Source organism: Camelina sativa, chromosome 6, assembly GCF_030686135.1.
Source record: "Camelina sativa cultivar CO46 ecotype springtype chromosome 6, ASM3068613v1".
NCBI lineage: Eukaryota > Viridiplantae > Streptophyta > Magnoliopsida > Brassicales > Brassicaceae > Camelina > Camelina sativa.
This window is the reverse complement of record NC_141885.1, coordinates 21,030,567-22,081,730: the sequence shown is the minus strand read 5'-3', so window position 1 is coordinate 22,081,730 and position 1,051,164 is coordinate 21,030,567. Positions and strand designations below refer to the sequence as shown.

At 37.1% G+C, this 1,051,164-nt stretch overlaps 207 protein-coding genes, 3 long non-coding RNA genes, 9 other non-coding genes and 38 pseudogenes across 602 annotated transcripts; 140 read left to right on the top strand and 117 right to left on the bottom strand.

Annotated features, from left to right (window-relative positions):
* The first annotated feature begins 4,553 nt into the window (after window positions 1-4,553).
* On the top strand, window positions 4,554-7,086 carry LOC104792212 (pyruvate dehydrogenase E1 component subunit beta-3, chloroplastic). Of its 2 annotated transcripts, XM_010518305.3 has the most exons (5): window positions 4,554-4,909; window positions 5,062-5,180; window positions 5,286-5,329; window positions 5,908-6,543; window positions 6,623-7,086. In XM_010518305.3, exons 1-5 carry the CDS (start codon window positions 4,801-4,803, stop codon window positions 6,957-6,959), a joined length of 1,245 nt encoding a protein of 414 aa, XP_010516607.1. In that variant the 5' UTR covers window positions 4,554-4,800; the 3' UTR covers window positions 6,960-7,086. The 2 variants fall into 2 exon arrangements, with proteins under 2 accessions (XP_010516607.1, XP_087310560.1); XM_087454434.1 differs by lacking the exon at window positions 4,554-4,909 and having other exon boundaries at window positions 5,085-5,180; window positions 5,890-6,543.
* Window positions 7,087-7,116: 30 nt separating this feature from the next.
* Window positions 7,117-7,872, top strand: LOC109133504 (outer envelope membrane protein 7). Its single transcript, XR_015559766.1, has one exon. It is a non-coding gene; the product is annotated as an outer envelope membrane protein 7 (transcript).
* Window positions 7,873-8,333: 461 nt separating this feature from the next.
* On the top strand, window positions 8,334-9,884 carry LOC104792210 (uncharacterized; annotated as a pseudogene). Its single transcript, XR_015559765.1, has 5 exons — window positions 8,334-8,478; window positions 8,711-8,898; window positions 8,999-9,161; window positions 9,278-9,338; window positions 9,805-9,884. The product of XR_015559765.1 is annotated as an uncharacterized LOC104792210 (transcript).
* LOC104792211 (uncharacterized) lies at window positions 9,548-11,602 on the top strand. Its single transcript, XM_010518304.3, has 6 exons — window positions 9,548-10,157; window positions 10,233-10,313; window positions 10,631-10,751; window positions 10,843-11,121; window positions 11,231-11,329; window positions 11,415-11,602. The coding sequence occupies exons 1-6, from the start codon at window positions 9,967-9,969 to the stop codon at window positions 11,499-11,501; spliced, it is 858 nt and encodes a 285-aa protein (XP_010516606.2). The 5' UTR covers window positions 9,548-9,966; the 3' UTR covers window positions 11,502-11,602.
* A 156-nt stretch (window positions 11,603-11,758) lies between these two features.
* LOC104792209 (uncharacterized) lies at window positions 11,759-14,688 on the bottom strand. Of its 2 annotated transcripts, none has more exons than XM_010518301.3 (11): window positions 14,386-14,688; window positions 13,861-13,983; window positions 13,696-13,742; window positions 13,513-13,578; window positions 13,313-13,420; window positions 13,156-13,222; window positions 12,854-12,938; window positions 12,588-12,751; window positions 12,397-12,498; window positions 12,087-12,309; window positions 11,759-12,007 (listed from the first exon to the last, which is right to left on the bottom strand). In XM_010518301.3, exons 1-11 carry the CDS (start codon window positions 14,428-14,430, stop codon window positions 11,874-11,876), a joined length of 1,164 nt encoding a protein of 387 aa, XP_010516603.1. In that variant the 5' UTR covers window positions 14,431-14,688; the 3' UTR covers window positions 11,759-11,873. The 2 variants fall into 2 exon arrangements, with proteins under 2 accessions (XP_010516603.1, XP_010516602.1); XM_010518300.3 differs by having other exon boundaries at window positions 13,861-14,010; window positions 14,386-14,680.
* A 799-nt stretch (window positions 14,689-15,487) lies between these two features.
* Window positions 15,488-17,220, bottom strand: LOC104792207 (gibberellin 2-beta-dioxygenase 3-like). The gene is made up of 3 exons (XM_010518299.3): window positions 16,506-17,220; window positions 16,083-16,425; window positions 15,488-15,882 (listed from the first exon to the last, which is right to left on the bottom strand). Exons 1-3 carry the CDS (start codon window positions 16,892-16,894, stop codon window positions 15,616-15,618), a joined length of 999 nt encoding a protein of 332 aa, XP_010516601.1. The 5' UTR covers window positions 16,895-17,220; the 3' UTR covers window positions 15,488-15,615.
* Window positions 17,221-20,451: 3,231 nt separating this feature from the next.
* LOC104792206 (uncharacterized) lies at window positions 20,452-22,286 on the bottom strand. Its single transcript, XM_010518298.3, has 4 exons — window positions 21,565-22,286; window positions 21,118-21,258; window positions 20,880-20,963; window positions 20,452-20,761 (listed from the first exon to the last, which is right to left on the bottom strand). The coding sequence occupies exons 1-4, from the start codon at window positions 22,099-22,101 to the stop codon at window positions 20,654-20,656; spliced, it is 870 nt and encodes a 289-aa protein (XP_010516600.1). The 5' UTR covers window positions 22,102-22,286; the 3' UTR covers window positions 20,452-20,653.
* A 280-nt stretch (window positions 22,287-22,566) lies between these two features.
* LOC104792205 (uncharacterized) lies at window positions 22,567-23,993 on the top strand. 2 transcript variants are annotated; one of them, XR_015559763.1, is made up of 4 exons: window positions 22,567-23,119; window positions 23,204-23,297; window positions 23,430-23,507; window positions 23,585-23,993. XR_015559763.1 is itself a non-coding variant. In XM_010518297.3 (4 exons), the coding sequence occupies exons 1-4, from the start codon at window positions 22,718-22,720 to the stop codon at window positions 23,822-23,824; spliced, it is 867 nt and encodes a 288-aa protein (XP_010516599.1). In that variant the 5' UTR covers window positions 22,567-22,717; the 3' UTR covers window positions 23,825-23,993. The 2 variants fall into 2 exon arrangements, 1 of the variants encoding a protein (XP_010516599.1); XM_010518297.3 differs by having other exon boundaries at window positions 23,204-23,350.
* LOC109133503 (uncharacterized) lies at window positions 23,977-25,139 on the top strand. Its single transcript, XM_019246912.2, has 2 exons — window positions 23,977-24,755; window positions 24,847-25,139. Exon 1 carries the CDS (start codon window positions 24,079-24,081, stop codon window positions 24,730-24,732), a length of 654 nt encoding a protein of 217 aa, XP_019102457.2. The 5' UTR covers window positions 23,977-24,078; the 3' UTR covers window positions 24,733-24,755; window positions 24,847-25,139.
* A 366-nt stretch (window positions 25,140-25,505) lies between these two features.
* LOC104792204 (protein DUF642 L-GALACTONO-1,4-LACTONE-RESPONSIVE GENE 2) lies at window positions 25,506-35,355 on the top strand. The gene is made up of 3 exons (XM_010518296.3): window positions 25,506-26,219; window positions 34,044-34,559; window positions 34,650-35,355. The coding sequence occupies exons 1-3, from the start codon at window positions 26,105-26,107 to the stop codon at window positions 35,228-35,230; spliced, it is 1,212 nt and encodes a 403-aa protein (XP_010516598.1). The 5' UTR covers window positions 25,506-26,104; the 3' UTR covers window positions 35,231-35,355.
* A 3,311-nt stretch (window positions 35,356-38,666) lies between these two features.
* LOC104792203 (cytochrome P450 710A1 pseudogene) lies at window positions 38,667-40,685 on the top strand (annotated as a pseudogene). Its single transcript, XR_015559761.1, has one exon. The product of XR_015559761.1 is annotated as a cytochrome P450 710A1 pseudogene (transcript).
* A 2,158-nt stretch (window positions 40,686-42,843) lies between these two features.
* Window positions 42,844-44,671, top strand: LOC104792202 (cytochrome P450 710A2). Its single transcript, XM_010518294.3, has one exon. It carries the CDS (start codon window positions 42,985-42,987, stop codon window positions 44,470-44,472), a length of 1,488 nt encoding a protein of 495 aa, XP_010516596.1. The 5' UTR covers window positions 42,844-42,984; the 3' UTR covers window positions 44,473-44,671.
* Window positions 44,672-47,814: 3,143 nt separating this feature from the next.
* LOC104792198 (large ribosomal subunit protein eL20y) lies at window positions 47,815-49,159 on the top strand. Its single transcript, XM_010518287.3, has 3 exons — window positions 47,815-47,935; window positions 48,042-48,221; window positions 48,630-49,159. Exons 1-3 carry the CDS (start codon window positions 47,921-47,923, stop codon window positions 48,969-48,971), a joined length of 537 nt encoding a protein of 178 aa, XP_010516589.1. The 5' UTR covers window positions 47,815-47,920; the 3' UTR covers window positions 48,972-49,159.
* Window positions 49,160-49,174: 15 nt separating this feature from the next.
* LOC104792199 (urease accessory protein G) lies at window positions 49,175-51,116 on the top strand. Of its 2 annotated transcripts, none has more exons than XM_010518289.3 (7): window positions 49,175-49,510; window positions 49,601-49,804; window positions 50,001-50,061; window positions 50,157-50,358; window positions 50,477-50,598; window positions 50,692-50,796; window positions 50,884-51,116. In XM_010518289.3, exons 1-7 carry the CDS (start codon window positions 49,461-49,463, stop codon window positions 50,965-50,967), a joined length of 828 nt encoding a protein of 275 aa, XP_010516591.2. In that variant the 5' UTR covers window positions 49,175-49,460; the 3' UTR covers window positions 50,968-51,116. The 2 variants fall into 2 exon arrangements, with proteins under 2 accessions (XP_010516591.2, XP_010516592.2); XM_010518290.3 differs by having other exon boundaries at window positions 49,180-49,510; window positions 49,604-49,804.
* Window positions 51,005-52,623, bottom strand: LOC104781837 (uncharacterized protein At2g34460, chloroplastic). Its single transcript, XM_010506603.3, has 4 exons — window positions 52,130-52,623; window positions 51,852-52,037; window positions 51,384-51,776; window positions 51,005-51,303 (listed from the first exon to the last, which is right to left on the bottom strand). Exons 1-4 carry the CDS (start codon window positions 52,232-52,234, stop codon window positions 51,139-51,141), a joined length of 849 nt encoding a protein of 282 aa, XP_010504905.2. The 5' UTR covers window positions 52,235-52,623; the 3' UTR covers window positions 51,005-51,138.
* LOC147942905 (high mobility group B protein 14-like) lies at window positions 52,396-54,182 on the top strand. Its single transcript, XM_087454436.1, has 6 exons — window positions 52,396-52,526; window positions 52,796-52,954; window positions 53,176-53,233; window positions 53,336-53,380; window positions 53,780-53,860; window positions 53,978-54,182. The coding sequence occupies exons 1-6, from the start codon at window positions 52,456-52,458 to the stop codon at window positions 54,023-54,025; spliced, it is 462 nt and encodes a 153-aa protein (XP_087310562.1). The 5' UTR covers window positions 52,396-52,455; the 3' UTR covers window positions 54,026-54,182.
* Window positions 53,397-111,004, top strand: LOC104792182 (polyamine oxidase 3). Its single transcript, XM_087454433.1, has 11 exons — window positions 53,397-53,433; window positions 108,198-108,631; window positions 108,788-108,903; window positions 109,014-109,102; window positions 109,224-109,337; window positions 109,424-109,511; window positions 109,605-109,690; window positions 109,767-109,869; window positions 109,955-110,052; window positions 110,135-110,564; window positions 110,654-111,004. The coding sequence occupies exons 2-11, from the start codon at window positions 108,592-108,594 to the stop codon at window positions 110,951-110,953; spliced, it is 1,464 nt and encodes a 487-aa protein (XP_087310559.1). The 5' UTR covers window positions 53,397-53,433; window positions 108,198-108,591; the 3' UTR covers window positions 110,954-111,004.
* LOC104786116 (agamous-like MADS-box protein AGL29) lies at window positions 54,214-55,037 on the bottom strand. Its single transcript, XM_010511448.2, has one exon. It carries the CDS (start codon window positions 54,922-54,924, stop codon window positions 54,379-54,381), a length of 546 nt encoding a protein of 181 aa, XP_010509750.2. The 5' UTR covers window positions 54,925-55,037; the 3' UTR covers window positions 54,214-54,378.
* LOC104699228 (chlorophyll a-b binding protein 1, chloroplastic pseudogene) lies at window positions 56,707-57,817 on the bottom strand (annotated as a pseudogene). Its single transcript, XR_015559764.1, has one exon. The product of XR_015559764.1 is annotated as a chlorophyll a-b binding protein 1, chloroplastic pseudogene (transcript).
* Window positions 58,223-59,219, top strand: LOC104781830 (chlorophyll a-b binding protein 1, chloroplastic). Its single transcript, XM_019244888.2, has one exon. It carries the CDS (start codon window positions 58,284-58,286, stop codon window positions 59,079-59,081), a length of 798 nt encoding a protein of 265 aa, XP_019100433.1. The 5' UTR covers window positions 58,223-58,283; the 3' UTR covers window positions 59,082-59,219.
* Window positions 59,341-63,697, bottom strand: LOC104792196 (protein REDUCED WALL ACETYLATION 3). 2 transcript variants are annotated; one of them, XM_087454428.1, is made up of 17 exons: window positions 63,277-63,605; window positions 63,121-63,188; window positions 62,733-62,824; window positions 62,507-62,644; window positions 62,337-62,393; window positions 62,185-62,257; window positions 61,834-61,992; window positions 61,536-61,685; window positions 61,163-61,418; window positions 60,877-60,992; window positions 60,704-60,790; window positions 60,502-60,590; window positions 60,342-60,404; window positions 60,202-60,258; window positions 60,016-60,112; window positions 59,774-59,933; window positions 59,341-59,665 (listed from the first exon to the last, which is right to left on the bottom strand). In XM_087454428.1, the coding sequence occupies exons 2-16, from the start codon at window positions 63,151-63,153 to the stop codon at window positions 59,778-59,780; spliced, it is 1,623 nt and encodes a 540-aa protein (XP_087310554.1). In that variant the 5' UTR covers window positions 63,154-63,188; window positions 63,277-63,605; the 3' UTR covers window positions 59,341-59,665; window positions 59,774-59,777. The 2 variants fall into 2 exon arrangements, with proteins under 2 accessions (XP_087310554.1, XP_010516586.1); XM_010518284.3 differs by having other exon boundaries at window positions 63,121-63,697.
* On the bottom strand, window positions 63,841-66,113 carry LOC104792195 (pentatricopeptide repeat-containing protein At2g34400). The gene is made up of 2 exons (XM_087454427.1): window positions 65,078-66,113; window positions 63,841-64,991 (listed from the first exon to the last, which is right to left on the bottom strand). The coding sequence occupies exons 1-2, from the start codon at window positions 65,992-65,994 to the stop codon at window positions 64,052-64,054; spliced, it is 1,857 nt and encodes a 618-aa protein (XP_087310553.1). The 5' UTR covers window positions 65,995-66,113; the 3' UTR covers window positions 63,841-64,051.
* LOC104792194 (aquaporin NIP2-1) lies at window positions 66,178-68,016 on the top strand. Its single transcript, XM_010518282.2, has 4 exons — window positions 66,178-66,840; window positions 66,948-67,388; window positions 67,469-67,530; window positions 67,635-68,016. The coding sequence occupies exons 1-4, from the start codon at window positions 66,703-66,705 to the stop codon at window positions 67,849-67,851; spliced, it is 858 nt and encodes a 285-aa protein (XP_010516584.1). The 5' UTR covers window positions 66,178-66,702; the 3' UTR covers window positions 67,852-68,016.
* On the bottom strand, window positions 68,034-69,658 carry LOC104792192 (seipin-3 pseudogene; annotated as a pseudogene).
* Window positions 70,413-71,482, bottom strand: LOC104792191 (pentatricopeptide repeat-containing protein At2g34370, mitochondrial pseudogene; annotated as a pseudogene).
* LOC104792190 (protein DETOXIFICATION 15-like) lies at window positions 72,594-75,535 on the bottom strand. Its single transcript, XM_010518280.3, has 8 exons — window positions 75,204-75,535; window positions 74,128-74,672; window positions 73,894-73,980; window positions 73,721-73,777; window positions 73,403-73,641; window positions 73,128-73,246; window positions 72,933-73,019; window positions 72,594-72,833 (listed from the first exon to the last, which is right to left on the bottom strand). The coding sequence occupies exons 1-8, from the start codon at window positions 75,450-75,452 to the stop codon at window positions 72,750-72,752; spliced, it is 1,467 nt and encodes a 488-aa protein (XP_010516582.1). The 5' UTR covers window positions 75,453-75,535; the 3' UTR covers window positions 72,594-72,749.
* LOC104792189 (uncharacterized) lies at window positions 77,009-84,144 on the bottom strand. 3 transcript variants are annotated; one of them, XM_087454426.1, is made up of 20 exons: window positions 84,005-84,144; window positions 83,651-83,685; window positions 83,028-83,517; window positions 82,432-82,951; window positions 82,057-82,314; window positions 81,832-81,923; window positions 81,058-81,267; window positions 80,576-80,977; window positions 80,260-80,435; window positions 80,087-80,180; window positions 79,895-79,951; window positions 79,481-79,609; window positions 79,285-79,353; window positions 79,090-79,203; window positions 78,829-78,990; window positions 78,560-78,688; window positions 78,242-78,343; window positions 78,081-78,160; window positions 77,853-77,993; window positions 77,009-77,765 (listed from the first exon to the last, which is right to left on the bottom strand). In XM_087454426.1, exons 3-20 carry the CDS (start codon window positions 83,514-83,516, stop codon window positions 77,183-77,185), a joined length of 3,807 nt encoding a protein of 1,268 aa, XP_087310552.1. In that variant the 5' UTR covers window position 83,517; window positions 83,651-83,685; window positions 84,005-84,144; the 3' UTR covers window positions 77,009-77,182. The 3 variants fall into 3 exon arrangements, with proteins under 3 accessions (XP_087310552.1, XP_087310551.1, XP_087310550.1); XM_087454425.1 differs by lacking the exon at window positions 83,651-83,685; XM_087454424.1 differs by lacking the exons at window positions 83,651-83,685; window positions 84,005-84,144 and having other exon boundaries at window positions 83,028-83,582.
* On the bottom strand, window positions 84,242-86,892 carry LOC104792188 (protein NUCLEAR FUSION DEFECTIVE 4). Its single transcript, XM_010518278.3, has 3 exons — window positions 86,131-86,892; window positions 85,294-85,723; window positions 84,242-85,185 (listed from the first exon to the last, which is right to left on the bottom strand). Exons 1-3 carry the CDS (start codon window positions 86,581-86,583, stop codon window positions 84,497-84,499), a joined length of 1,572 nt encoding a protein of 523 aa, XP_010516580.1. The 5' UTR covers window positions 86,584-86,892; the 3' UTR covers window positions 84,242-84,496.
* On the bottom strand, window positions 92,013-95,382 carry LOC104792187 (protein NUCLEAR FUSION DEFECTIVE 4-like). 2 transcript variants are annotated; one of them, XM_087454430.1, is made up of 4 exons: window positions 94,986-95,382; window positions 93,817-94,319; window positions 93,012-93,435; window positions 92,013-92,926 (listed from the first exon to the last, which is right to left on the bottom strand). In XM_087454430.1, exons 2-4 carry the CDS (start codon window positions 94,279-94,281, stop codon window positions 92,238-92,240), a joined length of 1,578 nt encoding a protein of 525 aa, XP_087310556.1. In that variant the 5' UTR covers window positions 94,282-94,319; window positions 94,986-95,382; the 3' UTR covers window positions 92,013-92,237. The 2 variants fall into 2 exon arrangements, with proteins under 2 accessions (XP_087310556.1, XP_010516579.1); XM_010518277.2 differs by lacking the exon at window positions 94,986-95,382 and having other exon boundaries at window positions 93,817-94,362.
* Window positions 96,387-98,508, bottom strand: LOC104792186 (aspartyl protease family protein 2-like). Its single transcript, XM_087454431.1, has one exon. It carries the CDS (start codon window positions 98,195-98,197, stop codon window positions 96,599-96,601), a length of 1,599 nt encoding a protein of 532 aa, XP_087310557.1. The 5' UTR covers window positions 98,198-98,508; the 3' UTR covers window positions 96,387-96,598.
* On the top strand, window positions 100,545-101,973 carry LOC104792185 (cytochrome b561 and DOMON domain-containing protein At3g59070 pseudogene; annotated as a pseudogene). Its single transcript, XR_015559762.1, has one exon. The product of XR_015559762.1 is annotated as a cytochrome b561 and DOMON domain-containing protein At3g59070 pseudogene (transcript).
* On the top strand, window positions 104,628-107,558 carry LOC104792183 (transcription factor PIF5). The gene is made up of 6 exons (XM_010518272.3): window positions 104,628-105,328; window positions 105,627-105,704; window positions 105,811-106,543; window positions 106,694-106,759; window positions 106,856-107,209; window positions 107,303-107,558. The coding sequence occupies exons 2-6, from the start codon at window positions 105,634-105,636 to the stop codon at window positions 107,417-107,419; spliced, it is 1,341 nt and encodes a 446-aa protein (XP_010516574.1). The 5' UTR covers window positions 104,628-105,328; window positions 105,627-105,633; the 3' UTR covers window positions 107,420-107,558.
* Window positions 111,005-115,145: 4,141 nt separating the features above from the next.
* LOC104792181 (pentatricopeptide repeat-containing protein At3g59040) lies at window positions 115,146-118,197 on the top strand. 2 transcript variants are annotated; one of them, XM_010518268.3, is made up of 6 exons: window positions 115,146-115,401; window positions 115,729-116,044; window positions 116,352-116,891; window positions 117,009-117,133; window positions 117,250-117,348; window positions 117,416-118,197. In XM_010518268.3, the coding sequence occupies exons 1-6, from the start codon at window positions 115,346-115,348 to the stop codon at window positions 118,032-118,034; spliced, it is 1,755 nt and encodes a 584-aa protein (XP_010516570.1). In that variant the 5' UTR covers window positions 115,146-115,345; the 3' UTR covers window positions 118,035-118,197. The 2 variants fall into 2 exon arrangements, with proteins under 2 accessions (XP_010516570.1, XP_010516572.1); XM_010518270.3 differs by having other exon boundaries at window positions 115,152-115,391.
* On the bottom strand, window positions 118,086-120,909 carry LOC104699226 (protein DETOXIFICATION 41). The gene is made up of 8 exons (XM_087454423.1): window positions 120,295-120,909; window positions 119,442-119,986; window positions 119,266-119,352; window positions 119,129-119,185; window positions 118,792-119,030; window positions 118,572-118,690; window positions 118,396-118,482; window positions 118,086-118,322 (listed from the first exon to the last, which is right to left on the bottom strand). Exons 1-8 carry the CDS (start codon window positions 120,610-120,612, stop codon window positions 118,251-118,253), a joined length of 1,524 nt encoding a protein of 507 aa, XP_087310549.1. The 5' UTR covers window positions 120,613-120,909; the 3' UTR covers window positions 118,086-118,250.
* A 1,293-nt stretch (window positions 120,910-122,202) lies between these two features.
* Window positions 122,203-129,485, top strand: LOC104792180 (importin beta-like SAD2 homolog). Of its 2 annotated transcripts, none has more exons than XM_087454421.1 (22): window positions 122,203-122,610; window positions 122,807-122,939; window positions 123,028-123,115; window positions 123,315-123,464; window positions 124,025-124,187; window positions 124,299-124,483; window positions 124,580-124,753; window positions 125,108-125,253; window positions 125,369-125,492; window positions 125,574-125,754; window positions 126,042-126,201; window positions 126,291-126,332; window positions 126,471-126,589; window positions 126,675-126,873; window positions 127,026-127,157; window positions 127,263-127,366; window positions 127,485-127,664; window positions 127,808-127,947; window positions 128,037-128,176; window positions 128,252-128,400; window positions 128,508-128,634; window positions 128,722-129,485. In XM_087454421.1, exons 1-22 carry the CDS (start codon window positions 122,518-122,520, stop codon window positions 128,883-128,885), a joined length of 3,093 nt encoding a protein of 1,030 aa, XP_087310547.1. In that variant the 5' UTR covers window positions 122,203-122,517; the 3' UTR covers window positions 128,886-129,485. The 2 variants fall into 2 exon arrangements, with proteins under 2 accessions (XP_087310547.1, XP_087310548.1); XM_087454422.1 differs by having other exon boundaries at window positions 122,292-122,610; window positions 125,574-125,944.
* Window positions 129,486-139,892: 10,407 nt separating this feature from the next.
* LOC104699225 (putative pectinesterase/pectinesterase inhibitor 35) lies at window positions 139,893-142,394 on the top strand. Its single transcript, XM_087454420.1, has 2 exons — window positions 139,893-141,137; window positions 141,552-142,394. Exons 1-2 carry the CDS (start codon window positions 140,213-140,215, stop codon window positions 142,214-142,216), a joined length of 1,590 nt encoding a protein of 529 aa, XP_087310546.1. The 5' UTR covers window positions 139,893-140,212; the 3' UTR covers window positions 142,217-142,394.
* Window positions 142,395-146,443: 4,049 nt separating this feature from the next.
* On the bottom strand, window positions 146,444-152,182 carry LOC104792178 (putative F-box/LRR-repeat protein At3g58920). 50 transcript variants are annotated; one of them, XM_019246904.2, is made up of 20 exons: window positions 152,025-152,182; window positions 151,731-151,873; window positions 151,562-151,639; window positions 151,318-151,452; window positions 151,160-151,231; window positions 151,022-151,067; window positions 150,808-150,907; window positions 150,621-150,700; window positions 150,456-150,510; window positions 150,255-150,341; window positions 150,089-150,151; window positions 149,789-149,983; window positions 149,642-149,683; window positions 149,454-149,555; window positions 149,304-149,354; window positions 149,178-149,213; window positions 149,021-149,104; window positions 147,499-148,905; window positions 147,193-147,336; window positions 146,444-147,069 (listed from the first exon to the last, which is right to left on the bottom strand). In XM_019246904.2, the coding sequence occupies exons 18-20, from the start codon at window positions 148,408-148,410 to the stop codon at window positions 146,746-146,748; spliced, it is 1,380 nt and encodes a 459-aa protein (XP_019102449.1). In that variant the 5' UTR covers window positions 148,411-148,905; window positions 149,021-149,104; window positions 149,178-149,213; window positions 149,304-149,354; window positions 149,454-149,555; window positions 149,642-149,683; window positions 149,789-149,983; window positions 150,089-150,151; window positions 150,255-150,341; window positions 150,456-150,510; window positions 150,621-150,700; window positions 150,808-150,907; window positions 151,022-151,067; window positions 151,160-151,231; window positions 151,318-151,452; window positions 151,562-151,639; window positions 151,731-151,873; window positions 152,025-152,182; the 3' UTR covers window positions 146,444-146,745. The 50 variants fall into 50 exon arrangements, with proteins under 50 accessions (XP_019102449.1, XP_087310519.1, XP_087310522.1 ...); XM_087454393.1 differs by having other exon boundaries at window positions 150,255-150,344; window positions 152,031-152,180; XM_087454396.1 differs by having other exon boundaries at window positions 147,499-148,891; window positions 150,255-150,344; window positions 152,031-152,180.
* A 3,510-nt stretch (window positions 152,183-155,692) lies between these two features.
* On the top strand, window positions 155,693-156,884 carry LOC104792177 (3-isopropylmalate dehydratase small subunit 3). The gene has a single exon (XM_010518255.2). The coding sequence runs from the start codon at window positions 155,782-155,784 to the stop codon at window positions 156,535-156,537; it is 756 nt and encodes a 251-aa protein (XP_010516557.1). The 5' UTR covers window positions 155,693-155,781; the 3' UTR covers window positions 156,538-156,884.
* A 40-nt stretch (window positions 156,885-156,924) lies between these two features.
* On the top strand, window positions 156,925-163,745 carry LOC104699224 (F-box/LRR-repeat protein At3g58980-like; annotated as a pseudogene). The gene is made up of 6 exons (XR_015560449.1): window positions 156,925-156,928; window positions 156,979-156,987; window positions 157,095-157,351; window positions 161,987-162,606; window positions 163,150-163,290; window positions 163,392-163,745. The product of XR_015560449.1 is annotated as an F-box/LRR-repeat protein At3g58980-like (transcript).
* Window positions 157,468-159,511, bottom strand: LOC104792176 (F-box/LRR-repeat protein At3g58980-like). 2 transcript variants are annotated; one of them, XM_087453671.1, is made up of 4 exons: window positions 159,257-159,476; window positions 158,417-159,145; window positions 158,056-158,208; window positions 157,468-157,964 (listed from the first exon to the last, which is right to left on the bottom strand). In XM_087453671.1, exons 1-4 carry the CDS (start codon window positions 159,299-159,301, stop codon window positions 157,674-157,676), a joined length of 1,218 nt encoding a protein of 405 aa, XP_087309797.1. In that variant the 5' UTR covers window positions 159,302-159,476; the 3' UTR covers window positions 157,468-157,673. The 2 variants fall into 2 exon arrangements, with proteins under 2 accessions (XP_087309797.1, XP_010516554.1); XM_010518252.3 differs by having other exon boundaries at window positions 158,417-159,511.
* A 527-nt stretch (window positions 163,746-164,272) lies between the features above and the next one.
* Window positions 164,273-166,124, top strand: LOC104792175 (magnesium transporter MRS2-4). The gene is made up of 3 exons (XM_010518251.3): window positions 164,273-164,852; window positions 164,948-165,369; window positions 165,458-166,124. Exons 1-3 carry the CDS (start codon window positions 164,525-164,527, stop codon window positions 166,022-166,024), a joined length of 1,317 nt encoding a protein of 438 aa, XP_010516553.1. The 5' UTR covers window positions 164,273-164,524; the 3' UTR covers window positions 166,025-166,124.
* Window positions 166,125-166,830: 706 nt separating this feature from the next.
* LOC109133500 (putative F-box protein At3g58960 pseudogene) lies at window positions 166,831-168,518 on the top strand (annotated as a pseudogene).
* Window positions 168,519-169,575: 1,057 nt separating this feature from the next.
* On the top strand, window positions 169,576-171,470 carry LOC104792173 (F-box/LRR-repeat protein At3g58930-like; annotated as a pseudogene). The gene is made up of 4 exons (XR_015559332.1): window positions 169,576-170,506; window positions 170,598-170,738; window positions 170,831-170,969; window positions 171,001-171,470. The product of XR_015559332.1 is annotated as an F-box/LRR-repeat protein At3g58930-like (transcript).
* A 166-nt stretch (window positions 171,471-171,636) lies between these two features.
* Window positions 171,637-188,974, top strand: LOC147942904 (putative F-box/LRR-repeat protein At5g15620; annotated as a pseudogene).
* LOC104792174 (uncharacterized) lies at window positions 172,108-179,340 on the bottom strand. Of its 50 annotated transcripts, none has more exons than XM_087453593.1 (31): window positions 179,078-179,275; window positions 178,868-178,978; window positions 178,517-178,655; window positions 178,316-178,429; window positions 178,140-178,206; window positions 177,939-178,027; window positions 177,820-177,851; window positions 177,663-177,714; window positions 177,454-177,503; window positions 177,325-177,371; window positions 177,153-177,245; window positions 176,856-177,060; window positions 176,666-176,759; window positions 176,136-176,419; window positions 175,950-176,050; window positions 175,796-175,851; window positions 175,626-175,713; window positions 175,516-175,547; window positions 175,377-175,430; window positions 175,018-175,069; window positions 174,715-174,876; window positions 174,531-174,582; window positions 174,220-174,289; window positions 173,915-174,120; window positions 173,712-173,831; window positions 173,416-173,534; window positions 173,196-173,323; window positions 172,957-173,035; window positions 172,813-172,864; window positions 172,590-172,628; window positions 172,108-172,436 (listed from the first exon to the last, which is right to left on the bottom strand). In XM_087453593.1, exons 20-23 carry the CDS (start codon window positions 175,053-175,055, stop codon window positions 174,224-174,226), a joined length of 318 nt encoding a protein of 105 aa, XP_087309719.1. In that variant the 5' UTR covers window positions 175,056-175,069; window positions 175,377-175,430; window positions 175,516-175,547; window positions 175,626-175,713; window positions 175,796-175,851; window positions 175,950-176,050; window positions 176,136-176,419; window positions 176,666-176,759; window positions 176,856-177,060; window positions 177,153-177,245; window positions 177,325-177,371; window positions 177,454-177,503; window positions 177,663-177,714; window positions 177,820-177,851; window positions 177,939-178,027; window positions 178,140-178,206; window positions 178,316-178,429; window positions 178,517-178,655; window positions 178,868-178,978; window positions 179,078-179,275; the 3' UTR covers window positions 172,108-172,436; window positions 172,590-172,628; window positions 172,813-172,864; window positions 172,957-173,035; window positions 173,196-173,323; window positions 173,416-173,534; window positions 173,712-173,831; window positions 173,915-174,120; window positions 174,220-174,223. The 50 variants fall into 50 exon arrangements, with proteins under 50 accessions (XP_087309719.1, XP_087309763.1, XP_087309732.1 ...); XM_087453637.1 differs by having other exon boundaries at window positions 174,220-174,320; window positions 174,454-174,582; window positions 174,825-174,876; ... (1 more) ...; window positions 175,999-176,050; window positions 179,078-179,235; XM_087453596.1 differs by having other exon boundaries at window positions 172,247-172,436; window positions 172,804-172,864.
* On the bottom strand, window positions 179,867-182,324 carry LOC104792172 (F-box/LRR-repeat protein At3g58900-like). Of its 4 annotated transcripts, none has more exons than XM_087453588.1 (4): window positions 181,765-182,324; window positions 180,714-181,674; window positions 180,467-180,607; window positions 179,867-180,368 (listed from the first exon to the last, which is right to left on the bottom strand). In XM_087453588.1, exons 2-4 carry the CDS (start codon window positions 181,443-181,445, stop codon window positions 180,048-180,050), a joined length of 1,194 nt encoding a protein of 397 aa, XP_087309714.1. In that variant the 5' UTR covers window positions 181,446-181,674; window positions 181,765-182,324; the 3' UTR covers window positions 179,867-180,047. The 4 variants fall into 4 exon arrangements, with proteins under 4 accessions (XP_087309714.1, XP_087309715.1, XP_087309713.1 ...); XM_087453589.1 differs by having other exon boundaries at window positions 180,714-181,652; window positions 181,765-181,925; XM_087453587.1 differs by having other exon boundaries at window positions 180,714-181,657; window positions 181,765-181,923.
* A 1,161-nt stretch (window positions 188,975-190,135) lies between the features above and the next one.
* LOC147942903 (uncharacterized) lies at window positions 190,136-190,917 on the bottom strand. The gene is made up of 2 exons (XR_015559333.1): window positions 190,754-190,917; window positions 190,136-190,389 (listed from the first exon to the last, which is right to left on the bottom strand). It is a non-coding gene; the product is annotated as an uncharacterized LOC147942903 (long non-coding RNA).
* Window positions 190,918-191,514: 597 nt separating this feature from the next.
* LOC104699223 (F-box protein At4g22280 pseudogene) lies at window positions 191,515-193,110 on the top strand (annotated as a pseudogene).
* A 6,270-nt stretch (window positions 193,111-199,380) lies between these two features.
* LOC104792171 (transcription factor PAR2 pseudogene) lies at window positions 199,381-200,433 on the top strand (annotated as a pseudogene). Its single transcript, XR_015559331.1, has one exon. The product of XR_015559331.1 is annotated as a transcription factor PAR2 pseudogene (transcript).
* A 189-nt stretch (window positions 200,434-200,622) lies between these two features.
* LOC104792170 (peroxisomal and mitochondrial division factor 1 pseudogene) lies at window positions 200,623-202,204 on the top strand (annotated as a pseudogene). 3 transcript variants are annotated; one of them, XR_015559328.1, is made up of 2 exons: window positions 200,623-200,782; window positions 201,010-202,204. The product of XR_015559328.1 is annotated as a peroxisomal and mitochondrial division factor 1 pseudogene, transcript variant X1 (transcript). The 3 variants fall into 3 exon arrangements; XR_015559329.1 differs by having other exon boundaries at window positions 200,663-200,782; window positions 201,016-202,204; XR_015559330.1 differs by having other exon boundaries at window positions 200,668-200,782; window positions 201,013-202,204.
* A 470-nt stretch (window positions 202,205-202,674) lies between these two features.
* LOC104792168 (phosphatidylglycerophosphate phosphatase 1, chloroplastic/mitochondrial) lies at window positions 202,675-204,313 on the top strand. Its single transcript, XM_010518241.3, has 5 exons — window positions 202,675-203,353; window positions 203,500-203,577; window positions 203,674-203,747; window positions 203,838-203,945; window positions 204,099-204,313. Exons 1-5 carry the CDS (start codon window positions 202,690-202,692, stop codon window positions 204,213-204,215), a joined length of 1,041 nt encoding a protein of 346 aa, XP_010516543.1. The 5' UTR covers window positions 202,675-202,689; the 3' UTR covers window positions 204,216-204,313.
* Window positions 204,314-204,636: 323 nt separating this feature from the next.
* On the bottom strand, window positions 204,637-206,975 carry LOC104792167 (putative F-box protein At3g58820). Of its 3 annotated transcripts, none has more exons than XM_019246900.2 (4): window positions 206,725-206,975; window positions 205,551-206,491; window positions 205,200-205,340; window positions 204,637-205,110 (listed from the first exon to the last, which is right to left on the bottom strand). In XM_019246900.2, exons 2-4 carry the CDS (start codon window positions 206,484-206,486, stop codon window positions 204,760-204,762), a joined length of 1,428 nt encoding a protein of 475 aa, XP_019102445.2. In that variant the 5' UTR covers window positions 206,487-206,491; window positions 206,725-206,975; the 3' UTR covers window positions 204,637-204,759. The 3 variants fall into 3 exon arrangements, with proteins under 3 accessions (XP_019102445.2, XP_010516541.2, XP_010516542.2); XM_010518239.3 differs by having other exon boundaries at window positions 205,551-206,496; window positions 206,721-206,970; XM_010518240.3 differs by having other exon boundaries at window positions 205,551-206,496; window positions 206,725-206,970.
* Window positions 206,976-208,541: 1,566 nt separating this feature from the next.
* On the bottom strand, window positions 208,542-210,844 carry LOC104792166 (uncharacterized). Of its 6 annotated transcripts, none has more exons than XR_002038648.2 (3): window positions 210,591-210,796; window positions 209,096-210,414; window positions 208,542-208,959 (listed from the first exon to the last, which is right to left on the bottom strand). XR_002038648.2 is itself a non-coding variant. In XM_010518238.3 (2 exons), the coding sequence occupies exon 2, from the start codon at window positions 210,401-210,403 to the stop codon at window positions 209,357-209,359; it is 1,047 nt and encodes a 348-aa protein (XP_010516540.2). In that variant the 5' UTR covers window positions 210,404-210,405; window positions 210,591-210,844; the 3' UTR covers window positions 209,026-209,356. The 6 variants fall into 6 exon arrangements, 2 of the variants coding, with proteins under 2 accessions (XP_010516540.2, XP_010516539.2); XR_769024.3 differs by having other exon boundaries at window positions 209,114-210,414; XR_015559326.1 differs by having other exon boundaries at window positions 209,096-210,405; window positions 210,591-210,722.
* A 1,818-nt stretch (window positions 210,845-212,662) lies between these two features.
* On the top strand, window positions 212,663-218,548 carry LOC104792165 (putative galacturonosyltransferase 15). Of its 4 annotated transcripts, none has more exons than XR_015559344.1 (6): window positions 212,663-213,614; window positions 213,879-213,925; window positions 216,321-216,482; window positions 216,847-217,431; window positions 217,554-217,810; window positions 217,899-218,548. XR_015559344.1 is itself a non-coding variant. In XM_010518236.3 (6 exons), exons 1-6 carry the CDS (start codon window positions 213,386-213,388, stop codon window positions 218,181-218,183), a joined length of 1,611 nt encoding a protein of 536 aa, XP_010516538.1. In that variant the 5' UTR covers window positions 212,663-213,385; the 3' UTR covers window positions 218,184-218,548. The 4 variants fall into 4 exon arrangements, 2 of the variants coding, with proteins under 2 accessions (XP_010516538.1, XP_019102444.1); XR_015559343.1 differs by having other exon boundaries at window positions 217,518-217,810; XM_010518236.3 differs by having other exon boundaries at window positions 217,508-217,810.
* A 292-nt stretch (window positions 218,549-218,840) lies between these two features.
* Window positions 218,841-223,071, bottom strand: LOC104792164 (agamous-like MADS-box protein AGL1). 6 transcript variants are annotated; one of them, XM_087453665.1, is made up of 8 exons: window positions 222,454-223,071; window positions 221,850-222,081; window positions 220,319-220,400; window positions 220,095-220,156; window positions 219,485-219,584; window positions 219,375-219,416; window positions 219,246-219,287; window positions 218,841-219,158 (listed from the first exon to the last, which is right to left on the bottom strand). In XM_087453665.1, exons 2-8 carry the CDS (start codon window positions 222,074-222,076, stop codon window positions 218,970-218,972), a joined length of 744 nt encoding a protein of 247 aa, XP_087309791.1. In that variant the 5' UTR covers window positions 222,077-222,081; window positions 222,454-223,071; the 3' UTR covers window positions 218,841-218,969. The 6 variants fall into 6 exon arrangements, with proteins under 6 accessions (XP_087309791.1, XP_010516534.1, XP_087309792.1 ...); XM_010518232.3 differs by having other exon boundaries at window positions 221,850-222,126; window positions 222,454-222,796; XM_087453666.1 differs by lacking the exon at window positions 222,454-223,071 and adding an exon at window positions 222,326-222,412.
* A 2,731-nt stretch (window positions 223,072-225,802) lies between these two features.
* LOC104792163 (uncharacterized) lies at window positions 225,803-228,333 on the bottom strand (annotated as a pseudogene). The gene is made up of 2 exons (XR_015559338.1): window positions 228,130-228,333; window positions 225,803-227,920 (listed from the first exon to the last, which is right to left on the bottom strand). The product of XR_015559338.1 is annotated as an uncharacterized LOC104792163 (transcript).
* A 112-nt stretch (window positions 228,334-228,445) lies between these two features.
* Window positions 228,446-232,012, bottom strand: LOC104792162 (serine/threonine-protein kinase 12). Of its 10 annotated transcripts, none has more exons than XR_015559340.1 (13): window positions 231,853-232,012; window positions 231,379-231,763; window positions 231,064-231,138; window positions 230,874-230,969; window positions 230,636-230,721; window positions 230,433-230,553; window positions 229,985-230,064; window positions 229,776-229,838; window positions 229,531-229,608; window positions 229,279-229,364; window positions 229,057-229,178; window positions 228,822-228,933; window positions 228,446-228,729 (listed from the first exon to the last, which is right to left on the bottom strand). XR_015559340.1 is itself a non-coding variant. In XM_087453659.1 (13 exons), the coding sequence occupies exons 2-13, from the start codon at window positions 231,730-231,732 to the stop codon at window positions 228,631-228,633; spliced, it is 1,434 nt and encodes a 477-aa protein (XP_087309785.1). In that variant the 5' UTR covers window positions 231,733-231,763; window positions 231,853-232,012; the 3' UTR covers window positions 228,446-228,630. The 10 variants fall into 10 exon arrangements, 6 of the variants coding, with proteins under 6 accessions (XP_087309785.1, XP_087309786.1, XP_087309790.1 ...); XM_087453659.1 differs by having other exon boundaries at window positions 229,531-229,649; window positions 229,755-229,838; XM_087453660.1 differs by having other exon boundaries at window positions 229,531-229,649.
* Window positions 232,013-232,552: 540 nt separating this feature from the next.
* Window positions 232,553-235,935, top strand: LOC104792160 (citrate synthase 2, peroxisomal). Its single transcript, XM_010518230.3, has 12 exons — window positions 232,553-232,994; window positions 233,125-233,305; window positions 233,433-233,518; window positions 233,805-233,909; window positions 234,035-234,097; window positions 234,182-234,291; window positions 234,448-234,567; window positions 234,641-234,790; window positions 234,882-235,002; window positions 235,111-235,208; window positions 235,305-235,428; window positions 235,524-235,935. Exons 1-12 carry the CDS (start codon window positions 232,749-232,751, stop codon window positions 235,662-235,664), a joined length of 1,545 nt encoding a protein of 514 aa, XP_010516532.1. The 5' UTR covers window positions 232,553-232,748; the 3' UTR covers window positions 235,665-235,935.
* Window positions 235,936-236,405: 470 nt separating this feature from the next.
* Window positions 236,406-239,498, top strand: LOC104792159 (citrate synthase 1, peroxisomal-like). Its single transcript, XM_087453658.1, has 12 exons — window positions 236,406-236,787; window positions 236,936-237,116; window positions 237,269-237,354; window positions 237,428-237,532; window positions 237,655-237,717; window positions 237,798-237,907; window positions 238,019-238,138; window positions 238,230-238,379; window positions 238,458-238,578; window positions 238,686-238,783; window positions 238,913-239,024; window positions 239,233-239,498. Exons 1-12 carry the CDS (start codon window positions 236,551-236,553, stop codon window positions 239,287-239,289), a joined length of 1,440 nt encoding a protein of 479 aa, XP_087309784.1. The 5' UTR covers window positions 236,406-236,550; the 3' UTR covers window positions 239,290-239,498.
* A 1,261-nt stretch (window positions 239,499-240,759) lies between these two features.
* LOC104792156 (V-type proton ATPase subunit D) lies at window positions 240,760-241,768 on the top strand. Its single transcript, XM_010518220.3, has one exon. It carries the CDS (start codon window positions 240,760-240,762, stop codon window positions 241,543-241,545), a length of 786 nt encoding a protein of 261 aa, XP_010516522.1. The 3' UTR covers window positions 241,546-241,768.
* A 198-nt stretch (window positions 241,769-241,966) lies between these two features.
* On the top strand, window positions 241,967-243,342 carry LOC104792157 (uncharacterized). 2 transcript variants are annotated; one of them, XM_010518225.3, is made up of 3 exons: window positions 241,967-242,407; window positions 242,499-242,566; window positions 242,677-243,342. In XM_010518225.3, the coding sequence occupies exons 1-3, from the start codon at window positions 242,276-242,278 to the stop codon at window positions 243,278-243,280; spliced, it is 804 nt and encodes a 267-aa protein (XP_010516527.1). In that variant the 5' UTR covers window positions 241,967-242,275; the 3' UTR covers window positions 243,281-243,342. The 2 variants fall into 2 exon arrangements, with proteins under 2 accessions (XP_010516527.1, XP_019102441.1); XM_019246896.2 differs by having other exon boundaries at window positions 242,230-242,399.
* LOC104792158 (putative WRKY transcription factor 69) lies at window positions 243,316-245,373 on the bottom strand. Of its 2 annotated transcripts, none has more exons than XM_010518227.3 (3): window positions 244,903-245,373; window positions 244,687-244,833; window positions 243,316-244,023 (listed from the first exon to the last, which is right to left on the bottom strand). In XM_010518227.3, the coding sequence occupies exons 1-3, from the start codon at window positions 245,025-245,027 to the stop codon at window positions 243,465-243,467; spliced, it is 831 nt and encodes a 276-aa protein (XP_010516529.1). In that variant the 5' UTR covers window positions 245,028-245,373; the 3' UTR covers window positions 243,316-243,464. The 2 variants fall into 2 exon arrangements, with proteins under 2 accessions (XP_010516529.1, XP_010516530.1); XM_010518228.3 differs by having other exon boundaries at window positions 244,687-244,830; window positions 244,903-245,313.
* A 2,182-nt stretch (window positions 245,374-247,555) lies between these two features.
* Window positions 247,556-248,951, bottom strand: LOC104792155 (large ribosomal subunit protein uL5z). Its single transcript, XM_010518218.3, has 5 exons — window positions 248,790-248,951; window positions 248,566-248,673; window positions 248,431-248,473; window positions 247,988-248,183; window positions 247,556-247,890 (listed from the first exon to the last, which is right to left on the bottom strand). The coding sequence occupies exons 1-5, from the start codon at window positions 248,790-248,792 to the stop codon at window positions 247,692-247,694; spliced, it is 549 nt and encodes a 182-aa protein (XP_010516520.2). The 5' UTR covers window positions 248,793-248,951; the 3' UTR covers window positions 247,556-247,691.
* A 148-nt stretch (window positions 248,952-249,099) lies between these two features.
* Window positions 249,100-254,257, bottom strand: LOC104792153 (putative serine/threonine-protein kinase PBL7). The gene is made up of 6 exons (XM_010518217.3): window positions 250,989-254,257; window positions 250,545-250,783; window positions 250,284-250,419; window positions 249,836-250,094; window positions 249,607-249,739; window positions 249,100-249,527 (listed from the first exon to the last, which is right to left on the bottom strand). Exons 1-6 carry the CDS (start codon window positions 251,140-251,142, stop codon window positions 249,246-249,248), a joined length of 1,203 nt encoding a protein of 400 aa, XP_010516519.1. The 5' UTR covers window positions 251,143-254,257; the 3' UTR covers window positions 249,100-249,245.
* On the top strand, window positions 253,265-254,275 carry LOC147942902 (uncharacterized). The gene is made up of 3 exons (XM_087456228.1): window positions 253,265-253,467; window positions 253,645-253,838; window positions 254,160-254,275. The coding sequence occupies exons 1-3, from the start codon at window positions 253,265-253,267 to the stop codon at window positions 254,273-254,275; spliced, it is 513 nt and encodes a 170-aa protein (XP_087312354.1).
* A 4,220-nt stretch (window positions 254,276-258,495) lies between these two features.
* Window positions 258,496-260,255, bottom strand: LOC104792152 (multiprotein-bridging factor 1b). Its single transcript, XM_010518216.3, has 4 exons — window positions 259,941-260,255; window positions 259,472-259,555; window positions 258,905-258,987; window positions 258,496-258,815 (listed from the first exon to the last, which is right to left on the bottom strand). The coding sequence occupies exons 1-4, from the start codon at window positions 260,080-260,082 to the stop codon at window positions 258,696-258,698; spliced, it is 429 nt and encodes a 142-aa protein (XP_010516518.1). The 5' UTR covers window positions 260,083-260,255; the 3' UTR covers window positions 258,496-258,695.
* Window positions 260,256-262,464: 2,209 nt separating this feature from the next.
* On the top strand, window positions 262,465-265,278 carry LOC104792151 (plant cysteine oxidase 5). The gene is made up of 6 exons (XM_010518215.3): window positions 262,465-262,722; window positions 263,240-263,485; window positions 263,725-263,870; window positions 264,215-264,368; window positions 264,460-264,663; window positions 264,921-265,278. The coding sequence occupies exons 2-6, from the start codon at window positions 263,383-263,385 to the stop codon at window positions 265,040-265,042; spliced, it is 729 nt and encodes a 242-aa protein (XP_010516517.1). The 5' UTR covers window positions 262,465-262,722; window positions 263,240-263,382; the 3' UTR covers window positions 265,043-265,278.
* Window positions 265,279-265,580: 302 nt separating this feature from the next.
* On the bottom strand, window positions 265,581-267,223 carry LOC104792150 (uncharacterized). Its single transcript, XM_010518214.3, has one exon. The coding sequence runs from the start codon at window positions 267,153-267,155 to the stop codon at window positions 265,800-265,802; it is 1,356 nt and encodes a 451-aa protein (XP_010516516.2). The 5' UTR covers window positions 267,156-267,223; the 3' UTR covers window positions 265,581-265,799.
* Window positions 267,224-268,691: 1,468 nt separating this feature from the next.
* LOC104792149 (uncharacterized) lies at window positions 268,692-272,601 on the top strand. 2 transcript variants are annotated; one of them, XM_010518212.3, is made up of 6 exons: window positions 268,692-269,408; window positions 269,587-269,706; window positions 269,815-269,873; window positions 269,971-271,542; window positions 271,632-271,755; window positions 271,858-272,601. In XM_010518212.3, the coding sequence occupies exons 2-6, from the start codon at window positions 269,598-269,600 to the stop codon at window positions 272,457-272,459; spliced, it is 2,466 nt and encodes an 821-aa protein (XP_010516514.1). In that variant the 5' UTR covers window positions 268,692-269,408; window positions 269,587-269,597; the 3' UTR covers window positions 272,460-272,601. The 2 variants fall into 2 exon arrangements, with proteins under 2 accessions (XP_010516514.1, XP_010516515.1); XM_010518213.3 differs by having other exon boundaries at window positions 268,843-269,408; window positions 269,570-269,706.
* Window positions 272,602-274,624: 2,023 nt separating this feature from the next.
* Window positions 274,625-281,600, top strand: LOC109124793 (serine/threonine-protein kinase STY13). 3 transcript variants are annotated; one of them, XM_010518211.3, is made up of 18 exons: window positions 274,625-275,024; window positions 275,873-275,902; window positions 276,010-276,276; window positions 276,388-276,591; window positions 277,031-277,204; window positions 277,386-277,645; window positions 277,797-277,916; window positions 278,043-278,132; window positions 278,263-278,358; window positions 278,610-278,702; window positions 279,180-279,300; window positions 279,658-279,934; window positions 280,111-280,234; window positions 280,339-280,358; window positions 280,439-280,595; window positions 280,815-281,103; window positions 281,180-281,252; window positions 281,340-281,600. In XM_010518211.3, the coding sequence occupies exons 3-18, from the start codon at window positions 276,028-276,030 to the stop codon at window positions 281,420-281,422; spliced, it is 2,430 nt and encodes an 809-aa protein (XP_010516513.2). In that variant the 5' UTR covers window positions 274,625-275,024; window positions 275,873-275,902; window positions 276,010-276,027; the 3' UTR covers window positions 281,423-281,600. The 3 variants fall into 3 exon arrangements, with proteins under 3 accessions (XP_010516513.2, XP_087309783.1, XP_019102439.2); XM_087453657.1 differs by having other exon boundaries at window positions 274,648-275,024; window positions 277,802-277,916; XM_019246894.2 differs by lacking the exon at window positions 274,625-275,024 and adding an exon at window positions 275,297-275,384.
* A 1,878-nt stretch (window positions 281,601-283,478) lies between these two features.
* LOC109133359 (trihelix transcription factor ENAP2-like) lies at window positions 283,479-285,934 on the top strand. The gene is made up of 3 exons (XM_087453586.1): window positions 283,479-284,644; window positions 285,579-285,621; window positions 285,740-285,934. Exons 1-2 carry the CDS (start codon window positions 283,711-283,713, stop codon window positions 285,617-285,619), a joined length of 975 nt encoding a protein of 324 aa, XP_087309712.1. The 5' UTR covers window positions 283,479-283,710; the 3' UTR covers window positions 285,620-285,621; window positions 285,740-285,934.
* Window positions 285,935-297,980: 12,046 nt separating this feature from the next.
* Window positions 297,981-299,516, top strand: LOC147942901 (putative F-box protein At1g50870). The gene has a single exon (XM_087454078.1). It carries the CDS (start codon window positions 298,057-298,059, stop codon window positions 299,308-299,310), a length of 1,254 nt encoding a protein of 417 aa, XP_087310204.1. The 5' UTR covers window positions 297,981-298,056; the 3' UTR covers window positions 299,311-299,516.
* Window positions 299,517-300,288: 772 nt separating this feature from the next.
* LOC104792145 (TPR repeat-containing thioredoxin TTL4) lies at window positions 300,289-303,625 on the bottom strand. Of its 2 annotated transcripts, none has more exons than XR_015559337.1 (7): window positions 302,270-303,460; window positions 301,984-302,179; window positions 301,715-301,896; window positions 301,253-301,603; window positions 300,987-301,167; window positions 300,785-300,891; window positions 300,289-300,646 (listed from the first exon to the last, which is right to left on the bottom strand). XR_015559337.1 is itself a non-coding variant. In XM_087453656.1 (7 exons), the coding sequence occupies exons 1-7, from the start codon at window positions 303,139-303,141 to the stop codon at window positions 300,494-300,496; spliced, it is 2,031 nt and encodes a 676-aa protein (XP_087309782.1). In that variant the 5' UTR covers window positions 303,142-303,625; the 3' UTR covers window positions 300,289-300,493. The 2 variants fall into 2 exon arrangements, 1 of the variants encoding a protein (XP_087309782.1); XM_087453656.1 differs by having other exon boundaries at window positions 301,253-301,592; window positions 302,270-303,625.
* A 5,561-nt stretch (window positions 303,626-309,186) lies between these two features.
* LOC104792144 (ketol-acid reductoisomerase, chloroplastic) lies at window positions 309,187-312,405 on the bottom strand. The gene is made up of 10 exons (XM_010518207.3): window positions 311,953-312,405; window positions 311,738-311,830; window positions 311,490-311,555; window positions 311,230-311,370; window positions 310,912-311,139; window positions 310,706-310,823; window positions 310,480-310,619; window positions 310,221-310,388; window positions 309,976-310,131; window positions 309,187-309,723 (listed from the first exon to the last, which is right to left on the bottom strand). The coding sequence occupies exons 1-10, from the start codon at window positions 312,244-312,246 to the stop codon at window positions 309,355-309,357; spliced, it is 1,773 nt and encodes a 590-aa protein (XP_010516509.1). The 5' UTR covers window positions 312,247-312,405; the 3' UTR covers window positions 309,187-309,354.
* Window positions 312,406-312,639: 234 nt separating this feature from the next.
* LOC104792143 (uncharacterized protein At1g03900) lies at window positions 312,640-315,231 on the top strand. The gene is made up of 7 exons (XM_010518206.2): window positions 312,640-313,002; window positions 313,654-313,685; window positions 313,973-314,146; window positions 314,233-314,264; window positions 314,342-314,432; window positions 314,530-314,641; window positions 314,716-315,231. The coding sequence occupies exons 1-7, from the start codon at window positions 312,865-312,867 to the stop codon at window positions 315,034-315,036; spliced, it is 900 nt and encodes a 299-aa protein (XP_010516508.1). The 5' UTR covers window positions 312,640-312,864; the 3' UTR covers window positions 315,037-315,231.
* Window positions 315,170-317,664, bottom strand: LOC104699218 (pentatricopeptide repeat-containing protein At3g58590). Its single transcript, XM_019246892.2, has one exon. It carries the CDS (start codon window positions 317,507-317,509, stop codon window positions 315,284-315,286), a length of 2,226 nt encoding a protein of 741 aa, XP_019102437.1. The 5' UTR covers window positions 317,510-317,664; the 3' UTR covers window positions 315,170-315,283.
* A 2,149-nt stretch (window positions 317,665-319,813) lies between these two features.
* On the top strand, window positions 319,814-323,650 carry LOC104792142 (carbon catabolite repressor protein 4 homolog 2). The gene is made up of 11 exons (XM_087453655.1): window positions 319,814-320,689; window positions 320,887-321,628; window positions 321,716-321,802; window positions 321,886-321,969; window positions 322,045-322,131; window positions 322,222-322,308; window positions 322,428-322,481; window positions 322,579-322,670; window positions 322,779-322,893; window positions 322,978-323,131; window positions 323,222-323,650. Exons 1-11 carry the CDS (start codon window positions 320,532-320,534, stop codon window positions 323,365-323,367), a joined length of 1,806 nt encoding a protein of 601 aa, XP_087309781.1. The 5' UTR covers window positions 319,814-320,531; the 3' UTR covers window positions 323,368-323,650.
* Window positions 323,651-323,743: 93 nt separating this feature from the next.
* On the bottom strand, window positions 323,744-327,847 carry LOC104699217 (DEAD-box ATP-dependent RNA helicase 52). 2 transcript variants are annotated; one of them, XM_087453653.1, is made up of 7 exons: window positions 327,561-327,847; window positions 326,381-327,144; window positions 326,201-326,284; window positions 325,593-325,835; window positions 324,900-325,067; window positions 324,627-324,740; window positions 323,744-324,527 (listed from the first exon to the last, which is right to left on the bottom strand). In XM_087453653.1, the coding sequence occupies exons 2-7, from the start codon at window positions 327,092-327,094 to the stop codon at window positions 323,919-323,921; spliced, it is 1,932 nt and encodes a 643-aa protein (XP_087309779.1). In that variant the 5' UTR covers window positions 327,095-327,144; window positions 327,561-327,847; the 3' UTR covers window positions 323,744-323,918. The 2 variants fall into 2 exon arrangements, with proteins under 2 accessions (XP_087309779.1, XP_087309780.1); XM_087453654.1 differs by having other exon boundaries at window positions 327,594-327,845.
* A 163-nt stretch (window positions 327,848-328,010) lies between these two features.
* On the top strand, window positions 328,011-331,838 carry LOC104792141 (carbon catabolite repressor protein 4 homolog 1). The gene is made up of 11 exons (XM_010518204.3): window positions 328,011-328,729; window positions 328,933-329,662; window positions 329,776-329,862; window positions 329,967-330,050; window positions 330,124-330,213; window positions 330,305-330,391; window positions 330,514-330,567; window positions 330,656-330,747; window positions 330,864-330,978; window positions 331,091-331,238; window positions 331,350-331,838. Exons 1-11 carry the CDS (start codon window positions 328,572-328,574, stop codon window positions 331,493-331,495), a joined length of 1,791 nt encoding a protein of 596 aa, XP_010516506.1. The 5' UTR covers window positions 328,011-328,571; the 3' UTR covers window positions 331,496-331,838.
* Window positions 331,839-331,952: 114 nt separating this feature from the next.
* Window positions 331,953-333,057, top strand: LOC109124737 (non-specific lipid transfer protein GPI-anchored 22-like). Of its 2 annotated transcripts, none has more exons than XM_010518202.3 (3): window positions 331,953-332,569; window positions 332,683-332,766; window positions 332,871-333,057. In XM_010518202.3, the coding sequence occupies exons 1-3, from the start codon at window positions 332,215-332,217 to the stop codon at window positions 332,966-332,968; spliced, it is 537 nt and encodes a 178-aa protein (XP_010516504.1). In that variant the 5' UTR covers window positions 331,953-332,214; the 3' UTR covers window positions 332,969-333,057. The 2 variants fall into 2 exon arrangements, with proteins under 2 accessions (XP_010516504.1, XP_087309778.1); XM_087453652.1 differs by having other exon boundaries at window positions 332,197-332,569; window positions 332,680-332,766.
* A 2,880-nt stretch (window positions 333,058-335,937) lies between these two features.
* LOC104792139 (F-box protein At3g58530) lies at window positions 335,938-338,656 on the bottom strand. Its single transcript, XM_010518201.3, has 12 exons — window positions 338,286-338,656; window positions 338,132-338,191; window positions 337,965-338,048; window positions 337,726-337,856; window positions 337,564-337,639; window positions 337,355-337,425; window positions 337,094-337,180; window positions 336,931-337,003; window positions 336,641-336,708; window positions 336,490-336,558; window positions 336,286-336,391; window positions 335,938-336,170 (listed from the first exon to the last, which is right to left on the bottom strand). Exons 1-12 carry the CDS (start codon window positions 338,454-338,456, stop codon window positions 336,105-336,107), a joined length of 1,062 nt encoding a protein of 353 aa, XP_010516503.2. The 5' UTR covers window positions 338,457-338,656; the 3' UTR covers window positions 335,938-336,104.
* On the top strand, window positions 338,600-340,387 carry LOC104774268 (protein WHAT'S THIS FACTOR 9, mitochondrial-like). Of its 2 annotated transcripts, XM_087453651.1 has the most exons (3): window positions 338,600-338,718; window positions 338,942-339,188; window positions 339,270-340,387. In XM_087453651.1, exons 2-3 carry the CDS (start codon window positions 338,983-338,985, stop codon window positions 340,285-340,287), a joined length of 1,224 nt encoding a protein of 407 aa, XP_087309777.1. In that variant the 5' UTR covers window positions 338,600-338,718; window positions 338,942-338,982; the 3' UTR covers window positions 340,288-340,387. The 2 variants fall into 2 exon arrangements, with proteins under 2 accessions (XP_087309777.1, XP_010497214.2); XM_010498912.3 differs by lacking the exon at window positions 338,600-338,718 and having other exon boundaries at window positions 338,759-339,188.
* LOC104699216 (DEAD-box ATP-dependent RNA helicase 11-like) lies at window positions 340,355-344,420 on the bottom strand. 2 transcript variants are annotated; one of them, XM_087453649.1, is made up of 7 exons: window positions 344,033-344,420; window positions 342,840-343,657; window positions 342,687-342,770; window positions 342,112-342,354; window positions 341,653-341,814; window positions 341,420-341,533; window positions 340,355-341,189 (listed from the first exon to the last, which is right to left on the bottom strand). In XM_087453649.1, the coding sequence occupies exons 2-7, from the start codon at window positions 343,566-343,568 to the stop codon at window positions 340,692-340,694; spliced, it is 1,830 nt and encodes a 609-aa protein (XP_087309775.1). In that variant the 5' UTR covers window positions 343,569-343,657; window positions 344,033-344,420; the 3' UTR covers window positions 340,355-340,691. The 2 variants fall into 2 exon arrangements, with proteins under 2 accessions (XP_087309775.1, XP_087309776.1); XM_087453650.1 differs by having other exon boundaries at window positions 343,870-344,045.
* A 593-nt stretch (window positions 344,421-345,013) lies between these two features.
* On the top strand, window positions 345,014-348,990 carry LOC104792136 (serine/threonine-protein phosphatase PP2A-4 catalytic subunit). 2 transcript variants are annotated; one of them, XM_010518199.3, is made up of 11 exons: window positions 345,014-345,399; window positions 345,985-346,041; window positions 346,181-346,264; window positions 346,545-346,616; window positions 346,790-346,861; window positions 347,134-347,174; window positions 347,546-347,612; window positions 347,926-348,117; window positions 348,225-348,314; window positions 348,405-348,512; window positions 348,599-348,990. In XM_010518199.3, exons 1-11 carry the CDS (start codon window positions 345,307-345,309, stop codon window positions 348,662-348,664), a joined length of 942 nt encoding a protein of 313 aa, XP_010516501.1. In that variant the 5' UTR covers window positions 345,014-345,306; the 3' UTR covers window positions 348,665-348,990. The 2 variants fall into 2 exon arrangements, with proteins under 2 accessions (XP_010516501.1, XP_010516502.1); XM_010518200.2 differs by having other exon boundaries at window positions 345,204-345,408; window positions 345,990-346,041.
* A 45-nt stretch (window positions 348,991-349,035) lies between these two features.
* Window positions 349,036-351,554, bottom strand: LOC104792135 (lipid phosphate phosphatase delta-like). Of its 2 annotated transcripts, XM_010518196.2 has the most exons (8): window positions 351,015-351,554; window positions 350,805-350,900; window positions 350,608-350,682; window positions 350,400-350,530; window positions 350,018-350,121; window positions 349,802-349,930; window positions 349,585-349,700; window positions 349,036-349,505 (listed from the first exon to the last, which is right to left on the bottom strand). In XM_010518196.2, exons 1-8 carry the CDS (start codon window positions 351,192-351,194, stop codon window positions 349,083-349,085), a joined length of 1,254 nt encoding a protein of 417 aa, XP_010516498.2. In that variant the 5' UTR covers window positions 351,195-351,554; the 3' UTR covers window positions 349,036-349,082. The 2 variants fall into 2 exon arrangements, with proteins under 2 accessions (XP_010516498.2, XP_087309774.1); XM_087453648.1 differs by lacking the exons at window positions 350,608-350,682; window positions 350,805-350,900; window positions 351,015-351,554 and having other exon boundaries at window positions 349,802-349,926; window positions 350,400-350,473.
* A 273-nt stretch (window positions 351,555-351,827) lies between these two features.
* On the bottom strand, window positions 351,828-355,540 carry LOC104792134 (eukaryotic translation initiation factor 3 subunit C-like). The gene is made up of 4 exons (XM_010518195.2): window positions 355,342-355,540; window positions 354,919-354,992; window positions 353,066-354,811; window positions 351,828-352,904 (listed from the first exon to the last, which is right to left on the bottom strand). Exons 2-4 carry the CDS (start codon window positions 354,940-354,942, stop codon window positions 351,984-351,986), a joined length of 2,691 nt encoding a protein of 896 aa, XP_010516497.2. The 5' UTR covers window positions 354,943-354,992; window positions 355,342-355,540; the 3' UTR covers window positions 351,828-351,983.
* A 313-nt stretch (window positions 355,541-355,853) lies between these two features.
* LOC104699215 (calmodulin-binding family protein) lies at window positions 355,854-359,000 on the bottom strand. Its single transcript, XM_087453642.1, has 10 exons — window positions 358,696-359,000; window positions 358,532-358,579; window positions 358,081-358,459; window positions 357,885-357,999; window positions 357,732-357,797; window positions 357,555-357,643; window positions 357,376-357,463; window positions 357,049-357,288; window positions 356,832-356,933; window positions 355,854-356,732 (listed from the first exon to the last, which is right to left on the bottom strand). The coding sequence occupies exons 2-10, from the start codon at window positions 358,533-358,535 to the stop codon at window positions 356,088-356,090; spliced, it is 1,728 nt and encodes a 575-aa protein (XP_087309768.1). The 5' UTR covers window positions 358,536-358,579; window positions 358,696-359,000; the 3' UTR covers window positions 355,854-356,087.
* A 420-nt stretch (window positions 359,001-359,420) lies between these two features.
* On the top strand, window positions 359,421-361,619 carry LOC147942900 (uncharacterized). The gene is made up of 5 exons (XM_087453647.1): window positions 359,421-359,954; window positions 360,068-360,226; window positions 360,867-360,948; window positions 361,037-361,235; window positions 361,382-361,619. Exons 1-4 carry the CDS (start codon window positions 359,490-359,492, stop codon window positions 361,186-361,188), a joined length of 858 nt encoding a protein of 285 aa, XP_087309773.1. The 5' UTR covers window positions 359,421-359,489; the 3' UTR covers window positions 361,189-361,235; window positions 361,382-361,619.
* Window positions 361,620-361,747: 128 nt separating this feature from the next.
* On the top strand, window positions 361,748-365,220 carry LOC104792131 (rhomboid-like protein 15). Of its 5 annotated transcripts, none has more exons than XM_010518187.3 (13): window positions 361,748-362,006; window positions 362,481-362,646; window positions 362,785-363,088; window positions 363,348-363,380; window positions 363,470-363,561; window positions 363,650-363,723; window positions 363,933-364,027; window positions 364,104-364,173; window positions 364,256-364,425; window positions 364,500-364,542; window positions 364,633-364,692; window positions 364,773-364,847; window positions 364,939-365,220. In XM_010518187.3, exons 1-13 carry the CDS (start codon window positions 361,983-361,985, stop codon window positions 364,942-364,944), a joined length of 1,212 nt encoding a protein of 403 aa, XP_010516489.1. In that variant the 5' UTR covers window positions 361,748-361,982; the 3' UTR covers window positions 364,945-365,220. The 5 variants fall into 5 exon arrangements, 3 of the variants coding, with proteins under 3 accessions (XP_010516489.1, XP_010516488.1, XP_087309772.1); XR_015559334.1 differs by having other exon boundaries at window positions 361,819-362,006; window positions 364,504-364,542; XR_015559335.1 differs by having other exon boundaries at window positions 361,819-362,006; window positions 364,504-364,542; window positions 364,627-364,692.
* LOC104792132 (uncharacterized) lies at window positions 365,192-366,285 on the bottom strand. Of its 2 annotated transcripts, none has more exons than XM_010518191.3 (4): window positions 365,936-366,285; window positions 365,723-365,811; window positions 365,509-365,627; window positions 365,192-365,415 (listed from the first exon to the last, which is right to left on the bottom strand). In XM_010518191.3, the coding sequence occupies exons 1-4, from the start codon at window positions 366,189-366,191 to the stop codon at window positions 365,298-365,300; spliced, it is 582 nt and encodes a 193-aa protein (XP_010516493.1). In that variant the 5' UTR covers window positions 366,192-366,285; the 3' UTR covers window positions 365,192-365,297. The 2 variants fall into 2 exon arrangements, with proteins under 2 accessions (XP_010516493.1, XP_010516491.1); XM_010518189.3 differs by having other exon boundaries at window positions 365,723-365,832; window positions 365,936-366,283.
* Window positions 366,286-366,730: 445 nt separating this feature from the next.
* Window positions 366,731-369,103, top strand: LOC104699214 (MATH domain and coiled-coil domain-containing protein At3g58440-like). The gene is made up of 4 exons (XM_019246393.2): window positions 366,731-366,957; window positions 367,056-367,219; window positions 367,412-368,394; window positions 368,532-369,103. Exons 1-4 carry the CDS (start codon window positions 366,839-366,841, stop codon window positions 368,934-368,936), a joined length of 1,671 nt encoding a protein of 556 aa, XP_019101938.2. The 5' UTR covers window positions 366,731-366,838; the 3' UTR covers window positions 368,937-369,103.
* Window positions 369,104-369,401: 298 nt separating this feature from the next.
* Window positions 369,402-371,804, top strand: LOC109133498 (MATH domain and coiled-coil domain-containing protein At3g58440-like). 3 transcript variants are annotated; one of them, XM_087453645.1, is made up of 5 exons: window positions 369,402-369,716; window positions 369,820-369,981; window positions 370,268-371,064; window positions 371,166-371,604; window positions 371,767-371,804. In XM_087453645.1, exons 3-4 carry the CDS (start codon window positions 370,360-370,362, stop codon window positions 371,574-371,576), a joined length of 1,116 nt encoding a protein of 371 aa, XP_087309771.1. In that variant the 5' UTR covers window positions 369,402-369,716; window positions 369,820-369,981; window positions 370,268-370,359; the 3' UTR covers window positions 371,577-371,604; window positions 371,767-371,804. The 3 variants fall into 3 exon arrangements, with proteins under 3 accessions (XP_087309771.1, XP_087309770.1, XP_087309769.1); XM_087453644.1 differs by having other exon boundaries at window positions 369,480-369,716; window positions 369,824-369,981; window positions 371,169-371,604; XM_087453643.1 differs by having other exon boundaries at window positions 369,483-369,716; window positions 369,824-369,981.
* Window positions 371,805-371,957: 153 nt separating this feature from the next.
* Window positions 371,958-374,731, top strand: LOC104792128 (MATH domain and coiled-coil domain-containing protein At3g58340-like). The gene is made up of 7 exons (XM_010518182.3): window positions 371,958-372,350; window positions 372,453-372,616; window positions 372,871-373,124; window positions 373,290-373,414; window positions 373,508-373,647; window positions 373,889-374,082; window positions 374,223-374,731. Exons 1-7 carry the CDS (start codon window positions 372,241-372,243, stop codon window positions 374,604-374,606), a joined length of 1,371 nt encoding a protein of 456 aa, XP_010516484.1. The 5' UTR covers window positions 371,958-372,240; the 3' UTR covers window positions 374,607-374,731.
* Window positions 374,732-375,264: 533 nt separating this feature from the next.
* On the top strand, window positions 375,265-376,620 carry LOC104699212 (MATH domain and coiled-coil domain-containing protein At3g58410-like; annotated as a pseudogene).
* A 601-nt stretch (window positions 376,621-377,221) lies between these two features.
* On the top strand, window positions 377,222-380,375 carry LOC104792127 (uncharacterized). Of its 2 annotated transcripts, none has more exons than XM_010518181.3 (3): window positions 377,222-378,413; window positions 379,142-379,187; window positions 379,511-380,375. In XM_010518181.3, exon 3 carries the CDS (start codon window positions 379,544-379,546, stop codon window positions 380,135-380,137), a length of 594 nt encoding a protein of 197 aa, XP_010516483.1. In that variant the 5' UTR covers window positions 377,222-378,413; window positions 379,142-379,187; window positions 379,511-379,543; the 3' UTR covers window positions 380,138-380,375. The 2 variants fall into 2 exon arrangements, with proteins under 2 accessions (XP_010516483.1, XP_010516482.1); XM_010518180.3 differs by having other exon boundaries at window positions 379,062-379,187.
* A 1,263-nt stretch (window positions 380,376-381,638) lies between these two features.
* Window positions 381,639-383,537, top strand: LOC109125227 (MATH domain and coiled-coil domain-containing protein At3g58440-like). The gene is made up of 6 exons (XM_087456227.1): window positions 381,639-381,693; window positions 381,779-381,890; window positions 381,984-382,150; window positions 382,279-382,400; window positions 382,466-382,759; window positions 383,130-383,537. The coding sequence occupies exons 1-6, from the start codon at window positions 381,639-381,641 to the stop codon at window positions 383,535-383,537; spliced, it is 1,158 nt and encodes a 385-aa protein (XP_087312353.1).
* Window positions 383,538-386,187: 2,650 nt separating this feature from the next.
* On the top strand, window positions 386,188-387,059 carry LOC147942899 (MATH domain and coiled-coil domain-containing protein At3g58370 pseudogene; annotated as a pseudogene).
* Window positions 387,060-388,080: 1,021 nt separating this feature from the next.
* Window positions 388,081-389,481, top strand: LOC104792126 (MATH domain and coiled-coil domain-containing protein At3g58370-like; annotated as a pseudogene).
* A 506-nt stretch (window positions 389,482-389,987) lies between these two features.
* LOC104699211 (MATH domain and coiled-coil domain-containing protein At3g58360-like) lies at window positions 389,988-391,582 on the top strand. Its single transcript, XM_087453584.1, has 4 exons — window positions 389,988-390,196; window positions 390,310-390,467; window positions 390,722-390,948; window positions 391,023-391,582. The coding sequence occupies exons 1-4, from the start codon at window positions 390,090-390,092 to the stop codon at window positions 391,425-391,427; spliced, it is 897 nt and encodes a 298-aa protein (XP_087309710.1). The 5' UTR covers window positions 389,988-390,089; the 3' UTR covers window positions 391,428-391,582.
* Window positions 391,583-392,247: 665 nt separating this feature from the next.
* LOC104792125 (protein RESTRICTED TEV MOVEMENT 3-like) lies at window positions 392,248-394,949 on the top strand. 2 transcript variants are annotated; one of them, XM_010518176.3, is made up of 6 exons: window positions 392,248-392,373; window positions 392,448-392,588; window positions 392,680-392,846; window positions 393,057-393,283; window positions 393,398-394,252; window positions 394,378-394,949. In XM_010518176.3, exons 2-5 carry the CDS (start codon window positions 392,479-392,481, stop codon window positions 393,800-393,802), a joined length of 909 nt encoding a protein of 302 aa, XP_010516478.1. In that variant the 5' UTR covers window positions 392,248-392,373; window positions 392,448-392,478; the 3' UTR covers window positions 393,803-394,252; window positions 394,378-394,949. The 2 variants fall into 2 exon arrangements, with proteins under 2 accessions (XP_010516478.1, XP_010516477.1); XM_010518175.3 differs by having other exon boundaries at window positions 392,250-392,373; window positions 392,459-392,588.
* Window positions 394,037-394,949, top strand: LOC109133497 (MATH domain and coiled-coil domain-containing protein At3g58280-like; annotated as a pseudogene). The gene is made up of 2 exons (XR_015559323.1): window positions 394,037-394,252; window positions 394,378-394,949. The product of XR_015559323.1 is annotated as an MATH domain and coiled-coil domain-containing protein At3g58280-like (transcript).
* Window positions 394,950-399,304: 4,355 nt separating this feature from the next.
* LOC104699210 (MATH domain and coiled-coil domain-containing protein At3g58280 pseudogene) lies at window positions 399,305-400,037 on the top strand (annotated as a pseudogene).
* A 757-nt stretch (window positions 400,038-400,794) lies between these two features.
* LOC104699209 (MATH domain and coiled-coil domain-containing protein At3g58340-like) lies at window positions 400,795-402,219 on the top strand. The gene is made up of 4 exons (XM_010414545.2): window positions 400,795-400,946; window positions 401,023-401,180; window positions 401,391-401,647; window positions 401,749-402,219. The coding sequence occupies exons 1-4, from the start codon at window positions 400,834-400,836 to the stop codon at window positions 402,130-402,132; spliced, it is 912 nt and encodes a 303-aa protein (XP_010412847.2). The 5' UTR covers window positions 400,795-400,833; the 3' UTR covers window positions 402,133-402,219.
* Window positions 402,220-402,493: 274 nt separating this feature from the next.
* On the top strand, window positions 402,494-403,940 carry LOC104792124 (putative cysteine-rich repeat secretory protein 61). Its single transcript, XM_010518173.2, has 2 exons — window positions 402,494-402,979; window positions 403,281-403,940. Exons 1-2 carry the CDS (start codon window positions 402,641-402,643, stop codon window positions 403,716-403,718), a joined length of 777 nt encoding a protein of 258 aa, XP_010516475.2. The 5' UTR covers window positions 402,494-402,640; the 3' UTR covers window positions 403,719-403,940.
* Window positions 403,941-404,226: 286 nt separating this feature from the next.
* On the top strand, window positions 404,227-404,939 carry LOC104699207 (MATH domain and coiled-coil domain-containing protein At3g58280 pseudogene; annotated as a pseudogene).
* Window positions 404,940-406,714: 1,775 nt separating this feature from the next.
* Window positions 406,715-407,946, top strand: LOC104699206 (MATH domain and coiled-coil domain-containing protein At3g58280-like; annotated as a pseudogene).
* Window positions 407,947-409,214: 1,268 nt separating this feature from the next.
* Window positions 409,215-410,067, top strand: LOC104699205 (MATH domain and coiled-coil domain-containing protein At3g58280 pseudogene; annotated as a pseudogene).
* A 377-nt stretch (window positions 410,068-410,444) lies between these two features.
* LOC104792122 (MATH domain and coiled-coil domain-containing protein At3g58270) lies at window positions 410,445-412,356 on the top strand. 2 transcript variants are annotated; one of them, XM_010518171.3, is made up of 5 exons: window positions 410,445-410,527; window positions 410,729-410,844; window positions 410,943-411,100; window positions 411,285-411,571; window positions 411,761-412,356. In XM_010518171.3, exons 2-5 carry the CDS (start codon window positions 410,735-410,737, stop codon window positions 412,163-412,165), a joined length of 960 nt encoding a protein of 319 aa, XP_010516473.2. In that variant the 5' UTR covers window positions 410,445-410,527; window positions 410,729-410,734; the 3' UTR covers window positions 412,166-412,356. The 2 variants fall into 2 exon arrangements, with proteins under 2 accessions (XP_010516473.2, XP_010516474.2); XM_010518172.3 differs by having other exon boundaries at window positions 410,523-410,620.
* Window positions 412,357-418,205: 5,849 nt separating this feature from the next.
* On the bottom strand, window positions 418,206-418,312 carry LOC147942898 (small nucleolar RNA R71). The gene has a single exon (XR_015560519.1). It is a non-coding gene; the product is annotated as a small nucleolar RNA R71 (small nucleolar RNA).
* A 6,616-nt stretch (window positions 418,313-424,928) lies between these two features.
* Window positions 424,929-425,035, bottom strand: LOC147942897 (small nucleolar RNA R71). The gene has a single exon (XR_015560518.1). It is a non-coding gene; the product is annotated as a small nucleolar RNA R71 (small nucleolar RNA).
* Window positions 425,036-435,963: 10,928 nt separating this feature from the next.
* LOC147942896 (uncharacterized) lies at window positions 435,964-436,428 on the bottom strand. The gene has a single exon (XM_087456226.1). It carries the CDS (start codon window positions 436,426-436,428, stop codon window positions 435,964-435,966), a length of 465 nt encoding a protein of 154 aa, XP_087312352.1.
* A 1,640-nt stretch (window positions 436,429-438,068) lies between these two features.
* On the top strand, window positions 438,069-439,868 carry LOC147942895 (MATH domain and coiled-coil domain-containing protein At3g58250-like). The gene is made up of 4 exons (XM_087456225.1): window positions 438,069-438,608; window positions 438,716-438,879; window positions 439,037-439,251; window positions 439,338-439,868. The coding sequence occupies exons 1-4, from the start codon at window positions 438,502-438,504 to the stop codon at window positions 439,866-439,868; spliced, it is 1,017 nt and encodes a 338-aa protein (XP_087312351.1). The 5' UTR covers window positions 438,069-438,501.
* Window positions 439,869-440,346: 478 nt separating this feature from the next.
* Window positions 440,347-441,882, top strand: LOC104792121 (MATH domain and coiled-coil domain-containing protein At3g58240-like). The gene is made up of 4 exons (XM_019246557.2): window positions 440,347-440,534; window positions 440,636-440,811; window positions 440,907-441,142; window positions 441,291-441,882. The coding sequence occupies exons 1-4, from the start codon at window positions 440,428-440,430 to the stop codon at window positions 441,531-441,533; spliced, it is 762 nt and encodes a 253-aa protein (XP_019102102.2). The 5' UTR covers window positions 440,347-440,427; the 3' UTR covers window positions 441,534-441,882.
* A 512-nt stretch (window positions 441,883-442,394) lies between these two features.
* Window positions 442,395-443,904, top strand: LOC104792120 (MATH domain and coiled-coil domain-containing protein At3g58240-like). Its single transcript, XM_010518169.2, has 4 exons — window positions 442,395-442,620; window positions 442,716-442,876; window positions 442,978-443,252; window positions 443,347-443,904. The coding sequence occupies exons 1-4, from the start codon at window positions 442,514-442,516 to the stop codon at window positions 443,740-443,742; spliced, it is 939 nt and encodes a 312-aa protein (XP_010516471.1). The 5' UTR covers window positions 442,395-442,513; the 3' UTR covers window positions 443,743-443,904.
* A 365-nt stretch (window positions 443,905-444,269) lies between these two features.
* On the top strand, window positions 444,270-445,680 carry LOC104699196 (protein RESTRICTED TEV MOVEMENT 3-like; annotated as a pseudogene).
* Window positions 445,681-446,112: 432 nt separating this feature from the next.
* On the top strand, window positions 446,113-446,666 carry LOC104792119 (MATH domain and coiled-coil domain-containing protein At2g42465-like). Its single transcript, XM_010518168.2, has 2 exons — window positions 446,113-446,169; window positions 446,262-446,666. Exons 1-2 carry the CDS (start codon window positions 446,113-446,115, stop codon window positions 446,664-446,666), a joined length of 462 nt encoding a protein of 153 aa, XP_010516470.2.
* A 621-nt stretch (window positions 446,667-447,287) lies between these two features.
* Window positions 447,288-459,914, top strand: LOC104792118 (uncharacterized). 49 transcript variants are annotated; one of them, XM_087453580.1, is made up of 51 exons: window positions 447,288-447,478; window positions 447,599-447,685; window positions 447,820-447,945; window positions 448,053-448,146; window positions 448,310-448,434; window positions 448,525-448,579; window positions 448,668-448,699; window positions 448,824-448,875; window positions 448,984-449,052; window positions 449,260-449,382; window positions 449,459-449,520; window positions 449,625-449,734; window positions 449,856-449,949; window positions 450,119-450,225; window positions 450,327-450,378; window positions 450,569-450,615; window positions 450,745-450,796; window positions 450,957-450,997; window positions 451,074-451,235; window positions 451,318-451,445; window positions 451,586-451,652; window positions 451,756-451,838; window positions 451,917-451,941; window positions 452,065-452,195; window positions 452,296-452,332; window positions 452,443-452,547; window positions 452,650-452,800; window positions 452,925-453,052; window positions 453,145-453,222; window positions 453,526-453,642; window positions 453,793-453,856; window positions 454,029-454,130; window positions 454,269-454,332; window positions 454,417-454,498; window positions 454,597-454,825; window positions 454,920-455,036; window positions 455,126-455,339; window positions 455,423-455,588; window positions 455,664-455,720; window positions 455,849-455,982; window positions 456,096-456,218; window positions 456,314-456,423; window positions 456,544-456,715; window positions 456,794-456,909; window positions 456,990-457,093; window positions 457,208-457,299; window positions 457,393-457,724; window positions 457,837-457,986; window positions 458,100-458,162; window positions 458,258-458,603; window positions 459,545-459,914. In XM_087453580.1, exons 5-10 carry the CDS (start codon window positions 448,380-448,382, stop codon window positions 449,267-449,269), a joined length of 273 nt encoding a protein of 90 aa, XP_087309706.1. In that variant the 5' UTR covers window positions 447,288-447,478; window positions 447,599-447,685; window positions 447,820-447,945; window positions 448,053-448,146; window positions 448,310-448,379; the 3' UTR covers window positions 449,270-449,382; window positions 449,459-449,520; window positions 449,625-449,734; window positions 449,856-449,949; window positions 450,119-450,225; window positions 450,327-450,378; window positions 450,569-450,615; window positions 450,745-450,796; window positions 450,957-450,997; window positions 451,074-451,235; window positions 451,318-451,445; window positions 451,586-451,652; window positions 451,756-451,838; window positions 451,917-451,941; window positions 452,065-452,195; window positions 452,296-452,332; window positions 452,443-452,547; window positions 452,650-452,800; window positions 452,925-453,052; window positions 453,145-453,222; window positions 453,526-453,642; window positions 453,793-453,856; window positions 454,029-454,130; window positions 454,269-454,332; window positions 454,417-454,498; window positions 454,597-454,825; window positions 454,920-455,036; window positions 455,126-455,339; window positions 455,423-455,588; window positions 455,664-455,720; window positions 455,849-455,982; window positions 456,096-456,218; window positions 456,314-456,423; window positions 456,544-456,715; window positions 456,794-456,909; window positions 456,990-457,093; window positions 457,208-457,299; window positions 457,393-457,724; window positions 457,837-457,986; window positions 458,100-458,162; window positions 458,258-458,603; window positions 459,545-459,914. The 49 variants fall into 49 exon arrangements, with proteins under 49 accessions (XP_087309706.1, XP_087309708.1, XP_087309707.1 ...); XM_087453582.1 differs by having other exon boundaries at window positions 448,271-448,434; window positions 450,080-450,225; window positions 451,099-451,235; ... (5 more) ...; window positions 456,295-456,423; window positions 456,994-457,093; XM_087453581.1 differs by having other exon boundaries at window positions 447,293-447,478; window positions 447,820-447,920.
* LOC147942894 (uncharacterized) lies at window positions 454,730-455,594 on the bottom strand (annotated as a pseudogene).
* On the top strand, window positions 456,886-457,672 carry LOC147942893 (signal recognition particle subunit SRP54, chloroplastic-like). Its single transcript, XM_087456224.1, has 6 exons — window positions 456,886-456,909; window positions 456,994-457,093; window positions 457,156-457,266; window positions 457,368-457,392; window positions 457,519-457,564; window positions 457,616-457,672. Exons 1-6 carry the CDS (start codon window positions 456,886-456,888, stop codon window positions 457,670-457,672), a joined length of 363 nt encoding a protein of 120 aa, XP_087312350.1.
* A 1,614-nt stretch (window positions 459,915-461,528) lies between the features above and the next one.
* LOC147942892 (small nucleolar RNA Z102/R77) lies at window positions 461,529-461,615 on the bottom strand. Its single transcript, XR_015560617.1, has one exon. It is a non-coding gene; the product is annotated as a small nucleolar RNA Z102/R77 (small nucleolar RNA).
* Window positions 461,616-467,223: 5,608 nt separating this feature from the next.
* On the top strand, window positions 467,224-481,449 carry LOC104792113 (bet1-like SNARE 1-1). 2 transcript variants are annotated; one of them, XM_010518163.3, is made up of 6 exons: window positions 467,224-467,299; window positions 479,768-479,980; window positions 480,421-480,568; window positions 480,806-480,862; window positions 480,954-481,013; window positions 481,110-481,449. In XM_010518163.3, the coding sequence occupies exons 2-6, from the start codon at window positions 479,964-479,966 to the stop codon at window positions 481,197-481,199; spliced, it is 372 nt and encodes a 123-aa protein (XP_010516465.1). In that variant the 5' UTR covers window positions 467,224-467,299; window positions 479,768-479,963; the 3' UTR covers window positions 481,200-481,449. The 2 variants fall into 2 exon arrangements, with proteins under 2 accessions (XP_010516465.1, XP_087310496.1); XM_087454370.1 differs by lacking the exon at window positions 467,224-467,299 and having other exon boundaries at window positions 479,786-479,980; window positions 480,085-480,568.
* Window positions 470,909-472,041, top strand: LOC104792116 (LOB domain-containing protein 29-like). Its single transcript, XM_010518167.2, has 2 exons — window positions 470,909-471,302; window positions 471,440-472,041. Exons 1-2 carry the CDS (start codon window positions 471,006-471,008, stop codon window positions 471,812-471,814), a joined length of 672 nt encoding a protein of 223 aa, XP_010516469.2. The 5' UTR covers window positions 470,909-471,005; the 3' UTR covers window positions 471,815-472,041.
* On the bottom strand, window positions 474,858-475,905 carry LOC104792115 (LOB domain-containing protein 16-like). Its single transcript, XM_010518166.2, has 2 exons — window positions 475,493-475,905; window positions 474,858-475,321 (listed from the first exon to the last, which is right to left on the bottom strand). The coding sequence occupies exons 1-2, from the start codon at window positions 475,781-475,783 to the stop codon at window positions 474,959-474,961; spliced, it is 654 nt and encodes a 217-aa protein (XP_010516468.1). The 5' UTR covers window positions 475,784-475,905; the 3' UTR covers window positions 474,858-474,958.
* LOC104792114 (deoxyhypusine hydroxylase) lies at window positions 477,402-479,593 on the bottom strand. Its single transcript, XM_087454371.1, has 7 exons — window positions 479,400-479,593; window positions 478,837-478,974; window positions 478,518-478,749; window positions 478,293-478,431; window positions 477,974-478,100; window positions 477,767-477,885; window positions 477,402-477,672 (listed from the first exon to the last, which is right to left on the bottom strand). The coding sequence occupies exons 1-7, from the start codon at window positions 479,554-479,556 to the stop codon at window positions 477,640-477,642; spliced, it is 945 nt and encodes a 314-aa protein (XP_087310497.1). The 5' UTR covers window positions 479,557-479,593; the 3' UTR covers window positions 477,402-477,639.
* A 73-nt stretch (window positions 481,450-481,522) lies between the features above and the next one.
* Window positions 481,523-481,593, bottom strand: TRNAG-GCC (transfer RNA glycine (anticodon GCC)). The gene has a single exon. It is a non-coding gene; the product is annotated as a tRNA-Gly (tRNA).
* Window positions 481,594-481,789: 196 nt separating this feature from the next.
* Window positions 481,790-489,651, bottom strand: LOC104792111 (myosin-16). 46 transcript variants are annotated; one of them, XR_015559752.1, is made up of 26 exons: window positions 489,333-489,647; window positions 488,987-489,122; window positions 488,599-488,742; window positions 488,336-488,471; window positions 488,096-488,252; window positions 487,739-487,797; window positions 487,447-487,606; window positions 487,225-487,374; window positions 487,006-487,142; window positions 486,784-486,930; window positions 486,591-486,692; window positions 486,256-486,313; window positions 486,073-486,174; window positions 485,623-485,660; window positions 485,388-485,514; window positions 485,131-485,298; window positions 484,864-484,995; window positions 484,678-484,787; window positions 484,511-484,571; window positions 484,183-484,360; window positions 483,864-484,069; window positions 483,651-483,770; window positions 483,069-483,533; window positions 482,737-482,876; window positions 482,332-482,605; window positions 481,790-482,134 (listed from the first exon to the last, which is right to left on the bottom strand). XR_015559752.1 is itself a non-coding variant. In XM_087454349.1 (26 exons), the coding sequence occupies exons 2-26, from the start codon at window positions 489,107-489,109 to the stop codon at window positions 482,127-482,129; spliced, it is 3,495 nt and encodes a 1,164-aa protein (XP_087310475.1). In that variant the 5' UTR covers window positions 489,110-489,122; window positions 489,333-489,651; the 3' UTR covers window positions 481,790-482,126. The 46 variants fall into 46 exon arrangements, 28 of the variants coding, with proteins under 28 accessions (XP_087310475.1, XP_087310478.1, XP_087310481.1 ...); XR_015559749.1 differs by having other exon boundaries at window positions 482,339-482,605; XR_015559751.1 differs by having other exon boundaries at window positions 481,790-482,126; window positions 482,339-482,605.
* A 208-nt stretch (window positions 489,652-489,859) lies between these two features.
* Window positions 489,860-491,101, top strand: LOC104792112 (uncharacterized). Its single transcript, XM_010518162.3, has 4 exons — window positions 489,860-490,021; window positions 490,189-490,323; window positions 490,540-490,626; window positions 490,719-491,101. Exons 1-4 carry the CDS (start codon window positions 489,860-489,862, stop codon window positions 490,938-490,940), a joined length of 606 nt encoding a protein of 201 aa, XP_010516464.1. The 3' UTR covers window positions 490,941-491,101.
* Window positions 491,102-491,279: 178 nt separating this feature from the next.
* On the top strand, window positions 491,280-494,159 carry LOC104792109 (phenylalanine--tRNA ligase, chloroplastic/mitochondrial). The gene is made up of 10 exons (XM_010518158.3): window positions 491,280-491,690; window positions 491,811-492,004; window positions 492,102-492,308; window positions 492,405-492,522; window positions 492,668-492,744; window positions 492,923-493,102; window positions 493,195-493,239; window positions 493,353-493,457; window positions 493,606-493,719; window positions 493,939-494,159. The coding sequence occupies exons 1-10, from the start codon at window positions 491,486-491,488 to the stop codon at window positions 493,987-493,989; spliced, it is 1,296 nt and encodes a 431-aa protein (XP_010516460.1). The 5' UTR covers window positions 491,280-491,485; the 3' UTR covers window positions 493,990-494,159.
* Window positions 494,152-497,078, bottom strand: LOC104792110 (putative N-acetylglucosaminyl-phosphatidylinositol de-N-acetylase). The gene is made up of 11 exons (XM_010518160.3): window positions 496,438-497,078; window positions 495,888-495,996; window positions 495,729-495,789; window positions 495,554-495,624; window positions 495,388-495,452; window positions 495,249-495,293; window positions 495,085-495,165; window positions 494,925-494,992; window positions 494,801-494,849; window positions 494,556-494,710; window positions 494,152-494,437 (listed from the first exon to the last, which is right to left on the bottom strand). Exons 2-11 carry the CDS (start codon window positions 495,994-495,996, stop codon window positions 494,368-494,370), a joined length of 774 nt encoding a protein of 257 aa, XP_010516462.1. The 5' UTR covers window positions 496,438-497,078; the 3' UTR covers window positions 494,152-494,367.
* Window positions 497,079-499,653: 2,575 nt separating this feature from the next.
* LOC104792108 (basic leucine zipper 61) lies at window positions 499,654-503,058 on the top strand. The gene is made up of 4 exons (XM_010518157.3): window positions 499,654-501,603; window positions 501,788-501,878; window positions 501,979-502,105; window positions 502,591-503,058. Exons 1-4 carry the CDS (start codon window positions 500,981-500,983, stop codon window positions 502,737-502,739), a joined length of 990 nt encoding a protein of 329 aa, XP_010516459.1. The 5' UTR covers window positions 499,654-500,980; the 3' UTR covers window positions 502,740-503,058.
* Window positions 503,059-504,358: 1,300 nt separating this feature from the next.
* Window positions 504,359-507,440, bottom strand: LOC104792107 (uncharacterized). The gene is made up of 2 exons (XM_087454340.1): window positions 504,897-507,440; window positions 504,359-504,530 (listed from the first exon to the last, which is right to left on the bottom strand). Exon 1 carries the CDS (start codon window positions 507,297-507,299, stop codon window positions 504,909-504,911), a length of 2,391 nt encoding a protein of 796 aa, XP_087310466.1. The 5' UTR covers window positions 507,300-507,440; the 3' UTR covers window positions 504,359-504,530; window positions 504,897-504,908.
* Window positions 507,441-507,560: 120 nt separating this feature from the next.
* Window positions 507,561-508,832, top strand: LOC104792105 (PLASMODESMATA CALLOSE-BINDING PROTEIN 5-like). The gene is made up of 3 exons (XM_010518155.3): window positions 507,561-508,074; window positions 508,215-508,242; window positions 508,440-508,832. Exons 1-3 carry the CDS (start codon window positions 507,741-507,743, stop codon window positions 508,588-508,590), a joined length of 513 nt encoding a protein of 170 aa, XP_010516457.2. The 5' UTR covers window positions 507,561-507,740; the 3' UTR covers window positions 508,591-508,832.
* Window positions 508,833-514,624: 5,792 nt separating this feature from the next.
* On the top strand, window positions 514,625-516,572 carry LOC104792104 (dirigent protein 17). 2 transcript variants are annotated; one of them, XR_015559740.1, is made up of 3 exons: window positions 514,625-514,821; window positions 515,171-515,693; window positions 516,087-516,572. XR_015559740.1 is itself a non-coding variant. In XM_010518154.3 (2 exons), exon 2 carries the CDS (start codon window positions 515,183-515,185, stop codon window positions 515,618-515,620), a length of 438 nt encoding a protein of 145 aa, XP_010516456.1. In that variant the 5' UTR covers window positions 514,683-514,821; window positions 515,171-515,182; the 3' UTR covers window positions 515,621-515,885. The 2 variants fall into 2 exon arrangements, 1 of the variants encoding a protein (XP_010516456.1); XM_010518154.3 differs by lacking the exon at window positions 516,087-516,572 and having other exon boundaries at window positions 514,683-514,821; window positions 515,171-515,885.
* A 3,188-nt stretch (window positions 516,573-519,760) lies between these two features.
* On the top strand, window positions 519,761-520,509 carry LOC104792103 (dirigent protein 21 pseudogene; annotated as a pseudogene).
* A 7,643-nt stretch (window positions 520,510-528,152) lies between these two features.
* Window positions 528,153-535,063, top strand: LOC147942891 (uncharacterized). The gene is made up of 3 exons (XM_087453532.1): window positions 528,153-533,443; window positions 533,798-534,421; window positions 534,504-535,063. The coding sequence occupies exons 1-3, from the start codon at window positions 532,448-532,450 to the stop codon at window positions 534,963-534,965; spliced, it is 2,082 nt and encodes a 693-aa protein (XP_087309658.1). The 5' UTR covers window positions 528,153-532,447; the 3' UTR covers window positions 534,966-535,063.
* Window positions 535,064-535,287: 224 nt separating this feature from the next.
* On the bottom strand, window positions 535,288-540,100 carry LOC147942890 (uncharacterized). The gene is made up of 8 exons (XM_087453529.1): window positions 539,843-540,100; window positions 539,550-539,655; window positions 538,455-539,317; window positions 538,068-538,361; window positions 537,705-537,986; window positions 536,440-536,981; window positions 536,253-536,358; window positions 535,288-536,168 (listed from the first exon to the last, which is right to left on the bottom strand). Exons 3-8 carry the CDS (start codon window positions 539,313-539,315, stop codon window positions 535,455-535,457), a joined length of 2,799 nt encoding a protein of 932 aa, XP_087309655.1. The 5' UTR covers window positions 539,316-539,317; window positions 539,550-539,655; window positions 539,843-540,100; the 3' UTR covers window positions 535,288-535,454.
* A 1,928-nt stretch (window positions 540,101-542,028) lies between these two features.
* On the bottom strand, window positions 542,029-545,992 carry LOC104792102 (uncharacterized). 2 transcript variants are annotated; one of them, XM_087453530.1, is made up of 5 exons: window positions 545,571-545,992; window positions 544,279-544,345; window positions 543,670-543,876; window positions 543,535-543,582; window positions 542,029-543,415 (listed from the first exon to the last, which is right to left on the bottom strand). In XM_087453530.1, the coding sequence occupies exons 2-5, from the start codon at window positions 544,322-544,324 to the stop codon at window positions 542,787-542,789; spliced, it is 930 nt and encodes a 309-aa protein (XP_087309656.1). In that variant the 5' UTR covers window positions 544,325-544,345; window positions 545,571-545,992; the 3' UTR covers window positions 542,029-542,786. The 2 variants fall into 2 exon arrangements, with proteins under 2 accessions (XP_087309656.1, XP_087309657.1); XM_087453531.1 differs by having other exon boundaries at window positions 543,670-543,869; window positions 545,571-545,937.
* LOC147942889 (uncharacterized) lies at window positions 542,103-542,768 on the bottom strand. Its single transcript, XM_087456223.1, has one exon. It carries the CDS (start codon window positions 542,766-542,768, stop codon window positions 542,103-542,105), a length of 666 nt encoding a protein of 221 aa, XP_087312349.1.
* Window positions 545,993-546,662: 670 nt separating the features above from the next.
* LOC104792101 (zinc finger protein GIS pseudogene) lies at window positions 546,663-547,827 on the top strand (annotated as a pseudogene). Its single transcript, XR_015559562.1, has one exon. The product of XR_015559562.1 is annotated as a zinc finger protein GIS pseudogene (transcript).
* Window positions 547,828-555,953: 8,126 nt separating this feature from the next.
* Window positions 555,954-558,297, top strand: LOC104792100 (putative metal tolerance protein C3). The gene is made up of 8 exons (XM_010518147.3): window positions 555,954-556,074; window positions 556,182-556,382; window positions 556,488-556,678; window positions 556,770-556,968; window positions 557,074-557,252; window positions 557,327-557,477; window positions 557,569-557,705; window positions 557,946-558,297. The coding sequence occupies exons 2-8, from the start codon at window positions 556,184-556,186 to the stop codon at window positions 558,120-558,122; spliced, it is 1,233 nt and encodes a 410-aa protein (XP_010516449.2). The 5' UTR covers window positions 555,954-556,074; window positions 556,182-556,183; the 3' UTR covers window positions 558,123-558,297.
* Window positions 558,298-560,528: 2,231 nt separating this feature from the next.
* Window positions 560,529-566,013, bottom strand: LOC104792098 (uncharacterized). 4 transcript variants are annotated; one of them, XM_010518145.3, is made up of 8 exons: window positions 565,230-566,013; window positions 564,637-565,005; window positions 564,303-564,562; window positions 563,892-564,033; window positions 563,381-563,752; window positions 563,133-563,264; window positions 562,911-563,039; window positions 560,529-562,831 (listed from the first exon to the last, which is right to left on the bottom strand). In XM_010518145.3, the coding sequence occupies exons 1-8, from the start codon at window positions 565,320-565,322 to the stop codon at window positions 560,783-560,785; spliced, it is 3,546 nt and encodes a 1,181-aa protein (XP_010516447.2). In that variant the 5' UTR covers window positions 565,323-566,013; the 3' UTR covers window positions 560,529-560,782. The 4 variants fall into 4 exon arrangements, with proteins under 4 accessions (XP_010516447.2, XP_087310465.1, XP_010516446.2 ...); XM_087454339.1 differs by having other exon boundaries at window positions 564,309-564,562; window positions 565,230-565,801; XM_010518144.3 differs by having other exon boundaries at window positions 564,303-564,565; window positions 565,230-565,751.
* Window positions 566,014-566,811: 798 nt separating this feature from the next.
* Window positions 566,812-570,090, bottom strand: LOC104792097 (E3 ubiquitin-protein ligase SINAT2). Of its 2 annotated transcripts, XM_087454338.1 has the most exons (5): window positions 569,720-569,999; window positions 568,935-568,994; window positions 568,521-568,814; window positions 568,049-568,435; window positions 566,812-567,523 (listed from the first exon to the last, which is right to left on the bottom strand). In XM_087454338.1, exons 3-5 carry the CDS (start codon window positions 568,737-568,739, stop codon window positions 567,203-567,205), a joined length of 927 nt encoding a protein of 308 aa, XP_087310464.1. In that variant the 5' UTR covers window positions 568,740-568,814; window positions 568,935-568,994; window positions 569,720-569,999; the 3' UTR covers window positions 566,812-567,202. The 2 variants fall into 2 exon arrangements, with proteins under 2 accessions (XP_087310464.1, XP_087310463.1); XM_087454337.1 differs by lacking the exon at window positions 568,935-568,994 and having other exon boundaries at window positions 569,720-570,090.
* Window positions 570,091-571,205: 1,115 nt separating this feature from the next.
* On the bottom strand, window positions 571,206-571,287 carry TRNAS-GCU (transfer RNA serine (anticodon GCU)). The gene has a single exon. It is a non-coding gene; the product is annotated as a tRNA-Ser (tRNA).
* A 324-nt stretch (window positions 571,288-571,611) lies between these two features.
* On the bottom strand, window positions 571,612-574,420 carry LOC104792096 (uncharacterized). Of its 2 annotated transcripts, XM_087453527.1 has the most exons (3): window positions 574,082-574,362; window positions 573,584-573,852; window positions 571,612-573,185 (listed from the first exon to the last, which is right to left on the bottom strand). In XM_087453527.1, exon 3 carries the CDS (start codon window positions 573,111-573,113, stop codon window positions 571,800-571,802), a length of 1,314 nt encoding a protein of 437 aa, XP_087309653.1. In that variant the 5' UTR covers window positions 573,114-573,185; window positions 573,584-573,852; window positions 574,082-574,362; the 3' UTR covers window positions 571,612-571,799. The 2 variants fall into 2 exon arrangements, with proteins under 2 accessions (XP_087309653.1, XP_010516443.2); XM_010518141.2 differs by having other exon boundaries at window positions 573,584-574,420.
* Window positions 574,421-574,632: 212 nt separating this feature from the next.
* LOC104792095 (uncharacterized) lies at window positions 574,633-576,117 on the bottom strand. 2 transcript variants are annotated; one of them, XM_010518139.3, is made up of 6 exons: window positions 575,905-576,117; window positions 575,713-575,793; window positions 575,498-575,621; window positions 575,090-575,408; window positions 574,926-574,980; window positions 574,633-574,818 (listed from the first exon to the last, which is right to left on the bottom strand). In XM_010518139.3, exons 1-6 carry the CDS (start codon window positions 576,016-576,018, stop codon window positions 574,744-574,746), a joined length of 768 nt encoding a protein of 255 aa, XP_010516441.2. In that variant the 5' UTR covers window positions 576,019-576,117; the 3' UTR covers window positions 574,633-574,743. The 2 variants fall into 2 exon arrangements, with proteins under 2 accessions (XP_010516441.2, XP_010516442.2); XM_010518140.3 differs by having other exon boundaries at window positions 575,911-576,095.
* Window positions 576,118-577,554: 1,437 nt separating this feature from the next.
* LOC147942888 (uncharacterized) lies at window positions 577,555-578,277 on the bottom strand. The gene is made up of 2 exons (XR_015559319.1): window positions 578,090-578,277; window positions 577,555-577,993 (listed from the first exon to the last, which is right to left on the bottom strand). It is a non-coding gene; the product is annotated as an uncharacterized LOC147942888 (long non-coding RNA).
* Window positions 578,278-579,056: 779 nt separating this feature from the next.
* LOC104712486 (putative plastid-lipid-associated protein 9, chloroplastic) lies at window positions 579,057-580,949 on the top strand. The gene is made up of 7 exons (XM_010429395.3): window positions 579,057-579,461; window positions 579,659-579,780; window positions 579,866-579,949; window positions 580,054-580,150; window positions 580,241-580,457; window positions 580,547-580,599; window positions 580,697-580,949. Exons 1-7 carry the CDS (start codon window positions 579,219-579,221, stop codon window positions 580,790-580,792), a joined length of 912 nt encoding a protein of 303 aa, XP_010427697.2. The 5' UTR covers window positions 579,057-579,218; the 3' UTR covers window positions 580,793-580,949.
* LOC104712485 (VQ motif-containing protein 25) lies at window positions 580,364-582,042 on the bottom strand. The gene is made up of 2 exons (XM_087453528.1): window positions 581,341-582,042; window positions 580,364-580,493 (listed from the first exon to the last, which is right to left on the bottom strand). The coding sequence occupies exon 1, from the start codon at window positions 581,928-581,930 to the stop codon at window positions 581,385-581,387; it is 546 nt and encodes a 181-aa protein (XP_087309654.1). The 5' UTR covers window positions 581,931-582,042; the 3' UTR covers window positions 580,364-580,493; window positions 581,341-581,384.
* A 2,674-nt stretch (window positions 582,043-584,716) lies between these two features.
* Window positions 584,717-586,237, top strand: LOC104792092 (uncharacterized). Its single transcript, XM_087453526.1, has one exon. It carries the CDS (start codon window positions 584,993-584,995, stop codon window positions 586,079-586,081), a length of 1,089 nt encoding a protein of 362 aa, XP_087309652.1. The 5' UTR covers window positions 584,717-584,992; the 3' UTR covers window positions 586,082-586,237.
* A 777-nt stretch (window positions 586,238-587,014) lies between these two features.
* On the top strand, window positions 587,015-591,653 carry LOC104792091 (uncharacterized). Of its 4 annotated transcripts, none has more exons than XR_015559738.1 (4): window positions 587,060-587,684; window positions 587,772-588,369; window positions 588,523-590,814; window positions 590,905-591,653. XR_015559738.1 is itself a non-coding variant. In XM_087454335.1 (3 exons), exons 1-3 carry the CDS (start codon window positions 587,332-587,334, stop codon window positions 589,522-589,524), a joined length of 1,947 nt encoding a protein of 648 aa, XP_087310461.1. In that variant the 5' UTR covers window positions 587,015-587,331; the 3' UTR covers window positions 589,525-591,653. The 4 variants fall into 4 exon arrangements, 2 of the variants coding, with proteins under 2 accessions (XP_087310461.1, XP_087310460.1); XR_015559739.1 differs by having other exon boundaries at window positions 587,077-587,684; window positions 588,529-590,814; XM_087454335.1 differs by having other exon boundaries at window positions 587,015-587,684; window positions 588,529-591,653.
* On the bottom strand, window positions 589,749-591,368 carry LOC147942887 (protein EMSY-LIKE 1-like). Its single transcript, XM_087456222.1, has 8 exons — window positions 591,329-591,368; window positions 591,006-591,199; window positions 590,819-590,928; window positions 590,599-590,731; window positions 590,275-590,499; window positions 590,118-590,192; window positions 589,901-590,029; window positions 589,749-589,817 (listed from the first exon to the last, which is right to left on the bottom strand). Exons 1-8 carry the CDS (start codon window positions 591,366-591,368, stop codon window positions 589,749-589,751), a joined length of 975 nt encoding a protein of 324 aa, XP_087312348.1.
* A 232-nt stretch (window positions 591,654-591,885) lies between the features above and the next one.
* On the bottom strand, window positions 591,886-593,236 carry LOC104699191 (uncharacterized). Its single transcript, XM_087454336.1, has 6 exons — window positions 593,091-593,236; window positions 592,932-592,998; window positions 592,691-592,840; window positions 592,524-592,601; window positions 592,298-592,429; window positions 591,886-592,184 (listed from the first exon to the last, which is right to left on the bottom strand). Exons 1-5 carry the CDS (start codon window positions 593,171-593,173, stop codon window positions 592,340-592,342), a joined length of 468 nt encoding a protein of 155 aa, XP_087310462.1. The 5' UTR covers window positions 593,174-593,236; the 3' UTR covers window positions 591,886-592,184; window positions 592,298-592,339.
* Window positions 593,237-595,648: 2,412 nt separating this feature from the next.
* Window positions 595,649-596,604, bottom strand: LOC104792089 (uncharacterized). The gene has a single exon (XM_010518132.3). It carries the CDS (start codon window positions 596,501-596,503, stop codon window positions 595,958-595,960), a length of 546 nt encoding a protein of 181 aa, XP_010516434.2. The 5' UTR covers window positions 596,504-596,604; the 3' UTR covers window positions 595,649-595,957.
* A 3,662-nt stretch (window positions 596,605-600,266) lies between these two features.
* On the bottom strand, window positions 600,267-606,990 carry LOC104792088 (RNA cytidine acetyltransferase 2). 2 transcript variants are annotated; one of them, XR_002038636.2, is made up of 26 exons: window positions 606,617-606,990; window positions 606,398-606,489; window positions 606,039-606,210; window positions 605,828-605,950; window positions 605,568-605,741; window positions 605,364-605,474; window positions 605,136-605,269; window positions 604,935-605,028; window positions 604,629-604,727; window positions 604,402-604,538; window positions 604,193-604,290; window positions 603,751-603,874; window positions 603,567-603,654; window positions 603,398-603,497; window positions 603,274-603,326; window positions 602,888-603,064; window positions 602,772-602,809; window positions 602,529-602,622; window positions 602,216-602,395; window positions 602,011-602,119; window positions 601,852-601,921; window positions 601,615-601,718; window positions 601,300-601,428; window positions 601,065-601,190; window positions 600,771-600,835; window positions 600,267-600,673 (listed from the first exon to the last, which is right to left on the bottom strand). XR_002038636.2 is itself a non-coding variant. In XM_019246881.2 (26 exons), the coding sequence occupies exons 1-26, from the start codon at window positions 606,719-606,721 to the stop codon at window positions 600,664-600,666; spliced, it is 2,850 nt and encodes a 949-aa protein (XP_019102426.2). In that variant the 5' UTR covers window positions 606,722-606,990; the 3' UTR covers window positions 600,267-600,663. The 2 variants fall into 2 exon arrangements, 1 of the variants encoding a protein (XP_019102426.2); XM_019246881.2 differs by having other exon boundaries at window positions 601,615-601,762.
* Window positions 606,991-608,580: 1,590 nt separating this feature from the next.
* Window positions 608,581-610,429, top strand: LOC104792087 (uncharacterized). Of its 2 annotated transcripts, none has more exons than XM_010518130.2 (2): window positions 608,581-609,255; window positions 609,835-610,429. In XM_010518130.2, exon 2 carries the CDS (start codon window positions 609,888-609,890, stop codon window positions 610,314-610,316), a length of 429 nt encoding a protein of 142 aa, XP_010516432.1. In that variant the 5' UTR covers window positions 608,581-609,255; window positions 609,835-609,887; the 3' UTR covers window positions 610,317-610,429. The 2 variants fall into 2 exon arrangements, with proteins under 2 accessions (XP_010516432.1, XP_010516433.1); XM_010518131.2 differs by having other exon boundaries at window positions 608,696-609,222.
* Window positions 610,430-611,482: 1,053 nt separating this feature from the next.
* LOC104792086 (squamosa promoter-binding-like protein 15) lies at window positions 611,483-613,415 on the top strand. The gene is made up of 3 exons (XM_010518129.3): window positions 611,483-612,037; window positions 612,310-612,449; window positions 612,547-613,415. Exons 1-3 carry the CDS (start codon window positions 611,712-611,714, stop codon window positions 613,158-613,160), a joined length of 1,080 nt encoding a protein of 359 aa, XP_010516431.1. The 5' UTR covers window positions 611,483-611,711; the 3' UTR covers window positions 613,161-613,415.
* Window positions 613,334-615,506, bottom strand: LOC104792085 (uncharacterized). The gene is made up of 4 exons (XM_087454332.1): window positions 614,864-615,506; window positions 614,100-614,645; window positions 613,870-613,935; window positions 613,334-613,778 (listed from the first exon to the last, which is right to left on the bottom strand). The coding sequence occupies exons 1-4, from the start codon at window positions 614,993-614,995 to the stop codon at window positions 613,719-613,721; spliced, it is 804 nt and encodes a 267-aa protein (XP_087310458.1). The 5' UTR covers window positions 614,996-615,506; the 3' UTR covers window positions 613,334-613,718.
* Window positions 615,507-615,636: 130 nt separating this feature from the next.
* On the bottom strand, window positions 615,637-620,689 carry LOC104781699 (uncharacterized). Its single transcript, XM_087454331.1, has 9 exons — window positions 618,978-620,689; window positions 618,150-618,290; window positions 617,609-617,989; window positions 617,384-617,488; window positions 617,121-617,261; window positions 616,537-616,740; window positions 616,338-616,430; window positions 616,135-616,246; window positions 615,637-616,037 (listed from the first exon to the last, which is right to left on the bottom strand). Exons 1-9 carry the CDS (start codon window positions 619,593-619,595, stop codon window positions 615,994-615,996), a joined length of 1,839 nt encoding a protein of 612 aa, XP_087310457.1. The 5' UTR covers window positions 619,596-620,689; the 3' UTR covers window positions 615,637-615,993.
* A 3,030-nt stretch (window positions 620,690-623,719) lies between these two features.
* Window positions 623,720-627,420, top strand: LOC104792083 (FT-interacting protein 3). 2 transcript variants are annotated; one of them, XM_087454329.1, is made up of 3 exons: window positions 623,720-624,068; window positions 624,687-624,748; window positions 624,841-627,420. In XM_087454329.1, exon 3 carries the CDS (start codon window positions 624,888-624,890, stop codon window positions 627,207-627,209), a length of 2,322 nt encoding a protein of 773 aa, XP_087310455.1. In that variant the 5' UTR covers window positions 623,720-624,068; window positions 624,687-624,748; window positions 624,841-624,887; the 3' UTR covers window positions 627,210-627,420. The 2 variants fall into 2 exon arrangements, with proteins under 2 accessions (XP_087310455.1, XP_087310456.1); XM_087454330.1 differs by having other exon boundaries at window positions 624,036-624,506.
* A 452-nt stretch (window positions 627,421-627,872) lies between these two features.
* On the top strand, window positions 627,873-629,749 carry LOC104792081 (SUMO-conjugating enzyme SCE1). The gene is made up of 5 exons (XM_010518121.3): window positions 627,873-628,267; window positions 628,412-628,495; window positions 628,969-629,121; window positions 629,224-629,337; window positions 629,439-629,749. The coding sequence occupies exons 1-5, from the start codon at window positions 628,199-628,201 to the stop codon at window positions 629,499-629,501; spliced, it is 483 nt and encodes a 160-aa protein (XP_010516423.1). The 5' UTR covers window positions 627,873-628,198; the 3' UTR covers window positions 629,502-629,749.
* A 337-nt stretch (window positions 629,750-630,086) lies between these two features.
* Window positions 630,087-632,220, bottom strand: LOC104792080 (protein GIGAS CELL1). The gene is made up of 3 exons (XM_010518120.3): window positions 631,963-632,220; window positions 631,271-631,673; window positions 630,087-630,881 (listed from the first exon to the last, which is right to left on the bottom strand). The coding sequence occupies exons 2-3, from the start codon at window positions 631,658-631,660 to the stop codon at window positions 630,492-630,494; spliced, it is 780 nt and encodes a 259-aa protein (XP_010516422.1). The 5' UTR covers window positions 631,661-631,673; window positions 631,963-632,220; the 3' UTR covers window positions 630,087-630,491.
* A 439-nt stretch (window positions 632,221-632,659) lies between these two features.
* Window positions 632,660-633,285, bottom strand: LOC147942886 (Plant self-incompatibility protein S1 family). Its single transcript, XM_087453966.1, has one exon. The coding sequence runs from the start codon at window positions 633,265-633,267 to the stop codon at window positions 632,806-632,808; it is 462 nt and encodes a 153-aa protein (XP_087310092.1). The 5' UTR covers window positions 633,268-633,285; the 3' UTR covers window positions 632,660-632,805.
* A 1,058-nt stretch (window positions 633,286-634,343) lies between these two features.
* Window positions 634,344-637,417, bottom strand: LOC104699190 (receptor protein kinase-like protein ZAR1). Its single transcript, XM_087454328.1, has 2 exons — window positions 635,780-637,417; window positions 634,344-635,217 (listed from the first exon to the last, which is right to left on the bottom strand). The coding sequence occupies exons 1-2, from the start codon at window positions 637,113-637,115 to the stop codon at window positions 634,568-634,570; spliced, it is 1,986 nt and encodes a 661-aa protein (XP_087310454.1). The 5' UTR covers window positions 637,116-637,417; the 3' UTR covers window positions 634,344-634,567.
* Window positions 637,418-639,221: 1,804 nt separating this feature from the next.
* Window positions 639,222-641,590, bottom strand: LOC104792079 (OVARIAN TUMOR DOMAIN-containing deubiquitinating enzyme 4-like). 5 transcript variants are annotated; one of them, XM_010518118.3, is made up of 6 exons: window positions 641,266-641,590; window positions 640,316-640,833; window positions 640,104-640,225; window positions 639,978-640,018; window positions 639,721-639,819; window positions 639,222-639,542 (listed from the first exon to the last, which is right to left on the bottom strand). In XM_010518118.3, exons 2-6 carry the CDS (start codon window positions 640,785-640,787, stop codon window positions 639,365-639,367), a joined length of 912 nt encoding a protein of 303 aa, XP_010516420.1. In that variant the 5' UTR covers window positions 640,788-640,833; window positions 641,266-641,590; the 3' UTR covers window positions 639,222-639,364. The 5 variants fall into 5 exon arrangements, with proteins under 5 accessions (XP_010516420.1, XP_010516419.1, XP_010516418.1 ...); XM_010518117.3 differs by having other exon boundaries at window positions 641,308-641,590; XM_010518116.3 differs by having other exon boundaries at window positions 641,212-641,407.
* A 3,978-nt stretch (window positions 641,591-645,568) lies between these two features.
* Window positions 645,569-649,667, top strand: LOC104792078 (transcription factor bHLH60). Its single transcript, XM_087454325.1, has 6 exons — window positions 645,569-646,724; window positions 646,813-646,926; window positions 647,025-647,090; window positions 648,195-648,263; window positions 648,420-648,491; window positions 649,201-649,667. Exons 1-6 carry the CDS (start codon window positions 646,164-646,166, stop codon window positions 649,474-649,476), a joined length of 1,158 nt encoding a protein of 385 aa, XP_087310451.1. The 5' UTR covers window positions 645,569-646,163; the 3' UTR covers window positions 649,477-649,667.
* A 461-nt stretch (window positions 649,668-650,128) lies between these two features.
* LOC109133356 (putative polygalacturonase) lies at window positions 650,129-652,908 on the top strand (annotated as a pseudogene). Its single transcript, XR_015559737.1, has 3 exons — window positions 650,129-650,954; window positions 651,093-651,424; window positions 651,511-652,908. The product of XR_015559737.1 is annotated as a putative polygalacturonase (transcript).
* LOC104792077 (uncharacterized) lies at window positions 652,281-652,908 on the top strand. Its single transcript, XM_010518112.2, has one exon. It carries the CDS (start codon window positions 652,281-652,283, stop codon window positions 652,623-652,625), a length of 345 nt encoding a protein of 114 aa, XP_010516414.1. The 3' UTR covers window positions 652,626-652,908.
* A 1,198-nt stretch (window positions 652,909-654,106) lies between these two features.
* Window positions 654,107-658,043, top strand: LOC104792073 (uncharacterized). 4 transcript variants are annotated; one of them, XM_010518107.3, is made up of 8 exons: window positions 654,107-654,628; window positions 655,225-656,070; window positions 656,162-656,444; window positions 656,531-656,731; window positions 656,839-657,012; window positions 657,105-657,275; window positions 657,354-657,467; window positions 657,549-658,043. In XM_010518107.3, exons 2-8 carry the CDS (start codon window positions 655,325-655,327, stop codon window positions 657,888-657,890), a joined length of 2,031 nt encoding a protein of 676 aa, XP_010516409.2. In that variant the 5' UTR covers window positions 654,107-654,628; window positions 655,225-655,324; the 3' UTR covers window positions 657,891-658,043. The 4 variants fall into 4 exon arrangements, with proteins under 4 accessions (XP_010516409.2, XP_010516408.2, XP_019102422.2 ...); XM_010518106.3 differs by having other exon boundaries at window positions 654,610-654,878; XM_019246877.2 differs by having other exon boundaries at window positions 654,626-654,923.
* Window positions 658,044-658,687: 644 nt separating this feature from the next.
* Window positions 658,688-658,883, top strand: LOC147942885 (U2 spliceosomal RNA). Its single transcript, XR_015560641.1, has one exon. It is a non-coding gene; the product is annotated as a U2 spliceosomal RNA (small nuclear RNA).
* A 418-nt stretch (window positions 658,884-659,301) lies between these two features.
* LOC147942884 (uncharacterized) lies at window positions 659,302-660,146 on the bottom strand (the record flags this gene model as incomplete). Its single annotated transcript, XM_087456221.1, has 2 exons — window positions 659,302-659,882; window positions 659,917-660,146. Coding segments are annotated over 2 exons (666 nt in total), but the record flags the coding sequence as incomplete, so codon positions are not given.
* Window positions 660,147-661,378: 1,232 nt separating this feature from the next.
* On the top strand, window positions 661,379-662,553 carry LOC104792072 (uncharacterized). The gene is made up of 3 exons (XM_010518104.3): window positions 661,379-661,540; window positions 661,735-661,950; window positions 662,056-662,553. The coding sequence occupies exons 1-3, from the start codon at window positions 661,435-661,437 to the stop codon at window positions 662,343-662,345; spliced, it is 612 nt and encodes a 203-aa protein (XP_010516406.2). The 5' UTR covers window positions 661,379-661,434; the 3' UTR covers window positions 662,346-662,553.
* A 759-nt stretch (window positions 662,554-663,312) lies between these two features.
* On the bottom strand, window positions 663,313-664,505 carry LOC109133427 (uncharacterized). Its single transcript, XM_087454326.1, has 3 exons — window positions 664,268-664,505; window positions 663,917-664,117; window positions 663,313-663,864 (listed from the first exon to the last, which is right to left on the bottom strand). Exons 1-3 carry the CDS (start codon window positions 664,452-664,454, stop codon window positions 663,470-663,472), a joined length of 783 nt encoding a protein of 260 aa, XP_087310452.1. The 5' UTR covers window positions 664,455-664,505; the 3' UTR covers window positions 663,313-663,469.
* An 811-nt stretch (window positions 664,506-665,316) lies between these two features.
* Window positions 665,317-665,512, top strand: LOC147942883 (U2 spliceosomal RNA). Its single transcript, XR_015560637.1, has one exon. It is a non-coding gene; the product is annotated as a U2 spliceosomal RNA (small nuclear RNA).
* A 1,648-nt stretch (window positions 665,513-667,160) lies between these two features.
* LOC147942882 (U2 spliceosomal RNA) lies at window positions 667,161-667,356 on the top strand. The gene has a single exon (XR_015560639.1). It is a non-coding gene; the product is annotated as a U2 spliceosomal RNA (small nuclear RNA).
* Window positions 667,357-667,742: 386 nt separating this feature from the next.
* Window positions 667,743-669,558, bottom strand: LOC104792071 (non-functional pseudokinase ZRK6-like). The gene is made up of 3 exons (XM_010518103.2): window positions 669,420-669,558; window positions 668,779-669,133; window positions 667,743-668,655 (listed from the first exon to the last, which is right to left on the bottom strand). Exons 2-3 carry the CDS (start codon window positions 669,029-669,031, stop codon window positions 667,931-667,933), a joined length of 978 nt encoding a protein of 325 aa, XP_010516405.1. The 5' UTR covers window positions 669,032-669,133; window positions 669,420-669,558; the 3' UTR covers window positions 667,743-667,930.
* A 284-nt stretch (window positions 669,559-669,842) lies between these two features.
* Window positions 669,843-671,032, bottom strand: LOC104792070 (non-functional pseudokinase ZED1 pseudogene; annotated as a pseudogene). Its single transcript, XR_015559736.1, has one exon. The product of XR_015559736.1 is annotated as a non-functional pseudokinase ZED1 pseudogene (transcript).
* Window positions 671,033-671,210: 178 nt separating this feature from the next.
* Window positions 671,211-672,636, bottom strand: LOC109124926 (serine/threonine-protein kinase ZRK4-like). The gene is made up of 2 exons (XM_087454319.1): window positions 672,286-672,636; window positions 671,211-671,886 (listed from the first exon to the last, which is right to left on the bottom strand). The coding sequence occupies exons 1-2, from the start codon at window positions 672,524-672,526 to the stop codon at window positions 671,411-671,413; spliced, it is 717 nt and encodes a 238-aa protein (XP_087310445.1). The 5' UTR covers window positions 672,527-672,636; the 3' UTR covers window positions 671,211-671,410.
* A 91-nt stretch (window positions 672,637-672,727) lies between these two features.
* On the top strand, window positions 672,728-673,953 carry LOC109133355 (serine/threonine-protein kinase ZRK1 pseudogene; annotated as a pseudogene).
* Window positions 673,954-674,313: 360 nt separating this feature from the next.
* On the top strand, window positions 674,314-675,638 carry LOC104699187 (serine/threonine-protein kinase ZRK1 pseudogene; annotated as a pseudogene).
* LOC104699186 (serine/threonine-protein kinase ZRK3 pseudogene) lies at window positions 675,605-677,251 on the top strand (annotated as a pseudogene). The gene has a single exon (XR_015559733.1). The product of XR_015559733.1 is annotated as a serine/threonine-protein kinase ZRK3 pseudogene (transcript).
* A 166-nt stretch (window positions 677,252-677,417) lies between these two features.
* On the bottom strand, window positions 677,418-679,029 carry LOC104792069 (non-functional pseudokinase ZRK2). 2 transcript variants are annotated; one of them, XM_087454320.1, is made up of 2 exons: window positions 678,779-679,014; window positions 677,418-678,708 (listed from the first exon to the last, which is right to left on the bottom strand). In XM_087454320.1, exon 2 carries the CDS (start codon window positions 678,642-678,644, stop codon window positions 677,847-677,849), a length of 798 nt encoding a protein of 265 aa, XP_087310446.1. In that variant the 5' UTR covers window positions 678,645-678,708; window positions 678,779-679,014; the 3' UTR covers window positions 677,418-677,846. The 2 variants fall into 2 exon arrangements, with proteins under 2 accessions (XP_087310446.1, XP_010516400.1); XM_010518098.3 differs by having other exon boundaries at window positions 677,418-679,029.
* Window positions 679,030-679,168: 139 nt separating this feature from the next.
* LOC104792068 (serine/threonine-protein kinase ZRK1 pseudogene) lies at window positions 679,169-680,486 on the top strand (annotated as a pseudogene).
* LOC104792066 (serine/threonine-protein kinase ZRK7) lies at window positions 680,337-682,295 on the bottom strand. 7 transcript variants are annotated; one of them, XR_015559735.1, is made up of 4 exons: window positions 681,907-682,226; window positions 681,280-681,822; window positions 681,063-681,209; window positions 680,337-680,823 (listed from the first exon to the last, which is right to left on the bottom strand). XR_015559735.1 is itself a non-coding variant. In XM_087454321.1 (3 exons), exons 1-2 carry the CDS (start codon window positions 682,112-682,114, stop codon window positions 681,086-681,088), a joined length of 945 nt encoding a protein of 314 aa, XP_087310447.1. In that variant the 5' UTR covers window positions 682,115-682,226; the 3' UTR covers window positions 680,337-680,823; window positions 681,063-681,085. The 7 variants fall into 7 exon arrangements, 5 of the variants coding, with proteins under 5 accessions (XP_087310447.1, XP_010516395.1, XP_087310448.1 ...); XR_015559734.1 differs by having other exon boundaries at window positions 681,280-682,295; XM_087454321.1 differs by having other exon boundaries at window positions 681,063-681,822.
* A 255-nt stretch (window positions 682,296-682,550) lies between these two features.
* On the top strand, window positions 682,551-685,270 carry LOC104792065 (serine/threonine-protein kinase ZRK1 pseudogene; annotated as a pseudogene). The gene is made up of 2 exons (XR_015559731.1): window positions 682,551-683,938; window positions 684,055-685,270. The product of XR_015559731.1 is annotated as a serine/threonine-protein kinase ZRK1 pseudogene (transcript).
* On the bottom strand, window positions 683,762-685,122 carry LOC104792064 (serine/threonine-protein kinase ZRK7). The gene has a single exon (XM_010518091.2). It carries the CDS (start codon window positions 685,120-685,122, stop codon window positions 683,935-683,937), a length of 1,188 nt encoding a protein of 395 aa, XP_010516393.1. The 3' UTR covers window positions 683,762-683,934.
* LOC147942881 (arabinogalactan protein 23 pseudogene) lies at window positions 685,262-685,567 on the bottom strand (annotated as a pseudogene). Its single transcript, XR_015559732.1, has one exon. The product of XR_015559732.1 is annotated as an arabinogalactan protein 23 pseudogene (transcript).
* An 861-nt stretch (window positions 685,568-686,428) lies between these two features.
* LOC104699185 (carboxyl-terminal-processing peptidase 3, chloroplastic) lies at window positions 686,429-690,530 on the bottom strand. 13 transcript variants are annotated; one of them, XM_087453518.1, is made up of 13 exons: window positions 689,914-690,530; window positions 688,773-689,537; window positions 688,605-688,676; window positions 688,393-688,523; window positions 688,238-688,324; window positions 688,053-688,131; window positions 687,884-687,972; window positions 687,746-687,781; window positions 687,555-687,674; window positions 687,394-687,480; window positions 687,157-687,306; window positions 686,929-687,036; window positions 686,429-686,834 (listed from the first exon to the last, which is right to left on the bottom strand). In XM_087453518.1, exons 4-13 carry the CDS (start codon window positions 688,495-688,497, stop codon window positions 686,583-686,585), a joined length of 1,113 nt encoding a protein of 370 aa, XP_087309644.1. In that variant the 5' UTR covers window positions 688,498-688,523; window positions 688,605-688,676; window positions 688,773-689,537; window positions 689,914-690,530; the 3' UTR covers window positions 686,429-686,582. The 13 variants fall into 13 exon arrangements, 12 of the variants coding, with proteins under 12 accessions (XP_087309644.1, XP_087309646.1, XP_087309642.1 ...); XM_087453520.1 differs by having other exon boundaries at window positions 688,605-688,681; window positions 689,914-690,320; XM_087453516.1 differs by having other exon boundaries at window positions 688,773-689,745; window positions 689,914-690,309.
* A 7,542-nt stretch (window positions 690,531-698,072) lies between these two features.
* On the bottom strand, window positions 698,073-700,712 carry LOC104792063 (zinc finger protein WIP2-like). Its single transcript, XM_010518090.2, has 2 exons — window positions 699,820-700,712; window positions 698,073-698,800 (listed from the first exon to the last, which is right to left on the bottom strand). Exons 1-2 carry the CDS (start codon window positions 700,504-700,506, stop codon window positions 698,348-698,350), a joined length of 1,140 nt encoding a protein of 379 aa, XP_010516392.2. The 5' UTR covers window positions 700,507-700,712; the 3' UTR covers window positions 698,073-698,347.
* Window positions 700,713-707,698: 6,986 nt separating this feature from the next.
* On the bottom strand, window positions 707,699-717,026 carry LOC104792062 (DNA-directed RNA polymerase I subunit 1). 3 transcript variants are annotated; one of them, XM_087454317.1, is made up of 22 exons: window positions 716,745-717,026; window positions 716,463-716,632; window positions 716,183-716,342; window positions 715,760-716,074; window positions 714,807-715,031; window positions 714,546-714,713; window positions 714,187-714,349; window positions 713,815-714,002; window positions 713,180-713,443; window positions 712,942-713,030; window positions 712,620-712,767; window positions 712,307-712,525; window positions 711,804-712,139; window positions 711,577-711,721; window positions 711,196-711,404; window positions 710,707-710,909; window positions 710,220-710,418; window positions 709,875-710,143; window positions 709,536-709,676; window positions 708,843-709,440; window positions 708,684-708,720; window positions 707,699-708,592 (listed from the first exon to the last, which is right to left on the bottom strand). In XM_087454317.1, exons 1-22 carry the CDS (start codon window positions 716,766-716,768, stop codon window positions 708,513-708,515), a joined length of 4,350 nt encoding a protein of 1,449 aa, XP_087310443.1. In that variant the 5' UTR covers window positions 716,769-717,026; the 3' UTR covers window positions 707,699-708,512. The 3 variants fall into 3 exon arrangements, with proteins under 3 accessions (XP_087310443.1, XP_087310442.1, XP_087310444.1); XM_087454316.1 differs by having other exon boundaries at window positions 708,684-709,440; XM_087454318.1 differs by having other exon boundaries at window positions 708,684-709,440; window positions 714,807-715,027.
* Window positions 717,027-717,277: 251 nt separating this feature from the next.
* On the bottom strand, window positions 717,278-721,316 carry LOC104792055 (1-acyl-sn-glycerol-3-phosphate acyltransferase 2). Its single transcript, XM_010518083.3, has 11 exons — window positions 720,700-721,316; window positions 720,065-720,187; window positions 719,931-719,970; window positions 719,740-719,813; window positions 719,397-719,456; window positions 719,112-719,189; window positions 718,794-718,952; window positions 718,489-718,614; window positions 718,139-718,231; window positions 717,947-718,033; window positions 717,278-717,869 (listed from the first exon to the last, which is right to left on the bottom strand). The coding sequence occupies exons 1-11, from the start codon at window positions 720,775-720,777 to the stop codon at window positions 717,618-717,620; spliced, it is 1,170 nt and encodes a 389-aa protein (XP_010516385.2). The 5' UTR covers window positions 720,778-721,316; the 3' UTR covers window positions 717,278-717,617.
* A 975-nt stretch (window positions 721,317-722,291) lies between these two features.
* Window positions 722,292-726,127, top strand: LOC147942880 (non-functional pseudokinase ZRK15 pseudogene; annotated as a pseudogene).
* A 1,498-nt stretch (window positions 726,128-727,625) lies between these two features.
* On the top strand, window positions 727,626-732,251 carry LOC104792052 (uncharacterized). Of its 4 annotated transcripts, none has more exons than XM_010518081.2 (14): window positions 727,626-727,895; window positions 728,416-728,805; window positions 728,893-728,986; window positions 729,102-729,288; window positions 729,380-729,635; window positions 729,741-729,956; window positions 730,055-730,141; window positions 730,248-730,382; window positions 730,468-730,581; window positions 730,693-730,940; window positions 731,030-731,110; window positions 731,225-731,456; window positions 731,539-731,637; window positions 731,729-732,251. In XM_010518081.2, exons 2-14 carry the CDS (start codon window positions 728,467-728,469, stop codon window positions 732,017-732,019), a joined length of 2,379 nt encoding a protein of 792 aa, XP_010516383.2. In that variant the 5' UTR covers window positions 727,626-727,895; window positions 728,416-728,466; the 3' UTR covers window positions 732,020-732,251. The 4 variants fall into 4 exon arrangements, 2 of the variants coding, with proteins under 2 accessions (XP_010516383.2, XP_087310441.1); XR_015559728.1 differs by having other exon boundaries at window positions 727,631-727,895; window positions 730,689-730,940; XM_087454315.1 differs by having other exon boundaries at window positions 727,872-728,014.
* Window positions 732,197-734,176, bottom strand: LOC104792051 (aldehyde oxidase GLOX pseudogene; annotated as a pseudogene). Its single transcript, XR_015559730.1, has one exon. The product of XR_015559730.1 is annotated as an aldehyde oxidase GLOX pseudogene (transcript).
* A 2,109-nt stretch (window positions 734,177-736,285) lies between these two features.
* On the top strand, window positions 736,286-738,738 carry LOC104792050 (adenylosuccinate synthetase, chloroplastic). The gene is made up of 4 exons (XM_010518078.3): window positions 736,286-736,818; window positions 737,028-737,720; window positions 737,892-738,203; window positions 738,418-738,738. The coding sequence occupies exons 1-4, from the start codon at window positions 736,519-736,521 to the stop codon at window positions 738,586-738,588; spliced, it is 1,476 nt and encodes a 491-aa protein (XP_010516380.2). The 5' UTR covers window positions 736,286-736,518; the 3' UTR covers window positions 738,589-738,738.
* A 503-nt stretch (window positions 738,739-739,241) lies between these two features.
* Window positions 739,242-740,356, bottom strand: LOC104792049 (dehydration-responsive element-binding protein 2F). The gene has a single exon (XM_087454314.1). It carries the CDS (start codon window positions 740,285-740,287, stop codon window positions 739,454-739,456), a length of 834 nt encoding a protein of 277 aa, XP_087310440.1. The 5' UTR covers window positions 740,288-740,356; the 3' UTR covers window positions 739,242-739,453.
* Window positions 740,357-741,746: 1,390 nt separating this feature from the next.
* On the top strand, window positions 741,747-742,757 carry LOC147942879 (F-box protein At3g57580 pseudogene; annotated as a pseudogene). The gene has a single exon (XR_015560447.1). The product of XR_015560447.1 is annotated as an F-box protein At3g57580 pseudogene (transcript).
* Window positions 742,758-743,209: 452 nt separating this feature from the next.
* LOC104792046 (uncharacterized) lies at window positions 743,210-752,190 on the bottom strand. 12 transcript variants are annotated; one of them, XR_015559725.1, is made up of 24 exons: window positions 750,587-750,746; window positions 750,392-750,492; window positions 750,090-750,300; window positions 749,916-749,997; window positions 749,538-749,820; window positions 749,348-749,450; window positions 749,117-749,253; window positions 748,401-748,574; window positions 747,896-748,098; window positions 747,652-747,789; window positions 747,434-747,522; window positions 746,933-747,074; window positions 746,721-746,851; window positions 746,403-746,458; window positions 745,878-746,041; window positions 745,566-745,735; window positions 745,307-745,364; window positions 745,152-745,224; window positions 744,729-744,830; window positions 744,528-744,621; window positions 744,313-744,438; window positions 743,999-744,225; window positions 743,767-743,907; window positions 743,210-743,535 (listed from the first exon to the last, which is right to left on the bottom strand). XR_015559725.1 is itself a non-coding variant. In XM_010518073.3 (24 exons), the coding sequence occupies exons 1-24, from the start codon at window positions 750,744-750,746 to the stop codon at window positions 743,353-743,355; spliced, it is 3,267 nt and encodes a 1,088-aa protein (XP_010516375.2). In that variant the 5' UTR covers window positions 750,747-752,190; the 3' UTR covers window positions 743,210-743,352. The 12 variants fall into 12 exon arrangements, 9 of the variants coding, with proteins under 9 accessions (XP_010516375.2, XP_010516374.2, XP_087310435.1 ...); XR_015559727.1 differs by having other exon boundaries at window positions 743,999-744,240; window positions 746,955-747,074; XR_015559726.1 differs by having other exon boundaries at window positions 746,955-747,074.
* Window positions 751,045-752,251, top strand: LOC104792048 (acetylglutamate kinase, chloroplastic). Its single transcript, XM_010518076.3, has one exon. The coding sequence runs from the start codon at window positions 751,045-751,047 to the stop codon at window positions 752,092-752,094; it is 1,050 nt and encodes a 349-aa protein (XP_010516378.1). The 3' UTR covers window positions 752,095-752,251.
* Window positions 752,252-753,534: 1,283 nt separating this feature from the next.
* Window positions 753,535-756,402, bottom strand: LOC104792044 (guanylate kinase 2). Of its 2 annotated transcripts, none has more exons than XM_010518070.3 (11): window positions 756,038-756,402; window positions 755,766-755,806; window positions 755,549-755,662; window positions 755,378-755,454; window positions 755,163-755,292; window positions 754,718-755,080; window positions 754,519-754,640; window positions 754,302-754,437; window positions 754,175-754,220; window positions 753,992-754,085; window positions 753,535-753,898 (listed from the first exon to the last, which is right to left on the bottom strand). In XM_010518070.3, exons 2-11 carry the CDS (start codon window positions 755,766-755,768, stop codon window positions 753,814-753,816), a joined length of 1,170 nt encoding a protein of 389 aa, XP_010516372.2. In that variant the 5' UTR covers window positions 755,769-755,806; window positions 756,038-756,402; the 3' UTR covers window positions 753,535-753,813. The 2 variants fall into 2 exon arrangements, with proteins under 2 accessions (XP_010516372.2, XP_010516371.2); XM_010518069.3 differs by having other exon boundaries at window positions 753,992-754,088; window positions 756,038-756,373.
* A 4,487-nt stretch (window positions 756,403-760,889) lies between these two features.
* Window positions 760,890-762,928, top strand: LOC104792043 (remorin 4.1). Its single transcript, XM_010518068.3, has 2 exons — window positions 760,890-761,837; window positions 762,536-762,928. The coding sequence occupies exons 1-2, from the start codon at window positions 761,136-761,138 to the stop codon at window positions 762,734-762,736; spliced, it is 903 nt and encodes a 300-aa protein (XP_010516370.2). The 5' UTR covers window positions 760,890-761,135; the 3' UTR covers window positions 762,737-762,928.
* A 1,632-nt stretch (window positions 762,929-764,560) lies between these two features.
* On the top strand, window positions 764,561-767,950 carry LOC104781660 (calcium-dependent protein kinase 32). 2 transcript variants are annotated; one of them, XM_087453514.1, is made up of 8 exons: window positions 764,561-765,670; window positions 765,828-766,066; window positions 766,153-766,296; window positions 766,429-766,581; window positions 766,683-766,798; window positions 766,911-767,078; window positions 767,174-767,401; window positions 767,500-767,950. In XM_087453514.1, the coding sequence occupies exons 1-8, from the start codon at window positions 765,534-765,536 to the stop codon at window positions 767,650-767,652; spliced, it is 1,338 nt and encodes a 445-aa protein (XP_087309640.1). In that variant the 5' UTR covers window positions 764,561-765,533; the 3' UTR covers window positions 767,653-767,950. The 2 variants fall into 2 exon arrangements, with proteins under 2 accessions (XP_087309640.1, XP_010516369.1); XM_010518067.3 differs by having other exon boundaries at window positions 764,588-765,670; window positions 765,943-766,066.
* Window positions 767,951-770,938: 2,988 nt separating this feature from the next.
* Window positions 770,939-775,575, top strand: LOC104792041 (putative galactinol--sucrose galactosyltransferase 2). Its single transcript, XM_010518065.2, has 14 exons — window positions 770,939-771,312; window positions 771,542-771,756; window positions 771,865-772,109; window positions 772,213-772,303; window positions 772,395-772,443; window positions 772,534-772,625; window positions 772,726-772,833; window positions 773,129-773,254; window positions 773,380-773,932; window positions 774,014-774,081; window positions 774,177-774,311; window positions 774,409-774,626; window positions 774,724-774,812; window positions 774,913-775,575. Exons 2-14 carry the CDS (start codon window positions 771,566-771,568, stop codon window positions 775,270-775,272), a joined length of 2,325 nt encoding a protein of 774 aa, XP_010516367.2. The 5' UTR covers window positions 770,939-771,312; window positions 771,542-771,565; the 3' UTR covers window positions 775,273-775,575.
* Window positions 775,576-778,213: 2,638 nt separating this feature from the next.
* LOC104792039 (polygalacturonase ADPG1-like) lies at window positions 778,214-780,775 on the top strand. Its single transcript, XM_087454306.1, has 9 exons — window positions 778,214-778,602; window positions 778,688-778,819; window positions 778,910-779,080; window positions 779,235-779,255; window positions 779,362-779,569; window positions 779,682-779,763; window positions 779,904-780,012; window positions 780,135-780,248; window positions 780,349-780,775. Exons 1-9 carry the CDS (start codon window positions 778,345-778,347, stop codon window positions 780,550-780,552), a joined length of 1,299 nt encoding a protein of 432 aa, XP_087310432.1. The 5' UTR covers window positions 778,214-778,344; the 3' UTR covers window positions 780,553-780,775.
* A 595-nt stretch (window positions 780,776-781,370) lies between these two features.
* LOC104792040 (uncharacterized) lies at window positions 781,371-781,972 on the bottom strand. Its single transcript, XM_010518063.2, has one exon. It carries the CDS (start codon window positions 781,866-781,868, stop codon window positions 781,470-781,472), a length of 399 nt encoding a protein of 132 aa, XP_010516365.1. The 5' UTR covers window positions 781,869-781,972; the 3' UTR covers window positions 781,371-781,469.
* A 1,572-nt stretch (window positions 781,973-783,544) lies between these two features.
* LOC104699183 (uncharacterized) lies at window positions 783,545-785,013 on the top strand. The gene is made up of 2 exons (XM_010414517.3): window positions 783,545-784,392; window positions 784,652-785,013. Exons 1-2 carry the CDS (start codon window positions 783,706-783,708, stop codon window positions 784,811-784,813), a joined length of 849 nt encoding a protein of 282 aa, XP_010412819.2. The 5' UTR covers window positions 783,545-783,705; the 3' UTR covers window positions 784,814-785,013.
* Window positions 785,014-789,137: 4,124 nt separating this feature from the next.
* LOC104792037 (insulin-degrading enzyme-like 2) lies at window positions 789,138-795,794 on the top strand. 6 transcript variants are annotated; one of them, XM_010518061.3, is made up of 26 exons: window positions 789,138-789,412; window positions 789,505-789,580; window positions 789,752-789,819; window positions 789,929-790,020; window positions 790,113-790,186; window positions 790,271-790,314; window positions 790,512-790,563; window positions 790,671-790,793; window positions 790,909-791,021; window positions 791,131-791,293; window positions 791,537-791,629; window positions 791,790-791,875; window positions 792,013-792,099; window positions 792,377-792,480; window positions 792,784-792,886; window positions 793,034-793,129; window positions 793,222-793,411; window positions 793,556-793,617; window positions 793,703-793,807; window positions 793,951-794,152; window positions 794,237-794,445; window positions 794,643-794,767; window positions 794,843-794,894; window positions 794,982-795,068; window positions 795,159-795,281; window positions 795,407-795,794. In XM_010518061.3, the coding sequence occupies exons 1-26, from the start codon at window positions 789,266-789,268 to the stop codon at window positions 795,632-795,634; spliced, it is 2,904 nt and encodes a 967-aa protein (XP_010516363.2). In that variant the 5' UTR covers window positions 789,138-789,265; the 3' UTR covers window positions 795,635-795,794. The 6 variants fall into 6 exon arrangements, 2 of the variants coding, with proteins under 2 accessions (XP_010516363.2, XP_087310431.1); XR_015559721.1 differs by having other exon boundaries at window positions 789,168-789,412; window positions 793,909-794,152; XR_015559723.1 differs by having other exon boundaries at window positions 789,172-789,412; window positions 793,003-793,129.
* A 313-nt stretch (window positions 795,795-796,107) lies between these two features.
* LOC147942878 (zinc finger BED domain-containing protein RICESLEEPER 2-like) lies at window positions 796,108-797,280 on the bottom strand. Its single transcript, XM_087456220.1, has 4 exons — window positions 796,678-797,280; window positions 796,553-796,588; window positions 796,258-796,456; window positions 796,108-796,178 (listed from the first exon to the last, which is right to left on the bottom strand). The coding sequence occupies exons 1-4, from the start codon at window positions 797,278-797,280 to the stop codon at window positions 796,108-796,110; spliced, it is 909 nt and encodes a 302-aa protein (XP_087312346.1).
* LOC104792036 (insulin-degrading enzyme-like 2) lies at window positions 796,743-804,470 on the top strand. 2 transcript variants are annotated; one of them, XM_087454304.1, is made up of 26 exons: window positions 796,743-798,049; window positions 798,139-798,214; window positions 798,302-798,369; window positions 798,488-798,579; window positions 798,673-798,746; window positions 798,831-798,874; window positions 799,035-799,086; window positions 799,203-799,321; window positions 799,433-799,545; window positions 799,647-799,809; window positions 800,350-800,442; window positions 800,571-800,656; window positions 800,801-800,887; window positions 801,146-801,249; window positions 801,398-801,500; window positions 801,609-801,704; window positions 801,788-801,977; window positions 802,225-802,286; window positions 802,380-802,484; window positions 802,581-802,782; window positions 802,880-803,088; window positions 803,259-803,383; window positions 803,464-803,515; window positions 803,605-803,691; window positions 803,793-803,915; window positions 804,039-804,470. In XM_087454304.1, the coding sequence occupies exons 8-26, from the start codon at window positions 799,204-799,206 to the stop codon at window positions 804,282-804,284; spliced, it is 2,364 nt and encodes a 787-aa protein (XP_087310430.1). In that variant the 5' UTR covers window positions 796,743-798,049; window positions 798,139-798,214; window positions 798,302-798,369; window positions 798,488-798,579; window positions 798,673-798,746; window positions 798,831-798,874; window positions 799,035-799,086; window position 799,203; the 3' UTR covers window positions 804,285-804,470. The 2 variants fall into 2 exon arrangements, with proteins under 2 accessions (XP_087310430.1, XP_087310429.1); XM_087454303.1 differs by having other exon boundaries at window positions 797,031-798,049; window positions 799,199-799,321.
* A 17,999-nt stretch (window positions 804,471-822,469) lies between these two features.
* LOC147942877 (uncharacterized) lies at window positions 822,470-822,820 on the top strand. Its single transcript, XM_087456219.1, has one exon. It carries the CDS (start codon window positions 822,470-822,472, stop codon window positions 822,818-822,820), a length of 351 nt encoding a protein of 116 aa, XP_087312345.1.
* A 2,725-nt stretch (window positions 822,821-825,545) lies between these two features.
* LOC104699180 (meiosis-specific protein ASY2-like) lies at window positions 825,546-827,969 on the bottom strand. Its single transcript, XM_087456218.1, has 4 exons — window positions 827,153-827,969; window positions 826,339-827,072; window positions 825,864-826,265; window positions 825,546-825,818 (listed from the first exon to the last, which is right to left on the bottom strand). The coding sequence occupies exons 1-4, from the start codon at window positions 827,967-827,969 to the stop codon at window positions 825,546-825,548; spliced, it is 2,226 nt and encodes a 741-aa protein (XP_087312344.1).
* Window positions 827,970-831,856: 3,887 nt separating this feature from the next.
* LOC109133495 (uncharacterized) lies at window positions 831,857-832,518 on the bottom strand. Its single transcript, XM_019246865.2, has one exon. The coding sequence runs from the start codon at window positions 832,366-832,368 to the stop codon at window positions 832,081-832,083; it is 288 nt and encodes a 95-aa protein (XP_019102410.2). The 5' UTR covers window positions 832,369-832,518; the 3' UTR covers window positions 831,857-832,080.
* Window positions 832,519-833,754: 1,236 nt separating this feature from the next.
* LOC104792035 (uncharacterized) lies at window positions 833,755-835,751 on the bottom strand. Of its 2 annotated transcripts, XM_010518058.3 has the most exons (5): window positions 835,473-835,751; window positions 835,161-835,359; window positions 834,415-834,779; window positions 834,255-834,321; window positions 833,755-834,154 (listed from the first exon to the last, which is right to left on the bottom strand). In XM_010518058.3, the coding sequence occupies exons 1-5, from the start codon at window positions 835,559-835,561 to the stop codon at window positions 834,146-834,148; spliced, it is 729 nt and encodes a 242-aa protein (XP_010516360.2). In that variant the 5' UTR covers window positions 835,562-835,751; the 3' UTR covers window positions 833,755-834,145. The 2 variants fall into 2 exon arrangements, with proteins under 2 accessions (XP_010516360.2, XP_010516361.2); XM_010518059.3 differs by lacking the exon at window positions 833,755-834,154 and having other exon boundaries at window positions 834,249-834,321; window positions 835,473-835,665.
* Window positions 835,752-835,929: 178 nt separating this feature from the next.
* Window positions 835,930-838,663, top strand: LOC104792034 (pentatricopeptide repeat-containing protein At3g57430, chloroplastic pseudogene; annotated as a pseudogene). The gene has a single exon (XR_015559719.1). The product of XR_015559719.1 is annotated as a pentatricopeptide repeat-containing protein At3g57430, chloroplastic pseudogene (transcript).
* Window positions 838,664-838,813: 150 nt separating this feature from the next.
* On the top strand, window positions 838,814-841,854 carry LOC104792032 (putative glycosyltransferase STELLO2). The gene is made up of 3 exons (XM_087454302.1): window positions 838,814-840,863; window positions 840,945-841,071; window positions 841,154-841,854. The coding sequence occupies exons 1-3, from the start codon at window positions 839,167-839,169 to the stop codon at window positions 841,631-841,633; spliced, it is 2,304 nt and encodes a 767-aa protein (XP_087310428.1). The 5' UTR covers window positions 838,814-839,166; the 3' UTR covers window positions 841,634-841,854.
* Window positions 841,855-843,221: 1,367 nt separating this feature from the next.
* Window positions 843,222-851,628, top strand: LOC104792031 (villin-3). Of its 3 annotated transcripts, XM_010518054.3 has the most exons (25): window positions 843,238-843,416; window positions 843,572-843,602; window positions 844,629-844,734; window positions 844,923-845,022; window positions 845,176-845,244; window positions 845,356-845,592; window positions 845,679-845,856; window positions 846,017-846,149; window positions 846,317-846,476; window positions 846,555-846,705; window positions 846,794-846,894; window positions 846,983-847,141; window positions 847,666-847,734; window positions 847,809-847,877; window positions 847,963-848,100; window positions 848,214-848,342; window positions 848,499-848,646; window positions 848,770-848,780; window positions 848,856-848,996; window positions 849,084-849,209; window positions 849,605-849,667; window positions 849,859-849,960; window positions 850,311-850,527; window positions 850,723-850,949; window positions 851,045-851,628. In XM_010518054.3, the coding sequence occupies exons 3-25, from the start codon at window positions 844,679-844,681 to the stop codon at window positions 851,156-851,158; spliced, it is 2,898 nt and encodes a 965-aa protein (XP_010516356.2). In that variant the 5' UTR covers window positions 843,238-843,416; window positions 843,572-843,602; window positions 844,629-844,678; the 3' UTR covers window positions 851,159-851,628. The 3 variants fall into 3 exon arrangements, 1 of the variants encoding a protein (XP_010516356.2); XR_015559316.1 differs by lacking the exon at window positions 848,770-848,780 and having other exon boundaries at window positions 843,222-843,416; XR_015559317.1 differs by lacking the exon at window positions 848,770-848,780 and having other exon boundaries at window positions 848,495-848,646.
* A 3,216-nt stretch (window positions 851,629-854,844) lies between these two features.
* LOC104792030 (uncharacterized) lies at window positions 854,845-856,690 on the bottom strand. The gene has a single exon (XM_010518053.3). The coding sequence runs from the start codon at window positions 856,489-856,491 to the stop codon at window positions 855,028-855,030; it is 1,464 nt and encodes a 487-aa protein (XP_010516355.1). The 5' UTR covers window positions 856,492-856,690; the 3' UTR covers window positions 854,845-855,027.
* Window positions 856,691-858,811: 2,121 nt separating this feature from the next.
* LOC104792029 (agamous-like MADS-box protein AGL18) lies at window positions 858,812-861,236 on the bottom strand. 2 transcript variants are annotated; one of them, XM_087454301.1, is made up of 9 exons: window positions 861,176-861,236; window positions 860,691-860,882; window positions 860,002-860,107; window positions 859,859-859,914; window positions 859,668-859,767; window positions 859,551-859,592; window positions 859,405-859,446; window positions 859,164-859,315; window positions 858,812-859,066 (listed from the first exon to the last, which is right to left on the bottom strand). In XM_087454301.1, exons 2-9 carry the CDS (start codon window positions 860,870-860,872, stop codon window positions 858,976-858,978), a joined length of 771 nt encoding a protein of 256 aa, XP_087310427.1. In that variant the 5' UTR covers window positions 860,873-860,882; window positions 861,176-861,236; the 3' UTR covers window positions 858,812-858,975. The 2 variants fall into 2 exon arrangements, with proteins under 2 accessions (XP_087310427.1, XP_010516354.1); XM_010518052.3 differs by lacking the exon at window positions 861,176-861,236 and adding an exon at window positions 860,952-861,066.
* A 1,982-nt stretch (window positions 861,237-863,218) lies between these two features.
* On the bottom strand, window positions 863,219-870,230 carry LOC104792028 (xylan glycosyltransferase MUCI21-like). The gene is made up of 5 exons (XM_010518051.2): window positions 870,134-870,230; window positions 868,913-869,062; window positions 864,911-867,155; window positions 864,733-864,810; window positions 863,219-864,569 (listed from the first exon to the last, which is right to left on the bottom strand). Exons 3-5 carry the CDS (start codon window positions 865,107-865,109, stop codon window positions 863,350-863,352), a joined length of 1,497 nt encoding a protein of 498 aa, XP_010516353.2. The 5' UTR covers window positions 865,110-867,155; window positions 868,913-869,062; window positions 870,134-870,230; the 3' UTR covers window positions 863,219-863,349.
* Window positions 870,231-872,326: 2,096 nt separating this feature from the next.
* On the bottom strand, window positions 872,327-872,935 carry LOC104699179 (uncharacterized). The gene has a single exon (XM_010414514.2). The coding sequence runs from the start codon at window positions 872,933-872,935 to the stop codon at window positions 872,327-872,329; it is 609 nt and encodes a 202-aa protein (XP_010412816.1).
* Window positions 872,936-877,225: 4,290 nt separating this feature from the next.
* LOC104792026 (transcription initiation factor IIB-2-like) lies at window positions 877,226-878,777 on the top strand. Its single transcript, XM_010518046.3, has 7 exons — window positions 877,226-877,441; window positions 877,543-877,567; window positions 877,652-877,784; window positions 877,883-878,004; window positions 878,086-878,174; window positions 878,279-878,358; window positions 878,452-878,777. Exons 1-7 carry the CDS (start codon window positions 877,317-877,319, stop codon window positions 878,577-878,579), a joined length of 702 nt encoding a protein of 233 aa, XP_010516348.1. The 5' UTR covers window positions 877,226-877,316; the 3' UTR covers window positions 878,580-878,777.
* LOC104792027 (uncharacterized) lies at window positions 878,604-880,144 on the bottom strand. Of its 4 annotated transcripts, none has more exons than XM_087454298.1 (5): window positions 880,001-880,144; window positions 879,731-879,928; window positions 879,500-879,631; window positions 879,006-879,395; window positions 878,604-878,924 (listed from the first exon to the last, which is right to left on the bottom strand). In XM_087454298.1, exons 2-5 carry the CDS (start codon window positions 879,844-879,846, stop codon window positions 878,789-878,791), a joined length of 774 nt encoding a protein of 257 aa, XP_087310424.1. In that variant the 5' UTR covers window positions 879,847-879,928; window positions 880,001-880,144; the 3' UTR covers window positions 878,604-878,788. The 4 variants fall into 4 exon arrangements, with proteins under 4 accessions (XP_087310424.1, XP_087310425.1, XP_010516352.1 ...); XM_087454299.1 differs by having other exon boundaries at window positions 879,500-879,626; window positions 880,001-880,135; XM_010518050.3 differs by having other exon boundaries at window positions 880,017-880,135.
* LOC104792023 (nuclear pore complex protein NUP93B) lies at window positions 880,053-885,387 on the top strand. Its single transcript, XM_010518044.3, has 15 exons — window positions 880,053-880,453; window positions 880,608-880,699; window positions 880,993-881,059; window positions 881,195-881,254; window positions 881,341-881,430; window positions 881,783-882,040; window positions 882,299-882,394; window positions 882,488-882,622; window positions 882,812-882,865; window positions 882,988-883,071; window positions 883,200-883,289; window positions 883,362-884,252; window positions 884,415-884,596; window positions 884,703-884,994; window positions 885,088-885,387. Exons 1-15 carry the CDS (start codon window positions 880,352-880,354, stop codon window positions 885,163-885,165), a joined length of 2,571 nt encoding a protein of 856 aa, XP_010516346.2. The 5' UTR covers window positions 880,053-880,351; the 3' UTR covers window positions 885,166-885,387.
* On the bottom strand, window positions 885,281-886,574 carry LOC104792025 (chaperone protein dnaJ 49). The gene has a single exon (XM_019246863.2). It carries the CDS (start codon window positions 886,572-886,574, stop codon window positions 885,474-885,476), a length of 1,101 nt encoding a protein of 366 aa, XP_019102408.1. The 3' UTR covers window positions 885,281-885,473.
* A 2,331-nt stretch (window positions 886,575-888,905) lies between these two features.
* LOC104792022 (putative calcium-transporting ATPase 11, plasma membrane-type) lies at window positions 888,906-894,694 on the top strand. 2 transcript variants are annotated; one of them, XM_010518043.3, is made up of 7 exons: window positions 888,906-889,465; window positions 891,119-891,173; window positions 891,273-893,197; window positions 893,295-893,450; window positions 893,547-893,718; window positions 893,796-894,094; window positions 894,175-894,694. In XM_010518043.3, the coding sequence occupies exons 1-7, from the start codon at window positions 889,295-889,297 to the stop codon at window positions 894,472-894,474; spliced, it is 3,078 nt and encodes a 1,025-aa protein (XP_010516345.2). In that variant the 5' UTR covers window positions 888,906-889,294; the 3' UTR covers window positions 894,475-894,694. The 2 variants fall into 2 exon arrangements, with proteins under 2 accessions (XP_010516345.2, XP_087310423.1); XM_087454297.1 differs by lacking the exon at window positions 888,906-889,465 and adding an exon at window positions 890,773-891,034.
* A 692-nt stretch (window positions 894,695-895,386) lies between these two features.
* Window positions 895,387-896,355, bottom strand: LOC104792021 (uncharacterized). The gene is made up of 4 exons (XM_010518042.3): window positions 896,118-896,355; window positions 895,873-895,918; window positions 895,700-895,791; window positions 895,387-895,616 (listed from the first exon to the last, which is right to left on the bottom strand). Exons 1-4 carry the CDS (start codon window positions 896,178-896,180, stop codon window positions 895,512-895,514), a joined length of 306 nt encoding a protein of 101 aa, XP_010516344.1. The 5' UTR covers window positions 896,181-896,355; the 3' UTR covers window positions 895,387-895,511.
* Window positions 896,356-896,556: 201 nt separating this feature from the next.
* Window positions 896,557-905,032, bottom strand: LOC104792020 (chromatin-remodeling ATPase INO80). The gene is made up of 23 exons (XM_087454296.1): window positions 904,664-905,032; window positions 904,366-904,453; window positions 903,861-904,236; window positions 903,336-903,768; window positions 903,018-903,218; window positions 902,771-902,881; window positions 902,075-902,502; window positions 901,884-901,992; window positions 901,680-901,760; window positions 901,434-901,606; window positions 900,916-901,041; window positions 900,573-900,734; window positions 900,420-900,477; window positions 899,743-899,973; window positions 899,418-899,564; window positions 898,764-899,324; window positions 898,409-898,669; window positions 898,215-898,322; window positions 898,005-898,099; window positions 897,765-897,921; window positions 897,418-897,627; window positions 897,183-897,338; window positions 896,557-896,982 (listed from the first exon to the last, which is right to left on the bottom strand). Exons 1-23 carry the CDS (start codon window positions 904,721-904,723, stop codon window positions 896,788-896,790), a joined length of 4,527 nt encoding a protein of 1,508 aa, XP_087310422.1. The 5' UTR covers window positions 904,724-905,032; the 3' UTR covers window positions 896,557-896,787.
* LOC104792019 (eukaryotic translation initiation factor 3 subunit E) lies at window positions 904,629-907,819 on the top strand. Its single transcript, XM_010518040.3, has 8 exons — window positions 904,629-905,489; window positions 905,584-905,738; window positions 905,850-906,077; window positions 906,164-906,285; window positions 906,607-906,826; window positions 906,907-907,049; window positions 907,263-907,400; window positions 907,503-907,819. The coding sequence occupies exons 1-8, from the start codon at window positions 905,270-905,272 to the stop codon at window positions 907,600-907,602; spliced, it is 1,326 nt and encodes a 441-aa protein (XP_010516342.1). The 5' UTR covers window positions 904,629-905,269; the 3' UTR covers window positions 907,603-907,819.
* A 138-nt stretch (window positions 907,820-907,957) lies between these two features.
* Window positions 907,958-910,198, bottom strand: LOC104792018 (protein FATTY ACID EXPORT 1, chloroplastic). The gene is made up of 6 exons (XM_010518039.3): window positions 909,769-910,198; window positions 909,160-909,388; window positions 908,836-909,003; window positions 908,520-908,566; window positions 908,398-908,438; window positions 907,958-908,310 (listed from the first exon to the last, which is right to left on the bottom strand). Exons 1-6 carry the CDS (start codon window positions 909,850-909,852, stop codon window positions 908,217-908,219), a joined length of 663 nt encoding a protein of 220 aa, XP_010516341.1. The 5' UTR covers window positions 909,853-910,198; the 3' UTR covers window positions 907,958-908,216.
* Window positions 910,199-912,400: 2,202 nt separating this feature from the next.
* On the top strand, window positions 912,401-914,211 carry LOC104792017 (glucan endo-1,3-beta-glucosidase, acidic isoform). Its single transcript, XM_010518038.3, has 2 exons — window positions 912,401-913,004; window positions 913,113-914,211. The coding sequence occupies exons 1-2, from the start codon at window positions 912,914-912,916 to the stop codon at window positions 914,042-914,044; spliced, it is 1,023 nt and encodes a 340-aa protein (XP_010516340.1). The 5' UTR covers window positions 912,401-912,913; the 3' UTR covers window positions 914,045-914,211.
* Window positions 914,212-915,736: 1,525 nt separating this feature from the next.
* LOC104792016 (putative glucan endo-1,3-beta-glucosidase BG3) lies at window positions 915,737-917,126 on the top strand. Its single transcript, XM_010518036.3, has 2 exons — window positions 915,737-915,891; window positions 916,051-917,126. The coding sequence occupies exons 1-2, from the start codon at window positions 915,798-915,800 to the stop codon at window positions 916,980-916,982; spliced, it is 1,026 nt and encodes a 341-aa protein (XP_010516338.2). The 5' UTR covers window positions 915,737-915,797; the 3' UTR covers window positions 916,983-917,126.
* A 1,703-nt stretch (window positions 917,127-918,829) lies between these two features.
* Window positions 918,830-920,194, top strand: LOC109133353 (putative glucan endo-1,3-beta-glucosidase BG3). The gene is made up of 2 exons (XM_019246384.2): window positions 918,830-918,984; window positions 919,129-920,194. The coding sequence occupies exons 1-2, from the start codon at window positions 918,891-918,893 to the stop codon at window positions 920,058-920,060; spliced, it is 1,026 nt and encodes a 341-aa protein (XP_019101929.2). The 5' UTR covers window positions 918,830-918,890; the 3' UTR covers window positions 920,061-920,194.
* Window positions 920,195-922,356: 2,162 nt separating this feature from the next.
* Window positions 922,357-926,160, bottom strand: LOC104792014 (agamous-like MADS-box protein AGL16). Of its 2 annotated transcripts, none has more exons than XM_010518033.3 (8): window positions 925,824-926,160; window positions 925,553-925,743; window positions 924,108-924,186; window positions 923,658-923,719; window positions 923,155-923,254; window positions 923,022-923,063; window positions 922,846-922,929; window positions 922,357-922,756 (listed from the first exon to the last, which is right to left on the bottom strand). In XM_010518033.3, exons 2-8 carry the CDS (start codon window positions 925,732-925,734, stop codon window positions 922,586-922,588), a joined length of 720 nt encoding a protein of 239 aa, XP_010516335.1. In that variant the 5' UTR covers window positions 925,735-925,743; window positions 925,824-926,160; the 3' UTR covers window positions 922,357-922,585. The 2 variants fall into 2 exon arrangements, with proteins under 2 accessions (XP_010516335.1, XP_010516336.1); XM_010518034.3 differs by having other exon boundaries at window positions 925,553-925,736; window positions 925,824-926,122.
* A 328-nt stretch (window positions 926,161-926,488) lies between these two features.
* On the bottom strand, window positions 926,489-929,550 carry LOC104792013 (uncharacterized). Of its 3 annotated transcripts, none has more exons than XR_015559717.1 (11): window positions 928,932-929,392; window positions 928,570-928,657; window positions 928,213-928,304; window positions 928,018-928,136; window positions 927,835-927,950; window positions 927,605-927,742; window positions 927,411-927,497; window positions 927,221-927,281; window positions 927,087-927,127; window positions 926,854-926,974; window positions 926,489-926,744 (listed from the first exon to the last, which is right to left on the bottom strand). XR_015559717.1 is itself a non-coding variant. In XM_010518032.2 (11 exons), the coding sequence occupies exons 1-11, from the start codon at window positions 929,297-929,299 to the stop codon at window positions 926,685-926,687; spliced, it is 1,281 nt and encodes a 426-aa protein (XP_010516334.1). In that variant the 5' UTR covers window positions 929,300-929,550; the 3' UTR covers window positions 926,489-926,684. The 3 variants fall into 3 exon arrangements, 2 of the variants coding, with proteins under 2 accessions (XP_010516334.1, XP_087310421.1); XM_010518032.2 differs by having other exon boundaries at window positions 927,605-927,732; window positions 928,932-929,550; XM_087454295.1 differs by having other exon boundaries at window positions 927,605-927,732; window positions 928,209-928,304; window positions 928,932-929,389.
* A 364-nt stretch (window positions 929,551-929,914) lies between these two features.
* On the bottom strand, window positions 929,915-933,246 carry LOC104792012 (glycosyltransferase-like At3g57200). The gene is made up of 11 exons (XM_010518031.3): window positions 932,707-933,246; window positions 932,295-932,444; window positions 932,166-932,218; window positions 931,806-931,914; window positions 931,575-931,709; window positions 931,429-931,473; window positions 931,095-931,282; window positions 930,781-930,922; window positions 930,643-930,689; window positions 930,474-930,561; window positions 929,915-930,388 (listed from the first exon to the last, which is right to left on the bottom strand). The coding sequence occupies exons 1-11, from the start codon at window positions 933,040-933,042 to the stop codon at window positions 930,137-930,139; spliced, it is 1,545 nt and encodes a 514-aa protein (XP_010516333.1). The 5' UTR covers window positions 933,043-933,246; the 3' UTR covers window positions 929,915-930,136.
* A 2,114-nt stretch (window positions 933,247-935,360) lies between these two features.
* Window positions 935,361-937,418, bottom strand: LOC104792010 (peptide chain release factor PrfB3, chloroplastic). 3 transcript variants are annotated; one of them, XR_015559715.1, is made up of 6 exons: window positions 937,057-937,338; window positions 936,687-936,904; window positions 936,398-936,598; window positions 936,099-936,299; window positions 935,835-936,020; window positions 935,361-935,762 (listed from the first exon to the last, which is right to left on the bottom strand). XR_015559715.1 is itself a non-coding variant. In XM_010518024.3 (6 exons), the coding sequence occupies exons 1-6, from the start codon at window positions 937,190-937,192 to the stop codon at window positions 935,485-935,487; spliced, it is 1,230 nt and encodes a 409-aa protein (XP_010516326.2). In that variant the 5' UTR covers window positions 937,193-937,418; the 3' UTR covers window positions 935,361-935,484. The 3 variants fall into 3 exon arrangements, 1 of the variants encoding a protein (XP_010516326.2); XR_015559716.1 differs by having other exon boundaries at window positions 935,835-936,030; window positions 936,140-936,299; XM_010518024.3 differs by having other exon boundaries at window positions 935,835-936,030; window positions 937,057-937,418.
* On the top strand, window positions 937,375-940,131 carry LOC104792011 (GTP-binding protein BRASSINAZOLE INSENSITIVE PALE GREEN 2, chloroplastic). Of its 2 annotated transcripts, none has more exons than XM_010518027.3 (4): window positions 937,375-937,780; window positions 937,868-939,225; window positions 939,427-939,594; window positions 939,679-940,131. In XM_010518027.3, exons 1-4 carry the CDS (start codon window positions 937,666-937,668, stop codon window positions 940,033-940,035), a joined length of 1,998 nt encoding a protein of 665 aa, XP_010516329.1. In that variant the 5' UTR covers window positions 937,375-937,665; the 3' UTR covers window positions 940,036-940,131. The 2 variants fall into 2 exon arrangements, with proteins under 2 accessions (XP_010516329.1, XP_010516332.1); XM_010518030.3 differs by having other exon boundaries at window positions 937,542-937,780; window positions 937,871-939,225.
* A 1,211-nt stretch (window positions 940,132-941,342) lies between these two features.
* On the top strand, window positions 941,343-945,261 carry LOC104792008 (uncharacterized). 4 transcript variants are annotated; one of them, XR_015559714.1, is made up of 10 exons: window positions 941,343-941,480; window positions 941,850-942,029; window positions 942,143-942,509; window positions 942,597-942,737; window positions 942,824-942,930; window positions 943,023-943,244; window positions 943,557-944,051; window positions 944,230-944,666; window positions 944,770-944,858; window positions 944,953-945,261. XR_015559714.1 is itself a non-coding variant. In XM_019246858.2 (10 exons), the coding sequence occupies exons 3-10, from the start codon at window positions 942,498-942,500 to the stop codon at window positions 945,104-945,106; spliced, it is 1,662 nt and encodes a 553-aa protein (XP_019102403.2). In that variant the 5' UTR covers window positions 941,343-941,480; window positions 941,850-942,029; window positions 942,143-942,497; the 3' UTR covers window positions 945,107-945,261. The 4 variants fall into 4 exon arrangements, 2 of the variants coding, with proteins under 2 accessions (XP_019102403.2, XP_010516325.2); XM_019246858.2 differs by having other exon boundaries at window positions 944,765-944,858; XR_769000.3 differs by having other exon boundaries at window positions 941,347-941,480; window positions 942,143-942,505.
* Window positions 945,262-945,584: 323 nt separating this feature from the next.
* LOC104792007 (uncharacterized) lies at window positions 945,585-946,642 on the top strand. The gene is made up of 3 exons (XM_010518022.2): window positions 945,585-945,838; window positions 946,003-946,210; window positions 946,320-946,642. The coding sequence occupies exons 1-3, from the start codon at window positions 945,802-945,804 to the stop codon at window positions 946,363-946,365; spliced, it is 291 nt and encodes a 96-aa protein (XP_010516324.2). The 5' UTR covers window positions 945,585-945,801; the 3' UTR covers window positions 946,366-946,642.
* A 1,580-nt stretch (window positions 946,643-948,222) lies between these two features.
* LOC104792006 (H/ACA ribonucleoprotein complex subunit 4) lies at window positions 948,223-950,293 on the top strand. Its single transcript, XM_010518021.3, has one exon. The coding sequence runs from the start codon at window positions 948,366-948,368 to the stop codon at window positions 950,085-950,087; it is 1,722 nt and encodes a 573-aa protein (XP_010516323.1). The 5' UTR covers window positions 948,223-948,365; the 3' UTR covers window positions 950,088-950,293.
* A 330-nt stretch (window positions 950,294-950,623) lies between these two features.
* On the top strand, window positions 950,624-953,988 carry LOC104792005 (triacylglycerol lipase SDP1L-like). Of its 2 annotated transcripts, XM_010518020.3 has the most exons (3): window positions 950,624-952,476; window positions 952,556-952,699; window positions 952,808-953,988. In XM_010518020.3, the coding sequence occupies exons 1-3, from the start codon at window positions 951,055-951,057 to the stop codon at window positions 953,669-953,671; spliced, it is 2,430 nt and encodes an 809-aa protein (XP_010516322.1). In that variant the 5' UTR covers window positions 950,624-951,054; the 3' UTR covers window positions 953,672-953,988. The 2 variants fall into 2 exon arrangements, with proteins under 2 accessions (XP_010516322.1, XP_010516321.1); XM_010518019.3 differs by having other exon boundaries at window positions 950,698-952,476; window positions 952,556-953,988.
* A 450-nt stretch (window positions 953,989-954,438) lies between these two features.
* On the bottom strand, window positions 954,439-957,084 carry LOC104792004 (regulatory protein NPR6-like). Its single transcript, XM_010518018.3, has 2 exons — window positions 956,341-957,084; window positions 954,439-955,476 (listed from the first exon to the last, which is right to left on the bottom strand). The coding sequence occupies exons 1-2, from the start codon at window positions 956,809-956,811 to the stop codon at window positions 954,541-954,543; spliced, it is 1,407 nt and encodes a 468-aa protein (XP_010516320.1). The 5' UTR covers window positions 956,812-957,084; the 3' UTR covers window positions 954,439-954,540.
* A 7,493-nt stretch (window positions 957,085-964,577) lies between these two features.
* LOC104792003 (lysM domain receptor-like kinase 3) lies at window positions 964,578-966,492 on the bottom strand. The gene has a single exon (XM_010518017.3). The coding sequence runs from the start codon at window positions 966,088-966,090 to the stop codon at window positions 964,780-964,782; it is 1,311 nt and encodes a 436-aa protein (XP_010516319.1). The 5' UTR covers window positions 966,091-966,492; the 3' UTR covers window positions 964,578-964,779.
* Window positions 966,493-968,719: 2,227 nt separating this feature from the next.
* LOC104699178 (mitochondrial fission 1 protein A) lies at window positions 968,720-970,237 on the bottom strand. Of its 4 annotated transcripts, none has more exons than XR_015559712.1 (6): window positions 970,002-970,205; window positions 969,533-969,671; window positions 969,340-969,461; window positions 969,174-969,237; window positions 968,874-969,052; window positions 968,720-968,773 (listed from the first exon to the last, which is right to left on the bottom strand). XR_015559712.1 is itself a non-coding variant. In XM_019246382.2 (5 exons), the coding sequence occupies exons 1-5, from the start codon at window positions 970,092-970,094 to the stop codon at window positions 968,958-968,960; spliced, it is 513 nt and encodes a 170-aa protein (XP_019101927.2). In that variant the 5' UTR covers window positions 970,095-970,237; the 3' UTR covers window positions 968,754-968,957. The 4 variants fall into 4 exon arrangements, 2 of the variants coding, with proteins under 2 accessions (XP_019101927.2, XP_087310419.1); XR_015559713.1 differs by having other exon boundaries at window positions 969,340-969,458; XM_019246382.2 differs by having other exon boundaries at window positions 968,754-969,052; window positions 970,002-970,237.
* Window positions 970,238-971,083: 846 nt separating this feature from the next.
* LOC104792001 (DNA-directed RNA polymerase V subunit 5A) lies at window positions 971,084-972,925 on the bottom strand. The gene is made up of 4 exons (XM_010518015.3): window positions 972,616-972,925; window positions 971,666-971,842; window positions 971,465-971,578; window positions 971,084-971,374 (listed from the first exon to the last, which is right to left on the bottom strand). The coding sequence occupies exons 1-4, from the start codon at window positions 972,865-972,867 to the stop codon at window positions 971,249-971,251; spliced, it is 669 nt and encodes a 222-aa protein (XP_010516317.1). The 5' UTR covers window positions 972,868-972,925; the 3' UTR covers window positions 971,084-971,248.
* A 214-nt stretch (window positions 972,926-973,139) lies between these two features.
* On the bottom strand, window positions 973,140-982,475 carry LOC147942876 (arginine--tRNA ligase, cytoplasmic-like). 22 transcript variants are annotated; one of them, XM_087454291.1, is made up of 47 exons: window positions 982,141-982,475; window positions 981,934-982,003; window positions 981,768-981,851; window positions 981,627-981,690; window positions 981,416-981,507; window positions 981,274-981,334; window positions 981,026-981,171; window positions 980,890-980,949; window positions 980,686-980,777; window positions 980,471-980,499; window positions 980,311-980,365; window positions 980,070-980,214; window positions 979,934-979,993; window positions 979,736-979,827; window positions 979,586-979,614; window positions 979,415-979,481; window positions 979,180-979,324; window positions 979,043-979,102; window positions 978,845-978,936; window positions 978,629-978,657; window positions 978,460-978,524; window positions 978,302-978,370; window positions 978,096-978,156; window positions 977,883-977,976; window positions 977,739-977,801; window positions 977,504-977,647; window positions 977,368-977,427; window positions 977,228-977,261; window positions 977,102-977,130; window positions 976,951-977,008; window positions 976,717-976,861; window positions 976,573-976,641; window positions 976,384-976,473; window positions 976,092-976,272; window positions 975,778-975,980; window positions 975,580-975,668; window positions 975,222-975,337; window positions 975,035-975,133; window positions 974,883-974,955; window positions 974,677-974,776; window positions 974,462-974,580; window positions 974,270-974,356; window positions 974,068-974,157; window positions 973,851-973,955; window positions 973,643-973,756; window positions 973,493-973,534; window positions 973,140-973,395 (listed from the first exon to the last, which is right to left on the bottom strand). In XM_087454291.1, exons 19-24 carry the CDS (start codon window positions 978,868-978,870, stop codon window positions 977,936-977,938), a joined length of 291 nt encoding a protein of 96 aa, XP_087310417.1. In that variant the 5' UTR covers window positions 978,871-978,936; window positions 979,043-979,102; window positions 979,180-979,324; window positions 979,415-979,481; window positions 979,586-979,614; window positions 979,736-979,827; window positions 979,934-979,993; window positions 980,070-980,214; window positions 980,311-980,365; window positions 980,471-980,499; window positions 980,686-980,777; window positions 980,890-980,949; window positions 981,026-981,171; window positions 981,274-981,334; window positions 981,416-981,507; window positions 981,627-981,690; window positions 981,768-981,851; window positions 981,934-982,003; window positions 982,141-982,475; the 3' UTR covers window positions 973,140-973,395; window positions 973,493-973,534; window positions 973,643-973,756; window positions 973,851-973,955; window positions 974,068-974,157; window positions 974,270-974,356; window positions 974,462-974,580; window positions 974,677-974,776; window positions 974,883-974,955; window positions 975,035-975,133; window positions 975,222-975,337; window positions 975,580-975,668; window positions 975,778-975,980; window positions 976,092-976,272; window positions 976,384-976,473; window positions 976,573-976,641; window positions 976,717-976,861; window positions 976,951-977,008; window positions 977,102-977,130; window positions 977,228-977,261; window positions 977,368-977,427; window positions 977,504-977,647; window positions 977,739-977,801; window positions 977,883-977,935. The 22 variants fall into 22 exon arrangements, with proteins under 22 accessions (XP_087310417.1, XP_087310408.1, XP_087310407.1 ...); XM_087454282.1 differs by having other exon boundaries at window positions 974,883-974,961; window positions 976,582-976,641; XM_087454281.1 differs by having other exon boundaries at window positions 974,883-974,961; window positions 976,582-976,641; window positions 979,180-979,321.
* A 3,952-nt stretch (window positions 982,476-986,427) lies between these two features.
* Window positions 986,428-988,321, bottom strand: LOC104792000 (uncharacterized protein At5g39865-like). Its single transcript, XM_010518014.3, has one exon. It carries the CDS (start codon window positions 987,984-987,986, stop codon window positions 986,769-986,771), a length of 1,218 nt encoding a protein of 405 aa, XP_010516316.1. The 5' UTR covers window positions 987,987-988,321; the 3' UTR covers window positions 986,428-986,768.
* A 766-nt stretch (window positions 988,322-989,087) lies between these two features.
* LOC147942875 (uncharacterized) lies at window positions 989,088-989,788 on the top strand. The gene is made up of 2 exons (XR_015560394.1): window positions 989,088-989,277; window positions 989,515-989,788. It is a non-coding gene; the product is annotated as an uncharacterized LOC147942875 (long non-coding RNA).
* A 2,926-nt stretch (window positions 989,789-992,714) lies between these two features.
* LOC104791999 (uncharacterized) lies at window positions 992,715-993,802 on the bottom strand. 2 transcript variants are annotated; one of them, XM_087454267.1, is made up of 2 exons: window positions 993,610-993,802; window positions 992,715-992,861 (listed from the first exon to the last, which is right to left on the bottom strand). In XM_087454267.1, exon 1 carries the CDS (start codon window positions 993,800-993,802, stop codon window positions 993,656-993,658), a length of 147 nt encoding a protein of 48 aa, XP_087310393.1. In that variant the 3' UTR covers window positions 992,715-992,861; window positions 993,610-993,655. The 2 variants fall into 2 exon arrangements, with proteins under 2 accessions (XP_087310393.1, XP_087310394.1); XM_087454268.1 differs by having other exon boundaries at window positions 992,715-992,827.
* A 95-nt stretch (window positions 993,803-993,897) lies between these two features.
* Window positions 993,898-1,000,615, top strand: LOC104791997 (condensin-1 complex subunit CAP-D2-like). Its single transcript, XM_087454261.1, has 16 exons — window positions 993,898-994,431; window positions 994,802-995,124; window positions 995,230-995,390; window positions 995,486-996,674; window positions 996,786-996,977; window positions 997,144-997,797; window positions 997,907-998,083; window positions 998,230-998,297; window positions 998,386-998,608; window positions 998,686-998,785; window positions 998,888-999,003; window positions 999,093-999,150; window positions 999,238-999,389; window positions 999,473-999,737; window positions 999,878-1,000,195; window positions 1,000,277-1,000,615. The coding sequence occupies exons 1-16, from the start codon at window positions 994,296-994,298 to the stop codon at window positions 1,000,357-1,000,359; spliced, it is 4,215 nt and encodes a 1,404-aa protein (XP_087310387.1). The 5' UTR covers window positions 993,898-994,295; the 3' UTR covers window positions 1,000,360-1,000,615.
* Window positions 1,000,616-1,000,754: 139 nt separating this feature from the next.
* Window positions 1,000,755-1,003,730, top strand: LOC104791996 (cystathionine beta-lyase, chloroplastic). Of its 3 annotated transcripts, none has more exons than XM_087454263.1 (13): window positions 1,000,755-1,001,064; window positions 1,001,192-1,001,363; window positions 1,001,470-1,001,585; window positions 1,001,659-1,001,729; window positions 1,001,831-1,001,922; window positions 1,002,025-1,002,112; window positions 1,002,207-1,002,318; window positions 1,002,424-1,002,520; window positions 1,002,614-1,002,695; window positions 1,002,796-1,002,913; window positions 1,003,004-1,003,111; window positions 1,003,214-1,003,316; window positions 1,003,422-1,003,730. In XM_087454263.1, the coding sequence occupies exons 1-13, from the start codon at window positions 1,000,999-1,001,001 to the stop codon at window positions 1,003,595-1,003,597; spliced, it is 1,401 nt and encodes a 466-aa protein (XP_087310389.1). In that variant the 5' UTR covers window positions 1,000,755-1,000,998; the 3' UTR covers window positions 1,003,598-1,003,730. The 3 variants fall into 3 exon arrangements, with proteins under 3 accessions (XP_087310389.1, XP_087310388.1, XP_087310390.1); XM_087454264.1 differs by having other exon boundaries at window positions 1,000,759-1,001,064; window positions 1,001,203-1,001,363; XM_087454262.1 differs by having other exon boundaries at window positions 1,002,796-1,003,111.
* A 2,080-nt stretch (window positions 1,003,731-1,005,810) lies between these two features.
* On the bottom strand, window positions 1,005,811-1,007,683 carry LOC104791995 (two-component response regulator ARR9). Of its 2 annotated transcripts, XM_087454265.1 has the most exons (6): window positions 1,007,112-1,007,683; window positions 1,006,898-1,007,004; window positions 1,006,682-1,006,759; window positions 1,006,502-1,006,572; window positions 1,006,060-1,006,391; window positions 1,005,811-1,005,986 (listed from the first exon to the last, which is right to left on the bottom strand). In XM_087454265.1, exons 1-6 carry the CDS (start codon window positions 1,007,212-1,007,214, stop codon window positions 1,005,829-1,005,831), a joined length of 849 nt encoding a protein of 282 aa, XP_087310391.1. In that variant the 5' UTR covers window positions 1,007,215-1,007,683; the 3' UTR covers window positions 1,005,811-1,005,828. The 2 variants fall into 2 exon arrangements, with proteins under 2 accessions (XP_087310391.1, XP_010516309.1); XM_010518007.3 differs by having other exon boundaries at window positions 1,005,811-1,006,391; window positions 1,007,112-1,007,679.
* A 9,009-nt stretch (window positions 1,007,684-1,016,692) lies between these two features.
* LOC104791994 (protein STRICTOSIDINE SYNTHASE-LIKE 10-like) lies at window positions 1,016,693-1,018,709 on the top strand. Its single transcript, XM_010518006.2, has 3 exons — window positions 1,016,693-1,017,150; window positions 1,017,392-1,017,655; window positions 1,017,924-1,018,709. The coding sequence occupies exons 1-3, from the start codon at window positions 1,016,858-1,016,860 to the stop codon at window positions 1,018,489-1,018,491; spliced, it is 1,125 nt and encodes a 374-aa protein (XP_010516308.1). The 5' UTR covers window positions 1,016,693-1,016,857; the 3' UTR covers window positions 1,018,492-1,018,709.
* Window positions 1,018,710-1,028,035: 9,326 nt separating this feature from the next.
* LOC147942871 (protein STRICTOSIDINE SYNTHASE-LIKE 10-like) lies at window positions 1,028,036-1,044,809 on the top strand. Its single transcript, XM_087454259.1, has 3 exons — window positions 1,028,036-1,030,425; window positions 1,043,758-1,044,021; window positions 1,044,173-1,044,809. Exons 1-3 carry the CDS (start codon window positions 1,030,142-1,030,144, stop codon window positions 1,044,642-1,044,644), a joined length of 1,020 nt encoding a protein of 339 aa, XP_087310385.1. The 5' UTR covers window positions 1,028,036-1,030,141; the 3' UTR covers window positions 1,044,645-1,044,809.
* LOC147942874 (uncharacterized) lies at window positions 1,031,022-1,035,625 on the top strand. Its single transcript, XM_087454257.1, has one exon. The coding sequence runs from the start codon at window positions 1,031,133-1,031,135 to the stop codon at window positions 1,034,661-1,034,663; it is 3,531 nt and encodes a 1,176-aa protein (XP_087310383.1). The 5' UTR covers window positions 1,031,022-1,031,132; the 3' UTR covers window positions 1,034,664-1,035,625.
* On the bottom strand, window positions 1,035,156-1,039,108 carry LOC147942873 (uncharacterized). The gene is made up of 2 exons (XM_087454260.1): window positions 1,037,173-1,039,108; window positions 1,035,156-1,037,112 (listed from the first exon to the last, which is right to left on the bottom strand). The coding sequence occupies exon 1, from the start codon at window positions 1,038,425-1,038,427 to the stop codon at window positions 1,037,810-1,037,812; it is 618 nt and encodes a 205-aa protein (XP_087310386.1). The 5' UTR covers window positions 1,038,428-1,039,108; the 3' UTR covers window positions 1,035,156-1,037,112; window positions 1,037,173-1,037,809.
* LOC147942872 (uncharacterized) lies at window positions 1,038,772-1,042,969 on the bottom strand. The gene has a single exon (XM_087454258.1). It carries the CDS (start codon window positions 1,042,118-1,042,120, stop codon window positions 1,040,297-1,040,299), a length of 1,824 nt encoding a protein of 607 aa, XP_087310384.1. The 5' UTR covers window positions 1,042,121-1,042,969; the 3' UTR covers window positions 1,038,772-1,040,296.
* Window positions 1,044,810-1,045,872: 1,063 nt separating the features above from the next.
* On the top strand, window positions 1,045,873-1,047,620 carry LOC104791993 (protein STRICTOSIDINE SYNTHASE-LIKE 9-like). Its single transcript, XM_010518005.3, has 3 exons — window positions 1,045,873-1,046,346; window positions 1,046,555-1,046,809; window positions 1,046,987-1,047,620. The coding sequence occupies exons 1-3, from the start codon at window positions 1,046,060-1,046,062 to the stop codon at window positions 1,047,558-1,047,560; spliced, it is 1,116 nt and encodes a 371-aa protein (XP_010516307.1). The 5' UTR covers window positions 1,045,873-1,046,059; the 3' UTR covers window positions 1,047,561-1,047,620.
* Window positions 1,047,621-1,051,164: the final 3,544 nt, after the last annotated feature.

The following is a 1,051,164-nucleotide window of genomic DNA, read 5'->3' as shown; positions in this document are numbered from 1 at the left end:
GAACACGACATCGACCGATGCAAATCACCAACGCTAGCAACAACCACTCAACCTCCTCCGAATCTCCAATGACCGAAGGAGCTCCTCCGATGACCCAATAAGCTCATCCGATGATCCAAGTGGCTCCTCCGATGATCCTTCAATTGTTAGTTCTTTCGAGATGTTAAGCTAAGCTCCACTAACAAATAGTACTTTTAAAATGTAAAGAAGCCGGCCGTTAACAAAGTTGTATTCACCATTAAAAAATTGGAGTATTTGTATATTACTTGACTGGAATGAATATCATAAAACACAACTTGACTTTGTTTGGTCACTATCCACTATTTGCATTATTTAATAAAATGATTTATTGCCATCACGTGATTTGGTAGATTACTTGTTTTGTAAACCACATGTTCCACTCGATGAATAGCTCTAAATCGTTAGCATGATTCTGCCATCAGATTTTGGGTTTGGCCACATACCATACATACCAAACAAGAAGGTTAAATCCACGTGGGAAATGCCAGTATACAATGTTTGGATTTCAACAGAAAATGGATCTCAAAAGTATGGAACTGAAATGACTAATGAGCACATGTACACATTTAACTTACGATCTCATCAATTTTTTAAAAAGAACAATACGCACATGTACATGGTGCTATCGATATTAAGACGTACAGAAACGTTTTCGAATTATATAGGGAGATTTGTATTCACACCTACTTTACCTCCATCTTCTTTCACTTTCACATACTTTCTATTCTTCCTATACTTTTTCAAGTTTTTTGGGTTAACTATCATTTTTTATGGCAAAACTGCCCCTCTCCTCTTTCTCTCATTCTTTTCTCTCTTTTTTTTTTTATTGTTGTTAACACTTTAAATGGTTATCATAAAACAAATTATCTATTTATTTATATATAATATGTTATGATTATATATTTTCTACATTTTAAGATACATATCGCTATATTTTTTTATGATTTTTTAGATTATACAGTATCCATTTGTCATTAAACATTTGTTCAATGATAAGTGGTTAATCAATTGCAGTATTATATTATGTTATGATTAGAGATGTCAAACGGGCATGCCCGCGACCAAACGGACCGACCGTGATGGTCCCGTTTTTCCAGTATCCGCGGCGGACCGGTCCGCAACGGGCGACGGGCAACGTACCATGGCCCATATCCGCCCCGCAAAAATTGACGGTCTAACGGGCATGCCCGCGGGCATTGTCTTCTTCTTCTATTCTACCTCCTTTATTACCTTTTTCTTCTCTGCTACGACATGTTTCTCTCCGTTATGGACTTCTAAAAACCATAAGAATAAAAGCACAATGAGTAACACAAACTATAATACGGAAAAGAAGAGATTTTCTGTGGCTTAGTATTGTAGAACTTGGAATCTCGTAAGAATGACATCAACATAGAGACGCAATAGGATCAGTGAATCTTCATACCCAGATAAATCTTACAATTTAGAAATCAATTAAAATAATAAGGTCGACGAATGACTTCCCTTCCATCATGTAGATCTCCACCTGATATAGAGAAGCAATAGACTTAAAAATCATGAACACAAGGTTTAATCCTAATCTAAATCCTTTGTAATTACCAATATCAGTTTGGTCGTTGCATTCATCAAAGAACACAAGGTTTGGTGATTGTTATTCACATCGTATTTGATTATAATCTTTTTTTTTTATCAAAAAACATCAAAAACAATCTATACTTCTAAATTATAGCTAAGTCAATGAAGATAGATATTTCTAAGTACGCTGTTATCAATCCCAAATCAATGCAGAACTCTAGAATGAACTAATCATAAATGGAAAAAAAGATAAATATATATCGCGAGGTTGTGTTAGTAATTGGCTGGGGAAACTTTGAAAAGGCATTGAGCTTCTTTTCAACATACTCGAACTCAGATACTAAGCTATGGAAATTCCAGTTAGGCTCAGGATCAATACTAATCCCATCAACGTTCTTTGGACAAGGAGGTTCCAAAACTACTCCCCTGCAGAAAGAAAAATTTACATAAAACAACAAGCAACTAATTGTTGACAAACCACTTATGGGAAGCATCATGGAGCTCCTCTGCAATTAAGAGAAACAGAGAGAGAGACAAAGACAAAAAAAAACTTATCTCACATAGTCACATACATGTCGGCATTTCTTCAGCTAGCGTCGGTGACCGGTCTTCACTTCCAATAGCAATTTGCGTCATTCCTTGACAAGTTCGCATAGACCTTTACTCACGATAACTTAAGATTCATCAGATTCATTGAGAAATCGAGTAAAACTGAAACTTGGTGGAAGGAGACAAAAAGAAATTTCGGACTATCCGCATCCCCCGCGGTCGTGAGCGGACAAAATCCGTTTGACCCGCAAACCAAACGGGTCAAGTCCGCGAGACCCGCCAATTTTTGGGCATGAAATTAAAGGCCCAAGCCCGATCCGCTATGATACTTAATGGGCCATGCCCGCAGGCCTTATGCCCAATTGACACCTCTAGTTATGATCTCTTTGCAAGGTTCATGTGTTATCCAAAACTCAAAGAACATAAAAAAAAGTTTATGATGATTAGTTACAGACCTTAACTTGAAAAGAAAAATAAAACAAAGTTTAGTGGATAAATAAATTATGGATAGGTCTTCATGGATTCATTCAAAACAAAGTAAAATTTTCCAAGGTTAGTCTCTTTTCCACCACCAGTTCGGAATGTGCGGCAATAACAAAGTATATTCATACATTAAAATTTATGATTTCCATCCAAGCCTATCCACTTAACTTTGACCACATGTTCATTAACCCTAATTTGTTGACATATGTTTGTTGGACATGAGCACATGTTTTCTTCTGCTATGATATCATTTAGTTTAGTTTGATCGCTACAAATGATAACCATGTGTACATGGTAGCATGGATACCATTGGTGTTTTGTTCATTCATATTTTGCAGGTATAGTATTGTTATTGTGGGGAGAAATAAATAGATAGTGGTAGAATTAGCAGAAAGATCATAGAAAGAAGTTTTTTCATCATCGTGTAGGAGTTAAATTTAAAAATTTTAATTACAAAAATTAGTAACTTGTTTATTATTTTCAGATAGCTTAACATATGTTGTTAATTTCTCGTTAATATATGTTAAATTATGCGACGTTAAGTGGCAGTTACTTTTTTTTTTGGTTTTTTTTTACTTTAATTTTTCTTAAATGTGTAATTCGATTTGTTTTGTAGAAGAGAAAGAACATGCTCTTTCTTTTACCTTTATTTATTTTTTTAGCATTGTACATGTCTTTCTTTTTTGGAAAAGAAACGTATCAATTAACGTGATTTTATTTTTATCGAAACTTTAATAGTTTTTGACGAATAGATTTTTTTACAGTAATTAATAAGTTTGGAAAATAAATAATTTGTAACTGATAAATTTAAAATATTTTTGTGAAAATATATGGTGAAACATGTAAAAATAAATTCATGAGTTATTTAATTGAGAGTGATTTTAGGATTCTTTTAACTAAGATCATGAGAGGTGCAATAGAGTAATTAGGATTTTATAGCACAAATATTATTTGTTTTGATATATTTTGGGAACTAAAAAGTAATAATTCTTTTTTACGGTAAATAAGATATCTGATTTTTTTAAATAAGTTGTGACCGTTTTTTAATTTTGTTTTTAGATTTTTTTTGTTAATTACTAAATTATGAAAATAAAATCTGATGTGGAGAAAGAGACGAGAGAGAGTAGAGAGATTAGAAAGAGTCAAGGAAAATAGATAATTAAATTTAAGAAAAGTATATGAGTAGTAGAAAGTAGGTGTAGTTGTAAATAATTTTGGAGAAAGTGTGTGTGAGTGCAAAATTCTCAATTATATATAAAGTTCTTCATCAAAAAATTTCTGATTATTGTATATAATTAATTAACAATAACAATAATATACACACCCATTAAAAAAAACAGTGATATACACACATACATAACGAAGGTTTATTGTTAAATAATTGAGACACCGACAATAAAATAATTTGTTTTGTTCTTTGCTTTTCAAATTTCCTCGATTCTATAAGGCTACGTGCTCGCTGATATTGAAATAATTTCTCATCAATTAAATAATAAATAAAAATGAGAAAAATGAGAAATGATTCTCAATCGCTGATAAATTGTTAAAAGCTAAATTTCTTTTTTATAATTTAATTTTTAAATAAATGATAATATCGTATTAAATTATTAAAATAATATATACTGAGAGGCTCTCATAGTTTTTAACAATGCAAATGCCAAATGCTCTAAAATTCAACTTAAGAAGCATCTCATTTTTTTTTTTAATTTTGCCAATAAAGTTTAGAATTACAACAACAACAACAACAAAAAAAAAAAAAAAATTGTGTAGAGTCACTGATATCATCAAATTCATAAAAAAAAAGTTCATTAAACATTTTTTTAGTAAACTACATTTTTGAATAAGATATGTCTTTTATAGTGGACGAAAATTTATAAACACTGACAAAAAAATTCAATACATAGATCGTTCAACTTATTATTACACATACAAAAAAATAAACAAATGTATTGCTTAATAATTTTGAGTTGAACAATGTTCTAAAATCTAAAAGTGGGTAAGTGCAATTTAGTTGGTTCAGGTGGAACTACCAAAATACGAAAGTAGGCAGATTAGGGTCACTATACCGGCAATAACCGGATTTTATCAGATTTTATATCTGAATCGATTTCTCCGCTCTTGTTTCTCTGTTCTAACACTTGTCAGTATTGATTTTTTTTTTTTTTTTTCCTCTCTTTGATTTTTCTGGGAACAATGTCTGCGATACTCCAAGGAGCTGGAGCTGGAGCTGCCGCGGCTCTTACGCCGTTTAATTCTATCGATTCCAACAAATTCGTAGCTCCTTCTCGCTCTTCTCTCTCAGGTTTGCCTCCCTCCTTTTTTTGTTTGTTTGCTTCGATTTCGAATTTGGGGAACGATCTGATTTTAGGGATGGTAATTGCTTATTTTTTTATATGAATTTTGGTAAAGATCTTACGAGTTTTGTTGTATGGGGGATTTTTTTTTTTGATGTAGTGAGGAGTAAGAGTTACATTGTGGCTGGATCTGATGATGGGACTAATAAAAGCTTTGGTTCTTCTAGCCTCATAGCTCGTCGTTCTCAGCCGTTGATGATACCAAATGCTGTTACTGCGGTATGTATGTGTTTAATCTTTTTTTGTTGTTGTTGGATTTGTATCTTCTTCTCTTCTTAAGAATCTGTAATGGATCTTTTGATGGGTGGTTCTCGATTCCTGTAGACGAAGGCGGACACTGCTGCCAGTTCCACCTCATTAAAGTCTGGGTATGTTCTGCATTCTTTGTTGTTACTTTCTTACTTATCACCATAACATTGGATGTTAATTGAGGGGAACAAGTTCTCTCTTGTTTGCTAGTTCAGGCTCAGGGATTATCTATAGACTATAGTGCATCAGATATATGATACTGCTTTGACTGGTTAGATTCATCATGTTTGATTATACAAATGCCTTAAGTCTGGTGGTTTCAGATGCGGTCAGTTCTAGATTATGTTTGAATCTATGTTCAAAAGAGCCATACTTGGGGGATCTCCACAAGTGGTAGTTCTCAAATTGATAACATCAAATTTTATTAAGTGATTGCAAAGACTGTGCTTTTCCATTGAAAACGATTAGTTGGACATTCTCAAAGCTGTGCTTTTCCGTGGAAGCTTTTACATTCATGCATTTAGCTACTTTCCTTCCTTCATGAACACATATTCACTTATGCATTTATTGTTCCAAGTAGCACATCTTCTGATCTTGCCTCTATATTCCGTGAGATAAACCTATTTCCATTTCAGAGGCGTATTCCTCTTGCCACAACATAAGCGTAACTAAATTGTAGCTAGAAAAACCTGTGCAGACATGAGCTATTGCTATATGAGGCTCTTCAAGAAGGTCTAGAAGAAGAGATGGACAGAGATCCACATGTATGTGTCATGGGTGAAGACGTAGGCCATTACGGAGGCTCATACAAAGTTACCAAAGGCCTAGCTGACAAGTTCGGCGATCTCAGGGTTCTGGATACTCCAATTTGTGAAAACGCCTTCACCGGTATGGGCATTGGAGCTGCCATGACAGGACTAAGACCTATCATCGAAGGTATGAACATGGGGTTTCTACTTTTAGCTTTCAACCAAATCTCCAACAACTGTGGCATGCTTCACTATACATCTGGTGGTCAATTCACTATCCCGGTTGTAATCCGTGGGCCTGGTGGTGTTGGCCGGCAGCTTGGAGCTGAGCATTCCCAGCGGCTCGAGTCTTACTTCCAGTCAATTCCTGGGATTCAGATGGTGGCTTGCTCAACACCTTACAACGCGAAAGGATTAATGAAAGCGGCGATAAGAAGCGAGAATCCCGTGATTCTGTTTGAACATGTTCTGCTCTATAACCTCAAGGAGAGTATCCCGGACGAAGAATATATCTGTAATCTAGAAGAAGCCGAAATGGTCAGACCCGGTGAACACATCACGATACTGACGTATTCGAGGATGAGGTACTGAATTAAAAAAACTAAAAGCTTTTCTTAGTTGAATTCGAAACAAAATCCAGAACTAATAGAAAACTTGTATCAGGTACCATGTAATGCAGGCTGCAAAGACGCTGGTGAACAAAGGGTATGATCCAGAGGTTATCGACATTAGGTCGCTGAAGCCTTTCGATCTCCACACAATTGGAAACTCCGTGAAGAAGACCCACCGGGTTTTGATTGTAGAGGAATGTATGAGAACGGGAGGAATCGGAGCCAGCTTGACAGCTGCCATAAACGAGAACTTTCACGACTACTTGGATGCTCCTGTGATGTGTTTGTCTTCTCAAGATGTTCCAACTCCATACGCCGGTACATTGGAGGAATGGACGGTTGTTCAACCAGCTCAAATCGTCACTGCCGTCGAACAACTCTGCCAGTAATTTTGTGTTTTTTTTTTTTTTTTTACAGTGACTGTTTTTACGTTTTGTTTTCCTTGGATGAATGAGAGTTAAATATTTCAATTTGAACATTTAAACAATTCTATAGATAACTTCCATATTCACCATACTTTATATTTGACAATAACACATTGTAACAACGTCTTCATCACTTACTCATATTTTACACTAGTCAAAAATTAAAAATCAACAAAATATAATTAAGGTAATTTATTCATAATTCTTTCTTGCCGACGAATATACTGAAAGAAGGAGGGTATAACTGACATTTCTAGTTTGATATTTGACATTTCATAAGCTAACTCTATCGTTGATTGAGGGAAGAGTCGAAAGGGGTGAGATACAGAGTGGGAGGCATTAGAGCGAGAGCGAGAGAGAGAGAGAGAGAGAGAGAGAGATCAGTCAATGGCGGCGATAACAAGCGCGGTGATCGCAATAGCCGGAATAATCTTGGGATGGATAACGATAGAGTTAGCTTGTAAGCCTTGCCTGGAGTCGGGACGTGAAGCTATCGACAGATCTCTAAACCCGGATTACGATCCCGACGACGAAGACGTCATCGACACAACTTCTGGTCTTCGTGCTCCTCTCATCCCAAATACTCCTCCCGATAACTCCGATCCTGATCCCTCCACCTCGATCAAGTCAGTCTGATGCGACCTTTCCTTGAGTTTTCGTTTGTATTTAATTTTTACCATCCTTTGTGATAAACCTCTCTCTCTCTCTCTCTCTCGATTTCTAAAATGTTTGCCAATTTCTCTTGATTTTTGCAATTTTCCATTGGAATGCTTCTGTGTTTTTTTTTTTTTTTGCAAAGTATAATACTATTAAGAAACAATTCGAGATCTATCAATATGATTAAGGTTCGTTCTTATTTTGGGGACGAATTGTGACTTTTCTTTGTTTGATCAGCACGAGGCCCACGAGCACTGTTTCATCCTTTGTGTTACATAAACCATGTGGCTCTCACACATACATAATGAACATTGTATCAAGTTAGTTATTTGAAAGTTGTAGGTTGTGTGGTAGTAGCTGAGTAGATTTGGACTCTTGAGTTTAGTTCAATCGACAGAGAGAACTCGGACCACTGACTGCTACAATTCAGTTGAGTGACGAATAACTTGGATACTCCGAATCGGTTGCAGTGGTGAATTAAGATATTAACAGTTCGGAAATTAATTGTTTCAAAGTGTGATTAAGAACTTAAATCACTACAAAATTGGTTAATTATATGAAATCAGTTTTGCCTTACTTTGTCAAGTTTGAGAAGGCTTCATGGGCTTTTATTAGTACTGGACTCTAAATATTAGAGGCCTTTAACATACCTGTGCTTATAATAATTCCGCTTATTTATCAATCACCAAAATTCAAAATTCTCTCTCTCTCTCTCTCTCTCTCTCTCTCTCTCTCTCTCAATCTAGCAATGGCGCTTTCGGCAGCATTCAAGGAGAGACTCGATCAAATGGAGTTCACCAGAAACCAACGACTCGATCTTCTCCAGGTATCATCATCAATTATGATCCGATCTTATCTTCGTTCCATTGAGTCATCCGAGTTTCAAATGTCGCTAGTGAGTTTTAGAAATTCTCCGAGTCGTATGAAAAATATGAGAAATCCTATGTTCGATCGAGATCTCAGGTTTGATGAACTGTTGCTTTTAATTTCAATTTCGAAAATCAATTTTTCTAGCGAATCATCAATTTTGAAAGTTGTGGATTCAAATTGTTTGATAGGCGGAGAAAGAGTTACAAGTGAACAAATCATAGGTTTTAGCAACGAAGCACCAAAGTATACAATCCATAGAACGCAGATGTTTGATGTTAGACCAAAAAATAGCTTCGCAAAACCTCAAGATCACAGTTCTCAGATCTAACAATGAAGATCTCGATTCCAAATACCAGAACTCTATACATCAATTGAGGTTTGATCATTCTTGGTTTCGTTGATGTTTAATGATATATCAATTAATGCGTTTGATTGATTTTTTTTTATATGGTGTATGGTATTGGATGATGATATAGGACACTGAAGAGCGAGGTTGAAGAGCTGAAAGAGTTAGATGAAGAGAGGGAGAAGTACTACAAGGTGAAGCGCTTAGAGATGAATGAGTTTATGCAAAACGTTATGAGGTTTAGATCAGAGAACGGGTTACAGATCGAGAACCTGAGAAACCGAATCAGGGAGGTAAAGTACTATGGCCACACGTTTAGATGTGAATTATATTAGTCAGTGTCTGGTCTTGGATTTTATTAAGTAATGATTTTTGAGGTTTAATTATGTTTAATCTTTGGATTTCTCAGCTTAAATCAACGTTTGAAGAAATTCATGAGAAGAACAATTATCTGCAGAATACTAGTTAAGGTATGATCAGCTTCTTAATCACCTAATCATCATGAAGAAAGATGTATTGTGGGAATTTCAGAGGAAAGACTTTATATGAATGAGGTAACCGTATGATTGTATGTTATGATGATTATGAATAAGATGAATGAACCAGTGTAGTTAGTTACAGAACAACAGAAAGCAAGCTTCCTTATTGATACACTTCAACCATGTTACCAACATTAGTTAGTCAATCAAGAACATGGTTCCTACAGATTACAAAGTCAAAAGGGGTTTAGGGTTGGATTGAGAAACATGAGTGCACTTAAAGGTGATGAGCCAAGGTTAGGTTCAGTCCTCCAATGGCCTCTTCCATGTCAACCTTGTATCCATTGATTCTCCAGTCAAAGCACTGAACCCATCATTCCAATCTCCCCCAATAAATAAAGTTTTTTTTTTCTTTTTTTTTTTGGTGTGACGATGGCAATTTTATTAAACCGAGAAGACTATAAATCGAACCAAGTAAACCAATAAAAAGCGAAATCGACGTTTTATCTCCACCGAACCGAACCAAAAGAAGAAAAACCATAAACCCTAAAATCCAGCGTCGGCTTGGCGCTGTGAGAGAAATCGAAGCGTAGAGAGAAGAGAGAAGAAGAAGAAGAAGATGAGAGTGAAAAGGCAGAAGAAAAATAGGAGAACGGTGAGATTCTTCACAGTATGTTTCGGATTCCGTCAGCCTTTCAAAGTCCTTTGCGACGGCACTTTCATCCACCATCTTGTTGCTCATGAGATCACCCCCGCCGACACTGTTATCTCCGATCTCCTCGGAGGTTCCGTCAAGCTCTTCACCACCAGGTTTCTTTCTATCTCTCACGATTCCATTGTAAATTTACCCCAGTTTCTTATCATGGAGCTGTTCCATTATCGTAGATGTGTGGTTGCCGAGTTGGAGAAACTGGGTAAAGATTTTTCAGAATCCCTAGAAGCTGCTCAGATGCTCAGTACAGCTACGTAAGCTTCCCCTTCCACCTCATTATATTTAGTTATATAGCTAGAAGAAGGCGTCTCCAACTAGATTGCGTAGTGTGTGATGAATTGGAACATTGTGTAAATTTTTCGATTTGTTTCTTAAAGGCACGAAACTGAGTTTTCTATAAGTGAAATGCATTGATGTTCCACTTAATATATAGTTCCAGGCTATAATGTATTTGATTACTGATATAGATGAGCTCTAATGTATAACAAAAAGTGAGAACTTTTGAAGTTCCAGACCTGAGTTTTGGATAATGTACATGATGTTGAGCTTTGCTTCCCTTTTGAGCTTTTAGATGTGAGCACGAGGAGGCAAAAGCAGCAGATGAGTGTTTGTCAGAAGTTATAGGTTTACAAAACACCGAGCATTTCTTTCTCGGAACTCAGGACGCTGACTTTAGGAGAAAGCTTCAGCAGGTTAGTTTGATGAGCAGATGATGGATATGTTTCTTTTGAGGGTTTAGATGTTTGAATACTAATCTCCGTGTGTTATTAATTCCTCTTTCAGGAGTCTATTGTTCCTCTTGTGTTTGGTCTAAGGAACATACTACTGATCGATCAACCTTCTGATTTCCAACGTGAGACTGCCAAAGACTCTGAAAAGAGGCGCTTAAATATGACCGACACAGAAAAAAGATTGTTGGCGAAACGGACTTCGAAAATCGTAGCTTCTAATAGAGGAGAAGGAACGATTGCAAATGAAGAATGGGGGATGCCTCGAGTTATTTCTACAAAAAATCCACTTGGTGTGAAAGATAGACCTCAATTCAAAAGGAATAGAGCTAAGGTAATGTACAATCTCTTCACAATATTTGTACTTTATAAGGATTCATTGTCCTGTGTCTTAGATGAAGTAGCAGGGGAGAAACTAACATTGTTGTCTCAAAACTCTACAGGGTCCAAATCCACTTTCATGCATGAAAAAGAAGAAGGACAACAATACAGAGAGACGTCAACCCAAATCTAAAGCCGAGTCTAACACTGGAGCACAAAAGGTAATATAGAGAGATTTGGCAGCCTTGTGTTTACAAATAAGAGGTTGCAGGTGTTTACTATTCGATCTTTATCTTGTGTTTCCAGGAAAAGAAAGAAGGCGAGAGTGATGCAAAAAAGAGGACAAGAAAACGATCGAAAAAAGAAAAATCTGGTCCGGAGAGTACCGACTGAAACAGAGGATGTTAACATTGTATTAAACCACTCACCAAGAATTTGGTGCTTGTCTTTAAACGTTATGTTTTACTACTGCATACTAAAAATTTTGATCACCAGTCGCTCTATAGTTTTAGACACATTGCTTTCTCTCGTCTCCTTTATCCACATCTCACGCAAGAAGCTAAAAGAGACTCCATCACTCAAACAAAGAAGCTAATACGCCAAGTCGCCAACCGTTTGTTTGTTTAACAAATAAAACGGCCAAAAAAATATGAAGCAAACAAAACAACGACGAGCTTTTATTCTTAAGTTCAAAGCAAACAAAAGTTCTTGAGTGGCCAGAATTTGGATGCTTCCATACAAATATTGTATATATGTTTATCGAATTTACTTAAGAATTTGGCTACCATAATCATCATTGAACTTGTCGTAAAGATGGGCGTGCAGATGAGCGGATGGTCGAGTGTTGCTCAGAGCTCGATCAATATCTTCTGGTAGGATAGGTCCAATTTTTGGCAACTCTGCAACACAAAAACAAAATAATGTCAGAGATTTTTGGCAACTATGCCAATGACGGATTGTATTCAAAAGTGAGTTTACCCTCTTCAGGCACAATATCTTCTCTGTCTTCTAAAATAGCTAGTGTGCGTCTTAATGGTTGCATCGCAGCTTCCTTACAAAGTATTCGAATGTCCGAACCAGAGTAACCCTCAGATTTCTCAACCAGCACATCATGAGGCAATGGCTCATCGCCTGGTTGTGACGGCAAGAGCATCTCGAACATTCCTCTTCTTGCTTCCGGATCCGGTAAAGGTACAAGAATCTAATGATTTCACTAGTTGAGGCCAAAACAAAGGAGAAACATAGAAGAAGCATTTTCATTCAATGAGGTAAAAAAGGAAAAGGATACTCTTTTCTCTAGACGCCGGAGCATAGCTGCATCTAGTTCCCAGGGGAGATTTGTTGCTGCTAAAACAAACACAAGCTCATTCGTTTTCTGTAACCCATCCATCTGCAAAATTTGAACCAAGAAAAACATCAGTTTATTACTGATGGTTCGGCAAGATATATAACTTTGTAAGACAGTCTTGTGCATTTTACCTGAATGAGAAGCTCGGTTTTGAGACGCCTGCTTGCTTCATGTTCACTGCGGCCTTCACCACCACGTTGGCTTATGATTGCATCTATTTCATCAAGAAATATCGTTGAAGGTGCGTGATGCCTAGCTAGGTCGAACAGAACTCTTATCAACTTCTCAGAATCACCTGAAAAATATCAAAACGCATATAGAAATGCCTAAGTTTTATTACTCAACAGGATCCAACCCTTTCATGGTTAAGAACAAATAAAGGTGAAGAAGAGTTCACCTCTCCATTTGCTAACAACAGATGAGGCTGAGATATTGAAGAATGTTGTATTGCACTCTGTAGCAACAGCCTTTGCAAGCATAGTCTGCAGAAGATGAAGTAAGAATGTTATGCATAGTTAGTTTTCAATCTGACGCTGCATCAAAAAAGAAAATGTTTTTTATGATCAAGAACTGTTAAAGTAGGCTCAAGATATTGGCTAAAAGTTTAGTGAGGTAAGTGTTCATATAAATTTGAAAATGACGAGCTCATTGGAGGCTGTAAAGGGAGTAAGAAGTCCAAAGTAGATAGAATCATCGCACCTTTCCAGTACCAGGTGGACCAAAAAGAAGAATTCCTTTCCATGGAGTTAGTAGACCATTAAAGTACCTGAATGAGAAGCTGGGGTTAAAGCACCAAAACAAACTGGAAGCTATTGGACATTGGCATATATGGCTTAGTTAGTAATGAAAGACATACGTGGGATATTTTATAGGCATCACCACAGCTTCTTTGAGCAATTTTTTGGCATTCTCTAAACCCTTGATGCTTTCCCACTTGATATTTGGATTCCCACGGATGATATCCCTAAACACACACCAATTCACTCAGAAACAAAAACACAAGAACATAATGCCAAGAGCAAAAATGTATCAGTACCAAACACCGGAATGACTTACCTACTCAAACTCTCTGCAAGGGTACGAGTTTCAGCAGATTCAAAAGGTGGAAACATGGACTTTTTCCTGCAGAATAACATTAAAGAGAGTGCTTTCTATAGAGGGATGAAAGGTAATAGATTATGTAGTATTGTTTTCTTATGCTAAACATTGCTCAGATCATAAAGAAACCATAGATCTTACGGCTTCTCACGAATCGCATTGCCATTGGCCAAGCCTGTGTTACCCTCCTGCAATCATCATAAAGCTTAAAACTTTGATCATCTTGGGACAAAGAAGACAAATCATATACTGCTTTAAGCACTTCCGAGAGGTTTCAGGAAGCTGATAAAAGAATGCAAAGATCACCTGAGCTGAGTTGATAACTTGGGAAGAGTTGTTGTTGTTGGCATCAGCATCATTAGTGTTGGAGGATCCATCTTGTGGTAGGTTCTTGTTGGAATCTCCTTCGGGCAGCTTCTTCCTCCCAAACTTGGCATCATAAAACGTTTTAAATTCCTAATAAATACATAGATTTTCTTGAACAGATCGATCAATTCTCCAAGCTCATTGCTTTGAATTCAGAGAAATCGAAACAGGTTCGTTGAATGTTCACTTTATAAACAGGGGCCATTGAAAGTGACCATTTTTCGCATCAGAAACACACACAAAAATCTCTTTTTTTTTTTTAATTCGAAAAATTAAGTTCAAAACAGGTCTAAGCCAAATTCCTCGGTTTCTCCGGTGGTCTAAGAAAAAAATGAACTTATTTATTTATAGAAAAATGGAAGCGACATTGAAGTGTTTGACTTCGATTTGGATCATTCAACTACTAACTGTATATGTGAAAGTAAGGCAATGATAGAGAAAGAGAGAAAGAGAGTTTGAGTTTACCAGAAAGCTCCAGCGAGTTAGAGAAGGCTCATCATCAGTCGCCATCTTTGGGAGAGATCTCTGAAGCTCAAGAAGAGGAGAGAAGAGGAGAAGGAAACAAGAAAGATATGTGTGATGGGATGGTGAGGGTTGAACAACAACAGCTCAGTCTCTCTCTCTTTGCAATACATCAAGAAACAGGCACGTGCTGCACAGTTGGACAATACATTACAGTATATGTGGTTGTTAAATAAGAAAAGAAAAAAATCTCTAACTCTTTCATTCCTATAACATGGTGGAAACACATTTGCAAATCAGATCCGTAGATTCTCTGTTTTGTACTTTTGTAATAAAATTGCGTACCAAATTTACCTTTTCTTATTGATTTACACTTTTTTATAAATAAAATATTGATTTAAACTTTTAGCATTTTTTCTATTATTTTTAGTTAGAATTAATACGCTAAAAATACTTTAAATTTTGTTTATATATATATATATATATATATATTAGCAAAACAATTTTTTTTTCCTTTTTGTTGGTGTTATAGCCACTTTTTGTACTGTCAAATGAGTATTGTTTTCTTAACAAGCCGAAGGTAAAATAATGTAGGAGGAAGAAAAATATAAGTTTTATTCAAAACAAAAACAAACAAAAAAAGAAGCAAAAATGATGCTGTCAGAAAATATTATTTTTTCATATAAAACACAAAGATTAAGGAGGATACATGCTTGTCTTGAAATAAATTATACGAGCAGCTAACAGGATTCATCGGTTACGCCATAACCATAGAACCCGGACACACTTAAGACGTGCTTGCTACTTACTTGCCTCTTTCTCGTTTCCTTTTTTCTATTCTTGGTTGGTGCCAATTCACACGAAACAACAATGTTTTTACTTAGACGGATGTGAAAACAACAAACGTTAATTTACCAATCACAATTTCCTGATTACGACGTGTTCGTCTTAGATAATGGACTTGGCTTCCTTATTAGAGGATATTTTAAGGCTTATTTTAAAAAATATGTTCTTCGACCCACAAATAGGCCGATATTGGGCTTCTCAGTAAACGAAAATTTAACAGCTTTGAGATCTTCTTTGTTATGAATATGATACCAAAACAAAAAAAAAACAATAATTGGAAAAACTTATTTATTTTCTATTATGTTTTTCTTGTTGTTGCCTTCGGACTTATACTCTAAAAGAAATAATTAAATTATGAAAACCAAAAGAAAATATACTAATAGCTCCTCAAACATCGGATAGGGAAAATGGAAGTTGTTTCTCAAAGAGACCAAGCCTATATTCACCAAGCTTAGTCTTGTAAGCAGATGACTTGTATTGAGCCCAAGTAAACTCTCTATAACGCCACTCATCTTTATTTGGGACAAGGCATGACAATGGTGCAATCTCCTCGCTTAAAGGAGGACCTGCGAAGTAGATCATCGACAATCTTGACCTCTTTGTATTTGTGACCACTCTATGTTTTACACTCTTGAATCTTCCGTTAGTCATCACCTACATGATTATTGATTTGTCAATAACCACCCAACAAAATATTAACAATATGAAATTATCCTGAATTTTTAAAATATTACCCTCATAAATAAATTTAAAATGAAACGATTTAGATATGTTTGTTGTGATATAAATTTAAAATTAATTGAGAGAGAAATAAACAAATAATAAAAAAGAAGAAGTTGCAACAGAAAGGGTACCTGAAGAGTATCTCCGACAATAACGAAGAAAGAAGAGTGATCAGGTGGTACATCGACCCAAGTAGTTCCATCTTTGACACAGATTTGTAAACCCTCTGTGTCGTTAGATCTTAGCAATGATATCAACTGTGGATCCGTGTGCTCACCGAACCCAATCTCTTCCTTGGTTGGAGTCTCTTCCTTCTCCGGGTAATGGTTCATCCTTAGACACGAATCGCTTTCCTTCACCTTAACCAGCTTGCTCAGCCTCTCCTTTGGCTCTATCTTTAGCTCTTCCTCTACCATCTCAAGAACTTTACTCGTCATTCCCCTCATACCTTTCATGTACTCTTCCACCATCTCTCTGTTACAACTCAAATACGTCAGTTAACGAAAAGAACACAACAGGGGATCTCTGTTTTTTTTTTAAAGGTTTTGGTTTACCTGAAAACTGGAGGAGTTTGCCGGAATACGTCGGCGGTTTTGTGAGACGTAAGGCTAAGATTAGCATTAAGGAGAATATACTCAATACAGCCGACGTCACCATTGGGTCCGATACGTTTACTACCGTAACCAAACGGGTCGGGTGGACCAGCCTTTTCTTTGAGAGAGTGAGGCAAAGCAAAGAATTTGCTCGCTTCTTGCTCCAACAGTGTCAAAAGATCGGGTCGTACACCATGGTTGATGACTTTGAAGAACCCGAACTCCTCACATGCCTTGACGATTTGGGTTTTGGCATCTGAATCGGTTAAGTCTATAACAGGGATTATAACCGGACTCGGTTTGCATTTTGGGTTACCATACACGTTAGCTGGCTGTACCATAATTACCATGGTTTACTTCTTTTTGTTTTTTTTTTTTTTTTTTTTATAATGAGAGCTTTTTAATGATCCGAAGAATGATAAAAAGAAAAGATTGTTGAAGATCAGAAGGAAGTAAGGAATTTAAATAGAGAAAGAACTTTGGTGAAAAGAGTGTTTCCTTAGCACTAATTTATAGTCGTCGCTTGTTGTGTGTAGTAGTCGGCTTGTAGGGAAGCAGATTTTTTTTTTCTTTGGTATATCTTAAAAAAAAAAAATTGTAGAGTTTGTTGGAAAAAAAGAATATTTTCTTTGATTAGTTACGATTCTACAAATTTTGCTGTTTTCCATACATTACTGAATACTGATTTTATATTCCGCTAATAATATATACAGATTTGAAATTGAGTTTTCGGTAGTGATCCACCAAGAATCAAGAATGATAACTATCATAATGAATTGAAAATCTTTAGAATTTAATTTCTTTAAGGTATTATAGAAAAAAACATCAACTATTATAATTAATATTATATCATACTACTACTTTGAGTATCAAAATCAAATTTTAAATGGAAACTATACTAAAAGACTTTTAATATATTACCTTTCAATAATATTAAATTAAATTGAATTTTAATTTTCATGAGATTCATTCTTGAAATTACTAATCTAAAGTAAATGTATGTTTACCAATTGTGAGGATATATGTTTTTATTGTTTCAACTCATATTTGATGAGAATACTTTGGTCTATATATTTCCCATATATAGAATAAGAAATGGAGAGAAATCACGCGGGATCAATGTGTACCACAAATGTCATTTTACTTAATTTATTACCATATAAATTATAAAATAGTTTTTTATGGAGTATTATAAACATTAAAACAGTTTTAGACATCTCTATTCAGTGACACACGTATATTGGAATCTAATTAATTGCTAGACGAAGAAGACTGCTTCATCAGAAATAGAAGAAGACAAAATTACAGAAAGTTTTTTCACAAAGGATGATCATGCTAATTTGACATGTGTAGGTCTAGGGAGCGTCTAGTCCCCACAAGTACGTCTGTACTGTACAACGTAGTCTTCAATCTTTTGCTTTAAGTCATATATATATACACAGACCCGGCCGACAGAAAAAACAAAATGAAACCAAAAATTCGGGTTCAAAATTTTTCAAAATTTTAAAAGTCTCTTTTACTTAAAAATCTGTTGAATAAAAGGCTTTTTTTAGAAAGATATGTATAAAGATTTTTTTATTTACATGTAAAATGCCTTTTCATTTATAAGATATGTAAAATATCTTAAAATATCAAATTGTGGCAAAAACCTATAACTTTTATCGTAGATGAAAAAGACACATTTTTTAAATTTTGCATAGGACTCTCTTAATGTGAGCCGGCACTATATATAAGCATGAGTTTTGTTATTTAATTAGAGTTTGAGGTTAGATATTGTCGTCAGAGTTTGTATATCCTATGTTTTAGTATTTTATAAGATTCCGTCGACGTCGAAGATTTTTGGATGACTTGTTTATGATATTTTTGGAAAGATCCCTTATTGACACGTCCGACGAAAATGATAAGTGTACTGTTTTGAACCACGCTGAGTCGTTCGAAAACTGAACAAATTAAAATAGACGTCACGCGGTTGTGATGTTGTGCACAACCTACTTCGTCGCGTCTACTTGGTACGTGCGAGTGCACGTTTCTATCATTAGCATGCTTTGTCCTTTTTCCATACGTGGAGGCACTATATTTATTTTCAGTGTGTTTCTGTCGGATTATTGGGTGAACCGGTGAAGCATGTCATCGAGACATCGATCACTCAATTTTGTTTCGTATACTTAGTACTTACTTAGTTACTTATATATATATATATATATATATAGATTTAAAAGTATATTCTGCTAGATTCTATTTTCGGCGGTGACACTTATACCTCGGAAATGCACATGTATACGTGGTTTGTTTTATACAATGGATCTTATAATAAAATGATGTAAAAATAATAATTTTTGATAGCAGATTGATTCATGTGGTGATCAATGCTCACCATTTCCAAGGATATTCACCGAATCAAGCCCAAACTGTGTGAGTCATTTTTATTAAATGTTATATTTTTGTTGTTGGTTGACATTAGTCTTCCATGTAGATTGAGCTATGTAGCCCTTTATAAACAATGGATCTTATATGAACATGATCTTTAAAAACTAATTTTTGATAGCAGAATGATTCATGTGGTGATGAATACTAACCATTTCCAAGGAATCACCGAGTCGAGCCCAAACTTTGTGATTCATTTTCAATTATAAAATGTCGGTAACTTTTTGTTGAATATGACACTAGTATTTTATGTATATATTATTGAGCTATATATAGCCCTTTATATATATAAACTTTAGTTTTCATAAAACTAGTAAAACATAAGTAACACTAGTAAATTTGTATCATATAGTTACATTTTTTTGCTACAAACATATTAGTAACTTACAAATTAGTGACAAAATTTAAATTAATACATATTGTAGCTAATTAGTTACTAAGTGTAGCTATATAATAACAAATAGTAACATATATAATTTGTAGCAAAAATGCTACATATTTTGTAACACAAAATATTGTAACATCTAGCAAATTCATAGCAAAAATGACTTTAGAAACTAGAACCAACACTTAGGAAAAAAATGTAATATTTCTCTTTGTTATATTGTTTGGACTTTGGAGACGGAAAAAAAAATAAGTTTCGACCCGAAAAAAAAACTTTGCAGATCTCTTCTCCTCTCTTCCACCGTTTCCACCGCCGTAACCTACGATTTGTCTTAGCCACTCTACGCCATGGTCTTCTCATCTCTCCGGGCCGCCAACACTTCCTCGGGCCACAGAATCGCCGTCGGAAGCTTCCTCGACGATTAATACAACCGTATCGACATCCTCTCTTTCGATTTCGATTCGATGACCGTGAAGCTTCTCTCGAATCTCTCCTTCGAGCATCCTTATCCTCCAACGAAGCTAATGTGCAGTCCTTCTTTTCTCCATTGTCCTTCATCCGGAGATCTACATAATTCTTCTACCATTGAGCATTGAGCCTATCTCGGTTCTCAACAATAGCAAAACGAGCCTACTCTTCAGTGAGTTTGCTTATGTGTCTCTTGTCTATATTTCTCCTTTTTATGTTCTTACTGACCTAGAACATGAGTAGATATAACCTGTGAGATTCTTATATCGTTTATATATGGAATGTGCTCGTGGCTAGTGAATGCTATTTGATATATTCGGTCATCTTTAGAGAAGAAATTGTTTTTTAAGTGTTATGGGTTGATTTTTTCTGTTGTTGAGATATTTTGTTTTTTGGTTGTCCACCCAATATTTGAGAAGGATAACCATGCAAGATTTATATGATTCGGAATCATAGGCGAACTTTTATAATTAAGACCATTTTTTTTAAGAAGCTGAGCATATATAATAACTGTGGTCTATAACGCCAACAAAACTGACCAGTCCACGAAATTGGTTGTAACAACATAAATTACATTGCCCAGTAACAAAGACGAGTATATTAAAGAGAGTAGTTAAGAGACTAGTTACGTTCGTAAAATATTCTTGAGATATTTTGCATAAAATCAAATTCAGCGTGACCAAGTGCAACAATCTGATGAATATGCGTAAGAATTAATGAAGTTTATCTAACATTCGAACATTAAAAAAATTATTCGCCACTCACTAGCCGCTGATGGTAAAATGTTTTCATAGATTAGTAATTATGTTTTTTCCCAATTCTAGTGAAATAATCATTCTTCGAAGCTGAAAGGGTCAAATCCTTCACCAATAGATTTTCTGAACTCTTTCCAACACTGCTTGGCTTCCGTGTCTTTGTCTAGCATCGTGTATATAATTGCCTGTACCGACATTAAGAAGTATATAGTATAGGATTTTACTTTTGTACAAGAATAATAATTTTAAAGTTTTTTTTTTTGGTTTTTTTTGTTAAAGTAATATAAAGATGTGTTCACAAACCTTATAAAGAGGGATTCGAACATCAGAAATCTGGGCATTGTCGTCATTTAGACAACTATACTCAGCAGCTTCTTGATACCTTTCCTGGAATAATATCGTCCAAATACACTAACCATTAAATCATGCATGAACAACAGTGTTTGAAACTTGAGATTGCATTTTAGAACAGTACGTTGCAGTTGCAGGCATAAAAGATTATACTATTGACAACAGAAAATAATAATAGAAAAATAGATACCAGCAATATTAAAATCTCAACAAGAGCCATCTGCACGTTGAAGTCGGCCTCAGGCTCGTTTTTGTATCGCATGTTTGCGTCACGAAGGAGCTGCACCGCCTCCTCACATTTTCCTTCCTTCATCTTCCGTACCGCCTCCATCTATATATATTTCCCACACTTTTAATATCATTTAACTTTTTCCATTTAAATTGATTTGATGCTATGGGTACAGCACCCTATGAGATTTGATTTGGTAGCAAACAACTTGAATACGTCATACCAAAAACAAAACTAATAATAACTTTTATATTAAATTTTATTATTTTTTGGATGATAAGGAAAACAAAACCGAATAATTCGTTTGTATTGGTCCAACACAACTCCTACCTAGTCGTAGAAGTTTAGAGGATCATGACGTGACACTAAAATATTGGATAGAATATTTGTATGTTTTGCAGATTGTACCTTAATGAAATCAATATCTTCTTTTGAAGGCAAAGAAGGGAGCTTTTGGAGACTGAATGGTCTTTGAGAAGGAATGGGTTTAGCCGAAGCAAGCATTGAGCTCACTTCAAAGAGAGACCGCAATGCGAACTTAGCTGGCAAAGGATTCATATCGGAAGCAGCGGATACGGCTGAGCTCGGCTTCCCGGATATGATCATGTCGGCGGCGCTTGGATGCGCAGCTGCGGCGGCAGAGTGGCTTACATTCTTTATCTTAAAGCCGAAGATACTTAAGGCGCAAGCAAGTGCTAGGGATGCTCCCGCCGCCACTTTTAGTGGCGTTAATTGCTTTTTATCATCGTGATCATTATCACTTTTGCTGTCTGATTTCGCCATCGTGATTGGTGATCTGATGAACAAACGGCCGCTTTGACCGACATTGGAAGGAATACCAAAATAAGGGGTTTGAGATCTGAGGACTGGTTTATGTGTGGAGGTGACATTAGAGAAAAGAAATGTGAGTTTCTGACTATGGCCTAGAAGAAATGTAGAAGCCATTTTTCCTAAGAGTAAAAACAAAAATGGATTTTATTGCACTGATTGATTTTGTGTTAGGTAATTGATTTTTTGTTTTTGTTAGTTTCTTTACATGCATAGTATATCTGAGAGATTTAGGGTTTGTGAAGGAAAGCATCAAATTGTTGCTTCAGACAGAAGTAACTTCAGTTTGACAAAATGGCATCAAAATTTTGCTTAAACAAGCAAGTACGTACATAGGCACTGTTTTGGTATATCCTTTCTTAAAATTATAAGATATATTCTAGAGACTTTTGATCTAGCGTATAGTACATTTTGAAGATTAATTAGTGAGTTTTCGTTAGATTAGGCTCAGAAAAAAAATAATTATTTTCTATAGTTTAAAATATTTGGGAATTCCCATATGGCGTTACTCGTTAGATTCGTTGTTCGTGTGTCTCCTCGGTTAAAGTATAATAATTTCTTTACCTATGATACAAGACAAACATTAGAATAACTTACATTGCTTTTCCTCTTCCACTTGCAATCCAATTTTCATTGTGTATATAAAAACAATTTTCCAGAGGAAAACTTTTTTAATATTTGACATTCTAAACCACACAGAATCGGGACAAACACATATAATTTAGGTACGTATATGGTGAATCAGTCCAAGAACAAGTTCAGCATGAAGACCAAGTACGGAGCAGCAGTTGCACCTGTATTCATCCTTGCTGGTGCATATGTCGCTTGGAACTATATCAATCGTGGTTTATGGAGAAAGAAAGACGATAAAAATGGTCGAGATATCAGAAAAGGCGTTGCAGAACAAAAAAGGGATGGTAATGTGAAAAGCTTTGGTAAGGAGGCTTCTTCAGGAAGAGATAAGAAAAGTCTCTCAAGATCTGTTTCAGTGGGGGCTATTCGAGGAGGTAAATTGGCATTGCAGAGATTGCTTGATTTGCACTCATATCGTGCTGATACTTCTTCACTTGCCAATGCTGAGATTGAGTTTGAAGCATTACTTTCCCAAGAACACCCTGACTTTGGGATGCTTCAGGTACAGTTTCATATATAAATCATTTTTTTCTCTTTCGGGTTGTTCATATATAAACACCGTATAATCTCATCTCCCTCTTTGCAGAGAGACATTGTGAAGATGGAAATGAGTGGAAAAGAAGCAAAAGGAGTGGAGATATTAAAGAAAGCACTGGAGAAAGCAAGAAAAGAAAAGAAAGGTCATGAGGCTTATGAGATTGAGATGTTGCTTGTTGAAATGTTGATATACTTGGTTTTGCTCTCTCCATAATTTCATTTCTCATAAACATGATTTTATCACCATCTATATAATAACTTAGTTATTTTAATAGGGAAACATGGATGAGGCTAAACGATGTAAGTGTCTAGAAGATGAAGTCATAACAGATGCAAGACGTCCTCTTTACCAGGCAAGTCACATATCTTTAAATTCAAATGTGTCTTTCAGTTTTTTGCTTATTGTGTGAAATGTCGTTTTATGTGTCAGACTATAATCCACTACCTTCGAGCTGATCCTATGAAGCAAGTCGAGGAGACATTCAACAAGTTCAAAGAGATTCAAATTAGTCTGCAATGGCCTGGAAGCTCAGAAGAATGTGAGATTGAACAAATCACATTCGACGAGTTCAAGAAAGTGATGGAGTCTCTCAAGCAAGAAATCGAAGATGGCAACAAAAGAAGATCGACGTTAATCAAAGATAAAACGACGGAAGCTAGACCTCAATAATTTCAAAAAAATGGTCTTATAACCCAAGATTTGATACATAAATAATAATTACTCTTGATATAATACATCAAATTAGACCCCCAAAACTCCAAGATATGTATATTAGTATAATGTTTAGCATAGAAAATAATCAAAATACAAGTTGAAGCTTCCACAATGGTTATAAAAAGTATCATCATGATCCATGGCTTTTCTTTTTTATGCGATCAAGTTTAAAACACTATAGAAAGGCTTATTAAAGTAGAATAATGTAGATGTTAATACGGGCTTTTAATGGGCCGAATAGAATTAAAATAGGCCCAAAAAGTCATCGTCGTCAGAAGAATCTGAATTTGCTTTTCATCATCGTCACTGAGAGAACCCTAAACCATTTCCGCGGCGGCGTTTTCCCCACTCCAAATCTCCTGAATCAAATGGCGAATCTCCGAGGAGTCCTGCTCAACGTATCTTCTTATTGCCAACGAACTCTCTCTCAATCGCATTTCGCATCTTCGGGGCTTCTATGCCGATCCGTGGTTAAGCATCCGAACAATCTCGGTCAAATCCAAGGTAGGCTCTTCACGACGACGCTTATGAAATCGGGACCGAAGCACAGCGGTACGGAGCAAGGTGTGAAGCGAAACAGTGCGGATCACAGACGTAGATTGCTAGCTGCTAGATTCGAACTGAGGAGAAAGCTATACAAGGCGTTTTGCAAAGATCCGGATCTTCCCAGCGAAATGAGAGACAAGAATCGTTATAAGCTATCGAAATTGCCGAGGAACAGTGCCTTTGCGCGAATCAGAAACCGTTGTGTGTTCACTGGTCGGTCTCGTTCTGTGACTGAGCTGTTTAGGGTTTCTCGTATCGTTTTCCGTGGATTAGCAAATAAAGGTGCTTTGATGGGAATTAAGAAATCGTCTTGGTAGCTGCATTTTGTTACTGATCCAAAGTTAGTGTGTTTATGAATTCTCCTTGCTTTTGTTCTGTATAGATTAGTTACTTAAGTGATGATGATGATGAGTGATGTTTCTTTGTTTTAGGGAAGAAGATGATTGTGAAGAAATGGGAGCAAGGAATCAAAGAACTGTTGCGGCTACTAACTTTTTTGTGGTAAATACGATTACCCAAGTAGCTGTTTGTATATGATGGTGGAAACATTTTAACGCCATCACAAAACTTAGTTTGCTTGCTTTTTTCACAAGTGCTGCTCTTTGTTTACGATCTCACTCAGGATTATGAAGTTATTATGCCAGTAGTTCTCTTTGAATAAGTTAAACACCATCATATATTGTCAAATCTTATTTTGCTAATCACAAGTGATGTTCTTTCGCTCTCTTGTGGTGAAGTTATTTTTAGCAATTCTTGATGGTTGTCATAGGGTTATGGAAAGTCATAGGGTCATGGTATGGTATGAAGCTTGATGCATTGTCAAGTAAAAGGTGAAAACTTTAGAGCAATTTACATGGTGCATTGTCAAGTCTTAGTTGCCTAAGCTTCTTATAGTTTAAATAGCATTAAGTCTCGAGAATACAGCAGGAGAAGCGTTATGATCAACCATCTTATTTAGGGTTCTGAGAGAATCCTTGACTCAACTCACTTTTACATATGCATCAAAGTAGTGTTTATGGATTTGCCTGAACACATTTTCTGCAAAGAAACAATGTCCCTTTGAGGACATTCAATGATAAATGTTTATAGAACCTCTATTACCACTTGGATACCTCACTTTTGTTGCCTCTTGAAACACTCATTAACCACTACATCGAGTGTTTCTGTATCTAAACAGCCCTTCCTCAATATCTAAAAGTTATCCGCTTCCTCGATCTATAAAAGATAATGTTGCAATAATCCCCATCCACTTGTTCTTTTTGTTTGCACAGCTCTTACCTTGGACTGATCTAAAGAGTAAGACAAGTAACTATTTCTTGCCAAAAAAGTAAAGAATAGTGGTTGTTGGTCCGTAGTAGATAATGAGCAAGAGAGAACCAAAGTAAGCCAGTGTCGTGTAGAGAAATGACCACGACCACCACGCGGTTTGTGGTCAAGAGGGTCCCAAAATGGCTACACTTCTCTATCAATTTTTTTAAAACATATCCTACAAAATCTCAATGGTTTTGGCTTTAGGTTGGATTAAACAATACAATTGTTCCGAATGTAAATTAAAAATAAAGGAACAAAAAGAACAGCTGGAGGGATTTTGGTTAAAAGGACACTACACTTCCCAGCTTCCGCTCACTGACCAAAAAAAGAACACGCAGAAACACTTTCAACTGTTGACAGAGAAAGAGAGAGAGAGAGATGGTGCTGTACAACAACATTAGTTGGAGATCGGTCTCCATGTTAATGCTTCTACTTGGTCTCTCCATCGTCGCCGCCGCAGACTCCGCCGGAAAAACTTCACCGGTCGAAGACGGTACGCTCTTCACTCACATAATCTCATCACTTTTTTGTTTTTTGTTTTTTTGGAGTTATTGGTTAATGCTGCGTGTTGGGTATTACCCAATAGTGTTAATGGATTAACCAAAGCATGATTATTTTTCTTCTATGGTTATTTGATCTCTGAAACCTAAACCCAGCTTCTCTCTTTCTATAACAGAGGATTCGATATGGCCTTTAACTTAGTTCTTCTTTCTAAAAACGGTTTACTTACAGATCTGGGTAGCACAAAATCTGTATAAGGAATAAAAAAGTTATAACCTTTGCTTGGGATATGTGAGCTAGGTTTTAGGGTAATCTCACTTCTTCTCTGTCAATGGGGGAAAATTCATAGAGATATTATAGCCGTCACAATCAGAAAGAAAACTAAAGTTTGTGGGTCTAATTCGTTTAATTGAAAAAAGCTGTAGGCCATCTCCTGTGTAAAGGAATAGAAAGCTCTCCTCTCAGCTCCCCGTTGGCTTCAATTCAAGTCTTCAACACTTGGAACTAGTTTTTTATTTATCTTAACCCCTTTAAAATCCTAATTAGAATAGCATTAACCCATTTAAGTATAGTTATTTTTTTCTCTTCAAATATAGAAAATAGATTAAGAAAAAAAAAGTAAGAAACGGTTCCCGCCATGTGCCATCTTTTGTTGTTTGTCTGTTTAGTAGTACTAATTTTCTTGAACAAAGACCATAACCAAAATGTATTGTCCTTTTGTTTGACTAAAATAAAATAAGTATAAGCAACATTTGTTTGGGAGTCTCCGAGATGGCCAAAAGAAGACTTGTTTTCAAATTAAGATGATTCTCACTTACCAAATCAGTCCTGAAACAGAAATTTCCTTTGTACCTGGTGGACAAAGCGTTGTTGCTTCCTCTATTCCAACATACCTGTTGAGTTTTTATGTTCTTCCCTTCTGGAAATGTCATCTCTCTCTACTATTAGATGCCCTCTTTTCTACCGGACAGTGGCAAGTTTCTCATTCACAGTCTGCTCTACATCTTTTCTCTACAACTCTGGTGCCTTTCTGCTTTCAACCCCTTTTCTCAGTAACCCTTTCAGCCTTCAAGATGAAGCAGGTCAACCCAAATGGCGCCGGATCTGAGCCTAAGAAACGTTCCTCCTCGGAGGAAGACGAACCAGTTAGACTCCCAGCTCTAGACAATGACGCTCTTGCGAGGAGATTCAGACTCACCTTGATAGGGCGTGTCTTCCACACTGGTGGCAGGAGTATGGAAGCCTTTCTGGCCCTCATGCCAAGCGTTGGTATCTGGGACGTGGACGGTCGAGTTCGAGGGTTCGACCTTGTCAATGGTCGGTTCCATTTCAACTTTGAGACCGAAGAGGATCTGCAAAAAGTATTGAAAAAGAGACCATGTCATTTCAATAAGTGGACCTTCTCTTTAGAGAGATGGGAACTTAACTTCCAGGAAAGCCTCCTGTGTTTTGTTAACTTCTGGGTTAAGATAAGAGATCTCCCCCTTCGTTGCTGGGTGGAAGAAGCTTTCAGAGGGATTGGTGATTCCATTGGCCGTGTTTCAGAGGTTGATATCACTGATGCTCGAGTCTTAGTTTCTGTGGATGTCACGAAACCTCTAAAGTTCGCCAAGCGGGTAGTGACGGAAGATGGAGAAGAAGTTGTGGTATCCCTCTACTATGAGAAACTGTTCCGGTACTGCTTTACATGTCATCTCATCTCCCATGAAGAAAGAGACTGCCCTCAACTCACTGAACAGCAGAAACAAGCCAACAAAGTGCGAAGAATCGCAACTCTCCCTGGTGCTAACAACCGATGGGAAGATCGTCGTGCCCTTGTTAACCGTCGAGATAGGGCATATCAGGGGGAGGAGAGATATAGAGAAGACCGTCGAAGGGCCTCAAATGAACCTGAGCTCTCTTCAGGTACTGCCTCTGCTCACCGTTCCAGAGGTCACCACACCTCGAGGGACTCTCCCTCAGATCTCCGACATGGGAGGAGACACCTGCATCATTCTAAGGAACCCTCTCGGGAGGAGGTACCCCGAAATCCAGTATGGCAGCGTATTGGGGACTCTGCATCCAAATCACATCCCCGACGTAGGGAGACATCTCTACAATCCTCTTCAGAGACACAAAACAGAATCGAAAAGGGACCCAAACCTCGATCTTACTCTACAAAGACTTCAGATGTCCCCCCTGTCAGCAAGCAGCAGGTTAACTTCAGCGTGCAACGTGTCCCTTCACGTAGGAGAGAATCTCCACTTCGTATCAGATCCCCAGTAAGAGAGGAGCCGTTACCGGATCAGAGGATGACATCACGGCGCCCTCCCCGCCACCAGCCAAGCCGTAAAGAAAACGATGGACAGTCAGAAGCGAAGAACAAAGGAAAAGGAAAAGCTCTTCAGGAATCAGATGATGATTTGATGGAGGATGAGGATGAGGATGAGATAGATGAAGGGCCCATCCCGAGGAACTTCGAGTATGGATCGGGCTCGGGAACTGTTGCAGTTGGTGAGGGGAGCTCTGGTCTTCCCCGGAATCATCATCGGGAGCTTATATTGAGGCCCCTAGTGCCGTCGTCCCAGCAGTTGGAGATGTTACCGGTGACTCACTCTACTCCTTTATCGGGTGTCGAGGACGGTGGTGATATCATTCTCTCAGACTGGGAGACGGGGGAACCCCAACCAAGGGAGGTGATGGCCTCTCACCATCCTATGCAGAGTGATGCGATCCCCTCAGATTGGGAGAATTTGGTTGAGGACCATGGGTACAATGCATCCGACCGAGAGCTCACCGAGGAGGATGTTAGATTGATGAAAGAAATCGAGAATGAGATGATTCTCGATGGATTGCTTGAAACCGATGACCTTCTCGGAGAAGATATGGTGAGTAGCGACGAGATTGAAAACGACGAGGGGCTCATGAGTAGGGATGGTGCCAGTGTGGAACGAACGGTCTCAGATAGATTAGTCCCACGCTCCGGTCTGGAAACGGCAGCTCCAGCAACCTCGCAATCCCCATCGAGCAAACGGGAGCTTTCCCCAAAATCATCGGGAGTTGGGAGAAAATTCAGGAAGCCCTCTGGGCCTAGTCCTGTCGGTGGAGGTCCATTAGGGGTTGTTGGACCTACTGAGTCCACCAAACCTGTCCCAACAAAGCTAATACCGTCTAGTCCGAAGGTGAATAAGGCTGCTTCAAGAAAGTTAAATTTGTTTACCAGTAAGAGTTCACCTAAGAAAAGGACTTCCCAAAGATTATACGGCCAAAGAAATGAGGCAAATTTACCAGTTAACAATGCAATCCCTCAGACTGAGGTGGGAACATCTAAGAAGAAGAAGAAGAAAGGAGACAAGGCAAGTGTGCCCAAGGATGGTGAGGAGGAGTCCCAGTTCTCCCCCGACCCCCCAGTATGAGAACAATTGCTTGGAATTGTCAAGGGGCGGGAGCCAAATTGACTCGCCGTCGACTGCGTGAGCTATGTAGGGTGTACTCACCAGGTTTTTTATTTTTATCTGAAACTAAGAATGACAAGTGCTATCTGCAAGAAGTGCAAGTGGATTTAGGATTTGATAATCTTCGAACCGTTGAGCCAGAGGGAACTAGTGGCGGTTTAGCTTTATTGTATTCAAATGATTTTCCGGTTAAGTTTTTATTGTTAGATGACCGGTTAATCGACATTGAAACTATTATTAATGGCAATCGGGTCTTTATGACATTTATTTATGGTGACCCTGTCCCTAAAAATCGGGAATATGTTTGGGAAAGATTAATGCGTATTGGAGTTACTAGATCTGAACCTTGGTTTATTATTGGGGACTTCAACGAAATAACAGGGAATCATGATAAGAGAGGAGGAAAGAAAAGATCAGAATCCTCATTTTTACCGTTTAGAGCGATGATTGATTCATGTGGTTTAATTGATTTCCCTTATCAAGGTAATCAATTTTCATGGATTGGCAATCGATCAAACGGCAAGATTCGATGTCGATTAGATAGAGCCATGGGAAACGAAGAGTGGCACAATATCTTTTCCCACACTAATGTGGAGTATATGAAGATGTGGGGCTCAGACCATCGTCCACTTCTAGCAGCAATTCAAACACGTCCAAAAAAATTTGCGAAAAACTTTATGTTTGATAAGAGGTGGATAGACAAGCCTGGCCTAAAAGAGGCGGTGATAAATGGATGGGGTGATAATGATACTTCGATGGAGAGATCCATCAGGAAAAAAATCAATAATTGCAAGCGAGTTATCTCCATTTGGAAGAAAAATAACCAAACAAACTCGGAAAAAAAGATAAAGGAGCTTCAAGACAAGATTGACGTAACCTATGGAGATGACCAGGCATCGGCAGAAACTCTCCTCAACCTAAAATGGCAGCTTTGCGAGGCGTATAGGGAAGAGGAAGCGTATTGGTACCAAAAAAGCAGAGAACTGTGGCTTGCAGAAGGTGATAACAATACAAAATTTTTCCATGCTTCAACGAAACAAAGGAGGGCAAGAAATAAGATCACCGGCATCCTTAACCATATTGGCGTCTGGGTAGATACTGAAGAAGGAATAGAAAAAGTTGCAGTGGAGTATTTCAGCAATCTCTTCTCATCCTCGAATGCGAGCGACCCTACAATGGCCATTAAGGACGTGCCAACATTGGTTACACAAGCTATGAATGCACACCTTACTAAAGAGGTCTCAGAAGAGGAAGTTAAAAGAGTTTTGTTCTCCCTGAACCCCGGCAAGGCACTGGGTCCGGATGGGATGACTGCACTTTTCTTCCAAAAATTTTGGGATACCACAGAAAGCGATCTCACTCAGATGGTGAAGAATTTTTTTAGCTATGGTATTTTTGATGGCAAACTAAATGAAACAAACATATGTTTGATCCCGAAAGGAGACCGACCCCGAGAAATGTCAAAATTTCGCCCTATTAGCCTATGTAATGTATGCTATAAGGTGATCTCCAAAATTTTGAGTTTATGTCTCAAAAGGTTTTTACCGGAACTTATATCCGAGACCCAATCTGCATTTGTGGCAGGAAGATTAATCACTGATAATATCCTGATTGCTCAAGAAAACTTCCATGCTCTACGTTCCAACCAGGCCAACCGGGAAAAATTCTTGGCTATAAAGACGGATATGAGCAAAGCCTATGATAGGGTAGAATGGAACTTTTTAAGAGCTTTGATGGAAAAAATGGGCTTTGATCAACAATGGGTGGGATGGATAATGCAATGCATTACTTCCGTCTCTTACCGCATTTTGATCAATGGTGAACCCAAAGGAAGGATTAAACCAACTCGGGGCATCCGCCAAGGAGACCCTATTTCTCCATACCTCTTCATATTATGTACAGAAGCCCTGATCGCCCAGCTTAGAAATGCCGAACGAGAGGGGAGGATTCAAGGTTTACGTATATCGAATGCAAGTCCACGAGTCTCCCATTTGCTTTTCGCGGATGATAGTCTATTCTTCTGTAGAGCTGACCCTCAGCAATGTAAGGAAGTCATCGATATAATCCGCCTCTATGGCGAGGCATCCGGCCAAGAAATCAACTTCTCTAAATCTTCGATCATGTTTGGTACCGAGGTCCCAGCCCACATACGACAAGAGATCAAAACTATAGTTGGGATATCACAAGAAGGAGGCATGGGTACTTACTTAGGTCTCCCAGAAAAGATACATGGTTCAAAGGCACAAGTCTTTGCCTTCGTAAGGGATAAGCTCCACGAAAGAGTCAATTTATGGACGTCAAAGTCCCTCTCCAAGGGAGGCAAGGAAGTCCTGATAAAATCAGTGGCGCAAGCAATTCCGACATACGTAATGTCGTGTTTTCTCTTACCAAAAGCTATTTGCTCAAAATTAACAAGTGCAATTGCCAATTTTTGGTGGAGCAATAAAGCTGATAGTAAAGGATTACATTGGATCTCATGGGAACAAATGTGCACTCAAATTTCAGAAGGTGGACTAGGCTTCAGAACACTTGAAGAATTTAATCTTGCCCTTTTGGCAAAGCAGCTATGGAGGTTGTTAAGATTTCCAGATTCCCTCCTTAGCCGAGTTCTCAAAGGACGATATTTTAGATATTGTAGCCCATTAGAGGTACAAGTATCAAATCGGCCTTCATATGGCTGGAGAAGTATGCTAGCGGCAAAAGATGTTCTCTCATACGGTATCCGTAAGACTATAAGCTCAGGGTTTAACACGTGTATCTGGACTGAACCATGGATCCCAGATACGCCAGCAAGACCGCCCCAAGGTTTAACCACTGATAGAAATCCCTTGATTTGTGTTAACACCTTGATCGATTTCAATACAAAAAAATGGAAAATGGAGCGTCTTCGGGAACTCTTTCCCTCGAATGAAATTGCCCTTATTTTGGGGATCAAACCAAGCTTGAATGCTGCGAGAGATGGGTATTCCTGGACACTGACTAAATCTGGGAACTACACCGTTAAGTCTGGCTATGAAGCCGCGAGAGCTATCTCTCGCCCAGTTTGCGACCTCCCTTTTCAGGGGCCTAGTGTTACGACACTCAAGGCGCAAGCATGGAAGTTAAAAACATCACGAAAGCTGAAGCATTTCGTGTGGCAATGTGTGACTGGGTGTGTGGCAACATGTCAACGCCTCCATTATCGCCCTATTGGTAGAAATAAGGATTGTCCTAGATGTGGAGCGGAAGAGGAAACTATTAATCATATGCTATTGAATGTCCACCAGCTCGTCAAGTGTGGGCCTTATCGACAATTCCTTCTCACCCTATGGTGTTTCCTTCCTCCTCCCTATATAGCAACATCGATTATCTATATGGGCGTGGCAGAGACTTCGGCACACTCAATCAGAATTTGAGAATGTTCCCTTGGATGATGTGGTACATTTGGAAGGCAAGAAATAAGAAACTCTTTGAAAATATCTCTGAATCTCCACAAGATACTTTGGAGAAAGCTACCCAAGAAGAAGAAGTATGGCGAAGAGCAAACATTAGAGACACACCACCAGTGGTGGTAGGCGCGGGCATACCTCCGATCCCAATCCCACAAGATTCCATTGTCTGCTTTATCGATGGATCTTGGCATACAGAGGTAGATAGAAGTGGACACGGCTGGATTGCATCTATTGGTGATAGAATCTTACATTTGGGGCTAAAAGGATCGCGACGTAGCCTCTCACCTTTACATGCAGAGTTGGACACACTTGTTTGGGCTATGAGGTGCTTATTGGCATTGGACGTGGATAAAGTTTTTTTTGCCACGGATTGCTCGGATATCCTGCTAATGACGTCTAATATTGATGATTGGCCAACTTTTTCCTCGGAACTGAAGGATTTTGCTCATTTCAGAGATAAATTTGCTAGCTTTAGTATTAGATTCATTCCCCGAGAGGAAAATATCCGTGCTGATAAACTTGCGAAAGGTGCAAGAGCATGTGGTTTCTGTTTTTCTCATGTAAGCTCGTCGGTACCCAACTGGCTCTCTCTCGAAGAGAGTCACCTGCCGATAACTTAATATATGGGGTTTGTTCGGAAAAAAAAAAAAAAAAAGCAACATTTGTTTACCTTCCCTGAGGAAAAGGGTACTTGTAACTGTAGACACAAGACCACATATTCTATTCTAGTCATATGAATGTTGAGAGACCCACCCACACCGATACTTAATGCATGGGTCCGAAATATGAAATGGTTCAATTCTCGTGTCTCCCTTCTTTGCCTTCACTGTTTCTTTTTGTTATACGTCTTTGTCATATTTCATTTTTCTGATACCAATTTCTTAAATTCCGCTATTAATTACGTTTTTTTATCAATAGATATTTTAACTAATTTTGTTGTTGTTGTTCCAGGCTTAGTCGTTAACGGCGACTTCGAGACTCCACCGTCGAATGGCTTCCCTGATGACGACGGGATCATCAACGAAGCCTCAGAGATCCCGAGCTGGCGATCTGACGGCACGGTGGAGCTAATCAAATCCGGTCAGAAACAAGGCGGGATGATCCTGATCGTGCCTGAAGGTCGTCACGCTGTTAGATTAGGAAACGATGCAGAGATCAGCCAAGAACTGATGGTTGAGAAAGGTTCAGTCTACTCCGTTACGTTCAGCGCGGCTCGCACGTGTGCGCAGTTAGAGTCGCTGAACGTTTCGGTGGATTCTTCCGATGAACCGATGGCGTCGCAGACCATTGACTTGCAAACTTTGTACAGCGTTCAAGGCTGGGATCCATATGCATGGGCGTTTGAAGCGGTTGTGGATCGCGTCAGGTTGGTTTTTAGGAATCCTGACATGGAGGATGATCCTACTTGTGGACCTATCCTTGATGACATTGCCGTTAAGAAGCTCTTCACTCCTGCTAAACCAAAAGGTAACGTTTCAAGTTTTTTTAAAACTAATCCCTTAATGTAACATACTAACATTAGTAAAAAAAACAAACGTAAATGTTGTACTTTTACAGGTAATGCAGTGATTAATGGGGATTTTGAAGAAGGTCCATGGATGTTTAGGAACACGACATTAGGTGTTCTGCTTCCGACAAGCCTCGACGAATATATATCGTCGCTTCCTGGATGGACAGTGGAATCGAACAGAGCAGTCCGGTTTATTGACTCGGACCACTTTTCTGTTCCTGAGGGGAAGCGGGCTATAGAGCTTCTGTCGGGCAAAGAAGGCATCATTTCTCAAATGGTTGAGACAAAAGCGAACGCTCCGTATAAGCTGTCATTCTCATTGGGTCATGCAGGTGACAAGTGCAAGGAACCATTAGCTGTAATGGCTTTTGCTGGAGATCAAGCACAGAACTTCCATTATATGGCGCAAGCGAACTCGAGTTTCGAAGTATCGGAAGTGAATTTTACGGCGAAAGCTGACCGTACCAGGATAGCTTTCTACAGCGTTTATTACAATACGAGGACGGACGATATGAGTTCCTTGTGTGGACCTGTGATTGATGACGTTAAGGTCTGGTTCTCCGGGTCTAGTAGAATTGGATTTGGTTTTCCGGTTTTTTTTATTCTTCTCGCATTGGTTTTCATCTAGGTTATTCCGGTTTAGAAGATGTATTGGTAAGACCGGGATTCCAATGTTGTATTATGTATTGGGTTCAAGCTACTAGATATGAGAAACTAGCTATCTTTTATGCAATTCATGGTCGTTGAGATCAATGAGACTTAAACAATTATAGAACTAGGGCTATACAGTTTATTATATAATATCTTTTATGCAACGATATTATATATTCATTGATCATATAATGAGTATCAATGAATCATGTGAAACCAATGTGTGAAGGGGAAGTCTGCAAAATTGAAGAAACAAAACGTTTACTCACTTGATCCAAACATATTTAGGTAAGGCAAAAATATCACATTATGTACCCTAAAAGATGAGTGTATCCGTTTGATGACCATCCTCATTCAAACTTCTCAAAAAAATGTTAGAAAGATATAGATCTAGAAACTTTGGAAATCTTGGAGACTGGAAATGTAGAATTCTATTCCACGGAGCTAATAACGTTCATTGACTTCTACAAATATTATAATACAAATAATTAGGGGGAGAAAGTTATCCAAATGTGTAATTATGATTTTGCTGATTTTTTATTGATCACCTTTCCAAAATGATTCTTCGTTCACAACTTCAAAAATTGTATGTTGGAAGAAGCTAAGCTAAGCTGAAGAAAATAGAAAAATCAACATTCAAAAAAAGTCTGAATCACAAGAGAAATTGTAATATGATTCTTTTTGTTTTTTTTTCTTTTCTTTTGATAATGGATTTGATTATTTTTTCTTCTTTTTGTCAAAAGTGTAATGTTTTTAGATACTTTACCCTAAGGCCAACTAATCAGGAGATATATTAAAACGTCCAATAGTTATTATTTTAATAGTTTGTAATGGAAAACACTATCGAAAACTTATTTGTCACACAAAGAAAACATTATCAGCAACTATCAAGCAGTCACGTACACAATGAAACTGATTTACATAAATAGTGAACGACGTTGATTCTCTCTTTAGAATAAAATAAACGGACAAAGGAAGAATCTTCTTAGGAAAGAACACGAAGGAAAATAACTAAATATAGTTTTTTGTTTTTACGTCTAATCTTTTATAATATGGTTTTATACCATGCATATATCTAAACGAAAGTTGTCATGCTATATGAATCATCTCATGAAAGAAGGGCTAACCATTATAATAAGATGTATCTATATTATTATTTTTGAAGTATATTTTGTGTTATGTTCTTGAAGTTTTGGTTATTTAATTTATTTTATTTACAACATTAACCCCTAAAAAATTTCCAAAACTAACGTTACTACAGATTTTATTTCATAAATATTTTACATTTCATTTCAACTAAATAAATAACAATAATCAATATGGAAATAGAAACTATCATATATTTAACTACATATTCTGTTGTGTTTTGAAGATATTCTATATCTGAATCATTCGTAAACAAAGAAAACAACAATTTGATTCTCATTTGTTTTCCAAAACCTGTGAAATTTGATTATTAACGTAAGAAAAACTTCGATTAACATTTAATTAAATATTATAATTAACATATATAAACTTAAATAAAAATTTTAATTATTACGAATATGTAAAAGTAAAATGTTTAAAATACTATATGATGTGGTTATATAGTAGATGAGTTATAAAGATGACATGTTGGAATTAATAAAATATTATTATATTTGTGTTAATACGGGTTAAATCTTTATTTAATTATTTATCAACGCTACTAATATTAAAATATTTGACATAAAATCAAATTAATTAATTTAACTAAGATTGTGTAAAATGATTAAATCATTAGGAAAAATATGACTTAATCACAGCATATAAATTACTTATTATGTATTTAGATCCCTTATTTTTGGTTATAATAACTAAAAATCAAAATAGAATCTCAAACACTAAACAAAACAAAATAAATATAACAAACAAATAGTCATGAAATGTATTGCGGGTTAAAAAAATAATATAAATATTTATCCGCACAACAACCAGAAAATTTAGTTATTTCTCTATTTACAAAACATTTAATATTTAATAAATAGATACAACATAAATATAAATTATAATAAAATTTATATGTCCGCGGTGTACCGCGGATTAAAATCTAGTCTATTTAAAAAAAAAAGTACCTATTTCTGGTCCTGATCTACCCACTCTAACAATAATTCGATCAATTTTTTTTAGCTCAAGAAAGGAAATTGGGTAGTGCAGGTGCTTAGATACGAATCCCAAAGTATGACATGAGAATGTTTGTAGATTTTCTAAATATAATAGTGGTATCGTATCAGACTGATAGATATTCTAACTAGTCCACAAAAAAAAGGAGAGAAGACGAAGACTCTTTCATTTATGTATACGACTTTTCTGATCGCATTTATATTTGCTATGCAACTAAATTAATAAATGAGTCGTTCAAGTTCTCTCTTATTTAATCTGCCACATTAAAATATTTCCGCCAATCATAGTTCAAAACATGTTAGTTAACTGTTTTATACGACATTACTCATGCTTATCTATTTAGATAGTTTGTGTTTATCTCAATTCAAAACATATTAGTTTCGGCCAAACATAATTATATTCATTGTGTTTATCTCACTGTTTGGATATTGAAAAGTATACATGTTATAACAGATATATTACTCTCTTTAAATGTAATAAACTATTTAATTTTTTTTTTGTTTTCATGATATGCAATCTACCGAGTTAGGGTGACATTATTTTATTATTTTAAGTTTCATCTTCTAATCAGAATCTCGATTATTCGCTGTGTACGTGCATTAGAAAAGCTAGACATTTATACATATATTGGACTAGAATTAAAAACTCACTTGAATTGCGCTATACGCAACTTAAGACGTCGTTATACATGAAAAGCTTTAAAATAAGATGTTGTGATGGGCACGCGCATCGCATTATATAATATTCGGACATGATTGAAGCTTAACAAGATAATATTTAGAACATTTCAGAATATGTAAGCTTTTTATCAAAAAGGAATTTTAACTAACCGGAAAGCGTTAATATCATTAAATTATTTCAACTTTGATTTGTTAATGATCTTTTGATGATTTAGAGGAAATCAGGTTGATAGGTATGAGCTTCTGCCCAAACTATTCCTTTTAAGGTCAAAGAGCTGTTAATAATTAAAAACAAACAATTCATTTGGGAGTTGAAAACCAAAGTCATCTATTGAGATAACATCAAAATTTATCCAAGGAACAGTATCTATTTGACAGTGATGTCTTAGAATCGTCAAGTCAACATACAAATTTTCAGTTACATAATTTTTCTCTTTTTTCACTATGTTATACAAGAGTCCTCTTTTTACAATGCCGGCTAGATTTTTTTTTTTTTTTTTTAAACTTAATATGCTAGTATTAATTACAACTAACCAACTAATTAGAATTTAACTTCTTTATAAAACTGATCTTCAACAACAGCTCATGGTCAATTCATTATATGCGTCTCTCTCTTTCTATCTTTCACATAGACAAGATATTCTTCTTGTCCCAATACCATTGCAATTTGCAAACAGCTCCCAAAAACCTTAGAAAATTCTGCAAAACCCACCAAACAAAGAAGGGAACACCAAGAGAGACAAAAACCAGTCATCAAGACAACAAAGCAAAACCCTCTTCTTCTTTTTATTCAATTATTTCCATTTATATACTCAAAAACTCAATCAAATACAGAGCCAGAACCCCATTAATAGAAGTTTTAACTATTACAGGAACAAGACAATATGGTTTTCTCTGTTTCTCTATTTGCTTCTCTCGCACCATACGTCGTCTCAGCATTACTTCTCTTCCTTCTCCTTGAGCAACTTTCTTACCTTCTCAAGAAACGCAACCTCCCTGGCCCTCTCTTTGTCCCTCCGATCATCGGAAACGTCGTTTCACTAGTCCGTGACCCTACTTCCTTCTGGGACAAGCAATCCGCCGCGGCAGGCATCTCAGGCCTCTCCGCCAACTACCTCATCGGAAAATTCATTGTCTATATCAAAGACACTGAGCTGTCTCATCAAATCTTCTCAAACGTTCGTCCTGATGCCTTCCACCTTATCGGACATCCTTTTGGAAAGAAGCTCTTCGGTGAACACAACCTCATTTACATGTTCGGTGAAGATCACAAGTCCGTTCGCCGTCGGATCGCTCCTAACTTCATCCCCAAGGCACTCTCGACCTACTCTGCCGTCCAGCAATTAGTTATCCTACGTCATCTACAGCGATGGGAGGAGAGTACATCTGGAGGATCTCGTCCGGTGTCGCTGCGACAACTTGTCCGTGAATTAAACCTCGAGACTTCACAGACGGTTTTCGTTGGAACCTACCTTGATAAGGAAGCCACAAACAGGTTCCGTATAGATTACAATCTTTTCAATCTCGGAGCTATGGCGCTACCATTCGACCTCCCTGGCTTCGCGTTCAGTGAGGCTCGCCGGGCGGTAACGAGGCTAGAGGAGACGCTCGCCACTTGCGCCGGAAAATCAAAAGTGCGGATGGCTGCAGGAGAAAAACCAACATGTCTAATCGATTTCTGGATGCAGGCCATCGTCGGGGAGAGTCCGCCGCCACCGCACTCCGGAGACAAAGATATCGGCAGTTTGCTCTTTGACTTTCTCTTTGCCGCGCAAGACGCATCCACGTCATCACTACTATGGGCAGTGACGCTTCTTGAGTCGGATCCGGAAGTGCTGAACAGAGTAAGAGAGGAAGTGGCCAAGATCTGGTCGCCTGAATCCAACGCGTTGATCACCGTCGATCAGCTCGCGGAGATGAAATACACGCGCTCCGTGGCTCGTGAGGTTGTGAGATATAGGCCTCCGGCAACTATGGTCCCGCACGTCGCTGCCACAGACTTCCCTCTCACGGAATCGTACACTATCCCGAAAGGAGCAATTGTCTTACCTTCCCTTTTTGACTCTTCGTTTCAAGGGTTTACTGAACCGGAACGGTTCGATCCCGACCGGTTTAGCGAGACAAGGCAAGAGGACCAGGTGTTCAAACGCAACTTCCTAGCTTTTGGATGGGGGCCTCACCAATGCGTGGGGCAGCGTTACGCGTTGAACCACTTGGTGCTCTTCATCGCAATGTTCTCGTCTTTGTTTGATTTCAAGAGGCTTCAATCGGACGGCTGCGATGACATCGTGTACTGCCCCACGATATCGCCCAAGGATGGGTGCACGGTGTTCTTGTCTAGGCGCGTCGCAAAGTATCCCAACCTCTCGTTAATCTGAGTTTGATTTTTCTTTAAAAATTTATTGGTGGTGTGTTGTCTATTATCTATTGCTATGTGTCTCTCGAAGTGAGAAGACATGTCATTTGTTTTACTTTAACCTTGTCATCACCATATCTGTGTTGTCTTTTTTTTTTACTTCTTCTTTTTTTTGTCTCAGTGTATCAGTGATGTTATAATTTCATATATATGTTTAGTTTACCACTCGTTAATATATCTTTCTTTCTTTTGAATTCTTCGCACTTATGTATTCGATCAGTCCAGTTGTATATCAGTAAAATCATTCTATTCAGAGTGGTTTCGTGCTACTTAACTGAACTTGTTTGACTCCTATTATTGTTTTTTTTTTCTGACACCATATCTCGCAATCTCGCATTCACAACGATCAACCCCGTCCCCACCCATTGTAAATTCTAACTCACAGGATTTTAAAACAAAACGATACCGACTGAGACGTTTGCCCCTACGAGTTGTCGAGCTATAAAGCCTATAACAACTGTTTTCATATCCGAATCGTCTTTTAATATGTGTTTCTTTGTTAGTTAAGCAGTCGAACATGTCTCTGAAAAGATTGATTTGTAAAGTTTTTTTAAGAACGTATAAAATTTATGACAGGGTATATATATTCACGGAAGAATTTATGACAGGGTATATATATTCACTTTCCACAACCCCGGATACTTTCCTTTGGCGAGTTGGAACAGAGGATCTAGCAACTTTCTCCACCTCCAAGACTTGGGACACTCTCAGGCCTCGAGCAATTTCCCCAGGATGGACAAATCAGGTTTGGTACAAAGGAGCTATTCCTAGGCATACTTTCCTCTTCTGGTTGATGCAACAGGACAGACTTTCCACAAGATCACGTTTGCTGCGATGGGGTTTACAGATTGACCCTAATTGATGTATATGTGGTCTTGCTTTGGAGACTCGTGACCACCTTTTCCTAAGATGCCATTTCAGTGAAACGCTTTGGACAACTGTCAATCGTCGTCTCGGGTACAGACCTTTCACGTTCCACACTTGGGAAGCCTTCTCGGTTTGGTTGGATCTTAAAGATAGCACTGCTCCACGATGCCTCCGAAGGTTGACTGCACAGACCACTCTTTATGCAATCTGGTTAGAGCGAAACAACATATATCACAACAACTCCTCCACTGATGCTCAGACCATCTTCAAGCACCTGGATAGACAAATTCGAGATGCCATCCTGGCAAAACAGAGCAGACGAAAATTCAAGAATCTTCTCCTCGTATGGTTGAAATATGGCTAGACTAACCTACTCATATCTTTGTCTCTGATCACTCCTTCTTTGTTTTTATTTTTTTGGGCAAAGGATGATGACTGTATAAAGCTTTTGTAACTTCACCAAACTTTCGGTTTATTGAAATTCACATATTTTCAAAAAAAAAAAATATAGTATCCGAAATAAAAAAAAACACCCATTACTTGTGAAGAAGACTACGGTTCCATTATATAGCTACCGTCGTGATACGATCCAATAAGTGGTATATATTGTGATTTTACCACCCCAAATGTCACTTTCTAACTTACAAAGAAAATATATACAGCCGGGTACTGCGAACGTCGCGATGATTTTTGTTTGCAATATATGTTAGTAATAATGTAGTGTTTATTTCTTTACTTTAAAACAAACTATATCTCCCAACGCTCCTACTGACAACAAAATTAATTAGGCTACATCTGGCCGACAATTTTTTGTTTTTTGTTGGTCGTCAAACAAACAAAAAAATGTATAGATTAAATGTGTATGCAGCAACACGTGCAAAGCGTGACCAATCGAGCGGAGATAAATCCATCACCATATCACAAATTAATGAATGATTGACATAGACGGTATAACCAGGATGTAATAGTAATATATCAATATCATAATTTTTTATATATGAAAAATTTAAATGATAAATCTCACATGCTTCATGCCTTCATATAGCATCAAAACACTCGTTATTCCGTTATTGGTGATTCCGAGTGTTACAAACGTACACTCGTTTTTTTCTTCTTCTTTATAACACGATATCAGTAATAATGTGTTAACATCCATTTAATGGACGGAAACAAAAATTTGAACTTGACATACATAACGCATGCATGAATGCATTTTGACGGGATTGACACGAGAGCATAGAGCATGATAAGTGTAAATGGGTATCTAAACAAGTGTTTCGTCTCGTCAGTCGTCAGTTACGTTTCAACTAAAAACTTGCAATTAATAACCGCAGCTTCTCCACAATTATTTATTTATTTAGAGCATATACAAAACTTATAATATTGAAATATAGAGAGCTTGTGACTGTCTGATCTCATATATGTAATATTATATTACCAAGTTTTTTTTTTTTTTGTTATATTACCAAGTTGATGACACCAGTCATATTTATTTTCACGTATAGACAAAACACCAACTGTTGTAGCCATCATAGCTTATATGTAGCCTCTATACACAAAAACTCAAATGCAGAGCAGAAGCCCTTACGAGAAGCTCTCACAATTAAGTAGAAAACAGACAAAAAGATGGTTCTTTCGGTTTCCATATTTGCCTCTCTTGCACCATACTTAGTCTCTGCGTTACTTCTCCTCGTTCTCATCGAGCAACTCTCTTACCTTGTAAAGAAACGTAACCTCCCTGGCCCTCTCTTTGTTCCTCCGATCATCGGAAATGCTGTTTCACTCGTCCGTGACCCGACTTCCTTCTGGTACAAGCAATCCGACACGGCTGGAACTTCCCGTGGCCTCTCTGCCAACTACCTCATAGGAAAATTCATCATCTACATCAGAGACACTGAGCTTTCCCATCAAATATTCTCCAACGTTCGTCTCGATGCATTTCACCCTCTCGGACATCCTTTTGGCAAACAGCTCTTCGGTGATCATAGCCTCATCTACTTGTTCGGTGAGGATCACAAAAGCGTTCGCCGTCACCTTGCTCCTAACTTCACCCCCAAGGCACTCGCAACCTACTCTGATATCCAACAATTAGTTATGCTCCGTCATCTACGACAGTGGGAGGAAAGTTTCTCCGGTGGATCTAAGCCGGTGTCTATGCGAGATCTTGTCCGTGAACTCAATCTTGAAACTTCTCAAACTGTTTTTGTCGGACCCTACCTTGACAAAGAAGCTAAGAACACGTTCCGTACTGATTATAATCTGTTCAATGTCGGATCAATGGCGCTCCCAATCAACCTCCCTGGCTTCGCGTTCAGCAAGGCTCGCCGGGCGGTGATGAACCTGGAAGAGACACTAGCCTCATGCGCCGGAAAATCCAAAACGAGGATGGCCAAAGGGGAGGAGCCGACATGCTTAATCGATTTTTGGATGCATGCGATTGTCACGGAGATAGAGTCCGGGAATCCGCCGCCGGTTCACTCGGAAGACGAAGCCATCGGCGGTTTGCTCTTCGATTTTCTCTTTGCCGCGCAAGATGCTTCCACGTCATCACTCCTTTGGGCAGTGGCGTTTCTTGAATCGGACCCGGAAGTGTTAAGCAAAGTGAGGGAGGAAGTGGTCAAGATATGGTCGCCTGAGTCCGGGAAGCTAATCACGGCCGATCAGCTCGCCCAAATGAAGTACACGCGTGCTGTGGCGCGTGAGGTAGTGAGATACAGGCCACCGGCAACTATGGTACCACACATCGCTACTAATGATTTCCCTCTCACGGAATCGTACACTATCCCAAAAGGTACAATTGTGTTTCCCTCAGTTTTTGACTCCTCGTTTCAAGGTTTTACTGAACCGAACCGGTTCGATCCGGACCGGTTTAGCGAGGCAAGGCAAGAGGATCAGGTGTTCAAACGTAACTATCTAGCTTTTGGATGGGGTGCGCACCAGTGCGTGGGCCAGCGTTACGCGTTGAACCACCTCGTGCTCTTCATAGCAATGTTCTCGTCTTTGTTTGATTTCAAGAGGCTTCTATCGGACGGCTGCGATGACATCATATACTGCCCAACGATATCGCCAAAGGACGGATGCACGGTGTTCTTGTCTAAGCGAGTTTCAACGTAATGATTCAAGTTTTAAAAATAATTATTGGTGATCAAAAGTCAAGAGTTAAGGGTGTGATTTTTTTTCTAAATGTTCGTGATCGTGATGTATAATATTCTCCTGTTGAGCTCTCCTTGAGCGTTAATGTCTTGCTGAATTTGGGAAAGAGAGATGTCGTTGTTGTTGCCATCAAATCTATCATATCTTTGTGTTTTTCGTTTGTTTGGTCCCAGTGAAGCTATCAAAACGTGTTTCGTGAATGTTAGAGCATTATTAGCGGGAGAACAGTTGACCGTTACTCAAAAAAGAAAAAAAATTAATATTCTAATATTAATTAATAAAAAATTAATATGTGTAAAAAAGGAAAAAAAACGTTTTTTCCTCTAGTACTTTCATCACCGTTTTCTTACATTTCTTTTTTTTTTTATATTTTATATTTATTTTTAATAAGAGAATTTGGAGGAAAGAACTATAAATAATGATGGTTTTAGGTCATTGACGTCTATTTTTCGTTTAAAATAACTAGTGGTACAGAAAACGAAAATTATATGTTCAAAAATTAAACACATCCTCAGTAATATATTGTACATCGTTAAGATGCACAATAGACATAATAATATTAATATACAACCCGTGAGCATATAGAAAACATATGTCGATTTTGATATTACACATTTTATAAACCATATAGAGATAATTTAATAATTTGTTTATTTATTATACTATATCACTACGACAAAATAACATTTGCTGAACGGTAATACTAAACTGTTGATGTAGCGACGCTCGTAAAAACTGAGAAGATTTCCAAACTTACAAAGAATATACATATGATATAATTATGCTCGAACTGGTTGACCACAATTGATTAAACAGTACGTTTCAAATCATGTATCCAATTTTGTCATCGACAGTCTTCATTAGTGGCGGCATGTCTTAATTAGGTGAGCAATGATTAAATGCCGGACCAACAAAAATAGTGACCTGAATCAAGAATTTTTTTGTGGTCCTCTTTCTTTTTTTTTTTTTTTTCCGAACAAACCCCATATATTAAGTTATCGGCAAGTGACTCTCTTCGAGAGCCAGTTGGGTACCGACGAGCTTACATGGGAAAAACAGAAACCACATGCTCTTGCACCTTTCGCAAGTTTATCAGCACGGATATTTTCCTCTCGGGAAATGAATCTAATACTAAAGCTAGCAAATTTATCTCTGAAATGAGCAAAATCCTTCAGTTCCGAGGAAAAAGTTGGCCAATCATCAATATTAGACGTCATCAGCAGGATATCCGAACAATCCGTGGCAAAAAGAACTTTATCCACGTCCAATGCCAATAAGCACCTCATAGCCCAAACAAGTGTGTCCAACTCTGCATGTAAAGGTGAGAGGCTACGTCGCGATCCTTTTAGCCCCAAATGTAAGATTCTATCACCAATATACGCAATCCAACCGTGTCCACTCCTATCTACCTCTGTATGCCAAGATCCATCGATAAAGCAGACAATGGAATCTTGTGGGATTGGGATCGGAGGTATGCCCACGCCTACCACCACTGCTGGTGTGTCTCTAATGTTTGCTCTTCGCCATACTTCTTCTTCTTGGGTAGCTTTCTCCAAAGTATCTTGTGGAGATTCAGAGATATTTTCAAAGACTTTCTTATTTCTTGCCTTCCAAATGTACCACATCATCCAAGGGAACATTCTCAAATTCTGATTGAGTGCGCCGAAGTCTCTGCCACGCCCATATAGATAATCGATGTTGCTATATAGGGAGGAGGAAGGAAACACCATAGGGTGAGAAGGAATTGTCGATAAGGCCCACACTTGACGAGCTGGTGGACATTCAAATAGCATATGATTAATAGTTTCCTCTTCCGCTCCACATCTAGGACAATCCTTATTTCTACCAATATGGCGATAATGGAGGCGTTGACATGTTGCCACACACCCAGTCACACATTGCCACACGAAATGCTTCAGCTTTCGTGATGTTTTTAACTTCCATGCTTGCGCCTTGAGTGTCGTAACACTAGGCCCCTGAAAAGGGAGGTCGCAAACTGGGCGAGAGATAGCTCTCGCGGCTTCATAGCCAGACTTAACGGTGTAGTTCCCAGATTTAGTCAGTGTCCAGGAATACCCATCTCTCGCAGCATTCAAGCTTGGTTTGATCCCCAAAATAAGGGCAATTTCATTCGAGGGAAAGAGTTCCCGAAGACGCTCCATTTTCCATTTTTTTGTATTGAAATCGATCAAGGTGTTAACACAAATCAAGGGATTTCTATCAGTGGTTAAACCTTGGGGCGGTCGTGCTGGCGTATCTGGGATCCATGGTTCAGTCCAGATACACGTGTTAAACCCCGAGCTTATAGTCTTACGGATACCGTACGAGAGAACATCTTTTGCCGCTAGCATACTTCTCCAGCCATATGAAGGCCGATTTGATACTTGTACCTCTAATGGGCTACAATATCTAAAATATCGTCCTTTGAGAACTCGGCTAAGGAGGGAATCTGGAAATCTTAACAACCTCCATAGCTGCTTTGCCAAAAGGGCAAGATTAAATTCTTCAAGTGTTCTGAAGCCTAGTCCACCTTCTGAAATTTGAGTGCACATTTGTTCCCATGAGATCCAATGTAATCCTTTACTATCAGCTTTATTGCTCCACCAAAAATTGGCAATTGCACTTGTTAATTTTGAGCAAATAGCTTTTGGTAAGAGAAAACACGACATTACGTATGTCGGAATTGCTTGCGCCACTGATTTTATCAGGACTTCCTTGCCTCCCTTGGAGAGGGACTTTGACGTCCATAAATTGACTCTTTTGTGGAGCTTATCCCTTACGAAGGCAAAGACTTGTGCCTTTGAACCATGTATCTTTTCTGGGAGACCTAAGTAAGTACCCATGCCTCCTTCTTGTGATATCCCAACTATAGTTTTGATCTCTTGTCGTATGTGGGCTGGGACCTCGGTACCAAAAATGATCGAAGATTTAGAGAAGTTGATTTCTTGTCTTAATGAAGAGTTTTTTTTTTTTTTTTTTGGTAAAATGTTTTGTTTTCTTTGGACTTGGTATGATTTAGACTCAAACTTGTAACCGTGAATTAAAGAGCCTTGGATTGGAACCATAGAAATGTAACTGAGAGAGGCTATATTCTTCATACAAAAATTGTTACCGAGCACACCACCAACAAAATGTCGAAGCATAAATTATGTTTTAGTAACGCATAGCAAAATACAATACATGTAACGTGATATCCAGTTTAAGGGGGAAAAAACAAATAAGAAGAGGAATACAAAATTTCGGATGGGTCAAGTTAAGACATTATGGGCCAAAATTGTCAGCCCATTGGGCTTAATGATTTTTGTTAGGTATTAGGGTTTTTGCAGATGCTTGCTCATTTATAAACTACAAGAACCCTAGCCGCTTTCATTTGGTTGAGAGAGGTTTCTACAGCTCGAGACGAGGAAGAATGGGTCTTTTCAGGGTAAGCTCTTTCTTTCGATCCCTTCTTGATTTAAAATGTCACCACCATTTTCTCTTCCTCGAAGGATCTGTTTGATCTAAGCCCTTGTCTTTTTCCCCTTTTGCAGTTTCACCAGTACCAGGTTGTCGGAAGAGCTCTCCCGACTGAGAAGGATGTGCAGCCTAAGATTTACCGGATGAAGCTCTGGGCCACTAACGAGGTCCGTGCTAAGTCCAAGTTTTGGTATTTCTTGAGGAAGCTGAAGAAGGTCAAGAAGAGTAACGGTCAGATGCTTGCCATCAACGAGGTAACTTACTCTCTCGTCGCTGAAATGATAAGGATCTTGTTGTTATCGTTATACCTCACTGTGTTTGAAAGTAAATGTATTTGCTGGATTAGAATACTAGGGTTTTGATTAATCTGGTCGTTTAGGTTTCGTTTCAATCCTTGCATTTGTGTCTTTGTTTCACCTTGGCAAGTTATACAATACTTGAGCTTCTGAACAATCAAATAGCCTGATTCCTGATTCGGATTTTACTCTTGTTTATTAGGTTCACTTTATATTGTCTTGAGAATGCTTAGATTCTCCAAAGTCTCTTCCTTTTTGGACTTGCAATTTGAAACAATGTCATGTTTTCTGATGGAGTTTAATAGTTTTATTTCCCCATTTGCCTCCTTTTGACTGATGTGAGCTGTAACCATATTGTTTGCACAGATCTATGAGAAGAACCCGACAACAATCAAGAACTTCGGTATCTGGTTGAGGTACCAGAGCAGAACTGGATACCACAACATGTACAAGGAGTACCGTGACACCACTCTCAACGGAGCTGTGGAACAGATGTACACCGAGATGGCTTCCCGTCACCGTGTCAGATTCCCTTGCATCCAGATCATTAAGACAGCCACTGTCCCCGCCAAGCTGTGCAAGAGAGAGAGCACCAAACAGTTCCACAACAGCAAGATCAAGTTCCCATTGGTGTTCCGCAAGGTTAGACCACCAAGCAGGAAGCTGAAGACGACTTACAAGGCCAACAAGCCCAACTTGTTCATGTAGAACCGTCTCAGATTGACTCTTTTTTGGGTTGGAATCGATGTTGAAGTTATGCTCTTTGTCGTTTTGGATTTGTTTCTCGGATATTTTTGTTTATCAATATGTTAGGCGTACTCATGAAACTCTCAACTCGACTTTGTCTTGTTTTTATGGTTCCTTGTTTTTTGCTTATGATATATCCTTGTTCCTTATTTCTTGTGGTGAGCTCTTTACTCTGGAAACTACAATTAAGTCTTATAAAAGCTAAAGATTTTTGAGTTTTTGGTACTGTCAGACAAAATTGGTATCAGAATACGTATAAATACGATTCCATTGATGTAGAAAAGTTACGTTTCAGTAACCGACAGAGAAAACAGAAAAGCATCTCGTTTCAATTTGGAGTTTGGATAGAATTTGAAAGATTCTTAATTTTTTTTTTTACTTTTGCCTCTTGTGGAGTCAGTTCAGTCTAAGTCAACACAGCAACCACAAGAAGATTCAAGTCTCTCGGCAATGGCATCACACGACCACCATCATCATCACACTCCTGAGCAAGGCCACGAGTTCGTGTTTTTCATTGATTTTATTTGTAAAGTTTTGATCTTTCCTGCGATTTTATTCTTCTCTAAACTGTTTATAATACTTCGGTTCAGTAGCAAATCGGACGGCGGCGATGGGAAGACGTCGTGGGTGGGCAAGGACGGAAGGGTGTTCCATAGCCACGATGGGCTTGCGCCGCACTCACACGAACCAATCTACTCTCCTGGTTACTTCAGTCGCCGAGCTCCTCCTCTTAACGACCGTAACTTCTCTGAGAGAGCTTTCACCGTCGGTATTGGCGGTCCCGTTGGCACTGGGTAATGTTTTCAAATTGACTGCTTGATTTTGTGATTTGGTATCATAACAAATAACAATCTCTGTGTTAAACCATTGGATCTATGGTATTGTTTTTAGATGGATTCAGTGTTCTTGTTCACAAATTTGTCATGTTTTGCACAAAAGTGTCAGCCTTTTTGTCTAAATGTTTATTGGAGTTTGGTTTTGTTTACTCAGGAAGACGGCACTGATGCTTGCTCTTTGTAGATTCTTGAGGGACAAATATAGTCTTGCTGCTGTGAGTATTACTATCAGCTGCAAATCTTCCTACTTATTAGTGAGATTGTTTCCTTGATCTCCAAAAACAAGATGTTGATATTGACAATGGTGTAGGTGACAAATGATATATTTACGAAAGAGGATGGTGAGTTTCTTGTGAAGAATGGAGCTCTTCCTGAGGAAAGGATTAGAGCTGTTGAAACTGGTGGATGTCCACACGCTGCCATCCGTGAAGATATCAGTATCAACTTGGGTCCTCTTGAGGAGTTATCTAACTTATTCAAGGCTGATTTGCTTCTTTGTGAATCCGGTGGAGGTGAGGTTTCAATTCTTTTACCCTGCGCGTGTCTTGATATTTATCTGTTCCTTATATATCTGTTTCTGTATCTCAAAGATCGAATGAGATTTTAATAGGATTCGTGTTGTCTTTGCAGATAATTTAGCTGCTAATTTTAGCAGAGAACTTGCTGACTATATCATCTACATCATCGATGTATCAGCTGGTGATAAAATACCCCGTAAAGGTGGCCCTGGAATCACTCAAGCTGATCTTCTGGTGCACTTATGCTGCTTCAACTCTTAAACTTACATGCTTGTTTAAAGTCAGTAGTAGTGTGAAAGAATCTCTTGTTGATTTTTCCAACTGCAGGTGATAAACAAGACAGACCTTGCAGCAGCTGTTGGAGCTGACTTATCTGTTATGGAAAGGGATGCGCTACGCATGCGTGATGGAGGGCCATTTGTCTTTGCTCAGGTTAGCCATCTTCAGAGATAAGTTTCATCACTTATATAATCAGTAACCTTAGTTCTTACAAAGGAGTCTTCACGGGAACATTTCCAGGTGAAGCATGGGCTTGGGGTCGAGGAAATCGTGAACCATGTCATGCACTCATGGGAACATGCAACCGGGAAGAAGCGCCAGTGATGGATTCTTAGGACCCAAAATGGATAAGAGATAAATCTGAATGGAACACTCTCACTTTGTCTTGAACTCAGTTTATGCGCAATTGTATCTGTTTGTTGTACTCAAGACATAAGAGAAATAAAGGTTTTGAGCATGAGACTCATTACATAGTGTGATTGATTTGCATTCTAGTTAACGTCCTTTAACAGAGGCAAAGAGATCTTTATAGGAACGTTTTGGAGCTTCAGCACGAGCAACTATCTCCACAACCTTGAAAGATGATTCCTCGTTAAGCAAAGCTTCCACAGCAACTTCTGCGACCAGGTCTCTAGATATGCTCCCTTCATACATAGTATCCTACAAAAATCAAAGGTCAGATCTCTATCAGTTATATAGCACAACAACAAATGAAACAAAGATCAAAGGCTGTGTTTTACCTCTGGCTCCATGACAACATTTCCAGTTGGAGGATCGTTTTTAAGACCACCGGGCCTTACTATAGTATAGTTGATGCCAGAGCTTCTGATATACTTCTCAGCTTGAAGCTTAGCGACCAGAGTTAGTCCAAAGAGGTTGAGGAATATGTAAGCAGGGTTCAGTATCTGTCCCATTGCAGCTCCATTCACCAAGATTGAGCTTACAAGAACAAACCTTTCCACTCCTTGTTTACGGCAAGCATCCACAAGATTCACTGTCCCGAAGTTATCGACTTTCCAAGGAGTGAATATATCAAACCCGGGACGAAACCCTGTAGCACAAATCACAGCCTGAGAATCATCACCTATAGCTTCAGCTAGCTTCTCAAGACCTTCTGTCACGTCTGCTCTAACCTAGAAGAATATCACATAGCATTTGTGTGAGACTTGACAGCGAGAAAACAACGGATTAAGAGACTAAGAACATACGATCTGAAGAGAAGGGTCCTCTTTGAAAGATGATTTAGCCTTCTCTACGTCACGAACACCAGCTTTGACGGCAAAGCCACGGGACAACAACTGCTCCACAATCCTCTTCCCGGTATTTCCAGTAGCTCCGGCGACAAACACATTCTTTGTCTTAACTTCTTCTTTACTTGCTTCACCTCTTTCCATCTGAGATACACACAAGCAAAGCCAATTACAGAATTGGGGATATCATAAACCAAATACACATAAAGAACGAGACAGAATTGAAAAAATCAAACCTTGATGGAAGTGAAGGAACGAAAAGAGTTGTTCTTGGTGAAGAAGCGAGAAGACTGAGAGAAGAAGACAGCTGAGGAATGTCTGAGAAGCAAAGATGTTGCCATCGAATGTGTTGTTCGCCCCACCACAAACGTTACCTTTTGTTAAATTGTGAATTTTTTTTAATTATTTTTTGCCTTTTTTGTTGATTAGATTACGCCACATAGCATATTTGTCACATACACAATTACGCAAAAACCCCCCTCCCCCCCCCCCCCCCCCCCCCAAGAGGCAAAGAAGCGAACGTTCGATTCCGACAGTGGCGAGAAAGAGAAAGAGAGAGAAAATGACGAAGAAAGCTCCCAATTCAGGGTTATCGCGGCCTTTGTCTCCGTCGTGCAGTGGAGGCTCTACTCGGTAAGTTTCTTGTATGGCGTAGATATAGGTTACAGACCAAAGTTTTGGTTTTTACGTGGTTCTGCTCTGATTTCCTCTGTTTAGGGTTTAAGGGTTCGGCTTAGTCTCTCTGGTGATTACTGATTAAGTGGTTAGGTAGGGAATTTGGGTCAAACTGAGACGAAATTTGAGAACTTTATGCTATTCCAACGGAGATGGATGAGAAGAATTAGGGAGAGAGTATGAATGTTAGACTTTTGTTAATTTGCGTTGTGAATTTTGTTTTACAGGATCGCAGAGTTAGCTGTGAAGTCAAGTGAAAATGTGAGAAGGTCTACAAGACTGAGACTTCAGCCGTTGAGAAAGCCAAATATAAGCCAGAAGAAGAAACCTGTTAAACTTCGTTCCAAGATGCCCAAGAAACCTCCCACTGCTTTCTTTTATTTCTTGTAGGTACTCATATGATTGCAAATTGTTGTCTATTAGATTTTAAGCTCAGCTGAACCTTCAGGCAGTCCTCTCTTAAGGGGAAGTTTGTCTGTGCATTTTGCCATTGGTCTTTAGGATGAGATTACTTGTGTTGTTGTTATGTGTTACTTTTAGAAAACATACAAAGAAACACCTTTTGTATGCATTTTCCTCATACTGCGTTATCTTTTTTGGTTCCTAGGGAGGATTTCCGGAAGCAATATCAAGAGCAGAATCCGGAGGTCAAGTGCATGCGCGAGGTTGTAAAGAATTACTTTCTTATATTCAAAATTAAAAAATTGTGATGATAATATTCACTTTGGTTCGGTTGCTGACTCTGTTATAATCTTTATTCTATTCAGATTGGGAAGTCATGTGGAGAGAAATGGAAAACAATGATATACGAGGTAACATGGGTTTTGATCTTGTGTCCCAGTTACTTTATTTTCCCTTGGAGTTTGTCAACATACTTAGCTCTGTCATCTTCTAAGAGTTTCCTCTATAATATTTGTTTGAATGATATGTGAATGCATGGAAATGGAATCTGAAATACTGTGAGGATAAGTAATGATTACATGTTAGTGTATATAGAGGTTTAGATGTGCTTCTGATCTGGGTCGGCTGTTGCCATATTGCAATTCACACTCTGTAGTTTTCTTCTTTTTTTTTGGCGAGCAATATCAATATCTCATTCTTTTTCTTCTTGTTACTCGAATGATGTTTAGTTGGTATAATGAGATATTTCTGGTTGAGACTGGATCGAAGTTTCTTATTCCTAGATTGTTTGTTCCTCTACTGTTTTGTAGGAAAAGGTAAAGTATTATGATATAGCCACTGTGAAGAGGGAAGAGTTTCACAGAGAAATGACAGAATATAACAAGAGAATGGTACCCATGATTCATTTATTCTTATGTGTTTGGTTAATATTTATTCACCTCAATATCCCACTGATGCGGTGGTCAAACATCAGACTGAGCTTTTCATTTTACTGTTTATTTATGCAGGAATTAGGTGAACACGATGAATCAGAGACTGACTCAGATTATTCTTAATAGATTATTCCTTTTAGTTATTAGAAAACATTGTTCTAAGCCTTCTAGGATGGGTTTGTATATTTTTTGACATTTAGAAGTTTCTGTTTCGTTGAGATCACATTCTTCTGTGGACTGCACTTGGAGATCAATGAATACTAACCTGTTTCTTGAAAAAGATGTTCAAGTTTTGATAAGTACACTTTGGATTAATACAGACAAATTCGCAGGTACTTTTCGATTTTTTTCAGTTACAATCATTTGATATCAAATTGAAAGCCACACACCTCATAAAAGATATGACGAAAACTCTACACCAACAAAATCTTTCATGTTAGTAACTTCTGTAGGCTGATACAAAATTAGAATGTAACTTAAACAAGTCCGCTCTTCTTATCGTTGGAGAGAAGTACGAGATCAGACGAAGCCTGAATGCGACTGGCTTCACCTTGGACCCTATCATGGACTGTCTCGAGCTTGTCTTTGTATTCATTGAGTTCCTCGAGAGTAAGCGCCTCGATGGACTTCTTGAATCTCCCATCCCCAGCAGACTCGAGCTTCTCTTGAGCCTTTTCGCCTCGTTTCTTCTCAGCTTCAATCTCTTGGTTGAGCGTATCAAGACGTTCACTCATCCTCTTCAGTTTAGGTCTAGTACGACCTCTTCCTTCTTCATCGCCACTATCTGAATCATCATTATCATCATATTCCTTCAAGAATCGATCTGCAACGGAATCAAGATCCGGTTTCCCGTAAGAGAAAGGCTTGCCCCCCGGTGAAAAGACAACAATACCCAACTCAGCGTTGCAGAGCGTGGCTAGCTCGCTAGCCTTCTTGAACAAACCTGTCCTCCGTTTTGAAAAGGTAACCTGTCTTGTGTTCATGTCTTGAACCATCTCCATCTTGATCTTTCTCCGACCCATTTGTTTGCTAAAACGTTAAGAATAAAGAGATAGAGACTTTTTTTTTTTTTTTGCTGTGAAAGAAAGTGAATACGTTGGTGAAAGAAGAAGATTTTGTGGCTTGAACTTGTAATGGAGGTGGAGAATTTTCATGGAGCCTAAGAAGAGTATCATATATAGAGTAATGGAGGAGGAGAATACACAAGAGTGCATATTTAGGAAGTTTTAATTGAAAATCTTGAATTACCTTATGTGTGCGTTGAATAAGTTTCTAATTGTGTGTTCAAAACATCCACGAATATTTAAAATTTTTCATTTTTTTCTTACTATCGAATAGTTTCTAATTGTGTATTCAAACATCCATGGACCTTCAACAATGTCCCTTCAAAACATAGACAAAATGTGGGATTCATTGCCTTATAAAGAATAAAAATGTCATATATTTAGAAAGAAATTCTTTTTGTTTTATTTGACAGCTAATTAGTTTTTTTTTTCTGTATGTAATTGAAAGAAATTCAAATTTAGAATTTTTATTATATTCTGGTCGTTATTCTTTGTATTGATTTTATTTGTGGACCCTTCTTTAATGTTATAAGATAATGTTAATCCTGCCGTACATCGCCGAACAATTTTTTAATAATTACTAAAAACAATTTTTAATAATTATTAAAAAATATATATTGTATTTTTTGTGTTTGTTTTAATAGATTTCAATTAATATTTAGATTTTACAATTCTAGATGGATTATATATTTTGTGTTTGCTACCAGTTAGGATTGGCGTAACACATCTAGTTAACTCATTTGATATCAAACTAAAATATTTTGTGTATTTTAGTAGACCAATCCGTAAAAAACTATAGAATCATATTTATGTAAGTTTTAACCCTCTCAATAACATGATTTATAAGATTCTTTTTAGTAAGTTAAAAGTATCTAAAATATTTAAATGCTAATTTCTTTTAGAATTATTTTAAGTATGTTTTTGAATATTACAAATAATAACTTCAAATTCTGATATTTATTCAAATGATAAATGTTTAATTATCTAAGTCTTACAAATAAAAAGTTATTTTACCAAATGTACTTTCAAATTAATAATTGGGATCACCAAATTAATGTCTGCATTGTTTCTGTTAATGTCATCCTTTATTCAGGAAAAAAGGTTGTGGGCGGCAGCTTTGTTAGGGCGGTAAAGTAGAAAATTTGAGATTTTACAAATCTTTAATTTCGAAGTTACAAACTATAAAGTATTGATCGAAGTTTTTAATTATATATGATACTAGTTTGGGTTATTTTACTACAATTTTACAAAAGAAAGTAAATCCATTGAAATTGATATAAAAGTGAACCAGTTTTTCTGATTAGGAGGAAAACCAATAAATCTCTATTATCTAACCTTTCCGAGCAAGTGGAAGAAAAGAAACTGATATCCTACTATTGTATATTTTTATTCCTCACCAACAAATCTCAAACATATTACATACGTGAAGTGGAATATGTTTTGTAAAGATATGGAGTTACATATTACCCTTAAAACACACACACTAAGGACATGAGGACCAAAGGTTTGTGAGGATATTACCCTCAATATGAGTTATGAGTATATAGTCACCTTGAACCTATCTATACATACATGTTCTTCAATTTAGGAGCCTAAAACAAGAACGTTGACCATGAGACCTAAAATGCTTTCAAGACTCCGAATCACATTATCAAAGTCTTTGACAATTTTCTTACAATTAATGAAATGTTTTGTAAGATCAACGAATTAGGTCAGAGTATGCTGTTGCACAGTAGTAAGTGACTGGTCCATCAATATCATAAAGCTTCTTAAATAATTCACACTTACAAGAGATAAAATCAGCATCATATTTTCAAGTTTCAACAAACCAGATACACACAACTCGATCACAAACTAAACTCATTTTCCGGGGACGAAGTTGGTGGCGAAGGCCCATGCGTTGTTGTTGACTGGATCAGCCAAGTGGTCAGCGAGGTTCTCCAATGGCCCCTTTCCGGTGACAATGGCTTGAACAAAGAATCCAAACATAGAGAACATAGCCAACCTTCCGTTCTTGAGCTCCTTCACCTTCAACTCCGCGAAAGCCTCGGGGTCAGTAGCAAGTCCCAATGGGTCGAAGCTGCCACCTGAGTAAAGCAAGTCCTCTGCTTCTCCCAACGGGCCATCTCCGGAGACTCTGTAGCCTTCGACAGCTCCCATGAGGATCACTTGAGTAGCCCAAATGGCTAAGATGCTCTGAGCATGGACCAAGCTTGGGTTGCCCAAGTAGTCCAATCCTCCGTCGCTGAAGATCTGTGAACCAGCCTTGAACCAAACCGCTTCTCCAAACTTCACTCCGTTCCGAGACAATAGCTCAGGGAAAACGCATCCTAGGGCTCCGAGCATGGCCCATCTGCTGTGGATAACTTCTAGCTCACGGTTCCTTGCAAAGGTCTCGGGGTCGGCGGATAGACCGGCAGTGTCCCACCCATAGTCACCGGGGAACTCTCCAGTGAGGTAGCTTGGTGGCTCGCCGGAGAACGGACCCAAGTACTTGACTCGGTCGGATCCGTACCATGGGCTGCCGGATGGACCTGTGGGTTTGGAGGCTTTGCGCATGGTGACTCGGCCAGTTCCAAAAACTTCAGAGGCCGCCGGAGATAGCTTAACAGCTTTTCCAGCCAAAGCAGGAGAGGAAAGAGCCATTGTCGAGGCGGCCATTGCAGTTATAGTGTGGTGCAAGTAAAAGGTTCTTAGGTGATGTTGTGATGAATTGGATGGTTCTGTTACTGTGATGTTTTAGGGTATTTATAATGTGAAAAATGAAAATTTAAAACTCGAGGATTTAAGTTGCTTATCTCGGGAGATCATCAAGTTCTTGATTCCTATTGGTTGTTGGCATCAATGGGTCTTGTTTGGAGTTCGTAGAGTTGTGTTAGCATATTGTGGTACCCATTGAAGGCGTGCCACGTGTCAATCTGACGTGTTTCTATCCGTTTCGAATCGTGTTTTAACGTACATGTCAGTTTACGATTCTTTTTAAAAAAAAAAATGGAATTATTTCTACATATATCCTTTTTATTAGTTGGAAAGTTTACTCAAAATTGCCAGTGGGCAAATCACAAGTGTCTCCATTGCAGCTAATAAGAATCTAGCAAAAAAGCTTATGGATCAGAAGAGTGACACATAGGACAAGATAAAGACAAACCCAAAATCTCATGAGCCAATCAGTAAACAGATACAGATACTTCACAGATAACAATCCTTACTCTCAAGATTGCTATAAAGTTAACCTATACGCCAACCATTTTCAATCACTCTCACCCAGTCACAAAAAAAAAAAAAAAACAAAAAACAAAAAAAGAAGAAAGATTCTAATGGCTTCCTCCACCATGGCTCTGTCCTCCCCTGCCTTCGCCGGAAAGGCTGTGAAGCCCGCGGCATCAGATGTCCTCGGAACCGGCCGTGTGACCATGAGGAAGACTGTTGCCAAGCCAAAAGGTCCATCAGGCAGCCCATGGTACGGATCTGACCGTGTCAAGTACTTGGGTCCGTTCTCAGGCGAGCCACCGAGCTACCTTACTGGAGAGTTCCCCGGTGACTATGGATGGGACACCGCCGGTCTATCCGCTGACCCCGAGACCTTCGCCAGGAACCGTGAGCTAGAAGTCATCCACAGCAGATGGGCCATGCTCGGAGCCCTAGGCTGCGTTTTCCCTGAGCTTTTGGCTAGGAACGGAGTGAAGTTCGGAGAAGCTGTTTGGTTCAAGGCCGGTTCCCAGATCTTCAGCGACGGAGGATTGGACTACTTGGGCAACCCGAGCTTGGTCCACGCTCAGAGCATCTTAGCCATTTGGGCTACTCAAGTGATCCTCATGGGAGCTGTCGAAGGCTACAGAGTCGCCGGAGATGGCCCCTTGGGAGAAGCCGAGGACTTGCTCTACCCAGGTGGCAGCTTCGACCCATTGGGTCTTGCTACTGACCCCGAAGCTTTCGCAGAGTTGAAGGTGAAGGAGCTCAAGAACGGAAGGTTGGCTATGTTCTCCATGTTTGGATTCTTCGTTCAAGCCATCGTAACCGGAAAGGGACCATTGGAGAACCTCGCTGACCATTTGGCTGACCCAGTCAACAACAACGCATGGGCCTTCGCCACCAACTTCGTCCCCGGAAAGTGAGCGAGATAAGCTTTGTTATGTGAATGAGAGCAGGGAAAGAGAGTTTGTTTGTGATCTTTCCTATGTAAAAATTTGTGAAATTTCCATTGTCGTATCTTTTGTATGATTTATCAGAAATCGAAGCTCTTTTTCTCTTAACTGTGTTGGTGTTTTATCTAAAGACTCAATTGAATAGTACTACCAATTCTTGTAAAATTCACGCAATTGCAGATGATATATGTTCTGTATTTGGACAATCTACCAAACACGGAGAAACAAAAGGCAAATGAAACTATATATTATAAACTTGTAGCAAAATTACAACAGAGATAAGAAAGAAGACAAACAAGTAGTCCTAAGATGATGCCGTCGAAGTGCGAGAAGATCTTCACTCTTTCTGAAGCTTCTCTCGTTCTAATTATATCCAAAAGATGCTTCACTTGGCAAGCTTCAAAAAATACTGATCTTTGAAAACAAATGTTTATTGTCGAGATATGAGATATGAGATATGAGATATGAGATATGAGACGTGTGTTGTAACTATTTTAGCAAGTTTGACATAGAAACATCTGTGCAGCTTGCTTTCGACATGTTTATAGTCCCTCCTGTAAAAGTAAAGTGGTTCTAGCATGTCAATCGGGAGTTGTATCTCTTTCTAAGCGAGCACATTCCTCACACAATGATTGCAAGACCAGGAGGAGTAAAGGGCTTACATGGTTAGTGTGGGATCTGGAGAAGAATGAGAGAAGTTAAATATAAACAGAAGGAGATGGCAGCTCCAGCGAGGACATTGTGGAGCAGCCTCTTGTCGTCTTTTGTAGGTATGAACACGGATTTTAATGTATTCGTAAGCTCGAATAGTCGGTGAGACACCTGAAGAAAGATAACGTATTACAATCTATATAACGTAGAGAGGATTAAGGGTGTTTACTCATGGATTCTACTATTGCTTTACCAAGACATAGATGGCTGTAACGAGCATGAAGTTGAGCATTGGGTATTCTGGAATGATGCATAATAGCCACTTAGGCTGTCCATTAGGCACATTTGATCTGCAGCACATGTAAATTTCATTCGTAAATTATTGACAAATGGTTTCTTGCCTATTTAATTGGGAGAAAGAAAACAGTTTTTCGCCAACCTTAACCAAATGTGAAACTGAGAAATATAAGTCTCCAGAGTAATCTTGCCGAGCCACCTAAGAAAAGCATGACAGTTGGGTCTTATTAAAGACAAGTTCAGAATAAACATCAAGATTGATTGAAAGAGTGAGACACATACGCAAATAGTGTCATGGAGAAATTTCGTAGCTGTTGTGTGGAATTGCGCAGACAGATGTAGACACTGAGACAACAAAATCAAAGCTAAAGTCAGAATCCAAAATGGATTACTATCTCATGATTTGATGTTTTAGGTGGCAGAAAAGGGTTTCGATACTAACGTTATTGGAATCCATGACGTATAGGGATGATATTTGTTGTATGTAACCTTGTCAAGCCTGTAGATGTATTCATACCATAGGTAACCAACCTGAACAGTACAAGGGATAGCTTGGGCATCAGAATAATGTCAAATACCAACTTGGGCATCAGAATAATATCAAATACATAAAATCCATAAAGCCAGAGAGAAGCCAAACTCACAAATGAGGAAATTGCAATTATGCTTGTCTTTATCGACATCTTTCTCTTGGCATCACACTCCTCCAATTTATCCATCCATCTCTCTACCTGAGATGGAAATGTCGACAGATATTTAATGGTACATTCCATGAGATAGTATTAAGAAACGACAGGGCCATAGGTTCAAGAGTTACAGTGGGATGGAAATAGGCATATATCATTCCAATGATCCAAATGTAGCGGTCAAGTCCGGATCTGAAGTGCCATTCATGTAAAAGTGGTAGATCTGGCTTAGCTGGATCAGTGTATCCTGTAGTTATAAAAAGAAAAAACTAAATGTTAATCAACATACAAGAACACTAATCCCAATGACTAAGTGGCATCCAAACACATTGACAGGAAAATTGTTTTAGCACGAGACAGATATGCAGTCGACCATACCGAAATCAGAATAAGATATGAGAAAGGTCTGATACTTACCCAGTAAGAATGTTAGTGGACTCCAGAAAATCTCAAAAACTCCAGGAATCTCCCACATCACGATAACCACGAGGAAGCATGAAGCAATCTTCACAGCCATTACTGATGGTATTTCGTTATACCGACTGAAGATACCAAGGGCTCCATACACCATAAGAGTGAACAGAGTGTGCATGGGACAGATGTAGTATAACATATAATCATTATTGAGAATAATGCAGCTAAACGCCACAAACAAGTTAAGGCGCCACATCATCTGGAAGAAGTAAAAGTATTCATGAGCATCTTGAGTCATATAAAGAAACATATGCTTCGTAAAAGCTTATATCATGGTAAACTAATTCACTGTGGCAATTGAAACTGTTGATATGACCTGAGTGAATCGTGCTAGGGAGAAATCCTTTCTGATATAGTAGTAAGAGAAGTTCCCAAAACCAGTCATCCAGACGTAGGCGGCGATGAAGACCCTGATTGCGTTATATATCTCAGCCGCAGCAAAGTAATGATACATCAGAAATAAAACCTACAAAGACCCAAATCATAAATTAGCATAAAAACAGTTGTAATCAAAAACATCTAACCAAGAAGCTCGGATGTACTCTGCGAAGTAGAGGCGGGAAAAAAAATGAAAAGCTAACGGACACGTACTGAGAAAAGATGGAATCAGTTACCTGCATCCATCCCTTCCACTCTTCAGTCTGGTGACGATTAAGATACAGAATGGACTTTCCTGTTATCGGTGATTTGTCATTGTGTTTCTTCAAGGACGTCATGGCTGACACTATAATGAGAAGACAGTAGAGAAAGAGGAAAAGGTCGCGGTTGTAATTCTGCAAATGGAAACAATATGAAAAGAAGTGTCATCAATTGCAAAACCATTTTCAGACTGAGATGTAAGCTTTCTACCTTCAAACTATTTAAAGACATACTGTGAATTATATATTATACATATTGTTTTAGATCCTTAAAGACCAGTTGAAACTGAGAAAGGGAATTTCATCAATTAAGTTTAAAGGAGGCACCTTCTTAGACTCTCCAAGCAAGCTTGTTCGATCGCAAATATAAAAGTAAAAAAGAATCGCCCCAAACTCAGCCCTGACAGAGAAGCAATATTGGTCATGAGGGAGAATGATGATCAGCATAAAATCCATTCTGATAAAATTTAGGAACTTACATCGCTCTCAAGGTTGGTCGATTATCAATCAAGAAAGAGTCTTCCAGCGTCAGAAACCTACAAGTATAAAAACGTAAATGGTTTAGTTTTATATGTTGAGACATCACATCACTCAACTCAACGGAACCAAAAAGAAGAAGAAGAAGAAGAAGAAATCTCTAATAACTTACCTAATCAAGTTTGTTTTGATAGGTGAGTTATAAAACTTTGTAGAAACAGATCTTGGAAGACCTCCTTCCAGTAAAACTGCTGCTTCATCTTCCTTGTTTTTCACCTCACTTAGTTCAACCAAATTATTATCTGAATGACTGCAAGAAAGAGGTACAAAGGTTACTGACAATTCCGATACAAATAGCAAGAGAGCCGTTTAGTTTAATATATATTCCGAATACATACACTTTAGAGTACAATGAAGACCTCTTATACTCTAGAAACTCTGAGTATATCCACGCAATGAAGACAGGGATGACTCCGAGCAGAAACGAAACCTGCATTTAAAAAGTTGGTGGTCATCCAAACCAAATCTCTGGACTCCAGTGTGAAGCATTTTCAAATTCAAAGCTGAATGCTACTACATATGAACACAGTAACAAAACCTGATCACAATAGTAAACTGATCCAAGATTGTTAATTAAATTACTCAACAACCTAACGACGAAGTAGGAATCACATTCAAACTACAATACTATTTATACCAAATCTATGAATCCGTGGAAGAAAAATTCGCAAAAAAGTAATGAAACTAAGAAGACACTGAAGCTTGGAAAACAATGAGATAGCGTACCTGACCAGGCGTAATTGGCTCAGAATCCGCCATTTTAGTGGATCCACGGAGGGATCTTCAATCAAACACTGGGAAACAAAACAAAAAAAAAGATCGGGAAGAGGTAATGATAGTGACTCCCAACTTCACCGTCAGATCTAAGGTATCGAATTCGACCTCTAGATTAATAAGCCACAGGATCCGAAACCCTAGGTGTAGAGCAGGAAGGGAAGGTGCGAGCAAAGAAGAAGAAGAAGAAGAAGAGATCTGGAGTGAAGAAGGTATTGCTTCAAGGCTGGAGAAAATGGCGGGTGCGACGTCGTTCTCTCGAAGCTCACCCGAACGAACGGTTGTTGGTTTGGCGATGGCTCTTTTCTGGTCCGTTCGTTTTTTTTTTTCCTTTTTCTTCTATTTTTTTTTTTTTTTTTTTTTTTAAGGAGATTTCATTATTGATACGAACAAATACTAGTATTTGATTATTGATAATAAAATTACTAGAGAGAGACATAATTATACAGATTTAAAGTGCATTTAAATGACAATAAACCGAAGATTAAAGTTTGGTGACTGCCAATTATGTTGTTCTCTATGATGTTCTATGAGATTTAAAAAAACGAAAAACAGTATATACAATCATTAAGTGAGACATACCGTCAAATTCGAATTCATCATTATGGTCGTGTGTTTATTATACTTACCATATTAGCTACGCATGTTTTAGATTGTTGTAATTCGAATATAAAGCATTTAAAATCATCATATGTTATTTACTAATGACATCAAGCACACCCATCGTCCAGTCCACACGTTACATAAGCATCATATGAAGCTTTTCTCGGTTCATGTTCCTTTCAGTTCCTCACGGAGCTACAACTCTCTTTCCTCCACTTGGAAAGAGTCAAAGAGTTACGTGATTTTTTCATACACATTTAATTATAAGGAACAACAAAAATCAAACTTCTCCTGCAAAATCATACCTTTCCCTTTTCATCTCCTCCACCAACAAACCAAACAACGAACCGAAATCTTCCCTGTCACACTGTAAAAAATCGCTTCCGGCAAGAAACTCCGTTATCTTACCGTCGATCGTAATCCAGCTGCATCCTGGTGTCTTAACGACGCCTCTGTCTCTCATCAACGCCCTCATCTTCGCAGACTCATCCCACATCTTCATATCAGCTAATACCTTTGACGAGATTACATAGTTTCCTGCGTTTTTCGCCTCCTTCATCTCCATCAACATCCTCATCGCCTTCTCTCTCACTGTAACATCTTTTCTCTTATGACATGCTCCAAGGATCGCTGCTAACATGATCTCATCAGGCTTCCCAGGAAACCTCTCCATGAACTCCCAAGCCTCTTCTAACAGCCCCACACGAGACAGGAGATCGATTATGTTTGTGTAATGCTCGATCTTTGGGACCAACCCGAACACAGAACTCATCTGTTGGAAATACCGACATCCCTGATCGACCAAACCGGCGTGCACACAAGCAGAGAGCACTCCTATGAATGTAACATCACTTGGAGGAACTGACATTCGATCAAACAGCAAAAGAGCTTCTTCAGCGTGTCCTCGATGCGCATAAGCGCTTATCATAGCGTTCCAAGTGGCTTCGTTTTTCACTGGCATGGCTTCAAATACTCTCAGAGCTTCCTCTACGCGTCCACACTTTCCGTACATGTCGACTAGTCCTGTAGCCACATAGATGTTGTGTTGCAAGGCAACTTCTGAAGCGTAGGTCTCAATTCGTTTGCCTAATTCAAGAGCTCCAACTGAACCACAAGCAGACAGAACTGTAGACAACGTGCCCGCGTCTGGGGAAACTCCGTTTTTTTCCATCTCATCAAACAGTTTAAAAGCTTCACTTGACTTCCCATTTTGTGAGTATCTGATAAAGAAACAACCGAAATGGTCCAAATTAACGGATTAAAGAATCATGCTTTATCTGGAGTATAGTGTCGAACAATGACTTACACAGTGATCATAGCATTCCAAGCAACACGATCCTTGTTAACCATTTGATTGAAAACCCTTCTGGCAGAATCCAAATCACCGCATTTTCCATACATACTGATCAACTTAGATCCAAGAAACGTGCTTAACCCAATCTTCTTGGTGATTGTCATCTCCTCCAGCAATCTACCAGTTCTCAAATCCCCTAAATGCGCACAAGCACCCAACACACTCACCAACGTCCTCTCATCTGGTTCAAATCCTTCCTCCTCCATCTTCCTAAACAAATCCATAGCGTCTCTCGCATGACCCGCTTCAGAATACCCAGAGATCATCGAGTTCCAAGACACCGTAACTCTCTCAGTAATTTCATCGAACACCTTCCGGGCATAACCCACTAAACCACATTTGGCATACATGATAATCAAAGAATGATTTATATGAACGTCTCTTTCCAACCCGACTTTGAACAACGAGGAATGAACAGATCTACCAACCCCTATCTCCTCAAGCTTCCCACAAGCGATGAAAACGAAATTATAAGTGAAATTATCAGGCTTTAACCCAGAGAACTTCATGCGGCGATACAGAGACAGAGCAGCTCCGTGATCATGCCAAGTGTTAGTCAAGCCACGGATCATGTAATTGAAAGAGTGGTTGTTGGGTTCTTCCGTGACGGATAAGAGAAAAGAAGCGTAACTCAAGTCCCCAAGCTCGACGGCCCTGGGGATCAAGAAATTGGGTTTCTCGACGGAGTGAAGCGTCATCTGGGTTTGAATCTCTCGCAATTGGTTGACGGAGATGCATTTTTTCAACAGGAATATAAAGTCCCTCTCAAGATCGCCGCATCCGCGTCGTGCTTCCTCGAATTGTTTAGGTTTGAATTGAGAAATTTGGCGGCAAATGGAGAACGCTAGTTTCTCTGGTTTGATGAGCATTTGCAGTTAACTCACATGTGACAGACACTAACTGAATTAATAATACAGGTTTTAGGTTCTGTTTCGGATATGGGTTTGGGTTAAGGTTCGGATTCGGGTTTAATTCGTTTTTTTAAGTCGACCTCATGAAATTAGTTTAATCACATGTAATAAAGCTTATGGATTTGATCCCAGATAATTCTAACATTTCATAAACTAATAGTTCAACTAGCATTATCCTATGAGTAAGCTGCACAATAAGCAATTCTTTTATTAAGTTGGTGCGTGTATGTCATGTAAATCCTAAACCAACAAAACTGGAGACACACATAAAACAGCAGGTATCCTAACCGAGAGAACTAGAGCTGGTTTTGACTGTTTCTTAACATCAAATAACATTATCTATTGGGCGTCGACATGTGCGTCTTTTGCTCTTCAAAACCATCTGCTGCAATTAAGCAGTATTTGAGCTTTTATTTTATTTAAAAGAAAATTATACACCAAATAAGCAAATGATGCTTTAGCAAGTTGCTAAAAAAAGCAAAGTTTGACTTTGGTTCACTTTGTTTTCTTTCTTATTTGGTTTTGGGTAGAGGAAACTATAAAAAGACATAAACCTCTTTATGATCTTTCCAAACACAAAACTTCAAACATCAATCAAAGCTTTACAGTCTCTTTTCCTTCTTTCTATTTCTTAGATTGAGTAGACAAAATATAACAAAAAGACAAATGGATGACATATCAGTGACCAAAAGCAATCATGGTAATGTTGTTGTGCTCAACATCCAAGATTCTTCTGTTGCAGACACTTCTAACCAAAAAGAGTCATCATTCTCGCCATTGATTTCTGTCCATTTCTTGCAAAAGGTTAGTAAATTGGTGAACAACAGCTTAATTCACTCTTCAAAGCTTCTCTTTTACTCCATAGGCTTTTCATGTTTTCGTGTTAACTGGTGAACAATTTTGATCTGCAGCTTATAACAGAACTCGTGGGAACTTATTACCTGATATTTGCGGGTTGTGCCGCTATTGCTGTGAATGCTCAACACCACAACGTAGTGACTCTTGTGGGCATTGCAGTAGTTTGGGGTATAGTGATTATGGTTCTTGTTTACTGTCTCGGCCACATCTCGGCACATTTCAATCCCGCTGTCACTCTTGCCTTAGCATCTTCCAAAAGATTCCCTCTGTATCAAGTCCCGGCCTACATAACTGTTCAAGTCATCGGATCAACCTTGGCCTCTGCGACTCTGCGTCTTCTGTTTGATTTGAACAACGATGTGTGCAGCAAGAAGCATGATGTCTTCCTCGGCGCATCTCCCTCTGGGTCTGATCTCCAAGCATTCGTTATGGAGTTCATCATTACCGGCTTCCTCATGTTAGTCGTCTGTGCCGTCACAACCTCCAAGAGAACAGTAAGCGATCAATAAGCAACAACATTTCTTGATCAAATGATATATATAAAGTTCAATCCTAACATTGATAAATCTTGCAGACTAAGGAACTAGAGGGGTTAATCATTGGGGCAGCCGTCACACTTAATGTTATCTTTGCCGGGTAATTTTCGCTTTTCCCCCTCAATCTCTCTGCAAGCAAAAAAATTTCAGTGGTAAGAAATTTTTGGCTAACCAATGGGAACAATCCAAATTTTCATTTTACAGAGAGGTATCAGGAGCATCGATGAATCCAGCAAGAAGCATAGGGCCTGCACTAGTGTGGGGATGTTACAAAGGAATCTGGATATACTTGCTAGCTCCAACACTTGGTGCTGTCTCTGGGGCCTTGATTCATAAAATGTTACCGTCTATACAGATCGCAGAGCCTGAGTTCTCCAAGACAGGGTCTTCTCATAAACGAGTTACCGATCTTCCTCTGTGATTATGTAGATAAATCTTTAAGGTCAATCCTCATTCTTGTATCTTCAAACCTGTTCACTGCTCTTCATTCTCATTGTAACAAAACATCATCAACACAAATTGGTTGTAAAGTAAAGCATATGTGTAATGTGTAAGTAAACTGTAAATAAAATGAGAAGTTTGTATCTTTGTGACTCTCAAGAATAATTCAAGACCATATATATTGACAATTTGACTTTGATTAGCAGACAAGATATTACAATTTTGATTGAGAAACGCTATGGAACACTTATGAAGAAGCTAAAGTTACAGTAAGTGTAATTACTGTTATAACCACCAGTGAACCAGCCAGATCGTCAAGATTGGAGTTCTTGTTGATGGAATGTGTTCTATCTTTGTTGTGTTCTCTGGCTTGTTCTTGGGATGATCAGCTGTATGAAGCAAACCAAGGCGAAAAACAATTCCATAATGAACAAAATCATGCTGATCCACACGAATAGAGTTCTCCTCCAGTTCCATATGAACCTTTTGAAGAAAGGAAGTTCAGATTCAAGCAACAGAGATGCATCGTAAATCTCTGGAATACCTGCTCCAAGACGAAACTCTGCACGTTGTTCAATCATTATCTTCAAGCAAGCAGTAGTACTAATGTCCTTTTCGACAAAGCCTTTGAGCTTCAAGTCCAAGGTTTGGATTTCAGAGACATAGCCAGTGACAAGCGGAGCAATCTTTAGGAAAGTCTGGACAAGACGTATAGGCTCGCTTCTGAATCTTATCATACATGGCCGCCTTGAACTAGCAAGTATTTGACCACTAGCGGATAAAAAGTCCACTCGAAGCTGAAACATCCCAAGATTTTTGTTGTACTCGGACTCAGGAAATGTCATCGAGACAGTGATTACTGTCTTATCCTTCAAGCCTCTGATCTTCTCGGTTTCGATACTCGAATCACTTGCCACACCAGCACATGAGCTTAAGGGCACATAAGCTTCTGGACTACTCTTAGTGTAATCAAAATTCAAGCTCTCTTTGATTACAAGTGGTTCATGAGCCAAATGAGTTATCACAAACCCGCTAATCATAAACGCAGAGACCAACAAGGCAAACAACATGATCCCCACGTAAACAGCCCACAATAAACCCCATGCTAACCTACGCACAACCTCCAACACAAGCTTATCATCTTCTAACCCCGAGTCACATAACTCTACAATCCTAGATACTAAAAAGCGTCTACCACGCCTCACTGTTCCATAGGGATCAGAAACAAAGCTCAAGCAGCTATGAATTAACAATGGAGGAAACCTTATAAAGCTAATCATCAAACTAACTTGAAACCCGATTGACCTGATCACTAGTCCTGTCAAAGACCAATCCGTAGAAGTAGGTTCCGGTCTAATATAATACTCACCACGTTCATCATTCAAGGTGGTTGCTGTAAACGGGTCAACCCGACCCGATTCAATTACTTCAAAGTCTTCTCCTTTTACCGGAACTGGGTCGATTAGGCTGCTTCCGGAGTCAGTTGCATCGGCATCGCTCTCAATTGTTCCGAAATTTCCTAAAGAAAGCTCGTCATTGTCTCCCACGGTGCTCGGTTTCGCGGAAGATTCCAATGTAGCAGAAGAGGAAGAAGATGAATCCGTATCCATAGCCAACCTTCGGCGGTGGAGATTTGCGGCGGGAGGCGAATTGTGGTTGTCGTCTGATGATGATGATAATGATGATGATTCTGATTCCATTGATTAAAACATGCAAAAGAACAAAACTTGATGATGAAGGAAAGCTTCTAACTATAGCTTAAAAAAGAGACAACACAAACCCTCTCACTACACAGTCTCCTAAAAACAGCTTGATACCGTCGTGTTGTCGGCTTAAACCACGGTGGTTGCCTCTTCAGTTGGTGGGCTTTAATTGGGCCTGAACTTCGTTGTGGGCTCCTCAACACGATACTCCAAAGTTTTGTAGTCTAAAAGTTGACTTTTCGTTTAAGATTTTTGATTGCAATATTGTGGGAAGCTGCTCGAAGGAGAGATTGAGAGATAGAAGGAGAACAGAGTATCCTAGACGTCAGACCCTAATGTTTATGTATATGACTTGCACGTCAGGACTATCTGAGTTTTTAATTTTTTTTTAATTAATACTATGTCAGGGACCTCAACGTTGTTTCCTTCAGCCCATGTGTGTCTCATATCTGCTTTACCTTCTGTATCCAGTTAGTCCTGATGAGTCCATTCTTTTAGATAGCTCATACCAGCCTACTTTCATCTCCTTCTCTGTAATTTCTTTGAAGTTTATTACAACAAGCCATCTCAGATATATTATATGAGAGGAAGACCATGTTGACATTTAACCAATCGAATCTTGTGGAGTAAAATGGCAAAGTCACCATTGTTACAGTGACAAACTATTTTGTTGAGTATTCATTGTTTTGTTTCGAGCATTGATTGAGACGCTAAATATTGAACTACTTTTTCCAACTCATATATATACTGGGAAAGAAACATTCAGTCATATTCTAGAAAGTTGCTAAAAAAAAATTAATGAGGTTGAGGAGATGATAGGTTTTGAAGAACCATAGAGCTTACCAGTAATCTCCGCAGGAGCAGACACCGTTTCTGTAATGGTGGAATCTCTTTTCATCTCGCTGTATCAGTGTTCTGCCAGTGATCTCTGAGATCATCTTAAATGTATTGTGGCTATCAACGCAGGTGCGGATGTTTTTCATAACAGTTACATCTCTCCGAGCATGTGATTTAAGCAATGCGTAAGCTACGGCGAGCTTGGTGCATCCAAGAAGAAGTTGTTCCTCTTTTTCCTCTTCTTCCACTGTTTCATAACAAACTCGAATCGCAGGGACAAAACCCATATCTAACATGTGCGCTTTCAAACTCCTCAGTGCAGCAACGATTTTGTCACCCTCTGGATGTGAAGTATCTCCTTCTTTAAAATCAGGTGGCGAAGCCATCATCCGCTCTTTTATCGTCATCCGACGACGTCGCAGTTCCTTTATTTCCTCCTTTGCAGCGTCTGATGCTTTTTCTGCTACAAGACCTGCATTTGACTCTTTCTTCATTCTAGTGGCATCTAGTTTCTTCGCTAACTCAGCAAACCTGTCTCCTAGCTCTAAATCTCCATGAATCCAACAAAGATTCATCAGCGGATCCACAACCAGAATACATTTCGATCAGCGTGTGGTAAGTACTAACATCTAAAGGAGTGATGAAGTCATGAACAAGCCTAGCTTCTTCCAAAGCCTCTGCTTCACCGCATAGTTTAGCTAACCCTAAAAGCCTAGGCGAATCCACAACATGTCCCTCGTCCTCCAATGTCTCAACAACTTCAATGGCTTCTTTAAATTTCCCTTCTTTACAAAAAGCATCAAATGACTCAATCGTCGCGGATTGATCATCATTAGCCATCTGAGCAAGTGAAGAAACACTTCTCCATTTAATAAAGCTTCGATTTTGAAAAGTAGTGTGCCGTGTTAAGAGGTTATGACGACGAGAGGAGGTGAGTATCGTCTTTGTGATGTGAGTATGAGACTGGGCTAGTGAATTGAAGCAACGGCTTGATGAAGAACTCTGCGTCGCCAACCAAAACTTGGGTTTTGAGAATTTGAGAACTCTGCTGCTCATTATTATTCTCACCATCACTTTTTTTTTTTTTACGTTCAACAACAGTGGCTGATGATCTTAAATCCAAAAATCCCGTGAGGCCGTCAAAGTGAACCCTAATCTTTTGATTAAACCCTAATTAGTAGTATCTCAAAATATTTTGAGGATGACAAAAAGGTTTAAAATGTGTTAGTTTTAAAAAAAAAAACTAAAATATCAACTATGTCATATATATATTAAAAAAAAATTTGTATCCAATTAGTTTATATATACTATTAAAAGTGATGATGTGTTTGCTAGTAAATCTATATATACATTTTTAAACACATTTAGCATGCCATTAAAATTAATTATTAATTTGTTTTTATTTAATTAATTAATATTAAGTTTTGATTTTTGGAAACAAGATTTTCTATTCTAATAAAATTTCTAAAACAATAGGAACCACTCCCTTTAACATTAAGTATTAAAATTATAATTAATTTAATTAATATTAAATTTCCAATTTTCCAAAACAATATTTTCTCCATACAGACATTTTCTAAACAATCGGTCTAATCAATAAACGACAATGTTTTTAAAACCAGACCGGAAGGTGAACCAGAAGTCTTTCGGGTTGTTGGGTCAATTAGTCGGACCGGTTGAACCACGGGTGAATTAGTTTATTAGTTTGTTTACATTTTATGAATATAACATCTATTTTTCTATAAATATATGAACAAAACATACATAGTTAAATATTAGCAGTGGATATAACATTCCTACTTTTAGTACACGCAGGAATTCTATACTATTAACAAAATACTTTCTAATTTCCACTAACTAATATATCTATATTTTTTAAAAATACAAATTAAATATTAATTATATATATAGTTAATCTATAAAATAAATTACATTCTGTTATAAAAAAATAGTCTCGTGGTGTACCGCGGGTCAATATCTAGTTTCGTGTATTAAGATCGAGTTACGTACATCGAGGCGGACCCAACAATGTGTTTTGAGTAGCGGTTGCAAAAAAAAATATGCTAAAAAAAATGTTTCTTCGGAGTATCGGACTGTTAAAAGAGTATCTATGTTAAAAGAGTGCATATCCCATACCAGTACTGGTCCACTGGACATTAACTCTAATCTCTATCTTTCATAGTTTTGTCATTTTTGTTGAAGATTGATCAAACCCCATCAGTTACATTTTTCAAAATCCACACAAATTTAGTTTTCTTTAATCAAGCTGCATACAGAGGCAACATTTCTTTTAAAGGTTTTAGACATCATTTATATAGTTTTGGGTCGGTTCTGCCTCTCAAGAAACAGTAATTGACCCATTGTTTGCTGAAAATTCCTTCACATCTGAAGAAGACTCAATTCGGCTTGTAGCTTTCTTGACCTATAGAGTAAATGAACAAATTAGAAACAATCAAAGTCGCAGCACGAAAGCATTGTAAGTTGTAATTAAAAAAAGGATTTACTATATACAGTTTCTTACCTCTTCATCCCAATTTGTAAAAAAGGTGATGAGGGAAAGACATAGACCTTGAACGACGAGTGCACATATAATTCCCAACCAAAGCCCCTTCAAATCAAAATTTGTGGTGTTGTTAATATATGTTAAACTTTGTAATAAGTTGACTGGAGCTAAATGAGTTAAAGAGAGAATTATGAGTTGGGTCATAAAATTTACCCGACCACCGACGTGAAAGTGAAAACCAAGTAACAAACCGAACGGAACTCCGACAAGATAATATGATCCAAGGTTCACGAACGCTCCTATCTTCTGCCATCCATATCCTCTAGCAACCCCTTTTAACCGGAAAAAAAAATATACAATAAACAAACAACATAACCGGTTTCAACCGAGTTCCAAAACCAGAATGGTGCTTGCAGCTAGGGTAGTTTGCATTTACTTGCATGCAAAGAAAGCTTTGAGTAGTATAGAAATTTGAGTGAAGATATAACCTGAAAGAACGCTTTGGAAGCTGTCTAGGGAGTGACCTAAGGCAAGAATCGGCAACATCGAGGCTACATGTCTGACTACTTCCGGGTCATTACTGTAAGCGAATCCCCAGACCTTCCGTATCAGTATCAAAACCGATCCAACTAGTATACTTTCTACAACGGAAAAGCTCAGGACCACGCGAACGGCAAGTTTTGCCCCTTTCGGATTCCCTGCTCCTAACTCATTTGACACCCTTGTGCTGCGGATTTGGAAACTTAACGGTGATATTGAGGTTATACATAATTTGGTTATATTATATTACTAGTCTTATTACTGACCTTGCGGCGCCACTTAGGCCAAACGGGATCATCCAGACTGTTCCTGATGTATTAAGGCTGCATATATTTTCTTATCAAATTCAGTCACTAGATAATAACTCTATTTGGTTTCTGAATTATGACAAAGAGATAAAAATATTCACTAGTGTACGTAACAAATGTATTGTTCTTACCAGATTGCAAGAACAGAAGTTTCTAGAACCGGGTTCGGAAGAAGTCCTGACGAGAGCACCAAAAGCTCAAAGGACCACATCTCTAAGCTGCTCAAAACAACATCACCAAAATAAAATAAAATAAAGGTACTTTACATGGATACTAATTAAGAGAAGCCAGATTTACCAAATCTCAACTAGGTCTAGATATAGATACTGATGCCTTGATGGTAGGCATTTTGTTTTCGGACTTACCAAACCATCATTGCAGAAGGAATAGCTAGCTTCATAAAAGGGATGATATCACGCCGAGCCTCCTTAGAGAAACCGGTCCAGGTCAGTGAGCACGAAGGCGAAAACTTGACGTAACACGACAAGAGAATAACATTAAGCCAGTACGATATGGCATTCGCCACAGCAGCTCCTTTAAACCCTAAACCAGACTTCAATACCAAGAGCCAACAGATGATCACGTGAAGACAAGTGGTGACTCCAGAAGAGATCACAACAGGAAACACATTGTTCTGCGCCTGCAAAAACCTGTTGACACATTGAAGAGGACCGTAGGCGAAGATGCTAGGGATTATGAATCTGGCGTAAGAGCCAGATAGGTGTGAAATAGATTTGTCTTGGCCGAAGAAGACGAGGAAGTGCTCTGTGTTGGCCCAAATGATGGAAAGAGGAACAGAGAAAAGTGTAAGAACAAGCATTGCTCTTTGCATCTGTATGCCTAACAGTCCGTACATTTTTGATCCGTACGACTGGCCACAAACTGTGTCCAACGCACTAGCTGTTCCCATCTGTTCAAAGGTGAATAGTTTTATGATCAGATTTCTTGCATGACAAGTAAACGCTCAGAATTATCAATTGATTGTAAATTTGGACTGTCTATATCATTACTTTTTATGTAGACATGTGGGGGTAGCAGAAATGAACAAAAGCATGATTTGTTTTTCCAAAAATGTATTTTGTGGTAATTTTGAAAAAAAAACTAAATATGGTATTTTCCGAAAAAAAAAACTATTTTTAAAGGTATATATATATATTTTATAATACAGGAGAAAATAATATCACCCAATCAACCGTAAACTGTATGTTTAAAAATAAGTAAATTATTATACTTGCTTAAGCAGATTTTAAGTATAAGGGTTCTAGAGAATTTTGATTTTATCCGTTTAGACCATAGATACCCGAACTACCGGTAAATCTTTAATAAAAATTATTTCATCTAAATAACTTTGTAGTAAAAGAGTAGAATGATATGATATATATATATATATAGAGAGAGAGAGAGAGAGAGCGAGGAGGATTCATAGAAGAATAAAACTGACGAGGAATGTGAAGCCGGTGACGGAGGCGAAAGAGGTGGCAATGGAGGCGGCGGAGAGAGATAGAGAGCCAAGATGTCCTACGAACATGACTGAGATTATTTGTAGAGAAAACTGAAGAAGACTCACTGCAATTAGTGGCCCAGACAAGAGTAGCTGCTTCTTCACTTCCTCCTTTACTAATCTACTTCTCTTCTCTTTCTCTCCTATCAGAGGCCACGACAACGTATCCTCTCTCTCCTCTCTCATCATTGCTTTGTTTCAGAGAGGGTGAGCAAAGCACTTGTCTCTCTTATCCTTGTCTTTTGGGGCTTCGCGTTTTGATGGATTAGTGTGTTTTTATTGTCTTTTTAAGGTTAAGGAGACAATAAAGAAAAAAAGAAAAAAAAAAGGGCTATAGAGTAGACAATTACATGTGACCTTATGTGTCTACGTGTCTCTATTACAGTGGGAACTTCCATAAAAGTTTATAGGGAGATGAAGCCATCTCACCATTGGTGGTGCCTTGGTGGCATCTTTTTGTTACCAATTAATGAAAGTAATGCATGTTACGTCCGGATGGTAGTTTTGTTCTTTTTTTATCTAGTTGGTAAAAATATTAGGCGGTGTTAGACATAGAAGAGTTCGTATACGTTAAAGACTGGAAAATACGTTAAAGACTGGAAAATTACGCGAGTTTCTCTTATTTATGTATGTGATGTATCGTTACAGGAAATCATCAGAATGCATTTCTAATATGTGTTGTGACTGTGATATAACTACGACGTGAAAATTGTTGTTTTAAGTGTCTAAGCCAAAAATTAGTGATGCATATCCGATCCGTTCGTAAACATTAATAACAAACTTCAAACGATATTTTGTATATAAAGTTCGATCGACTTATAAGAAAATTCCTTAAGAACTTGATTAAGTCCTACGTTGGTGATCTAGTAATTGGAAGCAACAAAGTCTCGCTTTGAGAACTAAATTTAAGACTATTACTATATATGCATAAGGATTGGGTATTTCTCATTGGCATCAAAGTCTCTAGTCTCTAGAACTAAGAAAATAGGTTCTATCTTTTCTAGTGAAAATTATGCTTCCGAACATTGCTTATACTACAAGATTGCCTTGAGATAATTGGTCACCAACCAACCAAAAAGAAAGATCCTATCAAGAAAGAAGAAAAAGAACAAAGAACAAAGAACAAAGAGCTGAGGGTGAGCGGTGTTTGTGAATTGAAAATTAGCGGCGTGTGTTTACTTTTTATCGTTAAAGATGGTTGATGATGTGATTGTGGGATATCATCAGTGTGTTCTGTGTGTATTTTTCACAACAAATAAAAAAAAAAAAAAAAAAAAAAAAGTATAAAGATATGGTTTAGCTAAAATTCAGAGGAAGCATCATCCCACATCAAAGGCAAACCTTAAACTGATTTCAAAACTATGTTCTTGCTGTGTTAGTTCCCTAGTGACAAAAGAAAAAGATCCTCTAGGAGTTCAATCCTTGTTTAACATGTTACAAAACTCTATTGATGCTACTAACGAGTAGACCCTGATCCTCTAGGAGTTCATTTCCGGTTATAGACCCTGGTCCCCCAGAAATGAATTTGACATGGACAGACTATGGACAACCTGCCCATTCTCACAGTTACGAGCATCATGCTAGTAGATGATGTCTCTCAGTTATGCGGGTAATATGTATTAAAATTTGCGACTGTCATGCTAGTAATTATGTCTTCAATAAATAAGGGAAGGACGTATCCCGATGTTGCTCATAACTACTCTGGTTGAGATGGAACAAATGAAAAGAACAATCCGGAACTGACGTTGATAAAATTTCTCTCTTTGATGTATCAGCTCTGAAAACCATAATTCAAAACCTGATTACAATATGACATGGACAAAGGTCTTTAAAGTTTCAGCAGTCAAAAATGTGCTTTCTAAATAAGCTATTGTTTGTCTGATATCTTAAAACATGGGTGAGGAGCCTATGCCACTTGTTTACTTGTTTTTCTTCTTCCCAGCAGATTTCTTTTGACCACTCCTCTTGAATTTTTTGAACTTGGTAGTTGCAAGTGCTTCTGCAGTACTCTTCCCTTCCATCCTCTTTGCCATCTTGACCACACTTGACATACCTCTGACTGCAACTGCCCGCTGCTCTGGTCTACGGCTCATCATCTTGCGATCAAGTGGCCAGTATGCATACGGTTCAACCTTATCTTTCCTCCTAAGATCACCACTTGCCTTTTTGCTTGCATACTCTTTTCCTGTGTAAGAGTATCCAGACTCTGACTTCATCCGCTTTTGGTTCTTCCTGGATGAGTTTCCAGAGAAACGGCTACCTTTGCTACTTTTGGCATCTGAATCTGCATCAGATATTTCCTTCCTTTTAGCCCTCCCTCCTTCACGAATGACTAGCCGCCCTTCCTCATCAAACTCTGCTTCTTCATCCGAGTCATCTTCCCGTTTGCGAAATTCACTTGACCGAAGAGCTAATCTCGTTTTGTACCGATCCATTAAGTCAAGCGGTTCATCATCCGACTCATCCACTTCAAGATGACTCTGGTTCCGACTTTTCTTGGATCTGTAATACGTCGCTAACATGTTAGTTTATAGATCCAAAAGCATAGCAAGACAAGATCATTGCCAAAATGTGTAAATAACAACCAACCTTAAAACGGATGCCTTGAATTTTAATAAAGAGGAAGCCTTGCTACGGCCATGAGACTCTGCATCCATGTCGTCTCCATCGCTGTCCTCGTATTCATCATCAAAATCAGAAAATATCTTGGTATCATTCCACCGGCTAACCCTGGAAGACACAAATCAAAAAACAAATTAGTACTTGACCACTCAGACACTTCTATGAGACCATCTGTCGATTGAGTTGGTAAGGTACTTTGATGAAGTATCTTTTGAATGCTGCGATTTACTTATGTCAGAACCAGCTGCATATTTTTTCTCTTTACGTTCCTTGATCTGAGATGAACCAAGACAAAATGTATGAGTGTATAACATAACAGAGGCACTGCAATGTAGACAACTTTGAACATTATTAACCTTTCGTATGTTCGTCAGGAGTTTCATATGTTCCTCAGGCATGACAGACCTGACAGCTTCCGTGCCACATTTCTTAATGAGCATCTCCAACAGAAGCCTCACCTAAATTATACCAACATGACTCTTCAAAAAGGGGCAAGAATCCGCAGAATCAAATCCTATATATATCCTGCCGCTAAGTAACAAAGTATATACACTAGAAAGCTCAACAAGTATAAATGTGTGCGTCCAAGTTGTGTGAGATGTGAAATTCACATTTTAGTTACCAAAGATGTCATGTTGGGCATACTGTATAGAAAGTGGGTATTAGAAACACACCTTTGCTTTGAAAAGGTTTTTCGTTCCTTCTGGCCACTTTAATAAGCCTTCAACCATGCTTTTTAAGTTTGCGTGTAGTCCTTCAACGGGTGATTTAGCCACCAAAACCTTCAACAAGCCTAAATTTGCCTGTTTCCAAAAATAGATTGGTTGTATGTTTAAGGAAAACAGTTCAGTATGTCTGTCTCACTGATAAACAAGTGAGACGAATGGCTAACATGCAGCAACATAAAGATGTGGCCTCTTGAAAGGGAAGATAGGTTACTTACTTTTGTAATTTCTTTATTTTTTCTCTGGAGGAGAAGAAATGTTGAAGGAAGCAAATTGTAAGCACTAGCTATGAGATCGGAGAACTCATATGTCAAACGAGCTACACCCTTGACAGCAGCACTAATCATCTGAGGTTTTTCCCCAGCTAAGCAACCAACCACCTGCGACGTTTATAGCAGAGGTCTACAATCAATCTTGATGCAAAAAGGAAAAACTAAGATCCTGAAAGAATATTATTACAATGATTAGATTATACATACCATATTGAAGTACCCATGCAATTGCTCATTGTCTCCACCATTTTCCTCATCTGCATATGCATGACCAATCTGAACAAGCACGTCATAGGCTCTGGTTCTTGTTTTTTTATTTACCTGCATAAACAACAGCGACCTGAATAATGATATTTATACGATCATAGTTTGACACAATCAGTTTCAAGCAATGGTTCGTACCTCCTTTAAAGCAAGTATAACTTCGGGTAGGAAAGAAGAAACAATGTCTTTTCTCTCCTTTAAATCATCCTGTACGGGCAAACAAATCATCAGAATCTAAGATAACTATCTTCCCCAGATAATTCTAAAACCTACACAATAGTCATCATACATTTAGTCATAATACAAATAAATTATATAAGGTTTAGTATCTTACAGTCCTTGATGCATGAGCTAACAGGAAGTATAAACAATCAAGTTTATGGCGCTTGGCAGAGACATGGCATAGATTGTGCATCAGGTTAAGCAACTCCTCGAGGTTCTTTGAAACAAATCCATCAGAACTCTGGCACCAGATGCATTTGTAACCAAACGCATTAGTCAAGATTTGTTAGTAAATGAGAGAGCTGAGTTTATTGGTTTACAAGGACCTTAAGACACAACATCAGTGATGTACTGTTTAACATAAGGTAAGCATATATTATGGACAAACAAAATATTATCATGCCATCCAGGCGATGAAGATTTAGACACTTAGTGAATATAGAACCAGTCAGCTATGCACAAAAGGAATAAATATACATGCCCAAATCGAAGATTGTAATCTTAAGGCAGGCAAGGAAAGTAATACCTTCAAGATGATTGAAAGAACTTTGTACGCTTTCTTCTGAATTAGGCCCTTAGGATCCTGCAGTTACAATCCATATTAGTATATACCCATCGTTCTTACAATTCAATAAAAAAACTCATCTTCATGTAAGAGATAAATCACAGCCACACCAAGAACAATAAATCGTTCAATACAATAGATCAATTTACAAACCTGCAATGCAGGCTTCAGAGAACTAAATATGGTATCAACTTCTTGACCATCCAAACCAGGTAAAAGTGAAACTAATAGATCAAACAACCTTGCCCTGAAATGAAATGCAGATTATAGGGTCAATATTGGCAGTAGCAACTAAGCAACTAGAAACACAAATTGGAAAACAGTACCTTGAGTTGGAAGAAGAATTTTTGTCTGTGGTGTTATCAACGTCCATCCCACTAACAGAGCTTTCATCTTGTGCAATGTCAGTTTTGGTAGCCTCTAAAAGCTCTCGCAGAGTCTTGAAAAGTAGCTTCGAAACAGTCTTTTTCTCCGCTATAGAAGCCAAGTTGCCTATCGCAGACTGAAAGTAGACAAGAACAGTTATTATAACACAAAGACGAACAAGTTCTGGTGACATTTAACTAAGTGATATTAAATTGCAACCCATCATTTTATGATGTAAGGCAAGTGAGTACCCTTCCCTCGAAGGTTGTTAATTACCTGAAGAGAACCGCCATCATCTTTGCCAGATTCATGAAATATCCTTGACAAAAGATCCAATAATTTCGGAGCACACAACCGCAAAACTTTCAAATTAGCTGCTGCATGCTGTGAATCATAACGAGCTACTGCTCGTTGCATAGCAGGACTAGCTTCATTAATAGATATTTCTTTCCCCTCAACAACTTCCTTATTCTGTTGAATCAGAATATTCAAACTGGCGCATATAATTCCACGGGTCTCAGCCTGTGTTTGAAGAACTCCACATAATATTCGCCCCAGATCGGCAAAACTCTCCACAGTATCCACGGGATAATTACAGAATGAAGGTAACAAAGCCCATAATGAATATACGAGAGAATCAACACTCCAGGATGCTCCAGGAAGACCTTGTAGCTTGAGCTGTCATCACCAACAACTAGCAAATATTAAAAAATATAAAAACAAGAATATATCAAACAGCAGGATACAATAAAAATTACCTGTTGAGCTTTTTGGCTCATTGTTTCTATCATTCTAAAAATAGTCTCTGTGAAGAAACTCAGGCGTCCTCCAACTGTGTACTGCTTCAAGATTGGGAAGAGCCAAACTTTTACCTCAGACAGATCACTAGCTTCAAGGTTTAAACGTACAACGCTCAAAAATGTTTCAGGCCCCATAGCACCAACGGCTGATCCTACACATACATGCAACTAGAGATCGCCAACAAAGATAACATCAGTCAGGACATTACAGAACATGACTAACAGAGGCAAGACCTAATACATCGACATGATTGCATCATCTCGAATCATAGAATCATTCTTTCTAACCAAATATGAGAGCACCTCCACATAACAGTACAGATATTTCATGTATCGAACTGCTGTACTAACAGCACAAGATCCCCACCAAGTCAACAAAAAGCAGAAAAAAGTTTACAAAGGAACTGTAGCCAAAAGATCAAGCATTTTGAGACTTCAATATGAAATCAAAGCAGGCCAATACGTATCGACATAGTTGCATATGCACGCAGCATTTCATTTCTTCGTACAAATCACCATATAAGTAGCCTAATATCATTACTGACGTTCTATCGTAAAGACTATTATATTTCTGCAACGATGCAGACAAAATACTATATAGTCATCAGCTGAACTTCGGGTCCAATGATGAAGCCAAGAAAAGAGATTGCAAATGACATCACTATCATTTCTAATGTAAAATAGAATCCAGCAGATGATCATTACACTCCAGGAAAAAAAAAGTACAGTTACCTGCTTCCGATAAGGAAAGCCTTCATCAGGTAAATCTTGCATATCTGATAAGTCCTCGAGGGTCTTCCTCAGAAAATATGGAGAATCGTCACCTGAAAATTGTGTGAAAGGATTAGCAAATAACTGGGCCAAATAACTCCCTAAAGGCACAAGAGTCAGAATCTCAGAAAGGAATAATATTCAACAAGAAACAAATGAAAAGTCAAGAGTAAAAATAATAGTTACCTAATTTATCGAACATCGCTGAAACAATTTGAAAAGCCATATCCCAGACTGCATGAAACCTGTAATCAAGCAAGCTCTCAACCGTTGCACACAGCTTTTCAATGACTGTTGGACTAGACATCCTTGCATTCAAGTTTGAATTCCGGATTCCGTTGACACCTTCTCTGATCAACCTTTCGTCAATGCATGAAAATATCAAACTCTTCAATGCATCAGTTGCTGCAAAGATTGCCTCCTCGTGTTCAGATGCAAGAATATCTGCCAAAAGAAGCACAAAAATCATGTAAACGGTAGGATAAACCACATTGATAAGAGCAGTGTGTTCGAGAAATTCTGAAACCGAAAAAGCAGAATGAAGCAGATACAACAGCATACCTTTCAGACCATTGAACACAGAAGGAAGTTTAACCACACAAAGATCTCTGTTTATGGAAAAAGTCCTAGTAATCCCAACTTTCAACAAACGTGCTGTAAAGGTCATGGTATCAGCAGATGTTTCATGTCCAGAGAACAGTCCAGCTGCAAGCGACAGCACTTCGACCAGCGCCTCAACTGGAACGTCGGCGGTTGGATTGAGACAAAGTGCATTTAAAGAGTCTATCACTGGCCTTGTAATGTATGGATCGCGCAGAATCATCAGCACCTGAAAGCCCTCAATCAGAGTAGCAATGTGCTGTTGAGACATCAAGGCCAAGCACTCTTTTAGAGTGGTCAGAATGTAAAGCACTTGCTTCGCTCCCCTGGCTCCTTCTGAAGAACCCAATTCCGAGTGATGGGCAAGGTCTAAACATCCCTGGAACATTTCTGCAATTGCTCCACTGACTGATTGCCAGGCCTGTGTTCCATGGGATTTCAGCAGGACATCACGGAGACCCGAGTTTGCTAGCTTTCTTACCTGGATTTAAAAGAAGAAAATCATCAAAGTCTGACGCAGAACCAAATCATCAGCACCTGTGTATTTTTAAATTTACCTTTCCATCTGAATGGATTACAAAACTCAGCAAGATGCTGCAGGAATTAGAGAATTCGTTCCCCATAATGGACTCAACAGTTGTGAGAAGGTGAACCAAACACTTCAATCCCGACATCAAGCACTCAGGCGTGGCTGATTCTAGATCCAGAACGTCAAGGACAAGACGCAAAGCCAACCCATTCCTACTCAGTATTCCTGCTGAGACTTTAGGGAACACAAGGGAAAGGATAACAACATGTGGCTGGACGACATCCAAAGACGGTTGACCATCACCCGACAAGATGCTGTTCAGCGAACTGCATGTGGCCGCAAAGTAAGCAACAGGTGTCCGACTATGATTATCTTCAGCCAGAGTTTTTGATAATTCCTCGATGACGGCACATAGATGTTCATGGTCTGGTCGTTTCGACTGGGTTAAACGAGAGCGCATGTACTCCCCAAAATCTTCTGAAACAGGCAGGTCAGGTTCTGAGGGTGTGAGGGACATCCTGGTTTCAATGTCAACACATAATGATTCCATAATTAGGTTCCGTTTCCTTGACTAATCCAATTGAATTCTCTACAAATATAATAGAACCGGGAACAATTAAGCTACTCAAATCACTTTACTTCAAGACTTACACAAATGGAGCTTGTAAGTGTGAAAATGGAGCTTTCTGAGATATTGATGAGATAAGAAAAAATATAAGAACACAAAGAAAGAGAATTTTAACGCAATACTATGCAATCTTCGTACTTATCATAACAATTCGAAATTGACTACAGAACATATTAATAAAAACTAAATCTAGGCAAAATTCTATAAGACCAAAGCGAGACTGAAGCGTTTCAAGAGTGAAATACAAACTCAAAAAAAATAAACTTTAGGGTTGAAGAAGCAATAAAACAAAACAGATAGAGAGAATTAAAGCTTCACAATTTAGATTGAATCTAATCACAAGGAGAAGATTTTTACGGTTTTTTGGGTTTTCTAACCTGAAAACAGGGAAGGAGAAGAAGAATCGATGAGGAGCGACCGCGAGAGACTGCTGAAGTTTTTTATGTTGGCGCTAATGAAAGGTGAAGCCTTTTAGGGTTCTCACAAACAAACAAACAAGAAAAAAAAAAAAAAAAAACCAGGGTTTAAGGTTTCATACCAAAAGAAAAATCAATTTTTTGTCCGGTTTTGAGATTGGTTTAACAGTTAAAATTAGGAACCAAATGCTAACCAGATTTCGGTTCAACCGGTTAATCCGACCAACATGGTCTAGATTCATAAATGTTCCATTTTGAGAGTCCTTAAACAAAATCTCCCTTACACACACGCACACACAAAGATATACTTTTGCTTTACAAAGACATGGCACAATTACATAAGAGTTATGTAGTGAGTTTCGATCAACCAATAGGTTATTTCAATCTTCTGTGAGTCTCTCTCCACGGATCAAACTTTAAATTACAGATATTGACAATATGTAATTTGCAAGCTCACTTGGAGTTCCTCTTGGCTACAAGTCTTTTGTAAAACTTGCTTGTGCGGAAGAACAATACAGAAGCAACCAAAGAGCCGAAGACAGCCACAGAAGCCATGATCATAAACGATGTCCTGAAACATTGACTTCCAAAGCAAGAATTGTCATCCTCAGAAGCCACCTTGTCATAGAAGTAACCTATCACTTTCACAGAGAGTAAGTACGACCCGATGGGGCCTGCAATCGAGATCGTGAAGTAAATCGTTCCCATATGCCGGATCCCAAATATCTCTGACGTGATTGTTGGCATGAGCGACCATTGCGAACCGTAAGCCATACCGATCAAAACCGAACCAAAATAGAGACTTCCTTGTAAACCAGAGGCCACTACGATGTGGCCTACAGCCATAATACCTAGAGTTATGGCCATGAAGACAGGTCTTGGCCAGCTATGTTTGTGTAAGAATATGTCTGAGACAAAACCTGCCCCGAACCGGCCTAGAAAGTTCCATATGCTCCAGAGAGAGACCAGAGAATTGAGTTGAACCGGGGAGTAGTGAAGAGACTCACCTATCTGTCTCATGTTGTTTATAGTCGCGAATCCGGAACCCATCCCACATAGCATTGCCACGAAGAGTAGCCAAAAGTTCACTGTGCTCATTGCTTCCAGTATGTTTGAGTCTTCAACAACAACATGATCTCCATCTGCACAAATTTGCATGTAAAACAGTCAGTGTTCTGTTCTCATTCTGTTTAGTACTATGATGACATTGGGTGCCTAATCCAATTTTTTGGCAAGGATAGGGCACTCACCCAGGAATTTTTTCAAACTAGGGTCGAGCAAGGCAGATGTGTCGAGAACAGGAGGACGATCCAGAGGAGAAAGTGTCTGAGTTTCTTCGCGTAGGGCTCTCACCGCAACCAAGAGAGGAGAGGCCAGCAAAAAGAGCACAAGGATGAAGGAGAAAATCTGCATTGACCGTGATAAACCGAGAACATTTTCAACCGTTATAATGACCATGAGATAGGCGGCTATGATCAAAGAGATCACAGAGAGACCATTCAAGTGTTTCTTCTCACTCGTGGTCACCGTTTCATACACTCTTACAAATGGCATAGTCAAGAAGATGACAAACGTTGGTACTACAGCCAGGAGAAGAATGAAAGTAGCAGGGTTACCTTCGCCCCCGCAGACCGCGTGGTACAACTGAATCAAAATTGCTCCACTTAGTCCTAGAAATCCCTGAAGTGAACACATTTAGAGAAAAATGAGTCAGTTTTTTTGGATATGCAATCATTTAATCATACATCAAACTGAGAGTATACAACAAAAGACTCAAGTGAAACAGACTAATCACCATCTATGATGCAAACAAATCTGGATTCAAAGATGAGATCCTCCAAATCAAAGCTACAGAACCTAATCTCCAAATCAAAGCTAGAGAAGCTAAGCTCCAAAATCAAAATTTGAAACTTTCTTTTGTATTGGTCATGTAAACAGTAAAGGTCTAATTTTTCATTTCAAAATGAGATTCTACTTGAGAAAGACTCCTAAAACACACACAAGACTGAGTCGAATCGAATGGCGTGATTGAGTTTCCAACTTCGCCCAAATTGATGATTCATTAACAAAGTTACAATCTTTATTACCTGCATAATGCCAACAGCAGTCCCACCGTAATGAGAAAAGTTCCGAGCAGCCGTGACAACATTAGCCGTATTAAAAAACGGCAACGAGTGACCAGCCAAGAACACGAACAAACACATGAGCGGCACAGGCGGTGGTGCAATCAACCCAACAACCGAAGCCCAGATAAAAAAGAACCCAATAAACCACTGAACCAACCCAACGAAAACCACAACCCAAGGACCACCACGACCGTGTAGCTTAGAAGTCATGGTCGTGTAAAGGTATCCGGAGATGATACCAAAGGTACCACCAATGTCTTTGAAGACAGAAACGAAATCAAGAGTAGATTGGTCATAAGATTGAGATGATTTAAGGATAGAAGAGTATATAGCGAATGTGTATGTAGCTCCGCTGAAGCTTTGAATCCATATGCTCGCTGCTGCTGCTACCCACTTCGTGTTTATTCTCTCCATTTTTCGAAATTGAAAGCTTTCTTTTTTTTTTTTTTTACGAATGTTTATACTACTAGCCAACTCCAGCTGTATATAGCCAAATCTCAAGTCTGAAACTGATGATGTCAAATGAAGAAGTATTCAACCGCCCTTTGGACATCGTGATCACCGATCGAGACTGAGTTAAAGAAAATTTTGATTAGCCTTTTTAATTATGTGTTGCTCTTGCGGTATCTAAAAGGTACATCATTGGAGTTAAGATTAATCATATCTAAACACCAATTTAATAATACAGTACTTATCCTTCCGACCAACAAAAAAAAATACAGTACTTTATCCTTTTATGTATTCAACTGAGAGAATCAAATATTAGAATTTAGAAACAAACATTTTATTGCGGATAAGCTCCTATATTGTTCTTATTTATCTTGGTATTCTGATAAGGACATGTTGTTCCATAGTTTAGCAACTTTAAGCTTATCATTTATAGTGTGTTTCCTGTATAAATACTCTTCTTATGAATGTGAATAAAACAAGTTGGTTTGATATCAAAACTCTACATGGTTCACAGCTAAGATCTGTTTATAAAAAAAAAAAAAAAAAATCTTCTTCTCGTTTTTTTTTTTCTCTTATTGTTTGTTTCTTGCATGTCAAGCTACAATGGTAAACGAAAAAGAAAGTAGTGCTTCCGCTCTCAAATCTGGGTCTGAAGTACAGCTACCAGATGCACTGGTGGTGTCTCTTTATACTTTGTCTAGTTCCGACGACCCCGAGGCTATGATCTCGTCTATTTTGTTAACCGGTGATAACTACAATGAGTGGGCAACGGAGATGCTCAACGCTCTCCAAACCAAACGAAAAACTGGTTTCATCAATAGAGCAATTGTACAACCAGCTCGTGATGATCCTAACTATGATAATTGATTGACGGTGAACTTGATGATTGTTGGGTGGCTACGAACCTCTATTGAACCTAAGGTTCGATCTACCGTTACTTTCATTACCAATTCTCATCACATGTGGTCGGATTTGAAGCAACGTTTCTCAGTGGGAAACAAGGTGCATGTTCACCAAATTCGAGGTCAGCTTGCCTCATGTCGTCAAGAGGGACAATCCGTCATAGATTACTATGGTAGGTTGTGTTTGTTGTGAGAAGAATATCAACTCTACAAGCCGATCATTGTGTGTTCTTGTGGCTTCTGTACCTGTGGAGCAACCTCTGCTCCATCTAAGGAGAGGGAAAAAGAGAAGATTCATCAGTTTGTGTTGGGACTTGATGAGTCCAGATATGGTGGTCTTTGTATTACTCTCGTCGTTATGGATCCCCTACCTTCTCTTGGTGAGATTTATAGCAGAAAGATACGTGAAGAGCAGAGGTTGTCCTATGTTCGTGCTCGTGAACAAAAGGAAGAGGCAGTGGGTTTCCTTGCTCATACTGATGTTTCTGGTGGAAATAGACCTGACTCTATCTTAAACAAGGGACGCCTCTCGTGTTCTCATTGTGGACGTACCGGTCATGAGAAGCGCGATTGTTGGCAATTGGTTGGTTTTCCGGACTGGTGGACAGAACGGAACGAGAAGGGTCCCAGTGGTCGTGGTACAAGTGGTCGAGGAAGAGGTGGTCGTGGTTCTAGTCCTGCCGGTGGCGGTCGTGGACGCGGTTAGACTGTTGTTGCTCATGCTACAAGCTCCAACTCCTTTGCTTTTCCTGAATTTACACATGATCATCTTCGCGCCTTGACTCAGCTTCTTCAAGAGAAATCCACCAATGCCAATCCAAGTCCTACGAATTCCGACAAGTTGTCTGGTATGCTTAATCTTGGCAATGTCATCTTGGATACAGGTGCGTCCCATCATATGACTGGGACGTTATCCTTGTTAACCGATGTTGTCCCTATCCAACCAAGTCCGGTTGGATTCGCTAATGGTAGTAAGGCGTTTTCTGTTAGTGTGGGAGTGTTTCCTCTTTCGAACAATGTCGAGTTAACAAATGTTCTCTTTGTGCCATCGTTAAAGTGCACATTGATCTCTGTTTCTAAAATTTTGAAACAAACAAAGTGTCTTGCTACGTTTACTGACACGATTTGTTTTCTACAGGACCGTTTTTCGAAGACTTTGATTGGAAGCGGTGAAGAGCGTGATGGTGTGTATTACCTAACGAATGTAGCTACAACAAAGATTCATATGGCTAAAGGTGTTCTTGATCAAGCTTTATGGCATAGGCGTTTAGGTCATCCGAGTTTCTCAGTTCTTTCAGCTTTACCTCAATTTAAACGTGTTTCCTCTTCTGTTAGTTCCTCATCTTGTGACGTATGTTTTCGGGCTAAATAGAAAAGAGAAGTGTTTTCTGATAGTTCTAATAAAACTCAAGAGTGTTTTACAATGATTCATTGCGATGTTTGGGGACCATACCGAGTTCCTTCCTCTTGTGGTGCTGTCTATTTTTTAACAATTGTTGATGATTTTTCGAGGGCTGTGTGGACTTATCTGTTACTCAAAAAATCTGAAGTTCGAAGTGTTCTTACTAATTTCTTGAAGTACACGGAACGACAGTTTGGAAAAACTGTTAAGACGGTTCGTAGTGACAATGGGACGGAGTTTATGTGTCTTGCATCTTATTTTCATGAAAATGGTATCATTCATCAAACATCTTGTGTTGGGACACCGCAACAAAACGGTCGTGTCGAACGCAAGCATCATCATATTCTTAATGTTGCTCGAGCTTTGCTATTTCAGGCAAGTTTACCAATCAAGTTTTGGGGTGAAGCAGTTTTAACAGCTACATATTTGATAAACCGAACTCCGTCTTCTATTCACTCTAGTTGTTCTCCTTATGAGATTCTTCATAAAAGCAAACCGGATTATGATCAACTTTGTGTTTTTGGGCCAGCTTGTTATGTTCATCGTCTAACACGTGATAAGGACAAATTTGGACAGCGTAGTAGGTTGTGCGTATTTGTGGGTTATCCTTTTGGCAAAAAGGGATGGAAAGTCTTTGATATTGAACGGAATGAATTTTTGGTGTCTCGCGATGTTGTTTTCCAAGAAAACGTGTTTCCTTTTGCCACATCACATGGTTCTTCTCCGCTGTCTGTTCCTCCTTTGGTTGTCTCTGGTGATGATGACTGGTTGGTTCCGACTTTGTCCGACAGGGGGAGTCCTGCAACGAGCCTTCCTCCTGATCATGACAACAACACCGGTGGAGATTTACCCGTTGTTGGTCTGGATCCTACGTCATCATCGTCGCCTCCTATTGTTGACAACACATAAGATGTCTCTTCTGTTCACCCAGACTCTGCTACTCCACTAACGCCTGCAATAACTGGTTCTCCAGATAGTCCGGACTCTGTTTCTATGATTTTTTCGGTTCCACAGTCGGTTCCCACTCCTCCGCCGAAACACCGTAAGAGTACTCGTACTACAAAACCTTCTGTGCGGTTACAAGATTATGTCCTCTATAATGCTACACACACACCATCACATCATGCTCTTCCCGGCTCACCTACGCAGTCTTCGACATCGATCCAAGGTACGTCTCCTTATCCTTTAACAGATTTTGTGTCTGATGAAAATTTTTCCCCTAGCCACCGTGCTTACTTGGCTGTTATCACTGCTAATACGGAGCCTAAGCATTTTAAGGAAGCTGTTAAAATCAAGGTTTGGAATGATGCTGTTGTGAAAGAGGTTGATGCTTTGGAACTTCTTCGGACTTGGGATGTGTGTGATTTGCCTCCTGGCAAAATCGCCATTGGCTGTCAATGGGTCTTCAAAAACAAGTATAATTCCGACGGTACGTTGGAACGTAACAAGGCTCGCCTTGTTGCTCTTGGCAATACTCAAGTTAAGGGGGAAGATTACAAGGAAACTTTTGCTTATGTTGTTCGTATGGCGACAGTTCATACTCTTCTTCGTCTTGTGGCTGCTAATCAATGGGAGGTTTATCAGATGGATGTTCATAACGCCTTTCTCCATGGTGATCTTGAAGAGGAGGTTTATATGAAGCTTCCTCCTGGTTTTCGTCATTCTCATCCTGGCAAAGTTTGCCGTCTTCGCAAGTCTCTGTATGGTTTAAAACAGTCCCTGCGTTGCTGGTTTAAGAAGTTGTCTGATTCTCTACTTAAGTTTGGCTTCATTCAATCCTATGATGATAACTCATTCTTCTCTTATTCCCACAAGAACATTGAATTACGGGTGTTAATCTATGTTGATGACCTTATCATTTGTGGAAATGATGGGCACATGCTTACGAAGTTCAAAGAGTATCTTAGCCGTTGTTTTGCAATGAAGGATTTGGGCAAACTGAAATATTTTCTTGGTATCGAAGTAAGCCGTGGTCCGGATGGTATTTTCTTGACACAACGTAAATATGCTCTTGACATCATTGTTGATACTGGTAATCTTGGTTCTCGTCCATCTTATACTCCTCTTGAACAGAATCATCGTCTTGCTTCTGATGATGGTCCTTTGCTTTTGGACCCTAAGCCTTACCGTCGTTTGGTTGGTCGGTTGTTGTATCTTCTTCACACTCGACCTGAACTCTGTTATTCAGTTCATGTTTTGTCTCAGTTCATGAAGTCTCCGAGGGAGGCTCATTTAGAGGCTGCTTTGCGAGTTGTTCGGTTTCTTAAGGGGTCTCCTGGTCAGGGTAATATGCTTAAGGCGGACACGGATTTGTCCATTGATGTATATTGTGATTCGGACTGGAGTTCTTGCCCGAAAACTCGACGTTCCTTAAGTGCTTACGTTGTACTACTCGGTGGTTCGCCCATTGCTTGGAAAGCTAAGAAGCAGGATACAGTTTCCCACTCGTCCGCCGAGGCCGAATATAGGGCTATGTCATTTGCACTTAAGGAGATTAAATGGTTGCATAAGTTGCTCAAGGGTTTTGGTATCAACCGCGCTGCGCCTACTCGTTTGTTCTGTGATAGCAAAGCAGCTATTCATATCGCCTCTAATCCAGTGTTTCATGAACGTACTAAGCATATTGAGAATGATTGTCATGCTGTTCGGGATGCTGTTCGTAATGGCATTATTACTACTGAACATGTTTGCACCACTGAACAATTAGTGGATATCTTTAGAAAGGCTCTTGGTCGTGATCAGTTTCATTATCTTATGTCCAAGTTGCGCGTTCAGGATCTTCACACTCCAACGTGAGGGGGAGTATTGCGGATAAACTCGTATATTGTTCTTATTTATCTTGGTATTCTGATAAGGACATGTTGTCCGATAATTTAGCAACTTTAAGCTTATCGTTTATGGTGTGTCTCCTGTATAAATACTCTTCTTATGAATGTGAATAAAACAAGTTGGTTTGATATCAAAACTCTACACATTTCTATTTTTGTATAAGCAAATTACATAACTTACATATTTTTCTAGATTAATAATTTGTTGCGGAAAATTTTTTCAAAAAAATTTCAAAGACTGTATTTCAATTTAAGGATAAATTTCATGGCTAATTTTATATCAAATATAGATTATGTAAGTTATGTAACTTTACTTGCTTACAAAAATAGAAATTTTGGTTTAGTGTCGGTCGTATTCACAGCCCACACTTTTTACAAACAATAAAGATTTTATAATCAAAAATATGAGGGAAGGAAAAGCGGCCACACAAAATAAATGAATAATGAAGCCACGATTGAGACCGTACGTAGGTTCGTTCAAAGAGATTACTTCAAGATCCTCTTGGCCACAAGCGTCGCATAAAACTTCCTAGTGCGGAGGAATAACACAAGAGCGACAAAAGAGCCAAGCAAAGCCATGGCCGCCATTATTATAAACGAAGTCCCAAAACAATGATTCCCATAACAAGAATGATCATCCTCAGAAGCTACCTTGTCGTACAAGTAGCCTATCACCTTCACTGAGAAAAAGTAGGAGCCAATCGGACTAGCTATCGATACTGTATAGAATATAGTTCCCATATGACGAACCCCGAATATTTCAGATGTTATTGTCGGCATGAGTGACCATTGTGACCCGTACGCTAAACCGACCAACAAGGACCCGATATACAGGCTTCCTGGCAAACCGGAGGCCATGACACTTTGACCTATAGCCATAAGTCCTAGAGTTATGGCCATGAAAATTGGTCTTGGCCAGCCATGATTGTGTAAACAGGCGTCTGAGATGTAACCCGACCCAATCCGGCCTAGAAAGTTCCATATGCTCCACAGAGACACCAGAGCATTAAGTTGGACTGTAGAGTAGCGAAGTGACTCTCCCATCTGTCTGATGTTGTTTATCGTCGCGAGTCCTGAACCCATTCCACATAACATCGCCGCAAATAGAAGCCAGAAGTTTTTTGTGTATATTGCTTCGAGAACGTTCATATCATTGGTCATGATAACTTTAACATCTGTTGATTGATTGAAATGTGTTAGAAATTTTCACTTCAAGAAGTATAACTAAACTAACGTATATATATCAAAACTAAACTTTACCGGAAGAAGTGTTGAGCTTAGGAGAGTCAAGCAATGTGGTTCCCTCGGTAACCGGAAAATCCAAAGACAAGAATCTCTGTTTCTCTTCACGATGTGCTCTAACAGCCACTAAGAGAGGAGAGGCGAGCAAGATAAGTAGAAGGGTGAAAGAACATATCTGCATAGGCTTTGACATCCCAATAACATTTTTGACCAATATGACGACCATAAGATAAGTGACGATGATCAATGAGATGGCGGAGAGACCGTTCAAGTGTTTCTTGTCCCCTGCGATGACTGTGTCGTATGTTCTTACGAAGGGCATTAACACCAAGATGAGGAGTGATGGTACTACGGCCAAAAGAAGAATGTAATTCGCTGGATCACCTCCACAGAAGATGTGGTACATTTGAACCAGAATTGCTCCACTTAGCCCAAGATAACCCTACATTTTAAATAATAAACACATAATTATTTGTGAAGAGAATTATATACATAGTAGGAACTAGGAAATATACATGTAATTAATCTACCGATCTATATATCTTAACTAGCGCCTAGTTATCTACAAGACTACATCAAAACTTATTTTCACTACTATTTCGACCTAGTTTCAGTATATCTACTAGTTCGATGTAGTTTTATTTTAACTACTAGCTAGTTCTAAGTTTATTTTAAATATACCTACTAGCTAGCTAGTTCCTTTCTCCAGCTAAGTATGTCGTATATTTATATATATGGTCTTTTTATATGATAAAAAGAGCAGAAACTGTCCAAAACAAGAATTAATATATATCTTATTCTCCAAGTATTGAATATGTCCTACCTTCATAATCCCAACGGCCGTCCCACCATAGTCGGAGAAGTTACGGACGGCGGTGACCACAATAGCCGTATTAAAGAAGGTCTGACAATGACCGGAGAAGAACGTGAACAAACACATCATAGCCACTGGAGGCTTTTCGATCACTCCTGACGCAGCCATCCATATGAATCCATATCCCACAAACCATTGCAACAGCCCCACGAATATAACCAACCATGGTCCACTAAAGAAGCGACCGCTACCGCTTTTGCGGCTTGCAACCGCGGTGTAGAAGAGGCCGGAGAGGATGCCTACGTTTGCTCCGATGTCTTTGCAAACGGAGACGGTGTCAAGAGTAGATTGGTCATAAGATTGAGATGTTTTGAGAAGAGAGGAATAGATTCCAAAGGTGTAACTTGCTCCGGTAAAGCTTTGTATCCATATACTCGCTGCCGCAGCCACCCATTTCGTGTTAGCAAACTCCATCTATCTCTCTTTTTCTCTCCTTCTTTATAACTATCTATCTGCATCGATCAAAATGAGCAAAAGTTGTCTTAAAATGAAAGTAAAGTCAACTTTAAATTTAAATGCTTGTACATATAATCAATCGTGGGCATTCTTGGTTTGGTTAGACCAACGATAAACCGGATTAATTGGAGCTCCCACTTGCACTCCAAGTCTCCAACTAGACTAAACCATATTTAACCGATATCAGAAACCCATAACTATCGTTGTGCATTGGTTTTGCTTTCCTAATAAAAAACGAATATGGGTTAACTCAAAACCAAATCTGAAACGTCCACCTTGTGAAACGAGGAAGTCCATTAATCAATTATTTTATACAAGTAGCTGTATAGAGGAGAGATCAATTAATAGATAGTCTATTCATTATTTAAATAATTTATATACATGAGTTTAAATGTGACCTTTTTTTTTGTTAGATATATAATTACACTTTCGTACATGACAAGTCGTTACTCCATCATATTTTAATGTGACTATAAAAACGAGACTTGTAGCTGCTGTGTATAAAAGTCTTCGCAAATCGCTGACAACTATACTAGATAGGCAAATCTTTCAGCAGCAACACACAATCAAATAATAACTTAACCAAACACAGAAAACGAAACTACTCTAATGATAGTAACATGTTGCCAGGAAACAGTCAGGAAATGAACTCAGCCGGTTACCTTGCTCTTGGACTAAACCAACTCATCCTTTCGTGAAAATGTAATTATGATGCTGCATTTAATCACCATAATCGGTAAACAACGGGAGGCTGGATCATCAAGGATCTACAAAATCTTGGACTGCTGCAAAAATACCTCATGCGGAAACACCCTTGGAGCTCCGCTAAAGCTTTGAATCCATATGCTCGCTACTGCTGCTACCCACTTCGTGTTTCTTCTCTCCATTGTTCGAAATTGGAACTAAAGCTTTTTTTTTTGTTTTTTTGAATGTTTATGCTACTAGCCAACTCCAGCTGTATAACCAAATCTCAAGTCTGAAACTGATGATGTCAAACGAAGAAGAGAAGAAGTATTCAATCGCCCTTTGGACATCGCGATCATCGAATGAGAGTGAGTTAAAGAAAAAATTGATTAGCCTTTTTAATTATGTGTTGCTCTTGCCGCAAGAGTCTTGCGGTACCTAAAAGGTACAGTTAAGCTTACACACGTTTAATCATATTTTTTAAAAAATATATATAAATAATACAGTACTTATCCTTTTATGTATTAAACTGATAATTAAATATTAGAAACCAAATTTTCTATTTTTGTAAGCAAATTACATCACTTACACAATTTATATTTGATATTTTTTTAAAAAAAAATAGCCATGAAATTTATTTTTAAATTTAAATAAAATCTTATATTTAGACATGAAATTTTACGTCAAAAATTAAGCGAAGCCAATAGTTGAATAATCAATGTATAAAAATATGTAATAATTTGCTTACAAAAATAGAAATTTTGGTTTCACAATTTTTTTTAAAAAAACGGTCGGTCTCATCATATGCCTTTCAGTAAATAATTCACAGCCCACACCTTTTACAAACAATAAAGATATAATATGAGGGAAGGAAAAGGCACACAAAATAAATGAATAATGAAGCCACGATTGAGATTTCAGAGTCGAGACCGTAGCTAGGTTCTTCGTTCAAAGAGATTTATTGTACTTCAAGACCCCTTGGCCACAAGCGTCGCAAAGAAAATATAAAAAAGGTTTTCTCAAGTGACTGAAAACAAAAAAATCATGTTAAGCTTGATTTGATTCTTCTTGCACTGTGCAAAATGCAAATCAATTCTTCTCGTGTTCGCTTCCGTCTTCGCCTGAATGTAAAAAGAACGACACCTTTCTCCCTCTCTCATCTCCGACCTTTCTCAGGTACACAGTCCGGTTCCTCGGTGTATGGTTTGCGATCTGCAGTATCCTAAAGCTTCTTTATTTTCCAATTCCTCTATAGTTCCTATTCATGGATTACTATATATCGACTCTGTACAATTGCAAAGATTATATAACTTCATCATAGTTCTGTCCAACTCTTGCTATTGATGTTAGACTATATAGTTCGTGCAAATACATACATATAGCAAAAGTAAAATTAACCCACTTTGTTCCTATTCAGAAACAAAAAGTAGAGAATAAGTACATTAGTTTAGTATGATTTTTGTGCTCTACAGCAAATACATGTTAAAGGAATATATATATCCTAAAGAATGAATAAATCTAAAAAGGACAAAAAAAAAGAATGATCATCTGTTCTTATTGTTGTGTACAGTTTGCTTTTATGGACTTGGTTTTATATATCAGCACACTTTGTAGGTGCATATCCGAGCCTCGACCTCTTTGTATCATAGAGTATATGAAAGTTCTGCTGCTGATAGTTTCCTATGATTGAAAAGGCTGATTTAGGAGTTCCAAGAATTGCCAAGCAAACCAAATCTTCAGTCAACCATATGAAAGAATTCTCAGTCGGGAAGTTCCAAACCGCGCCATCTGCAAAGGCAATCCCTAGCTCTGGCAGCTGAACGTTTTCGATGCCAGACATGTTGAAGCAAGGATCTAGTTGTGGGAAATCCCTATAGACAGGGTACTTCCCTTTTGCTTTCTCTGCAATCTTGTTCTTGATGAATTCATATGCAGGCTCTGCAAAGTAACTCAAGGTTGTACCCGAATCTATGATCGTTCCTCCACCGCCATCTGATGAGATATTCCATGTCTCTTCAGGTATGTTTACAACTTCTCCCCCGACTAGAATGGATTTGATATGTACGTAGTAGAATGTGTCGACGAGGTTTTCTTTCCCGGCGACAAAAGAAGTGAAGTTCAGATTCGGGTGGCTCAACAAATCCTTGTCTTCCCCAAAAATCAGTTTGCTACTAACGTTGGTGTCGCTGTTTCTATCGACTAGGCAATAAGAGAAGGAGTGACCATAAAGAGACTGAAGCTGCGAGGAAAACGAAAGCGGGCCTCTTCCTAATCCAAGCAATCCTGCAGCACCATGGAAGAGACCTCGGTTCCAATGACCACAACCGAACATCATGTTTTCGACATTATACAACTCTGAGCTCCCTCCACTTGTCGTCAGGTTAACGGTGAAAGTCTCGACTGCAAAGTCCCCAGTCGTGTTGGAGCTATCCCCATACCAGTAGTAGTAAGGGCATGATTGGTTATCTGATTTGCAGGGCTTTGGAGAGTCAGGTGATGAGACTAGGTTGCATCTTGGGTCATTGCAAGTTATGTTCTTGTAAGAAGCAGAGGCTGTAGGGTCATAAAACGCACCGTTTTGTTCGAAACAGTCGTAGCAAGGCAAGCATTGAATCCAGTTTAGGTCACTCCCTGTGTCAAGAATCAAGGAGAAGTGTTTTGGTGGCGAGCCAACCAACACGTCCATAAAGTACTCGCCGGAACCAAGAGTCATACCGGACTCAAGCGTAGCCACCAACTGACCAGATTGCTGCTCCTCCACCGGAGAGGTAACGACTTCTTTATTCCTCTTCTGCTTCTTGACAGTGTTTTGATTCTTCTTCTCCAAAACCCTTTTGTGAAGCGTTTGGATTCTAGTGAGATCTCGGAAATTGAGCTCAAGAACAGAATTTGTTGTTGTCTTCTCTGTTCCGTGCTTAGGAGTCGTCTCCCGGCGCTTTAAGTGAAACTTCACCGTCTTGTTTTCTCCGGTCCGTTCCTTGGTGGGTTGGTTCTCAGGGGAAGAGAAACCGCAGTCGTTGCTTGTGGAAGAAGAAACAGAGCCGAAGCGCATCGGATTTGGGAAGCCAATCCCTGAAAAGCCCGACATGTTCTTTTGCTCATTGTTACCAGAGAGTCCTCTTGAGTCGCCGGGAAATGCTGTGACGAAGAAGAAAATAAGACAAAGAATGAAACTTTGTTTGGACAACATCAGAAGATATGTCTTAAGAACAACCGAAAAAAAAAAAAAAGGAATCGCCGGGGACGATCAAACTTGGAGTCGCCGGAAAAGAAAACTGTGCTAAAAAAAAAAGTAATAGAAGCAGAAGTTGTTTTTTTTTTTTTTTTTGTAAGAGAGATTTGATTTGGTCAGATTGTAAAGGTTTTTAATTTTGAAGCTTGGAGAGAGATAGAGAGGAGGAAGAAGAAGAAGAAGAAGAAGAAGAAGAGCAAAGAGAACAGAGTAGAGAGATGTGGTGAAGTCAGATTAGTGATAAAAATAAAATAGTAATTGATATTTTGTTGACTAAAGTCATCTTCTTCTTCACGCGGTTTCATATCTTCATCATTCTTTTTTTTTTACCGTTTCTTCTCTTTTATCATCGTAATAAAGAAAAAATAGATCTATAAACAATTAAAAGTGAATAACCATATAAACAAAGTGAATTAAAAAGTTGCTAATTAAGTCAATTACGATATATATTACTTTAAAAGTTAAATTAATGAAAATTTTGGTAAAAACAAAAAAAACGAAAAAGAAGAGCTCTCTCGATTGCACGTATTTTAATTTTGATTGTATTCTACATGAAATATATAATGATTTTGAATAATCTTACCAAAACAGAATAATTTTGAATAATATTCAATTTTCAGAAATTAATATTTTTGAGACATTATTTTATGTAGCTTTGAATCGTTGTGTGGCATTTAAATGGTACGGTCAATGAGATTATATAGATACGAATGTAGTTGGTGTGTTTTTTTCTGTTTGGTGTGCCATTTGTAAGCAAACGTGATCATTTTGCAATAAATGTTTTATCTATTTTTTTTTTGTCAACAGTAATCTCTAATAGACAAATAAAATTTGATCAGACGAAGTAAAATGTGTGGAAGATAAAAATATATGACTATAATTGGTGACCAAATTTTTTTCTTTTTTTTTTAAATGACCACTAGACTTGTTAATTTGTTATCATTAGTTAAACTGCGTAACAAAAACAGAAAAAAAAAGGGTTTGATTAGGACTATAAAGACACCATTGGTCCATGCAAAATACAATATTTAACTATTGGACAAAAAATAGCTAACAAAACTTAAGTATCAATTGATAAAGAAATGTGAGAAACTACTAGTTTGACCGCCAAACCAAACGAATGTGAGCTGAAAAAGAAAAAAAAAACTTAAGTCATCACCAAATAAACCTATCGATTATAACCTTTTTAAAGACGAAGAATGCCAAAATAATATAGACTCGTCACAATACAATAGAAGAAGATTCAACGAACGCATGCATTATGAAAATAGACCCATGCCAATATAATAATTTCCACCATTCTTAGTGTGTGTGTTATTAACTAATTACTACTATAAAGCAGAGTCGTTAAAGTTGACCGGTCGGTTATAACAAAACTATTCAATTTGGGATCAATTTTAAACTTAGAAGAGAATTGTATATATGTTTGACGATAAGGGAGGACAAGTCCTTACGTTTTCTCTTAAACTGTTTGACTATGACCAAACAAACTAGTGAACTTTTTTTATAATTATTGATTGATCGTAACATTGATCTGAAATTACAATCTTTTGAACTAATTCAACATACACGAAAAACATATAAATGCTTGTTTGTAGTCACCCCCGAAAGCGTATAAAGTTAGAAGTTGACCGGGGGAGAAAAGGTTAAAATACTTTTCCATTGCGACAGTACTATTCCAAGTAAACACAAACAAAATAAAATGATTTGATTTTGACTTTCTCGTGGCAACGTGTATCTAGCCAAATTGTCGACATGAACCAAAAAAAAAAAAAAAAGATAATACTTGTAAATTAGCAATCGGTTAGTTTAGTTCGAACCAAAATACAGCAATCTCTGTATATGTGTTAACATGTCCTATATACACTTGAAATAGACTTGAATTTTGAAAACTACAAATATTTTCATTTATTAATTGAATGGGTAAACTTTATTTAAAGTGATTATAATTTTTATTTTATTTAAACCTAGAAGATTATCTTATAGAAACTTTTTTAATAGTTTAAAAAAAAACAATTTATTTTTCTAAATAATATTAATCTAATATTTTAGAAAGAAAAATTAAATTATTTTGGATTAATGAAGATCGTGTTAGATAAAGCAAAGATGTGAAAAGTTTTTTTTTTTAATTTGGATTAATGAATTAGATTCCTTATGGGATATGGAAACTTAAGCTAAAACAAAAAGGAAACAAGATCGTAATATGGAAACGTAGTCCTAAGTCCTAACGACATTAGGACGTAAATGTAACTCACTATAAATATTGCGGAAATACTCAAAGTTTGTATATCACCAAAACATCACAAATCTCTTTTTTCCAAAATCGTAACCAAATTCGTGTTCTAGCTCCCTTAAAAAAACCCACAACCATAATCATCATCATCATGTCTTTCTTTTCAAGTGCCGCTTTAGTCGTTTTGTGTTGCATGTTCGTGTTGATTCCAGCTTTTACTACAGCAGCAACAGATCAAGGACTTCATGCTAGATGTGAATCTCATAGCTTCAAAAACGGAAAAACCTTTAGCTCTTGCACAGATCTCCCGGTGTTAGACTCTTTTCTACACTTTAGCTATGTTCGAGAAACCGGAGCTCTTGAAGTTGCTTACCGTCACGCCAATCTAGAGTCTTCTAGTTGGATCGCTTGGGCCATAAACCCGACGAAAAAAGGCATGTTAGGTGCTCAAGCTATTGTAGCGTACCGTAACTCAACTTCTGGCGTTATGCGTGCATATACTTCCTCCGTTAATAGCTACGCTCCTCTGCTTCAAGAGTCTCCTCTTACCATCCGCGTGACACAAGTATCTGCTGAATATATTGACGGGGAGATGACGATATTTGCAAATTTATTTTTGTCTCCTAACACAACCGTCGTGAATCACTTATGGCAAGACGGCCCGCTGAAGGAAGGAAATACACTTGGAATGCACGCAATGAGTGGAGATCATCTCAAATCTATGGCGTCTTTGAACTTGCTTTCTGGACAGGTCACATCGACAAAATCGGTTAACGGAAACTTATTGTTGGTAAAGCAAATCCATGGAGTTATAAATGCAGTGAGTTGGGGAATTCTCATGCCAATCGGAGTTATGGCCGCAAGGTATATGAAGACATACGAAGTATTAGATCCTACATGGTTCTATGTACACATAATTTGTCAAACAACCGGTTATTTTTCCGGTTTAATTGGAGGATTAGGAACAGCAATCTACATGGCCAAATATACCGGTTTGAGGAAAACAGCGCATACGGTGATTGGGTTGCTCCTATTCGCTTTAGGGTTTCTGCAGATACTTGCACTCAAAGCAAGACCAAACAAGGATCATAGGTTCCGAAAATATTGGAACTGGTATCACCACACAGTAGGGTACATTGTGGTTATATTGAGCGTGTACAACATTTTCAAAGGCTTGTCCATTCTACAACCGGGAAGCGGCTGGAAGATCGCATACACGACAATAATTTGTGCAATCGCAACCTTTGCGATTGTGATGGAGATTTTACAGTTCAAGAAGAGATGGGGTAGCTTGTTGTGCAAGAAAGCAAAAGATCTAAAAGCTGATCAAGCGAATTCTATTGATGCAGTCTAATTTTTCTTTTGTTTTTATGGATGTTTTAAAATTGTCTTAGTTTGTCATTATTGGTTTTTTTGTTTACATTAGTCATTCTTCGGTTTTACTTGTAGAAGATGAATTATTTTTTTTATTAATAGAAGTTCTTTTATTCATTGGAACAAACTGAACATATAACTAGCCATTATTCGTTTCTTCCCCTTATGCCTCAAAATGTTTGATTGGAGTTTGTAATGGTGTAAAAAGTTTTTGCGCTTTTCCTGTGGACAGCCCAAAGTACACTGTTGATATATTCTTCAAAGTCCTCAGTAGATATAAAAAAAAAAAAAAAAAAAAAAAAAGTGATTTGAGAAACAAAATTCGGACATTAAAGGAGAAAACTGTTAATACATGTCAACGGAGAAACAAAATCCTGACAATTCAAGGATCAAGAGGACATACTCAAAGAAAACATGTGAATTCCTTTCACCTTCGGCTCAAGTGGTTCTATGGACTGAAGCTATTTGGTTTAAACACGCATACTCAAACAAAACACGCATTCAATTTCTTGATCTTACATCAGGACAGGTTTAATGAACGTCCCAGACACTTGTTTTGTCTGTCTTTCCCGTTCAAAAGGATAAAAGACACTTCTTGTAGGAGGTTTTCAAATTTCAACTTCATCTCAATGGTTGCTCACTCGCCTAGCTTAGAGCTTTTTAAGTGATTGCTCTTATTGAGCTTCTACCTCGCTTTTAAAGTATTTATGAGCTTCTACCAGGTTCTAAACTAAAGCAATGTAATCTCTAACTCATGTTCCATTTCATCTCTGCGATTTCTTTAATTCTGCTACTTTCCACACCAAAAAACAAAACAAAAACAAAAACTGAAATTTGGGTAGCAAACGAATGATTTTATAAATTCGTGAATCTTCTGCACGAGTTAATTAACTGCAAAAAAAATTAAAAATAAAATATTTTTGAAATTTCTTTAGCACAAGAAGTTTTAGATTTGAATAATCTTTTGGTATGGATGGACCTTCAGAACTGTAATCATCACAAGGTCGGCGGGCGGAGCAGATCAGAGAAGACTGGAGAAAGGCGATGGGAAAAGCGAGCGGCGGATTTGAAATTCAGATTGAAAACTATAAAGAACATCATATATTCCCCTCAGGTTTATTTTTTTCTTTATCCACATACTTCCCCGCCGCTTCTAGCCTTTCATACCATCCACCCTCCTCCGCCGCTAAATCCGCCTTCCTGCACCGCCGCGCCCTAACGTTTCAGAACGGTCTCTTATAGATAGATTTAGGGTTTTTTTTTGTGTTCGGCCCTTTCTGATCATTCTTATTTTAGATCTATACTGGGCTGAACAAATAGGCCCAATCTCCAATGACCCCAATACTGTACAATTCCACTATGAATTATATAATTTTGGCCTTCTCTGATAAACTCTTTTTCTTTTTTTTTTTTTCTATTCTGATAATTTTTTATGTGATGTTACAAATTGTAAAATATTTATCATATGTTTAATACATATGGTTCCTTAATATCTTGACATATTCATTTATTAGTTCTATGTTTACTATCATGTCAAATTGTTGGAGTTTTTTTTCGTTCATCTATCGGTTAGAAGATGAAATTAATTAATTATCCAACGGCGACGACTTATGCCGACATGGGTTATTTTACCAATGACAATATAAATTCGCATACAGCGACACAATTTTGAGTCAAATTCAAAATTTTAATTAGAAAACAAAATCATGGTATGGATTTTGGGGTTTTATGAATTATATGGTTGGAACCGGTAGTGATAACCGTGTCATCTTTGCTTGATTCGGATAACTACGTTTTTTTATATATTTCGTCCCCGACAAAAATAATCTATATATCTATCAGTTAGTTTATCAATAACTTGCAACTTGCATGCAAGATAAATTATCAAAAGAAATAATGCATACAAAATAAATATTTCGACCAAGTGTACGTTACTACTATTCAGTTCTGTTCACTAAACTATAGTCATATTTAAGTATCATATGTTTGCAATATACTACATATGGCTGGAAACAAAACTTATTGTTTACATGGCTTATGGCTTTCTATAGCTTTGAATGGACGCGCTATTACAAATTAACTTCGTCTCTTTCGTGGGAAAAGCAAATGAGGGCCATAAAACTTCTAAGGAACATGTCGTCTTTCGGTGGTGGATGCTTTGTTCACAATGCGCCCACTATACATGTTGACTTGTAAGTTGCAATGTAATTTTTTCAAGACCTTATCAATCATATTATGTTGTTTTATGGACATTAAACGATAAGACTGATGTGATAAGGGTTCAAAATTGGTCTAGTATAATTAAAAAAAATATATATGTGATAAGGATTCGGAAATCAATGTAAGCATAATTTTGGTGGACCATTGTCTGTGGTCCATGACAACGAGTCACAAAGGTCCACATATTAGCATTACGACGACGTCTCTATTATGTACTTAGGTTAAAAATTGTGATTATTATCCAGAACATTGTAATTAGTTTGCTAAAAAGAAGGTGTTTTAGTACTTTATACTGAAATCAGGTGTTTTAAATTCCAACCAAATTCATAATGTCAACTAAAAAATCGTATGTATAACACAAAAACTTACGATCGTACGTATAGCTTTTAGTATGCAAGTCAACATGTGAAATAAATGCAATGTGGAAATTTGCCGGGGAAATAATGATGATTCATCGAGATAAATTTCCGGTAGGTTTTGAATGAGACTCTGACAAAAACAAAAATTTGCATTCAGATAAATTATATATAAACCCTTTCTTATACTATTCATAATATACATACAGTAGTAGATGATAAACTCATCAAAAGCATCGTAGAAAAATAAAGAAGCTCAATTTGTTTACTTATGATAAGATAGATACTATTGGATTGAAAGAAACATATATATGATAAGTAGGAGGGCGTATGATTTGGCAAAAAACACCCTTCATCATTGGTCAAGACTCATCAAATTAAAAGAGAGTGTTATTTGCAGATAAGGTACAGATCAGAAACCACCTCTAGAAATCGAGCAATAGATCTCTCTCTTACTCTCACCCTTCATCACAGGACAAGATGGTGGGGTCCAACTAACTCTTAACTAGTTGTCTGACAATTCGACACGTGTTGTTCATCTTGATCAGTTTCGGCACCATTTGCCCCCACCGAATCATTATCTCCTCTCGCTCCTCCCCTGTGTAATCTCTCTGCTGCTTCCCTCTACCCTCTTGTCGCTTTCTGTCTGAACCTGGCAAAGAACCTCAGCCTCTCTTTCTTCTTTCTCTTTCTTTGTGTTCTCTGTTCTGTTTCTAACTTTCTTCTCTCAGTTTCTGTACAATTTCCTTTTCTATAGAGAGAAAAAAACACCCCCCCCATAAGGTTTGTGTAAGGAGAGAGAATCTTTTGTTCTTCTTTCCCTTTTGTTCTTCTCTCCTATCTAGCTCGATTCTGTCACGTATAATCTCGCTAAATCTTCTTTTCATTCAGAGGCTTCTAAATCTGGTAATTTCTTTTAAGGCTTTTGGTTCAAAGAGTTTACTATATATAGAATTAGTTGCCTTATTTAATCATTCCCTCCTTGATTGCTGGAGAGTGGGTTGTTTCGGTTTAATTATTTTCTAATGATTATATACTGTTGTTGGGATTTCCATAAGTTGATTGCTTTCATCATCCCTTTTTGCTCCTCATGTAAAAGCTCCTGTTGTTAATCATTATATAGTACTAAACAGAAATCAAATAATTTCTTATTCACTTACGAAAAAAGTAATACTGTATATTCTTATTTGGGTATCTTTTACAGATCAGACATGGAACAAGTGTTTGCTGATTGGAATTTTGAAGATAATTTTCACATGCCCACTAATAAAAGATCAATCAGGTATATAAAATATTCAGAAGTCAATTATTTTATAGTTACCAACTTCACTTTTTAATTAGTTACAATCAGTTTAATAGTATATGTGTTTGTTCATATTTTGGTACAGACCAGAAGATGAACTAGTGGAGCTATTGTGGAGAGATGGCCAAGTAGTTTTGCAGAGCCAAGCTCGCAGAGAACCATCAGTCCAAGTCCAAACCCACAAACAAGACACCCTAAGAAAACCTTACAACATTTTTCTTGACGACCAAGAAACAGTACCGAAGCCTAATAACAACGCTCTTCTTGATGATCAAGAAACCGTCTCCTGGATCCAATACCCTCCCGATGACGTCGTCGACCCCTTCGAATCTGAGTTCTCCTCTCATCTCTTCTATACAGTCAATCACATCGGCAGTCCAGAGAAGCCACGGTCGGTCGAAGAGACAGTTAAGAACGAGGCTCAGGCCATGGCTCCTCCCAAGTTTAGGTCCTCTGTTATAACCGTCGGGCCGAGCCATTGTGGTAGAAACCAGTCTACGAATGATCATCAAGTGACTACACTTCCGGTATCTATGACTGATGGAAGCAAGAACGTCGAAGAAAGACTCGATACTTCGTCCGGTGGCTCGTCCGGTTGCAGCTACGGAAGGAACAACAAAGAAACCGTTAGTGGAAGAAGCGTTACCATTGACCGTAAAAGAAAACATGTAATGGACGCGGATCAGGAATCTGTCTCTCAGTCAGATGTACCTTTGACCTCGACCGATGATATTCAAGTCACAGGAAACAAATCGAGCCAACGGTCTGGATCTACACGAAGAAGCCGTGCAGCCGAAGTTCATAATCTCTCAGAAAGGGTATGTTATGTTATATATATACACTTCTTTCTTCATTCTTCCTCGTTGAGTTTTACATTTACATATAAAAAACTCTTTTTATTTTAAGCAATAAGTCGGTTTTAAAATTTCTGCTAAATATATTTTTGTGATCTTGATCCCTTATTATAGAGGAGGAGAGATCGAATCAACGAAAGAATGAAAGCTCTTCAAGAACTCATACCTCATTGCAGTAAAGTAAGTTGATGAAACATATTAAAAAAAAAAAGGACTCATAGAAGTAATGATAATTATGTAAGATTGATTAATGGTGTGTTCTTGGTGTGTGTGTAGACAGATAAAGCTTCGATATTGGATGAAGCGATTGATTACTTGAAATCACTTCAAATGCAACTCCAAGTGATGTGGATGGGAAGTGGAATGGCGGCGGCGGCAGCAGCAGCAGCAACGACTCCGATGATGTTTCCCGGCGTACAATCATCACCGTACATTAACCAGATGGCTATGCAGAGTCAGATGCAATTGCGTCAATTTCCGGTTATGAACCGGTCAGCTCCGCAGAACCATCCCGGTTTAGTATGTCAAAACCCGGTTCAACTCCAGCTCCAAGCACAGAACCAAATCCTGTCGGAGCAGCTCGCTAGGTACATGGGCGGGTTCCCTCAGATGCCGCCGGTGGCGAATCAGGTCAGTTGCAAAAAAACGACATCGTTTACGAGGAGCGATAAATATTTTAATAGATATAATATCTGACGTGTCATGTTTAAAAATTAAATGCAGGCAGTGCAACAACAACAGCCAACGGACATGATGAGATTTGGGTCTCCGGCGGGACCGCAAAGTCAACTGTCGGCACCGGCTTCCACCGACAGTCTTCGTATGGATAAAATAGGCTGACGTGGCGTAGTAATATTTATTTTTATCCGAGATTATTATTATTCTTACGGCAAATATATCCCATTTTTATTTATTTTTGGTCGGGATGAAAAAAAACTTTAAAACAAAATGGATTATATATATATATATATAGATCCAATAAGGTAGCGTCATCAATACTTACGTATAACTTATTTTAAACAGTTCAATAATTATATCAGTCAATCAAATGTTGAGAAATAAGAACAAACACATACATATATTTTGTTCAAAAATTTGCATCAATCTTTTTTAAACTGATACGTATTCTTTCAGATTAAGTAATATGTTCTGATCAAGAAGAGCATTCAGAAAAACAGGTATAAAAGGCATACATGGGCCTGAAATGACACTCTCATGGGCTTTTTTTGTTTGGCCTCATTTAGCTCTTATTTATGCTTCTCAAACGTTCACGCGATTATAAAGAAAAACAGAAAACGCTAACGTGACTTACTCAACCACGATTCGTACGTAACGTGTCCCATACCTTCAAACTATAGTATTAACTACTACTATTAAGCACTCAATTTCTAGTTTCCCAAGTTATTTATTAGGACGGTGAAACCAAATTAACGATTCACTAATGACACGTGTCGTATAGCAAGGGCGAGTTTCTCCAGATGAAACACCCAAGCGCGTAGGTTTCCAAAAGCAAAGTAGAAAACACAAACGTATAAAATATAAAATAAATAAATCAACCAATCAAAGTCCTACAGCTCAGCAGTCTCAAACCAACACGATTTATTATTAATAATAATAGAAAAAGCTGCGACTCTCCTTGTCCTTGGCATCTCTCTCTCTCTCTCTCGATCGCTCTAGAGATCTTTTCTTTTGATTTTGGCTCATTCATTTTGTTTGGGAGAACTCGAATCTGATCTTAAAATATTTTTGCAGAAAATCGTAAAAGATAAAAGGGCAAAACCGCATGAAATTGTATAGAAAACGAGGTTTTACATTTCCGATTTCAAATTACTTGAGTAATAATAATACGTGTCTTCTCATCTCAATTCTTAGTTTTTCTCCTCAATTGCCGATTTCGCTCCTTCTTTTCGAGCAGAAATCGTTAGATCCTTTATCGCTCTATTACAATAGTGTTAGTAATTTTTGAATTATCTCTCTCTCTCGAGAGAGAGTAATTAATTACTTGTTGAATCATGGAGTCTGGAGGCAAAACTAATCGTCAGCTGCGTAAAGGTATTACCTTTTACTTTTGTATGATTGTTTTTTGCTTTTTCGTTTTGAAATCTTAATCCTTTTGTGTGACAATGAAATTTAGGTTTTTTTTTAGTTCTCTTGCAAGTATTGTTTAATGGGTTTGAACTGTTTGGTATGTTGTTTGTGTTTCACCAGCTGTTTGTGTCTCAACCGAAGAGAAGATGAAGAAGAGTTCACCTTCAGTGATAGTGATTGGAGGTGGTATGGCTGGGATTTCAGCTGCTCGCACTCTTCAAGATGCTTCCTTTCAGGTCTGTCTGCAATCTCTTAGGTTACTACAATGTTGTTTAGAGGAAGTATGTTTTGTTGTACCAAGTGCAGGGTCTTACTACTCTTTTGTCTTCATTACTCTTTTTTCCAGGTTGTGCTATTGGAGTCTCGTGACAGAATTGGTGGACGAGTTCACACTGATTACTCTTTCGGTTTTCCTGTTGATCTGGGTGCATCTTGGTAATTTCATGTCTCTCTCTCTCTCTCTCTCTCTCTCTCTCTCTCTCTCTCTCTCTCTCTCTCTCTTACCCTTGTATCTTTTTTTCGTTGATGCTAACTAAGCAACATCTTTTTGTGACAGGTTGCATGGTGTCTGTAAAGAGAACCCTTTGGCTGCAGTTATTGGTAGATTAGGATTACCCCTTTATCGCACTAGTGGTGACAATTCAGTTTTGTATGATCACGATCTTGAAAGGTGTGTGTTTTGGATATTCTGAATGTACATCGTAACACATCTTCTCTCTTTGTTTAAAACTCGTGGTGCAATTCTGTTTTCTGCAGCTATGCTCTATTCGATAAGGCTGGTAACCAAGTCCCTCAAGAGTTGGTAACACAAGTTGGCGAAAAATTTGAGCACATTCTGGAACAGGTGTGTGTGTACTTGGTCTTCAAATTTTCTGTTAATTGTGTTTCTAGATGTTGCGTATTTTTTATTAACTAGATAGTTGTTTCACAAATGCAGATCTGTAAAGTCAGGGATGAGCAGGATGAAGACATGTCAATCGCTCAAGCCTTTTCTATTGTGTTCAAGAGGAACCCTGAATTGAGGTATGGAAACATATTGTCTCAATGTTTATCCGCTTTTATATTTGTTGCATGCTCAGTTAGATTGTTTTGCTTTCAGGTTGGAGGGGATTGCCCATAATGTGCTTCAGTGGTACTTGTGCCGCATGGAAGGATGGTTTGCTGCTGATGCTGAAACCATCTCGGCGAAGTGTTGGGACCAGGTTAGTAACTAAATTGCCAGTCGTTCTCAGTTCAGTGGTTGACATATGTTCTGGTTTCTTGATTTGTCAATTAAAACATTCGCAGGAAGAACTGTTGCCCGGTGGACATGGTCTTATGGTAAGAGGGTATCGTCCTGTTATCAACACTCTCTCGAAAGGTCTTGATATACGTCTAAGCCACAGGTAAAATTTGTTTGTCAAAGGAGTGTCCACCTTTTTTTTCCTAGATCTGCAGCTGAACCTAATTGGCCTTTTGTTTTGTCAGGGTTACCAAAATTGTAAGGCGCCACAGTGGAGTTAAGGTGACTACAGAGAAAGGAGACACCTTTGTTGCGGATGCTGCAGTCATTGCTCTTCCTCTCGGAGTCCTAAAGTCAGGAACGATAACATTTGAACCAAAGCTTCCACAGTGGAAACAAGAAGCTATCAACGATCTCGGTGTAGGAATCGAGAACAAGATCATATTGCACTTTGACAATGTATTTTGGCCAAACGTAGAGTTTCTAGGAGTGGTTGCAGAAACTTCCTACGGATGCAGTTATTTCTTGAACCTGCATAAAGCCACTAGCCATCCTGTCCTTGTTTACATGCCGGCTGGTCAGCTTGCTAGAGATATCGAGAAAAAATCTGATGAATCAGCTGCAAATTTTGCCTTTTCGCAACTCCAAAAAATTCTTCCAGATGCATCTTCACCGGTACTGCTCTAAACCTATCTTTCTTATAACTATATCTTTTTGCCAGTGTACAAAGCTTTAATGGTTGGTTTTGTTGTTGTTGTTGGCAGATACATTATTTGGTATCAAGGTGGGGATCAGACATCAATTCATTAGGATCATATAGCTATGACATGGTGAACAAACCTCACGACCTCTATGAGAGGCTGAGAGTTCCATTGGATAACCTATTCTTTGCTGGTGAAGCCACTAGCACGAGCTACCCGGGATCAGTGCACGGTGCTTATTCAACCGGATTGCTGGCTGCTGAAGACTGCAGGATGCGTGTGCTCGAGCGCTATGGAGAGCTTGAGCATGAGATTGAAGAGGAAGCTCCTACCTCTGTCCCTCTTCTGATCTCTCGTATGTAATTTAAAACTCGGGGTTTGATTTATAGTTACCATATGGAAACTTTCTTAGAATTGATTTGATTTCGTGTGATAAAACTGAAAAAAGAAAAGAAAAAAAGCTTATGAGATTTAAACTCTTGAGCGTATGAATACCAGTCTTTTTACTTAAAAAACCTGATTCAGATGATTAGTCCTCCAAGTCAACTGTGCAATGTTGTTGATTAACTCTGTAATCCATCTGATCCAAGAACTATATATACCAAGCGCAATCAATCTTTTAAGTAAGGAATCTTTTTTCTTTATTGCAACTAAAAAATCAAACTTTTACTTTCATCCTTCTTTCTAATTTTTACATCACATTTTCATACATTCATAAGTACATAACCTTACTCAATTTGAGACAAGACGAGAGTTTTGAACCAATAGCTCTTGTTAAATGATGTCGTAACTCGATTCATATATATATGTAAATATCAGGTGCTGATATGGGCATTATCCTCAGTAGGGGTGTCAAAGTGGGTTAAATCCCATGGGTTTACCCTGTTTGTCTATTATTTTAACGGGTATGGGTTAAGTTTTTATACCCATATAAATAAATGGGTTTTGATGGGTTCGTCCAACGGGTTCGTGGGTTTATCGGGGTAAACCTATTAGGGTTATGGGTAACCAATGGGTTAATCGAGAAAAAACAAAAATAATATGTATAATATATATATGTATATATTAATATGTGAAATATCTTTTTCTTACAAGTAATTTATGTAAAATATCTAAAATAAATGTTAAGTTTTCTTCTTTGGTAAAAACAAAAAAAAGTAAATAATAATTTATATGTAAATGATCTAAAGTAAATGTGAAGTTTTTCTTTTTTTTGCTGAAAATTAAAATAGAAAAATATATATATAAATGTAAATGATCTAAAAATAAATGTTAAGCGTTTATTCTTTCGTTCATGTATTACTAATTTTTTTTCTGGGAAAGGTTCATGTATTACTATTATAAATAGGAGCCGTCATTCTCTCTTTCCTTCATAAGTTGCTTCTCGTATCTCATTCTTCTTGCTTTTTTTCTTTCTTATTCATTCTTGTCATCTAATTCCGAATTCGAAAGCATGTCAACGTCTTCGTTTAAGGGTATGTAATTGCAATATTACTAGATTATAATTAATAATATTTGTGCCTATACATGCATGTTAATCTGTTATGATGTATGTAAAAACAAAATAGACTGGCTAATGGCTTCCTGTGTTCGTCCTTGTATTGGAACCGATAGATTATATTATAACTTCATATTTAACCCCATGCATGTTTTTTTATCTGAACTAAACCCATGCCATGAATGATAACTTTGACTAATATATAATTTTTTTTTTTGGATAGATAATGGGTCTGTTCGTTTCGTTGACGCTGGCGGCAGCGGCTGCGGCAGCGGCAAACACAACTTTTTTAATCGCCGCATTTAATCGACGTTCAAAATCAGAAGCTGCGTTTGTCGCAGCGTCATGCCGCAGGTACCTGCGGCAACCAAACGAACAACGATAGCTGCGGTTGACGCAACCGCAGGTACTTGCGGCGACGAAACGAACAGACTCAATATGGATGATTGGGAGTCAAACGTGGCTGACAAAGAAGAGATGATGATGGATGAGGATGATGATATTGATCTAACCAACGAGCCATCATTAGGTGATGAAGCTGGAGGTGAGCCGCAGGAAAAATCTCGTAAACCAAGGAAAAAAACTTCAAAAATGTGGAAACATTTTACACATATTGGAAAAGGTGCCGATGACAAGAATCGAGTTCAGTGTAACTATTGTGGTGATAAACTTGTGTTTGAATCTACCACAGGAACATCTCCTATGAAGCGTCATCATCTGAGATGCATTAAGAAGGCAAAATATCGGAATATAGCTGATGTACTAACTGATGCAGATGGAAAGACTAGGAAATTGAAGATTGATCAAAGTGTTGTTCGGGAGAAGTTCAGTAGGGTTATAATTCGACATGATCTTCCTTTTGTTGTTGTTGAGTATGAAGAGCTGAGAGGGTTTTTTCAGTATCTGAATCCAGATTACAACTACTACACTAGAAACACAGCAGCGATGGACGTTGTTAAAACTTGGGAGAGTGAGAAGAATAAGATGAAGATAGAGTTGGAAAGGATTCAGAGTAGGATATGTTTAACTTCAGATTGTTGGACAGCAATTTCTGGTGAAGGTTATATATCTTTGACAGCCCATTACGTTGATGAAAACTGGACTTTGAATAGCAAGATCTTGTCATTTTGTGACATACCTCCTGCACACACCGGCGATGCTTTGGCTACTAAAATCCATGATTGTCTCAAAGAGTGGGGAATTGAAGAAAAGATATTCACTCTTACTCTAGATAATGCTTCAGAGAATGACACAATGCAAGAGATACTAAAAGAGCGGCTTAATTTGGATGACAACTTGTTATGTGGAGGTGAATTCTTCCATGTTCGATGTTGTGCGCACATTCTAAATCTTATTGTGCAAGATGGACTAAAGATTATTAGTAGTGCTTTAACCAAGATCAGAGATAGTGTCAAGTATGTCAAAGCTTCAAAATCAAGAGGGATTATGTTTGAGCAATGCGTAGAAGGTGGTAACGGGGTAGTTTTGTCTCTGGATGTTCAGACTAGATGGAACTCAACTTTTTTGATGCTCGAGAAAGCTTTAAAATATCAACGAGCTTTTAATAGATTTCGGATGGTTGATAAAAGCTACAAGAGTTGTCCATCGAATGAAGAATGGGCAAGAGCATCAAAAATATGTGACATTTTGAAGCCAATCTACAAGATTACCACACTAATGTCAGGTACAAGCTACTCTACATCTAATCTCTATTTTGGGCATGTGTGGAAGATTGAGCGTTTGCTGAAAGAGAATGAAACAAACGGTGATGAGCTTATCAAAGCGATGGCTTGTAGAATGCGGATTAAGTTCGATAAGTATTGGGAACAATACAGTGTTATACTTGCAATGGGTGCTATTCTTGATCCTAGAATGAAGTTTAAGCTCTTGACCCGTCTTTACGATGAGCTCGATCCAAGTACTTGTCAAGCAAAGGTAAATTATTTGAGAGATAAAATGACTACATTGTTTGACGAATACATGTGCAAGTTTTCGATGCCCACGAACTCTGCAACAACATCTTCTTCTCATCATCATTCCACTGAACGTGGTAGAGAACAATTTGATGACGTAAGTTTTAATATTCATAGTTTTTTTTATTAATAATTTATTAGTCATATGATAACATGTTTGACGTTGGCATAATGTAGGACTTGTTTGATTTGGATGATGCTCCTAATGTTTCGGATGAGGGAAAGTCACTCTTGGATATTTACTTGGATGAACCAAAATTAGAGATGAAGAATTTTCCTGACATGTGTGTTTTGGATTACTGGAAAGATAATAGTAATCAATTTGGTGCGTTATCATGTATGGCATTGGATGTGCTCAGTATTCCTATTACTACAGTAGCTTCAGAATCATCTTTCAGTATTGGTTCTCGTGTTCTTAACAAATACCGGAGTCGACTTCTTTCTAAGCATGTTCAAGCCTTACTTTGCACTAGATCTTGGTTATTTGGTTTTACAGGTGATGAAAAAGGTAAATTTTTCATATACAGAGAGAAAAATGATTGTTATAATTTTATTATTATAGCCAAGTTTCTAATATTTGATTATTTGTCCCAAATAATTTGTAGAAAATGAAGCGGAAGATGAAGAATGAAGACTATAAAGTTAAAGAATCGGACCGGATCATCTAAAGAAGATTCAAGTGTTTTTTTTTTAATTAAGAATGATTTTTATTTAAATTCAAAAATGGTTTTTTTATTTTGGTTTTATGGATTTTTGGCTTTAGAATTTTATGATGCTTTTTCTATTTTAATATCTAGATATTATTATTTTAAGATTGAAAATTTTGGTTGGTTTTATAATTCTATTTTATATAATATGTTATGTATTGAATATTAATTATTTAATTTTATTTTATTTTATTTATATATGGGTAACCCATATAACCCATTTAGCCATTGAATTTTCTATTATTGGGTTTAGGTATATAAATTCAACCCATTACAATAAATGGGTCGGGTAGAACCCACCCACAATCTCATATCCATGTGGATATGGATCGGGTCGGATTACCTATTTTGACACCCCTACATAAAAGCCTGCCTCCATTGTTTTGGGGTCTAATTTCTTTCAATTGAAATTAAATTTGAGTAAAAAAAAAGTTTATTAAAAAAAAATATATCCACTTTGAAGTTTTTAACTTTTTAAAGATAAGAGAAGAAAGAGAGTAGCTTTCTTCTTCTTCATCTTCTTCGTCGTCTTGGCTGCTGCGCGACGAACAGAGTGGAGAAGCTACGAACTTTATAAATGTCACAGACTGTAATTTTCAAGCCGTTTGTCTCAGTTCCTTCAAGTAATCACAGGTTTCCTTTTCTCTTTCTTATTCGCTTCTTTACCTTTTCAAAACCAGTTTCTCAGTTTAGAATTGCTTTTCTTCTAGAAATTTTCCTTCGTTTCCATTGACGGGTTAGGATAATTCTATGTAAAGAAGGGACTGCGTGTTCCAAATTTTATAATTCTATGGTGGGTTTCGTCGAGTTCTCAATCGATTGGGTAAGCTTTTAAGCTGTGTGGGGGTTATTATCTGAGGGTAGTGACTGTTAGGGTTTATGTTCTTTTCTTTTATGCTATTAAAAGTTGTGGTTTTTAAAAATTTACAAATTCGTCTCTGTGTTCTATGTTTGTGTCAGTCAGAGGAACCTACAGAACAATAGAATCAATGTTGGTGTTAAAATCCAAAACCGATTCAGAGTTATTTGTATGGGAATGCTGGCCCCAAGGAAGTTCCTGCAAAAGAGGAGGAAGATGGAGGTTTTCAAAGATGCAGCTGACGAGACGGATCAGAAGAGATGGAGAGGGCTAATGCTAGAGATTGAATCTACGGGTTCTGCTGTTCCCGTGCTTAGGCAATACAGAACTGACGGTGACCAAGGTCTTCCCAGGGATCTTGTTTTGGGTACTTTGGTTAGATTTAAGCAGCTTAAGAAATGGAACCTTGTCAGTGAGGTATGGACACTAATGAATTCGACTCCCTTTTATGTTTTTTTCTTTTGCTTTTCAAAATTGGCTGAACCAATTTCATGAAGTTGGTCTTGAATCTTGATAGACAATATATTAGATGAGTCATCTTAATCTGGTATTGCGGATTTTCAATATTGATGCTGCCAAAATAGATGTGTTTGTTGTGACAAAAACTGTGTTTACTCTCAGCAATGTTAGACTATTGACTATTGCAAGCTCGTAGTTTTGAAGTTTAGAAAGTTGTCGGGATGTATCTGATATTTGGTTACTTCGTTTTTCTTTTGTAATTCAGATTCTTGAATGGCTTAGATACCAGAACTGGTGGAACTTCAGTGAAATGGATTTTTTGATGCTCATTACAGCTTATGGGAAACTAGGAAACTTTAACGGAGCTGAAAGGGTTTTGAGCGTACTGAGTAAGATGGGCTCGAGTCCAAACGTGATTTCTTATACCGCTCTCATGGAATCTTATGGGAGAGGAGGCAAATGCAACAATGCTGAAGCGATATTTCGGAGGATGCAGACTTCAGGCCCAGAGCCTTCTGCTGTAACTTATCAGATTATACTTAAGACTTTTGTAGAGGGGAACAAATTTAAAGAAGCTGAAGAGGTTTTTGAGACCCTTTTAGATGAGAAGAAATCCCCATTAAAGCCGGATCAAAAGATGTATCACATGATGATATACATGTACAAGAAGGCTGGAAACTATGATAAGGCTCGAAAAGTATTTGCTTCAATGGCTGGGAAAGGAGTTCCCCAGTCTACTGTCACTTACAACAGCCTTATGTCTTTTGAAACTAATTATAAAGAAGTTTCTAAGATCTATGACCAGGTGATCTGAATGATCCCTTCTTTTATATAATTAGTATACATTAGAAACACCATTGAGGTATGCCTTGGCCTGTAATAGTAGGGATCTAACCGTTTTAACTGAATGTTCAATTTTCAGATGCAAAGATCTGGTATCCAACCCGACGTTGTTAGTTATGCTTTACTTATCAAAGCATATGGAAGAGCCAGGAGAGAGGAAGAAGCTCTATCTGTTTTTGAAGAGATGCTTGATGCTGGTGTAAGGTCAGTTTTTTGGATTTCGCTGGCTTCCAACAACTGTTTTTTGCTGCTATAGCTAGTGAGTTTAGAAAGTAGACCTCTCTTTCGGATATATTATTTTTCTTTTCTCTTTTTTTCAGGCCGACACATAAAGCTTATAACATTTTGCTTGATGCATTTGCTATTTCTGGGATGGTGGAGCAAGCAAAGACCGTCTTTAATAGCATGCGGCGGGACAGGTAAACAATACTTCCATCATGTTTGCTTGTTTTAGATTGATAAGCAATTAACATGTTTCCCTCGCAGAATTTTCCCGGATCTCTGGTCCTACTCAACTATGTTATCAGCATATGTGAATGCCTCTGACATGGAGGGTGCTGAGAAATTCTTCAAGAGGATAAAAGTAGATAAATTTGAACCGAATGTAGTCACCTACGGGACAATGATAAAAGGGTATGCAAAAGCGAATGATGTTGAGAAGATGATGGAGGTATATGAGAAAATGAGGTTAAGTGGCATCAAAGCGAATCAAACCATCTTAACAACTATCATGGATGCGTCTGGGAGGTGCAAGGATTTCGGGAGCGCTATTGGTTGGTATAAAGAGATGGAGAGTTGCGGGGTACCACCTGATCAGAAAGCTAAGAATGTGCTTTTATCATTAGCGTCAACTCAAGATGAGCTAGAGGAAGCTAAGGAACTTACTGGTCTCAGAAATGAGACAACAACCATTATTGCTAGAGTTTATGGATCTGATGATGATGAAGAGGAGGAAGATATAAGTAGTGAATCTAGTGATGATGAGGATGAGGATGAGGATGAAGGAGATGATGATGATGCAAGAGAAACTGTGTTGTATGATAAAGCACAGGAAGGGTCTTTGGGTTATGATAGCTTACAGACGGAAGAACTTGTAGGGTTATGAAAACTACAGAAAGTTTTATTTTTGTAATCATCTAAGGCCACATGATTAAGATTTTGCAGAAGAGGACTAAGTAGTTCGTCCGTTAGTTTCGTCTGTAGTTAAAGAAATGATATATGTTTCTGAATCCTCAAATAACTTAAGAATCAAAAGGGTACTTATTTCATATTGTATCTCTTGCCACCAAAGGAGGAGAAAAAAAAACAGTCTCTATTGATCTCAAACTCCTTCGTTAGCCGTCTCTTGATTCTCAGTTGCCGAAGTCTTTACCCTATGAGCTGCATTTTCCACCTGCAACAGATGCAGAGTAAAGGTAAGAATTATGGACTACACTGAGAGAAAGAGAGGGTTGTCACTGTTTAACCTCGGAAGTCCAGTTAGTTCTAAGTGTAAGAACAATCAAAGTTAGGGTTTGAAGTATGACTCCTGCAATCATCCCCCACCAGATCCCCTGTAAAGAAAAATCTCCCAAATCTTAAGAAACAATATATGTGTAAATACATAGGAAGTGAGCAAAAAAGAAGAAGAGAGAGATTATACAGCAACTCCCAGACTGGTTTTGAAGCCAAGAACACAGCCAATAGGAAGACCAATGACATAGTAAGTAACAAGATTCACATAAGCCACCACTGCTTGCCACCCACTTCCAATAGCAACCCCTTTTTTACACCAATTCAACAAAAAAGAATAAATCAATCTACAAAGACCACAAATCAACTGCATTCACAAAAAGGTCTATTTTGTGTGTGTGTGTTTTTACCAGAGAGAATTGGTTGGATTCCGTTTAAGAAAATGGAAACGGCGAGGAGTGGAAAGAGGTCAGAGACGGCTGCTATAACCTCTGCGTCGCTGGTAAAGGCTTTGCTAAGGCCGACGCGGAACACAAGCACAATGACACAGAGAACTAAGCTGATCAGAATAGTCGTGACGTTGACCACCACCACTGATAGCTTAGCCACTCGTGGATTTCCCGCTCCTAGCTCGTTGCTCACTCGGACACTAATCAAAAGCACACAAACGGCACGGTTTTTGCATCTGTATATAGTTTAAATAATAGGAACTACGTGTCATTTTGCATTTTGTTGACTGAAGCATACCTGATTGCTGCACTTAGACCAAGCATGAACTGCATATCCCAATTCAAGTAATACATGCTGCAGAAATTTTTTTAAAAGCGGATCAAGATATGACTCAAGAATATTGATTGTTATTTGATTCCACTGGGAAAACATACCATATCGAAATCGCGTCTAGAGCAATTGTTGGATTGGTGAGTAAACCGGAGATAATCACTAGCCCTTGGTTGTACCATATCTCCAAACTGCAGATTTTTCATTTCAAATTTGGAATCAGCTTTCTTACAACTAGAAAGAGACTTAACAGGTCAAATCAAAGCAGCTTTCTGTTTACCATAGCATGACTGCTGAAGCTACCGTGAGCTTGAAGTAAGGCCATATCCCTCTAAAAGCCCTAGTTGAAAACCCAGTCCAAGTCTCTTTACAACTCGAGCTTATCACGATATACAGACCATTAACAGCCACGAGCAGCCACCACGAGAAACTCAGAACCAGAGCCGCTCCAAGCAAGCCGAAATCAAGGACGTTGGTCACGAGCCACGTGAGTAACGTGTGGAGCAAGAAAACTCCTAAGGACATGTAAGCCAAAGGGTTCACTATGTTCTGAGCCTGGAGAAACCTCTGCATCGGACAAGCGAGTGCAAAAGCGTAAATCTGGGGAATCACCCCGCGCGCAAAGACCTGACCCTCGTGCGCGATGGCTACGGATTGTCCCATTGCTTTTAGGATTGGACCCGAGTACCAGTAGAGGAACGTGAGGAGAAATGCAGCTGCAAGGTGCAAGACCATGGCTCGTTGGCAGGTTATTCCCATTGACGAGTACTGTCTCGCTCCGTACGCTTGGCCACATACTGTCTGGACCGCGCTCGCCATTCCCAACTAGTCAATTTAGTAAATAGAATGTTTAAATTTTGAAAATGTTCAATACATAAAAATTACAGATATGAAAAACTTACTTACTCTTCTCATTCGTCCTTACAATTCGTTATCATTCATAGATTGAAAATTGATAAAATCATGAAACTCATACTGAATTATAAAACGGTATGCAGATTATTATAAAGTATTATGCGTTGTACTAAGTCGGCCTCTGTTCTTTACTCTGTTTTAGACTTTTAGTGTTGTTAACTTTGTTTAAAACCGTGGTGAGTTATATATACGGACTGAAATAAATCTGATTACCATACCATGATACCGTAAGCGAGGCCTTGGATGCCGACGGTAGCGATGGAAGCACCGGCGAGCTCAAGAGAACCGAGATGGCCGGTGAACATGACGGTGACAAAACTGAGCATGTAATTTAGCACAGAGACGATTATAGAGGCTCCAGATAGCGTCCATAGAAGCTTTGACTCCCACACGGCTAGCCTTAGCCACCAGCGTGGCGTCACCGTGGATCCACGAAGACGGAGAAACTCCTCTATCTCCGGCGAAGACCGTTCAGAAATCTGAGAATCGGAGTGGAGCCGTCTCAATAGCGGCTCGTATGTCTCTGTGGAGCTCATGGTTCGTTTATCAGATTTTTTTTTTTTTTTTTTTTTTTGTCTTCCTTTCTCGTGTCTTTGTTTAGCTACGACTGTTGGTTTTGGTTATGTTGAGGCTTCGAGGGTGGTGGACCTTAGATGAATCGATTGTATTGATCTCTTATGACTGTTCGGTCTGAATTCTGATGAATTTGAGTTCGTAGTGCAACAACCATTTTTTTCTAACAAAAAAGAAAACGTAACAACCATTCTCTAGTTATGTTAATAGACTAGAGATTTTACTGATCAGTATTTTTCTTTGTTTCTGAAACGTTAGCTAAATGTGAGATTGTAGACAAAAATGATAAGAAAGAGAGAAACATCTGATCTGAGAACTGATTAAAGAAAGAAGAATATGAACATTCGAAATTAAGCCATACAAGTATTCACAGTACATGAACCGGATTCAATTAAATTTCACTACACCATTTTTTTTATACTGTTAGAATATATCTTCATACATCAATATACTGTATATATATTTTTTTAATCTTTGGTTTTGAGTTTTAACTGGAAAATAAAACAAAGCAAACGAAACCAAAATTTTGGATCGAAACGACACTGAACCAAGAAAATGTATTGTTACCGAATCGAGAAACCAAAGATGATACAACTGAAACGTAATGTGCATAAGAATAAGATAAAGAGTAACACTAGGCTGGCATATGAGTGTATAATTAAGAACAGTACATCCGGTGGAAAGAGGCTGTCAATTCATAGTAACAGCAGTACCTAATGTTCTTCAAGGAATGTGAATTGATCCAACGGCTAGTCTCGACATTGTACTCATCCAAATAAAAATGGGGAAGCAATTTTCTCTTCCACGTCGATAATTATTCACCATTCCTTTCTCTTTTGTACCCAATTTGGTAATGAGCTTTTTGGGTGCACCAAAAAAAAAACAGCTTTGGAGAATTGTGGCCCAGAAAATGTCTCTGAGGCCCATGTATATGCCACCCTACTACTCCTGAAGCCCATCTACAACCAACCAAAATAATCCCAAGGAAGAAAAACAAAAATATTGCTAATATTCCTAAAAGGATTAAGAAATTATTTGCGATTTGATGAACTGTCCCTGACGTAAGATTAAAATCAATGAGTTGTCTATTAGGTCGGATAGGTCCACAAAATTCAGAAAGATTTTACTCATCATTATTTTTAGCTAATTATTATACAAAAGTGTTTTATTCTCTTATAATTTTATACTATATTTATATGATTTCCCCACCATATCAATTTTTATTACAAAACAAAAAACTCCAATTAGATATCATGTATATTAGTATTGTTTTGCTATAATTAATATCATTTGATACGCTAATATCTAATTATTTATTGTCAAAATATAAAACTATTCATGAAAATACAAATTTTAATAGAATTATTAGAATCATATGACTAAAAAGCGTTTAGTGAATAAAATTAAAACCAAATTCATTAATTGAATATTTCTGAATATATTTGACTAACCCAAAGATTCCTACTTCCTAGTACAGTACTATTATTTTACGGACATTACAAAAAAAAAAGGTAAAAAAAAAATAAAGCGTACCATAGACCGTGTAAACTAGTAAGGCGTGCCGTAGCTGCTCCAGGCAAGTCTCTCACGTGGTTTTATTATTTCACTTATAAACCACGCGCGTGCGAGCGAGAGTTAGACTAAGACTAATAGACTTAAGCCACACCAACGAACCATTTAAAACCCTAGTCCTTCTTTCTTATACCTCTTTCTCGTCTTTCTCGTCTTCGTCTTCGTCTTCTTCTTCCTCCTGATTTGACTCTCGTCTCTTCGATTTCCACCGAAGAGACGGCAGGACCGGGAGATTTCAAATTTCGTGACTTTTTCCGATTGTTTTTTTCTGATTGTTCTGTTTGTGAATTTCTCCAATGGATCTGCCTAGCCTTGCCTTAATCGTTGGCGCGGCTGCTTTCAGTCCCAATCCTGATGAGCGTAGAGCTGCTGAGCAGAGCCTTAATCAGGTCTATACGCAATTTTCTTATTGTTCCGTCCTCTGCTTTGTTCGACAATTTTTTTTTTCTTTTTTTTTTAAAGAATTGGTAGAGGACTAAGCTTATAGATGTTTTTTTTTTTTTTAAGATTGACTTGATTTGACTGTGGTTATATGAGCTGTATAATTTTAAATTTGTTTGAAATTTTTGATTTTTTTGATTGCAGTTGCAGCACACTCCTCAGCATCTGATAAGGATATTGCAAATTATTGTTGATGGTGGCTCTGATCTTTCTGTACGCCAGTCTGCTAGTATCCATTTCAAGAATTTCATTTCTAAGCACTGGGAACCTCATTCTGGTAATTGGCTCTTTGTTTGATTGTATTATAAGTCGTTATGTTAGCTCTTTGCGTGTATTACATTGTTTTTTTTTTTTTGGTTATGTAGGTGATCAGAACAAAATCTTGCCGAGTGATAGGAGTGTTGTCAGGGACCAGATTCTTGCATATGTCTCTCAAGTTCCCCCGATTTTGAGGTATCAGTTATTGTATAACTCGCACCACTCATTTAGACAATGCTCTTTTTTGCTCTTTTTTGCAATCCACCTTCGTGTTTATTTATATTGTGTTATGTAGAGTGCAATGATGTGAAATGTCACCTATTAAGTATACATAGGAAAGATAACCTCTGTTTTTGGTCCTTATTCTTGCTTGTGATTGGTGCGTATGATGCAGGGTTCAGATGGGAGAGTGCCTCAAGACCATTATTTATGCTGACTATCCTGAGCAATGGTCCCATCTCCTGGTCTGGGTGACGCACAACTTGCAAGGTCAACAAGTTTATGGAGCGTTATTTGTGTTGCGGATTTTATCTTCAAAATACGAGTTAGTCTGCTTCTCTTTATTTTTATCTATTTATGTTATGAACCGACTGTCCGAAATCACCATGTTCGTAAGAATTGTAGCTCAGTTTCTTTATTTTATCATTCGTAGTTCATTTCATAAGCATAGATGGCAATTGGCTAATTATTTGGTTATCTTCAATATACGAGTTAGTCTGTGTCCTATTATTTGTTTTCTTCCTCTAAGGAAATCGTTGTCATTTATGAGCACTAGAGTTTGTCTATACCCTTTTTGTCACTTAATTTGAGATTCTTAAATCAGTGCCAGTGGTGTTCTTTATCTGTATTCTGCCTCTGCATAGTGATTTGTAGATTTTATTTACTCTGCTCAATTTTGATAGTCTAGAGGTTTATATCTTTGTAGCCATCTTTTTGCTAATGTTTTTGCTGTGGTATTAACTCTTGAACATGCAAAGGATAGCATAATTATTAGTAGTAGGTTAGTCGAAAAGAAATTCGCATTTAGATAAGCTGTTGTGGGGTTGATACTGCTACACGAAGGTTTGATTATTAGTTCTTAAAATCAGAACTTTCTGTTTATAGGTTTAAGTCAGATGAAGATAGGGCTCCCATTCACAGAGTAGTCGAGGAGACCTTTCCGCACCTTTTGAATATATTTAACAATCTTGTCCATGTTGAGAATCCTTCCCTCGAAGTGGCAGACCATATCAAGCTTATATGCAAGATATTCTGGTCGTGTATCTATGTAAGTCGTCCATCTTGTGTTAACATCCTGAATCGTTCGTCACGGTTTCCTGGCCTCAACTGGGTAATCAAGTTTTTTCTTTTAATTCTCTTGTATTTTTGTTCCATACAGCTAGAGCTTCCGAGACCATTATTTGATCCAAACTTTTTTAATGCTTGGATGGGCCTGTTCCTAAACATTTTGGAACGTCCAGTTCCCATAGAAGGTCAGCCTGAAGACCCTGAGCTTAGAAAATCTTGGGGATGGTGGAAGGCCAAAAAATGGGTTGCCCATATTGTAAACAGGCTGTACACTCGGTATGTGGGATCATGAAAATCTTTCCATAAACGTACAACCTAACATTTTTTCATTTGCCATAAGACTTGAATTAACAGTTTCGAAAACATGTTTAGGTTTGGAGATCTGAAACTTCAGAATCCAGATAACAAAGCCTTTGCCCAAATGTTCCAGACGAATTATGCAGCCAAGATATTAGAATGCCACCTGAAATTGTTGAATGCCATTCGTATTGGTGAATATCTTCCGGATAGAGTCATCAACCTAATTCTGCAATATCTAAGCAACAGGTCGGATATTCTCTGTGGCAAACTTTTGATCAACTTAAGAAAATTATTTGAATATGAGTTCTCTGGATATATTAAACTGAAAATATCATTGCACCTGATGTCCCCAGGTTAGGATCTTTTGGCTTTATTTGAAGAGTTTCGTTAGTAATATTTTCGTCTGGTTTTAAAAACTGTTGGTGTTCATATTTTTTCTGACAACCTGTAATCAGAGTCATAATTAAAATGTCTTGGATAGATTTTCTAGTCGCAGTTTTATTGTTTCCTTCAAAATTGACAACGGCTGTATTTGCATCTGGATTTCTTTATCATGTATGGGGTACCCGTACTTCTTATTGACTATCTGTGTCTCTGCAGTATCACGAAGAGTAACATGTACAACTTACTGCAGCCCCACCTTCATACTCTACTATTTGAAATAGTTTTCCCTCTAATGTGCTTCAATGATAACGATCAAATGCTTTGGGATGAAGACCCGCATGAGTATGTACGGAAGGGTTATGGTATGTTCTTTAAGTCTTCCTTATATATTGTTTGGATAATCCTATAAAATATGCCTTCTAGGTTTTTTTTTTACTTTCTTTGACTAACTACAATAAATACATTACCTGTCTACAGATATAATTGAAGATTTATACAGTCCCAGGACTGCGTCTATGGACTTTGTGACTGAACTGGTCAGAAAGCGTGGAAAAGAAAATTTGCCAAGATTTGTACAATTCATTGTGGACATTTTTAAGAGGTACCTTGAAGCTTCATCTTATATAATATAGAAAAGGATATTTTTGCGATATGATATAATTACTTTTTTTCTTTGTTTTAGATATAATGAAGCATCTCTGGAAGAAAAGCCTTATCGCCTAAAGGATGGTGCTCTGCTTTCTGTTGGGACACTTTGTGATAAACTTAGGCAAATTGAACCTTACAAATCTGAGTTGGAGAATATGTTAGTGCAACATGTTTTTCCTGAATTTAGCAGCCCAGCTGGTCATCTTAGAGCTAAGGTTTTAACAGCTTTTGGTTTTTAAGCCATATTTCTATTCATTATCATTTATGCATGTTCTTGAAGATGTTGCAGATATCTACTAGAATTTTCTATCTCCATAGGCTTGAATTTCTCCTACACTACTTTGTGAAGTTGAGGATGACTTTTTTGGTATAGGATATGCGTGCGTAGATGCTGCAGTCGCTGAAGTATTTGTTCATCATTGTTTTGCATCATCCACATTGCTTTCATCACATTGATACTGTAACTTGTCAAGCTTATTTCTTTATCACATCCACTGTGTAGGCTGCATGGGTTGCAGGGCAGTACGCCCATATCAATTTCTCAGACCAGAGCAATTTTTCCAAGGCACTGCATTGTGTTATCTCCGGAATGCGTGATCCAGAACTTCCTGTTCGGGTGGATTCAGTTTTTGCTTTGCGATCATTTATTGAAGCCTCCAAAAGTACGTATCGGCAAAAATATGTTTCTGTTTTTCTTATGATTTCCCTGCCTTTCAGACTCTCTTTGTATTTAACATCGTCTTCCCTGCAGATCTAGATGAGATCCGCCCAGTTCTGCCGCAGCTTCTCGATGGTACACTTTACAATGATTTTACTGATATATATATATATATATATATATATATATATATTTCCATTTTAAGTCTAATATTACATTAAACCCGACCAAATCTTAACCAACTAATAATTGGAATGGACTTGTGCTGTGCAGAATTTTTCAAGCTAATGAATGAAGTTGAAAATGAAGACCTTGCTTTTACTTTAGAGACTATTGTGTATAAGTTTGGAGAGGAGATTTCTCCTTATGCTTTGGGTTTGTGCCAGAATTTGGTAAGATGATATCTGTAGTTTCCCCATTTTGAGTGTTATATTACTTTTGGCACTATTATACCTTGTTCATGATAATAAATTCCAGGCCAGTGCATTTTGGAGGTGTATCGACACTGACAACGGTGAGGATGAAACTGATGATGCTGGTGCATTGGCTGCAGTGGGATGTCTCCGTGCCATCAGTACAATTCTTGAATCTATCAGTAGTCTCCCTCATCTCTATGGTCAGATTGAACCACATTTGCTGCCAATAATGCGGAAAATGCTGACAACTGATGGTCAAGGTATGTATAATGTTGTAGAAATTCCATATATCTGGAGTTATTAGTCATTTGTTGGGTTCCTTTGAATGATGTATATTGAATGCATTGGGATTTATGTCATTTGTGCTTGTTTTAAAACATGGTGCTTCATTCATATAGTTTTTTATGGCCAGATGTGTTTGAAGAGGTTCTGGAGATCGTCTCATATATTACTACTTTTTCACCTACGATATCATTGGATATGTGGAGCTTATGGCCTTTAATGATGGAAGCACTCGTGGATTGGGCTATTGACTTCTTCCCAAGTATGAAACTTGCAGTCTTTTTTTGCCGTTTCTGTTATCATAAAATTCTCTCAGTTTTCATATTTACATTCCTTTTTGCTTAAACGTTCTTTTGAATATTATTAGATATATTGGTCCCGCTGCACAACTACATATCCAGGGGGACTGGGCATTATCTCACTTGCAAGGAACCAAATTACCAGCAAAGTCTCTGGAGTGTGATCTCTGTGGTAAGCTCATTATCTGATACTTACTCATTTAAATAAAACTGTAGATGGCCTCATCCATTTTCCCTCCCACTGTACACATACTTATATCGGTTAACTTGATAATTCTTTCTCATGGCAGCTTATGGCGAATAAAAATATTGATGACAGTGACCTTGAGCCAGCTCCGAAGCTATTAGGGTTAGTGCTTCAGACTTGCAAGGGGCAGGTGGATCAATGGGTGGAGCCCTACCTGAGAATCACACTAGATCGGCTACGAGGTGCCGAGAAATCTTCCTTCAAGTGTCTTCTGATTGAAGTGGTAAGCAAAATGGCCGCTGTTAAACTGTGCTTCATAAAGTCATTAGCTGCAAATTGTTAGCTGTTTCACTGAGTTAAGCTATGTGTTTTATTTCCTGATTGGCAATAATTGCTGAAATGTATCTCTGTGATACCCTTGTGCAGATTGCAAATGCCTTTTACTACAATACCCCTTTGGCACTTGGCATACTGCAACGATTTGGTATCGCAACAGAAATTTTTACTATATGGTTCCAAATGCTGCAAGAAAAGAAGAAGAGTGGTGGATATGCTAACTTCAAGAGGTGGGTGAATCTAATCTTTTTAAACCTCTATCTCTCTTCTCTTTACATTTCTTTCAAGACATAAATAATCTTCCTTGCTTTACATGCAGAGAGCATGATAAGAAAGTTTGCATATTGGGGTTGACATCACTTTTCAGTCTTCCTGCTGGTCAATTGCCGGTAGAGGTCTTGCCACATGTATTCAGGGCTCTGCTCGAGCTTTTAGTGGCATACAAGGATCAGCTTGCTGGTCAGTGCCTTCTACTATCTCTCAATTTCTAATCACTGACCCTCGCTGATATTCTTATTTGAACATTTATGACAGAAGCTGCAAAGGCAGAAGAGGAGGAAGAAGAGGAAGATGGTGATGACGACGACATGGATGAATTCCAGACAGATGATGAAGATGAGGAAGGCGATGACGAAAATCCAGATGAAACTGATGGAAGTAAACTCCACAAGTTAGCAGCACAGGTCTGTCTTCTTTGACTTAAACTAATCCTCTAAATGATCTCATGAAAGGTGCAATGTGTTTGTCGTAGTAGCTCACTAAGTTTGCTTCTTTTGTGTATTATCATCAGGCAAAGGACTTCCGCTCTTACAGCGACGATGATGACTTTTCAGATGATGATTTTAGCGACGATGAGGAATTAGACTCTCCAATTGATGAAGTCGATCCATTCGTACTATTCATGGATGCAGTCGCAGGTATAAGAGGAATTGATATTATATGATCTTTTTGCCATGTATATTTGACATTATTATTTAAATAATCTTTTTGTTTTATATATATAGCAATGCAAGTATCGGACTCGCCCAGGTTCCAGAGCCTTACCCAGACACTAGACACGCACTACCATGGACTCGCAAGCACTATAGCTCAGCACACGGAGCAGAGAAGAGCCGAGATTCTAAAGGAGAAACTTGAGAAGCAATCTTCTGCAACAGTTGCTTCCTGAGTTCTCCACGGCTCAGTGCCTTGAAAAAGCCAATCGTTACTCTCTCATTTTGGCTGCATTTTTTTTAGTAAGCCTCTTTATCCTCAAAAGATAAAGAGAGGCTTATCAGAGGTGAGTCAGGTCGACTCTCATTAGTCAAGTCGTGTCTTAAGAGAGACCAATCTCTGCCATCTCCAGTTTTGCATTCTATATCGCCATCATCAATTTTTTTTTTTTTTTTTTTTTTTAATCTTCCAAAAGACCAAAACAAAAGACAAAACCCATTCCGGGTTCTTTTTTTTTCTTTTTTTTTTTATCTTTATTTCAGATAGAACAGAGAACCTTAGGGAGGTTTTATGTTCTCCGATTGGGATTGGAGGCATTACATATATCAAAAAAAAAAAGCACATAGTTTTTTTAAATTTTTTACTTATTATTTATGTTTGTCACATTTACTTAGCTTTATTGTTTGATTTGAGTCGTTCTTAAAACTCTGTTCATCTGCAGCCATTGCCAATGAAGCTCTGTCTATCACTGTATTCTTTTTTTAATTGATTTTTGATTGTAATAAACGGTCAATTTTGATTTGTTAAATCTAAATAAGCTAAATTATAACCAAAATTTTGTTCATTATAATTTATGCTTTTGCAGGAAAAAAAAAAAAAAAAAACGAAAAAGTGGTCAATGTTATATGATAATGCGGGCTTGATTAGTAATTACGTTACCAGATCCCTTTTTGAAATGTTTGTGTTTCTGTCTACAGTTTCATGATTGGCTATACGTAAAATGATGTACTGCATAAATTTTATTTTAATTAATGCTCCAAGTCAACAGATCAGTAATATCAGTGATTCAATATCATACTCGATGATTTCAATTTTCGGATTTTTTTTTTGTTTCGCCTAAATTTTTGGTGGGTTTTTCAAATTTAGAAAGTTTTGTATAGTAAGTTACTATTTAGAACTTTTCTTCGTCAACTTGTTTTATGATTTCATTTGATTAAGTGCATCAAATTCAGTGTAGTGTTTATGACAAATTGACCACAATGATATATTTTCCATATGATTAAGGGAGGAAAAAAAAAAAGATAAAAACTTAAATGACTGAAGATGAATTAATGATGCTATCTTTATTTTGTACGGTGTCGATGAATTTTTTATTATTTTTTTTTGTCATCTGGGTTTTCCATTCATATAAAAAAGGATTACAAGTAATAACTTTGTAGTCTAATCAAAAGTTACTAAAGGAAAGTGATCACACAGAATCAATTTATCTCTCCAAAAAATAGGTTCTAAACACTTTAGCTTAAAGGGAGACAGAAACCAAAAATTAAAAAGAGGAAGAAAGTCTCTCATGTTCAAAGAGTTCCTGTAACCAGCCTGGAAAGCCAGTGGCTACATATGATTGCAACAAGGCATAATTTGGAACACTCTGAGCAATGAGAGAAGCTCCTCTGTTTTCAGATGGCTTCTCTAGTTGTACTCTCCAGTCTTGAATTGTAGTTAGTTGCAGCAACATTTCTGCTTGTTGATGAGCAAAGGAGGGTCATGCTTTGGGTCTTAAGATCACCCCTACAAGCGCAGCTGATTCAAAAGCAAAAATGACTTTCGTAATCTTGTGACTTATCATGCTTTGAACCGTCCAAAGAAAGCCTTGCAATTCTGCTTCATCTTTAACCAAAAATCCCATTTGAACTTTTCTGCTATGAATAAGCACCCTACCAAACTCATCTCTCAGAACCCAGGATGCACCTGATATCTTGTTCTTTTGAGCTCTAGAGATGCCAATGTTACACTTTAACCAACCTGGCGGAGGTGGTTTCCAATGTGAAGTTTGGTTACGATCCTCAGCTTCTTCCGCCTCGTCGCTTGCAAGGTCAACATGTTGAGATATACTCCACTGCTCCGCATCCTCTCTAATTTTTGAAATTGTATCAACAGGATCAAACATTTTTGCTTCAAAGAAGAATGAATTTCTATTCTTCCAGAGCCGCCAGAGAATTCAAGGGAAGAGCCTTCTGATTTCAATGGGTATATCTGGGTTCTTTGACGATGTATACAGATAATGGAAATTTGAGTGTACTGATAACTCATCAAAACCATATGGAGGATAGGGATAACCTGTTAGATCCCACACCTGCCTTACTAGCGTACATGTGAATAGGACGTGATTGATTGATTCTCCTTTATTGCCACAAATTTGACATCTGGAATCCAGCTTAATTCCTTTTTTTGATATCAAGTCCGATACAGGAAGAGCATCACTAACTGCTCTCCACAGGAACGCTTTGATCTTGGGGACTGTTTGAAGAGACCAAACCTTGTTCTTAATGCCATTGAGGGAGGGTTGCATCTCTGCTTCCTGAAGAAGGGCCGGATTTTTCAAAGTACTAGCAAGCCAATATCCGGATTTGACAGTGTAATCCCCACTCTTTGTGTGTTCCCAGCACCAGAAATCCTCTTTGCTAATCACCGGTTTCTGCTTTTTGATACAACAAATATCATTGGGAAAGAAAAGAGTATCCAAGATTTCATTGTTCCAAGATCTTGTCTGTTGAATGATCAGCTCAGAAACTCTTAACGTCCAATCAAAAAAGATATTTTTCCGGTAAGGTGCTCTCCAAACGTGGTCAAAAATCCAAGGATCCATCCATACTCTGACCAAATAACCATTGCCAATCTTCTTCTTCAAACCTTTGACAAGGAAATCTCTGCCATGAAGAATACTGCACCAGCCAAAGGAAGGTCTAACTCCAATTCCTGCTTCCAAAAAATCAGCATCTTTGCAGTAACGACTCTTAATCACCTGAGCAAAAAGACAGTTAGGTTCTTGCAGGATTCTCCAGGCTTGTTTAGCAAGAAGAGCTTGATTAAAGTCTTCCAAATCCTTGAATCCAAGACCTCCATTCTCTTTGGATAAACAAATTTTTCCCAACTCACCCAGTGGATTTTCCTTCTATGCTCCACTGCATTCCACCAAAAATCTGACATAGCACTAGTGAGATTGGTGATAGTGGTTTTCGGCAATTTGAAGCAGGACATGACATAGACCGGTGTCGCCATAGCAACAGCCTTGAGGAGAATTTCTTTGCCACCAAGAGACAGGGATCGAGCAAACCAGCCTGAGAATCTGGATTTAAGTCTTTCCTTCATATAATCCAGGAGTTGGATCTTTGAGCCACTAAAACATTCACGGAGACCCAAGTAGGTTCCTGCCCCACCCTCTGCAAAGATGTCTAAAAGCTCTTGGATATCCTTTTTCTTATCTTCCTCCACTTTATCTCCAAATGTTATCGAAGACTTTATAACATTCACCCTCTGTCCTGTTGCATCTCCATATACTTTTAGAATGTTCTTTAAAGCTTCACATTGAGGTAGCTCAGCTTTGCACAGAAACAAACTGTCGTCTGCGAATAGAAGATGATGAACTGATGGACCTTCTGAAGAGAATTGAATCCCATTGATGATACCTTGTGCTTCAGCTTTGTTCATTAGGTGTGTAAGCCCCTCTGTACATAACACGAAAAGAAACGGGGACAAGGGATCCCCCTGTCGCAAACCTTTTTCGGTTTGATCAGACCAAAAGGTTGATCATTGATCAAAACCGTGTAGGAGACCGTCGTTACACACCTCATAATCCAACTGACTCATATTGACCTGAAACCCAGAACACTCAACAACAATTCTAAGTAGTTCCACTCCACTCTGTCAAAAGCCTTTGACATGTCTGATTTAATTGCCATGAACTCATTTGAGATAATTTTATCTGTTTTCAAGGAATGGACTAACTCATGAGCAATTAAGATATTGTCAGAGATCAGCCTATCAGGCACAAAGGCTGTCTGATTTGGGGAGACAATCTCATTCAAAAAAGGTTTAAGCCTCTTGATGATGATCTTAGAGATTATCTTGTAAAGAACTGAACGTAAGCTTATAGGACGAAGATCTGACATATGCTCATGGTTCTCCTTTTTTTGGCAGCAAACAAATCTGGGTGTAATTCCATTCCTCAGGGAATACACCGGAGATGAAGAAGGCCTGAACCTCAGATGTTACTTGAGCTCCAATAATAGACCAATACTCTTGGAAGAAGAACCCCGTGAACCCATCAGCTCCCGGTGCACTTTGAATGTTTGATACCAAAAACAGCTTCTTTCACCTCCTCCACAGTAACAGACCAACAAAGATGTTCATTCATCGAGGCTTAGACTCTTGGCTGAAAATCTTGGAAGATTTCTTGAAAAGAATCAGGATTCGTGGAGGAGAAAAGAACTTGAAAGTAATTAGTTGCCACTGAACCTTTTGATGCTTCTGATTTCTGAGCATTACCATTGATGTCAATCAGTCTTTCAAGTCTAATCTTCCTTCTATTCACTTTGACTGAAGCGTGAAAATACTTTGTATTTTTATCACCCGATCTTGACCACTTTTCTTGAGACTTTTGCTTCAAGTAGATCTCTTCCTCTCGATAAGCTTTACACAGATTTTTCTTCAAAGTTCTCAGTCTAAAAGTGTTTGGAGATCCCGAAGACTGTTCCAACTCTAGACTATGTTGAAGTTGAGAGATTTCTGATAGAGCATTTGTGTTGTTCTCCTTTTTCCATCTGCTAAGAGCTTTTCTACAACTGATCAATCTTTCCGAGACCACACCGTTCCTGCGAAGATTTGTTGCATTCCACGCAATAGAAATTGCTTGTTTGACGTGTGGTTTATTGAAACATCTCTTGTCAAACCGGAAATTGCCTCTGTATGGTTCCTTTACTGAGGAAAGTTTGACTAAAACTTGTTTATGATCAGATCCTCTCTTTTCCATAAAGGTTTGATTTGAGATGGGAAATCTTTTGAACCATTTTTTGTTTCCAAAGCATCTATCTAGCTTACTTTGAATCCAAGATGTTCCTCTCTTACCTCTCCAAGTGAACCCATTACCATAGCTAGAAAAGCTCAGCCATCTAGCAGTTGCTGAGCATGTTCTTGAAAGGTAAGAATGACGAATCCCCCCTCAAAGGACCACCAAGTTTCTCACCATTGTGTAAAATGTCATTAAAGTCTCCCATCATGCACCAAGCTTCTTTCTGATGAATACCGATTCTTGAAAGTCTTTCCCACACTTTGGCTCTATCACTGACCATCGAGTCTCCATATACGCAAGTGACAAAATATTCAACTGAACCAAACTGAACATGGAAATCGATCATATTCTTATCAAAAAACTTCATATCTAATGTGACTCCTTCCTTGGTAAACAGAGGCAGACCACCACTTAAACCGACTGGATTTACGGTAAAAACTCTTGCATAATCCAACCAGCATTGCAGATCAACAACTACATTAATATTATTTTTTGTTTCCATCAAAAACAGGATCTCCGGAAAATGTTCTTTACGCATTTCCTTGAGACGAGGAATCGTCAGATCATGAGGCCACCCCAAGCCCTGACAATTCCAGCTGATCATGCTCATTACCACTTGGACTGCCCCTCCTTTGGGGCTGCCTCTTGGGTTTTGCGCTTAGCGTCTTTTGATGTAGATTTAGCTTCATCCGCAGCTTTTCTCTTAGAGGAGTTATACACTAGTAGTTCTTTATCTCCTCCCGTACTTTGATCTACTTCTTTCTTGCGCTGAGCTTTATATGGTCTTCATCTTTGTTTTAGCTTTTTCAAAATAGTCCCGGAACAACCGGCTTCAGAGAGACCCGCATTGAAACCCGTTGGACCATCCTGATAGAACAAAGAAGAACCATAAAGCCCAGAACACACCCCACCATCCGACTGCACTTCTCTGATACCTGGTTCCTTACGTGTGCCCTCACTGCCGCTCATCATGTGATGTCCTTTTCCACTAGCCTCATAATGAACTTGATCGCTTGGATAACCAAAGACAAAACCCTTCTGCTTGTTAACATCGGGGGACAATATAGGTGGATTCTCCAATCTGAGAACTAATCTTGCCGCCACAGGATCATGTTTCAAAGCATCAAGAGATGAGTTGATCTTTTACACAGTATGAAATTTCAAGTGGAATGACTTTCATATTGTGTAAAAGTAAACTTTTACACATATACTATACGTTGTTAGTATGAGTGTCGTCTTTTTATTTATTTTCTTTGCCAATATGGCTAGAAACTTTTAAGATTTTTATTGAGCTCTTTTTTTTTCTGCCTTTATTAAATTTGAAATGTATATGAAACAGTGGACTAATGACTTTTCGTTTCTGTTAAACGAATTATAACAAAAGCGTTAGGTGCCAATGACACTTCTAAAACCTTCATTTTCGTGCTTTATGCAAACGAATCAAATCAATCAATTTCTATCCCTTAATCGAATTCATTAGTCTGCATTCATTTCTAAACCTTTTTTTTTCTACTTTTATTAATTTGATAACCAAACTTCAACTTAACAACGGAAAAGAATTCGAAGACAACCGACAGACTGACATATTATTATTATTATTATTACGAGGTTAATAGATCGAGAATATGACCAATTCCTTGAAAGTGATTCTAACATTAATTTTTGCAGTTAACCTAATTGATTTAAAGAAAATTCGAGTAGTAAATACGACGACGCTATATATGTTTTATTTATTTGTTTTTTTGTTTGTAGTATTTTAAGTATATTATTATAAAGATCAATTACGTATCCTTTAACAAAAAAAGAAAGAAGAAGAAGATCAATTACAGCAACATACAGAGCATGATAATCATAAGATTTATAACCCATAACAGATCAGTGATTTTTCATACTGTATCATATTTAACGATTACTTTTCAGTTTTCAGCTTATTCTTCGATCTAATTTTACGAATAACTTACAGAAAAAGGAAAGATATTTCCCTTTGAGAGGAAAGATGAATAAAAATGTTATTTTTTTTATAACAAAACTTATATAAAGGGCAAGAAAACGTATACCTAGCTAGTTTTTTTGCCCTAGTTTAATCAACAACTAGTATTGAGCTAGGTAATAATTGACGTTCCCAAGATACTGATAGACCATATATCCTTTTCTTTATCTTTGGCCTTTTTGGCGAAAAACTTATGGACTGTATTGATTTATCACAGACCCACAACCGGAAATTGTATAGTTATGGATATATAAAAATAATTTCTAATGCCGTCTAATCTTTTCTAATCTTAATTATTTTATGTAGATTGTGCATTATATATTAATCTTATATTTACTTAATCATGTTGATGCGAGTTTGATCGTTAAAGTAGTAACACAAAACAATACTAATTAATAATACAAATCATTATATTGCATGTGATGATCGTTTATGATAATAGATAATATATATGCATTTATGTTGTGTATAGAAATAACATCTTCTTACAAAATCATTATATAGTATCAAAAACTTATAATCATAAAAAGATTTATGTTGAATATCAGGAGATTACATATTAAAACAAAACTCATGTGAATATGCATTACGTATTCTGAGGTAATGGTGTTTTTGTGTGCGTGTTTTCTAACTAACGACTTAGAACTTTAGAGGAGATGAAGTCAACACGCATATATCTCCAAAATAAGTCAATTCTTTGGCTTCATCATACAACCAACGTCTTAATATTGGGTCCATTTTTATTTGTGTCAATGTATATAACCCTCACGATCTTGTCTCTGTTTCAAAACTTAATTCATATTTTAATTTCCTAATGATCGGATTTTCCATAACGATATAGAGATAAATATTGAAATATATAGACTAAAGTTGCGATGTGAATACGAAACGGTCATTGATCGTGATCAATACAAGAAAAAAAAAGGATTTTGATAAATCAATGACAACAGAGAGCATCAATGCGTTTAGTCTTTAGTGGCATGCATGTTTTCCAGCTCAGATTTCAACTCAAAGACAAAGACATCTTCATGGCCCAAGTGGTAGACTTCTTGTTTCGCTAATCTTCCTGATCATATTATTTTCCTTTCTTTTTGTGTTTACGTGTGTGTCTATATTCCTATAAATATGAACGGAATATGTTTTCTTTATTCTCCCATGAAAAGTTAAACGAAGATTCTATCTTCTAGTTTTTTGGTAGTACTACAAATTTAAGGATCAGAACTGATACTATAGACTATAGAGGTCACCTAAAAGCAAACCCACCCACTTTGTTCCGTCCATTCTGCAGTGTACTTCAAAATTATTTATTTTCTGTTAGTTGAATATGTTCGTACGGAGTATTACAATTGTATTTTTTAGATATATATATTAATTTTGTAATGTTTGATATATGTACTCAACCTATGGTACTCGATCGTCCCTATATATATAGTGAACATTTGTAAAAATGTAAATTAAGATACATGATTAGCCTTTATTTTGTATCGATCCTCTGGTGACCAACATTTACTATTATCAAACCTTATATATATATATATAGTGTATATTTTTATAATCTCTGTAGGTTTAACATATCTTGTTTCAGTATGATCAGTTATCGAGCATATGATCTAACCCTAAATCAATATGAAATATATGTAAAACTGTGCCTAGCTAGCTACACTCTTTAATTATATATATACTATTATGATGATCTCTTGACTATCCGATCTTCATTAACATATTCAAATTAATGATACATTTTTCTACGTAGATCTATAGACATTAATACAGTTAAATGGACAAAATCCGTAAACCTTTTTTAGTGTGTGAGTGGAGGTTTTTGACACGAATTTTAAAATTAAACATGTGATAACTAGGAGTACAATGCAAATTCTAATACACTAATTGAGAGTCGACAAGTTCTCTTTAGATAATTGAAATGTAGTTGAGGCTTTAATTAATTTGTTTCCGGCGGGACTAAGTTGTTGGGTATTATACTGACGACGACGACGGACTGAGAACTATATAGGGTCTTGATATCGATCTCATTAATTATAAATTTTACACATCCATGTGCGTTTGGTGGAATCATTTATCCATGTAGATATCATGCGATATTTGTCTTGAATTTCTCTATGATATTTAGGTATTTAAATTTGAATTTTAGTTTTGTTGTCAATATCTGTTTCACATGCATTATCACATCCTTTTTTCTTTTCCTTTTTTTGAATTACTAAAAAAATCCTAACTCCAATCTGTTTTATTACATTATCACTTTCTGATTTGAACATCAACAAAAAAAAAGGTTTGGTTTCATTTTACTTTACATCAACAAAAAAAATTTACAACCTAATATTACCCATTAGCTCAATTAAAAGAGAAATATATACTAAATGTGAATCGTTTCTTCACGGAAATATATGAAACTTCTTTTCGAAAATAGTTGCTAGCACATCAAATATTTAGTAACTAGATTGCTACAGTCTGACAACATCTAAAGCACGACTAGTTAAAGGTTTCTGCTTTCGTCTAAGAAGAGTTTGCATTAAAATCATTACATGCTTAGAAGAATATTGGGGCCCATTCATAAAATCATTTAAAAAGTTGTTCTAACATTACATCTCATGCAATTTTTTTTTGGCAACCCCATCCTATATAAATGTCAATATTCGCAATCATGTTAATATATATATATATATATAAATATATATATATATATATAATTAATTTTGTTTTGAAAAACAAAACAAACCATTTAAACAACTTTTTATATAAAATATACTTCGGATATATGATCCTCATTATACACAGTCTTGCCATTTTAATTTTCTCGCAAGGAGTTACGCTTTACTTCAATATTTTTTCAGGCATTTTTATTTTGATTGGTTAAATTTAAGTGGGAACCAGCTTATTTTTTTTTTTTTCTTTTCATTATCTTCTTTTTCGCTATTTGTGAAATCAAGTCATAACCGTAGAAAACATAAGCTGAGAGCCTGAGACCAAACCAATAAACATAGCGGTCAACGAAACACTCCTTTTATCACAAACAACATAAGATCAGATCCAACACGCATATTAACAAACGCTGTATCAAATCAATTTATTTCTTTTGAAAACACATCTAGGAAATAGAAATGCAAATGATTCATGATTGCGAACATTGCGCGCTACTATACGATTTACGTTTTAGATGTCATGAGAATTGAAGTATACTTTTAAAACTAAAACACTTACTTATTGTCGTTTAATAATTTCACAAATTTAAAGTAATTATACACAACAATCTGTAAATTGTTATCTATCGAAAAACAGAAGGGTTATTGATAATGAATCATTGTAAACCAATTAAAATTAATGATAAGAAACAAAACGAATCGGCCTTTCAAAAAGCCATCAATTATTACCGGACAGGAAGGGATGATGGCTGTCTTATATGCAAAAAAGGCAAAATTGGATTATTCTTTTATAGGTTTCCATATTTTAGTTTCCTTCTTGATTTTGCTAGTATATATATAACTGGTTAAAACTTTAAAGAGTCATGCAGTAATAACGAAATAAATAAAAATCTGAAAAGATCAAACACATACAAAATAGCCTAATATCTTGCCAACAACCTTTATATACTGCGTTTACGTAGCATCGTGATACGATAGAATATAATTACAACCAAAGACGGAAATGACGGATGAATATTTGATAATAGAAAACTGACTTTTGAAAAATTACTCGTGTGAAGTGTGAACAATAACGGTATATGATCATATTCAAACTATGATTGAAAAACATTGACAGTTTTTTTTCTACCGTTTAAATAACCACATATATAATATTACTCACACATATATAATACCGAATATGAATTCATGCTATGGCACAAGATTATCACTAATACAAGTATACAACCAATATGTTTACGATACTCGATCAAATGTAATCTTCTTTATATATGAAGAAAGATTAACTTAAGTTTATATTATCTGGTGCATTAAAACCTTAAAACCACAAGTAAAATTAACTGCTATACATATATGGTTATACATCAACATTACAGACAAACTTTTATTGCGCCACTCTAATTATAAACAAATTTATTTAAAAATACTTAAGAAGAAGAGGTAAGAAATCTAATGATCATTTGAATAACTTTATCATTTGATTTATATATATATATATATATATATAGATATATGTAATAATATTAATCTAAAGACATCTTATTTACAGCTTAACTCTTACCGGATTTTTTCCACTCAGAAATTTCTTCTAACTCGATATATCAAAACGGGCTACAAATAAATAAAAAGTCTCATCCCAACCTCTGGAACTGGAAATTATGAATTTGGTCCCCTTCCTTTTCAAAAGGTTCTTCTTAGTACTAGTTTTATTTCTTTATTTTTTTGCTTGTTTATTTTTTAAAAGAACTAGTAGTAGTAGTTTATTATGAAACTATATATAGATTAGCAAGCACATAACACTTCTTCTCTACTACACACGAATCATTAATTAACATTGCACATAAATCACAATGGCAACTACATTATTCTCGTTACCAAATCATAAGTTCCGGATCAAACTATTGTTGTTCCTGATCTTAAACCTATTGTCTCTTCATTCTTCAGTGTTTGCCCATTCATCAAACTCTAAATTTACAAAATTCACAAGACACCCAAACTCCGATTCATCATCAAAAACCAAACAATCAACTTCGTCTAACAAAGGGTTTCTCAACTCAGTCCAACTCAGCTTGGACCACGCTCATTTAGCTCGTTCTCTCGCCTTTAACCTCACGCTTTCGCACCGTACCTCTCAAACCCTCATGATCGATCCTGTCAACGACTGCCTTGAGCTGCTTGACGACACACTCGACATGCTGTCTCGCATCGTTGACGTCAAGAGTAAAGATCAGGTCAACGATGATGTCCACACATGGCTAAGTGCGGCCTTGACTAATCAAGAGACCTGTAAGCAAAGCCTCAGCGAGAAATCTAGCTTCAACAAAGACGGAGTCGCGATGGATTCCTTCGCAAGAAAGCTCACCGGTTCACTGACCACTTCCCTAGACATGTTCGTGTCCGATAAACGGAAAACTTCTTCTTCGTCTGGTGTAGTTGGTGGTCGGAAACTGTTGTCGGATCATGATTTTCCGACGTGGGTTTCTTCGTCGGACCGGAAGCTTTTAGAAGCTACGGTAGAAGAGCTGAGACCTCACGCGGTGGTGGCAGCCGACGGAAGCGGGACACACATGAGCATAGCCGAAGCCTTGGCGTCTTTGGCGGAGGGAAGTGGCAGAAGCGTGATCCATTTAGCAGCCGGAACTTATAAAGAGAATCTCAATATTCCGAGCAAACAGAAGAACGTTATGTTGGTTGGTGACGGGAAGGGCAAAACAGTCATCGTCGGTAGCAGAAGTAACAGAGGTGGCTGGAATACTTACCAATCCGCTACTGTCGGTGAGATTTTCACTAAAATAAATTAATCATAGAATTAAAAATGTCTTAATCAAGAACCTAATGGTTGTCCGAGAAAGAAAAATCAAGACGTTTAAAAAATCTATGTACGTAACTATAGTCTTTTTCATGTCGTACTTTAGGTCAAATTCTCATGGAAATATTTACTATATTCTCTAAATCCCGGACATGTTAAACTAATGTTTTTTCTTAACATGTAAAGGAGATTTAGAGAACGTTATATTTTATATTTATGATATTTTTTTATGTTGAAGTTTAAGGTTTATTTTTGGGCAACCTAACAGTTGTATATAAAAAACTTGCATCGAGTACTTAGGTTGTGTGTTCTTGTTCTTTTATTTACTTTTCCTTACTTTAGGTTCCTAATTTTTTTTTTTTTTTTTTTTCCTATGGCAGCCGCTATGGGGGATGGATTCATAGCTCGGGACATAACATTCGTGAACAGTGCGGGACCAAACGCAGAACAAGCTGTGGCATTACGGGTAGGATCAGACAGGTCCGTGGTATACAGATGCTCAATAGATGGGTACCAAGACTCACTGTACACACTCTCCAAACGACAATTCTATAGAGAAACCGACATTACCGGCACCGTGGATTTCATCTTCGGAAACTCCGCAGTCGTTTTCCAAAGCTGCAACCTCGTATCTCGGAAAGGCTCGTCAGAACAAAACTACGTAACGGCCCAGGGCCGGTCCGACCCGAATCAGAATACGGGAATATCTATCCATAATTGCAGAATCACCGGTTCGATCGGGACTTATTTGGGTCGTCCATGGAAAGAGTATTCTAGGACAGTTGTGATGCAATCGTTTTTGGACGGTTCGATTCACCCTTCGGGTTGGTCTCCTTGGTCCAGTAGCTTCGCTTTGAAGACTCTTTATTACGGAGAATTTGGGAACTCGGGTCCTGGATCATCGGTATCGGGTCGAGTTAGTTGGGCCGGGTATCACCCGGCGTTGACGTTGACCGAAGCTCAAGGGTTTACCGTCTCGGGTTTCATTGACGGGAAATCGTGGTTGCCGTCAACAGGTGTCGTTTTCGACTCTGGCCTCTTATAATTATCATCAACTAATCAATCATGTGGTTAAACAAAGAAAAAAGAAGTAAATGTACGTAATATGATTATAGTTGTGTATTACGTGTTTTTTTTTTTGTGTTTGGTTGTATTTTGTATACGTCATATTGTTGTATTTTCTCTTGTCGTGAATAAAGGTGTGATCAATTGGTATTTGTATATACAAACTTTGTAATATCTACTGCCATTCGATTCTCTCTTATCAATTGTTATCCTTTTTTTTTTGTCCGTGTGCGTGTAAATTTGCTCTATTTTACTACTCTTGATATGTTTTATCATCTTCGGTTCGACAATATGGGGTAATGGATCCTTTATCCTTGATGATGTATTCTACTTGAATCTAGGATAGTAAAAAACCGGTAGGATTATGTTTTCACATTCAGAAATTTGTAGGACGGTGAACTTAATAGTTTGTGTTAATTAGTACGATGATCGATCACGTTGAATGTAGTACACTTGTATATATAGATCCAATTAAAATTCCAAGTATATATACTTTGATAAACATATTGCATTATATATACTATATATATATATATATTAAAAAACATGCATTAAATAAATCAGACAAACAATTACGGCCCTTAAATATAGAATGTTAATATGGGCCATCAACATGCAAACTTGTGATCTTCTCTATTGTACTATCTCTTTTTCTACCTCATTTTTTTTTGTTGGAGAAATTTGAGCATGGTATACGGATGAACGTATTGGCCATTTATATTTATTTATTTTATTGAATCTCTTATTCTTATAAAATAATCAGAATTCCTTTCTTTAATTAATAATGAGATTATTGGTTAGCAAACTACTTCCGTAAGCGAAAAACAAAATATTCACGATCAATTCATAAGATGGATTTTAAAAAGTATTTTTCAAAAACAAAAAAAAAAAAGTGCATCTTGTCACGCTTTATAGAGGGGTTTAATAAGTACTGCGAATATGCAACTATTGTACTTGATAACAATAAATTTAATAAAATGGAGGGAAAGGCCAACATGTTTGTTTCAACGGAAATTATAACGAACAGAGAAGCCACATGTCAGCAGCGCTTATGGACCGGAGGGAGGAGTGTGTTTTCAATTGTTCGTGCAGACTGTTCATAGTTGCAAGTTCAAGCTTACTCAGCCGCCTTTATTCTTAAAACAAATTTAGATTTGAAGTGATTAAGAAATACCTTCAAATTTAAATATTGTATTTCAAATGTTTTAGTTTAGAATACACAGAGAGAGAGAGAGGACTGACTAACCGTGTAATTATGAACAAAAGATATTGGTTAGCAATAATTAATTTAAGGATAAGATTAGAGAAAGTGGATGCGTAAAGGTTTGTGGCCATGTGCTTTCATGTGGTGGTTGGCCCAATTGTGGACCTACTTGTCCAACTCCAGTTTTAGTTTCATTCTTCTATTACCATAGTTCCAGATGTATATTTTGTTCACTGCAATTCCTAAAACCAGTTTTGGATTCGGATTGTCGGACACTGACGTGCCTATGTTTTTTTGAAGAGTACTCCAAAACAAAACAAATGTAATTGTTCATTATTAGAATATAAAAAGGTTAATAGCACTCTTTTTTTTTGAAAAAAAATGTTTTAAAATAAAATAAGATGTATTGTTAATGACAAATATAATCGCAGCTTGTATAGTATATGGATGGATTCAAATAGCTTCATGTGTTAATCTTCAATAAACATAAATCGATGTACATGTTTTTCTTAATTTATAATATATAGAATGAATAATAATAGTACACAAGATAACAAACCTGTTTAAATTAATGAAAAGTATACAATTAAAGGCAATTACACGTATACACAATATAATCTTCAAAAAGTGAATTGCCTTTTATGTACTTGTAAAATCTATGGTCTTTCTTTTTTCTCCGTTATATATAGATTAAGTTTATTCTTCATTTGTGTTTCTGAACCACGATACATAGAGCGATGGCCTCATCTACAACTCACAGCCTAAACGTAAACACCCCGAGAAAAAACCTTTATGCCGTCCACTTCCTTCATTCTCTCTCAAAGCTGAGAAGACGAAAATCCTTCATCGGTCCGAAGAAAACAACCGAGCGAGTGAGGAAGATCAAGACTGCTGCTTACGTCTCCATGGCCAGAGCCGCGGGAGGGACTAGCCAGACAGGGAGCAGAGCCATTTTGTGGAGGCTCCATCGTCGAGCCCAAGCCAGCACAAAACCAAAGAAGAGATCATCAGGTGCTGACTGAAGGTGTATGTGTTGAGTGAGTTTTATAAGTTGTTCGAAACATGTCATGGGATTGCTACTAAATCAGGATGTCATACAACATTGTGATATATGAGACAACAAAATAGAATCATCACAGATGTCTCATAGATGGTGTGAAGACAATCAGCAGAACTAACAAAGTTGTTGAAGCACTACTTGACACAGTTGCAGTAAATACATATGTGAAGTTCCAAAGTAGTACAAGAGGTATTACATGAAGTTATACATGACGTCGAACTGTGTGAGTACTTTAAAGAGTTGAAATACAGAAGTTTGGGGACAACTTGGACAAGCCAAGAGGGTCAGATTCAATGGAGATGGTATCAAACGTCTGAAGCAGTTCTTGTACTAGTCCGACGTTAATACATGAAGTAGTACAAGAAGCTGAATTGAAGAGTTTGAGTATAGAAGCTTAAGGCCGACTTGGACAAGCCAAGTGGCGGTTGTTGAGCAGGATGAACATCTTGAATGGAAGATTCAAGATGGGATCATGGAGAGAAACTTTCCTATTTGTTGTATAATAGAAAATTCCTATTTGTTGTATAATAGGAAAGACTTGCGCCCTTCAAGGTAGTTTCAAGAGATGCACACAGGATTTGTGGTGTCGCCACATCAACAAGATAGAGAGATCTTTTGATGGTATTCATCTAGAAAATAATGATAGGCATAGTAGTGCTTTTATCATATACAGCTGTAATTGCTATCTTGTTCTAGTGGATTCGTTCTGGACTAGGTCCCGAAGATGTAGGAAAAACCGAACCTCGTAAACAAAGCTTGTGTGTCTTATTTACTTGTATATTAAGCATAGCCACAAATATGCGTTTTCACTGACGTCATCAGAGGAAGGATATGGCAGCGGCGTTTGAGGAGGTACGAGACGACGGATACGGATAGGCTGAGAACAGTCGTGTCGGGTGGTGGAGATATGGAGACGTTAAAACTGATGGTGGAGACGGCTCATTACATCAAGTGTCTTAGCATGCAAGTAAACGTCATGCAAAGCATCGTTGATGTCCTATCCGCATGATGATAATTAATTATTCATCATCCTTTTAAAATATATATATATATTCATCATCCTTAACGAATCATGATATGTTCATAGATTACATTTATTTGGACAATTGGACGTGTGGTTATATATATAGTTGTATAATGAAACAGTGGTTGATCTTTGGGTGAATTCATCATAATTAATCTTCGTAACGTCTTTCTAGATTTTGGATATCACAGGGAAGTCTATAACATAATGTGTGTACATCAAATCGAACATTTGATGTATTAAGTAGAACACTAGATCGTATGCGTATAATGATAAATTGAAGTCAATTACCAAACCTATAGCCTATTAAAAACAAACGTTAGATGAATTCTCTATACAAATTAAAACATGGAATCTGTTAAACGACTTTAATCTCTCCTTTTACCAACCCCAAAATTTTGAAGATAATATACGTACAGGACAACTAATAAAATGCTGAGGAAATAATACACCATTTTTGACATGGCATAATCAACTCCCAGAAATAATCATTTCACGTGGCATATCATTTTTGTCTACTAAATTGATGATAAAAGAGATGAAACAAAAAAAAAACTAATAATACATGATGATTATCAAACAGTTCCATTACTTTCTAAGATGTACAACCAGTTGTAATATTAAAACCCATAACGAAGCTGTTTAGGTTGGTCTCTTCTTTTCTTTTTCCCTTGAGGAGTTTTATCTGAGACTTGAGAAAGATAAACTCGGAATTATATCATTAATCCGGGATCGCATTTGATTCTCCTTAATGGTCATCTACAACATCGCGTGCAAAGATCCAATCGAGTGAGGAGGGACTGATTCTACGAAGCCGTTTTGATTTTTTGATTAATTAAGATGAGACCAAGTTGTTCAAACTTCGAGGTAGTCCCAATTGCGATCGACAATTGCTCTTAGAAAGTACAATCCCGAAACATTCACAAAAAAATCATCCCCTTTATGATTAAATTTTTTTCTCACGTAGGACTGAAGTTCATATGATCATCTGAGACATAAACTAAGTGCCCATCGAAGCAAACTGAGTTACAAATCATATCATGCCTAGAAAGTAGATAAAATCACACTGAAGATAACTAGGAGAATCCAATTAATAAAAGATCACAGGGAGTAACTAGAGATAAAACGTGACCAAGAATGTGCACAAACCGATTCATGTTCCACCAGACTTAAGCAACTAGGAGGACCAATGTTTGTTCTTCATGCTTGAGCTACTAGTTTTCATATAAAACTGAGCTGGACCCTGCAGTTGGATGAAGTTCTCGGAAACATTTGAATATGAGTGTGGATTCTTAACTTCTCGCTATTGCTTATTCTTCTCCAAGTATACACTTTCAGCAGCTCCAGACGTGGCAACTTTCCTAAGAAATGTTTTACTTGCTGCAACTCACCAGTCGTCCCGCCATACCATAAAGTTATCTCCAAGACCTCTACTGGACATGTCAATAGACAAGAATATCCCAGCAAACACTGGCAAACATAATCAGGTTCTTCAGCAAAGTCAGCTTCTTCAACATTGTCAGGTTCAAGACAGTGCAATCCACACTGCAGCAAGAGGAAGGATTTGAGATTGAAGATATATATATATATATATATATATATATATATATAGGAGTATACATTAGGAGGTTTTGGAAATTAATGTTTGTCGTAAATACATTGTCACACCTCGATAACAAGAGTCTTCAGATTTGGAGCCTTGTTTAGCAAAAATGGAAGAAATCTCCAACAGAATCCCGCATCATCATGCGTCATAGTTAAATGATGTAGCTTTTCAAATACTGGAATTGCCTCACGGAAGAAGTAAAGCATCTGAAACCAAATCAATTCAACGAGTCAACATCCTATGCACCTTAAAATGCTAGCTTTGTTCACCTATACATGCTCTATTATTGTATGAAACTGTAATTACCAACTACAAGAAATAAAAAAAGATAAAAAGAATAGACAAAAGAGAAACAATGACACAATTACCTCAAAAGTATAAGGAGATGATAATTCCAGGATCTGGACATTTCTTATCCCTTGAATCAGATTTGTTGCATTGCTAGACAAGATATCACCATCATTTGCAAACTCCCAATCCCATCGGCGATTTACCATCACAAGAAGATTGAGCTTAGCTTCCACAAGGGACTCGAAATTAACAGTTGTGTACCCATCCGGGACAAAATCACAGTAGTCTAAGTAGGTAAGACTTGGAGTATCAAAACTAATGTACTGAGGATCAGGTCCATCAAAACCTGACAGTTCACGACCAATTGTAAGTCTTTGAAGACTTTGACTAGACACGATGCCTGACCATTCGCAAGTTTCCCAGCACATACCATCAATGACTAGTTCCTTAAGCACAGGGCAAGCCGAAATAAACGCCTTGAACGCACAATCAACAGGATTACAGAACCGAACAGAGTCGAAAACGAGAGTCTCAAGGCTTGGTAGCAAAGCATTCTCAGGGAGAAGACTGATAACAATTTCCCGCCCTAGTTTCAGCTTATTGAGTGTCTTGCAAGTGAAGATCTCGAAAGGCAACGTATATCCATTATCACCACATATGCCCATTTCAAGAACCATGACACCACGATGATTTAACACATCACGTAGCCAGTGGTTGATACGAACTTGATCAAGACCACCCCTTTCATATTTTAAAGAGAACCTCCTTATGCGCGTAGCAGTTTCCAGCCGAGCCATTGCTTCACTGACGAAATCCGTGAAAGTCCCCTGAAACTTAGCTTCGCAATCGAATTCAAGATCTGGTATGATGGTATAGAGATTCCCAAACAACCTTGAGGTAACCAACAAAGACGCAGCATCCTTTAAAGCAAGAAGACTCACGATTAGCCTAATAATTTCATCTGGTAGATCGCTTATGATCCGATCCATCTTCTTGGACTTAAACCCTAGCGAACCAATCCGTTCCAATCAAACCACAAACTCAACGAAGATGATGAAATCCACAAGCACGATTTTGGAACAAACGACTAAGAACTTAATCTAGAAACCCAGCGAGAAGATGGAGAGTGAAGAAATAACTAGAGAAGATACTGCTTCATTTCTTCTTGGAACTTTGTAGATCAACAAGGTTTCCATACTTTCTAAAAAACGCTGCGTTTTAGCCTTTTGATGAAAACGCTTAGGTTTAAAATAAAGGGCCTTTTTGCTGTTTTTTAAATTCGTGGGCTTTCCTTTTTTGGGACCATAATTTCAGCATCACACCCCCAACATGAATGGGAAGAAAGTGAACATCTAAAGAAGGATGGGGAACTGATGCGAATGTATTGAGTGATTTTGTTGAGTACGAAATCAGCAATGGGGTCTTTGCATCGACGGTTAAGCTTCTTGCCTGAGTTGTTTTTGTAACGAGCTGTTCCACAGAATCTCCAAAGAAAAAGAAAAAAGAAAAACCCATCAACTAATATCCAAATATATAAAAAAACATAACTCTTATCTAAAACAGCAAAACATGCAGATGAGAGTTGACGAAAATAATTACCTTTTTCTCGTTGTGGAGTTTCTCCTCAAATCAGATGTGAACTGAAGAAATGCCATGAAAACAACGTCCTCTTCTGATCATCACCTGCAAAGACACGAAGAGGACGTTGTTCAGAAGAGGACGTTGTTTTCATGATAAGGATCTTGAGTTTCCTTACAGAGGTTTTATCCGTTCTTGTTGTTCTTGAGAGAATCTACGTTAATCAATGATGAGGAGGAAAGAGTTTCAGTTATGCAGTGAGATTACGAGTGAACCATGCTGATTTTGTAACAATTTGGCTTACCTGTCTTGATTTTTCATCATCTAGCTTTTGCCTTTCGATAACTTTATTTCCCTGCAGTGAAGCAATAAATGCACAAAAAAAAACTATTACAAGAGGAACGTGAAACAGAATGTAATCTCTGATGGAAGGTATTTAGTACTAGTTACTTACCTTGAATTATGGCAGATGTGGTGTAATTGTTTGTGGTGAAGGCAAAAGCTGGAGCTATGATGAAGAGCTTGCTGATTTTGAAACAATAATTGGCTCACCTGTCTTGAATTTCCATCATCTATATTTTGCTTTGTGATGACTTGATTTGATGAATCATGATAAGGATCTCTTAATAAGTGTTTACTTACAGTGGATTTTTCCCATTGTTGTTGTTGTTGGGCCGGTCATCCCTAAAATTATACATGCAAGAAAGAGTGAACCATAGATTATATATCTCCATCATCTAGAGAAGCAACAAAGGACCAATGAAAATATAGGACTTTGAGATTACTTACAGAGCAAGAAGAGGCTTTTTTCTATCGTTAGGTCAGCATCTAGCTTTTGCCTTTGTGATGGCTTCGATTTTCCTGAATCAGATAGGTAGTGCTATTTTTTTGGCCTGAGTGCAGACGAATACCTCAGCAGATTAACCATCTTTCTAGCAGTTTGCAGCTTCTTAAGGTCAGTTAGACAAGGAAAACAGCACCATCCTAGAACGTAATCAAAACAAAAAAAAAATGTTAAAAGAATCAGAGAGTACCTCAATTGTTTATTACCTGTGGAAGGGAATTGTTGCATGAGGCAAGGACAAGTACCTTTTTGTTCACAGGGTTTTGCTTTGAATTCTGGTGCCTTGTCGAGTTCCACTTCAGTAGCACCTTGTTGTTCAACAAACACAAAAGGATTACTAGTTAAGGGAGATGGATAAACTTGAAACAGAAGAAAGTAAAGAAAAGCAGAGAGGAATATGAGATGACTTACAGAGAGGAATATGAGATCATAAAGGGTTTTGTTCAAAGGGTTTTGCTTTGAATTCTGGTGCCTTGTCGAGTTCCACTTCAGTAACACCTTCTTGTTGACAATCACAAAAACAAAAACAAAAGGATTACTGGTTAAGGGAAATGAATCAACTTGAAACAGAAGAAAATAAAGAAAAGCAGAGAGGAATATGAGATGACTTACAGAGAAATAAGAAGATGATTATTTTCCATCGATTGGGTCCAAAATTCAGTATCATCTGGAGAAGCAGCAAACAAGAAAACCAAAAAAGTCTCAGTCTCACTTATGGATGGGGAACCACTAAAGCGAACGTATTGAGTGATTTTGTTGAGTAATGGGACGACTTGCCTGAATTGTTGGAAAACAGCAATGAGCTTCTTCTCTCCTCCGATGACGAGTTGTTTTTGTGGAAGGCTGTATCACAGAATCTCCAAAAAGAAACTAACCCATTACTTAAAACAAAAGTCATGTTTAAGAAAGCAAAACATTCAGGTGAGAGTTGAAGAAACACACAGTAAGCCCCAAGAATATTTACCTTTTTATGTCGTTGTGGAGTTTCTCGTCAAATCAGATGAGAGTTAAAAGAAGAAAGGCACGAAAACAATACTTCCACCAGATATTATTCATCTTGGATTCTGAGAGTAGAGAATAAGAAAGAGAAGAGATATCATTATTGGTTGAGGGATCATAAAACTTGAAACAGATGGAAATAATATCATGATGATAAGGATCTTAAAGTGTTTACTTACAGAGGATTTTCCCATTATTGGTGACTTGCTGTTGGGCCGGTCGTCCCTAAAATTATACATGCCAAGAAAGCGAATGAACCATCATCAAGACAAGCAACAAATAAAACAATGAAAAAATCTCAAAATTGACGTTGTTACCGTAAGGCGAAGGTTTAGTTATTGTTTGGTTCTGAATCTTCTTAATTCTTCAAACAAAAGCATATCTCCTATCTGCATAGAAGAAGCTTCGTTAAAACAACCAGCCTAAGTGAAAACGAATTCGAGGAAGCAGACAAGACAAAGAAACCTATATATACCTTTCAATCGATCAGTTTGATGTTGTTAGTACTGTAAGAACACGTCGGCGACCGTGTTTGTTCTGAATGTGCTTCATACGTCCTTGAGAAAATCTGAGTCATGGTCCTGGTTGGAACACGAACACAGACACAGACCTGAATCGTTTAATCCAAAAAGAAACAACAAACTCATTAATTAAGATCCCATATACAAAAACGAAAGCAAAACATCGGAGAATCCGATTCATAGGGTTTAGAAAGATACCTATGACTTGTTTTGCGCTCTTGTCGCCTTTGCTGAATCAGATTTGGTAGTGCTAGCTACGTTTTTAACACTCGTTTCCTTGCAGGTAAAAGAATTAATAAACACATTAAAAAAGAAAAAAAAACTATAACAAGAGGAACATCGCCGACAAGAGAAAGACCTGGATTACCTTTCAATCGATCAGTTTGATGTTGTTCGTACTGTAAGAACACGCCGGCGGCCGTTTTTGTGTTCTGAATCTACTACTTCATCCAAGAAAAATCTGAGTCAAGAAATCATCGTCCTTCCTGGCTGGAACACGAACACAAAGACCTGTTTCGTCTCACCAAAAGAAACAAACAAACCCATTCCTTAATTAAGATCCCATATGTAATACAAAAAGCGGAACTCTTAATTTCAAAAGCGAAACATTCACACGAAAATCAAATCGATCCCTAGGGTTTAGAAGAACGCGAAAAGTTACCTCTACCTTGGTTTCATGTAAGTTTGCTCTCCCTCGTCTCCATTAGAACCGACCGCCCGCGTTCGCTCTCTCACACTCTCTGAAGAAGAGTCTGTGTTCTAGTTTGGATTAACTAAAACCAGAATATGAGAGCAAGTATTTATAAACAGAGAGGTCTCGACCAAAATTTCCTTTTCCTTTTTATATACTGTTATAAAAATAAAACTAAAAGAAATTATTACTTTTCTAATAGGGTGTATTTGCTCACTCACCAAAACAAAAAAATTATAGAATAAAATAATTGAAAAAATTAGTAAATTAAGATTAGAGATAGAAAAAATTACCAATTTAGTGTTGATAAATGGTAATAATGGTGGCCGGCCGGCGGAGGTAGCTGGCGGAGATGGCCGCCAGCAAAGATCACCAGAGAGAGTCACCAGCGAAGTTCACCGGAAAAAGTCGTCAGAAAAGTCGCCGACAAATCGCCAGAGTAGTTCACCGGATTTGGTTGTCGGAAAAAATTACCAACGTTAGTCGTCGGAATTGGTTGCCGGAAATGGTCGTCGGAGATGGTCGCCGGAAGTGGTGGTAGGAGTGGTGGTGATTGTGGTGGTAGGAGGTGATGGTGGTTGGGTTGGTAGGGGTGGTGGTTGTTGTTGTAAGGATAAAATATGTAATTAATACATAAAATATAGAGTATATAAGGTTTATATGGTTAGTATGGTTAGTGGGTGAATTATAATTTTTTTTAGGTTATTCTCGCCAATTTCCCTTTCTAATACTCCTAGTTTTTTTTTTCGCCAAATCAAATACTCCCACTGTAGTTCTATAATATGTTAGTGAAAGAGGAACTTACTTTTTTTTTTTAAAGAAAGAAAAGGAAAATGTAACGACCTCGTTTAGGAAATCGACAGAGTTAATTCGATGGTTAGTGTCAGTGACGAAGGGATTTTTCAATTGGAATGACAGATCCAATATGATTTGGCTGACGACGAGTAACAAGAAGTAACAAATTAGGATTTAGTTCTACGTTAACGGACCGTTTGTCCCCAACTTCACTAATTTTATTTAGAAGAAGCACGATTTTGGAAATCTTTGAAAGAAGAATTCATTAGAGACAGAGAGTGAAAAAGTTTTTTTTTATGAATTGATCCCAACTTTCAAAACGCTACGTTTCCAGCCTTTTAAGAATTCTTGTCCACAAACGCACCGTTTGAACAAGTGAAAGTGGTGGGCCTTTATTTTAAAGCCGGGGGCTTTTCCTATATTAATGATACTATTTTCAACCACCAACTTTTCTGTTTTGCATTTTTTTTTAATTTAATTAAACTAGCAAATAAACTAATAAAGTATGTGTAATGTGGAGAAAAAGAACTTGAGTTTTTCGATTTGTCCTCTCTGGCTGCCGGGCACCATGCCGGAGCTGTGGGAGGGTGTAGATCTTAGTCTTCCCTCTTAGTCTTTGTTCTCTTTGTTCTGTTTCGGTGTTGAAGCAGTCTTGTTGTCAGATTCCCATGTGAAGCAAAGATCGATTGAAGGAGGAGAAGCCATCGGCGTGAGTTTTGGTTGTGGTAGAGACAGATTCGTTTGTTAACAGGATAGTCTAGGTTGTGGCTCAGATCGGGTGGTGCTCTCATGGCTGGTGGCTTAAAGGAGACGATCGCGGGTCGTTTTCATTGATTGGTATTGTATCTCTCTCGTCTCTCTCTTCTTTGGATTGCGGGTTTTTCATCAAGGCTGTGTTGGTTTTAGTGTCGTTATGCCTTCATCCGAGGGTTTTACTTTGCTTTGAGATGTGGTTTGTATTTTCTTCGCAATATGCCTTCTCTAGTTAAGGGTTTGAATTGGTTCTTAGTTCTTCTGCTAGTTTGGGTTTGTTGGTTTGTTAGTGTGGGCATTGCGAGCTAGGTATCATTCCTTGTGTTGGTCATTCGAATGTTTTTTTTGTTGATAGTCATCTACTAGTTCTCCTCTGTGGCTTTTTGGAGTTTTGGAGTTGATTTCTAGACAAGAGCAATGGAATAGTCCTTCAGCTCTTCTCTTGCGAGGAGGTTACCAGTTTTGGGTCTGTAAATGGCTGAAGCTGGGTTTGACGAGGGTCCGCGTGTAAGAGTTGCTGGTCTTCTTTGACTTGTATCGCATGTCGATTCGCAAGGTTTTTCTTTGCTCCTAGTTTAGTTCGCCCTCCATGGGGTTATGGTTTGTTGTGGTGGTTGTGGTTTCTATTTCTCTGTTATGGTATGAATTCTTATTTCGTTCCTACCGTTTGGTTGATGGCTTTTCTACGGTGTGCTATCTTAGTGCTTCCGGTCTTCTGGGTACTCTACGGTGCTTACAGGTTCTTTGGGAAAGTTTAGTGGGATTGCTCAGTTTCAGTTGGACAGTTTTAGAGCTTTGATCCTTCTCTCATTCTCTTTATAAACTTTTACTTTAGGTTTTGGCTTTTGTTTATGTTCTTAAGTCATAGTTTCCGGAAGTGTGTTACTTGCCGGCTTAAGTTTCCAGAAATGGTCATTTATCCACTGACTTTAGTTTTTGGAATTATGTTGTTAACTGCCGTTTTTGTATGTTGAACACTTCTTCTATGAAAAAGTTTAGATGACAAAAAAAAAAAGTGGATAACCCACGCACAAGAGCGAGGCGTCAATTGACTCTTCGTTATTTAAAAAAACTTTACTAATACATATATTAGTTTTTGATACGATTGCACCTTATTCAACCCACATAAAAACCAATAAAAAATAATACTTAGTTGGTGGACTTTATCTTTATTAGATCATTAATATTCTTCTTAGCAAAACAATTAAACGGTTCTAATTAAATAACATAAAACTCTAACTTAATAATATAAAGATTACGTGAAAAAAATTATTCTTCTTTTCCCTTCAACATCTCTTCCTCATTGTTGTCGTCATCTTAATTCAACTATTCAAGTTAGGCAAATTTTCAGATCAAACTTTTGTTTATTTGACATTATTCTAAAAATATATTTCATATAATACATATTTATATATCTATGTTGAATATTGGATAAAATTTATTAAAAAATACTAATTTTTCCAATCAGAATTTCTGACTTTGTATCTAATATTTGTCATTGCTATGAAATATGTAGTTTTTACAAAAAAACATGAACTGTTAATTATTGTTTATGTAGATTTCAATTGGATTGGAAATCACCTTTTGAATTGATTGTTTCCTTTGTTCATTGAAAATATGTATTTTTATCCGTTACAAATGAAATTTTGACGAAGAGATTTTAGAATATGTACGAGTGATTTTGTAAAATATTTTTATATATCTGCTTTAAAAAAAATATATATATTTAGTTATGTGTTAACTCCAGTAAAAATTATTCATAGATTCGCCATCGTAGATAACTGTAAATAAGTTTTTAAAAATGCTAGCAAAACAGTCATAAAATTATAGTTTATAAGTTTGTAGTCAATATAGTAATTTCTGTTTTATTTTTTATTTTATTTTTTGGACGACCTTACTTTTCTTTTTCTCATATAAAAATCCATGAATATCAAATTCATAAACACAATCTTTAACAAAAAAAATATCGAATTCATCACGTTTTATTACACAGCGACCTACCTACCCTTCGTCTCTAAATAGTCAATACGCACGTTTGGGATTGTATTTTCCACTATTAAATTTATATATTCGTAATTAAGAATTGTATTTTCATTTTTCCAATTTTCCCTATATAAAATTACTCTGTTTCCTTTCGTTTCGTGTGCTTCACAAACGAGGACCAATAAGCAGCAAAACAATGGCGACTTCTCTGCATTCTGTAAACCATGCACTCTTCAAATCGGCTTCCACCTCATCTCTCTCGCCATCTCCTGTCTTCCGACTCAATTCCACCACCGCGGGTTTCAACTTCAAACCACTTATCTCCTCCTCCTCCGCGATCATCACACGCGCCGCCGTATCTTCCTCCGAATCAGGCGAGTCGCATAACAGAGAGACATTTCACGGCCTCTGCTTCGTCTTGAAAGACAACATAGACACCGATCAGATCATCCCCGCCGAGTACGGCACTCTCATCCCTTCCATTCCAGAAGACCGGGAGAAGCTCGGCTCGTTCGCGCTCAACGGCTTACCAAAGTTATACAGTGAACGTTTCGTGGTTCCAGGGGAGATGAAATCGAAGTACTCAGTCATCATCGGCGGTGATAACTTCGGCTGCGGATCTTCCCGCGAACACGCTCCGGTCTGCCTCGGAGCTGCGGGAGCTAAAGCCGTGGTGGCGGAATCGTACGCTAGGATCTTCTTCAGGAACTGTGTAGCTACAGGTGAGATCTTCCCGTTGGAATCGGAGGTTAGGATTTGCGACGAGTGTAAGACAGGGGATGTGGTTACCGTCGAGCACAAGGAAGACGGTAGTAGTTTGCTGATTAATCATACGACGAGGAAAGAATATAAACTGAAACCACTCGGTGATGCAGGTCCGGTGATCGACGCCGGTGGAATCTTCGCTTATGCTAGAAAAGCCGGCATGATTCCTGCGTCGTCCTCTGGTTGACTCGGATGATCCATTATTCCTGGTTTAGTCCGGTTTGTTTTATTTGGTTCGATAACCGGTAACTAAAACCAATCTTGAAACCAAAATAATTCCTTTTCTTCCACGACTTTTTGTGAGCCACGTGGAAGCATGAAGTGAAGTTTCTTTACTAGACGCTTCGTTTTCTTCTTCTCTCTTTGGGATGTTTCAGCTTCTTTAGATACATTTGCATGTGCTCTCGAACTCAGAGTTTTAAGCTTTCTTCTTCTGCCTTTCTCATCTGTAGCAAGGTTTTTGTAGAAGATTTTTGATCTCTTTCAATTGTATTTTTGCTTCTTATCATATATAAATATATACATTTCGTTGTATTTTTTTTTTTTTTTTTGATCTGTTCTGTTTTTGAGTTAAATGTGTTTATCTCCACTTTGAAACTCTTTTTTCTTGTTTGTATAATTTTTGCAGTGGGTGAACGTAAGTTAAAATTGAGGTTTAAGATCTCCATTGGATGGAATTACTTGAGTATAGTAAAAAGGGGTTTTCTAGGGTTTAACAAGAGGATTAGTAGTTTACCTGATGAGATATTGTTTGCCACATTGTCTCATTCCTTTATGCAAAGGAGGCCGCTTTTGCATTTGTCCTGTCAAAGAGGTGGCAGAATCTCTTTACCATTATAGAAAAACTTGTGTTTGCTGACTCAGTCAAGAATCAAGGGAGTTTGATGGAATTTGCCGATGGAGTATTGGCTCCGCCAGCCAGTTCTCGCGTTCGGAGTTCCTCTTTAAAGTGCTAAGAGGTGTTGATCCAGCTCATTACGATTATTTTAACCATTGTATATCAGTATATGTGCTTTGCTGGAAGCGTGGTATCTTGGAACATGACCTAGACAAGAAGCAGAGAAGATATATGATACTAAACTTGTGGCATCTACGACTGCGTCGTGAGAAATTAGGATCAGTGAGACTTGGGAGTGCTTAAATTACAAATACCATGCGAAAGGCAAAGGGGGAAAAAGTCCCAATTTCTAAGATATCAAAGTTGATAGAATCATATTGAAGATAAATTAGCTAGGAGCAGATAATCCAATAAAAATGACCAAGAATGTGCACAAATCGGAGGACCAAAGTTTGTTCTTCATACTTGATTGAGCCTTGTAGTTTTCAAAAATAACTGAGCTGGATCCTGCAGTTTGGTGAAGCTCTCGGAAACTTTTGAATATCCGTCTGGATTCTTAACTTCTCACTATTGCTTAAACATCTCCAAGTATTGACTTTCAGCAGCTCCAGACGTGGCAACTTTCCTAAGAAATGTCTCACTTGCTGCAACTCACCAGTCGCCCCGCCATACCATAAAGTTATCTCCAATACCTCTACTGGACATGTCAATAGACAAGAATATCCCGACAAACACTCGCACACATAGTCAGGCTCTTTAAGATAGTGCAAGACATCCTGGAGCAAGAGGTCGAGATTGAAGATCTAAGTGTCTACCAGCAGGGTTTAGGAAATAATGGTTTGTCCAAAATACATTACATTGTCATACCTCGATAACAAGGGTCTTCAGATTTGGAGCCTTATTTAGCAAAAAGGGAAGAAACGTCCAACAGAATCTCATGGAAATGGCATTATCATGTGTCATAGTTAAATGATGTAGTTTTTCAAATACCGGAATTGCATCACGGAAGACGTTAAGCGTCTGAAAATCAAATAAAAGCAACAAGTCATTGACTAAGTGCAGATTTTGGGAACAAAACCTTAGGAAAAACGTTTGCAACATCCTATGGAACTTAAGATGCACGCTTGCTTCACCTATTCAAGTTCTATCATTGTCTCAAGCTGTAATTACCTACCACAAATATAAGAATGGAACAAAAAAAAGAAAGAAGAAACAAGAACACACTTACCTCATAAGTACGAGGAGATGAGAGTTGCAGGATCTTGACATTTTTTATCCCTTGAATGAGATTTGTTGCATTGCTACATAAGATATCATCATCATTTACCATCAAATGAAGATTGAGCTTAGCTTCCACAAGGGACTCGAAATTAACAAATGTATACCCATCCGGGACAAAATCACAGTAGTCTAAGTAGGCAAGACTTGGAGTATCAAAAGTAATGTACAGAGGAACATAGAACCCATCAAAACCCTGAGGCATATCACGACTAATAGTAAGTCTTTGAAGACTTTGACTAGACACGGTGCCTGACCATTCCCAAGTTTCCCAGCACATACCATCAATGGTTAGGTCCTTAAGCACAGGGCAGGCCGAAATAAACGCCTGGAACGCACAATCACCAAGATTACAGAACATAACGGATTCAAAAAAGAGAGTCTCAAGCGCTGGTAGCAATGCATTCTGAGGCAACACACTGATAATAGTTTCTCTTCCAAGTTTCATCTTTTTGAGTGTCTTGCAAGTGAAGAACTCTAAAGGCCATGTATATACATAACCACCATTTATACAAATTTCAATATCCATGACACCACGATGATTTAACACATCACGTAGCCAGTGGTTGATACGATCTTGATCAAGACCACCCCTTTCAGATTTTAAAGAGAACCTCCTTATGCGCGTAGTAGTTTCCAGCCGAGCCATTGCTTCACTCACGAAATCCGTGAAAGTTCCCTGAAACTTAAATATGTCATCGAACACAAGATCTGGTATGATGGTATAGAGATTCCTAAACCTCCTTGAGGTAACCAAAGACGCAGCATCCTTTGCAGCAAGAAAACTCACGATTAGCCTAATAAGTTCTTCTGGTAGATCGCTGATACGATCCATCTTCTTGCACCTAAACCCTAGCGAACCAATCTGTTCCAATCAAACCACAAATTCAAAAATGACGACGGAAATCAAAAAGCAAGATTCTGGAACTTAAATCTAGAAGAAAACAGGAGAGTGAAGAAGCTTCTTCATTTTTGCTCCTATTGATCCCGAACTTTCTTGACTAAAGAAGAAGAGGATCAACAAGGTTCATTCATCATGCCTTTTGAGGGATTTCGTTAAACGCACCGTCTTGACTTGTGAAAGCCGTGGGCCTTTTGTTTTAAAGCCATAATGGGTTTTTCCTTTATAATATGCGAAAAGAAAGCCCAATAAAGAATCATCATCATACTAATTTACCCAGTAATTCTTTAGCATATCAATTAAACCAGCAATTAAGGTTTGCGAATAACTACTGTATATAACTAAATTTTGTGCTAGCTAAAACCGTCACAAAAATTACAGATTTTAGATTTATCGGAAAATGTAGTCGACACTGACTCAGGGCATGCATGACTGGTTTACATTTGTTAACCTGTTGACTCCCTTGTCGAAGCAAAGCTTGATCTTATGTTGACAGTTGACGGTAGATCAGAACTAGGATGGACTTGTTGTAGATGACGACGAAACCATGTACAAATCTGTTTTAATCAAATCACAAATTCAACAATGACATCTGTCTGTCTGTTTTATCATGAACTGGATTGTGAACACTCTTCCTCACTTGTATTTCCTCTGTTTACTTGTAGAACGCTTAATTTGGATAATATTTATAATTAAACTATATACTAGATTCGGACCCGTACGTACGTGCAGAATTATTTTTGCATAATTTTTTAAAAAGTATAACCCGTCTAATATATCTGATTGCAATGTTTAAATTTTTTTTACCTTAAAAAAATTTATTTTTCGTAATTCATATCCCCTGTATATTAAAAGAGAAGCATTCTGGAGAAAAAACTGACGTGTCGTATTTTAAAGCACGAGTATTTTATATAGTAGATACGAGAAGGTATTTTATCAAGGAGAATTCTATTAATTTGGATATTATTAGTTTTTAAGTAATATATGTGTCCGTAATTGATGGAGAAATAAAATTGCAAAATTGTTTCATAATTGGTCTTAGTTATGATATTATATCACTGGATTTTATAAATTTTAATTGGTCATTAGATCCCTATATATCTCAGCTATTGATATAATACTATTACTTGTTTTCATTTTTGTTGTACTGGATTTTCTAAATTTTAAGATTTCTGTAAAAACACTATAACTACATATTTTTATATAATGTTTAACTACATAGTTATCCAAATTAAAGTATTATATTCATGTCATTTTAATTGGTGATCATATGTTTTTTGGGCAAATATAGTTATTTTTTTTAGCAAAAAATAAACATTGAGTCAATTTCAAATGATTTTCGATTCTTTCACCATTAGAGCTTTATAAAATTATTATAAAGGTATCATTATTAGAAAGATATGATTTTAAATGTATATTTTTTACATCTCATAATATAGTTATATTATTATTTTACAATACATAGTGAAATTAATTTAATTTTGAAAATATGTAGGGGATAATATTTTATCAATTTTTGAATAATATTTACCAATTTTAGAATTTATAGGAGTAAAATATTGTGTATAAAAATAAATAGAATAGCAGTTGACAACAAAAATAATATATATATATATATATATATATATATATAGCAGTGACAGTTTTATGTAATTTTATAGAATATTAAGAGTGAACAATAAATTTAGTACGGAACTCTCTGGCGACGACACGTCAATTTTTTTTGAAGAATGCTTCTCTTTTAATATATAGAGAATATATTATCAGGCGTGGATAATTATAAAAAACCTAGATTATTTCTTTTTGATTTCTTACACAAAGATATAAAATTCTCGTGGGATTGGGAATTCAATTTCCTTATTTGTTTATGATTTGAATTTATAGACGTGAGATAATCTCGTTTTATTTCCAAACTAGAATTAGTTAATTCAATATCCGTAAATTTTGCATCCATGTCCATGTCCTATTGGGTATTGGCTAATATTAATACTATATATATATATATATATTACCAGACCTCTCTCCTTATTAGACTTCAGCTCTGTTCCGAGGTACGTACCCAACTTTAACTCTTCTCTTCTGCTTCCTTTGTTGTAATTTGATAAAAAAATTTAGCATCAATTTGTTTTACGTAGCTCGAGCTCAAATTATGTGACTTATACTTTTGCTTTGTTGTAAAGTAGGTGTGAAGGAGGTTTTTATTATCTTCACTTGGAACTATATATATTTTGTTTCTTGAGAAATCATAATGTGACGTTTCTCTATTTGTTGATTTTGTAGTGGACACTTTTGTGGTCGCAAGCTCCATTTAAATTAATTGAGAGCAAAGAGGGATGGATAGGATCAACAATCTACCTGATGAGATTATTTGTCATATGGTGTCCTTCCTCTCGGCAAAGGAGGCTGATTTCGCATCGGTTCTCTCCAAACGGTGGCGGAATCTGTTTAACATCATATCAAGTGCTGAGTTCAATGACTCAGTTAGTAATCCAACGAGTCTGTCGAATTTCTTGAACAGAGTATTGGCGATGCCTCTCAGTTCACGGATAAGGAACTTCTCCTTAAAATGTCGAAAACTTGATCTTCGAACTCAGTATGCTCTTGTCAACCGTTGTCTCCGTAACGTGCTGAAGCGTGGTGTCTTGGACCTGAAACTAAGTATAGAGGCTGAACAAGGATATTCATTGCCTCTTGAGGTCTTCACTTGCAAGACGCTAGTTAAGCTAGAACTTGGGACTGGTTTTGATATTGATATTCTCCCTGAGAATGCTCTTCTTCCATCGCTGAAGACTCTCATTCTCGATTCAGTTAAGTTCTATGATCGTTGTGGTTGTGCATTCCAAAAGCTTCTTTCTGCTTGCCCTGTCCTTGTGGAATTAGTGATGCGTGAGGTTGAATGGGAACATTGGAAATGGTCTCGCTGTGTGTCCAGTCCGACCCTTGAGAGACTTACTATTAGCCATAACCTTCTCGTTGACGAGTATGAGTTGGAGAGCATTACTTTTAATACTCCGAGTCTTACCTATTTAGACTACGGTGATTTCATTCCGGAAGCTTATTCAATTGTTAATCTTGACTCCGTTGTGGAAGCCAAGCTCAGTATTATTTTGACAGTTGAACACAACTGGAATGGAAATTTTATAAGAGATGATGCTCTCCTTACTGGCGGCCCAACCAATCTGATTAAGGGGTTAAAAAATGTTGAGATCTTAAACTTATCATCTCCTGAGACTACGGAGGTAAGTACATTTGCTCTGTGAAGCATCATTAGTTGTTAGTTCTTCTACGTTCTTTGCCTCTCCTTGAAGAATTACGATTGGCTAATACGGAGTGGACAAAGTTGAATGAAAGCGTGTCTAGTGCAATCCTCAGGAAACTAAGCATAAGTATCAACTTAACCGATTGTGAAGGATTTGACAATCGAAAGAGCATTTCTTTCGATACTCCAAGTCTGCTTTACTTCAACTACGCTGATTTAGTTGCCGAGGATTATCCACTAGTTAATATGGGGAAATTATTCGAGGCTCGAATCAATCTTATGCTAACTACTGAAGATCAAGTCAAGCGAGTAAGAGCGCCAAATCATGATTTGTTAGAGGGTGATGTCGTTCTCAAATTTGGCAATGCGGTGAAGCTCATGAACGGCATAAAAAATGTTCAGAAACTTTCCTTAACTGCTGATACTCTCGAGGTCAGTTTTCTCCTATTTTGTCTAGTTGAGGTCTAGTTGTGTGAAAACATTAATTGCAATATGTCTAGTTGGTTTTTCCTCTTGTATTCAGGTGCTTTCTCTATGCTGTGAATCTATGCCGGTGTTCAAAAACCTCAAGATGTTAGGTATTGAGAGTGAAGAGGGTCGCGGATGGCAAGCGATGCCAGTTCTTCTTAGGAACTGTCCACATTTGGAAACTCTAATCATTGAGGTAGACTTATATAAACCATGAAACTACTCGGAGGAAAAAAACATGTGTTATACAGTCTGTACTTGCATTACAATAACCTTGTGCGTCCTTTATGTTTTCAGGGTCTCTTGCACTATGAGACAGATAAGTGCGGGGATGCTTGTGACTGCATTTCTCGGGAGGACAAAGGTCATTCACTCACATCGTGTCCAGTCAAGATGTTAGAGATTCAAGGGTTTCGAGGAACAATAAAAGAGATGAAGATGATAAAACATTTCCTGGTCTATTTTCCGTGTTTGAAGGAGATGAAGATCTATGTTGCAGAGAACGGTCCTACAGACCTCAGATTCCCTGAAGTGTCTGATCTTATCGAGCAGTTAATGGAAGAATATAACAAGTCATCAAGTTGCAATGTCGAACTCCTTGTGAGTGATAACTTGTCTGAGAAGTGGACGGCAGAAGGAAGAATTCTCTGAAAAAACAAAACTTGCTCATTGTTTTGCCTAAGTCCCTTTGGAATTTGACGTCGGTTCTTTTTTCTGTTTTACTTGGCTTTCAAACCAAACTGATGCCAAAACCTTAATTTATTATCCTCGTATGCTTAAGCTTTAGCTGGATTACTCGACGTTTTGCTTCCTTCCAATCTCTTCCTTTTTATGCGAATGTTTCGTATCATTTACTATGATGGTTAATTAATGCGTAATATAGGTCAACTTAGTAAGTTTAATTTGCAAAAGGAAAATATATAACACATCGAAGTTTGATCCCAAACCGGCGCTATGCGTAATTGTGCTTAAATATTTAGCGTTGTGTTGAAGCTCAAGCACACGAACTGTCAAACTTTTCCACTTTATCATTGAACATGTAGTATTGTAATGTGATTTAACACATTTGTCTTAATGATGTACAGTAATACGTAATCTGATTAATGGGTCCAAACCAAACCGATTCAGGCCAGGAAATTAAAACCAAAAACCAAACCGATTCAGAAACAAACGTCGCCGTTTCAAAGCATCGATATTTCTAACTTGAGCAATCTCGCCGTAAAAAAGGTAAGTTACTACAAGACGAAGCCTCCTCTTTCCTTTTCCTCACACTGGCGTTTATGGCATGGCAGAGGAAGGATCCATCGGAATAGGATAAACCGAAGAAGAAGCGGCCGAGATCGGCGATTTCTCCGGCAGCGACCACCAGATCTCTGACCTGCGAAGAAGAAGCTGATTGGAATAAATATCGTTTTCGTGGGCTGGAATCGATGGGGAAAGGCCCGCTATCGTTTCGCCGTCTTTCGAGCATCCGTCGCCGGAAGAAAGGTTCTGCGGTTAAAGATGACGCTTCTCAGACATCGACGCCTTCATCTCCACCGCCTCCTCCGCCGATTAATGCAGGCGGACAAATTGTGGGAGGGACTGGGAAGGCGAAGAAGAAAGCCGGAGGAGCTAGGCTGTGGATGAGGTTTGATCGGACTGGTGCCATGGAGGTGGTAGAGTGCGACAAGAGTACAATCATCAAACGTGCTTCTGTTCCCGCTAGGGATTTGAGGATTCTTGGCCCTGTCTTCTCTCACTCTTCTAACATTCTCGGTATAAATTTTTGATTTTTGGGATTGAATACGATTCATATTAGACGTTTTTGGACTTTGTGCGTCTGAGGTTCTAAGCTTGTGTTGACTCTGCAGCTAGGGAGAAAGCTATTGTTGTGAATTTAGAGGTCATAAAGGCAATAGTTACTGCAGAAGAAGTGTTGCTGTTGGATCCTCTCCGTCCTGAAGTTCTTCCATTCGTTGAACGACTGAAGCAACAGTTTCCTCAGAGGAATGGGACTGACAATGCTCTGCAAGCTTCTGCGAATGTGCAATCTCCTCTACCTCTTGATCCTGAAGCGGCAGAGGGTCTGCAGAGTGAGCTTCCTTTTGAATTTCAGGTCCTGGAGATTGCACTCGAGGTTGTTTGCTCATATGTTGATCGCAGTGTGGTAGTCCTTGAGACAGAAGCTTGGCCTGTCCTTGATGAACTCACCAAGAATGTCAGCACCGAGAATCTTGAATATGTACGAAGTTTAAAAAGTAATCTCACCCGTTTGCTAGCCCGTGTACAAAAGGTAGAGGCTGACGAACTTACCTTTTTTCCCATGATGCTATGTTGTTGTGTGATGGATGGAAACATGAAAGCTGTTGTATGTTATTCAGGTGAGAGATGAACTCGAACATTTGTTAGACGACAACGAAGACATGGCAGATTTATACTTAACAAGGAAATGGATCCAGAACCAGCAAAACGAGGCAATATTTGCGGGGACAGCATCAAACAGCATTGTCCCTCCACTACATAACACATCAAATCTTCACCGACTCACATCAAACAGAAGCGCCAGTATGGTGACGAGCAATACAGATGTAGACGATGTGGAGGATCTGGAGATGTTGCTGGAGGCATACTTCATGCAACTGGAAGGAATGCGGAACAAGATTCTTACAGTGAGGGAGTACATTGACGACACAGAAGACTACGTGAACATACAACTGGATAATCAACGTAACGAACTGATCCAGTTGCAGCTGACACTGACCATAGCCTCGTTTGCAATAGCTGCAGAGACATTGTTGGCGAGCTTGTTCGGAATGAACATACATTGTCCATTGTATGACACACATGGCGTCTTTGGCTACTTTGTGTGGAGTGTTACTGCGCTTTGCATTGTGCTTTTCATGGTCACCCTTGGTTACGCCAGGTGGAAGAAGCTGCTTGGCTCATAATCACACACACTCTCTCTCACAAACCATGTGCACTGGTGTAATAAAAAAAACTCACTGCCCACATGGTTGGTTAATACATATGATATAGTTGGTTCACTCATATCTTGTCCCGTGAAGACGTTAGAGATTCATGTGTTCCTTAAGTCTCTAAAATGTTTGAACTAATTCTGCAGATATAAGTCTTTAATATGTTCGAACTCGAGGAGAAGTTTGCTTTATTCTCTAAGTTCTCTTTATCTCTCTCTCTCTCTCTACCTGTTTCTAGAGTTTGGTCGGGATCAGTTGCGCCTTACTTTCGTAAAGTGGAGCTGTAACATTAACGAACCAGAAAAAAATAGAACTAACATCCACACTATACTAGACTCCGCTTCTCGACTGGACTGTAGCATTGGCCAAATGATATGCTCTCTTCCTTAAACAAACATTCATCTTTTCCTTAGGTATTGAGTTCAAATCCACTGCCTTCAATTGTGGGATGATTTGCTTTGGTTAACTGGTTTGGTTTTTTTTGGTTCTTTAAGCTGGGCCAACCAAACTAACCATATAGTAAACCGGATAACTTCTTTTGTCCAAAACCCTATACAGTTTTTGTTTTTTCCCCAAGTTACCCTAATATACAGTTGGTGGTTTCGGCTGCGTTTGTATGTAGTCTTCTCAAACTCAAAGTTTGGGACTTTCTTCTGATTTCTCGTCCGTAGAAAGGTATTTGTGAAATTTTTTTTAATCAATTCTCTTTGATTGGCTTCTTACTTATGTTGTGAAGTTTCTCTGTTTATGGATTTGTAGTGGGTGATAATACTCTTAGGTCGAACTCCTTTTGGATTAATTGAGCAAAGGGATGGATAGAATAAGCAGTTTACCAGATGAGGTAATTTGCCACATCGTATCTTTCCTATCGGCAGAGGAGGCTGCTTGCGCATCTGTTCTCTCAAAGAGATGGCAAAATATCTACAACATCATACAAAATTTTGAGTTTGATAACACAGTTAAGAGTCAAGGGAGTTTGAAAGATTTCTTGTATAGATTGCTGGCTCTGCCAGCCAGTTCCCGTATAAGGAACGTCACTATAAAATTTCGTGGGCGTGATGGTCCAGATCTTTATGCTGTTCTCAACCGTTTTCTCTGTAACGTGCTGATGAAGCGTGGCGTCTTGGGGCTTAAACTTGATATATGGGTTACCTAAGGCGGAGGATATTCACTTCCTTCTGAGGTCTTCACTTGCAAGACGCTTGTTGAGCTTGAACTAGGGTCTCTTTTGTAAGTTCATCATCTCCCTGCCAATGCTCTTCTTCCTGCGCTTAAGTCTCTCACTGTTGATTCAGTTAGATTCTCTGATCATTCTGGTTGTGCGTTCCAAAAGCTTATCTCTGCTTGCCCTGTGCTTGTAGAGTTAAATATGGTTAATGTTTTGAATGGGAGCATTGGGAATGGTCTCGCACAGTGTCCAGTCCGACCCTTGAAACACTTGCTATAAACCACAGATATTACTTTGCTTCTATTGGTAATATTCATTACGATTTGGAGAGCATTACTTTGAATACCCCGAGTCTTACCAACTTAAAGTACTACGATTTTCCTCCGAAATCCTATCCCATGGTTAATCTCAACTCCCTTGTTGAAGCTACGATTGGTCTTAAGTTGCCACTAGATCACGCCTGGATCGGACAATATGCATCTGATGGTGATGTTATCAGCGATATAACCAATCTCATTAAGGGGTTAAGTGATGTTGAGATCTTGAACTTATACTGTACTGAGACTACGGGGGTAAGCGTGCTTTATTGTTTTCTTCTTTGCTATTTCTCCTTGAACAACATATAAAAGAGGCATGCATTATTTTTTCACTGGAATCAAAATCTTGCTAGATATAGATTTGTTTTTTGAGGTTTTGGTTTTAACTTTTAAGTATTGTTTCAGGCGTTTTACTTTTCCCGTGAAGCATTCCCAGAATTTAAAAATCTGCATCGTTTATCTATTGCAACTTAGCGTAATGTCTGTTGGCGAACTCTGCCACATCTGCTAAACAAGTCTCCAAATCTAAAGACTCTCATCATTGAGGTATGGACCCCAAAACATTACAGGTATACCACACCCTAAATTCTCCAATCTCTAATTCTCCTTCTTGGTACATGGACCCTTGCACTATAATTATCATTGGGGCGATGGTGATGACGTGAACTATCATGATGATGATGATGATGAGATGGAGTCTGAAGATGATGAATCCATTTGTGAGTGCTTGTCGGACTATTCTTTCCTAGAGTCATGTCATGTGAAGACCCTAGAGATAACCGAGTACAGCGGAACCAAAAGAGAGTTGGAGCACATGAAACTAATCTTGGAGAAACTGGCATCTCTCGAGCTTGTCAAAATTTGTTCTAATGAAACAGACGACGAGGAACAGTTTCAACTCAGAACCAATCTGTTAAAGCTCCCTAGATCCTCTAAGTGCAAGATCCAGTTTGAGTTTATTCCTCCTGGTAGCTCCTTTTGATCAGTTATATGCTTTGACTTGTTTTTTTGTTTGGACGTGTTTTACTCAAAATTGACAAAGGTTAACAAGAGTCACAAATGTTCTTATAACTTTGATTTTTCTATACGCTATATGTGCTAAATATATATATGTCAAGAGTGTTTCCTCATTATGATGGGACTAGTTAAGATTGTAACATATATCCTCATTATAAAGAAAGATTGATGAACATTGTTTTTGGTGTTTTGTCGCACAAAAAAAAACACATACACACACACGAAACGCTCCGTTTTGCGTAAGAGTAGTAAACCAAACCAAGCAGGTAATAATTGTAAAACCGGCCGTATCTTCGGTTTAAACCAAAACCGAACCAATCCACAAATTGGAATCCAATCTAGAAACCGAACCAATCCAGCAACCAGCCAGTAATTTTACCCACTGGGCTTCTACTTGGGACTGACTTGTTCCACCATACTTTCGCAACCCAAATTCATGCAGTTCCGGTTTGTCTACCCAATTTAACCGGAACCAAATTTGATTTGCTAGCTTCTCCAATGGATTTGTTGCATATCTTCTTGGCGTCTAGGGCCATAGAAAACACTCAAATTTAAGCTCTCTCTTCTCACCCTCGCAACTCCCCCCCTGTCAAGGATACACCCATATCAGCTAAACAATCAAGGCTCCAATCATATCAACCAAACAAGTCAAGTGTATCATTCAATCATATCCTCCAAACATGTAAACTGTATATTCTGTAATTATGTCCCACGCTTGATGATCAAGCTATGGTCGTGTATATAAGCTGTACAAAAAGACATTCATCTTATACTCCCTCCCACTCTGTCCCTTCTCACTGGATGCATTCACTAAAAAGCCCCAAAATTTGGATCTTCGATTAAGCGTTTGTATCGAGGTAAAGTTGTCCTGACTCATCATCTACTCTGTTTCTACTGATTCCGGTGTTAAATTTTCATGTTTTTTTTTTTTTTTTTTTTTCCTATTGGAGATTCCCGATTGCTTAATGTTAAGCCTTTTCTCTAGTTGTAATGCACTTTTCAACCTTCGTGTACAGTAGAAGATGGATCGTGTCAGCAATCTACCAGACGAGATTCCTTGTCATATATTGTCCTTCCTTCCGACCAAGCAGGCTGCTTTGACTTCGGCTCTCTCGACATTGATGACTCTGAGTTTCTTCATCCGGAAGAAGGTAAAGGTGAAAGGGATGACATTCGTCAGAGCTTCGTTGATTTCGTGGACGGTGTATTGGCTTTGCAGGGTGACTCTCCCATTGATAAGTTTTCTCTCAAGTGTATAACTGGTGTTCATCCTGATTGTGTGAACCGTTGGATTTGTAATGTGCTGCAGCGTGGTGTTTCCGATCTTGATCTTTTCACTGATTTCACCGACGAGGACACCGAAGACGATGATTATATTTGCTACCTGAAGAGATGTTCGTCAGTAAGACACTGGTCAAGCTGAAATTAAGAAGTGAACACTGTGTTAATTGGTGGTGTTGGGAGATGGGTGCCTCCTTGCCAATGCTTAAAAGTCTTTATATTGACTCGGACTTGATTTTTTGTGGTGACATGGGGAGGTTTCTTTCTTCTTTCCCTGTGCTTGAGGAAATACACATGGCTAATATGGAGTGGCGAGAATCAGATGAAACCATGTCAAGTGCTAGCCTCAGGAATCTAAGTATCCACCGCACCGGTTGTGAAGAGTTTGAAAATCCAAAGAGCATTTCTTTTAATACTCCGAATCTGCTTTCCTTGAACTACTCTGATTTGGTTGCCGAGGACTATCCAGTAGTTAATATGAAAAATTTATCTGAGGCTCGGATCAATCTTATTACAAAAGATGAAGATCAGATCAAGCGGATTAGAGAGCCAAACAATGATTTGTTAGAGGATGATGAAGGTGATGTTGTTCTCCAATTTGTCAATGTGGTGAAGCTCATGAACGGCATAAAAAATATCCAGAAACTTTCCCTAACTGCTGAAACTCTCGAGGTTAGATTTTCTATTTTGTTATTTCTGGTCTTGTTGTGAAAGAATAATTGCAAAGTATGTAGCTCGGTTTTCTTTTTTTACTTGTTTTCAGGTACTTACTCTATGTTGTAAATCGATGCCGGTGTTCAACAACCTCAAGATCTTAGGTCTTATCAGTGAGGAGGGTCGCGGTTGGCAAGCAGTGCCAGCTCTTCTGAGAAACTGTCCACATCTAGAATTTCTAGTCATTGAGGTCATTTATAAACCATGAAACCACTTGACAACACATTTTGTTAAGGATGTTGGTCAGACTCAATGATCAGATTGTCTTCTTTATGCTTTCAGGGTCTCTTACACTATGTGGCAGATAAATGCGGGGATGCTTGTGACTGCATTCCTCGGGAAGACAAAGGTCGTTCGCTAATATCTTCTCCAGTGAAGAAGTTAGAGATTCGAGGGTTCAGAGGAACGATGAGAGAGATAAATATGATTGGGCACTTTTTTTTTTTGTCGGCATATGATTGGGCACTTCTTGAGGTCTTTCAAGTGCTTAGAGGAGATGGGGATATTTGCTGAAGAGAATGGTCCTACAAACTTTGAAAACCCTGGAGCGTTTGAATATGTTGACAAGATATTGAAGCTCTACAATGAGTTATCGAGTTGTGATGTTTACTTCCTGGTGTGGGGTTTCATGCGCAAGAAATGGACTGCAAAGAGTATGCAAATGTGTTGATGGTTTTGCTAAAGCCATGTTCCCGAATCCTTTTGATTTCTTTCTTGACTGCAAAGTATCCAAATTCATGTTTCGATAGCTGACCCAAAACAGAGTTTTTTTTTTTTTAAGATAGACTTCTTATTTCGTCGTTTTTCAGGGTTACCATCATCAACAGAGTATGCAATACACTAAGCATTTGTAATCCTTTGTTTGAAGTCAACGTGTATGATGTTCGATTAAACAGAATAATTAGATGCTCTGTTTTGTTTCTCTGCTATTTAAAACCCGTTATCATCTGTTAAGCAGTTCTGAATTCTCGTAACTACTTCTGTTTTGGCTTTGCGTACCACGTGAAAACAGTTTTTGTTGCGAGACTTCGCATCTGTAGCAAGGTAGGTGTTGAAGATTACACTCTTATGTTATCACTGCATAGAAGATGGATCCTGTCAGCAGTTTACCCGATGAGGTTCTATGTCACATATTGTCCTTCCTTCCCACAAAGGAGACTGCTTTGACTTCGGTTCTCCCCAAGAGATGGCGCTATCTATCCATTTGCATTTGTCCCTGAACATTTTATTACCAATGCTTAAAACTCTCGTGTTCTAGACTCAGTTGATACTCTTTGTTCTCAGTTTGAGAAGCTTCTTTCTTTCTGGTTGCCCTGAGCTCGATGGTAAGACCTTTTCAAATCCGAGCCTCAAGACCCTTACAAATCAACCCCATACATAGTAATTGCATTTGTTGAACTATTTTCCATGTTTGAATGAGATGCAGATTTACGGTGAAGAGGAGTGTCCTACAGACTTCAAAGTCCGTAAACACTTCGATTTATCATGGAGACGCTGATCCACCACAACAAGTTATCAAAGTTGCAATGCCAACGAGTAAGGGTGCACAGTAAAGTCTATGAGGATGAAAACGTATCATGTGGTTCACAAGGTTTAGAATATACCCAAACCAAACGTAGCCAATACATGACACCAGATATGTCAATTTTAGTACCAATGTCTAGATTTACACTTTTTCTAGAGCTAGACTAAGCCATATTTCTGCATAAATTTGAATAATTAAGGTTAAGACTTTACCAAGACAAACTGAACCAGTAGGTTTCTCTATCGGGCCAGCAGCAGAAGGGTGTGCATGGTCAACAGATCCACTCTAACAGGTAAACTGAACATCTAGAGTAAAACGCAGTCGACGACATACATGCATCTTCCAGCATAGAGTTGGCAGCAGCTGAACAATCACAAAGATACAGTTGGTTTCATATTCAACGTAAATATACATCTGACATAGGTTGACTCAAAAGAAAATAATGCCTCCAGAGAATTGAATTGTTTCCCTTTAAAATGTTGGTAGAATGTATCCGTACATTCCTGACTATCAAACCTTGTCAAAATGCTGTATCTACTTCTGATGCCATCATTCCTGTAAAGATCAAAAGACAGAAAGCAAACTAAATCCTTATCTCCCCATCCAGAGTATATTTTTGGTGAGAAATTAATTACTCTTTTATACTATGAGAAACCAGATGGAAACCACAATCTAGCAAAAGAAAGATCTACAACGTCATTAAGAGAATTTGATTTCCCTTAGACTGTACCTATTTTACCTCGTGGTTCGCATCTCCAGTACGTGCTGAATGAAGGAGCTATTCTGTCAATCTGAAGAACATAAGAAATGCTTTAATATATTAGTCCATAGTACTTAACAATCTGTCCACAGAAATCTGCATCTGAGATTTTCAATCAAGCACCTCGTGGGTAACATAAGCCTCGTGGGAACTCCCAAAGCAGCTCTTTCAATGGGCATCTCCCAGAAGCTAAAATCAACTCCTGATACAGAGCGCAGACGCAATGTCTTAGACATTTCAGTGGCTAAAAATAACCTCTTTGATTACAACCAAATATACCCCACCCACGATTCTAAATCCCTACCTTCAGAAAAAAAACATCTCGCCAACTTCTAATGAGTCAAGACAAAGACCAATGTTACCTTTTAAAATAAGTTTGATGTTGTTACTGTAAGAACGGCGGCGACTGTTTTATGTAATGAATCTACTTCATCCTTCAAAAGATCTGAGTCAAATAAGAAAGCGTCCTGGTTGCACCACGAACACACACCTGTTTCAGCCAAAAAATACAAATAAACCGGTTAAAACGATAACTCGCCTCACTTTTATGGAAGTGGACAAGGGAAGACAGACCAATGTTACCTTTTAATCAGTTTGTTTGATGGTGTTAATGTAAGAATGCCGGCGCCGTTTTTGTTTTGAATTTACTTCATCCTTGAGTCAATAAATCATCGTCTTGGTTGGAAAACACGAACACAGACCTGTTTCACCCAAAAGAAAGAAAGAAACCCACTATTTAATATCCCCATATTATCCCTCCATCATCTGCCTGATAGAAGCTAAGAAGACGAGGATAGAAAAAGATCAATTGGGGTGACATATGGATGGGGAATTGAAACGAATGCATTGAGTGATTGTGAGTAAAGAGTCTGACTCGCCTGACTTGACGATTGAGCTTCTTCTCTCTACCAAAAGATTGAAGTAGTTCCTTACAAGTAACAATAACAGCACCAGGATCACTTGTCATGTCAGAATTGGAACTGTAAGGAAGCCTATCACTGAAAAAGAAAGACAACCACTAATGTAAATACATATAAGTATTATGACATTAAGGTAATTAAGTGTTCATGAAAAATCATACCTGGACAGAAGCAGTCTCTTGTCATTGGCATTTTAAAGCTTCGACTAACAACATGATAGAAGCTAAGAAGACGAGGATATATAAAGATAAATTTTTGGGCTCAAAGTGCTAGATCTCTAGAGACGCATCATGATAGCTCAACTAAGATACACCGGCTTTATCTTCAGAGACACCTCCTTTAGATTTTGTATGACAGCGATGACATCCTGGAAAAAAAGAAAAAAAAACATATGTGTTGTTGGGTCAATGAATTAGTTGTGTGTTTTCAACCAAACCACACATCACTGTCCTGACAACATACTTACCAGATTAGTCCCCTCTCAGTGCCAAACCTTCATGCTTTCGTACGTCCTTGAAAAAATATAATTCATCGTCCTGTTTGGAACACACAGCCACAGACACAAACCTGTTTCGTCGATTCACCACCCAAAATGAAAGAAACGTGAAACCCATTAGTTAATTAAGATCCCCATATAATACAAGAATAAAACTCTTATTTTCAAAAGCAAAATCGATTTCAATAGGGTTTAGAAGGATACCTCTGACTTGTTTTGGCTCTCTCACTCGTCACCTTGTAATGCCTTTGATTTTTTTATGAGTCAGTTTGATGTTTTACCTTTTCGGTTCTGAATCTTCTTCTTTCTACAAACCCATAGCAAATCTCCGATCTGCACAATATAGAGAATTAGAAGAAGCTTCCTTAATATATATTTTTTTAAGTCTGAATTGTCACAAGTTCACAACCAGCCTTAGTGAAAACAAAATGTAAGATTATACTGGAACATGTTTTTTTTTAAAACCTTACACTTAGCTTCAAGCTTTTCAAGCAAACCGCGAAACGAAACATAAACCTGAGATTCTTGTTACACTGTTGATAAAAAAAACAAGAATCAAATAAAACACAACGTACCTGCTTCTTGACTCCATTTTGTCTCTCTTCACAGGCCATGTTCTTCGAGTATCTGAAATTGCAATATGATTTTTAAGTTAACAAATATGAAACTTGCTGACTTAAAAGATTGGCAAATTGAAGCCGACCGTGGAAGGAAGACGTATTAATTCAAAGACACCTACAACTAGAAGAGTCATTTTGATGTTGTTACCTTTTTGGTTCTGAATCTTCATCATTATTCAAACCCATAGCATATCTCCAATCTGCACAAAAATAGAGAATTAGACAAAGCTTCGTTAACTATGATGTTTTAAGTCTGAACTAAAAGAACAACCTAAATAAAAAGCAAATTTGAGGAATCAGACAAGGAAAGAGAAAGACCTATATATACCTTAGACTTAGCTTCAAGCTTTTCAAACACATTCAATTTATAAATTAACAAATAAAACAGAATCTGCAATTTAAAGAACTTTCTGACTTAAAGAATGGCAAAGTGTAGTGGACGAGGAAGGAAGATGTGTTGAGTCAAAGACACCTATATAACTAGAAGAATCAGTTTGATGTTGTTACCTTCTTGGTTCTAAATTTTTTCTTCATTCTTCAAACCCATAGCATATCTCCGATCTGCACAAAAAATAGAGAATTAGAAGAAGCTTCCTCAATCAATTTTTTTAAGTGGTTAGTGAATAGTGGTACATTTTTTTCATACCTTATACTTAGCTTCAAGCTTTTTAAGCAAATCTGCAAAACGAAACATAAACCTGAGATTATTGTTACACTGTTGGTTAAAAAACAAGAAACAAATAAAACACAATGTACCTGCTTCTGGACTCCATTTACCCAAGTAAAATCAAGGATATTGCTTTGAATTCTGGTTCCTTGTCGCTGAGTTCCACTTCAGTAGTACCTTATTGTTCAACAAAAAAAAAAAGGACAAAATAAAGAAAAGCAGAGGATTTTGACATAACTTACAGTGAAGAGGATTTTACCGTCATTTGGGTCAACGATTCAGCATCATCCCTAATAATATCTCCAATTCCATCATCTAGAGAAGCACAAGCAGGAAAAACAGAAATCTCAGTCTCACATATGGATGGGGAACTGAAACAAATGTATTGAGTGATTGTGAGTAATGAGTCTGACTTGACGATTGAGCTCTTCTCTCTACCAAAAGAAGTAAGTAGTTCCTTACAAGTCATAACACCAGGATCACTTGTCATATCAGAATTGGAACTAGCAGGAAGCTATCACGAAAAAGAAAGACAACCAACAGCGTAAAAACATATAAGTATTAGATAATAAGGTAATTAAATGTTCTAAACTTCATACCTGGGCAGAAGCATTCCCTTGTCATTGGCATTTTAAAGCTTCGACTAACAACATGATAGAAGCTAAGAAGACGAGGATAGATAAAAGATCAATTGGGCTCAAAGTGCTAGACCTCCAGAGACGCATCATGACAGCTCAACCAAACCACAGATCACCGTCCTGACAACAACATACTTACAAGAGAAGTCCCCTCCCACTCAGTGATAAACCTTGATGCTTTTGTACGTCCTTGAAAAAATATGATTCATCGTCCTGGTTTGGAACACACAGCTACAGACACAAACCTGTATCGCCGTTTCACCATGCAAAAGAAAGAAAGGAACAAACACATTAGTTAATTAAGATCCCCATATAATACAAGAAAGAAACTCTTATTTCAAAGCAAAACATCGATACCACCTCTGTAATTATAATAGCCGAACTATTTAATATTCCCATATAATACAAAAGTGAAACTCTAATTTTAAAAGCAAAAACATTCACACGAAAATCAAATCGATTCATAGGTTTAGAAGAAAACGAGAAGATACCTCTGACTTGTTCAGGCCTGTTTACTCTCTCGTCACATGTGGTAACACTGTTATCGGTCCTAAAATTGACAAATACTTCAAGAGCCGCACGAATCTGCAAGAAAAATCCTAACTTCAGATAAATCCAAAATAGAAATATGGTATGGTCAAGAAAAAAAATTTGAACTAAAGTTCCGAGTATACCACATACCATCCAACAGCTCCGAGAAGAGCATCATCTGATTGCTTTGCCATGAACATTCTTCTTCCTTCAAATCATCGTCTTGGTTGGAAAACACGAACACACACCTGTTTCAGCCTAAAGAAAGAAAGAAAGCCACTATTTAATATCCCCATATTATCCCTCCATCATCTGCCTGATTATAATCGTCGTCATCTTCATCGAAGTCTTGATTCTACAAAACAAACATTTAAGAAGAACAAAGTTTTAAACAAACTTGAGAAGAAGAATCACAATGTTACAATTAATATGGACAATAAGTGGAACCTGATAATAATCTCTGTAATCAGATTCTTCTCCCTCTGATTCTTCAACTTCTTCATCATCTTCTCCTTCTTCTTTCCCTTCTTTTCCTTCAGCCTAACCAAACATAACTCAAAAACGTTACAGTGAAGAGCTAAAAAAAAAACAATTTTACTGCAAAATGTTATTTTCATACCTTACACTTAGCTTCAAGCTTTTCAAACACATCCACTTTATGAAAACCTGCAAAACGAAACGTAAACCTGAGATTCTAGTTATACTGTTGATAGAAAGAAAAACAAGAAACAAAGAAAACACAAAGTACCTGCTTCATGCACCATTTAGCTCTCTTAAGAGGTCGTGCTCTTCGAGTATCTGAAATTACATTACAGTTTATAAAATTGACAAATAAAGTAGAATCCGTGATTTAAAGCAACTTATTGACTTAAAGATTGGGAAATCGAAGTGGACGAGAACGGAAGATGTATTGAGTCAAAGACACCTATAACAAGAAGAATCAGTTTGATGTTTTACCTTTTTGGTTCTGAATCTTCTTCAATCTTCAAAGCCATGGCATATCTCCAATCTGCACAAAAATAGAGAATTAGAAGAAGCTTCCTTAATATATTTTCTTTTAAGTCTGAATTATAACAATCAGCCTTAGTGAATAGTGGAACATGTTTTTTCATACCTTATACTTAGCTTCAAGCTTTTTAAGCAAACCTGCAAAACGAAACCTAAACCTGAGATTATTGTTACACGGTTGAATAAAAAAACAAAAGAAGAAGAAATAAATAAAACACAATGTACCTGCTTCTGGACACCATTTAGCTCAGTAAAATCAAGGGTTTTGCTTTGAATTATGGTGCCTTGTCGCCGAGTTTCCACTTGAGTGGTACCTTGTTGTTCAACCAAAAAAAAAAAAAACAAAAAGGATCATTGGCTGAGGGAGATAGAAAAAATTGAAACAGAACAAAATAGAGAAAAGATGAGGATTTTGACATGACTTACAGTGAAGAGGATTTTAACATCATTAGGGTCCACGATTCAGCATCATCCCTAATAATATCTCCATCATCTACAGAAGCAAAAGCAGGAAAAAAAAAAGAAATCTCAGTCTCACATATATATGGATGGGGAATTGAAACGAATGTATTGAGTGATTGTGAGTAATGAGTCTGGCTTGCCTGACTTGACGATTGAGCTTCATCACTCTACCAAAAGATTGAAGTAGTACCTTACAAGTCACAACATCAGGATCACTTGTCATGTCAGAACTGGAACTAGGAGGAAGCCTATCACTGAAAAAGAAAGACAACCAATAATGTAAAAAACATATAATTAAGTATTAGACAATAAGCTAACTAAGTGTTCTAAAAACTTCATACCTGGGCAGAAGCAGTCTCTTTGTCATTGGCATTTTAAAGCTTCGACTACCAACATGAAGAGAAGCTAAGAAGATGAGGATAGATAAAGATCAATTGGGCTCAAAGTGCTAGACCTCCAAAGACGCATCATGACACAAACCTGTATCGTCGTTTCACCAGGCAAAAGAAAGAATGGAACAAACCCATTAGTTAATTAAGATCCTCATATAATACAAGAACGAATTACTCTTATTTCAAAAGCAAAACATCGACACCACCTCTGTAATTATAATAGCAGAATAAAAAAAATCAAAATCGATTCAAACTATAAAAAGAAAAACAACGCCGAGAAGACAAAGACCATTCTATTACCTTATGTTTTGTAATCGATCAGTCTGAGTCACCGAACACGCACGCCGGCGACCGTGTTTGTTCTGAGTCGAATCAAATCATCGTCAGTCCTCGTCCACGAACACACAACACCTGTTTCAGTTTCACCCCAAAAAGAAACAACCCTAAATATTTCCAAAAACAAAAAATAAACATTCACACGAAAATTGAAATTGAAACACGAAACGATACCTCCTCTGACTTGTTCTTCAGGTCTGCTTGCTCTCTCTCTCTCTCTCTCTCTCTCGCCGCCGTTAGGATCGAACACTCTCTCTCTCTCTCTCTCTCTCTCTCTCTCTCTCTCGCACTCTGACTCTCGCACTCTCTGTGAACTTTAGTTTGATTTCTTCAGGAGACTGGGCTCGGAGAGAGTATTTATAAACTGCCAAATAGATAAAAATTGGAAAATTAGGAGTAAGAAAAAGGAAATTAAGATTGTGTAAGTTTTTTTCTTTTCTACGATTGGAACTTTCTGGATTACTATTAATGTTTCTGTTTTCTTAAAACGATGCGTTTTGTCTTTTGATGTAAAGAATAATAAAAAAAGGCAATTCGTTTGGGGATTAGTGGGCCTTTAAGCCGTGGGCTTTCCTTTTATAATATGCTAAGTTTTTTTTATCTTTATGTTACTAGACGATAAAGTTAAGAAGTGAAAGACTCTTGACCGTTCAGAGACTTCGAAATCGGGATAGGATGAAGAGAAGATTCTGTTTTATTTTTGTAGGTATCCTTGATGATTCATCCACTTTGATCTTTGTCTTGATAAGTGAAGATGATGAAACTCTACAAGAAGTCATTAAGTTGCAATGACGGAATCATGGTGCGTGAGTCTCTCTACAACAAATTGATTGCGCAATGATATCTACTATGAACAAAACTTTCTCATTGTTTTTCAGAAACTGACTTTGGTTCAGTTTAAGTTTAAGTCGACCAAACTAATTTTCTTCTTACTCTTCTTCTTCTTCTTATGACAATGCCAAGTTTGCGAAAAGACGTTTATTAGTCTCGGGAGTCGTGACAATGTAACATTACGAAAAAAGAAAGGCAAACACGTAACAGAGTATCAATGAGAAAAGGCAAGAGAGAATTAAAAGCAGACTTTGACCAAAACTATGAGCTGCGTTTACTCCCACAAATATTTAAAAAGTGCAGTCCACTTCCCTTACAAGTGACCGCGCACTAGTAATTGAACATCGCAAGTCCATAACTTATTGTAGAAGTTCATCATCTTCCAGACAAGTTCAATCCTTTTAGGGTCTTTGCATAGTGTAGGAATACCCTCGTGAGCATATATCTCCATCTCCTTCAAACACCGAAAAACATCCAAGAAACGCATGATCATCTCTAGTTCTCTAATTGTTCCTCCAAACTCATAAATCTGTAACTTCTTTACTGGACAAGATGTGAGCGGACGGACTTTGTCCTCCCGAGAAATACAGTCACAGACATACCCGCATTTATCTGTCACATAGTGTAAGAGACCCTGAAAGCATCGTAAATGAGACAATAAGGTTGTCGTAAGTGTGAACTGCTTCTTTAACAGATGTTTTGTCCATGTAGTTTCATGGATTGTAGTTCTACCTCAATGATTAGAGTTTCTAAATGTGGGCAATTCCTTAAAAGAACTGGCATTGCTTGCCATCCCCGATTCATGTCACTCCAAATACTTAACAATTTGAGGTTGTTGAACACTGGCATTGCTTCACAGCACCTAGAAAGCACCTGCAAACGAGAAAAAACAACTCTTAGAAATCACGCAAATGGAATAATTGATTTCTTAATATCATCCCGTCCAGCCAGAAATATACGCTACACAGAGTAAGATGACCTCAAGGGCATCAGGAGACAAGTACAGTTCTTGAACATTTCTTAGACCAGTGATGAGCTTCCACGCATTGCTAAGACCAGGGAAAACATCATCCACAAACAACATTTCGTTATTGAGTGCTCTTACTTGCTCGATTTGAGCTTGAGTTAATAAAAGGTTGATTTGAGCCTCGACTAAGTTTTCAAAGTTAACTTGTGGATAGTCCTCCGCAAGAAAATCACAGTAATAAAAGTAAACAAGACTAGGAGCGTCAAATGAAAGACTCTTCAGACTAACTAGGCTACCACAACCATGGAGATCAATAAACAGCTCCTTGAGGGTCGGGCTAGACACAGTCACATTGGACTCCCTCCACCGCGTATTAGTCATGTCTAACTCCTCAAGCGCAGGGCAAGCAGGAAGAAGAATTTGAAACAGACCAATACATAACCCGCAGGAGTCAAGAACAAGAGTTTTAAGCATCGGTAAGCATATATCCTTCTCCCACCAATAAAGATCAAATTCACTTCCTAATCTCAGCTCAACCAGTGTCCTACTGACACCCACTTCGTGAGGCAGCCAATATAAATCTCTGAAATCAATGAAAAGATCAAGGTCCGATACGCCACGCTTCAGCACATTACATAACCAACGATCCACACGATCTGAGTCAACACCAGTTTTACACTTGAGAGAGAATTTGACTATGGGAGAATCACTCTGCAAAGCCAATACTCTATCCACAAAATCCATGAAGCTCTGCGGATTTCGGACTCTTTCCGGCTTACCCTCTTCTTGATGAAGGAAGACAGAGTCGTCAAACTCGAGATGAGGGACAAAAGCAAACAGATTGCGCCACCTCTGGGAGAGAACCGATGTCAAAGCAGCCTCCTTTGTGGTAAGGAAGGACAATATATGACAAAGGAGATCATCTGGTAGACTTCAGAAGAGATTCATCCTCTGAACTACACAAATCTCAAAGCTATCAAAACATCAACTCATACATAAACAGAGAAGCGATTGATCGTAAATAGGTTAGGAATCCACAGAAAGCAAAATGATCTTAAAATACCTTCAATGGAGAATAGTTATCTTCGGCACCCACCTTGTACAGATGCAAAGTCTTAAACCGAAATCGAAGGCCGATGATCTCGAGAGAGAAGAGCCAACATATGAAGATCCAAGTTACGAGGAGGAAAGAATCTGATTCTACAAGCCGCTTCGTTTCATTGTATTTTTGAACCGGGATTTTAAAATTAAATAAACAAAAACCGAACCGAACCAAATTGGGAAACATTTAATCATAAATCTATTCTCCATAGCTTGGACTACCGCTGCCGCAGCTTGGTCTTGCTCAGTCATCTCCCGATCCCTGGATGTCTCAGCTTGCTCTGAGTTGGTTGCACGCCGAGCCTGTATTGCTGATGCTAGCATCGGGTTCTGCTCGAGAATGATTTCAAACAGAACATCATAGTCCCGCTTCTTCTATGTGATATTATATTTGGGAGCTGGCACCTGGCACGTGTGAAGCTGGGTGAAGCAGATAAGAAGGGACTAGTCACGTTGGAAGAGTGAGCTGTATGGAGCTGGAAATGTCGGTTGCGGTTGAAGAATGTCAATGTGACGACAGTTAAATAAATGTTAACGCTGTTAACGGCACTAGTAGTATAAGAGCATTGTTTAGCTCATCTTTATGCTTATGAATTATCTGGGTTTGTAAGACATTTCTTTTGGAAACTCTCTTCCTCATCGTTTAGCCGGTTTCTCTCTGTGAGATTCTTGCTGGTGAAATGATGTTTCTGCGTTTTATTTGAACGTTGTATCGTTTATCATTTCTGTCTTAGTTAAATTTGTTGAGTTATTAATTTCGTTAACACTGATATCAGAACTAAGCGAGTCCTCGAGCGGTGGAAACGAGATCTCAACTCACTCGAGCTGAAGAGGTGTTGGAAATGGGTGGATCGGTGGTTCCAGTGATGGAAACTACACTGGGTTCCCAGATCGCTCAGGTACTTGATCGAACTTCAGCTTTAGAAGTTGCGATTATTGAACAAAACAAAAATATTGCTGAACAAAACAAAAAAATTGATGCAAACATTGCCGATATGTTTGAAATGATGAAGATGAGGTCTGGATAACAACCTTCATTTGGTGGGAAGCAAATCTGTGATGGTGGAGCACTGGTAGTATCGACAACACCGGAGCGCGTGGTGGAGAGTTCTGATCATAACAGAGGAGAGGGATCAGGATATCAAAGCAGAGGTGACGGATCAGGTTATCAGAATCATCAGATTCACTATTCGGGGCTAACAAGAGTTGGAAATGTCGACTTTCCCCGATTCAATGGAGAACGCCTGTCGGAGTGGTTTTTCAAGGTGGAGGACTTTTTCTCTTTGGATTTCACCCCTGGTGATTTCAAGGTTAAGATGGCGGCCATGCATTTTGACAGTCATGCGGCGGCTTGGCATCAGTCTTTGGTTCAGACGCCGTTGGGAAGGAATGTTTTGCGTGATTGGCCATCTTATAAATTGTTGTTGCAGGAACGATTTGAGGATGTGTTGCGAAGCTTAAACAGCTGCAGGAAATGAATGCTATTGTTGATTACCATCAACGGTTTGAGTTGATACAAAACAGAGTGACTCTCTCTGAGGATTACCTGATGAGAGCTTATCTAGCTGGCCTTAGATTGGACACACAGATGCATATTCGCATGTTTCAACCCCAAACAGTTCGTCAATGCTTAGTATTGGGAAGGCTGTATGTGAAGGCTCATCCGGTGCAGAAAGGGAATTCAGGAGGGTGGACGTCATCTAAATCAAACTTTGCTAGTCCCATGGTGAAAAAAAGGTAGCTGAGAAGGAGAAGCAGGTAGCTCAATCTTCTGAGAGTGACACCAGTTTTGTAGCACCAAAGAACAGGAGATTCTTATCCCAAGAAGAAATGAGTGAACGATGTGCCAAGGGGCTATGTTACATATGTGATGAGAAATACACCCCTGATCACTACTTGAAGCATAAGAAGTCACAGGTTTATATGATAGAAGTGGATGAGGAACCAGGAGAGTGGGAGAATCCGGAAGTTCAGGTTACTGGTGATGAAGACAATGATACACCAAGGGTCTCAATCAGTATTGTTTCAGGGGTCACTGAATATCGTACTCTGAAAGTGAGAGGGATACATGGTAAGAAGGTATTGTTAATCCTCTTAGACACATGATCCACCCATAATTTTATGGATCCACGAACTGCTAAGTCGTTAGGAGTTGCAGTGCAGTCAGCAGGGTTTACCAATGTAACAATGGCAGATGGAAGTAAGCTGGGAGTTCAGGGCAGGGTGACATAGTTTGACTGGACATTCCAAGGCACTCCTTTCAAGGACGATTTCATGTTAATCCCTTTATGAGGTTGTGACATGGTGTTAGGAGTTCAATGGTTGGCACCATTGGGTGATTTGACTTGGAACCTGCAGAAGTTAGAAATGGGGTTCTGGTGGAAAAAATAAAGAATATTGCTTCATGGGATCAAGCAGGGAGCAGTGAGAACAATGAAAGCGACCAAGTTTAACAAGGTGCAAGAAGAGTCGGCTCAAATCTCCATGATCTGTGCCAATGAAGTGTTAGAACCGGACGGAATGATGTTATTCACTGCGGAAACTAGTCTTGAAGATAATGTTAATAACGCATCTGTATTGCAACTTAAGAAAAGCTTTTCTGACATCTTTGAGGAGCCAACAGCTTTACCACCTTTTAGGAAGGATCATAACCACAAGATTGTGCTCAAAGAAGGAGCAGATCTTGTGAATCAAAGGCCCTATCGTTATGCAGTTTATCAGAAAGATGAAATCGATAAGATTGTTCAGGAGTTGTTGAAGGCAGGGACCATACGTGTCAGCTCAAGTCCATTTTCTTCTCTGGTGGTGTTAGTAAAGAAGAAAGACGGAACGTGGCGCCTTTGTGTTGATTACAGAAGACTAAATGGGTTGACCATAACGAATAGATTCCCTATTCCACTCATTGAGGATCTTATGGACGAGTTGGGAGGTTATGTGGTATTTTCGAAGATTGACTTGCGTGCAAGTTATCATCAAGTTCGAATGGAACCTGAGGATATCCACAAAACGGCATTCAAGACTCACAACAGACACTTTGAATACCTAGTTATGCCTTTCGGCTTAACCAATGCACCAGCGACATTTCAAGGGCTAATGAATTCGGTGTTCAAGGAGTTCTTACGTAAGTTCGTCCTAATCTTCTTTGATGACATACTGGTATACAGTCTGAATATGGAGGATCATGTCAAACATTTACAGCAAGTGTTTCACACTATGCGTTTGAACCAACTGTATGCCAAGGAGGGTAAGTGCGCTTTTGCAACAGCTAAAGTTGAGTATTTGGGGCATTTTATTGCTGCTGGTGGAGTGTCTACGGACCCTGCCAAGGTCAACGCTGTTACAGAGTGGCCCGTACCGGTGAATTTGAAGCAACTGAGAGGATTCTTGGGTCTAGCAGGTTACTACAGGCGTTTTGTCAAAATTTGGCAGGATCGCTCGACCTTTGACTCTGCTCACTTAAAAAGATTTGTTTGTGTGGTCATCTGAGGCTTTGGAGGCTTTCAACCATCTTAACATGGCATTGAGTCAGGCTCCTGTTCTTGCCTTACCACGGTTTGACAAGCCTTTCTTGGTGGAAACAGATGCAAGTACGAAAGGGATTGGGGCAATGCTTATGCAAGAGGGACATCCTTTAGCTTTCATTAGTCGCCACTTAAAAGGTAAACAGTTAAATCTGTCTATCTACAAGAAGGAAATGTTGGCGGTGGTTTTTGCGATTCAGAAGTGGCGTCACTACCTACTCCCCAACCATTTTATCATAAAGACAGATCAACGAAGCCTCAAGTATCTCTTGGAGAAACGCTTGAACACACCAATCCAGCAACAATGGCTCCCAAAATTATTGGAGTTTGACTACGAGATCCAATACCGACAAGGTAAAGATAATGTGGCAGCTGATGCTTTGTCAAGAGTCGAAGGAGCAGAGGTCCTACATATGGCTATGTCCGTGTTAGAATGTGATTTGCTGAAAGACATTCAGGCTCATTATGAAACCGATGCGGAGTTAAAACATCTCATTGCAGAGCTCTCTTCAAATCCAAATGCCAAGAAGCATTACTCATGGGTGCAGTTTGTATTGCGGAGGAAAAATAAAATCGTAGTCCCTAATGATTCTCAACTCAGGAACTCTATTCTCCAATGGATGCATTGTTCGGGTTCTGGAGGACATTCTGGCAGAGACGCAACGTATCAAAAGGTGAAAGGTTTGTTCTATTGGCGTGGAATGATTGTGGATATTCAAACCTATATTCGAAGTTGTGTGGTATGTCAATGGTGCAAATATGAGATTGCGGCTTACCCTGGTTTGCTCCAACCTCTAGATATTCCAGAAGCAATCTGGACTGATTTGTCAATGGACTTTATAGACGGTCTTCTGGAATCTGTAGGTAAAACAATCATATTCGTGGTGGTTGACAGGTTAACAAAGGCAGCTCACTTCATGGCTCTCTCCCATCCTTACACTGCTATGTTTGTGGCACAAGTGTTCCTTGAAACCGTGTACAAGCTTCATGGATGTCCTCGCTCGATTGTAAGTGACCGAGACACAGTGTTTCTCAGTGCATTTTGGCGGGAACTGTTTGCAATGCAAGGCGTTGATTTGCATTTCTCCAGCGCCTATCATCCTCAGAGTGATGGCCAAACTGAAGTGGTGAATCGTTGTTTGGAGACTTATCTCCGGTGTATGTGCAGTGATCGCCCTCATTTATGGAGTCAATGGTTGCCTTTAGCTGAATTTTGGTATAATACCAATTTCCACACTGCAACGCAATTGAGTCCGTTTGAGGCAGTGTTGGACAAGCTCCTCCTCTCCACTTACCTTACCTGCCTGGAGAATCTAAAGTGGCGGTAGTAGCAAGGAGTTTGCAAGAACGTGAACAAATGCTCTTAATTCTGAAATTTCATCTTTTAAGGGCTCAACACAGGATGAAACAGATCGCCGATGCTCATCGCACAACGAGGGAGTTTGCTATAGGGAATTTGGTTTTTGTAAAGTTACAGCCTTACCGTCAGGGCTCAGTGGTGGTCCGTTCTAATCAGAAGCTATCCCCCAAGTATTTTGGCCCATACAAGATTGTTGATTGTTGTGGTAAGGTCGCTTAGAGGCTGTTGCTTCCTGCTGGTTCACTTATTCATCCGGTGTTCCACGTTTCTCAACTTAAAGCAGCAGTAGGTAATGTGCTCACTTCGACTCAACTACCTTATGTGGTTGTGGATGTCCTTCTCAAAGAACCAGTGGCTATCTTGGATCGAAAAATGGTTAAGCGACAGGGGCGTGCAGCATCAATGGTACTGGTTCAGTGGACTAACGAGACTGAAGCCAATGCAACTTGGGAGTATCTCTATGACTTGCAGAAGAAGTTTCCTTCTGTTGAACCTTGTGGACAAGGTTCTTCGAACGAGGGAGCTTTGATATAGTATTTGGGAGCTGGCACCTGGCACGTGTGAAGCTGAGTGAAGCACATAAGAAAGGACTAGTCATGTGCGAAGGGTGAGCTGTATAGAGCTGAAAATATCGGTTGCGGTTGAAGAATGTCAACGTGACGACAGTTAAATAAACGTTAATGCTGTTAAGGGCACTAATAGTATAAGAGCATTGTTTAGCTCATCTTTATGCTTATGAATTATCTGGGTTTGTAAGACATTTCTTTTGGGAACTCTCTTCCTCATCGTTTAGCCGATTTCTCTCTGTGAGATTCTTGCTGGTGAGATGACGTTGCTGTGTTTTATTTGAACGTTGTATGGTTTATCATTTCTGTCTTGGTTAAATTTGTTGAGTTATTAATTTCGTTAACACTCTGTCATCTTTTGCGCTTTGAAGAAAAAGACTTTGACTATCGAAATTCTGATTTTGGTATTCCATGGAGTTTCCTAGATTTCTTGGAAAGGGTATTGTCTGTGTCAGGCAGCTCCCGACTAAACAAATTCTCCTTGAAATATCGACAGAGTGTTGTTGACTCGGCTCTTATCAACACTTGGATACGTAATGTGCTAAGTCGTAGTGTTTTGGATCTTCTTCACCTTGACGTAATTGTTAAAAGTGTTTGTTCACTGCCTTTAGAGGTTTTCACTTGCAAGACACTTGTTAAACTGAAACTAGGAAGAGGGTTTGTTATTGCTACGGTTCCTGAGAATGCTTCTCTTCCTTCTCTTAAGACTCTGTTTCTTGATTGTGCCCGGTTCTATAATCATCATGGTTGTTCGTTTGAAGCCCTTCTTTCTGCTTGCCATGTTCTTGAGGAATTAGAAATAGTTGGTAAGCGTTGGGAACATTTGAAATGGTGTCGCACCGTGTCATCCCCTACCCTTCAGAGACTTACCATTGAATGTGAAGTCTTTACAGACTTTTACGGTTTTGTTGGGTCTGCTATCAGGAGCCTTTCTTTTGATACTCCGAGTCTTGTCTACTTAAAGTACTCTGGTTTTGTTTCGGATGAGTATCCAGTTGTTAACCTTGACGCCCTTGTGGAAGCTAAGCTTACTCTTGCTTGGAGAAGATCTCCTAAGTATAGCATTAATCCAAGGAATCTGATCTATGGGCTAAGAAATGTTGAGATCATGGACTTGTCTTCTCTTGAAACCGTGGAGGTACTTTATTCTTTTCTCTTAATACAAAGGATTGATGATGACTAGTTGATTTTTGTTTTGTTTTCAGATTTTTTATTACTACCGTACGTGAAGCAATCCCAGTGTTTGAAAACCTGTCTCGTTTATCTATTGCAACTGTGGTCGGATCGTGTTGGAAACTTGTGCCATTTACTGCTTAAAAGATCTCCGAATCTAGAGACTCTTTCCATCAAGGTATGAATGTATTAAACTTTGTTTTTTTGGACAACTCAAAATAAGTTTTCTATATCTCTCTATATTCTTCCATATTGTTTCAGGTCCCCTTGCACAATGATCTGAATCGACAAGGAATAGGACCCGTTTGCGAGTGCTTGTGTGGGTATAATTTTCTGTTGTCATGTCCTGTGAAAGTCCTAGAGATAACCAAATTCCGAGGAACTAAAGGAGAGTTGGAGCAAATGAAACATCTCATGGAGAAATTGCCATGTCTTGAGCTTGTCAAAGTTCTTGCTTGGGCAACAAACGAAGAAGCAAAGTTGCAACTCGCCATGGATCTGCTAACGCTTCTAAGACCTTGCAAGATCCAGCTCAAGTTTTTTTCTAGCTAAATTGATTAACTAATGCATGAAGTGTAACTTTGGCCCCTCTCTCTAGTTCCTTGAGTTTCTTTGAACCTCAATTTGTTGGTTTATACTCTTGGTCTACAATTTACCTTGGGATCCTAGACTTACTCATAAGTTTTGGAGGTAAATATACTCTATTCTCTTCTTTTTTGTTTAAGTTAATTAGCTCTTTTTCAGTTGACTTTTTTACTCGAATCAAGCTTAGTTTACTCATGCTACGACTTAATATATGTTCATGTATGATTTTTGTTTGGTCAAAAAGGTTTATGGTCCGGTTTTACATATGTTGACATTGGTTTAGTTTGGTTTTTATAAAATAAGATAAAAATCAATTAATAAAAAACAAAAACCTGATAAAACCCCAAAAAATACTGTATCATAAAGTTTGATGTTCTAGAATTTTTTCTTGTATCACAAAGAATGATTTTTTAAGTGTATTTAATGCTTTTTTATTCTTAAAATCAAACAACTAATTAATGTTTTTATTTTTATAATAAATAGTTCATATAAATTGTTTTATAGATTAACTATATATATAACTAAAACTTTTTACTTTTTAAATGTACAACCTTACAAATATATATCTATTAGATAGTGTAAAAATTGTTTTGTTTGAAGTTTATTGTTTTTTACTTTAGGAATTAGGAACTATATCATATAATTCATTAAGTAGTGATTTATTAAAGGAAAAGACTGTTTGTTTCTTTTTATTTTTCAATTTAAAGATAGTAGTATTGTTATTATATTGTAATATTCTAAAATATATGTATAGTATACTTTCTGTATTGTAGTTTTGTATTTTTTTTTTAACATCTGATTGGATCATTCATATAAAATTATTAATAAATATAGGAAATTTTGTATGTTTATTAATAAAATACAGTTCTGATTGTTTTGGAAAGTTGCAATTATGGGGGAATAATTGTTTACAAAAATTTGAAACCTTAACAGAATTTAATAAATCATAAATTTAAAATTTAAAATATTTAATGTCAATGGCATGATTGTAAATAGGTTATAACTCCAGTATTTATTTGTTAAATGTCTTAAATATATATATATATATAGAGATAATTAAATATGTGCATGGGTTTGAATGACAAATGTGATAAAAAATATAAGGGGGTGGTATTGGTCAGTGGATTGCGAGAATTTAATTGAATAGAATTTTAGTCATAATTTACAGATTTTTAGTGATAGTAAAAGATTCTTAAATCTTTTTTTTATCAGTCCACCCATTATATTTTAATAACATTTTAATGGAAAATTATAGAATTTTAACAGAAAATATTGCCTTCGGCCTCGTGACCTCTCTTTCTCCTTATGGCCACCGTCGTTCTTCTTCGATCTTTACGCCGCAGTGAACTCTTGATTGATTCAATTTTTATTTCACTAAAAAACTGCAAACATTGAAGATGGAGAATCAAATTAAATTTCCAAATTCAAACTCTGTAGCTATGCCCTTAATAAATAGCAAACGAAGAAGAGCAAACTCAGGGAAAAAAATATAGTTCATACTCGAGACTCGAGAGATGAGAACAGCCTAGCATAATAGATAATGTTGTCTTCTCCGTACTCAGTAATTTTCATAAATCAAAACTGAGACTAGAAGAATATGACGTGCTAACACAATACTGGAAACAGAGGATCAAATATACAAATCAGAATTCGAAATGAGAGAGGTTATGTACCCAATCCCTTTATTAGAAGAGAATTTGAGATTGATTGATTTTTCGTTTCAATCTTGAAGTCACTCTTACTTACATGGAGGGAGAGCTTCTGGTTCTATTCCAATGGAGAATCTTTAATGGAGAGCTTTTGACTCGATGAATCTATGACCCATAAATTGTTTTTGGAGAAGATAAGAAATTGGAAAATATGAGACGTTTTGATAGTCGGCAGGAACTTGAGCGATAGTTGCCGTCGGGACTAATGATGAATTTGTCACGAGTAATTGATGAGTATATATTTTTTTTTATCTATCCAAATCTCATCTTAAAAGCTAGGAATCTATTCTTCACATTTTACACTAATAATTCTCTTGAATTCTCGCTAAATAATGATGTTGTGTAAAACTAGATAACATCCAATAACACTGGAATTTAATAGAGTTAAAAAAGTAACAACTTAAATAACACTAGACTTCAAAAGAATTTATAAAATGTTTGATCGAATAACACTGGAATTCATCATTCTATTAAATTCTTTCACGTTCCACTGTCCAATACCCCTACCTAAGTAAATGAGTATTAAAAAGAATATTATTATTTTTAATGTTGGTGTTTTTCACGTTCCACTGTCCAATACCCCTACCTAAGTAAATGAGTATTAAAAAGAATATTATTATTTTTAATGTTGGTGTTAATCCTAAAAAAATATCAGCTATTATGATAGAGAGGGAATATTATTCAACAAATCCCCATATAAAACAAATCCGTAAACAGGGACGAGTCTGCGGTTTCTATTTCTTATTAGCATTGGCCTCTCTAGCAGAAGTTACGGTTTTCTAGGGTTTATGAAAAAAGATGGATGTGATCAGCAGTGTGCCAGATGAGATAATTGGGCACATCTTGTCATTCCTCTCGACAAAGGAAGCTGTTTCAACATCTCTTCTCTCAAAGAGATGGCGAAATCTTTGTGCCTTCTCGCCAAACCTTCATCTAGACGAGTTCCACTATCGGAATCCCAATAATTCAACGAGTTTCATAGATTTCGTTGATAATATATTTGCTGTATCAGGCAACTCTCCACTAAAGCAATTCACTCTGAAACATCGACAGCAGAGTGTTGACGACGCAACTCGTGTCAACAGTTTGATATGCAATGTGCTGACTCGTGGAGTTTTGGATCTTAATCTTTTCATAGCTGGTAAATCAAATTATTCACTGCCTTTAGAGTTCTTCACTTGCAAGACGATTGTTAACCTGAAACTAGGAATGGGATTTGGTATTGGTATAGTTCCTGAGAGCGCTTCTCTTCCAGCTCTTAAGACTCTGTTTCTTGATCATGTTGGCTTCTCTAGTGATGTTCAAGCTCTTATATCCGCTTGCCATGTTCTTGAGGAGTTAACTATACGTGTTGATGATTGCCTACATTGGAAACGCACAATTTCGTGTCCGACCCTTCAGAGACTTATCATTACATGTCAAGCCTTCAAAGCTTGCGATCCTTATAGGGCCAAGCGCGTTACTTTTGATACTCCTAACCTTTCCTACTTAGAATACTGCGATTCTGTTTCGAATGAGTATCAAGCTGTTAACCTTGACTCCCTGGTCGAAGCTAAGCTTACTTTTGAGTCTTGGACAGGCAACCCACAGGATCTGTTTAATGGGTTAAGAAGTGTTAAGATTCTCGAACTATCGGATTATCAAACCTCTAAGGTACTTTTCTTCTTTCATATGTAAATGTGTTATCGCAACTTGGGAACTTAAAAGAGCATGTAAAAGCACCGAAAAGGCTTCCATTGTTATAAGAAATAGAAATCTTGTGAAATTTAAAAACGTACGTTTCTTGATGTTTTCGATCCAACGATTGCTGCTGGTTAACGACTAGTTGGTTTTATTTTGTTTCAGATGTTTGATTTCTTCAGGATAGAAATCCCAGTGTTTACGAAGCTATTGCGTTTATCTGTTAGAACTAACTCCAGTTTATGCTGCCCATCTATGCAATGATTGGTAGAGACGTCTCCAAATCTACATACTCTCCACTTAAAGGTATATAGCAAAACCCCCCCAAAAAAAATATATATGTATATATATTCGTACAATTCAAAATTTGCGTATTCATACACACTCAAGTTTTCAATCTCTAACCCTCCCTCTCATTAGGGATCCTCATGCTATGATAGTAGTTGTGACGCACAAAATGGTTGTTTTTGCGAGTGGAGATATTCGTACGAAGAGACATGTCCTTTGAAGGTCCTAGAGATAAAAGAGTACAAGGGAACTGAAAACGAGTTGGTGCACATGAAACGTTTCCTGGAGGAATTGCAATGTCTTGAGCTGGTCAAAATTTGGTCTTGTGAAGCAGACCACAAAAAACAGTTACAACTCACCAACGACCTGTTAAGGCTTGGCAGACCGTCCAAGTGCAAGATCCAGTTCGAATTTAATCCCTCCTAGTTGCTCTCTGTTGGAAAATAAATCTGTTTTGTGTGCTCCCTTGTTTTATATATAGGGAAAAAGGCTAGCTTGACCCAAATTATGGGTTTTATTACCTAAATAACTAATAAAATATTTGGGTTATTTTAGTTTTTTTTGTTCCTAAAATACCTTTTTTTCTTTTGATAGGAAAAAAAAAATTACCAAAATATCCCTCCTAATTTTTTCTGTAGATCCCGGATATTTCGATTTTTTTTTTTTTTTTTTTAAAGTCTTCCATTTAGTTGTCACAGATTTTATATACGCGACAGATTTTATTATTTACGAAAGATTTTCCACGACATATATTTTTTTTTTACAGTTTTTTTGTAGTTTGTTATGACAGATTTAATTTTAGTGACAGTTTTTTGTTCTTCGACAGACTTATTGTTGTTGTTACCACAGACTTTCATAATTTATGTCAGATTTTTTTTGATTAGTCGGTACAGTTTTGTTTTTGAGACTATTAGTATGTCGTCACATGGCAGATTTATTGACGAGAAAATAATTACTAGATTGACATCAAGTGATAACATATTTATTTTTGACAACGACAGATTTTTATATTTCACCGAAAAACTATAGCATGGTGGCAGATTTTTAATTTTAAAAAGAAATCCTTGATTAACCCACAGTCGAATTATTGTTATTTCATGTTATGGCAGATTTTGGTTTATGTAATGACAGTTTTTTGTTTTTTTAAAAAAAATTTGCGGTTTGCTAACAGATTTTTTAAAGAAAATAACAATTGCTAGAATGACTTTAAGAATGTTTACATATTTATTTACGTTATTACAGAATTTTTTAAGTTATGACAGATTTGTTTTGAAATTCATATGATGACAGATTTGTTTTAAAAATCTTATAGTGACAGATTTATTGTTTCTTTTTTTAAGTTATAACAGAATTGTTTTTAAAATCATATGCTGACAGATTAAAAACAAATCATTTATTAAAAATATATTAGAAAATAATTTAAATTCAAATTAAAATTAAGGAAACTTTCCAAAGTAAAAAGATAAAGGTTTTTTGGACTTTTAGCACAATATTTGTGTCAATCTAGTTCTGTCAATGATTTGGGGTTTACATTAGTTATTTTTGGGCAAATTTGTGTCAAGCTGAGTAATTTTCAGTTATATATATTATTTTTTATATCAAACGAATTTTACCTCCCAACTTTTCTTCCCCTCCCCTTGCAAGCTGGCATGCTGATCAAGTATCTCTTTGAGGAATTTCCTTGTTTAGATCAGCTTCCTTACATCAACACTATGAGATGTCAACATTTTTAAAAAAATTCTAATATATTAATAAAAATTATTTTATATCTTTTTTAAAAAGTTATTTTGTTCGAAATAATATTTATTTTTAACTGTTCTGTAAAACATTAAAACAATTAGTCTTTTTGAATACTAATTATTTTAGAATATTATAGTATTTTATTTTTGACGTATATTACAGTTTTATATTGTTTTTTTGTTGTATTTGCATCATTATTTTGTGAAATATGAAGTAGTAATTTTAATATTATAATTGTGAACGGATAAAAATTATTAATTTATCATTTATATAAATTTAGTTTTATCAACCCGCCAATGTGGAAATTAAAACACACATTTTTTTTATAGATTGATTAATATATCTTCGTTTTAAAATTTTCAAATCACAAAATTCTGCATTTTATTAATCATAAGTATTATATGAAAATTCCAAACAATTTGTAAATAAAAGAAATAAAGATGATAGGAGAATCATAACTTGAAATCTTAACAAAATCTTGGAAATTTAGTTATTAAAAATAATTGTATTTTGTACTTGGATAGAAAATCTTAGTTTTTGAAATTCTGATTGGTTTATATTTTTTAAAAAAATATTTAGTAATTTTCGTCCATAATTTATTAGAGAGAGAAAAAATTTTTTTATAGATTTTTTTGATATTTGATCTGTCAGAGTTTTTTTATTTTTTAATTAATTAACTTTATTTAATTAATTAACTATACTTAATTAAGTTTTTCTAATGACAATTGAATGTAATTTTTATACATTTTAAGTTTAGTTTCATATCTGTACTTCCCAATTAATATAGTAGAATATGGATTTTCAAGCTTTTCAGTTTCTTTTATTTTTCCAATTGCTTTTATGTGAAAGTCCAAATTAATTCAGAGTCTAACTTCAGATGTCATATCTGATAGTTTCTTTACAAAAAAAAAAAAAAATCAAAAGAGAAATTTGACGAGGATTCTGACTTTAAGAAAAAGGCACAACGTGTTGTGTTCCGTTTAAATGTCTTTCTCGTTTTTTCTCGAGTTTCTTGTGAACAGGGTTGAGATCATGTTTACGTCAAAGCTTTAAGCTATCAGCCGAACTGAGTCCACCAAGGTTATTATGTTCCTCCAAGTTTGGCTTGAAGAGAAGGTAAAATAGCAAAAATAAGGTATAAAACATAAGTTTGAGTCTCTTAAGCAAACAAACAAAAAAAAAAGATAAGAAAGTAAATTAAGTAATTATATATATATATATATATTTAACTAGGTTTTTACCCGCGGTACACCGCGAGCCTAAATTATAAATTAATATATTTTAAATAATAATTTTTAATTTATTTAGTTTTTAAATACCCAATTAATTAATTTTTACCTAATTAATTTATAATTTTGTTTAGAATGTTTTTTTTCTTACGTTTTATACAGTTTATAGATATAATATAAAATTCAACTTTTAAAATGAAGTCTTGGAGGATGAAAAACTTGCTTTCGTTATTTCATCTTTTAGTTTGTATTTTACTCAAGTACGATTCGTTTTATGTACTACTAGTACAGTACTAGCTACGAAACCATTCCTGCTTCTCTACAATTTCAAAAAAATTTACGTTTTCACAATCTTTAGGTTTTTCATGTGGGAGAATACTCTACGTTTACTAGAGATATTGCCATGTCTTGAGATTTGGTTAAAGTTCGTGCTTCCGTAGATAACAACAAGGAAAGGTTTCGACTCATGAGTCTGTTTGTGTTCACTTTTTAGTTACAGTTTGTTTTGCTTTCTAGTGTTTTTATCATCCTCTATTCCTCTGTTTTTAACTGGTCGAAAGCAAATATTGTTTAATCACCTAAAACATGTCTTAAGCTTTGGTTACTATATCTCTGTTTTCTAGTGTGTTATCTTTGTTTGACGTGAATCAGAAAACTTGCAGGTTTCTAGTATGTCAAAAAAAAATGTACTTACACCAAAATTGGCTTTGATCGCTTGGAACAAAGACATCGTCGTATGTTTCAAACCTGTTAGTACAAAAATATCACCGACACAAACGGTTGTGTTTTTAAAAAAGGTTGTTTTATTGCTGCTATGGACAAACAACTTTGTAAGCCATACTTACCTGGTGACAGATAGGATGAGAATATGCGATCATTGCACATGCACATCATGAAGATCTTTATGATGAAATCACTTATGATGTTGATGATATATTCTCATGGCAGATCCGACGCATGTGGGTTGTGGCAGTGGGAAGCCCATGTCACGAGCATCACTTTGTTTCCTCCTTCCGGATTCGATCATAAACAAAATCTGCACTATTTACTTTAATCTATTTTACATCAAAGAAAACCTTTATATAATGTTCATGTATGTATATGCAAAATATATGTGCGTAGAGTCGTCTTTTGTAAATATAGCTTTTTGTTTTGTTTATGTGATCTTAATTGAGAAAACCAACAAAACACATCTGAAGTAAAGAACGAATACATCGAAACTTGTTCTCTTTCGGAATTAGTGATTTGCATCTTTACAGTGGTCTAACAAAATCTAGCTTGTCCTGAACTTTATCGGTTATTACAAAAATATTTTCTGAAATAATGTCATTACTTCAGCTCATTGGGACACTTTATATCCTAACCAGATCATTGAGCGTTTTGTCCCACGAATCATCGATTTTTCTTTACCGAAAGCTAAGACTTCAAAATGCAATTTTATTAGAGAAAATATTATTTTGTAGAATTGTCCGAGATAATCATTTTTTGATATGATAAGAGCAAAATATTTTTTATTGATGATGATGCACAATTGACAAAAAGAAACAGTAAGAAATTACAAAAGAAAAGATAATTATTACAAGTTTTTCACCGGAGCCTTATAAGATGTTTTTGATTCGTGGTGTGAGTTTAAGTTCGAGAAATCAAATAATAGAACATATAGACGATTCATGTTACAGACAAAGTATGATGCAGAAGGGACCACACCCATGTAACCATTGTCCCAAAGATCAACCGTCGTCATATTGGGTCTACTTGGTTGGCCCATATTTTCTCAACCACAAATTAAGAAGACCCCAAATAATTTGCAACTAATAAAAACCATAACGTATCACTTGTTTTTGTCCTCTTCGTCTTTATTTTCTTAATTTATTTTTCATCCCTAAAAACTAGACGAAATTATCTCATCTCTCAACACCATTTCTTGTTTTAACAGCGCACATTAACTAACCCCATTGATGTGACTATATTAATTTAGATGACCATAAAACATTTATGAAAAAACAGAAAAATGGTTGTGGTTGAATAATGATTAACCAAGGCGAATAGAAGAAAGCTGGCTAATGGCTATATACAGTATGTAGATAGATCTTCTTGGGGTCGATGATACATAACCCACCAATATATAATTATAAATATTATAATTGGGGAAAGTGTCAGGTTGGTCGATGGTGAAAGAAACCGGTTCTGAAAATCTCAATCCCAATAAACCAACCCCCCCCCCCCCCCTCTCCGTTCCCTCCTTGGAAACATCACCTACCCTCTATAGTACTGTATATTTTATTCTCTTACTATATTAGTGGATCATAAGCTCATAACACTAGAAAATTGATGTTTTAATTTATTAATATCTTATGCTAAATCGATATCGCATTAAATTTAGTTACGATGGTGGTGGAACTTCTAAGATACTAGTAATCAAGTTAGTACATAAACAAAAATAAGTACTTGTTGAAATGCAGCCTTATTGTTTTCAAAACGAAGAACTATAAGAAGGTGAATTGTGTAAAGGACTAATGCGGACACATGAGCGCGACTTTTCTCTTTTTTTTTTTATTGCTTGTAGGAGTAAATACTTCCTTGGAAAGTCTTGGAAACCATGAAAAAAAAAAAGAGTTGACAAAAGAGATGAGCTAGGGATAGATTTGTAAGGAGGAAATGAAAAGGTAGGTTCCAAAAAAGATCGATGTCACGTGGCTCCCATGCGAGATGTAAAAATCATGTGGATATCTTCGTCTCTGTGCAACTGCAACTAGTTAAGTAGATCATCTTAGTACCACCACCACTTCACTATCTACAACTGTAGTATCTATCTCTATTCATTCTCCCTACCTATTATATATGTATCTATATAGAGAGAGAGTGTGTGTGGAAGTAAAGGCACATGGGAGCTAAGATAGATGGAGAGAAACTCATGTGAGCACATGTGCTTTCCTTTTCTCTTTTCCTTTTTTACGGAGCTTTTGTGGATCCCATCTCCTTCTCCTCTCTCCCATGCAACCTGGCGCAGGTGATTCCCCTCCGCTTTCTTATCACGCGCCCCACTCTCGCGTTGGATTTTATTAGTCTTCTTTCCCCTTGTTGCTTGCTTACTTAGCTATGATGACTTATGAGCATTTGAGAGTAGTAATAAAAGTCACGCTGAGTTGAAATTTGAAACTTCAAAATACTAGTAAATAGTAGTAATAGATTAGTTTTGTTAATATACGTACTGTTGAAATTGTATATGGTAACACTGATTTAAGATTAGTATGTAAACTACTACTTATAAGATATATCTGATCTATATGCTACTAATTTGAGGACTAATTGAAAAAGAAGATTGATTGGTTTTTAGTCTCACATGCATCCTAAGGTACATACATACATCAACGTATATCTTCAAATACAATTAGAAAACAGTTTGATGACTATAGAAGAATGCTCAAGGTAAACTAATTAAATACATGAAGAGTATGTATTGCATTTGTCGTACCATGCATAGCATAGGTAAGTTTAGATTGAATAGTACTAGTAACTTTCTATAAAGTGAAATATATATATATATATATATATATATATCAAACCCCAACATCGCTGTTTCCGAAAAGAATACAAAACAAAGACCCACAAGTCAAAAAGTCTGATCCAAAGTTTTAAACACATGTCGATAAGTCTATTATTACTAAACTAAGCATGTCAATTTGTTAATGACACGCATTTCTCAATTTCTAGTATTAAAACTTTTTCTGTTTTTTTTGTATTTTCTTTTTTAAAAAGACAAATAAAGATCCAGTCTATCTATCTGTCAGGACCTCAGGGAGATCCACTTGAGTATAGTGACGTCTCCACTAAAAAACCACACAACATAGCGCGTGTTACTCACGATCCAAATCCTACTCTCTACAACCAACAAAACAAAACAAACACTCCACATAATTCGAAAATCACAACTGGACCCAGCTTTGATGGCATACCGGCATTACCCAATTTCGAAAATTTATAGCTAAACCAAAACCTAAACTCTGAATCAAACAAAACCATAATCCACAATTAACACACTAAACTAAATTCGTATAAGATTAAGCTCATAAGTCAATCAATTAGGGGCAAATCAGAGTAAACCAAAGTAAAAAACAAACCGGAATAGTTAAACCGGTCCTACTACTCTAAATCTACTAAAATTGCCCATCACTCATATAATACACACACATCTCTCTTACCCCTTTTCTTCCAACACATCCTCTCTCCCTCCGTCAATGGAGAAAACCCTAGCCTCTTCCCACACCAAACGCTCTTCGCCATCTTCATCCACCGCTGTGAACACAACAAGCTCAACCGGTTTCAACCGCAGAACCAAACAGAGGTTGTCTGATGCAACGGCGAGTGTAAGCGAGACGACCCGCGTAGAAGATGATGATGACGACGACGAAGAAGAAGGAGTGGAGGAGAAGATCGAGGCGCTGCAGACAATAGTCCCCGGAGGAACGGCTCTTGGTGTAGATGCGCTGTTCGAAGAGACAGCTAGTTACATTTTGGCTCTGCAGTGTCAGATAAATGCCATCAAAGTCCTTACTGCGTTTCTTGAGCGCTGTGAGAAAGATGATATGAAGTTTGGAGGTTGAAGATGATTGAACAAACAATTTGGAATTCTCTCTCTGTTTTTTCACTTATTCTCATCTTATATGATATTTCTTTTTTTCTTATTTTTCTTTTTAATGTGGCTTAGTTTAGTTTTTTTTGTTTCCCTTTATATAATGTGTTTTAGTTCTAAATATTACGAAAAATCTTCACTTTGAAATTCGAAAACCTAATATATAAGAGCCAATTTAGAGTTCATGTACAGTATAAAATAATGATAAATTCATCGCATGTTACGGAAAAGAATAAATAAATAATACACGATTATAACAAAGTTGGGCCTGACTGAGTTAACCACTAATGGTTCAAAGGCCCATATAACAGAGTTGACTGTGATGATTCCAATTCCAAGTGGACTTGATTTTTTAAACACGTGGGTATTCAGAACCGGCCAATTTCTCAACGCCACTATAAACCCTAAAAATCGAATCTTTAAACCGATTAGCCGATTCCTCCACCGGAAAAAAAAAAAATCTCTTCTTGTCATATTTCCCCTGTCAAATCGGAAGGTAATTCTCAAGACAGATACTTTTTGGGTTTTGCCTGATAATGGAAATGTCTTGATTATGATGTTTTGGTTGAATGTTGTCATTGTGTTGAGTTATTCATATTGATTTTGTCAAAGTCGAAGAGTGACTGATTCTCTAAAAAGCAAACGAGCTTTAATTGATTTTGTCATTGTGTTGAGTTATTCATATTGTTTGTGTCTTAAATTCTGTCTTGAATTTTTCTCTAGTAGCAGCGTAAAATGGCGGATGAGGTGGTTATTCACAGCGATGTTGAAGATCGGTCGGCGAAGGGGATCTCCGAGTCCGATCATGACGGTGTAGAGTCAAAGGAACTGGAGGGGAAGATTGAGGAATCGGAGATCAAGAACCAGGAGCTCAAGAAGGAGAATCTCGATTTGAAGGAGAGGGTAGAGAGGCTTACGGGAGAAATTGAAGAGATGCAAGGTGTAGAAGAGGAGATGAATCAGAGATTCGGAGAAATGGAGAAAGAGATTGAGGAATACGAGGAAGAGAAGAAGGCGCTGGAATCTATTTCTACGAGAGCTGTGGAGCTTGAAACTGAGGTGTCGGATCTTCAGGATGATCTTATCACTTCCTTGAACGGCGTGGATAAGACTGCGGAAGAAGTGGTGGAGCTGAAGAAGGCGTTGGCAGAGAAAGTGGAGAAGCTGGAAGGGTGTGAGAAGGAAGCTGAGGGTTTAAGGAAAGATAGAGCTGAGGTTGAGAAGAGGGTTAGGGATTTGGAGAGGAAAATTGGGGTTTTGGAAGTGAGGGAAATGGAGGAGAAGAGTAAGAAGCTCAGATTAGAAGAGGAGCTGAGGGAGAAAGCTGATGAGAAAGAGAGAGTGATTGATGAATTGCAGAAGAAAGTTGGTGTTTTGAGTCTGGAATTGGTGAAGAATGGAGAGGAATTGGAGAAATTGAAGTCTGAGAAGAAGCTCACGGAGGTAGCTTTGAGTGAAACTCAAAAAAGGGAGAAGGTGATGGAGTTGAAGAAGGAAGAGTTTCTGAAGAAGGTTGAGGAAGGTAATAAGACTGTTTTTGGGTTGAATGAGAGAGCCAGGAATCTTAGTAATGGGGTCAGAGACACAAATGGTGGTGACCAAAAGGGTTCCGTGGAAGCAGAGTTTCAGTGGCCAGTGGTTGCTGCTGGATCTGTTGGAGCTGTTGGTTTGGTTGCAGCAACCTTGTTCGTCTGCTATTCTAAGCTAAGGTGATTCTGATGAATATGTTGTGGAATAATAACTGATGAAAAAGTTCTTACGATTGATTTCAGGAATGAATTTATACAAGTTGTCTTGGGTTTGGATTTTGAGTTTGTGATGTTTGTTGATGGGATCAGCTTTGATTGATTAAGCCACGCATTTTGCAACTGTTCTTTATCACTTCTTATAGATTTGCTTGAGCAGTGCTTCTTCTTTACCTCTAGTCCATGAATGAAAACAGCTTTTGCTATTACTATCGATTTTGGCATTCTACTTGGGAGAGAGCATATTAAGGTTTGTGTTCAAGGAATGAATCCACTCATCATTCTTGCATATCAGGAGGTTACCTTTAATTAAGACTGGAATCTCTATCCTAGAACCTTCTCTAGTTTGTTCCTTGCACTAGAATGCGTTCAAAGACGGCCAATTTAAAGAGAAGAGGGACACATGAGCAAAACAGACAATTTGATTCATTTGGACAAGCCATGGAATGTTTTTTGTTTTGTATAGGTTGATGAGCTTTGATTACTGTCCGTTTATATTTTTGGAAATCAAAAGCGTGTGGAACAAAAGATAAAGTCATCTTTTAATTTTCTAAAACAGCTCCAAGAAATTTGGAATATGATGTCGGTAAACAACTTGCAACAACTTTTGTTGGGTCAATAAAAGTGAAAACAATAGTATTATAAAAAAACGCTTGAGATGCAGACCCCATCGATGGCTGCCTCCTCCACTACCTTCTACTACCCAATCCCTAAAAGTTTCCTTCTTTCATCTCCTCCCCGTTACAAACGAAACCCTAATCTCATCTCTTGCTCCACCAAACCCATCTGCTCTTCTCCTCCTTCGCCTTCTCCTCCTCTGCAAACGACAACAAACCATCGAAGCCAAAAGCAGAGTCTGCGTTTACCCACTTTTGAAGATTCGTTTCTTCTTTACCAATTCAGCTCCTCAAACGAAGACCCAGGATTCTCTAACCGGATCCCTGAACAATTCGACGGAGAGCCACGCGAGTTGGTGTTGCCGAGTGTAGAAGACAACAAGGGGTTGGCGATTTCGTCGAACATGTGGTGGGCAGATCTGAAAGCGGCTGTTGGGCAACGAATTAATGTTGAAGGTATCGTTTCTTCGGTCTCCGTTATCGTTAGGGATCGTCGTTTGGTTATCCCGCATGTTTCTGTGAAAGATTTGAGGTACATTGATTGGGGAGAGCTCAAGAGAAAGGGATTCAAAGGTGTAGTGTTCGATAAAGATAATACTCTTACGGCTCCTTATTCTCTAGCGATTTGGCCACCACTCCGGCCTTCTATTGAGCGGTGTAAAGCCGTATTTGGTCATGACATCGCCGTTTTTAGCAATTCCGCTGGTAAAAATTTGGATAAAGTTTGAGTTTTTTTTTTTTTTTTTTTTTTGTGTTTGTTTGTTTGTTTGGTTATAGTTGTAGTTTCTGGTGGATTGAAAGATGCTAACTTTTTTTATTTTTTTCTACTTCCTGGTTCGGTGTATAATCAGGGCTTACAGAATATGATCATGATGATTCGAAAGCTAAAGCATTGGAGGCTGAAATAGGAATTAGAGTATTGAGGCATAGTAAGTGACTTGATCTTCTCTGAATGTCTTGGTTTTTTTTTTCATCATTGTAACTGATTGTTGATGAGGACTGTTTTATTTGATTCATGACTTAAGGAGTAAAGAAGCCTGCGGGAACTGCTGAAGAAGTCGAGAAACACTTTGGTTGCACATCTTCGGAGCTAATCATGGTAATTTCATGATGAATGTTTTAGGGATGAAACTGGTGATTTGAGTTTTGGTAGATAAGATGTTTTATGTGTTTGAGTGTTTATGAGCAGGTGGGTGATCGACCTTTCACAGATATTGTTTACGGAAACAGAAACGGGTTTCTAACCGTGTTAACCGAACCTTTGAGTCGAGCTGAGGAGCCTTTCATTGTTAGACAGGTTGGTTTTTGTCTTCCCTTCCTTTGTGGTATACTTTGGTGGTTCTGATTCACGAATGGAAGTACAGAACTTTGTTTCTGCATCTCACTTTTAGATTTTTCAGTAATCTTGTATAGTATAGCTGAATGGAGTTATTTTACTTACTTGTTGCAGGTGAGGAGATTAGAGTTGGCCTTGTTGAAACGTTGGTTGAGAAAAGGTTTGAAGCCTGTAGATCATAGTTTGGTATCAGATGTAACACAGTTTATTAAGGTTCCATCAGATTTGTAAGAAGGATTCTCAGTTTGTTTCTTTTTTTTTATGCGCAATGACAATTTTGACGTTTTGGGTTTTGGCCAAATGCATGAAGTTGAGAATGCCTTATTTAATTTTGTATTCTATTTTGTGTACCGGCAAGATCAACACATGAGAGGGATCTTCAAAATAAAAGCATATTTACGCATAGAGGTAAGGAATTAAACAATTATAAGATGTTTGATGTTTCTGAAAAATGTTAAACAATATTTGTTTCTTTTGCGACTACAACTGCGAAGTCTAGAGCATAAGATAATAGCTATGGTGTAGCTTATTTAACCATGGACATTTCGAGTAAAGAAGTAAAGACATGAAGAACAACTCAAAGCAAATTGTGGCGAAGGACTAAATGACGACAAGCCATCAATAGTAAATGACTAGAAACACTCGGAAAAAATAGAAGAAAAGTTCAATGATTTTGCAATTGCTTTGATTTGAAACGGTTTACAAGCCATTTAAACGCAGAACCGAAATAAATTTAAATGGGAACTTTGGGAATACTATGAGCATGTCTTGTTCTTCAGAGACTTCTATTTGCAGTCCACTTCTTGTACAAGTAATCACTCACAAGGAGTTGGACATTGCAACTCGATGACTTGTTGTAGTCTTCTATCATCTGCAGGATACGTTTAGACACTTCCGGGATTCTGAGCTCTGTAGGATCATTCTCTTCAATATAAATTTCCATCTTCTTCAAACATGGGAAATAGTCCAAGAAATGCTTTATCATTGTCATCTCTTTCATTGTTCCTAGAAACCCCTGAATCTCTAAAATCTTGACTGGGCAAGATGTGAGCGAATGACCTTTGTCCTCCCGAGAAATGCAGTCACAAGCATCCCCGCATTTATTTGTCGCATGGTGCAACAGACCCTGAAAGCATAAAGGAGGAAACAATAAGGGCTTCCAAGTTTGAACTCAATATATGTACTACATGTTTGGCAAATGAGTTGTTTATAAACCTCAATGACTAAGGTTTCTAAATGTGGACAGTTCCTTAGAAGAACTGGCATTGCCTGCCAACTTCGTTCCTTGTCACTCTTAATATCTAACGATTTGAGGTTTTTGAACACTGGCATCGATTCACAGCATAGAGAAAGCACCTGAAAATAAGAAGAACACACAACTAAATCATTTGCAATTACATGTTTCAACACTAGCCCTTCACTGTTTGTTTAATGAGATTTGAACAAACATGACAGCTATGCTCCAGGAGTTGAGACAAAGTCCTGTCTACTGTCTGTTATCTCCTCGATACCAGTTGAATAAAAATATTACAAGAGAGAGAGAGAGGAAAAATATAGGAAACTGACCTCGAGAGTATCCGGAAACAAGTCCAGATGCTGAACATGTTGTATGCCATGAAAGAGTTTCCACACATTACTAAATCCGAGAGCAATGTCGTGGTGCCAATGATGATGATGATGATCTTCATTTGGTTCTCTAAGTCGCTGTAGTTCCTCTTCAGTTAATGAAAAGACAATTCGAGCACCACATAAGTTTTTCATCTTAACAAGTGGATAGTCCGGGGCAACATAACCATTGTAATTAAAGTAAGTGAGACTCGGTGTATCAAATGATACAGAGCCAAAGAATTCGCCGTCATATATTGTTAGGGTCTTGAGGCTTGCACTAGAAACGTTCACATCATCATCTTTCCAGATCACATTAACCAGGACTAATTCCTCAAGTGCAGGCAAATCATGAAGAAGAATCTCAAAGTTATTAACCCAAGCTGAGTCAATAACGAGAGTTTTAAGCATAGGTAAGAAAAAGCTACCAGCCAACCAATCAATTTCAACTCCACAGTCTATCTTGAGCTTAACAAGTGTCCTGCACTCGAAAGATTTTGGAGACAGCTGATAGTTATCATCTCCATCTGAATCCAAGATGACTAATAGATCAAGGTCCGAAACACCACGCAGCAACACATTGTGTATCCAACGATCCACACGATCAGAATCAACCGCGGATAAACACTTGAGGGAGCATTTCTGAATGGGAGAATTAGCCTGCAAAGCCAATATTCTATCCACAAAATCCATGAAGCTCTGTATGATTTCGGGCCTATGCCGCTTACCCTCTTCCGGATGAAGAAAGACAGAGTCATCAATGTAAAGATAAGGAACAAATGCAAGGAGGTTGCGCCACCTCTTGGAGAGAATCGAAGTCAAAGCAGCCTCCTTTGTGGTAAGGAAGGAGAGTACATGACAAAGAAGCTCGTTTGGTAGACTGCTAACGCGATCCATCTTCTCTGCACTGCACGAAAGAAGAGTTAAGTAGTCAAATCTCAAAGCTTTTTCATAAGAACATCACGGATACATAAATACCAAACTGTGCATCAGGAGGATCTACAAACAGAGGAATGATTAAAAAAGAAAAAAAAAAAAGGAGCAAGTGAATTGTTAACTACGCATATAGGATCCAACCCAAAGGAGAATAATTAGTAGAAGCAGAAGAAAGGAGTAAACTTGAGCACCTACCTACCTTGTTCCAAACGATTAGTCCTAAGACCCAAAATTAAGAGATGCGTCCAGTGAGAAGAGAGTGAGAGAGTTGGGAGTGCAAATCACGTGGTTTCTATTGGCACTTAATGAAGAAGAAACGCAGGATACCCAGCGAAAGGGGCAGAGGGGAGGAAAGTCTCAGAAGAATTTTTGGTTCGACAAAGGGCATCGGAGTCGAATACGGTGAAATTGAAAGCAGCAGCGAGACTCTAGAATCTAGTGCAATGTGTTGGTTCTATTTTTTTTCCGGTTTTCAAAATATCATCGGTTTAATCCGGTACACAAAACAAAACAGGCTTGAATTTGGGCTGCGAAAGAATGCAAGAACAAGTCAGACCCACGTATAAGCCCAGAACCTGAGAATCAAAACTGAGCATCCTTCTTTTGCTCTAGGGTCAGTAAGACAATTTCACCCATAATAGACATTTTAATAGTTAACTAGATTATGATTTGTGCTAGAACATCGGTTGAAATTCATTTTATTTATATTATAACTTTAGAATAAAATATAATTTATATGATTATTTTTAAAAGTTCTTTTTAGATAAAATATTATGCAATAAAATCATATGCTAAATATAATAGTCTAGAGAAAACACATATTTTGTAAGTTTTATATTATTAATTTTGTAATGTCATGTATGAGAAATGATTCTGTTTGTTGTTTGTTTTATTTTAGTTTTTGAACATGTTTGATGAAAGTTTTTCAATAGGACCCGTGCTTAGGTAATATTTTATTTTCAACTGCACAATAAGATCTCGGAAATCACATTAATTGTGATACATTGTTACGATTTTATTTCTTTTTACGTCTAACAGTATATTTTTATGTCTAACCGTATATATTTTGTAAACTAATACGGCTTTAAGGTTTTCGTTTCAACTTATCCCATCAGTAGCTATTTTGTTTTTGGTTTTGTTGTTCAGATGTGAGATATTTCCGATGATTTTGCATTATGGACACAACTACAATGGAAAAAAAGTATGGATATAAGGTTCTTTATCCATCACTAGCTATTTTGTTTAAAAGGTCTAACTGATGCTACTTTTCATCATTTGAGAACCATGACATCTTCACAGAGCAAGCCCCAGGAAAATAAAAAATGTCAATGATGCAAAGGTCTACAACAACCATACCTCTTATGCTCAGGTTCTGTGTCATATTTTGTTAATTATTGTACTGTAGTATGTCATCTTATTGTATTCTAGTTCAACTGCTGCTTTTTTTAATCATTCTTAATAATATTATTTAATTTTGCAGGATATAAGGATTAAGGAGGAGACCCATTGTGCATTATGGACACATCAACGATGGAGAACAAATACGGCTTGAAGGTTTTTGTTTCAACTTATCCATCCCTATTTTGTTTAAAAGGTCTAACTGCTGCTGCTTTTAATCGTTCTTATAATATAGTTTTGCAGTATCAAAAAGACACATTTGAGAACCATGACTTATTCACAGAGAAGCCTCAGGAAAAAAAACAAGTTCCAATGATGCAGAGGTCTACAACAACCAGCCCTCTTATGCACAGGTTATGTACCATTTTAAGATCGGACTTATAATAACTTAATGAATCTGTTTTATCATTTGAAGCACTCATCGTTCCAATAAGTGAGACTGTGACTTTTTGGTTCTTGTTGTTGCTGCTTGTGCTTTCTAATTACTGGGTTTTGTTTCTTAGATTCTGTTTTTTTTTTTTGGTTTTGTTGTTCAGATGGGAGATATTAGGGATGATTTTGCATTATGGACACAACTACAATGGAATACAGACAGACAAAAAGAAAAAAAAAAAACAATGGAAAACAGTTGTGATTTTAATTATGGACATTATCAGTTTACAAGTAGCAGCAGACTCGACAAAGGCATCGGACAGAGTGAAATTGAAAGCAGCAGACTCGTAAAACTAGTGTTAAGTGTTGATAAATACTGGCTTCTACATTCTGTTGAAGTGTTGATATAGAGTGTGAAAAGTCTATTGCTCCTTTTAACACTTGGTTTCTGGTTGATACAAAAGATATGTGAAATGCTATTGGCTTCGTCAAATCCAGTCACCAGGTTGAGTCCAAGCCAAAGCTGTGTTGCTGGAGCAGTGCATATTGACGTTGTTTCATCTCACCCTTCTCCGGGATCAGCAGCCAATCACAAGCTGAGAATGAAATGGACTCCTGAGGTCCACGAGTCTTTTGTAAAGTCGGTGATCAAACTTGGAAAGGCCTGAAAGTGAGTTTTTAGATATATGAGATATGAGTAGGCACTTTATAAGTCAGTATGGACAGCAGCTTACAAGCAACAGCATCCAACATTCTCATATTTGGAGTTTTTACAGATTCAACAACCACAACAGACTTACTGATCTTAGTTAACTTACAAACGAGAATCAATAAAAGCAGCTGGCTTTACGCAACCCTGCTGAATTTAAGCGGAGAGTTTAGTTTAGTTACGCTAACCAAAACAGTCTTCTTAACCCTAACCACAGCCACTAAAGTGACCATGATCTTACCAGAATCGAATCATAATCCACCTTTTAAGCATTTTCCTTTGGAAGCAGATATATTATTGCTGCCTACAGCTTTCAAAGAATGAACTTGATATATGAAAATCTGACAGCCAATCAGCTCATATGCGATTCAAACCAGTTAAAGATTTGGTCAGACTGCGAGCTCGTCATCTCATGGTATGCATATGCAAGATTCAGTTCTTCCTCAACAGGAGTAATCAAACTTTGTTCCAGTGATATTCCGTAGCCACTGAGAGCTTGTTTCCACGGTGTTCTCCGTCCATCACGTTTCATGTATCCCTTCTCATCAACAAATCCCTTGTCTTGAAATAGCTTAAACAGTTTGGCCGAGACATCTGAACCAAGACCTGGAATCCTACCTGCCAAGAAATCAGGAGAAAGCGGCAAATCCAAGCATTCGATCTCTGCAGCATCAATGCCTTCCATTCTGAGACCTTCTAAAAATTCCCTAATCTTTTGTTGTCTGTAGACATCTTTAGGCATGTGCACAAAAAGAGTCGGCGGATAGTGTTTACTTATACTAATCTGATCAAAGACTCCTTCCGCAATCATAAGCACGATGCTACTAAACCGCAAATGTGTAGCAAGAGCAGAGACAAAGTAGCCACCAGATGAAGCCCCTAACGCAACAAGAGGAAGCCTTTGAAGCTTGTGCTTATCCACCCACGATTTAATGATGTTTTCAACAATGGTTTTTTCCTTCCCCAAGGTCCAGCATTTCCCAGCACTAGATACAGTCAAAACAGCGAACTTCTTAGCTAAAGCAAACCGGACAAGAAACCTCTCTTCTGGTAGACCAGTACATTCAGGGCAATCTGAAGATTTGTCCCAAAAGTCAGAAGCTTTCCTATGGCAACCATGAGCGATAAACAGAACTGCCTTTGCCGAATTTGGTATCTTCCATATCAGTTGAGTCCCGTTCTGAATCTCTACGGTTGGATGAGATTCCAAATCGGGATTGAAATTGTTCGAAATATGTCTCGGTTGTTCCAGTTCCAGCTCCGAGCTCTGATTCTTCTTGCCACTGAAACAAAACAACAGAACCGCGACCAGTGAGATCCCAAAAACGAAGAATACAACTCCGAATTGATTGATTCGAGATCCATGCCACGATCTCCCTTTGTCAGCACGCTTCGACATCACTGCAAATACTAATCGGAACAATGAGAACAATCACAATTTGTAATTCTCACCTCGTCAAGGAATCACATTCTTTGTGTAATCCACCAACAAAGATAAAGTCTATAACAGATCAAGCACTGCCCGCAACAAATCAAAGTGCTAAGACTGAAGAAATCAAAACTAGCATAATAATATAAAAACTAACCGGATGAGAAGAGACGAATCTTTTAAACCCTAATTTCCACTTTATTCCGACCACGACCGGTAAGGTTCCGAGAGAACTCCCGATGCGGTGGTGGACGACGACTTTAATAAGTTTAAACTCCGTTCCGTTTTCTTACGATTGTTTGTTATTCTGTGAACGACACTCTGAATGAAAAGCGCTCCGTTTTGCAATTTTTCTCTCACAGTTCCTGCCGTTTTAACTAAGGAAGAATTTTTAAAATAAATGACACACACACACATGAATCGTCAATTACATCTATATATAATAATGACACTGTAGCGATGCTAGAACTATATAAAATTAAGTTTTGGTAGGTTACAAATATTAGTTCCCCTATACTATATTCATAATCCGATTTAAAAATTTTAGAAGTCTGAACAAAAATAGTGAGGATAATCTATACATATTCGGTTGTTGGTAAATGACCAAGGCCGGTCGGTATTGGCCTTAAGTGTGTTGTACACTGTGTAGTAGTTGAGTAAAGTTAATAATGAAGAGTTTGCATCCTAGCTAATTTAGCTTTACGATAATTGTGGAGTTGATTTACAATTTTTTTTTTGTTAACGTGTTGAATGTTTTTGTAGATCCGTAAAAATACTACGAGTCTACGAAGCGAAGCGGCCATGTTGGTAACCATTAAGAAGACTAGTAAAAAAATGAACATCTTGATTCTTGATCCTCGACTTTGTACAACAAGTTTGAGAATATAGAACGAAATCCTTGTGAGTGTACTAGATCAGTACTGCTAAGACCAAAGTACGGCGAAAATATTTCACTTTAAACGACTTTCTTATAATATACGTAAACATAAAACGTATGGGGGAAAAGGTTGTGAAGCTGTAAAGATAACTAGATAAGGTAAGGTTTTGAAACCGATTTTTTGAACTATATATGCATGCCAAAAATTGATGTAATTTCCTAATTTATCAACTTGCGTGACGAACATTGCCAATCGCACTATCGATACATGCAGAAATGACAAAAAAAGCATGTTGTATTTAAAATAATTAAATTGTACAACTTTCTACATTGAAATCATATGATTTATGTTATACAAATTAACAAGCTGACACAATTTTTAATTATATTTTAGACTTCGATCTAATTCTGGCCACACTATAGTTTTCTGAACACATATATATTTCATCCGAAGCATGAAGATTTTTCTCATATCGATAAATACAAACATGCAGCAATCATATATGTTTGACGTCAAAAAACTGTCCTACTCAACACATGTTCAATCAATTTTTTTGAATCAGGACTATATATATTATTAAATCACCTCAAAGAGTTATATGATCCAATAATCTTTACCTTAGTTGAATGTTAAAAATACATATTCATCAGTTGCCTTCCATCTACACTTCCCATAATTACGATATGACTTATATAAGTGGTATTCATCTCCCAACCATTCACAATCATGAACAAAAACACAAAACGAGTTAATATTAAAGTCATCATGATACAATTCACACACCTATAGGCACAACAACAAAAGCACGATAACACTCAAATTCTATGAGCGCATCCTGTTTTTTTTTTTTTTTTTTTTTTGTTAATAAATAGTTTAGGGGTCGTTTAGACTAGAGTAGTTTTTTTTTTTTCTATGTAACTAGGGGTAAATAAATTAATAGTTTTTTTTCGTTTGTCGGCAAACTTCTTATTTCATCAGTAGGTGAAGAATAATACTAGTATATCTTCTAAAACAAAAGGTAGAGTACAAACTAATATAATGACGACCAATACTATAAGTTTGTCGAAGTGGTCCATTGATATACTAAAGATCATATCCCTTAATTTTAGTTAACACTTAACAGTATGGCTGGCTAAAGTAAAACCCCAAAAAAATCCGTTAACTAGCCAGCTCTCTCCCATTGTCATAATGGAGAAATGAGAACAACTTAATGGACGGTGTGATCTCCAGGAATAGCGCACCATTAAATTCCATGTGGGCTCCCACACTGGAACCCTTCTCTCTCTCTCTCTCTCTGCTATGTGTCGGTGTGTGTGTAACTCCACAAAATACAAACTGTACACTTAGAGATGGACATTTCTGTAATTTTCTGTAGCTATTACTACAAATTTTCCAATTTATCGGTATATAATAAATATAACAGTTTCCATAATTCGTTTTACTTAATCATCTCACCTTTATTAATTATTACGTTATACTAGTAATTTACTTTTTATTGTTTATTTATGTATGTGTGCTAAATACCCGCGGAGTTGAACGCGGCATTGGTTTTGGCTTTTTACATATTTTTTTTAAAAAAATATATCATTTATTACAAAGAATATTAATTTAATTCATATTGACAAACTCGTGACTTGAGAGATAGAATAATATTCCACTTTTTTTTTTAACGAAAATAAAATTCTTTGATGGATTTATTTGGTTAACATAAAAAACTTATTATTATTGTGTCTCCCTTTGGCTTCTTTGAATGAATTGAATGTTGTTGTTGTTTTTTTATTATTCACATCGTACAGATCACAAAAACCCAAAGACACCAGTCTGAGTCCCTCTCTCTCTCGCTCGCTCCTCGTCGTCGTCGAGCTTCGTTTCTCCACTGATTGTTTATCCAAATTCTGGGACTCACGTTTGCTTTTTTTGATCGCATCTTCTTCTCGATCCATGTTGTGTGTTTTGATTTAAGTGAGAGAGTGGAGATCTGGAAGAACAGAGTTGTGTGACAGTCTTAATTAGTACTGTTTTTGGGATTGATGGAAGTGTGTGGAGAGAAAGTGTGAGAAAGCAAGTGAGGGGAATGAAGTTTTACATATCGGCGACGGGGATTAAGAAGGTTACGATATCGAATCCAGGCGTCGGATTCGGAAAAGGAAGCGGAGGAGGAGGAGGATGCTCGGCGTCGAGGAGATTCTCTGGTCGGACCTTTTTACTGTTGCTCCTTCTGCTCGCCCTCGTCCTCCCTTTTATCTTCGTCAGGTTCGCGTTTCTCGTCCTCGAATCCGCCTCCGTTTGCGATTCTCCTCTCGGTACCCTTTTTTTTTCTTTTCTTTCCTCTTTTTTTTTTTTTTTTTCTTTCTTTTTCTCATTCTTTTAATTTTTTTTAAAGAGTAGTAATTAGATTTCTCATATCATCTGCTAAACTTTGGTAATTAGGGTTTGCAAATGTGTGAATTCAGATTGATTGGTAATTCGATTTGGATTAATCTTCTTTCTTCGTATTGAATGCTATGTATGGTATGGTAATTTAATAATACTTTATTACTTTTTCGTTTGACTTTTTGTATTCACAGATTGCATGGGACTGAGACTTCTCCGTGGGGGCGACGACACATCTCTGGTAACCTTTTCTTTTTTTAATATACTATACTAGTTAGTGCCTTTTACTCTAATAATTTATATTAAGATTTTTGAAGTATTATGTTCTTTAAATTTTGTTTATTTAAATTTTTATTTATAACATTAACCTTTAAAAAAATTCCATAAATAAGAAATTCAAATACTAAACTTTCTTAAATCGAACAACATTTGTACATTTATTGCCATAAAATCTTAACAATATCTATACATTCCGATTTTTCCAAAAATAGCTCTATCCATTAAAGTTTTAATCCCATAAAAATCACCAAAACTATCTTTAGAGATTTTGTTTGTATAGACTTTCTATAGAAATTTTTGCTTTACATATTTTTATTGTAAAATGTAGATTTAGTCATCTACATTACTTGATTTGAGGTACTTAGGGGTTGATTCCTTAGATTTCTCAAATTATAATAAATAAAATTAAATAATTATCCCGTGGTGTTTCTATAAATTGAAGTACATTTGGTGTTCTTTAAGTTATACTTATTTACAAAGTTAATTTTTAAAAAATTGCACATACAAACAGAATCAATTAGATTCCTAAAATGTCTCTATAAATTTGGTTTATAATTTCCAAAAAAATTTACATATATTAAGAAATTTATTACACTTAATAACATATGCCAAAAATATTTATACAATATTTTCTTCTTTTAAAAACTCTAACATTCAATAATAACTATATTGTTTCATATGAACAATTAAAACTTTAATGGTTATTAATATGCTGATAAAAAAATGCAAAAATAATTATTTCACGGGTTAAATCTAATAAATTGGAGTATTTATAATATAATTTACTATGCTGTATACTGCAAAATAACTTTTATGGATATATTTTTTTCACGGGTTAAATCTAAATAACTTTAAACTTACGGATTAAATTTAAAAACACTAAAAAATTAAAAATATAATAATGTAAGAATAATTATTTCACGGGTTAAATCTAAAAAGCAGTAAAAATTTCTATTTTTATAACCATAAGAAATTTGATACGGTAAAAACGTAACATTAGTATAAATAAAACTAAATAATTGTCAGGTGTTTGCGGTATACAACTAATCAAATTTTATAATTAATAATTAAAATACAATTATACAATCTTAAACACTAAACAAAATAAACAAAATTAACAAACAAATACAATTTTTTTTATATTGTAAAAATATTGTCCTGTTGGGTACCGGGTTAAAATCTAGTACATCGTGGGTTAAAATCTAGTTTTGTTACATTATTCAAGTTTACTAAACGTCTTTCTTCATAGTAGTAAAATTCTTATGTCGGCAAATATTGTTTACCTAGGTACGTTATATTTAAGATATTTATTCATGTGATGATTTTGGTTTAGCTAGTCTTATAATCATTTCACTTTTTAAAATGGATGGGAAACAGGAGAATAATATTCAACAATTGCCAATTTGTCATAGTGCTGTGTTATTAAAGGGGAAGAAGATATGATTGTTCATTGTTGTATGGGAACCCCCAAAAAATTAAGTCTTTGCCAGCTGTTTTACGTTAGTGTTGCTGGTGTCGTATAGCGAGTGATGAGATGAGCTTGCCTCTTGGACCTGGGTAGGGTAAAATATGTAAAACCCTCATAATTATCTATGTCATTGTCTATGATCAGGAACAGAGAGAGATGCAATACTGTAGTCTCTAAGGGTAAAATTTTGCTGGTTTCTGATTTGTGGATTGTGATTTTGCTATAGTTAAAAGTTTTCTATCCATGCAAATATGCAATCACTTTTTCGTGTATCAATTTACTTTAATAGTATATATATATATATATATATATATATAGGATGATTTTGATAGATCGATTTGTCATTATTCGCGTTTGATCTGATGTCAACATGTGAGCTTTGTCGGAAACGAGCCCACAAAGTGGGTTCTTATCAAAATATTTACCTTTTTTTACTTTATCTAGAACATAGCATGCCCTAGGGAGTGTGTAATTAGGAGCTACCTTGAGGGAGCTTAGTTTTTTTAGTCGAGTTTGTTATATAAAAAAAAAAATCTTCGTATTGATTGCTATAGATGCCAGAACCAATGTAGTACACTTAAGTTAAATGTAGGAGTTTCAACTTTCCCCACTGAGGTTTTCTTTTCTGAGAGGACACGTGGCAGTTTTTTGCTGCCACCAGAAAGTGCATAGCCACTTGGTTTCATTCTCTCCTTTATATATACGTAGCAACAAACAGGAACAAAGAGAAACGAGACAGACGGATAATTCCAATAGATGACTTAAAAAAGGCTTTCGTATTGCAGTTTTGTTGTTTTGTGTCATGAGTTGATGTAAAGACACTATGACAGCTTTTTTAGTTAGTTACAACTCACACGGCAAGAAATTGCGTGTATTTGCTTCTTTTCAGAAAATCGGGGAAGAGTTGACACGAGCGCTAGTGGAAGAGACAGAACAGGACGTTAATGGAAGAGTTACGAAGGGCTCGTTGGACTCATTCGACGACCTTGTCAAGGAGATGACGTTAAAACGCCGTGATATAAAGGCGTTTGCTTCCGTGACTAAGAAGATGGTATGTCTTTAAACAATTTTGGTCATCACTGTAGTATCAAGTTTGGTATAGGGGTGAGATAATTTACCTTAAGATATGATCCAATGGGTTTTTGTTGGAGCTGTTCTCTCTCTGAGCATGCCATTGTCTTGTCCTTTACTGAACAACTAAGATGCATTATTGGAATTGAGGTTATTGGTCTTTAGATTAAGCACAAAAGGATGTTAGTTTCAAGATCTATTGATGGTACTAAACGTTCAGTAGCAGTTAAAGAAGACATAGATCTTCTTGTGTTGAGAAGACAAAAGCTTATTCTTACTTATGTCAAGCACCTTCTGCTCTGGTCCTTCTATTCATGTGACATTTTGTTCTCTTTAATTTTCAGCTGTTGCAGATGGAACGTAAAGTCCAATCAGCTAAACATCATGAGTTAGTGTACTGGCATTTAGCTTCTCACGGTATTCCCAAAAGCCTCCATTGCCTTTCCCTGAGATTAACTGAAGAATACTCTGTAAATGCCATGGCTCGAACGCGTTTGCCTCCACCTGAATCCGTTTCTCGTCTGACCGACCCATCTTTTCACCATGTTGTCATCTTGACTGACAATGTTCTCGCTGCTTCCGTCGTCATATCTTCTACAGTAGAAAACGCTGTGAATCCTGATAAGTTTGTCTTCCATATTGTTACCGACAAGAAAACCTATACCCCAATGCACGCTTGGTTTGCTATGAACTCTGCTTCATCTCCGGTTGTTGAAGTAAAGGGACTTCATCAGTATGATTGGCCTCAAGAAGTGAATTTCAAAGTTAGAGAGATGCTAGACATTCACCGCATGATTTGGAGACGGCATTATCAAAATTTGAAAGACTCTGATTTTAGTTTCGTGGAGGGTACTCATGAGCAGTCCTTGCAAGCTCTAAATCCGAGCTGCCTCGCCCTTTTGAATCATCTTCGCATCTACATTCCCAAGGTAAAAGTTTTTACCCACTCAACTCTTCTCTGAGTTATATATCATTTTGAAAGCCACTTTTGTTTGGACCGCGCAGCTTTTTCCAGACCTCAACAAGATAGTTTTGTTGGATGATGATGTAGTAGTACAACGCGACCTTTCGTCTTTGTGGGAAATGGATCTCAACGGTAAAGTTGTCGGTGCGGTTGTTGACTCGTGGTGCGGGGACAACTGTTGTCCGGGAAGAACTTACAAAGACTACTTCAACTTCTCACATCCTCTGATTTCATCAAACTTTGTTGAAGACGACTGCGCTTGGCTTTTTGGTATGAATGTCTTTGATCTAAAAGCCTGGAGACAAACCAATATCACAGAAGCTTACTCTACATGGTTAAGACTCGTGAGTATATTAATAGACCGATCTCATTTCTTCGTTACATTATCAGCAATGCAACTAGTTACACAAATCATATTCAATTTAACTGCAGAGTGTTAGCTCCGGGCTACAGTTATGGCAACCAGGAGCTTTACCACCGACACTACTTGCTTTCAAAGGACTCACACAGTCTCTTGACCCATCATGGCATGTTGCTGGACTAGGATCTCGATCTGTTAAATCCCCGGAAGAGATTCTGAAATCTGCTGCGGTTTTACATTTTAGCGGTCCAGCAAAGCCGTGGCTAGAGATCAGTAACCCTGAGGTACGATCTCTTTGGTATAGATACGTAAATTCCTCCGACATCTTCATTAGGAAATGCAAAATCATGAACTGAGAAAGAGAAAAAAAAAACAGATTAGAAACAAATAAAAGAAAAGAGAAAAAAACTGAGTGATAAAGCCAACACTTGCGGCTGTACGTATGAGAGAACGGAGGGAAGAAGGTCGAAGCCTTCAGCCTCTGCTCATATTTTCTCTCATATCCATATACTAAACAGTAATTTAGAGGAAGGAAGGACATTATATTAGACTTTTAAGCGTATCTAGCTTTTTCTTCGTTATCTCTCAACTAGTATAGCAAAGATGTATTTTTGTTTAATTAGAGCTACACATATTGTAATAATTCATCACATAATAGATGTTTGTAAGTTTGTATTCTTTGTAACCCATAAGTTATCTATGGACATAATCATTTTGTCTATATTTATAATTTTACTAGTCTCTATCCAAAGCTGTTTCTATATGTAAAGGTGATTGAACTAATGTTAATTGATAGGCTTAGGCGTCTAGTCGTTTATGAACAAACATGAAATTTACGAAAACTATACCGTTCGGTGCATCCAGATTCATGAATTTTGGTTGGATATTTTATGCCAATCTTAGTTGTGTGTTTCGATTATTGACAACTACTCAACTAGTGGTACGGTATGCCGTAACGGGGTTTATAACTTTTGGATTGATATACTGTTGTAATTAGGCAATAGAAACAAGAGTTTTGGTATTCCCATTTATTATTAGAACCTAAACTTATGAATAAGAAGTTGCATTATAGGATATATATAATAAACTCTCTAGTCTCTCTCTCGTTTTGATGGGGAAGAAACAAGTGTTCATGTTCTGGTTTACACAAGTTGAAGAGGAGGTTGGTCTTGGGCGGAGAATTGCTGATTCGGTTCAAGAAGGTTCACCGGAATATAGTTCCGATTATAGTGATGCGACTGATGTGAAGACACACCGGATTCGTAAACAGTCGTCCCTTGTATCACATTCGATTCCTGCTGATCCGGATTCAATCTGGCGCCTTCGGCTATCTGTTAAACCCAAAATTCAAAATGTTTGCTCGAGATATTAATTAGTTACACAATAGAAACTGAAATTCGGAACAGAACGTGGCTAACCTTAGCTCGCAGATACATGTTATCATGTTGCAACTCCATTTCCTACATGATTTATGGGAAAACTCAAACACGTCAGAAAGACATGAGACGAAAGATCTATTACTTGGGAAGGAAGAAACCGTTGTTTACCCTCTTTTGCATATACTCTATCTCTGTCACTAACATCTCGTTCTGCGAAATTTCACAAAAGAGTGAGAAAACAGTTTAAAATAAGAGAGAGAGCCTTACGTAGGTTTCACCTTTTTAGTTCGGACGCGGCTGATTCCTTTTTCAAGCCGTCCTTCGAGATTCTTGAGTTCCTTGAAGTTCAAGGAACCAAGTGATTCCCCAACGATATGCCTTCAGTTTATAAACATAAACATTATGAAAAAAAAACCTCTAAAGAAAATTACAAACGAACTTTTGTAACGAAAAATAAACTCTAAAGAAAATTACAAACGAACTTTTGCAACGGACCAAATTAATTAAGTGAACTAATACCAATTCGGAAAGTAAAACAGATCCATGTCGAACATGCAAGCAATTCAAATAAACCAAACTAAAAAAAAAAAGAGATAAAAGATGTGTATATATAATTTTGAAAAGAAAACAGATTTCAATAATGATTAGTTAATACTACAATATTCATTTTTTTCTATCTTTGTACCTTAATCTGATTATTTATGAAGTCAAGCCCAAAATTTATATGAACTGAAACGCAACTAAAATAAAAATAAAAATTGATTCCAATTAGAATTTCTTCTTGAACAAATCGAAACGCTCAACGTATATTATTACAGTAGACTGTTCAAGAAACAAGAAATTAACCAAATCAGAAAGTGGAAACCTCATGAAAAGTTAATGAGTTACCTGTTTGAATTCTGAATGTCCCGAATCTGCCTCCGAAGCTTAGAGGCTTCTTGCTGATAATACTTCAGAATGCCATGCATACAAAACATACCAAATTAACCGTCAAAGCTGCTTCAATGCACTTCAAGAACTCTCGCTTTTTGTGGGTAATGTTAATTTTTTTTTTTTCAACACTACTTGATCATTAATGAAAACAAGGAAAACAGAAAAGGATAAAACTATACCTGAGTATTAGCTTCGGTTACGGAAGGAGGATTGACAGCATCAGAACAAGCTTTCTTGTACCTTTCAATTGTACCCCTCACACTAAAAAGATCCATAAACAATCATATATTTAATTTTCAAATATATACTTTTAACATATTGGTTAGTGTAGGAAGGAGAGACTCTTGATTATAGTCTTACAATTAATTTTTTTTCCCAGGCCAAAAACCTTAATATTGACGAGAAAGGAATGTGATGGCTTTGGAGTTGGGACCAGTTTCTGACTAGTACGAGGAGAAAATTTCAATTCATACACATAGTCCAAGACTCCTAAGTACAAGTTACATCACTAAACAATGAAATTAATGAAAGTAAGGATAGATTCTACTACTTGCTATGGTTTTAAATTGGTAATTAGGGTTTGATGAGGAATATAGAAGAAGTTTCATGCATATTATATGATTCGATGTCATTAAAATATGTACATATATTAAAGATCAGTAACTGTTTTATTTTTCTGCTTAGAATAACAAATAATGGAGCACAGAATGCCAGAGATTCCTATTGGCTAGTACCCTTTTAATTTCCGACACTTCTCTGAGTTTCTCCTCTCATATTAATATCCAATGCGTACATGTCACACACACACGTATACTGTATATATATATATATATATATATATATATATATATTCTATAACGTCTGTATTTTAGTTACATTATTATTTGCATAATATTACATTTGATGACTAGCTAATTCGAGTGTTCATCTGTGTGTTTTTACTGTCAGAACTTTGAAGGACTTTTTTTTAACTATCATCATTTTTAGAATGGAAAACCAAACCTAAGACTGCATATAGATTATTATACCAAATGTCGCGGCCCTTAAACTACATCATCGTTGGTTAAATTAAATTAAAAATTGTAAAGTATATATAATGTTGTTGTGTCGAAATAATACAATTTGAAAATCCAAATGTGCATCCAAAGATATATAGGATTATCAATCACATATTAAATAATTGAAGGGATCCTAGCCAGTGCAACTCATACATAGGTCTTGATTATTTCCATATACGTTAATTCGTGTCGTAAACCCAAGTACCCAACTGATGAAACCCTACTTATAATTGAAGAAAGAAATTTGATGGGTCGTCGTCAAAATTTAAGTATCTTATAGAAAGAAGCTGACATGCTACAGCTTCTAATGATTTGCAGAAAAAAAAAAAAAAAAAAAAAAAAGCTAATCAAAAGTTGAGAAGACAAGACAGTTTTTTCTCTTCTTCTTCATGATATATCACCTATATACAAACACACACACATATATACACATGTGTATATGTGGGAGAGTTTTATATGAGAGAGAGAATGATAACTCTAGCTAGCTAGCTATGGAGATATTAATTAAAAAAACAAGTGTAAATCCAGGATTGTAATTTAACAAAAACCCTAATCTTGACTCTCAATCTCCACTTCCACATCAATTTAAACTGAGATTATTTTAGTAAATCAAGAAGTTAAGAAAGATCAAGAAGGTGCAAGAGAAGCGTACCTGTTGTTGGCGTACTCGTAGAGACGGCCACGAGTGGAGAAGATAACGAGAGCAACCTCGGCATCACACAAGACAGAGAGCTCGTAAGCTTTCTTGAGAAGACCATTGCGTCGTTTGCAGAAAGTTACTTGACGATTTGTCGTGTTCTCTATCCTCTTTATCTCGATCTTTCCTCTCCCTATCTTCTTGCTATTATCTGCTTCGTGACTACTTCCTCCTTCCTCCATTGATCCTATCATATCACCAAATTAATGAATCAAAACACGCACCTACTGACCTACATATATAAAGAGAGAGAGAGAGAGAGAGAAGGCTAATTAATCTTTGATGATACATCTCTTTCCAGATCAAGAATAATCAAGAAATAGATCAAGAATATGGGATCAAGTTGTGAAAAAGGAAAAAAAAAACTTTGATAAAAGAAATTTGGGTTAGTAAATCTATGCTATAAATCAATAACCAAGAAAGATATATACCAAGCCCTTGAATTGGCAACACAAGAATCCGAGATTCAAATGAGAAAGAAAGAAATTGTGATTATATATATATATATATAAAAATCTTTTAGTTTTAGGGTTAACCTATACTACATATATTACCGTACCTGAATTGTCAAGATAATGATAGATCAGCAAACAAAAAAGGAGACGGTGGGTGGTAATGGAGAAATTGGTCCTGAAGACTGAAGAGATACTATATATTCTTATTATTATTTATCTCAGTACCACTTAACTGCTGCTTCTGCTTTTCTAATTATGTTGTTCTTGAAAAATATCTCTTTTTGTAATTTCTGTTTTGGTTTATGAGTTTCATTCGAAGGAATATTATCTTTGAAGGTATTAAAGAGTTAAGACCCTACTTGCGGAAAACAGAAGATGAGTAGTTTTCTTCTTTGAACTGAAAAATATTTATACACCATAACTAAAAAGAAAAAAAAGAATGGACCCAATAATAATATCTACAGTTGTCTACATATATACTCAACAAAGCTAGAAACTCACACTTTTTTTTTTCTCTATACATGCATATAAATAGATATGGTATCTATAAGTGAGATGTGTATTTTTCTTTTTACAGAAATTGAAGGTAAATTAGACAATATACAGTAATTGGTTAATAATACTAGTAAGAAAGCAAAGAGAGAGAGGGAGAGGAGTAGGTGGAGGACATTGAAGGAGGACCATCCAATTTCTTTCATGGGAAGAGGAAAAAAGAGAGGGATGGGGCTCTGTTTTCTCATCAGAACCATCTTTTGGAAACTCCCTTATTTTTGGTAATCTTTGTCACCTTTTCTCTCTTCCTTTTTTACCCTTCTGCGTTACCCATTAAGATGCTCCTCCTATAATATATAGCTCTCTATATCTAAGTGTTTTGATTGATAACAATCAGATTCAAATTTCTAGAATGGGTATATTTGATATAAGCCAAACCAAACCAATCCTAATCGAAGCCAACTTGTAGATAATCTGATATCAGTTTAAAAGGTATTCTTTTAATGTTAAGCAAGATTTTCTTGATAAGTAAACTTTAATAATGATGAAGAGTTATGTTAACGAACTCTCTTTTGCAAGATAACTTGAGAGGAGAACCCTGAAATAACATAAAATCAAGTGTTACTTAAAAAGAAAAAAAAAAGTGTTGCAACCTTTGAAGGAATTTTTTAAAAATCGTTTTTTAAACCAAAAGTTAATGGTAGGGAAATGTGACATATGTACAATATTGTGGAGGGATTTTTTTGCGTGGGTACATATTTAAACGCAATATACAAATATCACCTATAGATTGGAAATCTCAAATGAATAAAATTGTAAAATATTAATAAACAAGAATTTGAAATTATTCATGAAAAAGTCGAAGCCAAGATAGACACATAGAGACGTAGGTGCGGTGTATAATATTGGAGAAATGATGATGACAGGGACATGCATGTGAAACTTGCCTCAACTTCTCCTAGTACCTGAATCCTTTATGGGAAATAGGCGTATTAACAACTTGTTTATTGTGCTTTTCATCCTTCTTCTTTGTAATTCTTTTCATTTGAGCCCCCTCTTGTGAACATTTTGGATTTCTTAGTCTTGCACCCTTCTTAGTTTTACGTTCCACAAAAAAAAAAATCCAGACCAATGAAATCATATTAGTCTTTTCCTTTGCCGTGGGTCATCGAGTGACAACAACGCTGATTAGACATATTTCAATTCGGAGTATCTAGACATCGCTCATGATTCAAAATTTTTTTTTAACATAACCGTCTATTTCAAACGTTTTTCATAAAAAATAAACTTAGTGTACGTAGTATTAGTTTGACAAAAAAATAAAAAAGTGTACGTAGTATTAAACTACAATTTAACAGATTATTATATATTTGAAGGTTAATTTTAAGAGATTAATTTCAGGAGGAGAGGAGTCATATGTGAAAGTAAAGAATTTGACATTACTATGTCTATGGGTGGTTAATCTTCTCGCACATATGAGAAAGACTAATCTACTAGAATACGTAACTAATCTTCCGTGTTTATTGTGTCCATATATATGTAGAAACATTGAATCTTGATTATGAGTTTATCCCATTTGTTGAGATTATATAACTTGCAAGTTTTCCAGTGTAAACATCTGTTATAATGACATGCATGCTCAAGTTAAACGTGTGAATTAGAATTGCACCATTTCTTTATTGAGAACTTGATCATATTTGTATACGTTGGACTAGCAAAATGTGACCACTGATACTGAAATCCATCTTTAAAAAGCCTAGCTTGAGAAGATTGATGGTAACATATCATATTATGTTTATTGCATTGTCAAAACATCGTCAAGTCCTTTGTTAAAAAAAAAAAAAAAAACATCCTCAAGTCCATTTTAGTTTCGATTTTCTCAGTGTGGTAGATCACATTGCGGCATATATGGATACTCAACCTTTTTTATGTTATATTTGGAAGAGATATAGAAATCAACATAGAAGAAAAGAAATTATGAGCCGACAACTTAGCGAGGGGACAAGAAATTAAGGAATTCAACAAATGGTGACTAATCAAACGTATAGTCATATAATCATCCACAACCCTTTTTAGTTTTTACACATTTCGCATTAACAACTTGTTTACAAATAGAAACTCTCTTTGCTCCATACCTCCCTGCCTTTCCTTGTACTAGTAAAATTGCATTTTATTTTTTATTCACATAATGCATAATTAATAGGTCAAAACTTATCTTTAATTGTGGTAAGTCATTTCAAAATTTTGGAATGACTCGTGTTTTGCTTGATCTTTGTGCGAACAAAATTATGGTTACCTCCACCAACTAATCTCTCTAGTTTTGTTTCTATTAGATGCAAGTTTTACAATCATCATTTACAAGTACTCCTGGGCATTCGGATTTTTGGTTCGGATCGGATCGGATTTTTCGGATTGGGATTTAGAAAATCCATTTAGAATCTGACTATTTTTCGGATCGGATTCGTTCAGATTCGGATCGGTTTTCAGTTTCTTTTTAAAATCCGAACTGAAACCGAATCCCTTATATATATTATTTGGAAAGTAAAACCAAAAAGTTGAATCAGCTCAAATGGTTAGCGTGTATGTCCCTTATCCATAACGTCTACGGTTTGAATCCTCTTTACAACAAATGTTTTATAGTTAATGGGTCTTGGTTAGAAGCCTAAAAATAATACTAGTGCCTAAAAATTAATTGGAAATTCGGTTTAGCGAATAACCGATCGGATTTTGGTTCGGATCGATTTAAATTTGAAATCCGAATCACACTCAATAGAAAAACCGATCGGTTTTAACTGAAAAACCGAAATCGGTTTTTTTGGATCGGTTTGTTTGGTTTCGGATTATATGCCCAAGGCTAAGTAATACTATTACTACCTAACGGGTGATAAGTTCAAAATATAACAGAGTGTGGACAAAAAAAAAAGTATAGCGGATTTGGATCAGCTGATTAAGGCTTTTCAATTTGTCAAAAGAAGTGTAATTTCAACATTCACTAGCTAATAATCTCACATATAGGAAAAAACATAGCATACAAAAACACACAATTATAGATGCAAAACATACCAGGGATGGCTAAACCAATAAGAAGGTTATTTTATTTACCTCTTAAGACTTTTAGAATTGTGATTTTCTAATTTGATGGCCTGCAAAAAACTCTTTCCCGTAATTTAAGCCACCTTGCATTGGCAACTTGGGGAATTTATGGTTCTTCATTGGATATTCCTCTACAGATGACGCTACCCGCTTATTTGTTGTTCCATTAACGTTTATGTAAGTAGATGACTTGGACCCATAGAAGGACACTTGTTGTTGCTCAATGGGATTGATGAAAGACATGCCAGAACCAGAGCTCTCAAATGAACTTTGAGGCCAAGGAGCCTGTGACCGTCTAGTAGAATCCGCGCAGGAGAAAGGCAATCCAAAAGGTGGTTTTCTAGAATCATGTTGGAGACCAATATCCACATTGTTGTAAATAGATGGAAAAGGTAGTTGTTGCTGGCTGAATGTGAAACTGTTTGGTTCCCCTAAACCATATCCGTGGACGCTGAGATCCCTATCAGACCATGGAAAAGACGCGAGGGAGCAACATGGATTCATGATTGTGGGAGGAAACCCTGAATTTGGAACAACATCTGTTCTTGATTGAGAAGCCAAGCTGACATGTGGTTCACAAGACAAAGGAAAGGGATCCTTTGAAATATCATGTAGCAAAGCTTGGCTCCAACTCTTCTCCAACGTTGTGGTTGAATAGTTTTGTGAAACTTCAAGTGTTGTCCTACGCCATAGCAAGCTCTGGTGAGTATGGCTCCCAAGAGAGGAGTAAACTGTAGAAGCATCCGGTGCAATGATCCTCTCGCCTGTTCTAACCGTACCTGAGTAACTTGTTTCGACAGAAACATCTTTACCCATCAGCCGCATTGTTGCTTGAGAGTTTTGTAAACACAAACCATCACGCTTTGAAATCACATTTCTGTTATCTAGGTTCGGATTCAGACCATGCTTCCACATATCGATTGTGTGGCTCCTCGGATTGACTTCAGAAACCGGTGAATGTACAGTGTGACCGCACTCTTTATCATCAGTGTTTGTGAAATATGCTTTTTCTGTAAAGGTCTCATCAAGCCCTAACCTAGCAGGAAAGTACTTGTAGTGTTTCTCGTTAGGCACTACTCTGTCTTTGGCAAGTGCTGGCTCAGTTGAATGCTTCTTTTTAATGGAAAAGTTCACTACATTTCCAAGTAAAAGATCTTCTTTTGTAGATGCAGATTTAGAGGAACCAGTACATACACCTGAACGATCAAAACTTCTACAACTCTCTCCAGTTGCATCAACTAGGCCACCTTGTAAATTTAGGGGGAATCCTAAGATCGCCTCTCCCACATGCATTTGTCTATTATATAAAACTGAAATTTGCATCCATTCAACTAGAAGTGGATCAAAAGGTGATTGGTAAGGCAATGTCCCGCAATGCAAATCAGCTGATGCAGGTTTTGGTGAAAAAGCAGAACAACTTCTGTACGGACTCTCACTCGAAGTAGAGATAAACGATTGTATAGGTTGAACCAAATGCCCCTCTCTCTCCAAATCTAATGCATCCTTTACTCTTTCCTGTGAACTAAGATTTAGTCCAAGAAAACAAGATAAGTCAGATTTTGCTTGAGCATGACTTGGTCGTCTTTCTGAAACCGCAGGCTGATGAAACTTGACTTGTTGCCTAGATTTTAGATGCATAAGGGCACTGTTCTGATCATTCGACATAACATTCGGTTGCTTGTCACCTACAGATGACTGATCCTCGGAGGAAGAGAGACTAAACTTATTCATTTCCAAGCAGCAGAGTTCCAAAGAGGCAGCAATTTCTTTCAATTGAGAAGGACTTCCACATTGATCAGAGAACAACACATGATGATGAATCTCACACTGAGTTTTCGACTTATCAGGACTAGTCACAAAACTACCTTTTCGTTTAGCCATCAAAATTCCAGGGATCTGAAACTCAGAATCATGATCTTTACTGACTGATCCAGCCTCGCTCGTAAGAGATATAACACCAGAGCCTTCTTCTTTGCATTTATCAACCTGAATGCACACCAACACACTAGTGTTAGTTAGTTCACACGGAGGCGTCCACATACTACTAAAAAGAGCTAAATACAAAGGGCAATGTAACATAGAGAAGCTCGAAATAGTAAGTTTCTCTTAACGTAATCCTAACACCATCTGTAGTTAGCTTTTAAATAAATTAAGTAAAGTATGAATTTATAATTAATATCATATATATTATGAACCTTGTTAACAAAATTCTGATCACCGGAATCTTTGGACTTGTTGTTGCTTTGAATCGTCTTCTTGTTCTGCACCACAAGATCTTCTCTCCTCCTCTTTCTCTTTGAACCGATTAAGACGTCTTTGGAATCATCATCTCTGAGCGGTAACTGAATCTTCGGCGCCGCCGCGCAAATCTCGACGATGGAGCGCTTCATAATCATCATGGTCACTGGTCTACTTCTTTTTTTTACGACGCAAGTTAAAGAAAAGAATTTCAAATTGTGTAATTTAACCTCCTAACTAATCCAAATACTAATTACACTATGCAAACTCGAATTAGCTAAGAGATCTCGTTACCACAGCATAATTATAATAATACACACCATGTTCATTCAGATAAACAAAACCAGCCGTGATGCCATATAAATAAATATACAAAGAGCTATAAGAAAAAAACAAAAAAAAAAACTTAACATTGTTTTCCTTTTTAAGGCAAACAAACCAGAGCTATTGGAGGAGTCTCATCTTGTGATTGAGCTTGATGAACGGTTACTACTCGGATTCACATAATCTCGTTTCTTAAACAAGCTGAACCTTGGAATGCATCTTCCTACCATCACCTATTCGTATTCACCATTTAACCGTCTCAGATTACTAATTTGAGCGTGTGTGTGTGATACATATAGAGAGAGAGAGAGAAAGAATGAGTAACCTTCCAGCTCGTTTTGCGTGCAATTCGATCACTTATCATTTCCAAAGCAGAGATGATTTCTCGAAACGTTGGTCTTTTTGATGCTTCTTTGTCCCAACAATCCTGGATTAGCCTGCCAATAGCGAAAGAGAGATCCTTTGGCTTTCAACAGTGGAGCCATGAATGAATGTTTCAACAGTGGAGCTCATGAATGAATGTTGTTTCAAAAACAGGATTACTTGTTCAAAAAACTTACTCTCTTAACCCGAAAGGATATGATTTTGCTGGAGCATTGAATGGTGGGCGTTCATCTTCAATATATGCTTTAGGCACTTCGCTTTCTTCTATCTCATGAAATGGTACACAACCTTCTATCATCTGTTAAAATTTGTCAACACTCTCAACAACATACTTGATATTAATGGTGTAACACACAAAACTTAATTAAGAAGCCTCATAGCTCTCTCGGTTGCTTTACCTCTTGTAATATCAAAGCGAAAGAAAAAATATCTACTTTTGTATCATACTCTTCATTCCTATAAACTTCTGGAGCCATATATCGCCCTGCTTAGCCAGAACAACAACCAAGAGTAACATCAGCATAAACCCACCCAAAAACGACCATTAGATTGGTGGTAATCTAGCTTTAGACAACAAAAGCTAGCTGAGGACATCAGCATACACAACTCGTTAGAGCAATTTTTTAATATTATCAGGTAAGGGAACTTACAAGAACTGTCCAATGATGTAACAGGTCTGTCCTTTTTAACTGTCTTCTTAAATACCAGCAGCTTGCTAACTCCAAAGTCTGCAACTTTCAGATGCCCCGAATCATCCCGCAGTATGTTTCTGTTCTCTTACTCGAACAAATGAGAACCTTTTGGATTTTTTCGATATATGAAATAAAGTACTGTACAATACAAAAAATTGTGCAATGAAATAAATTATACTGACACAGCCAAGAGGAAAACATACGGAGGTTCTAGGTCGCAATGGATTATTGCTTCAGGTTTATGCTCATGCAAATAATTCAGACCCCTGCAAATATATATATGAAGGGATACCATAGAAATAATTAGAAGCCACAACATCAGAATTCATGTTTAATTGCAACCGGCCATGCATTAATATGAACCTGCAGGACTATGAAGAAAATATAAAAATACAGAAAATAGCCACTTAACCTAGCAATTTCAAGTGCAAACTTCACTGCATGCGCTGGCATTAGAGGTCCTTTTCTGTCTAGATATTGTCGAAGATCTCCCTACAAATAAACATAATAACTTAATACTTAGAAGCGAAGCTTTATGCAGTAAGATATGAATCTGAGCAGTTTGCAGAGGTGAAGATCGAAACATCTTCAACAACAAGATTACAATTAAAATCAACACCATTCTTCATGTCATATCTAACCAACTCTTGAGATAACCAAAGCTCTAACTAAAAATGTTGTCTGTATTTTGTAAGCTTCTTGAGATCTCCTCAACCCAGTATTTCCAGAATGTTTATAGGATTCCAACTGCTAATGTTCATGATAGATAGTAAGACTAGGAGTCTAGGATGATAATTTGTAAATCTAGAAAAGTCATACATCCTTTGAATGTAGTTATACAGAATGAGAAAGAATAGGACCTTTGGTAAATATTCTGTGACAATCATCATGGGGGTACTTTGAGTAACTGCCCCAAGAAACTGAACAACATTGGGATGGCGTATCTTTTGAAGCAGTGCAAGTTCGTCCCTAAACGCATTCCTGGATACCAGAAGAATATGTTAAAACTGTTAGCGAATAGTTAATACAACCATACAAAGAAATTGATGGGCTGATGACTCACACTTTGTCTTCATCAGTGAACATCTCCTCTCCAAAGGCCTTAACAGCCACGTCAATTCCACGCCATGAAGCCTTGTGAAAGGTACCCTATCGACCACACAGGCAGTAACAACAAGTGTGAATATACCAATTCTATAACTAGTTTAGCTGTTGCCAACGGGAAACTCTTACTAAAGATATCTTTAAAGAAAGCAAATGAAAAACAGCATCAAAAAAGTTTGTGCAAGGGAACCACCTACCTTTGAAATTTTGACAGAGTTAGAAAAATCAAGCTCTGTAGGATGAATCTCATACTCCGGAACCTCTTTATCAGTTAGGACATGCATAGGAGCAATCTAAATTCACAAAACGATTATTGAAGAAATGAATCAGCACACTCATAAAAGTTATAAACATCTATCGAAAGACTTATGAGGGGATAACACATACCGGAGGCTTTGCACCATGTTGTTCCAAAAGTTTAATCACATCATGATTTTTGTAATACACTGCATCTGCAAGAGGCTGTTAAGATCAATCACGAATCGTTACAATCATTATTATTGCAACCGGGTTTGCTAAATCTAAGCGCTCCGCTAAAAATCTCCAGCCATCATCCGATTCAAAAGAATTTTAAGGATTGCAAAAAAAACACATGCTTTGTGAGGCAATTCGTCGAACACAAAACGAAGTCTACGAGAAGTCAACTCAATTCAAAAAGCAGAAAAAGTTTCCAGCCCAGAAGGAGTTTTTAAAATCGCGTACCGTACTACCCCATCGGTCCATGGTATCAACCTTAGCACGACGGCTGAGCAGAAGCTGAACCACATCGGTTCGTCCTTGACAAGCGGCGACGTGAAGAGCAGTACGGCCGTCGATGTCACGGTAATCGACATTAGTTCCCGAATCCAACATCTTATTGATCCCATCGATATCACCTTCGTTGGCTAGATACATTAGACGAATCGTCGGATCCACGACCCCAGCCGAAGCCGCCGCCGCCGCCAACTCGTCGTCTTCATCTTCCGTTAGCGTCTCTATCGGGGTTCTTGATTCCGGCGCAAGCGATGACTGCCTCCCAAGCTTGAATCTCGCCGGCGATTTGGGAGCAATCGTCATGTTGTCAACAACAGGGAAGACTTGTGTGAGTCTGCCGCAAGCAATATGAGCTGTAAATAGAACTGTAACGGCAGCAGCAACCGAAAAGAAAAAGTTAAAAACAAAAAAAAAAAGCCCAACCAATCAGCAGGCTTTAAGGGTTTGCCTCTTAATGCGGGTGAAGTATCATAAACTCGTTATCCTCCTTCCTCCTCACTCATGTTTTCAAAATTTTAATTATAACTATTTAATTACACTTCCATTCTTTATTATAAAAGGATAATTGCTTTTTTCTTGTTTTGTTTTTGAATAACAACAATTTTAAGGGAACAAACAAACATGATTAGTGCAAAAGCAAAAATGGTACAAAAGGAGTAATAAGACAAAAAGTGTGAGTGTGAAATATTGAAACACTTTAAAATCACAAAGATATTTTGAACCATAATTAAACGCCTAATCCATCATCTCTCTTGTTCATGTAAAAATAGCTAATGGGCCGAAGTACATACTATTTGAAATTAAATATCTGGATTTGAGTCCAATAAATAGGCCCATTATCGAATAGATATTTTTAGTTAGCAAGCCGAGGACGCCAATCGACAACATCTACTCTATCCACATAGCGTCTGAAAGTCACTCGCTCGTGTTGCTCGTGTTACTAAACAATTTGTCCCTCACTTTGAGCGAGTAATCTTCACCGCCAGTTCGCGCGTTGGATACAGAAACGAAAGTCAAGTCGCAGGATAAAAGCGACAGATAAGCCTCTTTGGACTTTTGACGAAGAATGTTATCCGTTGATCTAAGCTGAATCATCAAATCACCGTCCATCTTTGGATAACGCGCGTCCGTATTCAGTACTCTTACCCGCAGAGAAATAATATTCTTACCAAAATTAGGAAATGGGAAGGATTTACAAAAGCAAAAGTTACTTACCAAAGATCTCTTGTTTGTTTCTTCTTCTTCTTCATCTTCGCTTCCTTCCTTGTTTGAAAAATTGAAATCTGATTTTTTTTTTGATTAATTTGAGGTGAAAAAAAATGGAGATTTCGGAGAGAGTGAAAGCTCGATTAGCCATTCTTACCGCGCACTTGGCGGTATCTGACTCTGTCGGATTGGAACAGGTGTTACCGGCGATCGAGCCATGGTGCACATCGGCTCACATTACTGCCCCACCGCACGGATCGCTTAAAGGAAACTTGACGATCGTAGATGAGCGTACGGGGAAGAAATATCAGGTCCCTGTCTCAGAGCATGGTACCGTTAAATCCGTTGATCTCAAAAAGGTATATATATAACGGAATTGTGAAATCCGAGTATGATTTGACCATATGAGTAAAATTGAGTTACAAATTTTTTTGCCATGAATACGATATGAGATGGAATTTGATGGATTTGACATGTTTTGGTGTGAAGATAACGACGGGGAAGGATGACAAGGGGCTTAAGTTATATGATCCAGGTTACTTGAACACGGCTCCTGTTCGATCTTCGATTTGTTACATCGATGGAGATGAAGGAATCCTACGTTATCGGGGTTACCCAATTGAAGAATTGGCTGAGAGCAGTACTTTTATTGAGGTTGCTTATCTCCTCAGTAAGTCTCTGATCATCTCGTAGCTTATTGTTGTTGAAAGTTATCATCTTTATTTTTTTGTGGGTATGTCTTGGAAATGGTGTTGTCGTGTTTGGGGGTTGATTTACTTCTTATTTTTTTCTGGCAGTGTATGGGAATCTGCCTTCTCAAAATCAGCTAGCTGATTGGGAGTTTACGGTTTCTCAGCATTCAGCTGTGCCACAAGGAGTATTGGTGAATTTTCTACTCTTTTCTTCACATAATAGTGCAAATTCCAAAGTTTTTATCAAAATGAATCTCAATTCAAAGAGGGATTTCGAAAACGATTTCTTGTGAAGTATAGTAAACCAATCTGGTTCAGATCCATGAAGGATTCTGGGTGTCTTTTTCAACTTTTAGTGCCTTATGTCTTACTAACCATTGTGAATATGATTATGTGGTATATGCTTCAGAAACGAATTTTTGATGCTGATTTTTTATAGCATCATCGACCTAAGACTATTTCTGAATGTTTTCACAGGATATCATACAGTCCATGCCTCATGATGCACACCCAATGGGGGTTCTTGTGAGTGCGATGAGTGCACTTTCTATCTTTCATCCTGATGCAAATCCTGCTCTTAGTGTAAGTTTTATAATCCTGTTCTTTTGGTACTGTTAAGATGTGCTTTTCTGAAAATGTCTATGCCAATTCGCATTGCTCCATTTGTTTTGAGTTCTAGATTTCACAGAAGTTCTCTCTGGGTGCAGGGCCAAGATATTTACAAATCAAAACAAGTTCGTGATAAACAGATTGTTCGTATTCTCGGAAAGGTATTGTTGTGTCTGTTGTTTGTTTCCTTTACGTATCTGTGAATTAGTTGCGGGACTAGAAAAAGGTTAACAACGTGTTTGCAGGCACCAACAATTGCAGCCGCTGCTTATTTGAGGACGGCAGGCAGGCCTCCTGTTCTCCCTTCAGCCAATCTTTCCTATTCAGAGAATTTCCTCTATATGCTGGATTCAATGTACTTCCTTTCTACCTTGTCTCTTTCTTTGATTAAACGCTTGCATTTGAAGAGGCTAGCCATAAAACTTGTACACTGCTTTGGTCAGTTAGATCCGTTTGTAGTTTCAAACGTGTATGTAACAGGATACATTCTTTAATCTTCCATTGATTACAGGGGAAATAGGTCTTACAAGCCTAATCCTCGTTTGGCTCGAGTTCTGGACATTCTCTTCATACTGCATGCTGAACATGAAATGAACTGCTCTACTGCTGCTGCTAGACATCTTGCCTCTAGGTACGTATCACTGGTTAGAGATATTCATTCAGACTACTATGAGAGTGTTTGAATCAGTGTTGTGTATATGCAGTGGTGTTGATGTGTACACCGCTGTTGCTGGAGCTGTTGGAGCGCTTTATGGTCCACTTCATGGTGGCGCAAACGAGGCTGTGCTTAAGATGTTAGCAGAGATCGGGACAGCTGAAAATATTCCAGATTTCATCGAAGGCGTGAAGAACAGGTAACTCAATGTTTAAGAACTACAAGCACCAAGTAATCTGAATTGTGATGAGTCATGCCACTAATGTTATATCCCTTTCCCATGTTCTCAGAAAGAGGAAGATGTCAGGTTTTGGACATCGTGTCTACAAAAACTACGACCCCCGAGCAAAAGTCATAAAAAGACTGGCAGATGAAGTGTTCTCTATTGTTGGTAGGGATCCTCTCATCGAGGTACTGTAGATCCTTGTGCTCACGTATCTCTCTTAGTATATGGTTTGTCAAATTCCTTCTTATATAACATGACTGTGGTTTAAAACTATTTGATGGATGATGTTTCAGGTAGCAGTTGCCCTAGAGAAAGCGGCACTCTCTGATGAATATTTTGTTAAGAGAAAGCTATACCCAAATGTTGATTTCTACTCTGGATTAATCTATAGGTAAGACACTGCTGAGTCATCTGAGAATAACCCTGTAACTATTAAGTTCTTTACCTGAATCTTGTGTGTTGATAATTGAAATGGGAAAAACCACAGGGCAATGGGATTCCCACCAGAATTCTTCACAGTCCTATTTGCAGTCCCGCGTATGGCTGGATACTTGTCGCACTGGCGTGAGTCGCTAGATGATCCTGACACTAAGATCATGAGACCCCAACAGGTAAAAATACATTACTTGTAGCTACATACGCTTCTTTGATAGATCAAAAGGTTTTTGTTTTGGCTTGTGGCTCATTGTGTTGTGTGGCTGGATAGGCCTATACTGGAGTGTGGATGAGGCATTACGAGCCGGTGAGAGAACGAACAGTATCAAGTGATTCGGATTCGGATAAGTTTGGTCAAGTTTCCATTTCGAATGCATCAAGAAGGCGTTTAGCTGGATCTTCTGCGCTTTAGTCTCAATCCAATCCTAGTTTCCTACTACTACTACGTACACACTAATAAAGAAGAAACCATTGGGATACCTCTGGCCAAACAAGGGAGTCTTCTCAACAGTCTCTGTTGTTTTCTTTCCCTTATCATTTAAACAGTTAATAATACATCCCATTGTTATTGATTGTCTGTTCTTTTCTATGATTGAATAATAATGTTATAGGGAAGACATATTATATTTGATAAATCGCGCTTTTATCAGGAAAGTTCGAAAGAAGATCTTGTTCCTGTTAAACATTGCACTTTGCTGTTATGCGGTAGATTTATATTTTATCACATTAATTTGGAAAAAGTTAACCACCAAATCATATGATTCATATCCTTTGAAATCGACTGAATATTTTAGAGTGGATATGTAATGCAGATTCTATATACCCAAGTGGTAACAACTATGCTAATTTTGTGATGTAATATATTATGTTTTCACACTCTATTTATAATTTGCCTCGCAGTTGTCCTATCAGTTTGTATCATTGCCATTTGCCAATAATATATTTTTCCACTCAAAAACGTTAACGAGGAAGACGATCGTGAGAAGCGTGAACAAATACAAATTTGGCGTTGGAATAACAAAGCCTGGAGAACGTGACACTTGAAAGGAAAAAGTAAAGATACAACAAAAAAAACACATAACTGTCACAGACTTTAAGGTAGTTAAAAGCCACAAAACTCTGACTAAAGACCGGAAAAAAACACTGTAGATTCACGCCAATCATACCCTCAAAAGTATTACGACAAATGTGTGACGAAACGAATACTTGACCACTACTATAAAACAATGTCCATAACATCAATCTTCATTACAGTCACTTGATTACTACTACTTCGCTTCCTTTCTTTGAGGTGAAAAATGGAGAAAGCCAACGCTCGATTAGCCGTTCTCTCTGCGCACTTGGAGGTGTCTGATACCGTGGAACTGGAACAAGTGTTGCCGGCGATCGAGCCATGGTGCACATCGGCTCACACAAGTGCTGCACTGCATGGTTCCCTCAAGGGAAACTTGAGCATCGTCGATGAACGCACTGGAAAGAAGTATCAAGTCCCAGTCTCAGAGAATGGTACCGTGAAATCCGTTGATCTCAAGAAGGTATATATTACTTAAGGACTTGTTATTCGGATCATCTGATTTGATTTGTAAAAATGAGTACACCGGTTCTTCACTGTCGCCCTTAATTAGTAGTATTACGAAGAGATTCCATTTTTTGTGTGTGTGTGTTAAATGAGTTTGCATGCAGATAACGACAGGAAAAGGTGACAAGGGGCTTAAGTTATACGATCCTGGTTACGTAAACACCGCTCCTGTTCGATCTTCAATTTCTACCACCAATGGAGATGAAGGAACCCTACGTTATAGGGGATACCCGATTGAAGAGTTGGCTGAGAAAAGTACTTTTACTGAGGTTACCTATCTCCTGAGTAAGTCTTGTTCGACTATCAGCTTCTTGTAGTTGTTAATAATCTTTTAAGGCTTATAAACATATGAACAAGCAAATGTTTGATCAGTCTTTGCAAGTGAAACAGAGTTGATGTTTTAGTGCTCTAGTTTACTACCTTTACTTTTCTCGCAGTTTATGGGAATCTGCCTTCTCAAAGTCAGCTAGCTGATTGGGAGTATGCTATTTCTCAGAATTCAGTTGTGCCACAAGGAGTGTTGGTGAGTTTCTTCTACTCTTTCCTAGCTTTCTATGGATACTCGACCTGAGATTATTTCTGAATGCTTTTCACAGGATATCATACAGCGCATGCCTCATGAGGTACATCCAATAGGAGCTCTTGTCACTGGGATGAGTGCACTTTCCATCTTTTATCCTGAAGCAAATCCTTCTATTACGGTAAGTTTTACAATCATGCTTTCTTGATACTAAGATCTTCTGAAAATGTTCATGCCCGACCCGCTCTGCTTCACTTTTTGTTCTGTTTCTAATTTTTTGATGGAAAACCTCATTTGGTGCAGGGGCAAGGTATTTACAAGTCAAAACAACTTCGTGATAAACAGATTGTTCGTATTCTTGGACAGGTACTGTTGTGTCCGTTGATATGGTGCTTTAATCTACAACAGGACTTGTGAATTAGGTATATAACATATCGTGACTACAGGCACCAACAATTGCAGTAGCTGCTTATTTGAGGAAGTTAGGCATGCCTCCTGTTCAACCTTTGAGCAACCTTTCTTTTGGAGAGAATTTCCTCTATATGATGAAATCAATGTACTTTACTCTCTGTCAACCCTCTTTGTTTGATTAGAACACTTGCATTTGACTAGCTTCAAGACGTGGTATGTAACAGGATATATTCTTTCATCTTCCATTTGATTACAGGGGCAATAGGTCTTACAGGCCTAATCCTCGTTTGGCTCGAGTGTTGGACGTCATCTTCATCCTGCATGCTGAACATGAAATGAACTGCTCTACTGCTGCTGCTCGGCATCTTGCCTCTAGGTACTTATCTATCACTGGTTAGAGATTCATTTGATGAGTCTGCTATATATGAGATAATTTTAGTAATAAGTTATGTGTTTATAAAATGTAGTGGTGTTGATGTGTATACCGCTGTCGCGGGAGGTGTTGGAGCCATTTATGGTCCACTTCATGGTGGTGCAGTTGACGCTACGGTTAACATGTTAACAGAGATTGGGAGTGTTGAAAATATTCCGGGGTTCATCGAAAGCGTGAAGAATAGGTAACTCAATACTAAGACTACAAGTATATCTGGATTGTGGTGCGTTAGTCCATTAAATGTTAAATTATTTACTTGCAGGAAGAGGATGTTGTTTGGTTTTGGACACCGCATTTACAGGAACTACGACCCGCGAGGAAAAATCGTTAAGAAACTGGCGAATGAAGTGTTCTCCATTGTTGGAAGGGAACCTCTGACTGAGGTACTTTAGAATCTTGTTTCTCACGTTACTCTCCCTAGTTGATGGTTTGTTTGAGTTCCATATTATGTATTGTTGTTTAAGAAAGATTTGGTGGATGATGTATTCAGGTAGCAGATGCTCTAGAGAAGGCGGCACTCTCTGATGAATATTTCATTAAAAGAAAGCTTTACCCAAATGTCGATTTCTACACTGGATTGATCTATAGGCAAGTCATCGATGATGAGTCATATAACAAATTCTTGCTAACGAGTTGTTCATACAATAGAATTTTTTTCTTTAGCTGAATCTTTATATCTTGTGTTGGTAAATGAAATTGGGCAAAAATTAAACACAGGGCAATGGGAATCCCATCATCATTCATCGCAGCTGTGCGTATCGCTGGATACTTGGCACACTGGCGTGAGTCGTTAGATGATCCTGAGACTAAGATCATGAGACCCCAACAGGTAAAATCAATACACTCTTTTAATATATCAATGACTTTTAAAAAAAAAGTAGTTTGTCTCATCGGTAATTCTTTATACACACAGTAGATACATACACATTTTGATAGATCAATGAGTAAAAAAGTTATTTTGGTTCATGGATCAATACGTTATGCATACATGGACTTTTTTAATAGATCAAAGGGTTTTTCTTTCTTTTGACACACAGGTCTATAACGGAGTGTGGCTCAGGCACTACCAGCCACTGAGAGAAAGAGCCAAGTGATTCGGACTAGATCAGTTGGGTCAAGTTTCCATTTCGAATGCATTAAGCGTTAGCTGGGTCAAGTCTCTAAAAATCTGAGCCGGAGAGCAAAGATATAGATATATAAAGAATATATGTAATAACTAGGACAACCCGATCCGACCTCGAGTTAGTAGAACTCCATTGTATAAGATAAATGTGTGTGTATGTCTATAACTCTATATAAGTTGTGAAAATATATTTAAAAAAAAAAATATATTAGTACTATACATGCTTTAAGAATTTATGATGTTTAAGTTTAACGATGAAGTGATTAAACAGTTAACAAAAAGTAGGGACAACAAATAAAAAAAGAGAGGGGTAATTTGGGATACATCATACATGTGGACAAACAATAAGGGTCTTTTCAACAATTAATCTGTATGGTTTTGTTTTCTCAGGAAATTAAAGCATCTAGCCATCTATATCTAATTTCATTTAAGTTAAGAAATCTCATTTAGTGTCAGTTGTAAAAATCATCAAATAAAGAAGTACCCCAAATCATATCCTAGAGACATACATGTCCTTTAGCAAAGTGTTGTGTAGCACTTATTATAAGAACAATGTTCACCGTCTAACAAAAATGGGGCCCACACCGGGTCCAAATTTAAGACAGGAAAGTAGGCCCCACCATTCAGTGATGAGCTGTAATATTTATTTATTTTAGTAGCAAAGAATAAATAAAAAGGCCCTTCAATGTTACAGTTAATTACAAAAAGAGCCCCTTTTTTCTTTCCTCCACGATCAGCGAGCGACAAGGTCGACGAATACGATCTTTCTTCTAACACTGTTCCTAACAAAAATCAAATTTTTTTTTTCAATTTTCTCCAAAGCTATCATCTGTCTAGTATCCAAATCTATCTCAGTGATTTAATTGTAAAGAAGTCGCCTCTTATTATAGTCTCTCCAGAGGCCCAGGTACCTCACATCATCCCTCTCTAATCTCACTCTGTTTCCTCTCAATTCTCTCTAGTTTAATTTCTCCCATAAGAATACAAAAACAATTGAAATCTGGGTTATTTAGGTGTTTATCTCATTAACCCCACTTGATCAATTCTGAGTCTCTGATCCGGATTTCATCTTCTCGGGATCTGGGTAACGATATTACGACTTTGATTCAGTTTTACGTGGTGCCTCGAGAATTAGACAATTCTTTTTAATCTAAAATTCGTAGACTTTTGATATCAATCTGAAAACATCTGATTTGAAATCTGATGGATCTCTTTACGGATCGGTCGATATGACGATTAGGGTCCTTGCTTGTTTGATTTTAGCCTAAGATTTTCCAAAGTGAATCTTTTTTGTTCAATTCTGATTAGTAAAATCAGAATTTACCAGATTTAATGGTTGATCTCTGTCGCCAATGATGAGTCTGTTTGTGTGTGTTGTTGTTTTAATGGGCAGAGATAAGATAATTAATCTTATCTCCTTCCTTTGCAGTAGTTTTGAAAGATGGCTGGCCAAAACGCGCGTTTGAATGTGGTTCCCACTGTTACAATGCTTGGGGTTATGAAAGCTCGTCTTGTTGGAGCCACAAGAGGCCATGCTCTCCTCAAGAAGAAGAGTGATGCTTTGACTGTTCAGTTTAGGGCACTTCTTAAGAAAATCGTTACTGCAAAGGAATCCATGGGAGATATGATGAAGACATCCTCTTTTGCTCTTACTGAAGTAAAGTATGTTGCTGGCGAGAACGTCAAACATGTTGTCCTCGAGAACGTTAAAGAAGCTACGTTGAAGGTTCGTTCTCGGACAGAGAATATTGCTGGTGTGAAGCTTCCCAAGTTTGATCACTTCTCTGAAGGCGAGACCAAGAATGACTTGACCGGTTTAGCTAGAGGTGGTCAACAGGTCCAAGCTTGCCGTGTGGCTTATGTGAAAGCCATTGAAGTTCTAGTTGAGCTTGCTTCCCTCCAGACTTCTTTCTTGACGCTTGATGAAGCTATCAAGACAACTAATCGCAGGGTCAACGCTTTGGAGAATGTGGTGAAACCGAAGCTGGAGAATACAATCAGTTACATCAAGGGAGAGCTTGATGAGCTCGAGAGAGAGGATTTCTTCAGGTTGAAGAAGATTCAGGGATACAAGAGGAGGGAAGTCGAACGACAGGCGGCTAATGCTAAAGAGTTTGCTGAGGAGATGGTTCTTGAAGGAATCTCTATGCAGAGAGGGATTTCGATTAACGCTGCTCGTGACTTTCTCGCTGGTGGTGCAGAGAAGGATACAGACATTATTTTCTAAGGTGTGGGCTCTCTCGGTCCCTTTTGTGATTGCTCGGTTTCTGTTCTCGCTGTCATGCCTTTATTATTACTCTCTTCATCGTATTTATGTTTTCGAAATAAAATGGATTTGATGTAGATGACTTATTTGTATCATCTTGGATTGTGCTTTGCTACAATTTTCCTCAAGAGATTTGTGATTGTTACTGTTTTGGGTAATGATAATTCCCCTGTTTTAAGACCAAGCAAATGTAGAACCTTTCTTGTGCTTTCTCGAGTGAAGTTACTGTTGGATTCTAATATTAGGTGGGTTAAGCATAGCAAGATGAGAAAGCAAGGAACTTTATGAATCCCTTTTAAAAAGCTGGTAGATATATTTCAAGTAACAAAGAATTCGTGAAGCTCGAAGTGTAGCAATCTAAACTTCAATATTAATGGATTAAAGAGGTTTTTGTGAACCTTCGCAGAAATAAATCGCAATCTTGGACCAAGTTTTTGTGGTATTGATTCTTGTACATAACATTCAGTTTAAGATTTAGGTCATGGTTTGTGTGCGTGATACTTGTTCAGGGGACAAGACATGGCATCACATACTAGGACATATATTCCTTGCTTAGTTTATCAGCTTTTAGGGAATCATATAAGTGGAGAAAGAATAACTCAGTGCAAGAAAAGGAATATAGCTGCGTTACAGTACAAAAGCTTTATCATATCTCTTATTTGGAACAAGAAAGCCATTCATTCTCTCAGCTATGAACAACAACAGAAATGGCTATTCTTCTGTGCCAAATCAACCCAATTATAGTTATGATACGGATACACGATCGTCGGGTTGGCGAGTTCCTGCTTTCTCTTCGCAGAACTCGTGGTCCAGGAGTAACTCAGTAAGTGAAGTTTTGTTCTTGTCGTCATATATACTCCTAGATGGATGTTTTAGCCTCCTCATCGGTTTGATGTTTCGGTATCCTCTTTCAGACAGTTAACAGACGCTTGCTAGATGATCTTCCAGCCGCTTACTCAAATACAACGATTTCATCCACTGTGTACTTAAATCATCATCCTCCTCTGTTTATTCCTGCTTTTGATTTTGTTTTAAAGCTTAGTCGTTACATCTTTCATCTTCAAGAACTTGAAATATCATTGTTCTTGTCAGAGATTTAGTACCACCGTCACATACTCGACATCAGATTCCAATTCGTAACAGCAACAACCCGCGAAGACAGCACCTCGAGGCACTAAGGCAAGCCGTTCACAACCAGCCCGGTAGACGAGAGAACAGCTCAACATCATCATCATCATCACAAGTCCATGAAGAAGACGAGATCCTCAAACATCTAACAAAAGAGACATACAACCCAGTTCCAAAAAGCACTCTCCTCAGAAGCCTGAGCTTATACTACAGAAACAAAACCCCGGGAAACGAAAACGCAAGAAACAGTCGAGATCTCCCAGGCGACGAAGAGGACAAGAGATGCTCCGTGTGTTTAGAAGACTTTGAACCCAAGGAAACAGTGATGCTCACTCCTTGCAAACACATGTTTCATGAAGAATGTATAGTTCCATGGTTAAAGAGCAAAGGACAGTGTCCTGTCTGTAGATTCGTCATACTCAAGCCAGCAAAACAAGACTCCTCTCCAACTAATGGATCAAATCCCGCGGGAGACATGAGAATGAACGATCTCTTCACATTAGAGCTACTCTCTGTGGTAAGAGCAATGGAAGAAACTTTCCTTTTTGGTTATCCTCGTCGCATGTAAAAATCTAATTAGTACCTTAAATAAACTACTTTGAATCCTCTCAAATGATATTACTTTTATTATTTGGGTTTTTTTTTTTTTTAAATGAATCATATGAATCCACCATTGATACAACCTTTACAGTGGAAAAAAAAAAAATGTTTCTTTCTTTTCTTTTGGCTACAAACACAAGACAGACACAAACTCATCTAGAACTATCACAGAAAGGAATGGCGCCAAAATCGCATCTACGATGTTGCTCCTCCGTGGAAACAGTCCCACGGCGGAAGACGGAGGCGCAATCAGGTAAATCACCGAGATCACCAAACAGAGACTCATCTTCCTCTCTGCTTACTGAAAAGCCTCTCTCTAGCGTTACGTCGAGAAAATTCGAAGAGCCACCAGATGATGATGAGATGGACGCGTCGTAGAACCAACCGAACTCGCCGATTTCGCTGTAGCAGCCACCTAAGAGCAACGGAGAGTCCACGTGGCTGAGGTCTAATCCAACCGGCGGTTCCTCTGCTGCGGCTACGGTTAGTTCCTCCTCCTCCTCCTCTTCTTCGTATTCTTCCTCTTTCTTGGCGGTTTTGAGGACGACGGAGGAACGGTGGTGGTGGGATTTGTTGTTGGCGGCGGAGGAAGGGAAAGGGTGGTTATGGTCGCAGGCGTAAGTAATCATTAGCTTCGAAGGGTCAACACGGCTTCTCTCCACCTGCTTCCTTGCCGGACACCCTTTTGAGCTACTACATCTGTAATATCCCCTGTAACAAAACAAAGTGATACACACATTTCCATGAAAATACTCAACGTAATAAAATTTCAAACTTAATTACACCAAATACATAAATCATAGTTATTTTTTATTTTTTGATAACTTCGTAATGTAATTATAATAATATTTTCCATAAATGTAACTTTAAGAAATGGTAATAAATGACAAATAGTATAATAATATTGGCACGTTAATCACGTACATATATATACTTCTTTTTTTCCTTTTTGTGCGCATTACCTTTTGTGGCTATTCACTTTAGAAATCAACAAGATCTACCGCTACTTTAAATACTACTAGTATTTCACACATCCCCGAGGTTATCCAAAAGTATAAAATACTACTACTACTACTACTAAAACTTTAAGGGAACTAAAGAAATTCAATTTAGAGTGAGTGACCCCCATCTTATTATTCCTTTAATCACAAAGTTTTCACAAACATTAATAAAACCCCATCCTCTCCCAAAGATTAAGGAGGTGGCGCGTCAAAACCACGCGATATCAAACGCGTCCGTTTTATACATGGTGCGTATGTTAGCCCAACCACCGTAAAGGCTAACGTACGCTTTTCCTCATTTCTAAAGCCGCCGCTGATTAAAACGACAAAACAAAAAAAGAAGAGTGTTTGTGTGTGTTTTTGTAAATTATACCTGGGATAAGGCGAGCCTTTGATCGGCTTTTGTCCGTATTTTCTCCAGGCCCATGAATCGGACGGTGGATATACTTCTCCTCTACTCTTAGATCCTTCCACGTCAGCTATCGGAACTGAGACAACTCTCTTCTCTACGTTCCTCCTACTAATTATTATTTACATTTTCAGATCATTCTATTTTTGTAAAAACAATTTGATAGAAAAATTCACAAACCTTTTCTTTGGAGTTGGTTTCGAGATCTTCGTGTCTTCGCAAGAAGAAGGAGATTCAGGAACGACGTCGTTGTATGTCTCATCTTCTTCGTCGTCTGATTCTTGAATTGCTCCTCTACGGTGCATGATTCCGATTTCTCCGGAACAGGATGTGTTTTTTTTTTTCTTTTTTCTTTCTGCTGCTGGTTGAGTTGAGAACCGGAGGGAGGGGGGAGAGGGTGATTAAGAAGGTGATTAGTGAGAGGGTTTTTAATCCAATCTGATGTGATTATTATTCTCTACTACTTGTTTTTTGGGGACGTGCAGGCAAATATCAAAGGAGATTTATATTTGTATTATAATGTTTTTGGGTCATTGGTGTTAATTTTATTTGAATATAAAATATGACCAGTTGTTGTTTTATAGTGTGATATTAGTTTATTTATTTTGAAAGATTCTCTCCTCTCTCGTGGATTTTATTATAATATACCATAAGGTTTTGCTATTCAAATGATTTCTTTAATTAGCTGGACATTTTGATTAAGTCCATGCATAATTATGCATATCTATATTATAATTATCCCTGCATCTGATCTATATAGACTGTGATGTTTTCGTTTTTGCTGTCTATTGTTAAGAAAATTAAAATCAAATTAATTATGCTCATTTTTATAATATTACAAAATTAAGTTAGTTATACAACCCATCTATATATATAACTCTTCTTAAATAAATGAAACCCGAATCAGAGATGTTATGATGAAATTTGTTTACAGTGAAAGTATATATAAATTCAGACGTGAGTTCTTTTAAGCTGTCCTTAAACTATATCAGTTGATTTGGTCCGTTTCAATTCCCCAAAATGCATCATGTTTGTGAACTTGACATAAATACATACTAGTACTATTTTCTTTTAAATGTGTATGATTTATCCATTTTGGACTAAATCTATAAGACTACTTACCAATTGAAAAATTAACCAAAGGTCATTTTCACGACTTTATTATGTACAAGTACAATGTTCTCTTTTTCTCTGTTGAGCTTAGTTTTCACAGTTTGTTGATTAACTCTTTTCCTTCTCCCAATTTCACTTATTGGCTCATCCGCTTAAGAATTTCTAGTTGGAGAAAAAAAATAATGAAAAAAGTAGAAGTTTACATAGTAGGAGGCTAGTATTGTTACCAACAATGACATTAATAAACTTAAATGAATATAATCGATATAGCAATAGAAAAAGAGATGTGGTCCGTAATGATGAAACATATATAGTCTTCATCTCAAAATTATGATTCCATGTCTTATGAATCTCTAATATCGTAACACACTCGTTACCTATTGGTATTAAGTTTTTTTTTTTTAAACTAGGAACCTCACATCAACAACCAATTTACAACACTTCTATAGTTCTATGCAAAAATATGTTTGGTTTTGTGTTTTGGCCCGTACAATCCAACGGAAAGAGATTATGAGATCTGACCAAAAAGTTTGCAGAGAGTAGTAGTAACATGTGCCCTTTCTATGGATAACAAAGATGTCATATTTGATGACGTTTGCTGGAGAAATTTGCCTAAGTAAAAGCTGCAACTCATTTTGGGATGAAATATACATATCCAATTTTTATATATAAAATAAACATAAATATATATAACCCTAGGTCTAGAAAAATGACTTAGTTTTTTTAAATAAAGATACACAGAAATTTGGGCTGGAAATGGCTTATAATAAATATGTGTATGATCAAGTCAAGATTCCTCCAGTCGTCATTAATAAAATTGTAAATCACTAATAGATAAAAACTATAAAAGCCTCTGTCATAATTAATAGTTTAATTACTCCATTATTGCCTCCAACTTTTGTCACAAAGGAGCCAAATTTTTTATTTTCTGGTTGTATATAGGTTTTTGATTAGTTTATTATACGTAACGCGGGTTTACACACATATGCATATATATGTTTGATTTGGTCATTTCTGATCATGATAATTAATGTCGAACCAATCAATAATTCGCTCGAATCTGATGCAACCGAGAATTGACAATGAAACATGATTGGATAATGTTTTTCATCTTTGTTAGTATGTTAAACAATGTACAAGTACAAGGTAATTTATAATCGACACGTCTTCTTAATACTATTAAAAAGCATAAATGCGCTTAGTCAAAAAGATTCTTCTTAAAACTGAATTTTCGCATTCGTTCGATAATTTTCACGTTACTTTATGCGTTTAAGGATATTATTCTATAGTTGGATCAGGATAAACTAACTCAGAAGTCAGAAAATCCAATCCAAAAGTTAAACCGAGCTATAGACCAGTTAAAAATGATGTTGTGTTTAATCTTATGTACCTAGAACACCGTAATGCGATCATAACCCAATCGATAATGAAAGACAATCGGATTCAACTGTTCATTCTTTGAAAATTTGACTGTAAAATATATAGTAAAACTTCAGAAATGTGAATGCAGATTTTATATAATAAACACCCTTTCGAAGGATCGCCTTCGATAATGTTGAATTAAGACCCTTGTTTATAATCTTAAAACAGAGAATGCTCAAATTGCTCGTTACCTACTTTCTTCTGTCGGAGAGTATTGAACATTCAAAGATCTAATTATCTCAGAATTGGGTTTTAGACTTTTTAGTCAGCTTATATTTTGTCCATAACGACGATAAAAGATAGGCAAATATCTATATAATGAAAATTCAAATGTATGAAGATCAGAGAAGCAAAACAAAACTGAGAAAATACTGATTCGAATTGGGGGGAAAGATAAAGACAGATTATAGATCTTTTTGTTTGACACATTTGTTTTAACCGGTAATGTTCTGAGACTTGTTGAGAATGACTCCTTCGTATTTCACCTGGAACCATTTCATGGCATCATCTTTCGTCACTCTATGCTGGATTCCGACACGAGCCTTGCATCTTCTGCGACGTGCCACACGGTAGCCAGGTCGCTCAAGAACAACATAGAAGTCCATACCGTAGATTCCAGTAGATGGATCATACCTAAGATGGAATCAAAATAAAACCCCGCTTGGATCAATGGTTACACAAAGCCACTCTTTCTATGTTTGTGTTAGAAGAAAGATAAGAAGAGACTTACTTGATACCCAAATCAATGTGCTCCTGAATACCAAAACCAAAGCAACCAGTGTCGCTAAAGTTCCTTCTCAAGAGTTCGTATTCTTTAACTTTCAGTCCACTCTCAAGAAGCTGCATTGCCTTCTCTCCCCTGACAGTGACGTAGCAAGCAATCTTCTCATTACGTCTGATACCAAAAGAACGAACAGTGTATCGAGCTGCAAAAGTGATAACATATTATGTCAGAACTCTCTTCATCATCATCATCGACAACAAAGTTATCTACTAGAAGCTGATGATTACAAAGATTCTCCAAGCAACCCCCATTAAAAACAGAGACGACAACTGATACCTACTGATTCTCACTACATATCTCTGAGGATCCAAGAGACAATAACAACTACAAAATCACTAAATTGTTCCAAGAACTACAAAGATTAATTAAACTTAGTTAAAAAAACTCACCTTTGGAGAAGACAGGAGTCTGACCACTCAATTGTTCCAACACCTATAAAAATTAATCCAAAGAACTGAATTCGAATCAAATCGAGCACAATCGGGGGGAAAAAAGAAGAGAGAAATGAAGTTAAAAGTAAAAACCTTGGAGGCTCTGGTGAGACGATCTCCACTCTCACCGACGGAGATATTGAGAACCAGCTTCTGCACTTTAATGTCCCTCATTGGGTTCGATAGCTTCTTCTCCGACGCCTGATTCAACCAACATTAATAGATAAATCACCACCAGATATTCACTTGAAACATCAAAAAAAAAAAAAAAAAAAAAAAAAACAGAAAACAAAGCAGAAGAAACAGCTCCGACGGACCATTTCGGATTAGGGTTGCGTTAACTCTCCGGCCGACGGGAAAACACGAATCGGAAAAGAGGAAACGGCAAAAATATTTAAACCCTAGATCTAATAATAAGCCTCTAGGGTTCTAAGCAAATTTAGGATTTGAAATGACGCTTTTACCCTCCACCCTCCAACACGGGCTCGTACTCCGCACGTGACCTTTTTGTTAAAGTTTGTAATAGACATACTAACGGGCCAGGATCGGCCCAATGTAGAGATTTCTCTTTTTTTTTTTTTTTTTTTTTTTTTTTTTTTTTTTTTGTGTGCAAACCAGAGATTTCTCTTTATTTGATGATAATTATTAATTACCATGTTTAATCACACATTAGAAGTCTGACTTTTAGCAAAATCCCGTAGTACATATAAAAGCCTTACATTTTCATGTCAAAAAAAGAAAAGAAACCCTTACATTTTTTGTTATTCTCTGTTTTATTGAGAACAGATGCTTGCTTTACCAGGCGAATTAGGAGACCTAGCCAAGCTAAAGCTACTGGAGCAGCCACTAAGCTTTGAAGCTGACCTACGGTTTCTCACTAAGGGAACCAGTGACTGCACCACATCTGCCATTAATGGTCTGTAGTCAGCTTCTGCTTGAACACACATTGCTGCTATTGCTGCAACTTGAACCACTTCTTTTGTCGAGTACTGTCCTTCCAGTGTTGGATCCATTATGTCTACTACTTTTTCTCTATCAGCCAATTGAGGCAAAGCCTGGAGAATGAGAAACGTTATTAGAGCAAAAAGACGAGAAGAAATGACACAAGAGCAGTTTTTTGAAAGGAATGTGTACCCAAGAGACAAGAACGCCTTCTCCTGCAGCTCTCTTCATATCTACTGGAACCCTACCGGTTAATAACTCTAACAGGACTACACCGTAGCTATAGACATCTGATTTTGTTGTCAAGTGACCGGTTAATGCGTACCTGAACAAGAAATTAAAAAAACAATGGGTGTTACATTCGAGCTAATCAAGTTGATGTGATGGAAGAACAAAGAAATTGATCGAGTGGAAAACATACTCAGGAGCAACGTATCCTTGTGTGCCTAATACACGAGTAGAAACGTGTCCACCAGCTTTATCTGATCCGACTTTGGCCAATCCGAAATCTGAAACTTTGGCGTTGAAGTTTCTGTCCAGCAGAATATTACTGCTCTTAAAGTCTCTATGAATCACTGGGGGAGACACTTGTTCATGTAGATATTCCAAGCCTTTTGCAGCTTCCAGAGCTATTCTCATCCGAGTTTCCCAATCTAATCTCGGTGCGACAGAACCAGATCCTATATGCAATAAAAAAGAGAAACATCCATCAAAATCCACAATGACTAATCCATATGCTATGTTCACCAATTAGTAATATATACTACATTATCTAAGGATTCATGTCCCAAAATGCTATCACCCAAAGGATATGCATAGAAGTAAAAAAAGAGCCGCAACTTCTAACATTACCGGACAAATGAACTTACTGTTGTTAAGATAAAGGTGTTCCTGCAGACCACCATTTGCCATGAACTCATACACAAGCAGTTTGTGACTATTGTCTGAGCAATAACCAAGAAGTGCCAACAAGTATGGTGAACGCAGACGGCTCAGTAACTCTACCTGTCACCACCAGATACAAAAAAATTGATCAATCGTTTAAAAGTAATCGAAAACTCTACACAAACACCTAAACATTCTTAAGCTTGAAAAGCAAAAGATCAATGACCAAGCTAAAATAAACAAACCTCCATCTTGAATTCTTCTTCACCTTGCTTCCCGGCATGATCCATGAACTTGATAGCAACTTTTCTCCCATCGTTAAGCACACCGCGATAAACCAACCCAAACCCACCATGCCCAACCACATTAGACTTGCTAAATCCACCAGTCGCTGAATGCAATTGCTTAAAGGTGAAAATCTGCAACCCATTGCCAGTTAAATCTTGTACCTTTTGACAATCGCCTTTCTCCTCGCAGTCAAACCCTAAAAAACATTCGATAGGTATTATTACAACAATAAATTCAATACCCAGATAAATAAATCGGACCCTAATTGAAAATCATCATCCAAATATTCCTTAATTAGTAACAAAATTTCAAGTTCCCAGTGAAAACAGAGTGCGTAAGAACAAGAAAATGCAGATAAAGATAACAACTTTGTTAAAGGTAAATTGTTGGGAGCTTCTTACTCTTGCTAATCCTGTGACGCTTAGAAACTTTGTTACGAATGTAGCAGTAGTAGCTAAAGGCGACGAACAAAGAAGATAGAGCAAGACAAGCAAGAACCACAATGGATACAAGTGCAGCACGCTCTTTCTTTTGGTATGCTTCGTCTGTCTCCATTTTTTGTTTTGTTGTAGCCTTTGTACTAGTTTCCAGAAATGGAAAACAAAAGAAAAATGTGAAAACCCTAGAAATTGCCACTGAGAGAGAAGTGAAGGAGGAGATGAAATTGAAACAGTAGAGGAATAAGTTAAAAGCTTCGGGTTTCGTGAAAATTAGTCTTTTCTTGATTTTTGATTTTTGTGTATTTGTGTGTGTGTGTGAATGTCAGCTTCACTCCACTCTGACTCACTTGTACTGTTTTGTTTTGTGGCGCGGGGAATAGTTGCAGGGATGTACGTATTCACCGGCAACTTTACAGTCTTTTCCCTTTACTTTAATTTGGTACAGTTTAGTCCCCGAGTTGTTTTAGATGGACCAAGCGTAAAAAGTAATCAAGGCCCATATTCGGGTATAATCCAGCCCAGAAAAATTAAGCTTATGCGCATTTTGTTGTAAAACACTTGTGGACTCTATAGACCGGCCCGCTCACAGTCCGTTAGGACATGGCCATTCGGCCCATATACCGGTCCGCGCATGTACGGCCCATCGGCCATTGCTTTACGGCCCATGGCCTATGTTATGTACTCGATTACTTTATGGGTTTTAGCCTTTGTACTCCTATTATATATACTTGTAACCTCGACATTAATCAATAAGACTAAGAGATTTCACTTCCTAAATTCTCTAGTTTACAACACGTTATCAGCACGATAGCCTCTAACCCTAAAACCTAAAAACAGCCGCTGCTTCCCAAACCCTAAGGCAGCCGCCGATCTTCTTCTCTCTTTCACAAACCCTAAACCATCTTCGTTCTTGCTCCCATCCGAGATCAAACCCTTTTCTGTCCGAGGATCTCCTTGTTCACGAGCATACCTTAAGCTCGTGATCAAGCTTCTATCGGCAGCTTGATCGAGATTTGTGGTCCGAGTTCGGGGGTGAGTTCATCTGTTCGCGGTTCGTGATTCCGGACGAGAGAAGTACCAAGCGGTTCGTGGGAAGCCGTTCGTGATCCGCGGAAGCAGTTCGTTGTTCTGTCCGCGGAAGCTGTTCGTTGCTCTGTCTGCGAAATCTGTTCGTGATCCAGTTCGCGGTTCCGTTCGTGATCTAGTACGTGGTTCTGTTCGTGGTCCGTGAGCGAGGGAGAGATTAAAACCGAGGTCTGTTAGCTCCCGGTCCATATCCAGTCAGATCCAAATCGGTGAAAGGTAAAATACGGCCGAACCCTCTTAAAACCCTATGATCCGAATTTGGACTTAAACATACAGAACCCTAAGACAAAGAAGTACACAACCAACAAAGTTTAAGATCCCTAAAACCTAAAACTTAAAACATGTTGGCGTTTAGGTTGTTAGATTCCTTGAGAATTAAAACCAATTACATTATGAATGGAATTTGGTTGTTTGCTGCTTGTTGTGATGCATAAGAACCTAGAAATATTCTGTTGTTTAAACATGTTCTAGGATATTAAAACCGGATCATTCATGCATCATATTGAAAAACGGATCATGTATAAAGATAGGATCTATTCAAGCATAAATTGTTCATGTAAATTTCGGCTGCATGAATCATGTTCTAGGATTGTTAAAACTCAAAACCGAATTTGATAAACTTGAGTTAAGGGTTGAAAATTCCGATTGAACTAAAACTTTTGTTAAGTTCCTATAAACTTTAAAACATGAAATCGGAAATTAAAGCTATGATTAGGATAAGTTCCTAATCGGTTATAGTAATTATCTAAAACCCCCTTAAAACAATATTTACTAAATCCTAGAAAGAAAAGAAAATTTAAGAAAAAGGAAATCCTATCTAGAAAAAAGGAAATTGTTGCATGCATACATATTTGATTTTGTTGTCCTTGCATGCATGAATTTAAACCATATGAAATCTATAATAGGCAAGGGCATGTTTCGGTCTCAAATACCGCATGGCCCAGGGCATGTTTCGGTCTCAAATACCGCATGGCCCAAGGACATGTTTCGGTCTCAAATACTGCATGATCCAAGACATGTTTCGGTCTCAAATACCGCATGGTCTAAGGCATGTTTCGGTCTCAAATACCGCATGACCTGAATAAATATTTGTTGCATGATTCGATCTCAAATATCGCATGCTAACTACCGGATGTCTATATTATATGCAGATGGCAAACCTCAAAAGCCTAGACTATCCCATCTTGCAAGCTTCTGGAAAGAACTACTTGGAATGGGTGAAAGACACCGAAATCCACCTAAGGTCAAATGGCCTAGCTGGTTGCATTGATGAGGAAGTTGAGAGCACTGATAAGAAAAAGAACAAGTGTCTCCAACATATGCACCATCACATTGCAGAGAGTCTCAAGAGCCAGTACCTCTTCATAGACAATCCACTCGCCCTTTGGACACAGCTTAAACGCCGTTACGGGCACCAAAAGACGGTGCTCCTTCCAAAGGCCGTGTTTGATTGGAAAAACCTAAGGATCCAGGATTACAAATCCGTGGAGGAGTATAACTCTGAGCTTTTTAGGATTGTCTCACTCCTTAGGTTATGTGGAAAAGAGGTGACTGAAAGGGAACTGATAGAAAAGACTTTCTCTACTTTCAGCCCTAACAATAGAGTTCTTCAGCAACAGTATCGGCATCAAGGCTTTGCCGATTATGGGGCACTCATTGAATGTTTACTGCTAGCTGAGCAGAATGATGAGTTGCTGCTGATGAACAGTGTTATGAGACCTCCCGGTACAGCCCCATTACCGGAAGCAAATAAGGTTGATTTGGGAAAGAAAACTACAATGGAGTCTAAGGAGCCAAAAGCGCCCCATGAGACCAACTATGTCCACAGAGAAAGACACTACGGCCAAGGCCGTGGTGGCAGAGGACGTAGTGGCCGTGGCGGCCGTGGCGGACAGGCCGGCCGAGGAGGCCGCGGACGTGGTGGTAAGGGCCGTACGTCCTTTAAACCACGTACCAAGGTTAAATCGGTCTGCGACAGATGTGGTATGTCAAACCACTGGTCCAAGACTTGTAGAACTCCCAAACACCTCATTGATGCATACCAAGAAGTTCTAAAGAAAAATCCGGAAGCCAACTATGCGTACATCGATGATGAAGGAGACTTCGATCATGAGAATGACGACTTGCTAGAGACTTCCGATTGCCTACAAGATGATGATTGATTTTCGTTTTAAAGCGGTTTAATTTCAATGTTTTTATGCTTTATTTTCCTTTATTGTATTGGATGATTATTTAAATTTAAATGCAATGGTTCTTTTATTTTATAATTGTCCTATTAAAATACAAAATTATGTCCTATTTATAGAAATGGCCAAGGACATGAGTGAACTAGTGGTGGACAGTGGATCCAGCCACACTATACTAAGAGATAAAAGATATTTCATAGATCTCAAAATGAAAAGTGCAAATGTTAGTACAATTGCGGGTATAGCCAACATGATAGAAGGCTACGGCCAGGCTCACATTTTGTTGCCTAACGGCACACATATTGAACTAAGTGATGCCCTATACTCACCCAGCTCTAAGAGAAACTTATTGAACTTTAAAGATATAAGATTAAATGGCTATCATGTTGAAACCAAGGGTGAAGGAACTAAAGAATTCCTATACATTACTGAAAATGTAAACGGCCAAAAGATGGTCCGAGAGACTATACCCGCACTAGCCACTGGTTTATACCATGCTAAGATAAACATGATAGAAGCTAACATGGCTAAGCATAAAATGTTCACTGAAAAATTCACTCTATGGCATGACCGGTTAGGCCACCCGGGTTCGAACATGATGCGTAAAGTAATTAAGAGTTCAAAAGGGCACAACCTTAAAGAGAAAAGAGTTTTCCCTAAAAATCTCACTTGTGTAGCATGTGCACAAGGGAAACTCATTACAAGACCATCACCAGTAAAAGTCACAAAAGAGACTTTGCATTTTCTGGAAAGGATACAAGGTGATATATGTGGACCAATACACCCACCATGTGGGTCGTTTAGATATTTTATGGTTATGATCGATGCATCAACCAGATGGTCTCACGTTTGCTTGTTATCCACAAGGAACCTAGCATTTGCTAGGCTGTTGGCTCAAATCATAAGATTAAGAGCACACTTTCCAGACTTTCCACTAAAGACGATACGTCTAGATAATGCTGGTGAATTTACATCCCAAGCGTTTAATGATTATTGTATGTCCATGGGGGTGAGTGTGGAACATCCTGTGGCACATGTCCATACACAAAACGGATTAGCTGAATCCTTCATTAAACGTATACAATTAATAGCTCGACCATTATTAATGAGATCGAAGCTTCCTGTGTCGGCTTGGGGACACGCGGTCTTACATGCAGCAGAACTCATACACATCAGGCCATCTAGTGAACACATATATTCACCATCCCAATTATTATCGGGTCAAGAGCCAGACTTATCCCATCTCAAAACATTCGGTTGTGCCGTTTATACACCCGTTGCTCCACCACAGAGAACTAAGATGGGACCTCAAAGGAGGATGGGAATATATGTGGGATATGAGTCTCCCACCATAATAAAGTATCTTGAGCCATTGACAGGAGATCTATTTAAGACCATATACGCGGACTGTCAATTCGTTGAGTCCGAATTCCCTACTATAGGTGGTGAGACCGGCAAGCTAGTCAAAGAATTAAAATGGAATCAAACATCCTTAAATTGGCAAGATCCTCGAACTCTAGCATGTGATGCAGAGGTTCAAAAGATTATACATTTACAACAGCTAGCTAATCAATTGCCAGATTCCTTTGCTGACCCAAAGAGAGTAACAAAATCGTACATACCAGCTTGCAATGCACCAGTACGTATTGATGTTCAAAAGGAACACAATAAACAAGTTGCTACAAAGTCTAAACCACGTTTGAAACGAGGTAGACCGTTAGGTTCCAAAAATAAAAATCCTCGAAAGTCTAAAGGTGCAAAACAGACCGAGGTTCAGGGAATTATAGACAAACCAGACATGACCGCGGAAATAATTAATGTACCAGGTGAAGTTCAGGACGCTGAACTTCAAGAACCTGAAGGAATTGATAACAATGAAGTATCAATCAATTACATAATGTCTGGAATAAAATGGAACCGGAAAAATGTCGACATTGATGAAATATTCATAAACAAGGTAGCACTTGAGATAAATGAGGATCTAGAACCCACATCCATATTAGAGTGCACTCAAAGTAAAGATTGGCCTAAATGGAAAGAAACCATTGATGTGGAGTTAAACTCTTTAAAGAAGAGAAGTGTGTTTGGTCCGATCTTAAGGACGACACCTACCATTAAACCAGTTGGACACAAATGGGTCTCTGTAAGAAAGAGAAATGAGAAAAATGAGATAGTGAGATACAAAGCACGGCTTGTAGCACAAGGATTCTCTCAAAGACCTGGCATAGATTATGAGGAGACATACTCCCCTGTGATGGATGCAACGACTTTTAGATATCTAATAAGTCTGGCCATAAAAGAAAATTTGGATTTACGGTTAATGGATTTTGTAACCGCCTATTTATATGGTCCACTGGATAATGAGATATATATGAGATTACCAGAGGGTATAGAACATAAATGTTCAAATGGTACTCGAGACCAATACTGCATAAGGCTAGACAAATCGCTTTATGGACTGAAACAAAGTGGTCGAATGTGGTATAACCGACTAAGTGATTATTTAGCCAAGAAAGGCTATAAGAACGACCCAATCAGTCCATGTATATTCATAAAGAAGTTTGCAAACAAAGGATTTGTGATAATAGCAGTCTACGTGGATGATTTAAACATCCTCGGTACCTCTGGGGAAATCGTCCAAACTGTTGAATACCTCAAGAAAGAATTTGAGATGAAAGATCTAGGCAAAACAAAATTCTGTTTGGGATTGCACCTTGAGTACGTAAATAATGGAATCCTTGTGCATCAAAAGGCATATACAGAAAAAGTACTCAAGAGATTTAATATGGAGCAAGCTCACCCATTGACTAGCCCAATGGTTGTTAGAAGCTTAGACTTGGATAAAGATCCATTTGCTCCTAAGAAGGCCAATGAAGAAATTCTTGGACCTGAAGTGCCTTACCTCAGTGCTATAGGAGCGTTAATGTTCCTGGCCAGCCACACTAGGCCGGACATATGCTTTGCCGTGAACCTCCTAGCGAGATATAGTTCTTGTCCGACTATACGGCACTGGAATGGTATTAAACACGTCCTAAGGTACCTGCAAGGGACGGTTGATTTTGGTTTATTTTATACTAACCATAACAAAGATGGTCTAGTTGGTTTTGCTGATGCAGGTTATCTATCCGATCCACACAACGGTAAGTCACAAACAAGTTATGTGTTTACGCACGGCGGTACGGCGATCTCTTGGCGTTCAATGAAGCAGACTCTCGTGGCCACATCGTCAAATCACGCGGAGATTCTAGCCATCCATGAAGCCAGCCGTGAGTGTGTTTGGTTGCGGTCTATGACTCAGCATATTCGGACGGATAGCGGTTTAGAAGACAGCAAGGAAGCAACCGTCATCTACGAGGACAATACGGCTTGCATCGCTCAGCTCAAGGAAGGATACATCAAGGGAGATCGGACGAAGCACATACTGCCGAAGTTCTTCTTCACACATGAACTACAAAAGGCCGAAGAAGTTCAAGTGGTGCAAGTACAGTCCTGCGACAACTCAGCTGATCTCTTCACCAAAGCATTGCCGACATCGACGTTCAGGAAGCTCACGCACAAGATTGGGATGCGGAGACTTCAGGACTTGGAGTGATGTTTGGATCAGGGGGAGCAATGTGTGCTGTACTCTTTTTCCTTCACCGAGGTTTTGTCCCATTGGGTTTTCCTGGTAAGGTTTTAATGAGGCAGCATCCCCTAAGCACATTGCAGCGATCCCATCCAACATGGCACGGTCATCTCGTCCAAGGGGGAGTGTTGTAAAACACTTGTGGACTCTATAGACCGGCCCGCTCACAGTCCGTTAGGACATGGCCATTCGGCCCATATACCGGTCGGCGCATGTACGGCCCATCGGCCATTGCTTTACGGCCCATAGCCTATGTTATGTACTCGATTACTTTATGGGTTTTAGCCTTTGTACTCCTATTATATATACTTGTAACCTCGACATTAATCAATAAGACTAAGAGATTTCACTTCCTAAATTCTCTAGTTTACAGCACATTTTGTTTATTTAGATTCCAAGTAATTAATTTTCTCTTCTGTCTCTTCATAGTTTCCCATTAATACGTACATAACCTCATGTATTTTACATTTTAGAATCAATTTGATCAAATCATTATTGGCAGACAGTCGATAAATTTCAACCTTGAACTTTTTCCAAAAGTGGAACATGGGGTTTACGAGACATGACGAAACGAAAGAAAACAGATTATTTATAATGACATAAAGTTCCAAACAGCTTTGTTATTCTCACATCATAAAAGATTTCTCGCAACACATCACTACTATGCCATTAAAACCAACCATATAGTTTTCACTTTTCATAGCATATGTAATGCATCTGAACTGGAGAGAGAAACTGCGATTAGTTTTTTTCACCTTAAGAGATTTGTTCTTACTTCTTTCCACGGAGTTTAGCACCAAGTGCTCTCTCCAGCTTAGAAAGGATCTGTTGATTCGGGATTGCTTTCCCTGACTCGTATTCTTGGATCACTTGTGGCTTCTCATTGATCAGCTACAGAAATCAAAACATATAATAATGTTACCACCATGAATCCAGTGACATACAAACAAGTATAACAACAGAGAAAAGAGAGAAAGTACTTGGGCGAGTTGGGATTGAGTCAGCTTCTTCTCCCCTCTGGCGTGCATGATGGCTTTCTTCAACTCAGTAGGCACACGGTCATCTAGATTATACAACCAATACGCAAACAACGAGTTAGACGATAACAAACATTCCTGACCAATCTATCACAAAAAATGGAGAACACGCGGAAACTAAGATACACAAAGCTTCAGCTCTTTGGTATCCTGATAACCCCATAAACAAACAAAAACCTCCTCTCACGAAACAATCCAGACTGTAGAAAACATTAGCAACCCAGAAAGACATACGCCAAAACTTGCCCTTATAGGAACATGACTAGTATAAAACTCTGTCCCAGAGTACATACAGATTACAGAGGCAGGTAGGTACTAGTATATATATTTTCCGACTGGGAGAAAACATTAGCAACCCAGAAAGACATACGCCAAAACTTGCCCTTATAGGAAAATGACTAGTATAAAACTATGTCTCAGAATACATACAGATTACAGAGGCAGATTAGGTACTATTTTCCAGTGCATGATATAAATCAGATGAATGATTCAGATATGTATAATACTCACGAGATAAGTTCTCAGTGTCATCATCAAGCCTCTTCGTGTTCAAGGAGGTGCCGCTTGATGCAGCCTTGTTGGATCCAGCATTGACTACAACAAAGCAAAAACAAAAGAGATCCCGTTACACAACTATAAGATTCTTATTGAACAAAAAAAAAAAAGAAAAAAACAGATTCATGAGCAATAGAAAACCAAGTAATCGAGCAATAATCAATTAGCAACCTCAGGGCAAAATTGCTACTGCTGCAAACGCAATCGAAATCATAACAAACGATAACCCTAACACAAATCCTTTAAAGAAAGGATAATAAGGCAGTGGCGGCGAAGGTATATGAATAACCCTAATCCAGCGTAGTAACAACTCAACCTAGATTCAATCGGCAAACTCTTATAGCCTAAACCAGATAAATCTTATCGCAAAGCTTAATAATAAAAGAAGGCAGATCAGACAAGAGGGAGATCGAGAAAAACAAACATTTGCGAACGGTCTCGATATCGGCGCCGCTACGACGAGCAGCGTTGACAGTCTTCTCGTCGCGCTTAGCGGCAGAGTTAGGAGCTTTCTTACGGATCACAACTGGTTCCCAATCTTGGGTCATCGGTCCAACTCCTGCCATGGCTTCTCTTTCGAGATTTTCCTTTTCTTCTTCTTTTAGGTTTTCTTCGTTCGTGGATAAACTAAAGAGATGAGAGAGAGAGTCAAAGAGGATCGAGATAAAGAAAAGTATTAGAAATGATCGTTTTGCAATTTATATTTTAGTGATTTTTATTCCAGAAGGGGTAATTACGTAAATAGCTAAGATTAAAGGCCCCCTAACGGAATATTTATATATTATTTTTAACTTCCCAGCTAAAAATATCTTGCCGAAGCCGCGTTACGATAAGAAAATGTTGGTAAGGCCCAAAACGATAATAATGTTTGGTCGGACTTTTTTGACAATGTCGGAATTTAAACCGAAATAATAAAAAGTACATTGACATTTTAGCTATAAATATATGAGAAAACTCAGATAAACAAAAATTATAGTCCAAGAACGCCCGAGACGAGAAAGCCCGTTTGCAATTGGTGGAGAAAACGGAATTTAGCTATTAATTATTTTATCAGCTTCCAATTTTTACCAATCAGAAAAACTTAATTAATTATTTTATTAAAAACTTTACTCTCAGCTTTTTTGTACAACTTTTATATACAATATTTTTTACAGTTTTGTACTATTCCGTAAAAACTAACAGCTTTAGCTTACAGTTTTTCTGTACAGCTTTAGATACATTCAGAGTCGTGCCTACGTTATGAGATAAGAAACTCTCGCCTACCGCATCATATTTTGTGGAAACATTAGGAACCTATATAAGTTGATAATGGTTATGAGTTATGACATATATGTATTATTATATTGAATTAGCAAAGTAAATTATTATAGCAAAGGTATATATTATGTACAAGAAATCTGAAACGTCCACTGATAAGGTATATATTAATCCATCTTTCTTTGTTCATCTTCATCCAACTTTCTTAATTATTTTTATATATTAGATAAAACATTTTGTATATCACTATAACTATATTAAATGATCAACCTAACATTTATATTTCATTTGTTTTTCATACTTTTTTCTTATTCGTTGATAATTGCTTTTGTTTATGGAACGGTAAACTTCTACTTAAGATTTCATATATTTATTATAAATATTTAAATACTAATATATATATATATAATAGTAATATTTGTTATATACATTGTTGATATATTAAACCATTTTTTTTGCCTATGGCATCAAAATACCTTAGTACGGCTCTGGATACGTTACCAATCAGACCCAATAACTTAAATATTTTGCAAAGCAGAAAAGGTGTATACTTTCATTTAAAAAGCTTGGGCTTTCCAAAGTGTTAAAAAAGTACACCACTAATAAATTTACAACGTCCCATCCTAGTAGAGTAGTATGAACATAATAATAGCAAAAACATACCTTATAATTTTGCATTTTTTAATAGTTTATTGAAAAATTTGTTACCTTTTGGCTTTTTACAATAAAATTTATACGAGTTTTATGACATTTTTAAAACTCATTTATCTACTAACAAGATCTGTCAAGTTTGAATTCTTTTTATAAAAGCTAGTTACATATCTTGTACTTAAAAAAAAATGTAAAATTATATTCTCTTTGCTTCAAAATATAAGATGTTTTGAGTGAAAGCACGCAGATTAAGAAATAGTCACTTTAAAAAAGTTCAACCAATCATAAACAAGACTGCATAAAATAAATAATAATAAAATATTAAAATAATCTAAAAGTTACCTAGAAAGTTGAAAACATCCTATATTATGAAACAAAGGGTTTGAATGGTAATTGCGGTCAGGGCGGCCAAATCCATCTACGGTCTGGACCACTCCATTTTTAAGGTGGACTACAGACCGCTGCAGACCAATTCTATTTGTATGCAAAAGCGGTTCGCAGTTGGTCTGCTACGGTCTTATCTCTGCTTTATTTGGACCTCACCATTGCGGACTACATTTGCTGAAGGGTAAATAAAAAACGGTCCAGTCCGCAGATAGATTTGTCCGCTTCAACCGCTGCAACCATTCACACCCAAAGAAAAACCTCTAAAACATCTTATATTATGAAACGGAGAGAGTATTAACTAGCTATTTTATTCTCTCTTTCTTCGTCTTCCTAATTTAAAAAATGGTAATAGGATTTACAGTTTGAATTCTCTTTGATTAATTCCAGATTACAAAAAAGAATAATAACTAACGATTTAGAAGAACAAAAAGAACAGTACTGTAGTTAAATACATTATACATTTATTTGCTACTTGTTTGATACTACTGTATAAAATTTAAGATTGTATAAGATGAGATTTGTCCGGTCAAAACTCCATTTATTACCATTCTTTTATCAGAAACTCGCACGAGAATGAATTAATTAGTACTCGTGCGTAAAATGTTGGTTGGCCATAAAATAAAGTTATAGTTTGTTCTTGTCGTAGAGAAAATATATGCAGGTGGAATGGAATTGATTCGAAACAAAAAAGAAAGAAAAAAAAAGCAAAAAGGGGGTTGAAATTGACTTATTTGAAAAGTACGGGGAGAGAGAGAGTGAGACTTGACGTTTTTAAGTGAGTCACAAAGCAAAAAGATCAAATTCTGATTCTTCCTCCTCCTCCTCCTCCGACTAAAAACACCATTTCCATCATCGTTTCTTTTCCTCCGATTCTCGCCCTTCTTCGGTTTTTTCACTCTTCTGCTCGAAAGGTCTCTCTCTCCTCTCTCTCTCTTTATATATATATATATATATCTTAACCCATGTTTTGAAATTGAAGCTCACCTTGTAATCTCTATATTATCTCCTTCTCCTTCTTGTTTTAGCTTTTTCTACTCAACTCGTAATATTCATTTCTCTTGTTCCACTATGTTTTCAAATTTTGTTTGATATGTATGTTTGTATGAATTGGTAGAATCTTCTGGGCTCCGTTCAATTCAATTCTGTTCGATTTATATGATTCGGTTTACCAAACTAACCTGACCTAAAATTCTATTCCTGGCAAATTATATATGACTGAGCTCAATTAGGCAGATGCAGTGTGATTTTGGTATTCGATATGTAAGAAAAAAGATTAATCCTTTACGTGTTAAGCGTTCATCAAAACCACATCCCTTGTCAGTGTCAGAGACGCACTTGGATTTGTATTATCTGTTTTTCAGATTTGTTTGTTTCGATTGTGGAGCCCTATATGAAGTTAAATTTGTTGTCTTTTCCCTTCTTTTACAGGGCAGTGCTTGAGAATCACTGAAGAAGGTGATCGCTGGTGCTGAAACTGGGAACAGATACCGTTCATTTCATCTTTATAATTTATATAACTCAGAGCTTGACCAGAGCTCAAGAACTTGGAGTTTTGCTCCCTTTTTCGTATCATGCCGTATTATATTCAGAGGCTTTTCAATACTTGCAAGGCATCTCTCTCATCCAATGGACCTGTGTCTGAGGAGGCCTTAGACAAGGTTCGCAATATGTTGGGTAGGACTTCATTTTTTTTATCCACTGTCTTGCAAATTTTCTTCCTTTCTCTGTCTGCAACCTTGCTTGCTATCATAAATGTTTGTTTAGGCACACTGTGTTGCTTCGCGATGTCTGAATTGCAGTACTAGTTTTGGGTATCGCACTCTCTTGTGCTATCATTAGACTACTGTTGTTGTTTATCAGGTTTAATACTTGCGGACCGGGACATACTTGATACCTTTATTTATTATTTTCAGAGAAAATCAAGCCTTCTGATGTTGGTCTCGAACAGGAAGCACAATTGGTGCGTAACTGGCCTGGTCCTGGGAACGAGCGTAATGGAAACCATCATTCTCTGCCAGCTATAAAATACCTTCAGTTACATGAGTGTGACAGCTTCTCGGTGAGCAAATTTTCTTTCAGGATGGTATTGCATTTCACCTTTAGAAGTTTGAGTATGCCTTCATCAATATAGTAAAAAAATTGGCTATGAACTCTTGAGATAAGGTGGATAGGCTTTAAAATTTATGTAAAGCTGATGATGTTTAGTAGAACTACATAGGCTAGACTTCTCATGTTGAAACCAGATCTCTCATCATGACTAATCTTTTTGGTTCCTGGTATGGCCATTACTCTAAGCCATGGAGCAACACGCTCCACATGTTTACTGCAGTTAAACAATGTTCTGAAATGCAAGATTCTTGCTTTTCTTGTCTGCTAACTAGGTTTTGATCATTATTTTGTCAGATTGGAATTTTCTGCATGCCACCTGGGTCTATCATACCACTTCATAATCATCCAGGCATGACAGTGCTAAGCAAGCTTGTTTATGGTTCTATGCACGTGAAGTCATATGATTGGGCTGAGCCTGACCAATCAGAGCTAGACGATCCATTACAAGGTAATAGCGACATGTAAACTGCCCCAGTGTAACATCCGTGCTATGCGAATAATTTCAAAATGAGTAATCTGTTGTTTCCTTTTACTCATAGCAAGACCTGCAAAACTGGTCAAGGATACTGATATGACTGCCCCTACCCCAGCGACCACTCTATATCCAACAACCGGCGGCAACATTCATTGTTTTAAAGCCATTACTCATTGTGCAATCTTCGACATCTTATCTCCTCCATACTCTTCTACTCACGGCAGACACTGCAACTACTTCCGGAAATCCCCAATACGAGACTTACCTGGTACAATAACACAAACTTCACAGGAAAACCACTTTATAACTTAATTGCTTAAAAATGCGACTTCATTTCTTACTGTTACTACTCCTAACAGTTTGTTGAGGAATCATGGGTTAAACCACTAGGTTCTTGATTAGATAAGAGTTTAAATGTAGATATCATGGAACAAATCACTCATAACTTGATTGTATTGCTAAACAGATTTGGTTTATGAATATTATCTATGGCAATGTTGTTGATAACCTCATGTTTAAAACCAGGTGAGATTGAAGTGATGAATGGACAAGTGATCTCAAATGTTACATGGCTCGAAGAGTATCAACCTCCTGATAGCTTTGTGATCTGGAGAGTTCCGTACAGAGGTCCTGTGATTAGAAAATGAGATTACAAAAAGATTAAGCATATAAGAAAAGAGCAGAAAGAGAAAGGAGCTTATCATCAGGACTCGGGAGAATAATTGGTAAACCATTCAGAGGCTGGCTGCATAATGGTCGGGTTCTTACATATTTGTGACCACATTAAGTTCCAGCTTATTTCGTTGTATGATAATATGTTTACTACATACAATCTTTATGGTTACTTCACTACTAGTTCAATATAATAATTTTTTTGGTCCCTTTTTATATGCAGCTACTTAAACAATTTAATATATAGTTTCTATATTTTTGGTTCCATTGATCTTTTTGCCTGTCCTTAATGAATGTCTACACCATAGCAACCTTGAATTCTTCTGTTGGCCATGAGAGTAAATCAAGAAAATCATGCAGATTTTTGGTATAGTTGTGCTATGAGAGATGATTGTGAAGTGTTAACCTTTGGTGAGCAAATTCACTAAGAGATGAAGATCAAGATCGACTGATCGAGTAAACAATAACTCGATCGATACAAAGCTTACTGCAATAAAATCCAGGTAAATAGGCTTTGTTTGGAATGAAAAAACGTTAAATAAGTACTTGAAAAAGCTAACAGTATGTTTCCTCCACAAAACCATCAAACCACATTCACCAGCTCGATGTTTCACAGAAGTAGTACAAGATATGAAAGGGCTCAAACTGTAATAAGAACTAGGATAAAACATAAAATCATACTCAAAATTACTCAATGGCAAAACACGCAAAGAGTCGAGATCTTCCCTTGCCTCATTTTCTAAGCACACTCTTCTTCCTCTTCGGTTTCAATCCACCACCAGACTCGTCTTTGGCAATCTTTGTAGTCTTTTTCGCCTTTAACACATCCTTGCTCTTCTCCAGCTTCACAGCATCTGGTTTCACCTTCCCCTTGGCCGCTACCTTCATCGGTTTCTCAACTACTGGCTTCAACTTCCCTTTGGCAGCTTTCTTCATCGGTTTCTCAACTTCTGGCTTCAACTTCCCTTTGGCAGCTTTCTTCACCGGCTTCACACTCTCTGCAACCTCACTGACCTCCTTCTTCCTCTTCTTCATCTTCTTCTCCTCCTTATCCCCAGACTCAACAACAATCTCATTCTTCTCCTCATCAGCACCAATCTCATCCTCATCAAGCACCTCAGATACGTTACTATCCATATACCTAACCTCATGAATCATACCCTTCTTCTTCTTACCCTTAACCGAAACACTCTTCTCGCTAGCATCATCAGCAACTTCTTCAACTTCACCCTTCTTCTCCTCCTTAACCACATTCTTTCCACTTCCAAAAGCATCAATTTTGAGCTTCAAATCAGGCACAGCTTGATATATAGGCAATGCCAAACTCTCAGACAACTTCAAATGCAAAGACCTAACGAGTTTCCACTTATTAGGCAAAATCTCAACTACTCCATTCAAAGTCGCCATCACATTCTCAGCAATTTCACTACTCTCCATAGACAATTTCCCAACCTTAACAACACAACACGTCCCAGTCCTCATGAAGAACATAGCAGAACCACAAGCTTTCTCAATCTGCTCTTTCCAGTTCTTGTGCTTCAAATCAATCGCCACAGGAATCTTCTTTCTGGCGAAGAACTTCTTCCCAATCAACCTCGGGAGCAGAGGAAGTATCCCCCGATCAGCGAAGAACATGTCGTACGAATCGCAGAGCTTCCTCTTAGCTTCGAACGGCTTGTAATCAGACTTGAGCTTCGACAGCTTAAGAACCTTGGTGATCGGAATATTCTCCGATTTGATCTTCTTCATCACATCAGCCTTGGTGAGACCACTTTTAGGTCTATCGTCGATAATGAGACAAAGCTCCGGCGAATCTTCCGACGGGTTGATAAGAGGATGAGGCAAAGGGATACGATGAGCGTTCGTACGGCTCGTCTGTGGAATCTTCTTCAGAGTAACGAAGAGGTAGAGAAACTCGTCTTGCTCGAGAAGTTGAGGCTTCTCTGTTTTTGATTTTTCGCTTCTCCAGTTGATTAGACCATCGATGGCGCTTCTAACGGTCTTGGGGCTCACTCTTGACGTCAGCGAAGCGGGAACAAGTTGCTGCTCCGTCTGTTGCGGCGGCGGCGGCGACTCGGTGGTGGTCATTTGAGAGACTTGGGGAGAGCGAGCGAGAGAGAGAGAGAGAGAGAATTAGGGTTTAAGGAGGAGGAAGACCAAAGAAGGCTCTATGACTTTAGGGAGGATTTATCACTGGTAATAAATGGGCCTAATTTAGTTTCGGGCCCGTTTTGATATTCTTACAAATATGGGCTGAACTTGTTTTTAGTTTATTATATTTATCGAAGATTTTTGTTTTGATTGGTGATGCTATGCTACGCTATGATCGATTTCTAAAAGTCTACGTGGAAACGAAAGAGGGAATAGAAACGACGCTTTATAATTTTGTTGGATTTAGTGGTTTAGGAAACTTTAAAATTCTCTACTTTTTTGTCAAGGAACAAAATTCACCATTTGTTTTTTTTTTGAAAAATATGCATTTAAAATAAGACTCCAGTATTATTTTTTTTTGTTAGAAATCACAAATAATAAATATTTTATTCTTATATTGAGTCAACCGTTCAAGTTCAACCATGTTTGTTTGTGTTTTGTCATTGTCTCTTTAACTTTTCTTTCTCTGTTAAAAATATTTTAAAATTATTATGATAATTTAGTTTGTAACAGATTATAACTTCTGATTAAAATATTATATTCTACTAATTTTCATATCATCTTTGTATTATTTAGCGTATATGTTTTGTGATATATGGGTGGGTGAAAAAAAGTTTAGTTTGATAGAAAAATAAATTATTCCATCTGTCTCTAATAGATTGATGTTTCAACATTATCACATATATTAAGAAAAGTTTAATTTTTATTTGTAAATTAATTTATAATTACTTTTTGGTAGATAGAAAAATCATAAACTAATTGATAAATGACATTTGTCAAAAACATAAAGTAATATGATTGTTTTAGTTTTTTAATCTACAAAATCAATCTTTGGGAGATAAAAATAATTTCTATAACATCAATATATTAGGAATGGAGAGTATTTGCCAAGATTCAGTGGAAGTTTATTTTTCAAGAGCATAAGATAAGCATCATTATACTATAGACTCTGCATTGTGAGATTCAAGTCTCCTCCACGCGTGCGAAGGCTCGTAGGGCTTCATCTAATTGCTCAGGCATCGTTTTCATATGCTCTACTCTACCTTGGATTCGCTACTTCAAAGCAACTCAACCACAACAACTTCATCTACTCATTTACTCTTTTTTTTTTTTCAACTCTGATTTTGTAAGCTCAAAAGTCCAAACACTAAAAGAAAAAGTTTTAACTTTCAAGTGATCGAATAATAGAATGAAGCATATTACAAATATTCAAAATTATACTATTACGAAAGTGGAGCCCCTGTGAGACCCAAAAACTAATTGCACCAAAAAAAAAGATTATAAAAAGATGACATATAGTATAATACTTATACAATGACTGCACTGTTTACAATAAAGTCTTTGCCTTTATTTTATATACACCTGAAAAATTGAAACGTTATGACCTTTTTTAAATTATGTTTTTTTTTCTTGTCCCCTAAACCAATTCAAATTCTCTCATACGTTTCAAACTAGAAACTGAAATATAAGCATATATACAGTAGCAATCTCGATCTGCATTGGATACCAAATATAAAACATTATCAAAGCTACATTTGTGAATTGTGACCATGCTGTAAACAAAAGCCAAAATAGTTGTTGTAAAAAAGGTTTTATTTTCCTTTTTCGTAAAGAAAAAAAAAACATAACACTTTCAATAATCTTAAAGGAGGGAGCTTTCACAGTGTCCTAAATTCAAAACTCTCTTAGTCTTCTCTCTCTCTCTCTCTCTCTCTTCATCTTTGCAACGGCTCTCTCTGTCGTCATTTCAATTCAAACTCCGCTTATCTCTTCTTTTTAAAAAACGTCTCTGGCTGCTTCTACACTACTTCTTTTAGCTCACTACCCAAATCCCTAATCTCAACTGCCAAAAGTCCCCAATCTCTAATCTGTTTTGAGCTTTCCTGATCTTACCCATTACGCAAAAACCCCCAAATTTTTCTCTTTCGATTTGATTAAATCTCATTTTTGTGTGTTTTATGTTCTCCCTCCGTCGTTTGATGTTCTTCAGTGCGATTGTGAGCTAGAGAGATTAAAGTGGAGAGCTTTAGTTGAGTTTTAGGGCAAGATCTTCTAGGGCCACAATTTTTTTCGATTTGGCTCGATCCAATTTGCAAAAACACATCTGGGTTTCTGCAAATTACACTTGCTGAATTGATCCATAAGTAACAAAAAATGAGATCTTTGGCATTCTGAGAGAGAAACTGAGAGGTAAAAACTATTTGATTCCTGATCTTTATATCCTTCAGCTAATAATTGAGTGATTCGTTTATATAATGAAATCGTAAATTTTGGTATTTTTTTGGTTTTGTCTGATGTTGTTATGATGGGATCCAGTGTCTTGTAAGTACATTCCATTGAAACTGGTTCAGTTTTTGTAATCTCATAGGTGGAATTAAGATGGACGTTGTTGAGAGGAAAAGACCTAGAGGAGCGTTTCTAAATCTGTTTGATTGGCATGGCAAATCCAGGAAGAAGCTTTTCTCTTCCAATATCTCCCAACTCTCTGGTTTGTTCTTCATTCTTTTTGTTTTCTATCCATACAATTGTTTGTTGTATATATAAGTTAAGGTAATGCAGTTCAATTAATCTAAAATTTCTTTTTTTATTGATACAGAAGAATCAAAGCAAGCAAAAGAGAATGTTCAAAACCCCTCTATTACGCCGCATTCTGTTGTAAGCCTTTGCTCAATACCGTTTTCCTTGTTTTACGAATGCTTTATTTGTTAGACAAGAACTAATTTTGATCTGTGGTGTGGTTCTGTTTTAACAGTTTGAGGTTGATCAATCTGTCAAGAACTCAACTTACAACCCGAGAAGTGACTCGAGCTGTTGTGCTTCATCTGTAACTAGTGATGATGGAAATGTGGTTAAAGCACCGAGTGTGGTAGCTAGGCTTATGGGTTTAAAGGGTTTGCCGCTACCAAACGTTTTGAAACCACGGGTTAATCCTGATCTTGATCCATACTTTCTCAGATCCTCGCGCCAGGCAAGCACTTGGGATGCTAATGTTGATCATCAGACTGGATTCGATGGCGGTTCTTGGGATCATTTGGACTCAAGAACAAGTAAAGGGCCGCGTAAGAGGATGATTGAGCGGTTTCAAACCGAAACCTTACCCCCAAGATCAGCTAAACCGATCTCTGTCACTCACAACAAGCTCTTGTCTCCAATAAGGAATCCTGGATTTGTTCCATCTAGGAACCCTGCTTATGTAATGGAAGCTGCTTCACGAATGATGGAGCAAAGTCCACGGATGATTGCTAGAACACGGGTGGTGTCATCTTCAGATTCTTCTTCGCCAGTTCCATTAAGGATTCGAGATTTGAAAGAGAAACTAGAAGCTGCACAGAAAGCGTCAAGTTCAGTTCCTCAAATCTCTTCTAATGATACTCGCAACAGTAGGTACCTAAGAGGAGATCAAAACGAGAAGAAAACTACAGTATTGGGGAAAAGCAGTTGTGATGGGTTGAAAGGTGAAGTGAAGCCACCTTCTTTCTCTGCGCAAGCAAAGTCCAGTAATAATAAGAAACAAGACAGCTCAACAATGTCCTCAAGTGGCAACAAGAGGATGTCTACGGGACAAAAGGAGAAAGTGGAAGCAAAGAATAGGGCGGTTAAAAGCCAAAACAGTATCAAAGGATCTTCCTTGAGCACGGGGAAGAATGTGCTTAAGCAGAACCACCAGAAACAGAACTGCAGAGACAGTCAGCAATCCAGGAAAGTAATGAACAAAGTAGTAAATAAGGTTATTGTGGAAAGTGGATCCATATCGAAGAGCCCTGGATTTACTATGACATCAGCAGAGAATCCCACTTCTTTACCTTTATCCCGCAAAAAGAGTATTCCTCGAAACAAAAAGCAACGGAATGGAGTGCAAGAGTCGGTAATTTATGAAGATAAGCGGATCAAAAAGGGTGAAAAGTCGATAAAATGTAACATTTCCAGTGATGGAGACTCGAGTATGAGTAAAGATGATCAGAAAAGGGACATGGATGTGATATCTTTCACTTTCTCATCTTCGATCAAAGGTTTATCATCTCATTCACAAGGAACCAAACAAGATGCAGACTCAGCTGTAAAGTTCAATGTGATAGGAGGTGATTCTTTAAATGCTATTTTGGAACAAAAGCTCAGGGAGTTGACCTCGAAGATTGAATCATCTAACTCTAGCTTGATCCAAGAAGAGTCTTTGAGTTCCATTTCAAAGGATAGAGCGAATGGGATGGTTTCATCGCCATCAAAATATAGTGAATTGACTCATAGCAGTCTTGATAAAGTTGTAACAGAGAGTGAATCTGTTTCTGACTGCACTTCATTCTATAACAACAACCAGAAAGTCCAGGTTAGTTTCGATCAACTGCAGCTTCACTATTCTATTATATCAAATGCTTTACCAGTCTCTGAGAAAATCTTATCTTTTTCTCCTAAAAGAAGAAGAAGATGATACAGGGAGAAGAACAAGAAGTTAGCAGCATTAGCACTCTTACAGAAACCGATGATTTTGCACTCTCCTGCAGCAAGAGTATCTCAGATTGCAGACATGACAAAGAATATGGTATGTCTTTGTGAATTTATGTCTCAATTCACACCAAATAGTCTTAGTAGGGAATTGGTTTGATTGGCAGTTAAATAAGCTTAATGTTGTTGGTAATTTCAGGCATGAAACAGAGTTCATCAGATCAAGAGCTCACTTGGGTTTCATCAAACGAGTCCCAGCACACTTTAGATGAAACAGATTCGTCAACACTCGATTGGGAGCTGGAGTACATAACCGAGATACTCAACTCTGGGCAGCTCATGTTTCAAGACTTGGCGTCAGGGACAATCACTAATGAATCATTATTACCCTCGAGTCTCTTTGATGAAATGGAACGCTCTCGAGGAGCTGCGATGTCAATGAAGACAGAAAGAAAGGCACTTTTCGACTGTGTGAATCAGTGCTTAGCGTTGAAATTTGAAAGGATGTTAATTGGAACCGGCAAAGGGATGATGATGTCAGGTGGGATTTTGTTGGAACATAGAGATCTGTTGGCTGAAGAACTGAACAGAGAAGTAAAAGGGTTGAAGAAGATGAGAGAGATGATGATCGACGACCTTGTGGATCATGACATGAGCTGTTTCGAAGGGAAGTGGATTGGTTACGAAAGAGAGATGTTTGAGGAAGGCATTGATATTGAAGGAGAGATTGTTTCGGCTTTGGTTGATGATTTAGTTAGTGATCTTTTCTCTAATAGTAGTGTTTTTAAACGGTCGTTGTAACTTGTATTGTCTTTTTTTTTAAGAAGCTTCTTGTGATTCTGTAAGTGGTCAGCATATACGGCGGCTAAAGAAGACGTGTCACTCTACCATTTGCTTGATCTTCATCTAATGAATAGCCGCAAACTGGTTCTTTACTTTTTCATTTTTGGATTCGGTTTAACAAAACAAACCAGTTATTAGTATAGCATATTTACTACTTAGTCCTCAATTTAATGTAAAATCTTAAAAAGGTTAATTATGTAAAATATACATCCTTTTACATTTCAGCTATATTAAAAAGTTATGAAATACTAATCATGTAAAAGGATGTATATTTTTCATAATTAAAATCATGTTAGAGGTTTAACGAATCAAAATCATGTTAGAGGTTTAACGAATCAAAATCATGTTAGAGGTTTAACGAATCGATTTTTTAAATAGAGTCAAGGTGTCGGTGGCAAAATGACATGGGCACCAGCACTTGCGTTTCTCATTTTCTTTCGGCTTATAAATTGGGTTGATGAAATAATTTCCTCATTAATTGCCAAAAAGATTATTACCGGAGATAAAAAGATTTTAGATGGTGTGTTTTTCTTTGGTTCTTCTCGACACATTTATATTATTTTTATCATTAAAACCCATTATATTTATTTGTTGTTTTAGAAATGGTGAGGCGTTAGTCGGACTGTCGGGATGGGCCTAGCGCCTAACAAGAAAATCAGAGTTTAAACAGAATTAATCGGAAACTAGTTTTAGGGTTTTTTATTTAAAAAAAAAATATAATATTAAATATATGTATAATTCTGTTTATGTTAAAAAAGTATATCAAATAAAATATAAAACTATAGTGCTTTAAAATTATGGTAAATACATAAAATGTAATTTTAAAAGAAAATGTTATGATTTTTATTAAAAATTTGTACATTAGTTATTGTAAAACATCATAAACTCTTAATTTAAATGTCTAAATAACAAAAATATATATTTGATTTATATTTGGCTCCAAAAATAATCGGTATATATAAAATTAAGCGGAAATTAATTGGATTAGATTGGTTATAATCAAAATTAGATAGACATAATTGGATAATTGATGCTAGACGAAAATTATTCATTAATCGAGGCAGATAAGATGGATCTAGCGATTTTATATAACGTAATCGATGCTAGGCGGAGATTTTTATAACATGATATCTATCTATAATTAAACTGAACCATCATAGATACCGATAAAAATATTAAATAGATTCTAAATATTTTAGGTTTGCTAATAGTTGTATTTTGGTGGCAAAACATTTTTTCTTAAAAAGAAATGGTTAATTGGGTCAATGCCTCAATGGGGTTGTATATATCAAAATTTATTTCGTTTTAAATTTTTAATTAGTAAGGTTATCAGAATTATTCGAAGAATATTAACTTTGGCTAAACAAAAAACATTAACGGAGAAGACAGGAAAGAAAAGAGTAAAGAAAAAAAAAAAGAATAGATTCGATGATAATGTTCCACGTGCAAAATTCTTTTTTTCTCCTTCAAATCTAATTGACCTTGACGTGATCCACTTCTATTTAAATTTTCTCTAAATTTGCCATAATTGCACAACAAATAGTCATCATCATCATCAGTACGTCATTAGATTTAAAAGTAACAAACAGGTTGGTTCTGTTACTCACATTTTTTTTGAACCCTCCTCTATCTTTTTTTTTTTTTTTTGTTTTTCAATATCGTAGGATCATTTTTAACTACATATGATCAGTATAGATCTTCATTTCTTCTTTGTTTTGCAAAAGTACCTTTTTTTTTTTTGTAACAAAAGAATCATGATAATAGGGAAAGTATGAGAATAATTTTAAAAATACCGAACTAGATCATAGTACATTCTTGATTAGTACTTTTGAGTAGATTTTTTAATTAAGGTCCACTACATTCAATGAATAAAGATCATCTCACTTTTAATTAGTATATTTGTTGTCAAAAAATTAATGTATGTGCTAATTTTTCTCCTTTTTATAAAATTTATGTATTAACCAAAAAAAAAAGAGAGTAAAAAAGATGCATAAAAGAAGATTACGGATCACCACCGCCAATCAAAAAAAAAAGAGAAGCGACGGTGGTGATTCACGAGAGCTGCCAGCTGTCTATCGGAGAGAGGTGCATCTACTTTATGACACGTGACTCATCAACTTCGCACGTGACTTGGCCATCGTCACTTGTTGTTGGGGGTCAGTCGTCGTCTCTCTTCTTCTTCTTCTTCTTCCTCTCCTCTCCTAAATATCCCATCACTCTCTCTCTCTCTTCTCTCTTTTGGTCCCTCAAAATCAAAATCTAAAAACACTGTATAATAATATCCCAATTGTAATAGTTCTTATAAATTCAAAAAAAAAAAGCACACACATACATATATGCTCTCTCTCTCTCTCTCTGATTGTTTTGTGTGTATGTATGTGTGTGTGAAACTCATAGCTCTTTGTTGCTTTTGATCGGGATTCTTCACAGTGAGATCGAGTTCGTTGTTTTATGCAGTTTGATTTCGTTTATTTATTCGAATCGGGAGTTCGATCGGAATTTGAATGCGTGGATCTGATTACGGTGATTTTTACAAAAACCCTTTTCTACTTTATTTTTTTTTAAATGCTCATCTTTGGAATTGTGCTTTCGTTTGGTTGTTATGTTTGTGACACTTCGTGCTATGTATTGGATCGGTCTTAGGTGGGATTTTCTAGATAGTCGTATCGGTTTTTAAAAGTTTGGTGGGCTACTTTTGCGTTTAGGATTGCTTTAGCGTTGAAACTGAGTTTCTGGGTAGATCGCACTTTATGAACTGCTCTATATACGGGAGTAAATTTATGCAGAATTGTGGATATTTTAGTACCTGGGGATTTTGATGGTTTGCTCTATTCAATTACTCAGATTCTGTCGTTGACTTGAGAGTGCTATTGGATTATGAGAGTGAGATTCTCTTCTTCTTAATTGAAATGCTGATGGTTTCCTTATCTTTAACTCTTTAGTTTCCGCTTCTTGTTTTGTGTTTTTGGCTCATAAGGAATCATTATTGTGCATCCACTGAGACATTTAGGATTTTGATCATTTAGATTTTTTTTTGTTCCCCCTAGACTTTGAAGAGATCAGAATAGCTTCAATCATTTGAGACAGATGCTGGTCTTTTGGATGCAAAAGCATCAAAATTCTAGTAGTTTGACTAATCCACACATCGTTGAAGTGGTGTGATTTTGAATTTTCCTCTAGTTGGCAATTCTACCAGTTAGGTTGTGTGATGTGAGAAAACAAGTGCAACTAGTTTCTTCTTTCTGTAATCTTTGTATTTATGCATTTGAAATTGTTAACTGAATTCATTGAAATCTCCGCCTTCTTTATTTCCAATTTTTTCGATACCATCATAGTTTTTATTTACCATTGCTTCGTTTCTGTGAACGCAGATCGAATGACCTCCAGAATAAGGGCTACGGGTAAATGAAGTTTGCTTCTCATTTCTCAGTATTTTGGTCTCTAGGATTTCCTTCTTTTATCTATTATATTCCTTTTATGGGATAAGTAGGGGTTGATATAATTATAGGCATCAAGGAAACTGGCAATGGGAGAGACGGGAGATGATGCTGGTCCATCCGAGCAAGGACCTTCTAATCAAACCTGGTGGCCTTCAGAATTTGTGGAGAGATTTGGTTCTGTTTATCTGGAATCGCAAGAAGAGACCTCTAGTACTAAAGAATCACCCAGAAATCTTGGGCAAGATGGGCTGCCATCTTGTACTGCGTCGAATATCCTCTGGAGTACTGGTTCGCTTTCTGAGCCGATCCCAAATGGCTTCTACTCTGTGATCCCAGTAAGCTACTTTTTCAGTGAGATTTATTCGAACTCGATTAACTTGTGTTACCTAAGTCTATTTTTTTTTTTTTGCTTCCTTTGACAATGTTTATATTTAATTTTTCTACAGGATAATAGATTGAAGCAGCTATTTAATAGCATTCCTACATTGGAAGATCTTCATGCTCTGGGTGACGAAGGTCTAAAGGCTGATGTGATTCTTGTTGATTTTCAGAAAGATAAAAAGCTTTTCAGGCAAAAGCAGCTGATTACCAAACTTGTCAGTGGATTGAACTCAAAGCCAGCTACCATTATCAAGAAAATTGCTGGACTGGTAAGTATTTGAGAGACTTTGTATAAATGCTCAGTGTATCTCTGCGTCACATATTTTGTTTCCTGTATCAAATCACTAAATAACCATATTGTTTCCATTTTAAAGTTGCATGCAAAGATAGTCATAAATGGATAAACTTGAGGTAGGAAGAGTTGTGACTAGATGTCTGTCTAATGAAAAGTGGTTTTGAGAGTGTCCGTTACAGTACTAAGATAGAGGCCACATGATCTTAACGTCTTCTTTGTTTTCTAAATTGTGAAATTATCAATATATTTCTGTTGTGTTTCAAGATAAACATCCGTAGACTACATAGTTTCTTTCCCTTAATCTTGCTCTAATTGTGCTTACTTGGGGAAAAAACGTTTGCTTGCGGTACATTTCATAATTCTTGCTGACTCCTCTCAGTTATCTGAAATCCTTTGTTGAAATTGTCTGGCAGGTAGCAGATGTTTATAAGCAATCAACTCTGCAAAGTCCGGCAAAAACGACGCAATCATTTGAAAACTGTGGTATTCAACTGCTAGGACAGATCAAGCATGGTTCTTGTCGTCCTCGAGCAATCTTGTTTAAAGTTTTAGCTGATACCGTTGGTCTTCAAAGTAGGCTTGTAGTGGTAAGTGCTAAGTACTATAAACCAATGTGAACCCTGGTCTTGAGAATCACTCCATATTTGCATATGATGATTAGTTTTGATAAATGTTATTCTCGAGAAAAAATATTCATCATGACTTAAAGTCCAAATATTTTGACCACCTTTAAACATGCTATGCATTTTGGTTGATTTGTTTGATCAGGGTTTGCCAAGTGATGGAGCTGCTGAGAGTGTGGATTCATATAGTCATATTTCTGTCACGGTTCTGCTGAATTCCGTGGAAATGCTGGTTGATCTAATGCGATTTCCTGGTCAGCTTATCCCTCTATCAACCAAGGCAATTTTTATGAGTCATATGTCAGCGGCAGGGGAAAGTGACTCTGCAGAGAATGATTCTTGCGATTCACCTTTGGAGCCAAACAGTCCCATGTTTGGTTATCCAGAGAGAATTGACCATGAAAAGTAAGTAGATATTGAAGTTCGAAATTATAAAAATCTTACTGCATGAACATCCGTTAACTATATAAGTATAGTGTGCACCATATTTTACTGCACCTTTGTTCAATACTCAGTGTTTTTGTCTGCAGAGTTTCTAATTGTAGTTGTTGTACAGTGCAGAAAAAGATGAAAACCTTTCGTTGCACAGGAAACTGGATGGGTCTCCAAATGTGTCTGGTCCACCGTCAAGGAATATGCTGTTACGATCTGCCTCTACGCTAGAGAGGAAATTAAGGTGATAAGCCTAGTTGTTATTATTATGTTTCTGTGCTAGCCAACCCCAGGTTTGAAGATGGCTTCTGTTAAATCGAGGAATGGAATAGATGACCTTATGTCATTCATATTATATTTTATTCTCCAGTTTCTCACAGAGCGAGTCAAACATGGCTAACGAGTTTTGGCGGCAGAGCCGGAGAAAGGTCATTGCTGATCAGCGGACTGCTAATTCCAGGTTACCCTCATCCCTGTTGAATTGTATATATGTATATGCATTTTGAAACCAAGTAAGTCGATGTTTGATTTTCCCACATTCAGTCTTCTAATTTCTTAGATCTTTTTATTTATTTATATCGCGGCTACAGTCCCGAACATCTTTCCTTCCGAGCCCGTACGAGGTCCATGCTAAGTGGCGACAAGAACTTAGCACGAGATTTCACCAGTGATGTTGCCACATCAAGGTTAGTTAATTTGTCCTTCGCAACTTATATATGCTGGAGAGGTTTTTCGCAAATTTGATATTTGCTTCCTTTTTTTTGTTTAAATATGCAATTTATTGCTGCAAGAGGGTATGGTGTTTGTTGGTGTCTGGTTTAGTGCTTACCGAGCTCTTTCGTCTAGTTTTTGCTTTAATAAAATGGTGTCAGAAAACTTAGATCTGGTGCCTTAAGTTCGTTAAAAAAATCCTTATGTATTCAGTTTTCATGTGCAGCTGTAAATCTGTTGGAGGAGCGAAAGTGGAAACTAAGAGAATAAGGAGGAGAAGTATTAGTATAACTCCTGAGATTGGCGATGATATTGTCAGGTGGGTGTCTTTATCTCTCATTGAACTTCATGTGCATGGTAAAGCTACTATGATGTTTTTTTTAACTATCTGCATCCTGGTTACAAATATAGTTCCCCTCGTTAACAAGCTTGTCTGGTTTCAATATACCGTTATTTTTCATTGATAGGTTGCAGTTTTTCAGTTTCACCTTGTCTTTTCTCAGTTGTGATTTCATATATGTAATGATTCTGACAAAATTAGTGGCACAGTCTCTTATGGAAAATATCAAAGTAATGCAAAGAGAGAGCATTCTTTTTCTTAGTTGGGATCACATATCACAGCACGAGCACAGGATTATAACATTCCATAAATGGAACTAAATTTTTTAGCAATTGCAATGATTGTTACCTCTCATTAATATTTATAGGCCATTAACTATTTGGAACACGGAGCTCCAGTGTTGTGTTTATATTATTGATAACTTTATTTTGAAAGTTAGCTGTGAATCTTTTTCAGGGCAGTACGAGCGATGAATGAAGCTTTGAAGCAGAATCGCCTCTCAAAAGAGCAAGGGGATGATGGTTCTTCTCCTAGCTCTCCAAATGACAGAACCGATGGTTCCCATCTCCAGAAAAATGTACGTTAAGCTTATTAATATATATACATCATTGGAATATTTTGAGAAATTTGTTTATGCTGTTGCAGCCCAAGTTTTTTTTGTTTTCAGTAGTTTCGCTTCTATGTTTACAAGCTGCAACAGCAATTTATGTCTCTTTTCTCATCGACTAAGTTGAAATAGGACAATATGAAAGAGAAATCCTAGGGAAATTCTGTGTTGTGATCCGTAGGAAATCAAATTTTGCCTTTCAACAACAAGGACTAATGAACTTCAAGTGGATTGCAACATACTTAAATTATGATTCTTGGAAACGATCACTCAGTTTAGATAACGACTTGCGAAATTTGTGGCTTAACTAGACTTTTCTGCTTCTAGGCCTCTGGTTTTCATCTTGATGCCCATGACCAAGTTTCTGGTGGAAGGTCGACACTTTCAAGGGAACCACTAGATCCGCAGAAGGCAATCTCACTACCATCTTCTCCCCAGAACTACCGAAGCCACTATGAACAAAGTGGATCGTCAAATCGTAATATAAGCCACATCTGGGATAAAGTATTGGGATCTCCCATGTTCCAGAATAAACCATTATTACCATATGCAGAATGGAACATAGACTTCTCTGAGTTGACTGTTGGGACACGTGTTGGAATTGGTAAGGATCTTTAGCTCAATGGTTATGTATTGGGTTTATGCGTTCTTGTCGAATAACAGGCCATAAATATTCTGAAAAGAAATTGAATCGCCGATCAATTCTTTAATTTTTTGTCATCAAAAGTTTTTATTTAATAGTAGCATTTGAACTAAAACTTCTTTGTTAAATTTGTCCAGGATTTTTTGGAGAAGTCTTCCGTGGGATCTGGAACGGAACAGATGTCGCGATCAAAGTGTTCCTTGAGCAAGACCTTACAGCTGAGAATATGGAGGATTTCTGCAATGAGATATCAATTCTTAGGTATGTCAATAGGCTTTCTCTGTTTTATTCAAATTTAGCAATCATCTTGACTTGTCTTCTGACTTTCTTTCCTGTATTCTCTTTCTGCATCCAATGACTACCAGCCGACTTAGACATCCCAATGGTACTCATCTATCTCTATGAATTTCCAATGTAAGATTTTAGTATATGGTTTCATTAACCAGGATCTTCGTCCTTGTGTAGTTATACTGTTCCTTGGAGCATGCACAAAGCCTCCACGATTGTCACTGATCACTGAGTACATGGAAATGGGATCTTTGTATTATTTGCTCCACTCGAGTGGACAAAAAAAGAGGTTAAGCTGGCGGAGGAAGCTAAAGATGCTGCGTGACATTTGCAGGTAATTTCATCTTCCATGCAAAACCGTGTATTCTTCTTTCCAACATAATATGTGGTACTTTTTTGTTGATAATTAAAAACATAATATGAGGTAAATATTGGTTTGACGAGAAGGCAATAACACACTTCCAAATAGGACCTGGAATTGTGTCTCGATGAGAAAGTTTTGTAATCATTTGTTGTATCAATAAACAACGTTTAACTTGTAAAATGTTGCTAGGGGCTTGATGTGCATACACCGGATGGGGATAGTACACCGAGATATAAAGAGTGCAAACTGTCTTTTGAGCAACAAATGGACTGTTAAGATCTGTGATTTTGGGCTCTCGAGAATAATGACAGGCACAACAATGAGAGACACAGTCTCTGCAGGAACTCCGGAGTGGATGGCTCCTGAACTTATCCGCAATGAGCCCTTCTCAGAAAAATGCGATATCTTCAGCTTAGGTGTAATAATGTGGGAACTCTGCACTTTATCTAGACCTTGGGAAGGAGTACCGCCTGAACGGGTAACACAACTGAACAAAAAGAGGACTCCGTAACGACACATATATAGATATTAACAAGTTTCTACATATTTATCAGGTTGTTTATGCTATTGCTTACGAGGGAGCTCGGCTTGAGATTCCGGAAGGACCACTGGGAAAGCTTATTGCAGGTCTTGTGACTCCTCATTGTTCCTGAATCTTGGTTTGGGTTTATGGAATATTGTTTTCTGATGATGTGTTTGTCTCTTGTTTTGTAGATTGTTGGACAGAACCGGAACAAAGACCGAGTTGCAATGAGATACTCTCTCGTTTGTTGGATTGCGAGTATTCGCTTTGCTAACTTCTCTCAATCTTCTTCCTTCTGTGAATATAAACTTTGCAGTAAGAGAGCTTTTTTTATATATATTTCTTGGTTTTGTTTGTTTTGAATATTGTTGGCTTTTCTTCTCTGAGTTTGTACAAAAAACTTTGGCGCTTCACATCCACAAAAGCTTTGTGGAATCTTTTCCGTTTGATTATTGCAAATTCGTAAAATCAAAACCTTTTAAACAGAAAAAAAAAAAAAAAAAAAAAAAAACAGACTTCTGAATTTTACAAGAAGTGAGAGAAGCTCATTCTTACAAAAAATAATTGTGATGTTACTGTTTAGAATTGAGGCTTATTAAGAAGAATGTATACCCATAAGGTTTGGCCACTGCTTTGCATTTGCTATTTATAGAGGTTATATAGACAAGAAAACCATGTTTCAAAATATATATATAAATTGTTGTTTATACAACCAAAAATTTTTTTACCGACTGATATCGTATGATACTGTAGTATCATACTACTAAACTAAATATTCTGATTACTGTATTTCGTGATACCATCCAGTTTATTACTCATTTAGGTCTTGATTGGTAACGGCTGTTACTTTTGGCTGTAAAGACTTTGACTTTAAAATTTTAGCTACAGAAAATTTGGTTGTAGATGTTTTGACTGTAGAAACTTTAACTGCTAAAATCTGATTGTTTACTAACAACTTTTAAATCTGTAGATGTTATTTTTATTATTATTATTATAAATATTAATAATAAATATATATTATGTCAAAAATCAATTCATATAGCACTATAATGACAAAATAAATTTTATTAATGATAAATTAAAATTTTGAAAAATATAAGTCAATCAAATATGTGATTTTGTATAAAAATTAATTAAAAACAAACAACTATAAGAATAAGAAATAAATAATTGAAGTTGTAGACATCCATTTTTTTTTTGTCAAGCTGACATCCATTTATTCTTGATTGATTATTCTAGCAAATATCAATAGCGTTTTTTATTTGTTTTGAATGTTTTTTTCTAATTGAGTAGTTATATGAGCAGTCAAAAATCTATTAACCACTAATCAATGCATTGTTTGAATGTTATTCTATTATTAATCATGAATTTCATGAATTCTTTTATAATATTATTAGTGATGAAGATGAAAAAATAAAATTTATTATTGAAATGAATCTTAAAAGAAAGAGAAAAAATGAGAATAATTAATTTATAAAAATAAAATATGTAAAATATTTATATATACTTTTGGAAATCTTTTAAATATAAAAGGGAGAAAAAAATACTTTAAAAATTGTTTAGTTTTAAAGTATGAATTTGACGCTTTAAGAAAATGGGAAAATAAAGAAGAGAGAGAAAAAAAATACTTTTAAAACTTTTAGAAAATTAAAAGCCAAAAAGTGTGATTGGCAAAAAATTGACTGTAAAGACTTTAAACATATTTAAAGTTTTAAAAGTGTGTTACCAATCCGGTTTTTAGTAATGTATCAATAACTTATAAAAAAATTTATCAGTCTACTCGAATTCTACTTTACAATACTAGCGTCCCATTGTAGGGAAACTACAATAAAATAGATCAAACATCTAACTTGTGTTAATTTCACCTTGGTTTTCCTTACTGTTTCAGAAAATTTCACCATGCTATAATTTATTCAGTTGCATACTATTTAGGGTCGATATCAATTCATTTCTTACGTTACAACTTACAAACCCCATATATTCTAATTAATTTAGATAAAAATGGAAAATCTCAGCCAAAACAATACATATTATAGAGATATTACCAACGAATCTTATATTGCGAAAATTTTCATGTCAAAAAAAAAATCAACGCAAAATTGACTAACCTAATAAATCATCAAATAAACGTGTTGAAGAAATACATTTATAAGTATAAAACATTATGAAATTTTATTAGAATTACCACACATACCTCCTATTACTCGACTATGAAATTTCACATGTTTTTTCCAGGAAATATTAAAATGAAATATTTAAAGCAAAAAAAAAAAGAATATAGTCAAAAAAAAAAAAAAAAAAGCCTTAGCTCTCGAGTAAAAAAAAACCAAAATTACGATATACAGTATATATAAATCAACTGGAGCTGGCTCGTTTAGTTCACGGATTAATAGATACATACATGCACACAACGCTTAACGCTGGTTAGTTTTGTTTTGTTTTTAAAATACACTTCGTTCCTCCTCAATTCCGTTTCCGTCACCGTCACCGTCCACGTCCACCTTCCGTTTATCTCATCCTCACCGTTCATCTTCTCCGATCTAGCTCACCGTCGTCCACCGTATGATGGACTCCGTTCACGATTCCTTTTCGCCGGGATCTTCTCGTCCTTCGCCGTCGACGCTTTCTCGTGAAGATTGCTGGAGCGAGGAAGCGACCTTCACGCTCATCCAAGCCTGGGGTAATCGCTTCGTCGAGCTTAGCCGTGGTAATCTCCGTCAGAAACACTGGCAAGAGGTCGCTAACGCCGTTAACGACCGCCACTTCAACTCCGGCCGAAACGTTTCCGCCGCCAAATCGCAGCCGTATCGCACCGACGTTCAGTGTAAAAACCGGATCGATACTTTGAAGAAGAAATACAAAGTCGAGAAGGCTAGGGTTTCGGATTCTAATCCCGGCGGCTCCTACGTCAGCCCTTGGCCTTTCTTCTCCGCTCTCGATGACCTTCTCCGGGAAAGCTTCCCGACGTCTAGTACTCCTGATTCAACTGATAACAACCCCAACCTGAGGCTGTCACTTCCGATGGCGATTATTCCGGTTCCGGTCGCTCCACGATCGGCGATCCCAAGACGTCCGGCGACTTCTCCGGCGATTATACCTCACGTCGGCGACGATTTACTCGGATTTCGCGGAAATCTTAACGCATTCGCTGCAGCCGCGGCGGCGGCGGCGTGTCCGGCGTCTGAGGATGACTCTGAAGGTTCAAGGTCTAGATCGAGCGGTGGTCGCAGCGGAAGCAACAAGAAGCGGGAGAGGGAAATTGAGAGGAAGCAAGGCTACAAGGAAGTTGCCGACGCAATTGAGAGGCTTGGACAGATATACGAGAGAGTCGAGGAGAGGAAGAGGAAGGAAATGGTGGAACTCGAGAAGCAGAGGATGAGATTCGCTAAGGAATTGGAATGCCATAGGATGCAGCTCTTCACTGAGATGCAGGTTCGTCTTCACAAGCTCCGGCGTACCTCTGGCTCTAAAGGACCGACTTCTTCTGCCTCCGCCGGTGAGACCTGAAACCTTTCTCTCTCTCTCTCTCTCTCTCTCTCACCGTATATCGCAATTATATTTCCTGCTTCATTGTCTTAGCTCTGTATTTGATTTTACATTTAACTATATAGCATAAGAGTGGAAAAGGAGTTTACTTTGCTTGTGATTCTCTGTGCCAATGAAGTATGAAAACAAATTGATTTGGCACATAGATGATGAATCTGAACGGGGGAAAAAGTAATTTAGTAGCAAGTATTGGTATCTATAATGAGTAAGGAGGTCCTGGTTACATCACTCTTTAATTTGTAGCATTGTTAATTGTACCTTGACACTGGAAACATTCTCACAATGACTGACATGAGCAATAGTTGGGAAGCTGTTCCATGAGATTAAAAATTTGAATCTGCTTCTGTTTTTTTTTTGGCTGCTATTAGCTTAAGCACGAGTGCTTTTATATATTGGTACGATGATGATTTCCTCTATTGCTTTTCTATTTTTAAGTGTGACGGCCAAGAACTGTTTCCCTCCATATACATTGCTGAGATTTTGGTGATTGAGAAGATTTACATACTAATTGCTTCGAAAGTTAGGAAATAATGGTATCGGTGTTTGAAAAGACAATTCATGATATGTTGGAGAATCAGGTTTGATTTAGAGGGACAATGCTTGAGATAATGAATCTCTGAGAACAAACTATATAGTATGAGTATGACACATGATAGATAGGTCAAAGAGACTTACAGCCATTGAGATGTAGTCTCAAATCCTCGCCTGCAACTTGGCTTGGCATAATTCTTTTATTTTTCGTTTGGTTCATAGTTCTGGACTTGTTAGTCTAACACCTGCACCTGTTATTTTTGATGAAATTCTCTTTGGATTACATGTTTGAAACTAATAATCATTAAGAGTATATGTATGAATAGTAAGTGAAAATTTCTTTGTGTATGCAGCTCTTGAGTATGGGATGATGGATTTCCCTAGTTACTTCTAAAGGTAGGCTCTTTTTGTTTATATATTTACTTTCAAACGTGTAAATCCCAGAGTCATGTTTTGAACTATTGGGCTAACTCTTTGATTCAGTTTTCTGCTTGTTTTTTTTTTTTTCCGGCAGCATCGAGTTTGTGATTGATGTAGAAGAAGAGAAAAGTCAGTATCTAAATGGGTCTATAACCCAACTATGTGGTCCAAAAAAAAGAGAAAGGAGTTTTGTCACTTATTTTTTTTTTGTAAATTTTACCATTTCAGTTTAAGGAGATTACTATTCCAACACTTTTTTTTTTCTCTAGTAAAAATGTGATTTTAAATAGTGGTCCTCAAATGTTATGAGTGGTTCGGGTAGACCCTAGAATTTCGAAGATCATATAAGTAATTAAACTAAAGTGCGTTTATCGGTAAGCTGTGTCTATAATGAGTAAGGAGGTCCTGGTTACGTCACTATAGTTGTTTAAAGTCAGCGACTAATTTGATTATTACCATAATTTTCTTTTTGTTTCGAAATTTTGTGTAAGGAGACGTATAATTTGGTAAAACTTGCTTTAACCTCCTCAACTCAGCTGTCTTATATTTCACCGTCATTCCGCCATCATAGATAATACTGACAAGTGACGAGGATTGGAGTTGGAGCACTTTACACATAAATACACTAATAACTTCCAACTAGTCCAAAATTTTACTGGAGCTAAAATTAAAAATTAATCATTAATATATTAGTGAGCCGCGCGTATTGTTTTTTAATTTTTCATAACCATACAAGTTAAAAAAGCTTATTGTCGTTTCGGTGCATGCTCTTCGAATCCCGGTGGGTAACTATAGTATATATATATATCTACTGTGACCCATGTTTAAAATTCAAGTAAACAATATATATTTCAATATGTTTGATAAAACCTTAATTTTCAGTGGATAATGAATGATAACGTGAAACAAATTCAAAGATCTTTATTTTCTATAACCAAATTGTGTTTGTTGCTGTGTAAACATGACTTAAGTTTGAGTAAGATTACTTTTTATTTTGCTTACGCCAAAAGCTGGAACCGTGTTTTCTCAAGTTTCTGAGAACACTTTTGCATTTATTTTTTAGGTATATATAATTTCGAAATTTATTTATTTCAAACGTAAGGCAACATTATTGCATAATTATAAAGTATTAATTGGTAAATTAATTAGAAGTATATTATTTATTATTAAATAGTTAGTTATCATCCATCGAACAGCAGCTACACTCTTTCGCCCCGCCGCAGACTAGCCTGATGATTCCCCCGTACATCGCTTCATTTAATAGTTCGGAATATACCATCTCCTTATCTTTCTCGATGACTCTAAGCAGCAGGTCCGATGCCATCTCCCTGTCTGCGGGCCCAAGATGGCCAAAACACTTGTATGAGGTGAGTAAGGCTTCGATCGAATCTACAAACAACATCACACGTTAACATATTGGGTATGGCTACGTACGTAAACACCAAATGTTAATGTGATAGAAAATGGAAAAGGAAAAAGCAAAAAAAAAAAAAACACCAAATGATAACTGATGACAACATGAGAATATAGAGAGATGGATACCAAATTAAGGTTATTCATAAGATTTTTAACATATGTCAAAACGAAAATGATCGATGGGGTACCATATAAGTGACCATTGTTTACATCTTCAATGGCTTTTTTGGTGAGTTCGTCAATAGACATGTGCGTCTTATCTTGCACGTTAGTTCCTCTTGCTAGTAAGATGATTTCCAGCATCGGGTAAACCAAGCTCATAGACGACTGCTGTATATCAACGGCTAAGAGACCGTCGATGGCCTCAAACGTCAATCTTTTGGCTTCTTCTACCTGCTTCCAATGAGACGTAGCTTTCGTCATTGCAAACACGACATCTGAACACAAATCATAAGAAGGTACATAAATAGGTAACCCAACAATTAATACTAATTAAGAGTTATGAACAACATAAATGACTAAATCAATACCATGGTATCTCTTCTTCTGCAAAAGTTCCCGAGCATATTTCATAAGTCCTGAGATGCGGATCTCGTTATTCATTCTGATTTCTGAAGATTCTTTCTTTTCTTCTTTTGTATGTGACTTGTTTCCTTCTGTTTTCTTTTTTGTTTTTCTCTGGTGTGCTCTGTGACTTCTTGTCCAAGGGTCATATTTATAGAGTGAAAATGGAACTCTACATAATATCATATCTTTAATTTCTCACTTCTTCTACGTAAGAGGAATAACTTCTTCTTCTACGTAATATATATCATATTAAGTTATTCCTCTTTTGGGTAATTTTGTACTTAAATTTTTCTCATGGTCGGTGATGGAACAAATGGACTTTTCATGAGTTGTTACTATTATTGGAACGTATTATTTGTTGTAATTTCCTAGGAACGCGATTTTTTTTGTTACAATGCTATTGCATGCCAGGCATTTCCATTAGGCTATTTTTACGATTTTGGGCACATTTTGAAAGAATGGTCGTTCACTAACAATCATTCTAGCTACCGTCATATAATTGGTAATACTTTCTTGGGAGCAATTAATATATGGAAACTTTTATCAAAAATTAGTAAAAATAATGTACGAAAACGTGTAGAGTAATTTTTATTTCCCTTTCTCTTTTTGGTATCCTTCACAAGTAAGTTCACTGTAGTCTCACTTTGTAATGAAAGTAATATTGAGTTATTACATGTTCTCACGAAATTAATATGAAATAAATAATGCCTGTGGGCATAAACGTGTGATCCAATACGTCATTCAATCTAGTAGGATAGGGCTCTTAAAGTAGTAATTATTTTAACGGTTTTGTACGACTTAGATGTAAAGATTTCGAGCAGACTCACTCATAACAAAATCCAACTTAGATGTAATCACTGATCAGAGAAAGCACTACATGAAAAATGCGCATTCTTACCTTACGATCTACGATGACTATTTTTACCCCAACGGAAACTATAATAGGATCACCCATACAATAGCTATTATAAATCGTATTATTATACCATTAATCAAATCTTTTAATATATTTTCTTGTAGCTCATAATTCTTACCATATTAATTTTTTTTTTGTAGCAATTTTTATGTGCTACATTATAGAATGATGAATTGCAATATTATCCCACATATATATTTGAAATTCAATTAACTGTATGCTACAAAATCAATTTGTTAAAAAATATTTCTTTCCATAAAGAATCAAAAGATGCACAATCTTAATTTACAAAACCATTTGTTAAAACATGGTCTTAAACAACATCATAAGTACTGCAATTGAGATGGACTAAACGAAGAACTCCGTTGGTTTTGCTCTTTTACTCCCACCAAGAATTGTTTCATACGGATAACCCGTTCGGGTAAACAGGTTTAGGAAAATAAAATCCATTGTGATAATTTTAGATTTTCAGTTAGAACATGATTTTTAATCCAACTACGGGGTACCCAAAAAAATTGGTTAAATTAAAATAATTGTAACTAAATTTTGACATATGTAACAAATAATGTTTTGGTATTTTGATTATTTGGGGTATTTAGATATAAAACTAATTTATATATTCAAAAATATAGTTATATTTAGGTAGTTAAATTATATCAATGTTAAATATATTAATACTTTAGATATTTTTTAGTTTCTTGGGTTTGATGGATGGTTAATACCCAACCCGAACCCACAAGTTTAAAAAAATAGAATCCAGTAGAGATTTTTTCATGTATATCTGTACTCAACCAGAACCCAGTTTTCCAGGTACGATTCTTATGTTCAGGCCTACCAAGAACTTAGGTTGATGCCTCATTCCAAGAGATTCTGAGTTCATTGTCTTCTCCATATCCTCTGCGGTTTGGTTCTCTTCTTTGTTGTTGGTTGTCTTTGTATGAGTAAAAAGCAAGTGAGTTTCTCAAATGCTTTTACCGACAATGACAATAAAACCGTGAGAGGAAAAAAAAAGAGGGAAAGGTGAGATTTTTGCTGGTCGATAGCATCAGATTTAAGAGACAATCCATACCTAAACTGCTCCTGTTGCCGTTTCTTTACCAGCATTTGAGAAGGAAAAAAAAAAGTAAAACAAACTTGCTTTAGCCTTCTGTACTATGCTTCCCTTGGTGTCATCTTTCATTCCCACATTCAACGTTAACACTTCTGTTGTTAACCACATTGAGGAAACAGATTATTGAATTATGAGTGAAAAAAAAATAATTGTTGATGACTAGAAGAGATATTTTACTTACTTTCTTTGTTGCTAGTCCATTGTTCTTCAAGGTTAGAGATTGTTACAACAGTCCAATCCCATTCCAAGTGCATAAAGCTCGACCTCTGCATAAGTCAACGAAACAATACCATCACAAAAGATTGGTTAATAAAAGTCCAACTACATACTCCCTCCGTTTCATAATATAGAATATTTTAGAGAGATTATTTGTTTCACAATATCAGATGTTTTCAAGTTTCTATGCAACTTTTTGGTTAAATTAATACTATGTAATACAGTAATTTATAGTGATATTAATTTATCTATAAATTAATAATAATTATTTTATAGTGTAAATTAATAATTATTAATTTATAGGTATATTTTTAATTGTTTAATATTTTAAAAATTATGAATTGAGACAATTTTTGCAAAATAAGATTAGAATTTTGGATGTTGTAAATTTTATGGTATTGAAATTAAATTTGAAGTAACTAAAAAATATTATTGAAAATGAATTAAAAATATTATAGATAAATTCACTTATACACATGACGTAAATATTCAAATTTATGAATAAGAATATCAATTATCGTATTTTAATAGTCTATCAAACTATCAAAATGTAAATGATGCATATTTAGAAATTGAAAACTTTAAATGTTTTAGCTGTTTTATGAAATATTATAGAATATTTTATATCATTATAGTTTGAAGATACAACATAACAATTATTTTATAGATATGAGGTTTAAGATAAACACACTTTACTATATCAGCATATATATATATATGTAAATTTACATGATTATTAATTTATGATATCTTTGGAACCATATTTTACATGAGAATTTCAAAAAAAATTATTATCTTATTATCTTATCGAATTTTGTTATTTTTTACACTGTCTCGACTTGGGACTTACAAAATTTATTAATTTATAGTGTTTATTAATTTATAGAGGTTTTACTGTATGCAGTATTGTTTTTGATTGGTTGAACTTTTAAAAAGTAAACACTTCTTAATTTCTGTGCTTTTGTTAAAACATCTTATATTTTGAAACGGAGGGAGTATTATATATATTTTTTTTTGAATAAAATGTAAAACTTATTCGAAAAAACGTTTTACAGTAGCGTTTGTTTAAGAGTGTTTAAAAAGTTAAGCTAAAACATTAGAACATATAAGTCACAAATCAGTATATTATCTTGATGCTAGCCACGTTGCCAATGCAGCCTCATATTTGCCTTTGCGTTGAGTATTGATGCTGAGTAATCTGTCTCAATCCTCTTGAGAAGCAGCGGGGCTGAGATTGGAGTGTCCCCTTGTCGCCTACCGTTTCGTTCCCTCCATATAGTGTGGACTGTAGCCTGTAGAGCATAGCTTAATAGATATAGTGTAACATAGCTAAGAGTCGCATCAGTGATGATATGATTCTCCCAAGGAGTTGACACTCTAAGGTGGTGAAAGGGATAAACTTTGCATCCAAGAGACTGTAAAGTCTAAAGGATCAAAGGATGTGGAGCGAATGGTCGCACAAGAGCTGCGGAAGACTCCTGATATACTGGTGGATCGATTCTTTGGATATTACACACCAAAGGGGATCGACAACTTGATGGATATGACACACCAGCAAGAAATAGATAGAGAGATGGATCGAGAGACGCCATAAAGATCTGTGAAAGGATCTATGATAAGTCTGAACCAACCATGAACATAGATATGACGTACCATGAACATGGAGTTCAAAAAATTACAAGATATCACATCTTGAAAGAGAGAAACTTCTCTGATTTTTACTCAACAACAAAACTTATTTTTTATTCATGAATTAAGCCTCATTATATAGAGGAGATACAACAATTTCCTATAACAGTCAGCAATTTAGGAATGCAGCAACTTGGGAATTGAAATTCAAACTCTAAAGCGCGTGCAGGAGAGAGAAAACCACATAATTAAATGTTGTTTTGAGAATGGATGAAAATCTCTCTTTTCTTCTTGATTTTGGACTGACTCCACTTTATTGGGTTTCTATGATGGAACAAGATTCTAGAACAATTTGGTTTGTAGCTTAATTCAATCTGGTCTGGTGAGAATCCTCCTATTTAATATTTCCTAATTTCCTGGTAGATTTTTTGATATTTTAGCTGTCTTCGTCTTTTAAGCGATCTCTCTATATACTCTCTGGGATGGAATGTTGGACGTTGGATGTTGAGTGGAGGGATGAAGAGAAAATTTATTAGGTCACAAGTGGATTTTTTTTTTTTTTTTTTTTTTTTTTTTTTGAAGTGTGTGAGTATTTGGCTAAATGTTTTTGATCACAAGTGAAATTTAAGATTTTTGTTTTATTTTCGAGTTCTGGGAATATCGAACTCATTCTATGCCATGCTATAATTCTAGATTTTGTGTTTTAAATTAAAATCTTTTAATTGTATTTGCTTTTATGGATAGTAGAGATTTAGTTGTAGAGATTGTTTGGATACATGTATAATTATTTTTATATTTCATGTTTACCCTTAATTAGTTTATTAATTTGTTCTTTAAACCATCAAAATATTTTACGTAATATCTTACCAAAAAAAAATGTTTTTCTCTAAAATGTATAGGTTGTATCCCTTTCGTAACATAAGATAAACTTTTCATTTTAATAAAATGTTTTCAAATTTCCAAAATTGGTTAAATAAATATTTATAATTATTTCATTTATGCAGTATTTTCAGGATATTGTTTTCTATTTCAAAAAAAAAAATTGTCATATCAAAGTTAATGCTGTACTATTCATTATATACTAGTGATAGACCCGCACGTAAGTGCGGGGACATTCTTTTTTTTTAATGTTTAGAAACTTTTATATTGTAGTTTATTATAAAATTTAAGATTATGTAAGTCTATATGAGTGTCATTAATATTGAAGTCCAAATTTATTTTGGAGATATGGTTCCTTGTTGTAAAAAGTTGGGTCATTATTGGATCCAATATTCATTTAGGCAAAAACAAGAACTTTCGACATCCTGTATGGAGTAACACAAACACAAATATATTATATTTATATATGATATGTTATAATAAAAATATTAAAAAATTAATTGACTTTTTTCTTCTTGTTAATTTATATATGATTCATCTAGTTTAAAAGTTATAATTGTTATATAACATATTATATATTTAATTTTTATTTTGAACTTGTGCTAGAAAAATTCTGCGGAGTTTATTTCAATTTTAGTCAAAACGTGCGCGGTTTATTTTGAATTTTTTTCTTCTCCAACTATTTCTTGTTTAATTTTAGATTTTTGGGATTGTATGATTATTATTTATTATAGGTTTTTTTTAAGTTTTGTTGTACTTTTTATAAAATAATGGTATTAGTGTTAGTATTGGCCTATTGGGTCAGTTTGTAAATAATTACCCACAAAATGTTAATGAGCCTGTATGATTTTTAACTGGGCCGTGATATCCATGAAATGTGATTAGGTGTTTTGTGAAAAAAAAATGGAAAAAATAAAGAAGAGAAGGAAAAGGAAACGAAAGGACATACAAAATTGGGTCTTCTTCTCCACTCCTCTTGGACTCTTATTCTCAATGAAGCATATACGATTGCAGCTGAATCTAAATCGATATTCCCTTTTTTCTAAAATCTGGATACTTCTTCAATATCTTTTTCATAGTTAGAGTACTGATTGTCTGAACAGGTAAGTTAACAGTTGGAACTGTTGTTTCAATTTCGTTTAACAATTGAATTTATTATTTGCCTTTTCACATACTTTTTGTCTATCGTTTTAATGGATTTTCGATGTGAGATATGTATTCTTACAGATTGTTTTAAACCTGGTTTTTGTTGTTTTTGAAGATTTTAATTTTTTTTTTTTTCAAAAAGGTAGCTTTCTAAACAGAGTTGTTGTTAATTCATCAAACATGTCAACCGTTTTCCCTAGGGCAAACTCAGTTCCACCACTACAATAACTGCGCTTTTTGATGTTATTGGAAATCGATTGAACTGGTAAGTTAATAGTTGGATCTATTTCTCTAATTAAACCAACAGTTTAATTTGTTATTTGTAATTTTTTTTGTTAAAAAATTATTTGTAATTTAATTGATGCATTTTGTTTGAATATAGCCTTGACGTGGAATTTGTCCAATGTAAATCAGGTATGAGACTTGTTGATCCTTTAGAAATAAGTTTTCTTCATATTCTTTGTATTAAAATCTTATAAATTCCCCTATATATTAATAGGGAAACACATTAAGAAAAATGTTGAGGTGTCGTCGCTGGAGATCTCCAGACACTTTTTAGCAATTTACTCATATTTGGTAATATTATTTACAATACATGTCATTATATGTTTAACCAAAAAATAATAATAATAAATATTGTTATTTTTTTCTTTTTTCACTTGTACTATATTTTGTTAATGTGTACTTTAAAAAAAAATTTAAAATGTAACATCTAATTTTATTAGTAAAAATAGTTATTCATCAAATAATATACCAAAATTTTTTCCCAAACAAAAAAAAAAGAAATGAATGTAACAAAAAAATCAGCAAATTAAAATACAAATTTAATTTGAACTTAATATTACTCATATCTTTACATTTTATGTAAATGCATATTAAACTTCAGAAAATTTTAAAAATATCTTTTTTTTATTTAATCATTTGTCTTGTTTCAATAAATTGTAAAAAAGAGTACATATTGCCATAAATAATATTATTATATCAATATTTTTTTGACTATGTTAAAACTTTTTCACGTTCAAATATTTCACGGGTAAGCCGTATTTTAACACGAAATAAACGAAACTTTGAATTAAAAAATACTTTAATTTCAGATTACGTTTGACAAAAACATATATTAATTCAATAGTTATAACTTTACTCCTAATAATTTTATTTAAATCGATTTATTCCGCACATTAGTGCGGGTTGTTACCTAGTTACATTGTATACTTGTCGGTTCTTCTTTTTAAATCTGGGTTTTATTGACCTTGTCAGGATATGAAACAGTTGAGGACTACGATATCGAAGATAAGTATCGAAATCAATTTTAAGTTTAAATAATTACGGGTTTTAAAGTTTACTAAACTCTAATACGAATTTTTTTTTTAGGCTGATTATGTTTTTTTACATTAAGATGAGTACACTTACAAACTGGTTGTGGAATAAAGAATACATCGTGTAAGTTTTTCATGTTCCATATTCATCTCAATGTGTTGCTTTTTAATCTTGTCTCTGTTTTGTAATTGTCTATGATTGACAAAGAATAATTAAAGAAAATAGTTTAAATTCGATATTTTTAAAAATCTAAAAAAGGAAACAATTATTTAGAAAACAAAAGTTCTTAATAGTATGGAAATATTTTTGAAATAAACTTACGGTAGATATACTTCAAACAGAAAAAACCACATTAACCTATTACAAAATAATCTTAACAATAAAGATAAATAATTTGTCCTTGAGATAATACATACAACGACATTCCTTCACAAAAACGTTTTTTGTTTTTTGGACAAATCACAAAAACGTTTCTATGTAACAAAAACCATACTACTCTACACCATCTTCGACAATCTTTTCATCCATTGTAATATCCTTCTCGAGTATCAGAAGTGGTATAGGTTATATATTCAAAAATACGTAGAACTTTAAATCTTAAAAATATTAAAATACAGAAAACACTAAAGAAATATTTTTACCTTGATGAACGATTTCTAAGCGAGTTATTTCAAATTCTGAAACGTTCTTTGAAAACAACATTCATAGTTTCCTTCTGACGGTTTCCGTCTTTATACTCAAAAAAAATCTTGTAATGACCATTGCATCATTTGCATCATGACATGCTGTCCAATTATTGTCAGCAAACTTTCCCCACAAAGTAAATGACAGACGCTGGTCACTGCATTGAAAATATTTAGTCTTTAATATTTTTTTAGCTCTTTCTCAAGAGAGAAAATCTGTTATCACTACCTTGTGTCTTGCAACTCAACCTCTAATCTCTTTTTCGGTTTGTCACTAAACTTTTCATGTCACCAATAGAAAGCACTTGGCCAACAACATCTGCATTAGAAAATAATTATTCAATACTAATATTAAAAAAATATTAAGCTATATATATAATTTAAACTAACAATACATTATAGCTATCCCGGAACTTTACTAAGGCTCTTATAAGTTGAAAGTTCTCTATTATTCGCCACTCACCAAAGACAATATAAAATATTTTCAAATGTTTTTTTAAAAATACTAAACTTACTACCGTATGAGCCAAAATCATCTCTAGAATCTCTCTAGTTTATGTGGTATACTGCTTCTGCGTATACACAATGTTAACTCTTATTTTCTATGTTGTTTGGAAGGCCTTAAGTTCGTAGACATGAGTGAAACCATCATTGGGAACCATCTCTTCTACTAAGGTGATTTTCTGATCTATTTTTCTACGTTTGATGTGTTTTTAAATGTATGCCGTATTCTCTTGTTTATATAGAAGTTTTAGTTATGAGTTGTTGCGATTGTGGTAATTGTAGAATATTCGGAAAATCAATTCTAGATTTTCAGTTAATGTTTTCATTTTCTTATTTGTTTGAAGAGATATGGTAGAGGATGATTGTTGATTGCATTAAAATTGTAACTGTTTTTGTTTAACATGATTAATATTATGGTAAGTTTTTGAAATCAATATTGTTCTCATTCACATAATTTTAGCAGATTAAATTACGATATGGAAATGATTTATTATGGTGATGATTATGGCAATAGAATTGTTATGGTATATAATTGAAACAAAGTTGTTTGGATTTTCCGTTTTTTGTGGATGAATAATTGACGAACAGATATGGCAATTATTTACTATGGTGACGTTTGTGGTGAATGGTAAGTTGTCTAAAACGGTTTTGATTAGAATCCCTGATTTGTTGGAGTTTAGATGGCTAACGAATATTATGGTTGGTATTTGCAAATTTTCTGTTTAGATTTAATTTTACTCACAGGTTTGCGAGAACTTACATGTTTTGACATGCATCTACGATATATAAGGCCAGAATAAGCTTATGTCCAAATACTTTGGGTTCAACGTGTTTCTACTCAAAAAAATTACTTTTTTGCCCTCAAATACTTTGTTTCCTTGTTATGTGCTTTTCTATGTCATAGGGGCATGGGCATTGTATGATATTCTTGTTTATTGTTTTTTTTAAATTTCCTAAATGTGTTTCCCAATTAATAGTATATATAGATATTTATTTTGCCATCATGTGTTCATCATAAAAGCCCATCTAATATATAGGATCATAACAATTACCAGCTCATAAATATATATTTTAATTTTTACTATTTTCACCAATGAAATTTTTTCTTCTTTTTCCTAACAATAAATAAATTTCTTTTAAAACATCTAAATGTATAGAAAACTATAAACAAAATAACAAAAAAAAATACGTACATATAATTCAGAAAGAAAATAAGTTTAATTTTTATAAATGTAATACTTAATAAAAAAATCTCACATTAAAAATAAGTTTGAACATATATCATATAAAATGATATTTCTCTAAAAATTTCCCTATTATCTTATATCATTTAGAAAGGTATTCATAAGAATTTATCTATTATTTTATGCCATCTACTTTTCTTGTACAACACATGTAACTATCTAGTTAATTATTAATTCTCTATACAAACCTCAACTCCATATTACATATGTTCAGTCTTCACTAAAAGAATATTCTCTTTATATCTATTTAGTATATATGTATGATATACATGTGTTTTTCTTCAAAATGACACTTAAAAACATTTTGATATGAAAATTTGAGTGTATTCAATATTGGGTAAAGCCCATTCATAGGATCTTGTTTTCTTTTCAAAAATCAAATTTAAGAGATTTTGTCATAAATATATTTATTATATATATAGTCTTCTTTTTTTTGCCAACATGCATGTGTTCATTATCTTATATCTAAGTCATATAATATATAGGATCATAACAATGACTACTTTACTAGCTCATAGTATATATTTCAATTTTACTAGATTCACCAATTATAAATTTCCTCTTTTTCCTAACAGTAAATAAATTTCTCTTAAAACATCTAAATGGATAGAAAAGTATATACTTTAATTTTTACAAATGTAATAGTTATAAGAAAATCTCACATTATTGAATAAGTTTCTGATTACTATATAATATATATATATATATACACACACGAAGATTGTTAAACGACGACACAGCTAGCGTAAACTAAAGTATATTGAAACTAGCTACTAAGGAGTCATGGAAACAAGAGAAGAGAAGACAAAAGAGATCCATGTAAGAACACAAGGACCATCATTCTACCCCGAATTTTGGATTCCCTTCGATCTGACGAGGGAGATACTTGTGAGTCTGCCTCCAAAATCTTTGATGAGGTTTCGATGCGTCTCAAAGCAATGGGCGTCTGTCACCTCCGATCCAGATTTCATCGACTCATTCACGAAACAGTCATCAACTTGTCTCATGCTAAGCTTCCAAAAAAAGGACAAACTATTATACTTATCTTTTCCGCAGCAAAAGATTAATCTCGAAACGACGACGACTCACGTGGAAAAATATCATCTCACTCTCCAGGAAGTACATAGATACGCACCTACTTTTCAGTTTCAGTCGGTCCATGGCTTGATCTCTTTCCATTATTTCTATCATGTTGTAGTTTGGAATCCTAGCGTGGGGAAAAATGTTATTTTTCACAAAACAGGTAAACTCAGACATGGTATACAAGTGTATTCACAAAGCTATTTAGGATACGATCCTATTGGAAACACGTATAAAATACTGAGCATGTCATATGCCAGCACTGAGGATACTTATGTTCTTACATTGAGAGCTGGAGAATCATGGAGACAGATCATAGATATTCCCAAGTGTTTTTTATCATGTAAAGGGATATGCATCAATGGGATTTTGTTTATTGTTGGCATAGATGGGAAAGGGAAAAAAATATTGAGTTTTGATGTGAGGACTGAAAATTTCAAGATAATCCAAACGCACAGTTGTATGCTGTGCGACGATGAAGTGGAGCCTAACCCTTCACTAGTGAGCTACAAGGGAAAACTAGCTTGGGTTATCTCAGAATCAACGTCTTACAGATTATGGGTTCTTGAAGATACTGAAAAAGCAGAATGGTCGTGCCAAGACTTTGATATACCATTTTCTCTAGAAGATCCTGTTGTGAAAGATAATTACTTTTTGAGTGATGTGACAGAAGATGGTGAGTTTATTTATGTGTCGGTATCATGGCAAAATAAAGAGATTTATGTGTCTTACTATGATCCAAAGAGAAAAACTCACACGAGGAGGATCAAAATTGAACATCTTGATGAAGATGATGATTTTTGGCTCCGTAATGGATCATGCCGTGACGATTGGAAATTTCTTGGAACTCTAACGAATCACATTGGGAATCTCATGCCTCTAAACACATTTCCTACTTGTCCACCTTCTGGCGCACGGCTTAATAAATACATGTGCACAAAGGTTAACGCTGGTTAGTTTTGTTTTTAAAATACACTTCGTTCCTCCTCCAATTCCGTTTCCGTCACCGTCCACCTTCCGTTTGTCATCGTTTATATATGTTCTTGGTACAATATAAATATATAATGCTATATATGATTTTTTTCTTACGTTCTTTTGTATGTGTGTGGGTCTGGGCATTAATTTCATTCGCTAATTTCCATCTATACATTTTTGTTTATGCCCTTTTGGTTTTACTTATTTAATTTTTTTTTTACAACATTAACCCCTAAAACAATTTCATAAATAACATTGCAGAGAAACTCAAATACCAAAAAATCTTAACAACATCTATACATTATGATTTTTTTCAAAAATAACTTTACCTATTAAATCTCGAAAACTATTTTTATGAATGTTATAATCTCTCAAATTTAAATGATATACAACAGTTTTGTCAAAAAAAAAAAGTTATAATTTCTATAATTATATTAACATTAATAAATTTCCTAAACCGAAATCCAATTTTAGAATGATTAGAAAACCAATATTCGCAAATATTTAACTTAGAGGACATAAATTTAATTAATTATATATTTTATTTAGAAACTGAATATCTATATATACATGATGGTTTGAATTAACATTAGTATAAATATAAAATATTATTAATTCGGTCTTGAAACATGGGTTAAATCCTCATTTAATTATTTGGTCAATACTACTAATATTAGAATATGAGAAATATTAAATCAGGTAATTTAACTAAAATTTTGTAAAACAATTAAATCATTGGTAATATTGGGACTTAATGAGACCATAGATTATAAATTACATATTTATGTATTTAATTCTCTTATTATTGTTCTAATAATTAATAATCCAAACAAAATTAATTAAACAAAGCAAACTAAATATAATAATAATAAATTAAATATTATTTTTAAAAAATTGTCCCGTGGTGTAGCGCGAGTTAAAATCTAGTTTTATTGAAAGCATTAGTTACAAAATAGGTGATGAAATAAAAAAAACCATTTAACTAATGGGGGCATTTCAGCATATAAGTGAGAAGCACTCTCCTCAGATTGATACAATTGGAGCAGATTTCAATATGATGATAATACAGTAAAACAAAAACAAAAGAATGAAAATTTTCAATTAACAAATGGCTGGCTCTTTTGAATCAATTTACGCTCGTGAAAACAAAAAGAGAGATGTGTTGTTATAAGAGGAAATGAGTAACCGAGTCCTCTAGTAACTGATGACTAGGACACACCATTTCCTTCACTTTCTCTCCCTTCTTATAGATTTTAAAGGTTGGCACTTTCTTGATGCTCTCTGCTTTCGCCAATGCCAAGCTCTCCTCCACGTCCACCTATATATATATATATACACAAACCCCGTTATTACTCCACTATACCAAAAAACAATAGCCATTTTTTTTTCCCTGGCGCTAAATGCAATGTAATTTACAAGATTGAGCATAACTAAGAAGAACAAGTGTCTTTCTTACCTTGAAGAAATGTACTAATGGATACCGTAAGCATAAGGTGTTGACGAATGGAGATATTGCTTCGCTTTGTCGGTTTGATGATGATTTGAAATGAAACACAGAGATTCCTTAAAAAAAAAAAATAAAGAAACCATTAACGTTTAGCAAAGAGAGGGAATCTTGAAACTTAAACTTGCAGTAAGTGAGTTAATTCGTTTATTACCGGGAAGTAATGTTGCGGTCTTGAACTTATCTAAAGTCGACACCTCTTCAACTTCGTTATTGAATCCCAGGTTCGATAGAGCGGTCTTTGCTCTCTGTAGAGACTCAGCTACCTCGCTGTCTCCTGGAAGTTCCTTTCTCAATACTTCATAATCTCTAACCGCATCCTCCCATCGGCCAAGCTGCATTTAACATAAAGCAAACATTTGTCAAGTAACCTACTTAGAAACTCGGTTTGAAACCAATCCAGTGTATTTTAATCTAAACCTTTCCATATGAAGCAGCTCTTCGGAGAAGAGCCTTGGTGTAACTAGACTGGATTCTCAGCGCTTGATTACAATCATCAACGGATTTCTCCCACATACCAAGTTTAAACCAACATGCCGCTCTATTACAATACAAAACCGAGTTGAAAGCATCAAACTTGAGTCCATCCCCATAAGCCACACTCGCTTCCGAGTATCTCCCTGAGCTGAAGAGCTCGTTTCCACTGGTACGAGCTTTCGCCACATTCTTCACATTGTTCAAGACCGATACTACCTCATGATTGTTATTGCTATGATCAATCGTGATGGCTCTCTCTGCCTTTACAACCGCATTCTCAAATCTGCAAAAAACCTATCATCTCTACTCCCTCACCCAAGAACCAAACAACACTACTAATAAAAGAACTTCAAAAAAAAAAAAAAAAAAACACCTTTCGAAGTTTTTAAGTATTTCGAAACTCACCTTCCTAACGCCATATCAACCTGAGCCTGAACACATAGCACGTAAGCATCACATATTATACCAAACAGTTTCGCAGGTGACTGAGTAAGACGATGTTCCAATCTCGGAATGCTGGATAGACACAAATCCGAATCCTTTATCTGATGAAGCCGCAAAAGGGCTTCTGCTTTACAAGCTACAAGCTGCACAAGATCAAAACCTCATTGTTCTCTTTTCGTTGGTCATGGAAAACACAAAGAGAGGCAATGCCACATCTCGATCTCTCTTACCTGAGGAGACGAATCAGCTCCATTTGCAATGGCTGCATCGGTTTCGCTAATGACCGTTCTCCAATCTCCGATCTTTCGAGCCTCCGTACACAGCCTGAGCTGCTTCTCAAGCGTCTGCAACCGCTGGAAATCAGCTTGATCGGGACATTGCCCGGAAAGACAAAGATGACGTCTCGCATTCTCAGCTTCTCCCAATCTTAAAGACCAGCAAACCAATCAAAAGATTACTCCTTTTTTTCGATCAAAACAACTGATTTCCAAATTCGAAAGTTGAGATTTTTAATACCTGAGATAGAGAGAAGCGAGTCTCTTGTGAGCTCTAGCGTAACAAGGATCAAATCTGACAGCTTCAAGACATTCTTTAACAGCTTCCTCTAACCTCCCTGACGCAGCCAAAGCCGCCGCACGGTTGCTTCTGTAAGCTGGATTATCCGGTGACAATGAGATTGCTCTGTCGTAAAGAGCCAATGCGTCGGCGTATCTCCCTTTCCTATACATTTCGTTACCTGCCTTCTTCACCTCCTCTGGGTCGCTCATCTCCGCCGCTCTCGTCGCCGCGTGGTTAGTCTTGCCGTTGTTGCTGCCGACACCACCACCGCTGCGTATGATGTTTCCGTGGCCGTAATTGGCTGTCCCTGTGCATAGAGTCTCGTGTCTAACGGATGTTCTCGTAGCCATTCCGGTTTTTAAGATCCTTCCCGACGGACAAATGTTCCCGGTAGGTAAAACGCCGAGGTTCGGAGACGTCGCGCCGCTTCCGCCGCCGCGAGAGCTTACCGGAGATAAACCTAAACCTGAATAAATCAACGGCGTTCCAGCGGAAGCGGATCTTCTGTGGCCCTGTTTCGAACTCCGGTTCACGTGACCGGATCCGGGTTTAACCGGACTGGTGTCGGTCAAACCGGAAAGCTCGCCGGAGTGACTCCGTCCAGAGGGTTTACCGGAAGCAGAGCCAGAGGAGCTCGAGCTGCTGCCACTAGCAGCGGGAGTGGCAGCGGCGGAGGAGTAGCCACGTTGGATCATCGGAGAACCGAAATCGAGTTCTCTGAAATCGGGTTTGTCGATGGTGACGTCATCGTCTCGTTGGAAACTCAAAGAATCTCGGAATTTACCGGTAATGGAAGGTTCTAGAGAATGTCTTCTATAATGTGACGACATCTTTTTTACAAACCAAAATCTAAATCAAACAGAGAGACTAAAAGAAAGAAGGAAGAAGAAGAAAGAGTTAAGTGAAGAGAGAGAAGAGAGGGATCTTGTGTTATATAAAAGGAAAGCGGAAGAATGAAAGAATGAAGAAGAAGAAGAAGAAGAATGGTGAATTATATCAAATCAAATCATAATTTTTAATTTTAGATTACCGTTAAACCGACTAATTCTCTGTGTTTTGCTTTAAAAAAAAAAAAAATAGTTAGATTAAGACATTGATCTTCTTGTGATTCAGCTTCTCTGTTTGTTAATCACGAGCCTGTCTTATCCTTCCGTGTCTTTCACGGCTGCTTGTCGCTAATTACAAAACTACCGTAATTTTTTTCAAAATTAAATTTTTAGATATTATTTATGTAGTAGTAATAGCAGTACTATATGACACTACTGTGTGTGTCTATATGTATGGTTGACTTTAAAGTTTGAACAGAATCTGGATGAAACTTGTGTTTGCCGACCACGAATTTTTATACGGATTTCGTAAAAGTCAAAATAAAAAAAAAATGATAATTTTGTATGGTTTTTTTTGGAGGGTAAATATGAGATCATGCGTCGTCGTGTTATAGAAGATAAAAGACGATTTGAGAATTGGAGTCATAAAAATTGCTATAACTTATATAGTACAAAATAAACTGATAGTATATTCATATGCATTGTAACAGTACTCGTATTAATGCAGCTTCAAATGAAAAAAATGCCACCTCGGATTTAAACCGACGCATCAGCAGAGTCAGAGACAGCAAAATTGAGGGTAAAAACGTCTTTTGGGACATGTGTATAGCATTACTAGTACTGCTGGGTGCTGGCTCCAAAAAAAAGAAAAAATGAATTTAAGGATTTTGAGTTTTGTTACATATCCTAAATATTAGTATTTTATAGAGGATAAAACAGTCTTATATATCATTATAATTTATTATACATTTGATTTATGTTAAAAAAATATGTTCGATTATACATTCAGACGAAAATGAAAAAAAAAACTAAAAGACAGCATATTTATTTATACTGTACTTGTAAGAGAGAGTAAAAGAACAACAGAGAACAAAAGCAGAAAAATAGGAATAAATAAATAAAATAAAGCAAAAGAGAAGGCTCATTTACTGCTGGGATAGCTGGCAATTTTAAAGGCCCTTCTTCATTCCAAAAGCCTACTAGTATTAATTTTTTATTTTCTTAGATTAATAAGACAAATATTCATTTATTAAAAACTTTTAAATCAATGGTCTGGAATCTGATGTAATTTACCATTTATATTAACCCCCTATGGTTCTGCTATATACACAGTAGCTGAATAAATCATAAATTTCAAAACGAAGAAAACAGAAACGCTAAATAGGGGCAAAATAGTAAACATAGCACGACGCAAGCCACGTGCAGTGTGACCATGCCAGCTGTTTTCGTTACAGTTGCCAGCTAAGCACGCCGAATACATTTTAACGGGCGTTGTAACGGAACCGGACTTGGGAATATTATTATGAATGCGGTCCCCAAAATCCCGCCGAACCGATCGACATGGGCGAAGAATACACATTTCTCCATACCGGACGGTCCGTGTGACATGTATGGCTCCCCAAATTCTTGAATCAATCGAACCGGTTCTTCTTCTTCTTTTTTTTTTTTTGTTAATTCAAACCTTTGACCAAATATAGCAAAAGTACTATTAATAAGTTTAGAGAAACATCAAGTACATATATATATATATATTCATAACACATTACAAGAAAATTGAAAAAATTTGTCCCCGACTCAAAAACTAAAGCCATCATACCCACAAATACTATAGCAAGATCGCATTTTTATAAATCTATGTTGATCACATAGCATAATACATATCCTAGCAGCTTGCAATATTTTGTTTTACGATTTGACATAATCGCAGTAATAAGTACATCAATCTTTTTTTTTGTCTTTTGCAAATAATTGTTTCATAAAAACACTCACAAGATGATGCATTATTTCAAAAAGACATTTCTCCTTATAATACTGCTGGCCGCAACATTTGACCCAATCAGATACGACAAAAGAGGAAATGGAGAGTTAAATTTTTTCAAATAGGAGGAAATGAGTAGTAATTATCTGGTAATTATGGTGCTATTACATCATTAACATAATTGTTGGGGGTATCTAACTCGGTAAATAAAAATAACAAGATTTGGGTTAAAAACAAAAAACAAAGGAGATAATCACCTTTTCCTCCAGTTGGGGAACATACTTTATACATAATTAAATTTATTAATGAGAAAATTAATTTAAAGTGTGATATTCTCGTAATTAATATCTCAAGGCATATATATGTACCTTTACTTATTGTTGGTGGTGGTGTGCTGGATGAAATAGATCCACCCACACTTGCAGGAACTATATATAAGAATCGAACGTGACGTCTGCTAAATGGTTGTTTAGCCTAATTTTTCACTTAAATAGTTAAAGCATTTAGATTGAAAAAATTAATTTACAAAAAAATAATTAATTACTAAAGTGGGTGTAAAATATAATACACAAAACGTCGCAAATCATTATGTAATATGTCAAATCTTTTTAAAAGGAATATATAGGTTTCTAAGCAAGCCAAGAAAACTTTCAGACAACATAAAATGTTTGAAAGGAGAAATTTCACATTTATTGAATATATCTACTTGTTTAAAGAAATATTCAGACACTACAACGATGATATTCTAGATACCTATAATAATAATAATAATATTAATAAAACATAATAATAGTTCTAGCAATTATTTATGTAAGCATAATATCACATTTGTATTGTTTTGGTCTAACGATACCCTCTATGGTAAGTAATAGAGAGTAAAAATAAACACAATGATTCCCAATATACAACGACAAATGAACCACGTATGGGTGTCCATTATCTGGTTTTCTATATTTCTTAATTGTTTTGTTTGTCAACATCTGGTTTTCTAATTTTATTGGTTTAACGACAAGCGACGCTTGGCTAAGCTCGATCCTTATGGTCATTAAGGGTATCCAATGTTTTCATCATTCATATTTTAGTTTTTCATAAGCAAATTGATGTCAGCGAAAACACAGTAAGCAAGAGAATATATGTAGATCGCATTACCGTCCAACTCGCATTTTCTTAATCTAATTAAAAATTGTTGCGCACGTTTAATAGAAATTAATTACTGCTAGAATACATAATTAACTATATTATCTGATTCTTTCTTATTAAGATTTACTTTTTCATGTACAGTACTACAAGTATGCGAAAACAAAATACATTGATTTGTTCCAAAGACGTTGCTTGGATTAATAAAATTCAATTATTTTATGTTAACTAATTGAATTGTATTGTTTTAGCAGTATCACGTCATGGTTGCTGATGGAAGACATCCATAAATTTTTCTATAACTCAAAACGAGATCGGTTTATACGATTTTTGTGTGCCACTCTCATGAATTGCATGTTGAAACTAACACAACTCTGATCTGATCAATAGCTAGTACGTAGTGTTCATTTTGCTTTGGTTATTAGTGTTAACTTATTTATTTACTCTACGTAAGCGAAACTAGCTAGACCTAATGTAAATAGTATATATATTTTTTAATCTATATTCATATTAATAATTTATAACAGAAATAAAATTAGCTTGATAAAAACAAAATTAGCAAGTAGAAATGATTTACTTTAAATATTCCAAATAATCAAACTAACAACATTATTACAAATACTCATTGGTTGCCATCTGATGCTATATGCTCGAGCATGTGAGCATATGCTCACGAGCTGTGAATTATCTCCTTTATATGCATCATCGATCATCGCCATCATGATCAATAAATAGATTAATTAAGGAGTTTGTTTATTCAAAATGGTTTTTTTTGGTTTCTCTCTGTAATCATGAATGAGGAAAAAGTTGAAGAGCTTTTAGTACAGTACGCACGATTTATGTGCTGTTTATTTAATATCTCGCATGTAACTATGTAAGTGTATTGATTTTTAAAAGAATTTTTATCTATAAGAACATTTAGAAGAGCTAGGGCAAACTTATTTGATGTAACGATCAAGTTATTTTTATTGATTATATAGATCAGAGATGTTGTTCCAACGTTCTGAAATCAGATTCATTCAAATCTGGTGCCACGAACAATCATCACGGATCTAGAAAAAATTATGAACCATTATATAATCAAAAATTTTAAATTAAACATAAGATGTATCATATGATTTTATTTATTTATAGGCTACGACCTTTCTATAGCTTACTTTATTAAGTTAAAGAAAAGGTTTTAAAAGTAAAATGAAGTTTATAAGGATATTAAACAATCTGAAAGACATCTTAAGTATATAGATCTCTCACGTCTGTTTACTTCTATATATATTTTTATTGAAAAAAAAATAATAATAACATATATAGGTTTATTTGTATATGATGAAAATGATGGGTCATATGGCTTGATCGAAATCATGGTTGAATTGGTATTAACAGAAATAATTACAAAGCATTGGTGTCAAATCAATTAGATCATATATAGTATATGATTTGATTTCACACTAAACACCAAGATTATGTCTCTTAACAAAAACAAAACACCAACATTTTGTCTTATATCAAAGCTAAAGTAAATTAAAATTGAAAGGGTTATTGGTCCCGTCGTGGGATTCCACTAAGTTACTCATTAAAGTTTTTATCCTTCCAAAAATAACTAATTTTATCATTACAATCATGTTTTTTTGTTTTTTTGATTTTTAAAATACACCTAGACGATAAAGTTATTTTGGGTTACTCACTTACTCAGTAATCAATATGTCTCATTGAGGAATAAGAGATTCATTTACTTAGTACACCATCTGTATTTTGGTTAGATCTATAACATGAATCCTTATCAATTGGACATTTACGTATTCCGGAAGACAAGTTTGAAGTTAGCTCTTTTTCAAAAAAAAGTTTGAAGTTAGCTAAAAGATAACAGTTTCTTTTTAGTGTTTTAATTTTTTTTTTTTTTTTTTTTTGGGGATAAAGGAACATGAAATGTGGGAAAAGAGCTATACAATATGATTGGCTACACATGTTGGTCTTGTCTTTCTCTAGTTCTTGAGCCACACTATCATATGATTGCAGAATTTTTATATTTATTTATTTATTCTGATCCTTTCTTTTTTTTTTTCTTTTTTTCTCAAGCATTGTGGATTTATATCTCTTCTCTTTTTTTTTTCTAATAAGAGGGAATATAATGAAAATGTGCTAGAAGGAGGGAGAGCACATGTCATTACATGTGATTCTAATAATTTAGATTCTTTCATTTCACAGTAAAAAGAGAGACAAAAGCATTGTGCTCTGCCAAGTTCCTCTTTATCTGTAATTTTGGAAAACAAGAACACAAATTATTTTTCCTTGTAAGAATAATTATATTTGAAATTGGAGACTAGTGATTAGTGTGACTACATACATATATTCATATCAATATAATCTATCTGGCATTTGCGGAAACTTATCCCTTTTTATTCTATGTTCAATCAACATGGATATACAATTTCAACCAAGTTACTTTCTCAGAAGGTTTTTTTTTTTGTTTGGCTATCAGGACCAGAGGTTAAGTTCGTGTAAAATATACAAAGCAACTAAACCAAGAAATTATTCTAAGCTCAATATCTCAAACTGTAGATCTAAAACATCACATTATTTAGCAAATGTTGTAAGAATGATATATCAAAGGCTTGATTGGAAGATGTTGTAGAAGCTGCAGAAAGACATAATTTTTTTGATCAGAACTCACAAAACAATATTAAGATTAAGCAGACAGATAAACATCATCATATCCGATATAACAAGGGGATCTGATAAGCTTTGATCCCAACCTCAGTTATTAAATTTGACACTCCAGTGTACAATCACATGTAGCGATGTAGCAGTGGGTACAAAAACCAGCTTAACCCGAACCCGTAATGAGCCTACTGGGGTATACTTATAATAGGCTCATTTTCAGCTGTTAGTTTGCAATTGTTGTAAGAAATAATCGTATCGAAAAGTAGTAAAAGAAGTTTCGTTGGAAACTATTTATTGATTTGTAGGGTTTAAAACAAAGAGACATAATTATTTCAAATCCTTCAAACAAAACAGTCACGCCTAAAAAAACATCCCAAACTCGACTCACTTAAAAAACTCCGATTACAAATAAGAGACTCTGACCAAACTTTTCAACTCTTCGCTCAGTTGCTAGATTGACGCAACTCAGGTCGGACAAAGTCTGCATCAGCAGGCACAGAGATATCGACGGTAGGCCTCAGCTGTGCGCATACCTCAATGGCACCATGGACTGGGTCAGAGAAGAAGTTGCTGATCAGGTCTCTGTTGATCGCTGCACCACTGTCCACAGCCACAAGAGCTTGTTGGGTCAGGATGTAGTCGAACCGTGGTGCCCATTTCCTCGAACCCAATCTTGCTGTGGTCGAGCAGTTGTCAACCATGAAGGACACTCCCCTGGCGTGCATAAATGGGTTTAGAGAGTCCACTGATTCAATCACACTCTCGTTGATGATTTCTGAGTAAGAGTGACCTTTCTTCCTCAAGATCTCAATCTATACAAAACCCAATAGAAACCATTATTTAGATTCAGAGAAATCACTAGAGATCAATAGCACGCAGATACATAATAAATCTAGGGGTTGTTCACTACGGTTGATTCAAGACCATGCAAAGAAGTCGATTTAAAAATAATCAGTTCAATGTCAGTGAATCAAAATTGAAACTGAACCTACTTTGCGTAAATCGAAAATCCTAACTAAATCGAAACAATAGTGGGCACACAAGATATATAAACACAAACATACCTGAGCCATCATAAGTGCTACATAAACTCCAGCAGTGAAGGGATACAATGGACCCAAGTCACCAGCAGGTCTGGACTTCCTGACACGTTCACCAACCTTCCACATTCTTGTCTGGTCAATGTTTCCCATTGGGAATGCTGGCAAGCCTTCTTTTTCCTGTTACAAGTAAGAGAATCCATCAAAATTCCTGCTTAAAATGTGTTTTGGGTAAATGTCATAAAAGGAAGTTTCAGAAGAGTCATTACATAGAAGCGACGACCGGCTAAGACAACACTTCGGATTTCGCTGCCACTTTGTACATCTTCGTAACATTCATAGAGAATCTCCATACAAGGATAGAAGGATGCGCTGTATGCAGTCTCAAAATCTTTTTTACCTTCTTCAGACAAGGAGTTGTACACGGCCAACATTCCCTGATGTTCATAGTTCATCAGAAACAGGTTTCACTTTTTAATTCCGATTTGGCCAAAAGAACGAATTAGTCTGGTCTCTACAGATACTAACCTGGGTAGAGATAGTCCTTGAAATTGTTCCTGTGATGCATTCTACTGTGTTCTTGTAAGCCAAGTCTTCACTCATCCCATTTTCGGTGTACCTTCTAAACAGAGACTCCACAATTCCATGGACAGCACCGAGCAAAATACCTTTAAACAAAAAAAAGAAGATAGGCTTAAGTATGGATTAAGCGATAGAAAGACAATTCTATTAGAAATTTAGAGGCTCAACTCACCTCTTTCTCCAAAGATGTCACTCCTGTACTCTTGTTCAAGAGTAGTAGCAAAAGTAAAAGGAGAACCAAGTGCTACTGACCATCCAAGTGCAACATCGGCAGCTCTACCGTCAACATCCTGCCAACAGAATAACAGAAGTGGTGGTCAAAAAATGAACACATGAGGTATAAGAGCTCTCTGCAGTAGAGATAGAGAGATAGAAAACCTGGTGGACTGCAAAACTAGCGTTGATTCCAGCACCGTTGATTTCTTTTCCTTGGACGTATAGCCTCCTCACAGAAGGACCCATTCCCTTAGGGCACACAGCTACCACACTGATGTTCTTTGGGAAATCGAGTCCTAAGGACTGTAAATGCCCAAGTAGAAACCCGTGTGATAAACCTAGAATGCTGTTTGGCTTCATGTGAGAGAATATTTTCTCATAGTTATCAGCCTGCAAAAACAAAACAGGATACATTAAAATCGATGTATACACCTAAGAGAGCAACAAGTAATATATATATTTTAAAGGAAGTGCGATTACCTGAGCAGCATCAGAGATCAACAGCAATACAAGATCGCTGCCAGAGATAGTTTCCCATATATCACCCAAAGTACCACTTTCTTCAGTGAAGCCAGCGGCACGTGCCTCCTCAAATGAGCGAGACCCTTTTCTGAGACCAATCTACGTTAAAGTAGAAAAAAACAAGAAACCATGTCAGAACAAAGCCTTCAAGTAACAGCAGAAAGCCAAGACAAAGCAAATAAAACAAAAATATGCAGTCAACTCAGCAGTTGAAATACCTTAACAACAATGTCAGACTTAGCCTCCACAAGTGAATCTCTCAGATTCTGAGCTTGGGCAGGTCCCTGCATATAGATATAACGAGTTTAGAACAACAAAAGGAGTAGACACAAGAACTTGCAACTAATCTTGTTCATATCAACTTTATATGACAAAGAAAATATTTTTTCTACATGCCGTAAACAAGATTCCATATCCACAATCTAAAGTAAAGAAGTACAAAAAAAGAGACCCAAAAAGTAAGTACCTGAGATCCCCAACCAATCACACCAATCTGCTTAACACCCTTGAAAGCATCTGGAAGATGTTTGAACAAATCCCTTCCTCCTCTCACAATGTACTAAACAAACATTAGCAAACAAAACAAAAACATAAGCAACAATCACAGAATACATCAGCCACATGCAAATGATCATATAATCACCAAAGATTCCAAAAGGGATAAAGGAAGATGAGATAAACCTCTTCGTAACCAGCAAGAGAGACTTTCTCCTTTTTGAAGACAGATGTCTCGAAATCCAAAGACATAGGGGCTTTGACCGCAGAAGAAGAAACCATACGAGCGGCGAGGGAGGAACCGACACCATTCCCAGCGACGGTAGCAGTTAAAGACCTCAGAGACTTGGAAGAAGAGGAGAGGAAACCAATATTGGGCAGAGCCAAGGCTCTAGCTTTAGAAGACCTAAGGGTTTTGGATGAAGAACAAGGAGATGGGCATGAGAGGGAAGGAGCGAAGGATGAAGTCGCAGCCGCCATTTTTCTCAGTTGTGTAGCAAATTGACTGCGCAAAGAGAAAGAGAGCTCTCACAAATTAGGGTCACACAAACTCACTCCAAGTGGAGAGAGAGAGAGAGAGAGAGAGATTTATTAATATAAGCAACACGTATTATTTTCTCACCTACTCGTCACCACCAAGAGGCAGATATTACCAATTTGTTTTTTTTTCAAGTATTATAATGGGCCAAAGCCCACTAGTTAAGGCCCATAACATTAAATATAGATGTTCTTTTCCTATTGGTTTGATCCATCAACTGCTTTAATGTTGACTTCCCAGCGGCGGACGAAGCACACGTGTCTCTGCTGCCTATAGTCAGGACTCAGGGTCTTGAAAGTCAATGTAATTGACGGTTTAGATTAAACGTAATAATTGGATCGAACGGTTTTAGGATAGCTCAGATCGAAGTTATGGTACACTAACACACACCTAACGCGAAACCTCTACGTTTCTTCGTCTTGGCGACTTGTGTGAGAAATTGTTGTAATCACAGTTCGGCAAAGACTTAACATTAAAGATTTTAGACGGGTGTGTGTGTGTGTGTTTGATCGATTCAGTCATCTGGGTTTTTTTTTTTTTTATCTTCAAGTTTGTCTGAGATGGATCAAGCTTCGTCTTCTTCGAGTATGAAGGAAGACAAGAAACCTTCCACTGATCCTGTGACCGTCGATGAGAACGAGGAGAGAGAAGCTATAGAGATTGCTCTGTTCCAAGTGCCTGAATGCTATGTTTATTTGGTAAATTTTTCAACTTTTCTTAGGTTTATAATGAGATTGTTGTGTATTGGGGATTTTTTTGATAAATTTTGCTTCTTTTTATGTTGAAGTTACATCCTTTATTTGTAAGTTCACTTGATGATTTTGGATCTGAGCATTAGTTAGAACGTAATTTCAATCTGGTGCTATAGGTTTCTTGCAATAGTGTTGAAGTTAGTTAATTTCATGATCGCCCAAAAATTATGTGTCTCAAGCTGGTTTAAGGGGGTGATCAATTACACATTTTTAATTATCAGCAAGAATTTTTTTGAAGGAGATTTCACTTCGTCTTAAGTAGTGTGATTTAAAGTTATCTATTTTAAACATTGGTTTCTTGATGAGGTCTTTGAAATCGTACGAGCTGCTAAATTGTTACATGTTCATAATCATTCTGTTATAGGATGTATGAGATTCCAAATTTGATTTCCCTGAACTCATTAGATATTGTGAAGTGCTGTTAATAAGATTAGTCTAAAGATAATCTCGAAATATAATGGACTACCTTGGAGCTTAATGTACTCGTTTTGAATCCTATCCTACCGTTACTGCTCTTTCATGTCTCTGTTTACTTTACGGGTCTGTTACAGATAGTGAGCTCCTCTTTGTCTTTCTTTTGTTTGTGTATGTATGCAGATACCTCCAAGGAAAAGCGCAGCTTCCTACAGGTTCTTTCTTGCCTAGTTGCCTTAATGACATAAACTCTCTAAATCATTCTGATCTCAGTAGTTAGGAGATTGTTACAAACCTGCAAACCCTTTGTCTTAGCAAATGATCAAAAAGCTCGGGATAAATCTTTTTGAATCAAGATGGTCATTTCTCTTGTAACATTCACTTTTTATCAACTCAACTTGGCTTCTTAGGCTATAGATACTTGAAAAAGTGTATCCAGTAATTCTTTGGAAGATGAAGATAGACATCAGCTGATATTTTAACAAAAATTTGATTCTTGCAGAGCAGATGAATGGGACGTGAACAAATGGGCATGGGAAGGAGCTTTGAAAGTGGTGAGCAAAGGAGAAGAATGCATTATTAAACTTGTAGATAAAACCACAGGGGAGCTTTACGCTCAGGCTTTTCTACGAGAGGGCGATCTTCATCCAGTAGAAGCCGTAATTGACAGTAGCAGGTAACAAAAAGTTGACCTTAGAACTTAACTTGGTCTTCTCATGATGTGCAGCTAATCTAACAAAACCAAGCTGTTTTGTCTTGTAGATATTTTGTTCTCCGTGTTGAAGAAAAGATAGGTACTCACTTACCATATATATATAAAGATGTTAACTTGTAGTAGTTGTTTTGAGTTTAGTTCTTTGAAGCAATGCAGATGGTCGTGTTCGCCATGCTTTTATCGGAATCGGATTCCGGGAAAGAACAGAAGCCTATGATTTCCAAGCAGCACTCCATGACCATATGAAGTAACGTTCCACCTCCAATTTTCAAGTATTCTTTTAGAATCATTCTTTCGGAACAACTAAATCACATCTGATCTCCCTTTCTATCTCTTCGCTAAAGGTATTTGAACAAGAAGAAAACAGCAGAAGAAATGGAACAACACTTTCAAAACACTTCTTCTGTTGATTACAGCTTAAAGGAAGGAGAAACAATTGTTCTCCAACTAAAAAATGTAAGATTGACAGTTATCCTCTGGATACATTTTCCACAGTTTTCTTGTTACTGACACCAAAATGATTGAAACAGAGAAGCGACAAGGACACAAAGTCGAAAATGGTAGAGAAGAATTTGAGCAATCTCTCGTTGGAGGATAAGGGCAAGTCAATAGAAACCATTCCTTCAATCATCCCACCACCTCCACCTCCTGGACCGCTTTCCCCTGTCACAACCGCTCAGAAGTCCCCGTCAAGTCTACCACCAAGCCTCAGCCTCCAAAGGTCGCCAAAACAACAAGATGTAGATACAAAGCATGAAGAAGAGATGAAAGAAGGCCAAGAAGCTAAAGATGGAGGCGTTGACGATGATGCACCAGATGATGACTTTGGAGATTTCCAAGCTGCGGGTTGATTTAAACTATTATCTTTTTACCATATGCAAAGCATCGTTTTATAAGTAACGTGACTGAACAAAGTTTGGATTGCTTGCTACCGAGAGAGCTCATCCTCTGTATAATTGCAAAATACAAGTTGTCTCCCTGAACTTGTGATAAAACTCTGAAGTTTTCATTTCGATCCTATAAATATATGAACGTTGCAAGAGAAACAACAGAGAAATATCAAAATTTACACTTCTTTTGCAATTCTACTTTCTTCAACTACTGAAAAGAGACGACATTGAGAGTGTTTCTTTGTTCTTCTGCGAATCGATTGCAACCATCAAGAAACGTACGCCATACAGGTGCATCTGCAGGGAATGGCATTCCATGAATCAGATGCTCGGCTTCCTTTAGGTAACCATTTCTAGCCAAAAGATCAACGGCACAACGATAATGATCCATTTCCGGTTCAACACCATAAATCTTCATTTTCTGAAACAAATCCATTCCTTCTTTTACCATTCCACTATGTCTGCAAGCAGTTAGCATAGAGATGAAGGAGACACGATCTGGCTTGAAACCTAGAGATATTGATTGCTTAAACATTCTAAATGCCTCATGTCCATATCCATGGATGCCAAGAGACGAAATCAATGCCGTCCATGTAATGAGATTCTTCTCTCTTGTTTCTTCAAAGACTTTAATTACACTCCTTATGCTTCCGCATTTCCCATACATGTCAATCAATACATTGCAAACAAATGTGTCGGCACGGCTGAAATCTGTTTTGATGATTACACTGTGAATAGAACCCCCAAGCGTAAGGTCACAAAGCTTAGAGCACAAACTTAAGATACTTACGTATGTGTAATTATCAGGACGAATGTTTGATTGAAGCATGTGTTTAAAAAGTTCAATCACCTCTCCGTAATTATCAGAACGGGAGCAAGCTGCTATTGCTATGTTCCAAGATACAGTGTCGGGTTGTTCTAGTGTTGAAATCAGCTTCACAGATTCATGGTACTGACCTGTTCTGCTATACATTCCGGCGACAATGTTGAGTGGGACGACAGAAGATGGCCCACTAGACCAATCCAGCAGAATAAGAGCATCACTCATCAGTTGATTTTTGGCGTAAGATTTCATGAGAGAGCTTAACACATAATCATTATCTTCATATCCCATTCTCACAATAACAGAGTGCAGCTGTTGTAACTCAATGACACCACATGATTTAAGGGCTGTGGAAAGAGTATATTCAGTTGGCATGAAACCCATTTGAAGCATTTGAAGAAACAAAGAGAGACAAATGGAACCATCTTTATTGGCATAACCCCAAAGCAACGTATTCCAACATACAATGTTCTTATCACGTACAGAATCGAAGCATAGGCGGGCATCTTCCAGACTACCACATTTAGCATAAAAGTCGATTAATGCATTCCCTAAAAGTATGTCAGTTTCACAGCCATTCTTGATTAGCGTGCCATGAATCTGGCGTCCGAAACTAAATATCTGCATACGAGAAGACGCACTAAGAACACTAACATATGCACCTTGGTTCGGGGGAAACCCATGCTCTGGCATACTTACAAAGAGTTTGAGTGCTTTTAACGGGTTCTCACATTTGGCTGTTGCACCAATTATGGAGTTCCAAGACACTACATCCCAGGAACCTGCCTCCTCAAACATTCTCTCTGCCATATGCGTGTTGCCACATTTTCCATATTTACTGATGAGAGAGTTAACGACGGAAATTTCACAAGCTAACCCTTTCTTCATTGCTGAGCAGTGCAACTGTTTGCATATTACCAAGTCATTTTCACAAGATACACCCGACAATACACCCAAGAAAGAGCAATCAGATAAACAAGCTCCCTTCCTAACAAGCTCACGGAACAGAAACATGCCTTCTTTGAGAAAACCACGATGCCCCAATAAAGACATCATATGGTTCCATGTTTCCAAGCTCTTAAACGGCATATCTTCAAAAACCTGTTTCGCCATTTCCAGCAACTCAAGCCTCCCATACAAACACAAAAAACCAGTACCAACATAAGCATCATCCATAAACAAGCCATACTTAAAGCTCAAACCGTGTAACTGAGTTCCAGCATAAACATCCAACGATGCACAGGACAATAAACCACTCACTGTTGACTGATTCGGCAAATATCCAAAATACCTCATATCAGAGAATACACGCCAGGATTTCTCTGCATCCCCGCATTTGCTGTACCCTTTGATGATCGTGTTGAAAGACACTTTATTTCTCTCAGGCATTTGATCAAACACTTTGCCTGCAAAAGATACCTCGCCAAGGTTCTCATAAAGACAGATAATGTTGTTGGAGATATAAACAGGCTGCTGAAGGGCATAGCATAACGTGATGGAGAGAGCGTGAAGAGCTTTGGTCCTTGCAAAGGAAAGAGCTTTTCTGCAGACATTGAGTAAACTAACTAGACGATCGTTGTGATTGACGAGATCTCTACAGCTGAGGTTCATGCAGAGTGGGTACTGAGAACAGAGTACTTCCCAGATCGATCTCAGTTCTAATTACTAGAACTAAATTTTATGCATCATGAAGAAAGTTCTAATCAAGTTTTCGAATTTTGTTCTAAAGTTATGATTTTTAAATTATAGGGAACAAACAAAGTTTGATGTTCAGAAACGGACAGAACCAGGGAACTATAAAGGGTTAATCTAAACCGCAACCGGTTGGTTCAACCACAAGATCACGGTTTGATCTGTCCAATGGACCAATTTGGCCCATATTTAAAGAAAATCGAATTAACACTAAAATTATAATATTATCATTTTAGTGTATTTTAAAAATTTTAATTGCACAAATTTAAAATTTATAAGGTTTATTTTTATAAACATAATTATAAATGTTTAATATGTTATTTAAAATGACTTGAAATAATGTTTTTATTTATTGTTTTGTTTTTTATTCAATATTTTTATTATTCTTATACATATTTTGTATAATTATGTATATAATATCAGATATATATTAGCTTATAGTGTAAACGCATAAACCGCCTAAAACCACTTAGATTCTGATTAGGCGTTCTAGGCGTTAGGCGTTGGATCACCGTCTAGTTAACGTATAGCGTTTTTTTGAACATTGCAAGTAGTGTAATTTTAATGTTATGGAATTTTAACAATACAATAATATTTATTAATTAAGAAAAGTTGTTCTCCTTATCCCTCACATCTTCCTTTTACATTCTTAGTTTAATGTTTGTATAACATTGGGTTACATATCTTATTCATATAAAATGAATTTCTGAAACTATGTAAAAGAAAATGACAATAAGAATGATTAAAATGAGACAACACAAACCAACAGTTTTTGAATCTCATTACATATTTTCTTGAAATCAACCAAGTTGTCTTCTAAATACACTTTAATCCACTCCATATCAACGTCTCTTTTTATTGTCTCTCCATGATCTATGGTCTTGAGAGTTTTCAGTGTCCTTTGCGCCTCACGTAATAGGTTGTCCTTTACCTTTTCCAAGCATTTCTTCTCTTCCATTGTTAGATCAACTTTCAGTTCTTGTATGTTTTTGACGACTTCCTTCAAATCTAAAATAAAAACATGAAAATGCTAAATCAAAATTTTACATTACAAAGAACAAAAAAGAATAGAAATTGTTGATTACCGTCAAATCTCAGTCTAAATTCAGCTACCACAACGTTGTTGAAAAGTTGTGTACGTTCTGTAACTTTTTCACTCATCTTATCGATTTTGACACTAGAAAAATACTGTACTGCTTTGCTACAACTTGAAGATGTTATCTTGTAGCATTTTCTTTTTGGTAGTTATATATATTGTTTGAGACTAGTCCGTTTGAAAAAGATCGTTTCCTTAAAAACAGTATTATTAACCATACTCTGCATATAGGATATGGATTCTGGTCCTCGCAGAAAAAAAGAAAAAAATGTGCTGGATTCGTAAAGGTAGAAATAAATCTTTGAACTTTGATTTAATGGATAGATACTATTTTTTTACTTTACTGAGTACAAAAGATTAACTTCTTAATAGTTGTCTAAAATAGGCCTTAAAGGTTTAGCTAGTTAAAATTTGAAAAGTATTCAGTCTGAGTCTCTACATACTCGAAACTAGCTAATCAAAATAAAAACATAAGTTGTATATAAACCACCCAAAATTTTCACAAGCCAAACCAATATTAATTCATGAGTTTTGATCCGCTTATATTTATCGAAAGAAAATTAACTAACCAACCAAAAATGAAAGAAAAAATCATCAAGACAATTTGGGAGAATGATCATATGTGCTTCTTCAACCAACTTGTGAAGTTCAACAATGTCTAAGAGGATTGATTAAATTGATAAACGAAAATACCTGATGCTTCTCTTTTTGGGTAAGTCTCACGTCTTAACAGAAAAATTCTACCTTTGTAATCATCTTTATCAATTAACTCCTTATTTTGAAGTCATCAATCTTGCTAACTCCTTCCTTTGTTTGGCAATTTAACTTCTTTTATATCATCCATTGAAAGAACTAAAAGTATATGTTAATTCTACTTTTGCAAATCGTCTTCAAGAATAACTACATCACAAACTACATTTTCTTTGTTGACTCTAGATGACTAAAAACCACACCTCCTTTTGTTGAATGTGCATTGTCTATTGTCTCATTTTCTTCATTCCATTTTCGTAGTAGTAGTAGTATCGAATATATCATCCATATAACACACACAAATTTTGTTTATCAATTACTCTATATAACAACGTTTCTTATGTATATATATCTACATGTCTTGTTTTCGTTAGGCTAAGAACGAGTTTATAAACCTTGATTTGTCTCTGGTTACTGGTTAGTTATATTATTTGTTTTACGCATATTCTCTGTTTTTTTTAATTTACCTCTTTATACTAAAACTGTCACAAAAGAAAACTCAAAAACTTTTTAATCTTTGAGCGCCAAAACCAAAATTTTCAGACGAAGAGCAAAAATCAATTAAAATTTTCATAATAAATGTATAGTTTTTTTGTTGGTCTTCATAGAAAAAAGAAATATTAAACCCACTCGGGGGCAAAAAAAAAAAAAAAAAAAATCGATTTTTTTTTTGTTTGATTGATTTTTTCCATATTCTCAGCGTAAGAATCGATCTTTATAGAGGATTCCTCCAAGATCTCTCCTCCCACATCTCGATTCCTTTTTTTTGTTTTTTTTTTTCGATTTTGGATCCAACTTTGGTTTACCTTACTACTATAGTTTTTTTTTTTTTTTTTTTTTTTTGAGAAGAAGACCATTTGATATATATGTATCTAGGGTTTCTAGAGATTGGACGGGTTTTTTGTTGGGTCAAAGTAAATGATGATGGATCAGCCAATCGTACGCTCCACTTCGTCATTAGGTTTACAAAGGTCTAATCAAAGGTCTTGTTCGTTCGAATTATTATAAATCTCTCTGCTGTGCTGTGCGCTGCTTCGTTTAGTTTAGTGTGTGTGTGTGGGATAACAATCAAAACCCAGGTGTTATTGAAAAGCAATGCTGAGCGTGATCCGAGTGCATCTACCTTCTGAAATTCCCATTGTGGGCTGTGAATTGACTCCTTACGTTCTCGTTCGTCGCCCCGATAAGAACAACGCCACTGACGATATCCCTGAATCCTCTCCTCTTGAAGGCTACTTCTTGAGATACCGATGGTTTGTCTTTTTCTTTCTTTCATTTCTCTGCTTCGATTCTCTATTTTCCGATTTGGGGTTTATCAAAGATTGAATTTTGATTTGAATTCAGAGACTTTTCTGATTTAGATACATGTTCTGATTTATTATTAGTGGGTCTTCAAAAAAAAGTTCTGGTCTAGATGTAGATTCATTCTTTGGATTTCGTTGTTGTGTAGGTACCGTGTACAGAGCGATAAGAAAGTAACTATTTGCAGTGTGCATCCAATGGAACAAGCCACTTTGCAATGTGTTTTCTGTTCTAAGCGTAAAGCCCTTGTTGCTAAAAGCTATCACTGTTCACCTAAATGCTTTACCGATGCCTGGCAGCATCACAGGACTTTGCACGAGCGAGCTACTGCTGAGAACGGAAACGAGGAAGATGAGTTGGTCCGGTATAACAGTGCGGGTTCTGGTGCTCTTGCCGGGACCTTATCTGGGTCCATGTCAAATCTTAATATTGCCAACAATGGTCCAGCTCCGTTTTATCCTTCTAATGTTACTCAGAAAAATGGAGGAGAGACGATTGAGGTCGGGGGTTGCAAAACGTACACTCCAACAGCTGATGATATTGGCTACGTTTTGAAGTTCGAGTGTGTTGTGGCTAATGCTGAGACTAAACTGTCTGTGGGACATCCTAGTACCATTTTGACTTCACGAGTTATTCCTGCTCCTTCTCCAAGTCCCCGTAAGCTAATCCCTGTTAACGGAGCTGATGTCATGGGTCACTTAGATCAAGATGGTCGGATTCAGTCTGCAGGATCATTCACTGTTCTTTCATATAACATTTTGTCTGATACTTCTGCAAGTAGCGACCACTACAGTTACTGTCCTCCTTGGGCTCTTTCTTGGCCATACCGCAGACAGAATTTGTTAAGGGAGATTGTTGGGTATCGAGCCGATGTAGTTTGCCTGCAAGAAGTACGTTGTTCGTATGGACTTGGTAAATATCTAAGCATTTTATTTTTTTTAAATCTTCTAATGTGTTCTTATTTCGTCATCTGGTAGGTACAAAGTGACCATTTCCTTGATATTTTTGCTCCTGAGTTGGATAAGCATGGCTATCAAGCTCTCTACAAGAGGAAGACTAATGAGGTTGGCTCATTGATTCCATGCACTCTTTTTCCTTCAGTGATTTTTGTTTTGTAACCTCTTAACAATAAATTTGTTGTTGCTAGGTTCTCAGCGGAAGTACAAATACCATTGACGGCTGTGCAACATTTTTCCGACGGGATAGATTTTCGCATGTCAAGAAATATGATGTTTGTATCGGTTCTATATCTTTACTCGCTCCATCTATTTAGATATCCATTCTAATTCATGGACTGTAAATCCAGGTTGAATTCAATAAGGCTGCTCAATCCTTGACTGATGCTATGATCCCTCAAGCGCAGAAGAGAACTGCATTAAACCGACTGGTTAAGGTATTTTTGACATGCTATACAATTTTTTCTGGCCACATCGAAATATCAGCGAGTTATTGTTTACAAAACTTATTCCAATGATTGTTATAGGATAACATTGCATTGATAGTTGTTCTTGAAGCCAAGTTTGGTAATCAACCTACTGATCCTTCTGGGAAGCGCCAGCTTATTTGTGTGGTACAGTTTCCTTTTTGTTTCCCATTCAATAGACTTTTCTCATGATAACTGTTAGTGTCTGTTCATGCTCTTTTAGTGAAAGCCATCTAATCTTTTTGTGGTAACTTGCTGGATATTAGGCAAACACACATGTAAATGTTCAACAAGATCTGAAGGATGTGAAACTCTGGCAGGTTTGTGTATCTCTATATCCCAAATAACTCAGATTTCAATGAACTCGAAAGAATTAGTATTCACCTCAAGTTTTTGTTTTATTCATTTTGAGTTTAGGTTCATACATTATTAAAGGGACTGGAGAAAATAGCTGCTAGTGCTGATATTCCCATGCTTGTGTGTGGAGACTTCAATACGCTTCCCGGGAGGTTTGTTGATTCATAAATTCTTCTGACATGATATATGAAATGCAGAATTCTCTTACGATTAGTGGTTTAGAAAGCTAAAAGCTTTGCTTTTTGGAATTTGTATTACAGTGCTCCTCATACACTTCTTGTAATGGGAAAGGTCGATCCAATGCACCCAGATCTGGTAGTAGATCCCCTTAATATCCTGCGTCCCCACACTAAATTGACTCATCAATTGCCTCTGGTAACATTTCTTTTCTTAGATTAAGTAAATTTATACCCTTTTTGACTCTCTCTCTTTTGGATATTTGACAATGAATTGGTACAGGTGAGCGCGTACTCATCGCTATCGCTTGTGAGACCGGGAATGGGTCTTGGATTGGAACAACAAAGAAGGAGAATGGATCTTAATACAAACGAGCCTTTGTTTACCAATTGTACAAGGGACTTCATCGGCACTCATGACTACATATTCTACACAGGTTTCACCATTTTTAATTCCGTTGTCCTTTTTGAAACCACATCAGAAAAAACCAAGTTAACTTAACAGGAAGAGTCTTTCTTGGTTTCAGCGGATACATTAACGGTGGAATCTCTATTGGAATTACTGGATGAAGATGGATTAAGAAAGGACACAGCTCTTCCTTCCCCAGAATGGTCTTCTAATCACATTGCACTCTTAGCTGAATTTCGATGCAAGCCTAGGACCAGACGCTAACCGCCTTCACCACCCACCACCATTTGCTTACAGATAGGTTTTTTTTGGTTCCGGTCTTTTTATTTTCTTTTTTTCTTATCAGATTATGACATCAACTGTTTAGACAAAAACGTTTACCAAATCTGTGATAGAGAGATGACACAAAGATCAAAAGTGGTTCTGAGTAAGGCAAATCACTTTCTGAAGTTGGTCATTCTTTATTATGACCTCTGTGTGGCTTTGTCTAACCTTCCTTTATTTTCTCATTTTGATCCTCAATTTAGTAAAACCGTTTCTTGTGCTTTTTCGTTTTCTTGCATTTCAATAAGAGTACGGGGTGTAGTAGATTAATTTTGGTTTTTTTTTTTTTTTACGGTTTTTGTAAGACTAAACCTCATGAAAATAATAGTGGACTAGGAGTTTTCTTTTTCACAGTGAACAAAGAGACGATTCGTGTCTACATAACCTTTTAAAGAGCAAACATACACATCGGTGGCTGCCCCCTAATAATAAACAATAGAGATAAGTCAGAGAGAGAACATAATCGGTTCTTGAAGAATTGAAGTTAAAGCTTAGTCCCATGCACTAGCCACTCCCGGGCCATACCCTTGGCTAGGAACGGTTCCATATCCTCCCCCATAGTAAGCACCCCCGCCTCTACCATAAGGTGCATAACCACCGGGGACAGTTCCATATCCACCACCTGGTACGGTTCCATACCCACCAGGCATTGCTCCATAGCCACCACCAGGAACGCCTCCATACCCACCCCCACCACCATAGTAGTCAGCACCACCACCGCCTCGGCTAAAAGATTCTCTCCTGAAGTCACGGCCACCGAACCGTCCACCAGACCGCCGGTTCTTACCACTTCCGAATGAAGCACGAGATGCGTATCGAGTTAGCCAGTCAGGGACCTCCTGGTTTGCTTCTTGCATTAGCTCAGCCAGTGGCTTGGCCATTGATGTGTTGTTGTCATTGAAGAAAGCAGTTGCTAGTCCTGAATTGCCTGCACGTCCTGTTCGTCCGATACGGTGGACATAGTCATCGATGTCGTTTGGTAGATCAAAATTCACTACATGAGCCACGTGCGGAATGTCAAGACCACGTGCTGCCACATCAGTTGCAACCAAAATAGGTGTCCGTCCAGTCTTGAATGATCTCAGTGCCACTTCTCTTTCCTTGTACGCATTAAAACACAATACGGTTTTAGGTTTGGTTGCACTGAAGTGAACTATACTCTACAATATCCTCTTTTTTGATATCAACGACTCACTAACCTGTTGTGACCTATCACCGTGAATGGTCGTTGCTGGGAAACCATTGATGCACAACCAATTCTCCAAAGCGTCCGCTCCCTTCTTTGTCTCCACAAAAACTAGCGTCAAAGCTTGCTGTAGAAACAAATAAACAGGATCGTCAAGGTGCTCTTGAACTACAATGCAACATACAGAACAAAGAGACAATGATACAGAACCTTGAGACCAAAAGGAGCACTAGTACTAACTATGTTCACATTTAACCAAGAAACCAATCATGTTGATCTGCATTACCTTTCCTTGGTTACCATTCTCCCTCTGGGCATGAAGAAGGTCCATTAGATGGCTTCTTTTGTCAGAATCATGGACAAACTCTACTCTTTGGACAATTAAGTCCGTACTTGAACCCACTCTTCCAACAGCCAGAAATATGTAATTTGAAAGAAAATCAGATGCAAGTCTCTGCACACAAAATAAAATAAAAACTAAGTGCATATGGAAACACAACTTCTAAGAGCCAAACTTTTGGAACTTAAACAATAAAAATTAGTAAGACAACGAAATGAAACCTCCAACAATAAAGGAAAACAAGATTCTGTACCGGACATCCTTATCATTTCCCAGATCTACCAAATCTCACTTTTTTCTAAAGTTATAGGCAACATTCATGGAACAACAGCAAGCAGATAAAATCACTATCTTGTTCTTTCATATCACTAGCATAAGAACTGATATATCCTTCCTTACACCATGCAAATATCAGATCCTTTACACAAGTTAAGGATAAGTGCTCAGTCACTTTTATTAAAGTTAATAAAAAGAAAGTTATTCTCAGAACAAGTGTACTGGAGACCCAAATGAAGCACAGAAGCAGTGCCCTAACAATGAAGACACTAAGAGAGCAAGAGAGACTGACGATAGAGCTAGCTGAATTTCCTCCGGTAAGGAGGAAACATAGAAAATGGCATGTGAAAGAGTTCCACAAACCTGTATTTCCCTAGGAAATGTAGCACTGAACAGCATTGTCTGCCGGGCACCAGGAGGAGGCATGTCCATCTGCTGAACGATCTTCCTGATTTGTGGTTCAAAACCCATGTCCAGCATTCTGTCCGCCTCATCAAGCGCCAAAAATCTTACCATCTGTAATGAGACTCTACCTCTCTCCAGCAAATCATTTAATCTCCCAGGAGTTGCAACAAGAATATCAACCCCTCTTTCAAGCTCCCTAATCTGTACAACAGCAAAACAAGAACAAATTAGCAAGAGCACTAGACTTACTATCATGAAATGTAGTTGATTCCTGCAGCTTTTCATTGTAAGGATACAATAGTTAATTATCGTAAACCAACATAAACAGGAGGAGTAATGGTATGTTACAGAGCAAAGAACAGCCAGGACATGTCATCAACCAAACTAAGAGCTATAGAAACTGTCAGACCAAAATTTAACAAGGCGCACTGGTAAACTATAATTACAGCCTGGAAAAGCAAAAGTAATCTCTCTCTCTCTCTCTCTCTCACACACACACAGACAGCCACAACCACAAAGTCTATGAGACGTGGAAAATGAAGCAGTTATCAAACAATAACAGAAACCTGTTGGTTGACAGGTGTTCCTCCGTAAGCAACCACAACTTTCACTCCAGTTTGATACGAGAACTTTCTTGCTTCATCATGTATCTGCGAAAAAAATCATGAAACAGATGTCTTTTCATGAAACCTTCATGTGATCTACGAAATGCACATAAAATATGATATTATACCAGTGATTCAGACCTGGCAAGCCAACTCCCTTGTTGGTGAGAGGATGACAGCAAAAGGATAGACTCCCCGAACTCCACGTGGTCTCTCTATATTCTGATCCTTCATAATCCCACTAATAATCGGAAAACAAAAGGCAGCTGTCTTCCCAGACCCTGTCTGAGCACAAGCCATCAAATCTCTTCCAGCAGCCAAAATGGGAATTGCATTACGCTGCACAGGGGTAGGCTTCACGTATTTGCACCTCTGGATATTTAGATTCAGAGCTTCTCCGAGGTCTATCTCTGCAAATGTATTAACAGGGGGTGGTACATTATCCCCACTTGTCTCGATGGGAATATCTTCATACGCCTCAAAGTTAATGACTGTGTTTTCCTGCTCGGTAACAGCCGGGTCTGCATTTCCATCATTACCAAACGGGTTAGTTTCAGTATCCCTACGGTCCCAACCTCCACTTCTGTTATTCCAACCGCCACCACCACCTCCTCTACCAGAATAGCCACCACCTCCTCGACCAGCATAACCTTGGCCTCGACCACCATAACCACTATGTGGACCACCATATCCCCCACGATCATTACCAGGTGAAGGAGCAGCAAACTCCGAAGATGGTGTACGACTCCTGAGATGTGGAGGAACATAGTTGGTTCGCGACGGACGAGAATAACCCCAACCACCAGATGGTGCCCTCTCCGATTCAGAAACATCAGCCCATGAATTTGAACTCATGATTGCAAACTAAAACCTCCAAGAAAGAACAACTGAGTTTGATCACAGCCCTAAGATCGTAATAAATTTCAGTTAGAACAAGATCATTTTTCCAGAAACAAGTTGCAGCTGTGCATGTAAGATATAACAGGAAGACTCAACAAATCAAAATACTGAAAATGAAGAAAAAATGCAGATCGATTCGAGAGAACTATCTCTCTAGAAGAACCTTAGACGAAAAAAAAACCTCAGCAGCTAATCGGAAAAATCTAAACAATAAAAGGCCGTAACAAAACAAAATCACGATGAACTAACGCAAAGCTGAGAACAATCAATTACTCAAAACCAAAAAAAATGCACAAATCATTAAACCCTAGAAGCTAAACGAAATCGAACAGGACAACGCTGCATAGATTTAGCGACACCATGCACAGAGAGAAGATATATGAAAGCCAGAACTTAAAAGAGACTCGAATAGAAGAAAAACCTAAATCAAGGATCAATGGTGTTCGAAAAAAACCTTCAGATTATAAACCCTAATTTTTTTTTTCCTCCCTTCTTCTCTCGCGATCGCACACGAAAGCAAAATGAAACAAAGGTTTCTGGGAAATAAGCAAAAGAGAAAAAGATGAAGAGATATTCGTATTTCGATCCAACAAGGCTTTTTAATTTTCAGACTGTTTGCCGTTTTCTAATAACGAAAAGCGTGCCGGCGTAACTATAACGAAGTAAACTGCGTGTCGGCAATTTACTATTTTAGCGCGTGATGGACACGAAGAGGAAGGATTGGGTAGAGACGAATATTTATTATGGTCTGGACAAAAGTAATTACTGACAAATTTAGTAAATTAATTGCCAGCAAAATTTTTTTTTTTTACTTACCAATTTATTTTTAAACAAATGTCATAAATATATGAGTGTGTGCTATCATTTCCCCAATTACACTCTTTCAAACATCATTTTATAAATAATCACTTACTAAATATTGTTTATTGTGATGATAGAATTATCTGTCTTTTCCCAATTTTGAATAGTCTATTACAATGCTAACAACTGTTGAAAACAAGTTAATATGTATTGAAAAGGTGTCTAATAATAAAAATAAATGTCTTAGTTTTTTTTTTTTTTTTTTTGTTTGCAGCCTTTGTTGTTCCCCTTGAAAATAAAATAAAATTAAAATACTCTTTGTCTGTCGTAGCGAAATTTATCGATCCAACTCTTTGGATTCAATTTCTTCATAAATATTTTCTAGGTCGTAAAATTGGGGTTGGAGAAACTTGTTGTAGTTGAGAAAATTGAGGGGTGGGGGAGAATTAGGGTTCATCTACGCTGGTGGGTTTTAGGGTTAAGTAAATGGCGGATCCGTTAGGGATCCGATTTGTTTCTTCTTCTGGTCTCTTTTATCAGTTTACATATATCTAAAACTAAAAGTCTCAACCTTTGAGCTTCGTGTAGTGTTTTGAGAAATTACAGTTTTTTAGTTAGGAAAAAAAAAGAAATGCTTAGCGTTACACGAGTGCATCTACCGTCGGAGATACCTATTGTTGGATGTGAACTTACTCCGTACGTTCTTCTCCGCCGGCCTGATAAGACTCCCACCACCGATGATGTACCTGAATCAGCTCCGCTTGAAGGTCACTTCTTAAAGTACAGATGGTATGTTATCCCTTTTGCTTTCTTTCACTCTTCAACCTGCTCCTTTTTTTACTAGCTTTTGTGAATTTATGTATTTGTTTCTTAGTAAGTTCAAGTCTTTGTTTGTTTGCAAATTTGAGTGTGGAAATGATTATGAAGTGGGGTTTATAAGTCTTTAGTCTGTCTTTTTGGTTCTGTATTTAAAGATGCATCATCTGTTGCAGGTATCGGGTACAGAGTGATAAAAAAGTTGCTATTTGTAGTGTGCATCCATCTGAGCCGGCTACATTGCAGTGTTTGGGATGTTTAAAGTCTAAGGTTCCTGTTTCCAAAAGTTTCCACTGTTCTACCAAGTGCTTTTCAGATGCGTGGCAGCATCACCGTGTGTTGCACGAGCGTGCTGCCAGTGCTGCTGCTACAGAAGGGAATGATGAAGAAGAGTTGCTTCGTTTGAATAGTTCAGGGTCTGGATCTGGCATTCTCAGCACCAGTGGTAGTTTAACGAATGTTTATTCCGCAGCCATAACTCAAAAGACAGGTTTTGGAGGAGAAACACTTGTTGAGGTTGGACGCTCTAAGACATACACACCAATGGCTGATGATATTGGCCATGTTTTGAAGTTTGAGTGTGTAGTGGTCAATGCCGAGACAAAACAGAATGTGGGCCTTTCTTGTACCATATTGACCTCCCGTGTTATTCCAGCTCCATCACCTTCTCCGCGAAGGCTGATCCCTGTTAGTGGAGCTGATGTTATCGGACAGCTGGATTCTAATGGAAGACCTTTTTCTATGGGATCATTCACTGTGCTCTCCTACAATATATTGGCTGATACATATGCTAGCAGCGACATATACAGTTACTGTCCCGCGTGGGCTCTCGCTTGGACATACCGTAGACAGAATTTACTACGGGAAATTGTCAAGTATCGCGCAGATATAGTTTGTCTGCAAGAGGTATGCTAAATATTTTCTGGCACAAGTTGTACTGGCTTGGAAACGTTGCAATTGCTTCCTGTTAAATCATAAACAAATACCTCTCCAATAATTCCTTTTTTTCCATCTTGCAGGTACAGAATGATCATTTTGATGAGTTTTTCGCTCCTGAGCTGGATAAGCATGGATACCAAGCTCTTTTCAAGAGGAAGACAAATGAGGTTTGTTTGGACGCTTCCCCTTGACCCCCTATAACCTTTTCCTTGTCACTTATGTGACAAGATGTACTGACCAGAACATATTGATTTATTTTTAATAATCTTAGGTTTACGTTGGTAATACAAACACAATTGATGGATGTGCTACTTTTTTCAGAAGAGACAGGTTTTCTCATGTTAAAAAATACGAGGTATATTTTAGTGTTCCACTTGATTACCTATCTATGTAAGCCCTTTTGTTAAAACATCGGGCTTCTTGTCCAGGTTGAGTTCAATAAGGCTGCCCAGTCTTTGACCGAGGCTCTTATTCCTGCTGTTACCCAGAAGAAGACTGCTTTGAATCGTTTGGTTAAGGTACTGAGAGATGCTCACCGTGCGATTTCTATTTCCACACATCTCTGTGTTTGTCTTTTATGTTAAACTGATTTATACTCTTTCTTTTTAGGACAATGTTGCTTTAATAGTTGTACTGGAAGCAAAATTTGGAAACCAGGCTGCTGACAATCCTGGGAAGCGCCAGCTACTTTGTGTGGTGAGTTTGCCACATTTTTTGTAAGAGACGTTACTAGAGTTGGATTTTATGTGTTTACACCTACTCTTCTGCCTTCAAGACCTCGAGGTGATAACATTTTCTCTCTTTCTTGATGTTTGCAGGCTAACACGCATGTAAACGTTTCTCATGAACTGAAGGATGTAAAGCTCTGGCAGGTTCGTCTTTATTTCTCATAGTAAAAGAACTCTCAGATTTCAGGTTCTAACATCACTACTGATTAATAATCATTCTTGCTCAAACTAGGTTCACACATTATTGAAGGGACTGGAGAAAATAGCTGCTAGTGCAGATATTCCGATGCTTGTGTGTGGAGATTTCAACACAGTACCAGCGAGGTCTGGCTGGTTTAACTATTTGCTATGCCTAAACTGCAAAAATGTTTTAACCTATATCAAATTATGATTATGGTATCTAATTGAATTAACTTAGAGTTCTTTCTAAATGTTTTTAGTGCTCCTCATTCACTTCTTGCTATGGGGAAGGTCGATCCATTGCACCCAGATTTGATGGTCGATCCTCTTGGAATTTTGCGTCCTCACACCAAGCTAACTCATCAGCTGCCATTGGTAATTATCTTTCACAAAAACGGAAAAGAGATGCATAGAACCGCCAAAGACATACTTATAAACTTTAGAACTACAGCATATGGATAATTATCTCATCTTGTGAGCAATGCAGGTTAGTGCTTACTCATCATTTGCAAGAATGGGAGGCAGCCTTATTGCTGAGCAGCAAAGGAGAAGAATGGATCCTGCATCAAATGAACCATTGTTTACCAACTGTACCAGGGACTTTATAGGCACACTTGATTACATATTTTACACAGGTTAACTTAAGCGAGAACTTCCCTGCTTTCGCAGCCATTGGCTGCTTTCAACTCAGATTTTTTTTTCATGTAAACATTTTGCTTTTGCTTTTTTTTTTTTTTTTGTTTCAGCTGATACGTTAACAGTGGAATCATTATTGGAACTGTTGGATGAAGAGAGCTTGAGGAAGGACACTGCTCTTCCATCTCCAGAATGGTCTTCTGATCACATTGCACTTTTAGCTGAATTCCGCTGCATGCCTAGGGCCAGACGCTGATGCTGCAAACTTCACAGGTGAAAAAATATTTTGTAGAGATACTGCAGCTGTAATAACCGCTACTCAAAGACATGTTCCAGTGGAGATGGTTAATCTACATGAGGAAGATCGCGTGCCATGTCCCCGGGTTTTCTCCTGCTGGGTTTTTCGCTTGCGTTCTACTCTATCACAGTTTTATTTAGTTTGCTCCCAATGTAAGAAGTATGATAACTTTTCGGTTCGTTTGGTTTTTCTTCTTATAGTTATTCCTCTTTGCCAGCAGGTTTTGTCTTCACTGGCTTGTCATTGTAACAATGTAAACATTAGATTCTTCAAAAAAATGTTGACGGGGGTTTACAGTCAATTCACCTGAGTATAAAAACTCTCTTCTAGGTATGGTTGCAAGCCTCCTTAAACTTTAACAATACAGCTTAACCCATCAATGTTCTACTCCCTTTACTTGTGGGATATCTTGCAGATACTGTGAAAACGAATTGTGAACAACTTACTATATTTATATGTAAGCCTCCAATAATTGCAGATGATCCAAACTCCAATTTCAATCAGACATGGGACATGTCAACTAGTACTCATTATATGAGCATTTTAAATCAAGTTTCTTGCAGAGTTAGAACTTTGACTAATCTATCCAAGTAGAGAGGGAAACATATGTGAACAAGAAGCAAGTCTGTAGATAGGCTTATAAAAAGCCATGTTGAGTAACTCTGCTGTATAAACCGATGGGAAGATTCATGGGTTACAATCAAAATCCTCAAATGTTGGCTCTATGCATAACAGTAGCAGTAATGTTTCTTGGTGTGAGATCAGATCTGAATCAGGACATAAAGGGATGTCAGGATGCCATGTCTGATCTCTACTCTTGTCTTCCTTATGTCAGTAACAAAGCTAAAGCTCCAGACTCAACATGTTGCAGCAAACTCAAGGTAAACATAGACAAAGGGCAGACCAAGAGATGTCTTTGTACTCTTGTCAAAGACAGAGATGATCCTGGTTTAGGGTTCAAAGTTGATGCCAATCGTGCAATGAGCCTCCCTTCGGCTTGCCACGTCCCTGCAAATATCTCAAAATGCCCAGGTGACAGATTTCATAACCAAATATCTTGTACAATATTTCTTGAATAATTCAACAGCTTTTGCATGGTGACAGACTATATCTTTTTCTCATTACTTCATTTTGTTTGCAAGAAGAGCTTCTACATTTGCCTCTAAATTCACCAGACTCTCAGATATTTAAGCAATTCACTGAATCCTCTCAGAATGTTGGACATAAAGGTATCACTACCACTCTTTTTGCAGTACTTTTGATTCTACTCGTGCAAAAGAATAGTTTCCTGCTTTCTCGGAACTAAAAGAAAGCAAAATATAAAATACTGCAGTTGTCTCCAAAAGTTCAGCAAGCATCAAAGGACGAGCTAAGAAGCAATTTGGTATAGTGATGGCTGTAGCTCTCTCAATCCTCTGTAATCTGAGCTAATATAAAAAAAACTCATCCAAAACTATTATCTAGCTGAAGCAGATGTATCATGACGTGTTAATAAAACAAAACTTTAAAAAAAAAAAAAATGTCTGATTAGAGATATAACGATTAACGAGAGATTACAAGTCTTTGAAGGATGTCAAATAACAAAGAGTTAGTTTTCATGTACACATGTTTCATAGAAACCCTTTTGAAGAAAAACAAAGAAAGAAAGCTAAAAACAGCAGTGGCCATCCAACAACAACAATTTATTCATATAAAAATCTGTAACCGATCGAATCACTCACTCTCCTCAATGACTCTGATGATTCCTCTAGCCCTGAAGTTATCAAATATAAGCTTCCTTTTCTCTCTGATAAGAGCAAGTTCCTTTTCCATGTAGTAGTAAATGCAGCCTGCGACAAGATAAGATAAAGATATCATGAAGAATCTTTGGTAAGTTACACTGAAAGTCAAATAACAACAACACTAAGTGGTTACAATGTTTACATATGTGAGGAGGGAAAAAATCTTTAAAAAAATCTTTAAAAGATGCTTTTTATATGTGGCTTACGCACCAAGGGGAATTCTTAGACCATTGGCTAGAGTATCCTTGATAGGTTCAGGAAGCTGCTGCAACGTGGTAAAAGCTTGACCCAATAAACATCTTAGCTGTTCAGGTACTGCTTCCTCAATAACCGTTGGTGACTCGAGTATTCCTACTAAATACTCTTCTCTCATCCTTAAAGGCCCTTATATTATGGGACACCTGATTCTACAACAATCAAAATCCTTAATCATGTCTGGTTCTGCTCTCGGGATCCCATATTTCTTGACATACATTAAACCTGATTCGATGTTGTACCCATAACAGCGATGCTTCTCATCAACTCAGAGATCTCTCTTATAGGTTTCTGGAAAGGCATTTTGACATAAAAAGAGCGGGCACAAAGGGATGAATTTGCTGTCCACGCCGTTCACCACACGTTCGCAACTGATTGTGTCACATATCCCGAAAGCCCAACAAAGTAGCTGACCACATTAATCCCTTATAAAACCAGCACCATCTCTTAACTTTGAACTAATTTTTTTTCTGGCAACAAGTCTGATTTCGGTAGGCTCCCAGTCTTCAGAAGGATGAACATCTTTCCACTAAAATCATAAAGTTCAGAACTGTTATACTCTAAGATCTTTGGACAACTTTTAAGAGCTTCCACGGCAAAATTAAACCTTTCTTCACCGATTAGTTCCTTTGCTTCTCTTTTGGAGATATAACACCGACCATTTTAAAACAAATTAGATGGATACGGCTAGGAATTTCTTCTTGTACCAGACTCTGATTTCGGTAGGCTCTGAGAAAAAGAAGAACCGAAAGAGGAGGGATGTTGAGTTGGATGAATCTCGTTCTAGGAAATCCTCATTTAGGGATGAATACTATTCCAAACCTGTGAAGAAGGACTCTTACAGTCTTACTACTTGGATACTCTTCCTGCTTCTGTTTCTATTCGCAGGTAATTTGTTTATAAGTTTCGTAGTTATGGCTGGTCCTGTGTAATGCGTTTTGAGTGTGGAGATATTGAAAAACCAATCTGCTTCTGTTTTTTTTTTCTTTTTTATAATGCAGTATGAATGTTCCTCGCTATAAACTTGAAAATGCTCATAAAGTTCTTGGGTCAGGTTCTCTGAATAGTTCTATGCTTGACCCAGACACTGATACTGATTATTTGAAGTGGACACCAGACTCTCGGGAACGCTATTGGTTTTTTAAAAATGCAGTCACAGAATGCAGCAAGAAGACCAAGCGTCTTCGTTTATCTGCTTCAAGAGAAGCTACTGATTCTTCTTCCTTTGATCATTTCATCCCACTGGAGGAAGATGTTTTATCAAAGGACTCAATGATGGAAGAAGCATCGTGGGAGGATTACGTGCTGAATAAAACGCTAGAGTTTAACAGACTGACGAGGGAGCATCCCCATGATGAAAGAACGTGGCTAGCATTTGCTCATTTTCTAGACCAGGTTTTAAGTACACAAGTTCAAAAAGGAGATCGCCTGCAGACTTTAGACCAGAAGATTAGTATATTTGAGAAGGCTTTTGAACTAGACCCACATAACGAAGAACTGTTTCTTGCACTTTTCGAGGCTTGCGGAAGCAGAGACAGCACATATCTATTAATCAGTAGATGCAAAAATTCCTTGAAGAAGGATCGATGCTAAACTAGTTTAATATGTTAATCATGCAGGAATTCATCTGTCGTTGTTTGGCTATTTGGACTTTCTTATGAGTTGAATAAAGAAGACTCCTCACACAGAATCCGTGGATTGTTTGAAAGGGCTTTTGCACAAGATACACTAAACAAGTCGGTCATTCTATGGCGTTGCTACATTGCATACGAGATGGACATCGCAAAAGATTTATCAGTAGCTAAAAGGATTACAACCGAGCTATATAAGCATGCCCGTGGTAAGAGCATACAATTACAACCAATCTAAAATTCTTTCTCCAGATTTCTTATATTTATCGATAACACATTCATAACATAATGGCATGGCAGGTCGAAAAAACTATGGCTGGATGGGTTTAGGTTTTAGGAAGCTGAGCTCAGTTTTTACGGTGGAACAGATGTCAAAGTTACAAATACTGATGCTGGCCAAGGAACTGAACATTAGGACAGATATTCACGAGATTCTTCTTATGCAGGGATGAGATCATTGAAAATTTATATATAGTTATGCTCTGTTCTGGTTATTGAGAATTTACTAAGTGTAGGAGAAGAAAATGAAATGATCGCATCCGCAAGTATTTCATCTGACCCTTCACTTTTTTTTTGCGTTTTTCCTGGTTCTGTAAAAGAACCATCCAAAATAACTAAGAACCATCCAAGATACTTACTGTTTAAGGTTTTTTTACCGTTACTGCTATTTGCTAATGCATCAAATACGTGACATGTGCTGTTGTTTCAGCTGTTTACTGTTTGGATAATTGGATTTATCGTAACGTATATACTAGGCATGTTAGTAAAGCATATTATTCACAGTTAACATCGTCTGATTAAGATAATAAGAGTACTCTCCTCTGTTTCTAATAGATTGTGATTTGTGAATCATAAAAAAGAGGATAGACACTTGTTGAGAGTCCTTAGATAAAGAGAAAATTAGCTGTGTACTTTGAAGCATGTCAGACGAGGGAACATCTTAAGCAACTCTTCACGGCTTCGTCTCTGCAAAAATTTGTATCGTGTGTTTTTAACATTAAGTAAAGAGTGTTGGGTCTTCTTCAGCATCACCACAACATAGAAACTACTGATATACTGGAGAAAAAGTCACAGTACACACCTTGATGCCGATGCAGCCATTAACATCAAGAGTGGTGAGTGTAGTAGAGCATGTCTGCGCGAGAATCTCTAGACATCTATCAGTCACTCCTACTATTCCAAACAAGCTGCAATTTTTCAGTTTTTCATTGGATGGTGTCAGCAAAAATAATCACTGACAACAACAACAAAGCAAAATAGTTCTAGAATTGTAATAAAATAATACCTGAGAAATTCGAGGGAGGTACAACTATTAGCCATGGTAATCACGCCTGCATCTGTGATACGCACACACCTGCCACGTTTAAGAAGCATTTGGAATGAAAAACGCAGCTTCTTGCTTCTTATCTTTCTTGTAAGGGGGAGACTTAGCTTACCATGTCAAGTTGAGAGACTCTAGTTTGTTGCATTTAGCTATATTTCCAAGCCCCTCGTCAGATATATTCTGGCAACCAAAGCCGGACTCTTAGTTACAGATATGTATTAAAGATATGAATACCATTTTCAACATATATAATCTGTACTATGGATTTGCTAGCAATCAATCCCTGAGTTATACTCTACAAGACGGTGAAAGATAATCCAGGATCTCAAATAAACTCATCCATCCATCCACCAAGGAAAAAGGACAAATGCAACCAAATAAATGGGATTCATTGACTCCTACCTGAGCGCCACATAGATCCAAGAACCTTAAATCAGCTAGAAGTGATATTTTCTTGTAGGCTTTGTCTGTGAAGCTGCAAGAAAATGCAATATCAGTGCCAGGACTAAGAACAGCTAGCTTATAAATAAATCCAGAAACAAATAAATATGTGCTGACTATATACCCTGAAAGAGCATAGAGGTTTAAGGTCTGGAGAGAGGAACATTTCTGTAGCACTTTAAGTAAACCATCATCTGTAATCTTAACACACCTGGTGGCATCATGAACAGAAAAACCAAATACCATAATCCTTTAGTGAAAATGTATAGAAATCATGCTTCCACCATTATAGACAGACAATCAACAAACGAAGAATGACATTATCCAAGAATGTTATGGATTATCTATCATCACCATGTAAAGACTTAAGCCTTTTTCAACTTACCTGGTGATATTCAGCGACTCTAATTCTTGATAACTTTCAGCTACTAGCCCCATACTTTTGTCCGTTAGGCTCTGCATCAATTAGTGCACATCCAATTCATATATTTTCACTTAATACAAACAAGAGAAAGGGGTATCCATGTGTGTAAGACACTGCCATAATTACAGCAATCCATCAGGAATAAACTCCAAGGATATATATAAAGATACCTTGCAGCCACTTAGGTTCAAATCAATGATATGTCTGCAATGTTTCACTAGATGTCTAATGCTAGCATCGGTCACCCTGTCAAACATTATATCTAGAATTAGGCTTGTCTCATGTGGTAAAATCAAGAAGGGTGAAACCAATGAGTCAGACAAGAATACTACCTCACATTCCAGTACATAGAGAAAACTTTGAACTTGGGACATATGCTAGTAATATCTTCGATTCCACTGTCCGAAATCTTTTGGCACCCATTAAGATTCAAGCATTCTAAACTTAAAAGTGCATCCGGGCACTGTCATACAGCAGCCAATACAATATGTTCAGAAGTTCAAACGGATAGAATGATCCACGTAGTCAAACTTTCTAGAATTACTGGTAGAGTCAGCAAAAAAATAGTTACCCGGGCTTTGACAAGTTTAAAATGACTGTCCACGACACCTTGGGCAAATTCAAGATTGATATGCTTCACTTGCCGATATCTTGGCTACACAATTTGAAACCACGATGAGTGACTTCTGTTCAAACTTTCCAAAAGCTCAAAGTATCAAACTTTTAATTTTAACTAACCAAGGACAGAGCAGCTAAAAGCCGATCCCCTGCATTGGTCATCTCGCGCAAATCAATGTTCTGAAAGAGAACAATAAACACTTTTGAATCAGATTAAGTATAAGAAAATTTCGAAAACTTGGAAGACCTGAGAAGAAGTCAAAGTTACGTTTACCAGCCAAATAGAAGGGTAAGAGACGAGGGTGCGATAGAGCCAAGGGCTAACAAGAAGTAGTGATATTAGATCTGTCTGCGGCAATCTCGTGCTCACTAATCTCATCACGCTTGTTACTATCTCTCTCTTCCATGTCTCCGCTTCCTCTTCTGTCACTTTCTTCGCTTCCATGACTCTCAATCCAAGCTTTGCGAAGCTTGAACTTTTAAATGAGCCAAGTCTTCTCGAGTCGCGCGAGTCGACGAGTTGGAACTTGTTTCTGTAGATTTGATTGTACCACAGACCACAAAGTTCGAAGTTTTTAGGTTCTGTCTGCAAAACTAAAACCAATTCGCGAAGCCACACTTATTAAAAGGCTTACCCTTTACCTTAACTGTAGCCTGTGGGCCTAAGAGTTTAAAAGTCGAATAATCTCGCTATTAGACACCTTCAGGTATTTCGTCGAACACATTGTGTGCACTACTCTGCCTCACTTCTCTCTGTTCTTCCAAGTTCCAAATGATAAATTTTTCTTTAAACTAAACCCCGAGAGAGAGAACACTGAAACCCTAAAACCCATTAAGCAGTTTCAATTACAGATCATCCAGTTTTCGCATTTTTTTTTACATCAAATCACTTATAGATGTTAGTCAAATCCCAAAGCTTTCTCTTTTCAGTGAGTAAGCTGCTGTTTCATCAGCATCAACAATGGCGAGGAATGGGTGCTATGACAAAAGTGAGACTCAAGTGGGTGAAGAACAAGAACCTTGATCACGTCATTGATACCGAGACCGATCTCAAAGCAGCTTGCATCCTCAAAGACGCCATTAACCGATCTCCCACCGGTTTCCTCACCGCAAAATCCGTCGCCGATTGGCAAAAACTCTTAGGTCTCACCGTCCCTGTTCTCCGCTTCTTGCGCAGGTATCAAAATCAGATAACAATTCAAAACCTTTGATTGAAACTTGTAAAAGACTCTGCTATTTTTTTTGTTTTTTTGCGCAGGTATCCGACTCTGTTTCACGAGTTCCCGCATGCTCGTTACGCGAGCTTACCATGTTTCAAGCTAACGGACACAGCACTAATGCTTCACTCACAGGAAGAGATTATTCATCAAAGCCACGAGGCTGATACAGTGGAGAGACTATGTAGAGTTTTGATGATGACGAGAACAAAAACTGTCTCTCTCAGATCACTACATTCTCTCAAGTTCGATCTTGGTTTACCTGATAACTACGAGAAGACGCTAGTCATGAAATACCCTGATCATTTCTGCTTCGTCAAGGCCTCTAATGGGAGCCCGTGTCTAAAGCTTGTAAAATGGCATGATGAATTCGCATTCTCTTCCCTGCAGAAGCGGAACGAGAGCAATGTTGTTACCGGGGAGGATTCTAGTTACCGTGACTTCAAAAGAGGTCAGTCCACATTGACGTTCCCTATGAGTTTTCCTAGAGGTTATGGAGCACAGAAGAAGGTCAAAGCATGGATGGATGAGTTTCAAAAACTTCCTTACATTTCTCCTTACGATGACTCGAGTAACATTGACCCGGAAAGCGATCTCATGGAGAAACGAGCTGTGGGAGTTCTGCACGAGCTCCTGAGCTTGACTATCCACAAGAAAACCAAGAGGAACTACTTGAGGAGCATGAGAGCGGAGCTTAATATTCCGCATAAGTTCACTCGTTTGTTCACTCGATACCCCGGGATTTTCTACCTCTCATTGAAGTGTAAGACAACGACTGTGATTCTCAAAGAAGGGTATCGTCGAGGAAAACTAGTGAATCCGCATCCTCTCACTCGTCTTCGTGATAAGTTCTATCATGTGATGAGAACAGGGTTTCTTTACCGGGCTAGAGGGTTAGGCATGGTCTCTCAAGAGGAACTTTTGCTTGATAAGCCAGAGGATGACCTTGCGGAAGAAGGCTCTGAAGAAGAAGAGATTGTGGAAGGAAGCGAGCTTGAAGAAGATTCCGAAGTTGAAAAGCAACAGTTGTTTTGTTGTTCACACAGAGGGCCAATTTAACTGCATTTGATCTCTTATGTAATGGAACGGAGTTTGAATTATGTAAGCATAATAAAGTCCATAAAAGGATATAAAGAGAGATTGTATTTCCACCAAGAAAGATTGTCAAACAACAAAAGGGAAACAAAAAGACAATTTGGATTTCAAACTAACAAATGAAATTGTTAGAAGAAACCATGAACAAGATCAAAATCGGAAAAAACTACTGTCTATCTTTAGGACAAATCCTAAAAATAGCTTCAAAAACAGAGAGATTCACCTGATAGCAACGATTAGTTAAATCTATCTCTTGAATGTGAGATCTCAAAAGTGGGGGCAAAATACATGTGCTCTCTTGGGAATGTAGAAGATAAAGAAATAAATAGTCAGGTTAAAAAGTAGAAAAAATTGGGGAGCCAAGTCGGCTAATCCCAAGCACTGGTCACTCCACCACCATACCCACCGCTTGGAGCACCACCGTATCCACCACCACCATAGCCTCCTCCGCCATAGTAATCACTGCCACCGCCACCGCCACCGCCTCCTCTACTGTAAGAACCTTCCTTTCTGAAGTCACGGCCACCAAACCGACCACCAGACCGTTTCTTACCACCACCAAATGAAGCACGTGAAGCGTATCGTGTGAGCCACTCAGGCACCTCTTGATTGGCTTCTTGCATCAGCTCAGCGAGCGGCCTAGCCAGTGATGAATTGTTCTCGTTAAAGAAGGCAGTTGCTACTCCAGATTTGCCTGCACGTCCTGTTCGTCCAATACGGTGGACATAGTCATCAATGTCATTTGGTAGATCAAAGTTTACAACATGAGCCACGTGGGGAATGTCAAGACCACGTGCTGCTACGTCTGTTGCAACCAAAATGGGTGTCCTTCCAGTTTTGAAGGACCTCAGTGCCACTTCTCTTTCCTTTGAACGCATAACAACACAAAGGAGTTAGTCAGATTTAGTCAACAGAGAACAAACTTATCGATCATGAACTTGAACGAGTTCATTTTAGCAAATATCATCCAGGTTTTTTATAACAAACATAGTTTTGTTTTAGCTTTAGTGGGAGTGAAGCATATATATTACTCCACAATAGTAAGGTTTGATGTTCACAATTACATCAACGAATTAACTTCAATCAATCAACGAACCTGTTGTGTTCTATCCCCGTGAATGGAGGTTGCTGGAAACTCATTCATGCACAGCCAATTTTCCAAAGTATCAGCTCCCCTCTTTGTCTCCACGAAAACCAATGTCAATGCTTGCTGGTTTATAGAAAGAGCAGAAAGCCAGCATCGGTCAGAGGGTGAAAAATCATGATTTATGTGACATGACTATAACAAATCTTGGATAAGTAAACAACAGATGGTAACTATCAAATTACCTTGTCTTGGGTCTCTCTCTGTGCGTGAAGCAGGTCCATGAGATGGCTTCTCTTGTCAGACTCCTGGACAAACTCAACCCTTTGGGCAATTAAATCAGTACTTGAACCCACCCTTCCGACAGCCAAAAATATATAGTTTGACATGAAATCAGCTGCAAGTCTCTGTACACGAACAAAAAAATATTATTAAAAGAAACGTTAAGAACCGATCACTCTTGTACGTGCTGAATATTATGCAGCTGTTCTCACATACGCAATATAACACTCATAAGGCATATGACCATTGTGTCACTCTAAAACTAAATCATCAAAGATTCACCATCATGATCTGGGAAGGAACAAAGTTACAGATATAAAAGAAAGACCACTATTATCCTCTGAGACATAACTACCATGCATGCTACTTCACTAGAATAGACTTAATAAGAAAAGGGTGTCTCATGGACAAGTGAAACCAACCTGGATCTCCCTTGGAAATGTAGCACTGAACAACATTGTCTGTCTAACCCCACGTGGAGGCATGTCCATCTGTTCAACAATCTTTCTAATTTGTGGTTCAAAACCCATGTCCAGCATCCTGTCCGCCTCATCAAGAGCTAAAAATTTAATCATCTGCATGGAGACTCTAGCTCTCTCTAGCAAATCATTTAACCGGCCAGGAGTTGCCACAAGGATATCAACTCCCCTCTCGAGTTCCCTGAGCTGTATAAACAATAAAAAATGAGATAACAAATTGATGCTTGAAAACAGTTAGACTAACACCTGCAAATGATTAATTCCAATTCTTCTGCATGTTATGTAAAGATGATACAAACGATGGCAATGCTATAACTAACATAGGAAAGAAGCGTGTAATATGCATGATTTGCATTATCCATTGCTGACTTCACAAAACATATTTTCACAATAGAGACTGACATTACGAAGGGCAGAGCTGGCAGAATCCAATATCAGTAAGCATAAGCTGCTATGATCATGTAACAATATCAATGGCAAGCTGACAACCAAGGAACAAAATTTTGTACTATAATTACCTGCTGGTTAATAGGTGTTCCTCCATAAGCAACAACAACCTTCACACCAGTTTGGTAGGAGAATTTTTTGGCTTCATCATGTATCTGGCAAAAAAATCACAGAATGAGAAACGTGTGTATTCTATGAGGGAATGAGTAGACTCTCAGTGTTACCTGGCATGCCAACTCCCTTGTTGGTGAGAGGATGACTGCAAGAGGGTAAACCGTCCGTGAACCACGGGGTCTCTGTAGATGCTGATCTTTCATGATTCCGCTAATTATTGGAAAGCAAAAAGCAGCAGTCTTCCCAGACCCAGTCTGTGCACAGGCCATCAAGTCCCTCTCTGCAAGCAGTATTGGAATCGCATGACGCTGTACAGGTGTTGGCCTCACGTATTTGCACCTCCGGATGTTGAGATTTAATGCATCCCCAAGATCTATGTCAGCAAATGTGTTAACAGGAGGAGGCACATCTCCCCCACTGGTCTCAACCGGAATATCTTCATAAGCATCAAAATTAATGCCAGTATTCTCCTGCTCGGTAAAGATCGGTTCTAACTCAGCATCATCTCCAAATGGATTTACTTCACGTTCTCTACGGTCCCACCCTCCACTTCTGTTGTTCCAGCCACCACCACCACCACCTCCTCCTCCTCCACCATAACCACCATATCCGGGGCGCCCTCCATCATTCCTATAGCCGCTGCCACCACCGCCACTGGGTGGAGGAGCCCATCGAGACCCAGCAGGTTGAGCACCATACTCAGGACGATCTTTTTGTGGCAAAGGAGCAGCAACAGGCGGCTCTGATGGCCTGTTCCGTAGATGCGGGGGAACATAAGAACCTTTAGGCTTAGAACCGGCCTTCTCAGAATCAGCCACATCTGCCCATGATGAACTCATACTTGAAAAATTTGTGACGTCCTAAAACTATTGAGAAAAAGTTGCAACTTCCCAGCAGAAAACTTGACTTTTTAATGCTTCTTAAGAACCTGGCAAATACCAAACAGGTCTATAGTTAGCACAAACGCAAATCAATAACAAACAGCTGGGTAATGTAAGAAACAAAAACACGAGGATTTATCCAACTCTATAAGCTGGAAACCCCCAGAATCCCAAAATCAAATCTATAATCAAACAAAATCAAGCCATCTCCAGCCAAAGCAAAATTACAAAATCGAAAGGGTTTTTTTTATTTATAAACCTGAAACGAAAGAAACCAAATGCATGGAGCAATGAAGGAACCCTAGGCTAGCTACCAAAACAAAAAAAAAATAAAATAAAAAACTCGAACTCGAAATCGAAATCGAGAGAGAGATATAAACGAAGGAGACAAAGGAGAGGATATAGAGAGAAAGAGAGAGAACCTCAAAAATCGGTAGAGAGAATCGAATCTGAATCAAAAGCGAAGAAGAAATCAACGGTAGTCGTTCGTTCACCCAACGGAAAAGCTCGGAGGAGAGAAAAACCCTAAATTCGATGTTTCCTTTTGGATCGGGACACACACAACGCGAGAGATAATAGTGTGTGAGTTGTTAATAAATACTAATAATGCTTCTTTTAATTTTAATCTCTAGCAATATGTGACCAAAAACTATCAGATCAGCTTGTTTTTTTTTTTTTTTTTTAATACATAAATTTAAAATCTAATTATAAAACCTATAAGAGTTGGGCCAAAAATTAAAATTAAAATACCTTTACTACAACAATTTGAAAATTTTATTTCCAATATAGTTTTTCATTTTATTGTATCTTAGTTTTTCGAAAATAATGAAAGAAATATAATAGCATGTGAATTTTTGTTTTCAAACATAAATTGTATATGAGTTCCAATCATTTTACCCCATGATTTTTTTTTCTAAAACATAAATAAAATGAATGTTGGAGGAATTTCAACTTGAATAAGATTTAATTTGTTTCCATTCTCAACGTCTATTGGTAGTTGGAGATCTTTTTTGTTGGTTAAATCTAAAACTACATTTTCTAAAAAAAAAAAGAAAAAAGGTTTAAATGGTTGTATAAACAAATTTTGCATATCTTTTTCATATTTTGATGCATTATGTTGAAGACCAAAAAAAACATTACTTCAAACCAAGTGTAGTCCAATTTTGTGAAGAAATAAATTAGTTTGCTTTAAATTGTTATCTAGCTAAAAACTGAAACAACAAAACTTTACAATGTATTTTTGTATAATGTTTAATAATTAAGGTGAACACTTTTTTCAATGGTTGGTGATTATATTTTTCATAGTGTTTTTTTGTTGTTGTTTTAATTGAGGAATAAAATCGATTTTACAAATACTTAGGTACAATTTGAACAAAATAGAAAGTAGTGGGTTTTGTTTCGTCACCTTGTCATATAAAGATCTCAAAAGAGAGGGTATTATAGTAAATTAAGGAAACGGCTCGAAAGCTACAAACCCACTCGCCACTTCCCTTCACGCGCCCCCTCTCATTTCGAGTTCCTCTCACTCTTCTGCGCTTCGAGAAAGAGAGAGAGAGAGAGACAGAGAGAGAGAGAGAGAAAGAGAAAATAAAAAAAGCGAAGAAGACGCAGAAACCATCCAATTTAGGGTTAGGGCTGTCCCCTAATCTGGAAACCTGTTGCTGGTTTCTGATCTGTGTTTTTCGGATCCAAAAAGATGGGCGCGAATTCGCTTCCGACGGATGCAACACTCGATCTAGATGAGCAGATCTCGCAGCTCATGCAGTGCAAGCCCCTCTCTGAGCAACAGGTACCCTGCGTTTTCTGTTTGATTATAGCTTCCCCTAACACCCTTTTCCTTTTTTTCTCCTTTTCAATTGAATCTGCAAATTTGTATATATGTTTTTTTTTTTCCGGTTGAGCTTCGATTGTTCAGATGATTGGATCTCAGATTGGATTTTTTCTGTGTGTATCTGATTATCCGATTTGATGTTTGATTTCACGTCAGTTTTATGGGTTGAAAAAAAAAATTGTCATTTCAATTTTATTGTTTGAAGATGAATTTTGGTTTCTGAATTAACTCGCATTTTGATATGAACCATAGCCAAGTTTCCGATTTTTCAATCGGGGGAAAAATATGTATAATGATAAATAGTTTTTAGCTTGTGTGTGTGTGAGAGAGAGAGAGGTTGCGACTTGGTTGAAGACCTTCTGGGACTAATATCGGGGAAAACTGATCAATAGCTGTAAAATATCTTCTTGGTGTATCTAATTTTGGTATTCTAATGTTATGGTTTTGATACTAGATATTAGTTCATGTCCTGTACCTCTTTAGGAAGTGAAAAGTGAGAAAAGACGAGTTTTTTCATGTGCAGTATTGTTTTATTTGCTTTAGGTTAGAGCATTATGCGAGAAAGCTAAGGAGATCTTGATGGATGAAAGCAATGTTCAGGTCAGTTCTTCTTCTTACATCTCTTGGTAATTTTAATTCCCATCTGATAGATTGTGTTACTGGCCTCTATTCATTTAAGGACACATTCATTTTGTTTGGTTTTAAGTAGACTTAAATTTTAAAATTTTCCTTTATGCAGCCTGTTAAAAGCCCTGTGACAATCTGCGGTGATATTCATGGACAGTTTCATGATCTTGCAGAGCTTTTCCGTATAGGGGGAAAGGTAATCTCTCTAACACTTTCTGAGATGCAAAATGGACATATAGATGAACGTTTCGTTTTTTTATTCAGCGTCCATGTTTTCTAGCTATTATTAGTTCTGGCTAGGGAATACAAAGTCTGTGTGGTTGCTCACTGAATAATCAGAATATATTGGAGCCTTTTCCGAGGGGTTATATTTAAAAGTAGTGCTGGAGTTTCAATTCTAGTTCTAAATTTTGTTGTCCATCTACCACCAGCTTTGACAAAACCTGATGAATGTTCTTCTTTTGCTCTTTTTGCAGTGCCCTGATACCAACTATCTGTTTATGGGAGACTATGTTGACCGTGGATATTATTCTGTCGAAACTGTTACGGTACCAAGTTTATACCATCTGCACACTTCATTTTTGTTCAATAATGATACCATCTACATCTCCTGTCTTGTTATGCTGCTGTTAAATCAAATAAACTGTCCATACTGGATTTATGTATGTTAGTTAGATTTACCTTTCTCATGGTTTTTCTTTCTTTTAAATTCCATTTACAGCTGTTAGTTGGCTTGAAAGTACGGTATCCACAGCGAATCACTATTCTTAGAGGAAACCATGAAAGTCGTCAGGTAAACTTACATTTTTTGTGTCCCTATGTCTCTCTACTTGTATGTTCACCTGCTGAGGTGTGCGGTATTGAGTCTATTACATAGTCTGTCTGTTATCTCTTATTGAAATCGTTGATGAGACCCTCTTATAATTACCATTTATTTGTTCATTTCTATGCTGTCTACATTTTAAGGAAACTATGGTTTTCCTATAGTGTTTTTGCTTGCAACTTTCTGTCCTCCAAGTTTTTATCTGACTCATAGTTTAATACACTTTTTGTTTGCTTTGGCAGATTACTCAGGTTTATGGATTTTATGATGAATGTCTGCGAAAGTGAGTCTCCTGGCAAACACCCTTATGTTGTATAAGCTGTAACTCACTTTGTTCATGTCATGATACATCTTCTTTGACTAATAGTCTGCACGTCTTTATTGTTGCTGTTGTTGCTGCTCGTTTTTGTTGATGGGATAATATCAATTTTCCTTCCATTCTTTTTTCTAGTCCTGGCTAGTTTGTATTGATCTTCCGGACTAATATTGCTTTAATCATTTGACTATTCTCATGGTATTTTTCATACCGTACTTGTTAGTAAGTGCTAATCAAAAAGTGTGCTTGATAAGACATGTTTCCTTCTACGCCTGTAGGAACGATTTTTTGGTTATTTCGTTTGAATTTTGCTTAACAATGCTTGCTTGTACTTGCAGGTATGGCAATGCAAATGTTTGGAAAATATTTACAGACCTCTTTGACTACTTCCCACTGACAGCCTTGGTTAGTACTTAGTACATACACTGCATCATTCATTCCACTCCTACAATATTCTCTTTTCTGGCGCTCTTAATATTCAATTCATTCAGAAGATGGAAACTTTTGATGCATTCTGTGCGTGTGTTAGCTACGTTGTTGGCAAGTTTCACTTTAATTTGAGATGGTTTGTATTTTGAAAGCTGTGAATGACAATATAAACTGCAATTGCTAATTCTACTTAATATAACTTCTCTGATTGAACTGATGGTTTCTTAAGAGTGTTCGTTCCGAAAAATAACGAGGCTGTTCTTCTCATGTCGTATATCCTTGTTTACAGGTCGAGTCGGAAATATTCTGCCTTCATGGTGGATTGTCACCATCTATTGAGACACTTGACAACATTAGGAACTTCGATCGAGTTCAAGAAGTTCCGCATGAAGGACCTATGTGTGACTTATTATGGTCTGATCCTGATGACAGATGTGGCTGGGGAATCTCTCCTCGTGGTGCTGGATATACATTTGGTCAGGTATTGAATTAAGAAGCCTCAGTTTCAGAAGCTGCCCTGAATCTACCTTTTTTTGGTTCCAAATAAGTGTGTAATTAACTTTCTTTTTCTCAATTTTGTTTCCATAGGACATATCCGAACAATTCAATCACACTAACAACTTAAAGCTGATCGCCCGAGCGCATCAGCTGGTTATGGATGGATTCAACTGGGCACACGTAATACAATCAAACTCATCTTCCCTGCATAAATTTGTCAAATCTAAGATTCTTAGCTCACTATGTAAAAAAATATATTCCCGTTGACAGGAGCAAAAGGTGGTTACTATATTCAGTGCACCAAACTATTGCTATCGCTGTGGAAACATGGCCTCAATTCTTGAGGTCGACGACTGCAGGAACCACACGTTCATTCAGGTCTTTTCCCAAACTATGTCCAGAAATCTTCTTTTTGACTTCTTTTGTGGGGAATGAAAACTGATAGAGTCTAAATCATGCAACAGTTTGAACCAGCACCAAGGAGAGGAGAGCCAGATGTCACTCGAAGGACACCCGACTACTTCCTATGAAGACACTCAGCTCCTCCTGCAGCGGCGAAGTCCAGTTGTTGGTTTTTGAAGATCTCTGCTTATTCCATTTGGTTAACGCATTTGTGTTCCAGGTTGCTTAAAATCAATTTAGCCCTCTCCCTTGGAATAGTGTAATATAGGCAAAGAGGTCAATGAACTTTAAAACCTCTCATGAACATTTGTTTGGCTGAACTTATTTAGCTCCCTTTTGCATCAGAATATGTTTATTGTGAGATATTATTTCTATTTATTTTATGTTATTCTTCCCCTTTGTTCCATATTTCTGTATTTGCACCCTTTTAATATAAATTTCTTCAAAGCCACAACTATGGAGACTTTTTGTATGGTCAAGTGATTACGAGTATGAACGATGATACTAAAAGCATTGATTTTATATAACCACAAAATGGAGCTGTTACTACAAGTTAATATAAGAGAATATGGAGGGAACAAGATCAACAACCGACCAGGCAAGGCCTGCGTATTGGAAGAACCTTATTCCAGTGTCAATATCAAACGAGTCCTGGCACAAGAACTCACATAGTCTCTGCAAATACCCAACCGAGTACTTGTTTTCGTCTGTCTTCTTCCCATTTGCATGCACGTTGTCGAGTTTGAGCTTAGGAATGTATGTGCTGGATCTTATTGGAATCCCAAGTGCACTGGATACTGTTGGTAAAATCCATTTTGCAAGGGATTTACTGCAGAACTTCACTAAGAGTATTGTCGGTATTCCTACCATAACTCTCCCAGTATAGGCTGCTAGCGGGAGCTCTGGTGAGAAGACTCGTGGGACTGCTTCATGGTGAAATTGGCTGTACGTTTGTTGGACTCCAGTCACCTACGACAAGTAAAACCGCCATTTAAGGTCATTGTCTGAATTAACCATTTACACTATATATCATTTCTGGATTGCTTACAATTCCTAGAGTAACTCCGTTGAAGGCGGTGTGATATTCGTAGCTTGGAGTTGGGTGCTCGGGAGTTGGATAAGCGAAGAGTAATAAGAAACTCAGAGCAGTCCAGAAGGAGCTAACTGCACAATCCGTAGCCATAGCTTCTTGGTTATTTAGTGTTCAAATTTAGTTATGTAGAAGGCTAGAAGCATCTGTAAAAGTAAGAGAAAATGATGCTTACCGTTCTGTTTTGAGGTAATAAAATCATCGATTTGTTCGTTGACGGTTAGCCATAGACCTAGAATCAGGACTCCTATGGCAAGACCACCAACGATATCTACCACACTGTGCATACCCAAGTAAATCCTTCCTAGGAAGAAAAAACAATGATGTTAATTGAGGAATCAAATACTTGCAAGGAATGTGTGTTTTTCTCTGGTACGAGTGATGATTTTACCGAAGGCAATTAGGGCTACCAACAAACAAGCAAGGGCAAATCCATAGTACTGGATAGACACATTTTCGTATCCCACAGATGATGACACATAGTGAAGTAGATATCTGAAACACCAACGAATAAGGAGACAAGTGTTAAAAATACCCAATAACCACAGCAACATTTGCTTTACAAGATGATGGAAAACAGATTACACGAAATGCTTCACTCGTAAGAATCAGTTGATCCATCGATTTTACTATGGGTTTCCATACTGGTTACAGCATTGAGACGAATTTGTTGTCTTCATGGCATTGCAAAACTAAGAGCAAACATTCTTTGCTAGAAAAAAATACTATGGGAGTCTACAAGAAAGAGGGTACAGAGTTGACAGAAGACATACCCGGACAAACAAACAGTGTTAAGAGTATGAGAAGAAGGCAAGCCATATTCCATGGCATTGTCTTCCTCATCTTTGGTGGCAGTAATCCTTCTAACAGGTGGGCAGCTTGGCCTAGGAGCTGATATCACATCCTAAATACAGAAGAACGACCGTATCAAACAAACACTTCCTTCTTTATAAACTAAGAGAGAACACCGAAGAGTAATACCTTAATGCAGTTTCCCAAGTAATCACAAAAAGCTATCAACAGAGTCATCTGCCTAGCCAATCTACCATGTCCACTCTGCAATTACACACACTCATTACTTAGTAATCTTTTTAAAGGTTACAATCATATCATATCCACATAAGCCATATCTAAGAGTAAAGATTACAACTTTGATGTTGAACAAGAAGTTAGTTTACCCAGAAAAGCAAAGGCAAGAAAGCAGTGTAAAAGGGGACAGAGACAACACACGATAGCGCTGAGAAGAAAGCATCCAACACTCCATTCTGACATTTCTGCAAAAACACACACAAATCACCCCCCCCCCCCCAACAAAAAAATCAGCTTCAATTTCTTTTAATACTAGTTGGGATTGTAAACAAACTTTATTGGGTAAATTAGGCACACACCTGGATTCTGAGAATGAGAGGAACACCACCAAGGACTTGACGAGAGACCCATGGTTGTATCAGAGATCTAATTTTATGGGTAAAATTCAGATAGGAAGAAACACAGATCCATGTGACAATACCCACAAGGATCAATCCTTGCCATGTCCCTGAGCCTGAGCCTGAGCCTGAGCTTTCCATTGATCTTTCTAGAATCTTCTTCTTCTTCTTCTTCTTCTTCTTCTTCCCTCCCTCTTTCCCGTTTCAAGAAAGAGGAGAGAGAGAGTAGAAAAAGTTTGAAAATTTGAAACAGTTGGTAAATTTTTTCTGGGTTTCAAAAAAAAGTCAAAAACCTTAGAACACAGAATTAGAAGACAATTTATCAAATTTATCTATCTCTATCTCCCTCCTGAGGCGTACAGTGAGGAGCTCCAATGGATGTTCGCTGGCAAAGAGAGAAAGAGAAGAGAAGGTGGAATAAATTTTGATTTTGATTATAAAGATTTTGAGAGAACCTTAAAAGAGAGTTTAGTTGTTAAAATTTTCATAGCCACCAGTTTTGATCCAGCACTTTTTATCAAAGTGAGGTCTACGTGTGGTTTGCGTGACTTAGGTCAACGCATAATTAGTCAAAAATTTACTTTTGTCTTTGTGATTGTGATTGCCCATTTAATTTTATTTTAAAAAGTTTCGTTTTTTTTTTTTTTTTTAAATTTAAATTAAGATGAGACGAAAAAAATGTTCAAATAAAATGTAACGTAGAAGATACAAGTTGAACAAACGATTAGTTAGTGTGTTAACAAAACCAAAAAAAACGATTAGGGTATATGATAATTGATAACTAAACATATGTTTTTTAAATTAATCAAAATATTAATATATATAGAGTCAACAACAGAGTCAAAAAAAACAGAACAGAACAACAAAGAAGTTTTACAAGAGAACAAAGAAGTTTTACGAGAAATCTCCTCCTTTAATTTGGGTTTATGTTTACATACGAACACCTCGGTTAAGACTTACCATACGGCTCGTGCCATCCATCTGCATTCCTCTATTCCCTGTTCCACCTCTTCCTGCATTCCCACCAGTTCCTCGGTTCTGACCACCGTGCCCAGATGATCTCTTACCACCATAACAAGACCTATCACCACCGTTGTAACCTTGTCTTCCTTGTGTGTAAGACATGTTTTCTTGCCACCTTCCACCACCTGCTCCTCCTCCGTAGTCTTGATTGTTGTCTCTTCTTTTTGAACTTAGATCCAGACCGCCACCACCGGTCCTAGCTTCCATTGCTCTCTCGTTACTCTCCGCAAGAATAGCAAGCTTCTCGGTTAACTGGAAAGCCAAGGTTTGCAACCTGTTGTGTTGTATATCATGGAAGATAATGCAACGTGTAGGCTGGTCCCAGCTTGCATGGAGTTCTTCATTTATCACCATCTTGCTCACGATGCTGTGGACTTTGTTCTCAGAGAGATCAAACATCTTGGCAAGTTGATCTAGACTTAGGGACTCGTAAGAGGCCGAGTATGTGAAGATATAAGTCTTCAAAGCCTCTTCTTTGATTCTCTCATTCACCATAGCAAGAATGGTTTCCCGATTCTTGAACAGTCTCCAGACATCAAGAGATTTCACAACTTCAAAAGCCTTTTGGAAGTCTCCTTTAATGAGAGCTCGGGTTGCTGCCATGGCATGGTCACGAACGTTCTCAGGAGGAGCAGTGAATGCTTGCCTCTCGCTGATCTCGAGCAGTCGACGGAAGTTCTTGCTAATCACCCTGCGTTTGACATCATGAGAATTGGCTGCCATGTAAGGGACCTCTAGTAGCATGGCGCAGATGAGATGAACAGCTTCAAGAAGCTCAAGGTTTATGTGCATGTGATATGGCATCTGTCGTCTCCTTTCCAATCTTTCCTGGTTGGACCAAAAGGTTGCAGACAGTTAGCTTCATTCTCAATCTAAACAGACCCACCATGAACATCACGAACCCAATTACATAGTAAATAAGATGGAAACAAAATCTACGAACCTGAGATGCATAAGAAGATACTATGCATACAAACAAAAATATGTACCTGCTCGGGAGTCTTCTCATGATATCGGCTTTGCTGGACACCTTGAGCAAGCAACTCCCGCACTCTTTGACCAGAGTACAGTTCAGACAGGCAGCTGTGAGCATCGGTGATCATTCCGACCCGGAACGCGCAGAGACCAAGCTGTGCCATGGACCTATTAAAGAGGATTTGGGTTGAGATGTCCATGTGCTGAATATTTTCCTGCAGATGACTCATTAGCAACAAGTCCCTAGCAGACACAAACTCATCCACTAAAGCAAGATGATATATATCACATAACATCGCACGAGCTTTGGTCCGTTCATCTCCATATTTGTAAATAAGGGAGACGAGAACATCCATCATAGCTCGACTACTCTCTGGGAAGGTAGGCTTACGAGGAACAACCTCTGGAACAACAATGAATGAAGCGGGAGTTCCAGCTCCCTCTTTGGGCTCCTCACTATCTTCTTCTTCTTCTTCTTCCACAACCAGCTCAGCCAGTTTCCTCATGGCATCATAAACTTCCTGAGGTTTGTAGTAAATTAACTCAACTTGTCTTAAGGCCACCTTCGCCGCAGCTTTATAGTCACCAGACCGCTCAAAGTAGTCTTGGATGTTTTGAGCAAGAGCTAAGAACATCGGCTCATCTCTCAATCTCTCCACATACTCACGTGTATGAGGATCTATGCACTGCAAACTCTTGAAAAATTCAGTGTCTATCCTCTCCACAAAAGCAACAAGGTTACCCCAGACCCGAATTGTTCCATCAAAGTCTTCTGGTTTTGAAGTTTCATTCTCATCAGGCTCAATTGTATCATCGACAACGATGTTATCATATTTGACAAGAATGTCCAGTATCGTAAGCATGTTATTCACACACTTCTTCCAGACCTTGATAGGCATGTGTCCTTTGAGACCAGGATTCACATCAAACTGTGCAGAAATAACACTAAACAAGATTTCAAGTTTCTGCGCTGGAGTTTTGGCAATCTTTATCAGGTGTGTAAGCTGATCTACGAGTTCAAATCGTGCAGTTCCCTTCTTTCCACGGGCAGCCACAACTTCTTTGAACTTTTGGTTTACCCAGTCCCATGTGATCTCTGTAGGATCTTTATTATACAACTTCTCCATAAGTTTATCTTTCTTACTAAGCATCTTCTTCCAAGAGGGATCACCTTTATCGTTGGCTTCCTCCTCCTCTTCAGAATCAGCCTCCACATTAACGTCATCCTCGTCGTCATCTTTAGAATCTTCATCCTCTGATTCATTCACTTCCTCGGTTTCTGGCGACTCCCTATATTTGATAATTTCCTCTTCATAGCGCTTGTTGTTCTTCTTCAATCTCTGCCTCATTGAATTCAAGGCCTTGGAGTTGATAGTGCTCATCTTTTTCTTTGCTTCCTTGTTGGCCAGAGTTTCGTTTAGGAAATCTTCCAACATCACAAGGGTTTTGATGTACAAGATTGGAGCCTTGACAGCCTCTGTAATCCTCATAACTTTTTCCAACTGCTTGTTAATCTTATCAAAGTTGTCTTGTAGACTAACCCAGTTATTGATCTTAATGGCATTCTTCATCAGCTCTGTGGTACTAACCATCTCTTCAAAACGCTTGTCTTTGGCTGGCTGAACAACACGTTTACGGAGATCATCGTCCTCACTATCACTGCCACCTGGAAGGTAACGCGAGGCACTAGCAGCATTGGTATCTTGAACCACGTCCAACTCTTCGTCGACATCACTCTCATATTCACTATCACTTCCACTCTGGTGAACAAAGATACAACGAGAAATTGAAGTAAGTAAAAACCAATGGAGCAAGCCAATAGACGATACTAAAGAAGTTATCGATATACAAAGGTTTAAGAGGAAACCTGAGGATCAAAGAACTTAGACATCTTTATTAGCAGAAAAAAGGTAAACGTTAGGCAATAGAAGCAATGAGAATCTGCAATCCACAAAATGGCACAGCAAAGAATAAGCTAAGCTGAAATGATAAAAGCAACTCGAGAAAAACAGATCCAAAGGAAGAACCTTCACCGTAGAGTTCATTAGGGTTTCAATGAAAACAGAGTAAAGCAAATTTCAATTTTTTTTCTTTACAATCAAGCAAAGATTTTGATAATCATAGAATCATGATAAGCCTATAAATCAAACACAGAAATCATAATCGAGTAATAAAAATAGATCCGAAGCAGAACATTTTTCTTCAGGGTATAAATCAAATATAAGCTATTGAGTGCAAAATCTAATCGTAATCAACACCAAACAACATAAGTACTAAGAGAGTTCGAGACCTGAATCTACCAGAGTCGGATCAGTACGGTGAGAAGCGAGCGACAACGTAAGACAAGGATTAAATCCCAAAAGCTCAGACGAAGGAACCGTGACAAGTATTTGTACTTGTAGGGCTTTTGCAATTTATAGAAGAAATCTCTCTCTTTGACCAAAAAAAAAAAAAGAAAGAAATCTCTTGTGAATATTCCTGATCTACCCCTGTCTATTGTAATTGTAACATATTGATTACTGACAGTGTCTTTTGGTCTCTTTGGGTAAGTAATATCGACTTTATGATACACGATTCAGATTAATTGCATCATCCATTTTGATGATGTCGGAGCAAAAAAATCAATTAAATTAAACAATTTAAACCGGAGTAAAGATTTGGTTAGCTTCAAATTAGTTTTTGGTTAATAATAAATAGACTAAATTTGTTTGATTAAATCATTTGGATTACAATTAAATTAGTGAAGATTAAATCCATCAATGGGCCATCGAGTATATATGATTCAGTGGATTACAAACAAAATAATCACACGAACAAAAATCATCATAATTAACAATTGTTGTTTTTCTCAATTATGCAGAGTTGCAGACATTAACAAAAGAATAATGAATAGGTGACTTGAGAAACAAGGAACAAACATAAGAAGACCATTCTTCAATTAATCCCTACTTTTGTATCTTGCGTAACAAACAAAAAATTATTTAAGCGGATCACTTCATCATATGAGCATTTGCGTCACATATATATTGAATTGACCTAAAGCTTCTCAAGTTCTTCAGCCGCCAAAGGACTTTTCCCAAGACTTGTTCCTCGTGATCTAACCGGAGCAAAAGGAGATGGGTTAGCAAAGCGTGAAGCTCTTGGAGATAAATGAGCTTGCTCAAGAACCCTAAATTGAAGCTCTGATGGGTAATCTCTCATACAACTGATTCTAGGCCCTGCACCAGTACTCCATCTTGAATGTAGCCTCTCAGCTAACTGATAAGATTTAATTCCTTTGTGTGAATCTATCCGTTTCATTATCTTCTCCTTCAGGACAGGTTTCTCGTATTCTTCAATGTCTTCATCGAACAGATTTGATTTTGGGTATGTGAACTCTTCCTCAGCTATGAATGTCTCTTCTGCTGTCTCATATCCTTCTTCTGAAGGGGTTTCAGGTTCTTCTTCTTCATCCTCCTGATCTTCCTCAATCACGTTGTCAAGAGTCTCCCGTCTTGAAAGTTTTGAATGGGACCTTGTTAATGTTTGTAGCTCTGAATGATTGTTGGGACGTTTAGTGTTGGGACTTTCACCGGTCTCAGCATCCACAAAGTCACAATGTTCTTCTTCGGTCTCTTTGATTCTTGAAGGCATCCTCTTCACCTTAGGATGAGCTTCTCCATCTTCTTCATCCGGACTCTTCTGCAGAATATGAAAAAGAATATCTGTAACTCCGTAAATCATAGCCTAAACACAGACCAGAGCCACAAAACTATGATTACACATAATGGACTTAATTACCTTTACACTGGCGAGGTCTACATTGTTCTCACGAAGGAACGACATGAAGGCCTGAAAATTCTCTTCTGTTGGGAGATAATGTCCACTGTGAGGCCAAACTGCCTGAAAAGACCATCCAAAGAACTCAAACTTAACACACAGTTTTAACAAAGTCTTACTTGTTTTCTTTTGAATAAGTATAAACGAGGAACAGCTAAAGGGAATTTCTTTCGTTGACCTTAAGAACACCATCTTCAACCACAATTCTTCCAGCAGATAATGTAGCTCCGCCGGCTAGAAAACTCGAGTGTTGAAAGTTACCCTTTTTCTTCATTGCAACATACAATATTCTAGATACACTTAGGACAAAGATCCACTTTGCATCAGGAGGACCTTCTTTTGTGTCGAGGACTACCCCACTTTGCTTATACATTAGTTTCCCATCCTCAATTACAACTTCGTATGCCTCCCTTTCGGTCTGTTAGTTTAAGAAAGAATAAATCATTACAAAGAAGGTATTAAACAAGCATGTCAATAATTACAGAAACTAGAGGGTAAAACTCACGGGACCAAGATACTTGATGCTTTGTTGGTAAAGTTTTGATCTTGGACATCTTTCGTGGTTCAATTCTTTACCTTGTCCTATGTCAAGCCTACATGTCCAAATTAAGTTGGACGTTAGCTCGTAAATTGTATTTACTCTTGATACTGTCATACTTTTGATTGTGTAACAGCAAAGCTTACCAATAGAAAAAGGGTTGTTTACTGTCACAGTGGAGCCAAGCATGGTAATAGAATTGCAGATTGTGGCCATACCGATGTCGAGGATCAATCTGTTAAGCTTAAAAATTAAGATGACATGGCTTTACACAAAACTTATATAGCCACAGAGAAAGACATATTGTACAAGAATATTCTTACTGCCTCAAGCCAGTGCTGCAAAGCCAATTTCCTAGCTTTCTCGTCTTTAGACAAGCCTTTACCCACCTAAACAATAAGATTGTCAAGTCATTAATATGTTTTGATAGCCTTAGTATGCATCAAAACCAACATGTTTGATAGGGTTAGTGTTACCTTAGCAGCTCTTGTTCTTGCTCTAGACCAACGTGAAACTGCAGTCTCTTGCTTCTCAATTTCAAAAAACGATATAGAACTTCTTTTGAGTTCAGCAAAGTCAAGTACCTTCCACCTGCAAAATGATCCATTCAGTCACACACTAAACAAATAATTTGCATTCATAATGATTACAACTATAGCTCTACGTACGAACCATCTTTGCTCAACGACTACAGCACAATCAGCTAGCCGTCTTCTGGTTCGAAAACTTCTATAAACCTTCTGCAACTTCAACGCAGCTTGATACCGTCCGTCACCTAATAACAAGGCTAAAAATTCTTTGGCATGATCGTTCTCGGAAACTGGTTTCCATCTCCGCGATTTATATCTGTCATCTTCTTTCATAAAAGTCAAAGGCTTAACAGAGAAATTGTTCACCACATCAGCCGGAGAGATTCTTGATCGTTGTGTAGTCCCTTTATTACCGCTAAGGGATCTGCTGAACAGCTTCTTTCTAGTTTCATTTGATTCAGCGATGGTTGAATCCGACTCATTGTCATTAAAACTGATTGATCGAAGAATGGTCTTCATTTCTGCACAACCAAGATCATTCAAATATAATACCAAATCAAAATGTTCATAGAATTTTGTCACAAGATGCTAACCCATTATCACTTGAAACCAGGCTCAAGCAGTTCCTTGTAATGAATGTCCTGAAAATGTCAAATATACAATACCAATATACCATCATCAATCAAATACACACACCAAACACAGAAAAGTTCTTGTATTTGAGGAGAAAAACACAAAGGGTAAATAAGAAGCAGACCTGGAAGTCAAACAAAACCCATGAGACAGAGGAGATTCTTTAATGGAAGAAAAGAACAGAGCCAAAAAAGATAATGAGGAGGTTTTGAATAGGGATCTTTGGGTGTCTAGGATTAGATGGTTGGAACGTGAGAGAGAACGATAATGGCGGCCGTTTCTGATCTAAGAGATTCTCATCAAGTCTCAATCTATCAATGCCAATGTGTTCCATTGGAGGTGGAGAAATTAGAATCCTCTGTTTTTTTTTTTTAATCTTCTAACTTCCTAAACATAGAGAAAGAGACAGAGCTTTCACGATCGTACTGTAATTTTTTTGTTGGCTCCTCTCCTCAGTTTTTACCTAATTTTGTCCTCGATGTTAGATTTTAAATTTAAGTCCCTATAAAAACGGAAAATTACTAGTTTAACCCAAAAAAATCTATAAGAAAATCATCATCTTTTTAACAATTTCCTTAAAAGACAATTTTTTAAAAAAAAATAGCATAGCACACAAGCTAGTTTATGTTAGTTATCTTGATAAAATACATAGCAACCTCACTATGCTATCATATTAAACTGACAAACTAATAACTTTTATAATAAAAGTATTTACAAGTCTCAAATAAAAACATAGTTTTTCTATCTAATTTATATACTCTGTTTAGGAAAATTCCAACACCTACAAGGTGTAAAAAACAAGAAAAAGAAATAAATATATCAATCAATAAAGAAAATACTAATAGTGATAACCATTTTCAATATCAATTAAAAGGTTCATGTCTATCATAGAAAACTTTCAAAAGTTGGTGACCTTTTATGAAATTTCTCTATAAACGCAAGCCGAATCGAAAAGCCCTAAATCCCTTAAACATTCAACTGGCCGTGTCCGTTAAGCTCTCTCCTTCCCGATACACCGAAGCTCCAATGGAAAAAGAAGATGAGCTCCAGAGGCTACACGGCCACGTTTCTTCAGCTCCACGAGATAGAGATGTAGAGGATGACGATTCGCTAGTGTTGAGCTCTCAAGCATTGGCGGCGCTCCAAGAATTTCTAGCCGACCAGAACAAGCCTGTCGCGAGCACGCCGCCGACGTCTTCCGTCGCCGGAGGAGATGAATCCGATAAAGTGGAGCTGGTTGCAGAGGATTGGAGACTCAGCCAATTCTGGTACGAACCTGAAACCGCTGAGACTGTAGCTGAGGAAGTGGTCACTCTCTCTCAAAGATTCTCAGGCTGCAGAGTCGCTTGCATTGCTTGCCCTACTCTCTACGTTTATCTCAAGGTACTACTTTTGTTTAAGTGCCCCTTGATTTGTATCGAATCCGTTTTGCTAAAAATCGATACTTTTGTTGTTGTTGCTGATGCTAAGTTTCTTCTGTGTTTGTGATGAGTCAGAAAAGGGATCCGAGTCTCCATGTGCAATTGCTGGAGTACGATATGAGATTCGAGAGGTATGGAAGTGAGTTCACGTTTTATGATTACAACGAACCTGAAGATCTACCACTTCAGCTGAAGCATTGCTTCCATATAATCGTTGCAGATCCTCCCTACTTGGTAAATTTTATTTAAAAGTTCTTTGCTTTCTCCGGTGCACTTATCTCATGGTAATCTGGAATTTTTATAGCCTGCCACTTGATAAGATAGGAATAGAGTCTAGTATTGTATTAAGATGCATATAAATACAGGTCTCTCAAATTATCTATCGTGGAGTTCGATAGTAGAAAGTTCTAAATCAGAACAAGATGAAAGTATAAGTGTAAGCTCTTGCTAAACTCCTACAACTGGAGGTTTATCAGTTAGTTACGGTCATGGCTTCTAAGATAGGGTTAGAGACTAGTATGTAAGATGCATATAAATCCGTAAATACAATACCATCTAGTGGCCTCTCAAATCTGCTATCGTGTAGTTTGTTAGTAGAAAGTTCAACATCAGAACAAGATGAAAGTTAAAGTGTAAGCCTTTGCTAAACTCCTACAATTGGAGTTTTATCAGTTAGTTATGGACCTTATGGTCATGGCTTAATTCTCGCTTCTTTAAGATGAATACGTCGTGCTTCTATGCTGCGTTTTGGTTATCATCCACAATATTTCTCAGATAGAGTATTTGTGACTTGTGAGGACCACATTAGCATAAAATGTATTTGAGTACCTTCTAGGTAGTGATTTAACGATCTTGATTCGTTCCTGCTTGGCAGAGTAGGGAATGCCTGGAAAGAGTTAGTCAAACAATTTCGTTCCTTGCAAGCCCGGTAGATTCATTGTTGCTTCTTCTCACAGGTACCAGGACGACTTCTGTTTTTTTCAAGTCAAATTCATTGGATTTTATGATTTATCAATAACTGGGCGATATATTCACGTGTTGCAGGAGAAGTGCAAAGAGAACATGCAGCTGAGCTATTGAGTGTTCGTCCTTGTGTGTTTAAGCCTCATCACTCTAGCAAACTTGGAAACGAGTTTCGACTGTTTATAAGTTATGATCCAGGTACCAGATTAGGAGGCTTGGAAGAGGACAGCTAGTTGTGAGTTGTGCATCTTTTCATCAAAGCATCTATGTCTACTTGCTTGTAAGTTGCTTCTCTAAAGTCTTTTAACTGTTCTTGAGTAAACCAGTAATTGTTCTTCTTATCCTTCTGTAAGAGACTCAAAGCCATCTCACGTGCTCATGTCTTCCCCTTTTGCTGTTAAATTCTTGTCCCTTAACCAATCTCAGGTTTCCGGCATATCAAGCCCTCCATCCTCTAGCAGGGGACGAAGGTTGGTGGCAGGGAAAGCTCATGTGTGGTGCCTCTTCCCTCTCGTCCTATCTCTCAGCTCTCTGATCTTGGATAATTTTTCGTCAATGTTCTCTTGGTGACCTCACAGTGTTGAATTGTTCTCTTTTTTGTATCTTGCTGCAACCGCAGATCTCAAGTCTGTTGATCAATCGAAAAGTTTTGAATTTTGATATACTTTACATTATCAATTCTCGACATATACCAAAATGAATTACTGCTTCATGAAATCAACATTGACATACGGAATTGTAGCTCATCAGTCATCACAAACAAATTCACAACAACTGGATCAAAGTTCTTTCAGCCAAAAAAAAAAAAAAAAAAAAAAAGTAAAATAAAATAAAACGTGGTCCGACCCGGTTCGCCAAACTTTACCAGAACCGGGGGAAGAAGTTAATAAGATCTCGAAAAGAGTCTTTACGGTGGGAGAGAAACGACGACGAGAGTACTTTACTTCCTCTCTCCCATATGGGTCATTGAAATTCAAATACACGCAACGCAAGCATCAGAGAAGAAGACTAATTCGCGACTTCGATAATGAGGCCAAACATTGTTACCGAGGTGAGAGATCTGTTCAATTTGTTCCGTTCTGCTTGCTTATTCTCTCTTGATCTCAATCAATCAGAAATTGCTGAGGTCTTCACTTAAATTTGATTACCGAGAAACCCCTAGTGAGAACGAGCTATGGCTGATAGCATAAATCAGTAATAAGTGTCTCCCAATTCAATTAGTTAACAAATTAGTAGTTCAATTCGACATAGCTTCACTTTCATGGCCAGTCGTTAGTTGTAGAAACGCTCTCTTCGTATAATATATACCAGCCTCTGAGTTCTTCTAGTTATAAAACTGTGACCTCCTTTTGAAGATTTCTGAACTGAATCAAAAGGCTAAATATATTTTATGTTACTAGGTAATCAGGTTTTCTATGTCTGGCCAAGTGGATAGATATTGGCACAATGTTTAGTTATAAAACCAATCAAAGGTCTTGTATCAGGTTGTTTGTGATTAGTTATGGATTTTCTTGTTTTCTCATAGGCTGGGGTTCAGACTAGATTTAATCAATGGTGGAATGCCATACCGTTTCTCACGTCCTCGGTGGTGGTAGTTTGTGGGATCATTTACCTGATTTGCCTCTTAACTGGATATGACTCTTTCTATGAAGTATGCTTCTTACCCTCTGCGATTATCTCACGGTTCCAAGGTAATGTTCTCATATTATTGAGGGCTGCATTTCATTTTCATGTAGCTTTGCTAATTTCATGTTATTAATAATGAGATGCCTGAATGTCTTTGATTAATTTTTCTCTTGTTCATCCTATTCCTGTCATCTGTTGTGCAGTTTATAGGTTCTATACAGCCATTATTTTCCATGGATCACTGCTTCATGTCCTGTTCAACATGATGGCATTGGTTCCTATGGGCTCCGAGCTTGAGAGAATCATGGGATCAGTCCGTTTGCTCTACCTGACATTTTTGCTGGCAACGACCAATGCTATATTGCATCTTCTTATAGCATCCTTAGCAGGATATAATCCCTTCTATCAGTATGATCATCTTATGAATGAATGCGCTATTGGATTTTCTGGAATCTTGTTTTCTATGATTGTTATAGAGACAAGCCTCAGTGGAGTTACCTCTAGGAGGTAAGAATTTTCAATGGCTACTTGAATAATTTGGTTTACTCTGGAAGATTAAAGTGCAAGTAAATATGAGCTTCCCCTCTTGTCGTTAGAAACATAGTCTTCAAATTTGTGAATGCTACACATGCATGTGAAAGTGCCTTCTGCAAATAGATTTGTAAGATTTGCGTGTAACATCTTCTGAGTGTGGGCTGTTTTGCTAATCCTTTGTATTCACGAGACTATCTCACATATCTTCATTTGCTACTTTCTTCCTGTGCAGTGTGTTTGGTCTCTTCAACGTGCCAGCTAAACTGTAAGCTCATTGTCTTGCTTGTTGGCATCTTAGTGTCCACCTGCCTTTCTTGTTGCTCATATGAGGTAAAAATTTGTATCCATGCGTAGGTATCCGTGGATCTTATTAGTAGTATTCCAGCTTCTCATGACAAATGTTTCACTGCTTGGGCACTTATGCGGCATCCTGTCTGGATTTTCATGTATGACTTTTGACCTGTCTCATTGCCATCTGCTTTCTAAACCTGCAATTTCATGGCCAGCTAATTTGTTAGTCGCTTTGGATTTCAGATTCATATGGCCTCTTCAATTTCTTGATGCCTGGATCTTCATTTTTTACCACCATTGAGTCAGCCTCCTGGATGGTAAGTACTTCAGAAGATCTGGCTTCTTGATATTTCCTTTCCTCTGTTAATATCGAGAAGTCATCAAGATCCAAAAGTTGTACTGCTTTAGGTTCAGCTACTTACTACAAAGATAATAGTCAACCACTTACTAGTTTTGCTATATTTTGATATGAGGCTGTGAGTGGTGCATTAATCATAGCTCATCCAGATTCTATGTCCTTTTCCAGTCTAGCTTTATAAGGCGGCCCAAGTTCATCATGTGTACTGGTGGGAATCCTTCCAACTACATTCCCACTTACTCTGTACAAAACACAACATCCAGGTGTGATTTCCTAAGAACATATCAAAGACTGAACTATTTTCCTAGATAACATCCAAATGACATATTCCTCGAACAGTGGCTTCTCTACAGGAAATGCTTGGAGATCCTTGTCTTCATGGTTGCCACAGAGGGAAGCATCGAATCAGGTATGGTCCATGCTAATCTTCTCAGTTTCTTTCCTTTTCTTAGTGGATGTGTTCACAACAAACCATACTACTTTACATGCAGTCTTCTGAGGACAGTAGATTTCCGGGAAGAGGTAGAACTCTTAGCACTGCCCGTGATCCAACTGCTCCAACTGGAGAAACAGACCCAAACCTTCACGCTAGACTGCTGGAAGATAGCAGCTCCCCAGACCGCCTTTCTGATGCAACTATCACCACCACGGCAGAGCCAAGGTATTAATGTCTACATAATCAGCTTGATATGCACCTTCTTTCAACCTCAACTTCTTACCTCACTGTGTGTGCAGACAGGTGCCAATAGCTAATACAGCAGTCCTGCCCCAATCCCAGGTTAGTTCCTTCTCTTACATATTTTGCCTAACATCCAAACCCTTGTTAGGCTTCTAGAGGCATTTCTCTCATTGAGCTGTTAAGGCACAGGGACGTGTTGCTGCTCCAGAAGAACAAATCCAGAAACTCGTCGCCATGGGCTTCGATAGGGTACGTTTCCTGATTCATACCAACCTTAACAAAAAAACAATAGTGAAAAGATATCTTAAGAGTCTCTGGGTTTGCTTCAGACACAAGTGGAAGTGGCGCTTGCTGCTGCCGACGATGATCTCACTGTAGCAGTGGAGATCCTAATGAGCCAACAGGTATAATCTTGCACGAACGAGAATTCTATGTTTTAATACCTTTCTGGTTTGGTCACTACTAACAAAGAAGTCATTGTGATCTAACTTGCAGGCTTAACAAAACCAACGTGCAAAGTAGTAGACCTGCGTGTATTGTAAACTTTTGCTTCTCAGTCCGTCTTTTACTTGCATTTAGAAACTGTATAGCGTCTGTTTTCGTCTATTTAAGGAGGTTGCTTCTTTAACCAGACGATTAAACTGGTTAGCCGGTTTAGAATCTATACACACAGAGAGTTGGTTTATTTCTTTCTTTTTTTGTTGCAAATTTCTTACCTATTTTCAGAAAACGTTTCCAAGAACCAAAGTACACCGTATAAAGTTCGATTATTGTTCATTGGCACACTTTTTTTGTTCTCTACGAACAAGTACAAACGATATGAAATAGAAGTGATCATAACATGGTTTCCTTCCTCACTTGATCTTGTGTTCCTTCGTGCTGCTAGTTGAAGTCTCTCTAGGCGGTCGCACAATGAGAATTGGACGTTTCGCATGTTGGGCACAGTAGTCACTTACACTCCCTAAAAACGCCCTGCATATCCCGAACACCACAAATTGGTGAGGTCACACCCTGAAATGTTTGTTTTTTTGTTTTGTTTAGACCTTAAGACCTAATGGAAGTAACCTTTTGATCATGCCGAGTCCACGGCTACCAAGCACAAGGAGATCAACGTGGGTTTGCTCGACAGCTTGGCATATCATCTCCTTAGGATCTCCTTCCAATATCATAGTCTCTGTCTTCACCTACAACATATATACACAAAAAATAAAAACTCAAAAGCGAGATAGAAGACAATTCTAGGACGATTTTCACACATATGTGTATACACATAGCGCACCATTTTGCCTCTGCATATCTCCAACGCCCGTGTGAATAAGTTGGTCGTACTCTCTTCTCTTGCTTTTCTCACTTGTTCGGGCACTGAATCTGTGGCATACACCGCCGAAGCTAAGAATTTTCAAACTCTCTCAATATTGTATATAATAATTTCCCTTATAGTAGAGGCATAGAGAATAAACGAAAAGATAAGAAAGAAGCGTTGAATCTTCACCAGTTCCACCAGAAGGGTAGATATATTGAAGGTACGTTGGATGAACATGAACCAACGTAAGTAAACCGCCTTCTTGACCAGTTTCCGGTTCGGCGCTAATAACATCTCTGAGATGTTCCACTACCCATTGCAACGCATCGAAGCTGTTCTTGCTCTCATCAATTGCAACCATCACTTTCAACTTTTTCTTGTGCTTTTCAACAGATGACTCAGCTGCAGTCTCGTCTACACCACTCGCATCAACGTAAGTCTCCATTTTTTGTTTTCTTCTGTAAGTATTTTTTGGTGTCTTATTCGGGTTTTAATTTAGCCAACTATACTTTGATATGCATGTACATATAACTTATCATATCTTATGTACGAAATGCTGGTATATAAATACTGAGTAGGTGGTAGATGGAGAGTGTTAACAGATGTTTATGATGGATTTTGGGTCGACACATCACATGTCAATGACACGTATCTTGCTTCTAACGTAGACAACTGTTTATTCACATTGGAGGGATCGGAGGCTTTAAAGCTTTGAAGCTAAACGCTAAAATATACACTTTTGATTAATTGATTAAGCATCAAGTTTGGTTTAATTACCATGTCCATAACGAACTTATTTTTTTTTTATTAGATCGTAGTTCGGTTTAGTTTGATTCAATATCATTTTGGTTCGATTACAGTATTGAGAGAAAAAAGCCTGAACCCGACTAATTTCGGTTTGAGTCAAAATAGGGCCCATTAAAGATATGGTTTGGTTGATCTCGAGTCATATATATATGGAATGGTGAAAGCTTTCAATATTTTATGTCCTTAAACTGCAAACCCTATACCACAACTGGATTTGTAAGCACATTATACTTGGGAGGGAATTAGGGTTTTTATTACTTTTCTTGCTCTGGCGATAACTTTTTGATGATGGTATCAAGTTCGAAGATGCAAGAGACATTCACTTGGAACTTGGAAAAATTCTCATCTTTGCAAGATGAAGAGTACCGCTACTCTCCCCCCTTCACGGTCGCCGGCTGCAATTGGTAAAACCGATAAACGATATATATATATATATATATATATTTTGTGGAATAATCTTTGATTCTAAGATATGTGTGTGTGTGACTTTGCTTTGGAACAGGCGTCTTCTTGCTTACCCCAGAGGAGTTATGAATGATCGTTCTTATGGATACTTTTCCGTGTATCTTTATCTTGCGCCTGGATCTTTGCCACAAGGATGGAGAAGAGAAGTCAAGTATCGCATCACTCTTGTCAATGTTAACCCTCAATGCAACAAAGTATTAGGTAAAACTGCAGATAGTGTTTTCCGCTATGCGTGATGATGATTCCTTCTTTCTCTTTTTGATTTCTCGAAACTATGAGTTCTGCTTGTGATCCTTATCCTCTTATCTCAGTTTTATGTAGCATGTCTTCTCTCTATATGTATGTATGTAGAATCTCTCTAAATATATTTCTGTTTCTTGGAAATAATGACAGGAGGGCAATGCATTCTCGATGCAAAGGTTTATATCAGCGGTTTTGAAGAGTTCTTGCACCTTGACCAACTTCGTAATAAATGGGAAGGTTTTTTGGTGAATGACAGGCTCACTATCATCGCTGAAGTAGACGTTCTACCAGTCAATGTTGTACCTCTAATGAGCGAACCTTTGAAGAAAGTTCTGATTGCATCGTCTCTGAGTTCCAAAGAAGCTTCTGTCAAGGGGGACTCTCCTTGTCATGATCAAGTGGCGGCGCAAGAAACTACTGATAATGCTGCATCTCAAGACAAGTTAGATAATAATGATGATGATGCCTCCGAAGATGGTACTGATGAAGATTATGTTCCTAACGGATCCGAAGAGAGTTCAGATGATGATTCTGATTATAATGATGATGATGACTCATCTGAAGAGAGTTCGGATGATGATGATGATGATGATGATGACGACGCATCTCAAGAGAGTTTGGATGATGATGATGATGATGATGAAGCATCCCAAGATGATGGAGATGATGATGATGCATCCCAAGAGGATAAAGATGATGATGAATCCCAAAAGGATAAAGATGATGATGCTTCCTCTCCTGTTGTTAATGATGATGGAGGTAGTGGCATTAGTCCTTTGAACCAATCGAATGCCTTAGAGGATCTCTCTCATAAGGAAGAAAATCATGGTTGTACTACTGTGGTGGCCGTGGCTGAGACTGATCAGGTTTCCAACGGGCTGGATGATGATGCACTTAATGAAGATGTTGATAATGAGGCTTCATCTCTCGTTTTGAATGATAATGCTAGAACCGAAAGTACTATAGACCAAGTGTTGTCCTTGGAGGATGCCTCTCAGACAATGAAAACTAGTGTTAGGGGTCCTAGAACCTTGGTAGCTGTTGTTACGGAGACTTGTGATAATGTGCTTATGGAGATTCAACCAGTAAAGGAAACAATGGACATCAATGGTTTTGAGGTTGTTTCTTCCAAGGTAAGAACGTGATACATCTTCTATTGTTGTTATGAATCTGTTTTATATGGTATAGAGTATGTTATGTATGTTTCCGAACCCCCAAAGATTGCTCTCTTTCTCATATATATGTTTTGTGCATCTGTTTTCACTCGCAGGTGGAATCTGTGAGACGTATATTCGAAAGACACCCAGACATTGCAGTGGAGTTTAGAGCAAAGAACCAGCATCTGAGGAACGCGTGCATGAACTTCCTGCTCAGCTTAATCGAGACGATGTGCCAGTCACTTGAGGAGCTCTCGAATGAAGATCTTGTGGAATCAGACATTGCTTTAACATACTTGAGAGATGCAGGGTTTGAGGTGGATTGGTTGGAGAAGAAGCTGGACCAACTAAAGGAAAAGAAGGAGGAAGAGCAGTCTGGTTTGGCTAGGCTCCATGAAATAGAGGAAAATCTAATGATTTTGGAGAAAAAGTGGGCAGAGCTAGATGCTCTTGCGGACAAGGAGAAGAAAGAGTTGAAGGCCACTAGAAGTGCTCTGTCTTTTGATGATCTTGTTTGATGGCTTGAGTTGTTTAGGCGTTTTGGTGTTCTGATATCTTATTTTCTCCTCCTTTGGTTTGTTCAATTGAACTTATATAGCTAGAGATGGTCTTAGGCATTTAATTTGGTGTTCTGATATCTTATTTTCTCCATTGGTTCAACTCAGTTATTGACACAAACTGAATCACTTGCTCTTGTGTTCCTTACTTAGTTCGTTTGTGCTAGTAGTTGAGGGAAGTTAATTGGCTTTTGAATATTCGACACGTATTCATGGTTTACCAATCCGAACTTAGTTTGGGTGGGTAAATCGTGGTTCGGTTTTGTTTGATTGAATTTTACTTTGGTTCAGATTTAAAGATTGGTCGAGTAATTTCAAATTTGAAGGCAAAAATAAAAAAAACAACTGATGGTCGGTCACAAAATACAAGAACCGATTTAATTTCGATAAATCGGCTTAAATTTGTTTGAATTCGATTAATAATACATGGTTTGGTTTGGTTAATCTCGGTTTGAGCTAGCCGGTCATAATCATCATCTTCCACTCTCTCTTTCCTTAAACCCTATCAGGCTCGATTTGGAATCACAGTGTTTTGTGATTCGTGTGTTGTTGATTTACGAACTTCAGCATCCGAATCAGTGTTTAGGGCATTATTAATTTGTGTTCATTTCGTTGCTCTACCGATAACTTTATCAGCATGAGTGAGCTAATGGAGAAGAAATTTACCTGGGTTTCGAGAAAATTAACAACTGTGGTTAATAAGTGTTACTCTCACTCCTTCAAGCTCGCCGGCTGCGATTGGTAAATAAAGTAACAATTTTTCGTCCCTTTTGTGGATTTTGATTTGTTTTTGTTTTCATGGATTTTTTTTTTTTTTTTTTTTTTTTTGAATTTGTATATATAGACAGGCGTCTTCTTGCTTCTCCCGGGGGATATAACAACAGTTACTTGTCCTTGTATCTGGAACTTGATGATCCTGCTTCTTTGCCATCAGGATGGAGAAGAGATGTGAAATTGCGCCTCACTCTTGTCAATAAGGGTTGGCGTAGATCCAACAAAGCATTAGGTGATTGTTTTCTTATACTTTCATTGCTTTGTTTCCTGAAGATTGCAAGAGTCTTTGGTACATTTTGATTCTTATCTTCTTTTTTTTTTCAGAACTAGTAGGTTTTATCTAAGCTCTCTGAATCTCTCCTCTTGGTTTTTAATGCTTTATCATATATATGTGTGTTTTTGAGTTTATTTTTATGCAAAGTTTGATTTTTTTTTCCAAGTCTCTATATTCAGTTGCAGTATGGTTAGATCATTTGATGAGACCAAATTTTCTCCTTGTGCTTTTTTGGACATGACAGGAGGGCAATATAGTTTTGATGCAAAGGATAACAGTTGGGGGTTTGAAGAGTTCTTGCCCCTTGATAAACTTCTTGATCCATGTGAAAGATATATGGTGAGTGACAGACTCATTATACTCGCTGAAGTACAGGTTCTTCCGGCTGTTGTTGTACCAGAGGAACCTGTCAAGATTATTGAACCTCTGAGCAGTAAAGAAGGAAATCAAGTCTCTGACACATCGTTCAGCAGATCTCAGGGGCACTCTTCTTGCCAAGTGGCGGAAGCTTCTGAGAATGCATCTAAAGAGAATTTTGATGATGATGATGATGCATCTGAAGAGGGTATGGATGATGATGATGCATTTGATGAGGGTTCAGATGAAGATGATGCATCTGAAGAGGGTTCAGAAGATGATGATGATGATGCGTCATCTCCTGTTTCAGATGATGGAGGTATGGACATAAGTTCTTTGAGCCAATCAAATGCTTCGGAGGACGTTTCTCGTTCAGTGGGAAATTATGGTATAAGCTCTAACAGTGTGGCAGCTGAGACTGAGTTTTCCAACTGTGATAATGGTGATGCACCTAAAGAAGATGCCGATGATGATACTTCATCTTTTGTTTCAAAGGATAGTGCTAGAAACAGGAGTTCCCTAGACCAAGTTAAGTCCTTGGAGGATGCCTCTCAAACAGCAGAAAATGGTTGTAGGGGGCTTACCATGGCATCTGTTACTGGGACTTCTGATAATATGCTTACGGAGACTAGACCAGTAAAGGAAACAATGGACGTCAATGGGTTTGAGGTTTTCTCTTCCCAGGTAAGAGCTGGACTCATCTTCTGTTATTAGATAGAAATATCTAAAGTGAATAATAAATATGACAGTCTTGTTCCTAATATAGTTCGCTTTGTTCTTGCTAGCAGGTTGAATCGGTAAGCCATATCTTCAAAAGACACCCAGACATAGCTATAGGCTTCCGTCCAAAGAACCAACAGATCAGAAGAGCTTACATGGATGCACTCCTTAGCCTCATCAAGATGCTGTGCCAGTCACCAGAGAAGCTCTCAGAGGATGATCTGAGCAATGTTGATGACACACTTGTTGATTTGATTGATGCTGGCTTTAAGTTGGACTGGCTGAAGACAAAGCTAGATGAGGTCAATCAGAAAAAAAAGATGGAGCAGGGTAGTGGGGCCCGGATACAAACAATGGAGGAACAGTTGCAGAAGCTGAAGCGATTGTTCTTGGATCTTGAATCTCAGCTGCAGACGGAAAAAGTGGACGCTTTGGTTGCGAGAGCTCCTCTCTCGTTCAACGATGTTGTTTGCTGATTTGTTAGGATTAATGTGGCCTTGTTAGGTGACTCTTCGTTTTCTTTTATAATGCCTCAGAACAAGTCTCAAGTTCATATTCTTTAAGTCTTGTGTCGAATGGGACTGAGTAGTGAAATTAACCTGAAATGTAACTATTTCAAAACTTGTGAACAACTAAAATGTACGTCTGAGGATTTAAATTTTGCAGGATTTGGACCATAACTCCATTTTCTCTGCTTTTGGGGCTTCGACGTTTGCTTTTACTCTGCTACAAATGAATACAGGGGAGGATTCACTGGCAGGAGTGGAGGAGATAGAGACTATAATAGTTACTCTAGCCTCAGATCATATTTCCTAAGCGATATTATACTGTAAAAACTCCTTGGGAATCAATGGTAGAGAAAAGTTATTCTTGGGAATCAACAACAAAAGAAGAAAAAAGCGGCTTGTTTTCTTCCAATAAGGCCATTCCCACTCCCGTTTCTCCCTTCAAATTTCATAAATTCAATGATTTTTTTTTTTTTTTTACTCGACTTTGAAGGGTAGTAATCCTTTAACCATCCATCCTCTAAAATCTTTAACCTCTTTAGACTCTGTCCGTTTTATAAAGAGTGCTTTAAGTACAGTAAAAATTGTTATTGAGAGTGTTGATAATATGCCTTTTAGTCGACAGTGAACTTTGATGGGGAAGAAGAAAGTTAATCAGAAGGCCGTCTGGGTGATACAAAATGTCTCCTCTTTGCAATCTGAGGAAATTTTTACTGATCCATTTGTAATTGGTGGCTGCAAATGGTAAGAAGATAATGTATCTTTCACTGTTGATTTGGGGCATATAGGTTTATTTGATATCCTCCAGAGTTGTTCTGATTCTTAATTTGGTTTCCTTTCTGACAGGAAACTTCTAGCATCCTGTCTCAAGAAATATGACGTCGAATACCTGTCTCTTTCTCTGGGGCATGTTGCTGATTGTGAATCATTGACGTTTGAGTGGAGAAGAAAAGCCTATTTCTGCATTACAGTAGTAAACCAACTTTCGAAAAAACTCTCAGTATGGGAAGGTGATTCTTTCTATGGCTGATCACTACTTGATTCATTTTCTGTTTAATACCGAATCATTATCCGTGAGTCTTGTTATTATTTGTTGCTCTAACATTTGTCTACATTGGATCTCTAGGTAGTTTAGGTTAGCTCTAATATTTTGTGCTAAGCTTTGAACATTGAAGTTCCCATCCATTGGTGCATAGTTCTTGTTGTGCTTAAATCTGGTGTGTACATTAAGCAATGGTATCAAATCCATTTTGTGATGTTACAGAAACAAAGCATTGGTTTGATGGGATTCCTCCTCGCTACTATTGGGGTTTTACATCCATGATACCCCTTACTGAACTTCTCGCAGAGAACAGCGGGTTTGTGGTAAATGGAGAACTCATGATTGTAGCTGAAATAAAGGTCTTATCTGTTATTGGCGGATTAGATGTAACAGGGGAATCCGAAAAGGCATCCAAATTGCTGACCAAGACGAAAGAAAGCTTGGATGTCACTGCGTTTCAAATTCTTCCTTCACAGGTAGGCTTGGGCCGGATCCGGATATCCGGCCTTTTTTAGAATATCCGGATCCGGCTATCCTGGATATTACTTATATTATATGAATTTTGGACCTAGCTAGTTCTCTAAGTGCTAGTTCTCTAAGTGTTGAACTTAGGTTTGCTAAAGAGCGTATTTGTTTGCTAGGAAGAACCATTGATCACATCAATGGCGAAGCAAGTTGGAAAGGAGTTCGTGTGGGTGCTTCAAAACTTCTCCTTTAATTCTGACAAGTGTTATTCTGATCCGTTCGTGATCGGTGGCCTCCAATGGTATTCAGTAAAAAACTTTTCTTGCAAATATTTTTACGCCCTTGTCGGTTCTGGTGATTCATATTAATTTCTTTTGTGGTTTTTCTACGGTAGGCATCTTCTTGCTGAATGTGACCTTGTGTTTTTGTATCTGTCTCTGTGCATTGCTGATTGTCAATTATTGCCTTCTGAAGCTGTAAAAGTTCGATTAAAGATAGTAAATCAACTATCTGAAAACCTATCCATATTGAAAGGTCAGTGATTCAGTTTACTTCTTCCTCCAAGTCATCGCAAGTTATAGTATAACACATATACATTCACTTCAATGAAAATAGAATATTTGTTATGTGACTTGTTTTGGCCTGGAGTCATATGATGTTGCTCCAAGATGTTTGATTTTGATGGCAGAGTTTTCAAGTTTCTTGCCCAAAATTCATGGTTTTAGATTTGATATCTTCTCACTGGATGAAAATATTATCTCTGGCATGCTTACAGAGTCAGATCATTGCTTTGATGAGCAGTCTCCTTCCTGTGGTTATGCAATTCCCTCAGAGGTCCTTGCGAAAGACGGTGGTTTTTTGGTAAACGGAGAGCTAACGATTATTGCTGAGGTTCTGGGCACATCAGATGTTTTTGATGATTTCATTCCCCTGAAAAAGTTCAATGGGTTTCATGTTCATCCTTCACAGGTAGGAGAAGTTAAGATTATATCTCAAATCTGTATTCTTTATTTTTAATAAAATGTCAAACCTGAATACATGATGGTGTGATTTTGCTTTCCAAAAAACTTGTATGATAGGGTTTTGATATTCTTTTCTTTCACTTGCAGGTACAATCTGTGAGGCGTATATTTGAAAGACACCCTGACATGGCTGTACAAGTCCGTGCAAAGAACCAACATCTGAGGACTACATTTATGAATTTCCTTACCAGCTTAATCGAGACGCTGTGCCAGCCACTTCAGGAGCTCTCCAATGAAGATCTGGAGGAAGCAGACATTGCACTAAAATACTTGAAAGATGTGGGATTTAAGGTGGATTGGTTGGAGGGGAAGCTGAACAAAGTAAAAGAAAAGAAGGACAAAGAGCGGTCTTGCGAGGCCCGAGTGCAAGAACTGGAGGCACAGCTTCATGATTTGAAGCTCAAGTTCGAGATGGAGAAGGCAGAGTTGTCGGCCACCAGAACTCCTCTCTCCTTCGATGATGTTGTTTGATCATTCTTGTTTTAAGATAAAGAGTTTTTCTTAATGAACTCTTATGTATTTCCGAAGTTGTCACTTTGTGCGGAGAAAAGTCTTTTGCGGCTGATTTATCAATGTTTCAGCTACCAAATTTGTTAGATCTCGTTGCAGAATTCTCACATGGTATGAATCTTGATGACAAAGTAATCTTGAGACTGTGACTGAACCTATTAATTTTACGTAGACTCCTTTAACATAAATTGCCATTTCCATTATTTAATTCGTAGTTATGGCTAATTTATCCAAGGCTGTTCATATTCTCCATCCATAAGGCATTAATTGACTGGCTCCTGTAAAGAGATGAGAGTTCAGGAGTCATTCAAAGGCTTATTTTACTATCACAGAATGCTAAACCTTCTTAACTAGATAAGATCACGTATTGACAAAATCTCACAATATATATATTCTTGATTCTCTCAAAAGACAGAACTCCCTAGCCGACTTTCAATAAGCCTAGCTTCTTCTTTCTTCTTTTTTTGCCTCCGTTGCACTTCTGCAACAGTGACTTCAGATTTGTGTGTGTGTTGTGTGGGGTGATAATCATTCAAAGCGGTTTTTTTTTTTTTTTTTCTCTTTTTTCTTCAGGTCTTGTAGTTTAATTTGAGGAGTAAAGCTTTTAGTATATCGACCGATGGCAAAGCAAGTCACTAAGAGGTTCGCTTGGGTGATAAAGGACTTCTCCTCTTTGCAATGTGACAAGTGTTATTCTGTTCCAGTCATGATAGGTGACTGCAAATGGTAAGAACTAAGAACTAAGAAGAATAGAAGTTAATTTTTTCAAGCGTGTTTCTATCTATTTTTTAATTTAGATTTTGAATCTAATCATCCATGGCTTGTTTTCTTCAGGCGTCTTTGTGCCTTTCCCAAGGGAAGAAATGATAATTATTTGTGTCTATATCTTGATGTTGTTGATTTTGACGCATTGCCTTCTGGCTGGAGAAGATACGTGAAATTTCGGTTAACTATAGTAAAACAGGTTGTGGGAGAACACTCAGTGATTAAAGGTGATTCTTAAACTTCACTCTGCTGCTAACTAACTAATTGATTTCAAATTTCAGTGTTCCTTGTCAGATAGATTAAGTTGTGAACACTAATGTCTAAGTACTAGTAATTTTTTTTTTCTTTCTGGTTTAATGTTTATGTCAAGTAGTAGTACTTTGTTCGATCTTGGCTAACTATTTGGAACGAATTGCTAGAAACGCATGGCTGGTATGATCAGAAGCATTTGGGCTGGGGTTTTTCAGATATGCTTGACCTTACCAAACTCTATGATGAGAAGGAAAGGTTTCTGGTAAATGGAGAACTCATGATTGTTGCAGATGTAGAAGTTCTTCAAGTTATTGGCACATCAGAGGAACCTGAAGAGGCATACGAATCACTAACCAAGATGAAGAAGCTAGATGATGGTGCCAAGTTTAGTGATTCACTCAACCAAACTCAACAAGGGAAGGAAAGCATTGAGGCCAACGGGTTTCAAGTTCTGCCTTCACAGGTAAAAAAATCACTTAAGAATGGTGCAAACTTCACAAGAGGTTGCTCTCTCTGTTGTATCCTTACTTCCTTTATCTTTTTCACTCGCAGGTGGATTATGTGAGCCGTGTATTTGAAAGACATCCAGACATGGCAGTCGAATTCCGTGCAAAGAACCAACATCTGAGGAAAATATGCATGAATTTTCTGCTAGGCTTAATCGAGACACTGTGCCAGTCACTTGAGGAGCTCTCAAAATGAAGATATTGTTGAAGCAGACATTGCGCTGGCATATGTGAAAGATGCGGGGTTTAAGGTGGATTGGCTGGAGAAGCAGCTGGACCAAGTTAAAGAAAAGAAGGAGAAAGAACGGTATGAATTGGCACAGCTACAAGAAATGGAGGACGATTTACTGAAACTGAAGCAAAAATGTTCAGATCTTGATGCTCTAGTGGAGAAGAAGAAGGAAGAGTTGTCCGTTACCAGATCTCAGTTGTCATTCGATGATGTTGTTTGATCACTTCAGAGTTCTTATTATATGCTATTGGTGGTTTGGTATATCTTATTTCTCCGCTGGTTTCCTCTAATTGAACTTATGTTAATTTGTGACTGCTTTGGTCTTTTGAAATTTCGGCTACCAAATTTGTTGTTGTTCACTGAGTTTCTTCTTGACGGCAAACTAAATCACCTAGTGTTTTGTTACATTGATCTTGAAACGATCTTTAGGCTCTCTTGGAGTTCATTGACGAGGGTTTGAAATGAGCATCCCTTTATTACTGGATTTTGAATCGACACATCATCACTACAAATGTGTAATTACACACTGGAGGGAAACTGGTTTTTGGAATATTCAAAGTTAAAAAGACTGTTTTTTATTTATTTAGAATTGAGTTTGGTTCAAGTAGTGGTTTGGAATCGGAATTTATTGTGGTTCGGTTTAGCTTGATTCAGATCCTTTTAAATTTGTTTGATTTACTTCAAATCAAAATGTTAATAAAAAAAAAACACTGATCAACACTTCGGTTTAATTTGGTTTAATGAGAATTAGAATAAAGTTTGGTTTGGTTTGGTTTGGTTTACAAATATGACAGTGACAGTGTTCGTGTGTCACCGAGTTGGTTGGTTGGGTTGGGCATCCGAATCAGTTTTTAGGGTTATCTGATTTCGTGAACTGGCGATAACTTCTCTTCGGCGTGTTAATGGGTGAGCAAATGGCGAAGAGATACACATGGGTTTTGCTAAAGTTCTCTTCTTTGCAAGACGAGAGATGCTACTCAGGAGTCATGGTTACTTGTCCTTGCGAATCTTTGCCTTCAGGATGGAAAAGATAAGTTGAATTTAGCCTCACTCTTGTGAATTAGGGTTGGGGCAAATCAAGCCAAGTATTGGGTATCTGTTTTCATATACTCCGACTCTTTGCTTGGTTCTTTTTTGTTGACGATTGCAAGCAATTCTTGGGACAGTCAGCTTTTCGGTTACTTTTCTTAAATTTTGATTCCTCAGAGGTCAGAGCTATGAAAAGATTTGATCTTTGTGGTCATTAGCGCTTGTCGTATGACATTTGAGCCTTATAGTGTAGAATCTCTATATCTGTTTGAGTACATTTTTGTGCAAAGTTTGGATTTTTATTTGTTTATTGCTCTTTATGATTTAGATCACTTTGACATGATGCGGCAAATTTGTCTCCTTTTCTGTTTTTTGATGTAAAGAATTGGGGTTGTAAAAAGTTTGTGTCACTTACATGAGAAGGATGAAGGATTTCTAGTGAATAACAAACTTACTATCCTCGCTGAATTAGACGATCTTCCAGCTATTGTTTTACCAGCATAACCTGTGAAGATTACTGATCCTCTGAGCAGAAAAGGAGGAAATCAAGCTTTTGATGCATCTGTCAGTAAATCTCAGAGAGAATCCTCAAGTCAAGTGGTGCAAAAAAAATGAGATTGCAGTGGATTTCCAGAGAATGTAGACTATGATGTCTCTCAAAACAATCCTGGTGTCGATACAAGTCAAGAGGTTTTAAGTGATGATGATGGATCTGATCAAGAGGGTTCGTATCGGAATGATGATGATGATGGCGAGATCTGAAGAGGTGTCAGATGATGATGATGATGCATCTGAAGAGGGCTCAGCTGGTGATGATATACATCTGAAGAGGGTCCAAATGATGATGATGCTTCATCTCCCATTCTTCTAGAAATTGGTGATACAGGACGTACAAATGTGGCATCTTTCAATGATTTGCTCAAGGAAATTAAACAAGTAGAGGAAACCATGGATGTTAATGGTTTTCAGGTTTTTTCTTCACAGGTAAGAATGAATCCATCTTGTTTTTTCCTTTTTTTTATAGAATGAACTTGCCTGATCCTGATATGGAAACCTCAGCTGTTTAATACCCTGCGAATATATCCGATTTTGTTCAATTTTTAGTCTCGCACTCTTGTTCCAATATAGTTTGTTCTTGTCTTAGCATATCAAAGTGTTGTGATGTTGAGGTAATCATATGGAGTAAGGATATGATACTTGATAATATAAAGGTAGGGACTAGCGAGTATGAACAGAGGATGGTAATTGAAGAGTTGCAGTCAAGAGGTTTCCTTTTTTACCCCTCGTGTTCGCCAACTGGAAATAATCGATTACTACAAATTAATAGTAAGGTTTTTGGTGTACAATCTATGGGGCGTATGCTCATTAGTACTTCCATCATTTAAATACGTAATTATGACCGACTAGTCACGATGAGTCAAGGCTGTTCAAATTCTCTCCCCCTCTTTCGAGATTCATTATACTATATGTTCTTCATAATTTATCTCTTGCAGAATGCAGTAAGAAAAAATACTGAACACTCACTTTTTTTCTCTGTTTTTAATGCATCTTGTTGGTTTGATTCGCAAAGAATCATTAATTCTCTGTTTCATACTCTTCATGCACGTTCGCTTTAATTCGTAATTATGGCAGAGTATCAAGTCACGAGGGGAAAAGACTGTTCCCATTCTTCGAGACTCATGCATCTTCGTCATATATCTATACGTTTGCAGGTAGAGTTCTCTCAAAAGACTGAACTCCCTAGCCGACTCTGCAAGAGTAAGCATAGCTTCTTCTTTTTCTTTTTCTTTTTTTGCCACCGTTGTTCTTATGCAACACTGACTTCGGATCTGTGTGTGTGTTAATCATTCAAAGTGACTTTCTTTTTTACCGTTTTTAGAGTTGAGTATATTGTTGGAGGCATGCATCATAGGAATACTATTTTACACACTTTAATCATGCTTTTCTGAAGGACTAATCTTTATCAATTGAAGCTTCCTCTCTCTTTTTAACTGTTCTATCTCTGATCATTGTTGCTACTTATATTGTCCTAAAGCAAGTATTGATCCTCACTCTAGCTTCTTTTCTTCTTTCTCCTGCAGTTTGAGCTCAAGAGATTGATTCCTTTTGTCCAGATGGAGGACTGGAGTGATTACTATGATTTTTATGATGAGGGTTGGGATCTTGATTACCACAGCAGTGATGGCGGGGATTTCGATTATGTTCATGATACTTATGGAGAGGGCATAAGTGATTACTATTCATATGAACAAGATTGGGATTTTAATTTTACTTTTGCAGAAAACCTGAGTGATTGCTATGCAAATGAAGTGGATTCAGAGCATGATGATACTTCTGAAGAGGACACAATTGAAAGCTATGAATCTGAAGAAGACACAACTGAAAGCTACGAATCTGAAGAGGACACAAGTGAAAGCTATGAATCTGAAGAGGACACACGTGAAAGCTACGAATCTGAAGATCAGGACACAAGTGAAAGCTACGAATCTGATGAGGATTCTGATCATGATGATGATGCTCATGCAGACGGTTTAAGTGATTGCTATCCATATGAAGAGTGGGGTTATGAAGACACCAATGATTGCTATGGATATGAAGAGGATTCTGGTCATGATGATGATTGCTATTCTTATGAAAACTGGGATTATGACGGCAATTATTCAGAAGATTGCTACGGATATGAAGAGGATTGGGATCATGTTGAATAGGGTTACATGAAAAGCTAGCTTTAGCAACAGATGAAGTAGCTGGATTTGGATATTGAAGCCAAGCTACGTACAGAAGGAAATTAAAAGTGTACGTTCAAGTTTTCAGGGTTTTTGTGTTCAAGTTTTTTTGGCTTTTTATGATGTAAAAGGATGGTATATGTTGAAGTTGATGAGAGGAAGGGATATGTTGGGTTTTTCATTCATGTTTTATGATTAACCAGGATATTTCTATTCGAAACCCGTACTTTATCTTGGCCGAACACTAGACCATCCAAACCCAAGCTACCCTCAAACTTAGAGGACAAAACTTTTCAATGTTTTGAACCGATATTGCCTTACTACCTACCTACCACTAGATCAATGACCACTTGGTATTTTTATCAAGGAAGATTTTAAGACAAGGAGATGGAGTTGGTGAAGGATTGGGTGAGAAACAGAGTACTCTGTTTACGATTTGTGCTGATATCATTATGTTTCTTCTCCATTCTCTGTTTATATTAACCTTACCAAGATATTTATATGTTTAATTTTATTTGGTCGTAAATATTTTCATCTCTTTTTATATAATTGTCTTTAACTTTGTAATATGAAAACTGAGTGACAAGAAAAATAAGTAGCCGTATTCCATTAATGTTGTTTTACCTATTTACGATTCCTCATACCTGGTGAATTATTAGCTTTGCATGCACCAATAGTTAAAACTTTATGTCCCGCAAGCGTTATAGCTCTCTACCTCGATGAAATAAAAACGATACTGCAGTATAAGAGTTTATTATAATTCTAGCATTAAATGATAGTGTGATCTCCATCAGTGAAAGGTTTGATCTATATGTGTTCATGTATTCAATCGTGCAGAGGGTAATACGATGCTGAGCTTGGAGACTAAACATTACAGAAAATCTTCTTTCTTGAATGTGTCTTTGTGATCTGTTTTCTTGAATGTGATTTTTTGATATGTTTAAAAGTTTTTATAATGTAATATATTTGTGTTTTTGTATAAAATGTACTATAATTACAATTTACAGTTTCATTTTTTTCTTATTTTGCATAATTTCTTTTAAACATTTCTAACATTATACTACCACAGAACTCCCTTGCTGGCTCGGTAAATCAAACCGAGTATTAGGTAACTGAGTAGGTGGAAGATGGAGAGTGTTAACAGATATTTATGATGGATTTTATATCGGCACATCACATGTTATGGACACGTATCTTGCTTCTAAGATGTAGACAACTGTTTATTCACATTGGAGGGAAGCTCTTTTTTTGAATATTCAAAGTAAGTTTTGAAGCTAAGAAAAGACACTTTTGGTTCAATTAACGAACTTATTTTTGGTTAGATTGTAGTTCGGTTTAGTTTTATTAAATTTACTTTTTGGTTCGACTATAGTTCGGTTGAGAGGAAAAAAAACGGAAACCGACTTTGAATTAAAAAAAAAAAAAAGGGAAAGGGCCTAATGAAATATGGTTATTTCGGAGTCTATTTATACGAAAATATGGAATGGTGAAAGCTTATAATATTTTCCTAACCCTACCACACTGGACTTTGGAAGCACGTAAGTATGTTCACAAACTTACTTGGGAATTAGGGTTTTTACTTTTCTTGCTTTGGCGATAACCTTTTGATGATTATGTTATCAGGTTCGGTTTCGAAGATGCAAGAGAAGTTCACTTGGGTTTTTGAAAATCTTTCATCCTTTCAAGATGAAAAGTACCGCCACTCTCCTCCCTTCACGGCCGGCGGTTGCAATTGGTAAAAGCGAGAAACGATTTGTTCGTACATAGTATATATATATTTTTGTGTGGAATATTTTTTAGATATGTGTGTGACTTTGCTTTGGAACAGGCGTCTTTGTGCTTATCCCGGAGGAGCTATGAAAGATGGTTCTTATGTTGACGGCTTGTTCGTGGATCTTTATTATGCGCCTGGATCTCTCTTTATAGGAAAGGGAAGAGAAGTGAAATATCGCATCACTCTTGTCAATGTTAACCCTCAATATAACAAAGTAATAGGTAAAACTGCAAATAGTGTTTCTGCTATGCGTGATGATGATTCCTTCTTATATATATCTTTTTGATTTCACTATGACTCTGCTTGTGATCCTTATCAAAATATTTTTGTTTCTCGAAAATAATGACAGGAGAGGAATGCTTTATGGATTGCAAGAGTCTCAGCAGATTTGTAGACTTCTTGGCCCTTGACCAACTTCGTAATAAATTGGAAGGATTTTTGGTGGATGACAGGCTCACTATCGTCGCTGAAGTAAACGTTCTACCAGCCACTGTTGTACCATTAGAACCTGTGAAGATGGTTGCATCTCTGAATAGCAAAGAAGCTTCTGTCAAAGGCGACTCTCCTTTGATGATTATGATGTTGTCGCATCCGAAGAGAGTTCAGATGATGATTACGATGATGATGATGATGACGCATCTGAAGAGAGTTCGGATGATGATGCATCCCAAGAGGATGCAGATGATGATGCTTCATCTCCTGTTGTTAATGATGATGGAGGTGGTGGCATTAGTCCTTTGAACCAAATGAATGCCTTGGGGATTAACACTGCCACAGGAGGAGGAAAGGAAACAATGGATGTCAATGGGTTTGAGGTTTTTTCTTCCCAGGTAAGTGTTAGTGATAATTGAGTTCGGTCGTATGCTACATGTTTAATATATACTTAGATATGTGTATGTGTATTAATGGGTGTATGTTAGATAGTTGCGTTGTTTCTGTTACTAAACGAACGGGTACGACCGTAGCACTCTATATAATTGTGTGTAATGTCGTACGGCAAAATTGTCGAGAATAATTGAGAAGTTTTCCACTTTTTCATTCTCTGTTTTTTCTCAACTGGAAACTGAATGTGAATGTGACAATCTCGTTCTCAATATAGTTCAATTGATCTTCTTATTGTTATTAGAGAGATAGTTCTCAACTGGAAACTGAATGTGACAATCTCTTTCTCAATATAGTTCACTTTGTTCTTGCAAGCAGGTTGAATCGGTAAGCTATATCTTCAAAAGACACCCAGACTTAGCTATATACTTCCGTCCAAAGAACCAACATATCAGAAGAGCTTACATGGATGCACTCCTTAGCCTCATCGAGATGATGTGCCAGTCGCCTGAAAAACTCTCCGAGAATGATCTGAGCAATGCAGAGGACACACTAGTTGATCTGACTGATGCCGGCTTTAAGGTGGATTGGTTAGAGACAAAGCTGTATGAGATCTGTAAAAAGAAGAAAATGGAGCAGGGTAGTAAGGCCCGGCTAGAAACGATGGAGGAACAGTTGCAGAAGCTGAAAGAGATGTTCTTGGATCTTGAATCTCAGCTGCACAAGGAAAAGGTGGAGGCTTTGGCTGCCAGAGCTCCTCTCTCGTTCAACGATGTTGTTTGCTGATTCCTATAGCCTTATAAAGTTATAATTGGTCAATCCTTGTCTTTTGATGTCTCGGAATAAATCTCTTCTAACAAGTTCGTAGCCTTGAGTTTTTTTTTTTATTCTCTTTGTGGAGTGGGACAAATTAGTGAGATTAACGTGAAAAGCATATCTACCTTGAAACATTTGAAATCCAAAGTGAGATTAGGTTTTGCAGGATGCAATAAAGTTGAATTGTTATCACGCATGCATGTAATGAAACATAATTACATACTTTTAAAAAAAGATATATAACTATAGTATAATAATAATAATGTTTAGTTACAAATCTCATTCCGCTCCTATATTGAATTCAGCACAGATTAAATTGTTGTTAGTAAATATAAATAAGAATAAGAATTATCATCAAAAAAAAGAAAAGAATAACGTATATAAACGAATTTGGGTGTGCGCCATAATGTAGTTCCCTATAGCCTCTAGGGTTAAATTATTTATCGTCCTACTCTAGTGTTTAGGGTTTTAAATTATACTTGAAAGTTTAAACCCTAAACACGAGCTAGGACTGTTTTGTCGATTGATCTAGGGTTTAGTTGTATTCTCGTGCTAACACAGTTCGACTGCGAATCCTAGCTCTTTCATCGTATTGTAATGGAGGAAGTGGAGAAGCGAATTCTTTGGGTCTTGAAAACTTCTCCACTTTGCTTTACTTCTTTGATCTCCCCATCGTGTTCGCCAGCTGGAATCGGTATAGAGAGAGAAACGATCATCACAAATTTACAACCAGTTTCGTCCGTTTTATCTTGTATTTTGGAAACTGATTTTTTTGATCAAGGGACACTCTGTTAATCACTTATCTTCTTATTTTAATATCCTAAGCCTGCAACAGCAAACACTCTGTTACGCCTAGAGTCTCTGCTCCCCTTCGCCAGCTCATCATGTAGAGCTTTGTTGACTTCCTCTGCTAACCTTCTGTCACACCGACTTCGCTCTCCTCAAGGTTTGTTGACTTCCTCTGCTTCTTTCTCTCTTATATGTACTCAAGTATCAGACATACAGAGTACTCTGTTTTGGATTGTGGCACTTGAAGAGTCCGCGGCCGAACAAACTGCCTTGACGTAGACTCCTTTAAATGCACATTGGTATTTTTATTCTTTTAATACGTAAAACGTAGTTATAGCTGAGTATCAAGTCACAATGAGTCAAGACTTAGGATGCATTGCTGAGAAATTTATCATCATCCTGACAGGTCCTGGCAGCTTTGACGACATCCTACAATGACATTCTAGGGCTACCATGTTTTTGATACTGAACAATGCAGCACAAGGGATTTTATACTCCTTTTGAACCAACGGTTTTACAAGCGTCAAAATTTTACTGTAAAAATAAAATGCCTGGAAATCAACAGAACAAGAAAACCTCGCTACTTCTTTAAGAACAGGCGGCCGCATATCCGTAATTTTTTTTTGCTCTTTGTTAAGCAATCTTATTCGTTTCCAAATTTGTTCATGGAGTTACAAGAACATTAGTAGAGTTTTATGATTTGGTCATAACAGTTACACCCAAATCATCTTTGTTTTAGTGATTTGGGTGCTGTATAAGTCTATGATTAAGTGTACCAGAGGGAGAGAGAAACGCAAAAAATCATCAATAACTAACTAACTTGGCATAGATCGATAGATTAATCTAGGAAATTTCATCAACTAAAACAAGCCATTAATTCATAATATATATATGCATGGGAAATAAGAAGATTATGAGATAGAGAGATGTTGACAGAGCTACAAAAAACCAAGTTATAAACAGAAAGGCCTTGTTGTCTTTTGTTTGGTCAGAGCTCTATCTTGCAATGCTTTGATCTCTCTCTTTTTAAGACGTTCAATCGAAGCCAACTGTTTCACAAAATGGGCAACAGTGAAAAGAAAAAAAAAAAAAAAAAAGGTCCCTTGAGTGTGTGTACCCAAAAATACAAATTGCCCTTAAGATAACTCAATAAGAAAAAGACCTTACCTCATTAAGAACAAAGGGCCGCATACTCGTAAAGTAGTTTGCGTTACGATCGGACTCCTCCTTATTTTTCATACATTCTGAAGTTCAAACATGAAAAATAGAAGAGGGCGAATTAATAAAATCAAACATTAATTTTGTTACAGCATCAATTAAGCAAAAAAGATTTGGTGGTACGTACGCGATGCGAAATAGCCCCCATATTTGCTTGCTTCCTCAAGCTCTTCGGCAGCTTCATCCAGATAATATTTCTCATGTTCTGTAATGAGATCAACGCCTGAGATGAACGTAAATGTGAGTGATATACATATACAATGAGAAATAAGAATAAAACCAACAGTAATATAGACTTTGCTTTGCTATATCTCTTATATGTGTAAATTGGATGATTCAAAATTTCACATCTCTTGAGAAATAAGGTTGTCAAATCGACTACATATGAAACATGCATACCTTGTTTAAAAGGTCTATTGCTTTTTGAAGTTTAGAAATCCTCTTTTCGGGCTTCTCGGCGATCCAATACTTCACCTTTTTGATTAAACCCATTCTGAGAGAGAGAGAGAGAGAGAGAGAGAGAGAGAGAGAGATGTCTGTTATAAACAAAATATCAAAACTTTAAACCAATCGGTCGTCAAGACTCAAGAACTGAAAGAAAGCATTGATGTCAATGTCTTATAATATACTCAACAAGACTCAAGAACTGAAAGAAAGCATTGATGTCAATGGGTTTCAAGTTCTTCCTTCACAAGTAAGAAACTTGAAGATTAGTAAGCATACAACTAGAACTCCTAAAAGCTTGTATATTTGTATTCTTCTTTTCTCAGGTAGAATCTGTGAAACGTATATTTGAAAGATACCCTGACATTGCATCACAAGTCCGTTTAAAGAAACGATCTTTGAGGACAACATACATGAATGTACTCCTAGGAATCGTTGAAACGCTGTGCCAATTGCCTGCGGAGATCTCTGATGATGATCTGGATGAAGCATCCGCTGCAGTGTCTGACGTGGCACAAGGTGGCTTTAAAGTTGATTGGTTGGAGAAGAAGCTCGAAGAAGTAAAGGAAAAGAAGAAGAATGTGGATATTGGTAAGTCTTGTCTACAAAAAGTGGAGAGAACATTGAAATTCTTCATAGAGAAGACGAATGTTCCTCTCTCGTTCGATGATGTTGTTTGATGTTCTTTAAATCCTACTAAACTTTTAGTTTGATTTTATACTTCTGGCTCAGAAAGAAATACTCTTCTTTAAATTTTGGAAGATAAATTATTGTTTTGTCATAATATTTTCTAAGGGAGTCCCTTGGTTTTGGTGAACAAATGGTTCATATGTCGAAACAAGTGTACTGATGAATAGAACAAACTCTTTTTGGAGAACTGGAATTTGGCCTATGTAATTGTCTGTTTTCTGATCACCAAAACTGGCCTCTGATAAGGGCCATTATAAAGGCCAGAGGTTTTGTCTGCCAAATATCCTCTATAGTTTGATGTCTTGAGTTCTTATTTCTTAGGCATTTTGTGATAACGCATTGTGCTCATGACGACTCTCTCGCTCTCTTCTTGTCCCATGGATCACGGATATGTATGTACATTTTAAACCTTGCATTATGCTTATGTGAGAATAACGGATAAGAAGATGGACAGATGGAGATGGGGAATTGTTATACTGTATTAATCTTAGCCGAATACACCATATTATATAATCTATGAGACATATGCAATCCCTTGAATATAGGAGCTAAACTCTAACCTTTGATCATATCCAAACTAATTTATCTCGAATAGTAAAAGTGTTTAGATTCACAACCTAAATTTTGCACAAGGAAATTTTGGAAACTGAGTGACAAGAGAAACAACAGAGTATGACTATGAATATCCTTGTACATTACCTATTTAGCGATTTCTAATCGTCATGTTTAGGGAAACTATTGATCATTTTAACTTATATATAAGCCAATAGTTACTCTAGCCTTTAAAATCATGTTTCCTAAGCGATATATAGAAGTGATTCACTTTCCTATTCGAAATAGATTTGCATTCATCTCTCTCTCTCTCTCTCTCTCTCTCTCTCTCTCTCTCTCTCTCTCTTTTCTGTCCTAGGTAGATGTTTTGAAGTAGTGCTGCAGGGTAAAAGTTCAGAGTCTAAAACCTTTTTCCCCCCTTAGTCTCTGTTGTCTTAGAAAAACCTTTCATTTACTATTTTCAAGGTTAGTTTACGTTTTTAAAGCGTTTGGTTCGACCTTGACATGGCGGCTAAGTGTTACTAGTGGAATCTAATTTAAATAAAGATTTACTGCCTTTGAATTTATAGTCTAACTTAGTTAGAGTGATCCATAGTGAAATTTCAGGTTGGTTTTGAATTTATAGTCTTAACTTAGTGTCCATAGTGGAATTTTAGGTTTGGTTTTTACTTGGTTACTCGAGATGTGTTTCCACTGGTGTATGTATATAACGTGATCAATTTGGATGTATGGAATTGTTTTAAAGGTACGTAGTTTGGTTACTAGGAGTCTGTAATGGGGAGTACTCAAGAATTAGTTGATTCCAAAAAAGAAGCTGATGATGATTAAGAATTTCTCCTCTTTGCCATATGATAAAGTCTATTCCAATCCATTCGTGATTGGTGGCTGCAAATGGTACGTAAGTAAATAAAAGACTAGTTGTTTTCTCAACTGTTTTAGTCCAATTTAAGGTTCATGAGGACATCCACTTTTGTCAATTGTGTTTTTGCTTGCAGGCATCTTCTGGCCTATCCCAAGGGAAATAAATTTAATAACAGTTTGTCTCTGTATCTTGTGGTTGATGATTCTAGATCATTGCCTTGTGGATGGAAAAGATACGCCCAGTTCTCCTTAACTATAGTGAACCAACAAACGGAAAAGCTCTCCCAACGAGGAGGTGATTTTTTATAAACTCGCTAATGTGACTTGTGCTGCTACTGCAAGATTCTTGTTATATATGCATTGTGTGATTTGTTAGTTTTGACTTGAGTTCTATCTTTCTTGAACAGAGAAACAACATTGGTTTAATCAGAGAAACCTTGGCTCGGGTTTTACATCCATGATCCCACTTCCCAACCTTCATGCCATACACGGTGGATTTCTTGTGAACGGAGAAGTCAAGATTGTTGTGGAGATAGATGTTCTTGAAGTCATTGGAAAGTTAGATGTATCAGAGGGATCTGAAGAGGAACACCAACCTCTTAAAAAGATAAAGCTAGATGATGATGATAATGATGCAGTCTCTATTGATTTTCTCAACGAGACTTCACCAGTAATGGAAAGCATTGATGTCAACGGGTTTCAAGTTCTTCCCTCACAGGTAAGAAGACTTAAGATTAGTGCTCAACCCTTTGTCATTTCTAGATATCTCAAAGAGAATACAAAAGTCTTGATCATATGTATTATATTACATTAAGAGTATTGTCATTTCTAAAATCTTCTATGACAGGTAGAATCTGTGTAGTGTATATTTGAAAGACACCCAGACTTTGCATCAAGATTCCGACCTAAGAATCGGCACCTGAAGTCAACATACATGAATGTCCTCCTAGGACTAATTAAGACGTTGTGCCAGTTACCTGAGGAGCTCTCTGATGATGATCTGGAAGAAGCATTCGTCGCAGTGTCATACGTGGAAAAGGGAGGCTTTAAATTGGATTGGTTGGAGAAGAAGCTTGCAGAAGTTAAGGCAAAGAAGAAAAAAGTGGAGACTGGTAAGGCTCGACTGCATCAAACGGAGGAAGAGTTGCACAGATTAAATCAGAGATGCTTAGACCTGAAAGCTCTTCTGGAGAAAGAGACCGCAGATGTGTCAGAGGCGAATGTTCCACTCTCGTTCGATGATGTTGTCTGATGTTTTACGTTATCAGAATCCTTGAGAGTTTTTAATTCAATACTTTGGTGAGTTGGTGTTTTGGTTGCGACTTGGCCCCGAATCTCGTATTCATTAAACTTTGGACGTCAGTTTTTAGTGGAATCATTAATTTTTATTTTGTTGGAGTGACAAATGAGTTGACTTGATCAAAAAGTAATTGCTCTGTATCTGAACAGAGTGTGGTGAACCATTTTTTTGTTGTTGTTGGAATAATTTAGATCTTTTCTCGTTTGACGTCTTGAACTCGTAGGCATTTTAAGAGTTCACTTTGTTGGTTTCCTTCTCCTATTTTATTAGCTGATTTGTAATTTTAAAAATTATATGTAGTTTGTTTATATTAAATCCTAAACTTACTAAACTAGAAATACTTAATTTATTTTCTATTAAATAACTCAACATTCAACAAATTTAATCTCTAAAAAAAATGAAGCAAAAACGTAAATGGAAAAAATAAACTTTTATTTTTATTTTGAATAGTAATTAATTTGGTTACTGAATATGCTTTTTAGTCAAAGTCAAATCAAATTAGCATTTTTACTTTTTTTTCAAGAGATTTCCTAATTAAACTCCTCGAGATGGTTGTTTGATTCTCCGATTCACAAGTTGTTGTGTGTGGCACTCAGGTTCTAGGGTTTTTCTTTTCTTCATGTTCCTCCTGCTAGGTTGACAGCTAATTAGAAACGCCGTCAAGATCCATGGGAACACAACTTGCTAAGAAGATCACTTGGGCGATTAAGACTTTCTCATCTTCCGAAACTGGGAAAATTTGTTCTGATCAATTCGTCGTCGGTGGATGCAAGTGGTTAGGTTTTTTCATATGTTTTCGTCCATGTAGCTAGATTTGGGTGTTAATTAGTATCCTTTTCGCATGTGTGTTGCTGATTCTTTTTTTTTGTTACATATTGTTTCATGCAGGCGTTTAATTGTCCATCCCAAGGGAAATAACGCTGATTATTTGTTCATGTATTTGGAAGTAGCTGATTATGAATCATTGTCACCTGGATGGAGAAGACACGTTTGTTATCTCCTCAATATTGTTAATCAAAATGCTGTTAAACGTTCCAAACAAAACGGTCTGCTTTATTTCTTCCCACTACTCTTAAATCTATGTTGTCTCCAATTTATTTCAGTGACAGTATCATAAACACAAGACTGCTGTTTCTGTCAACCAATATGGTTTTTGCAAGTCTAGTAGTCCTTTTACAAGTTGTTGATGTTTTCAATCGATCCACAGAAGCATTGTTCAGGTGTAGCTAGCGCTTTATCTGTGTGTGTTAGCTAGTGAACTGATTTATATAGGTTCTGTCGTCGTTTGTGATTTTTACAGAAGAAGAAAAGTGGTTTGATGCGCGGTCTCCCCGCTGGGGTCGTCTGTCCATGTTTTCACTAAATGAAATCAGTGCCAGAGATAGCGGATTCGTGGTTAATGGAGAACTCAGAATTGTTGCTGAGATAGATGTTCTTGAAGTTATTGGAAGCTTAGATGTATCAGAGGAAACTTCAACAATTATGGAAACTACGGATTTTAATGGCTTTCAACTTCTTCCCTCACAGGTAAGAAATTAAGAATGCTACAAACCCTTTTTTGTGTAAAACTGCTCTCTTGATACTTGTGTTTTCACTCTCAGGTGGGATTTGTGAGCAATATCTTTGAAAGGCACCCAGAGATTGCATCTGAAATGCGTTTAAAGAACCCAAATCTTAGGACAGGTTACATGAGTTTGTTACTCAGTCTGATTGAGACTCTGCGCCAGTCCCCTAACGAGCTCCACAAGACTGAGATAGACGAGGCATTTGCTGCACTCAGATCCATGACTGATGCTGGATTTAAGGTTGATTGGTTGGCGAAGAAACTTGTTGAGCTGTCGGAAAAGAAGCAGAAAGAGGAGGCTGGTGGAACTCGGATGCAAGAAATCAAAGACGAGCTGAAAAGTTTGAAACAGAAATGCTTAGACCTGGAAGTTCAGCTGGAGGATACGAAAACAGAGGTTTCAGCTGCAAAAGCTCCTCTATCATTCGCTGATGTGTTTTAAAATAAAATTTGAAGTTGATAGGCTTCTGCTTGGTGACTAGCTTGTCTGTTCGTTTGCAGATTTTATGATGTTGTTTTGATACTTTGCTGCGTTATATCGCCTTACAATATTGATTGGAACATTTTCTATTCAGCTATCATTTTTTTAGGCAAAAATTCTTTTTCTCTAAGTTTAGGTTTAGTACAAAATGTTACAAGCTTAGTCACTGTTACAACTGGAAGAGTTGAGAGACATACATTTTCATCATTTGGATGCAAGAAACATGTTTCTTTATTTGTATTAAAAGATTTTTAATTAGATAGAAAAGAAATCTTACCCCTCGTAGGTAGAGTGGTTGAGGGTAATCTAGAAAAGAGAGTACCAAATATATCACTTCCAATTTCTAAATGGATTTAATTTTATTTTGTTACAATGTTTTTTGTAGAAAAGCTTATCATTTACAAATAATTTTGCTCTGATTTTTTTTAATACAATAACGTGCATACACAATGACAACGCGGGAACAGGATTTTGGATTCAGTGTACAGTTTGGGTATATTTTTGCTACACTTGGAAAAAAAAAGAATCAAAATTATATAAGCTGATGAAACCGAAAAGAGAAGTTAAACCTAGGAGAAGAAGAAAGAGAAAGAAAGAAGTAGCTGGGAGAGAGTCTGAAGAATCTGGTCGATAATCATATAAGAAAAGGATCGAGAAAGAAGAATCGAGCAAGAGTCAACCCTAGAACACAAAGATGGAATCCACAATGCCTATGCTCCAAGTAACCCTAAGAGGAGCGCAAGTGATTCGTATATATTCCTCGTGTACGTAAACTAAACGAATGACATTTCATAACCTAGCACTCAAACTTTTATTGGATTTGATCCCATATATTTATGAATTCTTGATTTTCAATTTTGGATATGCTGCTTGAGATTGTTATTTGATCCTCAGCTTGGATTCTAGGGTTTCTCTTCCTTTCATGTTTTACTAGTTTTTTCTTTTGATTTTTTTTTCTTTTTTTTAAAAATGTTCTGCTAGTTTGTTTGCAGAGGAACCTTCATCAAGATCAATGGGGAAGCAATTTGATAAAAAGAAGATCACTTGGACGATTAAAAATTTCTCCTCTTTACCAGCCGACATTATTTATTCTGATCCTTTTGTCGTCGGTGGCTGCAAATGGTACAAACTTTTCTAATGTTCTTTTTTTGTCTATTTTGGGGGTTTACGTGTGATGTACTCCTTTGTTTTCTTTGGCTTTTTTTTTGTTCAGGCATCTACGGGCCTATCCCAAGGGGTATAATAATACTAATTGCTTGTCCCTATTTCTTGGTGTTGTTAATTCTACTGTTTTGCCTTCCGGATGGAGAAGACACGCTAAATTTCGTCTGACTATAGTAAATCAATTATCAGATAAACTCTCTCAGTCAAAACTTAAAGGTAATTACTTCTCCCCACTTCTGGACATAATCATAAACCCAAAATATATAATCATTTAGATAAAAAGTAACAATCCTTTTCATCCCACATCTTCTTATCATTCAGAAGAACGACAGGTACATAGTTCAAGTACTATTGCTTTATTCCAAGTAAATGAATTAAATAGATGAATTCTTTTTTTTTTTTTTTTTTTTTGGTGTGGTTTTACAGAACTAGAAAACTGGTTTGATGAGAAGACTTCCAATTGGGGTCTTCCATCCATGTGTCCCCTGAATGAGATTCATGCCAAAGATAGTGGATATCTATTAAACGGGGAACTTAAAGTTGTTGTGGAGATAGACGTTCTTGAAACTATTGGCAAAGTAGATGTAACAGAGGAAACTTCAACAATAACGGAAATCGTAGATGTCAATAGCTTTCAACTTCCTCCTTCACAGGTATTATAGTAAAATTTTATGATGATACATGTGTTCTATGAAATGGTGCTTTTTTTGGGGTCTCGGGAAACTACTCCTTGAATATGCATTCTACTTTTTTTTTCAAAATCACAGGCAAAATCTGTGAGCCGTATGTTTGAAAGACATCCAGAGGTTGCGTCTGATTTCCATCCGAAGAACCCAAATCTCAAGACGGGTTACATGAGTCTGCTACTCAGTCTGATTCAGACTATGAGCCAGTTACCTCAGGAAATTTCCAAGGATGATCTGTTGGATGCTTATGCTGCATTGGGATCCATGAAAGATGCTGGGTTTAAACTGGATTGGTTGGAGAAGAAACTTTATGAAGTGTCAGAAAAGAAGGAGAATGAGGAGGCTAGTCAGATTGGGCTAAAAGAAATGGAGGAAGAGTTGAAGGATATGAAGCAGAAGTGTTCTGACATGGAAGCTCTGGTGGAGAAGGAGAAGGCGAAAGTGTCGGCTGTGAAAGCTCCTATCTTATTCGATGATATTGTTTAATGGCCCTCGATTAAGGCACTTGGAGTTTGGTTATGCTTGGTGTTGTGGAGTTATCTTAGAAATATCCGTAATAAATTGTAAATCTCTTGATTTCTGTAAAGAATTGATCGATAATAGAGTATATAATCAATATTTACTCAAAAAAATTTCGTAGGATGAGTTTCATATCAAATGCATCGATGCATGAATCAAGCAGCGACAAAATTCACAATTTATTACGGATATTTCTAAGATATGGGTCTCTTAGAAATATCATCGAATAAGATAGGAGCTTTCACTTTCGTCATCCTAAACTGCAGTTTGCAAGCTGAGAGATTCTCATCCAAAAAAATGTCTGAAGAAGTTGTTGAGACTAGCGATAGTGAAGATGTTGATTTTTCTTCGTCTCAATATTCTTCGGAAGACGAAGAAACTGTCGAAGTCAATGGGTTTCAGGTTCTTCCTACACAAGTAAGCACGAAATTATTCAACTCTACGTTTTCTAACAGCACTTTGTTTCTTATTCTTTTAAATTAAATACTGAAGATAGTTCGATTTGATCTTTTTTTTTTGGTTTACAATTTTCTGCTTAACAGGAAGATATGGTCAATGAAATGTTTAAAAAAAACATCCAGATCTCACTTCAAACTTCGATTTGAAGAATCAAAAACTCAAGAATGCTTACATGGATGTCCTCCTCGACCTAATTGAGACATTAAGCCAGTCGGCGAAGGAGCTTTCATCGGAAGCCCTAGACAAAGCAGAGAGTACGCTTTTTGATCTTACTAGAGCAGGCTTGAAAGTGGGTTGGTTGTGTCGGAATTTGGATTAAGCTTACTTGAAAAAGGAGAAACAGAGACTTAGTGGGATTCGAATCAGAGAACTCGAGGAACAGGTCAAGAAGCGTAAGCTGAATTTGTCCGATTTCGAATCCGACCTTCGATTTGAGAGAGCTACAGCTTTGGTTTCTAATGACCGAATTGGGTTCGGCGATGTTGTCTGAATAAATCAAGTCTTTCATTTTTTTATTTTTCCTTTCCCTGTTTCAGCAGATTTTGATTTTTTGTTACTTAGCTTGTGAGTTGTGAAACAAGGATCAAACCGTTCTTTACGGTTTTGCCTTGTTTTATGTTTAAATCAAAAAATTTCTTCTTGGTTTTAAGAAAAATCATAAATTAATTGATCCCCCCCCCCATATATGATGCGGTACAAAAGTTAAAAAGCTAAAAAACACACACTTTTACCCTCTATGTTGGATGCTTTTGCTAGCTCCACTGGATCTATGACAGATGCTGGATTTGAACTGGATTGGTTGGTGAAGAAAAATTATGAAGGGTCAAAAAAGAAGGAGAATGAGGAGGCTAGTGAGACTGGGCTGCAAGAAATGGAGGACATGAAGTTGGAATGTTCAGACATGGAAGCTTTGGTGGAGAAGGAGAAGGCAAAAGTGTAGGCTGCAAAAGCTTTTTATCTCATTCGATGATATTGCTTAATTTTCTTATGTTAGTAAGGCACTTGGAGTTTAGTTCTACTTGGTGTCGTGGGCTGTTCTTGCTAAAGAGTCCTCTTCAAACTTAGAAAGATAAAGGAGACTCATGTCTTGGAAATATCCACAATGCTGTAAAATGTAAATCTCTAGATTATTGTAAAAGACTGATCCCAGAGTATAGAATCAATATTAACTCAAAACAAATTCTAGGGAATGACTTGCATACCGAATGCGCCAATGTATAAATGCAGTAGCTATGAGGTTGTAGAAGATTTTTTTAGTGTTTTTCCTAGTTTCTGTCAATTTTACTCAATGCCTTGATGATAAAGTAATGTCGTGCATGAACAAATTTTTTTTGTTTTTCTTAGGAAAGCTATTGTTTTGGTCAATGATAATCATAAAGTGAAAATAAGAAACCTAGTTGATAGAAGGAGTGAAAATGCATAATAATAAGTAACTTAACCATGGTTTGTTGTGAGACTTAACCATGGTTAGTTTAGGTTATGTCTTGAGTATGGCTATATATAAGATCTGAGAGAATAAGAGAGGGTTATCGGGTATTTGGTGAGGTCTTTTAGGGGGAGTGGGAGGAGCTCCATTAACAAAATCCTCAGTTCTTTTGTAATTCCAGTTCTATAATCTATCATACACATTTCTATAAGCAAAACGTATCAAATTGGTATCAGAGCAGTTCGACCCAATGGGAGATAGTGATGGTTCTGTGGAGATTCCTGTTTATTATGGCGATGAAGATCCAGCGATGTGGATTTCATGGGTTGAAGATTACTTCACGGACCATGGATTCATGGAAGAGACAAAGATTTCTTTTGCATATGGATTTATGGAAGATGATGCTCTATTGTGGTTCCAGGAGTCACGGACTGCGTTCACTAGCTGGAATGAGATCAAGATGGGTCTGCTTCAACGATTCAGCAAAGGAAAATAGAGTATTGTGACTGTTTACACGCAGAGTGATGAATTTGACTCTAAGGTGAGCAGATGGTCAAGCTATTTAGATAGGCTAGAGAAATATCTCCTTGAGACTGAAGAACAGTTTGAAACCCCAAATCTGAGTGGTGAGAAGAAGGAGAAGGTAGCTTCTGACTGTGAGGAGATTAAAAGTGGGTTTGCTGACATAAAGAATGGAGAGACGCACGCACATGAGGAAGAAAAACTGATGGAGGCCAACAGAGGTGAAAATGCCTTCCAAGTGTTCGATGAAATGCCTAATAGAAGAAAATGGAACACAAAGAAGAAGAGGAAGAGATGGAAGAGGCTTCCAACGACTAGATTTGAGAATTTTTATAATCTTATTGGAGATAGAGATGTTATGACAGCGTTGGCCAAGAGCATACATGGTAACTTGAGACCTCATTTCTCACATGGTTTAGAGAGACAACAAAGCCATAAGGAACAAGCAGCTCAGCTAAATAATGAGTACCAGTTGTTCGGCAAAATGTCTAGAAGAAAGAATAGGAGATATCAGAACAAGTTCACAAAGGCTAAGGGGTTTAAATACAAAGCTGAAAAAGTGGAACCTATGCCTACTCAATTCCAGAAGAATATCAATAGAGGAAAAGCAAGGAGGGAAGAGGAGAAATTAAAAGCCAAAGTGAACAAAGATACACATTTACTGGTTGTTGAGAGACCATGGAAAGGTCAAGGAGTGAGAAAAAGGGAAAAGATGAAATGTGGTAAGTTTAGGAGGTGCAAGTTCAAACCAAAGAACAATGACCAACTCAAATTTCAGTCTGACATGAAGAGAGACTTCAAAATTCAAAGCAGGATGGGAATGGAAGGATGTAAAAGGGTGATGTGTGTTTGTGTTGGGATTGATAGGCTGATGTTGTGGGAAGCTAAGGTAAAGACGAAGAAGTCACAGATTGGGAACAAAGTAGACTGTTTCCAAGTGCGTGATGATAGACTGCGGAGTAAAAGTAGAATCACAAGGGAGAAGACATCCTCCAAAAAGTGGAGCCAAGGAACTAAGTTCAAAGAGAAAGTCAAAAACAAGCTTAGGAAGAATGCACAAATCGATTCTCTTCACCAGAGGGATTTCAATGATCAACTTAAGAGGAAAAAGAAGAGATTCTACAACAAGCTCAAATACAGATTCAAGGTGCTGCACGTGGAGAAGCTACTTCGACATCTGGGGAAGAACAAGTGCAAAGGTCATAAAACTTGGGCAGTGAGAGAATCACAGGGGCTAACAAGCTTTAGTAACATGAGAAACATGAGCACTGACCAAGTGGCTGACAAGATATGGCCATTGAAGTTACCTAAGAAGGAGATAAGGAGTGTTGTAACGTCTTTTGCAGAATGGGACAGTCAGTTTCAGGAAATTTTCATTGATGTGCTAATAATTGGAGTCAACATAGCTAAGGAGAGGATGAGCTGTACTAGCGGAAAGAGACACAAATTTCGACATAAGCACAAGAAGAAATTAATGATGTTCTTTACTCTTCACTCAAAGGGAGCTTTTGTTGAGCAGATTTTCAGAGTGATGAAGAGAACAAGGCTGAAGTGTAACCGAAACCTTACTAAGTTCAACAATTGTGTCTATGCATTGATTGGTGTAAAGCTGGTGTTGAGGATGATGACAGTTGATAAGAAGCACTCCATGACAAGCGGGAAGAGAGCCAAGTTTAGAAAGAACATCTTTCTCTGCTTTAAGAAGATTCAGTGGCAGAGATTTTTGGTTGATCATACGAAAATCAGATTGAAGGGATGGAAGAAACCCTCTAAATCAACAGAGATCGAGCACATGTGGCAAAAAATTACAAAAATCAGATTGCTTAAGAGTAAAGATGAAGGTTGTGGGGGTGTTGACAAAACGAAAGCGTTAAATGGGAGACATGGGGTTAGCTTGGAAATAGTTGCACTGGTTCTTACTGCAGGTTTCATGCATGGTGATGACTATTCTCAGGAACTTGCTGCTGCAATGGAGGTCTCAACAAAACAGAAGCATACAGTCTCATTAGCCTTCACTACTGCTGATAAATTTCAAACAATGCTGAAAATCAGAGTGGCTGCTGTTAGTCGAGAAAGGGAAGTAAAGTTGATGGAGATGGGTTTTCTGATTGTCTATCTAAACACGGTTGCTGAACAGGAACAAGAAAAGAATGGCATGGCTTGGGAAATTTGTTATCTTGAGCAAAAACTTTGGGAGATAGAGCAGGTGTTTCCACTGGCCAAACAGATAATCTTATTGCCTAGTTCAGTGTCCTCCTTGGCAAAAACAATAAGACATGGCAAAATTGAAGACATGGTGACGTGTGAGACTCTGTTTACGAGCAAGGGACACAATGTTGATGCAGCTAAAGGAAAATCTCCATGTCGAATCAGAACGGAATTTGAATTTGGAGGCTAGAGACAGTCTTAAAACAGAGCAAGAGGAGTTGTTGGTGAAGTGGGAAGTGTTGCCAGATGTTGACTGTCCTGGGAAGCTCAAAGAAGGGGTTGGCTAAACAGGTTGTTTATTTCAACCTTGAGGACAAGGTTGTTTTCAAAGGCAGGGGTATTGATAGAAGCAGTGAAAATGCATAATAATAAGTAACTTAACCATGGTTTGTTGTGAGACTTAACCATGGTTAGTTTAGGTTATGTCTTGAGTGTGGCTATATATAAGATCTGAGAGAATAAGAGAGGGTTATCGGGTATTTGGTGAGGTCTTTTAGGGGGAGTGGGAGGAGCTCCATTAACAAAATCCTCAGTTCTTTTGTAATTCCAGTTCTATAATCTATCATATCCATTTCTATAAGCAAAACGTATCACTAGTTTGTCATACAAAGAGTCGCTAACAAACAAGTGTCTCAATTCAGATGATGTATGCAGTTTAATATCTATCGCTGTTTACCAATATGACTTTTTCATAGTAATTATTCCAAGAGAGTATCAAGTTACGATGAGTCAAGGTTCGTAACTATGTGACTAAGAAAATTCCAGAATTTTATTTATATATATGTGATCATCTGGCTTCTTCTCTGCTTCATCCTACACTAAAGTTTGAAGGTTGAGGAATTCTCATCATAAAGATGTCGAAGATAAAAGCTGTTAAACGTCTGAAGATCATTAGCAAAGACGATTATTTGTCTACGTCGGAAGATTCGTCGTCGGAAGATTCGTTGTTGGAAGACTCGTCGTCGGAAGATTTGTTGTCGGAAGACTCGTCGTCGGAAGGTAAAGAAACAGTAAAAGTAAGGGTGTCACGTTCTTTCTTCACAAGTAAGTAAAATGACATTGTTCAATTATATTTCTCTAACAGAACATAAAAAATAACATGAGATAGCCTTTGTTCATATTCTCTAATATTATTGAAGATACTTCGTTGACCTTTTTAGTTTGCATTTTACTGATTCACAGGAAGAACAGGTGAAGGAAATGTTTAGAAAACATCCAGAACTCACTTCAAAATTCAATTTCGAGAATCAACAGCTCAAGAATGCTTTTATGGATGTCCTCCTCGACCTAATCAAGACACTGTGCAAGTCTACAAAAGAGCTTTCCTTAAAAGATCTAAACAAAGCAGAGAGGACGCTTATTGATCTTACTAGAGCAGGCTTGAAAGTGGGTTGGTTGCATCAGAAGTGGGAAGAAGCTTACTTGAAGAAGGAGAAACAGAGAATTAGTGGGGTTCGAATCAGAGAACTCGAGGAACAGGTCAAGAAGCGTAAGCTGACTTTGTCCTATTTGGAATCCGACCTTAAGACAGAGAAAGCTGCGGCTTTAGCTACTAAATCTCGAATTGGATTCAGCGATGTCGTTTGAATGAAATCAATAGTGTTTCCTTGTTTCAGCAATTTCCTTTCCTTTGTAGACTTTTTAAATTTCTTCATCAAGTATCAAATAAGGTTTTAATTAGGATTTGTCTTGTTTTATTTTTAGTATCTTTATTTGAAATATCTAAGATTAAGAATCCTTATATAAAATTAATAGGAACTCTTTTTTCGGGTTTAATTAAGAAATACCACAATTTAATTGATCCTACATATGTAATGCGGTACAAAAGATAGAAGCTAAAATCTTAATCCTATATTCATCAACAACAGTAACCCTAGCGGCTCGCAACTCGCAAGTGGTAAATCCTTACCTTATGATTCCCTCACTTTGTTCGATTCTGTGGTGGTTTTTTTGAGATGTATGTTGGTTTTTGTTGATCGAGAGATTATTATTACTTTGTTAATGGATTGTTCTATCTACATTTTTCGGGGTTGTGTGTGTGCGCCTTTCAGTTTCTAGGGTTTCTTTGTTTTTGTTTTTCTTCACTTCGTCTTTTGTCGTTGATCGCGGGGAAATCAATACACGTATTCGAGAACTTCTTCCTAGTTAAACATTGAAACATAATCTTCAACTACGCATTGAACTCTTTATTCTCGATCAAAATTGCTTGCAGTGGAATCTTAGTTTTTATTTTATTTTTTTATATGTCTTATTTTGTATCGAGAGTCTGTTGAACTGTTTATATGTATTATTAGCTGTGTGTGACATTGAGTTGACGGAGGTTTTCTTATTTCTCCAGGTTTAGGTAAGTTTTGATTGCAAGGAACCTGTTTATCAAAATTCAATGGCGGCGAAGGGAGATTATAAGAAGTTTTGTTGGGAGATAAATAATTTCTCCTCTTTGAAAACTGATGAGAGGTGTTACTCTGTTCCTGTCATGATCGGTGACTTGAAATGGTAAGAAAAATTAAACCCAAATTTCTTATAGATTAATGTGATTTAAATGTTCTTCTTACTTTTGGTTTTCTTGCAGGCGTCTTTTTTCCATAATTAAGGGATGTAAAGCAGACTACTTGTCTGTTAATCTAGAAGTTGCTCATTGTCAACCATTGCCTTCTGGATGGAGAAGATACGTCAAATTTAGCATAACTGTAGTAAATCAGCGTTCACAACAATTCTGTGTCCAAAAAGGTGAATGATCCTTCTTACTTGACATTAACAATCTTAGATTTTCCTTCATCAGTCTACCTTTAGTAGTATTAGGGCTGAGAGATTGTTAATGCATGTAATTCTTGTGTGTGGAAGAGTTGTTTAGATATTACTCTAATGGTGCATATATATAGTTCATGCAGTGCAGTATTCTTTGGTTGATTAACTAATGAGGGGTGTAATATGTTACAGAAACGCAGCGTTGGTTTGAACAGGATGCTCCTGGATGGGGTTTTGCAGAAATGCTTCCGCTTACCAAACTTAATGCCAATGATAGTGGTTTTCTGGTAGATGGACATGTCATGATTGCTGCTGAGATAGAAGTTCTTGAAGTTATTGGTACATTAGATGAATCAGAGGAATCTGTACAGTCTAATGATAAAGTCAACAAGACTCAAGAAGTGAAGGAAAGCATTGATGTTAATGGGTTTCAAGTTCTTCCTCCGCAGGTAATAAACTAATGGCGATCGAGATCAGTTCTTATCTATTTAGAGATTTCAAAAGAATGCTCTCTCTTTACATGCTGCGTACGTCTACTTTAATTTCGCAGGTAGAATCTGTGAGACGTATATTTGAAAAACACCCTGACATTGCAGTAGGATTCCAAGTAAAGAACCAACATCTGAGGAAAACATTCATGAATTTCCTGGTCAACCTAATCGAGACGCTGTGCCAATCTCTTCAGGAGCTCTCGAATGAAGATCTTGTGGAAATAGACATTGCACTGACATACCTGAAAGATGCGGGGTTTAAGGTCGATTGGTTGGAGAAGAAGCTGGATCAAGTTAAAGAGAAGAAGGAGAAAGAACAGTCTGGTTTGGTCATACTCCAAGGAATAGAGAAACAGCTTCATGACTTGATGCACAAGTGCGAGACGAAGAAGTCAGAGGTTTTGTCCATTGGAGCTCCTTTAAAGTTCGATGATGTTGTTTGATCACTTCTCTGTTCATGATTTTTATTTCCATAAACCGGTGTCTACGAAAACCAGAAAATTTGTTCGGTCTGTCGATTTTTTAATTTCTTAAGTACTGTAGACTCATTTACATTAAAAATCTGCCGGTTTGGTTCAATGAAAAGAGCGGTTCTGGCTAAAACCCTTCTCTCCTCTCTCTAACCGGTGTGAAATTCTGGTTTAGAATCAAAACTTTATAAAAAGTTTTAGCTCAGTCAAACCTTTTAATTTTGACTTTTTCATCGGCCCTTCACTCGCCGCATATAACTCCGAACTCTTCTCTCGTGTCCGTTACAGAACCAAAAAAACAGCTCTTCTAAATCAACCGAATTTTTGGTAAGGTACGGTAAAACACCAAAATTCGTTTTGACATAATCATTTCATCTAAGTAACTAATCAAAGCCAAATCAGCTACAAAACTCCCTCGAGTCTACCACGTTGAAATAAAGCATTCTCCTAAGTAAGAAAGAAAGATCAAGCTTCAAAAACAATGTCTTCATCCTCCATATCGAAACGCATCTTTTTGGTCCTTAACTTGGCCGTGGTAGCCATACAAGTCTTTCTTGTACGCAGTGTTTCATCCATGAACAATACCAACGCGTATCTATCCCACCAATGCTCTGAGACTGAAGGGAAATACAAGCCCAAGAGCCCGTACGAAGGAAACCTCAACTTTCTCATCAGTGACATGTATAAAGACACTTTTGTAAGAGGTTTCGTCTATGCCTATCAAGGCGACGATCCCAACACCGTTTACATCTTGATCCAATGCCGTGGTGACTCTTACGGCTCCAAGTGTGGTTCCTGCCTCACCACAGCCACCTCCGAGGTAACTTCATACACGTGATCAATGCTTTTATTTTCCAAAAATAACACAATAATTTGCCAAAAATACAACAATTCTTTTTTAAAAGCTTTTAATTGTTTAGAAATATTAAGTATTTTACAAAACAAACAAAAAAAAAGCCTTCTAATTTCAAAATATAATGACTAGTAGATATCTGATGATTTTGCACAATAATCAGTTTGTTAAATGGACTAAATTTACAGGCATTTAACACATATACAAAAAAAAAAAAAAAACCTATATGTCATACGTAAATTAGTATATATCTTTATGTATGTGACAGCTACGTAGAAGATGTCCAATGAACAAGGCCGGGATAGTTTGGTTTGATAAATGCCTTCTCAAGATTTCTCCAACTGCTTTCTTCGAGAAGATCGATGACAAGAACAAGTTCTATATGTACAGCACGAAGAAAGTAAGTGATCCGGTGTCGTTCAATGCAAAGACAAAGGCTCTACTCACCGAGTTGACCACGAAAGCTACTCGTAGATCAGATAAGTTATTGTTGTACGAGAAGGGGGAGATGAATCTAGGGAAGATGAAGCTGTACGGGATGGTGCAGTGTACGCGGGACTTATGGTTTACGGTTTGTAAAACGTGTTTGGAAAATATAATTAGGGAGCTTCCTAAATGCTGCAATGGTAAAGAAGGAGGGAGAGTTGTGAGTGGGAGTTGTAACTTTCGGTATGAGATTTACCCTTTTCTTGACACTGTTCGATGAGATCTCCAATTTTTGTTTGTTTGTCAACCCGAGAGCTCCGTATTAAAAAGGGTTAATTGTAACTGTGGGAGCTTCAATAAATGAACATATAGGGTTGCGAACGGAAAAAAAATACTAGGCAGCACATCTATTTATTGAAGACTTACGCACATTTATGGTAAACGTTTTTGTATTCCAAGTCAGTGAAATTTTATACTAGTAACAAATAATCAAATTGAATTCCATGAAATTATAAATGCTCTGAGCATTAAGTTTGAGTAATGTCTGAGTGTGGCACACGGCTGGCCAAAAAAAAGTGGCTCCATTGGATGGACAACATTAATATCCATTGGTTATTGAATTTTACCAGTTTATTAATATGTAATGTATGACAAGAGTATCAAGTCACAAATGCATGCACTTTCTTCATATCACTCTCTTAACTTTGCAAATATAAATATCCTCTCTTGTCCCCATTCCTTGCTGCAACACTGAAAGATCAATTAATCCTCAGCTATCTATTTCCAGTTTTTGAAATTGAAATATTTTTCTTCGGAATCAATGGTGAGGAGGAACACAGAGAGTAGTGAATCTAGCGATGAAGAACAGAGATACTCATCCTCATCTGAAGAATGGTCGGAGTCCTCAGAGGATGGTAATGAAGTTGTTGAAGTTGTTGAAGTCAATGGGTTTCAGATTCTTGATTCGCAGGTAACAAAGCATGAAACTTTACAAATAAAAACTCTAATCTTCTCAAGTCGAGTGTAAGAAAACGGTTTGACCTTTCTTGTTGAACAGGTAAGCCAGGTGAAGGCAATATTTGAAAAACATCCAGACATTGCATCAGATTTCAGTATAAAAAACCAACAGCTCAAAAATGCGTACATGGGGGTTCTTCTCGACCTAATTATGACACTGTGCCAATCATCGCCTAAGGATCTCACAATGGACAATCTAGAGAAAGCTGATCGAACGGTTCTGGATCTAACAAAAGCTGGCTTGAAGTTGCAGTGGTTGCGTGAGAAACTGGACGAAGCTTTCTTGAAGAAGGAGAAAAAACGGGCCATTGATGTTCGGATCAGAGAACTTGAGGAACAAGTCAAGAAGAGAAAGCTGAACTTGTCGGATTTAGAATCTGATCTGAAGAAACAGAAAGCTAAGGCTTTGGCTGCTGAAACTCCGTTTGATTTCAGAGACGTTGTCTGAAACTCCAGTCTGATATCACTAATTGATGGTTCTAGGTCAAGCTCCTCTGTTTCTTGTTTGTTTTAACCTTCCTTACCATTTATTGATGGTTGTAGGTAAAATTCCTCTGTTTCTTTAACTCTGTTTTTGTTTTAACTTTCCTTAATAAAGCACGTCTAATCAAGTATGAAATATATATATCTATACATCTTTTACATAACAAATCAGAAGTCTATACAGAGTACTTGAACCAATATTTTTTTAAAAATGAAAAACCTTAATAAGAAGAAACAGAGCAATTGGAAGTCAATACATGCTTTGACATAGCTATGTAAAAATAAGTGTATAGTTAATCTATACAAAATCAAAGTATTCAAGATTTATATTCCGACTTATAGGCTTAATAATCTGATATATCATGGTTTTTTATGGTTTTTAACCATGATATAAGTGTGCTTTTTGAGTCTTTTCATTTGTTTCTAGGATTGTCTTTGAGTCTTTACAGGTTATTTAGGAATTTGGCACGGAAGGAGCAAAGTGGAGCTATTTGGATGACTTTGGAGCATTTTACAGAAGGAAAAGAACTTGGACTCGAATCAGAGTAGCAGCGTCGACCGGCACCGAAGGAGCATCGGTCGACACCTATGTTTATCCAACGAGAGAAAGAAGAAATTGGAAGTTTTACAATTTTACCCAAAGTTTTCCTAAATTGCAATACAAGTCCCTGACATGTTTTAGGACATATAAATAGTGTTTTTAGGTTTTAAAAAACCCGGAAGTTATTTTCTAGCAAGTTTTTGAGAGAGAGATATTGAGAGCTTTTGGGAGAGAAAGAGATCAGAACTGCTTTGTAGAGAAGAATTTTTGAACTCCCTTCTTACTTTTTAATATTTATTGCTTATTATTCAGTATGATGTCTTGTTCTTCATTAAACATGTCTGAGTAGTTTGCTTGTTAGGTTTAGGTTTTTCACAGGGTTTTTATGATTTATTAGATCTGTGATTTTTAGGGTTCTTAATCTTTTATGATCTTCATCCTTGGTTGTTTTTCACAATAGTTTTTGATTGATCACCTAGAATTATTATCATAGGGAAATTAATTAATATGAGAATATAATTGTTTTCCTGATTAAAACCATTGATGAGCAAAATACTTTTTAAAAAGAGATTTGAATTTGTGATTTTGTGAACCTTTCTAAACCTGTTTTTAAAGCTGGTTTTCAACTAAGAATTTTACAAAGAGATTTAGATTTTCTGGTTTTAAATTTAGATAATAATTGCAGTGAGAACTGAATTATTTTACCAAAACTGTTTAGATTTCTAGATCTGATTTTTATTGCATGAAACCTAATTAATCTATTGATTTAATATTTCATAATTACCTGAGAAATTCCCTAGGCTTAACCTTTTGATTTCCTGATTTCACAACACCTTGATTTAATATTCTGCATTGTCTTCAATTGTTCTTAATACAAATTAATCTGTTTAGCGTAATTACAAAAACTCTATAATCCATTGTGTTTGATCTTGAGTCTCTATGGATTCGATCCCTAAGTATTACATTGATCTCTTGTTTGAGATTTTGAGAGAGTAGCTCAAGGGTTAATTTGAGCACATCATAATCCCTAAAAAATCTATGTATGTTGAATTTAGTTTGTTGGAAAATGTCTCAAGTCTATCTGACAATATTTGTTACTAAACAAAATAAAGCTGGATATATTCTCCTATATATAATTTTACGTTAGGTTACGCTTAAAAAGGTTTGCTTAGGGTTTTTGACTTATAAATTTGAGTTTTGATAGAGTTTTGTTTTCTTGCGAACGAGGAATCTCCATGACATCAATAACGAACCCATGTGATAAGAAGTTTGCTTGGGTTGTAAAGAATTTTTCCTCTTTGCAACTACAAGATTGTTATGTTTCTGTTCCAGTTCTGATCCGTGACGTCAAATGGTATTACTCATCAATGCAACTAGAAGATTGGTGATTATTATTATTATTTTTTTTTGGGTTGTTCAATTTTATTTTTTCCTCCCAGGCGTCTATTTGTCTACCCTGAGGAAAATAATGGTGATCACTTGTCTCTGTATCTGCAAGTTGATTTCGAATCAATGCCTTGTGGTTGGAGAAAATACACACAATTTCGCTTAACTGTAGTTAATCAACTTTCCGAGCAATATTCCGTTAAGAGAGGTACGTAAATCTATCTAGCTTTTGATGAGTGTTACGTTATGCATGGGAAAAAACTGAATAAGTGCGATACTATTCATCACTAATGTCATTTTGATAGTAGCAATTTGATGTTCCAGTTCACTGGCAGGCCTTTTAGTTGATGTAGCTAGTAGTTGTGCTTTGTCTATTCAGTGTTGATTAACCAATTAATGGGGTGGAAATGTTGCAGAAGGGTGAAAGTGGTTTGATAAGAAAGCTCCGGAATGGGGTTGGGGAGATATGATTCCTCTAACAAAACTTAATGATATAAATAGTGGTTTCTTGGTGAACGGAGAGGTCATGATTGTTGCTGAAGTAGAAACTTTTGAAGCTATTCGCACATCACAAGTTGAAAAGATTAGTGATGATAGTGAATGGACAGTTCTTGATTATTATTCATCATCTGAAGAGGACAAGGATGATGATGTAACTGTTGTAGTCAAGGGCTTTCATGTTCTTGAATCACAAGTAGCTTTTACAATGATTTTAACTCTTCTTGTTTCAATATTTTGACACAAATTGATATGACCTAATTTTTTTTATTGCTTACAACCATCTTCACAGGTTAATCAAGTGAAGGAAATCTTTGAGAAACATCCAGATCTGGCATCGAATTTTAAAGTCAAGAATCAAAATCTCAAGAATGTCTACATGGGTGTTCTTCTTGACTTAATCAAGACATTGAGAAAATCGCCTAAGGAACTCACTGAGGAAGACTTGAACTTGGCAGTCAGTAGACTTTCTGATCTGACAAAAGCAGGCTTCATGTTGGATTGGTTGAATCAGAAGTTGGTTAAGGCTTTGGAGAAACAAAGAGTTTTGGTTCAAACTCTTCGTTCGGAAATTCTGAACTAAGTAATGTCTCTGGTAACTCATCCTCCAGGTCCTGCGGTTTTGGATGCGAAAATTTCCCCATTTAAGTTGTTTCTTTAAAAGTCTCATTTCTTTTTTCAATGTGGAAGGTAGCTTTTCTGGTTTTCATCACTATTTATAGCGACTTATACATTGTTGTTGAGCCTGTTAATGAACAAACCAGGTCCATTTTACAACAGTACACACTTGGCGTCTCTGAGTGGAGTGTCATTGTGCTTTTCATATAGCAACCCTTCACACCATTGGTTACGCCAGACTGGAAGAAGCTGATATATATCACTCTTGGATTTGTATGTTTTTGACGGCAAGAGAAAATAAACACACCGAAAAAGTATGCGAATAACTCACATATAATAACTCACATATACGTACGTACAACAACAAGTTATCGGAAATATACACAACTCAAAATTTATAATAATAAACGCTTAATTTAAACAGATTTTGCGATGACTTATCCTTTTCTGGATATGGGTTGCAACTTGCAATAAACCCTTACTGTTGATTGAAACGGTTTGCTAAAGTTCAAAAGGATTGAACCGGTTTGCTAAAGTTCAAAATGATTGAACCGGTTTATTAAGGTCAAAGTCTTATCAATCCGGTTCAAAGATTCAAGTCGGTGACCTTGAACCGGATATAAATAGAACCAACATCCCACCACACTAGACGCGCAATTTGTAAACCTCTATTTCTTCCTCTGCATGATCGTCCGACGCAGAGCCACATCTCCCGTTTATACAAAAAAAAAAAAAAACAAGATTCTTCGTCTCCATTCTTTTTCAGTGCGTCTGATTAGGGTTTTGAACTTTTAAAAGGGATTCTCTCGTTTTCTTCTATCTAGTAGAATCTTTACATCACTTCAATGGTTGATCAAGGATTTAAGAGGTTTGGTTGGGTGGTGAAAGACTTGCGACGGGCGTGTTGCTCTGTTCCAATCCAAATTGGTGACGCTAACTGGTAAATGCATAGTTTCTTTCGTCCATTATTAACGTGATCGTATATCTATATTATCAATGGAGCATTCAATAATACTTTCTTTTGGTTTATTTCTTTCTTTATGGCAGGCGTCTTGTTGCTAATCCCAACGGAAACCGCCAAGCTGATCACTTTTCTCTGTATCTGGAAGTTATTATGGAACCATTGCCTAGTGGATGGAGAAGATACGTTGAGTATCGCTTCACTATAGTCAATCACCTTTCTGAGGCACATGCCGTACATAAAAGTAAATCATATTTTTATATATAGGCACAATGGTTGTGATCGTGATTCATTGACTGGCTATGTCAGATAAATAAAATAGTGATGGATCTTGTTGTTACATGATTAACTTACAGAAGGATGGGGCTGGTTTGATAAGAACAATAAGAATCGCGGTATTAGAGATGTGGTTCCTGTAAGCAGACTTATTCCCATAAACGGTGGATTCTTGTTGAATGGGGAGATTACGATTACTGCTGAAGTAGGAGTTCTTGAAGTTATTGACACATTAAGTCGTACACCACTAATTGAGGAGATTAGTACTGATCGTGGTGAACAGAGAGCTCATGATGATTCCTCTTCATCTGAAGATTTGCAGAGCAAAGATGATACTATTGAGGTCAACGGTTTTCAGGTTCTTGTTTCGCAGGTAATACTAATAATACAGAGCTTGTTCACCTCTTGTTTCAATATTTGAGATAATTTTAATTTGTTTGACCTCTTTTTTTTAATTTATCATCACAGGTTGATGAGGTGAAGGCACTCTTTGAGAAACATCCAGATCTCGCACAGGGTTTCAGTTTAAAGAATCAACACATCAAGAACGCTTACATGAATGCTCTGCTCGACCTAATCAAGACACTGTGCAAAGCTTCTAAGGAGCTCTGCGTGAAAGACCTGAAGAAAGCAGACGATACGCTCTCTGATCTGATAAAAGCAGGGTGGAATTTGGAATGGTTGCGTAAGAAGCTGGATCAGGCTTTGGAAAAACAGATAGAGTACGACACACGGATCAGAGAACTGGAGAAACAGGTCAAGAAGCGAAAGCTGGCATTGGCAGAGCTTGAAACCGACCTAGAGAAAGAGAAAGCTGCAGCTTCCGCTTCACTAATGTTGTTGGATTGAACTTCTTAATTTGAGTCTTGTCCATTTCTTAGGAATATTGTTTTCTACTTAATAACTTCCTTTTATGTAGATTTGACTTGAGATACGAAAATATATCCTCTTTTAAACGGGGAAGATTAAGAGATTTGAGTGTTTCTTGCTGAATAAGTAATGTTTCTGCAAGTTACCTCTCTGTTTTTGTTCCTCTTCCGCTTTAGTATCCTCAACTAAGTTCTAACATCTAAAAATACAACTGCGTGCCGTTTTGAGCTCAACTTGTTAAACAACGTGTCGGTATAACAAAACGTAAACGCTTACGAGGTGTTTCTAGATTGTTCTAATGGGCCTTTTTGACTCTTCGGCCCAAGTCTGTTGTGTAAGACCACAAATACGATGCCAGAACAGTCAAAGAAGTCAGTGTCCGTCGTATCAAACAAGTTTACTTCCTTTGGGGCTATTTTTTCAATCTCCGACTCAGAAGGTAAAATCTTAAATCTTAATCTTTTACTATTTTTTAATTCGTAAACTCTGTTTCGCTAAGTCGATTATGGTACTTTGTTCGATGTGTTAAGAGGTGTTGTACTAAGTGTCTGAATCTTTGTTTAGGTTTTATTGCTTGATTGTTCGATTATTTACAAATTAATTCTAGGGTTTTTTCTTTTTTAATAACTTGTCTTTGCAGAGAAGAATGGGGAAAGAAGTTGATTACAGAAAGTTCACTTGGGTGATTAAGGATTTCCCCTCTCTCCAATCCAGGAAAATTTACTCGGATGAATTCGTCGCTGATGGCTGCAAGTGGTAAGAGTTGAACTTAATTTTCCAATGATTTCATCTATTTAGGGTTTTAATTTTTTTTTCGCGTGAAAAATTGGTAATTGTCTAAATTTTCTTTGCAGGCGTCTTCTGGCCTTCCCTAAAGGAAATGGTGTTGAGTATTTGTCACTGTATCTAGACGTTGCTGGTAGTGAGTTTTTGCCTGTTGGATGGAGAAGACATGCGGATTTTAATTTAACTGTAGTGAATCAACTCTCTGAAGAACTCTCTGACACTAAAGGTTTGATTTTTTCTAACACACTACTGCGTTGGCTAATGATTGCCACACTGCTTATACTGTATATGTTGTTTCAGTGGTGTTTGGTTGGTTTTATTACTAGAGTCAGCGTTCCGTTCCAAGTATAAGTTAGGTATGATGTTAAGTCAATGATAAAGAATGTAATTTATTTCGTTTGGTTTTACAGCAACAAAACACTGGTTTGATGCGAGTGCTACCGACTTTGGTTTTAAATCAATGTTTCCCCTTGACGAACTTCATGAAAAAGATGGTGGATTTCTGGTTGATGGAGAACTCAGGATTGTGGCGGAGGTAGCTGTTCTTGAAGTTATTGGCAAATTAGACGTTACAGAGGAATGCCAAGAGACAACTAAAGCTCTAAGCAAGTTAGAGGAAAATGATGCAGTGGAGTTTAAAGATTCATCGGTAAAGGAATACGTGGATGTCAATGGCTTTCGAGTTTTTCCTTCACAGGTATGAAACCAAGAACCGTATAATTGTTTCTCAAAATATTCCAACCACAAGAGACATCTTTGTTCTATTTTATGTTTCTCTGTTTTATTAGTTGTTTCTCGAGTAACCGGCGAGAGTGAGAGCACTTTAAAACTCAGTGACAATAACTCAATTCCGTGAGAATTAATTGTTCCTTCTTATCACTTTCAGGTTGATTCTGTGCGCTGTATATTTGAAAGACATCCGAACATAGCATCAGAGTTCCGTCCAAAGAATCAGCATCTGAGGTCGGCTTACATGAATGTCCTCCTCAGCCTAATCGAGACGTTGTGCCAGCCCACTCAAGAACTCTCCAAGGGTGATCTGGCATACGCAGAGGCTGCTCTTATATACTTGTTAGGCGCAGGGTTGAATCTGAATTGGTTGGAGGAGAAACTGGAACAAGTATCAGTAAAGAAGGACAAGGAGGAAGCTGGTGAGACTCGGGTGCAAGAAATTGAGGAAGAGTTGAAGAAATTGAAGCAGAAGTGCTCAGACCTGGAAGCTCAGCTAGAGAAGGAGAAAGCAGATGTGTCTGTAGCCAAAGCTCCTCTCTCGTTCGATGATGTTGTTTAACGGCTATATAGTTCTAATAATCGGCTTAATTAGGTTGGATGTTATATATTTCGTGGTTTTTTGATGAGCCGTTAGGTTTCTTTAATGCATTGTGTTTCTTGTAAAGACGTAATGTGGTTCCTGGACGACTCGATAGATTTTACCATTTTGGTTTACTTCAAGGTCGTTTATGGAGTATTTCTTTTGGGATCTTTCGTTCTTTCTCTTTTCTATTAAGCAAAGAGAGATGGGTTAATTGATCATTGAAATTATTTTGGATTACCTAAATATATTTATTATGAAACTAGACCATCGATAAATAAATAAAGAAATACTCTTCTATCATTGAAATTGAGTATTTTAATAAATATGTTAAATTACCTAAATCTAATCGCATATATCCAAATATGTTAAACAACCATTACCAAATTTTGGGGGTTAAAGTATCAAACTATATATATATATATATAAGGACGATGCCTAGACAAAGTATCTGTCAATATAAGTTTTTCAAGGATTTTGATTCCTAATTGAAATCTATCTTGCTAAACTTTTTCTACTGCTTGTGACTTTGTGAGTGTTGTTGTTTCGATTTACAAGATTCAGGTATATACGACTCCAACTTCGGTTCCAGGGTTTCACGTTCTCTTAACATCAAGATCAATGGAGAAGCAAGTTGTTAAGACTAAGAAATTCACTTGGGTGATTAGGAATTTCAATTCGTTGCAATCTGATTTTCTATATTCTGATCAGTTCATGGTTGGTGGCTGCAATTGGTACAGAGATGAACTTGCCTTCTAATATTTTAGTCCTTTTTTAGGGTTTAGGTTTGCGGGATAATGCATGTATTCTCCTTTGTTTTTTTTTTCGGATTGCTTTTTTTTTTTGTTGTTGTTGTGTTTGTGTGTGTTTGGAGGCGTATTCTGGCTTATCCCAACCGAAATAACTCCCCTAATAACCTTTCTCTTGTTAAATTTGGGATTATCTTGGGTTTCCAACTAAAAATCAATTGACAGTTAGTAGGTTGGCCATAACTCTTTATATATTAATGATAGTTTTTATCAAACTTCATATGTGATTTGGATTGTATTCCAACAATCTCCCCTTCAAACCAAAGACCACATATGTGATTTTAATACGTCTCCTCGAAATGATAACTATATTTCGAACCCTTTGATCGATAATAAACCTCTTCTTGGGCCTCCATTACTCGGGTTAACAAGAGGCATGTCCGTATCTACTTTTCTAGGTCCACCAGAATTTTAACCTTGAGCTCTAATACCATGTTAAATTTGGGCTTATCTTGGGCTTCCAACTAAAAACCAATTGACAATTAGTAGATTGGCCATAATCCTTTATATATTAATGATAGTTTTTATCAAACTTCGGATGTGGAACTTGGATTGGATTGTATTCCAACATATGTACATATGTGTATCTAAAGGTTTCTAATTATGAATCATTAACTGCTGGATGGAGAAGACACGTCAAATTTTCTTTTACTATCGTTAACCAAATTCCACTTGAAGTCTCTTACATGCGAGGTGTGTATTTCGAGGAACGCTTAGTATATATGAGTTTAAAGTTCAATTTTTTTATGAATTTTATAGTTCGTGGGACTTGTGCTGATACGTGATTCTAGTTATGTATTGTGAAAGAAATGCTTGTTTGATCAGCTCTATGTTTTCTTGACTTTACACAAAGACAACACTGGCACATCTACTGGGGTTTCTCAGACATGGTTCCTCTTAAGGCCCTAAATAGTGGGTTTCTGGCCCTAAGGTTCTTGAATTTATTGGGAAATTAGATGTGCCTTGCCGTCCTCTGAAAAGGATAAAGCCAAATCATCATGGCGCTGAAACCTTTTCAGCTGTCGATGGAGTTCAAGTTCTTCCTTCACAGGTAAACAAACTTGAGAAAAAAATGATGTTTTGTGATTTATTTTAGTAGAAACCCTTCTATTTATATAATACATAGAAATTGAAAGCAATACATCTAGCTATATATTTATATACCTACGCCATACACATGGCTATGGCCTATGGGTTTACTTTATTAATTCCTTTTCTGTTTCCACATGCAGCTCGTACATGTGAAAAGGATATTTAGAAAACATCCAGACATTGCATTAGAGTTCCGTTCGAAGAACCCGCATTTGAGGACAGGGTACATGAATGTCCTTCTCAGCATAACCCAGAAGCTATGCCAATCTCCTCAAGACCTCTCCAATGATTTAACAAGATTGGAAACCTGCTAGGGTTTGAGATGATGTATCTAATGTCGTGTTTTGTGATTCTTATTTCAAATCTTTGCATCATATCATGTTTGAGTCTGCATCCATCTATTTGTATAGAAAAACCATAAAAAAATTTGAAAAAAAAAATTTCGAAAATTTCCACAAAAACAGAGTGTTCATGTAGTTTGCAATTGCATATTAGGATTGAGTCTAGGTTTATTCATATAGGGTTGTTGCATTTAGCATAGGGGTTGATGATGATTGTAACCTTGTTAGCATGTTGGATTCAATAGGATAGGATCAAGGCCCTTGTTCTTAGTTCTTTGATGCTTGTTGATTGAACTTGAAAATTTAAGATTGAAGCATGTTTTGAATTGATATCATTCCCTATCTACTTGAACCTAATCCTGACTTGCAATTATCCTGTTATGCATTGAAGTTGAACTCATGGATACCATATACATACTTGGATTGTCTTTCACATTTTTACCACCCTTGTCGATCCAAGTAGCTGATTCCCATCTTTAGAACAGTTCCCCGCACCCTTAACCAACCGTTCTTTCAAGCCAATTGTATTCTTGAATGTCAGGCCTTTTTCCGAGTTGAGCTTGTTAGAAAGTGTTAGGTTCTAACCGACAAGAGTAGGATCCTGTGTAGTTCTAGTTCGCGTTATCCGGACTAGTAGGACTAGGTGAGAACTCGATTTTGGGTATTGGGTATGGATTTGTGCAGAAAAGTGAAGTGTAAACAGAAAGTAAAGGGGAGAAAGTCTTTAGGAGGGGGATGTGTTTTCAAGGTTTACAAGTCTAGTAAAGGATTTGGGTTGAGCAAAACAATGAGTTATTGGTTCTGGGCATAAAACGAAAAGATTAGACAAAGGAAAGAAAGTAAAAATGCTTATGATGTCTAGAGTCCTTAGAAGAAAAGAAAAAGAACCATAGTGATAATAAAGATTTCCCAATCTGCTAGAATGATAATAAGTGAACTTCCCCTAAGACCAAGTATAAAGAGTGAAAGAATGGGTTTGAGATGATGTTTCTGATGAAGGGTAGAGATAGGACCAACTTCGGTTTGGAATGTTCTTTGGGTAGACAGGACGCTGCTCTTGTATGTATCAGTTGGTTTCAACCTTTAGCCTTCTCTTAAGCTCAACTCATTTTTGTGAGAGAACCTTGTCATGTATTGATGAAACCACTCGAGAAGGAGACCATCTAAGTCTCCAACCCTTCACCCTAGCCAAATGAGTTCAACGACATTGCTTAGCTTGATTCACGGTTCTCTGTTAATGAATGTTAAAGGGAATGATTGATAGGATTGCATGTGTAAAAAAAAAATATAGAGTTCTTTCACCATGCATCATAGAACTAAAAACAAGGACCTTGATTCTAACTATTTTATTTAGCATGTTTTAGGTTCTGAGACCCCATCTTCACACCTCTTCTCCATACTCTATTCTTGATTGTTTGCTTGAGGGCAAGCAAAGAGTAAGCTTGGGGGAGTTGATATGTCTATATTTTGTCTCCCCTTAGCTTATTTTTATCATGCATTTAGCTAGGATAACTCATTGGTTTGCATCGTTTTCTAGTTTTTTTCTATACACTTTGCACGTCTAGGTAGCTCTTGCATCATCCTTGCATACATTGTGCATTTTGGAGTATTTCAGGTATTTAGGAAACGTTGGAAGCTATTCTCGTCCGAGCCATGGTCACCATCTTCGTTTCGTCCGAGCCATGATCACCATCTTCATTCTCGTCCGAGCCATGGTCACCATCTTCATTCTCGTCCGAGCCATGGTCACCATCTTCGTTTCGTCCGAGCCATGGTCACCATCTTCATTCTCGTCCGAGCCATGGTCACCATCTTCGTTTCGTCCAAGCCATGGTCACCATCTTCATTCTCGTCCGAGCCATGGTCACCATCTCCGTCTCGTCCGAGCCATTGTCACCATCTCCGTTCCGTCCGAGCTATCCGTCCAAGCCATGCTCCTCAGCCTTCCATCCGAGCTATGATGACATTGGATTCCATTCGACGCACATGGACTTGATCGCACATGTCGGGAAGAAAGACGTTTGGTTTCACATGCTTCAGGAGATTACCGAACCGACGCTTTACCTTGTCGTTTTAAGTTTTAGGGCTTTCCATGTTGGACTACTATATATACATTTTGTTAAGTCTTTGCGGAGACATCTTATCTTTTAATCTCGTTTTCGTTCCCAGAAGGTTTTTAACCTAGCATCCAAAACACGTTCTCAGACTTGTATTCCGATATCGTTGAGATTTATTGAGATTTTGCATTTGATTCCTTCTACAAAGTTGTTAATCTTATTTTTATCTATCTTATTATGCTTGATTCAATGATTTCGGTGTTTGCATCCTTGACTATGATTTTCGGATCTGAGTAGTGTGGTAGTTCCTGAGGATGGGATAGATTAGGTGGAGGATCTTAGGATGTAGAGTGTTTAAGCTTTGATTGTAAAATTCCCTTCTGGACTAGAGTTAGAATTACTTGTTTCTCTCTGATCAATTGGAACTAGGTTCGAGACATTTCCGCACCCAAAAGGTGTTTGATGAAATGTCTGACCAACTAGTGCCAGAGACTTACGTTCCTAGCCTAAGAGATTAGTTGTCTAGGATGTTTGTTGACACGAATGAACTTGTCTGTCATGCCTGCTCGACCACGTTTCTCTAGCGAGAGCTAGGTATGGAAGTGGTTGCGTCTGAGTAGCTTTTGCCAAGAGATTGGATTAGCTAAGTTGTGATGTTCATTGTTTAGGGATACTTTGCTTATGGTATGTTAAACACTCCTTAGACTAGAATACTCCACCGACATCAATTACCCCATCCTTAGGACTTCTTTCTTTCTGATTTTTATTACATTCCTGGAACTGTTTCGTTTGTTCATGCTTAGAATCGTTTGCGTTTTTATTCACTTTCGCTTCTTGTCATGCATTCTTGTTTCTTGTTCTGTGACTCATTTCCATTTCGCATTTTGATCATTCTAGGACTCTTAGATAAAAACACTCTTTGAATTGGCTTAACTTGTGATTCCTTGATTGCATCTTGATTGCTAGCAACATCCCATTTGGATTGACACCTTAAATACTACAACACTTAAGGTTAATTGAACCTGCTAGGAGACACAAAAATCTTAGTATCAATTTGGCGCCGTTGCCATTTGGGATTCGTATTGTTACATTTGAGATTTCAAGTTTTGCAAGATTAAGTTCTGTTACACTTATCATTCTGAGTACTGACTTGTTTTGGTTGTTTGCTTGTTTGTTTTGCATCTCAGGAACCTGTTGATTGCAACCTTGCATGCACACCAGATCAAGAGGGCATCAGAATCTCCTTCCTGTGATCGACGAAATCAACCGGTTGCAACGTCCACGACAAGCTCGTCAACCCGTTGAGCATCTCGCACACGTCACTATGGAACAACAGCATGAACCACATCAGGGACCGCGAAACATTGGTGCTGGGGATGCACCGAACACTCACACTCAACGTGCTGGAATCGTCCCTCCCGCCGTGCCGAACAACAACTTCGAGATCAAAAGTGGTCTGATTACCATGATCCAAGGAAACAAGTTTCACGGGTTGCCTATGGAGGATCCACTCGACCACTTGGACGAGTTCGACCGTCTTTGTGGTCTCACCAAGATCAACGGCGTGAGTGAGGATGGTTACAAGTTGCGCCTCTTCCCTTTCTCCCTGGGAGACAAGGCTCATCAATGGGAGAAAAACCTTCCCAAGGGATCAATCACCACCTGGGATGGCTGCAAGAAGGCATTCTTGGCCAAGTTTTTCTCTAACTCCAGAACAGCACGTCTCAGGAATGAGATTTCCAGCTTCACTCAGAAGAGCTCAGAATCATTCTGTGAAGCCTGGGAGCGTTTCAAGGGTTACCACAGCCAGTGTCCACACCATGGTTTCAGCAACGAGTCACTGCTGAGCACTCTATACCGTGGTGTACTTCCAAAAATCCGCATGCTGCTTGACACTGCTTCTAACGGTAATTTCTTGAACAAAGACGTTGAGGAAGGATGGCAACTGGTTGAGAATCTCGCTCAGTCTGACGGCAACTACAATGAGGATTATGACCGCACAGTTCGCGGCGACGCTGGGTCTGAGGAGAAGTACAAGAGGGACCTTAAGAATGTCAATGACAAGCTTGACCGCCTCTTGCTAAGTCAGCAGCAGACTGTCCATTTTGTATCTGAGGATGACCCTTTTCAAGTTCAGGATGGGAAGGGTGAGCAGTCTGAAGCAATCAACTACGTACAGAATCAAGGTGGATACAACAAGGGTTATAACCCCTACAAGATGAACCCCAATTTGTCTTACCGGAGCACCAATGTTGCAAATCCACAAGATCAAGTGTACCCTCCTCAGCAGCAACAACAAGGTATGCAAAAGCCTTTTGTTCCTTACAATCAAGGATTCATGCCTAAGCAACAGTTCCAGCAAAGTTCTCACGCTCCTCCCGGACCACCACCTGGATTTTCACCACAACAAGTTCAACCTACTCAAGCTCCAGATCAAGAAATGAAGCACATGCTGCAACAACTTCTTCAAGGTCAAGCTAGTGGTTCTCTGGATACTGCTAAGAAGTTTGTTGAACTCAGTCAGCGGATGGAATTCTCTTACAATGATCTGAATGTCAAGTTTGAAGCTCTTAACTCCAAGATGAAGTATATGGAAGGCAAGATTGTTTCTACTTCTACCCCAACAACTGGCCAACTACCTGGAAAAGCAGTTCAAAACCCTAAGGACTATGCTACTATGCATGCCATCACCACCCAAGCTGTAGATGTACGGCTCACTGAGGACACTGAGAGTTTAGATGGGGAGGATTTTCTTCAATATGAAGTTGAGATAAAGGATCCTGTCGAGGTGCTCAAGGATCCAATTGAGTCAGCCAAACAATCTGATCCTGAAGCTACTAAAGAACCCACTACTCCCAAGGATAAACCTGTGAGATTCATTCCTCCACCATACAAGCCACCTCTACCATTTCCAGTGAGGTTTAAGAAGCAGCTTACTGAGAAGTACAAAGCTCTGTTCGAAAACCAAGTCAAGGAGATTGAACTTAGGATGCCTTTGCTTGATGCATTTGCACTTGTGCCTCAATATCAACAGTTTTTAACTGACTTGGTAACCGAAAAGACCAAAGAGAAGGAGGAGATAGCTAAAGGAGCTCAAGCTAAGGCTCTGGAAGATGAGAGGGTAGGGCATGACATAGGTGGGGTTATTCATGAATGCAAGGCGGTCGTTCAGAAGATGATTATCCCAAAGAAGCTAGAGGACCCTGGTTCTTTCACCTTGCGTTGTTCTCTAGGTCCATTGACCTTCAAAAAGTGCCTATGTGACCTTGGTGCTTCAGTAAGCCTCATGCCACTCTCTGTAGCTCAGAGGCTAGGATTCAACGAATACAAGTCATGCAACCTCCGCTTAATATTGGCTGATAGGACTACTAGATTGCCTCATGGTCTATTAGAGAACCTGTCCATCAAAATTGGACAAGCTGAGATTCCTACTGACTTTGTTGTGCTGGAAATGGATGAAGAGCCTAAAGATCCACTAATCCTGGGAAGGCCTTTCTTAGCTACAGCTGGAGCAGTCATTGATGTAAAGAAGGGGATGATTGATCTCAATCTGGGTAACAGCTTCAAGATGAAGTTTGATATCAAGGATTCTAAGAAGAAACCAACTATTGATGGACAGACCTTCGTGATTGAAGAGAAAGATCAGAAATCTGGGTTTGGCATCTTTGAGGATGTGAATGAGGCAGAAGCAGAGGTTTTGGTAACCAAAGAGAAAACTCAAAGTGTCACTCGAACATTCTCCAACTCGAGTGCAGTCGTTACCCTCCCTACGCGTCGAGACATACTTCCTAATCACCAACCGAAAGAGACAAGTCCTCCCGCGCTTGACAGTTTATCTGAACCCCAAACAACCAAGATTTTAAGGGATACAGTGGCGGAGTTAACAGCCACGTTGGAGGAGATGAGAGGGCAAATAATGCAGCTCCAAGATAAAGTTAAAATCTCTTCTCCAAGAAAAGCAAGACAGAGGTTGGGGATAATGAAGAAGAGAAGATCTTTTCTTCTTGAACCTGGGCAGAATGCTAAAGAGTATATGGTTAGACAAGACATTCTAGAGGGGTCTACAAAACTCGACTCGACCGACACCGGCACATCACGCTCGCGACTCGACCTTCCCGACTGCCTCACTCGAGCTGCTGTTCTCGCTGTTCCGAACCGACAAATTGAGCCGACATTCCCAACAGCCTCAATCGAGCCACATTCCGACTTCCTCTCTCGAGCCACTCACGACACCCGCTCGAGCCCACATCTGGGCATGCACGGAGTTGAGCAGCAGATCAAACATCAAGGGGATTATCAGCCTGCAGAGGTGGTTGTGCTAGTATCAGATCATGGCGAGTTCAGAGTCGACGACATGCAGTGTGACGAGCAGCCGAACATGTATCAGAATACGCAAGCGGTTGAGCAGCACGTCGACCAAACCACTGAGGACACCCCTGCGGATCCAGAACAAGGTGAAGGACAAAGTCAATATAACGCTCCTCCTTGGGCGAGTTCAGACTCCTTTTTCTACTACTGAGGTACTTCGACCTTCCCTTTGTACATACCATTTCATTCCTGCATTGTTTCTGTTGTGATTCTTAAATCCTCCTCCAAATTTTTCTTACACAGGAGACTGTGTATTTTAAGTTTGGGGGAGGGTTTGAGATGATGTATCTAATGTCGTGTTTTGTGATTCTTATTTCAAATCTTTGCATCATATCATGTTTGAGTCTGCATCCATCTATTTGTATAGAAAAACCATAAAAAAATTTGAAAAAAAAAATTTCGAAAATTTCCACAAAAACAGAGTGTTCATGTAGTTTGCAATTGCATATTAGGATTGAGTCTAGGTTTATTCATATAGGGTTGTTGCATTTAACATAGGGGTTGATGATGATTGTAACCTTGTTAGCATGTTGGATTCAATAGGATAGGATCAAGGCCCTTGTTCTTAGTTCTTTGATGCTTGTTGATTGAACTTGAAAATTTAAGATTGAAGCATGTTTTGAATTGATATCATTCCCTATCTACTTGAACCTAATCCTGACTTGCAATTATCCTGTTATGCATTGAAGTTGAACTCATGGATACCATATACATACTTGGATTGTCTTTCACATTTTTACCACCCTTGTCGATCCAAGTAGCTGATTCCCATCTTTAGAACAGTTCCCCGCACCCTTAACCAACCGTTCTTTCAAGCCAATTGTATTCTTGAATGTCAGGCCTTTTTCCGAGTTGAGCTTGTTAGAAAGTGTTAGGTTCTAACCGACAAGAGTAGGATCCTGTGTAGTTCTAGTTCGCGTTATCCGGACTAGTAGGACTAGGTGAGAACTCGATTTTGGGTATTGGGTATGGATTTGTGCAGAAAAGTGAAGTGTAAACAGAAAGTAAAGGGGAGAAAGTCTTTAGGAGGGGGATGTGTTTTCAAGGTTTACAAGTCTAGTAAAGGATTTGGGTTGAGCAAAACAATGAGTTATTGGTTCTGGGCATAAAACGAAAAGATTAGACAAAGGAAAGAAAGTAAAAATGCTTATGATGTCTAGAGTCCTTAGAAGAAAAGAAAAAGAACCATAGTGATAATAAAGATTTCCCAATCTGCTAGAATGATAATAAGTGAACTTCCCCTAAGACCAAGTATAAAGAGTGAAAGAATGGGTTTGAGATGATGTTTCTGATGAAGGGTAGAGATAGGACCAACTTCGGTTTGGAATGTTCTTTGGGTAGACAGGACGCTGCTCTTGTATGTATCAGTTGGTTTCAACCTTTAGCCTTCTCTTAAGCTCAACTCATTTTTGTGAGAGAACCTTGTCATGTATTGATGAAACCACTCGAGAAGGAGACCATCTAAGTCTCCAACCCTTCACCCTAGCCAAATGAGTTCAACGACATTGCTTAGCTTGATTCACGGTTCTCTGTTAATGAATGTTAAAGGGAATGATTGATAGGATTGCATGTGTAAAAAAAAAATATAGAGTTCTTTCACCATGCATCATAGAACTAAAAACAAGGACCTTGATTCTAACTATTTTATTTAGCATGTTTTAGGTTCTGAGACCCCATCTTCACACCTCTTCTCCATACTCTATTCTTGATTGTTTGCTTGAGGGCAAGCAAAGAGTAAGCTTGGGGGAGTTGATATGTCTATATTTTGTCTCCCCTTAGCTTATTTTTATCATGCATTTAGCTAGGATAACTCATTGGTTTGCATCGTTTTCTAGTTTTTTTCTATACACTTTGCACGTCTAGGTAGCTCTTGCATCATCCTTGCATACATTGTGCATTTTGGAGTATTTCAGGTATTTAGGAAACGTTGGAAGCTATTCTCGTCCGAGCCATGGTCACCATCTTCGTTTCGTCCGAGCCATGATCACCATCTTCATTCTCGTCCGAGCCATGGTCACCATCTTCATTCTCGTCCGAGCCATGGTCACCATCTTCGTTTCGTCCGAGCCATGGTCACCATCTTCATTCTCGTCCGAGCCATGGTCACCATCTTCGTTTCGTCCAAGCCATGGTCACCATCTTCATTCTCGTCCGAGCCATGGTCACCATCTCCGTCTCGTCCGAGCCATTGTCACCATCTCCGTTCCGTCCGAGCTATCCGTCCAAGCCATGCTCCTCAGCCTTCCATCCGAGCTATGATGACATTGGATTCCATTCGACGCACATGGACTTGATCGCACATGTCGGGAAGAAAGACGTTTGGTTTCACATGCTTCAGGAGATTACCGAACCGACGCTTTACCTTGTCGTTTTAAGTTTTAGGGCTTTCCATGTTGGACTACTATATATACATTTTGTTAAGTCTTTGCGGAGACATCTTATCTTTTAATCTCGTTTTCGTTCCCAGAAGGTTTTTAACCTAGCATCCAAAACACGTTCTCAGACTTGTATTCCGATATCGTTGAGATTTATTGAGATTTTGCATTTGATTCCTTCTACAAAGTTGTTAATCTTATTTTTATCTATCTTATTATGCTTGATTCAATGATTTCGGTGTTTGCATCCTTGACTATGATTTTCGGATCTGAGTAGTGTGGTAGTTCCTGAGGATGGGATAGATTAGGTGGAGGATCTTAGGATGTAGAGTGTTTAAGCTTTGATTGTAAAATTCCCTTCTGGACTAGAGTTAGAATTACTTGTTTCTCTCTGATCAATTGGAACTAGGTTCGAGACATTTCCGCACCCAAAAGGTGTTTGATGAAATGTCTGACCAACTAGTGCCAGAGACTTACGTTCCTAGCCTAAGAGATTAGTTGTCTAGGATGTTTGTTGACACGAATGAACTTGTCTGTCATGCCTGCTCGACCACGTTTCTCTAGCGAGAGCTAGGTATGGAAGTGGTTGCGTCTGAGTAGCTTTTGCCAAGAGATTGGATTAGCTAAGTTGTGATGTTCATTGTTTAGGGATACTTTGCTTATGGTATGTTAAACACTCCTTAGACTAGAATACTCCACCGACATCAATTACCCCATCCTTAGGACTTCTTTCTTTCTGATTTTTATTACATTCCTGGAACTGTTTCGTTTGTTCATGCTTAGAATCGTTTGCGTTTTTATTCACTTTCGCTTCTTGTCATGCATTCTTGTTTCTTGTTCTGTGACTCATTTCCATTTCGCATTTTGATCATTCTAGGACTCTTAGATAAAAACACTCTTTGAATTGGCTTAACTTGTGATTCCTTGATTGCATCTTGATTGCTAGCAACATCCCATTTGGATTGACACCTTAAATACTACAACACTTAAGGTTAATTGAACCTGCTAGGAGACACAAAAATCTTAGTATCAATTTGGCGCCGTTGCCATTTGGGATTCGTATTGTTACATTTGAGATTTCAAGTTTTGCAAGATTAAGTTCTGTTACACTTATCATTCTGAGTACTGACTTGTTTTGGTTGTTTGCTTGTTTGTTTTGCATCTCAGGAACCTGTTGATTGCAACCTTGCATGCACACCAGATCAAGAGGGCATCAGAATCTCCTTCCTGTGATCGACGAAATCAACCGGTTGCAACGTCCACGACAAGCTCGTCAACCCGTTGAGCATCTCGCACACGTCACTATGGAACAACAGCATGAACCACATCAGGGACCGCGAAACATTGGTGCTGGGGATGCACCGAACACTCACACTCAACGTGCTGGAATCGTCCCTCCCGCCGTGCCGAACAACAACTTCGAGATCAAAAGTGGTCTGATTACCATGATCCAAGGAAACAAGTTTCACGGGTTGCCTATGGAGGATCCACTCGACCACTTGGACGAGTTCGACCGTCTTTGTGGTCTCACCAAGATCAACGGCGTGAGTGAGGATGGTTACAAGTTGCGCCTCTTCCCTTTCTCCCTGGGAGACAAGGCTCATCAATGGGAGAAAAACCTTCCCAAGGGATCAATCACCACCTGGGATGGCTGCAAGAAGGCATTCTTGGCCAAGTTTTTCTCTAACTCCAGAACAGCACGTCTCAGGAATGAGATTTCCAGCTTCACTCAGAAGAGCTCAGAATCATTCTGTGAAGCCTGGGAGCGTTTCAAGGGTTACCACAGCCAGTGTCCACACCATGGTTTCAGCAACGAGTCACTGCTGAGCACTCTATACCGTGGTGTACTTCCAAAAATCCGCATGCTGCTTGACACTGCTTCTAACGGTAATTTCTTGAACAAAGACGTTGAGGAAGGATGGCAACTGGTTGAGAATCTCGCTCAGTCTGACGGCAACTACAATGAGGATTATGACCGCACAGTTCGCGGCGACGCTGGGTCTGAGGAGAAGTACAAGAGGGACCTTAAGAATGTCAATGACAAGCTTGACCGCCTCTTGCTAAGTCAGCAGCAGACTGTCCATTTTGTATCTGAGGATGACCCTTTTCAAGTTCAGGATGGGAAGGGTGAGCAGTCTGAAGCAATCAACTACGTACAGAATCAAGGTGGATACAACAAGGGTTATAACCCCTACAAGATGAACCCCAATTTGTCTTACCGGAGCACCAATGTTGCAAATCCACAAGATCAAGTGTACCCTCCTCAGCAGCAACAACAAGGTATGCAAAAGCCTTTTGTTCCTTACAATCAAGGATTCATGCCTAAGCAACAGTTCCAGCAAAGTTCTCACGCTCCTCCCGGACCACCACCTGGATTTTCACCACAACAAGTTCAACCTACTCAAGCTCCAGATCAAGAAATGAAGCACATGCTGCAACAACTTCTTCAAGGTCAAGCTAGTGGTTCTCTGGATACTGCTAAGAAGTTTGTTGAACTCAGTCAGCGGATGGAATTCTCTTACAATGATCTGAATGTCAAGTTTGAAGCTCTTAACTCCAAGATGAAGTATATGGAAGGCAAGATTGTTTCTACTTCTACCCCAACAACTGGCCAACTACCTGGAAAAGCAGTTCAAAACCCTAAGGACTATGCTACTATGCATGCCATCACCACCCAAGCTGTAGATGTACGGCTCACTGAGGACACTGAGAGTTTAGATGGGGAGGATTTTCTTCAATATGAAGTTGAGATAAAGGATCCTGTCGAGGTGCTCAAGGATCCAATTGAGTCAGCCAAACAATCTGATCCTGAAGCTACTAAAGAACCCACTACTCCCAAGGATAAACCTGTGAGATTCATTCCTCCACCATACAAGCCACCTCTACCATTTCCAGTGAGGTTTAAGAAGCAGCTTACTGAGAAGTACAAAGCTCTGTTCGAAAACCAAGTCAAGGAGATTGAACTTAGGATGCCTTTGCTTGATGCATTTGCACTTGTGCCTCAATATCAACAGTTTTTAACTGACTTGGTAACCGAAAAGACCAAAGAGAAGGAGGAGATAGCTAAAGGAGCTCAAGCTAAGGCTCTGGAAGATGAGAGGGTAGGGCATGACATAGGTGGGGTTATTCATGAATGCAAGGCGGTCGTTCAGAAGATGATTATCCCAAAGAAGCTAGAGGACCCTGGTTCTTTCACCTTGCGTTGTTCTCTAGGTCCATTGACCTTCAAAAAGTGCCTATGTGACCTTGGTGCTTCAGTAAGCCTCATGCCACTCTCTGTAGCTCAGAGGCTAGGATTCAACGAATACAAGTCATGCAACCTCCGCTTAATATTGGCTGATAGGACTACTAGATTGCCTCATGGTCTATTAGAGAACCTGTCCATCAAAATTGGACAAGCTGAGATTCCTACTGACTTTGTTGTGCTGGAAATGGATGAAGAGCCTAAAGATCCACTAATCCTGGGAAGGCCTTTCTTAGCTACAGCTGGAGCAGTCATTGATGTAAAGAAGGGGATGATTGATCTCAATCTGGGTAACAGCTTCAAGATGAAGTTTGATATCAAGGATTCTAAGAAGAAACCAACTATTGATGGACAGACCTTCGTGATTGAAGAGAAAGATCAGAAATCTGGGTTTGGCATCTTTGAGGATGTGAATGAGGCAGAAGCAGAGGTTTTGGTAACCAAAGAGAAAACTCAAAGTGTCACTCGAACATTCTCCAACTCGAGTGCAGTCGTTACCCTCCCTACGCGTCGAGACATACTTCCTAATCACCAACCGAAAGAGACAAGTCCTCCCGCGCTTGACAGTTTATCTGAACCCCAAACAACCAAGATTTTAAGGGATACAGTGGCGGAGTTAACAGCCACGTTGGAGGAGATGAGAGGGCAAATAATGCAGCTCCAAGATAAAGTTAAAATCTCTTCTCCAAGAAAAGCAAGACAGAGGTTGGGGATAATGAAGAAGAGAAGATCTTTTCTTCTTGAACCTGGGCAGAATGCTAAAGAGTATATGGTTAGACAAGACATTCTAGAGGGGTCTACAAAACTCGACTCGACCGACACCGGCACATCACGCTCGCGACTCGACCTTCCCGACTGCCTCACTCGAGCTGCTGTTCTCGCTGTTCCGAACCGACAAATTGAGCCGACATTCCCAACAGCCTCAATCGAGCCACATTCCGACTTCCTCTCTCGAGCCACTCACGACACCCGCTCGAGCCCACATCTGGGCATGCACGGAGTTGAGCAGCAGATCAAACATCAAGGGGATTATCAGCCTGCAGAGGTGGTTGTGCTAGTATCAGATCATGGCGAGTTCAGAGTCGACGACATGCAGTGTGACGAGCAGCCGAACATGTATCAGAATACGCAAGCGGTTGAGCAGCACGTCGACCAAACCACTGAGGACACCCCTGCGGATCCAGAACAAGGTGAAGGACAAAGTCAATATAACGCTCCTCCTTGGGCGAGTTCAGACTCCTTTTTCTACTACTGAGGTACTTCGACCTTCCCTTTGTACATACCATTTCATTCCTGCATTGTTTCTGTTGTGATTCTTAAATCCTCCTCCAAATTTTTCTTACACAGGAGACTGTGTATTTTAAGTTTGGGGGAGGGTTTGAGATGATGTATCTAATGTCGTGTTTTGTGATTCTTATTTCAAATCTTTGCATCATATCATGTTTGAGTCTGCATCCATCTATTTGTATAGAAAAACCATAAAAAAATTTGAAAAAAAAAATTTCGAAAATTTCCACAAAAACAGAGTGTTCATGTAGTTTGCAATTGCATATTAGGATTGAGTCTAGGTTTATTCATATAGGGTTGTTGCATTTAGCATAGGGGTTGATGATGATTGTAACCTTGTTAGCATGTTGGATTCAATAGGATAGGATCAAGGCCCTTGTTCTTAGTTCTTTGATGCTTGTTGATTGAACTTGAAAATTTAAGATTGAAGCATGTTTTGAATTGATATCATTCCCTATCTACTTGAACCTAATCCTGACTTGCAATTATCCTGTTATGCATTGAAGTTGAACTCATGGATACCATATACATACTTGGATTGTCTTTCACATTTTTACCACCCTTGTCGATCCAAGTAGCTGATTCCCATCTTTAGAACAGTTCCCCGCACCCTTAACCAACCGTTCTTTCAAGCCAATTGTATTCTTGAATGTCAGGCCTTTTTCCGAGTTGAGCTTGTTAGAAAGTGTTAGGTTCTAACCGACAAGAGTAGGATCCTGTGTAGTTCTAGTTCGCGTTATCCGGACTAGTAGGACTAGGTGAGAACTCGATTTTGGGTATTGGGTATGGATTTGTGCAGAAAAGTGAAGTGTAAACAGAAAGTAAAGGGGAGAAAGTCTTTAGGAGGGGGATGTGTTTTCAAGGTTTACAAGTCTAGTAAAGGATTTGGGTTGAGCAAAACAATGAGTTATTGGTTCTGGGCATAAAACGAAAAGATTAGACAAAGGAAAGAAAGTAAAAATGCTTATGATGTCTAGAGTCCTTAGAAGAAAAGAAAAAGAACCATAGTGATAATAAAGATTTCCCAATCTGCTAGAATGATAATAAGTGAACTTCCCCTAAGACCAAGTATAAAGAGTGAAAGAATGGGTTTGAGATGATGTTTCTGATGAAGGGTAGAGATAGGACCAACTTCGGTTTGGAATGTTCTTTGGGTAGACAGGACGCTGCTCTTGTATGTATCAGTTGGTTTCAACCTTTAGCCTTCTCTTAAGCTCAACTCATTTTTGTGAGAGAACCTTGTCATGTATTGATGAAACCACTCGAGAAGGAGACCATCTAAGTCTCCAACCCTTCACCCTAGCCAAATGAGTTCAACGACATTGCTTAGCTTGATTCACGGTTCTCTGTTAATGAATGTTAAAGGGAATGATTGATAGGATTGCATGTGTAAAAAAAAAATATAGAGTTCTTTCACCATGCATCATAGAACTAAAAACAAGGACCTTGATTCTAACTATTTTATTTAGCATGTTTTAGGTTCTGAGACCCCATCTTCACACCTCTTCTCCATACTCTATTCTTGATTGTTTGCTTGAGGGCAAGCAAAGAGTAAGCTTGGGGGAGTTGATATGTCTATATTTTGTCTCCCCTTAGCTTATTTTTATCATGCATTTAGCTAGGATAACTCATTGGTTTGCATCGTTTTCTAGTTTTTTTCTATACACTTTGCACGTCTAGGTAGCTCTTGCATCATCCTTGCATACATTGTGCATTTTGGAGTATTTCAGGTATTTAGGAAACGTTGGAAGCTATTCTCGTCCGAGCCATGGTCACCACCTTCATTCTCGTCCGAGCCATGGTCACCATCTTCGTTTCGTCCGAGCCATGATCACCATCTTCATTCTCGTCCGAGCCATGGTCACCATCTTCATTCTCGTCCGAGCCATGGTCACCATCTTCGTTTCGTCCGAGCCATGGTCACCATCTTCATTCTCGTCCGAGCCATGGTCACCATCTTCGTTTCGTCCAAGCCATGGTCACCATCTTCATTCTCGTCCGAGCCATGGTCACCATCTCCGTCTCGTCCGAGCCATTGTCACCATCTCCGTTCCGTCCGAGCTATCCGTCCAAGCCATGCTCCTCAGCCTTCCATCCGAGCTATGATGACATTGGATTCCATTCGACGCACATGGACTTGATCGCACATGTCGGGAAGAAAGACGTTTGGTTTCACATGCTTCAGGAGATTACCGAACCGACGCTTTACCTTGTCGTTTTAAGTTTTAGGGCTTTCCATGTTGGACTACTATATATACATTTTGTTAAGTCTTTGCGGAGACATCTTATCTTTTAATCTCGTTTTCGTTCCCAGAAGGTTTTTAACCTAGCATCCAAAACACGTTCTCAGACTTGTATTCCGATATCGTTGAGATTTATTGAGATTTTGCATTTGATTCCTTCTACAAAGTTGTTAATCTTATTTTTATCTATCTTATTATGCTTGATTCAATGATTTCGGTGTTTGCATCCTTGACTATGATTTTCGGATCTGAGTAGTGTGGTAGTTCCTGAGGATGGGATAGATTAGGTGGAGGATCTTAGGATGTAGAGTGTTTAAGCTTTGATTGTAAAATTCCCTTCTGGACTAGAGTTAGAATTACTTGTTTCTCTCTGATCAATTGGAACTAGGTTCGAGACATTTCCGCACCCAAAAGGTGTTTGATGAAATGTCTGACCAACTAGTGCCAGAGACTTACGTTCCTAGCCTAAGAGATTAGTTGTCTAGGATGTTTGTTGACACGAATGAACTTGTCTGTCATGCCTGCTCGACCACGTTTCTCTAGCGAGAGCTAGGTATGGAAGTGGTTGCGTCTGAGTAGCTTTTGCCAAGAGATTGGATTAGCTAAGTTGTGATGTTCATTGTTTAGGGATACTTTGCTTATGGTATGTTAAACACTCCTTAGACTAGAATACTCCACCGACATCAATTACCCCATCCTTAGGACTTCTTTCTTTCTGATTTTTATTACATTCCTGGAACTGTTTCGTTTGTTCATGCTTAGAATCGTTTGCGTTTTTATTCACTTTCGCTTCTTGTCATGCATTCTTGTTTCTTGTTCTGTGACTCATTTCCATTTCGCATTTTGATCATTCTAGGACTCTTAGATAAAAACACTCTTTGAATTGGCTTAACTTGTGATTCCTTGATTGCATCTTGATTGCTAGCAACATCCCATTTGGATTGACACCTTAAATACTACAACACTTAAGGTTAATTGAACCTGCTAGGAGACACAAAAATCTTAGTATCATTTCTCTTCTTCATGCTCTTGCTGTTTAAATATTGCATGAAATCTTAATGTGATCAAAAGAAAGGAAAAAAAAAAAAGAGAGTCAATTTAAGTTACTTTAATCTGATGATGCATACGAAGAGGATTGGAAAAATTAATAATGATGAAATAGTGGACGTCAATGGGTTTCAAGTTCCTTCTTCACAGGTAGTCAAATTTTGAATTTCCGCTAATTTTATGTTTTTTGTTTGTTTCTTGTTTTATATGTTTTTTTTATGATAGGTCAAACTGGTGAGGCAAATATTCGAAAGGCATCCGGGCACTGCATCAGGTTTTCGTCCAAAGAAACAACAGCTCAAAACAGCTTACATTGATGTCCTCCTTGATCTTATCGGAATGTTTTGTCGATCGCCTCATGAGCTAACTGATGAGGACTTAGACGAAGCAGACAAGACACTTTTCGACCTGGAAGATGCAGGGTTTAAGTTGGATTGGCTAATGATGAAGATTTGGAATGTTTATGTAAAGAAGAAGAAAGAGCAAGAAAGTGGCGCTCGGATCAGAGAACTCCAAGGAGAGGTGCATAAACAAAAGTTTGTTTTGTTGTATTTCGAGAACGAACTGAAGATTGAGAAGGAACTGGCTATGGCTGCTCGTGCTCCACTTGATTTCAGTGATATTGTGTAAAATGAAATTCACCGGTGACTCAGATTCTCTAGTTTTTATGTTTTATATCCTTTTATTGTGACAGTGAATTTCTCAACTATAAGAAAGAACTCGAAAGATAAAAAAAACACTTGAATATAATAACACCTCTCTTATTATTGATTTAGAAAACTTCACAAAAACTAAATCTCTCTCTCAAGTCTTATGAAACACCTCTTCATACACTTCTATATTTATAGGTTTAACTATTCCTAAACCTATTAGAATTAACATTATACATCTTAATGTTAATAGGAACTTTTCATTTTCCTAAACTATCTCTTTTGGCAACTTCCTAAGAGATAACTTCTAACACAAGTTGGAATTATCCAACATCAACTAGTTAACTCCTCTTTTCTTCATGGCTATTAGAAATAGAAATATTAAGGATTGTTATGTAAATATACTGAGGAAGATGTAAAACAGGGTATCGATTGTAGAATGTTTTTTTTTCGTGTTTCTCATTCATCGACTCTCAAGTATATATACATACAAAAGGATCCAGTTACCAAACTAAGAAGATTGCATCTTATCAATGCTAACCTTTCTCTCCAAGCTAAAACTTACCAAAAAACATATACACATAATATACACTAATTACTCTCTCAAATATTCTCTAACACCCCCCCCCCCTCAAGTTGGAGCATACGGATTGTAAATGCCCAACTTGGACACCATTGAATGAAATTCACTCTGTCCGAACGACTTAGTAAAAATATCGGCCAACGGATCTTTAGTATGCACCTTCTTGGTCCGTATTGTCCCATTCATGATTGCATCTCTTATGCAATGACAGTCAACCTCCACATGCTTCGTACGTTCATGAAAAACAGGATTTGCGGCTATATGCAGTGCCGCCTGATTGTCACAGTGTAATGCCATTGGTTATGTGTGACTCACACCAAGATCTTTGAGCAACGCCTTCAACCATTGCAGTTCACATACCGTAAGTGCCATGGACCTATATTCGGATTCAGCCGAGGATCGAGAGGTGACACTCTGTTTTTTTTTTCCAAGACACCGGAGAATCACCAAGAGTAATAAACCAGCCACCAACCGATTTACGAGATAGAGGACATCCAGCATAATCTGCATCACACCATCCAACTAACTGTAAATTTGAATCAGATTTCAACAATATACCTTGTCCTGGTGTTCCTTTCAAATAATGAACTACTCGCAAGGCACTGAGCCAATGATCGTGACGAGGCACCTTCATGAATTGCAACAGAACATTAACGACATATGCTAAATCAGGTCGTGTTGCTAACAAATAAAGCAACTGTCCCACCAGCCGTCGGTACTTCTCAGGATCAACCATAAGTGGTTCTTTAGAGAGGCCAAGATTATGTTGTTGTTCCAATGGAGTGATAGCAGGCTGCGCTCCCAACAAACCAGCTTCATTGATGATATCAAGAGTGTATTTTCTTTGACACAAGAAAATACTTTCTTTGCTTCTTGCAACTTCGATACCTAGGAAGTCTCTCAAAGGACCCAGATCTTTCATGTGAAAACACTCACCCAAGTAACTTTTAAACTTGCTTATCTCAGCGGAATCATTCCCTCCAATGATCAGATCATCAACATAAACCAGAATATATATCTCAGATTTTCCTTGCCGCAAGTAAAACAGAGAATAATCATCTCTCGACTGAAAAAACCATATTCAAAGAGAGCTCCACGCAGCTATGTAAACCAACACCGTGGTGATTGCTTCAAACCGTAAATCGATTTCTTCAGTCTACACACCATGTTCTTACCGCCTGTTCGAAAACCAAGTGGTAATGTCATATAGACTTCTTCTTCCAGATCTCCATGCAGAAATGCGTTCACATCCATTTGATTCAATTCCCAGTTCTTCGCGGCAGCAATCTCCAAAAAAATTTGAACTGTCGACATTTTAACAATAGGTGCGAATGTCTCTGTGTAATCAACTCCTTCCTTCTGTTGATTTCCAAGTTCCACTAAACGAGCTTTGGACCTCTCAATTGTCCCATCAGAGTTGTACTTAATTTTAAACACCCACTTACAACCGATAACCTTCTTTCCTGGAGGAAGTTCCGTCAGATCAAACGTCTCGTTTAGTTCCATAGCACCAACTTCGTGGGACATAGCAACTCTCAAACGTTTATCCACCACTGCTTCTCGAAATGTTTCTGGTTCCGTGTTCTCACTTACTGTGGCAAAAAAGGCAAGAAACGGAGCAGAAAAATTGGTTGCATCGAGATAGTCAGATAGTGGATACAAAATATTTTCATCGGACTCAATCTTGATGATAGTATTCATCACATAATCTTTAAACTTACTTGGCGATTTTGTGACTCTCAAACAAGGCCCGAATCTTTCCACATGCGCAAGATTTTTGGATTCACTATCTTCATTTTCGGATTCACTATCTTGAAGAACAACAATCTCCTCTGTTTGTTCTTCTCGATGATCCTCTGGTTCAGCGCGAGGATGCTCCTCTGTTTTAACACAAGAATGCTCCTCTGTTTCAGAATTCTCAATATCACTCTCTTGCGCAACCTGAGTATCACGCAACTCCAAAGATTCTTTCAAAACTCGTTCGTCTTCGTCCTCTTCTTCCCAGCCAAAATCTGAAATGTCATCGTCAGCTCGCATGTCCACTAACACCTCACTGCTCATCGGAAAAGCATTCTCAACAAAAACCACATCTCGTGATACAAACAGTTCTTCTGTTTCCAAATCAAAAATATTTCATCCCTTCTTCTCAAAAGGATAACCCAGGAAAATGCATTTTCTACTACGAGCTTTGAACTTATCTCCTCCACGACATTGCTTGTGCGCAAAAGCCAAACAACCGAACACTCGCAAGTTTTCGTATGCTGGAGTCTTGTTATAAATGAGCTCATATGGAGTTTTCCCTTTTAGCAACCGTGACGGAGTCCGATTGATGAGATAATCAGCAGTTAACACACTTTCTCCCCAAAACTTTGCAGAAAGGGACGATTGAAACAACAAGGCCCAGGCCACATTCAGAATTTGTCGATGCTTTCTTTCTACTCTCCCATTTTGTTGTGGTGTCCCAACACACGAAGTCTGATGTATGATTCCCATCTGTTGGAACTCAGACGCAAGGCACATAAACTTTGTACCATTATCACTCTGCAAAATTTTTATATCTTTGTTGAACTGTCTTGACACCAATGCCACAAAGTTCATCAAAGTTTATTTTACTTGTGACTTCTCTGGCAACAAATAAACCCAAACTCTTCACGAGAAATCATCCACAATGGTCAGAAAATAATAAGAATTGCACAAAGTTGGATGTCGATATGGACCCCATAATTTTACATGTATCATATCAAAAACTCCATCATTTTTATTATCACTGGTATGAAAAACCTCACAGCAATCTTTAGCCTTTAAACAAATGTCACAAACTGAAAAGTCCTTATTCCTATTATCAACAACTGGAAGTAAATCAAAAACACCATTGGAAGGATACCCAAGCCTCTGATGCCAAAGGTCTTCAGCTCCATCTTTATTCAAATGCAAGACTCGAAACTCTCTCAGTCGACGAAAAAAATACAGTCCATCCTTAAGTTCTCCTGCTCCAGTCACACTCCTTGTTATACGGTCCTGAATCACACACCCCTTATCAGCAATCTGCATTACCACATCTAAATCGGCAACAAGTTGTGACACATATATCAAATTACATTTCAGTCCTGGCACAAACAGCACATTTTTTAGTTCAAACTCATCATCAAATCTCATTGTTCCCTTTTCTTTTGCCAAACTACTCTCTCCATTTGGCAACCCTATTGTACACTGCAATATATATTTTCGGTTTAACAACAAATCACTAAAACTTGTCATGTGATTTGTAGCTCCAATGACTATTACCCAATCAAGTAAGAGAGACTTACCACTGAGACGAGGTGTGTTTCCCTTACTGCTCTCAAGAAGTTTCACGAGTTTTCCCCATTGCTCGTTTGTTAGCCCTGTATAGCCACTCCTTTCAGCTTCCACACTCGTCTCGGCTCCATCTTGTGCAACCATCACGTTCGCACGAGCCATTCCGCCACGTCCTCTTCCGGTTCCTTGGCGACCTCCTCCTCGTGCAAATCCTCCAATGCCTCGAGATCGCTCACTCCACCACTCTGGATACCCGATCACTTGAAAGCAAGTATCAGGTGTATGTCCAGTTTTCTTACATACTGAACACACCATCTTTCCCTTTTCTTCCTTACCACCCATGTGGTTTCCTCCTCGGAATGCGAATGCCACTTGTGTGTTCTCTTATTCCCTTCCGCTCATGACGGTGTTAACTCGCTCCACAGACTTCACTTTTGAGTACACTTGATTCATGTTTGGAAGAGGGTCAGTGCTGATGATCGAAGTTCTCACTCCTCCATATAAGGACGTGTCAAGTACAAGGAGGAATTGATGGATCCTATCATCCTCTCTTTTCTTCTCCAATTCAACATTGACGTTGCAAGAGCATCCTCCACACTTGCAAGATATGACCTTGTCATAATTAGTCAAATCTTCCCATAACATCTGCAACTTTCCATAGTATTCAATTACACTCAGATTTCCTTGGCGACAATAAGCAAGTTCCGCCTTAATCTCTTGAATTCTTGGTCCATTTCCTTCAGAGAAACGGTCTTTTATCTCTATCCAAAGCTCCTTTGGATCTTCCTTGTTTGCTAGAGTTCTTCTCACCTTTGGATCTATTGTGTTGAGAATCCAAAGTGCCACCATCGACTTTGCCGATAGCCATCTTCATATTAGGCTTCATCTTCATCCGGTTTTGACACGATTCCGTCGACAAAGCCGTACTTCTTCTTGACTCGCAATGTAGTCCGCACCGCCTGAGCCCATTCGTCAAAGTTGTCTCCGTTAAATTGAACTTGCGCTATGATCGCGCCAGGGTTCTCGGTTGGTGCCAGTTGAAACGCTGAAACTGCCGCCTTTGAACCTTCTGTTTTCAAGATCGCCTTTGTCTCTTCTGCCATCTTTTTTTTTTTTTTTTAATCTTCAAATTTTCTAGCCAAATGGCTTTGATACCATGTAAAACAGGGTATCGATTGTAGAATGTTTTCTTTTCGTGTTTCTCATTCATCGACTCTCAAGTATATATACATACAAAAGGATCCAGTTACCAAACTAAGAAGATTGCATCTTATCAATGCTAACCTTTCTCCCCAAACTAAAACTTACCAAAAAACATATACACAGAATATACACTAATTACTCTCTCAAATATTCTCTAACAGAAGAGTTTAAGGATTCGAAGCAGAAGTGTTAAGGCTTCAAGCCTTGGAGCTCTTCTGAAGAAGGAGAAGGCAAATGGTTTGGCCGCGAGAGCTCTTTCTTGTTGTTTGATAAAGATGATGACCTAATTAATGTAAATGTTTGTATGAACTGATAATTATTATTGAGTACAATGATCGACTTGTATACACGTATAGACATTGCTACGGTATTGTAAAGAGAGTAATGACATGATACAATTTACATGATTGGAAGATACTAACTAGCAAGTGATTGATGATGATTGATCCTTGATAATTAAGTGGCTTCCCCCATTGATGTTGTGCATAATGGTTATAGCGTTAATATATAGATCCGTCAATGATGCAACGCATTGTTGGATCTCTTCTACTTTTCTCAATGGACTTTTGTTATCGAGTTTTCAGTTGGTGTTCTTGTTTAGTTTTCAATTTGTTTTATCTTGATTAGTTTTGCTTATTCACGGTTTTCGACAAGCTTTTGGTCTTCGCACACAAAAAGTTTCGGCCAAACAAGTGTGGATCCTTGCTTCTTGGTTATTATTGTTGGCGTTTTGCTAGTGCAATTGATTTTTGTGATCTACTTCTCCAATCTTTTGTGCAACTGAAAAATAAGGTTTTGTTGTTACGCAACCTAAAAGAGAAATTAACAAAGGATGGAAGAAATTTTTTGTTTAATTTGAAACATTTAAACAACTAATATAAAACACCGAATACAATAGCCCCACATTCCAATATCGCCTTTGGGATCATCAGAGTAAAATTTAACAGTTTTAGGTCATTACTTTTTACAGAATTAATGAAACAAATATCGAAATGGCACACACAAATTCAGAACTCTCACATGGTTTTGCTCTTTGTTCTTGGGAATGGAAAAATAGTGAAACGCAACGTTGGTTAAGGGCCCAACGATATATAGTAAATCTTTTGACCGCCTAGGCCCAACCAATTTTTAACCCTACGAACTATACATATGAGGAGCCGAAACATATATTTCGCTGTGTGGTAAAGCAATCGACTCTCTTTGGCTCCAGCTGGTGACCAGTTTTTAGAAAAAGAATAGACAAGAATGTGTTGTTCCTCTTTGTTAATTATTTTTGTTACCATTTACAAGTAACATATTTTCCAAATTCTGAAATATGGACCCCACACTATTTTTATATGTTCTTTTTTTTTTAGGAATCACACAAGAAATTTGTTCATCTCCAATTTGTTAGTGGAACAAACAGGAAAACAAATTAATTACCATTTACCATACAATTTGTTCTGTTTATCCTCTGCACCCATCCCTCTTATGTTTCTTTTTTTTTTAATAATTTTTTTCTTATTTGTTCTTTTTTATTCCTGTTCCTTCTCATTCTTTTCATTCTTCAATGGGTTACCAGTTGGAGCTTTTGTGTTTCTACGGTGTGGTAACTTGTAGGAAAAGATTTGCTTGCAAGGCTATATATATACCGATTAAAGTACAATCTTAATCTTTATTTTTGTCGCGTGTCTCAAGTTTGGTGTGTAGGAGTAGGAGTCATCATCGTCATCAAGAACAATGGAGAAGCAAGTTGCTAAGAGTTTCACTTGGGTGATTAAGAAATTTATATCTGTGAAATCCGAGTATATCTATTCGGACGTATTCGTGGTTGATGGCTGCAACTGGTACGAAGAAGAACTTGTCTTTAGGTTTAGGTTTACGTACGGGATTAATATATATTCTCCTTTTTTGTTCTGCTTAATTGATTGTTTTCTCAGGTTTTTGCTTGCAGGCGTCTTCTGGCTTATCCCAAGGGAGAGAATAAGCAAAGTGATTATCTGTCTCTGTATCTTGAGGTTGCTGATCATGAATTATTGCCTTGTGGATGGAGAAGACAAGCAAAAGTTTCTTTTACTATACCACATCATGTTACGCCTAAATACTCTATCGTACGAGGTGAGTATTATTTTTCTACCCTCGCGTATATATTACAATATGAATTTAAACTTCAATAAATTATTATGATTCATACTTGTTCGTCGTGGGTCTTGTGCTACTGCCTAGTTTAAATCTTGTTTTGACTAGATTTTCTCTATGTTTCGTGACTTTACAGAAGCAAAACACCTGTTTGATCAGAATTCTGTCTCTTGGGGTTTCCCAACAATGGTTCATCGTATCATACTTAACCCATGTAGTGGGTTGTTGGTGAACGGAGACTTAACGATTGTGGCCGACGTTGATGTTCTTGAAGTTACTGGCAAAGCAGAGGTACGAGAGGAAACAATATCATATATGGATGTCAAGGGGTTTCAAGTTCTTTCTTCACAGGTAAGAAAACTTCATCAGTTTCTTTATATTATATATACAAGCTAGTAAGCTACAAATATAAGTAATCATTTGTGTTTCACTGGCAGGTGAAATCTTTGAACCGTTTGCTTGAAAGACACCCGGATATTGCAAAAAACAGCCGTATAAAAAACCAATATGTGAAGACAGGGTACATTAATGCCATACTCAGCATGAATGAGACTCTGCGCCGGTCGCCTAAGGAAATCTCCAAAGATGAACTGGCAGATGCATGTGCTTTACTGGAACCCATGAACGAGTGTGGATTTATGTTGGATTGGTTGAGGAAGAAACTTGATCAAGTGTCTAAAAAGAAGAAGAAAGATGAAGCTGGAGAGACTCGGATTCCAGAAATTGAACAAGAGTTGAAGGATTTGAAGCTGAAGTGTTCAGACCTCGAAGCCCAGTTGGAGAAGGAGAAGGCAGAGGTTTTGGCTGCTATAGCTCCCCTCTCGCTGTCTGATGAAGATGAAGATGAAGATGAAGATGAAGATGAAGATGAAGATGAAGATGATGATGATTATTATGATTATGATGATGACCTGGCCTGTTCTTTTGCTTTATCCCTTCTAAAGAAAAAAATGAATAAAAATAGTTAAAAAGAGATTTATTTTCAGCAGTAAAGAGAATTAATGTTCACACATCTTATATAAGTTTCCAGTGTGGTTAAATGTTCTCAATGTGTCTTTACGGAATTGAGTTTTGTGATGAAAATATTAACAAGTATCTTGGAAAAATGAAGAGTCGAAAGCCAAACGAATTTGATGCAGGGTTTAATTAAGTTGGATTGGCGCCTAAAGAATAAAGATGAAGCAAGAGCAAGAAAGTAGCGCTCGGAACAATATATAATTCGGTAAAAAATATAATGGTTATTCACAAGATCGACTGATCAAAAGATATAAAAAAAAAAAAAATCAATTGCTTAAACAAACCTATTCATTGATGTTAAAAAAAAACTATTAATAAATTGATTGATTTATCCGGATTAATAGAACTGATTTCCTTGACCCTTTGTTTAAGGAGGATTCAGTTCAAATATGTATACCAACAGTAAAACCCCTATCACTCATTAACTACATCGTCCGTGAGACCAAAAACACCATCCATCACTTAAGCGCCCCAGTTCGTTATTTCGAGTGTTACAAGGAGGCTGCTTCAATGGGGAATCAAGTTGATAACAAGTTCACGTGGCTGATTAAGGATTACTGCACTTGGCTACCGAATTCATATCGTTCTGATCAATTTGTGATCGGTGGCTGCAAATGGTAAGATGATGAAACTTTGCGATCTAATAATGTTTCTCCTTCAATCTAGTTTTGACAAGGACTATACTTACCATTACTTTTCTATGTTTTTTTCCTTTCAGGTATCTTCATGCCTGTTTCAGGCGACATAGAGATAAAGATTTTAACTGTTTGTATGTGTGTCTGGGAGATGCTGATTTTGAGTCCGCTTGGCGTCGTGGCGAAAGATGGATAAAGTCCGTACAAGTAACCTTCACTATGGTAAATCAACTTTCTCAGGAACACTCAAAAGTGAAAGGTGATTGCTTGCGCTGCAAGATTCTATTTATATGTGTTGTGTTTAAGGCTTTTTTTTTGTTTTGACTGAAGTTGTATGTTGTGTGAGTTTTACAGCAGCAGAATTCTTGTTTGATCATAAGAAACCAAAGTGTTCTATATCTATGATCCGCCTTATCAAGCTTCATGCAAAAGATGCTGGATTTCTTGTGAACGATGAACTCGAGATTGTTGCTGTGATAGATGTTCTTAGTGTATCAGATGGATCTGTAAAGGCCAAGAAACCTTTGAATAGGCCTGAAGAACCAATAGATTTGGTGCATGTCAATGGGTTACAAGTTCTTCCTTCAGAGGTAAGAATACTTTTCGTTTAACTTTCATCATTGCTGCTTTTTTGTCCGATTTGGGACAAGATGTGGTTTTCTTTTTGTTGGAAACTTCTTATTGCTGAATGTATAGATATGAGTTTTACTCTACTCATCCTTTTTTTTTACTAAGCAGGTGGATTTGGCGAGGCGTATCTTTGATTTACACCCAAAGACTGCAAAGAAGTACCGTACGAAGAACGAATATATGAGAAGATTTCACACGAAAGTCCTCCTCGATCTAACCAAGAGGTTCTTCAAAGTTCCATATGAAGACTCCAGTTATGTTGTGTCTGATTTTGAAGGTTCTCTGACATACCTGAAATTAAAAGTGTTGGGTTTAAGTTGGATTGGTTGGAGAAGAAACTTGATGAAGTGAAAGAGAACAAGAAGAAATGTGCCCGATTGACTAAATTGGAGCAGCAGCGGCAAGACATGATGGATAAGTGCACAGACGTAAGAAACCAGCTGGAGAAGGAGAGGGCAGAGATTAAGAAGACAGCTTATGATCTATCTTTCATTGATATTGTTTGATGACTCAAGTTCTTAGGAATTTGAAGTTTGGTTTTGTTTTTTATTTGGTGTTATGGTCTCTATGTTCGTTAATAAGAGTCCTCTGCTTTAACTTAAGAAGCTAAAAAGAGTAATATGTGAGTTAGAGGTTGCCACATTTTTGTAAAGACTTATATGTGGTACTTTGTGGTTGATGATTGTCTCGGTTTCTTTAAGCGCTATTTGTTTCTTGATGAATAAGTATATGTCTTGGGTGTCTGAACTTGAACAGAGTATAGAGTATTTCTAGATAAGTTAAGATGCCAAATTCGAGTAATATGTTTTGTCTGATCGCCTCACGAGCTTACATGATGAAGACCTAGATGAAGCAGACAACACGCTTTTCGACCTGGAAGTTGTAGGGTTTAAGTTGGATAGGTTAAAAACAAAGCTTTGGGGAAGTTCACGTGAAGAAAAAGCAAGAACAAGAAAGGCAGAGAACTCCAAGTCCAACCAAGAAGATGCAGAACCAGAAACTGGTAATTGTTTAAGGTTTTAACGATTATTCCAGTAAAATTTAAATCGGGTGAGACTAAAATATACATAAATCAACAATTAATTGCTAAATCAATCCTATAAACAGGTAGTTTGACCCTGTATTTAGGAGGATTCGTTGCAATTGTAGATTTTATAAAGTAGCAACAGTTTTAAACCCTGGGAGCCCTTAACACTCGCATTCCTCGTGGTAAAATCCTTATAACCATAGATTTTTCTAGTCTTTGAGACCTTGTTAAAATCTTACCTATATTGTGGTTCGATTTTCATTTCTCATCTTCATGTTCAGGTAGTTTGATTGCAAGAAGTAATATGGGGAATCAAGTCGATAACAAGTACACATGGTTAATCAAGAATTTATCCTCTGTGAGCTGCCAGACCATTTATTCAGATATAATCTTGATGGCTGGCTACAAATGGTAAGTTGAGAACAAGTTTTTTTTTTTTTTTTAATGTTTTTTTTCAATATTAGCTTTGCGAGGACATCCATAGTTTGTTTTTTTTTGCTTTGCAGGCAAATTCTGGCCTATCCCAAGGGAAAAAATGGTAATCAGTCGTTTTGTTTGGATCTGGAACTTCTTGATTGTGGATCCTTTCCGTCTCAATGGAAAAGGGCCGTGAAGTTTTCCTTTACTGTAGTCAATTATTTCTCCAAGAAACTCTCAAAAGAGATAGGTGATTACTTGTGCTGCAAGATTTATCTATATATATATATATTGTGTTTGTTGAAATGCTTGTTTTGAATAAAGTTTTATTCATGTTTCGTGACTTTTCAGTACTAACACACTGGTTTCATAAGAAGGAACGAAGCAAGGGTATATCCATGCTTCCCCTTAGCCAACTTACGGACAAACAATCTGGGTTTCTGGTGGATGGAGAAGTCGAAGTTGTTGTTCGGATCAATGTTCATGAAACTGATCCCTTATTCGATGGATCAAATGACGAGGTGGCAACGACACTTGTAAGAACCGTAAAGCCAAATGATGATGGTGCGATGTCTAGTAAGGCAAATTTGGTGTATGTCAATGGGTTTCAAGTTCTTCCTTCACAGGTAAGATAACAAGAAAGGTGCAACTTTAAAACTGAACTTACTATACCCTTCAGTTTACTCAATGGGTTTTACTTTATTCATCCTTTACTCGCAGGTGGGTTTTGTGAGGCGCATCTTTGGAAAACACCCAGACACAGCAGTAGAATGCTGTACAAAGAACCAAGATCTGAGAACATCATACATTAATGTCCTCTTCACCCTTATCAAGATGCTCTACAAAAGGACTCAGGATCAATCAACTGATGATCTGTCCGATGCAGAAGCTGCTCTGGCATACATGAAAAGTGTTGGGTTTAAGGTAAATTGGCTGGAGAAGAAACTTGTTGAAGTGAAAGAAAACAAGAAGAGATGTGACCAGGTGACTGAACTGGAGCAACAGCTGCAAGACTTGATGAATAAGTACACAAGCGTAGGTCAACAGCTGGAAAAGGAGAGGGCAGAGATTAAGAAGGCCGCATCTCCTGATATATCTTTTAATGATGTTGTTTGATGACGTTTTGTTCTTGGAACTTGAAGTTTGGTTTTCTTTTTTTAGGTTTTCTCTAGTCTCTGTTCGCTAATAAGATTAAACTTGAAAATCATGCATGGTTAAAAAAGATAAGGATTTTTTTTTTACATCTGATAAGGATTTGTTTAGAAAGAAAAAAATAGGATGGCCTTATTTTTTCTTTACTTATTTTTTTAAATATAAAATGACATGGCAGAAAATGATTGGCTAGGTAGGTGGCTTGTGATCATAATATAAAGGAACCGCCACCAACAGTAAAACCCTAAGAGTTCTGTTTTTTTTTTTTTATTCCTGGTAAATCCTGAACCATTGATCTTTCTAGTCTTTGATTTGATCCTGCACTATATATGTTCGTTATTACTTTTATAAATTGATGTCTAAGAGTGTTACGCTTCGATCGATTCCTCAAGGAAACTGTAAATCTCTGTTTTGGATTTGTTGCTCGAGATTCTAGGGCTTAATAAGCTCTTCTTCATGTTTTGGTAGTTTGGTTGCAAAAGGAGTCTTCAATGGGGAATCAAGTTGATAGAAAGTTTACTTGGGTGATTAAGAATTTTTCCACTTTGCAATCTGAAAAAATCTATTCAGACGAATTTGTGATCAGCGGCTGCAAGTGGTAAGAAAAGAAAAGTTTTTACGCCATCAATTAATGTGAGTCGCATCCATTGTAGACTTGTAGTTTAATGTTGGTTTTTGCTTGCAGGCGTCTTCTAGCCTTTCCCGAGGGAAATAACAGCCCTAATAATTTTTCTCTGTATCTGATAGTTGCTGATTATGAATCATTGCCTTCTGAGTGTAAAAGGAACGTATTTTTTACGTTTACTCTAGTAAACCAACTTCATGAGAGACTCTCACGAGTGAAAGGTGATTCTTCCGATAACTTTTTTCTCTTTTAGTCGTAGGAATTGTGTTGGGTAGTGCTTGTTTTGACTATGTATATATCTTTCGCAGTAGCAAGAAACTGGCTAGACCAGAAGGCACCAGACTGGGGTTTTACATCCATGATTTCCCTTATCGAACTTCATGCCAAAGATGGTGGATATCTTTTGAACGATGAACTCAAGATTGTTATTGAGTTATATGTTCTTGAAGTTATTGGCAAATTAGATGTACCAGAGGAATCTAAGGAGGCAACCAAACCTCTGAAAACGATGAATCACAATGATGATGACGAGGACATCCCAGGAGATTTGGTGGATGTCAATGGGTTTCAAGTTCTTCCTTCACAGGTACGTAAGAATACTTGAGAAAGATTCAAATCTTCGCTTAAGTTTTTTAGAAATTCCAAGCTCAATACACTTCACCATCAGCTGCTTTTTGTTGATTTGAAGGCGCAATATGTGGTATTTTTTTTTTGGAAAATTGTTTCTGTTTAAACTTTGAAATTTGATTAGGGTGAGGTTTGTGTCCTATTGGTTTTGGTTTTGATCACACCTTCTTTTTACTCAAAGGTGGGTTTAGCGAGGCATATCTTTGAAGAACACCCAGCGACTGCATTAGAATGCCGTACAAAGAACCAAAGTCTGAGGACATCATACATGAATCTCCTCTTAAGCCTCATCAAGATGCTCTTCAAAGGACCTGAGGAACAATCCAAGGATGATCTGTCTGATGCAGAAGCTGCTCTGGTATACATGACAAGTTTAGGGTTTAAGTTGGATTGGTTGGAGAAGAAACTTAATGAAGTAAAAGAAAGTTAAGAATATATGTGTCCGGGTGTGTGAAATGAGGCAACACCTGCATGACTTGGAGCAGAAGTCCAAAGACCTTAAAGACCTTAAAGCTCAGCTGAACAAGGCAGAGATTTTGGAGGCCCCAGGCCCAGCTTCTGATCTTTTTCTGTTCCTAAGGACGTGGAGTTTGGTTTTAGTTTTAAGTTTTTTTGGGTGCTCTGGTATCTTTTTGTTCTGTTTTAACTAATATATCCGATGACTGCGTCTAATATCCCAGTTAAGGGTTTCGACATTTAATTGTGAAAATTAACTGTAGGAATTTTTATTTTTTTTTTATTTTGTGGTTGATGAATGATGACTGCGTCTAAGTTACTTTATTGCACTGTGTGTTTCTTGATGAAAAAGTAAATGACGTTGGATGTATGAACAGAGTATATAGTCTTTGCCAAAACGATCGAGTAGCTTGACCTGTGACGCTATTAATATTCGAATGCTAATTAATTATGACAGTTTTATATAAGTTACGATTATATTAACTCACGCTTATTTGAGATTCATGCATCTTCTTCATTTAAATATCATCAGTTACAGCAAGAAACTCCTCAAACACACAAAACTCCCTTTGCCAGCTCTGTCATTACAACTTCTCTGTATCACGAAAGACTTTGATATCGTAACAATGTGGAATGGTGATGGAACCGTGGAGGTCAATGGCTTTCGAATTTTCTATTCAGAGGTGAGCCAAAAAAATATCTCCATTGAAACTCCAATATATCTCTTTCATATTTTAAGTATGGTTTGTAGTTTTTACGTTAATCTTGTTCTCAGGTGGACTGTGTTAGGAGGATCTTTGAGAAACACCCAGAAACCGCAATGAACATTCGTCCGAAGAACCAAATGGTGAAGAATGCTTACATGAACAACCTCCTCGACCTCATCGACATAATTTGCTTAGCTCCTCAAGAGCTAACAGAGGAGGAACTAAGAGATGCGGAGAACACGCTCTTTGAACTGGTGGAGGTAGGTTTCGAGTTGGACTGGTTGAAGAAGAAGCTGGAGGAGCTTTGCGTGAAGAAGAAGAAAATGGAAGCACGTGGGGCTCGGATGAGAGAGCTGGATGGTATGATCGTGGAACAGAGGCGTGTGTTGTGGGCTCTTGAAACGGAACGGAAGAATGAAGAGAACGAAGCTAGATCCGACAGTGCTCGACTTGGTTTCGAGGATGTTGTTTAATTTGAATGAAAAAGTCATCAGTCATGAAAGCCTAAAACAACGTTCTTTCGTTCTTACGTACGTACTTAAGCATATGTGGCGTGGCGTCATCTAACTACAGGGATGATTGAATAAAAAGGCCACATCTTTGCTACCTTGATTTCAAAAGTTTTCTTGTTATGTTCTTCTCCGATAATATTGTTAAGCTTATGTCTTCATCTCTTCTAATTTATAAATTGTTCTAACAAACTTTTTAATTTTTTTTTTTGGTATTTTCATTATTAAGAGAGTAAGAGCTAATAGAGCTAATTTCGTTTTCGTGGCAATTAGCTAGCTTGAGATAACATCACTGTATTTCTAGTATCAGTGACTACGATTTTTATTTTTATTTTTTAAATGTTTTCTGTTAAATTTGTGAATCAACATTCAGAAGAGCTCCCCCAAGAGAAAGAAAATTCGAACTAGTGAGGCCCAATTTGGCGTCAGGGTTCTCTTTTTTATAATTTGTAATTTCCTATTTTCTTTTGTAAAACAATAAAAGAAACTAGGAATTTCCAATTTTTTTATGTCGGTCGTCTCTGTTTATAAATACTTTACCTTCAGGTAGAGAAATCATAAACAGTTCACAAACGCTCTTCACTTATTCAGAGAGCGAGAGAGAGGGTTCGATTATAATGGCGATGCGGGAGAGAGGGTTCGATTATAATGGCGATGCGGGAGAGAGGGTTCGATTATAATGGCGACGAGAGAGAGAGAGAGAGAGCAAACAGACATGAAGAAGTCAGAGAGGAGGTATCGTTTCGTGTTTCCTTCTTAAATGGTTAAACCCTAAGGTGAATCGATTTTGATTTTCGTGGTGAATGTTTTTTGCTTTCTGAAATCAAGAGTTTCGCTTTTGTTTGTGTAATGGGTTTGCTCTTAGTTTATGGGTTTGTTTCTTTTGGGTGAATCAGGTCCGTGTTCGTGTTCCAACCAGGAAGAGCGAGACAGAGCGAGCGAGAGAGCGAGAGAGAGCGAACGGACTGAAGAAGTCAGAGGAGGTATATCGTTTCGTGTTTCCTTCTAAAACCCTAGGATGAATCGGTTTTGATTTTCGTGGTGAATGTTTTTTGCTTTCTGAAAATCAACAGTTTGTTTGTTTGTTTTCTTTCTTTTGGCCTTTTGGGTGAAACAGGTGTTGTGTCGTGTTCCAACCTGAAGGACAATGACTTAGATTCAGAACAATTAAAGGGTCGCCGGCGTGTTCTTACAGTATCAAACTGGTCGATTAAAAAGGTACTCAAACTGGTCGATTTAAAAGGTAATCAAAATTGGTCTTTTGTCTTTCCCTTGTCCGCTTGTATAAAAAGTGACTCTAGTTTTTGCTCTTTAATGGTTTTTTTTCTTTCTTTCTTTATTTTCGTTTAGGTGAAACAGGTGTCGTTGTGTTCGTGTTCCAATCAGGATGGACGATGATTTATTCGACTCAGATTTTTCGTTGTCAGTCGTCGGCGTTCTAACAGTAAGTAACAACATCATTCAAACTGATTGATTAAAAGGTATATATATATATAAGTCTTGTCTTCCCTTGTCGGCTTCCTCAAAATTTGCTTTTTTTTTTTTTTTTTTGTATTTCCCTCTTAAAGCTAAGAGCTTTTTCTCAAAAAATTTCACAATCATATCAGAGAATGAGAGTTTAGAGGTTCTCGGACTCGTTGGAGCCCAAGGTCAATTCTAATAAGAAGGGATCTTTCTATGATTATCTTCTTCTTCTTAGTCCTGATAACTTCCCCTAAAGATCTTCTTGGAGGTTTGTTTGGATTTTGATCCATCTCTTCTCTTTTATTTGTTTTAGTAGGTCAATGCAATTGTTAACTTATAAATCATAATGCAATTTCAGATACTCGAAGACCTCGGCCTGTGAAGAGAGCTAAATGGATGGAGTCAAGAAGCAGGTACATTGTTCTATTTGTTTCTTCTTTTTATTTGTTGGGTTTTATCAATAGTGTAACAAGAATCTCAGGCTTATGTTTCGTTTTGCAGGTTTCTTGAAAAGCTTGAAGCTAAAGTATACGGTATGAAAAAAACAATTTCCAGTAACAATCTCAGATTTTTTTTTTTCAATAAGGCTGGTTGTTATAATTCAGACTTAGAAAAATATATTAAGGAAGCTTCCTCTAATTCTCTGTTTTTGTGCAGATCGGAGATATGGTATGGGTTTGAAGATTGAAGAAGATTCAGAACCAAAAAGGTAACAACATCAAACTGATTGATCTTCTTTTTAAATGGAGTCAAGAAGCAGGTATATTGTGTTTTATTTGTTTATTTTTGTTTATCAATAGTGTAACAAGAATCGCAGGTTTATGTTTCGTTTTGCAGGTTTGCATAAATTGGATGTGGTTGAAAAATGCTTGAAGCTAAGTTTAAGGTATGAAAAAACACAATCTTCAGTAAATTGTTTTTCGGAGCTCTTCACAGTAACGTTTTTGAGTTATGTTTTGTTAGGCTGAGTAAAAGGTATGAAGAGAACAATTTCCAGTAACAATTTCACACTTCATAGTGCAGTGCCAAATCTAGAACTGATTCTAGTGATTGATGAGCTTTTTCTTAATACCATTGATGGTTTTGGTTGCAGGTCTGAGTGATGAGTTAAGATATGCGTACTAAAGAATTATTTTATTGTTGGGACTTCATTGATGTGAGATTCCAAACATAGCTGTTACCTCTACCTATCTGATTCACGAGTATCAAGCCATTTGTAAGTAAAATTCCTTTGATATATGATCACTGTCTCTCGTCTTCTAATTAACTCTCAGAATCTTTGATGAATTTAGATATGGTGCAAGACGATGTCCTTTTGAAAGTGAGGATGGGATGACCTTGTTGTTTCCATGGCGTATTTCTCTTTAACTCTCCCATCTTATTATTAATTTGACTGATTGTTGGTTTTTTTTTTTTTTTTTAATTTCATGTGTTGATTGATTGTCTCATTGACTGCAGGGGAAACTAGTGAACATAGCACAGCTAGCTACTAGCTCGACGGCTCTACCAATCTGAAGAATTAGGGATGATGCCTGCACTGGAATAAATCCTCTTCTTTCACCATCTGTGTAAGTAAAATTCTCGGTTAGTTAATTTTGTTATTATTAAGAGAATTTGATATACGATCACTCTCTTGTCTTCTAATCAACACTTACCATCTTTGATGAATTTTGATATGGTGCTACACAGTGTCCTTTTGCAAGTGAGGATGGGAGGACCTTGTTGTTTCCATGGCGTATTTATTGTCGTATTTCTCAGTCGCCGGCGTTCTAACAGTAACTCAGTAAGTATAACAACATTTAAACTGATCAAAAGGTATATATATATATATATATATATATATATATAAAACGTATTTGTCTTCCCTTGTCCGCTTCCTCAAAATTTGCTTTTGTGTATTTCCCCTCTTAAAGCTAAGAGCGTTTTCTCAAAGTTTTACACAATCATATCAGAGCACGATACTCGTTGAAGCCGAAGATCAAGTCTAATAAGAAGGGACCTTTCTATGATTCTCTTCTTCGTCTTAGACCTGATAACTTCCCTAAAGATCTTCTTGGAGGTATATTTGGATTTGATTTATCTCTTCTTCACTTTTATGTGTTTTAATTTCCTCTTGTAGTCAATGAAATTGTTAACATTCAAATCGTAATGCAATTTCAGATACTCGAAGAGCACGACCTGTGAAGAGAGCTCAATGGATGGAGTCAAGCAGGTACATTGTGTTTTTATTTGTTTCTCGCATTCTTTTTTATTCAACAGTGAAACAAGAATCTCAGGTTTATGTTTCGTTTTGCAGGTTTGCTTGAAAAGCTTGAAATTAAGTATAAGGAATAAATCGTAATGCGATTTCAGATACTCGAAGAGTGGCCTGTGAAGAGAGCTAAATGATTCGTTTTGCGCAGGTTTGCATAAATTGAATGTGTTTGAAAAGCTTGAAGCTAAGTATAAGGTATATATAGGTCTTTCTCTTTCCTTGTCTGATTCCTCATATTTGCTTTTTATCTAGGTTGTTCTTTTAGTTCAGACTGAAAAAAATCAATAGTTAACGAAGCTTCTTCTAATTCTCTATTTTGTGCAGATTGGAGATATGCTATGGGTTTGAAGAATGATGAAGATTCAGAACCAAAAGGGTAACAATATCAAACTGATTCTTCTAGTTGTAGGCGTCTTTGACTCAATACGTCTTCCTTCCACGGTCCACTTCAATTTGCCAATCTTTTAAGTCAGCAAGTTTCTTACATTGCAGATTCTGTTTTATTTGTTAACTTATAAATCGTATTGCAATTTCAGATACTCGAAGAACATGGCCTGTGAATGGAGTCAAGAAGCAGGTACGTTGTGTTTTATTTGATTCTTGTTTTTTTTTTATTAACAGTGAGGGGGCTTACCTGGTAAGTATGTTGTCAGGACGGTAATGTGTGGCTTGGTTGAGCTGTCATGATGTGTCTCTGGAGATTTAGCACTTTGAGCCCAGTTGATCTTTATCTATCCTCGTCTTCTTAGCTTCTATCATGTTGTTAGTCGAAGCTTTTCAAAATGCCAGTGACAAGAGACTGCTTCAGCCCCCAGGTATTCAGTTTAGAAAACAAACTTTGAACACTTAAATTACCTTATTGTTTACTACTTTTACATGGTTGTCTTTCTTTTTCAGTAATCAGCTTCGTGCTAGTTCTAGTTCTGACATGACTAGTGATCATGGTGTTGCGAGGAACTACTGAAATCTTTTGGTAGAGAGAAGTAGCTCAATCGTCGACGCCAAGACTCCATTGATGCAAGCAAGTCAGACCACATCAAACCAACAAAAAAATTTGAGACTGAGCTTTTTACTTACAATCACTCAATACATTCGCTTCAATTCCCCATCCATATATGAGACTGAGTTTTTTTTGGTTTTGTTTTTCCTGCTTGTGCTTCTCTAGATGATGGAGATATTATTAAGGATGATGCTGAGTCGTGGACACAAATGATGGTAAAATCCTCTTCACTGTAAGTCATCTCAAAATCCTCTGCTACCCTTTATTTTCTTCTGTTTCAAGTTTATCTATCTCCATCAACCAATGATCCTTTCTTTTTTTGAACAACAACATAGTACCGAAGTGGAACTCGCCGACAAGGCACCAAAATTCAGACAAAACCCTTGATTTTACTGAGCCAAATGGAGTCCAGAAGCAGGTATATTGTGTTTTATTTGTTTCTTGTTTTTTAACCAACAGTGTTGCAAGAATCTCAGGTTTATGTTTCGTTTTGCAGGTTTGAATGGAAAGCTTGAAGCTAAGTATGAGAAAAAAAAACATTTTTAGTATAATCTCAGATTTTTTTTCGCTAAGGCTGGTTGTTATAATTCAGACTTAGGAAATTATATTACGGAAGCTTCCTCTAATTCTCTGTTTTTCTGCAGATGGGTGATATGCTATGGGTTTGAAAAATCAAGAAGATTCAGAACCAAAAAGGTAACAACATCAAAGTAATATATCTTGAAGAATTAGAGGGAGAAGAATCTGATTATGGAGATTATGATCAATTGATCAGGTTCCACTTATTGTCCAAATTAATGGTGGAATGCAACATTGTGATTCTTCTTCTCAAGTTTCTTTAAAACTTTGTTCTTCTTAAATGTTTGTTTTTGTAGAATCAAGACTTCGATGATGATGACGACGATGGTGAATGCAAGCATCAATCTTTATTCTCTGTTCCCTTACAATTATTGTTTCCATGAAAATTTTATAAACGATTCTAACTAACTTTTTTTTTCTTTTCTCTTGTTTCTTGCCAATAGTTGAAGATGTCTGTTAAGCTCCTTACACAAATTAAGTTCTTCACTCCATAGCTCCAGTTTATGCCTGCACCACAAAGAAGTTCACCACATCTGCCAGAATTCAAGGTATATACCCTCCATCAGAGATTATCATCACACTAGAACAAATTCATAGCTTGATGGATCTGTTTTATTAATGTACAAGGACTCGTTTTCTTATTGTTGCAGGAATTTCATCTTCAAACAAGAGACATCTCCAATAGCATCAACGAAAGTTTCTTAAGTGGAGAATCCAAATGTGGGACTCCGTGATTACTTTGAGAGTTATGAAAAGGCTGTTGAGAAAGCGTTGTTTCCACCTGGTATTTATATTTTAGAGGTAAGATTTACAAAATTTAGAATTATTACATTTTCTTTCTTGATCAAGTATTTAAGGTGTGTTCATGTGTTATATTTTAGAGGTAAGATTTATAATATGTTCGTTTCTTTCTTTTGGGTAACAGGTGTGTGTGTTCATGTGTCCCAACAAGGACAATGATTAATTGACTCAGATTTTTTCAAGGATGAAGTAGATTCATAACAAAAACGGTAGCCGGCTTTCTTACAGTAACAACATGAAACTGATCAAAAGGTAACATTGGTTCTTCTTCCCTTGTCCACTTCCATAAAAGTAAGTCGAATTTGCTATTTAATCATTTTGTTTGTTTCTTTTGGGTGAAACAGGTGTGTGTTGCAGCTTCGCGCAGCTCTTGAAGTATTTGTCAATTCATGACCGATCACAGTATTACACTATTACCACAGGTACAGTATCACTGCTTATGTTCATCAAAGCCTTTAACTTCATAGTCTTTGGACATTTTCTATGCCTTAGTTGGTTGATTTGACATATCTAAAAAAAGACAGCTGAAGGGGTTGACCTTTTGATCATCCGGGAGATATAAGTGTTTAGCCAAAAATATAATTTTGCTCTTGATTGTGTTTATAATTTTTCCATTTGTTTTGGTTATTAAAGATTCCAAGATTGTGTCTTTCTTTACTGAATTAGAAAATGATGATATAGATCCAGAATCCATGTGTTTTTTCCTGAAATTTCTTTGGATACAGGGATCAATGTTGTGGAGGAAAAGAGTCACAACAATGGCTTCAGAGTATCCTGAGGTTGAAGTGAGTCATCTGTTGATTGACACCGCTGCGATGGATCTTGTTCAGCACCCATGACAGGTTTTCTTTTCGTAAAGCCAGTCCCTTTGGAACACTTTCTCCAGTTCCTCATGTATTGACTGCAATGATTCTTACAAAATGCATTTTAACTTTGTGATGTTCCAGTTCGATACCATTCTGACTGGTTCATGTTTGGTGATATTCTTTCAGATCTCGCAGCCGGAGGTTGTCTCAATTGCCAAAAATGTGCTTCAGCAAGCTGGATCTTTGGAAGGTTCTCTCTCTTGTTCCCTTTCTTTGACTGTTGTTGCCGTTTAATTTCATTACTTGTCGAATTGGAAGATGTGAATATTAGAATCGTGGGTAGGGTTTATTTGGATGTAATCAAAGGGGGTATATCTTTGCCACTGATATGTTTGAGACATTGCATTTGTGCTCTGTATCAGGAATGGAATTTAGCTTCCCGGGGATGCCCATTGAAAGAGCTGCTTTGGGAGTTCCCTTTCCGGATCGCTGCAAAAGAATGTGCTTTTTGGATCCATTGGAAGGTCTGTCTTCTCTCTTGTCCCAACTTATGTTGTTGGCTCTAAATTTTTTTGGGAAATAGAAATGTACTTTGGTATAATTTAAGGTAGAAGTGGGATAACAATGAAAAGCATCTGAGGCCTGAGAAAGGGTTACTTCAGCTTCGTGCAGGTCTTGAACTCATTACAAATCTGAGACCTGCTATAGTTCTGCCCTAGTCCACTGGTAACCATCCTCAGCCTAATCTCAGATATTTCTTGCTGAACTTTGTTTCTTGTGTGAACTTCAAATTTTTTTTTTTTTTTACAGTTAGTGGATGCTTTCGCCTTAAAGAGAGAGGTAGCAGAAGGTGTTGATCTAATGGTTGTAAATGAGCTTACATGAGGATGAGGTCAGTTTATTTAGTTATTAAAACTGATCGTAATTCCTTTTTTTTTTCTCGTTCTGTAGTGGGACAATATCATTAAATAGGATGTCTCATGGTAACAGGTTTTTGTTCTGGGGAGCCAAGGGCATAAAGACCAATGAAAATGGCGAAGAATTTGGGTTTAGTACTGAAAAGACCCACGGGGTGCTTGATTGAAAATCTCAGATGACTTGGACTAATATTTTTAAGCATTTCTTATGTTCCGCAGATTGATTCGTTGCTCTTATTGCCTTCAAGACTGCTCGGAAACGCATATAACACTGATATCAAAGCTAATGTCTTGGAAGTAAGGTTGATTATTACGTTTTCTTTTACTTGTTTTCCTCTCTCTTGTTTCTTGTGGAACGCATACAACACTGATATCAATGCGATTTTTTCTCTGCAGGCCACAATATTATGGATGAAATGAGTAACAGCTCTAGCCTCTGAATATCCTGATGTTGAGCTGTCACATATGTATGTTGTCAATGCTACGATGCAGCTTGTTCGTGACTCCAAACAGGTACGTGTAGTTGCCAAAATAGTTAGTATTAATGGCGCTTTGAAAATTATGTAAACACTTACAATGGGTTAATTGTTTCATATACGCAGTTTGACACCTTTGGGACAAACAACATTTTTGGTGATATATTGTCCGATGAAGCTTCAATGATTACAGGAAGGATAACAACATTTTTGGTGATATATTGTCCGATGAAGCTTCAATGATTACAGGAAGGATAACAACATTTTTGGTGATATGTTATCCGATGAAGCTTCAATGATTACAGGAAGGATAGGAATGCTGACTAGTCTCAGTGATTCGGTGAATAGAAAACAATCTGATCTTTGAGTATGCAGAAGTACGATCTTTGCTGAACATACATAAACCCGCCATGTTTAATGCAGGGACCTGGTCAACTTCTTGATTCTTTGAATTTCCAGGATAAGGCAAACCAATTGGCAACCATTCTCAGCGCTGCAATGCTTCTGAAATACAGACTTGGAGAAGAAAGGCAGCCAAGAGGATTGAAGATATAGTGTTGGTTGCTCTGAACACTGAGTCAAGAATCAGGTACATTTTGTTTTTTTGTTTATGGCTTTTATTTTGTGTAACAAGAATCACAGGTTTATGTTTCGTGTTGCGCAGGTTTGCATAAGTTGGATGTGTCTGAAAAGCTTGAAGCTAAGTATAAAGTGTATATAGGTCTTTCTCTTCCCTTGTCCGCTTCCTCAGATTTGCTTTTTAGTAAGGTTGTTGGTTTTGTTCAGACTTCAAAAAAACCAAAAAGTTAAGGAAGCTTCTTCTAATTTGCGGTGTTCTGTGTTGAGTAGCTGAGGCTATAAAATTTGGGTGAAATCGAAGACTATTGTTGGCCATCAAATATACATTAGGAACCAAGTGAAGAGCCGAGATGCTTGTTCTGTTGACTGGTGGACTCGAGTCTACTTGCAGAGCAAACTCAAAGGTCAAGGTTCGCTTTTCTCTGTTTTCTTTTTTACCCATGAGCTATTAGCTTTGGTTGTTGGCTCGTCAACATTAATCTTGACTGAAATGTGGTTTATCATGGATATGTTGCAGATTGTACATGATGAGCTAGTGAAATTGATTGGTGGAGGAGAAGTAATTGGTACTCTCTGATCTAAAGAGGAAGCAAAGAAGACGAGTCCCTGGAGAAGTCCTCTTCCGATACAATCAAATTTGGTACTTTCTCTCTTTCCATCCTTCTTCTTCTTTGCAATCCTTATATTTCTCTCTTTCTTTTTTCTTACTAAAACAGATAGGTATTTTTGGTGAAGATTGCAAAACCATCGAGACTTGTATGTATGAAGCCAAAACTAAGGTGTCTGCCACTGTTCTTAATCACACGTTCTTGCTTCCTCAATTCAGATTCTCTCTCTCCTCCACGGTTTGCCTTCCAATTTTGCTTCAGTTTGTTTTTTCGTTTTTGTCTCTGTTGGGTGGTTTTGTAAGATTGATTTTTTTGTGTGGTTATTTTGTCGTCTTTGTGATGTTCTGTGTTGAGTAGCCAGACGAGAGCTATGGAGTTGGGTGAAATCGAAGACTGTTGGTCATGGAAGATTCATTACAGAAGGATCCAAGTGAAGAGCCGAGATGTTTGTTCAGTTGACTGGTGGACTCGAGAAGGCTGCTTGCAGATCAAACTCAAAGGCCAAGCTTGTTACCCAAAGAAGCAGCAGGTATGCTTTTTCTAATTAAAGTCGAGATTTTGATGGTTTCTCTCTGTCAAATTACACTGACGTTTATGATATCTACAGGGAAAGTATTCAATTCTTATTGCTGAACCACCAACCTTCAGATATCGCTAAAGCAAGGTCTAAAAGAAGCGAAAAGGAGTAATCTAGATATTATGGATTCTGCAGGGAGGCTTCAGGTAATATTTCGTCTTTGAGAGTCATTGTTGTATCATAAATCTATTGCCGATTTAGTTATGAAATTGACTCTTTGTGACAGATAGATAAAGCCAATGATGGACGAATTAAAAGACGTGCAGAAATTTCTGTACCCCACAGAAGTGTTACTAGTTGTTGATACCATTACTGGACAAGAAGCTGCAGGTATGCTTTTTGTATTCTACGTGAAGAAGATTCGAGAAATCCTGAAAATGAATTTGTTTCAGAACTGCTCCTGTATCCGTCATATACTAAGATGATCTTATCTGCTTCCTACAGCTCTGGTGACAACATTCAATATATAGGAATCACAGGAGCCATTGTGGCAAAGCTAGATGGTATTTCAAGAGGTGGTTTTGAGCGTCAATGAGGTTTGTGTTCTTCTTCTTTGATCAATTATGTCATAGAAATTCACTTAAGATACGTTTTACGTTAATAGTTTACTCTGAATTGGGTGTCAATAGGTATAGGGAAAACCGATTAAAGGAACGAATCACACTTTTACCACTAAAATAAACTGGTAGGACGTGGAGAGCGGATGGAGGATCTTGAACCCTTTTATCAAGATCGAATGGCTGGGCGAATTCTAGGAAAAGGGGTTATGTGCTTTCATTTGTAGAGAAGGCAACAGAAGTTGTAAGTTATTTCTCAGTAAAATGACTAATCCTTCTTCATCTGTCTTTATAGATGCGTCAAGAAGATGCTGAAGATCTACAGAAGAAGATAATGAGTGCAAAGTTCTGACTTCCAGTTAGACGAGTTGTAATTCAGCTTCTCTCTACTGTCTCCCTCCACGGTTTGCCTTCCAATTCTGCTTATTTGTTATTTTCGTTTTGATCTCTGTTGGGTGGTTTGTAAATTTTTTCTTTTGTTATTTTGTCTTCTTTGTGATGTTCTCTGTTGAGTAGCGAGACGATAGCTATGGAGTTGGGTGAAATCGAAAACTTGATGGCCATGGAAGATACACATAACACTAGGAGCCAAGTGAAGAGTTTTTTCGTTGACTGGTGAACTCGAGGAGGCTGCAGGCTGCTTGCAGATCAAACTCAAAGGCTAAGGTTCGATTTTTTGCCCTGTTTTTTTTTTCACCCATCAATATTTATTAGCCTTGGTAGCTGGCTCGGAAACATTAAACTTGACTGAAGTGTTGCTTATCATGGCTATGTTGCAGATTGTACATGATGAGCTTGTGAAATTGATGTATGGAGGAGAAGTATCACTTTGCTAGCTTCAGGTCCTACATTAATATTTCAAAATACAGTGGAGATGATTTAATGGGATTGTTTGTTACTCTCTTTGTCAAATAACTGACGTTTATGATATCTACAGGAGGAGTCTTGCATGCTGATTGCTGGAGATGTATACCGACCTGCTGCCATCTATCAACTTCTCATTTTAGCTGAACAGATATTGAAATTTTTACTTTTGAAGCATTATGTGCATTCGTAGAAATGGCTTATTGAAGTGTGGCATTACTTCAGAACGTTATGTTGGCAGGGATCGATATATATATGCCATCTCCATTAATTTAGAAAAGGTAACATTTATCCTCATTAGTGATTGGTACTAAAGCGATCAGTATTATGTTTGCAGGAAATGAACGAGATTGATGGCTATGGACAGACTCAAATCGATCTTAAGGAGATTGTGGAGATTTTTCAAGAAAAAACTCATGGTAAGTCATATAATTAGGATATACTCTTTATTAAATGAACTAGCACCATATGATTTGATTGGATCCAAAGGTGAGTTGCACCATCTTTTCTTGGGGATTAGAAGCTCTTTGAGTATCTGGTTGGCGAAGTGTGGATGTTTGCTGCTTTAGGTTAGTTTTCGGTTTTGGTCATGAAACCCGAGTTTGTTTAGCATCCAGCTAAGAGACAAGCCCATCTTTGTGACTTTCTCCAACGGACGCTTTGCGTCTTAAAACCTTTTAAACGCAAGGGCCATGCACTAATCATATCAGCTATTACTCTTGGCCAAATGGCTTTGTTAAATACTTTCTCTGTTGATGAACATGATACGTGATCATGGTTAGGTAGATTAGCGTATGGTTAGGACAATTTAATTAATTAGTTTTGGTGGTTTACTTTATGAATTTGGTTTAAGTAATTTCCATTTATGCATTAGGGTTTTGATTAAGTTGTATCAAGACCTATATAATGGTCTTTATTGATTAATGAGAAAGGAAGCCCCAAGAATTAACCTTAATCTCTAAGAGAGAATTAGGGTTAAGAGGGAGCTAAGCTTTCAATCGTTTCTTAATTCTCAAGCAATAAAGAGGTTCATAACAGAGCAAGTGGTCTTTGGATATGAAGTAAGAATCAGATGATGCATTAAGATGTGTACTTTACATGCAACAACGATGCAGAGCTCATTTGAGTCGGGAGAAACTGTCTTGTTATTACAGTAAGAAGATTTAGTCTTGTAGTAAAACTGAAACATTCATTGTCCTGGTTCAGTCTAACTTTGACTGTTTCAACCATTGACAAAATTTGAGAATTGGACTTCGCTGCTGTCACACTACGACTTATGCTTTGTTTTTTTTCCTTAGCAAGGCGGGAAGTTCAGATTTTTATGATTCTGTTGATGTGTTGTGCATTGCTTTCTTTACAGCGAAATACAAGTGGTTTGATCAGGAGACTCCCCGCCGCTGGTTTTTGAAGCAATGATTCCCCGTTCCGACCTTTTTAACAAAGAGAGTGGGTTTCTAGTTAATGGAGAAGTCAAGATTGTAGTCACAGTAGCTATTTTTAAAAGTTGTTGGCAAAGCAGCTGTTGTATTAGTGGAATCTGAAGATGAGTCTATAGAGAAAGCAAGGCCTTTTAAATGGCTCATTTTCAAGTCTACGAAACAGATCGTTACTGGTAAAAGCTGATTATGTGTATCATAAGCATTCAATTTTCAGTATTGAGCTATCAAGCTTGTAAACTGAGTCTATTTTTATGCGGTTTCAGTTCATCAATGAGAACAACAATCTTGATATTCTCAAGTTTCACTAGTAGAGCCATTGAAGTTGTGTGGTTATTTCATAGCTTGTAGATACATATTCATGTCAGTAGCCAGTTAAAGCCAAGGATACACACTATGCTTTCAAGTCACAATGCACTCAAGTTTAGACTTTCTTAAATGGGCCAACAAAATTGTAAATTGGGTCGAAGTCTAAAGTGAAACCCATATAATGGACAGAACGGAGAGGCGGCGGGGGGTGTGCGGTTGTTAGTGCCACTCAGGTAGGTCCTACTTCTAGGGTTTCACGCCCTCTACAAGTTTGAGGTAGTTTGATTGCGGAGGAGGCTTCAACTTCAATGGGGACTCTAGGCGATAACAAGTTCACATGGGTGATACCAAACTTCTCCTCTCTGCAATCTAGGGCCGTTTATTCTGATCAATTCGTTATGGGTGGCTGCAGATGGTATGATGATGAACTATATGTATCATCTTCTAATGCTTTTCGTTCGATTTGGTTTTTTTTTTTTTTTTTGCCTTTGTTTTGGTACGGTTCGTATTCTTTTTTTGTTTTTCAATGCAGGCGTCTTCTTGTCCATCCTGAGGGATTCAATAAGTCTTGTCATTTATCTCTGTTTCTGGATGTGGCTGACAATAAATCACTGCCACCTGGATGGAGAATACGTGCACGTTATCTCCGAAGTGTTGTTAATCAACATTCTGAGAAAACCTCCAAACGAAACGGTTCCGACCAAAGAACCCACATCTGAGGAAAGCATGCATGACTTTCTTGCTCAGCCTAATCGAGACATTGTGCCAACCACCACAGAGGCTATCCAATGAAGATTTGGTGGAAGCAGACAATGCACTAACATACGTGAAAGTTTCGGGGTTTAAGGTGGATTGGTTGGAGAAGAATAGATTTCCTTATGAGGGACTCACTAAGTGTTTTCTAAACCAAGTATCAACTAACTTGTCTTCTTTCAAGACTATGTGAATAGATTTCTACTTGTTCCTGAGGCGATATAAAAGCCCAACTAAGTCCATTGTGATGCTGAAGCTTTACTAAATGAGCCCGAATTCTGCGTATTTTTCCTTAGCCACTCTACAAGCTTTTGTGCATCTGGTTTAGTCGTGGTGCAGTGCACTTGGGTAACAATAGGGTACCACGACCGATAAAAATTCACATGGGTAATTAGAAAGAAAATGGTAACAAAGTAACTTGCTCTCTAATGATGTTGGACGTCCAATAAGGAGCTAATTAAGATTTTTTCCAATTGTAAATTGAGTCTCGTCATTTAATACGCGGTTAAAGTTTAGCTCAGTTTAAGCTTTCAGTTGTAGAGCCATCGGGGTTAATTAATTGTTCAATTGCTCGTAGAATTATTGACAATGAGATATGCACTCTGTTTCCGATTCACTACATCGCCAATAGAATTTTCGATGTGTTATTATTACTGACAGTAAATCAGATTAAAAGGATCCAAATTTCTTTCACGATTCAATTATATCAATTATAAAACTAAAGCTATGTCCAAGTAAATTGATCAACACTACTATAGTTAGTGAGAATCAAATTTAAAACAATGCTCCTAACATATATAGACTTGATTAGTATCTAAAGTTTGTAAAAACAGAGAGGATTGAAGAGAATGATCAGATAGAGCTAATACGTAAGATGCCATCATATCGGCTATCAAACCAATAGGGAAACAAAGTTCAATCATCATATCTCTCTCTTCTTCCAAAACCAAAAAAAAACTCCTAAAAATCGATCCTTTTCAATAATCATTCAGAAAAACAGAGTATTCTAAGAAGAACATAATAAAGGAGCCAACATTTTTAATCGAAAAAATGTTAGAAGGACACTGAACAAACCAGATAGACGGCGAGAATGTAAAGTTCTGAGCTGATGACAAGATTGATTTAGGATGAAATATATATATACACGCACAACTTCAGACGAAACGATACAATTAGGGTTTCCTCGTCTAAAGACGTAAATACCCCTAACTGTTTCTTTTGGTTTACCGATTTTTATGGGCCGACATATGAGCCCAATTAAAGTCCGCATGTTGAATTCTTTTAGTACGGGCCGACGATGTGCTTCTGTGCTTTGTCTTGTAGTTAAAAGATTTCCATATATAGTATCTGGACTTGGAAACTACTGCTAGCATTCAGAGGAGTAAGCAGCAAGCTAAGGAAATTGAGAGTGTAAGGAGTGCGATAAGGTCGTCGTCAAAAGTTCTAGACTAGAGTTTATCTGTTCTTTTTCTATCACTCCAACTAGATTATGAGAGCCAAAGCTCAAAACTTTGCTTATTAAAAAAGAGAGTTTAGGTTTCCTGTTGGCAGGAAAAATTGCTCCAAGTTTTTAGTAATGTGAAATAGCTCCTTTTATTACATTTTTAAGGAAATGATCTCTTGTTGAAATTTAATTGAGTCTTGACAACTTATATGTATGAGACCGCCATGTTTTGGATAAAATTATAGAGAGACTTATAAAGAAAGATTCTCTTGCAAGATTGAGGAATGAAATCCAGTTGGTAAGTAGGTCAAACTTTTAGTATTCTAACATGAAAATAGTTTGTTGATGCATCGGACTTTAGATCAAAGGGAAATCTTTACATGTGTTACTTAAATTGTCTGAAATATTTTTTTTTTTTATGTTATAGAAACATCCATTGAGATAAGGCAAAGGAAGTTAAGCTGCTTTGAGGTTAATTGTTAGAACAGCGTAACTGCGTAAGCCTTAGGGTTCTTAAACCTAATTTAACACCAGCATACATACTCATCCAATCATAATTAATTAATTAAACATCGTTATAGTTTCTGTAAAGGAAAAGATGTAAAAAAGAATAATCATAAGTTGCCTTGGATATTATTGGTTCGTCTTTCAAAAGAAATGTAAACATATGAATCATGTTGATTTGTGTAAGTAACTGTTATGCATTATGTCCCATCTAAATCGATATTTAAAAACTAATCTTCAACTTGTGTGCATCACATAACATAAAGTCGTCTTCTTTTATCAGACAAAATTAAGTGTGTATTTGTAGTAGTATTATACTACAAAAGGTTTTCTTTCTAGCCACATTTCTCCTATATTTGTCGGGCTTAATTAATTAGTCACACATATTTTTATGTTATCCCTTTAATCTCCACTCAAAAAATTATAATCCGATTCAATTCCAGTATTGTGTTATTGTGTATACTTGAGTTATCGACAATTTTTTAAAAACATATTCCAAATGTGTTCAGATATGGTTACATGGATATGGTTGGAGAGGATCATATTAGTATCTCATAATGCAAGTTGGGAAAAAAAAACCCTTTTAATAAGGTGGAATTTGTTTTACCCTAATTTTGTTTGTTTCTTCTCCACTCAAGGTTATATTCGTGTATACTTAATAATAAAATAAAGAAACAAATAATATTAAAACACCCTTTTAATAAGGTAGAATTTGTTTTACCCTAACTCTGTTTGTTTCTTCTCCACTGTTAATCTATATTCGTGTAGACTTGTATTTGGGAATTAGAAAGCGAAACTAATGATTTGATGAAAAGTGGTTTAAATTCACTGATTGATAGCGCATGATAGTAGGGTTATAGCTCGCAGTGGCAGGTAGAGTTAAAAATTAGAAAGCATGCAATTGCATAGACCCGCATAGGAAAGCAACCTCTTTGTGTCCATGTACTATATTTTTTTTTTTTTTTTTTTGTCGTCTGTGTCCCTGTACTATCTTTCTATACATCGATTAGAAAATATTTAACATTTTAATGTAATTAATTATTTAATTATAGAGAACTTCGGACTTAATTATGTAACACTCCACACACAATATATATGAATAAAGTAGAAACGATAAAGGAACTTGAACTAAGCTTCGAATTCCTATAAGCTTCAAACATAAAGAGAATTTACAAACGAAAATATAGTGTTTATTTGAAACTGTCATGGTGTCACCATATATATACTCCACATAAATTTATTTACTTCTCATACACGGAATCTATATTAATATTTTTGAAGTACGTTTTGTGTCATGCCCTTTTAGTTTTGTTTATTTAAAAAGTTATTTACAACATTAATCCCTAAAATTTTTCCAAAACTAACATTACTCCAGATTTTGTTTCCTAAATATTTTACATTTTATTTCAATTAAAAAAATAACAGCAATTAATATAGAAATAAAAAGTATCATATATTTAACCATACATTATGTTGTGTTTTGAAGATATTCTATATCTGAATCCTTCGTAAACAAAGAAAAAAACAATTTGATTCCCATTTTGTTTTCCAAAATCTGTGAGTTTTGATTCTTAACGTAAGAAAAACTTCGATTGACAATTAATTAACATATATAAACTTAATAAAAATCTTAATTATTACGAATATGTAAAATTAAAAAATTCTAAAATACTATATAATGTGGTTATATAGTAGATGAGTTATAAAGAGAACATGTTGAAATTAATAAAATATTATTAAATTTGTGTTAACACGGGTTAAATCCTCATTTAATTATTTATCAACACTACTAATATTAGAATATTTGACATAAAATCAAGTTGATTTAACTAAGATTGTATAAAATAATTAAATCATTAGGAAAAATGTGACTTAATCACAGCGTATAATAATTATGTATTTAGATCCCTTATTTTTGTTATAAAAATTAAAAATCAAAATAGAATCTCAAACACTAAACAAAACAAACTAAATATAACAAACAAATGGTCATGGAATGTATTGCGGATTAAATAATAATATAAATATTTAGCTGCACAACAACTAGAAAATTTAGTTATTATTCTATTTACAAAACATTCAATATTTAACAAATAGATACAACATAAAATATAAATTATATGTTTGCGGTGTATCGTGAGTTAAAATCTAGTAATTATATAATGTATTACTCAGTTTTGAGTATTTTTTTCATGGATAGTAAAGACGCGTAACCTTAATTGCAGTTTATATAAGATATGTATAGGTTTATATACTATACTCGATTACTCGTCTATTAAAGAAAAATAATATTTTATCGTTTTGAAATTTTTAGGTTACGCGTCTTTTATATATGTAACTTGGAATATACGTATGGATTGCACCGATTCACACAAAAATACAAAAATTAATCTTCACTAGTTTATTTTCTAAAAGACAACTTTGTTTCTCACACTCCCGCTAACTTAATTGAATTGAGTAAACAATCTCCTTATATTGTGGTTTAGACTTTGAATTGTTGCTTTTTCGTCAAAGTTACATATTTATACCCGTCTTTTAACTTAATCTTAGACTAAAACTACTTTTAGTGGAGAATATACAATATGTTTTTGGGTTTAATTATTTTTAAAGCAATTGTCACTTGTGTTATCGTAAAAAGTAAAAAAATATCATATACTTAATTCGTTTCTTGCTCATTTGGAGTTTTAGTTTTTCTTAATAAGGAAGTAGCTGGGAAATATATAAAGTTGTGTTGTTTAACGTATGAGATTTTGATTACTTAATTGTACATATCAAACGAACCCACATGAGCTGATCTGTTGACAAAAAAAAAAAAAAAAAAAAAAAAACGAACCCACAAGCATATCAAAGATATCATACTACGTCTGCGTGCCAACTTATAAATGAATATAAACTTGGTTCAAAAAAAAACTATAAATGAATATAAACCTATGGATTTATGTGTGTTCATCTCGCTGGCATGTCGTATTGTAAATTTGAAGTCTCAATACTCAAATAGCAGTATATAAATGAATTAAATTCCAGACACGTGTGATGGACCTACATGAGATCATATGTTGTCGGGTTGACCCTCGTCAGGGTCAGATAGGTCAGCATCATTTTCCAACATTTTAGTTCTATATTAGACATATTTAGTCTAAACTTAATCATACCAACAAGTAATATCATATGTACATTAAATCTTGAAACAAATGACGCTCTTTGTATTATGTACATAAATGCATAATGAGGGTTAAGCTTAATTCATACTACTCTATATAATTTTGTCTCATTAGCCGAATCTCAATGTGATATATGAAAGCTACCGTAGAAATTGAATAACGACTATTCTTTCTCAACGCAAAAAGGATGACAATATGAATTTCAGAGGATATAACTAATACTCTCTCCGTTTCAAAATATGTGTGTTTTTGTAACACACATATTAAGAAGTGTTTACTTTTTAAAAATTCAACTAATCAGAAACAATATTGCATAATAGATAATATTAACTTAATCAAAAAGCTGTAAAAATTTAAAAACCTCTTATAAAATAAAAAAAATTTCTCTAAAACATCATATATTATATTATGAAACGGAGGGAGTATCAAAACTCCTCAAACACTAATGAAACTTTGGAAAATATAACGATTTTATTAACGCATAAATAGTTGAGTAGTAGTAGTAACGATGATTATATATATATAAAGTGAAAAAATGGGAAGAACGATGAGTTGTTAGAGCATCATTAATGGGAGAACTTTTTTTTGTGTTCTTAGATTAAATATATAGTGAAAATAATGTTAGATCAGTTGTTAAGATCATAGGTAAAAAAAATAGGAGAACTAATTATGGTGTTCTTAGAATAAAGATATAGTGAAATAATATTCATAAACATTTTACAAATTAGAAAAACTTATAAAATAACATTTAAATTGCTACTTATATAAAAGCAATTATATACTTATAAATTAATATAATATTCTTAAACATATTACAATTATAAAAACTTATAAATTAACATTTAAATTGCTTACTTATATAAAAGCAATTGTATACTTATAAATTAATATAATATTCTTAAACATATTACAATTATAAAAACTTATAAATTAACATTTAAATTGCTTACTTATATAAAAGCAATTATATACTTATAAATTAATATAATATTCTTAAACATATTACAATTATAAAAACTTATAAATTAACATTTAAATTGCTTACTTATATAAAAGCAATTATATACTTATAAATTAATATAATATTCTTAAACATATTACAATTATAAAAACTTATAAATTAACATTTAAATTGCTTTCTTATATAAATGAAATATTTTTTTTTTCCATAAAATCTCGTCCAATCACATGAAGCCACGTCAAATAAGAACTGGGCTTAGATCAGTTCTACATCAAGAACTAAAAAAAGTGTTCTAAGCCACTATTCATTATTTTTATAATTTTTTTGGATCTAAGAACACCCTTGGTGTTCTCCTATTAATGATGGCCTTAAGGGAAAGCGCGTGACGTGGACATATGGTCAAAGTAGGACCAACATCATATAAAGAACTGTTCACCCGTGCGACGATATGTTTTGGCTGTGTTGTTGTTGTTTTTTTTTTTTTTTCGTGTGTGGATAGGGTAATTCTTTTTCCTTTTTGATGTTTATTTATCTCGAATTATTCGGGGTGGATTAGCATAATTCATAATTGACCCATCCTTTTGGGGTTTGATATAGAGTTATAGACTATATAGATAGAGCACCTGATTTTCTTTGAACTACCGCATACATGATTTTTAATTCACCGACATTACCATATTCAGTTGTACATAACCACTTTACCCTATATAGACTGTATATGCTGCGAAAAAGTTCGGTGATTTTTTTTTTTTGGTTTAAACATTTGCTCAAAAACTAATATTTCGTTTTTAATTTGTTTCTTTTTATATTTTTGTTATATGACAATGTGGTTAATTTTTATACACCTTTTTATTTTGTATAATTTAAATGGAATTGAAGCATTTTTTTTTGTTTGCTTCTTATACTTATTGACTTTCTCACGGCTTTGAGCAGCGTACAATATTATTACACACGTCTATTGTGTCTTAACATTTTTGGAGGACCAATATTCAAAAATTTGAGTTTTCCAAACCGATCGGTTAATTATTCCAGAAGGTCAATCATAGTTTGCATTCGCAAACACAAATATTTTGGGTTTACTATAATTAATATTCAAGTTTTTTCCTTATTAAGTCCTTAATTAGAGCCAAAAAAAACTATCATATATTATTCAGAGAATGGCTCGAATATGAATCCCTCCTATTGACGATAATTAATAACCACCAAGGATTAGTATTCAATTAACATCATGACTAAGAAACAAAATTTTGCAGATGATATTTAACTTAATCAAAATAATAAACTAATTTCTGTTTTAAAAACGTATACTAGTTAATATTGGTATAGAAAGAGTAGAGAAGGTGAAATGAAATGTTGCGCGAGAACACGAAAAGTTGTCTGCTTACACATATAATGCTGACAAAAGCTCATTTGCTATCTTAATTAAAATGGAAGATGACTTAATCAGGTTTTTGTTCTGTCTAATTGTTTTCTTAAAAATTAAAATTACGTACAAAATGATCGTAGGAAGAAACAAAATTAAGTCCTTTCGATGCACCAAGAGGCCTCACTAGTCACTACACGCATATATAATTATATACGCAAAAAACTACGAGTATATATTTTAATTTGCTCTTACTGAAATTTAGCGTTCAAGAAATTTTAATTAATATACACATCTTACGTAATTACCACAATTGTGATGTCTTTTTTTTTTTTTGTGATTTACATGTACGAGTTATAATTATGATCTAAAACTTGCAGAGAAACCAGAAACTCATCACTATGGAAAGGTTAATTAAGACCTCAAATATGATAGCTTAAAAAAAAAAAGATTTGGCAAGCTGATCACGCGTTGTGAATGGCGGTGAATATTCTAGTTAAACTACTGAAAATATTTTCTATTTTCTTTTTATACATTTCCGTTTTCTTCTATAAGACAACCATTTTTATAACCAGGTGATTATAAATCCAAGCACTGTTTAATCTTAAATTCTATAGAAAATTAATTAGTTTTCTGCTGCTTATTAATACGAATATATAGAATTACCGATATCATGTCATCACAAACGGCGATCATTTTATCGTTGATCTTAATAATTAGTAAGACGAGTTTTCGACCCGTTTTGATCACTACGGTTGGTTCATTTTGTCCCTCGTGTGTTATAATTATATAGTAACTTGAGAGAGTAGTGGTAGGGCAAGAGAGATTTATGGGATTAAGAATGTCACTATTTGGAGCTCTTGGGTGTGAGAACTGATTAATTTGCCACCTGAGAAAGGGTCTACATGTTGGTTTCTATGCGTGACACAAATAAATATATTGAAGCATTTACTTAATAACAGATCAATTTTTATTATAAAGTAATTATATTATTTTAAGGTTAAGATTTTAATTCTCAATATTGCTCGACAACCCTGACCCTACTGTTCAAATATATCATATACCAGACGTTGTGTCCATTGTCTCTCTATCGTTGGCACATTATATTTTCTTTGGTATTAAAAATACAAGTTAATTGAAGGCCTAATTAATATAGATATACATTTTTTCTTTACCATATATTGTCCTTTTAATACTCTCTTAATTATCTGAAATTCAAAATGCTGAAATGTATGCATAGATTGACAAAGATCATGGTTTGTAGAGTTTATGTTACTACAACAAATGATAGATCAACAAGAAAATAGGAAAACATGTATAGTTAGATACGATTTATTTTAATTCAAGATATGTTGGTTCATATTATACTTACACAAGTGTTTAACGCATGCATGTGTATAGTTAATGGATCCCTATAAAATTTTGGGGATCGTATATATCGATAGGACAGGGACTGAGGAATAACCTATATACAGTATATATTAATATTATATGCAAGAATATGGGTGGATAGGAGCAGGTCCACAGTTAAGAGTAATATAGACATAAAATACCTTATTCTTCACTAATGGATCCCGTATTGGTAATGGAAACATTTTTTTTTCAACATTACAAGAAGCCTTTTGAAGAATTGAAGTTTTTATTTATTTTTTTATTTTAAAAAATCGAAGTATTGAATCCTTACAATATTGGGCGCTCCAACCACAACACCACCACGGATGGAATATGGAGATGATGTTAAAATTAGGACGCTAATTGTAACGGTAACACTCATTATTCTTTAAAGCGAACATTATTTGCCATGCATATAATTTACGTAGATAAAATCATAAAATAATTATAGTGTCCAAATTAATTGTTAACTAACTGTTCTAGACGGTTTATACAGTAAAAGGTAAAGATTATTGCCTAAGGGATGTGAATGAGATACTTCAGTTAAATATATAGGCCGAAATTAAGAGTTCTAGCAGATATGTAGATAGTTGCTATTTTCATGAAAGATGAACACCTTTTGTTGATGTATTTCTTCGCTTAAATCAATGTGTGATACAAATTAAAACGAATTAAGACTGTCCTTATTTTACTTTATTATTAAACATTTTAAGAACTGAAGAATGAGTATGAAGTGCTTTAATCACTCTTATCACTTCTTGTAACGGTTTCAAACCCTAACTCCTCTATGCTTTAATGCAATTGTTAACCAAAAAAAAAAAAATTACTTGAATTCGATTACTAGTTACTTGGCACCTACTTATTATTTGATAGCTACATAAGGCACCTACTTATTTACGTTGCATATTTTCATTGCCAATCAACTCAAACATTCTTCAAAGTAAATAGTTTTTCTCAAATGTTGGAAGGGTAGGTTAGAAGTTCTAGTAATTTTGTGGAGCCGGAAACAAAAAAAAAAACGTCTATTGTGTAATTTTTTTGTTGGTACCAAGTCTATTGTGTAATTAGTCATTATAGTTTGCTTTCGGTTTATCAAATTGGTTTAATAAGTAGAAATGTACACGTCCATTCTACGATGCAATATACTACTATATATATATACAATGTATTATAAATCTCTCGTTTTTATGCATACAAAAATCCAAAAGGATTGTCAATTTCTTTAACAATAAAAACAAAGTTGTACTAATGCAAAAGGAATGAATAAATATAAATAATGAGAAGTGTAGAGCATTAAGCAGACAAGATGTAATTAAACAAAATTAATATATGTAACCCACCTTCATCTCCACCTTTGCCTTGTTTATAAAATCTCTCTCCCTTAAAGCTATACTCAAGGTTAGATCAAAACCTAATTACAACAGCACTACAAAGACAATTAATCACAAAATTAAATTCGACATCTAATATAAAGATTCATCACAACACCATCATCATCATGAGTAGCTCCAGCTCTAGCTCTAGCTCTGGCTCTCCTTGCGGTGCTTGTAAGTTCCTTAGGAGGAAATGTGCAAAGGGATGTGTGTTTGCTCCATACTTTTGTCATGAACAAGGAGCTTCACACTTTGCAGCGATTCACAAGGTCTTTGGAGCTAGCAATGCTTCTAAGTTGCTCTCTCATCTTCCCATCAGTGATCGATGTGAAGCCGCTATTACAATCTCTTATGAAGCTCAAGCTAGGCTTCAAGATCCCATCTATGGCTGCGTTTCTCATATCTTTGCTCTCCAGCAACAAGTATTTCCTTTTAAAACTCTAATCAAGATCATTATTTTCACTCCTAATCTACATATAAACGTATTTAATCACTAGCTTTAAGAATATTTTGCCGAGGAATTTTTTGTAATTAGTTATTTTTTTTTGTTGGGGTATAGGTTGTGAATCTACAAGCACAACTTGAGATCCTCAAGCAACAGACAGCACAAAGCATGATTTTTGCTGATTCACCGACATCAGAAAAACCTAATGGTTACTATGGAGACACAACTAAGACTCCTTATCATCATGATCATCTAGAACCTCAAAACATTTATCATCATCATGATCAGACCCATTTGGTTTACCAAACCGGAAGTTCTGGGACGGTTCACCACGGGGACGCCAGAGAGAATAGTTACCACAACGAAACCTCCTCAGCCATGGGAGAATTCTCCATCTACTCTGACTTGGAACAACGCTTGAACACTTTCAATCAAGATAATCTCAAAGAGCTTCAGTCAGCAAATTTTGGCTATATCTCCTTCTCGTGATATGGTTTATATCAAGACATGGGCTGTGATTCTTATAATTATTCAATATCCCATCTATATAGTATATATATATATATATAGCCTGCTTATATATGTTTCAGACTTTTTGATGGTTTTAGTAGCGATTGATGATGTTGCCTAGCTCAACGAACCAGCTTTGTTGTAATCATAAATAAAAAGCACTAGATGCCTTAGAATTATATAAAGATATATATTAATATCCTCAACATCTGTTTACTGTATATATATTTCAATTTTTCTGTTATATATATTTGCACAAGAATCATGTTTTCCTTCTTCACTGTGTCAGTGTGTCCCAATCTTAATCTTAAACGAGACAACTCCCTAGCTAGTTAAACTTTCTGTCCTGATTCTTTAGATTCTGCTAGTACGTACGTATACTGTATACATACAGTCTGGTACCCCGTACGCCCGATCGTCCTGGTTGTGAATTTCCCTCAATACTGGAGAAAGCGGATGTTGGATCACTGTTAGGTAAATTATGATCTTTGACTTATTTTTATGTTTACATGTTCGAAAATTTTCACTCTCTTCAAATTATTGGCAGATAGTTATATGTTACATACATATAATCCTCGATATGATTAATGCTCATGATCGATTGGATTGCCACTGACCTTTTATCAAGAAGTGCTAAAATATACATAATTTTGTTGCCTGTTTGTTGTTCGAATTAATATTCATCGATTTGTAGACGTTTTCTCATTATCATCAAGTTTGTAGACACAGCTTATCAATATTGGTTAAGTCTACTTTTTTTAAAAAAAAAAAAAAAAAAATCGGTTTAACTCTTTTTTCTTCTTTTCCATAATGTATTGCGAATTTAATTTATCAACAAATCTAATCTCATAGTTTTTTTTATTTATAGAAAATGTACTATAAAATTTTTTGATCCTAACAATAATTGTTCTGCTAATTTTAATTGTTGTTGCGATATTTTATTTTAAATTATATATTTTGTTCATTGATATATATCACTAACGTAAAACGAGGTTCTAGAATTAAATAACCGAGTCCAAACATAAATCACTGGAAATAGGTATACTTTTGTACGAGTAATTAATATCTGGATATGGATTTAGGGTTTATCTACATGATAAATTCACTGAGCCCGAACATATATACTATATAATAATATATATACTTTGTTATGAAAAGTAGTAGTATATGAGCATACAATCCACTAAACAACTAGTTTGAACTACTTGATAGAAAAAAATTGAATGTAAAGTACAACCCCAATTTATTATTTTGCCACGAAGTTTGTCTTTTTATATATCAACTAGCTAGTTTAGAATATCACTGGAAAAGAGTTTGATCGGTAGTAGATTTACAATACCGAAAAAACAAAATCGAAAGGAAATTCATCTCATAAACCCTTGACCAAATTTTTTTCTTTTGTCAATCATCCAGAGTTATGCATAGTCTTTCTTATTTTCTTATGGTCTAGCTCACCACCTATGTAGTAGCTAACCTATCAATGGAAATATCTATAAGCTAACTCACCATTAGAAAATATATGTATCCATTAAGCCCTTTATGGACATTAGGGGTTGTTAAGCCCATAATATAAGTGAAATTGAACATGCTTCTCTATGCCAGTAAAGTTTTTCTACGTATACAAAATCTAATATTTAATTCGATTACAGAGGATACTAAAAGAAAGAGTCAAAGAGGGCTTATTCCTTTTTCCGTAGGTGTTTTTAAATATGTTTGATTTGTTAATAATAATTTTGCGGGTAACACTGCTAAAGCCGCTGCTTGTGCAAGTAAAGCTTTGTTACGTACTTACATTTGTCGTACGTGTGAGCTTTTTTACGGTCAAAGTACACTTCTAGTCTTCTACTTAAGAAAACTAAGTCCCCACGTAAGTCGACGCCAGCCGTTTCGCTACTCCTTTGTGCCTTCTTTTGTTCTTTTTTTTTCCTCGGTCAAACTCTTTTTTGTTCTATTTGTTCAATTGTTTTTTTTTAAGAACCATGAAGAGGACAAGCGTTCGTGTTCCATTGGTGTCACTAATCAGTTGGGAAATCTTATGAGTGATCAACTAGAGAAGCTTCTTGGTGGGAAATTCTAAATTGGATTAGATGAGTAATTTAAAGATGATTAAATTATTTGGAAGTGACAAAGAACAAAGTTGTTAACTTGCATCCTATTTAGGGGACATTTTTTCTAAAAATACCAATATCACTATGACATTTCTTAATTCTCGTTAGGTATACATGTTTTAATCTTTTCTAACATTGAATCAAAGTGTGGTCGTCCTCTTATGATTAAGTTTAGATATGAATAAAGAGTTTTTATTTATTTATTTGCTTCTCACTTATTCGGAGGACAATTTTCATATATAATAGTTCGATTCTAAAAAAAAAAACAAATTTAAAAACAAGAAAATAACATGTTTAATAATGGTCATCTTTAAAGTGAGAACTATGTTGACTCTACACTTTTTTTTTTCTTGGCTCTACGACAGGGTAAAATGGTATCAAAAAGTAAATAAAAACCCTACAACAAACGAGTAGATACTAATTAAACTATACAAATCACAGACTGACTCTCCAATCGCGGAGTTGCACAACATGTCTAAAAGATAAGACTACACAACTCAACAGTACTAGTTTGCTAATACTCAAAAATATTATAGATAATTCGATAGACACTGATAGACGAGTAATAATAAACCAAATAGAATTAATGACACCAATCTATACAATTGAAATTTTCCAGATAACTAAAATCCGAACCTAGCTAAAATCCTCGCATCTATAAAGAAAGTCAACATAGGCCATACTAAACTAATTTTTCGATCGAGTATGTAGTTGCCATGTCGAATAGCATTATATTCTTCATTATCTCTTAAACTGAAAGGCAAACATTAGTTTTCTTGTTTTTTTTATAAAACATTTTGATAATAAAAAAAATGGTTTCAAAAATGATAATTGTTGTAAACAAAAATTTGGAACTCTTTCATTTCAAAGTTAGTATATATTCAATGTTTAAAGATTTGGCATATGATTTAAAGCTTAAAAGTATATAAATTGTCTGTTATAGCATTGCATCTTGATTAAGAAGAATAATAATAATTTAGAAGAAGCACATATTTCTCTATATTATATAATTATATCAGTTTCTCATCATCCTAGCCAACGCTTGAAGCTCTCCGAGATCGCTATTACTGTAACCCTGCGATCTCTTCTTGTTTGGATAACCGTCCTGGTGAAACCCAAACCGACCCGTTTGAATATCTTGCACGCTGGTCGTGACTTCACTACTCGTGTGGCTGTATTTCAACGATTCGATTGAGCTCAGCGGTGTCACCAGTTTATTAGGGTTTTCGTGACTGTATGGCATGTACGGTATCGTGTAGCCACTTGTTTGCTGCCACGTCATTTCTGATCTCTTGCTCAGATCTCCGGCCACCGTGGAGATTGTCTGGTGGGCGAGGTTCGCTTTTAGTTGCATCAGTTGTGCTTGTAAGAATGCCACCTATACATCACATATGTTAAACAATCTAAAGTGAAAGCATAAACAAAAAATGTCCAACAGTCTAATTAAGTTGGAAAAAAAACTAGTCCATAAAATCATAGAGTGAACACTACGAAATTCTACAGTTTATATGTCGATCTATGCGTTACAAATAGAACATTTTATTTTTACCTGTTGCTGGAGGGCGAAGACATGAGAGACACAACCATAGACAGGATCATGGAGACGAGCTTCAGCTTGGTAAGCCATAGTGACGACAACCTCATTCCGGTCTTCGATGGGAACGTGGAGCAAGATTTTAGAAACGTTACTTGCTCCGAACACCTTGTGAATGGCTGCAAATCTCGCCGGACTTTCTTCCGATGAGAAGTACGGTGCAAATATGCAATCAATCACGCATTTTCTCCTCAGAAACTTGCATGCGCCGCATGGCGAACCTGTTCCTGTACCGTTAGATGCCATCGGAACAAATTTTATACTTCGATACACAAAGATTGTCTTTGTAAGAATTGTACACGAGCAAACTCGGAAATGGTTAAAAGTAAAAGATTGAGAAGTAGAGCAAAACAAGATACGATGGGGCAGTTGTTGGTGTATTTGGTTTTGATTCCTAATAAATTTTACTTATATATGTAGAATTTGCCCTGTATTCTATGATAATGTTATCAATAAGTTTTACTTTTGTTTGTCTACCATTTGCGTTACCTTTACCCTTATAGATTATTATTGTTTTAATTAAACATCACTAGAACTTGAATCCTATTTTGTCTTTTAGTCCATAAAGAGTATATGATGAAACAATCGTGATTCGAACAATCGTCTTCTCATGACGTAAATGGATTTTACTATGTATCCCATTGCCATGTTCATTGAATCATGTTCTTCGGGTTCATAAAACAAAATTAAGTGACTGACCGATTAGGCTTTTGGTAGGCTACGAAAAAAGGATTTGTTTAACTGTTTAAGTGTTTTTTTTCTCACGTTAGATCGTATAAAAAATTATGAGTTATAATCTTGTTTTATGATCAATGCAACCGTTAAGATAATGTAATCTATACATTCTATATCTAATTTGGTCGATACAGAAAATCTTAGAATGAACATTCGACAAGCATATTTTCTATACCAATCTGTACTGATTTGTTTAATATACTTAAACTGGTTAAATATTTTATATAGGCATATAGCGTATAGAGTATTACTATGAGATTTGGTTTCTTCGACTTGAAGGAAAAATGTGCATTTAATGTCAAAAACTTTTGAGTGAACCAAAGGGTGCGAGTGGGTTGACAATGCAAGGTCATCATGCAGGGTTCTACGGAGACAAATCAATAGTGGGCGATACAACATTCTCACAATATTCATTATTTTGTTCTATTAATATTTAAACTTTTTCTTCTCATTTTATTTATTTAACATTAATGATGTCAAACGTATTTCTTCTAAAAATCTTTTGTACCAAGAAAAAAACAAAGGTTATTTATCAGTATGTTCTAAAACTCAATCATCTGATAAGTTGTAGCAAACTGTTAATTCCGATTTTGATAAAACTTTTTTTTGTTGATGTTTAAACGATTACTAGACTAAATATTATAGTCGAACGGTTAGACAACTAGTAGTTAATAATAACGTAGACGGCCGATCGATAAAGCTCCAAAACAGAACTTAGTGTCTTTTTTTATATATTGACTTATATCGCCGAACGCCGGACATTGGAAATGTTGCTGTTTGTCGTGTTCTGGAAGACCAGGTAAACCGGAAAAGTGCCGGTTAGAAGTTTACCGACAGATGCTAATGCCATATGTAATTTTGAATGTGAAGTCAGTTGATCAAACTGCATAATTATAATAACCTAATTAAAAAAGAGAGTTTGCCCCCTCTATACAAAAACACTTTCAACTTAAATTATTTAATGATCGTGCTTTTATTTTCGTTTGACCAATGTTGCTAAGCAACACTTTATCTAACGATAGATTTTGTACAGCAGCTCTGAAACCAGTTTTTAATAATTCGATTATACGTCTGTATTTGTATATAGAAAGAATCCTAGAGAACAAAAGATAGCTCAAACGTTGACCAATGTTGCTAAACAGAATGTTATTTGGATTTGGTTTACAATGTCACATGCCCTTTTCTTAACTTAAACAATGGAAAGCTTCCATACCCATCAGACAATGTATCTTAAAGATAACGAAGATAACTATAGTAATAAAATAATAATCGTGCATAATGAGTTGTTAAAATAGCTTCTGCTAAAGTTTGTGTTCCTTTGTTTGTTGGTAAATGTTTTAAAGAATGGTGAAGATCCTTGAGCATCCTTAGTGAACAAGGGGGTCTTGCGTGAAAAAGAACTGCAAAAAGGTTGCGCTATGTGTCGTTACAGATTCACAGTCCCAAAGCATTCATCAGATATGAGGGCAAGAGTTTTGAGTTCAAAGTGTTTACCTCAAATGATTTTCCGGAATTTTCAAATTCCAACATACTCAATGCAACTTCACAACTTTGGGCAACAATAGGCTCAGGGTCCCTTGAGAATTCTTGTAGCAATGCAATGCTCTGCTCATCTGAAGAGAGCCGAGTAATGTGAAGAAGTCAGTAAAGACAGTGGAATTATGGTAGTTCAAGCAATGAAATGTATTTTAGGAAAGATACCTGCAATAGAACCAAGCGCTTCTGCAGCCTCGTGTCTAACCATTGGGTGCTCGTTCACATCTCTTAGTACTTTGCTTAGAGTAGCCAAAGCAGTTTTATTTTGCAATTGGCCCAAGACATAAGCAACCTAATAAAAATTGCAACAATTACAAAGCAACACTTATACGGTTTAAGGCTAGAGAACAATAAGCAGAGATTGAAGGTTAACTATATTAACAAAACGACTCATTCAAGTTCATGAACATCTTCAAACAGAGCATTCTCATTAGGAAACAATGATCAAACTGAAAGTCATTAAATGAAGGAAACTCTGACAAACCTCATGACGTAGAAGGGCACTGTTAGCACTCAAAGAATCAACTATGGCAGAAACAGCTTCATCTCCACCATGATTCCGTAGGGCAAAAAGTGCAGCATATCTCTCATACATGCATTTCGTTTCATCCAGAAGAATTTGCCTATAAATCGACGATTTTAATCAATAACCTGTTACAAACTGGTAAATAATCTAAAAGGATTTTGAGTTGGTCAAGAGTGGAAGAACCTCAATTGGTGGACAGAAGAGAAAGAAGCAGCTGGGCCTGCAGGGTCAACAGACATGAAAGGTGATTTCTCGGTTGTGGTTGACTGGTTCTCGGCATCAACATTGCCCAACTCTTCAATCCTTTTGAGAGCTAATTCACATGTTTCTCGAACCTCCTGAGCTGTATCCGAAATCAAGCTTTTCTTTAAAATGTCAACATTACCCGCTAAACCAATGGCTCCAAGAGCTTCTGCTGCCTGTTATCTTAATAGCGAATCAGCTATTTGTAAGGATCACAAAAGCTTATACTAATACAGAGGAAACAAGGATCAGATTATACTCAACTCATGTCGTACTATAGGATGCAAAGACATATCATTAAGAACAGACTCAAGAGCAGGAATTGCTTCAGCATCTTGCATCTGACCCAATGCAAAAGCAGCTTCATGTGCTAACAGATTAGATGAGTCTCTAGACGCTGCAGGAGAAGGAAAAAAAGATAGACGACAAGTTAATTCCAGCGCAATGATCGATAGAAATCTTACCCTACTGAAACTAAAAAACACAGCTCTTGCTCTTCAGATTCTAAGAAAATCCAATGACAAAAATCGACAGTTTAAAAAGTCACATATCAAAGCAAGAAACAATCAGTAATGAGAGAGATAGAGCGCAAAAACCAAATAATGGCAACCTGATACTGATGAACAAAAAACTCAGAATACATAACTAATCTAAAGCTAATCAATCACAAACAGTAACAAACCATACCAGCACAAAAATTCAGTTTTAAGCTTAGAAGAGTAACTCAAATGTACTTCTTAAAGTACCAATTTTTATTAGTTTCTAGTACATATGAAATATAAAAACAAGAAGATTTTGAGAAGCAGAGATTGAAAAACAAACCGAGGATTAGGGCGTTGCGAGGTCCTGGTCCTTTCAAGTTGCGAAGAGAGAAGAGAGCTCTAAACCGCTCCGAGATCGGCTGTGACTGATCAACCAATCGCTCGCAGAGAAACTTCTCCAAGTTCACCGTCGATGAAACTGTTCCATTAGATTCCATCTTCGCTAAATCAGTTTGTGAAAAAAATCTGGGTTTCCGACACGACGACGACGACTAGGGTTTTTGTATACGAAAGAGGAGAGAATCCGATTCGTGAAATAAAACGCGGGGACCTATTCTGCTAATAACCGAATTTACTTTTTGGTCCCGTAATAATCTTATACTTTTAAATTTGACCCCATATTTTCTATTACATCATATAACACAGTAGTACACGTGTGTGGAAAACAGTTTCGTCTATCCTCTGTTGATTGATGATGACGATGATTTAGCTTCTTTCTCTTGCGACATATCAACCGTTTCCTTGCCTCAATTCGCGTTTCTGAAACCATAGATCCAGGTAGGTGAACTTTGCAGCGAAATCGAGAAGCGAGGAGGATTATTTAGATCGTTCCTTCGATTGATCGATGATGAATCCTAGAAGGTTAGTTCCGTGTATCTTTTTTTCCTATTTAGAATTTGGAGGTAAAAAGATCTGGCGAAATATCTGATGATTCGATGTGTTCTCATGAGCTCTTTAATTTGTAGATTAGGGTTCATCTTCATCAGGCGGATCTGAAGAAGAAGCAGTGAAAATATAGATAGAATAGAACTGTTTGCTCTGTATCCTTGTAGATGTAGATCACTCCCAATTCATCTTATAGTCATTTAGATTTCGATTATAAACTGCAATATAGAAATCTGGAATCTGTTAAATCGAGGCACAGTCCGAGTTAATTCATATTTGCAAGTGAGTCATGTTGCCTCTGCTTGAGCTTTTTTAGGCTTTAGAGATAGTTTGCTTTTGAGTTTATTATCGAATCATGACCGAGTGAAAAAGATGGGTACTGTGTCCTTTGCTGATTGTCTAATTTTTGTCTTCAGGGAGCCGCGTGGTGGTAGAAGTTCTCTCTTTGATGGCATTGAAGAGGGAGGAATTAGAGCTGCTTCTTCTTACTCTCATGAAATCAATGAACATGACAATGAGCGTGCCTTGGAAGGTTTGCAAGACAGAGTCCTTCTTTTAAAACGAGTAAGCCTGAATACTTGCCTCTGATTCTATTGATTGACGAGCATAGCATCTGATGAAAGCTTGATAAATGACATTAGGAATGGGTTAGCCACAAACTTAATAGGAACAAACTGAGTTTGTATATTTACTACATACGGTCCCCCGTAGTTGTAGTATGGAAACCGTAACATAGTTTCACATTTTCATGTACGACTAGGTTTGAACCAGTTTCTGATATGTTACCTTTTTCATGAACAGCTATCTGGTGATATAAATGAAGAGGTCGATACTCATAACCGCATGCTTGACAGAATGGTATTTCCCCAGTGTTTTCTGATACCTGTAAATATATTTTGTTTCTCACAGTCGCTATTGTTACTGAACGTTTTGCATGGTTTCTATGCAGGGCAATGATATGGATTCATCAAGGGGGTTTCTCTCAGGAACCATGGACCGGTTTAAAACGGTATATCCTGAGTTGAAATACTCTCTCAGATCCCTTAGCCTATAGCTTTATTATGTGTTGAAAGTGTCTTTAATATGTTGATACATATCCTTGCAGGTATTTGAGACAAAATCAAGCCGAAGAATGCTGACGCTTGTGGCATCGTTCGTGGGTTTGTTTCTAGTCATATACTATCTTACTCGGTAAAATTGGCAAACCCGGGATATTCCTAAACCATCCATCCATCCATGATCTCATGTTATTATCAGTATTTCTCTGTTGGCTCGTACAATCTAATCATCCCTCATCAGTGTAATGAATGTATGCCTCCAGTGTTATAGTGTGATCCAGCAGTGCTTGGGTTGAGGACAAAAATTTCATAAACTTATAAAAAGTTTTGTACTGTATGATGGATTATAAAGAGCGTTTATTCTTGATAATAGAGATGGTTCAGACAGATTGTAGACAGCTATATTTTTTGGAGCAGCCAGTTAAGCACAAAAAAATAATAGCATATTGAATACACATAATGCACCAGCCGGGAATCGAACCCGGGTCTGTACCGTGGCAGGGTACTATTCTACCACTAGACCACTGGTGCTTGTTGTACGAAGGTTCATATAAAACTTCTATGTAATAAGTTTTAATTTTATCATGGATCTAAACTAACGCACTTGCTTCTTCTTGGAGTATCATATACCACAGTACAACAATTATCTTATTCATGGATCCAAATTTCGGGAAGAAACTAGTTAGAACAGGGATTCAAACGCATAAAGCGCAATAAAGAGGACAAATGAGAGCAAATTAGTATTTCTGAAATTCAGCAACAATTGTATTAGTTGAAGTAACAAAACATGGCTTGTGTAATGCATTTAAGACACATGGAACCTGACATATGTTGATGACCCTACATAGTTCTTGCAGCATCTACTCCTGAGGAAACTACAACATGAAGTTTGATCTAAGTGAAAACACTAAAACAATTGCCCTGTGGCACAACAATGGAGTAAAGAGATTATAAGCACTCCAAATATCTGGTGTGGTGAAGAGATCAAAACCGTGCTGCATCATCAAAAGTAATCTTCAAAGCCCCCTTCTTTGTCACTGTCATAGTTCTCTGTTCCTGCAATACTATTGTTCTACAAGATGAGAAGAAGGATGATTCAATTAACAATGTATACCTTGTGTAAAATGATTACATTTTGGTGGATTTATATTAAATCTCTATTTCTAGGTGAAGAAGCTAATCAAGTGTTTCAACTTAACCCATTTAAAAACTAGCCATTATTTCATAGACAAATAACTTTTAAGCTTTCATGGGATTTAGTGCTATTACCACTGACCTTTGGCTTCTGTGGTCGAGAGATCCTGAACAATGACTTGCAGCTGATTTGGGTTAAAATTCGAAAAACTGTCTGGGGAAGGAGATGGAGCAGGAAAAGTGAAATCGGAATCACTTGATGAAGCTTCAGAGTTCTCAGAGCTGTCACCAAGATCATCACGCACAACTGGCGCTGAGGCCATTGTTGAAGTTGACATAGAAGGAGATCTCAAGATGGACTTAAGTTGCGAGAATTGGTCCGACATAGAATATAACAACCTGGAATACACTAAACAAGACTTAGCATCAGTAAATGTACTGGGTTTGAAATTCAAGCTTTTAACAAAGTAGTCAAAATTGTCAGAAGCAAGATAAATCTAAGATAAATTCAAGGTTGTTAAAATTACGAATCAATAATACCTGTTCAAAGAGTCTTGTAGTTGGTAAACTCTTCTTTCTGTTTCTTCTAATCTTTTACGTCTTCTCTCCCCAAGTTCTCGGGCTTCAGCACATTTTCTTTCGGAAATGTCAGCTCTTTGTTTCTCAACTTGCAACAAGGCCTGAAGAGTGCAAGAAATTTCCAATTTATCCTCCATGCATTTGGCCAAGATGATAGGCACACAATAGATTTTGTTCACGATATAGGGTTGCATATCAGGTTAATAAATCAGTGAACAACTTGAAAGTCCGGAGATAATTAGCATGCCGTTTCCAAAAGCTAGTCACAATGTTGGTGGATATAGAAACATTACCTTCAGCATCTCGACTTCTGCAGTGAGGGATTCCATTTCTGTATCACGAATAGGATCCGTTATTTGGCTAACAACAGAAAAAGTGTTGTAAGACTTCTCTGAATCAAGACCAAAGGACTTCTCAATTCCATCTTCTGCTTGGATGGAATGTTTTTTCTTTCTTTCATGTCCTATCTCTTCATCATCACTTTGATCTGAATGCATTACAAAGGACTTCTCGATTCCATCTTCGTCTTCCTCTTCGCTGGAATGTTTCGTCTTTCTTTCATGTCTTATCTCTTCATCATCACTTTGATCTGAATGCATTCCTAAGGTCTTCTCAACTCCATCTTGTACTTCGATGGAATGTTTTGTCTTTCTATGTCCTATCTCGTCATCATCACTTGGCTCTGAATGCACTGCCTCTTCTGCTCTGTTGGAAGCTTCCACCTTTCTTTCAATTTCTGTCTCTTCTTTTTTGTCAGCCTATACCCATGTGATTACATCAATCAAAACCAAATAATTTGTTATACATATTTCTACATGCGGAATAAATTAAAAAACTTGATATTCAAACAACATGCAGAGATTGCTTTGCAATACCTGCTTTGACTGTCCCAACTGTTTTCTAGCAATTCTTCCTCTGAGTTTATTTTGATAAACAAGAGAAGCTCTTTTCAATTTCTTGTAGTCAGATATAGCACTATAACCACGCCAATATGCCTGCAAGTTGATTAGAGATGAAAGTCATTTCTAGTTCGTGAAAGAATGATTCCAGGAGGATTGCTAAGTACGAAAAGGGTAATGAGAAAGGACCTGAATCACAGTTGCTGCTCTAGTCTTTAGTTTATAACGGTATTCATGACGTGCAGCCATTGTGCGAACTCCACTTTGCAAGGTGAGTGCGGAAGATTTGGTCTTCCCGTAATGTTTGATAGCAATCTGTCTACGTAAGTTTTTCTGGATTTTAATGGCAGCCTCCTCCCTTCTCATGTCCTTGGATTTCTTTCGTCCAAGATTTCCTAAAATATGAAAAAGAGACTTTATCGGCATTCCTAATTTCATCAGCATATCAATGAAGCCATAACAGCTTAAAAATGATCTAATTAGCCTGTATATGAACTGAAGCCCTTACCTCTCCAATTAGCCTGTATATTAACTGAAGCCTTCCGCATGAGAACAAACCGTTCTCTTGTCAAACGAGTTCTGACTTGCCCCTGTATCATCCTCGCTGATTCGCCATGCACTCTTGTTCTGTGTGCATCTAGCTCAGCCATCTGACCAGCTCTCAGGAAAACTTTAGTTTTTCCAATCTGCAAATAAGAATTATATCGTCAACGCACCTAGGGAAATTATGCTATCTGAGGAACTCAACTTCATAGAATACTGAAAATTCTACAAGTATTGAACTCATGCAAAAATGGGATTCCTTTTATATTTAGTGAACTTCGTAGGGACCTTACCTGGTAACCTGTAAGCCCCTTTTTCTCCAGAATCCATTTGCATGCAACATCTGCTTCATACCTGATACAGTGTAAGGTAAGGAAGCTGCGATACACAGAATTAAGGACCAATACAGCAGACAAGAGCGGAAGACTTTTCAAGCTTAACGTGTAGAACTGATACATACTCTCCTTTCAAAATTTCCGGTGCAAGAATGACAAATCGATTCAAGAACTCAATGAAAGTCCTATTTGTTGGATATCCAGCGCATTTTACTCTAATGGCCTCAAGAACACCCTGCATAAGACAAAGATGATATAACACCTCAAGACATCAAACATGTTAATATGAACAATTCAGCAGAAACACTGACCCCAGAGCGTAATTGATGCAAGACATTGGCATTATCAAACACTGTTGGTTGCAACAAATTGTTTGGCTTAACACATCTGATGTAGTGGGGTTCCGTAAAGTTCAGTGTCTCCATCAGCTGTTGCAATTGTAGCTGCGCCAATTAATTGAACATGTCAGCTCGTACAAATGATGAGTCTGGCATCAAAATTTCAACAATATCCTATGTGTGGTCCAATCATCCAGTCCTATCTAGTAGTTAATGTTAATGGATTTGCAGGAAAGTTACCTTGAAACGAGCGCCAATTGAGGAAAACTTAGATTTGCTACTCTCTTTAGGAAGAGGAGGAAAGAGGCCTGACACAAAAGAACATTTGGAAGCGTATAACAAGTCTTGATGCTCAGCAACAACATAGTCTTTGTTTTTGTCTAAAAATTGATCGGACTGGTATTGAACCTGAATAGAATAGCATTGGAATAGATCTTAAAATCATAACTCTATCTACTTTTAAGACTCAAAGCAACAGAACGTGGAATGCAACTTACATCCCCTGCATAATGAACTAATGTAAAATCTGATCGAGTCAATTTTGGTTTCATGAAGCGCTTATGATCCTTGAATGTGTGATACAGCTTCTCAGAAAATGTTTCAGGAGTTGATTTTGGGAGCATGCTGCAGAGATAATAAACTTTTATAACACATAATAATGGTGTTTGGAGAAGATAGTTACTGTGTAAGAAAATACTAAGGTCGCTGCAGGTGAAGACAATTTTATCATACCATGCTTCATCTAGAAGAGCAATGATACCACCTGGTTTCTGCAAAAGGATTGAAATCATATTTACAGGGGGAAAAATGCAGCACGAAGTAATGGAATAACAGACAGTTTCATGAATAAAAAGACCCACTACTCCATGTGTTTTCAAGTCAGAACAATGCATAGTGAGCCAGGATACCAGAGCATATTTGAAAACAGATAGAACTCTTGCATAAACTTAAGGGAGTTCTTATATTTTTAGAGGAAAGAAATCAAACATGGATTTTAGGGACAGGTGCAAGCATTTTCCGTATAACATAGGCTGAGCTGTATAATAATGTATTATAGGTGATGTCACAATGCTCTCTAAAGGGAACTTCTACTGCCTAGTGTTTGATTTACCAATTGGTCGCAAATATAAAGCCAAAATCTGTCTTTATACCAGGGGAAATAGATAATTGGATGAAACAAACCTTTTCAATCAGATCCACGACATCTTGGTTATCAACAAACTCCACATAGCTCCAATCTATTTCTTCTTTCTGATATTCACCTTGTTCCATTTTAAATACATGCTGTACAATATTAATGAGATCAGATTAATTAACAGAATCTTGAGCCAGATCAGCAGCCATATCCTACGACTGACCTCATACCTGGTTGAAATGCTGTTGCAGCTTTTCATTCGTGTAATTAATACAGAATTGCTCAAAACTGCGGAAAATGTTAACAAGTCAGTGTCAACTGAAGTTGAGATTAGATTAAGTGATATTATAGATATCTCCGTAGTCATGGAAACTTATAAAAAAAACATATTATTTCGTAAGATCACAATATTAAGTAATATCAAAGCTAAATACTATATTTATCATAGACAATGTCATCTTCATACTTACGTCAAGGGGAAAGAGTAATTTATCTATTAGACGATAGGACACTGGATGTGTTTTAGCAATTAAGATACTACCCCATGCATGCTCACAGCTATTACCTGTTGGTTTTGAAGCTCTCAAACCCATAAATATCAAGGACTCCGATCAAGCGCTTAGAGTGAGAATCTTGCCCAATAGAGATATTTATTTTGTTTACCAACCTGGAATAAAGAAAATATGTACTGACTTAGCAGAGGTCATCCTCAGTGGCATATGGAAAAGGGTGTTTGAACATTGACATAGAAAGTTTACCAATCAAAGAGTCTAGAATATATTGTTTTTGCTAAACCATCCCTGCTAACGGCAGCGCCAAGAGGATCAAGACTTCTCTTGATAACTTCTTCTGGGGTGACCATTATACGTTTACACAGAGCATCTTCTAAGGAATGGGGATCACACCTAAAATAACAAGTTGTAGTTACACGCAGTACAATAATCATTATTTAGTTGGAAAAGTAAAGAGCCGCATAATACATGAGCAGTTCTGATGTCATTTGGAGATGAAACATTGACTGTTCATCTTTTAGAGATGATGAATCAGCATCTTCTCCCTTCGAAAATTCAATATTTCCGAGATGGAGGATGGCAGCCACAACTCTGAAAATTGCATCCTGAAGAGAAAAAAAAAAGATAGTTAAGTTATTCCTATTAGCAATCAACAGGTGATAGGCAGATTGCAAAGAAATTGCAAACCTGTTCTTTTTCACTTATTCCAACTACATCCATAGCCCTTCTAGTAGCAAGATACTCTTCTGCATCATTTACACCATCAAGTTCATAGCAGCTAGACTGATTAAGATAGCGAAATGACTTAGGATCTCCCAATTTAAACCTCTCAACATCCTGCAAATGTTAATATCATCTATTAATTCAAAGATTCTTCCGATAAAAGGTGTGGACAACTTAAAACCCTACCTCAGGAGGAGCAGCACACAGGAGATAAAAGCAGTGATAGTTACGTTCAGGATCTGAAACTTGGCAAACACGTGACCTCTCCAAAAGGTAAGTTCTGATGGCTGCCCCTGATATTCGACCCACGTCATCAAATTGAATCTCCACAAATTTACCAAAACGACTGTAACAAGAAAAAGAATTCATATTTATTAACAGGAGTGATAAATCTCAATAAAAGTAGGTAAAAGAGACAGGTGGACAAGCAAAGCGAAGGAGAAATGAAAGCACTCAATATTAAGAGCTCTAAGTTTACCTGGAATTGTTGTTCTTAACAGTCTTCGCATTTCCGAATGCCTCGAGAACTGGATTTGACTGTAGCATAACCCAATTGGCATAAAGAATTAGACCAAAAACCAAATTAAGAGGTACAAGTGGTATCACATAAAGAGAAAGCTCCAATCTAAGGATGTCAAGGTAGCGATCCCCAGACCATATACTCAGGAAAGTTTAACAAACAATAATGTCCTGTCTGTGGAGCAGATAAAAGGATAAAAAGTCTTCGACATAGCCTAATAAATTAATTTGATTTAAGCAGCAAGTTTAAAACCTCGCCCCTCCAGTGTAGGAGGCTCTGTAATTTTAAATACTAAACTAAATCATCACAACTTACTTCTAAAACTTGGTTTTCAACTGTCCTTCCTTCAGCTGCAGAATGCCCTCCAAAGTATGCAAGGTAACGCATGAGCATCTTAGTTGTTTCTGTCTTTCCAGACCCACTTTCACCACTGACCAATATACATTTATTTCTGCCCTCATTAATCATTTCCCTGTAGCAAATTTTCTCAAACTAATAAATAAACCTACTTCTGCTACTTTCATAGACAATAATAAAAAATGAACAAATAATCACCTATATGCGATGCCACCAATTGCAAAAACATGAGGACTCAGCTCTTTGAAAGAGGCTTCCTTGTACTTTTCCATAACCTCAGCATCATAGAGATGGGGGAGTCCTTGAAAGGGATTGACGGCAATAAGAATATTTCCTGTATAAGTCTGTCATGATGTCAAAATATTATAACAGACTCGCCTACACTGCATTAACTAATGTTTTTTTTACCAAGGACCAAGATGAAAATACTTGGTTTACAACCAGAAATGAAATATTCTTACATAAATTTCATTGAGCTCATATCTGGTTGCCAAATTGTCGAGAACTGCAGGCTCATGGAGATAAGATAATCTAGTCATATCCTCTACTCCCTCTGAAGGAGCTTCAGTGTCTTTCGGATAGAGTTTTGATAAGTTAGCAATGACCTGACCAGTAAAAGGAAATGTGAATCAGGAGTATGGAAAGCAAAACAACACCAGTTGTTTATGAAGGTCCAGTTATTGGTTTTTGTATCAAACGACTGAAAGCAGTACCAACATTTATAGTACATCCATTTCTGGGGGAAAAAAGCTCCATAAGGCAGGATAATGTATAATCCCATGAATGGACGCAATATGCTACAAGAGCACCAGATAACTGGAGAAAAAAAAAAGAAAAAAAGTCGTTTACCTCTCTGCCATCATTAGTTTTAACCTCTGCTTCATCTCCCTTTATATTAAGTACAACCCCATCAATCCAAGCTCTTTCTGGGTCTTCCACCCAAACATGAGAATCCACCACGATTTCAGCCATCCCGTAAACCTTCCTAGCATTTAAGTAAACACCACAAGCTTTCAGTGGACAATAAAGTACATATACACAGGTTCAATCTTAAGAATTCAAATCTATGATTCCAAGACTACAAGGGTTATAAAATTAGCTCTTTCCTCAAAAATCTCCCATTAATAATAAATCTCGCAAAATCAAAAAGCCCATGAACCGGATTCATCCTTATGACAAAAGAATCAAAAAGCACCTGTGGATGTAGCTCCCTCAATCGCTCTGAGACACGGGTAAAACTTCAGCAAACCCCGATCGACGGAGCTATAAAGACTTTTCGAGAAGACGGTGATTTCGATATTCGTATAAACACCAAAACCGTCAAGAGGCTTCTTCTTCGTGTTCGTCTGCTTCTGGGTTCAAACGCGAATGAGAGAAATGAAATTTGAGTCTCAAGGGGTGTGATCGATTTCTGCAGAGGGTGAGGCATAAACTCCCCTTGGATTTCGCCATTCCTGTGGACGCCATTGTCTCTCTCTCTTTCCCTCCCATTTTTAGCTCACAACAACACACCAGTATTGCTTGCCTTATCATCATCATCACCTCAAAGACCCGGAATTTGACCCGACCCGATCCAAGGATTCGAATCTGAACTTTTTCAGAAATTGTATAAATTAAAAAAATGCCAAATTTCCTTGCCGGGCAAGGTCTGATTTTTGGGTCTTAAAAGACTAAAGAAAAAGCCTAAAAAAAAATACCCAAAGCTAAAACCTTTCTTCTCACATGAGCCAACCGAAGTCTCTGGTGCAACAGACCATGGTCCTGCCGCTTCTGAAGCTAGGAACCCTAGCTCTTCGAACTATCTGCAAACCCATCGCTAATCGCCTTAAAAAAGAAGCTGGTGTTCACCCCAGATTCCGTCAATTCATCATCAACATTGCACAGGTATGTATAAACTTAAACCCCCAAAAGCTCCGATCTTTTGGTTATGATCTTTGGTGTGTGTATCCTGTGATCTGATTGCATAAAGTTTCTCTCTGGAGATAGGGTTTTTGAAAAGCTTCTAAATTGATTTACTTTTTGTTGTGTGTGTTGCTCAAAAATTGTGACAGGCGAATCATAGATTTACAACAAAGTTACAAAGACGTGCTTCTGGTCGTGTGACTGATGCTGTTATTCGCCCTTTAAACGAAGAGCGAGCTGTTCAAGCCGCTGCTGATCTTCTTGGGGAACTCTTTGCCTTCACGGTATCTTATACTTCAAATCTCATGTCTTTTAAGAGATTTTGATTGCTTAAGGAGGAGACTTTAGTTATTGATTGTATAAATGAAGTTGTTCTGCATCTACAAGATTCCCTGCAGTTGAAGTCATTTATTACAACAATAAAGATCATTTGCCTCGCCTTAATTGAACTTGTTTTCATCAATTCAATTGGTTCTGAAATAGATTGTTTTCTTCTAAAGGTTGCAGGGGGGGCACTTGTTTACGAGGTGCAGAGAAATGCCAGAGGAGAAGCAAAAAAAGAAGAGAAGAGACAACAAGAACTAGCTGTGAGCTCTTCTATTCCCCACATGTTAAACTACGATGTCTCTATTTGCATCTCTTTGGGATATCATGTTAACTCTGTGCTTATGTTTACCAGGAAATCAGGCAAAAACATGAGAAGATGGAGAAAGAAATTGAAGAGATGAAACAACGATGCAGCTTGCTTCAAGAAGAGCTTTCTAAGCCGCTTAATGAACAGATTTCTAAGCCCCCTAATGAAGAGGTTCCTAAGCCAAGAGGGTTTGCTTGGCTCTTCAACTACATGTGTTGGCAGAGTACTACTGAGAAGATACCCGTAGCAGAGCTAAAAACCTCATAGATGGGTTTCTTTGAAAAGCTTGTTACTTGTAGATAAGTTTCCAGATATAACCAGATATGTTAACTGCATAAGAGAAGAGATCTGTGTTCGTTTAGGCTTGGACCATTATCTCATAAACCGTAATTCCAAAATTCTTCTTACATTGAAAATGTCGTTCCTGATTTTTACTTGGTCATTAAATTTATCTCAATCTTTCTCAATAAACACACACCAAGATTGGAAAAGTATATAAAATACACGTAGGTGTTGAAAAAAACACCAAGGTGCAATACCTGAATTATAAAAACTTAAAGGGCTCAATACGCAATTTTCCACAATTCAAGGGGAGGGGTAAAATAGTAAACTCACACGATCCAATCCATAAAAAATTTCCAAAACCCTACTGCTTTCTAATTCGACACGTCATCATCTCTCCCACTCATCGGAGATTTTTCTCCTCTTACTCTTCACAGACGCCAATCGCCGCCGCGATTTTCTTCAAATCGGAGACTTGTCTCCTCCTCTCTTCATCGACGGTGTTTTAACTCTCAGGATTTGGAGACGCCATGACTATTTTCTCAGTTCACTCCACTATCTTCAGTCGAGCTTCAGTGGTTCTTCTCTCCAGCAATGGCTTCAAACGGTTCTCATTCGCTTCTTCGTTTTCCTCCACCGCCGTGTATTCTCCACGACTCCCTAAAGTGAAGAAGCAGCGGCGTTATCCAATCGTCTCTGCTGTTGATATTGGTGGCGTCACAATCGCTAGAAATGGTTCGTTCGTTATAAGATTTATTTAAAGTTGTTTCATTTTAGCTAAAGCTTATTCTGGGATTGTTAAATTTAACATCTTTTAATACTCTTTATATGATGTGTTCAATGTACACTTCACAGATGTGGTGAAAGATGATGATCCTACAAACAATGTACCAGACTCGATTTTCTCTAAACTGGGAATGCAGCTACACAGAAGAAATAAGCATCCGATTGGGATTTTAAAGAGTGCTATCTACAACTACTTTGATTCCAATTACGCTAAGAAGTTTGAGAAGTTCGAAGACCTTTCCCCAATTGTTACCACTAAGCAAGTAAGTTCTCCATACTCAAAGTTTGTATTTTTTGAGTGGTTATATCACTTACTTTTCAATTTAGTTCGTAAGAGTTTTTTTTTTTTTTGGGTACCAGAACTTTGATGATGTGCTAGTCCCTGCTGATCATGTAAGCAGAAGTCTTAATGACACGTACTATGTAGACCCCCAAACTGTTTTGAGATGCCATACAAGTGCTCACCAAGCTGAGCTGTTGAGGAAAGGTCATAGTCGTTTCCTTGTTACTGGGGATGTTTACCGTAGAGATTCTATTGATTCTACTCATTATCCGGTTTTCCATCAGGTGTTCTATTCTCGAGGTCCCTCTGTTTTTCTACTTTGGCTGTTTTGCTAGACCTCATGTCTTTCTTATACTAGTTGTCTATGCTATCTATTACAGATGGAAGGTTTTTGTGTTTTCTCTCCTGAGGACTGGAACGACTCTGGCATGGACCCCACTTTATATGCCGCTGAGGATTTAAAGAAATGTCTCGAGGGATTGGCACGCCACTTATTTGGTACGTTAAAATCCATTATTCAATCTAAATTACATGGAAGATGGTTTATTATAGTAGTGTAGAATGATGATCTCATTAACCTCAAAAGAAAGTGGGGAAATGTATATGAAACGGTTTAATATGAACTTCATTCTTTGGCTGCCAGGTTCTGTGGAGATGAGATGGGTTGATACATACTTCCCATTTACCAATCCATCTTTTGAGCTTGAGATTTATTTTAAGGTAATCTTTCGTTTCCTATCTGATATACTGCATAACCATGCTTTAAAGAGACATACTTCTATTTTTGTGTGGTCTTCTTATCCCAAAAACATATAGATGTTATTGGCTGGAAATTATAGCATTTAACACAAACGTCAGTTACTCAACTAACGTAAGCTTTAACTGGTTATCGTTTCAGGAAGACTGGTTGGAGGTTTTGGGCTGTGGGGTGACCGAGCAAGTAATTTTGAAACAAAGTGGATTAGAAAATAAGGTTGCTTGGGCCTTCGGACTTGGACTTGAGAGACTTGCTATGGTTTTGTTTGACATCCCTGATATAAGACTTTTCTGGTCATCCGATGAACGATTCACGTCCCAGGTGATTACTTTGGTGACAACTTAAAAAAAGGAGATTAATCATCTAAAATGTAACTTCTTTTCTCACATCAATGTATTTGATGGTACATGCAGTTTGGAAAAGGAGAACTTGGAGTCAAATTCAAACCATATTCAAAGGTTAAACATTTCTTTCCATCTTCGTGTCCATGTCTTGTAGACAAATGAAGTTTAGTTCAAGACCAATTTGTCTTCCAAGTTTTAACGATGGCAAATGAAATCTTGTTCTGCAGTATCCTCCTTGTTACAAGGACATCAGTTTCTGGATTAGTGATGCATTCACAGAGAATAACTTTTGTGAAGTTGTCAGAGGAATTGCTGGGGATCTTGTTGAAGAGGTACATACCTTATCTTTTTATTGGTAGAGAAAATACCTTATCTTTTTATTGGTAGAGAAAATACCAAGAATCAAGCTAATTTTCAGCTTTACTTGTATCATCACGTTCTCCAGAGTGATTGTTTATAGCCTTTATCATCGATGTACAGGTGAAGTTAATTGACCAATTCACCAATAAGAAAGGGATGACGAGTCATTGTTACAGAATCGTGTTCCGTTCAATGGAGCGCTCTCTTACGGACGAGGAGGTCAATGATTTGCAGGTAATCATATTTGTGTCTCCTTTCTACATTAATCCGGGATATAACATTGAGAAAAGGGCACTTATTAACGAGTAAGGATGACAAAACCTTTTTTAGCTGAAATGACACTATTTCAAATAACCAACCATAAGAAAAGTCGTAATAGGAAGGTAGCATTTGTGTTGTTATATGTTGTTAAGTGTTAAACGGGTTTTGAAATGGTGATTTATCGAAATGCAGAGCAAAGTGCGTGTTGAGGTGGAGAAGAAGCTAAATGTTGAATTAAGGTGAGAATTTTGACAAGGGTTGTTGTATTGCAGACAGATGATGAGCATTTTAGGTTTGACATTGATATTCCTACATAAAATTTGCTTACTTCTGGCTGAATTGCATTACTTGCAAATAAAAATATATGTACATTGGTTTTTGTTATTAAAGGAAATAAAAATAAGGTGGCTCTATGACTCTATGTCTTATGATTAACTTGGCAAGCTTTTGTGACTGTTTACATCTGAATTAGTCAAAGTGTTTTTACACAAAATAATTATACAGAATGCCAAATTAATAAATCGTCAATGATCCAACATTACAAGCTACCGTATTTGTTCAAAATTGTTTAACCATTGCCTCAGACAAGAGCTCGTTAGCTGAGTAGCCTCAAAATCTGACTCAAGGAATGATTCTATTAAGTGTATTCGTGTATGTGTAGCTTGAAAACGAAACAAAAAGCTTCCGAAACCTGCACAATCACAAACAAAGAAAACACAGAGGTTCATGTTTCAGTTGTTACCATGATTCACATTCATCATGGTCAGAGATAAAAAAAAGTAAGTATATCATATCTGGTGGAGACATACCAAACCCACTGGCTTAAATGTTGTGCCATTGCTTTGAAGCTTTTCCAAGGCTGCTCGTTTATGATGATTACATTACTTGGATGTTTTCTGGCGGATAAAATTGACAGCCAAATGTCGACAGGTCCACAGTACTTGCGAAAGATATTTAGGCTTACCTGGTGTACAAAGCATGTAATCTTTTAGCTGAATCGAGTAAGAGAGCTGCAGATACCTTTCAGTTCCAAGAAAATAAAATAACGACTTACGAGTTCCCAAGCTTTGATATGTCTTCCTGAATTAGTCTGCAAGAACGTTCTGCACGTACAACACAGTGATTAGGAAAGATTCTGCGATTTCATGACTCAGGGATTGAAAGAAATCTTAACGTACAATACTCCACGATGCACATCTCGGTGATTGCAATGACCAGAAACACCATAGTTATCGAATGTTATGATCTGAAAGCAGCTCACAGAGAATCAGATGTGGAAATATTTCCAGGTATACCGTGATGAGTGCCTTTAACTAGGTTTTAAGAGCCAAGTCATACCGTGTGAATATCGTGTTTAGTGACTTCTTCTTCGATAATTTCTGTTAGCAAATCATGGTTCCATACTTGCCCAAAGCCATCCTGAGCGAGAGAATATTATATACTTGTGCCCTCAAATGATATGGAGTGATAAACATGTGCTGGGGAGATATATTTGCACTGACCTGTAAATTTGGATGGTCCAGAACTTTTAACTGTTGAAGCGGAACCTGCATCACGTTTGATATATACATTAGCAAACACGTTTTTACTGCAAAGACAAGAAACATGTCACATATCCTTTCTTTGTCAAATTTGGATTACCTTGAGCACTGCACACGCCTGATGCAGCTCATCTTTCCTAGTGTTTCCCATACCATCAGCGTTACCTGAAACATATAGATTCAGTAGCATCCTTTTATTAACCAATTCCACAACTTTGAAAAGGAAAGTAATACAGCCACCTAAAAAGTATGATAAGGCATATTACCTGTAGACAAGCATAATATGTGAAGATTGTCTACATTGGAAGTTAAGTAGTTTATCGTTGGAGAAAAGAACCTGTCAAGAAATGTCAAAGACGAAATCTCTCAGCAAAACAGAAGTTACTAATCTCGACATTTCGATCAATTAACATCCAAAGAGATGCAAGCTAAAAAACTTACATTGACTCATCATCAGGATGTGCGATAATGAACATCACATTTTTCTTTTGAGGGGTTTTACCTGAAATCCAAAGACAATGAGATATCAAATTCTGCATCAAAAGTTAACGTAAATGAGTGATCAAATAGTGAAAAAAAAAACGGTTTCTGGCTACTTGCCATCATCAAGAATAGTAGCACGGGAGCTAGATGTTGCTCCGAAGAAAACTTTGCATAAAGAAGCCACCCAGATAACAACCAGAGAAACAGAAACCACAAGCCATGCCATCTGACACCATAGATGATAATTTGAATCAATACAAAGTTTTCAGCATATTAATGAAGAAGCCCCAAGAAGAAAGTAATAAAAACAAGACTGATCAAGTCTAACAAATAATAAGTCTTAATTGTTTCATGATGGATCTAATTCATACAAGTAAGTCGAACTTAACTCGTTTAAGGTGAGGAGCTCAGAGGCTTGTTCAATTTAAAGAATGAACAGAACAGACAAGTAAACATAAAGTTTCAAACTTTGTAAGCAAATCTAGCTCAAAATATGAATAAAGAACTGGAGAATTATAAATCCGTTGAATAAACTCTTGTTTGGCTAAATTTGCAGATTCATGAATCCACATTGGAGATAAACATAACAGAAACATTCCCTCATTCCCAAGGATCAAGCTAAGGGAGATCAGAGACTGAAACAACGAAACCAAAGACGAGAACCTACCGGAGCTGGGGGTGAGAAGGTAAGAGCTTGATGACGGCGACGAGGCGGCGTTGGAGGCTGATCGTTGTAACACGACGGAGACTTTTTCTCACGAAAATATTTGGGCTTTCAAAATAAATTATTTGGACTTTCAAAAGGGCCCAACTAACTACAGCCCAGATTACCGAGTCGGGTCATATGTTGGATCTTCGCCGGAGAAAGATGATTGTATTTACGACTTTACCCCTTAAAACATAACCAAAACAAACAAAAAAAAAAAAAAACTCTTAAAAATACTTTCAACAACCCATACTATACAATTTAAAAAATAGTTGCCCCTTTAATTTAAGATACTTCTAACAATACTATAATTTATAAGAAACTTAAAAAATAAACTGTAAATAAAAGGTTTAATAAGGGCTCTAAAAAAGTCGTATACCGTTTAAAAAAAATGAAATAGCTCAAAAATAAATAAAATCACAATTTAACAACCAAAAATATATAACTGTTTTGTGATTAAGTAGAAGCCGGATTCTTGTAAGAAAATGATGAGTTCACGAGTTTAAACTAAAACTATACTTTACCTTATCTAATTTCAATTAGGACCGCATAAAGTATAAAAGAAATTTCCCGACAGATCAAACTGCCTTCACGTTACTTATGCTCCCACCTTATGTTATATACTGTTATCATATATACAAACTGCCTTTTGATTATTATTCTTTCAGATCAAGCTTTTTTTCCCCCAATTCACAAAAACACAGTAACATGCATAATGATTAGTCACAAGTTGAACTTTTATTAAAAATTCGATACTTTTTTCTCTTTTTCTATTGTATATTATCATAATTATATTTATATGGCTGTGAACGCGTAACTTCCGTGTGAATCATCCATCAGTTAAGAAATACCTACGATTTTTGAATATATCACGAAAACAAATGGTACGATCAAACCATAACACTTGTTTTTTTTTTCTTTTGCTAAACTTGTAAATATCATTAAAAATGAAATGTTAATTAGTTTTACCATGTATCTTTGTTGATGTCAGATGTATATAATTCGCAGAAAACAAACGCGTGATCCATGTAAATATATAATTACCATCTTTTTTTTTTGTCAAGCATATAATTACTAGCTATATTATAAAGTTTTGTGATTTGGTTGTAATTAAATAGGAATTGGATCGGAAAAAGATACAGTACTCTTGTGATTTGTGACCTTATATGACAGTGAAAAAACATGTACGAATCGTTACGGAAGATTCCGTATGTTTTTGTTCTTTCTATCTCCACATTCTTATTTATTACAATTTTTATTGTTTTGGTTTGCTTCTGATCATATATATGTACATTGTTAGTATTATTTTAGATGAAAGATTCCACAGAACGTATTTTGGCTTATACGGAAAATCTAAAAACAAGATGTACAGTATTCTGAAATTAATTTTTGTAATTTAATTACTCTTCAACTAAAACCCGAGTTACTAGCTATTTTTTAACAATTTGGTGTCATGACATGAAGCCTTAAGCGTACATTAATTACTAGTGTATCGAATAATCTGTCACATTTGATTGGTCTTGTCAGATATTGCGATTCTCAATGCTCAATCATTTTGCTGGTCATCAAGATATTACTAAGCTACTACTAGTAAAATGCATTTTTGAAATTTGTGCAATTCATTTCTCCGTTTCTCCATAATACTTGGAAATAAACCCATCTTTTTATCCATACATTCGAGCTGTTGTTTGTTTTTCAATGGATTTAGATTAGATCGGTCTGCTTGAATGTAAAGATATATAACTCACTTTTAATCTCTTTAAGCTTATATTTTTCTCAATTATCTCATATTTTACGTAATGTATTTTCTTATAAATTTTGTAATATTGTTTACGATTCACAATAATAATACTAGTATATCTTTTTCAAAAAAAAACAAAAAAAAAATATTATAAGAAAACCTTGCGGACCACAGTATGCATATATATATATGCACATGTGAGGCAGAATTGGGTGGATTAAGAATGTGAGGAGAAGCACATGGAAGCACACTTGCATGAACATGTTTGTATTCATAGGCAACCACTTTCAGTTTTTATATAATGACTAATTGCAAACATTATTACCACTTTTTTTTTTTTGGTGGATCAAACATTACTACGCCTACATTACTTCTTATTTTTTTGTATACCGGAAAATTCTCTTGTTTATTATTTTTTTTTTAATTTGTAAAATTTAACTTCTGACCAACATGGTAACTTCAGACCAAACATAGTAACTTCAGGCCAACATGGTATTTATCTTTTGATACGAAGTTTTTCCTCTTCAAGAGAAACTTGAATTCGGGTATAAACTCAAAAAGAAAACAATTTTCGACATGGTTTAGCCACACTTGTCTTTTAATATTTGTTTTTAATTTTTACCTCTTTAACTAAAATTTTATTTGATAATGCACTTAATTTATATCCCTTAAACAAATCATATGATCTATTCGCCAATGCCGTATATGCTATAGTTTCCACTAATTGAGTTTTTTTTTTAAGTTTTTTTTTCGTTAGCAATAGGAGCCCTCATTCTACGTCCAATACTTTGGTTAAACTGTTATTATGAATTTCTACTAATTATCGTCGAATTCCATTCTCCCATAGCTTTTAAAATTATTTTTGCCGGGCTTGTTGTAGAAATTTTGTAGTTTGGTCTTATGTAGAAATTAAAGAGAATATTCTTAGAGTACTATGTTAGAGGACCACCATTGATGTTTGGATTGTTTGGAGTAAAAAGTGTATTAAAAACATTTAAATTGAATTGTATGTATCATATGAATAGTGAAACAATAGACAGTTTGAACGAACCATTGAAAAACTTAGAACTAGGAAATGATTTCATAACCTTTATTTTTTCTTCTAGCTAGATGCATACAATTTTGTTTTAACAACTTATATTAATTTTAATACATACATACTATTGTAGCAATCTCATTTTAACCTAAACAAGTTCTTATTTACATTTTTTTTTCGTTCTCATTAGGCATCTATATTATAAAAGTTTATATTTTATATTTTCCTTTTTCATACGAAATTTCGATCCAATAAATGATCTTCTGTTTTATAAACAAATAATCAAATGGATTGGCCTACATGGGGCTTTGGTTTGGGGACAAAGCAAAAAATAGAGAGGGAGAGGTCTCACAAGTCACAAAAATATTATACAAAATAAAAACAAAGCACATGTTCTGACACATGAACATGGTTCCTTCTTCACTTCTCCTTTTCTTTCAACAGCTCATTTCTCTCTATCTCTCCACTCTTCCACTACTCTCAGCCTCCCACTAAATTCATTCTTCTCTCTTATATTTTATAATGCTTTTCCCCCTTAAAATTAGCATTGCACTGTCACAAATTTCTACATATATGTTACAACTTACAACTGATGATTGGTTTTCTTGTTATTTGATTGTTTATTATAGTATAGAGGGAGTTAATTCTTTGATTGTTTATAGGGTTTGTTTATATATACACAAGCTTCTATATATAAACTAAATTGTACATGTGAAGGACAGAAAGAGAAGTGTATTAATTGTATTGGACTATTCTTCTTTGTCATTTGATAAAGTGGCCACTCTTATGCATTCAACTCATTAATGTCCATACACACTGTGTTATATAACCTTATAAGCAGTTAGGTGTAATTGTGAGTTAAACTAAGTGATAATAGAAAGCTGTACGTGTTTATAATATAATGACTCAAATGATAACATTTTAATGATATATATATATGTTCAATCTTAAAATGTCAGAAAGTAAACTTACAAGTGTAGTCTTCAACCGGTTCGTGGTATACACATAGTATTTACATTAAATTCATATGATATTTCCAGTAGCATTAGGCCAAGTGTCAGCTCGTCGGACGGCCAGAAAACAAAGCGGAGGAAATGATCAAACGGCGGAGAAAGGAGGAGAGAAGAGCGGGGGCATGTGGAAGAGAGAAACATAAGAATGTTTCCAAAAGATTAATATAATAATATCGCACATACAGTATATACATTGTTTTAATAGAGAAAAAGAAAAGTCTCTAAACCTAATAATTTAGCGAAAACAAATCAAGGGGAGGAGGGGTTCACTAAGAGCACGTGCTGCCTGATTCTCCATTTTGCTCATCTTAAAGCTTTTCTCTTCTCTTTTTTTTTTTCTTCTTCCGAAACAGCTGTTTCATAGCTGTCCGATCTCTCTCTACCCCCATGTGACCCACTCTGATCGAATCCATTTATATAATTTATTGAGCTTTTTTTTCCCTATATTATAAAATTTTATCTTATCTCATGCATCCCTCTCTCTATATCTCTTACTTCTGTTTTGTTGTATAACTACTCTTTGTTATACATAGCCATTTTAGTTACTCTGGTTTGTTTCTCATCCCTTCTCTCTCTCTCTCTCTCTCTCTCTCTAATGGTTCTTCCTCCTGTGTTTTAAAACTTTGACGATCTAAATTCTCTTCTTGATCCTTTCGTTTCTTTTTTTTTTCTTCAATTCTTGATTATAAAAGTGTGCCATTAAATCTCTCATTAATGGCACAACTCCCTCCAAAAATCCCAACCATGACGACGCCAAATTGGCCTGACTTCTCCTCCCAGAAACTACCTTCCATCGCCGCAACCGCAGCAGCCGCAGCAACGGCCGGACCGCAGCAACAAAACCCTTCGTGGATGGATGAGTTTCTTGACTTCTCAGCGACTCGCCGTGGTACACACCGTCGTTCAATCAGCGACTCCATCGCTTTCCTCGAACCACCTTCCTCCGGCGTCGGAAACCACCACTTCGACAGGTTCGACGACGAGCAATTCATGTCCATGTTCAACGACGACGCACATAACAACCACAATCATCACCATCACAACAACAACAACCTCAACGGCAATGTGGGTGCTACACGTTCCTCCTCCAACACCTCTACGCCGTCAGACCACAATAGCCTAAGCGACGATGACAACAAAGAAGCACCACCGTCCGATCATGATCATAACATGGACAATAACATAACCAACCAAAACAACACCGCCGGAAACAATTACAACGAATCAGACGAGGTCCAAAGCCAGTGCAAGACGGAGCCACAGGATGGTCCGTCGGCGAATCAAAACTCCGGTGGAAGCTCCGGTAACCGGATTCACGATCCTAAAAGGGTAAAAAGGTAATTTAATATTCTTATTTACTATTTCCATTAACCCCCCAAGGAAGGTCATGCATGCACGTACAGTTATAACTAATAATCTGATAAAATTCGATATACCGTTTTTTATAAAAATAGTTATCAAAAAAAGTGTCACATCGATAAAATCTAAATTTTGTGTTTTTTTCGCTGAATTTTTCTACAGAATTTTAGCAAATAGGCAATCAGCACAGAGGTCAAGGGTGAGGAAACTGCAATACATATCAGAGCTGGAACGAAGCGTTACTTCATTGCAGGTAAAGTTTTTACACACAATTGGATATATATGATTTCTAGTAATCAAAATTAAAATTAAAATACTGATTAACAAATCATTTAAATTGTGAAAAATTAAAGACTGAAGTGTCAGTGTTATCGCCAAGAGTTGCGTTTTTGGATCACCAGCGATTGCTTCTCAACGTCGACAATAGCGCTATCAAACAACGAATTGCAGCTTTAGCCCAGGATAAGATTTTCAAAGACGGTAATTTCCTATTTCTTTTACTTCTAATTCTTCTGAATATATTTGCCATATCAAATTTTAGAATCATTTTCATTTTACTATTACTGTTATCATTTTCACTCCATGTATTTAATACTCACTGACAATATATATAGGCTCGACCAATAATTATTCTTTAGGAATATATAACTATACAAGGAAGTACTTGCAATGCATGCTTTCATGATTCATATACTTACAAAAAATTCATGAATTATATATAGTTTTGGTAGGTATTCTAATATTTTTAAAAGGTAATTATTTTCATAATTTGGGTCTAGCTTGTGATCATCAATCAAATGATCAGTAGAATAGTCTGATTACTAAGCTAGAACAACTGTCCATGTGTGCTCATATGACGACATAAGTATGTATATTAAAATGAAACATGTGACACTGTGACTACTCATTGCATGTTAATTAGGCCTATATTGACAGTAGTAGTTGTGAATTTTAATATTTTACAGCTCATCAAGAAGCTTTGAAGAGAGAAATAGAGAGACTTCGACAAGTATATCATCAACAAAGCATCAAGAAGATGGAGAATAATGTTTCCGATCAATCTCCGGCCGATATCAAACCGTCCGTTGAGAAAGAGCAGCTCCTCAATGTCTAAAGCTGTTCTATCATTTAAGATCTTTATCTCTTCATGGCGAAAAGATTCTTGACTATAAAACCTCTTTGTGTCAAGAAATTAATTTATCAAAGAAGAAGACTTTTTATTTTTATTTTGATCTAATCACATTTTTTTAAGTTGTGATGAATTTGCTTTTGGTGTATCTGATTATTTTTTTTCTTATGGAGTGGGAGGGGGGAAAGTGGGAATGATATGTAAAAAGAATTTAGCTGATTTGTTGTTTATTCAATTTTTTTGTTGGAGTGTCTAAGCATTGTGTACTAATTGGTATTTTCCCCAAATATTTGTTTTTCCATCATTTTATTGTCAAATTTAGAGATATTGAATAGTCCCACTTTTACATGGTTCAAATTTTTAATGTGTACCATCCATCCATGATCCATAGAAAAAAATATATATAACAATGAATGCTTCGATTAGATTGACAAAAAGAACAATGTTTTGGAACCATGAAATGTTTACACACATAGTTTCAAGATTTATATTTGAAGTGACTGAAAGCGATTTCTCTTTCCTTAAAAACTCCAACGAAATTATATTTCGTTGTTCGGAAATATCAATTAATTATGATGATTTAAATAATCAGTCTTTTTATTTTCTTTTCAAAAACAAAAGTGAAAATGTAAGATGTTTACTAGCCAATGTAGCCATTTCCTTACGTAGGGACCGGACATGTAGATGATGTCATATAGAATCTAGATGGTATCTACTATATACAGTTAACAGAAACACGTCACAAATATTATTATAAGTTGCTGAATTACAGACCATAAACAAAAAAGGATTAATGAGTTTATGTTTTTTTTTTATGAATCAAAAACCCTTTACGAGAAATTAGGGTCAAAGTGGGTCAAAATCTGAAAATGTGGGGTGAAAAAGGGTAAAAAGGGAGAACGTGGAGACATCTGAAAGCTAAGCTGTAAGTTCACGTGCTATGTTCCTTTGGCTGGACCACTACGGTCTTGCTACATGATTGGCTTTGTTTCCTCCACTTTACATTTTTTTTTCTTTTTTTTTCTAATAATGTTTATCAAAACAATTTATATTTTTTAGTTTGTTTTGAAAGTTGAACGAGACGGTCAAAGTAAAAAAATGGGGAAACGAATAAAAGTTACAGACGAAAGCTACAAAGTAGCACTAGCAAGGTTAATTTAAAAGAATAATTTTTTGAGGATAAGCTTAAGAGAGGAAAAAAAAAAAAAAAGAGACAATAGGTTAGTGGTCTTGTGTTGGCCCTATTGGGAAATGTATGAAAGCGAGATATTGTCAGTTTCAGTGTTTTTAACTTATGTCAGTGCCAATACCTATTCGATCCTCTCATTGAGCCTTACATAGACCTTTCTACTAGTCTATATAGATAAATATTTTTTTCTTGTGGGAGAACAAACTACAACACAACAATTAGAGCTCGATATGTACAGAACCAATACCAAACTACAGTATATCAGACCAAACCAGACCATTCGCCCAAAAGTCTACACTAAATCAGTTTGACCTCGATTATGTATACTACGAACTGGACACGCACACCGAAACACTGGGGAGTCTCCAAGTTGTTCATCACAGTATGTTAACCAAAACTCAAAGATGATTGAATGTTTACTGCTAATTAAGACTTGGCATTGATCACAACCGTTGGTTTACATTTCCTAAGAGAAGATAAAAGAAGAGATTAGATTCGATCATCATTGTCTATCATACAATATGAGGATGCTAAATTGATGTTTGTTCAAAAGAGCTTCTTCAAAAGCTTCACCGATTTGCATAAACCTACAATATTGAGACAACAAATCAGCTATATAGTAACTAAAAAGTTGTATATAATTCAATAAGCCATACTGGAGAAAGAAGAAGATAATCAAGTAGGTGGATATTAATCAGGGATGACTCTGGAGTTAAACAATGAGAGAACGTTTTGAGATATTTAGAATCTTAAGCATATATGCTCATCTACTAAATCCGTTTTACTTTATTGTGTGTCTTACTGCTCATCTAATATACTCAAGACTTCACGAGCAAATTCAAGATTCCTCTATAATGACTATAGGGAGAGGATACATCGTTCTGATAACCAATTCAACAAAAAAGGGCAAAGATATGCTGGAAGTTTTGGTAAAGGAGTAACGTATTACGTACCTTGAGAGCATCTTAAGTTTCTTCTGTAGCAGCAGACACTTCAGCTGTCTCATGATTCTTGCAATCCGAAACTGTTTCTTCTGTAACAGCACCCACTTCAGATGTCTCATTCTTCTTGCTTTCCGAAACTGTTTCTCTCAAAATCTTCGCTTCATTTTCAATCTCGATGAGTTTCTCGTTTTGCGATTCTACTGTTTCCCTGAGTTCTTCAAATTTTTTAAGCCAGCGACTTTCAAACTCCTCAATCTGTCTCTTTGCTAGAGCTCGTGTTATCCTGTCTTCCTCTTCTTGCTTCAATCTCAGCTTTTCAATTTCAGTAGTGCTCAACACCAAACCTCCCGAACCTTTAAAATCCTTGTAGACCGGTTTATCATCGCGCAAAGGGCAATGTTTTCTGTGCTCTCTTGATGCCTTTTTTGTTACTTTCAAAGCCTTTCGATAACCCTCTACTACACTTGTCATCATACGAAGCTCACTCTCAAGCTTGTAGATCATCATATCTTTCCTCTGTTGCTCCTCAAACTTGGTTCTTTCCAATTCCTGAATCATAGCTGCCTTGCTTTGGAGTTCATTCATCAGATACTGGTGGTGCATAACAGATTGTTCACGCTCTCTCTCTTTTTCAGCAAATGACAACCTAGCTTTTTCATTCCAATATGCAATCTGATCAAACATCACCTCACCTGAGGGTGGTTTATCATCCCAAGAGGGTTCTTCGGTCCTCAACCTCTTATTGCCGGGGTTATGAGAGTGATAAGTAATATCGTTCTCGTGTTCAACCTCCCTCCTGTTATTGCCATTCCCAAACAGAGAAGAACTACCTGAACCCATAGCCATATGCATGTCAACCCTAGAACCAAGGAAATCACCACCAATCGAATTGCCATGAATTTGTAACCCGGAGTTATAACCTAATGGAGATGCATCTCCCAACATGAGGTTATCTTGGCCAACTCCATGAAGGGAAACACCATTTGGAAAAAAAGGAAAACCCCCATCATGCTTTTCTTTATCTTCCTCAGCTTCCTCTTCGCCAACATCTTCAATTGGTTCATCTTCACCCATTTCCATGGATCCTTCCATATGATCCTCTTCGTCTTCCTCCCTAGCACTACTAAGATTGCAACGGCGAAGGAAATGAGAACCAGCATGAGTGTCTTCATTCCATGCCCACCTTTGATCCACTTCTTTCTTATTCTCCTCAACATCCATAGGCTGTCCTTCAACAGGACCTCTCTCCTCCTCAGACACCATTTCTGACACAGTATCTTGCCCAAGATTCAATTTGATCATATGTTCGTCCACATACTTGTCTTCTTTTGAGTCGGTGGCACCATCATCCCTTCCTGATCCTGCAGCACCAACATGTTCCTCCTTAACCTCCAAACAATCTTCTTTCGGCGATTTCACCAAAAAATCAACCTCCTTTACATCATCATCATCGTCATCATCCTCATCCAGCTTAGATGTTTCCCTTAGTAAATCTTCTTTCTGTGTTTTGATCAACAGCTGGAGATGAGAAGCAAAAAAACAATCGCCGAGCAGAGGCTCAGCTTTCAGTTCTTTCTCGACCATTAACCAGAGCAATTTAGGCCAATCTAACTTTTCCAAATGCTTTTGCTTTATATCCCTAGCCCAGTCAACTACCTCTACAGGCATAATCCACATATCATCTCTTTGCAGTAGAACCCAAGTTGAAAGAAGCTCATCAATAAACCTTACTGACTCATCGCTTTCAAGAAGTTGTCTCTCCTCCTCCGTGATATCAAGCTCTTTCTTCTTAGGCAATTTCAAGGCACGAGCCAAATCAGCACGGCTGACATTAATCCTTAGCCCGTTCACATAGCTGCATCTACCCTCTGAGTTATAATACGCGACAAGGTTCGCCACTAGATCTTGACGGATGTTTTGATCAAACTCCAAATGCACAAAATCCCACAGACCTAACAACTTCAATAGCTTCTCGTGCCGAGCAAAATCTAGGGTTTTACATGGCACGAAAGCAATCGGCTTCAAAGTTTTCAAAAGTACCTCAAACTTATCCCTCGCTCTCTCCTGCTGTTTTCGTTTCTTCTGATTCACTTTCTTCCGCTTCGGCGGCCCACCTCCGCGGCGGTTATTAGAAGAGCTAACGGTTAGCGGCGCGTCCATATCGTCTTCTTCGTTCCTGCTTTCCTCAATCGACGCTTCTAATTGCTGATCCCTGGCTTCAGACTCCTCCGGATCCTGCAAACTCTTCTGCGTTTCTTCGTCCTGTGTTGAATCTAGATTTAGGGCTTTGTCGGCGACGGGACTCGCATTATCCAACGAAACACTTCCTTGCTCTCCTACTACTAAACTCGGTTTCTCGATTAAACTAGGGTTCCCAGAAAGAGCATCTGGATCTGACGGAGAAGAAGCCATAGAGAAGAGCTGATTCTTTCCTCGGAAATGCTTAAACTCGAGTCAGTCAATTACACGGTCGCGACGATGACATTAAGAAAAAGAAAAATAAAAAAAAAACTTTCTCAACTCAATCAACCAATCACAAAAAGACACGTCACCAATCCGAGCACTTAATTTACATTCGCTAATATTAATGTCTCACTTACCTCCTTTTCAATGGGCCGAATGAGAGGCCCAACCCAACTAAACGCTTAAATCCAAAAAAAAACTCGAATCTTTGACGAAAAAAAAAACACAATAATTGTCTCGTTGACTCTTCGTATTCGTCACTCACACTGTTAGATCTCTCTCTCTCTTCCATCTTCTCCGATACCTTTAACGGTAACTTTCTAAATCAGCGGTTACGGAAAAAAAAAAAAAAGAAAAAAAACCCACAAAACCTTCTTCGCGATACTCGTTATGACTCTCTCTCGTCTCTCTCTGGTCGCTGCGACGGCGGCGATGTTAATGGTGGTTGCGACTGCGCAGATCGGAGGTCAAGTGTTGCAAGTGGAGTTATGGTGCGTAGCGAAGAACAACGCGGAAGATTCTTCGCTACAGACTGCGATTGAGTGGGCTTGTGGTCAAGGCGGTGCCGATTGTGGTCCGATTCAGCAAGGTGGACCTTGTAACGACCCGACGGATGTTCAGAAAATGGCGTCGTTCGTTTTCAATAATTACTATCTGAAGAACGGTGAGGCTGATGAGGCTTGCAATTTCAACAATAACGCTGCTCTTACTTCAGTCAATCCCAGTAAGTTTAAAAGCCTTTCTTCTAATATATTTTTAGTGTCAAAGTGTGGAATCAGGGTTATATAATGATGATCTCTCGTTTTTGAAATTCGAGTTTTAGATTCAGATTTGATACATTTGTGTGTGTGTGTGTGTTTTCAGGTCAGGGAACTTGCAAATACCCTTCGAGGTAATCAATTTCAAACTATCTTGAGCAATTTGGTGATTTGAATTGTATTTGGTTCTTAGATTGTTTAAAATAAATGAAATGGATGATGTCTCTGTGTTGCCTTTGGTCACTGATGATTCACATCTCTCTATAACTGATCTCATTTTGTTCTGTATTGTTATGTAACTCAACAATACTCTCATGATGATGGTGTGCAGTAAGGGAGGAGAGAACAATGGTCGAGTAGCGGATGACACTTCGATAACAGATATGAGCCGAGGTGGCAGACCGGTTTCCAGGAGTTGGATCTTGACCTTCATCTGTTTCGGCAGCTTATTGACGATGACACGAATCATTCACCATCTTTAGAGGCTCTCACACGCATGAGGAGGATACTATTTTGATCTCTCCCAGTTCACTCACCTTTGAAGTCATAAGCCTAATTAGCATTTTTGATTTTTTTTTTTTTTTAATCCATATGCCACTGTTAGTGATTCAAAATGTTCTGATTGCTTCTATGGGAATTTGTAGTGATATTTCCTTTTGTCAATGAACATATAATGATGCTATGTCATCAACCATAATCGGTTATATATGCTTAATGATCTCAATTTTATGCATAGAAATTCGATTGAAGATCAGTTAAGACATCAAGAAAGAAAAAAACACAACAATGCAAATTAATGTTGAAAACGCAAATAGAAACAAGCCTGATGATGACAGTAAAATGTAGACACAGAGTGTGCTTAAACAGATTTTCAGGTTTGAACAAACTTAAGCAACAAGAGAGGGACAAAAATTTCCACTTGATGCATTAGTTAGTTTATCAGGAAAAGAACTCTACCTGGAGCTTGTGAGCTCTGGGAAGCATTAGCAGATCCGTGGCAAGTTGCAGCCTTGCTTTTTCATCTTTTTCCCAAGCAAGCAGAGACTTTGAGCAGCTTAAGACATGGGAATTTCTCCAGGAAAGGTTCCATTTGCTTAAACACTTGTATGTATACCTTTAGCATTAATATCAAGATGAAGATGATCCAAGACACCACTACTCAGCACATTACTTATCCAAAACGGCTTCGTCGAATCAGTCCCCTCACTCAGATATTTGCACGTGATGTTGGCAGATGACCATTGCGGAGAGAGCTTCGGTATCCGTATGAGTTTCCCTCTTGACGCAGAGGAGAGCATCCGGTTAAGTCGGAATCTTACTTTGCAGAACTGTTCTTGTTGCAGAACTAAAGAAGATTAAGTGATGAATAAAAGAACTGTTCAAATAAATAAATAAAGGCTAGTAGTAGTAGTGGCAAGCATCATCCAGAGTTTAAGTTGTCCGCGTTGCCAAACAAGAACGTGTCTGGCTTAATCTCCAGAGTGAAGTTTGATTCGTTCGTGTTCAAGTTTGCATCTGATTCTCGTGTATCCGTTATATGAATGATTCGTCTTAGTTTCACCATGTTACATCGGTTCTGAAACCTATAAAACGGATGAGTGATTCAGCTAATGTTTTGAATCTTGACTTCTGCTTGTGGTCAATCTGTTAGCTTTCTTTCTTGCAGAAGAAAAAAAGATGGAGAACACTGGGAGCATTAATTGGTCTTTCATTCAAAAAAAAAAAAAAAAAAAATTGCCCAGTACCCCTATTAATTAATCCTAATTATATCTATGTCATTACAGACTTAAATAAAAATTCATTAAATAAATGAAACTATTTGTAGTCATTTAATTTGAAACTATATTACACTTCTTTAAAAAAAAAAAAATTCTTTTAAAATAATTAATTAGTATTCATGTTTTATTAAAATAAATTTCATACAAATTTTTTCAGCACGTTAAAATTATTATTTACTTTCAAATATTTTACGGGTGAAACATATTTTTATATAAAATAAACGTAAATTTAAATAAAACAAAATTCTTTTATTTTACACAAATAAATATCAAATCCCAAATAATAAATTTATTTGAATTGATTTATCCGCACTATGTGCGGGTTGTTACTTGTTATCTAGTTGTTCAATTAAACCTGTTGTTTTTGCTCTATCATCATCGTTAGTCGCCCTTCTTTCTGCTTTTTGTGCTTTGCGGAATTCTTTTCCAATACCATGATTTAGAATTTTGTGGTAGTCTTTTATACTCTGAAAAAGTTGGCACAAGATAAACAGATCAGGGAAACCATCACGAACCACTATTCTACCAAATCAGACTATTCAAAGAGAAGAGCAAACCACTGTTAACCTCTCCTCAACTTCTTTCATTTTTTTTTCCTTGGTTTCATCGCGTACTTTTCCATACCATTTCAACATCGTGTCTTGAAAGTGAAAACAACCAAATCCTAAAAAAAAATAGTAAAGTTTGTTGACTTGGTCATTTTTTGTTTCTGCTTGTGGTCAACATCGTGTCGTTTTAATCCCAAAATTTTGTTTGACTTTTCGATAAAATAGTAAAGTTTTGTTGACTTGGTCATTGCACGCCGTTAAGTTTCCGTTAACAATCTCCGTTTAGTCGATAAACGATAATATATACAAGTTTTATTATGTTTTTGATTTCAAATTTTTTTGAATATTGTTAATACTTTTCTTTTATTATATATTATATAGCTTCATTATGATTGTAAAATTTGTTATGTAAACGAAACACATATAAACTCTGAATTACCACAATAATAATTAATTTATCAATAACTTCTATATGTCGTCCAATGTAAAGATTTAAAACCCCATATAAAAAAAAAGCTTGAATAACCCAACATTAAAATTGTAAACTTTTAAATCACAAGCACACCTTTTAAATTCACTATTTTAATTATGATTTTCTGATTTTTTTTCTTTGAATATTTGTTTATACTTTTCCCTGAATTATAGTATTATATAGCTTTGGATTTCTTTACATTATGGTTGTAAATTTTGTTATGTAAACGAAACACTGTTGTATAAACTCCGAATTACCACAATAAAAATTAATTTTATTAGTAAACTTCTATATATGGCGTCTAATGTAAAAGATTAAAAACCCCATATAAAAAAAAAGCTTGAATAACCCAACATAAAAATTGTAAACTTTTAAATCACAACCACACCTTTTTAAATTCACTATTTTAATTGATACTTGCCTTGATCCAAGATGGGTAAACCAGAAAAATGTTGAGGAGCAAGTATAGTCGTCATCGGAGAGATTGAAAAATTGTAAAAGAGATGAACTCTTTCTGCATCTAAGTTCTATCAAGCCTCTCTGACTACTTTGCTTTGAAGGAAGGACTACCAAGCAGGAACCACTATAATAGACAGACACTTCTCATGACCAACTGCTTTTCTACATTTTTTTTTTATAAAGCCTTTTTGCATAACGCAACCTGAATCTCCTCGCCATCATTTAATGTCCTTGTACTACTAGCATTCAGTTTCAGAATACTCTAGCAAACAATTAATGGAGCTTCTTCTTGATCTCTGCTTACAGGAGGAGGCTTCTTCTCGCTCGCTATATAGCCTATATAAATCAAGATGATGCCAAGCAAACCTAGCTTGTTACTGAAACAAATGAATTGTCCCTACTCCCCCTAAAAGACCCAAAGACAAGGCACATTCTTTCCAACTGTCAGCAATTGTCACTATACCAGCTACTTCACATTTTTGGAGAAGCCACTATCCGTTTCATTGGTAACTATATATGCATATGTATCAATCCGTTTCAGTTCAGTAGAAAGATCTCGCAGGATACCTTGAAAAAGTTCGAGAGCTGATAGGTGTGTCCTGCCGTAATCAGTCTTGTTGAGAAGCTCTTTTCAGCGAGCTTAACACACGATATTCATCCTTACATCCAATCATGCCAACAACAACATTCAAAACAAGGTACAAGTCATATATTACATACTATTCACTATACTGTAGTATGTCCTTGTGTAGGTCAAATTCAACCCATAAGTCCTCAGTAGTTACTCATACTGTAGTATGGTGATACATTGAGAAGCAAAAAAAGAAAGATGGCAGAAGCATAAACATCTCTAGTGCTTTTCTAATGCCACAGACGACCTCCCCAATGACCCTGATATATGATACAAACACACATGGTTCTCAATAACGAACGCATATGTACCTTGTCTAACTGATCTCTTCTTGCACCCGGCGAGCCAAGAAACCCAGTCTGATCTCCTCTACAAGCATCAAAACTTTAAAAAAACCATACACACATATACTCGGATCGGATGCCTTAAATGTTCAAAAATTCGAAGTATATATTGCAACTCCACAAATAGTAGAAAACAAACTTGGCATATACAGATGGAAGATTTTGGGAAAATTCAACAAACCATTATCATAATTAATTAGATATGTAACTCTTTTGTCTGTAGCTAGATAAAATAGAGAGATACAGAAAAAAAAAAAAAAAAAAAAAAAAAACAACAACAACAACTTAATACTAGTAATAATACTAAAAGAAGAGACAACAATGCCTCGTCTTTTGGGTTGTGACATCTCGTCGACGCTGCAAAGCCTGCAAAGCTTCAATCTCTGTTTTCTTGAGATTTTCCAAAGAAAGCACCTGTTTCACAAAAAATGCAACATTAGTTGGGTTAGCAGCAGCCCACATCACTGTCACTGTAAAGATAAAAAAAAATGCCTAGGGGGAAATTAACAGAACAAGAAAGCCTCACTCGTTTAAGAGCAGACTGCCGCATGTCCGTGAATATTTTTGCACCCTCTTCAGCCATCTTCTTCAATTCCAAATGTGCTGATGGAGTTACAAGAAGAACATTAGTAGAGTTAAAAAACCAAACAAACAAACATATATATATATATATATATATATGTGGTCATAATAACAGTTCAAGGTAAAAGAAGAAAAGATTTGGTCGTACTCGATTTGAAATCGGGAACAGCCTCGTCGACTTTGCGAGCATTCTCAATCTCTGTAGCCGCCTCTTCCAGGTAATATTGCTCACTTTGTGCAACGCTGGCAAGCACCTGAGATGAACAAACAATGAGAAAGCAAAATAATCTCTTTGCCACTTAAACAAAAAAAAAAACACAATTGTCGCTCAAGTAAGAAGAAGACGCAGTGAAGAAGAATCTAATCACACACATCGTTTAACGAATCTATTCGTTTTTGATAAAATTTAATCACACCAAGGGGCATTAAGACAAATGATAATGGCGAAGAAGTTGGGTTAATACTGAGGTTTATGTTACCCACGAGGTACTTGATTGAAAATCTCAGATGCAGATTTCTGTGGACAGATTGTTAAGTACTATGGACTAATATTTTAAAGCATTTCTTATGTTCCTCAGATTGACAGAATTGTTCGTGTTGTCTTCAAGAATGCTCGGAAACGGCGTTTTGGGTTTGCAGGGTGATTCTCTTATAGAGAAATTCTCCCTCAAGTGTAAAACTGGTGTGGATCATGTGGATGTGTAATGTGTTGGCGCGTGGTGCTTCGAAGGGACTTTGGCAAAACTATGAGCAAGTTTTGTTCCTTGTAGACGTTATTGGGAAATCAACTTGTTATACAGAGACTCACACACCATGAGTTCGACATTGCAACTCAATGACTTCTTGTAGAGTTCGATCATCGAGCTATGTTGGACCAAGAAATGCTGGAACAGTGATTTCTGTCTCCTTCAAGCACGGAAAGTAGTCCAAGAAATGCTTGATGATCTTCATCTCTCTCATTGTTCCTCTAAACCCTTCAATCTCTAATCTCTTCAGTGGACAAGATGAGCAGGGACAACCTTTGCAGTCACAAACATCCTCGCATGTTGTATCTGGCACACAGTCCGAAAGATCTTGAAAGTAGGGCCATATGGCTAAGGGGATTCATATTATGAACTCTACTTTTCTACAAGTTAAGAAAATAAGTTGTGTTCAATACTTCAATGCCTAAGAGTTTCTAGATGTGGACTGTTATTTAGGAGAACTGGTACTGCTTGCCATCGACTCTTACACCTCCTCAAAACATAACGTTTGAGGTTGTTGAATACCGGCATCGGCATCGACGCAGAGCATAATAATAGAGAAAACATCTGAAATCAGAGAAAACCCAACTAGACATTTTGTAATCACATACTAGGCCAAAGAGAAACAGCATCCCCATCATCTTCTAAGCAATCATTATTTGGGACTCTTAGCTTGTTCGATATTATCATTAGTGACTATCAGATTGATTCGAGCCTCAAATAGATTACTAAAAAATTAGCTAATAGATAGTCTTTTGCAACACAATCAGAGATCCAGTGTAAGAGAAGTAAACAAAGACTTGGGGTATCAAATGAACAAACACTGGAATCTATTTTAGGGTCTTGATGGCTACACTTGACACGGTCTCATTCGAGTCACACAATACAATTAGTGCATTTCTAATTTATATTAGGGTGATCAAATAAATAAAAAGGCTAGTACTAGTAGTAGTGGTGGCAAGCAAAAATGGATTAGTAATGCTGAGTGGATCCATCCAGAGTTAAGTTGTCCGCGTTGCCAAACAAGAGAACGTGTCTGGCTTAATCTCTTAAAAGCTCCCGCCTCGCCTCCCTTCGCCGCCGTACACTCGACGGACTACGAACGACGGTGGCCAAAATCTCTCGCCCGTAAATATCTATCTCCACCTGTTTACTGGTGAGTGAGCCTCTTCTCTTCTTTCGATTCGTCGTTTTTTATTGGTATAAAACTGGAATCGCCTCGCCGATTGCTGGGGAATTTAGGGTTTGTGCTAAGAATCGAATGTTCAAATGTTCGAGGAGAAGACAATTTCATCACCATAGTATAAGATTTAGAGATCGATTCGTTCGTTTTCAAGTTTGTATCTGATTCTCGTGTATCCGTTTTATGAATGATTCGCCTTTAAATTTGCTTCATCGGTCCTGAAACCTACAGAAACTGTGAAAGATGCACTTGGTTCAACAGATGAGTGATTCAGCTGATGTTTTGAATCTTAACTTAACTCTGTGAGCTTTCTTTCTTGCAGAAGAAAAAAAAGATGGAGAACACTGGGAGCATTAAGCAAGAAGCACCACCGTCTCTTCCTCCAGGGATCTTCGAGATACCTGGAGAGCCTGCTGTTGTTATCAATGGTGTACCTGATGAACCTCAAACAGATTGTATGGTTGCCAAAGACGAACCAATATCATCATCATCAAGTGGCACTGTTGGAAGCGGCGAATGGCTCGAGGGTAGACAAGTTCGCAAGTTTTTCTTGGGTCATTACTATTCTGGTGTGGTGACAAAGTTCGACAAACAATCTGGTTGGTACAGAGTTGAGTATGAAGATGGGGATTCTGAAGATCTTGACTGGTCTGAGCTTGAAGAAGTACTTCTACCTTTGGATGTTACTGCCCCTTTGAGGTCAATCTCGTTGCAGATCATCAAGAATCGACATATGCGGGCCCAATCTTATGGATACGCGCCACAGCGCTAGACCAAGAACTTCAACACGAAAGCGTTTGCTTGTTGTTGCTCAGAGGTGAATATGGTGAAGCAGGAACAAAGAGGTTGTTACACTCTCTTATTATGCCTTATAGAAGTATCATCGCTTGGAATACATTAGCAGACTATAGTGGAATCATGGAAGAGTAGATACAATTAGAGATATGAAACGTTTTTTTGTTCGATTATCTCAATGCTAGACCAATTATAGCAGATGAATACTAACGTTTCGTTTTAAATAGTCATATTTTTCAAAATATCCCCAACTTCCCCTATTTCCTCCTATACAACATTGTACCTCTGTGTCTTGGTTCTTTTCAAAAAAAAAAAAAAAAAAAAAAAGCATTCAGAACAAAACCTTTTTTTTTTTTTTTTTGGGTCCAACCATAAAAGCATTCTTTTCAATTTGTTTTCTTGTTTGTGGTCACTTAACTTCTTTTTTTTTTTTTTTAATTTAGATACCCTCAAAGCAAAAGTGAGGAATAGGGCTAGCTAACAAGTAAACAAGAGACTATAACCTTTAAACGAAGACTACGTCCACATTAATGGAGGTCTGTTTTTAGCACGAGAAAAATATGTTATCTAAACATTTTGTGGTTCTGCTTCGGCTGGAGACACAATTACCCTGCAGCCTCACGAGAAGGAGAAGGGTATAGTTGGTGGAGCTAAACCACCACTTTCAAAGGTTACCAAATGAAAATACTAAGTTGGAATTGTGAGGGATTGGAGAATAAAGCTACTATTGGGTATCTTAGGGACTTGTGGGGGAAGCATAAACCAGATTTCTTGTTTTTGTCTGAAACACGACAACCTTTTTCTGTTTTAGAGTCTTTTGTTGGTCATTTTGGTTATTCTACTTTAAAAACTGTTGAACCAATTGGATGTAGTGGTGGTTTGGCATTATTCTACAATAATAATAATAATAGTAATGTTTCTTTCTTATTCGAATCAAACAGACTTATTGATGTGGAACTTCATTATAAAGGCACAACCATTTTTTTGACATTTGTTTATGGAGATCCGGTTCCAAAGAACCGGGATGGAGTATGGGAACGGTTAACCCGTATTGGGTTGGATAGAGATAGTCCATGGTTTCTAATTGGTGATTTCAATGAGTTAAAAGGGAACCATGAGAAGAGGGGTGGGAAATTGCGTTCTGCCTCTTCTTTTGTTCCTTTTAATACAATGATTCGCCATTGTGGGTTACTTGAGTTTCCGGCTTTGGGTGATACTCTTTCGTGGAGGGGATGGAGGGACAAGAAGCCGATACGGTGTCGGCTGGACCGTGCTTTCGCAAATGAACAGTGGCATGATTTGTTTACTGATTCTTTCACGGAATATTTACCCAGGATCGCGTCGGACCATATGCCAGTTTTAGCGGTCCTCGAGGACAAAGTTCGCCGCGGAAAAAGCAGCTTTCGCTTTGACCGTCGGTGGCTCGATAAGGATGGTCTGTTTCGAGCTATTTCGTCGGGGTGGGATGTGAGCACCGGTTCTGTGTCTCCCACTCTAGTGGACAAAATCACTACTTGTGGACAGGCCATTTCTCAATGGCGGAAAGCTCAGGTACCGTCCGGACGGGAGACAATTGAAGATTTGAAAAATAAGTTAGCGATAGCTCAAGAGGATGATGGTACTTCAGTTGAGGAGATCTCGGAACTTACTTGGCGATTACGGGAGGCGTATCGGGATGAGGAGGTATATTGGTATCAGAAAAGTCGGAGTCGGTGGATGAGATTCGAGGATAGTAATACCAGTTATTTCCATGCTCAGACGAAGCAGCGACGGATCCAGAACCGAATAGTTGGCCTTTTTGATCAACATGGTATTTGGTCGAATGAGGAACGTGCGATACAAACTACGGCAGTGTCGTATTTTCAGGAGCTTTTCACTAAATCCTTCGGATTTTGAGGATAAGCTAGCTGAGATTGGTACATTAGTGAGTCAGGCCACAAATGATTCTTTAACTCGGGAAGTTATTGAGACGGAGATTAAACAAGCACTCTTTATGATGCACCCGGATAAGGCCCCGGACCCGGATGGTATGACGACATTATTTTACCAGAAAGCTTGGAACACGATTAAAGCGGATTTGGTCTTATTGGTTAACTCTTTTCTCCAGGAAGGGGTCTTTGATAAACGATTGAATGAGACAAATATTTGCCTTATTCCGAAGGTGGATAAACCAACCAAGATGTCCGAGTTACGTCCGATCAGTTTATGCAATGTTGGGTATAAAATTATTTCCAAGGTTTTATGTCAAGGACTTCGTACTTTCCTTTCAGAACTGGTTTCCGAAACACAGTCGGCGTTTGTGGCTGGGCATTATATCTCGGATAATATCTTAATAGCACAGGAAATATTTCATGGCCTCCGTACTAACATCAGACAGATGCCAATCATCGGAGGTACAGGAGCTTTCAGGTTCGGAAGAGGATATGCACAGGCCAAGACTTTTGTGTACAATACTACCAGCGGAAATGATGTGGTCGTGTACAATGTCTATGTTTGGCATTAACTATTGGCATTTTTTTAATGCGTTTCACCACTTTTTGTTGAACATCAGATGAAATAATTCAAACAAATATCCTGTGGGATAAATGGTTTCTGTTGTTGTTGTTTTTGTTGTGTAACTGATATTGCTATTTTCGTGTAATGTATTGTGAGTGTTATAAAAATTGGCAGTTTATGACTTTATGTGATGAACTCTTCAGGATATTGTTTTCTAATCGCAAAATGGTCCATCTAAAATAATATTATATTGGTAAATGGTAATTAACATTTTTAATGTTTTGCTTAAAACATTACTATTATGGATTTGAATAGCTGCAACTGTTAGGATAGACACATTTATTTGTGGATTAGATTGTTTTTTATTTACTATTTATCAAATATATTTTGTAGTGGTGTAATCCAATATAAATAGATTAAGTATAAATCGTTTTTTCTACAAATAGATTCGCTTTGACTCAGTTATTCGAATCTTACGTGTTATATAATAAGTCTCGTTGTGACACTTTATTACTAAGAATAACAATATTATAACCTTTGAATGTTTACTGGTGCGACTTTTGAGGTAACCTTATGTATCTCACAGTCCCTCTGATGTCAAAACTCTGTGGATCAACAAGGAAGGAACGACGTACAGCACACACGCCCAGAAACGTGGGCGCACGCCAAAACGCGAGAGAGTGAAAATGGTGTGAGGTTGGAGAAAAAGGTTACAACTTTATGCCTCGAAATTGGAAACGCTTGTCTAGTCTTTTTGAAAATCTCATCACTTGAAATAAATTCTAGACGACTAGTAAAACAGTGTAGTACTAAAATCATGGAATAGTAGGTAGAAACACAAGATATTTTACGTGTTTATACAATACGACGACAACAAACGTGTCTGTGACTTTCTTTACTTTAGATAAAGTCATAAAAATTTGTCCAAAACAAAAGATAAAAGCCATACAACATATCTCTATCTTCTCTCTTTTTTGGTAATAAAAGCACTTTTTTCAATTTGTTTTCTTATGCTCACTTAATAATTATAATCTTCAAACAAAGATAACAAACTTATGCCTCAAAATGAGTGAAAATGGTGAAGTAAGAAGAAAAAAAAGTTACAACCATAATTTAAAGATTTTAAAGACTATTCAAGTGTTTACAAAATTATATGCCTCTAAATTATAAACACTTGAATAGTTATTAAAGTCTCATCAATTGAAATATACTAGACGACTAGTAAAACATTGTACTACTAGATCATGTTTGTAAAAATTACCATTTATCATCTATATAAATTCTTTTTTGATGAAAAAAGAAGAAGATCATGAATGGTAATATTTAAAATCGTTGTATTTTCTTAAGATGTAGTAACAAACGTGTTTCTGACTTTTGCTATTTAATTTAGTTTTATTATGTCATAAAACATATCTCTCTTATCTTTAAACTTGTAACCTTCCTTTTTCTCTATTATTTTGGAAAAGCGATACTTGTAACCTTTAAACGAAGATTATGTCCACATCAATGGAGGCTATGGAGCACGTCGTCTCGCTACTTGCTAGCTGTAGTACACCAAGCAAATCGATTATCTAAAAAATTTGTCCTATAATCAATAATTCCGTTTTGTGTATAAAGTATGCCATCACTTCCACATAACAACATCACATTTTTCACACATATCCTGAAAGATAAGTTGAATCTCTCAAGCAATAACAACCATCTTCCCCATGGCTAGCCTTCTTCTTTCTCTGTTCTCGGCTCTTCTTCTGGCCTCCACCATTACAGGATCCGAAGCTTTTTCAACAACAGTGAAGAAACCATATCCAGGACATAAACTAGAGAAGCTAACCCACCTCCACTTCTACTTACACGACATTGTCACCGGAGACAAACCAACCTCCGTCGTAGTCGCTACAGGTCCCACCACAAACTCCTCGGCAACCGCTTTTGGTATTGTTTCAGTTATTGACGACATATTGACGGTGGGAGCTGAAATAACGTCAGGGGAAGTTGGGAGAGCGCAAGGAATGTTTGCATCGACCGGCCAGAACGAGTTTAGTCTGCTTATGGTTTTTAACTTTGTTTTCAGGACGGGTAAATTTACCGGCAGTACCATCTCATTGTATGGCCGGAATCCGATAATGTCGAAGGTGAGAGAGATGCCGATCATCGGAGGAACGGGAGCTTTCAGGTTCGGAAAAGGATATGCACAGGCCAAAACTTTTACGCTCAATTTTACGAGCAGAAATGCTGTGATCGAGTATAATGTCTATATATGGCATTAACTGTTGACTTCTTAATTTGGTGCTTTCCCATGTTTACGTGAAAAGATGAAAGTTTTAGTTTGAAGTTGAACACATAAAGAAATAAAAAAGTTGGTGGAATAAATGTTTTATTCTTTCTGTTTTTAATCGATATTGTGTTTTTTTTCATGTTATTTTCTTGTAAGAAATTATGGTACCGAGAAATAATTTGACGAAATGTAAACACATTATATTTGGTATAGAATCGCATGAAGTAGTGATGAAACAAGTCTTGAGATAATTGAAAGGTACAACTACTCTTAGTCTGTCTTATGAAAGATCGATTTTGATACCTAAGTTGGTTGGTTACACACAATGTTGATCCTGATTATGGGAAAAGTACTTCAGGGCACATCTTCTATTTTAGAGAGAGTCCAATTACTTGGTGTTCATAAAAACAAGATGTTGTAACTATGTCTTTGTGTGAAGCAGAGTTTGTTGAAGGAACTGAAGCATTAAAACAAGCAATTTGGTTGCAGGATTTGTTATTTGAGCTTACAAGATCTTCAAGTGAGAAAATAACTATTCGAATTGACAATCAATCGGCCATTGCTCTCACCAGGGATCCAGTTTTCCATGGTAGAAGCAAGCATATACACAGACGTTATCACTTTATAAGAGATTGTGTTAAAAGTGCACAAATAGAAGTATAGCATGTTTCGGGAAGTAAGCAAAAGACGGACATTCTTACAAAGGCTTTGGGAACATTCAAGTTTAGAGAAATGAGGGAGCTAATGGGAGTACAAGATCTAGCAAAATTGGATGGAGAGATTGTTGGAGTAAGCTTGAAGAAAGATTAAAATACAAGTTATCCTAATCCTACCGAAATATGGACTTAGGATTAGTCCATTTGATAATATATTAAGTTGCCTATTTGATTTAGAAAGCTCAACAGTAGAATCTAGAGTGTTTAACTCTTAAAAACATTGGTGGGCTCATGTTCTTTAACTTCATTTGCATTTATTGTATTGATAAATATCTTTTATCTTTAATGATGATTGGACTTGACATAACCTCAGAACTATACACATCAACACACATAAGTTCTTCGATTATCGAACTAATTAAACAAATATTTATGTTCTTCGATTTTTTTGCTACTGTTGGTGCGGGTTTTAGCACCCACGACATACCGATCTAAACCGAAGGTAAACTAAATAGACTTTGCACATTAACTAAACCAAGGGACCCCCTTTTGGGCTAGCTAAACGGACCTATAAGCAGAAGCCCGGCGAAGTCACTTGACCGACCTCCGAGACCGCCCCCTAAGCCCGACTTGATCATCAGAAGAGGAAATTTACCATATTTGAAGATCAGAGATTTAAGGAAAATAGACTTATTTTATAATCAATGTATTCATATAAATAGAGAGATATCCTCTCATTGTAAAATATCCAGCAATTAATACAAAAACCCTAGTTCTTCATTGTTCTTGGACAAAACCCTAACTTCTCTTTCAAGAGATCAAAACCCCTCTTTATTTTCAAGCTTTAATCTATTGTTTTAGAGAGAGATTTTAAGTGAATTTGTTTCCAATTCAAACAAATTCATTGTGTGAATTTCAGATTCAACAATTGGCGCCGTCTGTGGGGATCCTTACACAAGTTCTACGTTTCCTCTCTCTACTACCAAACCTAAGACAAACCAGAAGATCAAGTTCAACCATCCAAACCGCCTCCTTGCAAGGCGAGTTCACGGCAGTTCCCGACGAACTAGAAGACGAATAACCTATCTACGGATTGCCCCGAACAGTAGCTTTCCGTGGAACAAGATTTCGTTCCAATCCGAGCCCTCGTCTGAATGATATTGCAGTTTCTCTGCAACATACTTTATCTTTCAAATATAGATTCGTCTGTTTTCAACCAGCCAGCCTCGGGATCGATTTTCCGGATGCGTACAACGAATCAGGTCGTGAATAACCTATCTATGGATTGCCCTGAAAATAAGCTTTCCACATAACTCAATTTCGTTTTAATCGGAGTTTTCTTCAGAGAGATATCGCCCTCTCATTGCCGCATATTCTATATGTCGAAATTAATATAGATCTGACGGGTCCCGACCAGTCGATCTCTGAGACGATTTACCAGCCGACTCCGCCGAACTGGGTTATGAATAGCCTACTCATATATCGCCCCGAGAATCATTTTTCCATAGAAACCGGTTTCATGTTGATTGGACATGTCTGCCGAGAAATATCACCGTTTGTCTGCAGCATACACAATCTGTTAAAACACAGATCCGTCTTCATCGCACCAGGCAACTTTTGGGATCGATTACCCGACAAATTACTATGACCCAGATTACGCACAACCCATCCACGGATAGGCCTTAGAGTCAACTTTCTGGAGAAGGTGACCTCAATCCAATCCAAAGTGTGTATCGAAAGTTATCGCCCTATTTCCGAACTGACGCATCCTGTTCAAACTATAGCTGTCAGTTCGTCATCCCGACTTGGAGAGCAGTTTGCCACTGATCTAGATGGAACCTAGAGCCGGTATACATATCATTCTGAAGCTAAGAGGTTTATCTTCCCAGAAAAACTGATCTCAGCTCAATAAGCAGTGTATATCAGAAGATATCACCATATTTCCGAACTGACACACTGTTCGGAACCCTAGCTATCAGCTCGTCGTCTCGAATTTAAGAGAAGGTCGCCACCGATATACATATAAACTTAGCTCCAAGACTTAGCTTTCTAACAAGATCGACCACGCCTCAATCGGTGCTCTGAATCTCAACTTACGACCAATTGTCAGATCGTCTCACATTGTGACAATATTCCCAGCGATCTAGATAGACCTTTAGGCGATCTGCATATCAGTGTGAAGTTCCAAGGCTTATTGTTCCAACACGACTGACCTCGCCTGGAGCAGAGCTGTTTAAAGTAATTTATCACCAATCTGCTCAACTGGTCTAATCTGTCAGACCTCTATATCGCAGAACCGGCATGTAGAAGTAAGACGACTTTTAACGACGTTTACCATTGATCTGGAAAGCATCAGGCGTCGTATTACATATAAAACTGAAGCCCCGACGCTTATGATTCTAACGAGACTAACCTCGCCTCAATCTGAACTGTTTCAAGAAACTTATCACGGATTTTCCTCGGCTGGTCCGATCTGTCAAAGCCCTAAATCGTTGATTCGATCTGTCAAGAAAATCAAACTTTGAAGGCAATTTTGTGGCGTTATAGGAAGAACCAGTCACCATAATACATATCAATCTGAAGCCCCGAGGCTTTTCTTCTTAACGAGATCTACTTCGTCTCAATCTGAGCTGTCTGCAGAAATTTATCATCGATTTCTCTAAACCTGAGATAATCTGTTAAAATTTTAAATCGCAGATCCGATCTGTCAAGAAACTCAAACTTTGAAGACAACTTTCTGGCGTTCTAGGAAGAACCGGACGGCAATCTACATGTCAATTTGATGCTCCAAGGCTTATCTTCCTAACGAGATCGACCACATATTCATTGGTGCTCAACATCTCAACTTATGACCAGTTATCTTGATCAGATGCAGCCTGACCGCAATTGTCAGATCGCCTTACATCATGACGATAATCCCAGCAATCCATGTAGAATATGTAGTCAATCTGCATATCAGTTTGAAGCCCCGAGTCTCATCTCTCTTACGAGACCGACCTCGCCTGAAGCCGAGTTGTTTCAAGAAATTTATCACCAATTTCCCTCAACAGGTGTGATATGTCAAAACTCTAAATGACAGATCTGACTTGTCCAAAGAGCCAACTTTAGAAGCAATTTCCTGCCATTTTAGAAAGCGCCAGACGCCGTTCAACATATCAATTTGAAGCTCCGAAGCTTATCTATCTAACAATACCAATTTCATGTCAATAGGTTATTTCTACCAAAAGCTATCACCAGACGCATTCTGTCCGACACATTCATCGAGATAAGTTTTCTATACATTCATATAAATCACACTAGATATCTTTATGCCATATAGAATCATCAAAACGTAAAAACTTGAAAATCATTATCACTTGATCATAAGCATTTGATTTGAGCTCTAATGTTGCATGAATCGTTATTGTGAGGGATCTCTTCAACATGATGGCATATATATTCAGTGTGAAGCAAGCATCCTTACTTAAAAAAAATGCCGAGCCATGCCTCGCATAAATAAAAAAATGCGGAGCCATGCCTCGCATAAAAAAAAAATTACTACTACGTATACACGAATGTGTATCAAGTTCGTCTTGAGACAACTTTTTCAGCTCATCTTCGGAAAACTTTTCAGTTCTTCCTTTGGATAACTTCTTAGTTTGTCTTTGGACAACTTCTTAGTTCGTCCTTCAGACAACTCTTCAGTTCGTCTTTGGACAACTTCTCAGTTCGTCTTTGGACAACTTCTTAGTTCGTCCTTCAGGCAACTTGAGTCTCAGTTCGTCTTTTGGACAACTTCTCAGTTCGTCCTTCAGACAACGTCTCAAATCGTCTTCGGACAACTCCTCAGTGTTAGGTCATCCTCTGACGCCTCAGTTTCAGGTCATCCACAGACGCCTCAGTGTTAGGTCATCCTCACACACCTCACTTTCAGCTCGTCTTCAGATACCTTAGATTCAGTTTGTCTTCAGATAGCTTCAGTTTCAGTTCATCCTCAGACAACTTCAGATTCAGTTTGTATTCAGACAACTTCAGTTTCAGTTCATCCTCAGACAACTTCAGATTCAGTTTGTGTTCAGACAGCTTCAGTTTCAGTTCATCCTCAGACAACTTCAGATTCAGTTTGTGTTCAGACAGCTTCAGTTCCAGTTTGTCCTCAGACAACCTCATATTCAGTTTGTGTTCAGACAGCTCCAGTTTCATTTCGTCTGCAGACAGCTTCGACTTCAGTTCAACTTCAGATAGCTCCAGTTTTAGTTTTTCTTCGGACAGCTCCATTTTAAATCCGTCTTTAGACAGTTTCAGTTTCAGTTTGTCTTCAGATAAGTTCAGTTTCAGGTCGTCTGCATACAACTTCGATTTCAGTTCATCATCAAATAGCTTCAGTTCTGTTTGAATCTTTGTGAGTCATACAGAATCTTTCGACATCCTGGCCAGATGCTCGACTCGCGTCAAACCGCAAAAGGGGAATAAGCCGAGCCCAGTATCTCGCTCCCCTCAAACTTTTAAAAGGGGAATAAGCCGAGTCCAGTATCTCGCTCCCCTCAAACTTTTAAAAGGGGAATAAGCCGAGCCCAGTGTCTCGCTCCCTTCAAACTTTTAAAAGGGGAATAAGCCGAGCCCAGTATCTCGCTCCCTTCAAACTTTTAATCGAGGAATAAGCCGAACCCAGAGTTTTTATTTCGCACTTCTGACGAGAGATAAGCCGAACCCAGAGAATTCTTTTTTGAATTGTTTCGCAAGTTCCGGTTTGGACGGATATGTATGCCGAACCCAGAGTTTTAAATTTCGCCGTCTGACTTCCAAACTGGAACAAAGGAGGTAAGCCGAAGTCCCGTACTTCGCCCTCCGCCAAAGCGCATGTACGCTTGGGTTAAATTACCCAATAAGGATTACTCGATGCAAGCCGGGAGACGTCCCGCCTCGTGTAAAATTCCGAATAGAGTGAAAACTTTATTTCTTGCAACAACAATTCGTCCAAATAAGACAACTTCTCAGTATGTCTTCAGACAAGTTTCCAGTTTGTCTTCGGAAAACTTCTCAGTTCTTCCTTCAGACAATTTTTCAGTTCGTCTTCGGAAAACTTCTCAGTTCTTCCTTCAGACAACTTTTCAGTTCGTCTTCGGAAAACTTCGGAAAACTTCTCAGTTTTTCCTCATACAACTTTTCGTTTCAGGTCGTCCTCTGACGTTTCAGTGCCAGGTCATCCTCAGACACCTCATTCGAGTTCATCATTCATTCCGGGGATCACAAACCTAAATAGCCTGCAAAGATTGAGCTTCCTCTTCCGGAATTGCAAGCTAGCTGGTCAGCAATGAAGAGAGCGACCAACTTACAAAAAATCATTATGATATGCGACATGTCTCAACTTGGATTAGCAACTGCTATGGTGCGTGATGTGAGCACGAGATCGGACACGCGTCCAGCGACGCTCGAGCCAGACCGGGACACCTTTCGGACACTCGTATCACTCGCGGGAAAACTCAGACCAAGAGTTCATCTAGGACTTCAAGAAACAAGATCAACCACTTCGTCCAAGCATTCGTCCAAGAAGACTGAGAGATCGACGCAGCCAAGGCAACCATCGGCGAGACCGTCCGTATGAGGGCGCTAAAGACGTTAGGATCATGACTCATACTCTTTTTCCTTACTTCGGGTTTTCTCCCATGTGGTTTACCGGAGAAGGTTTTAACGAGGCGACGAGTCCTGACGCACAACATCAGGTCGCGTGCTCGGAATTCAGTTTTTCTAAAGTTTAGATCGAATATTTTTTCCTATAGTTCGGAAACTCGAATGGATAATCGAATCTACCGAACTGGGGAGGACTAATTGTTGGTGCGAGATTTAACACCCACGACATACCGATCTAAACCGAAGGTAAACTAAATAGACTTTGCACATTAACTAAACCAAGGGACCCCCTTTTGGGCTAGCTAAACGGGCCTATAAGCAGAAGCCCGACGAAATCACTTGACCGACCTCCGAGACCGCCCCCTAAGCCCGACTTGATCATCAGAAGAGGAAATTTACCATATTTGAAGATCAGAGATTTAAGGAAAATAGATTTATTTTATAATCAATGTATTCATATAAATAGAGAAATATCCTCTCATTTTAAAGTATCCAGCAATTAATACAAAAACCCTAGTTCTTCATTGTTCTTGGGCAAAACCCTAACTTCTCTTTCAAGAGATCAAAACCCCTCTTTATTTTCAAGCTTTAATCTATTGTTTTAGAGAGAGATTTTAAGTGAATTTGTTCCTCATTCAAACAAATTCATTGTGTGAATTTCAGATTCAACAACTACTATAATGTAGACAATATTTTGGCTTTAACTAAACATTAAATTCTTTTATATTACTATCCCTGTAATTATATACTCAAAACAATATATAATTTAAAAAAAAACTAAAATTTAATTACGTTATCAATCGATTTAAGCACGAGAATTCTGTTAAATTTGTAAACAAAAATTATTTTGATGTTATTTATGAGAATTGATTTTTATTATATATATTCATGATGCAACAAATGTGTACATAGTGCCGGTCCAGCAACATTGGAGGCCCAATACCAAAAAAATTGTACTTTAAAAATGAGGTCTGATAATATTTTTTTTTAAATTGTTTTTCTCAGTAAGTCCAATGCAATTTTTTAATTTGGGCTTCAACTCAAAGCAATTTTTAAATTGGGGTCTCATCTGAAAATAAATTTTAAAAATGAGACATTTTAAAAGAAACTAACTCTTAAATTGATGTCTGATAATTAAGAAAAAAAAGTAAAAAATCCTTACTGGGCTTCAGAAAATTGAGGCCCGATACCTATGTATCATATAAATGTGTACAAGGTCGGGTCTGGGTGTAGGGCCTGGGTGTACATCTTGATTTCCCTACTTTAGATAAAGTCATAAAACTTTGTTCCAGAAAAAGAAAGATAAAAAGTCATAAAACATCCTTAAAGCAAAGGTGAGGATCGGAGTAAGGCTAGCTAACAAGTAAACGAGAGATTGTGACCTTTAAACGAAGATTATGTCCACATTAATGGAGGTCTGTTTGTTACCACGTTGCATGGCTAGCTGTAGTACACCGAGAAAATATATTATCTAAACATTTTTGTGCTTTCAATCAATAATTCTGTGTTGTGTATAAATTATGCGATCACTTCCACAAAGACACAGTCACTTCACTCATAGCCTGAAAGATAAGTTGACTCTCTAGAGCAGCCAGCGACCGTCTTCCCCTTGGCGATCACTTCCACAAAGACATAGTCACTTCACTCATAGCCTAAAAGATAAGTTGACTCTCTACAAGATCTTTCTCTTTCTGTGTACAAGATCTTTCGTCTTCCCTAAAGTATTATAACTCAACTGTGAAATAATATAAATCAGACGTTCCCTGTCAATAATGACGTGGAAACGTTTGCTGATGTGTATTTTTTTTAATATTTTCGGAATTAAAAATAAAAAATAAACTCAATAGGTAAATTATAATTAGACTCAAAACACTAAATATCTGAGAAATTTTTAGAAAATTGTTAGGTATCAGAAATAAACCAACTTTTTTGAGTACATCTGATTAATTCTTTCATAAAATATTCGAGATCCGTTTATCATAATTACATAAATCGTGGCCCATACAAAATGTTGTCATAAAATCAAACCTATCTTGGCCCATACAAAATGTTGTCATAAAATCAAACCTATCTACCTTTCAGATAAGAAAATTAATGTTGAACCAACTTAATGATTGAAGAATGATTTGTTCAAGTGAAAGTTAAAATTCTATAAGCATCATTTTCCAATTCTACTTTTCTAAAATCGTCTCTTCGCAAGATGCTTAAATTGACATTGATTGTGTATAACTGCACATATAGAGGTAGAATCTAGAGTGTTTAACTCTAAAAGACATTGGTGGGCTCATGTTCTTTAAGACTTTAACTTCATTTGCATTTGTTGTATTTATAAATATCTTCTGTTTTTAATCTGCTACAAATTATTTAGCTTGCGAGGTTACATGCTATTATAAAGTAGGCTTATATTATAGCTTGTGAGCTTACATGCTATGAAAGGGGCATGATTTGTTCCCCATCGAATCTTCTTCAAGTTATTTTTCATTTACTTACAACACACAACTGTTACTTATTAATGATTTAATGTATTTCAGTTATTAGGTAACGGTCCATTCATGATAGCGCGCTAGTCATGCAGACCGGGTTTGCATTACATATGATTTACTTATATGATTAGATTGGATCTGTTGGATAAAATTCAATGACTTAAGGCCTAAGATATCCTTACAAAGGAGTGATAAGGATAAGAGGGGTCAAGCATAATCCTACTAGAGTTAGGAGTTATCTAGTTCTAATAGAAAATAGGAGAATAAAGCACTATATATATATATCAATTGTTGAGTTGTGGCAATGATACGAGAAAGAGTGCAACATTGTTTAGTTTTGAGTTATTTTCTAAGCAATAATAAGAGAGTGATTCTTATAAAGCAAGTCTTTCTATCTTATAAGATCTACCATTTGTTTTTTCCATCTATATTAACATTTTTGAAGTACATTTTGGTTTATGCCCTTTAAGTTTTAATTATTTAATTTTTTTATTTTACAACAATAATCCCTAAAGAAATTCCATAAATAACATTGCAGAGAAACTCAAATACTAAACTTTCTTATACTGACCAACATTTGTTACATTTATTGCCATAAAATCTTAACAACATCTATACATTCTGATTTTTCTAAAAACAACTCTACCCATTAAAGTTTTAACTCATTAAATCTCCAAAACTATTTTTATGGATGCTAGAATCTCTCAAATTTAAATGATATACCACAAATTTTCTATAACAAAAGTTTACAATCTCAATAATTATATTAACATTAATAAATTTCCTAAACTGAAAATCCAATATATATATATACATTTTTGAAGTACATTTTGGGTTCTACCCTTTTAATTTTGCTTATTTAAAATTTTAGTCCCTACAAAATTGCACTAAAAGCAAGAAGTAAAATATGGTAAATTGACAAAATCATTTTTTTATAGAAACTAATTAATTCTACTTAAAATCCTTATTACTAGCAAATTTCTTTTCTATATATGTATTCCAAAATTAAAAAAAAAATAGAATAATCAATCATTAACTGTATACACTGAAAAATAAACAATCAATTAAATTAAATAATTATATATCAAACAAATAGTATTATTTTAAATAAATAAAACAGTTAATTATTCTGATTAAATATACATTATACAAACAGTTATAATTCATAATTTTAGTGTTTTTCATGATAAAATTATAATACTTTAAGAATAATTGTATCACTAAATATAAAAAGATTAAAAATTAAAAATATATAATTTTATTACTAAATTAAATACCACTAAAATCCAACATCATTATAAATAAAATTAAATAATTGTCCCGTGGTGTACCGCGGGTTAAATCCTAGTGTACCATTAAATAAATAGGCATATACATGGTTTGAAAAAAAAGACATACATGGATGATAGAAGAGTAGTGTTCCTAGTTGATGAGTTGCAGCTAAGAAAAGGAGCAAATGAAGCATCAGAAATTAGAAAGTGATAGGTAATGGTCCCTTCCCCAAAAGGCAAAAGCCATTTAATCTACGAAGCATATGACTATGACTCTAATAGCAAAGGAAAGGTGTTTGTAACCAAGCGTTTCCTGTTAGGGTTTCTTTAGTCTTTGTGGGCTTTTAAGGCCTTGTGGGGTTAACTCCTTTCACGGGGCCTACCATTTGTGTGATTTGTAAATTTGTATTTTTTTCTTTTCCTGTCGGTACTTGTTAAAAATAATAATACTCCTATGTTATTCCAATAACTCTTACCATATTTATAGTAGCCTAATTTACAAATGATATGGTGTCCGTGGAGTGCGCGAGGAAAAAAAAAGAGAGTATAATACTGTATTACTGTTCAGTTTATAATGGCTACACAAACTAATTTAATGCCAAAATTTTGTAAAACTAAAACAACTTTATTTTCCGTATGTTTAGTAAATCATAAAAGGATTCGTAATTCATGAAAACTACCAATCAAACTTTGTATAGAACTATTATACTAAATAGATATTACTAAAAGCATGAAAATATTTGATGAATTCAATACATGACGATGATTACAACAAAAAGGCTTTCAATTTCATTTAGGGAGAATTACTAGTTTAACCCAAATTGAGCAGTTAATTGCTAGATTAGCTCCTAAAATTTGAGGGTCAGTTGGGTTAGTTTCATACCAAAAATACCCTTTTTTGCTTTGTTAGGAAAAAAACAAAAGTCAATATTACCCTTTGTAAAAAATTCCTGCAATTTCGTTTTTTTTTTTTTTTTATATAAAAGTCTGCCATACATGTAATGGCAGACTAATTTGCAAGTGGCAGATTTATTGTTGATGGCAGTTTTTTTTTGGCAGACTTATTTTAGATGGCAGATTAATTTGCAGAATTTGACAGCAGATTTGTTTTATATGGCAGATTTATTTGAAGTGTGTAACGACAGATTTTTCATGGACAGCAGATTTTCTTAACACGACAGACTTATATATAAAGTTATGACAGATTTTCATTGTTTTAGTCAAATTTCTAGGAATTTTGTGGCAGATTTTTTATGATTGTTGCAACAGTTTTATTTTTTCACTTAAAAAATCTGTCACATTACGACAGATTTATATACGTAAAAATAATTGCTAGTTTGACATCTAGTGATGACAGATTTTTTTTTAGTTATGACTGACTTTTGGATTGAAGGGAAAATCTGTTGTTTGATAACAGATTTTCGAAAGTCTTTTAAAAATTGCTATATTGACCCACATGCACAATATATGTTGTGGCAGATTTTCTTATGTTATGACAGTTTTTTTTTTCTTACTAAAAAATCTGCTGCTTAATAACAGATTTATTATATATGAATACAATGATAACAGTTTTGTTTTTTGTTGATATAGTGACAGCAGATTTGTTATCTGTAATGACAAATCTATTATTTCGCATTTGATAACAGATTTTTTATAACAGATTTGTTACAGAGTAATGACAGATTTATTAGTGCCTTTGGTGACAGATTTTTTTTTAAGTTAAGCGACAGACTTTTGTAGCAGTTGCCATATATGGCGAGAATCTAGGGTTTACCCTTTTTTGGTCTTTTGTATCGTGCCTCCCCTCCCCTATATCGACTGAAATTTTTTTCTTTTTTTGGTTCATCTTATTTTTCCATAAATTCCTTCTTCCTCCTTTCCAATGTGGATTTAATCATGCTTTCTTCCTTTTGGGGTTCATAATCGACTTGTCTATTATTTTCCTTTTAAGGTGGTTTTTTTTTTCATTTCCTCCTTCACGTTTTAGAGTAATTCACATTCAACCAAGAGAATATGAAGCAGGTGATTCTCGTTTGTGGTAATTGGATCTTTGACAACAATAAATGGTTGTTTGTTGTTGATAATGAAAGGGGTTCACGAATTCTACAATGTAACGATCAAAGCAGATTTGATGATTGCATTGGAATGGTTTATGAGGATTACAGGCTGGATAACAAGGTATTTGATGTTGTCTTGAGTTACAAGATCTCGAAGAGGTTATTGCAGGACTTACCCGGTGATACACCACCAGTTATTATTGATAATTCTCGTCAGTTGCACACTTTTCTGGGACAATTGGAAAGGGATACAGGTCGACTTTGTGTTGAAGTGAAGAAGAAAATACAGACTGATTTGAATCACATAGGTAAGAAACGAGGAAGAGATGAAAATGATCAGGTTGGAGAAGAGTATCTTGATATGGCCAGCGACACAAATGAAGAAGAGATGGATGAAGATGATAGTAGATTTGATTATTGTGATGATTCTGACGGAACAGATTCTGATGATGAGAATTTTACCCTGTATGGAATTCCACCAGAAGAAGAGGATCATAAATTGCCAATGAAGAAAAGGAGTTCATCTTTTTATATTGAAGAAAATAAGGAACCAGTTGATGTCTCAAAGGTAGACTTGTCTTCTGTGAATTTGGCTGTTGGGCAAATGTATGATACAAAGGAGCACCTAAAAACACGTTTGAAGATACTAACCTTGGTTCAAAGGTTTGATTATTATGTTTACAAATCGAGACCAACCTTATTGATTGTAAAGTGTTGGGTTAAAGGATGCAAGTGGAGGGTAACAGCTGCAACATTAAGACACTTTCCAAAGTTTGAGGTGCGTGTGTTTATTTCAGCACATACATGTTCAGTAACAGAGCGCTCTATGCGTGCCCGACAAGCAGATCATCATATTCTAGGAGAGTTGTACAAAGATTTTGTTGGTGGAGTTGGTCCCAAGGTACTGCCAATGCATGTTGCTGAAGCGTTGAATAAACGTTTTCATATCAAGGTATAATTTTTCTATTTATTTAGCATTATTTCGATTATTTTGTTTACCAGTAGTATTTTTCTGTTTTTTTCACAACAATGAAGAAAAAATATTTGTTGATGATAGATGGATTATTGGAAAGCATATCGAACGTTAAGGCATGCTCGCAAGTTGGTCAGGGGTAGTCCAGAGAGTGGTTATGAGCAGCTTCCTACATATTTGTATATGATAAAAAGGGCAAATCCTGGAACTTTTACACAGCTTGATGTTGATGAAGCTCAAAGATTTAAGTACTGTTTTCTAGCATTTGGTGCAAGCATACAGGGATTTCCGTTTTTGAGGAAAGTGGTTGTTGTGGATGGTACTTTTTTACAGGGAAAATACTTAGGGACACTACTGACAGCAACAGCTCAAGATGGCAATTTTCAGATTTTTCCTATTGCTTTCGCCGTGGTTGATACAGAGAATGATGAATCATGGGAATGGTTTTTCAAGCAACTCAGCTGTGTGATACCAGATGATGAAAGCCTTTCCATTATTTCTGATAGGCATCAATCAATTGGGAAAGCTATTAAAAAGGTCTATCCAAAGTCTAGTAGGGGAATATGTACATACCATATGTACAAGAATATTTTGGTCCGGTTTAAAGGTCGAGCAGAATTCGCTTTGGTTAAAAAGGCGGCGAATGCTTTTAGACTTATCGACTTTCAAACCACATTTGATCAGATAGAAGCCATGAATCCAGCACTACATGAGTACCTCGTGAGGGCTGATGTGCGTATGTGGACTCGTGTACATTTCCCAGGTGATAGGTACAACTTGCTTACAAGCAACATTGCAGAATCAATGAATAAGGTCATGTCACATGCTAGGAGCTTTCCTATTGTACAACTGTTGGAAGAAATAAGGTCTGTGATGACTAGGTGGTTTTCTGATAGAAGGACTGATGCATTGAAGATGACAACAGACTTGACTCGTGGTGTAGAGAAAATTCTCCAGGTCTGTTCGTTTCTATCCTTTCTTAGCAAGTGTGTATGTTATACAACTAAGTTTCTAATATAATGTCACAATTATTTTATAGGGTCGTGTGGACTATGCTAAGTTACTTACTGTCCAAGATATCGATGCACACCAAGTACAAGTAACAAGTGGAACATCTCTGCATGTTGTCAATTTGAAAGATAAAAAGTGTACGTGTTGCAGGTTTGACTTGGAGAAACTCCCTTGTGCACATGCAATTGCGGCCGGTGAATTCAGAAACATTTCTCGCATTTCAATGAGTCATCCTTATTATCGCAAACACTACGTTTACGCTTCCTACGAGAATGCCATCATGCCAAGGGCGCTTGATAAATCTGTTCCTGGACATGTGATAACGAAGGTATGTAGACCCCCGATTCCAAAACAACAACCAGGTAGACCAAAGAATTCAAGAATCAAATCGGCATTGGAAATTGCAATGGAAAAGAAGAAGCCAAGAAAACAATACACATGTGGTAATTGCAACCAAGTAGGACATAATCGCAAGACATGTACTCTATAATTTCCTAGTTTTTGTTGAAAGTTCTTTTATATTCTCGCAAGACATGTACTCATTGACATATAACTCGTTTTATTTGAAAGTTCTTTTATATTCTCTCATTCTTTTGTTATTAACAATTTAAAATTTAAAATGAGTAGCATACTCGTGGAAAAAATAAGAGCTTCACAATAAGAAGTAGAAAGCTTAAAAATTCACTACATGTCGTAAATAAGAGCTTCACAATAAGAAGTAGAAAGCTTAAAAATTCACTACATGTCGTTCAAATTTAAAATTTAAAATGAGTAGAAAGCTTCACGTTAAGCTAAAAATTCACTACATGTGGTTAAGCTAAAAATTACATGTCATTCACATTCAAATTCATATGCAAAAGAACCAGTTGTCAATGAAACAAAATAGTCTACAAGGACTCATCAAAATAGTCTACAATAAGAAGAAATAGTCTACAATGATAATGTTATAACAAAACATAAGGCAATAACACAAAATAGTCTACAAGGACTCATCAACTAGGGAAGGGATGATAATAGCTTTAGCTTGAGGATATGAATCAGTCATATTAGGTGGTATGGCTAATTCTCTGACTTCGTCATATAATTCCGCTGCAAGCTTAATCCGAAGACCCAACATGTTCTCATCGCAAAGCCCATCAAATGATTTCCCAAGAGCTAAACATTCAATGTACTTAAGAGCATACACACCACAATCACCTGGATTTTCATTCCGAGGAACATTTTTCTTCACCCTTCTCAATTCCAACATTGCTCTACTCTTCTTACGGATCGTCTCAGGAATCATGTCACTTAACATCGCTGGAATCATTCGCCTTAAAGGCAAACACTCAATGGCCATTTTATCGTCACTCACCAAGGTTGGTATGCTATCATAGATGTGAATCTTCTTACCCCGCAAGTCAATATCCAAAGCCATCCAATGGTTCTGATTGACAAAAAGACAAGCGTATAAGTTATCCACATCAATCCACCACTTCTTGTTCGTAGCTGACTCCTCAGGATATTCACCAAAAACGTGTTTCACATAGGAATCCCGAAACACAAAATTCTTAGGCCCCATATCAAACTGCATGTAGTCATTCTTCAATGTAGTGATCAGATCTTGGTCTAAGAAAGCTATGCGTTGTTTAGGATACGGACAAGGCTCACGCATATATCTTCGCCGGAACATAGCCATTGCACAACCCATGTGCTACATTCAAAAAAATAAAAACTAGAATAAGCGAAAATATAGTATAGAATAAACCTTATACTAAATTATCAAAAATAAACTTACATGGTCTGTCAACCATCCATAGTCAAAGCTTGGCCAATTTTCCCTTGGAGTCATAATTTTCCAATAGAATCTCACAGCTGCGTTGCTGGTGCTAAGTGGCTCTTCCCTGTGAATATAAGAAAGAGTTAGTACATATATAGATAATGATAGTAACTTTTATAAACGATTCAGAGTTGTTGATGTATACCTATCAAGGCTGAGAAAATCCAAAAGTGTCTGATGTTTCTCATCATCTACAGGCTTAAGATGGTCGCCTAACACATTATCACCCTCTGTAATGATCCGCTTGACTGTCGAGTTACCAAGGTAAGGATACTTCTGTGATTCTGCCAACTGGGGCACGCGTCTAGTAGTCTTCGAAGGTCCAGGTCCATCCAACCTCGTCAAAGCCTCTCCAAGGCGGTTTATTGTCATCTCAAGTTTTTTATGTACCAACTGATCCTCCTTGTTGGACCATGTATCTTCAGAACTTGAAGCTATTTTGAATTTAGCTTTCTGAACTTGGGTAGTTATATCCTCAACATCGTCAGAAGCTTTAGCAGTTATCTTCTTTTTCTTGGAAGTTTCCTTCTTCTCAACCTTCACAGATTCCTTCTTTTCAAAGAGAGGAAGTTTCTCTGATATCTCATCTTCTTCTTTCTTCTTATTCTTGACAGTGTAAACCTTCCTCACCACCCTTTGAACTGGAAATTCATCTTGTGATGTCTGCTTCATCTCAACAATCCATGACTGCAACCAAAAAAAACATGAAAGAACCGTATAAGTTTAAAACAAAAAAAAAAGAACATGAAAGTAAAACAGATACGCTTTAACAAACACAACTTGAGAAGTAAAAAAATAAACAGAACATAAGAAGTTTAAAAAAAACAGAACATGTGAAGTATAAAAATAAACAGAACATAAGAAGTTTTACAAAAACATAACATGTGAAGTTTTAAAAGAAAAAAACATGAGAAGGTTTAAAATAACAGAACATGAGAAGTTCTAACAAAACAGAAAATGAGAAGTTTGATATAAATATGAGAACCGTATAAGTTTAAAACAAAAAAAAAAGAACATGAGAAGTAAAATATGATACGCTTTTAAAAAACAGAACATGAGAAGTAAAAAAATAAACAGAACATGTGAAGTTTTAAGAAAACAGAACATGTGAAGTTTAAAAAAAACATAACATGAGAAGCTTTTAAAAAACAGAACATGAGAAGCTTTAAAAAACAGAACATGAGAAGCTTTAAAAAAAACAGAACATGAGAAGCTTTAAAAAAAACAGAACATGAGAAGCTTTAAAAATTCAGAACATGAGAAGCTTTTAAAAAACAGAACATGAGAAGCTTTAAAAAAAACAGAACATGAGAAGCTTTAAAAATTCAGAACATGAGAAGCTTTTTAAAAACAGAACATGAGAAGCTTTAAAAATTCAGAACATGAGAAGTAAAGGAAAATGTAACTTACAGGTGCTTTACTTGTTCCCTCATCATCGTTAATGGTGTGCGAAGTGGCATCATTCCGTACATCAGCTTCTTTTGGCTCTTTTCTTTCTTTCTCCAATGCTTTAATCCTCTCACCCATCTCCTCTTTGAACACCGTCATTTGTTTTTCAACGCATGTTTCAAATTTACTCTCCAAGACATCTATTCGACTGTTGAGTGTTTTGCCCAAGTCAGAAATAGTCTCATTCATTTTCTCAATCGCCCTCCAAATATCCAAAGAAATTGACGTGTCATCCTTACCATCCTACAATAACATGTTCATTATTATCATAATAGAGAAGACAAAAAATGTTAATCAATTACGGTAAAGAAAATGAAACCTTACCTCCATGTTGGTTACATTTTCTCCTTGTTCACATTTAGGATCACTATCTGTCCATCTTTTTTTCTTAGGATTGCACCCTCTGTTGTCATTCACCTTATCAGCTTCAGCTCTTCTTTTCTTCTTTTTTGAACTTATACCAACTGTCTTGCCACAACTCCAAGCATCTAGAGACAAACGGTTATGAATGAGATCTTTAATTAGCTCGTCTAGGTGTGGATCCGTATGCTCCTCTGAGTCAGACCATAGAGGATACATGTCTTCCTCTGAAACATGAATCATATGCCTAACACGAACCTACAAGCAATGAATAAAGTAAGTTTCAATTCACACAAATTATTAGTACATGTCAAAAAATAATTTTTAAAAAAAAAATAACAAACTACTAACCTGTCCGTGCAAATGCTTCTCTTTTTTGAAGAAGTCTGTGAAGTTGATACGTTTTCGTGATGATCGCCAATCAAGAAGTGGAACACCACTCGCTTCTGTCCTTCTAAACCCATAACTTTCTCCAATTCCAGGAACACTCTCATACAGCCAAATCAACATAGCATGAACGCAGCCGTGTATGGTGTATGAATCTCCGTCATAGTCAACTATCTTAACAGAATTCACTAAACTACTAAAAGCCACCCGACCCCATGGATGTTTTTCAAAAGCAACAGGATCTAAAACTCTCTTAGCAGTCACCAATGGGATTCTAGATGTATGATGAATTCCATGTACGCATACTGACAACAGACATAACCTACCAACCATCATCCTCTTATCAAAATCCCATGTTTTGTTAGAATCAATCACGTTTACCAACTCAGTCCACATAGGACCATCAAGGGTTGTTGGAATTTTCATTTCTTTCCAGAAATCATGGTGATCAACATCAAAGTTCTCTAAAGGGTCAAATGCATCACAATTTAACCTTGTTATCTCTGCAAACTCATTTAAAGAAAATCTAATTGGCCTATCATCGATCAAAGACCAAACCTCATGGATGTTGTTGATTCTCAGCTGATGTGTGAGTAGAAAGTGAACTCTCTGCGCAGCCCAAGTGTATTCCAATTCAGCAAACTTTATAAATACTCCAAGAGATGATTCCTTGAGTTTCTCCCAGACATCCACCCCTAATCCTTCTCTCAAAAATCCAATTTTGGACACAAAACAATTGTGGTTCATGCTCCTATGTTGGAGAGGCGATTTTCCATCTTCATAGAGTAGAGAAGGATATTTGATGCTCTTGCTTGAAGATGCCATTCCTAAAGATACAGAAAAAAAAAGAATCAAATGATAAGAAAATTCGATAAGAGTCCAAAGAGAATTCGATTAGAGTTATTAATCGGGTTTTTTTTGGGATTGTAAAATCTCATTGTCGTCGGCGGAAGAAGCAAGGTTTGAAATTAAAAAGCAAGACCCAAAACAAAAACAGGAATAATCGACAATTGCAATTAACAATTCTGTTCATACATAATAACCCATTAAAAAACTCACCACCGGAACAGAACAGAACAAAGAAAATCAGCCACCACCGAATGACACAGATTTTGTTTCGGCTTCTTCTCAAACAATCCTCTTTGTCACTGGCGTCGGTAACTGGCTGAAGAAGTGAAAATCAGTGTTTAGAGTTATTAATCGGGTTTTTTTTGGGATTGTAAAATCTCATTGTCGTCGGCGGAAGAAGCAAGGTTTGAAATTAAAAAGCAAGACCCAAAACAAAAACAGGAATAATCGACAATTGCAATTAACAATTCTGTTCATACATAATAACCCATTAAAAAACTCACCACCGGAACAGAACAGAACAAAGAAAATCAGCCACCACCGAATGACACAGATTTTGTTTCGGCTTCTTCTCAAACAATCCTCTTTGTCACTGGCGTCGGTAACTGGCTGGAGAAGTGAAAATCGGTGTTTAGAGTTATTAATCGGGTTTTTTTTGGGATTGTAAAATCTCTTTGTCGTCGGCGGAAGAAGCAAGGTTTGAGTTTTTTTGAGAAAAGGGAAAACGAATGTCGGACAAAAAAAGGTTTGAGATTTCATTTTTTTTTAATTACTCACTCATTTTTTATTTCACTTATTTCCTATTTTACTTTCTTTGGGCTTTTGGTAATTTGAACACAAATTTGTGTCATTCTAGTTTTTCCCTAAGGAAGGGTGTCAATCTAGCAATATTTTTCAAATTTTGTGTCAATCTGGTCTATTTTCACTTTCATTTATGACATTAACAGTTGATTAGCAAAGTGAAGAGCATGTATGGACCACTCCTCTCATTCTGTCTCTACTATCGAGGCACTACTGAAAATCTTTGCATGAGAGAGAGAGAGAGAGATGAAAGAAGTAAAAGATGGGTCCTTTTGCGAGATAATTCTCGTCGACCTATAAGTGGTAACATCCGGTGTACATATGTGATGAAAGAGCAAGAGTAAGTGAGTAACCTAATAGCTTTCACGTACTTTCGTAATGGACGAATTTATTTATTTACCTAATAACTTTCACCTAGTTTTATGCTTTTTAATTAACTTATCATAAATTTACCATGACTCCATATAGATCTGCCCTATCATTTTGTATATGTTTCTTCCAATTTCAAAGCTTATAATTGAGTTATTGTTAGTTTAAAAGTTAAAAACTCATTTTTTAGTAACCCTATAAAATTGATGATTTATTATATTAAAACTGATTTGAAAACCAAAAGAGTTCTAATTTATTGAAAAAAAAAGAGTTCTAATTTAGTTATATATCTGTCATTTTAGATGCTTCAAAAATCTAATTCATATCAAATGTGTAGGTAGAACCGGCACTGAAATATAAATTCTTAAATTTCTATGAAAAAGGCTTTAAAAAAAAACAACAGACACTTAAAAATCAGTATTGAAAAGAAAGACTATACTATACTATTATTATATATATGTCCTAGATTTTAAATCATCAGACACAATTCAAATAAATATTGAAAAGAAGTCTTTTAAAATCGAAAAACTAATGAAATTGGAATTGAATGTTCGTAATGTAAAAGCACTTGTGAGAAATTAATAAGAAACAAAAGTAGATATCACAGGAACAAATGGTTCTCAAAAAAAGTTGTTTGTTGGGAAATGAAGGAATATATACAAAAGCTACAGTAATTTATTGTATTCATAAAAACAAAAAACGTACATTACTAGTATTTTTGTTGGAGGAAGCTTGATACAAACAATAATTACTATTACTCCCTCTGGTTTAGTTTACTTCACGTTTTAGAGTAATTTTTCTGTTTAGGATTACTTGTCGTTTCCATTTTTCAAGATAACATTTACAATAAAATTCCCAAAATAGCCTTATTAAAAACTAACCTTATTCAAAACTAACACAATTTGTAATTAATTGAAAAGTCACGTAATTTGGTCATGTTGGATAATACGATGAGTCACTTTGTTCTACTTATAAACATACTCACTTTTCTTCATTGTCAAACATTTAGAGAAAATGGCAAATTCATTCAACAATTTCTTGAAGGTGGAAGAAAATCATGATGTTGGTGTAATGGTTCATGGTTTTGATCTCAACAAAATCCCTTTCGAAGGAGAACTTGACTTGAACGAAGAAAACGCTGATGTCGATCCCATCCTAATGCATGATTTTGATCTTAACAAAGTCCCTTTGGAGGAAGAAAAAAAAGAAAAAGAAGAAGAAGAAGAGCTTCATTTAGGTGTAGAGATTGCTCATGTCAATCCCAACGTGGTGCATGATTTTGATCTCAACCAACGCTATTACGGCGACGGAGAACTTATTCCAGATATGATATTGCATATTCTGAAGATTAATTGCCCAAAAGTTTTTTAGATTTGAAATCCATTGTAAGATGATTTCATTGATGTTCAATTTCTTCTATGTCCTCCAATTATCAATGGAGTAATAAAAAAATTTCTAGTATTACTAGAGTGACTCTTTATATTAAGGAAATCTGAATAATGCTTATGATAAAAAAGAATGGGAAAGACTCTTTTTATTAAGGAAATCTGAATAATGCTTATGATAAAAAGAATGAGAAAGACTAAGCAAATCTCACACTCCTAGCTGGTTTATTACATTTTCTACTATAGTAGAATTACATATTATTTGTGAAGGAAGAAGACCCTCTTGTTCCAACGCTTCTTTCTTCATATGTGGGATTTTATAGTTATTAGATCCTCCAATTCTCATTGTTTCTTGCATGCACAGTTGCAGAGTTAAGAAAATGTGGTTTATCTTTCTCGGTGGATATGCTTCGAAAGACGTAGTCACCGCGTGAATAAGCTCTTCAATGTTCTTCGGACATACCTTATGTTGTAATGCTTGGATAGCACTAAAAAATCCAAGATCAAGAACATTTAGATCTGGAGAATTTGGCGGTTGACACATCAATCGAATGTCAAAACCATTTTGTAAAGCCACAGCTTGAAATTCTACATCGCTCGGAGCCACATGCGTTCTTGCGTTATCTTGTTGAATAAAGATAACTTTTCCGACATCCTCACTAGGCCATTTCTCACGAATCTGGGGAAGAACTTCTTCAAGCAAACATCTTCTTATGTCGTCTCTTTTAACTAATGTAATGGGTTTTATTTCCATAGTCCCAGCTTCTCTGTTTCTACTCCGTCTTTGTGCAGCCTGAAAAGTGACAAAAGGAAAAACCCCAATCTTTCCAGAAAATGTTTCGATTCCTTCATCATTGAATCTCGGACGAGCCATTGCAACCAACATCATAACTTATCCAATGAAGTTCTTACTTTGACATGTCCGTATGGGGTCTTCTTCTTCAGGAAGTAGATAGTAGTTCTCTTTTCTTTTGGTCATATAGAACCACTTTTCATCAATATGCACAATGTTGTACATATCAATAAATTTTGGTTCATGATTCAAACTGTTAGGATCCAACATTGATAGGCAAAACCGTAATCTAGCTACCTTGTTTTCTTCTTTCAGATGTGGTTTCAGAGCATTGGAATGGCGTCGTAGAAGGCCTTCTTTCACACGTTTATATAGTGTTGAGTGACTTATCCCAAGGGCTTCAGCCAACGTCCTCAAAGTCGTCCGTCGATGTAGAGGTGTATCAATGATTCGTTGTATGTCAATAAGAATTTTCTTGCGCCCACATCTATTTTTCCTTCTTTGGGACACATCAACCAATACACCAGCGGGAGTGGCTTTAGCTTGTCTCCATATTCTTTGAACCGTTCGAATATGCATCCTCAGTAAATTCGATACCTCTCTTTTGGTACTTTTACCCAGCTTTCCATTCACACTCCTTTCAATTAAAGCGTTATACACCGCCCACCTATGAGCATTACTGTAATCCCTTTTATTTCTAGCTGTGATGTTACCATTTGCGTTAGGACCTGCTCCAAACCGTTAATTTTTTATAAATCAGCACACATATCATCATGAAAAAATACATACTTACATTATACTTGGAATGTATATACAAGTTATATTTCACGTTAACAAGAAAACTTACCTTGGTCTCCAACTAAGTGATCTTGATTCTCTTCATTTTCGTTTGGTCCTAGTCCAAATGGAAAAAATATGAATCGACATCAATAATACTACATGTTTCCCAAAAAAAAAAAAGACAACTAATGATTCAATTTACCTTGGTCTCCAACCATGTGATCTTCAGTTTCTTCGTATAGCTGCTCGACATCTAACTCTATTATTTCAGAATCCTCTTCCGTTGGTCTCATGTTGAGGTTGATTAAAATGGTACTTTCAGAAGATGATATAATCCTTACAGTAGGATCGCCACTTTCAATATTTGTTTCCTCAGCCACGGGAACAGTGTCACCTTTCTCTCTAAAATCTCCATATTCAGAATCATGATCGTCACTATTAGTTGGAATCGAATTCAAATCAAAGGAATGATTTTTATTGTTTGAAGGTGAAAAGTTTAGATCAAAGTTAGCCATGGAGAATGATTAGTAACATGACATGTTACAAGTAATATATAGACACGTAAAAAAAATTGAATTGTAGTAGTGGGAGTAAATTTTTGCCTCCATTATTTTCATTCTTCTAAGTGAAAATTCTTGTTTCCCTCCATTTATATTCTCAAATTCTTAGTCAAAACGTGTTTATGTATCCCATTAAATTGGGAAGAATACTAAAAGGTCAGGATTCCAATCATTAAACCCATAAAAATCAACAAACAGATGCTAATTGATTCCATAAGAGAGCATTTGATCTGAATTACTAGCATTTGTACCTTTGTTAGAAGAGCCTTTACCAACACTTACTAGGACTGCTGCCATGATCAATTTGATTGCTTCTGCCTACAATATGTCAATGGAAATGGTAAGTTAAACACATTTGACTTTAAAATACAAACAACACCATGTATGAATATGATCGAGCTACTATGAATTCATCACTATCTCCTTAAACCACTAAAACTATCAGAACAAAACAAGCAACCATCTTGAGAAGCATTTTATCATCTTTTGAAAATAAGGAAACAAGAAAAGACAAATCCATCACTGCCATGGAGGATAATTACAGAAGCTTTTAGATAGACCAAGTTAAATGTTATTCAGGTAATCACATAACATGTCTCTAACTTAAAAGTTATATATGCACTAGCTTAAATACAAAGCTCCACATTCGGTCACAAAAGCATGACCATAAGAACAGAGAAAAGAATGCTATTTGTGCTCCAAATGCCATTTAAGAAAAAAGCCCCAACACTACAAAAGCAGAACTGTTCTTGTTTTGAGCTGTCTATAAGGAATAGTATAAATTTTCAAAAATGATTTACTCGGTTTCAAATGGCAACATGATTTACTCGGTTTCTCATGATACAAAGGAATACCAAGTGTTGCAAATAAAGCAAGCTCAGGTGTAACCACAAAACCCTTAATGCTGCAAACAAGTAAAAAAACATTATGATATTGGAGATTAAACAAAAAGTTGTAACATAAGCAAGGCGTCTGAGGAGCTCAACATCAATACACTCATAATCATTTCTCTGCCATGAGAAACAAAACTAGAAGTTAATCCTCTCATTCAACAGGTAAAGCAGAACAACACTGTTCTGAGGCTAATGAACATAAACAGGAAAGAAGTGAAGAAAAAAGTCATAATGATTATTACGTCACAGAGTACTATTGAACAAAACAAGAAAACAATACTAAACTCTTCTAAATGGTAATTTTCAAAACTCCACTCAGACTCAACAAGAAAGAATTACGACTTGAACAAAACAAAATGTAACCACATCACTCCTTGTTTGTGACAAACAAACTTACTCTCAATGGAAGCAAACCTATTGGAAATCAAAGCCCAAATCAAATCTGAGAAATCAATTAACTAATTTTACAAAACCTAGTGACTTAGATTGTGTGGTTTATCATTAGAAGGAGAATAATTCTTAGCCGTCTTGCTTCGTTACTCCATATATTGAATAGAAGAGGAAGTAGTAGTAGAAAAAGAAACAGAGGAAAATGAAGAAGAAGAAGAACTGGAAGTGATTGAATAAAACAAAGAATTGAGATCAATTACATATTGAAGTCCGTCGTCGGTGGAGTAAGCAGCAGCCACTCTGATCGGGTCCGTCGTCGGTGGAGTAAACAGCAGCCTCTCCGATCGGGTCCGTCATCGGTGGAGTACACAACAGCTGCTTCAATCGAGTCTGCCGCAGGTGGAGTACTCAACAACCGCTCTAATCGAGTTTTCACCATCATAATCACGCCGGCGTAGCTCAGAGTATATTTACTTTTTCATCTTGTTTTCTGTATTTGTTTTTGGATTTAGATTGTAAAAACAAAAAAAATTATGTATGAAAAATAAAATTGTAAATTTGTGTTATTTGTGAGGTTAGTTCTGTCAATATACTAACTTTCTTAATCCACGCAAAAATTCCTAAAACGTCAAGTAAACAAAACCGGAGGGAGTATTATTTTTCTTGGCGCAGTTTTCTCCCTACAGACTAAAGTTGAAGTTTTCATTTGGGCCATGCGGTGCATGATTGACCACGATTTTTGGGATGTGACTTTCTTTACGGACTGTTTCGATTTGGTGAAGATGATGTATTCTCCTCATGAATAGCAGGCTTTCGCACCATATTTAGAAGACATAAAGATTGACAAGGAGGAGTTTTCTTATTTTTTTTTGGTTTATGTTTCTCGTAATTCTAATGCTAAGCGGATTCTTTGGCACGCTAAGCGCGCGCAAGTCCGCATCATGTTTTGTTTGTAAACAATTTTCTTTCAAATTGGTTCGTTTGAGCTGATTATTTTGTTGACAAAAAAAAGTAAATTGTGGAATATATATATTTTTCATAGGAAGCTTTAATATCATATATATACAGTATAGTCAAAGTCAATATAATATATAATCCTGCTATTGGTCCTGGATCAACATATACTCTATATGGATCCATAATTTTCATTGGACAAATTAACACAACCATGTACATCGTTAATCATGACTTAAGTTTTTTTTTTTTTGATAAAGCATCATGACTAAGTTAAATTGCGACTTTTACATGTATGTAATCTGTTCATCACTCTTAAGATAACATGGATAAGCTATCCACCTTTCTTTGGCTTTGATAATTAGAACTTAGAAGTTATCAATCCTTCTGACCAACAGCAAATAAAAATATAAATGAATTGCCATAAAAAATGGGAACCAACCAGTTTTATATAAACGTTGTCTATTTCTCTGAAGAAGTCAGCCTCACAACTCTATACCACTCATTATTCCTCTCTCTCTTCTCTTGCTTCTCTCCCTCTCTCTCTCTCTCGATGGACGAGTCTACTGGAGAAACAGATACTCAAGACTTAATGAACGTCGACTCCTTCTCTCAGCTTCCTTTCATCCGCCGTCCTAAGGATAAGAACTCTAAACCCATTCGTGTCTTCGGCAAAGATTTCACCGTCGGAGATTTCTCCGGCACCAGTACCGGTCAAGAAGACTACTCCGATCCCTCCCAGAGAAAAAATAAAGAAGAAGAGGATCAAACCGGAGATAACGATAAGAACAATAGTAGCATCATCAACAATAGGAGATTCGAGTGTCACTATTGCTTTAGAAACTTCCCTACTTCACAAGCCCTAGGTGGACACCAAAACGCTCACAAACGTGAACGCCAGCTTGCCAAACGCGGTGTTTCCTCTTACTTTCATCATCCTGACACTAGCCTTTACAGTTACCGTCATTACCCTTCGTGTACTAGCAGTCCATTGACCGCGGCTAGGTCCTATGGAAGATACTTTTATGGTTCTCAGTCGTCGGCGTATTACACACGACCGAGCTATTGCAACCAGTTAGGACTATGGCGTGTACCACGGGATTCTTCCTCTGGCCTTCAAGGCATTTATAACTCAAACGCAGCGTTTACTAGTAGTTACATCTCTTCTTCTTCTTCTTCTAACTCAACATTATCGTTGTTGGCCGGCTCTCAGACGCAACCACCGTTACAGGTGGGTGGCCCCGGATCTCAGACCCGAGCTTCTTCATACCGGTACGGCTTGAGTCCTAATGTGCAAGATCATGTGAGTCTCGATCTTCATCTTTAGCGATTCCTAAAGAAAAATAAAACTTTAAAGACTTTTTAACCTATTCCGATCCGTAACCTTCTTTTACTGAGTGTCAAGTGTAACTTACTGAAGAAAAAAATTGATGGGGTGTTTATTTTTCTGAATTAGAAACGGCACGATGTGTGTGAGATTCACGTAATTTGTTTCGTTTAATGTTCATCGATCTTTTTTTTTTGTTCGCTACACGTGCTTCAATGAAGGAAAGGAATTTATCATTTTACGTGTCCATATTTATCATAGCTGTGGAGTTAAGCTTCGAACACTATTGTTTCAGGGAAATTGTCAGTCAGAGTAATATACTAATATACTCAGATCGATTTTTACTGTACGAAAATAATTAAATCATAGAATGTAGCACTGTACCAAAGTAACAAATACAAAAAACAATATAAGAAAAACAGAAGATAAACATCTTGAGTACAAAAATATATTTTACGAGGTTTGAAACGAATCTAGTGCACACTGGACTCATTAATTGCCATGTCTTGGAAACAAATTAAAACTCAAAATTGGTAATAAGCTTAGATGATGATGATGATGATAATAATTTGGTGCGTTTGGGTAAGTGAAGACAATGGACAAGACAAAATGGTAGAGAGAGACAAAGTGAGTGAAGTGGTCCATAAACACACAAATGTAGAGTTTGCGATATATAGAGCTATTCTTCTTTTAACTTGCAATTTCTAGTTAAAAACATTAAAAAAAAAAAAAAAAAAAAAAGCTAAAGCAAAGAAAAATTCCTCAATCTTTTCTACTTTTGTGTTTATTTCTTATATTTTCTTTTAGGCAATCCAAAGGAATATATTAATCAACAAATATATAATATCACAATCAATGAACTCGAAAAAGTTGTGATTCACATATAGACCCGCGGTAGACTCCACATAACAGATGCTAACGCGAATGAGTATGACGGGTTGGTCTTGTTGCATTCAAAAGGACGGATACAAAATTACTAATGATCTGATCAAAGAATGGCAATGACCAGAATTGGTTTTTATGACAAAAAAACATGGAAAAATCCCTATACCTAATTAACCACCGTAGTTTTGTTATGTTAAACTATCAAAGCAAAACATTAATAGATATAGTTGACAACGTAGCTAGAATTTGTTAATATCATCAATAATCATTGATTAATACCCTCCATCAGTATAATGCAGCAATTCGTAAGCTAATCTGATTCAATCAATTATCCTAGGAAAGGAAATGGAAAAGGATATGCCAAAACGACATATTTGGACACTCTATTGGCACAATGCAGGTAGATGCAACATCACAAAAACTATTTTCTTGTACTTTTTCTCTAACCAATTACATGTCTACAAACATTGTAGCATGATGGCTAAGATATAACTAACATAAGTCATAAGTGACACCAACCTAAAGCTAAAAATAAGTTTGAGAGGCTAAAGAAAGTGACATTGCGATTTTCCTGACCTGAAGAGTTTAGTTGCGGAACAGTTTCCATCAGTTAAACAGTGAAGGGACCAGATGGTGCAACTTCAGCCTGTAGAGTCAAAAGTGAAGTGATAAGGTTTTTCAGATTCATTTTAGGGACACGTTTCAACTTAACTATTACAATAATAAGGATGTTTCAATTGTCACCAGGAGTAGTAGTAACAAAAACAAAAATACAGAGAATGAAAAGACGTATCCACCCTCCCAGAACAATTCCTCAGCTACAAACAGTTCTAGTTAAGAAATTACAGGAGAGTTTTTATGGGACATAATAGGAAGTTTAAGGAAATATTGTCAAAAAAGAGTTAACATCAGTAGCAGCAAAAAGTGGACCTACCAGTTACTGCAATTAAGAGGGAAGCATGTGATAAGTGTACAAACTGATAAAGAAATATAGTATGATTTCTTAGAGGACCACACTTTTGTGTGCTCAGTTTTTTTTTCTAAGATATGTGCAATATAACTTGGTTGAATCTGATCAAGAACAGTGACCCCATACCCCTAGGAAAAAAGTTGCAAAAAAAAAAAGAACAGAGGATGATAGTTCGAACGGTACAAATCTCAGAGCACTAACTGACGGTTTGGGTAGTAAAGTTAAAGGTACTTAAGTAAAATAACATGTGGTTTGATAACTGAGATGACTGTTTCCTTCTGAATTCCTAATTAAGTTACAACATATCAATGCTTTGCATGCATCCTTTATTTTTATGCTCATCTTTTGGTGATTGAAACTGATCCGCAACTAAAAGTCTACAGTTTGAAAGGCTGCAGAAAGCTATGTATAATGTAATGTATCAGACTGTAGAAGCAACCGTATATAATGGCCATAACTGAATATGTAGGTAAAGGTATCTACCGAGGCTCATGACTGATGATTTTAACTTGGCCCATGATTTGAAGATACTGTAGTGTTTAATCAAACAGTTGCAGCATTAAGCCTTGAACAGGGTAAAGACACAGTATTAGAGAAAATGGATTTATGATACATATATATATATATATATGCATATAGAAAAATAGAGATTTGAATTAAGATCTTTGCAAGCTGGATTGCCACAATCATGCTGCATAGACATAGTGCAAGTACGTACATATATCGTTGTTTACTTTGTGCAACTGCATGACTTTACTTTAGCTAATCTTTCTGAAATTTAAAGAAACGTGTGTGTTCATAACTCTATGGCATGACTAGCCTGCAGAGAGAAGTCCATTATTGTGAAGCCCCTTGAAGAGGGCAGGACGGATTTGATGTGATTGTTAGTTGGGAAAGCTTTGAAAGTGCCTAACCAACCAAATTCCATATTTTTCAGAGGAAAGTTCTTATATAGGGATATAAGTTCAGGTGATTTCAAGCTAAAAATGGCATACGTTTACAGCAAATGAAAACACTAATACTAGCAGTAGCAGCTAACCTAATAGCAAAGCAACCACCATCAAAAAGGAAGATATCGCAATATGTATAAAACAGAGACAAAATTAATGAATTTGGTGGGAAATGTGAGTAAATTAGCTAATCACTTTCATGTACAAGAGGGTAATAGGTGTAGTTGTACAGTATATGACAGACTTTAATTTGTATTAACAGTAAAATTGTGAAAAAAAAAAGAACATGGCTCTTCAATATTGTTACTTTTTTTTTGTCTTTTTCATTTTTTTTGCCGTCTGCTCTTCAATATTATTACTAAAAGTGAAGGTGAGCAACAAAATTTAAATTCAACGGATGAAGTCAGAGCATTACAAAAAAAAACCATAAATCTAAAGCTTCCGGACGTTTTAAAAGCATACAATCAATGTTTCTTACACAAAACGTGGACGAGGCTAAGAATTGAAAATCATCTTTACCTCCAACAGCATCCCTTGCACTTCAGTATCCAAGTACACCTACTGACAAATAAGGACAAGAAACAACAAACAAGGACAAGACACTTATTAACAAACAAGGACAAGAAAAGATATGATGCTAACCAAAATTACATGCTCGATCGGAACTAAGGAAAAGGGCATTTCCTACAAGAAAAGAGAGCCATTTTGACACTTAAATTACTTATGCAGTTAGGTCCCTAAGAAAAAAGATTAAAAAAGAACACTTGACAATGAGAGAATCCTGTGAGGTAGCTATTGAGAAAATGAACAGCCCTAAGCAAACCAACCATATCAGAACCAGCGTACAGGATAAGAAATACCTTGCTAAAATAGTTTAGTAAAACCACATGAACAACCGGGGTTTAAAGCATCCGAAACTCCAAGATATGTTAAGTTTGCTCGAAGATTTTGATAGTACTTGATTATATTTTCCCCAACAGAGTATGTCTCTTCTTCAGGAAGGTACAGTTCAATATTTGTAAGCCACAAGCAGTACTGGAAAACATCTAGAAACGTGTCTGTACGTAGGCTCTCCAAGTGACTCATCAGTAGGATGAGTGTTGTCGCTTCAAGTAACACTGTACTATATATTACATTGTTCTTTCCCATACAATGTGAAACTTATGTATATATACCATGGTACGGTGGTTTCATAACAATGCCCTGTAAGTATTGAGATGATGATAATGGGGATGTTGATGGGGAAGGCTCTCTAGTTGTCTGTTTAATTATTGACAAAAGTGAGCACTGAGAGATGTTAAGGGCGATGACTCAAAAAAGAAATCCACATAAAAAACAAACAAAAAATAGATTAAGCTGCAAATCCAAAAAAAAAAAGGGTTAGAAAAGCCTGCTTCTGGTTCTGGACCTTCTAATTGAAAGCAATTTGATGATGATAGCTTGCACAAGAAACCCATTTGACCTAAAAACTGCCTTAATTGACTCACGAACCGGCCGGTTCAATCAAGAAGGCTCGTCTCGTGAATTTCAAACCGGACCGAATTAACAATTTGGCCGATCAGATTGGACCGTTCGCCATCCCTTTGCCAAAATTTGGATTTTCTGCTAGCCGGCTTAATAAGGAAAAACCACATGTAGGCCCATTACAGCCCAATTAATTTGTTCTTTTATTTGGGCCTACCTAACAATCTGATTATTTCCGGTTCAAGTTAACACCGGTTCACGATTTTTTTGGAAGCTAATTTTTTTTACTTTTGACGAGTGAAAACAAAACATATTTTCAAGAACATGTAATTTGATTCCAAAATCATCGACATATTAACTTTTCTGGTGATCTATATGCATTCATCGGCTTACACACAATCCAGCTCGGTGTTCTTAATTTTAAACGTATTGAAATTGAATAAAGAATTAAAAATGTTATATTCATGTAACGCCAATAAGGCCATATTTTATGATCGAAGGGAATGGCTTTCTGCATCGATGGTGAGTGTGCATCAATAGCATCAAGTTGGATCGATTCGAATCGAACCAAGTATCTTCTGATTTTGTCTCATGCTATTTATTACAAAAATAACGTTTTCTATCCTTTTGTCTTCTTCTCTACTGATTTTTGCAGAAAATTTCACAAAACTCCTTAAACTGTGTAGACTACACGAAACACACAACCATACTTTTTAGCTAACTGTATGGTTTTTTTTTACACACTATATGTATGCCACAAATATAAAACAATTTGAGTTTGTATGAGGGTATAGGATTCTGCTACTTTAGTATAACTTCAAAAATCATTTCCTGAATATTCATTTACAACAACATAGATAAAGTATACAAAAATACACATTAACTTTTAGTTAACTTTATATTGAATTCATCATCATCAAGCGATGATCATTTGTCATATATTTTGAAATACTTCTTATTTTTGGTGATTGACATTCGTGATTCGTCATCACAAGCATGTTATACTTATCGAGTTTTTCATTAACGCAAACTCCAGTCACAAAAACTTGAACATTTTTTCAAGTAATACTCATGGATTTTGCTTTTCGCGATTAAAATTGTGAAGATTTTAAACTGACAGCAAATTGTTCTTTAAATATTTTCTTTTATAAAAATTATAATATAAAACCAATGGCACACATTACAACATTTTAAAATATTATCTAGAGGAGATTTTTGGCGGATTAGACATTGAAATTCAGAAATTTAATGAAATTTGAATCCATTGTAGCATGGACTATTGGGTGCAGACAAACATTCACCGATTGCCTTAGCCATATGTGACTTCAATGTTATCGGCTCAAATCCACGGATATTGTTAGCGAAAGCAAAAACAAAGATCCATTGTTAGTTTGGTGTTTTAAAACAATATATTATTGATCATGCATGGCACACATGTAAGTTCTTTACAAACGGTACCCGTTTTTCAACTATTTACTTTCAAAGATTATATATATACTTTATATTCGTTTGACGAAGGTACACAATCAGAAGATTGGACTTTTGGGGTAGAGTTGATATTTTAGTAAAATAGGGATTCATCAATCTTATGAGGTTCATATATTTCTATAAAGTATATATATCATCCGTACATATTACCGATCAAGAATGATGAATCACCCTGGTATCAATACTGATTCATGACTTTAGTTGACATTAAATAAATTATATATGTTTAGATCTTTGAGATGAAGGATTTTAAAGTTATATAACTGCACTTTCACCTAAATGATGGTGACAAATCGGATTACAAGTAATTAAGAAACTTTCGTCTGTAACGCATACAAGACTAAATTTGGTATTGGTGTAGAATACTCTAACTGTAGTACATGATGAATACATCTTTCAGGTTTTGCGATCCTGTATATGGAAGCTATTTTATTGGCGTATTCTAGACTCTCATAACTAATTTTGGCCAAGACTCCCATGCTTATAGCTAGCTGCTTGAACTTTGAACCAAATATAATTCACTTCTATATTGAAATCCACGTATTGATACAGATGAAGCGGGTTCTGGATTGAAATCTCTTAATTAGTTGCAAGCTTGCTATTAAATCTTTGGAAGTAGTATAGTGGTGATATCAACTTAGAGAAAACCAAGAAAAAAAAATAATAAGTACTGACAATTATATATGATGGTAGGCTGGTAGCCAATATGTCCTTTTTTTTTTTTTTGACAAACGTTAATATGTCCTTTTAGAGACACAATATACTAGATAACGTTGAATTTAAAATAGTGAATAATTTTCAACCTGTATGATTCTAATTGTAGTTTAAAAAAAAAAAGTCAAAGAAATAAAGAAATCATGTTTCTAATTGTAGCTTCCAGGAATGTTCCTAAAGTCTCCTGATGGGATATATTGATTTGATCAATTGAATAAGAGTGCGTAACAATCACATATATACTCTGGGACTGGGAGAGATTGTTGCACCAACTCGTTGTTCAAAACTCAAGCGTGGTTGTAAACTTTTAGGATAGTATATATATATAAAGAACTCTACCAATAGGTCATAGAGCGTTTTAACTGTAGAGATCTACCAATAAGTCATAGAGCATGCATTTGTAACTTTCAATTGTGGAAAATAACATTTTCAAGAAATTCTGTAAATTCTTTGAAAACTTAATTATATCAAGATTTTTTATTTAGAATTTGTTTTATATATTAGAATAATAAAGAAATGTTTCAATATATAAGTTATAGAGGCGTTTGTAGCTGTAAATTTGGTAAACAATCTATAAATTTATATTTTATATAATTCTCTCTCTATATAAACAAAGAAAGCTATCAATAATTTATGGACTGTTTTTCCTAAATTTGGAAAAAAAATTACATCATTTTTTCATTTAATATAGAAGAAACTCAAAAAAGTTCTTCATATTTGCCCATGTTGGGATTTTCTGTTTTCCCCTTCTTTGTTGACTTACCAAGGTCTCACAGTTTATATAACCCCCAGTTATGACCAATTTTCGACTCCTTTTGGATTAATTGAAAAAGTTTCAAATCAAAGAAGTTTTTGGAAGTTCATGACGTGAGGTAATTTATATATATTGTCGAACGTTTATATTAGGCTATTAGCTATATCTATATGTGTCAATGTGTGAATTAACAGTCAAATTAACATGATTAATTAAGAATAGTTTGATATGTGATGGTAGTGACTACTAAGTTTTATAAATGTGGGTATTTGTCTATATATATAATTACATGTGATGTCTGCAAAATAATTTTTAATACTCCGTACGTTTTAAAATACTTATCATTTTAGGCCTAACTTTTTGTTTTATTTTAGTTGTTGTTCTTGCTTTTCTAATGTTATTTTTAGGAAAAAAATTATCTCATTTGCTCCTTAATAAATAAATAAACAAAAATAAATCTTTTAGAATTCTAATAGTCAAATAAAAATAAAATAGAACATTTTTTTTTTAATTTGTGTGAAAAACTCTACAGTGACAAGTAATAGAAAAAGAGGAAGTAATAGTTTTTCACAGATACAAATTATCATCAATATGTTCTCAATATAATATTAATTTAGTTTGATAAATATATTATATATCTAAAGGATGTTGGACTTAATATTTTACATTCTTCTATTTTCAACGCTCATTTGTCTTATTTATTTATTTGGATTGATCTTACTTAATGTGTTATTACTTATTACTCCTAATCAAGTAGTAATAAAAGTTTTTAAATCTTTTAATGATTATTAATAAGGTTTCAGTTAATTTGTATCTATAAATCTAAATTTTCTTGTAGAAACACTCTTAGCATATGTGTCAGCATTATCCAAAATTAGGGTTCCGAGAGTTATCATTATTTGTGCTTTTCAATTATAACTTTGTAAAACTACACGTGTCGTTGTTTTCCAAACTAAAAAATTTGACATTGTCATGTCTCCAAAAGACAAAATGGTCACGGAACAAGAAGCTCCTGATTAAGGCATGGATCAGACAAGCATTGTTGATGCTTAGGCATGTGGGCAAGTACCACGTCTGTCTCTATCATCATTTTCTTATTCCAATACAATAGTTTATTAATTATAACCCCAAAAATTCATTGAACGCAAATAAGTTATCTTATATTTCATCTATAAAAACCTATCTCTGTGTACAATCCTTTATCTTTTTTTCTTTGTTCATCATCTGCAAGCATAAAATTTTCTCTAGATATCATCCGGTATATATATATTTTTTCTTTCCATTTAATAGTTTTATATATTAACTATCCATGCCTTTATGCTTCATACCTATTTTACGATGATTTGGTTTTATATAATTTTCCAGAAATGGAAGTCAACTGTCAGGAAACGCCGTTGCTTTCGTCAAACGATCATGAGGCTGTTGATCACAAATCGAAGTTAACCGGTATGGTTTCTGCTATGAAAACCAATTTCTTCACGGATTTGCCTCAAAAACTTCGATCCAAAATCGATCCGGAGAACCCTTTTCACCTTGATGTCTCCAAAGCCCTAGGCCTCAAAGGAGGTATATGTCTTAGTCTTACTTTATAAGTTTAGATAATAATTGTCACAGGACTCACAACTACTATACCAAATATTATATGTTGTTTAAATATCACATTTCTAATAGATGAAAAGGAGTACTACCAAAGACAATTGGCAACAATTAAATCCTTTGAAGAAGTAGAAAGTTTCATAGCTCGATCAGATGAGTACATCATCGATGAAAAAGAAGAAGAAGAAGATCGAGCTGAGAGAGCTGCACAAGAGCTTGCCATGCAAATCTCCAATTGGGCTAACATCTTTTTACTTGCTCTCAAGGTGTGACTTTATCTACTTATACTGAAACATTAATATATAACATTGTTTTCACTATGATGATTTTTATTTATCAAACGTCTACAATGTGTAGATATATGCTACGGTAAAGAGTGGATCCATAGCTATTGCAGCATCGACTCTCGACTCTTTGCTTGACCTTATGGCAGGAGGGATACTATGGTTCACACATTTGTCAATGAAGAACGTCAATATCTACAAATATCCCATAGGAAAGCTTAGGGTGCAACCCGTCGGAATCATCATTTTCGCCGCTGTTATGGCTACTCTTGGTATATAATATATATCCTTTCCGAAATTTTATGAAACTCTAAACTATATATTATAATTGATTTGATGGAAATGTAATGCTAAATTAACCATGCACAAATGTGTAGGGTTCCAAGTGCTGCTTGTGGCAGCTGAGCAGTTGATTTCAAATGAACCTTCCGATAAAATGAATCATGACCAACTGGTTTGGTTATATTCAATCATGCTGAGTGCAACCGCTATTAAACTCGTCTTATGGATCTACTGCAAAAGCTCGAGAAATCATATTGTTCGTGCATACGCAAAGGTAGATATATATGCATATCATATATTCTTATAATTTCATGTAAAACGAAGACTAATTGATGAAGTTTGGTATAGGATCATCACTTTGATGTGGTGACAAATGTTCTCGGATTGGTCGCCGCCGTTCTTGCTAATGCCTTTTATTGGTGGCTCGATCCATCTGGTGCTATTCTCTTAGCCATCTACACTATTGTCAACTGGTCCGGGACGGTTATGGAAAATGCAGGTGAGTTTGTATTTGAACATTGTCGTATTGTTCGATTTAGTCGCAATAATTGAGATTTTCACAATGAGTTTTTTTTTTATTGTTTATATAGTTTCATTGATCGGACAATCAGCTCCTCCGGAAGTACTACAAAAATTGACGTACCTAGTGTTGCGACAAGGCGGGGATAACATCAAACATGTGGATACTGTCCGTGCATATACCTTTGGTGTTCTTTATTTTGTTGAGGTTTGTCTATAAATATATCACATAAGTTGGTAATCAATTTCTACTTAGCCATAATTTTGCGACACTTCTGCTACAAAATCGCCATGATTTTTTTTTTAAAATAAACGTGTGTATGGTTCGTAGCTAAACAGACATAGCAACTTATCAAAGATAAATCTTTGTTAGGTGCTTACACTCGATAAGATTTATATAACAAACTATATAGTTATGTTAATTATTGTTATATGTGTGTATTGGTAGGTGGATATAGAACTGCCAGAGGATTTGCCATTGAAAGAAGCTCATGCAATTGGTGAGACATTGCAAATAAAGCTCGAAGAACTTCCAGAGGTGGAAAGAGCTTTTGTTCATCTGGATTTCGAGTGCCATCACAAGCCTGAACACTCTGTACTTTCAACAATCCCCAACGATTTATAAAGATTATATACATAGTAACATATATAACTTTGTATGTGTAATTTGCTTGTGTTGTTGTTGTTGTTTCTTTAATATATATTGTACTATATATGTGACCTCTGCAGCTTGATACGTATGAGTTTTCTTCTTTTGCTATTGAATTTTTGCTTTAGTGAACAATTTACGTTTACTTTACTATTTCTTCAACTCATAAAACATTTTATATAATCTAAAATAGCATGCTATCAGGCATCAACTTTTTTTTGGTTATATCCTTCTTATATTAGATTGTTTTAAATGCAAATTTTAATGTTTGGGTTGAGAATTTGCGTTTACTCATTGTACAATATATAACACTAGATGAGGACCTGCTCGATGTGCGGGTTTAAAGTTTTATAAATGAAATTAAATTTATTAAAATTTGTTGTATGTTATATATAAATTTTATTTTTGTTATAATATACTGATTTGTATCCACTTACAAATATTTTATGTATATTACTATTAAAAGTATATTTTTTTACACCTAAATATACTCTTGTATGTTACAAAAATATTTTTTATCACCATCTAGATATTGTCTATATAAACACATTAAGCCAAGTATATTACTTTCACTTCTGCATAGTTTTTTAATTACTAAAATAGTTGGCTCAAAAAACATTTTGAATAAAAAATATATTACATAATATATTAATCAATGATGTATCATCATAATAATGTATGACCACCATGGAGAAAACATCGGCTCCGCTTTCATCCCTTATGGAGAGAACCTTGCGTCCAACCTCCTCCATCATAGAGAGAAGTTTGGCTACGCCTTTCTCCCTTGGAGAGATAACCTTGCGTCTAATCTCCTCCACCTTTCTCCCTTGCGGAGATAACTTTGTGTCCAACCTTCTCTATCATAGGGAGAACCTCGGCTCTGCCCTCCTCCTATGTGGAGAAAATATGTTCATGTCTTTTGCTATTTCAAAATGGCTTGTTCCGACAAGCAAAGAAAGTGGGCCCTACATCTATTCTCGGCTTGTGGACCAACCCATATTCGATGGCCGGTTTGTTACGTCTGGGAGTCTTTAAAAACTTGATTACCGACTTTAAAAATCAACAAATGATATTTTCTTTTGTTTTGTCCTCCCTCGCACAGTTTTGACAATCACTTCCAGAAAGGTCACCCATCATGAAGTTCTCTCAGGACCATTGACTTAAAAAATAAGTGCATTTTGGTGATGTATGTGGCTAAATCAATTATTTTAAACATTTCCGCAAACCAGGATGTCAGAGTCTTTGAGCTCCTATGGATCTATCAACAACGATTTATTTTTTCCAATCTATCTATCTATGTTTACCGTATGCTTGTGTTTGATTAGCCTATTTTATCAATTCATTAGGTTGATGAGCTTCTATTCGTTATCTCCCTTTGGAATTGAATGAATAATGGTAATAATTATGTTTGCAAAAAAAAAAAAAAAAGGTTTATGACCAACCAATCAAGGTTGAGAAACTGAAAGAAAATTAATTTGGCATAATTAAAGAAACAATAGAAAATTATAAGCATGGTAATATATGAATCCCAAATCATTCAAAGATTAAAATATAAATTAAAACATCCAAAAATACTACAATAAAATTTAAAATACAGTATTAGAAAAATAAGACTCATATATTAATCTAAACTATTCCCAACCGAAAAAGGAGAAAGTAGTAGAAAATTTTGGTTTAAGAAAATAGAAAAATTTACTTTTCCAATAAAATATATTCCCAATTAAACAGAGTTGAAAGCAATGTTTTTGAATAAATTATTTAAATATGAGGTGATATTTGATTATATAGAAGTGAGTACAAAATTTAGAATTAATAATGAAAAGTATATTTTCCTTAATATTTTTTTCTATTTTTTTTAATTAATCACTTAAAATTAAAAATAAGTAAATAATATTATAATTTTGAATTTTATGAAATATATATATAATCTCCTTATAATTATTTTAAAAACTTTGTTTTTTTCTAAATTCTGAAATTTTTATAATTATATTTTTAATTTATTAATATTTTTTTTAAACAAAATATTTTCTTTTTGTTGTAATCAAATTCTTCATATTAAATATTTACACATGTCAAAATCTCAGATTGATAACTTGACACATGTTAAAATCTTGTTAATGGCTAACTTTCAAAACCCAACTTTATATAATAAGATTCATTTATTTTATAATTATTTTTTGCAATTCTTCCGTTTACATTTACAATTCACACATTAATTTGTGAAAAAACTAAAACTATTAATTTCATATAAAAAAAAGTTATTATAACATGTAAATAAATCAATTCAATATCTTATACTACATGTTATACCAATCAAATTCAATGTGGTATATCTTGAATAAACAACAATTTATTCTGTTTCAAAACACTAAAAATCTCGTAGATCTTAACATTGCTCTATATCAAATGAAAGTATGAAACAATGAAGCAAATAAAAAAAATAAACAGAGTACAAATCCAAACGTGAGAGAAAAAGTGTAAACTATAAGGAAAAAAGGAATCTAAAAAAAAAGTTTGAAATTGAAAAGCTTTTTTTTGTTTGTTTTCCGGACGAATAATAAAGTTCCGGATGATACAAAGTTTGAAACCCCTCACACTCCACAGTTTAAATCAACAGCAAACCCAAAACCGTTAACTTAGAATAACGAAAACCTCAGCCCATTGCTCGATGCGAATAAGTTATACTCCTCAACCTCTTTGCTCTCTTTCGCTTTCATATCGCTATTTCCAACAACAAGGTTGCGCAAAACCCCGTCTTTGGAATGAGCAGGCTTCGACTTAATTCCAGTGGAAAGACCCACTGGTCCACTGAAATGGAACAAGGAGAAGCTGTCTTCACTTACGTCTTGTGTTTCCGGTGGAGACAAACTGTTTAGTTCCACTGGTGGCTCAAGATTCTGAGCTTGGTCCTCGGTGTTGGTTTTGGAATATGGATGGAACACTGGAACTGGCCCGGGATTGAAGAAGGGAGTTGCTGTATGATTCAATGGGTTACCATACTGCTGCAAGCACAGAGGGGAATCTCCGTTCATACTATATCCGAGCGGACCTGTGTAAAGATAAGGATTAGGGTGAGGGAACGGAATTAATCCGTTGCCTGGAGCTGTGGGCCAAGAGACTGGTGGTGCTTGATGGAAGTAGCTCATTGGTGAAGCAGTCTGGAAAACCGGAAACTGTAGATTCTGGTTTAGCAAATGAGGAAACATGCCTCCTTGTGGTTGCACATCAACAACACCGTGTGCCATGTTATTGTTACTGTTATTATCCGTGTTGTTCCCAGTTACTACGATAGGAGTTTCACAAATTTTACTCTTCCCAGTAGTATCTGGTATGAGGATATCGTTCTGTGTACCAACAACTATATTCTCTCTTCCTTCAGACTGCAGACTGGCGTCTTCAGAATCAGATGTGGAGGAGGATTCAGAGTTTCCGTTGTTTGAAGAAACCGTATTGCTCTCTCCCTCGCTCAAGCATGACGAGCAATTGTCTGAACTTGATGTACTACTCATCATAGGATCTTTCAAATGCCACCCATTCTTTGTTTCCCCAGACTCCGTGCTGTTGTTATCTTTAAGCTTGATAATATCCAACTTCTCTATAGCCTTACATTGAGACAAAAGGTCAGATGAATTCTCAGCGATAGTGTCTTCTATCTCTTCAGTCTTAAATGTCGAACATCTAAGTGCTACTTCAGTGTCAGAGTTGCTTCGTGGATACTTTTTTGGCTCCATGGGCTCCCAAACTTTTTTTGAATGCAGTGAATCTCTTGTAACAGAAAGATTTGGACCAACTCCCACCTTGCTTTTAAGTCTTAACTCACGAGTATAGTCTGGTTGAGTATACCTGCCTCGGAACACTGGCTTGGAGGCATCAGGAGCAGAATCTGAATTTGATAAGATTTTTGGTTCTCGCATGCTTCTTGTTGCAGAGATGTTAGGTTCTACTTTTGCCCGGTATTCACAACTCGGTTTGCAACTGCAAGAATTAATGTCAAACCTCTCACTGTATCTGTTGTCGCAACATTGAAACTTCTCATGAGACTTGATGCCATTCAGGCCACCAGTCTTTGAAGCTTTCACTCTTAACTGTCTGTTTGACCCATTGAATCCCCTTGAAGGCAATTCTAATCTATCATTACGGAATCTTGCCTCTGACCTACTAACAAAAGAAGCATTATCTGAATATCTGCGTTTATCTGACCACCTCAAAGCATTATCAGACTGCACTTCTTTCCAATATCTAGCATTCTGGTGGTGAGCAGGTTTTTGATGATCACTTGTAAAGTACCCGTTCTCATCTTCAAGATCTGTAATTTCTTTGTCAGGGCTGTCACAGTAGTGGTTTTCCGTTCTTGGAGATGGGCAGCCATCCAAACACTGTCTTTCTTGAACATCAGGAGAACCAGGTGGAGACAAATCAGCATCCCCCGTTTCAATTTCTGACTCCTCACAGTTTATAGTATTGTTTGTCTCGTCATCAAGGTTTGGAAGATCTTCTTCTTCCCTTGATGAATTCAGTAGCATGTTTTTATCGCTGCAATCAGGGGTTTTCTTCTCTTTGCCTTTTTCTTTTTCCTTCAATCTATCCTTTCTGCGAAGTTTTTTTTCCCTTTCTTTGGATCTTTTCTTCTCCTTCCGCTCCTCTTCTTCACGCTTTTCCTTCTCTTCTTCCTCAAGAAGTTTCACCTGCATGAGTTAAGACAATGGAATTGTTGGATATAATCTTAATGAAATTGCTTTGAGAACATTACGACAGAATGCCTACCTGTTTCTCCAAGGTAATAATTTCCTTGCAGGCAACATGCACACGTTGTTCTAATAGTTTCAATGTAAGACATACAAAGATACTATGTGCATTTTGCCGAGCGGTTCCTTCCCTGAATGCTTTTTCAACCTAAGATATAATCAATAACTGTGAAATTAGAAACCGAATACAGCACCAAATAATAATAATATGTGACTTTGAGGAAACCTATAACTACCAAACCTGTTCTTTAAAAATAACTGTTGCAGCATCTAGAAGAAACTCTCGTGCCAGTTCTGGACTTTTTGCATGCTTTTGTGGACGGGAGCATTCCCCATCAAGCTCATTCCCATCTTTGTCCATCATCTCTTCATCCTTTTATAACACAGGAAGCACAGTGATATCGTTTAGAAAAAAGAAAAGAATAATACTTTTGCAATCATAAACATTTGAGAACTTTGATTTAACAAGATTATGAAAAAGGAATCTACCTCTTCTTCCTCGGCCTCTTCAGCATGCTCAAAAAACTTTCGGATGCTTTCCCCTCTCTTGATTGAAACAAACCCATCCCCAACAACTAACCTACCGTGCACGCAGTTTTGACCTTTTAATGCGTGGGCTTTGACGGATACCTCCGACCAACGGCCATCTAATTTATAAGCTCTAAGTGTAATGTAGCATGAATTTAAACCACGAAGGTCTAAGCCATTGACTTGAACTCTCCCATTCATGCCAACATTTTCAAATTTGAGGATATCACATTTTCCTTCTCCAGTTCCAATGGCCCACTCAAAGTGATGGTAAATTCCAGCGTTGTCAGCAAACGTTTCCCGCCAATCTGCTTGCACCGAATCAATGGTTACCTGTAACAATGCAAGTACATTTGTGATCCCGTCTTGCAATATAATCCTCTCTAGAAATATTGTAACGTACTTTTCGAAAACCAGAATTCTGGACTACAGGAACCCCATGTAGATGAAAAGGTTAACAAAGACTAATTACCTCATATTGGAAGGCTGTATCGGCAACACAAAACCAGGAGGTACACCGAGGTTCTCTCCGCATTCGTTTCAGTTCCTTGAGCTCTTTAAACTCACGGATAACATTTCGCCTGCAGTCTCTACAAAACCTCTTGCTGTCGAATCTGTAATTTGAAAGGTCCATTTGTTATTAAGGTCGAGAAAAAAAAAAGTCTCCACAGGGCCAGAAAAGGAAGATTGTTGTATTGCATGACTTGGTAGGCACATCCTCAAAATCCAGAAATCGAAATGTCAAGTCATCTTGCAAATCAGAATGAGATGACTAAAGTTGTAACATTTCCTGTTACCCATGACCCAGAGATCATGTCCAGAAACTTCTCAACTCAATTTGTCGTAGAACATCAAGAAAATATCAAATCAAATAATAACATACCTGTACCTCAGTCTCTCCATGAAATCCTCTTCCTTCATCTTCAAAAGAGATTGTCGAGTTTCCTCGCTGAGTGCGGACCAGAAATCCACCAATGTATCACAAGAAAGTCTTGCAGTATGTAGAGCACACGTCTCTCTTGTTCCATGGCATCTACCATAGCTAGCCATTCCTTGACTTATCCATCCCCGGCCTCCACCACCACAAGCATCGGGATAAAGCAACTCACGTTCCCGTTCTCGAGCAGGGGCACTGTCAAACACCTGCTAGAACCAATAGATTTAACTAGTTGAACTGGAGAGGAGAGCAAAGTAAGTAACCGTTGCATGGAACTTACATTTTGAAGTCCCTTGAGAGACTTTGCATACAAATAGCAATCAAGAAGTGTGAGGGAGCCATCACGTGTCGTGGTGAGACCTCCCCAAGGATGAACAGACGGATCTTGCATCTCATCCGAACATCCGTTACTGACAACTGAGTTACAGTCGTTTTGAAATTTGGAGCTACCTGATTTGTTGCAAGGAGGATTCCCTAATGATCCCTCTGGATGCAAGGACTTCCCATGCATAACAATCTGCATGAAGCCTTCGAGAAGAAGGCCGTTGCATCTAGAACAATACATGTTCTTACGAGCTTGCTCAAACAGAGTCTGTTTGTCAATCTTGAGGAGCTCCTGCCTAGCTTTCGGCGACAGGTCACTCCAGAACTGCACACAAGTTCAGCAGAGAAATGTGTCTTTTTTAAGTAAATGATTTATAATCATCAAAGTCATTTAGCTACACCACTATGTGTATAACTAAGATCTGTGAGATAAAAAAGTTGGAGTGATACAACCAAAGCAAAACATCTCGAAGCTAAAATAAGAGGCAAAGATCCAATCAGAGCTAATCAAAGGTCCCAAAAAAAAAAATGGGGATAAGGGGGAGGTACCTTTTGGAGCTGATTGTAGTTGACTCCATCGATTTCCTTTGACCAGAAGCCAAAAGAGTATTGGTCATTCCTCTGAGCTAAACCAGGCATCATTTACAGTCTTTTGTATTCATCAACCAATGTTTTCATTATCTATCGCTACGGTTCCCACCAGACTATCCCAAAAAGTAACCCCAAATCCTATCCGATTTAATTTGGTGGAATCGAAATCACCAAATCCAATCGGAATATAAAAAAAAAAAAAAAGCAATCGATCGCGATGAATCGGGATTCTGATTAAAAAATAAAGAGAGAGCGAGGGAGAGAGTCTGATAATGAAATTTCCCGGGAAAAACTCGTGTGTATGTGAGATCCTTGGGGGGGATTAAAAATGGAGAAAAGCCGGCAAATCAGGGTTCTTCCCCTTGTGCTCGATGATGATGATGATGATGATGACGATGACGATGAGATTCGCGGCTGCGTCAATATATTCTAGAGAAAGAAAGAAAGAGAGAGAGAGAGAGAGAGGTGAGATTGTTACTTATAAAGGAGAGAGAGATTAACATTTTATGTAAAAATATTTTAGAGGGAGCGGTTAAAATGTGCAAACGATAACAAATTTATGTTATCATTTTTTTTTTATTTTTTTTTTGGCTTTTTCTAACATTTAGGTAATAATATTTTCAGAAAAAAAAAACTATTAGATTTTGTTTTGCTTATTTGTTTTTTTTTTGATGCGTGGATGTTTGTTTGTTACCTTTCCTCTAATGAATAGAATGTGTATGTGTGGGTATGGTGTTGTCATCATGCTGTAATTGCTATATCTTCTTCTTTCTTTTTTTTGCTATCTTTAATATATAAAGACCCAAAGAAATATACTATCAATGTATTATACGTATTTGTCATACTATCATGTGACTATCGTATTTTATATTTAGTAATAACTTGTGTACGCGTTTGTTGACACAATTAATAATAATTTGCATATATGATATATATATATATATATATGTATATTTATTTAGATTTCAAAAAGTTACTAAAGAAATATAAAATCGAAAGTTTATTGCTTTGTATTTAGTGTTTTTAATGTGTCATATCATGATCCATTGTTTGAATTTGGTAGGATGCCATTAAAACTGCATATATAAGAAAATAGTCAAATTTTAGAAATTGTGGTGGGATATATGTGAAATTAGGTTTTAAAACATGAAAATTCATTTGCCAAGTGTCATTATGGTAAAAAAGTAAAAAAAAAAAAAATTAGGGATGTCGCAAGTACTCTTTTATTTTAGGTTCATAAATATGGACGATATGTCATCAAATGGAGCTGAGAAAATGCTGAATGATCGCATTACCCACCTGCTATAAACATACAAGTGACGCGTCTAATCTAATCATCACAGTTTTATCTTCTGATTCATCTGAAGAAGCTTGGTTTCCCCATCAATGACGATGATGACTTGCATGCTCAATTCCTATTTTTCTAAGTATGTTAATATTGATGCTAAATGGACTAGTAGTGAAAATGAAGAGCTTGTAAACAAGCAATGTTGGACTCATCATAGAGTCTAAAGTCTAAACCTGATAAAAATCACCACTGTAAAGAAAAAAAAGAAATTGCACCAATTTTTTTGGAACCTGGTTTACAACAAGAAGAACATAGCCAAAATCATGTCTTACTTTTTTTCCTACATTCCCTGTCTGAAAAGCACAGAAACCCAACAACAACAAAAAAAAAACCAAAAATTACAGAGATAATATAATTTTCTTGCAGCCACAAAATAGTAACAATGGCTCCCTCCAAACTGATTCATCATAGAAGATTATTATCATCATCATCATCTCACTTCATTCCCACTGGAGAAAGACTCCATTACAAAAAAATCCAGACAACAAACTTCAAATCTTCCATATGATCATTAGCTCTTCATGAGGCTTTTCTTATGTACATCATTTTTCAATCAATTCCCCATTCTTGTCTTCGTTTTGGTTTACTCCTCTTTCCAGATGCGACCGGTCACTCTCAACTTGAGTTCTTGCCTATCACCTCCAGAGAAGTAGAGTGCAAGGTTTCTTGGTATGATGAGTCCGTCTTGACTGTCCCGGACTTTCCTGTGACTGTCACGCACGCTTCTAGGGATCCCCTGCCATGTTAGTTTACGTCCATGAGCTCCTACTTCCAAGCTGTAACTGAACTTCTTCGCCTCGTTCTCATCTCCCATGAAACGAAGGAATGCCATGTACACTGGAGCCATCCCCAGCTGGAACGCCTCAAAGTGTAAACAGAACTGTCTCCCAAAACAGTTGAACACCTGGAAACAAATTTAAGACGTCAAGATGGGAGTTAAAGCATAAAGCAATATGTATATTGGCTAGGATGAAAATGAGACTGAGAATATGGAACTAAAGAGCTAGTAGAATCAAAAGTAAAATGGGGAAAAACTGGACTGAGAAAAACAGGAACCCGAAAAACACGCTAATAAGGGAGTTTGCCTAAAGTAACCGAGCAGGAATGTGAATCTTGGCCCTCTGCTTGTGGCAACGGCCAACGGATTTACTAAATGTAAAGTTTAATGGAGCCTTGAGAAAAATAAAACAGCTGAAGAAGCTGGAGATTATGACAAGTCCTATGAAAAAGAGAACTAAAGCCAGGGAGAGTTCATGGTCAGTAATATGATGATCGTGAAAGAAGGTGAATGCGAACCTTAGTCATATGATGATGTAAAACCACAACCTATGTAAATAAACAATTTAAGAAAAATAAAACCTAAATCGGACTTTTAATTTGAGCCCTTTTAGAAAAGAGAAGACAACGTGTGGAAACAAGAAATATTTACCGTAAGCATCCATGTAGCATTTTCGACTTCATGCGGATTTGACTTAACATAACGGTGGTTGAAAGTGCACCCATCATGCATATCGACTTTATGATCATCTTTAAGATGAACAACTAGTGTGGGGATATCACCTGTAACCGAACACTCAGAGCCAGCATAAGGGCAAGTGTAAGGCCTAAACCGGCAGTGCTGCTCGTGCTTAAGCTTGCTGTAGTAAGGAAAAATGTCATGACACCCCAAATTTTGGTATCGGCATGGAACTTCCAAAGACTCTGCAACTTTCTCAAGAGCTAAGCATCTTATGTTACCAAGCTCATAGCGACATGTAGGGCAAGTGTTCTGCACTCTCACTTTGCAGTTTGAACATAATGTGTGGCCATTTGGACACTGTAGAATTTAAATTAAAAAAAAAAAATGTTAAGAACATGTAACATTGCAAGTACAAAACTTTTAAAGCTCACATGTTTCTGACCTGATGAATTGGAGGGTACATTAAATTTGTACAGACGGGACATTCAAGAAGCTCATAAACACCATTGTTAGAATGGATGCCATATTTACCAATCCCTGCACCACCTGGTTTTGTAGGTTTGCTATTATTAACTTCCACTTTCGCTGTTTTAACCTCATAATCCATTCCCGTTGAATTAGATTCCAAGACTTCTTTCAAAGCACTGCCTCCAGGAGCCATGGTGTCCCCTTATTCAATCAAACCTTGTTTCTCACTTAGATCAGATGATTACTCCTCTTGGATAGATTTGTTGTTCTGCAGGAGGAAAAAGGAATCAAGACCAATTATAAGTCAAATTAACATCAAAGACAGGCTTACACATATAGTTTATAAATTGAGAAGAAGGAAAAAAAAAGTAGATTAAGGGACAGATACTTAGTTAACTAGATCAAGTCTTTCAACTTTAATCTCTGGAATCTGTTTATAGAGAGCTTCCTAAGCAACAAAGAATAAAATAAGATAAAAAAAATTAAAAAAGAAAACATACATTTGAAGCAAAACATTAAATGCACTTTCAGATAGGTAACAAAAGCAATAGGCCTCAAGCTATGAACAATGTTAAAAAAGCTTAGACCTCTGTGCACATTCCAATGACTTTAACAGTAAATAGTAAATCAATCACAGGACTATCAAACATCAAAAGAGAACAATTAAAACCTCTTTTTTCTCTTTTCAATCTAACTAAACATGAAAATAGATCTAACTAGAACAAGAATCAACGAATCTAAAAACCTATGACACAGCTAACCAAAGATCGTGCAAGCAAAGGTTTCACATTTTCGCCATTATATTAAAAAAAAAAAAAAAAAGTTAAATTTTCAAACCAAGTCTTAAGCAGAAACCTATAGAGAAAACGGTGTTTGTGAAATGCAAAATCTCAACATTATTATCTTTGTCTCTTTGACCCTCCCTATGAAACAAACCATTCATCATTAACCAAAACGATTCAAAGACAACAAAATAATAAAAATTTGACATTTCGAGATATATTTCCCAAAAGCTTTAGATTCGTAACACGATGGCTACCCCCAAACACCGACCCGAGAAATCCGACACGAAACCCAATTTCGGAATTAGTTGATTCTCGATCTCTTGTTCCAGTTCAAAATTGAAACCCCCAAATTCAAAAAAAGGAGAAGAAGTTTAAAAAAAATTATTACCCGGAAGAAAAAGTTCCAGACTTGGGCGTTCTCGCGTGGTTTTTGATTCAGATTCAAATTTAAGCCGAGAGATCGTGAGGTTAATTGAGGAGAAAACAAAAAAAATTGGGGATTAGTGAGAAATGAAAAGAGAAGGGAGGAGAGGGAAGAGGAGGCTGGGTTTGGTTGTGTTGTGTTCTGTCTTGTTCGTATCGGCGAAGAAAGCCATTAATGGTGGTGGTCTCTGTTTTGTCTTTATTATTCCTCACTTAAAAAAAAAAAAAAAAAACACCGAATCACAATTCACGAAGGTGGTTCCTTTTTTTAAGAAAAAAAGATAATTAATCTCAGCTTAATTACAATTTGTATTTACTACTTATTATATTCATCACAGATTTGGTACTGTCTTCCTATTTATTTTATGTAGGATTTTCTTAATTATTATGTGGTGCGTTACAACTTATACAACGATCGATTTCCTTCTTTTTATATTATCATTTTCAGATATGTTTTACATTTATTTTTGGTAAAAAGGACAAATATTTCCTCGTTTTTTTATTGCATCAAATTCACAAAAGCAATCGCATTTTTTTACGTTTGTGGAGTCCTTGTGACTTATGAGTAAAAAAAAAACAAAACAATACTTTGAAATAATAGTTTCATCCTCGGCAAAAGTCAAATTTTTACTATTAAGGGACCAATTAAGAAATTTTATTTTAAAGTTAAAATATCTTATTGGCTCGAGTTCGTGCATCGAGTGACGAGACGACGCTCGTTTCCCGCACACATCATTTGAGTTTTATTTTATTTTTTCTTTAATCTATTTTTATAAATGCGGCTTTAATCGTTTAAATCAAACCTGCCGTTGACGTAATTTTTATTTTTGCTTCATGAAATTTAGACATGTTTGATTTTTTTAGAAACCATTTTCCAATGAGATGTTAAGGTTAATTCAATTAAAACAGATCATTATAAGCTGATGATATACTATGGCAGCAAGTGCATGTTTCAGCTTATAATTAAGTTACAAGAATCCAAGAATCTTTATACTAGTTTATAAATGATGAAAGCCTGAAAATGGTGGAAGATGTCTGTTTTTGTGGGGTTTAATTTTTTTTTTTTTTTGCATCCCCCCCTCGTGTGAATGTATTTATGCGGTGCTTTTTCTATTGCCAAGAAACCAGAAAAAGAAATGGAATATCATACTAATAGTATAAAATAAAGTTTTTTTTTTTTTAAAGTTCTAATCAGAAGTGAAATAATTGGAAGGGAGAAAAAAACGATATGAAAAAGTGAGATCATTCATCAGAATAAATGAATAATAGACGTGTCGGATGTCACTGTGCGCATGTGACATGTACTCAGCTGAGTGTATTTTTTGGATTCTTCTAGAACCCCTATAAACATCGTTTTGTAACATATTTGTACCCCCCAAATAAAAAATAAAAAAGCTTCCGTAAGTTACAGAAAAGTAAACTTAAGAAGGAAAAAAAGTTACAAAAATAAACGTCGCCTGAGAGATTCGAACTCTCGCGGGGAGACCCCATTTACTTAGCAGGCAAACGCCTTAACCACTCGGCCAAAGCGACTTGTTGACAAGGTTTCCAAAAACTTGTTTATATAGGTAAACAGAGTCCGTCTCAAAAGTTGGAAAGATATCTCACCGTTCCTAAACAGTAAACACCCACCATTAGTTTTTTTTTTTTTTTGTCAAACACCGAGCATTAGTTTTCTTTATATTATCTAAATTATGAATTCGAAAATCGGTAATAATTGCAAGACGAATTTTAAATTATGGTGTTTTTATATGTGCATGATGATATAGCCTAAGTGTATGTTTTATCATGAACACATTGTTTCATTTTGTATTCAAAGGATTGAGAGACTGGTAATGATATATCAGAATAGACATATTTCTGAAAAAAGACGAAAGAAAAATTTCGATTAAAAATAACATCCCTATTGAGAAAAATACAAAACAAATTACAACAAACCAACAAGCAACACAAGAAAAATAAAGATACAATCTTTCCCCTCCTTCTTCTTCTTAATCATCATCATAGTCAGCTTCCAGGTTGGAAGCATTCTTTATTGTTGTTTCTCAAGTAAATCTCCTTCTCCTAGGCGGACGAGAATCTGCACTGTCTACATCAGAAACCCTCGAACCATTCTCGTTCCTTCTCCTTGACGAAGATGTCGAAAGAGTAACCATAGAGTCAATCTCAACTGCGGTATCCACTTGACTCTCAGAGTTGATAACAGCTGCAATGCTTGAGAATGAGTCTCTATCATCAACCACAACAGGAGCATGATGGTTTTGCTCTTGGTGGTTCCTCCCCAATGGATGAGTTCTAAAATAAGCATCTACAAGCCTCTCTGCAGAACTCAATGCAGATGTGAAAGTCGAGATCCTTGCAACTCGGTGTGACTGTAGCTGTCTCCTGATCAGCAGAGGGTGGAATCTCGTGGTGGTTTCTCCTTCAAGATCGGGAGCAATGTTCGGGTTCAGATCGATATCCTCTGATGCTGCAACGATGGCTGCTGCTGCTGCACTAGCCTGGTTCTGCTCTGATCTAACTCCCCTAGATGTCATCAACCGGTTAAGAATCGAATTGGCTCGATCACTCACTCTTTCTGATGCCTCGCGGTTGCTAAAATCAGGGGCCGGGGTTGAATCCCTGTCAAACCTATTCTGTATACGTCTAATCATTTCTTCCATCGGTATTGTAAAAGGCGACCTTTGAATTGTATTCCTCAAGCTCTCGATGCGTCTCGCGTGTGGTCTCATGGGGATCTTAGTATCTAAACTCTCTTCGATTTCTCTTTTATGGTTTCCGCGCCCATAGATTGGTGTCACGGTTTTGGGGGTCACTTCTCCTTTGCAAACAGGACACTCCTTTGCATCAGAAATTTGTAGCCATTGGTACAAACAAGGCCAACAGTAAAGATGGCCACAACAAGTGAGAACTGGCTCCTTCGACAAATCCAAACATATATTACAGTCGAAAAAGTTACCGTCACAGACACTGCTTTTCTCGACATCGGCTTTCTTCTCTGATACACCATCCCCAATGGCTCCGTCGCCATTCTCACACATTTTCAGATCCTCATTGCCTCTTTCACTACCCTCACCGGTCTGCATAGCAGCTCCATTTACAGAAGTTCCCATCAAGTGGTTCAGTTCTATAGCCATGGTATGGGTTTCAGACAGAATGGGGATAGGGAGATTAAGCTGCCTGAATCGCGTCCTATGCCGAGTCCTGATCCTCGTCACAGCCTCGGAAGATCTCTCAGAAGGGTCGTTAGTCCAATCAGCCAAATTCACAGTCTCGTTTGGTGCCGGTTGGAGGTCTGACTCAGGACCAGGCCCTAGATTCAAATCCAGGTTCATTGTGTCAGCTAACTCCTCACCCATCAATATAACAAAAAGGCTCTTGCTTTCTCACTTGCAGATCAACAATATGTACTCCGTGTGGTCTTTATTATTCTGCAAGGAAGAAAAGCAAAGACCCAATATAAGCTTATCAGGTTGACAAATTGATTAGAATAAACATTGTAAAGGGAAACAAAGAAAGTGATAGGAAACAGAATCAAATACAACCAATCGAGCTTTCTTTGCAGGCACACAGTTTTCAATCTAAACTAGACATACAATAATACACAAGACATGAGATTTAGAGATATATAAATAAAAACCAGACAAAAGCATACACAAAGTAAAAGAGAAACATTTGGAACAAGAACACAAAGTCTAAATTCTCTTTAAACACAAGACATGATATCACAACTACAAAGTCTAACTCCAAACTTAAAAGATTCTTTTAAAAGAGCTCAATTAACCAGGAGAAAGAAAAAAAAAACGAAATCAGAGGAAGAGATATTTACCGTGGAAGCAATATACAGGCGTGTGGGGGGGGGGGGGGGGGGTTTGCTAGATTCTCAGATTGGCTTCAGATTCAATAGCTGACGCGATGGATGAAGGAATAAACGAAGAGTCTTTGGACGAACAAGATGGGTAAATTATACATACAGATGACAAGAGACTAGCCATTATTCCATAACTGAACCAATTCTAGATCTCCAGAAACAATTCGAAAACACCATCATCAAGAAAACCCCCCAAATCAGAAAACCCTAATTCTCAAATCCCACACCTGAGAAAATTAACAACCTTTCTATTAAAAAAAAAACCAGATTGAAGAAAACCCCAAGTTGTTTCTACTCTCGATCCAGCAAAAATCAGCTTAGCAAAACCCAAAAAACGATACAAATCTTAGAAAATAATAATTGATAACAAAAGAAACAAATCAGAAAAAATATGGAGCTGGAGGGAGAGAGAGAGAGAGAGAGAGAGAGAGAGAAAGAACAGAATCAATCAACGACCTGGACTTGGGATTAGGTCGTGTAAAATCGTAAGAGCATGGGGTCGGGTAATCAAATCACAGCTAGAACAACAACACCAAGCTCAGAGCTAGCTGAAACTCCGACAACGCCATGGAAAAATTCGCCCTTTTTTTTTTTTTTTTGGGTGTGCTTTTAGAGAGAGAGAGAGAGAGACAAACGTCCAAATCTTGTCCAATTTGGCTTAAGTGGGATAACGAACCCAAACCTCTCTCTCTCTCTCAAAAGGCTAAGCAGAGAGAGAGAGAGACCGAATCTGGTACGCTCCGGTTTAGGGCAAAAAGGATGGTCTTAAGTTCCACGCGATGATCACGATCTTTCTTTGATCTGACGGCTAGGGAATTTTTAGAATCATTTTTTCCCTTTTTTTTTTTTTTTTTTTTGTGAGAGAGGAGTTTGTGTTCTCTCATTAGAGAGAATAAGAAAGTGATTATAATGATATAACAAAGGACGAAAAAAGGTTGAAAGATACCTAATTGTTGTTTCTAATCCGTCTACTAATGCACATACCAAAACTCACTACTTGTCCTTCGTTTTTTTCTTAGGTGTTTAGATGCTAAACTTTATTATAGAGAGAGTTACATATTTTATAGTAAATGGATGATAATATATCGAAGAATATATAAAACCAGAGGTGACCCCTATTAGTTTGTGGCTAGCTTTTCGCATAAAGATTGATATGCCACAGTGCAAATCTTGAATTTTTCCTCGGCTGCATTCTGTGTTTCATTCATCATACCAAATTTGTAGTCAGTGTCAAGGAACACTTACCAGGATCATCAACGCACTAAGTTACAATGAAGTGGTAGGAGAATGTATCAGTTACCTTGGTAGAGGCGTGGTGACGATCTGGATGCCATTTTAATGCACAAGCTCGGTATCTGATGACAAAATATTGTCAGACGAAAAAGTGTGAAGACCAATAGAACATGAACTACTGTAACTATCGCTTCCCTCTAATGAGATGAAGTGATTAATTTTTTTACTTACGCAATTTTGACATCTACAAGGTTTAAGGGACCTGAGGAACTCAAACCAAGTTCTTGTCTATGAGACTCCTCGTTTGGTTCTTTAACTCTCGATTCTCTTGAAGAATACTCATCTTCCTCTTCTTCTTTTTCTTCTTCTTGGTCTAATCGATACCTCGAGCCCCAAGATTTTCTAAAGTTGTTAGAAGACCTCCCAAAGCGAGCTCCCCCATCTTGATGAGTGTTGTTTGACCAAGAGAAACCACGGGATCCACCCAATGCATTCCGTAAAAAGTATTCAATTTCATATCCTTCATCAACTTCGCTAAAATCAAAACATCCTACACAAAAGTGAAAGCAATTGTTGGAGTGTAACTCTACCACAAGCATTACCAAACTATTTGAAGAGAAAGCAGAGGTTGGGTCTTACTTTTATCCAAATGTTGAGGGGTGTGTCTACTGCTACCATTACGATTTCTTTTGGAGACCCTGGAGAACTGTTTCTGAAACCACGAGGTGTGTTTACTAGAGTAATCAAACCCATCACTCCAAATCTGTGATAAACCAAAAAAAATTGCATCAAAATTGAACCCTTTTTTTTAACAATGAAAAAGAATGTTGCACGCCAAAATTGAGACTTATTACCCCAAATAAGTGTTCTGCAAAATCATTCACATCACGACGCAAATCTTGCTTTGCCCTCTTTCTTTTCCGAGCTTTCGAATTCTATCAGATGTCAGTAAAAAAAGACTTTTATTGTAAATCAAAACGAGATTTGTCTATGGAACCGAACACGCAGAGAGAGAGAGAGAGAGAGAGAGAGAGAGAGAGAGAGACGCTGACGGATTGATGTTTGCGTTGTAAGATGGGAGTTGAATGGAAAAAGGCAGTTTTGAGGTGAGAACAGTAGTATTGTGGCTTGAGAATCGCTGCTCTTATGGCGGCGATCATCTCCGGCGGCAAAGAGATCTAACCACCATTTCAATTACAGAGGATTGAGGCAGAAAAACAGAGAAGAAGCCCATTTCGAGCCTCAATAATAAAGGCCCTAACATCTCTTCTAAGCCCAACTCAATTTCTCAAAATTTGTTTTTCTTCGTTTTTTTCTTTCTGTGTATGCCAAAATTTCTTAAAACATGTCTCTAATTTATAAACATGAAGACGTCAATATGTACATGACTAATGTTATATGGAGAAAAGAGAATGTTATTTAAGTTCGGTGTATTCTAATGTGATTCTCAAATTAATGTTTTTTTTTTGCTAGCTAAAACCCACTATATTAAATGATGATCGAGCAACTCTCCTCTTAAGAAGAGTTTTACAACCATCATAAAACTTACATGGGTGAACATTACAAGAAAAATAAAGCAGATCGCGAGAAGGTGTTCGTAGAACAGCTTTTAGAACCCGGACCAAAATACAACAATTAGAATGGCTAAGGTAATGCCAAAGATAAGTGATTAACGAAATCCAAATGATAGGGAGTGATTTCTCAACTTAATGTTGTGTAGGGATGATGTGTAAACGCGCTTGTATTGTACTTGTTGTACACACACAAAAAAAATAATATGCTTCTACTACGCCATGTAAAGTGTAAACAAGAGTCCACGAAAATGACTCCGAGTACATAAATCAAGCATCTCTAGACTTTTTTTTCACTTCCTTAGTAAAAACTAGAATGTATGTGGTTTATAGTGCATATTGAAGTTTATTCCCGAATGATGAACCGTTCTCCCGTGAACCTCTCTCGACTCTCGCACACAGAGTAACTTCGTTTCAAAAACGTTTACAAACTCATAAATCTTTATATACATTTTTGGAGACATATGAAATAAATTTTGAAGTTGAAACTTATTTACAAGCATGTCATTAATATTAAATAATTAATTTAATAAATAAATTAATTTTACCTATATTCAAATTTTTTTATAGAACTAAATATTTTAAAAGCTAACAAACATAATTGCAAATGTATGCAGATTTTATTTTCTTATTTTATAAGAAGTTCATTCCTAGAAGTAAACCCGTGAAAGTAAACTCTTGAACCCAAGTATTGTTCTTTACTTGATAAAAATTTGAAAAATTGATTTGACGGCGGGTTTGGAAAATTAACTTATCAATTATTTAGTATATGAACTACACAATATTGCACATACTTCTTAATATTCCAAAAATAAAAAAAAATATATACACATAAAAATATATACTAACATATCATATAGACATATACACCTCTGTTAAATTAAAGAAAACAAAAGTAAGTGTTTTAAAATTTTATATTCTATCTAATAACAAATATAACGTAATTAGGTTCTAAATTGTATAAAATTTAAGTTTCAAAATTATATAAAAGTTAATTAATTGAGAATTTGAAAACTAAATATATTAAAAATTATTATTTAAAATACAATAATTTATAATTTAGTTCCGCGGTGTACTGCGGGTAAAAACCTAGTATGTTAAGATTACCGAATCCTAATTAAAACGTTTCATAAAATATGATTGATATATATCCGTGACTTACACGCAATAAAAAAAAAATTATTAAGTGTCTATAAACTAACTATTAAAGAAAAAGCGAAAGCCATAATTCTGCTAATTAAGTTCAGAATCTTTGGAACAACATGACCAAAACAGAAGACACCAAGCATGTCATCGTTAGACCCATATTTGAACCGTTAACAGAAGCGCTGTTACGATGATGAGGACCACCGCCAAAGAAAGATCTGCCACCATGGCCACCGCTACCTCCGTGACCACTACCGTGACCACCATCGCCACCTCCACCTCCACCTCGTGCGGCGACCGAAATTATCAAAAGGGTCAAAAGTAGCCAAACGGTCAAGGATTTGATCATCATCATCTTCGGTGAGGAACAAGACTTCTTCATCATCTTTTCTTCTTATTCAGCAAAAAAATTACAAACCTATAAAAGAAAAACGATCTTGGATTTAATATTTATAATGGAGGAAACTTCAAGAAAATGTTAACTTAGGGTTTGATTTGCAAAGAAAAATCTCACCTAAATAAATACTCTAATTCCAAATTGACGCGACACTGAAAAGGAAGGTTCACTGCAATGTCTATTTTATGAAGTTTGATCTGAGTAAGTATCGATCGTCCTTTATAGGCTCTTTCCCTTTTCTTTTTTTCCCCCACGAAAACGAGTTAATGTCAATAAAAATATATGTTAAACCTCTCAATTAATTCGATATAAAGCAAAAGCACGAGTAGCATTAAATACTAGTAACGAGTTTAACCAATGTATAATGGTAAAGTGTCAACAAAAAAAGTTTTCTCTACTTCTCCTTCTTCATTTGCCTTTTTTGTTTGTTGGTTCAATAAGCTTTTGACTCTTTTGTTCTTGTTTTCCTAAAAGTTTTTTTAATATTAATAGTATTTGTTTTCCTAAAAGTTTAGACTTTCTTTATGTAGAAGTTAAATGTTCTTCATATTTCTCGTTTTTCATTTGATCTAATATCTTTTAGCGAATCATAGAAAAATAAATGCACAAAATCATGGTGTGGAGGCATGTTCAAATGCTTATATCATAGAGACAAAGAAGTTCTTTTAATTTTTAATTTTTTTTTGGACAAAGATATATGTTCTTTTAATATTTAAGCTCTTTTTAAAAAAAAGAGTAAACATAATGTTTTTGTTGCACATTTTACAGGAATTTAAAAATATTTTACAAATGTTATTAGACCTGAAATACAAAGCATCTGTTAATGTATTACAGGTTTAACTGTTTTACAAATATTATACAAACAGAGTAAACATTGTTCTGTATTATGATGTATGGATGTTCTAGTACTATATTTGTGTATATTGATTTCGATTGTCAAACCCCATTTTTTATCGGTTTGGTTTTTGGTTATGAGGATATCATAAACTTGCTTATGCTAATTAAAAACAAAATTTTAATTTAAAACTGAGTTAATTAAAAGCCCAAAACGGGCAAACATAAGAGTACAATCTTTGTTATAAGTCTTTTTCTTTTACAATTTTTTAATTTTTTTTAATTTCATAACAAAAAAAAAAACTAGTTCGTGAATCTGCTCTCTCGTCTTCTGCTACCTAACTCCTTCTTCAGACTTCTACCGTTATACGCAGCGAAAAAAAAAAAAAAAAAAACAATCTTTGATCTTCAAATGGCACTGATACAACTTGGTTCGGTTTCTGGGACCTCTGCGGTTCAATTGAGCTTCTCATCCTCCGTATCACCACCGTTGACGACGAAGGCTTCCCTCAGTTTTCAGCCGGAGAAGAAAGGTTGGAGGAACCGGAAAATGATATGCAGAGCTATGGTTCAAGAAGAAGCTGTTCAAGGGATTCCTTTGGTTTACGCTAGGGAAATGGAGCGTCTCTCTGCTAAGGAGTCTCTGATTCTCGCCGTAAGATTCTCCTCTCTCTTCGAATGTCTTAAAAATTGAAACTTTTCAGCTCTACTTTCTTAGAAATTTGGTGAGGATTAGGTTTGAGTTTAGTATTTGGTATTGGAGATTCTTTAGATTGCTCAGATAAGTGAAAGTTTGTGTTTTTTGATTCCTCTCTGTTGTTGGAAAGTTCTGAAACTAATTTAGAATTACAGTTCAATGATGCTGGAGGATTTGAGGCTCTAGTTACAGGGAAGATCAGTGATATACAAAGGATTGATGTGAATGAGAGAATAACTTCTCTTGAGCGGCTTAATCCAACTCCTAGACCAACCACGTAGGTTGCTCGCTCGGTTTTTCAAGATGTTTTATTTGAAGGACCAATGCCCTTTTTTGTAACTGGTTCCTAATTAGCTTTCCAGGTCTCCTTATCTTGAAGGGAGATGGAGTTTTGAGTGGTTTGGATCCAGCACTCCTGGTCAACTTGCTACTCGGGTTATATTCGAGTTAGTGTTCTTAAACATCTTGCTCATCGATTACCACATACACCTTTTGGTTTTATATAATGAGAGTTTTAAGCATTCCTATGTCTGTTTTGAATTTGTGGCAGGAGGTTTCCTTCAGCATTAGTGAGTCTATCCACTATGGACATAGTCATTAAGGATAATAGCACAAAGGCAACTGCAAACATCAAACTCCTAAACTCGGTAACTATATTTTTTTTTGTCTCTGGATAAGAATTATGAATGTGTAGTACCAAACTCAGAAAGTGTATCTGTTGAAACTAATATATGCAGATAGAAAACAAAATCATCCTGTCATCGAAATTGACAATAGAAGGGCCTTTAAGGATGAAAGAAGAGTATTTAGAAGGAATACTAGAGTCGCCAACGGTTATTGAAGAAGCATTACCTGAACAGCTAAGAGGTTTATTGGGTCAAGCTTCTACCACGTTGCAGCAGCTTCCTCAACCTGTCAAGGATACTCTAGCCAATGGTCTAAGAATTCCCCTTGGTAAGGCCACATAGAGCATGTTTTTAAGATCTTCTCCTACACACATGTAAACATTGTAACCACCAGTGTTGTTGTTATTTGACTTTCAGGTGGAACTTACCAAAGATTTTTCATGATTTCTTATCTAGACGACGAGATTCTTGTAAGTTCCTGAAATATTATTATGTTCATAGAAGTTGAAGCTAACAGTATATCATAAAACAAGTCTTTTTTTTTTTGTTGTTGTTGTAACTGTGTAGATTATAAGAGATACCGCAGGAGTGCCTGAAGTTCTAACAAGGGTGGAAACATCGTCTTCATCTAGCGTTGTAGAGAATCTTGAATACAACAGTTAGACAGTTTAAATGTTAAAACAAAAAGTGAATACAAGTTTACAGTAAATCTCCGGATACACTGAAACCTCTTTCCCTTCCTCTACTATACCTTGTTGTCTGTCACATTCGATGTTTGCCTTGTCTACTTCACTAGTGAATATATATTGGATTCAATATTTATGATCTGGGGTTGAACACAAAATAAATTATGATGTGGGCTTACAATTTATGGGTGTTAACAATCACCATCACTCATCATTTGTCACTTTGCCAAAAAAAAAATAGATATCATTCTTCAATATGATATATAATTTCCTTCGAGTCAATTAATCGATTAGTAAAACATACAAGAAGGCAGAAGCTAGACGTAAAACATAAATCAGTGTAAATCACATGTTTATCACAACGAACAACTCATCAGAGACCTTAAGGGATAGATGGAAAGAGTCCAAGCTTTTCATCAAATCATTTGATTATAATAGTTTCTAATTACTCAAAACAAAACGAAAAAGTAATAATAAATTTAATTCATTTCCACAAAAACCTAATAAACAAGATATAAGACGTACCATTTAAAAGGAAGAAAAAAAATGACATCGTTTGAGAGACAGAGTTACACGAATTGGTGGTGAGCATCTGAGAAAACTGATCCACCATGTAAATGAGAGGAAGAAGAGGAATTAGAAGAAGCAGAAGCATCCATTGAAGACAAGGGTAAATACGGAAATTCACCAAGTTCTTGAATAAACCCTTCGAAATCTCCCAAACCATTCAAGAACCCTCCGGAGCTCTCACCAGCTACATTATTACCGTTCCAAGTCATGGAGATCTCTTCTGAGTTTAAGCAGAAGCCTTGATCATCACAATGCTGCTCAGGTTCTGTTAGTTTCTCTGTGTTGATCATGTCTTGTACTTGACGGTGAAGACGATGAATATCTCTTCTAGGTTTTGCTTTGGAAGCTTTCTGATCGTCTTCTGGTTTGCCGGTAAGGCTTTGTACGAGCTCACGGAAGTTGGCAACGTCGGTCTTGATGATCTCAGGAGCAAATATGTGAATTATTCGGATCTTTGGCTTCGATTTGGTTATCGAGTAGGACTGTTTGTGCATCGATATGCTTGATGATGAGCTTCTTCTTTTCTCGAAGATCGTGGCTTCCATTTTCAGAATCCAGAATCAGTAGGGTTTATAAACTTATTGTATATGGAGAGAAAAGAGTAGAGAGAGAGAGAGAGAGAGAGAGAGAGAGATGATGAGTTTGATAGTAAGTGAAGAGATATTTGAAGGTTATATAGGAGAAAAAAAAAGTTGATAAGTATGAACTTATATCCTTTTAAATAGTGATAGGCAGTTGTTTGATAATTATATTATACTCAAAACACATCTCCGAAATTATATAAATTTATCCATAATGTAAAATTCTATACTAGTAAGTAGGAGTTTTTTTATAAACTAATTGAATGGATCTCTCTGGTCTTGTTGATTTACATTTATTGGAGAAACTAGTTGGATTATACAATTTTATCATTTAAACTTTGTTAATTACATGTAGTTCTTGTATTATGATAAAGATGTGTTAGTATGCTAGCTTCTTAAAGACATGGAATAGAGGAACAAGAAGCACATTGGTCCCCTCCCACTAACCAAATTAATCTTTTCATGTTGTAATTTCTTTAATATCTCATTTTAATATTTAATGTGATGTTGGAATTTTTTTTATGTTATGTCTATATGTGTGCTTGTGTATAATAGATATATAAATTGCAAGTGGTATAGATATAGTAAGATTTCGCAAACTTGGCCCCATGTAATGAACACAAACTTATGATTGTTTTTTTTTTTCCAACCATACAGTATTCATTTAACTATATTATTATGCTAACGTTAAGTTAATGATAGAGATCAATTTTTGCATATATAGACGACTTTTTAATTTACATCAGTTTCAACTTTCATGTTTGGTCTAAAGTATCAGCTAAAAACACACACACATATATATAGTCGCAAAATTTAAAATTGCATGCATAAAAACACACACACACAAACAAAAGTTAATTTGTTTAACTGCATTCAAGCGAGCTTTTTATACACATGGATACCTAATTATTCATTAGTGAAGCAATTCAAGGATCTTAGAACACCTTTCACAAACAGAAATGATTTTAGAAGAGTTAGTAAAAAGGTTGGAGGGTAAGTGAAAGATAATAAGGAAAGTAGAATGTGAAGAAGACATGGGAATGGTATGACTCTGCGGCGACTTTCACTTGCCCTTTCTTTACCTTTAGTCGTCTGATCACGTCCTATTTATCTCTTAATGCACGAGGGCAGTTTCACTTCCTGACGTCTATATCTCGTTCACCATTTTTCTTTCAATTTTAAATTAAAATAAGTTTACATATGCAGTATATATTAATACTTCTATGCACATCTTTTTGGAACATCCAACCCATACGTATATACATTATCTAAAACAGTTCGAAATCTTTATATACAACTACAACTACAAGCTCATAGATATTAGTGATGAACCACGAATAACGAAAGAATATTACCAATATATGCATAGCTATATACATTCTATATTAGAAATTAATTTATTAATATTTTGTATGACAACTTTTCAAGAAAATAAGTTAATGAAGACAACCAGAGTCTTATAGCTATAAATAAATAAAACAACAATTAATTAGAGAATATACAACGTGTGTCGATCATCCTTTGTTAAAAAAAATAAAAGGAAGAGATTAAAACCTTAATAAACCCCAAAGTATTGGTTGCACAATCTAACTAATTGTCTCAGACTATATAAATTATCGAATTAAACTGCATAAATAATATAGACTCAACTCAACGGTGAATGATTGGATCACTAGCTATAAACTACAAGATAGGATACATAAAATATACAACGGGGAAATGGCCGTCGGATTAAGAGAAGAGATATGAAAGAGATCCAACGGCCAGAAAATATAAAAGAGAGAGGTGAAGAAGCTCAACGGAAAGGATTTGGTTTTTTGTAGTTTGAGGCCTTTTGTACAAATGCGTGCGTCAGAGACTCAGAGTCGAACACACACGAGTCCTTTGCTCTCTCTTTTTAGATTCGGCCCACATGCGCGGGCAACTAAACCATTGGATGTAAGACACGTTGTCCATACGAAGAGCCGTAGAGATTGTGGTCCTCTCCATATGTGTGTTTGTTTGACGTGGTTCCCAGTTTTTACAACTTCTTCTCTCTATAGCTTAGCTGGAATTATGGACCCCCCCCCCCCCCCCCCCCCACATCTTTTCAACAAGTATGATTTTTTTTGGTATAAGCTAATAAGATGACTTTTTTTTTTTGTTTGGGGAACTTATAAAAATATTTGTGTTTGATAATATATCGTAGATGAATAAATATATATATAAATTGCAAAGTCGTCTGTTTGTAATTTGGTAAATTCTGCTATAAACCGTGAGATATAATAATCATAACCTGTTTAGTACCGCTCTTGATAAATATTCCAATACTTCTCTATCGTTAACGTAGACAGCTTATTTACTTAATTTAGTTATTATCTTTGATCCAAAATTACCGTATGATTATCTCTTGTAATTTAATTTACTGGAATCTGTATCAAAACTAAAAGTGGCAACGAACAAAAGAGTAAACACGAATTCTCTAAATCAGACAGCCACAACCTAACCTTAACCTTTTTTCTACGCTCTTGCGATCTCTTTTAAGACGCACGTGTGAAAGAGAGCCCAGCGTACAGGCCTCATTAGTAATAGTGACAGTGTAATACTGGGCTTTATGGGCCAAATATGTCCATTTATGTTATACGGGCTTAATGTATCCACCAGAGGTGGATAGAAAAAAAAAACAGAAACGACAGAAGTAGAACAGAAGAGATAAAACAAAGCACCAGGGGGTTTGTCCACCTTTCATTTTTTTAAGCATTCACCAGCTTTATCTTTTTTCGCCTCAGAACTTCCACGTAATTACAGCACAGACCAGTGTATGCATTATCCGTTATTCTTCATATAACCCGAGGGTAAAACTGGAAAACGACTTCTTCATCCTCTATCCTCATGTCCAACCAGAATCTTTTTACAAATTTCCCAATTCTTAAGAATAATGGAAATCTTCCTTTAAAACTAAAAAAATAAAAAAAACTTGTATAAATCCTTCTACTCTCAATCACTGTACTCTCTCCGTAGTAAACTTATTATATTCGAATTCGATCATGAAGGCGTCGATGAAGTTTCGGGAAGAGCAAAAGCCTCTTTTTAGGGCTAAGGTTCCTCTCAGTATCTTAGGTTTACCTTTTCAATCTGGAATCGTCGCCGGAGAATCAAAGGAGCTCAGCCTCAACCTCTCTACGTTTTTCGAATCTGGACCTTCTCTCAAAGTCGCTTACCGTCCAAACGATTCGTGGAACCCTTTCTCGCTGATCGTCAAAACCGGGACGGGATCTTTTGGTTCGCCGACATCAAGCTCCATGCTCATGAGCGCTGAATTCAATCTCTTAGGTAAAGGGAACCCTAGCTTTATGCTTCACTTCAAACCTCAATTCGGAGATTTCTCTATCAAAAAGTCTCATTCCTCGTCTGGATTCGAGATCAAATCGATGAATGGATCTGTTTCGGAAGAGGATTCGTCGATTGAGGTGGTCGATAGTCCTGCGGTCAACGGATGCGGCGGAGGATTTAGGAAAGTCACGGTTCTGCCTTCGACTTCTGCCGGAGATATCGCTGGTTTGCTCTCAGGCGTCGAGGTCGCGGCGAGGACGTCTTTGCCTGTGAGAGGACGCGCCGTTTTGAACTTCCGGTGGGGCGTTAGGGTTCCTACGGAGATCAGACGCGATTTTGATCCGACGGCTGCTATTTCGCTGAGGAGGTTCCCGTTTTTGGTGATGAATAAAATCGGAATCGAACACGTGGACGGCTCAGATGCTAAATTGACTAAGTCCACGAGCGATCCGGGTAAAGTTTCGGGTCCGGGTCAACTCACTAGTAGTGGTGACGTGGCGGAGGTGTGTTTGGCTGTGAATCGGCAGATGGAGGAGCTTCGAACGGAGAACAAACAGTTAAAGAGAGCCGTAGACGATCTCCGGGAAGTGATCTCAAACGTCAGGCCATACTCGCCGGCGACAATAGATTACGGATCGCATTCAAAGTACCGCGAACCCGAGAGGAGCAACAATGGCGGGAGACCGAGAGCTGATCGGTGGAGCAGCGAGAAGACTACGACGTCCAATTACGGCGGTAAGAAAAGCAAGGAAGAAGGTGACGTAGCAGAGGAGCTGAAGAAAGCCTTGAAAGGAGCAGCTTGAAGCTTCTAATAATGGTAATCTCGAATTGCAAACTACATTTGTCGACTTAATTTAGCTTATTGCTTTTGTATATATTTGCAGTAAACTTGTTTTTTGGATCTTTTGATGGAATCTTCAGAGTTCTGTTTTATATGAGATTTATGCTTTTGAACTCTCTTTATCGGAACTGGTTTAGCGTGTTGAGTTTATTTGAATCCATCCGTATTATATCAATGAATGTGTTGCTTGACGGTGAACTATGAGCTTGAAAATATTCTGATTATCTTCTTATGAGGTGGCATTAGCATGTGTGTGGTTTAGATTAGAAGAATCATCTATGGATTTGTTGTAATCAATAAGAGAAATCGAGGAAAGTTTCCGATCGTTAACTTATGTCCTCAGTATCGACAACATCGTGTGAAGAGTCAAATAACAAAAAAAAAAAAAAAAAAAAACAGAAAGGTTTGAGGGAGAATGACAGATTGTGGTTTCTGTTCGACCAAGGTGTATGGACTTCAGTATCTCTTGCTCGTCATCGAAGTGATCTTAGAAGGGTGAGGACATGTCACTATCTCAGTACTCTCTCTTGGGAAGACATACTCGTTGAAACCGGTCATAATGTTGTCCCGGAAAGATCTCCACGCTCTTCCATCCTTTGGTTAAGGTCAATGCCGGTATGGTGGATGAATATGTTTGTAATTGTATAACTCAGTGGCACTGTACAGTGCAGAAAATCTGAACGAAAGAATTGCATACACTGGTCTGTGCTGAAATAGTATAAAACTCAATACTGTATCTCATACTAATAATTTGGATTAAAATTAAATGCTTCCGTACAAGTCAAATTCTTCTTAATAAATGCTTATAATAATTTGGACTCTCTCTTGATTGGGTGCGTTTGGTTTAAAACCGGTAATGGATTCGGTGCTTGGGGCTTGGGTCCACTAAATTGATACGACAAAACGAGCAAAGTTGGTCTCAACATTTTTCTCAATCGGTGCGCCTTTAGATTGTTTACAAACAATTTTTCAATGAAATAAAAACCTTTGATAAATTATTTGCCCGACAGACAAAAAAAATAAAATAATAAATAAATAAATAATCAGTCCCCAAAGGTCTCTCTTCTTTCTTAGTGGAGGAGGTTAAGAACAACGATTTTGCAGAAGAGAGATCATTTCTATTTCAGTTTCTACAAAAATTGGCCAAGTGACAATAAGCATCTCACAACAATCCCACTTTTTTTTTTTTTTTTTTTAAATTTTTCCACTCCAATGGCAAAACCGGAAAACGACAAAAATTCTCCAGAGAAACAAACATGGAGCACAATGGAGGAGCTCCTCCTCGCCTGCGCCGTTCACCGTCACGGTACTGATTCATGGGACTCCGTCGCCGCCGAAATCCAGAAACAAAACTCCATTTTACGTACACTCACATCCTTCGACTGTCGTCACAAGTACTGCGATCTCAAGCGCCGATTCTCTCGTGAACTCGTCTCTCCGGGATCTACAGAGGGAGAAGAAACCGTCGCCGCCGAGATCTCTTCCGTTCCATGGCTTGAGGAGCTGAGAAAGCTCCGTGTCGACGAGCTCCGCCGCGAAGTCGAACGTTACGATCTATCCATCTCGTAATTTCAAATCGACCCCGTTGGTTTTTTTTTTCGATTCCAGATTTGCATTACCGTAGATTTTGAATCGAGGATTTGTGGGTACAGGTCATTGCAGTTGAAGGTGAAGAGATTGGAAGATGAGAGAGAGGAGAGCTTGAAGATTGAAGATTCAGATCTAGATAAAATCGCGGAGACGAAAGAGAACCACCGTGATTCGGGTAATACCTCCGGTGCCGTCCCGGTCGATGAGCCGGTTAATTCTCCAGATCCAAAGGACAATAATACCGGAACCGGATCTGATAACACGTTCAAAGATGTTAAAATCACTGAACCGGTGGACGAAGAACCGAACCGGATAGACAACGATGAGAAACCGGTGAGAGAGGATTCGGGTAGGGGAAGCTGCGAGAGCGCGGCGAACTCGGACAGAGAAGACACAGTAAGAAAGGGGAATGACTCGCCGGAGTTTGTTGAGTCAATGGACGAGTCGAAGGGAGAGGAAGAAGCGAAAGAAACGAGTGACGTGCAGAGCTCGGCGAGCTTACCGAGGAAGGAGACGGTAGAACAGAACCAACCGGATAACGAGGATCAATCCCTGACCGTCAATATGAACCCCGTTGAATCTCAGCCGTTGATTGATTTCATCGAGATTCTTAAGTCTCACCCCATTGGCTCTCACTTTTCGCGCCGGCTCGAGAGCCAGGTAAATAAATAATTAAAAGTCCCTAACTTTTTTTTTTCTTTTTCTTTTTGAACACAATATATGTTTTTTGCAAAAAAAAAAAAAAAACGTCTGCTGTTTCTATTGTCATACGGCTAGGCTTAAAGCCTGAGTCTTATTTGTTTGATTGTGAAGTTGCAGGAAACACCTGAGTACGATAGGATAATAAGGCAGCACATAGACTTTGAGATGATTCGAAGTCGTGTGGAAGAGGGTTACTACAAAAACTCCAGGAGCAAGTTCTTTCGGGATTTACTGTTACTAATCAACAATGCAAGAGTGTTTTATGGTGAGCCATCTTCTGAATTTAATGCAGCAAAACAGCTTTACCAACTCATCAAGAAACAGATGACTCTCAAGATTCATAAACAAACCTTACCACCACCAAAAGAAGAATCCTTGGTGACGTCTAAGGAGGAAGTCACAGTCCCTTCTCTTAAGCCAACAGCGCTTTCAGTGCCTATGATAGCTTGTCGGAAACGTAGTTCCTTGGCTGTTAGAACTTCAGCGTCAGTCACTGAACCGTCAAAGAAAAAGACTAAAGTAGCTTCCACAGTCGATGAGAAGCCAGTTTCAGAGGAGGAGGAAGATGAAACTTCTGATAAAGATGTGGAACCTATTGTTTCTAAGAAGATGACTAGAGCAAGAGCACCCTCAACAGCCAAAAAAGTAGGAAGCAGAAACGTTAAGACCAGTTTGAATGCGGGTCTCCCTAGTAAAGGCCGGTCTTCAAACGATAGCTCTGAGCCGAAGAAAATTGTTCAAGACAAGAAGGGTAAACACACGAGTGGTGGCTCAAAAAAGCAAAGTGCTGCTAGTTTTCTTAAAAGAATGAAAGGGGTTTCATCATCTGAAACTTTTGTAGAGACAGTGAAGGCTGATTCCGCTAATGGAAAAAGAGGAGCTGAACAGAGGAAAAGTATTAGTAAGAATGAAAAAGTGGATGCAGCAAAACTGTCTGCAGGTCAGAAACGATTAACTGGGAAGAAGCCAACAATTGGAAAGGGTAGTCCTGCTCAAAAAACTACTGGTGTCGCTTCTAAAAGGTCTTCTCCTCTGATAGCAAAACGAGACAGTGAAACAAGTGAAAAGGAAACAGGCTCTTCTACTCGGCCGAAGAAGCGTTCAAGGAGGTGATGATTTATTGCGGTACTTAACTATCTTCTATAGGATCAAGAATTTTCTAGGAAGTTCACAAGGCAGTCATTTAAAGGAGTGTTGGAATTGTTTATACACTTCTCTGATTCCAGATAGCAGCAAAATATGAGTTTAGAAGATAGTAGAAAGAGCCAAAGATGTCAAACAAGGTTATAAGAGTGTTCCGGTCTGGAATGTTGTCATGCATCTGTCATCTCAGCATCCTACTGCACATGACCCTTTCCCTTATCAACTTTTCTGATGATAGGAATCCCAGTGCTCGTCTTGCCAACCTAATAGAAGTTTTATTGAGAAGTCGTGTCAGTAAAAGGGTTAAGCATCACAAGAAAAATTGTTGGAGCTGTTTGCAAGGTACCTCATGAAGTTGCTTCTTCTTCCGAGCTGTACTGGTTTCGTGCAAGAGAGTTTCGCCTGGTTCAGGAAAGCATTTCCATTCTGGTAACTTGGGATGTTTCTTCGGCCATTCAATATCCTCTGCCGGAATCTGGAAAGTTTGAGATCAGGGGTTTCAGCTTTTGAAAAAAAGAGGCAAGTATAAAACTTGAAAAAGAGATGGAACAATCTGATTTTACATGTCTGATATCAACCCAATTGCACGGGTCCTCAGTATCCTTTTTGCTGAAAGCACTCGCCAGGTAGTGCGTTTCCTGTAGATTGGAAACTATACTTCTTAGAAGGGATGAGACCTGACCTGATGAACAACACACAAAAAAACATGAAGAAACTTACTGTTTCCACGTCGTAATCTTCGATTTGGAATCGAATGTACTCGTGTTCGCCAGGAATTCGTATACCGATCGATTTTCCGATAAGAGAATGAGGAGAAACCTGCCCCCAGCTTGGGACAGGTGGACCGTCAGAAGTAGAACGCAGCTTTGCCTCTTCGTCTTGTATCTTTGCTGGAGGTATAACCTTTCCATCTTGTATCTTCGCAGGGGATAAAACCCTATCTCCCTAAGCAATCAGAAAGGGGAAAGACAAGTGGAGTCAAAAGCCAGATTGAATTGAATTGTCTGCTTTAGGAGTTAGGAAGAGATGATTTTAAAAACCTACAATCTTGAGCGTATTGTCTTTGTTCGGTTCCATACGAATGATCAGAGGTTGGCCATCTACGCCAGTAATTTGCGGTTCTTCAGGGGCGGTAAGTTTCTGCATTTCCCTCTCCTCAGACGATAATGAAACATTCCTGAGAAACATGGGGTACGACACAAACTTAAAGAAACAGGGGGAGAAGATCACATTGTTGCAGTAGTGAAAGCCATGATTAAGGTACCTCAGTTGTTCAACCATTGGATCAGTTTTGATTGCAAACTCAAAAGCATTATGAGTTGTGAGGTCAATCTTCAATTCTTTCATCAGGTCTCTGACGATCATAATCCTAGGCTGAAGAACAGAAGACATGAACACAACTTACAAGAAGCGAAATTAATGCATATAGAGAACAAGAAGGATTTGACTACGTTGGATATTGCAAGAGATTCTGCTCTGAAGGCATGGAGAACATAATGGTAAGCATTTCGCTGGAGTGTGATGAGTTTCGTTTTCTTGTCCATGGAGCCGAACAGGATTTCATCGTCAAAGCTATAGCTCGGGATAGTCTCTGTAAGACTTCTCTTCTTAATCGGTAGATCAGTTGATTCTTCAGCAGCGGTTCAAGAAGATCACAAGAAAATTCACAATCGATCAGTCTAATTGCATCAATGGGAGAGAAGAGAAAACAGAGGAGTCCGAAACTCTAGAACCCATGAGAAAGATACGAAGAGAGAGAGAGAGAGATACTTACGAGATGGAGAGCTTGGGGCTTGATCTTTCTGGTCCGCCATTGTTGAGAAGAGAGGAATCGGAGAGAAGAGTTTTGTAACTTGTTGACGAGGTTTGTGCGCCTTTTGAAAAAAACCCTAGAAATCGGAGAGAAGGAAGGATCTTCAACAACGTTGCATGAGAGAGAAGAAGTAACGAGATTTTGGATTCTCTTTTATGTGTTTTATATGCTTTTAGAGTTTTTATACTGTAACTAACTATACTTCGTTGCTTGATCACTTGATTTAATTGGGATTAAGTATTGACACGTCATCAGTTGAAGTGTAAATCTACGGTTAGTTTCAACATCTTTACTGTTTTGGATTGGTTACGCACTTCTGATCTGGACGGCTGTGGATAATAGTTGCAAATGTCAAGAATCAATACGTGGCGCGGGAGAGTTTTATAAAGAAAAATTCAAGAAAGCTGTTGAACAAAAAAAGGATTAATTCAGGTATATGTCATTTTTTCAATTTTAATTTCACTTAATTAAAACGAACATATTTTAATACTGAAAATAGTTATTTTTTTTGTGTGTGTCCGAAACTGATTTAATAATGAACATAGTTTAAGGTTTTAACCGCACTACTAACATACTTATTTTTATGAGAGAGAAGGGGAAAGAGATAAGCTAACAAGTAACAACAAGGTGGTGAAAAGAACCAATATTAACAAAAGCAAGTATCTGAATCCTGTTTAACAACACTTCAACACTGACCCGTTTCTACTGTAATTCCAGCAAACAACACCAGAAAAGGTCTGTGTTATGTGATTGTACAACTAAAAAGAGCTCAAAAGAAAATTTAAAGAGGGTCTTGATCAATCTTCTTATCATTGCCCTGCATTAAAAAAAACCAAGATTGTCACTAATTTTTTTCTGCCAAGTCATCAGTAATTAAGATTTCACTGAGAATGTACATGTGTTATATATATATATCATTGGCAAAGTTACCTTGTCAAGATTTGCTGACAATGTGATTGTAGAGCCTTGTTATCAGAGAAGGGATCGTCGAGCTGTAGACTGCTTGGGAGCATCAAAGTTTGGCTTTTCTCCACCTTCCCACATTATATCTTCAGGAGAAACCTGCCATCGGTTTGGGATCAAAATGTTTCTTAGCTTCTGATATAAAGACTTATACTTGACGAAAGGAGATGATAACAGTTTGTGTAATACTTACTTCTCTGAGATCTATCAAGCTATACGGGTCATCAACCTCCATTGCATTCGAGTCTGCGGCCACAACGCGATGCATTTCCTGGAGAGAAATTGCGAAGTAGATTTCTCAGAACGGATTGAGTCTGATGAAACAAGGGTTCGAGAATCAAGAAAATAATGCTTTAGTACCTGTTCCGCATCATATGCTTTGATGATGTATTCGTTGAACTCAGCTTCCTCTGGCAGCCTCATACGAACACATTTTCCAAGAAGATACTCAGGATTAACACTACCCCAGCTTTTTCCAGATTCAGGAACATAAGTCGAACTCGGCGATGCCTTAAAATAGAAAAGAGATAATGACCATGAAAGTGAAAACTCTGCTGTAAAGGAAAAGCCAAATCAGAGGGTTTCAATTTCTCTGCCTTACAGGTTTGGTCAATGGCGTCTCTGGTACTATCTGCGTTTCCTTCTCATCAGATACAGATGCATCCTCCCTGAGAAAAAAAAGATGAGTGTTACACAAGGAAGAGATGATTATCTTGGAAGTATGTAATTAAAGCTTTGATAAGAAGATATATATACATACCTTTTCTCTAGCTTCAGAAGATTCTTCTGAATCTTATCCGCAAAAGCGTTGCAAGTTTCGTCAGATATCCCCCACTCGTTCATCAGTTTCTCAATGATCTCAGTCCTCTTCTGAGTAAGCAGAAGACATCACCACAAGCCTCAGGAAACAGAACGAAAATAGCGAAAGAAGAAGAGAAAGATTACATGCAGTTACCTTTGACATTGTCGAGGTTTCTAAAGAGAAAACTTGGAGAAGATGGTAGAAAGCTTTCATCTGGTATTCTTGGACTGTAAGTGCCTCTTTCGTGACGTCTTCGGCGGATAAGCAAGTCACATCTCCATCGCCGCTGTCAGACTCTGACTTAGACTCCGGTGCTCTGAGAGATTCTTCAGCCATTGCTCTCTTCTTTATTGGGAGATTTGCTGACTTCTCTGCATCACGAGGAGTAGTAGCCGAATCAAGATCACTCGATAAAAAGACAAGAAAGATAGTTCTTTATGAGTCAGCCGTTGCCATCAATGGCGGAACAAAGAAAACGAAAAGCAGAGGAATCCGAAACCTTGACATCTTATAAACTCGAAGCTCTAATAATTCATACACGAAAACCCTAATTACTGAAGATTCTGATCGTAATGTTACAAGAAATTGATGATTACATACCAGCGGGAGGATCTGTGCGTTGATCTTTCTGGTCCGCCATTAGAGAGAAGAGGATCAATGAACTCGAGGGATGAAGTCTGTGGATTAAAGCAAAACCCTAAATTCGAAAGATTGTTGTTGCAGAGGTGAACGAGAGGAGAGAAGAGCAGAGCGAGAAGATTTGTGGAAGACGCGAGTTTATAAGACTTGTGGAAGACGTTAGGGGTTGTGTAACAGAACGTTAGTTTAGGTAACTCTTTTTTTTTTCTTTTGGGGAGTTAGTTAATTTGTTTATTTTTTAGTCAACAAATAGGAGAGTAAATTTAATGTGAATAATTAAATCCCATTAAATAATTGCAAGTTTACGTAGTGGTGTATTAATATCATCCAATCGATCCACGTTTGTTTATTAACGAATAGATTAGAGTCTAGTCTACGTATGGATATCAAAAGCATGAAAATTGTGAAAAATTGAAGATATACAATTTCACATTAAAAGAATAGAATAAACTTTTATTTCTTGAAATTATAATCTGTCAAAAAATGGGAAATTATAATATGAAAGTATAGTTTTCCTTTTTTTTTTTGTCTATTTTTTGTTTAAAACTAAAATTTGATAGATTTTGGTATATTTATTATAAGAAAAATGGTGTTGGCCGCCCAAGATACCTTAAACGCATTGTGGTCAATCAACCCTATAGAACTATGCTTTCAATTTAGATAGTCGAAATTCGTATATTTTAATTTCCGTATATTAATGTCTAACATTCTTCAGTATATATCAATATTGGGGTCTCGAGTATTATGCTACAGAAAGTTATAGTATAAACTGCAAAAGGTTAACGTAACACGATATCTAGTGGTGTCGAAAATTGACTATAGTACTGTAGTGAGACGGGCCTTCCCAGTGCGTAGACCCTAAATAGTAGATCATGTATATATTTTACTAGAATTTAGCAAAGCAAAAGTACTTAAAAAGTATTTTATTTCACATCAAAGTTGTAATGAAACGGATAAAGTAATTTATTTTTTATTTGATTTTTTAGAGAAAATTGTCTAAAATTTAAAATATTGCATAGAATATTGAAAGAAAGAAAAATAGCGGATTATGTGGTATGTTTTAATGGAAGAAAAAAAGAGAGTGTTAACTTGAAAAAACTATTGCATAAATTGATAACTTGAAAACTGCTTTCGTCTGAATTCATGTTTGGTGTGTATTTCTCTACATTATTTGGGACAACTGTTGTTACTTATTCTTCGAGTCTTTTTATATATTACATTACAGGTAAAAACAAATATACAATCATTTGGAGAAATGACTATTGTAATTACACGAGGAGACCACAATAAAGTCCTCTAAAGGCCAAAATTAGGTGAAAATTTGATCTATTAGTAGTTGAGAAGGCACAGTAAATTGTTCTTTAGATGTTTTTTCTCCAGATTTGTTCGATCCTTTTAGTGTCTTTTAGCTATTATTTGATCACGATGTTTTTCTTAATTTATACAATTATATATCCAAGATATTTTCGCGATTGAAAATTCTAAATTCCTCTTTGTAAGACAGATATTGGTGTGATTTAGCTTTTCATATCAATTAGTCTGCCTTACATTATTTAAACTATGTATTACAGTTGCGTAGAAATAGTGAAATTATGCTCAGAACTATACATGTTTGAGTGTTGCCAAAAATAGAAAAAAGAAAAAATTACTGCCTGAGGGGTATGAATATGATAGTATCTTAAAAATAGTAATTTGATTTACTGGTAATAAACTAATAGCACGTTAAAAATTGTTATGTTATGTAGTATTTAATTTGAACACTCTTGAAATTTTAGTAGAGGTACTTTATTGTCTTTCATTTTTATTTTTTGGTAATTCTTTTTTGATTAATTTGTTTAAACCTTTTCAAGATTGAGCGTAATTAAAAATTAGGCAAGTTGGACGTAATTTACCAAACACTAATCAGAACTCACAACTTAACTATATGTGCCCAATTAGATGGACAACACTAATTATTATTGTTTTTACAATATTAAAGGTTTCGCTATTACCCCCCCCCCCCCCCCCCCCCCCCCCCCCCCCCCCAAAAGTTACAACCTCTTCCGCACATTACCCCCAAAACTTTCAAGATACACATTTCACCACCTTGTGGTATATTACCGAATCAAATTAACTAGCTAAGATTTTACAACATGATTATTAATTAATCAGACAAGAGTCAAAATCTATGATTCACCTCTGATAATTCACAAACTCCTTTCTAGCATTTCTTGAAATCTCCTGTAAGATTCGACTTTCTCAAGCAAGAACTTCTCGTGGCAATTAGCAATGAACATATCCGCCAAATGATCAATATCATCTTCTTCATCATGAGCTGCAACATTGCTGATCTCTTCGGCATCTTCGACTTTCTTGTGTTCGAGCCACTCGAGGTAGCCAGAGAGCTGAGAATCTTCATCCTCTTCACCTTTGATGTCAGAGACAGCTGGAAAAGGGAAGGGTTGAGGAACAGGGACGACATGAGAAGAACACCAGTTGTAATGCAACCTGAAAGATCCGAAGAAGATCTTGCGTTGGTTCTTTGAAGCCTTTGTTGGAAAAAACATCATGAGTTTTCGTTTCTTGTTGTTGTGCTTCGAGATCTCTAGAAAGATTGATTTGGCTCTCGCCAGCGCTCTTAGGAAACGGTAGAGAGGGTGTGTGAGGAGATTTTGGATTAGTGTTTTGAGTTTCATGGATGATGATGAAGAAGAAGAAGATGATGAAAATGGTGATGATGATTTGAGCTGCATGACTTCAAGACTCAAGAGAGAGAGACTCTTTCTCTCTTTCTCACACTTATTTTGTGTTTTTCTTCTTCTTCTTTTTTTCTCTGTATGTGCATTAAAGTGATCAACACTCGCGGGACTTTATAAAGGATTTTCTTGACTTTTAAGCCACTCATTTCCTTGTTATTGTCTGAATTGAAGTTTTGAACTTAGTGGGCGTTTTTGTAATTTAGTTTTCTCCGGATATGATTGTCCTTGTCTATATCATTTGGTCTTAGTTTTTGTTTTCAATTAATTATTTATTTTTTTCTTGTAATTCGAATGTAATTTTCCGTAGAATTTTCCACGAAGTTAGAGTACGGCGAGTTTTGTTGATGTATTGTTATTCTAATGAATTGGTTATTTACAAAGTTATTTCTATCGAGATAATGTTGTTATATATGCTAAGCTAGTTGTAGGTGTGATTTGTGTTAAGTTACCGATTAGGATTGACACACAAAATAGGTTGTGAACTTGTGAACCACAATTTTTTTTTTTTTCAGTTAGTAAATTATATTAACATACACACACACACCACATCATCTATTTATAGATACAACATACATGGTTATGTCTTCTTTGTGTATACGATATATATACTCATATATAATTTGTGGTTTTCATATGGTATATCTCTCGAGGTAGATTGTATGAATATTATCGTATAATTTTAAAAAGAAACAAAAAAAAGGATTATGTATGTGTGGCGCAACACAAGAAGTAGAGTGAGCCACAAATGGGTTTGGCTGAGGACTGAATTTTTCAACTCCCAATTAGGTATCGGGAAGAGTTCAAACTAATTAAAACATTGCGTAAGGTTAAAGAAACCAAACATTTCCTATGTTTTATTTGTCGCTATATATTAATATTGTTTTCTAATCTCAGATTCACCAGTTCATATTTCACTTCTGTTAATTTTATTTTACTACAAACGCAGACAACCTTCTGAAGAGTCTACAATATTTTTATTGACGTTACTTATAATAATAGATAAACGAGCTTATGGAGTGTGTTTGGTGATTTGAATAAGACCAAATCCCACCTACACTTCTCTTAAATCCTTATTTATACACTCTTCTTAACTTCAACCAAATTCCCACATTTCCCAAACTTAGATCGGATCAACAACACTGATTTATTATAATAGATTCCAACACTATCGTTTTTCAACAAAATTACTCTTTTCTTTTTGGCAGAACACACATAAACAAAATTTGGGATTCTCGAGTTTCGTATAATTCTATATTCATTTAGATTGTGCAGCTATTTACAATTTTTTAGTAACAAAATATAAATGAGTTATTAATTGATATTGTAGATTAGTTAACGTACAGCTTGGAGTGATCAATACCATTATGAAGATATATAAATATTCATTACTATATATAGAAAAGATAAATTTAACGTCAATACTACAGTAATCAAGTGGTTAAATAACTTCGACTTTTGATGAACGACACCCATGTATACAAATAAAAAAGTGAAAATGTAAAAGCTAAAAGTTTTGGAGGCAGCCAGAAAAAAAAAAGACTGACTTGAAGAGGTTGTTTTGTGTATCAGCCAAAAAAAAATACATATGATTTTTATTTTTGTTAACAATACTAATGGTTGTAATTAATGAGAATTAAATTATACTAAATGATTTAATTTTTTGTTGGCTGGTGTTCATTTGGATCTACGAAAGGAGTAATTTTAGGCAATCGGATCAATGCAAATTAGGCCAAAGGTCCTTGTCGTCATGGAATCTTGGACCAGTTGCAGGAATTTTTAGGGGTTCATGAAGCCAAACAAATCCCAATAAGCACATGTCTTCAACACACACTCATATATCGTTAATTACGTATGCATGTCGTTATTACTTAGTGATCATTATTATTTAGTTATAACACTCACAAAATTACCCTCGAAAAAGAAAAAAAACGTATAGAAGACTATATATATATGAAGACAAACCCTTTCACATAAAAAATGAAAATGGAAAAGATATGGGGTATAATATGAAAAATTATAAGACAGTTTCTGTAATTTAATTAAATTATCTATAAAGTATAGCATAATTTGTTTGTGGATGATAAAATATAATTTATTTTGTCTGAAATATTCATTTTTCAAATAGCCGCGAACGGCGCATAAGGCTTAAGCTTCGCTGAAAACCTCAAGACCGAGGATATATAAAACAAAACTAATTGCTAAATATTAATAAATCCAATGTAGCTCTCTGGTCTAAAGATAACAACAGTATATAATACATACTGCTTTTTAAAGATAGTATAAGATTAGATGATTTCGAGACTTGTAAAGTAAAATTAGACAAGCTAGAAATCAAAGTGGCTGATTTCCAGTTGATCGGCCACCTGAATCTCTGGAGCTCTTGTCTTTCTTGGATTTCATCTTACACGATCGAAGACAGACCAAAATATATTTTGATTTATACCAAATATATCAAATAGTATGACTAATATTTAAAACAATTATATGATAATTGCGAAAACTAAAATACAACAACAATAATATACATGCAGTAATAATATATTTTGAAGTTTCAGTTTTTGTAATCGAACTTTATTCTAAATTTCTGAGATAGAAACAGCAAATTTGATTTAGACCTCTTAAAACCCTTTCTTGTAATTGCAATATTGACTTTTCTTTATCAATTGGTCAAGTTAGTAGATGGGTCTATAGGATTGTTGTTGGCTATATGTCTTAACAATAATGCATACTGAAAGACGTCTAACCGCACATCATATTAATTCCGCCGGTATAAGTAACTTTCATGCAAATTTTCGCGTAAGTTTCCGATTTTCATTTTGGACTTGTGGAAAAAATAACACTAATGACATGCATGAATTAGAATTAACTAACCTTAACGTACTTAGATATTGATACCTCGTTTTCAATTTTTCAGAATAAATATAATAGTAGAATGTATATTTGTGTAATAGGGAGAAACAGAGAAAGGAGGAAAGAAGAGAGTGGAGAAGAAGGCAAGCTAAGGTAAGAAAGATGTGTCTCCAAAGTGCATCACCAACGCGTGAGGAGAATCCATAGATGACAGTTGGTATCAATCTTTTAACCACTCGCAACTACTCCTCTCTTCTTCTATCATTCATTTTTTACCTTTTGTTAATCAGGTTCCATGCATGTTTAAGCTTTGTTCATCTCTAATGTTAAATGTCACTAGGGTTTTTAATATGTGGATCAACTAACAAAGGCTGTCAATAGTTACTTATAATTAGATATCCAATCGTGGAGTGGCCATCCCCATCCTTCAAGAATACAAATAGAAAAAAATTATACTATGAATCTTTTTTTTTTTTTTTTTTTTATCAAATTGCGACATTATATATACAGTGGTGGGTAGTAATGTTATACCGTCATGCACTCAAAGTTATATGTATAGCTATTTTTGTTTTTTGATAACTGAGAGAAGTTATAATGATAGAGAGTTTGTAAAGTCATAGAAGAAAACTAAATAAAAGTGACCATAATCATTGAACATCTTTCATTACATCATTTCACTTCCAAATTTCAATCATTTCCACATGCTTACCATCATCAATTGTATCCACCTCCTCTGACTCGATCTGAGCCATCGTTACATTTATATACATTTACATCTTTATATAATACACTTCTAGAAAGGCTTAATCTTGTATATTTCTGTAGTTAAACACTTAAACATGTCTTATCACTTAACGCCGATCTCTCTTCCTTTGAAGACTCGAATATTTAACCAACACACAGACAGTGTTATCAAGTTAAAAACATTTATGATTTCTTTTAAGACTTTTCAGCCGGAACATTTCTATCTGTAAATCAAAATGACAACAAACATAACCAAAATTTCTGATTTTCACAGTATTTCATAGCACATGCTCAAAACTGATTTGATTCATTGTTAAAATTACTCCTTCAGGCTCTTCTCTTCTTGAAAGATTTGGATTTAGAGGAAGAAGAGGAACGTTTATCACTGCTTCTCTTTTTGGTGGATTTGTCAAACCCGTTGTCATTCTCCGATTTGGTGGACTTAACACTAATAATACCACTTGAAGAGATCTTTGAATGTTGCAGATCCTCTGCTTCTTTGTCCCCAATTACATATTGTTGAAGCTCAGAATCCATTAATCCTTCAATCTTCTCCTTCATCATTTGTTCCTTTTAAAGACAAAAGAATTACCAGTTACTTCGATGTAATAACCGAAGAAACACAAATATAATGTTTTTGCACGGCACAGGGAGGTAGGAGAATTACCTCGACTTGTTTGCTCCTTCCCTGATATCATCATCGACCGACACATTGTGAGGTTCGAGCTCTCTCTACATCAAACAAAACAGAAGACACAATCAGTTGCAAACACAAGACTATGATAACAGCTTGAGAGACTTTTAGTTATTCTTATTCTCTCGGGAGTACTTAATTTGAACTCTACGCTTCTGCACACAGCACGCATTCAAAAATCCAAACTTTGTTCTTGGTTTCGTAATGTAAACTCTTATGATTACAGTTCATGGGTCAATTACAAAGCAATAAATAACATGGAGGCACCTCTTTCAAACGAGGGAGGGCTGATTCGATTTCCTTTCCTGCAACCCCATTGAGATATTTGTACAACTCCCTTGCGACCTTCAGGATAAGAGAATGTACTTGTCCCCTCTCCAACTGCATTTGTCTCTGCAAAGCCAAACATTCAAATGTTTGAAAGTTTATATATAATATGGATGTGCTGAAAGATATTGAATTAGCTGGCTGCAATCTTCAAAATTAGAGTAAAACACGTTACCTCGATGCTAGAAAATTCCACCTCCTGCAACCCCAAGCATAGCAATATAGATGCCTGAACATATGAAAGTGATACGGGAATCTTCTCTTCAAAATACTGATGTGCAAGTGTTTTGCAGATGTCATAAACCTTTTAAAGATAAGACAAAGAAACATGTTAAAAAGGAAGAACTGAAAGCAGTTAGTACTGATCTAGTCTATTTAACAAGTTAACACAAAATACATTTGAATTTACTTCTGCACCACTTCAATGTTCAATGTCAATTTAGTTTACAGACATTTCAAAATAAAACCATTCTAAGGAAAGAAATCTAACCAGATTGAAGTCCGTCAGATTTTTAGTATATGCTCTGAGCCTCTCCATATCATATGGAGATAATATGCCGTCAAGTGTCTTCAAATATCCGTCTGATGAATTCCCTGAAGAATCAACCACGGGGAAGTTGATCTTTGGGTTTAAGACACTGGACAAAGAATGATATGAAAAACAAAAACAAAATTATACGAAACTGATATTATCGCAAAATGAAGACAAGAAAATCTTAGTGCTTACCTCATTACAAGTTTATAATCCATCTTCTTGAATTTATCACTCAACAGCTTAGAGAACCTTGTCTTGAAATCTGAACAAAGCAAAATAAGTTGTCACACCATATACTTGGAAAGTTGGAAGATGGAGAAAGTTCAGTTCCTGATCAAAGAAGTAACAAACCTTTATAGAAGGGAGTAAAGAAGCCCAACTCATCGGACTCGTTGACTACTAGTTCATCATTTTTTAAAGGTCTTAGAAGCATACATGTGTGCTCTCCAGTCACAGCACTCTGATCCAAGCACAGGGAATAATCAGTGTTACAAACAGCAATCAGAAATGAGATTTATATAAGCAATCAAGGAGAAACTATAGAAATATTCTCAACTGGGACTTGGCTAACGTAGAAAGGCGCAAAATTATGTTTTCTCCAAAACCGGAAGAGATCCAATGTAAGCCCAAAGGAAACACCAATGTAGTGGAGCTTCTCAGGTCGTCGTTCATGAAGTGGAACCAATAGAGGTGGAAGATTTGTGCGAGGTCGTACTTGCTCCTCGAGCATGGAGACCTGTCAAAAATGGAATCAGCTAAGAATGGATACAGAGACATAACTATGCGCCAGTGAACATAAAAATGTAGCAGTTTCTGCACTAAAAAACCCAAAGCCTACACACAGATATATAGAATTAAAAACAAGAAACCTTCTCAGCAGCCTCAGTAACTCTAATAGGCGTTTGCTCCACATCGACTTTATCATCTGCTTCTGAGATTGGAGCTATCTCACCCTCAAAATATCTGCAAATGCCAATCACTCAGTAGAGTATGACTACAACTAATTAAGAGTACAAAGTCTATATTTTTTAGCACTGAACATAAATTCATATAAGTAATATATGAGATACACATGATAACTAACTTGTGTATGCACATTTTCATGAATTTACCTGGTCAAGAGTTCAACTGCAGCAGAACCATATCCCATCTACAAAGAGGTAAATCAGAAGCTTGTCACAAAACCTAAAATCGGCATGTAAAAATATGAGCAGAAATAAAAGATTACCTTCATGGCGTTAGGGTGGACTGCTATGCGTACTATTCGAGCACCAGAGAACCCTGGAAACTCAGTGTCCCGAAATTGTTCACAAAACTTCCATGGAATTTGGTCTCCATATGGTGAATGGCCATCCCTTAAGCTTTGAAGGGCTGAGTTCTCAGATATCTTTCCTTCGAGACAGACCTGAAGATAACAATTACAATGATTCTTAAGATCACACAAAAAAAAACACAAGCTAGAGACTATAATTTCCCACAATAATCTTTGTAAGTTCATTTTCTGAAACTGATAAATCGTTGTTCTAGGTCAATGTGAACCTAAAATCAAACTCTAGCTCTTTGGTGTGGCCAAATAAGGTAGAGAAAAATATCACACAGAGCGATAATATATACCTGGATAACACAAAGTATATCCGGAAGCTTGTTTTGGGACTCATCAACAGGACCTGTGTTTGAAAGCAGTTAGAGATAGTTCTGAAAATTAAAATCAGGTAGCGGAAAAGAAAAACATGCATACCAAGTAACACAAACAAATGATGAGCAGGAGCATCAGCCAGCAGTTGAAGATCATTAGGAGAATTTTTGTAGTGAGACGAGACACATAGCGCCATCATTCTCTGTAGGATGCACTTATATCAGTCAATTATCAAAAATATGTACGGGATCCCAAAAGCAACCATATTTACCTGTAGAAACAACTCACTATCTTTGTGAAAAGAAAAGAGTGTATCTCGGTTGACATAATAGAGATCACACTGGCTTGGTGAAGGATGGCTACACAAAAAGAAGAAAGAAAAGACAAATCAAAATAAAATTAAAAAACATTTCTAGACAAGTAGATACTACAAACTTTTAGTAAACTATTCATACCTCGCAGGATTAGGCAGACAAGTAGCAACATCAAGGCAAAGTAGGCCATTAAGCCAAGATTCTATTGGATCTCCAGAAGCGTATCTAATAGACTCATTAAGTTCTATCTTCTTGAAAAGAAAACCTGTCCAAAGAAACTTGAGGGAGTCAGGGCAATGGTTCACATAAACTAGAGCCGCCACTAAACGCAGGCCCTGCGAATGGTAATGCCTATGCCACCTAAATCATTACATAAAATATAACTGCCGAATACACGAAATGAAATTTATAAACAAATGCTGGATGCACTATACTTTACCTTCCCAGACAGTACATAGGGGCATCTGGGCGATGATTCTAAGAAAGATGAGTCTACTCTCTAAAGGATGATAGAAGGGTCTCTAACAGATTACCTAATAAGTATTGTATCCAAGAATGAAAGCAAGGTGCAGTAGTTAAATACCTGAAAGAGAACCATCAAGACCAGTAGCAGGAGCCCGGCTTTGCTCATCTAATTGTTGGAGGAGTTTCAGGGACAACGATCTCCCAGTGCCTTCATAGCTTTAAAAATAAGGGTAAAATTCAGTAGCATGATTATCCCTGAATTAAAACCAGAACATGCATACAACTTCCCAAAAGTATGGAAATGGCACCCAATCCTGTTTCACATACCCACTGACAGTTGACGATAGGAAAACTAGATAAGGACCAAGCAAAGACTTCACAACTGGCAAAGGAATAGCTGCCGCTTCATCAATAACCAACAGCTCTACTTGTGAGAGCTTCTCATGCTCGTGAGGTTGTATATACTACATGAATAAATCAAGATCATGGAAAACGTGAGAGATGGACTCAAATCACAACTTGAAGACCATGAATTGACTGAGGGATTAACAAACCTGGATAGTTTGTCTATGCTGCTTGTAGATATTTATCCGTACAATAGCTTTTTTGAAGTCAGGATTCGCACTTTTCACAACATCATAATCAAGGTGCTCCTATAAAAATGAGAGTGAGAGGTATTTAAGAACATATGCGACCACAGCGCAAAATGGAATACTAATTTCCTCTGTCCTTAAGCAGTGTGGGTCTATCAATAAGTATCTGAATAAATATGCATATGTCTCTCACCTTGCAGGCTCTTCTCAATGAAATGGAACAGATACTATACAAAAATAATCTGTAGGGAAAGAACTTCACATTACCTTATATTCGAGTGCATCAAAGCCTTTGCAAACAAACTCAAAGAATGTCTTCAAGTTATCCGGGCTTGGTGCAGTTATGTAAATATTTGAGTATCTACGAGCAAATAAATCACACATCGATAATTTTAACAAAGATCCAGGATAAAACAATACTGATGAGTAAAGGAACCGATGGGAGTAAAACTAGTTCAAGAAATCTACCCAGCAGCAACAGCCCCAGCAACAGCTAAACCAAGTGCAGCAGATTTTCCACGCCCTCGACTAGCAATCAAAGCAACTATGCTGCGGAGAGCCTTATCCAAAATTGCATCGAAAAATGAGATCACAGCTTTACCCTACAAAGAAAATACAGAAACATAATTAACATCAATCATGCAATAAGAAAGAACTTTAGCAAGACAAGTACGCAAACAATTGATAGTTTCAAACCTGATCCAGTGTACAGCATTTCTTGATTAAAGGACCAACGGGAAAATCATCACTTAGTTCATCTTTCAAACTCTTCAGGTCACGTTCTGCCTCAGAGAGCCCTTCAGAATCCTTTAATAGCATACAACATTGAAATGTTACCGATACTAGCTGGAAATCATTTTCTCACAACGGAAGCCAGTTCACTTTGCTACCAAGATTTACCTTTTCAGTTGGAACTTGAGTAATCGACCTGATATGCGAAGAAAGCGGCAGTATATTCAGCTCATCATCCATAACAACACATGCTTTGCACGATGCAAGTGATAGCAGAAAACGTTCATTGAAACGGCCAGCAGCCTCAGAATGCGATTCAGTTCGGAATCTGTCATGGACATCCTAATAAGAAAAAAAATCATCACTTCGTTCATCTTAGTGCTTTGCTCAAGAGTAAGGAATGAAAGTTTGAAAAAAGTGGTTCATACCATAACCATAGTGCATAGACTAGTAAGCGATGTAAGTGATCTCAATATTAATACAACCAAACCACCACCTTCCACAGTCTCTATAGTCCTTGCTAGTAGATTTGGAGTTAAAGCTTCAAAATCCTGAATGTATCAAGACGAAATAGTGACTTATCTATAAAATGAAAGAGGGAGAGGTGAAGAAAGTCATATATAAAAGAAAGTAAAGTACCTGTAAGATGCACATGCCAAAAGTATTTCCGAGAATACGTTCAGAATCTTTGTACAAGCAATGAGTAACTCTTCCAACATCAAGCAAACGCGAGAAGGCGTCAAGCTTTTCTGGATCCAATTGTCCTCTTTCCCTCAATCTCTTCAACTGCTTCGAACGCTTTTGCTTATGACTGCAACCAAAAAAAAGATGAATCCAAAAGTTATCAATGTAAGTATGTATATGCCCTCACTAGTCACTACTCTCCAGCAGAGGAAGGCTATAACAAAATTCTCAGATAAAAAGGTAAACTAGATTTGAGCTTAAAAAAAAAAGAAGCAATCATCTAAAGCCTTAAGATTTGGGATTAAGAATCGAACCTGCTAATGTCAAGTTTGTCCTTGTAGCACCACAAGATACTGGGATTACACTTAATCACTGCCTTTGACAACATATGATGGAGGTTCACAATCTGTTTTAGAGAAGAAACACATACACACAAACAGAAAGGTTGTAGATTTATTAATATCTTACAAAAAGCAATTCTCAGGGATATAAAAGTAGAGAGCTTCTGAGGACAAAAAAAAAAAACACCAAACCTGGTCACGGGACTTGTCACCAATGATTACAAACATGGAACGGTGTCTCAATTTGACACCGTTTTCAATCAGAGTCCTGATACGTTCATCAACCTTCTTCCTCATTCTTGCAAAACTAGCTCTGCTTCTTCCTCCTTAATCTGAACCCCCCAAATTCAATAACAAAACCTGGGTTCACAAGTACGATAACCCTTCGAGTGTTGATGAACAAAAAAATCGAAATCAATTTGCGTTTGGGACTGGTTTTGTTTTTGTTAATTCTATGAACAAAATTTTGAAAATCAAGAACGACCGAAACAGAACTTAGGGTTTCTAAATTGTGCAGTAGGGTTTAGGACCGAAGAAGAGTCAAGAGATTACGATTTTTTTGCTTTGACCTTTTTGTCCTTCTTAAAGAATCATAACCGAGCACTAAACCGAAATGGTTTAATCCAACAATAGAATCCGGTTCAAATGGGCTTGCAATACAATAAACTTTAATGGGCTTGCATAAGCCCATATGGTTAAGGAATAGAAGAAGCCCGAAAAATATGTGCAATGCATAGTTTATTTATTTTTTTTGGTTTTTCAGATAGATTTAGTTCGGTATTGGTTCTTTCCCAATCAAAAAGGTTCACACTAGTCACTAGCTCTCTTTTGTTTTGTTCTTTAATTTTGTCTTTTGTTGGTGGCGGTAAATCAGTCTTGTGACAAAAAAAATCCTTTGTTGAATGTTTTGAAGAAATTAGAACTTCAATTCGCTTAAAATAGAAAAAGGAATTACAATGTATGATGATAATGGAGAATATTAGTATATGGATAGAGAGAAATACATAGATAATTAATTTCTATTAGTATATAGATAGAGATAGACTAGAGAGATAGACTTATTAGTAAACCATGCATGGTTACTTGAGAATGCTTCTATGATGGCACATTCGTAACTTAATCATAGGAGCTATATAAACACAAAATAAAACAATAATATAAGGAACAAACAAAAAGAAATTGTAAAAACAACAAGCATTGGACTGTGGGTGATGAGATCGTCGTCGTCATCCTCTCTCAACAATTGCAATCGCATCGTTTCAAGAGAATCCAACTGTTTTAAAAAAAAAAAAAAAAAAGAAGAAGAAGATCGATGTTAATAAAACCAATTGTCGCAGAGACGATATATTATATATAGGAGATGGAGACTAGCTTAATTATAAATAAATGACATATGTATATAGGAATTAACAAAGAAGAAAATCTCACGTGTTCGCGAGAAAGAAGTAGTTTTTCCTGACAAAGTTCAGCAGATAACTGGCGTAGTATCTTCCTCTTGAAAGCGAGTTTGGCACCTGCATGGCAAAATACATATATATGCTGTCGTAATCAAATTAAACCATCGAAAATAAAACAAGGGAAGATTTTAATTTGGTCGTACTGTCTATATCGTTTCTGCTGACATATTTCTTAACTTCCTCATGCTCCTTGGCAGCTTCCTCCACGTATCCTTGCCTATTTCGTTCTACGATCTCAATTTTCTTGAGAACATGTAGAAAATACTACTTTAAGTTATTAGATTGCAATTGAAAAAAAAAAAAAAACTTGATTCAATTTTCACAGCCGATAAAATATATATAAGCTCCAAGATGATACCTCGTTCACTTTGTCTATTGCTACTCGTACATAATAAGCTTTATTTCTTCCGGTGGTTAGCCAGGTCAGAATCCTCATTATCCTCTCTGCCAAAATCCAAAACAATCGAATAGAATATGTAACTTGGATTCCTAATTCAAGGCTAGCTAGAGGGTTTATCAATCTCTTTCCCAAGACGAGATGCAAAATATTTAAAAAAAGTAAACTTAAATGGGCCAAAGCCCAAAATTAAAAGGAAATGGAGAAGCCCGGGGAAAAGATAAAAAAAAAAAGTCTTTTTCTTATTAACGCAACGCGGCTATGTGTAGTATTAGCTGTCGCTTAGCTTTATCCAAAAACCCAAACCAGTCAGTAAGTAAGTTCGAAAACGAGTAGAATGTGAAAGCACGCGTTAAAGTGGGGCGCGTGGGTGAAATCCGTATCCCATCTTCAACGGGCTTTTAAGATCCATTTTTTGAGTCAGTCTAAAGTGAGATGGAACTGCGAAGAAGAAGAAGAATAAAGAGCGTCATTCTTACGTTTTTTTTTTTTTTTTCTTCTATAAGTTTCACAGCGAAGCCTATTTAGAAAAAAAAAAAAAAAAAAAAGAAGCCTTTTGAAAGCAATCAACTTTAATCTTTCAACGACACTTTCTTCAACTAACACTAAGTTGTTGTTGTTGCTCTTTCTTCTTCCTCTTCTTCCCTTTAGATCTCTTTCTTTTTTTTTTAACTTGAGTCTTATCCCTTTGGATTTTTATTCGATTTTTTATTTCGATTCCTCTGTTTGATCAGTTTCTTAAATAGAACCTCTGATCTGGGTTTTCTCCTCTTCCTACTAACTTTTACATTGCTTGGGTTTTAGAAACTGGTGGAGTTAGATCGATTCAAAAACCCTCCCCAAGATAAGATTTTAATTATATATAAAAAATAAAATAAAAAAGAGAAAGCTTTTCACAGGTCTTTTTGGGTTTTCTTGTCTCATTCTGACCAATGGGTTCACAGGTGTCTCTATGTCTCTCTGTTTTTCTCTCGGTGGTGCGTAGTGAATGAATCATGTGTTGCCTGTTTTTGAAGAAGTTTAAAGTAGTGTTTGTTTTATTTACTCTTAAGACTGTTCATGCAATTAGTTTTTGTGTGAGATAATTGATTGAACTTACTTGTAGCTTAGTTTTTGGTTTCTAAGGATTGGTCTTTTTTGAAGATATCAACTTGTTCAATGTTCTAGTGACTCAACTCAAGTGTTGTCTTTTGTTCAAAACCTTTTTGGAAAGTAATTTGTATTTGGATGTTAGTTGTCCAAATAAGCTGTTCTCTTTACTTGTAAATCATGCAAAGGGAGCCTTGCTTTCGTGTTTATTCTTCAGTGAATAGTTTCTTCCTATCATGTGTGATTCTAGACCGGAACCAAGTACCTTCCAATTTTGTGCATGTTGAAAAAATGAAATTGATTTTCACATTTTCTTAGCTGTCTTTAACAAATCTTAGTACTTGTTTGAGTTTAAGTTCACTTCCATTTGTGTTGTTGTATCTTTTGTTCTGAACTAATGTTTATCTTGATGTTTGGTTACTGCTACTAGTTCAAATTGATTGAAAAAGCAACCTTTTAATTTGCAGGTTTCTTGTCTAGTTGCTTGAGGCTTGTTGGTTTGGTGGAGTTGAATTGAGTTATGAGAAGAGGTAGAGGAAAAGGCAAGAGGCAGAGCGCTTCTGCTAGAGAAGATCGAGGTAGCGGTGAGGAAGAGAAGATTCCAGCTTACAGGAGAAGAGGGAGGCCACAGAAGGCGGTGAAAGATGAAATCGAGGGAGGAGAAGAAGAAGAAGAGCTAGTGAAGAAGAAGACAGAAAAGGAAGAAGAGAAGGATGATGGTTCAGTAACAAGTAAAGAAGATGTGACAGGAAATGGGAGGAAAAGGAAGAAACCAGTAGAGTCTAAAGAGAGCAATTCAACCGAAGAAGACAATGCGATAGGATCCAAATCAAGCACAGATGATTCCACGAAATCATCACTGTCTATTGGGTTTAGGCAGAATGGGAGCAGAAGGAAGAACAAACCAAGACGAGCTGCTGAAGCTGTTTTTGAATGTAATGGGGTTTGAAACCACCTTTTTGGTGTTCTTTGTTGGTTACTTTTGCTGTTCGAAACCCAAGTTTAATGCGGGGTGGCATTTTGGTTTCATTACATGGAATCAGAATTTCGATTTTTAGGACATTGCTCTTGTTTTCTTCTTAGCTTTCATTGCGTTTTGAAGCCAACTCTCTCTCGCGAACAAAGTAGAGCCTAAAAATGCTCTTTTAACGGCTATGAAAAAATACTACTGTTATGAGTTGTGAAAAGTGAAAAAGTAAAGTTTCAAGACTAGTAAAGAAGAACAATAGACTTGGAAAATACTGTATAAGAAGATTTGTGAATTTAGTCAAGCGAGATTAGGGGAGCATTAAGCTTTCTTCAGATTGTATTTTTTTAAAAGAATTTTGGAAATCAGAAACAAAGAAACTAGATTGTATAAAGCAAAAGGAATAAAATCAAACTGATACACACAGCCCGATGAAATAATTCAAGTACCACAGTTTCTGATGGATACATTGGATATGAAATCTAACTTCCCATACTCTCTTTTTGCAAAAGTTATATGTAGTTTTGTTTTTTTCAATTATCAAGAAAGATATTGCATTGGATATTGTGAGAAGAAGAACAAATCTAAATTACAAAATAAGAAAACATTAAAATATTTTTAGAGGAAAACAATAACCAACAACCTTCTAGTTCCTTTAAAAGAGTCACATCCTTAGTTGAGTTCCAACACTCTGTTCTATAATGCCCATCATCCTCATATTATATACTAATAAAGTGGTTGTTGCTCTTTAATTAGAAGTACTATAGTTAAAACAACCCATCCATTTATAGGTCTGTGGTCTATTCATATGTACAAACTACAATAAAGGTCATTATCTTGTTATTTTAGCATCATTAGGCTATACTTATACATTTAGGAGTAGAAAACTACTAGTACTACACTAAAATAGTATAATTAGAATAAATAGCAAGATTTTACATGATAGTTATGTTCCCTGGTCTCGTTTAAGGATATCATTTTGTACGTTAAAGAAGAAAATATTCTTATCCCTTTTGTGTTTTATTTCTTCGTTAACAAAAACATCACAAAACGCACCAACAAACATCACAAAACGCACCAACAAGCATCACAAAACGCAAACGCTAAAACACGTAGCTGTCGTGGACTAGTGTCAATCACTCTTGAGTGTCTCTTCCTTTGTCAGCTTCTACTCTCTCTCTCTCTCTTTTCTCTCTTTCTCTCTCTCTCTGATCTTTTAAAAGATAGCAACATCTAAAATCAGCAAAACCACATTTTCTTTCTTACTTCTTCTCTGTCCTTTCTACTTCCAGAGTCCTGTAGTTTACTTTTAGAGAGAGATGAGAAGAAGCCTCTCTTTCTCTGTCTGAGTAAAAAGAAGAAACCAAAAAAAACATAATGGAGTTGTTGATAGGGGGTTCTGGTCAAACCGAGTCTGGTGGTGCTTCTTCCACCAAGTCATCTTCACTCAGTGGTGGACTCAGGTTTGGTCAGAAGATCTACTTCGAGGATGGATCCGGATCCGGAAGCAAGAACCGTGTCGGTACAGGTCATAAATCGTCGACCACGACGACAACGGCGAGATGCCAAGTGGAAGGTTGTAAAATGGATCTAAGCAATGCAAAAGCTTATTACTCAAGACACAAAGTTTGTTGCATTCACTCTAAATCATCTAAAGTCATTGTCTCTGGTCTTCGTCAAAGGTTTTGCCAACAATGCAGCAGGTTTCACTCTTCTTTTTTGTTCATTTTTTTTTACTTTACTCATTTGTCATTCCCGGTGATCGGAAGAGTCACAAGGGAACCATAGCTTTTTAAGCTTTTTTCAGGTTTTATGTTCCTTTTGAGCTTTTTTGGTTTTTGGCTCTTGACGTCATTGACGAGTCTAATAAAAACTTTACAGCTAGTTATTATGTGGTCTTGTCTCTTGTCTTATTGCATTAGATTTTTTTTATGTTGCTTTTCGTTGAAGCTTTCTTCACTTTTATACCAATCAGGTTTCACCAGCTTTCTGAGTTTGACTTAGAGAAACGAAGTTGTCGTAGAAGACTTGCTTGTCATAACGAACGACGACGAAAACCACAACCCACAACTCTTTACACTTCTCAGTACACTCGAATTGCTCCATCTCTTTACGGTTAATCCCTTTTACCACAACTTTTATTTTTTATTTTTTTTTAAGCTCATTAAATATGCTTCAAAAACAAGTTCTTGATTTTCTTGTGTATTATTAGGAGACGCCAATGCTGCAATGATGAAAAGTGTTTTGGGAGATCCTACGGTGTGGTCAACCGCAAGATCAGTGATGCGAAGGTCTGGACCTTGGCAAATTAGCCCGGTTAAGGAAAGCCATCATCAACTCATGAATGTTTTCTCACAAGAAAGCTCAAGTTTTACTATAACATGTCCAGAGATGATGAACAACAATAGCACAGACTCAAGCTGTGCTCTCTCTCTTCTGTCAAACTCAAACTCAAACTCAAACCCGATTCAACAGCAGCAACAACAACTTCAGACACAAACCCATATCTGGCGACCATCTTTAGGTTTTGACTCTATGACCGTCGATAGGGTTACAATGGCTCAGCCACCGCCCATTTCAAGCCATCATCAGTACCTGAACCAAACGTTGGAATTCATGGCAGGCGAAAAGAGCAGTTCACATTACATGTCTCCTGTTTTGGGACCGAGTCAAATCTCTGAGCCAGATGAGTTTCAGATAAGCAATGGCACCACAATGGATGGATTCGAGTTGTCTCTTCATCAGCAGGTTCTGAGACAATACATGGAACCTGAGAACACAAGAGCTTATGACTCTTCTCCTCATCATTTCAATTGGTCTCTTTGAGCCCAATCTCTTTCACCCTTTAAAGACTTTCTTTTAATATAACTTCTTCTGTGGAAGGTTGCTACTAAGGCTTGATAGTGTCAAGATCTTATCAATTACTTGTTCTATGCTACTTAAAACTAAGCAATGATGTCGGATAGTGGCTTTCAAGTTTGGGTGTTATTTTAATATGGTTTTTGAACTTTAAGCACTTTGTTTGTATGATTTTTGTTATGTTTACAATTTTACATCCAACAGATACACAGGTTTACTTAATTTGGAGATCAGATTGAAACATCAATATCATTATCAACAAAAAAATTGTTCTATCAAATCACAAATCAGAGTTCCACATGCTTTTATCATCCTACTATCTATCAAAGCATGGTAAACTGGGAATTAGCAAGTCCTTGCAAAGTTCTTTGAGTGTGTACCTCTTCACCTACTTGCTTATGCAACTGCAAACAGTCTGTCTTCTGTATCTTGCCTCTTCAGCCACATCAGAGAATTATCAACCTCACTTGAGCTTCTGCAGACTTGACAAGTGTTGGCATGCTTCCATACTACACTCTGACTTATCTAGTGATCATCCTCATTCACGCCAGGACAATTGGATAGAAGAGCTTCAGTCGTTTCATACTGATGCACATATTGTGAAATTTATGTCAGTAAATTACACAAACTCTTAGGAAAAACATTGATAAAAGAAGACTTGAACGCATTCAATTACCTGGAACCCGCAAAACGTACAATACCGATGTTCGTCTCTCAATTTCATTAATATTTCTTGCAAATCCTGCAACAAGTAAAGCTAAATGAGTCAGCCTAAAGAAAAATGATGAATCCCAAATTCTCAACTTATAACCTCAAACTCTAATACATTGGTTTCATAAAGATGAGAGACAACATAAACACCAAAAGGTACCAAGTACCAACTCTTGTTTTTATAGGAGAACATACCTCTTCAGTGATCTCCTCCTCTTCTTCCTCTTCTTCATCAGGCTTACCATCCTCATCTTCCTCAGTCTTCTTCTCGGGAACAACTTGTACATTCTCAAGTTGATCAAGAGCGGCCCTAGCCTTCCTAAAGTTAATCACAACTCTTTTGTTACGCCATTGAGACTTCTGTCTAGACCCGAAATCCTCCAACATCTCATCAACCTTTCTCTTCTCATTCTCCGCCTCGATCTCCTCATTCTTCTTCTTCTCCTTGTGTGGATCCTCTCTTCCTACACCAGCCCTGGATCTTCTAATATCTATGGTCACTGGCTCAGACCTACCTGAGCCTTCTTTACCAAGAGCAGAACCTGGCTTGTAACCCATTTGCTTCAATAGCTGAAACCCTTTGTTAGACTCACCAATTGGAGTGTCTACAATACGAGCCAATGTCTGTTCATCCTCTTCTATTTGTTTCTTCTCTTTCTCTAACCTTCGCCTCTCGTGCCAGCTGAGATTCTTTAACTTCTTCCGAGATGGTTCAACGATTACAGGTTTCTTATCAGATTCCTGAAAGAAAAAAAAGCATTCATATGATCAACTCATGAACTAGGTTTTAAAAATTAAATTCCAAACTAGAATCACAAAATCTCACTCAACTATCAAACAAAACATAGAAAATAAACGAAATTTTCAGATATTCATAATCAATTAGACGAATTTGGACTCATGAGCTTGATAGGTATTGTAATATCTAAGAAGCTGAAAGCTTTTGTTCTGAAAAATACCTTTCTTTTGGAAGCATGGGTAAGTTCAGGTGGAATAAACTGAGATAAGTCTCCCATGTATTCATCATTGTCTTCTGCTTCTTTCGCTGCTTCTCCTCCAAGGCCAGTCAGATTTCTCGTCGATTCTGCCATTGCCGACGAAGCTTGCGACAATGCGGAGGACGAAAATAAAAGAAAAGAAGAGACTAACTCAAGAGCTTTAATTGGGCCTAACTGGGCACTAATTGGGCTTTGTTTGGCTCTACCGTCTTTTCGCTGAAGAACACTGGAACAGCAGATTTATACACCGCAACCAAACAATTTATCTTAGGAGGTAAGTCGGTAACTAGAAGCATCATGAGTTTCATCACCTGGAAGTGATACAAACTCAATTGTTCCAAGAATCTGTCAGTCTATCACTGAAAGAGTGCCAAACATAGTTTGGGCCTCCATAGCGAAGTCTTGACTCATATTTATACAATACAGGTTTGTGATCATTGGTGTGTGAAGATAGAAGAATTATAGAAACTATACTTACACCGTGAATTAATGAGAACGCATTATACTAGATGATCAGCTCATTGATATCTCTCTTCCATGTCCTTATGTTTTTGCATCTGGAGATGTTCATATTCTCATGAACTTTCCCATTGTCTGCATATTTCTACAATAAATCATTTTTTTATAGTTTTTGCATACATATATGAGAAATGTTTTGGGCTCTAAAGCTTCAGAAAATTGCGTCTAACATGTAGCCTACTCTTGAGTTCTCTTAAATCTATCAAGACGAAGTATTTCAAAAAAAAAGTTTTGCTTACAAGTTATTACTTATAACAATTCAAATCATCATGCTCTATCTGAAGCTGAGATTTTCAAAAACGAGGGATTGGAAATGTCAAAAGAAACAAAAATTAAACATGACCAAAGCAGAAAAAAAAATAATAATCTAAAGGAAAGCTTAAAGGAAGTATTCTGTGCAGATAAGTTACGTGGTGCGTATTGGTTCCAAACTACAAATCAGGCTGGTTTCTCTTTTTTTCTTCTTCTTTTTTGTCTTGGGAGGGATTCTTCACTAGCAATATGCCAAATATGATCGAGGGAGCTCTACAGGAACGAATGAGACATATTCCACTTGGTCTATATATTCATTATTAGTCACCTTGTAGGCAATAGAGTTGCCTTATATTTCCAGATGCTGTAAGGTACGCCGTAGAAACACAGAAACAAGTCAAAACCCTAAAGAATATATGCACGAAAAATAGAGTAGGGATCGATTTTGAGAAAGTTCTTACCGTAGAGCCAGTCTTTGAAATACACATGGAGTGCACTTGATACCTCTCGTTTCCGGTTTTCTTCCAGAGGTGCTTCATTTAGCGACCGTCTTGTTTCTTCAAAGTTCTTAAGCTAAAGAAAAGAAAGAAAAAATGGAATTACAAGATCAGAGGCTAATATATGGAAGAAAAGTACATTTTTCCATACTGAAATAAAGACATACGTTTCTCTGCTGAGCTGCCATATAAGCATCTGGCAATTGAAATGGATTGTCTTTTGTCGAACCAATATCCTCGCCGCTAAACCAGTTTGGGATCTGCAACACATAGACATTGATCCCACAGATAAACAAGTCACTAGATGCTTCATGAACAGTATCTCCAGTTATTGAATTAGAAGTTAGACCAACAAAAAGAGTGTACCAAAAAGTTGACAAACTGGTCAGGGTCCACAGAAGCAGCTGATTCAGCCTGTGCATCAGCGACACCGGCAGGATGTGACAGTGAGTCATGTGGATCCACTGCTCCCAGTGCCAACGGTTTGTCCCATTTGTTAATAGTTGGCTCAACCCCCACCTCACTCATGTGCCCCTCCAAATGAGAGTAAAATGTATTATATGGAGCAACCTGAAAACAAAGTCAAAATGATGTCAGCAAATTAACAAATTAGAACAACAGAAGCCCATACTCATCTGAACAATATCTGTCAACGCCCGTACTCTTTATTCATAAAAAAACAGTGAGACCTTCTTGAAGCATACGTCTGGCTATAGGTATCCATAATGAATTAATTCTTCAACACCATGATTGCGTAACGTAATGAGACAGACAACCCCTCGAAGTTGTTTCCACTAGACTCAATAACATGTCCAAAACAACATTCTAACAGAACTACAGCTAGTAAAAAGTCTATCCGCTTCACAATTTACCTCAATATCAGACAAGTAATTAAGAGCAGCATGACATAAAACTTGTAAATTAAACCTCAATCTTATTAGAAGCTTCACCTGTAGTTTGTGGTTATCACCAACTATAAGTGGTCGCTGATTGACTCCCAAGAAGAATACACATTCACGACAATTGGCGATGCACACTCGTTTGGCAGCTGCAATCACATGGACTCTCTCACAGTGCTCAACTTTTAGTGCCTGCAAAATAAATCAGAAAATAGAGTTGCTGCATCAGCTAGTAAAAGTCGGCAGATATTAGAACTTGTAAACTATTTCCTTGACTATCTTCCATAAAGAAGGAGGGAGCATTGTTTTCATACCTTTCCAACAGCTCCCAGAACTATAGTGGTATCAGAACATCCATGCACAGTAGCATATCGCAATGGTGCTAAAAGGTAAATTACAGAATCGTGGCAATTGACAACCTGCAGAGAGTACAGAACATGGAGATGACATTGGTGCACAGAGAGTACATGACTAGAAGGAAAAATGGAGTTAGGAATAGTCCAACTATACTAAACCCAAGATAGTTGTTCACAGCATACCTTCACAGATCTACCCCTTAAATCGGAGGCCTGCTTAACAAGTGAAGCCTTGGAGACTCCCTCGATTAAACACGGGCCTCTAGTACTAGGTGCAACCTTGTTCGGAGCATCACCAACATCTGACATCGCATCATCTTGATCAGAAGCGTTTGAAGGCCCGTTCTCTTTTCCAGAAATTTTCTCAGTAACGCTTTCTAACGCGGAAGCTATGTTTTGCAGAAGCCAGTCGTGCACTTGGGATGCGGGGACTGGAACAGCGGGCATATCCGGATCAGAATTTGCAAAAAAAGGAGTAGCTTGGCTCAATGGAGATACATCAGATCCCTTATCACCAAACTGAACAAGAAAGCCCAGGTGCTCAAAAGCCTCCATAGAGAGAACCTGAAGGATATTGCACAAAGAAAACAATTACCTAGTTTGAATCATCATGGAATAAGCATCTAGCTTGAGACTTGTGTACTCTTTCATACCGTCCAAAATTATACCCTTGTAAAGTATATACAGTGACACTCCCCGGGTAATAAAGAAGATTAGAACTTACCAATGATTCATCTCCTTCTCCCTCAACAGGCTCTGCAAGAAGAGAAATGATGTTTGCTAAATGTTTTTGCAGATATGACAATTGATGAGCTTCATCATCAGCTTGTGATGGCATAAACCGACGGCTGTTGCTCCGAACAAGCTGCACAGATGATGAAAAAGAAAAATAACGAACACTTTTAACTCCAGTAAAGTTGTTTAAACCCATGTGAATTGCATACCAAAGAACAATGACTGTTGGAAAAACTGAAAAAGCTTAAGATTTGATGACTGATTTCGAAAAGACACAATAGACCAAACATACCAGTAAACCACAAACAGGAATCAGAATATCACAGGAATGGAGACTGGGCCGAAATACAAAAATACACCTAACTTTATCACTAACATAAGCATGGTTCCAATACAATGGCGTTACAGCATTACCTCCACCACAAGAAGACTAATAGTTCATCATATTTTAATCAATAAGTCAATAACCGTTACTAACACATGAATCTTCTCCACTGAGAAGTATTACGAACACATATCCAGAAACTATACCCGCCATCAAATTCAATTAACCACCACAAATTTCCAATTTTGCTTAACTCTTAGCTTCGAGTGAATCCGAAAACTTCACAACTTGCATTGCATTGCAGAATTTTAGTTAAACCAAACGCAAAATGGAAAATAACGTATTCTCTGTAAGTCCGTTAATAGAGCTAGCACGTTCCAATTCCATACTCCAGTTACAAATTTACATTTCAATACCAAATAGATCGTACGCGCTTGAATCGTATTAGAGGCACATTACAATGAGAGAGCCAAAAAAAAGTAAGAAACTTGCCTGAATTGGCGATAACGCAGACAAGTATCCATCAAAAGCTGAAGTGGATGGCCACACATCAGCCACAGCAGCGGAGTCCTTGTGCGTCCTAGGAAGCAACTTCTTATACGATTGAATGTACAGAAACAAAATTAGATCCCGCAAATCAGCTCCGACGGAATCAACTTCCTCAGGTTTGGCCTTAACCAGAGGGTCGGACTCGGAATGAAGAACGGAACCAAGAGTCTCGAGAACGAGACGCGCATGGTCGCCGGAGATCTGGAGAACGTCGGCGATTGCAGCCGATCCAACGCGGTTATTAGAAGCGGCATCGGCTAGCTTCTGCTTGACAGGAGCTAGGGTTTGGATCGGGTCGGTGAAAACGAGTTTCTGGATCGGGAGGAGCCCGTGCTCGAAAGACACACGTCTCGGATGGATAACTGAATTCGGATTGGGGTTCGGGTTTGGTTCAGGGTCGGGTGCTGAAGGTGGTGGCGATTGGTCGATGAGGTCTTGTTCTTCAGTCATGATTGATTGATTCGTCGCGCGAGGAGGTAGAAGAGAGAGAGATTGAGAGAGGAGAGAGAGACTGGTCCGGTGGTGGTGAAGTTGCAGATCTTTCTTTGGGTGACGAATCATTTCATTGAAGGGGAAGAGGAGAGAGAGAGAGAGGCTGTTACAGTGTGTGCATGTGTATGTTACGAAACGTACGCCTCCTATTTTGGTCGTTGGATATACGAGTAGATTTAACCTTTGATCGGAGTTTTGACACGTCAGATGAACGGTGATAACAATAAGTTATGTAAAATGAGAGGCCCATCGAAATGAATGCAATTCGCATTTAATCTTTTTTTGTTAGGCCAAATAGTGTAAGAAATTAGGACATAAACGCAGTCTAAAAAGATAAAGGTAATAATCATAGTTTCTTTAGTCAAGGGGAAATAAACAGTAGTACTAGTCAAGGGGAAATAAACAGTACTACTAGTCTACTAGTACTACTTTGTTACCTAAAACATTGTTAAGAACAAAATTAAACATTACTCCTATTGTTGTAAGTTGCCATCGTTAATTAAGATATATTGTTGGATGTTTTATGGAAATAAAAGAGAAAAAAAATGGGAAGTTTCGGCAGACAGACCAGGTGACGGAAGAAAAACACAACTAGCTGCCTAAATAGAAAGATAATCGTTGAAGCCACGAACTGTAAAGCACACAAGACACAACACAAGTACCGTGAACGTTTGAGATGTTTGCAGTCCAAATGTCAAAGTTGACATAGTTGACATGCGTTACACAAAAAAAGACAAAACAGTTACTGCTACTGTAAACGTTGTATTTAAACTTCTCGAGAAAGAGGTTAGAAAGTTTTAACGCATTAACCACTCTATTTGTAATCGAGAAATAAATAAAAAGAGTTGTTTATATATCCCTCTCTGTCCTACAAGTCTACTATATAATGTTAGTATATAAAATCGACAATATAAATAATACGAATATTAATGAGGATAAATTGGAATCGATCCTTTTATTAACATTGAGTTAAAAAAAATGTTCATAGAAAATGATATTTAAGGAGTTAAGCGCAGTTAATACGAAAATAAAAGTTCTTTTCTCTCTAATCGCCCTAAAAGTGGATCCCTTTTTCTGATAATGACATCTAATATATATAGTGAGCTAGTGACCTAGGGCTTCTTCTGTTCCTCTGTAAAATGATGATTTTGCCCTTGCGGCCAAATGAACCAGATCCAAGACTTCAGGCCTAAAACTCTCTAAGGTTTTCTGTTTAGGCTTCTATAATTGTTACGGGCAAGGCCCATATCCAACAAGGGTCCCCCTAGTCCGATGAGCGATGGCATGCTTGAGCTCGTCGGGTACAGTTCCATGTCTCTAGATTTGTCTTACAGAATGAACAGAAGATCTTTGAGAGTTTCATGGCCTTCCGGAAAATGTTTGGACGAACAGTGCATTGCACACATTTTTCGAGGCGTTTGGGAAGTTTCAGGATGAATAGTACCTTGCGCACGTTTTTCTAGGTATCCGGAATATTCCGGGATGAATAATGCTTTGCGCACGTTTTACGAGGTATCCGGGATATTCCGAGGTAAATAGTGTCTTGCACACGTTTTTCGAGATCACTCGGGTTTTAACGGGAGTTTTGCGTGTTCTGCACGTTTCCCGAGGTGCAGGAGGTAGAGATAGCTTCAAAACTAGGATTTTCCTTTTTACCTCGGTCAATGCGGTGGTCCCCACTATATATATATGTCCCTTTGACCTAATTTTTATTGCTAACTTTCTATTCTCCTCTCCAAAAGGTAAACTTCTTTTCTCCTTCTCCCTTTTTTCCTTCTTTATTCTTTTTTTATCCTCGTTTGAGAGACATGGTCTCGCCACCGAGACTATCTCGACGCGTCGCCTCGCCACCGCCGCTAGATCCGGCCGGCTTACTCTGCCGGTGTTGCTTCTTTGCGGCCGGACCGACCTGCGCGTGCTTAGCCCTTCCGTCGCCACAAAGCCGACCAAAGCCGTGAGTCGCTCCTCCTCCGTACGCCTCTTCCCGGAGAAGCCCAGCTCTTACGTCGCCGCCAGCCACCACCGTTGTGGTCATCTGTCATGGCCGAGACCGTGAGGCGTCTCGGCCCCGCTCTCCCACTTCATGTCGCGGTGCGAAAGAGATCGGTATGAGACATGCTGCTGGTTTTCCGAAAACGACTTTGTCTTCAAACTCTATTCGTCAAATGAAAGGATTCCGTCTAGCCCCACGGTGGGCGCCAAATTGTTGATGTATGAAATCGACAATATAAATAATACGAATATCAATGGGGATAAATCGGAACTGGTCCTTTTATTAACGTTAAGTTGAAGAGAGTGTTTACAGAAAATGACAATTAAGGAGCTAGGCGCATTTAATACGAATATAAAAACTCTTCTCTCTAATTCCCCCAAAAGTGGATCCTTTTTTTCTGACAATGACATCTGATATATATAGTGGGCCAGTGACCTAGAGCTTCCTCTATTCTTCTATAAAATGACAATTTTGCCTTTGCGGCCAGATAAGTCAGATCCAAGACTTCATGCCTAAAACTCTCAAAGGTTTTCTGTTTGGACTTCTGTAATTATTGGGAGCAAGGCTCATATTCAACATATAATTCTTTTTTTAAAAGCGTGATAATTAAGATAATGGATTACAAAGTGTTACTTTAGCAAAATTTGTCTTCTTTGTAACACTTGTCATAATAGTTTGATGATAATCTAAGTCGGTGGTAAACGGTGGAATTTTGAAGTCTTCAAGTCGAAGCTCAACAAATCCGAGGGAAGCATGAGTGACACGTGTCATTCGCGACGACTACCAAGATCTTCCTCTTTAAAAAGTAGTATTATTGGTGGTATGTGTAAAGCAGCAAATACTTTTGATTAAATTAGTTAGCAAATACTTGGGGCAGAAGCATTCTCGCTTAATTTAATCGGTGGCACGTCATATATAAAGATAGAACGAAACAAAGTAAAAGACGTACGGCCTCTGATGAGCAGTGAAAGGTTCCACAAGAACACGATCGAGACCATTTCGATTCAACTATAATAAATGGGATACTAATCAAAGATAAATTCTATACTAATCGCAGATAGTGAAATACTAATAAGTTAGTATTAATAACTACAGGTAGCAGTTAGAAAACATAAGTAATTTAAGTACTATATAAGGTTGTCCAGTCCAACTCTAGACATTTTTGTCCGTATACCTATTTTGGATTCATAATCGTGGTTTTCTAAACTCATTATTTTTTACTCCATATATTAGTCGTTAGCAAGATAATCGTGTTTAATTTTTATAGTTTACAGAAATAAATATACGAGGACTGATGAATGTTACATTTTTTATATTTGTTTATATATATCATTACTATAAAATAACTTATCAACATCCACACAAAGACCCCTATATATCATATATATTTGGAATTATACCCAAAGTATTCTATGGTTTATTCACCTAACCGCATCAGGATGTATTTTTAGTAAGAAGGGACAACATAATGTTGAAAAGAAGCAAAAGTAGTGACCTTGCTTGCACATTGACAAAACAAAACTCCTATTATCTGTGTGTTTGTTTGGATGACCGGAGATAAGATCCTATATAAAGAAAAGAACATGCACATGACTATTCACACAAAAACCACATAAATGAAAGAATTATGATCGTGAATGAGGTTTAGACGTTGAAGGTAAATTTTGAAAGAACAAAATTGAAAGAACAGAAAACAAGATAAAAAAGAAATGGGACCATAAGTTGTTGTTAGTAGTAATGTAATATAGTAAGGACCAAGGGGGGTCCAAAAATAAAGCAAAGTGAATACGGGTTTGTTGGTGTAAACGTATGTGAGTACTGGCGTATATTGCTTCAACATAAAACGGTAAAAAAAATCACCCGAGGAATCCAATGAGACGTCTTCTTCTACAATGTTTTTAATCTCTTATTTAGTGGCCAAGTCTATTTGCATTATTCGAGTTAACACAACTGATTATGAAATAACTCGACTGGCTAAACATCCCATAAAGGGATTAGTTTTTTTAAAATTGACCACCGTTGAAAGATTACGCAAGAACCGTCGTCGTATATCTCAAACCACACGTGTTCAAAACGGGGGAAGGGTATGTCTTGCGTGATTTTTTTTTTTTTTTATTGTAGACCCCACTTGTTAGTAGTGCCACAGTGCCTTGCGTGTGTTTTTTACTTTTTTAATTTTATTTTGGGTATTTCAATTTTCACCCACCCGAGTAAAAAAGAAAAGAAAAGGATACTGTAGAAAAAGCAAAAGGAAAGAGAGAGAAGGAGGAAGAAGAAGACAAGAGAACAACAAGGCAGAGATCACAGAAATAAAACTTTCTCTCCTTCTTCTTCAAGTATTTATTTTCTCTCTCTAGAGCTTTCCCCAGTCACCCTTATCTATCTCCCTCTGCTTTTTTTTACTACTTGTCTTCTTCCTCTTCTTTTATATTAAAAAATAGAATTAAATTGGGGTTGAAAAAAACGAGGAAGAAGAGAGGAGTATTTATTTATAATTGGAGGACAGACTCTCTCTTGTGTTTATCGTTTATTTCTTTTGAAGATCTAAGGTTTGTTTTCTTTAGTTTTTTTTTTTTTTTGGGATGATTTTTTCGCCTAACTGTTTTTTTTGTTCCCTGCATATTTGTCTTCCATGGATTTTGAGCTTTTTGTGTGTTAGTAGTGGCGATTCTCTGTTTTTTTTTTTTGTTTCTTGTTGGTTGTAACCTACTCTAATGGCTGTTTTCTCCAACTCGCATGCTCTCTCTCTCTCTCAGCTTTTTTTTTTCTTTCCCTTCTCTGTCGTTTTCTGTGTTTGGTGTCTCTCTCTCTCTCTCATTGAATCGAGTAACCAAAAAAAAATCGAAAGAAGAGATTACAGAAAAAAAAAAATTAAGAAGTGTGTTTTCTCTCGATGAAGTTGAACTCTGAACGATGACCTTTATATGTTTTGTTTTGATTCATGCTTTTGTGCCGTTAGATGATTCTGTCTCGGAGATACTAACGAGGTTCTTTTTATTTGTGTGTGTGTAAGATCTAGATAAAAAAAAACTAGTAATATACCGATGCTTGCTTTATTCGAGAATCTTTTCCCCAAGTTTTTTTTCTTTGTTTTCTCTGCATTCTCTTCAACTTTTTCTTTTTTGTTTTTCACTTAATTCATCTTAAAATGGTGTTGTCGGTTTCAGATCTAGTGATTTGAAGTAGAGAAAGCAGAGCTGTCTTCTCCGATCCACCCACCGATTAATCTGTAAGTTTCTAATCTTTGTTACCCTTTTTTTCAGCAGTTTTGAATGTGAAATGTTTTTACTAATCGTTTTTTCTTTTTCTTTTGGTGGTTAGGTGAAGGAACTTTGTTTAGTAGTGTAACCTTTCTCAAAGTCTGCAAGATGCAGAGACCACCTCCTGAGGATTTCTCCTTGAAGGAGACGAGACCTCATCTCGGCGGAGGCAAAATCTCTGGTGATAAGCTTACTAGCACTTATGACCTTGTTGAGCAAATGCAGTATCTTTATGTTCGTGTCGTCAAGGCAAAGGAGTTACCTGGTAAAGACCTCACTGGTAGTTGTGACCCTTATGTTGAGGTTAAGCTTGGCAACTACAAAGGAACCACTCGTCATTTCGAGAAGAAGTCTAACCCTGAGTGGAATCAAGTTTTCGCCTTTTCCAAAGATAGGATTCAAGCTTCTTTCCTTGAAGTTACTGTCAAGGACAAGGATGTTGTCAAAGATGATTTGATTGGTCGTGTTATCTTTGATTTGAACGAAGTACCTAAGAGAGTTCCTCCTGATAGTCCCCTTGCGCCACAATGGTATAGGCTTGAGGATAGGAAAAGTGATAAAGTTAGGGGAGAGCTTATGCTTGCTGTTTGGTTTGGTACTCAAGCTGATGAAGCTTTCCCTGAAGCTTGGCACTCTGATGCTGCTACTGTTAGTGGATCTGATGCTCTTGCCAACATCCGCTCCAAGGTTTATCTATCTCCTAAGCTTTGGTACCTCAGGGTTAATGTTATTGAAGCTCAAGATTTGATACCGGGAGATAAAGGGAGATATCCTGAGGTTTATGTGAAGGCAATCATGGGAAACCAGGCCTTGAGGACTAGAGTGTCTCAAAGCAGGACTATTAATCCGATGTGGAATGAGGATTTGATGTTTGTAGCCGCAGAGCCATTTGAGGAACCTTTGATCCTCAGCGTGGAAGACAGAGTTGCTCCAAACAAAGATGAAGTCTTGGGCAGATGTGCCATCCCATTGCAGTTTTTGGACAGAAGATTTGACCACAGACCGGTGAACAGCAGGTGGTATAATCTCGAGAAGCATATTATGGTCGACGGAGAGAAGAAGGAGACCAAATTCGCTAGCAGGATTCACATGAGAATTTGTTTGGAAGGAGGGTACCACGTTCTTGATGAGTCTACGCATTACAGCAGTGATCTTAGACCAACAGCAAAGCAACTATGGAAGCCTAACATCGGTGTTCTGGAGTTGGGGATACTAAATGCGACGGGTCTGATGCCTATGAAGACGAAAGATGGTAGGGGAACCACGGATGCGTATTGTGTGGCGAAGTACGGTCAGAAATGGATTCGAACTCGGACAATCATTGACAGCTTTACCCCAAGATGGAACGAGCAGTATACTTGGGAGGTTTTTGATCCCTGCACGGTTGTTACAGTTGGAGTTTTTGATAACTGCCATCTCCATGGAGCTGAGAAGAACGGAGGAGCAAAAGATTCAAGAATTGGGAAGGTAAGAATCAGGCTTTCTACTCTTGAGACTGATCGAGTTTACACACATTCATACCCTCTTTTGGTGCTTCATCCTAACGGAGTGAAGAAAATGGGAGAAATCCACTTGGCTGTGAGGTTCACTTGCTCGTCATTGCTCAACATGATGTATATGTACTCTCTGCCTCTCTTACCGAAGATGCACTACATCCATCCTCTAACGGTTAGCCAGCTTGATAACTTGAGGCATCAAGCGACTCAGATTGTGTCGATGAGGCTGACCAGAGCAGAACCGCCACTAAGGAAAGAAGTAGTTGAGTATATGCTTGATGTGGGTTCTCACATGTGGAGTATGCGGAGAAGCAAAGCAAACTTTTTCAGGATTATGGGAGTTTTGAGTGGGTTAATCGCAGTAGGGAAATGGTTTGAACAGATCTGCAACTGGAAGAATCCGATCACAACAGTCTTGATCCATCTCTTGTTCATAATCCTTGTGCTCTATCCGGAACTAATCTTGCCCACCATCTTCCTATACCTCTTCCTAATCGGTGTCTGGTATTACCGTTGGAGACCGAGGCATCCTCCTCACATGGACACACGTCTCTCTCACGCTGATTCAGCCCATCCCGACGAGCTTGATGAAGAATTCGACACATTTCCTACTTCCCGACCATCTGACATTGTCAGGATGAGGTATGACAGGTTGAGGAGTATTGCTGGGAGGATTCAGACAGTGGTAGGTGATCTTGCAACTCAAGGAGAGAGGGTACAGTCTTTGCTAAGCTGGCGTGATCCGCGTGCAACAGCGCTATTCGTCTTATTCTGCTTGATTGCTGCAGTGATTCTCTATGTGACACCTTTCCAGGTTGTGGCTCTTCTGATAGGAATCTATGTTCTGAGACATCCGAGGTTCAGATACAGACTACCTTCTCCTCCTCTTAATTTCTTCAGGAGGCTTCCTGCAAGAACTGATTGCATGCTCTGAGCTGCTGCAAAAGCTGCTACCACCAATCTGAAAGAAAAATTCGTCCAGACTTGTTTAGTTTCTCCTTGTTTAAATGTCATGATGACTTTTTTTCTTTTTCTTTTTTGGTATCTTGGTAATGGTTATGATGTCTTCGTCTGTCTTTTAACATTCTTAAGACTCTTCTTTTTGTTTGAAAGTAGTAAAGAAGTGTGTATCTGTGTGGTTCTGATGTTTTTGTCTCTGGTTAGAAAGTCATAGTCTCTCTCTGCCTATGTGTATCATTGGAGCTTTAGGCGGTTTGGTGCTGTTAATTGGTTGCCGTGGTGCGAGATTAGATGTTGATCATGGTTTGGTCTTTTGGTAAGAAATAGAACATTTTGCTAATTCATCCAAAGTTGGTTATAAACATTCGTTGATTATAGAACAAATCTTATTATTCTACACCGACCAACATTAAGAAGGAGAAGAAGGGGAATAATAATTGAAGGTAGCTTAAGGGTTAAGAAGACAAAGACAATGGGCCCAGAAATGGTAATGGGCCGCGTGACAAATGGGATACGATAGAAAGAAGAATCTTTTTTTCGATAGCTTTTTTGTTGTTGTTGGGGTTTCATCGCGTAGGTTTCACGCCACATTTATCCATTGACTTTTTCTTTTATTTATTTATACGTCTTTTTATATATATTTCTGATAATAAAAATTTGATAAATTGGTTAAAAAAAATTAAATGATTGACCGGTCAATATCCATTAAAGTGGAGGAGTTTAGGACGAAAGGACATTTATTCGCCGCGAAATCTGGACCGTAGGATACTCCGATTACCCCTTCTTTAACCTTTTTACTAGGGGTAAATCTGTAAATTCCTTTCCGCTTCTTCTCCTCCTTTTTCCCCAATCTATCTTCTTCTTCTTCTTCGAAGTTATATACGAGAGATAGAGATTTGAGGAAGCCAAATCACCAGAGAGAGACTTCTAGAGAGAGAGAGAGATTCTATAGAGAAGAGAGAGATGGCTAGTGGAATCGCTCGTGGTCGTTTATCTGAAGAGAGGAAATCGTGGAGGAAGAATCATCCTCATGTTCGTGATTTTTTGTTTGTTAATTTTTTTTTTCCAATTCGTTTGTTTTTCTTCTTCTTAATTTATGGGGTTTTGGGTTTGTTTTGATTGCTTTATTTGAATGCTGATTGGGTTTTGTTTCTTGTTTTGATGGGTGAAATTTAGGGTTTTGTGGCTAAGCCAGAGACGGGGCCTGATGGTACTGTGAATCTAATGGTGTGGCATTGCACTATACCTGGTAAAGCTGGGGTAAGTATTATTAACTATACAATCCTTAAATTAGGGTTCATGGTTTCTGATTGGTACATGTAGAAACCATTTCTAAAAACTCTGACAAATTTAGGGTTTATGATTTTCATCTACCTCTGCTTTGGACTGTGAAGTCTTTGTGTATCATCTTCTGATGCTTTTATGTCTAAAAAAGTTCGAAGCTTCACTAGTTTCTTCTTTTGTGATTTTGTTTGTTTTCTCATATGATATGTTTTTGACTATACACAGAACCATATATGAATCATGCTAGTAGAAAGAGTAAATGTGTATCTCATTTTTTTTACTTGTGATGTTCTGAATTGATGCATACAAGTTTTTTCTTCTAAATGGCACTCAATTTTGAACTCTGCTGTGTATCTTGGACATGGTTTTGACATGGCTAATAAGGGTGTTAGTAGTATAAGAGCGATGGTTAGTTTTAATCTTCATTGCTAATTTTGACTCTGCTGCAGACTGATTGGGAAGGTGGTTTCTTTCCATTAACGATGCACTTCAGTGAGGACTACCCAAGCAAACCTCCGAAATGCAAATTCCCTCAAGGGTTTTTCCACCCTAATGTCTATCCATCTGGAACTGTCTGTCTCTCCATCCTTAACGAGGATTACGTAAGTACTCTCTTCTGTTTCTTTCTTTTGCGTTTCTCCATGAACAAAGCCAGCTTTATTGTACCTACCTCAGGCTCTCTTTTCTTATGTGTATATCGATAGGGATGGAGACCAGCCATCACCGTGAAGCAGATTCTTGTTGGTATTCAGGATTTACTTGACACGCCTAATCCCGCTGACCCTGCACAGACTGATGGCTATCATCTCTTCTGTCAGGTACACCTTAGAGAAACCAATATAAAGAATTTGTAATAGGTTTTGAAACTTAGAAACTAAAAGTCGAGTGATTGTGACTTTGTGTGTTGGTGATTGTGCAGGATCCAGTTGAGTACAAGAAAAGGGTTAAGCTGCAGTCCAAGCAGTATCCTGCTATTGTCTAAAACCGCAAAAAGAGAAGACACCAAAACTGATGACAAACTCTGAATATTTTCTCGTCTTGTGTCATTGTGATTGTGTTTAGATGTCATTGGGTGAATGAAAACTCCTCATTTTGGCACCTTTAAGACTCATGGAATCTAATTATTTTCGAAGAAAACTCTCTTTTTCTCTCTATTTGTTAATATTCTTGGTACTGGATTCAGTTGGTTGGTGTTGCTTCTATATAATACATAACTATGTTCTCTGGTCACTTACGCTTGTTGTCCAAATTCTACCAAGTTAGTTTATATGTCTTCGTTTCCAAAGACTAATCAATCCGATTTGTAAATCAAATAAGTAAAGACAATTCTAAACTGAAACCAGATTTAACACTTGCAGGTCATTATAATACTTATCATCATTATCTTTAGACATCTGACTCTCTAAGTGCTTTTGTATTACAATCGTTTACAATCTTTTTGACCTTTTTTCGTTCAGAAATTGAGTTCGTAAACTTTTTAAGAGTACTTTGCAGAAGCTGTGATTCAGGAACGAGATAAAATCTACAGATATATGAATAGGCAAATGAATATCAGCAATTTCAAGTATTAAAACCAAATATCGGTACTTATTATATACAACTCAATTATTCAAAAGTAATACAAAAGGATGAAATTCTTCTACAAGCCTAAATCGTCAACAAGTGAAGAAGACACAAACATGAAATGTGTGGACTGTCAAAAAGAATTAACATTCCTATGATATCATCATTAGCAGATGATTCCTGATCTATTCTATCATCAGAACAATGATTTCTCGAAACAATTATCCTATAAAATCATCAAAAGATGATTGACGCTTTCTAGTCAAATCATCAGAAAATGATACCAAAGTCTAAGAAAATCACCGAACTTGTGAAGATGATCTATGATATCATCAGAAGATGATGTACTCACTGTGCAGGTATCTTAAGCGGATACCTCTCTGGTCTCTCTCCTCCTAAGTGTGGATGATCATCGCATTGACATAAGAGTCCGCACCCTTTTCTCCCGCTCTTCCCTTTTCGCTTGAGGAGTGCACTTCATTTTCTGGATCTCCTTCATCACAATCTTCTCTACTTTGTCAATAGAATTGAGCAGCTTCTTCTCGGGTGTGATGAATCCTGCTTCTTCCTCAGCGATCTCTTTAGTGATGTCAAGCAACATCTTATGAACTTTAGCAGTTGATGGTGGGCAACTACGCTTGATTCCCACAGATGGACCAGGAGTCTCCATTGAGCTATTGTGTTCTCCTCCTGGCAGTGGTACTGGAGATTCAAGAACACCAACTTGTTGATGAGTTGGGATCTCAACATCTCGGCCATCGTCTACTCTCATCCCAGCTGCTCTTCTTCTCTCAATTGCCTGCAGTTCAAGAGTGTAAACAAAATAAACGCCAGGCTAAGCAAGCCTTATGGCAACACATCTATGTTTCAGCTTAATCAGATAGGCTAAGCAAGCCTTATGGCAACAGATCTATGATTCAGCTTAATCAGATAGGCTAAGCAAGCCTGGTATAACTACTAAAAAACAACAACGCTTTAAAAAAATCCTATCAGTAAGTAGCAGAATCCTAACTCAGCTCAAAAAGAGGACTGACTACAAGAAACAATGAAGAAGCTAAGAATCAGCAAAAACCATAGTCCATCTCAAACACTTAACCAAGCTGCAAAGCAAAAACCAATGCCAGACCAAAACTGATTATCGTAAACAGACCAATTGCAACACAAATGGGGTTGAGTCAGTTTTCTTACCCTCATAATGTGAGTAATATCACGTAGAGGCGTTCTAGGGTACCAAGAAGGCAACGGACTCCGTGAAGCACGACCTCTCCCACGTCTAGCAGCCACCATTGGCATATTCTCTCTTCCCTCTGCCAATCTAAACGGAGTGTGATCAGCTCTCCCATTACCAGGCCTCCATGTACTGAAATTGCCTCTCGCAACACCGCCGCCAGTTCTAACCAAAGATCCTCGACCAATTGAACCAGGTCCTGGAAAATCCGATGGCAATCTCTGAACCGGAGACTGAATCAATCTGAGTTGTGAATCTGGGACGTCAAGTAACACACCGTGACTCCGTCGGTTGGCAAATATAGCAGAGTAATCAATTGGCCTCTCGATTCTGTCTCTTGCTTCTGGCATTTTGATAACGTCGCTGTAAAACAACAAGAACAACAACAAATAGAGAATCAATTAGAGAATTGATCGATCGATTGAAGAATAAAAACACAAATCCCCAGAGAAACCCTAGGGTTTTAACATTTGAAATCAACCGCCGCTTCCGAGAAACGAAATTACAGAAAGAACTCAAGAAACGGAGATCGCGAATCTAAAATTTCTCACAAAACAGATCCCCAAAAATCAAATTCAAATCGAGAGTTACAAGAACACCGTTAAAAACTCACTCGAAATCAAATTAAGAAGAAACAACATTGGATTCGTACCTTTGAATCTTCTTCTTTCAATAAAAGCTAATTGATGAACTCCAAAACGGTCTCTTCTTCAACTGAGAGAAGAGAGAGAGTAGAGAGAGAGAGAGAGGCTTTTCTTGGGGAGAGTGACGATCTGAGGGCAATTCTTTGAAGGTCGTCTCCTGAGCGGGATTTATAATGAGGAAACAAATCCAAATCCTCTCGCACGTGCGAGAGAAGATGCACAACACAACGCTCTCACTCACATGTGTGAGCCAAAAATCAAATTTCAAATTTTGCATCACAGGCGGGCGGGATAAACGCCTAACATCACTATTTTACATTTTTACCCTTGTAAAACCCTAATAAGAATTATTTCTCTACGGATGACCCTACCTGTGTTTCTCTATACCTTACCGATCATCCACCGTTTACAGAGCTGACCGTTACTCACCAATTAAATCCGACACAGTTACATCAAAACCAAGCCACGTCCCCGATCTAAAAATCTATATATATTAATTTGAGTTAGTTTTTAAAACTTTTTATACCATTTTCTTTAGTTAATCACTCGTGAAATTCTTTTTACAGTATTAATTAAATAACTTTATAACTACTAGTACATTTTTATTAATTTATCAATATATATTAATTAGTCCGAATTCATGATTAAAAAAAAAAAAATTGGAGTTTATACCTACATCTTGGTATAGATTTGAAGTGGTTTGTATTAGCAAAAAAAAAACTTCAAAGCCAACAAACAAGTCAACAGTCAACACCACACCACATATATATCAATTTAACCAATTTGGCTTGGCTAATAATAACCATCAATTTGAACATGAGTTCAATACAGTAAACATATAATTTAGCTTATTATTTATCCCAAGAATAACAAATATCATATCTTTTGGTTTTTGAATTAAGAGCACAAAGTCCATTCCTTCTAACAGACCAATAACAGTTTCTGCATTGGTTTCCATAAATATTGTCTCTGCGATTTTTGTAAAGAAAAAAACGACGTCTTTCACCCCCAAATCTAAATACACAATGATGCGTAGTATCTCCTCCCCACAATAAATCTTTTAGGAATTCAGTCATTAGTCTTGTCGCCCCAGGCAAAAAATCTATGTGAACAAGATCAGTCTCCATCCTACTATTACGACAAGTAGAATATAACATCGAACCACCGATATCGTTTCTTACATACACACGTATTGTTGGAAATAAGTCCCATGCGTATATATTCTTGCCCATCACTACACCGTCTTGAGATAATGCTACGTTCAAGAACGACGATAGTATCACAAGAGATATCAGAACCCTATGGCAAGCCATTTTTTTGTTTTGTTTAATGGTTTCGATTAAGGTTTCCTTGGATTTTCATGTATTTATACGGTGAATGAATTTTACATTTTATTATGTTAAGTTGTAACTGATTAGGCGTTAACTAATTATAACATTGACTAGCTTTGGTGGTTTCTAAAGGAAGAAAAATAACTTACAGTTAAGTATTTTACCTGTTTTGTGATCTAATTATAACCATTTTGTATTATCTAGAAACAACACATCATTGTTACTGTTTATATTTAAAGATCTAATTGTATGTTTAAAGTTAAGATTGAAGCAGACATTATACAGCTATTTTTTTAAAAAAATGTTTCCTATATTGTGTATGTTATCCAAAGATTAACTCCTTTGTTTGTTTTTCTAATATCTAATTATTATGAATCAATTCGAAAGTAATATCCATAATGCCACTTGATTTGATATTATAGAAAGAGGGTCAAGGGTTTAAAGTTACTTAATTACTTTAGTCTATTTACAAATGTGAAGGTTCAGAGAGGTCACAACACGCTCAAATACGTTTGGAACACACCAAGCCAAGCCAACACTTCTATATTTGTTCTTATATCATCATATATAACAGAATACAAAAGCATATAATTTGCTTATTTATCCCAAGCATAGCAAATAGTTGTTTAAAGCTATAGCAAACATTTTTTTGTATGTTTAAAGCTAAAGCAAACATTGTTTGAACTAATAACTTTTTTTGTATTCTCTTGAAAAACACTTTATTGTTAATGTTTCATTAGTTTAAAGATCTAAATTGTTTAAAGCTAAAGCAAACCTTTTTTTTTTAAACGTTTCCTTGATGTTTTATAGTGTGTATGTTATCAAAAGATTAATTAACTCTTTTGTATGTTTCTTTTTAACATCTAGTAATTTATTATGGATGAATTCGAAATTAATCACTTGGTCACGACTCACAGTAGACATAGAACTGGATTTTGCAAGGAGCACAATCTATTGGGAAAAAATGGATCCCACATGTCTAAATTTGTCTTCTCAGTTTGGGATTATAGAAAAAAGTACAACTTGTTTAAAAATCTCCATATAAAGATGGTCAAGGATTTAAAGTTAAAACCAAGAAACAATAAAAACTACTTACTTTAGTCTATTACAAATGTACAACAAAGGAGAGTGAGTACATGATGATCAGGACCCGAAAGCATGCCAACAATATTAAAAGATACTACTCATAGTCCTAGAGAAGCAAAACATGATGTTGCATGAATTTTACACTCAACGGAACTGCAAAATCTCTAACTCACTTTCTAAGTTACCTCAAACTAGCTCAGTCCGATTTGATTCGGCCGAGATTCTCAGACACTGATCTCATCCTCGGTCGAACCTCTGGATCCATTTCTGCGCAGTTCAAGGCAACATGAATGACTGCAATAACTTGCTTATCTGCATAACCTTTGTTCAGAATCTCCGGGTCTAAAATCTCAGCCAAGGGCTTCTCTTCCTTGACCCAGTTCCTCACAACATGCACAAGTTCTTCGCCATTGTTTTTATAGGAAGCATTGGGCAAACGACCAGTCAACAACTCCATAAGCACAACCCCGAACGAATAAACATCGCACTTTTGAGATAATTTGTAACCAGAAGAAGCTCGAGCCTCGGGTGCAAGGTAAGCAACAGAGGGAGCTGTAATTCTTGTCACCGTTGTAGCAGAGGTTCCGTAGGTTTGGTCAAAGCTTTGCCTTTTGGCGGATAGCGAACCGGTGAGTTTGGAGTAACCGGAGACCAGACGTGTGAGACCAAAGCCTGAGATGCGAGGCTGTAATTCACCATCGAGCAGGATTTTGGTTGATTTTAGGTTGCCATGAACGTACTTTCTCGGGCTGTACTCGTGTATATACATCAAACCACGAGCCGCTCCTTGTGCAATACGTAACCTTTCAGGCCAAGAGAGTGAAGACAGAGTATTCGCAGGTCCACCTACAAAAAAAAAAAAAAAAAAAAAAACTATTTCTCAAACCAATGATCACAAATAACAAACATCCCTCAGATCTTAATCTGATCTCTGCTTGTTCTGTCTCATTGAACACTCTTTTAAACTGACTCCTAATTAATCCTGATCTTGAACACTTAAACCAACAATTAATATTCTCTCATCAAGTTAAAACAAACAGGATCTCACCACCTTCTACATTGCTCTTTCCTAATTCAAAACTCTCGCAAAAACCGAATGTTCAACAAGAAGAAAATTCCAAGTCTGCCTAGAACTATAAACAGTCACCAAACATGTGAACTCAAAAGATTTCCTATAGAAAACAAACAAGAAGAAGATTCCAATAAACTTTCTATTAGCATAAAAAATCTAATATAGACAAAAAAAAACAACATCTATATAAATCCACCAATCAAGTGGTTAGTTCAAGAGCACTAAACTCCCAAATCAACCCAACTCTTGTCTCTTTTTAAATCAACCTCGAGACTCACAAAAACAACAAAAATTGAGATTAGCCTAATACTTAGTGGGTTTGGTTAATGAAATTACCATGTAAGGCAGAGTACAAGCTCCCGTTGCGTATGTAATCAGTGATCAAGAGCCTCTCGTCCTCAGCGTAGTAATAAGCTCGTACCCGTACGATGTTTGGATGCTGGACTCTACCTATAGCCTCCACTTCGTTTTCGAAATCCTTCCTCCGCCACGTGGCGTCTCCGTCACTCAGCCTTCTCACAGCAGCAACGACGGTGGTTGCCGCCACCATACCCGATCCCATTCCGGCCACTACTCTGTACACAATCCCACTTCTGCTCTTTCCCACTACGTACGCCGATGCTCTCAGCAGATCCTCGAGCTCGAGCTCGAATCCTTCGTCCATCACGACGAATTTACCTTCCTCCTCCCCCTCCTCCTCCTCCTCCGCCGCATCAAACTCCGTTGGCGTCGCCGTGTTCTCTTTCTTCGATTTGCTCTCGGCGGAGCTTAATTTTCTCCGGATCAGCCATACGGAGATAGAAACAGCTCCGATTACGATTGAGACTCCGGATATGAGAGAAACCGTTACTGATCCGGTGATCGGTTTAGCCTTTCTTCCGTCGTCCTTGTCGATGAAACTAGGGTTTGGTTTCTTCGGGAGTAATTGCGAGCCTTCTGGTTTCGGAGCGACGACCTTAGGATTTGAGCTTTCGTCTTCTTTACACAGCCTCTGTAGCGGAAAGCCACAGAGATCAGAGTTTCCGGCGAACGCGGTTGGTCCTTGGTTTAACAGAGAGCCAGTCTGAGGTATTTTTCCGGTGAGATTATTGTGGCCGATATCTAAGCTGACGAAAACAGGAAACCGGCCATACGACGGCGGAATTTCACCGGAGAATCTGTTGTAAGAGAGGTTGAGCGTTCCGACTAAGCTTCCGAGTTGAGTGAGTGACTCAGGGAGTGACCCGTTGAGTAGATTGGAGGAGAGATCAATGCGGGTGAGATTCTTGAGGGCTCGTAACTGGGCCGGAATTGGGCCTGGGATCGAGTTGTGAGAGAGATCGATGTAACGGAGGTTAACGGCGTTGAAGAGACGAGTCGGGACGGGTTTCGAGAAGTTGTTGCGAGAAAGGTCGAGTTTTAGGAGCGAGTCGAGTAGTCCGAGTTCCGAGGGTATGTAACCTGATAGTCTTCTTCCGGAGAGAACGAGTGAGGTGACTCGGCCGTGAGTGCAGATGATTCCAGGCCAGTGGCATGGAGTCGGGTCGGACTCTGACCAGGATGTCATCACACGGGTCGGGTCTTTTAAGACGGCGGATTTGAGAGCCAGAAGTGACAAACCATCAGGGTTTAGCGACGAGGAGAAGCTTATCAAGAAGAAGAAAGAAGAAACAAGAACTGAAAGAAACTGCATTTTCTCGAGTGAATCAGAATCTTGAAAAGAAAAAGAAAAAACACTTGTTTAATAACTACAGAAGTACAGATTGTGTTGTGCAACGATGAGTTGCAGAGAGAGAGACGAGAGAAGAAGAGGACGAAAGAGAAGAATTTTGGGTGATGGGTTACAATGTAGTAGCAACGTGGTTATAGTGTAGACATGGAAAAAGTTTTTTTGAATTCTTGTGAGCTTTAAAAAAGTGTTGGAAGATGTGTTTGGGACATGGATATAAATTTGAAATAATAATTAAAAAAAATAAGAATGTGGTTTTGCTCTGTGACACTGACAGTTTAGTTATGGATTGTTAAATCCAAAGTTTTTATAGTCATTGACTGATGCAGGTGGGTTGTTCTTTATAAATATTTCTATGTTTTAAAATTGTAATTTTGTTGGGTAAGATGTATATTTCCATTGGGAGAACTGATTGGGTGTTCTTAACCTGATTAAAATTGAGAGTATAGTAAATAATCACTAAGAACATGTTGTTGGTTCTTGATGTAGAACTGATTTTGGGTCAGTTCTTGGGTGACATGGCAACTCGTGAATGGATACAATTTTTTGCAAAGGAGAAAACATTTATTTGTTTGGAGGAAGTTTTGTTTGTTTTTTTTTATTTATATCTTTAATGTTTTTTTTGTTTCATAAAAATTTGGTATTGTATTTTGAATTTTAGTATAAGTTTTTTAAGTTTGCAATTTAAATGTTATTTTTTGAAGTTTTTAAAATTGTAATATGTTTGTTTGTTTGTTTTATTTATATCTTTAATGTGTTTGTTTCATAAAAATAATTTGGTATTGTATTTTGAATTTTAGTATAAGTTTTTTAAGTTTGCAATTTAAATGTTATTTTTTAAAGTTTTTAAAATTATAATATATTTAAGATTATTATATTATTAAATCTTATGATTTTAAACATGTTCTCCCAATAATCAATTTCTTAACAAAAAAATTTAAACTAATGATTTTACGTAATTTTTATAATATTTTTATTCTAAAAACACCCAAAAATGTTATGCAGCCAATGCAAGATGTCGATGATTGGGTTTTGGTTTTTGTTGGAAAATGGATATGAGTAGGCTTTTTATTATTACTTGGAAGTCGAGACGCACGACAAGTTTTTGAATTTGGTTTTGTGTTAGGAGACGTTAACCAAGAAAGCCAAATAAATTTTCTCTAACATTGAAACAAATTAGGGGATTTATACAAATTTTTATATACCCTTTTAATTCATTATTCAGATTTTGATTTTCTATCGTTTCATTTCAACCATAATGGGAATGGCCAGACCAACAACACTTATATTTTTACACTGACCATATCTTTTAGGTACCCACAAACATTGTGATTTTGTATCATCACGACTTTGACAATGTGTGGCACACAAGCTAGTTATGATTTTTGAAAACGAGCAGATAATTTGAAATTTTATTCAATTTAAAAGGTATGGTACATAAAAGGTAGTAACATTCTACAAGACATGACTATAGATTGTGGTTGTGTCAGAAAAACTATAAAATCATCACCACCTGACAAAAGTCACTAATACAAAGATGCATGTGAATATCCCACTTATGTCCCCCAACAACAACCGTACCGGACGGATGGCACTTCCTCTGTTTTTTTTTTTTTTTTGTAAACCAAAAGTGACACTGGAGCTTTACCCTCATGAATCAAAAGGGCATGTAGTGACCAAAACCATGGTATATAAGTATATGACTGGAATCTGATCTTCTTTACGGTATTCTTTACCGTATTTGAGATATTTAAATCTCTAACTCTTTTGTCATTCATATATCATGATTAAATTTAGATAATTTAATAGATAAAAAAATGATGCTTATTATATGGTCTTGGAGACTGTCACTTACGATGTCGTCAACTATCTCAAGGGTGGCTGTTAGTTCTACTAGTCCGACTATTTTTTGTCACTTTCCTTAGCTGCAATCTCCAGGATGTAAACCACACATTGTATGAATTAGAAGTTGTAAAATTTTGTCTCGTTTGTAAGCATTTTTAAAATCATTGTTCGGCTTTTCAACCACAATGGCCTGAGTATATTCTTTTGAGTGGACATAACCTAACATTTTGAAATGAGCATACAAATTTTATTCGAATTAAAAGGTAAATTTAATAGAAAGGTTACATTCTACAAGACATATATGGTTGTGTCAGAAACAAAAACATCATCAACACCTGACAAAAGTTCAAGATGCTAAGCGAAATTTGCTAAAGTTTAGATTTTGGAATTGAAGTTTTACCCTCGTGAATCAATAGAGCATCGTAATGACCAAAACCATGGTAAAGGACTCGGATTGGATCGTCTTTACCGTATTCTTGACCATATTCTGCAATGCATATCAATCCTCCAGCTTTCTCGTCCTTCATATACACTGTGATTGGCATCCTATAATAATCACACACAAAAAAAAAAAAAAGAGAAAAACATCAAAAAGCATCAATCCTACAAAAGATTAATGATATGCCCGTTTCGGGGTTCGTTGGTATTCAATCTAGAATGTGTATGGAAAAGCTGAAACCATGCACATCAAGGAACAAAGAACAAAGGAGAGGAAGTTATTTACTGAAGAACGTGTGAAGCCATGAAGAGTTCTGGTTCACCTCCCCACACCTGTGGCTTCCGAATTTGTCTTACATATGTGTCGAAATCTCCTTCCACAAACCTGATGAGAATCATCAGAAAGAGTAGGTCAAAAAACTAGTGACACTAGTAGAAACAACTAACAAGAGATCAACTAATGTGATATGGAAGTTGAAAAGTGGTTTATAGCCAGTGAATAAATCTTGAATTGCTCTAAAAACATTTAAAAAGGACACTTACCATTCTGTTTCCTGTCTTCTTTTAATAAACTCATCAGCAACCTATCATATTCAAAATAACAACATGAATGATAGATGTAATTTAAGACTTCTGGTTGCAGAGTACGACAGATAACCAGACACTTACCCTTGTACGTAATTCATCAGCAAGTTCTCTTTGTGTCTTCTCGCCTGGGGCCCGTTCTCCAGAGCGTAAGCAAAATCCGTGAGCTACAGAACGAAACAAGCATCTACCATCCCCAGGAATACCTACAAATCATTGCCATTTTTCTGATTCAACAATGGTCTACATACAAACAAGCGTAGCAATCTGACTATACATATTATTGGTGTACTTACCAATGATAGAGTAATCAGTGTAGACTCTTTTCCCATTGTGGAATTTACCATCAGACGAACTGTTATCCCTTGAAGCATCAGCGTAAGCTGATTGAGAAGCCGAAGAATAACAAACAAGCAAGCTAACAACCACACCCGTATAAGCAAATCTTGAAAACCAATAGAGGTTTCTCATGTTGCTATTTATCTCAGAGCATTTCTTTTTGGCATCAGGTGACAAGAAAGAAACTTCAAGCTTATCCTTAGGACCAACGGTTGATCGATTGATCAATACCGACCCACAAAGTCTTTTATCCAGCACACTACTAGAGATGGATACACCAAAACCGGCATAATCTTTTCTAGAAAGCCCTGAGAAAAGACTGTAACAGCAGGACTTATATGATGATCCTTGAAGGTGAGTGCTTAAATGCCTCTTGATATGGATAAAATTCCTAGAACATGTTGTGATTGGAGAGTAACAAATCATCATATCCTTTTCATAAAAGCTTTCAACACGAGTCCTTTTCCAGATAAACCTATACAAAGAAGAAGACAATTTCTATAAGTATTTCATTGTATAGCTCCAATGATTCGAAAAGACAAAACAAAAGATCATTACTTGATATCCAAAATCTACTTCAATGATCCCAAAATTAAGCTATCTAAGCTATAATCTCAGCCCAAGAACTGAAAATTTGCAGGTGATTTCATTAAAACCCGTAGGAATGTTTTAGTAATAATCCCAGAATAACGAATTTAACCCCCAAAAAACAAAACAAAAAAAAAAACACAAAATCAAAAGCTATTGAGAAACTGAAAAAACGCAGGTAGAATGATACAATTGCGTAGGCGTATCAGAGAAGCATCCGAGAGACAAAACACGTGAAAAGAAAGAGTGAATAAAGGCTTATTACAAAGTCGCGAAGCAAAGAATGTTATTGAAGGAGGGGTGTTTCTTGTGCTCTCACTTGAATTTGTAATTTACCGACGGTGCAATGAAACGAACTTACAGAGCAAGTCGAAAGAGACTCGAGAAGCATCGGGCCGGCCATCGGCTGTTACCGCTTTACCCAATCTCATCACTAAAAAACGCGGCTGTTTAATAGATCCGCTGAATTTAGCTTGATTGGGCTGCATAAATGGGCCTAATTACCCGTTTTTATGTGTGCTAGCTAAACTATAGCCTTCTCTTTGCATGAAATACTTTTTTTTTTTTTTTTTCGTTTCTCCACAACATTTTTTTATTATTAGACATTTACACATATGACTTATGAGGGCTCACTGAAGAGTCTTGCAATTTGTGTTCTTAATAATTCTACTTATGATATGTGATCCAATTATCCAAATCTGTTACCAAAATAGGATGGTCCGACTAAAATTTATTTTATTGATATTAGAGTAGGGTTCGATTCGAAAATGCGCAAATAAAAATCTACCAAAAAAATGCTAAAACTTCATATTGTAAATTGAAAGATGCTACATCTACTCAGTTACCAGTTAGATTTTTAACTTTTAAGTTATGATTTCTCACAAAATATTTCATAAGTAAAATATTTAATATTGTACGATTTACTCTTTTACCTACATATTTATAAGAATACTGAACTGGTTACAATTGACTTCAGCAAATATCTTTGTAAAAAATCAAAATATTTTCTATGTTCGTTCAGTTTAGTATCTTGATTCTAGGAATGGAAACACAACAAAAAGTTTTGTCTGTGTCAGAAACCTTTCTTCCTGAAACTGGCAAATGGCATTGCAGTCTGTGTGTACCGTACGGTGAACAGCCCTTGCCGTTTGTGGTACAACAACACACACAAAAAAAGGACTCTGGCAAAAGCAATGAATGAGAGAGAGTAGTATTCACGGCCCATTTGAACCCAACACATCACTCGACGTGCAACTTGGTTAATGGTAGAGAGACTTGAGACCCCATCATTGTGGTTGTGGCCTTCGGCTATTCACAAGGGATATGTTTTTTTTTTCAGGTGGCCCCAAGTTTTATCACAAGTCCTTTTTTTTGGAGGGTCCTTATGTTATGGGCCCACATTGTGTCGTCCTTGTCTTCGGGGCCCATCGTATGTTCCGATCGATATCATCTATCTGCTCACAATTTCTTGAAGTCATCAATTTAAAATTTTCTTCCATTGTATTTGTATGGTTTTGTTTTCTAATCCATGTCGTCTGCTCGCTGTTAAATGATCTGATTGTTACAACGTGATGTTTTGTTATAAATGATCAAAGTGTCATCTGCTAAAAAAATATTATCTTACAATAAATGCATTTGAAAGTTGAGTTTTAATCTTAAAGTTGGATGTAAATTGTTGTAGCGCTACAAGAAAATTGGTTGAATCCAACGCAACTAACATGTGTACGATGGTTGATAGAAGTGTTTCGATTTGGATCACTCATTACCTACGTCTGTATAACGTATTTACTATTACACATCACTGTATCAGTATCGATCATTGTGCCAAATATGTAACGACATGTACGTGTATCTTTAAGTATTTTTATATGTAACGACGAATTCTATGCGTGTAAACGTATAACGTAGGAAATTTAGAGACGTCTGCTTCGTAATCATTAAGTTATATATACACTTCAATAGTTCAATGTTAATTGATGATTTCTTATCATTACGACACCTTAGCCGAATTTAGCATTGGACTTGGACTTCTGGTTTGGCCGTTTGGGTGGTGAAGTGCATTCATGATGTTTGATGCGTTTTAAAATATTCTCTTTTTTTTTTTTGGTATGGGCGGTTTAAAATATTCTCAAGAACCTATATATGCAAATACGATTAATTATGCGACTAAATCCAACTACCCTTTTGATGAAAATAAAAATGTAATCACGAATCACGATTACAAAAAAAAAAGATATGCTTCATAAAGTTGAACAATTGAAAATATCGAATAGCATGTGGACATTCTTATTACATAAAAATAGTCGAACTTAACAAAATTCATATAATATATTGAATATTCATCGTTCAATGTTATGAATCTTATGATTTATTGATCCTTTTTGGGAGGTTACATATAAAATGTTTTCACAACCATATTTACATTGACAAAAACCTATCTATTTTATTCTGAGTATTATTTAAACCAACTTACACATAACGTACGTTTTACAAATTATAATTGTTATGCACTTTTCAACATTAACCTTACTTAATTTGGGATCTCGTTTTGCTCGGTAATTTGGCAAAAACTAACCCATGATGAGAGACTATATATATTCATGCATGTATGTGTTGTTGTGTGGATCCCATGCATGTCAGGTTGTAACAGCTGTCGAATAATGCAAGCTACATAGCAAAACAAAACATAGTTTTCATTAAAACACAAAACCAAGAAGAAGAAGAAGAGGAGGAGAGCTCTATTTTATTTGATTCATTTGTTATTCATCAAAACATTATAATATGGGAAGAATGTATTCTCCACACTCCGAAGAGAAGCTTAATTTAATGGGCCAGATTCACGTGTTTAGCACGCGGAACCAGACCCACTCTAATAAACGAATTAGCTAAATATTCTAAACAAATCCATCCGAAAATCTTTGTGGTCTCGCCCATATCCATATCCTTTTAAACTCATCATGATCTCAATGAATACGTCAATGAGTTTTGTTGAATATACACTTCAACACTCTTTCACAAATTTTTTGGGTAAAGTATTAGAAAATCTAGGACCAACCAAATTTTGGACCACTGGCATGTTAGTAAAAAGTGTAGTCTCAACTCTCATGAATCCGAGTCTCCTATAATTGGGAGGGTTGACTGAGTCATTTAAGAATGCAAGTTCAACTACTAGCTTCGCGCGGTGGAAGGAGGTATACGAGCCTTAATGGACCAGAACTTTTCATGCATGCTAAAAACAAAATATTATAAAAAGTAAATCAGCTGAAATGGAATTGAGCCTTATATGGATCATATGTTCGAGAGAATATATGCATTTCTATGGTTTATATGCATTTGTGATCAATCACTGAGTTAAAATCAGTGTATTAGTGAAGACTTCTGCATATATATATATATATATTTCTCTAAATAAGTTGATATATAAAAAGAGAAAAGAGCCGTATAACTTAAAAGTGTATGTATGTGAAAGTGTGTAACATAGGTACGTAGATAATTTGGTTGGTTAAAAAGAAAAGGAATTGGCTAACATCAATACTATATCTCAATGGACGAAAGAAGCAATGGACGTTGGGAGAGTAAGAAACGTTGCCAAATTGGAAATACCAAAAAAGAATTGTACCTTTCCTCTCTTCTTTGATTGGGACTTTACTACTACACCAAACCTTACACCACCAAGATCTGATAGTGAAACCGATATTTTGGCACATTTAAATTCCTTCCACATAATACTTTAAAAAAATAAAACAAGACTTTTTAAATATATTTTCATATTTGTGAAGGGGTTAATAATAATAATTACTAATTAAGAATGAAATGGGGTTTGGGTCTGGGCTCAATTCATTAAGGATAAGTTGAATTTCTGTTCGGCCCATTGTGTGTAAAAATATTATTCCACGTCTCTTACGGGACCTACCTTATTATTTTTGTCCCACCCTCTTACAAAAGCAACAATTCACAGTTTTTTTTTTTTGTGATTGTAAATATTCAACATTAGTAGATCTGTAAAGGTTCAAATATAATAATATAGTATATATATATACTGATGTATTTTATAAAATAAAACACAAATAATTATGCTTAATTTTTAAACTAATTCATTACCAAAACCACAAACAATATCAAAGACAGTGAAGTGATTAAACAGTGAGTTGAGTTCAGTCAAAACTGGATTCATCATATTCCATCCAACGGCTGAGATGATTAGAAGCGATGTGTATATCTTTTTTCCGGAGTCCGTGTGAAAAGTCAGAGAACCTGATGTAACCCCATTTATGGCATTAACTACTGATACTAATAATACTATACGTAAAAAAACATTATTTATACTCTGCAAAAAAAATAATTATATATAAAAAAAAAAAAAAAAAATGGAGTCAGAGACAGCAGAGGTTTGGTCCTGCGCTAAAGAATAAATCTAATCGACCAATTGGATTTAAATATATGGTACTCCCCAATCAATCATTTTAGTTTTTTAATATATAGTTGATAGTTCATAGTTTTATACAAATAATTAAAAACAATTAAACTTATTAAATTAAAGTTAGTAAAAAATTATAATTCACCGGTTAAAGCCCAAAAGGCCCAACTAATATCCATAGGGATTTGGGATCCAGCAAAACAAAATTTAAACAGTTTTTATATATCAAAAACCGTACCTTACAATAATAACAACCAAATTTGTTTCTCTTTCTCTCTTTTGCTCTAAATAAAAGAGCGTGTCTTTTTTTATTTTTTTTTATTTAACAGAAGCACTCTATACAGCTAACGTTGCTTTCGTCCTACTCCAAAAAAAAAAAAAAAAAAAAACGCCTATGGAGGAGGAGTTAAAGCTTGAGAGAGACTAACGAAGAGAGAAGATACTACTCCTTCCTTCCTTCCTTCCTTCCTTCCTTCCTTCTTCCGGCAAGTTCTCTGAAGAGCTTGAGAAGAGAAGTTGTGATTTCTTAACTCTTTTGACCCACCCGCCCATTCATTGATCCACCCCATCAATCGTTGCGTTCTATTTCTCCATATCTCTCTCTGTCTTCGCCGCAATTTTCTCGCTTCCTGACAAAAAAAACAATACAAAATTTTCTTCTTCTCCACTCTCTCTTTCTCTCTCGATTAGGGTTCTTCTTCTTCTGGAGATAAGAGTGAGATTTTGATTTACCGCAAAAATCGAATGTGTTGCTGCTGATTTTTGGTTCTCTATTATTGGGCGTGAGACGGCGTTCGTTTATGGATCTGACTGGAGGATTTGGAGCTAGATCCGGCGGCGGTGGTGGACCTTACCGGGAACCAATAGGCCTTGAATCGCTTCATCTCGGCGACGAGTTTCGGCAACTTGCGACTACGACGTTAACTCCTGATAACGCCGGTGGTTCTTTCACGGCTTTGCTTGAGCTTCCTCCTACACAAGCTGTGGAGCTTCTCCATTTCACTGATTCCTCCTCTTCTTCTCAAGCCGCCGCCGCCACGACAGGGATCGGTGGTGGAGATATTATTATTACTCCTCCTCCTCCTCCGCCGCCGCCGCTTCACTCTTTCGGTGGGACGACATTGACTTTTCCTTCTAACTCAGCTCTCATGGAGCGAGCTGCTCGTTTCTCTGTGATTGCCACTGAGCAACAACAGAACAACGGTAATAATAATAATGAGACTCCCACGAGCTCTGTACCTTCCAATTCCAGCGATAGAGTCAAGACCGAGCCTCCTGAGACTGATTCAACTATGGAGAATCAATCCCTTTGCCCTAATCAGACTAATCGATCTGGCAAGAGGAAAGATGTCGACAAGAAGGTGAGAGAGCGAGCGAAAACCATATGATTTTCAACTTTATGATTCTTCGTTTCATCAGATTGATGGATGAATCCCTAAAACTTTCTAGGTTAAAAGCTCGACGAAGAAGAACAAAATCTCAGAAGAGACCGAGAAGCTACCGTATGTTCACGTTAGAGCTCGCCGTGGTCAAGCAACCGATAGCCATAGCTTAGCAGAACGAGTAATCTTCAATCTCACAGTTTTCACTAATTTTTTCCTTTTTGGTGTTAATCAGCTGATTAATAGCTAATTTCATCACTAATTTTTTTGAGATTATAGGCAAGAAGGGAGAAGATAAATGCACGAATGAAGCTGCTACAGGAACTGGTCCCAGGCTGTGATAAGGTTTGTCTCTTAGATCAATTTGTTAATCAATCATTAGGTCTTCATTTTGTGTTTAACGACATTAATATTTCGTTAATTGATTCGCTCATAAAGTAAGGATTTATAATTAGACGATGTAGTTTGTTGGTAAGGGTCTTAATCCTCCTTCCACACCTATTTTTTTCTTCCCCAATTGCTTAATTGCTTTTTTATTAATAAAAGTGTTTTTTGGTGTGCTAATGTGGTCAGTTGGGTAGTAGTAATGCCTTAAGAGAGACAGAGAGATCTCAGCTTTTTTTTTTTTTTTTTTAATTTTTATCGTGTGGGGAGAAATAGCTCACAGGTACACTTAGCTTAAAGGTTAACTTAGTCTCACGGAAGTGATAGGACCTAGCTTTATCGAATTCTTTTCTCCTCATCTCAAAGTGTGCTCATTGAGCTTGAAGATTAGTCAATAAATGATGAGAATGACCTTAGGAAGTGGGGATGCTAGCTGTAATGTGCCATTAAGGTTTTGGGTTTAGGGGACAGATTTTGGTGGAAAGATCAAGATCAAAGTGTGTTTTGGGGTCCATCTTTTGATTATAAGTGGGGAAAAAAGTTGCTAACTTTCTATGGAAGGTGAGGAAGGGGTAGTATCGTCTCTAACAAGTTCGGTATCTATCAAGGAAAATAAAAGACAATGACTCTTTAGAAGGACGATTAAAGCAAATGATCCTTTACAAAAATTGATATGCTTTGAGTCCCACACATACCTAATTAGTTGGAAACATGATGTGACACTACCCCTCAGACAACTTAATTAATCACCCTCTGATGTTAGAAGTTAGCAGCAATTATTGGTGTGATGGAGATGATGAAATGGAACATCAATGTTTGTAAAACATTTGGATTCTATAGGTGAGCTGGTAGGACTTGATTGATTGTTCCGTAACCCCTAGAGTACTGATTACATTGAGATTGTAGATACTATTTATGTTAGCTTTAGATTAAAGGGTCATTTTCTTGCTGTTTATTTCGGACAATCTTAACATTTAAGTAGCTGCGTTGGAACTCCTTTTAGTGTGTGTCAGCAGATCTACTTTATATGAATCCTAAGCTTATCAGAAAGTCTTTGACCTGCAGATTCAAGGTACCGCGCTGGTGCTGGATGAAATCATTAACCATGTCCAGTCATTACAACGTCAAGTGGAGGTGAGACTTTACGTGGTCCATTTTTTGTTCTTAATACCTATATTGTTGTTCAACTAGCCTTAGGCACAACCTAAATAAAGGTCAACTCAAAACAGTTTGAACCGAAATTGAATTGTGTGCCACAATCTCATGAATCTGTGAATTGTGTTATTACAGATGCTATCAATGAGACTTGCTGCCGTAAACCCAAGAATCGACTTCAATCTCGACACCATTTTGGCTTCAGAAGTAAGTATCTAAATCTCAAACAATACTCAGGCCCTTTTAATTTCTCTTCTTCAGGCAAAAATAACCATTTCATGTGTTTCTCATTTAAGTAAACCATACCTCTTTGAGTAGCTCTAGATTCTATTACAGATAGAGAAACTTTTGGGTATTTATTGATACAAACATTAATTTAGACCATTTTAGTGTAAGCCGTAGGAGATTCAACGTCTACTCTCATGAAGGTAACTCAGGGAAAAATAAATACACAACACACATACACACACACCGTGCAAATAATAGTACACAAAGAGCTTAGCGTGTCATAAACTCGGACCACCTTTGGTTCTGTAAACCTTTCTGTGTCTTCTGTGACTTATGTCGGATGTGTATTTGATGAGCTTTGATAAAATTTTACGAATAAAAAATTTCAATAATTTCTGTGGGTCTCTTCCAACATCTTGTTGTTTTAAAGTGACTTATCTAATTTCATGATCACCTGTGAATTCTCATCAAAACTTTTGGACCAAAGTAAATAAATGCTTAATCTCTCTTTCTTCTTACAGCTTGTACCACCATTAAATAGCCAGGGACCCTCTCATTAAACCTTGTTCTTTTAGGATAATAATAGCACAGCAACAATAGTTGACTTCTTTGACTAGATCAAGATCTGTATGAATGATCCCTTAGCTGATATCTTTTCCGGTTTTGGCTTTGGTTTTATATTTCACAGAACGGTTCTTTAATGGACGGTAGCTTCAGTGGTACAGCAATGCAGCTTGCTTGGCCTCACCAAGCCATAGAGACCGAACAGTCCTTTCATCACCGGCAACTGCAACCACCACCACCACCGCAACAATGGCCTTTTGACGGCTTGAATCAGCCAGTATGGGGAAGAGAAGAGGATCAAGCTCATGGCAATGATCACAGCAATTTGATGGCGGTCTCTGAAAATGTAATGGTGGGTTCTGCTAATTTGCACCCAAATCAGGTCAAAATGGAGCTGTAAGTTGGGAAAACAATAGTAGATCAAGAATGTGTATATATATCGTATAAGCTCGTTTCTCTCTATATATAATCTCATAAATATATAAGAATTAGATATCTGTTAAGGTGTCGTTCATTTGATTCAGAGAGACAAAACTGGTATGATTGTTTCTTATTCTTTACCAGAATATATACGTCTCTGCACTTGCTCAAGAAGAGTAGAGTATGATCATTTTATCTTATTTATATATCTTACGTGTAATATATAGAGATAAAGCATCTATTTAAGGAATTATAATTACATATTTCTTAACAAAAGCAAAGTACATATGTAATTACATCCGTTTCCAAGCAATGGAACTCGATTATCAAATCTACATCTTTTGCGTCGAGACATCTCATCCGAGCTTAGTCACGACTCACGAGATCCGAGTATCCTTCTTGCCGGTCCCCGCGCTTGGAATGAAACATATGTACCCATTTTCTTATCTAAAGAAACTGGAACTACGATCTTCAGAGCTAAAGAAGTTTCACATTATGCCCAAACCCTATAGATGTTGTGTAATTACCGGAAGCTGTGATAGTCTTATTTGCGTCTAAGATTTTGCACGCCACTAGATGGTGTTAAACTCTTCCTCAGCCTATGTATATTAATTTGGATGGATCACTTCATTGGTTGACTCTCCGGAGAACTAAAAGATAATACATCTTTGTCCAAAAAAAAAACAAAAACATCTAGGTCTTGTTGAAGTGTCATGTATTAATAAGACACTAAGGAGTTCTTAGTTTCAATTTTAAAATTGTAAATAAGTCCAATGAAGTCTTCTTCTACATATGGGTCTGTCTGGTGGATAAGATTTAGTCAGACCATTAGAAAAAAAAGTACACTATGGGCAGCATTACGTTACTTGTGGGAAGCATATTATTGATCCTATTATTTTGCTCTCTCGTCCAATCACGTTCTTACACGTCATATTCGAAAATCCAACTTCCCGGCGATTCTCTAACTCTTTCCGTTACCGATTTCGGCGCCACCGGCGATGGTATCAACTACGACTCCTCCGCGATTCAGTCAACCATTGACGCCTGCAACCGTCACTACGCATCGTCTTCTTCAATCTGCCGCGTCGTTTTCCCTTCCGGCACCTATTTGACCGCCAAGCTCCATCTCCGATCTGGCGTCGTTCTCGATGTCACGGAGAACGCAGTTCTTCTCGGTGGTCCGAGGATCGAGGATTATTATCCTGCGGAGACTTCGTCGGATTGGTACGTGGTTGTGGCGAACAACGCGACTGACGTTGGAATCACCGGCGGAGGAGCGATCGATGGGCAGGGATCGAAGTTCGTGGTCAGATTCGATGAGAAGAAGAACGTGATGGTGAGCTGGAATCAGACTGGTGCTTGTTTGGGTGATGAGTGTAGACCTAGGCTTGTTGGTTTCGTTGATTCGAGAAACGTTGAGATCTGGAACATCACACTACGTGAGCCTGCTTATTGGTGGTTAGTTTTGAAAACTTCTGCTTTTGAGAATTTAGGCTTCTGTTCTGTGATTGCTCAATGTTCGATAATATAGTTAGAAGAGTAATCATAATGATTGAATGAGTCTCTGGTTTGATACTTCAACACTACTCATTGCAGCTTGCACATTGTGAGGTGCGAGAACACATCAGTTCACGATGTATCTATCCTTGGGGACTTCAACACTCCAAATAACGATGGAATCGACATTGAAGATTCCAACAACACTGTTATCACAAGGTGTCATATTGACACTGGAGATGATGCAATCTGTCCCAAGACTTATACTGGTCCGCTTTACAACTTAACCGCTACTGACTGTTGGATCCGGACTAAATCCTCAGCCATTAAACTCGGTAGCGCGAGCTGGTTTGACTTCAAAGGTCTTGTTTTTGATAACATTACTATTTTTGAATCTCACAGAGGCCTTGGCATGCAAATACGCGATGGAGGTATAAAGTTTCCTCTTTTCTCTGGCTGCTTATAGACTCATAAAACTCATGTAATGTAACTAACCCCAATATGTGGCCTTTTGCAGGAAATGTGAGTGACATTACATTTTCGAATATAAACATTAGTACAAGATACTACGATCCATCATGGTGGGGAAGAGCAGAACCAATCTATATAACAACTTGCCCTCGTAGCCCATCTGCAAAGGAAGGCTCAATCTCGAATCTCCTATTCGTAAACATAACAATCAACTCTGAAAATGGAGTCTTTTTATCAGGTTCTCCAAACGGATTACTCTCAGATATAAAGTTCAAAAACATGAACCTTACTGTCAGAAGATGGAGTAACTACAGTGCAGGGCTTGTGGATTATAGACCTGGATGTCAAGGTCTCGTGAACCATAGCACCACAGCTGGGATCATTATGGAACATGTGAACGGGTTTAGCGTCGAGAATGTTGACCTGAAATGGTCAGATGATGTGAATTCTGCTTGGAATGTTCCCCTCGAATTTAGACCTTCCACTGTAAATAATATCTCGTTTGTTGGTTTCAATTCTGGTCTTTTACACGAGATTGTTTGAGTCTGATTACGTTTTTGTTGGTGAACACAAGATTTGCTTCCATCATTATGTTTGGTTTAGTAAAAGATTTGGATTCTGATTTCTTCTTACTTGTAACCGTTTAGAAGAACTAAACAATACGAGTATACTTGTTTTCCCCTAAACGACAACGTTTCCCTAATTCTGAGTTTCCTTATACGGTGTCGTTTCAGGAGTAATTTGTAGGTTTGCACAGTCGCGTTTGTTACTCATTATCTCGTCCAATAGCTCAAAGAAGAAATCGGAATCACAGAAATGGCGTCGACGAAGCCATTGATCGTCGCAGCGAAGACGTTCCGTAACCGGATCCATTTCCGATCTGGATCCACATCAGCTGGACCAAGCCGGTGGGCGACGGCGGGACACGAAGAGCGACCCAAAGGATATTTCATGAACCGGACTCCGCCGCCTCCAGGACAGTCGCGGAAGTGGGAAGATTGGGAGCTGCCTTGTTACATCACAAGCTTCCTCACGATCGTTATCCTCGGTGTCGGACTCAATGCGAAACCCGATCTTTCAATCGAGACCTGGGCTCATCAGAAAGCTCTCGAGCGCCTCGAGATGGAGAAACTCGCGGCTGTTGGTGATTCATCCGATTAATCTCTGATCTTGGGATACTTCATATGATTCGATGGTATGTGTGTTTGTGTTTTCCGGGGATTTGAGGAGATTTTTTTTTTTACCCGTTTATGATGATGATCACTGAATACTAGTGACCTAGGGTTTCGTTTTGTTTCCCTTCTCCTCTTCCTTTTTAATCGTTAGTGTTCATAAAAATGTTCATGAAATAAGCCATCTCTAACTCTTCTCGTGACGATGGATTTATGTAACTCACTTAGATTTTTTATTATGTTTCAAAGCATTTTGCTCCTTTTGCTTATAACTTCTCAAATTTGATTACTTTTCGATTTTCCATCTCGCAGATTACTTGGGGAAAGTGTTTAACAGTAATCTGTTTTGCTGACATTGTGTGATTTATTTGATTTGTGAATTCTATAGCTCCTTATCTTATGACGCTGTGCAGTATAAAGTTATCTAGATTCCGGTTTCAACTTCGCATTAGTGAGTGTGTAAGGAAGGATTGTTCTGGACCTTCTGGTTAGGGAAAGTTTCTCCTTTGCTTTCTAGTTATGAAAGCCTCGAAAAGGTAGGTTCATGACTATAGCTTAAGATTCTAGTTTGTATACATTCACGGAGGTAGGAAATCGTGATGAGCAATTGTAGGATGTAACACACTGGATTCTTGTTATTTTATGTCCAAAGATATTGGGAGGTTAATTGAAGCTTTGAATGATTACTAAAGTATACTTCCCATTTATAACCATTATGTGAGTTGCTTGCTGTGTGGGTTGAATTGCCAACTATTTACTTATATCAAGTGAGAGAGAACATGAGAGTGTTGATATCGGCTTTTTGGAAAACAGGTTTTGATGAACTAGATAAGTTCAGGGAGAGATAGGTGCAAGAGAATTACACTCATGTTGGATGGTGGAGTCTTAGAACATAGCAGTATACCTTATGTGTCTGCAGCAGGTTCAAATGAAAAGATGTAGAACTAGAAACAATGAAAACATATACTGCAATTTTTGAAGATTGTTGATGCATTGTGAATTTCTAGGTAACTGTAGGTTCTGTGTTTTATTCCTAAATCTCCTGTAGGTTCTGTGTTGGATTCCTAAATCTACTGATGAACATGGTGAATGGCCATTCTTAGTATTCGGTTTGGTCTTTTCATCTCATTTTGGTTGCTTTGGATGCTTACTCTGTCTCACTCTCAGTATGATTATGTAATCCTTTTGTTCTCCTTACTTTTGGCTCCGGATTTTCCAATCAGACTAGACCGAAGCCAAAACAGACTGATTATAGAACCGGAAAATCTAAACCAAAATTCATATGTGATATCCCTACCACACTTGCACATTGTGTGCAACTGAAAAAAAGTGGGCATCGATTTATTTGAATGTTTGGTGGCTGTTTATGAATAGTGAACACTAAAAGCTGGCTGGTGTACTTATTGGTCGTTGCTACCTGCATTGATATTACTATTATAAATAGTTTGCATCTAGTTCCAAAATCAACATGAGCGTTATGTCGGTATACTAACATTAAGTGGTTTTTGTCGTTTCATATTATATATTTGTAAATTATCATACGAGCAAAACTTTTGCTTTAATTATCTTCTACCTGTATCTTAATAATGATCTCTTGTGGTCTACTCTACTCTCCTTTGGCCATACATACTCTCTCTTCTCTCGTCCATAACCTCCAAACTCAATTAACCTTCCTTTTTTATTACTACTACTGCATCATATTATTGTCATTGCAAAAATATGATGCTTATGTCTTTAACATTTTGTGAATGTAAAAAATCAAAAAAAAGGTACGAATCTAAATCAGAGTTGCTGTTTAGTGTATAGAAGTGGAAGGCAATAAGATCTGAAGGACGAAAGTGAAAGTGACAGTACGGGTCATCATTACTCTGACTAAAAAGAAAAGTAAACGAGTACAATCTGACCGGCGACTCCCGGTAAACACTTGAACCACCGACAAAGCTTTCCCCGGTTTACATGTAACGGCATCATTCACGACGACCGATCTTCACGGTCCGTACCGTAAACGATCCTTTTTTTTTTTTTTAATGCCCTCATTTATATCCTGCAGCAGCACTCCTTTTTCACGAGCCGTAGAGAGCGAGAAAGTGGCTTTTTTTTTACGGTTTCCTGATAAAGTAAAAGCTCATTTGAGGAACCAAACAAAAAAAAAAAAAAACGGATTTCTTGGTGATCCCAAGTGAAAAAAACGGGTTTATTGAGTCTCTTTGTTCTGTTTCTTCCTCGAGATTCTCAGTGACTCGTAAATTCTCCATTTTTAGTTTTCCTCTGTTTCGATCTTTTTGCAGTATGTAACTTCTATTTTTATTTTTTATGATTAGAAACATTATCATAGTGTTCTAAAGAGAAATTCTTGTGTGAATGCATTCATTTCCATTAGCAACTAGAAAATTGTGAGAATCTATTGATTGCTCTCTGTGGGGCTTAACGTTCTTTTTAGTATTATACTATAAAAGAACTTCTTATTTTTGTTCATGTAGATTGAGACAAATCATAACAAGTGCCGGTAATAATGTCGTTTTCCTTTATTTGCCTTGGATTTCAGGAATATACGCAACTGAGTTTTTGTCCTTTTTCCTTTGTTTCAGACTATTGATCACAGCTGTTCTTTTTACATGCGTTACTTGAGAGTTGTTTAGTAACGGTTGCGTTGGCTGTTGCAACGGAGAAAAAACTGAAAAAAGTTTGATGATGAAGGGAAGATCAACCAACAATGTTCAGACGAATCTGTCTACGAAGAACGGGAAAAGAGATCAAAAGCTACAAAAGATGAACAGCGCTAAAAAAATATCAGGGCAAGAAAGACTCAAGCCTTTGGATGCTAAGGAGGAAACTAAAGTCTCTGAAGTAGTAAGTGATGTAATTACACAATCAAATAAGGATGATGAAGATATCGTTAATAGGTCGTCAGATCATTATCAAGAGTCCGAGACTAGTATAATTGAAGAGAAAACCAAGAAAGAAGAGGGTGCAAATGGCTCTGTTTGTGATTTGGTAAAAGATGATGATGATGATGAGAATGAAAGCAAAGAGTTTGATGCTATAGCTAATGCAAATGACAAAGGAGTCGAAGATTGGGAAGATGCTTCAAATGGTGGCATTAGCGGTGGAAGTGAGAACGAGGCAGGTGTTGATGTCAAAGAGAATAGTGAGGATGAAGAAGTATTGAAACAAAAGATTGAGAATTTGGAGACAAGAATTGAGAAACTCGAAGAAGAGCTAAGAGAAGTTGCAGCGCTTGAGATTTCACTCTACTCGGTTGTACCAGAACACTCTAGCTCAGCTCACAAGCTTCACACGCCTGCTCGAAGAATTTCAAGACTCTATATCCATGCCTGCAAACATTGGAGTCAAGGAAAGCGAGCAACCGTCTCTAGAAACTCGGTTTCTGGTCTCATTTTAGCTGCTAAATCTTGCGGAAATGATGTTTCGAGGTAACAAACAAAAACAAAATTTTAAAATTATGAGTGTATTAGCTTTTAGTATTTTGATCTTCTCAGGTTTTTCTTGGTTCTTACGTTTTAGGTTGACCTTCTGGTTATCGAACATCATTGCTTTGAGAGAGATCATGTTGCAGGCTTTTGGCAATACTAGTGTTCCTAGTCATTTCACAGACACCTCTGAATCAAATGGGAGTGAACATATTGGTTTAGGGAAGCTTAGAAGGAAGAATAACAAATGGTCTAAGCAGTCAAATAGTTTCAAGCAGGTCCTCGAAGATTGGCAGGAATCAGAAACCTTCACTGCTGCATTAGAGAAAGTTGAATTCTGGATTTTCTCTAGAATCATTGAATCTGTTTGGTGGCAGGTGAAATTTCAAGAAAGACTCATCCCTTCATTGAAATTTTAAGAAAGGTTCCTTCTTTGAAATTTGTTCTTGTTCTCTGTTTTCAGGTTTTCACTCCTCACATGCAATCCCCGGAAATTGGCAGTAAAACAAATGAGAAACTAATTGGACCTGTTTTGGGAGACCATATACAAGGAAGCTATTCAATAAGCCTATGGAAAAACGCTTTCAAAGTTTCTCTATCACGGCTCTGTCCAATGCGTGGAGCAGGTCACGAGTGCGGTTGCTTACCTATCTTGGGTAAAATGGTACTAAGATTCTACATTTTGAAGTTCAAGTCAATAACATCAACTATGTAAAAGCTACTGGAATCTTAACTTCTATATATATACGTTCTCTCCATACTATGTAACAGGTGATGGAGAAGTGTATAGCTCGACTTGATGTAGCCATGTTCAATGCAATTCTGCGTGAGTCAGAGCATCAGATTCCCACGGATCCCGTCTCTGATCCTATCCTAGATGCTAAAGTCCTGCCTATCCTTGCTGGAGACTTAAGTTTTGGATCCGGAGCACAGCTTAAAAACGCGGTACAACATCAAGAAACATAATCAGATCGTTACATTCACTTTAACATTAGAAAGTACTAATGTTCTTGAATGTTGTGATCTCTCGCTTTTAGATTGGAAATTGGTCAAGATGCCTCGCTGAAATGTTCTCTATAAACACTAGAGATTCAGTAGAAGAAAATGACCCCATAGATAGCGAGAAATCATTCAGTTTGCTAAACGAACTTAGTGATCTACTTATGCTTCCAAAAGATTTGTTAATGGAACAATCCATTAGAGAAGAGGTTTGTTTTGATATCTCTATCACTCTTTAAGTTCTTGATTAAACTCTTATTTATCACATAACATCTTTCTTTATATAGGTATGCCCATCGATAAGTCTTCTGTTGATAAAAAGAATACTCTGCAACTTTACACCTGACGAGTTCTGTCCTGATGATGTTCCTGGAGCTGTCCTAGAAGAGCTTAACGCCGAGGTAACATAATCAAATCCATCTTTTTTTTCTCTGCTTATATGTTTCACTCACTATACTTTTTGTATGTTTGTTTCTCATCAGAGCATGTTGAAGCATAAGTTATCAGGAGTTAGCTTCCCTTATGCGGCTGCTCCTGTTTCATACATTCCTCCATCATCAATCAACAACGTAGCAGAGAGAGTTGCAGAGGTAGAAGGAGACATCTCTAGAATGTCGAGGAATGCGTCTATGGTACAAAGAAAAGGATACACGAGCGATGAAGAGCTGGAGGAATTAGATTCTCCTCTTACATCCATCATTAAAAACGTATCGTTGTCACCTTCCTCACAGAACAGGAATGTAAAGAATCAAGTTGAGCAGATAGGTGCAGTTGTTGTTACAAATGCAAGATATGAGCTACTAAGGGAAGTGTGGTCTATGTGAGTGACTTGAAACCAAATATCGAGTTCTTTAGGGAAAAGACCTTTGCTACCATCTACTGAAAAAAACCAAGTCTTGTCGAAGTTATATTACATGTAGCCGCGTGAATATGCTCCTAGCGAATTATATTTAGTAGCTACTTTTTTTTCCTGGAAATTTCCTTTTGTTTCTTTTGTTTTCCTTCTGACAACTCTGTCAACGGTAGACAAAAGGTGGTTACTTGGAAGCTGAATCTATAATGTCAGTTAAGACCAAGAGAAGGTATAATACAAACAAAATCTGAGCACAAACCGTTAGAAACAGCCTATACTCTGCAAATGAGATAGAAACACAACATTGGAGGAGGAAAGAAAGAACAAAACCTAAATCTTGGAACTGCTCTGACTACATAAACATGCCACCAGGATTCAAAAGCAAAACATAATATCAGCTCAGATTTGAGTAGGAAATTTCATAATTCAAGCATCATTCTAGTGAGCTCAATGGAATCAGCATTAATTTCCTGAACTAGAAAACTCCTCCAATATTGCTGTGATCATTTTTGTATAAGTCTCCATCTTTCTTCCTCCGGGTTTACATAGTTCTGTGATCAGTGGCAAATAACGCACAGAGATAACAAAGATGCGTAGAAACAGAATTTGTAGTATTGTTTTGTATATGTGTATTTGACTAACGCAGAAAGATGCCCTAAGAGAAGAAGACTAAAGTGAAATTTTCTAAAAGTCCCACATCGACAAGTTAGAGAACGTTGGTCCAAAGCTTTGCAGTATAAATAAGAAACTAATCTAGACGTTCAAATCATACCTTTCTCGGCCTTTTGGCTAAGATCAAGTGTAGTATCTGTTCTTATCAGTTTAATATCTGATATGTGGGCCATCGGCTCACACGATATTAACTCTATTTTTTAAGGGAGAAAGCCCATCAAGATAGCTTGCTATCTGGGCTCTCGCGAGTCGCCCATGTGTTGCACTACTGCACGGGCCTGCCTCAACCCGCCAATCTATTAGTTGAACAGTTGTCTGTCGGTTAAAGGTGAAGCTGAGAAAATAAGACCAAATTTCGCGAGATAAAAGGTATTAGAACTTCATATTTTGTCTATGAAGTTACAATGGCATTACTGGCTTTGAGCTATGGCTACAAAAGGAATGGTGAGTGCATCATATGGAGCTCATCTGATGCACATCTCAAATTTAATTTGCAGGTTTCTCAATCAGCCTGAGTTCTTTAGCCACTTGATGAATCCTACTAGTCAACGGGTCTCCTAAGTTGCATCTCAATGCTATCTTTTCACTTTTTAGAAGTTACTGATTAAACTTTCTTGATAACAATAACATCTTCTATTCTTGAGTATAAAAAGGTAGTAAAAACGATATTTTAAGACATTGAAGAATGAATTAGCAACGAACAGTGCATCTGAACCCCCCAATACAGAGTTCATCAGAAGAACAAGATGAAATGTCAAACGTTTTTAATACACACAAAACCAAAGACTTCATAGAGATAAAGACAAAAAAAACTAAAGATCATTTAAAAGTGAGATTGATGGAACATTATTGTAGCTACTTCTGATGTTTCTTTGGCCTCCTTCTATTCCGCCTCCTCTTCGGCTTATTTAGCGGCCCTACTAAGCTTCCGCTACGAGTGGCTGTAGCAAAACTAAGCTCCTTCTGCTTCAGCTTATCACCATCGATAGGTTTTCCTCCATCTAGCAGGCATGTCCAAAGCCAAACTGAGCTCACAAATTCAGGGTGCTTTACTGATGCGACAATATTAGAATCTGCTAATAGAATTTTGTAACCTCGCAATGCTAAAAGATCAAGAATCTCGAGGAAATCCGTGTCTTCTGTGATGTTTTTTGAGACTACCATCACATTTGGAAAAAGTAGAGGATAGTCGGAAGGATTGTCAAGCGCCCAGAAAAGAACGTCGGTCATCATACTATCAACTCTGGCAACTTTATCTCCTGTAATCATAGAAAAAAACAAAAAACACACACGGAGAGGAGGAGGTCTCTAACACACACACACACAAAAACATATATAGTAAGTCATCCCAAATCTTATTCTTCCCACCATAAGCCCTCATATTCACCTTACCACAATAACCCTTATCCGCAAGAGCTGATTTGATATTCTTATAAACCGACTCACGATTGTAATCACCATCAGGGATTGGACAATCCTCCACGTCCCAGAAGACGCATGTGTTAGCCACTGCGAGGTTTAACAAATCGGAAAACAGATTAACAAGGAGGAAAAAAAAACACCATTAGATCGACTGGATCAAGCAGTGGCGGATCCAGAAACATTTTTAACATGGGGCACAATATAACGAAAAAAAATTATATAAACATGAAAAGAAGCTGTATTATAAATTTAAAAACCTATAAAATTATAATAGGTTTTTTATACTAAATAAAATTTTCATCATGTCACTTTATCAACTTTTTTTTCAACAAAACAAATTAGGCTACCCTTTAGAAACCATTAATTATATTTTGGATTGAAATACTGATATATGAACAAATTATCAATTATAATATAAAATAACATAATGCATAAGTTTGAAGCATAGAAAATAGTTTTATAAAACTAGATAAAAAAACGATTATTCTAACTAGAGAATTTTCCATTGTATAAATTAATCACAAAATAATTACTTACTATAAAGTATAAACACTTTTGTTTTAGAAGTTAGAACTGGAAGAAAAAAACAATAAAAAAAAAGTTTTAGTTAACAGAGGAAAAACTAGGTCAATGATGCTATATTGCTAAATATAAATCTTCCATCGTTGTTATTATAATTCGCAGGCTTCCTTTGCACAATTAAAATAAATAATTGTCGGATACATTTGTTTATAGAAATAAATTTTTTTATATGGGTGTTTTATTTTGGGTTAAAATATTTTATTTCCTTCTTTGTATGACTGGTTTGGCCGTTTGGGGTTAAGGCACATCTTTGGTTTGTAATTAGAGTGGGGCACCTTTCAAAATTACCTATAGACTGAAGATAATTGAGTAAGTTATATGAACAAAAGGAAAAAAATAAAAAAAACAGTGTGGGGCACGTGCCCCACCCTTCAATGCCTTGCGTCCGCCCCTGGGATCAAGTAAATTAACCAAGATCAGATGAATTCTAAACAAAATAGAGAGAGATCTTACTGGATCGACCGGTATGGTTTGGACGGAGATCGAGAGAAATAAGAAACTTTCTGATCCGTCCGTGGGTGCGCGATAATGAGAAGAGGCCAAGAGTTTCAAACGAAGAAGAAAGATAAACAGAGTTAGTTAGTTATTAGGGTGGTTATATAAGACCAACCATCTTGGTAAAGTTGCAAAACAATAAAGTGGAGTATTTTATATACAAAAGTGACTGAAATTTTTAATGCTTGATGCTTACAGAAGGATTTTTAGAATAGTTTAGGACACTTTGCGTGTCCCTTTCTGATTGGGTGAAGGAAAAGTATAAATCTATTTTGGAATCGGTTGATCTAAATAACCCCTCTGTAACAGTGACCTAATAACCCCTATTCTCTCCTCTAGAAACCATGAGCCATGATAAGCTAAACAAGTACCGCCGAATAAGATCAGCTCCATCGCCATCGCCATCGCCAATTTCAATTCCAGTTGAAACTGTGAGCAGAAATATCTTGAGTAAGATCTCTATCTTTTTCCTTTTTTTTTTATTTCCTCCCTTTGGAATTGTTTGTATAGATTTCATCTGATCGATCTGTCTTAATGTATTAGCGTATCTAATCAGATCTGTTTTACTAAGTTTTTGAGTGGATCTAACCAAACTTGTTTCACGATTGTTTGTGCGTTTCCGGTTTTTGAAACCTCGCATGCAGGGGATAAAATAGGTGTCTTCTGGGACATCGTGGATTGTCCCATTCCTCACGGTCACGATCCTTTTTCGGTTTATGAGACTATAACATCAGTTATGGCGGGTGAGGGTTATACTGATGCGACCATGGAAATAAGAGTTTATTATGGGGACAAGGATGCCATACCTGCAAAATTGCGGTATGACTATCTTGCTGCCGGAGTCTTCTACCAACCCCAAGGTTCTTCTACTCAACACTCCTCCCTTTTTCCATTACTTATATATATATATGTCTGTAAATAATCTTGATCTCCCTTTTGTATTATATATATATATATATATATAGTTTCAGGGGGTGCATGTGGGAGAGTTAATCAAATGTCAAGGGACATTCTTATCTGGACAATAGACCATCCTGAACCTTCAAATGTGATGGTAATCGGGAAAAATGTCTCAGAAGACAAGAAGTTCCGCAGAGTTCTCGAAGCTTTGAAATCTAGACATCACAATATTTTTTTCATATGCCCTAACAATATGCACTCATTAGAATTGATTCGTCCTTTTGTACTCTCAATAAGGCATTGGGGACAACTATTTGATGGACGAAAACCAATCGACCAAGCCGAGCATAGCTGATACTGATTCGTAAGGTGCAGCGGAAGGACACGACTAAGGAAGTAGCCATGATCATCCTTTGTTCTGTCTCCCAATTATGTGAAGCCTTTGGTTTTGTGTTTTTTTTTTTTTTTAAATAAACATTTCATCTTGTTCTGATAAACTTTGTTGGGTTAAGATCAGCTCAGTCGTAATTATTGTTTGTTGTACATCGACTTTTTAAGGACGATATAACCTGACTTAATTTTATCTTACAAAGCCGTTAAAAAAGAAAGGGATATCAAGGTTTAGATTCAAGCAGTAATCCAAGCCAATCCTCCAAGCTCATAATCAATAATACCAAAAAATATCACCGAACATAAAGTTCTTTTCCCATGGCTGTTTGGATATGCACAGGTTGTAGATACAGAAATCAGTGATCCAGCTGCTTGAATCATGCTAGTCAACGGGTCTCCTAAGTTGCTGCATCCAACGTATCTCAATGCTAATCTAAGAAAGGCTTTAACAGGCCAAGCAGCTGGATAACTCATATCTGAATCTACAACCTCTGCATACCCAAACTAAGACATCAGTGAACTCATGTCCCCACGAATCTCTTTCATATCAAGTGTGTATTTCCCTCTTTTGTGATGAGCACTTGGCGGTCATTGAGCATGCCTTTATAGCAACGGTAGTAAACATCAATCTGGGAAGCACGGTTACTTTGGGAGAAGTTATCTGTTGTAATTTGAATATCTGATCTCGATAAACCACTAGATTTTGATGTAAGAGCTACGTAATCATCGATTATATATAAAAGTGATGGTAAAATAGGTGTGCCCTCTTGTGAAATTAAGCAATCTTCTAGATATTGAAGAATGCATTAGGACGAGCTCAAAGGTCAAAACTACACAAGAGGTTAACAGATCAAAGATGATACTACGTAGATGTTTTCCATACAAAAACCCAAAAACTTCAAGGAGTAAAAACGATAATTTAAGACATTGAAGAATGAATTAGCAACGAACAGTGCATCTGAACCCAATACAGAGTTTATCAGAACAAGATGAAATGTCTAACGTTTTTAATACACACAAAACCATAAGACTTCATAATAGAGATAAAAAAAAAGAAACGGATCATCCATAAAGAGAGATTGATTGAAGCTAGTTTGAAAATTTCCTCCGCTTATGTTTTGAGCTTCGCTTATCAGTGGCTTTTGCAGTAGTGTGGTCCTTACGCTTCAGGTTATCATCATCGTCGTTAACAGATGGTGATATTTCGTCACTAGTGGCGATAGGATCTCCTCCTCCATCTAAGAGGCTCCTCCAAAGCCATTCCGCGCTTACAAACTCAGGTTGCTTTACTGATGCGACATCAGCCAAGAGAATTTTGTAATCTCTAGATTGCAAACCTTGAAGAACGGAGAGGAACTCCAAATCTTGTGCAATGTTTTTTGAGATAACCATCACGTTTCGTTGTACAGATGGGTGTACACGATTGTCCAGTGCCCAGAGAAGAACGTCCTTTATCATCCTACTTACTCTGGCAACTTTATCTCCTGGAACCATAGAAAAAAAAAACAAAAAGAACACGGAGAGGTCTCTATCTACCTTCGGGTACATCCATGATTCCGTCTAATAAAAATTCATCCCAAATCTTGTTTTTCTCACCATAAGCCCTGATATGCACAATACCACCACCAAACCCCTTATTCGCAAGAGCTGATTTTATATTCTCATAAATAGAATCAGGATCGCGACCATTAGGGACCGGGAAATCCTGGACGTCCCAGAAGACGCATGTGTGAGCCGCTGCGAGGTTTAACAAATCGGGAAACAGATTAACAACGAGGACAAAAAAAACACACAATTAGATCGACTGGATCAAGTAAATTAACCATGAGAGTAAGATCAGATGAATGCTAAACAAAATAGAGCGAGAGAGAGAGAGAGATATCTTACTTGATCGACCGGTGCTCATGGTTTGGATGGAGATCGAGAGAAATAAGAAACTTTCTGATCCGTCCGTGGTTGCGCGATAATGAGAAGAGGCCAAGAGTTTCAAACGAAGAAGAAAGATAAACAGAGTTAGTATTAGGGTTATATAATTAAATCTCTCCACCACACAGCTCTGTCGTAGCATACGCATGAGCAGATAGGTGCAGTTGTTACAAATGCAAGATATGAGCTACTTAGGGAAGTGTGGTCTATGTGAGTGTTGTCGAAGTTACCTTACATGTAGCCGTAAGTATTTGATAAGATGAATGTGCTCCTAGCAAATTGTATTTATATATAATTAGCTACTTTTTCCCTGGAAGTTTTCTTTATTGTTTTTCCTCCTCTAAGAAACCATCAAATAGACAAATACTAATGTTTTTCTTCTGACAACTCTGTCAACGGTAGACAAAAGGTGTTTACTTGGAATTCTGAATCTATAAATGTCAGTTAAGAACAAGAAAAGGATAAAAATACAAACAGAAACTGAGCTCAAGCCGTTTAGAAACAGGCCTATACTCTGCAGATGAGATAGAAACACAAAATTGGAGGAGGAAAGAAAGAACAAAACCTAAATCTTGGAGCTGCTCTGACTACATAAACTTGCCACCAGGATTTAAAAAGCAAAACATAATAGCAGCTCAGAGCCTCAGACAGTACTAGGAACGTACGTGCCTAATTCCAGCATTATTCTAGTGAGCTCAATGGAATCAGCATTAATTTCCTGAGCAAGAATACTCCTCCAATATATGATTTGTGTATAAGTTTCAATCTTTATTCCTGTGGGTTTACATTGTTCTGTGATCAATGGCAAATTTGTAGTAACAAAGATGTGTACAAACAGAATTTTGTAGTATTGTTTTGCCTTCATATGTATTTATTTGACTAACGATGAAAGATGCCCTAAGAGAAGAAGAGTAAAGTGAATTTTTGTAAAAGTCCCACATCGACAAGTTAGAGAGCGTTGGTCCAAAGCTTTGCAGTATAAATAAAAAGCGAAGCTGTAGGTTTAAATCATACCTTTCTCGGCCTTTTGGCTAAGATCAAGTGTAGTATCTGTTCTTATCAGTTTAATATCTGATATGTGGGCCATCGGTTCACACGATATTAACTCTATTTTTTAAGGGAGAAAGCCCATCAAGATAGCTTGCTATCTGGGCTTTCGCGAGTCGCCCTTGTGTTGCACTACTGCACGGGCCTGGCTCAACCCGCCAATCTATTAGTTGAACTGTTGTATCTCTTTCTATATACTTTCTTTCTGTCGGTTAAAGGTGAAAATAAGACGAAATTTTTCACGAGATAAAAGGTATTAGAAGAACTTCATATTTTGTCTATGCAAAAGTGCACATGTTGAAAGCCAACTATAACAAGAGTAGTAACAAATGATGTCGGACTGAATTACAATGGCATTCCTGGCTTTGAGCTATGGCTACAAAAGGAATGGTGAGTGCGTCATATGGAGCTCATCTGATGCACATCTCAAAGCCAATTTGCAGATTTCTCAATTAGCCTGAGTTCTTCAGCCACTTGAATCCTAATAGTCAACGGGTCTCCTAATTGCATCTCAATGGTACCTTATCACTCTTGATCACATAACATCTTTCTTGAGTACTGATGCATAAGTATGCCCATCAATAAGTCTCCCTTGATAAAATGTATACTCTGCAATTTACACCTAATGAGTGATGTTCTAATGATGACATGATGTCCCTGGGCTTAACGCCTGAGGTAACAAAAATCAAATCCATCTTTTCTTTCTCAGCTTATATGTGTACGCTCTATACTTTTTTTGTTTGTTTCTCATTCGAGAATGTCGAAGCAGAAGTTATCAGTAGTTAGCTTCCCTTAGGTGGCTTCTCCTGTTTCATACATTCCTTCATCGAATGTAGCAGAGAGAGTTTCAAAGGTAGAAGGAGACATCTCTAGAATGTCAAAGAAGCGTCTATGATAAAACGAAAAGGATACATGAGCGATGAAGAGCTGGAGGAAGCAACAAGTTGGCAAATAGGTGCAGTGGTTACCAATGCAAGATATGAGCTACTAGGAAGCGTGGTCTATGTGAGTGGCTTCCAGTCAAATATAGAGCTCTTTAGGGAAATCCCTTTGTTACCATCTACTGAAATAAACCGAGTCTTGTCGAAGTTACATGTAGCCGTAAGTATTTGATCCGATGAACTTGCTCCTAGTGCTAGCCAATTGTATTTAGCTATTACCTATACCTTTTTTCCTGGTAATTTTTCTTTTGTTTCTTTGTTGTACTTCCTCCCCAAGGAACCATCAAACTACTAACGTTCTCTCAACGTTAGACAAAAGGTGTTTTCTTGGAATTTGAATCTATAATGTCAGCTAAGACCAAGAAAGGGATATAGATACAAACAGAATCTGAGCAAAACTCGTTGGAAACACAATATTGGAGGAAGAAGCAAGAACAAAACCTAAATCTTGGAACTGCTCTGACTACAGTAATTTCTCACAAGGATCCAAAAGCAAACATAATAGTAGCTCAGATTGTAGTAAGGAAAGTGCCTAATTCAAGCATCATTTTAGTTCCCTGAGCAAGAAAGCTCCTCCAATATTGATTGCTTTGATGACTTTTTTTTTACAGGTTTACATCTTTCTTCCTATGGATTTTACATAGTTTTGTGATCAATGGCAAGTAATGCACATAGAGGATAAAGATGTGTAGAAAAAGGAATTGTAGTATTGTTTTGTCTTTATATGTGTTTTGACTAAAAAAACGAAAGGAGGCGTAGAGAAGAAAACTAAATTGTATTTTTTGAAAGTCCCACATCGGAGAGTTAGAGAGCGTTGGTCATATGCTTTGCAGTATAAAAACAAAGCTAAGCCGAACTTTTAATTCATACCTTTCTCGGCCTTTTGGCTAAGATCAAGTGTAGTATCTGTTCTTATCAGTTTAATATCTGATATGTGGGCCATCGGCTCACACGATATTAACTCTATTTTTTAAGGGAGAAAGCCCATCAAGATAGCTTGCTATCTGGGCTCTCGCGAGTCGCCCATGCGTTGAACTACTGCACGGGCTTGGCTCAACCCGCCAATCTGTTAGTTAAACATTTATGTCGGTTAAATTTAAAAGTAAACATCAGATACACCTCAACTCCAATTTGTAGATTTCTCAATCAGCCTGAGCTCTTTAGCCACTTGAAGTTGCTGCATTCAATGCATCTTGATTTACTTCATATTTTGGTCACATAAGTAATAAAGACTAGATTATACGAGAGGTCTTAGATTTACTTCATATTTGGTCACATGTTGAAAGCCAACTTCTGGACATTTGGAAGAAATGATCATAACAACAAAGAGTGTTACAAAAAGATCTCGGATTCTCTATCATTCAAGTCTGAAACATAAAAAAGAAATAAGGATAAGTCATTCTGTGATTATCTATGTTTCTATAGTAAAATCTTTGTGATTATCTATGTTTTTGTGTAAAATCTCTGTGACCTTATCTATCTCTCTTTGTGAAAGTGATAAACAATCTGCAGGTATCAGAAATTAGCTATCTACTGAATGTTAGACTGAAGTTACAATGGTATTTCCTGGCTTTGAACTATGGTTACAAAGGATCAGTGAGTGAAATTTCATCATACGGGGCTCATCCGATACATCTCAACTCCAATTTGTAGATTTCTCAATCAGCCTGAGCTCTTTAGCCACTTGAAGCATGCTAGTCAACGGGTCTCCTAAGTTGCTGCCTCCAATGCATCTCAACGCTAATCTAAGAAAGGCTTTAACAGGCCAAGCAGCTGGATCACTCATATCTGAATCTACAACCTCTGCATACCCAAACTTTCTCAGTATCTTAGTAACATGATGGTGAAGCGGGAAACGAGTATCGTCATAAGGTTTGATGAACAAGTCAGAAAATGCTCTCAGCATATCCGAAGATAGGGATAGCTCATCATCAACTTCCTTTATCTGTACAAGAGCTAGCATGAATGCTCCAAAGCTGTGCATATCAGTCTTTGTCGTGACCTTTCCAGTTGACTTGTAATCCGGATCAATGACAGGTAAGTTACATACACCAAGCCCATGTGTTCCCTTTAATGTATTGTGCCTAAACTCATGGTATTTTTGCAATGTATCATCATGAACAAATGTCTCTCCCTCAGGGATTGGGATACAGTTGCAGAAGTTCCCAAGCTTTGTAACCCCATTTCCATCTAAGAAAATTGTGAAAGGATCTAGATTTGAATGGATGAAAGCCCTTGAGAATGCTGTGTGAAGGTAAGTCAAAGCGTTTGCAACCTCTCTTGCTATCTTTATCCTCCTCAGATTTCCAGGATGAGATGCAAGCAGTGGACCAAGAGTTATAATCTCTGCATACTCAAAAACTAAGACAGGAGGAGTGAACTCAAGACAACATCCCAACAACTTAAGGAAGTTCTTATGACCACTCACCATCGATGAGATCGCTATGTCGCGACATATCTCTTTCATATCAAGTGTGTATTTACCTTTCTTGATGAGTACTAGACGGTCATCGAGCATGCCTTTATAGCAACGGTAATAAACATCAATCCGGGAAGCACGGTTACTTTGGCAGAAGTTATCTGTTGCTTTGATGATCTGACCGTAAGAAAAGTTCTTGATAGGATTGCATTTTGCATCACAACATTCAATCAGCTGTTTCAGAACAACCGCACCATTCTCCTTGACATTTCTCTGGCGTGTCTTGGCTCCGATTGTTTTTGTTCTCAACCAATCCATCTTATAGACTCTACAAAGGTTTATCCTTTAGAGCAGAAGAAGACAAAAAGTTCATCTGTGTGAAAAATTCCCATAGAAACTCCATTGATTCATTCTCCACAGCTGAAATAAAGAGAGTGAGTACTTTAAATCATTGAATTTGCAGTGAAGAAAACTAGATTAGATTTCTAGCAAATAAACTCAATCCAACCTTCTTGATCTCTAATGTCAACAGAACAAGACTAGCACTAAAGAAAATTTCAATAGCTTCTGATGAGTTTATGAAACTAATGAACACCAAAGCTGAAAGGAAGATACTGTTCAAAGCTGAAAGGAAGATATGTTGACAATAACTAGAATCCAACCTTTAATAATGTCTACGATATTGAATTCAGAATTGAAATCGTACCTCAGAAGCAAAAGCACCATGAATGCTGCAGAGTAAGAGAAAGAAGAAGGAAGCAATATCAAAATTGGGTATATTAGGAATAATATATTCCCTAAAAAGGTGGGTTTGGTCCAATACCAAAGTGTGTAGTCGGCTAAAGAAAATAGTTGACTTTGAGCAGCAGCCACCAGCATGAGACTGAATGTGTTCACACTTGGTTTGTTTTCACATTGGAGGCAAAGTGACATTTTTTGGCTTGCCCAGATATAATCACTATTCAGTAATGGAATAATCAAGAAAATTAGCTCAGTACTTGACATCTGAGCTCTTGATAGAGAAGTACAAAGACAAGTAGCAACAAGAACTCAAACACATTGAGACATCACTAGAAGCTCACACTTAGGAGAGTTCAGTATTTGACATCTGAGTTCTGAAGTTACTCTCTTTGGCTTGCCAAGATAATGTCTTTATTCAATAATGGAATCCATAAAAAGAGAGCTCAGTATTTCTTGATTTCTTCATGATAGAACAAACAAAAGAACTCAAAATACATTGAGACATCACGAAAACTTCTCAGAGTTTATCATTCTTTCAAGAATAAAGAATCTAACAAGAGAAGGAAGAGTAATTAAGAGAGTTTCTCAATCAGTGAGCTCTTTAGCAACTTCAAGCATACCACTCACTGGATCTTCTTTCTTGTATCTCACACACCTCAAAGCTAACCTAAGAAAGGCTTCAACCTGTGACCGTCTCAGAACCAAATCATCACCACCACCCAAACCATTCCATATCTCTTTATCAACAATCTCATCAAACCCATTTCTCTCCATTACCTCAGACACATGGTCGTTAAGAGACATAGGAGTCTCACCAGGTCCATTAAACACAGCAGCTCTTCCAGACAACAAAACCAACATCACAACACCAAAGCTATAAATATCAACTTTCTCAGTAACTTTCATAGTCCAGTAATAATCTGGATCAACAAAACCAATCACACCTTTCACTTCATCTTCTACATACAGCTCTCCCTCTGGTATTGCAACACAGAACCAGAAATCAGAAAGCTTCGCCGTCCAATTCTCATCAATGAAAATGTTCGTCGGATTTATATTCCGATGGATTATAGTCTCTGGAAACGCCGTGTGGAGATAAATCACAGAAGTAGCTATCTCTTTAGCAATCTTCAATCTCACTTTCCATGGCAAAACCTCTCCACTTGAGATTCCTCCGTCTTTACTAAGCGGTCCGTGTTCTGTGTACTCACAGACTAAAGCTGGAAGATCAAATTCCAAACAACAACCTATAAGCTTAAAGGTATTCTTGTGTCCACTCATCTGAGAGGATACAGAGATATCTCGATACACTTCTGTGAAGTTTGAGAAGGTTTGACTCGACCATTTCTTGATTGAAACTGGTCTTTCTTCGATTACGCCTCTGTACCAAATGAAATATCCCCAACTAGAGATTACTTGGCTCTCGGAGAAATTGTCAGTCGCTTTAAGGATTTGATCGGAGGAGAAGCAACGAATCGGATTGGTTTTGCCGTCGAACGAAGCGATTAGCTCCTCCAATAGAATCCCTCCGTTCTTCAAATCCGATATTTTCTTCTTCTTCTTGTTATTCTTACTCATTAGATGAATGGAGCAGAGAGGTAAACAAAAACAAATTCAAAAGTAAAGATCTTTACAGAGAAAAATCGTAACTTTGTTTTTTTCAAAAGAGCAAGCTTGATCTGTTCTTCTCCTCGAGAAGATCGTTTCTATTTGGATCAAAATTCCGACAATTAGATATTTCAGTTTGATCCATATCTTTTCACTTACTAAACAATTCACCCAATAAAATTATATAATCACATCTACACCCTCAACTAGACATTTCAATTTGATCCACATCTTCTTTACTATTACACATTGAACCAGTAAATATACAATAGCTACTCTATGCCCACAAAGCCTCAAACGTATTCAGAACCAAAGATAATAATACTTCAATTTGGTCCAAAGTGAGTATTAAATTTTGTAAAAACCACTTTCTGTCCATCTCTCAATCTTTTTAAGTTCTTTGGCAGCTTCCATCATCTTTGGAACATCACCTCTATGACCAGTGCATCTGAGTGAGAGCGTTAGGACTGCTTCCATCAGCCGTATCTTGTGTTCTTCGGTTACATCGTCACCTATACTTTCCAATATATTTGGATCCAACATCTCAAAGATTCTTCCCTCTTCCACAAATTTGGATACCCTATCTGAAATCCTCATATTCATGACATTTTGTTTGTCTTCAAACTCTTCAAATAGACTCTCATCTTCACTGCAGCAACAATCAACCACTCCATACATACTCGTGAAAAAGTTTTGCAACAACACTCCAAAGCTAAAAACATCGGTATACTCAGTGATCAATCCGGTGGCCGCATAGTTGTACTCAAGGTAATCTAATGTTCCTTCTACTCTATCAGCATGAACCTTAACAAATGTCTCTCCTTCTGGTATTGACACACAAAGACAAAACCCACTTAACTTTGCTGTCCCATTTGAATCCAAGAAAATGTTAGAAGGTTGTATATCCGTATGAATCATAGTTCTTGAAAACGCGGTGTGAAGGTAAGAAGCAGCAATTGCAATCTCTTTCACAATTTTTATCCTCATTCCCCATGGCAAAAACATTCCCGGGTTTGGAGTATTGAAAGGTATACGTTCTGCATACTCACAAACTAAGACCGGATGCTCAAATTCAAGACAGCAACCTAACAATTTGAGAAAATTCTTGTGACCACTCACCATTGACGAGACCGCAATGTCACGACAAATCTTTTCTAATGTATCAGATTTGTATAAATTCCATATGGCTCTTTTGATCAGAACAGGACGGTTTTGGAGCATACCTCTGTACATGAACTCGAACCGAACCACGAGATTGCTCTCGCTGAAGTTATCAGTGGCTTCGAGGATTTCGTTAGCAGAGAAGGTTTTAATTGGATTGGATTTGCCGTTGCAAAGCTCGATGAGATCTTCTAAGAGTACCTTCCCGTTCTCTTGGAACAATCTTAGCCGTTGATTTGCTTCTAAGTTCTTCTTCTTCGTCTTCTTACTCCAAAAACTCATCTTCTGATCATTCATCAGCATCAAAGACTTGACCGAACACGATACCTTTCCCCGTGAAATTATGAGACTGGTAGGTCAACGAAATACAAATAAATAAAATATTATTGATCTTTAAAGTAATACAGTAGCTTAAAAGACTTGTCTTTTTATTAAGAACAATATAAAGTTTTAGTTTTTTATAAAGTTGGAATTTTTATCAGTATTTTGGAGCTGAAATCGACGATGAGATCATCTTGGAGAAGGAAGAAGACTGTGGAAGACAAGCGTAATGAATGGTCCTTCAACAATGGAGGAACTTTTCTTCAGGAACTTATCGCCGATTGTAATGGTATCTCAAACCCTATCCGTTTCTTCTCTTCCGATCAAATCCTCAAGGCCACGGATCGATTCGATCCCAGTTTTAACCTCTCTCGTCGTAGACTCTTTACCTGGTACAAGGGCGTTATCGAAGACCGACCTTACGCGATCAAGAAATTCACAGAGTCGGAGTTTACAGAAGAGTGAGTGAGAGAGGTTTACAACGACATTGTCTTATCTACTCAGGTAAGCAATCAAAGTAGTTTTCTCAAACTCTTGGGTTGTTCTCTCGAGTTTCACCTTCCTGTTATAGTGTTTGAATACCCAGAGAATGGAGTTTTGAACGAGCGAGGAGGTTTTGGTTGCGAGGATGGTCCATTGTTGCCTTGGAATGTTCGGTTGAAGATTGCTGTGACTTATCTTCACACAGCTTTCTCTAGGATTATTATACATAGAGATATCAAGCCGACGAATGTTTTCTTGGATAGGAACTGGTCGGCTAAGCTGACTGATTTCACGTTTTCTGTGTCACCCCCTGAGGGTAAGTCTTGGATTGAAGATGAGGTGATGGGAACTTTTGGATACATGGATCCGGTTTACTACACCACGGGTTTAGTGACTGAATATATTGATGTGTTCAGCTTTGGAGCCTTTATGTTGGTTCTTTTGTTGGGAAGACCAGCTGTTTTGGTTGGAACAAGTGGGGTTCATTGTAATATTCTTGGTTATGTGAAGGATCTGCAGGAGAGAGGAGAAAGTGTTGAATTTGGGATTAATGATTTGAACGACGTGAGGTGTAGTCAGATGAAAATGTTTCTTGAGCTGGCACTGAGATGCTGTGAGGAGAGGAATGAAGACAGGCCAAAGATGATCTTGGTGGCCAAAGAGATTAAGCTGATAGAAGGATTACTCGATTGTTAAAGCCTGAGATGCTGGAGAATGGGTCTGAGGATGGTCACCTGGATTTCGTATTTTTAGAAGTAATATGATTTTGGGGTGAAACTTCATTTTGATTTGGAAAGAGTTTAGAGAGTAGATAAACAATATCTTTTGGTTTTGGAATCAGGCAAAACATGTAGGATGATTGTGGTTTTCTGAGAAGCTCGGTCTCGAACTAAGGAGTAAAGAGAACTTGCTTGAAATGTTTCTTATTTGAACTTGCTACAAAGTCGAAGCCTCATGAAAGTTCCCGTGTTGATATATCCGAGGTAAACATGATTAGTCTGTATTAGAAGTTGTAGATTAATCATGTTACCAGAACTGATATTGTTTCTTGTTCACGTTAATGATAATACGTTCTGTGGACACGAATTGGTGATGACTGATGGAGTCAGGTCAAAATGGGACCCAAAAATGTAGCCAATGTTGGAATTTTCAACGAAGGAACTGGAAAAAATTGTCTTTGTATGCTTTGAAGATCAAATTGATTCTTTCAGAAGCAGCTTTAGGTCTTTCTTGTTTTTGGAAGAAAACTGTAGACCTCTTTGCCAAGAAATTGATTAATTTGTTTAATGGAATCGATGGTGAAGCTGAAGAAGAATCTGACATATGGGTTTTTCGGAAGAAGTAAGGAAGAAAGGAGGTTCTTGGAGAACGGAAGCATCTTCTTGAAAGAGCTCATCGCTGATTGTAACGGTAAATCCATTCCTTTACGCAGTTTTGCTTCTTCCCAGATCATGAAAGCCACCAAGAATTTTGACTCCAGTTGTTTTGTCTCTGAGGGAGCAATCTACAAGTGGTTTAAAGGTATCATAGAAGATAAATACTACTTGATCAAGAGATTTCACGAGGATAGATTCATAGAAAACGAAGTTAGAGAGCCTTACAAAGACATAGTCTTGTCTGCTCGGATGAGCAATCACAGCAACTTTCTGAAACTAGTTGGATGTTGCTTCGACTTCAGTTTTCCGGTTTTTGTGTTTGAATATGCAGAACATGGAGTTCTGAATCAGCGAGGGTGTATCACAATTAACGGAGAAGAGTCTATATTGCCATGGAGTGTACGGTTGAAGATAGGAAAGGAGATTGCAAACGCTGTGACTTATCTTCACATGGCATTCCCTAAGATCACTATACATAGAGACATTACGCCAAAAAATATTTTCCTGGACAAGAATTGGACTGCAAAGTTGTCTGATTTCTCGCTCTCCATAACGCTCCCTGAGGGAAAATCAAGAATAGAAGCTACAAGGATTGGGGGATCCTACGGGTTCCTCGATCCATTACATTATGTCACAAAATTTGTGACTGAATATACCGATGTCTACAGCTTTGGAGTCTGTTTGTTGGTTTTTCTCACTGGCAGACCGCCTTACGACCACGCTAGATCTTGTGGGGATATTCAACATATTGCTGGCTCTGTGAAAGACTTATATGAGGATGGGAAGCTCGATGAAAATTGATCCAATGATGGCAAAAGACATCACAAGCGGCCAAAGATTGCAAGTGGAAGCGTGTGTGATGCTGGCTTTGAGATGCTGCAAGGAGAGAGATGTAGACAGACCAAAGATGATCCAAGTAGCCAAGGAACTCAAGCGGATTGAGCGAATAGAACCGTCACTAGATGCTATGTCTAAATTGTTAAAGCGGGAGATGCTGGAAGATGGGTCAAGTATGGTCAAGTGGACAAAGAAATTCGGAATAAGATTGAGATCATGCTCATACTAAGTTTCTGTATCACTGGATTTCTCATTGCATTACTTTTTGGGTAAAGCTTCAGAACCATGTAGAATGGTTCTAAAGTTTGCATAGAATCTTGGTGTTGAACTAAGGAGTAGTGTGATTCTAAGCATATATATTTGAAATTTTGGCTTGAATGCTTTCTTTTTAAACCAAATTCTCTGAATCTTAATAGTTACATAGCCAGAGAGATTTGAAAACAGAGAAATACTTTTTATGGAGAGGGTTTTAGGTTTGTCACAATTTAAGACTTTGTCTGGGTTCGACTTTCAAAAGTCCTTCTATCGACCCGAGTTCTTTGACCAAATCGATCATCTTTCAACGAATAGTTCTGTCTTCAAACAAAAGGTACTGTCTTGTATTAAAAGATTGGATTTTAGCTCTATGTAAGAAAATTTTCGTCTTTTTGGTTTTGGTGGAAAAATTTTGAACATCTTCGCTCAAAAATTCTCTATATTTGTTAAATGGAATCGATGACGAAGAGATTGAAGCAATATCTGAGATATGGGACCGTGAAAAAGAAGGAAAGAAGCATGAAGAAGAAGGAGAGATGGTTCTTGGAGAACGGAAGCGTCTTCTTGAAAGAGCTCATCGCTGGTTGTAATGGTAAATCCATTCCTATACGCAGCTTTACTTCTTCCGATATCTTGAAAGCCACCAGTAATTTCGATTCCAGTTGTTTTGTCGCTCAAGAAGGGTTCTACATATGGTACAGAGGTGTAATCGAAGATAGATCTTACATGATCAAGAGATTCTCCGAGTATAAAGTTACTGATTACAGAGTTGGGGAGGTTTATAAAGACATTGTCCTGTCTGCTCGGATGAGCAACCACAACAATTTTCTTAAACTATTAGGATGTTGTCTTGAGTTCCCTTTTCCGGTTCTTGTGTTTGAATATGCTGAATATGGAGTTTTGAATCACAGAGGAGGTGTTATGATTAACGGGGAGGAATCTTTATTGCCTTTGAGTTTAAGGTTGAAGATTGGGAAGGAGATTGCAAATGCCTTGGCTTATCTTCACATGGCGTTTCCTAAGATCATCATTTATAGAGATGTTAAGCCAATGCATGTTTTCTTAGACGAGAACTGGACTGCAAAGTTGTCTGATCTATCTTTCTCAATATCGCTTGACGAGGGAAAGTCACAGATAGAAGCTGAAGACGTGCTTGGTACATATGGGTACCTTGATCCATTGTACTTTGCAACTAGACTTGTGACAGAATATACCGATGTGTACAGCTTTGGAGTCTTTTTGATGGTTATTATGACTGGCAGATCGGTTTACTTCACCGGATCTGATGGGTACATTGTAAGTATTCGTGGATATGTAAAAGGCTTATATGAGAATGGGAAGCTCAGTGAAGTCATATGTCCTATGATGATGAAAGACATTACAAGTGCTCAAAGAGTACAGGTGGAAGCTTGTGTTTTACTTGCTCTGAGATGCTGTGAGGAGAGGGATGAAGACAGACCGAAGATGATTCAGGTAGCTAAAGAATTCAAACGGATTGAGACATCAATTTGAGATCATAGCTAGAGATCATTTCTGCTCTTAGATTGTATAGCCAAGTTTCAGAATCATTACTTTCTAAAGTTTTGAAAGCATATGATTACAGACCTGAAGAATGCAAAAAGCTTAAGGGGTTAGAAAGACTTGTCAAAGCGTCTTTGTCTGAACCAAACAAAGCTTATGTTGTATATGGTCTTTCTATGTTTATCAGATTTCTCTAGTATTTTTGTTGATAGTAACATGACCCTAGATGGCTAGATTTCCAGATTGCCCCTAACCCTGATGGTAGCGTAATGAAACTGTGAAGCTATCTCTGCATTATTAGTTGCAGAACTTTCAAAGATGATTTACAATGCCCAGTTTTACATCTACTTCCAGCTATGTTTGCCTGCAAGTTTGGTATATCGTAGATATAATATAACTAATCATGGGAACAAGAACCAGTTTTATTTAACAGGAAATTACATTAAGAAATGGGATACATAAATGCTCAGATATGAATCTTCTAATAAGAAACACACTCTCATAGAAGGTCAAAGTTCAAGTAGTATGTTTCTCCGAGCTTTTCTGAGTTATTGCTATATGGACGAATCTGAGTTCAATACTTCAGAAATTTTTTTTTCAAACTTTTGACTTCACAGTCCAAGAACACAGAAGAGGTCTTTAGCTAGAATCTTTCATTGATGTCTCAATCCGCACGAGTTCCTTAGCTACTTGGATCATCTTTGGTCTCACTTAATCTCATCTCAGCGCAAGTATACAACACCTTTTTGCGGTTTCAAATTCCAGTAGACTATTTGTTCAAACCGTTGACATTTTAAGAAATGTTTTTCAAACTTAGCTATTTGCTCTAGCTAGTATCTCAAAAACAATGACTCAATCTGCTTGAGTTCTTTAGCTATTTGTATCATCTTCGGTCTGTTTTCATCTCTCACCTCGCAACATTTAAGCGCCAAAACCACACATGCATCCACAAGCTCTTTTTGAGCACTTGTAATGTCTTCCATCACCTTCGGATCTATTACACCATCGAGTTCCCCATTCTCATGAAAGCCTTTCACGTAGCTACCAATATGTTTGTAGTCCCCATCATATCTACTGGATGCGAGAGCTTGTTTACCAGTGAGAATAACCATCAAGAAGACTCCAAAGCTGTACACATCGGTATACTCCGTCACAACTTTCGTAGTATAATATATTGGATCGAGGTACCCGACTGTTCCTTGAACGCAATCAACTTCAATTCTTGATTTTCCCTCAGGGAGGTTTATGGAGATTGAGAAATCAGACAACTTTGCATTCCAGTTCTTGTCCAAGAAAACATTCCTTGGCTTAATGTGTCTATGTATGAGGATCTTAGGGAACGCCATGTGAAGATAAGTTGCAGCATTTGCAATCTCTTTTCCAATCTTCAACCTTAAACCCAAAGGCAAGAAAGATTCTTCACCGTTAACCGTAACACCTCCTCTATGATTCAAAACTCCATGTTCTGCGTATTCAAACACAAGAACAGGGAGACTAAACTCGAGACTTATTCCTAATAGCTTTAAAAAGTTGTTGTGGTTGCTCATCCGAGCAGACAAGACAATCTCGTTGTAAACCTCAGCTACTCTGTAATGAGTAACATTGTACTCGGAGAATCTTTTGATCATGTAAGATCTATCTTCGATGATACCTTTGTACCATACGTAGAATCCTTCTGCTGTTACAAAAGAGCTGGAATCGAAGTCATTGGTAGCTCTTAAGATCTCGGAAGAAGTAAAGCTGCGTATAGGAATAGATTTACCATTACAATCAGCGATAAGTTCTTTCAAGAAGATGCTTCCGTTGTCCAAGAACCATCTTTCTTCCTGACTGCTCTTTTCTTTTTCCTTCCTTCTCTCGAACGATTCAGATCTCAGACTCTGCTTCAACTTCTTCACCATTGATTTCATCTAAACAACGTTTAAAAACATTGCCGTGGTTGCTCATCTACACTCAGACTACTACTGGCTGTTTCAGCTTTTCCTCTTCGAACAAGATAGACTTGATGATATCTGAACTGAATGCATAAAAGATGGATCTTTGGGCTTTAATTTTGCATAGGCCCTTAAACTTGGCCCAATACATTCTATAGTTGCTTCTTCTTTCTTATGTCAGCTAAAAGCTTGTCTGTCGTTTGGGATCAGAAAGAACAGAGAGCTTTTGACTTTCAGAAGCTTTTAGGTAAAAGGTGTCCTCTTTATTCATCTCACTAACAAAAGGTTAATACTTTGCTGAGGGGAAACCATAATCTTTTGTCCCCAAAGAATTAAGTTTGAGAAAAGGAAATTAATGAAGAAGCAGTATCTGAAATCTGGGTCTGGGACAAGGAAGGAGAAGGACAAGAAGAAGAGGTGGTTCTTGGACAACGGAAGTAACTTCTTAAGAGAACTTGCCGCTGATTGTAACGGTAAATCTGTTCCTATTCGCAGCTTTTCTCCTGAGCAGATCTTGAAAGCTACCAGTGATTTCGATTCGGGTTGTTTTGTCTCGCAAGATGTATACTATAAGTGGTATAGAGGTGAAATCGAAGACAGACCTTACATGATCAAGAGATTCTCAGAGGATGAAATTACAGGACACAGAGTTGATGAGGTTTACAACGACATTGTCTTGTCTGCACGGATGAGCAATCACAGCAACTTTCTTAAACTGTTGGGATGTTGTCTCGAGTTCCCTTTTCCTGTTCTTGTGTTTGAATTCGCAGAACATGGAGTTTTGAATCAGAGAGGAGGTGTTGTGGTTAACGGAGAGGAATCTTTATTGCCATTGAGTTTACGGTTAAAGATTGGGAAAGAGATTGCTAATGCTGTGAGTTATCTTCACATGGCGTTCCCTAAGATCATCATACATAGAGATGTTAAGCCAATGCATGTTTTCTTGGACAAGAACTGGACAGCAAAGTTTTCTGATTTATCCTTCTCGATATCTCTCCCTGAGGGCAAATCAAGAATAGAAGCTGAAAGAGTTTTGGGAACATTTGGGTATGTCGATCCATTATATCATACCACGAGTGTTGTGACTGAATATACAGATGTTTACAGCTTTGAATCTGTTTGCTGGTTATTTTTACTGGTAAACCGGCTGTTATCACTATTTCCGATGGAGATCTCCAAGGTATTCTTAGCTATGTGAGAGGGTTATATGAGAACGGGAAGCTCGATGAAGTAATAGATCCACTGTTGATGAAAGATATCACTAGTAGTCAAAGGTTGCAAGTCGAAGCGTGTGTGGTGCTTGCTTTGAGATGCTGCGAGAAGAGAGATGAAGACAGACCAAAGATGATCCAAGTAGCTAAAGAACTCAAACGGATTGAAACATCATTGAGAAATTCTAGCTAGAGATCCTCACGGAATTTTGTGAGATTAACTTTGAGATTTCTCTAAAGAGTAGGCATCACAAGAACATGAGTGCATTATGAAGTATAGAAACTCAGATTCTTAAATACAAGAGATATCGACTGCCTAAGAATACTTCCATTTGCAGTATTGATTGCTCGGGAATGTCATCACTCACGCTGTTTAACATCTACTGGTCTATCAGTTCAGTCAACAAACCTCGCTCCAGAAACTTTCCACTGTATCATGCCACACATTTTGTTACAGAATTAACCGGTCTGTATAGCTGCGGCGTTTTTTTGTTGGTTATTTTCACTAGAAGACCAGCTCTCTCGTTTTTCCTGGATCTGATGCGGATTGGGACGTCACTTTTGAGATCCTGACTAGACATCCTCTGTTCTGATATAAACTCCACTTAACTTTGATTGCATTTGAATTCTTGTCAATGTACTTTTTAGTAGTCTCAAGAAACCTGTGTCAGTGTATGACATGTGTTTGTGAATTGGAAGCAGTTTCTACAAGAACATGACTGAAAATGGGAGCATCTCTAATCTCCAAAAGAAGCTTTTTATTTTGCTTATATATAGGAGTGGCTATGTAAACAATCCTTGCATACAGCATATTACGTGAAAGAAGACTCGAAAACAAGATGATGATAACAATTTTTTCCATTACCGACTACACAAACACAATAGATAGATATAATCTCACCAGAAGGTCCAGAAGAGTTTGCTTCATGTATGGTTTTCTATCTTCTTGAGCTCTTTTGCAACGTCTATCATGCGAAGCACGTTTTCCCCTGCAGGTCTGAATCTAATACATTTCAAAGCAAGTTCAAGGAATGCTTCCATCTGCAGCCTTAAATGATCAGGAATATTGTCAGTTGTGCTATTCAACATCGAAGGGTCTATCAGTTCAGTGAACGGACCTCGCTCAAGAATCTCCCCAACATAATCAGGCAACATAATCAGCTTATAAATGTCACCATTAGCGGGTTCTTCATGCAATCTACGCTTTCCTGTCAAAAGACTTAGCATGATGAATCCAAGGTTGTAGATGTCAACATTCTCAGTGACAAAGCCTGTTGTTGCATACTGTGTCTCCACAAAGCCTGTTGTTCCGCAAACCATGTCTTGTACGCCCGATTGTCCCTCCGGAATCGATATGCTGAGGCCGAAAGAAGAGAGCTTAGCAGTCCAATTCTTGTCCAAGAAAACATTTTCAAGCTTTAAATCCCTATGGATTATAGTCCTAGGGAATTCAGTATGAAGATAAGTTACAGCAACTGCAATCTCCTTAGCGATCTTCAATCTTACATTCCAAGGCAAAGGCTTGATTACCATCCCCGCACCTCCTCGATAGGTAAGAGCTCCCATTTCTGGGTATTCACACACGAGAACCGGACGAGGAAACTCTAGACAACACCCTATAAGCTTGAGAACGTTTTTATGGCAGCTCATCATCGATGAGACTGCTATATCAAGGTAGAAATTGTGAGGGACTAAGTTTTCATATTTAATGCACTTGATCAGTACGGCTCTGTTTTCAATTGTACCTTTGTACCACAAGAATATGTCTTCATAGATTACGTAGTTCCAGTCGAAGTGGTTTGTGGCTTGAAGGATTTGGTGGGAAGAAAACGTACTGATGGGATTGTACTTACCTCCTGACGATGCAATAATTTCTTCCAACAATAAGCTCCCATGCTTCTGGAAATTGATCTTTTGTTGTTTCTTCTGTTTCCTCCTTGACGGGCACAACATCTCTGAATTCACAAATTGAGGTTAAAGATCATCTTGTGAAGGAAAGGACGCAAGAAATAATGAAAAGAAAGAAAGAGACGATAGAAACTCAAAGTCAAGTCAACTTTTGGTTTGGCTCTGGTTCTTTCTGTAGGACCATTCGTTTCGTTTCATCATCAATGAATAAGTTTGTTGGGCCTTAAGAAAATGGGCTACCATTGACTTTTTTTTAGACCCAAAACTACGTCTTTTGTTCCCTACGACTTTTTTGTGCCATTGTTATTGGGAACTTTATTTATTTACTTTTTAGTCCCGCGGACGGAAAGATTCTTAAGAAGTTCGAATCTTTTTTGAAACTTTTAGTTGGGCCTATTTTGAAATCGAGAGAGGCCCATATACTTGACGCAATACCCATTTTTTTAATTCTTGAGTTTTCTCTTCGTTGACACTTGACATTGACAGAATTCGGAGATCCAAAGGGAAACGTGAAACAACAGTTCTGAGCAGACTCTGGATTGAATATTATACCATCATCTTCAATCGAGAGTCAATGAAGAAACGTTATCTAACATCTGGGTCTGATAGAAGAAACAAGGAGAAGAGCTGGTTCTTGGACAACGGAGGCGTCTTTTTAAAAGAGCTAATTGCTGATTGTAATGGTAAATCCATTCCTATTCGCAGCTTTTCTTCTGAACAGATCTTGAAAGCCACCAGTAACTTCGATTTAGCCTGTTCTGTCTCACAAGGTGTGTACTATGAATGGTATAGTGGTAAAATCGAAGACAGATCTTACATGATCAAGAGGTTCTCCGATGATGAATTCACAAGAAGACACAGAGTTGGATCGGTTTACAATGATATTGTCTTGTCTGCTCGGATGAGCAATCACAGCAACTTTCTCAAACTGTTGGGATGTTGTCTCGAGTTCCCTTTTCCGGTTCTGGTGTTTGAATTCGCAGAACATGGAGTCCTGAACCAGCGAGGAGGGATTGTGGTTAATGGTGAAGAGTCTTTATTGCCATTGATTTTACGGTTGAAGATTGGGAAAGAGATTGCAAATGCTGTGAGTTATCTTCACATGGCGTTCCCTAAGATCATCATACATAGAGATGTTAAACCGATGCACGTCTTCTTGGACAAGAACTGGACTGCAAAGTTGTCTGATTTATCCTTCTCAATATCTCTCCCTGAGGGTAAATCAAGAATAGCAGCAGAATGGATTATGGGAACATTTGGGTATCTCGATCCATTATACTATGCCACTAGTTTTGTGACCCAATATACCGATGCGTACAGCTTCGGGGTCTTTTTGTTGGTTATTCTCACTGGCAAACCGGCTGTCTTCACTGATTCTGATGGAGATCCCCAAGGTGTTCTTGGCTATGTTAGAGGTTTATGTGAGGATGGGAAGCTTGATGAAGTCATTGATCCAATGTTGATGAAAGATATCACTAGTGGTCAAAGGTTGCAAGTCGAAGCGTGTGTGGTGCTTGCTTTGAGATGCTGCGAGAAGAGAGATGAAGACAGACCAAAGATGATCCAAGTAGCTAAAGAACTCAAGCGGATTGAAACATCATTGAGAAATTCTAGCTAGAGATCCTTATGGAACTTGATGAGATTAACTTTGAGATATCTTTGCAGAATAGGCATCAAAAGAAGAGCTATCAGTTACTTGGAATATGTATAGCTAAGTAAAATATCCCTCGATTATGAAGTATAGAAACTCAGATTCTTAGATACTAGAGTTATCTTGAAAGAAACCTCGTAAATGAGAAGATCCTAACAACTTTTCACTACTAAATACTGTATAAGAAATAGTCTCACAAGAAAAGTTTGTGGCGTCAGGTATGTTTTTCTATCTTTTTGAGTTCTTTTGCAACGTCTATCATACGGGGCACGTTCTCTCCTGGTCTGAATCTTACACATCTAAAAGCAAGCTCAATGAACGCTTCCATTTGCAGTCTTGAACGCTCGGGAATGTCATCACTCGCATTTTCCAACATCGACGGGTCTATCAGTTCAGTCAACAGACCTTGCTCAAGAAACTTCCCAACGTAGTCAGGCTTTACAGGAAGATAAACAGCGACATCCGAGTTGTATTCAGACTTTCCTGTCAAAAGAACTAGCATGATAATCCCAAGGCTATAGATGTCGACATTCTCGGTGACCAAACCTGTATTAAAGTAATCTGGTTCGACATAGCTTGATGTCCTGCAAACCATGTCTTCTACGCCCGTTTCTCCCTCTGGAATAAGTAAGCTGAGGCTGAAAGAAGAGAGCTTAGCAGACCAAGTCATGTCCAAGAAAATATTTGCAAGCTTTAAATCTCTATGGATTATAGTCCTGGGGAATTCGGTATGAAGATACGCTACAGCATCTGCTACCTCCTTAGCGATCCGCAACCTTACATTCCAAGGGAATGGCCGGAGTCCTTCCTTTCCGCGTCTTATGCAGTTTAGAGCTCCATTTTGTGGGTATTCACACACGAGAACCGGACGAGGAAACTCCAGACAACACCCCAAGAGCTGGAGAACATTCTTATGGCTACTCATCAAAGACGAAACAGCAATGTCGCGGGAGAAGTTGTCAGCCTCAAAAACAGAACAGTCTTGGAATTTCTTGATCAGTACGGGTCTGTTTTCAATCATGCCTTTGTACCACACGAATCTGTCTTCAGAGATTACATAGTTCCAGTCAAAGTGGTTTGTGGCTTGAAGGATTTGGTGGGAGGAAAACGTACGGATGGGATTGTATATACCTCCTGAAGTTGCAATGAGTTCTTCCAACAATAAGCCCCCGTTCGTCTGGAAATTTATCTCCTGCTCCTCTTTCTTCTTCTGCTTCTTTCTGAACAAACGCAACATCTCTAAACCCGGGAAATGAGATTGAAGAATGAAGATTGTCTTGTGTTGAAAGGGATGCAAGAAGGAAAGAGAGTCAGAAGAAGTGCTAGAACAAGTCAAGTCAACGAGGGTCACTTTACATGATTTGGAGCTTATGCAAAAAGTCAACAATTCATGACTTTCCATATGTTGTTAAATGCACAGTACATCTTAATTTGTTCTTGGTAAATAAATGTGAACAATCAGTTTTCACGTGATGACATTATGTAAGGATTAATTTACATTATGTAAGGGTTATTTGTTCTTGAAAATAAAATGAAGAAGATTAGAGAAAGCTTGTTTATTCATGAATCACTTTCTCTGTTTTATTAATAAACAAGAGAAATGGAAATAGGAAGTGAATAAGATCACATAATTAGTGTGTTACATAATGAAAGATAGCTTAGTGCAAGTAGTAGCTGAAGAGGGTCACAAGGGAAGCCCCAACCAAAGAGCCAAGAGCTGGCAACGCAGCTGAGGCGGCGTTTCCGGAGGGTCCTGGTGCCGGAGCTCCGGCTTCCTGTGCAGCCATGACGGAGGTCATGGAGGCAGCAGCGAAAAGCACACCACAAGCAATCTTCTTCATCTCCATTGTTGAGACCTGAAAGGCTTTTCTTTTCTTCTTTTTATTTAGTTTTTTTTTGTTGTGTTTTTTGAAGTTCTTGCAGGTCTGAGGAATATGGATGGTGTTGATGGGGTACTTATATGTGTGGAACTTGTGTTAATTTTAGTAATCTTTACTTTTTTCTTTACCTAAAAATAACAGAGTTTAAGGGAATTAGGAGAGGAAAAAAAAACTAGTTATTATGTTGGTCAAAATTAACTAATTCGCCGTTAAATATAACTATAATTACGGTGAAAAGAGTTGCAATATGTGGCTTAGCTTTATTTTAGCATATCTGTTTCTGTATTCTTGTTACATTATACATGACTGCATGAGTTTCAATTTCGGTACGTAGAAAAAAAAAAAATTAATAGATTTTACACCACTCGTTGGTTAATGCAAAGAAAACTCTACCAAAAAAAAAATGCGAAGAAAAACCGTGTTAATTACACAAAACATATCTAAAAATTCAAATGATTAGTAGAGTTTCATTTTCAATATTAACAAACTCCAAATGCTACATTTAAGATGATTAGTTGATTACGTTATACATATAGATCTGCAACATGACCCTTGTCTTCCAAAGCTTGTAAACTTATGCGTCAGCCCCATGACTTATTTTATGTCAATAAAAATTTCGTCGTTCTAACTAGGGGTGGAAGTGCCGAAGTGGAACGAAAAAATGTAAACAATAATAACTCTATATAAATGTAAAAAAAGAAATTATGATGCAGGTAGTGCCGTTAGATCGTATAAGAATCGTGAGGTTGCGTTTGATTCGGTTCTCTCATCTAATTCACCATCCGAGTAAACCATATTATTTTCATCTAAGACTTGTTGTTTTACCCATTTTGTCAGCAATTCGGACTTTTCATATGCGAATAAGATGTAATCTTTATACACACGGCAACAAGTGCCAAATAGATTTATACATGGGACCAGTGACTATCAATATATACACCACACCATAAACTAGTCCTATATTAATTCACGATAAAACCCCTCAAGAAGCTGTTCCATTAGATCGTCGAGTCTCAAGTTCGTGCTCAGCAACCACAACACATGAGTCTGCTTCAAGCAATGGAACCGAACTGTTCACCTTCTTATGTATCTCACCGGTCAAAGAATCGATCATATCCGTGGTACAATGTACATCAGGTGCAATCCCTACTTGATCAATTTCGTGTAGAGACGGAGACAAATACTTAGCCACCGTCACAAACAAAGCCGACCCATCGTTTAGCTCCGTTACACTCTTGCGAAATCACAAAACATACAACTTTTCATCATAAGATCAAGATTTGTAAATTATTATTGTTTACACTTTACAGCTTACTTTATGTATGTACCTGAATTTTTCCTTTCCCAAATGTCCGGTTACCGACAAGTGTAGCTCGACCGTTATCGTGTAAGGCACCTGCTAAAATCTCACTTGCACTCGCACTTCCTTCATTCACCTGATCACCATTTTTGATTGAGAGATTAACTGGGAGTGGACTTATAAAACAGACCTTAATTAACTGATATTTCATTGTATCTATTATTCACCTAGCCAACTTATTTACATATATACTTACAAGCACGACAAGTGGATCATGTGTCACGGCGTGTCCATCAATCATATTTATAGGTGATGTAACCCCTTCCCGGTCAATTGTATATACAAGGGTCTCATCTCCATCAAGCCATAATTGTGCAACATCGAGTCCAGCTTTAACCAGACCTCCCTGAAATGGAAATGTCCAAAGCTAAGTGTCGTAAAATGAACAAACACACACGAAAACTCGTTGTAAAAGCCAAGACCTGAAAATTACCGGATTGTTCCTTAGGTCTAGAATGTATGACTGAACATTCTGATTCTCCATCTCATGTACAGCACGCTCCATTTCGGATGCTGCAGTCTGTCGGAAGATTTGAATCAATGAGTGTATATATCATATCTCGTTTATATTTTTATGTTTTCACAAGATTAAACCTGAGAAAATGCTGTGAGTTTGACATAACCAGTCTTTCCTAAACGTCCATGAGGTGTTGTATGTGGGATTATAGTACTGGATATTGGAGATAGCTTAATGTAATCTCGGGGTACCTTGACCTTCACATATATGAGATGCACTTATTTAGTAAGTAACCGAACAAATCTAAAATAATCAGCGGAAATTATACCTCTCTGATACCAGAATCTGTCCCTGATCCATTCACCTGCAAGACAAGACAATAACTTACATGGTTTGATTTCAACTATACAGAGTTTTCAACAAAGAGAATGCAGAGGGAACAAATAGAGAAGACAAAAAATAGTACACTTTTAAGTTTTATGGTAACAAACGTTCCAACTCGGCCTCTCAGCTTCTGTGCTGCTGCTTCACTATCAATACCATCCATTTTCTCACCTGAAATCTCATAAGAAACAGCAGAGTTGTAGCCAATTTCCAGATATACAAAAAGTTACTACGGATAAGGACCAATGTACCATTTATCTCGACTAATTCCTCGCCTTCATTTATTCCAGCACGATCTGCCGGGCTACCTTCTATGCAAGACATAACAACCTACATTGGACTCTACCATGAAACAAAATCGATATCTACTTCATGTTTAGAAAATGAAAAATTAGGTATTGCAAAAAAGTCTCAAGATGTGTTTGGTCACACTAACCAAGTGACCTGTTCTTGGTTCTGTGTTTATGAAAAGGCCAACACCTTGGAGATTTCCATCGCTGCCAATTCTAAAACTTTGGTACTCCTGCAAGTCATAATGCATCAAATCATGTCCAGAAACACTAATGGAAGAATCAAAATTTGTAAAATTACCTTTGGGCTAATGAGTCGAGTAAAGGGATCACCAAGCGTAGAGAGCATAGCTTTGATCTTTCCGTAAACAGCATCAGCTGATCTTAAAGGAAACATTTCCACCATTGTCTGCTGCAACTTAGAATCCCAATCTGCAAATATCAAAAACACTTTCCTCAAGAGAAACATTTTACAAAAATTTCACACAAAATTCATCAAAATCTGAACTTTACCCTGATGATTAAAAGTTGGGTCGACGAATGTTTCTCTAATCAAACCCCAAGCTTCCACAAGAGTTCTCTGTACTGTTCTAACCTTAAACAAAACATAAAAATCCAAACTTGATTACTCAGAGACGTTACAAAAACAGAGAAACAGAGCTCAATCTCACTGAGGCTAACACTGTAAGCGTTCTGAAGTTGATCTGGCGAATTCTATCTACCAAGACCTCGCTATGGGTTAACTGGGTTCACCACCACCTCATTCGCAGTGGATCTTTCTGGTCAGAGAAACAAAACACTGTGGTTGGTTCTTGGATATGGAAGAAGCTTCTGAAGTATCGGGATCTAGCAAAACAGTTTCACTGCGTAGAAGTACATAACGGCGAGTCCACTTCGTTCTGGTTCGACAACTGGAGCTCTTTGGGCCGTCTGTATGAGGCAGTGGGGGACCGTGGCTGCATGACTATGGGAATACCAATCTCAAGTACGGTAGCTGAAGCAATGGAGATGACTGGACGAAGGAGAACACGTAACAGCTTCCTCTGTTTGATAGAAGACGAAATCCATAAGAAACAATTGGCTCGTGTTCATGATCGACAGGATATTTCTTTGTGGAAACGCAAAAGTAATACATATCACAAGAAGTTCGTGTCAAAGGACACATGGTTCCACATCCATAGTGTGCACCCAATTATGGCAGAAGCTAGAGTGATCTGGTTCCCTCAAGCAACTCCACGGTTGATGGTGAAGAACAGACTCGCAACAGGAGAAAAGATGGCAACATGGAACACCACTGCAAATACAGGATGCATTTTCTGCAATAACCCAACGGAGACAAGAGCGCATTTGTTCTTCGACTGTCCATACTCGCGGCAGGTTTGGGAGTCGCTGGTTATCCGACTTCTTCAGCACAAGTACACCACGGACTGGACGCAAGTGATACACCTACTCACAGGAAACAATTTGGACAAGACTCACTTGTTTTTGCTCAACTACACTTTTCAAAATGTTATCCACTCCATTTGGAGGGAGAGAAATGACACGCGCCATGGAGAACCACCATCACCAGTGGAGAAGCTGGTGAAGTTGATTGATAAAAATGTCCGCAATAGACTAAGCACAATGTCTGATGTCGATGGCACATTCATTCAGGCTTGGTTTGCAACAAGATTTCATTAAATTGTCAGGGTTGTTTTTAAGCAAAACAGGATCTAAACAAAGTTTTGTATCATTAGTGTAAAATGTTTATTTTTTTTTGAATATAATTTAACATTAAATTCAAAAAAAAAAAAAAAAAACAGAGCTGAATGAAAAAGCTCACCTCACGAGCACGTGAAACAGGGAAAGCGATCGTCAGAGACTCAGCTAGTGCCGGAGAATCACAACATAAAGAAACCGCTACTGCAGCTGCGGCGGCGCAACCGAGCAATCTTCTTCCAAGGATACTGTTCTCCATTATCACGCCATGGCTCCCTGACTCGGTAGTCTTGGTCTCTGTTTCGAACCCTAGACGCGAAGACGATGCAAGATAAGAACGTTTCTTGTAACGATTGAAGCTCGAGAATCGAAGAATCGGAGACGAAATCGAATTAGGTTTCCGAGAATTGGGGAAGTGTAACAGAGGTAGATCAAGTTTTAGGGTTACAGTTTTTTCCATTATTTCAAGTTTGAACTTTAAAGAAGAAACTTGAATCAGTATGAATCAATCCAGTTAACCGAGTGAGGAATATGTAAAAATAGGTATTATTATTGGCTATAATGACGTGTTTAAGAAGTTTACGACTGTTACTAAAAACAAATTGTGGAAGATTCTTTATGTTAGGTAGGTCCACTTGAATCTTTGTGGCTTAGAGATATTGTTACTGTTGCGTATCTAAGCTAAAGAACTGAAACTAAGATCTACATGTGTTGTGACTGACGTTATGTCAGTGATTCATCAGATGAGCTGTGGACATGGTAACGTCAGTGATGTATCAGATCAGATGATCTGTGGACATGGATGCACCAAAGAGAGTCATAATCTGTTTTATCTGAATATGGGCTGGACTATTGACATACAAATCGAATCATAAGGCCCGATTTAGTTTCGGTTTGGGCTTGAGACCGGAACATTCAGATTATGGGGAACTCAATCTGTTATTTTGGTTGATTTGTTGTCGTTCAATTAACAATAATAAATTTGACAAGATTAACTAATCCTTTGGGCTAAATTATCGTGTCCTTAGCTTGATGATATTTCAAGTGTTGCTTTGGATCATAATAAAATCACAAAATACCTCAAAATTTTGTCAAAGCTCCATATCTCTTTAATTTGATATGAATTCAATATCCTCATAAAACGAAAAAAGTTATATAACCATGGAAAATTTGACAATATCTCGTAAACAGTTGATCAAGCATTCATTATAAATATATATTGCAAGTTTTGAATTTCTATAAAAAGGTAATACACAGTGAATAACTTGTTTTTGGGCATGCACATCATAGATGATCACCATCCACCATGACACGTGAATGCAATTAAAGTGGTACATGTGCATGCATCGGGAAAAAACGATCAATTTTTTGGAACTGAAATTTAGGGTTTTGACTTTATGATGGATGGAATGTTTAGAAGATGGACATACACTTCATCTCCAAATTGATTGCTTCCCCTTTGGAAGGTAAATTTTTTTATTGTAAGTATGGGGTTCTTCATAATTCATAAACCCATCCCTCTCGTATTTTGTCTTTCACATTAGTCCCAACGTGAACGTACCCTTTTGTTATGAGTTCCGAGACCAAAATTCTTGATTAATGGTTTTATTTTTACCGATATATATATATATTAAGTACTACTAATATTCATCATCACACAGATCTAGAGATTTACATTTGCTTATAACTAAAAAAGATATGGATTTTTCCATGGTAGCTAAGCGTTTGGGGAAGTGCATCGTCGGTTGAAACTAATTTCGATAGCTGTGATCTTTCTTTTTTTTTAACTATTTCTATATGACTACATCTGTGGATTATTGGAACGAAACTAGCTAGTATCAGATTACAAAGAGATAATATAATTCACAAAATAATTTATAAAATATCCAAACTCAAGTTTTTATGTCTATTATATACACATCTTTGATTACTATATCATAAAACATCATTATTTTCAAAAGAAAAATTACAAGCATAGTCGAACTCACCTAGTAATTAACACGCAGATGTGGTCCTATTTTTGGGTCTATCTATATAATAGTACTCATTAGAAGAAAAAAAACAAAATATAAAAAAATAACCAAATACCCCTTACAAAAAGGAAAATATGACCAAGTAGCTTTTCTTTTTAAAAAGAACAGTAAGAAATTCATCTTTTAATTTTGGTTGGTTTCATGAAAAGTAATTGAACAAAAAAGAAAACAAAGGAGGTATGGGAAAGTAGATAAAGACATATTTCACTTAAAGCACATTGTTGCAGACAAAAAGAGAGGGTTGAAAATAAAAGACAAAAATAAAGGAAAAACAAAATAAACGAGCAAATTGAAAAAAAAAAATTATGTGAGAGAGAGGATAACATACCTGCTCTTATCAAATTCCACACTGTTCATAAAAGAAAAGAGTACCTGAATGAAAATACCTTCACTGACAATTTACTTATGTTATGTGGTCCATTTTTTTCTTGTTGTCAATATATATTGCAAACGGAAGTAACATACCGAAACTATAAATGTGAAAATACAGTTGACCAATCTAACCACTTGATGAAATTGACTGTGTCATCTTCCAATCAAGCAAGCATATATATATATATATATATATATATATGCATCAAAGGTGAATTAAATAGTGTATCTTGTAGGTTTCAAATTAATGAGATTTTTGATATCGTCAAAATTAACCTAATATTTTAATATTTGATCTGATCATCTGACTAAGAATACAAAATTATTACTATGTCTTTAAATCGGAATGTAAATTTCTGTAGGGCAATATCGTCTCATAAAACCAACGATTTCTAAAACTTGTATCGTAAATATCTAAGTTACTCAAATTTACAATATTTTATGGTGAACTTAAAAAAATTATTGTACTACCAATTCTTTTTTTCTTTGTTTCTTTTAGCGTTGAAATGTTGTTGGAAACAATACTTTAAATTGGTTAATATGTCACAGTATAGACAGTAAGAACAATAATGTAGGGATGTATATAAATACACACTTTTAGGGTAATTAATGTAGAAAAGGTTGATGGGTAAAATTAGGAAAATGAGGGAAAAGAGTGAGTGTGGGTATTGTCTTTGGAGTTATGTTAACCTCAAAATAGAATCTCTCCTCAAAGTAATTGGAAAGACAAAAGTCGATGCCATGTCCAATCATATATATATATAAATAATAAATAGTATTATATTTTTTCTCTAATCTAAAAAATAAAAATATCATACTGTATTTGATTTTCTTCCACCTTTTTTTGTTTCTATTTCTTTCTCCTGATATCATCTGCCCCTACGTTCTGTGATGATCTCACGCTCTAGCTTCATTGCTTTGCACACATATACAGCCATATATGTGTATAATAATGATACGTATATATCAATATATGAAAACTTCTTTTTCTATTTGAAAAAAGTGTCACTGAGATTGAACCATTCGGAAAATATGTGTTCTATAAATACGAACTATCATTTCATTTACATTTTACAGTATAGCATAGTATGTATCTGAAAACTTATAGTTTTCGAAGATCCCCAATAGATGATGTTTCGGATTCTAATAGTGTTTTTTTGTTTTTTGTTTAAAGATTATAAATATTACTATAAGAAAATAAAGCTTGAGAGAAAAAAGTGTTTTGTAATATGTATAGTTTTCCTGAACCTTTTTATATTTCCTTGAGATAATATTCGCTGGTGAAAGAAACCCAACACTACATACAACTTGGAGAATCTACAAGGCATAATGATCAAATAGCTTTAACAGGAGTAGAAAAATTAAAGTTGATCAAATAAAGAATATGGACAAAAGAACACGCTCGGACAATCATCACGAGAGCTAACGAAACCTCATCTCTAACGATTATATAATATATTATTTGTATCACAAGAAAGAAGTGTTTTATATAAGAATATTTACCATAATTACATCGCCAAATGGTATATTGTTTTTAAATTTTATATTATGTACTGTTAATAGCATCACAGGTTTGATAGCGCGATCGATCGACTAATAATGCATGTGAACAGCTGGTTGAATATAATTGTTAAGTTTATTTCAAGCTGATTCTTGTTTTAATTGTTAAATTGAAATCTAGAAATGACAAGGGCCAAAACAAATTATTTAAGTACGTATACAATTTAACTTTAAAATTTTATAAAATTGAGATCTGATTACAAAATCATTTACAAGGAAAATAATCTTTGTAGAAAAACTAAAACAATCATTGAAATTATTTATAAATAAACAAAATTATCTGACAAAGTTGGAGAATGAAAATTTGAAGATAATTTGAGACTCATGATTGAGACATTCATGTTCAAATGTCTTCAAAGTTGGAGAATGTTATTTTATGCTAATCCAAATTGAGCTTGACTCATGATTAAAAAAAATGGCACATATATCAAACCTACATAATGCCCTCTTATAGGTCATTTTTTCACTTGTGATCTAATATAATAGAGAATGTTATATTATACTAATCTAATTGTAATATATATACTTCTATAATAAAAAGTTATGTATATATATGTATATGTTGTTTAATTTCTTACGTCGATATATGTTGGTTTACATAATTATTTTTTGAATGAATATATATATATATATATATATGAAAATAATTGATTCAATTTTTTTTTTGTTTGCTCTTTTGAGGTACCCGTGATTAATCATGAGTCAAGCTCAATTTGGCCTCTTTCTCCCTTTATCTTTTGCATGTTGGGGCCTCCTACAAACAAAGTTGTCGAAAATCATAGATAGCTACATTAATCTTCTTTATGTGATACTTAATAGTATAATTTTTAATACTCAAAAATTATATTTTTCCTTCATTTACGATAATGTATATAGACAAAAGGAATACGTCAAAAGAAGTTTTTTCTTCCATAATAAAATATATATACAGTGTACGTACGTGTGTGTCCATATTAAATTAAATGTGGGAGATGGAGATTTGAGCCACGGCAGACAAAGCTGTCTCCTTCAGATCAGCCTTGGAATATGAACAGTAATCGAGTTACTAATTTACATATATATTTGCATTTCTCGACATTAACATAGGAAATGGTAAAGTTATTAAAATATCGAACGGATTTAGAATATAGCTTCGGGATTTTAAAAAGCAGGAATTAAGGCCTTTTATTTAAGTTTTTGTCAGACAAGAAAAAATGTCTACGTTAAAACAACCAATGTATAAACTTAGGTTTTATAAATAAAATAGTTAATGTAACCCTTTCACACAACAAAAATTAAAATAAATAAAAATGTAACAGCATAATTACGGAAGAAGTGAAGTCCAATGTTCGGATTCCTTCCGGCAACAGTAGAAAAATCCAATTATATATTGCTCGGATTTTGAAAATGTCTTTTAGATAAATGCACACTCACAGAGAACAATTCAGTTTCGATATTCGAAAACTTCTTTTTAGCTTATAATTCGATAATTTCCCATTTATTTTTATGTTTCTGTTTCTCATCTATCTATTTTAATAGGAATGTAAACATGTGCTTATAAAACTTTAACTGGATATAAATTTCTAAATAAATGAGAGATATAATTTAGATAGCAATGCTTATAACTAAGTTGTAAAATTAAATTCAGAGACTATCTAAGATAAATTATATGATTCATATATATAATTATTTATAGAAAAGTGTATTTCTTGCTTTTAACAACTTTTCAATTTAACTTTTACAAAGTGATTTACAAACTGTTGGGCTTGTTTTATAGCTTAATCATAAAGCTATAATACGTAGACTCCAAAAAATATAATAAACTGATTAAAGTTGATCTAGAGGTTTTCTACCCTGTATAAAAAACGTTAGTTTTTAAGCCACTAGTGAAAACTTTTACTACTTGGTACTTGCATGTTATATCTGTCAACGCATGATCACTTACATTTTACGGCATTATAAGCATTAAAGATGAACCAACATATATAAATATCGGTAGAAATTTCTGGAGAAGTGTTGGGAAGATGAGAGAGGGGTCAAAGGAAGAGAGGTAGGGATGGTCTATTTCTCCCAACAAAGGGGTAGGATATTGATTGGCAATAAATGTTGTCTGAATCCTACATAATTTAAAGATGTGCGTTCATAACTTTTCCAGATTTTCTACTGTTTAATTCCAGCTTGTGACCAATGTAAAAAACAATCCTTATATACATTACATGTATGTATATACCTCTCTAAAACAACGGGCCTTGTTCAAATGTTCTCCGTGCATCAGCGTATTAATTTTATGTTTATCCTTAACAAATAACCAGAATTATAAATACAATTAGAACAAAACAAAATGACAATTCACATGGTTTACGGATCAAAGTACGGTAAATAACAGGGGAGACGTACAGTTAATGTAACATATGAAATGAATACAAAAGAGGCAAGCATGTGGGTTTTGATTGGAGGAGATGATGAAAGTTCGGTCATTTGTGTGAGAGTTGTAGAGAGAGAAATTTAGAGAGATGGTCAAAGGAAAAAATGAGATGTCAAATCAAATAACAGTAAGTGAGAGAGAAAAAAAAAAGAACTGTTGATACCATCAATCTTTGCTCCCAAATCTGCCCAACCCATCACACCCTTAGGGCTCCACTCTCTTCTCTTTTGTTTTTTATTACTCTCCTTCACATTACTTTGTGCCCCTTCTTCACCCATTGATCATCACATACATGTACATACATACACGTGTACATACATGACTGCATGCATACGTATGCAAATACAGTAACTGAAGGAATATTCACTGTTTATACATAAACGAAAATTAGGTCAATCTCTGTGTGCGTATATGCCTAAGTCGAGATATATTTTGCTAAACATGCCTAAGTCGAGAGATGATCATCTGGTTTCGAATTTTAAGATAGGATTTTAAAAGTGAATCATATATAGATAAAAAAAAGGTGTAATGTTCCTTCAACGAGCAAATATGTCTGTCCACTAACAAAAAGGAGAGGAGAAAAACAAAAAAAAAGGAGCATATTGAAAAGCTCTTTGCAGGAACGAAAGCCTCTCTTTAACTGTAATCTTAGTTACACAATCATATCCAAATTGGATCTTGAATTCTACATTACCAACAAACTGACACACAACAAAAACTGTAACTAGAATAATAAGACAATCTCCGGTGATTTTGGTTTGCTTTATATAGTAAGATAAAGAAATCGTTCAAATATAGGCTGCATGCACGTTAACATATGCAATATTCCTTTGGTGAATTTTAATTCGAAAGTTAGTCTGACCATCACTGCATTTATAGGACAATTTTATGAGAATGAATCCAACAAAAAATTTTAATGAACAAAGTGTATAACATGTCATATATTACGATTATTAGCGGGAACGTTTTATATTTCCAATTTATGTATTCAAAACAATTAATTAAAAATATTATACAAATTAGCAATTGTTTTGGAAAGAAAAGCAGTTTATTATATAAGGTCTCTAATTTTAAACGTTTCATTTTTCAAGTACGTTTCGTTCCATTTTTCAAAAAACCTGTTACTGTAGTCTATAGAACCATAATTGCTATGTAACACAAGGTATTTGGCAAACACACTATATACAAACAAGTTCTGAAGTGTTTCTACTGTTGGTTATTTAATTAGGGTAATATATACATATATGTAACTAAAAAGGAAAAACCGACGAACGACCGTAGCTTTTTGCAACTATTTGCTATGAAATTGGTATTCAATCACAACGTATTAATTAATTAACTCTATTCGAATGATATTATATACATATATATATATATATATATATATATATATTTTAAAAATTATGTGCTACCGGTTTGGAACATTTTGATAAAAATATTAACGAAAACCACATATACATGTATAAATTTTATGTATTATAACATCCTCAACACATTATTTCAAAACAACCAAAACTATCAAAGAATATAAATTGGTATTTAATCTTCCTAATAAAGGTCTGCACTTGAGTAGTAATATTCTCTAGTGTCCATTCTCTCATTATTCTCCATGATGTCACTAGACAATTAAGTATCATAAGTATTCTTATACAATAACTTCAAAGATAAAACTCCACCAGAAAATAAATATCTTTTGGGAACAAAAAAAAAACTAGAATCTAATATATATTACTCAAATTAAAGATTGGAAATATTCATTTTGATCTAGACTATCGTATATATAGAGAAATTCTTAACATAATGCATGCATGGATGTATAGCATCTACTTTTCTAGTCTTTTACCATCCTAACAAATATAATCCAAACGTTTAAAATTTATCTAATTATTCTTCAAAACGAAAGGTAAAAACTAATGAAATGAAAAATAATATATACAAATAGAAACCATTGAAACCTCATATGTTAGAGTGCTACATTTTCTTGCAATAAATTTAACTAGAAAGCTAGAAATACAATTTAAAAATTTCCAAGTAATCTTGATTCATTTTTTTCTATGATCAATTAGATGGTATAGCTTTTACTTTGGAAAGCCCTACCTCCATCAAAACTTGGTCCATAGATTTAGGTTTCTTATAATTAATATATACCGAATTACTAAGTAGTAAGTACTGATACTAATTTATATAAACTATTTGGACTGCATTGACTCATGATCATTGTCTAATTGTTCTACCTCAGAAGCAGGCTCATCTTCTTCATCAAACCCATCAATACCATACGCTCCATGGCCATTACCAAAAGCTTTGATGTGATCTTTGAGAGATCTCTTGTGCTTGAAATCTGATCCACATATGCAATACCAAAGCTTACCACAATTCTTCTCATGTGTTCTCCAATCCCCTCGGACCGCAAAAGCCTTTCCACATTTCCTACACATGAAAGGTTTGATCCCATGTTTCCTCTTATAATGTGTTTGAAGTGTTCTGAAGTCTTTGAGAGGCTTTGCCCTTGGATGGTCAATATTGTTGCGACAGCCTGGTGCGCAGCAATAGCATGGAAGCCTTAGCATTCCTGTTGGCTGCGTTCCCCTTAGAGATTCAGGTCCTTTCCTGTACTGTGATCCATGTCCCCACATATGCATCTGTAAACAAAATCATGCAAGCATGTATGATCATGTAGAGTTTGAATAACTTATAGTAGTATATGTTCGAAGCGTTCATAATGTGTGCGTATTGAAACTTAAGCTTATAATATGTCTATTAGTCAATTTAGTTACATGTGTCTTCTATAAGATGTAATGATTACTCTAGCCAGCATATATATATATATATATATATATTGACTAGCAGATCAATGTTATGATGATTACTCTAACTCGCATATATATATATATATATATATCCACTGAAAATAATTTTATTAATTAGCATATCAATCAACCTTGAAGCAAAAAAAGAGAAATTAATTTCACGATAACAAAAAAAAAGAAAAGAAAAATATAACAAGATGTGTCAATGCATGCTTAGGTAAGCAAAGCTAAGTAACCTAAAATAGAAAACAAGATGTTGATGAGTATGTCCAATACAAAATCTTATGAAGCTCATATATCGAGTATATGGAAAGCCATACATATATCTATGTATATTATAATTGAATATACGTATGTGAAATTGTATGACTACTGTTATTTTACACGTTAGACATTTAAAGACCCTCATACAAAAGAAGAGTGACACACTTGCCAATATTGTAGAGAAAAGCAGCAAAACCACAGAGACTTGAAAGTACTAAAGACATAAAGAACATTTACTGTCTTGTTAAATCTCAGTCTCAGTCTTCACAGTCTCAAGTCTCTCGGTTCTTTGTAACGCAATGATTTATTCATGCATCAGTGAGCAAAGACACGTCCTTTGATTGATTTGAAAACAGTATGTAAATATTATATTTACCGATTAAAGGTGAAAACGTTTTTGCATTTTTCGAGGGAAATTTAGTGAGCAAACATATTTTCTTTGGTTTTTACCTTTTGGGGTTACTCAGAAAATGAAGAAAAAAAAAAGAGAGTCGATTTTTACATTGAAAATAAAACGAAACATATGCGTAGAGAGATATGTAAAAGATTTAATTAGAGTAACGAGAGTATGATGATTAGTTAAGAACCTGCATGTTGTTGTATCTGTTGAAGGTTTTGAAGCAAACAGGACATGAGAACTGAGTAGGACCAATGAGAATCTGAGAAGGTGTAGGGATCCAATATTGACCCTTGTTGAGTCTGCTGATTCTACAGCCGCCGTCTCCGCCGACGGAATCTTCATCGTCATCTTCTCCTCCTTCGGCGGCGCCGTGGCTGCAATCATGGTCGAGATCTTTCTTGTGATTCGTGTCCTCACGATGATGAGTGGTCCTCGAGGAAGATGAAGAAGAAGACATCATGAGCAAAGAGGCCATCTCTTGAGCACTAGGGCTTGGAAGACCTATGTGAAGAGCGACGGTGACGTCATGGCCATCGTCATCGAGGCTATGAACATCTTGATGATGGTGATGATCGTAGTCGACATCCATGGAGGTGGAAGGTGGTTCTTGAATTAGATGGTCATGGTTATGATGGTGGTCTTGTTGTTTGTTGGCGGGGCTGAGACTGAGGAGAGGGAGGGCTTCACGGAGAGGAGGCGAAGGCGGAGGAGTTGGTGGCGGTGGTTGACGGCGGAGGTCGCCGGATTGAGGGAAGAAAAAGAATGAAGAGGGAGGAAGAGGAGGAGGAGAAGGGTTAGCGGAGGAACTAGGGTAATGGTGAAAATGATTGGACTTGAACCAGTCTGTGAAGAAATTGGAATAAGGATCAGTCATGGTGAAGAGAGAGAGAGAGAGAGAGAGAGAGAGGGAAAGAGAAGGGAATAGTTTTGAGACTTGTGGGATTATCTTTATACAAGAGACAGAGATGGAGATGAAGATGAAGATGGAGATGGAGATTGTGATGGGATGGGGGGGGGGGAGAGAGAGAGAGAGAGAGTCTTTTTATTTTATTTTTTTGCAAACAGAGATTTTCTTTGGGTGCAAAGAGAGAGAGAGAGAGAGAATTAAATTACGGAGTGAAAACTTTTTTTTTTTTTTTTTTTTTTTGAACAAAAATTACGGAGTGAAAACTAAAAACCGACTTTAACGAAAAAGGAAAAAAAAAATTAACTAAAAAGCAGGTCAAATACGAATGTATATTAGTCTACGCAAAGTAATTATTTCGTTCAGATATGTAGGTCCTTATTCTTTGTAAAAAACTTTCAAACATTAATCTTTAAACGATGGTTGTTATGATAAAATAAGCATGGTTTAGGAAACAAACAGTGCGACTAAGACTGTTTAATTGGAATTCAGGATACTAAATAAAAGTTTTTGTGTGATTTTTTTTTGTTTTTTTTTCTGTAAAAAACATTGTATGAATATTAAAATTGAAAAATACTTTTAATCAAATTAAAATGTTCTGAAAATCTATTAATTTGTTATTATAAATTACAAATTACGTTCTTTTAATTTCTTCAGATTTTATTATTATTATTGTACGATGTCTTAATTTTCGGACGAATTCATAGTCTATCATACTTCAAACTACTATTCCATAATTCGTGTGATGAGAGTTACTACGTGTGTCACAACTAAATTCATCACAGCTTTTCAAAGCTGCACAATCAGCACCAACATATAACATACTATTACACTATATAACTTTAATTTGTATAGTATCTCTTATACCTGGATAATAGATACCATTTAATGATGTGAATAATTGTTGTTCGTATGCCATAGTCAAAGTCTGAATTTCACTGAGTTTCAATGTCAGACTATATATATGGTTGAAAAAAGAGAGTAAACTATGCTCTTGAATATGATGATTTTTAATGGCAATTTTTGACTAAAAAAAAAGTAAGTTAAATAATAAACCTCATATATATAATTTGGTTAATAGTTGTAGATATGATTATCAGATTATCCAAGGCCTATGAAAACAGGCTCTTCTATTCTGTTTATAATTATAGAATGCCTCTTTTTCTTTGTATTACAACTACTAATTAAAGCATTTCACGTCAGTGGATTAATATGTACTTAAATAAATGCAATATTAATTCATACAACTAGCTAGGTTAATATGCGAGTAAAGATAATATATCAATGGCCACTGAGGCATCGAGGATTAGGGCTTGGATGGAGAGTATTCGTTAATACGCTAAAATACCAAAGACATCTTAGCAAACATATATAACGAAAAGCTATTCGACCTTAATTACTATATTGGCTGTATGGAATATTGGAAATTTTATTTATAACCAATATGAGTGAAACAAGTTTGATATATGAAAATGAACGTATTTGCCCAAAGAAAAAAAAAAAAGAAAAAAACCATAAAGCATATGAGGTTCAGATACATCATACAAAGATAACGTAACTGCTTTTCGGAGATTGGCTCTCATCCCAATTCCCAAACAAATTTTCTTATCTTAAAGCCTTTCCTTAAAATAAAATAAAAAAGGGAAGAAGAAGCCATTTCTTATCAGTTTACGACTGAAGAATAGTTTTGATACACAGTAAATTTTAAAATAATAAGTCTACATACTGATATATGGACGAATAAATTGCATAAGATTGTCACGTCTTTCCTGACTCGTGAGCTAATTAAATAAAAATAATTGAAAATAGCATAAATTTAGGACACAGTTCTGATTAAAAATAAGAACATACATAAATATTACTATTATATTTTGGATAGCTTGACAAAAGAATTTTTTTTTTACAAAGGTAGACCAAGTGTATTCATTAAAATTTATTTCCTCTGTTTCATAAAAAATGTTATTATGACATATTTCACATAAATTAAGAAAATATTTAAATATATATCTATGCTCTTATTTAATAAATGTATAATTAATAGATTAATTTAGTCATAGACTAAAGATAACACTATTTGTGAAATAGAAAGAAGATTACTTATTTTTTGATGAATAATATTTTTCTTTCTTGATTGCCCTAAATTTACATGACATAGAGATTTAAGAATTTGTGAGTTTTGAGCTAAATGTCATGAGTTATTGTCCTAGATTTATACTAGTTTTTCTTATTTTTCAGAATATAGATTCGCATATAATGGATGTCTTCATCAAACAAATTTTGATGATAAAATAAACAAGAAAAACAAAAAGTTGAAAACACACATGGGAATTCAATAATTAATAAAAAATAAATTGTTAATCAAGTACGAGGACCTGAGAGAAAAATGGAATGTATTCGCAAAAGCTTTTTGGGGATTTTGATTGTCTATTAGTATTCTACATGCATTATTAATAGGGAAAATGAACCAAAATAAAACATTATTTAGTTATTGGATATGTTAATTATCATTTTATTTTATGAGTTTTATTAGTATTAAGATATTTACTTATAAAAAAGAACAAGAAAAAGAGAGAAGCAATTGCATTGGTGTGCGCATCAATGGTCGGCTTTCCCTCAAACGGTAAGATCATTGAATGTCCAAATCCCCACCGCAGATCCTGCCTCACTGTTCCTTTTCTTTTTTTTCTCCACTTTACCCAATATCTATATATTACTATTATTATTCTTATGCACAACAAACAATTCTAAATATATATTGTTTGTTATGTGGCACAACTGTATATTCACATCGATGAACTATGGAGAGGAATGAAATATTGGTCGAATAAAAATGCGCAACACAATTATTTTGGGCTGAAACCTTATTTATTATAGTCGGTGTGAAATAAATAAATAAAAACAAATACGGTCTTGATTTTTTATTTTTTTTTAGCTACGAAATGCAATTATATCGATTTGAAGAGAGCTAGTACGTTAGATTAAAGACAAATATGTTTTCTTCTAACTAGGGATGGTCTCACTAGGAAATTCTAGGCTTTCCTTCCATAAAAACGGATACTTGATAGGAATATACTAATCTATATATGTATATATATGAAAACACAACTCATGTTTCTCTGACGGTGACCCAAACTCTACCGTCAACTTTTTGCGCACCGAGTAAGTTATCCATGTTTGTTGTGATAAACCACATATGATGCAAATTAAAATTCAGTTGATGATGATATAATATGCGTATGTTCTAGTTTCGGTCTCAAAAGATATTTGGACCCACATTACCACATATCGTAGTACAAACTAAAACTTTGATTTCCATTATAACTATGATGATATAACTTGCGCCGGCCCTGATTCTCACTAAGCCCATTCAGATTATACATGTACGTGAGTTGGCATTTATCAAATTTAATTGGTATATTAAAGCTGTGATGATGATTAGGCACATAAAATTTAGCTCCGAAGATTAATAAACATCGTGATCTTAAATTTATTGTCACTATTATAGTGTTATTTTTGTGATGACATAATTTGGTTTTATATATCCATCATGACACTATTTATGCACAAAACGGACCACATGTTCACAGAGAACATTTCATGTTCACTGTTCCATTTGTAATGTTGGTTTTTTTGGCAATATATGTAGGTTATAAACATGAGTACTATTTTCACCAGTAACATCTACATTTGATTTCGACCTCTTATTCAATCCGACCAACCAGTTAAATATGCGAAACACATTCACACCACAACTTGATCTATATAGGCTATTGCAGCATTTAACTGTGCCGAAGCATAACCAATAATTTGTGTATTAAAGATGGATAGGCCTATATCTTATTAAAAAAAATATATAGTGGTTGAATAATTAATTCCGTTGTAGTTTTTTTTCATTGTTACACATTTAAAATGTGATATTTACGTAGCTAAAAAAGTTTCGCCAATGTCTGTTTGTAAAAATGTTGATGAATCCATTTAAAACGATAAACGATTGTACCTTCCGTCAACTAATATGTGACCACCATTCTGTGGAGTATAAAACTAATATAGATAAAGTAAATACTTGGATGTAAAATATGATAATGGAAAATACCTAATCTTATAGCCTATAATAATCATAGATACCTTAGTATATAACTTGAGAGAAAACATTCTTTGGAATTGATATAATATGGGTCTTTAGTAGGTATAAACTCATATTTAGAAGAGTTTCAACGCAATAAGACTTCGGGCCTTCTACAAGAAGCTGGGCCCTCACAAGCCACATATTGTGACTATTTGTATATGTGATCTGTGTTTTATAATGCATAGAGAAGGAGAGAGAAGCCATCACCATGGCTCTATGTCCCTCTTCGTGCTTAGGTTTTATTTTTGGATGTGACGTATTTATGTATATACTGTATATATATATAGGACAATATTTAAAATCTATGTGTCGGGTCATGACATCATTAATTCTATATAGAACATTTATATTGCATGTGATGTTTCTTATTTGAAACAGTTTTATCGATACTACGACTAAAGGTTTAAATAGTGATTCTGTTTGCTGAGTTCAACTGGTAGAACCGCAATAAATACATATTGTAGTCATTATTTTAATATTAAAATAGCATACTGCGGTTATTTATACACGCAGTAAAAAGAGTTGTGAAACGTTAATCTTGGATTTGCCGTGAATATAGAGTGTTATTAATTAAAAATCTTTTGGATATCTTAGACTTGTACAGTTGTGCTTAGCTTGTCATATACTGTAGGTAGGTTTCCTTTTTGTTTATTGTGTACGAGAGGTATCGCTCTTTCCATTTTTTATTTGTTGCTAGAAAAAAATATTTATAAAAACCAATTAACCCCATTTGTTTCGTTTGATCTGATCTTCTTATTAACCATGCACGTTTGTTCTTATTTCGTCCCATTCGTTTTTATGTTCTGCACAAAAAGAAAAAAAAAAGACAGTCTCGAAGACAACTGCGCCAGTTAATATAAGAAAAGCAAAATATATATAATATGTTGTTGGTGGGGACATTGTGGAAGAGAAATAGTAACCTACTAATTTATTTGCACAATTCAAATTTAAAGGAAGTGTACCGCACAAACTCTAGGCTGCACCTAATGTGTATATCACCTACATTTTTGTTTAGAATTATGCTTATATACATATACAGGATGGCAAACACACATGCACACACACTCATGGAAACCTAGTAATTATTCCCATCATTTGTTATGATAGATACTTAGGAGCGCATTTTATCATTTAAACTATCATATAATTTAATTTAATCGTACTTCTATAACAAAAAAAAATATTATAGCAATATTTTATCAATTTTCCAACTTTCTTTTTTTCCTTAAAGCAAAAGGTTGAATATTTAATAAAAGGAAAAAAAATGAGTGCAGCATTCAAATAAAGTTTATATAAAATCTTTAGACCACCTTTTCTTGTTTGGTGGGTACACATACGAGAAAATTAGTGAAATTCAAGTAAACGAGTATGATAATATATTCCATGTACATTGAAACACCCTTTTAAGAGTACATCAAAAGATACAAGATTTTTACTATGTAAAAATATATAAATACAAACTTTTGCTTCATTCTTGTAATGATGATCTAATTGTAGAATATATAGTTACGTTGTTTTGGAATACAATAGTTAATGGAAAGTCCATAGTATAATAAATATGTTTTACTAGTCGAAGAAAATATTGATTTTGATCTAGGGTTGGGCTAGTTGTAAGCATCAGCCTTTTCATAAAAGCGAGTAGTCTAGTCTTTCTAGTTTCATTCTCAATTGGAAGAGATTCTAAAGTCTAAACGATTACCCAATAGAGTTATCCATGGGATTTGGTCTAGCTAGGATTATTTCTCTTGATTTACCATTAAAGAAAGAAAAAGGTAACAAATTAAGCAAATATATATATATATACGCACATGATAGTCAATCATCTAGAAAATAGTAAATGAACCCATTATAGAAAGACAAATAAACTGTTACTATTTATTGAATCTTGCTTAATACTAAAACAATGTATTGGTGAGAGCTAGTGATGTCAAGACCCACAAAAAGAACATGTCAATACACGGATTTAGAGATGTATATAGGAATTGACTAAAAATCTAGGGAGTGAAAAATGAAGGGAACAAATAAAATATTAGTCTTGGGTTTGGGAAAGAAAGAGCAAAATGTTTAGTGAAACATGCAAGCATTTTTGCAGCGATGGAGGACATCGATCTGAATGTGATGAAAAACATCCAAGATCAACTAATTAATACTCCTTCGGTCTCATAAAAATTGATGTTTTGGGATATTTTTTTATCTCACAAAGATTAATGTTTTGTAAATTTTAAAAAGTAATCATTGAAAATATTTAAAATTTTGAATTGTTATTAGTTTAAAATTAAATAATATCTTTTTAGTCAAAGAAAAAAATATATTTAAATTCAGTAATCATTGTTTTAAAATGTGTAAAATGTTTTAAACATCAATCAAGACCGGGGGAGTATTAATATGTGAAAACAGAAACCTGTGATTTTTGTAAAAATAAATAAGCAGTAATAATCATGAGAATGGTGAATCAAGTGAGAAATATTTATAAGAAAAAAAAAACAAGGAGGAGAACACGTAATAAAAGAGGTGTCGGAAGGGGTTGACCAAAAACCTTACGAGGGAGAGATTTTCAAGACTGCACGAGGGGGGCAGTCTCAAGAGTCAAGACGTCGTCGTTTTCCTCCGCCCTTGTGTTTCGTGTTGTGTGTTTTTTTCTCCAAACATCGCATACACACACACTCTTCATTTTTTTCATTCATCCTTTTTATCAATTATTGTTATTAATAATTGATGTACTATTATATTGTCAAATCAGATTGTGTGGAAGGAAATAATTTTATTTCTTCTATGTAAAATGTACTATTTTTAGAGACCTTAAATTTAGATGATTCACTGTCACTGTCAGTAACAAATGTAACGCATTTATGTCCCAGTTTGTAAATCTTGTTTCATGATGTTCGTTCAATTTGCAGAGTACTCTTAACTTGACGCAACTGATATATATGGTAGACTAGAAAATGTGTTAGTTATCATCACCATAAGACTTTCAAACACAATTAGGAGAAAACCCAATGTTAATGCATACAACATCCTAAAGTAAGACGCATCAAATCAGAACAAAAATGAATCACTTGCTCCAAACGTTTTCTCAATATGTCGGCAGATACATCTATCCACTTATGGGAAAACAGAACATCTAAATAAAAGTTTCAAACTACAAATATAAAATTAGAGATAATTGATCAAGATGGCTCCACCTCAAAGTGACAGACTAATCAACCTCAAAGTGAATGACATCAGACTTGAGAAACATTAAGTATGGTGGTTTCCCCTTGTTAATGACCATAAAACCCAAAATCTCACATTATTTTGTTGACGAAACTATAGATCATATGATTGTGTACTGTCTCAGAGCTCCACTCTCTGCATCAAATCAAAGCATCCGGTTCCTGAAAGCGCGGGCAATCCAAGACAGATCCTAGCTGAGGGAGTTTCTAGTGTGTCCTTTTCTCCATAAGTAGCTGCTTGGACAATGAATTTAGTGGCTGTTTCAAATGTCATTCTGCAAAATGGTGAAGTTGATTCTGCAATTCCTCCCATACGGCTCATTGGTCGGTATCCACCGGAAAATGTCATGTAGTCCGCAATGAGGTTCAAGTGTCTGATGCTTACAGAAATACCGTAAGATTTGAAGACATGGTTTATTTCTCTGATTATAGTTTCTCTTGCTGCTTCGACTCCAAAAATGTTGAGCATATCGTGAATGCTGTTGCTGTACAAGTACCTGACATCAAGTTTATCTTGGAATTCCCATAGTGCAGGGAAATCAACTCCTGATGCGTGGAGTGCTGGTGAGGCTTTCTTCTCATCATTTGAGATTTCTATTCTCTCCTTCGGATTGTCTCCATGGTAGATCACTTGAGGATCACCACAATTCGCCACTGTGCATCGTTCGATCTTCCCAGAATTCTGGATGTAAACCTTCTGCGCTGTTTTCTGAGCAATCTGTAAGAAAGAAAGTTTAAACAACTTTTTTTAAATGGGGGCCTTGCACACATCAAAGCTGTAAGAGACATAGCTTTACAAAAAAGGGTACCTGGGCAAGTAAAATATGAGGCTCGCCGGCACGAAACCTGAAATGGACCTCAAATTTTTTTCCTTTAGATTTCACCAAGATATTTCTGTCTCCTTTAGCTTTAACAAATTTCCGTCTCTTTTTTTTACTCTGTTCTTTAACTTTCTTTACCGGTTTTACCTTTTTCTGGGGTTCCAGAGTCTCTTCCTGTGGTTCCGGAGTACCTTCCTTGCTAACTTCTGCGTCCTCATCCTCACTATCCATCTCAGGGTCTTCTACTCCACTAATTGACGATGGTTCGTTTGTCTCATTGTCAGAATTTTCCTCATAATCCATCTCATCAATTGCTTGTTTCTTCCGCTTCTGTGCATCTGAACCAAGATCATCAACCTCTGTACCCTCACCATCATCATCATCATCTTCAGTCTGCTTTCCACTTACAGAATCATCATTATCAGTTTCATTCCCAGCTGTTGGACTAGTGTCTTCCACAAAATCTCTTATGCCCCTTATCCTATGGAGCATTTTCATGTGAATATCTATCGCATCTTCCAACTTCCTCAAAAACACAGCCGTCATCGTCTCTTCCCAATCTTCTTCAGTGATATCAGTGTGCTTCGGATAATGCTCTGGCTTGTAGAGATTTATCTTAAGCTTGTGAATACTACAAACTTCATTCTCATGAACCGCATATGGTACAATTGAAAGTTCCATACTCTTTATTATATCTGCCACGGTAATCTTCCTCAACTTATCAGTAATATGACTTGCATCCTCTCTGCACAAACGACAGATCATAAAAGTTACAATCGTTTCTAATATGAAAGTAGTCGAGCATATATAGTTAAAGCCAACGTAATTAAACCAACTTACTTTGTTTTGCCCTTCAGCAAAGGGCAAGTCATTATTGGTGTCTTAATGTTTGCTGCAGCAGTCATCAAAATCTCTTGCAAACGTGGAATTCCAAGTGTCACATTCATCTCTCCACGTCCAGCAAGATGGAAAGTATTCAACCTGAAAATTGAAAGAACAGAACAAAGGATTTCATAAGCTAATATTTCATGAATGACGCAAAACCAAAGTCAAAAGCTGCATATCAATATGATTTAAGTACCAATGTAAGATTTATATTTCAGTACTGTAATTCAGTTCCTAATTTGCAAGGGTGAAAGGATTAGCAAGACCAAAACATAAGAAAGTAAAACAACTAACGTCATCTGTGTTGATGGCTCTCCTACAGACTGGGCAGCAAGTACACCTACAGGCTCCCCTGGCTGGGCCAGACTTGCAAAAAATTTTGACTTCACCAGCTTTAGTAGTTCTTCTTGTCTCACAAATTTAGAATCAATATGTTCATTCATTGGCATTGCCTCGACAAACTTCTCAGCATCCTTCTTAAGACTAATAGGCAGATCACTGATGTAACTACTGGACCCAGAGAGCATGTCTTCACTGCATCTTTGGAGGACCATATCTTGATTCTGGACCAAAGTAACGACATAAGTTTCCCAAGAGCAAATAAGGAAAAGGGCAAACCGTTCAAAAAGGAATGCTTACCACTGTCAGTTCTTTGAACTTTCCAATGAAGCTAGACCGATGAACATCCACACCATCTTCACCATATTGGAACTGAATGATGGATCCATCAGCATCCCGGACAGTACAATCATAGTTGACTTTAAGACTCTCAAGATTTTTCATCAAGCATCTTTGCAGATAACCACTACGCGATGTCTTCACTGCAGTATCGACTAACCTGCAGACCAGAATGTTTTAAGTGTTCAAAAACGACAAAAGAAATATGACAAACCAGCTGATGCTGACCGACTATTGACAGATTTATCAAAGAGATTACAACAAAATACCTTCAACCTAGTAAAATTTTAACACATAAACCAGTAGAAAAGTTGACTGCTCCACTATATGGAGTCTTAGATAAAAAGTTTGACACACCTATATATTTTTAAAAAACTATACTTACAAGCAATTACATTGGATTAGGGTACTAGAATAATATGAGACTTGAGTTAAAAGTGTTAGTTACCCTTCTCGTCCAGCCATGCAATGAAAGTAATATTCTTGGGGGCGAAGACCACTAAGAAATCTGTCACTAATAAAACCCCCAGCCCTAGGGGACCAGTCCCATGGATGGAAACATGGCAATGTCTTCCCAGAAACCATTCGGGGAACTCTTTTTCCTTCTAAATCTTGCTGGCCAAGGTGTGAAGAGATTTGCTGAAAGTTAACCTGCTCAAATTCGACAACATGAGAAGGAAAAGATAAAGCTTAGCCCCCCCTCAAATTATACTTTCAGCACACACAGGCTCTATTGGAAAAACAACAAAAGTAAATCTCTATCAATTTTTAGGGAAACAAGCTTATTTTTAGATACTGCAAATGCGTACTTGATACTGCATTTGCAGAGGGAAGACAAAATGGGTTCTAACAAAACATTGCAAACCCACTTTTAGATACTGCAAATGCGTACTTGAACAACCAACACTACATATCAAAGGAGTCACCACAAACTCACCTTACTGCCCTTAGCCCCAGATATCGTCATTAGCGATATACAATTCTTTCCGGGAGTTTTCAGTAACCCATCAGAGAGCAAATCGTTCATCACACCCTTGCTTGAACACTGGTTGAGATCATTTACGATGCTCCTGTCCAAAGATGCCAAGGCAGATTCCCCATCCTCATAAAGAATTCGTTCAATTTTGGATCTCATGTCCAGAGGATCTGCAAGCAAGACATTTATCTGTGTTTAAATATCAAGTTTATTTGATAAATTTCATTTTTAATGCCTCATATTATACAAAGGGACATCTATTCTCCAGAATGATAACAAACGACCATGGTGACAATCATGCACACTTAATGCAATACATATTTTGCTGCAAGATTTACATACCTATCTGAACATCAACATCTATGCCAAAGGTCTTCCGGAGTACTCTTTCACCAACTTTTTCACATTCTTGAAGTTGATTTGTCCTCTCTTCATCCATATCTTTTAAAATAATGAGATCATCAACTCCACAAGTGAAACCGTGAATCTGAAAGATGTAAAAACAGGATTCAGAATGCAAAGCTCTGAAACAAATGGAAAATAAAATTATCAACTACACGAGAGCAAACCTGAAGAAAGACCGTAAATAGACGACTAAAAACGGAAAGCAAATTTCCAGCAGCATTTGAACCATAAAGCTCATGCACCGTATGAACCAACCCATAGTCAGCAAACTGCGCCTTGTCAATCACACCGCAGACAAATTCATTTTTTCTGATGAGCAGTTTATCTTCATTAAGATCCTGTTTCCATGACTCAATGTCTTTCTTTTTGGTCAAATCTCCATTATTAGGTTTTACTTCTTTCGATCTACATTTAAAGAAATCAACTGGAAGTTTGGTAGCTTTCTCTACGGTGAATGGCGGGTGACCTTTGGTTATCTGATTCAACACTGCAGTGATAACCTAGCAGAGAATCATAACATAACTCAGCTTATGAGAAGAAAAAGCATTCTTTAGATGCATAATGATATTTAGTGGTACAGTTTGTATATCGAAGCATATAGCAACATGTGGGAAAACCAGCTTGATTAAAGAACCAACATAAAATCAGCAGTGTGTATAATGATTACCTGCTTCCCGGTCCAAAGAGGCACTGGTTTCAAAATAGCCGGCGTAATTGTCAACAATTCTGCGTCAGAAGCTGATACCACGACTTTCTTGCCAGATTTTTCAGAAAAAGAACTGAGTGCCATGTCAGTTACACCGGAACTGAAGAGAAGCTGATTAAATTGATCTTTGTCCAAAAATGTGTCCCTCTTAGTAAGTAAAACGGAACTGACAATATGATCCTATTAAGAAATATGCAACATCAACAATTAATCACTGATAAACAACAAAATTCGTGAAAACTAAAGGTTTGAAGAAATAGCATGAAAGTACAACCTGAATTAAAGCTCGAAGTGGATCGCCATTTGACGGCCTAGTATATTGGTTGTTAGCATTGACAATATTGTAGGCCTCAGCACGTGAAATCTCATCTTGTGGAAAATGCACATTCATCTCATCACCATCAAAATCTGCATTGTATGTACTGGAACCAAAGCAAGTATTTTAAGCCAGTTTTGAGAGATAAAAGTCAAATGTGTGGAAGATCAACCAAGACATGGTAAAGGTCCACAACAATGTAATATTTGAAAAGAGATTGCAAACAAGGTAAATAATGACATCTGGAAGAGAGAGAATTCTCAATATCCATTGAGTGTACCTGCAATTTGCATAGTGGAGACGAAGTGTTTTCTCCCCCTTCAGAACACGGACAATGTGCGCCATTAAGCTAGGTTTATGTAATGTTGGCTGCCATTGAAAAGAAATACTTGGAACATAAATAAACATTTAGCAAAGACAAAGAAGTGACGACCAAGAATACAATGCCTACGACCAAAATACAAAATTGAGAAACATTTTAGATAATATTGATGAAATAAAACAGTATGTGTCCACACCTGACGATTCACAAGGACGACGTCACCATCTCGTATATGTCGATAGACTACTTTACCTTCAAAGTTGATATCACAAGTTTTCCCAAGTTCTGTAGTCGCTCCTCGTGAGGAGCCTAATTTTCTTGCAATTGCAATTCGTTCTTTTTTGTCCGAAGGCAACTTCACTGTAGATAATTTGTCCGAGAAATGGGTAGCTCCAGGATGAACGTCAGGACCATTAATGATAGCAACCATTAACATTTCAACATTATAAATAGTCACCCTCTGCGCAATACAATTAACTTTGATTACTGAAAATCCAAACATAAGCTTACACTACAGGTAAGACATGTATCCTTGTACATCTAAGCAAAATGATGTAATATCTAACGCAAAAGGAAAACGACGCAAAATCTGATATGAAATCAAATTTACAAAAAGACTATGGAGGCTTGCACGTGGAAAGGTGTTTAAAATTTTACAATACAAGTAAAAGCAACAGTTGTCTTCACAATAAGTTTCAGATCAATAACACAATATTTAACCATCTAGCCTGTTGGGACGTAGGATTTAACAGCCAAAGAGTACTAGTCAACTTCAGTTAAGTAATTATGTGTCAGATAACAAGTTCAATTTACTGATATATGACATCATACCTCGGGAAATATCAATTTCAAAGCAAAACAAAGAGGAATCCCGATGTCATTGACAGCGATATAAGGATCTGGAGATATAACAGATCTGCATGCATGATTCACTCTCTTTCCCATCATTTTTTGCCGAAATAGACCCTCTTTTTTCTCCAACAATTGGCATATTCCAGAGCCGTCTTTCTGGCTTTGAACTGTAAGGGAATTTAGCCATGACTGTCAGTCTACACCAATACAAGATGCTCTAAAGAGGCTGTCAAGTCCACAAGGAAACAGATAGAAAAGTGGGGAAGCCAGTTGCTACACATAGCTAGAAAAAACTTAGGAAGCTCTTCAGATTAGATGCATATTAAACAAGGGAATGTGCAAGAAGCTAACCTGAGGCAGTTTTACTATCAAACAAGACATTGACTGATTCTTGAAGATTCATCCATCTGGAAATTACTTTAGAATGATCTAATTTGTTAGTACAGGCATTCCCGAGTGTTATGTTCGATAGTAAGACCTTATTCAGTCCTACGGTTTGAGGATGTTCCATAACCTGTAAGAAACAAAATCGTAAGAGAATTATGGTTCTTCAGGAGTTTATGGGAACAACAACAGGAGATAATTGAGTGAAAATGGATAGAAATTGACCCACAGAGGCAACGCCAAAAGTTAAAAAATTAAAAGGAAATCCAAAAATTAGATACGATATAGCAGCAACCAAACAGTATCACTTGTAAGGAATTACTCACACTATCACCTCCTTTTGTTGGAGGTCTAAATTTAATAGGAGGCACAAGAACACTCTCTAAAAAGAACATGGAGTAGTTAACTTTTTCAGATCCACTCTGCCAAAGATCACCAATGAAGGAGCAGTACTCATGCTCATTTTCCCACAGATCTTTTAAGATTTCCCTCACCTGATACAAGTGTAATAATATCAACACACTACTAAAGAAGTGGAAAATATTGACCGTGCCTAATTATAAAGTTAAGCCATATCAGTAACAAACCTCACTCGGCAAAAGGTCTCTTTTAGAATCATCCTTATGCTGTTCAAACTCTTTAGCTATTTCCGTAGACTTTTCTCTGTTCTCTTTACCACTATCTTCAGCTTCTGATAATGCATCGATACCACTATCATCACAGTCATCAGGATTTTCAACACGGCTTGTGGACTTCTTTACCTTAAGCCCTCGAATCACATTAGCTCCAACTGCGGACGCTTTCATACCTTTCTGTTTAAAAAGATTGTTATTGATAAGGAATATTACAGCTTTTGCAGATATCAAGGAGGAGCATAACATAAATAATAGAAAGCAAAAAAAAAACAGAAACATGCTGGACGTGGAAATTCACTTTGTCAATCCAGTGCACACATGTAGAAATATAATGTCCATGAATAAGACTTGTAAACGGACAAACTACAGGAGTATGAGCGCAACACATAAATTCTCTAGAATCCACAGAATCAAAACAAAAAGTACGAGGTCCTTTTATGTGACTGACTTCACAGGGTCTTTGAACCAATTGCAATATCATGGGAGAAATAATACAAAAGAAATGAAGGGTTCAGTAAAATTTGTCAAAGTGTTTTATCATCAAATGCCAAAACAAGTTGTGAAAGTTATTGTTACTAAGATAAAAAAAAATGAGGAAAACAGGGGCATACTGAATTTAATGGGATTCGGCTAATGATGCTTCCTAAGGCACTTCTCATAAACACACAAAACTACAGAGCAAACATTAAGGCTAAACGGAACAATCAATACCTAAAACTCCAAAGACTCGCCAATCTGGAATCGAATGAGTTTGCTAATCTACCTAATTGAACAAGAACTTTTTTTTTTTTTTTTCCCAATTAGAAACATGGACTAAATTTTCATTTATGCATACCATAAAAAAAAATTACTTTGACGAACAAATTTTGATTCAAGAACATCCAATAACTTTTAAGAGGACATACCATGCGAATCCATCCGAACATAGGTTTCTCCAGTTTAGGATTTTTTGCTTTGCATTTATCACACTCCTTTGATGACAACTTCATAAAATTCTTCATGACAGCAGTGACTTCAGCAAACTGAAGAGATGTCCATCTCTGGTCTTCCATATCAGAATCTTCACATTCTTGGGATGAATCATTGGTTAAACCTGAATCACAGCTTACGTCACTATTCTCTGACTCAGTAGAAGTGCTGTCACTTTTAACCTCCACTTGCTTCGCGGAAACTACATCACCCTTCATAATAAGTTTCAGCTGAGAAACACATTTCTTAACCTTCAATTGAACCAAAAAAAAAAAAAACAAGAGAAAGGAGCATCAAGCATTAGTAAGTGCGAATGAGACGCAACTATATGAAACTTATCATATATATATATATCTTACGTCATTCGCTTTTGCCATAAAGTGATGACAGAAGAAACAGGTCCTCTGCAAAAAATTGTAAAGAAGACTGAAGAGCAAAGGATGGTAAATAGGATAGACAAGCTCGATATGACCACAATGTCCTGGACAACAAAGCTTGAGTTGACCACATGATTCACAACTGCATAAAGAGGACAATAAAAGCTTTAGGCAACCAAAGCGCATCATTCGGAACTACAAACAAGATTATCAGAGCAATCAAGATCAATTATCCCAAACCAACATATAGAAGAAAACTTACGCTTCTTTATCATTTAAAGGACCCATGATAGGATCATAGAGACCACCACGAACAGGCCTCTCAACGTTATCGAGTAATACAGGACTCGTAACTTTCAGGAAACTATGCTTCCGAACATCTCTCTCTGTCATAAAACTGAATCTAACAGATTCCACCACCTGGGATGCTCCCTGGATAACAAACAAAACCTCGACAACTTAAGATTAAATCATCCCAAAAAGAAAAAAGAAATCAAACACCATGGGAAACAATAAAGAGCTGTGAATGAATACTGAAACACACCTCTGTGGTTTGAGCTTGAGCCATTGCGTTTGACGGTGCCGCTTTCTGAGGGTGTGTAAACTGTGCTAATTAGTTCGAGGAGATTAGGGATTCTGCAAGAAGGGAGACAATTAGGGTTCAGCAGTCTCTGTGGCTTTGAGATTGTTACAAACTGGGGACTTTAATCGGGTGATTTCAAAGAGTGGGTAAGCGGCGCGAGGAATCGAAGTTGAAGGGTTTATTCGGCGTGAAGGGTTTTAGGGTTGTGTGGACAAACAAAATAAAAAATAGAAAAGAAAAAAACTGTGATTATATACTACACTGATGAAAGGAAAAAAAACAAAAAAAGACACTGTTGTTTTACCTTTTTCTCCCTGACCGCATAACCCAGTGGAGTTGAATTGGTTTAATCATATAGTTAAATTCGTGAACCGGAATTCTGATTTTTGTTCTTCGAACATGTGTTACCAACCTTGTCCATGAATCTCTCGCAATAACAGATTATTGTGTCTAATAATTCTACACTGTGAAGACGAAACAAAATAAATAAACTGTTTTTAAAAGGAGAGTTTAATATCTTCAAATCCCAAATTCAAATCTAGTGATAGAAAGTTTATACAAGGCCTATCCGCTTGAGAAAAATATCCCCAAGTTCTATAGGGATAAAATCGTTGATTTGATCATGACCCTATACATCAATCGACTAATAGACATAGGCTGAGAGTCGTAGTAGTAGGAAATAGTAGATGAACAAAACGGAGTTGACAATATAATTAAGGGATTTTCACTTGGGGAGTTTTTTTTTTTTTTTTTTTTTTTTTTTTTGTTTCTTATAACAAAACTGACACGCTTTTCTTCTTGTGTTTGTTGTTTGATCTTTGATATCCACTTTTTTTACTTCTGCTTCTCCACTTCTGTTTGGGAGGATGATTCTGACTGGTGGTTGTCCTTTGGCTTTGCTGGAACCACTTTGGCTGGGGTCGAACGCTCTGACTGAGACGAGCGTATCAGGATCTGCATACAGAGAGTGATGATACCCAGAGCAAGCGCCGATAGCGCGATACCTTTCCATGACGAAAAGAGTTGTGCCCAGTGTAGGAACTTTATTGCTCCAAGAGTTAGTACACATGCCCATGACAGAACCACCTGAAAAAGAGATCAAGTGACTTGTGAGTTTATTGATGGCACCAAGAGAATGTTATGACTTTTATTCATAGACTCACCGCAAGGGACTTTATGGGACGGCCAATGTTCTGTTCTTGTTGACCGGGGAAAGTGTCTGCAGCTATGTGTTTGTCTAACAGAGCATCCTGTATCACAGAGCCGAGATGGGAGTATCAAAATGAAAGTTTTTCCTAGCTTTTTTCTATGACATTAACTGAAAAGTGGAATACCAATACATCCATAATTTTTACCTTAGCCACAAACTGATCTCTGCACCACTGTGCAATTGCGTCATCTGATTCAGGCAGGTCTTTCATGGAGTGACACTTGATGTGAACATGTACCTGAAACCAGCAGCAATAGTTTGCATTAATGGGGTCACGAGTTAAAAAGAAAAAGAAGCTTTGGGATGCTATGAGTCCTACGGTTTCTTACACATTGTGTAAGCAACGGTGACATAAAGCGTTGTGTTCGTTTCAGTTCCAGTGAAAAAAAAAATGGATTGTGATATGATCTACGGCAGTGAGTACTTTGAAATTCGTTGTGAGAAGAATGCAAGATTCAATTGTTATACAACGTATTCATATTTTTCCTTGCTTACCACAGAAGGTTGTCCTTTGAATAGTCTTAGCATCGTGGGCGGTGGAGAAGTTTTTGGAATAGTCACTGTCATATCATAAATGGCTGGGACAAATGAACGCATATTACTAACAGCTGACACAAAACCCTGAAACAAAAATACAAGCCAAGTCTAGTAATTAGGGACACAATAACAACCAGCAAGTTGATCTGACGAAACATATAAAGGCTACCCCAGGCACATTTTGGATCAATCATAGTAATTTGCTCTTTAAAAGTTACAGTTAAGATATCAAGTTTCCCAAAAAGAAAAATATTACAACTTACTTTGGTGCGAGGAATCAACACATTTCGAGGGATAGGCAAGTCAGAGGAGGCTGCATACTCTTGTGCTGCTTTGAGTTTAGCCTCTGTAAAGCGAGTTCCCTCCACAAAAAGGGCTAGCCAGAAAGGTCGAGGGAAGTCACTCAAGCGCTGAAGACCTGACTGTAAATTTAGACAAACACACATAACTCATGGTCTGGAAATGAAGATTCTGCATTTTCAGGCTAATCCCCTCATGAACGAGGTAGCTGCACTTACTAATACACATTTTACACAGGAGAAAAACTAAATGAGTTGCACAAGAATAATATAAACCCATACCTTTAGAGTGCTTTCATCCTTGGACCAATTTCTTTCCAGAAACAGATACTCTGAGAACCACATTGACCAGCCTATGACCTGTTTGTGGGTGAAAATTCTATGTTTATGAATACTATGGAGTATGTAACAGATAAAAAAAAAAAAGGAGTAGTGTATTAACCTATAACAATGATCTTTTTCCAAACACAAAGCCAGGTATCAAATTTCTAACTTATAGCAGAGATTCAGAAAGAGAATTTATGATTACTGTTTTCTTTACAGCAGTAAACTAAAATATTCACATACTGGAAGGAATTTGGAAGACTTCTTCATTACAGCCAAAGCGCTTCCCAGGGAACCTGACCGCTGCAAGGAAAGAAGGCATGAAACAATAAATCAAAAGATGTAAACAGCATACCATGGAGCCTCTGTTAAAGAAAATATGATGATGCTATATTCCTCTTAGGTCATCAGGGTTTGACATTCTACCTAAGAGAATCTCAATTCACTAAAAACTAGGAAGCAAGACATGGTCCCATTGGAAGTATACAAGATTGCTCATCAAGAATTCTATGTGGATCTCTACTTATGCATTCAAACAAAAACTTAAAAAAGAAGATAGATGAAACTGTGAGATCAAATTATGTACCTGAGCCAGAACCCATCCTACAAGCCAATCAATATCGCTTCGGTGATTACAAACGACAAGAGCGTGTTCTTTGCCTGAAGGAAAATTGTAGGACAGTCAATGAAATTACAGATTCGTTCTTATACAGGAATTCTATTTCTTAGAAGACATCAGAAACTGTTATAACTGCCAATAAGCATAGATAAACTTACCCATTCGATTGAAGGTCTCATTATCAGCAAACACTTGGATCTAGGGAAAAACAAACAAGAAATGTCAGAGGAACTCATAAAGTTGGATAACATAAGCAAAAGCTGCGAACATGCAGGGCGCAGCAGGTGGGTACCTTTACTCCAGCCCACCAGTCAACTATCCAAACAAGCTCCAACCACAAGGTTTCAGCAACCACCCGGTTGATTTTTCTGTAAGTGTTCTTAGACAGTGGCCGAATGAGGACATAGCAAAGTGCCTGAAAACAAATATGTTGTAAAACATCAAAACTGAAGCAAGAACAAGAGTTCAGAAATCAAAAAGGGTCTTTGAAAATTAAACATAAAAAGATTCCTTCCTCAATCCGTAAAACCTAGAACCTGTTGAGAATAAAAATTGCAGAGGACGGAGACAAACATCCCCAGCGTATGTGTGTGTAATAAGGAAATTAAGTATACTAATGTTGTAAAAATCAACATAAATCAGAACAAACAACACTCTTCAGCTCAGTGAATGAGCTCCACGAGTCGATTTTGGAGCTTATACTCATCATATGTGTTCTCTCTTTCGCACACACACACACACACACTCGAAATTTGAGACAATACCGACAAATATAAAAAAGAATTGGGAACAAACCCATCTCGACGGACGGAAACCCTAAAAAACAGTGAATCAAATACGAAAGAGGTAACAAGGATCTACAATGTAACGGAATCTAAAAAAAACAAGTGACAGAAGAAACGAATCAGAAAGAGAAACCAAACCTACCTGAATGAGATTGACAACGAGACCAGATATGAAGAAGAGAAGGCCCAAAGGCACGATGACAGCTGCAGCAATCACCATGGAAAAATGTCCTCACACCCAAAAACAAAAAAAAAAAAAAGAACACCGAAGCTAATGTGAGGAAGCGAAAGTATAGAAAACCCAAAATAATAGTTTCTGAGATTTCCAGAAAAACCAATAGCGAAGTTTTTTTTTTTTTTTACCCCAGATTTCAAGACAAGTTGCAGAACATTTATTTTTTAAAATGGGGCAAAAATAAATAAGCCAACGAGAAAAGAAATAAAAAAAATAATAACTTTGCGATTAAATGGGAGCGATTGAAATTATAAGGAGTGGGTAAACTGAATGAATTTATATATACGTGTAAGGAGAGATGATCACGAGGACTCAGCTTCCGAACACGGCTTTAAGCGTTTTTTTCTTTCTTCTTATTATTTGGTTTTAGTCCCTCGATTTGTTTTTCATTCTTCAAAATATCCTCTATCTCTTTGAATTGATTGAATTTGACCTACTTTGAAGTTTTGATTTTATCATGCCGGCGGCCCCTAGCCTTAAAGGTAACTGATATACTTACTACTAAACCTAACACTATCGTGGATGCTATATTCCACTTTGTTCCATATGTTTGCAGTTTGCTACGTCACTTTGTCCTCTCTCTCTCTTTCTCTCCTTCCTTGTTTAATTAAGCTGATGCTGCCTTTTGTTTTTTTTTTGTTTGCAAAGCAATAACATCTTTGTGATTCTATTCACATGGATATGGACATGTTTATGTGCGGTGTAAAGTGTGAGAGTACTCTTTCTTTCGCGGTTTGTACAAATTAAATGAAATCTAATACGTTTGATTCTTTTGTATTCTTCACTACAGTTTCAACAAATATTTTAAGCCAAAGTTGTAACATTTTTTTTTGGTATTAAATAGTTTGAAGGTACGAAAGTATCGTTGAAGTGGTTGATCTATCTAACCAAATTCTCTTTTTAAAAATATGTACACAAGAAATTCATCATCATCATCCTAGTTATATTCAGCTGTACTTTGTTCACTGCTTTATTCATATTTTCAATATGTCTTGCAGCCAAGGGGAAAAGAATTACTAAAAGGAACAAACAAGGTTGTTGAGTTTTAGTTACAACTTTTCTTGTGTTGCATCATTTGTCTTAATTTATGTAGCAGGATCACATGCTCTTCTTTTACATGTGATTGTACATATTCGTAACAAATAGTCTATTGCTAGACAAAATCTGTTAGAGACGTGTAATTTGACTTATCCCATCCTTCTACATAACATGAGTATTTATTTTATTTTATTTTTGTCAATGAGGACAATATTATCCAATTATAATTTGCATTTCTGTTATTAGATAACAATAATTTATCTTTTTCCCTAGGAATTTCATGTGACGTGGTAAATTATTACCATATTTGTCCCAAGCTTTGTGGAACAGTGGAAGGACGCGTTCAACAACGACAAGTTGACTTTATATCAGATCTGATCTGCAAGTCAGTGTGACATCTTCAATCTTGGTCATATATTCTCTAAATAATATAGTTTCTTCTTCTTTCTAATTGATTAGGTTTTGAGATGGATCGGTGGAGGAACAAGAAGTTGCGAGCCATTATTAGGAAACAGAGGTTGTTCCTAGAACGTGTGAGAGGGGAGTTTTTGTTAGAAGAGCTCATCGAGTGTTGTGATGGCAAATCTAATCCTATCAAATTCTTCTCAGCTGATCAAATAGTCAACGCTACCGAAAACTTTTGCAAGTCTAGTCTTGTTTCTGGATTATTTGGTTATGAGACATGGTATCCAGGTACGCTTAACCATCGCACGATACTCGTCAACAAACTATGGCGTGCACAGCCTCATCACCCTAGAGACTTTTACCCCGAAGCCCGCGACATAGCGATATCATCGATGGTGAGCGGTCACAAAAACTTCATGAAATTGGTGGGATATGATGTTGTCTTGAGATTGAAATTCCATTCCTAGTTTATTATGGTGCAGAGAAACATTATTCTTCTATTGATTTGAATATAGTCGTGTCTATTAGAGTTTTGATTCCAACAGAGAAAGAAAGCAAGAGAAAAACAGAGTATGAATATACTCAGTAAAAGAAAGAACTTTTTATTAATCCCAAACTTATGGTTTTACATCCACGATACAATAAGTTTATATAATAAACAAACAGACACAACATGTGAATATTCGTGTATTGTGGTTATGTAGTTTAAACGACACAACTTATTCTAAAGGTCACGACTCTTAACTAAATAAACTTAACATAGACATAAACTCAATTAACGATCAACAGTCCCCCTTAATTGAGTTTCGGTCTCACTCCAAGCTTCCTCCTTAGTTCTTCAAACCTTGTGACGTTGAGTGCTTTTGTAAGAAGATCGGCAAGTTGCACTTCTTCTTGGCAGTACTTGAGCTGAATAAGTCTCTTGTGTTCCGCTTCTCGCACAAAGTGATATTTGATCTCAATGCGTTTTGTTCTTCGATGTTGCACTGGATTTTTGCCTATAGCAATTGCTGACATGTTGTCACAGTAGATCGGAACACCGGCTTGAGACTCAAATCCAATATCCATCAACAGTCTTTGTAACCAAATAGCTTGGTTTGCTGCTGCGCACACTGCGATATACTCCGCCTCTGCGGTAGACTTTTTTTTTTAGACAATTTCATGTGGTTTTCAAAGAAGCATGAATGATGCAGCCTTGTATGTGATGAAGAAAGACAAGGAGATTATGATCGTTAGTCTCTACGTCGACGACTTAGTGATCACTGGCAACGATCCTCAACTCATTGAAAAATTCAAGGAAGACATGAAATTGGAGTTTGAGATGACAGATTTGGGGTTGTTGAATTATTTTCTTGGAATGGAAATCATTCAAGATGATCATGGAATTTTTCTGTCACAAGAAAAATTTGCATGTAATCTCATTGAGAAGTTTGGCATGAAAGAGAGTAAGAGTGTAAGTTCCCCACTTACACCAAACGACAAAAAGAATGAGAATGATGAAGAATATGGTGAACCAACATAGTTCAGAAGCATCGTTGGTGGATTATTGTATCTTTGTGCATCAAGGCCAGACTTGATGTTTGCAAGCTCTTATCTCTCACGATACATGACTGCACCACTCATGAAGCATTACCAACAAGTCAAGAGAGTTTTAAGGTATGTCAAAGGCACATCTCACTTTGGGGTTCAGTTTACAAGCGTTGAAAAACCAGAGTTGTACGGGTTCTCGGATTGCGATTGGGGAGGCTCAAATGAAGACAAGAAGAGCACGTCTGGGTACGTTTTTACTCTTGGATCTGCGGTGTTTTCTTGGCAATCAAGTAAGCAACAAACAGTGGCTCAGTCTACTGCAGAGGCGGAGTATATCGTAGTGTGCGCAGCAGCAAACCAAGCTATTTGGTTACAAAGACTGTTGATGGATATTGGATTTGAGTCTCAAGCCGGTGTTCTGATCTACTGTGACAACATGTCAGCAATTGCTATAGGCAAAAATCCAGTGCAACATCGAAGAACAAAACACATTGAGATCAAATATCACTTTGTGCGAGAAGCGGAACACAAGAGACTTATTCAGCTCAAGTACTGCCAAGAAGAAGTACAACTTGCCGATCTTCTTACAAAAGCACTCAACGTCACAAGGTTTGAAGAACTAAGGAGGAAGCTTGGAGTGAGACCGAAACTCAATTAAGGGGGACTGTTGATCGTTAATTGAGTTTATGTCTATGTTAAGTTTATTTAGTTAAGAGTCGTGACCTTTAGAATAAGTTGTGTCGTTTAAACTACATAACCACAATACACGAATCCACTCACTTTTTCTTCGTTTATCCCAGCTTTCAACTTCATAGTCAATATCCCTCTTCCTTGAGGATCATTTATGGAACAGCGATTGAAACACCTCTTTGATGATCTTCTCTCCTTGGCTTGTCATCACTTGGATATTCCCTGCAACTGCCTACTTCTCCCTTTTATCTCTTGGGTAAACAGTTTCTTTCTTGCTTGGTGTCTTCCTTTGAACACCATCAGATTCACGTCTCGTGCGTGAAACGTTTTCACGTCTTCATCGGTTATCTTATCAACCGATTTATGCTCCGTTTTTTCTATGAGGTAAGCATCCTCCTTTAGTGCTTGGTGTTCAATTTGATCATCATAAAGTGCTCCATTTTTTCTTTGAGGTAAGCATCCTCCTTTATTGCTTGGTGTCACTCTTTGATCACCATCACGCCTCTGTGACGTCTCTTCTTCGGTTATCTGTATAACCTCACAATTTGTGCAGTGCGTGAATCTTCTCCACGTCTTCCTCGAACAAGCTTCAGAATTCTCCTTCCACAACTCAAATTCACCATCTCTTTCCATTTCCTTTTGAGAAGATATCATATCTCCTTCATCCCTTTGGAGCCTTCTTCTTGAAGGTATTCTTTGAGAACGTTTGTGAAGGTTGATGGTATTCTCTCTTATCACCACCATCTTTTCCTATTTCGATCTTCTTTTCTTCTTATTCTCACCCTTGGTTTGTTGTCTCCATCTTTCTCTTCTTCTTGCAGCGGAAATTTTGCTTTTTTTTTTTTTTTTTTTTTTTTTTTTTTTTTTTAAAGAAAGAACTTTTAATTGATCTCAAACTTATGGTTTTACATCCACGATACAATAAGTTTATATAATAAACAAACAGACACAACATGTGAATATTCATGTATTGTGGTTATGTAGTTTAAACGACATAACTTATTCTAAAGGTCACGATTCTTAACTAAATAAACTTAACATAGACATAAACTCAATTAACGATCAACAGTGTCGTGGGAAAAGATACTTAGATAGCAGAAGATGTTGCAACAGCTTTGTAGCTTATCTTCACTCTGCTTTCCAAAGGCCTTTCGTATATGCTAATATAATATTGGATAAAGATGGTGTTACGAAGCTGAATGATTTCTCTAGCTGCGTCTCAATTCCGGAAGGAGAAACATTTGTCAAGCTTAGCTCTCCTTTCGTAAAGGGAGCGTCTCTCTACTTTGATGATAACTATCTGATCAATCATGTAGTGTCGGAGAAAACTGATGCGTTCGGTTTTGGAATTTTCATGCAAAAGCTTATAACAGGAGAAGAGAAATTTCGTGAGTTTTATGGTGGGATTCTTCAAAGGGACCGTTTATAAAGAAAGGTTCCAAAATGGTTGCCTAAATCCGTTGGTGAGGGAAGATTTGAGGACGTAGTAGATCCAAAGATGGGTGAAATTTCAAAAGAAGAGCGTAGTCGAATGGAAGCTTTCATTGTCCTCTCAGAAAGATGCATGGGTGATAGAGGGGAAGTTCCTCAAGTGGTTGAAGTGGCCAGAGAACTTAAGGGATTTCTTAGAAACGCCACTTCGTCCACTGAATCCCCCAAATCGACTCTCTGACTAAACATCTCTTCCCCAAAAACAGACCTGAAACAGTAAACACCAATGTATTGCCCCGCGCCATGATGAAATGTTTCAATGTGATATCTTTAGTTGGTTTTGTGTTTTCAAAATCCAAGAATTTGGTGTAGTTTCCCTTTCCTCGACTTTTACAACTTTCTGAAAACTAAAAAAAAATTATGAAAAATAAAACCAAGTTGTGGTGGGCAAAGAAAAAATTCAAAATATGTAATGGAACTTGGGAAGCCCTTGTCAACATAATAAAGCCCTATATAATAGTCTCAATGTTTCATAAAGGGCTAGGGCCCTTGCGAAGCTCTTGTCAACATGTATATATGAACTTGGGAAGAAGCCCTTGTCATCATCCTTAGACCGAGGAAGCCTTCTTCTTTGTGGAATATACTCCAGGCTCCAGCAGTAGTACTTCGTTGACTTCACTTTCTAATGGAAATAAAAAACATAATTAAAGAAACTAAAAAATATATAGATGCAATCGTCCAGTGATATTACAGTATCATGCTCAGCAGCTCAGAGCAGTTTGTGCATCGCCAATTTTATATATATATATATATGTAACATATGAAATTCTATCACGTTTTCACCTCAACCACGAGCTTTCTCTCTTTAACAATGCATGGAACCTGTCTGTTTTCAATTTATATTACAGTTGATTATACCAATTGTATAAACAACACAAAGTTTTAGGGTGGATTGTGACAACTTAACAAATTCTAACGAGTTTTTTTTTTGTTTATTGGCTCATTGCAAAGGTGGCAGTATATGTCAAGAATACATGTTTCAATTTTGTAAACCCCATCTAAATGGAATAACATGAATTATATATATTGCCTGATGTACCGCATTGAGAGAATATAATGGTATTGGTAAGTCTTAAAACTAGCAGCTAGGATCTAAAAAATACAAGATTTGAGATCCAGCGAAATAAAATTGCTGTCAAGAAGAATCAAGATGAATAGAACTTTTGAATATTCGGAAAAAAAAAAAAAACTTTAATTTGTGGAGTCTTCGCTGAGATCATCATGATTCAAGACCAATGATAAAGCGCAACGTTAGTGTGTAAAACTCACGTGAGTTTTAAATTTCAATCATTTAGTTTCCACGAAAAGAGCGAACACACAATTGGCATCACCGGGGATATATTAGTAACTTAGACATCTGTTTGTTGAAGTAGTGCCGTCACCCACCACGGTCTTTTTCTCAGACAATGAAACCAAAGAAAAGAGCGAAAGAGACATATTTAACGTTTTGCCCACAGCCGTCAACGCCTCTCGGAATTTCATAATTATTGTTAATTTTATTATTTGAAGTGATGAAATTAAATCCGGTATGACTCAAATGATAAAATCCGGTATGGTTACAAAATGAAATTAAGTTGCTTTGGATGAAAAAACCAAAAAGATACCGGTTCGAAACGGTTAACGAGATCGTACCGGGAAAGACGGTGAATTAATGAATAATTAAAGAAATCGAACAAGTCAAGAAGAGGAACAAACATGATGCACGCACACGACGACCACTTCCATAATCAATTGCTTTCCTTCCCGGCGCTGTGGCCAGCCCAGAGATCCCCGTGGCCGTCTCTCTCTCTCATTATTACAAATTTCAAAGAAACATTTTAATACTAATTAGTATTATTCAAATCTCTCTCTTTGTAGTTTAATGATTAATCATATAGAGAGTTAGAGACTAATAGTATAAATCTCCCCATCGTTGTTGTAAACCCATGAGATGTTTCCCCTCAGAGCTGGTGAGTTTTGTCCGCTCTCTCTCTCTCTCTCTCTCTCTCTCTCTCTCTCTCTCTCTCTCTCTTTCTCTTATTTTTGTGTTCTTCGCAAAAATGTTCTGTCTCTCATTCTTGTGACTCTGGTAATATGTTTTATTATAGCTCTCTGTTTTTTTTTTTTTTTTTTTTTTTTTAATTTTTAATTTTGTAAATCCTTCGTTTTGGATCCGGTTAATGTATGAAAACGCACGCTATTGTTCTCCTGTGTGTTTAATCGGTTTCAAAATTGTTACTTTCTCTCTGGGTTCGTTTTGTGTCCATTAAAGTGTTTGCATTTCTAGTCAAAGCTTACTGCTTTATGTTTTACTAATTGCCCAACCTTGTGGTCTATGTCTATCTTTCCCTTTTTTTTCTGCTCAGTTTCATTGACGATTCCATTATGTTTATCATTTATCTTCCTGAATAATCGTTTTACGCCATTTATTTTATGTTTCGTGAGAATTTGGGTTTTGTATCAAACTGATTGTTGTTTATGATGACTCAGGCTGTGAAGTTTGAAAGCTAAGAACTTTGGGTTCCTCTTTCTTAGAGGATCATGTTTTCTCACCAGAAATGGAAGTTCTCATGGTCTCAGATAGCTACCGTTGCTTCTGTCATTGTTCTGGTTTCACTGGTTCATCTGTTTCTCGGTCCTGTATTGCCTTCTTTTGATACTGTTAGTGTAAGGCAAGCTCAGAATCTATGTGGACCAAGTAATGAGTCAATCACACAAGTTACTGGAGAGTCGAGTCAATCAGTTGTTGTTGCCTTTGATCGCCGGTTTCCTGCTGACTCACACGGTGCAGTTGTTTATCGAAATGCCTCGTGGAAAGCTGAGATTGGACAGTGGCTTTCTAGTTGTCATGCAGTTGCCAAAGAAGTTGACATCATTGAGGTGAGTTTTATTTTGGTGTATCTTGAAACAATGTTGTTACTTTGATTTTGTTATAATGGTTGTGTTCTTTTTTTCTTTTTCTGGCAGCCAATTGGTGGGAGAAAGTGTATGAATGATTGTAGTGGTCAAGGTGTTTGTAACCATGAATTTGGAATTTGCCGTTGCTTCCTTGGATTTACTGGTTAGTGTTTAAGCTATTTGAATCTTCTTGAACCAAAGTTGATTAACTGCTGAGATGAGCTTAACAACTATTGAGATTGGTGTGCAAATGAAGTTACTTTGTCTATTCTGTGTAGGCGAAGATTGTTCGCAAAAGCAGCGCTTAGATTGCAATTATGAGAAAACACCTGAGATGCCATATGGTCCATGGGTTGTTTCGATCTGTTCTACACATTGTGATACCACCAGAGCAATGTGCTTTTGTGGAGAAGGCACAAAATATCCAAATCGTCCTGTGCCAGAGTCATGTGGATTTCAAATCAAGTAAGTTTCACCTGATTCTTTTCTTCTACAGTCTTATAGTTTTTCAATTCAAGCTTACAAGCTCCCTAACTTAAAACACATGTATTTACAGTTCGCCGGCGAATCCTGATGAACCTAAAGTGACAGATTGGTCGAAACCAGACTTAGATATTCTAACAACAAACAGTAGCAAACAAGGATGGTGCAATGTGGATCCAGAAGATGCATACGCTTTAAAGGTGCAAATCAAAGAGGAATGTGACTGCAAATATGATTGTCTTTGGGGACGATTCTGTGAAATTCCTGTACAATGTACCTGTGTTAATCAGTGCTCTGGACATGGCAAATGCCGAGGAGGTTTCTGCCAGGTAAGATACTGTATTCACATCATCAAACTTGACATCATGTTACCGAGAGGTTGCATATTCTTAATCTAATGTTTTCCTAACCTTGTTTTTTACCGCTGTATTTAGTGTGATAAAGGCTGGTTTGGAACAGATTGTAGTATACCATCCACTCTCTCGACAGTTGGAGAGTGGCCACAATGGCTTCGACCAGCACATCTTGAAGTTCCAAGTGATAAAGAAGTCCCTGGAAATATTATTAATCTAAGTGCTGTGGTGAAGAAAAAGAGACCTCTTATATACATCTATGATCTACCCCCAGACTTCAACAGTTTACTTATTGAGGTCACAACCCAAACTTTTTTTCCTTCTACAAAAAAGTTAAAATTCACCTTTTATGATAAAAGTTCTCAGTCTCCTCTGATTTGAATTTGATGTTGCAGGGACGGCATTTTAAACTTGAGTGTGTTCATAGGATCTATGATGAGAGGAATGCAACAGTATGGACAGATTATCTATATGGTTCCCAGGTTTCCTACTAAACTTGAGTCGAATACCATATAATTTAGCCATTTTCTCCTGAATTTGAATTGAACGATAACTTTGCCCTTTCTTTGCCTCGTTTGATTTGTGAAGATGGCATTCTACGAGAACATTTTGGCCACCACTCATCGTACACTGAATGCCGAAGAGGCAGATTTCTTCTTTGTTCCTGTTCTTGATTCATGCATTATTACTCGTGCTGATGATGCACCCCACCTTAACATGCAGGTTGGGTTAAGAAACTCACCTTTTTAATTCTCTGCTTACGGAAGCTCTAGAGCTCATATACTGTCTATGTTTTTATTACTTTCAGAATCATACAGGATTAAGAAGCTCACTTACCTTAGAGTTCTACAAAAGGGCTTATGACCACATCGTTGAGAAATATCCATACTGGAATCGCACATCTGGGAGAGACCATATTTGGGTATGATGATGCACACAACTATAGGATTTTATCTCAAAGCTTGTCTCTTGATTTTTTACACGGATCTCTCCACACTAATGTGGCTAATCTTTTCACGCCTGGAAAAGGCAGTTTTTCTCATGGGATGAAGGTGCTTGCTATGCTCCTAAAGAGATATGGAATAGCATGATGCTTGTTCACTGGGGTAACACGAACTCTAAGCACAACCATTCAACAACAGCTTATAGGGGTGATAACTGGGATAGTATATCTGATGAGAGGAGAGGAGATCATCCTTGCTTTGACCCTCGCAAAGATCTCGTGATTCCAGCTTGGAAAGTTCCTGATCCTTACTCAATGCGTGCCAATTACTGGGCAAGGTATATTCTCTGATGGTTCTTGGACATTGTCTCTGTCATATCTCTTAAATCTCAAGGCCTGAAGGTTGTTATCTTTTCCTTATTATTAGGCCTCGGGAGAAGCGGAAGACATTGTTTTACTTCAATGGGAATCTCGGACCTGCCTACGAACATGGAAGGCCTGAAGATTCGTAAGTCTTTGACTTCAAGAATCATGTTGACATCATATGCAAAAAAATCGAGCTGTGCTTTAAACAGCATTCCTAGTGGAGATGTATATAACGTTCCAATAACATCTAATGCAGGTATAGTATGGGAATCAGGCAGAAACTAGCAGAAGAGTTTGGTTCGAGTCCTAACATAGAAGGTAAGCTCGGGAAGCAGCACACAAAAGATGTGATTGTAACTCCATTGCGTTCTGACAATTACCACAAGGACATAGCCAATTCAATCTTCTGTGGTGCGTTCCCTGGAGATGGTTGGAGTGGACGCATGGAAGATAGTATCTTACAAGGATGTGTCCCAGTCATCATTCAGGTAATATACCTTGAACTTAACACATTCTATACATTCCAAAAACTTAAGATGTCTGATCCGTTTGTTGATGTGTCTTTATTAGGACGGAATCTACTTGCCGTATGAGAACGTGCTCAATTACGAAAGCTTTGCAGTACGTGTCAGCGAAGATGACATTCCAAATCTCATAAACACTCTCCGGGTAAACCACTCCTTCTACTTCTCTGTCTTGTCCTCAACTAATTATCTGCTCCTAATCTCAAGACTCATTCATAATCTGAAATTTCCAACAGGGATTCAGTGAGACAGAGATACAATTTAGACTGGCTAATGTAAAGAAGCTCTGGCAAAGATTTTTGTTCCGAGACTCGATTTTGCTTGAAGCAGAGAGACAAAAATCTAGTTATGGACTTGAAGAAGACTGGGCTGTTCAATTCTCTAAACTGAAACATGACGATATTTTTGCTACTTTCATACAAACTCTGCATTTCAAGCTACACAACGATCCATGGAGACAAGAGCAAGTTGTAAACCGGACTAAAGAATACGGATTGCCTCAAGAATGTCTCCAAAGAACCAGCTGAACAAAATCTCGAAAAGAAGTTTTTTGGAAGTAAATACCTCAGAAGCTGCACAAGCATATACATATATACGTGGCTGAATCATTCAAGATTCATTGCCAAATCGATTCTTTTTGAAAAGAAATAATGGGTTTTGAATTAGGTATACACCATCAGTCATATTATGTTAGCAAAACGCTGTTTGTTAAACTCAAACCCATTTTATATAAAATCAAGTAAGTCAATTTATTCAGCATAAGATAGACTCGAGCTGAGTTATTCCTTGCGTATCTACTCTCTTCCTCCCTCTTATTTTGGTTCTCTCTCATATTCATATAAATATGCTATAAACCCAAACATGTAACATACATTTCAAACTATTCAAGGTTCACTCAATTTGTACCCAAGCGGCTGAGCTCGGTATACCTGCATGCACCAAAAACATCATATAGTATCCAGGAGGAGCAATCTCAGCTGTTGACGGACCCAAGGCGCTGACTCTATAGGAATTTGTTAGCTGGTCACGCGTCACAGAGAGTAGCTTCAAGATTACCATCCTCTGATTCATGGCAAAGGAGTGTGTAGTGAAGGAAGGTGCAACTATCCTCACAGAGAGAAGATCGACGGTCAGAAACTGAGGTATGGAGAAATCGACGTTAAACAATCTCTTGTAACTCAATACTTTGTCGCTTGTCAATATCTTGGGACGTATTGGGTCAGACGTGAAAGATAGATACGGTGGAGAATAAGCCTCGAGGCTCAGATCCGTTGGATACTCCACGTTGGTGAAATTGTAATAAACGTGAGGGTTGCTTCCACCAACTAAAACACGACCATCCGGTAATAAAACCGTTGAGGAATGGTACATCCTAGGACGCATTGGCGTGGACATAACAGAGAAGAGATGATCAAACGGGTGATATATCAAGGGTTGGATAACGGGGTCACGTGCCTTCTCCCACCCGGCCGTACCAGTTCCGGCTCCGTTTACAATGATAACGTCACCCGTGGGTAATAGTAGCATGTCCCCCATGACACGTGGCAAGGGCATGGTTTCCATTTCCCAACTTGGGTTCTGATCGGACAGTTTTAGCCTCCCGCACGTGGAAGTGGCACGCACGAATCCACGTGAGAAGCCGCCTCTAGGAGAGCCTCCACAGACCATTATCTCAACTTGCACGTTAGTGTCGTTGGTTTCATCCAATGGGAATAGTACAGAAGAACCACTGCTTGGATAGTTCCTTGGATCACCACCTGGAATCTCTGGAAACTCTTTCACGACACGGTTCGTTTTGTAATCGAACACAATGGATCTTGTGTTAGCGAAGACAAATAAGTTTCCATCAGGTAGAAGATGTATGAACGGATATAAATTGTTCTCGTCACTTCCATCTGAAGTTTCTCTAAGAAACTCAAATCTTGAGCTTCTAGACCGAGAACTATGTCGAGGGAAAATTTCATAGTTGAATTGTCTTCTTCCTCCTACCACGATGATCCGTCCATCGGGTAAGATTTGGTTGGTGGCATACCATCTACGTTGGGATAAATACTGAGGAAACTCCATCCAATCACATGTTTCACTATAACCACAAGGGGTAAACATTCGAGCAGCACGCTCACCATCGTTGTATCCACCGGTTTGAACTAGTGTTCCATTGGGAAGAACCGCACCAGAAGAACACCATGTATCGGTTTGGACTTGCAAGGGGCGGTATGTGTTGGAGACAACATCGTAGAGAACCGAGTGTGCGCTGCAATCGAACTTGACGGCGGTGTCAGTAGGATCATATCGACAGATGCCTCCGGGTAGAGAAACATTTGAGATACCAAAATCAGTACGGTCGAACATTATGACCATGCCGTTGTGGAGAAGTTGCATGTGCATTGCGGATATACCGATGCTCGGAAGCAACATTTCCCACCGATCGAATTGCAATAGAAAAGGAGTAGCTTGACCTTCGGATAATATGGCTATGGAGAGGCATATGATAGATAATGTGAGGATGAATGTACTTTTTGAGTTGATCATAGTGCTTCCGTTTGTTCTTGGTTTGATGGTAAAATTTAAGTTAGAGGTTGGTTGCTCTATTTTCTTCTTGAAGAGTATGGTTGGAGTATGTCTAGTTATATATTCTTTTACATTAAATTTTTTTGATTGATGATTCTTGCATAATGTATTTTTGGACATTCATCTCTTTGCCTATACACATATTTATGCCGGGGTTTTAGATAGTCTCTAATAAAAAGAACGTCGTAGAAATGCGTCAATATGTGGTTTTTAATCAAAATAAAGGATGTTAATAAATTTTAAAATAAATATATATTTACTGTCACTCTTTTGAAATTATCGTAAAATTTGGAAATAAGTAAGCACATCTATGAGGGTGTATTCAAAACAGGATTTTGGAGGATTTGTGATTTTTTATAAAATCCACTGTTATTCAACTAGTGATTTTAAAATCACATCTCAAATCCATTGTTATTGAATATGACATTTGTTAAAAATCATTTAAAATCACTCACAATCCACTGTTATTCAATTAACAGTTTGCAAAAATCATAACAAATTCATTGTTATTCAAAACTAATTCCTTTTTTTTTAGAAAAACATAATAGTGATTGTGAGAGACTTTGGATACATTTTTGTAAGGGAAATACTATTTTGAAAATCTCACCTTGGGGAATGGTTTTGTAGGATTGGTTAAAAAAAAAAAACAAATTATGATTTTGCTATAAAAACAAATTCTGGGCTCTCCCCCTCTATCTTATATATCTCTTTTTCTCTCTCGTTTACAGAGGTAATAGTGATTGTGACCAAATTCATTCACGGTGGAGTGTTGCTCTGTTTTGGTGTGAGAAAACAGAGTAACGTGACCAAATTCATTCACCACTTTGTAATTAACGTTTGTACGTAGTTAATGGTTGCTTACAAATTTTTTTTGTTTCTTTTGTATGGCTTTAGTTTCCAAGCTACAATGGGAGATATAGAAGATGTGAAAGCTAAATGTCAATATAAACAATGGTCTGAGCCTGAACACAAGTTGTTATTGCGGCTCCTAGTGGATGGAGTCAATCAAATTGCCTAACACAAGTTATTTGTGCTTTTCAATTTAAATCTTTGAGTTTATGCTATTCAGATCAAATTGCCAAAAATCTTTTTGTTAGGTTATATTCTCGTTTATGGACTTGAAAATCTTCAAAAACCCCATTAAAGTCTCACCAAATTTCATCAAATCACAAATTTTTTTTTTCAAAAATGGAAAATAATAACAAATCCACCAAACTACCTTAAAAACTCACTGAAAATCTTCTAAAATCCAAAAATTCATAAATCATCCAAAATCCTCCAAAATTCTATTTTGAATATACCCCGCTAGTATTGCATGTAAAATATAACAATGAACACATGCATGATCTCTATCATACCGCAAAATGCAAAGAGAATGACAAAAGATCTTGGAGAAATCTTGGACAAGTTACATAAACATATTTTTCCCTAACACATAAAGCAAAAACTAAATTAATAGTTTTACATTATTAAAATTGTATCATCTCATGGAAAAATAAATTAATAAAATTGGGTTATACTATTACGATTTACATTTTTGAAGACGAACATAAATTTATAGTTATACGTAAATGTAGCAGAACATGTTATATACATATAACAGGGGCCGTATAGTTTACAAGGTGTAACATATTAGATGGATATACCATATTATATGTTACATGATACATATACTTATGGATGAAATTCCTCCGATGGCCTAAATATTCTTAATGGACATGAAGAAGAATGGGTTGTTCAATTATCTCGCAAGACAACATCTTCGCTACTTTCATACAAACTCTACATTTCAAGCTACACAATGATACATGGAGACGATCGAGGTGACTGCCCGGACTAAAGAACAAGGGCTCCCTCAAGAATGTCTCCCTAAAATCTGATTAAAAATAGTATTAAAAAAAAAATTGCAACTTTGGAATTGGAAGTAAATTACCTCCGGAAGCTGCAGAACCATATACACATATTTATATATACTTGGCACTTGGCAGAATCATTCAAGATTCATTGCCAAAACTTTAACAAAAAAAAAAAGATTCATTGCCAAATCAATCCTTTTTGAAAAGGAATAAATATATATTTGGCTTTTGAGTTAGGTACACCATCAATCATATGCATACCACGTAAACAAAACGCTGTCTTTTTTATATGCAGTTTAGTTATTGCTTTGTGTTAAGACCGGTTTTAGTCTCGGTTTAACCAAATCAAATTCATTCCATATTCCGGTTCAATTGATGACTCTAACTAGAAGCTGGAAAATTGGGTTTCGGTTTACTGATTTTGGTTTTATTGTTGATTTAGAACATATTTCATGTGTAGGGCAAAACGGTCATTTTAGTTCACCTGACCTGAGCTCAGTTTGAAAAAGGTCTTTGTTCAGGTTTCGGCATACTCAAGTGCCGGCGCGTACCCTAAGACTTTGTCACCTCCTCTTCTCTCTCTCTCTCTCACTTGAAAGATGTCTCTCTCTTCCCTCTCTCTCAACTCCAATCCAAGATTCGCCGTTGGTGGTCCTTATCACCGCCGTTATCCTCAGCTCCACCACCACCCTCGAAGCTTCGTCTCTTGCTCTGCTAAACGTCCAGCTGCCTCGGCTTCACTAAGCGTTGCAACTGATTCAGCCGCCACTGAGTCTCTTGGACGGATTGGTTCACTGAGTCAAGTATCCGGTGTCCTAGGTTGCCAGTGGGGCGATGAGGGTAAAGGCAAACTCGTTGACATCTTAGCCCAACACTTTGACATCGTTGCTCGTTGTCAGGTAAAGTTGACATTTTTACCTTTTTTGTGAACGTTAAGGATTGAATTCATTATCTGTGGTCAATTTAGTTTGTGCTTGCAATTGGAGATTTGTGAACATTTGAATTGAATTTGTTGATTTCAATTAGCAAAGTTTCTGTTCCTGATTTGATTGTTCCGGCAAAAGTTTAAGTCTTTATGTTTGAATGTTGCGATTTGTGGTTACCGTAGGGTGGAGCTAATGCTGGACACACTATATATAATGCGGAAGGAAAGAAGTTTGCTCTTCACCTTGTGCCTTCAGGTATACTGAACGAGGATACTACTTGTGTGATTGGAAACGGAGTTGTGGTGCATTTGCCAGGTCTCTTCAAAGAGATTGATGGTTTGGAGTCCAATGATGTCTCCTGTAAAGGAAGGATTTTGGTCTCTGATCGTGCTCATTTGTTATTCGATTTCCATCAAGAGGTTGATGGGCTCAGGGAGTCTGAGCTTGCAAAGTCGTTCATTGGCACCACGAAGAGGGGAATTGGTCCTGCATACTCTAGTAAAGTTATAAGGAATGGTATTAGAGTAGGTGATCTCAGGCACATGGATACTTTATCTCAAAAGCTTGACCTTTTACTATCAGATGCAGCGGCGAGGTTTGAAGGGTTCAAATATACTCCAGACATGCTTCGGAAAGAAGTCGAAGCATATAAGAGATATGCTGAGAGATTGGAGCCCTACATTACTGACACTGTCCATTTCATGAATGACTCGATTTCTCAGAAGAAAAAGATTTTGGTTGAAGGTGGTCAAGCTACAATGTTGGACATTGACTTTGGCACATATCCATTTGTTACTTCCTCCAGCCCATCAGCCGGTGGGATCTGCACAGGTCTTGGTATTGCACCTAGAGTTGTTGGTGATCTTATTGGAGTGGTAAGCATTTTATTCACTCTTAGGCTTTTCTTTCTGCACTGGTCTTGGTATTGTTTAACCTATGTTGTTAGGAGTTTAGTAGCATTTATCTTTCGTATATATTTGGCATATGATTATTCTGCAAGCAAATAAAAGAGATGTGAAAGCATTGTGATGTTCCTGTTTTCTCAGGTGAAAGCATACACTACAAGAGTTGGTTCAGGCCCATTCCCAACAGAAAATTTGGGTCCAGGTGGTGACCTTCTTAGGTTGGCTGGACAGGAGTTTGGCACTACAACTGGTCGTCCTCGTCGGTGTGGCTGGCTTGACATTGTTGCGCTGAAATTTTCTTGCCAAATCAATGGATTTGCATCACTTAATCTCACTAAGCTTGATGTACTTTCGGATCTGAATGAAATCCAGCTTGGTGTGGCTTATAAGAGGAGTGATGGCACCCCTGTTGAATCATTCCCTGGTGATCTTCGTCTTCTTGAAGAACTGGAAGTAAGTATAGTTCTTTGACATGCTGTATGTTGGACTGTATCCATTTATGGATAGGGAGACTTCTTTTGTTATTAGTTTGATTAGAAAGCTTATCTGACAGGCATATCATTTGCTTCAACATGTTCCTATAGTATCTGATAAAGTCCAGAAAACAGAGTTTCATCTTAATGTCTAGGAAATGGCACTAATTTCATATTTGTGCAAATGTTTGTAGGTGGAGTATGAAGTGTTACCTGGATGGAAGACTGACATTTCCTCTGTCAGAGATTACTCTGATCTTCCAAAGGCTGCACAGCAATATGTTGAGAGGATTGAAGAACTCGTGGGTGTGCCCATCCATTACATTGGTATTGGACCTGGTCGTGATGCCCTTATATATAAATGATTTATAGGGTTAGTTTTTTTTGTCTCCTCCACAAACTAAAAAATTGATCAAGTGTCAAGTTACTGAGAATTATTACTCTCTTTCGAATGACTAGTGTATCTGTTGCATTGTTTCTTATATTGGAATGAAGAGGAATTCTGTGTTTAATCAGTGAGGTTGTTGTATTCGTAAAGTTTTTGCTTTCGTGTTTGATCTTACTCTACTCTTTCCATTGATAAGGGATCCTTTTATGGCTTAACCCTGTGAAAGTCATGAAGGTTCATTGTAGCTGCTGTTTAGGCCTGTTAAAGATCTGTAGATATTGTCTAGACATGGACACAAAGATATCAATAGAAACAAAGGACAGCTTTCACGGTTAGGTCGATGTGGATAATTCCTACATCCCCTGCCTAGGAGTTTTGTTCTGCAAATTTCTTCAGATTTTGATCTGTGCTGGCAGGTGAAACTTTGTGATAATGATGCATCTCTAGGTTAGTCAATTTCGTCGTTTTCGCTGGTCAATTCAGGAATCATGGTTTACAGGTAAATCCGTTTATGCCACCATACTTGCTGGAAAATTAGATCTGAGCTTTTGCATGGTTACTTGCACAAAACATATCATTCTTTTAGGACTGTGGCTTTCACTACTTTTTCTAACACTTGAGCTAAAATGGTTGAGAAAAAATGACCATGCTTCATTCATATCCCAAAAAAATCGAAACAACTCATTCATACCAGAAGTACACTGACTCACTTTATTGCTGCATAATAATAAACTACACTCGGAGCATATATCCCTTTCTACCTATGTATCTACTCCAAAACACTACACTGAACTCAAAACCATGTGTACTTCTGAATCTGATCTACAGTGAGTTGCTTTTACTCAATCTAAGCTTCCGCAGTAGTCCCAGATGGAAGGAAAAGATACACCATCCTCAAAATCATAGCTTCCAAAATCGCTGGAGTCGAACTGCATCGTTGCTGTTTCACTTCTTGGCATCTCGATAAGCGTATCCCAGCTGAAGTTCTGAGCTCCGAAAGGACTTCCAGTTTCATCTTGCTCGTTCCATGGCGGAGGGGAATGACAATCTGCTACCTCACTTGCTTCTGCATGGCTTTCATCCTTCAAGATACCTAGCTGCTGGAGAAACTCTGTCAGGTCGATCTCTGGTTTCTTCTGATCACCACCTTCGAACATATTGTTTGTTTCTCCCTTGCTGGTCTTTTCATCAAGAAGGCTAGTATTAGTTTTCGATTCGGTGGAGGAAGAGCTAGAAGAATAGGATTGAGATAAAAGTCCAGTTTTCTTAAGTTCCTCTAGTCTTTGCTGGATAATGTGAACACTAGGCTGAGCATTCACATTTAGCATACCACAAGAAGGAAACATAGATATAAACTTCCTTGAAGGTACCCATTTAAACCTCTGAGAGTTACTCAGAGAAGGTCTTATATTACGCTGAAGATGAGGTAAGTTGAGGTAAGCTTCGTGACCATAGAGTTTGAGGGCAGCTTCATCGTAAGCCATGGCTGCTTCTTCAGCTGTAGCAAAAGAACCAAGCCAAAGTCTTGCCCTCTTCTTGGGCTCTCTGATCTCAGCCACCCATTTCCCCCAAGTCCTTTGTCTGACTCCACGGTACTGACAAAGAGCGTTTTGTGGACCGCCTTTACCACGAGCAGGACCCTTCTTCCATTGTTTCATTGATGATGATTTCTCCATTTGTGTTGAGTGAAGTAGTAGAAGAACTAAGATTGAGAGTGAAGAAGGAAAGAAGAGGATATGATGATAATGGAGCTTAGAAAGAGTATGTGAGTGCTTAAATATTGTCACGGTTCGATTCACTTCCCATAGAATTGCTTTTTTCACCCGCGCATGTGACCGTTACTTTCTCATATTCTGTTATTTTTCAAAAGAAAAGGAAAAATAAAAAAGTCTTCAACCATTTGATCTCAACTTTATCAAAATTTCTATCAAAGGCTCAAAACTAGAATATTATAATTCCTATTTCTAGATGTCCCCTACATGGCTACATTCCAAACAGTTCTAGTGCTGACTTATAACACAATTTTGATGATAGCTTAAAGAAGAAGTTAAAACAGTTTCACACACATGGTAATCCCATTAATGTTTCATTAAACTTGACTATCACAAACAACTCGGTTTGTTTGTTTATTAATCTGTTGGTTTACGCTAGGCAAATCTTTGTAAACTTTGAGTAGATATTAACCAAAAAATATTAGTACTAGACGAAAAAAAAAACTACTAATTTCTTAATATATATCATAGTTTAAACAAATGATCGATCAATTTATATTTTATTTTTAAAAAAGTAAATGAATTTGATTTATTTCAATCTTGTTTGGTATGAAAGCACGACACCATTCGAAGTGTTTTTTTGGTTCCAATAATTCCTTTTTCTTGAGACAACACTTTAAAGCTTTAAAGCTTTTAACGATTTTTTATCTTTATCTTTTTGTTGTTTCCTTCTTTCCTAGGAGGATCCGGAGGAGAGACATGAGAGAAAAGAGAGGCAAAAGTCACGAGTCGTCACAGCACACAAGAATCACATGTTCGATCGTGAGAGAGTGAAGTGACGTGTTGTGTGTTTCCATTCTCGAGATTTTCAGATTTAAGCGCCGCTCCCTTCATCATTATCCCATGCTTCTGTCCTCTCTTACGATCACATTTAACTCACCACATTGTACCCTAATTCCATTTTTTTTAAAAATCCATAAACCATAATTGAACAAATCTATAAAGCAAAAAAAAAAAAGGCAATTTATTCTGTTTCAAGAAAAAAACATTCACCCAAAATAACACAAATTACACCTAGTCACCGAACCAAAAGTTTTTTAAATCAAAATCAATAAGAACTTTATAAACAGAATTAGCCAAATTTTACAAAGTAATACTTTCAGTTAAAAATAAATAATGGATTAATGTAAAGGAAAAAGGACTGATAAGCCTAAAGAATATCTCATTATTGACATATTCATTACGAAAAGTATTTAGCAATTCCTATGAAAATTCATACAAGTTTTGTTACCACTTACAGTATCTAACTACATTACTAGCAATTAGCAACTTCATTGGCACGTGAGCACAAACCAAAAGTGACGAAAATAAACGAAAGATGACAAAATGAGTTTATACGACGGCGTTTAGTTGTAATACACCAATGAAGAAATGGGCTTCACTCATTCACAACCCTTTGGAATACCATACCAAGTTCGTAGGAGACGTTTGCCAATACATTTGTAGCTATGCCTCAGGTTTGATCTATTTCCCTTTTGTGCGGATCGTTGATGAGGAGAAGCCTTTGATGTGTAACCCTATCACCGGAATGTATGATGACTTACCAATCAGGAAGTACAGTAGGTCTCGAGGCTTTTTAGGTTTTGATCCCATTGATGAGCATTCAAGGTTTTGGATTTTCATAGCGTTCTAACTGTAGAATCTGGAGAACCCGAGTGGAGGGATACGGAGGATGTCTCTGTTGATCTGTATCATCTGTATCATCGTTGTTCCAATGCAGGGATATGCATCAATGGGGTTTTGTATTACTTAGCTAAAACGTATATTGAACCGTCTTTTGTGATAGTTCGCTTTGATGTTAGGTCTGAGGAGATGGAGTTTATTGACGCATCATGCCTTGATGATCATGTAGAGCATCCTAGTGAATTGAGTTTGGTCAATTCCAAGGGTAAGTTAGGTGCGATTAATTGCAAATGTGCTTACGCTGATGGAAAACGTACCGTTGAGTTGTGTATGTGGGCTCTAGAGGATATCAAGACACAGGAATGGGTTAAATATGTCTACACTCTGCCGCAGAATGAAGTCCTTGATTCCTGCGAATTTAAAGTTGCTGGAGTGGCGGCTACAGGTGATATTGTTTTGTGTATGAAGTATACATGTGACCCAGACTATGCATTCTACTTCAATCCCGTAAAGAACACTCTCCAATGTGTTGAAATCCAAGGTTTTGGAGCTAAGTTTGATGCAACAGTTGAGAAACGTGGTGTAGTTTATGGCATTGTTGACTATGTAGAGGATCTTAGTCTTAACGATGCAAAGCAACTCAAGTCAAGCATTTCTGAAATCAAGAGTCGCTGCTCCTGCTGTCAAAAGGAAGGGCAGCATCACAACATCGGGGAAGAGGTATGATGATGGTTTGAGTAGGGAGAAGAAATGAGAGATATATCAGTGAAGATGAAGACAAAAGAAGAAGAGAAGAGTATAAGAGAGTAAACAATGAGACAAGGAGTAGGTAAAAACAATAGGGCATGTCATCTATGCGTTTATGTTCTTTAGTTAATAGTTGTAGTAATTGGAAGGTATGTGCGAATCAAATAGCTTTAGTAATGTATTATCTGTATGAACCTTCTGACCTTTTTCGGTTTATCAAGGTATCTTTTTTAATCCCATCTCTCTCCAGTTCTCAATCAATAATGTCCTTCCCAATTGTAGAGTTTTATATCTATAGTTTGATTCTGTCTTATACTATTGCACATAATTGTTTGTTCCCTTGTCACTTTCTTTCGGAAAGGTCACTGCAACTGTACGCCATCTGTTAAGTTAGAAGACATGTGTCGACTTGTTGTTTGGCAAAGCCAAGTTGTAGTTTCAGAAAACACGACAAAATGTTTAGAATTTCTTCTTTGCATATGACACAATATTTAGAATTTCTATGTTAGGCCATCGTTTGCTACCAGATATCTACATACCGACTCAATTGGCACGTGAAAACAAACCATGAGTGACAAAAATAAAGATGACAAATGGCTTTACGACGGCGTTATGCATGCCAATAGCTTAGCACAAACTTCACGTACGTCTCGAGAAGGATCTGAAAGTGATGCTTTGGACAGAACTGATCTTGCTTCAAGCAATCCCTTTGAAATGTTTTCCAGTATCACGTCTTCACTCGCCATCAATGATGCCATCAGTTTAGCGCCAGCCAGCTTTTCCTACACATTTGACTTCCGCATAAGCTTAAAATCCAAGGCGGATATTAACACTCGAGTTCAGCTATTTATTTATAGACAGATGCCGATAGTTCTAGATATGGAATTGTCTGATTCTGATATGTCGACAGTAGTCACTTGAGAAACGAAGTATCAATTCTAAAAGTAAAGCACATTGTCTACTTCCATACGATTGTACACATGTGAGATATAAGTTCGAAAGATTTCTAGTACCTTTTCGGATCCGTGTTCAAGAAATCTCAGGGAGAGTTTCAGTAGTTCAGATGAAACAGGAAGCAGTGTGGACTTCAGATGGTACATGGCCGAGAATAAGACCTGGATACAAGCTACACGGACCTCAGGTACAGATATGACCTGCACAAAAATCCGAATATTTTGTTGTAAACAAAACAAAATACAACCAAATTTAGCCAAATTTGAAATGAGTGCAAGCAGTCAAAAGTACCTTGAGAGAATGAATAAGAGGCGGAAGAGCTTTTAGAGCAAAAGTCTTCTTTGAAGACTCAGGGATTTTTTGACAAGCACTGATGATTACGTTCGCCATGCATAGACGAAATGAAATAGGAAGAGGACTCTCACCAGTTAGGTTTTCAGTAGTCATCTTTGGGATAGAAGAGCAGTTACTTCTGTCTTCTATTAAACAATGGATCGTGTAATCTAGGACAGAATTACCTGATGTATCAACACCTACAGATCAGGATACAATTTATACACAAGACAAGTCTGGAAGAGTTATTGTTCGACAACATCAATACTAACCAGAAATGTCCTTCCCTGTCCTACGTATTTTTTCTCCTCCAAATGTTTTCGAAGATTTTAAATGTTGCAGTTCAGCAGATATCATCAGTGCCAGACAATCAATGCACCCGTGTTGTACCTTGGAAACTGAAAGGAAATATAGCAGCCATGAAGTGAGGAAGTGAAAGGTAACAGTGCTTGAGATATAAATCAATAGCCACTAGACGGTGTCTTACTTTCATCTTCAACAGAAGGCCATAACAAAATATTTTCCAGGACTTTTCTGATCTTAGGTGTTACACTGTGTGAGAAAGACTCCCAGCCTCGAACCTGCAAGTGACGAAGAACTTATAACGTACAAAAATAATCCAATTGATAGTGCATCGAACAAGTGGCAACAGGGATCATTGAATATGTCACGAAAGATGAAAAATTACCACAAGGGAAGTGCAAATAGAAAATAGGCAAGCTTTAATCTTGATGCTGTCTTGTAGCTCTGTAGCCATTTCAAGTTGCAACAAAACAGTTGGAAACAGCACCTGTTGAATAAAAGTGCCGGCATATCACAAATAAGGATGATGAAGAGTGGGCAAGACTATTGTATAAGTAAAACTGAAGTCGAGCATTTGGAAAATTTCAGCCAAGCCCTTATGACAGGAGAAAATTTTGCATGTGCTTTGCTTTCTCATAAATTTCTCACACAGATAGCTGTGACCTTGAGAGGAAACTTATTAATGAGCATTTACACTTGTTTCTTGGTATATAAAAATTACCTTTCAAACAAAGGCTTATAACATATATAAACATTTACACAAAGAATAACCAGCAATACAAAGTCGAAGAAGGAAGCCAGTTCGCACCTGGGGATGGATACGTCCACATAGCTCAGCAGAGAGTTTCCGAACTTCTTCATATTCGAACTTAGAAAATGCCCTGTATTAGTAGAGTTAGTTCGGTAGATATAAAAGAAGTATTAAAATAGATGGCCTTTGATGATCACTGAGAGTAAAATAACCTTTCTAAAATGAAAGCGGCAATGCATTGACAATCCTCAAACTTGATGTCTTGATAGTCTGATATATTACATGACAAGAGACAGAAGTGGGTGAATCAAGTCTAAGATCGTCAGTATCTACTCTGGATCATGCCGCTTAGGGAAAATTATCGAAAATATAGCTAAAGCGTTGAATCTAACTGACAATAAGAGTCAAACGACCTTATGATAAACATCCACTCTTACAAGGAAAAAGAATTAAAAGAATAAGCATACTTACCATTCACAGAGTCTCCGCTGTGGAATTTACCATAAATTGTAGAGGAGTCAATATCATCAAAAACTCTTTGGGGAAGCAGCCTTAATATAAGCAGTGGGCAAAGATGGTCAAATAGAGACATCTCCGATTTACTTTTGTCAACTGATCTGGATATGAAGCTCTCATCCACCCTACATTAGAAATCACATTATCGGCAATCAATATTTCATAATTTTGGAAGTTGTTAAAAGATTTTCTTAGCACAGAAATCACAATTATGGTGCACAAATAGCTTTATTTGAGTTGTTCAAATTTTTAGAGAACTTTACTTACTTTTTTTGCTCCTTCATATGTGATAGTACATGCAGAAGGACCATGTTCGACGTATCTGCCAAATATTCACTGATGCAACTAAGAAACCTAACCATGATGGCATTGGATGGCTCCATGAACATCTTGTCAAGAAAAGGTTTAATCAGTGACCCCCAGTTTTGCACCTGTAAGAATTTGATTTCAGCCAACAAGCAGAAATTTTCAAATACATCAATTCTATAGTTGAAGGAAGTCACATTTTTTATCCTAATTATAGCTGGGACAAGCTTTGGTCATTTCTATGCGAATAGTTTCACACCACACACACAAGAAAATAGTTAGATAAAAGGTAATAGTACTTGGAAGGGAAAAAAGGAACGACCAATGCCTAAATAAGTTTGTACTGAAGGTTGAGACTAAAAAGTTGAGTTATCACTTAAGGTTAGGCACTTAAGAAACTAAAACGGACTCATTTCAAAGATAGCAACTAATTTAACGAGCATGACGTATACTAATTTAACGAGCATGACGTATTCTTGTACTTACAGTGCTAGCCCACTCTGGAATCAGCTTTAGCACTCGATCGCTGTCAAAAGTTGAGCCTGTAACAGGAAAAGAAGATGATGAGCGTGCTCTTGCCAAAAAAAACTTGATCGTGCCCAGTTTGTAATTCAGCCAGAGTAGTAAATATTTACAACTTTCAAGTTTCATAATCCAGCATATTTCTTATCCAGATTACATTTGAAATGTTGAAATATTTTTATACAAAAAAATGTTTACCACGAGATGGAGAATAACAAAATGAAGATTTATCACAAATTATGTATAGCAGGTGGCCTATGGTAATGAGATAGAAGCATATACCTTCAGTGGAATGTCCATTACTCTCTGAAGTATCCAAAGCTTGAATATTACTTGAAGAGAAAAATGGAGATCAGAATCAGAAAGGCCTTTTGAGTTTTAACGTGAAACAATGCAACACTTAACTACGAATCCTGTGAGTTTGGGGTAAATGGAAATAAACAAACAACTATGAATACATGAGGGAAAGGAGAAAAAGAGACAAAGCATGATACCTAAGACAGGTCAGCAACATACATATAACATCAGAATCCTCCTTGTGATGTTTCAAGAGCCCAAGCAAGGTTTCGGCAGCTGATACTTTGCCATTGGGTGCATAAATGAGGGTTACTAAATCTGGTAGCACAAAAGATGGCTCTGGAAGAAGAAAACCAAAAATCATTCAATTGATGGCTTAATTCTATAAGAAAGTGGAAATAAATGTTATCATATATGAACTAAAAGTGCTATCGAGATATGGAATAACAAGTCTTGGACCCCCTAAATTGGGATCTTTAAAAGTTTTCCTCATCTAAATAATAGATAATTTACATAAATCTTCCTTTTTCCAAACACTAATTATTTACAGCAAACTTTATGATATTCAACTAATAAAATGAAGAGAAGAAAGATTTAGAGGTCATAGGAGACATAAGACGCCCAATACCAGAAATTGATAATGGCCACAAACAAAAGCTTCCAAAGGAATGACATAGAAAAATAAAAGGAAGACCAACCAATTGACTTCAACAACTCTGAAGTTTGTTTACAGATATAAGTTTCCTCGTCTCCAAGGCACTTTAACAAGCAGTTCACGATCTCTTTCCTGAAAGAAGTCCAAAAAATGAGTTCTGACTTCTAAGGGTCGAGAATGTAAATAAAGTTAAGGAACTGAAGAAGATGCGGAAAAGCTAGAAATAGAAATTTGAGACGAAAAACATAAACGATTGTATACCAGGGTATATGAGAAGGAAATGAATCTTTTGACATAAGGATTACTTCTGATATCACATCCACAGAATTCAGCCTTTGCACAGTAGTTCCAGAAACAAGGCGTTGTAGAATTTCACTGAGACAGCTATTATCTGCATTTCTGGTGAATGTTTCTTTAAGTTAGAACAAAAACTACGAACCATAACTAGTAACTAGAAAGCTACTTTCATGAATAAGCATCAAAAGGAAAGCAAGGATAGACATACTTCGAACAATAGTCTGCGAGGAGGACACTAACAGCTTTGGCCGCACCATCCCTTTCATCAAGAAGATGAAGCAGAGATGGTATCACAACGTCCATGCACATTGTGTCAGAGAAGCCGTCTCCAGACTGTGATTGTAGCTTGAAGATAACTGCCTTAAGTATAGCAACAACGTCTTCTGATATCTCTTCGTTGTTACTGCGAAGCTTCGAAAGCAGAGAAGAATGTAAGTACTGAGATGAAAACAAGGGTATTATATATATACTCTCTGTCAAGATTAAATGTATTAGGATATGTTATAATCATAGCAGCAGCAATTGAGCAGAAGCTACAGAACCAAAATTATGAGTTTCATTATGAGTAGAGAGTCAGTAAATTCAATATGAAAAAATGAATTCTAGGCTTCTAGCATAAGTGCATAACCATCAGAACAACCTATATAACTGCAAGAGAAATTCATGTAAAGCGTGCCATCACTCCCTATTCAATAAAAAATGGTGAAAGATACCTGATCTAGAAGACAAGGCACGAGCTTCATTCCATACTCTGATAGTATGCTCTCAAATTTCTTTCCCTCGAAGCGGCCCAACAAAAGGCATAAACAGTTTAGGAAAAACTTTTGTGTCTCTATACCACCAATCTTGGTGTCAGAACATCCCTGAGGATAGCTTGTTGAATAGTACTGCATCATTTTATCATTACTACTTATTAGCTTCCTGATGGCCCAATAAATTAGCAAAACATTTTAAGAGAAAGAGCAGAAAGCTAGAAGCATTAAAACCAGTACTGCATCATATTAATGCTATGAGATTCTTACAAACCGCATCAAATTGGAAAACACTTAAACAGAAAGGTAATAAGCAGCCCTTAACCAATATAACATCTACAACTTCTCTCTCTGTATCTTATATACGTTAACCGCGTGTAATAAAAGACTCCACAGCAAATAATCTTAAGCATACACCATGCAGACAAATTCCAAGCAGACTCTACTACTATTGCTTATTTTCTATCTTCTTAACAAAGAAAAGAAGTAGAAGCTAGAGATGGCAATGGCATAAAATCTATTTATTCTTAGACAAAAATGGCTCAGGGAACTTAAACATATGCAGCATATTCAGTTACGGACACAATAGAATCCCATATGTAGTAAAATGTTACTGTATGACATAATTTTTCCTATCACAAAACTTTTAACCAAAAAGATTGTCGATTATATCTGACCTTAATGCCAGACAAATATTGCTCCAACAATTCCTTACTAATCTTTGAGAACTTTTGATCTTCCATGTGGAGCAAGACACTGTAATGCTTCCAACAAGAAGAGAGCAGTAGACATCCACCCACAGATGCCTCTGTGCCTGAATTCCAGGTATAAAACAATAAAAAATTGATAAGCAAGAATCGGAAATAGAAACAGAAAAGAAAAAGGACAGGTGGCATTCACTCAAAGACCTGCCTCCCCTGGGGAGCCACCATGATGCTCTTTTAACTCCTCTAACCACTTCAGCACTTGACTTAACCCCTTTGCATGCAGTGGTCGAGTTTTTCTGTTCCACTGGAAGCAGTTTTTTGTCAATATTACTCAACTCAAATCATAGATAACTTATCAATTCAAAATATAGAAATGGATCAGTGAACATACAGAAAAAAGACATTGTACAAGGCGCATCAGCTCCTCCAAGTGGTTCCACAGTATACAATTTGCCTTAATGTTTGAATCTTCAGGTAGAAAACTCTGCTTTTTTTCCTTCTCGCTAATATTAGATATCAAAGCAACCGGTGGATGAGACCCCGAAATAGTTGATGGCTTCGGTCTATTGGCCAGAGTATTATCCCTCTTTGCTAAGGCGTTACTAATTGACAGCAAGCAATCAGCAGCTGAAACAGAAAGACGAGATGGCACCTCGTATCCATCCTGCAAAATGCTAAACAAAATAACAGCTCAGCACTATGTGAAAAAATGACTATGTATTTAAGTGTAGAAACTTGCTCCATAGAGAACATGAGATGATCTTTATACCTTCCACTGCATACAATCGTCAACAATTGAGGCACACAAGATGAAACAATCTCCACAAACATAGAATGTTTCTCCCTAATTCCTGTCAACGAAGAAAATTATACAAGTACATCAATAAGGAGAACGTTTATTTCCATCAGGAGAGATAGCAACAAGGATGATTATAATGCTCACCATGCCAAAAACATTGATCTCCAGTATCCTCGCATTCGACTAGACTTCGGATAAGCAAACACCATCCAAGAGCTAAAAACCTATCCTCGTTCGTCAAAATGATTCTCGAAAGATGTCTCGAAACGGCTTGAAAGAGAACCTCATCTTGAAACAGCCAATGTAGAAGTATCATAGCTGAGTTACCATATTTAGAATCCTTAAACCTTAATGTCTACAAACACATAAGAACATATAAAAGACCGGGACATTCCAACAATCAAATCAAGCAAGGTTATTTGAAAGGGTTTTAAGATTATGCATACATGTTCGATAATGGGTACGAGAATTTCACCCATGGCCTCGTCTCTCTCAGCAACGTCTCTAACGAACTTTTCCAAAAACCAGAGTGCCTCATCGATAGAGCCTAACAGCAGAAATCGAAAACAGACATATCTCAAATCCATAAAATAAGAAAGCAACATAAACACACACAAAAAAACAAATTGAAAACTACTAACCTGAGGTACCCTTCTGAGAATCAGGAGTAAGACGTGAAATAGACTCCCGTAGCTTTTTAGGGCGAGCCGAGAGAATCGTACTCATGAACCTACCTAGAGTAACGGAGACTAGAGACTCCGGTTCTGATCTTCGTATCAATTCCTCTTCCAATCGCTCCATCTCACTCAGTATAATCGACAATTCCCGATTCTTTAATTTCTTACAGACTAAAAATTACTCTCTCTCAGTCTATCGGAGACGACGAATGAAGCAAACAAACCGACGTTGTCGTTTTATGCATAATTCCAAAAATAAACTTAGGGCTCGGACAGCGTCTTTGTGTCTACGCACCACGTGGACACTAATCATTGGTTCATTCGTTATTTAACAAAAAAACTCGTCGAACAAGATCTGAGAGATCATCTCACTTCAGCTAATTCGCCGCCGCTTCTTCCTCCTCCTCCGGTAAGGTTCAGAAATGGCCACCGTCACATCCAATGCTTCACCGAAACCCTTCTCCTTATCTTTCTCTAATCCTCTCAAATCTCTGATCCCGACCAAATCACCATCACTCAACTATCCACCTCGCAAGAACCATCACCATCACCGTCTAGGTTTATCAGTAAACGCTTCCTCCGTATCATCACCGCCTTCAATCGCAACCTCAAATGCTCCTTCACCGGATTACAGAGTCGAGATCCTCTCCGAATCTTTACCCTTTATCCAAAAATTCCGAGGGAAAACCATAGTTGTCAAATACGGCGGCGCGGCAATGACTTCGCCGGAGCTTAAATCATCAGTCGTAAGCGATCTCGTTCTACTCGCGTGCGTTGGTCTTCGTCCGATCCTTGTTCACGGTGGAGGTCCTGATATTAACCGTTACTTGAAACAACTCAACATCCCAGCTGAGTTCCGTGACGGGCTTCGTGTGACCGACGCCACAACGATGGAGATCGTATCAATGGTTTTAGTCGGGAAAGTTAATAAGAATCTTGTTTCGCTTATCAACGCCGCCGGAGCTACCGCTGTGGGGTTATCAGGACACGACGGTCGTCTTCTCACTGCGAGACCTGTTCCCAATTCAGCTCAATTGGGTTTCGTTGGTGAAGTTGCGAGAGTTGATCCCTCTGTACTGCGTCCTCTTGTTGATTCCGGTTACATTCCAGTGATTGCTTCTGTTGCTGCTGATGACTCTGGTCAAGCTTACAACATCAATGCAGATACGGTTGCTGGAGAGCTCGCTGCTGCGCTTGGAGCTGAGAAATTGATTCTGCTGACTGATGTGGCTGGGATCTTGGAGGATAAAGAGGATCCGAGTAGTTTGGTGAAGGAGATTGATATAAAAGGAGTGAAGAAGATGATTGAAGATGGTAAAGTTGCTGGTGGGAGGATCCCTAAGGTGAAGTGTTGTATTAGGTCTCTTGCTCAGGGAGTTAAGACTGCGAGTATTATTGATGGAAGGAGACAACATTCTCTGCTTCATGAGATTATGTCTGGTGAAGGAGCTGGTACTATGATTACTGGTTAAGTTTCCTATATTGGGTGATCCATCATCAAAATCAAAGTTGCGGTTTTTTTTTGTATTTGAGTGTGCCAGTGTTTGTTCATTACTCATTAGTATGTCAAATCTGTGCTATAAACTTATGATCATTTCTGATTAGTCTTAAAGGACAAAATTTTCAGCAGTTCTTTTTGGTTTGCATATGCAGCAACTTTGATGATTTCTTTTAGTCTTAGAAAGTTTACATTTTTTGAGACAATAAACTGTTCTAAGGTTAACTCTGTTTCTTCCTACGGTGCTTCAATCTTTATCTTTTGAAAGAACATAAATATCTGACCCTAAGGAACATGCTTGGCATATTGGTTCTGCTAACATCTTTCTTGCCAAACTGCTCTTGCTAGGATGAGTACATCGGAGAACATTGTCAGATCCTCCATGATTTTGGTCAGTTCCCGATTTTATTAGTAGCCAAGGCTCGCCTCATAGGTTGTGTTAAGATCATTATGCAGTCAACAATTGTTACCAAAACTCAGTGGCTTATAATACTTGTTAAAGTGCAAAGAACTCCACTTTACACTTTGTCTCTGCTTCAAATTGACCCACTTAGAACTAAATTGTATTGAAATCTGATAGCATATCTCACAAGTCACAACGTGTCTGTCTTCCCTGTCTGGTCTCTCGACTCTTTCTAGTCTACTGCTTCTTTGGTATACACAGGTCAAAGACTAATGTTTCGCTGGACCCTAATTTCGTTCTTGGGCTTTCATTAAGCCCAATAATATAATTTTATTTTCCAGTGTCGACTGACCCAGCGAGAACTGCTGCATCAAAATTCAAAAGCGATACTTCACCTCCGTAGTAGGATCTGGATTGGCCCCAGAAGAGAGGTACTTTACCTGCGCGTGAAAGCCACACGCCTCTGTCTAAGTTACCGTGACGACACTGTCACGTGACAAGTGTGTGTGGTCGTGGTGGTGAGTAGGACATGAGAGGGATGGACCATAAAATCGTCATCTTCAAGTAAAGTGAAACTGTGGTGAGCTACAACGAACCTTCCTTCAATTTATTTACACTGTCACCGACTTTGGAGTTTGGACCCACGAATCAATGCCAGTTGCAAATCTTTCGAGGACCCATTTTAGCTCCAAAGTCCCACAAGTTGGTCTCTTTTTTAATAGCTTTGTCTTCTTCCTCTCTTATTTGAGATGTTTTGCTTTAACATTATTGGCTGATTTTAAACTGTAAACTGGCACTAACTGCCATCCTTCTGTCCAAGAGGATCTCGAGTCATGTACGAAATACTAAACACTGTACTGTGGGGATATCAATCTTTAATTATATATTCCCAACTCGATGTTAAGTTTCTTTGTTTGTTGTCCTATCCCAGTAGGGGAATCTCAAGAAACAATTGCAGAGATTTCAAAACTTTTGGTACTTTCTATGTCCTAATAACACCAAAAGTAAGGATTCTTTCAAGATTTAGATTAAACAAAATCTTTATCAGTAAAAGGAACAAAAAAAATCTTATTCCATCATCTCTCAAAAGAGATCATGACTTTTTTGAATCATTATCATCATAATAACCATAATCATCATCATCAGTACCTATCTAGTGAACGCATAAAACTACCTTTCAACCGCGAAAAAGCCTTAGTTTTTTTAAATAACGAGCAGTGTTCATCATCATCATCATCATCTAAATGTTTCCTCTTAAGCTTTCGGCGGAGAAAGAGAAAATACTCTTTGTCAACTGGACTTGACAGTGTCCAGAACGATCCCTCTTGTTCTTCCCGGTGCTCCCCCGTTAATTGAAGATAAATCCAACACAATCCTGCCCACCAAAATACGTTTGATTAGCAAACTCTACAGAGGATCATCAGGTGTAAAAAAAAAAGAAGAACATTAATCGGTTTAGAACAGGTACATGTTCTTTTTGGTTCCTTCTCCTGTTTCTTGAATCAAAATTTTTTTTTCCATCTTTGTTACTGTGTACTCCTTGGGAAGATTGATCCCTTCAACTGCTTTTATCAAACAATCACAAAACTCATCAGGCTTCCTTTCTTACTTAATTACTATATACATTGTGTCTACTCTATTGTTTTATTACCTTCTACGCCATTCACAGGAGCATGATCGTCTATCCCCAAGAGATTCTGAAACAGAGAGCCATTTGTTGTTTGAAATGGAAGCCAATTAAGAGGACTTTGTTCATAACAAAAGGCGGGTTAAGTCACCTTAAGGTTCCTGTAGCATTCCTCAAGGTTGTCATTATACAGAATGTGTTCAAAAATGCCTGAGGATTTCCCCGCTTTGATCTCTGCATCAGCGTTTCTAAGCCGCTTTTGGATCTGCTCCTCTGTTTCAGTTCCTCTGTTTTTTTCAACACTTAAGAAATTGAGAACTTGCAAAGAAAAATCTAAAGAAACAACAACTCTAAAGTCTAATCTTTACCGGGCACGGAGGCGATCTTCAAGTTCATTCATTGAAGGAGGACATACGAATATGAATATCGCATCTAGAGAGCTTGCCTTCACTGACCTCGCTCCTTGAACATCAATGTCAAGAATGCATCTCTACATGCACAAAAAAATTGATTATTTGAGGGATCAACGGCATGACAGAGATGATACAGAGATGATCGTTTTAGTACCTTTCCAGAATCTGTTACCACTTCAACGGACTCAATGCTGGTTCCATACAGATTACCATGAACAGATGCAAACTCGAGAAACTTCCCATCTTTGATTTCTTTCTCCATAACGGTTTTATCAGTGAAATGGTAATGAACACCACACTTCTCCATAAACCTCGGAGCTCGAGTAGTGTGGCTCACAGAGAACCCAAACATTGAAGGAAACTCCTTCATAAGCATCGATATAAGTGTTCCTTTTCCAACTCCAGAAGGACCGCTTATAACGATAGGCTTCTCTGCATTACCCCTTACTCCTTTACTCCAAGCAACAACCTCTCTTCCTAGCAATTTCTTTTGTTCCCGTACAAAAGAAGTATCCACCTATATGAATACACAAAACATATGAGAATGAGAACACAAGAAACTCTACAATAGCAACACTGATATCTTTCCAGAGACTAACCTCAAGGAACCAAATGGAGTCATCAGAAGCTGAACCTTTTTTGATAACCAAAATCCGACCATTCTTCAGAACAATGGCAGAGTAACCCTTGCAGGGTTTAGGGCCAGTTCCAAGAACAGAAGGACTAGACCTGGAAAACACATACAAAGTGAATACATATCCTTAAGATTCAACACTAATGGAAACAGATCAGGATAGGATCAACAAACACACACCACTTTTTAGTGATTATGTCATGAATCTGAACACCAAGGAACAACGGGTTCCCTTCATGATTTCCACCAATCACAAACTGCAAAAGATAAAAGCTTGAGATCAAATCGAAGTCCAGAGAATTATTAAGAACAGTTTCACATTCTAAAACATCAAAGATTGAGAGAGCTTACAGATCGATCCCCAATTTGCACAGATGTATCTCTGTTTTTAGGGTCAGATTTGACACCAAAGCCATTGGTGTAACCATTCTCCAGATGATTCACAAAAAAAGCTGGTGCTTCTCCCTATTAACAACCGATCAAAAAGAACAAAAAAAAAAAAAAAAATGTGAGAAATCTATGAACAAAGAAGAGCAACGAAGTGAATCGCGCCAAAAAAAAGGCTCACCATAGAGATTTTTTTATGCCTCGAAGAAGACACAACACAGCCTGAGCAATGGCACACAAGCACAATTATAAGAGATCAAAACAAACAATAAAGCTCAAATTTTTCAAAAAGTTAAGACCTTTTTTCTATGTTGTCTGCAGAAACAATATATTTATAAAAAAAAAATTGCAGAGTCAACAAAATAAAATCACAACACATTAGAACCATGAACACAGATCTCAGTATACAACGATCTATTAAAAAAAAAAAAAAGGAGAAGCCTTTGTGCCTACCTCGAATATGAAACACCGGGAAAACGCAGAGGAAAGAAGAAAGCTTTTGGATCGAATTGGGTTATTTAGCAGGCGAGAAGATGCGAATTTATATCCGGAGATTGGTAAGAAAAAGGGCCAGAAGAGAGAATTGAGAAACAAGTTTTTGGGGTAGCTTTTTCAACAACAAGATTCAGTTTTTTTTATAGTATTTGTTATATATCTCTCTGGAATTTTCTGGCTCGGCTACACAGAAAAATATATAGATAGATATATATATATCAGCAGCTGTGCATCGTCGACGAGTCCCAAGACAACTTGGAGACAAGCGGCCGTGACGGTGTGTGTGTGTGGAAATCTGGGGGGTTCTTTATAGGTATTACCGTAATTATATTATTTACTAAATACTATATTAGTACTAATTATTCTTAAAATAATGTTTATAAATATTTATTAAAAAAAAATTGTTTGTAAATAGAAAGAGCTTTTTTGGTTAATTAGATGACATTTCGTATCAATTCTTCGTATGGAATGTAATAACAAATAAATGGAAGAAAACAAAAAATGGTGAAAACTGTAATTTTGTTTTACCAATACTCATGGAAGCCAATTAATGTATTACATATTTACTCAGTCAACATATTTTTATTGTTTGAATTTAGAAAATATAATATTGTTAAATTTATTAGTATTATGTTAGTCAACTAGGTTTTCACCCGCGGTACATCGCGGGACTAAGTTATAAATTAATGTATTGTAAATAATAATTTTTAATTTATTTAGTTTTCAAATTCCAAATTAATCAAATTTTATCTAATTATTTATAATTTTTTTAGAATATTTTTTCTTCTTCTTATGTTTTATATAGTTTATAACATAATTACATTAAATTTGTTATAAGATAGAATATAAAAATTTAAAACACTTAGTTTTATTTTCTATAATTAAACAGAGGTATATGCTTATATGGTAGGTTAGTATATATTTTTATGTGTATACAATTTTTTTTTTGGAATATTAAGAATGTGATGTAGTATGTGTAATATTTTGTAGTTCAAATACAAAATAATTTATAAGTTAATTTTCCAAACTATGACTACAATAGTATATGAAATAAACTAATAGTTTTAGTGTTGGTTCTATATATAGTCCAAACCCGCCATGCTAGGCGGATCACGCAACATGTTCAAAGATTATTAATCCGCAATAATTCATCATACGAAACTTGTAAAAGTAAAATATAGTATGACAGGCTAAAAGACACTTTTTATCAAATCAGTTTTTTAAATTTTTAAAGAACACTTAGGTTCTTATAAAATAAGGAAATAAGGAAATAAAATCTGTATACATTTACAATTATGTTTGTTACCTTTTACAACACTTAGGTTCTATAAAAAAAATATAAATAGACTTAATTGTGTTTATTAAATTAATTATTTAATGTCAATGGCATACATGTAAATAAGTGCCAACTTCAGGATTTATTTTATAAATGTCTTCAAAAATGTATATATAGATGTTTGTTACCTTTTAAAACACTTAGGTACTATAAAAAAAATATAAGTTGAGTTAATTGTGTTTATTAAATTAATTATTTAATGTCAATGACATACCTATAAATAAGTGCCAACTTCAGTATTTATTTTAGAAATGTCTCCAAATATATATATATATATATATATATATATATGATAGCTCAGTTATTTATTTATTTAACCAATAATTTTACCCTCCCAATAATTTTGAGCTAATTTTTTTGTTGTAAAAAAAAAACCAATAATTTTAAATTGTAATTTTCCAAAACAATAAATAATAATAATAGAATGAAAATAGTTTCAAACCAGATTTATTTTATTAGCTTATTTGATATTTGTGTTAATTAAATATTACTATACATAATGTTAAAATAACGTTATTTGGTGGTGCTAACTTGAGGGAAAAACACCAACTTTTTCTTTTTATTATACTACTTTTTTGATAAATTTGATGCACTACAATAATTATAATTTAAAATTAATTAATTTTGATTTGTCCGTAACTAAGTCACATGTTATCATTATTGTACCCTATATGTATGGTGCTATGTTTTTTTCTGCTGTTTTAATTTAATTTGTGTTTTGTATTTTGTCAATTATTTTTCTTTAATCATGGAAAATATTCTTAAAATCTAAATGCTATTCTTAAGAAATTGATGTTAATTAAAAAGGGTTTCACACGGATTAAGAAAAAATGATTACTAATTTAAATACATTATTTTATTGGGTCTCACCAGAAAAATCAGATTTAAAAATCTATTAAACCATAACTTACAAATATAAGATCTAATACCACTAGAATTTAAAATCGTGGTTTAAAATTGATAATTTATTAACGACGTAATAATGTTGGATTTCAATTCTATTAAAATTCATGATTCAACAATTTCTTTAAAATTTTTTGAAATATTTGTATTAAGCTAAAGGTTTGGACTTGGAAATTTATTTTTATTTTATTGTTGGAAAAAAAATATTTCAACCCTTATTTAAATGGATGAATTGTGGTTTAGACTTTGGAGATGGATAATAGTAGGTCGATCCGAATGCTTGGGACTTGAGCATGTACTATACGTTCATTGCTTTTTTTTATCTAAATTAAAGTACTAGTATAGATTAATCAGTGATTAATTGTTTAAAAATGATGATGATACAAAGATGGTTGATACATTCATTTTCACCATGTAAAACTTTTATAGGGAAAGTATATGGATATGATTTAAAGTAATCCTGTTAGCTGACAAGCCAATAGTGGTAGAATTTTGGAAAGAGATTAAGACGAATAAAACAAAAGGGTTATAGTGAGAATGTGAAAATGAACCAATAACGTTTAGACAAGAGCCATATGGGATTGGTTAGAAACATGGGATTTGTCCCCAAAAATTGAGACTTCTATTCAAACATGACATGATTTTGACCAAACCATCAATCCTCCAATTTCGAATATCGGAAAATGGATAAGGACATCAATTGTTTTCTTTGTCCTCATCTCTTTTTTTAACATCCTCTTTTTCGTTATTCCAATGCTTTATACAAAAGACAAGTCCACTATGACCATTTGGGAAAAGAATATTTATCCACGATCGATCAGTTAATTCTCTTTTAGCATCCCCAATTATATAAGCCAGAGGGTTTGAATTTTCATCGGTTATAACGTGTTGACCGAGTTTGGTCAGATTCGAGCTTTGAACATGAAGGTTATTTTAGTTAAAGTATTTAGTTCAGAAAAACTGAACCAATCTACAACCCAAAAAAAATTGTGACTGAGATAACTCTTTTATATAAATTATCAAACAAAAAAAACGAACACATATTTATTTACAAGAAAAAATAAATAAAAATCGCAGTTAAACTAAGTCAATACAAAATCATATAAAAGTGTAAAGAGTGTGTGGTTGGTGAAGTATTGGAAACTAGACCTCAAGGAGGCTTAACTGAGAAAGGTTTTGCTGTTTGGAGGCATTATATTGTTACGTCTTGTCTATGATTTTTTATGGTTGAATTATAATTAAGAGACTCTCGGGATTATGACTATTTTAGCTAATTCAATTTGAACTGAATTTCACTTTCCTTTGGATCGGTTATACTAATGTGATCTTACTGAACTTTCATACCATGTAAAGAAATGTAAAGAATCATTAGTATTTTAGGGATGTGGTTAGCGATTTGCCTGAAACCCCAAATGTTTTGGGATCATTACATGATGAGATTTGGAAGAAGATTTTTTTAAAAAATATATATATGTAATAGAAACGAAATTTAAACTGGAATACTATACCAAAGTGATACAGGGAAGATTCCATTTTCGTTCGGCTAATTAGTACCTTGTTTTGTAAACCAAAAAAACATAACGTCTATTACGACTGGATTAAATGGATGTATAAGACAAAGTCGTGGACTAGGTCGTCGTGGAGGCTAACGCTAACGTGTTTCCAACGTCATAACTCATAACCACATTGTGTCAATATAGTTTTGTTGGCTTTTGAGTCGTTTCTAAAATTCCAAGCGTTTCGATACATTTGTTTTGTACGTTGGCAAAGTTTCTAACAATCCCAATTTTGACTGGTATACACGTTAGTTTCCTTAATTCTTTCCATTATATGTCAACCCAAAAGAAAAAGAAAAAAAAAAAAACACCTAAGCTCTTCTCATTTTGATCATCTAGACTAGTTGATTGGGCTCTCTGATGACACAATATGATAATTAGTAGCCCATGTCGACCCATAATTTTAGTTGTCCATTACGCCAACCTTTTGGGTAGGTAGCTAATAAGTGAATTTTTTTTTCCAAACGAAATACCATTAATTTGGGTAATGAATCAGAAAATCTGAAAATGACAATTGACAAGAAACAATATAATTAGCAATTTAGTAATTGAGAATTTGAGTCAATAACGAACATTAATCTGAATTGACATATAGGATACGTGGCTCCTTTCAAGTGGACTTCCGAGCAAATTCATGAAGCTGACGTGCGTTAGCTTATGTTAGGGAAATACCCTACCACTCACTTTGTGCCACGTAAGTAACCTTTGTTACGACAAAACACGTGTCCTAAGCATTATCTCCATTTTTTGGTGGCGGGTCCTATTTTTGCCGACACTTCTCGCACTACGATATCATTTACCTTCATAATAATATTCCTATTCTTTTCTAATTAAAGGTCTCTGACGATGATCTCCAGTATATATAGAAAAATAGTACACGAATTTAGGCTAAAAGAGTTAAATAAATGAGAAAATGAGTACATTAACGCAAACAATTAATTAAAATTTCCACCGAGTTAATTAATTAATTAATTTCTTGCTAAAATATCTTGAAAAGAACACGTCTTTCGTAATTGAAGTCGCATAATTACTGGACGAACGTAGCTCTCATGGAAAGGACTTTACACTTGTTATAACTTTACCTCTCATATGTAAACTAAACTTGTAATTCGTTACCCAAATTATTTAATAAAAATTCATAATCATTGATTATTTATTCCTTGCCTTGTTTATTGTCCTTCCATCACCCTAATTATAATCACACACACCTAAACCATCTAATTACAACAGTCCACTACTCCTACTTACAACTCTCAATCTCATGTTGACTTTGTACGGTCAAGAAAGGTCAGCGGACACCACCACCACCGCAAGTACGGCTGAGGCTTCCAATAGCCGGGATGAGACACCTTCGTCGGAGATCGTCGTGAGAGATATTCACGCTATGACTACGACTACGGAGCTTACTCGGCCACAACAAAGAGGAGGAGGATACTTGTCTCCGTCTAGGTCTATTGCTTATAGCGACGGAACTGCTTCTTCCGGCGAGAATTTCACCACCGTGAGCAGAGAGTTCAACGCTCTAGTCATCGCCGGCTCTTCCATGGACAACAACAACAACAACAACGGGACCAACCAATCTAGCAGTGGTCATCGTGACGTCATACGTGACGAAAGGAACGAGCTGACTAGGATCGGCGAAAACGACGACGTTGGTGATCATGATCATCAGGTGCCTGAGGAAGATTCTAATCCTTGGGCGATTGTACCGGACGGTTACATTAACCGGGGCGGTTCGGAGGATAATAATATCGTCTTGACGTCATCAGGTGGTCAAAATCGGATGGTGACGACTGCTTCGGTGCATATGGTTAAGAGGGAGGAGGTGGAAGCGAAGATAACGGCGTGGCAAACGGCTAAGGTGGCTAAGATTAATAATAGGTTTAAGAGACAAGACGCCGTTATTAACGGTTGGTTGAATGAGCAGGTTCATAAAGCTAACTCTTGGATGAAGAAAATCGAGGTGACTCATGTTCTGTTCTTTTCAAAAATCTTAGTTAGTTTAGATCTGATTAAAATAACTAAGTGACTTAGGCCTTGTTCCTTTATTCATTTGGATGGACCATCTAAATGAATCATTTCAAGTGTTGTTTGTTTTTATAAAAAAAAAGAGCATCATCCAGAATCATTCATATGGATCATCCGAATGAGTTTTAAAATTTTAGGCAAAAATTTGAAACTCATTTGGATGATTCTAGCTAGACCATTTGGACGAAGATGATTCATCAAAAAATAAGAGGAAAATTATTGATTGACCATCCAAATGAATTATTTTTTTTGTCTTGTTTGTTGGGTTATTTGACATTGAAATGAATAATTTAGAAGTATCATTTGAATAGATCATTTAGATGGAAATGCTAAATGATGAAACGAACAGAGCCTTAACCTTTGTTTAGGTTAACATGCGTTTCTTGAAACTGTTTGCGTTTACATGTGAAAAACAAAAATAATTTAGCAAAAGCTATGTAACGTTATCAATTTTTCGTACTTTTTTAAAAAAGATTGCAAACGATATAAACGTGAACAAGCGTGTTCTTCTTTTCTTTGGATTTAATCGTGATGTTTTGAAATGTGTGATACATCAATGTAATAAAACGGTCTAAAAGACTCATGAATAGCTAGACGGTGGATTATGCAATTGATGCATGTATGTGGATGCAGAGGAAATTGGAAGAAAGGAGAGCCAAGGCGATGGAGAAAACACAAAACAAAGTGGCTAAAGCTCAGAGGAAGGCCGAGGAGAGAAGAGCGACGGCGGAAGGAAAAAGAGGGACTGAGGTTGCTAGGGTTCTTGAAGTCGCTAATCTCATGAGAGCCGTGGGACGACCTCCGGCTAAAAGATCCTTCTTCGCTTTCTCCTAGCTCGTTTTGATTATATCCAAATTTCTCAATATATATATAGGCTACAAATTAAAGGATCATTTCCTGTTGGGAATCAATGTGTATATATATTGAATTTAATGCTTTTAAAGTTACTGATAAACATTTGTAAGTGTATGCTTTCTTCCTTGTGTACCACAAAAAACTGATAAAATGTTATTTGTGAGCCATAAATTTTATTACATGTATCGTTTTTTCCTTCCATATGTTGAGAATGATACGACTTGGAGTTCAACGAAGCAAACAATAAAAGATTGAAGCTCTTACTTACTCTCTCTCACTTAAGATTAAGAGCTTAAGTAAAAAATGTAAAAGACACCACAATTTATTAACACAAACCATACTTGAAATCCCACTAAAATCCTGCTCAAGGGAGCCTTAAAATCCTTTTAGATACAAGAAGGTCTATGAGTATATCTTAACCTATGTATATATCAGTGTATCTTACCAGACTCTTTACAAAGAATAAAAACATACATAGATCTTATTATAAAATATAAACACTAGCAAACAACAGTAGTAGATATTGAGTTGGGCTAATTAATAAGAGTTTACTTTCGCTTATTCTTTGTACCATAACGGGCCTTCATAGCCTTTCTTTGTTTAGTCATGCATTCTTCTTTTGATTTGTCCATTTATAAAATAAATTATGGTAGTGGTAGTGGTGATCAAAGAGTATAGAAAACAGAGTGTATTTACCTACCAACTTTCTTTGCCTAATCATTAATTAGTACAGTTAACTAGCAGTATCTTTTTTAGCAATGCTAAATTGTAAACAAATTGAATGAATAGAAGAAACACACTCGTGTAAGTAAAGGAAGGTTCATCAGAAAAAGCATTTAACAAAGTCTCTTTACCTCATTCCTACTCCGTTGACTTTGTTAAATTTTTTATTTTTTTATAGGCTAACTTCGAAGTAAGATTTTAAATACTATTTGTGTTTCTTTTTAAAATCGAGTTTTCGGCCCAATTGCACGTATATACACGATTCTGTAGTCTGAAAAAGCACTAAATAACTTAATTTATACATCAGTTAGTTTTGATAGATCAAAATGACTTGATTAGTTTGGCTTCAAAGAGTGGCAAGATTTAAAATTCAGAACCAAAATCTATCCAACTTGACAGAAGAAAAAAAAAACATATTAACCTTTAATCAAAATATTTATCCTCAATTATATTGTTTGGTTGAAGGAAACTAGGAATCGAAGAGTGGAAATGGTTGCACTAGGGATGAATGAGTTGAAAAAATATGAGTTGAATAAAATTGGTTGAATAGTATTCAACTCATTCATCCACTAAATAGGAGATGAAAGAGTTGAACAAATTTCCTTTATAATTTGTTCATTTCTCTAGTTTTTTTGGTTGAATGAGTTGAATATGTTTTCCAACTTATTTATCTCAAATGGTAAAAATTTAGCTGAATGATCATTCAACCTATTCAATCTATTAATTTAAGTCATCCATTTGTATCCGAAGTAAAAAAAAAAAATATTAAAGTTAGTTGGGTCCGACGAAAGGCATTAAAAAGAGTCAAAATCGCCGGGTTTGACCTCTGTTAATAATAATCTTTTTAATTTTTTAAATAAAGGTGGCCGCTTTATTAAAGAGACCCAAGCACGATCACATTTACGCTTTTGCCCTTAATTTTGGGTTTTGTAGGGGTGCATAGTTAAAGAACGTGTAACAGACTCGCTTTCTAATTAACTCTCAGGTAAATTCCTGAATTACCCTTGCTTTCTCAACTAATTTTTAATTTAACCATCTAATAAGAAACTCTTTTTTCCGGAATTAAAATTAATTCTATTTAATTAAACATTTGACTAGAGAGAGACTACATAAAGAGAGAGGGTCAATATAGTAAAAGAGAACACAGGCATTTTGATTTCAGATTATACTAAACAGAAAACATTCCCTAAAAAGAAATTTTTAAGATTTAAACAGAAACAGGAAAAAAAAAAAACAAAAATCAGAAAAAAAAACAAAACAAAACAATCATATAGAGCTTTGCTGGAGAAGAAAGAAGAAGGGAGGGAAGAAGATTCTTTTGACCTTCCTTCCACCATCATCATCATCATCAGCATCAGCATCATCATCTCTCTTCGTGTTAATTAATTTTTATTTTACTTTTGTGAATTCGTAAAAAAACATGAAAAAATTTCAGCAAATAAATCATTTGACGTTCGTCTTCGTAATCACGCGTTGAAAATTTCCACACTTTTCATCTTCTTCGTTTTGGTAATATATACCCATCCCATCTCTCTCCCTAATCCCTCTCATAAAGTACCATCCTTTTTCATAAAAATCCCAACTTTCCTGGAATTGCGTTGTCAATCACCTAAACTAGAACAGTTTTTGATTTGGGGTTTTTAAGATTTCGTCGGGAAAATCATGGGTAATTGTTGCGGAACGGCGGGATCATTGGCTCAGAATGATAACAATAAGCCCAAAAAAGGAAGGAAGAAGCAAAACCCTTTCTCAATCGATTACGGTCTTCATCACGGCGGTGGTAATGGTGGAAAAGCTCTTAAGCTCATCGTGTTGACTGATCCGACAGGTCGTGAGATCGAGTCTAAATACACCTTGGGGAGGGAGCTAGGTCGTGGTGAATTCGGTGTCACGTATCTGTGCACGGATAAAGAGAACGACGATGTTTTTGCTTGTAAATCTATTTTGAAGAAGAAGCTGAGGACGGCTGTGGATATCGAGGATGTTAGGAGAGAAGTTGAGATCATGAGGCATATGCCTGTTCATCCTAATGTTGTTACTTTGAAAGAGACTTATGAGGATGAGCATGCTGTGCATTTGGTTATGGAGCTTTGTGAAGGTGGTGAATTGTTTGATAGGATTGTTGCTAGAGGTCATTACACCGAGAGAGCTGCTGCTGCTGTCACTAAGACCATCATGGAAGTTGTTCAGGTTTGTCTTCTTGATAGGATTTTTGCCTGTTTTAGTCGTAGGATTGAGAGCTGTGTGGTGTCTTGGTTTAAGCTCTAGTGTGAATCTTATTGCCATTGTTGCTGATTCTTTGTTTTAGCTGTTTGGACGTTATTAATATGTAGCATTGCTTTTACAGGGCACAATTTGCTGCAAAAGGATTCAAAAATCATTTCTTTTCATGTAAACTGAAAGTCTTGGGGGGAGTGATTTTAGATGTGAGATTAATGAGTTTTCAATATGTCTTTTTCCAGGTGTGTCACAAGCATGGAGTAATGCACAGGGACCTGAAACCAGAGAACTTCTTGTTTGGAAACAAGAAGGAGACTGCACCTCTCAAGGCAATTGATTTTGGTCTCTCTGTTTTCTTTAAACCAGGTAATGCGGTCTTGGTGCTCTGTGAAAACGTTATCACTTTGAGGTGTGGTAAATGATATAAACTTACACCATTGTTTTCCTTGCAGGAGAGAGGTTTAACGAAATCGTTGGTAGTCCATACTACATGGCTCCCGAGGTGCTAAAACGGAATTACGGTCCAGAAGTTGACATTTGGAGTGCAGGTGTAATCCTTTACATACTGCTCTGTGGTGTCCCACCTTTCTGGGCAGGTTAGTTTTATCAGTCTATGTTCCCTTATTCTTAAGTCGTCTGTGGCAAATGTTGTTATCAGGGGTCATATTTGAAGTGATCATAAGAATAATGAAGGAACCTTGTTTCTTGTTTGTTTATACCAATTTCAGAAACTGAACAAGGAGTCGCACAAGCAATTATTCGATCTGTACTGGACTTCAGAAGGGACCCATGGCCCAAGGTTTCTGACAACGCAAAAGACCTTATCAGGAAAATGCTTGATCCTGACCAAAGGCGTCGTCTTACAGCCCAGCAAGTGCTAGGTACAGTTTCATGGTTTCTTATAATACAGTTTTTCTTATGTTCTCATATGAAAACTTTTATAGCAAAGTGTAATAATTGGTATTTGCTTCATTTTCCCTAGATCATCCGTGGTTACAGAATGCAAAGACAGCTCCCAATGTATCATTGGGTGAAACAGTGAGAGCAAGGCTGAAGCAGTTCACCGTCATGAACAAGCTCAAGAAACGAGCACTCAGGGTAAAATACATATCCTTTATGAACTATCCGAACATATATATATATATATATATATATATCTTGTGAGCTTAGAGGCCTAACTAGAGCTTCGTTTGGTACGTGTTGTCAATAGGTTATTGCTGAGCATTTATCAGATGAAGAAGCTTCTGGTATAAGAGAAGGGTTCCAAATAATGGACACAAGCCAAAGAGGGAGGATTAATATTGACGAGCTAAAAATAGGGTTGCAGAAACTTGGTCATGCCGTTCCCCAAGATGATTTACAAATTCTAATGGACGCTGTAAGCTTTGATTTACCATTACTTTTCAATGCCGGTTTTGACAGTATTTAAAATGCAATGTACTGAGCTGTCGATGGCTTTCTTCTTTTTTGCAGGGAGATATCGATAGAGATGGATATTTGGACTGTGATGAGTTCATTGCCATATCAGTACACCTAAGGAAAATGGGAAATGATGAGCATCTCAAGAAAGCGTTTGCGTTCTTCGATCAAGACAATAACGGATATATCGAAATAGAGGAACTAAGAGAAGCTTTGGCTGACGAAGTTGGTACGAGCGAAGAAGTTGTTGATGCCATTATTCACGATGTTGATACTGATAAGGTTTGATTAGCCTCACCATTTCATTTTCTTTTAAAAAATGGTTGAAAACTTGTCTTGAGAAAAACAGCTATAAACATCATCAAAACTGTGTATTGCAGGATGGAAGAATAAGTTACGAAGAGTTTGTGACGATGATGAAAACAGGAACAGATTGGAGAAAAGCTTCGAGACAGTACTCGAGGGAACGGTTTAACAGTATCAGTCTCAAACTGATGCAGGATGCGTCATTGCAGGTCAATGGTGAAAAATGATGAGAGAAGCAGTGTCACCTCAGAAGTGGAAGATTGAATCAAAATGGGAATGCCAAATCTATCTTCATTTCTTTATTTTTATATCTTTTTTGGGGTTTTTCTTAACACCACAACTAAAGATTTTTAGGCATATAAAGTTGTACGATTTGTGTGTTTTGATTTCCTGGCTGAAGAGCGAGCGAGAGAAAGTACGGATCAGGAGAAAACAAAGAGTGTTGGCCTTTGGCTGTGTGTAGATATTTTGTATAATCTTATGTTGATAATGAATGAAGATAACATCAATTTTTTCTTGTGATAATCTGTAACTTTTCTATAACCATTCAAGAAGTATATGAATGAGACTTTGGATTTGTTTTTAGACAACAGAAACAAAAACGCAGGTTTTTTTTTGTTTTTGGTCGACTTTGTATATTTGTGGCCTGAAAGTTTTATCAATTCAGACCAAAGTACCAAACGATAACAAGTGTGACACTTGAAGTGTCGTTATGGTCTTATACGCGGCCTCAAATATACACAAGCGGATAAAGTTTTGTGTCCTCTATATTATTGTCATCATGCATAAAAACACTAACCATTTGATCAAATCAATCTTATTAAATAAAAAATTTCAAAATACAAATAGACTAATCTAGAATCATTTGTTCTACCAGAGTTTACAACTGTTCATGATATTGATATACTGCAAATTGGATATCCAACAAAAGCTTTTAGAAATAGCATACCAATGACATCTGTTATTTATTTTAATCACAAAACCATAAGTAACAGAAAATTTAACTTTCGATTGATTGCTTTTTCTTTTTGGTTAAAAACGTCTCATAAATATCCACGTCATAGTAGTCTCATCGACACGGGAGACTTACGTGGCGATTTTGTATTGTTACCAAACTTTGATTGGAAATTATAAAAACAATCAATCATGCAAAAGGCGTGAGGATGAACGGTACACGAAGGATACACATGTCCGATGTCGACCTTGTACTAAATAACAAATATGTTTTTGGAATGGCACTAATCATGATTACGGAGTTTAACATTAAAGTAATTACCGTAGTTATCATTAGTTAATCGTCGTACTTATATTATATGCATAGAGCCAACAAAAATTATAATCGTATCACACATGACAAACACACCTAATGCTAAAAGTCGAAAGTGAAAAAGGAATCTAGACACGGACATGGTGAACTGATCAAATGCAAGTGATGCATAGATCCTTTTCACATTTGATTAACTATATAGCGGACGTGGATTTGGACCCACTTTGCGCCGTTTCATTACAAAAACTTCACCTACTTTATTTGCCTCGTGATTTCTTTTAGCTACTTTGGGGAAAAATAGGAGTACTATCTTAATCCCAATTAAGTGCAATTATTAGGAATGACTGAGTGAGAGAAGATCATTAAAAAAACTTGATTGCTTCGTATAATTAAGACGACATATTTCAAAAATAAAAATTCCGAAATTCAAAAGTGAAAATTTGATACTACGATCGAGTCATGAATATGAACCGTATGATAGAATGTTTTTTTTAAAAATTTTGTCACGCCAGGACCAATGATTGATTAGTACGAGAGGTATATGCAATCATGGATAAGAAGAACTGTGTTATAATTAAACTTGATAACTATTATGATCAGCATCGCTCGTTTCAATATCTGATTAAAATAATTAACGAGTCGATATATATCAAAACTCCATCTTCATATACATACCGACCAATGGACCTACGTATGTATCAGATTCGATTTTAAAACATTATCGTATCATGAATAATTATTTTATCGGTGTCTCGTTCCATGTATTATTATTCATAACAAGAAGCATTGGCTTTTAGTACGAAAGAGCAGCCAAGTTTATCAACCCGGTTCAAACCAGTCGTCGAGTGTTGACCACACACGTTGATCCAGATAAGTGGATAAGAATTGTGACATATCAAGTGAGTATGTGTTACGGTCCGTATCTCGAAGACGTTGTTATGTTTTGCTCCGCAAAGGAGTCGAACTAAAACACAACTTGCATTATATCACCAAATTAAACGATTTTGAGTAAAGTAGTAGTAAACATGTGTTTATTTATATCGTGTATTCATAGAATTGGGTGGCTTCGACCGTCATTTTGTCGGAAAGTTTTTTATGTTAGATTCAAAACTTACATTAATGGAATTGCTTTAGTCGTCAGTCGCAGTCGCCGGCTCGCCTATTCATACAAGGAGACAAGTCGCAAAAAAAAAAAAAGCCGTGGATACAATATTAATTTGCACGAACTCAAATCATCGACTTGGTTTTTACAACATATTTCACCATTAAGCGGTATACTGTAATTACTAGAATGTGCATGTTATGTCTGTTTAAAAAATATATATATATATAGCACATGTGAAAGGGTATTTTAAAAAAATATATATGTTACTAATTTATGTGAAGAACATTTAAAATAAATATATAAAAACACAAGATAAAAATTAACAATATAAAAGAAAAGTGGATTGCCGTGAAGATTACGTACCTGATGTCACAATTTCGTCTACTACTAGAACAAAATATTGAACCAGAGAATCGAGAGATATACATATTACCTAAAAATCGTAGATGTGATCTAGTGATATTCCCGAGGGACCTGAATCCCCAACTGAACCAACCAACCAACTAGACTCCTTGGCTTGACGTACTCCTTAAGATTTCAAAATTGATCAGCATTGCACATACGTCATTTCCTAGTTCCTAGGATCAAAAACTATATATTAATTATACGATGAAACTTATAGGCGTGGTGAATCGGTGATGCATGTGTATACTATTGGCATTCCCTGAGACACCACACGATTCAAGTAGGAAAAATATCTTTATTTAAAAAAGACGCGTATATATGCAACCATACGTTACACGTTTCTTGTACATTTGGGCTTCGTTATGATTTGTGTTCATAGGAGTGAAATTAATTTAACTAGTACCATTTATGGTTTCGTAAAATGATTTGATTCGATATTTAATTTATGATTTTCTTGCACCAGCTTGAAACAACCATCATTTCAACATATTTTTTCCGTTGACAGTAGAACAACAATGTTATTTCACCGTTTCATTGTAGACATTTTTGAATTAGGCTAATATTGGGTATGTTTTTCTAATGAAATTTCAAAGTAATATTTTGATTTCTATTTATGACAATTATTTAATAACAGGAACATACATTTAAATACTAGTTTTGGTAATTTTTTTAAATACTAGTCAAAAGAAGTAAAAACGAAAGAGCAGTAGAAATAAATATTTTAAAATATTAGTATGAGTTGTATCTGATTCAGCAAATAAGAGAGAGACAAAAGTATCACGATTTTTCTAGTACTTTTTTGTTTTACATCGCGACGGAGAAAAAGTAAATATAACACGTGGCAACATCGCAACGGCTATATCCAGATCTCGTCGCATATATAAACCGTCATCTCTCTGCTACCTTCATTAGCCTAAAAAAACAAAAACACCGTTTCCGATTACGTTGATTGACCAGTGACGGGAGCCACCATTGTTGGCGGCGTTTCCGTGTACCTCGTATTCTTTCTTCATTCGTAAAAGCAACATTTACCTTCTGCTTCATATTCGAAGTCTATCTCTCTTGTACCGAGAGCTCTTTTTTACTCCGGCACGAACAAGAAACATTCCGGTGAGTATTATTCTTAGAACTCAAATTTTATCTGATTTAGATGTTTAGTGTCAATTTGTGATTTTTTTCCGAACTTGTCCTGTGTTTAGACTTTAGAGACGCTTGGGGCTTAGTAGTTCATATTCCATTATTGGAAAGTTTTTAATTAGACTTTGTTCCGAAGAGATGAAAATTATAAAGATTCTGCTTTCCTAATGTTGGTTTTATGTGTTGTGATTACCTGAGACAGTTAGCTGAAGCAGCTTTGAGAAAGATGACGATTACGTCAAACATCTCTGTGCAGAACGACAACCTCGTTGTTCAAGGAAAGACCATCCTCACCAAAATCCCCGACAATATTATCCTTACTCCCGTTACGGGTAATGGATTCGTTTCCGGTGCTTTTATAGGCGCAACTTTTGAACAAAGCAAGAGTCTTCACGTGTTCCCCATCGGTGTATTGGAGTAAAGCATCAAACTTTTGTTTTCCCTCTGTTATATAGCTTTGTCAATTCAAGGTCTTTTGATGTTGTTTTTATTAAAAGCTTATTGTTTTTATAAATCTTTCAACAGGGGTCTTCGATTCATGTGTTGTTTTCGATTTAAACTATGGTGGATGACTCAGAGAATGGGAAGCTGTGGAAAAGATATCCCTTTGGAGACACAGTTTATGTTACTTGAGAGCAAGGATGAGGTTGAAGGAAATGGGGATGATGCTCCTACTATTTATACCGTCTTTCTCCCTCTTCTTGAAGGCCAGTTCAGAGCTGTACTGCAAGGAAATGAGAAGAATGAGATTGAGATTTGTCTTGAGAGCGGTTAGTGAATTAGTTGTACAACAGATGATCCATGAATTGACGGGCTTACAATTTTCAGATCTTAGAACTGAAATGTCCGTTTTGGTTGACTTTGTAATTGCAGGAGATAAAGCAGTTGAAACCAGCCAAGGAACTCATCTTGTCTATGTTCATGCTGGAACTAATCCTTTTGAAGTTATTAGGCAATCCGTAAAGTATGTTTTTAAAAGAAGCCAAAATATCATGTTTTGTTTCTTGGATTGGTTATCAGTGTTTTCTCACCCGCTAATCCTTTGTTATGTACAGGGCTGTGGAAAGACACATGCAGACATTTCATCATCGCGAGAAGAAGAAGGTGAGTGAACTTTTCATAGTTTTGGTCAACGGAAGGAGTTCAATCTGATTTGATATGATCTCCTCATTTTCGTTCTCTTTGTTTGTTTAGCTTCCTTCTTTCCTTGACTGGTTTGGCTGGTGCACATGGGATGCGTTCTACACAGACGTGACTGCTGAGGGCGTTGATGAAGGCCTTAGAAGGTACTGTCTATGGAAGTAGAGCGTCATATTGTTAATATATTGATGATAGGTTAAATCTGTATAAGTTTATTGAGTCTCTGATGCGTTTGGTTTATTGCAGCCTTTCAGAAGGAGGTACCCCTCCGAGGTTTCTGATCATAGACGATGGTTGGCAACAAATTGAACACAAAGAGAAAGATTCAGACTGCGTTGTTCAGGAAGGAGCACAGTAAGATCTATCAGTCTCTTGTTTTTGTATTCATGTAGATGAGCATCTTAAACATGTCCTCAATTTACCAGATAATACTCCAGAAAAAACTAGATCGAGGCTTGAATATTTTTAAAATAAAACTCATGTGGGTGAAATCAAAGTAGATTCATTTGTTCCAATTTCTGCATTGTAACTGTTGAATCTTTAGCTCATAAAGCTTGAGCTTGAGGATATTCTTAAGTTTTTGCCTCAAGATTTTATAGGGATTTGTCATGAAGAATGCTAACTTTTTCCTCCATTCTTATGTATGCAGGTTTGCTACTAGGCTCGTTGGTATCAAGGAGAATGCAAAATTTCAGAAGGCTGATCAGGAGAAGGATACGCAAGTATCAGGACTAAAGAGTGTAGTTGACAATGCAAAGCAGCGCCATAATGTGAAGTATGTCCTTTTTTTCAAAATTTGTAACACACTGATCTTCAGGCTGATATTTTTTAAGTTATCGCAACATTGAGAAAGTGACAAAAAGCGTTGCATACTTACATGGCTTGACTCCTTATTCACAGGCAAGTTTATGCGTGGCATGCCTTAGCTGGATACTGGGGTGGGGTTAAACCTGCTGCTTCTGGAATGGAACACTATGACAGTGCATTAGCATATCCAGTTCAGTCACCAGGTGTCTTAGGGAACCAACCAGACATAGTAATGGACAGCCTCGCTGTTCATGGTCTTGGACTTGTCAACCCAAAGAACGTTTTCAACTTCTACAATGAGCTCCATTCGTACTTGGCTTCATGTGGTATAGACGGAGTCAAAGTTGATGTCCAGAACATCATCGAAACCCTCGGTGCTGGTCTTGGCGGGAGAGTGTCTCTCACTCGAAGCTACCACCAAGCTTTAGAAGCTTCCATTGCCCGGAACTTCACAGATAATGGTTGCATATCTTGCATGTGTCACAACACAGACGGACTTTACAGCGCGAAACAAACCGCTATTGTTAGAGCATCTGATGATTTCTACCCAAGAGATCCTGCTTCTCATACCATCCACATTGCATCAGTTGCATATAACAGTCTTTTCCTTGGAGAGTTCATGCAACCTGACTGGGATATGTTCCATGTAAGTAAAGAGCAATTTGATGTCATTACTACTCTTTAATAAGCATGCGTTCACTTGTAACCGAGGCTTTGTTGTTTTCAGAGTTTGCACCCAACTGCAGAGTATCATGCTGCAGCACGTGCAGTAGGTGGATGCGCAATTTATGTCAGGTAAAGCCTTCCTCTCATCTTTAAACTTAATTCTTGTTCTGACTAAGGTAATGCTTTGCTTCGAGGTTTTAACTGAAGATATGTTTATATGACAGTGATAAGCCAGGCAACCACAACTTTGATCTATTGAGGAAGCTGGTTCTTCCGGATGGATCGGTTCTTCGTGCTAAGCTTCCGGGTAGGCCTACCCGTGACTGCTTATTCGCGGATCCAGCTAGAGATGGAATCAGGTTTTGCCTCTTTTCTAACTAACTATTCTCTTCTTTATCATCCACTCCTAAGCCTAAGCCGAAGCCTAACACTTGCGAAAACTCAATTTTTTTTCAGCTTGCTCAAGATATGGAACATGAATAAGTTCTCTGGTATGGTTGGTGTGTTCAACTGTCAAGGTGCTGGTTGGTGCAAGGAAACGAAGAAGAACCAGATTCATGATACTTCTCCTGGCACACTCACGGGTTCTGTCCGTGCTGATGATGCTGATCTCATTTCTCAAGTGGCTGGTGAAGATTGGAGTGGAGACTCAATAGTCTACGCATACAGATCAGGTAAAAAAGATCAAACCAATCTACTATTTTTAGACTAGACAGAAACTCAAACATTACAGCTCAATGCTAAAAAAATATGGCTTGATTTGATTTACAGGGGAGTTAGTAAGACTACCAAAAGGTGCTTCGATTCCTCTCACTCTCAAAGTCCTTGAATACGAACTCTTCCACATCTCTCCTTTGAAGGTACGTTTAATTAGTGTTGTATTATTACCATGACTTGTAAACGTTTAATGTGAATGACGAATCTTTTTTTTTTTTTTTGTTGGAAAATTTGGTTATACAGGAAGTCACAGCAAACATCTCCTTCGCTCCTATCGGACTGCTAGACATGTTCAACTCAAGCGGGGCTATCGAGTCGATGGAAACCAATCCCGTGACAGACAAGAAACCGGAACTCTTTGATGGGGAGGTGTCCTCGGCTTCTCCTGCGCTCAGCGGTAACCGTTCACCAACAGCTCTGATATCTCTGGGGGTTAGAGGCTGTGGTCGTTTTGGAGCTTACTCTTCTCAGCGTCCACTTAGATGCGCCGTTGAAAGCACAGAGACTGATTTCACGTACGACGCGGAGGTTGGACTTGTGACTTTGAATCTGCCAGTGACGAGGGAAGAGATGTTCAGATGGCACGTTGAGATTCTGGTCTAAGGCGAAAAGCTTCGGTTGTAGTTGGGGCTATTCTTTCACCTGTCATTCATCATTTTATTTTGTAGTAATAAGGTATTCCAAAAATAAATTAGGAATTTAATGTTTGTAGTATCATCGCTTTTGTACTAGTAATGTAGTGACCTAATGTAATCTCGCTAAAATATCAATGTCTCTTTGTAGTTTTGTATTAATAATATTTCTCTTAAGAAAAAATTGTTCATAGCTACCTTATCGTTAACGTAATAACCCTAAAATGAGTGTCTGGCTGAAACAAACAAATCGATTTAAAATTCTAATATTTGGTCTATTTTGAAAGGACTTACACCAAACGAACGGATAATGATTTCTTATTTTGATAAACTGATATAGAAGGTAAAATGTGTTTTTAGAATTGTTGATGTGTTATTTTACAAATCTGAAGTCGTCTTAGCCAAACAAATCGAAACCGACGACACCCTAATTTTATATACTACTAATAAAAGAGGATGGTGATCATGTGAATACCTAAAATATCAGAATCCATGTATAGTACGCAACTTCAAGGCAGGGGTCAATACGAATAATGATGACAAGTCAGTTATATGATCATCGACTTTATGAGACCTTCCATACATTCTTTCACACCAAGAAATTAACAGATCTTGTTCTCACTAGAAAATTACTAAGGCCATTCATTTGTTTTACAATAATCCACTAGAAAATTATAATCAATGACGACTCAACAGCAACACGTACAGAATATTTATCCGATGTAGGTTCATACTACATAGATTTGTGTTTCATATCTTACTTGATTGGTGTAAAAAAGAAGAACTCAAATTTGTGAACCTTTTACTCTGTTTTCTTTGCGTCAAGTTTTTTTTTTATAAATCTTTTTCGCTTTAAGGTAGACACCAGTCACCACCTTCTAACACCTAACATGTATATGGAACATATAGTAGTATAACATTAATATCTGAACATTTAAAACCCCCAAAACATTAATTACCTCATCAATCCCATACGATGCACGGAGTCCCAAAGCATTCAATTTTAAACGTACATGTCTTTTCTATCTTTTTCAGATTTTAAGTTTTTTTTTTCTTATTTGATTTGCTCTTTTACCAACACCAAGTAGTTTAAATAAAAAAAATAAGATAAAAAACTGTAATATTGACATCCACGAAAACGATGAGCAAGTTGAATCCTAACCATTAATTTAGAAAAATACAAGAGTTAAATTCAAAGAAGGAAGCAATTACTTAGGCGAAGTTATAACAACGACTAGATAAATTTCCAAAGACATGACTTTCGACCATACCTTTAGGTCTTGCAAGCAAACGACGCACATGCCTTTTCATTTCTGCCAATCCTTATTCCTTACACCATACATATACTTATATTAATTAATCGATAATTATATATAAAAAAATAGATAAAATATTCGTCTAATAAGGGTAAGTATGCAATTTTTGTGTGCTAACTAATCGATACTATCACAAATTAATATATATATGTATGCGCATCATTCAACAAGTCTTCACCATTGTTAAGTCCAATGTATCGTAGTATCTAGTATTTGTTTACTTTAAGCTGCATGTTACTTATTTTAGTGATGATATATTTTTTAAAAATATGTATTTTAATTTAATGATTAATATGGGTTGATTAACTATCCCAAAATTTGAAGAGGCGTGTGGTTAAAGAATTTGAGGCTATAATTTCATCATTTGGGAGTTGAATGCAAAAAAAAATTCTAAGTATAACTTATAATTAGTTGATTTCCCGACAAAATAAATCATGTTGGCATATCGTAATAATTTAACATACTTTTCAAACCTTATATCAGGCATTTGCCGTTTACGTATTTACAATTATAGTTTGAATTTGGTATTTTTGCACATTATACTTTGGCGGTTCGTGTACTGTGTACATATATATCATCCCACATTCTTTGAAGATACAGGACATTTAACATTTTAACACATGCGTATATATGTCGGTATGTGATCACCAATTCACCAGCTTGACAACGTATTAAATTCAAATAAGTATTGATAACTGACCATGACTCTAATTAATTAAAAGTCCACAATACATATAATAACATTCACGAACTCGTACATATACTTCTTATCTCACGAGTGCACCTACAATTTTTAATTTCAGTAAACCAATATTGATCATATTAGTAATTAACGGTTAAAAGATTTACTATAAGTATAAGAATAAAAATTAGGGTTGAGACATTTCCATGCAACTTATTAATCCGAAAATCCGAAACATTTCCATACTACATATATATCCAACATGATTTATAATGGAAATGCCTTCGGATTTTTCAAATTCGGATATACATATGTAAGCATTATAAATTTGAAAAATATCCGAATTTTCACCTTTTCACCTTTTCACATTGATATACTAGCTACGACGGTAATATGAAGATCACTGTACAGATTAAAACGCAAGAAGAAATAAAAGGAAGTGTATTAATTCCCAAAAGTCCAAAACTATTACCGACCTTCGAGAGACAGAGGAAACAACTCTTTTCTTCTTTTCAACTTTTGATACTATTTACGTATGGATAGACATCACGCACTGCTTAGCTCAGTAATACACATGATAAACTATTACTGTGTGAATGGTATACGATGATTGAAAATAAATTCATTTTCTATTTTTTTTCCTCTTCCAAACTCCTTTTCTAATATATAGAAAATAAATAATTAACTAGACAATGAAACAATAAAATATATATATATATATATATATAAATAAATAAAAGGAAAACTAAAAATAGGTGGAAAGGAGGTGAGGTTTAATTAGAAGCTTATAGTGATGTTTTCGTATCAATCTCAATCTCTCTCCATACCTCCAACGCCATTAAAACTTTTTAATAACCTAACTTTGTTTTCTCCTTTCATTTGCCTATAAATACACATATGCCTTCCACTTATTCAATATCAATATATCATATTACAAAACCTCAAATAAACAGCGAACATTTTCATCTTACTCACAAGAAAACAACACTCATTAATTCGTTTACGAGAAAAACCGTTTCCATATCTTCGAAAGACCAAATCTGAAATGGCCCGTTGTTGGGGACTCCTAACTATTTTCTTCTGCGTTCTTTTGATGCTCTCGCTGTGCCAAGCTAATTTGAGTAGCTACGTTGATGATGGATATGGTCATGAAGATGGAAGCTTCGAATCCGACAGCTTACTCAAGCTCAATAGCGATGATGCTCTTACCTTGAAAAGCTCCGGTGAAACCACTTCAGCATCCTCAACTGTTAGTGTTGCCAGTTTTGGAGCCAAAGGAGATGGAAAAACCGATGATACTCAGGTAAAACTTTTTAATATATAGATATACTTTATTTGGTATTAATGATGCATGCCTGCATGGGTGTAAAATTTATATGTATGCTTAGGCCTTCGAGAAAGCATGGAAGAAAGCATGTTCAACGAATGGGGTTACCAATTTCTTGATTCCTAAAGGTAAGAGTTACCTCCTTACGTCTACTCAATTCAAAGGCCCATGCAAATCGCTACGTAACTTTCAGGTAATTTTGTTTTTTCCTTTTTTATGAAAAAAAAAGTTTTAAATCATTTTAGTAGCCTAATTAATAGATTTAATTTTTTACTGATCATAGATCTTAGGCACTTTATCAGCATCTACAAAACGATCGGATTACAAAGACAAATACCATTGGCTTATCGTAGAGGACGTTAACAATCTATCAATCGATGGTGGGTCGACTGGGATTATTAACGGCAACGGAAAAATCTGGTGGCAAAACTCATGCAAAATAGATAAATCTAAGGTATGTATGTTAGTATGTAGAGTCCACCAATTAGTATATACATGCCACACAACATATATATCTTCACATATGCTTATCTAATATACTCCTAATTAATTTACATCATATGATTAGTAATTTAGTATTAATTGGTTTTCTCTTTCTTTTGATGCAGCCATGCACAACAGCGCCAACGGTATGTAAATACAAAAGTTCCATATAAGTATATAATTTATTTTTTTTTTCACTTCAACGTTCAAAATTTTAAAATTGGCATGTGTGTGTTTTATGCATATGCGCAGGCTCTTACTTTATACAACTTAAGGAATCTAAATATGAAGAATTTGAGGGTGAGAGATGCGCAGCAGATTCAAGTTTCGATTGAGAATTGCAACAATGTTGACGTCAATAATGTTGTCGTCTCTGCTCCCGGCGATAGTCCCAACACCGATGGTATCCATATTACCAATACCAAAAATATTCGAGTTTCCAAATCGGATATTGGAACAGGTAATGATTCATACATAATTGGAGTTTACAGTGTATTTATGTGTAATAACAAAGACTTGCTAAGGCTTAACAGAGAGGTCGGTAGCTAATGTGTTTGGTTGCTTTTATTTAGGTGATGATTGTATATCCATTGAAGATGGAACACAAAATCTTCAAATCAGTGATTTAACTTGCGGCCCCGGTCACGGAATCAGGTAGATCAATACATTCTTTTTATACCGAATTCTAACATAAGGGTACTAGAAAATCATACAATATTTTTGATAGATTTTACACATAAATAAAGTTAATATATAGCTAATATCGATCTTTTTTAATTTGTTTCGATGAGAAGTATTGGGAGCTTGGGGGACGACAACTCAAAAGCTTATGTTTCAGGAATTTATGTGGATGGTGCTAAGTTCTCTGAGAGTGATAATGGAGTTCGGATCAAGACTTATCAGGTGACTGATTTTATTGTTCTCACAAACATCGATCCCCACTAAAATTTTACGAATTTCTTGAATCTCTCTAACATTTGTTTTAAAATTTTCAAAAACAACCCCCCCCCCCTTGCTGATTTCAGGGAGGATCAGGAACTGCCAAGAACATTAAATTTCAAAACATTCAAATGAAAAATGTCAAGAATCCGATCATAATCGACCAGAACTACTGTGACAAGGACAAATGCGAAGACCAAGTAATTGTTTGATCGATAGATTTAATTAGCCGTTTATATATATTTTGTTCTTTACTAGACTAGCATTCACTCGAATTGAAAATGTGAAATATGTTAACAGGACTCCGCCGTGCAAGTGAAAAACGTTGTGTACAAGAACATATCCGGTACGAGCGCGACGGATGTGGCGATAACGTTCAATTGCAGTGAGAAGTATCCATGCCAAGGCATTGTGCTTGAGAACGTAAACATTAAAGGAGGAAACGCTTCTTGCAAAAATGCCAACGTTAAAAATCAAGGCACCGTTTCTCCTAAATGCTCTTAATTAATTACTGAGCTAATTATGTAATATACGTATGAATATAGATACACGTATTTATATATAGATGCATGTATATTGTACTCTATATATTGCTTCTTGATATATTATGTAGTAAAGATGTATGGGTGTACACATAAAATAGTCAGAAAGATTTGTTGCCTTCTATGTATACTGTTGATTATTTGTATGTGTCCATGAATAAATTAATAAGATTAATTTTCTAATATATTGATTTAGTAGTACTAAAAATGAAAAAAAAAGTATGCAAAATTTAAGTAAAGTGATTTGATTACTTCAAATAAGTCACATGGGCCAAGTACATTATATATATATATATTAAAAGCATGAAAAATGCTAATTTATAGTGTGTTTTCCACTTTTGCTATACTTATTGTAAAATAAGATGTTAAATCCCAAAATTAACCTAGTTTTCAGTGAGCTCTTGCATTGTGGCCGGCCTACTTTACTCTTAGTTCCATTCAAACGAAATATCCTTATTGTTCTTATACTTGTATAAAACTGATTTAAACCCTTGTGTTTTGGCATACTTTACTAAAAGACCATTGTGTTAAAATCTTGATATACTTTTTATGTGAATGTTCGTCTGATTAACGTTGCTATAAAAGACAGCATGAGGATAAAGTAAAGAAATCCTTGATGTCTTTGGTTAATGCCGTTGCCAAATCTCAACGGATTTATTTATTTAAAGTTAAAAAGTTGACAAAGAACTTTGCTTTTTTTTTTTTTTGCTTCTTTTGAAAGAAATAATAATCAAAAACATCCGAGGAAATTCCGAAATCAATGTCCGTAAACTAAGGTACATAACAAAAAAAAATAAAAATAAGATGTCTTCAAAATTAATGATATTACATAATGTTACAGCTAAATCGAAGTATGCAGTTTTACCCTTTTTTGTACTTTCACTTCTTAGTTTGCTCTTCGGCTGCTGGCTTACTCTGCTCTTCAACCGTTGCTGCTGGCGGCGGAGGTGGAGGTGTTGGTGGTGGTGGAGGTGGAGGGGTGGCGGCGACCGTTGGAACTCCCGCATCGATGCAGCTACGACATTTTCTCTCGACCCAACCTTCGATGTCGTGGTCTCCGCCGTCAGATAAATGGCGGCCGCCGCAGAGCCGAGCGATGACTCCGGCTAAAACGGATAAAATGGTAATGACAGCTAAGACAACGACGAGAGTTTCTATAGAACGGTGGTCTGAGTTGTGACTAGGCTGGTCTTGGGATGGTGGGTCTATGTATATGGTGGTTGGTGTGGTTGTTGTGCCGAGTTGGTCATCGACCCTGGTCGTGACTACTCCAAACATGAGAGATAGAGTGTGTGTGAAAAGAGAAGGGGGGAGAAAGAAAGAAAGAAAGAGAGAGAGAGGGTTTCAAGGTGAGCTTGTGGGAGCAAAGGTTTAAAGAAGACTTGAAGTAGATAGTGTTGTTAATTTTATCGACTTTATAATATAAAAATTTATCCAATTTATAAAATAGAAAACATCTTTATAACTTTTAAAACTAATGGTCTAATTGTAGTTATGATGATTTTTTTTCCTTTTTTAATGTGTGATTCTCTGTACTCTATAGGTTCATAAAAGCATTGAATTTGAAGGATGTTTACAAGGTCACCCACAAGACTCACTTCAAAATATAATAAAAAATGAGATGAGTAAAATATATAAGTACTATAGAGTTAAAATAAATATAACGTAGTGGTATTAGATTTGAAAAAGTACATACTCCGATTCCCCAATTTGTCCTCAGTGTGTGTAAATAACCAAAGCCACATGCATAATTGGTTAAAACGAAGAGGTGTTTGTTTTGTTGTCCCCATCACACCTTCAATGACCACCTCCTCTCTCTGCCACTTCTACTCTGCCAATTGAGTCCTGTTTGACTCAATTAATTAACCATTATTTATTCTTACAAATTAAATGTGGCTATATTTGTATAGATTTATTTATATGGATGAACTCACTAGTAACTAATATTAGATTTTTATGTGGTCTTGTCTTTTTGTTTGTCTGTTGAGTTTTGGCAGGTGATATCAATGGTGGGGTTTGCTCATCTTGTTCTATCTCTCTGCATCTTCTCATTAATTTAAAAAAAATATATATATCAGTGTGTCAGCTCAGCTCAATAATGTTATTCAGTAAGTCAAATACACTAAAACCTTTATAAATTAATAATGTTGGGACTAAGACATTTTATTAATTTTTAGTGATATTAATTTATAGATATATTTTTAATTGTTTATTTTTAAAAAAAATATGAATTGGAACAACTATAGCAAAATAAGATTAAACTTTCGGATGTTATAAATTTTATGGTTTAGGAATTGAACTTGTAATATTTAGAAAGCACTATTTACAATAAATTACAAATATTATAGACAAATTGACTTATACACATGAGACACATAAATTCAAATCTATGAATAATAATATCAATTCTCCTATTTTAATAATCTGTCAAATTATCAAATTGTAAATGATGCATATCTAAAAATTAAAACTTTAAATTTTAATTATTTGTATGACATGTTATAAAATATTTTAGAGATATTATTATAGGTTGAAAATACAACATTACAATTGTTCTATAGAATTGAGCTTTAGGAGAAACATACACTATTATATCAGTATATATATATATATATATAAATTTACATAATTATTAATTTATGATATTATTGGGACCATATTTTATAAGGAGATTTCAAAAAAATTATTATCTTATTATCTTATCGAATATTGTTAATTTTTACACTAGCCCGACTTGGGACCAGCAAAATTTATTAATTATAGTATTTATTAATTTATAGAGTATTAATTTATAGAGGTTTTACTGTACATTACACACTACCAAAAGAAAAAACAAACTCTTTTATTTATAAGAAAATCAAGAAACTAGCAGTAACAGAAAAAGAAAAAAACAGTCCATTCCAGGAACCAAATATTGGGCCTGACTTTTATTATTGGGCCCATAAACCGAAATTAGCTCCATTTTACAAGAAACCCTAATTCTCTCCTCTTCTTCGTCTCCACTTTTATAGTCTTAGAATAACTTTTTTTTTTGCCGCCGTGTCTCGAGAACAACACTGCACCACACCAAATCTCTCTAGCTCTTCCCAGCAAAAATCAATCGAGCGCACTGACAATGGCGGAACGCGGTGTTGAGGGTGGTGTCGAACAACGTGCTGGTGATCGCGGCGGTTTCGTACGTGGATTCGGCGGTCGCGGTGGTGGAAGAGGCGGTCCGAGAGGCCGTGGTGGTCGCCGCGGAGGTCGTGCCCCGGAGGAAGAGAAGTGGGTGCCGGTGACGAAGCTTGGTCGTCTCGTGAAAGGTGGTAAGATACAGAAGCTTGAGCAGATCTACCTCCACTCTCTCCCAGTGAAGGAGTACCAGATCATTGATTTGCTCGTCGGTCCTTCACTGAAAGACGAAGTGATGAAAATCATGCCGGTTCAGAAGCAAACCAGAGCCGGTCAGAGAACGAGATTCAAGGCCTTCGTCGTCGTCGGAGATAGTAACGGTCACGTCGGTTTAGGAGTGAAATGCTCCAAGGAAGTCGCGACGGCGATCAGAGGCGCGATTATTCTGGCGAAATTGTCTGTGATACCGATCCGAAGAGGTTACTGGGGTAACAAGATCGGGAAGCCACACACTGTGCCGTGTAAGGTGACCGGGAAATGTGGATCTGTTACCGTACGTATGGTTCCAGCTCCGAGAGGTTCTGGTATCGTGGCGGCTAGGGTTCCTAAGAAGGTTCTTCAGTTCGCTGGGATTGATGATGTCTTCACTTCTTCGAGAGGATCCACCAAAACTCTGGGAAACTTCGTTAAGGTCTGTACTCTCTCTTCCTTCTATCCAAGTTACAAGTTTTTATCAACAATGGCTGTTTTGTATAGATTAACTTAGCTGACTACTCATTACCAATTTCGTGAATTTCGTATTGGTTTTGAGGATTTGAGATTGCTGTAATTACTGTTGTAATGAACATTGGTTGTATTGTTCTCAAAGTAGCTTGAGTTCTTTGATTATGCTAAATTCTCTCTTACTAATGATCTTTGATCTTTGGTGTTGTGTTTTTGATTTGGGACAGGCAACATTTGACTGTCTGCAGAAGACTTACGGGTTCCTAACACCAGAATTCTGGAAAGAGACGAGATTCGTTAAATCACCATACCAAGATCACAGTGATCTCTTGGCTGATAAGTCTCTACCTAGCAGCAAGATCGCCACCGAGCTTGAAGACCAAGCCTAAGTAGTAATAATACCACACTCACCCTTCTTGGATGGATGGATGAGGCAACTAGTATTATCACAAGCTTTAAGTCAAATTTTGTTTCCAACGTTGGGTTTTTTTTTTTTGGAATCATATCGGTTATAATGGGTTGTTAAGTTATCTAGATTACGTTTTTTGTTTGGAATTTTGAATGCGATCATACGAATTTTTCTTTGGTTTTTCACAGCACGAAACAAACAAAATGACTATTATTAATATTGGATCTTTAATCGTCAGTTAGCAAGTAGCTCGGCGCTTGTTTAAAAGACTTGATTCTCAACATATATCTATAAAAACAAATTAAAATATTTTCTTTGTTTACCTAAGAAAATCAAGAGATGCACGTCATTACACGATCGTGAGACTGAAATTTGCATTAGGTTTAGGAAGGGCAAAATAATTTATTCATTTTTTTAGTTAATTTGATAAACATAATTTATCACAAAAGATGACTTCTACTTTCGGTTTTGTTGTCTGTGAGACTCTGACTGTGCTGATACGAAAGGGTTCAACATCCCATGTTGCATTTCCAATTCAGGCCGTTCAGTATTTTTATTTATTTTGGAAAAAGGGAGAAAGTAAAATGTTCAAATAATCCGTTTATTTAGAAAATACTCTCTCCGTTTAAAAATATAAGATGTTTTAGAGAAGTTTTTTGTTTCATAATATAAGATGTTTTCAAGTTTCTATGCAACCTTTAGATTAGTTTAGTATTTTATATTATGCAGTATTGTTTTTGATTGGTTGAACTTGTTAAAAGTAAAGACTTCTTAATCTGCGTGTTTTAGCTAAAACATCCTATATTTTGAAACCGAGAGAGTAGTAATTTTTTGAAATACAAAAAGGGTTATTGGTTCTATGATTTTAATGGATTTGGAAATCCAAACAAAAATCATGTGTTATTCAATCATTGATTTTAAATTACTTATCAAAATTATGTGTTATTGGTTTTATGATTTACGAATACTTGTTAAAATCCCATGTTATTCATTTAATAATTTGTTTTTGGATTTCAAAATGCACATTATGTTTGAAATGGATTTGAATGGATTTAAAAGTGTAAAATAGAAGGATTCAAATCTAAGGATAAAAAATGTTATTTCAAAATCCATGTTTTTTATTTTTATAATTTACAATTCTATATATTAATATTTTCACTTTGGAGTTTGGGAACGGTTTTCTTTTTTTTGGCTAAGCAGTAAATATCATATAAAATGAAAAAAAGTTTAGATTTACCATGTTGATTACCAAAAAATCTGGTTGCTTAAAAAAAAATATAAAAACAAGGAAGGAAACAGCTTTTTTGATGGTTAGATTTTTTTATCTGATCCAGAGACACATTAGTTATTTGAACTTTGTCCGATGTCTCCTTGCGCTGATTGAGTTGATGATCTCCCGGACTATGGTTTTGAAGATATAATTGACTGTGGAATTATTTGGCCATTGTGAAGAAAATAGTTTCTCAGCGTAGACTGTGGCATGAGCGACAATCTTTCTAATTAAGGATAGAAGGAAAAGAGATGGTTGGGAACCGCTTTGAGCTGTCATGAGGTTTTCTCTCTCCCTCTAGCTAGATCTTTGTTAGCTAGTGATTTGATCGTGTAGATTGTTCCTCTAAACTTATATATCTTGATTTCTTTAATTTATGTTTAGCGCATATTATATCATCCGAATTAGGAATTGACTATATATTTTTTTATGTTTTGTTTTCCTAGGTGCAGTACTTACAGTTAGAGATCCAGTGCATGCCGGTTGCGGTAGCAAGATATGTGAAATCGTTGTGGTCAACTCGCGAGGGTGCTATAAATTTAATAACGTTAATGGGATTACCAGTCCTTGGTAATATTTGCTATCAACAGAAAGAAAAAGCAATTGGATTTCTTCAGAGAGCACATGTGATGAGAATTGATTCACTGCTTAGGGGAATGATTAGAGTTGTAGAGTAGAGATCGGTCATAGATTATCTCAAGGTTTTTATTTTATTTTTTATAACTATTCTTCATACATGTTTCCATGAAACTAGATATCTCTGAATTAGTCCTCTTTCGTATAAAAGTTTTAATCTAAGAGATGATGATGTCCATAAGATACTTAATAAATTTGCTGTGATACAATCATATCATCCGATGATATATACTAGAGATATACATATTCCCAAAAACAGATTGAGGAATTATCAACTTACTATATGAAGACGACAGAACCGACGGTTACCTCTTGCAATCTTGCAGACACAATACAAAGCAGTAACACATGCTCATTAAGTTTCTTGTTATAAGACTTTATAACCCTCTACAGCTCTAAATCCAAAGCTTTTATCATATTCTTCTCTTGGTTTATCCTTTTATCATATCCTTCTCTTGGTTAATCCTGACTAAATCAACAAAAAGATGAGGACAATACAAAAAGTTTGGTTATTGCAGGTCAATTGAGGAGTTATATCGACTTATATATAATCTACATTAACCAAACTTTTCTGTTTCTTCTTCTTTGACGAATGGAAGAAGTCAGGCTGAATGATCAGCTAGTTGGGAAGGATTCTCACAAGGCTGTTCACATATTCAAACCCTAATAGCTTGATAGAAAGATCAGTGATCACCTAACTCAAGAGTATTTTCAAGAGTAGGATCTTTGAGCTTTCTATCAAGCTATGAGGGATTGAACAGGCAGCCATTTTAATACATGTTGCTCACCAATTTCGACACTTGTGACATCCAAATATAAACCACTCGTTACAGATGCCTTCAAAAGCCTTGTGCTATTGGGCTAATATAGTCACTTCGCATGTTAACCTATATAAATCGAAACCACTACGGGCGTTGATTGGTTAACAACTGGTGTATATATGTGTGGATGTCGTAAGTATAGTGAGATGCAGTGTGTTATCATCTGGTGGAAGAGAAGGCTCTCTACATATAGCTTTATATACTACATAAAAAGCATTCATTAAAAAGTTTAAAACGGAAATATCTATTTGCCTTCTTATTTTCAGTTTATGTCTCACTTATTCTGGTCAAATATCTCATTTATTTTTAGAGATAATTCAAAAAAAATTAGTCTAAAATGAGATTCCCCTTTCTCCACCTTGCATGAAACGTAAGACCTGTATTTCTTCTTCTTAAATGAATCATCATCATCTCCAATTCCTATATAATATTTAATTTGTTGAATTTGGGCATTTTGTTTTTGGTATTACTAAAAATTCTTATTTTCTGTTTAAATGCTAAATTCAGCAACAAATGGCCCATTTAGTCATTTTTAATTTTATTTTCACTCGGAATTTGATTACACATGTTTTCGTTAAAGCTGAACAACATACACATTGTCTTTGAATACATATTTATCGTGATGGGATAGTGATAAATGTATTTTATTTAGCATATTCATATTGAGCTGTGCTTTAAATCTCAAAACAACATCGTACACTACTTTATACAATTAACAAATATCAACGGCCGCTAGATGATCATCATCATTAATATACACTCGAACCTATGTAAATTAATACTTTTTAAATTAATATTCATTATAGAAATTAATATTTTTTTCGATCTCTGATCGGTGTAAAAAATGACACAATTCAATAAATTAATAAGATGATAATTTTTTTTTAAATTCCTAAGTAAAAATATGGTTCATCAATATCATAAATTAATAATTATATATATATATATATATATATAGTAAAATATTACTCTATTGTGGTTTGCCTATTTTTGACTTTGCATTTTTGTTGGAAATCTTTAATATTTCTCATTTCATCAAAAAAATTTGGTGTTGTATTCTCAAATTGCATTAAAAATTTGTAGAAACTACTAAACGCGATAATTGTTTCTTTACATTTAAGTGGTTCTAAAAATACCGCAATATTTTCTTCGATTTCATCATTACCATGAAGGATAATATCAATAAATTTTTCTAAACTTTGAACTTCGCAACATTTATCATTTTCACCTAATAAACTATTGGCATCTAACAATAGCCAAGATTATAAATTAAGAAAATTCTATAAAAATGTAAATTATAACAAAAAATATTTTACTTTTTAATATAAATTTTCAAAACTATAAAAATATTTCACAAATTAATAAATTAATTTATGGATAAATTAAAACTTCTATAAGTTAATAAGATTAATTAATTTATAGAGGTTTTACTGTATTATAAAAGATCACGTGTACCAGGTTTTAATGATGTTGCGCTACCGCCGTTGGATCTGTATTAGTATGAACATGGATAATATACACCGTCGATTGCTTTTCGAGATCAAATATACACTGTTGATGATTTTCAGATGCAGACTAAGAGAATCATACGTGGACTCTACCGCACTAGATAATTTAGAATTTTTTAGACTCAGCTACGTTGAACATAAGAGCGAAGACTACTACTAATTAACAACAATCCCAAAGTAAAAATCATCGAACGGAGATGGCGGTTGGATTGGGAAACGAGACGGCGGCGTCGGGTGAATGTGGCGACATACTGAAGGCACGTACGGACAAGAGAGAGTATCGGAGGATTGTACTAAAAAATTCGCTAGAGGTGTTGTTAATCAGCGACCCAGAGACTGACAAGGTTAGCTCTCGATTTTTCACTGTTTTGATTTTTGATTCTAAATATTATAGCTGAATATTTCTTCTATGTTTGCCTGCTTCTCGTACTCGTAGTGTGCTGCTTCAATGAACGTTAGCGTCGGATCGTTCTCGGACCCAGAAGGATTGGAAGGGCTAGCTCATTTCCTTGGTACTTCTATATTCGTTATAATTATAGCAGGATTCAATCACTGAGCCTGGGTCTATTCTGTATTTATTAACCCTTTCCTGTTAATTAAAAGTCGAATTTAGTGTGGATTTAGATGGCCATGGGGTGGTGAATAACTTCAGCTCTTTTTATTGTTTTGGTGGTGGGATTCAGAGCATATGCTATTTTATGCTAGTGAAAAATATCCAGAAGAAGATAGCTATTCCAAGTACATCACAGAGGTAACCTTCTTTTCTTATCTGTCTTGTCTCTGTATTATAATTTTGCTCATTATTATTATTTAGATAAAGATAAATTGGAATGTGCTTATTGGAATTTATCTGTTTGTAGCATGGAGGGAGCACAAATGCTTATACATCCACTGAAGATACTAACTACCATTTCGATATCAACACTGATTCTTTTGATGAAGCTTTGGATAGGTTGACTTGGATTTGCTTTTCTCTCTTGCTTACTAATGTTATCTGATTTGCCTTTTGAATATGTCGGCTTGTTATGTTATTTGCCTTACTAGGTTCGCACAGTTCTTTATCAAGCCATTGATGTCAGCTGATGCCACCATGAGGGAGATCAAGGCTGTCGACTCTGGTTTGCTTTTGACTTTCTTGATATTTTCCCTGTTGAATTTTATTAAGATATATAACAAATTCTAACAAGTTCCCTCTCATCCAGAGCATCAGAAAAACTTGTTGTCAGATTCTTGGCGTTTGGGCCAGGTATTGACCCCTTCTCTCAACAACATATACCGTACTATATCTATTGATCTAGTTATTATTGGCACCGAAGAATGTATTTCACTGGTTTTTCTTTGAACTTGTAGTACTTAATATCTAAGCCCTTCATATTGATTGCCCACAAGTCTGTTGATGTGTATATGTTGCATCTAACTTGAGTTTTGTCTTCCTTATTGCAGTTACAGAAGCATCTAAGTAGAGAAGACCATCCATATCACAAATTTAACACAGGTTTATGTTCTACTTGTTCTTAACTGGTGTTCTGATGCATAGGAAACGTCACTGGTCCTTCCCAACTTTTTTCTTTATCGTACTTAGAAAGTCATAATCTTGCGTAGGGAATATGGATACACTTCATGGACGACCAGAAGCAAAGGGAGTGAATACAAGAAGTGAACTAATGAAATTCTATGAAGAACACTATTCTGCCAACATCATGCATCTGGTTGTTTATGGCAAGGGTAGGTTTTGAAGCTAACCCATACTCGATTTTTTTTTTTTTTGGTGAAGTTTCAGAAAACAAAACTATTTAGTATATATACCATTTATACATCTCTTTGCTCTGCATGTCTTCAGAAAACCTTGATAAAACTCAAGGTCTAGTGGAAGAGTTATTCCAGGATGTTCGAAACACCAACAAGGATATTCCTAGATTTCCTGGTCAGCCGTGTACTCTAGACCATTTGCAGGTTTTTGTTCCTTACTTTAGCTTTAGCATTTACAAGAAACGAAGATGAATTCATGTTAGAACGTTTCTGAGGTGGTATCTTCTGCGGTGATTGTTTCCATTGGTTTTAGGTACTTGTGAAGGTTGTTCCAATAATGCAGGGTCATGAGCTTAGTGTTATATGGCCTGTGACTCCTAGTATCTATCATTATCAAGAGGCACCATGCAGGTATATTGGTGATCTTATTGGTCATGAAGGTGAAGGAAGTTTGTTTCATGCCTTAAAAATCTTGGGTAGGTTTTCTTTAGGACCAAATTAATAAACTCTTTAGCACTTTCTATCTTAAAGAGGTAACAAACTTCAAAGTAGGCTTCAGATCTCTAATTGTTGTCTTCCAACTTATATCTTAATTTTCTTAAAGAATAAGCTGTTGCTGCTAATAGTGACTGACGAGAAGTTAAAAATTAATTTTTCCTCTGTATTAATTTTGAAGGTGTTTCTTGCTTGATCTTAATTCTCCTTGTTTTTATCCACAGGTTGGGCAACAGGACTGTATGCTGGCGAAGCAGACTGGAGTATGGAATATTCTTTCTTCAATGTTTCGATTGATCTTACTGATGCTGGCCACGGTGGGTTTCTGTATTCGTCTTTGTTTTATGTTATGCTGACCACGGAAGCTCGCAACAATCTTTCTTATGTTGAATAGATGGTATCGGTGTGCTTGATGTTTTAGTCAGAACCTGATATTATCTGGATTTGGTTGGATTTTGTTTCTTGATTGGTATACAGAGCACATGCAAGATATTTTAGGGTTGTTGTTTAAACAAATTAAAGTCTTACAACAGTCTGGTGTTTCCCAGTGGATTTTCGATGAGGTATTGGTATTATCAAGCTGTATGATCTATTTTTCCACCTTTTGTGTTATTGTCTGATTTTAATCTGGCCAGTATTCCTACTGATTTATGTCTTGAAAGAGCCTGATACATCTGTTATTGTTGTTGTCTTGTTGAAGCTCTCAGCTATCTGTGAGGCAGAATTTCATTATCAAGCCAAAATAGACCCAATTTCTTATGTAGTGGATATTTCATCAAACATGACGGTAATTATATTCTTCAGCAGTTCAATCGACTTCTCATACTTTTTCCTATCGTTTAGCTTTTTGTATACCTACTTCTGCTATATTTATAGACGTAGTCTTACGATGAACAAGAAGTATAGTAGATGCTCACCTCTCACAGTCTCATAAAGCATTAGTAGATTACCCATATGAAGTTTGATCGTTATGACTGAAGTTTGGAAACCCATTTGTGGCTGAATATTTCACTTCTTTGTTTTTTTTCTTTAATCTTCCGTGTCCTTTTGCAATTATCCTTCAGATATACCCAGCCAAGCATTGGCTGGTTGGATCATCACTGCCTTCGAAATTCAATCCAGCTATCATACAAAAAGTTCTTGATGAGCTTTCTCCCAATAATGTTAGGTAAGCCTCTGTTCCTGTAATGTATTATTTTTCCTTGGTGCGTACTATCCTCTAAATGTCTTATAAACTCGTAGGTTTTCACCAACCAAATTTTGTATATTTTGAGAAAGCTGAGGACGGTGCTAAATAAATGTTTTTATTGCTATCGACCATATGATTTCTTTAAGGCAAAAATTTACATTAGCTTTTTGGCGGTTTATTTTAAGAATCCCTCAGTCCCCAATGTGTCATAGTCATGTTCATAAAATTTACATGTAGTTCAAGCTCGTTGTGTCGTAGAATCTAATGCCATTATATTTGTAGAATCTTTTGGGAATCAAATAAATTTGAAGGACAAACTGACAAGGTTGAGCCATGGTATAACACTGCGTATTCTCTTGAGAAGATAACCAAATTCGCCATTCAGGTTGGCTTATGATTTGATAATTTCCTGAAGATCTGCTTATACTTGTATATTTATTTTTCCTCTGCTCGAATTTATATTCTGTTTGATTCAATATTTTTCTCTTACTCTGGAAGAAGTTCAATTTTGGTTGGTGCTTAACACAAACAGGAGTGGGTGCAGTCTGCCCCTGATGTAAACCTGCTTCAGCCAACACCTAATGTATTCATTCCTACAGACTTTTCATTAAAGGATTTTAAGGATAAGGTTCAGTTCCATCACTTTAGTTACAATTTACAACTGTCTTTTAGAGTTTATAATGTATGAAGCAGTAATCGTATGTCACGTAATCTGAACAGGACATCTTTCCTGTTTTATTGAGAAAGACATCATTCTCAAGATTGTGGTATAAGCCTGATACAAAGTTCTTCAGACCAAAGGCATATGTTAAGATGGATTTCAACTGCCCCCTTGCAGTTAGCTCTCCCGACGCTGCGGTTCTTTCAAATATTTTTGTTTGGTTGCTGGAGGACTATTTGAATGAATATGGTAAGATTTGGTAGATAGACCTCTTTCGTTTATTTCTCTTTCAACTACGGGTTTATCGTGATATTTATCAAGAAATTTGTATGATAAATATGTGGAAAGGAATTTTTATTGTAGTTCTCATCAATCTTTACTTTGATGTCTCAGCTTATTATGCTCAAAGTGCTGGTCTTGACTATGGATTAAGAATTTCGGACAATGGTTTTGAGGTGGGTTTGTACAAGGACACTGACGTTTCCTTGTGTATTTTGCTCAATAAATTTTATGTTTTGACTTACAGTTTCTCATTTCCAGTTGTCTCTTGTTGGCTTTAATCACAAATTGAGGATCTTGCTGGAAGCAGTCATTCAAAAGATAGCAAGATTCGAAGTTAAATCTGACAGGTTTTCTGTTATCAAGGTAACCCTTGTTATTATACTTCGTCCCTCTTTCCAAATTATTACGACTCTCCTTTTAAGGGCTGTACGTGGTAAGATATTGACAATCAGCCCTGTGAACAGATTTACCGAATACATGTTTTCTGCTTCCCTGTCCTGTAATAGGAAACAGTCACAAAGGCATACCAAAATTACAAATTTCAACAACCATATGAACAAGCAACGTATTACTGCTCACTAGTATTAGAAGATAAGAGTTGGCCTTGGACAGAGGAACTTGATGCTCTTTCTCATTTGGAAGCTGAAGACTTGGCTAAGTTCGTTCCAGTGCTGCTATCAAGGACATTTGTTGAATGCTATATAGCAGGTATCAACATTATCCCCTGCTGTATGATTGTACTTGGTCTCTAACCCGTTCTTTTCTTATAGCGGTTGTGGTGTCTTATTTCAGGAAATGTTGAGAAGGATGAAGCTGAATCAATGGCCAAGCATATTGAAGATGTTCTTTTTACCGATCCAAAACCTATTTGTCGTCCGTTATTTCCATCCCAGTTCCTGACAAATAGGGTTACAGAGCTCAGAACAGGAAGAAAATACTTTTACCATCATGAAGGTTCAAACTCCAGTGATGAGAATTCTGCTCTAGTGCATTATATTCAGGTATAGTTGTGAGTTGTGACAGTGTCACAGTGACACGATAAGTCGATAACCATCGAAATAAGCGGCATCACTGAGCAGTTTTTTGCATGTCTTATAAAGCTTTTCTTGTAAATCTTGGTATTTAGACTCTTTTTGAGTTTTTTCCTTCTAATTGACCTTCGTGTTCTTGCTAACGGAAATTGGTTTACCACAAACAGGTTCATCAAGATGAATATTCCATGAATAGTAAACTTCAGCTTTTCGAGCTAATTGCAAAGCAAGCCACATTTCACCAGCTTAGAACAATTGAGCAACTTGGCTACATGACTTCACTTTCTCTGAGGTACATAGGAGTTTCTCGAGTGTTTGAATATTTACTGAGTTGTGTTTGATGCATACCCTCTTGTCTGCAATACAGCAACGATTCTGGCGTCTATGGTGTTCAGTTCATTATTCAGTCTTCAGTTAAGGTACCAACTTGCATTGCCTCTCTACCACTCAGAATTTGGATAGTTAATGCAGATCTGTTTAACTTCCTTTAAGTTTATCGTTAATAGGGTCCTGGACATATTGATTCGAGGATTGAGTCTCTACTCAAGGACCTTGAGAGTAAACTTTACAATATGAGCGATGAAGAATTCAAGGTAAGTTGTGACACAAGCAGGTACTATAGATTATATCTGCTTTACTTGAGTCAAACATTGATGCGCTAATTGACATGACTTTCTCTTCAGAGCAATGTAACAACTTTGATAGACATGAAGCTCGAAAAAGACAAGAATTTGGATGAGGAATCCTGGTTTTACTGGGCAGAGATTCAAACTGGGACACTCAAATTCAACCGCATAGATGCAGAGGTAATCTCTTCCTTTTCAACTTCTTAGCAATATTAAGAACCCTTGTACTTGCATGGTCAGTCTTCTTCGAACAAGTGTTGATACAAGCGATCGATCGAATGAGTTGTGGTTTGGTCTATGGTTAGGTGGCTGCACTGAGAGAGCTAAAGAAGGACGAGTTGATAGATTTCTTTGACGAATACATAAAGGTTGACGCACCAAATAAGAAATCCTTGAGCATATGCGTATATGGAAACCAGCATTTGAAGGAAATTGGATCTGACAAAGACAAAATCCGATCACCACTGATAGAAATCGAAGACATTGTTGGTTTCAGAAAGTCTCAACCTCTTTACGGGTCGTTGAAACTTTGAGGAGGTACCCAACTCTTTTTCAGAGATTTATATACAAGTACAACAAACAGAGACATATGCCAAAGCGCATCAGTAGAGTAAGTCATATTTAAAGCTAACATTTGGATCCAAAGTTAGTGATGTTAAAATGGGACTACCCTGTCCATTTAGACCCTGTCCATTTAAGCCTTGCCCGTTTTGAACCCGTTTATACCCTGCCCATTTATTTGGCTCGTTTATACCCTCACCATGAAAAGCTTTTCATTCTTAGGATAGAGAAGAAGATTGTGTTGGCATAGTAGCAAAAGTCCTATCACATAGAACAACAACTGTTTAATCAAAATACAATAACATCATCTTCTAAAGGCATATTCCACTCAGAATCAATCTTGAGTTAGCATCATCTTCAAATACTTACTTACCTAAAACCCAATACTCAGAATCACGATTCAGAAACATCTTAAGCACCCACCAAATCTTAAAATCCATACTCATCAAAACCCATCTGAATCTCCTGATCTTGAACATTCTGTTGTGCCAATGTCATCGTTGGTCTCTATGTTACCTGTTAAAGATGTGAATTAAAGTCACTTATTAAGGAAAATAGTTTTATGTAAAAGTTAAGAGTTTACTCGTTTAGTTACCTTCATAATCTGCATAACCACGTAACCAATTACGGGTACAGAGCAAAGCTTGAACATTCTTTGGAAGCAAACGGTTTCTGTAAGGAGTTATGACCCGAGATCCAATACTAAAGGCTGATTCAGATGCTACCGTGGTGATGGGAATGCTTAGTATTTCACAAGCCATAGAGGCTAATTCCCCAAGTCGATGCTGGTTGTCCTTCTAAAAGGACAAAACATCCAATTTTGGAAAAGACTTTCTCTCCAATCTTGGCTTTTCTAAATAGATATCCAGATGTGTCTTTGTCTTGCCTACTCCAACTCCGATGCTTTTTTCAAGCTCAAAAAGATCCTATAGAAAAGAATCAACACAAGCAACATAAACAACAAAAGCAACATAAGCAACACAAGCAACATAAACAACAAAAGCAACATTCTTACATTGTCATAATCGTCATCAAGTGGAGATTCATTGATCCAATCATGCGGATTTGGAGTTATATAAACACCTGAAGAACATGTCCTAGACTTAGCCTTATAATCTTCATAGAGTATCTCCAAATTGTCTTTAAGCTTTTTGATTTTCGATGCAGAAGTAGTTGGATCAACTCTTTCATAAGCTACTTCAAGCATTTGCAGTTTCATTCTTGGGTCTAAAACAGCTCCTTCATAAGCTACTTCAAGCATTTGCAGTTTCATTCTTGGGTCTAAAACAGCTCCCATTGCCAAAATAAGACTATAATCCTCCCAATACTTCGTAAACATAATCTGCATATCCTGAGCCAGTTTTGCCACATCTTCATCATCACAAGATGCAAATTTCCTCAGCAACAGTTCAATTCTCCACCCTTGTGTAAAATAGACATTAGAAGTAGGATACTTAGAACCTGAAAAGTGTGTGGTGATATCACTAAACGGCTTCAACAACTCACAGATTTTCTCTCCACGATTCCATTCATCATCAGAAGGCAAAATCTTGTAATTGCTGTCAAACCACTTCAAGCTGACAAATGCTTCCTTAAACTTCAAAGCTCTTACAAGCATGGACCAAAGTCATGGAAAATTCAAAAGTAATATTATAAAGATGATACTTGGCGTCATATATACACACTTATTTGGTGAAAGTTTATGACATAGTTATTCAAGATATTCATCTAGCATATATAGAATTTTCTTAGTTATATCATATTCAACTACTATTTAGGTCCCAATTTTATAAATTTCTAACAAAAAAAAAAAAAAAAAGATAAATCAACGGTGGGGTTGACAACTTGGCATTGAATCATTGACCAATAGTTTCGTTGCCCCTTGGTACCCTTATTAATTGGGGGAAAATACACCGTTGATAATAATAGTTAGACGTAGACTCTAACCAAACCACACAGTGGATAATGACACTAGATTACAGACAAAGAGGAAAGACCTTGGACCATAACATAAATAGACTTAATACTCTAATACTAGTGAAGAATCTAACTATCACAAGTAATCGCCGTAGGATCTGTACTACTTGGGAAAACATACACCGTTGATATTTTTAATCATCATACGTAGACTGTAGCACAGTAGATAACTGAAATAAAAGAAAGACGTTAGACAGAGACATTAGAAGAGCGAAGAAAGAAGACTAATAATTAAAAGTCTACAAACAATCCCAAAAGAAATCGAAAGGTTGATGATGGCCACGCCCACGGCGACGGCGGATGGAGGTGACGAGATACTGAAGGCACGTACGGACACGAGAGAATATCGGAGGATTGTACTTAAGAATTCGCTGGAAGTGTTGTTAATCAGCGATCCAGATACTGACAAAGTAAGCTCTAAGATTATTCAACTGTTCTACTTTTACCGATTGGAAAAGAAAAATTCTGAAGATTAATTTTTATATCGGTGCTCGCGTAGTGTGCTGCTTCGATGAACGTTAGCGTCGGATCGTTCTCGGACCCAGAAGGATTGGAAGGCCTAGCTCATTTCCTTGGTACTTTTTTTGATTCCCAGTTTTTGTTTTATCTTCTTCTAAGTAGTCAAATTCGTTTAATGATAGAGTCACTTCTTTAATTATCAGAGCATATGCTATTTTATGCAAGTGAAAAATTCCCTGAGGAGAATGGTTTGTTCAAGTATGTCATTGAGGTAATGTTGTTCTTCTCTGGAATACAAAATTGATGTTACTTCTTGAATATTGAGATGATGCTCTTCTATATATTCTAAAGCGTTTATTGGATTCTGTTTTTTTTTTTCTTGTTTGTAGCATGGAGGGAGATCAAATGCTTATACAACTACTGAAGATACAAATTACCATTTCGATATCAACACAGATTGTTTTGATGAAGCTTTGGACAGGTTGACTTGCTTTAATTTTGCTTCTTTATTTGTTTTCTATCTATCTCGCTTACTAATAATGTTATCTGATCTGCCTTTTGATTGTGTAACCAGGTTTGCACAGTTCTTTATCAAACCACTGATGTCTGCTGATGCCACCATGAGAGAGATCAAGGCTGTCGACTCTGGTTAGCCTTTTATCACTTTCTTGATACCTCTCCCGTTGAAATTTGTTGGATATAACATATTCTAACATGTTCTCTCTCATCCAGAGCATCAGAAAAATCTGTTGTCTGATTCTAGGCGAATGCGCCAGGTATTATCCCTTGCTCTCAAGGATGATTATTGTATTACATCAATCCATTTTGTTATTAATTACTGTACTACTTATATATATATCTAAGCCCTGCAAATTTTACAACCCACAAGTATTTAGCATCTCACTTGAGTTTTGTCTTCCTTTTTCGTTGACACAGGTACAGAAGCATTTAAGTAGAACAGACCATCCATATCACAAATTTGCCTCAGGTTCATGTTCGACCTATTTTTTAAGGATTGGTGTTGGCTGGCGTTCATAAGAAAAGTTAGTGGTCGTTTCCTATTTTTTCTCTCCTGCTAAGAAAGTTATAATTTTGCTTAGGTAGCATGGATACTCTTCATGTACAACCCGAAGCAAAAGGAATAGATATAAGGAGTAAGCTGATTAAATTCTATGATGAACACTATTCTGCCAACATCATGCGTTTGGTTGTTTATGCAAAGGGTCGGTTTTGGAGCTAACCCAATACTCAAAATCTCTTTTATTTTCAGAACACAGAAGTATAGTATTAACATATATGACATTTATACATCTCTTTCCTCTGGATGTCTTCAGAAAACCTTGATAAAACTCAAGGTCTAGTGGAAGAGTTATTCCAGGATATTCGAAACACGGACAAGGGTATTCCTAGATTTCCTGGCCAGCCGTGTACTCTAGACCATTTGCAGGTTTTGTTCCTTATTTCAGTGATAGCATTTATGCCAGACGAAGATATATTCATGTTTAAATGTTGCTAAGGTGTGATGGTGTTTTTTTTCATTGGTTTTAGATTCTTGTGAAGCTTGTTCCCATAAGGCAGGGACATGAGCTTATTGTTTCATGGCCTGTAACTCCTAACATTCTCCATTATGAAGAAGGACCATGCAAGTACATTGGCCATCTAATTGGTCACGAAGGCGAAGGGAGTTTGTTTCATGCCTTAAAAATCTTGGGTAGGTTTTCTTAAGGGTCAAACTAATAAATGATTTGGCATGTAATAAATTGAAAAGTTGTTGTAGTCTCCAGCTCTCTCTTTCTGGTTATCATTCTTTACTTTTTTTTGGAGGATAAGTTACGTTGTTTCGGCTGTCGGCTGATTGTCACGAGAAATCATAAAGATTAGTTGTTTCCTGGAATAACGTTTTTGGAGTATGAGTTGTTTCCCCTGTATTAGTCGCTGTGAATATTACAGAGCACTTATTTACATTGCCTCGTAGACAGTTAGAAAAGTGCTTTAGAAAGCTGTTCTTTGTTGTTTCATCTGTAGATGGTAGCTATGAAAAATATTTCCTATCTTGGTGTGTCGTATAGGCTACACTAAAAAATGATGGTGTCCTGACTATTTTCCGGAAGAGAGTAATATGGGAGATTTTATTTTATTTTTGTGGAGCTGGCTAGGGAAGTGTTTGTCTCAACTGCTTGTTTACTTCAACTGGTCGTATCAGCAGTGCTGCAATTAGTAATCTTGCCTTATTTTCTTAATACTTCCACAGGTTGGGCAACGAGACTGCATGCTGGTGAAGCATGGTTGAGTATAGAGTATTCATTCTTCAATGTTTCGATAACTCTTACTGATTCTGGCCATGGTGGGTTACTGTATTGTTTCATGTTTTGTTATAACATTCTCGGAAGCTTGTTGTTTTGGTGTCTTCATGTCCTATATTACTTAGTACCTGATATGATCTTTAATTTTTGTATTTTGATTTGTATACAGAGCATATGCAAGATATTATAGGACTGTTGTTCAGACACATTAACCTTATACAACAGTCTGGTGTTTCGCAATGGATTTTCGATGAGGTATTGGTATTATTAAGCTGTACATGACTTCTAGGACTTATGTTTCCAAATTTTTTCTGTTATTGTCTGCTTTTTAATCTGGCTAGTATTCCTATTGATTCAGTGTTCTTACAGAATTTGATACATTTGTCATTGTTGTTATAGCTCTCAGCTATCTGTGAGGCAGAGTTTCATTATCAAGCCAAAATACACCCAATGTCTTATGCAATACGTATATCATCAAACATGACGGTAATATAGTATTTTTCAGCTGTCCAATCTACTTCTCATACTTTTCCTGTCATTTAAGCTTCGTTTGTATCTATATCTATAGTTTGCCTTATACGATGAAAAAAGAGTAGAATAGATGCTTATCTTATACAATCTCATTACTAGATCATACCCATATGAAGTTTGATCTTTGTGTCTGAAGTTCGGCAACTCGGTTTCTTGGTTAAACATTTCACTTTTTGTTTTAATCTTCTGTTATTTATTCCAATTTTGTTTCAGATATACCCAACCAAGCATTGGGTAGTTAAATCATCACTGCCATGGAAATTTAATCCAGCTAGTGTGGAAAAGGTTCTCGATGAGCTTTCTCCCAATAATGTTCGGTAAGTCTCATCTTCTAAACTCATAGGTTTTCATTAAGCTAAATTTTTATTTGTCCCATTTATTCTGACTACGGTGCTAAATGTTTTTATTGCTATCAGCCATATGATCTCTATATTAAGTAGTTTAACAATTGATCTCTATTTTTAGAATCTTTTGGAAATCAAATAAATTTGAAGGTGAAACTGACAAGGTTGAGCCATGGTATAACACTCCTTATTCTCTTGAGAAGATGACTAAATTCACCATTCAGGTTGGGCTTTTGATGTATAGAAGATCCTTCTATACTTGCATGTTTGATTCAGTATTTTTCTATTACTCTGGAGGAAGTTCAGTTTTGATTTGTGATTAACAATTACAGGAGTGGGTGCAGTCTGCTCCTGATGTAAATCTGCAGCTACCAACACCTAATATCTACATTCCTACGGATTTTTCATTGAAGGATGTTAAGGATAAGGTTCAGTTCCATTACTCTAGTTACAATTTACAAATGTCTTTAAAATGTATGAAGCAGTAATCTTATATCAAGTTCTGGAACAGGACATCTTTCCTGTTTTGTTGAGAAAGACACCATTCTCAAGATTGTGGTATAAGCCTGATACAAAGTTCTTCAGACCAAAGGCCTATGTTAAGATGGATTTCAACTGCCCCCTTGCAGTCAGCTCTCCAGACGCTGCGGTTCTTTCAAATATTTTTGTTTCTTTGCTAGAGGACTATTTGAATGAATATGGTAAGATTTGATACATTAGAACTCGGTTATTTCTCTTTCAGTATAGCCTGTCTACATTCACTATTCAGTTATTTATTACAATAATTCTGCTGGGAGTCCTTGCTTTATACTGCATTTCTTCTAAGGCAAGTTAAAATATGTTTTATTGAAGAACGGGATAAAACTAGAGTTAGGTGATAAGCCTTCCTAGTTTTTGTTATTATATCGGGAAAACTGTTTCATCAACCTGTATACTTCTATGTCTCAGCTTATTATGCTCATGTTGCTGGTCTTCGCTATGGATTAAGTCTTTCTAAAAATGGTTTTGAGGTGGGTTTGTACAAACTTCTGACGTTTTCTTGTGTCTTTTGCTCGACGCCTCGACGAATTGACCATGTTTGACTAACAGTTTCTCATTTACAGCTCTCTCTTGTTGGCTTTAATCACAAAATGAGTATCTTGCTGGAAGCTATCATTCAAAAGATAGCAAAATTCCAAGTGAAACCTGATAGGTTTTCTGTTATCAAGGTGACCTTATTAGCTAGTAGAGATATTATCCAATAAGCATTGTACCAGATTTGCTGAATAATCCATGTTTTCATGCTTCCTTGTTCTATATAATAGGAAACAGTCACAAAGGCATACAAAAATCACAAATTCCGACAACCATATGAACAAGCAATGAGTTACTGCACAATGGTATTACAAGATAACTCTTGGCCTTGGACAGAGAAACTAGATGCTCTTTCTTGTTTGGAAGCTGAAGACTTGGCGAATTTTGTTCCAATGTTGTTATCGAGAACATTTGTTGAGTGCTATATAGCAGGTCTCAACTCATTATCCCTGCTCTATGATATAGTGGTCTTTGGTCTCTAGTTTTTGTTTTTGTGTCAGTCATATAATTAAATAGAAACTCGTTTCAGGAAATGTTGAGAAGAGTGAAGCTGAGTCAATGGTCAAGCATATGGAAGATGTTCTCTTTAATGACCCAAAACCTATCTGTAGTCCGTTATATCCATCCCAGTTCCTGACAAGCAGAGTTGCAGAGCTTGGAACAGGAATGAAATACTTCTACCATCAAGAAGGCTCAAACCCCAGCGATGAAAACTCTGCTCTAGTGCATTACATTCAGGTACACTTGCGACAAGATTGATACATCTTATTGGTCTCATCAACCAGTTTTTGCATGTCTTATAAAGCATTTCTTGTAGATTTTGGTACTTAGACTCATCATGAGTGTAGAAGGTTTCTTCTTTTAGACCTTGGTTTTCTTGCTAACATATATTGGTTCCCCAAGAACAGATTCATCCAGATGAATTTTCCATGAATATCAAACTTCAGCTTTTTAAACTTGTCTCAAAGCAAGCCACTTTTCACCAGCTTAGGACAGTTGAGCAACTCGGTTACATCACTTCTCTTTCTCAAAGGTACATAACTATATTTCTCATACGTTTGAATGCTCCTGAGTTCTCGCTGATACATAAATAATTATGTTTCTGCGACACAGAAACGATTCTGGTGTCTATGGTGTGCAGTTCTATGTTCAGTCTTCAGTAAAGGTACCAAACTGTCTTGCCTCTCTGCCACTCGGACTTTGCATAACCCTTTCTAGTTAATGCATTAATCTCCTTGAGTTTGCTGTTAATAGGGTCCTGGACATATTGATTCAAGGGTCGAGTCACTACTCAAGGATCTTGAGAGTAAACTTTACATGATGAGCGATGAGGAATTTAAGGTGAGAAGGCCCAACCAAATATTGTATATCATATTTTCTTTGCTGGGAACTAAAACATTGTGGTTCAAAGAGACATCCCACTAACTGACGTGATTTGCTAGAGCAATGTAACAGCTTTGATAGACATGAAGCTTGAAAAAGCCAAGAACTTGAACGAGGAATCCCGATTTTACTGGGGAGAGATTCAAAAAGGGACACTTAAATTCAACCGCAAAGATGCAGAGGTAGTAGACAAAACACCTATTTCAACTTCTTCCTATAGCAATCTCTGGATTAAGAGCCTTGTACTTGCATTGAGAGTCTTCTTCAAAGAGATGTTAACACTAAGCTGTTGTGTAAATTATTAGGTGGCTGCACTGAGAGAGCTAAAGAAGGAAGAACTGATAGATTTCTTCGACGGATACATAAAGATTGATGCACCGAAAAAGAAATCGTTGAGTGTTGGCGTATATGGAAACCAACATTTAAAGGAAATGGCATCTGACAAAGACAAAGTTGTATCACCATCCATAGAAATCGAAGACATTGTTGGTTTCAGAAACTCTCAACCTCTTTACGGATCGTTGAGCGGATGTGGACAGCTGAAACTGTGATGAGGTCCCAACACTTCTCAAGGATATACACAAACACTCATATGTGAACAATGTATTTGTTAGAAAACAGAGTCTTATCATCTTAGATAGAACTCTGCATTAATAACGACTGGTTTATATTTCGATGTAATAAGTGATCGAAATCGGTGAGCTGTACATATATTAAAATGGCTGCCTGTTTAAATATCTCACTCTTGAAAATACTCAAGTTAGCTGATCACTTATATTTCTATCAAGCTATTAGGGTTTGAATATGTGAACAGCCTTCCTAGCTGATCATTCATTCTGACTTCTTCGAACAGAAACTGAAAAGTTTGGTTAATGCAGTCTCTCACACAGTTCTAATTTAAAGCACCCCTTCAATATATATATTATTTTTTCTCCAAAAGTGAAATATATTGATTCAGCTAATGTCATTACACAGAGTTTTCAGTAGCCAAATTGGCTTTAATACAGAGCTAGTATAATACAAATTATCAGTACAACTATATTTTGCTAAAGCATTTGCTACACTGTTACATTCCCTCTTTGTAAAGAGAAACGAAGGATGTGGCAAACGTGATCTCCACAATGTAATGTCTTGTAAATGATTTCTTAAAGATGCATTCGCCTGTTGGCCATTCACTAGGTTGATTAAAACTTCACAATCCCCTTCAAATATTATTGTTTAAATATATCCTCTGATCCAGGCTTGTTGTAAAGCTATTCAAAGACTTTTTGTTTCGGCTTCTAATGATGAGCTTGCATAAGATAGTTTTGTCGCGCCCCATACCAAAGCTTCACCTTGATGATTCCTAAATATCCAACCACAAGTTCCTTGCTTAGTTTGATCATCATATCCTGCATCAAAGTTACATTTTATATACGGATGTGATGGGGGTGTCCAAGATTTCCTGCTATCAGTGACGTTATTGTTGGACTCCTTTGGTTGATGTATTTTAATCCAGTCTTTTGTCTCCGATTTTGCAATCAGAACTGTCTTGCTTGCACTTTCGCGGAAGTTGTTAAACACTTGATTGTTTCTTGCTTTCCAAATCCGCCACAATAAGTGAAAAGGAAGGGGGAAAGGAAGGCACCCCTTCAATATCTATATTAACATTTTTGAAGTATATTTTGTGTTATGCCCTTTTAGTTTTGCTTATTTAAATTTTTATTTATAACATTAACTCTTCAAAAGTTTCCAAAAATAACATTACTTTAGATTTTATTTCCTAAATATTTTACATTCCATTTCAACTAAAAAGTTACAGCAAAATCAATATGGAAACACAAAATATGATATATTTAACTACAACTTCTATTGTGTATTGAAAATATTCTATCTATGAATCTTTTGCAAACCAAAAAAAACAACAATTTTATTCCTATTTTGTTTTAAAAAACCTGTGAGTTTTGATTCTTAACGTAAAAAAAACTTCGATTCACATATATTTAAATATTATAATTAATATATATATAAACTTAATAAAATTTTAAAATATTACGAATATGTAAAATTAAAAAATTTCAAAATACTATATAATAGATAGGTTATAAAGACGACATGTTGAATTAATAAAATATCATTAAATTTGTGCTAACACGGGTTAAATCCTCATTTTATTATTTGTCAACACTATTAATATTAGAATATTTGACATAGATTATTAAGTTGATTTAACTAAAATTGTGTAAAATAATTAAATTATTAGTAAAAATGTGACTTAATCATAGCGTATAAATGACTTATTATGTATTTAGATCCTTTATTTTTTTGTTATAATAATTAAAAATCAAAATAAAGTCTCAAACACTAAACAAAACAAACTAATAGTCATGAAGTATATTAGGGGTTAAAAAATGAATATAAACATTTAGCTACACAAACGGTAAAAAAATGCAGTTATTCCTCTACTCGCAAAACATCAAATATTTAACAAAAATAATATAATATAAAATATAAATAATAATAAAAATAATGTGCACGCGGTACACAGCGCTTAAAATCTAGTTAGTTTGTTTTTGGGTCACAAGCCCAACACATGCTTATAATCCGATCCATCAAACCATTGTTCTCTTACTTTGCTATTGGGCCACTACTCAAAAGAACCAAGTTATCGGCCCATTACTCAAAAGAACATGTAAAAAGAAAATAAACGATTCCAGTCATCGAACTCATTAAATTCTTTGGTCAATTTCGGCTTCATTTAGGAAAATAACGAACATGAATATTATTCCTTTTCAAAGTAATATTTTTTTGTTTTACATTCTTGTACATTCTTCAAAAACTAAGAAACAATAGAACAAATATATTCCTCCCTAAATTAATGAGAAACAAATAGAACAAAAAATGAACAAATATTAAATTTTGTTTTCTATTTTAAAACAAAGATTTTTTTGTTTATTAATAATATTTCAATTTTGTAATATAATAATTTTCATATTTTCATAATGTATTGACATAAACTTTTGTTTTATATATGAATTTCATGTTAAACTAATCTTAAGGCTCTATTTGAAAACTGCATAAATAATAAATAAGAGATTTTTATATTATAAATAAAAACTTCGGGTTTTTTAAATTACTCTTTAATTTTTATTGTAGGTTAATATTAAATATGACATATCACAAATTTTATTTTAAAAACAAATGTAAAATTCATTATATATACATTAAAAGTAGTATTAGTATTATTATTGAAATTTAATTTATTTAATATTTAATATATTAAAAAATATTTTTATTTTGTAATCTAGACATTGGAGGAATATGCAATAATATTGGTACTAAACTAGACTGTGCGTGTGGTGGGGACTGAGAGGAGAGAATCTATGCGGGAGCAGGAGGAACCGTGGCTGCGGGACGAGAGACCGGGATGGTTGCTACGGGAAGATGTGGGGCCATAATATGATGTATAACTACATCATGATGTAACCAAAATAATCTAAATATAGTAAAACCTCTATAAATAATTAAATGATTAATGAAATGATTAATTATTAATTTACACTATAAATAATAATTATTAATTTATAGATATATATTTTAATTATATAAATTTAAAAATTTATGAATTGAGATAATTTTAGCAAAATAAGATTAGACTTATGGATGTTATCAATTTAGAATTGAATTTTTAATATTTAGAAAACATTATTGACAATAAATTACAATTCTATAAAACTGTCAAAAAAAATGATGTATATGTAGAAATTAAAAACTTTTAAAAAACTTAGCTATTTTTATTACATGTTATAGAATATTTTCTATCATTATAGTTTGAAAATACAACAAAACAATTCTTTTATAGATATGAACTCTAGAAGAAAATTCAAAATTTTAAATCATACATAGATCAACATATATGTTGTGGAATATATATATATATATATGTATATGTAAATATATGTAAATTTATATGATTATTAGTTTGATATTATTGAGACCATATTTTACATGGAGAATTAAAAAAAAATATTATTTTATTATTTTATCAAATTTTGTTATTTTTTTCACTAATCCGATTTGGAACGAGACCATCAAAATTTATTAATTTATAGTGTTTATTAATTTATAGAGTATTTATTTATAGAAGTTTTATTATATGAAATAAAAATAATAAAAGAGAAACAGTATATTACATATACAGAACTAGTTCATGTAAACATAACACAAGATACAAGTAATTTACACTATAGAATCTGGGAAACACAAGAGTTCAGTCGGGGAGTCAATATATCAGTACATTTCAAGAATGCCACATAAGCCAAATACTTTGCAAACATAGAATTGATGTTTATTTACCGCTGTATTTCATATAGATTACTCGTTGGTACATCTTGTAGAGGGTTAGCATAGTAGGAACCCCTTCGTCACGTCTCCACAAACAATATCCAAACTTTATTTTTAGTACTTTCATTACAGCAAGCCAGAGATATAATAATATAAGTTTTTAGTACTTTCATCCAAAGGGCAGAATTCTTCTCTTGTTTCACTTGGTAAGTAATATAAATTTTTAATGACACATCAGTGTCTTATATATATATCATGATAATTATGACATGTGTTGTTGTTTCTGACAGGGCTCAGGTTTGCGGGTACGTCAGATGGAAGTGCTCGAGACTTTCTTAGGAACTATGCTCTCTATCTTTTGAATGAGGTATGTCATCCATGGAAATGTTATATTTCTTACTTCTTTTTCTCAATTTCTAATTATTCCCTTAGTTTCCTACTTTCCTTATGATCATTTCTATCTCTTAACTTATATGTTTTGATGTTTGTAGATCAAGACTCTTTCTGCTACACCTGGAACGAAGGAAATATCCAAATATGTTGATCGGGGAATGCTTGAAATGTGCCTTTATCTCATCATTACTTCTCTAGCAGTGGTAATACTTCTTTTCAAGTCTCCTGTCCAACAATCTTCATTTTTCAAGTCAGTAGCTTTATGTCAAAGGGCTCACTTGCATAGGTCATGGCGGGATCAGGAGACTTGCAAGTTTTGTGGTTGTTGAGATTTCTCCGCAGCCAAAACTCTGCTGATGGGCATGCTAACTATGGCACACAAATGGCGGTAAGAACTTATGTACAATATTATGGTTCCGTTGTTTCAGATAATTCTATTGCCTAGGCGATCCTTTTCAACGAACAATGGCTCACTTGCTATGTTTCTCATCACCCTCTGGACCAAATGACAACCGTTCTCACCTCCAGGCCACAATTTGAAATCTCTTATTTATTCTTTGCATTGCTCTATTTTTTGTCTTTGGTTTGGTTGCTGACTATCTCTGTCTGATCACTGATGTCAATTCTATATATAGAAGCAAGAGTTTCTTTTCTATATACAATGTTACTCTAAACCAGTCACTTTGTTGATTGTGATATCAAAGACATTGCCAAACGTACTTGGAAGTTGGTTTCTAACTTTAGTTGTGATATCGATGCTTTTACCAGAATACATCTGACAAGGTGTTTTTTGCTTCTTTTCTTTTTTAGGCATTCAGGCATTGGTTTCAATGGGTGATCTGCTTGTCAAAACTAATCCATAGTAACGTGTGTGATTCACTTTTCATCTCAAGTCATAAGGTACTCTTTATGCAACAACGAAACTGAAAAAAAACTATTGATTTATACTTTGTAACCTGCTTTGCCTTCTTATCTTTGGATATCTACTTTGTACTCTTTGAATTTAACTCTGAAAATAAATGAGACATTTGACCAATTTAAATGAGACATTTGACCAAATCGATATTTTCCGTTTTGGACTTTTTAATGAATGCTTTTATTTCTTCCCAGTAGTATATATAAGTTATTTGTAGAGAGCCCTTTCATCCACCAGATGATAGATAGATAACAAACACACTGCATCTCAGTATATATACACTGAGATGCAGTGTGGTTTATGACAAGCCCAGAGTGGTTTTGATTTTATATAGGTTAACATGCCAAGTGACGACTGGTTTGTATTTGGATGTCATAAGTGATCGAAGACGGTGAGCAACATGTATTAAAATGGCTGCCTGTTCAAACCCTCATAGCTTGATAGAAAGCTCAAAGATCCCACTCTTGAAAATACTCAAGTAAGCTGATCATTGATCTTTCTATCAAGCTATTAGGGTTTTAATATGTGAACAGCCTTGTGAGGATCCTTCTTAGCTGATCTTTAATCCCGAATATCAAAACCTGCAGGTATATATATATATATACTCCTAAATCTTCAATCTCTAATCCTTCCTCTTGCTACAAGTACCGGGTGGATTGCATTATATATGTTGAAGAAGAACCTGACTATGTTTTTGCGAGGGTTTGTTGGAACTTCAATCCACGTGACAAATATTTAATCAAAAGGTGGGTAATTTTTATTTGTGAATGCATGATTTCCAATTGTACTTTCTTACAAGAAAACGTCGGATCACTGTGGGACTTGTTTTTTGTTCGCATAACGCTCTGTTTTGGTTTGTGATATCAAAGGAGAATGAATCCCTGAAACGACGCTGTTTCGGTATTTCATCAAGTTAGCTGATCATTGATCTTTCTATCAAGCTATTAGGGTTTGAATATGTGAACAGCCTTCCTAGCTGATCATTCATCCTGACTTCTACGAGAAGAAACTGAAAAGTTTGGTTAATGCAGATTATTATAAGTCAAAAGAACTCCTCAATTGACCTGCCCTCACCATATTTTTTTAATTTTCCTCATCTTCTTGAACCAAGAGAAAGATATGATATAAAAAAAATTGGGTTTAGTGGTGTAAAGTAGCATTAACGCCATCTCTGATATTATAACTTTTCTACGAACGAAAGAGATCATAGTTTCATAGAATAGTAAAAAAACAAAAAAAAAAAACATAAACAAAAACAAAACCTTGAGGTCATCTATGACCGATCACTGATCTCCGACTCTAAACATTCCTCTAATCACTGTATCAGTCCTCATCCTGTACTCTCGGAAAATATCCAATTGCTTTTTCTGTTGATAGCAAATATAACCAAGGACTGGTAATTGCATTACCGTGATTAAATCTATAGCACCCTGGCGAGTTGACAACAACGATTTCACATATCTTGCTACCCCAAGCGCCATGACTCCATCTGGATCTCTAAGACGCTAACTGTAAACTGCTCTTAAGAAAAGAAAAACATATATAGATAGTCAATCCCTAATTCGGATTATATAATATTATACTAAACAGAAATTAAAGAAATCGAGATATATATAAATTTCGAGGAACAAGATCTAGCGGGAGCTAGGGAGAGAGAACCTGATGACAGCTCAAAGCGGTTCTCGAACTTAAAAGTGAAACTTGTGTTCCAAACAAACCCTTCCTCCCTCGAAGTCCCTCTTTATATAGGAATTAGGAATTCATAGTTTGTGAGCCTTCCAAGTTTCGTTAGTTTTGGCACATGCATATAATTGTCCGACGATCAATAAGTAAATGTCAATTAGGTAATCTGTTTTTTTTTCTACTTACCTGACATATATAATATGCTCATATATAATATAACTATTTATTAGGATATATTAGAATATATATATATATATATATATATGTAGAATATTGATATGTGATACGGTTCTATCACATAAGGAATCTCATCGTGTATAAATAAAATACCCATCTGGTCATCTTGTGTTAATGAATAAATTAAGCGTTTCCAAATTATATCACTTTTTTCATCTGAATTTGCTTTATTAATGTTGAATGTTGTTACAAACTTACAATGGAAATCATCTGTAATTATAGCAGGAGCAGAGAAATGGTGGAATGAAACTTTTAGTAAGAATATATATATATATATATATATATATATATATATATATGTGCACTATGCAGGATTAGAATTCACTTGGTACCCATTTTAATTTGACTTCATTAGTTAAATTTGTTTTTTAATTTCCAGAATCTTGCACAATTAAATCTTAAGTAATACTAGAATTTCTTACACAAATATTTGTCAATGCAATAATAGGAAATATTGAATCATATGAAAGCTGAACAGATAAATCCTGCGTGCCCATCATATGGAAACCATTGTATCAAGAATAATATAAAAATCGTTTAGTAAAAAAAAAAAAAACACTTAAAGATAATCAATGACCGATCATTGCTCTCCGACTCTAATCATGGATATGATAATTTCATCAGTCGTCTTCTTTAGCTCTGTGAATTCAGCCAATAGCTTTCCCTGTTGAAGGTAAAAATAACCTGCGAGTGGCAATGGCATTAAAGGGAGTAAATCTAAAGCACCCTGGCGAGCTGACCACAACGATTTCACGCATCTTGCTACTACACCCACCATGACTTGATCTGGAACTCTAAACTGTAACTGCTCTTACCAAGCTAGAGAGAAAAACATATGAAAATATATGTAGTCAATCACTCAATCCCTAAATCGGATGATAATTATGCTAAACAGGAAGAGATATGATCAGGTCCAAGTTAGGTAGAACCTTCACAATCACCAGTTCACTATATAGACTTAGTCACTTAGATTATAATTTACTAACACAGATTTATGTAGGCTACAGGGAGAGAGAACCTGATGACAGCGAACTCAAAAGTGAAACTATGTTTCAAACCCTACCCCTAGCTCCTTGTTATATTATATATAATAATAAGCCTATTCATAGTTGGTGTGCCTCCCAAGTTTCGTTATTATCCGATAATTTATTTATTTATCAGGGATTTTCCAACTCCATTTATCTTAACGAATTTATCAATCAAATAGTAAATAACTTTGTAAAATTAAATAACTATTTTATACTAAGTCTTACGTTTCGTGCAAGATGGAGAAATGGAATCTCATTAGACAAAAATCTTTGAATTAACTCTGAAAATAAATGAGACATTTGACCAAATCGATATTTCCGTTTTGGACTTTTTAATGAATGCTTTGATTTCTTCCCAGTAGTATATAAAGTTATATATGTAGAGAGCTTCTCTTCCACCAGATGATAGATAACAAATACACTGCATCTGCATCTCACTATACTTACGACATCCACATATATATACCAGTTGTTAACCAATCAAACGCCTGGAGTGGTTTTGATTTTATATAGGTTAAACAGGCCAAGTGACAATATGATCACAAGGCTTTTGAATTAGGCATCAGCAAGGCCAAGTGACAATATGATCACAAGGCTTTTGAATTAGGCATCAGCAACGACTGGTTTATATTTGGATGTCATAAGTGATGGAAATCGGTGAGATGTACATATTAACATATATTAATTAAAATGGCTGCATGTTCAAACCCTCATAGCTTGATAGAAAACTCAAAGATCTCACTCTTTTGATATGCCCAAAATTCGAAGATCACTCAGCCGGATTAAAAAGGATAGAAACTCGCCAAGGTGCAAGGTGCAACAAGGAAGATTTGATAGATTGAGGGGTCGCACAGCAGTTGCGGAAGGCTGCTGATATTCCCAACTCCAATCACTACTAGATATGTCACATTAGTCCAGCAAAAGGACGATGTTGCTTGGATGTTACACACCAAAAAACAAAGAAATGTTCTAGACAAAGAACAAAGAGATAGACTCTAAAATGAAAAGGAAAATTCATTGATGATTCTCAAATGAGATTACATGAGTTTATATAGAGATAAAAAACTTGGTCATAAAGCCAAATATTATTCTTGAAACTAAAACACAATAAAGATAGATAGTTGAATGAAGATTAAACTCTTTGAAGTTTGTCTTCCCAAGGTGTTCTTTCCAAAGTGAGTTGAACTCTATTTTCGTCATTCTTCTTTGACCACAAAACAAAGTGATTATTTTGGGCTTTCTTGGACTTGAATTAGGCTCAAAGTGGACTGGACTTGATAGGTATCTTCCCCAATAGTATCTCCCTGGCTCTCTTTGGCCATAAGCTCTTGAACTGACCCATTAAGAGTTTCCTTGATCTTTTCTCTCTTTGACTCTTTGGTCCAACTTGTTGATGAGAAACAACATGGGCTGTACCATTTCTTCATATTGGGCTTAGTAGAAACACCTTCTGGTTGCCAAACATAATTCTGGAAGCACCTAAACCAACTGGACCTAAAATTCTTCATGTGAAGAACTAGGTTGACCTCCTTTAGAAAATGAAGCGTAACTTTGTGGTTTGTTGGCCAGATCTTGTGTTCTTGGGCTTGTTGGAAACATAAGAGATCCATTAACATCCTCCAACCAATTTCGTGTCGAAATTGATGCTGAGTTAGTCTGTGTAACACGATCTTTGGCTCAGACGCGAAACTGGGACTGGGGCAGATCCACTGATTTGAAATATCCATATCTTTCAAGTACGAACTGCTTTTAATGTGCTTCCAATTTTCAGTGATTCTAGGATGGATCAAGATTCCAGAACAGTTTGTTTCATACCTTGAATCCTTCGGACTTGGTCGTAATCCTCCGTTGAATGCTCGTAGGTCCAAATCGCGTAGCCATGAGTTCACCTGATTTGTAAAATGAATAACTCATTCATCTGAACTTTGATTGGACTGATTCCACTTCGAGATATGCTGCAAATGAGGTAAGAATGTATCCAAAATAGTCGTTTGGCTGGAAGAATTGATCTTTGACTTCGTTCGTATTGAGCAAGACTCAAGCGTCGTCTTGGATGGTCTCATGATCACATCACTCTTGAAAAATCTCGAGTTAGGTGATCATTGATCTTTCTATCAAGCTATTAAGGTTTGAATATGTGAACAGCCTTATGAGGATCCTTCCTAGCTGATCATTCACCCTGACTTCTTCGATTCGTCAACGAAGAAGAGAACTGAAAAGTTTGGTTATCAAAACCTGCAGGTATATATATATATTTACTCCAAAAATCTTCAATCTCTAATCCTTCCTCTTGCTACAAGTACCGGGTGGATTGCATTATATATGTTGAAGAAGAACCTAACTATGTTTTTGCGAGGGTTTGTTGGAACTTCAATCCACGTGACAAATATTTAATCAAAAGGTGAATGCATGATTTCCAATTGTACTTTCTTACAAGGAAACGTCGGATCACTGTGGGACTTGTTTTTTGTTCGCATAACGCTCTGTTTTGGTTTGTGATATCAAAGGAGAATGAATCCCTGAAACGACGCTGTTTCAGTATTTCATCAATGACAATTACAAACTTTGGTTCTACCTACAGTCAGTGGTTGAGTATATAATTTGGTCTCATGTTCCTCTGGTAATGCTTTTTTATGCGTTGTCTCACTGCAGGGAAACAAGTGTTACACGTAGCTAGCACTACCATTCAGAAAAGCCAAGCCATTGAAGGCAAAAGCTAGATCATGCAAAATCAAGACAGGTGAGCCATAATGTTTCAAAATAAGCAAGCTTCTATCTTGTTGGGACTTCTCACCTTATGAGTCACTTTATGAGCCATCATATTTTTATTTGTCAATTGTCATAAAAATTATTAAAATAGGTTTTTATTCCAAAAATACCACAATTTAGTTTTTTTTTCCAAAAATGCCACTAAAATGTATTTTTTTCCACATAATTGAATTAAAGTTCTAATACTAAAAACTAATTCCTAAATTCTAAATACTAAAACCTAACCCAAAAAACTATACCCTAAAACTAAAGGGCAATTGTTATAAATACCACTAAAATAGGTTTTTATTCCAAAAATACCACAATTTAGTTTTTTTTTCCAAAAATACCACTAAAATGTAATTTTTTTCAAAAATACCACATAATTGAATTAAAATTCTAATACTAAAAACTAATTCCTAAATTCTAAATACTAAATCCTACCCCAAAAAACTATACCCTAAAACTAAATGTGTCAGCCCAAACCTAAAAAAAAAAAATCTACATCCTTAAAAATCAATTTTTTGTGTTTGTGGTAATTTTGGAAAAAAAAACTTTTGTGGTATTTTTGGAAAAAAAAAACCAAAATGAGGTATTTTTGGAAAAAAAAAACTTTTTTAGTGGTATTTAAAGGAATTTTTCTTTTGTGGAACTAAACTGTTGGTGCGGGATTTAGCACCCCCTACATACCGAACTAAACCAGAAAAACAATTTGGTTATTTAACTGGGGATCCGGTTAAGTGTTCAGTTAGGTCATTTAAGCCCACTTCGGATAGAAGAAGTCCAGCCTCGAGAATGAAGAACCGACTTCCACTTCACCCGGCGGCCGATCTAAGAGATAGAGTAACTTTCCTTATTTCAGTTTGTCCGATAAGGAAAGTTAATATATTGTACGATTCATGAATATGTATAAAGGGGGAAGGACTTCTCCATTGTAAGGCATCGATTATTGAATACAATTATTGAGTTCTCTTCTTGTTCTCAGCAATAAAAACCCTAATGCTTCTAATATCAAAGCCTAGATTAATTTTCTAAGAGAGTCTTCTTTACTGAATTTGTCTTCCCCCATAAACAAATTCATTGCGCAAATCGTCTCTAAAAGTTACTCTCTAAGAAAGACAATCTTATCCGAAAAATCCACGATAATGTCTTCAATCATCAGCGAAGTCACTGGCGCGAACCGTACCACCTCCAACACACCCGATGATACGGGCGTCGCACCTGCTCAAGACAACGTTGCAACACAGGGCGATGTATCAACCAGGCCGGCCACCGCCGTGTACGTTCGCCGCCCCGTCACCGAGTCGAGGAACTTGACTAATGTCTCCTCCGAACTCCCACCTGAGGCCAGATCTGAAGGGGAGACCAGCCAGGAAGCAGGGCGAACTCGCGAAGAGACAACCAACCGCAACACGGAGCTCTCCATTGAACAACCAGGCGAGGAAGACGCACGCACCACGACAGCGGTCCAAAATCCACAGGTCGTCTCCATGGAAGATTTCAAGATCCTGTTCGGCACCATGACGAAAGAGATCTACCAGATGATCTCCGAAACTAACCGAAGGGTCGACGCCGTCATAACTCAGACAACCCCGTCGCAAATCTCTGCTGGACAGTCACCCATACTCGGCACTGACGGTCTCACTCGTCGTCTCGACTTCTCGGACGTCCAATACGAACGGAGGAATCCTCCCCCTCAGACGACATCGAGTATTAGACCTACGAACCCAAGTTCATGTGTGCACAAGAATTCGGCCGCCCCGATCGCCCGCTTCACAAACGCGGGGTCTTATCTCGAAATTGAAGAAATCAAGACGCAGATCAGCGGTATGAACACGCTTCTTCATCGGGCCAATAGCACGGCTCCAGAAATCGACAGGATTGTCGAAGTAACCCGACAATCCCCTTTTACTCAACGGATCTTACGAGCCGCCATCTTGAACGTCAAGCTGAAACTCCCAATCTACCTGGGAGACAAAGACCCCATCCAATTCATGACGTCCTTCATGGCAACCATGACAAAGGCAAGATTCACCGAAGAACAGAGGGATGTTGGTTGTTGTCAGCTGTTCATCGATAGCCTCTCCGGCCCTGCATTGGTATGGTTCACAAGGCTCGAACCAAGTTCAATCGAACGAGGCGTGACGAGCTCCGACCTCTGGGAAATGACCCAGGAACCCGGCGAATCCATCAGCAGTTTCCTGAGCAGATTCAAGGAAAACGCCATTACGAAAGGACCTTAACATACGGGAGCCCAAGGACCTCGACGACGCTCTACATCGAGCCTCCAGATTCGCGCTCGACGAAGATGAAGACGCCCAGTTAGCCGCAAAAATAGTCGGGCGACCGTCGCATCCCCCTAAGGCTAAAAGCCGGGACGAGCACCACGAACCTCGCAAGCATCACGACCCCCAAGACCGAAAAAGGGTGTCGTTCATGCGGTCTCCAAAGTGGAGGACCAAAACAAACAGCCATCCGACCCAAAGGAGCTGTACTGCGAATTCCACATGATCGCCGACCACTCCACACACGAATGCGTCCATCTCTAGAATTTCCTGTACGGAAAGTATCTGTCCGGCAAAGTCAAAGTCACCTTTCAGCCCAAGAGCATTCGTGGAGGCAGAGGCCGCAGAGGAGGATGGCGTGGTGGACGATCTAACGTCGGCCGCAGCGCCGGAGGAGGACAAGGCCACAACGGTCCGACCAACGGAGTTCAACAGCCGGCTAACCAAGTACTGGCGAACCATCAAGAGGAAATGCTCCAGGCGGACGAGCTACCTGGCCCACCCAAGCGACTGAGAGGGCAAAACCCCGAGCGGGCCAATTCTCCTGTCCGAGGATGAATAACCATGATACTTGGCCCACCAGAGGACTGCGCAGACTCCATCCGCGCACTAAAGAAGAGGGCACGTCAAGTTTGTAGCCTTCAAGCAGTCCCAAGCGAACATCCACTTTGCTCGGACCCCATATCGTTTACTGCGGAAGACGCCAAGGGAATCCAACACCCCCATTCGGATCCTCTAGTCATCGAAGTATCCATGGGCGATTTCGACGTTGAACGGGTTTTGGTCGATACGGGAAGTACCGTCAATGTGAAATGCTGGCAAACGCTAGAAAAAATGGGTGTCACGCCGGAACAACTGAAACCTGAATCTCGCACACTGACGGGCTATGATGGGGTCGCCAAACTTTCGATGGGCGATGTGAAATTGCAGGTGCGAGCCGGCGGATTGTCCCGGAAGACCAAGTTCGCAGTCATCGACGCGTCTCCAGTCTATAACGCCATTTTGGGGGTACCATTGATATACGCGATGCAGGCCGTACCATCGACCTATCACCTCTGCCTCAAGTTCCCAACCACCACGGAAATCTGCACACTTTATGGTGACCAGAGGGTAGCCCGAACTTGCTCTGTTATCAAGAAGAAGCAGAGGAAGACTGAAGACGCGTAGCAATTACAGAGCGGGGACCATCTTATCGGTCCCCATAAGCCGGAAAGAGATCGCCTCAAATCTCCGGAGTGCCGAATCTTACAGGTGAACATAGATTCCTCCGACCCCTCACGAACTGTTGGTATCGGTGCCGAGCTGGAGGAGCACATAAAGTCAAAGCTGATCGCTTTTCTGCAATCCCGGTCCTCCACGTTCGCTTGGTCAACGAAGGACATGGTCGGGATAGACCCCGATGTTATCTGCCACAAGGTCAACGTCGATCCCACATTCAGACCAGTAAGGCTGAAACGACGACGCCTGGGTCCAGATCGAGCCAAAGCAGTTCAGGATGAGGTCGAGCGGCTGCTCAAAGCTGACCAAATAATGGAGGTCCAGTACCGTGACTGGCTGGCCAATCCAATCGTGGTCAAGAAGAAGAACGGTAAATGGAGGGTATGCGTGGATTTCACCGATCTCAACAAAGCTTGCCCCAAAGATAGCTTTCCTTTGCCACACATAGACCGTCTCGTCGAAGCCACGGCTGGAAACCAGCTGCTCTCATTCATGGATGCCTTCTCAGGTTACAACCAGATCGCCATGAGTTCGACTGACCGCGAAAAAATGGCATTCATAACGGATGGGGACATCCAACCAACCCCACTGGCTTGCACATATTAGGGATGGGGACATATAGTCCCTTCGGTGCACGGTGAACGGTTGCTCTATCGGCTTCCCGAACCACTCGCGTACCCAAAGCTCGGTATCGGACGTACCGTTTAAATGACCCATCGGTCATACCATTAATACCCCGATTAACTCGTCGGTCTTGGTATCAGAGCCAGGTCCGATCAACTATCCGACCCCATAATCGAATCGCTGATCAACCACAGACCTGGGCCGATACTTCCGACTGACTTGTCGACCACTTGACCACCCGACCGATCAATCCAACCTACGGCTCGTATCGTCGATCCTTTGATCACCCGATCCGACTAGCGATTTAATCACCGGTCAACTCTCGATCGATCCGTCCATTGACGTGGATCGTCGATAACCTTTCGATCGGTCCGACTCTCTGATCGAACCGTCGATCATCCTGCGATCGGTTCGTCTCCCCGGACGAACCGCCGCCTATCCTACGATCGGATCGGCCCGCTTGCCGAACCGTCGCTCGTCTCATCGTACCTTCGATAGAGAGGTAGCATGCGCATCAGTTCGGACGAGTATACTCGCCGAGCCGCACCCCCTTTTCTTCTTAGGCTTAGATGGACGATGGAAGTATGATGGTGTGTTGGAATGAAGGCCTTGCCCTCTATTTATAGTGCCCTGGCCGAAGTCTAGGCTCCCAAAAGGCACATGTCCATCAAGGCCCTTCATTCGTGCACGTTCGGACATGCCTGTCCGTCCGTGCCTGTCCGGCCATACCCGTTCGGTCATGCCGTCCCATTACCGTCCACGAGCTCCCCAGCTGGCCCGGAGACTGTCCACCATCGTCCATCTGGCCGAGCTTAGTTGAGCTGACGCTAGCTGGACGCTAGCTGGACGAGCTGATACTAGCTGGCCTAGCTGTCCGCAGCTGGTCCATAGCTGTCCACAGCTAGCCTATAGCTGTCCATAGCTGGCCGATAGCTGTCCATAGCTGGCCGATAGCTGTCCGCAGCTGAACTACTTGTTCATCGAGCTTGTTCAGCTCATTCAGCTCGTATTCCAGCTATTTGAGCTAGTAGCTTAGCTACTTAAGCTCATATAGCTATCGATTTCCTTAAAACAAACTGCCCCTCCTTTCGGATCGCGGGACGCGGGTGTTACAAGTCTACCCCCCTTAAAATGAATTCGTCCTCGAATTTGGTGGGTGTAGAGATTCTCGACCTTCGTCCACTTGAGACTTGATCTATTCTCGATCATGCTCTTTTTAGGACTTGGTCATTTTCCTAGATCTACATCTTTCTCGACGCAATCTTTTCCCATTGATCTTGGACAATCTCCGAATAGATCAAGTCTGTTCTTGTCCTAGTTCCATCCCAACTAGGACAATTTCCCGACCTTGGTCCTTCCTGGACGTGGTCGTAATTCCCGACCCTGGTCCTTCCCGGACGCGGTCGTAGTTCCCGACCCTGGTCCTTCCCGCACGCGGTCGTAGTTCCCGACCCTGGTCCTTCCCGGACGCGGTCGTAGTTCCCGACCCTGGTCCTTCCCGGACGCGGTCGTAGTTCCCGACCCTGGTCCTTCCCGGACGCGGTCGTAGTTCCCGACCCTGGTCCTTCCCGGACGCGGTCGTAGTTCCCGACCCTGGTCCTTCCCGGACGCGGTCGTAGTTTCCGACCATCTGGTCGACATGCTATGTGTTCGATGTTTTGAACAATCGCTCGATTCACGAGCGCATCTTGGCGAACACATTCCCGTTCCCAAGCATGTCTTCGATCTTATCAGAGATTTCCATTTCGTCCGAACACATAGCATAACGGCATACGTCCTCACAGGATCGCGCATGCTCTGATACCAACTTGAAAGACCCCGACCCGGACGTCCCAGCGTCCGCGGTCACGGCTTCCATTCGGCCCCATTCCCGGCCGAATATCCTTTGATTTGGTCACTAAGCTTTGGCTCATGGCCTTGCTTCGTAGACCCCTTTACGCAGCGGAATATAACTTTAACCTTGACCCATCCCTTTGTGCTTAGCCACACAACCAACCAACCCCACTGGCTTGCACATATTAGGGAACGGTTGCTCTATCGGCTTCCCGAACCACTCGCGTACCCAAAGCTCGGTATCGGACGTACCGTTTAAATGACCCATCGGTCATACCATTAATACCCCGATTAACTCGTCGGTCTTGGTATCAGAGCCAGGTCCGATCAACTATCCGACCCCATAATCGAATCGCTGATCAACCACAGACCTGGGCCGATACTTCCGACTGACTTGTCGACCACTTGACCACCCGACCGATCAATCCAACCTACGGCTCGTATCGTCGATCCTTTGATCACCCGATCCGACTAGCGATTGAATCACCGGTCAACTCTCGATCGATCCGTCCATTGACGTGGATCGTCGATAACCTTTTGATCGGTCCGACTCTCTGATCGAACCGTCGATCATCCTACGATCGGTTCGTCTCCCCGGACGAACCGCCGCCTATCCTACGATCGGATCGGCCCGCTTGCCGAACCGTCGCTCGTCTCATCGTACCTTCGATAGAGAGGTAGCATGCGCATCAGTTCGGACGAGTATACTCGCCGAGCCGCACCCCCTTTTCTTCTTAGGCTTAGATGGACGATGGAAGGATGATGGTGTGTTGGAATGAAGGCCTTGCCCTCTATTTATAGTGCCCTGGCCGAAGTCTAGGCTCCCAAAAGGCACCTGTCCATCAAGGCCCTTCATTCGTGCACGTTCGGACATGCCTGTCCGTCCGTGCCTGTCCGGCCATGCCTGTTCGGTCATGCCGTCCCATTACCGTCCACGAGCTCCCCAGCTGGCCCGGAGACTGTCCACCATCGTCCAGCTGGCCGAGCTTAGTCGAGCTGACGCTAGCTGGACGCTAGCTGGACGAGCTGATACTAGCTGGCCTAGCTGTCCGCAGCTGGTCCATAGCTGTCCACAGCTAGCCTATAGCTATCCATAGCTGGCCGATAGCTGTCCATAGCTGGCCGATAGCTGTCCATAGCTGGCCGATAGCTGTCCGCAGCTGAACTACTTGTTCATCGAGCTTGTTCAGCTCATTCAGCTCGTATTCCAGCTATTTGAGCTAGTAGCTTAGCTACTTAAGCTCATATAGCTATCGATTTCCTTAAAACAAACTGCCCCTCCTTTCGGATCGCGGGACGCGGGTGTTACAGCGGATCACCTTGATGGCGTATTGTGGTCCTATCGAACAACCCCACAGCAGAGTACGGGACAATCCCCTTTTTCCCTTGCGTACGGCCTCGAAGCACTCGCCCCTGCCGAAGCAGGAGTCCCGACACTCTGACGTACCATGATGGTCAGAAATCCCGAACTTAACAACAGGATGCTGATTGACCATAACGATCCTGCCGAAGAACTGCGCGATCAAGCGTTAGTCCGAGTACAGCACTACCAAGATGCAGCTGCTCGGTATTATAACAAGACTGTTCGTCAGCGACGTTTCAACGAAGGCGATCTGGTTCTACGGGAAGTTTTCGAAAACACCAAAGAAGTCAACGCCGGTAAACTCGGCGCTCGGTGGGAGGGTCCATACCTCGTATCCAAGGCAGTTCGCCCGGGCGTCTACGAGCTTGTAACAATGGCCGGAGAACGGATCAAAAATTCGTGGAACGCAGCCCACTTGAAGCGTTATTACTGCTAAGTCGTCTTCACGATCCGAACTAGGAATTTTCGAGAATCCGAACTCCATTCGTCTTTCTTTTGTGATACGAACTACGGTTGGCTTGATCCCCATTTCGGGGTACGTAGGCAATTCCTTGTTTTTTCGAGATTAAGTGAATGCAGCTAAGATATTAATAAAGTTTTTATTTCGAATACACTTCGATCGGCAGTACGCCAAATTACGCTGACAGAAGTTTGGATTAATTTCCATCACACTTCGTCTACAATCGTTATTTCCAAGTACAAACGGAACAAATCAGAAAATACGAGTAAAGCAAATTCTCGATCAGTCACCATTACATGTTTTGGAAATTGGACCAGACAAATCGTCCTCCAAAGGTTCCTCCACCTCTATCTTCATTAGTTCGGCTCGCCAAAACCTGCGTGCCTGCCTTAAGGCCTCAAGTCTATCCGCCAGGACTTCGAAGCCATGAGACATCAAATCTTCCAAGAAGGTGCATGGGCCTTCGACCATACGCCTTTCGCGAAACATTGGGTCAGCCGATTCCAAAAAATTGGCTTATCGCCTCAACCTTTCCAGGGAAGACCGGTAGGCCCAGATGTCCGTAATCAACGGATGCGCGGTATCCTCCAGAGGTTGGCAGTCGGCCGCGAGTAAGGCAGGTACATCCATGAGCGCAACCTGTTCGTGGCACATCGCACGCACGGCAAGCAACCGGGTCATTCGCCATTTCGCCAAGAATAAACCTTCGGCGATCATCTCGTTCAGAACCCGAACGGTCCCCAACCTATAGCGGCGAGCTCGGTACCGTCAGAGTTCCTGGCATATAAGACTCTCCTCCACGCCAGTCATGTCGATGTAAGGGACAGGCGCACGAACCAGAAACGTTTCCGCCTGATCTAGTGCGGAAGGATCACCCGGCGCTTCAGTACACCCGCAATTGCTCGCCGAAGCAGCCACTCTTTCTCGGGCCCGTCTTAGCCATGCGGATCGAGTAGTTACCATCCTTCTTTTTCAGGAAATTGTGAAAGTTGGAATGTATTTTTCCCAACCCTCAACCCTATTTATATAGGGTCGTGGGAAGTAACTGCCGCGGAATCCACCAATCAGAGATCGCGAAAATAATTTTTGCCGCATCCCGAAAATTATTCTCAAAGATCGCGAAAAACATTTAATGAAGCGCGTCCCTTTTATTTTCTCTAAAAAAAAATAAAAAAAAAATAAAAAAAAAATACCGAACTGGTATACACCGAACTCATTCTCCGTTGACACCCTGGCCAGGTGATCAACTCGCGTAAATACGCATTATTACTCAGGATTAAGCCGAACCCAGAGTTGTTATTTCGCCCCTGACTTTCATATGTAGGGATAAGCCGGACCAAGAGTATTTATTCCGCACCCGATCTTTCAATTTTGGGATAAGCCGGACCCAGAGTAGTTATTTCGCACCCAAACTTTAGTTCGGACGGAATGGTTAGCCAAACCCAGAGAATAATTTCGCAGTCCGGCATCCGAACTAAAGCAAAGGATTGATGTTTGATTGATGTTTTCTACCATCGTTTAATAAAAATTGCCGGATATAAGCTGGGAGACGTCTCGCTTCGGGTATATTTTTCGCCTGCTATAATGCGGCAGAATCTTATTACATACTCAAATAATCTTTATTTCAAATAACACATGTTACTTCCGAACTGGTGCATCATTCGCCGCGATCTCACGAACACTCATCTTGAGTCGTTTTGGCATCGGCCACAATAGCTGTAGCCCGGTTTTCTCCCAGTCCTTGGGGCGAGTTTCCAATGCCCTGGCTTTTTGTTCGGACTCATCCAGCAAGTCAATGGTCCGTTTCCTTTTTGCCTAAAGTATGGCAACTTCAGATTCTAAAGTCTTCAGCTGGCGGTCGATCCTACCTTTTTCATATGAAAGTACTGGAGATCCTGGTTCAGTTCTTGATGTGTACCTGCGATCTGCATAAGCAAAGTCAACAACGGGTTAGTTTGGAAGCGGAAATTGCAAGTTGTCTTGCGATAGTTACCTGACAAACTCAGCCCCACTAGCACGCCTGTTAATATAAAACGGCTTGACGTTTTCTGGAATAAAGTCACCAATCAGGACAGGATCCATGTGTGTCGGCTTCCGATCTGTTTCCTTTCGGCACTTTTTGCAATACACGACCAGGCATGACGGCAGGACCGCTATCCTCTCGAATCCATTCTCAATCCAATCTTTTGGGTGGGATTCGAGCATCTCAAGTTTGAGCAGCAATTCGCGTTGCGCTTGTTCTGATGAAGAAATTCTTCCAGGTCACGTCTCTCTTCCGGTTTTACGCGGAACATCAGCATCCAAGGAGCTCGGATGTTCGGGTAGTAGGCCATCCCCCTCTCAATAGCTTCGGCAGTCGAGAACGTCGGGACATCATTCCTAATAGGAGGGGATTCCACGCTGCTAATTGTGTTCGACATCGCTCAGGTTCAAAGTTTTTCAAGGATTGTTTAGTTCGGAGACCGCGCTGGTTGATTTATATGCACACTGGGGGGTGAAATTTCCATAGTCTGTGGAAAATGGCAAAAGTGCAAATTTCGAGAATTTGTTGAGTTTTCTTTTTTGGCAAAAGGAAAAGTTCCGGCACAAAAAAAAATAGGAAAGAAAAAGTTTCAAAAGTAAAAATGGGCCGAACAAGTCGGCAATGTTTTACGAGGGTATTCAAACCCACACATAATAAAGTTTGAGGGAAAAACAAAAATTAAAGATTAGCGTCCAAAGCACCGGTCAAGTCGGCTTGGAAGCTCTCGGCATTGGAGCCATACGGATGGTAGACGGAGTCTGGAGCCAACGTTCTGGGGTGAAGAAGTCCATAGCCCAGCTGGTCAGGGGACATGGCGAGGTCGTTTTCATTCAATTCGAGGACTTCGATCGCTTGGATAGTTTCCTCGGCTTTGGCCTTGTTCGTATCAATTTCAGCGATTTGCTCCTCCGGAATAACGGCCCCCTTCTCGATCAGATATTGTACAGTTTCCTACACTCCGGTAGCTTGGTTTAATAGGTCTTCCAAAGGGCGAACTTTCTCTTGTTCGACTAAATAAGCCTTGACCTTATTCAATCGGGTCTGCGCCTTCTTCGCTGTCCGCTCCACCTTCTCCAAACAATCCCGCCGAAGTCTTTTAACCTCAAAGTCGAGTTTGATGTTCAACTCGTTGCATGCTCCCTGCAGTTCGGATTTTTCCCGTTCGAGAATAAGCGCTCGGGAATCCAGTTTGCCAATCCTTAGTTCGGATTCGGTGATGACACCGTCCTTTTCGGCAAGAAGAGCTTCAAGCTCCTTGATCCTTTCGTCTTTAGCTTTGCTGGCAACTCGGATTTGTTCCGCGCATTCCTTCACCTTTTCAAGCTCGAATCCAGACTTTTTATCGCTTTTGACTCGCCTATCGTACAGTTGGGTCAGCGTGTTCATCCTGGCGGCAGTCTGTGAATTCAAAGAACATGCATCAGTATTGCCCGCTTAAAGTCTGAACGAGTTAAAGAATGATAAGCCTCACCATCAAGTGGGATTCGGCGACGTCAAGGAACGCTTGATGGAACTCTAGTTCATCCGCTGACGGAAGAATTCGGCTAGAGATCTTCAGGGTGCGGAAAAATTCGCCTGAAACATCACGACTTGTGACCAAAGGAGTATCGCCGAAATACTCAAAGGCAAACCGGTCCGTTTTGTCGTTTTCTCTTGCCAAACGGAATCGGTCGGCAGATTCCAGTCTGGCGTCTTTGGCTGAGCGCTTGCGGCTTGCTGCTGGCTGCGGAGCCTTCTTTTTGTGTTTCCTCTTCTTCCTTTTCGGTTCAGCTCCAAGCCGAGGAACATCTTCTTCATCGATCGGAGGGTCGGCATTCCCTAAGGCTAGGGGAGGAGTGTCGCCTTTAGCAACATCGACAGTGTCGACGTCTTCTTCGGAAGCCCGAGTGGGATCGACGACGGTCTGATCCTGAACAGGATCAACGTCAGATCGGTCCTGAGGAGGGTCTATATCGGCTTTGATGGCTGCCTGGGTTTCCCGGCGAACGATCTGGAGACTGTCGGATTCAATGACATGTGAACCAGCTGGCTCCGCAGTTCGTCCCAGCGAACTCGCGAAACTTGGGAATATTGTCCTGGGTTCGCCCATCGCTTTTTCAACGCAGATACGGGTAATAAATTCCCACCGACGATCGTTCCCGGATAGTAGAGCGTTCCTGACAGAGTGATAGTCCGGAGCTAGACGTGTGGCGCAGAATGGACGATCTGGAAGCAAGACATGAAAAAGTTAAAATTGGTCAGAGGTGCCGAAGTCAATTAGAATGTACTGGAAATATAAAATCTACCAGGATTTTCATTCCACACTCTCCGATGGATACCCAACGGATTGACAAGCGAGTACTGATCGACACAGACATAAAAGTAGTGGTTCGCCCACTTCTTGAATTTGGAAACTCTTTGACCAGCAAGGAAATTGTGCGCCGGTCTCATATTCACTTCCCAACGATTCGGACTCTTTGATGATTTGAAGTTTGACAGTTGCTCAAAACACCGAACTCCAATGTTAACTCCGACTTCGGCCGCAATGGTAAGGGCAGCCATGAAGTTACAAATGGCTCCAGGGACAAACTGGCAGATCGCTATCCTGCGTCTCTGGGCATAGAGCGATATCAGCGCTGGGATTGGAAATAGGAGGCGACATTCAGTAAAATAACCCTCGTACAAGCATATGTACCCTTCCGGCGGATTCCAGGGGCGCTGGTCGGCTTGAGGGATCAGAATTGTGACGTTGTTGTTAAATAGACCACATGAGTTCAGCATATCGTTCACGGTTTTGATCGAACTCAAACTCTTATCGCCTCCAATTCGTCCTTTATGATCTAACAAAGGATCGATATCTTCGATTGAGATTCCTAAAGGCGCGAATCGGTCTTCTTCTTGCGCCAATACATCGTGAGTCAGTTTGTTATTCCTGTCTTGATGATGAGCTGGTGGAAGAGTCTGTGATGATGGCGCTCCAGCTGAGCAGCGAGTTAGAAGAGATTGGATTTCGGAGCCCGATCTACTGGATTCTCCGATCTGTGCGACGCGTCTGGAGGTGCGACGAATTAATTGTTCGTTTTCGCTTTCCGGTGAAAAAGAGGGATCCGAAGTGCCTGCCATGATGTGAGTTCGGAGAGTGCAGAAGAAAAATGGAGATAAATAATTAAAAAGAAGAGAGTTCGGAGCAGATTACCTTTCACTGTTGGCAGGAAATGAGAAATGACGAAGGGAGGAGGCGTATTTATAGAGTCGAATGGGCGGCGACCCTACGAAGAGTCATTATGACCTACGCGACTCTTCGACTTCAGACCTAGCGGATGTGACGCAAACGACACGTGTCATCCGGACGGTTCACACTGAAACGGCGCGGAAATCCCGGGTAAAATCAAATGGTTCTTTTTGGTCTAGATCGGATATTCTCTTTCCATAGCTCAAAATATTCAAATCATCTCCCGCATATTTAGAACTGGGGGGGGACTAATTGTTGGTGTGGGATTTAGCACCCCCTACATACCGAACTAAACGAGAAAGACAATTTGGTTATTTAACTGGGAATCCGGTTAAGTGCTCAGTTAGGTCATTTAAGCCCACTTCGGATAGAAGAAGTCCAGCCTCGAGAATGAAGAACCGACTTCCATTTCGCCCGGCGGCCGATCTAAGAGATAGAGTAACTTTCCTTATTTCAGTTCGTCCGATAAGGAAAGTTAATATATTGTACGATTCATGAATATGTATAAAGGGGGAAGGACTTCTCCATTGTAAGGCATCGATTATTGAATACAATTATTGAGTTCTCTTCTTGTTCTCAGCAATAAAAACCCTAATTCTTCTAATATCAAAGCCTAGATTAATTTTCTAAGAGAGTCTTCTTTACTGAATTTGTCTTCCCCCATAAACAAATTCATTGTGGAAATCCAGTTTCTACATAAACATTGTGGTGCAAAAAGAGACATCCCACTAACTGACATGACTTGCTACTCAGGGCAATGTAACAACTTTGATAGACATGAAGCTTGAGAAAACTTGAAGGAGGAATCTTTGTTTTACTGGAGAGAAACTCAGAAGGGAACACTCAAATTCAACCGTAGAGATGTAGAGGAACCATGTGAACACCTTCAACCGTAGAGATGTAGAGGTCACATATGAACATCTTCACCTCTTGACTTCCACAATGCATGAATCTGTTAGTCTGTTACCAATTTAAACATTTAGGACATAGTTCAAACCAATAACATAGCTGATCATTATTGTTTATTTTGTGGTTAGGTGGCTGCACTGGGAGAGCTAAAGAAGGAAGAATTGATGGATTTCTTCGACGAATACATAAAGGTGTATGGAGTCAGGGAATTCCACAAAATGGAGGTACACGGAGGCCAGACATCCTTTTGGTTCGAAAATTGGTGCTCGCTAGGTTGCCTTCATCAGTTGACATGGGAATCTCATCCACATGGTCTGTTGCTGAGGCTGTCTCTTCTCATAGAAGACGTCGTCATCGTTTGGCTGCTCTGAACCAACTTGAAGATGAGTTGGATCGGTTGCGTAACAGAAACACCATCGTGAGAGATTATGTAGCTTTGTGGAGATGTAAGGCTGGTAAGTTTAAGACAAAGTTCTCCACTAAGGATACATGGAACCAAATACGGGAACTCGGCACTATCAAGGACTGATGTAAAGGTGTTTGGTTTCCCAATGCCACCTTGAAATACTCTTTCATCGTCTGGCTAGCAACTTTGGATCGGCTCGCAACGGGAAGTAGAATGCTTACCTGGAATATGGGAGTGGATTCCTCTTGTATTCTCTGTAGCGCTCCAATGGAGACCCGTAATCATCTATTTTTCCTTTGTAGTACTTCCAATCATGTGTGGGAGGGGGCGGCTTCTGCAAACCACCTATACGGCGGAATATAGTGCCATTCTCACAGTTCTCACTGATTCATCTCTATCTCCTACGCGCCGATTCATTCTGAAGTTTGTGTTCCAGGCCACAGTCCATACCATTTGGAGTGAACGTAACCGGGGTCCGGAGAAGGCATGGTGAGCTCTCCCTATCTGCGGCGACCCTCATCAAAACGTTTGACCGGTCTGCTAGGAATAATCTACTCTCCCTACAGCAGCATGGATCGATGCTACACAAGGATGGCTTGTGCATGTGGTTGGGTTCTCGTTTATGACTGCTCTTTCTGCTCTGTTTTAAATGGCTCTGTTTTGTTCTACCCAATTTTCTCAGTGAAAGGATGCATATAATGTAAACAAGGTTTTTTTTTGGTTTGAATAAATTTAACATTCATTCAAAAAAAAAAAAAAGAATACATAAAAGGTGGATGCACCGAAAAAGAAATCGATTAGTGTATGCGTTTGATTACATGTTCTATTCTTGTAGATCTTGTAGATCATGTATAGTAGTATAACATGTTCTTACTATAAACACTTCATCATTTAAAGTTTTTAGATGCAGAGAACTCTTCTCTAATACTATAAAATGTCGAGATTGCTGCATCGATCATTGCTTGAAACATCGGTTTGGACCTGATCATAGTTGTTCTGGACCCAAGAAGACTGAATCCAGTTTCTCATTCATGGGTTTCTTGAGTTCAAACTCAAAAGAAGCTCCTCCTACATCATCACATCATCATCATCTTCGAGTTGGCCTAGTCTTTTTAGCAGACTCGGTAACGATATTAGCCAGACGTTTCAGTTTGCGAGTGGCGGCGATGGTAATTCAGAGAAAACGCATTAGAGGAATGGAAAACAGAATCGTGGCAAAAAGTTACGGTTGATGTTTGTCCAAAATGTAGCAGAGGGTTTCGTGATCCTAAGGATCTTTTGAAGCATTTTGATAAGGATCAATGTGGCATTTCCATGCATAATTGATAATTCCATGAAACTATGATATCTCTTTCGTATAATAGTTTTAATCCAAGAGATGATGATTTATGTCCCATAAGATACGTGATGATTTGCGGTGGATAGGATTTATCTGTTTCAACGTTTATATGATTCATTTAATATTTGACAACTATGACCCAATAGTAAAACAATTGATATTAATGGCTTCAGCACACACGAAACCATTAATATAAAAGTTACGGTGTTAAATTTGGATACCTGATATGAACATCTTCACCTGTTGTAAAGAAGTGAATTATGATGAACCTTGATAAAACAATGAAAAATTCTTTATTACGTAAAAACAGATTCATTGTTCTATCGAACTACCAATAAACAACTTTGAGCAATGAAGTAGGACGGTTCTAGGACTTCCACGGGACATTACATGAGGAAAAAGCCAAGATAAAGGAAATGTCATCTGACAAAGACAAAGTTTTTATCTCGATCCATAGAAATCCAAGACATTCTTGGTTTTAGTCTTTTATTAGAATGTTTCAACCTCTTTACGGATCGTTGAGAGGATGTACACAAAGAAAATCTCATATAACCAAATTGACAATTGTGTACTTTTGAATCTGTAATCCCCTGGTTTGTTAGAAAACAGAGTTGTATCGTTTACGGCCCTGTTGATTGTGGAGCAAAAGACAAAGAATGAAGACTTCACTTTACCTACCGAAATTTTGATTTCAGTTGTTGTGTTGTGAAATTGTAGGATCTTCAATAATTTACTAGCAAATCAGTTCCTCCTGTATTTTTATTTATTTGTTAAAACCATTGGGACAGCGAAGATGTAGTTTACACTCTTTGTCCAAAACCGGCGGAATCATTTGTTAGCTCCAGAATATTCGGGTGTGGTTCAACGAATGATGATGATGTTTGATACAAGTTTGATATGTTCTTACTTTAGGAATCCCACTATATCATAATACTTAATTGCAACTAAACCAAAAAAAAAAAAAAAATTGCTTCAAACTCCTCAAGTTGCAGCCGTAGACAAGGAATATAATAATAATCCCTCAAAGGGTGAATAAGAAAAGTCTTCGACAATAAATTTAAGAGGTTAAAAGCCAAAGATGCGGCAACCTAACACCGAACGAACAAAAATAGAAGACAATTGAATTGAACACACGCAAAAAATGTATAAAATTAATTTCTCATCAAAAATAATCCAATTAATCCCCAGCGATGATTAAATAGTATCACAAATCCTCTTTCAAGAACATATTATCGTTTTCTCAATAATAATAATTTGTTTAAGAAACAGAAAAAATCAACCAGCTCATGAAATCTCTCGCCACACACCAATGTTTTTTTTGTTTTTTGTTTTTGCTATGATAAATAAATCAAACAACAGAGAATAACAAGAGATCCCTGGCGTCGTCATATCCCTGAGAAGATTTGACACCGCAACCAACAACACCACTAGTTCCGGATCCTAAACCACCAACCAAACCGGTCGAATCTTGACCCGAACCAAAAACCCCACCACCTCCGAGCAAATCTGTGATTCCGTGATGGTGATGGCCGTCTGATGGAGGATGGTAATAGAGACGAGCCGTCTGAGGACAGTGTGAATGAAACCTCGCCGCGATTCTCACTCCGAGGTCCAACATCTCCGTGTATTTCCCCATTTCCTTGAAGAATCTATCGTTTCTTCTTCTGCTTCTTCTATGTTTATTGAATTTTTTATTTTATTTTTCTGGTGGTGTGCTCTTTCTCTTTCTTCGTGAAGAGAGAGAGAGAGAGACAGAGAGGACGGAGATGATGAGGAGGAGGAAGGCTGGTGCAAGTCGCGTTCAATTTATAGGAGCCAGGAAACCCACAAAAGCGAACGAGTCTCCGCCTTTCTTCTTTCGAGGGTTTTTACTTATTTAATTGCTTTTCTTGCAATTTTTCCCTAGCTCCCTTATATTTTAATATATTTCGTATTTGCCTCTCATCTCTATTTTAATTGAATTAATCTCCTTGTAAGTTGTAATCTTACCACCATAACTCAACTGTTTATCACTATTTATTATATCTAATGATCAGTGCCAGATGGAGAGGGTCATAAAATGCAATTTATTTTAAAACAAAATTGGATTTAATCTTTATTAATAAAAGTATAGGGTCGGAATTAGACGAAACTGAACAAACTTATTCTGAGCTGTAAATTAAGGAAGGAATCAGTTTAGCGTTTCTTGTCAGTTTCCTTTTCATTTTTTTTTTTTTTTGTTTTGGCAATAAATTTATTTCACGTTTCCTTTTTAAAAAAATTTCTAAAAATTAAATATTAAAATTAATGAGAAAACGCGTCAGTGTGGGTCGTCACTATACCAAACAGGTCGCAGAGTATTTTTTTTTGACTGCGGCAATACCGCGAAAGTCGCTTGAAAAGTATGCGTTTACTTTAAGCAAATATTTCTCGATGGATGGACTATATCTCATCGACTTTTTTGGACTTGTTAACACCTTTGGACTTTTAATGTTTGATTGTAACGTATGTTTTTTTCGAAAGAAATTAATGTTTGATACTTTTTTTCTTCTTACATCTAATATTTCAAACTTACTTAACATTACATGACACGTTCCATTATGAACTTACAAATGTCATAACAATTTACAATTGTCACTTGATTAATATAGGTCAACTAGCTTTTATCAGTTTAATCTAAATCTTATTACTATTATATTTTTAATATATAAAGATACAAAGTGCTGTAAATATGAGATATCATACAAAGTGCTGTAAATATGATATATCAAAAAAAAACTTTGAATGAACTACGCTTTACAGCACTTGAATTGAACTATATATATTTCAACAATTAAAGTAAAATTATTCCCTAATTAGTGATTCAAATGTGTAACTTTTAAATAAATCAAGACTGATTTAGTCTTTGTAAGATAAACATAACACATGTCATATCATCCACCGAAAATTCGTAGAAGATGATACAATGAAATTTGATTATTTCTTTCATTCTTTTGATTAATTCGAAATTATTAATTATCAATTATATTTCTCTATTCAGTAAGATTTAAAATATATATTTGCAAAATCACTGAAAATATTAGTAAACTATATAAGTCATCATTCATCAACCCAAATTCTTTAACAGCTCAAAAGAAAATCCAAGGGCGAGATTTACACAAGCAAACAAACATGATGATTTCTAAGTTTATAACCAACCTTGGTTCTATATTAGTAGTTTTTTCAGCTAGTTCTCTGTATATCTAACTGAGCCACCTCTTATATAGAGCGGCCGTTTTTAAACCATATATATCTAGCTATATATATTATATACTCTGGTTATAGTTTTTGTTTTCCTAAGCCGTAATAGGATCACACCAGACTGTATATAACTAAATCGTGGGGAAGGGGGTATAAGTTTTACCTGCTGCCTCCAGCATTAATGTCTTAAGTTTTCATGCAATCTACAGAAAAATAAAGAGGGCAAAGATCAATGTCAAGTACTTTGCAGAAATTGCTAGAATATCATAACATAATGAAGCATGTGAAAGTTGAGTTTCATACCTTGTAAATAAAGGGATCAAGTCTTCCTCCTGTGCCAAACCTCTTCACTTCCGACATCTTCAATAACCTGCATCAAGATATCGAGTTCACAAATGTTGAGATGATTTGATCACCATTATAAGTCAATAGCTATCTTCTACTTAACAACCAGAGTATATACATTCTGAGAGCTTTGCTGGTATCAGGACTGTCGCCGAGAATCTGACGGATATGAACTTCAGAAGAAGACTCTGAGGAAAGAAACTCCAAGATATCTTTGGCTCTACGGCGAATGGAACTCGACCTGCTGCTACTATCTTTCATCTTCTTCCTTTCTCCTCTTAGCTTCTCATTGCTTCTCTGATTCCCGACTTTGATTCTGCTTTCTATGCTGGAAACCTCACTTGAACCAGTTGACAGACACGATTCATCTTTGGAATCAACTGAGGATGTCGAGAGAAGATCACACGCAGGATTCATCATCAACTGTGTCGGCTTGAAATTGAAGGATCCCCAGATAACCTGAGATCGGCGTTTCCTCGCTGTCTGCACAATTCAGTCAAAGAAATTCAAATTTCACATACTCAAAGTTTTCTTCTCTGATGAAATATATGTTTCTTACTAAAATTAGAGCATCACAACGACATGGAATTCGTAATTTCAAATCCCAGAAAGATCTGTATCTGATACAATAAGCACTAATCCTGAATCGTAAGAACAAAATTGGGACATCTAAGAGCTATGCGATGGTCATTCAGGTGAAGAACGAAGCATTAACTTCAAAATCTTAGCTCTAGCGGAAGCAATCAATAAAATCCAGAAGTTTCTAGTCAATCAAATTCCTCAGTAACCAATTCAGATCTAGAGAGCAACAACCAAAACGAATACTCTGAAACAGAGACGCGATGAAGATTAAGAGTTTCGCACCTTGAAATTCACCAGTTGAAACGGATCTCCAGTATAATTGATTTTGAATCCACGATCTTCAATCTTCCCAAACGAACCGTCGCTGGACAAAGCCGAGCCACAAGATCTCGATCCGCTAGATCCTAACTTCAAGCTCAGGTTCGAGCTTCCTTCGTCACACCACTTCCTCACATAGCTCGATTCCTCTTCAGATTCCGACCTAATAATCACCCAATACGATAATCTTAACCAAACGAGGAAGATAACACAGATCTGAAACCGCGAACCTCATAATTAGGCACAGAAATTGAAAACGATTGAGTTTATGCGAACCTCGTAGGTGAGAAGAACACAGGTCCATAAGAAAGGACAAGAAGAGACGACGCAACCGCTCTCTCAATCGCAGAAGGATACTCCGCCATCTCTGAGTTTTTTTTTGCCGACTGAAGCTTTCTCTGAGCTGCTGCTAATGGCGCGATGATCTGATTTTGTTTGATTTTGAATTCTCTCTCTATCTCTCTTTCTCTCTCTCTCACTACATATTCATACTCTGTTTCCGTTAAAGCAAAAAAAGTGGAATAATGATTGAAGAGCCCATATATATTAGGCCCATTAAAGGCCCATGTACATCCTCTATCTCATTCTTCGTCTTCCTCGCTTCGTCTACGAACACTGTAAATCAAAAATCTCCACGAAGCTTGATTTTTGTATATATTTAACGGTGGAAGCTTGATTTTTGTATATATTTAACTAAGTATATAACGACCTTTTTGAGAAATATCTTGATGACATGTCATCTTGCCTTCACTTTCTCACTCCCGTTCATTCTCAACCGCTTCTATTTTCCCGCCACAAACCTCCTTATCTTCTTCGCGCCACATCAATCTCTGCAACAATAGCCGTTGATGGCGTACCTTCGAAAATTATCTCTCCATCACGCTCTCCGGAGTGGTGGATTGATTCCCTCCGGTCGAAAGTTCGAGCCAATTTGCTTCGTGAAGCTGTTTTGACTTACATTGAAATGATTGTTTTGGGTATCAAACCCGACAATTTTGCGTTCCCTGCTTTGTTGAAGGCGGTCGCGGATCTTCCGGACATGGATTTAGGGAAACAGATTCATGCCCATGTTTATAAGTTTGGGTACGGAGTGGATTCTGTGACTGTGGCTAATACCCTTGTGAATTTGTATAGAAAGTGTGGAGATTTTGGTGCTGTCTATAAGGTGTTCGATAGAATCTCCGAGAGAAACCAAGTCTCTTGGAACTCGTTGATTTCTTCTTTGTGTAGTTTTGAGAAATGGGAAATGGCGTTAGAAGCGTTTCGGTGTATGTTGGATGAAGATGTGGAGCCTAGTTCGTTTACCTTGGTGAGTGTGGCTACTGCTTGCTCGAATTTGCGTATGACCGAGGGGTTGAGATTAGGTAAGCAGGTTCACGCCTATAGTTTGAGAAAGGGGGATTTAAATTCGTTTATTGTCAACACATTGGTAGCTATGTATGGTAAACTGGGACAATTAACATCTTCCAGAGTCTTGCTTGGATCTTTTGAAGGCCGTAACTTGGTCACATGGAACACTTTGTTGAGCTCGTTATGTCAGAACGAGCAGTTTCTTGAAGCGTTGGAGTATTTGCGAGAAATGGTGCTCAAAGGTGTTGAACCAGATGGTTTCACAATTTCAAGTGTTCTTCCTGTTTGTTCACACTTGCAGATGCTTCGCACAGGGAAAGAATTGCATGCCTTTGCTTTGAAAAATGGATCTTTGGATGAGAATTCTTTTGTTGGTAGTGCTTTGGTTGATATGTATTGCAATTGCAAGCAAGTGTTGAGTGGTCGTAGAGTATTTGATGGAATGTTTGATAGAAAGATTGGTCTTTGGAATGCTATGATCACTGGATATGCCCAGAACGAGCATGACGAGGAAGCGTTGTTGCTGTTTATTGAAATGGAAGGAAGTGCTGGGCTTCAGGCTAACACAACCACTATGACAGGTGTTGTTCCTGCTTGTGTTCGTTCTGATGCTTTCTCCAAAAAGGAAGCTATCCATGGATTTGTTGTAAAAAGATGTTTAGATAGAGACAGGTTTGTGCAGAATGCACTGATGGATATGTATTCTAGGCTGGGAAAGATCGATATCGCCAAGCGGATATTCAGAGAAATGGAAGATAGAGATTTAGTTACATGGAACACAATGATTACGGGTTATGTATTCTTAGAACGCCATGAGGATGCGCTTCTTGTGCTACACAAAATGCAAAACCTTGAAAAGAAAGCGAGCGAGGGAGCTATTCGAGTTGGTCCGAAACCTAATTCCATCACTCTGATGACAATCCTCCCGAGTTGTGCTGCACTATCAGCACTAGCAAAAGGAAGAGAAATCCATGCTTACGCCATCAAGAACAATTTGGCAACTGATGTGGCTGTAGGTAGCGCTTTAGTTGACATGTATGCAAAATGTGGATGCCTACACATGTCGAGAAAAGTGTTTGATCAGATTCCATTTAGAAATGTTATTACTTGGAATGTAATTATAATGGCTTACGGGATGCACGGAAACGGGCAAGACGCCATAGATCTGCTAAGAATGATGATGGTTCAGGGAGCTAAACCAAACGAGGTTACATTCATCTCAGTATTTGCAGCTTGTAGCCACTCAGGCATGGTGGATGAAGGATTAAGGATATTCTACAAAATGAAAAACGACTATGGGGTTGAACCCAGCTCAGATCATTATGCTTGCGTTGTAGATTTGCTTGGAAGGGCTGGCAGAGTTAAAGAAGCATATCAGCTCATGAACATGATGCCTCTTGATTTCGACAAAGCTGGAGCTTGGAGTAGCCTCCTTGGTGCTTGTCGGATTCATAATAACCTAGAAATTGGAGAAATTGTTGCTCAGAATCTCATTCAATTGGAACCAAATGTAGCTAGTCACTATGTGCTACTAGCCAATATATATTCATCAGCAGGCCTCTGGGATAAAGCAACAGAGGTAAGGAGAAATATGAAAGAGAGAGGCGTGAGAAAAGAACCTGGATGTAGTTGGATTGAGCATGGTGATGAAGTACATAAATTTGTAGCCGGTGACTCATCTCACCCGCAGAGTGAAAAGCTCCATGGATATCTCGAGACCTTGTGGGAGAAAATGAGAAAAGAAGGATATGTACCGGACACATCTTGTGTGCTTCACAATGTAGAAGAAGACGAAAAAGAGGTTTTGCTTTGTGGACACAGTGAGAAGCTAGCAATTGCGTTTGGGATACTGAACACATCGCCGGGTACAATTATAAGGGTGGCTAAAAACCTCAGGGTTTGTAATGACTGTCATCTTGCAACAAAGTTTATCTCAAAGGTTGTTGACAGAGAAATCATCTTGAGAGATGTTAGGAGGTTTCATCATTTCAGGAATGGAACTTGCTCCTGTGGAGACTATTGGTGAAGTATATATCTTGGTTAAGTGTTGATTCTTGTATAATACACAGTTGAGCAACAAAAAGACAAGACTTTTTCACTGAGAAATCATTTACCTATAGATTCTCATTCTTAGTAACAGATAGTAGTACTATATGAAAAATACTAGCCAACAAACACACTCATCTTAACAAAATTATTAGTATTAAATGTAACTATTAAACGCAATAATAATTTTTCTTCCACATCTTAAAATAGCAAAATGTGTTGTTATCAGTGGTGTGGGACTGTGGGGCAATGTAATAAGTTCAGTAATCAAACGTAAACAACAAAACAAAAGAAAGGAGAAACTAATAAGAAATTCCCAAAAAGGGGGGAAGAAATTGACCTCACAGCTGAACGAACGACTTCGCTTTCGCAGAGTTTGCATTGGATTGAAGCATAAGCAAACCTCCAAATCCCGACAACAAACCGATTTTTGCAGAGAGAGTGTATCTCTGTTCGTTTGCCCTGTAAAGGAAACTTTTACACTACTCTTTAGTGTTTTGTGTGTGTGATCTGAAATTCGTAATCTTGCCTTACTGGGTTTTGGAGGTTTATTTTTTAGTTGCTTGAGAATCTGATGTTGGTTCAAGATCGTGTGGCTCCTCCTAAGCCACCAAAATCTCGGATCAGAGAGCTTCCTCCTAGCCATAGATTCGCTGAACCCAAAAACCTAGATTTCTTCTCGTCGTGGGTTTCAGAGAATGTCTACAGAGTCGTAATCTTCTTCATCTTCATCGTCACCGTTGCTGCTTTCTTCTTCCTTTACAAAACCACCGACACTGCTTCTCTCCTCTGTTTCCAATCCCAATCAACTCAATCGATTCAATCCCTCACCCGTCCTCAAATCAACTGGAACTCGATCCAAATCGTCTCCGACAAAGCCTCACCTTACGCTAGCTTCCGTACGGAGAAATGGGTCGTCGTGTCGGTGACCAAGTACCCAACGGAGGAGCTCAAAGGTTTGGTTAAGATTAAAGGATGGCAAGTTCTAGCCATCGGTAACTCTCTAACTCCTAAAGATTGGGATCTCAAAGGTGCGATTTTTCTATCTCTAGATGCTCAATCTGAGCTTAATTACCGGATTTTGGATCATCTCCCTTATGATTCGTTCGTACGCAAAAGTGTCGGTTACTTGTTCGCGATTCAGCACGGTGCGAAGAAGATCTACGATGCGGATGATCGTGGTGAAGTGATTGATGGAGATCTTGGCAAACATTTTGATGTTGAGTTGGTTGGAGAATACGCTAGGCAAGAACCAATCTTGCAGTATAGTCACGAGAACCCGAATCGAACTGTGGTGAATCCTTATATCCATTTCGGGCAAAGATCGGTTTGGCCTAGAGGTTTGCCGTTGGAGAACGTAGGTGAGATCAATCACGAGGAGTATTACACTGAGGTGTTTGGTGGTAAACAGTTTATACAGCAAGGGATTTCAAACGGTTTACCTGATGTTGACTCTGTGTATTACTTCACTAGGAAGACTACTTTTGAACCTTTTGATATCAGATTCGATGAGCACTCTCCTAAAGTGGCCTTGCCTCAAGGTATGATGGTGCCTGTGAATTCGTTTAACACGTTGTACCATTCATCAGCGTTTTGGGGTTTAATGCTTCCTGTTTCGGTTAGTTCCATGGCTTCGGATGTGATTAGAGGTTATTGGGGACAGAGGCTTTTATGGGAGCTTGGTGGTTATGTTGCTGTTTATCCACCAACTGTTCACCGGTATGATCGTGTTGAAGCTTACCCTTTCTCTGATGAGAAAGATCTCCATGTTAATGTAGGTCGTTTGATCAAATGCTTGCTTGCTTGGAGATCAGATAAGCATAGGTTCTTCGAGACGATTCTTGATTTGAGCTTTGTTATGGCTGAACAAGGGTTTTGGACTGAACTCGACGTTAAGTTCACTGCTGCTTGGCTACAGGATTTGCTTATGGTCGGATACCAACAGCCTCGGTTAATGTCACTTGAGTTGGACCGCCCACGAGCAACCATCGGTCATGGGGATAGGAAAGAGTTTGTTCCTAGGAAATTGCCTTCGGTTCACCTCGGAGTCGAGGAGATAGGCACAGTGAGCTCTGAAATTGGGAATTTAATCAGGTGGAGGAAGAATTTTGGGAATGTAGTGCTTGTAATGTTTTGTAACGGACCTGTGGAACGCACTGCTCTTGAGTGGAGGTTACTTTACGGGCGGATATTCAAAACTGTGGTCATTTTGTCCTCTCGGAAAAACTCTGACCTTTACGTCCAAGAAGCTAAACTCGATCACATTTACAAGTAACTTGCCTGTAATCTCGGTTTCACCTATTCTTTCCTAATGTAAGCTTTCTAATTGTAGTTACGTTATATACATTTCAGGCGGCTACCAAAGATATTTGATAGGTACAGCAGCGCAGATGGGTTTTTGTTTGTTGAAGATGACACAGTTCTTAATTACTGGAATTTGCTTCAAGCGGACAAAACTAAGCTTTGGACTACAGACAAGGTACTCATCAAGTTGCTAGTTGTTCTGCATAAACATAATGTTTGGTGTGGTTTCCATTTGAGGAGTTTTGGTCCTTTTATAGGTAAAGGAGTCGTGGACGACAGTGAAACCATCTGGGAATGCTGACTGGTATTCGGTTCAGGTGGAATTAGTAAAGAAAATTGTTGGTACAATGCCGGTTCATTTCCAAGTCAATTACAAGGAAGCCACAAAGAAGAACGATGACACAATCTTAACCATGTGCAGCTCGGAAGTGTTCTATGTCCCAAAACGGCTTGTGTCAGACTTTACAGATCTTGTTAATCTCGTGGGCGATATGGATTTGCATTATAAAGTGGCTGTGCCAATGTTCTTCCTATCGATGGATTCGCCTCAGAATTTTGACCCGGTTCTAGGTTCAATGGTATATAAGTCAGAACCAGCTTCGTTAAACACTTCTTTGAGTTTGTATTCTGCAGAAGCACCTGCGGTTCATCCTTGGAGTATCTCAAGCGAACAAGATTTCATCGAACTGGTTCGGGAGATGGCTGTAGGCGATCCGCTTTTGATGGAATTGGTATAATGATTTCAAAATACGAATAGTAGATGCAGCAATGAAAAAATGTTTAGAAACAGATTTTACCATTTGTGGTATACAAAAATCGCTTGATCAATTCATTTTTTTTTTTTTGGGTTCTCTTGATGTAATTTTGCGGATGTAATCATATAATTTTTCCTTTCTTGATGTTTGTAACTTCATCATTTAAAATTTTGTGAAGATGAAAGATCACTCGTTCACTTGAACAAGACCGGCTTATGTTATGCGCAATGCGTGAAAACAGTTTTCATCCTATAAATGTTCCAGTATACTACTCTATAGTCTATGCTGTAGGGCAGTTGGTAGGTCAAATCCCTCTGTCCAAGTGATTGAAGTGTACGCGATGATACATTCAATACTTTGTTAGACTTTTCCCGTTTTAGGTTGGCAAAAGAAAATAATATCCTCTTGGAGCGAGTCGAGTGACCTTATCCTGATATAAATTTATTTCTATGACGAAAAAATTAGTATTTTGAGTACCATTTTTATAAGTTTCACATCATTGTCATTTGCTTCGACCCGGCAACAAATAAAATATTAAATTTAATAGGGCAATCGTTAACATTTTACATAAAACATTAGATTATTCAAAGTTTCAAAGTATATATAGATATATCTGAAGTCTTGACTGCATGAAGCATGAGCAATGAAAACGACCAATTTCTAATTTTTCTTTTGAGTTGTCATTGTATTGCCTTCATAATGAGTTGGCTTTTTTGCTTCTTGATGTATACCTTTTTCTTTTCATTCTTTTCTGAACACGCATATATATATAATTATTTAACGGTATATATTTTCAGAAAAAAAAAAAAAAAAAAAAAAACTGGTAATTGGTATTATCGTAAAGAATGATGCAACCTTAGGGAGGTTGGCAAAAGTATATAATATTTGGTTGAGGTTAACTGGTCGGCACCGGCGGAGATCTGGTGACCAGACCACCATCATCTCTGCACGCACGTAATACTCTACTTCTTTTTAATTTTCTTCTTCTTTTTTATTAAAAGCCAAAACGAATATATTTATATACAAATATATAACGAAAAATACCAAACTATATATATTATATGACCGAATTTTCTAAAGAGAAGGTTATATAAACATAGATGAGCAAAGTAAAAGTGCTCACATAAGAATCAGGCCTTCATAAGAATATCCCCCGCCACCAAATTATAGTAGAAAGATGCGAAGTTCATATGAATAACATATACAGTAGTAAGTATATATAATGTAATCTTTTTAAAAAAAGAGTTTAAATGTTTGTGTTGTGCCTATTCACATGCGAAATGGACCCAATGTCGTCTTGAAATGATGATGGTCTTTAAAATAATAGTTAGTGTCTTATAATAATGCTTCAAAGTTTAATTCTTTTTCGGTTCATGTTCGAGCTTTTAACATCGTGTACCAAGTTCAAACTCAGTGTGAAGGTAGTAATATTTTTTTTTAAAAGACATCGGTGAAGAATCAAGATTAAAAAATAAAAATAATAATTCGAAGGTAAAAAAAGGAGAAAGGGAAGCCATAATTACTGTGGGTATCATCTTTAATGCTTTTGCCTCAATATAATTTTTACAACATATATAATAATAAAAAAGGGAGTCTCTGGTCTTCTTCTTCTTTCCTTAAAAACAAACATATGATGTCTCCTCCTTCGTCTTCCTCACCTCGTCTACTACGCACACTGTAAAAAAAATCATAAAATCTCCCACGAAACGAAAACTCGATTCTACAAATCTGTTTTGGATAATAAAGCAAAAAGAGAATAAAAAAGGTATAGAGACAGAGAGAGATGATATAGCACAGCGCACGTCTCCTCCTTTCAATAATTCAATTTTGCTTACTCCTTTTTTTTTTTTTCTTCTTCTTCTTCATTCTTTTTCATGTGCTTCTTGTTCCTGATCTCTCTCATCGCTTTGTCTTTCACAGTGCATGCTACTCAAAGATCTGTCTTTTTCAGGTATGTGTGTTTATTTATATGGATCAGCTGATTTCGATTCAATTAGCGTTTTTTTTCTCCCTGTTCATCATGACTTGGATCTCTGGGTTTCTACTTCTTGAATCTGAGTTTCTCGTTCTGCTTCGTGCTTGAGATCTCTCCTTAAATTGTTTTGTAATTTTATCTAATTAGTTAGTTGCTATTATTCTGGGTTCTGTATAATCTCTGATTATTTCCTGGAAATCGCTTAACTTTAAGAGTTTCTCTAAACTTAAGACTTATTAGAGCCAGAAACAAGAGGGAACACTTTGATGTAGTACACGGTACACTGATCAACTAGAATTTTATCTCGATCTCTAGCTGACTTCAAACCAAGAGGTTGATACAAAAGGATTTTTTGTGAGTGTGTATATTACTTCAAAGCTGGATGGATCACGACTGAGTTTTCTTGTGTAGCAAGTGGTTTTTTGTTCACTATAACATGACATCCTCAAGCTCTTTTACATGGAAATTAAGTGTTTGGTGTTAAATAAAGTTTTGAAGCGTTGCCACTGTATTTTAATGGATTCTACTACTACAGTTTGGTGGCGGGGATGATGTTCTTAGGAAGGTTTGATTCAGTATTCGTAGAAGCTAATCTTATAAGAGTTCCCTGTATTCCATCTGCTAATGTTCAGTGATTTATATCATTCACAACCGAGCTTCTAGCAAGACATGAAACTCAAGAGTGACAGCCAAGCTCAGTTTAGAACCCCTTTCCTTGAGGAAATCACACAATATCTTGAATGATTTCCAGGCAATAATGAATTGTGGGAGAGAACTGACTACTCTTTGCAAGATTGTTGTTGAGTTTATATATAGCTCAAAACATGCTTCTACTTAATACTGTATATTCTCATATATGATTGTCATTTAGAAAAGCCTAACCTTTGTGTTGCTCTTTAGTGTTTTGTAGGGTCCTATCCAATCGCCATTTTCAGCTTACAAAACAATCTCTTACGGTCTTACCTTCTTTTTTTTTATCTGCTTGCTCTATGTTTTCGACAGGTGGTTTATGCATTTTCACATAAAGGAAGAGATTAACTATTGCATACAAAATGTCTGGGTCAACTAAAGTATTGGATCCTGCGTTTCAAGGAGTCGGGCAGAAACCGTATCCTTTCACAATATTTATTTCCCGCTTTCCTATAATATTAGTGTAAGGTGAAGCAATTTATAATTGTTTCCTACTGATGAACGGAAGTGCAGAGAGGAAAATGCAATTTCATGGGTATGCACTAGTTTGTTGGTATTGTTGAATGTTTTACTGCTGTCTGAGATGTTGAACTTAACATTACTTAGAGGTACCGAAATCTGGAGAATCGAAAATTTTGAACCAGTGCCAGTGCCGAAGTCTGAACATGGAAAGTTCTATATGGGAGATACTTACATTGTCTTACAGGTTTCGAATTTCTTCCACTGTTCTTCTTCCCTTTTTATATACGCTTATCAAGAGAAGATTATAAGATAATACCTTTATACTAGCTTACAGATGTATGAACTATATGCTCCTTTTATCTTTCAGATTTATCATGTTTATCTTTTATATGTGCAGACAACACAGAATAAGGGGGGAGCTTATCTATTTGATATACATTTTTGGATTGGTAAAGATACCAGCCAGGTATTATTTTTCGGAGTTTTTGTAAGCATATATTACGTTCTAACTTCATGTACTTTGAAGACAAGCAAAGGTGAATCACCATGATTACTAATCTGCGAATGACGATTCCAGGATGAAGCTGGAACAGCAGCTGTCAAGACAGTTGAACTTGATGCAGCTCTTGGAGGCCGAGCTGTCCAATACCGTGAAATTCAAGGTCATGAATCTGACAAATTTTTGTCTTACTTCAAGCCTTGCATTATACCACTAGAGGGCGGTGTTGCGTCTGGATTTAGAAAAACTGAGGAGGATGAGTTTGAAACCCGGCTGTATACCTGCAAAGGGAAACGTGCTGTCCACTTGAAGCAGGTTTCTTTTTCTGCAGATATTTTGAAGTGTTGTACTCTCTTCGCATGAGTACTATTAAGTATTTACTCATCTGTTTTCTTGTGTAGGTTCCTTTTGCTCGCTCATCACTGAATCATGATGATGTGTTTATCTTGGACACCAAGGAGAAGATTTATCAATTTAATGGTGCAAATTCAAATATCCAAGAGAGAGCTAAAGCGTTGGTAGTTGTTCAATATTTGAAAGACAAGTTTCATGAAGGAACCTGTGACGTTGCTATTGTTGGTAAGTTGCAGTAGATGAATTTACTGTTAATTTTTGAATATCTTCTTTTTCACGTTTTGCTCAGTCAATCAAGCAGCAGTTGGATGCTCAATTAAGTTTTTTTAAGTGGTACAGTTTATTGTGGTACTCATGCACGTATAATGATTTCCTTGCATAACAGATGATGGAAAGTTAGATACAGAATCAGATTCTGGCGAGTTCTGGGTCCTCTTTGGGGGTTTTGCTCCAATAGCAAGGAAGGTTGCTAGTGAGGATGAAATTATTCCGGAGACAACTCCGCCTAAGCTTTATAGGTACTTGTCGTCCTTTTGATCTGCTCTATTGGTGTTCGGCTGTTTTTTTGCTCTAACCACTGTTATATAACTACCCTGATGGCTTACTGTCATTTTGTTTTTCAATATTACCTATTATATTTATGCCTTAGTTTATGGAAATTGATTTATAGTTACCCCCTTTTTAGTATCGCGGATGGTAAGGTGGAATCAATAGAAGGTGATTTATCCAAATCTATGCTGGAAAACAATAAATGCTACCTTTTGGACTGCGGTTCTGAGGTATTTATCTGGGTTGGCCGAGTGACTCAAGTGGAAGAGAGAAAAACTGCTATCCAAGCTGCTGAGGTAAACACTAGAATCGGCTAACTTGCTTAGCCCTTAGAATATCGGAGCATCGATTCTCACTTTTACTATCCTCTCCAGGATTTTGTTGCTAGTGAAAATAGGCCAAAGGCGACACGCATAACCCGTGTTATCCAAGGTTATGAGCCTCATTCTTTCAAGTCTAACTTTGACTCTTGGCCATCAGGCTCAGCAACTCCTGCTAACGAAGAAGGACGAGGAAAAGTCGCTGGTAAAGATTGTGTTGATACTCTAATCGTTAATAAAAAATTGAGTGATCTCTTAGCCCTGACTTACTTTGGTACTTTGCTATTGTGTAGCATTACTTAAGCAACAAGGTGTTGGGTTGAAGGGCCTGTCAAAAAGCACAACAATTAATGAGGAGATTCCACCATTGCTTGAAGGAGGCGGAAAGTTGGAGGTCTGTTGTGTCTCCCGACTTGTTGTGCTGTTATTTACTCAATCTTTATTGGTTAATTTCATCCCAACTCATTAAGCTCGTGTAATAGGTTTGGTACATTGATGGCAACTCCAAGACTCCTCTATCCAAAGATGATGTCGGAAAACTCTATTCTGGGGACTGCTATGTGGTCCTTTATACTTACCATTCTGGTGAAAGGAAAGAAGACTACTTCCTGTGCTGTTGGTTTGGAAAGAATAGTAATCAGGTAATCATGGGAAAAGGATTGAGAAAATAACATGCTGAGGACTGCTATGTGGTCCTTTAATATTTTTATTAATAGAAAAGAAAAAGAAGTCCCGATTTCTTCTATTAGTATTTTTAGCTCCTCTGTTAGTTACTGGAAAGAGGATACTAAGACATGATATATTGACTAAGCCGGCATGTTTTAGCTTCTTCCTGGTGTTTTCTTTTACGACATTTTATAAGTAAGCTTGAAACCTGGTTGGGTCTATATGATTTTATCTGCTATTTTGGGTATCGACCTTATAAGGAGCAAGATGTTGCAAACTTCATATTTGTGAATTTTCTGCAGTTTTAATCTTTAGTTATTGGGGAATGCTATTACTATTGTATTTTATGGTTATGAGTTATTGCCTCTTGACTTTTGAGGTAGCCCTCAAAGTTTGAGTATATATTGTGATAGATTTCATATATTCAGTTTATGGCTTTATGTATATATTTGAACATGTTGAATTTTGCCATCTAACTTATGTTTTCTCCCGAGTTTAGGAGGATCAAGAAACAGCAGTTCGTCTAGCGAGCATAATGACAAATTCTTTAAAGGGAAGACCAGTGCAGGTACCATGTTTTGTTATTGCAAGTAATTGGCCAGTAGCACTGAAAGATTGTTAAATAACTTGATCATCTTGCAGGTCCGTATATATGAGGGTAAAGAACCTCCACAATTTGTTGCACTTTTTCAACATATGGTGGTTCTTAAGGTATTTTTCTTTTCATTGTTAATACAAGTTGATTTTTGCTGCAAGAGAATATATTGGTAATTGATATAGTTACATAAACTTTTAGGGTGGTTTGAGCTCCGGTTACAAAAATAGTATGACAGAGAAAGGTTCATCAGATGAAACCTACACTCCGGAATCAATTGCACTTATTCAAGTGTCTGGAACTGGAGTTCACAATAATAAAGCACTACAAGTTGAAACGGTACTTTCCTACTTTATGTTCTCTCTTGCGAAGTCATTTTTCTACTTTACACTGTTCAAACGTTGGCTACCTATTTGTGTGATCATGTAATGTTCTATTACTCCTTTCTGCAGGTGGCCACTTCTTTAAACTCTTATGACTGCTTCCTTCTGCAATCTGGTACTTCCATGTTCCTTTGGCATGGAAACCATAGTACGCATGAGCAACAAGAACTGGCTGCTAAAGTTGCTGAATTCTTAAAGGTAGTTTCTAATGGTGCTATCTTAGATTTTAGTTTAGCTGAAATTGTCTAAGCCGGGGCTGTATAATATATATAAAGCTTACTAAAATAAAAACTCGCTCGTACTTATCATTGTTCTTCAATTGGTAAATTAATCATCTTTTTCTTGATAAGTCAGCCTGGGACTACTATCAAGCACGCAAAAGAGGGAACAGAGAGCTCATCCTTTTGGTTTGCACTTGGGGGAAAACAGAACTTCACCAGCAAGAAGGTTTCCGCTGAGACTGTGAGGGACCCTCACTTGTTCTCTTTTTCCTTTAACAGAGGTAATTGAAATCGGGACCTCAATTTTGAGAGTTAAAACATCTCTAATAGGGTCAAATTTGTTGTTAATAAACTTGCATATACTAATGTTATCTTCTTTACAATGTGTCTACATGGATCCTCAGGAAAGTTTCAGGTAAGAATTCAGGAAAAAAATATCCAATGTTTTTTTTATCAAGATGTGTGCATGTTTTAACATTACCTTGCACAGGTTGAAGAGATTCACAACTTTGATCAAGATGACCTCTTGACGGAGGAAATGCATTTACTAGATACTCATGCTGAAGTTTTTGTCTGGGTTGGTCAATGTGTGGATCCCAAGGAAAAACAAACTGCCTTTGAGATTGGCCAGGTAATATGCTTGATCAATTTTGCTTCTCGGCATCAGTTATTGCTGCTCCTTTTCTATCTTGTTTGCTCATTGTACAGTTTTGCGCAGAGATACATAGATCTGGCTGGTTCCCTGGAAGGCTTATCTCCAAAAGTTCCATTATACAAAATCACGGAGGGAAATGAACCCTGCTTCTTCACCACTTATTTTTCATGGGATTCTACTAAAGCTACTGTAAGGTTTTCTGTTGGCAGATATCTTTTGGGTTATTAGCATGAGAAGGGAGTCTATTTTTAATAGGGTGCTGTAATTGTGTTAGTGTTATAGGAGGGTTCGGGTCCTTCGGGATCATACTAATTTAAAAGGAGTTAAGTTTGTTACACTCTATGCAAATGCCAGTTCTGTTGTCAACACCCTTATAAAGAATGAAGTTAGAGATCACATCTCATTTGTTAAATTGAACAGTAGGCTAGTTAAAACTTAGGAAGCTCTACATTTTTAGATCTATATTAAACTGAGGGGAAGCTCTGTCAGAACACACGAAATTTAGTCTGATTTTCATTGACTTTTCTGTAGAGTTCCACTTATTTTTCTCAAATTTAGCTTGGGCATGTTTATCTATAATACAGGTGCAAGGGAATTCCTTCCAGAAGAAGGCAGCATTATTACTTGGTACACACCACGTTGTGGAGGTAAACACTTAGTTAAGATGCTTACTGGGGAAAGTTGGAGATACGACATGCCTGTGTTTTATGTTTCCTTGTTTCATAGTAGCAGAGAAGAACAGATGTGACGATGGAAAACTAGCTATTGATGACTCTCCTTTATTATATACTATATTACATTCGGAATCGTTGGTTTACAATATGCCCCTCTGCTGCAGGATCAGTCTAACAGTGGGAACCAAGGACCAAGGCAAAGAGCTGCTGCTTTGGCTGCTCTGACATCTGCATTTAATTCTTCTTCCGGGAGAACAAGCTCTCCGGTAAGACTTTAAGACTCTAAGCTCCTTTTTGATACTTCTATAAGATTCTTTCTGATACACTTATGAAGATATTGACATATCATGTGAACTTCCATGAAGAAAAAAGGTTCCATTTTTAACAAGGTTCCCTGTCATGGATTTCTCAAATTTATCCAAACCTTTGACTGCCTTCAAATAATTTATTAGGGTTTAAGCCGTTAAGGCACATATCTGCTTACTGTTTTTCAGCTTAGGCACAGAACATAATTCTAGTTAGAATCTGGCGTTTTGCTAGTTGCTTTTTACTGTGGCATGTTTAGCAAATCACAGCTACTATTGTCCCATGTTCTTGATCTTTGGTTTAACTGCAGAGCCGAGACAGATCAAATGGAAGTCAAGGAGGTCCAAGACAAAGAGCTGAAGCTTTAGCCGCCTTATCATCTGCATTTAATTCTTCACCATCATCAAAGTCACCTCCACGAAGACCAGGATTGACAAGTCAGGCGTCACAAAGAGCAGCAGCAGTGGCTGCTCTCTCGCAAGTGCTTACTGCCGAGAAGAAGAAATCACCTGATACGAGCCCTTCTGGTAAGTTCTTTAACAGTATTGATCTATTGCAGATAAGTACAAACCATACAAGACACATGATTTTTGATTAAACAAAAGTAAAGATGTAGAATTTGCTATCTGCAGAAACAGACTGTAACCTACAAGCGTAGTCCTTATGTCAGTATATCTTGAACTCTTTTATCGCTTGATCACTGTGAGTATGTGTGGTTACAGCTGAAGCAAAAGATGAGAAAGCTTTCTCAGAAGTGGAGGCTTCCGAAGAAGCTACTGAAGCCAAAGAAGATGAGGAAGTTTCACCTACAGCAGAAGCAAGTGCTGAGGAAGTAAATCCAAAGCAGGATGATTCTGAAGCAGAAACAACTGGAGCAACCTTCACCTACGCACGACTGCAAGCGAAATCTGAGACACCAGTGACAGGAATTGACTTCAAACGCAGAGAGGTGAATCACTTGAGCCGAATTAGCTTTTTTTTTTTTACCTCGTCTTAATTTGAGCATGAATTGTCGGTATCATATTACTCAACCCAATCTATCAGGCTTACCTGTCTGAGGAAGAGTTCAAGACTGTATTTGGTATGGAGAAAGAAGCATTCTACAAATTGCCTAGATGGAAGCAAGATTTACTGAAGAAGAAATTCGACTTGTTCTAAGAATTCTCCCAAAACAAAAAAAAAACAAAAATCGCAGGTGGAAACATCCAATGATCCTCCTCAGATATATACTAAGATCAAAGACACGATTTGCCATTGTGTTATTGGTTATGTATTGACCTCAGTGTTGCAGCTATGAAGACAGACAGTTCTTTCTTTTTTGTTCCTTCATTTTTCCTATAATTGTTTTGATTTTTCAAAAATATTTCTTTTTCATGGGTGGGGTTGGGATCCGGGTTTTGATTCTTCATATTCTTATCACAAAATTATGTGTGTTATTGTAATGATGTGATATATCATAAACTGTTGTGCATTTTTTTGGGGGGGTCAGGACAGCTGTGTCTTTTGTGGTGGTGGTTAGTAAATTCTTTGATTTGGATTTCACATTATTTTGATTGTTAAAGAACAGAAACGTCTACTTGTAAACTCAATAAATTTCAATGTATGGGTGTTTTAGATCCGTTTGACAATTGAGACGCACCATTTGCTTTTGTTGTTCCACTTCTATGTATGTTCAACTAGCAAAGCTGTGTTAGACTCAAAGTACATGACAGAAATGTGTGTTGAAGTAAATGCAGTGAAATTATTTATCAGAATCATGAAGTGATAAAAAAAGTAAGGAATTTAAAAGAAGAACAACCACATTTATGTCTGTCCTGGTCTCCACAAATTTGGCATCTAATTTCTTAGCCTTTTTTTACTGTGCAACAAATCAAAGGAAAAAATTAGTTGGGAATCAGAATGATGACGTCAATTTTTGCATTATTTTTCAAGGTGGTGATGATAATAAAACACACACAAAGATTCGATGGAATCCAACACACTAAGTGCTCACAATAAATCTTCTTTTGGAAAAATGGTATCACCTAACACGATAATTTAAGTCTTGTTTATAAGAACTGCATTTACAGTCACTCTTACTTAACAAACTAAATGAAACCCATAAAACGTAAGAATCGCATTAAACATCACTTATGTTAGTCAAAATACTAACATGTATTGATCTAAAATCGTTTGTTCTAATAACTTGTAATGGTCGTACCAGTGGCATATAAAAGAACCGACATACAAAAAAAAACTTCGAAGTTACGTATGAATATGTGGCTGGGCAATAGGTTCGAGCGAGGGACAGGTCAGCTCGCAGCAGCCATAATACAGTATCTAGTAGAGAGTCTTTGCACGAACTCTCTGTCTAAGCTGGAGAGGGTCCACACTGTAAAAGGAAAATGCAACCTGTACTACCAATGAGGTATTGACACATGTATGGAAGAAAAGAGTGTCGGTTCCTTTTCTCTTTTTGCCAACATATGGATGAATTGAATTAACATATACTTTTGTTTCTCAAGGAAATAAACACATACAGTAGACCACTTTTACAATAGATACTACTATGAAATGAAAGAAAGACATTTATTTATAAAATTAACATAAAATCTTTCTTGTAGTTAATCTTTCATTTCCACGTATAGAAATAGAATAAACAACGTACAGTAATGTTATAATTTTAGTAGGAAGAATGAATGTTTTTCAATCCTTAATCGTATAACATAAATACATAAGTATAACCGTCCTCCATTACCACTACAAAGTACTACTATTTCCGGCAAGCCACTTGCTAAATTCATTAAATGAAATTTATCATTTTTGTCACTTGTCAGTGTTCTAATACTATTAAAGAAATAAAGGCACGGCTGCGTGACCTTTAATAAAAAAAGGTTGAGAAGCTCCATAACTTGCAATAGTAGCTCATTAGAAAACTCCAACACCAGCACTGTTTTTCAAAACATAAAATAAGGTTCTTACTATAGAGAGTGATTGATCAATACAATATTTGATTGGTAAGTATAATATATTACTTTAGAATAAATTAACGTCGTTGAGATGGTAAATAAAGAAAAGCAAAGCAAAAGCACGCCTACTTGTTATGGATAATTGTGAATTCTTGGCTTCTAAATGAAGCCACTTAAACTCGCTATACTACTCCTTGAAAGAAGAAGCAACCCCACTTTTATTTTAATTTTTAAAAAGTATTTTCTCCTTTGTTTTCTTTTGTTGTTGTTCATATCTTCTTTTTCACAAGCTCACGCCTTTAATGTGTTGTGGACATACAAAAGATACTACTAACTTCATCTATATCCAAAGCAATTATTGACTTACTAACTATATTATATCATATGTTATAACTATATATGTGCACATACTTGGCAGTTTCAAGAACACGAATATTTTAATTATCATTATCATTAAATTGAGTATCTTAAGAATTCCACAAAAACATATGCTTATTCAAAACGAATAATGAAGTTTCTTCTATGTTAAAACATTTGGAATGTATTTTGACGGACACTTTATAAAAGGATTACTCAAACAAAAAAAAAAAAAAAATGATATGTAACCAGAGAAAGTTTTATAGAATGTGGTGTTTGTACCGAAGAAAATGCTAAAGAAAGGTTTTGCTTGGCATTACACTAATAGCTTATGATAATGGCATGGTTGTCGCAAAGTGGGAAAAGGAGGCGAGGCATAAACATAAACGTATTGGTTTGTGGGTTTCTTCAAAATCAAGAGAAGCCATGAGACTCGAGAAAGAACAATAGATGTGAGTAGAGTCAATTGACTCTGTTTGGATATAAACGTAATCAGATAAATCAGCGTTTAAAATAGTTCAGAGATTTATGATGTATTGAGGGAGGTTTTCTAATTCTATATTCTCATTCTATTGCAAGAGGGGTGGAAGTGAGTGGTGTGTAACAATTATCCTAACGTGTGATAAAACATTATTGAACCAAAAAACTAATAAAAATTAACGTTTGATATGTAACCAGTGAATGTAATGAGTGGAGATAAAAAGTTTACACCGAATAAAGTGATTAGACAATGAGCTTTTTCCTATGTGTGAGTTAATGCATATACCATTCGTCCCTTTGGTGAGGCTTCGATGATAGATAATTGGTAGGAAGATTGAGAATCCGATTCCAACGATGAAACTCGTGATGGCATTATTGTTTGTTTTGATATAATTATAATAAGGTTTCAATAATTGAAGAAGAAAGACGTTTTCTAAAGTTTGTGTAATGTTAGACAAAAATAATAAAAAAAAAGTAGGGGGAAATTGACTTTAACCAGCTCAAAAGACCAAATAAACCACATGCGACGTGTGTCTTTATAACAAGCAAAAACATATCAATATAGTAATAAAAAAAAATCTAATTATGAAACATGTGATACCATCATCGTCATCATCATAAGTGGTCTCGTAAAGGCCTTCTTTTCATAGACTGATTTAACTAACGGAGTCATATGTAATCCTGTGGTGGTAAAATTTTTTTTAAAAGTTTTTGTTATCGAAAATTAGTTTTCTTTTCAGTATTATGCATTGTAGAAAGAAACTAACATTCTAAAATTTAGATCAGACTTTTTTTAGACAAAATATAACAATAGTCTATTAAAAATAAAATAAAAAATCTGTTACAATCAGATATATATATATATATATATGTAGCCCACACCGTGAGGAATCAAAATTTGTGGAGTTTATCTACCGAATGAGAATCAAATATTATTTGCCGAAAAACCCACTAAAAATAATACAAATTTCGAAGTTTCCAACAAAATAAATAATTCCAAAAATGTTCCATTACCACATTTTTGAATATAATAAAATGCAAAAAAATAACAATATCTCCTGATTTGATCAATGATTATTTCCGAAGGAGACCAAATCAATAATGAATACAGAACGTAACGTGGACATACTAATAAAACATCTGTAAAAAAAAAAGGGGAAAACAAAAAATCTAAGAACATAACAAATGTCAAATGTGTACAAAAATTTGTTTTTGTAAATTTCTTAAAAGTATTAATAAATGCTAACAGTAATTATAAACAGAAGAATCTAATTCACAAGAACAAATACGTTTCATAATTATATCAGTAATATGATTACTGTTACCATTACCATTACCGCGTTGTATTATATCATGATTCTTTATCGACGAAGCCGCCGAGTTTCTCGTCCTCAACTCAGCTAGCGAACTCGCTTCCGGCACCGCCGACTCACTCGCAACCACTTCAAAGTTCTTAACCATGTGAACATTCCCAACGAGCTGACTCAACACAACCGAGTCCGTCGTAACAGAGCTCTTCTTCTTGTTCTTGTGCTGCTGCTGCTGCATCGCCGCTCTCACGATCTCAGTGTGCATCGAGCTCGACAGTCTCCTGATCCCTTTGGCTCCGCCGACCAGAATCGCCGGGTTAACATCAGAACTTTTCTTGCTGCTGTGTTTGGAAAAAAAGAGGACAGACTCGGGGCTCCGGTTACGAATCCGGGTAAACGGGTCGCCGAGGAACAAGGAGGTTTTAGCGTCGACGAGCATAACGTGTTTGAAATTGCGTCTTACTCGACCAAGCAGCATTGGGTAACACGCCCACCTCCTCAAACTTATCGGAACGTGGTCCATGAACCCGGATAGCGAGTTTTCAGGATCCAACTCAGTCACGTCGAACCCCACAACAGAGCCATGAGTCAACTCGTTTGACTCGGTCGAGTTATTATTATTAATAATAATCAACGACGAATCGTTTGAAGAAGCTCTGTGAGTCTTCTTCCCCCAGATAGGCTCTGGTGATGATGACGTCTTCTTCATGAATTTAGTCAGATTAAATCCCCAAACCGAATCGATTTGATCCGACGAATTCGAGCTCCGATGAACATCGACGAGTTTTAAGAACGAGTCGTTCTCCTCTTCGATAAATCCGGCGAATCTAGAACCAGAGGAAGGCGAATTGAAGAGCAAAACGACGTCGGATTTAGAAGTGACACCGGAGCGGTGGAGCAGCCGCATGAAGAGACGGAGATCGTCGTCCGTCGCGTCGGAAGCGAGGTGAGCTACGATTAAGCCTTGCATGCTCCTGGTGCCTCGCAGAAACAGAGTACCCATACCTTGGAGAGCGAATCGATCGTAACGACGACGGAGGGGTTGAGATCCGACGATGTCGCGGTTGAGGAGGAATCGACGGTGAGGACGAGAAGAAACGGAGGGAAAACCAGAGGAAGGCTCGAAGGTGGAGAGGGTGAAGAGGAAGAGAGTGAGGAAGAGGAGGAGGATGCAGATTGAGATTGTTGATTGAGCTTTGGAGAGGAGAAGACGTGAAGATCTGGTGCGGAAGAGAGTCGTTATTGCCGCCGGAGAAGAAGAAGAAGAAGAAGGTGAAAAAGAAGGAGAGTCGTCGTTGTTGTTGTTGTGGTCAGGGAAGAAGACTAAGAGCAAACCCATGGCTCCTCTAGTGTTGTTGTTATTGTGCTTCGTCTCTTTCGCTGATATCAAACCCATCTTCTTCTTCTTCTTCTTCTTCTTCTTCTTCTGTATTCTCTTCCCCACTCTGGGGTTAGTGGTGTGACGAGAGGCTCTTTTTTGGCTTTCTTCTCAAAATTATTTCTTCTGTTTGATTTTTATTATACTATTGATGATATCAACGAAATGGATCTCCGGGTCGGGTTTAATCGGGTTGGAGTTAATATTTAATTTTGGAAACGACAAAAAAATATGGGCGGATTAAAAGTTTATTAATGACACCGATACTGGTAGCCTAATTTACAAGAAAAAAAAATTTAACTGATTAAATTGATGAGACTTTAAAAAAAAAAATGAAGAGGAAAATAATTATTGACTTTTTACACAATATATTCTAACTGAATCTGTTAAATTAATATAAAAATAAATGTAAATAATGTATTTTAAGATAAAGTTAAATAAACTAAGATATTCACAAAATATAATAAGGTAGTTAACATTCAAAAAAATTGCAGAATAATTAGAGTACATAGATATATTTTTTAAAAATGTTTTAAGTCATTTGGATATAAGATTGGTATGATGTTGCCTTTACTTTAGGTATGAATAGAATCACATGTTTATTGCGCAATGTGCTTCCCTTATTAAAGGGAACCTTCCTTAGTACAAAAATTCAGTGTACCGAGCCTTGTCGAGAAGAGAGTAACAGTATAGTTATGGGCCGGATGTTTAGTAACTAAACCAGTTTTTATTTTTCTTTCTCTAACGTGTTAAAGGGATATGTGCCTAATTTTCTTCTCTAACGTGTCTGTATTCTGTAACTGTGTACTCCATAGTCCATATGTTAAACAATGTAAAAAACAAAAGGAAAGGTAATGTAAACGCTGATACATAAATTGATCCAAGTTTACATAATTTGCCCTGATCACATGCTTTTTTTGACCGATGCAATGCTAATTTTTAAAACCGGCGTTGCACGTTTCTGAAAACTTTTTCAACGACCTAAGGAAAAACAAACAAAGCAATCGTATCTTAAAATTAGTTAATCCTATTATCATTCCTATAATAAACCAAAAATGGCAAAAAAAACAAGAAAATAAACAATAAATGTGATGAAAGGGCAGTTACTAGTTACTACTACTCTCATTCATAGACCCACTTTATTAAATCTGCCCCCTTGATTACAGCTAGGATCCGTGATCGAGATATACATGAACAAGGTTCTCTCGTAATGAATGGTTCTATTAGTAAAAAAAAAAATGTAGGGTCGATGAGAACGGTGATTTGACTTTTGTTTGAGAACAAGTGTAGTTATCAAAAAAAAGAAAGAAAAAAAAAAGCAAGTGTGACTGTGTGTGTGTTGATGATGACGGTGGATCTCATTCTCATTCGAACCTTCTCATGAAGGCACACGTGGCGTTTCCTTCTTCTGCAGGTTTTACGTTTTTAGGTCCGGGACTTGTGCTTCTTTTTTTTTTTTTTTTTTTGAATATTCCGTTTAGACTCGTTACCAATTTTTGTGTCGACTAGTCATCACTTTGGCATTATAAATGATTGTGGACTTATTTCGTAATCATGGGTCGAGTTAAAAATTACACTAGCAGTCTTCACAAATCACAACAAAAGTTTGATATAATTAGACTTCTACACGATGTGGTATTTCACAATCCGTTTCTAAAATATTATCTCTCCGTTTAACTCGAATTATCACTACATACTCCGTTTTGAAACCAGCTATTTTCTCTGGAGTATTCTATTTTTATAAGGATTTTTTTTTTTTTTTTGCATCACTATCATGTTAATAAATTTCAGTGTCCACTATCAAAAATATTGTACTGTTTGTACTTACTGACAATAAAAAGTAACTTGTACTCACTGCCGCTTGTCTACCATCTGATGATTTATTTCTCCCAAGCATAAGTATCAGAAATCATTTTTTGTATAGGAAGTAACTATGTCTAAGCCGTCGACGACCTTTGAATTGTCGGTGGCCTTAAATGCCGGACACATTTCAAGATCATCTATTTCTAAAAGTCCAAAAAAAGATAACATAGTTAGGCCCAATAAAATAAATGGGCCGGTATAACAAAGGGATAGAGAATTAGAGATGGTTTTGTTTTAGCATATTTTACATACGAGTTTTTTGCAGCTTCACCTGTTATCGACTAACCATGTCTATGAGCGATTCGATTTGTTGTTTTATTGGCTGAACCTTCATGTATCACTTCCTGTCAATCTATACTGTAGTTTCGATGTGTTTATGTTTTCTTGACTTCACTGCAATTTGTTTAGAAAATGTATATTCATCACACATAGTATTGTGTGTTGGGAACTTTAACTAAGAAAACCTAATATCATATTAGATTAATCAAATCCCTTCTTGATTGAGAAAAAATGTTCACCTAAACATTAAAGCAAAACTCTACTTGAGACGACGAAGTTAAAAGTAAAGCAACAGAGCCAGGAACAAGAAGATACATAGAAAATTCCTAAACACCAGGATTAGAAGAATAGTTGTTTCCATTAGTCAGAAGCCACTTGACTCCCAGAGTTATCGCAGACCTGTTCCATCTTCGGCTTCTTTCTCTTTGTACAGTACCCCGTCGATGCTAGCCTAAGAAAGACAAAACCAATCAAGCGTTTAGAATCATCAGAAGCTTCACAAATAACAAAGCTTGTAACAGAAGCTAGGGTTTTTGTTTGCACTTTACCCCAACTGCAAGGAAGTGTCCGAATGATGCTCCTCGTTGTCATTCTCATCATCATCTGATGAAGAGCTCTCGGGATCAGCTTCTTCTGGGCTAGAAGCTTGAGGTATTTCACTCAACACTTTTGGTCCTGAACCTCTCCCCAGCAACTCTACCTGAGAACAAATTTAGATTTAAACACAGTCATGTATGGTGAAAGACCAGACCAAGGTAATTATTATATGCTTGATGAATCTCTCTCTACCTGTTTGCGCAAGATTTGGTTTTCTTCCAATGCTCTCTTCTCCTGATAATTATTATAAGGCAACAAAACAAGGATATTGAGATTCAGCATTGTATAAGATTTGACGATAACTATGATTTTGACATTTGGGGAGGCTCTGTTCGTACCTGTACCCTGGATCTTTCAATCTGGTTGAGCAAGAGTTTTGTCTGGAATCAAAACGAAACTTTACAAGTCAGGAATGAATAAACAAATTGTCTCTCGATGAGTATTTTTGTCTTCACCTTTTGATCCTTGACGCTACGCAAGCTCTCGTTCAACTGGGTTTCAAGAGAAATAAGATCCGGGAAACTCATACCATCAAGCTCCTTACCCTTCAATCTCCTGTTCAGGTAACAAAGAGAAAACAACCAATGAAAGACCACAACTTTACACAAGAACAAACCAAAATATAAATCCAGGGAGAGACACATACTCAGTTGCAAGCTGTAATCTTTCAAGTTCCCCCTTCATAGAATCATCATTTCGCAACTGCAACAACGGATACAGAAAAAACCAAAATCAGATAAAGAAAGAGGGATACAGAAAAATCTCAGCATTATGGATAGACATATATACCACTGCTTCATTTTCACGTGAAGCACCAAGTAGAAGTTGTTGTTCCCTTTGTTTATGCTCAGCAGACGCAGTAGTGTATCCATATCTTGAAAGAATTTGCTCCATACTTCACAGATTGGGAAAAAAAAACAAATCCCTTAATTGGTTTGATGATCATCACAGAACCAAAATAAAAACCCATGAATAATCTCAACTTCTACATTCTCAGTTTCTTCACAAAGGATATGAGATAAAAACACACTTTTGTTAGATACAAACAAACTCATCTGCAGTCTAGTTAACATGGAATTATAAAAAATCTTTCAGATTCTAACAAACTGATACAGATCACAGCATCTACCTATATTTAGATACCAAAGACAGTATCAGAATGCATTTTCTTCAACAGTGATTAGAGGGTTTATTTACAAAAACTCAGAAACTAATCCGATTACAAATCCTAATCAAAGAAACACAATCTCGATTCTCCAAAAGATGAACCCTTAAATCAAAAACCCACAAAAAAAAGGTTTCACCTTTAAAGCCAAAGATTTCACCAGATTAATAAAAACAGAGGAAACAATCATCACGACGATTAAACAAACAGGGGTTTTTGCTCTGCTTCAGATACAGAAGCCCAAAAAACGTAAAAAAAAAAAAAAAAAAAAAAAAAACAAAATCTTTTGGTTTCCGTATGATAATAAAATTACCAGGTGCTGGAGAAATCGTAAATCTTGCCGGTGCTGGAGAAGATGATAAGAGCAACATCGGCGTCACAGAGAATCGAAAGCTCTTTAGCCTTCTTAAACAAACCGTTTCGTCTTTTGGAGAAAGTGACTTGACGACTGTTGACATTCTCAATCTTCTTAATCTCAATCCTTCCTCTCCCCATATCTCTCTCTCTGAACAAATAAAAAAAAAATCAATCTGGGCTTCTGTAAAATCCAAAAAAAAGAGATGATGGATGATACAGAGGAAGTAGAGAGAAGAGCCCCTTCTTCTTCGTTATGTTAAAAAAGAAGAGATTTTGTGTATTTTGTGTGAATATATAAGGGAGGTTTTCTTTAGAAATCGATCAAATATGACAATTGGGAAAGGGGCTAAGGATGGGAAAAAAAGAAAAGAAAAAATTAGACCAAAATTAGGTATTATTATAATTGTATATAAAAAAAAAAAGAAGAAAAAATGGAGTTACTATAAGTAGCAATTTTCCATTTTTGGCTGGGTTTTGCTTAATTTGCTTTGCTTGGTGTGAGTGGCTGTTTTCTTCTTTTGGCACTTCTTTCCCTTTTATAACGCCTTGTTTTGGTTTCGCATCTCTTCTCCCTTTTTTTAATATTTCTAGGGTTTTCTCCTCTTTTTTATTATTTTTTTTCTTTCTTTTTAGGTCATGCTTTTTGTTACGTTTCTAAAAACTTTTAATCTACCAAAATTTTATTGGTTAAAATATATGTATATTAATATTGACCCGTATATTAGGAAAATCTTTGATCAACCATCATACTAAACAACATTGATAGTTCTTTAAATTTTATAGTGTTTATCTTTAAATAGTTTTTTTTTTCTTTTAATACCACGTTTATATGATAAGTGTGATCCTTAACAGTGATATCTTTAAAAAGATACTAGTAGAAACGTGGCCTTATTTTTCTTTTTAACTTTTTTTTTTTTTTTTTTTTTTTTGTGAGAGATCTAGTAGAATAGCCAAAACGTGGCCTTATTTTGAAGAATAAGAATATGATGCTAAGAAAACGCAAAAGGTGTGGGCTTTAAGGCTTCTATAGATAGTAAACTCTTACTAGCAGGATTGCTTTCCCATCGAAATCAAGTTTGTTATATTTTTAGTAAAAGAAAAATATCCTTTTATAAAGAAGACTTTCTATTGTAACTGATATTATATTTAGAGAACCTTAAACAGTATTTTGGAATTATCTTTACATTAGAAAAAAATAAATAGAAATTAATTAGTTTAGTCGTGTAATTCCGGTAAACAAATATATTTGTGTATAAATATGGAAATATTTACACACAAAAAAAAATGTTAATACAGCTCACAGTTTTGTTTTAGAGTGTAAAACTATTCAGATGAGTGTTTCTAAATATTGTTTTAAGTCATTTAATGGTGATCTTTTTTTTGGTCAATATTTTCTCCCTTTTTGGGAATTAAATTATGTTAATACTAACTTTTTTTTTTGACATAATTAATAGTTTAATACTAGACTAGATCAGAAAAGTTAAGAAATACTGAAAATATTTGGTTAGGCTTGGACCACTTAAACCGGTCTATACCGAATTGAATCTGTATCCAGAAAACCTATTGAACAATACTAACTTTGGTTTACATGTAGTTTTTTCATACCAAAACAAAGGGTGATGGAAGCAAAGTTATCTGATTTACACAATCTCAATTCAAGGTATATCTTTAAAATTAAATAAAACTTTACACATTTTTAAAAACATTTTACTATTTTTAGTTTTCTTTTTTCTTTTGGGATAAATTTACTATCTTTAGTTGTTGCCAAAAAATAATATCTCCTATGCATTAATGTTTATATATGGAAAAACATTAATTTCTTTAGGAATTTGTAAATTACCATCCAATATGAAACTAACGTGATTTCTTAAGATTTATTTTTCTTCTACGAAAGGAAACAAAATCTATTTGTGGTTCTATTTTGTTACAAAAATTCCCATAAATGAAATAAAATAATAAATATAAGGAGAAATCGCTTTGGGATATTACTTACACAAGGTTTGTTTGTATATATAAAAAAAAGGTTGTTTTTATTTTGCCATTAACCAGACACTTCTAACATGCTAAAAAAAGAGAATGAGCCACTTGTGATACTGTTTCCATTTTACTATTTTTTGTGCAGATTTCTAGAAGAGCTTTAATCATATGACTTTTTGAAAAACAGTGAAATTCGATGATAATCATAACAAGGTACAATATAAATTAAAAATAGAATATTTTTCTTATTAATTCAAAGTCAATAATATCAAACAGAAAAAAAAAAAGAAAAAAAATTGGGCCCTTAGATCCGTTTGGATGTTTTTTACTTATTTTACAAATCTTTGGTGTGTTTTTTTTCTTTACTTTTAGCTTTGTAAACAACACACAATAATAAAACTGTGAAAAAATGAATGGAGAAATCATCGACAGCATGTTTTGGATTTTGGGCCTACAAAGCAAACAATAGTTGGGCCCTTAGACCCATTTGGATGTGGTATGAACTCATTGAAAAACTCAGCTTAGTTGGTATTTTCCGGTTAGTAATAAAGCTTGTAAAATTGAGTCATTTGAAGCTAAATTGACACAAAATAAAAGAGCAAAACTTTCGGTTCGGTTTGTGTAATGCTATACACCGGTCAAATTCGTTTCATGGAGAAATCATAAGCACGAGACAACGGTTTCTTGAATCTTTTCAAATCAAGCTTCACGTTCTGCCTCTCGAGATAGATCTTCTTAGTGCAATCCCATCCTTTTTGAGTAAAACTCTTGGGATCTCGTATTATTGGGTCATTTTTGCCATATTCATCATATAAAGAGCACTCTTTCGGTTTAATCTTGTAACTAATGTACTTCAATCCCATCTTCTTGGCCGGTTTACCATAGTAAGTCTCAGCCGCCCACTCGGTTCCTATTGGTATAATCTGTATAAAGACTGTTTTCGGTTTCAAGAAAAGGAAATGTGTCATTGCAGCTCCATGTACACCGATCATCACATTGCTTGAGTTCAAACATCTATAGATCTTTGCCAGCTCTGTCGTTTTATCAGGTCTCAGAACCTCGACAAAGAATCCAATTTCCTCAGCTAATTCCACCAAAAGACTCTCGTTGAGTATCTCCCTCGACCCGTTTCTCGACAGAATCACTAGTTTTGGTTTCTTGAACCTGTCTTCTCTAACTCTTTTAACAGTCTTGTTCACTGCCTCGAGTTCTTCCTCTTGTATCAATCCACGGATACGAGGCCAATAAGCTCGATCCAACACATTTCTGAAATCAAGAATCGTTTTATTCCCAAGCATTAACGATGAATCAACAGTTAACTCGTCATGAATCTTCAACCCCACGATAGCTTCCTTGAAACAGTGCGTTCTCTTGTCACCGTTGAAGTCAACGGGAGGATAATAAGACAGCTGAGAAACGATATCTCCATATTTCATAACCCACCAACTATGATACTCAACGATCACAAACACAACCTTCTTGTTGAAATGCTGTGAAGTGATGAACAAAGGGATGATCCCGTCGTTGAATTCGTGGTAAACGTTTCCAGTATAACCACCAGTGGAGAAAACAACAGCAGGAACGTCATAGAACACATCGCAGATGTTGTGACCATCATCAGATTCAGAGACTGAAGAATCATTTCGATCTCTGTAAACGAGATTGAGTTGTTGAACTGTTTGCATCACACTTGTTTCCCATTTTCTTGTGTAAGGTTTGATCTTTTGAGAGATGTTTGTCTTTTTTCCGAGGGAAGTGAAGAGGAAGACTGATGAAGAAGCAGCAGAGTTTGTTCTAACATCTCCTTTCATGATACAAACGTCGGATCTAAACCCACTCCTGTCACAACAAATTGTTCCTGTAATCATTAAAGGGGGCCAAGGAGGTTATTAAAGTAAGAACATGTTTTGTTAGATGAAGATAAAACAAGTCAGATAGCGAGAACAAAAAAAAAAAAAAAAAGGCTCTGAAACATCAAATTCGGCGGTAGTAAGAGTGTAATTAGACAGATTTAAAAATACCATTAGAGGTTCCTGAACATAGAGGTGCAATGAACTGTTCATAAGGACCAAATCCTTGAGCTCCTCTGCTAAAAGCATCTGCACAAGTCAAATAAGCTTTAATTCTCACAATCGAAATTATGAGAAAAAAAACTAGAAAATTTAATGGAAGTAATTATATAAAAAGGGTGAATTTTACTTAGAAGAGAGAAAGAGGAGAAGCTGAAGATGTAACAGCAAGAGAGGAACGAGAGAAAGAGAACTAGGATAATCTTCGGTTTAGCTATCTTTGAGAAGCCACCACCACCGGCGACGGTTCCGGCAAAGGAACCACCTTTTTCATTAACTGAAACTCTAAGCTTTTCCCTTTTTCTGATGAGTCTCTGGTATTGAACCATATTTTGTAGATCAAAAACGAGAAACCCACAAGGAAAAGTTTCGATATTTACGACGACGCTTCTGATTGACTTTTGGTACTCCTCCGACTAAAAGAGAATTCAGACAACCCAGAAGAGAAAAAAAGAGAGCTTTTTTAAAAATTATAATATGGGTTTTGGTGCTTTGCTTTCTCTTACATCAAGAGAGAAACTGAGAAGAGGAAGACCTTTGAGAGAGAGTATGTTTCAAATTGAAGCTTTGTTTTCGATGAAACTGTTATTTCTTTTAAAATAGTAGTAGTATATTTTTGTGTCGTATGTTTTGGCTCTTTCATTCGAGTTTCGTTCGTCAGCTGATTGAAACAAACAATGAGAGCCGTGTCAAAGAAGACGAGCAAGGACTTAAGGCAGAGAGAGGAGAAGGTTTTTTACTTTTCTTGTCCTCTCTGATTAGTCTCTTTTAATTTTCTAATTTTGGGATTTTTAATATAAAATTAGTTGTGGACTGAAATGAAATTTTTTAAAAGCCTTTATATGGTTATTTTAAATAAACCGCAGTGAAAAATATTCGAATCTTTGCTTCTATCCACTAGCTTTCTTGTTATAATTGTTGGACTGGTTCATGTGATGCCTCTTACGAAATGTTAAGGTAGGATCATTATTAGAGTACACTAGGAAAGTAAAAAACTTAGAGTACACTAGGAAAGTAAAAAACTTGAAATGACTAACATTATTAATTTTACATTTTGAGTGGAAATTTTATGGTAATCCTTTAATTGCATAGCATAAAAATCAGAAACAATGACTAAGATGAATCAACCAAATTAATTAAATAAAAAATTTGTTGCATATATAAAATCGATTCAATAACAATAAAAAAATAATGTTAAACATATCTGAATCAAAGCTTCTTGAATCATACTCAGATAATCAATTTTGAAAAATATTCACATAAAACAAAATTTAAATCATTGTTCTATCAAAATTTACAAAAAATAATAAGAGAAGCACATAGAAAGAGTTCATAGCTGCAAGTCTGCAATGTTTGCCAAAAAACAAAAAACAAAACTGCAAGTCTACAACCAACCAAATTGACTAAAAATATAAATCTATGAAAATTAGAAATCACAATCAATTGCCTAAATTAATACTTGGAAGATATGATCGATGTGGGTATCTTCTTATAATTAAAAGAGGAGTAAGTTTTTTAAAATGTTTGAAATGTTGGCTTTATTTACAGTAATTGCCACTTAGTTATGCAAAAGGGAAAACATTTATCGAAATTGAAAGGAGCAAATTACTTTCGTTTGAAATATTAAGCCAAATTACATGTTTACCTCTCAACGTTTCCTGGCATTTAGCAAATTTGTGATTGATTGCCCACTAAACCCATTAATCTATAAGAATAATAAGTAGAAGTTTGTGTGACCAACACAGTCGGATAAAATGTCTAACCTACAATTTGAAGCCGTGGGGCAATGGTGAATAGAGGGGTGGGGGCTACACCCCAACTAAGGATGTATAAACAAAGAATGATGTAAATGAAGATTCTCAGCCATTGAAGATGAAATATCCTTTGGTATGTGTTGATGCGATAAACAACAAATAAATTGATTTGGAAATGAAACGAGATTTGGGCAGACTTTCAGTTTAAATTAATTAAAAAAACAATGAAGAATAGCGAACTGAATTTTTGTATTGAATATTTCTCTTGTACTTGATCAAGGTTTCATGTCCTTCCTCAACCTAAGTTCCCATATTTAAACACAAAACAATATCCTAACTATTTCCTTCGAAGATCTTGGTTCGTGATTCCGCAGTCTCGCAGTTGACTCGACGCGCCTCCAAAACGAATCCTTTTCCTGGGTTCATAACGGACCCGACAATGATCATTACAACCGACCTTTATTGGGCTTCTCCTATGGGCCTGCTTACCGTCGAAACCCAACCCCAACAGTATGGCAAATGGAGAATGAAAACTTTTGAAATCGAAGAGGCAATTGGTTTATTAGCCTAAGAAGAAAGTAGGAGCGTGTGTAAACAACAAAGTCGGATAAAATGGCTAACCTGCAATGAGTTTTGAAACCATGGGTCAATGGTGGCTGCACCCTAATTAAAATATATAACAAAAAATGACGTATATGATGAATCACAAGCATTGAAGATGAGGAAATCTTTGGTATGGTTAATAGAGAATGACATCTTTTAAAAACAAAGAGGCATTTTGTTTGTTGGTATAAGGTTTTAAACATACAAAAAATACTATGAATAAACAACACCTTTGATTAGAATAAAATGATTCCACACTTTCCCCATAGGCTGGCTATATAAACCATCTGAAGTGGACCAGAACTAAACCATAAATTAAGGTTGTGAATGGAGACATCATAAAAGCTTTTTTTGAAGATGTTTTTGTGAAACTCAGGTAAAGTCACCATTCATGTAAAAAAAATATTAATTTGTGTTTTGAAAAAAAAAAGTAATTCACAGTTTTATCTAACATTTTTTGCCTTGGACCGCCTTTATAATCAACAATGCCTTTTACCCAACGGATTTGAAACTGCAACAGTACTACAATGTTTTTTTAATAATTTTAATACAGATATATGTTCTCTCTCTTTTATTTTGTGGCAAAACAAATTTACAAAAAAATATTCTTCTTCTCTTCTTTCTCTATTAAATTATAAAAAATAAAAAAAATAAATAACCAAAATGTTAATAACTTATGAATAATATTATTAATTGGGCACAAAAATATTTACATAAGAAACTAAATTTTAATTTAAATAAAATTTGGGTATTTATGGTTCTAAATATTTTTTTAATTAACACAAAAGATATAGAAGTTTGCAGTTATATTAATTATTTATATTTTTACTAATCTACTCATACAAATATTATAGTAACAATATATATATATATAAGTTTGTTATGAACCGCAATTATTATTTTCACCAATGAAAAATTGTTTTGTACTGCTAATTCGGTATAAACCGCACTTGTCCCGTAAATATATTTCTCTCAGCATGAACCACAATTGAACCGTAATGTACTATCAATTTTTTGTCACGCAGAATTAAATACACCGTTACCATTCGGACCTAAATCGATGTAGTTGTTCATCTGATGTTGTGACTTGCGACGATGATGTAACATATCTAAAAGTTCTTTTATTTTTGAAACTATTTGTTAGCAGATTAGAAGCAACATTTCACTTTCGTCCCATTGATTTAGAAATTAAAAAATTCAAAATGGAATAGTTTTTTTTTTTGATCAAAAATTGAAGAGTTAAGTACATAGTAGTAGAAAACAATTGTTTTGTTTTGAGATAAAAACATATAGCCATATAATCAGAACATTCATTGAGATGATGTAAAGAAAAACTAAAGAAACATATTCCTCAGCGTCTTGGCTTTCCTTCTCATCGCTGTTTGTATGTTCTAAAAAACTTGTTTTATATTATATTGATAGCTAACCTAAATCATTAAATTCAAATGGCCTTGCTTCACAATTAAAATAATATTTGTTACAATGCTGTAACAAATATAACCAAATTTAACATGCTTGTTAAATATATTTCACTTTTTTCTTTCATTATCGTCACTTCACCTCGTCATAATTGATTATGCTCGACACATCATCCTTAAAAAAGAAAAAATCTAATAGTAACGTCAATACCTTGTCAAAACAGCGCTATATTTTAATGGAAAAAATTGGTGACTAAAAGAATTGAAAACCTAAGATTTACACTCTAAACAAAATAGTAGACGTATCAATGGGCACAAGAGATATGTAGGTTTTTTAATTCAGGAAAAAATACTAACCAACGTTCTGATATGATGCAAGCTCAGAAGGGTTCAGAATGAAGATCAAATGCTTTTTAAGCTATTGAATAAGAAAGTTGGCCTTCGTAAGCCCAGCGATCAGAATAGGCAATAGTGGCGAGAGGAACATCAACATACGGTGTGATTGACCTGAAACAGAATTCCAATCTGTTAGCAAATTCTGTTTTAACCCATTATAAAGAGTGAAATCATTTAAAACACAACTTCCTAGCGTGATGTAAGAAAAAAAAAATCTTATTTAATGTCTCCATCATGACACAGTAATTTTGCCCCCTTCTGGTATATCCTACTTCTAAAAAGCTATCATACCTTTTCAACTTCTCTAATCAGGAGTAAATAACTAAATCACAACATAAACACAAACAGAGAACTCAAGTAAACCCAAAAGGGATAACAAAATCCAAACTTTCCGTTTCCCATACTGTTGCAGAAGTAAATCAAACAAAAGATACGATAATGAGAGATGGTGAGACAGTGGATAAATCTCACATCGTAATTAATAACCTTTTACTATGAACAATCCGAAGTATGTACAACCCAATTCTCACGTTTTTTCAAAGTTTAAAGAAAAAAATCTTTCTTCATTAAAACATAATTTTTCATATGAAAATTTAGGAGATATTTATATCCACATGGCTTAATATCTAATTATCATGTGGTTACATAACTTTCCTAATTTATGAATCAACAAAAATTAAAGGTGAGAAATATGAAGTTTTTCAGGAGGAATAATGAAATTTTAAGATGCTACCAGACAAAACGGAATAAAATCAAAACTGTGAAAAAGTGTGACTTGTGAGAATAAAGAATCGCAACCAAAACCGACTGCGTGTCGCTAGTCAGAAGTGAGTCTACGACGAGGTTTGGACAAAAGGAATCACAATTCACGAAAACTAATACAACTTTCAGAAGAGGGAATAACACCACTTTTTGTTTCATGGTTGTTTACGTTTAGGTATATAAATCAGTATGAAGAGGCACAATTAAAGGTGGTGAAAAATGAGAATAAAAAGAGGCGATGCTTCACATAAGACGTGAACAAAAGGTTGCAATTGAAAGACACATCTTTTGGTTTAGTAGAAAGAGGTGATGCTTCACATAAACGTGAACAAAAGGTTGCGATTGAAAGACACATTCTTGGTTTAGTGACTTTTAGCAAACATAAAAAATCACAGCCGCTGGATAAAGATAAAGACTAACCTCAACTGTTGGATTAGAAAGATGACAAAAAATATTAACATTTGATCGTCAAGACATAAAAGAAAGTGTTATTAATGGAGAATTGAGATGCAGTTATGTATTTATGAGTATAGTAAACCGGATGTTAAGGAAAACTTAAAATGAAGAAAAGATTCGTGATTTACGCAAGACGAATATAATAAAATTTGGTGTGAATTGGTCAGCTCAGCTGGTGGGACATCACCATCGCATAATTAAGGGTTGTCTACTATTGCGGATTTGTTACCAGTAGTACTTACCAGTTACCATTACTGTGATCAAATTCATATACCAATTGGGATGGCCAGACTAAAATTTTCGAATTTTCTAGTGTTTTCGTTGTGTCAGTCACTAAATTTCTCGAGTTTATTGATACAATTCCAATACCAGTGGATGAAACAATTCTTCTCTACTAAGTTTTATTTTCTTTTCTTTTCTTTTAACACAATTTCTTACTCTATCTACATTAGAGGTGCGCAGGAGAGGATAAGAGTATTAGTTAAAAACTCAGTATTAGTTAATAAAGGATAAGTATTCTTTTCTTTTCTTCTAACACAATTTCTTACTCTATCTACATTAGATTGCACATTTTTGCATGTGTATGTGTTTCTTCTAATTTGGATATCCTCTCCTGCGCACTTATTATGAATGTTAGATATACAAGCATGTGTTCTGGTAAACTCTTAACAGCTGAGAAATTGTAAAATACGCAAATAATAAAAGACCCTCTCGTGATAACCCAAAATATAAATTGTCTCTGCAGGAACATATTATTTTGATACCAAAAACACTCAATATTAATTACTTTTTAGAGTCTTCACAACATAGTTTTGGATATGGACCACTTATCTAAGAGAATTTCTCTAACCAAAATTATGTTTTGATTTACATATAAAAAGGAAAATAATAGACTGGACCGTTTAATCATTTATGATTGAACTCTTATTTAGGACTCAACAAGACTCACGTGAGACGGTGAGAGTGACTCCTCAGGCAAACAGCCAAAAAAACGGCACTGGTTTTAGTGACGGAGCCTTGAAACGGCACAAAGTTCCATCTCCTTTCGTAATATCTCGAAACGATAAAGACCGTCCGATAGAAGCTTAATGGGCCCCATCTTATTATATAACGCTTCATATTGTTGTATCTACGTGTACCGTAACACAGCTGAACTCTCAACCTTTTTTTTGTTTTTTTTTTTGTCTATAAAATAAGATGAGAAGCAACCGTTAAACTCTGTTTCAGAATTCAGAGTCCCTCCACTTTGTTTTTCCCGAAATCTCCACCTGACTCTACTCAGCACTGAGAAAGACGAAGAGATCAAAGGAATCGAGAAATCAGGATAGAAAAACTAGGGTTTCGATGATGCAGGTGTGGCGTGACTGTTGTAGGGGATGTAAGAAGGCCACTGTTGTCACTGATCACGTTGCGAGAAGGACAAGATGTTCCCATTGTGGTCTTGAGATTAAATATCACTCTGTCGAAGATGGTGTCGATGTTACAGAGAAAGATACTGTTCGTCGTCTCAGTGATCCGATAAGCAATAGTGGTCTGTCCATTGTCACCACCAGGTCCACCACCGATCCCGCGAATGGTTCCTTTGTTGATTTCTTGTCCCCTAATCTTGAAGATTCGTTCAAACCAGTCTCTACCGTAGAAACCGAGCTGAAGAATGCTCCCTCCGATGGTTTCTTGTCCCTTACTCTTGGAAATACTCAGAAACCCGAGATGAATACTGCTTCTTCCGATGAATATTCGCTGAAACCTGGCTTTGATACAGGCTCTATCGTTACCACCGAGCTAAAGAATGATTCCTCCGATGATTTATTGTCCTTTAATCTTGGAAATTCTCAGAATCCCGAGACGATTACTGCTTCTTCCGGTGAATTCTTTATTAGGTAGACCCTAACAACGTCACAAGCGGGATCAGGTGAGAAGAGAAGAGAAGAAGATTAGGTTAAGGAAGTAGGAGGCGAAAGGAAAACTTTGTTATTATTTTATTCCATAAGCCAAAACCCTTCTCGGGATTCACAGTTTAATACAATATTAATATTATTTGTTTATTAAAACGACAACGCATTGGTAGAGACACAACAATGCTACTAGATTATTCTTGACCCTTCTACTGAACCCCTCTCCTTCAAACAGAGGATTCCCCCCCCCCCCCCCCCCCACTTAGCCACCATTCACCTCCATCTTCTTCTCCCATTGTCTTGCTCTTCTCCCTTTGGTTCTCAACTTCTTCTTCATGAATGCAATTGGTATCCTCAGCCTATCAATACTCCCCCGCAGCAAAGCGACCTTGTCCTCAAGGTCAAAGTCCGGAAATTGTTGCATGAGATTAGTGAGCGTCTCCCATGTTGATTCCAGAGCTGGTAACCCTTTCCATTGGACTAAGACCTCAGCATTCGAACCATTTGTAGCTCTGCGAACATCTAATAACGCTTCTGGTTCTGTTGCCCATTCCAAGTTGTGGTTGAGGATGGGTGGTAGAGCTTGCGGAGTGCACGAACTAGGCACCGTCAACTTCAGCTGGGATACGTGAAAGACCGGATGCACGTTACTGTGAGCAGGCAGTTCCAATTTATATGCGACCCTGCCAATCTTCTCCACAATCTGATACAGACCGAAATACCTCTGTGCTAACTTCTCATTCCTCCTTTGCACTAGAGAGCTTTGACGGTACGGCCTGAGTTTCAGATAGACCCAGTCTCCTACCTTGAGCTCAACATTACGGCGATGCTTGTTGGCTTCCTTCTGCATTCTGAACTGTGCCAGCTCCATATTTTCCCTCAGTTCTACCAACAGTCTGTCCCTATCCTTCAGCAATTCCTCCACTGCTGCATTTGCTGCAGGTGTGTCCCCATAACGTAAGAGTTTGGGAGGATCCCTTCTTTAGACTGCAGCGAACGGGGTCGTCTTAATGGTTGAATGATATGAAGTGTTATACCAGTATTCTGCCCAGGATAACCATTGTGCCCAAGAAGACGGTCGACGGCTAGCAAAGCATCTCAAGTACGTCTCCAAACAGCGGTTCACCACTTCTGTTTGGCCGTCTGTTTGTGGATGGTATGTTGTGCTTCGCTTTTAGTTAGTCCCCTGCAACTTGAACAGTTCATACCAGAAATTACTCAGAAAAATTCGATCCCTATCCGACACCATCGATTCTGGGAATCCATGCAGCTTAACCACCTCCCGAATAAAAGCTTCAGCCACTGTTTTGGCGGTATACGAATGCTTCAACCCGATGAAATGGCTGTATTTACTCAGGCGATCCACCACAACTAGCACGGAGTTAAAACCTTTCGAGTTTGGCAATCCTTCCACGAAATCAAGGCTGATATCTGACCAAATCTGTTGAGGGATTGGTAGAGGAGACAGTAGACCCGCGGGTGAGAGTGTTGAGTATTTGTTCTCCTGACAAACCTGGCAACTGGTGACAAATTGCAACACATCCTTGCGCATTCCCCTCCAAGTAACTTCTGATATCAACCTCTTATAAGTCTTGAGAGCTCCTTCATGCCCTCCTACTTTACTAGCATGAAATTGCTCCAAGAGCTTTGGAATGAAGGGAGATCCTCGGGGTATAACCAAACTACCCTGTCTCAGAAGCATTCCTTTCTCTAAACTGTAATCTGGAATAGCAATACCTTGTTCCAGCTTGGCCATTATTGGACCCAGTTCTGCATCTGCCTGAACCTGAACCCTGAGTTCCTCCTTATCCAAATTTACCGGAGCTGCGAGTGACAATTGCATTAATTCCTCAATGACTGGGCGTCGTGATAGAGCATCCGCCACTTTGTTCTCCACTCCCGGTTTGTACTCGATCCTGTAGTTCAGTCCTATCAGTTTCGAGGCCCATCGTTATTGAACCGTGGACACTGACTTTTGATCCAGCAAGTGTCGCAAGCTGCTCTGGTCAGTCTTGATCACGAACTCCATACCAGTGAGGTAATGCTTCCATTTAGACACAACCTTTACTATAGCCAGCAACTCCCTTTCATATACAGACTTGGTGCGACCTGTAGAAGAGAAAGCTTGACTCAGGAAAGCAATGGGTCTCTTGTTCTGAGATAAGACTGCGCCAATCCCCACCCCTGAAGCATCTGTCTCAACCGTGAACTTCTTCTTGAAATCCGGCAACGCCAACACAGGTATAGTGGTCACTGCTTGCTTGAGGTTGTTGAAGGCGGTTGTAGCTGCTTCTGTCCACGAGAAGTTATTCTTCTTGAGCAACTCTGTCAGAGGACGTGCTATGAGCCCTTAATTCTTGACAAAGCGTCTGTAGTACCCTGTCAGTCCCAAGAATCCTCGCAACTCCGTGATATTCTTAGGTATAGGCCACGACAACATTGCTTGCACCTTCTCTAGGTCAGCCGCTACTCCCTCAGCTGAGATAATGTGCCCCAGATAAGCCACCTCTGTGTTACTGAATGAGCATTTCTTCTCGTTGGCAACGAACTTATGTTGAGGCATTAGCTCCAGTACCAACTCAAGATGCGTCAAGTGCTCCGCAAGGTTTGGGCTATAAATGAGTATGTCGTCGAAGAAGACTAGTACAAACTTACGGAGATAGGGGCGAAACAGATCGTTCATGATGCATTGGAAAGTAGAAGGGGCATTGGTTAAGCCAAAAGGCATAACGAAGAACTCATAATGGCCTTGATGGGTGCGGAAAGCAGTTTTCTCGACGTCTGGACTCTTCATCCAGATCTGGTGGTAACCGGATTTGAGGTCCAGCTTGGAAAAGATTGTTGCACCTTGTAGTTCATCCAACAACTCTTCTATTACTGGGATTGGATAGCGATCAAGTACGGTGGCGTTATTGAGTTCCCTGTAATCCACACAAAACCTCCATCCCCCGTCGCGTTTCTTGACCAATAGCACTGGACTGGAAAACGGACTGACACTGGGTCTTATGATTTGAGATTCCAATATTTCCTGCACTAACCTTTCGATCTCGTTTTTCTGGAAAAAAGAGTACCTATAGGGTCCCAGGTTTATGGGAGACGTACCTTCTAAGTATGATGGCATGCTCTCTGTTCCTGGTTGGAGGCAACTGAGCTGGCATCGCGAACACCTCCTTATAATGAGACACCACACTGTTAACAGCATCGATCTGGTCCGTTTTCTTGTTAGGTTGCCCCTGGTTCTTTAAAAGAGTTGTAAGCTCCAAAAGGTAAGCTACCCCTTTCTTCTTAATGATGCGCTCCATGGAGTTGATGGATACTTGCCCCCTACTCAGATCCGGATCTCCCACAATGGTTACCCACTGTACTCCTATCTTCCAGCTGAGAGTTCGGTTTAACCAGTTGATTCTGGTATCTCCTAAGGTGTCAAGCCACGAATATCCCAAAATGACATCTGTGGAGGTCCCCAGATCAAATACTCTGAACTCACCGACAATCTGGATTCCTTGGATGTTCAGAACCTGACCCGCACATTTGCCTTGTCCCTTCAGGATTTGTCCTCCTGCTACTCTCACACCAAACCTCTTGCTACTAGTCACAGGTAACTGCAACTCCTTTACCACTCTCTCCGAAATGAAATTGCTAGTAGCCCCGGAATCAATGAATACCACCACAGCTTTATGACCAATCTTCCCCATCATTTTCATGGAGTTCTCGTCTGAAAGACCTGACATTGCTCCCAGACAGAGTCACAATCTCCTGGAGTTCTTCCTGATCATCCCCCGTATCTTCCACTTTGAAGAACTCCTCCTCCTCCACTTCCAGACTTTTAAGCTTCTGCTGCTTACAACGATGTCCAGGTACCCATCTATCACCACAATACCTACAAGGGTTTGTTATTTTAGGCTCCCCCGAGGTTACTGCCTTGCGTGTATCACGACTGTAATCTCCGGTTTTCTTGAAGCTAGAGGACTCATTCACAAACTGACCAGTGGATGAATGCCGTTGAGCTACTCGAGCGTGATAGCTTGCTTTCTCATTCTCCTGGCTCTCTATCAACTTAGTGCCATCAACTAGTTTCGTCATGTCTAGTGGACGCATACGCACTACCTGGTCTCTTATGCTACGTTTCAAACCCTTCAGAAACGCTGCCTCTAACACATCATCAGATACGTGAGGTAACTCCACCGCGAGTTCCTCGAAACGTTCCCTGTAATCTTCCACACTCCCCTGTTGTGTGATAGATAACAGGTGGTCCAAGGTAGGCTGACCCCTTCCGGCACCAAATCTACTCTTGAAACGCTCGCAAAAATCCTTCCAGGTGCGAATTCGCAACCTCTCATGTACCCACCTCCACCATGTAACAGCACTGCCTGTCATGTGTGAAACCGCTTGGTTTATCCACTCGGATTCCGGGGTGTTGTTACGCTCAAAACACTTCTCCACGCGAAACAACCAGTCATCCGGGTTCGACCCCTCGTAATAAGGCAACTCGACAAGCTTGTTGTACTCCGAGTACCCACGTGTCATAGAACTACGTGGATCTGGCGGTGGTGTGTTGTAATGCAACTCCGATGGTCGCAACTGGGTCTCGCGCGGGGGTAAAGGCAAAATCCCTTCCCGGTTGACACTCGCCGAACCAATAACCGGTGACAGCACAGTGTGTTGTTGTACCGCCGGTACGGGACTCGAAAACCCTGGGGTAGCCGAATCGATGACCCCATACGTCTGGTTCCAGAGGATCTTTTCAACGGACACCTTGAGAAACTCCAGAATCTTCTCATGGTTGTCGATTCGTTGCTCCAGCGACATTGGTTGAACCGATGTCTCTGTAGCGTTTGATTCGAGTTCAGATTCAACAGCTGGTTTGTGTGGAGCCATCGTCTTACTCAAACAATCGAAAGCACCAAATGTTAGGTAGGCCCTAACAACGTCACAAGCGGGATCAGGTGAGAAGAGAAGAGAAGAAGATTAGGTTAAGGAAGAAGGAGGCGAAAGGAAAACTTTGTTATTATTTTATTCCATAAGCCAAAACCCTTCTCGGGATTCACAGTTTAATACAACATTAATATTATTTGTTTATTAAAACGACAACGCATTGGTAGAGACACAACAATGCTACTAGATTATTCTTGACCCTTCTATTGAACCCCTCTCCTTCAAACAGAGGATTTCCCCCCACTTAGCCACCATTCACTTCCTTCTTCTTCTCCCATTGTCTTGCCCTTCTCCCTTTGGTTCTCAACTTCTTCTTCATGAATGCAATTGTTATCCTCAGCCTATCATTCTTGCTCTCTGATCCCCTCTCCATGGCCACCACCAAGCCGAATAAAGCTTCGTCCGATGGTGTCATCGTCTCCATCTCAGCTATCTCCGATGGGTACGGTTATTTCATTCTTTATATTCTTAGACAAGAACTTATTTCACATGCAGAGAAGTTAAGATGAGCAGAGTTAAATATTGCTTCATCCATTTTTGCAGGTTGGAACTTCCTGCGAGGGTCAAGGTAAAAAATAAGCTTTTTGTTCTGTCTCTGGTAGAATAGTTAGAATACGGATAAGTTTGAATTGGTGTGTTTCTTGATCTGCAGGATCACGCTAATGAGATCTTTAAGGAAGTGGAGAAGTATAACATAGGGAAGGAAAGAAAGGAACGAAACGTCCTTTTTGCTGCTTGTATATACATTGCCTGTCGATACAGTGATAAGACTCGGTCTATGGGGGGTATATATACTTGAAACCTGAAAGATCCTGGTTCCTTTCTTGCTGTAGCTTCTTCCATTGAAGCTGAATCAGCTATTTCAAAACCATTTTTGTTGTAGAAATATCTGTTGTTGCCAATGAAGCCCCTATACCGGATATTACCAAGGCAATTGGGTTCATAGCTGAGAAACTGAATATGGACAAAAATTGGCTGATTAGTATCAAAGCTGTTGACTTTATAGTGAGTTTGTGCATTAAACTTTTGTTGTATCGATCACCTGGTCAATAGCTCTCGTTTACTGACATTTATATTCCTCTGCAGAAGCGGTTTTGTTCTAAACTTGGATTGGATAGCGAAGCTGTTAAAGCTGCTCAAGAAGCTGCGGTAGCTTATGATAATATTACTGATAGGTACATTCATCATTTTAGCAGTTTCATTAGAATTTAGTGGATGAGTAAGCAGATATATGATGTAGCAGCAGACTTTAAAGAAACCATATTTCTACTTATTGCAGCAGTAGGAGTCATGTATCAGTTGCCGCAAGAATCGTATATGCCATTGCTCGACTTTCTTATGAGAAGAAGCTGCTCAAAGGTTACTTCTCCATCTAAATAGCAAGCTCGCTGTAAAGCAAAGTTTGATCAGCTCTTCTCTTTCTCTAACATATTGACACTTGATGAGTTGCAGATCTTAGCGAAGGCACTGGAATTGCAGAAACAACGATAAAAGGAACATACAAGGACTTGAATCTGTCAACAATTACACCAAGGTGGTTTGCCAAGCCATGGGACCTGAAAAACCTCGGCCGTCCTTAGATATCTTCGAAGATACAAGCAATCTCACTCAAAAAAGCATTCGTCTTTCCATTTTCTTTTCCTGAAGGCTTTTACAAAATTCTTCTCATCTCTTGTAGAAAAACATAAGAGTCGTACATATTATACCTCATGATATACGCAACATCAAAGTTACTTTGTTTTCTGACTTTGTCGAAAGAACACAAGATCATTCAGTCTTTTGTTACGTTTTATGGTAAGAGAGGGAGGTCTATGGAACTGAAGGAAAAGAAACTGGCACGGCCCTGAGCGATATGACAAAACATTAATGGTGCAGCTATACACTTTTGCAGGACTTTCACATCTTCTCTGCTTGGTGGAGAGTCCCTGTAAAAGAGGATGAGTATATTGAGTAAGATGTGTAATGGTAAACTTGCTTTCATAGTTCTAGCTAACGAAAGTGCTTACCCCGAGAAGCAAGCCACAAAGCTCGGTTCACCAGGAGAAGACTTCTTGAATCTGCTATTCGGCAAATACACGTCATACACCGCTCTTGCATCACAGATCTGCATATCTCCCAAGAGTTTAGCTACAGTATCCTTGTCTTCAGGACATTCACCGGAAGGAACTGACTCTTCTTGACCACTTGGTGTCTTAAATGCAACATCCTTAGACGTCCAAGAAACCCCATGCCTGCCTAGGATGTAACCAAGACCCTTCAAGTATCTATAAACCTCGTAGTTTTCCCAACAGCAACCGCTTTTTTCATCTGCAACTTTCTCATACAAGTCCTTCAATGGGATCACAACATCATCTTCACTACCTAAGATCTGCAACTCTCCTATTTCACTCAAATACCTGCCACGAGAAGAAGAGAATACGAAAAAGGAACAGACTTCATAATGTGAATTTCAGAAATCTAAGATCCATAAAACTAGTAAAATGTTTAGTTTGCCACATACAGAGACTCTTCAATGAAGCAATATGTCTTTCCACTACGAATGATTCCAGTAGTTGTCCAAAGTTTCCCCCTTTTAACCTCAACTTCAGCCATTCCTAATTCGGTAATCCAACGAGCTTTGGAAGATCCTACTCTACATGTTGCAAACACCAATAGAAAGAGAAACTGAGAGACTTAGCAGTTTATGATGCGGGCAAGTAAAACGAGAAATTAGTCGCGGAGTTTTATTCACCTGAACTGTAACTTGGGCACTGAACCACCAGAATGAAACTCTTCGTCATCATCGTTTGGAAAACCACCAGCTTCGTTTTCGCTCGAAGAGGAAGCTTCCCAGTCTTTTTCCTCCATAAGCAAGCTTCGATGGGGCAATTCGTCGAACAGTTGGTGTACAGTTAAATCTGTCTCTTTAGGTCCTTCTCGTCCTCTTTACCTGTCTCCAATTCTTTGGTTTAGTATTATTGTACCGAAGAAATAAAGAATCAAGACCCAATCCGATCGAAACTGTTCAAACCGCGTACGTTATATCGTCTTTCCAGAGTAAAAAGTTTCAAATCACCACCATTTCCAGTTCCCAGTTCCCATTCTCTCTCCCGAGCTTGAACCCAGCAGCCAAATAGGTCGTGGCCATATGTATAATGTTTTCTCCAATTCTTTGGTTTGAGTTTTATTGTACCGAAGAAATAAGGAATCAATACCCGAACCGGTCGAACCGGTTTAAACCGCATACATTAATTATCGTCTTTTCAGATCAAATGAGAAAAAAAAAGAAAGAGTTAGTAAAAAGTTTCAAATCACACGACGCTTCCCAGTTCCCATTCTCTTTCTCCTTGGGTAGAGCTTGAACCCAGTATCAATGGCGAACGACCAGGAGATGAGTGGATGGACTGATCTTCTCCATTCTTCGACTAAGCTTCTGGAGCAAGCGACTCCTTCGTCTCAGTTTCCTCCTCTTCAGGTCCTTTAACTAACCACTACTCTTTTCGATTCCGACTCTCCATTTGTTTGTAGAAAATATTCGCCGTTGGTTGCTTTAGATTGTAAAATCTGGTTTATAAGCTTCCTTATCGCGTCGCGATTGATTCGTTATGATATGTATGTGTAATTTGTAGAGGAATTTGGATCAATTGGAAACATTGTCGAGGAAACTCAAGGCTAAAACCCTAAGAAACGAAGCTCCGGCACAGTCTATTGCTGCTACTAGGTACTCTCTTCAGCTTCGATTCTTTTCTTTATTCCTAGGTCTTGCGTTAAAGTCCTACAAAGTGAGTCCCGGAGAATTCAAAATTGATGACTCAGTTTGGGCATTAAAGAGTATTGCGGTGCGAGATTGTAGTTAGGTCCGACCAGCTTAACACAGTAGAATCCTCTGGTTGATATTTTTGAAAAAAATTGGGTGGTCTTCCGTTGTTAAAAAGTTCATAAGCGAGAAGCTAGCTATACAACTGAGTGTGATGATTCTGTTACTCTTTTATTTTTTGCTGATTGAATACACAGACTACTTGCACGGGAGGGAATCGATGCAGATCAATTATCTCGTGATCTTCAGTCATTTGAGTTGAAGGTGAGCTTTTTTTCTATTTTCTGTCTCTATCAACTAGCTTATATTGCTTTGTGTTCTAGTAGGTTGTCTTTGGAGTAATGTATAGTTTGGCCACATACGCTTCTAATTTTTTTTTTCTTCTGGATTGTTAAAAAGACGACATTTGAGGATGTATTCCCTGCCGACGCAACAAGTGTTGAAGAATACTTGCAACAGGTTTTCTATATCTAAGTGCTCTTCGAAAATTCCCTATTTTCAGATTACACTACAGATATTCTATATGCCATTATTCTTGTCTCCAGGTTCATGAAATGGCAATGGTATCGGCTATACAGGAGGCTCAAAAAGATAACGTTCGAAGCTTTAACAACTACATGTTGAAAGTTTTGGAGGTCAGTATTTCGACTATCAAATATTGTTTTGAATTGATTTCCGTGTTAGTTTCAGCTGTCACATCTTTTACCCTCATACATTTTTCTCCTGTTTCTAATGGTTTTAAAGTTTTTCCTCCTCGTCTTTTGCTTCTCCTCATTATGCTATTACAGACAGAGTCTGGTAAATGATATTAGCATGAGAACGTAATTGTTAAACAGAGGAACATGTTCTTCATCCCTACATATATATGGCATTGTAGTTTGGAAATTCTTGGCGTAGAATCAGTTAGAAGCTGGTTGAGTTGCTTATTGCTAATTAGAAGGATATTAGTTCTCATATATACTTCAATGTCAAATCTGTTTATGGCAGGAGGACTGTAGAAAAGAAAAACGTGACTTTCTTCATAGCCTTAGCAAAATTTCAATGTTACCTAAGACCAAGATGATCGATTCAAGCAGAGGCACTCATGCTGGTTCACTAATGGCTTTGAGTCCTCAAGTATCTTCAAAACCTGGAATGGAACTGGTGTCTATGACTAACAAACCCATTCATGAGAAAAAGTCATATGTCTATGCCGAGGTTGTGAAGAAACTAAACTCTGCAAGAGAACGAGGCTTGCCGTTTAAAGTATGGATTTCCAAAAACCTCCTCGTATATTTACATTGGTGCATTTTGAATGTCGTCCTGTTTGATAATTGCAGATGATAATTGTGCATTTTTTGTTACTGCTCTTAGAGGTCAAGCTAAATTTTAAAAAGAATTTGTACACCCTTCACCTTTTGATGATGAGTGTCTTTTTTCAGCATATTACGTATAACTAGTTGACCTTGTACTCATTTGTTCAGCTCTGTTTCCTACCAACATCTTATTCATGTATTTGTATAGCCTGCAACATCGTTCAATGGTGCATATGAAAGTCTAAGAGTTAATCTGACTCGTGGAAAATCAGTCAACATTCAGAAAATATGGCAACTTATTCAGGTGATCTTTTGATTGGAAGTTTCTTTTTCCAACCAATGGCACCTTAAAGGACTGTTCTTACATTTCCAAGGCCTTAACCAATCTATAAATCAGGCAATGACAGGTGAAGAATCAGAAGTACAACATGGTGTCTCCAAGAGGATGGCCCTCGTGATAGGTGCAAGACGCCATTTGGAATGTGGGCATGGGAAACACATAATGGATACAATTCAAAGTCATCATACACAAGTACTCGTTTCTACCTTGTATTAATTTTGCTTGCAACTGCTATTTACAGAATGCTACATATTGATGCATCTTTTTAATTACTTTCTTAACTTCAAGGATGCTTCCTTGAAAGTATGCCCTTGATCTTTCAGTGAGTTCAAGTGCGTTAATAGTCAGAACATGTTTCCTTTTTTTCGTATCTTGTTCTAGGCTGCTCTAGGTGGATCGGTTGGAAATTTGCAAAGTATTCGTGCTTTTCTTCGGGTTAGTGCCACAGATTTAAAAAAGCTTAACACTAAACAGATATATACACAGGAATATTATTTTGTGGCAGTCAAATACATTGGGTTGTTTGCATTTCTTGATTCTTTTTCAATACTTTGCAGATTCGTCTGAGAGATTATGGGCTTTTAGATTTTGATTCAGGCGATGCTCATAGGCAACCACCATTTGATACTACTTGGCAGCAGGTTTCACATATTTTCGCTTACGCTTTAAATTTTCACTTTGTGCTCAACAATTAACATAATATTTTCATTGCTGTTCCCCAAGTTTCTTAAAAGTAAGAGATTGATGAAATATACCGTTCTGATTACAGATATATTTTTGTTTGAGAACTGGTTATTATGAGGAAGCTAGAGAAATTGCCCAATCATCCCGTTCATCTCAGCAACAGTTTGCTCCTCTGGTATATTTTCTCACCTTAAAACCTACATTTAAGTTTTGGAGTTGCCTTTTTGATTTCCCTTTTTTTGGGCAGCTTACCGAGTGGATTACCGCGGGTGGTACTGTGGCTGCACATACCGCCGCTATTGCTTCTGAAGAATGTGAGAGGTTGTTGAGGTTGGGCCAGACAACATATGACAAGAAGAAGCTCCTACTCTACACTATAATATCTGGTTCCCGACGGCAAATTGATCGAATCGTGAGGGATTTTTCGACGCTCTTTAACACAATAGAAGATTTTCTTTGGTTCAAACTATCATGCGTACGTGACGTAGCTGGTGGATGTTCATCTGTGGTCTTGAATGATGGGCTAGTGCCTTACAGTTTGGATGATCTTCAGGCTTATCTTAATAAATTTGAGCCATCTTATTACACTAAGAATGGCAAAGACCCTCTGGTATACCCATATGTTTTGCTTCTCAGCATTCAGTTACTACCAGTGATTATGTACATGTCCAAAGAAGCAGGAGATGAAGGGTATAACATTGATGCTGTCCATATAGCTATTTCGCTATTGGACCATTCCGTGCTATCTGAAGGATCTGGGACTGGGCACAAATTAAGCGTGATGGATGCTAATGCTGAGGCATCTAGTATGATTAGGCAATACGGGACGATGTTTTTACATCATGATGATCTGAAAACGACGCTGGAATACTATGCACAAGCTGCTATTGCAGTAGGTGGGGGGCGAGAAGCTTGGTCTGGAAGAAGTAACGTGGATCAACAAAGGCAAAGGAACATGATGTTGAAGCAACTACTGACTGAGATCTTGTTACGAGAGGGTGGTATTTGCTTATTGCTTGGTGCTAGAGGTTCCGGTGAAGAAGGCGAGCTTGGAAGATTTCTGCCGGATATTAGATTGAGGCAGCAGTTCTTGATTGAAGCTGCGCTTCAGTGTCAAGAAGCTGGATTATATGACGAAGTAAGTAGTTGTTCATGTCCTTCGTGATCACACACTAATAACTTAAAACATGCTTCAGCTAACTGTCCATTGGTTTCTTGTTTAAGTGAAGTGATTTCACATACCAAAATTTAGTTAATTTGACCATGTTTCAGTTTCTTAACTGTTTGTTATCGAATGCAGGCGATAGAAATACAGAAGAGAGTTGGTGCGTATTCGTCTGCCTTGGAAACGGTAAACAAGTGTCTATCCGAAGCCATTTGCTCCCTTGTCCGTGGAAGGTCACATGGTGAAAGCCAAGCAGCGGGGCTTGTTCTCTCAGGCAATGATATTCTCAATACTTACAAATATCACCCTGAAGCCAGGTAAATTGCAGACTCTAATGGATTCATTCAGCTACTTCTCTTAGTTGTGTAGTTGTTGAATATGGAGTTTCTTACTAGAAGTGTCACACACTTGTGTATACTACAGTATCCAGGGAAGTGATCAAGTCATGGAGCAAGAAACAATACTAAGAGAGCTTGAGGCAATACTGTCAATCCACAAGTTAGCCAGACTAGGCAATCATCTAAATGCCATAAGAGAAGTCGCGAAACTTCCATTCCTACATCTCGATCCAAGACTACCTGACACCACCCCAAACGAGTTTCAGAGATCATCCTCTTACTTTCAGACTTGTGTCCCTGATTTACTCAAGGTTGCTCTGACGTGTTTGGATAACGTAGCTGACACTGATGGATCGATGAGGAGTATGAGATCTAAGGTACACATTGACAAAATTCATAATCAGGCACTTGTAAGATCAGGAGAGATCAGGACAGTTATAATTTATATAAATTATGAATTTCTTTTGCAGATTGCTGGATTTCTTGCAAGCAACACACAGCGGAACTGGCCCCGAGACTTGTATGAGAAGGTTGGTCGAAGCTTTTGAACCTAAGAAAACTTGAACACTATTCTGAGGAAGGTCCCGTAAGAAGCTTTTGAACCCAGTTTTGTTACTCTACCTTAGAACGAAGGATATGTTTTCTTGGTTCTAACAGGCATCGTTAATAAAACCCAAAACTTAATTCAGAGATATAATCACACAAAATCCAAGGATCGTATGTTAGGTTCTCTAAAGCATTATATAATAAATCCAAAACAATAACAAAAACATATATCAGTTCTGACTCGAGAAGGCATTGACATGAAAATGTTTATATAAGCTGACCCATTTGTGTGCCTCAATCATTCTTGGTGCTAGGCTTCAGCCGTCTCAAATCTCCGCATCATATCACAATGAGGTGTTTCACGAACAAATCCCCATTGTTTCCTCTGCATCTCATACCTACAATTCTGACTAAGTATAGACACATAATCTCTCTCAACTTGTTCTTCCAAAACATGCCGATCATTGCTATCACGTGGGTAATCCTGCTCGAATTTAGACGATCTCACAAAGTAATTAACACCTCTCTGTGTAGTGAACTTGTAATGGTAAGGGTACGTTGCAGAGAGTGAGTAAACAGGTTGAGAAGAAGGCAAGAAGTTGAGCAGGAGTATGAACACAACAGGAAGTAGCTGGAGAAGTATACGACCATTAAAACCTGCCTCAGGAGCTTGATTGTTATTATTAGCTGCTCTTTGACGAGTAGCTCCGAAGTTGAATGATCGGAATTGAGTAGCGGCAGGAGGCATTCCACCACCACCGAATCCTCCTCCACCGAAGAAGGTTCTGAAAATCTCATTGGGATCGAACTCGTCTTCGTAATAGTATCCACCACCGTTGAATCCGTTGCTTCTAGCAGATCGACGTGGTTGGTAGATAGGTTCATCCGAACCACTAACATCGTATTTTTTCCTAGCGTCCTCGTTGCTTAAGCACTGAAACGCCTTGGAGACGGATTTGAAAGCTTCTTCAGAACCAGGAGCTGGGTTCTTATCAGGATGAACTTTCAAAGAGAGCTTCCGATAAGCTTTCCTAACATCATCAACTGAGCAGCTGGATTCAAGACCTAAGATCTCGTAATAATCCTTTTTAGATTTAATCTTTCTCACGATAGAGATCTGTTCTTCAGTGTAGGACATGGAAGAAGACGATGACGTCGTTGACGATCCACGTTGACGTAACGAAGGCCGATCTGAAGAATCCTTGGCGGTTGCAGCAGATCCAGGAGGTTTTGCAGATCCTGTTTCGTCTGATTTGTTGTTAAGCTCGGAGACGAGATCATCGATAGGGAGATTAGGATCAAGACGACGAGCTTTAGCAAGGAATTTTAAAGCGCGAGGCCTATCTCCAGCTTCCATAGCATTTTTGCAGATTTTCAAACACTTCAACGCGTCGTCTTTGTTTCCATCCATGTTGATGTTTCTGCCCTAGATGATGATGAAACAAAGAGAATCAGGAGGAGTGAAAATACCTAGTGTTGTTGTTGAAGAAGAAGCAATTCTCGATCATGAGACTATTCGAGCGAGAGACAGAGGGAGAGAGAGAGAGATAAAGTGAACCCCTTTGGAAGTTAGGGTTTCTCCTCACCGATCGGATTTTTTCAGATTGGGATATTTGTGGAAGAAGAATTTTTAAGACGACTCTAAAAACACGATTTGCTGTTTGAGATAAAGACGAGACAAATCCCAAGCTGAATCTGAGATTAGCGTACCATTGTCGGTACAAGGGAAGGTACCCGATAAATTTCAATCAGTTCCGGTTACTGAGAATTCAAAATAATTTGGTCTGGTTTCTTCCGGTTACAAACTTATTTAAGTGTATCATTGAACCGGTCCAGTTCAGTAGAAGTTTAGTGTTTGATGTTAGGTACAGAGGTAAGGCCTAATTTTACTGCTCAAACTATTAAGAAATCTGAGGGATGTGTTTTGCAATTACAACCAAAGGTCTGATTTATGCTTGTTCTTGATTACTTAGCCAATAATATATATTTTCTTCATCCAATGCATCTTTCAAAATTCCGAGGCATTAAGCAAAATGTTTCTCTTTAGAAAATTTATGTTCTATAGTCATATACGCTGCTGGTTTTTGTGAGAAGACAATTTTTTAAAGATATATATGGAAACTGTCAAGAGAAGTGTCTGCTGCTCTACCATTAAATTAATAAATTGTCATTTTAGTTCTTCTTTCTTCTAGCTACTTCTAAGTTCTACAATCTACCTATGGATCCCATAACTGGAAGATGCATTGAAGTACTACTTAACATCAGTGGGCCTATCAAAGTCACCCTTTTGTACTAATGTAAACAAGAAGGAGCAAGATTAGTACTACAGTACACAAGCTTGACAGTCTTTAAACGCTGTGAATTAATTACTCCATGTGCTCTTTTTCTTCTTCTCAGACTTTTTTCTTGTTTTGTTTTCTGCCATCGTAATGGGGTTCAAAATGATCATAATCTTTTGAGAGAATTTATTGTCATGACAAAGATTGGGTTAGTAAGATTGTATGATCTTTGATTAGTTTGTGTGGCAACATCTGAGATCTTTATATTATATGGTTATGAGATATGGTTTCCAAAGCAACAGAATTTGTAGAATATTTGTCCATGGCGTGCTTCTTGATTGTGTCAACTGTCAAATGTTGTGTTGTATGTGCTTGACCAGTTTGCTTAAAGACTTAACAAACTACATATCCTGATTAGCTTTTGTGAAATTAAGTTGTACTCGGGAGGGGGTTCTGCATCTGGCCAGGCGCAGTCTTAATATCATATTATAAAAATAAATAAAACCCAAAAACTTGTTACCATTTTGTGTGCTAAATAAGACCTGCTAGGCTGCTGCTACTATTTTTTTTGTTGTTAAATAAAGTATTTTGCACCTCATTAAGAGAAACTGGGTCAAACATGGGTGACAAGCCAATAAACAGCTAGGACTTCCATAATTTATTGAATGCATTTTTCTGACTATTGAGCTAACCTTTTTCTTACATTAATAATTTAAGTTCACATCATATAACGTCATATATAATGTACATATAAGTGACCAGTTTTTCTGAATTATCTATAGTTTTTAATATTAAGAGCAGCTTGATTGTTCTCAGGTTTAAAAGGTCTGTCTATTACTCTGTATGGATCTGATCAACATGTTATTTGATTTTTGGTCAACTTTGTTAAAACGCATTTACACATAAAGCTAGGTTTAGTGCTAGCAAAATGGTCAATTTTTATTTATGAAATTTGCACACAGAGAAACAAAAAAAAGTCTTTGATTTTTTTTTGGTGAACAAAGGTGTGCATATTAATATTGTAAAGAATTGAAAAAGGGGTAAAAGAGAGAAAAAGAAAATATAATAGTATTAGAAGCAGCGCAGCCTCATAAAGGTGGGCGATACCTTAAAAACAGAGCAAGTTGGGATGGGCATATGCTATTTGTGTCCACGCACCATCCATTTACTTTATCATTTAGTGTTTGTTATTAATGAACTTATTTTCGCCTAACTATATAAAAAAAGGGTATGAGATTTATCTCTTATATAAGTTTTACAGTAATTTTTTAAGATTAAGAGTCATCTAATACTAGTAATTGAAACCTATACTTGTAAGATTAGCATATAAATTAAGAGAACATAAAGAAGACAAAAATGGTAGCTAAATCAACATGCTAAAAATAGCGTTTTTCTATTGGAAGATGGATCTGTTCAACTCTGAGATTTTACTATATTTACAATTTATTTTGTAAGTAAATGTCACATGTGATTTTGTATAAATTTATTATATATAAAAAAAAAAAACTGTTACAACAAAAACTAATACAGTACATTCGAAACCCACGAAAAGGGGACGCAAAGCTTTTTCTTCAAAATTGGACTGCGTCAAAAATTAAAAATAATGGATACGAAAAGGAGACCCGGCCCGGAAACCCGAGTAAAACCGGGTTTGGAGTTTTGGACACTCAATAAAAATGCTCAACACTCGCAACAAACTCCCACGTTGCCCCATAGAGAGAGATTTAGCATAAAGAATAGGGAGGAAGAAGAAGGAGCCCTTCACACTCTCTTCTCTCTCTCTGTTTTAGAGGAAAAAGTAAACGGAGAGAGTTTTTTTTTTTTTTGTTGATAGAGAAAAAGAAACGGAAGGATGTCTAATCTCTTAAAGGATTTCGAGGTGGAAGCTAAGAATCCGTCGCTAGAAGCTCGTCAGCGATGGAGGTCCTCCGTCGGACTCGTCAAAAATCGAGCTCGTCGTTTTCGTATGATCAGTAATCTCGAGAAACTCGCTGAGAATGAGAAGAAGAGATGCCAGATCCAGGTCTGTTCACCCGTCCTTCTCCTTCCTCGATTTTATGTAGATGCACTTGCGATTTCTGTGTCTCGCTTCCTGATTTTTTTATTTTTTTTTGGCCATGATCTAGATTTTTTTTGGAGAATGTTTCGTTTCCGAGAAAATGTTTTGGTTTCCGAGAAAATGCCTTGCGATCGTTTTTTTTTTTTTTTTTGGTTGTTAATGTTTTTCAGTAGTAAATATTTACTCATATTGGGACTACAGTTTTTCATGTTTCCTTTTACGCTATCAGATCACGATCCGTTATATACATATGTAAAAAATAAATTAAACTATAACGATGATGATCCTTCGGTTTAGGTTTTGATGATTCTTCCGTTCGATGATGTTTTTGGTTGCTTTTCTTGTTTAATAGATCTTTTTTTTTTTTTACTTGATTCTTCATTGTTTTTCGCGATTAGCCTTAGCGATCCAAAAGACTCGTTCAGTCGTTCTAGTTATACATTGTGAACTTATCCTTTTTTTTTTTCTTTTTTTTTTTTTTATAATTCTGAACCGAGAAATTATAGTTACCTCATTCCAATATAATTTTTGAGTCAACCAAAAAAAACAAAATATGACGCGTAAATTAGAATTTAGCTTGAGACTTTTATAAGATTGATTTTGGGAATATTGAAATATATACAACTACTACTACTGATTATGATCGTAATGTGTAACGGATGAGTTATTTATTATGGCTATTCATATACTATTTGCCTACCCAACATTGACATAATTGTCCATGTCATGCTTTCGTGTCGTCTCCAATATATAATCAAACTTTACCTTAGCATATTCCCATCACTGCACCTTTTTTTTTCTGAAAAGCTCAAAGGATAATTAAGAATCCATTTTGTGGACGTTAAAACTAACTAAAGTGACGTTAAGAAAGATCTGGTCTCTAATATTCATATAGTTGTTGACTTTTTTTTTTTTTGGGTATTGACTATTGAGCATTCTCTTTTGTTGACTTGTTGTGCAATTACCTACCTTAGCTTTTGTGAAGTTTCTTGGAAATTTCGTGTGAGCGGATCCATATCATATTTCTGAAACAGACATCGACTTTATTTGTCCACTTGCGTCAATTTTATAAAGAATCAATTTTGGGATCTCTTTGAATTTTGAAGTCGTTTGGTTCCTTTCTTCTCTGTTTTGGTCATTATTTTTTTTTCTTCTTTCCTAGTATTGAATAAGAGACATTAGGCTGTTTGACTATTATGACTGACAGATGACTATTGAGCTAACTAAAATAAAATCATGCCTGTTTGAACTCTACTTTCAAAACGTGATTTGTGATGCAAAGACATTATCAATTTCACCAAGTTTTAAAGATTAAAAAAAAAGCAATTTTAGGTACATTACATTAGCTCCGTTTGAATCTTTGTTGGATCTCTGTAACTTTTGACATATATAACAGCAATTAGCTGGTGTTAGAGTAAAGAATATACCCTCTGCTGCATAAAAAGCATAATGCAGAGGATTCAACAAATTAAAATTTTTGTAGCGGTTGGCATGTCTTGGTGCTGTTATTTAACCTAGAAGATAGCAATGACTGTTAGTTCTTTCTTGTAGCGACTAATGATTTAGTTGTTGTTAGTGTTCTTCTATAAGCTCACTTTTTCCTTGTTTCATAAACAGGAAAAGATACGGGTTGCCTTCTACGTTCAAAAGGCAGCTCTTCAGTTCATTGATGGTAAGATATGCATTGTTTGAGTTTCAGAGATGCATGATTTGCAACATTTGGTGGGCGACTGGGTTTGATTTTTAATCTTCTCATTGTGTATTTCTTCAGCTGGTGCCCGCCGCGAATATAAGCTCACTGATGAGGTAAAAAAAGCAGGGTTTTATGTTGAAGCAGATGAGCTTGCTTCTATGGTTCGCAATCATGACACAAAAAGCCTGACGACCAGCGGAGGACCTCAAGGAATTGCTCAGAAAGTGTCTGTATCTCTCACTGAAGGTGTCCGTTCGAGTGAACTACCCATCAGAGAAAAAATCTATGGAGAAAACCGTTATACTGAGAAACCAGCCAGATCATTTTTAATGTTTGTTTGGGAGGCGCTTCAAGATATAACCCTCATCATCCTTATGGTCTGCGCTGTAGTATCGATAGGAGTGGGAGTTGCCACAGAAGGATTTCCAAAGGGCATGTATGATGGGACAGGGATCTTGCTAAGTATAATATTGGTGGTCATGGTTACTGCTATCAGTGACTACAAGCAATCTTTGCAGTTCAGAGATTTGGATCGAGAGAAAAAGAAGATTATTATTCAAGTCACCAGGGACGGGAGCAGACAAGAGGTCTCCATCCATGAATTGGTTGTTGGAGATGTGGTTCATTTGTCTATTGGGGATCAAGTTCCAGCTGATGGGGTTTTCATATCTGGATACAATCTAGAGATAGACGAGTCAAGCTTATCGGGCGAGAGTGAACCATCACGTGTGAATAAAGAGAAGCCGTTTCTACTTTCAGGAACCAAAGTCCAAAATGGCTCTGCGAAAATGCTGGTTACAACCGTTGGTATGAGGACTGAGTGGGGAAAGCTGATGGATACTCTCAGTGAAGGTGGAGAGGATGAGACCCCTCTGCAGGTGAAACTAAACGGGGTTGCAACAATCATAGGTAAGATTGGTTTAGGCTTTGCAGTTCTTACGTTTGTGGTGTTGTGCATAAGGTTTGTTGTGGAGAAAGCCACGGCTGGTAGCATCACTGAGTGGTCTTCTGAAGATGCACTAACATTGCTTGACTACTTTGCAATTGCTGTTACCATTATAGTCGTTGCTGTACCTGAAGGGTTACCTTTGGCTGTGACCTTAAGTCTAGCATTTGCTATGAAAAAGTTAATGAGTGACAGGGCACTTGTGAGGCATCTGGCTGCATGTGAGACGATGGGTTCTTCAACCTGCATCTGCACGGATAAAACAGGGACTTTAACCACTAACCACATGGTAGTCAACAAAGTTTGGATATGTGAAAATATCAAGGAGAGGCAAGAGGAAAACTTCCAGTTGAACCTATCCGAACAAGTTAAGAATATCCTTATACAGGCCATATTTCAGAACACTGGTTCTGAAGTCGTTAAGGATAAGGAAGGAAAAACTCAGATCCTTGGTTCACCTACTGAAAGGGCGATACTGGAATTTGGTTTGCTTTTGGGTGGTGATGTTGACACGCAACGCCGAGAACATAAGATACTCAAGATCGAGCCTTTCAACTCAGACAAGAAGAAAATGTCTGTTCTTACATCTCATTCTGGTGGTAAAGTACGTGCTTTCTGCAAAGGTGCATCTGAAATAGTCTTGAAAATGTGCGAGAAGGTTGTGGATTCAAACGGAGAATCTGTTCCTTTATCTGAAGAAAAGATTGCAAGTATCTCTGATGTCATAGAGGGGTTTGCTTCAGAGGCGCTGAGGACTCTCTGCTTAGTTTACACGGATCTTGATCAAGCTCCCAGTGGGGATCTTCCTGATGGTGGCTACACATTGGTTGCAGTTGTTGGAATCAAGGACCCGGTTCGCCCTGGTGTTAGGGAAGCCGTTCAGACTTGTCAAGCTGCTGGAATCACTGTTCGTATGGTCACTGGTGATAACCTAAGCACAGCCAAAGCTATTGCAAAGGAATGTGGTATACTTACAGCTGGAGGTGTAGCTATAGAAGGTTCACAATTTCGCAATTTGCCTGCACATGAAATGAGGGCCATTTTACCCAAAATTCAGGTTCTGATTTAGATTAATATAATGGATTCTTAACTCTCCCACACGTCTCTTGAAATTTTTTAAAGCGTTTTATAATATTCTTACTAAATGATTTCAGGTGATGGCTCGGTCTTTGCCATTGGACAAACATACATTAGTCAACAACTTGAGGAAAATGGGAGAGGTAGTTGCAGTTACTGGGGATGGAACAAATGATGCTCCTGCATTGCATGAGGCTGACATTGGACTTGCCATGGGAATAGCTGGAACAGAGGTCAGCCGTTGGTTCTTCTCTGTTACTGAGTTATGATATCATTGGTAAATCGATATATTATAATGTTCTGTAAGTTAAACTCCCGGGTATAAACAGGTTGCGAAAGAGAATGCTGATGTAATCATAATGGACGACAACTTTGCAACGATAGTGAATGTGGCGAAATGGGGACGGGCTGTATACATAAACATCCAGAAGTTTGTTCAGTTCCAGCTAACTGTTAATGTTGTTGCTCTGATCATCAACTTTGTCTCTGCTTGCATCACCGGTAAGTAAAAATAAACACACACACAATTTCCACCAATGAGGAAAAATCTCACCTATTATTGTTTTACACCTTTCCAGGATCTGCACCACTCACTGCGGTGCAGCTACTTTGGGTCAACATGATCATGGACACACTCGGCGCGTTGGCACTAGCAACTGAACCTCCCAATGAAGGTTTAATGAAACGCCAACCAATAGCTAGAACTGCTAGCTTCATCACCAGAGCAATGTGGAGAAACATCATTGGTCAAAGCATTTATCAATTAATCGTCCTCGGCATCCTCAACTTTGCTGGCAAACAAATACTCAACCTCAACGGCCCAGACTCAACAGCTGTTCTTAACACCATCATCTTCAACTCCTTCGTCTTTTGTCAGGTGAACTAAATTCACCATGAAAACCAAATAAACATAGTGTTTCTGAAATTATTGAACACTAATGATTTGCACAAAAACAGGTGTTTAACGAGGTAAACAGCCGAGAGATAGAGAAGATAAACGTGTTTAAAGGAATGTTCAACAGTTGGGTGTTTGTTGCTGTAATGACTGCAACAGTTGGATTCCAAGTGATCATTGTTGAGTTCCTGGGAGCATTTGCAAGCACTGTGCCATTGAGCTGGCAACATTGGCTACTTTGCATATTGCTTGGTTCCGTAAGCATGATTCTAGCCGTTGGTCTTAAATGCATACCAGTTGAGTCGAACCGCCACCATGATGGTTATGAGCTGCTTCCTTCTGGTCCATCTGACTCCGCCTAACCTACTTTCTAGTAATTGCTACGTCCATTTTATATTTGATTTTATTTTTCAGTTCCGGGCTAATGATCTGATCTCAATTTGTATAAAATCGTTGCTGGATTTTTTTCTTTTTCTCTATTTTGGGTGTGGTTTTGATTTTTTTCTATTTTGAGTTTCCACTTGACCCAATCTTTTGGTTTCTGAAAAGATCTTAAAATCGCATTTTTGACTTGATTACAAATCACATGTTTGATCAATTCAATCAAACAAGCCGATCTCTGGTAACCTTCTCAAGGTAACATTTAGTAAAGCCTCAGAAACATAAGTCGAAACAAAAGCAATAAAGAAACGCTTTCATCAAATTGTCGATTGGTGTTGCGCATCATCATCAGGTTATTGGCTTAATGGATTCAAAATCCAAACAAAAGATCAGAGAAGAAAAGGCAAATTCTTAATACCTGAAATAGAGGCTCTTAAGATTTTGGTCACAAACAGACTGAAGGATCAAAGCATTATTGCATATGAACATGTTTTCCATGGAGATGATTTTAGACTTTGCTTCTCAGAGCCAGGCATGGGTAATGGCTACTAATCAGTGCCTCATTAAATCTAACTCAAAAGGCAAAATCCAATAAAGAAGAGGCAGCAATAAAATCTAGGCCTGATGATGGGTTGGCAGATTCTGAGATATCAGCAACGTGACTCAAAATGAGCTCAAGAAAGACTATGATACTAGAGAGTGTAGGCCTTAATGTTTCATGTTCATAACAGAAACACAGCTAGCTCATTTCTAATATGGAGTAAGCTATTTCTCTCCTCAGGGATTACATGATATAGTAACTATCTTCATTAAATTACCATATGGACATTGCTAAACTAGAAATTGCAGATTCGCTTATGACACACACACACACCAACACAGAGAGCAACATAAGAGTAGCAAAACTCAATCCTTTATGATATCTTGTCAGTTAAAATAATATTACCGAGTAGAGTATCCTTTCCTCAGTAAGGATGTTAAAGAAAACGAATCAGAATAAAGAGAAAGAAGAATGAAATCATTTAGAGAGTTTCTCAAGCTTCTCATCAGCATCCCTTAGCGCCCGCACAAGTTGCAATATACGGTACTTTTGCTTATCGTTTTCAATGGTCAAGTCCTTCACCTAGTAGTCAAAACTCCAAAATCAAACACATATAATAAAACTAAGGCAATGAAACAATGTGAAGAGAAGACGAAGAAGATAACCTTCCTCTGTTCTTGCGTCACAGTGGCGTTAGCTTCTTCAAGCTTTGACTGAATTTGAGAAATTTCCTCAACAAGTTTAGCATCCGGAATGTCTGAAAACAAAAGAGTAATATATACGTAACTCCTAAACCAATTGTTCCAGAGATTATTATTGGAACAGTTTCTGAAAGAACCTGTCTTGGTCGAGGCAACAGCAGCTTCAAGCTTAGCCAATCGCTCCTGCCAAAATTAAAAACATGAATTATGAATGTGGATGAAAATGTTAATTTGTTCATGTCATAGCATCATAATAATCATTGAATGAGACTAATAAATCCAAGATCTTGGAAAATAATAAAAACCCTAACTTTGAAACCAATGGATATGTGTTCGAATGATGGATGATTATTAGAGAATTAAAAAAAACACACACTCCAACCTGTGCTTCAGTGGCTCTGTGAAAGAAGGGTTTCAAAGTCTCGGGAAGATTATGGTCCTCCATGATTTTCCTCTCTCAGTCTCAGCCGCCCGAGGCTTCAGGTAAAAGCCTCTCTGCCCTAATCAGTTTTTTTTTTTTTTTTTTTTCTTTTCTTTCCTTTTCTAACACAATAATGTTTTTTTTTATATATATTTGGGCCACGGAAGCTTTCCAAGTTCCAAGTTTTAAGGCAGTTGCTAAGTTCATATCAGACTTGGTATATTTTTATATTGACGGAGCTAGTAAATGGAGTTAGTGAGAATGTTGATTTCCAAAAGTTTTTGGACGGTTTTATAATCTGTATCAATCAATAAAGATAAATCACAAAGAAACGACTTAGGAATTCAGATAAATTGTTAAACTTTCTTTATATCATACTAAAATTTTAAAATCCACTAAATAAGATGGTAATCAATGGTTAAAAATTATAAATCCAATAATAATATTTATACAAATATGTACCATTTAGTTCTTCTACTTAAGAGTAAGACTGATGTACGTTAAAAAAAAAAAAAAAAAAAAACTGAACCGAATGTTTCAAATCTGTACACTTGGCTCAAAAACTAGGAACCATCTGCTAAAAACCTGCCTGAAGTTAAACATATTTATCAAAGCTTCAATCATCTTCAGATTAGTTAGCTGAGCTACTTGGATCAAATCCTCTATTTGTTTCTGTTACAGAGGCAGAGAAGACAGGTTCAAGACTCTCGTTTATGCTCTTTGTTTGTCTCTTTACCCTTTGTGTCCTCTGAGGTGTATCTTCACCATTTGCTTCTTCCTTTGCTTTCGGAGAAACTCTAGATTTCGGAGTTGAAGCAGCTTTCCTCTGCCAATCACCGCACATAACCATTTGCTTTTAGTAAATATACTTAAGCCAAAACTAATCAAGTTAGCACCAAGACAAAGACCCTTAGCAGAACAACTGATGTTAAATTTGCAACCAGGCCTTGTATAGTGCATAGAACATGAACCTAACGAAATGTAATGAGAAAGGCAAATGAAAGAGTGAGTTTGTGACATGTATACCTTTTTATTACCGGATTTTGTCTTTTCCCGCTCTTCCAAAGGTTCCTGTCTGTTATCCTGTCGTTCAGCATCTTCTAACTCTTCCAAAGTTGCATCTCCTTCAGCATCTATTCTGATACATTTAGTTGACTGTTTTTTCTTCTGCCTGTCCTTCACCTGGAAGACGTAATAAAGTTATGAGTGACAGAATTTAGATTCCTGAAATATTAGATGTAATAAAAATTTTGTGCCCCACCTTTAATGGTAGATTTCTCAATTTCTGCTCCATTTTTGCTGCCTCGGCATCATCCATTAGCAGCGATACCACATCCGCAGGGTCAAAAACATCATCACCCTGAACATGACCTCCTGTCATAACAAGCTGTTGAACTGTATTTTTCTGACTTGCCCTGTGCAGAATTTTCTCTTCCACCGTCTCCTTGCATATGAGCCGATATACAGTAACCTGTAAGAGGGATTTAAATAAGAAAAAGAGATCAGGTGCGACACAGAAAATAATCCCATTGGTAGATGCTTGTTCACGTGCTTGAAGTTTTGGTCATTATGAGATTAGAAGAAAAAAAGCAGAGAATGAGCACTGACATCTTTTGTCTGACCAAGACGATGAGCTCTGTCCATAGCTTGTAAATCCAAGGTGGGATTCCAATCACTTTCATAGAAAATGACAGTGTCTGCAGCCGTCAAGTTGATACCAAGTCCTCCAGCTCTGGTGCTCAGCAAGAATACAAAAATATCGCTCCTGCAACCATGCATGGGTTACACTTGTGCACAGAAAGCCTCACGGGAACATCAAAAGATAGGCTTGAGAAAGTTAAATCCTACCTACGCTGAAAATCCCTAACCATATCTCGGCGATCCATAATGGTGGACGATCCATCAAGCCTGAGGTATTTGTACTTTCTATAGTTCATGTAATCCTGCATAAACATTAGATCGAAAATGTAAAGCAAAGGTGTAGATATCGATACTTGTGATACATAAAACACAAATTCATTTGTACAGTTAGGTCATAGGCTTGCTTCTAGATATTACCTCAAGAATGTTCAGCATCTTTGTCATTTGTGCAAACAGAAGCACCCTGTGATTTCCAGCTCGAAGTCGCTTCAATAATATATCAAGTGTCTGTAGCTTCCCAGAGTCCTACGATCCAATTTTGTGATTAGAAAAACGAGCTCATATTAAAGCCACTAAATATAAAAGGAAGCTTCAACAGAAAAAGAAACTACCGTGAGCAACTTTGCTGGGTCAAAACTTTGCATTGGAGGGCAAGAACCAAATATTCTATGCGTCAGTTGAAGCGCAGGCTGCACAACTGGAAGTTCTGAATCAAGTTCTTGGATTAAAGGATGTGGAAAGCTGTTCGGCTTCCTGGGTCCATTAGCTTCTGACGTTCGTGCAAAACCGATTAATAGTCTCTTAAGCCATGGTTGATGTAATTCTTCTGTAACTCTGTATGCAGAATTTCTGTCCGAGCAATGAATGCTTACCTGACACAAGCAAGTTCAAAAAGCATGGTTGAGAAGACTTGGTAAGGAACTACCAAGGTTATGTCAGCAACTTAACAATTCAAAGAAATCATACCGGTGGAGCTCTGGCTTTTGGGATATAAGTATATGTAGAATGTAGGAGTTTGATATTTGAAAGAAGCCTATCCTGATGAGAGATCACTAGCGCTTCAAATGAAGGACGGGTAGGCCCTGTGCTTAGTCTCCTTTTCTGAAAATTAGTTTCTACTTTTGATGGCATCAGCAACATTCTTGTGACAGCTTTGGCTTTCAATCTCTCGATGTTATCGTCACTAAGATCATCATCCTTGGATTCTATACGAGTGTTCACAAATTCATCCAAAAATTGCCGCTCCCATCTCAGTATAGAAAATAATAGCCTTTCCGCAACAGAACACAGAGCAAGATATCCAACTTCTGATGGTGATAGATCTATCAAGCGAGAAAAGCCAAATGCTCCACTTCCACTAACCACTATATCAGCCCCATTATCAGATGGGAATATTGACCTAAAAATATACTCAGGTGAATATATATTAAAATGCTTCAGAAATGATTCTCTGGATATGCCACGCCCGACGGAAGAACAAAATGTTTCAGAATTTTGGAGCACCTCTTGGTGTAGTAGTTTAGGTATCTGAAAGAGAATGAAAATATTGAACCCAAAGGCAGGTCAGTGAAAGACTAGAGGATGTTCTTGACTTGATTTTATATATATAATGAACTGCACCTTGTGTATTATCGGATTTTGACCACCAGAATAATGTACATCCTCTAGCTCACCGAAGGGATGAGGTAAAAGAGAATTGGAAATCACTCCAAAGTAGAGATACGAGGTCCCTTCATTCCTCTCAAACAACTCAGGATGGTTGCAAACCTGACATCAGAAACACAAACATGAACTAGCATAAGCCATACCAGAAACGCTGGATGTGTCTTCTCATGTACGTTGTTTAAAAGGTAAATACACCTTCATATTGTATAATGTATGAGAAAGCAGGATAAGACGTAAGACAAAAGCAGGGAAGTAAATCCGGCTAGACAAGAGAGCTTACCTTCCTAAGTTGAATGACAATATTCATTAGATTCAATACTTTCTTTTCATTAAATTGCCCACGGTTGCTATCAAACAACTCAGCCAGAGAAATTTTGTTCTTAATAGCCTGATAAAAAGCTTGTTGACGAGAACTGAGCTTGCAGTGAACTGTAACTTCCGTCTTTGTAGTTAGCTCAGAAACTACATCTTTTTTTACCCTTCGAAGCATGAACGGCTTCAATATCGCATGCTGTTAGGAAAAAGAAAGATATTGTGAGTGACTAAACAACTTTAAATGGTAAAAAGATGCATATGCAGCACACATTTGAAGAACTCCTGGAGAACCAGGAATCGTTATAACTGGAAGTTTGGAATTAACAAACCCTTCTAACTGCAAAGGAAGAGGCAGAAGATTGGCTGTTAGAAACCGAAAAAAAAAAAAACAAGAGCCCCAGGACGAGGAGTAACCATTGTTGGTTAACTAGGAAGCTTCTCGTTCATGACAGATGCAAATACATGAATGTCGTTATATAAAAATGAATGGTGTTTTCTTAAAAGTCTCACGACGGAATCATGCACTGGAAATTAAAAGTCAAGCAAAACCCTACTCATGGAGCCTAGATAAGAAGCAGACAGAAACTAAAAGAACTTGTCGTGTCCCCACAATAATGGTGCAATCAGAAAATGAAAACTCACCAGTCTGTTAAGCTGGTGCTCATTTAAAGTGCCTCCGTGTTCCGCATGATTCTCGATTCTGTTAATTAATTTGGATCATGTATCAGAAACAATTTCCTAGATTATTTCACAACATACTTTTGTATGACAATAAAGCAGACTAATAGTACAAACCCTTTTGAGAACCACTCATTAAATTGATCATGGCTGTCAAACAGCGTTGGCATGATGAAATGCAGCAGGGCCCATAACTCTGCCATGTTATTCTGAATTGGAGTACCAGTCAGAAGCAATCGGTTCCGACAGTTGAAACTAAGAAGGGTTTTCCATCTTATACTGTCAAAAAAAGAAAAAGGAAATGGAACTTGCATAAGAATTTAGCATCTCAAGTGATGTACAAGGAATTTCACAATTGTAACATTCCCATGCATGGCAATTCAAAAAAAAATTAAAAGTGATAAAAGAAAACCTTGAGAGCACAAACCTAATTTAACTTAATCAAGGGAAACGTACGAACCTGGTAGAACTTTTGATTGCTTGGGCCTCATCTAGCACCATATATTGCCACTTCACCCGGCGAAAATACTTTTCATCAGTGATTAATAGCTGGTAGCTAGTAATTAATATATGAAAGCCAGCATCCCTGAAAAAAAGGGGGGGGGGGGGGGGGGGGGGAGTCAACAGAGAAACTTTAGAAAAGCGTAAAGATGATTCATTGATTGTGAAGCCTTTGAGAGAACCATCAGCTAAATAACGTGAATTCTCACAATAGACATGGTTTCCTTCCGAGCGATAATATCTAATACTAGACATGGATAGTACAATACTAGCAGTACATATCACTTAGTGACTGAAACCCAACAACATTGCATGCTCTTCTGAAAATGCATATATGACAAGAAGCCCTAGAACAGAAAGGTGATCCAAGTGGAAACAAACATAACACCTAATTACACGATATGCAAACAGGATTGAGATAGTCTACATGGAAAAGATACAAACTTTGTCACCTCAAAAATATCACACAGCCGTTACCTTCGATACATACGCTTGGGATTGATTTTCTTTCTTAAAATTGTTCGTTCCTGTAATCCTCCCCAATATGGAAGTGTTTTCAAGTCAGGACAGAAACGACTGATTTCATCAGCCCAATTGTTTAGAACAGATGCGGGGGCAACAACCAGAAATGGACCCCAAATGTTCTTTTCCTGTGTGAGAAGACTAATGAGTTTTAACACGACCAAATCACTACAAATATAAAAGACCAACAACACTATTTACCTCAGCCAAATGTGCCAAGAACGCCATAGCTTGAATAGTCTTACCCAATCCCATTTCATCAGCAAGTATGCCATTCAAACCCTGTAGTATATCAAACAATAATCTTAGTGCAGACCCATACAGAAAGAGAATTCCTGAGGGAAAGAATTTCTTCCACTAAATCCCATGCAACAAATAATATATGTAAGTAGAGGTTGAGAGAACCTGCTCATAACAATTGACTAGCCACTGAAGGCCTTTCATTTGGTATTCTTTAAGGGTTCCTTTAAATAACTCTGGAGTCTGAACTGTTGATGTAACAGGCATTGTAGATCTGCAGAGTAGGGAGATTTAATTGGCTTGATACACTAAAATCTCAAAGAAAAAGTATGGAAACAACAAGAACACAAACTCACGGGTTATGCAGATCTATATTGCTCGAGCCACAAACTGATATATCATTTGAAGGACCTTCCATTTCAGAAGTTTGCCGTAGCTTCATATATTCTGTGTCAAATGCGTTTGTTATTTGCTTCTGCTTAGACACAGCATCTTGAGCAGCTCTCAGGACCTTTTCCTTCAGTTCAGCCTCTTCATGATCCTCCACCTCAGAAGGTCCTGAGGTTGAAGTTTCTGGGAGCTCTTCGTCAATCAGATTTTCATCTCCTATTGGCAAGGCTTCAGAAGGATTTGAATCGGTCTTGTTTTGCATGAAGTGACTGTAAAGCTCAGTCTGTTTAATAAGAAAATTGAGACTTTGTTGCTGCCTTTTTGCCTCTCGAAGCTCTTGTTCACGTTTAAAAGCCTCTTGAGCTTCCTTTTCTTGCTTTTTCCTCTCTTCTGCCTGTCAACATCGTCAAATTATTCCAAGTGCACCGTTCAAAAAAGCTCCAGATAAAGAATGACATTAAAAAAAATTCCAAATCTACTACATAACTTCATCCATTTCCATAGTCAAGTTTACTTTCTCAGGTCCTTATTTACGAGAGAGGGCACAGAAACCCGTGCAAAAGCATGTATGATTACAAAAAAGTTGGCAGCAGAATCTGCAACCCGATCTAGTTGGCAGCCTGAAAGTGTACTATAACGTCAAAGGAGAATAGAAACTGTACCATCTGCTTGTCATATCGCTTCCAGAATAGCAGCATGTCTCTCGATATCTTCCTGGTGCGTATCGGTGCAGTCCTTGGGATTTTGTATGATCTAGCCACCTTCATTCTCACCTGTGAACTCAAAGTAACATCAAATGAGAGACTACTCTAAAATGAAATGCAAGAGAATAGCCATGTAGAAAAGCAAATGTAATAAAAAACTAAAAATGAGCAGATAAAGCAATAACATGAGCGCGGATTTCAATACCTCTCTTTGGCAACCATCTGCAAACCTCTTAGCATCAATTGATTGTTTTCGATGAGAAGTAGTGAAAATTCTATGGTGTTTTGGTATATCTCTTCTGACTATGTTGATCCAGACTTTTCTAAATTTGTCCCTTTCTGCCTTCTCAATGACTGCAGGATCATTCTTCGCCTTCAGCTTCTTAGGTAGACTTCGTTTAACAATCTGAAGAAAGAATACATTAAACGATGTAGGAACAAATAAATAAATAATGTTGCCAGAGCCGTGAAGGATACAAAATAATGAATATTTTCATAAAAAATACTGTCACATGTTCCAAACCTCGTATGTATCCCCCTTCTCCAGAACCTTCACGTAATGGACCTGGAAAACACCACCCTCTGACAGAATTATCCGTGCAGTACTTCCAGCAGCTCCTTCAGGAATGGCAGAATCCATTGCAGCTTCTGACACCTTGAGGCTAAAATTTGGGGTGGAGTTTGAAGATGATAGGGCCTTCACTCTAGCTTGAAGAGATTCATATTGAGGTCGAGGCTCACCCATTCCATTACGGCTTCTTACTCCAGACCTTTTATCACTAGCCATCAGTTCTGCTAATGATCTCAGATCCAGAGTTCCTTTCAAGTAAAATTCTTCCACATGAATATCTGAAAAGCTTGGTAAGTTCAATGACGCCACCAGCTTGTCATAACTTGGGGGGATTTTGTAGATGACACCATCACCAATGTCCAAATACGAAGGTTCATATGCTATTCTGCAAAATTCAACGTGTCAATATAGGAAACCAAACACGATTAGTTAAGTAAACAGACTACACAGGGTTACACAGAGTTACTTTCAACATACTTGGGGGTAATATCACAATCTTGGTAGCTTCCTCGCCTTTGTGGGATCACGTCAGCTGCAAAATTTGGAGAGGTGTCCATGTCATAGAATCTCCCATAGTGATCATTCCCTGGTGTCCTACCTCTGTAACTGCCTCCATTGCTTTTTAGCACCGGAACACCCATCAGATGCGTGGGAGTCCCTTGAGACTCCTTGACCCTACTTTTGAATTTTTGAACATGCTCCCCAAGCATTGATCGGTAGTGCTCCTCAGTAACATGTCGATTGTAGAGGTCATCATCCTCTGCATCATCAGCTTCTGTCCACCGCTTCCTCTTCTTGGAGCTCACATTCATTCCCGATTTAGACCCATTACTGTAGTTTGCCACTAGCCCACCTTTGACCATTAACAACCATATAGACAGATCACACACACACACAAGATAAACGTCATTCAAACAATCAACAGTTGGTGGCAAAAGTTAATTCCATAAAACAAATTAAAAAAAAAAAAAAAAAATTGTACCTTGAGTGCTTCTACTTTCGTCCTGGCTACTACTCCCATAATAATCAACTTCATCTTCAGGTTTCCGAATTCTGAACTTCCTCAACGGCTGCAAGAACCAAAAAATCCCATAGTTAAACAAAAAGCCCACTGTAGAAAGAAACAAGGAGAAGCTATACAATTGCAAGATACCCAATCACCAAAACTACATTATTCATCACACTCACATGATCATCATCCAACAAGTAAAACCCATGAAGAGGACAACACAGCCTAAAAATTTCAAGAAAAATAAAAAAAAAATAGAGACCCAACAGACCTCGAGATCGAAGAGATTCGCGTAAGGCGAGTCCTTCGGTGGTCGTCTTGAAGGATCCATGAGAGACAGAAGAGAATGACACGGCGTTTAAATTTGGAGATTTTTAACCCTTAAAAGCTGCTGAGTAGTACGCAACTATTCGTCACGAGAAGAAAAAAAAAAAAAAGAGTTGGGTCTCGAAGAAGAACCCTAATCCCAGTTTGATAGAGGAAGACGGAGAAAGGTTAAAGAAGAACATGCGCAAGTTAGTGGACACAGGCGGTACGGGAAGAAGTCCAGACTACTAAAATACGCCATACAAATAAAAGCTTCTTACCGTGCGCCCCTCCACAAAAATCATTTTTTAATTATTTTTTTCTTAACCCCTCCGGTACCGGCCGATCCGATAACGACGGCTAAGTATCGTTTTGGAGAAACAAATAACTTGTGGGGGAAAAGAGAAAATATATGAAGTTAAAGGGGCGAATTTAGAAATAATGAAAGTTCTTATTCGAGAAAACCCTAATTTTAGATTTGCCTCATCGTCTCTGGGAACTCCATCTCTGCCGTCTTAAGAAGATAATTTCAGTGAGAGAAGCGGCGGAGAGATTGAGAGATTTTGCGACGATGGAAGAAAGCAAAAAGAACTATGACCTGACACCGCTAGTAGCGCCTAACCTCGACAGACACTTGGTGTTTCCTATACTCGAGTTCCTTCAAGAGCATCAGCTTTACCCTGAGGAGCAGATCCTCAAGTTTAAGATCGAGCTTTTGAGCAAGACGAACATGGTTGATTACGCTATGGATATTCACAAGAGTCTCTACCATAGTGAAGACGCTCCTCAAGGTATTCCTCTCTGCAAATATCTGTGAATTTGCGTTTTTTTTTTTTTATAAGTTTCGTTTGATTGATGATGAATGTGGGAATTTTTTGGTGGTAGATATGGTGGAGAGAAGAGCAGAGGTCGTGGCCAGGCTTAAATCTTTGGAGGAGGCAGCTGCACCTCTTGTGTCTTTTCTTTTGAACCCTAGTGCTGTGCAGGAGCTAAGAGCTGACAAGCAGTACAATCTCCAGATGCTCAAGGAACGCTACCAGGTTGTGTGATTTGGATGATAAAGTTGTCTAATTTTGTAAAATGTTATCCAGATTTGCATTTGTTTGGTAGTGAGGAACTCTAATCTTATATGGCATGTTGTCTTTTATCAGATTGGTCCAGACCAGATTGAGGCTTTGTATCAATACGCCAAGTTTCAGTTTGAATGTGGGAACTATTCTGGTGCTGCTGATTATCTTTACCAGTACAGAACCCTGTGCTCTAACCTTGAGAGAAGTTTGAGTGCCTTGTGGGGAAAGCTCGCATCTGAAATATTGATGCAAAACTGGGATATTGCTCTTGAAGAGCTTAACCGTCTCAAAGAGATTATTGACTCAAAGGTTTGTGTTTTAAACTTCTTCCAGCTTGTGACCTTTGAAATCACTATAGACGTGAGTATATATGCTCACTAGCATTTTGTTTTCAGAGTTTTGCATCACCATTAAACCAAGTGCAGAACAGGATTTGGTTGATGCATTGGGGTCTCTACATCTTTTTTAACCATGATAATGGAAGGACACAGATCATTGATCTTTTTAACCAAGACAAGTAAGTTTAAACCTCTATGTTATCTTCTGCAAGTCATATTTATATACCTTGCATCCCCCTCTATTTCCATACCTTTTAAGATAAGCTTGATCCAGATGTGATGAATTATGCATGGGCGGTATTTATGTGTGAAACAATGTTTAGGATTAAATTCAATCCTAATGCGCTAACAAGTGATTAGTAGTCACTAGTTGGAGAGTCTTCGCTTTCTTTTTTATCGAGACCTCTTAGGATTGTGCTTTGTGTATGGGCATTTGCTGAGTATAAAATCACTTTTTTTCCATGCTGCAGAGCTCTATACTAATTTGATTTGTTTTTCAGGTACCTGAATGCCATACAAACTAGTGCTCCACACTTGCTGCGTTACTTGGCAACTGCTTTCATTGTCAACAAAAGGAGAAGACCTCAATTAAAAGAGTTCATTAAGGTCATTCAGCAAGAGCACTACTCCTACAAAGATCCTATTATCGAGTTCCTGGCCTGTGTGTTTGTCAATTATGACTTTGATAGGGCTCAAAAGAAGATGAAAGAGTGTGAAGAGGTAACTAATCTCACATTATATTTATTTTTGTTGGTGCGGAACTGTACAATCAACACTCCTAACATTTTAATATGATGTAGGTCATTGTGAATGATCCATTCCTTGGCAAGCGAGTTGAGGATGGGAACTTTTCAACAGTGCCACTAAGAGATGAGTTTCTTGAAAATGCTCGTTTATTTATCTTTGAAACCTATTGCAAAATTCATCAAAGGATTGACATGGGGTAAGTTCTCACATTCGGTTACTTGTTTATGTTTCCACATAACTCTCTGCTCTCAGGATTACTCATATTTTGAAACATTTTCCCAATTCCTTCCTTATCTTTCTTCATGCATCAAAATTTTATGCCATATCCAGCTATTTAAGTTAAGAGGAACTATTACGGTCCTGTGGTTTTAAATTTGTATTCATATCGAATCTGTTATGTCTTTGTCAGGGTGCTTGCTGAAAAGTTGAATCTGAACTATGAGGAGGCCGAGAGATGGATTGTGAACCTAATCCGCACCTCAAAGCTTGATGCCAAGATTGATTCTGAGTCAGGAACTGTAATCATGGAGCCTACTCAGCCCAACGTGTAAGAAGATACAGATTTATACTTAAATCTATTACATCATTCTTATCCTAATCCTGCGAGTCTGAAATTTCTACAATCTTATCTCGTTTCCACTTTATGCAGGCATGAGCAGTTGATAAACCACACCAAAGGCTTATCAGGACGGACTTACAAGTTAGTGAATCAGCTCTTGGAACACACACAGGCGCAAGCTACTCGCTAATCAAAATTTGGCTGTGGAAACCTTTCCTTGATACAACCTAGCTTTGCTTAACTGGAATCATTTTCCTTTTTATTGCTCTGAATTCACCTTTTACTTTGAAAAAGTTTATGGAGTTGTTTCTATTTGAAATGTTGGATCCACACGTTGGAAAATTTGCCAACCAAATGAGCCCTTTCTCTAACCTTCTGAAGAATGATTCCAATCAAAGCTTTTAAAAGTTTTTGTCTCGTGATGAATCCAATATAAGTTTATCAAAGCTTTTAAAAGTTTTTGTCTCGTGATAACACAAGTCTCTACCTTACATTGAGAATATCTGTTTCGCTTAAAGAGCAAGGATAATAATATACGTCAAAAATAAGAAAAAAACAAAACTTCAGATTATGTCAATTCGCTTAAGAGTATAGACAAATGTCGCAAACCATAGGCTCATTCATAGCATATGTCACCACAAGTAAGAAAATCAAAACTTTAGATTATGACACTGGTAAGAAGAACATGTCACAAACAAGTATATCAACTCGTAAAGTATAAAATTACACCCGGAATCCAACACACCAGAGCCATAAAAAGAGAGAAGAACTCCATTTTTATAATCTAACCTATGAGAAGTCCTTTCAATATGAAGGACTCGCAGATGGTTTCAATTTCTTTGGAGGTGGGTTTCCTCCAGAGAGCACCACATATGAATAGAAACACAACATGCAAGCACTGCAGTGAAAAAGACATGAACACGCGGTTACATGAATCCCACTAAAGATCATCAGTCTGATGTAGATCACAAAAAGTATTTTTTACCTGACGACAGCAAAAAGCCCGGCTGGAACCAGCTTCTTAGTCTGCAAAAGTACAACATTGAACAGGTGAATTCAAGCAAGCAAAAATAAACAATCAGCAAGATCACAAAGATGATAAAATACCATAGAATAAGCTGTGAAGTTCTTCCAGAAGACGACAGCTGACAGCACTGCAATATAAGGGTTTGGAAGAATGAGTAAGCACAAAAGCTTTTATGGATAAACAGAAACATTTTGATAGACATTCATGAGCTCTTGATTCACAGATGACCACTTCTAGGATTACACATTATAATTACATGGATTTTCATATATCCACTTATCAATTGTAAGTTATCAGTGATGACTTGATGAAATGGAATTACAGATAGAATGTAGTGATTACAAATCACCAGTTAAATATTTCTGTAGAGTGTAGACAGTAAATGAAGATTCTTACCTGCTTGTCCTAGTATATAAGGAAAACAAGATTTTCCCTGTCGCCAAATCTTTAAGCTCAATGTACTAAGGGCTAGAAGGCCACCACCATAGAGGACACCAGTAGTTAAACTAGTAAGATTTCGTGAAAACGCAAACCCAAGAATCCCTCCACTTATAACGAGACCACCTAATCAATTACCATTAATGAAGCGGAATTAACACAAACTGAGTTACCCTGAAAATACATACTCTCATATGGGAAATGATAGACTTGAAATGTTAAGAAACAAAACTTAAAAAATGCTAAGATTTGAAACTAAGTTTGTGAGGCACAAGGGAGTACCATAAGGAATGCCAAAACAGAAGTCGTGGATCTTTGCTGCTCGAATTGGTTGTGCAGAAACATGTTCCTCTACTGGCTCTGTGATAATATCTTTACTGGTAGCAGACTCATCCACAGTGGAAAAAGGTGTCGACGTTTTCTCAGCAATAGGCTTTGAAACCTCAGCTGCATAGCTAAGGGACGCTGGTGTTTCTGAGCTATTCCCATCAACGCTTCTAACTACAAAAGACTGCACCATTCTAAAGCGAATTAGCCACTAGTGGTGACATCATCAGTCCCAGATAGCACATAGAGACGAACAAAAAAAAAACTGGATATGATTGTTTCAAGCTATTCCCTATACTCAAATCAGAAAATGAAAAATAATTTGATTACACAAACAAAAAATCATATAACATTCCCTACCAATCTAAGCCAAAGAAGCGGGTTTCAATTCAAGTCCAAAGAAGAGCAAAAGACTAATGTTCAGTACAGCCAAAATCAAATCAAAGCTCATATTCTTATTACAGTAATCAGGAAAGTAAAACAAATAGAGAGTATTGGGCATTAACGTAACCAAATCGAGATGAAAAACAGATAAGTCTTTTTCGCGATATCTGAAAAGTTTACCTGGGGACGAAACGATCGGCTCTGGAAATGAAATTGGCGATTGGTGGATGAGAAACAAGCGAGCTGGGAGATTCGTGTAGCCATCGTCGAGATCTGAGACTGATCAAATTGAAGTGAAAAGTCAAAGAGATAAGAAATAGAGACTCGAATTTGAAGGAATGGAGCGTGGTAAGCACAAGAGAGATGGAGTGGTTTGATTTTTCTTTATGATCCAGCCGGCGCTAAGGACTCACTCTCTTCCTGAGAAGAAGAAGACGATGCTGATCGGACAATCTTGACCGTCCGTTCGTTGGATTTTGAAGTTGTTGAGTCAAAATGTTGGCAAGACTTACGCGCATATGATAATTCCGGTTCAGTTGGTTTAAGCTTTGACTTTTGGTGTTTTCGCATTAAGGTTAAGTTGACTTTTGGGAGATGAAGAACCGAATCCATTTTAACTTTCCGGTTTTAGTTGGTTTAAGCTTCGATTTATTTTACGTGGGCTCAGATTTGTCTCAGGTTCTTTGCTGGGCTCAATTTCGTTTTAGGCCCATTATTATTAGTTGTAAACTTGTAATAGACGTCGCGTATATATCGGAGAGAAAAAAAAGGAAAAGACTTGTCCGCAGCGCACATGCAACAAATCGTACGGTGCGACGACTCAAGAGTGGTAGACAATGAAAGTCTTCTTTTCCGGTACATACATCATAACCACAATATACAACAAAGCTTAATTAAAGGGAGAAAAGTTCCGCCACCTGGGTTCGAGTAGCATTGGCTATAAGGTTTGAAATTTAACATGGTTTTCCCTGGCTCCAGGAGATTGGTTTTTGGATCTAGAAAACTTTTAAGATCACTCCTGAGTTATAAAAAAAAAAAAAGACAGAGCCGGCACCAAAACTTTAATTTCTATTTGACCGTTAGGATTTACATACGAACCACTAAACCAAAAATGAGGAAGAATTATATTAGGTAAAACAAAAAAAAGGTTGTGAAAAAAAAAAAAAAAAAAGATGTGTATTTTTTCTTATATAGATGAAAATATCAAAATAATGTACGTTCGTTTGTAAAGAAGATTGTTATAACGTTGGAAATATCTTGACCTCAAGTCATGTCCATCAACAACACGGAATCTCTCAAATTCTGTCGCCTAACTTAATTAGAACTCTACGTATAATTTTCGTCGGTTTAATATCACATGCACTACACTACACAACATACAACACGTCCGTCCCTTCTTCTGCTTATCAAAAAAAAACACGTCCCTTCATGACCGTGATAACTCAGCCATGTATATGGTCTAAAAAATTTCACATATTTTTCGTACTGATTTTCTAACCTACAATGCCGTAAGTAGCTATTCAAAGTTGGGTTTAATAAATAATATGGTATAAATCTTAAGAGTGTAATTAATACGATTATGTTTATTCATACATGAATTGCTTAGATTACAATTGGGTAGAGGTGTCAAGTGGGCTACATGCCCGCGGGCCTAGCCCAAATAGTACCTCAGTGGGACGGACATGAACACTAAATATTAAGCCCGTTAAAAAGCGGATCTTGCGGATCTAGCCCAAACGGATTGTGGGTTTTAGCGGGTTATACCCGCGGGTTGGCGGGTTGGCCCGCTGTCTTCAAATATTAAATAAAAATAAATATTTAATATAGATACATAACTATTTTTATATAATTTTAAATATATATCTTTTAAAAGTACGTGGTAACCAATGTTTTTAAACCCGGACCGGACCGGCCGGTTGGACCAGTCCAACTGTGACCCGATAGGCATTCCGGTCCGGGTTACCTCTAAAAACAGGACAATTAAAAACCCGTAAAAAACCGGAAAACCCCGCTAAAAACCCGTGAACCGGCGGGTCGGACCAACATGTCAATATCAAATTAAAATATTTTATTTTTATCACACTTCAGACCCAAACCAAATTAAAATTAAATGTTGTTATTTATTGAAAAATCACTTAGTTATTTTATCTAATCATTTAAAAGTTTAATTTTAGTTGTTTAGTATTTCATTATGTATGTTTTGTTCATTTATTTATAGAAAAGTAGATGTTACATTTATAAAAGGTAAACAAACCAATAAACTAATTGACCCGTGGTTCAACCGGTCCGACCGGTTGACCCAGTGACCCAAAAGACTTCTGGTTCACCTTTCGGTTCGGTTTTAAAAACATTGGCGGTAACACAAATAATTTAATGTAAAAAATTAAAACATCTATAAAAAGTTAATATACCGTGGTTCAACCGGTCCGACCGGTTGACCCAGTGACCCGAAAGACTTCTGGTTCACCTTCCGGTCCGGTTTTGAAAACATTGATGGTAACACAAATAATTTAATGTAAAAAAATTAAAACATTTATAAAAAAATAATATAAACATTGATTTTATTTAAAATTGTTTTTAATTATTATTTATTATTTTTACTTTATTTTAATATATTTTCTTATTAATTTTATTTTACTTTTTTAATATATTATTTAGGCTCGCAGAATTAGCGGGCCGGCCCGTTGCAGTCCAAAATATAGAAATTGCTCGCTGCGGACTGTCAGATGGACGCGGACCGCCCGTTTGACACCTCTACAATTGGGTACGTATTCATATAAAGGAATGCTGTTTTCCAACTTTACATTTTTTCAGAGTGTTTCCCGGATCGAACGTGTAGATTAAAATGACTTCAGTGTATGACGTGTTTTGGGGATCGAAAGTGTAGATGGTTGTGAACGCAGGTAATGTCCTCGGATCTAAAAACGTATTAATGGTCCACGATTCTCGTATGATCAACGGCTTAAATTACACTGATGATCCAATATACTACCCAAAAAATCATTTAAATTTTAGTAGTACTTAGCATATATATCAAAAAAGAAAACGAATTTTTTTTATGGGCGATTTTTCCTAATTAAAACACATTTAAATTAGTATCTCGAGCTAGTTTTTTTTTTCCTTATGATAAGGGAAAGCTACTTGTGTAGAAAAAAACTCATATTGTTAAGACTTTTCAAAACGTAGATTTTGACTTGACGACTTAATTTGGTTTCATTCATTGACTGACTTGAACCCCAGGCTTCGCCGGTTCGCCCTATAAATTAGGTGGTAAATGGTAAGATTTTAAACATATAAAATTTCACAGTATCATCATAGAAAAATCATGAAAATGTCTGAATCAAGGATCTTTGCCTCACCACCAATGTTGATGATTCTTCTCAGCCTTGTAATAGCTTCCTTCTTCAGCACCACAGGTTCAATCTTCTTTTAAGCTACTCTAACATCTCTTAATTATTTTCGCTCTACAGAAACTGATTCAATTTATTTTTACTAATTAATGATTCTTATTTTGGATAATGAAGCTGGACAAATCGGAGTATGCTACGGGATGCTAGGTAAACCCTTTCCAAGTCCATCGGAAGTTGTGGCTCTTTACAAGCAACAGAACATCCAGAGGATGCGTATCTACGGGCCTGACCAAGCCACTCTTGAGGCTCTCCGTGGCTCTAACATCGAGCTCATCCTCGATCTTCCCACTTCACAACTTGCAGATATGGCCAACCAAGCGAATGCCGACAAGTGGGTCCAAGAAAATGTTCAGCGCTACATTGACGGTGTCAGATTCCGGTACATCAACGTCGGAAATGAGGTGAAACCCTCAGATGGGCAATTTCTCTTACCAGCAATGCAGAACATCGAGAAAGCACTATCTGGAGCAGGGATTGGAGTCAAGGTCTCAACGTCTATAGCCACCGACACCACCACAGACACGAATCCTCCGTCTCATGGAAAGTTCAAGGATGAGTATAGCTTTCTTACACCAGTGATAGATTTCTTGGCGAGCAAGCAATCTCCCCTGCTCGCAAATATTTACCCTTACATCGCCTACATAAGTGACAAGGCCAACATCCATCTAGACTTCGCTTTGTTCACCTCTCAGTCTACTGTGTTCACTGACGAAAAAAATTTGCAATACCAAAACCTCTTCGACGCAAGTCTAGACTCTGTTTATGCGGCATTGGAGAAATCGGGAGGCGGATCGATGGAAGTCGTGGTGTCTGAGAGCGGTTGGCCCACGGAGGGAGGAGACGGGGCCAGTGTCGAAAACGCGAAAACTTATGTTAACAATTTGATACAACATGTGAAGAATGGATCACCGAAAAGGTCAGGTAAAGCTATAGAGACTTATATATTCGCTATGTTCGACGAGAATCAGAAGGATGGTGACTATGAGAAGTTTTGGGGACTGTATCATCCGGATCAACAGCCTAAGTATGAAGTTGGTTTCAACTAATCCTTACAAAGACTTCTTGAAGAAGAAAGGGGGTCACCGGGTCAGAGACTTGTGGGCTCTTTTGTTTTTTTTGTAAGGGTAAACTTGTTGTAATAATAAGGAATAATGAGCCATGACTATGTTTTTATTACATAGTTTTAAAATACAATACAAATTTTAAATTTAAATTGATGAAGTCAATATGAAATTTGTTGGTTCATCATCGTAAGAAAGTTTTTATAACTGAAGAAATTTTGGATATCCTGATAATGTACTCTTAACCAGCGAATACATTATCTGATCCATACATGTATTTAGTGTTGTGCTTACATCTAATAACAGTTCTGATAATTTAAATCCGGAACAGATAGGGACCGACACATACGCATGAACATAGCCATCAAGTCCATCCCCAACACTATACCAAAAGCCATCATCACCAACATTATACCCAAAAAAATAAAAGCCATCACCATTGGTTTATTTTTATCGTCCAACTGAACGAGAATTTTCTTTGGCTATTAGTATCACTAAACAACACACATCCCTTCATGATAGTGATCTTTAGGTCTATAGTTCCAAACTCAATCTTGTGGTTTGAGTTTTTTACTTATTTAACCATTTTTGTTTTCTTATATTGATTCTCTAGGCAGGTGTGAGATAACTACGACTTGATAGTTGAAACTGAGAATACATTGTATCTCACACATGCAGAATAATATTAATTATTTAAAACGACGACGCAATTATGTATATAGGAATATTCGCTTAAATTTTGTTGGATTGTAAACGGTTTAAGAAAACAGTGTTACAATTAGTGTAATTATATTTGTAAATGTGTATCGAAGGGAATTAAAGTAATATACAAGAGACATGATTTCAATTAGTTTTAATTTGGAAGTCTATGAGAAATTAAGAATGATATATATATCATTTTGATTCAATTATATATTGTCGGTTGTATCGTGAGATTTGGTTCAAGAATGTTAGGAATCATGCACACATGACACATCGTAGGTTAAAATACAATTAAGTAACATAAGTCATTTCGCCATAATTGATGTTGGCCATTTGGTTTAATGACGTAACGATACCATAGGCAATAATGGGTCCACGATCGACGTGTGATTAACGGCTTGTACCATGATTCCAAAATGCGAGTCCTCATCGCATTTAATCTTAAGACTTTATGGAGGTGTGTAGGGATCAACTATTCTGATTTTTTTTTTTTTATCTTCTATACATATTAATGGATTGTTAACAGAATAACAGAGTTCTTAAACCGCATTTGGTCTAAAAGATTAGTGATTTGTAGTTTCGATATCTTAAGATAGTCTGATCCGGCCTATTATTCAAAAATAAGTCATAGTATTCATCTTTAACCAAAAAAAAAAAAGTCATAGTATTCATTACTTATTTGAGATTTGGGTATTTGATTTTGGGGCTACGGAGGATTCGGTACAATTAAGATGAAGATTTTAGTGTCGAGCTAGTTAGGCCTATTGAAAGCTACGTGTATAGAAAACTCACATTCTTAGACTTTTCAAAGGACAAAGCAAAAAATATATATTAAAAAGATATTCATGAACGGTTGATTCAATGAATAACATTCCAAAACTAGTTAATATTGACGACTTTAGTTTGCTTCATTTCATTGACTTGAATCCCTCCATTACCTCTATAAATTGGGCGCAAAATGCTACGATTTTAAACACACATAAAGTAGCAAGCATAACAATAATCATTCTCTTAACATCATCTTTATAAGTTGTTCATGAAGATGTGTAATGGATCGAGTCTCGTAGCCTCACTACCACTGTTGCTGCTTCTTCTCAGCTTCATAATGCCTTCCTTCTTCGACACCGCAGGTTCAACATAATTTTCTTTTAATTCACTGTTTTTTTTTTCTTGGACAAAAATTTACTGAATATTATAACATTACTCTCTTTAATTAGATTTTGTTTCAGAATTTTATTAAAATGATTTACGATTATTTTTCACTAATGATTCTTAATTTGCAAATGAAGTTGGGCAAATCGGAGTGTGCTACGGGAGAAATGGAAACAACTTGCGACCTGCGTCAGAAGTCGTAGGGCTTTACCAACAACGGAACATCAGGCGGATGCGGATGTACGGCCCTAACCAGGAGGCTCTCAACGCTCTCCGCGGCTCCAGCCTCGACCTCCTGCTAGATGTTCCCAACTCTGATCTCCAACTTGTTGCCTCCAGCCAAGCTGCAGCCGACACGTGGGTTCGCAACAACGTCCGCAACTATAACAATGTCAGATTCCGCTACATCTCGGTCGGGAACGAGGTGCAACCCTCGGAGCCAGCTGCGAGGTTTGTCCTCCCCGCGATGCAGAACATCGAGAGAGCGGTTTCAGGCCTCGGGATCAAGGTCTCGACAGCTATAGACACCAGAGGCATTTCCGGGTTTCCTCCATCAAGTGGGACCTTCACGCCAGAATTTAGGAACTTTATCGCACCGGTGATAAGTTTCTTGGTAAGCAAGCAATCTCCTCTGCTCGTTAATATCTACCCTTACTTCAGCTACACACAAAACATGAGAGACATCCGTTTAGACTACACTCTGTTCACCGCACCTTCCACTGTAGTCACTGACGGACAAAACCAGTACCGAAACCTCTTCCACGCAATCTTAGACACTGTTTACGCATCATTAGAGAAAGCTGGAGGCGGATCGTTGGAGATCGTGGTGTCCGAGAGCGGTTGGCCGACCGCGGGAGGAGCCGCCACGAGTGCCGAAAATGCAAGGACTTATGTGAACAATTTGATTCAAACTGTGAAGAGTGGATCACCGAGGAGGCCAGGGAAAGCAATAGAGACTTACATATTTGCTTTGTACGATGAGAATTTGAAGCAGGGTCCCGAGATTGAGAAGTTTTGGGGACTGTTTCTTCCGAACCTACAACCTAAGTATGATGTCAATTTCAACTAATATCCTTGAACACTTAAAAAGGAAGTGGTATGAGATAAATACTTTGTATTGTAAAGGTTTCCAAAGAGTGGGAACTTGTTGTTGTTGTTGTTGTAATATTAAGGAATAATGAGACTAGAAAAATAATAAAATGAACATTATAAATTTCTAGTTCGCTTAAGACTTGAAAGTAAACACAATCGTAGCATCTCACCAGTAAGAAAGACAAAAGTTCAGATTCTGGCACTGGAAAGAACAGGTCACAAAATTACACAAGGAATCCAACACACCAGTCATCAAAAGAGATAAGACGTGCATTTTTCGTTATCTAACCTATGTGATCACTCTTCAGTATAAAGGACTAGCAGATGGTTTCAATTTCTTTGGAGGTGTATTTCATCCAGAGAGCACCACATATGAATAGAAACAGAACATGCAAGCACTGTAATGTAAAAGACATAAACAGCATCTTCTAGCATCTTTGCGTATTTCAGTGTATCTTCAAGGTTTGGGAAAATCCGGATCTTACAGGAGACGAGAACATTAAAATTCTGAGCTAACTTTTCAAAAAGTGATTTCACCAAAGGAAGATTTATCTATCAAGAATGCACCATAATTTCCTCGCCTCGCTATACGTTGAGGACATGCACCTGTAACCAATACTAATTCCCCAAAACATTCTTACTCAATATCCAAAGTACTATGTGTCACTGTGCTCTTTCGAACCCAAACCACTCAATGCAAACTAATATCTACAATGGATATTAGCCCATGATTCTAATTACTGAAGCTCATTGAACCCTCACGTTCCAAGAAAGTTGGAACCATTGATGAATACTATGACCTATTTTAGTGTCGAGCTAGTTAGGCAGCCTATTGAAAGCTACGTGTATAGAAAACTGAAAACTCACATTCTTAGACTTTTTTCGAAGGCCAAAGCAGATATATTGTAAAACTTATATAAATTAATACCCTATAAAATAATAAACACTATAAATTAATAAATTTCGAATCAGACCAATGTAAAAAATAACAAAATTCGATAAGATAATAAAATAATATTTAAAAAAAAAATCTCCATGTAAAATATGGACCAAATAATCTCATAAATTAATAATCATGTGAATTTACATATATGTTGATATAATAATGTATGGTTCTTCTAAAGTTCATTTCTATAAGACAATTGTTACATTATATATATATTCTCTTTTCAAACTATATATATAATAAAATATTCTATAACATGTCATAAAAATAGCTAAAACTTTCTAAAACTTTTAATTTCTTGATATGCATCATTTACATTTTTATAGTTTGATAGACTACTAAAATTCTACAATTGATATTATTATTGATAATTTAAACTTATATATGTCATGTGTTTAAGTGATTTTATCTATAGTATTTACAATTTATTGTCAATAATGTTTTCTAAATATTACAAATTCAATTCTAAAATCATAAATTTACAACATTCGAATTGCTAAAATTGTCTCAATTCATAATTTTAAAATTTTTTAAACAAATTAAATATATCTATAAATTAATTAATAATTATTAATTTATAGATAAATTAATATCACTTTAAATTAATAAAATGTCATGGTCAAAACATATTCTTGAACTGTGGTTTTACTGTATTTTAGAAAGATATTCATGAACTGTGGTTTATTCAATGAATAACAATCCAAAACTAGTGAATAGTGATGACTTTAATTTGTTACATTTCATCGACATTAATAACAATCCAAAACGAGTCGATAGTGATGACTTGAATTTGTTACATTTCATTGACTTGAATCCCTCCATTCCCTCTAAATTGGGTGCAAAATGCTACGAATTTTCTCATTTTATATACACATAAAGTTGCAACAAGCATAACAATAATCATTCTCTCGTAACATCATCTTTATAATTTCTTATTGCATGAAGATGTGTAATGGATCTAGTTTCTTGGCCACACGACCACTGTTGCTGCCACTTCTGAGCTTCATAATGGCTTCCTTCTTTGACACCGCAGGTTCAACATAATTTTCTTTTTAATTGATTGATTATTTATCACACTACTCTCTTTAATTAGATTTTGTTTTCAGATTATGATCAGTATAATATTAAAATGATTTACGATTATTTTTCACTAATGATTCTTAATTTGCAAATGAAGTTGGGCAAATCGGAGTGAGCTACGGGAGAAATGGAAACAACTTGCGACCTGCGTCAGAAGTCGTGGCGCTTTACCAACAACGGAACATCAGGCGGATGCGGCTGTACGACCCCAACCATGAGGCTCTCAACGCTCTCCGCGGCTCCCGCATCGACCTCCTGCTAGGTGTTCCAAACACTGATCTCCAACTTGTTGCCTCCAGCCAAGCTGCAGCTGACACGTGGGTTCGCAAAAACGTCCGCAACTATAACAATGTCAGATTCCGCTACATCTCGGTCGGGAACGAGGTGCAACCCTCGGATCCAGCTGCGAGGTTTCTCCTCCCCGCCATGCAGAACATCGATAGAGCGGTTTCAGGCCTCGGGATCAAGGTCTCAACGGCTGTAGACACCAGAGGCATTTCCGGGTTTCCGCCGTCAAGTGGAACCTTCACGCCAGAATTTAGGAACTTTATCGCGCCGGTGATAGGGTTCTTGGAAAGCAAGAAATCTCCTCTGCTCGTGAATATCCACCCTTACATCAGCTACAAGAACAACATGAAAAACATTCGGTTGGACTACGCTCTGTTCAGCGCACGGTCTCCTATAGTCATTGACGGACATAACCACTACCGAAACCTCTTCCACGCAATCCTAGACACTGTTTACGCATCATTGGAGAAAGCTGGAGGCGGATCGTTGGAGATTGTGGTGTCCGAGAGCGGTTGGCCTACCGCGGGAGGACCCGCCACAAGTGTGGCCAATGCGAAGACTTACGTGAACAATTTGATTCAAACTGTGAAGAGTGGATCACCGAGGAGGCCAGGGAAAGCTATAGAGACTTACATATTTGCTTTGTACGATGAGAATTTGAAGCAGGGTCCCGAGATTGAGAAGCATTGGGGACTGTTTCTTCCGAACCTACAGCCTAAGTATGGTGTCAATTTCAACTAATAATCCTGAACACATTAGGATGAAATGGTGTGAGATAAATGGTTTGTATTGAAAAGGTTTCCAAAAAGTGGGAACTTGTTGTAATATCAAGGACAAGAAAAATAATAATATTAAGGAACATTGAACCATTCTAATTCGCTTAAGACTTGCAGAGTAAACAATCTTACCATGTTATGACACTGAAAAGAACAGGTCACAAACAATTTACAAGTATAGTTCTCATCAACTCGTAGAAGTAAAAAAAACAAAGAGTTACATGAAGGACTAGCAGATGGTTTCAATCTCGTTGCCTCCAGAGAGCACCACATATGAATAGAAACGCAACATGCTAGTACTGAAACGTAAAAGACATAAACACACGGTTACATGAATCCACTAAATATCATTAAGAGTCTGTTGAAAGATCACAAAAAGGATTTCTTACCTGACGACAACGAAAAAGCCCGGACAGAATCAGCTTCTGAGTCTACATAGTACAAAATTAAGCATTTCAAGTCAAGCAAGTAAAATTAAACAATCAGCATGATCACAAAGATGATAAATACTGTTAGGGGTGGGCTTACACCCCTTAAAAGGTCTGTTCACAATCAACTTCTAGGCCTAGTACAAAGGAAGGGTATTGTGGTCTTTTGGTAACTTGACATTCCCTTATAAATACCGGGTACAACATGCATCAAGGGGGGAGAGGAGGGAGGAAAGAGGGACCCAACTCTCTCGGTTCGTCACATAGTCATTCGCAATACGAGTGGTCCATCTTGTCGCCTACCTCTACAGGTCGTCCAGCTTGGCGTCTACCTCTGCAGGTCGTCCAGATTGTCGCCTACCTCCACAGGTCGTCCAGGTTGTCGCCTACCTCCACAGGTCGTCCAGATTGTCGTATACCTTCACAGGTCGTCCAGATTGTCACCTGCCTCCACAGATCGTCCAGATTGTCGCCTGACTACCTAGCATCTCACCCATATCACTTAGTTTCTGATAATGACCTAGCGTCCACCAAATGAAATATGAACTACGAATGGCTTGATCCTTTTCTAATGGTACATAGGCAGCCTTTCCAAAGGCACAACTATAAAACAACTCAGCTCTCTCCCTCGTTAGAACGACCTACTCTGGAGCTTTGAAGTTATGAGAGTGTTTCTCCCTTGTCAAAGAACTTACAAATACTTTGTTGAAATTCATGCATCAACAAATACCACAGCTTAAGCTGTGAAGTTCTTCCAGAGGACGATGCTGAAAGTTACTGTAATTTCAGGGTTTAATGAGAATTGTAAGCACAGAAGCTTTCATAGATAACAAAAACATTTTAATAGACATTCATGTGCACATAATGATCTAGGTTCAGAGATGACCACTTCTTAATATTACACCGTATATACTTGTATGGATTTTCATATATCCACTTATCAAGTGTATGATACCAGTAATATCTTGATGAAATAGAAAGAAGTAAATAAAAATCCTGCAGACAATAAACGAATATTACCTGCTTGTCCCTGTCGCCAAATCTTTAAGCTCAATGTATAAAGGCCTAGAAGGCCACTACCATAGAGAGAGGACACCAGTACTTAAGCTCGTGAAAACGCAAATCCAAGAAGCTCTCCACTCATAACGAGACCACCTGAGAGAAAATGCCATTTATATGAAGAAGAATTAACACCAACGAGTTACCCTGACTAGATAGTACTCTCATAATGAAAGTAGTACCATATATAAGGAAATGCCAAAACAGAAGTCGTGGATCATTGCTGCATGTTCCTCTACTGGCTCTGTTGATAATCACTTAATTGGAAGCGGTCTCATCATTGATTAGTGGTGTCGATGTATTCTCGACAAAAGGTTTTGAAACCTCAGCTCAGCTGTATAGCTTAGAGAAGCAAGTGTTTTCGTAGCTGTTTCAATCAGCGCTTCTAGTTCAGACTGCAACATTCTAAGCGTATTTAGCTACTAATGACACTATAAGAAGAAGACGATGCTCATCGGACAATCCTGACCGTCCGTTCGTTGGATTTTGAAGTTGCCAAGACTTGCAATTGAGAATCTTAAATAGAAATAGTAAAACCTTAGCTGTATGTATAGCTTAGATAGATGATTTGCTGAAATATATTGTCATGTTCATTACTAATATTATTGTAGCTCTTCTTCATTGTTTAGATCTGGTTATTAACGGGACCAATAAATTAATCACCTTTCAATCTTTCATACTGCTAACTAACTCCCATTTTATAAATTGATTTGGATGGGCAAGCTAGAAATGCAACGTAAGTGTACAACTTTATGTGAAAAAACACTCATATCCTTTGATCATCAAACTAACATGCTTAAGCGTCAAACCAAGGTTTTTTGCAGGGAGGAAATGTTTTTTAAAAAGTTACAAAGCTGGTGTTTGATAGAAAATGGATTGCAAACTGATCATGTTTCTGTATCTTTGCTTATGCATTGACAAGCTGCTACAGTTAATTGAGATATGTTTCCGACGAGGTCATCAACATAAGTGTGTGCGTATGTACATACGCACACCATAAATATTATGCAATGAAGGAAAAGTAATTGAGTTGGATAGCTTTTGCATGCGTCTCATCATGCTGCGGTTGGCTGAGCTGAAGATGGACATGTTCGCTTGAGTTATCTCTCATGTCTAGACCATTTGTGAGAAGATAATTTTTGTTTGTGATTTTCACACCCTCAACCTCTGAAACCTGGATAAGCACACACATATTATCCTCAGATAGGAGAAAAAATGTTGTATCATTTGGCTGCTAGATGCTTCCCAAAACCTCAAAGGTACCTTTTCATGCAATTCCATATTCTGTTGGTGCATTAGGTTTACTTTCTTGTGAAGGTCTAAATTCTCTTGGTGCACGAGATTCCCCTGCAACCGAAAAGATAAAGGATTAGCATTGCGCTTACTAACACTCTGAAAATGTCTAAAATCTATATATGACGGTAACTATAGAGTCCCACCTCTCGGTTGAGTTCTTGTATTTCTTGGATTAACATTTGATCCTGCAAAACGCAAGAAAAGAGTAGATAGAGTACAGCTATTACTTCTTCTTAAATGGTTCCAAAAATTGACATATCGTCACAGCATCAAAACCTTTTTCATTCGAACGCCACGAAGGCTCAGTTCAAGCTGATTTTCCAAATTCTGTAAATCGTCTACACTTAGTCCAGAGAGTTCTTGCCCCATCATTTGCCTGTCAAGTACAAGCTCTTCTGAATATGCATACTTTTCCAGAGTTACTACTACTATATACATTTCCTAATTCACCAAAAAACAAAACAAAACAAAATAGATGGGGAGTTTCAAAGTTTCTGGTTATTTCCTTCTTATGGATGGTTAAGATGTGTGGAGGTATAGATAACTCTGGAGGTGGTAGAGATACAATGGTGATTTTGGGGAACCATTCTTAATCCTTGGCTTTTTGTTCTTAATATTATTGACTTCCTATACAAATGGTAGGATACTTTTGGGTTCTGCAAAAACTAGCCGTGAACTACATATACGTTATCAGTTTTTGCATGTTAGTACATCATTCCCTGTTCTAGTTGTTACTACTGTCGAGAGTGTTTGACAAACTCAGAGGATGCAAAACATACCGGTGATTTTCTTGCAAGTTATGCAGCTGTCGCTTTAGAATCGCAGCCTCCTTTTGCCAGAACTATAATATAACAGAAATGATTTTTCAGGTGATTGAAACTGAGAAAACAAGTATTATGTTTTTGGATTAATAGGATTCTTGAATAAGAAAATGCAACATTATGTATGTAATCTGATGGTCTGGTGTCATGTATTGTGTTTTATCAAATCCTAAGTCAGCAACGATGTGTGGTATTTATGGTCTGCAAGTCTGATATGAAGAGGAATTAAAATGTTGAGATATGCTAATGAAGTTGTAATAGGCTAACATCAGTAAAAGCACCAATAACAGTCTCTCTGTTTTAGTATGTTACTAAGTTTGGTATATTCGTTACTCAATTACAGAATTAGGTCTTTGAATTACTCGTTGGGATCCATAGAGGGAGGAGTAACCACAAAGGAGGGAGTACCTGAATTTCTGAAGCGGGGTCATTTTCTGAACTGGTTTCCCCTTTGGCATCGGTGTATCTCTCTATGACCGACTTCATGCTGCCAAAAAAAGGTAGTTGCATAGTTGAAGAGTGTGGTTGGTAGGTAAGGTAACCAAGCAACATCCGCTGCAGCATTTCTCCTTACAACTTCCATTGTCAGAATTTTTTTTACTTAAAAACAGATTTTAGTCTACCCTTAGCCATCTTTGCCTACATGGAATGAAGATTCTCTGCACCCCAAATACAGATTCGCTAACAAAGAAGCAGGGTATAGATAGTGTCATAGTGAGACATAAATGTGAAGGACCATTTTAGACCATTACATTTATTTCTGACGATCTTTCTACTTAATATTTTGTTCGTTTCGACTGTAACACTTCTGATGGAACTTACAAATTCATTTTCGTTTTTTTGTTTTTGATATCTTTATATTAAAGAGAGAAACAAAAAAAGAAAAGAAAAGGACAGAACCCAGTTCTAAAACCAGGGAACTAAAAAAAATGAACAAAAAAACAGAAAATAACAAAAACAAAGATAGAAGCATTCTCCCTCTGAAACAGATCTAAGAGCAAGATTATATTCAACCTAATTAAAATAGAAAATCGGAAGGGATTGATGATATAATGATTTTTTTATAACAATAGGCAAAGTGTTTCCAAAAAGAAAGACTATACTCCTACATATCATTAAACAAATGAGCAAGTGGAATAATTTAAAAGCAAAACTTGATTATGGATGACAACGAAATCAGAAATGATTCCCCCCATCCCACTTGTGTATATTAATAAACATAAGATAATGCTGCAGCTCATTTTAGGTACATCAAACCCACCAACTAGTTGCCAATAAAGAAAAAGGAAGAGTGGAAAAGGAGACGATTCTTTCTAAAAAAAAACCCTCTCTAACCAAACCAACAAGACAAATACTAAAAAAAAGTGGTTTATGAGCGACAGAGAGAGAGAGAGAGAGAGAGTGAAGAGTTTCTTCAACCACTAACCACTTTCCTTTTCTCTCCCACCCCCACCCCTACCTTTCCTCTTCTGAAAAAGTGTCTACCAAAATTAGTATGTTTCGAGAAACACCTCACAATCTAAAGCTCCCCTCATCTCAAACAAACATAGAAACATACATACATACAAAACAAGAAAACACAACAACACACATTATCATGTTCCCTTAATTACAAAAACCTTAGAATCTATGAATCTCTCAATTAAACCGTAAGTTAGACTTGGAAATTTCAGCCAATTCAATTGATCTACTACGAGTCTTTCCCTAAACCAATTGAAAATTTGCAAATAAACAATTAACAAGAAATCAAGATTTAGAAATTAATTCCTCAATCAACCAACCAAACCAATACCAATACCCCAAAAAAAAAAAAAAAAGTCAACCAACCAAAAAGAAAAGAAAAAAAAGGGTACCTGGAGCTGGAGAAATCGTAGAGGCGACCGGTGCTAGAGAAGATGATAACACCAACCTCAGCATCGCAGAGAATCGCAAGCTCCTTAGCTTTCTTCAACAAACCATTCCTTCGCTTCGAGAACGTAACCTGACGGCTCGTTGAGTTATTGATCCTCTTTATCGCGATCTTTCCCCTTCCCATTTCTTTCAACTCCACAAATTAAACATCATCGTCAATTTCAAATTCAAATTCCCCAATTCAACAACAAAAGAATCGAATTAATTATATACCTTTTTTTTTTTTGAAATTGAGACGAGATCTGGCTAATCCGATAACCGGAGGTGAGAGAAGAAACGGTTCAGCTGAGAGATTTGGTGGTGGTGGGTTAAGCTGTTGTTGTTGTTGTTGATCGAAAGAGGAGAAAAGGAGAGAGTAGTAGAGAGAGCCACATAAGGAAAGATCATATGATAATATTTTGTGATATTTAGGGCTAAAAGGGCTTTCTTACTATATAAACATAGATCGCTTGTTTATACTGACACTTGGCATGCTATAAGTGGGGTTTCTTTTCTTTCCTTTTTCGATACCCAGCCGGTCTATTCTCTTATCTCTTTCTTTTATTGTCGTAGTACGACAACTAGTCTGTCTGAAAATACAAAGCACTTTCCTTCTTCATATTTTTTTTTTGTCCTAAAATAAAATTAATACTTTAATGTACCCAACTATATCCTATAATGCGAGAAAAGGATATTTTAAGGATTTTTCAATTATTTAGTTTATCAAAATTTCGTACAAAAAAGTTTACAATATTGAAGAAGCTACGGAGAAGCTATCTATTTTAGCTAGATTCGGAAGAAACTAAAATTAGTTCTCTGAACAGTGTTCGAATCCGTCTTCGCTTGTAGTGAATGATGACTGATTTGTGTAATTTAGATGGATGGTTCTGATTCGTTCATTTGTGATAAACTCTCCTTAGATGAGAAACTCTCTATGTAAGTAAACTAAAATGATGGACACTAATAGATTGGACATGAAACAAAAAACAAGTTCTGTCTGTGTGTGTGTGATTTGTGAAGGCAGAGAGAAGAAACGAGGACCACCAACACCGTAAATATATATATATAGAGAGATTCTTCTGGTCGCAGGGATTTTTATTTGTACCAACCAGCAAGGAAATGCCGAAGCATGAAACAAAAGGCGCAAGCTAGACCCTGCAATATATATAACACACAAACATCAAATATTTGTGATTTCTTTCTTTCTCTAACAAACAAACCAACTTGAATCTAGAGATCATATGGGTATTAGTAACAAGTTTACCTGGAAAACAAGAAGATGAATACATAGAGTCTTTTCTGATTTCCTACCAAATATCCTCAAGTAGACGTTCACCAGTGTCCCATCTTTTGTTCCCGTCAACAGTCCCGTAGCTGGATCAAACCTGATTCAGAAGAGAGAGCAACAAATAGTCATGTCATGTGTTGCTTTTATGTAACAAAGATTCATATGTGTTGGCCTTGCTTTTATGAAAAAATGACCAAAAAAATGCTTACTTGGGGAGACGATGCCGTGGACATTTCACAATGCCAGCAAGCTGAAACAGTTATACCAAAGCAAGTTAGGTGCTTTGACATGAAATTGAAAAGTAACAACAGAAAGTGTAATAGATGAAGAAAGGCAATCAAACCTGCGGAAGCGACAGTAGAAAGTTCAACACTTGTGGAAGAAAAAAGATTAGGAGGGTTTCACTGCGAAAGAGAATTTCCAAAAGATAGAGTTAGTTAGCTGTGCAGGGTTCACACTTTAGTTAAATGCAAAACTGCAAATGATGAATCTATATGTACAGAAAAATGAGGAAGGTATGGTTGGAAGTACACCTGAAGTGACCAAGAATACCAACAACTGCCATAGTCATTCCAGCAAAGACTGTGTAAGTGTCTCCAACAAAAACTGCAGAAGGGTACCTAACAACACCAAAGATTCGACATGAATGAGGTTAGAGAAAGCAATCCGCATTGTTTGTTTACCTGATAAATTTAAGAGATAAGGACTTGAAAGTTGAAAGTATTACCAATTGTAGGCAAGCATTGCCAGTGATGTTGACATCAACGGCTGAGTAAGGTAGATTGAGAAGGCATGAGCTTGATGATACTCAGTATCAACAGATCCTCCGATTTGCATGACATTATGTATCAGGATCTACAAGTAACTGGGAATGCATCATATATTTACTTAAGAGAAACCAACCGGAGGAAAATTGGGACAAAACAAACTAAGACGCATTTTGACTGCAGAACTTACAGCAGCTGCAATAACTACGGTTTGACCGATCTCAAGGCCATTCAGACCAGCATGAATGTTTATAGAATTTGTGCAAAAGACAGCCAGTAGCGCCATATATAATTTATATATTCGTCCTGCCACGATACAAATACAATTAAGGAAAATCAATTTGAACATAGCTACTGATGGTTTTAACACTACCTAGATCAAGCACTTCCAAGCCAACATAAGAAACTAGAGGTTTCGGTATGACGATAGTTGTATGTCCAGCATATGCCATCAGCAGAGGAAGGGTTGCAAAAGATGGCAGGAGAAGTTTCCTGCAAATTGACCAATAATTAATACGCGAACAAAAATAAAGAATGAACTTAATCCAAAAACAAGAACTGCACCTACACTCTCCAAGGCACATCAAGGACGTCATCTACAAATCCAAGCAAAATCATGAAGCAAATAGATGCCAGAGCTGCATTGTACTCCACAAGCCACTGCACAAATATATTAACCAGACTGATGAAACTGCATCGAAGCAATAAATGAGCTAACAGCTACCAAGTCCACAGTTCACATCCATCTAGCGACAAAACATTGTAATTTGACATAACAGCTGAATTTAAACACATATGCAAAAGCAGAAGAAAAGAAAGATTGAAACATTGGTATAAAAAAAAAGAAGTCTCACAAATGAATGACTCACTTAGCCAAAAGAAGTGAATGATCAAAGCTTGAGCTTTTGAGATCAGGGACACTTACCACCGAATCTTCTGTGAAATTAAAGAACTGAAACACTATCGCCACTATCAAGAAGACAATACCGACAACAATTCCCAATGACTCAGGCCTACAAAGAAATAAGAATAAGCACATCAAAACTTACCAATGACACACACAGAAGTCAGATCATGTAACAAAGATCATCAAATCAAAGCCTAAAACATGTATAGAACATCAATTAGAAACTGAGACACTTCATACTTTTCCACCCTCCCAACAAAATCAAATCTTAAGAGACATCTATTTCAAGATATAACAATGAACACTAATACTAAATTTAAAACCTAAACAAGAAACGAGAGACAAATCAAAGAAGGGAAAGAAAGAAAGAAAAAACTAACACTTTAGCTTGTCCTTGACGAGTGCCTCTTTTATTGATATCAAAACCAAACATATTACGCCTGAGAACGTATCTAGCAGCCACAGGAATCAATTTGAGTGTGACAAAGAACCCAACCAAGCTAAGCCCAGCGTTAATAAGAATCGGACGCTTGAGCTCGTTGTCAACATTGTAGTGGAAACAGAGAAGGTAAAGGTAAAGCGAACACAGAAGCGAAGAGATCACAAAGATCACTCCCAATTTCGGCGGTGCGAGACGGAAATCTTCTCCGGAAACAGTGGGTTTCTGCTCCTTCGTCGCCGGGGTAGGTTCAGATGAAGCTGGTTTGGCCGAATTAGTGACTGAAGAAGCTCTCTTACGAGCTGCCATGACGGATCCGTTGGCTACTTTGGTTCCCCGCCTCTGGATGGATTTGCTTCTTCGACTTTTCGCTAAAAGCTTCTTCAAGTCTGTGTAGGCGCATTCAATTAGAACTTGCCACTTAACAATAATACGACACCGTATCACACTTCACTTTTTTGCCAAAAAAAAAAAAGTATAAAAAGAAATAGAGAGATAACTATGGGATTCATGTGAAATTGCTCAAATTACTAATTATCTTTTTATTTTCTTTTTTAATCAAAGTGTAAGATAGAAGTTATCAAGAGTAGTATAAAGAAGAGTAAATCTTACGTATAGTTTGGCCAGATCCAAATTGTATAAGCTAATGATATTTTTATTCTAAAGTAGAGATAATGACAAAACCTGAAGAAGAACAACTTTCTCATGTAACACAGATGAGTGAAACTTGAGTTGTCTGTATTAGAGATCAAAACTTGATCTCCTCATTCTTGAATCTGTCATTGCCTCAACTTTAGAATAAAAATATAAGAAGCAAGATGTTCAGAAACTAAACTTCACATTTTAAGAAAACTATAAACCTGAATAAGGGAGGTTAGAGATACGATGAAGTTAAAAGAGCACAAAAGAAAACCAGTAGTCAGATGAGGAAGGCAATGAATTTGTTGTATTTGAAGTTATTGACTCATCAACATGATCAAGTATTTTGCATGGTACATATGATAGAAGCCTGCTATATGATATTCCCTCTTCATCTGTGGAATCATCTGTGTGTATAACCTAAACGAAAACCTTTCCTAAATGTACACCAGAGCTCAGGTTCAAAACCTGTTCGTATGTCATTCGAATAAATCCCACTCTTTGTAGTCACTTTTCAGAAGGTTCCATCTTGGTTGCTTCCAAGCCTGGAGGCGACAGTGGTGGTACCGCTGATACTTGAGATTTACCGTCAAGATCAAGATGAAATTCCAACACCTTCCTCCTACCAGTTGCCTGAGAAGATTCTCGGGTATTGCTTAAAGTCGAATCAGCAGTTGAAGAGTTTTTCGAGAAAGACATGTGAGCTGCGGTTACCACGGAGCTGAAAACACCCGCTTCCCTTAGCTCTTGGATTATAACCTGTAAGATATGATAGCTTGTGGAAAACCAAACACTGATCGATCATGCCAAATAAGAAACGTGGTTTAGATTTGTTGTAACTAACCATGGGAGCATAAATGCGGGTCAGAATTCCCTTCCTAAGGAGTTTCAACTTCAATTTTTCATCTGTCCACACAACATGCTCTTTGTACCTGTTTTAGTGAAGCTTATTAAACTGCAGGAGAGGATAATAGGATGAAGAGCAATGGTTATATTTAAATCTATATCGATACCACTGAAGCATTTCCTCTGTACTCGCGGTTGAAGCAATAATAAATGCCTACATGTGATGGCCAAGAGCTTTGAGTACTCTATATTTCAGAATAATATGCAGGAAATAGAAAGGAATTTTAACATAAATCTCCACTCACAGCTCTGTCAAACTCCAGCATGAAACATCTCTTGACATCCACTTTAGTGGGCTTACAGCCACAACGATCACGTCTTGAGGTAAGATCTGAAAATCTGGGATAAGTGTAGTGCAGCACGGCAGCTTCTTCTACTTTGACCTCACTGTATCAACGATAAAATAGTCAGCAACCCCAAACAACTGAAATTGACAGGTTCAGGGCTCCATGTCCTACTACAAGCTTCTATTGGATCAACCACACTTATCCCAGATACAAAGAGTCAGATCAGATACAAAGAGTCATTTGATAGACAAGTTAACGAGAGAAGAGCATACTTTGGACTCTTTCTGTAGTTGTGCCATCGATGAGCACCATTGGGACGAAGATGGTTCTGAACACGGGCAGCAGCTTTCCCATTTCCATAGGTTAGAAAGTAGTTTGGGTTTCCACGAGTGGCCTCTTTATAGCTTCCAAAGTAAACATCTCTCGGAAGATGGTCATAATTCTTCTTGAACATTGATACCTATGATAAAATGAAAGTACAACAGAAAATATAATCAAGTACCTATGGTAAGTCCGACAAATCATGTAATCAATTTCTCATGGGGATAATATAGGTTTAGCTGGTAAGAAAAAGCACGTAGTCACAAAAGATGATAATTTCTATACCTCACTGAAAGGTACCTTGATATCATCTCGCTCAACACTGCTCTCCTGAAACAAGAACAATGCTGATGAAGCCTGAAGAAGCTAATCACAGTCTAAAAACGAAATTCCTATCTAAAAATGAAAATCATATCTCCTGTAACACTTACATAATTAGGAAAGATAGCTATATCCACGTTTGCAGATACATTTGCCAGCAAATTCCGCAAAGAATATTCATGGTTTCCAGAAGGATGTATAAGCTCGTCGGTGTCAAGATGTATTATCCAGTCCATACTAGTGTCCTACATACACCGCATAACAGCAACGTGCAGCGTGAGAAAGCAATCAAGTGATTATTACCATATGCCGTATCCAACCATGGAAAATGTAACAGATACCTGAGCCATTTTGATTGCCATTTCCATGTTCAAGGACTGTTTCACAAATAATTCATAGTTACACGGTTTGTAGAAGAAGCTCGCCAGCCAAGTCTCATTCCATATCCGGCTGTAGACCAAAAGGCAATGAAATGTCATATTAGTGGATTTATAGATCTAAAAGTAAGGTGAAGAGATTCCCAACAAACATTTCAGTAAGTGACATGACAATCATAACAAAGGCACATCATATCAATTACCAATCTTTTTCTAACTGAAACACTCTATATCAATCCATGGATTCTAGGCCACTCTTATATAACCCGCAAAATCAGAACTTCATTCGCCAAAGATATTCGCAAAAGATGCAGAAGAGAATACCTTTTGGCCTGCTGTTCTTCTAATTCTTTTGTCCTGTATATAACTTTTACACCCTGCAAAAAGGGAAACACAGTTAAGAGAAAACAAATCAATCAATAAATCGGATCAAAGAAAAGTTACAGAGCTTACAGGAATAGACTCCAAAACTCGAGACACGTTTGGTGATGCAGCCTTCCCCTCAACAAATAAATAAAAGGTTGAAACTCCAATAACTTTGTGAAAGAAAATCCATGGCAGTGTTTGCTCTAATCCAGCCGAAGTGCTTGTTGTAATACATATCTACCATAAAAAACAAAAAACAAAAAGTCAGAATCTTTATAAAAAAAAAAATCTGATTTTTACATATCACAAGTTTCCCACAACACTCAAATCACAAAATACCAGTCTAGCTATACAACGTAACTGCAACAAGTAATGAATTTGTAAATTTCCATCCCAGTGAAACACATAACAAGGATCAACGATATAAGAACAAGAAGACGAGTAAATCAAATTAAAACCAGAAGAGAAAAATCCAAAATTGGAGAAAAAAGGGACTCACCCTAGGTTTGAGATCCGATTGGTAAGCAAAATCCCAATCGCGGAAATAAGGAAACGAAGGGGAACGGCTCTGACCTAAAAGATCAACACAACCCGAATCAGAAACCGAACGACGGGAAGAGCGTTTCTCTTGTTGGGTTGAAACCATTCCGGGGAACTCGTGATGATCCGTAGACCAAAGGGTAACCGGGTCGTCGAGTCCGCCGCGCCATTGGAGAACGAAGGCAAAACAGGCGAGAGAGAGAGGAAGGAGAGTCACGAGCAAGAAAAGACGCGAGGAAGATGATGATGAAGGAGAGGACACAGAGGGTTTGGAAGAGGAGTGTTGACCCGCCATGCTACAAAAACAAAAACAAAAACGCCAGTGGCATAGAAGAAGAAAGGGAGTATGTATGTATGTATGAATCCCACAATGCGTATGTGTAGAGGGGTGTGGGAGGGAGACGAAGAAATTGAAACTGAAGAGAATTTGAAAGGAGTAGTCTCTCTCTCTCTCTGATGACGGAGCCGTTTTTCAGTTGGCCTTTCTTCTTATTTTCTTAGGATTTATCAAAAATCATAAATAAATATATACTTCCTTTTTTTTGGCCAACTATTTCTTTTTTTCTTTCTCTTCTATTAAAAATTAAGATATTGACATGATCTAAAAAAATATATAGTACAATCTAACTAATTTTAATCAAAAATATAATTTTACTAAAATAAAATAATACTAGGTAACAACCCGCACATAGTGCGGATACATTAATTCAAATAAAATTATTATTTAAGATTTGATATTTGTTTGTGTAAAATAAAATATGTAAATATTTTTTTTTTAATTCAAATTTACGTTTATTTTATATAAAAATATATTTTATCCGTGAAATATTTGAAAGTAAATAATAATTTTAACGCGGTGAAAAAATTTGTATGAAATTTATTTTAATAAAACATGAATAATTATTAAATTTTTAAAGAATTAATTTTTTGTTTTTGAAAGAAGTATAATATAGTGTCAAATTAAATGACTACAAATAGTTTAATTTATTTAGTGAATTTTTATTTAAGTCTGTAATGGCATAGATGTAATTAGAATTAATTAAGAGAGTTTATTTGCTAAGATGTGCTTCGAATTCTCTGGCGACGACACATCAACTTTTTTTCAATTAATATATAGGAGATGTTGAACAAAAATAAATAAACAAAATAATATTATATTGAATATTGACATTGAATACAATTACTATAAAATAGTAGTACATCCTAACTATCATTAATTAGGTATAGAATAGTTTTTTTTCTCGAAATACACTTATTTTTTATACTAAAAAAAATCACGTAATTGTTGAATTATTTATGAATACATATATACTTGGATTAAAATGTATAATATATAGTTTTTATATAGACTACATGTCAAATTTTGATTTGTTCTAGTGACTTATGTTATTCTGTTAATGTTAAGGATTGTAGTTTCGAACATCTCCCATAATCTATGTTGCATGGAAACGGAAACGGAAACGCGGAAACGAAACGTTTCGGAAACGGGAAACGGGTTTTTTTGAAAAATAGGTAATGGAAACGTATAGGAAACATGTATATATATATATATATTAATAAATCCCCAAACATGAAAATCATAATAAAAAAATTCTGAAACAACACAAATTCAAAACATAAATATTAAATAGTTTAATTAAAAATAAAATTGTTATAGCTTTTGCTTTTTAGGGTTCGACTAATTATAACTTATGAATTCTTATAAATTAAATTATTTATTTATTAAATTTCAAAATTATAAAAAAGAGTTTCCGCCGCGTTTCCAAAACGGAAACTTCGTTTCCATCGTGTTTCCAAAACAGAAACGGAGTTTCTATCGTGTTTCCAAACTGAAATTTTTAGGAAACGTGTTTTTGTGGCTTGTTTCCGAGTTTCCATGAGTTTCCGTTTCCGAAGCGTTTCGGAAACAGGAAACGCACCTCAAAAAGAGTTTCCATGCAACATAGCCCATAATCTTATTTCAGTATTATAAATGTAGCTAAAAGTTGATAACTCTTTTTTTTTTGTGTGTGTGCACCAATATAACTTTATATTTAAATTGCTTAAATGCCTGTATAAAAATTTGGTCAACAATAAATTAGTTTTTTTTTCTTTTTTTTTCTTAAACTATTGAATTCGAATCAGTCTATCTTCTAATTTATTGCTGAAGAAAGCTGAGAAAAGTGCATTTAATTTTAGGACAAAACTGACGAAAAATAGTCGGCTTTCCCGGCAACGTAAAGTAATTAGATTTACTACTAACTAATCTATGCGATTTAATGATTATAGTTTCTGCCAAACTCTCTCTACTAACGCTACCAGTGACACATATAGAGGAAAGTTTTCTGCCAAACCTTAATAAATAGGCTAAATCAATAACTCCAGAATCTAATCAACGTGACACACGACAATATTGCATCAGCTAACAGCTATGCCTCTCTGGTTCTATCTATATGACTTTCTCGAAGCTGACAATGACAGTTAAAAAAGTATACGAAACAAGAGCTTCATGGTTTTGTTTCAACTGGTAAAACTAAAACCGTTAAAAAATTTATCATAAGAATTCTAGTTTTGAAGTTTTCATGGTGTAATTTGCACATAGTTCGTCACCAATTCTTACTTTGTATGTTGCTCTTGACCCAAAAAAAAAACAATGGTATAGAAGGCTATATATATACACACACAAGCAAAGCAACCAATTTGTTGCTTTGGATTACAATAGACAACTAAAGTGTACCAATGTACCAATTGATTAAGCCTAAATCGCATCAATTGAACTTCTCATGCCAATATGAGCTCCAAGGAGTGGTCCAATGTTCCCATCCAAGACCGATTTCAGGTCCAGAATCTCTAAACCGGTTTTTGTATCAACCACCATCTTGTGACCCTTAGCGACATACCTCCTTGTTTCTTCAAAAATGTTATTTCTGTTGATTTTATTTACATCCGAAATCTTTTGCTCTTTTGCTATCACAAGCAACTTTGCCTTTAACCGGTTTAGCGCTTTGATCCTGTTTGCAAACCTGTTTCTTTCTCCTGTATCCAAAAAACCTATATTAGAATCTGCATAAAATGCAGTAAATCAAAGTGTAATGTGCTTAAAGATACCTGAAGATTCCACTGTAATTCCACTCGGAATGTGTTGAATAGAAACCATTAAATCCTCATCCTTTAATTCCACTTGTTTATTCTCTTGTTTATTCTCTTTCGCAGGATACGATACAATTAAATCCTCATCCTTTACCTCAAAATCAGGAGATGCTCTCAAGAATAATGGTATGATATCAACAGTCGCTGAACATTCCTGACGCAAAGAAAACATCTTTTCAATTCTTTCCGGGGCAAGGAGGAGTTATAACTTGTACTGTATACCTCTTTAGAAGTGGTGATAAGGCGATGCAAGCCTCGCTCACCTAATAGATAACCATAAGCAAACTCGAATTCAAACTCTATTGTGGCTGAATTTACGCCACTTTTACTGCTCAGGGAACTACTTTTCTCAGCCACCCTCGCATTTTGGCCTAGCTTTTCTGCCCATTTGATATACATACTTACAACTTGCTCTGTCCACATCTGCAAGTCCTCATATATGTGTATAAGAACATACAGAAACAAAGATACAAGCACAGAGTTGGTAACTGTATAAGTGCCTTGAGAATGATGAAACCAACCTGAGATTTTATGTCTTGGGATCCGGATTTTATAATCATACAGGCTCCTTCAGATTCATATTGATCCCTTAGAATCTTAGACATCTCATAGTGATCCAAAGATCTACTAACATCGAGCGATGAATCGTAGGCTTGCTCAAACAGACTATAATCTATAGCATCCATCTCACCCAATTGTATGATTAGCTTAGCTTCTTCAGCCTAATTAACAGACACATTCAGAAACTAAATTTCTTGCAAAAGAAAAGAAAAAAAGCAAGAAGATTTGGTAAGAAGAAACTAAAAGAACCTTGTATTTGAGGTCTTTGAGGATATCAACTGCTTTCTCTCGATCAGCTAATTTGAGAAGAATCTCATCAGATTTAGCTGGATCATCCCATAAATCATAGTAACGCATTGTTTCTTCTTGCTTTATCCATTGCTCTTCTTCAAGCTCAAGAGCATCCGGTGCTAACATCTCAGCCTTAAGAACAACATCTTTAATCTTCTTCTTTAGTGAAAACAATCCTGAGGCAAATTTTAAACCAGAATTTACACAAAATGCCACACCAAACAAAAATCATAAAGCTTCCAACTTTAATTTGTATAAAGAACAAATCCCTCAACCCAGTTCCAAATTTACTATTTTGCTTAGCCTCAAAACTCATTAAGAGACATACCCAATTGCTTGTAGACGGTGTCCATGTCATCCATGGACTGAGAGGCTCGAACAGAGTTGAGACGAAATCGAGATGGTGTTCTCTTCCTGTAAAAGCGTCGCCATGAGCAGCCTCCGCCTGTAATCTTTGCCGCCATTTTTTCCTCGCCGGAGCTCCGACAAAAAATATTAAATGGGGGTTTAAGCTCGTTTCTTTGTCCCCGTTATGGGTCCTCCTCCACAACCTTATCCTTAAGACTCTGTTTTTAAAAATTTGAGTCTCTAATGTCTTCCACGTAACTCCCCTTCATTCTCATAAAGTTTAGTCATTTAGACACAGAGAGAATTAGCAGAATCGAATTAATGATACATTTATACGATCATTACAAAAATAATTCTTGGAGACTTGGAGTAATCATCCAGTGATGTGAAGGGTATTTATGTAATTATCTGTAGGGTTTAGGTTTAGACTTTAGACTTTTTTAGAGTGAAGGATTGAATTGAAGTCTGATTTGAACCAATACGCTGCGTTTTAGTTCTCTGAGACTATTTTTGTCGATGGAGTTGCTTATCCCGGCAAATAAATAAATCTTTGGTTCATCCCAAATCAGAAGTGAAACGCTCGAAGAAAATGGTGGTTTTGATTTCAAGTACCGTGACGATATGCAGAGTAAAACCAAATCTTGAAGATGGAAGCTTTCGCGTTAGCCGGTTAATACCCAGACCCGAAATTCCATTTTTCTCAGGTGAGTTTACTTTTCCGTTCTGTTGAAAAAATTCGGATTAAGTTTCTCGTTTATGTGATGGGTTTCTGAAAGAACTCAACTTTTCAGTAGGGTTGAGTGATGAGAAGACGAAGAAGAAATGTTTAGTTTCGGTTCAGTGTTTAGCTGTGAAGAAAGAACCAGTTGTTCAAAGCGTGGAGAGAGTTAAAGGGACAATTTTTCCCAAGAGAGCGAAAAATCTTATCATGAGTGAAGGAAGAGATGAAGATGAAGAGTATGGGAAGCTCATTTGTCCAGGTTGTGGTATTTTTATGCAGGACAATGATCCAGATTTACCCGGATATTATAAGAAGAGAACGGTCACTGCAAAGAACTTAGAAGTTGATGAAGAGGTGGAAGATGATGAGCTTGATGGGGTTGAAATGGTAGATAATGATGATGATGATGATGAGGAGGAGGAGGAGGGGGGAGATGATGAAATGGATGATGAGATCAAGAATGCAATAGAGGGTAGCAACTCTGAAAGTGAGAGTGAGATTGACTGGGAATCAGATGAGTGGGAAGACAAGGAAGAGCTGAATGATGTTGAATTGGATGGTTTTGCTCCGGCTGGTGTTGGATATGGTAATGTCACTAAGGAGAGGGAGAAGAAGAAACGGATTTCGAAATCAGAGAGGAAGAAGATAGCTAGAGAGGAGGCAAAGAAAGACAATTTTGATGATGTGACGGTGTGTGCTCGTTGCCATTCTCTTAGGAATTATGGCCAAGTGAAGAATCAGGCTGCAGAGAACCTCTTACCAGATTTCGATTTTGATAGGTTGATATCAACTAGACTGATAAAACCAATGAATAATTCCAGCACTACAGTTGTAGTCATGGTTGTTGATTGTGTTGACTTTGATGGTTCATTTCCCAAACGAGCAGCCAAGTCTCTGTTTACAGTGCTTCAAAAAGCTGAAAATGATCCTAAGGGTAGCAAGAACCTCCCAAAACTTGTGCTTGTTGCAACAAAAGTAGACTTACTTCCGACACAGATTTCACCTGCTCGGTTAGACAGATGGGTGCGCCACCGTGCCAAGGCTGGAGGAGCGCCTAAGCTGAGTGGGGTATATATGGTTAGTGCTCGCAAAGATCTCGGTGTTAAGAATCTGTTAGCTTACATTAAAGAGTTAGCTGGTCCAAGAGGAAACGTGTGGGTTATTGGAGCTCAGAACGCCGGGAAATCTACTTTGATTAATGCCTTATCCAAGAAAGATGGTGCAAAGGTCACAAGGCTCACGGAAGCTCCGGTTCCTGGAACAACACTTGGAATATTGAGAATTGGTGGAATATTGTCTGCAAAGGCAAAGATGTATGACACTCCGGGCCTTTTGCATCCCTACCTTATGTCCCTGAGGTTAAATTCAGAGGAGCGGAAAATGGTAGAGATAAGGAAGGAGGTTCAACCTCGGAGTTACAGAGTCAAGGCAAGCTCTCTTTTATTCATATTTAAACAGTTTTTTAAAGGTTTTCTCTGCTCCCGGGGTTGAAGGACCTAGAGCTCTAAACTTTAGAGCTTCTTGTAACGAGTACTGAGAATTGTAGCCACTGTTTTACTGCTTTGGTATCAGTTACGCAAGTTTGTGTTTCAAGAACTAACCTAATTCTGCTGAATCTTTTATTTGTAGGCAGGACAGTCTGTTCACATTGGTGGCTTGGTCAGGCTAGACCTCGTTCAGGCGTCGGTTGAAACAATATACATAACAGTATGGGCATCGCATAGCGTTTCACTACATCTAGGAAAAACAGAGAATGCTGAAGAAATACTCAAGGGCCATTCCGGTTTACGCCTGCAGGTAAGTGAAGCTTGTATCTCGTGCAACTCCTCATTTTAGCAACATCAGAATGTAATGGAAACCCTTTTTTATTGTATCAAATAGCCACCAATCGGAGAGAACAGAGCGGCTGAATTGGGAAACTGGGAAGAGAAGGAGATTCAGGTGACGGGAAGTAGTTGGGAGGTGAAAAGCATCGACATTTCAGTGGCTGGTCTTGGCTGGCTAGCCCTTGGTCTCAAAGGTGAAGCAACACTAGCATTATGGACTTATCAGGGGATTGATGTAACCTTGAGAGAACCATTGGTTATTGACCGCGCACCATATCTTGAGCGACCTGGCTTCTGGTTGCCAAAAGCCATAACCGAAGTGCTTGGAACCCATTCTAGTAAGCTTGTTGAAGCTCGTAGGAGGAAGAAGCAACAAGACAGCACAGATTTTCTCTCTGATAATGTTTCATAGTAAACTTGTATACTTAATTAAGAGAGATTAAGATTAGTGCTGATACAAGTTACAGATTAGCTTTTTCAATCAGTGCAGTCATTTTTGGAAGGCTAATATTGGTTTTCTATTTTTAAACATTTTTATATATCCACATCGATTCATTTTCTAATAATTCAAATGAGTTTTTCGAAAATGGATTTATCAAATAAGCAAAGTTGTACATCTAAGATTTTCGATCCTCTGTTATTCAATTGAGAATTTTAAAAAATCTTATAAAATTCTATTTTATTCAACTAGATTTATAGAAAATCCTTTAAAATAATTCAGAATCTCTTGTTATTCAAAATATCACAACTTTCTTTAGAATGCTACTTTGAATGATTAGACTTGTTTTTGCTTTTTACTTGAAAAATACTCCTCTCAAAATCATACACTTTGAGGTAGAATTTTAAAAGATTTCATTAAAACAAAAAACAAAAAAAACACAGTCATAAAACCACCACCATCTCTGTTCGGTAAGCTTTCTCCGCAAATCAACTCCGGCAACTCTAATCTCCGCAGATCAACTATTTGTTTCTATTTTTTCTCACATTCAAGATTGCTTTTCTCTCTACTCTGTTTTGGTTATTGTCTATAGAGAACCATTGAAATATAGGATCACGTAGATTTTTTCTTACAACACACACAAAATCACTAAGCCCAACTTCCTTGTTGACTTGTTCCTTCTTCTCCTCATGTGTCCTTCACCTTCTTCTTCTTCCTTTTGCTCATCTTCTTCGCTTAGTTTCTTTCTTTGTTCTTCATCTCACTGAAAGCTTCTTTTTCCTTCTTGCATGATTTAGGCTATGTGGTGGTGTAATGGTGTCGACAGATTTTCTTTCTTTCTTTTGTGTTGTAAAATATTTTAAAATCACACAAAGTTTACTAATAAAATCTCATAGATGCTCGTAGAATCACATTTTATTTTCTAAAAAGAAAAATAAAATAAAATCTAAAACACAATCAAATCTCCTAAAAAATTCTGAAATCTTTCAAAATTCTAAAATATTAAAATCTTACCAAATTCTTTCAAATGTCAACTTCAATTCCCCCTAAAAATCTATGTCTTTGTATTTAACTAAGAAATCTCAAACATTCCTTAGTTTTTTATTTTTAAACTATGAATCTATTAAATACAGAGATTTTAGCTAGGATTAGAAATCATAAATTCCACTAAACTCAAAGAAAAAAAAATATACTATTGGTTAAATTCAAATTTATTGTAAAATATATATAATTCCAATGAAACTCATAATTAAAAAAAGGACCGGCATAAAATTTTGTAGGCCGAGCAAGCCCATTGTGAATATATATATTTATCAAATGCCGCCGATTTAACTTCCCTTTCTCGCCGGAATGTATCTTTCTTCCGGTTGCTGATCCCGGCGTCGAACACTTGCCTCTCCTCTGTCTTCAAACACGAGGTCTGTCTTACTTATCCTTTTTCTGATCAGACTAGTACCTAATTAAGTTGAAATTGAAGATATTTCTAGGGCTCAGATTTGTGTTACGAATCTCGGTTCATCGTTCCGATCGTCAATTTCACTGTAGTAGTAGATTAGTCCTCATCGTTTATGTTCCGATTTAGTAAGGATGCGAGTATTCTTCTGGGGTTTTATTGATTTTACTGTACTCTTCTTAGTTAACATTGAAGTTGTGTTCTTAGATCTGTATACTTGCTCTCTCTTTATGGAACTGTCTCCTGTATTGTGTTCACATTTTGACCTGTTTGTCTTCAATTCTTATTGGTTTGTTGTGCTCTTTCGTTTTGACTTTTGGGAATTGTGTGGCAGAGAGCTGAAATGAAGAGAAAATGTAGGATTTGGTTGCCTAAGCAGCTTGCATCAGCTGATGATTTGAGTCAAAGTCTATTGTTTGGGTGGTTCGTATGCCATTCCTCTTCTTGTCTTGACGTAGTTGTGGCCTTTATCTCTGATGAGAGCTCCTTGTCCAATGCCGGATCTAAGCTCCAAGTAATAATCTCCACTTCATATTTTTATTTTTTTTCTCCCATCTTGTTTCATTACCTACCCTTTCCTCTTGCATTATGATAAACAGTGTATGCGACATTTTTCTTTTGTGACAGGACGTACTCAATGAAACAAATGAGAAGATGCCCTCAACTTTAAGGGATAAGGCAGCATTTACTCTCCTTGGTCGTTATGATGTACGCCTTAAAGCTAATGGAAACTCATCCAAGATTACAACAGACAAAGGTGTGTGCAGTAAGGCCGGAGCTTATGGTGGTCCTTGCAGATATAGTAGCCTAAGCTGTGGTTGTCATAAGGTTGATGGCTTATTAGAGGACTTTAGGGAAGAATCTGTGAGCAGAAATTGGATTCATCTGGTGCGTGATTTTTCGGAGCATAGAATTATGGAATTCCATTCAAGTTCTAGACTGCATCATATACACTGGAATGGGGAGATAGTATCTCAATGCGATGTCCACGTATGTAAGTCATGATGTCTTTCTCCTGTGTTGTTCTTTTCTGGACCTACAAGCTGCCAGTGTTTGACTCCTTTAAACATCAACATGTCAGGTTATACTCTATGACATTCCAGTGTTTGGTTCTCACCATTTCTCGTTAAGCTTTTGGAACTCTCCTCTTCAGACAAAAGCTCCTCTTAAGAAACCCAAGTGGGTTGATGATCTTCACAATAGGCAACCTCTGAATGATATGGTTAAGAAGTTTCCCAAATGCTTCTCTTTGTTCTGCTGTTTCTTTCTCGATTTGTTGCTAATATTCTCTTAATATTACGTAAGCAGGAAACTGTGATCCTGTCCATAAATTGCGCTTCAGCTGCGAATATTGCCTATAAGAAGATCTCCACGCAGCTAGAGACTTCTTCTCGGAACTTTTCCATTAGTTACCTGTAAGCTCTCGTAATATTTTATTTGCATTGTTGAGTTCTTTTTTTCTCTCTTTGTTGTTAGTTGTTCTAAGTACTTGCATCTTGCTTTTCAGGATATCGTCTTTGACATGGCGGTTACTTGCCACAATTATAGGCTCTTTATCAAGTCTTTTTTATAGCCTTATCCAATTCTTCTATTTACTTTCAAGTTTTCCGACTTTCTCATGGATACATATCGCATCAAGGAGGATACTCAAGAATACATGGATCAACTTCAGAGTACGCAGTTCTCAGATCTTATATTGGCCAATCTTCCTTGAGGAGAATGACATGATGTAAGTTCAATCATATACCAAATTTTGCTTCTTTAGTAAAATCTGTTGACTTTTTCTGTTTGCCCTTGGCTCAAAATTCCATCTCTATATATTTTTCATAACAACTGTATACCTACTAATCTCTGGAGATAAAAAGTTTAATTCCAGATACCTTCATGCAATGCATTTCTCATTTTCCCGAGAAGTTTCACGCAGTTGTTAAGCTTTTCTGCCCTCGTCTTACGTAGACTGTTGCATTGTATGTGTATCTGGTTTGTTCTTGATTTTGTGCTATGCTTATTGATTTATGACAATCCTTCTGGATTTCACCAGGTCCATATGCTGTGTGGAACATGCCGAGAAAGCTGCACTGAAAAGACATTCTACATGGTCGGCCATGGCTGTTGATCTAATTTTGGGGAATTTGATTGGTCTGGGTCTATTGTTTAACACCGAAACTGTCTGCTCATGGATATTCAAGTTTACAAAGGAGTTCCCAAATGATATTTTGCGGTCTGGTTGTGTGTGGTTGATGGGAGTTCCAGCGGGTTTTAAGTTAAACACAGAATTGGCTGGAGTTTTAGGCATGGTATCTCTTAATGTAATCCAGATATGGTCCACTCTCTGGGTATTCATGGCCTCTTTCATCTTTTATTTGATAAGAGCAATCGCCATCCTAGGAATTACTTTTGGTGCAACAGTATCTGCCGCATTTGTCATAGATGTCATTACTTTTGCAACACTTCATATAATGGCTCTTCACTGGACAATCACACTTGTGTACTCTCACCAAATTCAAGCTTTAGCAGCATTGTGGAGGCTTTTCAGGTAATTTGAGCATTAAACTTGCTGAGTTCTTTCATTAGTGAATCAGTTCCTTGGGTTTTTCTTGAATCCTTGAATCCAAAGAAAATACTAAGTATCGTTTCATCTCTTTGTCTGCTAAACCATTTTTGTTTATCTTAATTCCTTAAACCTTATCTTGAATTCTTCTTTGTTCTTTCAGAGGGCGAAAATTAAATCCTCTACGTCAAAGGTTGGACAGCTATGGTTACACTGTGAAGCAGCATGTAGTGGGATCTCTTCTGTTCACTCCTCTTCTGCTTCTGTTGCCAACAACATCAGTTTTCTACATCTTTTTCACAATTACGAGCACTACAATCAACTCCATATGTATGTTGATTGAATTCTCAATCTCTGTCATCCATGCAACACCATATGCAGAGATTATGATTTGGCTTGTCAGACGTGAAAGATTTCCTTCTGGTGTTTGGTTTGAAATGGAACACTGTGGAGAGCATATACTTGAATCCTCCTCAAATAATGCTTCTAGAGACAGAAGCAGTACAGACTCCAAAAATCTACTGAGAGAACATGATATTCCTGAGAAGAAATCATCATCTCTAATGGTTTCCAATCTTCGCAGCAATTTCTTAAGCTTAGGTGAACTCTTTGGCAGTTTTGAAGTCGAAAGACTATGTAATTTTGATGCGCTTGTGTTTGTTTTTAATTTAGCCTGACATTATATGAACACATTGCAGGACAGATACTTTTGCCTCATTATAGAACAATATTTTCAGGAATATCAGCTTCTTCTCTGACTACATCAGCTCGTGGAGTCCTCAGTGGGGAAAGGTGAATTTATATGATGATCTTGATCACAAATTTTATCCCATCCTTATCTGTTTTTCAAAATTATTTAGCCTTGTGTTGTATTTTTTTTTTCCAGAATGCCATCAAAACTAGGGCTTGATCTGCCTCCTCCAAGGCCATGGATGCAAATGCCATTGAGACAGTACTGGGTCCTATGCCGTAACTCGATCATCTCATCTGCGGCAAATGATGAATTCTCCAGTTTATCTTCTAGCGTTTCAACTCCATAGACACACTCTGATCACTAACATTGGAAATCGTTAACATTGGAAAACATGAAGTCCCCTTTTTTTAATTTGGCCCTTGGTCCTAGATTTGTTCATCGGGTTTATCTCAGGTTTAACTATGTATAAAATATTATTTTTTATATGAATGATTTCATATATAATTATTTTTTATATTAATGATTTTATATGTAATTATTTTTGTTAATAAAGTTTAGTTGCATGTCAAAAATAAAAAGAAATAAATTAAATATTTTTTTTTATTTTCTAAATCTTTTAAAAGTTATGAAAATCATAATGTGGTATGAGTTTAAAGCCTATAATAATTGTAAAGGAAAAAAGGTAATAAAATCTGTAAAAAGCAAAAAATTGGATTCCCTTTCCAAAAAATTTAAAAAAACCTTCCAAAAATATTTAGATATACTTCTTTTTTTTTGTTTGACTAATATTTAGATATACTTTGAAAACCTGGAAAAAAAAAATTAAGGTTAGTAATGAAATTAGTACATGATTGATTTCGAACGTGTCTATCAATGATACGATAACCGTTAGAAAGAAAGAAAAAAAAAATACTTCATAAACCTAAAAATTCGTGTATAAATAAAAACGCGCTTTTCAGTTTTCTCTGTTCTCTTCCCCACAAAGCAAAAGAAAAAAAAGCAGCGAAGAAGAAGAAGAAGAAGAAGAGCAAAACAACTACGATGAGTCAAGCTCCAGTTAGTGCTCCCCCTCAGCAAGGTGTGTCCCCTCTCTCAGATTCTCACTTCTCTTTCGTTATTTTTAAACTCTGATCTTGATTTGTCATTTTCGAAATTTCTTGTTGTTGTTGTTGTTGTTGTTCTCTTCTCTGCATCGATGGATCTCTGAATCCGTTAACTATGTTCTCGATGTGATTATAATAGGTTATCCACCAAATTGCGCTTATCCTTATCCACCACCGGAAGGACCACCAAAGGACGCTTATCCACCACCGGGACAACCCTATCCTCAGCAAGGATATCCTCCACAGGGATATCCTCAGCAAGGCTACCCTCCTCCGTACGCACCTCAATACCCACCGCCTCAGCAACAACAGCAGCAGAACCGCAGTCCTGGTATGCTTGAAGGATGGTAAGTCCATATTCAGTTTACTCTATTGTTATTGTGCAAGGCATTTTGTATTCGAATATATGTGAAAATGAGGATGATGATGATTTGCTTTTTCTTTTGCTTTTTGCAGCCTTGCTGCTCTGTGTTGTTGCTGTGTCTTGGACGCTTGCTTCTGATCTCTGAGTAGTGGAGTCTCTCTCTCTCTCTCTCCTTGAAGCTGCGATGCGAATATTGGTTTACTGATAATGATCATCATCTCATATTATTCTCTTTCCGTTTCTTTTTTTTTTTTTTTTAATGATGAAACCATTCTCAAAGACATCCTTCTGTTTTCTTTAATAAGTTTCACTTACTAGATTATTTGGATTTTGCCATATTATGTAATTGATTGGGTGACCCAATTTATTGTTACAAAGTATTGGCCTTATATTATACACACCTCTGTTTCTTCTTCTTCGTAGCTTCATCTCTAACGTTGCATAGTATGGTAATTTGTGAAAATGATAACTAACTCGCAGCTCTACTTAAAAAAGTGTTGCTTATATTGAACGCATACGATCCACACAAAGCAAGTAGGCTATTTAGAAATCTAGAAAACACTCTGTTTTGGGGGGGGGGGGGGGGGGGGTGGGTTAAGATCAGCCCTAAGTAACAGCCAATTCTAATATCCTCTAACACAAAACAGAGTATATTAGATAAATGACCTTATTGATGTATTGTATAAGAGACACAAAAGAGAAGACTGAAGGAGGATGGATCGTATCTTAAAAGCTATAACAAAAAAAAATCACATGTCATCTTCGATCCAAAGTGGCTTCTTCTTCCATGTTTGTAAATGCTGATTAGTCGTCTTTTCACGTATAAGCTGCAGAGACAAAGAAGCACGGGTTTGATCAACCAATACTAGACCATCTCTCTTTTGGGTCTTCTTGTCCACTACTTTAGGATTAGCAGCGACAAGGCTTGTAGTCGGAGGAGAAGCTCGTGGGTAGAAGAAGTCAGTCGGGAAGAAACTGTATTGAACTCCGGCCATTTCTTAAACTGCTTCTCTCTTCTCTCTTCTCTCTTTTGTCTGTTTTAGGTTTGTTAGAAAAAAATGTTTCATTGTGAAGAGAGACTATTTATTGGCAAAAAATAGAGTGAGAGAGAGAGAGAGAGGCAAAAGCTGACTTTTACACTTTAAGGCAAAATGTAACAGGTTGAAGAACTTGGGGTTCTTTTTTTGTTCTTTATGCGAATCAGTTAGTGTAAATTAGGATATCCGAATAAAAATTGCACAAATTCTAGGGCGGTGGTTGATTTGTCAAAGAACGTTAGAATCAAATCGCAACACTTCACTCAAAAACATTTTTAAATATGAGATAATTTTTCATGTGTTTGAATGGCCACATGATTTTTTAATCGTATTAGATATGTGGAAAATGTGAGTATTATACCACTGACTATGTATATATTCTTGCGTATTTAGCTTTTATGTGGTCAAAAACTTTCGTGGATTTTAATAACATAGTGCTCGTCGTCGTCTTCTTGTTACTCAAAAGAAAAACACGTTTTACTTAATATATTAGCACGATGCGTAATCCATGCCCCATTATTAGTCACTAGGTTTTGAGACCAATCAAATATTTCTGATTATATTAGTAGTTTTGTTAATATGATATGAGACCGTAGTAATCAAATATCAAGATCAACGATTATCTTATATTCTTATATATAAATCTTTCCTCATGAATCATGCTATTGTGAACTAACATAACATTTTAAACCACTAAAAAAATATCATTCAGTCTGGTATCAAAGAGACTAAGAGAGTCTTAATCATCTATTTCAAAACGGTAATAGATCATAGTTGTTAATGTTCACTTTTCCATTTGTTAAATTGTGATAAACATATATATACTTACCATACGTTTATCCAATACATGGACCTCGCTTATTTGGGTGTTAAACCAATTGGACTAATATGAAAGCCCAATTACAAATTAAAAGAAACCCTAATAAAGCCCAAGAAGGGAATACAACTTGAAGCTTGGGTTTGGAATGTGTCATCACTGTCACCTAAAACCCTAAAAAACCCTAGTCCCTTTATAAATTACAAATCAGTCGTCGTCTACCTCTGCTACAAACTCTTTACGCCTCCTCCTCCATTTTTCAAAACCCTAATCCAGCCGGAGCCATGGCGGAGGTCGAAATCTCACGCTCGGAGAAGAAGAAGCACACCAAGAATGAAGAGGACGATGCCGACACCGGAGACTACATGATCAAGCCGCAGAGCTTCACACCATCCATCGACACTTCCAAGTGGCCCATCCTCCTCAAGAACTACGACCAGCTCAACGTCCGTACCGGTCACTACACTCCAATCAGCGCCGGTTACTCCCCTCTCAAACGTCCTCTCCAGGAGTATATCAGGTACGGTGTCATCAATCTCGATAAACCCGCGAACCCTTCTTCTCACGAGGTTGTTGCTTGGATTAAGCGTATCCTCCGTGTTGAGAAGACGGGTCACAGTGGAACTCTTGACCCTAAAGTCACGGGAAATCTCATTGTCTGCATCGACCGAGCTACACGGCTCGTGAAGTCGCAGCAAGGTGCGGGTAAAGAGTACGTTTGTGTAGCTCGGCTTCACTCGGCTGTCCCTGATGTTGCTAAAGTGGCTAGAGCTCTTGAATCGCTCACTGGAGCTGTGTTTCAGAGGCCGCCTTTGATCTCTGCTGTTAAAAGACAGCTTAGGATCAGGACAATCTACGAAAGCAAGCTGCTTGAGTATGATGCTGATAGGCATTTGGTTGTTTTCTGGGTGTCTTGTGAGGCGGGTACTTACATTAGGACTATGTGTGTTCACTTGGGTTTGCTTCTTGGGGTTGGTGGGCATATGCAGGAGCTTAGGAGGGTTAGGTCTGGTATCTTGGGTGAGAATGATAACATGGTTACAATGCATGATGTGATGGATGCCCAATATGTCTATGACAATACCAGGGATGAGTCTTATCTTAGGAGGGTGATTATGCCTCTTGAGGTGATCTTGACGAGTTACAAGAGACTCGTTGTCAAGGATTCTGCTGTGAATGCAATCTGTTATGGTGCTAAGTTGATGATTCCTGGGTTGTTGAGATTCGAGAATGACATTGATGTCGGTACTGAAGTCGTTCTTATGACGACCAAGGGTGAGGCTATTGCTGTTGGGATTGCTGAGATGACAACATCTGTGATGGCTACTTGTGATCACGGTGTGGTGGCTAAGATTAAGCGGGTGGTGATGGATAGAGACACTTACCCGAGGAAATGGGGATTGGGACCGAGGGCTTCGATGAAGAAGAAGCTTATTGCTGATGGTAAATTGGACAAGCACGGGAAGCCAAATGAGAAAACTCCAGTTGAGTGGAGCAGGAACGTGGTCCTGCCTACTGGTGGAGATGCTATGATTGCTGCTGGTGCTGCTGCTCCTGATAGTGCAGCTGTGGAGAAAAAGGTTGAGGCTGAGAATGGAGAAGCACGCAAGCGTAAGCATGATGATAGCAGTGATAGCCCTGCTCCTGTTACAACCAAGAAGTCTAAAACCAAAGAAGTGGAAGGAGACGAGGCTGAAGAGAAGGTGAAGTCTTCAAAGAAGAAGAAGAAGAAGGATAAGGGAGAGGTGAAAGAAGAAGAAGAAGAAGAAGAAGAAACTGTGTCTGGGAAGAAGGAAAAGAAGAAGAAGAAAGATAAGAAGGAAGATGATAAAGAAGAGTTAGCTTCTCCAAAGTCAGAAAAGTCTGAGAAGAAGAAGAAAAAGAAGAGCAAAGAGACGGAGGAAGCTGCTGTTGAAGATGATTCAGCTGCAGAGAAGAGTGAGAAGAAAAAGAAAAAGAAGGATAAGAAGAAGAAGAGCAAAGACAGTGAAGATGATGAGGAATGAGATGGGGTTTGTGTTATGGTAGTACTCGTTTTTTAAGTTTTGAACTCTTTTGATTTTGTGGTATCTATGGAGGAAAAAAGTGAGACAAAAGGCATTCTATGCTTGTATTCTAAGTCTCACTTTCCGTTTACTTTGATCAGATTTTATGTTTCTACTTTATTTTGTAAGGTTAGTTTCAGTTTTAAGCAGATTCTCCCTTAGTTATATTTTACTGTGGTCTGCTGGTCTCTCTGTTTTTGGTTCTTGCCCTGAGTGTTCGTCTGTTTGGCAACGAGGATAAGATTCTGTTTGATTGGTTACAGGTTTAAATCTCCTAGTAAACGGGCCTTACTCCTGACTACATAAATTTGGGCCTGGTAAATCCCTCTGTAATTGTCGCTGGCTCTAAAAGATGATAAAACTCGGATGATACCGAACTTATTTAATACGAACCAGTGATGTTTGAATTCAACGGGTTAATTCGTCGCTACACGCAAGTTTCAAAAATGCAGAGACTATTTGTGCAAAAGAACAAAATCTTATTCCTTTTTCAATTTGTCATGTTCCCGAGTTTAGGTTCCCAAAATTAGAAAGTCTAAAGATTAGGTTGGGTCTTAGACCGCCATTTTTGTCTCTTAGCAAAAAATGAATCTCAGGTTTCATTTAAATTAATTATCTCTGTTTTTCTTTGCTGTAACGAAATCTTGAAGAGCTCGATAATACATCGGAATCTTTTATTTTCCAATGTTATCTCGCAGATCCCTATGCACCTCCCATCACTTGCTGTCTCATATTCTTTCTCATTCTCAATTCCTCGGTGGATTAGCAATCTCTCGTTCTGTTCTCTAATGGGTTTGATAGGTCAGAGAAAATTGATCTATTGGCTCATCTGATTCTGTTCTTTACACCAAAAAAAAAACTGGTATCTGGATTCGTTTCTTCGTGCTCATCGTAAAAAAACAGTGATTAGGTCTTTGAGTCAGAGACAATGGATATAAGCAATGAAGCAGGCGTTGATGCGTTCTCAATTATAGGACCCACGTCTATAATCGGTAGAACAATTGCCTACCGGATCTTGTTCTGCAACTCAGTGTCTATATTCAGACACAAACTCTACAGATTTCTCAAGTTTTTCCTCAGAGGAGGCAGGGTTTTACTATCACCGTTTGTGTCCTTACTACATCCCAGGAATCCACAAGGGATATTAGCAATGGTGATGACGATGGCCTTTCTGTTGAATCGCTACACAAGCCTAAAAGCAAAAGCTGAGATGGCTTACAGGAGGAAATTCTGGAGGAACATGATGAGAGCTGCATTGACATACGAGGAATGGTCTCACGCCGCAAAGATGCTTGATAAAGAGACTCCAAAGGTGAACGAGGCAGATCTCTTCGATGTGGAGCTCGTAAGGAATAAGCTTGAGGAGCTTAAGCATAGACGTCACGAGGGATCTCTAAAAGACATTATCTTCTGTATGAGAGCTGATCTTGTTAGAAACCTCGGTAACATGTGTAACCCTGAGCTTCACAAGGGAAGGCTTCATGTGCCGAGATTAATTAAAGAGTACATCGATGAGGTTTCTACACAGCTCAGGATGGTTTGTGACACGGACACTGAAGAGCTTCCTTTGGAGGAGAAACTCTCTTTTATGCATGAGACTAGACACGCGTATGGAAGAACGGCTCTGCTTCTGAGCGGAGGAGCTTCTCTAGGAGCTTTCCATCTTGGTGTGGTCAAGACGCTTGTAGAACATAAGCTCTTGCCGAGAATTATAGCCGGTTCAAGCGTGGGATCCGTAATGTGTGCGGTTGTGGGGACAAGGTCATGGCCTGAGTTACAGAGCTTCTTTGAAGGCTCTTGGCATGCTTTGCAGTTCTTTGATCAGATGGGAGGGATTTTCACTACTGTGAAACGGGTTATGACTCAAGGCGCAGTCCATGAGATCCGGCATTTGCAATGGAAGTTGAGGAATCTCACCAACAACCTTACATTCCAAGAAGCTTACGACATAACAGGACGGATTCTAGGGATAACAGTTTGTTCCTTGAGGAAACACGAACCCCCTAGATGTCTCAATTATCTGACGTCGCCTCATGTTGTGATATGGAGTGCAGTGACTGCATCTTGTGCTTTCCCAGGTCTTTTTGAGGCTCAAGAACTCATGGCCAAAGATAGAACTGGAGAGATTGTTCCTTATCACCCACCTTTTAACTTAGATCCTGAAGAGGGCTCAGGAGAATCAGTACGGCGCTGGAGGGACGGTAGTTTGGAGATGGACTTACCGATGATGCAACTGAAAGAGCTTTTCAATGTCAACCATTTCATTGTCAGTCAAGCCAACCCTCACATAGCACCCTTCTTGAGGATGAAGGAGTTTGTTAGAGCTTGTGGAGGTCGATTTGCTGCAAAGGTATGTATTCATATTCATCCACAAGTAACAGACATACTTATCATTCATTGCCTAATTGGATCTCTTGATCTTCCCAAAGCTCGCTCAACTCGCGGAGATGGAAGTGAAGCATAGATGTCATCAAGTACTAGAACTCGGGCTTCCTCTAAGAGAAGTAGCTTCCCTATTTGCTCAAGAATGGGAAGGTGATGTCACTATCGTCATGCCAGCTACTTTTTCTCAGGTAACCACTCACTGCAAACAATGTATCCCAACTAGAACATTTCACTCTAATTCAATTCTTGTATTGAGTCTCTCTATATGCTTTGCTCTGTGTGTTTCCGGATTCCAGTACTTAAAGATCATACAGAACCCAAGCAATGTAGAGATTCAAAAGGCGGCAAATCAAGGGAGGAGATGCACCTGGGAGAAACTCGCAGTCATCAAAGCAAACTTCGGGATCGAACTAGCACTCGACGAGTGCGTCGCCGTTCTCAACCACATGCGCCGCCTTAAACGCAGCGCTGAAAGAGCCGCTGCTTTCTCAGCCATCTCTTCCTCCCCACCACCCAAACATCTCTTGGCCGGAGCCAACAGATTCAACGCCTCTAAACGAATCCCTTCCTGGAACTGCATAGCTCGTCAAAACTCATCCGGATCCGTCGACGATGATGTGCTCGCAGAAGCTTCACGGTTGTACCAGAACATCGTGGTTGGATCCGGGAAGACTAGTAACCGAACCAGCAACTTAAGCCATTCGTATGACGCAGGAAGCGAAGGAGAATCACCAGAAGCTGAAGACTGGACGAGATCTGGTGGACCGTTGATGAGGACATCGTCAGCTCAGATGTTCACTGCCTACGTCCAAAATCTCAACGCCGCTGATCCTGAACAGACGACGATTGGTGACTCCGATAGGGCTCCGGAGACCGAATTGAACGCCGCTGCTGCTGCTTCTTCTTCTTCTTCTTCCAGCATAACGGTTACAGAAGGCGATTATCTTCAGACGGGGAGGACACATAACGGAATCGTGTTGAATCTCGTCAGAGGAGAGAATCTGAGGATGAATCAGGATCTGGAAGATAGCGAAAACGAATGTGAAACTCCGGAGAGCGTGCAACTCGAATCTCCGGAGAAGGACATTATTGACGGAAATAGCTCGGCGTCTGAAGACGGAGACACTAGTACTGCTCAGGCGAATCTAACCCACGAGTGACTCTACTGATATTGACTGACCAGTCAAAGGGAAGGACTAGGTTGCAAAAATGCAAACTTCTCCTATACAGTGTTTCAAAATTTTTGTAGAAATAGTCCTCTAAATTTGAGAAAATCTCAATTTAGCCTTGAAGCTGCTTTATTATCCAAATTTCACCAAAACTTTTTTTTGTTAATTTCTTCTTCTTTTTTTTTTTTTAACTAGGGACTGCCAGAACAAGCATTGTTCATGTGTTCTCCCATTGAATTTTTTTTTTAAGCAGAAAATGTAAATATATATTTTTCATATATAATGGCTACAAAGTTACAAGTTCTGAATCTTCTGATCATGATCTGTCTTTTGTCTTTGGATAACTAATGTCAACATTGTAGTAGAGGTGATGACATTGACACTTCCATAAATATAGGCTTTTTTTTGTTTTTCCTTTCTTCTTTTGGGATTTTCTTTTTGTTAGCCATTATAATAATATTTAGCCAAAAGAAAAGAAAATGTTATGGTCAAGATCGGTAACATGCATTGTTTAATTACATAAGAAAATTGATAAACGTTGATCCAACGACCGACTTTTGATGAGTTATGTGGATGCAACAAGGCCTTAATGCTAAATTATTAAGCTTTTATATAAATAACTCAAGATCTTAACTTCTCCATCTATATGACCCTTTTTGTTTGTGTACTTCTTCACTTTTCATCTTTTTCTACTCTCCATGGAATTAACGTTTAAACTTGTTCGCATAGCCATATACACAGAGGAAAAGAAAAAAAAGGAGACCATAACAACAAATTAATTAGATATTGAATATGTTTATCTTAACTAAAGGATGATGGTTATAAAAAAACGGATGATATATAGACTACTATATGAAGACCTAGAAATGATGGTGGTGATGATGATGATACATCGTTGACGGGTCATGATGATGATGATGCAGACTCATTCCGTCCCTTTGATTGCTATTGTCATCCCTAAGATCACGATTTGTAGCTCCAAGATTCAAATAAACCAATCTTGAATCCAAACTACTTCCACTCGTGTGTTCGTCTTTCATCCTAGGGTAGATCACTGTGTTGTTATCGTTACTGTTATTGTTCCCTTCTTCCCGTGATATAACCAATGCCGCAGACTGGACCAGCTCGAGACAAAGCCTGAGCTTATTAGGCTCAAAGTGAGTCAATCCAGGAATTGCCCCTTTGAACAAAAAATCTGACGTTAGGGTTCTAAGGATGTCGAGAGGAGTGATTCCATCCACTGTCTGGACGTTTGGGTCGGCGTGGTGGTCGAGTAAGACGGCCACCATGTCCGGAGAGACCATTTCGGCCGCGATGTGAAGAGCGGTTTTCCCTGTGGGACCTGTCGGATAGTTCACATCGGCTGCTCCAAGCTCAAGAAGTGCCTTCACAACCTCTCTACTACAATTCTCAACCGCATAAATCAAAGCTAGGGACTCGTTAAGATTGAGTCCTTCTCCCATCACCATTAGCTTCACAAGCTCGACATCTGAGGAGTCCAATGCACGTCTCATCCTCCTGATCTTATGGTCCTCGAGATCTATAGCCGAGGTTAGGTCATGGTGGTGAGGCATTAGGGAACGGAGAGGCATAGAAGATTTGAGACGGAGCTCCTCAACCTTAGCTACGAGTTCCATTGGGAGATGTTTGGCTAGAATCTCCTGTGGAAGACCGGATTTGGCGATTAGGTAAGAGCAAGTGGTCCATAACTGATGCATGTCTTGCTTTCTTGAAGCTATTAGCACTTTCATCACATCTTCAACGGATGCTTTCTCCACCATACTCGTCAAATGTTTCTGTGAACAAAAAAAAAAGCACAGTAGGCTTTAAAGATCAAATAATGTTGGATTCAAAGATAGTACTATCCACCATTTTCTTCTCATTGGATGGGTATCATGTTCATTGTAAAGGAATACTCAAAAGAAACCATGTCTCACAAACTACAATGAGGAAAGGAAGATCAGACAATAGTAGAAGAGAATGACCTTTTGCTCATGCGTGATGTCATTGTGAAATTAAGCCTAGATTATGCAAATAAAAGGAATTTGAAATGAAAAAGGCAAAAGGCAAAATTTCTTAAGCGACAAATGCCTATGGAATGATAAAATTCTTTTAAACGTAGTCACTGCATGTTCTGTAACAGCGAGAATGCGGAATGAAATTAAATCGCGATACTCGCAAAACATGCGATTAGTAAAATCATGCAAACTCGCAAAAATGATTATGACATGTGTCTCAAGTTTTGGTTTTGGGCCTACTAGTAAAATCACTGTTATTATTCAAAAGCTACTATTTTCAAGATATTTTTTTTTATTAAATAAAGAGTTTTGTCTATTAATTAGAAAAAGAAAGAATTTCTCGGTGTGCAACATAACACATCAATCATTCGACATCTAAATCCGGAAAGGAAGTTGCAGTACGTGCAATGCAAGCAATCTGAAAGCTCAATTACACATGAAATCAAGCCAATAACAACTCTTATATATTTTCATATGTGAGTATCATCAATAGGGTTTCAAATCTCAACTCAACTCAAACGAAATAAACCAAACCAAACCAAAATGGGTACAGTACCAAGTATCAAGACAAGAATCTTTGACCTAAAGGGACTTATCTTAAACCTAAAGAGACTTGAGATAGTAATGAGAATGAATTGGAACCTGAGTAAGCAACGCAAGCTGCTCGACGCCAAAATAACGAGCGGCTGCCAAGATATCTAAGGAGAGATCGACGGCAGCAGTGCAATGCGTGTGCCAACATCCTCTATCTCCACAATTCGATCTTGGCTCGTGTTTATGCGGTACGATTGAGACTTGACCACTGTATAAGAACTGAAGTAGAAGTAAGAAAACTTCGTAACCGACCGAGTTAACCGGAATCACTCCTCCGACTGCGGCTGCTCTGGCTCCTGACCCAGTTTGGTTAGCCGGTTCGGCTCCCGTCTGTGAAGCATCGGATTCGCAGAAGAATTTGCGGAAGAAGAGGCTACGAGCAGCGAGGATGCAACGGTGAGCGTGGACTAGACGGCCTTCAACGCTGAAAGTGACATCAGAGAAAGCTTGACCGTTGATTAAGAGGTTTAGGTAATCCAACGACATAGATTTCAGAGATTCTTCGAAAGTACTGCTCATAGCTTCTTGTATTTTTTTATTCTTTTCAGAAAATAAAATTAGGGTTTTAAAAGGAACAATGAAAAAAATCGTATATTTAGATCTTATTATGCTATAAGAAGATGAAGAAAGAAAAAAATCTATGTAAAGCAAGAAATGATAAGTGAAGAAGAGTCACAAGAATTTATCTTTAAGCTCATGGAGGATAATACTATAGTGTTTGGAAGATTGGTTTGTGGGTTATAGATAGATATATAGAGAGAGAGAGAGATAGAAAGAGACAGAGATCTGAATGGGCGGACCGGGGGGTCTCGAATTAATTTATATTAAAATTATTAATGTCGACGTGTGTGCGCCTTTTATATATTGGCTAGGAGCAATTTGGAGTTTTGTAGTATTTGTCTATTTGATTATTTGTTTTTTTTTTGTCTATCAGAATCAAATCAGCAATTAGAGTTTAGAGGAATTTACTCATATAGGAAAATGACAAAGTGGGAAAAGGGTTTGTTAAAACATAGAAGTATGGGACGAATCCATTTGGGGGAAATCAAATATTAAAAGAGGATATATGATTAGTTTTGTTTATTAGTTTAAAAATTCAAAAAGATAGAGAGAGAAACTAATTAGTACTATTTAATAATATGATTATATGAGTAAATATCATTAGCTGCCGACTAACTAAATATCACCCCAGCCAGAGTAACGAACCTTATGTATCACGTAACACTTAGTCGTATACATCATAATCACGTACTTTAATTTGTTGCGAAGAAAATAAAACCAATATAAGACCATTTAACAACTATCTTTTTGGCTTGGTTCACGGCATATGTGAAACCCAATCAACGACGTAATATTTTACATTAAACCATGTATACATGGGATTCGTGCATCACCTAATATAAGGTCATTAACGCTAACAAAATTAGTGATTTCGATGCACAAATAATGTGTGTTACAAAAAAACCAAAGGATATAAGAAGAGGGTTTCGAATGATATATGGAAACATCGAGAAATCAATAAGAAAATATACTTCAGTTCAACAATATGATTTTTTCCAATTAATAATCATCTTTTTAATATATATATATACACATATATAATATACAATTATTGAAATATGTACTGTTGAAGAAGGACTATAATAATTCATATATATTTTGGTTTTCAAATCGGTGATCGACCGATAACAATGATGTTAGAATTATTTGATAGATTCTGAATGTTTGTAGTTAAACCACAAACTTAATATTGGTATTGGTGCATTTAATATATGGGGATGGGGTCAAACATTTAAATGTTGAACTAAAATGGTAGGGATATTTCGACCAATTATTCTTAACATTAAAACTTAAAGGCGATATAATTGTATGGATCAGTCATATTTACATGAATAATGTTTTAAATTGTGTGTGTGGCATTTATATGTGTGCCATCGTCGCGTAATAGTATACGCGGCACGAAACATATATAAAACTTTAATTTTCTTAAAGCATTCACCACATATATCGCTGAAAAAAACAGCTAGACCAACCATGTCATGATTACTATTCGTGCCCATTTGCATGCGTATCAAATTATTAGTAATGTAGTTTTATGTAAAGATGGGATAAAATGGTAAACTGGACAGGAGGACGGTGATGGATAAGAACATTGGCCTAATTCGTTAAGGCAAAACCACTGAAGTCGCAAGTGTACTAACTTAGTGAATGTGATTTGATGGTTTGGTGTTTGACCGTTGGTCCGTTTCTGACCGTCTCTTCTCTTGTTTTCCCACTTTTTATCCTACATAAATAATCCCTTATTATTTCCACAAGCTAATAAATTAGGATTTTGAAAAGAACTTAGATGATGAGGTTCTGACTTGGAAGTACGTTATTTAATCAATCGAAAAAAGCGTTCTCTAACCGAAACAAAGAAAGATAAGTCCTCACGTCCATGATGATATGTGTTTATGTTACAGTGGACGGAAAAAAAATCATCTAAACATTCTTATTAATTAAAGTATTTTCTGAAATTATTAGTATAATTTTATGATATCATTAACACCATGCATTATATTTATACATGCATGTTGATTCCGGCGGTAAGTACAAACTACGGTGTTACAAATTTTGGTCATCTTCCAAAAGACCAAAACTTAGCTAGTGACAAATAAAGAAAATATCATGTAATCAGAATAAATTTTTCTTACATAATAACTCTCTATTCCAGTGTTCCTATTTTCATTTTCAGTGTTTTTTTTTTTAATCCATAAGAGTTATTAATAACAAAAACAAATAATAATAATATAGCTGATACTAATATTTTCCATGATGCGGTGGCGGTAGAGTTTAATCAAATATGGTTGCAAATTAATAGGCAGAAACTAAATAATACAGGTGAGATAAGTAAACAAATAATGTAAATATATGAAAATCGGTGGAGGAGAATTGAAGGGCATGGGGATGCGTGTCAGCCGGGATGATAGGGTCCTTCTGTCGGCCCACTATAATATTCTCTCCTTTTTTTTTTTTTGGGTTTACTAGTCTCTTACAAGTTACAACCATTAATAGAACACTCAATCAAAATGCAAATTTAATAAAAACCACTTCGATTAAAATTCGTAAGCATGTTTCCTTGATGAGGGCAGAATAAACTTATAACAACCATATATGAATGATTCCTTGATCCTAAGAGCAAAACCATTGGTCATACTACGGAGATGTCTTCAATTAAAAAAACAATAAAAGTTAATAAAAATAAATATTTATTTGATATTTAGCTGTGATCGGTGTTTGAGCAGAGACAATTTTATATCTTTTAAGACCCCTTATGTGTCACAATCCAATTGGTGGGGGCTAGTTATTTTTTTCGTTTTACAAAAAAACCAGATTTTTCTTCTCATTCAACACAAAACTCTCTCTCATCAATCCATATTTAAAGACACTCCTTTAAAGATCACCAATGAGAGAAAAAAAATTAATACAAAGTAATGAAGATCTGTAAATTAAAATAGTATTAGTTTTATAATAATTTATAAGTAAGATATTTTGATGAGGGTCACCAATGTGGATGTCCTAATAGATTATACGGTTAACCAATAGATGAAAAGTATCAATCGATCAAACTATAACATTCAGTATCATGCATCAATAATGTTATTTTGTTGATTACAATGAAAACATATAACATTCAGTATCATGCATCAATATTGCAATATCTATCTCTCGTCAAGAAAAGAAAAGAAAAGAAAAAAGATCTATTTATCTCCATGAAGAATAAAAATAGTATCGAATTCGATCAATTGAAACAAGTGTTTAAAAATTTTGGTTTATCATGTGTGGATGTCTATAATAGCGTAATTATATTGTATTTTTTTTTTTTAAATATATTTTGTGACGATGGTTTTCCCATCCGATGGACCGTCAATCTCGGTCTTTCTCCACTGAAATATTCTTCAAAATGGTACTACACTATAATTATAAGGTCAGTCTGGAACCACACGTGCATCGTGCGGGATGAAATAAATATTTCCTTATGATTTCCATATTTTGCTTTGACATAAAAAATAAAGAAAGAAAGAAACTGTTCTTTTTTCCAAATCTGTAATATACATTGGTTTTTTAATTTGTGTTATGGTTGAGAAAAACTGAGAAATATATTAGTGAACAAAAAATGATGACAACACAAGAAGAGCACTGGCAGTCGTATGATAAGAAAGAGATCCGATTTGACGTTTGTCTTGTCTTTTCAGTCTCTCTCTGCTCTTCTTTTTCTCTTTCAAGAAAAAGATAACAATAAATTTCCATTTTCTTATTCTTCTTTTCTTCGACCCACCGTTGGTATGGAAATGTTTTCTCGTGCATAAAATGGTAAATATTAAAAAAATTATAAGAATTCTATAAGATCAATACATATGTCACACCTCACATATATATATAATATAGTTTAATTTCCTTTATTGTAAAGATTTAATTTCAGTGGAACCCTCGGATGACCGGATCCTAGGGTTTTGCTTTCTGATATCCTTACTAGAATTTTTATTTTTTTCATTCACTTTTATAATCAATATTTTATGATTAGAGATTTTTGTGTGTGATTTATTTTCTTTGCCAATAGAGAATCTTCTTAAATTACTGTCAAGATTAGTGAACCTTTTAAACAAAATGACATTTTCAGATGATTTTTGCCCATCATATCAATCAGCACGGAAAGCTAAATTACACGTATAATTTACTCATTGCCAGATATCAAATTACACGTCGTACCGACATGATTATTTTCATGGATGACATTTCATTTTTTTATTGCTTGCTAATCATTGTTTAACCGAAAATCTCCTATATAATTAATTTCTACTTTTATTCTACAACAATCATGTGAATATAAAGTTAACAAGTGAAATAAAAGAGACATGTCCATCAAAACAATTGGAATCAATTCACATTCTCGGCGTCAAAGCGATTATTAATAAATTACTATTACATGTGTAGAGAAATATAAATTGCTACTTATAAATCATTATTAACTGATCAGTGTTTCTATTTGGAACAGTTCATGATAAATTAATAACTGATTTTACAACTCGCTACACGTATATCAGACTATCAGTCATAGGCAGCTAATATAAATTACTTCCTAAAAGATACTTTTAGTTATTTACTTGCTTTTATATATTTTATTAATTTTGTTGTGAGTTGTGACCAGCTAAAATGTATCGTCAATTTCCTGATAACTTTAACTTTTATGTTACCTTACAAGATCAAGGGAATTATTCACAATTTCCCCCAAAGGTTAAGTAGTGTATTAGTATAGCAAAAACTTAAAATATACTTTTGTAACTTGTAAGTAGCCAAAGTAATATTAACTGTTCTTGAACAGTTAATAACTAACGAATGGGTATGAACCAATAAAGAATATGGACATCTTTGAATGTATCATCTATTTCACACATGCCACACATGATGCATACCTACATGTTGTTATGTATCATATTTTCATTTTATTTCATTAAATTAGTAGTAATACCATTCATTATTTGTTGACACATGCACATATATTCTTTAGTACGGTTAACGCCACACACAAGAGATCAACCTAGATTAGAGTAATACCTTTCTAGCTACAAGTAAGATTAAAGTACTAAATACATGTCAAAATATTATTTATCCTAAGAACAAATATCATAAAATCCTCAAGAACTAAAGACAGATTCTGAATTCAATAAATAATGGTTCAATAAGTCAGAATGTTTTTTAGTTAGAAAAAAGTTATAAGTTTTCTTTTATCTCAAAGTTTTTGTCATCTGCCATAATGCTATTATAGAGGTCAAATGGAGACTTCTTTTTTGTTTACTTAGTCAACGACTTGGGCCATATATGGGTCATCCAATCAATAATTTGGAAACAAAAACATTTTTATATGCTACATTATACAAACATAACTTCTGTTCTACTGTCTTGAAACCGGATCACTGAGAAGGGAAATCTTTGTTAAATACAGAGAACTAGATGCATTTCGACCGTCAGAGATTAGAAAGATATACAAAGAAATGACTCGTGCTTATTACTTATAGACTGTGGTCAAATGACAATAAATGAAAAAAGAAATTAATCCATTAACTATATATAATATAATTACTATCATATCATTTAGAATACTCGAATAAATATTATGTATATAAAAGTTTTTGTGTGGGGAAGAAAGAGACAAGAAGAAGTGGTTGTTAAGGATTGTATATAATGAATATATGATAAAGAAAGTAATCTTTAGAAAGAAAGAACAAAAAAAACAGGCGGTGAAACAGTAAATCGTAACTGCTCTTTGTGTGGAGGAAAGAAGAAGATTTACTTCAACAGTTAAAAGTTAAAACATAGAACGAAATCTCTTAGAGTGGTCATGTACTAAAATAATGTTCTTGTTTCCAAAAGGCTGTTATTACCCTATCTGTACACCTCCACGGCACCTACTCTTCTCGATCAAAGCTTCTCTCAACTTTCTAATCAATTGCATGCAAAAAAAAAACAAAACAAAAACAAAAATGTGAACATGCATATATATATTATTAATATGAAATGTATCAGTTTGTCTTTTTTTTTTCTTTCTTTCAAGTCTATTTGTCTATTAGTTTTTGATTTTTGAAATTCTATAGATCGCTGTTCAAGAGTCTTACCTTATTTATGAAGAGAAGATCTATCATTCAATACTATCTGAAACGGTAGTTGTTGTAAAATTTAATAGAACGTACGTGGCAGTATTATTTTATCACTGTTTCACCAAGCTAATTGCGAACTATCCATCCAACTTTTTTACACGATTGATATATTTGAACCGAAACTACCTTTCTTTTGTAGAGGGTTTTCATCCGAAACTGCTTGAACAAAATAGTAAGAGTAAGACGATTGATTTGTCATTGCAGCTAACTTACTTTCACATCTCCATTTTGCTTCCTATCAAACTCACATGGTAAACGCTTTCCAATAGTGTTTATATTGACTAATCCCTATGTACATATGTTTAAACTTCCCGGGAAACAGTTTAATGTGTCCTTCAAAACGTAGCCCTAACACTACTGAGCGAATTAGTCTTCCTGTCTAACCACGTTTACAGTCTTATATACATACATACAAACTTCAAAGAGTTATTGTTAACTACTATAATTGATTAAGGGGTTTTTTTTTTTTTTTTTTTTAATTTTTGGTTTGGTAAGTGTGCTCGATCACTCTCGAGCTCGTAGTAACAAGCACTGACCCATGCTTGAATGCTACCAACGAGCCACTGGCGACAAGCACTGATCAAGGATATTAGTGTTGCTTAATTTACATCAGAGCAGCCAGAGCGTCGTCTTGTCTACCAAAACAGCTCTAAACAAATAATTTCAGAGATAAAATGGGCACACATATGTGCATATATATATATATATATATGTTTTATGTATAAGTGTGTATTATGTGTGGGAGTAAGATTTTGTCGAGATGCAAAATGATTTGACAAGACAAGACAGTTTGTATGCTTTTGTGTGGTGAAGTGATGTGTGATGTGGACTTGTGTTGACTTGACCTCTCATTCTCTCCCCTTTTTTCTCTTTAATTTTTCATGAATTATCTTATCTTTTTCTTTTACACCAAAGTTTTTATAATTCGCCAGTTTACTATATATTTGACAGTTACTTAAATCTAACAAAAATTCATCTCTCGACGCTCTATTTGCACCCAACATGCTGCTAATTAAATGGTGAACATATGGTCTTCTAGAACCTGCATAACAATGATACATGTTTTCAGAGCATTTGCTAATCATATGTTTGTTTGTAGAAGAATGCATCCTGCAAAATCTTCAACCAAAATATATTTGTTCCACCTGTTTTTTTTTTTTGTTTTCCGTTGAACAAACAGCTGAATATCAAAACATATTTTTGTTGCTTATCATTATTATTACGTAAACATAATTTTACCTACCCAAGCATGTCTTCTTTACAAAAGAGGTTCACCTGTGTCCGAGTAGCTAGCTAGCTAAACAATGAAAAGATTATTGGGCCACTAAGAGAATGAAGCCCAGTAAGTATCAAGACCTATTCAACAGCCCATATTATGTTGACTGAGCCAGATCTGTACCTTTTTTTTCAGATTGCCTATATCGTCAACCAAAATCTCAAATGTTTTAAAAGTTAAATAGTAGGGATGAAGAAGTCAGAAGCTTATAGTAGACATGATTCTGATTACACGACTCTAAAAGCAGATTCCATTACCAAGTACCAACCTTTTCTTCATCGTTTTGACGTTTGGAAACTTGATATGGAATTTAATTTCCAAACAATGTAACTAGTGTTACTTACGCTTCAACAATCTTCAAACGAAGAGATGTCGTGATTACAACCAAATCAATCATTAAATTGGAATTTTTTTGAATTAATCCTACTTACTTTAAGTTTAAATTAACGAATATACAAATTTCGGGGAAAAAATAAAATAAAATAATAAAAATTGGAATAAAAAGAAGATTCCAATTCATCTGGGAGCGAAGGAGACGGTGATATCAGTTGGCCGTTTCATATTCGCCGACCATTTCTCCGATTCCAAATACAATTGTGATATTTTCCCGGCGACTCTTCCCATCTCCGGCCTATTCACCGGATCCTCCTCAACACAATCCAACGCCAACCTCGTCAATTTCTCAACCACCGTCACTGGAAACGAATCCCCCAATCTCCCATCCATCCACCTCCTCACTCTCCCCTCTCTATCCCCATCTCCGTCCTCAATCGCCGCTCTCGCCGTTTCAATCACCGACGTCCGTTCGAAATCTCCGGTGGATTTATCATACCTATACTTCAACGGCTCCTCGCCTGAGAGTAGCTCCAGCATCATGACTCCGAAAGCGTACACGTCTGATTTCTGAGTCGCCGTTCCAGAATTTTGAAACTCCGGCGACATGTATCCTCTCACTCCTTCGAATCTGATTGCTCTGCTATCGGATCGCCTCGAGTTTCTCGATTCGTCTCTCTCCGGCGTCGTTTCGTCTGTTTCGCCGCAGAGCTGCGCGGTTCCGAAGTGACAGATCTTGGCGTTGAAATCTGGCTCCGTCACGATCACCGCCGAGCTTTTGATGTGGTTGTGAACCAAGTTCTCGATCTTTAAACCGGTCTTGTTGTGGATGTAATCGAGTCCGTGAGCTAGATCCGTCGCGATTTGGATCCGTGAAGTCCAATTAGATAAAACTGTGAAATTAGGGTTCTTTGGGTTTCTCAAACAATCAGCTAGAGAAGCTCCGTTGACGTATTCGTAAACTAAGTAGATGTGATCGCCTGAAACAGAGGCGCCGAGTAGATTAACTATGCTTCCGTGGTGGCTCCGGCAGATATCTGAAAGACGATCTCTAAGCTCTTCCGTGACGATTCTTCGCCTAAACTTTCTCTGGAACACAACTACTTCTCTGCCTCTCAGATTGCAACGCCACGAGGCTTTGGAGGAGGATGAAGACAAGCGATGAGCTAAGAAATTGTTGGTGGCGGCACGGATCTCGGAGACGTTGTATATGTGAGGATTCTCAGGTAGAGATTCACGGAGACTAGCGAGAGATGTTCGACTAGCGGTTGAGGAAGAAGCAGCACCGGAGGAGGAGGAGGAGGAAGAGGAGGCACCGGTTTTGACTGTTCTGTTGGAATTTGAGGTCGTTGTTGTTGTTGTGCCTGAGGTGCTCGTTGACGACGGAGTCTGGTGGTGGTGATGCCTCCTCTCTGATTGACTCGGTCGTGATCGTGATCGTGATCGTGTTCGTTTTGGCTCTGAGGCATTGACTCCCATTTTGGTTTTGCACATTTAAGACAAAATTCTTAGTTGGAATTTGCGGATTTAGACCTAGAAGGAGAAGACGGCGAAGAAGAGAGGCGGACACACGGAGACCACCGCATTGTAGATGGCACGGCTGTATGCGTATTATACCGGACACGGAGATAGGCGCATTATAGCGAAGCACGGATGTATGAATGGAAAACAGGAAAAGTCTTCTTTTTGTTGTTGTTGTTGTTGTCTTTACCTCTATGAGTTTGGTCTTTGTTAGATATTTATATTAGATTAATTAAAAAACTCGAAATTGCAATTTTATTATCTAATTTTCCAGGTCGAATCTATGAGAAAAGACGGCGACTTTCATAAAGAAACTTCTTTGACTTTAAAAAGTTGGCCTTCGCATGGGTGATAGATAAATAATACGATTGGTTAATGAAGTACTACTTTAGTCTTTAGTTATGTAGATCTTTTAAAGACAGTGGTGGTTTCCAAAATTCCTGTTCAAATTCCACTTCGTAGGGGAACTAAGCAAAGCTTGGATTCCAACTAGCTAATTCCAACGAAAAGAGATACAGTATATGGAATTTAGCCAAAAACTCTTCCATTGATGAAAGCACTATTAAATTTGGATTGTTCAAATTAAATCTCTACCTTATCTAGCACTATTCCATTGATGAATATAACTATCAACATATAAGGTGTTAGAAGAAAATAATAAAACTGTAACATATACAAAAAGAAATTGTTTTGGAAAACAAATATCTACCTTAACCGATCGGATAAACAGAGGGGAAAGCGGTCACGGAGACCATAATGTGAACATCACACTAGAAAACTACAAAATGCTGCAAAAGTGTTTTCTGTATAAGTGACGTGAAGGATGACATCCTTTCATGATGATTTTACTTCTTTTTTTTGTTCTTCTAATATTTTACTTGTTTTAAATTATTGATCAATGCCGACAGAAAAAAAAAACGATAATTTAGGGTTTACCTAGTCTTTCATGGGTAATATATTTAGCATATTTTAGAAGATTTTATTTACTGCTCATTAGCCGATTAGTTAAACATTTATTGAATCAACATTGTGCTTCAACCTTGGCGTTCGACACTAATTAAGTTTTAGTTGAACCATTCGTTTAAGTTGTCATTTTTTTTTTTTGTGCATATCGTTTACGTTGTCTCTGAAGTCTGAATTATAAATATTACACATGTAACTTTCCTAGCTTGAACCAAAAAAAACTGCTACTAGGTGCAATTTATCCATATTTTATCCATTCACGTGATTCGGTGATTGTGATGTAATTCCCTAATTGATTCGTTGACTATTCCCTTAATCATTAAAAAATTACGTTCGACTACAACCCGTGTGTCGCCATAGAGAATGTTCTTCGTAGTATCTATTGTTCACTTATAATTTTATAAAATATATATACAACTGTGATTTGTATATGGATAAATATACTTAAAATAAACTGTATTATTAAGTGTACATGGGAGACAATGGGACAATGGGGACTGAATTTGTGTATCTGGACTGGATCGGAGGAATATGAGAATAAAATATGTTTGCACAGCTTAAGTTTGCCTCTATATAAAATATGTTTGCACAGCTTAATTAGTTCAGTGTTTGGCTTTTTGATAGAGCTGGGATTAGATTCAACATGCAGGTTTTTACTTTTTAGCCGACCACAACGTTAATATAAATTCGAGAAAAACAAAGAAAAACTCAAGCCGCCAAACAGCAATAGACACAAACATATAAACTTGATCGATATTGTCTCCATATGATATATTGATATGGATCATCCAACGAATACGGTCGCATGAAAGTCAACCTCACATACTTTGTGTTTCATGACAAAGACGTTTTTCTAACATATATACACCATGTTATCTAATGCTGTTAATTGGGATTATGTTCAGACAAACCTGAGACATTGTTCAAGTGGAACAAACTAAATTAGTTAAGTACAACGTGCGTAACAGATGAGAATGCTTTAGTGAATACATCACACGCTCAAAGCATTGTTATATATTTTGAAGAATATTCTCCAAAATATAGTTTTTGAATTGGAGTGAATATTTATTTGAGAGTTTTTTGGTAGCAAACAAATTTCGGAGGTAGCAAACAAATATGTTGGAGATGTTTTTTTTGGTGGTGGTGCCTAGCTAAAGACAAAAGTCAAGCAAGTGATGAAAGCTCATCATCATATAAATAGTTGAGTTACTACCATAAGTCCATAATAATTTAGAAAACACTGATAAATTTTTAGAAAAAAAAAAAAACTCATTTTAGTGGTATTTTCATAATTGACTTTGGATATCATGATAGACGTGTGTTTCAACTTTATTGAATTGTTATTGTTTGCTTTATAGATTACCTTTCTTATTTCAATTTCAATTGCTTGTGTGAAAGAAATTAGGAATTAGAATTACGAATTACGATTTCCATGATATCCCCAAAAGTCTCAAATTTAGTTGTTCCCGGTGCAATTAAGAAGTAGAGATATTCCAGTGAAAGCTCAACTTTGATTGAGTTTGTAAAAAAATCAGGGTTTAGGGAAGAGCTAAAGACTTAAGAAGAAGAAAATCAAAAGCAATAGAGAGAAATCAAAGGAGGCGTTGACTGTGTAGTGTCGACTTGGGAATATGCGCCATTACTACTAACTCGTGTCAATCTGAGAATTGGAATTTGAAAACCAAGCAATATCCTATCAAAGGAAAGGTGAAATATCCAACTCAGGCTTCTACATATTATCAAACTCTAAAAGAGTTATTCAGAATGTGAAGCAACAAGCAGTGGAAACTAACAGTTTTGTCAAAGAGGAAACAAAAAAACTTGCAAGAGAGTACGCTGCCATTGTATGCACAGAGAAGAAGTCATGATTGTGATGTTCATTTCTTGCGAGTCATGGCCGCTATGATCCCGCCAGCTATGATACCTACGGCTGCAAAGCCTGTAGCTGCGATGCCTATCCCTATAACACCTTCTGAGAATATATACAAAAGATACCATTAAGTAACTCTGTTATTCAAACTTTGTTACTAATCCATTAGCAGTCACTTCTAGAACTATCATTTCATGTGTTTAAGTTCGACGAGTTGGCTTACCCTTTGTGATTTTGTCTTCAATGGCCTTCTTTAGAACCAAAGCTTGTCTCCAATCAGCTTGCATCTATGAAACCAAACCATCCATCAAAGAGCAAAACAAGGTGCATATAATATAATAAAAGCACGAGCTGCCTATAAAGAAAAGGGTAAGGAAGTGGATAAAAACCTCGATACAGCGGTCGACAAGGCGCCTGCTCTTTGAGTAATCCCCACTTCTGTAACATCCAACAGCAAGAAGATAGATCTTCTCTCGCTCCTGTAACGGAGAGGCACTGTCTTCCAGAGCTGCTGCAACAACAACAACAACAACAACAACAAATTTATCAGTCTCACAAAATAAAGATAGGGAGCATTACTACCTTCAAGCATGGCAATTCCGCGTTGCACATCTTCGGGTTGACGGGAATGAACAAGAGCCCACGACAATCGCATCAAGCACTCTTTCTTACGATCCTCAGCGCCAGAATCTGTGGCCTCTTTAACCTCTCTTTCACATCCCTGCACATCAATCAAAACCACAGAGTTTTTTAGCTGGTGAAAGCCTATGAAAGTTTACACAAAGCTATCAAACTAAAACCATGGTAGTAACTAAAGCTCTAAAGCTCGATTACAAAGTTCTCTCGAATCCAAAAAAAAAATCAAAGGATGGGGCTAATCTTTTGAGAAAGCAAATCCGATTTCAGAAATTGGCAAAACAAAAACAGTTCTAAATTTTCCCCAAACAGTTCGTGATTCCATTTTCCTACAAAGAGATGGTTCTTCGTCTTCGGAAACATAAGGCGGAAAAAAGAAAAGCGAACACATGAGGAGGATTAGAGAAACACTTACAGCGATGACATCTCCGTCGCACCAAGGGATCTTATCGCTGCCGGTGAAGAAGGAACCGACGGAGTCAAAGAACTGTCCGATCTTAGCATCCATTGAAGGCGATTTTTTGAGCTTTGATTAATGTGAGACTTCGTTTCTGGGCTCTCTCTCTCTCTCTCTCTCTCTTTCTTAATACTTAAGGAGAGAGTTTCTTCAGGAGAAAGTGGACTTGCTGCCCAAGCTCAGGGAAACTTACCAAATATTATCAACAAGACCCCTCTAGTTTTATATTTTACCCAAATTTGTCCCATATCTTCTGTTTAAGTTTTAAAAATGGTTAAAATTACTCAATCAAGCAATTTGGATAATTTATCTTTCTTTTTGGGGTCAAAATTTCGATAATATATCATTGATTGACAACAATTTCTAATATATTATTTTAATAATTTATCTTTCTTTCATGTCATTGGTTAAAATAATATTATTTGTGATTTCTTAATATTTTAGGCAACAAATTTCACATTAGTTCGTAATTTCTATTGTCAACAATATTTGAGGTGATATTTTTTGTTTAATTTAAGAAAAAGAAAAAAAAAAAACCATAACAGAGGTTATAAATATCTCATGCCATATGATAAGAAAATACAAAGACTTATAAATAAGAACTTCAAAATAATCGGAGAGATTTGCTGAAAGCTTGCCACTTCTTTAAACTCTTCGGATCAAATTCAAGAGTTTCTTGTTTTCTTCCTCTGGTGATTCTTCTGCTACAGTCTCTAATTGGTTTCACCAAATTTTTTAATAGCTTCTTCAGACCTGATCTTCGTCGGCCTTGGCAAGCAGGAGCGGCTGTATGTATTGGGGAATCATCATTAAAGACCTCACTGTACATCAAAGAGAAGCCGGTTGCAGCAGATAGGCTCCGACCAAGCAAGGCATTGTTGAGGTGAGCCTCGAAAGATAACCGCTCGAATCGATCCATCAATGAGCTTTGATTGTCCTCGAACTTCTGAAGAAATGGTGGAGTCGTCTCCATGGCTTTTGTGTTTTTTTGATAAGCTTGAAGTTACTGCTCTTTGTACGGAAAGACATAAGTGGAAATGTTGTCAAGAACAAGCAAAGGATCTTTTCTTTGTTAACTTTTTCTTGGGTTTAAAGCAAAGGATCTTCTTCTCTAGTCTAGGATTAAAACAAAAAACCTTACAAACAAACAAGTTATTTTTTTTTTCTGAAAAATAAGTACACGTGATGGTTTTTGTTGATTTCTTTCACCATACACATCGGTAAGCAACATGCGATTCCGTGAGTTCACCTCTATAATTCACCTTCACAACTTGTCCTTTCTCTAATCCGTAGTACCTTACGATCGCATCTTTCTTTGAAAGCCGAGGAAGCTATTAAAAATTCGTATTAGAATGAACGGTTAGAAGGGTGAGTGAGAAGAAATGTCTTTTAGTAAAGCTCCAAGCAAATGGATAATGTACCTGTTTTTCCTCGATGCTGAACTTCTTGAGAAGCGCTGTCTTCTCTTTATCATCCAGAACCTGATGTCGTAGCTTCAGTGTATGTTTCGTTATGTTGACTAGCAGATCGGTTATCTTAACAAGACAGCGAAAAAAAACTATCGATGTTAACATTTTCTAAGTTGTACTAAACAGAAATTAGATTAGGGATGAGATACAAACCTGGAATATTTCGACTTTGAAAGAAAAAAGTTCGATGGCTTTCAAGGCTTGATTGGTAACATGGCTTTGCAGAACTATTATCAGCCCGGTTATGGTTCCTTGGCTTAGCACATCCGCTGCTATACTGCGGATTGCGTTGACTTTAACCATGCCAGCACCACAAAAGACAATCTTTATCTGACCAAGCAAAATCACAAACCCGCTTGAACCAGAACCTTTTAACCAAATAACACACTCTTATTATATCCAGAGGATTACTATGAGATATCTGTCTACATGCCATAAAACAAGAAGCAACATGAGCTGAAAACAGAATACATTCATAAGTAACTGAGAGCTTGTAACAATCTATCTGTAAAATCGGACTAGTTATAAAAACAGGACAAGCATGCCTATGACTTTGATAAGCATCCCAAAAATCAGTGGCAACATGATACTAACCAACCAACAGAAAAAAGGTTGAGACTTTCAAAAACATCAACTTAACCGTTCTTATCCAGTTTTATCTCACTCTCTACAATCAAACATTGGGATTGTAGGCTATATCACATTTGACCATGCTTTAAAGAGTGTAGATATTAAATCAAACACTCCGTGACAATATATTGTCAAACATCAGAATGTTCATAGCCAGAAACAGAAGTCTAAGAATCACTTGTCACTTGTTAAATTCTTTACCAGAAAAAAAAAATCACATAACAAAGTCTCAGAAGTCAAACAGATGAGGCAAACTACTTGATACGGACCATAAAGTATTAAACTTTAGTAATCTGAATCCAAAAAAGTAGCAATGCAAACTTCAATTCGACGATAAGCAATGAAAGATTCAAAATTTGATAACCAATCCATCTTCTTCACAGCCAAACAGTTAACCCCACAACATGCAAATGCAAAAAAAAAAAACTCTAGGAATCGAAAAAACACAGCGAAAGCGAAATGCTTTGATTAACCTTTTTGGAAGAATTGAAGCGGTGTTGAGCTGAGATATGGAGACGATCAAGATCGGGACGGTCGCCGTAAACAGTTCGAAAATCGTGGAGGGAGAGATTGATATCTTCGGGGGAGACTTCGTAGCCTCTGTCTCGGAGCATCTCGAAAGCATTTCTCCGGGCAAGATAGTATCTATGAGTCTCTTCACTCGATGGATCCACGTATTCGCTCAGACACGGACGCGGAGCTGTCCCGTTCTCTTTCTCTACCATTTTGTTTTGTCTTTCCTTATCTGAGCAAAACAGAGTACAGTGATGGGACTTAAAGCGACTTACAAACGATGCTAGGACTTAAAGCGACTTAAAAACGACACCGTTTCAATGAGTTGAAAAGTAATTTTCACTGACTTGAGAGGTTTTGTACTGATATTAGCCATTAAAAGCCAATGAGCTAGCAGGTGACATCAGTCAAATTCGATTTTGTGGTAACTTTAGATTTTCTTTTTCTTTTCTATTTATTGATTGAAAGCAATTTTCTCCATAAATTTTTCTTAACGGAGTTTATTGGGCTCACGAGCTTATTGCAACAAATCCAAAACCGTTCTGACACAAGGTTATATATACTATGTCTTGGCCACATATAGTATAGCAAATGAACGAACTTAAGCTGACTGTTTCAGTATACAGACTTCAAGACCGCTTCTTTGCCATCTCCTCCAAGGAAAAACACCAAAACAAACATGTCTAGCTCTAGGGTAAATTAAATCATTGGCTGGAAGCCATTCTGGTTTTGCTGAGAACCTGATTCAGAGTAAAAAGGTAAACCACAATCACCTCTGACAGTCTCCATCAAAACATGTCACAAAGTCGTCAAATCTTAAATAAATATTCATCAAACCTTCTTTGAATTACTTATCAAAGTGCTCATGCTCGCCAATACCTATTACATAAATAATCCACTCAGCTTTCTTTTCATTAAGCGGATACCTAAGTCAGACAGATTAAGCAAGTTCAGACTGCAAAAAATGAAAATATATAGACTACTAACCAAAGAGCAGCCATATCTCTTGTTATATGGTTATAAGACAAGCACCATCAATTTCTTCAACCATTGATAGCCAATTCCTTAATCATGCAAGGGATATAAGGTTTGTAATTCTGCCTGTCATGAATCAAAGTATTTTCCATTAGTAACCCATCTATGTATCTCTCTCCCATTCTGCTTAAAAGTAAATATTACAAGTCTCGCTATTTACCTTCTCTTCAAGCTCAACATGGAGGAACATAATAACCTTGGTAGACTCAGTTCGGCTGATTCCACAAATCTTAGCCAAAGCTTTGACATAAACTTGATCTCAATTCTGTACAGAAGAAACGCAAAAAAACAAAAACGAAAAAGATATTTAGACGGAACACAGCACCAGCATACTGAGACACTGCATAACATAAAAACGCAGCAGTGATTCTGGTTACCTGCAGACGGATCACAGCACGTTGTGCCTTTTTCTTAAAGTCAGGATCCTCGTCAAATTTTTCTTTTGATTTTTTTTTTTGGTAAAGAAACTATCAAATATGACATATGAAGTTAGAAACTGAATTGATTTGGACTTTCACATAAAGCAATTTTGGTACAAAAGGAACTGTAAAGCTTGAGATTAGATGCAAGGCAGCTGACCTGAAAATGTTCAATTGTTGTCACACCCGCACTAGCTCTAGCTGAACAAGAAAATTCCTCAAAGAGGTACTCGATAAGCATACCAACCTGTATGGGAAGGGGAAGAAAAGTTTGGCAGTTAAAATTCGTTTGATAAAAAATTAATGGAATAAGAAAATCAAGAAATCACATCGAAAGCAGGGAAGTAGCTACCTGAATTCCCCAGTCACCCACATGATTTCTTCGTAGAACTTTAACCTTTGAGTTCTCGAGCAAGAGAACTAGCGTGTCATTGATGATAGGTGATCTTAGATGACCAACATGCATTTCTTCTGCAATGTTGGGAGAGTATAAAACAAATAAAATAGGAGACAAAACTAATTTAAAATTAACATACATACTAGTGAGAAAAAACACAGCAGGAGTACCTTGGCCATATAATCAGCAGATCAGCTGATAAATCCAGATCAAGAAACAGATCATGATTTCACCATCTCAGAGGCAGGGAGAGTTGAAACAATGACCTATCTGAAAAAACAAAAAAAGAGGGAATTAAAGTAATAATGAGTTAACTGAGAAAAAAAAGAAGAATATATTACACAGAGGATACAAAAGACCCAAAAAAGAGACTTACTAGTCCAAGAGTTCGAACAACACTGCGCTTGCAACAACTCTTTGATTTCGTTATGGACAATAAGCGCATCACACTGTCACTACAAACAAGCAACAACAGTATGAGTAAACATAAAGGAATGAAGATTTAATCGGAAAAAATGATGAGAGTACCTTTGATGATCTTTGAACTTTCAATATTGAGCACCAGAGGCAGCAATCAAGGCAGGGTGGATCCACATAATTTTTAGTTTTTCCCCAGAATTCTCATTCCTGTTGCCACATGTGTCAGTCAAAAATTATCATTCATGATTCAAAAAAGGAGAAAATACTATCAAAAACAAAACAAAAAAAGACTTACATGCTACTATGTTTGCCATTGAGAGTGTCTTTGGTTGACCAAAGCCGTGTGAGTGGAAGTTTAGTTTACAAAATTACGGTGGAGCTAGCTAAATGCAGCAGCTGCATAATGAGACACTGCCAAACATAAAAACGCATCAGTGATTCGGAATACTTGTAGACGGACACCACAGAACGTTGTGCATTTTTCATGAAGTCAGGATCCTAGTCAAATTTATGTTTTGATTGTTTTTGTAAAGCTATCATATATGACATCTGAAGTTAAATTCAGAATTGATTTTGGACTTTCACATAAACCAATATCAGTAAATAAAAGAAACTGTAAAGTTTGAGATTCCATATGATGCAAGGCAGCTGACCTGAAAAATGTTCAATTGTTGTCACACCCGCATTAGCTCTAGCTGTACAAAGGAAATTCCTGAAAGAGGTACTCGATCAGCATGCCAGCCTGCAGGGGGAGGGGAAGAAAAGTTGGCAGTTATTAGAATTCGTTTGATAAAAAAAATAATGGAATGAGACAATTATGACATCACCTGGAGAGTAGAAAAGTAGCTAACCTGTGTTCCCCAGTCACAAACATGGTCTATGCGTAGAACTTCAACCTTGCTTGAGTAATCGTGTCACCGATGATAGGTGATCTTAGATGACCAACATGCAATTCTTCTGCAATGTTGGGAGAGTAAAAATTAATCACGGCTCTCTTAACAGGAAGAGTAGGCGCCCATGTGTCACTTCCATTGATAAGAATATTCTTAATGCTCTGCAGGGATTAGATAAAACAGGAGATGTAATTAGATGTAAAATGACCATATGTACAAGTGAGCAAATACACAATAGGAGTACCTTGACTCATGTTAGTGATTAGGGTTACCTGTCGACGGACAAAAGACAGTTGTGCTATAGGTAAAACCCCCATCTATCTTGACAAGCATGCGTGTGGTCTTCAAGTCTTCAATGGTAATAACACCAGCACCATCAATTTCTTCAATCAACCCTTTGATAGTCAATTCCTCAATCAGGTTAGTGATATCAGGTTTGTAAAAGCTTGCTTCCTGCCATGAACGAAAATATTTTACATTAGTAACCCATCCATTTATCTGTCTTCCATTCTGCTTTTTTTTTAAAAAAAAATATACAAGTGAGCAAAAACACAACAAAAGTACCTCGGCCATATACTAGGCTGATAAATCCAGATCCGGTAGCAGAGCATGATTTCACCGACTCAGAAGCAGGGGGATTTGAAACAGAGGTCTCTGAGAAGGAAAAAAAGGAAACAAAGTAATAAAGTGTTAACAGAGAAAAAAAAGAAGATTATACTACAACTACGAAATCAGAGCATAAAAAAGACCCACAAAAGAAACCTGCTTGCTCTTCAGGAACCCTTTGGTTTCCCTATTGACCACACACGTATTACACTGTCACTGCAAACAAACAACAACAGTATGAGTACACGAAAAGGAATTAAAATGTAATCGAAAAACAAAAGATGGGAGAACCTTTGATGATCTCTAAAATTTTGATTTTAGGCACCAGAGGCAGCAACCAAGGCAGGGTGGATCCACATCAATTTTACCTGGAACTGGACAAATGAAAGAGCTTCTTGAGTTGCCGATTTTAGATATCCCCCAAAAAATTTCCTTCCTGTTGTCAACATGACTCGAACAAAAAATATCATTTATGAAAGTGGAGGAAAGGAGAAGATATTATGGAAAAGAAAAAAGAAGACTTACAGTTACACATGTTTGCCATCCGGAGAGTGTCTTTGGTTGCCCAAGACGTGTAAGTGTCCTAGTTTACAAAACGAAACAGAGAAATCAGTACAAGTATTAGCTAACCACTGACGGAAAAATGAGAGAGAAACGGGAGAGATTAAGTTGATACCTGAGTGAGGCAGATTCTGCAAGTTCAGACTGCGAGTACAAACACAAAAACAACGTCAAAATATAAGATAAAATTTGATGTAAGAAGACCATGTGTACCAAGTGAGCAAAACCACAAGAGGAGTACCATGGCCATATAATCAGCAGATACAACGGCCTATCTGAAAGAAACAAAAATAAACGGGGGAATCAAAGCAATAAAGAGTTAACTAATAAGAATATACTACAGGACGAACATAGAGCATACAAAAGACCCAAGAAAGAAACCTGCTTGCTCTTCAGGAACCCTTTGGTTTCATTATTGAGCATACACCCAATACACTGTCGCTGCAAACAAACAACAACAGTATGAGTAAACATGAAGGAATTAAAATGTAATCGAAAAACAAAACGATGGGAGTACCTTTGATGATCTCTGAAACTTTGATATTAAGCACCAGAGGCAGCAGCAATCAAGGCAGGGTGGATCCACATCAATTTACCTGGAACTGGACACATGAAAGAGCTTCTTGAGTTGCCGTTTTTAGATATCCCCAAAATTTCCTTCCTGTTGTCAACATGACTCGATCAAAAAAAATATCATTTATGAAAGTGGATGAAAGGAGAAGATATTATGAAAAAGAAAAAAGAAGACTTACAGTTACAGCTACCATTTGCCATCGAGAGTGTATTTGGTTCCCCACGCCGTGTGAGTGGGAGTCCTAATTTATAAAAATAAGAGTCAAAATTTGATGTAAACTGACCATATGTACAAGTGAGCGAAAACACAACAAGAGGAGTACCTTGGCCATACAATCAGCTGATAAATCCAGAAAAAAACTAACACAGAAGGATTTCACCATCTCAGAGGCAAGGAGATTTGGTCCAATGGCCTATCTGAAAAAGAAACAAAAATAAAGGAAGGAATCAAAATAATAAAGAGTTAACTAAGAAACAAATAGAATATACTAAAAGACGAACACAGAGCACACAAAAGATCCAAGAAAGAAACTTACTAGTCCAAGAGCTCGAACAATACTGAGCTTGCAACAACCCTTTGTTTCGTTCTGGACAATACTGCAAACAAACAACAACAGTATGAGTCAACATAAAGGAATAAAACTTTAAATCGAAGAAGGAAGAAGGGAGTACACCATTGATGATCTCTGAAATTTTGATATTAAGCACCAGAGCTGGCAGCAATCAAGCACACCAATTTTACCTGGATGTGGACACATGAAAGAGCTTCTTGAGTTGCCGTTAATAGATCTCCCCTGAATTCTTCTCCCTCCTGTTGTCACATGAATCGATCAAAATTTATCATTCATGACTCGAAAAAGACGAAAATTCTATCAATCAAGACAAAAGAAAAAGACTTACATTTACAACTACCATGTTTGCCATCGAGAGTGTCTTTGGTTGCCCAAGCCGTGTAAGTGAGAGTCCTAGTTACAAAACAAAACAGAGAAATCAGTACAAGTATTAGCTAACCACAGACGGAAAAATAAAAGGAAAAATGAGATAGAAACGGGAGAGATTAAGTTGATACCTGAGCTAGGCAGATTCTGCAAGTTCAGACTGCAAGTACAAACACAAAAACAACGTCAATATATATGAGGCAGATATATAAAACTAAGTTAACCCACCATAGAGCAGCCATATCAGTTGTGCTATAGGTAAAACCACAACCTCTCTTAAATAGGAGATAAAATCTGATGTAAAAAAAGACCATGTGTACAAGTGAGAAAAAACACAACAGGAGTACCTTGGCCATAGAATCAGCAGATACATCCAGATCCAGTAAAAGAGAATGATTTCACCATGTCAAAGACAGGGAAATTTGATCCAACGGCCTATCTGAAAGAAACAAAAATAAACGGGGGAATCAAAACAATAATGAGTTAACTAATAAGAATATACTAGAGGACGAACATAGAGCATAAAAAAGACCCAAGAACGAAACCTGCTTGCTCTTCAGGAACCATTTGGTTGCATTATTGACCATACATGCCTTACACTGTCACTGCAAACAAACAAAAACAGTATGAGTGAACATAAAAGGAAGTGAAACGTAATCGAAAAACGAAACGATGGGAATACCTTTGATGATCTCTGAAAATTTGATATTATGCACCAGAGGCAGCAGCAATAAAGGCAGGATGGATGAACATCAATTTTAACTTGAACTGGACAAATGAAAGAGCTTATTGAGTTGCCATACTTAGAAATCCCCCAAAATTTCCTTCTTGTTGTCACATGAATCAATCAAAAAAATATCATTCATGAAACAGGAGGAAAGGCGAAGATATTATGGAAAAGAAAAAAGAAGACTTACAGTTACAGCTACCATGTTTGGCATCGAGAGAGTGTCTTTGGTTGCCCAAGCCGTGTAAGTGAGAGTCCTAATTTACAAAATGAAACAGAGAAATCAGTACAAGTATAGCTAACCACAGGCGGAAAAATAAAAGGAAAAATGAAAGAGAAACGGGAGAGATTAAGTTGATACCTGAGCCAGGCAGATTCTGCAAGTTCAGACTGCAAGTACAAACACCAAAACAACGTCAAAATATAGGAGGTAGATATATAAACTACTAAATTAACCCATCACAGAGCAACCAGATCAGTTGTGCTATCGGTGAGCAAACAACAGGAGTACCTTGGCCATATAGTCAGCAGATAAATCCAAATCCAGTATCAGAGCATGATTTCACCATCTCAGACGCAGGGAGATTTGATCCAACAGCCTATCTGAAAGAAACAAAAATAAACAGGGGAATCAAAGAAATAAAGAGTTAACTAATAAGAATATACTACAGGACGAACATAGAGCATACAAATGACACAAGAAACAAACCTGCTTGCTCTTTAGGAACCCTTTGGTTTCATTATTGAGCATACACCCAATACACTGTCACTGCAAACAAAAAACAACAGTATGAGTAAACATGAAGGAATTAAAATGTAATCGAAAAACAAAACGATGGGAGTACCTTTGATGATATCTGACATTTTGATATTAAGCACCAGAGCCAGCAGCAATCAAGGCAGGGTGGATCCACAACAATTTACCTGGAACTGGATACATGAAAGAGCTTCTTGATTTGTTGTTTGTAGATTTCCCCCAAAATTTCCTTCCTGTTGTCACATGGCTCAATCAAAAAAATATCATTCATGAAACATGAGGAAAGGAGAAGATATTAATGAGAAAAAAAAAAGAAAGACAAGACTTACAGTTACAGCTACCATGAGAGTTTATTTGGTTCCCCAAGCCGTGTGAGTGGGAGTCCTATTTTACAAAACAAAACAGAGAAATCAGTACAAGTTTTAGCTAACCACAGACGGAAAAATAAATGGAAAAATGAGAGAGAAACGGGAGAGATTAAGTTGATACCTAAGCCAGGCAGATTTTGCAAGTTCAGACTGCAAACACAAACACAAAAACCACGTCAAAATATAAGGGGTAAATATATAAACTACTAAATTAACCCACCATAGAGCAGCCATATCAGTTGTGCTATTGGTAAAACCACCACCTCTCTTAAATAGGAGATAAAGTCTGATGTAAAAAGACCATATGTACAGTGAGCAAAAACACAACAGGAGTACCTTGGCCATATAATCAGCAGATATATCCAGATCCAGTAACAAAGCTTGATTTCACCACCTCAGAGGTAGAGAGATTTGATCCAGTAGCCTATCTGAAAAAAAACAAAAACAAAAAAAACGGGGGAATCAAAGCAATAATGAGTTAACTAAGAAGAATATACTACAGGACGAACATAGAGCACACAAAAGACCCAAGAAAGAAACCTGCTTGCTCTTCAGGAACCCTTTGGTTTCATTATTGACCATACACGCATCACACTGTCACTGCAAACAAACATCAACAGTATGAGTGAACATAAAAGAACTGAAATGTAATCGAAAAACAAAACGACGGGAGTACCTTTGATGATCTCTGAAAAATTGATATTATGCACCAGAGGCAGCAGCATTCAAGGCAGGGTGGATCCACATCAATTATACTTGGAACTGGAAACATGAAAGAGCTTCTTGAATTGTCGTTTTTAAACCTCCCCTGCATTCTCCTTCCTGTTGTCACATGACTCATTCAAAAATTATCATTCATGACTCGTAAAAGGAGAGAAAATACTATCAATCAAGAAAAAAAAAAAGACTTACAGTTATACCTACCATGTTCATGTTAGTCATCGAGAGAGCGTCTTTGGTTGCCCAAGCCGTGTGAGTGGGAATCCTAGTTTATCAAAATAAGAGACAAAACCTGATGTAAATTGACCATATGTACAAGTGAGCAAAAACACAACAAAAGGAGTACCTTGGCCATCTAATCAGCTGATAAATCCAGAATCCACTAACACAACATGATTTCACCATCTCAGAGTCATGGCGTTTTGATCCAATGCCTATCTGAAAAAGAAACAAAATAAAGGGGGGACATCAAAATAGTAAAGAGTTAACTAAGAAAGAAATAGAATATACTAAAAGACGAACACAAAGCACACAAAAGATCCAAGAAAGAAACTTACTATTCCAAGAGCTCGAACAATACTGAGCTTGCAACAACCCTTTGGTTTTTTTTTATGGACAATACTTCAAACAAACAACAACAGTATGAGTCAACATAAAGGAATTAAAATACTTTAATCGAAGAAGGAAGAAGGGAGTACCATTGATGATCTCTGAAGGAAGTGGACACATGAAAGAGCATCTTGAGTTGCCGTTTATAGATCTCCCCTGAATTCTTCTCCTTCCTGTAGTCCCATGACTCAATCATCATTCATGATTAGAAAAAGGTGAAAATACTATCAATCAAGACAAAAAGAGAAGACTTACAGTTACAGCTACCATGTTTGCCATCGAGAGGATCGTCTTCGATTGCCTAAGCCGTGAGTAAGTGGGAGTCCTAGTTTACAAATTACAAAACAAAACAGAGAAATCAGTACAAGTATTCGCTACACCACAAACGAAACAAAATACAAAATATATATAAAAAAAAAAAAAACGAGAGAGATTAGGGCACAGACGGAGAAATTAGTTTACCAGTGAAGAAGAGATTAGGGCACATACAGAGGAATTAGTTTACCAGTGAAGAAGACATAACGAGTAAGCAACGTCGCCGGAGAAAATAGAAGAAGACGACTCTCTAATCTCTATAATAGGGATTTACTTCTCAGGAGGATAGGTCGGTGATGTAGAAAAATAGAAGATTCGCTACAGCACCATAGACGAAGACCAAAAAAAAACGAGAGATAAAGAAGAGAGACTAAGGCTAATTTCACTAGTGAAGAAGACAATAAAAGTAAAGCAAGAACAACGTTGGAGAAAATAGAAGAAGACGGCTCTCGACTTCGACTTATTTATAGGTTTAGGGATTTAACTTCTCAGGAATGGACTCTGATTAGTAAAGTAGTCTTTCCTTTTTCCTTTTCTTTAAAAAAAAAAAAAATATATATATTATTATTACCTTCGTTTTTCCTTTTCTCCACGCAACTTTCCTTTTCTTTTCTATTTCAATTAAAAAACAAAAAAATATCTTGACATGTTTCCTTTTTTCTTTGATAATTTCCTTTTGTTTTCTAAAAATTAATTCTTATCCTAGTTCTAAAACGTTCAACTTTTGTTGTCAAAAAAAAAAAAAAAAAAAACGTTCAACTTTTCATTTATTTTCTTTATTAGTATTTTTTTCTCAATATTTCAAACGGACCATTCGTCGTCGTGTGTTACTTTTCATATTCAAGCAAAAATTGCAAATCTTATTTTTAGACCACTGTATTTTATTGATCAAATATATTACAACACATACAGCCCAAATGTACAAAAAAAAATAAAAACAGTCCAATAGAAGAAGCCCAAAGTAGAAGATAGATTTAAGAGCATGGCCAACGGCGTAGTTTTGGGCCGTCCCTCGGCATTTGTTGATTAAAATTAAATCAAAAATGGTCCAATATCTAAGAATCGACTCTTTAAACGCAACGTTTTTCGTCCGTCTACTTGAACACGTGGAAGGTGGTGATTGGGAGAAGATTTTGGGTAGGTTAACAAACGACACTTTCTCGAGAGAAAGTTATCGAATTCTCGCTTCTATCTCGACGACGACGAATTTCCATCGTGTCTTTCTTCCTCTTTTCCGCCGATTTGAAGCCGAAAACGATCTTATGTGTCTCCCAAAGCTTGTTCGGCGGTTCAATCGTTCGAAATAAGGTTTGTCTTCTTCCTCCAATTTGAGATTTCTCTGATTTGCTTTAGGGTTAGTCTATGTGTATAGCTTGTTCCAATCGTTCTGTGTAGGATTATCGATTTAGTTATAGTTTATTCTTCGGTGGTACTCATCAACAAAAGTAGTTGTAACTCATAAAAATTTCTCTCATTTAGCTCAGATTCAGATTTGGTAGTAACTCATACGAACTAGCTGTGTTATGTATAGGGAAAGAGACTAGTAATGTCTAGTTAAATATCCTGGTTAATTGATATGCTTATTTCTTGATTATGATTTCCTAGTTGGTGACATTTTGGTCTGGTTTGTTCATAGTTACTTGTTTAGTCACATAAATTGAATGCTATTGATGCAGTTATCAAGTAAAATGAATTAGCAAGTAAAGACACCAATGCATCCATAGTAATACCTACTTCATAGCTTTCTTCTTCATATGTGTTTATGCCACCTTTAAATTGAATGAGCCGGTAAAGACTACTTCATAGCTTTTTGTGAAGTGTACTTGTCATAAATTGTGATTAGACTGTGGTTGTTAGCTCATTATGTTTTGTTACTTATTGCAAGTTACCTTTTAACCTATTAAACCCCAACCATCTTCACAAGCATCAAGCTGCAATGTTGAGGACTATGAGAAAAGGCCAGAAGGGATCAAGGCTGCAAAGGCAAAGAGGAACAATGCTCAGTCCACAAACATGAAGACTCTTGTTGAGTATAAGAGCATGTGGGATGTGAAGAAAGAGGAATTGGCTGAAAAGGAGAAACTACAAAAGCTGGCCATCCTAGACACTCTCTTAGCCAAAAAGGAACCCTTGAATGCGAGTGAAGAAGTTATCATGAACAAGATAGTGTCCCATTATTTCTGATATTAACTATGTGTTTGTTTTTTGTATTTCTTGCTTAAGTTTCTATGCATTGTAGATTACTTAACCTTCTTCAATGACTATGAATCATACATCAATCAGGTTAGGGATCAGAGTTATGCAACTGAACAGAAGATGGTTATGTTAGAGAATGTAGTTTCTGAGCTAGTTAAGGAAAATAGGTTTAGAAATGTAACTGATTTCCTGGTTGTTGGTGTAATGGCTATTGTGTTTGGTCTTCTAGGTATCTTGTTCATGAAACAAGATAATGACTCTCCTTTTTAATGACTTTGCGTTTGTATGACTCTGCTTTTGTAATAACAAGATTATAAAGTTGAGGCTCACGGGATTTGATACTTGGCATTATGTACTTGTAAAAGAGTCAGGATGTACTATGTTTCTTGGCAGTATTTATTTGTAATGTCATAGGTTACACATTGCAATGTCACGGATTATTTGTAAAGACCATAATGCAAGTTATTTGTAATGTCACGGGTTACACATTGCAATGTCACTAGTCTTTCATTATATATATGCGACCATAAATTGAAACACCAAACAATATCAAAGCAACAAAAATTCACACGACCTCTCTTTCTTTTCTCAATACAAGTTATTTTTTCCTTTCTCCTTAATACAAGATCTCTCTTTCTCCTCAATACAAGATCTCTCTTTCTCTTCAATACAAGTTGACTCTTCATAATTTTTTTTTTATTTGAAATGGGATCATGTTCAAACCATTATCACTACCAAGGAGATGATGGTCATTATCACTACGAAGGAGATGATGGTGATAATTTTGATGCTTATTATGAAAATTCGCATATTATACCGGAACCAGAGGAGCCAAAAAAAAAGGATTTTTATCCCGAGAAACCGGGAAGAAGGCCACAATAATCTTTGGAATGATTATTTTAGTGACACTCCAACATTTCCAAAAATATTCTCGAAGCGGTATTGAGTACACTCCAACATTTGTAATGACACTCCATCAACCGGAAAACCTACAATCGTGTTGGAAGCGGTAGCTTCGTATGACCTCTGGATATGACATGCCTTTTTTGGAGCTCCAGGTACTATGAACGATCTTAATATTCTTGATCGATCTAATGTTTTTGATGACATAATTAACGGTTAAGCTCCGGAAGTCAACTTCGTTGTCAACGGAAGGGAGTACAATTTGGCGTACTATCTCACTTATGGTATTTATCCGAATTGGGCCACTTTTATTCAATCTATCCGACTTCCACAAGGTATGAAAAATTCTCTCTTTTCTAAAAAACAAGAAGCTGTGCGGAAAGATGTTGAGCGTGCCTTTGGAGTCTTGCAAGCTAGATTCGCCGTTATTAAAAATCCTTCTCGGTTGTGGGATAAATACAGAATGGCAAATGTTATAAGAGCATGCATAATACTCCATAATATGATTGTCGAAGATGAACGACATACATACAGTTTCCGAAACCAAGTTTCAGAATTTCAACACGTAGAACATGTGGATCAAACATATACCGTTGGTGCCGCCGGTGTGGGTTCAAATATCGGCACTACGATTACTCGTCAAACAAGACTTCGGGATAAACAAGCCCATGACCAACTAAAACATGATTTGATTCAACATATTTGGACTAACTTTGGACATCTTCCGGATAATGAAAATTAATTTTAAAATTTCTATGAATTGAATAAAATGTTTGTTTTCACTTTTGATGTTTGTATGTTTTATGTTTTCTATTTTTAATGTCTTAATTGTATGTTTTTGTTTTCAACTTTTTGTAACTTTGTAATTTTTTAAATGTTTAAACTTTCAAAATATTATTATTTTATTTATGGGACCAAATACAAATAGACACCCATATTCATACTAAAAATAAGAAACTTTTTAAATAATAATATTAAATTTGGGGGACCAAAAACGATGGGACACCAATACCGATGCTCTAAGGGGACGCGACAAACGATTTTAATGAGCGTGTTGGTCCACACCACAGCCCTCCGCTGCATGAGACTCTTAACTCCGGTGTAACCGAAAACATCGTCGGAACCTAAGCCGAACAAGGATTCGTCTGGTTGTCTCACCGATTGTACCAAATCACGGGTTACAGGATAACCTCAATCTACTAATCTCAATCCGAATCCGATTGTTAGACGCACAATGATCCAACGAAATCGGCTAAAATAAATTAGTAGATCCGAGAATGTATAAACCAATGAATAAAAATTGTTCTTGCACATATTTTTCTTTGATAGAAAACCTTGCAAACAAAACAAATCATTCTTTCATTATGCTAATTACTAACAATCATGTAATCATGTACTTATACTAGAGAGTAATAATCATTTAGTTCATAATGCTAAAAAGGATGAAGAGCAAGAACATATATGGAACAAAAGAACACAACTCATAAGAGAGTAGTAATTATAATCAAAGGCTCAAGTTAAGCCACTTACTTATTTCAATATACAATACTAACCAAATATTATCATCTTTAGTCAACAAGATTCATCAACTCTTTCCTCTTCTTCTCTTTGATAAATTCACATCACCAAATCAAATCTAAATCCCATTTCTCTCACCCACACAGCTAGCTTCTTGATCAAACACAACACCCACGACAACGCACCAATCCATTCTCATTGCATTTAGGACATCGCTTGAACCGTTCATCTTCTTCTTCAAACACTTTGGTGCTACCATCACAGTTAGTACAAGGCACAAACCTTGCATCCCCACAGCTCCTGCATGTCCCCAAGCGTTCACAAGCAGGGAAACCTTTCAACATCTCTGCTAGTTCCCCACCATCGTTTAGCTCCATAATCTCCTCTATGCCACCAATGTGTGTTTCTCCGATAAACACCTGAGGCAAACAAACCGGTTTCTCTCCAAGCACACTTTTAAGCTCTTTCCTGTATTTGGAATCCATGGAGATGTCACGCTCGTCTACCGTCACTTGAAGCCCTCTCAGTATCGCTCTAACGCAACAGCAATCCTCGTATGTCTTTCGAATACCTCGGAGGGATGTGAAGTAGAGCACAATCTTGTCTTCTGTTCTCGGTTTAACTTGCGATGGAATCAGTTGACTAGAGGATACAGACTTTGGTGCTTCGCTGATTAAGATGGACGGATTCGGATTTGATGAAGGGCTACAAGAGAGGGATTTTGTAGGTCTAAGAGTGTTCCTAGTGTTGTTACTTAATTGTTTAGAAGACAAAGCTTTCTTGTAAGAAGAGACAATGCTGGGATCTAAATCAGACAGAAACGATTCTTCAGACAAATGCTTCCACAGAGGTTGCTTAGGTTTATAAGACAACGGAACCCAATCTCCATCGGCTTCTTCGATTCTCACAAACTCGTAAGACTCGTCCAATTTCGACGCAGACCCACTTAAACCCGGGTCGGGTTTAGAGCAAAAACCGGGATTTAGACGCTTACCAGGTTTCGGGATTTCGAATTCGAATTCATCGTCTAAGCCATCCATAAGCTCCCAAGTGTTGATGACTGAGTCAGGAGAGACCGGATCTGGTGCGTCCTTCCCGGCGACTGAGATACGAGGTTGGTCGGCGACGTTTTTGGATTCGTCGAGATCGATGAGGAGAAGAGAACCGTACGATGTAGACGTGAGGGAGACGAGGTGGTGAGTGTCGCCTTTTCTAGCAGGAGGATGGTGAACCAACGGCGTCGGAAACGAGAAAGCTCTCTGCACCGCCGGAGAAGATGAGCCGGAGCCATATTTAGTCGGCGGTGAAGAGAATCTAGCGGATGAAGACGAAGTAGAAGAAACGGAAGAAGCGGTTTTTGAAGTTGAAGAACCCATTATTATAGAACTGACTTTGAAATAAAAAAAAAGTTTCTGATTTGGTTTCTTCCTGAGATGTTTTTGGTTTCTGGGCAATGACAGAGAGACTAGAAAAGAGTTTTTTTTTTTTTTTTGGGTGGAAGATAGCTGTCTAGGGCAGTTGGAGGTGGAAGATGGTGAAAAATTTAATGGCAGAAGAAGGCTACGAACGATGGAATAGATTAGCTTGATGTTGATTTTTTCAGAACACCCAGTTTTTTAGCTATTTGATTTTGATTGTGTAAGGGCATCTTCAAAGGTAGAACTATTTTGAGTGTTCTTAGCGCATCTTTACAGTAAATATATTATGAAAATAATATAAGATTAGTAGTTAAGATTTTTTCTTAAAAAGTTAGTTATTGGGATAATCATGTTTAAAATCATAAGATTTAATAATATAATATTCTTAAACATATTACAATTATAAAAACTTATAAAATAACATTTAAATTGTAAACTTATAAAACTTTTACTAAAATTCAAAATACAATACTAAACTTTTATGAAACAAAAAAAACATTAAAGATAAAAAAAAAACAAACATATTACTTAATTAAAGCACACAAACATTTTATTTAATTAATACATAGTTTAATGTCCAAATTTTAATTTGTGAAAAATTGTTTGCAAAATATTGTATCTATTCACAGCTTGCCACGTCAGCTTAGAACTGAGCCAAAATCAGTTATACAAGAACTGATATTGGTGTTCTTATGCCACTATTCCTTATATTTATAATTTTAATGGGCTAAAAACACTCCTCATGTTCTCCCAATATAGCCTAACGCAAGGTGAAAACAATTCCAAGAACCTTCGTTTGTGTCTAGGCCAACAACTAATAATATTAAATGAGACACGATCTTATTAAATGAAAAAAAAATGTCATGATCTACATAACTGCAAAGCCTTTATAATTATCTATATATAATAGCAAACTCATTTTGGAGGGACTGCTGATGTTTTTTTCTTAATCCAACGGTTAAGATTATTTTAGTTTCTCATCCAACAGTTACGATTTAAAATGATATTACTAATTATTTAATTTATTAAATAAATGAAAAGGCACCTCTTTGATTCCCTTCCCCAAATCGTGTTTCTTTTTGTTTTGCCCTGCGGAATCAACGCTTCTCTTCGTAAAAACCTGTTCAATTACCTCTTTTCATACCTTTATATTTGGAATTTGCTCAACTTACATCTTATTTAGTTTTGTGCACTTCTCTCTCGCTTATTCTCTTGAGATGTCTTGTTTTGTCTCTTCCTCTTCTACCAAGTGAGTTCTGTTACAAAAAACCGTGTTTAGTTGACTGTAAAAAATAGCCACTGTTTAATAAATCCGTTGGTTCTTAAGTTATTTAATTCGTTTGTAACTTTGTATGATCATTTTCAGTTCTGTTTTAGAATCCCTGATTTGCAATTTCCATTCACTCGTAACATTTCTTCTTTGATTAAGTAAACGTATGATGGTTATTTTAGACATTTATCTTCAGCAACATGCTGTTATGAACAGGCATTGGTCAATGGATAGGAAAAAAAGAGGTGAAACTTCATAACGTCTCTTTTAAATCTGTGGTTGGTTTCATTCCCGGTGCATGTGGAGAAAGGCTTGAACGTTTGCTTACCAAGGCTTTTTCATCTACAATGTTTATGATTCTTCCTTTATGTGAGACTTCGTTGATATATATTAAAAGGGTCGTTGACGTGTGTAGTCACGGTTCCTATATTCAACATTCTTACCAGTTACCACTGCTTTATCCTTATCATTAGTCGTTTGTTCTTGTCTCTTAGTTTTTTGTTTTCCACATTAGTACATGTCAAAAGCAATTCTGTTAATTTCATTAATGTTGTAAGACAGGAAAAGATGGATCTTGTTTATAAAAAAAAAAAAACACATCTCGCTTGTTACCATTTCTAGAGTTAACGGAATCTATGGGTTGATGGGCAAGTAATCATGGATTTGGTAGATGCTTGGATATATCTGTATCTTTCTCCCCAGTCTCAAAACAAAGATATAAAACCATGTTTTCTTAAATATCTATATTTTAGAATTTGTTCCATTAATGAATATGTTGGGTTTATTAATGTAGAGTTTCAGACCACTTATGTGGATTTTGGGGATTAGATGGCTGTAATGTATGTTTCAGTTGGAGATTTGTTAAATGTTGAGTCAGAACTACAAAGTATGTTACTTAGTTAAATACTCATGTAATGTATATATGGGCGAAAAATTACAAAGTTCAATTTTCTCATGTAACTGTTTTCTGCAACACTTTATTTGGAGGTTTTGATTATATATTTTTGGTATTTGTACGGTCAGAACTCAGAAGCAATCAGTCACCATTCCGCACCATAAGTGGCTATTGTCATTAACTTGCCGCCGTTGTTTTTTTGTTTGTGACGTTACATCTTACTGCTACCATCGTTTCAATGTACATTTTACCCTCTAACAATTTTCTTGCAGCCTGCAGGTGATAGTACTGTTACCGATATTCTTTCACCAGTTGAGAAGATACATCCTACAGTCGCCACTCGCCAGTATAACCGTTTTATTCACTTCAGTGATCTCTCGCTTCCATATGGGTCCTGACTCCTTGTGGATGATCAAAATGAACTGAAAAGATTAATTCCTAGAGTTTATAATCTCTTCACCAACTAATACGGTTGAGACCGGCCTATGTAGATGACAATTTGATAACACATATCTATTTGATCGATCATTAAAAAAAAAGACTATTATGTGATGGTACCATGTGTTCTCACCTCTCTCACATGTTTTTGATACCTTACGAAAGGGGAATTTTTTTAGTTGGAGTTAATAAACAGTATAATATTCTCATGATTTAGTTGCTCCAGGCGAAGAAAAAAACAAATGTCTCATCAACCGAGATAATATATTAATATGAGAAGCACAAAAAAAGAGTATTTAACTAAGTAACTTACATGTTGAGGAACTCCTTTACTTCGTTGCAAATCCTATTTTTTGTAGCCCTGCAGATACGGCTTTTTCAGGTTTTGCCAAGTAATTCAGTAATCTATTCAACATATTCTTTCAGAAAGTTATCCCCCATCATCTGTTTTGTTGTTGTTTGATCTTCTCTTACTGGGTTTATGCTTACGTTATACTTAATGATTTGTGTATTTCAGGTCATGAATGCTTCTTTATCAGGTTTTGAAAGTTAGCTAATAGCAAGCAATTTGTCATCAGTGATTTCATTTTAATGAGAAATTCATATATATTAAATGTACAGTGAATTGTTTTACTTATATGTCACGAGTTATCAGAAGAAGAGTTAGGGAGAGGAAGCCGTACCTGCGTCTATATTTGGGATACACAAATTTTAGAGGTTTGGGCGTTGGGTTAACACAAAAATATGTTGGGATTAAGTACATAAATGTGAACAAGACATGGAAAATTACAAGCATAATTCAATTTTCTCATATGAAGGAAACTTATTACTATATGTTAACTTTCTTAAACAACAATGAATTATAATAACAAATAAATAATTAATGTCATCTAATTTGAAATGTTCACTTAACCGCGCATTACCGCGCGGGTCGGCTTCCTAGTTTTATTAGTACTAAACCAAAGATGGGAGAAAATAATACAATAGTTGATCAAATAAACTATGACATGTCAGTTTCTCCAAAGATTTTTTTATAATGTTTTAAGTTTACATTCATAGCCATTTATTTTTGCATTTTAATACTTTCTAGTTTCTAGATTACTTTTATTTTACAGAAGAGATAAAGTTATAATAAAAAAACAAAATTATAAAGCAATAGTATCTTTAAAATAAAGGTTGGAATAATAAATTTCAAGATAGGACCTAGACAGAGTATTCACGTGAATAATTTAATCCTTGACTTTAGAGAAAGTTTCCATATCTGTATCTGTTAATTTAATGTCTTATTGAACTTATTCTTGAGTTGATTGAGAATGGAAGCTACATTGTTATTTTTTTGTTTTCATTGTGTTTGATCTGCGCATACGTTTTCTTTCCTAAGACAATGTTTTTGCTAGCTGGTACTATTTAGTTGACTAGTCGTTGTAATGTTTTGAGAAAGAATATCAAAAGCTGTAGATTCATATATTATATCCCCACGAGAAAGTAAGGTGCTTTGCTGTTACATCTTGGCATTATGTAACTTATGTTAATGTATTGGTAAAATTATGATGTTCAATGCAGTTTAGTTATAATATCTCAGATTTTAATAAAAGTGATTTAGAAAAATAAATACTAATTGGACCACAACTTAATTTTTTGAAAAATATTGGACCACATTTTTAATTTTAAAACGTCCAAGTTTAAAGAGACTTTAAACAACACAATGACATGGGGAAAAAAAAAATGAATCGCACAAGGCAAACTCCTTGACGATTCCTTCATTTCTTTTGGTACTTTGCTCTTTGTCTTACTCTTTTCAACAAGGAAAGGAGAAAGATTCGACATTCAGAACCTCACACTTCAAACTTCAAAGGCTATAAGCCTATAAATGATATAAGGAAGATATGCATAAGACAAAACAGCTACTGAAAGAGGAAAGCTCAATAGTTTTAGTGGTGGATCGTTTTGTGTGATTCTTCCAAGCAAAGAGAGGCTACATGATTCGTGAAGTTGATAGAACACATTGTTTTTAACACGTTTGAGGTCACTTACGATATTACAACTACTATACACCTAATATAATACTGCTCATCTCTATCCCTTTCCCTATGCCAAAATGTGTGTGATACATACAGTGGAGTAACAAGCAGCAATTATCGTAGTGTAGAACCTTGCCTGCGTATCGCCAGCAAATTCAAAGTGACGTGCTCTCACCTGCAGTATATTGGCCTTCCTGAAATCAGAAAGGCTGAGCGCAAAACAATGCTAGTAAGCTAAGGAGAAAAAAGGATAACAAAAGGTAGTGTCCTGGATTCAACATATGCATATTGGGACTTATATAAAACATGATCTCAGGAATGTTTTTGGTACCGAAGAAGTGCTATCACTTATGTCGGCATATATATTATGTGATCGAAACACTTCCTAGAACTGTTTTCCATCACAATCACTTAAGCCTATATAGATCATATTTGCATTTTTTTTTTCTTTTTGTCTCATATAGAGAAAAGAGAAATCAATCTGAGCATATGAATGATCCTGATTCCTGAGCATACTTCTACTCAACACAAGAACACCAAAATAACACAAAAACATAGCCAGCTACATGTTGATTTTGCTGAGTTAAAAATAAAATCTCGACTTTGAGATACCAAAAAAACGGAGTTGAGCCAAATAACAAGGAAACAAGCATCATCAACATCCATGGAATGGAACCATAAAGATATACAGTCTCATATATGAAACAGAACATTAGTTACACAGACACACACTGAGTGACTCATACAGATACTAAGTCACTTCCAAGTCGTAAAATTGTTCCCTTTTTCGAACAACTATGATATATCTTGTTGCCTTCTATTAACCCCAAGCTATTCTCAATTTTGGGGTTGTACCGTGTAAGGGAATTTGAAGCAACTCTAATCGAAAACAACACAGAGCCAAGAAAAAAAGAAAAAACGTAAACTTCGGGGGGAAGAGGAAAAAGAGATACGCACACAGAACAGAAGGAGAGAGCTAAAAGAAAATCTTGGAAAATTGGGATCAACCGACATGGAAAGGACCAATATCTCCGTTTCTTAGAGAACCAGCAATCTCGTCAGCGATAGCCACGCAAGTGAAGACCCAACCACTCAGAGATAACCAAACCATTCTCATCAGATACATCGCCATGCCCAGCGGCATCGCCATCTCTGACCTTCCTTTTTCTACTTATCTCTCTCTCTCTCTCTTTGTTAGATCAAATGATTAGCCGGAGAAGAAGCCATTGCATTTGGAGTGGCCAAAAAAAAAGCTTTGGGGAAAAAAATATAAAAATAATAATAAAAAAAGATGATTCGGTACGTTCAAGGATCTTCCAACCATTTAGATTTCACCACGTGTTAAAGAGTTTTTACCACCAGCTACGTCCTTGTCTGGGCCAGTCTAGTCGACGGGAAAACGCATCGTCATCAATGCTTTATTTAATTCCAGACTTTCAAAAAAAAATATCCAAAAATTAGGGATCCGACCCGGATTCTTTTTTGGAACCCGACCCGTTAAATTGGCCTCATGAACTCCCGCTCCGATGCCGTTTTCAATTTCATTTTGAAATTTGTAATCTCCCCCAAAAGTTCGATTTCTCTCTCTCTTCTCTCTCTCGTCTCCGAGCAACGTCTCTCTCTCTCTCTCTCTCTCCAGAGAAATGGCTCCTCCGTTTGTTTTCCCCCAAATTCTGCGATCCCTAGAAGAGGATCCGGAAGACAATCATCGCCTCTTCGCTCAAAATATCGTCGATGTGACTTCTCTTCGCCCTTCCGATCTCGAAGAATTCGTCAAAGGTAAATTACTCTTTTTGGGGTTTCATCGTTTTCTCCAGTGCACGAGCCTATCTGTTTTTTTTTTTTTTTTTTTTTAATTTTGCTGTGTGATTTTTTTGAGAAACTCGATAGACAATTTAGTAGTTTCACTCCGGGAGGCTTTAGATTTGATTTTGTAATTGGTATTTGAGCCGAAATTGGGTTGTGAAGTTAGTCTTTAGTCACTCGAATCGTCAGTTATGTTGAATGTGAAGTTTTTATTCTGTATGTGTAAAAGAGCTCAAATTCTAAGTTACAGAGTCCAAAATGTTTTGACAGGGAAGCAAAAATCGAAATTGAAACTAATTGATATGTGAGGCATTTTGTTGACTGTCTTCTTATTGTGGAACAGGTGTATCTTTTGACTTATCTGATAGAGAACTCTTCTGCGTCGAAGATCAAGATGTTTTTGATCGTGTTTACTCTTTGGTCAGGAGCTTCTTTAGTCTTCCTCCGTCTTGCAAGTGTAATCTTGTGGAGAGCCTCCGGTCTAATCTAAGTGTTCTTCTTCCAAATGTTGATTCGATCTCACGGTCTGTTCAAGATCAGGAGGATGAAGTTCCAATCATTGATAGGATCACATCGCATCGCAATGCCTTGAAGATTTATACTTTCTTTCTCCTCACTATTGTTATGACTGAAGAGTCACACATCAGCTCAATTGACAGCACAAAGGTGCTTTCTCTTCTTTTTTTTTCTAACTGATAATGTAAATATTGCACTGTTTGAAATTCATATCTTATTGTGGACTTTACGATAGTGATGTGTGTGGATGAACAGGTCGCAGCACGAGGGAGGAAAAAGCAAATTATCCAGTCATGGAACTGGGAACCTCAGAGGGGTAGGATGCTCAATTTGATTGCAAATTCTCTTGAGATCAACCTGTCTTTGCTCTTTGGATCGTCAGATCTTGACGAAAACTACCTCTCTTTCATTGTCAAGTAATCATTTCTATGCCCTTGTGAATCTGGTTTATCTTGCACACTCCATGTTAAAAGTAGATCCTCACAACTTTTTTCATATAATTTCCTTGTAGAAACTCCTTCACTCTTTTCGAGAATGCCACAATATTAAAAGATTCTGAAGCAAAAGATGCACTGTGCCGCATCATCGGAGCATCTGCTACAAAATACCATTACATTGTGCAGTCATGTGCCTCAATCATGCACTTGATACACAAATACGATTTTGCTGTTGTACACGTTGCTGATGCAGTTGCTAGAGCTGAAAGTAAGTATTCAGATGGTACGCTGGCCGTGACAATCATTAGAGATATTGGGAGGACTGACCCGAAATCTTACGTTAAAGATACAGTTGGGGCTGATAATGTGGGACGTTTCTTGGTCGAGCTTGCTGATCGTATGCCAAAACTAGTGTCGACAAATGTTGGAGTTTTGGTCCCTCATTTTGGTGGTGAATCATACAAGATAAGAAACGCACTAGTTGGTGTTCTTGGAAAATTAGTTGCAAAAGCATTTAATGATGCCGAGGGAGAAATGAGTTCCAAGTCCCTTCGTCTGCGAACTAAGCAAGCTATGTTGGAAATTTTGCTCGAACGATGTAGAGATGTTTCAGCGTATACAAGGAGCCGAGTTCTTCAGGTGTGGGCTGAACTGTGTGAAGAGCATTCTGTTTCAATTGGCCTATGGAACGAGGTTGCATCAATTTCTGCTGGAAGACTGGAAGATAAGAGTGCAATTGTTAGAAAATCCGCACTGAATTTACTGATCACGATGTTGCAACATAACCCCTTTGGTCCACAGCTTCGAATAGCTTCATTTGAGGCAACCCTGGAGCAGTATAAAAGAAAACTGAATGAACTTGAACCAAGCCTCCCTACTGAGCATGCATCAAAAGAGTCAACTTCAGATGGTGAGTCCTGTATTGGAGATGGTGAAATCGATGACTTGCATCTTGAAGCTACAAGTAAGGTGCATCAAGATAGTCTATCTGATAGCTGTCAGCCAGAGAACGGAGAAGAAATCAGTGAAAAGGATGTATCTGTTCCAGATATTGGTAACCTTGAGCAAACCAAGGCCTTGATTGCTTCCCTTGAGGCTGGATTGAGGTTCTCGAAGTGCATGTCAGCTAGTATGTCGATCCTTGTTCAATTAATGGCTTCATCTTCTGCCACTGACGTTGAGAATGCTATTCTCTTGTTGATGAGGTGTAAGCAGTTCCAAATTGATGGTGCAGAAGCTTGTCTCCGTAAAATTCTGCCTCTGGTATGGTGCTTATCATATATCATAACTCATAAGAATCCATTTCTTCTGACATTTTTGAGTTAACATCCCCTTAATCTGTGGTAAAAACCTTGTTTTTTGCTGTCTCTGTAGGCGTTTTCTCAGGATAAGTCTATCTATGAGGCAGTAGAAAATGCCTTCATCTCAATTTACATAAGGAAAAATCCAGTTGACACGGCGAAGCAGCTGTTGAACCTTGCCATAGATTCAAATATAGGAGATCAGGCAGCACTAGAGTTTATTGTAAATGCTTTGGTGTCAAAAGGTGAAATATCTAGCAACACGGTAGGTTCCTTCTGTGACTCCAGCGTATGAGTATGCTACGAAATATGGTCAATCGATATATGTAGTCTGCTTATGCACGGTCAAGAACAACTAAAAAATAATGAGCGTGGTTATTGATTCACCTGCTAGAGGCTAATAAGAGCTTCTATCATTTTTTTCTTTGCAGATATCGGCTTTATGGGACTTCTTTTGCTTTAACATCAATGGGACAACTGCTGAGCAAAGTCGTGGGGCTCTATCTATCATTTGCATGGCTGCAAAGTCATCTCCTAGGATTCTTGGATCACACATGCAGGATATTATTGATATTGGGTTTGGCCGTTGGGCAAAAGTGGAACCTCTACTTGCCAGAACTGCATGCACTACTATTCAGCGGCTTTCCGATGAAGATAGGAAAAAGTTATTGCTCAGCAGTGGCAGCCGATTGTTTAGTATTCTTGAAAGCTTGATCACTGGGAACTGGCTTCCAGAAAACATATATTATGCTACTGCTGATAAAGCCATAAGTGCGATATACATGATCCACCCAACTCCAGAAACCTTGGCTTCTACTATTATTAAAAAGTCCCTGAGCACTGTGTTTGATGTAGTTGGACAAGATGAAGCACAGACTGATACCGACAATAATAAAGTTGATATTCTGACTCCAATTCAAGTAGCAAGACTCAGTAGATTCTTGTTCGCTATCAGTCACATTGCTATGAACCAGTTGGTGTATATAGAATCTTGTATCCAGAAGATACGGAGACAGAAGACCAAAAAGGACAAAGCCGCTGCTGACAGTCAGAATACAGATGAAAACCTTGGGGCCACACAAGAGGTACAGACCGATCTTCGTAGAGCATAGCTGGTGGCACAAATGTTGCAACCCTAGTGAGTTATTTTTGCATACTAGTGTGATCTCATGTGATGTTTTCTTTGTTTTATAGAAGAATAGCATAAATGCTGAGCTAGGACTTGCGGCCTCTGATGATGCACTGCTTGACACACTCGGTGAAAGAGCAGAGAGGGAAATTGTTTCCGGTGGTTCTAACGAGAAGAATCTGATTGGGGAGTGTGCAACTTTTCTCTCAAAGCTTTGCAGGAATTTTTCTGTGCTGCAAAAGGTAGTTAATTTTTCAATTCGTTTATTCTGTTTCATGTCGAGTGATGAAGTTATAAGCTTTCGTTTTATCTCCTTCTTTTGCGCTTACATTTATTTGGTTATATACAGTGCATGATAAATAAAACTTTTGACTTTCCATTCTTACAGCATCCTGAACTACAAGCTTCCGCAATGCTTGCATTATGCAGGTTTATGATTATTGATGCAAGTTTCTGGTGAGACTAAATCTTTATTATATTCTTTTTATCCTTTACAAAACTGAACATATACTTACTTAATGCATTAAAACTTAATGTATGCCAGCGAATCCAATCTCCAGCTTCTTTTCACAGTTGTTGAAAATGCACCGTCCGAAGTTGTCCGGTCAAATTGCACCCTTTCACTTGGAGACTTGGCAGTTCGTTTTCCAAATCTTTTAGAACCTTGGACAGAAAATATGTATGCCAGGTTACGGGATGCTTCAGTTTCTGTCAGAAAAAATGCTGTCCTGGTCCTTTCACATCTTATATTGAATGATATGATGAAGGTAACCTCTCTCTCCTCCCTCTCTTTAAATATCTGCAGTTATAGTTTGAGGTTTCACTCTATAAATCGTAATTTCAGGTGAAAGGGCATATCAATGAAATGGCTATATGTATAGAAGATGATGTAGAGAGGATCTCTAGTCTCGCAAAACTATTTTTCCATGAACTTTCTAAGAAAGGTCAGTTGCAATATGTACTTTACAGTTTACAATTACATGACATATTCCACCTTTGAATCAAATTTAACACTTGAGAGCCTCTTTTCTGCCAAACAAATCCAGGATCGAATCCCATATACAATCTACTTCCTGATATACTTGGGCAGTTATCCAACCGTAATTTAGAGAGGGAGACATTCTGCAATGTCATGCAATTCTTGATCGGCTCCATCAAAAAGGTATATAGCTTTTCCAAATCAATACTGGCGTTAATATACCCAGTATTTGTTCTTATTAATCACTCATCTGTATCCTCAACAATCTCCAGGACAAACAGATGGAGGCTCTGGTTGAGAAGCTTTGCAATAGATTTAGCGGAGTCACAGGTATGCATGTGTTGATGATATATCCTTACACCTGTTTTGTGATTAATAGGAAGTATATCCCTTTGACATCTACACCTAAACTTGCAGATGGAAAACAGTGGGAATACATTTCGTATTCTCTTTCGCTGCTGACATTCACAGAAAAAGGAATCAAAAAACTTATTGAGTCATTTAAGTCTTACGAGCATGCTTTAGCAGAGGATTTGGTGACCGAGAACTTTAGAAGCATAATCAATAAGGTCCGGTGTCTCTGGTTTTTGTCAACTTTGCCATTCTTTTCATGCTATATGTGAGTTTGACATCTGGTTGTGAATCTGAACAGGGAAAGAAGTTTGCGAAACCAGAACTCAAAGCTTGCATCGAAGAGTTTGAAGAGAAGATCAACAAGTTCCACATGGAGAAGAAAGAACAAGAAGAAACTGCAAGAAATGCCGAGGTTCACCGAGAGAAAACCAAGACCATGGAATCTCTTGCTGTCCTTAGCAAAGTGAAAGAAGAACCTGTAGAAGAATATGATGAAGATGAAGATGAATATGAAGACGAAGACGAAGAGGAAGATGAAGATAAAGACGAAGATGAAGGTGAAGGTTAGTAATTTTTTTACTTGGTGCTAAAGCAAAGTTCGCTGTACCAGGCATATGATAATAAAATGCCAGTTAACGACAATCTTTCTAAACATCAGATATTCTCTCTCCTTTGTTTAAGGACTGTTTTGTGTGTTTCTCAGATGTTTCAGACAGTGAAATTGTGGATCCATCAATGGAAGAATCAGGCGATAGTTTGATTGCAACTGAGACTGAAATTGTGGATCCATCAGTGGAAGAATCAGGCGATAATTTAATTGCAACTGAGACTGAAATCGTGGATCCATCAATGGAAGAATCAGGGGATAATTTGAATGCAACTGAGACCGAGGGTGAGCAATCTGACTCAGAGGATCAGCAATCTGACTCGGAGGAAGAGCCATCTGACTCCGAGGAAGAGCCAGATTCTGAGCAATGTGATACCCCCAATCCTCGTTCCTTAAACCAAAAGACTAATGGCGGTATGTGAAAACTTCCCTTTGTATCTTTAACAATCTCGCACAACTTAGAAACAGTCAAGTAAAGAGTTATAAGGTTTTCAGGGGGAGAAGGCGAATCAGAAAGCAAGAGTACAGAGTCATCGAGCAACATCAGGAGAAACCTGAGGTCAGGAAGTAGAAGTTAGAAGAAACATTGTGTATATGCAGAGAGAGAATGTGTCTGGTCAAATTGCTCAACATCTCGAGAGCTATCTTATATTAAACTACGTCTGTTTTGGTCACTAAATTGGTTTCTCTCTATGATGCCCAGAAATTGGTCACTGCTTAGTTGTGAACTTGTGATAAATTATAGCCAATTCGTCCAAGTATCACTGCAAGAACAAGCTCTTCCTTGTGGCCAAATTTTATATTAATTTTGTACCAAATGCCTTTTGTTTTCTACTCTTTTTCTTTGCACTGACGAATATATCAGTGCGATGTCCATAATCCTTATGGGGACTCGTAGAGTAGGTGATCACCTACTTTCCCATCCACGTTTTTTTCCTATCATTCTATTATAAACAAATTTGCACTAACCTGAATTTATTTCGGTTTATTTCGGTTTTCTCTTTTTGAATCTACGGAAACCGAAACAAACCAAACCGAGACTTAAAATCCGACACCTTCTTCGGCTTTCAGCTTCAGTTTCTCTCTTCTTTCGAGAGTCCCCACTTCAGCACTAGAACTGTCTCCGTCGCCGCGCATTATCTCGTCGATTAATATCTCAGACGAGAAATCACCGGAGAAGAAGCTTTTAATTCTCTTTCATCTACCCAAAAAACAAAATGGCATCTTCTCTATCACTTCACTCCTCCTTCGTACCTTCTTCCTTCGCTGATCTCCCCGACCGAGTAAGCCCCATTTATTTTTATTTAGAGACTTCAAATAAAGTTAATACCTTTTCTCCCCAATTTCTATTGCTTTTGCTGTGGCCTCTACCAAATTTAGTGATATCTGATCAACTGTGTCTCTCTGAAGGGTTTGCTCAGTAAGAACTCTCCGACCAGTGTATCCATTTCCAAGTTTCCAACTTGGGAGAAGAAGCTGATCTCGAATCGTAACCTTTTCAAGCTGAATTGCGTGATGGAGAAGAGTGTCGATGAACAAACTCAATCTACTGTTGTTATCAATACCCCAGACAGCTTAAATGGTTCGTAAAGCTTGAATACCTTTTTTTTGGTTAATTGGATCGTATTGATGATTAAAGTCAGCTCTCTCTTTTTTTTTTAATTGATGGGTGTTTCAATGTTTTGCAGCTATGAATATCAAAGAAGAAGCTAGCGTCTCTACGTTACTGGTTAACGTGGATAATGAATTTGATCCCTTTGATGCATTGAGCACTCCTCTTTACCAAACAGCTACTTTTAAGCAGGTACTGAGGCATGATTCTTTATTTTCATGGGAGGATTTGTCACTTGATGCTGTTTTTGTTTGCTTATTTTTAGCCTTCTGCTATTGAAAATGGACCTTATGATTATACAAGAAGTGGGAATCCTACACGGGATGCATTGGAAAGGTACTTGTTGCTTTAGCATCTTCTCGTTTCCGAGGTGATTTAGCTCTATTTGTATGTGTGTTGCTTCAGCGTTTCTTATAAAAGTTTTCTCCTTTTGTTAGTCTCCTTGCGAAGCTTGACAAGGCAGATAGAGCATTTTGCTTCACTAGTGGAATGGCTGCTCTTAGTGCTGTTACACACCTTATCAAAAATGGTAATTTCCAATTATTGACTTCTCTTAAATTTCTGATGTCTTTCGTTTTGATTGATACAATAGGTTGGTCTCATTGTAGTATATTTGATTTTGTTTCCATAGGTGAAGAAATTGTTGCTGGAGATGATGTATATGGTGGATCAGACAGATTACTATCCCAAGTTGTTCCAAGATCTGGCGTTGTGGTAAAGTTAGTATTGCTGCTACATATCATTCAGATATTTTATAACTACTTATTTTCGCAAAACTAAGATAACTTAATGATTCCATTTGATATCTTGTAGACGAGTAAACACGACTAAATTAGACGAGGTTGCTGCTGCAATTGGTCCCAAGACAAAGCTTGTGTGGCTTGAGTCTCCAACAAACCCCAGACAACAAATTTCTGATATACGAGTAAAATTCTTTGTTTCTTCAAAGTTTGGAGCCAGAACCACATGGCTGAAATCGACTTAGTTTGCTGTAAAATTAAAATTGTCCTATGGTTTGCTGTGTTTGTAGAAAATAGCTGAGATGACTCATGCTCAAGGTGCGATTGTGTTGGTGGACAACAGTATTATGTCACCGGTGCTCTCTCGGCCATTTGAACTAGGAGCTGGTGTGTAAAACAACTCTGACTTCGCTAAAAGTTTTGTTTTAATCCTCAGATTTACTTCTTAACACTCATATTTCAACTTCTCTGGCTTGCTAGACATCGTGATGCACTCGGCTACTAAGTTTATAGCCGGACACAGTGATGTGATGGCGGGTGTGCTTGCTGTAAAAGGCGAAAAGTATGTTGTCTCTACTCTTTTCTATGATCTGCTTTCAAGTATATGAGACATTTCTTTGAAACATCTGCCTTTCTTTATATATTGGTGTTAAAATTTCCAGATTGGCAAAGGAGTTGTATTTCCTTCAAAATTCAGAAGGTTCTGGATTAGCTCCTTTCGACTGTTGGCTGTGCCTACGAGGAATAAAGACAATGGCTTTACGTATAGAAAAGCAACAGGTCTTAACATTAACACCTCTAGAAATGATGTTGTCTCTCTGTTTTTGGTTGATTTCATTACTAACGTTATTAGCTGGCAAAAATCTTCAGGAAAACGCGAGGAAAATTGCAATGTACTTGTCTTCTCATCCAAGAGTGAAGAAAGTGTACTATGCTGGTCTACCAGATCATCCTGGTCATGATCTCCACTTCTCTCAGGTACTAAAAAGCATTAGCTGGTATATGAAAAAAAAAAAATAAATAAATGAAGATGATAATTTGAGTTCTGAACATAAGAATTAACTCTTTTCAAATATGCAGGCTAAGGGTGCAGGATCGGTTTTTAGCTTTATAACTGGATCGGTTGCGCTATCAAAGCATCTTGTAGAAACCACCAAATACTTCAGTATAGCTGTCAGTTTTGGTGAGACTCAAATTTACTTATATTCTGTTTCTTCTGAAGAAGCTCTAATAAGCTTTGGGATAGTTTTGGATTTTGATCTCTTCCACAATTTTTCTTTGACAACAGGGAGTGTTAAATCACTTATAAGCATGCCATGCTTCATGTCACATGCAAGCATACCTGCAGAAGTGCGTGAGGCCAGAGGCTTGACCGAAGATCTTGTCCGTATATCAGCAGGAATTGAAGATGCTAATGATTTGATCTCTGATCTTGACATTGCTTTCAAAACCTGTCCTCTTTAGTTTCGCTTTGTTCTTGTCTCAGCTTTTGTAGTTTCATAGGCTCTTGAAGTAAGAATCTATGTAACAAACCATAAAACATAATTTGGTTTTTAAAAACACATAAAGCAATAAATTCATTATTTTGGATTTGTAATGTTGCTTGTTTTGGGTTTAAATCTGTATTATAGGCTTCAAAGCCAACATAAGCAGTTAAAACATGATTATTATTGTTCTTTACCTGCTGATTCTTGCAGGAACGTTCTGAGAGGACATTATATAACTACTGGTATGTTCTTGAAAGCTGATGATTCCTGCATGTTTTCTTCAATCATTTCTGACTGTTGATTTCGTGTTCTGATTTCAGACACTGCTGCAGGTTTTGTTTGTTTGATTTGTTTTTTTTTAAAAAAATTGCTTCCATTGAGACTCAACACTGTTGTTAATCAGCTTTTGAGTGTGAGATCAAAACCAAAACTGGTTTGTATCTGTTAACATTGTTTCATTGTATTTATTACCGGATTCTGAGAATTTTGTTCCCTTTGGATACTTTTACAATGTACAAAACAAAAAGATTACAGGTGGTCACCACACAGAACGAGATCATCCCACCTCACACAACTCTCAGTTTTAATCACCACCACTTGGAGGAGATAACCACTACTCTCTGTCTAACTACTCACTCTTTTGATCACTACTCTCACTACTCACACAATTCACTCTTTTGATCACTAACTACTACTCACAAAACTCACTCTTTTTTTTTAATCAAAACCAACTCTTTTGATCACCATTATTTTCTCACATAATCATTATCCCTACTAATCATAACTACAAATAAGATAATTATAATTATCACAGAAATTAGTTAAGACAACCTGTCAATAATTTGAAAGATGAAGAGAAAAGAACGACCAATTAGGTATTAGACAAAGGAATAAACTCTTACATCAACATTGATTTTTTTTATGATACTTTAAGAAATGAGAAAGCACCTCTCATTTTTTTAAGGTCTACATTTTGTTGATGAATTTTAATTTATTAAGGTTAGAATATTTAGACATTTTATAGCCATACAAAAATTTTCAAAGTAAAAATATACACAAAGACAAAAATCAAATGATGTTTTTTTCAATATATTCTTATCCGCTTACTAAAGCACATATATGTTAATTATTATTGTTTGTACAAGAAAGCCCCAATGTTAGGAATCAATCTCTAATTTATTTGATTTCATAACATCTCAGGCCCAATTAAAATCTAAGTAAATGTTCTCATACCCAGTAACAAGATCCAAGTAAATGTTTAGCATCACCAGAGTTTGTATCTCCTGTCCCATTTCAAATTAAAGAGCTTGAAGTTGAAGATTGTCTCGGTACTTTGGTCTTGCGGCTTTGGTCAGAAAATGTAGAAGCTTAAAGAAGGTCCACCTCAGCGGTACTTCTATCACCAAAACAGGTGCACTCAAAGTTTTAAGAGTTCTTCATTTCGATATATGCGTCCCTCCTGTTACAAAGGCCAGCTGACTAGTGATGATTAGGTTCTGTGGGCAAAGAGTGGTGATCAAAACAGTGAGCTCTGATAAAAAAAGAGTGAGTTCTGTGAATAGTGGTTAGTAATCAAAAGAGTGAGTTATATGAGTAGTGAGAGTAGTGGTTATCTCCCGTGGTGAATACGACGTCGTTGTCGGTAGTCCTGCGGTTGTAGCCCGAACTGACTTTTTCGATTTTCGGTTTGGCAATTGGTTCAATTAGTAGGGAGTTTGTTTCTCTTTGTTCTTGTCTCAGCTTTTGTAGTTTCATAGTAAGAATCTATATGACAAACCATAAAACATAATTTGGTTTTTGAAAACACATCAAGCAAGTTTTGGGGTTAAATCTGTATTATAGGCTTCAAAGCCAACATAAGCGGTTAGAACATGATTATTACGTACTGTAGTAAGTACGGATCTTTCTCCAATGTAAAACACAAATTTAAAAAAAATTCTGGATCTGAGAAGTGAGAATAGGAGAGGACACAGTGAGCAACTTGTTCTGAAATTCTGTTTCAGGTTAGGTAAGAAACAAGAACATGGAACTAACCGTGACACATCTGCACCAGAATTTACCAGATTTAAACCTTTTTGTCCACTAGGACAGGCACCTATCTATACATATCAAAGGAAACTGTGAATGCATTGAAAACTACAGTTGGCAAATAGGATGACATCTACACATATCCTTTATACCGTTTTCAGATAGTCAAGTTGAGTTTCTTTATACCAAAAGTAAAAAATTGGGAACTGGGTTATTCACCATGTAAGATTTACTGATGTACATATAAACATTATCCCCATACATCATCATCATATCCCCCTCTCTGCATTCCCGACTAAAACCATGTATTGTACCAGCAGAAGCATTCCTACGACAATCTACAAAACTCTAAAATCAGAAACCCCAAAAACGAAGCATTTATAGCTATAGATCAGACAGCAGTTGTGATACCGTCAAATCTAGGACGTGGTCTATCTGTTGAGATCCCCTCTTCCATTGACTTCCTCTTGTTGTTAGTACTCAACGTTTGATCCCCTTGTTGTACTAATAGCAGATCTTGTTGCAGAGGCAAGACTTCGATTTCAGCTTTTGTAGAGCCTTTAATCTCTGGTACAACTGCTGCTGCTGCTGCTACAGTTCCATTTTCATCTTTTGAAAGTTCCTCAATCTCCTCCAGCTTCTGGTTCTTCAACTTAGTTTTCATCATATGAGGTTTCAACTTGTTAAGATCAGCCAATCTTACTGGTTTCAAGAAAAACTCTTCAGCACCTTCTTCCAAACATCTGTTCAGACAGATTATGACACAATAACATCAGAACCTTTCTCTGTGCAAAACAAAACACAGTCTGAAGAGGCCCAAGCTCAAACTTCTACATCTTTCATTGTTGTTTACCTGCTGATTCTTGCAGGAACGTTCTCAGAGGACATTATAACTACTGGTATGTTCTTGAAAGCTGATGATTCCTGCAAAATAAAAAAAACAAAGCATCAATAAACAAATCACCAGAGAAAAATATTCCAAAGAGAGATTTCCTATATATTGACTTTCTAAGTTTCTCTAAAACAATTTTACCTTGACTTTCTTGAGCAAATCAAAACCAGTCATGCCTGGCATACAATAATCAGTAATTATAAGATTGACTTCAACTTCCTGTTAAAAAAAAAGTCACAATCAAACCACAAGAAGAAACCACTCAGAACCAAAACTTACCAGTTTTCCAAAACAAAAATAGTAAGATGACTAATCAAACATAGAACTGATTAAAAAAAGGAACAAGATTTAACAAACCTGGTGATTTACAGGAGCCGTAGAAAGTGCATTTGGATCATTACTCTCAATACCTTGTCTTAAACCCAGAAACTCTAAAGCCTTTGAGCCTGAATCAACAGTAGTTACTACAAAAATACCCAAAAAAAAAAAGCTTAGAACTTTCTTCGATTCTATCAAACAAAGCTTAAGACTTTTTCTACCTTTAAATACTCATTATAATGATTATGATTACCTTGACACGAAGACTTTTGAAGCAATCTCTCAATAAGTTTCCGATCAAAAAGACTATCATCAACAGCTAATACATGAAACTGCGATTCTGCTGCCATACCCATTGCAAGAAGATCTTACTTATCTCTCCAATCGATGAACCCAGATGTAAAGTCTTCGACTTTTTTTTGTTTTCTTCACTAGAAATAATCAATTTTTTTTTTTTGTTTTCTTCACTAGAAATAATCAATTTTTTTTTTTGTTTTCTCCGAGATTTGATGCGTTTTTTTTTGTTTTAACATAAGGATGCTGAAGCTGATAAAAAAGTGAGGGGTGTGTTTGCACTTAAAACAAGATCTGATTAATATGTTTATTCTTCTCCCTCTACCAATTTCTTGCAAAAGAGAGAGACAGAGAGGGAAAAAAAATGAATAAAACTAATTTTAAGCTTTGAATTGTGGAGAAAGCAAAAGAAGAGTTTTTGATATATAAAAATGTTTTTGTATTTTCTTGAGAAGACAGCGCAGAGGAGGAAAAAAAAAGACAAAAAAAATAAAAAATAATCAAAACAAATCTTTTGGAGGATTTTTAAGGATTAGATAAGGAGGTGTGCTTTGCTTTTTATATACTACTACTACTATGACCACAACCGCTTGAAATATTTTTTTATATATAAACATCTAAAATCTTTTTAGGGAATAGAGTTGCAAGATTTTATATTTTAAAACAAAACTATAGTATATCTCATCATTATTTTATTATCCAATATAATATTATAACATATATATATTTTTTAATGATTTTCGCCCAAAAATAAAAATAATTACCAAATTTTTTAGTGTTTGTAAAATTAACTATATCTGCATACAAGTAAACTAACCGTAACAAACAAATTGAAATACGTGTATCGATAAAAACATTCAAGAAACAATTATACAGTAGAACTTCTATAAATTTAATAAGGTTGGGACCATAGAATTTTATTAATTTATAGAAGTTTTAATTTATCGATAAATTAATAAAATATTAATTTATGAAAATGATTTTTTATCAGAAATTCAGAGTTTAGAAGAAATTGATGCTATTATTTTTCAAGGTGATGATGAAGTTGAAAAAGATATGACGGTACCTTTAGAACCAGTTACACATAAGAAAACAATTATCGCGTCAAAAACTCTCTACAATTTTTTTTTGATGCTATTTGAGAAGATAACACCAGAAGTTTTTGATGTAGTCAGAAATATTATAGATACTCTCCAACAAGAATGCAAATTTAAGAACAAACAAATAATAGATTTATATATCACTAGATTTATATATATATATATATACTAGTTTATTTGATTATTAATTTATGATATTGATGGGACTATATTTTTATATGGGATTTTTTAAAAAGTTATTAATTTATTATTTTATCCAAAATTACATTAGTCCCAACTTGGAACCAAAGAAATTTATTAATTTATAAAGATTATTAATTTACCGAATATTAATTTATATATATTCTGTATATATATATATATATATATACCTCAAACTAAAATGGAGGGTCGAAGTCAAACTTACAATCAAATAATGGTTGCTAATAGTTTGGATGAAATCACATTTGTTAGTCATTAATCAAAAGCGCCGACAATATCAAAGAAGATACTATTCTACTTATAAAAATGAAACTCTAAAAAAAAAATGAAAATCTAATTTTGTATAATGTTTAGATGATTTTGTTAGCTATATATCTTTATTTTGAGTTTGTTAGTTTGGGGGTTGAGCTTTGGTTATGTTTGGATTAGCTCATCTTGTATTAAGCTTTGTTCAAGTTTAATTACTTGGTCGTTGTGGCTTTGAAAAATTTAAGTGGATTTAGATTATTTTATGGTGACATGACATCCTGAGAGACCCTACAAAGCATTTATAGAGAAATTGCATCTTATACGGAAAAAATAAGTTTGATTCTCTTGTTATAGTCATTTGTATTCAAGCATGTTATCATCTTTTGGTATGGGGAAAGTTTTTATAGTTTTTCGAGAGCTAAATCAGTTTCGAGACAAAATGATTTTACTTTAAATAATGTATTGATAAATTCTTTTTCTCTTCTAGTTTTAGATTATGGAAAGATCATTGTGTCACTGCAATTTCATTTTTGTCTTTTATCTTTTGATTTATAATCTTTTGAACTATTATATAATTTTTACAGTGAAATATATATATATATATATCTTTATTTTGAGTCATACTAATCAATTTACTTCGTAAAATATGGTATCTTAATAAGTTGAAGCCTTATTCAATAAATAAATTAAAAAAAGATCCATAATATTAATATATAGGAGTTTAATATTTTTCCAAAACTTCAAGTAATTCAGCAGAACAAATAAATGTAGAAACGGGACCCGCCAAAATCTTGAGAGATACAGGTGACGTCATCAAAGATGCCTCTATTTTTTTGGTTTAATAATCATTAAATTGTTCACTTGTTTTTTTTGCTCCAATTTAAGACAAATACATAAATAAATAAGAAAAAGAAATGAAAAAAAAAGGTTAGAAAACAATATTCAGCGAAACGTGAAGTAATGAGCAGTTGGGTTTTGTGGTGGCAACGACATGCCAATATTTAATCGATTCTATTGCAAAAGATTTGTTTCCCATGGTCATTTTGCCCAATCCCATCATCATGATTTGCCATTATCAACATATATTTCATCTCTACTTATACCCACGACTCGTGTCGACCTCTACGGGCCACACGTCAAAGTCCCTCCAATAGCAACGTACTCCCTCTCTCATTCATTCGCCTAGTGGGTTCCATTTTTAGTGAGTGAGTGATGCATGGTTACAATTTGAATTACACTACAAAATAGTTGTAAGAAACAACAAAGATTATTACAAGCGAATTTAACAATACCCTAATATCTTTTTAAAAAAAAATTTATTCCTACTTTTAAGTTTTATCCACACGAAAGAAAAAAGGATCTTAAGTTTTAATTTATTATACGCCAAAGTCAACCTATGAGTTTCATGCACGCTGACACATTCCATTTTAAAATCCCACTGATATAATTTTTAATTTGCCAAATGAAATCTTCTCTTAATCCATAAACAAAAAGATAATTGTCTAAATCAATGTAATTCAACATGATGAGTCCACAAGTCATCTATTTTTTTTTTGTTTGTTTTGTTGTTTAACACAAATGGACCAAATAAAAGACATGAAAGAGTAAAGACACTCAAGTAATTCAAAGAAGGAGAAGAAGTGATAAAAAGGAATCAAAGGATGGTGCAATTGACCAAAAAGATATGGCTCGATCGAGTGGTCTATTTAACTGTAATCCACAATGTCGGGAAGACATGCTTTTAATCCACACTAGTCGAAATGTTCTTCTATTAATTACAGATCATCTCTCTCTATCTATCCCTCTCTTTTCATCACAACCATCCATTGTTTTTTCTTTTTACGAGGACCCTCTCTCTTCTTCTTTTCTCTAATACAAACACCTTCATCATCACAGATTTTGACCCTAAATATAAAAACATTACGAGAGACAAGTCATTTTTAGACCGGCTGTGTTATCAAAGTATTTGGTTTCGAAATTAATCTGATCAACATTCAACAATGATATTCAGTTTGGAAAAAGGATGTAGTAGCTTTTAGTACTGACCTAAAAAGCCCAAAGTAGAACCCGATATTATATTTTCACTTTTCCATCTCTAGACCATGCATGTTACAGTTCCGTTGTTTCGAACACATTATTTGTGTTTGAATATATTATGCAGTTCAAATATCATGTTTACAATAAAGAAAAAAAAATGTTTACATTAAAGAAAAATAGAAATTTTGTTAAAACATTTTTTCTACTATATAAACACAATAATTTAACATCTTAAACGTAAGCATAATTAGGTATATATATATAAGATAATAAACCCCCTTAAATAAATATTACCTAATCGGTTTTTATGTACAGAGAGGTGAGAATGTCATATTTGGTGGATGTGTGTCATAGTGACATGTGAACTGGACCACATGCAATGAACGTAATCCGAGAAGTTTTCGGGTTGAAGTGAGGTAGTTGAGTGGCTTAGGTCCCTCGTTCAGATATGTGATCCATCTGCATGTATATATATGATTTTTGCATTTATAGTATTCATTTGAGGCTTGCTTGCTCAAGCTCAACGGTAACCTTATCTTTGATACTGAGATTATATCCCGGTTACTAAACTCATCCAGGTCTATATATCAAATTATCAATTATGTGCTGCCATGTATACGTATATATTATAAAATATGAATAGTTAAAACATATACATGAATAATAAGAAAGCATAAGTAATTGACCAAAATAGAAAGAAAAAGTAAAGTAGAAAAGTTGTATATATATATACCTATATATATATACACACACACATTTTCGTAAGCAATAAATAGGATTGGCCAAATTAACATAAATGCTGTAGAACTAGTCGGTAGGGTTTGTTTTTCTTTGTCCTTGTGAATGTGTTGGAATAAACTTGGACTGCTCAAATTTATTAACTTAAGTTATACAAAATCATATTTTTAATTGAATAAAAGTTGACACCCTATCATTTCTTAATTTTCTTTGCTAAAAATAGTGGGCAGAAATTAAAATTTCTAAGAACAATGCGTTGTGAAAGGTGCTTGTTTTGGTTGAAGAGTGTGATAAAATTATATATATATATATATATATATATTTAAAAAATAGTGCAAGCAGGTAAAAATAAATAAACAAATAGTGAAATAGAAGTGTGATGTGAAGGGGGAGGGCACTCTTCGGCTTATAAACATGAACATTGCACACAATATGGCCCCTCTCTATCTCTTTCCCTTGTCTTCAGGCTTTTCTCCTTAATGGTCGCTTCTTTTGTTGTCCACTTTTTCCCATTAAATAGTAAAACCGAAAGAATATTTATTTTCGATGAGTTTTTAAGGCTTGGGAGAAATTTATTTTTTGAAAATGGAGTTTGTTTAACGTTATGAGAGTTTTTTTTGACAGATGAATCCATTCCATAAATGGGATTAAATATAGTATCTATTCGATGGAAGATGTGTACAACTTTTAGAAGAGTTTGGAAGTTTTCTTACAATGAGATTTTGCTAATCCATCATAGTACTGCATAGCTAATTCACCTTATTTGTATATATGTATAGAACTATAGATTCAGTATGTAACAGAGAGCAAGGTGAAGATGATAGATTTTAGTTAATAATGAGTCACAGAAGACGCGAATAAGTCATAAATATACAAAATGACGGCTGTTTTCTACTGTTGACAATTTGACATCTTTATTGTTACTAAAAGCACGTAATTTATATACTATATATAGAGAGTGTTAGACTGTTTGACAAAAAAAAATATAGAGAGTGTTAGACAATATTAATAATTTTTTCCAAGTCGAATTTGATATTGCAACATCTATGATTCAGAGCTTCTGTTCTACCGTAATAGTAGGTAGGTTCTGCTTATAGAATTGTTATACGACGAAACATTATAGTTTTTTTTGTCGTCAACTACATGAAACATTATTTGGAGGATATGATATGTTTATCAAAAATCAAGCAACTATTTAATTATAGGAATCAAAACGCGGCGTGCATCGAGTGGTTGTACCCAATCGGTATTGTAATTGACAAAAATAAAATTAGTTTATGTGTATGTAGACACACTCGATCGCATTATATTGTCGTCGGTGTGTGAATATGTTACGAAACCACACGATTACGTTTGGTCTATTACTATTTTAAACTTAATTAGCTTAACGGTCTTGATACGGTGAATCAAACCTCAGCCATTATTCTAAAAGATATAGCAGTAGCGATATTCACACGGACTTAAGTTAATGTTGTATGTGGTATTGTAGTAGGTTTGATATATTCATAACGATGCCATATATAACATCAGTAAGGAGCTCTGATTGGATTAATAAACCCAAAACAAAACAAAAGAAACACCAGTGGCTATTCAAACAACATTCGAGTTAGATCCTATATCTTTCACCTTTTAATTTCCATTATTGGTATTTCTAAGAAAAAAATTCCATTATTGATGTTTGCATGGAAAAGGCTATGCTTCTAGCTTACTTAGCTATAACTTTTTTTTTCTCATAATATCAGGTAACAGGTTCCCTATCTGATTAGCCTTCATTTGTTTTTTCTTGTCGACACATTAGCATGCATGTGTACTTAAACAAAAATAGATGAGTACGTTCAGTAATTAGTTAGAACTTCGGCTAATTAATATTAACTCGTGTACTTAAACAAAAAAAAGATGAGTACGTTCAATAGTTAGTTAGAACTTCGGCTAATTAATATTTTCTAGCAAAAATGCAAGCGAAGTTGCCAACTATATCATCCAAATTTCCATTTTTATATATCCAACCAGCAGTTCCATTTTTTTTTTAAATATCCTGCATGCATTATGCATATACATATAAATATAAATTAATGAAATATAGAGATTCTAAAAAGGCTTGACTACGGTCATCTCAGCCAGCATCTTAGGTACCATTAAGAAATTGCCCAAAACAACGTTGTTTTTTTCGAAGTATTCTATTGATACTGATTTTAGCATTCGGACTACTCACTTGTTCAATTAAGATGTCTAAAACCTGCCTTCAACTGAGATTATAGCTACTTTTATGCGTAGCTTTCTACTATGTTTCATAATGTAAGAAACATGCAATGTACAAAATTGATAATAAGTGATGATTAAATTATATGGCTGGGATACAACATACTGTATATTTTAATCAATGGTTACACGTTTAGCTAAGCAAATAAAGTTCCTTAGTTAAGGATATAATATAACTATAACTACATGATAAAATAGTGTATTTAAGTGTACGAAATCGTGGGCAATACTCGTCTCACCTTACTTTGTTAACTTGAAAATGCAAACGAATCGCATTCATCTCTCTGCCTACGAGATTTGTGCCAATAATTTCAAGATTTAATATAATATGAATACACTCAAAACATGAAATGCCCTTACAATGGCTGCTAGGCCAACATTCAAGATACGGTAAGTGTCCCTCCAATGGAACTCAGAGCCACATTATTGACACACCAAATCCCCTTTTGCTTTTTTTTTTCTTTTTTTTCTTCCCTTTGCCATATTTGCCAGCAAATCTTTTTTATATTTTTATCTATCGCGTGAGTTTATATTTTCATATTACGTATTATTTTAATACATAATGGTTGTTTAATTTTTTCACTTGGGCAAAATACATAAAGCTTGTATGATTGTGTTTCTCCTATAAGTTCGTTTAATTATAAAGCTATAGGAAACGCATTTCAAACCCTTAGTGACATTTCTCTTGATTCTTAGAAACATCAATTATGATACTAAAAGAAGAAGTGATGAATGTATCAGTTTTGTATTGTTCTCCTACTTTTCATTTTTGTAAAATCCATTTGATTTATAAAGTTTGCATATGTTCGAATAGAATTTTACACAAATACCATTTGAAATTATTCTTTTTCGAAATTTTATAAACAAAGATAGTAATTACTATTAAAAAAACTAATCATAAATAAATAAAATCAACTATAGCGAATATTGTTTTTAACACTACAAGAAAATAATTTTATTAAGACGAAATATTTAGTCACAATAAAAAGTATTTAGTCACAATATAAATATTGTTACAAATTTGTGACGTTTTTTGAATGGTTGCAATACGATGGTCACAAATTCTTATTTGTAACAAAAATGTCACAAAAGTTACAACGAATATATTAGTAACCATTTTGTCATCAATAATTACGACACAAAAAGTAACAAAACTGTCTCAATTACAGACTTACAAAACGTCTTTAAATCGTCACAATTCGTGTTTAAAATAATGTTTTAGTTATGTATTTTATTATTACGAAACTATAATCTCAAATGGTCACAAATGATAACTAAATATTTGTCGCAAAAATTTAATAAATACTCAAAAATCATGATATTTTGTGACTATCATAATGTCCAATCTTGTCATTAGAAGTTAGTTTCAAATGGTCACAAGTTATTACTAAAAAATTCATTGCATATGATAAAAATTATGACTAAAAAATTAATCTCAAAACAATATTATTTTTAAAAAATTATAATCATACAAATTTTTTATAATACATTATAAGCTATATTTATTCTTACAAAGAAAATAAATCACAAATTCGACCAGATGAACATATTCGACCATAACTTTCATATTATAACTCCTATGGAAACGATCTCAGGCTCTCTGGAAAGGGAAGACTCAGATATTTCCAATGGCGGGTAGATCAGCTTCTAGTTCAATTTGTAGCAGTGGGAAACGATTTCATAAGATGACTGATATTAATTTGCGGATCTGCGCAGAAGAGGTTTGAGAAAACATGTATAACTTTTAATATACAAAAAGGATTATAAAATACTTTGGGGAAAACTTACATCTATGGGTTGTGAAATTGCTCAACAAAATTCATCTATAAAAGAGTCCGTTTATCCCTGCTTTTCTACTATCTCCTAGGACAAGTAAGATCTGTCCTTAATCTCAATTGTTGCTCTTTGTTCTCTTTCTCTCAAATGGTTTACTCTCTCTCTAGGTTTAGGAGGCATAAAATTATAAAGAATAAAATCCTAATCATCTCTTAAATAAGTCTTGTTAAATTAGAGTTAAAGACTTGGCTTAATGGACTTTGTATAAGTGACATAATAATTTATACTATTTTATGACTAATGTTTACTGATTTTAATGTCACAAACTGTGACTTGCATATTTGTTACATATCTGTTATAAGTTCATAACTAATTTGCAACAACATATTAGTCATAAGAGTGACGATTAATATTATCGTAGCATATTTGTCACTAATTGTGACAAACTTTTGTTACTAAATTTTTTCGTCATAATATAGTGACGAAAATACTATGAATTTGTGACAAATAAATTTAGTCATAATATCGTAGTTGAAATGTCACAAATTTGTGATGAAATTTTTTTGTCTAAAAAATACGTCTCAATAAATTTATTTTCTTGTAGTGTTTGTTTTTTTTTTTGCTTTTTAGCTATATTAGTTTGTTTTTGACGTCAATATTATTCTTAATTGTCCTTTTATCTTTCAATACTGTTTTTACCGAAGACTTTTCGAAAAGTGACTTTTACCATTTTTTAACAATACCTTGACACTAGTAAATAATATCTTGAAAGATGCTAGCAATATAAAATATTAAGTTGCTATATTATCCATTTTTATGATTGCATGTATCACACATTACATAAACAAATAAATTCAAAACAACTTTTGTAACTTTATAGTATATTACAATATACCAATAATAAATTAATAATTCACGCTATATTAGAAAAAAAAACAGTTTTCATAGTTTAAGTAATAACGGCACGCTATCAACTTGTTATAATACAAATATTTGGCAGTTTTTTTTTTTTTTTTCACTTCTTTATGAGTAAAAAAATCTTGAGACATTTATTTTCTAATGTGTTAATTGGGCTATTTAACACATTATCTGCACTAAATTGGGCTGAAAATTGGGCTTCACTAAAGTCCATTAACATGTAGTTTCGTATTTGATCATCTCAATATTGCTGGAGATAATTGATTCATTAACTAAATCATTAGGCTAAATCAGAATTAAACAAAAATTACAAGGAGCTTCTCAAAATTTCTTTAAGATTTCTCCGAGAAACAAAAAGTAAAGAAGAAGCACTGAGAAGTGAGAACAGAGGAAGCAGAGTGCAAAAATCTCACTGACCACCACCACCATGACCACGGTGCTCGTTACAGTGTTCTTAACAGTGGTTGTAACAGTCCTCGCAATCCTTGTCTCGACTACCCAAACCGGTTATGGTATTTTCGCACCGCCTAAAATCGCCGGTTCGCGCGATGTTTTCCCGTCGGCGAAAGTGGTTAACTTAACCGGAGCCTCCGGTCCGGAGAGTATAGATTTCGATCCATCAGGGGAAGGTCCCTACGTTGGCGTCTCCGACGGTCGAGTCTTGAAATGGCGTGGTGAATCGCTTGGATGGACCGATTTCGCTTACACATCGGCTAATAGGTACGTTTCCAAACAAAATTTGACAGCTTTGGTTGGTTGCTGAGGATTTTGGTGGTGGAAGTGAAGTGATTGCTCAGTGTTTTGTCAAAATTGTTATCTTTCTTGTGTGAGCTGTTAGATTTGATCAGAGGTAACATAGCCTTAGGATATAATGAGATATGTATGTTATGTTTCAGCAATTTTATAACTATTGGTTAGATTAGTCCTCATCTGTTACAACTTGTGAAAAATGGTTTTATAGGGAGATGTGTGTTCGCCCTTTTGCACCAGAGTTGGAGCATGTGTGTGGAAGGCCATTGGGATTGAGGTTCGATAAGAAAAGTGGAGATCTTTACATAGCGGATGCTTACTTTGGCCTTCTTATTGTTGGTCCTGCTGGTGGTTTAGCTAGACCTTTAGTTACAGAAGCTGAGGGGCAGCCGTTTCGTTTCACTAATGATTTGGACATTGATGAGCAGGATGATGTGATTTACTTCACGGATACCAGTGCCAAATTCCAGAGAAGGTAACATGAAGTAGAAACACCCCACAAAAATTTAATCTTTCTTATTATGTGCATTGTCTTTTCAAGAAAGCTAAAACGTATCCAGAAGGTAGTAAGTAGTAACTAACAAACCTAAAAGTTTGGTTTACATATTTCTTTTACCAATGTTACATGTTGGTTCTGTATCCATGTTTACAAAAAGGTATGAAACTATTCTTACATTGATGCGTGAATCTTGGTTTATTCTGTTGGTGATGATGATTCAACTCCAAATTGTTGTCATGTTCAGGCAGTTCTTAGCTACTGTTTTGAACGTTGATAAGACTGGAAGGTTTATCAAGTATGATAGATCAAGCAAGAAAGCGACGGTCTTATTACAAGGCCTTGCATTTGCAAACGGCGTTGCACTAAGCAAAGACCGGTCTTTTGTATTGGTAGTCGAAACAACCACTTGCAAGATCCTAAGGCTTTGGCTCTCTGGTCCAAACGCAGGAACCCAAGATGTCTTTGCTGAGCTTCCAGGTTTCCCTGACAACATCAGAAGTAACTCGAATGGAGAATTCTGGGTCGCTTTACACTCAAAGAAAGGTCTTTTCGCGAAACTCTCGCTCTCTCAAACTTGGTTCAAAGATTTGGTGCTTCGACTTCCGATCAGTGCCCCGCGCCTGCACTCGCTGTTCACTGGAGGAAGACCTCATGCTACAGCCGTGAAGCTGAGTGAATCAGGAGAGGTTTTGGAAGTACTCGAGGATAAGGAAGGAAAGAGATTAAGGTTTATAAGTGAAGTGGAAGAGAAAGATGGCAAGCTTTGGATTGGTTCTGTTCTCATGCCATTTCTTGGTGTTTATGATTTGTAGTTTTCTACATTGCTCAGACTTAATTGTCTCTGCAGTGTTAATTATAAGTATAAATGTGTATCACATTTTCACAACTATGTCGCACGTTAACTCTCGTTGTTATTTGTTTTTTACGTCCATGTGTATGTAGTGTCTGTTATATATAGCGTAATCATATGGTGACATAAAAAGTGTCAAATACTATAATCTAAATTGTGAGAAACATATGTTTTCATAAATTGTATTTGTTTATATGTTTTTGGTAAATATGACCAAATTACATAGGATTCTCTCGTTGGGTCGGCCAACATCCATTTCGTTTAAATATACGTATATTTAAACGAAATGGATCCGTTGATATAAGTTACAGTAATACAATGATATTAAAACAATAAGATACGTATACACATCAAATTGATGCGACCAAGATTTATTAAAATTCTACTGTTAAGCATATTCTGATGAGACTTCCATAAAAGAATGTTAGTATAATTGTTAAAAAGTTAATATAATGGGACAGTTTGAGTTATCTGTTGATATAAGTTACAGTAATACAATGATATTAAAACAATGATACAATGATGTTAAGTCTGATTTTTCGATATTGAGGTATACTTGTGTATTATATATCTATTAGGCCACAAACTTTAACACGTTTAGAAAATTGACAAGTTTTTTTTGGATAATATTCATATAACTTAAATTAATTTGTAGTTATGACGTAAGCTTGTACTAGTAAGTAATATTAAGGTGAATGAATGACATCACAAATAATCCTCATTTGTTTTACAGAAAATAAATCCATATATTATAACCGACTTCAACCTTGGTTTTACACTTTTACTCTTTAAAAAGTCGAAACGAAAGGTTGGACAATGGATTATGTCCGTATCATTTAGTTCAACAATCTTGAATTTAATTTTCTTGTGATTAATAAAAAGTACGTTCTCCGTTTTTTCTTGAATTATTTTCACAAATCCTTTGTTAAATCCGAACATACAACAGGAAACACGTGTTTGCGACGGGAAGTTTGTGGCCTAATAGATATATATATATATATATATATAATACACAACTAGGAAGTCAAATAATGGATTTCAAATAAAATAAACTTTGAAACACAATTATCCATGTTTCTTATCTTAAACTATTGTTTTCTTCTGAGTTCTGACGATGAGTTTGGTATTCCATTATGCGTTAAAGACGTTTGGCCTCTCCTACTGGTAACCATCCCAGGAACAAAAAAAAGAAATAAAAGGAACAATACATAATGGAATAAATAGTTTTTGAAAAATAAAAGAAAAATCTATAGAGAATAAACAATTAAATGGTAACCAAACAATAAAAATGTTTTTAAAAATATATTAAATATTAAATATTAAATAAATAAAATTTCAATGATAATACTAATATTACTTTTAATGTATAGATAATGAATTTACATTTGATCTCAAAATAAAATTTGTAAATTAAATTTAAGATGTCTCATTAAATATTAATAATTAATTTTAAACTATAATAAATTTTTAAAAGTAACTTAAAATATTTTTAGTTTTTATTTACGATATAAATATGAGTATCATAAATTTATTATACTATTCATACAGTTTTCAAATAGAGCCTTAAAATTAGTTTAATATGAAATTCATATAAAAAAATGTCTGTCAATACATTGTGAAAATATAAAAATTCTTTTATTACAAAATTAAATATTATAAATAAACACATTTTTTATTTATTTTAAAATAAAAAACGAATTTTCATATTTGTTTTTTTTGTTCCATTTGTTCCTCATCAGTTTTGGAAAGGAACATTTTTGTTATATTGTTTCTTATTTTTTGAAGAATATAGAGAAATGTAGAGGAAAATATATTACTTTCAAATAGTAAAAAAAAGTAAAAAAATTGTGGAATAAAAAGGAATGTAATATTTCTCATCATTCTTTTCCTAAATATTGGTCACCAATTGGAACGGTAATGATAACAAATCAAATATTGCGCGAATCGCTTATGCACGTAAAATATATCTTTGCCATATAACGGACTTCGATCTTGGGTTATTTTCTTTTTATGCACCAAATAAAAAAAAAAAAAAGCCAATCGGTTGTCCCAAAGAAAAAAAAAAAAGAAGCAAATCTTGGTTTATTGATATTCTTTGAAAAATCGAAGCAAAAGGTACCAAAGTGTTTACTTTGTTGAATCCCAACATCAACAGAGTAATTTTCGCACTCACATTTGCCTTGGAGAATTTGGTTGGTTAGTCGTATTTCTTTTTCAAGCTAGCAGCCTCAATCATGCATTTCAAATAAAATAATACTTTCAGACGGTGGCGGATGCAAAATTATTTTATGTATAGGGCACAAAACAGCTTAAAATAATACTAATTTTATGTTATAAAATATTAATTAAATAAATATTTTTTACATCAAATTAATATATATTTTAATAACATTATTGTATGTTTTGAAAATATATTATATATATTGTATTTTAATAGATTAAACTCGAAATAAGCCAAATTTTTGAAAGTACTGTTTAAATTGGCTTATAAATATACTTAATTACATATACTATAGATATGTTTAATTTATTAATTAGAAAGTACACATTTACAAACTTACAATTCACTATAAAATATAAATACTATATTACATTTAAATTTATTTATCTAACCATATCACACAAATTTTTATTTTAAAAAATAAATAAGTTAACTATAAAGATATAATATAGTTTAATGTTACTAATTTAATAGATTTTACTTACAGTTTTCAGTAAGTTGTATGTATACTATACAATATTAATATATGAATTTAAATTTGTTAAAGTTAAGCTGGAAATAAAAAAATAAAATATTGCTCGAAGCCATAATTTTATTTAAGATAAAAAGTTAAAAAAAATAAAGAAAATGCGGAATGTAATAAGTTCAAGTATTCAAATGACATATTCCAACCTACAACCAAAATATTACATAAAGTGTCAATTATCCAACCGAGCCAAAGAGTCTTACGTGCCATACTTACTAGCAAAATTTTAAAAATCAGTGCCATACCTATAAGGTAGATCCGCCCCTGCTTTCAGACACAAATTATCTATATTTCTCTGACGAGGAGTTGGCGTGGATTAAATTAAAATATGCGTTAAAGACGTTTGGCCTCTGTAATGATAACAAATCAAATCTTGCGCGAATCATGCGTATGTACGTAAAATATATTTTCGTCATATTCTTTCACGTTACGATAAGTTTCAGTTATAAAACTAGCATCGTTCACTTTTTTTTTTTCTGATAACTATGTGAATTTTCATTAACTTGAAGTTGCAGAAAGATTACAAAAGCCTTGACACATCCCCCATCCCCTGCCTAAGAAAATAAAAATAAAAGAGGAAAAGCTGAAGAAATTGAGTAGGAATACTTAGTCAAACTTTAACCAGACCAAAAGCAGATTCTTAAATTGTTTTCTCCTCTTTTTTGCCAGAATGGCATCTCTGATTTGCCTGTCTAGACCTTTGAACAAGATATGAGCCTCCGTTGCAGAGTTGTTGTGATATCGGTTGTTTCGTTCCCTCCATATAGCGTACAGAGTTGCTTGGGCCGCTAGACGACACAAACATCGTGGTACAGTGCGATCGTTTATATCCAGCCAGGCGGTGAATGCTTCCCAGGTGTGAAAAGAAAACGGCCTGTAACCAAGCCTCCTAGTCATTGCAGACCAAATTTCCTCACTGACTTCACACCGAAGGAACATATGCTCTCTTTTTTCTCGGTACAACCCACATAAGCAGCAGTTAGGCTCGATTTGAAGTCCCCATCTAAACCAATCTATCTCTAGTTGGTAGTCTATCTTGGTGCGTTAGCCACATCATGAAAGCATGTCGAGGAATACCTCCTTTGAACCAAACCTGCTCAGTCCAATGAGGTGGATCCTGTCTTGGTCGCAAAATTTCCCATGACTTTTTGGTAGAGAAAACTGAGAGTTCCTCTGTGCCGCAGACCCAAAAGTACCTGTCTGGTTCATCAGTGTCAGGTGGAACATTTATTGTTGTAAGAAAAATATGTAGTTCCTCAGCCCTTGGTGATCTTGCTGGTCTGAGATTCCATCCCATCAGAGACCAAGCCTGCGCAACTTTTGCATGGATTGGAATTCCTGTTTATGCAGGACCGTGGGACCTAGATAATCAATTACCCAGTCTCGCCTTTAAGAACTTTTCTGCAATGTGTCTGAGATTCAAGAGGGTCTTCCACGTACAGGATGTAGTCTTTCTTGCATCGATGGACCAGAAACTGACATCTTTTATTTTGGTGTTTCTCATCCAGATAGCCCACAAAGAGTCTGTTGTTGTAAAAACTCTCCAGATCAATTTTAGACACAAAGTCTTATTCCACTGGGATAAGCTTCGAAGCCCTAGACCACCTTCTTGCTTAGGGAGAGTAAGTTTGCACCAGGCGACTCTTGCTGTACCTTTTTTAGTTACGTCCCCAACCCACAGGAAATTTATACAAAGACTTTCTATCTTCTTTATACAACCCTTAGGTAAGATGAAGGTAGACATCCAGAAGTTTAGGGTTCCATATATCATTGAAGAGAGGAGTTGGAGTCTGCCCGCATAAGACAGAGCTCTGGCAGACCAGGAGGTGATGCGTTGCGTGATCTTCTCAATCAGTGGTCTATATTCCGCAATTCTGAGCCTTCTGTGCATAAGTGGAAGCCCGAGATACCTGATAGGGAGTGAGCCAATGTTGAAACCAAGAGAACTCATCTGAGTGGTTTCAGCGTGGCTCACACCCGCTAAGTAGAGGTTAGTCTTGGACTTGTTCATTGTTAAACCTGAGGCGTCTGAGAACTTCTGCAAGACTGAAGCAATGTTTTCAAGCGAGGCTGTCTTACCATCGAAAAACACCATGATGTCATCCACAAATGCAAGGTGAGAGATCAGCGGTTCTGAGGCATTAGGGTGAGCTCCAATCTGATTATTGATGTAGTCTTGCGATAACAACCGAGAAAACCCTTCCATGGTCAGTACAAAGAGGTACGGGGAGATAGAATCCCCTTGTCTCAGCCCCTTTTCCCCTCTAAAGTAGCCACATAATTCCCCATTGATGCATAAAGAGAAACTTGTAGTGGATATGCACTGCTCAATCAAACCGATGAATTGAGCCGGAAACTCCATCACTGTGAGAACATTTAGTAGATAATCCCACTGAACCGAGTCAAAGGCTTTCCTGAGCTCTACCTTGAGCATTCCCCTTGCAGATATGTTCTTCTGGTTATAGCCTTGGACCAGCTCTGTAGCAAGTAAGACATTTTCCACAAAAAATCTTCCTTTAATGAACGCAGACTGATTATTTGATATTAGCTCAGGGATCACCTTTTTAAGCTTGTTAGCTAAAATCTTGGAGACAATCTTATACAGGGTGTTGCAGCAAGCTATTGGCCTGAAATCACCGATTTTCTGAGCATTCGGAGTCTTGGGGATCAAGGAGAGAATAGTCGCATTCCATTGCTTCAGCAACTTGCCAGATTGGAAGAATTCGAGCACTGCTTCCGTGACTTCCTGCCCTACTGTTACCCAATGAGATATGAAGAACTCTGCACAATAACCATCTGGACCCCGTGATTTGTTTCTGGGCAAGTTGAGCACAACATTTTTAATTTCCGCGGGTGTGACAAGTGCGTTAAGGATCTGCAGGGCAGTGGTGGAGCACCTTTGCGGGATGAGTTATGCTAGTTCAGCAACAGTCGCTGCTGGAGAGGAACCCAAGTTTCCAAACAACTTTTTATAAAAATCCACTGCAAGATCCTGGATACCTTTCTTTGTGTCCACCACCTGGCCATAATCATCAATGAGGAAGATCACTTCATTTTGGGATTGTCTGGAGAGCACCACCCTATGAAAGAATCTGGAGTTCTTGTCCCCTTCTTCAAGCCAACAAATTCTAGATTTCTGCCTTAGAAACGACTCTTCTGCCAGTGCGAGAGTGCACCATGCCTGATGAGCTTCCCTTTCTTTGAGACACAACGAAGCAGAAGGATCTGCAAGGAGGTCTTTTTGGCACTGGAGAAGCATTGCATAAGCCTCCTGAGCCCGCTTCTCAATGCCTGAGTAGTTTTCCTTGCTAAACTCACGAATTACCGCTTTAAGAAATTTCAGCTTCTTTGATATTGCAAACATCTTGGTCCCATCAAATCGGAGAGCCTCCCACCACAGTTTGATTAAGGGTGCAAAATCAGGATGTTGATTCAGTAGCGATAAGAACTTGAATGGCTTCTTAGACTTTTGTTTGGCAGAGTCAAGAAACAGGCATCCCGGGCTGTGGTCTGAGAATGCAGGTTCACCAAAGACCGCCAGAGAGTCAGGGAACTCTATCCGCCAGAGGTCATTCACGACTATTCTGTCTAGCTTCTTAGCAACAAGACTGATTGAGTGCTTATTCGTCCATGTGTATGTGTTCCCACAATAGGGAAGATCACATAAAGCAGTCAAGTCAAGACATTGTTGAAGATCACGCATACCAGGCTGAGAGGGATTAGCCAGCGGTGTGGAGTGTTCATGGGGGTAAAGTATTTGATTGAAGTCTCCTATACAGCCCACGGTAAGCTCACAACTGTCGCACTAGTTGCTAGACTCACAATATCATTCCATAACAACTTTCTCGATGCACAACAGGTGGAGGATGCGTAAACAACTGAGATGACAATCCGATGAGGAACATATGGTAACTTAAGGAGGCAAGTGATCATTTGCAACGATTTGCTTAAGATAGATACATGTACAGTAGGATGCCAGAGGATCCATATCTTACCGAGGTCGGAAAACTCGTAATTCCCTTCAAAATTCCAGCCTGGGAACCCGCGAGATACTATAGTTTGCGAGTTCTGTTGGCTGACATGGGTCTCTATAAGCCCACCAAAAAGCGGTTGATTTAGCTTCAACCATTTCCGAAAACTTTTTCTCTTTATTTTATCGTTAAGCCCTCTTACATTCCAACAAAAAATATCCATAAAGGAATGGGGTTATTAGAGGTTTAAAGGGCCTCCCGCCCTGAACTGTCGCAGGTTCTTTCTCTGCATTTGCTTGGAGATAACTTTCAAAAAACGATCTTCTTCCTCTTCTGGATTATCATCCTCCTCTGAGAGATTATCAGAAGCATTGTCTGAAGACAGCTCACCTACTGCAACTTGATTTGGAGATAGTTGAGCAAACATATTTTCCCGAAAGTCGATACAAAGCTCTCCGTCATCAAAACCAATAGCTTGTGTCCTTTTGACCAAAGAGACAGAAGGGTTCTTTGGGACCGATGATTGAATCAAAGAGCCTCCTTCCCTAGTATCAAAGAGCCACCTTCGTCATGTTCTTTCACGTTTTGATAAGTTTGAGAAAACGCTATTTTCAACAGATGGATGCAAAGTTGATCAAATATTTTAACGTCTTCTTCATGAATGTAGGTTAAGACAAAATCCAACTTTGTAAACTAAATTTTCTATTGTAGAAAGAATTATTTGTTGTCAACATTGATAAAACCATCCTCCTTAATCGTGTATAATGCAATTTTTTTCTTCTATATTGCATGTAGTTAAATCTGTGATCGAGGAGTATGTGATCGAGGACTTTGAGTTTCTGCCGTTGACGGTCCATCCTCGGACCTCCAGTGAAAGGCTTCTAGTGGTAAGATTCAAGCGCAATTCGGTGTTTTCAAAATGCAGTCAGCCTTCTACTTCAGCTACTTATCTAGGAAGAACTTCAAAATCGTTTTTGTTTCATCTAACTCTTTCAGCTTCAACGCTTTGGTCGAGTGGAATGGACCGAAATTTGTGTACTACAATTTATGCTTCCATGTTTTTACTTTTTTTGCCATGGAACTATTTGTATAGGTTTATAATCAATTATAAACCTAAATTGTTTTCATTTTAATGAAATATTTACATTCTTAGCAAGAAAAAAAATCTGTTAAAATAATCATTAGCAATATAAAATATTTCGTGTTGTTCTAGCTTTAGTGGAAAAGTCGCCATATTGGTCTAGGCCAGAGATCGATTCTCTCCAAACACAGAATTACTCAGTTTTATCCATTTGGTCACATGGGTATGGACTTATTACTTATGGTCCATTTGCATACTTGGAAGAGACCCTACCCATGAGATACCCTTCCTCAAAAAGATTAGTATCGGACTCCTCTATAAATCTAGGAATTTATTCTATGAGTTAACAAAAAAATGAAATATTCAAATATGCTATAAGAAAAGGTTAAGAAGGAAAAAAAATATATTCAAATATGCTATAAGAAAAGGTTAACAAGGAAAATAAAACACGTTTTCTTGTCATAGTAGTTTAACTATCTGCCGTAAGGATAAAAAGTAAGACTCGTGGATCGTGGCTATGTTAGAAGTGGAGATATATATATACAGTGGCGGATCTACAGTGTAAGTAGGTGGGGCACGTGCCCCACACTGATTATTATCTATTATTTAGTAAACATGTACAATGATTATCTGTTGGATCAGTTGGTAGTAAATATTGTTTGTTTAAACCGCAGGTGGCGTGTTCGATGCCATCATTTACCGTTTTTTTAACCTTCTTCCTGCATATAGTATACTTATGTATTAAATTTTAGATATATTAATAATATGTGCCCCCGGTTCAAAACTCTCCTGGATCCGCCACTGTATATATATATATATATATATAGAGCATATGACTTATGTGCTCAGAAATAAAGTCACGTGGGCTCTCTCTCCAGCAGAAAATCATCTCGGATATCGGATATTTAATATATGGGATTTGATCGCCAAAAAAAAAAAAGTCATGTGAAGTCTATATACAGTTTGATGTCATGTGGGGTTTAACTTCAATTTTAATTAGACAGACAACGAATTTATTTAATTTAAACATATAGGCTATAGCCGGCTTCAATTTATGTCGGGTCCGGGAAGGCAGACCAAGAACTTTCTAACTCATATATTTGCGATAGATTGGTGGACACATCTCTGACTTATGGTGGTCCAAAATGAAGTCATGTGAATGTAACTACACTTTAATATCATGTCGGGTTTGACTTCAGATTTTAATTAGTTGGCAACGAATCCATTTAATTAAACATATAGGGACTAGCCGGCTTCAATTTTGGTCGGGTCCGGGAAGACAGTTGAAACTTTCGCACTCATAATTGTGTTAGAGAAATTCACGTCTCTTTCAAAGAGTCTATATAAGAAAAATACATTTCAACTAATAACAATTCAAACACAATTTATATCCATGTTTCTCTTTTAATTTGTCTCTCATTTTTTTCTGATGAGAACTTTGTCTAAATGAACATGCATACCGTTAATTCACAACTTATTTAAAGAAAACAAAACCGTTAATGTTAGCAAATATATATACTCGCCATTTTCCTTCACGTTTGATAAATTTCAATGAATAAAGTCACATCGTTCGCCTTCGTTAAATCAAAGCTTTTTTTTTCTTTTGGATCCATGCATCCACAAAACAAGTGAGAAAAATTAATATATAAACTCACATTTTTTTGGATCTTATATAATTACTTCACCTGTATTTGAGCTACAACATTTAATGTATAAGTTACATACGTCTCAGTCAAAAACATACTGTATTTGAAAAAAATGCCGCTTAATCAGAAAGTTCCGACTTGGTTCGCGGTTCCGGATGTGTAGGTCGTCTTGCCCATGATCTCGTATCGGACCTTTCTTGCACCGGAAATTTTAGGGGGCACAAAAAATGTGTTGACAATGGCTAAGACCATTGCAATTCCTGTTGATGGACCAGAGAGCATTGAGTTTGATCCACAAGGAGAAGGTCCTTATGCTGCGGACATAAACGGCCGTATTCTCAAGTGGTGCGGCGGTGATCACGTCTGGTTTAAGTGTGCCTACACATCTTCTCACAGGTTTTTTTTTCTTTCTTTTTTACTTTATTTATTTATTTATTACAACGTCTTATCATTATATACGTTTGAGTTATCAATATCATGTACTTTTATTTGCATTATTGCTGGGACCATGAAATATAATTCCACTTTAATTTGACTTAGTCTAAATTTTTTTTTGACTTAGTCTAAGATACAGCACATGCATAACTACAATATTAATTGACATCAAATAAGTATATAAAAAAAAAAGTATCGAATAAGTAAAGAAAAAGAGTACCAAATTAGTTGAGGTAAATTACCCAAGATGTCTCGGTTCCCACTCTTGTGTTGTTAAAACCTCCTTTTAAGCCACACACACATACACACAAAAGAGTTGGTCGGAAGTGAGTGATCGCCTTGTATTTTATGTGTTTTGAATATTAATAGATGTTAATATATTTTGTAATTCAGTGCTTGTTTACATGCGAGAAAATAAACTTGAATCATATAAGTATGTAAGGAATTCCATTTTAAGTAATATATAAGTATTATAACCTTGTAGTCAAATATATCCGTTGCTAATTGAAAACATATCATGTTATCATGGTTTATTTACGTTGATCTGATACAAAATGAGATCAGATTTAAAAGTGTGTATTGCACACTATAAGTAGGTACATTAAAGTTTTTGAAAAATATTTTGGACTGGAAATTATTGGAGTACTGGGATACCGCAGCAGAAGAGCCTTTAATTTTCTTTGCATAATCAGTGACCGCAGGTCACGGGTTCCAATATTCCTATGTACTAGTATATATGTCCCTTCTGGACATCTTTTTTATTTTGGCTTCATGGTATTTACGTTTGGTACCGCTTGTTGGTTGAATGTCCTCATTTTTGGCCTTCTTTTTTTGGTACTTTGCAAATTTCTAATTCCTAATCTTGTTCATCTTGGCTTAGTTAAACCAAGATCGAAGTGAAAAAAACTCTTAAACATCTCATATGTTTTACCAGACGAAAAAACAAAAATTAAAGTTGTAGAGAAGAATTGTCCTATATCATAGTATCGCCTCGACATTTCTTTGGGGGGAGGGGGGGGGGGGGGGGGCAAAGTCCTCTATTTAACTAAACATTATGCCATGTTCTTTCATTAAAAATAAAATATAAATTTATATTTTGAAAACTTTTCATATAGGATAAACAACTATACAATCATTTTAATGCATTTGCTTCTAAAACATGTACAAAACATGATTCTTTACGGTGTTAAAATGTCGATTTTTTTTTGTTTTGGCATGTTTCTTTTTTCATACTTACATGTTATTTCAGCATTATTTAGAAGATCTTTCAATTTTTTTACCGTTAGCTGACGTATTTATAGAACCTTATTATAATATTATATCTCCTAGTAAGAATTAGCATAAAAAATATATATATAATACATGCACGGTATTATGGTAGTAAGATAAAAAAAGAGATTCGTGGACGTAACATATATTTTTTCTCTTTCTGTTTGAAGTTTCAACATACTAGTTTTCAACGTCGGTCCCAAACGAATAGAAATTTTCAATAGTGAAACATACTAGTCCCATCCCCTTTCATATACACCTGTATTTCGTTTGCCAAAAAAAAAAAAAAAATACACCTGTATTTCATGTACAACTGCTTTCAACGATCTTTATAATATACTCCGCCTTGAGACATATTTTTTCTTCTATATATTACAGATTTCACCTAACAAATTAAATTATTAACGTTACAGACGTTGCAGCGATTTTTTCTTCTATTTTTGACACTGTGTCCATATCAACGATGCTCGTAACAGTATTATTACCATTGGTTGTAACAATTCTCACAATCTTTGTCTCGACTTCTCAAACCGGTTATGGTACCTTCGTACCCCCTAAAATCCCTGGTTCGCGTGATGTTTTCCCGTTGGTCAAAGTGGTTAACTTAACCGGAGCCTCCGGTCCGGAGAGTATAGCTTTCGATCCAGCAGGGGAAGGTCCGTACGTTGGTGTCGCCGACGGTCGAGTATTGAAATGGCGTGGTAAATCACTTGGATGGGCAGACTTCGCTTACACATCGGCTAATAGGTACATTTTCAAATTTTAAAAATTTGACAGCTTTCGATGAGTGATTCTGAATTAAGCCCTAGAATTTGGTTTATGGTGGAAGTGAAGTGATTACTAAATGTTTTGTCAAAATTGTTGTCTATATGTATGAATTGATGAGAGGTAACACTAACATAACCCTAGGATTTAGTGATATGTGTATATTGTTGGATATGGGCTACGCCCAATATGCCACTCGGCCCAACGACATTCATTTGTTGCATTCTCGGCCCAGCGAGATTGGAAGCAAGTCATTAATTCTCGCAGAAGGACAATTTCGGGAATTCGTGGAGGAACCCCTAAACTCTCCTAGGTCAACAGTCTCCTATAAAAGGAGAGGGCATTTATTGGGATTAGCATCCTGACCCGCGGACAATACCCCCAGAGTAATACTTTGCATCGAAAACTGCTATTATCTTTCGTATAACTCATCTTGTTTTCAGTTCGTCATTTTAAGCTTACTAGTTCGTCTGTGGACTAACAAGCTCTAATACGATTTGTTTAAGTGACGATCTCACGTTTTCCCCGATTAATAAAGAACTTGCTCGCTCTTTCCCACAAACTCTTTATTTGTTTAAGCTGTGTAATCCCCGGTACAAACAATTGGCGCCCACCGTGGGGCAAGAGTAAAGCGTTTCTTTTAACGACTCAAAACCGACGATCCTCACTTTCTCGAAATCTCGAAGGTCATGACGAACCCCAGCGAAAACTTCGACGAAGCAACGGAGCAACCAACGGGGCAGCGATGGGGGCGAACGAGAACGCGAACTGTTCCCCTGTCGAGCTCCGTGCCGAGCTCCCTGCCGAGTTCCCTGCCGAGCCCAGACGAGGGCCCACTGCCGAGCACAGTCTCTCCGCCGGCGCCTGACACATCCTCCGAGCCTCCCGTAGCTGCGCACACCGGAGCCGGACCTGTCGCAGACCAGCTGGTTACCAGCGCCGCTGCCCTCCTAACCGCCGCTCTCACCAACGCTACCGTTCCCCCCAGCGCCGCTTCTCCCTTACCTGTACAAAGAAACAGACTCGACGATATGATGCAGATCATTCTCGGTCGTCTTGATGGCCAGGAAACACGAACGAACGAACGGCTCGAGGCCATCGCAGCCGCACAAGAGGCCTCACAGAACCAAATCAGCAGGCTCCAACGAAGGAGGGGCGAGCGCCGAAACGACAGCAGTCCCGCCGACGAGAACGAGAATCCTCCCCCAGCGCAACCTTCTGTGGAGGACCGATACGACGGCCACAGACGCCGCCCGACGTCCATTATCGTAGGATCTGTTGATCGCCGCGGTCGAGAGGAGCCAAATGAGGAGCTGCGAGACGGCCATGACCAAAGGAGCGGTAGCCCGCCGACTCCGACATTGCCGATCCAACAACAGCCCGAAGCCGACTTCAAGGATGAAACCATACGACGCCTAGAGGCGATGGTCCACGAACTCTCTTCCAGAGTCCATCGAGCCACGAGCTCTGCTCCCAACCTCGATCGAGTGCTCGAAGAAGTCCAACGCTCACCGTTCACGGCGCGAATCTCCCGCATTCAAGTCCGCTACGTAAACAAGTTCAAGTTCACCCCGTACAATGGATTAGACGATCCGAAACCATTTTTGACGTCAATGAGTTTTGCAATCAGCCGAGCTCACTTCAGAGACGAAGAGTACGAGGCTGGCTGCTGCCAGCTGTTCGTTGAGAATTTAGCCCATGAGGCTCTAGGGTGGTTCTCCCGGCTCCCGCCGAACTCGATAGGGAGCTATCACGAGCTCACCACCGCCTTTCTCCAACACCACTCTACATTCATGATTCGGGGCGCGTCGAACGCCGATCTCTGGAACATGTTCCAGCGAAACGACGAATCTCTCCGAGATTTCATGGAGAGGTTTAAAAGAATCGTGTCAAAGCTCTCGATTGCCGACGACACAGCAATATCGGCTCTCCGAAATGCTCTCGCTCACGGCTCCCGATTTAGGGAAGACATCATAATACACGAGCCCCTGACCCTGGATGACGCACTACACCGCGCTAATAGATACATAGAGTTAGACGAAGAGAAGGCATCGACTACAAACCGTCCAGAACCCCCGGCCCCTAAATCGTCCAAAGGAAAAGAGAAGGCACAAGACGAGCATCACGAGCCTCGACAACACTTCGACAAAGAATACGCCGACAAGTTGGACAAAGGAAAGAAAGTCCAAACGTTTGCAGTTAGTAATCAAGATCCCAAGGCATCTTCATCAAGGTCCTGGAATAACAAGTGGGTCCGAGACCCATCAGGAAAGGGTGGCAACAAATATTGCGAATACCACAAGCGAGCAGGACACTCAACAGAAGAGTGCCGCACCCTCCAACAAATATTGCTCGACAAATTTAAAGAAGGCCATATTGACGTCGATCTCGAGCGACGACAAATAGCCGCTCACAGGGATAACCATTTCTTCAATCCTGAGAACGAAAACCCGAGCAAGCAATATAACGCCGCTCCCGCACCACAACCGAGACCTGAAATTCTACCTCCGCCCCCACCAACCCATAAAAGGAATCCCGAGCGAACTGAGGATGCCAACGCTCCGGATCCACGCCGAAGAATAAACATGATCATGGGTGGTCTGGCGACTTGCCGCGACTCGGTCCGTTCTATCAAAGCTTATCGACGGGGACTAGAGGCCAAGCGAGGATGGTTAGCTCAAAGCACGCCACCTACTACGAACTCCGACCCAATCGTGTTCACAGAAGCCGACGCATCAGGTCTCACTGGACCTCATAACGACCCACTGGTGGTCGAAATGGAGATCGGCGAGAGCATGGTCACCAAAATCTTGATCGACACAGGAAGTTCGGTAAACGTCATTTTCAAAGACGTGCTCATTCAAATGGAAATAGACTTGCGGACCACCGAACACGATGTTCAACCCCTCACCGGATTCGACGGCGACACAGTAATGACGGAAGGTACGATCATGCTGCCGGTCTATGTGGGCGGGACGATGCATTGTATCAACTTTGCTATCGTCGATAAGCCGATCGTATACAACGTCATCCTCGGCACTCCTTGGTTGCATAAGATGAAGGCCGTGGCGTCAACTTACCACCAGTGCGTAAAGTTCCCAACTCCTAGAGGAATATTTACACTACAAGGGGACCCGCTGGTAGCACGAACCTGCTTCATCATCGAGCGTCAACAACGACACGCCCGGACGTTCACCGTTTCGAACTCAGCCGAGCGCCCAGACGGTCGCGTTCGCCCTAACTCCGAATCAATCGTCCAAGTAAACATTGACTCTTCCGACGCAACTCGATGCGTGGGAATCGGAGCCGACCTACCACAACCAATCAAGGACGAGCTCGTAAAGTTCCTGTGCCAGAACGCAGCGACCTTTGCATGGAGCATGAACAGTATGACCGGCATCGACCCAAATGTAACATGCCACGAGCTCAATGTGGACTCGACGTTCAAACCGATCAAACAAAGGCGTCGAAAGCTCGGACCGGAGCGTACCGCCGCCGTTAACGAGGAGGTCAAGAAATTACTCGAGGCTGGATCCATCCGTGAGGTTAAGTATCCTGACTGGCTGAGCAATCCTGTAGTGGTTAAGAAAAAGAACGGCAAGTGGCGAGTGTGTGTCGATTTTACCGATCTCAACAAGGCATGTCCAAAGGATAGCTTTCCCCTGCCACGCATCGACCAACTAGTCGAGGCAACCGCGGGGAACGAGCTCTTGTCATTCATGGATGTGTACTCCGGATACAACCAAATTATGATGCACAAGAACGATCAGGAGAAAACGGCCTTCATCACCGATCAAGGAACTTATTGTTACAAGGTTATGCCATTTGGCCTCAAGAACGCTGGTGCAACCTATCAGCGCCTCGTCAACCGCATGTTTGCCGAGCAGCTCGGACGAACTATGGAAGTTTACATCGATGATATGCTGGTCAAGTCAACCCAGGCCGTTGATCACGTCTTGCATCTCGCTCAGTGTTTTGAAGTGCTAAACCGATACTATATGAAGCTGAACCCAGCCAAGTGTTCGTTCGGCGTGACTTCTGGAGAATTCTTAGGATACCTCGTCACGAAGAGAGGTATCGAAGCTAACCCGAAACAAATTTCGGCGCTCACCAACCTTCCATCTCCACGCAACACCCGAGAAGTTCAGCGCCTCACCAGGCGGATCGCTGCCCTGAACAGATTTATTTCACGCTCTACCGATAAGTTCGAATGGGATTAGAAGTGCGAGTCTGCTTTCCAAGAACTCAAGCACTACCTAGCTACTCCCCCTGTCCTAGCAAAGCCCGATCAGGGCGAAACTCTATATCTGTACATCGCTGTCTCCGGTTCGGCGGTCAGTGGCGTACTAATCAAGGAGGACAGAGGAGAACAACACCCAATCTTCTATGTGAGCAAAAGCTTAGACGGAGCCGAGCTCCGATATCCCACGTTGGAAAAACTCGCTTGCGCTGTGGTAATTTCGGCTAGGAAACTTCGGCCGTATTTTCATTCTCACACTGTTGAAGTCTTAACCAACCAACCCCTGCGAACCATCCTCCACAGCCCCAGTCAATCGGGCCCTCGGCGAAGTGGGCAGTGGAACTCAGCGAGTACGACATCGAATATAAAAACCGCACTTGTGCAAAATCTCAGGTGCTCGCTGATTTCCTGATCGAACTTCCCCCCGAGCTAGAGTTCGGCTGTCCGCGAGAGGAGAAGTGGACACTGCACGTGGATGGCGCATCCTCTCGCCACGACTCCGGGATCGGCATTCACCTCGTTTCACCAACAGGTGAAGTACTCGAACAATCGTTCCGACTCGCCTTTCCCACCTCGAACAACGAGGCCGAGTACGAAGCCCTAATCGCCGGAATGCGATTGGCAAGTGGGATAGGGGTGAAAAAGATACAAGTCTTCTGTGACTCACAGCTGGTAACTCACCAGTTTAGCGGCGATTACGAGGCGAAGAACGACCGCATGGATGCCTACCTCCGAGTTGTCCAAGATATGTCCAACAATTTTGAGACATTTGAGCTGAACAAAATTCCCCGAAGTGACAACGCACCGGCCGACGCTCTGGCCGTCCTCGCATCCACCTCCAACCCCGACTTACGCCGCGTAATCCCTGTCGAGAGCATCAATCGACCAAGCATCAATCTCCTCGCGCACGCCGAGCCCAACATCCAAGATAAGAAAAAGAAACAACAGCTCATCGAACACAAGGCTTTCAGCGATCAAGTCTCGAAAAAGCAAAGAACAGAGGACAGCGACCCCATATTCACGCTATTCGTCATTGAACCACCGGCAAATGTGCCACCTGTGGAGTGCTCGGCCGAGCAGGGATCCGCAACCAGCACAGAAGGACGAACCTCGTCGTCTCGGGAACAATCGTCACCATCTCACGAACGAGCGTCATCATCACACGCCCAACCCAATCCTGAACTTCACGAGCGACCACACGATTGGCAAGAAGAAATCCGTTGTTTTATCGCAGACGGTATCGTCCCTTCAGACAAGTGGGAGGCCCGGCGCCTCCGAACTCGCTGCGCGCATTACACACTTCTCGATGGCAACATCTTCCGTTGGACAGCATCTGGTACACTTTTGACTTGCGTCGGTCCCGAACAAATCAACGATGTAATGAGAGAGGTTCATGAAGGTTCCGGTGGTAATCACTCAGGAGGTCGCGCGCTCGCACAACGCATACGCAATAATGGTCACTATTGGCCGACCATGAACGACGACTGCGATAAGTTCGTCGCTAGATGCGAGAAATGCCAGCGCCACGCTCCGATCATCCACGCGCCAACCGAACTGTTGCGAACGACCTCTCCACCATATCCTTTCATGCGATGGGCAATGGACATCGTTGGACCTCTCCCTGCGTCCCGCCAAAAGAAATACATTCTCATTATGACGGATTATTTCACCAAATGGGTTGAAGGCGAAGCCTACACAAAAATCGGAACAAACGAAGTCCAAAAATTTGTGTGGAAGAACATCATTTGCAGGCACGAAATTCCGTATGAGATCGTCACCGACAACGGCGCGCAATTCACTTCGCTCCAATTCGAAATTTTTTGCGCAAAGTGGAGAATCCGTTTGAGCAAGTCAACCCCCCGCTACCCGCAGGGCAACAGACAGGCCGAAGCGACCAATAAGACCATCATTGACGGACTAAAGAAACGACTCGAAGACAAGAAAGGTCTCTGGGCCGACGAACTAGATGGCGTTCTATGGTCGCACCGAACTTCCCCGCGCCGATCAACAGGAAAGACACCGTTCTCCCTTGCGCATGGAATGGAAGCCCTCGCACCGGAGGAAATCGGCGTACCTACCTTACGACGCTCAATGCTCGTGCACGACCCTACTCTCAATGCTAAGATGATGCTCGATACCCTCGATACCCTCGAAGAAGAACGCGACAAGGCTCTTCTTCGAATCCTGAACTATCAACAGCAAGCCGCTAAATATTACAACAAGAAGGTGAAGCCACGCCACTTCGACGAAGGCGACCTCGTCCTCCGCAAAGTCTTTGAAAACACGGCCGAGCTCAACGCAGGAAAAATGGGCGCTCATTGGGAAGGCCCTTACCTGATTTCCAAGGTCGTCACTCCCGGCGTCTACCAGCTGCTCGCCATGGACGGCACACCAATCCCTTGCTCATGGAATTCCGGCAACCTTAAACGCTATTACCATTAAAACTCGCTTACAAAAAAAAAAAAAAAAAAAAAAAAAAAAAAAAGAACGCTCGTACTACCGAGCTCTCCGTTTGTAATACGAACTACGAATGGCTTGATCCCTTTTCTAAGGGTACGTAGGCAGCCCGTCACACGACACAGCTATACCAAAAAATTAAAAACAAAAGTTTCAACCTATCAAAACACACGAGCTCTCTCGAACGAGTCCGTCTCCGCGAGATGTCCAGCTCTTACATCGACCCTCTGGCCAAGGGAACGATTTAAAACGCGTTCCTCATGGATGCAGCAGTGAAATAATCTGCATAAATAAGCCGACCCAGATCGCATTCAGCTAGCAGGCGGTTAAGTTTGTATAAGCCAAGTTCTTACTTGCACTCTCTTGCCGACCTCGTGGCACACACAGGGTAAGCCGGACACCAGAGCCGCACCTAAAAGGTACGACGAGCTCATCTCAACTACCACCCTAAACATTTGGTATTCGAAACACGTAACAGGATAAGCCAGGAGACGTCTTGCACCGTAAAATACAACTCGATACCAAAGATAGGAAGTACACAAAAACATTTTCATTCCATAAACATCCTTATTCCGGAAAAACACAAAAGACAAGGCAACGAAAGCCAAACACGAAAAGCCACATTCGGCACACAAAACTAACAAAACGAACAAGTCTCAAAATACAAACTTAGTCTTCAAATCCCAGATCGGCATCGGAGGGTTTATCAAACTCGAGCTCGCAAATTTTCACATGCCAGACCTGGCACTCCCTCCGCAGACTTTCCAGCGTGTCCATCGGAACATTCGCACCCCTAGCAGCCATCTCCTCGAGATACGAGCGAATCCCCTCAGCACGGTTGCTTTCAACAAAGAAATGGTCCGTGCATTCTAACTGGATAATATAACGACGCAATATATCGACCCGAGTCCGGCATGCATCGAGCTCGGGCCGACCTTCAAAGGGCCTGCTCCCAATAGGATCGAGATCGCCAGGTTCAAGGACGGGAATCTCCACCTCAGCCATTGACTCCTCACGACGAGAGCGCTCCTCCAACAAACGATCCCACCTCCATTTCGGGACCAAAAATCCCTCATCGATCATAGTTTCAAGATATCCGATAACTCCGTCAACACGATGAAACCAGAAATGACGCTCGAACTTTCGACGCGTAGCGAGAATGTAAGCTCTCAACCTCTGGATCCGAGCACGATAAAACTCCATCTCGGAACGAACTACATCGTCGGACCTCACGGAGAGCCGCTCTCGCGCCCTCCTCAGCCACGCCGACCTCGTTGTCACAGGCATACTACCGATCTCAACCACCCTTCAAAAGGAGAGATTTATCTTTAAAACAAGAAAGGAGGATGATGAGAAATGGGCAACTTGAAGGCCAATTTATAGAACAAAGAGTGCAATTTTCGAGGCAAAGCAATCATTACTGCAATTCTCGAAAAACACATCCATAGAACGACGGACACATATCATAAAACCAGCAGACAACACATAAAGCAAGTCCAATCATAATGCAAAGGTTCAAAAAGAAAAATACATCGCCTAAACGGCCCGACATCCGTTACAAACGGGAATAGGTTCTAATAAAACAACAAGATAAAAGCGAGTCACTGCTCGGCAGCAACCTGAGCGTCCGATCCCGCAGGTGCCCCTGCCATGACGACCTCCTCTCCTGCAATCACGGGAACCTCAGCCGCCTGAAGGTTCGTAGGAACGATCGCAGTCTCTGGGAGAGCCTCGAGGTCGCTGTCCAGAACGTCGGCGATATCAAAACCAAGAACCTTGTCCTCCCACATCTTCGCATCAGCCTCCAAGCCGAGCAAAGTCTTCGACGGAACGATCGTACCACTCTTCGCCAACTCCTGAAGACAATCATAGGTGCCGCTCACTTGGCTCAAGGTCAGAAGAGACTCCTGCGCCGCTCTATTATCAAAAATATGCTTCCTCATCCTCTCAATACGAGACCTGTAGCCAGCAACCTCGACATCGATGCCATGCCGCTCCACTTGCAGCTGCTGCAACTGCGCCTTCTGAAACGCGTGATCAACCTCGAACTGCTCGAGACGAGAGCGGGAAACGTCAAGAGAAGCCTTGAGATCGGGTACTTGTTTCCTGAAACCGGCATTTTGCTTCGTGAGAACAGCAAAAACCCCTCGCTCTTTATCGAGATCCTGACGAAGCTCCTCAGCCGATCTCCTCGATGGTTCAGAAGTACAAGAATCAGCAAGTTGCTTCTCCAGCTCGGCAATGCGACGCTCGTACGAGACGACCATGCGGTTCACGCCACCACCATCCTGAAATGCAAGGAATAAAGAGTTAAGATAATAATTGAGAAAACTCATTCAAGAACATAAAGACAGATGCCAACCTGGAAGTGTTTCCGAGCCCACGACCGATACAGCTCGGGATCATAGAGAGAACCCACAGAGGGGAGCGGGTTGAAGGAGCCGCGAACCTTGCTAGCAAGCTCACCACAAGCAGCAGCGTTGTTGATGAACAACTCATCCTTCGTCTTGTAGGAAAAGGAGAACGAATCATCAATCTCAGTGGTGTCGCGCGGAATACCATCCCTCCTAGATCTCTTGGACGATTCGGGCTCGGGAACAACCACCTCACTATGAGAAGCCCTCTTCCTCGACGGAGTAGGACGCCCAGAATCAGCGACAACGATCGCTAGAGCATCAGAAGCCTCGCCACGTGACTTCTGCCCACGCGGAGCGACAGCAGGAACTTTGGCAGCCCTTTTGTCGGCACGGGTGGCGCCAACCTCCGCCGACCTCAGATCTCCTGCAACTCGCGGATCGGCACCTCCACTGGATGACGGGACAACGACTTCAGTGTCGGCAGCGCGCGAAGAAGACCCAGCGTCAACGGCCTTCTTGAACTGATCGGCGTATCGAGGAAGACGAGTGTTAACTTTTCCCATCCCTAAGCGCGGTAGACCTAAAAAGGAAAACAAAAGTGTGACAATCCAATAACCACTAAGGAAAGCAACAATTGACACAACCAAATGAGGAGGAAACTCACGAGATCTCTGGGTAATCGAAGGCCAATGAAGCGCCCCTAGTGTTCGGATCTGTCTAAGATTATCGAAAAATCCTGGAGGATGAGCGCGCAAACGGACGACAGGCTCTGCAAACACCAACAAAAACAAGGAAAGGATCAGAAGCCAATCAAATGACAATCAAACAAGTACGAATGAGAAACTATGAAGCTACCGGGAAACATATTCCACTCAGTAGCACAAAACACATCGAGATCGTCAAACGAAATCTCGTCCCGCTTGACAAAGAAAAAATAACGTTGCCAACGGCGAATCTTTTTCTCAGCCCCGACGATTATCTGATGACCCGATCTAGCACTGGTGTAGAAGTATCCCGGACTACCTCTAACTTTCGTGAACTTGGTGGCCTCTTCCAGAAAATGCACGTCAACCTCTACACCACAGTTGGTACCAAGTATCGCCAAACCAACCGCATTACGGATACCTCCCACAGAAAGCTGAGAAATGGCAATCCTACGCCTCGCACAATAACGTATCAAAAATTCCGGCAAAGGGAACCAAAGACCGCATTCAGTGAAGTAATGCTCAAAAAGCGCGATGAAACCTGTCGGAGGCGTCCAAGGACGTTCGTGAGACTCAGGAACCCGGAAAACCAGTCCCTCGGGCATCTTACACCACCGCGCCATCTCGGCGATACTATCCGATGTGCACAACGAAGGACCGTGGTCGGCCGGACCAGCTGAAAGATTAGCGCCAATCGACGCAGCACTAAGACCCAGAACAACCGAACGTGGGCCAATATCGTCGGCCAGGACAACATCCATAGGACTCCCACCAGAACCACTGTCGCTATCTTCACTGAACTCGAGAATATCAGCGAAATTGTAGTCGTTGGCCAAGCTATCAAGATCTCCACACTCTGCTCCAATGTCGACGCCAAAGTCATCGAAAACGTCTTTATAAACCCCGTAATCTTTGGAAAAAGCGCGTTGGATTCCCTCCAGGGTCTTACCACGCGCATGCGTTGGAACCCGGAAGGTCGTCGTAGGACGACCATCTTTTCTGCAAGACATGCCAACCTCACGACCTCCTACCATGAGATCCGGATCACCATCATCGGAGTCGGTATCGTTTTCTCGACAAACATTACCAAAACCATCTAGCCGACCTCCGGGGGCCCTTATGCCGACCTCGGCACCACCTAAACGAAACCTTTTTTGTCGACCGCCGAATCCCGGATCGGCAGATCGATCTCCACCCACCAAATCTATGTTTGTGCCGATCTCACTCACATTTCTCCCCCGATCTCCCCTCTCGATTTCGTCTTCTTGCCGACCTCCCTCACTCGAACCGGAGCCGACCTCGATACGACTAGAACCAACATTGCCGGTCTCACCATCGGCATCTCTACGCAAACTTCTCGATGCCAACCGAGACCGGCCGACCCCATTGGAGCGAGCTCCGACAACATCGCCGTCCCGAAAACCGATGTGCCGAGCTTCATTGCCAAGCTCGCAATCACAGCCGACCTCGATCGGGCGAGCTCCGACCACATCGCCGTCCCGAAGACCGATGTGCCGAGCTTCATTGCCGAGCTCGCAATCACAGCCGACCTCGATCGGGCGAGCTCCGACCACACTGCCAACCTCAAGACCGATGTGCCGAGCTCCATTGCCAAGCTCGAAATCGCGGCCGACTTCGATCGGGCAAGCCCCGACCATATCGCCGATCGGGAGATTAAAGCGCCGATCTCCAGGACCGATCTCCCGATCTCCCGATTGATGCGCCGATCTCCACTGCCGAGCTGCCGAGCGCCCGATCTCCCGATCTCCCGATTCGCCACTTCCGCCGACCACACTAGCGATTCCTTCTCGCTCTCTATCTCTCGAGATCGCCCGACCGATTGGAACAGTCACGCCAACGGTCTCACGCCGACCTCCAACCGGTGGATCTTGCCGATCGACAACCTTGGCCGATCTCATACGAACTCGAGCGGCGGCTAGGGTTATTGATGGGCGTCCACACAACAAAAAGGAAGGAGAGGAAAGAAGAAGAGAGAGAAAGCACAAATACTAAAGTAAAGAAAGAGAGAGAAAGTTACCTTCTTATGGAGTGGAGGAAGTGAAGAAAAAGGAGAAGAGAGTGGATACATAAATAAGTAAATAAAACGGAAATTTTACTGCCATAATCCGTCACCTCGATCCGCGACACGCCCCGTTTCCGGAAATCCATCGAATACCGCGCTCAAAGGAAGGACCGTCGGATATTCACGGTGTCTCTCGAAAGACGAGCCTGGCATTTACAAAAAAAGCTACTACAGCAATTTCTTCCCTAAAGGCAAACCGAGACAATCTGTGCCGAGCAGGCATATTACGAACGATTTAAGTATGCCCGCCGATCGCAGAAAGACCGCCACTCTCCGGACTAAGGGGGGGACTATTGTTGGATATGGGCTACGCCCAATATGCCACTCGGCCCAACGACATTCATTTGTTGCATTCTCGGCCCAGCGAGATTGGAAGCAAGTCATTAATTCTCGTAGAAGGGCAATCTCGGGAATTCGTGGAGGAAACCCTAAACTCTCCTAGGTCAACAGTCTCCTATAAAAGGAGAGGGCATTTATTGGGATTAGCATCCTGACCCGCGGACAATACCCCCAGAGTAATACTTTGCATCGAAAACTGCTATTATCTTTCGTATAACTCATCTTGTTTTCAGTTCGTCATTTTAAGCTTACTAGTTCGTCTGTGGACTAACAAGCTCTAATACGATTTGTTTAAGTGACGATCTCACGTTTTCCCCGATTAATAAAGAACTTGCTCGCTCTTTCCCACAAACTCTTTATTTGTTTAAGCTGTGTAATCCTCGGTACAAACATATATGTTTCAGCATTTTTGTAAGGAAAAAGATGTGCAGCTGCACGACGTATAAACAATACATGAGTACATCGTAAGTTTAGAAATATATAACTAACTACACGAACTAAATGCATTATATACCCATATATATTAATTATATTGAGCAATATATATATATATATATGTTGTGTTTTCTAATATTAGATATAAAAAATAGTTATGAAATATTTTAAACAAATATAAAAACAGAAGTGTACAAGTCAAAATGTGGTAACATATGCTATTGAATATTATATTTAAAGCGTAACTATTGAATGTTTCATATACTGCCTATTTTGTGATAATGAAACTAAGGGAATTTTTCATCACATAATAGATAAACAAATTAAAATAGAATAGACAAACAAAATCTTCCAAAAAATAGTAATTTAAATTAAAAGAAAATTGGAAAACATTTAATTTGTAGAGATATGTTGTAGTTTTGTTCGTAATTTTATGAATTAATATTTTCTAACATGTAAGTAAATGTGAGGATTCAAAAAAAGTTTTTCATGGCATTTCATATAGTTAAGTACATAACAACAGTTCTAATTAAAATAATTCCTTAAATATATAGTAAATACATTTTCATAGGTGATTTTCTTTTATTTTCTGAAAAAACAATTTCATTTTTTAAAAATATATAGTAAATACCAACACATTATCATAGCACTTTGTTAGATTAGTACTCATATGTTACAACTTGTGAAAATGGTTACTAGGCAGATGTGTGTTCACACTTTTGCACCAGAGTTGGAGCATGTGTGTGGAAGGCCATTAGGATTGCGGTTCCATAAGAAAACCGGAGATCTCTACATAGCGGATGCTTACTTTGGCCTTCTTATTGTTGGTCCTGCTGGTGGTTTAGCCAAACCTTTGGTTACAGAAGCTGAGGGACAGCCGTTTCGTTTCACTAATGATTTGGACATTGATGAGCAGAACGATGTGATTTACTTTACAGATGCTAGTTCTAAATTCCAGAGATGGTAACATGAAGTAGAAGCAACCTATAAGTTTCATCTTTCTTATTATCCATGTTTTCAAAAGTGTGAAATTTTGTTACATTGATGCATGAATCTTTGTTTATCTTTTTCTCTTAGTGATGATGATTTAACTCCAAAGTGTTGTCTTGCTCAGGGAATACTTCAGTTCTTTTTTAAACGTTGATAAAACTGGAAGGTTTATCAAGTATGACATATCAAGCAAGAAAGCGACAGTCTTATTACATGGCATTTCATTTGCAAACGGCGTTGCACTAAGCAAAGACCGGTCTTTTGTATTGGTAGACGAAACAACCAATTGCAAAATTCTAAGGCTTTGGCTCTCTGGTCCAAAAGCAGGAATTCAAGATGTGTTTGCTGTGCTTCCGGGTTACCCTGACAACATCAGAAGAAACTTGAATGGAGAATTTTGGGTCGCTTTAAACTCGTTGTTATATGAAAGAAGACCTTATACTAAAGCCGTGAAGCTGAGTGCATCAGGAGAAGTTTTGGTGGTACTTGAGGATAAGGGAAAGAGATTAAGGTATATAAGTGATGTGGAAGAGAAAGATGGCAAGCTTTGGATTGGTTCTAGTGTCATGCCATTTGTTGGTGTTTATGATTTGTAGTTTTTTACATTGCTCAGACCTAATTGTCTTTGCATTGTTATAAGTTTAAATCATTAAATGTATATCACACTGTCACAATTATATGCACGTTAACTCTCGTTGTTGTTAGGTTTCTCGAAAAACTTTTTTTTAACAATTTAATAAATACATAAAAATTACCTCTTATAATCTTTTTAAAAATAGAGAAAAAGTAGATCATATAAAGTAGAATCTAGAGAAAAACAAAAGTTAAGAATTCAAACAATTAATTTTCTAGCGACTTAATTTAGAAACTACTACAACGATTATATTTACCACACAGTTTTACCAACATTTATTGTATTTTTTAAACTTTTGAATTGGTTTGATGGTCCTTCCTCCTCATATTTTTTGCTAATGGCTCTATTTAAACTTAATATAAGTCTGCAAAGTGTGTTTTAGATGATAATGGAATTTGAAAAATTAACAAATTTCTTAAATAATATATAAGTATGTGATATTTTCTACTAACTTTTGAGTGTGAATTAAATTTAAATTCATATTAATATAATATTAAAATAAAATTTTAATTTACCGATACTGAGGTATAAATTACAACGCAACAGTAGAAATTGATAAGTTTCTTCGGTAATATATAAGTGTATATGGCAAATCCCTACTCTTAAGTTAGTTGTTGGATATGAGTTAGATCTACATTAATTAGTAGTATTAGAATTGATGAAATTTTTATGTATGTTAACCGACTTAGATTTAAAATTTTGGTTTACTCCTTCAAAACAAGAAGAGAAAAGTTGGCTCCTTTGTTATTACCACTTACCAGCCTCAAACTGTGGTTAATTATCCTAATTAAACTCTTACTAGAAGTCAACAAACTCGAGCCACCTCGTTTCCGGTTCGACCCGAAAAGATTAAATAATAGTCAAACATGAATTTTCGCACTCATATGCGTTGGAGAATCCGCATGTTTGTTTACTCATGTCTCTGCTTCAAACAGCCTATAAAAATACCAACTAGGAAGTAAAATAATACTTTCGATTCAAACACATTTGATTATTATTTTTTCCCAACGAGGAGTTGGTGTGGGTATTAAAATATCGTTATAGACGTTTTGGCCTTTGTAATGATGACAACAAATAAACTATTGCGCGAATCCTGCGTATGCACGTTTAGTATATCTTTCCCGTGATATTTTTTCACGTTTCGATAAAATTTTCAATTATAAAAATAAAACTAACATAGTTAGTTCCCCTTCGTTGAATCAACGCATGGATTTTTGACAGCATTAATTAACTCTATAAGACAACTGGTTCAAGCGACTATGCATCCACACAACAATAACTCATTTAAGAAAAATCTAAACTCAATTTTTTTTTTCTTTTATAACCTTGGGTGATACATTCGTCTCTATCAACAAGATATTTTGTTCGGGAGAAAAGATGCCCATTAATGATCAGAAAGGTTCGACTTGGTTCGTTGTTCCGGCTGTGCTGGCCGTCTTGTCCATTATCTCGTATCGGACCATAATTATGGCGGGAGATGTAGAGGGGGCGAAAAATATATTGGGAGCGGCTAAGACCATTCCGGTTCCTGCTGTTGGACCAGAAAGCATTGAGTTTGACCCGCAAGGAGAAGGTCCTTATGCTGCCGTGGTGGACGGGCGTATTCTCAAGTGGCGCGGCGATGATCTCGGCTGGGTTGAGTTTGCCTACACATCTCCTCACAGGTTTTTTTCTATCAAACAATGTTGTTTATTAGAACACACTGACACCTAATTTATCTTTAAAAAAAAAAACGACATTAGATGAGGAAATTAAGCTAGAGGTAAAAAAAAATATGATAGTAATAAGTTGAGGAGAGATGTAGTCTTTTCCGAAAAGTCGAATAAGTAAATTAACTAATAATTTATTTATAACCTTGTTGTATGAATTAAGAGGGAACTGCTCAACACAAAAAGTAGTGCCTAGTTGTGGAAGGCCATTGGGACTTACTTTTGAGAAGAAAACTGGAGATTTGTACATCTGTGATGGTTACTTGGGGCTCATGAAGGTTGGACCACAAGGAGGCCTCGCCGAGGTACTTGTTGATGAAGCCGAAGGTCGTAAAATTATGTTTGCCAACCAAGGGGATATGGACGAAGACGAAGATATCTTCTACTTTAATGATAGTAGTGACAAGTATCATTTCAGGTACTCTACTTATTATGGGCCTTTATACATATATTTAGGACTCGTATAAACTTCGAGATTTGTTTGCTTCCGCAAAAATTAGTGTTTGAAACAATTCAAACTTTCTGTGATTTTTTATTTGGATTGAATGTGTGAAGTTTATCCAAAAACTTAATTAATGTGATGTTGGTCTTTCAGGGACGTATTTTTGGAGGGTGTCAGACTTGAGCCGTCAGGAAGAGTGATCAGTTACAACAAGAAGACGAAAGAGGTCAAAGTTGTAATGGACAATCTTCGTTGTAACAACGGTTTGGCTCTAAACAAAGACCGGTCTTTCCTAATTACATGTGAGTCTGCCACGAGTCTTGTCCACAGATACTGGATCAAAGGTCCCAAAGCCGGGACTCGTGATATCTTTACGAAGGTCCCGGGTTACCCCGACAACATCCGGCTGACACCTACAGGAGACTTTTGGATTGGTATACACTGTAAAAAAAACCTAATCGGTCCATTTATTGAGAGGAATCCGTGGGTCGGGAAATTAGTTGAAAGGACAGTAAGTTTGAAGTATTTGATTGCTTTCCTTAACGGATTTAAGCCGCACGGGGTCGCAGTGAAAATATCAGGGGAGACAGGTGAGGTACTTGAGGTACTCGAAGACAAAGAAGGAAAGACGATGAAGTATGTAAGCGAGGCTTATGAGAGAGAAGATGGAAAGTTATGGTTTGGGTCCGTTTACTGGCCAGCCGTTTGGGTTCTTGATCGCAAATGAGTGATCATGTTGTATTTACCTTAAATGTTTTGAATATTAATAAACACTCGAATTAACTTAGTATTACACTACAAAATATTTATCTTTAAAATATAATAATTTATTATTACAAGGTTTAAAAATTCTGATCAAAATTAAAATATTCGATTATGATAAAACCATCATATAATACATACATGAATCATACGAAGCTTTTCTAAAACGTTGAAGACTTAAAATCGTTTCTTTGCTGTATTCTTCAATCATCAGACTTATAAACATAATGGCCAACATTTGTAAAGAACTCGGACCACCTAATTCACCCGGCACTGATATAAGCAAATAATGGAGCATAATTTTGATTTTATGGAGATTTGTTTCACCAAACGTATCGAATAGTTCTTTCACCCGGGACTTAAATATGTATAAGCAAACAATGGAGGATGGAGCATAATTTTGATTTCATCAAGATTTGTTTCACCACACATATCGAATAGGCGAATAAGTTAATCACTATCTTTAGATGTAAATAAATGGTCCTACAAATATATTGAAATAATCGGTGGAGCTTGTTGACTTGCACTCAGAGTTTAATTAGGATAATCTCAATTTGAGTCTGGTTATAATAAGGACCCAACTTTTCTCTTCGACTTTTTAAAGAGTAAACCAAGATTGAAATCGGTTATTTGTTGTTTAAAAAATAATAATATTATAATACAATGATTTGAAAAAGAAAAAAACCATGGTATTATTACTCAGGTCCTACCATTTATGAAAATGGTTTTACGCAAATGTGTGTTCGCTCATATTAGGAAAATGGTTTTAGCCAACAATAAGAAAGCCAAAGTAAACATCCGCTATGTTTAAATGTGTATCACATGTCAAAACTAAGTGTACGTTAACTCTGTCTTTGTTGTTTGTTGTGACGTCTACTTTTAAGTTCTAAAAGGTGTCTTTAGTGTTTGTTATTGTAAAGGTTTTATGATCTATCAAAGGCTCATCTTCACAGTTATAACGTAATCATATGGTGATAGGTGACATCGTATAAGGTGTCAAATGATCTGATCTAATCTAGAATGTCAGAGACATGTAGTTTACTGGTAAACTGTATTTAACTGGTTATATGTTTTTGACAAATATAATTTACCAATTTACATAAAAATATCTTATTACATCCACGTAAATATGTTTTATTTTGTTTTAAACACTTTTTTTGGTGTGAAAAGGCTAATTCAGATCTAGTGATTGATCAAAAAGATTATGTTTCTATATTCAACAAAAAAAAAAAAAGATTATGTTTCTAGATCAAATATGAAATTCGATTTTCAGAAAACGCTATCTTCCAACATATGGATGCAAAGTTTAAAAAATATTTTTACGTCTTCATCATCATAATTTATTGTGATTGTAGGTGCAGACAAATCCAACTTTCTAAAAGTTTCATTTTTATTGCATATAGTTAAATCTGTTTTATTTGATCAAAAAAAAAAAAAAATCAATTTTACAATATGAAAGGGTTCAAATTGTTGACTTGAGCTTGAAGAAAGCTTGAGCCTCAAACATAACTAATCCAACCGAGTTATGGAAAAGGAGAATAAAAGGAAGTTTAGGAGATATCTAAACTCGTATATTTTCCTATTTGGGTTAGGAAATTTTGTTAAGAATTTTTATATATAAAGCTTATGCAAAGGTGTTGCATAACCTAAGAGAGTTTGAGAGATTGTAAGAACTTGAGAGACTTTAGTTTTGAGGTATTTTCTAAGGCTAATAAAAAGAGTTATTCTTTATAAATCTTTGAGTTCTTAATCTTTCGTTTACAAGAATTGGTATTAGAGCCAAAAACAGAGTTCGTGAGAAAGAAATTATGAGTGAGATTGCCGTGATACCAGACCAGACTGCGTCACCAGAAAAACCACCAGGAGGAGGACCCTCTTCAATCCAATGTCCTATGCTTACAGCCACAAACTATACCGTGTAGTCTATGAAGATGAAAATTTGTCTCAAAGTGCACAAAATTTGGGATATCGTGGAAGTCGGGACAACGAATGATGAGAAGAACAACATGGCAACAACTTTATTATTTCAGTCTATACCCGAAGCACTTATTCTACAAGTGGGTGAGCTTGATACGGCGAAGAAGGTCTGGGAAGCAATCAAAGCCAAACACATGGGAGCATACAGGGTCAAAGAAGCAAGACTACAAACCCTTATGGCATATTTCAACCGCCTCCGGATGAAAGATTCTGAAACCATTGACACTTTTGCAGGGAAGTTGTCAAAGTCGGCTGCTTTAGGAGTTAACATAGAAGAATCGAAATTAGTTAAGAAGTTTCTTAAGAGCCTTCCTCGGACGAAGTTTATTCATATAGTGGCGTCTCTCGAGCAAGTATTAGATCTTAATACTATTACTTTTGAAGACATCATAGGTCGATTGAAAGCTTACGAAGAACGAATATTTGAGGAAACAGAGGAAGAAGCTCATACTAACCAAACTAAATTGATGTATTCCAACTACGAAGGCCAGAGTCGAGATTTCACTGGAAATTACAGAGGCAAAGGACGTGGAAACCGGTTCTATCCAAGAGGAAGAGGACGTGGAAGATACAATGGTGGAAGAGATCAGTCAAGAAACATTGACAAGACTGGTCATTATGCGTCAGACTGTCCCGATCGTCTACTCAACCTGCAGGAAGCTCTTGAAACTAATAATAATGATACACAAGATGCAGATGAACTCATGATGCATGAAGTTGTATATTTGAATAAGGAAAAGTACATACCAAGCAAGTATGAAACGAGGACTGGGGATGAGGATGTTTGGTATCTTGACAACGGAGCCTCTAATCATATGACGGGCGATCGGAGATATTTTGACAAAATTGATGACTCTGTTACAGGAAAAGTGCGGTTTGGCGATGACTCTCGCATCGACATAAAAGGGAAAGGATCGATCTCCTTTATAGACTTAAATGGTGAATCAAGAGTGATGACAAATGTTTATTTTATTCCCAATCTTAAGAGTAACATCGTCAGCTTAGGCCAAGCAACAAATTCTGGATGTGATATACGGATGAGAGGGGAACATTTGATAATGCGTGATTACAAAAGAAATCTTCTTGTTAAATCAGTAAGGTCGAGAAATCGTTTATACAAAGTACACATGGGAATCAATAACACCGCACGCTTACATCTGACGTCTATAAGCGGGTCAAGTAGGTGACACGCTAGACTGGGACACATAAATCTTGACACAATCAAGTCTATGTTTCAAAAGGAGCTTGTTCAATGAGTACCTCATGTTGTGTTTGAGAAGGAAATATGTAGCTCATGTCTACTAGGGAAGCAAACTAGGCATGTGTTCCCTCAAGCCGCAACATATCGAGCAACAAAGATATTTGAACTTGTGCACGGAGACCTTTGTGGTCCCATAACACCAAGTACACCAGCTGGAAACAAGTATATCTTTGTTCTTATTGATGATTGTTTGATACAGAGAGTTTTAAACCCTATTTTCCTACTGCAAGTGCACAGCAAAGAAGCAGTACTTAGGGGTCGAATCCCACGAAGACCAAGTTTTACTCTATGGTTCTATTGGTTCAATTTCAAGCTAAGACAATTCAAAGTT

What these genes read in the sequence shown, in the direction of transcription:
- LOC104792209 (XM_010518300.3), bottom strand. Translation starts at nt 14,430, where the DNA reads ATGGCGACTGATGATGAGCCTTCTCTAACTCGCTGGAGCTTTCTG. An exon ending in ATGCCTATAAAATATCCCAC is followed by an intron (nt 13,223 to 13,312) that starts GTATGTCTTTCA and finishes CTTCTCATTCAG; the next exon opens with GTACTTTAATGGTCTACTAA. An exon ending in TGTTGTTAGCAAATGGAGAG is followed by an intron (nt 12,752 to 12,853) that starts GTGAACTCTTCT and finishes GATATTTTTCAG; the next exon opens with GTGATTCTGAGAAGTTGATA.
- LOC147942890 (XM_087453529.1), bottom strand. Translation starts at nt 539,315, where the DNA reads ATGGCATCTTCAAGCAAGAGCATCAAATATCCTTCTCTACTCTATGAA. An exon ending in AGGGAACAAGTAAAGCACCT is followed by an intron (nt 536,982 to 537,704) that starts GTAAGTTACATT and finishes TTTTGGTTGCAG; the next exon opens with TCATGGATTGTTGAGATGAA. An exon ending in ATGGATGGTTGACAGACCAT is followed by an intron (nt 536,169 to 536,252) that starts GTAAGTTTATTT and finishes TTTTGAATGTAG; the next exon opens with CACATGGGTTGTGCAATGGC.
- LOC104792202 (XM_010518294.3), top strand. Translation starts at nt 42,985, where the DNA reads ATGGTTCTTTCGGTTTCCATATTTGCCTCTCTTGCACCATACTTAGTC.
- LOC104792113 (XM_087454370.1), top strand. Translation starts at nt 480,377, where the DNA reads ATGGGTACTGTGTCCTTTGCTGATTGTCTAATTTTTGTCTTCAGGGAG. An exon ending in ACCGCATGCTTGACAGAATG is followed by an intron (nt 480,863 to 480,953) that starts GTATTTCCCCAG and finishes GTTTCTATGCAG; the next exon opens with GGCAATGATATGGATTCATC. An exon ending in CCATGGACCGGTTTAAAACG is followed by an intron (nt 481,014 to 481,109) that starts GTATATCCTGAG and finishes ATATCCTTGCAG; the next exon opens with GTATTTGAGACAAAATCAAG.
- LOC104792000 (XM_010518014.3), bottom strand. Translation starts at nt 987,986, where the DNA reads ATGGGTTCTTCAACTTCAAAAACCGCTTCTTCCGTTTCTTCTACTTCG.
- LOC104792055 (XM_010518083.3), bottom strand. Translation starts at nt 720,777, where the DNA reads ATGGTGATTGCTGCAGCTGTCATCGTGCCTTTGGGCCTTCTCTTCTTC. An exon ending in AGTCTTCCAAATTCCTTCCA is followed by an intron (nt 719,190 to 719,396) that starts GTATGTGAATAT and finishes ACCCACAAACAG; the next exon opens with GTCATAGGCTGGTCAATGTG. An exon ending in GTCCCATAAAGTCCCTTGCG is followed by an intron (nt 717,870 to 717,946) that starts GTGAGTCTATGA and finishes TCTCTTTTTCAG; the next exon opens with GTGGTTCTGTCATGGGCATG.
- LOC109133359 (XM_087453586.1), top strand. Translation starts at nt 283,711, where the DNA reads ATGATGGACTCCGTTCACGATTCCTTTTCGCCGGGATCTTCTCGTCCT. An exon ending in GACTTCTTCTGCCTCCGCCG is followed by an intron (nt 284,645 to 285,578) that starts GTGAGACCTGAA and finishes TTGTGTATGCAG; the next exon opens with CTCTTGAGTATGGGATGATG.
- LOC104699183 (XM_010414517.3), top strand. Translation starts at nt 783,706, where the DNA reads ATGGCGGAACGCGGTGTTGAGGGTGGTGTCGAACAACGTGCTGGTGAT. An exon ending in CTCTGGGAAACTTCGTTAAG is followed by an intron (nt 784,393 to 784,651) that starts GTCTGTACTCTC and finishes GATTTGGGACAG; the next exon opens with GCAACATTTGACTGTCTGCA.
- LOC104791993 (XM_010518005.3), top strand. Translation starts at nt 1,046,060, where the DNA reads ATGCCCATTAATGATCAGAAAGGTTCGACTTGGTTCGTTGTTCCGGCT. An exon ending in GCCTACACATCTCCTCACAG is followed by an intron (nt 1,046,347 to 1,046,554) that starts GTTTTTTTCTAT and finishes GTATGAATTAAG; the next exon opens with AGGGAACTGCTCAACACAAA. An exon ending in AGTGACAAGTATCATTTCAG is followed by an intron (nt 1,046,810 to 1,046,986) that starts GTACTCTACTTA and finishes TTGGTCTTTCAG; the next exon opens with GGACGTATTTTTGGAGGGTG.
- LOC104792128 (XM_010518182.3), top strand. Translation starts at nt 372,241, where the DNA reads ATGGGGAAGAAGAAAGTTAATCAGAAGGCCGTCTGGGTGATACAAAAT. An exon ending in GTGATCGGTGGCCTCCAATG is followed by an intron (nt 373,415 to 373,507) that starts GTATTCAGTAAA and finishes TTTCTACGGTAG; the next exon opens with GCATCTTCTTGCTGAATGTG. An exon ending in AAACCTATCCATATTGAAAG is followed by an intron (nt 373,648 to 373,888) that starts GTCAGTGATTCA and finishes GCATGCTTACAG; the next exon opens with AGTCAGATCATTGCTTTGAT.
- LOC147942889 (XM_087456223.1), bottom strand. Translation starts at nt 542,768, where the DNA reads ATGGCTCGTCCGAGATTCAATGATGAAGGAATCGAAACATTTTCTGGA.
- LOC104792050 (XM_010518078.3), top strand. Translation starts at nt 736,519, where the DNA reads ATGTCTCTCTCTTCCCTCTCTCTCAACTCCAATCCAAGATTCGCCGTT. An exon ending in TTGGTGATCTTATTGGAGTG is followed by an intron (nt 737,721 to 737,891) that starts GTAAGCATTTTA and finishes CTGTTTTCTCAG; the next exon opens with GTGAAAGCATACACTACAAG. An exon ending in GTCTTCTTGAAGAACTGGAA is followed by an intron (nt 738,204 to 738,417) that starts GTAAGTATAGTT and finishes AAATGTTTGTAG; the next exon opens with GTGGAGTATGAAGTGTTACC.
- LOC104792085 (XM_087454332.1), bottom strand. Translation starts at nt 614,995, where the DNA reads ATGGCAGAATCGACGAGAAATCTGACTGGCCTTGGAGGAGAAGCAGCG. An exon ending in CCCATGCTTCCAAAAGAAAG is followed by an intron (nt 614,646 to 614,863) that starts GTATTTTTCAGA and finishes TTTTTCTTTCAG; the next exon opens with GAATCTGATAAGAAACCTGT. An exon ending in GTACGTTTTGCGGGTTCCAG is followed by an intron (nt 613,779 to 613,869) that starts GTAATTGAATGC and finishes TATGTGCATCAG; the next exon opens with TATGAAACGACTGAAGCTCT.
- LOC104792177 (XM_010518255.2), top strand. Translation starts at nt 155,782, where the DNA reads ATGGCGACTTCTCTGCATTCTGTAAACCATGCACTCTTCAAATCGGCT.
- LOC104792174 (XM_087453592.1), bottom strand. Translation starts at nt 175,055, where the DNA reads ATGGGTTTGAATAATGATGAAGATTCAGAACCAAAAAG. An exon ending in GAAGATTCAGAACCAAAAAG is followed by an intron (nt 174,877 to 175,017) that starts GTAACAACATCA and finishes TTGCAATTTCAG; the next exon opens with ATACTCGAAGAACATGGCCT. An exon ending in AGCTTGAAGCTAAGTGTAAG is followed by an intron (nt 174,583 to 174,714) that starts GTTTTAAAAAAA and finishes TATATTGTGCAG; the next exon opens with ATCGGAGATTTGCTATGGGT.
- LOC104792006 (XM_010518021.3), top strand. Translation starts at nt 948,366, where the DNA reads ATGGCGGAGGTCGAAATCTCACGCTCGGAGAAGAAGAAGCACACCAAG.
- LOC104792026 (XM_010518046.3), top strand. Translation starts at nt 877,317, where the DNA reads ATGAATGCAATTGTTATCCTCAGCCTATCATTCTTGCTCTCTGATCCC. An exon ending in ATCTCAGCTATCTCCGATGG is followed by an intron (nt 877,442 to 877,542) that starts GTACGGTTATTT and finishes CCATTTTTGCAG; the next exon opens with GTTGGAACTTCCTGCGAGGG. An exon ending in TCAAAGCTGTTGACTTTATA is followed by an intron (nt 878,005 to 878,085) that starts GTGAGTTTGTGC and finishes ATTCCTCTGCAG; the next exon opens with AAGCGGTTTTGTTCTAAACT.
- LOC104792048 (XM_010518076.3), top strand. Translation starts at nt 751,045, where the DNA reads ATGGCCACCGTCACATCCAATGCTTCACCGAAACCCTTCTCCTTATCT.
- LOC104792111 (XM_087454341.1), bottom strand. Translation starts at nt 489,109, where the DNA reads ATGGCTGAAATCGTGGTGGATTCTCATGTTTGGGTGGAAGACCCAGAA. An exon ending in CCGGAAATTTTGAAAGGAGA is followed by an intron (nt 484,572 to 484,677) that starts GTATGTATCAGT and finishes ACACTGTATCAG; the next exon opens with GTATGAAGCAGATGTTGCAT. An exon ending in AGGGGCTTACAGGTTACCAG is followed by an intron (nt 484,361 to 484,510) that starts GTAAGGTCCCTA and finishes TCTTATTTGCAG; the next exon opens with ATTGGAAAAACTAAAGTTTT.
- LOC104781830 (XM_019244888.2), top strand. Translation starts at nt 58,284, where the DNA reads ATGGCTTCCTCCACCATGGCTCTGTCCTCCCCTGCCTTCGCCGGAAAG.
- LOC104792001 (XM_010518015.3), bottom strand. Translation starts at nt 972,867, where the DNA reads ATGGTAGAGAAAGAGAACGGGACAGCTCCGCGTCCGTGTCTGAGCGAA. An exon ending in GCTTCAATTCTTCCAAAAAG is followed by an intron (nt 971,843 to 972,615) that starts GTTAATCAAAGC and finishes TTGCTTGGTCAG; the next exon opens with ATAAAGATTGTCTTTTGTGG. An exon ending in TCAAAGTCGAAATATTCCAG is followed by an intron (nt 971,579 to 971,665) that starts GTTTGTATCTCA and finishes TGTCTTGTTAAG; the next exon opens with ATAACCGATCTGCTAGTCAA.
- LOC104792116 (XM_010518167.2), top strand. Translation starts at nt 471,006, where the DNA reads ATGAGTAGCTCCAGCTCTAGCTCTAGCTCTGGCTCTCCTTGCGGTGCT. An exon ending in TCTTTGCTCTCCAGCAACAA is followed by an intron (nt 471,303 to 471,439) that starts GTATTTCCTTTT and finishes GTTGGGGTATAG; the next exon opens with GTTGTGAATCTACAAGCACA.
- LOC104792131 (XM_010518186.3), top strand. Translation starts at nt 361,983, where the DNA reads ATGAGGCCAAACATTGTTACCGAG. An exon ending in GATTATCTCACGGTTCCAAG is followed by an intron (nt 362,647 to 362,784) that starts GTAATGTTCTCA and finishes TCTGTTGTGCAG; the next exon opens with TTTATAGGTTCTATACAGCC. An exon ending in AGTGGAGTTACCTCTAGGAG is followed by an intron (nt 363,089 to 363,347) that starts GTAAGAATTTTC and finishes CTTCCTGTGCAG; the next exon opens with TGTGTTTGGTCTCTTCAACG.
- LOC104792167 (XM_019246900.2), bottom strand. Translation starts at nt 206,486, where the DNA reads ATGGATCGCGTTAGCAGTCTACCAAACGAGCTTCTTTGTCATGTACTC. An exon ending in TGTTTCCGGATACTCTCGAG is followed by an intron (nt 205,341 to 205,550) that starts GTCAGTTTCCTA and finishes TCTTATTTTCAG; the next exon opens with GTGCTTTCTCTATGCTGTGA. An exon ending in TAGAAACCTTAGTCATTGAG is followed by an intron (nt 205,111 to 205,199) that starts GTTTATAAACAA and finishes TTATGCTTTCAG; the next exon opens with GGTCTGTTGCACCATGCGAC.
- LOC104792186 (XM_087454431.1), bottom strand. Translation starts at nt 98,197, where the DNA reads ATGTTGTCCAAACAAAGTTTCATTCTTTGTCTTATTTTCTTCTTCGTC.
- LOC104774268 (XM_010498912.3), top strand. Translation starts at nt 338,908, where the DNA reads ATGTTAGTCAAATCCCAAAGCTTTCTCTTTTCAGTGAGTAAGCTGCTG. An exon ending in GTTCTCCGCTTCTTGCGCAG is followed by an intron (nt 339,189 to 339,269) that starts GTATCAAAATCA and finishes TTTTTTGCGCAG; the next exon opens with GTATCCGACTCTGTTTCACG.
- LOC104792086 (XM_010518129.3), top strand. Translation starts at nt 611,712, where the DNA reads ATGGAGTTGTTGATAGGGGGTTCTGGTCAAACCGAGTCTGGTGGTGCT. An exon ending in TTTTGCCAACAATGCAGCAG is followed by an intron (nt 612,038 to 612,309) that starts GTTTCACTCTTC and finishes TATACCAATCAG; the next exon opens with GTTTCACCAGCTTTCTGAGT. An exon ending in AATTGCTCCATCTCTTTACG is followed by an intron (nt 612,450 to 612,546) that starts GTTAATCCCTTT and finishes GTGTATTATTAG; the next exon opens with GAGACGCCAATGCTGCAATG.
- LOC104699216 (XM_087453649.1), bottom strand. Translation starts at nt 343,568, where the DNA reads ATGAGTTCATCATGGGCAGATGTGGCTGATTCTGAGAAGGCCGGTTCT. An exon ending in GAACACCTATTAACCAGCAG is followed by an intron (nt 342,355 to 342,686) that starts GTAATTATAGTA and finishes TTGTTTATACAG; the next exon opens with CTCAGGGAACTCGAGAGGGG. An exon ending in AGAGAGAGACCCAAGACAAG is followed by an intron (nt 341,534 to 341,652) that starts GTAATTTGATAG and finishes TCTATAAACCAG; the next exon opens with CAAGCATTGACATTGGTTTT.
- LOC104792079 (XM_010518118.3), bottom strand. Translation starts at nt 640,787, where the DNA reads ATGATGATTTGTTACTCTCCAATCACAACATGTTCTAGGAATTTTATC. An exon ending in CACTGATTACTCTATCATTG is followed by an intron (nt 640,226 to 640,315) that starts GTAAGTACACCA and finishes AATGATTTGTAG; the next exon opens with GTATTCCTGGGGATGGTAGA. An exon ending in AGAAGACAGGAAACAGAATG is followed by an intron (nt 639,820 to 639,977) that starts GTAAGTGTCCTT and finishes GATTCTCATCAG; the next exon opens with GTTTGTGGAAGGAGATTTCG.
- LOC104792098 (XM_010518144.3), bottom strand. Translation starts at nt 565,322, where the DNA reads ATGATGCCTGGTTTAGCTCAGAGGAATGACCAATACTCTTTTGGCTTC. An exon ending in ACTACAATCAGCTCCAAAAG is followed by an intron (nt 565,006 to 565,229) that starts GTACCTCCCCCT and finishes ACTTGTGTGCAG; the next exon opens with TTCTGGAGTGACCTGTCGCC. An exon ending in ATACAGCCTTCCAATATGAG is followed by an intron (nt 563,753 to 563,891) that starts GTAATTAGTCTT and finishes GCATTGTTACAG; the next exon opens with GTAACCATTGATTCGGTGCA.
- LOC104792198 (XM_010518287.3), top strand. An exon ending in AGATGCTTGCCATCAACGAG is followed by an intron (nt 48,222 to 48,629) that starts GTAACTTACTCT and finishes TTGTTTGCACAG; the next exon opens with ATCTATGAGAAGAACCCGAC.
- LOC104792178 (XM_019246904.2), bottom strand. Translation starts at nt 148,410, where the DNA reads ATGGATCGGATCATAAGCGATCTACCAGATGAAATTATTAGGCTAATC. An exon ending in CATCTCCTTATACTTTTGAG is followed by an intron (nt 147,337 to 147,498) that starts GTAATTGTGTCA and finishes ATTTGGTTTCAG; the next exon opens with ATGCTTTACTTCTTCCGTGA. An exon ending in TGAAGACTCTTGTTATCGAG is followed by an intron (nt 147,070 to 147,192) that starts GTGTGACAATGT and finishes CTCTTGCTGCAG; the next exon opens with TGTGGATTGCACTGTCTTGA.
- LOC104792010 (XM_010518024.3), bottom strand. Translation starts at nt 937,192, where the DNA reads ATGGCGGCAAAGATTACAGGCGGAGGCTGCTCATGGCGACGCTTTTAC. An exon ending in TCAAAGACCTCAAATACAAG is followed by an intron (nt 936,599 to 936,686) that starts GTTCTTTTAGTT and finishes TCTGTTAATTAG; the next exon opens with GCTGAAGAAGCTAAGCTAAT. An exon ending in TTATCACCACTTCTAAAGAG is followed by an intron (nt 936,031 to 936,098) that starts GTATACAGTACA and finishes TCTTTGCGTCAG; the next exon opens with GAATGTTCAGCGACTGTTGA.
- LOC104792011 (XM_010518027.3), top strand. Translation starts at nt 937,666, where the DNA reads ATGGTGGTTTTGATTTCAAGTACCGTGACGATATGCAGAGTAAAACCA. An exon ending in CGAAATTCCATTTTTCTCAG is followed by an intron (nt 937,781 to 937,867) that starts GTGAGTTTACTT and finishes TCAACTTTTCAG; the next exon opens with TAGGGTTGAGTGATGAGAAG. An exon ending in ATTCCGGTTTACGCCTGCAG is followed by an intron (nt 939,595 to 939,678) that starts GTAAGTGAAGCT and finishes TGTATCAAATAG; the next exon opens with CCACCAATCGGAGAGAACAG.
- LOC104792069 (XM_010518098.3), bottom strand. Translation starts at nt 678,926, where the DNA reads ATGAAATCAATGGTGAAGAAGTTGAAGCAGAGTCTGAGATCTGAATCG.
- LOC104792081 (XM_010518121.3), top strand. Translation starts at nt 628,199, where the DNA reads ATGGCTAGTGGAATCGCTCGTGGTCGTTTATCTGAAGAGAGGAAATCG. An exon ending in CCATCCTTAACGAGGATTAC is followed by an intron (nt 629,122 to 629,223) that starts GTAAGTACTCTC and finishes GTATATCGATAG; the next exon opens with GGATGGAGACCAGCCATCAC. An exon ending in GCTATCATCTCTTCTGTCAG is followed by an intron (nt 629,338 to 629,438) that starts GTACACCTTAGA and finishes GTGATTGTGCAG; the next exon opens with GATCCAGTTGAGTACAAGAA.
- LOC104792023 (XM_010518044.3), top strand. Translation starts at nt 880,352, where the DNA reads ATGGCGAACGACCAGGAGATGAGTGGATGGACTGATCTTCTCCATTCT. An exon ending in TTCAGTCATTTGAGTTGAAG is followed by an intron (nt 881,060 to 881,194) that starts GTGAGCTTTTTT and finishes ATTGTTAAAAAG; the next exon opens with ACGACATTTGAGGATGTATT. An exon ending in TTGATACTACTTGGCAGCAG is followed by an intron (nt 883,072 to 883,199) that starts GTTTCACATATT and finishes TTCTGATTACAG; the next exon opens with ATATATTTTTGTTTGAGAAC.
- LOC109133503 (XM_019246912.2), top strand. Translation starts at nt 24,079, where the DNA reads ATGTTAATACGGGCTTTTAATGGGCCGAATAGAATTAAAATAGGCCCA.
- LOC104792143 (XM_010518206.2), top strand. Translation starts at nt 312,865, where the DNA reads ATGGATCAAGCTTCGTCTTCTTCGAGTATGAAGGAAGACAAGAAACCT. An exon ending in CCGTGTTGAAGAAAAGATAG is followed by an intron (nt 314,265 to 314,341) that starts GTACTCACTTAC and finishes GAAGCAATGCAG; the next exon opens with ATGGTCGTGTTCGCCATGCT. An exon ending in GCACTCCATGACCATATGAA is followed by an intron (nt 314,433 to 314,529) that starts GTAACGTTCCAC and finishes TCTTCGCTAAAG; the next exon opens with GTATTTGAACAAGAAGAAAA.
- LOC104792165 (XM_010518236.3), top strand. Translation starts at nt 213,386, where the DNA reads ATGAAGTTTTACATATCGGCGACGGGGATTAAGAAGGTTACGATATCG. An exon ending in CTTCCGTGACTAAGAAGATG is followed by an intron (nt 216,483 to 216,846) that starts GTATGTCTTTAA and finishes TTTAATTTTCAG; the next exon opens with CTGTTGCAGATGGAACGTAA. An exon ending in ACTCTACATGGTTAAGACTC is followed by an intron (nt 217,811 to 217,898) that starts GTGAGTATATTA and finishes ATTTAACTGCAG; the next exon opens with AGTGTTAGCTCCGGGCTACA.
- LOC104699215 (XM_087453642.1), bottom strand. An exon ending in GCATCAAGTATCTTGGTCCC is followed by an intron (nt 357,289 to 357,375) that starts GTGAGTTTTACC and finishes TTAAACTAACAG; the next exon opens with ACCGAAAGGGAGGCATACGA. An exon ending in TAGACCTCGCCAGTGTAAAG is followed by an intron (nt 356,733 to 356,831) that starts GTAATTAAGTCC and finishes CATATTCTGCAG; the next exon opens with AAGAGTCCGGATGAAGAAGA.
- LOC104792073 (XM_010518107.3), top strand. Translation starts at nt 655,325, where the DNA reads ATGATGAAGGGAAGATCAACCAACAATGTTCAGACGAATCTGTCTACG. An exon ending in AACAATCCATTAGAGAAGAG is followed by an intron (nt 657,276 to 657,353) that starts GTTTGTTTTGAT and finishes TTCTTTATATAG; the next exon opens with GTATGCCCATCGATAAGTCT. An exon ending in TAGAAGAGCTTAACGCCGAG is followed by an intron (nt 657,468 to 657,548) that starts GTAACATAATCA and finishes GTTTCTCATCAG; the next exon opens with AGCATGTTGAAGCATAAGTT.
- LOC147942891 (XM_087453532.1), top strand. Translation starts at nt 532,448, where the DNA reads ATGAAGCAGGTGATTCTCGTTTGTGGTAATTGGATCTTTGACAACAAT. An exon ending in ATAAACGTTTTCATATCAAG is followed by an intron (nt 533,444 to 533,797) that starts GTATAATTTTTC and finishes ACTTTTTTACAG; the next exon opens with GGAAAATACTTAGGGACACT. An exon ending in GTGTAGAGAAAATTCTCCAG is followed by an intron (nt 534,422 to 534,503) that starts GTCTGTTCGTTT and finishes ATTATTTTATAG; the next exon opens with GGTCGTGTGGACTATGCTAA.
- LOC109133427 (XM_087454326.1), bottom strand. Translation starts at nt 664,454, where the DNA reads ATGCGTATGCTACGACAGAGCTGTGTGGTGGAGAGATTTAATTATATA. An exon ending in CATGAGCACCGGTCGATCAA is followed by an intron (nt 664,118 to 664,267) that starts GTAAGATATCTC and finishes TAAACCTCGCAG; the next exon opens with CGGCTCACACATGCGTCTTC. An exon ending in AATCATGGATGTACCCGAAG is followed by an intron (nt 663,865 to 663,916) that starts GTAGATAGAGAC and finishes CTATGGTTCCAG; the next exon opens with GAGATAAAGTTGCCAGAGTA.
- LOC104792008 (XM_010518023.3), top strand. Translation starts at nt 941,859, where the DNA reads ATGAAGAGAAAATGTAGGATTTGGTTGCCTAAGCAGCTTGCATCAGCT. An exon ending in AACTTTTCCATTAGTTACCT is followed by an intron (nt 942,931 to 943,022) that starts GTAAGCTCTCGT and finishes CTTGCTTTTCAG; the next exon opens with GATATCGTCTTTGACATGGC. An exon ending in GCATTGTGGAGGCTTTTCAG is followed by an intron (nt 944,052 to 944,229) that starts GTAATTTGAGCA and finishes TTGTTCTTTCAG; the next exon opens with AGGGCGAAAATTAAATCCTC.
- LOC147942895 (XM_087456225.1), top strand. Translation starts at nt 438,502, where the DNA reads ATGGAGAAGCAAGTTGCTAAGAGTTTCACTTGGGTGATTAAGAAATTT. An exon ending in GTGGTTGATGGCTGCAACTG is followed by an intron (nt 438,609 to 438,715) that starts GTACGAAGAAGA and finishes TTTTGCTTGCAG; the next exon opens with GCGTCTTCTGGCTTATCCCA. An exon ending in TTCAAGTTCTTTCTTCACAG is followed by an intron (nt 439,252 to 439,337) that starts GTAAGAAAACTT and finishes TTTCACTGGCAG; the next exon opens with GTGAAATCTTTGAACCGTTT.
- LOC104791999 (XM_087454267.1), bottom strand. Translation starts at nt 993,802, where the DNA reads ATGGCGATGCCGCTGGGCATGGCGATGTATCTGATGAGAATGGTTTGG.
- LOC147942886 (XM_087453966.1), bottom strand. Translation starts at nt 633,267, where the DNA reads ATGGCTTGCCATAGGGTTCTGATATCTCTTGTGATACTATCGTCGTTC.
- LOC104792175 (XM_010518251.3), top strand. Translation starts at nt 164,525, where the DNA reads ATGGGGAAAGGCCCGCTATCGTTTCGCCGTCTTTCGAGCATCCGTCGC. An exon ending in TCACTCTTCTAACATTCTCG is followed by an intron (nt 164,853 to 164,947) that starts GTATAAATTTTT and finishes TTGACTCTGCAG; the next exon opens with CTAGGGAGAAAGCTATTGTT. An exon ending in TGCTAGCCCGTGTACAAAAG is followed by an intron (nt 165,370 to 165,457) that starts GTAGAGGCTGAC and finishes TATGTTATTCAG; the next exon opens with GTGAGAGATGAACTCGAACA.
- LOC104792152 (XM_010518216.3), bottom strand. Translation starts at nt 260,082, where the DNA reads ATGGCAGGAGTTGGACCGATGACCCAAGATTGGGAACCAGTTGTGATC. An exon ending in TATCGAGACCGTTCGCAAAT is followed by an intron (nt 259,556 to 259,940) that starts GTTTGTTTTTCT and finishes GCTTTGTTGTAG; the next exon opens with TCAATGCTGGATCCAACAAG. An exon ending in TGACACTGAGAACTTATCTC is followed by an intron (nt 258,988 to 259,471) that starts GTGAGTATTATA and finishes TGTATAATCTAG; the next exon opens with ATGACCGTGTGCCTACTGAG.
- LOC104792003 (XM_010518017.3), bottom strand. Translation starts at nt 966,090, where the DNA reads ATGTGCAAAACCAAAATGGGAGTCAATGCCTCAGAGCCAAAACGAACA.
- LOC104699185 (XM_087453515.1), bottom strand. Translation starts at nt 690,249, where the DNA reads ATGGAAAAAACTGTAACCCTAAAACTTGATCTACCTCTGTTACACTTC. An exon ending in AACCAAGAACAGGTCACTTG is followed by an intron (nt 688,132 to 688,237) that starts GTTAGTGTGACC and finishes AGTCCAATGTAG; the next exon opens with GTTGTTATGTCTTGCATAGA. An exon ending in AACTCACAGCATTTTCTCAG is followed by an intron (nt 687,481 to 687,554) that starts GTTTAATCTTGT and finishes ATCTTCCGACAG; the next exon opens with ACTGCAGCATCCGAAATGGA.
- LOC104792031 (XM_010518054.3), top strand. Translation starts at nt 844,679, where the DNA reads ATGTCTGGGTCAACTAAAGTATTGGATCCTGCGTTTCAAGGAGTCGGG. An exon ending in TTGGAAAGAATAGTAATCAG is followed by an intron (nt 847,142 to 847,665) that starts GTAATCATGGGA and finishes TCCCGAGTTTAG; the next exon opens with GAGGATCAAGAAACAGCAGT. An exon ending in GGGATTCTACTAAAGCTACT is followed by an intron (nt 849,210 to 849,604) that starts GTAAGGTTTTCT and finishes TCTATAATACAG; the next exon opens with GTGCAAGGGAATTCCTTCCA.
- LOC104699180 (XM_087456218.1), bottom strand. Translation starts at nt 827,969, where the DNA reads ATGGCAGGCACTTCGGATCCCTCTTTTTCACCGGAAAGCGAAAACGAA. An exon ending in AGTGTGGAATGAAAATCCTG is followed by an intron (nt 827,073 to 827,152) that starts GTAGATTTTATA and finishes TCTTGCTTCCAG; the next exon opens with ATCGTCCATTCTGCGCCACA. An exon ending in ATTTAGTCGAACAAGAGAAA is followed by an intron (nt 825,819 to 825,863) that starts GTTCGCCCTTTG and finishes ACCGGAGTGTAG; the next exon opens with GAAACTGTACAATATCTGAT.
- LOC104792018 (XM_010518039.3), bottom strand. Translation starts at nt 909,852, where the DNA reads ATGGCTACACGAATCTCCCAGCTCGCTTGTTTCTCATCCACCAATCGC. An exon ending in GCCGATCGTTTCGTCCCCAG is followed by an intron (nt 909,389 to 909,768) that starts GTAAACTTTTCA and finishes AGAATGGTGCAG; the next exon opens with TCTTTTGTAGTTAGAAGCGT. An exon ending in TTATATACTAGGACAAGCAG is followed by an intron (nt 908,567 to 908,835) that starts GTAAGAATCTTC and finishes CTTATATTGCAG; the next exon opens with TGCTGTCAGCTGTCGTCTTC.
- LOC104699191 (XM_087454336.1), bottom strand. Translation starts at nt 593,173, where the DNA reads ATGAACGAGTGGGGGATATCTGACGAAACTTGCAACGCTTTTGCGGAT. An exon ending in CTTCTGAAGCTAGAGAAAAG is followed by an intron (nt 592,999 to 593,090) that starts GTATGTATATAT and finishes TTTTTTTCTCAG; the next exon opens with GGAGGATGCATCTGTATCTG. An exon ending in GCTTGATAGATCTCAGAGAA is followed by an intron (nt 592,430 to 592,523) that starts GTAAGTATTACA and finishes AACCGATGGCAG; the next exon opens with GTTTCTCCTGAAGATATAAT.
- LOC104792032 (XM_087454302.1), top strand. Translation starts at nt 839,167, where the DNA reads ATGTTGGTTCAAGATCGTGTGGCTCCTCCTAAGCCACCAAAATCTCGG. An exon ending in AAACTCGATCACATTTACAA is followed by an intron (nt 840,864 to 840,944) that starts GTAACTTGCCTG and finishes TATACATTTCAG; the next exon opens with GCGGCTACCAAAGATATTTG. An exon ending in AGCTTTGGACTACAGACAAG is followed by an intron (nt 841,072 to 841,153) that starts GTACTCATCAAG and finishes GTCCTTTTATAG; the next exon opens with GTAAAGGAGTCGTGGACGAC.
- LOC104792141 (XM_010518204.3), top strand. Translation starts at nt 328,572, where the DNA reads ATGCTTAGCGTTACACGAGTGCATCTACCGTCGGAGATACCTATTGTT. An exon ending in TCAAGAGGAAGACAAATGAG is followed by an intron (nt 329,863 to 329,966) that starts GTTTGTTTGGAC and finishes TAATAATCTTAG; the next exon opens with GTTTACGTTGGTAATACAAA. An exon ending in CTCATGTTAAAAAATACGAG is followed by an intron (nt 330,051 to 330,123) that starts GTATATTTTAGT and finishes CTTCTTGTCCAG; the next exon opens with GTTGAGTTCAATAAGGCTGC.
- LOC147942901 (XM_087454078.1), top strand. Translation starts at nt 298,057, where the DNA reads ATGGAAACAAGAGAAGAGAAGACAAAAGAGATCCATGTAAGAACACAA.
- LOC104792207 (XM_010518299.3), bottom strand. Translation starts at nt 16,894, where the DNA reads ATGGTAATTATGGTACAGCCAGCTAACGTGTATGGTAACCCAAAATGC. An exon ending in CAAACTCCTCCAGTTTTCAG is followed by an intron (nt 16,426 to 16,505) that starts GTAAACCAAAAC and finishes GAGTTGTAACAG; the next exon opens with AGAGATGGTGGAAGAGTACA. An exon ending in TTGTCGGAGATACTCTTCAG is followed by an intron (nt 15,883 to 16,082) that starts GTACCCTTTCTG and finishes ATAATCATGTAG; the next exon opens with GTGATGACTAACGGAAGATT.
- LOC104792176 (XM_010518252.3), bottom strand. Translation starts at nt 159,301, where the DNA reads ATGGATCGTATCAGCGATCTACCAGAAGAACTTATTAGGCTAATCGTG. An exon ending in CATCTCCTCGTACTTATGAG is followed by an intron (nt 158,209 to 158,416) that starts GTAAGTGTGTTC and finishes TTTGATTTTCAG; the next exon opens with ACGCTTAACGTCTTCCGTGA. An exon ending in TGAAGACCCTTGTTATCGAG is followed by an intron (nt 157,965 to 158,055) that starts GTATGACAATGT and finishes CTCTTGCTCCAG; the next exon opens with GATGTCTTGCACTATCTTAA.
- LOC104792119 (XM_010518168.2), top strand. Translation starts at nt 446,113, where the DNA reads ATGTGGAATGGTGATGGAACCGTGGAGGTCAATGGCTTTCGAATTTTC. An exon ending in TTCGAATTTTCTATTCAGAG is followed by an intron (nt 446,170 to 446,261) that starts GTGAGCCAAAAA and finishes TCTTGTTCTCAG; the next exon opens with GTGGACTGTGTTAGGAGGAT.
- LOC104792105 (XM_010518155.3), top strand. Translation starts at nt 507,741, where the DNA reads ATGACTCTCTCTCGTCTCTCTCTGGTCGCTGCGACGGCGGCGATGTTA. An exon ending in TCTTACTTCAGTCAATCCCA is followed by an intron (nt 508,075 to 508,214) that starts GTAAGTTTAAAA and finishes GTGTGTTTTCAG; the next exon opens with GTCAGGGAACTTGCAAATAC. An exon ending in ACTTGCAAATACCCTTCGAG is followed by an intron (nt 508,243 to 508,439) that starts GTAATCAATTTC and finishes GATGGTGTGCAG; the next exon opens with TAAGGGAGGAGAGAACAATG.
- LOC104792102 (XM_087453530.1), bottom strand. Translation starts at nt 544,324, where the DNA reads ATGGCAGCAGTCCTAGTAAGTGTTGGTAAAGGCTCTTCTAACAAAG. An exon ending in TAAAGGCTCTTCTAACAAAG is followed by an intron (nt 543,877 to 544,278) that starts GTACAAATGCTA and finishes CTGAATATGGAG; the next exon opens with ATTTTAGAGAGAAAGGTGAC. An exon ending in TCACATGGTTGGAGACCAAG is followed by an intron (nt 543,583 to 543,669) that starts GTAAATTGAATC and finishes CATTTGGACTAG; the next exon opens with GACCAAACGAAAATGAAGAG.
- LOC104712486 (XM_010429395.3), top strand. Translation starts at nt 579,219, where the DNA reads ATGGCACTGATACAACTTGGTTCGGTTTCTGGGACCTCTGCGGTTCAA. An exon ending in CCAACTCCTAGACCAACCAC is followed by an intron (nt 579,781 to 579,865) that starts GTAGGTTGCTCG and finishes TTAGCTTTCCAG; the next exon opens with GTCTCCTTATCTTGAAGGGA. An exon ending in ACATCAAACTCCTAAACTCG is followed by an intron (nt 580,151 to 580,240) that starts GTAACTATATTT and finishes TAATATATGCAG; the next exon opens with ATAGAAAACAAAATCATCCT.
- LOC104792189 (XM_087454424.1), bottom strand. Translation starts at nt 83,549, where the DNA reads ATGGAATCATTATGTGTTGACATTGAAACCAGGATGTCCCTCACACCC. An exon ending in GCTTTCCTTATCGGAAGCAG is followed by an intron (nt 81,268 to 81,831) that starts GTAACTGTACTT and finishes GGCGATCTCTAG; the next exon opens with TTGCATGTATGTGTAGGATC. An exon ending in TTCAAGGCATCCGTTTTAAG is followed by an intron (nt 77,766 to 77,852) that starts GTTGGTTGTTAT and finishes GACGTATTACAG; the next exon opens with ATCCAAGAAAAGTCGGAACC.
- LOC104792212 (XM_010518305.3), top strand. Translation starts at nt 4,801, where the DNA reads ATGTCTGCGATACTCCAAGGAGCTGGAGCTGGAGCTGCCGCGGCTCTT. An exon ending in TCCACCTCATTAAAGTCTGG is followed by an intron (nt 5,330 to 5,907) that starts GTATGTTCTGCA and finishes AAACCTGTGCAG; the next exon opens with ACATGAGCTATTGCTATATG. An exon ending in CTGACGTATTCGAGGATGAG is followed by an intron (nt 6,544 to 6,622) that starts GTACTGAATTAA and finishes AACTTGTATCAG; the next exon opens with GTACCATGTAATGCAGGCTG.
- LOC104699214 (XM_019246393.2), top strand. Translation starts at nt 366,839, where the DNA reads ATGATGGTATCAAGTTCGAAGATGCAAGAGACATTCACTTGGAACTTG. An exon ending in TCAATGCAACAAAGTATTAG is followed by an intron (nt 367,220 to 367,411) that starts GTAAAACTGCAG and finishes AAATAATGACAG; the next exon opens with GAGGGCAATGCATTCTCGAT. An exon ending in TTGAGGTTGTTTCTTCCAAG is followed by an intron (nt 368,395 to 368,531) that starts GTAAGAACGTGA and finishes TTTCACTCGCAG; the next exon opens with GTGGAATCTGTGAGACGTAT.
- LOC147942900 (XM_087453647.1), top strand. Translation starts at nt 359,490, where the DNA reads ATGAAATTTCTCTATAAACGCAAGCCGAATCGAAAAGCCCTAAATCCC. An exon ending in TTGCAGATCCTCCCTACTTG is followed by an intron (nt 360,227 to 360,866) that starts GTAAATTTTATT and finishes CCTGCTTGGCAG; the next exon opens with AGTAGGGAATGCCTGGAAAG. An exon ending in ATTGTTGCTTCTTCTCACAG is followed by an intron (nt 360,949 to 361,036) that starts GTACCAGGACGA and finishes CACGTGTTGCAG; the next exon opens with GAGAAGTGCAAAGAGAACAT.
- LOC104792194 (XM_010518282.2), top strand. Translation starts at nt 66,703, where the DNA reads ATGGATGACATATCAGTGACCAAAAGCAATCATGGTAATGTTGTTGTG. An exon ending in TCACAACCTCCAAGAGAACA is followed by an intron (nt 67,389 to 67,468) that starts GTAAGCGATCAA and finishes TAAATCTTGCAG; the next exon opens with ACTAAGGAACTAGAGGGGTT. An exon ending in CTTAATGTTATCTTTGCCGG is followed by an intron (nt 67,531 to 67,634) that starts GTAATTTTCGCT and finishes TTCATTTTACAG; the next exon opens with AGAGGTATCAGGAGCATCGA.
- LOC104699217 (XM_087453653.1), bottom strand. Translation starts at nt 327,094, where the DNA reads ATGAGTTCAAATTCATGGGCTGATGTTTCTGAATCGGAGAGGGCACCA. An exon ending in CAAGGGAGTTGGCTTGCCAG is followed by an intron (nt 326,285 to 326,380) that starts GTCTGAATCACT and finishes TTTTTTTCGCAG; the next exon opens with ATACATGATGAAGCAAGAAA. An exon ending in AGAATGGTAACCAAGGAAAG is followed by an intron (nt 324,741 to 324,899) that starts GTAATGCAGATC and finishes TTGTTTCTACAG; the next exon opens with CAAGCTTTGACGCTAGTTTT.
- LOC104791996 (XM_087454262.1), top strand. Translation starts at nt 1,000,999, where the DNA reads ATGGCATCTTCTCTATCACTTCACTCCTCCTTCGTACCTTCTTCCTTC. An exon ending in TCGCTGATCTCCCCGACCGA is followed by an intron (nt 1,001,065 to 1,001,191) that starts GTAAGCCCCATT and finishes GTCTCTCTGAAG; the next exon opens with GGTTTGCTCAGTAAGAACTC. An exon ending in TACACACCTTATCAAAAATG is followed by an intron (nt 1,001,923 to 1,002,024) that starts GTAATTTCCAAT and finishes TTGTTTCCATAG; the next exon opens with GTGAAGAAATTGTTGCTGGA.
- LOC104781837 (XM_010506603.3), bottom strand. Translation starts at nt 52,234, where the DNA reads ATGGCAACATCTTTGCTTCTCAGACATTCCTCAGCTGTCTTCTTCTCT. An exon ending in AGGACCCTTCTCTTCAGATC is followed by an intron (nt 51,777 to 51,851) that starts GTATGTTCTTAG and finishes ATATTCTTCTAG; the next exon opens with GTTAGAGCAGACGTGACAGA. An exon ending in ATGTTGTCATGGAGCCAGAG is followed by an intron (nt 51,304 to 51,383) that starts GTAAAACACAGC and finishes TGATTTTTGTAG; the next exon opens with GATACTATGTATGAAGGGAG.
- LOC104792158 (XM_010518227.3), bottom strand. Translation starts at nt 245,027, where the DNA reads ATGCACCGTAGAGGAGCAATTCAAGAATCAGACGACGAAGAAGATGAG. An exon ending in AAACCAACTCCAAAGAAAAG is followed by an intron (nt 244,834 to 244,902) that starts GTTTGTGAATTT and finishes AATAATAATTAG; the next exon opens with TAGGAGGAACGTAGAGAAGA. An exon ending in AAAGGCTCGCCTTATCCCAG is followed by an intron (nt 244,024 to 244,686) that starts GTATAATTTACA and finishes GTTTTGTTACAG; the next exon opens with GGGATATTACAGATGTAGTA.
- LOC104792149 (XM_010518212.3), top strand. Translation starts at nt 269,598, where the DNA reads ATGGACGTTGTTGAGAGGAAAAGACCTAGAGGAGCGTTTCTAAATCTG. An exon ending in CAATATCTCCCAACTCTCTG is followed by an intron (nt 269,707 to 269,814) that starts GTTTGTTCTTCA and finishes TTATTGATACAG; the next exon opens with AAGAATCAAAGCAAGCAAAA. An exon ending in CTATTACGCCGCATTCTGTT is followed by an intron (nt 269,874 to 269,970) that starts GTAAGCCTTTGC and finishes CTGTTTTAACAG; the next exon opens with TTTGAGGTTGATCAATCTGT.
- LOC104792096 (XM_010518141.2), bottom strand. Translation starts at nt 573,113, where the DNA reads ATGGGTGAGGAGTTAGCTGACACAATGAACCTGGATTTGAATCTAGGG.
- LOC104792125 (XM_010518176.3), top strand. Translation starts at nt 392,479, where the DNA reads ATGGGGAAGCAATTTGATAAAAAGAAGATCACTTGGACGATTAAAAAT. An exon ending in CTCTCAGTCAAAACTTAAAG is followed by an intron (nt 392,847 to 393,056) that starts GTAATTACTTCT and finishes GTGGTTTTACAG; the next exon opens with AACTAGAAAACTGGTTTGAT. An exon ending in TTCAACTTCCTCCTTCACAG is followed by an intron (nt 393,284 to 393,397) that starts GTATTATAGTAA and finishes TCAAAATCACAG; the next exon opens with GCAAAATCTGTGAGCCGTAT.
- LOC104792005 (XM_010518019.3), top strand. Translation starts at nt 951,055, where the DNA reads ATGGATATAAGCAATGAAGCAGGCGTTGATGCGTTCTCAATTATAGGA. An exon ending in GAGGTCGATTTGCTGCAAAG is followed by an intron (nt 952,477 to 952,555) that starts GTATGTATTCAT and finishes ATCTTCCCAAAG; the next exon opens with CTCGCTCAACTCGCGGAGAT.
- LOC104792206 (XM_010518298.3), bottom strand. Translation starts at nt 22,101, where the DNA reads ATGGCTTCTACATTTCTTCTAGGCCATAGTCAGAAACTCACATTTCTT. An exon ending in TTGAGATTTTAATATTGCTG is followed by an intron (nt 20,964 to 21,117) that starts GTATCTATTTTT and finishes ATATTATTCCAG; the next exon opens with GAAAGGTATCAAGAAGCTGC. An exon ending in TTCGAATCCCTCTTTATAAG is followed by an intron (nt 20,762 to 20,879) that starts GTTTGTGAACAC and finishes ATGTCGGTACAG; the next exon opens with GCAATTATATACACGATGCT.
- LOC104792118 (XM_087453541.1), top strand. Translation starts at nt 453,636, where the DNA reads ATGACAGGTTTTCTTTTCGTAAAGCCAGTCCCTTTGGAACACTTTCTC. An exon ending in CACTTTCTCCAGTTCCTCAT is followed by an intron (nt 453,695 to 453,792) that starts GTATTGACTGCA and finishes ATATTCTTTCAG; the next exon opens with ATCTCGCAGCCGGAGGTTGT. An exon ending in GCAAGCTGGATCTTTGGAAG is followed by an intron (nt 453,857 to 454,028) that starts GTTCTCTCTCTT and finishes GCTCTGTATCAG; the next exon opens with GAATGGAATTTAGCTTCCCG.
- LOC104792151 (XM_010518215.3), top strand. Translation starts at nt 263,383, where the DNA reads ATGCCGTATTATATTCAGAGGCTTTTCAATACTTGCAAGGCATCTCTC. An exon ending in CAAGGTTCGCAATATGTTGG is followed by an intron (nt 263,486 to 263,724) that starts GTAGGACTTCAT and finishes TATTATTTTCAG; the next exon opens with AGAAAATCAAGCCTTCTGAT. An exon ending in ATGAGTGTGACAGCTTCTCG is followed by an intron (nt 263,871 to 264,214) that starts GTGAGCAAATTT and finishes TTATTTTGTCAG; the next exon opens with ATTGGAATTTTCTGCATGCC.
- LOC104792112 (XM_010518162.3), top strand. Translation starts at nt 489,860, where the DNA reads ATGAGCCAACCGAAGTCTCTGGTGCAACAGACCATGGTCCTGCCGCTT. An exon ending in TCATCATCAACATTGCACAG is followed by an intron (nt 490,022 to 490,188) that starts GTATGTATAAAC and finishes AAATTGTGACAG; the next exon opens with GCGAATCATAGATTTACAAC. An exon ending in GGGAACTCTTTGCCTTCACG is followed by an intron (nt 490,324 to 490,539) that starts GTATCTTATACT and finishes TTTCTTCTAAAG; the next exon opens with GTTGCAGGGGGGGCACTTGT.
- LOC104792155 (XM_010518218.3), bottom strand. An exon ending in GACTCCTGTCTTCTCCAAAG is followed by an intron (nt 248,184 to 248,430) that starts GTGAGTTTTTTT and finishes TCACTTTTGCAG; the next exon opens with CTCGATACACTGTTCGTTCT. An exon ending in CACATTGATTTGGGTATCAA is followed by an intron (nt 247,891 to 247,987) that starts GTAAGTCTCTTC and finishes ATTCCATCTTAG; the next exon opens with GTATGATCCATCTACTGGAA.
- LOC147942872 (XM_087454258.1), bottom strand. Translation starts at nt 1,042,120, where the DNA reads ATGAGATCGGCCAAGGTTGTCGATCGGCAAGATCCACCGGTTGGAGGT.
- LOC147942874 (XM_087454257.1), top strand. Translation starts at nt 1,031,133, where the DNA reads ATGACGAACCCCAGCGAAAACTTCGACGAAGCAACGGAGCAACCAACG.
- LOC104792027 (XM_087454298.1), bottom strand. Translation starts at nt 879,846, where the DNA reads ATGGAGGAAAAAGACTGGGAAGCTTCCTCTTCGAGCGAAAACGAAGCT. An exon ending in GTGCCCAAGTTACAGTTCAG is followed by an intron (nt 879,632 to 879,730) that starts GTGAATAAAACT and finishes TGCAACATGTAG; the next exon opens with AGTAGGATCTTCCAAAGCTC. An exon ending in TTTGTGGCTTGCTTCTCGGG is followed by an intron (nt 878,925 to 879,005) that starts GTAAGCACTTTC and finishes CCTCTTTTACAG; the next exon opens with GGACTCTCCACCAAGCAGAG.
- LOC104786116 (XM_010511448.2), bottom strand. Translation starts at nt 54,924, where the DNA reads ATGGGTCGGAGAAAGATCAAGATGGAGATGGTTCAAGACATGAACACA.
- LOC104792025 (XM_019246863.2), bottom strand. Translation starts at nt 886,574, where the DNA reads ATGGATGGAAACAAAGACGACGCGTTGAAGTGTTTGAAAATCTGCAAA.
- LOC104792144 (XM_010518207.3), bottom strand. Translation starts at nt 312,246, where the DNA reads ATGGCGGCTGCGACTTCATCCTTCGCTCCTTCCCTCTCATGCCCATCT. An exon ending in TGATTGGTTGGGGATCTCAG is followed by an intron (nt 311,556 to 311,737) that starts GTACTTACTTTT and finishes ATCTATATGCAG; the next exon opens with GGACCTGCCCAAGCTCAGAA. An exon ending in CAAGGACTATCTCTACCCAG is followed by an intron (nt 310,389 to 310,479) that starts GTTAGTATCTGT and finishes TATGAACATCAG; the next exon opens with GGAATGTTGGCCGTGTACAA.
- LOC104792121 (XM_019246557.2), top strand. Translation starts at nt 440,428, where the DNA reads ATGGGGAATCAAGTTGATAACAAGTTCACGTGGCTGATTAAGGATTAC. An exon ending in GGAACACTCAAAAGTGAAAG is followed by an intron (nt 440,812 to 440,906) that starts GTGATTGCTTGC and finishes TGAGTTTTACAG; the next exon opens with CAGCAGAATTCTTGTTTGAT. An exon ending in TACAAGTTCTTCCTTCAGAG is followed by an intron (nt 441,143 to 441,290) that starts GTAAGAATACTT and finishes TTTACTAAGCAG; the next exon opens with GTGGATTTGGCGAGGCGTAT.
- LOC104792100 (XM_010518147.3), top strand. Translation starts at nt 556,184, where the DNA reads ATGGAAGTCAACTGTCAGGAAACGCCGTTGCTTTCGTCAAACGATCAT. An exon ending in TTGTTCGTGCATACGCAAAG is followed by an intron (nt 557,253 to 557,326) that starts GTAGATATATAT and finishes AGTTTGGTATAG; the next exon opens with GATCATCACTTTGATGTGGT. An exon ending in GTGTTCTTTATTTTGTTGAG is followed by an intron (nt 557,706 to 557,945) that starts GTTTGTCTATAA and finishes GTGTATTGGTAG; the next exon opens with GTGGATATAGAACTGCCAGA.
- LOC104792017 (XM_010518038.3), top strand. Translation starts at nt 912,914, where the DNA reads ATGAAAATGTCTGAATCAAGGATCTTTGCCTCACCACCAATGTTGATG. An exon ending in TTCCTTCTTCAGCACCACAG is followed by an intron (nt 913,005 to 913,112) that starts GTTCAATCTTCT and finishes TGGATAATGAAG; the next exon opens with CTGGACAAATCGGAGTATGC.
- LOC104792095 (XM_010518139.3), bottom strand. Translation starts at nt 576,018, where the DNA reads ATGATCGCCGCCATAAGAGCAGCGATTCTCAAGCCACAATACTACTGT. An exon ending in CTTGTAGATGTCAAAATTGC is followed by an intron (nt 574,981 to 575,089) that starts GTAAGTAAAAAA and finishes TTTTGTCATCAG; the next exon opens with ATACCGAGCTTGTGCATTAA. An exon ending in GTCACCACGCCTCTACCAAG is followed by an intron (nt 574,819 to 574,925) that starts GTAACTGATACA and finishes AATGAAACACAG; the next exon opens with AATGCAGCCGAGGAAAAATT.
- LOC104699178 (XM_019246382.2), bottom strand. Translation starts at nt 970,094, where the DNA reads ATGGATGCTAAGATCGGACAGTTCTTTGACTCCGTCGGTTCCTTCTTC. An exon ending in TTGTCGACCGCTGTATCGAG is followed by an intron (nt 969,238 to 969,339) that starts GTTTTTATCCAC and finishes TTGGTTTCATAG; the next exon opens with ATGCAAGCTGATTGGAGACA. An exon ending in TGAAGACAAAATCACAAAGG is followed by an intron (nt 969,053 to 969,173) that starts GTAAGCCAACTC and finishes ATATATTCTCAG; the next exon opens with AAGGTGTTATAGGGATAGGC.
- LOC104792036 (XM_087454303.1), top strand. Translation starts at nt 797,912, where the DNA reads ATGATGGCCACGCCCACGGCGACGGCGGATGGAGGTGACGAGATACTG. An exon ending in ATTCTAGGCGAATGCGCCAG is followed by an intron (nt 798,875 to 799,034) that starts GTATTATCCCTT and finishes TCGTTGACACAG; the next exon opens with GTACAGAAGCATTTAAGTAG. An exon ending in TCATGCCTTAAAAATCTTGG is followed by an intron (nt 799,810 to 800,349) that starts GTAGGTTTTCTT and finishes ATACTTCCACAG; the next exon opens with GTTGGGCAACGAGACTGCAT.
- LOC147942887 (XM_087456222.1), bottom strand. Translation starts at nt 591,368, where the DNA reads ATGGCGGACCAGAAAGATCAAGCCCCAAGCTCTCCATCTC. An exon ending in AAGACAATACGCTCAAGATT is followed by an intron (nt 590,500 to 590,598) that starts GTAGGTTTTTAA and finishes CTGATTGCTTAG; the next exon opens with GGAGATAGGGTTTTATCCCC. An exon ending in AGAAGAAGCAACTTCATGAG is followed by an intron (nt 589,818 to 589,900) that starts GTACCTTGCAAA and finishes AACTTCTATTAG; the next exon opens with GTTGGCAAGACGAGCACTGG.
- LOC104792077 (XM_010518112.2), top strand. Translation starts at nt 652,281, where the DNA reads ATGGCGTCGACGAAGCCATTGATCGTCGCAGCGAAGACGTTCCGTAAC.
- LOC104792205 (XM_010518297.3), top strand. Translation starts at nt 22,718, where the DNA reads ATGGTGAATCAGTCCAAGAACAAGTTCAGCATGAAGACCAAGTACGGA. An exon ending in CTGACTTTGGGATGCTTCAG is followed by an intron (nt 23,120 to 23,203) that starts GTACAGTTTCAT and finishes CCCTCTTTGCAG; the next exon opens with AGAGACATTGTGAAGATGGA. An exon ending in TTGAAATGTTGATATACTTG is followed by an intron (nt 23,351 to 23,429) that starts GTTTTGCTCTCT and finishes TTATTTTAATAG; the next exon opens with GGAAACATGGATGAGGCTAA.
- LOC104792029 (XM_087454301.1), bottom strand. Translation starts at nt 860,872, where the DNA reads ATGGGGAGAGGAAGGATTGAGATTAAGAAGATTGAGAATGTCAACAGT. An exon ending in GTAGCGTCAAGGATCAAAAG is followed by an intron (nt 859,593 to 859,667) that starts GTGAAGACAAAA and finishes TTTTGATTCCAG; the next exon opens with ACAAAACTCTTGCTCAACCA. An exon ending in GACACTTCCTTGCAGTTGGG is followed by an intron (nt 859,067 to 859,163) that starts GTAAAGTGCAAA and finishes TGTCTTTCTTAG; the next exon opens with GCTAGCATCGACGGGGTACT.
- LOC104792159 (XM_087453658.1), top strand. Translation starts at nt 236,551, where the DNA reads ATGGAGAAAGCCAACGCTCGATTAGCCGTTCTCTCTGCGCACTTGGAG. An exon ending in TGAGGTTACCTATCTCCTGA is followed by an intron (nt 237,117 to 237,268) that starts GTAAGTCTTGTT and finishes CTTTTCTCGCAG; the next exon opens with TTTATGGGAATCTGCCTTCT. An exon ending in AAGCAAATCCTTCTATTACG is followed by an intron (nt 237,533 to 237,654) that starts GTAAGTTTTACA and finishes CATTTGGTGCAG; the next exon opens with GGGCAAGGTATTTACAAGTC.
- LOC104792180 (XM_087454421.1), top strand. Translation starts at nt 122,518, where the DNA reads ATGGATCTGCCTAGCCTTGCCTTAATCGTTGGCGCGGCTGCTTTCAGT. An exon ending in CTGAGCAGAGCCTTAATCAG is followed by an intron (nt 122,611 to 122,806) that starts GTCTATACGCAA and finishes TTTTGATTGCAG; the next exon opens with TTGCAGCACACTCCTCAGCA. An exon ending in ATTCATGGATGCAGTCGCAG is followed by an intron (nt 128,635 to 128,721) that starts GTATAAGAGGAA and finishes TTATATATATAG; the next exon opens with CAATGCAAGTATCGGACTCG.
- LOC104792182 (XM_087454433.1), top strand. Translation starts at nt 108,592, where the DNA reads ATGGAGTCTGGAGGCAAAACTAATCGTCAGCTGCGTAAAG. An exon ending in TTCAAGATGCTTCCTTTCAG is followed by an intron (nt 108,904 to 109,013) that starts GTCTGTCTGCAA and finishes TCTTTTTTCCAG; the next exon opens with GTTGTGCTATTGGAGTCTCG. An exon ending in GATATACGTCTAAGCCACAG is followed by an intron (nt 110,053 to 110,134) that starts GTAAAATTTGTT and finishes TTGTTTTGTCAG; the next exon opens with GGTTACCAAAATTGTAAGGC.
- LOC147942871 (XM_087454259.1), top strand. Translation starts at nt 1,030,142, where the DNA reads ATGCTCGTAACAGTATTATTACCATTGGTTGTAACAATTCTCACAATC. An exon ending in GCTTACACATCGGCTAATAG is followed by an intron (nt 1,030,426 to 1,043,757) that starts GTACATTTTCAA and finishes AATGGTTACTAG; the next exon opens with GCAGATGTGTGTTCACACTT. An exon ending in AGTTCTAAATTCCAGAGATG is followed by an intron (nt 1,044,022 to 1,044,172) that starts GTAACATGAAGT and finishes TGTCTTGCTCAG; the next exon opens with GGAATACTTCAGTTCTTTTT.
- LOC104712485 (XM_087453528.1), bottom strand. Translation starts at nt 581,930, where the DNA reads ATGGAAGCCACGATCTTCGAGAAAAGAAGAAGCTCATCATCAAGCATA.
- LOC104792168 (XM_010518241.3), top strand. Translation starts at nt 202,690, where the DNA reads ATGCAGACCCCATCGATGGCTGCCTCCTCCACTACCTTCTACTACCCA. An exon ending in AATTAGAGTATTGAGGCATA is followed by an intron (nt 203,578 to 203,673) that starts GTAAGTGACTTG and finishes TCATGACTTAAG; the next exon opens with GAGTAAAGAAGCCTGCGGGA. An exon ending in CATCTTCGGAGCTAATCATG is followed by an intron (nt 203,748 to 203,837) that starts GTAATTTCATGA and finishes GTTTATGAGCAG; the next exon opens with GTGGGTGATCGACCTTTCAC.
- LOC104792012 (XM_010518031.3), bottom strand. Translation starts at nt 933,042, where the DNA reads ATGGCGGGTCAACACTCCTCTTCCAAACCCTCTGTGTCCTCTCCTTCA. An exon ending in TCAAGGTACCTTTCAGTGAG is followed by an intron (nt 931,283 to 931,428) that starts GTATAGAAATTA and finishes ATTTTATCATAG; the next exon opens with GTATCAATGTTCAAGAAGAA. An exon ending in ACAGAGGAAATGCTTCAGTG is followed by an intron (nt 930,562 to 930,642) that starts GTATCGATATAG and finishes TCACTAAAACAG; the next exon opens with GTACAAAGAGCATGTTGTGT.
- LOC104792164 (XM_010518232.3), bottom strand. Translation starts at nt 222,088, where the DNA reads ATGATAGGATCAATGGAGGAAGGAGGAAGTAGTCACGAAGCAGATAAT. An exon ending in TAACCGAAGCTAATACTCAG is followed by an intron (nt 220,157 to 220,318) that starts GTATAGTTTTAT and finishes GGCATTCTGAAG; the next exon opens with TATTATCAGCAAGAAGCCTC. An exon ending in TAGAGTATATGCAAAAGAGG is followed by an intron (nt 219,288 to 219,374) that starts GTAAACAACGGT and finishes TAAATCATGTAG; the next exon opens with GAAATGGAGTTGCAACATGA.
- LOC104792150 (XM_010518214.3), bottom strand. Translation starts at nt 267,155, where the DNA reads ATGACCACCACCGAGTCGCCGCCGCCGCCGCAACAGACGGAGCAGCAA.
- LOC104792046 (XM_010518072.3), bottom strand. Translation starts at nt 750,746, where the DNA reads ATGGAGCGATTGGAAGAGGAATTGATACGAAGATCAGAACCGGAGTCT. An exon ending in TTGTACAATGTCTTTTTTCT is followed by an intron (nt 749,451 to 749,537) that starts GTATGTTCACTG and finishes AACTGCTTCCAG; the next exon opens with TGGAACAGAAAAACTCGACC. An exon ending in TTCCAGAGTGGGCTAGCACT is followed by an intron (nt 746,042 to 746,402) that starts GTAAGTACAAGA and finishes AAATTCTTACAG; the next exon opens with GTGCAAAACTGGGGGTCACT.
- LOC104792145 (XM_087453656.1), bottom strand. Translation starts at nt 303,141, where the DNA reads ATGTCGTCACATTATAGAAGACATTCTCTAGAACCTTCCATTACCGGT. An exon ending in GTTGATATGGCGTTAGGAAG is followed by an intron (nt 301,593 to 301,714) that starts GTGAGTTTCGAA and finishes GGTTTTTTGCAG; the next exon opens with ATTTGAGAATGCGGTTGTAA. An exon ending in GACCGCAACATTACTTCCCG is followed by an intron (nt 300,892 to 300,986) that starts GTAATAAACGAA and finishes TTTTTTTTTAAG; the next exon opens with GAATCTCTGTGTTTCATTTC.
- LOC104792072 (XM_010518104.3), top strand. Translation starts at nt 661,435, where the DNA reads ATGAGCCATGATAAGCTAAACAAGTACCGCCGAATAAGATCAGCTCCA. An exon ending in TGTGAGCAGAAATATCTTGA is followed by an intron (nt 661,541 to 661,734) that starts GTAAGATCTCTA and finishes CCTCGCATGCAG; the next exon opens with GGGATAAAATAGGTGTCTTC. An exon ending in AGTCTTCTACCAACCCCAAG is followed by an intron (nt 661,951 to 662,055) that starts GTTCTTCTACTC and finishes ATATATATATAG; the next exon opens with TTTCAGGGGGTGCATGTGGG.
- LOC104792108 (XM_010518157.3), top strand. Translation starts at nt 500,981, where the DNA reads ATGGCACAACTCCCTCCAAAAATCCCAACCATGACGACGCCAAATTGG. An exon ending in GAAGCGTTACTTCATTGCAG is followed by an intron (nt 501,879 to 501,978) that starts GTAAAGTTTTTA and finishes GAAAAATTAAAG; the next exon opens with ACTGAAGTGTCAGTGTTATC. An exon ending in GGATAAGATTTTCAAAGACG is followed by an intron (nt 502,106 to 502,590) that starts GTAATTTCCTAT and finishes AATATTTTACAG; the next exon opens with CTCATCAAGAAGCTTTGAAG.
- LOC104792107 (XM_087454340.1), bottom strand. Translation starts at nt 507,299, where the DNA reads ATGGCTTCTTCTCCGTCAGATCCAGATGCTCTTTCTGGGAACCCTAGT.
- LOC104792019 (XM_010518040.3), top strand. Translation starts at nt 905,270, where the DNA reads ATGGAAGAAAGCAAAAAGAACTATGACCTGACACCGCTAGTAGCGCCT. An exon ending in TGCTCAAGGAACGCTACCAG is followed by an intron (nt 905,739 to 905,849) that starts GTTGTGTGATTT and finishes GTCTTTTATCAG; the next exon opens with ATTGGTCCAGACCAGATTGA. An exon ending in AGATGAAAGAGTGTGAAGAG is followed by an intron (nt 906,827 to 906,906) that starts GTAACTAATCTC and finishes AATATGATGTAG; the next exon opens with GTCATTGTGAATGATCCATT.
- LOC104792135 (XM_010518196.2), bottom strand. Translation starts at nt 351,194, where the DNA reads ATGGAAAGCTCAGGCTCAGGCTCAGGCTCAGGGACATGGCAAGGATTG. An exon ending in ACTTGGGAAACTGCATTAAG is followed by an intron (nt 350,531 to 350,607) that starts GTATTACTCTTC and finishes TTCTGTATTTAG; the next exon opens with GATGTGATATCAGCTCCTAG. An exon ending in AACACTGTTTGTTTGTCCGG is followed by an intron (nt 350,122 to 350,399) that starts GTATGTCTTCTG and finishes TTGGTGTTTCAG; the next exon opens with ATATCTACTTCACTATGTGT.
- LOC104792181 (XM_010518268.3), top strand. Translation starts at nt 115,346, where the DNA reads ATGTCACAGACTGTAATTTTCAAGCCGTTTGTCTCAGTTCCTTCAAGT. An exon ending in GTTCCTTCAAGTAATCACAG is followed by an intron (nt 115,402 to 115,728) that starts GTTTCCTTTTCT and finishes TGTTTGTGTCAG; the next exon opens with TCAGAGGAACCTACAGAACA. An exon ending in ATGCTTGATGCTGGTGTAAG is followed by an intron (nt 117,134 to 117,249) that starts GTCAGTTTTTTG and finishes TCTTTTTTTCAG; the next exon opens with GCCGACACATAAAGCTTATA.
- LOC147942876 (XM_087454269.1), bottom strand. Translation starts at nt 981,808, where the DNA reads ATGCTCTTTCATGTGTCCACTTCCTTCAGAGATCATCAATG. An exon ending in TCCTTCAGAGATCATCAATG is followed by an intron (nt 981,691 to 981,767) that starts GTACTCCCTTCT and finishes GTTTGTTTGAAG; the next exon opens with TATTGTCCATAAAAAAAAAC. An exon ending in CGATGACTAACATGAACATG is followed by an intron (nt 981,172 to 981,273) that starts GTAGGTATAACT and finishes ATGTGACAACAG; the next exon opens with GAAGGAGAATGCAGGGGAGG.
- LOC104791997 (XM_087454261.1), top strand. Translation starts at nt 994,296, where the DNA reads ATGGCTCCTCCGTTTGTTTTCCCCCAAATTCTGCGATCCCTAGAAGAG. An exon ending in TCCGTAAAATTCTGCCTCTG is followed by an intron (nt 996,675 to 996,785) that starts GTATGGTGCTTA and finishes CTGTCTCTGTAG; the next exon opens with GCGTTTTCTCAGGATAAGTC. An exon ending in TTAGAAGCATAATCAATAAG is followed by an intron (nt 999,390 to 999,472) that starts GTCCGGTGTCTC and finishes GAATCTGAACAG; the next exon opens with GGAAAGAAGTTTGCGAAACC.
- LOC104792013 (XM_010518032.2), bottom strand. Translation starts at nt 929,299, where the DNA reads ATGGCAGCTCGTAAGAGAGCTTCTTCAGTCACTAATTCGGCCAAACCA. An exon ending in ATTTCACAGAAGATTCGGTG is followed by an intron (nt 928,305 to 928,569) that starts GTAAGTGTCCCT and finishes ATATTTGTGCAG; the next exon opens with TGGCTTGTGGAGTACAATGC. An exon ending in CCACGGCATCGTCTCCCCAA is followed by an intron (nt 926,975 to 927,086) that starts GTAAGCATTTTT and finishes CTTCTGAATCAG; the next exon opens with GTTTGATCCAGCTACGGGAC.
- LOC104699209 (XM_010414545.2), top strand. Translation starts at nt 400,834, where the DNA reads ATGGCGGCGAAGGGAGATTATAAGAAGTTTTGTTGGGAGATAAATAAT. An exon ending in ATGATCGGTGACTTGAAATG is followed by an intron (nt 400,947 to 401,022) that starts GTAAGAAAAATT and finishes GTTTTCTTGCAG; the next exon opens with GCGTCTTTTTTCCATAATTA. An exon ending in ACAATTCTGTGTCCAAAAAG is followed by an intron (nt 401,181 to 401,390) that starts GTGAATGATCCT and finishes AATATGTTACAG; the next exon opens with AAACGCAGCGTTGGTTTGAA.
- LOC104781660 (XM_010518067.3), top strand. Translation starts at nt 765,143, where the DNA reads ATGGGTAATTGTTGCGGAACGGCGGGATCATTGGCTCAGAATGATAAC. An exon ending in CCATCATGGAAGTTGTTCAG is followed by an intron (nt 765,671 to 765,942) that starts GTTTGTCTTCTT and finishes GTCTTTTTCCAG; the next exon opens with GTGTGTCACAAGCATGGAGT. An exon ending in ACGATGTTGATACTGATAAG is followed by an intron (nt 767,402 to 767,499) that starts GTTTGATTAGCC and finishes TGTGTATTGCAG; the next exon opens with GATGGAAGAATAAGTTACGA.
- LOC104792063 (XM_010518090.2), bottom strand. Translation starts at nt 700,506, where the DNA reads ATGACTGATCCTTATTCCAATTTCTTCACAGACTGGTTCAAGTCCAAT. An exon ending in ACAGATACAACAACATGCAG is followed by an intron (nt 698,801 to 699,819) that starts GTTCTTAACTAA and finishes TTTTGTTTACAG; the next exon opens with ATGCATATGTGGGGACATGG.
- LOC104781699 (XM_087454331.1), bottom strand. Translation starts at nt 619,595, where the DNA reads ATGATTCGTCACCCAAAGAAAGATCTGCAACTTCACCACCACCGGACC. An exon ending in GTGATAACCACAAACTACAG is followed by an intron (nt 616,741 to 617,120) that starts GTGAAGCTTCTA and finishes CTTTGTTTTCAG; the next exon opens with GTTGCTCCATATAATACATT. An exon ending in TTTCAAAGACTGGCTCTACG is followed by an intron (nt 616,038 to 616,134) that starts GTAAGAACTTTC and finishes CGTACCTTACAG; the next exon opens with CATCTGGAAATATAAGGCAA.
- LOC104792127 (XM_010518181.3), top strand. Translation starts at nt 379,544, where the DNA reads ATGGAGGACTGGAGTGATTACTATGATTTTTATGATGAGGGTTGGGAT.
- LOC104792157 (XM_010518225.3), top strand. Translation starts at nt 242,276, where the DNA reads ATGAACAACAACAGAAATGGCTATTCTTCTGTGCCAAATCAACCCAAT. An exon ending in CGTGGTCCAGGAGTAACTCA is followed by an intron (nt 242,408 to 242,498) that starts GTAAGTGAAGTT and finishes ATCCTCTTTCAG; the next exon opens with ACAGTTAACAGACGCTTGCT. An exon ending in ACAACGATTTCATCCACTGT is followed by an intron (nt 242,567 to 242,676) that starts GTACTTAAATCA and finishes TGTTCTTGTCAG; the next exon opens with AGATTTAGTACCACCGTCAC.
- LOC109124926 (XM_087454319.1), bottom strand. Translation starts at nt 672,526, where the DNA reads ATGCTGATGAATGATCAGAAGATGAGTTTTTGGAGTAAGAAGACGAAG. An exon ending in GTTCGAGTTCATGTACAGAG is followed by an intron (nt 671,887 to 672,285) that starts GTATGCTCCAAA and finishes TGTCAATACCAG; the next exon opens with AAGGAGAGACATTTGTTAAG.
- LOC104792035 (XM_010518058.3), bottom strand. Translation starts at nt 835,561, where the DNA reads ATGGCGGAGTATCCTTCTGCGATTGAGAGAGCGGTTGCGTCGTCTCTT. An exon ending in GTGTTCTTCTCACCTACGAG is followed by an intron (nt 835,360 to 835,472) that starts GTTCGCATAAAC and finishes GGTGATTATTAG; the next exon opens with GTCGGAATCTGAAGAGGAAT. An exon ending in TTCAACTGGTGAATTTCAAG is followed by an intron (nt 834,780 to 835,160) that starts GTGCGAAACTCT and finishes TGAATTGTGCAG; the next exon opens with ACAGCGAGGAAACGCCGATC.
- LOC104792062 (XM_087454316.1), bottom strand. Translation starts at nt 716,768, where the DNA reads ATGGCTCAAGCTCAAACCACAGAG. An exon ending in CTGGGGCTAAGGGCAGTAAG is followed by an intron (nt 710,910 to 711,195) that starts GTGAGTTTGTGG and finishes GAATTTGAGCAG; the next exon opens with GTTAACTTTCAGCAAATCTC. An exon ending in AGTTCAAAGAACTGACAGTG is followed by an intron (nt 710,144 to 710,219) that starts GTAAGCATTCCT and finishes ACTTTGGTCCAG; the next exon opens with AATCAAGATATGGTCCTCCA.
- LOC104792083 (XM_087454329.1), top strand. Translation starts at nt 624,888, where the DNA reads ATGCAGAGACCACCTCCTGAGGATTTCTCCTTGAAGGAGACGAGACCT.
- LOC104792091 (XM_087454334.1), top strand. Translation starts at nt 587,332, where the DNA reads ATGGCAAAACCGGAAAACGACAAAAATTCTCCAGAGAAACAAACATGG. An exon ending in CGTTACGATCTATCCATCTC is followed by an intron (nt 587,685 to 587,771) that starts GTAATTTCAAAT and finishes TTGTGGGTACAG; the next exon opens with GTCATTGCAGTTGAAGGTGA. An exon ending in CGCGCCGGCTCGAGAGCCAG is followed by an intron (nt 588,370 to 588,522) that starts GTAAATAAATAA and finishes TTGATTGTGAAG; the next exon opens with TTGCAGGAAACACCTGAGTA.
- LOC104792199 (XM_010518289.3), top strand. Translation starts at nt 49,461, where the DNA reads ATGGCATCACACGACCACCATCATCATCACACTCCTGAGCAAGGCCAC. An exon ending in GGCGGTCCCGTTGGCACTGG is followed by an intron (nt 49,805 to 50,000) that starts GTAATGTTTTCA and finishes TTGTTTACTCAG; the next exon opens with GAAGACGGCACTGATGCTTG. An exon ending in GGCCATTTGTCTTTGCTCAG is followed by an intron (nt 50,797 to 50,883) that starts GTTAGCCATCTT and finishes GAACATTTCCAG; the next exon opens with GTGAAGCATGGGCTTGGGGT.
- LOC104792087 (XM_010518130.2), top strand. Translation starts at nt 609,888, where the DNA reads ATGAGAAGAGGTAGAGGAAAAGGCAAGAGGCAGAGCGCTTCTGCTAGA.
- LOC109133495 (XM_019246865.2), bottom strand. Translation starts at nt 832,368, where the DNA reads ATGGGGAAATACACGGAGATGTTGGACCTCGGAGTGAGAATCGCGGCG.
- LOC104792162 (XM_087453659.1), bottom strand. Translation starts at nt 231,732, where the DNA reads ATGACGATTGCTCCCAAATCGCCGGCGAGATTCAAGCTTGGGAGGCAG. An exon ending in TGGACCGATGGGGTAGTACG is followed by an intron (nt 231,139 to 231,378) that starts GTACGCGATTTT and finishes TGATCTTAACAG; the next exon opens with CCTCTTGCAGATGCAGTGTA. An exon ending in TCGCTTTGATATTACAAGAG is followed by an intron (nt 229,179 to 229,278) that starts GTAAAGCAACCG and finishes AAATTTTAACAG; the next exon opens with ATGATAGAAGGTTGTGTACC.
- LOC104792092 (XM_087453526.1), top strand. Translation starts at nt 584,993, where the DNA reads ATGAAGGCGTCGATGAAGTTTCGGGAAGAGCAAAAGCCTCTTTTTAGG.
- LOC147942896 (XM_087456226.1), bottom strand. Translation starts at nt 436,428, where the DNA reads ATGGTGGCACTTTGGATTCTCAACACAATAGATCCAAAGGTGAGAAGA.
- LOC147942873 (XM_087454260.1), bottom strand. Translation starts at nt 1,038,427, where the DNA reads ATGCCTGTGACAACGAGGTCGGCGTGGCTGAGGAGGGCGCGAGAGCGG.
- LOC104792089 (XM_010518132.3), bottom strand. Translation starts at nt 596,503, where the DNA reads ATGCAGCTCAAATCATCATCACCATTTTCATCATCTTCTTCTTCTTCA.
- LOC104792066 (XM_010518093.3), bottom strand. Translation starts at nt 682,114, where the DNA reads ATGTTGTGCCCGTCAAGGAGGAAACAGAAGAAACAACAAAAGATCAAT.
- LOC104792195 (XM_087454427.1), bottom strand. Translation starts at nt 65,994, where the DNA reads ATGCTCATCAAACCAGAGAAACTAGCGTTCTCCATTTGCCGCCAAATT. An exon ending in TGGAATGCTATGATCACTGT is followed by an intron (nt 64,992 to 65,077) that starts GTAAGTCATTGT and finishes TTTCTTTATCAG; the next exon opens with ATACTCACAAAATGGGAAGT.
- LOC104792204 (XM_010518296.3), top strand. Translation starts at nt 26,105, where the DNA reads ATGGTGCTGTACAACAACATTAGTTGGAGATCGGTCTCCATGTTAATG. An exon ending in AACTTCACCGGTCGAAGACG is followed by an intron (nt 26,220 to 34,043) that starts GTACGCTCTTCA and finishes TTGTTGTTCCAG; the next exon opens with GCTTAGTCGTTAACGGCGAC. An exon ending in CACTCCTGCTAAACCAAAAG is followed by an intron (nt 34,560 to 34,649) that starts GTAACGTTTCAA and finishes GTACTTTTACAG; the next exon opens with GTAATGCAGTGATTAATGGG.
- LOC104792080 (XM_010518120.3), bottom strand. Translation starts at nt 631,660, where the DNA reads ATGCCAGAAGCAAGAGACAGAATCGAGAGGCCAATTGATTACTCTGCT. An exon ending in ATATTACTCACATTATGAGG is followed by an intron (nt 630,882 to 631,270) that starts GTAAGAAAACTG and finishes CTTGAACTGCAG; the next exon opens with GCAATTGAGAGAAGAAGAGC.
- LOC104792052 (XM_010518081.2), top strand. Translation starts at nt 728,467, where the DNA reads ATGTTTTCTCACCAGAAATGGAAGTTCTCATGGTCTCAGATAGCTACC. An exon ending in GTGTCCCAGTCATCATTCAG is followed by an intron (nt 731,457 to 731,538) that starts GTAATATACCTT and finishes TGTCTTTATTAG; the next exon opens with GACGGAATCTACTTGCCGTA. An exon ending in ATCTCATAAACACTCTCCGG is followed by an intron (nt 731,638 to 731,728) that starts GTAAACCACTCC and finishes AATTTCCAACAG; the next exon opens with GGATTCAGTGAGACAGAGAT.
- LOC104792044 (XM_010518069.3), bottom strand. An exon ending in ACTCCATTTGGTTCCTTGAG is followed by an intron (nt 755,081 to 755,162) that starts GTTAGTCTCTGG and finishes GTATTCATATAG; the next exon opens with GTGGATACTTCTTTTGTACG. An exon ending in GAAGGAACCAAAAAGAACAT is followed by an intron (nt 753,899 to 753,991) that starts GTACCTGTTCTA and finishes TTTGGTGGGCAG; the next exon opens with GATTGTGTTGGATTTATCTT.
- LOC104792136 (XM_010518199.3), top strand. Translation starts at nt 345,307, where the DNA reads ATGGGCGCGAATTCGCTTCCGACGGATGCAACACTCGATCTAGATGAG. An exon ending in TTTTCCGTATAGGGGGAAAG is followed by an intron (nt 346,265 to 346,544) that starts GTAATCTCTCTA and finishes CTCTTTTTGCAG; the next exon opens with TGCCCTGATACCAACTATCT. An exon ending in TATGATGAATGTCTGCGAAA is followed by an intron (nt 347,175 to 347,545) that starts GTGAGTCTCCTG and finishes TTGTACTTGCAG; the next exon opens with GTATGGCAATGCAAATGTTT.
- LOC104792020 (XM_087454296.1), bottom strand. Translation starts at nt 904,723, where the DNA reads ATGGATCCTTCAAGACGACCACCGAAGGACTCGCCTTACGCGAATCTC. An exon ending in CAAAAGCCAGAGCTCCACCG is followed by an intron (nt 898,670 to 898,763) that starts GTATGATTTCTT and finishes TGCTTGTGTCAG; the next exon opens with GTAAGCATTCATTGCTCGGA. An exon ending in AGATGCTGAACATTCTTGAG is followed by an intron (nt 898,100 to 898,214) that starts GTAATATCTAGA and finishes ATGTTTATGCAG; the next exon opens with GATTACATGAACTATAGAAA.
- LOC104792115 (XM_010518166.2), bottom strand. Translation starts at nt 475,783, where the DNA reads ATGGCATCTAACGGTACAGGAACAGGTTCGCCATGCGGCGCATGCAAG. An exon ending in TCTTCGCCCTCCAGCAACAG is followed by an intron (nt 475,322 to 475,492) that starts GTAAAAATAAAA and finishes TGTGATGTATAG; the next exon opens with GTGGCATTCTTACAAGCACA.
- LOC104792188 (XM_010518278.3), bottom strand. Translation starts at nt 86,583, where the DNA reads ATGGAGAGAATAAACACGAAGTGGGTAGCAGCAGCAGCGAGCATATGG. An exon ending in CTGCTGTTGGCATTATGCAG is followed by an intron (nt 85,724 to 86,130) that starts GTAATAAAGATT and finishes TGTTCACTTCAG; the next exon opens with GGATTTCTAGGACTAAGTGG. An exon ending in TAGTTTGAAAAAATTCCTGG is followed by an intron (nt 85,186 to 85,293) that starts GTGAGTGCCCTA and finishes AAATTTGTGCAG; the next exon opens with ATGGAGATCATGTTGTTGTT.
- LOC104792196 (XM_010518284.3), bottom strand. Translation starts at nt 63,153, where the DNA reads ATGGCGGATTCTGAGCCAATTACGCCTGGTCAG. An exon ending in CGACCAACCTTGAGAGCGAT is followed by an intron (nt 62,258 to 62,336) that starts GTAAGTTCCTAA and finishes CTTCTCTGTCAG; the next exon opens with GGCTGAGTTTGGGGCGATTC. An exon ending in AGTGGAAGGGATGGATGCAG is followed by an intron (nt 61,686 to 61,833) that starts GTAACTGATTCC and finishes GGGTCTTTGTAG; the next exon opens with GTTTTATTTCTGATGTATCA.
- LOC109133498 (XM_087453643.1), top strand. Translation starts at nt 369,613, where the DNA reads ATGAGTGAGCTAATGGAGAAGAAATTTACCTGGGTTTCGAGAAAATTA. An exon ending in AAGCTCGCCGGCTGCGATTG is followed by an intron (nt 369,717 to 369,823) that starts GTAAATAAAGTA and finishes ATATATAGACAG; the next exon opens with GCGTCTTCTTGCTTCTCCCG. An exon ending in TAGATCCAACAAAGCATTAG is followed by an intron (nt 369,982 to 370,267) that starts GTGATTGTTTTC and finishes TGGACATGACAG; the next exon opens with GAGGGCAATATAGTTTTGAT.
- LOC104699190 (XM_087454328.1), bottom strand. Translation starts at nt 637,115, where the DNA reads ATGCAGTTTCTTTCAGTTCTTGTTTCTTCTTTCTTCTTCTTGATAAGC. An exon ending in CTTGTACTCTGCCTTACATG is followed by an intron (nt 635,218 to 635,779) that starts GTAATTTCATTA and finishes TTTTTTTTGTAG; the next exon opens with GTGGACCTGCGAATACTCTG.
- LOC109124737 (XM_087453652.1), top strand. Translation starts at nt 332,215, where the DNA reads ATGGGAAGATTCATGGGTTACAATCAAAATCCTCAAATGTTGGCTCTA. An exon ending in AAATATCTCAAAATGCCCAG is followed by an intron (nt 332,570 to 332,679) that starts GTGACAGATTTC and finishes TTTGTTTGCAAG; the next exon opens with AAGAGCTTCTACATTTGCCT. An exon ending in TCAGAATGTTGGACATAAAG is followed by an intron (nt 332,767 to 332,870) that starts GTATCACTACCA and finishes AAAATACTGCAG; the next exon opens with TTGTCTCCAAAAGTTCAGCA.
- LOC104792142 (XM_087453655.1), top strand. Translation starts at nt 320,532, where the DNA reads ATGCTGAGCGTGATCCGAGTGCATCTACCTTCTGAAATTCCCATTGTG. An exon ending in ACAAGAGGAAGACTAATGAG is followed by an intron (nt 321,803 to 321,885) that starts GTTGGCTCATTG and finishes TGTTGTTGCTAG; the next exon opens with GTTCTCAGCGGAAGTACAAA. An exon ending in CATTAAACCGACTGGTTAAG is followed by an intron (nt 322,132 to 322,221) that starts GTATTTTTGACA and finishes TGATTGTTATAG; the next exon opens with GATAACATTGCATTGATAGT.
- LOC104792040 (XM_010518063.2), bottom strand. Translation starts at nt 781,868, where the DNA reads ATGTTTGGAGTAGTCACGACCAGGGTCGATGACCAACTCGGCACAACA.
- LOC104699218 (XM_019246892.2), bottom strand. Translation starts at nt 317,509, where the DNA reads ATGAACCTCAGCTGTAGAGATCTCGTCAATCACAACGATCGTCTAGTT.
- LOC104792028 (XM_010518051.2), bottom strand. Translation starts at nt 865,109, where the DNA reads ATGGTTCAATACCAGAGACTCATCAGAAAAAGGGAAAAGCTTAGAGTT. An exon ending in CTCCTCTTTCTCTCTTCTAA is followed by an intron (nt 864,811 to 864,910) that starts GTAAAATTCACC and finishes TGACTTGTGCAG; the next exon opens with ATGCTTTTAGCAGAGGAGCT. An exon ending in ATGTTCAGGAACCTCTAATG is followed by an intron (nt 864,570 to 864,732) that starts GTATTTTTAAAT and finishes TAATGATTACAG; the next exon opens with GAACAATTTGTTGTGACAGG.
- LOC147942905 (XM_087454436.1), top strand. Translation starts at nt 52,456, where the DNA reads ATGACGAAGAAAGCTCCCAATTCAGGGTTATCGCGGCCTTTGTCTCCG. An exon ending in TGCAGTGGAGGCTCTACTCG is followed by an intron (nt 52,527 to 52,795) that starts GTAAGTTTCTTG and finishes TTTGTTTTACAG; the next exon opens with GATCGCAGAGTTAGCTGTGA. An exon ending in CAGAATATAACAAGAGAATG is followed by an intron (nt 53,861 to 53,977) that starts GTACCCATGATT and finishes TTATTTATGCAG; the next exon opens with GAATTAGGTGAACACGATGA.
- LOC147942902 (XM_087456228.1), top strand. Translation starts at nt 253,265, where the DNA reads ATGGCAAACCTCAAAAGCCTAGACTATCCCATCTTGCAAGCTTCTGGA. An exon ending in GCAGAGAGTCTCAAGAGCCA is followed by an intron (nt 253,468 to 253,644) that starts GTACCTCTTCAT and finishes CTCACTCCTTAG; the next exon opens with GTTATGTGGAAAAGAGGTGA. An exon ending in CAGTGTTATGAGACCTCCCG is followed by an intron (nt 253,839 to 254,159) that starts GTACAGCCCCAT and finishes ATGCATACCAAG; the next exon opens with AAGTTCTAAAGAAAAATCCG.
- LOC104791995 (XM_087454265.1), bottom strand. Translation starts at nt 1,007,214, where the DNA reads ATGGGTATGGCAGCAGAATCGCAGTTTCATGTATTAGCTGTTGATGAT. An exon ending in GTTCCTGCAAGAATCAGCAG is followed by an intron (nt 1,006,392 to 1,006,501) that starts GTAAACAACAAT and finishes CTGTCTGAACAG; the next exon opens with ATGTTTGGAAGAAGGTGCTG. An exon ending in ACCACGTCCTAGATTTGACG is followed by an intron (nt 1,005,987 to 1,006,059) that starts GTATCACAACTG and finishes AGAGTTTTGTAG; the next exon opens with ATTGTCGTAGGAATGCTTCT.
- LOC104792088 (XM_019246881.2), bottom strand. Translation starts at nt 606,721, where the DNA reads ATGAGGAAGAAGGTTGATGAACGTATCAGGACTCTGATTGAAAACGGT. An exon ending in AATGCTGTACACTGGATCAG is followed by an intron (nt 605,270 to 605,363) that starts GTTTGAAACTAT and finishes TTTTCTTTGTAG; the next exon opens with GGTAAAGCTGTGATCTCATT. An exon ending in TGTCTGCCTAATCCTGCGAG is followed by an intron (nt 603,655 to 603,750) that starts GTATGAATAGTT and finishes CTTTTTGTGTAG; the next exon opens with CCATCCTTCACCAAGCCAGT.
- LOC104792039 (XM_087454306.1), top strand. Translation starts at nt 778,345, where the DNA reads ATGGCCCGTTGTTGGGGACTCCTAACTATTTTCTTCTGCGTTCTTTTG. An exon ending in GCAAAATAGATAAATCTAAG is followed by an intron (nt 779,081 to 779,234) that starts GTATGTATGTTA and finishes CTTTTGATGCAG; the next exon opens with CCATGCACAACAGCGCCAAC. An exon ending in CAAATCGGATATTGGAACAG is followed by an intron (nt 779,570 to 779,681) that starts GTAATGATTCAT and finishes GCTTTTATTTAG; the next exon opens with GTGATGATTGTATATCCATT.
- LOC104792122 (XM_010518171.3), top strand. Translation starts at nt 410,735, where the DNA reads ATGGGGAAAGAAGTTGATTACAGAAAGTTCACTTGGGTGATTAAGGAT. An exon ending in GTCGCTGATGGCTGCAAGTG is followed by an intron (nt 410,845 to 410,942) that starts GTAAGAGTTGAA and finishes TTTTCTTTGCAG; the next exon opens with GCGTCTTCTGGCCTTCCCTA. An exon ending in AGAACTCTCTGACACTAAAG is followed by an intron (nt 411,101 to 411,284) that starts GTTTGATTTTTT and finishes TTGGTTTTACAG; the next exon opens with CAACAAAACACTGGTTTGAT.
- LOC104792041 (XM_010518065.2), top strand. Translation starts at nt 771,566, where the DNA reads ATGACGATTACGTCAAACATCTCTGTGCAGAACGACAACCTCGTTGTT. An exon ending in CCAGCTAGAGATGGAATCAG is followed by an intron (nt 774,312 to 774,408) that starts GTTTTGCCTCTT and finishes ATTTTTTTTCAG; the next exon opens with CTTGCTCAAGATATGGAACA. An exon ending in AGTCTACGCATACAGATCAG is followed by an intron (nt 774,627 to 774,723) that starts GTAAAAAAGATC and finishes TTTGATTTACAG; the next exon opens with GGGAGTTAGTAAGACTACCA.
- LOC104699226 (XM_087454423.1), bottom strand. Translation starts at nt 120,612, where the DNA reads ATGAGCTCCACAGAGACATACGAGCCGCTATTGAGACGGCTCCACTCC. An exon ending in CTAGACGCGATTTCGATATG is followed by an intron (nt 119,186 to 119,265) that starts GTATGTTTTCCC and finishes AAATTTCTGCAG; the next exon opens with CATGTATTACTTGAATTGGG. An exon ending in GAACTAACTGGACTTCCGAG is followed by an intron (nt 118,323 to 118,395) that starts GTTAAACAGTGA and finishes CATCTGTTGCAG; the next exon opens with GTGGAAAATGCAGCTCATAG.
- LOC104792004 (XM_010518018.3), bottom strand. Translation starts at nt 956,811, where the DNA reads ATGAGCAGTACTTTCGAAGAATCTCTGAAATCTATGTCGTTGGATTAC. An exon ending in AGCTTGCGTTGCTTACTCAG is followed by an intron (nt 955,477 to 956,340) that starts GTTCCAATTCAT and finishes TTTTGTTCACAG; the next exon opens with AAACATTTGACGAGTATGGT.
- LOC104792132 (XM_010518189.3), bottom strand. Translation starts at nt 366,191, where the DNA reads ATGGAGACTTACGTTGATGCGAGTGGTGTAGACGAGACTGCAGCTGAG. An exon ending in CTACCCTTCTGGTGGAACTG is followed by an intron (nt 365,833 to 365,935) that starts GTGAAGATTCAA and finishes GAAAATTCTTAG; the next exon opens with CTTCGGCGGTGTATGCCACA. An exon ending in AGATATGCAGAGGCAAAATG is followed by an intron (nt 365,628 to 365,722) that starts GTGCGCTATGTG and finishes TATATGTTGTAG; the next exon opens with GTGAAGACAGAGACTATGAT.
- LOC104792120 (XM_010518169.2), top strand. Translation starts at nt 442,514, where the DNA reads ATGGGGAATCAAGTCGATAACAAGTACACATGGTTAATCAAGAATTTA. An exon ending in TTGATGGCTGGCTACAAATG is followed by an intron (nt 442,621 to 442,715) that starts GTAAGTTGAGAA and finishes TTTGCTTTGCAG; the next exon opens with GCAAATTCTGGCCTATCCCA. An exon ending in TTCAAGTTCTTCCTTCACAG is followed by an intron (nt 443,253 to 443,346) that starts GTAAGATAACAA and finishes CTTTACTCGCAG; the next exon opens with GTGGGTTTTGTGAGGCGCAT.
- LOC109125227 (XM_087456227.1), top strand. Translation starts at nt 381,639, where the DNA reads ATGGTGAAAGCTTATAATATTTTCCTAACCCTACCACACTGGACTTTG. An exon ending in TCAATATAACAAAGTAATAG is followed by an intron (nt 382,151 to 382,278) that starts GTAAAACTGCAA and finishes AAATAATGACAG; the next exon opens with GAGAGGAATGCTTTATGGAT. An exon ending in TTGAGGTTTTTTCTTCCCAG is followed by an intron (nt 382,760 to 383,129) that starts GTAAGTGTTAGT and finishes TCTTGCAAGCAG; the next exon opens with GTTGAATCGGTAAGCTATAT.
- LOC104792109 (XM_010518158.3), top strand. Translation starts at nt 491,486, where the DNA reads ATGACTATTTTCTCAGTTCACTCCACTATCTTCAGTCGAGCTTCAGTG. An exon ending in AATTCAAACCATATTCAAAG is followed by an intron (nt 493,240 to 493,352) that starts GTTAAACATTTC and finishes CTTGTTCTGCAG; the next exon opens with TATCCTCCTTGTTACAAGGA. An exon ending in AGGAGGTCAATGATTTGCAG is followed by an intron (nt 493,720 to 493,938) that starts GTAATCATATTT and finishes ATCGAAATGCAG; the next exon opens with AGCAAAGTGCGTGTTGAGGT.
- LOC104792007 (XM_010518022.2), top strand. Translation starts at nt 945,802, where the DNA reads ATGAGTCAAGCTCCAGTTAGTGCTCCCCCTCAGCAAG. An exon ending in TAGTGCTCCCCCTCAGCAAG is followed by an intron (nt 945,839 to 946,002) that starts GTGTGTCCCCTC and finishes TGATTATAATAG; the next exon opens with GTTATCCACCAAATTGCGCT. An exon ending in CCTGGTATGCTTGAAGGATG is followed by an intron (nt 946,211 to 946,319) that starts GTAAGTCCATAT and finishes TGCTTTTTGCAG; the next exon opens with CCTTGCTGCTCTGTGTTGTT.
- LOC104792037 (XM_010518061.3), top strand. Translation starts at nt 789,266, where the DNA reads ATGGCGGTTGGATTGGGAAACGAGACGGCGGCGTCGGGTGAATGTGGC. An exon ending in GTACTCTAGACCATTTGCAG is followed by an intron (nt 791,022 to 791,130) that starts GTTTTTGTTCCT and finishes CATTGGTTTTAG; the next exon opens with GTACTTGTGAAGGTTGTTCC. An exon ending in TCATGCCTTAAAAATCTTGG is followed by an intron (nt 791,294 to 791,536) that starts GTAGGTTTTCTT and finishes TTTTATCCACAG; the next exon opens with GTTGGGCAACAGGACTGTAT.
- LOC104792190 (XM_010518280.3), bottom strand. Translation starts at nt 75,452, where the DNA reads ATGATGAGAGAGGAGAGAGAGGATACGTTGTCGTGGCCTCTGATAGGA. An exon ending in GGCCTAAGTGGCGCCGCAAG is followed by an intron (nt 73,642 to 73,720) that starts GTCAGTAATAAG and finishes CCAAATCCGCAG; the next exon opens with CACAAGGGTGTCAAATGAGT. An exon ending in ACTTTCACGTCGGTGGTCGG is followed by an intron (nt 73,020 to 73,127) that starts GTAAATTTTATG and finishes TTTGATTTGAAG; the next exon opens with GGGCTTTGGTTGGGAATTAT.
- LOC104792114 (XM_087454371.1), bottom strand. Translation starts at nt 479,556, where the DNA reads ATGGAATCTAATGGAACAGTTTCATCGACGGTGAACTTGGAGAAGTTT. An exon ending in TCGCAACGCCCTAATCCTCG is followed by an intron (nt 478,975 to 479,399) that starts GTTTGTTTTTCA and finishes CTTCTCCTGCAG; the next exon opens with CGTCTAGAGACTCATCTAAT. An exon ending in TCTTCTGTCCACCAATTGAG is followed by an intron (nt 478,432 to 478,517) that starts GTTCTTCCACTC and finishes GTCGATTTATAG; the next exon opens with GCAAATTCTTCTGGATGAAA.
- LOC104792071 (XM_010518103.2), bottom strand. Translation starts at nt 669,031, where the DNA reads ATGGATTGGTTGAGAACAAAAACAATCGGAGCCAAGACACGCCAGAGA. An exon ending in TCTAGTACTCATCAAGAAAG is followed by an intron (nt 668,656 to 668,778) that starts GTAAATACACAC and finishes CTCCTGTCTTAG; the next exon opens with TTTTTGAGTATGCAGAGATT.
- LOC104792016 (XM_010518036.3), top strand. Translation starts at nt 915,798, where the DNA reads ATGAAGATGTGTAATGGATCGAGTCTCGTAGCCTCACTACCACTGTTG. An exon ending in TTCCTTCTTCGACACCGCAG is followed by an intron (nt 915,892 to 916,050) that starts GTTCAACATAAT and finishes TTGCAAATGAAG; the next exon opens with TTGGGCAAATCGGAGTGTGC.
- LOC104699225 (XM_087454420.1), top strand. Translation starts at nt 140,213, where the DNA reads ATGGCAACTACATTATTCTCGTTACCAAATCATAAGTTCCGGATCAAA. An exon ending in TTACCAATCCGCTACTGTCG is followed by an intron (nt 141,138 to 141,551) that starts GTGAGATTTTCA and finishes TTCCTATGGCAG; the next exon opens with CCGCTATGGGGGATGGATTC.
- LOC147942893 (XM_087456224.1), top strand. Translation starts at nt 456,886, where the DNA reads ATGGATTCTGCAGGGAGGCTTCAG. An exon ending in TACTGGACAAGAAGCTGCAG is followed by an intron (nt 457,094 to 457,155) that starts GTATGCTTTTTG and finishes AATTTGTTTCAG; the next exon opens with AACTGCTCCTGTATCCGTCA. An exon ending in TAGAGAAGGCAACAGAAGTT is followed by an intron (nt 457,565 to 457,615) that starts GTAAGTTATTTC and finishes CTGTCTTTATAG; the next exon opens with ATGCGTCAAGAAGATGCTGA.
- LOC104792187 (XM_087454430.1), bottom strand. Translation starts at nt 94,281, where the DNA reads ATGGAGTTTGCTAACACGAAATGGGTGGCTGCGGCAGCGAGTATATGG. An exon ending in CGGCCGTTGGGATTATGAAG is followed by an intron (nt 93,436 to 93,816) that starts GTAGGACATATT and finishes TTTAAAATGTAG; the next exon opens with GGTTATCTTGGGCTAAGTGG. An exon ending in TAAGCTCAACACTTCTTCCG is followed by an intron (nt 92,927 to 93,011) that starts GTAAAGTTTAGT and finishes ATCAATCAACAG; the next exon opens with ATGTTAAAGTTATCATGACC.
- LOC104792097 (XM_087454337.1), bottom strand. Translation starts at nt 568,739, where the DNA reads ATGGCTCCTGGAGGCAGTGCTTTGAAAGAAGTCTTGGAATCTAATTCA. An exon ending in TGTACCCTCCAATTCATCAG is followed by an intron (nt 568,436 to 568,520) that starts GTCAGAAACATG and finishes TAAATTCTACAG; the next exon opens with TGTCCAAATGGCCACACATT. An exon ending in ATGCTACATGGATGCTTACG is followed by an intron (nt 567,524 to 568,048) that starts GTAAATATTTCT and finishes ATTTGTTTCCAG; the next exon opens with GTGTTCAACTGTTTTGGGAG.
- LOC104792064 (XM_010518091.2), bottom strand. Translation starts at nt 685,122, where the DNA reads ATGGAAAGTCATGAATTGTTGACTTTTTGCATAAGCTCCAAATCATGT.
- LOC104792139 (XM_010518201.3), bottom strand. Translation starts at nt 338,456, where the DNA reads ATGGAAGCGAAGAAAGTGACAGAAGAGGAAGCGGAGACATGGAAGAGA. An exon ending in TTTTAGCTGCTCTGTCCTTG is followed by an intron (nt 338,049 to 338,131) that starts GTTAGTTAAAAT and finishes CAAATTGTGTAG; the next exon opens with CCAAGATATCGGCAAGTGAA. An exon ending in AACCTCTATGCTCTTTCAGG is followed by an intron (nt 337,004 to 337,093) that starts GTATATAGTCAG and finishes ATTTTCTTGCAG; the next exon opens with CTTCACAGACAAAGCCTACA.
- LOC104792021 (XM_010518042.3), bottom strand. Translation starts at nt 896,180, where the DNA reads ATGGAGGACCATAATCTTCCCGAGACTTTGAAACCCTTCTTTCACAGA. An exon ending in TGTTGCCTCGACCAAGACAG is followed by an intron (nt 895,792 to 895,872) that starts GTTCTTTCAGAA and finishes TTTTGTTTTCAG; the next exon opens with ACATTCCGGATGCTAAACTT. An exon ending in TGACGCAAGAACAGAGGAAG is followed by an intron (nt 895,617 to 895,699) that starts GTTATCTTCTTC and finishes TTTGACTACTAG; the next exon opens with GTGAAGGACTTGACCATTGA.
- LOC104699211 (XM_087453584.1), top strand. Translation starts at nt 390,090, where the DNA reads ATGGGAACACAACTTGCTAAGAAGATCACTTGGGCGATTAAGACTTTC. An exon ending in GTCGTCGGTGGATGCAAGTG is followed by an intron (nt 390,197 to 390,309) that starts GTTAGGTTTTTT and finishes TGTTTCATGCAG; the next exon opens with GCGTTTAATTGTCCATCCCA. An exon ending in TAAACGTTCCAAACAAAACG is followed by an intron (nt 390,468 to 390,721) that starts GTCTGCTTTATT and finishes TGATTTTTACAG; the next exon opens with AAGAAGAAAAGTGGTTTGAT.
- LOC104792166 (XM_010518238.3), bottom strand. Translation starts at nt 210,403, where the DNA reads ATGTCGAAGCGTGCTGACAAAGGGAGATCGTGGCATGGATCTCGAATC.
- LOC147942878 (XM_087456220.1), bottom strand. Translation starts at nt 797,280, where the DNA reads ATGCTTGTAAGAGCTTTGAAGTTTAAGGAAGCATTTGTCAGCTTGAAG. An exon ending in AAAAAAGCATCGGAGTTGGA is followed by an intron (nt 796,457 to 796,552) that starts GTAGGCAAGACA and finishes TCCTTTTAGAAG; the next exon opens with GACAACCAGCATCGACTTGG. An exon ending in TGGTTATGCAGATTATGAAG is followed by an intron (nt 796,179 to 796,257) that starts GTAACTAAACGA and finishes CATCTTTAACAG; the next exon opens with GTAACATAGAGACCAACGAT.
- LOC104792172 (XM_087453588.1), bottom strand. Translation starts at nt 181,445, where the DNA reads ATGGATTTTGTGGATAGAGTATTGGCTTTGCAGAGTGATTCTCCCATA. An exon ending in TGTCTCCTGATGCCCTTGAG is followed by an intron (nt 180,608 to 180,713) that starts GTCATCTTACTC and finishes TCTCGTTTGCAG; the next exon opens with GTGCTTTCTAGGTGCTGTGA. An exon ending in TAGAAACTCTAATCATTGAG is followed by an intron (nt 180,369 to 180,466) that starts GTAGAACTACAA and finishes CGATGCTTTCAG; the next exon opens with GGTCTCTTACACTATGTGAC.
- LOC104792030 (XM_010518053.3), bottom strand. Translation starts at nt 856,491, where the DNA reads ATGGGTTTGATATCAGCGAAAGAGACGAAGCACAATAACAACAACACT.
- LOC104792124 (XM_010518173.2), top strand. Translation starts at nt 402,641, where the DNA reads ATGTCTTCATCCTCCATATCGAAACGCATCTTTTTGGTCCTTAACTTG. An exon ending in TCACCACAGCCACCTCCGAG is followed by an intron (nt 402,980 to 403,280) that starts GTAACTTCATAC and finishes TGTATGTGACAG; the next exon opens with CTACGTAGAAGATGTCCAAT.
- LOC104792049 (XM_087454314.1), bottom strand. Translation starts at nt 740,287, where the DNA reads ATGGAGAAATCATCATCAATGAAACAATGGAAGAAGGGTCCTGCTCGT.
- LOC104792156 (XM_010518220.3), top strand. Translation starts at nt 240,760, where the DNA reads ATGGCTGGCCAAAACGCGCGTTTGAATGTGGTTCCCACTGTTACAATG.
- LOC104792110 (XM_010518160.3), bottom strand. Translation starts at nt 495,996, where the DNA reads ATGGCATGGCTTGTGGTTTCTGTTTCTCTGGTTGTTATCTGGGTGGCT. An exon ending in CATATTATGCTTGTCTACAG is followed by an intron (nt 495,453 to 495,553) that starts GTAATATGCCTT and finishes TATATGTTTCAG; the next exon opens with GTAACGCTGATGGTATGGGA. An exon ending in GATGTGCATCGTGGAGTATT is followed by an intron (nt 494,850 to 494,924) that starts GTACGTTAAGAT and finishes TTGTACGTGCAG; the next exon opens with AACGTTCTTGCAGACTAATT.
- LOC104792104 (XM_010518154.3), top strand. Translation starts at nt 515,183, where the DNA reads ATGGAGAACACTGGGAGCATTAAGCAAGAAGCACCACCGTCTCTTCCT.
- LOC104792078 (XM_087454325.1), top strand. Translation starts at nt 646,164, where the DNA reads ATGGATCTGACTGGAGGATTTGGAGCTAGATCCGGCGGCGGTGGTGGA. An exon ending in CATTACAACGTCAAGTGGAG is followed by an intron (nt 648,264 to 648,419) that starts GTGAGACTTTAC and finishes GTGTTATTACAG; the next exon opens with ATGCTATCAATGAGACTTGC. An exon ending in ACACCATTTTGGCTTCAGAA is followed by an intron (nt 648,492 to 649,200) that starts GTAAGTATCTAA and finishes TATATTTCACAG; the next exon opens with AACGGTTCTTTAATGGACGG.
- LOC104792160 (XM_010518230.3), top strand. Translation starts at nt 232,749, where the DNA reads ATGGAGATTTCGGAGAGAGTGAAAGCTCGATTAGCCATTCTTACCGCG. An exon ending in CTGTGCCACAAGGAGTATTG is followed by an intron (nt 233,519 to 233,804) that starts GTGAATTTTCTA and finishes ATGTTTTCACAG; the next exon opens with GATATCATACAGTCCATGCC. An exon ending in CTCTATATGCTGGATTCAAT is followed by an intron (nt 234,292 to 234,447) that starts GTACTTCCTTTC and finishes CATTGATTACAG; the next exon opens with GGGAAATAGGTCTTACAAGC.
- LOC104791994 (XM_010518006.2), top strand. Translation starts at nt 1,016,858, where the DNA reads ATGACCACGGTGCTCGTTACAGTGTTCTTAACAGTGGTTGTAACAGTC. An exon ending in GCTTACACATCGGCTAATAG is followed by an intron (nt 1,017,151 to 1,017,391) that starts GTACGTTTCCAA and finishes ATGGTTTTATAG; the next exon opens with GGAGATGTGTGTTCGCCCTT. An exon ending in AGTGCCAAATTCCAGAGAAG is followed by an intron (nt 1,017,656 to 1,017,923) that starts GTAACATGAAGT and finishes TGTCATGTTCAG; the next exon opens with GCAGTTCTTAGCTACTGTTT.
- LOC104792211 (XM_010518304.3), top strand. Translation starts at nt 9,967, where the DNA reads ATGAGAGTGAAAAGGCAGAAGAAAAATAGGAGAACGGTGAGATTCTTC. An exon ending in CAGATGCTCAGTACAGCTAC is followed by an intron (nt 10,314 to 10,630) that starts GTAAGCTTCCCC and finishes TTGAGCTTTTAG; the next exon opens with ATGTGAGCACGAGGAGGCAA. An exon ending in CTAACACTGGAGCACAAAAG is followed by an intron (nt 11,330 to 11,414) that starts GTAATATAGAGA and finishes TTGTGTTTCCAG; the next exon opens with GAAAAGAAAGAAGGCGAGAG.
- LOC147942877 (XM_087456219.1), top strand. Translation starts at nt 822,470, where the DNA reads ATGATGGTCAGAAATCCCGAACTTAACAACAGGATGCTGATTGACCAT.
- LOC104792183 (XM_010518272.3), top strand. Translation starts at nt 105,634, where the DNA reads ATGGAACAAGTGTTTGCTGATTGGAATTTTGAAGATAATTTTCACATG. An exon ending in TTCATAATCTCTCAGAAAGG is followed by an intron (nt 106,544 to 106,693) that starts GTATGTTATGTT and finishes CCCTTATTATAG; the next exon opens with AGGAGGAGAGATCGAATCAA. An exon ending in TGCCGCCGGTGGCGAATCAG is followed by an intron (nt 107,210 to 107,302) that starts GTCAGTTGCAAA and finishes AATTAAATGCAG; the next exon opens with GCAGTGCAACAACAACAGCC.
- LOC104792043 (XM_010518068.3), top strand. Translation starts at nt 761,136, where the DNA reads ATGTTGACTTTGTACGGTCAAGAAAGGTCAGCGGACACCACCACCACC. An exon ending in CTTGGATGAAGAAAATCGAG is followed by an intron (nt 761,838 to 762,535) that starts GTGACTCATGTT and finishes ATGTGGATGCAG; the next exon opens with AGGAAATTGGAAGAAAGGAG.
- LOC104792134 (XM_010518195.2), bottom strand. Translation starts at nt 354,942, where the DNA reads ATGTCTAAGTTCTTTGATCCTCAG. An exon ending in CTAAGTTCTTTGATCCTCAG is followed by an intron (nt 354,812 to 354,918) that starts GTTTCCTCTTAA and finishes TTTGTTCACCAG; the next exon opens with AGTGGAAGTGATAGTGAATA. An exon ending in ATGAGAAGACTCCCGAGCAG is followed by an intron (nt 352,905 to 353,065) that starts GTACATATTTTT and finishes TGGTCCAACCAG; the next exon opens with GAAAGATTGGAAAGGAGACG.
- LOC109133353 (XM_019246384.2), top strand. Translation starts at nt 918,891, where the DNA reads ATGAAGATGTGTAATGGATCTAGTTTCTTGGCCACACGACCACTGTTG. An exon ending in TTCCTTCTTTGACACCGCAG is followed by an intron (nt 918,985 to 919,128) that starts GTTCAACATAAT and finishes TTGCAAATGAAG; the next exon opens with TTGGGCAAATCGGAGTGAGC.
- LOC104792014 (XM_010518033.3), bottom strand. Translation starts at nt 925,734, where the DNA reads ATGGGAAGGGGAAAGATCGCGATAAAGAGGATCAATAACTCAACGAGC. An exon ending in GTGGCGTTCGAATGAAAAAG is followed by an intron (nt 923,064 to 923,154) that starts GTTTTGATGCTG and finishes TGCGTTTTGCAG; the next exon opens with GATCAAATGTTAATCCAAGA. An exon ending in TACAAGAACTCAACCGAGAG is followed by an intron (nt 922,930 to 923,021) that starts GTGGGACTCTAT and finishes TTTCGGTTGCAG; the next exon opens with GGGAATCTCGTGCACCAAGA.
- LOC104792022 (XM_010518043.3), top strand. Translation starts at nt 889,295, where the DNA reads ATGTCTAATCTCTTAAAGGATTTCGAGGTGGAAGCTAAGAATCCGTCG. An exon ending in TGGGAATAGCTGGAACAGAG is followed by an intron (nt 893,451 to 893,546) that starts GTCAGCCGTTGG and finishes GGGTATAAACAG; the next exon opens with GTTGCGAAAGAGAATGCTGA. An exon ending in TGTCTCTGCTTGCATCACCG is followed by an intron (nt 893,719 to 893,795) that starts GTAAGTAAAAAT and finishes ACACCTTTCCAG; the next exon opens with GATCTGCACCACTCACTGCG.
- LOC104792153 (XM_010518217.3), bottom strand. Translation starts at nt 251,142, where the DNA reads ATGGAGACAGACGAAGCATACCAAAAGAAAGAGCGTGCTGCACTTGTA. An exon ending in GCGTCACAGGATTAGCAAGA is followed by an intron (nt 250,784 to 250,988) that starts GTAAGAAGCTCC and finishes AATGTTTTTTAG; the next exon opens with GGTTTGACTGCGAGGAGAAA. An exon ending in AAGAAGAATTCAAGATGGAG is followed by an intron (nt 250,420 to 250,544) that starts GTTTGTTTATTT and finishes TGGTGGTGACAG; the next exon opens with GTAGAGTTACTGAGCCGTCT.
- LOC104699179 (XM_010414514.2), bottom strand. Translation starts at nt 872,935, where the DNA reads ATGGAGCTGGCACAGTTCAGAATGCAGAAGGAAGCCAACAAGCATCGC.
- LOC109124793 (XM_010518211.3), top strand. Translation starts at nt 276,028, where the DNA reads ATGGGAGAGACGGGAGATGATGCTGGTCCATCCGAGCAAGGACCTTCT. An exon ending in TCAAGAAAATTGCTGGACTG is followed by an intron (nt 276,592 to 277,030) that starts GTAAGTATTTGA and finishes ATTGTCTGGCAG; the next exon opens with GTAGCAGATGTTTATAAGCA. An exon ending in AAGGAGTACCGCCTGAACGG is followed by an intron (nt 281,104 to 281,179) that starts GTAACACAACTG and finishes CATATTTATCAG; the next exon opens with GTTGTTTATGCTATTGCTTA.